Raw genomic sequence first — 1153433 nt, 5'->3', positions numbered from 1 at the left:
CAATTCTCATATCAGACAAAATAGACTTTAAAAGAAAGTCTATTACAAGAGACAAAAAAGGACAGTATATAATGATCAAGGGATCAATCCAAGAAGAAGATATAACAACTGTAAATTTTTATGCACCCAACATAGGAGCACTTCAATACTTAAGGCAAATGCTAACAACCATAAAAAGAGAAATCAACAGTAACACAATCAGAGTAGGGGACTTTAACACACCATTTTCACCAATGGACAGAACATCCAAAATGAAAATAAATAAAGAAACAAATGCTTTAAGTGATACATTAAACAAGATGGATTAAATTTATATTTATAGGACATTCCATCCAAACACAACAGAATACACTATCTTCTCAAGTGCTCATGGAACATTCTCCAGGATAGATCATATCTTGGGTCACAAATCAAACCTTGGGAAATTTAAGAAAATTGAAATTGTATCAAGTATCTTTTCCAACCACAATGCTATGAGACTAGATGTCAATTACAGGAAAAAATCTGTAAAAAATACAAACACATGGAGGCTAAACAATACACTACTTAATAACCAAGAGATCACTGAAGAAATCAAAGAGGAAATCAAAAAATACCTAGAAACAAATGACAATGTAAACACAATGACCCAAAACCTATGGGATGCAGCACAATCAGCTCTATGAGGGAAGATTATAGCAATACAATCCTACCTCAAGAAACAAGAAACATCTCAAATAAACAAACTAACCTTACACCTAAAGCAATTAGAAAAAGAAGAACAAAAAAACCCCAAACTTAGCAGAAGGAAAGAAATCAGAAAGATCAGATCAGAAATAAATGAAAAAGAAATGAAGGAAACAATAGCTAAGATCAATAAAACCAAAAGCTGGTTCTTTGAGAAGATAAACAAAATTGATAAACCAATAGCCAGACTCATCAAGAAAAAAAGGGAGAAGACTCAAATCAATAGAATTAGAAATGAAAAAGGAGAAGTAAAAACTGACACTGCAGAAATACAAAGGACCATGGGAGATTAGTACAAACAACTATATGTCAATAAAATAGACAACCGGGAAGAAATGGACAAATTCTTAGAAAAGCACAATCTTCCAAAACTGAAACAGGAAGAAATAGAAAATATAAACAGACCAATCCCAAGCACTGAAATTGAAACTGTGATTTAAAATCTTACAACAAACAAAAGCCCATGACGAGATGGCTTCACAGGCAAATTCTATCAAACATTTAGAGAAGAGCTAACACCTATGCTTCTCAAACTCTTCCAAAATTTAGCAGAGGGAGGAACACTCCCCAGCTCATTCTATGAGGCCACCATCACCCTGATACCAAAAACAGACAAAGATGTCACAAAAAAAGAAAACTACAGGCCAATATCACAGATGAACATAGATACAAAAATCCTCAACCAAATACTAGCAAACAGAATCCAACAGCACATTAAAAGGATCATACACCATGATCAAGTGGGGTTTAACCCCGGAACGCAGGATTCTTCAATATACACAAATCAATCAATGTGATAAACCATATTAACAAATTGAAGGAGAACAACCATATGATCATCTCAATAAATGCAGAAAAAGCTTTTGACAAAATTCGACACCCATTTATGATAAAAACCCTCCAGAAAGTAGGCATAGAAAGAACTTACTTCAACATAATAAAGGCCATATGTGACAAATCCACAACCAACATTGTTCTCAATGGTGAAAAACTGAAACCATTTCTTCTAAGATCCAGAACAAGACATGGTTGCCCACTCTCACCACTATTATTCAACATAGTTTTGGAAGTTTTAGCCACAGCAATCAGAGAAGAAAAAGAAATAAAATGAAACCAAATTGGAAAAGAAGAAGTAAAACTGTCACTGTTTGCAGATGACATGATACTATACACAGAGAATCCCAAAGATGCTACCAGAAAACTACTAGAGCTAATCGATGAATTTGGTAAAGTAGCAGGATATAAAATTAATGCAAAGAAATCTCTTGCATTCCTATATACTACTGATGAAAAATCAGAAGGAGAAATTAAGGACACACTCGCATTTACCACTGCAACCAAAAGAATAAAATACCTAGGAATAAACCTACCTAAGGAAAGAAAATACCTGTATGCAGAAAACTATAAAGCACTGATGAAAGAGATTAAAGATGATACAAACAGAAGGAGAGATATACCATGTCCTTGAATTGGAAGAATCAACATTGTGAAAATGACTGTACTACCCAAAGCAATCTACAGATTCAATGCAATCCCTATCAAACTACCAATGGCATTTTCCACAGAACTAGAACAAAACATTTCACAATTTGCATGGAAACACAAAAGACCTCGAATAGCCAAAGCAATCTTGAGAAAGAAAAACGGAGCTGGAGGAGTCAGGTCCCTGACTTCAGACTATACTACAAAGCTACAGTCACCAAGCCAATATGGTACTGGCACAAAAACGGAAATATAGATCAATGGAACAGGATAGAAAGCCCAGAGATAAACCCACACACATATGGTCACCTTATCTTTGATAAAGGAGGCCAGAATACACAATGGAGAAAAGACAACATCTTCAATAAGTGGTGCTGGGAAAACTGGACAGCTACTTGTAAAAGAATGAAATTAGAACACTCCCTAACACCATACACAGAAATGAAATCAAAATGGATTAAAGAACTAAATGTAAGGCCAGACACTATCAAACTCTTAGAGGAAAACATAGGCAGAACACTTTATGACATAAATCACAGCAAGATCCTTTTTGACCCACCTCCTAGAGAAATGGAAATAAAAACAAAAATAAACAAATGGGACCTAATGAAACTAAAAAGTTTTGCACAGCAAAGGAAACCATAAACAAGATGAAAAGACAACCCTCAGGATGGGAGAAAATATTTGCAAACGAAGTAACTGGCAAAAGAGTAATCTCCAAAATATACAGGCAGCTCATGCAGCTCAATATCAAAAAAACAAACAACCCAATCCAAAAATGGGCAGAAGACCTAAATAGACATTTCTCCAATGAAGATATACAGATTGCCAACAAACACATGAAAGAATGTTCAACATCACTAATCATTAGAGAAATGCAAATCAAAACCAAAATGAGGTATCACCTCACACTGGTCAGTATGGCTCTTATTAAAAAATCTACAAACAATAAATGCTGGAAAGGGTTTGGAGAAAAAGGATCCCTCTTGCAGTGTTGGTGAGTATAAATTGATACAGCCACTATGGAGATCAGTATGGAGGTTCCTTAAAAAACTAAAAATAGAACTACCATATGACCCAACAATCCCACTACTGGGCATATACCCTGAGAAAACCATAATTCAAAATAAGTCATGTACCACAATGTTCACTGTAGCACTACTTACAATTGCCAAACATGGAAGCAACATAAGTGTCCATCAACAGATGAATGGATAAAGAAGATGTGGCACATATATACAATGGAATATTACTCAGCCATAAAAGAAATGAAATTGATTTATTTGTAGTGAGGTGGATGAACCTACAGTCTGTCATACAGAGCGAAGTAAGTCAGGAAGAGAAAAACAAATGCCGTATGCTAACACATATATATGGTATCTAAAAAAAAAAAAAAAAAAAAAAAAGTGGTTCTGAAGAACCTAGGGGAAGGACAGGAATAAAGTCGCAGATGTATAGAATGGACTTGAGGACATGGAGGGGAGGAAGGGTAAGCTGGGACGAAGTGAGAGTGGCATGGACATATATACACTACCAAATGTGAAATAGATAGCTAGTGGGAAGCAGCTGCATAGCACAGGGAGATCAGCTCGGTGCTTTGTGACCACCTAGAGGGGTGGGATAAGGAGGGTGGGAGGGAGGGAGACGCAAGAGGGAGGAGATATGGGGATATATGTATATGTATAGCTGATTCACTTTGTTATACAGCAGAAACTAACACAACATTGTAAAGCAATTATACTCCAATAAAGATGTTAAAAAAAAAAAAAACTATATGAGCCACCTGAATGAATCGTCTATTGAAAGTTAAAGAAATAAGAATGGTAAGATTCTAGAAGTTTCCCTAAATGAGCTGAATGATTTAGACACTCATTTACCCAAACCACAGATATTTTTGAGGTGAGGTGTAGTACCCAGCCTTACAGACCAGGGGAAATGAAATTGTCATGGACATCACCCTGTCTTTCTCAAATGCAGAATTTAAAGCCTTAAGCTGTGGGGAAAAATATACCTAAAAATTATTGACATTTTCACATAACCTCACACTTGCACTTTTGCTAAGACTTTGATCCTAAACTCTTGTTCCTAAGCACTGAGTTAATAGGAGTCCTACATGGCTCAGTGCATGGGTTCACTTGTATGAATAACGCAACAGAAGAGGCACTGCTGTCTTCATCTCACTCTTCCACGAAGGCAGCTGCTGCCTTGAGCTGTCATTTCCAAGGATCACAAGATCAGCAAGGATTATGTACTCATGACTTCCTGACTAAATCACTATGAATCAATAAAAAAAATCGGTCCAACTAGAGGCTTCTGGGATTTGAATCAGCATCTGCCTGAGGTTTGCAAGTTGAGGGGAATCTCAGCCTGGAGACACATGTTGATTCCACGGTACAGTGTTGGAAGCCCGCACGGAGTAATAAACTTATAGCTGTGTTCTTTTTGAAAAAAAAAAAAAAAAGAAAGATCAGTCATTTAGCATAATACACCTTGTAATAATAAGTTTTCCATTTGCTAACAGTTCAGTGATGAAGATCTGGTTTTTCATGCAGCTGGTTGAGATGTATCTCAGGAGCTGTCTCTTGGATGACCAAATCTGTCATGGGTCAGAGAGTCAAGGATTCATTTTAATCATCCAGACACTTGATGTTTTGGCGCTGTGGCCCGTAGTGAACAGCTGTTAGCAGTGGCATTTCCTGCGGTACTAACGGGCCTTTCATCCCTTTTCAGAGCTAGTTGCTAAATGGACGTGGGTAAATATAGATTCTGAAGTAGAAGACTTTCACCTGCTTTTAAAACTTTTCCAAAAATCACCTATTCTTTATCCTTACCCAAACAGTGGACTCACAAATGAAAAGAGCTGATTTATTTTTGAACAGGCACAATGGAGAGAAATAGACTTATTTCCCCAGCATTCTGTTACTAGGAGAAACCTACAGTTCACTCAGTCTACCTAGCCAGATTTTCCCAGTCTCTACTCCATTCTCAGCCTGCATGTATAGGGAAGCCCTTAGAAAGACCACGTGGTGAAATCCAAAGAGCAAAGACTCTAGAATAAGAAACAGCTCTGGTTGAATTCTGGCTCTGTGACTTACTAACACTGGAATCCATGGGCAAGTGACTTACCTCTGGGCCCAGCTTCTTCATATAAAGGAATAATGACGATACTGCCTTTCAGGGTAGTTCTGAGTATTAAAAAATATGTATTAAAAGTGGCTGTCACATTGAAAGCACTCAACAAATCCAGATTATTATTCTTTCATTAAGGGTTGTAACTTGATAATCACAGCTCTTGCAAGGCAGGTCAGGCCTGAGAGTGGTCCCAGGAAACAGGTGAAACATTCCTTCTTGAAGGGCATTTCCTCCTTCTCTTAGTCATTTAGGTGAAGATACACAGACTCCAGAAGGGTTATTCCATTTTCTCTAAGTAACCAGTTTAGTGATATTAAATGAGAAAGCGCCACTCTTATTCAAGAACTTTTTATAGAATAAGTGTCCTGTTAGTTTCCCTAAGGAGGCTCCACTAAACTCAGTGCTGAAACTCCCCATTGACTGCTATCTTGTCTCAGACCCCTGTGTTAGTTAGTGAACAAGACAGACAGGATGCTCGTCCTTTTATAAATCCTAAGTTTCATGGGGTTTAGATAAAAATAAGCAAGCAATTAAAAATGGCGTAAAACATGCCACAGTTGAGGATATATAGAATGCTATATAAACAAAATCGCAGACCGAGGCAGGAGGTAGGGGAATAGTCATATAATAGTCATATAAAAGAGAAATAAGAGTTAACCAGGGGAATGGGATGCATGATGCTGGGATTACTAGGGAAATGGCAATGAGATCTTGGAATAGAAAGGACTTTCTGGGTAGTGCCCATCCCACATTGTGATACATCTTAGCAAATTTTACTAAACAGTGAAATTAAACATGTCAACTCGCGGCAAACATCCTTAGTGAGTTTCATTTTAATTGGCAAAGTTTTCTCACTTCCAGCCGGGGAATTGTTTATTCAAAAAACCTGTGAGAACTGGTATACACAAGGCACTCAGGATTTACAAAGCGGAAACTGCCACCTTCAGTGCAGAAGGGCAAGGGCTACAAATACAAAAATAACAGAAAGAACCTAGGGGCAGGACAGGAATAAAAACGCAGAGGTAGAGAATGGACTTGAGGACACGGGGAGGGGGAAGGGTAAGCTGGGACGAAGTGAGAGAGTGGCATGGACGTATATACACTACGAAATGTAAATTGGATAGCTAGTGGGAAGCAGCCGCATAGCACAGGGAGATCAGCTCCGTGCTTTGTGACCACCTAGAGGGATGGGAGGGAGACGCAAGAGGGAGGGGATATGGGGATATACGTATACATATAGCTGATTCACTTTGTTATACAGCAGAAACTAACACAACATTGTAAAGCAATTTTGCTCCAATAAAGATGTTTAAAAACATAACAGAAAGAGATGGTGTTTTCTGTGCTATCAGAAAGAGTTCTCAACAAATATTGATCCAATACATGAAAGAATAAGTGAATCAATGATGTTAGCTTCTGTTTGGCCTTAAAGGGTTGAGATAGGAGGGAAGTTCTGAGAGGAAGAAATAAAACTGAATATCCATGTTGAGGAGATTCCGTGAGTGAAGATACTGAGGTAGGGAAATGGGGAAAATGAAAGCGTTCTGCTTAGGGAAGTATAATCTGCATACACAGGCCCGGACTGAGGCAGGAAAGAATAGCACACAAAATGTAGATAAGAGTTGGAATGCAGAAAGTTGGGAGGATGCAGATTTAAAAAATTTTTTTCTTCATGGGGGGAAACACTGGAGGTTTCTGGGTATGAAAGTAGGTGAATCAGAGTGAGAAACATCATCTTAATTGGTTAATTTCTCTTCTTTTCTCTCCTGTGTTCTCTGTGATAATGTGCATGTGTGCATGTGTGTGGGCACAAGGGTCATCAGGTTTATAATACAAACATTTCTTTTAGGGATTTGTTGCCATCCAAGCAAATCCTTACAAGAAACTTCTTTCCACTTTGCACCCTTTCCTCTCCTCGCCTCTTTCACAAGTGCTTCACTTCTAATCCTCCCATACCTTTTCTCCTACTGTGTGGTTTGCTACTCTCTTAACTGATGTAGCTGCCTTTATGGTCTACATGCTTCTATTACCACACTCAGGCCAGCAGGCCTTCTCCAGGGCATGTTTCCACTTCTGCTGCCTCTGACCACAGCCCTCTCCACGGTCCAGCACCACCCAGCACAGGCTTCATTCAGCCTCTGACTTCTAAAGCAAAAGCTGCATTCCACAGTAGAAGTGGCATCTATAGTTCTGTCCTAACTGGGAGTAGGAAGAAGTGGAAATCTACTCCTTGGGAAACCCTGGCTTTGAAGCAAAGAGGGACTGGTTTCTTTTTAAAAAAAAACTCCCATTAGGGAATCATTCTTCCAAGGGACAAAACAATGATGCCATCTATGGTGCTTTTGGTTTCCTTCAAGTATCTCAGAAGCATCTATGCGCAGGATTGTAATCGGTCCTTCTTTTGTGGGGACCTACACAGCAGCAGAAAGAAGTTAGACCCTGCCGGTGGTGCTCATTGGATGCACAGGACCTGGTCTTAGAGTAACTCTTTCTTATGGAGATTACCAGATTGCACCTACCCTCTGCCCGCACACATCTCAAATGTTTCCTTCCAGGAGAAGAAAATCCTTTTGTGATACGGAGACAAGATAAAAGAGCGCCTTAATATTTCCTGACCTCATTCAAATTAAGGGATACACAGCAACGCTTTCTGGTCCTTGTACTGCATCCTTTTACAGAGCTTAACAATTGTCATCAATTCAGTAAATACTTAAAATTCACTATGTCATGCCTGGGGAATCACTGGCAATCAGGAAATATGTTCTCTTCTCTCATAGACCTTATAGTCTAGTAGGAGAAGGAGGCAAATGAAACCAAATTATAAAGCATTGTGATAAGCGCTCTGATAGATGAGTATAAGGTGCAGTAAGCTCAGAGGAAGCCCATCCTTTTATTACTAAGTAGAGCAGATGACATAGAGGTTTAGAGCCTAGACAGATAGGGTCAGAATTCCAGTTCAAATGCTTCCTAACTCTGTGAACTTGGGCATATGATTCAACTGTTTGCCTGTTTCTTTATCTGCAAAAATGGAGATGAGAAAATGCCTGTCTCACAGGGTAGCTGCGGGAATAAATGAGAAGTGACATGGAGAGCAATGGGCACAAGGCATGGCGCCCAACAGTGTTCAATAAATGTTGGGTAATTTATTTGTGCTCCAGACACATTTATTTGTCCAATCACACCAAACCCTTCCTGGATCCCAAACATCCTCTGTCTCCATTTATTTGCTTACATTGTTCCTTCACTTAGTTGCCCTTTTTCTCTAACCTCATAAAATCCTACCTATTTGTCCTGGTTTCCTGTGGCTGTGTAACAGATTATTATCACAAACTAGGTGGCTTAAAACAACTGAACTTTATTCTGATGCAGTTCTGGAGGCCCAAGGTCTAAAATCAAGGTGTCAGCAGGGCTGCGCTCCCTGTGGAGGCTGTAGAGGGGCCTCTTCCAGCTTCTGGCAGCTCCCACATTCCTTGGCTTGTGTTCACATCACTCCAGTCTCCACCTCCTTGGTCGTATTGCCCCTTCCTCTTCTATCTGTCAAATCTTTCTCTACCGCATTTTTTTTTTTTAATTTTTATTGGAGTATAGTTGCTTTACAATGTTGTGTTAGTTTCTGCTGTACAGCAAAGTGAATCAGTTATACATATACACATGTCCACTCTTTTTTAGATTTCCTTCCCACTTAGGTCACCACAGAGCACTGAGTAGAGTTTCCTGTACTATACAGTAAGTTCTCATTAGTTATCTATTTTGTATATAATAGTGTATATATGTCGGTCCCAATCTCCCAATTCATCCCACCCCCCCTTCCCCCCTTGGTGACCGTAAGTTTGTTTTCTACATCTGTGACTCTATTTCTGCTTTGCAAATAAGTCATCTGTACCATTTTTCTAGATTCCACACATAAGCGATATTATACAACATTTGTCTTTCTCTTTCTGACTTACTTCACTCTGTATGACAATCTCTAGGTTCTGCCTCATTCTTAAAAGGATTCTTTTTATTGGATTGAGGAGTATCCACCCTGATAATCCAGGATAAGCTCCTTCTCTCAAAATCTTTCACGTAATCACAAATTTTTCCATATAAGGTAATGTTTACTCTTTTAACATATGTTTGCCATATAAGGTTCTAGAGATTAGCAATGGACACATCTTTTGGGGCCACCATTCAGCCCACGAGACCATCTCGTAAGAACCAAATAAATGCCACTTCCGTTGTGAAGTCTTCCCTGATAGCCTCCATCTCAAAGTAGCCTTTCCACAAGCTGAGAATCCATAGCACTTTACTTTTACATCTTTTAACACCTTATAATTACTTAGCCATTAAAAATATTTTTCAGCAAATCAAATTTGACGTACCAGACTTCTTCTCATAAAGATAGCGAGACTAAAAAAACATTGAATTTCCTTCCAAAATAAAGGGTATATATTTCTTTAAGTTCTTTGACTTTAGGGACCACAGTGTCTCAACTTCATGTGACTGTGATGATGACCAAACTCTTTAGCATATAGTAGACTGAAGTAAGTCTTTTTTGCATGTATGGATCACTGGATAAACCAATGTATAGATGATTGATGTTTTTTCAGCTTTTGAAAATAGTTTTGTTTCAGAAGCATTCAGAAGCAGATATAGCTTGGCCACAATATTTGAAAAAGTGGCCCTGTGAAGATGTAATCAAATAGAATAGCTTTCTGACATTAGGCAACCTTTGGATTCTGAATAATTTCATCACATATCCTCCAGAGCAGGAGATAATTCACAAAGATAGCATTTTCTTCATGTCATATAAAATGGAGAATGCATGTTCTTTCTCACGGTGGCTGGAGACTTCCTTCCTTCTTGGGCAACGTCAATTAACACAGGCATCGGCTTAAAATTAGGGAGGTCCACTTTGCAGTCAGCAGGACACTTAACCAAATCACAGAATATGCACACCGCCTTGCTAGCTTCTAATTATCTGTGAGCATGTTGAAGTCTGGAGGGTAAAGTGTAGTTATAAAGAATAGTAATAAAGGTGTCTTTGGTTGGACCATCACTCTGTAAAGTGCAAGCAGTGATTGATCTAACAGGCTAAACCACAGGCCATCTGCAGCCTGTCTAAAGGATGTGTCCAGCTGGAACATCGGACTCAGGCTACTCTCCAACTCGACCTTTTTCCTGAGCAGCTGGAAGGAACATGAGCTTATGGTGCTGTGGCCCAGCTGCATTTTCACCTATAAGCTCCTCCGGTGAAAACTAAGTATGCGGATCTACGTCTATCTCTGCTAACCCAGGTCTCAGCAGTTGAGGGACTGTCTGATAGCTGTCCAGTCTTTGACTTTGACCTTTTAGATGCGTCAAGAGGGACTGCGGAAATACCAGTGACGGAGACTTCACTAGACTTCTAGAAGGAGCTCCATGTGGACCTCTGGGGGCTCAAAACTTGAGGATCGCCTCTGGCCACATGTGTGCACGCGCCTGACTGCTGGGACATACAGAGCTACGCACTGAGTTCAAGCGCTGTCTTTGGCCTTGTATTGATACTACGGCTTTGGCTATAGATATAATTGCCTATCCCCTCTTGCTTAGTTTTTGGATTATCATTTTTCAGTATCTGTTAAGTGACGGTTAATCTATATTGTATGGCTTTTTATGAAACAATTTGTTGGGAGTAAGAGGCATTTAGAAACATAAATAAATACAAATAAAAGCAAATAGAAATAACACAAACCTCTTTTCATAGATTAAAATGTGGACAAATGGCAGTTTTAAAAGAAAAAAGACAGATTAGTCTACTAGAAAAAGAAATACCCTTGGTTGGAAAGAGGTGGACCACAGTTCAGCTCCGCCACTAACTGTGGGTCCTTAAATAAGTCATTCATTTTCCCCATGACTTGTGTGTTCTTCTGCCATTTAACAAACAAATTCAAGTATCTGCTATGTACCAAGAACTGTGATAGAAAACATCATAATAACCAATATTTTCTGGAGATCTCCCTATGTACCAGGAATAGTACTCAGCCTTCTACAAGCATTATTTCATTTGTTGTCACACCAACTCAATGAGATCAGTGCTATCATCACCCCATTTTACAAATGGGAAAAATTGTATTAAAAAGTTTTGCATGGTGGTAAGTTGTGGAGCTACAATTCAAACAAGGTTTAAGACTCCAAATCCCTGGGCCTCCCTGGTGGCGCAGTGGTTGAGAATCTGCCTGCCAATGCAGGGGACACGGGTTCGAGCCCTGGTCTAGGAAGATCCCACATGCTGCGGAGCAACTGGGCCCGTGAGCCACAACTACTGAGCCTGCGCGTCTGGAGCCTGTGCTCCGCAACAAGAGAGGCCGCGATAGTGAGAGGCCCGCGCACCGCGATGAAGAGTGGCCCCCGCTTGCCACAACTAGAGAAAGCCCTCGTACAGAAACGAAGACCCAACACAGCCAAAAATAAATATAAAAATAAATTAAAAAAAAAAAAAGACCTAAAGAAGAAATACATGGCGAATATCTTTCTAAAAAAAAAAAAAAAAAAAAAAAAAAGACTCCAAATCCCTGAGCTTACACAATGGACAGCTTCCAAAGAACCCAGGACAGACAACTGCAACACTGTCCAGGGCAATAATTAAGAAAGAAAAAAAAAAAAAACCTGAGAAAAGAAAGCAAAAAGAACAGATTTTTGAAAGTGTGTTTTGGTAACTTAGAAGAAGACAGATTAGTAAAAAGATGTAATGAAAAGGAAAGGGAAATAAAACTTGTAAAGATGTGCTGTCTAAAGAGTCAATTATAAATTTTACCCTAGGATACTGAATGTTCTTCTCATATGTGTAATGATTGCCAATTTATTACTTAAATCTATGCACAAACTCCTCCAGCACCAGCAGGGAATCTCCTGAAATATTCTTGATTATAGCACAGCCCTGAAAGAGCAACAGAGACACACAAACACATTGCTAAAAATGTTCTCTGGCCTTTGGAAGAGAAGATGTTTGACAGTTCTGCCTTAACTCTGTGACAGTTCTATATTCAAGGTTTACATCAGAATATTTGTTCTTTTCATTGGGAACAGATGGGCCATCAGTTTAACCATGAACATGAACCCAGGTGTAGCACCCAATAGTATTGTGTAGAAAGAAGGCAAGTCCCAAGGAAGCATAGGAGGTGATGGGCATTAGGGCAAAGGGAAGCTGCATACATTGGACACATTTTTCATTCCACCTGTTTGTTGAAATTTTAAGTGATCTTAATACACAAGGCCAAAGAGCAACTTTTTAACAAACTATTCCTCATTTAAGGCTCAATTTGAATATCCCCTCCACCATACTACCACCTTCCCTGGCTAAAGAATTGACTAGCCCCACCAGTTTTTGTAACATCTATTAAAGCACTTATGTCAGTTATTATATTTAATTATACATTTATAATATACTTCCCCAAATGAACCCCTGATCTATGCATGCTGTAACACAAAGGATACGGGTGTTGAAGTCAAAAAGAATCATCCAAGGTCAGAACTTGAAAGTGGTAGAGCTAAGTTAGTTAACCTTTTGAGCCTTCTTTTCTTCATCTGCCAGTTGGAGGTGATAATAAAACCTACTTCATAGGGTTCACATGAGGAGGAATTAAGAGAATACGAGGGAAATGGTAGCATTATTCCAGTTACTCAACAAAAAGTAATTATATTTTTATTATTCTTGTGCCCCTAGTTCCAAGTGCCACAGATTGCTGGTTATTAACTGCATAAATGCCATTTTTCCTATGGCTGATAATTAGATTAATCAGTATAATAAAACTACACAGAAGCCATGGGGAACACACAGAATTATCAGTGAGAAACAAATAAGAATTGATGAAATCTCTCCTAGAAGGTGTGTCATGTCTTGGTGGTCCTGTTGTGTGTGTCAAAGGTACTGAAGTGATATATGAGATGAGACCTCCCTCTCCCCAGGCATCCAATGAGCTCATAATCTCCTTCTACTCCCAGGGTCCCAAGTTAGGGTGAGCACTCACCAGTGAGTTCCTCCAGCTCTAGACTGCCCTGGAGTACCACCGTGATTTTAATTATTCAGTTTCCACTTTTTTAAAGGGGCAATAATAAATCTGTTTTATAAAAGTCTTGTAAGGTTTAAATTTGAACATACGAGTAAAAAATATGCAAAATGCAAAAAATATACAATTAATGTAAATTTTTCTTCCTCCTTCCCACCTTCCTCACCCTCTGATAAGCTGTGTTGATAAAAAAGAATAAGATTCAGCCACACCAAGGTGTCAGTGACCAATGATGAAAGACTACTTGTTTAAAGTTTTTCTTCTTCTGGCCCCCGCCGCTTTGGTTTGCCTTTTTCCACAATTGGGACCATTTAATTCCCCCACGCACATTCAAAGCTGCTTCAGCTCCTAGGAGTGCCCTGCTTTCCTCCAAGAGGGATGTAAACACCTCTCTCCTAACGGGGCATTGGGGGAGGAAAGGAAAAGAAATCATTCACAAATCCATCCACCAATCCACTTATGCCATCATTCAGTAAACAGATAGCATATGCCAGGCTCTGAGATAAGTACTACGGACAAGAAGACAAATCGTAATAACAACAACAACAAACCATGGCCCATACTCTCAAGTCGTTCACCATAGAGTGAGGGAGACAGAAATATAAAGAGACCAGTGCAATGCAGTGTGACGACTACAGTGCAAGAGGCAGAAGCAAGCTGCAGTGGGGAGATGCTTGAGCTGTGTCTGTGTCATAAAGAAAAAGATGCAGCTCATCAGACCCCACCTCAAGTGCTAGTTCTTGTTTCTGAACTCTGACTTATTAAGGTTCTTGGCAAGACCGTGCCTCTAAAACAGAAGTCCAGCTTTGTTCCAGTCAATCCATCTCCCACAGACCCAAGTCTTTTCCTCATGTTCGAGCCAATGATTAGGGACCACACCACGTTTAAAGGCTGCTTGATGTTTTTCCTCCTGCCTGGATTCTGAGACTGCCTCCCCAGATGACCTGTCATAAGCCTGCTGGACTCACATCCAAGCTCTGCAGCTCTGCTGGAGTTGCCCTGGAATAGCACGCATGCTCTCCTGCCAGAATAGAACTTCTATCAGCACCTAGAGTTTTCTTCTCAATCCTCACCAGCACCTCCAGCTGCATCTTACCAACTTTTCCAGGTGACCCTCATGCACCCTGAAGTTAGAACCACCTATAAAGATGGTAAGTGTCACACCTACCTATAGCTGGGAAACACGCTCTGTGGGATTCTTTCCCATAACTCTTATTTCCCTCTCTGGTGACTGAAGCATTCAATACCAATACTTTCTGAGCATTTGCTGCATACCTGACACTGTGGGAGACATTGGGGAGATAGTGGTGAGTGACTGCACGGCCCATGGGTCTCCCTGCCGTCACCTCTGTGACCCACATCCGAGAACAGCCCTTCCCAGAGTGTGAGCAGTGGTAGACATGAAGGAGGGTAGTTGTCTCCAAAGTCCCATGGCTCAAAATGTGCTATTTTGCAGAGGTCCTCGTATTGATGGTAATACAATTAAATAAGTACCAATAGTTGGGCAGTTTCCTTTACTCTCTTAACGTTCTCTGATTCTCACAACTTCTTAGGAAAGACATATGTAAAACATAGTTACACTTTAAAAAACCTTTCAATAACAGTTGTGATAAGTGCTAAAAATAAAAAGTATCTACTGTATGCCAGGCATTGTACTACATCCAAATCCCAAGGAAAGGTGAATTAGAGACAATTTCTGCCCTAAGTAACTCACAGTATAGAAAGAAAACACAATATAAAAATTGCCATAAAATATCACTTATAAAATGCACTATGTGCAAGTAATTGGCTCTACTTGAGAACAGCATGTGGAAGAAGATGTTTCATACGCCTAGAATTCAACCTGAAAAAATTAGTTCCACAATTTATATACTATTGATGTGGAATCATGGATACCTACTCACCCCCACCTACATATCAGATTAGCAACATTTTTCAAGAAAAGTGTATTTCACGACCCTCACAAATCTGTTGGAAAAGAGTGGAGTAGGCAGCTATATTTATTAGTGCAAACATGATGCTGAGCTTTTCGCTAAGATTCGTGTACATAGTATTGTAAATAATTCCCACAACTGACCTTTAATGTTGACATTATTACTATCCACCATTTTCAGGTGAAGAAACTGAGTTTCCGCGACTTAATTGCTAGATCAAGTGCCAGGCAGTGACAGAGCTGGGATTGAACGCAGGTCTCTCTCTTACTCCGGAGTCCCAAATGGTTCCTACTGTGCTTGGCCACCTTGAATGACCTTCTTCATTCCCTCTTGAGCTTGGTCTTTTCTTTTGTGTAGTTGACTATATTTTTGGTAGGATTTTTCTGGTTCTTTTACATTCACTTTATTGCATATCTACTCCGGCCAGGTGCTCTGCTGGGGATACTGATGAAAGCAAAACTTCCATCCTAGAGGAAGGTAATCTTTTAAACCACCTCCCACCATCTTGTGATTAGAAAACATGCTCCTACTAATTATCAGGTGTTCTGGAGTCTGTCTTTCATATAATAAATGAACACTTACTTATGCCAGGCACTGGGGACACAGGCTCACTAAGTAATGGCCTTTGACCTCAAGGGGTCCACGGTCTAGCAGTGGGGGAAACAAGATATTAAGCAAACAGAATCATTAATTTAATGGCAGAAATGTGATGGAGGGGCTGTGCAAAGTCAGATGAGAGGGAGCAGCCAGAGAGGGCTTCTTGGAAGTAGGGGCACCTTCATGGAATCCAGAAGGATGAGTAGAACCAGAGTAAAGTTGCGGAGGCAGCGGGGGTTGTAAAGACATTCCAAGCAGGAAGCAATGTCTCCTGGAAGAGAAAGTTTCTGCCTAAAACAGGAGAACCACAGCTAGATTAACATTCCTTTTCCCAGTGCATTATGCAAGCACAGGGTTAAGAACACTGGCTCTAGCATTAGGGAGATGTGATTTCAAAATTAGCACCCTCCGAACCTCGATTCCCTCACCTGTGAAATGGGGGTAATCGCTATTGTGAGGAATGAATGAAGTCACGCATAGCCACAGAGCCTAACCAGGGAAAGCGTCACTCACGATGTTATTGGCACTTGTGTAGCTCAGGGTGACAAAGTAGACCATTACCATTCGATTAGGGGCTTATATTGTACATTGTTTCAAGCTGTAAAATACTATTGCAGAATCCCCCCTCATAGTCTCAGAGGGAGGCTATGGATCAGTGCTGTTTATGGTATGAGAGCCGTAATTCTCCTGTGCTCAGGCCAGACACATCTATGAACAACACGTACAGAGGAAGGCAGTAACTGACATCCAGTTTTGCTTTGTTTGCTAAGAATGGTAATGGCTTCGGCTTCCTTCTTTCCTTCCTCTTGGTGAGCTTGAGCAGAAGAAAAACGGAATGTATTTCATTGTACTGCCAACACTTCATTTCATTTCCCTCGAATGATTCTCTGGGTAGATCCCTGGCGGTTTCTTATTTGTCAATCCTTTCCCAGTGCAGCTGAGGAGATCTTAGAGGAGAGATGCCAAATCAATACTTGACCTTTATGCGGACCCTGGAAATGCCCTGAATCCACAGCTGGGGCCGAAAGCTGTCTTGAACACAGCCCTGTCCCACTGAGTTAGCTCCTGACCTGGAAGTGAGGCCTGGGCTGCAAAGGCTACTTCACCGTGGTTTGCCCAGAGTCCCAAGATGCCTGGTCTTCAGAGGTTGTAAATGTCTGTTTCATGTCCACCGCCACCACCACCGTACCCCACTGAGACCTGGGGTGGCCCTTTCACTCACTGCCACTGAAGTGGGAGTCAGTGGGCCCGAGTTCTTCTCTTAGCTCTGCTGTGTAACCTTAAGCAAATGACTTCTCTGGCCTCAGTTTTCCTTCCTGAAAATGGGCTGACAGGGCTAGTGAGTCTCCAAAGTTACTTCTAGTTCAGTGCTATTTAGAAAACCCAGCATGCTCTCCTTCGGTATTTTAACAGCAGTGCACCATTCATTCCACAAGCATTTATTGCACACTTATTCATGCCAGGCACTCTGCTGTAGACACTACTGAAAACAAAATTGGTTCATGGTCTTTGCCCCTCTTGCTGTCTTGCAGAGGATACAGACACCAGCACAAGGGTGTAATTGCAAATGAAAAGGTGAGGGAGAAGTGAGGGATAACTGCTCTCTGCTCTTACCAGAACGGATCAGGCTTGGAGACTTGCACAGAGTACTGAGCATTGCATGTAAAGGCTCATGAAGATGTCCTGGGATGTGTTCAAGTATGAACAACCTGAGAACAGTCACTGAGTACTAAGGAGATTTGAAACTGGGCCACATAAAGGACAAAGGATGTAGAGCCAGGGAAGAGGAAACTTGGTGGAAGGGAGTGGAAATTTACCCAAGAAAAAAAGGTTCTTCAAATAACTGAAGGACTGTCCTGTGGAAGAAAGATTATACTTATTCTAGATAGTCTTATGAGATAAAATTATGATCAGTGATTGGAAGTTGGAGGGAAATAGATTTGGGCTCAATATAAGAAATCTCACAGGGGACTTCCCTGGTGGTCTAGTGGTTAGAACTCCGAGCATCCACTGCAGGGGCCACGGGTTTGATCCCTGGTCAGGGAAGTAAGATCCTGCATGCCACGCTGCGAGGCCAAAAAGAAAAAGAAAAAAGGAAAAAGAAAATCTCACAAACTAAATATACAACAGAATAGGCTGCTTCAGGAATGTAGTGAATTCCCTGTCACTAAAAGTGCTGAAACCAAGCATAGAAAGATTACAGGATAGGCAGAGCACCTTTAACAGTGGGACTATCTAGGCAAAGAATCAGCAGTCAATGTGGGCAGTGAGTGAATGACTAAAGGAATAGATGTACTCTAGGCCCAGAATACATATGGAAGCTTTGCCTGTGGGGCTGGAAAAATTACCTACAAAATTCCTCTCATTCTGAGAATCTAGAATTCTATAGCTCTATGAAGCTGATAGAAGTTTGCTGTCTGTAGAGTGATTGAGGGCCATAAACAAGGTTCCCAACATAAAAGATCTTTCCCATATGCTTGAAATTGCAAAGGACCTCAACTTCCAAATCTATAAAATGGGAACAATAATACTTATACCATAAGGTGTGTTTTTAAAGAGATAATATGCATGAAGTACCTAACACTGTGGGCTTAAATGACTTAATTCATGCAAAGCATTTAGATCTGTACCTGGTAGATATTTATTGTACCTTCGGGTAATAGGACTTGTTCCTTTCTCACGGTAAAGACCTCTTTAGGTGAAGATCACATTAACATGATCCTTATAGAAACCTTAGGGGAGAAAGTAGTTTGAGGAGGGAGCAAAAGCTAGAATTCTTGAATTGATAAACAGAGAAAAATCTAATTCAAAAAGATACATGAACCCCAATGTTCATAGCAGCACTATTTACAATAGCCAAGACATGGAAGCAACCTAAATGTCCATCAACAGATGAATAGATAAAGGAGATGTACATATATACAGTGGAATATTACTCAGCCATAAAAAAGAATGAAATAATGCCATTTGCAGCAACATGGATGGACCTACAGGTTATCATACTAAGTGAAGTAAGTCAGACAGGAAAAGACAAATATCATATGATATTGCTTATACGTGGACTATATATAACATAGTCTTATAACTATATAATATATACACACTACTATATATAAAATAGATAACCAACAAGGTCCTACTCTATGAATAGCACAGGGAGGGAACTAAATATCTTGTAATAACCTATAATGGAAAAGAATATGAAAAAGAATATATATATATCTGAATCACTTTGCTGAAACTAACACAACATTGTAAATCAATTATATTTTAATTAAAAAATTTTTTAAAGAAACAGGAAAGAAAAAATAAAGGTAGGTTACCAAAGCAACTTTCAAATTTTAGTCAGTGTGTGGACTGGGTAGACGAAGGTAATAAACACATACATTGACTATGCCTCAAAAATGTCTCTCAAATCTTGCTCTCCTCTCTCCTTGCACTGCCATTGCCCTGAGGACAGAGAGACATGACACAAGTTAAAGTGCTGAAGCAGATGCTTTAGAGAGAGAGCAGGCAGGGTCAAAACTAAAGGCAGAATCTGGAAGGATTTCCTGAGGGCTCAGAGAGGGTATAACTGCAGACCCGTGTTGCTCAGTGAGGAAGGAAAAGCGAAAGGTGTTAACTTGATTCAAACTATCGTAAAATCTTCCATTTGGGGCCACTTGCCTGCTTCAGCCTGTTCCCCACTGTCGCTTAGCAGAATATGGTCTTGCAGGAAAACAAAGCTGATGGTGTCTGCTTAGCAGCTTCAGTGAGCTTACCGTGACTGTAAGATACAGCACAAACGCCTTAGCCTGGGCCAGGCTGATCCGTCTCCTGAGCTGCAGCTCCTCCACCTTCTCTGCATATCATCACATGCTCCTGTTACGTGGGGCTTTCCACCACCCCCAGCGCTGTCAGCTTACATGCGCCGTACCCTCCACCCCACTCACAACCATGCTCCTGCCCCGCCACTTTCCTCCGCATCATGCCCCACCCCAAAACGATCCTCTTCTTTATGTTCTTCTTTCCTTCAGATCTCACTGTACCACTTAGAAAGTGGTAATCTCCAATATCCCCAACACCTGAGCCCAACCCCCAGCTTCAACTAAGGTTCTTTTTTTTTCCCCAGAATACTTTTCTTCACATCTTCATAGTTTTTAGAGTGAAGCCAGAGTCTCACTCCCCCAGCCGACAGTGATATCTACAAAAACGGGGAGTATACCATTATGTCCCAAGGGCCGAGTGAATGAATGCCAGGCACTTCATAGGTACGCTACACATATTTATTAAATAAATCACTAATCAAACATTCAGCTTAAACTCCTTGGAAGCAAGACTCTTTAGAAAGAAAATATGATCACCTGCATATCTGCTATAAGTCATCATCTCTCTTTTATTTGTCCCTTCCCTGTTCTCCCTCTACCTTTTTTATGTTCTTTATACATTTGTTCATTTATTTCAGGCTCACCAGACACTTATTCATCTCTTCTGATTTAATTTCTCCCTCTATAGATCTGCTGTGCTTGGACATCTCAGCTACAGAGCCTCACATTCGTAAATATCTGCTGGATGGTTTTACGCCTCAGATGCCTTCAACATGTTAATGGATAATGTTTAGGAATCTGGTTCAATAAGCTGCATGGTTTGCTCACACTCAAATGGGAGTGAGATGTGTCCATCCATAACAGCTCCCATGGCATTCAAATATAGATTAAAACACATAAAAGTAAAACAAACTTCATTTAGACTTAATAAAATTTAATGCCTCTCTCAAGAGTGCAAAATATTTTCAAAGGTGGACACTTTCAGAAAGAGCTTCCCTGACAGGAAAATGTCCCTCTGGAGGTTCATTGTTGGGAGACAGGGTCCGTTAGTGACTTTGTTCTTGTCATTTCACGATTTAATGTGCTTAAACTGACAGCTTTATTTCTGGATTTTTCAACTGGGCAGGAGCATTTCCACAAAGGGAGGAAAAGGCACAGACATCCTCGGCATGAAGGAACACTTGCATCTTGAGAGCATCATGTCTTAATTGCAGGCACACGTTAATGAGAGAAGCAGGGCAGGCGGGCGGGTGTCGGGGTGGAAGAAAGAGGTGCTTGTACGCACTTCGGACCAAACTCACTCTCACCTAATTGAGAAGCGGAGCTGTTTCTGGCTTCCCTTAGCACACAGCCTGGAGGAGTTGACATGTGGATTCCCTATTAACTGGTGCTGCCTGTGATTTCTGTGATTTACGTTTTTCACCACATTACTGGCAATGAAACGGATGATGAAGTGCCACGATCTCTTCCAGGACCAGATGCACTTCCAGCCAGACTGTGGATGGACAGCCCTGCTTGACTTAGCATGACGGAAACAGTGTCTCTCCCCAGGGACAGTGAGTGTCGCATGGCCAAAAGAGAGCTGGCCAGGGGGCCATCACAGTCATGACCACCCTGGTGACTGGGTAGAGAGAGAAATGTAGGCTTCACAAGCCACTGGGTGGCTTTTCCAGGAAGATAGAAAAACTGTTGGAATTCCTAGCCTCACTGACTTTTTTTTTCCTTAATGTTAGGCTGTACAGGAAGCTTCTTCAAATCACTCCTAAGGCTTTATGAAAACATGATTGCAGCTCTAAGTAGCATCTGACAGTAGTATGTCCAGCCGCAAGAGCATTAGTCCAGTGAAAAAAGAGAAAAATTAGAAGAGACAGAGAGAGATTGATTGCACGTATTCTCGGTGGTTTTCTCATACTTCCTCTTGTTTCTGATGGATAATAACTCCTCATGATTCCAGGATGTTTCAGTGAGTGAGGCTTGTTTGAGTTTGTTTTATTTCCTTAAAGATGTAGACATCTGTGTATACTTGTGTGTCTGTGGGCGTGAATGTATACACATATGCACTTGTGTGTACGTGCATATCTTTATCAGTGATAGCAAAGTCAAGGGTATTTCCAAACAGCTATATCATATTTCCTGAGCATATTTCTATGGGTTGGGATTACCCTGTAGTGTCGTCTTTTTGACCACAGCCTGGTTAGATCACTCAGATATTTAACCTGGGTCACCCACGGACAAGTTGGCTGCTTTAGCATGCTTGTTACTATAAAACCTGAACAGAGAGGTGGTCTCTGAGCCCTACTCTTCATATTTCTTGAACTTTGAGTTCCATATAATGTGAAAGATCAGGCTGAAGATCCTAGAGCAAGGCAGGTATATTCATTTGCTACCATAACAAAGCAGAACAACAGAAATTTACTTTCTCACAGTTCCAAAGGCTGGAAGTCCAAGATCAAGGTGTCAACAGGTTTGGTTTCTCCTGTGCCCTCTCTCCCAGCCCTGAAGGTGGCCACCTTTTCGCTAGGTCCTCACCTGGCCTTTTCTCTGTGTGTGTCTCTGCCTCTTTTTATAAGGACACCACTCTTATGGGACTATAGGACCTCACCCTAAAGATAAAATTCATTTTAACTTAGTCACTTCCTTAAAGACCTTATCTCCAAATGTGGTTACATGCTGAGATCCTGAGGGTTGGGACTTCTACAAACGAGTTTTGAGAGGTCATAGTTCAACCAATAACAGCAAGCCTTTTCAGTGGATATCATTACAAGCATCATCATCAAGGTTTTATTCAACTTGGGGCTGTTGGCTTCTGGAAGCTCTGCATTTTGACAATGATATGCTTATTTAAGTCATTCTACAGATACCCAGTTTAGAGCAACAGTCGCTGTCTCTTGTTCATGAACAAAAAAAAACAAAAGAACAGATCTGAAACTTAACTCACTTTATACTTTGTAAGAGGAATATGCCCAGTGGCATCTTTTTTAATGAGACCATTTGGAGTGCATTGCATGTGACTAAAATAATAATTCGAGAAGAAATGCAGGTCATCCCTAGTATAAAATTGGAGAAGCTCTCAGAGCTGCATTTTTCTGTCTCATTGAAATTTCTTCATCTGTTATCCTGTCTGCTTCTTCACTCCCACCTCACCTGTGGTGCTGTAGAAAATAAAATTTTAAAAAATCCTTCTCTCCTTTGCCCAAGTCTCCCTCAGACATTCAAGGTTAGATATATATGATTGTTAAATAAGTTACAAAATAATTATTGGAACACTTCATCACAGTAAGACTTTTTCCTCCTCTGTGCTGCCTCAATCATAATAATGCTAATTATTATATTATTATAAAAGCAAAAGCAAAGCTGCTGTTGTTGAGTTGCAGGCACTTTGCTAAGAGCTTTATATTTTTTATCCCAATCAATGCTCACAACAGCCCTATGAAATATGTACTATCATTATTCCCACTAAGAATATGAGAAAATTCAAGCTCTATTCCTGGCCAAATTCTTGACTAGTTTTCCCCTCAGTCTTATATCTGTCCAGCTCCTGATGGTCCAGCCAATCAGTCCTCCATCCCACTTGGTTAGGTAGCTCTGGTGCTGATCCTCAGCATCGTCTAGGTCACGTTTGCTCAAAATCTCTGACTCCACTAACCCAATCAAGCCCGAAGTCTAGGCTGGTCCTCTGGGTTGGCATCTTGTTAACCTTCCCCATCTTCACACTTAGGCATGTGTTAAGGCTTGAGACTTACTAGGGTTATTCTTTTAAGTCCTTCACTCACTGATTTCACAAAGAATTTTGATAAATCAAGATGTTTTTCACCATATAGGTGAAAAAAATCAGAAAATTTTTGCTATAAAATAATAAACAAGGGATGATCAACTGATTAAATTCTATATATTTCTCTTTTTGCAAAAGCATCCAATTGCACCTACCCAAATGGAACAAATTCTCACATTAACACCCCAATAAAAAAATAGAATAGAATATCCTACGGGATAGAATATCATCAATAAAATAGAGACATTATCTATAATCTTAAGAGGCCACCAGGACCTTTTTCATCTAAACTCTTTCCAAAAGGAATTGTAGTTGGTACCCAAACCCTCAACAATTCTGATACTGTCATTCTTTGAAGACACCACCACTCTGCAGTCCAATCAGACCTAGACAGCCCTCGCTCGGCATAAGATCAGTCTCTTTCAGGACAACCTGGTTGACACTTTGAACTCCTGTTTGTTTGTTTGATTGCTTGCTTGTTTGGTACTTTATCTCTTTTTTCCTTCCAACAGAAGTGAAGCCATCATCATTCTGGATCCATCCTCTTGAATTGGGATAAAGAGTGCAGGGGGGCTCATATGTCAACCCAAATCCCCTGCTTCCTATTCACATTGTCCACTCTAAAAAAACTAGCTGAAAAAAAAATATGTGGGAACTCATAGGATCATTGAGTAAATTCCAAAGCTGAAGACTTTGTGTTTGTTAATTGGCTGTATTCGGTACCTTCATCTCAATGTTGACTAAAGGTAGTAGGAAGAGAAAAAGTAAGAATTGTAAATAAATTGGTATTTATTAAAACAGTGGGAGGAGGGCCATAACAATCCTGCTAGGTAGGAACACTGTTCAGAGATTAAATACAGGGGTGTATAACTTTAGGCAAATTTATAAAAACGACTTAACTATATGTAATACAACAAGGTTTAGGCAAGCTCAGCCAACACCAGGTACATGGCACATGGGCGAATGTTCCATATGGTAAATAAATTCAAGTGCATGCCCCCAGTGGAAGAAGTGAAAATTCAGGCACCATTGTTATTAATAGAATTACTTTATGTCTCACATCAAGATATATATTTTTTGCATTATCTCACAGCTGATAGCCATGGCATGCACATTTTGTCTCATTTCAGTAGATTCTCTTGCCGTCTCCAACATCTATGAAATGTCCACTCACTTAGAGTTCAATTATTAAAATGCATTTGTCAGTACTCCAGTGGCTATAAATCAATGCTGAGCACCTCAAATGAATATATTTTTGGTTCAGGGTATGCTACTTGAGCCTTTCTCTGCACACATAGCAGGGAGAGGAAAAGACTAGAAAGAAGTAGGCTAGAATTCCAGCTGATTAGAAACATTCTCACACTAGAAAATCAACACACTATGTCCCAGACAACTTTCTAGGTGCGCATGTTAATTTGTGCAGTCCTTGTAACAACCCAACAGAAGAGGAGTTATCATTATACTGTGTTACAGATGAAGAAACCGAGACACAGAGAAAACCAGTAACTTGCCAATGTCACCTCTAATGACTGGGGAGATGGGGCTGAGCCAGGGCAATCCAGCTTGTGTACTTAGTGCTCCCATCCTGGAGAAATGGACATGGCACACTCACTGCTCATCTACGTGGGTAACACCATGCTAAGCACAACATGGGAGAACTCAGAACACCTGAGCCATATTTCCGAATCTAGCACCAACTGATCCAGGACCCTGGACAATGCCTTTTAAGCCCTCTGGCGGATAGTGTTGTGAGAGCACACAGTAGGTGTGAAACATATTTGAACAGCTTTAAACGCTATGAAGATACAGAGTCGTGCATTTTATTGTTGCTTATAAAAACATGAAGACAAGCGAACATGAAAAAGAATATATATATGTATGTATAACTGAATCACTTTGCTGTACAGTAGAAATTAACACAACATTGTAAATCAACTATACTTCAATAAAATAAATTTTAAAAATAAAAAATAATAAAAACCTGGAGTTATGGGGAGCATTTCACTATACCTTTTTCCCAAGCTTCATTTATTTACATAGCATTGTTTACTTTTAATAATATATACCTAATATTTTTCCATAACTTGGTTTCTTATATTCAAATACCTACTCAAGACCCATCACGAGGAAAAAAAGTCATCTAATAATAATTAAAATAAATACATAATAAGTTAAAAGTGGTTATCCATACTGCATAAAATCATCTCACACACCACCAGGAAGGGTAAAACAGATTTTCCTGAGAGTCTACAGAAATGCAAATTTTCTTATTTTCTTCCTTTATTTATATTTTCCTTCTTTTTTTTCTACCATCCTTTTTTTAAAACATTTCTTTCTTTTTTCCTTTCCTTCACAAATACTTCATGAGTGCATACTATGTGTCAAGCAACATTCTAGAAAACTACAGAGAAACCAAAATAAACTCCCTGCAAATTTTAAGATTTTTTTGTCCTAGTTCTGTGAAAAATGCCATTGGTAAATTGATAGGGATTGCATTGAGTCTGTAGATTTCCTTGGGTAGTATAGTCATTTTGACAATATTGATTCTTCCAATCCGAGAACATGGTATATCTTTCCATCTGTTTGTGTCATCTTCGATTTCTTTCATCAGCGTCTTATAGTTTTTGGAGTACAGGTCTTTTGTCTCCCTAGGTAGGTTTATTCCTAGGTATTTTATTCTTTTTGATGCGATGGTAAATGGGATTGTTTCTTGAATTTCTCTTTCTGATCTTTCATTGCGACAGATTTCTGTGTATTAATTCTGTAACCTGCAACTTTACCAAATTCATTGATGAGCTCTAGTAGTTTTCTGGTAGCGTCTTTAGGATTTTCTATGTATAGTAACACATCATCTGCAAATAGTGACAGTTTTACTTTTCTTTTGGATTCCTTTTATTTCTTTTTCTTTTCTGATTGCCGTAGCTAGAACTCCCAAAATTATGTTGAATAAAAGTGGTAAGAGTCGACATCCTTGTCTTGTTTCTGATCTTAGAGGAAATTCTTCCAGCTTTTCACTGTGGAGTATGATGTTAGCTGTAGGTTTGTCATATATGGCCTTTGTTATGTTGAGGTATGTTCACTCTATGCTCACTTTAAGAGAGTTTTCATCATAAATGATGTTGAATTTTGTCAAAAGCTTTTTCTGCATCTATTGAGATGATCATATATTTTTCAAACACGGTCTGAAAGGATACATGCACCCCAGTGTTCATTGCAGCACTGTTCACAATAGCCAAGACATGGAAGCAACCTAAATGTCCATCCACAGAGGAATGGATAAAGAAGATGTGGTCCATATATACAATGGAATATTCCTCAGCCATTAAAAAGAATGAAATAATGCCATTTGCAGCAACATGGATGGACCTGGAGATTGTCATACTGAGTGAAGTAAGTCAGACAGAGAAAGAGAAATATCGTTTGATATAGCTTACATGCGGAATCTTAAGAAAAGATACAAATGAACTTATTTACAAAACAGAAACAGACTTACAGACCGAGAGATGAATTTATTGTTATGGGGGGGAAGGGTGGGGGGAAGGGATAGTTATGGAGTTTGGGATTGACATGTGCACACTGCTATATTTACAATGGATAACCAACAAGGACCTACTGTATAGCACAGGGAGCTCTGCTCAGCATTATGTAACAACCTAAATGGGAAAAGAATTTGAAAAATAATAAATAAATAAACTCTCTGTTTCCATAAAGCTTTCTTCCTACCACAAAGATAATCAACCAACAAGCAAAAAGTTAGCATCAAATGTAACCTCAGAGGCTCTAAAAAGAACAACATGAGATAAAGAGACAGAGAGTGAAGTGGGTGTGGGGAGGTCTTCTCTCTTCCCTCCAGATACACTCTGAACCTTTGCCACATGCTTCGTCCAGTTTGGGTTTTGCCAATGGGAAAGCTCTGGCAGGAGATGGGAGACCAGAAGAAGAGGGCGTTGGGGTTCTTTCTTCCTCACGCTCTCTCTGCAAGGTCATCGGGTTGGAGACTGGGCCTCGGGGCTCTCCGCTCAACTCTCTCTCTATGTTTTGCTCACTAGGACCCTGATTGTAAGGGGAATGGGAGACTATTTTAGGCATGGTGGCCAGAAAAGTCCTCTCTGAGGGACAGACATTTTCCCCTTGGAACCAAGAACATTAAAAGATAGAACGTAAGATAAACACAGATTTTTGGTTATCCACAATCCATTTCAGTTTTTTTTTCCTTCTAGATCCCTTGGATACGAAAACCAGAGAAGAGCCATCAGAGAACCAAGACAGTGAGCTGGGCTATTTGGATGAAAAGCAAGAAGAGGAACATTGCGGGTGGCAGAGACAGTCAGAAGGAAAAGCTGCTCAGGATGGAGGGAGAAATTAGAGAAAGATGGAGCTGCTTCTGAGCAAAAGTACCAATCTCTCTGTGGCCCACGCTTATATCCTCAACTCCCAAATGTATGAAGACCAAGGATTCTCAGTATCTGAGGATCTGATTTATCTGCACAGATAGCTACCATTTCTTACTCTCACATGAAACTGTATTCTTATTTTCAGTTTTCCAAGAAATGCTACTTGAAACTAAAAACGCAGTTTGAATATTTTGAGCTAAATGTATTCTCCTCTTAATTCCCTTTGCTTTAGTTTCTCTTTTTCCTTAATTTTTTTATGGCTGGAAGAATGTAACGAATTCAACACGGTTGCTTAGAGAGACACTTTCCAGGTCCTCCCGGATATACTGTAGACATTTTCTTGAAATTGGACTGAGGGAATAGAACCTCTAGTAAATAATTTATTATATTTGATATTAATTCATCTAGATTGTTTTACTTTTCTGAAAAGTACATACTAATGTTCTTAAACAGTGTGAAATATCTGTAGCCTCTGGTATTTCTGGAATATCTTTATCACCCCACAATTCTGTTTAGACAAGCACAATTTGGAGTTCAGCATCCCAGTGTATTCCTCTGAAAATGTGCTCTTTGGGTGAGATTTTTTTTTTTAAGCATTGTGAACTTTACCCAGAGCACAGTAAATTGAACTTTCTAAGATGAGAGAAAAATATATTTTTCATATTACTGTTATCAGAAAGCTGCCTTTCTGGGAGCTCTTCACTCTAAAATTGGTCCTCACTCATTTGACCAATCTTTTATGGTTCATCTGAAATTTTAAAATGTATGTTTTGCTGAATTTTGATATGGCAATGTCTCTTTATTTTCCTTAAATAACCACTTTGAAAGAATGACTGGCAATTTAAAAACTAGTACTTATTATTTCAGAACTTTCTAACAGATGACTCATAGGCTGAAAGCTTGCCACACATTCATTTTGGCTAGCATCAACATTACCTCCCGAAAATCTACAGAAATGTTTATACATGCTATGTTAACTGTGGGCTCTTCTGAGGACTGACTGGAAATTAAATAATTTATGCTTTTTTCTTTTTAGTTTGAATTCCTATAAATTAAAGCAAAAATAGAAATTGTATTTTTGGAGTAAACTAGAGTTTACTTTAAGAAATGTACAACAAGCAAAAAACTCTGCCACATTTCCCAACAAATAAAATATTGTTAACAAATGTGCCAGTGTTTCTCTGGGCAGTTTATATTTTATTTGGGAGTTTTCATATAAGTAAGTAATCAGAGAAAATGTGTCTTTGCTTAGCTCAGACTTTGGAGCTGGAAGGGGCCTTAAGAATTCTTTGTGTAAACTCTTCACTTTATTGACAAGAATGCCCAGAGCTTGAAAAGAGAAGTGAGTCAGCCAAGAATGGCATAATCTCTTCTGAATTTATAGAGAGGCACCAAGAGCCTCTCTCTGCCCTCCTTGGAGCTTTGTTGAGGAGAACTGAATTGGGTCAGGCCAAGGAGAATCCTGGCAGGAACGCTGGAGACTCTCAGTGACCAGTAAAAAGGAAGAAATTATCCAGGGTGATAGTCTAAGTAATCAGAATCCAGTCATTTCAGCTGTACGTTGTCCCTCCTAACCTTAACAGACCCCATAGCTGCAGTCGCCTCCTAAAATGAATCTGAATCTCTACCTGGTGTTTGGATACATAAATCAGTGCGTGGTTTGCCCTCTACAGGGTTTCCATACAGCTGTGTTGAATGGTCACTGCATGAGAGTGTTTACCGTCAGGGACAGATGGGGCTGAAGCCTAACATCCACACCCCCACTCCCTAGTCCATGCTTTGTGGCAGAGGGATGTGTTGAACCACTCAATGGAAACACGAAGTATGCCCCTTCCCAAAAAGGGTTCCCTAGTTCACTTAGAAGAAGTCATATGAGCTGGTGGAGTCCTGGATAGTCTACCAGTTGAACGCCTTTTGGGAAATCCACTTTTCAAGTCGGTAGCTTGGCTAAATGACCTTTATTAACAAAAACTCTGACTTTTTAACTTACAGGAGTGAGAAGGAGGGCATCTATCCCTCCTCCTTTCTGCCAATTCTTCATAAAATGTCTAAAGGAAGATTTGGCTAGTTGTCAGGATGTACAGGGCCCTCCAATGCCATTCTAAATAGTAACCCTTGAATTTATAACTAGGGGCCATTTTTCGTATTCCAATAACGATTAGTTCTAGGAGATACATATACTGTGGCATTTTCTTAAAGAAGGCACTTTTACAAATCCATGCCCTTGGATATGTTTGAATGCTTCAGTTGTGTTTTGACATTTTCATGTCTTCACTAGCAAATTCCTGCAAATCTCTTCTCCTTGCAACCATTGCCTGCTCCCACTACCTCTCTCAGAGAGCCGTTTGCTCACCGAAGGATTAGGGCAATTTGTATTACTCCCAACAATAAAATGATGTGATGTCTTTCTTTGCCTGAACTGTGAGGGCATCCGTTATTCTTATGTATCCTCCCATCACGCTGAAAATTCAAGTTGGTTTAATTTAATTCAATCCATTGAATCACAGAATGTTAACCCCAGAGCAGTAAGTATTTACTAAGTGCCAAGCATGCAGGCAGGACGCTGTGCCCTCCTCTGTGGTCCCCATGTACGTCAGCAATTTTTCCTTCCTCTCCCCTCTGCTGAGGGCTGTGTCTGTTGAATAACAGAATGAATGTATACAATAATTACTTCTAAAAAAAAAAAAAATCAATGGTACCTTCAAGAGCCCCAAGATAAAACCGCGCCATGGGTACCTGGTCCAATAAAACATAACAGGGCATCAGGAAAGACCAGGAAGAATTCTTAGAGCCACATTCATGTTGCTCCCATGCTTCTAAACCCCATATCTGGCTACATACCATTTCTGCCACCAGACCAGGGAGCCCCAGAGTCTCTACTGAATGTCTGCCACTAATCCTGGGTACCCAAAACTCTCTCCTTTTCATCTACCATTCTACCCTTTCCCCACAATCTAACAAGCCTCATGAGTGGTCATTAATACCTGATCTCAACCTTGCTTTCTTCTATTTTCACCTCTACCGAGGTCTCTAAAATCCTCACAGTCTAGGCTCTATTTACAATATATTGGAAGAAAATATATGAACGAGCTAAAGCACAGATCTCAACTAGCTGAGTGAGGATGTTGGTAAATAATGAGGTGGGGGAGAAGAAACCAATAAGATAAAATTAATTCCAGATTATTATCTAGGATTCTTTGAACATCTTTGAAATGAATGTGAGATTCAGTAACGCTAGGGTTCTAATTCACTTCTTTACCGCAGCTACTAAACTAGGCTACGAGTAACAAGTGCTCTGTTGGCCTGAGGAAGTCAGTGCAGCTGCCACAGCTGTCACCAGAAGCAGTGTAGGCTTTCTGTGGGGCTCACCAGCTCAGCCAATTTTATTCATGATTATGATGACTACCTAGGCTTAATTCCCCCTGCACATATGTGACTTTTTAAGGACGTCAGTGGGGAAACAGTTCCACAATGTTCTTTGGTAATCCCTTCCTCTGGTCATGTATCCAATGGAGTCAGGGAGCTTTTCCACATGTCTGAGATAAACCCACCTGCAGCAGGCTTGGTCCCGTCCAGAGATTCTAGGCTGAGTGGAAATAAAGACAACCTGTGCCCCTGTACGCCTCTACTTTCCCTCTTCCACTCAATTTAATCATCTGATTTATTACATTGTTACTTTCATGGGGGGGGTGGGTGTTGGGGCTTCTGAGCAGGCCAGAATAATTAATGACCCTCTTCCCTACCTGAGTTCTGAACAAATTGAGAAGTGAGTGAAAGATGGAGGTCAAATATCCCTTAATGACTAATAGTGGCTGAGGTAGAAGATGGAAGCTAGTAAGAGAGCTAAGGCTACTTTAAACCTCAGAATAGGTCAGACTTATTCCTCTCTACCCCGCCCCCTCCAAAGCCCAGGTGCACGCAGGTGAGATTTGCAGAACTCAGGGGCAATGAAGAAACCCTCTTCCCCGGGCACTTGTTCCTAAGGGAAGTTGATGAGCTGAGCTTTATTCTTCACAAATCTGCTAATCAGATTAGGCACTGTTCCTCCCCAGGGTGCTGAGTGAATAAAGGGCTGGGAGAACAGCCAGAAGTATTCAGGGAAAATCTCTTCTAATGTAAACCAGAGGTTGGAAGAGGCAACCTTTACCTAAAAATTGACCAATCCTACAGACAGAAATTGAATCTCTTTTTAACTTGAAATTCTCATCTAGAGTTACTGGCCGATCATATTTTGGTCTGCTTTAGCCATTCCAGGAGCAGTTTCTGCCATTTCTGGGGTAGGTGCAACCGTGGGTAACGGTTTTTATTTCTCCTTCAATAATATTTACTTCTGCACATCCCTGGCTAATCATATGGCTTGGTCAGCCAAACCAGGCTGGCCAAACTTCCCACAGGGGCTACTGCAGGAACTGAACTGTGCAGACGACTATTCATTTCAGTAGCCTGAAAGTTGATCTGGAGTCACGGCTCTATCCAGTCCTTCTGGCTCACTGTACCTGTTCAGTCTCAGTAGTTAACTCGTTCTGAGCCATGTTGCTGCCTCAGTTGCTACGGTGGCACTAATTCCACTCCTCAGTTGAGACAGCCAGTACGTGATGCCCTTTCTGGAACACCTCACACCTCCACTGTCTTGCAAAAAGCCCAACTGAATAGACGGCAGGGTCTTAGTGTTACGTTTGTAGGAATAAGGCAGGATCAGGAAAAGTTAGACTGGTATCTTGATCAGCAGGGTCAGTCTGTGTCAGGTGACACACAGTGACACCTATAAATGTGTTGTTAGCATAGCTATTTGTGTATTATACTATATTATGCATTTCCTAAGGGCAGGGAGGGATATTACCTTACTTTGTCAAGTTTCCTCTCTGTGCCTTGAATGTTTCTTACAAGGGAAAGGACACAGGGTGTCCTGGAAGGAGCAGGGCTCTGGAGCTTGATGAGCTTAGGTGAGATTCAGCTCTCTCAGTGGTTTTGGGGGGCACATCCCTCTACCTCTCTGAGCTTCGGCTTTCTCATCTGTAAAATGAACACATAAAAATTACCTCATGTGTTTATGGTGAAGATTGAATGAGTTTACTTATGTAAAGTACTTAGCACACTACCTGGAAGACAGTGGCATAAAGTTGATTAAACTAAATAAATTCCTATTACGATGATCTACCAAACAACAGAAAAGGTAGCATTCAGATACACTGTTTTGGTACTTTCTGAGGCAAAAATTTTGACCAGCGAGCTTGCCCTTCTAAGAACTATATCTCTAAATGCCTAAGTTATAATTCATTCTTGGCCTTTGTTCTCTAGTCTTGACCTTTTTTTGATGGCACTAGCCTACAATATCTCTAATTTACCATGAAAACAGAAATAGAAGCCATGTCAAGGTGAGATTTCTAGGAAGGAATAAAAGGGAATAGGATTGCATATCTTAAGAACCTACATGAGACAGGTGCTAACATCCACTCAATTAAAAAGTAGCAGAGCTGTAATTTCAACCCATATCTGTCTGCTTCCAAAGCACTTATTTTTCCCACTGAACCATTTGCCAGGCTATTTAGTGGGTGTCTGTTAAATAAACAAACATGGTGGAAAAAGCCTAAGCTAATGGTAAGTCTAGGTATACTGAAGGATAACCTCTTACTTCAGTAATTTTTCTGTAGGTAGTAATTAGGGGGGAATATTGGGAAAATGGACTGACTATAAATAAGTCTCACTTCTTTTGTTTCTATCTCCTCAATATTTATTCCAACAGCCTCATTCTCAGCTGATCTCCCTGCCTCCACAATAGTATCCTTCCATTCCATCCAAGTATTGAATATTACTGTGTCTTGATGCATACTAAGTGCTGTATAAGTACTTGCGGAATGAAAAATCTATATATTGTTCGTAGCCAGCATACTCTAAATTAAAATTTGCCCAAAATTTACAAACAGCTCATGTGGCTCGATATCAAAAAAACAAACAACCCAATCCAAAAATGTGCAGAAGACCTAAATAGACATTTCTGCAAAGAAGACATACAGATGGCCAAGAGGCACATGAAAAGATGCTCAACATTGCTAATTATTAGAGAAATGCAAATCAAAACTGCAATGAGCTATCGCCTCACACCAGTCAGGATGACCGTCATCAAAAAATCTACAAATAATAAATGCTGGAGAGGATGTGGAGAAAAGGGAACCCTCCTACACTGTTGGTGGGAGTGTAAATTGGTACAGCCACTATGGAGAACAGTATGGAGGTTCCTCAAAAAACTAAAAATAGAGCTGCCATATGATCCAGCAATCCCACATCTGGGCATATATCCAGAGAAAAACGTGGTTTGAAAGCATACATGCACCCGAATGTTTATTGCCGTGCTGTTTACAATAGCCAAGACATGGAAGCAAACTAAATGCCCATCGACAGTTGAATGGATAAAGAAGATGTGGTACATATATATAGGGTTGGCCACAGAGTTGGTTTGGGTTCTTCCGTAAGATCTTATGGAAAAACTCAAACGAACATTTTGGCCAAGCCAATATAACAGACTATTACTCCGCCATTAAAAAGAATGCAATAATGTCATTTGAAGCAACATGGATGGACCTGGAGATTATCATACTAAGTGAAGTTAAGTCAGACAGAGGAAAACAAGTAGCATATGATATCACTTATATGCGGAATCTTAAAGAAAATGATACAAATGAACCTATTTACAAAACAGAAAGACTCACAGACTTATAAAATGAATTTATGGTTACCGGGGGAAGGGTAAGGGGAGGTCTAGAATGGGAGTTTGAGATTGACATGTACACACAGCTATATTTAAAATAGATAACCCACAAGGGCCTACTGTATTGCACAGGGAGCTCTGCTCAATATTCTGTAATAACCTAAATGGGAAAACAATTTGAAAAAGAATAGATGCATATATATGTTAAAAAAATAAATAAATAAACAAATAATAAAATGAAAAAGAAAAGAAACAATGTGATAAAGAAAAATTCTTGCCTTTGCTCTCTCCTTACAACACTTTGATATATCTTCTTTGCCTTTAGGTTGTTGAAACTCAAAGGTATGACATTCAAGAGCTTTTGGATCTGGCCTCTGTTTCTGTCTGTATCCTCATCTGTAATCACACCATATGTTCAAGTCATACTGAACTGTCTGCATATCCCCAAACATGTTCCTCCTCAAGATCTTTGCATATGCCTATTCCTGGACTACTCTTCCTACAATCTCTTTACTCCTTATCCACTTATTTTTCAGGTCTTAATCTAGAAGGAAGCCTTCTCTGAACTCTCATTAGATAAAAATAGGTATCTTCTTTGTGCTTCTTTGTTAACCTTTCTGATGGTATTTGTCTACTTCTATCCTCTCCTTATCTACCTATAGCCATTAAACTGTACGAGAGAGCAGCTATTCTTTTGTTATATTCACTTTTGTATCTTCGGGCCTAGCACTAAGGGTTTGTTTAATGAAGAAATCAAACAATCAGTGAGCAGGGTCACAGACATGAATACGAAAGTGGTTGGGGTAAATTGGGAGGACAGTTTACATGCATTAGAGTCCATAGTCCTGAAACTGTTGACCTTGATAGCGCCTCTAAAGTCAATACCATTTCACACGTGCATCTCCTAGGGAACTTTTAGACCCTCTTGTCAACAAGAAGCAAAATCAACCAGTATTGAAATGAAATGTGTTTGTTGAGTTAAATTTGAATTGAACAAGCAGGAGAGAACATTTCTAAGTAATGGCATTTATAGTCAACCTCACAGATCATTTTATACCTGAACAATAAACTGGTAGAGATTATCTAGAAAGACACTCATTCTATAAAGATCAAGTGCCTGCTCTGTGCCAACAGAGTACTAAGCAATGAGATTATAAAGGTGAATAACATGCACTAAACTGCTCTGTGTCTCCGTTCCCTTACCCTAAAATGAGAATTTTTAAAGTACCTAAGTACTTATCTCACAGAATCATTGTGAGAATGAAATGAGTTAATTCATATAATTGCTTAGTATAATGGCTGGCTCCTAGTAAGCACTCAAAAATGTTAGCTATGGTGAGGTGATGATGAAAGTGAAATGATGGTGATGATGCCACCACATGGAGCTTACAGTCTCATAGAAACATAACCGAATTATTGTTCTACAGCATGAAAACGCACCATAAAAAAGGAATGAAAAAGAGACAACTGTATGACAAAGAGAGTAATCAGCTCTGCCTGGGGGTGGCAAAGAAGATGGAACCGATCATAAAGGCTTTATGGAAGAAGAGACAAATCTGAGGCTTAAAGAATTAATAGGAGTTGCAGGCAGTTGAAAACCTTGTCTCAAGACTCTTAAGGACCTCAACCCTGTTTTTAATTCCTCCTATGATAAGAAATATCTTTTCCATAAATGAAGGTCTTAACAACTGGGCCATCTCTTCAGGAGAAAATAAATACGGAGGTACAGAAAATGTCTCCTTCCTCACTAAGGTTTATTTGTCTATTCCAATTTTTCAGAAAAGCATTTTAAAGTATTTCAATAAAAATATGTTAATTAGATTGAAGTCTGGATATATTTTAAATTTTAATTTTTTTAATGGCTCACCTATCAAAGGGGGATTATCTCTCTAATTATTTTCATGGCACCTATCACAGGTATCTTCCTGCTTTGACAAATGCATTCACGTTTAGGCAAAACATATGTGCCAAGAAAATTACAGTGTCTGTCAACCGTGGAGGAATCTGGAGTGCATGCTTTGCTATGAATATCACAGAACGTGGAGTTCTAAGATTGTGGCCACTGTTCTAAGCTGGAATTGTAGGTCCTGTTGGAAATTTTTTTTAAAAGGACTCTTTTAACCTGGTATTCACGGGTTAAAAATCAAATAGATACTCAGCCAAAGAGGGCCCCTCACTCTATGTTGTTTTGTGTTTTCCTCCAAGTGTAACAAAACAGTATTCATATCCCAGGAATGGACATTTCTGCTGCTAGGGCAAAAAACTTATTTCATCTTCCACAAGTACGGAAAGTGTTACAATCCAAACAGGGCTCCCTTATCCATGAGTACAACTGCCTACGAGCTAGACTTGTTAAGCTATGTAAATCTTATTAGCCTCCAGTATCTTCAACCTTTCATTTGGGTCTCCTCACTATCTAAAGTTTGCTCTATTGCTTTCCCTCTTTTTTATGTTTATGATGTAAAGTCATTATAAATCCACAGCCAATAAACTAGCCAGAGATTAATACCAATGGCAATGATATAACAACAGCAGACATAAAAAAATATAGCTGGAATCCACCATAAACAGGCAAAACTGAGCTCCAAAGTGTGTTTCACAATTCAGTTCATAAAAAGCAGAATGCTGTCAGCCCAGCCACAGGAGGACAATCAAACTGGCTTTCCTGGACAGGCACGGCAACTCATTGATCAACTCTGTCACTTCAGACAAAGTTAGCAAAGGGAAATACCTCTCTCTCCTTCCACTCCAGCAGTAGGAAACCAGGGGAGGCAGGGAAAGTGAAGGGAGGAGGGCATGATGTGTAGATGTTAAGGCAAGCAGCCAGGTTTGGGGAAAACTACAGGGAAATCTCAGATGAACCTGAGTTGGGATACTCAGGATAATCCATCACTCATTACAGCGCTCTTAAAGCCGATTTCAGAGATGACTAAGTGATGCAGTTTAGAGACCATGAAAGAGAAGACCATATTGTTAAGTCGATAATCAATTATAAAAACATACTTATAGGAAAAATGGAAAACTTTCTGCAATAGGATTTTCTCAGAAAATCTAGATACTATGGTTGGCAAACCCACAAGATAACCCAGTTTTCCAGTCAAACAGATTACGGTATGTATAAGCTTTGCTGATTAGAGATGCTCATTTATTTCATTCATGGATCTATTTAATTACTACATACACACACGTGAACACACATGCATGCTAGGCCTTTTTCTAGGTGCTAAGGTTTAGGCTTCACACAAAGTAGAATGAAAGTGTGGCAAAATGAAGATGACCAATGTGTGTTGAGATTAGTTCGGGCAAGAAGCTTTGAGGGGACTCTTAGAAGACAAAGCATTTAGGCTGGATCTTAAAGGCTAAGTGAGATTTCAACAGGCAAAGTAGAAGGAAACAGGATGCTTCAGAAGAAATAGCACAAAAGATGGTACAGAGGTGTGAGTGTGTATTCAGGTTAAGAGTAGACCAGTGAGGACGGAGCATTGGTGGGTGGAAGGGTGAGTAGAAGGTAAAAACAGAAAAGTAGGGTATGAGCAGAAACCTGGCCTGAGACAGATGTGGGGTTTATTCCTAGAGACTGTATCGTAAAAATCATTCATAGCTGAGGCTGCATCCGCCCTTTCCTGAACTGAGATCTCACTGCTCCACCTCACTCACCCTTTGCATTTCTGCTTCTGAAATTGTATCAATAGGAGCTGCCACACCATCTGTGAGAAGAGCCTGGCAAATTTGACGGGTATTTGCTATAAGAAGGTCACATTCCCAGCTGTTGGGTCATGTAATCCACATCTTCTCTCACTCCCCCTCACACCTTATTTTGCAGAGAGCTATTTATGGTCCAGCCTCTCTCCTTCCTTGTTTCTACTCTCCACCTGCTGTTGCAGAGAATTGCCGTGATCTTATGTGTTCTTTAAAATGCAAGGACGTGAAGCACGCTAATTAGATCTGCAGATCAAGCTGAAACGCAAGGCATAGCAAAACCACGAAGGACAGGCAAGTAACATAAAGGGGCTGCAGAGCTCAGAAATATGGGCAGGAAATTACCAAATGAGCCTCAGCATGGAGGCTTGAAAGCTAATACAGCTGGAGGAAAGGAACCTGAAACACAGCTATTTCAATTTCCAGGGAGAAACCTGGAAAGCAAGAAACGTCGAGCAAGAAAAAGAAAAGAAAAGAAAAAAAAAAAAAAGAACAGGAAGGTGATATTAGACACTTCAACATAAGCTTATGGTTCGGGGAAGCAGAATAGAAAACAGGGTGCATTTCTTGGCTGCATTTTAAGTTTCATGGCCAGACATGGCTGCAAGGTGATCCCTATGTGGAGCTGCCATGGGGTAGAGTTTGGTTTTCAGGTGCTTGGGTAATAGAGTGAAATAGACAAACAGGGGGCAAATGGAAGCCATGGTCAGAAACAATCAATGGATGGGAGTGACTGAATTCCAAGAAAGGGAGATGGATTGATGATGGTAATCTCATCTGGTGACAAGAGACAGTGAAGATGATGACGAGCATAGGAACATGAGCTCTAATGAGAAAAAGCCTGTGCTGGGGTGTTGCTTGTCAAAAGGGCAGTAAGCATCAGGGAAGAAAAGGCGGTTTTGAAAAGTTGGCAAGTACTTCCAAATGGGCAGCAACCTTAACGCGGTCATCCAGAGAGCTGTGAAAGCAGCATTGTCACAGATGTAGAGGAGAATGTACACACAGCTCTTTGGAGGGTGAGTCTGAACCCGAAACCAGCTTCGACCTTCTGACAAGGTTGCATCATCAATCCAGGCTCAGCGTCAATTCAGATAACATCTGGTCTGTTTTCTCATTTTTAATTGATTCAAGAAAAATAGTTGAACAAGTAGAATGTGTGTTCTGAAGTAGAGTTGATGTTTCACTAGCGTATAAGCTCATAGAGAGCTGGGACCTTGTCTTGTTCATCTCTGAATCCCAAGTGTTGAGTGCAACAGATATGCTTATTCAGTGTTTTCTGAATTAATTAATGATGCAGAACTGGAAAAAAAAAAATATCCCTGCAGTGAAGTTCCAGAACACATTTTCGGCAGTCCAGAGGTTCAGCACTTCGGAGGCTCTTTGGGAACTTCTCCCAAAGGATTTGTATTCAAGAAAGAGATTTGTGCTTCTCTGCCTGTTCAGGGCTCAGAGCACCCTTTATCAGGGATAGAAAACCCCTCAGCATGGAGTTGGGCACTCTCCCACATTTAAAAATTAGATAGCTTCTTTCTTTCTAAAATCTGAGTGAGAAATGGAAGAAGCTGATGGGAAGTACTCATTAATTTACTGAACAAATGTTAGGATGCTGTATAGTTCAACAGCTAAGAGCATGGGCCTAAGAGCCAGATGGCCAGATTTCAAATTCTGGCTTCGCTGCTTCCTAATTGGGTATATCCTTTGGCAAGTTATCTAACTTAACTGTGTTTCAGTTTCTTCATTTGTAAAACAGGATAATAAAAGTTCCTGATGAATGAGGTTGTTGTGTGGATTAAATTAAATAATCCATGGAAAGCATTTAGAAGAAAGCTGATCAGTAAATCTTTCCTTTCTGGGTGTTTATATGTGTGTGCGTGGATGAATTGAGCCCATGCCGTGGGCTGGGCACTCCTGCACGCTGCAGAGACAGTGGGAAGCAAGACAGGCGAGGTGTGAGATCTTCACTTCTCGTTAGAGAGTCAGACTGTAAGCAAGGAAGTGAGTAAATGAAAATGATACTTTCAGATGCAGATGAGTTCCATGAAAAAATAAAATGACATGATTTGCTAGAGGATGACTTGGGGAGAACCAAGGCGCTATATTAGAGAGGCCAGAGGAAGACTCTTTGAGAAAGTCTGAGATCTGAATGACCGGAGGGAGCCAACCATGGCAGGGTCTGCGGCAGAGGAAACACCATGTGTAGATATTGCCTAAAAGTGAAACAAGTTTGTCATGTTCAAGGAAGAATATGTGACAGAGTGACAAGGGCTTGGTGACAAGAGGGAGGAGAGATAGGTAAACACTAGGAGAGATATAAGATCAGATCTAGGAGATAACCAGATCATGTAGAGCTTTGTTGCCCAAGATAACAACTTTGGATTTTGTTTGAATGCAGTGTGAAGCCATATGAGACTTTTGAGCTGAAAGTGACATGCTCTGATTTTGAATTTTTCAAGGATCACTCTGGCTTCTATGTAGAGAGTAGACTATCTGGTCCAAGAGAAGAAGCAGGGGGACAAAGTGGAGGCTACTGGCTATTGCAGAATCCAGATGAGTTAATACCCCTTGGACTAGGGTATAGCATTAGAAATGGAAAAAAATGTGATGGGTTTAAATTACATTTTAGAATAGAACTAACCGGACTTCTTCTTTGATTAAGCCTTGAAAGAAAAAAGAAAAAAAAAGTTTTGAAACACTGATTATGCACAGTGCCTGCATTTAAATGACTTCCAAACTGTATTTTTCAGGGTCCTTCCTGGTAGGAAACGGAATCCCACTCAGACTTTAATGAAGGGATAATCTATAGAGGCATGAGCAAAACGAAGGGAACCGGTAGGCAGGTGGAGAACACAGAAACTAGCAAGAGTGGGAAGTGAGACGCCACCACGACCCCTACATTTGAAAAGGCAAGAGGAGGAAATTGCATTAACGAGGTCCCGTGAAACATGGAGCCTTGGAGCAGAGCCATCTGGCAGGAGATGTAATCCTAGAGGAACGTGTCACCACCACAGAATGTGGCCCAGAGCACAAAGGAGGTGGAAGTAGGGACTAAATACTTTGACCTCTCTCCTCTCACACACCAAGATCTGCTACTCCCTGCAATAATCCCAGCAGAGGTGCCTGCATGATGATCTGAAGCATCAGTCTCCCTGGAGCACAGAATACAACAGAGAAAAGCACAGGATAGATCTGGTATGCTGACAGCGTAGAGCTGAAAGCATACAAATATGCAAAACTGTTAAAGAAGAAAGAAAATATAATCTGGAACAAGTCTAATACCAACTTCAGGGTTTTCCTACAGGCTCAGCCCAGAGTCTGCGCCTAATTCAAATTCTTGTCATGCAAAAGACCCAAGGATACAACACAATTGCCCTTCTTCTCACTGTGGCCAGTACCCATTCTGTTCTTTTTTTTCCCCCTCAAGGAGGGGGGTGTTGGGCTGCACCCCACAAGCCTACAAGCCCTGTACTTGCCCAGTTTCAAGACTGAAGAAAGAACGCCCGGAGTCAGCAACAGAGACATCAATGGCTTGATGGATGGGGGACCGTACATGTCTGAAGCAAGGTCCTGGGGCAGCACCCCATCATGTGTGCCGCATGGAGGGCAGGACACGATGGAAGTCTCCGTCCCCAAGGGGAAGGGGAGATTATCAGTGATAGGGGGAATTGATGTCAGGTGGGCTCATTAGTTACCAGGGAAACCAGCAGACAGGCACACCCCTCACTGCCCCTTTGATAAGAACAAGCACCAGCTGGGCCCCGGGGCAAGTATGCAGGAAGGTGAGTCATGTGAGTAGGGTGTAGGTGCGACAGGCACTGGTCGAGCAGGGGACGTACAAAGAGCAAGAGGACAGCCATCATGAGTGGCTTGACCATACAGGGGGTAAGTGTGGTTACAGGAGGTGATTTAATTTCTTCATTGCCTCTGAAGCAAAATATACATTTCTTTGTTTTAAGAGTTTTACCGCCAATAACTATAGAAAAATATACAGAGGATAATACCCAATAACTAGCACAGGGGAGTTATAAAATTCACTGTTCTAATTGCCATGGCCAGGGGCCCACGGTGCCTGCAACCCTCTGAGACTATAAATTAAATGGAAGGCCCAGTGACATCTGTCTTTTGCTTTTGTTCTCTCTTTCCATCTGATTCGATATAAAAACAGCTAAGTAGCTCCCTCCCTTTCAGCCTAGACCACACATAACTCCATGTTTTAATAGAACAATTTGACCAAGAAACACCCACCTCACCTGACCAAAAAGCTACAGAAACGTCTATGGCAGGCTTCCTCCATACAACTGCTCATGGGAGAAAGCTTTCATGACTCTCTCTGGGTCCTTATTCCTCTCCCCTGTATCACTGCCCTTATCCACCTCCGCATTTCTCCCAGCAGCCTAACGCTAAGCAGCTGTGCCAGGGCAGATGCCAGTCTCTGAGGAGCTCCTGGACTCCCACGGAATGTGATTTGCCCCATCATATTAGAGCCTGCCTCCACTTTGCTTTCTTATCACATCTGAGGCTTGAGAAGTCTGTGTGCACAATGAAACAATGGCCTTTTAAGCTTCCCCTGTGGCCTTAATCACTAGGCAGCCTGATGCAGCTTGCTGTGCCGATCACGTTGATGACTTAACCTAAATTCTTAATGTTCCATCTCAGTGCAAAGAAGTGGCAATTTTTAATAAAAATGTAACTCTTACCTTAGTCCACCAGACAATTGCCACTATTCCATGAATTCTAGACTATAAATTCAATCGAGACACAGATCCTGTCTGCCTCGAATATTAGTGTATTCCCTAGAGCTTATCATCATACCTTGTATACAGTTAGTGCTTAATAAATATCTTTGAGTAGCAAATTGTTTTGCAAATGGCATTTTTAAGTGCCACTCCTGCCTGTGCCACACTAAGCCTACACACACACACACACACACACACACACACACACACATACTCTTTCTCCGTATTCACGTATATAAGATGTTCTCCATGCTACTTTAGCTCAAGGCACCGAGAGAGTTATCAGTGTAAGAAAGCAGAGAACATTTCTTCAGAAGGACAAAACAACAAACTTTCCCTTGACAATGGTCCCAGGAACAGTATAGCCCCCATCCCTCTCTAGCTCTGTCCCTGCCAGTTCTGAGAGCCCTTGCCTATTTGCTTCCTCTCCACAATCAAAGGGAGGAATTCAGTTCAATCTCTTCTTTCACTATTACCTTTGCTTCATCAAATTTTCTACAGAGGAGGGCTTCTCCACCCAAGGAAGTTTTAATGACCATTCCAGACTAAGCATCTATATGCCTTTATTCCAATCTTCCTCCCCCATACTTTCCTGTATCCCTTCTCTAGTTAGAAGAAATACAAAAGTAGCCTTACTGTCTCCACCTCTAGCCCCATCCTCACCCCACACATAATACATATGGCCACTCTATAGTGATTATCTTTTTGCCTTGTTTAATTGCATATTTGTTTCATAACTAGACTATAAATGTCTTGAGGAAATGCCCTGTCTTTTCATCTTTATATTCCCTCACACGTATGCTATCTCTAATCAGAAATACAGTCTTCTATTTGGTCCCAGAGCTGTTGTTTCTTTCCAGATTTGAACTGTCAAAATAAAAGTTATTTGAAAGAAAAATCTAAAAATAGAAAAAACCCCAAATACTCAGGTTAACCCCATGAAGGTAAATGCTCTCTGAGAAGTGCACTTTGAAAGCTCCAGGTTAAATGCTACTTGAGTCCTGTGAACTAGAATTCCTCTGAGAGTTCTTTCCCACCTTCCTCAGGCATGACACCTCTTGGTCCCACACCTTTGGTTTTGCAAAAGCAGCATAGAACCTGTCTGCAAGCAGCACAAGCACAGCAGGTTCATGGATGGGCAGAGATGACAAAAATATATTAACAGCATCCTCACATGTAGCATGTGGATACACCATTGTACATATTGGGTCGTGAAGAAGGTGTCTGATAATATTCAGGAAAGAAAGAAGGAAAGAGAAAGAAAGAAAGAAAGAGAGAAAGAAAGAAAGAAAGAAAGGGAGAGAGAGAAAGAAAGAAAGGAAGGAAGGAAGGAAGAAAGAAAGAAAGAGAGAAAGAGAGAAAGGAAGAGAGAAAGAGAGAAAGAAAGAAAGAAAGGAAGGAAGAGCTACACAAAAATAAACTGAAAATGGATTAGAGAGCTAAATGTAAGACTGGACACTATAAAACTCTTAGAGGAAAACATAGGAAGAACACTCTTTGACATAAATCACAGCAAGGTCTTTTTTGATCCACCTCCTAGAGTAATGGAAATAAAAACAAAAATAAACAAATGGGACCTAATGAAACTTAAAAGCTTTTGCAAAGCAAGAGAAACTACAAACAAGACAAAAAGACAACCCTCAGAATAGGAGGAAATATTTGCAAACGAATCAACGGACAAAGGATTAATCTCCAAAATATATAAATAGCTCATGCAGCTCAATATTAAAAAACAAACTACCCAATCAAAAAATGGGCAGAAGACCTAAATAGACATTTCTCCAAAGAAGACATACAGATGGCCAAGAAGCACATGAAAAGCTGCTCAACATCACTAATTATTAGAGAAATGCAAATCAAAACTACAATGAGGTATCACCTCACACCAGTTAGAATGGGCATCATCAGAAACTCTACAAACCCTCTTGCACTGTTGGTGGGAATGTAAATTGATAGAGCCACTATGGAGAACAGTATGGAGGTTCCTTAAAAAACTAAAAATAGAATTACCATATGACCCAGCAATCCCACTACTGGACATATACCCAGAGAAAACCATAATTCAAAAAGACACATGAATCCCAATGTTCATTGCAGCACTATTTACAATAGCCAGGTCATGGAAACAACCTAAGTGCCCATTGACAGACGAATGGACAAAGAAGAGGTGGTACATATATATACAATGGAATATTACTCAGCCATAAAAAGGAACGAAATTGGGTCATTTGTAGAGACATGGATGGATCTAGAGACTGTCATACAGAGCGAAGTAAGTCAGAAAGAGAAAAACAAATGTCGTATATTAACACATACGTGGAACCTAGAGAAATGGTACAGATGAATCAGTTTGCAGGGCAGAAATAGAGACACAGATGTAGAAAACAAAAGTATGGACACCAAGGGGGGAAAGTGACAGGGGGGGTGGTAGTGGTGGGATGAATTGGGAGACTGGGATTGACATGTATACACTCATATGTATAAAATAGATAACTAATAAGAACGTGCTGTATAAAAAAATAAAATAAAATTCAAAAATTCCAAAAAAAGAAGAAAGAAAGAAACAGAGAGTGAGTGAGGGAGGGAGGGAGGGAGGAAGGAAGGAAGGGAAAGAAAGAAAGAAAGAAAGAAAGAAAGAAAGAAAGAAAGAAAGAAAGAAAGAAAGAAAGAAAGAAAGAAAGAAAGAAAGAAAGAAAGAAAGAAAGAAAGAAAGAAAGGAAGGAAGGAAGGAAGGAAGGAAGGAAGAGAGAGAAAAAAGGAAAGGAGGAAGGGGAGGAAGGAAGGAAGGAAGAAGGAAGGAAGAAAGAAAGAAGGAAAGAAAGAAAGAAAGAAAAGAAAGAAAGAAAGAAAGAAAAGAAAGAAAGAAAAAGAAGAAAGAAAGAAGGAGAGAGAGAGAAGGTGGGAGGGAGGAAGGAAAAGAGAGCGAGAAAGAAAGGAAGAAAGAGAGAGAAAAGACAAACCTTACATTTACATATGGCTTACTATCTAAGAGTAATTCATATCCATTCTTACAGCTGATCTTCACAACAGCTCTCTGCAGTAGGCTGGTTAGTTATTATCCCCCATTTCACAGATGAGGACACTGAGGATCAGTACTTGAATTACTTGCCTGAGGTCACGTAGCTCTAAATGGCAGAGCCAAGTCTCAAAACAAGGTCTCCTGACTCCTAGATTCAAAACTACCACACAAGCTTCAAATCTTTCGGGAAGATTTGAGGGAGGAAATGAGATTTCTCTAAAAAATTTTATTTCCTAAGTAATGCAAGTGGGCAAGGAGAGTGGAGATCATAGAAATGGTCCTCCAGGGGAATGGAGACTAAGAAACTTCTTATAAAATCCAAGGTCAGGCCTCTGAGAGCCATGTTTAGGTTTGCAGTGCCACTGAAAACCAGAAGCATTTTTACTTAATTGCTTCCAAATTTCACCTGAACTGGGGCTACTCCTGATAAACAAAAGCTGCCCTGGAGCAATGAAAGTCTGTTCTGCCAGCAGCATTAACTAAAGGGGAGAAGCCCTATTTTATCCCAGACCTCAGCAGTAAGAGGCCAACTAACCACTTTTTTATCTGTAATGCCCTCATGCCTTCACTCACCACTTCTACAAAGCAACTGGTAATTTATGCAGTTTCCTTATGTAAGATCTTAAAGAATTTCCAATGTAAACCTACACATTTCCAGGCTCTGCTACTTAGGAATGTAAATTACTTATTTGTTTGCCTTTGATATGTTGTTATTATATCTTGTTAGCAACAATTGGGATTTCCCAGAAGAGAAAATTGTATATCTCTCCTATGAAGATACATTTTAATAAAGTATAAAAATTTTCAGCCCTCAATTATTCATAGTTGTACAGGGAATACTTAAGATTCTATTCACCAGAAAGAATCTATGCAAAGATTTATGCGTGTATTTTGTTGCCCAGGGGAATAGGACATACAGGCTTCAGATTTTCACAGCCAGAGAGGTTGCTAGGTCTCAGACTTTAATGCTCTCCAAATCATCTAAAACTTCTAGCATTTAGAAATAGTTGTTATGTGTATGGATCTGAGATGAGAATGACAAAATTCATTATGATGTTGGAAGAAGGCTATTTGCCAATCTGAAGGTCAAAACAACTGGCAGTTACTTGGACAGAATTCACATCTGTTCAGGTGATACACTGTAAGAAAAAGAAAGCAGGAAGAGACTTTGAATTTAAAATATTGGAGGGAAATTGGTAGAGGTTTGGGAGCTTGACTGGGACACCTTAAGTTAATATTTAAACTGATTTCTGAATACCAAGAAGCCTAAGAGCGAATCTACCATAATTCAGAAGTCTAAGGATGAAGAGTGGCCTAGAATTTGAAATAGGTCATCTTGTGATTCTTCTGCCTTCACTCACTCACTGGAAGCATCAGGTGGGTTCTATGGAGAAGAAACAGGATAAACAAATACTTGGGAAAGACCAGAGCAAGCATGCCAAAAAGGAAGCTGTTCCATTCGGGTGAAAAGTTGAGCATCTAGAGGGAGGTGTGAGAGTCAAGGCTGGAAAGACAGTTGGGGATTGTGTTCGGGATCCCCAAGCCACCTTCAGGTTCAGTGGTTTGCTAGAAGGACTAACAGAACTCAGACAAGTTATTATACTCATGATTTCAGTTTATTACAGCAAAAAGGGTACAGAGTAAAATCAGCAAATGTAACAAGTGTGCAGGGCAGAGTCCAGGAGAGACAAAGTACAATCTTCCTCTTGTACTCTTGGCCTCTCCCAGTGGAGTCCCAGGGAAAGCACTCAATTCTCCCAGCAACATTGTGTGACAACAGGTATGAAGTATTCAATATTACCAACTAGGAAAGCTCACTTAAGCCTTGATGTCCATGGTTTTTACTGGGAATCAGTCACATAGGCCTGGAGTGTCTGTCTGACGGGCCTTAGTTACTTGTTCTGCAGCCCATCCAGAAGTCAAACTGATGATACAGCATGGCCCAAGGCACATACCATAAATCACATGGTTAGCATAGATTATCTGTCCTGTCCCAAGGCCCCCAAGTATATAAAAACTATCTTGTCAGGCAGGATATTCCAAAGGCTTAAAGGTAGCTCCAAGACACTGCCCTTTATTTAGAATGTATAGGGTTTCAGTACCTCAAGGCTGCCTAGTTAACCCTTTACCAAACAGGGACTAAACCATGGAGGGCTTCGTGGGAAGCCTTGAATATGAGATAGGGAATAGACAGCTTAATCTAGCAGCAGAGTTTAAAAGAGTTAGCAGAGAAAAGGTGGAAACTAGGGGACCAATTCTAAATTAGCTGTATTCACCCAAGTAAGATAATGAGATCCTGAAAAAGCATGAGAACCAAGGGGCATTTTTAAGCAGAGGGATTATATGATGAAGTCTATGTAAAGTTCAATCGGGCAGCAACGTGTAGAACCACACTAAACCATCGTAAACAGGAAAGCCTCAATCCCAACGTAGAAACTTCCCAGCCAAGAAAATACACAAATTCCTGCCACACCCCATTACACATGTGTAGAAAAGATCTCAGTATTTGGAGAGAATCTATAGTAGTTGAGCTCTTGAAATGATTTCCAACTCTATATGTCTAAAATGATCTTCTACTAAAAATAAATGTTGTGGTAGTATAATAATATAAAACTAAATTTTTTCTGATTTTTTTTCTTTTTTTCCATTTGGCCTTTCTCCCCATTCCAATAGTCGGGTTTTCTGTGCCCAAGGACTTAGGAAATGGATATGACAGTCCCACAAAGAAAGAGAGAGCAAGAGAGAGAGGCAGTCCCTCTTTATCTTTATGCATTATAAGCTCATGCACTTGGGAAAATATAAAGAACATACAGCTAAGACAACAAACTAGGCAAAAAATAATCATAAGAACAAGTCATCCTGCCCCAGCCTTTACTCTCAAGGATATTCTATTGAAAGGAAAGGGAAGGCAGAGAAGAAAGGGCAGCCACAGGGGTGATTTTGTGTATCCCAAGGGGAGGATCTGGGATGAGCTCTAGCAGGTGGCCTGTGATGCAGAGAATTGGGCCCCATATCCTGGGCTGATCTTCAGGAAGGAAGCCTGACTCTAGAGGAGAAATTACTCCATGGTACCTAGATAGGTCCTGACAGATGGAGCCTTAGAGAACCTCACAGACTTTGCAATACTTAGAACATGGTACAGGAGAATGACTTGAATGCTCCCGAGAATGGCTGAAATGTGGTACAGCTGATGGCTGGACTTGAAGGCCCATGTGAATAGAAACAATAGATGTCTCCAAGGGACTCTTGAATGTACTTCTGTCCCAGCTCTGCTTGGAATAATAGGGATCTTAGAGAATGCCCGCATTATTACATGACAGGGAGGACCCAATGGGTCCAAACTTACAATGCTTTGTTGCAAAATAAACTCCCTGGGATGTAATGAAATCCAGGGAAAATACTGAAAGATGATTCCCAAACTGAGAAATAAATCTTCCATACCCTCCAACGGAGTGGCACATTAAAAAAAAAAAAACTTGTCAAGTTACAGAAAAAAATAAGTTAAGCTATACTTCTCACACATGTTCTGGGTCTAGACCTATGCCAATTATGAGATTTTCTTACATCATGTACAATGTGTCCCAGCTAGACCCCATGCCTACTGGCCTGCATCCCATTGTGTATAATAAGCATTTATGCATCTGTCTCACTGAGATGAGCTTCCTGAGAGAAGAAATTACATCTCACATATCTTTATATCTCCCATGGTGCCTAGCACAGTTACGTTATGACTTAAACGCCTTAGTAAATTTGATAAATGAATAAATGTTATCTTAGAAAAATGGCGAGTATGGGAAACTGAAGGTGGTGAAAACAAACCACAATGTTACCCATTATGCAAAGTGATCCAGTCAGGTTTCTGCCAAAATACCAGTCGGAATTTTTCAGTGCAACTTGACAGGCTTAGTTAGCGACTGTGAATCAATGGGTTGTCCTAGATTTGCGTGGACACACTCAGGGAGCCGATGATAACGTGAGCCTAACAAAGGTGGAATTTTTATTTTTATGATGTGGGAAATACATGCCGGGAAGAAAAGGCCCTATTTCCACTAGAGCATATGGAAAATATCCTCTAGGCTGCCAGGAATCTCACTCTCATCTCATCTTTCTCTCTTATATATGTTAGCCTCTCACAGATTTCTAATATGAAAGACTTCAAATACCCACACACACACACACACACACACATTTCATTGCAGCCAGAGTATGCAGATAGGAGCCTTACAGAATACACATTCATCAAAGAAGAAACATGGCAGAGGCCAAAGGAAGAAAATAAATGACCCAAATTGACCAAAACAAAGCAATGTCCAACCTACTTCTGAGAAGCAACTCTCTCTGTTGCAATGGATAGGATGCAGCGCTCCTTTGCCATTTTGCAGGTTGCTGAAAGGCAAATGTACCCTTCCAAATTTAAATATTACACTTTTTTTCCCTTTGAATCTATATTTAACTTTAATTTCTGATCAAACTAACTGCTTGTGGGATGACAGAAATTCATTATCACGTGAAAAGCATTTCTCTTGGCGGCATGTACCTGCAGGAGGAAAAAAATAGAACAGCCGCATGAAGCCCACGGCTGAACCTGAAACAGGCTTAGTTTCACGGTGAGCTCTCTGTGCACATCACAGAGGTCTGTGATTTATTAATACATGCGAAATGCCTCCATAATTTGTTAGATGGATATTTAGCTGAAAAAAATTAAATACTGCCACCGAGTGCCATTTAAGGAATGATCGAACCAGTTCTGATCGTGTAAGAATGGATGTGTGCACTTTGCAGAATTATAAACAAAGCTTAACTCGGGCGTTTTTCCATCTTCCTCTTGTGACACAGTTTAAACTCATCCCGAAGCTGTCCTTCCCTGGCTGCACACAGTTCCCTGTGGAGAGAAGTGGTTTCTCTCACCATTTCTAAAACCCTCAGGGCTCTAGAACTCTGTTCCAGAGATGATTCTCCAGATCAAGAGAAGGTGTAGTTGTAACGCACATCATCGCGACATTAGAGCGTAGGAACCGACTTGCACGATGAGGTAGTCCAACCTCCAGTCTGATACCGCAGCCCTTTCTTTATTATCGTTGCCAGGTAATCAGGCAGTTTCTGTTGCTGGGGATCAGGGCAGGCCACCCCCAAATATGCCACAGTGGCATATTGATGATTTTGAATTAAAGTTACTTAAGAAACAGCCAAGGTTCGAGTCTTCTCCCTTTTTTTTCTTGATGAGTCTGGCTGATGGTTTATCAATTTTGTTTATCTTCTCAAAGAACCAGCTTTTAGTTTTATTGATCTTTACTATCGTTTCCTTCATTTCTTTTTCATTTATTTCTGATCTGATCTTTATGATTTCTTATGCAAGACGGAGGGGATATGGGGATATATGTATATGAAGAGCTGATTCACTTTGTTATACAGCAGAAACTAACACACCATTGTAAAACAATTATACTCCAATAAAGATGTTAAAAAAAAACAAAAAAAGAACAAGAAACAGCCCAGGCAAAAGGGATACTCCGATCTTCCCTTCTGTCTCTTGAAAGGAGGAAATAAATCTCTCAAGTGAAATGCACCCTCCTTGCAGCTGGAAGTAGAAGGACACCCTTATCACTAGAGATAAGGGATTCAGAGCTGAAAAGCCTGTATAAACACACCCTGCTACTTTGTTAAGTTACTACCCCAAGCCCAAATTCCCCTTAGAGTCTTCGCTAATTCAGCATCCAAAATCTAAGTTTCTTTGTCTTGTCAATTCATCACAGATTTATTCTTTGTCTAAAAAGCATAAAATCAGCATGAGACCTCCATGCACATGAATTAAAATTAGTGTCTTTTTCTCCTGTTAATTTGTCTTGTGTCAATTTTATTAGTCCAACCACAAGAACTCAAAAGGGAAAATTTCCCTCCTCCTTGACACTGTGCTGGTAGATCACTCCTCAGCTGAATAAGGAGTCTCTGCTACCTTTTACTAGGGACCACTTTTCCTAACACCTAAGTTATGGCACATTCACTTCACAGACTGTCATATTTGGGGAAATCAACATCTGATGATGTTACAGCAACAGCAAACTTGGTGTTCATTTAGTGTTTTCAGGGTTCCAGGCTCGATGCTTTTACAAATCCAAAATTCAGTACAAGGTCAATATTTATTTTAGAATGCAAAAGGAAATCACAACAAATTACAAATTTTGAAAAATTTGCAAGTATCAAGGGTATGACAAAGTCCAAAAAACATACTTATTTTTCCTAAATACCTTCATCACACATCTCTCATACCTTTATCCTTCATGTTTTGGCTTCATGCTCTTTGATCACCTATTTAAGTGACAATAATTTTGTAATAGCATTTTTGATGGTGATGTTAGAGTGATAATTTAGTCATTCCTCTAACATGGTTGATTAAAATTTGTTTTTATTATTAATAATTGAAGAAACCTTTTTTTACAACTCCAGGACTCATCAGTGGTAATATCAGCAAAATTTGTAGAATTGCTGTCACATTTGGGAAAACCTGGACTGAGTTCCTTTAATGTCCAAGTGGTAAGATTCCAGTCTGACACCAGGCGCCATGCATTTTAAACATTGTTTCTTCTCTGCAACCCACAAAAATGTAGACCCTTGTATATATATTGCTCAAGTCCCTCTCAGGGTAGGGCCTTGGAAGGAACCCTTGTAAATGAGCTTAATTAGCTTCTGTGTAAATCCAGCTGTCTATGAGGTAGCTGCTACAGTTGATAACCCCACCCATGCTTCAGATGAGAAAAGTCAGGTTTAGTGAAGTTGAATATTTCATAAAGCCAGGATATTAATGCTCACCTAGAAAAACCCAGAGACTATTCCTAATCTCCGTGATGTAGTCCCTCAAAGAAAACCACTTACAGTTTTCCAAAAACTGAATCTCTCAGATGACTTTGCAGCCATCCTTGCATTCTATTTCCCTCCCCCCACCCCCCCTTTCCAACACACACACACACACACACACGCAAATGCGCACATGGGTGTACACGCATATTTCTTCACCTAGAAAACTCTCCTAGTTATTTTTTCAGATATCAGCTTAAACATTTCTTCCACTCTAAAGATTTTCCTATTTTATTTCCGGGGAATAAATATGGAATTTTAGCACATACTTTTTCTGCCTCTATTGAGATTTTTATAAGACATGTGTCTTTTATTCTATTAATATGATGTCTTAAATTGATCTGGTTTTTTTTCTCTCCCAACTTTATTGAGATATAATTGACAGAAAGCACTAAAGAAGTTTAAGGTGTATAGCATAATGATTTGACTTACATACATCACAAAATTATTTAAATTGATTTGTTTTTAAATGTTGCCAACCTTGCTTTCCTGGAATAAATTCATATTATTCTTGAGAAATCTTTTTATGTATAGCTGGATTCAGCCTACTTTGTTTATAATTTTTATATCTATGTTTGTGAGACTGGTCTGTTATTTTTCTTTCTTATTGTGGCTTTGAGTTGGGTATTGCTAAGGTCTGAATGATTGTGTCCCCTCAAAATATATATGTTGAAACCCTAACACCCAATGTGATGTGTCCAAACTGATATTAGTGCCTAAAGCTCAGTGTGACATGGGTAGGTGGGGCCTTTGGGAGATGATTAGGTCATGAGGGCATATCGTGAATGAGATTTATGCACTTATGAAAGAGACTCCAGACAGCTGCTTTGTTCCAGTGAGCACGTGAAGATTCAACTAGAAATCTGTGATCCAGAAGAGGACCCTCAACCAACCATGCTGGCACCCTGATCTCAATTTCAGTCTCTAGAATTGTAAGAAATACATTTCTGTTGTTTATAAGTTATCCAGTCTATCTTATTTTGTTATAGCAGCCTGAACAGACTAAGACAGGTTGCAAGAGTATGCCAACCTCCTAAAGCCATTTGGGATATTTCATATTTTCTACTCTCTGGAAAAGTTTGTGTGTGAGATTAGCATTATTTCTTCCCTAAATATTTTATAGAATTCAGCAGGTGAACTACTGTGGACCTGGATTTTTGTATGGAAAATATTTTAATTTTAAATTCAAGTTCTTTGAGAATTCTTAGACTATTCAATGTATCTATTTCTCCTTTTATCAATTTAAAGCTATGTTTTCTTAGTAATTCATCCATTTTGCCTACGTTTTCACAAATTATGGTATAACTTGTTCATAATAACTTCTTACAATATAAATCTAGAGTGATGTCTTTAATTCCTGATATTGATTTGGGGGGCCTTTTTTTATTTCGTGATACGTCTTACAAAGAGTTTACCAATTTTATGAGTTTTTCATAGAATTAAGCTCTGGCTTACTAATCCTTTTTCTTATATGCTTGTTTTCTATCTTATTAATCTTTGCTCTTACTTTCATATCTGCCTTTCTTCTACTTAATGACTGTAATTTCTTGTTCTTTTCCTTAAAATATTCTCTTGACATGGTATGTCCACCTAATTTTTAATTATGTCACATCAGTTGCCATTGTTGTTGTTGTTATTTCAATTAGGGCTTATTTAGTTTTAATAGCATGTTTCTGAATTTGGTGAGGGGGGCCTATAGTATTTTAAACTTTATCCTGATTTTTATTTTTTCCTGAAGTATATCTTTAGTAGGCTCTTTCAGTAAAGTTCATGGAGTGGTATAATTTTAGTCATTTATGTCTGAAAATATCTTTATTTCACCCTTTATTTCTTTGGTCGTGCATGGAATCCAGATTGACAGTTATAATTCCATCAGCACTTTGAAGATATTATTCCGTGCTCTTCAAGCATCTATTTTGCTGCTGGAATTCAGGTCCCAGCTTCATTGTCATTGTTTTGTTACTTAACAGCTTTTTCTCTTTGATTGCTTAAACTATATTCTCTTTGTTTTGGTGTTCTACAGTTTCACTACCTCGTTTTATTTATTCCCTTCAGGCTTTGGTATGCTTCTTTAATCTGAGGATTACTATTTCTATCATCTATACTGGAAAATTCTTAGCCAAAATCTTTCTGAATATTGCTTCTTCCTCATTCTCTCTCCTCTCTCCTTCTAGGATTCCTATTAGTGTTGTATGAGACTTAATCATCCTACTGTCTCTTTCTATAACATTCACAACAATTCTGGATGCAAATTTTGGCTTTACCTTAAAAATACATCCAGAATCTGGTTACTTTTCTATACTTCTGCTTCTACACCCTGGTCCAAATCATCATCATTTTTCTCTTATGTTTTTGCAATTGCCTTCTCATTGATCTCTTTATTTCCCCATTTTTCCCTTACAGCTTATTCTCAGAACAGTGGCCAGAATAGTCCTGGTAGAAATACTTTTCAGATCATGTAATGCCTACTCAAAACCCTCCAGTGGCTTCCCATTTCACTTCAAGTAAAAGTGAAAGTCCTTAAAGTCCTTTAAGGTCCTAAAAGACCCTGCCCACCCCACTCCCACCCGTACAGCTTCCATTGCCCTGCCCTTCAGTCCATCCCAAACCCACTGTCTACCTTCCTGTTCTTCCAACCTGCCAAGGATGCTCCCATACCTTCCCCTTTGCCTAGAAAGCTATTACCGGAGGTCTCTGCATCATTCACTTCCCTCCTCAGGGGTTTGCTCCAGTGTCGGTTCTCAGTAAATATCTTCTTGACCACTCAACTGAAATTGGATCACCACACTGGAACCCCGTCCACACTTGTTACCATATACACCACCACCCCCAGGATAGTTACTGTTATCTGAAATGCTGTGTATTTTATTTACCAAAGTTCTTTATTATTGCTCTTGTTTTCTACATAAAATGCACACTCCAGTGAGGACAAGTATTCTTATATCCGTCTTTCCCTCCGGCTATATTTCCCAGCAGACAGAAAAATGTTGTATACATAGTAGGTGATAAACTAATATTTTTGGCAAAATGGAACATAAATTCTCCATGTCTTTTTTTTTTTTAATAAATTTATTTATTTATTTATTTGTTTATTTTTGGCTGTGTTGGGTCTTCGTTTCTGTGCGAGGGCTTTCTCCAGTTGCGGCGAGCGGGGGCCACTCTTCATCGCGGTGCGCGGGCCTCTCACTATCGCGGCCTCTCTTGTTGCGGAGCACGGGCTCCAGATGCGCAGGCTCAGTAGCTGTGGCTCACGGGCCTAGTTGCTCCACGGCATGTGGGATCTTCCCGGACCAGGGCTCGAACCCGTGTCCCCTGCATCGGCAGGCAGACTCTCAACCACTGCGCCACCAGGGAAGCCCCTCCATGTCTTTTAATCTTTCATTTTTTCCCCTTTTCCCTTTGTGCTCCATACTGCTTAATTTCTTCATATAAATCTTACATTTTATTGACTCTCTTCAGTTGTGTCTACTATGCTATGTAAACCATTCTGTATTCTTTTTCAATTTTTGTCTGTCTATATCTTTCAATAACAGCTTATTGAGATATAATCCACATAATATAAATCCATCTATGAATTGTTTGATATAGTTTTGTCATTTTTTTCCACTCCATTTGGAATTTTTCATAGTAACCTGTGTTTCCATTTTGATTTGTATTATTTCAAGTCTTTTAAAAATTATCTTCAACATAGGTTTTAAAGTCCTTCATATTTTCCTATTATCTGAAATTTGGGGGCTGTCCATCCTCCAGTTCTAGTGCAGCATGTGGTTAGTAATTTTTAGTGTGAGCTTACCTGCACCGCAGGGTCTGTCATTGTGCACAGTCCCTCTGTTCTGGGTCCTGAGAACACCCCTGCAGTGGGCTTTGTGTTTGCTCCTTCCAGGACCTCTGAGGCTTTCTCTGGTTCACCAGACATACATTAATTCCACAACACCATTAGTGCAGGAATTGGTATCTACATCCATACCTGAGGGACACTTGAATCTAGGATTGCTCATGGGTTACTATCGTCTTTCTTCTCCTTCAGAACCAAAAAGTCACACTCTCCACAGCTTTACATTGGCTGGTAGAAGGGCTTCTCATCTCCTTTTTTTTATAAGAGCAGCTTTTCCAGGCCCTCAACTCTGCCCTACACAAGGCTCTCCCAGAGTTTCTACACGTCCAACTTTAGAATTTGTCTGGTTTTAAATTCCTTCTTTGTTTCTAGCATGTGAGAATTTCCACTTATTCCTTTTGAACTCAGATGCTTTCTTTCTTTTTTTTTTTTCTTTTTGTCATGTTGAATTTAGCATTTCTTTATATCTGTAATAAGGCAGTTTCTGTTAGCTCAATCCACAATACTGTAATTAAAAGACATCCATTAAAGTATTTTTAGTAAAAAAAAAAGTAGAAATAAATTCTGAAAGAATTTTAAACCTAAACCTTATCATATTGAATTAAGTATCAATTTAAAATACAGGTTATGGAGCTAGAATACCTGGTGTGGAATCCCAACTGTTCTTCTATTTGTCTACTTAACTTGAGTAAATTACCTAACTATCTGTGCCTTTATTTCATTAAATATAAAATAGGGATAATAATAGCACCCACATTTTAGGGTTTTCTGAACATTAAATTATCTTGATACTCTTAGAGAACTTTGAACAGCATCAGGCACACACATTAAGTGCTTGATGAGACTTAGTGGATATCATCATCCTCTTCAACATTATTGTATTAAGTTCTGTATATGGGATCCAACCCAATTGTTTTCTGAACCACTCACAGTCAGATGTCACATCCTTTTTGCATTCTCAGAGCCTACAACAATGTTTGGCAAGTAATTGGTATTCCTAAATATTTGTTGATTAAAAGTTGTTTAAAAAGTATATATATATATATTTTTTTTTAATTCAGTTGCTCAATTCAACTTCTTTAGTTCCCAGGTTTAATAATTTTAAAATAATAATACCTTCCTCAATAAGTTACTCTGAGAAGTTCTATAGGGAACCTGAATGAGGATCTAATTTGAAATTTCAATAACAGCATTATTATGGGAACAATAATATAGTGGTAAACATTTAAAGCAATTAAATATAACAAAAATATACATTTGATAGAAATATGATTACAAATTAGAAATACAGATTTTAAAAAATTGGGAGATGTGTCACATACAAATAAGTATTAGTAATAATTGCTGTATCTATGGCCGTGTTCCAAAGCTGGACTGAGATGATTCCACAAATCTAGAAATGTACTGAAAGTCACCAGATGGTACACTTAAAACGGTGGATTTTATGGTGTGTACATCGTACCTCAATAAAGCTGTTTTAAAAAAGAAAAATAAGTAAATAAAATCTTATGTTATTAACAATAATATTTAGGAAGTGGTTAGGGGAATGGTGATAAAAATAAGACACTTTAACTTCCTCATTTTTATAAAGAAAAGTTAAATAGACCAGACCAATGTTTTTTAAATTGTTCTGACTACAACCCACAATAACATGCACATTTTTCATTACTATCCAACACAAACATATACATCTTTCTCATCCAACATCTTGATATATATGATTGTGAGGTAAAATGAGTTTTTAATGTGGGCCACAGCTAAAGACTTGAAATGCACTGCACTAAATTTGTTTTATGACCCGCTAATGTGTTGTGACCCATACTTTAAAGATCAATGAATTTGACCTTGTGTTTTCTTGATGTTTGTAATTAAAATATGTTGGTTCAAGTATTACTTTACAAACACATCTTTGAAGTATAACTTTTTTATACCGATATGTAGGATCCACAGTCTAAAAAATATATTTAAGTAAAAGAAATGTGTCAATAAGGAAACACACAAAAAAATGGAAAGCATAAATCAAAATTTAAAAATAAAATAAAAGACATTTGTTCAAAATAGATGAAAATAGGTTAAACACCGTAATTATAAGGCAAATAATCTGAAACTAGGTCCAAGCAACCTGATCATGTGTTGTTAAAGATAACAAAAATCAACAAAAGTTTATAATGATAAGTTTTGGTAAAGACATTTTAGAAAAAAAAACAGAAAAATATGGTTTAATATATCAAAATCTACCAGAATTCCAGAGAAAATTCAGTTAAAAAGGCAAAATATATTTTGTATAAAGAGTACAATTCAATGAGGAACTGATAAAATTTTTATAACATATATGATTGGTAAGAACTTTTTAATACTTTTATATACCATTTATAGGAGATGCTTTTATAAATCAATATTGTATTAGTTACCTATTGCTGTGTAAATTATTCAAAATGTAGCAGCTCAAGCAACAAACATTTATTATCTCAGTTTCTATGGGTCCAGAATTCAGGAGCAGCTTAGCTGGGTGGCTCTGGCTCAAGGCCTCTCATAAGGTTGCAGTCAAGATGTTGCCTAGGGCTGCAGTCACTTGAAGCCTTGACTGGGGCTGAGGATTCACTGCCAAGATGGCCCATTCACACGATTGTTGACAGAAGTTCTCAGTTCTTTACCATGTGAGTCTCTCCGTAGGACTGCTTGAGTGTCCTCACAACACGGCAGCTGGCTTTCCCTACAGAGAGTAATCTAAGAGAGAGAGAAAGGCATAGACTGTGTTCTGTAACCAAGCCTTGGAGATCACATGCCATCACTTCTGCCGTATTCTATCAATCACACAGAAAAACCCTGAAACAATATAGAAGGAGACTACATCATAGATATCTGGAAGCAGGAATTTTCGGAGCTCAACTTGGAGGCTGGCTACCGTAAGTTTAAAAAAAAATAATGCCCAAAATGCACAAAGGCTACAAGTTTCAAAACACAAAGGAAGGCATACAAAAATCAAACATAAAAACACACTAATAATTTTTAAAAGTAAATATTATAAATAATATCTGTCAGATTGTAAAAAAATTATGTCTGGAGCAATAGAACCCTCAGATTTCTGGGGGGAGTGTAAATGATTTCAATCACAGTGGAATCCAGCATTATCTACTAAAGTTCTGAATATCCTAATATCCAGCAATACTGCTTCATAGAATTTCTTGCTCTACCCTAGAGAACTTCTTGCATATACACACCAGAGGGTATGTCCAAGAATGTTTTTAACCACATGATTTGTAATAGCAGAAAAGCTAGAAATATGATAATTTGCATTTGTTTAGTTCTCTCTCTGTGTATTGAATGGTGATAAACTTAAAAATTTTCTTTTGCTAGTTCTTTATTCCCCAAAGTTACTATTATGAGTTATATCAGAAACAAGTAAAAAATCCAATGGCTAAAACAATGAAATAAGGTGAATGAAAGGAAGAAAGAGCTGGAAATAAGTGTTTAATATGAACAGTTTCAGAGACAATGCAGACAATGTTATCCCTTAGCCTTCAGATCACATGTTGAAATGTAAGAAAAAAGGATCAAGTTTAAATCAAACTTCTCAGTGCTTGGGTGGCACAGGGACCTTGTGTCAGTGTCAGCTCTGGGTATTAAAAGGGCAAAATTGAAATGCAGTTTTTTGATGACCCTGGGCCTAATGATGGGGTTGATAGTAAACAATGGAACCTTTCCCATAAGATAGAATATTTCCATAGACTAAGATTCTCAGGAGCTACTTTGACTCAGACTTCCTAGAATCTAGAATACACACAGCCATTATTCCAAAAATAACTTTCAAAAGCCTCAACGGCTTATAAAGTGTGGTACCTTAAGGCATCACGCATCTGTTGCTGCCATTATGAAATGGCTGGATGGGAAACAGTGGTGGGGCAGGGGGAGGGGACGGGGGGGTGTGAAATATTTTCAGTAGCTTCCTCCTTTCTCAGCCACCTCACTTCCCAGGCTTTTTCTTACACTTTCTCCTCAATCCCACATTTCCCTTGGCAGGGGCCCAAGGAGATTCAGCCAATACAGTCCCTGCTCTGCCTGGCTCTGGCCTGGTCAACACTGATGCTCTTGGCATGCACCCACTGGCTGAAGAACTAACATCAGACCTTGGGCATGATTTGGCATTAGAGCATATCAGGCTCAGGCCCTCTCTTGGTCATGGCAGTCCACCTCCAAGACAAGGATTGCTTCTCCCTTTTGAAGGACAGTAGGCCTTCTCCACTACTTGCCACAGTGAACCTTGAGTTTTCACTTTCCTATAGTTTCTCTAGGGATGTACATCTTGTTTTGGTACGTTCTTCAAAATAAATCAGCTTAGAGTCTAACAGTCAGTAAAAACAATCAAGCTCACGATTACAGTACATTGTGGTGATCATTTAAAATAATACCTAACAATTCTAGAGCATATGTTCCAGTTATTGTTACAAGGGCTTTACATAGATCAGTGCAGTTAAGCTATACAAAAGTATCCCATTTTATAGATGAGAAACTGGAGGCATAGAAAGGCCTAACTTCTGAGTTTCTGCTCTTACATACTACTCTGTATTGTCAAGAGTGCAGCGGAAGTGCAGAGAAGGTACATTAACTCGTGCTTCAGAAGCTGGGAAGAAGAAAATGCAGCTAACACTCCATAAAACACCAGGGTTCATTCAGCTCTTCTGATTGGCTGGACAGAGACCCCTTCTTTCTCACTCATTATAAGTATCACTCCCACTGATGCACTCTCAAAGAAAATAATCTCTCCATAGATAAAAAGGCTGTTTTTAAGAGTCATGTACCACAATGTTCATTGCAGCTCTATTTATAATAGCCAGGACATGGAAGCAACCTAAGTGTCCATCGACAGATGAATGGATAAAGAAGATGTGGCACATATATACAATGGAATATTACTCAGCCATAAAAAGAAACGAAATTGAGTTATTTGTAGTGAGGTGGATGGACCTAGAGTCTGTCATACAGAGTGAAGTAAGTCAGAAAGAGAAAAACAAATACCGTATGCTAACACATACATATGGAATCTAAAAAAAAAAAAAAAAAAAAAAATGGTGCTGAAGAACCTAGGGGAAGGACAGGAATAAAGACGCAGACGTAGAGAATGGACTTGAGGACATGGGGAGGGGGAAGGGTAAGCTGGAACGAAGTGAGAGAGTGGCATGGACATATATACACTACCAAATGTAAAATAGATAGCTAGTGAGAAGCAGCTGCATAGCACAGGGAGATCAGCTCGGTGCTTTGTGACCACCTAGAGGGGTGGGATAAGGAGGGTGGGAGGGAGGGAGACGCAAGAGGGAGGAGATATGGGGATATATGTATATGTATAGCTGATTCACTTTGTTATAAATCAGAAACTAACACACCATTGTAAAGCAATTATACTCCAATAAAGATGTTAAAAAAAGAAAAGGCTGTTTTTACATCACAAAGGTGGGATGACCCGGTAGACCCTCCAAATTAACCCTCATTGTCCATTTATAGAAAAATGGGGCAGGGGACTCTCAACACAAGGATGTCCTACATGATAACAGCTCAGAAACCTCAGTCTCAACTAATCCTTTCACTGTGCTTGGACTCTGCTCTCTCCGTCTTGAACATTACCTATGAGATTAACAACAACACATCAACAACATCAAAAATCAGTCTTCACTTATTGAGCACTTACTGTGTGCCAAGTGCCAAGCGCTTTACATGAATTATACGTATAAATCCTCAAAACAATACAATAAATAGGGCTTCATTATTAAAATTTTATAGAGGAAGATTCTTAAATAAGAGAATAAGTCATTTGCTTTAAATCACACAGAGAGGAAATAGCAGATCTACTCTGTAATATGAGTCCTATCTCCAAAGCCTTTGCTCATAACCGTTTCATATCCTCCCTCCCTTTGCCCCTTCCACCAACTCTAGCACTCCTTGTTTGAGAACATCATGCCTGGGGCCAGCCTCCCACTCCAAGGAAGCTCATCATTCTTGCATACATGGATCCTTTGAGCCTCAGGAAAGCCCAAACTCAAATCTCAAAGAAGGCACACATTGTATTTTGCACAAATTGGTTCCCAAGCATATCCCAAGTAGATGGTTACACTAATTTCACAGACTTTTGTGTGTGTGTGTGGCTTTTCACATGGTGTTTTCCCAGTTTTCCAGGGAAACAAATTATTCAAACGAATAAATAAATGGCTCAAAGGAAAAAGAGTTAAATACACCTTCAAACACTGGTAATGGACACGTGCATAGTTCTGGATGTCTATAAGCCAATGTCCCAAGTCCTCAGCATGCAGTCGTTTCATCCAACTTCACTCATGACCTTCAAGCCCATGTTCTAGGGATGCTGATATATTCCCCACTCACCTCAGATAGTGGGCACTTTCTCTCTTGCATAAGTTTTTCTTGATGTGCCCTCTCTCTGGAGTGCCTTTTTCCCTTTTTTGACATCTTCTGTCTGCCTGAAACAACTCATTTTTAAAGCCCAGTTTAAATTCATCCCTCTCTATGGTGCTTGCCCCAATAGTCCTGTTTTGGAATTGATTGCTTTCTATTTCACAGAACCATTGCATTTTGTTTAAGCTTCTTTTTTACCCTTATAACACTGTGATATGTGTACTGGTTTAGAGTTATTTATAAATATGCCTGTCTTACTGGATTTTAATCTCCTTATATAAATTTCTATATATGTGTATGTGTGTGTGTATATATATATACACACACATATATACATGATTTTACTCCAGGACCTTCCCCTTCTACAGTTTTTAGCACTTAGTAAAAGCTTAAAATAGATTTGTTGAACAGGAGAAGAGTGAATGAATGAAATTTTCTCCCTAGTGACCCTTATTAAGGTTAAGAATATAAATCTTGCTTAAGGAATTGGCTAAAAGACCACAAATTTCACACACACACACACACACACACACACACACACATTCACATAGGGAGGGAGGAAGGGAAGGAGAGAGAGGGAGAGAGATAGATATGAATACATGTAGATGCTTTTTAGTCAGATAATAATAATAACAAATATGTGATGATTAGCATATACTAGGCACTGTTCTAAATACTTTACCCATATTAACTCATTGAATCCTTACAAGACCCAAAAAGATAGATACTATTAACATTCACATTGTACAGATGAGAAAACTGAGGTGAAAAGAAGTTAGTAATTTGCTCAAGGTCTCAAAGCTAGAAAATGGTGGAGTGAGTTGAGGTCTGCATGTTCCAGCCACTGATGACCCACAGGATACTAAATGTATAAATCTTTAGCTAATGCACTGATAAATAGAAAAGAAACACCATTTACACCGGTACATTTGATTTCTCATTCTTGTCCCAGGAGGCCTGCTTGAGGCCCTTGGCTCTCTGGTTAACCCCTATCATCCACCATCACCCAAAATAAAATATTATATAAAGACTCATTATAATACTATAACAGAGAAAAATAACAACAGAGTTGATAAGGAAGACACTTCAAGACACCTTTAGGTAAAACACACTTGTGGACTGGCTTTACTTCCTACCATGTATGATTTAGCTTCAAACGAATGTGACCAAACTCACTCAGTGAATGCAGATATTTGTTTAAACGTAATAATTCTCTTTTTTCTAGGTTGAAGAGAGTTTTAAAAAAATTATCAGGATTTCCTTTTGGATAGTTTAAGAAATTGTTATTTTTTAGGCCAGAAAAAACCTGATTATTTAGGTCATGACCTCAGCTCCCTAGAGAGAACAAGGAAATTTTAATTAAATGCTAAATTCAGAACAAAAGAATTATGCAGGTCTAATTCCACCAGTACTTATGAGAAGTCTCTTTTTTTTCCTGCATCTTTCTTTGAGTCCCTCTTTATCACTGTCACACACAATAGCCCTCAGACCTCCTTTCAGTATTTGGAGTAGAGGGATATTCTGCTTCAGGGACATTCTGAATATATTATACAAAATAGCTTCTTACTTTTATCAGATGTGGTAGCTTGTCTCAAAGACGGTCCCCAGTGATCTCTGCCTTATAGTATTCTTGCTCTCGTGTAGCCATTCTCCTACACACTGAATAGGGCTGATTTTGTAAACGCTAGGATGTCGTGGAAATGGTAGAGTATGACTTCTAAGGCTAGGTCATCAAAGACACAGTGGCTAACAGGCTAACATCTTGTTCTCTTTTGGATCACTTACTCTGGCAGAAGCCAGCTGCCATGTAGTGAGGACACTCAAGCAGCCCTCTGGAGAGGCCCATGTGGCAAGGAACTGAGGCCTCCTGCCAACAGCCAGTAAAGGAACTAAAGCCTCATGCCAATGGCCATGTGAGTGAGCCATCTTGGAACTGGATTTTCCTGCCACAGTCAAGTCTTCAGATGCCTGCAACCCTGGCCAACATCATAACTGTAATCTCATTAAAGACCCAAGCCAGAACCATCCAGATAAGCTGTTCTGGAATTTCTGATCTATGGAAACTGTGCAATTATAAATGTTTATTTTTTAAGCCACTAAATTTTGAAATACTTTGTTACACAGCAATAGATAACTAATATGCAATAGATAACTAATTTCAGTATTTATGATAAATTTTGCCAATGCCTTTTTACACATTTTCACATTTTGTCTTCTCAAGACGTCTTGATGAAAGTACTATTATAGTAGATTCAGGCTAAAAGTAATCATATAGCTATGAAGTGCCTGAATTGTCCTTGAACGCAGATCTGTCTGTCCAGTTTCTTAACCATTATACTGAAGCATCTAATGCCTTACTTTTGTTAAATCTCCAAAATAACTCTGAAAGAACAGATGTTATCAGTCCAGCTATTGGTCTACGAGGGTCTCCCATACCAGGAAATAAAACCTCTCAGCCAGAGGGTTCAGTGTTTCAAAAGATTGCCTTCATTTTTGACTAGCTTATTAACTACTGTGAAAAAAAAACCTACTTAAAACAGCCAGTATAAAATTCATATGGTCTGTGTTATGTGGTAGCTTACCTAATAACCTTCTCTCTCAACAGACACTACGGGACTATTATTTGAGGAAGTCATTATTCTAATACTTTACATTAAATTAGACTAGACTTATGAGTTGACATTCAGCGCCCAATAGAAGGGTTCTTTTTATCCCCACATTTTCTTTTATTTAGGCCAAAAGCAACATCAACTGGTAATCTTCACAAGTAATGTACAATTATCCCAGGTGAGCGAGATAGAGAATTGTCTAGCAAAATAGCAAGACTTCCAAAAAAGGATACTTTTTAGGTTTTGCATTTCTAGCTCACTGCCATCTGTGGATAGGGTTGTGAAGTCCCAGGAAGGGCTGACTGATGGAGGAGCAACTTGTCAAATAGCACATGAGATGAGACAAAAGTGGTTTTAAAATAGTAATGATAATGAGTAGCCTTATATAGCCCTTTTAATTTTATAAAATCTCTTTACATATATTTGCTTTCAGGATTCTTAAAATTCTATAAGAAATTATGACAATGTCAAAGATGATGACAGTGTCAGCTATTATTATCTCTATTTTACAGATCAGGAAATTGAGGCTCAGAGAAATCACGTAAATCACTCAAAGTCATGAAACTGGTAATAGGACCTGGAATTCAAATCCCAGGCTTGATTTCATTCCCAATGATCTTTCCTGAATATGACTCATGTATCAATCACCTTTGTACATGTCACTTAGGGGGCACGCTGCCTCACCAATAGTAAACCCTCAATGTATTTTATTTAGTATCGCTGAAAATGGGATAGAGCTTATATTGCAAGTGGAGGAGGAAGGGGAAAATGGGTTTTCAGGGAGCCAGTCCTATTGCTTGCTTTCCTTTCCTACTTCCCTCTGTGAATATTGAGCAAGCAAACAAAAGATGAGAAGCAAATGAACTGTCTGGCAACTAGATTCCATAATGATTCCCCAAATGGAGACATTTTCTCATCTGCTTTGTTTCATTCTCCCTCCTGAAAAATGGTGTGACTATTCTCCGGAAAATACCACGCATTCACTGGATCTTTTCTTCTAGGCATGAGGGTCATCTTGATACCCTTTTCCCCCTCACCTCCCTGCACATTATCATTTGAATAATCAGAGTGAAATGTGGGCTATGGCAGCCTAGTTTTACCCAGAATCCCTGGCTGGGTCGTTCCTTTCCGACCATTCTCATTTCAGTACAGCACAGCTTAGGTAATAAACAGCTCACAAAACCAGTTGCTTTCACGCAGTTCAGCCAGCAATATCCAAGCCCATTTATTAAAGCCAGATTCCCAGATAATCTCATGATACTTATGTGAGGTCTAGGTGAGAATTCTATTTTAAGAGGTAAATAGCAATTTCAGTGCAAGTGTGAGTCCCTGATTTTTCTCTCCTCCTCCCTCCCCCATCCTTCTCCCTCCCTCTCCCTCTCTCTCCCCAGAAGCTGACAGTTGTTGCTCAATGCCTCACTGAAAGCAATAAAACCATCCCATCCAGTGTGCTTGTTCTGTGCTTTTCTTGTCCTGGTCAATCTGTGTACCATGAGTAAAGGCTTTATGAAGAGTTAATAAACACCTTATCTGTGTACCTTTCATAGAAAAGTAACATCCGAGCCTAAACACAGTGGCAGTCTCAGGAGTTTTGTTTGTGTGAGTGTGTGTGTGGTGTGAGTGTGTGTGTGGTGTGTGTCTGTGTGGGTATGTGTCATGTTCCTTTGAGACGGCACCAAAGTTTGCATCCATTTCATTAATAAAGTTACTTATAGAGAGAGTATTGTTGCTGTTGATCTTTTTATTCTTTTTATTACTTTAGAAGGTAATATGTAAGTGTGTGCTTTTTCCTAAAAAAAAAAAATCACACTATGAAAGAGACCATTGATTGACATTACTTTGTGTGGATGCAAACATATGCTGATGAAGAAAAAGAAAAATCAAATCACGTTGCCATGAAAATATAAGCCTAGAATCTGGGCTGAGTTGCCCAGCTTCACAGCTTCAGTATTATTTCTCATTTATCAGTGTGCTTCAGTTTTCTTTCTCTTTTTTCTCTCTCGTTTTCATTTTTGCTCCTAGAGTTACCTTATTCACACTAAAACCAAATTATGCCTTTTCTCCCAGGGATTTAGAGTTTTAGAAGTATGTGTTCAAACTATTAATATCCAAAAGACTCCTGCTGACTCTGCAACACACAGCTCTGATGTAAATTGTACTCTCCATGTAAAAATATAGTCTTCAGCTATTAAGTACAATGAATGTGGTTTCTGAGTGCATGTCTAAAATGATTTAAATGCCTCATAATATATGACTGAACTTAAATGAATACACTTAAAATACTGCAAGCACATTCATTAATTAGATTAACCTTTAAACTTCTATTGTTAGCTAGAACCTCATTTTGAAATTTGGACTGAATTTTCCGTGGCTTATTATAGTCATTAGAGCTCATCACTGAGATGTGATATGGCAGAATTCCATAAGTACATACCAATCATATGGCCCTAATTTTCTCAAAGAATGCCAGCCTCCCTTAGTATTTTCATATATTTTTATATAGCCATTATGAAAGCATAGGATTATTCTGAAATTGACAAATGGTTACTTCCTAACTATAGAACTGAAACAAGATTCTAATTAATGTGTTCTGTTTACAGATACTAGCATACATTCTGCCCTGACAGTCAAGGGTGTCAGATTATTACCACCAAAGTTAACTGGCATTTGTAATTGCACCAAATGATGTATATCTGTGGAATGTTCTCCCATTAAAAATGTTATTTTCCTGAATTTCCATTATGTGTCAACAAATGGGTATTTGAAGAGATTCTTACAGAATTAGAATTGATCATGTGGGATCAGTAGAAAATGGGACCAGAATTTATGGCAGAGTTCCAACGAGGCTGGCTTTGTGACTTAAGAGCTGAGCTATTCTCACCAAAGAACAGTAAAAAGTGAAATTCACAAAGACAAGATATTTAGGACTTTGAAACAATATTTCAGAAGATTAGGGGTCATTCATTTGCAACACTTTACTTGAGCTGATTGACTTAAAATCAATACAAGCATTTTTTATAAAAATTGTCTTCTTAAATCCTTGAACTTTTTTTTTACAGTAAGACAACTTTATAACTTTAATAAATTGACTATCACTAAAACATTCTGTGGGGATTTTGCTTGCTTAGTTATTAGGCATCTGGGCTTTGGAGTTAGCCAGATACCGTTCACACTTGAACTCTTCTACACAGGCCTAGTAAACTTGGAACAAGTTGCTTATTCTTTCTAAGCCTTCATTTCTTCATCAGTCAAGTGTGGATACAGTCAACTTCACAGGGTTGTTGTGAGGTTTAAATGAGGTAGGGTGTACAAAGGTTCTAAGTAGCATTCTTAGCACATAGTAAAATCCAAAATAATGAAAATTATTATAAGGGCAGTTACTTACCAATTTACAAGTGGCCCAAATCATTAACAAATATATAAATATGGAAATATGGACATTTTAATTTTATTTCATAAATAGCATAACTTCAAGTATCACATGATCTATCAGAATTATGAAAAGGTATTATCTGACTTATTGAGGAGATATCCAAAATATAAAACTAAGAGCTCTCTTTCTTAGAACAGTGTATTACACACACACACACACACACACACACACAAACACACACCCTCCGGAAATAGTAATTCTTAATTTTTTGTAAATGCACAACTATCCCCAGAGGAAAATTGGAAGATCCTACAATCTGGTCCTGGTGAGGGGGCTAAAAACTGTAGATTCTCCTCTGCTAGTTCATGTTTCCAACCTGCTCAAAATGCAGCTCAGCTGAGATAGCCCAACCAGCATTGATTTCTCCTCTACCCTAAGTTCCATCAGAACTTAAGAAGGTAGTTTGAGGTTATTACCTACTGTTTTTAAACACGATAGTCTTCAGGGTCAGATCTGACTTCTAATTTTAATTCTCACACTAGCTTGATTTGTGACTTGGGCTAGTTATTTAACCATGGAGCCTTTATTTTCTCATTCATAAATGGTAATAATATTTCAAGGGCTATTGTGAGAGTTAAATAAAAAGAAGCTCATGTTAAAATGTGCCCAGTTCCAGGCATAGTAAATGACAGTCTTTTAAAAAAGACAAAAATATCTGCAATGGCTTTGCGGTGTCTCAAGTTGACTAAGCTAAACTGTATTCCTTAGAATCCCCCTTCCAGTATGTTTAGCTCCAAGAGATAATTTTTCAAGAGAGTCAGAGAATGGAAGGTAGCACGTGTTTTGTAACATACACATACCTCCTCCCAATTGTCTAATCAAATTCTATGTGCTGCTGTGAAGATATTTTACCGATATAGTTAAAGCCCCTAAACAGCTGACTTTAAATGAGACAGATTGTCCTGGTGGGCCTCACTTATCAGTTGGAAGTCCTTTAAAAGAGTGCATTGCTCTCTGAGAGAGAGACAGACAGACAGATAGACATGCACTCCTACCTGTGGATAACAAACTCCAGCTTATGTCCATTGGGTTTTAGTCTATTCATGATCTTCCGTTCCTGTCTGTTCTATGGACTTCGAATTTGCTTAGTCCTCAAAATTAATTACATAAAATAGTGTATTGTTAGATAGATGATAGATAGATGATAGATAGACAGATAGATAGATAGATAGGTAGATAGATAGATTCACTATGTATCTATATGTAGATGTATAGGTATGTGTGTATGTGTGTATATTCATTACTGTTTCTGCTTCCCCGGTTGAGCTTTGACTGATACAATACTTAATTTGATGACTATCCTTTTCATTTTATTTAGATCCTTTTCATATTTATTTAGATTCTGTTCCTGGTATAGATGGGCAATGCTGAAAAAATAAAAATCAGTAGATTTAGATTTAAGATGAGAGAATGGCCCAAGGCCACCATTGTTTAGCAGTATGCAAATGTGGGCAATAATTTAATCTCCCATGTGCAAATGTGAGTGCAATTGTCACCACGTCATCTACTGCATAATAAATACTCAGTAAATATTATATCCCTTACCTTCTCTCCCCCAGCTCACAATATTTAAGAGGAATAAAATGAACTAAGGCATGCATTCTATTTTAATTTAAGAAATAACTTTTTAGATATTACTATGTGCTGAGCACTATTAATTTACAAACATTAATTCATTTAATGCAGATAGCAATTCTATAAAGTAGACAATATTATTATCATTTCCATTTTAAAGATGAAGAAACTGAGTAAAGAGGTTAGGTAACTTGCCTAAGGCCACACAGGTGATAGATTTGAACCCAGAAAGTCTGGTTTCAGAGTCAGTGCTTTTGACCATTATGCTTTACCATGTATATGAAAAAAATATGAAATTTATAGAATTATAAATGCAATACAAATTTATAATATTACTCTATTCATTTGCTAAGGATACTAAACAAAATATCACAGACTGACTGGGTAGCTTAAACAACAGAAATTTATTTTATTACAGTTTTGGTCAAGATCTAGGTGTCAGCAGGTACAGTTTCTACTGAGGCCTCTCACCTTGACTTTCAGACAGCCATCTTCACACTGTGTCCTCACATGGTCATGTCTCTGTGCGTGAACACCTTGTGTCTCTGTGTTGCCAAATTTTCTCTTCTTATAAAGACACCAGTCAGATTTGATTAGGGCCCATGCTAACAGCCTCATTTTAATTTAGTTACCTCTTTGAAGGCTCTGTCTCCAAATACAGTCACATTCTGCAGCGCTGTTAGAGCTTCAACATGATGAATTTGGGGAGAACACAATTCAGCCCCTAACAACTACTGTTGCTGGTATAGTATTAATGCTCTAACAACAACCTTCCTACATTAGATACCGAGTAACTGAAAAGAGAGATGATTGAGCAGATGAGTAGATAAGCATGGAATAGCTCATCCTGAACTGTGCTAGGGCCTCTGATCATTCTTCTACGTTCTGATTTCTGGAAAATTGTGAAGCATTTTGTTATTTCCTGCCTAATTTATATCGTATTTTATTTAGGGGGGATTTAGGAAACTGCAGACTGGTTATTTATTTCTTAGACTTTAAATTCTGCTGCATTACTAACTAAAGTGCTTTTTAACCCAAAGAAAATAGTCTCTACAGAAACCTACATGTTTCAAAGTTGTCATAAGAGAAATCAGTGCCTTGAGAAGCCTGAGAAATTTTCTCATAAGAAAGGGAGGTGAGGCAAAGGATAACGAAGAAGAAAGATAGCACCCAGAGGGTGTTTTAAAATGTCTTTGAAGCTAGGACAATAGATTGGGGATAGGCAGGGTAGCTTACAATTTCAATAACTAGAAGACTGCACACATTCATAGCTGCTTTAAAGAAAGGAAACTTTCCTTCAGCTTGGAGTTCCCAAGGCTTATACTCAAAGGAAGGCACTAGGTAAGATCAGCAAATAATCCTGTTTTATAGATTAGCAGCACAGAGGTAAGGATTGTTTTCTCTAATATTCTAAGAGTTGTTCTGCTTAACATATGAAAGAGAAACCCTGAAGGATTATTTAAGTGCCTAAATGAAGGAGAAAAATGAGAGAAGTTTCTGTTTACTGAGCACTTACTAGGCACTAATTGAAATGGCTAATATTTACTGCATATTTAATATTATCCAGTCACTATGTTTTTAACAGCTTTGCTCATTCACCATCGCAAGTAGCTTATAAAATAGGCACTATTACAACCCTCATTTTATGGATGACGGAAGGATTTTAGAGAAGTAAAATATCTTGACCAGAGTATAATCTGGATTTGGGCCCATGGAGTTTAATTCTAGAACCCCAGGGCTTAGAGACCTTAAGACAAATGTCACCATTATCCCACTTGATCCTCTCAATAACACTGGGATGTCCAGGTATTACCCTATCACATCAATGAAAAAACAAAAACCAGGAAAGACTGGATAATCATTTGCCTTAGGTCACACAGCTAGTAAATCACAGAGCCAGAATGGAATTCCAGGTTTTTGTGACTCCAAAATTCTTCCAAGAATGCCACATTGCCTTTCTCTCTGGTTGGTTGATAGAGGAAAATAACAGGAATATTAAAACATTATTTCATTCTCTAGCTAAGAAAGCACTGCATCCTAAATAAAAGTGTATTTCCGACTAGAATATTTATAAAGGTTAATGAGAAACAAAATGAACTGAAAACCAGCAGGGAAATATTCCCAGCTATAAATACCAAACTTATACTTTTCTAATTATATAAGAAAATATCCCAAGCAGAAAGTCAAATGTTTTCATCAGATGCAGGTGAATCATCTGAACAACATTTTTTTATCATTTGCTATCTCTGTTTTGAGTAAACTCTGACTGAACATTGGCAACATCACTCTATCCAATCAAATGTTGTTGAATTACAATGTAGGTGCTTAAAAGGGGAATTGAGGACTCAACTACTACAGTGAGTAACTTCTCATAAAATCAGAGAAGATAATCTGTGATTGCTCCCATCTTTCTCCATGGAAATTATAAGGGTGTTTTATATTTTTATCAAAAGGTGGAAAAGGGGTAAAAAGCAATGGATCGAGTGGATTGGGCCTTTTTTTAATGGAAGTAGGCTTTTGCAAAGCTGACAGCATACATCTTGTAAAGGCCTCCTTTTCATCAAGTGTATTCATGATTCATAAGGCAGAGGCCCTGGTGGCATCTATGAGCGTCAACTTGAGCAGCCTTGATGACCACAGTGGCAGCAAATCTCCAAGTTTGGGGAGGGACCATAGGGAGATAACAGTGTTGATCCAAAGTAAGTAGAGAATCCAGGGCAAATTCCTTTGGCCCACAAGGAATCTCTCAACAGGTTCCAAATCACTTCATACCTGCCAGGAATTCATCAATCTGTTGATCTAGCTTCTACAAAAGCCAGTTCTTTCTTATACTTACAAGGAAAATGAAAAACAGAGGGGGGTCAGATAATAACTTGCCTTAGGTCACAGAGCTGGCAACTAACAGGATTCCTTGTCGTCAGACTAATGGCATCTCCTTTGTTAGCCTTATCTACCCTAATTTATTACAACTCCCTACTTACTAGACCCAGGAGGTTTCACAGTGTCCAAAACACCTAAAAACACTGACATCCAATGTCACCATCTTTCTCCTCTTGCTTCCTATGGCATTCATCATCCTGCCTTCCCTATTTCTGTTAATGTCATCAACTCTTCTTTCCAAGCCCTGCAGGCTCAAAATCAGAGTCACGTTAAACTCCTCTCCTTACCAAGTCCTGCTAATTCTGCTTCCGTAAGATCACTAGAAGGACACTATCATCTACCTCTCACTTAAACTGTAGCAAAAGCTTCCTAACCTATCTCCTTTCTTCTAGTCACACTGCATTCTAATTCAAACTTTCTCAAGTCTATCCTCATACCACATCCAAATTAATCTTCCTAACATGTCATCATGTCACTCCCCTAATCAAAAACCTTTTCTCCCAAGTTATCTCAAGTGATTCCTACTGTATCCCACTTCATTTTGAAAGCTATACATCAAATATTCCATGAATATATTCCAGGTCATACAAGTTGGGTGTGATCCTTTTAAATTCATTAGTTTTGGTTTATAACATTTATAATATCTTATTTCTCTTAATTTTCTTATCTCCCACTCTACTATTTGGAATTATTCGAAGGACAGAGACCACATCACATTTTCCACCTTTTATAATTGCCAAGTAGTTAATTCATAAATGTTCATTTCAGCTGGATCCAACTTAATCAAATAGACTGGAATTAAAGTGTCAAGGTCTGCCCAGCACTAAACCCTCAAGTTTAAGTGAAAGAAAACAAATCCATAAGAACATTAACACTCTACACATGATGCATCTTTTAACTGCTGGGGATTGACTTAGATGCTTAGGACGAAGAGGGAGGGACTGCACATGGATGGGTCCTGCTCTCAGCAGCATCCACTCTAAGGGGAAATGAGAGAAGAGATGACTATTAGACAAGGTAGAAATGGTAAGTCACACTCAGGAAAGAAAACCAAGATGGACCAGAAGAGAGAGACAAATCAGTGTCTTGGGAAGTACAGCCAGCTCCCTGGTGACCACCTGGTCTATTATTTTTTAAGGACCTAGAAGTAAATGATACCAGATTTCTATCTGATATTCCCTTGTGATGAAGTACACACAGCTTATATCTTTCCCTATTTGTTTCCTTCATGTGAGCAGTATAAAACTGGCCTTCCCACTATCATTCTGAGCAACATGCCTTTATCACATGAGTCCTTGCTAAAAGAAGTCATGGGGTGGTGGGGGGAAGAGAGAAACAGTTTTCTAATGTAGGGAATCTCACCCTTAACAGGTTAATACAGTGAGAGCTTGTAGGAGAAGCATAGGAAAGGGAGCACATTACAAATGCTAGAGTATTGCAAGTAATTCAAACAGTTGTGTTAAAATGGAAATCACATAAATATTACAAGTGTGCTTTTCCGGATAAAGGCTCTGCAGACCCAATTGCCAACAGGAATGAATTTTAATGACTAGTTTATAACCTCTGAGATGCTTGAAAATCTAACACAGTTGTAGTTAAAATGTAATACTATTATAGCATCCGTGCAATTAACAATTCTGCAGGGAACATTCCCTGCTGGAAAATTTAAGTTGGCCTCACATTGGGAAACAAAGCTATTTTTGATCATTTAAGATGGAATGTGTCTAATTTATTGATCTGTAAATGTTACCAAAATATTTGACCCCAAATATTGAATCACATTACTACACAATTCAGTCTCTCCATGGGATAAATGTAAATATCAACATAAAAACTGGCATTTATGCTGGTTTACAGTCTCCCGTTTTTATGAACTCAGTCACTTCTTTTCAAATCACTTGGGTCTTGAAAGCACAGTTAGCAAAACATTACAGACCCCAAATGCAGGTGCCAATAGAAGCGTTAGTTCATGGAGTGGCTGCTTTGTGGCCTAAGAAAGCTTTATTTTCCACGTTCTAATGTGGTTCCATGAACTCCCTTTGGCAGGCCTCCATTAAAGAATATGGTTTGGGTAATGGTTTGCTTATTAGTAGGAGAGCAACTCCTGATATTATGAAGACTTATAAAGAGTTAGTCACAACCGCTCAGAGCTTTCTCTAAGATCAAAAGTTTCATCTCATAAACCCTCAGACGATAGGGAGTGAAAAGGAAATGGCATTTAAATCCATACCTCAAAATATCTTTTTTTCCTTCTCAGAGAACACAAAATCAATGCTCCATATAAAATCAAAACTAAATTTATCCCTTAGACCCAGGGCTCACCATGCACAGAGGAAGCATACAGAGTTGTATATATAATCTTGAAATCCCAAATTCCCACCATTCAGATTATTCCTTGGTTAAAGCAGCATGTCTTCAAAAGGTCTCTCTTAAAATTTTATGTTCTCTGGTGAGTCACCCTTCTATACATTAACATATTTTAATTTCCACTTGTTTCTCAGTGACTGTCTTACAAGAGAGACGGGTTCTAAGAGACTGGCCACAAAATGGGTAAATTTTGTTTCAGGACAAAGAGGAAAAAGAAATGAGCTGAACATGGCATGGGGGCAGGAAAAAGGGCAGTCAAAGATCAGGTTAGGGGACTTCCCTGGCAGTCCAGTGGTTAAGAGTCCATGCTTCCACTACAGGAAGCATGGGTTCGATCCCTGGTCAGGGAACTAAGGTCCCACATGCCATGGGGCATTGCCAAAAAATGAAAAAAAATTTTTTTAAATAAATAAAAATGTTTGAAAAAGATCAGCTCAAAACCATTAAAAATGTGAGTCTTGAATGTGGGGGGATTGCTCAAGGAAAACTGGTTTCCACAAGAAGATGGGGGGCACAAAAAAAATGGACCCAATTTATAATATTGCCCAGAGGCAACCTTACTAAAATGAGTAAGATATACATAGAATATTAGCTAAAAAGTGATCTACCAGGAAACATTGTCCCAATTAAAGTATTTGGCATTGTTCCTGGAGCCCAGTGTTGGGAAAGGCAATCTGCCAAGAGCCCTGAACCCTGCACCTCTTGCTGGATGTACCAAGAATGCAAAGACCGAATGCTCTTTACCCAAGCATTTCTCAGAATTGTATCAATTTTTGCAGCGAGCAACCTTGAAGGAAGAAGAAATGTCTCCCTCTGGGACTAAGAGACTGCTTGTTTATTGTTAGCTACAAAATGGTGAGTTCCCCAAATGTGATGTTCCTTGGCTGCAATGAAATCTGAGTATGGCAAAGCATCCATGTGACCCTTATTGCATCGTCTCTGCAAGACGTGGGGAAGGGCAAGGAGAACCACCCCATTTGCTGATGCTCATGATGCTTGCTGTACCACGAGCAATAAAATGTTCTTTATCTCTGGGCTTCCCTGGTGGCGCAGTGGTTGAGAATCTGCCTGCCAATGCAGGGGACACGGGTTCGGGCCCTGGTCTGGGAAGATCCCACATGCCGCGGAGCAACTGGGCCCATGAGCCACAACTACTGAGCCTGCGCGTCTGGAGCCTGTGCTCGGCAACAAGAGAGGCTGCGACAGTGAGAGGCCCGCGCACCGCGATGAAGAGTGGCCCCCGCTCGCCGCCACTAGAGGGAGCCCTCGCACAGAAACAAAGACCCAACACAGCCAAAAATAAATATAAATAAATTAATTAATTAATTAAATTTTTTAAAAAAAGGCTATGGATACACGGCACATCTTTCCTAATGACTAATTTTGTCTATGATAAGCCTTTTTGACTTATTCGGAAATGGGAACAGATAGAAACTGTTCAAATGACAAGGTTATCTTGTCCCTAGATGCTTCCTATATTATTTAAAAGTTTTTATTTGTTTGTTTAATATGCCTGACTTTGTATAGAGGAACTCCATTCCTTGAGTATTTGTCAATCAAGTTATCATTTTAGTGGAAGCCTTCTTTTTTAAACTCTATACTTTCGTATCATGCAGTTAGCATTGGACTGGATTCTATGACTAAATCTCTACTGAATATCTAAATTAAATGGCTCCTGTTTGGGGCTCATTTAAAATGACAGAATAGCGGAGCTGGAAGAGGTTCCTGAGGCAACTTAATCTCCCTTCTTTGAGGAAATCAAGGCCCAGAGAGGTAGGTGACCAGCTTTCAAACCTAAAAAATATTGGTAAGTATGGTACAATGAACACTCATATGTCTGGAATCTCGATCCACCAGTGGCTGACATTACATTTGTGCTCACTCACTTTTGCTTTATGTAGTTGTATATGAGTGTGTGTGTATACCTATTCGTGTGTATATATACATATATATATATATATACACACATATATATGTGCATGTACAGTTGATTCACGCTACTCAAGATGGTTACATTCTACAAAGTCACTGCAAATGCTGAATTAGTGAATATTGAACCGTTACTCCCAGGGAAAACACAGGATTCGGTTCCTGTGAGCTTCTGGTCACAATATTTTCATCAGCCAATCAATACATAACCTTGTTTCATGTGTATTTCTGTTTAAAGACACCTTATTTAATATTCTTGTTAATTCAGTAACAGTGAACTCATAGCCAACAGCACTATAGCTCATGCCTGAAGGAAGTTTATCTAACAGGAGCATTTTCTCCTTAAGGCATATCACAGCTTTCTTGCATTTAGAATACTAGACAGCATGTCAGTATTACATTTGGGGGCCATTTTAAATAGGGAAATCACCAACGAAAAGCACAAAAAATATGAAAAAGTACCACTAACTAGACTGCAGAAAGAATACTTGTTTACAGTATGAGAAATGAAAAAAGAAGGCAGAGATGTGTTGTCTGACCTCGTCTGGGAGCACACATGGCAGGCAACTCAAATTTTTCATCGCTCTGCATTTGGCTTCAAATGACCATGAAAACACTGTGAGTATTGATCTGAGGATTACAAATAAATTACCTAGTAGGCGAATTTTGAAATACAAAATCTGTGAATAATGAGGCTTGGTTGTATATATTTAAATTGAACTGTTTAAATTAAGTAGCAAAGTTTACGACATTTCACACTAAATGTGTCAAAGCTGGTGAATTTTCAGAACTATGGATCTGAAGCAAAAGCGAAAAATAATACAGAAAAACATTTTGGAAATTTTTATGGCTTGAGGGCCCACAAACTTCCCATTTTGGGGAATCGTACCTATCTTTTTTGGGCCTCCCTGACCTACCTGAGTTGCAGCACACCATACTCAAGTTCATGACCATCCGAATAGATAAGGCCAACTAGAGAGTATTATCTTAGATATTCCTGGAGTTACCAACAAAAAAGTTAAGTATCTCAATTATCTGTATGTGCGTGTAGCAGAGTTATCTGTACACTTGTCAATGCCTTTTTTATGCCAATTATGGATTTCCCCCTCTGATATACAGTATTTCCCTGAGCCAATCCCCAGTGACTGTGGACCTAACATTTTTCACAAACACTCTAAATCATGTCGCAGACACTGCAGCAATGCTGTGAGACTGCAGTAAAGCAGAAAGAAAGCACACTCTGTGACTCAGTCTTGAGCACCATGTTTGCATTTGCGCTGAGTTGCCTATGTGACCATGTGGCTCAGAAGCTAGAGCCAAAAGCAGGCACAAAAGTATCAACTTTAGCTTCTAATCAAGGCCATCCTTTCATTGAACAAGGACCAGTCATCATCCCTGGTCTCACCAAGTTTCTGTATTTTCCCCCAGCCATCATTGTTGGGAATCACAGATGCTGATGTATGAATGGCAGTAAAATGAGGAGATGAAGCCTTGATCTTGAACATGTAAAACACATATTACTAAGAGAGTAAAAGGGATTTGGGGATTTTTTAGATGATCTAGATTCACCATCAATTGTAACGAAAGTCTCATGATTCTTATATGTCATGTGCTTGGCTTAGCTGGTTTGGAGGAACTTTCTGAGGGCCACGTGTACCATAAATAAAAGCTATCTTTCCCCAAAGACTTTAATGAGAAAAACTTCAACTAGCTGCTGCCTCCACCAGAAACATCTCTCGTAGTTTTCCCATCACACCCTTTGATGTAAACACACTGCAGTTCTCTTCACTTCTGTGGTCCTGACAGCCCTGAGTCCTTGCACATGGCAGTGCCATGCACCTGAAAGTCCTTTCTCTCCCTCCGTCAACTGGCTACCTCCTCTTCCTCTTCCCAGTCCTTGCTACTCTACCACTTTCTCATGAAAGACCCTCCGAGCTATTCCTCAGAATGACTTAACTTTCTTTCCCCTGCTGTTCAGTGTTCCATGTCCCTGGGCTCCCCTCAGTCATAGCGTCCTTCACCCTAGATTTAATCACTTGCCCTCAATCCTGTCTTCCACACTAGAGTGTGAGCCTTTTGACTCCCGGCAAAGACTGTCTTTTGTCTTGTTTGTTATTTCATTTTCTGTGGCTCGCACAGTGCCTAGTAGGATAAGAGTTCAAGGAATGTTTGTTGCATGAAAGACTGAATAAATGAATGAGTGAATTTGAATTTTCACTTGCTCTTATTAGAAGTACCATTTGTCCCATTGAAATGCCTAACCCTTATTTTATACATTTAGAATTCCTATAGTGAATTCATAAGCAAGGTTTTCTTTAAATGCTTCCATATTTTCCCTGTCTCCTTAGTTTTCCTCAGTATCCCTATTCAGGAAGGAGACTAGGTGTGAATTTAAACCAATGGATTTTAAATTGTCTGCCAAGTGCAACTTTTCCACAGTGTCCTAATCCCCCTGTAGGGGAGAGATGCTGCTACCAAGCACAGCCCCTGGGATGCACAGGAAAGAGGCATAAGAGAATGGCTGCTAGGCAATTCACACAACTTCATCACTCCTCAACCAACTCAAAGGACAATGCTCTATGCCAACTTCTCTTCCTGAGAGGTCACATATGTCCTCTCCATCCTCTGAGCATCTGAGTGTGTGTGTACCTCTTGGGGGAAGTTGACACAGGTCCTAATGAATCAATGTGAGTGAACGAGGTCTGGGTCCCATCATTTGACTTCAGCCACACTTCATCTTTCATGTAGCACAAATGAGCTACACCAGGCTTATTTTTTTTTCCAGAGGAATAAAATGCCTTTAACCATTCTGAACAAATCAGTCTCACCAGGCTCCAAAATGCTCAGACATTCAACTCATTTCTCATAATCTGTAATTAAATCCAAGACCTAGTTGGAATGATAGAGAACGATATTTTCACATGCTCAGCACCATTAGCATGGGAAGAGTAAACAGGGCAATTGGACACAGCAAACTCGGCTTCTAAAGGTGAATAAACATATGGAATGATTTTTTCAGGCCAAGCATTTGGAGCCAAGGGCATTTAAAAAAAAAGAAAAAAAGAACAACAACAACAAAAGAAAACACCTCTGATGACATTTGCCTGGTTTCCAGAAACATTGACGTAAAAATTAGATAGACTAAATAAAAATCATATTAAAAAATAAGTAAATTAGACCCAGCTAATAGCTTCTCCACCATAGCTTACTCCATATATATTTTCACAATATGGGTTTCCATAAGTAATTGATGATAGTCATCATACACTAAAACTAACTTTTATTTGGGGGCCTCCAAGTGCCAGGTGCTATGCAAGGAAACTATGTAAATGCTGTCTCATGTGATCCTTAAAATAACTCCAAAAAGTAGGTGTTGTTATTATTCTCATTTTACAGATGAAGAAACAAGCTCAGAAAGGCAATTGACTTGCCCTTGATTAAAACCATCTGTATTGCTCTATCCGAACTTGCACGTACTTTATAAACTTGGGTTGCAACTCATCTTATAATTTCTAAGGATAGGATAAGAAGAGATTCTTTCATGATGGGCAGACACCAAAACAAGGAGAGAAGTCCTGGGAGATATCGACACCTAAATGCGTTAATACATGGTAAGCTCAACCATTCCCATGCATCCACCAACACCTATAAATTGACCTCTCCTTGCCACCAGCTACATCTCTAGCTGAGTTCTAACTGCTCATAAAACACCTCTACTTGTGTGTTTGCCCATTGCCTGGAGTTTGACATCCTCAACCGGGTGACCTTCTTAACCTCCTCACCGTGGAGAAATAGGTAATCTGTGTATATAAGGGTTAACCCGTAAACCAGGGTCAGCTGAAGAAAAACAGTGCATGGCGAGAGAGGTATTTAAAATGTAAGGCCTACTTTCCTGGGCTAGAGAAATGCCTCTTCAAACATGATCTGTTTCTGCCATGTATCTTGAAAAAGTAGCAGATTACCTATATTTCTATGGTCTGACCTCCACTGCTTCTGACCTTGGAAATGACTCTGCTCTTTTGTGTGTTCTAACCTCATTTCCATCTGCAATATCTCCTCCTACCCTAATATGATGACCTGACCACATCCTGCTTGTCTTCTTCCCAGATAGTTTGTTTTGAAGCTCTCAATTTGGACTTCACCTACCTCCAATTAAACCCACGAGAGTATTAATAGATTGTTGTTATTTAGAGCTTCTTCTCTGCCAGTGAAGCTAAAACCTTTACATGTATTATATTATATTTTATAGATGATAACATCGAGATACAAATATGTCAAGTAATTTGCCCAACATCACGTAACGTAAGTGTTAAATCCAGAATATGAACCTCCCCATTCATTCTGTCACTAAGAGCTCACGCTCTTAACCACTACACCATAACACCTCCTATTAAGAAGAAAGATGTCAAACCTTCCTCCTGAAAATTGATGGCTATAGTAAGATCAGTCTTCCAGTATCCAGGCCAGAACTCTGAAATATCTTTGAATCACATCTTTTCTTCATTTCCAATAGCCACTTGTCCCCTAGTATTGTCAATTCTTCCATCCAGAACTTTTTATTTTTCATTTCCTTTCTACTTTTCTCTAACCATCATCATTCCAATAACATTCCAACTAGTCTCCCCAAATGTAGTTTTCTTCCTGATCTACTCTGTCTCACACAGGATTGCCAAACTAATCTTCTTAAATATCGTATTCACCAGAAAAGACTGAAGCCTGATGATGCTTAGTCTTTAAGGAGAATATTTAAGGGGAATATGACATTTAAGAAATTGAAGGGGGCTTCCCTGGTGGCGCAGTGGTTGAGAGTCTGCCTGCCAATGCAGGGGACACAGGTTCGAGCCCTGGTCTGGGAGGATCCCACGTGCCGCGGAGCAACTGGGCCCGTGAGCCACAATTACTGATCCTGCGCGTCTGGAGCCTGTGCTCCGCAACAAGAGAGGCCGTGGTGGTGAGAGGCCCGCGCACCGCGATGAAGAGTGGCCCCCACTTGCCGCAACTAGAGAAAGCCCTCGCACAGAAACGAAGACCCAGCACAGCCATAAATAAATAAATAAAATTAAATTAAAAAAAAAAAAACCAGACCCTTAGCTCTGTAAAAAAAAAAAAAAAAAAGAAAGAAATTGAAGGACTGTCAAGTGAATAAAGGATTACCTTTATTTTGTGTTTGCAGAGAACAAAAATCATGTTTCTATACGTGGGATGGGAGGTGGAAGTTTTTTTTTAATTAATCTTGGTATGAAGAAGTAATTTTATCAATTAGAGCATTCAACAATGGAATAGTTGAATTGGCTCAAGGGTAGTCAACCATTCGAACCCCTTTTTGCATAGTCGCATTGATTCACCACTAATATGTTCAAGCATAGACTAAATGAATGCTTGCCAGAGGTTTTGGGATGTCTGGAGGTTGGACTCAATCAGCTCAGATATTTCTTTGGGGTTTTTAAATTCTGTAATAAGTCCCTGTACAAAGGCCAGCAATGACTCTCAAATTCATATCTCACTATCCATCTAACCTTGCATCTCAACATTTCCAATCATGAATCTCCATCCCAGGTTGGTAAATTAGTACCCACACACCAAGTTTATCCCTCAAGCCTCTGCTTTAGCTCAAGCAAGTTGACCCAGCCAGAATCCCTGTCTCCAAAGTCTCCACCCCGTCAAATTTTTTTGCTTTAGCAATGTAATACTCCTTTATAATTTCACCAAAAATACAAAAATTATCTCATTTTATGTTCTCTCTCCTTCCCTTTCTTCAAGTCCTAATTCATCCACACAGCCTACCTTGGAGAAAGTATTTTATATGAAATATGATTTATTTAGACATGTATCTCATGAACTCCTTATCTTGGTGTCATCAATGAGTTTGTGTTTCCCTGAAGTTGTTTTTGAATTTTTATGTGTAAGTGCTCATGTTCTATTTTCTAGTAAATATAATTATCCTTGTATTTTATTGGAGCCTCAAAGAGATCTTTGTACCCAAAAAAGGTTAAGAAAAATCTTGTTTGCATTTTTCATCACCTGTATCATTTAGCTGTTCTCTCTCTTTCGTATTTTTCCACTTGTATTCTCTCTTAGATTGTAAATCCCTGAGGGTAGAGACTTTTTTTTTTTTTTTTTTTTTTTTTGCTTATTAACCATAAGCTGTGAATTCCTTATGAAAGGATAGCATCATGTCTGTATCCCGAGTACCCAGTACGTAGTAGGCATTTTAGAAATGTTTGTGAATGAAGGCCTGAAAGAATGAATGCCACATCTCCTACTATAACACTGTTTTGTTACCTTTGGACGTTCTCTGAATATTTTAGATTGGACCTGGGGTTTTCAAAATAATCACTAAGAAGGCAGCTTCTTAATTCCTAGCATATAGCTGAGATATATAAATATCTCATCATGTTTTGTCAAATTTGTCTGCTACAGATTAGTTGAGACTTTTTGCATGCTAGAAGTAACTGCATTCACTGAATTTCCTATTTCTGGAGCTCACACAGAAACATCTTTACTATCCCACTTATCATTGCATGTCTATCCCACTCCCATTCTGCAGTGAAAGACCCTGGATGTGGAAGTGGATAAAGATGCTACAAAGGGATCTACAGTGATTGCTCACCAAGGCCACAGGAAAAATGATGTGGAGGCACAGCCCTGGAAGAAAGGCTGACGGGACTGCCTTCCATTTACGCTGGATCTGTTCCACTCTCTCATTTACTGGTTAAAAAAATAATAATAACAAAAAGTAATGCAGTTCTCCCTTCTTAAATACATACTCAATGGAAGATCAATTACTAGGCTTGCCTGGCAGCACCTAAGAGAGTGCTGAGCACCTATTAGTTTCGCTTTTAATGTGGATGATGAACTGAATGGAATCAGGCTCCTTAACATTATCAGTGAGGCTCTGTGCTAAGTACTCCATGCAAGGTTTTAAAGTGCACTCACTCTTCACAGAGAACATTCAAGGTACTGAACTCATTTTAGTAGCAATTCTTTAATAAGGGTGTCTGTATGTTAACAAGGAGAGAGAAAGGCTGACTTTTGTTAAATGCTTTTTCTCCTTACAATAGGAGCTGTTCTATTTTAGGTATCTAATATTAACATTCCTTGAACACCAACAGTGAGCTGGTAACTGTATTGCATAGAGACGTTTTCCTTCTCTGTTGCTGCACTATATTGGTCAACAATGGAATAATAAGCAAGTGGCAGACTTGCAAACTGAATTATATAAAAAGACACAGAGCTGGTTATGCCCACCATCAAAATGCACATGTTTGAGCACTGAACCTATGCCTGGGAACATCCTGAGATTGTTTTCTTTCCTTTCATCTGATTTTCAGCATCTGGTACTGGCTTTGTAGGAACAAGATGCCTCAATGCAATATATGTTTATTGATGATGAACTCAAGTCTTGTCTGTTATTTCAGAGTGGTAACAAAAACAACTATCATTAGCATTAATAAACTTTGCATTATGCCATATATATAGCTATTTAAACTTCCCAGCTCTCATTTGAGCTAAGGATTATTATAGATGAGGAATCTGAGGTCCATTAAAAAGAAGTGACTTGTCAGGGATCACACAATAGCAGAGATGGAAATTCAACTTGGGTCTTGAGTCCAAACCCTATCCAGTTTCCCCAACTTTAAGGAGTCTCAAGAAGAATATATTTGTTTTGAGCCCTTGTATGAGCAAGCCACTGATTTTGTTGGAAACAGAAAAGCATAAAACTGGATAATAAATAATAACTCCTCTCAAGAACATTAGAATTGAGTAGGAGTAGGAAGAAAAATAAGGCATGACTGTAAATATCCATGACACAAGGTAGTGTGGAATAAGTGACACATGAGCTATTCAAACCAGGCATCATGTGCATTCAGAAGAAGAAGGCAATGCCTGGCAAAGGCTTCCTGGAGAAGGTGCTGGACAAACTGAACAACGTTCAGTAAATAAGTAGACAAATAGGATGGGAATATAAAACAAATAAAGTAATCGAAATCGGAGAATAATAGAAACATTTTGCCAGCTACTGTGGAGAGATGTGAAAAACAGATGAGGTATAATCTCTGTGCTCAAGGACCTTACAGTTAAATTGAGTAGAAAAGAACCTCATATTCAAAATAATTGAAGAACAGTCTAGGACATCCCATATAGCAATTGAATGGTGAATTGTGTGGCACAGGCAATAGAATACTGGTGGTGCTCAGAGAACAAGCTTTGCAGGTCTTAAGTCGAGTTTGTCCTTGAAGAGAAAAGAAATGAAGCAAATATTGCCAAAGGCAAAGAGAAAAGAGTGTGAGAATAAGGACTAAAATGTTTTGGGGATTATTTGTTTGAATATTTATCGAGTTTCAGTGTACTCAATGCACACAGGGCTAGGTATTCATTTAGAAGTCTCAGAGACAGTCATAAAAGTGTGACTGAAGGAAAAAACAGCCAGGAAACCATGGTGACTGCTAAGCCTAGAGAAAGGAGCCCACATATTTGAGCCAAATGGGGGAGCCCTGAGGAGAGAGCTCTACCACTAGTTATATGGCCTTGAGTAATTCATTTAATCTCTGGTTCTCAGTTTTCTCATCTATCAAATGGACTAATAATACCTCCCTGGCCTCAATCACAAGTTTGTAGTGAGACTATCGTAAGGCTTATTGATTTCATCGAGCAAGTGTCAAGGAAACTTGAAGTACTACCTACAGTGCAAATGCAATGCCAAACTCTAGGTGGAAATGCAGAGATAATAAAATACTGCAACCCATGCACACACAGTCTAGCCAGCCATTCCAATGTACCCAGTCATTAATTCGACCAACATTTTTTGAGAATCTACTAGGTTCCAGACATCATGCTTTTCACTAAGGATCCTAAGTCAAAAGAGACAAAGTTAGAAGAACACACAAGTGTAAATCTTCATGGATTGACAATGGTTTCTTAGATATAACACCTAAAGTACAAGCATAATATATGACATAAAAGTACAAGATAAATAGATAAAGTGAACTTCATCAAAGTTTAAAACTTTTGTTTTTCAAAGAACTCTATCATAAAATGATAAGACAATGAATGGAAGAAAATATTTGCAAATCATATATCTGATAAGGCCTAATATTCAAATACATAATGAACTATTACAACTCAACAATAAAATGACAAATATCCCAATTAAAAATGAGCAAAGATTTGAATAGACATTTCTCCATAGAAGATATACAAATGGTCAATAGCATACAAAAAGATTCTTAACATTATAAGTCATCATAGAAATGCAAATCAAAACCTCAGTGAGATACTGCTTTATAACCACTAGGATAACTATAATCAAAAAGATGGACAGGGCTTCCCTGGTGGTGCAGTGGTTGAGAATCTGCCTGCCAATGCAGGGGACACGGGTTCAAGCCCTGGTCTGGGAAGATCCCATATGCCGTGGAGCAACTAGGCCTGTGAGCCACAACTACTGAGCCTGTGCGTCTGGAGCCTGTGCTCCACAACAAGAGAGGCCGCTATAGTGAGAGGCCCACGCACCGCGATGAAGAGTGGCCCCCACTTGCCGCAACTAGAGAAAGCCCTCGCACAGAAACGAAGACCCAACACAGCCAAAAATAAATAAATAAATTAATTAATTAATTTAAAAAAAAAAGAAAAAGGTGCTAATCTAATGACTTTAAAAAAAAAAAAAAAAGATGGACAATAAAAATTGTTGACAAGGATGTGGAGAAATCAGAACCATCATATTTGATGGTGGGAATGTAAAATGATGTCGCCATCTTGGAAAACAGTTTGACAGTTCCTCAAAAAGTTAAACATAAAGTTATCATATGACCCTACAATTCCATTTCTGGGCATATACCCAATAGAACTGAAAACATATATTTACACGAAAACACATACTCACATGGTTCTTAGTAGCATTGTTCATAATAGCCAAAAAGTGGGGGGAAATGTCCACCAACCAATGAATAGATAAACAAAACATGGAATACTATTTGGCCATTAAGAGGAATGAAGTACTGATACATGTTACGATATGAATGAACCTTGAAAATATTATGCTAAACAACAAAAGTCTGTCACAAAGGCCCACTTATTGTGATTCCATTTATACAAAATATCCAGAACAGTCAAATCCATAGACCCAGAATGTGGATTAGTTGTTGCCAGGGACCGGAAGGAGAGGGCAATGTGAAGTGACTCTTAATAGGCATAAGTTTCTGTTTGGGGTGGGGAAAATGTTATGGAATTATATAGTAGAGAGTGTTACATAACCTTGTGAATATCGTAAAAGCCACAGAAGTATACACTTTAAAAGAATAAATTTTATGGTATGTAAATTATATCTTAATTTTTTACAAAGACAGAGTTCCTTCTAATCAAGGAATTTACAACATGGTGGGAAGGAAAAAGAGGGAAATCACTTATAGTGCAAACCAAACATATTCACCATTCAATATAACAAGCGTTGGTGAGTTGTTTCACACATACAGAGAGACATAAAACAATAGCTAATATTTATTGAGCACTTGCTATATGCCAGGTATTGTTGTAAGCATTTCACATGTTAGCAGCTCATTTAATCCCCATGATAGGTACAATTACATCTCCATTTTTCAGAAAAGGAAACTAAGAGTGGTAAAGAAACTTGTCCAAGGTTATACTACACATAAACAACAGAGCTGGGGTTAGAACCCAAGAAGTCAGTCTATGGCATTTGTATTCTAAACCACGAGGCAATACTATTTCTATAGAAAATATAAGGTACAGAGCACATATAAAAATTATTATCAGCAAGTCTCAGCTCATGGAAAGATTGAATCTTGGAGTTAAAATTTATCTAGTACCTCCTCCTGGTTCATGCCTGAAGTCGCTACACAATTCCCTGCCCAAATGATCACGGACCCAGCCTATAATGTATACTTCCTGAAAGAGGGAACTCAGCATTGACCCAGACCATTTATTCCATCTTTAAATGACACTGGCTATTTTGAAAGTTCTTCCTTGCATTAAGATTGTATGACTCTTAGAGAAAGAAGCTCTTCATTGGTCAGGTTGCCTAGAAGCAGAGCCTGAGATGCGGATTTAGCTGGATGTGATTTATTAACAAAGTGCTCTTAAGGATGAGCTTGTAAGGGAGGGAAGAGAATGGGATAGGAAAGTGGTAAGTGGTCCCAGTCAAGTACATTCTTGGCCCCATGCATAGGTCTAAGGCTCTACAGAACATAAACCACGGCACAAAGTTGCCTGCCTTGAAGCATCGACCTGTTGTGAGCCACAGTGGTGGAGAGGGACGAGTAACCCTGGGCAAGGATACAATAACATGGGCAGACCTTGGAGATAATTCAGGTTTGGTTCCAGACAACTGCAATAAAAAGATTATAGCAGTAAAGCAAATCATATTTTTTTTTGGCTTCCCAGTGTGTGTAAAAGTTATGTTTAGACTGTAATCTATCATGTATGCAATAGTGTTATGTCTAAATAGACAACGTATATACCTTAATTACGAAGTCCTTTATTGCTAAAAAAATGCTAACCATCATCTGACCCTTCAGCAAGATGTAATCTTTTTGCCATTAGAAAGTATTGCCTCAGTGTCGATGGCTGCTGACTGATCAGGGTCGTGGTTGCTGAGGGTTGAGTTGGCTGTGGCAGTTTCTTAAAATAAGACAATAAAAAGTTTGCTGCATTCATTGACTCTTTTCAAGAATGATCTCTCTGTAGCATGCAATGCTGTTTGATAGTCTACTACTTGCAAAGAACTTCTGTCAAAATAGGAGTCAATCCTCTCAAAACCTGCCACTGCTTTATCAACTAAGTTTATGTAATATTCTCAATTCTTTGTTGTCATTTCAACAATCTTCACAGCCTTTTCACCAGGAGTAGATTCCATCTCAAGAAACCACTTTCTTTGCTCATCCGTTGAAGTTTTATCATGAAACTGCAGCAATTGAGTCACATCTTCAGGCTCCACTTCTAATTTTAGTTCTCTTGCTGTTTCCACCATATCTGCAGTTACTTCTTCCACCAAAGTCTCAAACCCCTCACGTCATCCAGGAAGATTGGAATTAACTTCCAAACTCCTGTTAATAGTGATATATTAACCTCTTCCTGTGAATCATGAATGTTCTTAATGGCATCAAAATAGTGAATCCCTTCCAGAAGGTTTTCAATTGACTTTACCTAGATCCACCAGAGAAATTATGATCTATGGCAGCTATAGCCTTATGAAATGTCTTTCTTAAATAATGACTTGAAAGTCAAAATTACTGCTCGATCCATGGGCTGTAGAATGGATGTTGCGCTAGCAGGCGTGAAAACAACATGAATCTCACTGTACATCTTCATCAGAGCTCTTGGGTGACCAGGTGCATTGTCAATGAGCAGCAATATTTTGAAAGTAATCTTTTTTTTTGAGCAGTAGTTCTCAACAGTGGGCTTAAAATATTCAGTAAACTATGTTGTAAATAGATGGCCTGTCTTCCATGCTTTGTAGTTCTATTTATAGAGCACGGGCAGAGTATATTCAGCATAAATCTTAAAGGCTCCAGGATTTTCAGAATGGTATAGGAGCATTGGCTTCAACTTCAAGTCACCAGCTGCATTAGCTCCTAACGAGAGAGTCAGCCTGTCCTTTGAATCTTTGAAACCAGGCATTGACTTCTCCTCTCTAGCTATGAAAGTCCTACATGGCATCTTCTTCCAATATAAGGCTGTTTGGTCTACACTCAAAATCTGTTGTTTAGTGGAGCCACCTTCAGTAATTATCTTAGCTAGATCTTCTGGATAACTTGCTGCTGCTTCTACATCAGTACTTGCTGCTTCACTTTGCACTTTAACGTCATGGAGACGACTTCTTTCCTTAAGCCTTTTAAGCCAATCTCTGTTAGCTTCAAACCTTTCTTCTGCAGCTTCCTTACCTCTCTCAGCCTTCATAGAACTGAAGAGAGTGGGCCTTGCTCTGGATTAGGTTTTGGCTTAAGGGAATGTTGTGACTTGTTTGCTCTTCTCTCCAGACCACTAAAACTTTCTCCACGTCAGCAATAAGGCTGTTTCACTCTCTTATCATTCATGTGTTCACTGGAATAACACTTTTAATTTCCTTCAATCACTTTTACTTTGCAATTACAACTTGGCTAACTGTTTGGCATAAGAGACCTAGTTTTGGGCCTATCTCAGCTTTTGACATGCCTTCTCACGAAGCTTAATCATTTCTAGCTTTTGATTTAAAGTGAGATACATGTGACTCTTCCTTTCACTTGAATACTTAGAGGCCATTGTAGGGTTATTAATTGGTCTAATTTCAATATTGTTGTGTCTCAGGAAATAGGGAGGCCTTAGGAGAGGGAGAGAGATGAGGGAACAGCCAATCAGAACACACACAGTATTTATCGATTAAGTTCGCTGTCTTATACGGACACAGTTCTTGGTGCCCCAAAACAACAATAACATCGAAGGTCACAGATCACATAGTGATCACAGATCACCGTAACAAATTTAATGATAATGAAAAAGTTTGAAATATTGGGAGAATTACCAAAATATGACACAGAGATACGAAGTGAACAAATGTTACTGGGAAAATGGTGCCGATAAACTTGCTCTAGACAGGGTTGCCACAAACCTTCAATTTGTAACAAACATAATATCTATGAAGTGGAATAAAACAAAGCACAATAAAACTAGATATGCCTGTACCATCATAGGGCTGTAATGAGAATGAAGAGAAATGACAAACAAAATGCATTTAGCACTATGCTTAGCAGGTAATTAATGCTCAAGCAACTATTATCATAGCAAGTATATATCAAATACTTGTTGATATGAAGTTTTGTCTATTTCCTTCTAAAGCAAACTGAAAGAAGTTGAATTACTTGTGTAACCTACCAACAATTTCAAACCTTATAATTTCCAGCCTCTATAATAGAACATTTAAACATTTTCTCACCATAGTTTGAATTCACACAGTGAAAATTTAAATTTTGTCCTACAGTCCTCTCCAGAAGAATAGTCTTTTCTTTCAGCTTTACCTTTTTGTCCTATTTAATTAAGCTTTCCTTCTGGACTATCATAAATCCATCAGTATCTGATGTTTTCCTTTGTGGTCATGAATACCAAAGCCTGACTATGAATCCAGGTCCTGCTCTAACGATTTCAAATATATTCCAATTTCCAGGGTTATCCCTGTTAAAGGTACTTTTATAAGAATCTGGTATTTTTGCCAGGAAAAGACTTTTGATCCAACTGCCAAAACTTGAGGGCAAGCATCTGACAGAAAACCCGTGATGGATTTGTTGGCCGCCAGACTGGCAGCTCCATCAATAACAGTGGAACTGGACAGACTTGACCTTGACCCTGGGCTGGGTAAAAAAACTGATGCTATACCATGACCAGTACAGAGCATTCTGGAGAAAACCTTCTCATCTACTAATGGTAGAAAGGCCCATCCCAACGAGGAAATGGCTGTATTGTACACAGCATTGGGGGTACATGTATCGTTCATAAAGCTGCACTCTGTAACTCTACAGAGATGACGTCCAGCAGCAGTCTTTCTGCCAAAACATGCCCTGTAATTCCAAGGCATTTTAGGTAGTGAATTGACTTGCCATTTTACTGTCCTCCCATCCCAAGCATCTCTCTACTCTATACATATGTCAAGGCACACATTCTTCACCAGTGCTCTTCCTATGGAGGCCAGTCACATTCTTTTGTTCATGCATTCATTCATTCAATTACTCATTCAATGAATATTCATTGAGTGCTTAGCTGGTACTAAGGATACCAAGGTGAAGATGGGTATAGGAAAAAGGAAACCAAATGCAGGTGACTGAGTTTTAACCCTTGCACACTACAAACTGTGCCCCACCCTTGTAATATAGGACAATTTTAAAGAGAAATTCTGGTGAAAAATTTCCTTACTTCAAATACTAAATCAATAATGGTGGAAATGTAGACACTGTTGCATAGACCTTCCTGGCCCTTCTTGAATCATGCCACAAAAGAACTGGCTATTCAGTTAGAGAACGGCTGGACTTGTCTCTGCTCACACAACATACAAAGCAGTTTGAAATCCCAGTGCCTTGAAAGAACACTTGACAGTGCCCATCTACATCCAAGTTGCCCTGTGGAATCAGTTTTCTATGACTCTATTTCCAACTCTGTGAAATGGGGATGCTGTCACAAACAAGGCTGGCAGGCACCTGGGCAGCAGAAAATACTGTTATTTGCCTATCTAATGGATTCCTTTCAAATTGTTCGTTTTTCTCGTATGTTTGAAATACCCAGCTAATAATAACGAGATGGGACATGACGATGAAAACTCTCTCATTTAGCAAGATTCATTTTGCAAAATCATCCCAGAGCATCTGAATCACTGCCTAGCAGAGGAGAACAACATCTGGCAAACAAGCGGTGATGTATTATAATGTTTTTAGCACCATATGGCAATATGTCTTCAAAGTCACCTGCAGGTTGAAATGAAAACCCATTTTATAACTATCTAAGGAGAATAGGGGCCAAGAAAGCAAGGGGTGCATTGGAATAAAACTATATGGTCACCAAAAGCATGTGCTGCTAAATATTAAATATTGAAGGAGCAACACGTTATTAAGTAGCTAAAATAACAAGTTGTCTAAAGCCTTTAATCACCATGAAGCGTAACAAACCAAAGACTCATCTATTGAACCACAAGATGGTATTATCCAAACCCAATTAAAAGTGATTAATAGTTATCGTGGTAGGCCTTAATCAGGATTCTTGCCCTTTAATATGAGAAATGAAGTCAAGAAGTGGGTATCAAATAGAACCTAAGTGTTAGGTGAGTTGAGTTTTTTTCCTTATTTTTGTTAGAGAAATAGATCTTGCATATCTAACGTTTTCTTTCCTTCTGATCATGAACTGTCTTGCCCACACTCTGGGGTGGAGAACACAGCTTGAAGTCTCAGAGGAATCTCTCTGCTCTAGCTTCTCCCCAACCCATTCCCCTGCAGGTTGCCATCTTCCCAAGCCTAGTTCTGTTCCTCTCTCAGTGTAACTGGTGTTGCCCTACATCACATCAGCTTGGGGAAGGGGGAAGGGAGGAGGTGCAGGGGAACAAAAGGCAAAAAACAATCACTAAATAGTAGTCACTGCCTCCTAGCCCAGCTTCCTCTAATTTCCCCCTAAAGTTCCCAAAGTCCTCAGAGAGGTGACGGACATATCACCTCATGAGTTCTCCCCTTAGCAACACATTGCCTTGCACCATTTTCCTTCCCTTCCCTTCTGGATCTCTGAAGTGACGCTGCTGTAGAAGCTACATATGTCCATGACAAAGGTGCCACCGCATCGTGTCATTTTCCTTGTTCCAAATGCAGTGTGATCAGTGGCTCTGATGGCTGGGTGCCATGTTCGGTAGGCTCCAATAGCCTTCATCCTTAAGTGTTCTATCAGTCTGTCCCATGGGCTACAACACTGCTACCTCTTGCTCCTTGTGCACCTCGAGAATTCACTCTTCTAATTTTCACCCATTGTACTATTGTCACATCTCTCCCTAGGTCTCAGGCATGACTCTATGGCATTGTATTACCAGAAAATATAACTGACCAATACCTTTGCACCCTGACCCTGGCCTACTGCCCTGAAACCAAGCATAAAGATAATGATAATAATAAAAGTAATAATAATAGTCATAATTGATTGAACTTGTGATAGTTGCCAGTCATTCTATTAAGCACTTTAAATACATTCCAGCAATTATCCTCTCCATCACTGAGAGAAATTGCAGAGTTCACCAGGGCTAAGGAGTCAAGATTCAAGTCCAGGTCTGACTTCCGAATTTGTACTCTTATCCATGGCAAGTAGTGGCTTTCATTCCTCAACATGTTCTTCCTTTAGAACATGTTCTTTTCCAGATAACTCTTTAGGCACTCACAGAAATATATTTCAGGAACCAAATTGTAGCAAGAAACACATGACTGAATTCTGGTTGTAAAGCACAGCTTAGTGTCTCCATCTGAAACCCTCCCAACGATAGGAATAATGATTTTTACGTGTGTGTTTCTTTATCCTTGACAGTCTTGCCTCATTTGCTCCTAACACCAACTCTCTGTTCTTGATTATTCCTTCTTTCTAGAATGCTCCCTGCTCCGCTGCAGACCCCAAACCCCAACTGCCATGAATGAAGTCTCTCCTTGACCTTCTACTGTGTAAGGTCTCGCAACTCTACTTTTTAGGATGTTGTGTATACCCCTCAGGTGATAATTAGAATTTTTTGGTCATTGTGGTTATTTTAATAGTTGTCTTATCATCGCCGCCATTTTAGATTGTAAATTCCCTTAATGGAAGAACTTGGCCTTACATCCTATACACCTTGCAGTACGTAAGAGGGCACTCCATTCCCTGAGTGGGAACTTAATAACCATTTGTTGAATTAAGATAACTTTAATTTCTGCTCCTTTATTAACAGATCATATTTATGATCAACTACTCTACATACCATTTCCACTTGCAAGTCTCCATATTTTCCCCCGAAACAAAGGCACTTTGAAGTCATTCCAAGCCTTTAATTTAATTTTCCTTTAATGGAGTTTGCCTCCCAGTTGGTTCAGTATATTCTCTAGCAGTCTATTTCCTTATGGATTTATAGCCTTGAAAAACTTTTTTTTCTACCTTAAGAATCTCCTGGATTATTTATTGGGGCTGATTCATATCTAGTGTATTTATATTGTTTTCTTATCAAAAGAGAATATCCTATTACATTTCAGCCAAAACATCTCAGTTTTCCTCAAACTCCAAGTGATTTATGGTGTATAATATATATTGGGGAAAATTAAAGTTTTTTATAGATCAAACAAATACATCGGCATGGCTCCTTCCTAAGCCTTGCGTGTGAGAATTTTTCCTGATGAGTTTTGGTTTTCTATGCTACGTCCAGTAGGAGCAGATTGTGGTTCACAGCCAGGGCTACTGAGTGAGCTAAACAGAAGATTCCTGCTCCTGCACCAATATTTCACCAGTGGATCCATTGGTGATTCTGTTGAGAGCTCTTGGTTTGCCAACACATAGAAAGAGTTTCGATAAAGACAACGTGGAAGAAAGTACAGCCTTTCAAAATCAACTTGCCAGAGTCTTTGTTTTTCTTTTTAATACTTTTTGCCTTTATTTACAAGTTTATTCATGCACATAGTAAATTATTTACACCAAAGGTGTACAAAGAAAAGCGTGCTCCCCTCCCACCTGGTTTCCAGTCGCACACTTCAGAGACCACCACTGTTAGTGTTCCTTGCATATTCTAGACTCAGGGTTTTAAAGAGGAAGCAGGGAAATTACAATCAGACTCAACCACAGTTAATCAATGGTCTGCACTGAGCACCTATTAGGCTCCAGGCACTATGCTGGGTGCTGCACGTGGCCCCTCCCTGCTTCACAAGATTTACAGCTATGGGCATTACAATAAGCAGGGCTTTAGCACACAGTGTAATCAGAGCTATAATTGTAGAAGTGCCAGGAGCTAAGGGAAATTGCAGACTTCCCAGAGGTGGTAAAAACCTTAATGAGGGCTCCAGTAGGGAGAATTCTGTCAGGCACTGAGAAAGGAAATAGTGATCTCTGAGAATAACCTGTGCAAAGCCAGGAGATGTGAGAGAAGACATGGCAAGCTTGACAAACTGAAAAATGGTCAATTTGGTTCAAACTCATGTTTGAAGGAAGATGGGCAAACGAAGACCCTAGAAAGGAAAAAGTCACTCAGTGGCCGTTGACCACCTCCCCACTGTTCTTGCTATCATCTTATAAAAAGAATACTGTACATGAAATAATAAGAAAATCTGATTTTAAATATTGGTTAATTACCTGAACATCTCCTTTGCCTCATGTGTAAAGGAAGAGAAATCAAAGCCACCTCCCAGGGTTATTGTGAGAATTAAAGTCAATTATCTAACTCATGCAAAGTTGCCCTAGCAGCATGCCAAGCAAATACAAATAATAGAACCCAACAAATGTCAAAAGAAAAGAAAAAAAAGGAATTATTCTAGGCCGTTGGAATTTCTTCTGTACATCATTATCTGGCCAACATTCTGAACTGCCAGGGCACAAAACAAGAGGGAGAATATCGCCCCCCATCCCAAATCATGGGAAATCACAGAGATCACACTCCTCCCACCAACCTGGTTATACTTTGAAGACTGGGCCACTTTGAAGAATTTCCAAAGCATATTGTAAGACAACATACTGCCTGCCTCCTAAGGCCTGATATTCCTTAAGATATTACTAGTTGGACAAATGAGTCCTCTATTACACTTGCGGGGTGGAAAAATGTCTCGATCATTTGGGAAACAAATTCAGATCTTAGTCATTGATATGAATCTACTGCTTTTCAGGGTAAAGTTGTGAAACTGGCAAAGGAGTTACTTTTTTAAAGAATGCTGATATTCTTGCTTACTTACTTGCTTTTGTAGCCATAGATAAGCAGAAGTCCTAGCAGAAAGGTTATTTTAAAATGGATCACCCTCAGAGCGACAGAGCACTCAAATTATTTGAATGGTGGTGTTTGGTTTGACATCTTTACTGAGAATTTCTGTGCAGCAACTGGTATTGTGTGACTGAAGAATCGTGTCGTTGTGTGTTTTTACTCCCTGATTACTATTTAATTTGTACTTCAGTGCTTGCAAAATGAGTGTGAAAAATGAAAATTGAGTAACAATTGGAGGGTAAGAGACATAATTGTGTGATTTCTGACATCCAGCACAGAGTTTCAATAGTACGGACAAATTAACTGTGACAGTTCAGGCAACTGACCCACTTTGGGCCTAAAGCTGTAGAACTTGAAATACCAGGAGCTATAGTTTTGAAGGAGTTGAAGAGATCAGACTTGACATGGGAATATATGAACCTATTGTCAAGTCCACAGGCTTTCTCTGGTAGAACTATAGAACTCCTTTAAAGAATTCTCTAGGCACTGTCTAGGCATACCAAGGAAAATGCAGACCTCTATTTAATGCAGTGTATCATCTCTAGCATGCTAAGTCACTTAGTAATCAAACTTGGCCATGCTACAGAGGATGATCCATTTATTGATTCATCTATTCAATTCATAAGCAATTCTTGAGCACCTACTAAAAAATCAGGCAAAATCCTAGACCTTGGAGATTCAAAGATAAATAAGACATAATGTCTGACTTCAAGGAACTCACAGTGTAGTGTACCAAGTACCACAGGAAATAATAATCATTACAAGAAATAGTGCTGTTGTATAAAGGAGGGGAGGGTTCGAGATTGATCTGCTCTAGGTGTCAATTCTGAATATGCTACTGGTAGAGATTATAAAAGTAAACAAATAATTACACATGCAAATCTTACAATAAATGTGTGGTTACTGTCACTGTGACTCCTTTAATTAGAAAATCAAGGTCATTTCCCACTTAAGTTGACCAACAGAGAAGAAAGAGCTGATTGAGGTGGATTAAGTGTTTAGTGATTGTTGCAGGTTCAACAACAGAGTTGATCTGAATTAGTCAAGGAAAAACTGTATTTATTCTTTAGGAGACAGTGTTTGGTGTTTAGGACCCAATACTCAGCTCTACAGAATTGCTTCAACTGCAATTCTTTTGATCTCTGTAACCCAGGTTTGCGTCCTCTATACATACGGCCATTGCTGAGGGAGGAGGCTGCTGATTTTCAAAAGCTTAGATGAAAGGTCATGAAGAGCACCTGTGCTGGATGAACACAGAGTTTTTTTTTTTTTTTTAAAGCCAATATGACGGTAACAAATGTCATCGCTTATTACTGAGGCCATTAACCTTTGGTCTTGTCTTGGAATCAGAAAAATGTCTCTGACCACCAGTAAAAAAGTCATAGTCTGGTGAAACCCTAAATTATACTCTGTACAGCAGCACCTCTTCCCTTAGATTAAGAAGAAAAAATCAATTATTTTTTTTTCTGATTTATTTTTGCTTAATTTTCTTGGCAAAGTTTGGATTCCAAAAATTCCTTTGAAGCTCTTTAAGGGTCTCTCAGAGCACTTTTTCCCCGTCTGAATCAGCATACATCGCTTCCCAGCATGGAAGGAAATTCCTACTTCAAAAAGAAGGTTTGAAGATTCAAATCTGGCCCTCCTTCTAAAGGATAGGCCTGGTTATAGGGATATTGCAATGGGATACATTAACCACACATAACTCATGGAGTAATCTAGAGATTTGAAGTTGTAAAAAAATGATTATATTAGCCCTTTGTTACATTATTCTTTCACACAATCTCCAGAGTTTAGACGCTTAGAGTTTATTAAGTGCTCATTTTATGTAGATATAGATATAGACGTGTAGTCAGTGACACATAGACAAAAGGGATTGCAACACAAAATATCTCCTGCATTCAAAAACTGCAGTGGGATTGGAAAAGTGAAATATATGAGATATGATAAGGGAAAGAATTAAAGACATCAGTGGCATGTACTCTTTTAACAAGAAGGTACCCTAGAGATTATACAGATTCCCTCATTTTCAAAATAAGAAAATGTAAACCAAGGGGGAAAAAAATCAATATTTTGCCCAGGGCCACACATTTAGTTCATAGCAGAGTAAAACTAGAGCAAGGTCTTCTGACTCTTTTCCCAGGATACTTTACCCTGCATTGCATTTTATACTTAAAGAATAATGATGGTTGGGGGATGATATATTTCAAAGCCACCTCTAAATTAACATACAATGCTAAAAACCACACACTAGCGATAAAGAAATTCAAAGAGAAGATCATTTGTGATGATGGGATAATAAAGCAAGATTATATAAAGAGATTGTCTTCGAGATTAACTTTAAGAGAACTATAAGATATATGCTGGTGAGAGAGGGAGAAGGGTATTCTAGATAAGAACACCTCAATTTCATTCAGCAAACATTTTATCTAGAGCTTCTTAAACGCCACGTTGACATGCTGCAAGCTGCAAATGCATAGTCAGTTAAGACAAGATCTCTGCCTTCAAATCATCTAGCAAGTAAACACACAATGGATTAAAACTGTTGAGGGAAGGTGGGACGGAAGGAAGACTATTCAGGCTATTCTGGAACCACAAGATAGGAATGGATAAATCAGATGAAGAATCAGAGAAGATGTCATAGGGCTAGTAATTTTTGAGCTAAGTTTTCTTTTTTTTTTTAAATAGTTTTTTTAAAATTTATTTTTATTTATTTATTTATTTATTTTTGGCTGTGTTGGGTCTTCGTTTCTGTGTGAGGGCTTTCTCTAGTTGCGGAAAGCAGGGGCCACTCTTCATCGCGGTGCGCGGGTCTCTCACTATCGCGGCCTCTCTTGTTGAGGAGCACAGGCTCCAGACGCGCAGGCTCAGTAGTTGTGGCTCACGGGCCTAGTTGCTCTGTGGCATGTGGGATCTTCCCAGACCAGGGCTCGAACCCGTGTCCCCTGCATTGGCAGGCAGATTCTCAACCACTGCGCCACCAGGGAAGCCCTGAGCTAAGTTTTGAAGGACAAGTTGTCTTTAGTGGGACAAAAACAGTAAGAAGGGAATTCCCGGCGGCGGAGACACAAAGTATGAAGGCACAAAGGCACCAAAAGCCACACGTCACTGAAGAACTCCAAGAACGTCTGCATGACCAGAGCCAAGTGTCTAGGTGAGGAATGGCAGGGAGGAAAGCTGAAGAGGGACCACAAACGTGGTGACCCATAAGGGTGGCAGGGATGAGCTCCAAGCGCAAATCATCATTTGTTTGCAAATCTTTACCTACGAATTTTTCTGTTGCCTCAAATTCTTACATGAGTTCAACCTAGAAGGATTAATACCAGCAGGGAAAGAGATAGGTGGGGGCCAGATCACGATGAAAGTTGTGTGCTACTGTGCTATGTTTGAACTTAATTCTGAAAAGTGTGAGTTACTGAAGCATTCAAAGCAGGGAAACGGCATGATCAGATTTTTGTGTTAGAAACATCAGTTTGGCAGAAGCGTGTAAGATATATTGGCAGGAAAACAGACTGGAAACAGGGAATCTAATCAGTAAGCTGTGACAATAATCCAAGTTATAAGAGATTTGGGCCCAAAGTAAAGCAGTGGCAATGACACAGAGATTCTGGAGATAGATGCTCAGGACTTGATGTCTAAGAAAATGGGAAGATGAGAGAAAGGATGAAGGCAAAGAAAAGATTATATCTTGTTTAACTTCCAATGGGAGGGTGGTGTTGATTAACTGTGAAATGAGAAGAACTTATTGCCTATAGATGATAGTTGATGCCACAGGAGTAGATGTGATCTTCAAAGAACTATTCTGAGTGAGAAGGGAGCTGAGTGGGGAGCCCTTATAGAACTAGCTTTAAGAAGCAGGGTGGGGGATGAGGAGGGAGCTGAAAAAAAGAGGTGAAAGAAAACTACAAACAAAGTATAGAAAACGCATAGGTGGGAATGAACAAAATGTGCTGCAGAAAGAAATGTTGTGAGAATAGCTTAGCTTATCAATCTCTCAGTAAAGTCAAGTCCAGTTGAAAGAAGGATTTGCAAGCCTGCATGAGGAGTTCGTGTTTGGTACAGAGAGCATTGTGTTACTAGTGAGTCAGTTGATTTTATTAGCAGCAGCCATAATAATGTCTTTTCCCTTTGCTTTAGACAATTTTTGAAGTTCTTTCACATTCATTAATGTTCTCGTTTGGTACTTATCATCTCTTTGAGTGAGATAGGACAGGACTAATTATCCCTACTTTACAGATAAGGAAACCAACTCCCAGAAAAGGCTGAAGGATTAGACCTCACTTACATAGCAATTCAGGAAAAGCTAGGACTGGAATCCTGATTTCGTGTTCCTCCATCAAGGACTCTTTCTAATTTGTAATCTTGCCCAAGCTCAGGCCTTCAGAAGCGCCACAGAATGCATGTACCTGTCTAGGGCCCCAAGCAGAGGCACTTCCTCTCTGTCACTATTCTAACTCTTCCGTGGTGGTCAGAATTATGGGAAGCCATAACCCCAGCGTGGTGTCTTGAGAGAAATCCAACGGGACCTCCACCCTAACTCTGTGCTCCCCTCCAGCTGCTCTGGATGCCCTCCAGAAGGGCTGAGTTAGCAGCCACTGCTGCTGGTTTTCACATCTTGCCTTACGAATGGCAAACAGCCACTAGACTAGACGGGTGGTAAGCGGGTCTGTTTCTGAGATCACTTCAGGCCACTCACTATTCTGCCTAATCCAATTAATAAGGCACAAACAAAGCTCAATTCTTCCTGCATGGGCCAGTTATCATGGCTCTGCATGTGGCCACACTCTCAAGTCAACCCCTTTCACTGAGATGCACACCCTTGGTCAGAAAAGTTAATAGGTGGGGAACTAGGGAAAGTTGCTATGTGCATGGAAAACCATTCCCGCCACTGTAAAAGTGCGTAACTTTTTTCAAGTGTCAGAACTTCTGGAAGAAATTCAGAGCTCTATACAGCCAAGTGTATGAATCTGGAGCTAAAAGCCCTGAACTGGGTCTTCTGTATGCTGAAACCGCAAGGAAGTAACTCAAAAACCAGATGAGAGCACTCCAATGTTCTGGTTTCTGCTATGTGTGATTCAAGGGCTAATAAATCTGGAGATCCAAATGGATTCCATTCTTGAATATCCAATTAAAACTTTTAATGGATTAAAAATATAGGCATGAAGTCCAGGTCAATTTTTAAAATAACCAGTAAAATACAACCAAAGCTTTAGCAGTGAAAGTAAATGAAAAATGTACAAATATACTAGCTGGAAATGAAGCAATCTTAATCTATGTCCTGCCTAATCAGAACTGGCCAGGTAAAGAAAAGCTAGACTCTGGAGAGCAGGCCCACTGGACAGGATAAGTGCAGATCTGTTCTGAGACCCAGCAACAAGCAAGGGATTGAAATTCAGAGCAACAGGTGAAGCCTAAGTGCAAGAAAGTATGGGGGAGGATCTGGTGGGAAACTGAGGCTCATGCAGATGTCTTAGGAGTCCATTGGAACAGGGTAGCTGACATCTTTATGTTTCTCAAAAGTCAAGGGTGCCTCCTACCTATAGGCTTGGTTCCGCTGGGTTCCTGAACCAAACTTAACTAGAAAAACAGCATTTCAGCATCATCAACCCTACAGCCAGGGGGATCAGAAATTAATCTTGTAGTCATAGACTCACTGCTATAGGTCAGTTTGCCTGAGCATGAAATTGCTGACTAATTCACAGCATTCACCAATTATTGCTGGGTTGGTTCAGGCTATATAATGAGCTTCTAATTCAATTTCCTCTTTCTGATTCCAGCTTCTATAGAGTAAGAGTCTGGAAACTATGGCCCCTGAGCCAAATGCTGTCCTCAACCTAATCTATAAATAAGGTCTTATAAGAAACAGGTCACATCCATTTGCTTAGGTATTGCCTATGGCTGCCTTTGAGCTGTAATGAGAGTTAAGTAGTTCTGATAAAGACCATATGACCTGCAAGACCTAAAATATTTATTATGTGACACTTTGCATTAAGTTTGCCGGCCCTGCTGTAATGACTAAAACTCTGTCCTAAATACCAGAACATAGAGTAAATTCCCTAACTCACCAGGAATTGCTCTTTGATGCACTCCCCACCAGGAGCTGGCCCCATTTCCTGTCCCTCCAGCCTCTCTCTCGGTGACAGCACTAAATGGATGGATTGTTGAAGTCAGGTCATAGATTTCAACCCTTTTAGAGAGCAAGTCTAGCCCAAATCAAGCTAGAATATACCACAAGGCACAAACTGAGCCTTTGCATATCCACAGCCCACCCAAGGGAAGTCCTCTGTGCTCCAGGAGGCTGATTTGTAAGGATTATATCAGTGAGTTACTTTGTCTTTTAGTTAAGTTCAATCCATGAGGAACAGCTACAGGAGAACAAAACAAAGGATGAAGAGATCAGGCTATTTATTTTCCTGCTCTTACGAGTAGCCCTGGCAGTTGGCTATGTCCCATAACCAAAGGTCCCAGATTCTGTTAAATAGTCCTTTCCCAGAGTTTTTTGTCTCCAGGTTCTGATAATTGTTCCCGCCCCTTACCCTTCAGGGCTAGAAATGGTAATATCCTCCACTATTGCTAGCTCTGTGAACCGCTCTATCCCTTGCAATTTCCCTACACTAGGCCCGTATTTTTATCAATCATCTCTTTATCAAAATCTTCTAAAATTACCCAATTTTAGATCATTTATTTTAGGATGTCATTTTAAGGTGCTGATTTTGGTTTGTCATTTATCTCCTGTTAGACTCCTAACTGGTATAGTAATTGGGATCATGATCCCACAAAACAGACCCAAAATATGGTATTTTGAGATTGGGTTGCATACATAATTGAAGAGCACATAGAAAACCTCCAGTTGAAGGTAACTGAAACTTGAGTAATCCACAATATTGGTGGCAACAAAATTACTGAAATTATCTCTAGTAGTGCCATGGGATGAAATGCAAGTAGAGGGCAACTTGGGATATTAAGTGGCCTATAACACTTAGTGCTATGATGATCACAGAGATTATGAAGTCACCTACTTTCCTCTTATAGCCCTAGAGAGCCAAAGGAATAGAGAAAATAAGAAATTAAAAGGTATGCAATTAAGAACACAGTGAGGAAAATCATAAAGCCTAATGGCAACATAGAATAATTCCCTCATCTCCTGTATGTGGTCACAGAGCAACATTACTGATAATCTAGGACCTAATTGTAAAAGGTGAAAAACAGCATTTCAATTTAGAGCTGAACTCCACCAAATCTCTTATACACTGGTTGGAAAAAAGTAAAACCCTGAGGCTGAGAACTTTGAACTCCTAAATCTGCTTGAATCAATTTTATTAGCAAAAGAGACTCCCTCCCCTGACAGGATTAAGGACCGGAGATTCCCCTGCATAAAAGCTGTTCAGTGATGAAGGCTGGGACAATGCCTCACCAATTGATGTCAATTTGTCTAAGGGCCCCTACACAGCATCCTTTATTACCTTCAGGTCCATATTTAAGAGCTAAATTTCAATAGAGTCCACACTGAGAAATATCTGGTCTTCTCTGGGATGAGATAGCCCATAAACAGAAAAATTTATAGAACCATGTCATTCTGTATCACCATAAGTCTGGATTTTATGGGAGTGGATTCTAAGGTCATTAAATGGCAGACAAATCAAAGCCACGATTAGCCCAAATTCATTGAGATGTGTTTATTCACCTAATGTTGGCTCAAATGTATAGGATTGGCATTAGTTAACTTCTAGGTGGTCTACAGTTAATAAGTTCAAAATGCCATAATTTTCCTGGTGTATTGTAGAGGACAATGAATGCACTAATCATATTTTTTATATTTTTGATGCTTTGACATCTTAGAGCCTTGCAGGCCCAGGAAGAAATTGTCCTTCCCAAGGTTAAGTAATTCCTAGAAACAACAAAAAATTTGCCTTCAAGCACACTTTTGATATGCAAACCAGCCAATACAGAGGACATACCCCCCCAACCACTTCCTTTATCAAACTCTCACACACCAAGCCAATATTCCCCCTGCCCAAAATCACCCCAGAGCTAGGTACCTGACAACTAGGAACCACCCCAATAACCCAGAGCCTCCAAGCCTAAGTTTACTCAGCATACCTACCCTACCTTGTCTATTTCTTCCCTCAAAAAATACATAAAGCCTCTGGCCATGTTTCCCTTTGCTCCTCTGCCTCCTGACTAACACAGGTGCTTTATCATATGACCCTACATGGCATGGCACGTCCCATTCTCTTGGAAGTTGTGAAAAATAAACCTTCTTTCAAGGCAGTTTTCTCATGAGTTGTCTCATATCTGTCATCTTATCATACTTAATTAAAACAAAATCCCAGGTATATTTTAGAATAAAGACAGATGACTTAAGGAAAGCAGAGCAATGCAATGAATCAATTTTGTTCTCATCCACCCCCTAAACTATATCTGATTGGAAAATTCATAAGATACTTCTTTCTTATTATGAAAAATATTATTTTTAATATTAGGGGAGAGGGAGTGCCAGTTTTCCTGAAGAGCTTTATGTAGTGGTCCTCTGTGGACTGAACAGGATGGTGGTGACTGCTACACTGGATGGTCCCTAACTTCAAAGGGAATAATGGAATGCTAGAGTGGTAAACCAAATAGTTGCACTTAACTCTTAGAGTAAAGATGCATGAAGTTGCCACAATAAAACATGGAGAACTGATAATCAGAATGTTTTGACTCATAGGGTTCTGTGGTAATACTTAATTGATCACAAGTTTCCCAGAAATAAAATAGATAAGCAGCCCACTAAGATACAGTTTGGCACATAGAGGTCTGGTGGACAGAAATCTAATTTAAGCATCAGTAGTGAGGATCCATAACCTATATAGCACAATTGCCAGATCTAAGCCAGTTCATACACCTGGGTCTATTCAACTAAGGGAAAGCTGGATACTTTATTGAAGAGGTGATGCAAATTACAGGTGTGTGTTTAAATGTAAAACTTTTAGTCAATAAACCAATGCAGCCTTTGGAACTTTATGTGTAACTTTTAACTTAATAAATGCACTTTTTCCTCATTCTTATCAGCTTTAAGAAACAATCAGGAACACTTTTCCTACACATGGCAAGGATAACAGTACGTATTTACTATCTTGCCTCAAGGCTCTATCAACTTTCCTGTTTCCCATCATGTAGTTTGAAGTGAACTCTATCTTAATATCCACAAAACATCAAGTTGGCCAATCCCATCAATGGCATTATGCTAACTGGACCTGTGGAAATTACTACTTTTTAGAATGCAACTTGACAATAATATATACCAAAGCTAAAATACTGTAGGTATCTTGTGATCCAGTAATCCTAATTCTAGGTTTTTATCTTTGAATTTTGGTTAATGTAATAATTGATTATATGCAATTAGATATGCAACCAAGAAGGTTTATTGTGTCATTGCTCCTAAATGTGACAAATTGAAAGAACCCAAATATCCTAAAACAGAAAATCGTTTAAACTATGGAATACTCATAGTGTGGAACGCTATACAGGCATGATAAAAGGATAGTATAAATATATATTTATTAACCTGGTGAGGATTTCTCAATATATCACATGATATATCACATGATATATATATATATATATATATCATGATATATATATATCACGTGATATATCATGTGATTTATCACATGATATATCACGTGATATATACATATATCATGATATATATCATATATATCATATATATATATCATGATATATATATATCATATATATCACATATAGCTTCTATACCGTGATAGTATTTTGTCATAAAATGCTTATTTTCTTAAAATCTGGAAAGCTATATACTAAACTGTTAATAAACGTCATATTCAGGTAGATTGTGGCTGATTTTACTACATCCCTGTTTTAGCTGAATTTTTTATAATAATTATATTTGACATTCTTAATTAAAAAAAAAACCTAATTCCAATTTGGAAAAACAAAAGGGTCTTTTTCCAGAATTTGAGTCAACATCTGAGAAAGGCTTGCATCAAAGCTGAGCATGCTGAACCTCTGGAGAATTTTACCAAGCTTTCCATAATCTCCCTGATAAAAGACTTAGGCCAACAAGTAGGGCTGCACTGCACCTGCACATACTAAGTGGATCCATGTGGGATGGTTGGAGGCCTGCAGGAGCAAAGATGGTGCAAGGCCACTGTGAGTCCTCCGGTTACAACCCCTAAGGTGTATGCATAGGCCAATGCACCCACAAGATGAACAGAACTAAGAGGTATTGGAAACTGTGAATACAAATGAGGAAAAAAATAGATGTGTGTCCATGATTTAATAACTCCTGGTTCCCAAAGAAATTAAATATAAAGTTATTTCAACCTTTGTACATGCCTCATTAAGATTAATTTGATCTTACTATGTACCAGGCACTGTACTAGACAATAGGTATAAAAAGAGGAACAAGATGGAAAGATGGGGGGAGGGATAAATTAGGAGTTTGGGTTTAACAGATATACAATACTACATATAAAATAGATAAACAACAAGGACCTACTGTATAGTCTGGGGAACTATATTCAATATCTTATAATAACCTATAATGGAAGAGAATCTGAAAAAGAGTATGTATATAGATATATATCTGAATCACTTTGCTGTACACCTGAAACTAATACAACATTGCAAATCAACTATACTTCAGTTAAAAAAACAACATAGATAGAACTAGTTTCTGCCTCCATAAAGCTTGTATCCTAGTGGAGGACAGTCAGACAAAAGGAAAATTATGATGAACTCTAAGTGACATGAAGGGGAAAGTGAGATGTCTTTAAGAGGCATAAACAAACAACACTATGTTGCAATGTGTAGTCGGGCAAGCATTCTAGAGAGAGGTAACATTTAGTAAGGCATCTGAAAAGTAAGAAGGAGTAACTTACTTTTGAAAGGAGAGAAGGTGTAGAATGGGATGTTAGAGAAGAAAAGGAGGTGAGTCTTCTTAGCAGAGGAAATCTGCAGTTATCTAGTCAAGGTCTTATTCTGCATTATGGACCTTTCTATAAGAACTTTTGCTTGAATATTTTAAGCCATAGTGAATTGTTTCTTCCCAAGGTAGTCAAATCCATTCTGGACCACTCTAGTTGTTTGGAAGTTCTTTAAATAGAGCCCTCATGTTGCCTTTCTATTTATTTCATCCACTGATCTATTTCTTCACTTAGAAGTTGTACAGAATGAGTCATATCACTCCTCTACATAATATCCCTTCCAACGTTTGAAGCCAGTTATCAGATCCTTTTCTGGCAACTCCTCCAACAGCTCTTTCCTCTTGCTTTTACATGATCTAATTTCAAATTCCTCAATATCCTAGTCATTCTTCCCTAGACACACTCTAAGATGCCAAGGTCCTTGGTAAATAAAAAAATAATAACAATCCATTCAACAAACATTTATTAATTACGTACTACATGACAGGCAGTTTTTTAGGCTCAAGTAAAAACATAGGGGGCTTCCCTGGTGGCGCAGTGGTTGAGAATCCGCCTGCCAATGCAGGGGACACGGGTTCGAGCCCTGGTCTGGGAAGATCCTACATGCCGCGGAGCAACTAAGCCCGTGAGCCACAATTACTGAGCCTGCGCGTCTGGAGCCTGTGCTCCGCAGCAAGAGAGGCCGCGGTGGTGAGAGGCCCGCGCACCGCGATGAAGAGTGGCCCCCGCTCGCCGCAACTGGAGAAAGCCCTCGCACAGAAACGAAGACCCAACACAGCCAAAAATAAATAAATAAATAAATTTATTAAAAAGAAGAAAAAAAGACATTTATCAAAGTTAAAAAACAAATGTTAGACTAGGAGAAGTATGGACATTAAAGAGGAAAAAGTTAAAAAAAAAAAAACATAGGGAATTAAATAGACAAGAGTCCCTTGACCTCATGAACCTTATATTCTAGTGAGTAAGAGAAAAGGAGAAGGAGAGAGAGACAGAGGCAGCGAGAGGCAGAGAGAGACTGAAATATATATCTATCTTAGGGTAGATTTGAAAAGCAAAATTCTCAGGTTAAACAGCAAGCATGTTTTTAAGTCTTTCAATACCTTTTGCCGAATTGCCTTCCAAATTTTTTTCCCAACTGCATTCCCCATCAACAACGTATGTGATTTGTAATTTCTCACTACCTCAGCCTCCTACTTATCATTTTAAAATATTTCCAATTTTGTTGGGGAATAATTATATTACATTTTAATTTGAAACTTATATTACTAGTGAGCCTAAACATTTTTGCATTTTTGTGAACTGCTTCTTTATATCCTTTGCCCATTATTCTGAAAGTATTTTTCTTAAGGTCAAATACTTGTAAATGCTTTGCCATGTAATAGGGATATTAACCTTTTCTCACTCCTATATGTCAAAAATAGTTTACCATCAATTCATAATTTTCTTAAGGATATATTTTTTGTCAAAAAGTGATTTTTAAGCTTTAGTGTTTTAGTAGTCAAATCTATCCATCAATTTCTTCATGCTTTCTGGTTCTGACTTTGATATAGTTCTTGGAAAATTCTTTCCCTTTGGGTCATATAAATCTTCATCTATAATGATTTCTTGTCCTTCTATGAATTTTGAAAGCTAATAATATTTAGGTATCTATAATTTATTTTGGTGAATGGAGTAAGCTAGGGATCTTTACTGTTTTCCCTTAGAAAAAATCCAGTCATCTAAGTAACATTATACCCTCACTCATTTTTTTTTTAATTTATTTATTTTTATTTATTTATTTATGGCTGTGTTGGGTCTTCGTTTCCGTGTGAGGGCTTTCTCTAGTTGCGGCAAGTGGGGGCCACTCTTCATCGCGGTGCGCGGGGCTCTCATTATCGCGGCCTCTCGTGTTGCGGAGCACAGGCTCCAGACGCGCAGGCTCAGTAATTGTGGCTCACGGACCTAGTTGCTCCACGGCATGACCCTCACTCATTTTTAAATGTCACTGATCCTCTACCTATCATTCCATTTGAACAGATCACATATAAATCCATGTATTTTAAAAAGCATGAAGAACTGGCCATAGTGGGCTCTCATTTCTCTATAGGTCTACCTGAATAGTGACTGCCTCTGGTAGAGGAAGCATAAGCTCTCCAATTTGCCAAGTTCTTCATTCACCATACATATGTATTACCATTCTGGCTCCATATAGGCATGTGAGTTTGGAATTCTGTCCTATTGGACATTCTCCCAATATTCAAGGTTTGTAACTTTGTTAAACATCTATTTAGGCCCCCAAACATATTATACAGATATTAGTAAGAATACCAAAAGCTCTGGCAACAGCAGCAACATCTATAAATCTGAGGAAGAACACCTCAGGTCTCAGTTTGTACAGCTTGGTCCCATACAGAAATAGATGTCCAATGTTCAAGAGGTTTCTGAACTGAAGGGGAGGAGTCCAGGCTGCTGTACAATGCATGTGTCTAATTCGGTTCTACAGAATAAACTGGAGAATACAGCTAGATGAGAATTACAAGTCGGTGATCTTTTTCTCTTATTTGTTTATGTATTTTCCCTATGTGTGCACCCAGAAGCTGCCACTGTGATGTATTCTTTATCAGCCCAGTCACAAAAGTGGCACACCCGATGCAGGCAAACATTTCCAAGTTCTAGGGATACCCAGAGAGACATCAAAGCAAGTTAGATTATGACCTACACAATGATAGTTCTGGGGACTGAGGAAATAAATGAGGAATCAAATGGAAAACCACCCTCTGTCTTCGGTAGCCTCAGCAGCTCACATGTTTGCTGAGCTAATAGAATTTGCTGAATTCATGTGAATTTGGCACTGGATGACACACACTCTTCTACCAATAAAATAAATGACACCCTTAGATTACAGATGCTGTAGCAAGATGACTCCAAACAGCTCATTCTCATGAAACAGAAGAAAAATTAGCTAATTATATGGTGAGCGGGTGGGGACGGGATGGTGGAAAAACCTCTTACTCAAACCCTTCTTCCTGACTTGCCAATAGGTCAGCTATTATCCCATTTGAAATGCATTATGCAGGAATAACTAGTAAGAGAATATGATGGTTAATATTATGAATCAACTTGGAGGGTTTTTTGAAGGAGATTAACATTTGCATCAGTTAATTTTGACTAAGCTGATTGCCCTCCATAACATGGGTGGTCCTCATCCAATCAGTTGAAGGACTGACTAGAACAAAAAGTCCAAGAGCAAAAGGGAATTTCCCAGCAGACTGCCTTCAGACTTCATCTGCAGCATGGGTAATCTGGGTCTTTTTACCTGCAATCCTTCAAACTAGAGCTGCACCATTGGCTTTCCTGGGTCTCCAGGCTGCCAAGGAACACTGCAGATTTGGACTTTCGGCTTCATAATGGCATGAGCCAATTCCTTATAACAAATCATATATAAACATATATATACATATATACGTGTATATATACATATGTACACGCACACACACATATCCCTTTGGTTACATTTCTCTGGAGAACCGTGAGTAATATGGGCAAATTTTAATAGGAAAAGAAAACAGTCATCATAATCCTATACCAAATTAGCTATTCAGCTCTCTAGGCTCTGGAAGAATGATACACAAGATAAATACATTTTATGGAGAAGATAGAATAGAACAGAATAGATAGAATGTAAAATAAAATAAAATAAAACCGATTTGCACCCAGTGCAGATATCTGAGCGTCTGAAGGGCATCAACGAAATGATGGACATGATTAATGAAACGGAAGAGGTAGACAAAAACAAGGACACCAAAAGCAAACTATTTTATATTATTTTTCCAAGACCAGGGCCTGAAGGTGGTAAATAAGAAGATGAAATGCCTCAGAGGCAAGTATTACTGGACTGTGCCAGGGCCCAGTGATAAGAGTTATGGGAGTCACAGACCAGAAGATTCATAGAAGTTTGGTGTATGTTAGAGTGGGACCACTGGACAAGAACGGGACTGCTGAAGAAACTAGGATGAGCGCTCAGTCTTTATAATCCTTTTTTTTTTTTTTAAGTAGAAAAGAAAAATGTAGGAAAAAGCAATGTTGGGCTTTTTGGTGGTCTGAAGTGCACTGAAATTAGAGTCAGAAGATGGTTCTGTCATTTACCATCCATGTGACCAGGGGCAAATTACTTCTCTCATCTATATATGATAACTGGAAAATAATTCCAACTCAGGTGAATAAATATTTACTATGAACTACATAAATTTACCTAACACTGTAAATTCACAACAGTCATCAGATTCCTTCCTTTTGATCCTAATATTAAAATCGATATCATGGTATTTTCTTCCTGAAAGTAGATCAGAGTAATTTTGAACTCATTTTCTCCTCACCTAAGAACAAGTCCATTTTAAGCCTTTCAGTAATCAAATGACTGGCCCATCATAACCTTCCTCTGGTGAGTAGTTTGGCATATCCCCAACCCCTACCAACCCAAGGGTACCAATACAACTAGCTGGTAGAGTTTAGTCTATAAATATAAATCAGTCTTATCCCTCCAGCTCCCTAGGTTTAAAAGCAAGAGAAGATTAATGGTGATCGGCTCCCACAAGTCACCCATATTTTGTTAGTGACTAAGTCCTATGGATGTTACCTCCACGATTTTGGCCACATCTGTCCCCTTTCCTTACCTCATTCCCAAACCAGTCCAGTCCAGACTTTTCTTACCTTCTGTCTTGACTATGACTTCACACTCAGGCTCCCAGACAAACCTTTCTAAAGCATCAGTCAAATAATGTCACTCTGTTGCTCAAGTCTTCTCTACAAAATGGAGATAATATTAGTGCTTATCTCATGGGATTTTGTGAGGATTGAGATTATATATATATATATATATATATATATATATAAAGGTTCTTAGTGCCTAGTTAGAACTCATGAACTGGCTCTCTTGTTATAATTTGTATCATGATCATCATCGTCGTCTTCATCATAATTATTATTGCAAAGCAAAGAGTAAAATAATGCAGCCTGTTATTTAAGGACCTCCAAGGGCTAGTCTCAGCCTAGCTTCTCACCTGGGAAACAGAAGCAGGGACCTGCTTCCACACCCACCCCTGGAGTTAGCATTTGATAAAGATGCGCAGAGAAGTTCCAGGTACCCTAGAAACTTATGCAGAACAGTGTCAGGTAAATCAGAAAGGAGGGCGCAGAGGTGTCAAAATTTCTGTGCTCAGACATACAACATCTGCTTATTTTTGGATCCCACTTATAAGTCCCGTGGAATGGGGGTGCTCCTGCTATTCTTGTGATGGGTCTTTAGTTAAGTTCAAAGAGGCGGTGGGGCAGTTTTCAGAGAGCCTGAACTCTTCAACACCATGCCTTTGGCCTATCTGTACAAGAAGACGATAAAGACAGGTACACGTAAGTACCTGTCATGAACTGTCTGTAATGATCTGTAGTTCATTAGCAGCATGGACTTGGACAATTGCTTACCCTTACTAGGACTCAGTTTCCTCACCTCTGCAACTGGATACGAATAGGAACTATCTCATAGAGTTTTGTGAAAAATAAACAGCTTAATACCTATAAAGAGCATAAACTAGCACCTGACACATGGTCAGAGCTCCAAAATCTTAGGTATTACTGAAAGGATGGTAAATATCTAGAAGTAATACTGCTGTAGCCAGGAGCATATGTTGCTGAATTGATGCCCCCCTCCCCCAAAAAAGAGTTGTACCAATTTACATCAACAGTGGGTAAATGTGTCTCTTTCCCAGTACCCTGGTCAGTATTAATTGGGATCAGTTCTTTGAATTCTTGTAAATCTGACAAAAATGTAACTCTTATAATCATTTATTTTAGTCCATTTTTGTATATTTATAGATGTTTCCTTTTGTATGTGTGAATTGACTGCTTAATTTACTTATTTTTCATTTACCACGTTTCTCGCCGTTGGCTGTGTTCTTGTTTTCACTCTGTGAAAGTGGACTCTTCCCTTGCACTTTCCTGTCACTGCAGGCTGAGGGAAATGATGAAAGGACAGCTGGAGCATGCCTTCAGACTACTTTCCTGCTGATAGAACAAGAGAGGTCCTCTGGCCCAGGCCAACTAGGCTTAGTGGCTAAACTCTAGTAGCAATTGAGTGTGCCCTGGCCAGACCTGTGAGCAAGAACCAAGCAAGGCAGCAAGGCAGTGACTGGAACCGGCCAAGAATTCTAGGTCCTCGCCATCATCTCTTCTTCAGAAACACCAGTTACATCCAACAAATGTGTGGCACACATACCCAAGCAATATGTACTGAAGAAATAAATTGAATTCACACATTGATTCAGCCAGTTATCTATTGATTTCTTTATTGAGCTAGCTTTGGCCAACTGCAAACTGAAATGACAACTCCGTGTTTGGCATCATTCAAAAACAAAGGAAGGTGTAAATACACCACCTGCTCTCAGAGGAGATGATAGTAGCAACACACAATGAAACACCCAGAATATGGGTCTCTCCATCACCTCCCATGATGGTGGCCATCATCAACTGTGGATCCCAGTTTTTGCATCAAACTAAACTTCAGGTCATGTGTGACCATCTTACTTTATGAGATGCTGCCAAGGCTCCCTCAAAATACATGAACTCTATGGGAAGAGTTATTCTGAGGAAAATAAAGAAAAAAATAGGACAGATTTTTGGTTCAGGGTCGGGTGACAATAGACGGCCAGATTTGAGAAAGTTCTGTGATGCTTCCTTTTCTCTTAATTTCTCACGAGGATTATCACCTATCATTTGACATTTCCTCTTGGGGGGTCTCAAATACATTTCAGACCAACATGTCCAAAATCAGATCATTACCAGATCACACCCTGCCCCCAACCTTGGCTGCTGGCCTTTGTTTCTTACCTCAAGAGATGGTACCAGCATCCTGTCAGTCATAATACAGGCAAAACAGTAGTTATCTTTGACTCTCCTCTCCATTAGCCCCACATCCACTTTATCACCAAACTCCCTTCTTTTTTATTTATTGAAGTGTAGTTGATTTACACTGTTATGTTAGTTTCATGTGTGTGGCAAAGTGATTCAGTTTTATATATACATTCTTTTTCAGATTCTTTTCCATTATAGGTTATTACAAGATATTGAATATGGTTTCCTGTGCTATACAGTAGGTCTTTACTGTTTATCTCTTTTATATATAGCAGCATGTATATTTTAATTCCAAACTCCTAATTTATCCCTTCCCCTTCCTTTCCCATTTGGTAACCATAAGTTTTTTTTCTATGTCTGTGCATCTATTTCTGTTTTGTAAATAAGTTTATCTGTATCATTTTTTTAGATTCCACATATAAATGACATCATATGGTATTTGTCTTTGTCTGACTTACTTTACTTAGTATGATAATCTGTAGGTCCATCCATGTTGCTGCAAATGGCATTATTTCATTCTTTCTTGTGGCTGAGTAATATTCCACTGTATATATGTGCCACATCTTCTTTATCCATTCCTCTGTCGATGGACACTTAGGTTGCTTCCATGTCGTGGCTATTGTAAATAGTGCTGCTATGAACACTGGGGAGCAGGTATCTTTTTGAATTAGAGTTTTTCTCTTTTTGTCTTTTGGATATACGCCCAGGAGTAGGATTGCTGGATGATATGGTAGCTCTATTTTTAGTTATTTAAGGAACCTCCATAACAAACTCACTTCTTGAATAACATTCAAATAGGATTCCCTTTCTCAGTCTCTACTGTGGTCACCATATGTTTCAAGGCAACCTCCTCGTCTACTTTTCTGCTTCCCTTATGTTTATAACATTCTAATTTTTTATGTCTACACCCATTCAGGCCTTTCTCTCATGTGTCTTCCACAAGAGTCAGAATTACCTTTTCAAACAAAATATTCATATCTAAGCCTGAGAGCATTGAAAGCTTCCCATTACTCTTAAGAGGGTGTTGGGGAGGAAGAAATTTTCCTCTACCCTTCTAGGTTCCTCTGGCTGGCATAGAATTAATTTGACATGAGACAGATTAACAGGAGAAAACTCAAACAAAAATTTAATAACGTGTGTACATGGGAGAGACCCAGGAGAACTAAGCAACTTGCCAAAATGGCAGAAAACCTCACCTTAAATACCATCTTCAGCTAAAGACAAAAAAGGATGTTGGGAGTAGTGGTTTGGTATGTCAAAGGGGAGGAAGGTAATGCACAGGGAGATGGAAAAGCAAATGTTTGGTAAATAAACGTTTGCTGGGCCACGCAGAGACAATGGGACACAGAGTGGACTCTGGTCTCTAAGCCCTTCCTGGAATTTTCCTCCATCACATCTAGCTAATATACCTTGCAGATATCTCTGGTGATAGCTCTAGTCAGTGAACAGGACCTCTATCTATATTTTTTCAGGCAGTTAGCGCGAGGTCAAAGTTTCTTCCTGAATCTTTTTGACCTCAATTGTTTTCGGCCTGAAATAATCCACATGCCAAAGAGACATTTTGGGGTGGCAAATTTTGCTCCCCTGCAAGGGATTAAGACAAAACTTAGAATGGACTTCAAGGCCCTGTATCATCCATCACCCACACCTACCTATGGAACCACGCCCTGCATAACAGCCCCTCACTTGCTGCACTTTACCTTCCCTCAATCCACCATGCTCCCTGGTCCCCTCCTTCCAAAGGCTCTCTGCACCCATCCTAATTCTCTCTGATAGGCTTGGTGTCTCTCTTATTTACACTTGTCAAGGTTGCAATTTTTGTTATGTGTAATTACAGGATTGTCCATCTCCCCATGTCGACTGTAAGCTTCACTAAGGCAGGACTTACTTTTTTCCCCAGCTTTATTGAGATACACTTGACACACAATATTGTGTAAATTGAAGGTGTACAACGTGTTGATTGGATACACATATTTTGCAAAATGATTAGCATCATAGCGTTAGCTAACACCTCCATCACATCACATAATTACCATTTCTTTTTTGCGATGAGAACATTTAAGATCTACTCTCTCAGCAACTTTCAAGTATATAACGCGTCATTAATAACTATAATCACTATGCTGTATATCAGATCCCTAGAAGGGAACATATTTTTTTGTTCACTGTTGCATACTCAGTGCCTAGCCCATAGTAGGTGCTCAGAAAGTATTGATAGAAAACAGATAAATGAATAAATGAGTAAATCATAAAAAGGAGATAGTTCTAAAATGTGCTGCACCATTTCCTATTATTTTTAAAGTACAATATGCACATATAACTGGAGTCTGTCTTTCTTTTTAATACTTTCCTTATAAAATATGTAGAATTTATTGACCAATTTTTATTATTTTTTAAACTTTTATTCCATGTTAACACATAAGTATATGTTTCGTCAAAAAGGAAAAGAATAAAAAAGAACATTAAAAATGTAAAACCCGGGCTTCCCTGGTGGCGTAGTGGTTGAGAATCTGCCTGCTAATGCAGGGCGCACGGGTTCGAGTCCTGGTCTGGGAAGATCCCACATGCCGCGGAGCGACAAGGCCCGTGAACCACAATTGCTGAGCCTGCGCGTCTGGAGCCTGTGCTCTGCAACAAGAGAGGCCACGATAGTGAGAGGCCCGCGCACCGCGATGAAGAGTGGCCCCCGCTTGCCACAACTAGAGAAAGCCCTCGCACAGAAGCGAAGACCCAACACAGCCATAAATAGATAAATAAATAAAAATGTAAAACCCAGTCAAATCTAGTACTCAAAGATTATTAGTAGTATTTTGATATATGTTTTTCTATTTTCTATGTGTTTTTAAGCAAAACTAGAGACATACTAGTAAATTTTCTGTAACTTTTTTGTTTTTTCTGCTTAATTTATCAGGAAAATCTTTCCATATCAACAAAGAGTTTCTATATCATATTTAGTGACTACTTTGTATTATTTTACCTGGCTAGGTCGTAACTGGTTTTTAGAATATTAGAATATTTTTCTTTTGCCACAAAAAATTCTCTGCTAACAATCTTTGAAGTTAAATTCTTATGTTACAATTTTGTTAAATCCACATTTGTTAAGTGGAGCACAGGCTGCTGGGTGGTGAACTGAGGTTCAACAAAAGACCACAAGAGAACTTGAAACCAAGAAGATTATTACTCACAGGTCCTAGAGGAAGTACAGGGCACACCTAAAGGGTCACACAGGGAAATCGAGGCAGGGTGAAGGCAAAGAGAGAGGCAGGACCTGGGGCACCTGCTTTTACTGGGATCCATGGATGAAGTGCCTCGGGGTTCTCAAACTAAGGCAGGATTCACCAATTCGAACCAAAAAGAAAGGGGTTTGGGTAAGCTTCACAGGAGGACTTACCTAAGGGGTGCTCCAGGGCAAGGCCCTGGGAGGTTGGGAAGACTGTAGATCACAGGAACTTACATTTGCTTGTGGCTCTCTGGGCTGTGATTTAGGGTACAAGCTTGCAAAAAGGGGCTAGTGTCATTTTAAGGCCCCCACTGGCCACTTGGCCAAACAAAAGGGTTGCCGAGGCAGCAATGCCATGACATAGCTTAGCGAAACTCCTGGCACATTATGAGCACACAATGGTTTGGAGAATAAAGTCTTATATTTAGAAACACTGGGCCAAAGGGTGTACACACTTTAAAGCTTTTTCCATCCACTGTCAAAGTGTCCATTAGAAAGTTTGTACCAGTTCACAACTCTGCCCAAGACAGCTGAGAACGCCTGCTTCTTTGCCCCTTTGGCAACACGGGGCTGTCATTTGGTTTTTAAAGCTTTGCCAATTTGACAGATACACAGATATGGCTTTCAGGGTTAATTTGCCTTTCTTTGATTACCCGTGGCAAACATCTCTTCCTTTGTTTACCGGCCATTTGCGATTCTTCTTTTGTGAATTAAATTGATTCTGTTCTTGATGATACAAGGCTGGGGTTCAGAATGTGGAATATTTTCTGGTGAGGTCTCTGACGGTGGAGGGGATGTGCGGGTTTCTGCCTTCATCATTCTCAGTGGTTTAGCCACTGCTTTCAGACCTGCCGCTGTGTCTACTTATTCTGATCTCTCTTAATCCGGCATCAGGGATCACTTCCGGCTCCTGTCTTTACACATCTCTAGCAGTTGCACTATACTTACCTTCTTCGCGTCTTACTTCTAATCTTCTCTGGGCTCAAATAAATAAATAAATAGATAGGGGAAAAAAATAGAAAAATAATCCAACTGGCTAAGAACTTTGCCAAATAAAATGTTAAATTAACTGGGAAACTCGCTCTGGACACTCATGTAGCTGCTCAGAGAACGTGTGTGTTCTGCTTCTGGGTGTTGACTGTGCTACAGAGAACGGATATTCCCAGGTAAATTCACCTGAATGACTAAGAATCTTCTGCATCGGTACTGCATGTATTTTCGTCTTTTCAGTGTGAACTGTCTGAGCTCTTGAGCACCAGAAGACTCCGGGAAGTTTTGAGTCAACAGTTCCTGGGAAGAAGGCCCAATAATGAGCCAAGAAGTCCTGGGAACCCCCCCAACAGCTTGTCCACAAGAACCATCTGGCCAAAACAGGGGAAGTGAAAATAACTCCTCTCTGCCTTCACCATGGGCCCAGATTAGCAAAGAAGAAAAAAAAAAAAAATTCTTCTAAGGAGGATTTACCACTAAATTTAGTCCCTGAACTTTCAGACACCTTCCGTGCATAAATAGGCCAAAACAGATTATTCCTAGAGCTTCCGAAAAAGAAAGTCAGATAAACTGTAACAAATTTGAAAAGGAGCCAAGATAATTAATAGAAACAGTTTCATTGCTGTCTTGTTTCTCTTCCTAATTAATATTTATGCACCCACATTCCAGAGGCGTTGCTGTTTGCTTAAGAATACACTGTTGCAATATTGTTGGCTACAGCTGTTTTTGCCGTAGGACTTCATTGAGCAGCCTGAAATTGACAGATGAATACCCTGGTAATTAAATTTCCTAAAGAGGAGGAGTTACATCTCTCTTCCTAAAAATATAAACAAAATGATTATGGTAACAACGATATAGGTAGAGAACTACCAAAGATCCTAAAATGGCAAACGGAGTTTTGGGAATCAAAAGTGTGTTAAGTTTTTCTCTTCAAAGAGCTGTCACGGGGTGAAGAATTACCAGACTGTGAGGTCTTGTTCCTAGGGGAAGGGGCAGGTGTCTGTGGAAAGCCAAAGCCTTTGCAAAAGGAAGGAGGGTTTGTGTTGGTAGTAAATGCGGGATGTCTTTACAATGACTTTGTTGTGACGGCTCTACACTGATAAATCACAACCAGTGCAGCCTCTAATCCGGAAGTTTCATTCTTACAAACCAACGAGTGCTGTGAGCTTGTCCCTGAACAGGCCAGTTTGAAAACAGTGGCCAGGAATCCAGGAGAGTGGGGAGTTGCCTCCTAGAGTGCAGTACCCCTAATTACACCACAGTTAAGCTGCCCCTGAGCTCTTCAACACCACCTCCCGCCCCCCGCATGCTGATCGGGTTGTGGTTTATACAGTGAGGGTCCTAGAGTCACCCTCGCCCTTCCCCAAGCCAATTACCTTCCCAGCTTTTCCCTGGCAGGCTAGATTTGACCAAATTCCAGCATTTTTGTTATTCAGCATTTGTATAAAACATAACTACCTTCCGAGGGCTTTGCAATCATTGATTAGCTATTAGCCAGCTTGTGATGGATGAGCGTGCAGTTCCTAAATTACACGCTGCACCAAATGAAGCATGTATCTTTCCCAGTCCCTCCCTCCTCCCGCCCTCCCCTCTCCTTCTCTTTCCCTCTCCATCTCTCTTTGTCTATCTGTCTCTCTCTGTCTCTCTCTCTCCTTTCCTCCCCAAGGAGGGATTGATTAGGTCCACACTAATCAATCCAGGCAGGACAGGATCTCGCTTCTGTGAGCAAGCTCTCCATCCCAGCGAAGCTGGGGCTCCCAGAGCTCTGACCACCTCCCTTCAGCTGCTCCCTGACGCTGCACAGTCGAGTCCCTTTTCGTCACCAGTCTGTCACTCACACGAAATCAGTAAATAATTTCTCTTGTCAGAACTTTCAGCTTGGCTTCCCCTGCCCTCCTAGACTCTGATAGTTGGGAACAAATAATGCTCTAACCACCTGTTTATTAATAAAACATTTGCCTCTCCTAACTCAAGCAGTAAGTAATTTGAAGTGACATTGCTGTTACGTTCACAGTTATTTTTCGGTACCGCTGAGAAATGCATATATTTATCTCTGTTTGGGGAAGCCCACATTTACACCCTCAGTTTTTCATTAAAGGCACACCGTCTCCTCTTTATAGTTTGCTTGCCTTGCTCTGCTGCCTGTTTGGGTTCGTGTAACGTCTATAGGTACCTGTCTCTAGGGAGACTAGAGGCAAGCCAAAGAGAGATACTGGGCATTTTGAAAGCCTGCCAAAGGCACTGTGCCATCTTTCACTCCCTGTTTAAACAGGATTCTTTAACCGCATAAAGATGCCAAAACCTAGTCAAGGTATTATTTTGTTATGTACCCTGATGATCCATGATCTAATTTCACACTTTGTCTAAAAATTGGTTTAGTACCGATCGCAGTTTCTTGTACCACTACCCTGGGAGCTTACTGGCTCCAAGCCCATCCTCAAGTCTCAGCATTCAGATTGGTCTTCGCAATGTGTCAGCTAGCCCACCTTTGTTCAGTCTTCTCCTCCAGGGTTCCCACTCTGCCCCCCTGTCCAGTGAAGCTTAATACCAGAAACAATTATTTTTCACCAAATTGTCAGACTTCAATTTTCCCCCTCTCATGCTAGATAACACCAAGTGTTTAATTCAGAGAAGCATTCCTGCAGTATTCCCACTGACTCCAATTAATGTGCATCCGTAAGGGGCTTATTTTCTGGCATCCTGACTAATTGCATATACCCAGTCTCCAGTCGAACCAGGTTTAAAAAAAAAAAAAAACTTATAAGGAAAACTTCATCAATTCTTTCTTTTGAATTTTTTAGCTTACTTGAAGTTTCTGAATATTCTTTTCCCAGAAGGATTCCAGACCAAAGGGATCACCCTTAAAGCAGAGATCAGTTGCATTCATAATATTCCCAATAATACATGCGTTAGCAATGCTGTCAACTAATTAGCCAAGGTTGTGCAGCAAAAGCACATCATATTGCTTCAACTGCACACCGAGTAAGCATCTCTGCTCCTCTGGGAAAACTGATTAACATTTATCCTCCAATTTAAGAGCCTAGAATGATGTTACAAAAAATTACCCCTTGAATCAATCATTATTAGTCCATTTGTGTGCAGGGAAACGACCCCTCCAAATTGTGGTATATTAGTATATTTATTCATTTGCTCAAAAATATTTATTGAGTGTTCACCATTTGTCAGGAGTAGGTTAGATGCTGGGAATGTCACAAAATTTATGAAGCAAGGCTAGTCTGGAACAATAGGTTTATGGAAATAGAATCAAAAGGAGGGGTGGTAGGCAGAATAATGTCCCCCAGATGTTTATGTCCTAATCTCAGGAACTTGTTAATATGATATGTTACATGGCAAAGTGACTTGCAGATGTGGTTAAGACGCTTGAGATGCAGAGATTCTCCTAGGCCCAATCCTCTTAGATTGGGTCCCTAAAATCTGAGAACCTTTCCCAGCTGTGGAGAGAACGAGACGTGATAATGGAAGCAGAGTCAGTGAGATTCCATGTTGCTAGCTCTGAAGATGGAATAAGAGGGCCACAAGTCAAGGAATGCAGGTGGGCTCTAGAAGCTGGAAAAGGCAAGGAAACCAATTCACCCAAAGAGCATCCAGAAAGAAAAGAAGCTCTATGGGTACCTTGATTTTAGCCCAGTGAGGACCATGTTGCATTTCTGACCTATAGTACTATAAGGTAGTAAATTTTGTTCTTTTAAGCCACTAAGTTTGTGTAACTGGTTATAGCAGCTCTAGAAACTAATACAGGAATTTGTGTTCAAATACAACTGTGCCACTCATTAGCCATGTGATTTGAGCCCATTGCTTAACCTTCTCAGTGTCTCAGTTTCTTTATCTGTAAACTGAAGGTAATAATACCTACTTTACAGGTTAGTGTTGGGAAAAACTGTAAGACAAAGCTGGTGAAGCCTCTGGCATTATGCCAGAAGGCAATAGGTATTCAGTGAATAGTTGCGGAACATACTGTTGACACAAAACTCTGAAAGTCATCTCTACCAAACTATCCAAGGGTTAACATCACATCCTGCTAAGTAGACTAAGAACCCACCAGGTCCAAGGAAGCAGCAGAGATGTGGAGATACTACACAGATGGGAGAAGAGGACCCAACCATGAGTACAATATTTCAACATCCTGCCTGATTAAATCCTGTTGTAGCTTTCCTCATTTTACAGAAGGTCCTGGGGTGTTCTGTTGCTTGTGCCAGGAACACTACTATGAATCAGAGCTTACAGTTCATGTTCAGCTGCCTCCCTGAGCACTTAAAGTGTGTGTCTAGCTACATTATGGTTGATGGTTTCTCTCCATTCACATTAATTCTGACCAACCACAGAGAGGCAATTGAGGAAGCATCCCAAACAGAGAATCCCATAGTAAAGAAAGAGCTCTGGATCTCTCAATAACGAGTGAGGATCTCCCAACATCGGTGATCTGCTCACATAGCTAGAGAGAGATCTGGTGACATCAAAGTTTCCGCATGCCTCTCGACTATAGGCTTCCAAACGAGAGAGCTTTTGAGCAGGCAGAGATCTTAAAGGTCACTGGGCTTAACCTCCCATGAAAAAGGAGGGAAGTTCATTGCTGATCAGAGGAGACTGCTGAGTCTCTAAAGGGGGCAAGAGGGTGGTAAAGTTTATCAGGGCCTTCTCTATGTGTAATTTGAAGATTGATAGCTTAAACCTCAGAAAGTTCATAACTTCTTGAGTTGTTCCGAATGGTATTACTTATAAAGAATAAGAAGTAGGACATTTAAACAGAAGAAACATTCGAGATCACGCAGTGATCCCTGGTGATCCCTGAATGTTTAAGAGGATCAGACAAGATGACATTTAAGATAACTTCCAAAGCTAAAATGTTATGGTATCCTTAATATTCTTCAGCCTTTTGAGGTTCTGTACCTAGAAGAGAGCCAATAAAATCAGAGGTTTAACCTAGTGAGGTATTTTCTTAAGGAACAATGTGGAACTTTAGGTAGTCTTTGTAATTGTCTGTTGGTTTAATGTTAAATCCTAGAAGTAAAAGGTGGCTAACCTCCCAATGCTTTAATGCATACAAGAATGCTAACACAAATGTTTATTTCAAGCTCTGTTGGAAAGAAAGGAAAATAATCCATATAAAGCAGTGCATCCTTGCTGGAGAAGTACCATCACAGAGACAAGAAGATAAGCTGATTAAAGGATAATGAACAATTTTTGCTTTTTTAAAGTGATAGTAATTATGCAGCTCAAATGCTTCAAGTGTGTACCTTCTCTTTAGATCAAATGTCTTTACAAACTGTATTCTATGACCTTCACCAAAGAGCTGCTCTGAAATCTCCTCCCCCAACATGGCCACATGCTCCTCGTGTAGACATAAAAATCCTGTCATTCCATTCCTTCAGTCTCTTCTTCCCACTCCAACCTGGTTTTTTTTTCAATTTCCCAATCTGGAAAATATTTATTTTTCCTAGTGGCAAGGATTACAAATCTTTACGATCTTGCTTAAAATACTCCACTTCCAAGATTAACATACAATATATTAACTATATTTTTATAACTGAATCTGAATAATTTAATTTGTTCTGAATTCTTACTATAAATGTTAAAATGTTAATTTAAAACAGCTTATGAATAAATTCTATTTAGTCAATGTATAATTTAAGTTCCAAAAATAAGAGCTTCCACTGCCTTCCTTGCTGGTAATTAGACCCTTGTATATTCACAGTTTTGTCAGTGATTTCCAGGGCACCATCTCCAGAAAAATGTCTCTGTGTTCTCTCAACCCAGTTCTTCCCCTCCTGATGGGCCACCATTGATTGCTTTTGCTGCCAGCAACCTCTGAGAGCTCACTGCTTTAATGTACACAGCTATCCTTGCTGGTTACCATAGCTGCGATCACCACTCTAGACTCAGGAGAGCCAATATAGCTATTACTTTCTTATATTGTTCCAAGTATAGAACATGCCCTTCTTTTCAATATCTCACAAAATAAGAAAGATCATTCCATTACTCTTGATGAAGGTTAATAGATGGTCCAGGGATGATAGAAGGGCAACAAGCAAGGCACAGAATGATTTACAATAAACTGTAGGAGCCCAGACAACTCCCAATGTTCTTTAAGGGCCATCTCCCTGAGCCATCTTGGCTGCTTCCCTGGAACCAAGCGCAGTTTCCCATCCCCATTGCCAGAAAGGCTCAGGTCATCTCTATGGCTCTGTACCTACACCAAACTGTCTCTCAGACCCAGGGAAATGAAAAAAGCTTTTCTCTCATTTCATCACAAAACCTGTCTTTTATGTACTTATTTCCCACACTAAAATTCACTTCCTTCTGGAATGATTTACACAGTTTGGTCCCTTGGAACCCCAAAGACAGTCACACAATAATCTCAAATCTGTACATTTACCAAGGTATTTGATATTATGCTCTAAATAACAAAGCCTAATTGGAGCCAGGCAGGGAGGTGCCCTAATATCAATCCAGGTTTTTTCATTTTCTCCTCATCACTGATCCAAAAACTTTGGGCCTCTGATGTCATACATATCACATAGGGGCATCTTGATACATGAGTAAAATTCTAGATATGACATGAATTATCCCAAGTGTGTGACCAAAATCATGGTGGGCTTCACAGTTTGCAATCAATGAAAGTATTCCATTTAATAATATTAAGAGAAATGCCAAATGGTTTAAATTATTCTACTTATACAATTTCAGTCACATATAGGTTTTCATGCTAAAACTTTAAGGTAAAATTCAGATTCAGAAATTATATGGATTGTTAGACCAACACAAATGACCAAAGTACAAGATATACTTTTTTGGTCATAAGATTGAATATGTTGGCTTCTAAAATCCAGGAGATCTTTCAAGTCATTATTCAGTAGCATAGATCAGAGGCAGAAGGGAGAAGTGGAAAGGCAGTTAATATTTGATGGCAGTCAAGGGTGAACATTTTTACATAGGCTACCTCATTTAATCATGACAAACACCCTAAAAGGTAGGTGATGTTATTCCCATTTAATGAGTAATAAAGATGAGATTCATAAAGAATAGGCAACTTGAGTGATGGCGTGCAGCTACAAGTAGAAACGTTGGGATTTTTATTCAGTTTCTCTCTGCTACAGGGCCTGTGGTTTATCTTTAAAAACAGCTTAACAAAAACCTAGTAAGATGTGAACTTTGAATGAGATCTACAGCAGAGAGTAAAGAATTTAGACTTTTGCAAAACAAACCATTTTTGTTTTCCTTTGAGAAATGTCCATTGCCAAGTTAGCCAGAAAACTTTTGCTCCCAAGTCACTTGGTCAATATGGGATAGCCCGCTGGCTCCAACTACCTAAAGGGTGGTGTGGACTCTCTCCTCAAGACAAAATGAATTAATTACAAAAAAACAAAAAAAAAACCATTTAATTGTTTGATAAATCAACTCTGGTGAAAAGAGAATCTATTACCTCCAGGCTTCCTGAAGTTAAGTGACTAGTGTTTATAAAGAATTACAAATACGATACACTTGCTAAGAGCTCCTATGTTGGCTCATAAATCCTGCAAGGTACATTATCTACATGGGACATATGAGTGATATTTATGATTTGAATGTTACTAGTGAGGAATCTGTGGTCTAGAGGGGTTACAGAGCTTGCAAGCAATGGAGCCAAGAATCAAATCCAGGTTTATCTGATTCCACGCTCGGTGCACTTTCCACTGTTTCTTACAGTATCAGAAATTTCAGCACCATTTAAAACTTGATATGACTGTGAACAGGAGGTGTGTAAATGTGTATCTGAGAGAAGAATTTAGTTGTGCAGCTGCATGATCAGTGGGGCAGTGCTGAGTCAATGTACCATGAATAGATTTTTCCAGGAACATTTCAGGACACGATGGTTTGCTGGTGTGTCAGTTGACAGACCTTAGGGTCATTTTTCTTCCAGGAATGGAGGAAAATACCAAAATGGGTAGTATGCTAAGAAACCAGAGGCAAAAGAATTATATTAAAATGAAAAAAATTAAAATTAGTAACTCAAACTTCTGTGTTTTGATGCCCCTTTGCCAAGAGACTTATGGGGAAATATCCAAAGTATTATAACATGAAACCATAAATACTAAATTCAAAAAGAGCAAAATTCTCTATAACTTTTCAAAAGGTGAACAGACCTAAAACAACAGTAACAACACAAATAGATGTACTGTGTTATGAAAGTCATATTGAAAACCAACTGCATAGTTAAGAATTGCTTGATTTAACATTTTAAAATAAACAGACATTTTTCTTTTTTTGGGCATTGCTCCTCCAGATCTGACTTAGAGGCTTAAATAGATGGGTCCTTCAAATAACTTGTCAAAAGGAAGACCATTTTACAGTTGACTTAGAAACTGATTTAGATGTTTTAAAATGTCTTTAGTTATATCCTTGATCTAGTGGTTAAAGATAGAATAGAGTATAAAAAGGAAGGAGAAATAAAGCAAAGTCTGTATGTGTATCCAATGCTTAACATTAAAGATAAATCAAAAGAAGAAATAAATATATATAATGAAGAAAAGAATTAAAGGGAAACAGCAAGTGGGGATAAGGGAAGGATTATTTGATTCATACAGATTGGCAGTTTAAAAAGTTTAATACAACATTTCTCTTTTCCCTTTTATTTTTTTCCTTAACCTTTCACCATGAACAAAATAAAATCAATGTTCCTGTTATAGGTGACAACACAGGCTGGCCATTTCCTGCTTGATCCTCAATTGTGCATGTGAAAATCTCTGTCACTTTGTGAAGATGATTGTGTAATCTGGGAATAACAGAGAAAGAATCTGAATTTGGAAACAAAATTCTCATCAACTATGAAAAAAATTGTCAGTCAGTCACAAACGTGTTTGACCTCTGACTATGTGCTGTAGACCCACATCTCTGAACTAATAATGAATTCTCTACCTTGCAACTCAAGGCTCCCATATAACAAAGTGGCATATGCAGTGAATTTTAATAATGCTTATGTATATTCTTATCATCAAAAATAGTACTCAGAGGCTTCCCTGGTGGCACAGTGGTTAAGAATCTGCCTGCCAATGCAGAGGACACGGGTTCAAGCCCTGGTCCAGGAAGATCCCACATGCCACGGAGCAACGAAGCCCGTGCACCACAACTACTGAGCCTGTGCTCTAGAGCCCGCAAGCCACAACTACTGAGCCCACGTGCCACAACTACTGAAGCCCACGCACCTAGAGCCCGTGCTCCACAACAAGAGAAGCCACCGCAATGAGAAGCCCGTGCACCGCAACGAAGAGTAGCCCCCACTCACCCCAACTAGAGAAAGCCTGCATGCAGCAACGAAGATCCAATGCAGCCAAAAACAAAAAAATAAATAAATTTATATAAAAAAATAGTACTCAGTTGAGAAATGCAAATAAAAACTACAATGAGGTGCCACCTCACACCAGTCAGAATGGCCATCATTAAAAAATCAATAATAAATGCTGGAGAGGGTGAGGAGAAAAGGGAACCCTCCTACACTGTTGGTGGGAATGTAAATTGATACGGCCACTATGGAGAACAGTATGGAGGTTCCTTAAGAAACTAAAAATAGAGCTACCATATGATCCAGCAATCCAACTCCTGGGCGCATACCCAGAGAAAACCATAATTCAAAAAGATAAATGCACCCCAATATTCATTGCAGCACTATTCACAATAGCCAAGACATGGAAGCAACCTAAGTGTCCATCAACAGATGAATAGATAAAGAAAATATGATACACACACACACACACACACACACACACACACAATGGAATACTACTCAGCCATAAAAAAGAATGAAAAAATGCCATTTGCAGCAACATAGATGGACCTAGAGATTATCATACTAAGTGAAGTAAGTCAGAAAGAGAAAGACAAATACCATATGATATCACTTATGTGTGGGATCTAAAATATGACACAAATGAATTTATTTACAAAACAGAAATAGACTGAAAGACATAGAGAAGAGACTTGTGATTACCAAGGGGGTGGGGGGATGAGAGAAAGATGGAGTGGGAGTTTGGGATTAGCAGATGCAAACTATTATATATAGAATGGATATAAAAACAAGGTCCTACTATATAGTACAGGGAACTATATTCAATATCCTGTGACAAACCATAATAGAAAATAATATGAAAAAGAATATATATATATATATATATAAAACTGAATGACTTGCCTGTACAGCAGAAGTTAACACAACATTGTACATCAACTATACCTCAATAAAACGAATTTTAAAAATAGTACTCATTTGAAAGATTCCTCATTCCTGCTATGTTGGATAAACAGGTACCAGACTTAGACTTATCTCCCTGCCCTAAACAAACAAAAACAGGACAAAATATATAAGGCTACTACTTCCAGGCATTGGATAGTGGGCAACAGAGTAATGCAATTCTTTTTTTTTTTTTTTTTTTGCACCGTCGGGTCTTAGTCGCAACAGGTGGGCTCCCCAATTGCGGCACACAGGCTTCTCTCTAGTTGTGGCGTGCAGGCTCCAGGGCATGTAGGCTCTGTAGTTGTGGCGCCTGGGTTCCAGAGCACATGAGCTCTGTAGTTTGTGGCAAGCAGGTTGAGGCGTGAGCTCAGTAGTTGTGACGCATCAGCTTAGTTGCCCCATGGCATGTGGGATCTTAGTTCCCCAACCAGGGGTCGAACCCACGTCCCCTGCATTGGAAGGCGGACTCATCACCACTGGGCCACCAGGGCAGTCCCAGTACTACAATTCTTGAGAGAGGGGAAACAAAACAGGTAAGCCCCGTGATTTATACTGTTTTCTGCCTGGATATATGTATATATAATTTTCCAACCACTGCACAGAGCATTAGAACCCAGGCACAGCTCAGCGGTCCCACTGAGCTGAGGAGGAAAAGGTCCAAGTGCACGGCTCCAGAAGCACCTGGAAGTGTAGCACAGAACAGCAGAGAGGAAGAGGCAACAGAATACCATAGGTGAGAGTCTGAAGGAGGGGGTTTTCTTCAGATCCCTGGACAAGTCCTAGCCTGTGCATATTCAGTGTGAGATTCTATAACATCTATCAGAGTGACTGCTACTGCTACAAGGTTGATAGTGGTATTTTTTAAAGAATAATATGAAATACTGGCCCACTGAGAGTGAAAAGCATTGTTAATATCCTAAGCACACAGCTGAAACCTCAGAATGGCCACGCCTCAGGAGTTTCTTAAGAACCATGTCTTAGTTTACAGCTACTCTAGACATGTCCTTACAAACACTAAACAGAGCTTCAGTAAGATGAAGGAAACCTTCCAGTGATCAATTGCCTGTCAGAAAAAAACTCAATGTTCTTTTAAGGAAGACAATACAGCCCAAACTCTACAATATATACTCCACAATGTCCAGCTTGCAATAAAATAAAAAATTTCTATGCATTCAAAGATGCAGGAAAAATAGTACCCATGATCAAGAAAAATATAAATCAAAGGGTAATGATCCAACATTAAAACTGGCAGACAATGACTTTAAAGCAGCTGTTAAACAGGTTGAAGGATTTAAACAAAAATAGGTCTTAATAAGTGACGTGATGGAAAATCTCCGCCAAGAAATGGAAATTATCTTTTTAAGGTGAATAGAAAAACTAACTCTGAAAATTATAACCTCTGAAATTTTTAAATAGTCACTATTTGACATTAATAAAAGATTGGAAATAGCATTAGGAAAAGTCAATAAACTTTAAGACATCCATGGAAATTAACCTCTCTGAAAAGCAGAGAAATAGGGTAGAAAAAAAAAATAGATTCTCATTGGCCTGTGGGAAGACATTAAGAAATTTAATATATGTGTACATAGAGTCCCATAATAAGAGGAGAGAGAAAATGGAGCAGGGAAAATATGTAAAGGAGTTGTGACCAAATTTTTCCCAAATTTGGTGAAAAATATCAATGTACAGATATCAAAAGTTTACCTAACTTCCAGTAGAATAAATAAAAATGAAACCAAACCTATTCACATCACAGTCATACTTACTGCTGAAAAACAAAGATAAAGAGAAAAATCTTAGAAGACCCCAGAGGTAAATGGCACATTACATACAAAAGGAAAAAATAGTGACAATTCTTTCTTCATTAGAAACAATGGAAGTCAGAACACAGAGAAATGTCCAAATTTAAAGAACTGGAATTTGGGGAAGGGGAGAGGGAACAGAGGGGAAGATTTTCCACCCAGAATTATGTGTCTAGTGAACACATTCTACAAAGTGAGGACAAAACAAATTTATTTTTAGATGAATGAAAGCTGAAGAAAGTGTTGCCAACATATATATATCATAAGAAATGGTAAAGGAATATGTTTTCAAGCTGAAAGAAAATGATACAGGATGGGAACTGATTATATAAAGGAAAGAAGAGCTCAGGAAAAAGTAATATGTGCCTAAATGAAAAAGAATTGTATTTTTGGAGAGAGACCTTCAAGATGGCGGAGGGGTAAGATGTGGAGATCACCTTTCTCCCCACAAATACATCAGAAATACAACTACATGTGGAACAACTCCTACAGAACACCTACTGAACATGGGCAGAAGACCTCAGACTTCCCAAAAGGCAAGAAACTCCCCATGTACCTGTGTAGGGCAAAAGAAAAAAGAAAAAACAGAGACAAAAGAATAGGGATGGGACCTGCACCAGTGGGAGGGAGCTGAGAAGGAGGAAAAGTTTCCACACACTAGGAAGCCTCTTCACTGGTGGACATGGGGGGTGGTGGGGGAGAAGCTTCGGAGCCACGGAGGAGAGCACAGCAACAGGGGTGCAGAGGGCAAAGCGGAGAGATTCCTGCACAGAGGATCGACCAGCACTCACCAGCCCTAGAGACTTGTCTGCTCACCCGCCGGGGCGGTTGAGGGCTGGGAGCTGAGGCTTCGGCTTCGGAGGTCGGATCACAGAGAGAGGACCGGGGTTGGCTGCGTGAACACAGCCTGAAGGGGGCTAGTGCACCACAGCTAGCCAGGAGGGAGTCCAGGAAAAAGTCTGGAACTGCTTAAGAGGCAAGAGACCATTGTTTCAGGGTGTGCGAGGAGAGGGGATTCAGGGCACCGCCTAAACGAGCTCCAGAAACCGGCGCGAGCTACAGCTATCAGCGCGGACACTAGAGATGGTCATGGGATGCTAAGGCTGCAGCTGCAGCCACCAAGAACCCTGTGTGCAAGCACAGGTCACTATCCTCACCTCCCCTCCCTGGAGCCTGTGCAGCCCGCCACTGCCAGGGTCCCGTGATCCAGGGACAACTTCCCCGGTAGAACACACGGCGTGCCTCAGGCTGGTGCAAAGTCATGCCAGCCTCTGCCGCCACAGGCTAGCCCCGCATCCCGTACCTCTCCGTCCCCCCAGCCTGAGTGAGCCAGAGCCCCCTAATCAGCTGCTACTTTAACTCCATCCTGGCTGGGCAGGGAACAGACACCCTCAGGTGACCTACACACAGAGGCAGGGCCAAATCCAAAGCTGAACTCCAGGAGCTGTGCAAACAATGAAGAGAAAGGGAAATCTCTCCCAGCAGCCTCAGGAGCAGAAGATTAAATCTCCACAATCAACTTGATGTACCCTGCATCTCTGGAATACCTGAAAAGATAACAAATCATCCCAACACTGACGCCGTGGACTTTGGGAGCAACTGTAGACTTGGGGTGTGCTTTCTGCATCTAATTTGTTTCTGGTCTTATGTTTATCTTAGTTTAGTATTTAGAGTTTATAATCACTGATAGATTTGTTTATTGATTTGGTTGCTCTCTTCCGTTTTTTTTAATATATAGATATATATTTTATTTCCTTTTTCTCTTTTTGTGAGTGTGTATGTGTATGCTTCTTTGTGTGATTTTGTCTCTACAGCTTTGTTTTCACCATATGTCCTAGAGTTCTGTCTTTGTTTTTTTTTTTTTTAGTAGAGTTTTTAGCACTTGTTATCATTGGTGGATTTGTTTTTTGGTTTGGTTGTTCTCTTCGTTCTTTCTTTTTTCTTTATTACTTCTTAATTTTTTTTAATTTTTAATATTTTTTTTAATTTTTTTATTTTAGTAACTTTATTTTTTTCTTTCCTTCTTTCTTTTTTTCTCCCTTTTATTCTGGGCCATGTGGCTGACAGGGTCTTGGTGCTCTGGCCGGGTGTCAGCCCTGTGCTTCTGAGGTGGGAGAGCTGAGTTCAGGATATTTGTCCACCAGAGACTTCCCGGCTCCATGCAATATCAAATGGCAAAAGCTCTCCCAGAGATCTCCATCTCAACGCTAAGACCCAGCTCCACTCAACCATGAGCAAGATACAGTGCTGGACACCCTACGCCAAACAACTAGCAAGACAGGAACACAACCCCACCCATTAGCAGAGAGGCTGCCTAAAATCATAATAAGGTCACAGACACCCCAAAACACACCACGGGACGAGGTCCTGCCCACCAGAAAACAAGATCCAGCCTCATCCACCGAAACACAGGCACTAGTTCCCTCCACCAGGAAGCCTACACAACCCACTGAACCAACCTTAGCCACTGGGGGCAGACACCAAAAACAATGGGAACTACAAACCTGCAGTCTGTGAAAAGGAAACCCCAAACAGAGTAAGTTAAACAAAATGAGAAGACAGAGAAATACACAGCAGATGAAGGAGCAAGGACAAAACCCACCAGATCAAATAAATGAAGAGGAAATAGGCAGTCTACCTGAAAAAGAATTCAGAGTAATGATAGTAAAGATGATCCAAAATCTTGGAAATAGATTGGAGAAAATACAAGAAAAGTTTAACAAGGACCTAGAAAAACAAAAGAGCAAACAAACAATGATGAACAACACAATAAATGGAATTAAAAATTCTCTAGAAGGAATCAATAGCAGAATAACTGAGGCAGAAGAATGGATAAGTGACCTGGAAGATAAAATAGTGTAAATAACTACCAGAAAGCAAATAAAGTAAAAAGAATGAAAAGAATTGAGGACAGTCTGGGACGACATTAACTGCACCAACATTTGAATTATAGGGATCCCAGAAGAAGAAGAGAAAAAGAAAGAGACTGAGAAAATATATGAAGAGATTATAGTTCAAAACTTCCCTAATATGGGAAAGGAAATAGTTAATCAAGTCCAGGAAGCACAGAGAGTCCCCTACAGGAAAAATCCAAGGCGAAACATGCCAAGACACATATTAATCAAATGATCAAAAATTAAATACAAAGAAAAATATTAAAAGCAGCAAGGGAAAAACAAAAAATAACATACAAGGGAATCCCCATAAGGTTAACAGCTGATCTTTCAGCAGAAACTCTGCAAGCCAGAAGGAAGTGGCAGGACATATTTAAAGTGATGAAAGGGAAAACCCTACAACCAAGATTACTCTACCCAGCAAGGATCTCATTCAGATTTGACAGAAAAATTAAAAACTTCACAGACAAGCAAAGGCTAAGAGAATTCAACACCACCAAACCAGCTTTACAAGAAATGCTAAAGGAACTTCTCAAGGCAGGAAACACAAGAGAAGGAAAAGACCTACAATAACAAACCCAAAACAATTAAGAAAATGGTAATAGGAACATACATATCAGTAATAAACTTAAATGTAAATGGATTAAGTGCTCCACCTAAAAGACATAGACTGGTGGAATACATACAAAACAAGACCAATATATATGCTGTCTACAAGAGACCCACTTCAGACCTACAGACACATACAGACTGAAAGTGAGGGGATGGAAAAAGATATCCCATGCAAATGGAAATCAAAAGAAAGCTGAAGTAGCAATTCTCACATCAGACAAAATAAAAGACTATTACAAGAGACTAAGAAGGACACTACATAACGAGCAAGGGATCAATCCAAGAAGAAGATATAAAAATTGTAAATATTTATGCACCCAACATAGGAGCACCTCCATACATAAGACAAATGCTAACAACCATAAAAGGGGAAATCGACAGTAACACAATCATAGTAGGGGACTTTAACACCCTACTTTCACCAATGGACAGATCATCCAAAATGAAAATAAACAAGGAAACACAATCTTTAAATGATACATTAAAAAAGATGGACTTAATTGATATTTAAAGGATATTCCATCCAAAAACAACAGAATACACTTTCTTCTCAAGTGCTCATGGAACATTCTCCAGGATAGATCATATCTTGGGTCAAAAGTCAAGCCTTGGTAAATTTAAGAAAACTGAAATCATATCAAGTATATTTTCCAACCACAATGCTATAAGACTAGATATCAATTACAGAAAAATATCTGTAAAAAACACAAAGACATGGAGGCTAAACAATACAGTACTTAATAACCAAGAGATCACTGAAGAAATAAAGAGGAAATCAAAAAATACCTACAAACAAATGACAATGAAAACACGATGACCCAAAACCTATGGGATGCAACAAACGCAGTTCTAAGAAGGAAGTTTATAGCAATACAATCCTACCTCAGGAAACAAGAAACATCTCAAATAAACAACCTAACCTTACACCTAAAGCAATTAGAGAAGGAACAACAAAAAAACCCCAAAGTTAGCAGGAGGAAAGAAATCATAAAGATCAGATCAGAAATAAATGAAAAAGAAATGAAGGAAATGATAGCAAATATCAATAAAACTAAAAGCTGGTTCTTTGAGAAGATAAACAAAATTGATAAACCATTAGCCAGACTCATTAAGAAAAAAAGGGAGAAGACTCAGATCAACAGAATTAGAAATGAAAAAGAAATAACAATTGACACTGCAGAAATACAAAGGATCATGAGAGATTACTACAAGCAACTATATGCCAATAAAATGGACAACCTTGAAGAAATGAACAAATTCTTAGAAGAGCACAACCTTCTGAGACTGAACCAGGAAGAAATAGAAAATATAAACAAACCCATCACAACCACTGAAATTGAAACTATGATTAAAAATCTTCCAACAAAAAAAAGCCCAGGACCAGATGGCTTCACAGGTGAATTCTATCAAACATTTAGAGAAGAGCTAATAACACCTATCCTTCTCAAACTCTTCCAAAATATAGCAGAGGGAGGAACATTCCCAAACTCATTCTACGAGGCCACCATCACCCTGATACCAAAACCAGAAAAAGATGTCACAAAGAAAGAAAACTACAGGCCAATATCAGTGATGAACATAGATGCAAAAATCCTCAACAAAATACTAGCAAACAGAATCCAACAACACATTAAAAGGATCATACACCATGATCAAGTGGGGTTTATCCCAGGAATGCAAAGTTGCTTCAATATATGCAAATCAATCAATGTGATAAACCATATTAACAAATTGAAGGATAAAAACCGTATGATCATCTCAATAGATGCAGAAAAAGCTTCTGACAAAATGCAACACTGATTTATGATAAAAACCCTCCAGAAAGTAGGCATAGAGGGAATTACCTCAACATAATAAAGGCCATATATGACAAACCCACAGCCAACATTATACTCAATGGTGAAAAACTGAAAGTATTTCCTCTGAGAACAGGAAAAAGACAAGGATGTCCACTCTTGCCACTATTATTCAACATAGTTTTGGACGTCCTAGCCATGGCAATCAGTGAAAAAAAGAAATAGACGGAATCTAACTCGGAAAAGAAGTAAAACTGTCACTGTTTACAGATGACATGATACTGTAGGTAGAGAATCCTAAAGATGCTACCAGAAAACTACTAGAGCTAATCAATGAATTTGGTAAAGTAGCAGGATACAAAATTAATGCACAGAAATCTCTTGCATTCCTATACACTAAGGATGAAAAATCTGAAAGAGAAATTAAGGAAACACTCCCATTTACCATTGCAACAAAAAGAATAAAATACCTAGGAATAACCTACCTAAGGAGACAAAATACCTGTATGCAGAAAACTATGACACTGATGAACGAAATTAAAGATGATACAAACAGAGGGAGAGATATACCATGTTCTTAGATTGGAAATGTCAACATTGTGAAGATGACTATAATACCAAAAGTAATCTACAGATTCAGTGCAATCCCTATGAAAGTACCAATGGCATTTTTCACAGAACTAGAACAAAAAATTTCACAATTTGTGTGGAAACACAAAAGACCCCGAACAGTCAAAACAATCTTGAGAAAGAAAAATGGAGCTGGAGGAATCAGGCTCCCAGACTTCAGACTATACTACAAAGCTACAGTAATCAAGACAGTAATGTACTGGCACAAAAACAGAAATATAGATCAACGGAACAGGATAGAAAACTCAGAGATAAACCCATGCACATATGGTCACCTTATTTTTAATAAAGGAGGCAAGCATATACAGTGGAGACAAGACAGCCTCTTCAATAAGTGGTGCTGGGAAAACTGGACAACTGCATGTAAAAGAATGAAATTAGAACACTCCCTAACACCATACACAAAAATAAACTCAAAATGGATTAAAGTCCTAAATGTAAGGCCAGACACCATCAAACTCTTAGAGGAAAACATAGGCAGAACACTCTACGACATAAATCACAGCAAGATCCTTTTTTACCCACCTCCTAGAGAAATGGAAATAAAAACAAAAATAAACAAATGGGACCTACTGAAACTTAAAAGCTTTTACACAGCATAAAAAACCATACAACAAAAAGACAACCCTCAAAATGTGAGAAAATATTTGCAAATGAAGCAACTGACAAAGGATTCATCTCCAAAATTTACAAGCAGCTCATGCAGCTCAATATGAAAAAAACAAACAACCCAATCCAAAAATGGGCAGAAGACCTAAATAGACATTTCTCCAAAGAAGATATACAGATTGCCAACGAACACATGAAAGGATGCTCAACATCACTAATCATTAGAGGAAAGCAAATCAAAACTACAATGAGGTATCACCTCACACCAGTCAGAATGGCTATCATCAAAAAATCTACAAACAATAAATGCTGGAGAGGGTGTGGAGAAAAGGGAACCCTCTTGCACTGTTGGTGGGACTGTAAATTGATACAGCCACTATGGAGAACAGTATGGATTTTCCTTACAAAACTAAAAATAGAACTACCATAGGACCCAGCAATCCCACTACTGGGCATATACCCTGAGAAAATCATAATTCAAAAAGAGTCATGTACCAGAATGTTCATTGCAGCTCTATTTACAATAGCCAGGACATGGAATCAACCTAAGTGTCCATCAACAGATGAATGGATAAAGAAGATGTGGCATATATATACAATGGAATATTACTCAGCCATAAAAAGAAATGAAATTGATTTATTTGTAGTGAGTTAGTTGGACCTAGAGTCTGTCATACAGAGTGAAGTAAGTCAGAAAGAGAGAAACAAATACTGTATGCTAACACATACATATGGAATCTAAAAAAAAAAAAAAAAAAAAAAAAAGTTTCTGAACAACCTAGGGGCAGGACAGGAATAAAGACGCAGACGTAGAGAATGGGCTTGAGGACACAGGGAGGGGAAAGGGTAAGCTGGGACGAAGTGAGAGAGTGGCATGGACATATATACACTACCAAATGTAAAACTGATAGCTAGTGGGAAGCAGCCACATAGCACGGGCAGATCAGCTTGGTGATTTGTGACCACCTAGAGGGGTGGGATAGGTAGGATGGGAGGGAGATGCAAGAGGCAGTGGATATGGGGATATATGTATATGTATAGCTGATTCACTTTGTTATAAAGCAGAAACTAACACATCATTGTAAAGCAATTGTACTCCAATAAAGATGTATAAAAAAAATAGTATTTTTCTTATTTTCATTTCTTTAAAGGAAAAATGAAGGTATGAAGCAAAAATAATAGCATTGTAATATCCACCTATAATCTATAAATAATTACAATATATTTACTCCACAAAGAATGGAGCAAATGAAATTAAACTATTACAAGATTCACAACATTTATACATTTGTGAAATTTGATTTTTGAAGTGGCATGTAATATATTTCAATATAATTTCTAAGAAGACTGTAATAATTTAAGATTTCATATGGTAGTCTCTAGAGAAACTAATTAAAGTGAATTTAAAAACCTAGAAACAATCCAAATATCCTTTACTAGGTGAATAGATAAACTATATAATTGAATACTAGTTAGAAACTTTTTAAATAAATTTCTGATATACGAAACAACATGGATAAATTTCATAGACATTATTTTGACCCAAAGAAGCCAAACACAAATACTGTCAAGTCTATGGTGATAGAAATCAGATCAGTGTTTGCTTGGGGCAGAAGGTATATTTCAAATCCAAAGGGACACATGTGAATACTGTATGACATTGATAAGGGTTATGTTTTAATGGATTTATACATTTGTAAAAACTGGCTAAACTGTGTACCTAAAATCCCTGCACTTCATTATAGGTAAATTGTATTTCAATAGAATTGATTTTAAATATCTCCTTTTAAAAAAACTAAGAGAATCACAAAGGAAAAATTACTCATAATACTATCACCCACAGGTCATGTTTTAAACTTTGATGTATGTATATATTTTGTACTATTTCTTTCCACAGACTTTTCACACTATAAAAAACATTCCATGGCCTTCTTTTCATTATAAACTTTAATGTTGGCAAAACGGCTACATATCAATAAGTGTTCTGTTCCAGCATTTAAATAATGATTACATAATGTAAATGTAGCTAAATTAAAGGTTTACATAGATGTACAAAATTATTAAATATAGCAATAAATATCAAAAAGTCTTCTTTTATTTTCCATTGCAAATCTCTTTGTATTGTTGAGCTCTTATTCCCACTGAGGATTAAACATTAAATTTGCCAAGTGAAAGTATCCCTGTCTTCCTGTTTAAAACACTCAGTAAACGGTAATTCCTCCATCTCTCAGGGTTTCTCCCCACCTTTCTTGGATGCTCCTTCCCAAAATGATGTCTCAGTGAAATGATGGCCTTTTCACAGCATTATATGAGGGGCGTCTGGGCCTCGTGATATCATTTGGGTCCTTGCAGTATTCACTAAAGTACGGCTTAGCCTAACTAATCACTAGTTGCCCTTCACCAGTATCTCCTTGGTATGGCTGGTGCCATTTGGTCTTTTAGGAGTCATGCTATGACCCACTGATGGTGGCTATGGACCTTGCCCTTAGCTCCACTCTCAACCACATTGTTATGTTCTTCTAGTCACGAATCCCAAATTCTTCAATTCCGTTGGCCCTCTTAGCACTTCTGCATCTTGCTTAGAGAGCCTGGGAATTCTCAGCTGTTAATTCCACACTGGAGTGTTCAAGACTGAAATTTCCTCAGTCCTACATGCCTAGGTACCTCCCACAGCCACTGTTCATTTATCATTCTGATGGCTTGTTGAAAAAGGGCTGTGTTGAAATGGGAATGCTTCTGGGAAACTTGCATCCCCCCCGGACCATGCCTAGGGATTTAGGGTACCAGCCCTGATGTACCTTGAATTCTCCAAATCTCAAATCTTTTTTTTCTCCATGACGATTCAACTGTAAAAAGGAAGCCATGACATTTAGGTGTCCCTAATTTTTTTTTACCTTATCTTCTTCTCTCCCTTAGTTTTATTCTGCCCACTCACAATTTTACGAAGTAATTTTCCCTTTAATAAGTAATATTTATAACACATCCTCCTCTTGGCTATTCTTTGATTTTCTCCATAGTCAAGCCTCTAGGTATTGGCTTTTTTATATGTAAAATCCTATGTATCTGAGTTGAAAGTCTAACTACTAATTTTAAAATGGAATTGTTTGAAACTCAAAGCAATGATGTCTGATGTCTCTATTCTCTTTCCAAGAGCCATAAGCTCCAGCTGAAAGCCTAGTTGTAATGGAAGAAGGGCAGGGGCAGACACAAGAAGAAAAGAAATTGCATTTGGTCCCATGTCAAACAGCATCTAGTTTCAATAGCATTTCACTGCATGCATGTGCCAAAATGTGTTTAACCTATCTCCCGCTGCTGGACACTTAGGTTGCTACTGTTTTTTCATTACTTTTCTTAAGTTCATAAAGGGAATTTTAAGAAGACTAGAGAACAGGGCTTATTAAGGGGAGATACAAAGATTTGGGTAGAAGAAAAAGCCCAGGTCACTACTCAGCCCCCTTTCTCCTCCAAATGACTTGCTTTCCTTACTGTTGGAGCTTGATTTGCTACACAATCAAGAATTCACGGTAGAAATGTGTTCTTCCAGAGTCCATCATAACTGTCTTTAAGGAGTGCATCATTCCATGCGCCCGATGATGCATGTGCCTACTTCCTCAGATACAATGCCTGAAATACCTTGGCAGCTTTAGTCAGCAGTTTTCTACCTGGGGGTGGGGACGGGGTGAATAGATCTGCTATCCATGATAATTTACAATTTGTAATAAACTAAATGTCATGCATGGAACCAATAGGCATCTTTGACGGCATTTCAATCATTTACACTTCTTTTATTGAAAACCTAATTTCTATTGAACGCTCTCTTCCTCTCATCCCCACACCTAATCCATCACCAAGTCCTACCATCTCTGTTTTCAAATCTTGTCCACTGCTTTTCATATACGGTTCCATTATGCTAATGTCAGTCACATCCATTTCTTCCCTGAACTTTTGCAAAACCCAATGATAGCTTTTGTCTTACTCCCTACAACCCTTCACATAGCAGCCAATCATCTTTTAAAATGTAAAGTAGATGACACCCTTCTTATGCTTAAACCAGTTATACTCTGAATAAAATCCAAACAGCTTACCATTTGTAAGTCAATAGGTGGTCTGGCTCCTGACTATCTTACTTCAGCTCACCTTCTCTTTGCACATACTGTCCCTAAGCATAATAGAGTTCCTTTCTGTTCCTTGAACAAGTCAGGCTCTTTCCTGCTCTGAGACTTTATACTTAACTTTCCCCTCTGCCTAGAAACCTCTTTTCCACATTCTCAACATAGTAGATTCTTTTTTATCCTCAGGTCTCAAATCAAATATCACTTCCTCAGAGAGGCCTTTACTCACCAATCCAATCAAAGACCCTTCATGAAGTTCTCTATCTTCTCACCCTCACGTTGATCACCATCTGAAGTTATTTTGGTTGGTTTTATTGTTTATTTATTGTTTTACATCTGTTTCCAGCAGAGGTTTATATGGTCTCTAAGAAAATAAACTTTGACTTATTTACTCCTGCATCCCTAACAGCTATCTAGAATCTGACTTACAAAGATACTTAATAAATATGTAAATGAATTAATAAATAAATGAATATAGGAGTAACTTTGTTGTGAATCTCAAACTACCATGATTCTCACAGTAGATACCTTGACCAGTAGCATAGAGTTGCCTGGGAACATATTAGGAATATAATTCCTGTACCCTACCTCCCCAAGACCTACTAAATGAGTAATTCTGGTGTGGTCCAGCCATCTGTGTTTTAACAAGCCCTCCAGTCACAATTAACCTTGTTATCATCCCCATTTGATAGCTGAAGGAACTAAGAAAGGTTGAGTACTTTGTCCAAGTTAATAAGTGAGAGATCTACAGGTGCTGAGTCTGAAGTCCCAGACCTTAATCCCTGAACCATGCTTCCCATAAATCCCATGGGTCCAAGGAATTTAAATACCAATAGAATGAAGTTTTACCTTCAGGGTCAGTCCAGTGAGTCAAATATTTGAATCAATAATTGTATAATTGTGTGAAAAAGTGGCTAATATTTGAGTTATGTATAAAGCTCAAAGGGAACATGGAGTCATGATACCAATGCTCTGCCTGGAATGATGAGGGAAAGGTTCTAACGCAAGTTCCATTTCAGATGTGCCTTTCATAATAGGTGAGAATGAGCTAAAACAAAAAAGGAGTAGCATGGATGAATCCAGCTTCCTGGAAGTGGGGTTTGGGGGTGAATGGGTGAGGATGACAGGATACATTTGAAAGACTACAGAAGTAGCCGGGCCCTGAATGGTCCAATCTGCATTCGTCAGCAAGGACTGCCATACAAAATACCCTAGACTGGGTGGCTAAAACAACAGAAATTTATTTTCTCACAGTTCTGGAAGCTGGAAGTCCAAGACTAGGGTACCAGCATGGTCAGGTTCTGTCTGGTGAGGGCTCTCTTCCTGGTTTGCCAACGTCCACCTTCTCATGTTGTGCCGATATAGCCTTTCCTCAGTGCATGAGCATGCAGAGAGAGAGTGCTCTGGTGTCTTTCCCTTCTTATAAGTACAACAATTCTGTCAGAATAAGGTCCCACTCATTGAGGTACAGGACTTCAACATATGAATGTACGGGGGACACAATTAGGTCCATAACATTCTGCCCCTGACTGGCCCCCCAGGAATTTATGTCCCTATTGCATGCAAAATTCATTCATTCCATCCCTACTACCCATAAAGTTTTAACTCATTTCAGCATCAACTGTAAAGTCTAAAGTCCAAAGTCTTATCTAAATATGATCTAACTCAGGTATGGGTGAGACTGAAGGTACAATTCATCCTCAGGTATAGTTCTTCTCCATCTGTGAACCTGTGAAACCAGACAAGTTCTGTGCTTTCAAAACACAATGATGGGACAGGCATAGAATAGACATTCCCATTCTAAAAGGGAGAAAGAAGAAAGAAGAAAGGGGTGACAGGCTCCAAGCAAACCCAAAACCTAGCAAGGCAAATCCCACTAGATCGTATGGTTTGAGAATAATCCTCTTTGGCTCAGTGTTCCTCCTTCCAGGCTCACTGGGATGGCAGCATCACCCCCTGCAGCTCTCTGTGGTGGCTTTGCCCTCTGAAATTAAGATGAAAACACCCTTGCCACATGGGTCTGTGGTGGAAGTGGCAGCCCTGATGATCTCTGAATTAACTTTAGGGTCCTTCCTCCCTCTCCTTGGGGAATAGTCCGTGTTCACAGTGGAATAGGCATATGGCCTGGTCCTGTACAATCCAAGAAGTCTGACAGCTTTCCTTCATTTTGTCCCACTTTCTCTGTAACATTTAGCCCACACCGGCAGTTTCTCTGCTGGTATCAACCCATTTTTATCCCTGACTTCTGCTGAGAGGGCTGACTAACATTACGGGTAACCTCTTCATGGAGTAATTATCTAGCTACATCATTGATGTTCTCTCCAGAACAAGCTTCTTCATTTTTTCACAATCTGGATAAGCTGATAGTTTTGCAGATCTTTCCATTTTGGTTTTGTTTTGCTTAACAATTCTTTCTTCAATTCATCTCTCTCCTCTCACATTTTACTAAAGCAGTCAGGAGGAACCAAACTGCCCCTTCAACACTCTGCTTAGAAATTTCTTCAGCTAAATATTCGATTTCATGGCTTGCAAGTTCTACCTTCCACAGAATACTAGAACACAATTCAACCAAGTTCTTTGCCACTTTGTAACAAGAATCACCTTTCCTCCAGTTTCTAATAACCTGCTCCTCATTTCTGTCTGAGGTCTCTCCAGCATGGCCTTTAACATCCACATTTATACCAACATTCTGTTCATGGCAATCTAGGCTTTTTCTTGCATACACTTCAGAACTCCTCCAGACTCTGCCCATCATCCAGCCACAAAGCCCTTTCTACATTTGTAGTTACAGCAGCACCCCACTTCTTGATACCAGAATCTGTATTAGTCTGCTAGGGCTGTCACAACGAAATATACCACAGACTGGGTGGCTTAAATAACTGAAATTTATTTCTTATTTCTTATATCAAAGTGTGGGTAAAGTAGGTTTCATTTGGAGCCAGCTCTGGTGTCTCTTCTTATAATCAGCCTTAACAGGTGAGAGTCCAACCCTTATGACCTCATTTGATTTTAATTACCTCCTAAAGATCCTATATCCAAATGCAGTCACACCGGGGGTTAGGACTCCGATATATGAATTCTGGGGTGCGGGGGACACAATTCGGTCCATAGCACCTTGCTACAGAGTTTGCCTTTTACCCTAAGGAATATAAGGAATTGTTGAAATTTTTTAATAAAAGCATATGACCAACAATTCTCTTTGTATTCTTTCCCACCAAGGGCATAACATTTACATATTTTAAAGAGGGGTGCAGAATAATTTTTTAAAAATGATAAGTCAGCAATGCAACCAAAGGCACTTTTATCCAACCAGAGTGTGAAGTAAAGTTTGCTCAGTGGCACCTGTCAGTGGTACCTTCAGTCACTGGATTCTGCTTTGGCTCCTCTATTAATTTTTTATTGTGCCCCGCTCCTAATTGGCATCTGTATGGTATTTGAGCCTTAAGCTTGAATTAAATATCATTTCACACACACGCATGCGTGCACACACGCGCACACACACACACACACACACAAAAACCCTGACAACGGATAATAAAGGGAAAGGAACCATTCTAAATTACCTGGCACTTGTGCAGTAAGGCAGACAGTGGGGATTGACTTTTCCAAGTGAGTTGGGAACAAGATTCAGAATTTTTGCCTTATACCATGGAATGATATTTTGAAATATGCTTGCATAAAGAATTACATGTCATTTGCAAATAATATGACAGATACTTAAGTTTGTATGGATAGCAAAACCTTTAAGTGCTTATTCCTAGTTTTTAATATTCAGTCTATGTAAGAAGCATCTCATTATCATATGTTTTATGCTCTCCAAATTAAAGAAATAGACTACTATATATAGGATGGATAAACAACAAGGTCCTAATGTATAGCACAGGGAACTGTATTCAATATCCTGTGATAAATCGTAATGGAAAATAATATGAAAAGAACATATATATAGGAGGAGCTTCAAGATGGCGGAAGAGTAAGACGGGGAGATCACCTTCCTCCCCACAAATACATCAGAAATACATCTACATGTGGAACAACTACGGAACACCTACTGAACGCTGGCAGAAGACCTCAGACCTCCCCAAAGGCAAGAAAATCCCCACGTACCTGGGTAGGGCAAAACAAAAAAGAAAAAACAGAGACAAAGAATAGGGACGGGACCTGCACCAGTGGAAGGGAGCTGTGAAGGAGGAAAGGTTTCCACACACTAGAAGCCCCTTCGCAGGTGGAGACTGCGGGTGGCGGAGGGGGGAAGCTTCAGAGCCACGGAGGAGAGCGCAGCAACAGGGGTGCGGAGGGCAAGCAGAGAGATTCCCGCACAGAGGATCGGTGCTGACCAGCACTCACCAGCCCGAGAGGCTTGTCTGCTCACCCGCTGGGGCGGGCGGGGCCTGGGAGCTGAGGCTCGGGCTTTGGTCGGATCGCAGGGAGAGGACTGGGGTTGGCGGCGTGAACACAGCCTGAAGGGGGCTAGTGCGCCACGGCGAGAGCGGGAGGGAGTCAGGGGGAAAGTCTGGACCTGCCGAAGAGGCAAGACACTTTTTCTTACCTCTTTGTTTCCTGGGGCGCGAGGAGAGGGGATTAAGAGCGCCGCTTAAAGGAGCTCCAGAGACGGGCGCGAGCCGCGGCTATCAGCGCGGACCCCAGAGACGGGCATGAGATGCTAAGGCTGCTGCTGCCACCACCAAGAAGCCTGTGTGCAAGCACAGGTCACTCTCCACACCTCCCCTCCCGGGAGCCTGTGCAGCCCGCCACTGCCAGGGTCCCGTGATCCAGGGACAACTTACCCGGAAGAACGCACGGCGCACCTCAGGCTGCTGCAAAGTCACGCCGGCTTCTGCCGCCGCAGGCTCGCCCCGCATCCGTACCCCTCCCTCCCCCCGGCCTGACTGAGCCAGAGCCACTGAATCAGCTGCTCCTTTAACCCCGTCCTGTGTGAGCGAAGAAAACACGCCCTCAGGCGACCTACATGCAGAGGCGAGTCCAAATCCAAAGCTGAACCCCGGGAGCTGTGCGAACAAAGAAGAGAAAGGGAAATCTCTCCCAGCAGCCTCAGAAGCAGTGGATTAAAGCTCCACAAACAACTTGATGTGCCAGCATCTGTTGAATACCTGAATAGGCAACGAATCATCCCAAATTCAGGAGGTGGACTTTGGGAGCAACGAAATATATTTCTTTCCCCTTTTTCTCTTTTTGTGAGTGTCTATGTATATGCTTCTGTGTGTGAATTTGTCTGTATAGCTTTGTTTTACCATTTGTCCTAGGGTTCTGTCTGTCCGTTTTTTGGTTGGTTTTTTTTTATTATTACTTAAAAAAATTTTTTTCTTAATAATTAGTTTTTATTTTAATAACTTTATTTTATTTTATTTTACTTCATTTTATTTTATTTTATTTTGTCTTCTTTCTTTCTTTCTTTCTTTTTTCTCCCTTTTATTCTGAGCCGTGTGGAGGACAGGTTCTTGGTGCTCCAGCCAGGGGTCAGGGCTGTGCCTCTGAGGTGGGAGAGCCAAGTTCAGGACACTGGTCCACAAGAGACCTCCCAGCTCCACGTAATATCAAACAGCGAAAATCTCCCAGAGATCTGCATCTCAACGTCAAGACCCAGCTTCACTCAATGACCAGCAAGCTACAGTGCAGGACACCATATGCCAAACAACTAGCAAGATGGGAACACAACCCCATCCATTACAACAGAGGCTGCCTAAAATCATAATAAGGCCACAGACACCCCAAAACACACCACCAGACGTGGACCTGCCCACCAGAAAGACAAGATCCAGCCTCATCCACCAGAACACAGGCACTAGTCCCCTCCACCAGGAAGTCTACACAAGCCACTGAACCAACCTCTAGCCACTGGGGACAGATACCAAAATCAATGGGAACTATGAACCTGCAGCCTGCGAAAAGGAGATGCAAGCACAGTAAGTTAAGCAAAATGAGAAGAAAGAGAAACACATAGCAGATGAAGCAGCAAGGCAAAAACCCACCAGACCAAACAAATGAAGAGAAAATAGGCAGCCTACCTGAAAAAGAATTCAGAATAATGATAGTAAAGATGATCCAAAATCTTGGAAATAGATTGGAGAAAATACAAGAAACGTTTAACAAGGACCTAGAGAACTAAAGAGCAAACAAACAGAGATGAACAACACAATAAATGAAATTAAAAATTCTCTAGAAGGAATCAATAGCAGAATAACTGAGGCAGAAGAATGGATAAGTGACCTGGAAGATAAAATAGTGGAAATAACTACTGCAGAGCAGAATAAAGAAAAAAGAATGAAAAGAATTGAGGACAGTCTCAGAAACCTCTGGGACAACATTAAATGCACCAACATTCGAATTATAGGGGTCCCAGAAGAAGAAGAGAAAAAGAAAGAGACTGAGAAAATATTTGAAGAGATTATAGTTGAAAACTTCCCTAATATGGGAAAGCAAATAGTTAATCAAGTCCAGGAAGCACAGAGAGTCCCATACAGGATAAATCTAAGGAGAAACACGCCAAGACACATATTAATCAAACTATCAAAAATTAAATACAAAGAAAACATATTAAAAGCAGCGAGGGAAAAACCAAAAATAACACACAAGAGAATCCCCATAAGGTTAACAGCTGATCTTTCAGCAGAAACTCTGCAAGCCAGAAGGGAGTGGGAGCACATATTTAAAGTGATGAAAGAGAAAAACCTACAACCAAGATTACTCTACCCAGTCAGGATCTCATTCAGATTTGATGCAGAAATTAAAAGCTTTACAGAAAAACAAAAGCTAAGAGAATTCAGCCCGACCAAACCAGCTTTACAACAAATGTTAAAGGAACTTCTCTAGGCAGGAAACACAAGAGAAGGAAAAGACCTACAATAATAAACCCAAAACAATTAAGAAAATGGTAATAGGAATATACATATCAATAATTATCTTAAATGTAAATGGATTAAATGCTCCAACCAAATGACATAGACTGGCTGAATGGATACAAAAACAAGACCCATATATATGCTGTCTATAAGAGACCCACTTCAGACCGAGGGACACATACAGACTGAAAGTGAGGGGATGGAAAAAGATATTCCATGCAAATGGAAATCAAAAGAAAGCTGGAGTACCAATTCTCATACCAGACAAAATAGACTTTATAACAAAGACTATTACAAGAGACAAAGAAGGACACTACATATTGATCAAGGGATCAATCCAAGAGGAAGATATAACAATTGTAAATATTTATGCACCCAACATAAGAGCACCTCAATACATAAGGCAAATACTAACATCCATAAAAGGGGAAATTGACAGTAACACAATCATAGTAGGGGACTTTAACACCCTACTTTCAAAAATGGAGAGATCATCCAAAATGAAAATAAATAAGGAAACACAAGCTTTAAATGACACATTAAACAAGATGGACTTAATTGAAATTTAAAGGACATTCCATCCAAAAACAACAGAATACACATTCTTCTCAAGTGCTCATGGAACATTCTCCAGGATAGATCATATCTTGGGTCACAAATCAAGCCTTGGTAAATTTAAGAAAATTGAATCATATCAAGTATCTTTTCTGACCACAACGCTATGATACTAGATATCATTTAGAGGAAAAAATCTATAAGAAATACAAACACATGGAGGCTAAACAACACACTACTTAATAACCAAGAGATCACTGAAGAAATCAAAGAGTTAATCAAAAAATGCCTAGAAACAAATGACAATGAAGACACAACGACCAAAAACCTATGGGATGCAGCAAAAGCAGTTCTAAGAGGGAAGTTTATAGCTATACAAGCCTACCTTAAGAAACAAGAAACATCTCAAATAAACAACCTAACCTTACACCTAAAGCAATTAGAGAAAGAAGAACAAAAAAAACCCCAAAGTTAGCAGAAGGAAAGAAATCAGAAAGATCAAATCAAAAATAAATGAAAAAGAAATGAAGGAAACGATAGCAAAGATCAGTAAAACTAAAAGCTAGTTCTTTGAGAAGATAAACAAAATTGATAAACCATTAGCGAGACTTATCAAGAAAAAAAGTGAGAAGACTCAGATCAATAGAATTTGAAATGAAAAAGGAGAAGTAACAATTGACATTGCAGAAATACAAAGGATCATGAGAGATTACTACAAGCAACTATATGCCAATAAAATGGACAACCTGGAAGAAATGGACAAATTCTTAGAAATGCACAACCTTCTGAGACTGAACCAGGAAGAAATAGAAAATATGAACAGACCAATCACAAGCACTGAAATTGAAACTGTGATTAAAAATCTTCCAACAAACAAAAGCCCAGGACCTGATGGCTTCACAGGCAAATTCTATCAAACATTTAAAGAAGAGCTAACACCTATCCTTCTCAAACTCTTCCAAAATATAGCAGAGGGAGGAACACTCCCAAACTCATTCTATGAGGCCACCATCACTCTGATACCAAAACCAGACAAAGATGTCACAAAGAAAGAAAACTACAGGCCCATATCACTGATGAACATAGATGCAAAGATCCTCAACAAAATATTAGCAAACAGAATCCAACAGCACATTAAAAGGATCATACATTATGATCAAGTGGGGTGTATCCCAGGAATGCAAGGATTCTTCAATATACGCAAATCAATCCACGTGATACACCATATTAACAAATTGAAGGAGAAAAACCATATGATCATCTCAATAGATGCAGAGAAAGCTTTCGACAAAATTCAACACCCATTTATGATAAAAACCCACCAGAAAGTAGGCATAGAGGGAACTTTCCTCAACATAATGAAGGCCATATATGACAAACCCAAAGCCAACATCATCCTCAATGGTGAAAAACTGAAACCATTTCCACTAAGATCAGGAACAAGACAACGTTGCCCACTCTCACCACTATTATTCAACATAGTTTTGGAAGTTTTAGCCACAGCAATTGGAGAAGAAAAAGAAATAAAAGGAATCCAAATTGGAAAAAAGAAGTAAAGCTGTCACTCTTTGCAGATGACATGATACTATACATACAGAACCCTAAAGATGCTACCAGAAAACTACTAGAGCTAATCAATGAATTTGGTAAAGTAGCAGGATACAAAATTAATGCACAGAAATCTCTTGCATTCCTATACACTAATGATGAAAAATCTGAAAGTGAAATTAAGAAAACACTCCCATTTACCATTGCAAGAAAAAGAATAAAATACCTAGGAATAAACCTACCTAAGGAGAAAAAAGACCTGTATGCAGAAAATTATAAGACCCTGATGAAAGAAATTAAAGATGATACAAATAGATGGAGAGATATACCATGTTCTTGGATTGGAAGAATAAACGTTGTGAAAATGACTATACTACCCAAAGCAATATCCAGATTCAATGCAATCCCTATCAAGCTACCACTGGCATTTTTCACAGAACTAGAACAAAATATTTCACAATTTGTATGGAAACACAAAAGACCCCGAATAGCCAAAGCAATCTTGAGAAAGAAAAACGGAGCTGGAGGACTCAGGCTCCCTGACTTCAGACTCTACTACAAAGCCACAGTAACCAAGACAGTATGGTATTGGCACAAAAACAGAAATATAGATCAATGGAACAGGACAGAAAGCCCAGAGATAAACCCACGCACATATGGTCACCTTATCTTTGATAAAGGAGGCAAGAATACACTGTGGAGAAAAGACAGCCTCTTCAATAAGTGGTGCTGCGAAAACTGGACAGCTACATGTAAAAGAATGAAATTATAACACTCCCTAACACCATACACAAAAATAAACTCAAAATGGATTAAAGACCTAAATGTAAGGCCAGACACCATCAAACTCTTAGAGGAAAAAATAGGGAGAACACTCTATGACATAAATCACAGCAAGATCCTTTTTTACCCACCTCCTAGAGAAATGGAAATAAAAACAAAAATAAACAAATGGGACCTAATGAAACTTAAAAGCTTTTGCACAGCAAAGGAAACCATAAAGAAGACAAAAAGACAACCCTCAGAATGGGAGAAAATATTTGCAAATGAAGCAACTGACAAAGGATTAATCTCCAAAACATACAAGCAACACACGCAGCTCAATATCAAAAAAACAAACAACCCAATCCAAAAATGGGCAGAAGACCTAAATAGACATTTCTCCAAAGAAGATATACAGATTGCCAACAAACACATGAAAGAATGCTCAACATCACTAATCATTAGAGATATGCAAATCAAAACTACAATGAGATATCATTTTGCACCGGTCAGAATGGCCATCATCAAAAAATCTACAAACAATAAATGCTGGAGAGGGTGTGGAGAAAAGGGAACCCTCTTGCACTGTTGGGGGGAATGTAAATTGATACAGCCACTATGGAGAACAGTATGGAGTTTCCTTAAAAAACTAAAAATATAACTACCATATGACCCAGCAATCCCACTACTGGGCATATACCCTGAGAAAACCATAATTCAAAAAGAGACATGTACCACAATGTTCATTGCAGCACTATTTACAATAGCCAGGACATGGTAGCAACCGAAGTGTCGATCAACAGATGAATGGATAAAGAAGATGTGGCACATATATACAATGGAATATTACTCAGCCATAAAAAGGAATGAAACTGAGTTGTTTGTAGTGAGGTGGATGGACCTAGAGACTGTCATACAGAGTGAAGTAAGTCAGAAAGAGAAAAACAAATACCATATGCTAACACATATATATGGAATCTAAAAAAAAAAAAGAAAATGGTCAGAAGAACCTAGGGGCAAGATGGGAATAAAGATGCAGACCTACTAGAGAATGGACTTGAGGATACGGGGAGGGGGAAGGGTAAGCTGGGACAAAGTGAGAGAGTGACATGGGCATATATACACTACCAAACGTAAAATAGATAGGTAGTGGGAAGCAGCCGCATAGCACAGGGAGATCAGCTTGGTGCTTTGTGACCACCTAGAGGGGTGGGATAGGGAGGGTGGGAGGGAGGGAGATGCAAGAGGGAAGAGATATGGGGACATATGTATATGTATAACTGATTCACTTTGTTATAAAGCAGAAGCTGACACACTATTGTAAAGCAATTATACTCTAATAAAGATGTTAAAAAATATATATATATATGTATAACTGAAGCACTTTGCTGTACAGCAAAAATTAACAACATTGTAAATCAACTGTACTTCAATAAATTTTTTTTTTAATTGAAGAAATTTTCAGAAAATGGCTTGAAAAGAATTTGGAAAAACTCTATACCCACAAAGGTGTTTAATATCAGGCCTTTCTGTACTTAATGTCATCTTCATAGATCACAGATCTCTTTGACGCACTGTGATTATCCATCCAGGGCGGGAAATAAGGACAGTACAAGTTAAAGAACAAAAAGGCCTGCCTTTGCTTTCCTGTCACAGCCTTTTCATCAGTCCTAAAGCCTTATTTTTTTCTATCACCTTGTTTTAACCTTTTTCTGTCTCCATAGGTTTCTGAGAATAAGAGCCACAATATTAGTAACATGAGTTAAAATTGAGTAAGCACTTGTGGTGTGTGAGACTTGGTGCTAAGCTCATTTAGTGTTTAACCCCAAGAAGTTGGTGCTAATATTATGGCATTTAAGTCAATCTTAGATACCATCTTAGATTAATGTTTGTGCCTCTATACTAGACCCAGCTGCATTCTTCATCAGTTTACTCAGTCTCACCAGCTTTCCAAGAGGGGGCTCCTTGTCCTGTTTCTAGCTCCAATGATATCTCCAGAAGTTCCCTGGATATAAAGACATGGCCACCAAGGCCTAGGAGGGCAGGAAGGCCAGAAAGTGGTCAGCCTTCCAACATATGAACACCCAGCCTCGGCCTGACCTCCACCATGTTCACTGTGGTAGGGCCCTCCCCAGCTCCAGCACTCAGATCCAATCTACCCAGATCTTTGCAGGGTCTCTCTGCCCCAGTAAGGAGGTCAGATAACATAACCCAGAAGTGAGGGCAATTAAACCAAACTCTGACCAATGAGAGACAGGAGACATTATGGAAGTTTTTCACCATTCCCCCCCCACACATCAAAATGTTCTGAGACACAGTAGTTCCATATGGCTTTTCCAGACACATCCTTTCTGACCTAGAACTGGCTGGGTTTCTTGTGAAACTGTGGCCAGCCTGGTAATGCATCTCCTGAGTTTGCTTTGCTTCTCTCTGTTCCTGACTCACTTCCTTCTTTCTATCACTCTTTTGGACTGCAATCTTTACCTCTCGCCCTTGCCCTCCCCACACAAAAGCGTCAGTGTATAATCTTGGCTTCAGGCCCTGTTTTCTAGGATACTCCAGCTATTAGAGCTGGAAATGTGGACATGTCATTGGTTACAAAGTGTGTTCTGAGTTTGGAGATGTTACATGTGTGAATTCTTTTAGAGGTAATGCCAGGCACTGTTCTGAGCACCTTCCATACAATTAATTGTTTTACTCCTCACAGACTCCCTTTGAGGGAGATACCATTATTCCATTTTATAGGCGAGGCAACTAATGCTCAGAGAAGTTAGGTAACTTTCCCAAGATCACACAGCAAGTAATTGATGGAGCCAGATGGGAACATAGTTCTTTCTGATGCCAAAGCACAGGCTTTCAGGCTCTACACTACACTCTCCACACCTGCCTTTTTTCCTTCACGAAGCTACATTGGCCTATATATGAGAGAGTGTGTCTAGTCACTGGGGTCCTCACTTATTTTAAAGATCTATTCAAAAAGTGCATTGATATTGAGCTCATCTTTCCCTTTGTGAAGTCCCATATCTTCGCAAAATCTTTTCTCACTACTTCAAACCTTTCCCTTCTTAAGCACTTTCTGTAATTACCACATACTGCCACATACTGTCATTTAAAAGAGAGAAGACATTTTTTATTGAAGTACAGTTGACATACAATATTGTGTTAGTTTCAGGTGTACAGCAAAGTGATTCAGTTATTTATTTACACATATATATTCTTTTTCAGATTCTTTTCCCTTATAGGTTATTATAAAATATTGAATGTAGCTCCCTGTGTTATACAGTAAATCCTGTTGTTTATATTAATGTATAGTAGTGTGATCTGTTAATCCCAAACTCCTAATTTATCCCTCCCAGCTCCCTTCCCCTTTGGAAACCCTAAGAGAGTAGAGATTTAAAATTCATCAAGTGCTTACCTAGGTATCAGGTACTGTATGGGCATATAAACAATCATTAAATTAATTCTAACAAAAATCTTATTTGGCATACGCTCTTATTCCATTTACAGATGAAGAAACTGGATCTTGGAGTGGTTAATAACTTGCTAAGGTCAGAGTGTTAATACACACCAGCAATTTCCACCGGTCAGTACATCATTTTATCACTCTTTCTTTTTTCTTCCAGGGCATAAAAACTAGGTTTTATACTTTTCTGTATTCCATAGTGTCTAGTGTAACACTGTATATGTGAAAAACACACAATAAATAGAGTAATAAATAAGTGCACTATAAGTATGCCATAAAATACAGTAGTGAAGGGGGAAGAAAAGTTATTTTACTGTGATGGTAATTCTCCTACTCACATATTTTTCTGGGGATTTATTTCTTTTAATCATCTAAAACTTGACCTCTGTGGTCACTTTTCTTGAAAAAATAGAAATCCTTGGGAAGATTCAGTATGTAACTGCTTCATTATCTTTTACCCTCTTCTGGAAACTTTGCTCAGAATTCTTACACTTAGATATATCTGCCAGTCCTTCAGACTCTGGAGAACAATTTCTATATTTATTATTGCACATACATACACTAGAAGGGACCCAATAAAGAAACATTTGTAAGTAATTCATTATCAAAACCAGTCTATGGATGTCAGGGTACAGCTGACAAATGAATTACTTGCATTTTTAAAATCAGATCAGAATTTGGGCTCTCAACTTTTTAAATCCAGTCATTAATTCCTTAAGACAGGCAAGAACAGTAGACCAACCATTTTCAGACCTTTGGTCTTGGCCACATACACAAAATCCTAAATCTACTTTAATCGCCAGCTGGCATTCAGATGTATGTGTGACGCTGGAGGGCTCACATTGAGTTTCTCCTACAGAAATTGATCTGTTGTTACCCAGAATAAGATTATTTCTTCACCTCTAATCGGTAGGGAAATGGAAATTACTTACTCAAGAATAGATTAATCTACTTTTTTTTCTTCCGTTTTTGTTAATCATCATGTCATTTCTGTCACACTGAATGATATACATAGCTGTGGAATGAGATGTCCCAGAAATAAAATCTCACATTCTGCAGGCCTGTCTCCCGCCAAACTAGCAACTTTTCCAATACCACAGAAAAATCTGGGGGAGGTGGGCTGCATAAATTGGCGAAAAGGGAATAGTAGGATAAGAATAACAGCTTTTTTTCAGGTTACTAGATTTATATCTAGAATAATGTGGTACTTAAAGTTAGTCTCTTCAGCCAAAAATAGCATGAGCTTATTTTGCTTGCCCATTACAAGTCCAAATCTAATTTATCATCTGCTAATAAGACTCCAAGATCCTTTTCACCATCAGTGCTTTCCAGGTTTTTCTAACCCATTTAATATCTGTATTTCACATGATTTTGCCCCATACATATCAGGTTGCATTTACCAAAACTGAATCTCATTCTATCAGTTCCTACTCCTGTTACTGACTTTTTCAGGGTCTTTTATATGACTTTCCCCACTGCACTTCAACACAAAGCCTCTGTCCATTTTGATACACTTCAATGTGCTTGATGAACAGCGACCCTGGATAATAGTATGTATAATAGTCATTCAGCCTCCCTACAGGCACTGAAATAATTCAGGGCCCCGGACACCCATCACACAAACAGGAATCCATGCCAAGCTATTTCCTTCTGAAGGTATGCATGGGTATGCACCCTGGAGTGAATTCTCTGCCAAACCATGGGGATTATCAGACACTGCAGTGCTCAGTAACAATCACTCACCTTGCAGACACAGTAAACTGAAAAAATAAAATAACTTTATTATAAATTCCCAAATCCTAAAATTAAATATTCTACAAGCCTTCCAATTCAGGTCTCAAGTATCAGTCAAAGTTCTAAGCTTGGGTACAAATAAGCATTAGCTTAAATATTTTCTTCCCAACTCAATCCAACTATTAATTATATAACCCAGATATAAACCAAATAATATAGTGATTACAATAAACTGTAAGTGTAACAGAATGATTCAGGCCTCCGAAAGGCTGATACTCTGTGAGTGCCCTAAACAAAGCAGTTGATGCTGAATCCGCCATTTGTACAAATGTATATGCCCACTGTGATTGAATTAATTTTCTAGTTGCTAATTTTGATATTAAGTACAGCACATTTCATGACTAGCAGGTACCTTGATGGAGGGAGAATAAAGACCATCATTTAGACCAAAAAGAACACTACTGGATTCGGAAATCTAGGATACATTCCCGCCCCTGACAGGAACCTACTATTGCTGGTCAAGTTAACACTTCCCTGGACTATATTTTCACCAGTAACTACAGGGAGGGGATAGATCATCAAAGGAACAGACAATAGTGTGGCATTCTACAATGTATTTTCAATCTACTTCTTTCCATAATAACTCAGTAATACTGGATAATTCATTTTTCATATACATGACCCAATGAGAAGCAAAAGTAATTTCAGAAACGTAGGTCTATTGTCCTTTTTTAAAAGCTTTTTGGCTTTCTTAAGTAATCATATTTTATAATGGTAAATAATATTAATCTTATAACCAGAGGGTAATGAGCCTTTGTTCCATAGAAATAAACCTTGAGTTTGAAATGTTTCCACTGGGGCAACTTTTCATGTAAAACCCTGACTAAGGTTGATCTTATGATGGGGGGGCGGGGGACATGTTGAACAGGAGCCAATATACTGTGTGTCTGGTTTATTTTAGTTAATGACAGCAAAAATCCTCTAATTATACTATCTGTGAATTAAGTAAAATGAACTCTATTGACCTATAAAATTCCTGTTATATTCTACAGCTCTAATATATTATACTAACAATTATAACCCATCATGTTTCCAATTGAGCCATTGTATAGTCCCTTAATAGAATAACACTTAAAAACACAAAAGAATATTTGGTAGAGAGATACAAAAACATCTTGCTGTTAGATCTTCAAAGTGACTCAATGGAAGGCAGATCAACTCGGATGTGATCTGCTTGTGTGTCCAGGTTGTGTTTTACAGGAAAAAATCTGTGGTTGGTGTTGGGACACTCCTTATCACCAGTGGAGGATAGTGCTGGGCCAGGGATGACTTTGGTGGAGAGGACTCTTGCGGATCTTCTTCTTCACTTGCCAGAATAGGGGGGAGGGCAGGATACTCACTACTCAGGACCTTCCTCCTCGGACCCTTTTCAGCATCTGATCTCTGATGGGAGGACATTGTAGGGGACAAGAGCCCATGCCAGCTGCTCCTCTCTCACATGGGAGGGTTAAATCCAAGAAAGCTGCAGAGCTTCCTGCGTGAAGATCACCGAGAGCAGCTCTGTTTGGCTCTAGTGAGGACCTGCTGACCGAGGATGAAGTCGGTCAGACTGGAGGGACTCTGAGGGGCAGCCCACCTGCTCATCTTCAGCAAGGTCCACCTAGAGGCTTGATCCCACTTTCTTCATTAGGAAGAACTTACTCAAGACAGTTTAGGGTTTTCTGACACTTTATCCCCCTCTTTAAAAAATCTGCCCACTCCTTCCTGCCATTTTTCAGATTCTTCTGAAAGTACCTTATCTTCTCTGAAGATTGAAACTTTCTTCCAAAACCTCTGTTAGTGTTGTCCAAACCAGGTGTCCATTCTTGTGATGGGTTTTTAAAGATATTTTGCTGCAGATAGGGAGTCCACTAAGGGAAAAGTCTCACCTGTAATGTTAGTCACAAGCCAAACTTAACTGTAAACATTAGATTTCTCTTCTTCCCATGATTTTCTAGGAGAATGTATTTTAAGACAAAGTAAAGATGTTTAGTTTTCAGACTCTTTATTAATGGTCTTTCTGTTTGCTAGATCTGAGAGTTTTTTCCCAGTCTAACTCCTAGTACAGTTGACTTAAGGTCTCCAAATTCTCTTTGGAGAATGTTTATGGCTAAACATATCAAAAATTTGAGTTTTCCTTTAGAAGGACAGAGATTCCAGTGGCCAATCCCTTGTCTCTCCTTGCATAGCCATTTAAAGCTCTAAGCACAAACCCCCAACTGTGACTATAAAATCACCATCTTCCCCAGCATTCTTTGGAGACCTGAGCCTGGGCTAAGCTACCTTGGCAGCCCTGTTACCACTGGCTCAGGGTCTCCAGGATCAACATCACACTAAGCCTATCAGCCCTCAGTGGACCCTCCATGGCTCCCAAAGCCACTGCAAATTCTTCTCAAATTGCCAGGATCCTGTGGCTACAACAGGTGACAGTGTTATGGTAAATATTCTTTCTAGAACCTCCTTAGTGCCTGGCAACCAGAACAGACCTCAGTGGAGGTGAGCGAGGGGGTAAGAAAAACAAAAACAGTATCTCTCCTAGCTTCTTCGCATGACCCACAAAGACGGGGATCTTATCCCATCACCCTGGGGTATGGACCAGGTTCTGTGGGCCAAAGGGGATGGCCTGTGGCTCTGGCCATCCTAAGCGCATCCTGGCTGCTTCAAGAACAAAGGAGGTCAATTTCCAGGCCTCTAATTAATCCAGGTCACTAGTTGGGAAGCTCCATGGTGGAGCACTTGCAGGGCCCCAACACTGACCCCTGCTCTTCTTTCTTGTCAATAAACTTTTTCTTCTGCGACCTTGGAAACCTAACCTAGACCATGATGATCAGGGAAGACTCTACCTCTCAGTGCCTCCTTGGTTTGTGTCTGGTTTGTCTGGAGTTTGTTTGGGGAAAGGTGTGAAGGGGGTTACGAGGAGTCCTGCATGAGGTTTCAACTTGCTTTGCTAATTTCACCATTAAAAAATAAAGAAGAAATCATCCGAATTTTCAAGTCTGTTACCTTTTTTCTTTAATAGACTTTATTTTTTAGAACTGCTTCGGGTTCACAGAAGTATTGAGCAGACCGTACAGAGATTTCCCATATTCCCCCTGTCCCCACACATATGTAGCCTCCCCCGTTATCAACATCCCCACCAGAGTGGTACCTTTGCTACAGCTGATGAACCTAGATTGACAATTCATTATCACCCAGAGTCCATAGTTCACCTCAGGGTTCACTCCTGGTGGTGTCCATTCTATGGGTTTGGACAAATGTATAATGACATGTAGCCACCATTATAGTGTCATACCAAGTCGTTTCATTGCTCTCTGCTTCACTATTCATCCCTCCTTGGCCCCCAACCCTTGGCAACTACTGATATTTTTACTGTCTCCGTAGTTTTGCCTTTTCCAGAATGGCATATAGCTGGAATCATACAGTATGTAGCCTTTTCACATTAGTTCTATTGCTTAGTAACATACATTTAAGTTTCTTCCGTGTCTTATCACGGCTTGATAGTTCATTTCGTTTTAGTGTGGAATAATATGCCATTGTCTGGATGTACCACAATTTATCTATTCACCTACTAAAGGACATCTTCATTGCTTCCAAGTTTTGACAATTACGAATAAAGCTGCTATAAACACCTGTGTGAAAGTTTGTGTGGGCATCATCTATTGCGTTTTTATAGCTGAGGAGTGCAAGACTCAGAGATGCTAAGTGACCTCCCTAAGACCATCTGGGTCATACATAACAGGAGCAGAATCTGTACTGACATCTGACTCCCAGGCCTCTACTCAGTCAAATAACCACCCACTATCAGCTGTAATCTCCTCTTAGCTGTGTGATAATGGGGAAAAGAACAACAAATACTTTATAATGCTTACCTGCTTGCTTCCTGCAGGGCTTATTCCAAAACTTAACAAGAAGAGCAAATTCTGACATAATCCAAACACAAGTCCATAAGACCAGCCTAAAAGTAGTACGGGGACCACGTGCAGCAGAAACTGCATTGATTCACATTTAGAGTCCCTGAATTGGAATTCCAGCTCTATCATATACTACTTTAACATCCTGAACCCCTCAGTGTGCTCACCCATAAAATGGGAATATCGTGAAAAGCACCAGGCATGATTGGTCTTAAGTAGAATTTAACTTCATTCCATCATTCATTTTTATCCAGATACAATCTACACAAGATGAAATTTCATGGGCTAATAATAGATTTTAACACCAGTTCTCATCCTTGGCCACACATTAGAATCACCAAGGGAGATTTTTTAAATTACTGATATCTAACACCAGAGATTCAGATTTAATTGATTTGGGGTGTGGCCTGGGCATTGGGATTTTTAAAAGCTCCCCAGGTAATTCTAACGTGTAGCCAATGTTGAGACTGTAATGTGTTAACGGCTGGTATGAATGAGCACTTATGGATGCTAGCTAAGCATGGCCACATTGTTAAGCATTTAGTCCTCTCAACTGTACATGGGAAGCACTATTATTTTATTCATGAAGACACTGAGACTCACAGAGATAAATAATTTTCCAAAAAGTTCCACAGCTATAAAATGGGAAGGTAGAGATTTGAATTTGGGTCTCTGTCTTTGAAGTCCAAGCTGGTAGCCACCAGCTAATGCCAGGAAGGCACGAGTTCCACGGGTCATTTTTATTACAGTATATGGCATCATATGGTGTGGCATCACATTCACACTGCAGTGTCAACAGTCATCCCACTTTGTTCCGAAAAGGAGCTAAGCCAGATAACAGAGATGAAAATCCCAGGCCAGCTGAAGTTTGGCAGTGGCAAAATTCTCAGTTAATTCACTTGCAGAGACCCAAACAGAGCAGATTTCTTCCTAGTCTTCTCAGATTCTACTTGCTGATCACCTTTGCCCACCATCTCATTCCTCCTTCTACCACATTGCCAAATGGATCAACGGAAAATTACCATTTGGAGTCATTCAATGTCACTCAAGATGTACTTGGCAGGAGGAATGAAACTGGTGGCAAATGAGATTGAATGACAGTTGCCTTGTCAGAGAGATCAGAACCAGGAGGCAATTGATAAATACCCAACGCTGGCAAGAGCTGAGGGTAGAAGGCACATTTCCTGACAGAGTGCGATAGGTCCTCTTATTTCCATCACCCGCCGTTAGGCATCTAACCCTCTCCTGGGTTCATTCTAGTTCCTGTTCATTGTCTAAAAGACATACAGACAAGGAAACACTTTTTAAGGACTCAGCCACATTCAGAAAAGCTTCTCTTTGAGGTTCTATCTGAATTTCTAACTGTGTCATTAGTCTCCATCATAAGACTAAATTAAAAACTTGCTAAGAGACAGAGAGCTCCATCAGAAACCTCGGAGCAGTCAGGCAGGAGGTTAAGCCCTGAGTTACTCAGGCTTCTCCCTCATTAACATGTGAATCCATCAATGGAGGGAGAAGGAAGACTGGGATCCATCAGGAGCACTGAATCCATCGGAAGACTGACGTCCTTTAGCAACTGTTATCAGGGAAGGGAGCGTGATTGAATGAAACAGTCTTCATCTTTGTCATCAGGAGATGGTGGTGTGCATTCCAGCTGATGATCCGTTAGTCCTGTGGGCTCGGGCCAGTCACTTAAACTTTCTGAGCTTTAGCTTCCTCATATAAATTGAGGATACGATAAATTCCTCACAGAGTTATTGGGAGGAGCAAATGGACTAATATACAAGAATGTACTTGCAGTGGCACATATATACAATGGAATATTACTCAGCCATAAAAAGGAACGAAACTGAGTTATTTGTAGTGAGGTGGATGGACCTAGAGTCTGTCATACAGAGTGAAGTAAGTCAGAAAGAGAAAAACAAATACCATATGCTAACACATATATATGGAATCTAAAAAAAAAAAAAATGGTCATGAAGAACCTAGGGGCAAGACGGGAATAAAGACACAGACCTACTAGAGAATGGACTTGAAGATATGGGGAGGGGGAAGGGTAAAATATGACAAAGAGAGAGAGTGGCATGGACATATATACACTACCAAACGTAAAATAGATAGCTAGTGGGAAGCAACCGCATAGCACGGGGAGATCAGCTCGGTGCTTTGTGACCACCTAGAGGGGTGGGATGGGGAGGGCGGGAGGGAGGGAGATGCAAGAGGGAAGAGATATGGGAACATATGTATATGTATAACTGATTCACTTTGTTATAAAGCAGAAAGTAACACACCATTGTAAAGCAATTATACTCCAATAAAGATGTTAAAAATAAATAAATAAATAAATGTTTCAACGCGAAAATATAAAAAAAGAATGTACTTGTAAAGCAGTTGCCATCATGAAGATTAGCTGGCTGTCTCCTGTCGCTGGAGAGAACCATTACCTGTAGTTAAAAATCCCTGCTGCTAGTCATCCCAGAGCAGGAAACACAGGCATGCCCAACTGAGAAGCAGCCTGGGCACAAATCAATGCTGACTATTTAAAGCACCTACCCCAGTGACTTTTGCTTTGGGGCTCTCTTTGAAAGCACTACATGTTTTCTCATACATATGCCGTGTCTCTCTGCGTCCAAAGTCCCATGGGCTCTTCACTGTTACTCAGTTTCAGCCACTCCAGAGAATGGCTCTTTGAGTTGCTCCCTGGGACTCCTGCAAAAATAAATCTTGCATATGCTACATACTTTTTTTTAATTTATATCATACATTTCCAAACATACCATCCAAAAATTGGTAAAAATCTATCCATCCATTTCTTACATACCGTGGCAATTGCCAAAGAAATAATAAAATTAAAGTCAATCAGGTAGACCTTCAGTTAATTTTAATAAACTTTAATTGATTATTCTGTGGCAGACATTGTGATATGTGCTAGGAATAAAACAAGACATAGTTTACATCCTCAGGGGCTCCCAATATAGTGGGGGACACACACAAGAGATAATTTTTACACCATGGTATATTCTAGATTGATGTTTGTCCAAGAAGCTACGGGATCACTCAGGTGGATGGAAAACATTAGGACAGTCGAGGAGCCAGCCAGTCAAGGAGCCAGCCAGAATTAATGTTTTTTTTTTAAATTTTTTATTTCTTTGGCCACACCGTGCCACTTGAAGGATCTTAGTTCCCCGACCAGGGATCGAACGTGGGCCCCAGCAGTGAAAGTGCGGAGTCCTAACCACTGGACCACCAGGGAATTCCCTCTTTTTTAAAAAAAATTCTGAATGAATATGTTTTGACTGAACTATTTTTGAATCCTAGAGTGAATCTAGGCACATAGTACAAAATTTGGGTACATCCAGATTCTGGCAAAGTCATCCTCTTACACAATTTCATGCATTTCTTTGCAACTCCATATATTCGTTAAATATATAATATTAAATATCCACTAGGTGCCAAGCACTGTGCTAAGAATTGAAGATAAGGAGAAACACAACACTTTCCTTGCTCTTGAGGGGATTTCTGTCAAAGGGCAGAGTCAAACATGCAGCGTAATAACTGAAATACAGTGCAATGAGTGAAATAATAGAGAAATGTACAAAGCACATAGGTGGCCCAGATTATTTTAAGAACAGGTTTACTTTGGTTGGTCAGGAAAGGCATCCCTAAGGAACAGATGTTTGATTGATTCTCAGAGGCCTGAGGTAGGATGGGGTAGAGGATGGGGCGGGGAGAACAGGGAATTGTAAGTGCAAGGAACAGAAACAACATCCCACAGTATCTCCCAGAAAATTAAAGCCCGCACTCCAACAGGGAATGTTCTGTCACTCACTTTCTATTTGTGTAGCACTTCCTGCTTCTCTCAGTGTGTGACACTAGATTCTTCCACAAAGTCTAGAAAAGCATGGCAAGCACTCCCACGTGTGAGATGGGGTCCCTGCTTTGACCTGAATAGTCACGTGTCATATGTAAGTCTCTTTCTCCTTCTTAAGCCTCAGTGTGGCTAATGACTTCTGAGACATCTCCAACTTCCAAAGTGTTAAAACAAAAAAAGTCATTTTTTAATAGATCAGAAAATGGAACCCAGAGATAACTAAGTGCACAGACAGCTCATCACAGAAAGACTAGAATTCAAGCCTCCTGGCTCGTAAGCCAGTAACATCTTCACCATCCTGAAGTGACCAAACTGAGGTACAAATATGATGCTGGATATTCTCTCTTCCCCCTCGACTATCCTGCTCTACTCTGCTCTCTCCGGGGAAGCTGATTTCTAAGGATTTATCAACCAGTCTCTTCTGCTGCCAAGCTTCCAACTGGATTCAATGGCCATCATGGAAAATGGATCAGAAAATGAAGGGAGGCAGAGGCCAGGGTATTACATCCCTGGCTTCCTTCCTGTCAGATGGTTCCTCTGCCGGATGCCTCAGCACTTGCCTAGTGGCTCTCTCCTCTGGCTCCAGCTGGAGCTGCAGCTGCAGCCCTCTCCGAGTGCTGGCAGCCACTCCCTCCCCTGACACTGCTGACCCAGTGATGCAAATGGCTCCACATGACTGCTGGCACAAAGGTGCCTGCATTACTTTCTTGTGGCTGCCCCAATATTAGCACAAAATCAGGTGGCTTAAAACAACAGACATTTATTCTCTCAGTTTCAGAGGTCAGAGTCTGAAATCACGGTGCCAGCAGGGTTATACCCCAGAGGCTCTAGGGGAAAATCCAGTCCTTGCCTTTTTGAGCTTTTGGTGGCTGTCCACATTCCTTGGCTTATGGCCTCATCACTCCGATCTCCACCTCCATCTTCACATTGCCTCCTCCTCTTCTGTTATCTCCCTTCTGTGTTGTCTCTTTCTTACAGGGACACTTGAGAAGGCATTTAGGTACCAACTGAATAATCCCAGATAATCTCCTCATCTCAATATCCTTAACATAATCACATCTGTCACCTTATAAGGTTATTGTCACTCCTGATATATGAGGCGATATTCACAGTTCCAGAGATTGGGACGTGGACATATATTTTGGAGAGGTTACCATTCAACCCACTGCAGTACCTCACTATTCTATGTTGATTTTCCTTAACTCTGCCTGCCCTATTTAAAATAATGCCTTCATTGGACTTTCCTCAGTTCCTCTGCTTGTCTGTATCACCTTTTTGATCCAATCTAATACAAATGCCCTTTGGTTACCCTTGCAGCATACGTGAGGGTACAGGAAGCCACAAGACAAAAATAATACATCAATTTTACTTTATAGCAAATAATTTATAACATTACCTTTTGTTTGTAAGAAAGCATAGAAATAATATGGAGTAGAATTCAAAATTCACATGAATTTTATAGACATGTGATTTAAAGGAAGTTTATTACCCACTGAAGGTCATTTTAGATTCACTCCCTGATTCTTTCATCAGCCACTAGGACACATTGATTCCCTACTGCTGTAAGATGTAAGGGTTTTAGAACGTTAACTACCCTACAATAGTTTTATTCTTTTTTTTTTATTTTTAAATTTTTATTGGAGTGTAGTTGATTTACAATGTTGTGTTGGTTTCTGCTGTACAGCAAAGTGAATCAGTTATACATACACATATATCCATTCTTTTTTAGATTCTTTTCCCATATAGGTCATTGCAGAGTATTAAGTAGAGTTCCCTCTGCTGTATAGTAGGTCCTTATCTATTTATAATAGATAGTTATAAATAGTTATCTATTTTTTATATAGTGGTGTGTATATGTCAATCCCAATTTGACTTCTGTTTTTAGTGATTAGCCTCTAGGCTTGAAGGATACCGTTCACGAAAAGCAGAGGTTTTGTGTTGCTTTGACCCTATTCCCCTGGGGGCTAGAACCCTCATTTCACCTCCTTCTCCAGTTTCCTAGATGTGCAGGGGTAAGATGATCAGGTAGTACAGTGACGTTATGTTGTTCCGGTTAATGAGATTTGCAGTTTTGGACCATGCCTACACCTTCATTAAAGGAACTCTAGATGAGTACTCATTTTAATATTCTAGTCAAAGCTCTGGTCTCCATGGATGGCTCTGGGTGACAAGTGAATGGCAAAAGTGAAGGAATTATAACTTAGCAGACGAGTGACACACAAATGGTATATCTTTGCAAAACCTGACAATTTAGGATTAACCTCCATGACAACAAAGCAGGACGAAAGAATCATGGACAATGTGTTCGAAGACCCCCTCAGAAAACCTAATGCCTAATTTTGTTATTCTTGACTCATCCCTTTTTATCATCTTCACAGGCAATTCATCAGAAAATTCCTGCTACATAAAAAATATATCCAGAATCCAGCTACCTCTCACCGACACCCTGGGAGGCAGCTGCCCTGGCTGACCCTCCTAACAGAACTTCTGCTTCTGTCCTTCCTTTCTATAGCCTATTGTCAGTGCAGTCTTGTTTTTAAAACATGAGTCATATCGTATTATTTTCTGGATGAAAATCTTCCAGTGGCTTTCTATATCAGTTCCCTAGTAAATGGCAAAACTTTTAAAATGGCTTTCAAGGCTCTCAGCCAGTGTTTCTCGATGGGAGTGTAAAGCAATGAAGCCGTCCTTTTGTAAATTTCTCCAGGGTGTTTTTGCTGTCACCACGAGTGGCATTCTCCTCCATCTAGTGGGCAGTACAGGGCTACTGAATGTTTTGCAATGCATGGACAACCCACACAGTAACAGTTTCCTTGCCTCCTGCATGGCTTTCTGGTGTTTTCTCTGGACATTATACATCACTTTATTTGGAACTTTATCAAGAATCGTTCTTTTCACAAAGCCATGTCATCAATGGCAATGTCATTCATGATATTTGAGTCACCATTATATCACATCTGTATCAATCTACATTTTCATGTCATGGTTATGGATATTCTGACTCAAGGTGAAGCATTTGACCGCTTCATTATGTCTTCTGATGTAATCATACACTAGAGTTAACATATATTTTTAGAAATTTCTCACATATTTTACTCGTAGGATATTACATAAGTTTTTTTGAAATTATGTGTCTAAGTAGGTCATATTATTGACGAATTTAGTTACAGGAAAGTTATAGGAGGCATTACAAAACATTTGCTATGGTATGGGCCATTGGGTCTGATAGGTGTACTTTATATGATCTGGCCAGTGTCACCTCTGAGGTCACCAAGGTGCTATCACCTCCATCTCTACTTGGTCTCCTTGCCTAGCAATCCAAGCATGGTCTCACCTCAGGGCCTTTGCAGTAGCTTTTCCTTCTCCCTGAAATGCTCTCCCCTCAGATATCCACGTGGCTCTTCAACTGAGTTCCTTCAGATCTCTGCACAAACTTTGCCTGAGTAATAAGAACTTCCCTGACCACTCTTTGTAAAAGAGTAACCCCTCACTTCTGGTGCTTTCTCCCTTACCCTAGCTTACTTCTCCAATGCACTTATCGTCCCGCTGATAGCCTCTATGTTTTATGTGTAAATGTACTTTCTTATTATCTGTCTCTGGCAGTTGGAATGCAAGCTACCAGACAGCAAGGCCTTTCATTCCATCAGTGCCCAGACCCATGCCAGGCACATAATATGCACTTAATATGTGTTTGTTGAGTAAATAAATGACCATTCATTTTAATTTAAAATGTTAATTTAAAACAATTTTTAAAAATTTTTAGTTCTTTTTTTGTTTGCTAAATTGTCTATTTTTTTTTTTTTTTTTGCAGTATCCTCTTTTTGTTTCATGAATGCAATATATTTTCAGGACTCTTCAAAGATATTAATGGTAATTTTGGAACTTCCCTGGTGGTGCAGTGGTTATGAATCTACCTGCCAATGCAGGGGACCTGGGTTCGAGCCCTGGTCCAGGAAGATCCCACATGCCGCAGAGCAACTAAGCCTGTGCACCACAACTACTGAGCCTGTGCTCTAGAGCCTGTGAGCCACAACTACTGAAGCCCACGTGCCTAGAGCCCGTGCTCCGCAACAAGAGAAGCCACCGCTCGCCGCAACTAGAGAGAGCTCACGCACAGCAACGAAGACCCAACGCAGCCAAAAATAAATAAATAAATAAATAAACAAATTTATTTTAAAAAGATATTAATGGTAATTTTATTTGTTTTTAAATATTGTATTCTTCCTGCATTTTGTGTTACTCTAAATCTCCCTCTTATTATCTACTTATCCATATATCTAGTTATTTATTTACTATCTTAATCTCCTTGTGTCATGTGAGAGGCTTCCTCAAATGCCAATGACCCTTGCTAGTCTACATTTTTCTGAGTGCAACACAAAAATGCTGACTGGAGGTTCTGGGGATGGGGGTGAAGGAAGGCCTGTCAACTAGTGTTTGTCAAGGAGAAGTGATCAGGCGGCCGGCTGCTCTGCTCAGTGAGAGTGGACAAAAGTCAGTCCCTGCTAGGATTTTCTCTGTGGTGGTGCCAGTTTTCCAGGGATGGTCCCTCTCAACTCTTCCCTGAGAAGTAACAGCCTGGCTGCTAAGCTCTGGAACTGGGCACTGCTCAACAAGAAGGCCTGTACTTAGTCCATCTATATGCTGTCTTAGGCCTCAGCTCCCCATTTCTCCATACCTGCCATTCCCTCTAGCCTCTCTGGTTCCATTCTACCAGAGTCACTAGCTTATTCTGGGTAGACAGTCAGCATCTAGGGATCTAACTGCTCCTTAAAAAGACTTCCAGCAGGGGCTTCCCTGGTGGCGCAGTGGTTGAGAATCTGCCTGCCAATGCAGGGGACACGGGTTCGAGCCCTGGTCTGGGAAGATCCCACATGCCGCGGAGCAACTAAGCCCGTGCGCCACAACTACTGAGCCTGCGCGTCTGGTGCCTGTGCTCCGCAACAAGAGAGGCCGCGACAGTGAGAGGCCCGCGCACCGCGATGAAGAGTGGACCCCGCTTGCCGCAACTAGAAAAAGCCCTCGCACAGAAACGAAGACCCAACACAGCCAAAAAATAAATAAATAAAAATTAAAAAAAAAAAAAAGACTTCAAGCAAATCCTCTGTTTCCAGCAAGTCCCTCCTTAACCCTCCCCCACCACACACACACGCACTTTAGCCATAACTTATGCTTGGTGCTTCCAGTTCCAGGGCCTTATTGAAGTGAATGGGTTAGATCAGAATGTCTCCCATTGATGCCATAGCCTGGAGGCATTTAACTTTCATTTTGCTCTGTGCCATTAACTTACCATTCTTCCATTTGTCACAGAGTTTCATTGCAGATGGTATTTGTGTTTTGACTTTAGTTCTTCTTGTTTTGGGGGTGATTTATGAGTAGAGAAAAAAAGTAGAAAGGTCTTTATTCTACCATTTTGAAATCATTTTTTTTCTACAGTGATTTGTAACGGCACGAAAGGTTTTCTTGTTTATTTTAATTTTTATCTAATCAACTCTCTATTTTCCTTGGTTTCTTCACTTGGTCTAATAGTTTTTGAGTGTCTGACATATGTCAAGTGATGTCAAGGGTAGCAACAGTAAGCCAGACGGACACGGGCTCTACTTTCAGGTAACTTACGGCTACGCTTGTGAGGATGTTATGGAAGGAAGCATTCAGAATGCCGTGCAGTCACACCCTACTTATGGTCACCTGGTCAAGAAGAGAGAGAGCCCGATGATTTTTCTGTTTTAACTTTTATCTAATGCACAGCAACTCTTAATTGTCCTTACTCTATACTTCCATACTGATCTGTACAAACGTCTGCCACTGTCCTTACAGTACTCTCTTGCAATTGTAGGTTTGTCCATCTCTCCTGTCACATAGGAGACAACAGGCCACTTCTTATTCATGTCTGTGCCCCAGTGCCTAACACAGTGACACCGATATCAGTGGAATAAGTAAACACTTGTTGATTGCACTAACTATTTACCTTCACTTTAACTGTACAGGAGGACAGGGAAAATGGGACTGAAAGTCAAGAGAAGGTTTAACATACAGCAAGAACAAACAAAAGTTAATATCTTCCACATGAGCTTACCATACATAAAACTGGTTGAACTAACACCAGCAATTAGGACTTCAGCCCCACCGCCACATTATCTGATGGAAGTAAAGGAATAACATTAGCCCCAGAAAGAGAAGCTTCTTGGGACCAATACAGATGTGGCCCTAAGGGCCAAACCCTAGGAGCAAAAGGAGACCTTGCTGACAACTCCGCTCTGGCCAATACAGGGAATGTTCTGTGATTGGCAGCTGCAGATTTGGAGTTTATGTAAGTTTAAATCCTGGGTAACTATACACCCTTCATGAACTAGTGAACTAGCTAGTGCCCTACACAGCTGTGACCCACCATGAAAAAGGAACATATTATCTTCAGTTTAAACGTGTTGGCTATATTAGTTTCAGTGGCTTTTTACAAAGTTTCCATCACCTAGCAATCACGGACACTTTATCCTCTCCTCGGGTCCATAACTGTCGTATTAAGACCAGTTATGAGTTTTAATATCTCAAGAAATCGCTATCAGCTCAATAAATGTTTGAGAGGAAACTCAAGGCTGACAGCATATTTATTTATTTCTAAGAACAGTTCAGACCAGACGAGCAATCCATCAGGGTTTCTTCTGGAAAAGAGCTCAGCCTCTCATGCTACAAAGAAAAGGACTTGTTTATTATTATATATTAAAAAATGCACTAAGCACTTACTATGTGCCCATTAATGTGTGGCGCATCACAGGGGATCCCTAGATAAACAGACAATGCCTCTGCATGTGGGAGCTTACAATCTGCAGGAAAATGAAAACAGAACAATCCTTAAGTTATACTGCGATAAGGAACTTTAAAAGGATGAACCAAGTTTAGTGAGGGAACAGCAGAAGAAACGAGTCCTATGGATTTGGTCGGAAGGGATGAAGGCTTCACCGGGATCCTCTGTGAGACATGTATAAAGAATGGCTAAAAGTTTGACTAACAAATATGAGGGGGGGATATATCTACTGAAGCGATTTTAGTGTCTAGACACGATCTTAGTAACCGTAATTGCTAATTTTTATCGAAGAGATTTCACGTGCCATACCCTGTGCTAAGGGCTTTACCCTATCTCATTCAACCCTCAAGCAATCCTCTAAGAAAAATACTTTGATTCATTGAACAAATGCCTTCTGAATACAGACCATGTGCCAAGTAGTCTCATTATTGCTATTACTCGTGAAAAGGAAGTTGAGGCTTAGAGAATCAGTAGAGCTGGGATTGGAACCCACACGATCCAGAGTCTGCTAGCAGAGCACTATATAACCTCCCACAGTGAAGTGGTCTAGATTTGGCCCGTCCAGTATGAAAGCCAGTAAGCCACATGTAACAATTGAGCACTTAAAATCTGATTTGCCTGAATTGAAATGTACCACAAGTGTAAAATACATACGAGATATTCAAGACTTCGAATTTTTAAGAGTGTGAGACATCCCTAATAGTTTCTTATATCACCTACATATTACAATGATAATAATTTGGATGTATTGGCTTAAGTAAATATATTATTAAAGTTAATTTCATCTGTTTTTCTGTTTTTATTTTAATTAATGTGGCCACTAGAAAATGGTAAGTTACCAATGTGGCTAACATGATAGTTTTACTGGACTGCTCTGATTACAACAAAGACGAGTACAGAGATGCCTTCAGGGTGCCTGCACTGCAGTCTAGTGGGGGAGATGGAGTGTATCCAAAGCAGTATAATGCAAGGCATGTGGCAATTGCCAAAGGGGGACACACAGATATGCACTGTTATTTAAGAGCTCAGAGCAACCAGAAGCTTCTTCTGACTAGGATAATTGGATGTCTCTACTGGTTTGGTTACATTTTAATTTTCACAAAATTCCAAATCTGAATATTTTCTCTAACCCATGGGCTATCATGAAAATACAAAGAGCCCAAAGAAAAACCTCTAATTATGACTTCTGATGGCTCAATCAGTTACCTACATAGGGAGTGAGAAAAAAATGGATTAACAAACTTCATGGCAACCCCAGAACCTAATTAATTCAGAACTGTTCATAAGTAGCAGATTTCCTTCATCTAGTAAATATCTCATAAGTGCATACCTAATGCTGAGACTAAGCTATTGGATTATACTAATAGTTCATTTCCTGGGTCCCTTCTGCCTTCTCTACCCACACATTACGGAAGATAGCGTTAGGCAGAGAGAGAACTGACCAAAACATAAACAATTGGATGTAAGAGGGAAAAGCAAAGAGTCCCAGAAAATCCACAAATTGTTAAGTGTCCTCTGAATAAAGAGAATTAATTATATCAACATAGCTCCATTGGGACACCACTGGTTTTTCATTTTGATTAATTTAAGGAATCTCAATCTAATTTATGAACCAGCAGGATGTTTTGAAAGATAAACAAAGCTGTCTGCAATTTGCGTTTCTCCTGACTTGGTCTGGCTCAAATTTCACATTTACCTCATTTTCTCCATTGTTATGGACTACTTTTTACAACTCAAACAACCAGATGTGCTTCAAACCGGGAGGCCAAATTCTTCTCCTGAGTATTCTCCTCCACAGGAATTCCTATAAAAAGTGTTGTAAAGAGTGAATCTTCCTGGCAGCATTTTGAAGGCTAGCTCTTTGCTCCAAACGGCATCAAGTTACCTGGAGACCTTTCAGCATTTATGGTTCCGGAGCTGTAACTTTCAAATGCAAATGTGATACAAGCAAGACTACCCGAGACGTGAAAACATATTGAGATGTCATTGTAATTACAGAGGACACAGACCTGGCCAGCAAGCCAGGACTCTGTGAGTGCAATGGTGGTTTGCTTCAAGCCAGTTCCTCTCTCTCCTCAATACCCAGAGGCTCAGCCAAACACAGAGACAAACCGAAATGGTGCGAGCACCTTTCTGGAACGGCAAACACGGACAATGGATCCCCACTGTGTGAGCCAGCCTTGAGTCTCTCCCAGACTCGATATACCAGACACCATATTGACTTCAATTCTTAAAACAGTGCTAATTAGAAATTATTCATGCCCATTTTAAAAATTAGGAAACTGAGCTACAGAGTGGTGAGCAACTAGGGTCAAAACCAGAAGAGTTAAGTTACTTCCATAGGGGAACAAGGATTCAAAGACAGGCATATCCGAACCCGTGTCCATGCCCCCAACTCCATGACATACTTCCTACTACAGTCATTTTATTTTAACACTGTACAAATGCATCCTCTCCATCATTCTGAAAAGTATTTGATATAATTGGGCAAATTAAGATGGAATTGTTAGCCATGTTTTCTCCTCCATAGAATGGGTTGGTGGTAACAGTCCTATCATAAATCTGGTTGTTAAGTGATCGTATGTGTTTCTCCCTACATATGTATTATTTTGCCTAATTACTTCCCATTTCATTCTGCAAAGCGTTTGAAATGGCTTGACAAGTTACCCAACTGCTCTAGGCCTGCATTTCTATCTATAAATGGGGATAATAACACCAGCCATGTGCTGACACATGGAGCTACTGGTATGAAATAACAGATCTGAAAACACCATATTTATTGCAGAGTTCTGCACAAATACGACTTTTCAAGTGGGCATTGCAGCTGAAGAGTTTGAGAGTCAAGAATTTTGTTTTACTTCTTCTCTTGACTCATAAGAGCGTATAGTGAGGCAAATAAAACACTCTATCCCCTTGTTTCTAACTTTCAGTTACCCACACACTTGTGATATGCTTCTTTTAATTAATTCACCATGTTCCTAATGTTCACAGCTCCAAGAGTCCAGGGGAAAATGGCGGCAGACTTCATTTCAGAGGCTGCGATGCTACCTGGAAGAACGTTTCTGGAAAGATGAGTGAATACTGAGTGGTCAGCTTTGGGGATACTTCATAGCAATCCCCAAGGTAGTATTATCTGGACAGCTCAATTCTGTGACTAAGGAGAGCTAAGTAAAGCCCTCACAGGTAAATATTGAACCAGACATTAAAACACCACCAGACACCATTCATAAATAGCAGCTGCTGGAAAGAATGTGGAGACCTCATCACCTGGCAACAGCTCTGATTAAGGCTTCTTCAAGAGAAGAGGGTGGGAGAAGGAGGGAGAAGGAAAATCAAACATCCATGGTGTGTGGCCAGGCCTCCACGTCCTCACACATCAAACTTTCCTCAAAAAATGCAAAAGGGATTACTCAGAGACTGTTAGAAAATAGAAAGATCAGGGAAAGGAATGGTGTGGCGCTTCTGGAACAGGAGGTGGTAATGGAGACAGTCTAGACTCTTTTCCACAATTCTGATCTTCCTAGAATTGTTCGATGGTCCAGAGATACTGCCTGGGGAATTTTATGTTGACATGGCTCAGATTTTTATCGTGCAGAGTTTGTGCCAGTGTCACACATATAGGAGAGAAAAGAGGAAGCTGGCACTCATGGAGTACCAACCATGTTCTATGTCCTGTGCTAGGTGGTTCATTCTCAGGACCTCATTCCATTCTCACAAGAGCTCCACAATCACTCCCAATGTACAGAGCAGGAAACTAAGAGTCAGAATTATGCTCAGGTTATATAACTAGTAATTGATCAAATCAGGATTCAAACTCAGGTATCTGGTATTCCAGGCTCTTTCTACTCTACCACAATCCAACACTGCCTCAGCAGTAGTTACTCCTAATTGAACTTTCCCCATTTCTGCTCATCCACCATGAAGCCCATGATACTCCAACTAGACTGGCCAGTTCAAAGCCAATTAAGCCATGAACTCTGCTCCCTGAAGTTTTTCCTTAGCGCTATTCAAGTCTCTATCTATTCTAATTTTGTTGTCCCCAAGTAGAATTTTAAGTGGAAGTTCTTATACATAAACTTTGTGTGGACACAGAGATTAGTGCATGAAAGTGTTACATAAAGCAAATGGTCCAAGTCCTCTAATTTTACAGATTAGAAAACTGAGTCCCTGAAGGGTTAAGCGTATTTGTTTAATATCACAGAGTTGGTAGTGAGGACAGTAACAGAGTCCAGGCCTGTGTCTGTCTAACAGTATCTTGAGATTGTGGGTCCTGTAATCTAAGAGCCAGAAAAACAAATAGAAAAAAATATACATATATGTGTGTGTGTGTGTGTGTGTGTGTGTGTGTGTGTATTCCAAGTGACCTGTATTTAAAACTTATCTTAGAACTTGCTTTGTGATCTTAAATATCTTATTCAACCCCTTGAAACTTTGGCTTCCTTATCTATAAAATGGAATTGTTAATCTCTACCTTAATGATTTTGAGAATTTAATGACACAAGATGGGTAAAATACCTGATACAACCTGGCACATAGTAGCTATGCAGTAAAAATTAAACTTTTCCCCATACTTTTTATAAATTTGAGAAAAGAATAGAAAGCAGTAACAGCACTGTTGCAGTGTTTGTTTGTTTTGTTTCTTCAGCCCACAAATTCTAGAACTGTAGGTCAAACTTGAATGAGACAAAGACTCAAGATATTAGACCTGTAAACCAAAAAGTACAACCCAGTGACTTCTGTAGCATAAAAACATCCACAGTTATCACATAATTTATCCATGTTGTCATCTGCCTATCAGCACCACGTTTCTGTACAATTAAAATTGTTCACTGCCATAACTGTGTCCATCTCATACTCACAAGGCCAAGTTCTCATGTGATCCAGTCAACGCCACTCTTCTGGCATCAGCTTGGCCTCACACTCTGTCTCTTTTTTCTTGCAACAGATTGTACTCAATCCTATACCATATTCCCCGACTTCATAAAACAGGATGTATGCTCTGTTGCAGCAAAAATTAATGTGCATTAATTAAAATGTGGCAGCACACCTATGAAAGCACCCTGGCACATGGCTATGACTACCCTGCTACTGGGCTCCGTGTGTGACTGGGCTCCAAATAGATCATAAGTCTAAGTCTACAGATCTCTGCTCTCCCACCCTAAAATCCTGAAGTCTGTCTGAGCCCTAGGTTACCCAGGCTACAATCTAGGAAATGCGCCTCTTTCTCACTTCCTACTACCCTTCAAAGTGAATAAGAATTTGTTGGATGATAAATCAGTACTCCAAGAATGAAGCCTTTTTTAGGATACATGTTAGAAATTAAGATTCAAGATTTGTTTTTTTTTATTATACGGACTATGTCTCCAATTTAGTACTGTCTTCTTCAATCAGAATCACTGTATATGACTCATAGAAAGTGGCAGGTCACTTTCCATTCTAGGATATTAGTTCAAATCTGTCAGTGCTGATAATGGCAGACAATTGTCTCCGTCTGTGTGGACTGTCTGTTGGTTTTAATTGAGTGTATATTGAACAAATATTCACTGTCACTAAACTGACCCTGCTGGATCTTTCTGACATTTTCAGCTGGTAGAATGAAGACCAAAAAAGAAGAAAGAAGAAAGAGAGTGAGTGAGGGAGAGAAAGGAGGGAGAGAGGAAGGAAGGAAGGCAGGGAGGGAGAAAGAATCTCACGTGCCAAGACCCACAAAATGCTGGGTGTCATCAGGAAGGACAGCAGAAACAAAATGGAAAGCATGACCTCACACTTTATACAGGTGACTACAGGTCACTTCGTAGGGACACAATTTGTTCTCTAGCTCTGCATCACCTGTGCCCACCCTCTTGGGGCCACTAGAGCCAATCCACAGAAGCTCCAGTCCAGGGAACTCAGCATCAAGACCAGTCACTGTGACTCCTCTAGTCTTACATCTTAGTTCTAATTATTGGGCTTCTTTATTTCCCCTATGGTGAAGCCTCACCCTTGTCTTCTAATTCTAAAATTTGCATTCATATCACTTTCCATGGTATGTCACTGCCCCTGCCTTGATTACCACCCAATATACTGTGTCCTTCTAGAACAAAACTGAATTATTGTTATGAACTAAACATCATATGAACTAAACCTTCACATTTTATTTTAATCCTCACAAAGTCCATTTATATAAATGTAATTACCCCGTATTACAGATAAGGAAACAGAGGCTTAGAGGGGTAATTGACCTAAGGTCACATGGTAGTAAGGAGGGAATGCATTTGACATAGTTTTTCACTCTAGAACTTTTAAGCCATACACTAAATGCCTCCCTTACCCCTGCCATACAAGCATCATAATCTAACAGTGTACGAAGATAAGAAAATGAATAAAACTGGAACATGACACAAGCGTGTGAACTGTGTTATGTTACCAAAGGAAGAAGCGATTCATTCTTCCTCAGAAAACTGTAGAAGGCTTTATTTTCATGATGAGTCTAGGAAGAAATGTGAGGATGGGCTTTCAGGAAAATGGAAATGCACAAATGGCCAGTAGTAGCTTAGAGTTAGAATTAACATGTTTGATAGAAATGTGTCAGTAGCAGAAGCTAAAAGGTTACTGGAGACCAATTAGAGAAGAATTTGAATGCAAACTAATAAGTTAGGACATTGCCCTGGAGCAAGGATACATTTCAATAAAAATTACCTTTGCACACAGTTTGGAGAATGAATGAAAGCAGAAAAAAATCTAGCAGAGAGGATATAATAATTACAGTCCAGATAGAGATGATGGAGCCTTATCCAGGTCTGCTGTAGCAGGTGGAGGGGCAATTAGAAGGAAGGATTTAAAGTTATACAATTGGTGGGCAATTGGGTTATGAGGGTTGAGGGTAAAGGATTAGTTGAAGATTTGATTTGATTTGATTTTAGGCAATAGTTCCAGAAATCTTATTGTCCTCAAACTAAGAGATACAAAGTGAAATTAGAACAATATGAGAAAGTACTAAACCATATAGCACACTTATAAAATGTGTAAGATCATGAGCAGGTGGTCTAAAAGAGTGCTTCTCAAATTTTAATGTGTATATAAATCACTTGGGAATTTTATTAAAATGTGGATTCTGGTTGAGTAGGTCTGTCGTGAGGCCCAAGAACCTGCATTTCTAACAAATTCCTGGTGATGCTGATGCTGGTGCACAGACCACACTTTGAGTATCAAGGTTATAAAATACAAAAAGGGACTTTCAAGACACTTTTACTCAGATAGCCATTATTTATTATTAAGTATAGATCAGTAAAGAAAACTGGCAATGGAAGTTTTTGGAGGGATGAGGGTGGGGAGGATAGAATATGCCTTCTCTTTTGCAAGTGCTGCATGAAGGCCCAGCACGCTGTCCACAAAGCATCCTAGTGTTGCTTGAGGAGGCCACGTGGACCACGGATGTCTTGGCAGTTCTTCCTGGGAGGTCTTTTCAATGTATGAGATGGAAAGAATGAGCCCCACGTAACTGCAGAGTTACCGCTGTCACAGCCAAGAACATTCACCTTCTATAGAGTAAAGGTTCCCCTGGCTTCTTCCTTTGCCAAGACTTAAGACAGGCTGGAGATGGAGATGAAAACATTTAGTAGTCAGCTCCCTTAAAGAATGTCGAAAATACACACCAGGGATCTTTGTCCAAAAGTAAATAATTATTGTTTGGCAAATGTTTAAAACAGTGGATGGAACTGTACATAAATCTTGTTCTCTCCTTACCAACGACTACTTGCCTGCTTTAACTTGTAGGTGTGTTGTTGCTTGTTTCTATTTGAATCTGGTTTCATAATGAAAGTATTCAATAAAATTACCTTTTAAGAAATGTGTGCTGGCTGTTGCAGCCACCGCCTGGAGCCTCCGGGACCCTCCACCTCGCCGCCCCCGCCCAGCCTGCCCCGCCATGCCGTCGAAGAAAACCTTCAAACAGCGCCGAACCTTCGAACAAAGAGTAGAAGATGGCCTACTTACCTGAGAGCAGCATCCTACCAAAATCCCGGTAATAACAGAACAATACAAAGGTGAGAAGCAGCTTCCGGTCCTGGATAAAACAAAGTTCTTGGTGCCTGATCATGTCAACATGAGTGAGTTCATCAAGATGATTAGAAGGCGCTTACAGCTCCACGCTAATCAAGCCTTCTTCCTGTTAGTGAATGGACATAGCATGGTGAGTGTGTCCACGCTGATTTGTGAAGTGTATGAAAGTGAGAAGGATGAAGATGGATTCCTGTGTATGGTATACGCCTATCAGGAGACTTTTGGAAGGAAATTTCCTGTGTAAGACTAAAAAAAAAAAAAATGTGTCTGTTCTCGAATTTTTTAAACCCTTACCAAGGAATAAAAAAGGGATGCTACCAACTGAAAAAAAAAAAGAAATGTGTGCTAACAACCACCCCTTAAATATATTGCAGTTTCTATAACATTAAAGACTCCAAGAATTGAAAGGAGTTTTAAAAGTCTGCTGAGACTACCAGTGATTCTACACTGATTTCCAACTAAGTGATCAACTACCGTCTACTTGAATACCTCCAGTGCCAGTCAGCTCACCACCACACAGAGATTTCAGTATACTTGCTGACAGCTCTGTTGGAAAATTCTAACTTATGTTATGCCAGGCTGGCTTCATGACTCTTTAATTTATTAGCCCTAGTTACACTCTGTAGAGTCACAGAGAAAAAATGTAACATCTTTTTCAAATAATAGTCCTCCCAATGTTGAGCTACTGTGGGCTCTGCTTTCCAGGTCAAAAATTCTTACTTCTTTGGACCGTTCCTCATATAAAATAAATTCACATCTCTTCTCCATGTGATTACCTGTACTCTAGAAGTACTCCAGCTTTCCTCTTAAATTGTGGTGTTCTCAATCAAAGGGAAAACTCAAAATGGAACTCAGAACAGTTTAGATTAAACTGTGCCTATTACATCCTTTATTTTAGTTATTTTTTCCACCTTAATGAACCCTACAATCACACTAATGAGGCAGAAAGAGAAAAAGAGTAAGAATCTTGTGGAAAAAAGGATCTGGAATCAGTCATCTTAGTCCCTACTCTTATTAGCTGTGTGAGCAAATTATTTCATCTCCCTGAGCTTAAAATTTCAATTTATAAAATGGCAAAAATTAACCTTAAAAATTAATGATGTACATAAAATTTATAAGCAAATGTATGCAAAGTCCCTAATAATGCTTGGCATATAATAGATATTCAATAAACTATAACCATTATAAATGTTGGTATTTTGGCGAGGCATGCCAATGGTTAATCTATATTTCATTTAGAATCACCTTAAAATCCTTAAGCACTTTTATATCATATTTCACTAGTACAATTATTTTTATTGTGAAACCAGTGGCATAAATTTACCTTTACCTATTTATTTTTATTTCTTTCAAATGTCCACCTATTATTTCAGAGTCACTTGAATTCCTTATGGATAACATTTCAAGAATCAAATATTTTAACTACCCTTCTCAACTTTGAACCATAGAAAATTCTGGTCAGCATGACATTATTTAAAATATCAAGGACCTCCCTGGTGGCACAGTAATTAAAAATCCACCTGCCAACGCAGGGGACACGGGTTTGAGCCCTGGTCCAGGAAGATCCCACATGCCGCAGAGCAATGAGGCCCGTGCGCCGCTACTGAGCCTGCACTCTAGAGCCCACGAGCCACAACTACTGAGCCTGAGTGCCACAACTACTGAAGCCGGCGCACCTAGAGACCGTGCTCCGCAACAAGAGAAGCCACCGCAATGAGAAGTCCGTGCACCACAACAAAGAGTAGCCCCCGCTCGCCGCAACTAGAGAAAGCCCGCGTGTAACAATGAAGACCCAATGCAGCCATAAATAAATAAATAAATTTTTTAAAAAAAAATAAAATAAAATAAAATATCATATTTGAATCACATGTCCTTGTTTAAAATGTTTTCCAAAAATGTAAGAACTTGTCTAAAAAAACATGACATTGTTTAAAGCGTAAAAAAAACAAACATAAACTACACACACACAAACACACACACACACACACACGCAAGGTTGAATGAAGGGTCCTATGTCTCTAGAAATATCACCATTCAAATAAACATTGACCCTCTGAATCTAGCCCTTGGACTTCCTATGAATTACTCTATTTATACTGAAGCATCCTCCAACTGTTCCCCTATTCACCTATTCAAAGATGTCATAGAAAGGGGTCTCCAACCACTGGGCCACACAGCAGGAGGTGAGAAACAGGCTAGCGAGTGAAGCTTCATCTGCTTCACTGCTCCCCATTGCTCGCATTACCGCCTGAGCTTCGCCTCCTGTCAGCATTACGGTGAGTTGTATAACTATTTCATTATATATTACAATGTAATAATAATAGAAATAAAGTGCACAATAAATGTAATGCACTTGAATCACCCCAAAACCATCCCCCCACCCCGGTGTGTGGAAAAATTGTCTTCCACGAAACTAGTCCCTGTTGCCAAAAAAGGTTGGGGACCACTGTCATAGGGGACTCCAACATCATGTTGAAATTTAAGCATGTACTGTATATACCTAACTCACCAAAGAAGGAAATGATTCTACCATGGATGATTTATTCTTGGTGAACCCATAAGTCTAATAATAACCATTGCTTCCTTTTCCAAATGCTTACAACATCTCCTTTTATTGAAATTTGTTAGTTCTTCATAATGACTTAACCTCTTAATCGTTAGCAAAATTCCCTCATTACCATAAGTAATAGTCCCTATTTTGGAGGACACTTGGCCTGATACTAATATAGCTATTCCTACTTTCTTTTGATTCCTGTTTGCTTTTCATTAATTTACTTTTATCTGCAGATTCATATTTAATTGGATGGGTATTTTTTTATCCAGTCTGATAATCTCTGCCTTAAATGTTATGTTTATACAATATATAGTTAAGGTAATTATCAGTATGGTTGATTTCAATTTATAATACTGTTATTTGTTTTCTGTTATTGCATCTATTATTATCTATTTTCTGTCTTCTTTTGGATTAAGTGAATTTTTAAATTCCATTTCATCTGTACTATTAGTTTATTAGCCATACATCCCCTTTTTTTTTGAGCAGGAGTTCTAAGGTTTACACCCTAAACTTATCAAATATTCTGCCACTTCACATATAATGTAAAAATGTTCATTTTTTCCCCCTCCTGTTCTTTGTGTTATTCTTGACATATAATTTAGTTCTACTTTTGTCATAAACCCTATGATACATTATTATATTTGCATTAAACAGTGAATTATTTTTTAAAGAAATAAAAAGAAAAATCCCTAATACGTACCATTTCTACTTCTTTTTATTTTTTTCTATAGATCTACGCTTCCATCTGGTATTGTTTTCCATTGGTCTGAAGAACTTCCTTTAATATTTTTTATAATGCAGATCTGCCAGCAATAGATTCTCTCAGGCTTGGTTATCTGAAAAAGTTTTCATTTTGCCTTCATTTTTGAAATACAGTTTCACTGGATATAGGTTTCTAGGTTGAATTTTTTTTCTTTAATCATTTTTAATATGTCTTTCTATTGTTTTCTGGCTTCCCTGATTTTGGATGAAATCTGAGGACATTTTAATCTTTTTTTCTCCTCTATATAATTTGTCTTTGTTTGGTTTTCTGGAGTATACTCTGCTTGGAATTCATTGAAATTCATGGATTTGTGTATAAAATACTGTAAAAGTTCTCTTCAAATATGGAAAATTTTTAACTATTTTTTCTAAAATTTTTACTGCTCCCCTTCTCCTTAGATTTCAATTACATATTGGCAAAGTTAAATTCTTTGCTATGGTCCACCAGGTTACTGAGGTGCTCTTACAATTTTTTCATTCCTTTTTCTCTCTATGCTGCATTTTGTAGGTTTTCTATTACAATGCTTTCCGGTTCAGCAATCTTTTCTTCAGTAGAATCTAATCTTCTGTTAAGTCCATCCAGTAAATTTTTATTTCACAAGTCAGGAAGACACAATGCTCTACCTGAATTCTCCCTCCCTACACAATGGCCTGTAAATTGCCTCTAGGCAGAAAGCCAAAGTAATCACAGGACACACCTCAGGTGTTCCCTTTTCTCAGTGGTCACAGCCTACATAGCCTCTTACTGGTCCAATGTCTGAACATAACTGTTTCATGGATTTTGCCTAATGTGCTAGTTCTTCACAGTGGAATGGCAATTCCCAAATCAGTTTTTCCTTCATAGCCTGCAGCAAAAATCTCATCCTGTGTAATTCAGGGAAATGCTGAACTAGAGAATTTATATAGATACTTTAGATTTGTTTTTATATTTCTGAGCCATTACTTTACTTTCTAATAATTTATTAAGAGAATGATAACTAATTCATAGGAATTTTAAAAATGAGAAATCTCAACTGAAATCGGTATTTAATAGCCAGAAGACAAATTGCAGGCATATCATTTGAGAAGGAAAAATCTTAAATTAAGTCAGAATATTTTAAGTACCATTGATACAGGACACACAATGAGTAATACCATATAGTGTTTAATTTATCATGAATTCTTACTTGTATACCAAAGAAATGGTTCTTGCCTATTTCCCCAATTAAAACATTAAAATCAGGCATCAAAAAGATCATCCAATATTAGAAGGAAAGTATATCACCTTTTCCAACCCTCAAATTTTATAGCTTTGGAGAAGAGAGTCAGAGAAGTTAACTTTTTCATTCTCCTAAGGCAACATAGCTTATTATTGGAAGAGCTGATGTTACCTGATTCCCAGTTCCATGAGCCATACTCTTGCTGTTCCCTCCTCCATCAGAATTCAGAGTGTACTGAAACATAGTGTTGTAAAACTAATCTATATAAAGATAACAAATAGGATGTTATCTTTCCAAAAATTAGAATTATTTTTTCATTTATCCTCATGCTGTATTATCTTTAAATTATTAATTAAGCAAGTACTAGATTAAATTCTACTACATATCATCCTTTATAGCCAATTATTGCTTTTATAAAAATCAAAGAGCCAAATTATGGTGCAAAGGAAGTGGGATCTTTAGCCTGTAGAGTATTATATTGAGTTAAAGTTTTAGAAAATAGTTATTATTTGAGCCCACGGAGATTTATTTTTAATTACATTCTTTATCAAGAATCCTAAGTCCTTATAAAATATCTTATCCCTTCAAGAGGTCCCTTAAGGTTTTATTTTTACACTCGTACTTAGCAAGCATTTAAGCAAATAATTCATCTGACTAAGTTGTTGATGCAGTTGAATTGAGTCTTTGGTAAGCTTGTGTTTGATTAAATAATGACCTGAATGATGTTCAAACAATTCAGACTTAGCTGTCTTAAAGGAAGTTTATAATTCCCTTTACTTATTATTAAACACTGTATTACCTCACTTGCTTGAAATATGGACCTTAAATTCAAAGAGAAGAGGTGCCATAGTAAGTGAAAGCTAAAATGTGACCCCAAGTTTCTGAACCCCAAACAGCTTCCCATTGACTTTATCAATGTTCCATTTCAGTGTCTTCATCTGGTTCAGCATTAACCAAACTTATGTTGAAATACGTGTTTGAGAAAAAATACATTAGTTCAACTGAGTTACCAGTTGGAGAAAAAGAGTGTTAAACCCTGAGGAAATGAGTTTCCAGATATGTATTTTTTTTGCATTTTGTTTTATTTTTTTTTTAATTGGAGTACAGTTGCTTTACACTGCTGTGTCCATTTCTGCTGCATAGTAACGTGAATCAGCCATACGTGTACATATATCCCCTCTTTTTTGGATTTCCTTCCCATTTAGGTCACCACAGAGCACTGAGTAGAGTCCCTTGTGTTATACAGTAGGTTCTCATTAGTTATCTATTTTATACATAGTAGTATATATATATGTCAATCCCAGTCTCCTAATTCATCCCACTCCCCCTCCCCCTTGGTATCCATATGTTTGTTCTCTACATCTGTGTCTCTATTTCTGCTTTGCAAGTAAGATCATCTATACCATTTTTCTAGATTCCACATATATGCGTTAATATACGGTATTTGCTTTTCTCTTTCTGACTTACTTCAAAAGATACATGCACCCCAATGTTCATTGCAGCACTATTTACAATAGCCAGGACATGGAAGCAACCTAAATGTTCATCAACAGAGGAATGGATAAAGAAGATGTGGTACATATATACCATGGAATATTACTCAGGAATAAAAAGGAACAAAATTGTGTCATTTGCAGAGATATGGACGGACCTAGAGACTGTCATAAAGAGTGAAGTAAGTCAGAAACAGATATGTATTTATACGTTTTGGTCAGCAGATATTTATTGAGTACCTACTACATGCTAGACATTATGTTAGGGAAGACATTAATATACAGGCCATAGTGATAATTAGCAATCTGTATTATCCCATCCATTTGTTTCTTTAGTTGTTGACTGCTTCCCCCACTCAACACCACCAGCAAACACTGAAATGGAAACTCCATCAACCCTCCGTGTCTTGTTCATCACTGGATCACTAGCCACTTGACTGGTTCCTGCCATATAGTAGGCACTCAATCAATATTTGTTGCTTGATTGAATGAATGACACTTCCCTACCCTCATGAGAGTCTGATGTTAGGGAGATGTTTGGGGAAATTGATAGCAAAGGACATGGTTCAAATGAAGGAGGAGCTGAAAATTTTCAGAATGTTTTTACTGTGATCTATCAATATTTTATGTCTCTGAATTTTCTGGTTCTCAGATCAGCATTTTTAAAATATTTATTTATATATATTTAATGTTGTATATTTTAGTGATTTTTCAATTTCTATTTATTTCACCTTACTCTCATAGCAAAAATATGGCAAAACAGATAAAGAAATCTCATAATGTAAGAACTGGACAGGGAAGGAGGAAGAATCTAGTGCTATTTGGATGGGGCAAGTCCCTTGGGCAATCTCTGCTCTTACTTTGGGTCTACCTTAAAGCCAGATTCACCAGTGTGCTCCTCCTCAAAAAAAAAAAAAAAAAAAAAATCCAAATTCAAAAGAATTGGTGAATAATATAAATAGTAGACAGATTATTTGCGCAGAAGAATTCCAAATAACTTATACAGATGCTCCACCCTCAGAAAGGTAGAGCATAATTCCCAGTGAGCGGAGCTACCCATAGAGACTTCATTCCAAAGAGCTCAGGAAGGAAAAAGTAAGGAAAGAAGAACTTTACAGAATAGAAACCTGGCAGACACCACCTGAGGTAGGTGATCAAGTCAACACTGACAGAGATGTCATATGGGTAGCATGTACCCTTGATATGAAGTCATGAGAATGGCACTTTACTTGTGTGGTCTTCCTTGCAAAAACCCATTACCCCCTCTCTAATCATGAAAAAACATTAGACAACTCCAAATAGAGGGACGTTTTACAAAATACCTGACCAGTAGTGCCTCAAAACTGTCACGATCACTAAAAACAAGAAAAGTCAGAGAAAGTGTCACAGTCAAGAGGAGCTTAAGGAGACAGAATAAGTAAATGTAATGTGGTGTCCTACATAGAATCCTGGAAGAGAAAAAATGACACAAGATACAAACTAAGGAAATCTGAGTAAAGTATGGTCTTTCGCTAATAATAATACATCAAGATTGGTTCATTAATTGTGACAAACTTATCGTGCTACTGTAAGATATTAAGGGAAATTTCATGTTAAGGTATATGGGAACTCTGTACTATGTTTCCAACTTTTCTGAAAATTGAAAGCTATGCTAAAATAAACTGTTTTCAAAGAAAGAAAGAAAAAGGAAGGGAGGGAGGGAGGAAGGAAGGAAGGAGGGAAAGGAGGAAGAAAGAAAGAAAGGGAGCCCTTATCTGAAGTCGCAGGCCTGGTCTTAAGATATTTCTGCCGGATCACTCTGCAGTAGAAAGAAGATAACCATTTCTTTCTCTATCTTTCCAGCTCCCTGAGCAACTTCATCATTCCTGTAAATGACCCTCCAAATTCATCCTAGTCTCATCCTAGTCTCTCTCTGCTGAACTTCAGAGATCTACCCCCCTACTTCCCACTGGCCACCCACACATTGCCCTATCAGACAGGAAATGCCTGCTGGAAATACCCCCAGCCTCCTGTTCTCCTACTTCTACTCACTGAACCCAACCTTTGCCACCACGGTGAATTCCTATTCCTTGTCACTTCCTGTCATCCCAACTGATCAACTCTCTTCCTTACACTGCACCTCTCAAGAACTTGCTTGGGCCCCAAGACCCATGATTATCTGCATACACCCTAAATGCTCTTATGCCCTATGCATTCAGCAACCACTGCTTCCCCAAGCCCCCCAGTCAGCTGATCTTCCAGTCCTATTCCCAGAATGCTCAGGGCTGTCAGCAAAAAAATCAAAGTACTCAGTTGACTGTCTCCAGAATAACAATATCCCATCCCTGCTGGATTCTTATGGAGTCCACTGATCCCTTTTCTTTACCCTAAATGCCCTTGTACCAAGTGCTCTCAACAGCTTTCCTGGACCTTTTCCACCTGGTTTGAATCCCTAGCTTACACCCTCCCTCCTTCATTTCTTCAAATAGATGTGCCTCCTGCCTGAGAAGATTGTGGCCACACACCTCTAAACACTTCAGCCTCCTTTCCCTCCCCTGGCAGAAACGCCCCTCCTTACTTTCACCCTTCCTGCCTCCCTACCCTCACCCTGACAGCACATTCCCCTCTTTGCACTGTCTTCTCATCTTTCCCCAGAGAAAAACGGTCAGAGGTCTTTACACCCCACCCCCAATCATTGTCTAAAATTCCTCTCATTTCCCCAGGGGACTTGTCTCCTTAATTCTCTTTCTCTCTCTTTCTCTCATGACTTCAGTGTCTTCCATTGTTCCACTCTCCACTTCTCTCTGGCTTTCAAATATTTCCCCATCCTACAAACAAGCTTTCTTAACTGTACTTCTGATTGCCAGACAATGACACTGCATTCATTAATCACTTGTAAATGATTCTGTTTGATAGGCATTTTTTTTCCAAAATGTTAGGAGAGGCAAAGAAAAAAAATGATAATAAATTGCATCACCAGCAGTGAAAACATGGGCACAACTATCTAGGTCATGTTCTATGGGTCTCTAATTCATCTGCCATTTCTCTGTTTCCAGAGCTTCCAGATAGGGATTCTGTTACAGAGCTAACATTATCTTGTCTTTTATTGTACCAGGTTGTTGACTTGCCTAAAATTTTCTTGAGGGAAGAGTTCACATTTTATTTATCTCTGACATAGTGTTTTGTGAATAATAGGTATTAATCGTTACTGAAAGAAAAAGTGGTGAACTGGCTTTTTTCCAGGCTCACTATTAATGTTAGCTTTCTAAAAATAATTTTTAATATTCTATTCCTAAAAGGATTTGAAGTTGCTATTTTCCTCTTTAAACACAAAAAAGTAAAAATGAGGAACCCAGCCCGAGGGCCTAGATGATATGGAAAATCACGTCTGCAATTCATTTGATATAGATTCTGCCTGCTGCCAAGAGGTCCTTGAGAGCAGGGTCCCATTTTGATGTGTGTTTTGTACAGTGCCTAGGTCAATGGGAATTCATGGTGAATAAATATAGGGTGAAAGCAATGTGACTGATGGATACAGTGAAGAACGAGAGTCCTAGTATCTATTTTCAGCTCTAGAATTACATAGATAGCCTTTGGCCTCTAACATGAGGATTTGAAAGTTAAATTCTTCAGCCTTGGTATCAGAAATAATACCTGCACACCTAGACAGATTCAAAAAGGTTTTGCTTAATAAAATGGTCACAAAAAAAAAAAGTATTTCTCTTTACCGAGCAGAATAAATCAATAGCACAGCATTCCAGAGAGGTCTGCATTAATATGACAAAAACACATTCTATCCATTCTCCTAGGTTCTTTCCTTCCAAATAATTATATTTGTATTCCTCCTTAATTAGAGCTACTGGGTTTTCATAGTTGCTTAATTAAATTGGGGGAATTTCAATTCTGTGATGCCTTTAGGAAAGTGATTCCAATTATGGGGCCAATCTGTCAGCAAAGGTGAAGAGGCCAAAACATTTTAACAGCAAAGTTACAGAGAACAAAGGATGAATATAAGTAGGAGGCATACTTAATAATTAGCCTTGCTATCAGTTGAGTTTTGTAGAAATTGCTCATAGACTTTGACTTAAAAACCTTGGCTGCAAGGCATGGGCTTGTAATTCAGCCTCTAAGCTCAGATGGCCCAAGTAGCTATTTGTTCTCTTTTAGGGACAATACCATACTGATGGGTCAGCGTCGCCTCTGTTGTGACAGGTCACACATTCAGCACCAGGAGAATCAAGGTCAGCTATGGCGAGAGGGAGCCCATGCTGTGGAGCTCCTGCATATTCTCCATCTGTGCCACCCTACCCTGTCATTGACCTATTGTGCAATTCTAGGTGGTTGAGGACAGAAACGACTGGTATTACCTGGATGAGTCATCTACTCACCTGGCTTTTCAATGCTTCTTCTGTGATATATGCTCTCCGTATTAGTTATTGACTGTTGAATAACAAATTAGCTCCAAACTTAGCAATTTAAAACAATACATGTAGCAACTATACTCCAATAAAAATTAATTTAAAGAAAATCCACCATTAAAAAAATGAAATAAAAAATAAAATTGCATCAAAAACAAGAACATACTTGGGAATAAACCTGACTAACAAGGTAAAAACAAACAAACAAAAAAACATGTTTATTATTTCAGCTTTTGTGGGTTAGGTATCCAGACACTGATTTTATGGGTTCTCTGCTACAAGTATCTCACAAAGCTGCAACAAGGTTTCTGCAGGGGCTAGAATCCATCTTATCTGAAGTCTCAACTGGGGAAGGATCTGCTTCTGAACTCAAGGGGTTGTTGGCAGGGCTCAATTCTTTGCAAGCTGTTACACTGAGGGCCTCAGTTCCCTGCTGGCTGTTGGTTAGAGACTGCCTTCATGGGTCTCCTGACTATGGTGGTTTGTTTCACCAAAGTCAGCAAGAGAGATGATAGAGAGACAGAGAGAGGTGGGGTAAGAGAAACTGCCAGCAAGATGGGAGTAACTATCTTATGTAACAAAATCTAGAAGTGACGTTGCATCTTCTTTGCTACAATATGTTGGCTAGTTATAGTAGCTAGGTCACCCCACAATAAAGAGGAGGGGATTACTCAGGGCATGGATAACAACAGACAAAGATCATTGGGACCATCTTAACATATGCCTGCCACAGTCTCTGATGGGTATTATATGAGACACAGAGGTCCACACATCTTATGCCCACTCCTCTAGGTCCATCCACTTCCTTCTTTCCCAGGCCTGCTTGACTTTTATCTTCCAAAATTGCTCCTTCCAGGCTTCAGATCAACCAGCTGAGCTGTTTGCCACTTCCCAGGAGTATGTATATCATTATCCTTACCTCTGACCACCCTCCACAGAAAGTCAATGACCAGTTACCTCTTCAGATCTCTGACTACTAGAAAAATTTCCCTTCACCTTGTCTTTCATCTCTGCATTGGGGCAGAACACTCTCTTTTTAGCTCTTACTAACATATTAAGCTAACTTATTCATGAACCAGGCCCAAGTTTTGTTTTGGGATTTTGATTTTTGTTTGTATGTTTGTTTTAGTTTTAAAAGTACATTTACTGCTTACTCCTGATTACAAATAAATTTAGCACCATTGGATCTACTAGGTCTCATGGTCCAAAAGACAGAATTGCTCTTACCTTGTTGTAAAGCCATCTCTTGCTCTGGGTCTGACTCAAAACTGATAGCCTTCTAAGAGTCACTTTATAAATAAGTTGGAACAATATTTTCAAGTATGGTATATGCTGTTTCTAAAATCAAAAAAATGCTCTAAACTTCTGTAATTTATCCCTAATGGTTAAATGTGCAGGACCAATAACTTTATCTTGAAAAGAAATGTCCTGACTTGCCCTAGACTACTTTACCAATGCACAAACCCCTGAAACGTTGTAAGTTTTATCTTCCACGCTCTGGTGCCTTACAGAGGGATTTGTACTGCTTGCCACTTCCTACTCATCAAGTCACATTAACTTGATGTCATCAATATAGAAGAGCAGCAGGATATTGGATTGGGAGGAACAGGAATGGTGAGTGCCAAAAAGATGTAGTTAGAGCATCAGAGATAGTCTAGTCCTAAGCTACTTTAACTGGGGAGAAGAGAAATATAAAAATCAAATAACAATAGAAGATTTTATGCAGTATTTATCAACTTTATGGTAGGGGCAAAAAAATGGTGTAAGAGTTTAGAGAGCGGTAAAAGCATTGTAAGCAAGATGGTTTTTATAAGTCAACACCTAGACCCATTGCACATGGGCTAAAGCACAAATTAGTGTGTTTATTTTTCATGTATACTCTGTATACTGTCCAAAATGTGTCCATATCAGTTGGAGGACTTGTTACCACACAGCCATTTAGGAATCCAAGCACATAGAAACTTTGTCATCTTGCATGTGTGCTTTCCTGTTTCCTAGGTCACCTAGGACTTTGATATGCCATTAGTGGAAAAGGAAGGGTTTCATGTGTGCATTAACAGTTTCGTTAACTTGGAAGCAGCACACATCCCTTTCTCCCATGTTCTATTGGCAGGAACTCAGTCTCATAGCTATACCCAATTACAATCGAGATTGAGAAATGGAGTCTAGCCACAGAACAGATTATATAATTAACAGGGCCGTATTCAAAATGAAAAATGGGGATCCTTTTTGAAAAAGCAGGGAAAAAGTGCTGTTAAAGATACCAAAATGTAAAGCTTTTACTTTTCTTCTGTGGTCTCTCTCTCTCTCAATTTGTCATAGTGTTTTTTAATTTGATATTGAGTGTCTTTCTAAGGAAAGAATAAAAATTTTAGATTATTAGCATGAATTTTGCCATTCATCTTTGTATTGCACAATGCCAGCTTTATATGCAAGTATGAGTATTTAATCCATATGTGGAATCACTGAAATTCACAATTTGTTTTTGGTAGCTTGCACACATGTGCACATATGCATATTTTGTTCTTACCAGAACAGTGGAAACAGTGCACAAAATGAATTCAGCTCTTTTTATTTCACTTCTTGGCACATTCTGCCAACACTCTCTACCTTCAGCTTTCTGATGAGTAAGGAAGAACTGCAAGGAAAAGGAACTATGGGTTACCCCATCTTTCCCTTTTTCTCTATATGTCATCTTTTTCAGAGTAAGTGGTTGGCTAACATAAGGAAGTAAGAAAGGATATGATAGTGTTTCTTTGTTGTTTGTGTTTCTTAGACCATCGTTGGCTTCTGTTTTCAAAGCAACCTCAGGTTCAAAGGGTCTCTCAAGGTGGTCAGTGACTTCTTTATTCATACATGTAACATATTGGCCTTGCACTCACCTTGAGTCTCACTGCACTTCCACACATGGTTTAAAAAGTTTCCACACTTTTTAAACTCCAACACCAGAATTCTGTGCTCATGAGACATTGCAAAAACCGTATGCAAATGGGACAGCAGAGAAGAGGAGACATGCATATTATGTGTAGTTCCCCTTCTTGTACACATGCTCTATTTTCCCATTGGACTTGACTTACAAAACACAAGATCAAAAATAAAATTATTAAGAATTTTTAAGACAGTGACAGCAGAGGGTTAACTGAGCACAGGGCCCTCTGAGCACGGTGTCTGATGCAACTTCACAGGCTGCACACTCATGAAGCCAGCTCTGTCTAAGTGTGTACCCAGAAAGAAATAAAGAAGAATTTGGTTTCATGAAAGGAAAGTTTTGTGAAAGAGTTAATGCTTAAGAATATCTAGGTGTGAAAACAGTATGGTTTCTGTAGTTTAACTACTTACCATTTTGTGTTTGTTATATACCAATATATATGCCTAACATATTCCAGGTAGCAGACCTTTGTAGGAATTATCTCTAACTACACAATTATTCTGAAAGGGATATTAGTATCATTCCCAACTTGCAGTTGAGAAATTAAGGCTCATAGAGATTAAATGCTTCCCCAGGGCCACTAAAGTAATGTCTATTTCACTCCAAAACTCGTATTCTTTATGCTGATATAGAATGCTGATATAGAATCTATATGCTCCGTATAGATTACCAGTAACCAAATTAAATCATTTTTTAAAAAATACCTTTTTTACTATCTACAACATATCTTTTTCCTAATCTGTATGCACCTGGCCCAAGACAACCTCAGTAAAGCTTGTGGAAGGAACCTTTGGGATAATCAAACCCAGCTCCACTCATGAAACATGACTACTTTCTATAACGTCACTAAGTGGATATCTGTCCACTGTTCGACTGTTCCAAGTGTCATTTGTTCCATTTGCAGTAAGTCCTCAGCAAAGCAAATCTGAATCAAATCAAGTGCAATAAAAATATTAGGCTGCACAAAGCACAAAGAACTGTTGCATGATAAAATTAGACTAAATAAATATATTTAGGAAATATTTAGGCAATATTATTGTTTGTGGGCATGAAACATTTGTCTTCCATTCATTATCACGTGTATACAATCTAATAATTTCCCAATGAGAAATTATCCTGACTAGCAGACACCTGGGGGACAGGTGAATGAGTCTGCAAAGACTTCAGTCTCTGGTATGTCCTGTCTTGCATTTTGATGAGCTGGTGGGAGACAGTGTGAGCAATGGGAACGGAGTGTGGAGTTTAAAAACATCTGGATTCAGATCTCAGTTACACAACTGGTTCCAGGTCTCACCAGCTATACGAAGTTAAAGTAGAAACTTAAGCTCTCTGAGTGTCTGTTTGCCTAGTCTGCAAACTGAGAATAATGATAACTACTTCGCAGAATTAAGAGAATCAGAGGAATCAGATAAGCTGATATAGGTAAATTTCTTCATCAATAACAAGGTGCTATGCAAATAGAGATATCATTATGCCCTCCAGTACTTAAAGGACATGAGTGAATGTAAAATAAATTAGAGATGAGAGAGAAACTGACTAAAAGCAGAGCAAGGTATAAGAGGAATGAAGAAAAAGGTGAATGAGAAAGGGAAAAAAACAAACACTGGGAGAGGAGAAAGACTGTTCTGCCCTCTGCATTTATTCAGAATAACTTCTTTATATCCAACATTGTGCGACATGTTATCAGAAATTTTTAAAAGTAATAATAAAGCAGTAGAAAATATGATCCCGACTTGAACAAGTGCTTCCTATTACAGTGCAGAAGCAGAAGACCAGGCCTTATCATTTACTTGACTTGTTCTGTGATTTTGGTTGAAGATATGGCCAATTTGAGCCTCATTTCATCTGTAAAATGGGAATGATAAATCTCTCTCTTCCCAGATTGTTGATGAGAACTGACTGAGAAAGCATATGTGAAAATATACTGTGAGCGTGTGAGCTATTGGTGTGGTTCTGTTCATCAGCACAGATGACAGGATAGGATCACAATTATTGATACACTTGGAACTCATCATTTCTGTTTGACAAATATGGCCATAAACTGGAAACAGGACAGTCAAACATAATTAAAGGCTAAATGACTGCTCTGTAATGAAAAACAAGTTTTTCTTTTTAAACTCCAACAGCCTCAAGTGTTGCAGTACGCCTTAAGGAGACTGACATAGGAGTACAATTCAGGGAGAGAAAGAGTGACTTCAATGGCAGCTTTACCTCTCCTTACATTCCCTTTGGATCTAATTCTTGGATCTCAGTTTCCCCCCATGAACGGGTGATAATTGCAAATTCACAGTATGTGGACTTGGGTTGGTTGGTTTATTTGTTTGTCATGTTTGTGTGTTTGCTGCATAGCAAGCTCCCTTTTTCTGGAAAGAGCACCATATTTCCTTTGATAAGATGGGCTCTTGAACTCCATTCAGTTTTGGTGGTCCTAAATAAAGATATTATTTCTTTCTTGAAGGGAAGAATAGGGGTTAATGATTCAAGCTTGGCCAATATGACCTTGAGCTTAAGACAAAGGACTTGAAAAGATGACTGGAGCTGACTGGTCCACAGTGTTATCTGATGAGACTGATGTTAACTCTTGCTACTTGATTTCCCAAGAGCTCTCTTGTTTCCAAACCCTTCCCATGGTGGCTCCTCAAATGTTCCTTTGGTTCTGTGAATCAACTCAGACACTTTCATTAAGCAACCTCTTTGTTTAAATTAGCCAAAATGGGTTACTGTTGCCAGAAACCAAAACCTAACAAACACCCCCAAAACAACCAAAAACAGAAAATACAGTGATACCACAACCTTGCAGTGCTGAGAGGGAATAATTTCAGTCAACTCTAAGACTTGTGGGAACAAGTGCTGTTCAGATGTACTTTTCCACTGTGTAGTTAACACAGGACAAAATGTGTAAGTGAATCCACCCATCCTTACAAGGCACAAACCCTAGCTGTTAGTCAGTCTCACGTAAGAAAGAGGAAATTTTGGTGGCATTTAGACCAGCCACAGATAGAAATTTTGATGTAGTCCAATTTATTTTTTGTTGTTTTATTGCCAGTGCTTTTGAGGTCATATCCAAGGAATCACTGCCAAGTCCAACGTAATGAAGTTTTGCCCCTGTTCCTTTCTAAGAGTTTTGTAGTTTTAGGTCTTACATTTAGGTCTTTGATTCATTTTGAGTTAATTTTTGTATGTGACATAAGGTCACAAATAGAAATTTAAACATTATTATTACTCAAGAAATCCTGGCATCACTGAGTGGAATTTTAACAAAGGTAGGTTACTGAGTCAGGATCCCTGAGTAGGAGGGAATATTGGCAATTCAGGTAGTGCTTCAGGCCCAGAGTAAGGAAAACTGTGGGTTTGAAAAAGTGTGGTTTCGGTACCTTCCCTCATCCTTTAAAACAGCCCTCTCTGCCCTTCCAGCACTCAAGGCCTATCCTCCCCCATATCTTTCAAGATCTTACTCTCTTCAGAATTCATCCAAACCATCACCAGAGTATGTACTGGGAAGAGAGCTGGCCTTTGTGGACCACATGCTGTGTGCCAGAAACTTTCCTGTATTATCTCATTTCATGGCACCTGAAAAAATTGGCTCATATCTGCTCAAGAAAAGACTCTATCCGTATTCATATGAGGAATTCAAAGACTCAAAACTTTTCAGATCCATTTATTCCTTCATTCATTTTTTCATTTATTCTTTTTTTAAAAATTTTATTGGAGTATAGTTGATTTACAATGTTTTGTTAGTTTCAGGTGTACAGCAAAGTGATTCCATTATGCTTATACATATATTCATTCTTTTTCAGATTCTCTTCCCATATAGGTTATTACAGAATATTGAATAGAGTTCCCTGTGCTATACAGTTGGCCCTTGTTGGTTATTTTATATATAGTAGTCAACACTATATAGTAGTGTGTGTGTTAACGCCATTTGCAGCAACATGGATGGACTTTTAGAGATTATCATACTAAGTGAAGTAAGTCAGACAGAGAAACACAAATATCATGTGATATCACTTATATGTGGAATTTAATTTTTAAAAATGATATAAATGAACTTATTTACAAAACAGATTTAGAAAACAAACTTACGGTTAGCAAAGGGGAAACATGGAAGGGAGGGATAAATTAGGAGCTTGGGATTAACATACACACACAGTTCATTTATTCTTATTTTTTCACAAATAACTACTGATTAAAAATAAAAGTAAATGCATAAATAAATAACTCTTGAGCACCAACTATGCAGACCACACCATGCTTAGATCTAGAAACACAGCTATTAACAAGCCCACAAAGAGCTGAATCTCTACTGTGAAGGTAAAGATAATGCAAGGGAGTCATTAAATGATTCCAAAGAATCATTGAAAATGGTGGGTTCCCAACTTGATATTTGGGAGCAAGCAGATCTTTGGCCAGGAAATCTTGGCCTCAAACCTCACAGGATCCAATTCATGAGGTCAGTCCACCTTCTGCTGAGATCATTTATAACAGACATAATCAGATTTGAAACCATAGTGTTTGGAATTTTGATCAGATTAAAGACTAGATGGTATAAGAATTAGCAGGAGTGACACCACATTGTCTCCTGTGGCATCTAGTGACAATTCAGGAGTATCTCATTCTCACTCATCAAAAGATGACTGCCCATTAAAACCCAATACAAAAATATGGAAGTCCATTTCTTTGTTAACTCCAAACAGCTACAGTTGCTACTTGCATAGATGGCTAATAAATTGTCAATTTTCTACAACTATGCTACCCTTACTATCCAGACAGACACTTTTCAGTTGCAATCTCAGGCATTATAAGAACATGTCCTTATCCCCCTATTTTAAAGCAGATGTAAATTTACAAAGTAGGTTGCATAAGGTTTCATGAATAATTTTGTCTGAGATAGAGGATGAAAATTGCCCTTCATAGAGGTTTTAATTTTTTTTTAATTGGGATTTGTGTTTGTTCTTGTTCCTCTGCTTTTTGTTTTTTGGGGTTTTTGTTTGTTTTTTGATTTGTGTGTGTGTGTGTGTGTGTGAGATGGGGTTTTGATTTTGGTTTTGGTTTTGATTTGCTGAGGGTCAGGGTTTTTTCTCAGAAATCTCACAGTCCAACTCCAGGAGTTGGTGTCCTTCAGGATTTCTCAACTGTCAACTTAGAAAGGACAAAAAATTAAAACTGAAGCAGATGACTCATTTGCATCAGAAAATGAGCTACACACTAAGCCTAACTGCTCTGTAACTCCACTGAGAAGGGGAAGGTAAAAGGCCTGTGATGAAAGGTTTCTCAGAGACAAAGAAAAGGTATCTAAAGTGGATCAACAGGACAAACGCACCCAGACCTCGTGTTTTCTGACACGAACAGACACTTTAGCAGCACAATAGTTTGTATTCACAAGATGTCTGGCTATTGAAAGCTTTCTTTAGACTTTTTGAAATATTTCTCTAATGAGAAATTAAAGCTAAAAGAGTGATAGTATCAGAGAGACTTTTTTCCCCTACTTTCTTTTGACTGAGAAACAAAATCCCTGAATACTCTTTTGTGACTGGACTTATTGACCATCTCTGGAGGCTTGGAGGAATGACTCTATGTGGCTATTTAGAAGACTCAATTCAGGTGGGAAAGGTTGGGACCTGTCAGCTAACCCATCCTCCCATGGGGAGAGTTAGAAAGGAAGAAGAGAGTGAGCAACGATACGCAGCACTTAGGAAGTGCTATTCACCTGGGTTCAGAGGTCGTTTTACCTTGACAATATCCTAGTTTCATTTCTTGAGCAACTGCATTCTGCTAGGCACCTGATGAAGCATTGACCCAACCGAGATTTCAGCTCCTAAATTATAGAAAGGAGACAGAAAGCAAAGGCAGATAAGATGAGACATGTAAATTCAATCCACCTAATCATGTAGGAATCCTGGGTAAGCATGGAGAGCCGGGCTTTTCTCTGCTTCCTGAAGAAGCAAGAAGCATCAGTGACCCAGTGTGGAAATACAGTGATTCAAAATTCAAATTACATTTCTTCCAACTAGGTAAGCTGGCTCCCATGCAGCAGCCTGATTGGTGGAAATCTACCACATTAAAACTCCAATTCATGGATGTTCTCAGAATACATTCTTGTCTCTGAATCAGTGGTATGATCTAGTGTCTGGGGCCTACTTTGTGACCAGCAGAGATCCTGACGGACTCATTAGTCATTGTATCCCCAGGCTTGGCACTGTGCCTGAAACATAGTAGACTCTGAATAAATACATGATGAATGAAGGAAAGAAAAAAGAAAAATAAAAAAAAATTAAACCCAAAATTATTATCAACATGTGCTGTGTGTCACTTATTTCTACTTAATTAAGATTCTGGTTGTTTCTTTCTGTTCTGACTTTCCATTTTGTCTAATCTGATAGACTGGAAGTTCTGATGTTAGGAGTTTTTACTCTATTTGGATTTTTAGATTAACGCTCAGGGCAGACATCATGAGTGTGTGATTTTTATCCTTCCTGCTGTTAGTCTCTAACAAAACGTGGGCCTTCTCTTTATTCCTCTATCCACATTATCTTCTCTGCCCCAAGGATGTGGACAGACCCATGCTCCCAGGAGGAAAGATCTTCTATAGGAGCATAGCAATCAGCCTCTATTGGGCAAACACCTCAATGGGCCAAACTAGTATCAGAACACAAGGGATGCTCTAGTCACCTCTTCTTGCCCTGTTTCTGCACCCTGGGGACTCTCTCACTCTTAGAACCCAAGGGAAGTAAGGCAAGGACCAGAGCCTGCTTCCCCTCTTTCTCATTCCATGTCCCCTACCCTTCTCCCTGCTCCACCTTTTCATGCTGTCTTTACTTTTTTCTCGTTCTTCCTCCTGGCCAGATGAGTGTATCTGTCTTCCTGTCCTCAGACGCTCCTCTCCTCCCAGGAGGTGAGGAAGCACATGCTGGTGCAACTCCCTTTCCAGAGCTCTGTTGCTGACAGCCCCTAATTTGCTCAGCCCATTATAGAAAGGTCCAGGCTACCTGTGATGGAAGGATGGACTATCTAATACATGGGTTCATGGTCAACCAGTACAGGAGAGTGACGAATAGCATGGACCATGGTATCAGACTGCCTGAGTCTGAATCCCAGGTCTTTATATATTAGCAGGAAGACTTTGACCACATTACTTCTCTCTGTTAGTTTCACCATCTGTAAAATGGAAATAACTATAATACCTATCCCAGAGCATTGTTGTGATTATTAAAAGAGCATAGATAGATAGATGATTGGTAGTTAGAGATAGATGATAGATAGATGGATAGATAGATAGATAGATAATTTTAAAAATAATAAAAAAAAAAAGAACAATCCTTAACATGTGGAAGCTGGCCAGACACTCACAGCCAGGCCATATTATTCTCCTGTTGGAGATAAAAAATCTCACAGAATACCAACCTCAGACAAAGTTACTCTGAGACAATGATAAAGTAAGACAAAGCAAAGCCACTTCATAATTTTGTCTAAGAACAGACAAAAACAAGGTCACTGTGCTGCCTATAAAATGCTAAACACCACCCCCCTTGGCTAGAATGAGAACTGCTACTTCTTTACAGCTTAATTCTGGCTCTAATCTCCCCTCCCTGTAGATAAGATTTAATGAGATACTCCATCATAAAATTGTCCCTGCTTTTTGACAGCATCCAGTTTAAAAGAAATTCCTGCTTCCTTAGACCTTCCCCGCAAATCCCTCAATTAGATCCTAAATCCTTTATTAAGTACTTTCTAACACCCTATTATTGAGGCACCCCACAGTTCCCTTCTCCTGTTCTTATGTGTTCTCCCTCTAGGTAACTAGTAATAAACTCAATTTGTTCAACTTCTGTGTTCACATGGTTTTTCGCTGAAGGGCACTGATGATAGCGAGATTAGAGGGAGATGAGAGAAAGAGAGAACGAGAGAGAGAAGAATAGTGCCTACTGGCACATAGTAAGCATCTGAAAAGTCTTTCCTTGGGAGCATTAAGCACAGGACAGGGAAATCATGTGAGACATAAGAACTGAGAAGGAGACCCAGAAGGTCAGGCCTATCAGTCAAATAATAAGAATAAAGTATATGTCTAGGACAGAAAGTCAGTCCGGAGATAATGAGATAACTGGTGCCAAAGAGCTCATAGGGATTTGAGGTCAGGAAACAAGGCGTATTAAAATTGTTAACACAATGCCTGGCACATAGGAAACAGGCAAAAATGTAGCTATTTTTTTCATCATCTTCATCAGATGCTCAGGAAGCCACCTGCCAATAAGATGATGTCTGCTCTATTTATACAGTGCGAGACCATGACGAACAAGAACACTCCTCCTACTCTGAAAGAGCACACGACAAAGTACTCAGAGGCTCTGCTTTCCAAAAGCTCTTGGCATTCTTGTCTGTAACAGGAATGCACAAATATGTTTTTGCACAGCCATCATAGCACCATCATTTGGCACTCGGTGCTACGGCCCCGCGACAGCCATTTGCAGTGTAAATTCGACTCACATCCCAGCAATTTTGCCATCACTCTTACTGTGAAGTCACCTTGCAGGTTTCCTCTATGACGCTGTGATTATTTTTCAACTTTATTGCTAAGCTGATTTGTTTTCCATTTGCTTATTGATGAATTTTGCTGTTAACCAGAAATATGCGTTCAGTAGCTAGTAGCAAGCCCCGGGAACATTTACAGGACAAACCTTACAAGCTGGCAGGAAGAACAGGGAAAACTAACATGGATCCAGCTCTCATGGTTCATTCTGCAACCTGTGTTCCAGGAATTTATCAATTTATCCCACTGATAAGAATAGCATGCTCACAACAAAGTCATGGAGAGCGAAAAACCGCATATCTGTGTCCATTATTTATTCATGCCCAAGTCACATGGATGAAAAACACTAACCGTTAAGACCAGAACAGCCATCTTTTATGACAATTGTGCCGTTGCTTTCTTTATGTTCCCCCCCCCCGTGCTGTGCTACATGCAGCAAACAAAGGGGAGTTTTCTAATTAGTTCTTAGTGATTCCTCCTCCAGAGCATAGGTGTGGGCATCACAGCATGTAGTGTAAGACTTCTGACGTCCACCTTGTTGGAACCAAATATGTGCACAGTGCAACTCAGTCCAAACAAGTTGCCAGGTTTTTAAAGTTTATGTATCATTCTAATGTGACATAACCATATTGAAGAAATATTTAAAATAGAAAAATATTAAAATTTCTATTGTTTCACATCTCTCCAAAAAATACTCACTGTCTTTTTTTAATGCCCAGGGTTTATTTTACACATATACACAAACAAACACATGTATATGTATGTGTTTATGTATGTGCTGTTGTCTGCATGTTGTTACCGAATGCAAGTTCGTGTGCCTGATGCGCAGTGAGGCCAAATACTGAAACATCAGAGTTTGGAGCAGAGAAAGGTTTACTGCAGCACCATGCAAGGAGATGGGTAGCACGTGCCCCCCGAAATCCCACACTCCCCAAAGGAGTGCAAAAGCACTTTTAAAGGCAAGGTGACAGAGGGGTGTGGTTGGTTGTTTCGAACTTCTTGGCGTCAGAATCCTTTGTTCTTGCAACTGTTCACATAGGTCAGGTCACGATGTTCCTGTAAACCTTCAATAAGACAAATGTTATTGTCTGTTCTGCAACTTTTATCTCTATATGAATGCAAAAGTGTTATACCCTTAAAAGTCAGAGCCTTGCGAATGGGTTATCCTGTATATTTTAGGCTATAGGCAACATTCTTAAGTCAAAGCAAAAGCAATAGAGTACAAAGATTAAAGTGAAAGAAATGGATCTAATATGGAGTCAGATTTTTTCTTCCCTATTACATTTTTATACATACAATTTTAAGAAAAAATATTTCTCCATCTAGCATATTCTGGTCATATCTTCCAAGTGTTTGACTGGAGACATGGGGAATACCCTTATTCTACCCACATTTTTAAAAAAATTTTGCTCTTTCTTCCTATGTTTATTCTTCTTATTGTATAAATAATGTAATAGACTTTTACTATGCCCCTTTAATATTACATTATGTCCCCCAAACACATCATTTTATTTTTTAAAAAGTACATATCATTCTCACATCACTTATATATACTCTTTCTCAAAACGCATTATTTAACAACATTGGGGGAAAATCATTCACGTAATTTTCTACACAGTAGTGGCAATTTCAATACTGAAATTTTGCACTTCTGTGTGCCACTGTTTAAAGGCAGCAAGTGTTGACTAACTCTCTGCCTGGGTAGGCCCTCCCAAGAGCCCAGAGCTCCTGTGACAAACACATGGAGAATCACTTGCATCAGTAAGATAGAGATCGCAGTGGGAGATAACACACAAAGAACAGGGGAGAGTGCAAGGAAAATAGTATAACCGAAGAATAATTTCTCAAAAAGAAATCCATCCACCCAAAGGAGCACTGTAGATTGTTACACAGGTTCCCATGGCTGGAAAGGATTAGAAAAGTTTCTGTATAATGAGGGAGCAATTAGATTGCGTTTAAAGCAACCTTGTTATTTATGATGGAGCAAGGTCAACGTGATTAAGTCTCTTCCATTATTTATAAGTTTGTATGTAATTACTATAAATTCTAGATGTTTCGTATGTTATAATAGAACTCACGGTAATGTTATTTTAGGTTCTCTTGATGCGTGCATCTGTTTCCCCCCAAATTTCAGTCATTAAACCAAAAATGCACACAGTATGCTCTGATATTAATCAAGAGAAAAAGCAAAATAATTTTTGACACACTGAAATTTTTTTTAAAAGAGCATAGGATCATGAAAAGCCTAGTCATTTTCTTTCCCAAGCCCTGCATAAGGAAAACAATTTTTAAAAGCAGTTTATATCACACTCTTGGCTTGAATCTTTTTTTGAAATGTCTCTTTTGGTGGCCACTTATAATTAAACACACAACTCCTATGATTAATGTCAATGTTTGTGGTTAAATGAGTCAATTGTTAAATCAGCTATAGCTCTGAAATGTAGGAATGAACAATGAGGGAGTGCTCTCCTCTAAATTTGCATTACTAACATTTGCACTTTGATGGGGGAGTTAGCTTATAGCATCTGTTTCAGACACATGAAAATTCAATTAAACTATCAGCTATCAGAATTACCATGAAGCAAATATCAACATAGGAAACCATGACCTAATTATATTATGAATTTTAAACCACAGATAAAAGCTACATTCCAAGTTAATCACATTGACTGACTCATTTTCCAGAAAGCTAACAAATATTTTAAAAATCAGATAGTTTCTGGAAATATAAGCAAAGGAGAATCTTCTCTTATTTATTACTTGTTTTTGTCAGATCCTTCTAAAATACAATTTAATGATAACACAAAATATAAGTTTTAATAAAAGAAGGTAAGACTTAGAATGAGACAGAAGGTTACTTTGGAAGATAAGGCAGAAGTTTCTACAATTCTGTACTAAGAAATAAGCAGGAAGTTGAATCAAAAATTTCATAGCCTTGGAACCCTATTCCCACTTGCTCTCTGATGACCAAGGAGAGGAGATGTGCTATGTGAGTGGAAGGACAGAGCCAGGTCAGAGAAACAGTAGGTTCTGCCATGAGGGACTCTACCCAGGCAGAGTTAAAGGTAGACAGCCTGTGGGAAGACACACTGCCATATGGGGAGCTTCTCCCATTGGAACTGAGCAAAGGTGAAACTGAGCAGGAGCCTGTGTGGCTCCTGGGCACAAAGCCTTTCTATGTCCCCTATTTCTTGATTATAAGAAATAGGCTTCATTCAGCCTCCCTGACCTTCCCTGAGTTCCAATGGGGAGGTTCAAACAGTTGCTAATCAGGGAAGGGAGGGGATACAGAGACAAGGGAAGAATGGTCAAGAAACAGTAGTGCAGCCTTGGGGCAGGGTCCTGGTTCCCCCTCAAGGGACACACACAATAATATCTTTGAGCTGTTTTGCAGATACTGAAACCCCCACCAGGTGGGAGAAGTTAACTGTATGCCGCCCACAGGCACATAGACCCCAGACCAGTTGAAACCAGAAGGTTGAAGATGCTGATGCCCACTTACCCCACAACCAACCAATCCAAAGAACGTCCATGAGCTGATCACACCCTCTTTGAACCATTACTATAAAACTTTCCACTACCCCCTCCAGGTCAGGACACACAGTTTTGAGGGTATTAGCCCGCTGTGGCCCCCTTTGCCTGGCAAAGCAATAAAGCTATTCTTTTCTACTTCACCCAAAACTCTGTCTCTGAGATTTAATTTGGTGTCAGGGTACAGAGGCTGGATTCAGCTTCAAAGAATGTTAAAAAGAGGTCATCTGTCACTCTTCCTATTTAAATTAAACATGCAGTCATGGTCACAGAGGCAGGGAGCAACCCCGGGAGGTGGAAGCGTACTGTCAAGATAGAACACCAGAAGCAGGCTGCATCTTACAGAATATGCCAAGAAGAATCTCACCTCCCAAGTCTCAGGCGTAGTGTCCTCTCATCCTGCCTGACCCATAGAACTTACGGATTCTATCTTCTTTACTGATTGACGCTCAAAATCGATTAGCCTCTTATTAAACAAATGACCAAAACAGTTAACTGAGGACAAAATGTTTCATGAAGTGACAAGTCTTAACCAGACATGAGTCTCGTTCAGTATTAATCCAGGAATAAGATGACAAGTCTCACTGCTGTACACATTCATCCTACACACCCAGTATTCCAGCCACACTGCACATGTTACCTTTACTCCAACGAATATGTTCACTGCCACCTCCAAGCCTCTGTTCTGTTCATACTGACTGCTGGTCACTGCCACATGTGCCACTGTGCCTCTTGTCCAGCTGGTCAACTCCTAGTCTTGCTTGAATATTTAGTTCAAATGTCTAACAGCAGTTTGTTACCGCCCTTTTTGTCCCCATAGCATTTTCACAAACAAACTCTATCACAGTTTTTAGCATATTGTATTCCGACTTACACATGCATCCCTGTGCTTTTTGCTTATGAACTTGATGACAAAAAAGACCTAGATACAAAGATGAATCGGTCACTGTAATAAGGTTCTCAACAGAGGTATCTTTAACTGCTCTGGTCTTTAATTAGAGTAAGGGTACCTGGGGGAAGGAAAAGGACTTATTTCTATTTCCCTGCTGAGAACCTCTTCTTGAGAATGAGTAGACCAAGCTGCCATTCTAGCATGGAATGGGAGTGAGTCACAAGATAGTCCACTAAACGGACTAGACACACATGAGGGAGAGACCACAGTTAATACTCACAGAGGCATTCATGGGTTTAATGTACTTCCAAGGACCCTATGCCGTAGAAATGGGAACTGCAGACTAATTCCAGGCCATTTGCTATGGGCAGCTACTTAGCGCTATAACAGATACCTAAAACACTAATCTAAGGATGAAATCCTCACCCTGGGTCAAATAGAATCTTCAAACTTTGTGATCATGGCACAAAGAACTGGCTAATTAAAAAGTGTGCCTGTTTCAGAACAGCTACAACAGCTAATGAAAACTCAGAGTATTTTTCCATTCCTATACTGGTCCATAATGTCCTCTCTAAGCTCAATAAGCAAAGAGAAGCCTTTTATTTAATGTGCAAGGCGTTAAAAGAGCTGAACTGACACAGAACAAAGCGGTTAGATACCAGATTTCAATGAAGATAGACTAGGGAAACCAAGAGACCTACAATCTTCATGAAGACATTTGATATATTTCTGCGGATATGTTCATGGCAAATGCCGTTTAAAATAAAATCCTTCTAACCAGCAAGCTTGTAGGTGGGTTGTAGTATTCTTAGCAATCATTAAAACCCATATGTTTCCTCACTGCTGCTCACGTAGATTGTATTTTTGTTACTAGGGAATTTTTTTCATTGAAAAAAGAGCGACTCTAGTTCCATGGAACATTTAATATGTAAAAACTCAGAAAAGGATCATTAAGAATTGGGTCAAAAATACTTTTAAATATATGTTACATGGATTATAGAAAGTGGTATACACTCTCAGTCTAAAATTCCTTTTTTCCCAATCTCTTTTCAACCCACTCTACTCGGGATCTTGCTCTGTCCTCCCTTATTCTTTTCAAAGTCACCAGTGACTTCCACATTGATAACATAATGGTCAATTCTCAGCCTTCATCTTGTGGTTCTACCAACAGTATTAAGCACAGATGATCACTTGCTCCTCCTAGATATACTGTCTTCACTTGGATTCCTGGATACCACTCTCTCCTGGTGTTCCTTCTCCCTCGTTTGTCCCCCCTTCTCATTCTCCCTTGCTGGCTCCTCCTCTTCCCTTACCCTTAATATTGGAGTGTTCCAAGCTCCATCCTTGTTCCTCTCCCCTTCTCAATCTACACTCACTCCTTTAGTGATCTTACCTAGTCTCAGAGCTGTAGGTATCATGTGCATGCCTATGAGTCTCAAACATGTACAAAACTGTACTCAAGGCACAGACTTCTTTCCCAAAATCCAGATTCATCTATCCCCTGCCTACTCAACATTGCCATTTGCATGTGTCCTAACATGACTACAGCTGAATTTCTGATCTTCTCCCCAAGATCTATTTTATCTTCAGCCTTCTTTCTCCCTGTGGTTAGCAATGCCATCTGTCCATTTGCTCAGGCCAGAACTTACAGACATCTTTGACTAATTTTTTCTCTGACACCCACATCCAATTAATCAGCCAATCCTTTTGGCTCTAACTTCAAAATATTAAACCAGAGAATCAACCATTCTAGAAATATTTATAGACAAAAAACACAGTTCAAGCTACTGAAATATAATTTAAGCATCACTTCATGCTCATCCTCACATGGATTTCTGTACCATGTCATAAACCTATTAAGGAATCTGCATATGCCATCTGAAACTATGTTTTTGACTTTCTTCTCTGAACATATTCAACAAAAGAAAATTAAGTTTTGGTTTAATCTCTGCTTTATTTTTTTCTAAATATCTTTCTTCACAGATGCTAATGTCTCACAGCTAGTTCATTATTAGAAAGCGACTACTTTTTTTTCCCAGAAGAGCATAATACTATTCATTTGGCACTCCAGAGAGACTATTAATACAATTTAAGGTATATGAGGTTAATCAAGGACATACCATTTTTAGCTTAGTGTGACTGCATGGTAATTAGTAAGAAAGAAATCATTCTTTTGTTACCATCTCTTAACACTTACATATTTCTCCCTTCTCTCTCTCTTGTTTCCTGTTTTCTGTGTATGTTATAAAGTGCATTTTACATCAGATGGGGTACAAAATTGAAAACAGTGCGTAGTAACACATTTGCCTCCATGTTCTATAGAAAAAGAATGAAAGAACCTAGCAGCATCCTTTCATCTACTGCATTTTTTAATACATTTAACAAACATATATAATATTCCAGGCACTTTGCTAGATCATTGTGATTCCACAGTGATCAAGACAGATGTAGTTCCTGTCCCTCAGTACAACTTACAGTCTAGGGACAGTTACAGACAAATAAATTGGCTATTATACTACAATTTTAAACCTGCTGAGATAGGTGAGGAACAGAGGCTCATAAGAACACTAAATCCAGGATGTCAGCAAAGGCCTCTTAAAGAAACCGACTTGCGAGTTATAATCTGAAGGATGAGTAGGAAGAACCAGCTTGTCAGGGAGGAGAGACTAGTGTTTTACAGAGAAAGAACGTCATAGGCAAAGAGGTGAAAGAACATCTGAAAAGCCCTAGAAGCTCAAAGTGTTCGAAGAGGAAAGGAATATTGAGGAAATGAAGCTGAAGAAGTAAACTGGAGCCAGTTCTAAGAGATGGCCAAGAACCTGCAGTTTATTGTAAGGGCAACAGAGGAACTGTCTAAGCCATAGACTGAATGGCTTAAACAACAAACATTTATTTCTCACAGTTCTAGAGGCTGGGAACAGATTTGCTGTTGGGCGAGGACCCACTTCCTGTTTCGTAGATGATCATCTTCTCTCTGTAACTTCACGTGGCAGAAGGGGTGACGGAGCTCTCTGGGGTCCCTTTGACAAGGGCACTAATCCCATTCCTGAAGGCTCCACCCTCATGCCCTCATCACTGCCCAGAGACCCCAGCTCCAAATAACATCACATCGGAGTTAGGACTTCAACATACAAGGGGGGTGGGGGACAAAAAAATTCAGTCTATGGCAAAAACCTTAATCTTGAAAGCGACAATCAAATGTGTGTTTCAGAAAGATCATTCTTGTTGTGTTGTGAAAAAGACACTAACAGAGGGGCAAGATCAGAAGTAGGAAAACAGTTAGGCAACAGTTGACATAATCTTGGAGAGCAATGAGAGTGATCTGAACTAAAAGAATGAGAACAGGAATAGAGAGCAGACAATTTTATTTGGATGATTGCCAAATAAAATTTTGGCTGCACAGAGGATTTTACATTCTAACACACTCACTCCATAGTACTTGTTGATCATCTATTATCAAAGAATTCAAACCATCATCTGAAAACCAAGAACCAAAGAAATTCATTTAATTAATTAAGGTCACACAGATGATTACTGACATAACTGAGTCTAATATAGCTCTTCCAGTCCAGCATTAATTATAGTTCAATGTTTTACATAAAAGAATGTTCCAGTTATCTCAATGAAATGAATTCAGATCCATGTTACAAAAGTAAGGTTATGAACTACAGTGTTTAAAATGAGCTTAATTCTGACCCTTAAAATTCACATTGTAGAAATGTAATTTGGTTGAGAGCTTTCCCTCAAATAGTTTAGGTCCCTCTGAATTAGTCTGTACATACAATTACCTCTCTAACCAAGAGCCTAATACTGTTTGCCAGAGACTGTCTCCAGCCGTGCCAGTCAATTGTTAGGGCCACTGGCAGAAAACCTTATCATATACATTAACCCGCAGCCTTTGAATGGAAGATTACTGGAAATAATGACTAGGAGTATCAAAATCATGAATAAAATATGGGAATCAGGATTGCAAGTTATAAAGTTCTCTTATCAAGTCTGCAGACCAAATGTGCTCTCCAAGGCGGTTCTCCCACCTTGGGTGACATAGATGAATGATGATGCTGATTAAAAAAAGGAGAGAAGAGCAGATTAGCACCTGAGGATCAATTCTGTTGGTGTTGTTATCAGTTGGATCCAAATAAAATGTGTTAATTTTTCTGTGTTTCCTCAGAGTTTAGCTGTGAAAATGGAGGTGTCTCTTGGAGTAGAAGATAAGAAAAAGTGAAGATAAAATAAGTCCTTTCAAGAGATATAAGAAGTATGGCAAGAACAAAAGGAGAATATTTTGATTAAAATCAAATTCTTCTTAGGACTAAGATATATTCTTAGTTTGCTCAGAGAGAGTGAGGCAAAGAAAATACAAGGGGCTTTGTTGGGATTATATGTGGTGGATGGAGGAAAAAGTGAAGTATTGACCCATAAAAAAGGGGGAGGTGTTGGTGTAGAGTCTCAACATATAGGATATATGTTGAGACTCCTGGGTTGAATTATCTAGGCAAGCCTTAATGAAGTCATAAATATTTTTGAGCGGTTCTGACAAATCTCTTCAAATTTAGTCATGATTTAAACACAGAGACGCTAGCAATTTCAAAAAGGCTCCAAGTCTTACTGAAAATTTTCAAAGTAAATAGACACTGACCCTTACCAGGTACTGCACGGGGGTTTCATAAACCAGACGCCTTGCTTCAGATCGACCTGAGCTTCAGAGTAACTCAGATGGTCTGTGACACTTCATCAGGTATCTGAGTTGATTTGTATTTGCAGAAGAAGCAAACATTCACTGATTCTTTACTTATTTTGCAAAATGGGATTATTCATCTTTGAATTGGAATCTTTGTACTTAGTAAAGAAAGGAAGCAGGCAGGTAAAATAATCACGTGCGTAAGATGCATAAGATAACGAGGAAGAATTTTTCTATTTCTTCAGGGAACTAAGTGCTTGAAAGCACTTTAAAAGCACCCATTGTATGTGAACATAAGAATATCAAAGTGGTCACTTTCAACTCAAGGAGGACTGCTCAGTCATACTCCTCATTAGACTCTTGACAATAGACAGTAAAAGAACACTGGCTCCTTCTGCCGCCTACCTCAAAGGTTATAGATTAAGAAAAGCATGTCCTAGCTCCTCTTTTTAAATCAGTAAGAATTTATTTCGGCCCTTTAAGAGTCTTATTATCATCTGTAGCTTATCATTGAGCTGTCTCATTTATCTTTACAGCCACCCTAAGAAATAGGGATTACTTATTCTCAGGCTAGGAAACCAGATAGCTTCATCTGGGAATTAATTCATCCAACAAGTTTTTATTTGTCTGGTTTGCTGGAGGTCATGCAATGAATAATTGGTGGCACTGGAATTGTTGCCAGATCTGGTTTTAGAAGTTTTGGAGTCAGACAGACTTGTGTTAGAATCTCCATGGTTTACTGACTATGAATTGGGCAAATATCCTAAATTCGTTGAAACTCAGCTTAATCATCTGTAAAATGGGTCTAATAATTCCCCCCCACCCCCAACCTGGTGAGAAAATATATGAAAGTTGTTCTAGCAGCGGCCTTCAGGAGGAATTCTATGTGCCTTTCCCTTATTGCATCCCAAAAGCAAGGAGACCCACCCACGGTAGTTAAATCAAGTTTTACGATGTGTTTTGTTTTGGTTTTTTGGCACTGAGTCCTTAAATGCAGTCACTTTGTAACTGAGCAGGACCCTGTGGGTACCTCTGTCAAGTTTATGATTAACCTCCTTCTCTGAACCATTATTCCTTTTCTTATTCAAAACTTGTTCTCCTCAAGATTGAGGTGTATCAAGGAAAAGGGAGGAATTGTAACTGAGCAGGACCCTCTGGGGGTCTTCCCAGGACAGGCTCTTCCCCATATCCTTGGCTTTAACTCCTCTCTGAAATACCAAGATAACAGTATTTGATGCACATTTCCTGAGTTCTTTTACAGATGTGAAACCCCCCCCCCAACAAATGGAAGATGTTAACTACTTGATGACCATGAGCACATAGCCCCAGGCCTCCTGGAGCTTAAGGACTGATAATGTTAACCCCTGTGACACCGCACTGCTCCCTCACCATCAGCCAATCAGAGAATTGTGCACTAGCTTATCACATACCCTGCGACACCCCGCCTCCCTCACCTGGTCTTTAAAAATGCTTTGCCAAAACCCTTTGGGGAGCTCGGGGGCTTTTTGGGCCTGAGCCACCTGTCTCCTTGCATGGCCCTGCAATAAACCTTTCTCTGCTCCAAACTCTGACATTTTGGTTTGTTTGGCCTCACCCTGCATCGGGCATAAGAAGTTGTGCTAACAACTTAGTAGAATTAAACGATCTTTGTTCTGAGTTTGACCTCATCCTCTTCTTTAGTTTTTCCATTGTATCTGAGTGGAAAGAATATCCAGGGTTTATTAGCTTTTGTTCTTATTCATTCTCTCTCCCTCTCTCTCTCCTCAGCAAGCCTGAGGGAATGGGCCTGGGCCAGTTCAGCTCTGCACTCCAGGGAAGCCACCTCTCTCGATCTGTCTCTAACTGCACTTGGTGTCTCTAATTTGTCTTGGATGGCCTCTTCTCCCACTAAGAAGAAAGAAAGTTCTTCTTTGGGCTTGGAAAAAGTAGCGAGAATAGGTCTTATTGTTTTCTTTCTGAAAAAATTTAATCCTAAATAGCCTAGAAAAAAGCAGTCCTCCTTATGCGCCAGCTTAACTTACTGAACCAAAGTCCTGAGTAATAAAGGGTAGTGTGCCCTGCTAGACTTCTCTGTACATAGACCTCCCCCAGAGACTTCACACCAAGGAAACAAAGCTGGACCAAGGCTGGAGTCATGTAATCTTCAGCGTTTGGCCTAAGACAACCATAATAATTTCTTCGTATGATTTTAATATCTGTTATCACTATTAATCAATGATTTCTCCCCTATTTTTCATTTCTATGAGATGGAGGAAAACTCAATAGTTTAGTTTGTGATTTTAGTGACTGCTCTCAGTTATAGGATCACTGTTGCATAAAATCAAATTAATTTTAAATCCCTCTTTCTTATTATCGAATAATATGCTATATAGAACATACCAAGGAAGATTTTCTTTGTATAATTTTATGTCACTGGAAATAATAATCTTGTACTTTTATACTACGTATTCAGACTTTTCACTAATTTACACAGACCTTTCCCCTTGTTAATCAAAAATAGTGTTGTATTGACTCTCAGGCTTGTCTTTGACCTCTACTCATTTTCATCTCAGCCTCAGTTTTTTTACCCCTCAAATAGGAATAATGGAACAATGCTTATTTCCTGGCACTTGGAATTCACTAAATTTAAAAACTCTGTGTTTGAATAAGATGCTTTACAGGAAGGGTTTAATGTGACTGAATGAAGCATGAAGAAACGGTCACACAGACCTCAAGTAAACAAAATAATGTAGACATTTCAGTTCCAATCACCTTCTCATTAAGGAAACTGCTGACACAGGCAGAGTTCCAGTTGTGGCAAACCTGATTTTATACTCAAGTATGAGCCTTATGGGTTTTCCGAGAAAGCTGCAGGATGTCACAGTATCACTCTTAGCTGCATAATCAAATGGCTATAACCCAGGACAGTCAAGCAGTTCAAAATGACATTCTTAACACAAAGTCTTTCTAAATTATTATTTTTTTAAAAGATAACAGCTCTGGAAATGAAAGCGACTCAGGAGATAAGATCTAATCTGATGGTGAAGAGATTCAAATGCCATCATGAAGATTAAGTCATTGAGGTGCTAGGCATATAGCAGTGGGGTTCCGAGATTAAGACATCGTTTAATTTAACAAGCATTTAGGAAGTGCCTACACCATGGCAGGCCAGAACTGAGCTAGAGACACAAGAACAAATTCTCTGTGACTCCGGCCCTCCAGGATTCCCGGTCTGGTGGACAGAATTAAATGCACACAGTACATTGGGATCAGGATAACCATTACCTCTCTACTCGCGAGGGTGGAGAATAACCTGGGACCCCTTTAGGAGGATTTTTGTACCACGAGTCAAATATTTCCAAACATGCTTTCCTGGGTAGCAAAAGAACTGATGTGAAACTAAGGAATTACTTGAGGTGTGGGGAATAAACGTTTACTTCGTTTATTTCATTTTATCCTGCTAGCTGACCTCAGAGGCAGAGTTTGCTACCCTCTTTTTTTTCTTTAATTAATTTTTTATTAGAGTATAGTTGCTTTACAATGTTGTGTTAGTTTCTGCTGTACAGCAATGTGAGTCAGCTATACGTATACATATATCCCCTCTTTTTTAGATTTCCTTCCTATTTAGGTCACCACAGAACACTGAGTGGAGTTCCCTGTGCTGTACAGTAAGTTCTCATTAGTTATCCATTTTATACATAGTAGTGTATATATGTCAATCCCAATCTCCCAATTCATCCCACCTCCCCTCAGAGGCAGAGTTTGCTACCCTCTTCTCCAGAAGAAGTAATGCCTGTGGCTAAGGGATTGTCCTTCATCGCCGGCTACATGTGACGGGCCCAAGATGCATACTCAGATGTGTCTAATTTCTGTCCCACCACATGGCCTAATAAGGATGTAAATATCAAACTGTGTCTGAACAGTGTCTGAGTTTCTGGGAAGGGGAGCTCTGATGCCTGCTTTAGAGGATAGACATGGTCAGGTGATCAAATTGGCTGCAGCAGAAAAGACAGCCAAGTGGCTTTGAGTGACCCAATCACTTAATAGAGGACCCTGCAATATGAGGTATATGAAAGAGGTTGGCTGATAACAGATGGACCATGTGTACAGATTTGTTATCCCTCCTTGCCCAGAGTGTTGTAACACACTAGAGTAACTCTAATTATACGATGAATTGGAGCAATAACAATCACTGTATGCCTAAGATTATCATCACATGAGTCAGGACAGATAAAAATGCCGTGAAGCATTGTATCTCAATGGATAGATCCGAACACAAATCCTGGGTTTGTGTCTAGTTCACTGGTAGGTGTGTGCTGAGCACCTAACACAGTGTTTTCACACACAGTGTCTTCGTACAATAGTGTCTCAATGCTTGTTAAACAAATGAATGAATGATTAAACAAGTAAATGAATGACGGCAGCATACAAACTCCATATACCTCAATGCAAATTACAAGGCAAGTCTTTCTCAGTCTGATGATCTGAGGCCAGAGGGTGGGTCTGAGAGTAAGTCCTGGACTCCAATGGAGAAGCTCCTATTTACCTCCTAGGGACACCCAGAGTCTTCTGGGTGAATTCCTTGTCTTCTTGTAATTCTCCCAGGGCTCAGCTGCAGCACTTGTTCAAGGGCAGCCTTGATGCTTTCCTCAGAATTTAAATGCCCAGTGGAATACGCTCTGCAAGCTCATCTAGGTTTTATTACAAGGAGTCTCCACTTTCTCTCAACGAACATGTAGACTACAGATCAGCGTAGATGAATCAATGATGTAGTGCGTTAGTGCAGTGATTCAGAACCTCCATCAGCACATATTGTCTCTCCAGCCTCGTCAGTTTCTAAGAATCAATTTAATTATCATGGTGAAGAAGCACAGGACTCATCATGGGACCCACCCGATGTGAAAGATGATGCGGGATGCAGTCAGGGGGGCTGACATGCAGGGTCTGTGTGTGTGGGGAGAGATGTGTGTGGGCATTGAGGAATGTGCGTTAGTCTCTATGTGGTTAAGAGAGGTAAAATATAAAAATAAAAATATAAAAATAAACCTTGGTGACCGACAGACTTAAATTCAAATCTTACCTCTCACATTTACTTTGTCATATAACCTTGGGCATGTTACTTCACTTCTCTGGGTTTAAGTGACTTATCAATGAAACAGAACAATTGCATGTCCCTTCATGGGTTATGGAAAGATTTAATTGAGCGAACTATGCAAATCTAATGGCAAGGTACTTGGCCTATACCCTGCACCTCACAAACATTAGTGTCTTTTGTCTTTTTCCCTTCTGAAGGGGGAAGCATCCCTTGCTAGTATGCTCCTTAATTTGGGAGTCTTCTCCCCATTCATCCAGAGCCATTTTTGTCATTACTGAGTCATTACGAACAACATTAACAACCCAGACAACCAGGGAGACCCCTCTGGTTAACTGCTAGAAACATCACCATCCTGTCTTGATTGTTTCAGAGATACTGACAAAGCCCTTACCGTAAAGCTATGCCATTATCATTTAGATTGTCAGATATCTTTGCGTGAAACTGGTCATGACAGTGTGGCTTCCATGTATGGAGTACCAACTACAGAGGCAGAATTTCAGAGTAATTGGGAATGTGGATTTTGGAGTCAGAACCCCTATAAAAAATTTCACTCCACTACTTTCTAATTGTATATGACACTGAGAAATTTATTTTACCTCTTTAAACTTTGGTTGGAATATCTATAATATGGGAATAATGACAATATCTATTTTGCAGGGTGGTTGTGAAGATTAAATGAGATATTTATGTAAGACAGCAGTTAGAGTAATAACTGGCCCATAGTAAATGACCAATTTTTTTGCTAATTTTTATTGTTATGTAGCTGATGTTATGAACACTTTCTAATTGAATCCTTTCGCCCCAGTGCAGTTGAGGCAGCTGAAATTCAGAGAGGATGAGGAACTGTCCTAGGTTCCCACACTACCTTAATTTCTTTAGGGATTGTGCCCACCGTCCTAAGGAATTTCTTCAAAACTACCTGGAGGTGGGAGGTCCCTGCAGAGCGGGAAGGGAGCTAGACTAGGAGCTGTAAGAGAAAGTTTAAGCAGTGGTTACTCCACTTATCAGCTACATAAAGGGGCAATTCACTTCACCACTCTGTAAATGAGAAGGATTGACAAGGTGTTTGCTAGGGTCACTCTTGGCTCCGACACATGGGTTCCATGGAACAGGCTCGGAGGCTTAAAGCCACGTGTGCATCTCGTGGGACCTCAGTGGGTCTAATTTATAGTGATGACATTACTGGGATCATCACCCCGCTGCCTTCACTTTTCCATTCGCAAGGATGGCCCTGTTATCCCTCTTCCCACAGCGAGCGGAATGAGGTTCTCTTTATAATTCAACTTCCTCGTCTGGAAAAGCATATTCCCAAATACCAATCATGTTTCCATATGTACAAAGAACAATTCACTTCCTCTTTTTGCTTCCTTTGATGTGTCATCTTCAGTCTGGAGTTGTCACAAGATAGACTTTCCCGGATATTTTCAGGCCGTTAAAAATGATCACAAGAGTCACGGATGTAAATATTGAAATCGTAAATATATTTTGAAATTTTTGTTTGTTTTCTTCTTATTTTTTATTGAAGTTTAGTTGATTTAGAATGTTGTGTTAATTTCTGCTGTACAGCAAAGTGATTCACTTATACATATATATATATATATACGTTCTTTTTCATATTCTTTTCCATTATATTTTATCACAGGATATTGAATATAGTTCCCTGTGCTATACAGTAGGACCTTGTTGTTTATCCATTCTATATATAATAGTTTGCATCTGCTAACTCCAAACTCCCAATCCATCTCTCCTTCACCGCCCCCCTTGGCAACCACAAGCCAGCTCTCTATGCCTGTGAGGTTGTTTCTGTTTCATAGATAGGTTCGTTTGTGATAAGTATCATATTGAATCCTAATTCTAAGGGCAGACTTTGGTTGCATTGATTCAGGGGAGGGCTTCCCACTTTTATACTGAGATAACATGTAAAGATGATATTAGATAAATTCTGTTTAAATTAAAATGCTGGTAGTCTCATCACACTGTCACATCTATATTTATTACCTAGCAGTATTTTATATGTATTGATCTCTTATTATGTGTCAGGCACTGGGCTAAGACCTTTATAGGACCTATCTCATTTAATCTTTAGAGCACCCTGAAGATACTAGAACTATAATTAACTCCATTTTACAAATGGCAAAACTGAGGCTTGTGGTGGTTAGGAAAAAATAATCTCCAAAATCATAGAGATAAGCTGGACCAAGTTTTGAATTCAGACCTGTCAGACTCTAAAGGCAAGGTCTGCATGGCTAAACTATTCTGCCTTCATTTGTAGTCGTTCATATTTTTATAAAGTTTCAACAATAGTGGACACCACCTTCTGCTACTTTTGTTTAACATTTTTGTAAACATTTTCTGGAACCACTTGAAATAGTATTACAAATAAAATTAATCAACAGAAACATTGCCAGGCACTGTGCTAGTGCATTACCATCACTCTTTTATTTGACCTTTAAAATAATTGTGTAATTCCTATAAGGAATTACAAACATCTCCATTTTATACACAAAGGAGCAAGTTCAGGCAGGTTAAACAACTTGCCATGGTCATAGAGCTGAGACCTGGCAGAGCCACAGTTTAATCTCAGATCTGCCTGAATGCAGAGCTCAAGCTCTTAACTAAAACAATACACTGATTAACATCCTGTTAAAACTGAAACAGTCTCAGCTTTCTCAGAGACAAAAAGAAGTAGCAGGACTCCCTTTAGAAGTAGTATTTCTTTCCATTTCTATCTGTCAATATTCAGGGACTCTTGAGCTTTCAATAAAATCCCAGGACCTTTGCAAAACTACAGATGAGATTATAAGCAGCTCTGGTTGTGCTGAAAGGGACTTGTGATGAAACCACCCACAGCACTGCTCCAAACAAGTCCACCAATGACCATCCACATGGAAGTCCCTGGAAGGTGGTCCCTTTAGTTTGGACCCTCAATGACGTTATTTATCTCTAGGCCAGCAGCTGACCCATGGATATCCATGCAGTCTTTTCATATTTACCAGTTCTCTCCATCGGCAGAGAAGGCTTTCCAATCCTTTTCTCTAGCAGTTTGACAGAGGAAAAAAAAGTCAACAGAGATATCCCCTCACAACTGTCAGAATGGCTAACATCAAAATCCACAAATAACAAATGTTGACAAGGATGTGGAGAAAAGGGAACCCTCGTACACTATTGGCATGAATGTAAATTAGTGCAAACACTGTGGAAAACAGTATTGCAGTTTCTCAAAAAACTAAGAGTAGAGCTACCATATGACCCAGCAATTCCACTCCTGGGTATATATCTGAAAAAATTGAAAACACTAATTCAAAAAGATACATGCACCCCAGTATTCATGGCAGCACTATTTACAATAGCAAGATATGGAAGCAATCTAAGTGTCCATCAACAGATGAATGGATAAAGAAGGAATGGTATATATATACAATGGAATACTACTCAGCCGTAAAAAAGAATGAAATAATGCCATTTGCAGCAACATGGATGGACTTGGAGGGCATTATGCTAAGTGAAATAAGTCAGAAAGAGAAAGATAAATACTGTATTATGTCACTTATATGTGGAATCTAAAAAATAAAACTAGTGAATATAACAAAGAAGAAGCTGACTCACAGATGTAGAGAACCAACTAGTGGATTAAAAAAAAAAGTCAGTGCCCATCGGTGAACTCTTGAGTTCCACAGACAATTTTGTGAAAGAAATTGTAAGGGAAACTCATGAAGTCGTACAAGTGGTCTTCAATATCTGCCATACCACTTCCTAGGCATGTCACTTCATCCTTTGACCATCAGGTTTGTCATCTATAAATCTGGGCAATAATGCCCCTCTAAAGACTCTGTAGGGGTTAATTGAGATAACCTACACAAGACAGCTGGACAACTCTTTGCCCATAATACACAAAGAACACAAATTCTAGGCCCTTTTGCAATACCCACCCTTCCTTATGGACACACACCGGTGAAATCAGAAGACACTGTAGTCCAAAAGACCACAAAATCTTGCTCAGAGCCTTGAATGCTACTGAGCTATCCAGTGGTGCTATCCATTCTATACAATGTTATTGCAAGAAGCATGGCCACATTCTTTGTAAAATCAGCAGTTTAGAGTCTCTTGTCCAGCTCCTATTAATTTTCTTGTGCAGATGATAAAACTTAATGGAAGAAAGCTCAGTAGAGCTAAGGCTTCAGACAGCAAAAGCCAAAAGGCATACTCCTTCTCAGCTGAATTCACTTACACACAGATTATGCTTAAACACTGGTCATTACACAGGCCTAGATAAGATTTCCAGATGTGCACATTTGGGAGACCAAGCCTGTGTGTGAGAATATGGAAGTGAATTGTGTTTTCACTGATGATGAATAGTCTCTTCTCCCGTGGGACAATTTGCAGGGAAGATAGGGACGAGCATGTCTGGTCTCCACAGGGTTAATCCCCATTTTTTAGGCACATGTGAGGCTCCTATCCCGGCTAAGGCAAGACCCTCATCTATCAATGAAGGGAAATCTGTGCTCTTTAATACTTGAAGTTACTTCTGAAGCTTGGAGTGCAGTCCTCATTGCTGAGAGGCTAGAATTCAGCATCAGACCCTAATGTTCCCTCTTCTTGTGCAGACTCTGAATCATTCGAGGAAAAAAACAATACCCTTTATCTCCTCTGCTACTTTTTATCCCACTAATAAAACTGGAATTGTAATAGTGATACCTGTGTCTAATTATAGCAAGGGCGAGGATTATGTAGCACAGTTCAGCCAGGCCAGTAATAGCACTTTTCAAAATACAGTCCAGCCATCCTCTCAAGCTTCTTCCATTCTCACAAGCCAACTCCTGAATGCTAAAATTATTTTAACAGGCGCAGCGCATGGTGCATTAATAAATGATCAAAGGGTGTGCATTTGCTAATGTCCCTTTGGCCTCGATAAAGAAACTGGCAAATATTCCATTAACCACAACCCATGACGTCATTTTTTAAACTTGAAATATATTTTCCCCATCTCATGCTGGAGGTGGGTCACCAGGGTTGCTTAGTGTATGCACTTGAAAACTGAATCCTTAAAGAAAAAGGATGAGATGGATTATTTATGAACATGCGTAAATTATGTAGTGATTTCATTGAGATTTCTGGGACTTGTATGAAGTAGAATGTCCCCTGCGGTGGCCACGTCTCATTTAATCCATCCGTTTCATCTTTTCCTCCACTTCAGAGACTTCCCATATTTTAAGGTTCACTTTGAAACAATAGCTATTTTGAAATGTAATTTAGAAATATATTTATTACGTATTTCTGTGTACCACAAAATATTGCTTATTAAAAAGAAAGAAACCCACAGGACACACACAAGCAGAAAGGAAATTATACTTAAGAGTCATCATTCATTCATAAGATGGGTAGGGCAGTAAAAATACAAAAAAAATTACAATACGGAAGAAAAATGAGAAAAATTAAAAACCAATAACCATGAAAACTCTATGTGGCATCATTCTCCTCTGTGCTTTAATACACTCTCTTATCTTCCACAAAAGTTGGAGGCAAGTATTATTAGTTCCATTTTATAGGTAAAACCTTGAGGAACATAAAGTTACATGCCTTAGCAATCTTACATAAATGAATCACTTACAAATCAGCACCAGGAATCTGCAAGGAAGTATTATTTTCCTCTCAGCTACAGAACTGGAATATATGAATCACTGTGGGCCCTATTTGGTCAGTGTTCCAAGAGACACATCCATATAAACAAGAGAACATTCTAAAACATATTTGTATGGTTAAGCTTTATTCTTATATATGTATATAAGTACTCTACCACACAAAGAATATCTAAATAGATGATACAGCAAAGATATGTGCATTAAATTTGTATTGCAATTTTTAGAAACAACTTTAATGTTTAATAGTAAAGAAATATATCCATACAATAAAAATATTTTATTGAAAAAAAAAAACAGAAATTTAAAAAAAGCATTACAGGCAAATCTTCATTGACCCAGAAAAAATGTTTTTCTTATATTGCTAAGATAAAAATAAAACAGACCTCAAAACAGTTCTTAAATTGTGGCATTTTTGTAGAGAAAAACTATGGAAAATCTTGATAGATAACACACCAAAATTTAACATTTTTGTTATCTTTGTGGTAGAATTATAGCTATTTGTTTTCTTTCTCTATAAATTCCCATGCTTTCTAATATTACCATATTGAACTTTCTTATAGTTGTAATTAGGGAAAAAATGCAAACCACTTTTTTCAGGTAAAATAAAAAATATTTCATAAATAATCCACAACCAATAGTACTTATTAATGAAAATAAGGATTCTGGCTACTCTGTTCCAGAACCAGTCCAACTTTGCACATGGTTAAATATGTATTTTTATACTCCAAAAACAATCTATTAAAAAAATAGATAAACAATAAGATCCTACCATATAGCACAGGGAACTATACTTGATATCTTGTAATAAACCATAATAGAAAAAGAATATGAGAAAGAATATATATATATATATATATATATATATATATATAAAACTAAATCACTTTGCTATACAAAAATATTGTAAAATAGGGAAGAAGGAGGAACACTACCAAACTCATTCTATGAGGCCACCATCACCCTGATACCAAAACCAGACAAAGATGTCACAAAAAAAGAAAATTACAGGCCAATATCACTGATGAACATAGATGCAAAAATCCTCAACAAAATACTAGCAAACCGAATCCAACAACACATTAAAAGGATCATACACCATGATCAAGTGGGGTTTATCCCGGGAATGCAAGGATTCTTCCATATACACAAATCAATGTGATACACCACATTAAAAAATTGAAGGAGAAAAACCATACGATCATCTCAATAGATGCAGAAAAAGCTTTTGACAATATTCAACACCCATTTATGATAAAAACTCTCCAGAAAGTGGGCATAGAGGGAACCTATCTCAACAAAATAAAAGCCATATATGACAAACCCACAGCCAACATCATTCTCAATGGTGAAAACAGACAGCATTTCCTCTAAGATCAGGAACAAGACAAAGGTGCACATGCTCACCACGATTATTCAACATAGTTTTGTCATTTTTAACCACATCAGTCAGAGAAGAAAAAGAAATAAAAGGAATCCAAACTGGAAAAGAAGTAAATCTTTCACTGTTTGAAGACGACATGATACTATACATAGAAAATCCTAAAGATGCCACCAGAAAACTACTAGAGCTAATCAATGAATTTGGTAAAATAGAAGGATACAAAATTAATGCACAGAAATCTGTCTCATTCCTATACACTAACAATGAAAAATCAGAAAGAGAAATTAAGGAAACACCCCCATTTACCATCGCAAGAAAAAAAGTAAAATAACTAGGAATAAATCTACCTAAGGAAACAAAAGACCTGTATGTAGAAAACTATAAGACACTGATGAAAGAAATCAAAGATGATACAAACAGATGGAGAGATATACCATGTTCTTGGACTGGAAGAATCAACAATGTGAAAATGACTCTACTACCCAAATCAATCTACAGATTCAATACAATCCTTATCAAATTACCGATGGCATTTTTTACGGAACTAGAACAAAAAATATTAAAATTTGTATGGAGACACAAAAGACCCCAAATAGCCAAAGCAGTCTTGAGGGAAAAAAACGGAGCTGGAGGAATCAGACTCCCTGACTTCAGAATATACTACAAAGCTACAGAAATCAAGACAATATGGTACTGGCACAAAAACACAAATATAGATCAATGGAACAGGATAGAAAGCCCAGAGATAAACCCACACACATATGGTCACCTTGTCTTTGACAAAGGAGGCAAGAATATACAATGGAGAAAAGACAGCCTCTTCAATAAGTGGTGCTGGGAAAACTGGACAACCACATGCAAAAGAATGAAATTAGAACACTCCCTAACACCATACACAAAAATAAACTCAAAATGGATTAAAGACCTAAATATAAGGCCAGACACCATAAAACTCTTAAAGGAAAACATAGGCAGAACACTCTATGACATAAATCACAGCAAGATCCTTTTTGACCCACCTCCTAAAGTAATGAAAATAAAAACAAAAATAAACAAATGGGACTCAATGAAACTTAAAAGCTTTTGCACAGCAAAGAAAACCATAAACAAGACAAAAAGGCAACCTCAGAATGGGAGAAAATATTTGCAAATGAAGCAACTGACAAAGGATTAATCTCCAAAATATACAAGCAGCTCATGCAGCTCAATATCAAAGAAACAAACAACCCCATTCAAAAATGGGCAGAAGACCTAAATAGACATTTCTCCAAAGAAAACATACAAATTGCCAACAAACTCATAAAAAGATTCTCAACATCACTAATCATTAGAGAAATGCAAATCAAAACTACAATGAGGTATCACCTCACACCAGTCAGAATGGCCATCATCAAAAAATCTACAGACAATAAATGCTGGAGAGGGTGTGGAGAAAAGGGAACCCTCCTGCACTGTTGGTGGGAATGTAAATTGATACAGCCACTATGGAGAACAGTATGGAGGTTCCTTAAAAAACTAAAAATAGAACTACCATATGACCCAGCAATCCCACTACTGGGCATATACCCTGAGAAAACCATAATTCAAAAAGAGACATGTACCACAATATTCACTGCAGCACTATTTACAGTAGCCAGGACATGGAAGCAACCTAAGTGTCCATCGACAAATGATTGGATAAAGAAGATGTGGCACATATATACAATGGAATATTACTCAGCCATAAGAAGGAATGAAATTGAGTTATTTGTAGTGAGGTGGGTGGACTTAGAGACTGTCATACAGAGTGAAGTAAGTCAGAAAGAAAAACAAATACCATATGCTAACGCACATGTATGGAATCTAAAAAACGGTACTGATGAACCTAGGGGCAGGACTGGAATAAAGACGCAGACATAGAGAACGGACTTGAGGACACAGTGAGGGAAGGGGAAGCTGGGACGAAGTGAGAGAGTAGCAGTGACATATATACACTACCAAATGTAAAATGGATGGCTAGTGAGAAGCTGCTGCATAGCACACCTAGATTAGCTCGATGCTTTGTGACAACCTAGAGGGGTGGGATAGGGAGGGTGGGAGGGAGGCTCAAGAGGGAGGGGATATGGGGATATATGTATACATATAGCTGATTCCCTTGTACAGCAGAAATTAGCACAACATTGTAAAGCAATTATACTCCAATAAAGATACTTAAAAAATAAAAAAAAATATATTGTAAATCAACTATACTTTAGTAAAAAATTAAAAAGAAAAAAATGGAAAGATCAGCATTTGAAAAAACCCTCCTCCTTATTTTCAAAATACACATAGAATCTAACACAAAGAAAATTTAATGGGGATTTATCTGTGGCTCTATAACTTAAGTTGGGTTCTGAAACATATGAAGAGACACCGCAAAAGGTTTTGAGGTTGTTATCATTCAATGTTTAAACTGAATCAACAGTTTAGTTTAATTCAACCAATATTTATTGAGTATGCAGTATATGCCAGGCACTTTGCTGAGTGAAATGAAGCTAAAGATGAATAATGCATAATCCTTGAAACTCACAGACCAGTGTAGAAGGCTGTGTGTGATACAAGAAAACGTAGGACACTTTGCTAAATCAGAGAATAAACATCCAAATCATTCTAAGGAGTGAGAGACAGTGAAGATTCTTGAAGGACCTGATGCTTCAGGTTGTTGCTTCAGAAAATGAAGCAGGTAAAGAAAGAAAGGAAGATGGCTCTAGGCATAGGGAACTGCACGAGAGAGAATTTTTTAAATTCTCAACTATCTGAGCCTGCTAGAACAAAATTCATGATGCAGGGAGTGGTGGGAGTGAAGGATAGACAAGTAGGCAGAGGCCAGATCTTGTAGTTATTTGGTTATGGAGGAGAAGGAGAGGCTTGGGGAAGATGGTGAAACTTGTGATGGCTTTCAATATTCTGGCTAGAGTTTGTGGTTCAGTGATATCACTAGCTGAGACAAGAATAACAATAGTAATAATTGCACACATTTCTTGAGATGTAAATATTTGCCAGGCGCTGTTCTAGACATGATCACATATCGACCCAACCAGCACAAGAAGCCTACAAGCTAGAGAGGGACACTGAGAAGTTAGGAGACAGTGAATGCAGGAAGGTGAAGAGGCTGCGGTCAGAGGAGCAGACAGTGAAATCAGTTTTAAACGTGTTGAATTCAGGGTAAATATGGAGCCTCCAGATGGATTCATCATCAGGAAGAAGCTGGAGTCTTGAGCTAAGAGGAGAAATCAGGGGCAAAGATGTAGACCTGAGAATAATTTGTATATAGGAATTCTTTAAAAACCACGCTCAAGTTGTTGCTAATTCAGGCAAAATAGGTAGTGTGAAGAAAGGTGGGTTATAAACAGAGCCTGGGGCTGGCGCGTCAACATTAGAGGGAAGCAGAGGAGTATTTTTGAAGGACATTGTGGAGGAAGAGTCAGGGAGTTGGGGGAAAGAAGGTACCGCAAAAGCCAAGACAAAAAATGTTCTAGATCAGTACAAAATGCCAATGCTGGCAAGAGGTCCAATGAGATAAGGACCAAAATATGCCTATTATGTTTGACAACATGAAGTCATTGTTGACTGCATTGTCAGTTCAGTAAGAATGGAAACCACACTGTTGGTGACTGAGGATTCAAAGGGAAAGGAGGAAGTGAAACTAACAAGTGTGTAGAGACTCACACTTCTAAGATGCTTGCTTAAGGAACAGGGAGTGAGATAAACCAGTAGAGATAGGTTAGTCGTAGCTGGATTAAAGACACAGAGAGCAAGGTTTTGCTGGTTTATTTTGCCAGACAGGCAGAAAGCTGAAGAGGTTCTTGTTGGAGAGAAGGAGCTAGTTTAGATGCATAGAGTGGAGGCTGAAATGAGGAAATCCTTTTTCAGTAGACTTAATTTTTCAGTTTCAGGTTCACAGCAATATTGAGCAGAAGTATAGAAATTTCCCATATACTATCCGCCCCCCACATATGCAAAGCCTCCCTCACCATCAAAATCCCAAACCAGAGTAGTTCATTTATTATAATTGATGAACCTACACTGACACATCATTGTCACCCAAAGTCCATAGTTTACACTGGGGTTCACTCTTGGTGTTGTACATTCTACAGGTTTTGACCAATGTATAATGACATGTATCCATCATCATAGTATCTTATAGGGTAGTTAAAAATCCTCTGTGCCTGCCTATTCATCACACCTTCCCCTAAAACCCCTAGCAACCACTGATCCTTTTACTGTCTTTATAGTTTTCTCTTTTCCAGAATGTCCTATAATTGGAATCATAGAGTACGTAGCCTTTGCAGTTTTGTTCTTTTGCTTAGTAACATGCATTTAAGTTTCTTCTGTGTTTTTTCATGGCTTGATAACTCAACTTTTTTAGTGATGAATAATATTCCATTATCTGAATGTACCACAACTTAATTATCCAGGTTGCTTCCAAGTTTGGGCAATTATGAATAAAGCTGCTCTTGACATTCATGTGCAGATTTTTGTGTGAACACAAGTTTTTAACTCACTTGAGTCAAGGAGTGCTATTGCTGGATCATACGGTAAGAGTATGCTGACTTTTGTAGGAAACTGTCAAACTGTCTTCTAAAGTGGATACACCATTTTGCATTTCCACCGGCAATAAATGAGAGTTTCTAGGAAATTAACTTTAGTACAATTCAGTGGCATTCATTCTATTCACAATGTTGTACAACCATCACCAACCACTATTTATTTCCAATTTTTTCATCAACCCAAACAGAAACTCTGTACTCATTAAGCAATAACTTCCCATTTCCTCTTCCCCCAGCCCCTGGTAAATTCTGATTTACTTTCTCTTTTTATGAATTGGCTTATTCTAGATATTTTATTATTTATGCTAAATAAACATTATTTAGCATAATGTTTTCAAACTTATCCATGCTGCAGCATGTATCACAACTTCATTCATTTTTATGGCTGAATAATATTCCATTATATGTACATACTGCATTTAGTTTGTCCATTCATCTGCTGATGGGCACTTGGGTTGTTTCCACCTTCTAGGTATTATGAATAATGCTGCAATGAACATTCCTGTGCAAGTATGTTTGAGTCCCAGTTTTCAGTTCTTTTGAGTATATACCTGGGAGTGGAATTGCTTAGCCACCTGGTAATTCTACATTTAACATTTTGAGGATCCACCAAATGTTCTCCTTTGAGGCTGCAACATTTTACATTCCCACAAGGTGACAGAATTTTGAAATACAAGCAGGAATTATGCAGGTGAAGACTGAGTGGGAGGACATTTGTTGTAGATACAGATTTCAGTGTAAAGCCACAAAGACAAAAGAGGGTATGAGAAATTCTCAGAAACACATAGAGTTCAAAATAGACAGTCACCACCAGGCATCATTTAAGTAATGGCTGTAGAAAACAGCAACAAGCATTCATGAACAGTGTTCTAACTAATGAGCTTAAGTTGTTTCCTCAAAGTGATAAGATATTTTGAAGAATGTGTGCTTTAGAAATATTATTTTGTCAATTTTGTAGAGAATAGGCTGGATCAAAAGGTAGACCTTTGTGAATACTTAATGCAGTAATCCAGAGTTGGTCACTGAAGCTTGATCTAGAGTGCTAAAGATGACCTAAGGTGGAAATGAGCAAAAATAGACAAATGGGACCTAATCAAACTTATAAGCTTTTGCACAGAAAAGGAAACCATAAACCAAATGAAAAGACAACCTACGGAATGGGAGAATATATTTGCAAACGAGGCAACCGAGAAAGGCTTAATTTCCAAAATATACAAACAGCTCATATAGCTCAATAACAAATAACCAAACAACCCAATCAAAAAATGGGCAGAAAACCTAAAAAGACATTTCTCCAAAGAAGGTATATAGATGGCCAACATCAAAAAGTCTACAAGTAATAAATGCTGATATTGTAAAGCAATTATACTCCAATAAAGATGTTAAAAAAAATGCTGGAGAGGGTGTGGAGAAAAGGGAGGGCCTTTTCCATGAAGAAATGTGGTAAAAGGCAGATTGCCTGAGGTTGAAGAATAAGTAAGCATGAAAGAAAAGACAACTTAGAAGTCAAGGGAAAAATAAAAGCCAAGAGATAGAGAAATAGTGCTATAACGTGAAGGAAGGATTTTCTTATGCTTTTGTTTTATGCTCATGGAAGGACATGAGCATTTCTTAGATCAAGAGAAAAGCAGTGGCAGAGCTTGAAGAAATGGGAGAGATGGATAACTGATGAATTGAGTCTCTGGGGGAAAAAAAGTGCCACAGCACAGATAGTGGGATTAGCCTCCACCTCTCAGAGCCCCTGATCATCTACCAAGATGAGAATGAGTTAAAGAAAGGGGAGGTGGCACATAAGACTCTTCCTCCATTTTACAAGTTAATCACCTCTACATACTACAAGGATTATGCTATGCTTACCAGACCCCGTGGGCTTAAAGATTACTCTAAAATGAAAAGAGACCTTAGCATTCTATTTTTTAAAGGCTTTAACATGTTTAAATAAATGTGTTAAACTACTTCTCCATCACAGCATACTATTTTAATTGCTAATAGTCTAAGGAAAAAATCAAGAAGTCAACAAGTCAACATATCGACTGTCTCATGAACCCTGCTTATCTTTATAAAACAGACACTTTCTGAGGCCAAAACAATAATTAAAATCATAAATATGTATTGCTACAGCGAATCAAACAGTTGGAAAATGCAAATTCATTAAGAATATTTTAATCATCTCATTACTTCTGTGGCATGGTTGTAGATAAATAAATTTAATTGTCCTACAGTTTAAGTAAAACATTTGAAAAGACAAGTTGTTTTTCTGTGTCTTCTTTCCCCAAGCAAAATCAGAACTTGACTGAAACTGAGGTACTTCCTATGGGATAAAGCTTTTGACACGGAAATAAGATATGGAAAGGCATATGGATCTGGTGACATTTTGGTTTAATTATTGAGACCACTGTAAATAACAAAACAATAAGTGCTGTAAATAACAAAACAAGTCTAATTCCATGTTGCTGTAAACAGAGAAATGAAAAATCTCATCCACAGATGATACCTCTAATACAAGATGCTGAAAGTGTCCTCCTCAGAATTCACAATTAAACTAGTTAATGAAGATTCACTTACAGAAGACTCCCAGGCCTCCAGGAAAGGAGTGGAAAATATACCCATTCATCCAAATTGCATCAGCAATCAAGGAAATGGATGGAGGCACATATACATCACCCCTCTCTCCATCTCTCCTCTCCCTCCTCACTGCCCGACTCTAGGCTGATTATCAGTCTTGCTCTCCAGCCTCTGCCACAGGAAAAAGGAGCAGCTTTCCAAAATAACATATAAATATTCACGCTAGAGATTCATTGTTTAGCTTTGCAAGGTGCCGCGTTATGTTGCACCATTGGCCTCCGATCTGGTGCGACGAGATGTATATTCAGAGCTGGTAGTCAGCAGCAGTGCTGGGAACAAGACCTTGCTTCACATTCACCAGAGGAACAAGCTAGACTCCTCTCTTTGGTGAACCCAGAAGTGTCACTGCACAAATCAGCAGAACTCTCAGTCCATGCCGAGCAAGGCATTCATTCATAGGAGGTGAGAGGTTAATATTTCACTGTGCACTTTGCAAACCCCGATGAAGGCTGTTCGCTCCCATTTACGTAAAAAAAAAAAAAAAAAAAAGCCATTCTTCTCAGCAGCCCAAGGACTGTATAACAAATATGCATATTTTAAATTTACTTCTTATAGGCTTAGAGAATAAATTCTGTGTATATTGAGAACGCATTTGGCCATCCCAATGATCATGCCTATTACTAATAAGCCAAAAGAAACGAAAAGCTAACTTAACTTCTGACTAGACTATGGAGAGTTGTTTTGCATGGAAAAACATGTTCAAGAATTAAGGATCACTGCTTCCTAGGGCAAAAAAATGAAAGATGGTAAAGTAGGATTTTAGTTTCAAATGGTGGGAAAAAAAGAGTGCATGTGTCAGGTGGGGAGCAAAGGAAGGATTTTTATTCCAGAGCCAAAGTCACTGCAGTGTCCTAAGGTAAAGATGGCAGCTCTGCCCTAGGAAGATTTCAGGCCCAACTTTAGTAGACGGCTGGGCCCCCTTGCCCATCCTCTCCCAGGACTATCTCACCTTCACTCCTATCATCAGAGGACACTCACTGGGCAGCCTTAGACAACCTGGCCAGCAAGTGCTCATCACTCCTGGCACAGGTCAGAGTCACCATCAAGTCCATCATTTTTTAGAAAAGCTAGAGAAAACCTAGACAGTGCCTAACACTTATTCATTCATTCAATCAGCCAGTCAGCAGACAATTAGTCTGAAAATATTTACCAAATACTCATGTGCTGAGAAGTGGTGAGAAAAATGGACACAACTGCCTCCCTGATAGGACTTAGAGTTTAGTGGGGTCCACAGGAACTAAACTAATAAAATAATCCAGTGTTGAGGAACTAAACTAATAATAATTACTAATAATACTACTACTAATAATAAAATAATAATAATATATAATAATATATAATACATAATATATATAATATATAATATATATTATATAATAATATATATTTTATATATTATATATATTATATAATATATATTATATATTATATTATATATTATATATTATATATTATATATATAATATATATAATATAATAATAAAAATAATAATAATTACTAATAATAATAATTACTAATAATAACTAAACTAAACTAATAATAAACTAATAATCCAGTGTTGAGGAACTAAACTAATAAAATAATCCAGTGCTTTGAGTGTTGGCTTTGGGCACTCTGCTTTAATCTGGGATGGAGTGGATGCGGCAGTATCAGTGGATGTAGCTCTGAAAACACTAAATTTGAACTACAGTCTCAACAATGAACAGGAGTGAACTAGGATGAGTGTCCCGGGCAGGGAAAAGAAAATACGGAAAATCCTTGAGACAAGAAGGAGCATGGGATGTCAAAGAACTGACCCAATGACTGGAGAGCAGAGGGCAAAAAGGGATCCGGACCAGACACTCAGTAAATATTTCTAATGAACAAATAATGGATGAGTGAACACACCAATGAACAGGTGTCTGGTGCCATAACCATCCAGCATTCCAGCCATTCATTCACACAAGGATACTCAATAAAATCCCACTTGTTCATTCCTTTCCCCTTCTCCTAGTTTACCATTTTAAAATTCAAGTTTAACAAAAGTGAAAAAATGAAAGGAAAAACAACCCCAGAGCCATCCTCTCCAATATCTTCAAACTGAGATCCAAACTTTCTTGAATTGCCCTCATCACAGTACAGGAGAAAAGGGCACCAGCCCCTTTGTTAGGGGGTTTTATATGCTTTGTCTTGTTTAGTCCATACAACAACCCTATAAGGTAGCTATTATTAGTTCCATTTTTGAAGATAAGGATCAGAAAGATTTAGCTACCTCTCCAGTGTCCTGAAACCTGGATCCTACCTAAGCGCATGCTCTAAATTTTCAATCCGTGGATCTCAGCCAAGGACAATTTTGCCCCAGGGAAATATTTGGCAGTATCTGGAGACACTTGTAGATATCACAGTTGGAGGGGTACTATTGACTTTAGCGAGTAGAGGCCAGAGATACTGATGAACATTCTACAATGCTTAGGACAGCAACTCACAACAAAGATTTATCAGGCCCAAAATACAAATAGCTGAAATTGAAAAACTCTGCTTTACATCATTCTGCCTTTGAAAGATATATATTCTTTTGCATATCTATTGAAGCACTTATCAGTGCCTGTGGGGAACTGTGAAACCATTGAATGGTAGTGTTGATGTCTTACTCTCTCCAGGAATAAATATAGTACATGGCACAAAGTAGACACTCACTTATCATATGTTCTTATTGTGATTGAAATTAGGTAGTACAAATGTGATCAAGAGAATCAGAGACTTCCCAGTGGAGGAAGAATACGGGCAATAATTTCAAGGTTGACTGGCATGCAGTAGCCCAGGGCCTTGTCTCACTCGCTGGCTGAGGCCCCTTCTCAGTATAATCGGACTGCCTATAAATGTTACGGGGGCACTCTGCCAAGGCAGAAGGAAGAGAGCCAAATGGCGAGATTTAATACCCTCAAATTTGATGGACTTTTTAACAAATGCAATTCTAGGACAACATGGTCTCCAGGGCAGAATAAACTTCTTCATCTATACTGGAGATTAAAAAGACATTATGGGGGCTTCCCTGGTGGCACAGGGGTTAAGAATCCACCTGCCCATGCAGGGGACACGGGTTCTAGCCCTGCTCCGGGAAGATCCCACATGCCGCGGAGCAACTAAGCCTGTCCACCACAACTACTGAGCCCACACTCTAGAGCCCATGAGCCACAACTACTGAGCCCGTGTGCCACAACTACTGAAGCCCGAGCACCTAGAGCCCATGTGCCACAACTACTGAGCCTGTGTGCCACAACTACTGAGCCTGCGCTCTAGAGCTCGCGAGCCACAACTACTGAAGCCCTCACGCCAAGAGCCTGTGCTCCACAACGAGAAGCCACCGCAATGAGAAGCCCATGCACCACAAGGAAGAGTAGCCCCCTCTCGTCGCAACTAGAGAAAAGCCCGCACGCAGCAACGAAGACCCATCACAGCCAAAAATAAACAAATAAAATAAATTTATTTTAAAAAAAGACATTATGTATATATGTAAAATGGTGCAGCCACTTCGAAAAACAGTTTGTCAGTTTCTCAAAGGTTAAACATAGAGTTATCATGTGACCCAGTAATTCCACTCCTAGGTATATATCCAAGAGAATTGAAAACTTATGTCCACAAAAAAACTCATACATATATGTCCATAGCAGCTCTACTCAAATAGCCAAAAAGTAGAAGAAAAAAAAAAGATTTCTATCAACTTATGAATGGATTTTTAAAATATCGTATATCCACACAATGAAATATTTTTAACCATATAAAGAGAAAATGTACTATATATGCTACAACGTTCATGAACCTTGAAAACATTATGCTAATTGAAAAAAGCCAGACACAAAAGGCCATGTATTGCATGACTCCATTTATATGAAATGTCCAGAATAGGTAAATCCACAAAGACAGAAAGTAGATTCATGTTTGCTAGGGGCTTGGGGCAGTTAAAATGAGGAATGACTGAAAATGGGTATGTGTTTCTTTTGGGGGTGATGAAAATGTTCTAAAATTAGATAGTGTTGATGGTTGCACAACTTTGTAAATACACCAAAACCCAAGGAATTGTACACCTTAAAAGGGTGAATTTTGTTGTATGTGAATTATATCTCATTAAAGCTATTATTTTTAAAAAGATATTTAAAGTGTTTTACTTTCTTCAGTGATGGAATCCACTAACTTTATTATTCATTATTTATTACATCGTTCTTGGTCCTGTATCTTAAAAGTATTGTTGTTTATCTTTGAATAGGTAGTTGAGTGATTACAAATTCATTTAGAGATTTCACTGTTTCTGAAGGTGACTTTGCCTGACCCTTAGGATTGCAGATTCTTCGAGACTTCTCTCACTGCTGTTTATAGAAAAGTATAAAAAGTATTCATTTGCTTTCCTCAAGAGTTCACATCTTCAGTGATATTACCCATTATGAGCAGGACTGGGGATGTCACAAGATCAGATTAGATCGAACAGAAAGCTAAAAAGGGAGTATCTTATGTTATTTGATCAAATATCATTACATTTTGCTTGCAATTTTTGGCCTACAATGAGAGTACCTTTGCCTACAATGAGACTGCCTGTTCTATTTTCTTGTGACATCAATGCTCAAATCCTTTCAGGATTACTAGGAAGACTGTATTTTGAGAAAAAGCACTCTACTCTCAATTCCAAACCAACTCTAATCTTTTGATGTTTCTATCTTAGTTTTCATTAACTACATCAGTGAAGAGAGCTTTAAAGATTAAAATTTAAAGGACACTAGGATCCTTCCAAACTTCACTCTTTCACAGGAACCAGAGCACTCCTTCCATCCTCCACCTCACATCCTTGTCAGCTGAAACCTGCCAGGAAGGAAAGTTAAAAGAAATAGACTCTTTTCCCCAAGGTCCTTATCTGGGCCCAGAATGTTCAGTCCTTTCAGCCATAGAGAATATAAGTGGATTTGGAGATTTCCAAAGCCAAGATAATGACCACAGGTAGACATCATGGGCAATGGATTTTGCAGCCCCTTGGGCAGCTCCATGATACCACCTGGAGCTCTGGCATCCTTATCACACCTGTTGGCTCAATGATGTCTGCAGATGTAGGGGCTCATGGGATTTGTGGTCATCTTTTCATGAAAATACAGAATCTCAGAGTGGAGAGAAAACTAATCATGAAGTTTCCTTGTCTCTCCTCCAAAAGTAGTTACCATTTGCATGCCACTGTTAATGAGACGCTCACTATATGGAAAATAATGACTTGAATTTTATTCCCTATTTCAGGATTAATGCAACCAAAATACAGAGCATGTCTTGGTTTAGATTTTAATGGTAGTTTTCTCTCTTACCAACTGTGTCATTAACGTTACTATTATTATTCCCCGTTCTCCCTTCCCATCATTATCCCCATCCTTGCTCTCCGCAAAGCATCATGGACCAGATAGAAAAGACAGAAGTGCTGTGTTAGACTCTCTTCTCACCTCAAGTGCAGAATAATAGATCAGAGTAGCTGATTAGCAAACACTAAAGAGTACCACACATCCTTAAGAGAACCAAGCAGGGAACTTGCTCGCATCTAAAATGTATCCAAGAAAGAGAAGGCACCAAGCTGTGATCGCCTGGTAGTTTGAGTGCCACTATTCAGAAGCCAGAATGCAATCTAGCCATTGACCTTGAGAAGCAGGCCTTAAGTGGGTACACAGCAGAGGATATGCTTGAGCACATAGAGCAGACCCGAACCATGACGTCAACACGTCATAACTACTGTGTTTCAAGATTTCATACAGATTTTAGAAGATGGAGTCTATTTCTTTAATTACATATTCTATTAAATATATAACCAGTCCTAAAGTGGTTGAGTGGAGGGAAAGAGAAATCAATCTCATTTTTACTGAAAAACTATAATATTCCAGGCCCAGTGCCAGAGACATAGCTGTTTAGTCCTCACAAAGGCAACAACTGGGGGGCTTCCCTGGTGGTGCAGTGGATAAGAATCCGCCTGCCAATGCAGAGAACACAGGTTCGATCCCTGGTCGGGGAAGATCCCACATGCCGCGGAGCAGCTAAGCCCGTGTGCCACAACTACCGAGCCTGCGCTCTAGAGCCTGCGAGCCACAACTACTGGAGCCCGTGCTCTGCAACAAGAGAAGCCACCTTCAATGAGAAGCCCATGCACATCGAAGAGTAGCCCCAGCTCACCGCAACTAGAGAAAGCCCGTGCGCAGCAACGAATACCCAATGCAGCCAAAAATAAATAGATAAACTTATTAAAAAAAAAAAAAAAAAAAAGGCAACAACTGAACCTAGAGTGTGGAACTGAAGCCTGGGCATTGAGCCCAAATGCAAGAATCTGCTTAGTTACAGAAGTGCTTTCCAGTGCTATCATCCCTCAAGGGACCAGTCAGACCAACTGGTGTCAGTCACCCCATGGCTCCCTCAAGGTTTCTGGTTTTAAAGCCCATTGCAAACAAAATGACTTATGTAAGCAACCTAACAAGATCCCTAATTCTGAGATGAAGAAATCCAAGAGGAGTTCCTTCTACTTGCTTGCAACACTGAAATGAAGCACAGAACCCCAAATGAGCCACTTCCTGAATCCAGCAAAATGAGTACCACGTTGAGAGCCATTCTTCTGTCCCTGGGACACTCTGTGCTCACTACGCCATTCAGTTAACATTTATTGAGTCCTAGTATGTGACAGGCACGATGATACAAATGGGTCATTTAATGATAAATAAAAATTAGTCTGTGTCTTAAGGAATTCATACTCTTTGAAGCAAGGTAGGAACATACAGCTAGCTGTGTGTGTTGAGATGTCACTGAGTGCTGTAATAGAATGTAAACGAGATGCTGTAAGGATGAATGAGATTAATTCTATTGAAGCGATCCAGAAAGGCTTCGCAGATCTGGCCACTAAAAAGGCCAAAGATTTTAAAGCAGTTTAGGAAATTCCATGTGGAGAAGATAGCGTAAGAAAGGCACAAAAGTACATAGCATGTTTGGGAAATCATATGGATAACTTGATTTTAAAGTGCATGTCATGCTAAAATGTTTAGACTTGATTCGTCAGGGAATGAAAAGCCAACAAAGTTCTTGAGCAGTGTCTTAACATGATCGGTAGTATATTCAAAGAAGGGTAATTACCTGGGACAATCAGGGAGGGCTTAACAGAAGAGGTGACATTTCAGCTGGGTCTTGAATACTATTTCAGGAAATAAGAATTCTAATCGAAGGAAAGGCAAAGACCTTTCCCTCAAAGATGTTTAAAGACACAAAGGCAGCGGAGCCCAGGGAACATTTTCACAACATCCTAGAATCTGGCTTATCCAGAAACTAGACAGTACAAATAATAAAATGGTTAGAAACAGATCATGATACACTGTGAATACAAAAGCAAAGTGTTTATTTAGAGTTTCTCAAGAGATGCTGAAAAGCTACCAAATTTTTGCTTGGATTTTGTTGAGTAAAGTTTTGCTTAATGAGATTGAAACTGACAGCCAGAGATAGGAGAGTTTAGAGAAATACAAAAGAAAAGAGGAGCTCAATGGAATGTTATAATAAAAATAGCTAACTTTTCTTGAGCACATAATTACTTTTATGTGCATTATTTCATTTGATATTCACTTATGAGCTCAAAACTTTTTATCTGAGTTGACGAAACTGAGCATTTGAAAGATTAAATAATTTTTACTACAGCCAGCTCACAACCAGAAAATAGCAGAGCTGAGACACAATCCCATTCCCTCTGAAACTGTATCTCTAGGACTTAGGATAGCTCCTGACACCTGGTAAGAATATAATGAAAAACGCTTGAACTACTTTTGTTGAATCATCTTAACTCTGTGGCCTAAACTCAATACTATCTATTCAAAAAATATTTTCCTGATATTTTCAGATCAAAATGGATGTATTTTTCTGCATCCCAAGTTCTATGGATTATATTCATTTAGAAGTATTCCCTACTCCAAGTTTTGGGGGGAAGCCAGGAAATGCATCTCATTTATCCTGGTAGTTCTCACAAGATGTCCAGCAAAGCATCTACCACAGAGAAAAGGCTTGATAAATATGGGATGAATGAATGGACAAATAAATGAGTTCTATTTTCTAAGCAGTCTTTTCTCCATTTCAGCACAGGTAAATTTCAATAACTTTTCATGAAACATCCAAGCCATGTAACTGACTCGGAGTTCTCAATCAGATAATTTTTTCCATTTTCTTTTCTGATGAGAATCTTTATTGGCTGTGACTTAATTTAATCATAGCATTCATATTCTCTTTAGAGAAGCCCAGGGGCTCTAAGGTGGTGGGTTCTGTTTAATTAAATTCAATCAAATAATAATGATCTTTAATTTCCTAAAATCTGGATCACTGAGCATATGAGAGGCACTATTTAGTGCACTTTTATGTTCTTATAATAATGTTCTTATTTCTGTGTTAACAGAAACATGGATGGACTAGGTGTCCTCACTGTGACATTTAGTGGACCTGGAACATCTCCTGACTTAAAAATAACTCTCACAATAACTCTCACACCAGCCTGCCCTCCTCTCTAAAATTCCACCATCAATATTTTATTCCTTTGCGTTTACAAAGGATCCCTTTTAAAATGCAAATAATTCATGTCAACGAAAGGGAAACATTGAGTGATTCATTGCATCTGTTCTATATGCAGGGAAAAAGCAAACCAACATTTATTGAGCGACAGCTACACACTAGGCATTGTACTAGGCATTTTACACTCGTTATTTAATTTAATATTCACAACTCTGTAAAGTATTTCTTTATTTACAAATGAGAAACCCCAAAACTCAAAGGAGATAAGTAATTGGACAAAATCAAAGAGGAAACAGCAGAGCTGGGACTTAGGCTTTAGTTTCTCTGATTCAGTTGTTCTTTCTACTTTTTTATGTAGAAAATGGAGTTGTGAGAGTAGACGGAGTACATAATGCTGGAATACAAGAATTACACTGCACACATAAATGTGTGTCAGGGGTGGTGATGGGAGAGTCTAAACTGCCAGTGGGCAGTTGAGGAAATTAATAGGATTCTACGAGAATGGGGAGTGACTATAGGACTCCTTGGCCATAGACTGCTCTAGTGTAACTGATTTTATAGGATGGCTAATGGATAGTTAATTTTTACACATGCAAAAAATCATAAATTGGAAAAATACATATAGTAAGGTACTATTTTCTTTCCATTTAACTTCTGTTTTTGAAACCATATAGGGACTTCCCTGGTGGTCCAGTGGTTAAGACTTCCACTGCAGGGGGCACAGGTTCCATCCCTGATCAGGGAACTAAGATCCCGCATGGTCCTGCATGCCGAGCAGTGAAAGAAAGAAAAGAAAGAAAGAAAGAAAGAAAGAAAGAAAGAAAGAAAGAAAGAAAGAAAGAAAGAAAGAAAGAAAGAAAGAAAGAAAGAAAGAAAGAAAGAAAGAAAGAAAGGAAGGAAGGAAGGAAGGAAGGAAGGAAGGAAGGAAGGAAGGAAGGAAGGAAGGAAGGAAGGAAGGAAGGAAGGAAGAAAGAAAGAAAGAAACCTTATACTGAGAGATTTTCCAAAAATTTTAACATGTTTGTGCATCACCCATGCTGAAGTAAGTGTCTGTGGGAAAAAACTTTAGAGATCTACAGTGTGGATTGTGAAAGACACAACTGAAAACCCTCCAGCCATATGAAAAACTCACCATGCTTTTGACCTGACTCAGAGTCATGGACCTCTTAACCTGTTTCTGAAAGATGTATGACATTTGGTCTGAGTCTTACAGATCAAACATGCCCCCAGAAAAAACTGGCCTGAGTAAAACTCACACACTGTTATATAGCTCTGTATTCAACTTTAATAGAGCGATGAGTTAAATCAGTCTGCATTTCTGCCAATTGCAATTTCTTGGCGGCTTTTCACCTTAAATTTTAGAAAAAGTCACTTTGGGAAAACCTGTGATTTTATGTTTTTCAGTGTAAATTAATTCTTCACTCTTAATTTTTATGCTCACCGTAACTGTTGTAGGAGATCGGCGGAGGGAGGGGTTGTCAAGAAACTAGCGAAATCAGCAAATTTAAAAGAAAAGGAGAGCCTAGATAAAACAGAGTATAATTTCATCCTTGACTTACATTTTACATCTGAACGGATTGCCTCAACCCAAGCCCTCCTACAACCTACCGCACTGAGTGGGAGAGGGCTCTGCTGAAACACGTCCATCTTTTGGTGGCAAATACACTGTGAGTTGTTGCTTATAGAGACACCACGGAATCGATATAATGGCATGCCAGTGTACTGTATTATTGTTAACATCCTGCTGGCTAGAATTCAGGTCTCCATTTAATTGTGCTCTTATTTAAAATGTCTGCTGCACCTGCAGCTGACTCGATCAGCATTAGTTATTTGCCTGGTGTCATGTACATTTATGAACAATGAAAACTTCAGAAAAAATGTCAGCCGAGATGCATAGATCATAAATCACAAGATGATAATATCTCACGTGGAAAAAACGGCTCTGAGAAAACAGCCCCGGTGATGTAAATACTGAGTTTACCAGCAATGTCATTTCCCTATGGAGGTCGGACAATAGGCCATTTCTTAAATGGCAAAAGGGATGAGCTCTCTTCTTTATCTTTATTCACATTTCCTTTTATTTCATTCCTGGGAAAGAGAAATGCCAGAGGAGAAGCTTAAAACAGATTAGAGTGTGAGTACTGTATATAGGCTATTACATCATAACTGTCTTTGAAAACTCTCAAACAGCTGACCTGTTTATATTACAAGACAGGGTCAATTTCCATTCTATCGACTCTTTTGATGTTTGTGAATACTAATGCTCTCCCCAGAATGCTGGCTTTAGGATAGCAGCATTTGAACCATTCAGCCTTCTCTGATGCAATCTTTCTGCAGCTAGACAGGATTCTATACACGGATTTCATTGAGCCACACAGCTTGGCATGATCAAAAGCTTTGCCGGAGCTGTCAGTGAATGATGTTTCAAATAATAGAGTCACGTTAATGCCTACAGTTTCTACTCTAGTCACTGAGGTTGTGTGTATGAGTGCATATGTGTCTGGATGTATGTAACACAAAGCCACAGTTTTGCTTCCACTGGAACTCAGAAAGATTAAACATTGAAATGAAATAATAGGGTCATTTTCATGGCAAATGCCTGAGAAAACAAGAAAGAACTTTACATCCACATGGAATACTAAGGAAACTTGAGGCTTTGGTATCAGCAAGACATAGTCAAACACTTCCATTTCCACATCTTTCCAACTACAGGAACTCAAGCAATTTATTTGACCTAGAGGCTTCTGATACCTTGTTTCTAAAATGTGGATGACATGATCAATCTCACAAGGTTATAAGCCAGAAAAAATTTACATGTAACAACAACAACAATAATAATAGTTAACACTTCTTAGGAAATTATTATGTACCAGGCACTCAACATTTGATGTGCATCATCTCAAACCAATCTTCACAATAGCCTTATGATGTATGCACCTTAGTTATTCCATTCTATGTATAAAGAATCTGAGACTTAGAAACAAGATTTTTATAAATGAGTAAAAGGTCTTTAATACATACCAATTACCCTTGAGACAAAATGAATGAGCAAGTCATAGTTTTCTGCTTAAATGGATTCAAACCATTGTATTTTTTTTTCTTTAACATCTTTATTGGAGTATAATTGCTTTACAATGGTGGGTTAGTTTCTGCTTTATAACAAAGTGAATCAGCTATACATATACATATATCCCCATATCTCCTCCCTCTTGCGTCTCCCTCCCACTTTCCCTATCCCACCCCTCTAGGTCTCACAAAACACTGAGCTGATCTCCCTGTGCCATGCGGCTGCTTCCCACTAGCTATCTATTTTACATTTGGTAGTGTATATATGTCCATGCCACTCTCTCACTTCGTCCCAGCTTACCCTTCCCCCTCCCTGTGTCCTCAAGTCCATTCTCTACGTCTGCGTCTTTATTCCTGTCCTGCCCCTAGGTTCTTCATAACCTTTTTTTTTTTTAGATTCCACATATATGTGTTAGCATACGGTATTTGTTTTACTCTTTCTGACTTACTTCACCCTGTATGACAGACTCTATATTTTTAATGGAAAGACAGTTCCTATCAACATCTTCTCTTTGAATGTTAACAATAGAAGAGACCTTAAATTTGGGGCAGTCCAACACCGCACACCCCAGAGCAGGAATTCAGACATCTGCATCACTGGTGACCACCTTTAGCGCAAGGAGCCTCACATCACTAACCAGCCTGTTCCATGCTTGGACAACACTCCTTGTTACAAAGGATTTTCATCTGCTTTCCTTTATAGTCTACCCATGGGCCCTCTGGAGGTAAACATCTGCCCTTCAAATATTGGAAAACCGTTTTCTTATTTCCTCTGAGCCTTCATCAGGCTGATCATCATGAGCTCCTCAACTGTGACTCTTACAACAGGGTCTTCACAATCCTAAAATTTGCTCTGGTTTGTCAATATCCCGCTGAAACTATGGTAACCAAATTCTAGTCTCAGTATAAACTGCATTCTCTGTGCACTTTAATTTTAAACTAGTTTGTAGAGTAGTTAGTTTAGAGATTTAGAAAGGCAAGATCATCAACTCCCTTTGTCTGCCACAATCTACTTAGAAAATCAGATTCCGGATTTTCTTCCCTCCCTAACTCAACCTTCTATTGAAGATGTCACTGCTACTTCTTCCACTTGCACTAGAGAAGCTTCATTATTCAGATGGAGGCAAATTATGAATTATTTAAATTTTATTTAAATACCTTTCAGGAGTTTAATCTGTTTCAGCCAGCTGGGCACCAAATTCTTGATAGCTTCAGTTATGTGCTGGCAGGTGAATCAGACACAGAGTCTTCCAATGGAAGTACTGATTCTAAAAGCTTAATCACTGAAATTATAATTTGCTCCCTTTAGGGCAGAAAGGGGATTTGAATTAAAGACATTTCTTCCTGCAAAGTAAGGGATTCTTTTTTTATAGCAATGGTCCCAGGGTTCAACTGATTAAAATTTTATAGTATTTTTTTCCTCCACTTTGATACAGTGAAAAAGAATACTCCAGCTCTATTGTTATCTGGCCATATTACTTTGGACACCTCTGTGTGCCAATTCCTCATCTGTGAAATGGGTATAATATTTATATAACCAAGCATGTCCTGATGACTAAACAAAATGTATATGAGAGCACAAACATTTTAGTCTAATACCACTGGAAAGGAGGAGCTGTGAGGTGGGAGAAAGAGGTGGCAAAACGAAGAGGAAGAAATTAATACTCAGGAAAGGGAAAAGCAGTTCTTTCTTTGGGAAAAGTCATGAAGTTCATTTCTTACTTAACAATGAATTATATGTGTACAGTTGTTTTGTCTTCACCTGCTTGTCTCATTGAACCTCAAAACAGTTCATGTGATGGATTTAAGTCAAGAGCCTTTGCTACCACACTTGACACATGAGGAAAGAGGGATTGAGGGGGGCTGGGTATCAAACCTCTAAGATCACTCAACACAATGAGACAAAGTTGGACTAAGGAGGCTTTCTGACTCCAGAAAGAGTCAATGCTGCAGAGCAGAGAGAGCAAAACCTGTCCACCGACCTGGTCCACCACTTACCCGCTGTGTGTTCTAAGTTACTTGCTAACCTTGTTTAGTTTCCATGAAATACCGATAAGTGCTACCTTTTCCAGTCAGGGTACTCCAGAGAAATACGACCAACAAGATAATATAACAGAGTGTGTGTGTGTGTGTGTGTGTGTGTGTACTGAGAGGGAGAGATAGAGAAAGATTTATTTTAATGAATTGGCTCGTATAGCTGTGGAGGCTTGCAAGTCTTAAACCCACAGGGCGGTTCAGAGGGCTGGAAACTCAGACAGAATTTTTATATTACACTCTTTTTATTTATTTATTTTAACCATTTTTAAAAATGGAAGTATAGTTAATTTACCATGTTATGTTAGTTTCAGGTGTACAGCAAAGTGATTCAGTTATATGTATATATATATATACACATACACACACACACATATATATATTCTTTTTCAGATTCTTTTCCATTACAGGTTATTACAGGATATTGAATATAGTTCCCTGTGCTATACAGTAGTTTATATTACACTCTTGAGGCAGCAGTTTATATTACACAATTGCTTCATCGCCAGTGTTGCCAAAATATTGGCTCTCTGTGCACCGATGCCGAAAAGAAACACGGAGACAGAGTTTTGGAGGAAGAGAAAGAGTAGCTTTAGTTCTTTGCCAGGCAAAGAGGGAGCACAGCAGGCTAGAACCTCAAAAACTGTGCTGCCCCTCCCTGGGGAATAGGGAGAGGTCTTATAGTCAGGGCTCATAGTCTGGGGTAGGTGATACGGCTCAAGGAAGTACAGTTGGCGTCAGGCAACTTGGTAATTGGGGCTGGTCTTTTCCCAGCTTATTGGTTCATGATCTTTCTGAAATGAAGAATGCTACAAGGGAGTGTTACAGGGGAGTGTGGAGGAAAAGAATGCCACGTGCAGGATATAATCCACATAGAGTCAGAGAGTAATTAGGGAATTAGCTTTGTGAAGGACAAGTCTAGTTACAGGCACTACAGATTAGTAACAGTTAAAGTAATGCTAAAATTGCTTAACACTTTCAGGCTTGTGTGTGCTATTTCTACGGTTATTCACTTGTTCCTTATTTACTTGTTTACTAATAGGAAAGAAAAACCTCATTATTATTTTGGTTGTAACACCAGGAAACCTTACTTTTACTCTTAAAATGTTCAACTGATTGCATGAGATCCACTCACATTATCGAGGATAATCTCCTTTACTTAAAGTCAACTGACCTTCACGGCGACATCTAGACTAGTATTTGACCAAACAACTAGGCAACATATCCCAGCCAAATTGACACATAAAACTGTGTATCACACTACCTCACAGAGCTTTTGTAAGCTTTAAAAGAAAAACTATGCATCTGCCTCAAAGTGGTGAGCTCTAGAGATTAGCACAGGACAATCTGGAAATCAAACTAGTGCTTAACTTAGGCGTGGGCTATTGGAACAGAATTCCCAAAAGAAGACATGCTTCAACACGTTTGTTCACCTCTTCCCACTGTCCAGTCAGGAATGAATCCAGGTGTATGAGACCTGAAGCTTCTATAATTTGGATGTCCTTCTTTAATAAAAAAAGCATTCAAAATTATGTATATATTTTTTTAAATTTCAAGATATATTATTTTTAAAAAAAGAGAAAAAAACAGGTCACAACGCTAAGCTTCTGGCCCATTCTGCCAAAGCACAAGCTACAAAGACTTGCTCACATAGACATCTCAAAACTAGCAGTAATTAAGTATTTACCCCCAAACCCTAATGCTTTTAATAAAAAGCATTCAAAATTAAGTATTTTTTTCATTTCTCTATAATGAGAAAAATATCACGATCATTAAAAATTTAAAGCAAGTGAGAAATTACACACAATTTGATCAACATGGAAGCTTACCTTGTTTGTTGTCTTATATTTACTTATTAAAGAACGGAGAAAAATCAAATTGAAATTTAATGAAATACGAAAGGAAAGCAAACAAGATAAGCACTGAAATCAATAGAAACTATTTGACATGGAGAGAAAAATTGTAAAAATAATTTTGCCACATCATACCCAAGGCAATAATTTATGAAGGGGATAAGATGAATTTTGAATAACATTAATAAATAGACTTCAGGGTTATTTGATAATCCAGTTAATGAAGAGGAGTGGATCATAAAAACATTGGCAAAAGTGTTTAATTTCTTGCTGATTTGATGCTTAAATAATAAAACTATCATGTTATTTTCCTGGATTTTGTAATGCTTGAGCTATTTGTCAACTTTTAATCATTGGCATTTAAATTGTATACACTGAACTATTGAGAGTTCTCCTGATTGGAGAAGACTTCTCTTTTGACCAAGTGTCAGTGAGAATGGAATCCTCAGTTTACAATTTCATTTACAATTAAATCCTCAGTTTAAAATCCTTCAGATTTAGAAGAATTTTCCACAGACCAGCTCCTGGCTCCGTGCATATTAAACCTTGCTTCTCTCTCACTACCCATGAACTTCCAGCAGTGGGTGCCGGCTATATGGGGTGTGCTCTTCTCACAAGACAACTTCTAGTTCCAAACTTTTGTTTCATGACATTGATTGAGTCAACACAGTGGGCAGCAGGAGTATTCCTGGAAACCATTCCCACACCAGGGCAACTAGCAATAACTTAACTGGAAGCCACGTTCATATGACCCACTAAAGTCAAACCAAAAGCATCCTCAACTTAAACTCCTCTTAGAAGATACCATAAGTGTCATGGCGCCTCCAACACCACCCGACAGGAGGGGAAGAACAATGGAGGAGAAGCCAGAGCAGAAAGAAACATGGGTTGTGCGGAGGAAGAATATCTCCTGCCATATCAATAAACAAAGGATGCTGCAGCCATCAAGCCATTAGCCACTATAGCCTCTCCCAATGGTGAGTCCTGAGGGGACTCAGGACAGGAAACAACAGGATACTGGCCTGAGATAGTTAAGGTTCATATCAAAGGAATGATTTCAATGAGCTCAGACTCTTGCATCTTCCCAGACATAGAAAAGCACTGAATTCATTCACCTGAGGTGTCTGGTTCTCTTTAATTAACAGTAACCTTTTGATGTTCAACTACCTGGTTTTTGTTGCAAAAACTCCTGTATATCCTGGTTCCTCCCTAATCTCTTCAGAGCAGTCCCTCAGAGCTATCCAAGAGGCTGTCTTCCAGGCTTAAATACCTCAGAAAGCCCTCAGCTTTAAGGCTGCGCATCTTTTTTTCAGTCGACAGTTTCAAAGGCTTTCAGTTAAAATATCTTACTTTTGCAAATTATACTGTATACATACATATAAATGTGTATATATATAGTTTTCCCCAAAGGGAGAAGAATAGCTTTGTAAAAGTGTATGGCATCTCTGTATCATGTGGTTCTTCTTTATATACTTGTAAGACTCCCCTCCCAATTGGGCTCTAAATGTCATGAAATCAGGGACAGTTTTGCTTTCTTCATACTCCTTGCAACTAGATCAGTTTGGGCAATGAGTGGGCACTCAATAAATAAGTTATTTATTAACAAAATGATTAAGGTTAAACATTTTACACAAAACGAAAGCGAACACTTTTAAAACAACTGCCACGAGAGCCTTGTATCAAAGCACTCGGGGCTCTACAGATGTTGTAGGTTTTATAGCTGCAAACAAATTTCCCCAAGACTTAGCAGCTTGAAGCAACAGTAATCATTTATTTTCACTCATGGTTTCCATAGGCTGGGAATCTGTGCAGATCAGCTGCGTGATTCTATTCTCTCATGAGGTTGCAGTCAGAGATGGTGGCTGGGACTGGGGTCATCTCAAAGGCTTCTTGTCTTATGTGTCTGGTGCCTGGTCTGGAAGATTCCAATTGCTGGGGCTGAAACAGCTGCAGCAACTCAGACATCTCTCTCTCTCTCTGGTCTTTCCACATCATGTCTCCAGCAGGCAGCTTCTGGGGAGCTAGACTTCTAATGTTAGATCAGGCTCTCAAGATGCATGTGCCAAGAGGGAGAGCCAGGGGGAGATGTTTTGCATTTTATGACCCAGTCTTGAAAAAAATGCAGCATCACTTCCACTGTATCCTATTGGGTGAGGCAGTTATGAAGTCATCCCCCACCAACTAAGTTTTAAGGGATGGGAACATAGACTTCACCTTCTTATGGAGGAGTATCAATGTCACACTGCAGGTAGATCCTCTGGGATAAGACATACATTAGTGTGGCCATCTTATTATAGGAGATAGAGGTTTCTAAACTTATAAGCATTTTAAAAATATTATATCAATACAATGTTTATGCTGCCGCTAATAACTACTAGCTACTGTTCTTTATGTGCCAGACCACTAGGTGCCCCTGCTAAGGAAATAAGGCATCACACGTGAACACCTGCAATGGCTTTGCCTTCAGAATGACATTGGTAGATGATGTTGTGTCTCAGAGTATCTAATACATTTGGGGTCTTGTGGTTTTAAAAGTGCCTTCTAGGGTTCCACAGAGCAACCCATCTCCCTGTTGCCATGACTATTCAATTCAGGGTGGATGAAATTTAATAATTAATATTAGTATACAGCCCACCTATAGACTGTATATTTGTGTCTCGCCCAAATTCATATGTTGAAATCCAACCCCCCATGTGATGGTGGGGCCATTGGGAGGTGATTAATTCATGAGGTTGAGCTCTTATTAATGGGATTAATGCCCATTTAGAGATCCCAGAGAGCTCCCTTTCCTCTCCTGCTGTGTGAGCAAACAAGAAGACAGCCATCATCTATGAACCAGGAAATGCGACCTTACCAAACAATGAATCTACTGGAGCCTTGATCTTGGACTTCTCAGCCTACAAAACTGTGAACAGGTAACAAAACTGTGAATAAGTAACTGCCTATTCTGTTACCAATAGGAATAGCAGCCAGAACTAAGACAAGCCCTGTACCCTATTTCAGCCTTTGAGGACATAACAGGCACGTCTTATGAACTTCCTCAGATCCCTGAACTGCTGACTGCTTTGTCCTCACTGGGCAGCAAAGGCAGCTGTGCAGATCTGGGCGGTTCTGCCTCCACAAGCTGACTAGCCTCTTTCCTATAGTTGCTAACTCTTCTCACCACTTCTACTTCCAGACTCCGGTATAACTGCCATGTAACAGGATATGGAATCTGACTTTCTGAGCAGCTGCCGAAGTTAATTCCCTGCGGGATAAATTGTGACCAGTTGCAGACAGTATATGCAGATAAATTCCCTCTCCCTTCCTCTCACTGATGGCCAGTGTGGAAGCACAGTATTGTTTGTCTGGAGACATCCTGCGAGGCCAAACTGGTACACTTGCCAGGTGACTGGCTGTGTCTGTGCAGATCATGCCAGAGTGGTTGGCATACTACTGCATCCTGCTACCTATTTTAATTTCCCTTTCTTACCTGCTACACTTCCTTTTTCACTCTCAATGCCCCAGGATGGCATTTCCCAAGTAAAACACCAGCAATTAATCCTTTATTCAAGCTCTGTATTTTAGAGAACTGAGGCTAAAGCCAAAATCATTCATATTATTATCATTGTCTTCATGTTAAACATGAGAAAACTAAGATTCATAGTTTTCCAACCTCTCTTAGCTTCGTGAAAAACTTAGGATTAGAAATAAGGATTTTTCTTTCTCAGATACGATGCGCACATTTTTTTTCCTTCTCCACCATGCTATTTTCTCAAGAAGTATAGGATGTAGGAAAGTGTAGGAAACAGGGTGTAGTCCTAACATCACCAGTGGATTAAATAAACATTGAAAGTTAAGTAATATAATAATATTAAAAATTATTAAATAATAATAGCTAATATTTGTTGAGTTCTTCCTACGTGCCAGGCTCTGTTCCAAGTAATTTATATGTAATTTCTTTAATTGCATAAATTCCCTTATAATTTAATAGTATCATCATCACTACTTTATATATAAGGGAACTGAGCCACAGAAGGTTTATGGCCAAAAGTTCCAAAGGTACTAAGTGGTGAAGTCTTTGCCTATTTCCTTGTCTCTCTTTTTTTTTTTTTTTAATTTTTATTGAAGTGTGGTTGCTTTACAATGTTGTATTAGTTTCTGCTGTACAGCAAAGTGAATCAGTTATACATATACATATATCCACTCTTTTTCAGATTCCCTTCCCATTTAGGTCACCACAGAGCCCTGAGTAGAGTTCCCTGTGCTATACAGTAGGTTCTCATTAGTTATCTATTTTATACATAGTAGTGTATATATGTCAATCCCAACCTCCCAGTTTATCCCACTCCCCCCCTTCCTCCCTCGGTATCCATAAGTTTGTTTTCTAAATCTGTGATTCTATTTCTGCTTTGCAAGTAAGTTCATCTGTATCATTTTTCTAGATTCCACATATAAATGATATTATATATTTGTCTTTCTCTTTCTGACTACTTCACTCTGTATGACAGTTTCTAGGTCCATCCATGTCGCTGCAAATGGCATTATTTCGTACCTTTTTTATGGCTGAGTAATATTCCATTGTATATATGTACCACATCTTCTTTATCCATTCCTCTGTCGATGTCCATTTAGGTTGCTTCCATGTCCTGGCTATTGTAAATAGTGCTGCAATGAACATTGGGGTGCATGCATCCTTTCGAATTATGGTTTTCTCCCTTGTCTCTTAAATGTAGACATAACTCCTCCCATGACTACCTCACAGCATTCTCATAAAGACTGATAATGACACAGAATGCTCAGAAAAGTGCAAATATGAAGTATCTTTAATATTATATCTGTCTTTTTGATAAATGGAGAGAAAACCAAGCCAATCCATATGCAGCATTGGAAAGTATATTCTAAAACATAAGCCTCAGCCAAAGACAGGCTCTAGCAATTAGAGCCACATCCCCAAGTAGGCCAGAAGTCGATGCTCGTGGTGAGAAAAGGCCCACTGCCCTCCCTCCAGCCTTCGGATCTCTCACATGTGGACAGCAGAACACATGAGCCTTCTGTTCCTTCTCTGAGTTCAGCTTACCTATTTCCTGCCAATTTCCACTTATTCTACTAAAGATTACATTATATCAATAAAGGTCATTTAAAAGGAATCACAAATCACCCTCAATCCCATCACCCCAGGAAATCAGCTATTTTCATAGGTCTGGTTTCCCTTTCAGTCTTTGTGCATGAATATTTTTTACATAGTAAATACCGGGCAGGAAAAAAGATAGTTTTATTTTACTTAATATTGTAGATAAATTGTTAAACATATTTCTCAAGAATCACTGTTTCCAAGATTGAACAGTCATTAGAAGAATTTCATCATTAAATATAGTCAATTTTCACTATAAATTTAGCAAGAGATAAAATCAAGGCAATGGTTAATCCTTTTACCAATCCCTTTCCTAACTCCCCCTAATCTGACCTCACCATTATCCTATTTTCCCAACTTTGCAAGTTGATTACTGCATTATCATCCTCACCCTAATTTCTATGAGAGCGGGAACCATATCCGCCTTGTTTTGTCTTGTTCATCTATGCTTTAACAAATCAACTGAAAGTGTCTGATACTCAAAATATCACTTCCCTAAATCTCCAAAACCACTCAAAATCTCATTACACCATGTTTCACATGGAATTTCTATTGGAAATTGGAACACTATTAGGTGTATCACCCAAAAGCACACAGCGCAATGCTCAGTACATATTAAAAATAAACACTATGGGCTGATTATATATGAAAAGAAATTAACTTGAAATCACTGCTTAATTGTATCTCCAAGCCCATGATCTGGCTTTGGTGGCAGTTAGCTATAGTTTTCCTCCTAAAAATTGAAAATGTAACATTCTAATAACATGTAAATCATTAAGCTCTCTGAGAGCAGAGACTGTTTCCTTACTTTAAAATCTACTTTATCCTATATTAGAACCTCTCCTGCTTTTTTTAATTTATTTTTTAATCATGGTTTGCATGGTGTGACTTTTTCCATTCTTTCACTTTCAATCTACCAATGTTGTTATATTTGAAGTGAATTTCTTGTAGACAGCATATTGTCAGATCTTGTTTTTTGTCCACCCTGGCAATTTTTATCTTGTATTTTAATTAATTTTGACCATTTATGGTCATTATTGATATGGCATGGTTTAAGTCTGCCATTCTATGTTGGTTTGTTTGTTTTCTCTGTTTCCTCTGTTCCCCATTCCTCTTTCTTTTTTCTACCTTCTTATGGGTTATTTGAACATTTTTTCATTCCAGTTTGATTTATTTTTAGTGTTTTTGAGTATATAACTTTGTATAGTTTCCTTAGTGGTTGTTCTAGGTATTTCAATATACATACATAATTTTTTGTGGTCTGTGATAGTGGTATCAATGTTTTACCACTTCAAGTAAAGTGTAGAAATCTATTTCCATATAGGTCTCTTTACACTTCCTGCTTTTAAAATTAATTGTCTCAAGTATTTCCTCTACTTACATTAAAAACCACAACAGATGTTTATAATTTTTGCCTCAGTCATCAACTATTATTTAAGAAACTCTCATGAGAAGTAGGATGATCTATTATATTTTTGTCTATTTGTACCCATATGATGTTTTTTTTTCTTTCTGAAATTCCAAGCCTTCTTCTGCTATCATTTTCTTTCTGTTTAGAGAATTTTCTTTAACCATTCTTCAAAGAGGGGTTTTCTAGCAAATAATTCTCTTTGTTTTTCTTCATCTGAAAAATGTCTTTTTTCCCCCTTAATTCCTGAAGGATATTTTCACTGAATATAGAACTCAGGCGTGAGAGTTCTTTTCTATCAGTCCTCCAAGAATGGTGCACCACTTCCTTCTGGCCACCATGGTTCCAGATAAGAAATCTACTGTCATTCTGACTGGTGTTCCCCTAAAAAGTAATGCATTGTTTCTCTCTGATTGCTTTCATTTCTTTCTTTAGCTACAGAAGCTTAATTTTGATGTGCCTTTAAAAGTTTTTGTGTTTTGACAAACTGGGGACGTTTCGGTCATTATTTCTTTAAATACTTCTTTAGTACCATCCTTTCCTCTCCTTCTGGCTCTCCAGTGATATGAATGTTAGCAGTTTTGTTATTGTCTCACAGGTCCCTGAGACTGTTCTTTTTTTTTATTTTTTACATCTTTATTGGGTTATAATTGCTTTAAAATGGTGTGTTAGTTTCTGCTGTATAACAAAGTGAATCAGCTATATGTATATATATATCCTCATATCCCCTCCCTCTTGTGCCTCACTCCCACCCTCCCTATCCCACTCCTCTAGGTGGTCACAAAGCACTGAGCTAATCTCCCTGTGCTATGCAGCTGCTTCCCACTAGCTATCTATTTTACATTTGGTAGTGTATATATGTCAGTGCTACTCTCTCACTTCATCCCAGCTTACCCTTCCCCCTCCCCATGTCAGTCTATTTGCTCTCGTATTCAGAATGGGTAAAATCTATTGATCTATCTTCAAGTTCACTGATTCTATCCCTTTCATCTCCATTCTACTTTTTGAGCCCATCTAGTGAGGTTTTTTTTTTTTTTTTACTTCAATTATTATATATTTCAATTCAATAATTTACATTTGGTTCTTTTTTATAACATTCATTTCTTTGCTGAGATTTTATAGTTTTCATTCTGCTCCAAGATCATCATTGAATCATTTTTATGAGAGCTGCTTTAAAATCCTTGTCAGATAATTTTGTCTTCTGATTCATATTGGTATGGTTTCTGTCATCATTCATGTTGTGATTTTCCTGATTCTTGGTATAATAAGTGATTTCCTGAATATATTAGATATTATGAAACTCTGGATCTTATTTAATCTTTTTCTTTTTTAGTAGTTTGTCCTTCTCTTGAGGTGTAGCATGAGGGCCAGGAGGCCCACAATACCATCCAGCAATAGAGAAGCACTGACTAACACTGCCCCATTTCACGTTGGAGGAGAAGACACTCAGCTCCCCCCTCTGCTCCACTGACTCTTTTCCTTTAAAAATGAGGCACCAAAGGTCACACTGCCTTGTTGTCTCCAAGTAGGAGTAAAGATTACGTCCTGACTCTGGTCACGCAGCCACCAAGTACAGGATAAGCAGAGGGCTGACTCATAACACTTTGTTGCTGAAGAATGGGAGTGGAGGCTTAGGTCCCCAGTGAGCCCGACTGACATGGGGTGGGGAATGGGGAAGAATAAAGTGTTTACTACTCTCCACTTGTACCACCTTGTCAGCCTCATTGACGCCAGTCAGGGATGGAGGCTCAGCTCACCAATGGACAGCAATGACACTAACATGGTGGGGAATTCAAGTACTGCCAGGTTCTTCTGGGTGAGAGATCGAAGACCAGCTTCCCACTCAGCCCACCAATATTACCTGGTGGGGATGTTGCAGTGTTGCCACCAGCTTCTGCCAAACAGGGAATGGAAAAGTAGCTCCCTGCTCCACCCAGCTGACTTCAGCCAGTAGGGAATTGGTACACAGCGTCAGCTTCCATGGGATAAGGGCTAGGAGGTAGAATGAAAGGTCAGCTCCTTGCTGGCCAGCTGAAATGGGGGAAAGTGTGATAGGATTTTTCTGTTGGCGTTTGCCTAGACTAAAGTAGATATTGCCACAAGGTTTTCTGTTGTTAGGACACTCTTTCCCTAGCCCTTTGGCTAAAAGGAATAGGACATTCTTGGAGAATTTTATCTGTGCCTGTGGGTGGTTCTGGGATGGAGGCTTCTGCAAAACCCTTTTGGGGATATATTGGAGGCAATAAGGAAACCTAGGAAACTCATCACTATGCTGTTCCTCAAGCCCCAATGTCCCTATGCAGGTCACCTTCTTCTTTCCATCTTTCAGAGTCTTTCTGGCCGTGTTTGTTGTTTTATCACCAGGATTTTTTAAGTCATAAGAGGGAGGACTTGGGAGGACTAGGGCTACTCCATCTTGACAGAACCCAGGAGACTACTCATTGTTCTACAAGTTTTCCTGCATGCTATAAAAGTGTGTGGCACAGAGTAGACATTTCAATACTATCCAAGGCAATCTACAGATTTAGTGCAATCCCTATAAAAATACCAATGGCATTTTTCACATAACTAGAACAAATAGCCCTAAAATTTGTATGGAACCACAAAAGGCTCAGAATAGCCAAAGTAAACCTTAGAAGAACAAAGCTGAAGGTATCATATTCCTTGATTTCAAACTAAACTAGGAAGCTACAATAATCAAAGCAATATTGTACTGGCACAAAAACAGACACATAGATCAATGAAACAGAATAGAGTCCAGAAATAAACCCAAGCTTGTAGGATCAATGAATCTACAACAAAAAAGGCAAGAATATACAATGGGGAAAAGACAGACTCACACAAAAGAATGGACAGCTAACACAAAAGAATGAAACTGGACCACTTTCTCACACCAGATACAAAACTAAATTCAGGATGGATAAATGTAATACCTTAAACAGTAAAACTTCTAGAAGAAAACATAGGCAGTACCCTCTTTGACATTGGTTTTACCAATATTTTTTGGATATGCCTCCTCAGTCAAGGGAAACAAAAGCAAAAATAAACAAATGGGACTACATCAAACTAAAAAGCTTTTGCACAAAGAAGGAAACGATCAACAAGACAAAAAGGCAGTCTGCTGAATGAAGAAGAAAAATCCAATAAAGTGCTAATATCCAAAATATACAAAGAATTCATACAACTCAATAGCATAAAAACAAAGAACCTGATTAAAAATTGGGCAGAGGATCTTAATAGACATTTTTTCCATCGAAGACAAAGAGATAGCCAGCAGGGTCCTGAAAAGACACTCAACATTACTAGTCATCAGGGAAATGCAAATCAAAACCATAATGAGGTATCACCTCACACCTGTCAGAATGGCTATCATGAAAAAGACAAAAAAATAACAAGTGTTGGCAAGGATGTGGTAAAAAAGGGAACCCTTGTGCACTGTTGGTGGGATGGTAAATTGGTGCAGCCACTTTGGAAAATAGTAGAGAGTTTCCTCAAAAAATTAATAATAGAATTACCCTACATTCCAGCAAGTTCACTTCTGGGTTTTTACCTGAAGAAATTAAAACATTAATTAGAAAAAAAATCTGTGGACCTCTATGTTCAATGCAGTATCATTCACAATAGCCAAGATATGGAAACAACCTAAGTGTCTAAGTGTCTATCAATAGATGAATGGAGAAAGAAGAGGTGGCATACATACACACACACACACACACACACACACACACACACACACACACACACACACAAAATGGAATACTACACAGCCATAAAAAAGGATTAAATCTCGCCTTTTGTCACAATATGGATGAGTGTAGAGTGTATCATGCTAAGTAAAATAAGTCAGAAAAAAAAATACAGTATGATTTCACTTATATGTGGAATCTAAAAAACAAACAAACAAAAAAAGAAACGAAATGAAAACAGACTCATGGATACAGAGAACAAATGGGTGACTGCAAGAGGGGAGGGGAGAATGGGGCTTTGGGTAAAATAGGTGAAAGGAATTAAGAGGTACAAACTTCCAATTAGAAAATGAATAAGTAACAGGGATGTAGCATACAGTATAAGTAATATTGTCAATAATACTGTAATAACTTTGTATGGGACAGATGGTTACTAGACTTATCATGGTGATCATTTCATAATGTATTTAAATGTTGAATCACTATGTTATATGCCTGAAACTAACATAATATTGTATATCAACTATATTTCAATTTTTTGTAAAGTGTATTAACTCTGTGTAGTTATACTTCATATTTGTTGAATACCATAATGAATAAGAATTGTCAACCCCAATCAGAATTAATCTCAAAATGTAATAATATTTTGGTTATTTTTCATGGTCTCTTTTTTACTAAACACTGTAAAAGGTTATTTTGATGTGTGCCTGTCTGATGTTCTGAATATACACACTTTGGGCAAAGGTGTGTTGTTTTTTTAAATTTTATTTATTTCTTCATCCCCACTTGCTTGTATAATGAGGATATCAAATGACACAGAAAAGTTCTCAGTAAACGACTGAGGATTTGATAAGTAATCTTTAAATCTTCCATTCTTCCTCATGCTAAAAGATCTGGAGTATTCAGAGATTGAGTATTTTAGTCAGAAGATAAAATGTTTTCAGCTCCTTCCTGCTCCTCCCACCCCAATTCACCATATCTCTACATCTATTTCCTGTTTATCTTCTTAAAAGAAGGTTGGGCTATGTGTTTTCTAAAGCTATGCTTTCCAATACAGTAGACTCTGGTCACAAACGTCTATTTAAATTTAAACTAGTTAACATTAAATAAAAATCCAATACCTCCTTCCCACTTGCCACATTTCTGGTGCCCTCTAGCCACATGTGGCCAGTGGCCACTATAGTGGATGGCAGAGATAAAGAACATTTCCATCTTCACAGAAAGTGTTCTTGGACAGTGCTTCTTGAAAGACCTCCTTCTGCCTCCACCTCTTAAGGCAACAACTTCCTCTAGAGTCTGATTCAAGCTTCCCCCCACATATATCTATATTTTAAAATGCACAAACAGGACAGCTGTAATTTTTTAGGATAATCTGGAGGCAGGCACAGGGCTGGTCAGAAACGTCTGGGGGACTGTTGTTGAAGGCACAGACCGATGAAAGTTTCCAGGGTATGGCTGTGCTCCACATGAGAATCAGCTCTCTAGGACCTGTGTTATTGGAACAATTACATGTCCAGGTTAGATGATTTGCATTCTGATGGGGTTTAGGAGTCAGGTCAAAGAACAGTGCATCTCTCCATTCTCCTCCTAGAATAAGAGCGATTTGTGTGTGAATCATTTATATATGCCCAATAAATATTCATGGAAGATAATATACGTGTATGGATGTGTGTATGTATTTATTCTATGCGTACGGTTAAAATTCATCTGCATTAGAGTCGAAAGACCTAATGTTTGCCATCCTAGAATAACTGTTATGCAACTAGAAATCACTTTGAAGAAAGGAGAGCAGGGAGGGGTGGGTAGTTCGTGAGCAATATGCCTTTTCTCCAGTCATTTTTTTCCATCCTGTTACTGCTGATGTAACGACTCATTGCTGTGACATTGTGAGTCTGGCTGATAACTCCATCAGGGGGGTCTCTCTGATTGTCGGCCTGCTCCCTCCCACCCACTCCCATTGTGGGAACCACACTACTTCTTTTCATCCACTCATTTAAATATTACTGTAATGAAAAAAAAATCTTTGTTGAAATGGATTGTTTTCAACAACATGCTTTTATCTGTCTCCAATTGAAACCTTGCTTCATTATTATTAATGTATTGAATGCTTACTGTAGGCTAAGTTCACTATATCCATTAGCTTATTTGATCATAACAATACCCTATGAGGGCAGTATCAATAATAGACCCACTTTAGAGATGAGGATATTGAAGCTGGGATAAGTTAAGATCTTTCTCAAGATCACACAGCAGGTAGGTTTTAAGAATCTGATACACCATGGAATGCATCATTTCAAAGAAGCTGGAGAAGCAGGTGAATTAGGGTGGAGAGAAGAGGATCTGCTATTGTATATCTTAGTGATTTATGTTTGCAACAGAATTGCCACTGTCTAGGGACTCTTGCCTAATGTGAAAAGGCCACCGCTGCCTTAAACTTGACACTCAGTAGTGTACACTCCTGCTGTGTTATTTCCCTGTGGACATGTTCATTTTCCAACCACAGTCTTCCTTCTCTGTTCTAAAGCTGGGACTGCATAGTAGCAGAGCAGGACGCTAGGTTTTTAGATTGGTGAATTCCCTGTGCACGACCCTTAATTTCCTCAGCTTTCATTTTTACATCCATAGAAAGAGGTACTGACAGATACCCAGACAGAGCAACCGAGAACAGGACCGTCTCTGGTTTCAGATAAGATTATTCACAAAGACAAAAGCCTGAAACATTTAACAAATGCAAGTGCAAGCAGCCAGTTCAGCCTACCAGGGGCAGAGAAAATAGATTGCAGTGTCAACTTAATCAATGGTTCATCGCTGTACTTTTTCAGTGCTTGAACCTTATTAGGATTGAGGCTGCACTGCTCGGCTGAAAATCAATCCAGAATTTTTCAAACAGCTGCAAAATGCGGGAATACAATTGCAAATAATTTGACGAGTCTTCCAACTGCCTTGGGAAAATCCATGCAGAGCTAAGTGGGGCTGGTACGTGGATGTGCTTCCTGGCTGCAGCTCAGGGTCAAAAAAAGAGGATAAGGAAGAGAGTGGAGTGCATGGTAGAGTTTCAAATCCAGGGAAAATTGACTGAACTCGTGTCTGAGGTCAGTTTTGAAGATGCAGTGACTGAACACATCAGTATGAGAATTAGGCTCTCTTGATACAGAAACTAACTTCAGGCTAAGGTTGAAATAACAAGAGTCTATACAAGAATGATTGAGTTTCTCCTTGGGACCTGACCTAGCATTTAGAAATGGCTTCAGGGATGATATGGATTACGAAGACAAAGAGAAAGATGAGAAGGGACGCTGACAGATGAGTTGACATAAAGAAGAGGTGAAATAAAGTCTTAAAGAACCTAACCAGGCAACGGCAGACCTGTGTCTGTCCTCAGTTAGGTTGTGGCTGAATATATGACCAGATGATTCTCAAGGCAGACATTAGAAAAAGAGTTTTTAAACTTTTAAAATATAGGGAATGCCCAAATGGTTAATAGGCTCATGGGTATTTTTTAAAAAGAAGAAATGCTTGCATTTTAGTTGAGAATGTAGACCTACAAATCAGTGAGATTTTTGTTAAAGCCTGGCTCTACCATTAGTATAGGACCTGGTATGAGGTATTCAATCTCCTTGACTCTCAATTTGACAGCTTCAACAATGCTAACATTTCCCATCTCTTAGGCTTATTGAGAAGGTAAGATGAAATAATTAAATATCTAGCAGCTTGATTGGTATGTAATTCATGGTCCATAAGGTAGAAGTTGATGTTATTATTGCGAGGAAGGGAAAAATACGATTTTGGACTAGGTCATTGTTATGGGTTGAAATGTGTCCCCCCCACCCAAATATATGTCGAAGTCCTAACCCCTGATATCTGTGAATGTGTTCTTATTTAGAAATAGAGTCTTTGCAGAGGTGATCAAGTTAACATGAGATCACTAGTGTGGACCCTAATCCAATATAACTGGAGTCCTTATAAGAAGAAGAGAAGAAACACAGAGATAGACATGCACAGGGAGAAAATGATATAGAGACACACAGAGAGAGGATGACCATGAGAAGTTGGAGGCACAGGTTGGAGTTTTGAAGTCCCTGGGGCTGCCAAAAGCTGGAAGAGGCAAGAAGGATCATCCCATAGAGGATACAGAGGGAGCATAGTTCAGCTAACACCTTAATTTCAAACTTCTGGACTTTAGAATTGTGAGAAAATAAGTTTCTCTTATTTTAAGCCACCTACTTTATGGTACTTTGTTATAGCAGCTGCAAGAAACAAATACAGTCATGATTCTTACCCAAGTAGAGTCTCTCCATTTAACTAGCGTTCTGTTAACTTTCAGTCTTAACCAACTACAGATGCTTTGGTTCACTAGGAAATCTCACAAAAATCCAGAAAGGCTACAAAGTTTTGAATGTTGTAATTTTGTGAAGACTTTGTGATTTTCAGTATGGTTATAATGTAAAAAAAATATATTGTTTAGTATTTTGTATTAGTCATCTCAGGCTACCAAAACAAAATATCACAAATTGGGTGGCTTAAAAAACAGAAACTTATTTTCTCCAAGTTCTGGAGACTGGAAGTTTGAGATTATGGTCAGATCCTGGTGAACACTCTCTGACTTGCAGGTGTCTGCCTTCTTGTCGTGTGTTCACATGGCCTTTTCTCAGTGCCATGAGAGGGAGAGAGAGAGAGAGAGAGAGAGATCTGGTCTCTTCTTATAAAGACACTAATCCCATCAGACCAGAGCCCCACCCTCATGACCTCATCTCACCCTAATTGCCTTCCAAAGGCCCCATCTCTAAACATCATCACATTGGGGATTAGGGCTTCAATGTATGAATTGGGTAGAAAGGCATAAACAGTCAGTCCATAACATATGTATTAAACCAATAAGCTACATATTATTCACTTTCTCCTTCAAGTATATATTGATATCAGGTTAATGCAGTTCAAATAACTTTTGCAAGGTGAGGGAAGGGGACAGGATGTGCCCAGTGATTAGTAAGACATGGTCTCTGTCCTCAAGTATCTTGCAGACTAATGGAAGAGATAGATTCTTAATGTGACATTACAATGTAATATGGTAGGCATATTGCTGGAGGTGAGCCTGAGGCAGCAGGTGAGGTTCAGGGATATCTTCCTGTAGGAGACCCCAAAGTCAGGGGAAGGGACTATGTCTCATTCCTTTTCATCCATAAGAGCGACTAGCAAATTTCAACAGCTATGGTGTGTATTTAATAAATTCTTGTTTAAGAAATGAATGAATGGATGAAGAATATTGTCATTAACAAGAACACCCAAATTCCTTGTCATGGTCAAGGATTCTCTGTGTTAGAATATCATTATAAAATTCTAAAATGTAAGTTGAGGTATTATACAAGAAAAAACATTGAACTAGGAATCTAAAGAAAGGGTTCTAGTCCTAACTGCCTTTAAGTATCCCTAGGACCTTGGGTAAGAGACAGAGGAAGAAGACTTCTAAGATTTAAGGGGGTTTTTCCAGCCCCTGTCAGCTCTAAAACTATGATTCTGGGATTCCCTCCTTGGATTTCATCTAAGGAACATTATTAATAACATCTGGAGTGCTAAAAGGAACTCATTACACTCTGTAAGGTGGTAAACCCTGAAAAAGGCCCAAAAATCCAAATAATAGCCATGAAATGAACATGTGTTGAATTGAAGGAATAAGTAGTATAATGTAGCAGCTCTAGTGGATTTTATTCATTCCTTCAAAAGCATTTATTCAACTACTACTAAATGTCAGGCTAGGGACGAGTTAATGATACATTCATGTATATCTCAAGAAGTGTATACATACACATATTTATATAAATTTTTAAACACTAAAATCTATTTCTTCCAAGTAACTTTCTAAAAGACTTTTTAACTTTTCAACTTGAGAACTCTGTTGCCATAATCTCATGTTAGCAATGCTCTGTGGAAAGGAATTCCCCCTAATGCTTTGAGTGCTTGGCTCTCATATCTGAACCATGTGGTTATTGCACTTGACAAAAGCCAAAAATAGCTTTATAAAATGCAGCCTCTTGACTCCCCTTAGAATTTGAAAAATATTAATAAAGTTTATACTTCACTTCCAGTCTGGGGGGGGAAGTAAGTATATTTTGTAATTCTTTCCGAATTCAAGTCCACCTCTATATCATTCCAGGTTCCTTTCCCAGCCTTTCCTACATCCTAAAGAGATAAAGGAGTTTCATTTTATAAAGGCGGTATCGGTCCAAGCCTTGCTTCCTCTCTGCCCTAGCCTTAGCTTCCAAAGAATCATAGACCATTAGTGACTGAATTACCATAGGGCTGATTTAATCCAACTCCTTCATTTTGTGGAAAAAGAAGCAGGCCTAGAGGATGGAAGTGGTTACCCAAGGTCATTCAGCTAACTGCTAGTGAGGGTGAGACTGTCACTCAATTCTCCTGACTTTAAGTTCATAATCTCTCCACGAACCCATACAGCCCAATTTCTCTGTTTCTCTTTTTTCCTTCACTTACATTTGCTCACAGATGTAGACATTCTGAGATCTCCATCATGTACCCAACTGGCTCATATCTGTTTATATCAGGGGCCAGCAAACTTTTTCTATAAAGGGTCAGATAGCAAATCTGGCTTTAAGGTCCATATGGTCTCTGTGGCAATGCCACAAATCGCATTGTAGTGTAAAAGCAGCCATAGGCAATATGGAAATGAATAATCGTGCCTGTGTTCCAATAAAACTTTATTTACAAAATCAGGCAGTGGAATGGATTTGGCCAGTGGGCTGGAGTTTGCCAAACCCTGGTTTAGATCTGCCTTCACTATTCCTGATGCCAGGAGCCCTCTTCCTCTGATTGCCAGGGTTGTGAATGAAAGATACCATCTTTCTTCCCTTATCGTAACTACAAGAGCTTGTGAATTGTATACATTTATTCAACAGAAATCTATTGCATACCCATTTTATGGAAAAAGAACAAGGGGTTAAATAAGCTGTAATAATAATAATAATAGGGTATGATATTTATTGAGCACTTACTATACCCCAGTTACCAAGCAAAGCACTTTTATGTATATGCTTCTCATTATCCTTACAAAATCTTATTTTACAGCTAAGGAAAGTAAGGCCAAGCAGGAGTAGGAAACTCATTCAAGCTAGAAAGTTCTAGAAGTGAGATTTGAATCCAGATCAGCATGGTTCTTATCACTGCTACCTACTGGGTTCCTGAGACCGTGGATCTGATCTCATGTTATAGAGGAAGCGTAGCTCTAATCCTGGGTCCAGCTGTCTTCCATTAATACCAGGGATCCCTCCATCTGTTCCTCCACCTCTGCTCTCTTGTTTGACAATAATTTGTGTTCACATACATAGCTGTGAATGATGTGAGCTATTGAATAAAAAGAACAATAGGAAATTACACTGATAGATTAGTCTAGGTTTCCAAAGAAGGTTACAAGCCAACCTAAAGACAGATAGAGAGATGATAGATGATAGATAGATAGATAGATAGATAGATAGATAGATAGATAGATGATAGATAGATAGATGATAGCTAGATAGATAACTATAGATCTCAGTCTTTCTGTCTTTTGATGTGTGTGATTGGCCCACTCTGATCAGCATGGTGCCAGGCATTGCTGTTCACACAAGCAAGATTTTGGAGCCCTGAGGTTGAGGGCTGACTCTTCAGCTACTTAGCTGAGAGAACTTGGGCCAACACTTCACACTGTGGTCCTTACATTCCCCTTTAATAAGAGTTTTATTTAACACTCACTAAGATACCTTCTGGCTCGGATAGTCTAGTTAATGAGTCTGCAAGAAAGGTAAAGTGCCACACGAGCATCCCTCCTAGGGTTTAAGAATTCTTTAAAGAACTACCTCTGATCCGTAAGGTTCATGTGAAGGATGTTTCTGGGGACCAAATTTTAATTCGGAGCACCTGACTCTGATGGAAAGACGGTGTGAACACACATATGCACGTGTTTGCCCAACACTATAATGTGATGGTTAAAGAGTCCAGGCTTGGGTGTCAAACAACCCTGGAACCCCATCTTGATTTTACCAAGATTTTTGTTAATCACATGGTCCACAACAAAGAGAGGGTTAAAGTGGACTGGACCACAGATCTTCTCTAGCTAAGATATAAGAAGGGAGAGAAAAATAACTGAGGACATCGGGGGCTCCATGGAGTAATAAATTTAAACACTGATAACTATGGGAAGATGTGAGATCCAAATAAATTTTAAAAAGTAAGGCAACGAATAGTAAGGCAGTGAGCTCCCTGTCCGTGGAAGGATTCAAATAGCAGCTGGACAGTAACATTTTAAAAATTATTAAAAAAAAAATTCAGGTACCAGATAAGAGTATGGCCAGAAAGTCTCCAAGAGTCCTTCTGATTCTGAAATTCTGTGACCCTAGGGAATGTGAAAGGGATTTGTTTGCTTACCTTCTGTCAAGTGTAAAAGGAACCCAAAGATTCTTTGGGTTAAGCTCCTACTCTCTTAGAGTATCACCAAGAGCACTTAGCATAGCCTTTCAGCATTCCCAAAGGGCATGTTCTTCCTTCCGTAAAGCCTAGATAGCCTCTCAAGTCATTTATTTGTTCAGCATGTGTGCAGTGACCTTGAATTCACTGGTTTTTTCAGGTAAGATAGACTGCCTGAGAGCTGCCCGGGTGGAACCATGGCGTTTCTACCTCAATGTTTCCTTACCTTCGTGACCACAATCCCCAAAACCTTGCAAGGACATTTGGAGTCTTCTTCTGAGTAATCATAATCCTCAGTGGAATAAACTGCCCCTAGAAGGTATGGGTCTTTGACATGGAAGCCTAGAAGTTGGATTAAAGGTTCTTTCATTCGTTTAACAAACCACACGATTGCACTTTCTACATGACAGGCACAGTGCAAACCCCTGGAAATAGAGGAGCTACCTGTAATTTGCCTTTCTACCCTTAGTTCCCAACACTGGTGTTGTGATAATACCTTGTATCTGGATCTCCATGAAGGCAATGCCATAACTGAGAGGTCATTCCTGAATGTGACAGGGAGAAGCATTGCTACTGGAGCCAAGTGTGATGAGGTGAAATGCGATGCAGTGTCAGCAGTAAAAGCCCATGAGCTGATGTCCCCTCCACCAGGTACATCTCTGTTTCTGACTTCTTCTAGCTGCTTTGAGAGGCTTAGCGATAAATTGCCCAAGAACATCCATGACCAGACGTTTGGCATGTCTTCATTACAGTCAATCATGTAAATTCTATTTTTGAGCTTGCTCATTCCTCTCTGCAGATCAGCCAACTAGGCATCCACTCAGAATCCTATAGGAAAGGTCTGGTGCTCACCTCCAATTATCATATCCTCTGACTTCCATCTCAGATTTCCCTTTACATGATTCTTAACAGATTGGAACTGGAAAGGCAAACATAATAAACACACCAAATAACTGTGGCATATATTGTCTGTTGATCCTCAGGACCATCCTTACATTTTTAAGCTCCCCTCTACTGCAAGAACTGAAAGCCTAGGACCTATTACCTTTAATGTGATTCTTCCTCCAAGATTTATACTTAACCAATGAGGTACTTGCACAAGATTTATAAAACATAAAAGAAAAAGAAAGTCATTCTTTTCAGCTATATGCAGGCATATGGGCATTGAGTGGTAGAGCATTTTTCCAGAAACTTCCTAGCAAACACCTGATAGTCAACCCCTTCCATAAGGCTGGCAGCTGAGACCACAGGCAGTGGCTTCTCTGTGATTCCTAAACATGAGTGTGTTCTGAAATTTAGCAGCAGCCTTCCAAATCTTCCTGCCCCAAGTCCTTCCAAGTTGTGAAAGTCTATCTCTCGCTGCATCAACTTTCTTCCTGCTAGAAATCCTAAAGTGGTTTTCGTTTCCCTGACAGATCTGCATGGCAGATTATAATAACTAAGTCACAAAAATAACTCCCATTATTGAATGATACTATTTGTTGGGCACCCTTCTGGATGCTCTATGAGTATTTTCTTATTTATTCTTCATAAAGTGATAGTCCCATTTATTAGATTTGGAAACTGGGAACAGAGATGTTAAGTAACATTCACAAGATCATATAGAAACTGAGTGGAAAAGCTAAGGGGAGGCCAAGGGTTTCTGAAATCTAAGCAGCGCCCATAGGGATGAGCCATCCCTTGGAAAAGGTACCTGGAGGAAGTCCAGGCAGGCAGGTAGGACACAGGATTCAGAAAAATATGGTGTAGCGATAGGATGGTCCAAGAAGTGGTACAAAGGCCAGTTTCAGAGGAGGTGAAATGGGAGATCCAGGTAGACAAGCAAACAGTTAGCATCAGTGGGGTCTTGTGTCATGCAGTAAGACATCACAGCTGAAATAAGATTCAGGGCCAGGACTATAAATCCTAGCAGGGCTCATCTAAACTATGACAAGTCTCAGTCTTGTGGGAACTTAAGTACCAGGCAAGATAGCAAAGCAGGAACTCAAGTATGGGAAGTAAGGCTGGGATACAGTTATTTGAAGTGGTCAGAGCAGAACAATTCTTCATGGAAAGTAAGAAACCCTCAAAATGTGAAATGTGATGACATGCCTTAGCAACTTCTTAACTAGTCTCCTTAAGCCATCCTAGAATTAAACCAGATTGTTCTCAAAGACTAGTAAGGAAATGAGTTTAGAGGTGGGTGTCAAGAGGCCTCAATTTTGGAGTTTGTAATAGTGAAAAGACAGATTTATACAATTTATCGTTACCATATCATGCTTTATTTTTCCCCTTATATTTTAGCACAAAGATTTCCCATTCTTTTGTACAAAGAACCAAGGGTACAAAACGAGTGAAAGCTATAGGGTGTGTTAGGTAGTGTCCCCTAAAAATGTATTCAAGTGATTTATTCAAGAAGTATTTTCAAGGTAAGGGAGTGAGTGACAGGGGATAAGACAAGGGGGAGAAAACTGAATAGTCTCATCTAGATGTTTCATCATTCTGATGTCACAGGGAAGCTCTGGAGAACAAACTGCATGACAGAGTTAGCCCCACCTTCAGGCAAGTGGGCTGGCTGACCTTTTATATCACTATGCCAGTGAGTCTTTTGTCCCAAAAGAGGGAAGGAGAGATAGCCTCCAAGGAGAGGTGATCCTTTGGCAATTCTCCAAAAAAGAGAATATCTATGAACTATTCTCAGGCAACGAGTGTACTGGTTGATTTTAAAAAACCTGGGCAAGGCATGAACTAAACTCAGGCTTTTTCTTCCGTCATCACCTGATCCTGTGGAACTCCCACCATGAGGGTCTAGGTGTGAGCTAAGGAAAAGGTGACAGTATAAGAAGTGACATTTGGGTCCAGACCTCCTGCCCTCTAGTTTACTTGATCGCACTGGGCCTTCTCAAGCCTGATCCTAGATGCACCACTTCTATTTAGTGACAAATTGCTGCTGGAATTCTCATCCTTACGACTTGGTGGGTTTGACAGAATAATACATCACTTGATCTACAGTTCTGCTCACATGGTCAATTGATAACACGTAGTCAGAGGATCAATTTCAATCAGGACCCAGAAGCACATCAGGAGAAATTTTAGAATGTTATATAGTGCTCTGTGGTAGATGGCAGGATCTTGTTCCAGAACCACGAGATTCTGCTCTATGACTCTCCTATTGGGTCCTGCCAGAGACTCCACATGACTCTCAACTTTATCCCCAACCAAAGCTAGAAGTCTTCTGCATCACCTGATAAATGGGTTGTAACAGAATTCCCATGTGTGGAACAGACTGGCTCCAAAATCCAAAGAGTGCTATCAAGTGCTATACTTCTTTCTTACTGGCAGAAGGAGCGAGGTGAAATAATTTTGCCCTGTCCTTTGAAAGAGACGTCCTGGCATATCCCAGGCCACTGGGTCCCTAAAATCTCCAATGTGGCAGGCCTCGAATCTTTGTAAGATCTATCACCCGTCTTCTGTAGTGCATGTATCCTTCTAAGGCATCCAAACTACTTGCCATTTAATGTTTATCAGGTCAATTTTGTAGACTAATGTGACGTTCTGAATTGTCCAGACAGTCGAGGCCCCTTTGGAATATATTATGACAGAGGACATAAGAGTTCACAGAGCTGTCACTAAACCGTGAATGTGTATTGTTACTTGTCTCTTGCGAATGTGAACTGCTCTTGGTCATACTCCTTGATGAGTATGGGAAATTAATTAATTAATAGCATCATACCATGTACCTAAGTCTGCACAGGTTTTTTTTCATTTTTTTAAATTGAAGTATAGTTGATTTACAATTTTGTGTTAATTTTTGCTGTACAGCAAAGTGACTCAGTCATATATATATATATATATATATATATTCTTTTCTATTATGGTTTATCCCAGGACATTGAATATAGTTCCCTGTGCTATACAGTAGGACCTTGTTGTCCATCCATTCTATATGTAATAGCTTGCATCTACTAACCCCAAACTCCCAGTCTATCCTCCCCCATCCCCCGACCTTGGCAACCACCAGTCTGTTCTCTATGTCTGTGTGCCTGTTTCTGCTTCGTAGATAGGTTCATTTGTGTCATATTTTAGATGCCACATATAAGTGATATCATACGGTATTTGTCTTTCTCTTTCTGACTTACTTCACTTAGTATGATCATCTCTAGTTGCATCCATGTTGCTGCTCATGGCATTATTTCATTCTTTTTTATGGCTGAGTAGTACTCTGTGTTAATCGGCTCTAGGAAAGCTACCACATCAGTATATAGTTGTCATTGGCACTAATATTTGGTTATGTTTGGGTGATCCACTGGCATCCACCATGATCCACTTGGATTTTGCAAGGTCCAGACTGATGAAGCAAACAGGGATATGATTAGGGACCACCAATCCTGAAGGTGACATTACTAGCTGGCATTACAAAATGTGTTCTTATTTTCATTTACTTGAGGGGCAGTTTGGAGAGCTTCAATTTGGCCTGTTTCACAATAGTTCTCATTGTACAGATCAAGAAACCAATGTAAGGGTTTCTGCCAAGTATGTCTATTACAATTACACTTTTGGGAACCAGGATCACAACCCTTGTAATAACCCATCCCTTTGCTACGTGTATCTTGACTCTGACTGTAGTGAAAGGAAGTTCAAGTTTGGGATGAAAATTACAAGGAGAACAAAGAGGAATTGCCTCAAAGGACAGAAAGTTCCTACCATAGAGATAACACATTTCTCTGGAATCCAATAAACCTCAACTTCGTGTCAACAGCTCAGGGACAGAGGAGAAGGTACAAAGTCCCTGTTACGGATTCAGCGGTGAGTATGGGCCTGACCTGCAGGGCCTGCCCTGATGTCATTTTTATTATGGCAACATTGATTCACTCTATTGGATAGACTCATGGAAGGGATTTTATGGTTTATCTAAACCATTCCCTCATTTTACCAATTAACAAGCTGAAGCCCAGAGCAGAGAAGTGTCATGTCTGAGAGTGACAGGGGTGAATGTAGCCTCAGATAATACTGTATAGAAATTCTCGAACCAGTTTTCCTGCGGCCAAATCCTGACTCTGTTGCTTGCTTGTTGACCTGAAGCAAGACAGGTAACCTCACAGTTTACTCGCTTGTAAAACGGGAAGAATGTTATTGTGAACATGGTGCGCTGGTACTTGGAATTGCCTAGGACAGGGCTGATATACGATGAAGGCTCAGGTAATATGAACTCTACTACTGTCATCTAAACAAAAGTCACCTGACTCCAAATCTGGTGTTTTGTTTAATTTCAAAGTCTGAATCTTTCACCTACTAGATGGGACACTTTGGACACGTGACTTCATCTCTCTATGGGCTCATTTTCTTATCTGGAAGGTAAAGACGGTACCTACCTCATAGAATTGTGTGAGGAGAAAACAAAATAATGAGTGTAAAACACCTCACATTTAACATCATCCCATCTTCCACAACACTTTCCCTAAAGGCCTGTGGTTTAGAACTTCATATTGTAAGAGATGAAGGTCAGTTGGTAGAGAACTCACCGAAAATTAATGAAATGATTTTTACACTGTGTATGCACTTTATCTATAGCATCTTCATTATCTTTCATCCAAAACTGTCTACTATTAGCCCCATTTTACATATGAGGAAAAGAGAGTCAGGGAACTTATCAAGTCTGCAGTACTAATACAGGTTAGAGCCAGGAGTTCTACCAAGGTGTCTGGTAGCAGAGCTCTTGCCGTTCTGTTCCTCTATATTCAGGCAGTGGGGAGCTAAAGATGAAGGAAGAGGAAAGGGATCATTTATTGGGTGCGCCTACGTCCAGGCTTTACCTGTGTTAACACATTTAGGAAAACATGACATTCTGCGAGCCTGGAAACTATCTCGACGAAGAGAGTGCAGTGTCTCATAGTCATGTTTTTCAATTCACCACTGTTTGATTTTTTTTTTACATACTAAGGTAAACAACACTGGTGAAGGGGCTCCTAAGTCTGTTCACACAGATGTTCACTCAGACACCATTCCTCAAACAATTGCATTAAGTGAACTTCAAGTTGAGGAATAAACAGCCAAAATCAACTGTGGTTGCTGATTCCGTATGGGTTATCTGCACAAATATTAAAATGCCTTCCATGAATTTAGAACTACTTGTAACCCAGTAAAGAGTGATGTCCAGGATTTACTGGCCGTCAGTCCAGAAGCCATGAGCTGGAAACATCAGAATCCACACAGATCTGGCTGTGGACAATTTGGGCATCGAAAGTCAAATTATCTGAGCGGTGGAAATGTTGCTAATATAACCATGTCTTGAAGAAATCACAGTTGTTATAACTGCAATGATTAGGCTGATGTGCTCCTAGTGAGCTCTATTCATATCTGTGTCTATGGATTGTCAACACAGCATTTTAAAAAGTAAAAAAAAAAAAAGAATTATACCCAGATCATTGGTGATTATTTTAGCTACACACAACCACATAACTGACATTACCAGATTTAGAGTTAGTACCCCCATGTTATTTTTCCAAAGGACATTCGAATTTCTTATTTTATCCTCACAACTCTGGGAAGTGGGCTTCAATTACTGTTCCCAATTTATAGACGAGCAAGCGAGAATGCAAAGGAGTTCCCCAAGTTTACACAGCTGAAAATTCAGACATACTTAAAGTAGTCCTGAGTGTTTTTACCTAAAAGTTAGCGACTATGTTAAGAGACTAGATATTAAGGTTTAAAGATCAGTTTGCTCATCTGTAAAATGGGGAAATAAGAGAACCTAAACCATAATATTGTAAGAATTAAATGAGATCATTAATGTACATCACATAGAATAGTGCTTGGTGCATTGTAAGGACTCACTAAATTTTAAACATATTATTAATATTTCGTTACATAGCAGTGGACTGAAAAAACACCAAGATTCAAGCCCAACCTAATACTTTCCAACTGCATGAGTTTGGGTAAGTGTCTAAATATGAAATGCTAAGGGAGATTAGGTTATTCTTGCCCTATCAGCCTCACAGGATGCGTGACATGATGTAAGTGGAAATGCTTCGAAATTTGCAAAGTGCTGTGAAAATATCAGAAGTTATTATGTTGGTGTCATACAAACTCTTCAGGCAGCAAAAATAATACTAGTTAACGTAACATTGCCTCCTTGCATGCCTGCCAGACACAGTTTGCTTAGTGCTTTACATGCTGACCCCATGCCATTCTCACTGTTGGCAGGGACAGGGATTAATATCCCCATCCTATGGATGAATATGCCAAGGCTTAAAGCAATGAGGTAATTTACCCAAAGTCACTCAACTAATAAATGATGGATAGACTAGAACCCAAAAGGAAATCCAGGTTTTGAGCTTAAGCTCTTAAGCACCATACTATAAAGATGAGCTAGTAAACTTTATAATGGTGAAGAAAGGGCCAAAAATAAAATAGCATACATTTTTTAAAGCAAGGCTCATTTATTGCATATGAATGAAACTGAGAAGATGGGCTTTGCCCAGTCCTGAATGCATTATCAGAAATAACAAACTACACTGAACTTATAGTTTGTCATCTGCACATATGGACACTGCTTCCATCTTGGGGTTTTACTGGGAAATCCCAAACTGATTTCTAATCTTTTTTGACTTTTGAAAATTCTTTATTAAACCACATTGAATTGATTTGCAATTATGCATTTTAAAATTGTGTGCACTACCAAATGTAAAATAGATAGCTAGTGGGAAGCAGCCGCATAGCACAGGGAGATCAGCTCGGTGCTTTGTGACCACCTAGATGGGTGGGATAGGGAAGGTGGGAGGGAGGGAGATGCAAGAGGGAAGAGATATGGGAACATATGTATATGTATAACTGATTCACTTTATTATAAAGCAGAAGCTAACACACCATTGTAAAGCAATTATACTTCAATAAAGATGTTTAAAAAAAAAATTGTGTGCATTAATACCTTGATAAAAATTATTTCAGACAGTAGTTGAGCATTTTTCCAGAGGACTTGGGACAAAATCTGTAATTCAGGTCCGCTACTAGCAATTTAGGGAAAATACTGCTATCTATTTTCTCTAATATTATAATAGCCTCCTAATTGGTATCCTCACTTCCTCTCTTACTACTCTATCTCCTCCCCTTATTTCCCCAATCATTCTTCCAACTTTATGCAAATATTATGTCATATTCATACAAAAAAAAAAAAAATCTTGTCTTTAAACACCTTCATTCCCTTTGTCCTTAAGATAAAGTCTAAGAAGCCCAAGTGATATGACTTATTGTACAGCATTGTCAAGTGCCATTCTATCCCTTTGTGTTTTATACTTCGTCTGTACTAGATCTCTTTTAATTCCTTGAATTTTCTGGGTTCTCTTTTACCTTAGTCCAGGCGTGTTTTGTTTTTCTTTTTTCCACAGGAAAATTATACTCATCCTTCAGATCAGAGCTTGAGCATTACTCCATCAAAAAAGACTAATTTGTCTTTCTCTAGAATCTAGTAATTCTCTTCCATAACATCATTGTACTTTAAAAATCTTGTGCTAAAGAGTATAAGAGTATATAAAGAGTATAAGCATCCTCTGCTTTCTAATCTAATCTACCTAAGTATTTGTATTTCTTGAATGAAACCAGAACCCACCACTAGGGGGAAAAAAAGAGACAAGAAGAAACCACTGAAAGACAGTGATCCCTCCCCACCCTGGGGTAGTCTAGGGAAGGAAATTAAAAGGCCACTTCAATGGAAAAAATTTTTTGAATTTTTAATCCTGAGTATTTCAATCTGTTCCTCTGGAACTTGGCAGTATTACAAATTTATTGGCATCTTTTTTAAGGAAAATACTGTGGAAAGTCCTATTGGATTTATTTTTACATACCCATGCCCCTACTGACCCTATTTAGGAGACGCCAATCTTGAGAGAGATTTATTTTTTTGTAACTTAAAAACAAATCAGAATAAGTTTTCCTCCTTTTTCCAAGAAAAAAAAAAAGAGTTTTTCAATGCATTTTAATAAGGCTCAAACTGTCTCCCTGTGTGTCTTCCCTCAATTTATCCATTTTTAATTGTCTTCGATCTTGGCATCTTGATGCCATAGAAAGGAACTGTGGTTCTGTTCTGCCAGTCTCTCCCACCCCCTTCCTTGTCTGCTCCCTGAAATAGGCTTAGCAGCCATCTGCACCTCCGGGTAGAGGCAGGCTGAATGTCATCCCTCCTGTGGGGCTCCACAGAGGAGAGCTCCAGAAGACATGCTGGTCTCACACCCAAACTGCCATGCCCTTGCCTCGCTGTCTTTTCCTATTAATATTTCAGCACGTGGGTTGCATGGGCTTGGGAAGCCCTTTTGTCTCACTAGGGAGCAGATGACAAGCTTCATAAGGAGTCTTTTTCCCGCAGACATTTGAGAACTAGTATTTAGATCTAAAGAGCCCAGTCTCCATCGCCTGTCTTTTGGTAGGCTAGAGCGACTAGGTGTTCAAGCAAAACTTTCAGAAAGGCAGAGAAGCCAGGTACAAGTTGGGTTGAGTGCTGAGTAGAAGGGAAGAATAAAGATGCTAAAGAAAGAGGCTAAAGGAGAAAAGGTTGAGAAAGAAGGAAGCAGTTGAGGGAGGAATAAAGAAAGAAGAAAAGAATGTAGGAATGTAGGTCCTATGCTTAGTATTGAGGTGGCAATGACAGGTAAATGTACAGTAGGGGGGAGGATCTAGAAGGAGAGGGATGGAAGGAGGAAGAAAGAAATAAAGAGATCTGTAATGCCTAATATGTACCAAGCATGTGCTTGGGGCTTTGATCTCCACTCTCTCATCTGATCTTTGCCACGATCCTATATGGTAGGTGTCAGGAAAGTTAAGCTCAGAGTGATTTTCAAAGTTGCCTAAATTTCAGAGCTAATAGTAGAATCCAAACCTCACTGGCCATTATGTCATCAAGCAAATATTTGTTGGATCCCTTCTAAGAGGTGCCATGTGTGGTGCCATTTGTCCAAGTAAGCGATGGATAGTCTCTGCTCTCTGAAACCCCACAAGAAATTATAATAGATTTTTTGACAACAGATGGGAGTCTGGCCCCAGGGTGACTTGACAGGACTGACAATCTGGAAAAGTCTATACAATACAAAACAGTCTAGAGTTTTAGAATCACATTAGGAGCTAGAATTCCTTCTAGCTTGGCTGGAATGGCTCTCAACTCTTTAGACTGCTGTTGAGGGAGGTTGCTTGGATGTAGGGTTCTTGTGTTACTCAGTTTTCCCTCAAACTGGAGAGATGTTCCTGAGGTGAATGCTTCTGACGTACAGAAGGGTCTGCCTTGAAAAGACCTCAGACAGACGTCAAAAAGATGGTGGGCTAGGAGGTCCCAATGCTTGTCTCCCTTACAAAAACAAAAAAATGAAAATAGCTCTGGGAAAGCTCTAGACTACAATAAAGAAGCAGCAGAAATCCAGCTGAGCTCAAAAATTGAAGATGGCTGCATAGAAAAGGATAGGAAAGATTTTACCTGCTTCACCCCACCCCTAGTCTAGAGCAGCTCAGCACCAAGAGGGATTCCCTCAGAGAGGTTTCACCCCACAGGGAAATGGAGAGTAGGAGAAGCAAAGTGATCCTCACCACACCATGGACATTTGTCGCCTTTGCTACTGGGGACCCCACAAACACTGAAGCCAGCAGACGGAGCTGCCCAGAGTCCCCATCGCTGCATCTCCTCCCTGGGGCTGGAGTTACAGCCCTGGGAAAGTGAGTAGGAGGCTCACAAATAAACAGTAAAAAAAAAAAAAAAAAAAAAAAAAAAGAAGGAAAAGAGAAGGAAAGGGAGATGGGGGAGATGAGAAGAGTACCTTCTAAGAGATTGTTCTCCTCTCCTGAAAGACGTTTCACTGGAGCCCTGGTATATTCCCTTTTGGGAACCTGTTTCTATCATAAAGCATGGAATTTCATTCCAAATATATTTACTGAGCACCTACTACATGCTTGTCATGAATCCTCAGAGTTGTATAGTATGATTTGCAAGCAGGGGATGGAAGTCTGGGGCTTTTGCAAGAAACTGTGTGGTTTCCTTAATGGGCATAAACTTATCATATACCGTCCAAAAAGCAAAACTTGCAAGTATTGAAGGGCTTTCGTCTTGCCTTCAGTATTCATTCAACGATGACCTTACTCAACTTCAAGCCCTGAGTACTTACCTGGAGTTCAGCAGAAAGCAGGTTGTTTCTTGATTTCCTGTCTCTGACCTGAAATAAAGATTTTGCAATTCAAACTCTGATGACAATTTAGTTGTTGGCGTGAGTGAGACAATGGATTCCTCTTCTCCTACTGCTCTATTGATGGAAGAAGAATATAGCTAACACCCACAACTTGCAGGAATACAGCAAGAGGATTATGCAAGCCAATTTCATATACCAACCGCCCCTACCCCCAGCTCTAAACACACATTCAACCCCCAGCATTGTCCATTCTGCTTGGTGCTGAGATTACAGAGATGAATAAGACACATCTCCTGCCTTTGAAAGGCTGGACAGAATCCAAAGATAATAGAGAAACATGTAGTACCGGCAAGCATCAATCTACAATTATGTGAATCCATCCTCATTTCTCTTCTATCCTAAAAGAATTGCTAATTAGTGTTTACACTAAGCAATATTGTGACATAAAGAATCCTATTCTCACTTTGTGATACCTCCTTCCTTCTCCATAGGCAGGACTGTTAATGGATTTTAAAACCTTATTTCCTTAAGCAAACTCTTCAAACTGACAATGCAAGAGCAGTCATGAGCCCCAGAACAGTCCTAGCCTATCTTAAGACTCAACTCCATAAATATACCTGGTTTCTAGGTCACCTCAGATTCAAAGTGTTTTCTGAGCATGTGCAGAGCCCTCTCTTTTTATCAGTTTCTGGATACAGTTAGCCTCAAGGTAGCCTTGCATGACTGGGCGTTTCATTGCAGTGAGGTGTGTGGACATAATTAGAAGAAAGGATGAGTCTCATTGCCTGGTTAGTAGAATTCTGTAGCAGAGAAACCTGAGCCAGCATTGTTCAAAACTAGAATGTGAAGGTTCCTTCATCCCACAAACATCATGGGGTTCTGTTACTAACACTGCAACGTGCCAAGGGCTGCCCCCACTTCAGAACTCAGGCATGCATAGCACTGATGTCCAGAGTGTTGGCAACTGTTCAAGTTTCCCAGGGCTGCTGTAACAAACTACCGCAAACAAACTGGGCAGCTTAAACAACAGAAATTGATTGTATGAAAGTTCTGGAGACCAGAAGTCTAAAATCAAGATGTCAGCAGGCTTGGTTCCTTCTGACGGTTGTGAGGGAAAATCTGGTCCATGACTCTCTCCTGGTTTCCGGTAGCCTCAAGCATTCCTTTGTTTGAAGATGGCATTCTCCCTGAGTCTTTACCTTGTTTTCCCTCTACACATGTCTATTTCTCTGTCTAAATTTCCCCCTTTTTAATCCATCATCATTGGATTGGGACTCACCCTGATGATTTCATCTTAACTTGAAAATCTGCAAAGACCCTTTTCCAAATAAGATCACGTTCACAGGTATCAGGGGTTAGGATTCAACATCTTTTGGAGAGACAATTCTACCTGTAGCAGCCACTGAGAGCTTGCAGCTAAATGCTCTCCTGAGATTGCCCTCAGCTGAAGAAAGCCACCTCCCCCAAGTCAGGCCCCCTCCCTGTATCATATCAACCTACATCCCATGATTGATCAGTGAAGGGAGTATAAAGGCCCCAGATCCCTTGCCCCGGGTCAGAACAACTTAGCAGTTATCCTAAATCCAAAACTCCCTGTAGTGTTGACAAAGATCTCTGCCTAGGCCTTCTTCCTTCACTTCCCCTGTAGGCATTAAACTGGAAAACACACCCTTATAAAGTTCCCTCACGCAAATAGCTAAATCAGAGTCTACTCATACCACTTGTAGCAGTGCTCCTCTGAGCCTGCGCTGGGCCAGATGCTGGAGAATCAAAGGTAACAAGATATGTCCCTACCCTCCAAGATTTTCCTCAATATCAGAAAATGTTATAAGGTATAGAAAGAAAGGCTTACCTCAAACACAACCTGCCTTTGGGACTTTCTATTTTATGATTTGTCCCCCTTTACCTGCTCTACCCCTAAATCTCAACCAATGATCATATTCTTCTTCTCCTCATGAATTGAGCTTGTAACAGGAAAAATAAAGAGGAGAGATTATTGTTTATTAGGTAGTACTGTGAGCTAGACATTTTGCATATGTGATCATATTTAATTCTCTCAACAACGCTATTGCCTTTACATTACCAATGGAGAAACTGGAATTCTCATAGAACCAGTAAGGGTTCAGCTCATCTGGTCATAGCAAATCCAACAAGGAGGGGAACACAGGGGCTTCTGCTTTCAAAGCCTATGCTCTTTCTACCACACCAGTGGTTTCCAGATTTACATTATACAGTCCAGTAAATTAAGAACAAACAAAAAAATTGGCCAACAGAAATAGAGATAGCAACTTTGGATACTGTCAAAAACTTTAAACGTAAAAGCTTCAATCTACTAAGACCACCATTTTATAATAAAAGGGACATTTCAACACAGAACATTTTGCAAAATCAAATCTCAAAATAGAGGATCAGCACTTATCATTGAATGTATTTAGCTTTATGCAAAATACGCCACTTTGCCCTTCATTTTTTTTTTTCATTTTGCCAAAGATTTGTGAAAATTTTGTCAAGGACTGGTACCAATCTTGAAAAAAAAGCTTGGCAATCACTTCTAATAGATCTGGATTTTATTCACACTAAAATAAATGACCTCTCTAGGTTATTCAGCAAAATGTTTTGAGGATTTCAGAAGATGTATCTAAGTTAGCTTTGATGTGATCAAACATAACTGAGAACTACATGGGAATGTTACATTTGAAGAAACAAAGTGAAAGCAAACGGAAATCATATTTTAAATCTTGGCTATTTTCCCCCCAGGTCTCAGATCTCGCTCAGAACTCAAGAGCTGGCAAGGGGCCAGTTTCCAATCAGAATATTTTGCTCTGGTCCTATCCATTCTCATTTGAATGTTGAAGTTATATTCAACGATTTTTATTCTGCCATCAGTTACCTCTGGCAGGGGACAAGAGTTCAAATTCATATGTTAGTAACTAATGCTTGTAAAATGCCAGCTCAGGGTTTGAAATGGATGCATTCTATAACGTTTGTTGCACATGCGCTCTCAGTATCGGGGGGAAGTATAATGAACTAATATATTCAGTAGTGGCAACAAATTCGTCTTGTGCAGAAATACTGGCTTACATTTGCAACCATCCTTCATCCAGAGGGCTCTCACAGCACCTCATAGATGCGGTAAAGATCAGCCACTCACTCGTGAAATTCAGATGCCTCAGGGGCAAAACCCCTCGTGTCTGAGGTTTTAGCAGTGCAGAGAGCACACTGCAGCATTACATGAGATGAAGCTCTAATTCCCCAAGTATTACAGATTTAGAACTGACATGAGGGATTTCATTTGAAGAACAGAGGTATTTTAAGAAGGCTGAGTGCAATTTTGAAGTGGCAATCATTCCTTACAGGCAGCTTGTCATAGTGGCGAGAATGAAACTTCAGGAGTTCATCAGTTAAGTCTGAATTCCAGCTCCACTGCTTACCCAGCTGGGTAATCGCAAATACAGCCTGGTTTCTCTTTGTGAAATTGGGGATGATAATGATGCCTCCCCACAAGCTTGCTGTAAAAATTGAACAAAAGATTGCACCCAATAAATGATAGTGGCTGGTATTTTTTATCTGTAAAGTGAAGGTGTAATGACTCTCAAAGTGTTGTGAGAATAGAAGTAATAATAAGGAACGTTTAGTGAGGAGTTACTATGTGCCGGGGAATGTGCTCACGGCTTTATCTCATTGAATCTTAACAATAAATGTATCATTTTACAGATGAAGAAACTGAGTCACTGAGAGAGAAAGTAACTTGTCTAAGGTCACTATGCAGTTAATAAGGGACAGACAGTATCCAAATTTGTAGTGTTTAAGTGTATAGTCGGGACCCAAAAATTGCATTTAGTTGATCTCTTTAGAGAATGACTTAGAAAGCCCATCTCATCTCCCTACTCCTATTTACATCGCTGGCAAATTATTCTGAATGGACACAAAGTCAAGTACATGCTCTCTCTTAATTTGCCCTTTCCCAGAATAACTCCTTCAATTCCATTCAATGCACTAAACCATTGTGGAGCTCCTGCAGAGTGCAAAGACTGTTCTAAGCACCGCAGGCATACAAATATTTTCAAGATGCAGGTCCAGTCCTTCCCTATAACAAGGTCACAATCACGGCTAATTATCAAACGGGTGAGACTGTGATAAGTTTGAGTATTTGCAAAATGTTATGGACTCAAACGAAAAAGTAATTAATTCTGCTTGGGAGGAAGGGGAAATCTGCAGAGTGGAAGGGGCACTGGAGTTAACCTCAGAGACAGTGCCGTCTCTAAGCCATCCGTGACAGGTGTCATTCTTTTGGGCTCAGCCTTGCCCTCTTCTAAAATGCAAACACTGGAAAAGGAAGGTATCACATCTCTTACATGGTCATTTTTAAGATCATTTTCAGCAGTGTCTGACAGGTCCTGGGAATGTCAGCACACTGGCTTGTCAGAGAAAAGAGACAGTAGGATGGAAAGGAAACAGGAAGTAGCACGTGGGTGAGAGGCTTGAAGGATAACCTTTCAACTAGGTGAACAACATGCAAGACTATTAATGAGGCGCAAGTTGGCTGCTTTATCGGCAGGAGCACAAAGCCCTTCCCAGAAGCAATGGGCAGAAATGTCACAGCCAGGAGTGTATTTTAGATACGAGACAGGACATTTCCAAACAGCATGTAAGTTCTCAATTCGACTCAGTTTACTGGAGATTAACTGGAGTCTTTTGATTTCTGCACAGGCTGCAAGAGATGGGGTGATGGATCGTTTGGTGTCTTCTCAGTTCTTCTTCGTTTCTTATGCATAAAAGCTGTTTTCTAAGAAATTCACTTCGATTCCAAAGGGTGACCAACATATCCAGAGGAAAGAAGATAGCTTTTTATTTAAAAATCTGCCTGAAGCAGTAATGGTGTCATAGAAAATATATGAGTTTGGCAGCCAAACAGATGTGGGTATCTGTTTCCTACAGACTTCCCAACTTAGCAGCTGTCTGACCTCTAGCAAGCTAAATTTTCCAAGCTCCAGTTTCTCATCTGTAGAATGGGAATTATATTATCCACCTAGGGTTGACATAAAATAACATGCAGCACTAGAAGGGAAGTTACATGAGGGCAAGGATTCGTTTTTGTTTTTGTTTTTCATTGCTGCATTTCCTGTGCTAAGACCATTGCTAGCATTTATCGAATGAATAGATGAGTGAGTCCATGAACAATAATACTGGTTCAAAGCTTACTATGTGCTAGGTATTATTCTAGTAATAAGATGATACCTATAAAGCATGAAGTATGCTACATAAGTGTTGTTTCTCTTTATGATATCTCACACAGGAGCAGTGAATACGGGGAAAGAGAATCAGTCAGCATTGCTAACTGGCTCTACCCTCTCACTGAGGTTCTGAGTTGACCTGAAGGAGACTCTCTTTTCCTGATTGCTGCTATTTGATTTCACCAGCTGCTGTCCCTTTATCAACAGCCAAAAATTTTTAGATCTTCCTGACTCAAGCCTCACTAAGCTTGCAAATCAAAGGCAGCCTTACTCAAAGCAAATGCTAAACATCTTTTCCATAAAAGGCTCACCCTGAAATAGCACTGATTTTCTGCCAATGCTTATTTGGAACAGACACATATTTTAAGCTCCTCAGGTATGCCTTTAAGTCTCCAGTGTCCATAAAAGCATTCGGCAGTGTTCTGCACACAATAGTGTGTAGTGTTTATTAAGTGAGTCAGAGAAGACAGAGGAAGAGGAGCAAAATTTGGAGAATGAAAGGAGGAGGAAGAGACGATCAAGAAGGAAAGGCAGGCAGAAAGCATCTTCCGTCCGTGTGCTCTATTTAAGCACTCCTCGAGGCAGTGGTTTTTGAACATTGGTGCCCAAAAGAGTCACTTAGGGAACTTGTTAAAAATGCAGATTCCTGCCCCCTCTCCCAAAAATTCTAATTCAGTAGAGCCCTCAGAAGTTGCGTGTTAACAAATGTCCCCAGTTACTTCTGATGCAAGTAGCCTTGTGATGCTCTTTTCAGAAACACTGCCCTAGGGAAGACAGGAGAGAGACAGCTACAAGGAAGGCGAGCGGTTCAGGAAGAGACTAGCCACAGGCTGAATTCAAAAACATCAGGCATAAGGAAGGGCGTAGCTATTTTCTTTGAAAACACCACTGCAAAATAGAGAGCTAAAAATATTGCTATTATTACCATGATACACTCTTGCTAAACATGCCAGATAGCTCCCCACTGTAAGATAATTTTAGCAAGGCACTCCATAATCTGGCTCCCACTTACTTTACCAGCTTGATCTCTTTCCTCATGCATTTACCCTTCATTCCAAGCAGAAGGAACTATGCATCAACCCAAGTATGCAATAAATATCATTTCCACATCTACGGTGGAATATAAAAACGTGTCAAATCATTTCCACCACTTGGAGTGACCTAACACAGAATTTCTTCAAATCCCAGGATTGAGGGCACCCCCAGATTTCTGGCTTGCTCCTGCCAGCCTGCCTTCTTAGCCCTCCCAAGCTTGGTGTCCCTGCACCTCCAAGCCAGACCCTCAAAACTTCCTGGCAAGTCTGTGAGTTCCTAAAATTCTTCAAATAAATTAGCTTTTGCTCAAGTAGAGAGCATTACTGTTGATTTGGGTCAAAGAACACTAACGCGTACGCATTCTTCCCTTTAACCTCTACTTTCCCTACCTTTCACTGAGCACTTTCCATGTACTGCCTTATCCCATTAATTTTTCATCCACTTTTGAATTTTTCCACAACTAAGTGCAAGCCCTTTGGCTACAGAGACTGTCTTATAATTCTTTATGTGCCCCTCTAAAGGCCTAGGGTAGTGTCTTGAATAAAACAGCTGTGGTTTGGTTAGGTAATTGGCTACCCCCAGAGGTTGAAAGTCACCTTTCTGGCCTCAGCATAAAGTGTTCCTAACACCTTGACATCAAACTCTTCCTGGAATTTTCCAAATCATTAGTAAGTCTTTGCCAAACCAATCTATGTGATGGACAGGGAGCCTTCCTGTCTGTAACGTTTCCCTGGTGCTGGTGTTTAACAAAGATTGTAGCCCTGCGAACATCTGTTTAAAAACAAAAACAAAATTCCTCTAGGATAACTTGATGTCTGAAATTCATCAAGAAATATCTTGGACTCCAGAATGCATCAGATCAGTAGTGAGTCCCACACTGTAATTACAGAATGAGACCCTAACATTTTCCCTCTGTTTAGGAGGTAAAGGGTGGGCTTTGAGTCATATACCCTCCCAGCAGCTCGCCAGCCTCTGTTCCCTTGCCCCTTTCTCTCTAGTTTTCCAAAATATCTACTCTTCTGTACCAAGGCTACTTTCCATGAGTGAAAGAACATTGCTAAATCAAATGAATCTACTGTGAATGCTGCCTTTCTATTTTCCACAGAGAAAACACACCAAAAAACCATGCCATACAGTGAAAATGTTGTTAATTTGCCCTTTGCAATGTCATATTACTTTAAAAGTAATTTATATGTAATTTCATATATACTTAAAAAGTACCTATTCTTTAAAATAAACTGATATTTGGGGAGGAAGTGGTAAAAATACTTGAATATAAGCAATTGACTGGGGATCCTGTCTACAAAGTTAACGCTCACAACATTTCTTCGCAGTGACTCAAGGATACACCAAGCAGGTACACAGAGATTGTTCGTGTACTCAGCCTTGGAAAATGCTATCAACCAATTTTTAGTATTTTTCAGTGTAAGAATAATCTTTCCTCCCGCTTCTACTCACTTTGTCCTTTAGTCCCAGGGAAACAAAAAGAATAGGGTTGTATATGCAAGTACTGATAACCTTCAGGATTGCACTTAATTTTTTGACAGGAAAATTTGTGCTCATGCCTGAAGCAATCTCAGGGATATTTTCTGCTTTTGGGTGACATTTCTTCTATGATGATAACCTCAGAGAATTCAGCCTGCAGTTACATGAAGCATAAACAAATTATCTTCCAAAGATCTTAATGCTAAAACTCAGACAGTGAGTGACACAATTTAGACTTCCTATGAAGTCTGTCTCCATCAAGAATTCCTCAGACAACAAAGCACTACATTTAGAGCTCTTATTCTCTCCAATACAATTGAAAGTGTCACAGGCACAAGAAAGCCAAAGTTTTTTTAACTCTAAGAAAACAATGTGACAATGTCTTGCCTTAGACTTCTTCAGCTGAATCCCTCACTGCTTATTACTATTATTATTGATAATAAGCATTTCTGTGCCACTAAAATATTCACAGGACTGCATACAGTTATTCTCTCTCCAAGCTGCTCTTTAACCCCTGCATGAGGTAAACCAGTTATATACAGATTTTATTAACAGTAAAACAAAGATCTCAAGTAAATAAGTAACCCGCTCCTTCTGAAATTCTTTTACTTAACAGAAACCAGCATGTGTCATTTTTATCACACATCACATTCTGAAACACTATGTAGATAAAATCACCAAAAATGCCTACCAATTATGGGGATCACGATTATTCTGCAAATCCTCAAAGGTAGTCCTGTGAGTCTGCAACTTTGTTTTCTTTGCAATTTGATCAAAGGAAACATATTAACCTTGCACTCAGCCTTAATTTAACCTGCTCCAAGCAACTGCCAGAAATCTTCCTTGGAAATGCTGGTTCTTGTTCTAAGAATTATGATATCTGAAGTCATGTGTGACAGAAACCTTGTTTTACTAAGAGCGAGGGAGCATTCTAGCTGTAAAACCAACTGTCTTGCCAATGCATCACCAAAACACAGCCACCAGCCACAGACGGCAGGTCAGCAATACACAACGTGCAATTGTCAAACTAGGATACTGGTCAATCGCATATTCCTAATGAAGCCCCCAATGCTAAGAGCAGAACTACTGAGTTATTTTTCCCTCTTTCGTATATCAGCTCTTGGTTCCTTAAACAAGAAAGAGAGGAAAAGAAGGGAAGTAAGCTTTGTTTTGGATCTCTCCTGCAAAGATGGTGAGCTCTTTCCTCCAGCAAGACTGTGTTAAGCATCTAAGAGAGTCTGTGGCTTCCAGACAGTGATAAATAATTGATAGATAATTAAAATTAAGATGAAAAGGTCAATGAATCCCTTCTCTGACCGGCATTTGGCTGATGTAAATGAGATAGGCATTTATTTTTTTTGCCCTGTAAGTGCTTATTTCTAGTTGGAATCACAGAAAAGCTACTGTACCAAATTGAGCTATTTGCAGACAATCTGTTTCTGTTGACTCTAATTTATCTGTCTGTTTCAAACAATGTAAGCAATGTATCAAGCATATATTTTAAAAGGGGGGGAAAGGGGCTTATTATTTGAAGTTGGGAAAAAAAGGGGAGTTGTACCACCTCCATGGTCGCCATGTTTCTAGTCCTATTCCCAGCATAGAAGATCAGGACCACCCATGGCCACACTGCACACTGCACACCTCCAAGGAACCCTCCAATGATCAGCAAAGGGAGTGGCCCTTCCTGGAAGCTTGGCACCTGGTAACCCTATAAACCCTCCCTATCAAGCATGAGACCCTCAGGGTAGAAACAGCTTAAAGCAGATACAGTCGTGATGACTCCTTCTGGATTAGAGTTTGGCTGTGCTGTCTGGCTTTTCCCGCCCTGGAGGGAAATGGAGATGTAGTGTTGGGTCTCAAGGGACCATTTGAATGAATGGGATGACAATTGTGGATGTCAGTCCCAAGCCCTGAGAAGGGCTTAGAGCCTCTTAGAGTGCTCAGTGACCACCTCCTGACTTAGCTTCCCACCTCCTGACTTAGCTCCCCCAAGGCTATTATCTCAAACATGGGTGCTTTCTTTCCCCTTCCTGTTGTCTCCTCTGAAACCAAGGGCAAAGGGTTAGCATCTTACTGCTACTGACTTAATTGCTCTGTCTTAGCTAGAGAACTATAGTAACTAAAACATTTTTTCTGCTGGGGTCATGCCGACCAATATGAATAAATCTGTGAGATTATTTTTTGTTCTGTTTATTTTAAGTCAAGATACATTCACTATCTAAACCCTAAATATAGTCTTTATGACTTCTGTTACTCTTTGTTTCCAAGGGAAGATCATAAGAATACTTTATAAGAAAATTCCCAATATACAGACTGATACCTACATTGCATTTTGTCATCCACCAAGTTTAAATACTTTCAAACAGAACTTTAAAGATACCTAAGAAAATTTTTAGATAACACTATCCAGGAAATATTTGTTTACTCAAAAATAATGAACACTTTTGTAAGTGCCAGGGAAATAAATAACATTGAACAAGATGGACACAGCCACTGCCCTCAAAGAGCTAATAGTCTATCCCCAGGATCTTGAAAGAACTAAAAGATTTTGCCAACCCGAATTCTTTCTACAGGGAAAACCCATCTCAACCAGTGTTAACCCCATCGTAGGAGCTCAGCTGATGATGAAGAATAATCAGTCCTTTGTGAAACTGACTCAGTACTCTAGAAATGCTACTATTTGAATGTGGCCCAACATTTTTCCTTCTTACAAAAGTGACACTTTGTCTCAGCACGTTAGCTGCAAGGTGCACACAGGTACCCTCCTGAAAGGGTAGACATGCACCGCTCACCGTGCTGTGGATGCAGGGGATGACATTTATTTTGCTTGTTCTTTCACGGTGGCATTAGAACCCCACAGACAAGGAGAAACAAAGAAGTCTGGGTTGCACTGTGGACAGACATAAACCTGAGAGTCATGAGCAGTTGATCATCCATCTCCTACATTAATCCCAGGACTCGAAGTTACTTAAGTAAAAACTTGGGGCCTCAGTTTGTATTTCAGTGCAGGACCTCAACGGTCTTAGGACCCAGATGTTTGAGACTCAGATGTCTATTATCTTGAAGTTATTGCTCAATAAGTTACAACCTTATGTATTGGAAATTTCTTAGACCTTCCAATAGGGCTCCAGGAGCTGAAATTGGTTGAGGTCCAGCTGTTCAGTTAAAATTACCTAGGGTGGACTTCTTTCTCTGGCCCAATACTCTAGGCTTCAATAGCACTTACAGTCTCATCTATCATTCCCTCTTGCACTGCAGGAAACAGTTGGGGTTTATCAAACCCCATCCCATTCCCAACCCCAGGAATACACACACACACACACACACACACACACACACACACACACTCTTTTCTTCATATGGAAAAATTTTAATTATCTTCAAATGTTCAGACTAAATATCAATTTTTCTGTGTCAATGCCCTAGGTAGGGCTCCCATAACACACTGTTCATAATCCAATTTTGAAATTTAATACACTACATTGTAAGATATATATTTATATTTATTGCATTATAAAATATATATATAGTTATGTTCCCCAACTACTCAATGGATTCCTCAAGGATGGGGATTGAAACCTCTTTATATTTATCCACAAAACCTCACAGGGTGCTTAGAACACAGTAAGTGCTTAATATATACTGAATGAGTAAAAACTTTGTTGAATGGAACAAACTTACCCCGTTCTAGATTATTCCATAACCCCACCACCACCAGGGTTACCTGTCAGGACAACTATCCTCAAGTAAAGCACTTTGGATCTAAAGTGAATCCTTGACACTCAGAACTTCTGGCCCTCTGTGAGGTATAGGAATGTTAGCAGAAGCCATTTGTTTTCTTGAATTACAGCTGAAATATATAAATATTAATAGATATTCCAAGAAGCTCTGGAGCTTTGGGGAAAAATATGTGGATTTCAAGGAAAAGAAATATTCCATCTCTGGCACAACCTCAAGTACCAAGAGCTGACTCTTCTTAATGAAGTATTAACGAAATGTCAGCATAGGCCAGAACACTGTTGATTTGCATACTTCTTGGTTAATAGCGTGAAAATAGGATTGCGTGGATGTTAAATCCTGTTTATGTTATAGAGCTAAAGTTCCTGTTAAGATTATTGATTCTTTTTTGGAGACTCTTCATACAGAGTAGTCTAGTAAATTAAAAGAGGATTCATTTGATCACTCTGGAATGGTTACAATTCTAATTTTCAAACAGAGCATCTTTCTTTGCTGTACGCAGAAAACAACAGAACGGGAGGCCTGGAATTTTACAGACAACCCCTCATTCCTAAAAATTTGAGGGTCTATACTAGAGGAAAATTTAATAACCACTGGGCCCAAAGTCATTGAACCCAAGCATTCACTCTTGACCAAAAAAGAATCAGAAGTAAAGCACAGTGCCGAGGACCACATTGCATTACTATTTTTTGGAATATAGAGTAATTACCTTCTAAAATATGCTGCATCAGCAAAGTAGCTTAAGTATAAATATAAATATGCAAATATTATACACAAGTTTAATATATGAATATTTATACAGTCCATAAATCAGTATTACATTATAATGTATTCATTTAATATTGATAAAATGTTATATAAATATATTAATATTTATTTATTGCATAAATATATTAAATTACATATTATACATATAATATATAAATATTTATAATATATAAATATTTAATATATACATATATAAAACAATGTACAATGATGTTCTTTTAGTGATTTCAAACTGTATACTGATGGCATATGCAAATTCATATCTGCATTTTTTTTCTCACCTGTTAGTATTACACCCATGTGTTCAGCTGGAACTTCAAGCTTATCTACTCAACAGCCACAAAACTGCACTTATCATCTTCTTCGTCCTCTTCCTATAGCCCTCCCCCTGTTCATGTCAACATCTACCCACTGAACCAACAAAAGTCATCCATACCTCTACCTTTCTCCCTCATCCCCACATAACAATGAATTACTAAATAATTCCAACTTGACCTCCTAAATATTTCCCAGAAGACATCCTTTTGTTCCATTCCTACAATTACTTCCGTGGTTTAAACACTCATCATTTCTCTTCTGGACCACTTGCACACCTCCTTACCTTCATTATTTTCTCTCTGGAATCCATTCTCCAACCAGTTACCACCGTGGTTTATCTAACATCCAAATATGTTTCCGTGGTTTAAAACCCTTCAGTGACTCCCCATGACTTATACTGTAGGTTCAAGCTCCTAACATAGTAATAAAGAAGTGACCCTGCTTACTTTTCAATCTCTTCCAATAACTCCATGCCTTGCTTCTTACATTCCAAAACATCTAAGTATTTCTACTCCTTTACATAGAGCATGATGATTTTTATTTGTTTGCTTTGTTTGGAGATTGTTTTCAAATATCTGGGGCCTTTATCTGTATTCCTCACCTTAGTCTTCAAGAGTTCAAGACTAAGCTTAGACATCACCTTCTCTACTCTCTCATCTCTCAAGATACAGTAAGTTTCCCTTCCATGTACTCTTTCATACTTAAAGTAAAAAGTGTTATTATTGTTGCTGCTTTATTCTTGCTTTATTATTTGCTTTCTTATTTTATTCTGGTTTTGTCTGTTCCTTACTAGATACTGCACTCCATGAAGGCTTGAACTAATTTATTTTATTTTACTTTATATTGGAGTACAGTTGATTAACAATGTTGTGTTAGTTTCAGGTGTACAGCAAAGTGATTCAGTTATTCATATACATGCATCTGTTCTTTTTCAAATTCTTTTCCCATTTAGGTTATTACAGAGTATTAAGCAGAGTTCCCTGTGCTATACAGTAGGTCCTTGTTGGTTACCTATTTTAAATATAGCAGTGTATACATGTCAATCCCAAACTCCCAATTTATCTCTCCTCCACCTTTCCCCTCTGGAACCATAAATTCATTCTCTAAGTCTGTGAGTCTGTTTCTGTTTTGTAAATAAGTTCATTTGTATCATTTTTAAAGATTGTGCATATAAGTGATACTATATGATATTTGTCTTTCTCTGTCTGACTTACTTCACTTAGTATGAAAATCTCCAGGTCCATCCATGTTGCTGCAAATGGTATTGTTTCATTCTTTTTAACGGCTGAGTAATATTCCATTGCATATATATGTACCACTATATTTTTTAATCCTCCAAACCGAACATTTTGCCTAGAAAATAGTTGTTGAATGCATGAATGAAGACATTACTGTTCACTTTAATTTCTCTTAAGAAACAAATGTGTTCAATTCTCAGGAATAAGTTTGTGAGCTAAAGTTCTCTGACCTGACCTTGCTTCATTCTTTTCTGCACTGTTCACTTATTTTTACCAATTCCCATAATGAAAACCTTTCCCTCCCTTTTCTTTATGTTTTTTAAAACTAACTCCAGAAATTAACAATTTCAGGAGGGTCTCTGTTATCTCTATTTCTATAGCTCTATACATGGTTGTTCTTAATTATCGACTGGATATGTCTGTTCAGTGCAAGAACCTAAGAGCCAGTTCTCCAACACATACAGAGTGAAACTGCCTGCTTTAATTTTCTGTCTCTGCTTAGTTATGGAAGGAAGAGGACCAAAAACACATTCTTGGTCCTTCCTGATATAACTTCCAAATTTAATACTACTTGAGAAATCTTCCCCACTGAGCAGAAATAATTACCTATACATTACTTCTTCTATTACTTTAATGTATGAGGAGCTAAATCACAACAATGAACAGGATATAATCATGGTTCAATGAATTTGTATATTTGTGAAGAAATAAGACAAGAAACTGGACAATTATAATTCAGTTATGAAAAATGTTATAACTCTCACCAGAAAGTTATTTTTTTGAGCAGAGATCCCAAGGGCAGGCAGCTGAAGTGCAGGAGACCTGCCTATCTCCCCACCCTGGAAGCAGCACCCCTACCACTCAAATGCTGTGTTCTATTTTGTCCAATATAGGGAATGCCCACGGGTACCCTGGCAAAACATCTACAGGTATGTTTTAGCTCTTCAACCACAAAGCAAAATAAGCTAGGTGCTGGCACTTCCTTAACAGGATTGCCTGTTAAGAGTGTACTTAGTTCTTGAGATAGAATTTTAGGTGATGTAAATGGGAGGCACTCTCTCAAATTCCTACATGTGCCTGTTTAGAAGGGTGTCAACTCAGTACGTAGCTCGGAATAATGCCTCCCCTGTCTAAGAATCATGAAAGTGGTGACAACTGAGCCATGTCTCAGAAAAGAGCAAGCTAGCCTTCTTAAGCATGTCTAGTGACTAGTGTTGACAGTTAACAAAACCCTGAAACCCTGAAGCTGGAGCTTGGAAGCCACTGATGGCGTTGGAAAACTTAATAAACATTTATTCATGTGTTTTTGTATTTATTTATTTGATAGACACTTATGGAGTGACCACTGTGTGTCAAGAAATGTGCTAGGAGATGGGGAGACAATCATTAATAAGACATAATTCTTACCCTCAAAAGGCTTACCATTTAGAAATTCAAGTAAACTGTGATGATAATAGAATGTTCTATGTGCACAGAATACCATGGAAACTAGGAGATGCAGTTAACCCAGGCCTAAGGGATCATGGAAAACTTCTCAGTCAAGGCAATCTAATTTCTACACTGAATCTTGAAGGAATTAGAAAAGGATTTAGAGACCCTACCTTGCATGTGCCTTGAATAATTCAGACCTTCATTGCACATCTCTGTGCATTCATTCTGTGCTGCAGGGGTCCTGCCTATCCTCTCCTGAGATAATCGGAGATGTGTTGCAAAGGCACGGTGCAGAGCTAGATGTAGTTAGCTCATGTGTGTGACTCACTCTTGCTAAAAGAACACCAGTCCCGGTTGAAGTGTTTACAGAGTAGATAAAAATAGGCAAATGATTCATTTACTTAGGCTTATTAATGAAGATATTCTTCACAAAGAGCATAAACCTATTCTCTAAACCTCTGAGGCACAAAAGGTTTTGTTTCAGCCCTGGAAATCTGCATCTACTTGTGCCTGATTGAGTGAACCTGGAACAACGAAGAATAAAATTCCTTCTCAATAACTTTACTGATTGCTCTGGAATGGAGAGTTGTTGGAATGGTGATAATTCATGTTTTGCTATAGGAAGGTTTTCATATTATTTTTATTTGATTTATTGGTTTTTAATCACAGCTTAAAAATCAGACATGCACATTTAAAAATACCTCACTAAACAGCTATCATTGTTCCCAGCACAAAATCTTATGTAACCTATTGAGACAATATATTTATGAACATATTCTTTTTTGTGATCCACCCTTGAATTGGGACTAAACATTAATCAAAATTTTTCAAAAATGATTCATATCAAAGTATTTTCTTGGATTACCCCCAAAGGGATGGAATGGGGGTAAGAACTAGCTCCATGTTTCACTTTGAACATTTCAGAACTTGGACTTTCATTTTTGTAATTAAAAAAAACAATAAAGATGGAGGCAAAAACTGCCAAATTTTAATTCTGTGATGAGACTCAAGAGAATATGATATATTTCCCATACCTGGAAAATTTTCTCTTACAAAAGACAGATAACAATAAAGAAATACTTCATTAACTAGGAATCCAGGTGCAACATTGGCTAGAATTAAGCTCATGTATTATTGCCATAATCCCCCTTTGCTGTGGATGTCAGAGGTATAGCATATGGAAATTGCAGCATCATCAGTAAAAGAATCTTACAAATAAGTGAGCAGGTAGTGTACAAACAACAGTTTAATCTCTCAAACAAATGCTACCTGCATTGACATAATTCCACTTGTGTGTCAAATACGCGAATGAGGTGGCTGCCTTTAAACTTCCAAAGCACATTCTGTCCTCCAAATCTTGGAATTACCATCTCTTGAAAGAGGAATCATAAAAACACATGCAACTATTTGTAAGAGCCGCAGAAATGGACTTTCTGAAAAATTGGGTCCACTCTACATGACTGGGCCAAAGCCCTTGAAAACATATATTGACACCAGGGCAACCAGCTAAGTATGAAAAAATCTCATCTGTGGAAGCACACATCCCAAGCAGAATTTTAGGACATGAAACAAGATTATTGAGAATTTGACCTAAAATGGATTGAACCAGAAGGAATGGCAGAAGCAATAAGCTAAAGTAGAATCGTGATCGCATTGTTCCCATAGCTTTAGGCCGTGCCTACGACTGTAAACCACTCTGGCCCAGGGAATCAGAGAAGGAAAGTTCTAGTAACACCTATGCTGCTGACTGCAGCCTTCGGAAAACACTTTTCCTTTGGAATATGAAGATGATACTTACTTACTTGTCCTTTGTGCATTGTAAGGCACAGAACTTGAGGAATGCAAGCCCTTCGGAAAAGTCAGAACTCTTCTGTAAGGGAAAGAGCAAATTTAACCTACAAGTACTCCCGCTTCCCAAACCTCTACTCAAATGGGTTGGTCCTCTGACTTGGCAAAAATATAAGTAAAGCTCTTAACGTTCATAACATAATGATAACACTGCCTTCCTCATGTCTGGTGTGTAAAGCATGCAACTTGCACATTAGCCAAGAGTGTAGAATAGCCATGTCATCAGTTGTTGCTCAATCAGGAATTGTCTGTGAGCCAGCACCCACCACGGGCTGGCTTAAGGCATCTGATTTTTGAAAAACACAGTGTAATGGGCATGCTACATACCCTTTCTCCCAAACTCTCCAAGCCTACTGCATTTTAAGTGAGATCATCAAGAAGCCATGTACTTGGACCAAATTATCTCAGTTCTCCATAGAACTACCTTCACTGATTGATGACAAGGTTTTGCCCTGAGCCGTTATAGAGGGTCGATAGGAAAGCTGTCTCATCAGTATTTCTGTTGTTTTTGTAAAGCTGGAGCCAAGCTGTGTCCACTATGTTTGCAAATATCAGTTTTTAAAAGGCCCGCAGAAATTCACCTCATTTAACATAATTCCAAGGAAAGTTTTGTTTCTTGTCTGTAAAAGTATGCTTTCTTTTGTCTGGAGAGAACTTTAGGTAACTAATGAGGCTTCCTTTTAGATGTCAGGAAATTCAGAGCTAAATTCACACATACCTTAGAAATTAACTCACTTTTGGTTTATAGCACTATCTATTTTTGGTTGTGTTTTTTTAGATAGTGTTTCTTCTGTTTCAGTCATGAACTATCCATTTTACATGCTATTTATCTTGGAAGCTGCTTTTTATCTTTTTTAAATTTGGGAGGCATACAGCTGAAGGTAAGTATAAAAGTAACCAGAATTCTCTAAACATTTACTCTGTGTCGGGTAGTTCACATTTACAACCTTAAGTGTTATTCAATAATACCATATTCTGTTTTAAAGTCGAGGTTCAGGTGTGTCAAATAACATCATCAATGTTACAAAGCTAGTAAGAATCAGGGTCAGTGTTGGAACCCAGATTTTTTTTCTAGTTTTGTCCAAAGCAGATTCTCTTATTTGTGACTCTACTATATATCTATTTAACAACATTAAATAGATATATATAATTCATATATATTTATTTTTATAACAAGCTTATTTTGAGCTTGATTATTAAGTTCATTAATGAATTAAATACCTATTCCCCTTTGCAGTATTGTTGTGAGGATAAAATAAAATTAAAAACACGAAAGTACTTTGAATTTTAAAGTGATGTACAAATGTGAAGTGTTTTATTATCTGCTACCCCTTCATGTTGATCATTGTCAGGTTTGAATTACTATATTAAAATCTAATGGCTCCTGTCCTGCCCCTAGGTTCTTCAGAACCATTTTTTTTTTTTTTTTTTTAAGATTCCAGCTGCATAACACAGGGAGATCAGCTCGGTGCTTTGTGACCACCTAGAGGGGTGGGATAGGGAGGGTGGGAGGGAGACGCAAGAGGGAGGAGATATGGGGATATACGTATATGTATGAGCTGATTCACTTTGTTATGAAGCAGAATCTAACACACCATTGTAAAGCAATTATACTCTAATAAAATGTTTAAAAAAAAGTTCCATAAAGATAAAAAAGAATATATTACTCAACTTGCACCAGAGGTAAGAAGAATACTGTGTATTTAACAAAAAACAATATATAAAAAATCTAATGGTTCTATGTGAGTATGTAATTCTGAATCTTGAGTGCCCCACTATTCACTTATTAGTACTCAGCAATGATTTTTAATCAGCTGGAAAGCTGAAAAGGGTTTTGGTAAACGTCCCTCAGATGTAAAATATTCTACTGAAGTTCATCAACAAATGACCTTCTAAATTAAACTTCAGCTCATAAAATTCCTATTCTGGTAAAGAAATTATTCTTACGCCATACATATACAGCACCTTCCTGCAAGCTGTATGAAACCTTCCATTTGAAAATCCTACAGTGGGCCGCCGACCTGCCAACAGCTATTTCAGAGAATAGAGAGAGAAACTCTACCTCTCCTATGTCCTGAGAAACCTCCTCAGACTTTATGAAATGATCCATTGTCTCTCCTCGCAGACAAGAAGGGTCCCTTCACTGCTCACCCCGGTCCAAATCCTCAGCCAATATTAAAGTGCAACCTCAGCACACTTGATCCTATTTCATTAATAAGTTTCTCACTTTCTTCTCATTCCCCTCTTTATCCTTCCAGAAAATGACTTTGGCTATTTCAACTCTTGATACTAATTATATTTTTCATTTTGTGTGTTAGCCCTACTACTTCCTTTATTTTCTCAGTAAGAAAAAAATTTAAACATACTGCATTCGAAACCATGAATATTTTTCTAAGCATCAACTGCAAGTAATTGCACAAGGAAGATTACTATCATGCAAAGGTCTCAGTGCTGCTTCATTATTATAAAGGTAGAGAACTCAGGAGATTGCAGGACTGGGTGCTATTTAAACAAAGCTTCATTCTTTCTATAGGACATTTAGCAAACTGTAGACAAAATATTTTCTCTTTCTTATTTTTAATATAATGAATTGCAACAATATCCTCACCTCATTCTTACCCATACTTTATCATCACTGGTGGATGGGATGAGCATTTTTATATTCCCAGAGGTCTTTGGGCATTGGCTACATCATGCATCGTATGGTGATAAGTGCCTTGGAAGCCTCTGGTGCTCTAAAAAAATATTATAAATGCAGATGAAATAATAATAACCTGTGACCCTTGGAACTAGGGTGACAAAGACCGTTCTGGGCAATCACTGTCACTCCGTTAGAGAAGCAGTAGAAAGAAAAGCTGGGGTTGCAGAGATGATGAGCACCTTCCCTTTCTGAGAGGAGCATCACAGATCCAAAAGACCAACTGGAAGGGAACTGATTATTGAGCACCGTCAGCACATAAGTCTGGGGCACTTCACAGCTCCCTTAGGGCCAATGGAAACACAGAAAAAATAGCAGGAAAATTAAGAAACATGTGAGTATACTGTCAGTTTCTCTTGTCAAGAAGCAGAGCCTGAGGAAGAGATTTGGATGCAATCTGTAAGGGAGGGAGGGAAGCAGAATAGAAAAGGAGAGAGAACCAAGCAAGGACATGGGTGTCACATGGAGTCTGGGGTTGGCCTCATATGCTGGGAATAAGTGAAACTCTAGAACAGGGTCAGCAGCTTCATCAGCTCTCTCGCAATCCCTCAGCTCTGCCATTGTAGCATATAAGCAGCCATAGGCAATAAAATAAATGAGCCTGGCTTTGTTCCAATAAAACTTTATTTACAAAAACAACCCGTGGGCCAGATTTGGCCCAGGGGCCATGGTTTGCTGACTCCTTCTCTAGAGTATAAATCACATCACAGAGTTGCTGTCTTCTCCCCACTTCAGAGGCAAGGAGTTTGGCCTTTTGTTCCCTCTATCAGTCAGTCAGTCAGCCGCTGTGGAGCTGGGTGGTGGTGGTGCCTTACCTCCAAGACCAAGCCGTTTCCATCAGCTAGTACAGTAGTTCTCAAACTTCACTGTGAACCAGAGTCATGTGGAATTCCATGAAACACAGATTATTGGGTACCACCCCTGGAAAGTCTGATTCCGTAGATCTGGGGTGGGGTCTGAGAATTTGCACTTTTAGTACGTTTCCAGGTGAAGTTAACACTGCCTTTTGGGAACCACTCTTTGAGATCACTGAGTTCAGACAGCTCTCTGGAAGTGGGGCAGCAGTGAGCTCTTTGCAGCCAACACTCAAGGCAGCTAGATGTTCTGGCTAGCTGTTAAGGGGTATCTCAGCAGGTCATCAACAACAGCCAGTACAATACTTCAATGTTTGCAGCATGGAAAGATACAGATATTTTAAAATATACCTTTGGATGAGGAAATGTTTACTCATGCCATCCTTTCAATGAGGCTACTCATTCTTGAACTGTCCTTTCCTGTCTTTTTCTGATCCGGCTATTTCATAACACTGAATTATATCCTTCTGAGTATCTATATTTATTTATATGTGTTATCTGTCACGTGTTTATTGATGCACTCATTGGTATTGGTTGGATACTAATTTTTGTTAAATTCTAGAATCCTTGGGAGCACAGACCATGTTTTCTCATAACTTTACAACTATAAATGTAAGAGTATTCTATGCACTTCGTAGCTGCTTTGAATCAATATTTCCCTGTAGAAAATAAAACTCATAGCATATAGAAAATTGGGGTTTCTTTATTTAGTTCCTCCCATAACTTCTCTCTTGTTCTTTATGTATATTTCTGTTAGCATAAAGTATATTCCCAGACAATTGACATCACCAGCATAACATTGAATCTCTCACTAAATTTGTCCTCATACATATTATGGCCCAAGTATTAATGCCTTCCCATGGGCACTCTAATTCTGGCCAAAGAGTCATTACAAGGAACCCAAAGCAAAAAGAATAATCTTAATTTGTGCCTTATGAAGCAAGTTCTCTGAGTCACCTACAGTTTGAGGGCAAAAAAAAAAAAAAAAATCACTGTTTATCTAAATCTCGATTTTATCTTTCTTAATATCCTTAAAGACTAAGCAGAGAAATATGGCTTGGAGTTGTGACTAGTTAACTACTTAAACCAGTTTCTAGGATGAAATTAAGTCTACCTAAAGGATAATGATTGGTAGAGTTATTTCAACCTCAAGTGTTTGCAATACTTCAAGTTGTAATAACCTCAAGTTAGTAATACACACATGTGCACATGCTCTCACACATGCCCCGTGCTCCCCAACACACACACACACACAGTAGGCCAAGGAGTAAATACTTAGCATGCTGGCTCAGTTAGCCAGAGTTGGAGATGGGGGATTAAGTGGCTGAATAAGATGAGGGCTATTATAGTCTATAGATCAACACAATGCAAGCTACAGTAGCAAGTCCAAGCCAAAATATTTTGGGAAACACTGAGTCAAAAATCAAGAAAATGAAGTAATAAGGTTAAGATGAAAGCAAGAGCTGGATCATAAACCACAAGATCCAAATAGAAAAACAGAAGGAATTAGAACTCAAAATATCATAAGGAAAGGAAGGGTAGACATAGGTGATGACCAAAAAAAAAAAACAAACAAAAAAGGAAAAATATAAGTGATGTGTATAGTTTTCTTTATTGTTCAGAAGGTGTGGTGGCATAAATTAAAAATCAAAAGCTTTATTTTGTAAGGTTGAACATTATCATACATACCTTATAATCCAGCAGCTCCCCTTATAGATATATAAGCTAGAGAAACTTACAAAAGTGGACCAACAGATATGACTAAGAGTGTTCGAAGTGATGTTGTTTATAAAAATAAATTACCCAAAACAATCCAAATGCCTATTTACAGGAGAATGGATAAATTATAATATGTACACATACTAGAATATTATGCATCGGGGGAATAAATGAACTACAGCTATATGCAATAACATACATCTTGAAAATTTAATGCTGAGTGAAGAAAATAATCCTCATAAACCCCACTTGCACTTAAGTTATAGAAAGCTGAGAGAGAATGTTGCTCCCAGCCTAATACCAACAACAAAAACAATATACAAAATAATATAATATATAAAATATAGTATACAAAATTATAACTTATCTTGAACCCATCAGGGAGCTGAGGTCATAAGGCAGCCATAAGAACTGAATTTCAAAACCAGACAAGCCAGCAATTATACTCCAATAAAGATGTTAAAAAAAAAAAAACAGACAAGCCCCTCTAAAGAGAGACATGAACATTATTTTACCTTTACCAGAGATCAAGAGAAATAGGAGGCCACTCTAGAAGAAGGTAAGACATCAGCTAAACTTGTAACAAATTCCTAAAGGCCACATGTGGGCTAGCATGTAAGTATAGAATAACTAGGAGCCCCAGACCCAGGATAGTTCTTATTCACACACCAGCTCTTCTCCATGGGGCTCCAAGAATGCTCTCAAGAAAGATTAGGGGCAGGACAGGAGACCAGCTAGATGTCCCTTCAGTGGTGTATGCAGGTGGAGAATACCTTCTGCTTAGATTCAGACACAAAGACATCATCCACTTCCCTGGACCCATCTCTCATCAAAAACAAAAGCCACTTTGGGAAGAATAGAAAATCCTCTATGCATCCAGGGTCACTGAGGAAGAGATAATAGCAAAACCCATCAGCCTCTGGAGGAAGAGTATGACACTCCCCTTCCTGCCACCAGAAATCTTCTTAGGGAATGATAGGAACAAAGATGTCTTCCCCAGGAGAGACAAAGGAAAATCTTTAAGTCCCAGTGTTCTGAACCAACACAAAGCAGAAATCTGCTACCGTAGGGGAGGGTCAGGAAACTCTTCTTCCCAATACCTGCCACAGATACAAGGCAGAGTTTGGTTGACACAGGTGGAACTGACAGAAACACTGACAATGCCCTATCCCCAAGGCCCAGGTGCATAGGGGCTGGCTAAAACGGAGGTGATTTTTTTTCTTATTTTTTTCTTGGTTATCTTGTTCCATTTATTTTATTTTATTTTATTTTTTAACTTTTTATTGAAGTATTGTTGATTTACAATAACTTGTAAGGTGTATAGCACAGTGACTCAGCTATACATATAAAGATTTTTCAGAATCTTTTCCCTTATAGGTTATTACATAATATTGAGTTTAGTTCCTGTGCTATACAGTAGGTCCTTTTTGGTTATCTATTTTATACAAAATAGTGTGTATATTTGGTATATATATATATACATATATACACACACACACACACACACACTCAATGGAATATTACTCAGCCATAAAAAGGAATGGAATAATGCCATTTGCAGCAACATGGATGGACCTAGAGATTTTCATACTAAGTTAAGTAAGCCAGACAGAGAAAGACAAATATCGTATGATATCGCTTATATGTGGAATCCAAAAGAAAAAAAGAAAAAGAAAAAAAGACACAAATGAACTTACTTCCAAAACAGAAAGAGACTCACAGACAAAGAAAACAAACTTATGGTTACTGAAGGGGAAAGGGGGGTGGGATTTTTTTCTTATTTTTAATAATATTAAAAGAAAATATGTTGTCTAAAGCATAAGTAGTAACAATGTATTACAAGGTTTATAACATATGAGAAGTAAAATGACAACAATAGTACAAAGGATGGGAGGGAAGAAATGGAAGAATTCTGTTACAAGATTCACACAACCTGTATGAAGTAATGTAATATAATGTGAAAATAGACTATAATAAGTTAAAGACATATATTGTAAACCTTAGAGCAATCACCCAAAAATTGTAAAGGAAATTTAACTAGAAAAAAACAAATGGAGATGAAAGAGAATCCTAAATATATTCTATTAATCCAAAAGAAGTCAAGAAAAGCCAAAAAAGGAACAAAAACAGATAAAATAGAGAGCAAGATGGTATATTTAAATCAAACCATACCAATAATTATATAAAATGTAAATTGTCTGAATGCTGTTGTTTTAAAAATTATAATTTGCAGACATTTAACTACATGATAGCATTTTTACAAGCCTCAAAAATGAGCAAAACCAAAAAATATGCTTGTTAAAGACGTACATCTACATACGTATGTAACTATTTAAAATATGAATGATAAAATTCACAATAGAGATTATCTCTAGAAAAGATGGGGAGCATAGCGGTCCAGTGATTTTGTGAAATTCTGGTTCTTGAGTTGGGTGTTAAGTACACAATGCATTACTATGCTTTGATACATATGCATTACTTATATTTTGTCATAAGTGTCAAATAAAATACTTTGAAAAGAAGATTATATAAATTACTAAATATAGAAAAGGACCTCAAAGTAAACTAGACAGATTTTCAAAAAGCAAAGGGAGAAAGGGCATCTAGAACTATACTGAAGTGAGAGATTCCATAAAAATTTAGTTCAACAAAAATATCTTGAACATATATTCCATGTGCTGAGCTCTACAGTGGATATAAAATTATAAATAAGACATCATTCCCTACTCTGTATAGCTTATAGCATAATGGAGGAGTTCACTATCAAATCTCTATCTGAAAATAATATGTTGTTTAAAATAACCAGAAGGTAAGGACGCAAAGAGGGAATCAGTGGAGGTACTGAAGGAGCAAGATTGGCCATGTGTTGATAACTAATGAAGTTTTGTGATGGGAGCGAGGTGTTCATTATACTATTTTTCCACATCTATAGATGCTTTAAATTTCTCCTAACAAAGAGTGGGTTTGTTTTGTTTTGTTTACAAAAATTATCTGGTTCAGTACTTTTAAATAAAAACTAGGATGAGGAATTGGTGAACTTTCTGATCAACGGTGAAAAAAGTAGATGACACATTCATGATTCCAAAGTTCTTCACAGGCTAGAACAATGGGCTAAATAAAAATATATGTAGTAGAGATGCAAGAAAAAAATAAGGTATACACATTGGAAAGACATACAACCGTCTCTACTTGCAAATGACATGATTGTATAGGCATGATATAGAAAATTTCAGACCTTTTAAAAAGCTATTGAAACTAATTAGTGAGTATTAAAGTTGAAGAATACAATGTCAAGATAAAAATTTAATAATATTTCTATATACTGGTAGTGAATAATCAGAAGTTTAAATTTTTTGAAGTACCATTTTCAATAGGACCAAAAAATGAAACATATGTGTACAAATATTACAAAGTGTAAGATCTGTATGCTAAAAACTATAAAATATTGATGAATAAAATCAGAGGATCTAAATAAATGGAGTGATATACCAGTTCAAAGAATGGAATATTCAAAATTGTTATATTAGTTCTCTCCAAACTGGTCTACAGAATTAATGGAATCCTAATCAGAATCCCAAGAAGATTTTTTTAAAGAAATCAACAAACATTCTAAAATTTATGTAGACAGGCAAAGAAACTAGAGTAGTCAAAAAATTTTTGGAAAAAAAGCGTAAAGTTGGAAGTTTCACATTACCTGATATCCAAACTTACTATAAAACTACAGAAGTCAAGACAGTCCGATGTTGGTGAGAAGAAATACATATAAATAAATGGAACAGAATGGAGAGTCCAGAAATAGATGCACACATATAGTATCAATTAGTTTTTTATGAAGGTGCAAAGACAATTCAATAGAGAAAGGAAAGTCAGTTCAACAAATGGTGCTGAGACAATCAGATAACAATGGGGAAATTTTTTTTTAATGAACCTCAATCCATACCTCTCAGTCTATACAAAAATTAACTCAAAATGGATCAGAGACCTAAATGTAAAACCTAAAACTATAAAACTTCTAAAAGAAAATGTAAAAAAAATTGTTGTGTTCTTGAGGTAAACAATGATTTTTTTAGATAAAACACCCAAAGCAAAATCCATAAAGAAAATATTTGATAAATTGGGCTTCATCAAAATTAAGAACATCTACTCTTTGAAATACAATGTCAGAATGAAAAGACAAGCCATAGAGAGGGAGAAAACATTTGCAAATAGTATTTCTAATAAAGAATTTGTAACCAGATTATATAAAGAACTCTCAAAATTCAATAATAAAACAAACAACCAAATTGAAAATGGGGAGATATTTGAGTAGACACTTCATATTGCAACCAAGTACATGAAAAGATGCTCAACATCAATAGTCACTAGAGAAGTGCAAATTAAAACCACAATAAAATACATCTATATAACTATTAGAATCAAATCTAATTTTAAAAAATCTGACAACATCAAGTACTGATGAGGATGTAGAGTAAGTGGGACCCTCAAACATTTCTCAGAGAAATGCAAAAAATACAGTCACTTTTGGGAAATATTTTGACAGTTCCTTATGAAGTTCAACATACACTTACCATACAACTTAGAAATTCCACTACCAAATATTAACCCAAGTGAATGAAAACGTATGTTTAAACAAAAAGATGCACACAGATGTTTAGAGCAGCTTTATCTGTTAATTGCCAAAAACCAGAAACAGTTCAAGTGTCTCTCAGCTGGGGAATAGATAAACCCCCAGTATATCTGTAAGATGGAATACTACTCAACAATAAAAAGAAACAAACGCACTTGAGACACACAACAATACAATTGCATCTCCAATGAATTCTACTGAATGAAAGAAGCCATAGTCAAAAGACTACATACTGTATGATTTCATTGAAATGACATTCTTGCAAAGGCAAAATTATAGGAACAGAAAACAGATCAGTGATTGCCAGTCATGAGAGTGGGAGAATGGTTGACTACAAAACTGCACTGGGGAGTATTTTGGAGCAATAAAACTGTTCTTTATCTGAATTGTGGTAGTGGTTACATGGCTGTATAAATTTTTCAAAATTCAAAGAACTGTACAGTAAAGAAAGCAAATTTTACTGTATGCAAGATATATCAACATTTTTTAAATGGAAAATATCCCCCTCCAAAAATATAACATGGATAACCATAAACTATTTTATTTGGTTTTCAAAATTCATAAATACAAAATGAGAAAAATATCATTTAATATGCATACATGTAAAAATACGAGAAATAATTATAAATTCAATATGAATAACCCCCTTGGCATGACTGACCAAAAAGTCAATTCACTCAGTAGATACACAGAATTCAAAAAAAAGGTAGGGAGTAGTGCCCTGTTATTTTGTACTACTGAGGTCCCATCTGGGGCAGTAATTTGGATCTGGGGCCAGGATATAAGAGGGATATGACCCATGTATCACTATCTACAAATAGAATCTCCTTTTTTCCAGCCAGTGTGAACTCACCATCATTGAAGGTGTTCAGAGAACACTGAAAACACTGAGATCAATTCTGAAGTGAATTAATAAGTCAGAATTTCAGCATTTGTGGTTTTTTTCCTCCTAAAAAGTTATCAGTAATGCACCTGCTCTGGGCCAAGAACTATATAGTCTGGAAATATGCTGGTGAAGAGGTACTTGTGTTTCCAGCCTGGGAAAGACCTGGTTAAATTTATCAAGTTAAGCGTTCTTTCCTCCAAACTGCAAAACCTATAGTTGAAAAGGGAGAAATGCAGAGAGCAATACTTCCTGACTTATTTTACTTAATTATGTCCGGAAAACCCTCAGGTAGCCATGATCATGAGAAGACAGCCAAATTCTAATTGACTGCCTATGCCTACAATTCAGTTCTGTTCTTGTTTTGTTTTTTTTTTTGTATCTTGGATACTAAATCTGGACTTCCTCAGCATGGTTGCTTGTTACCTTACCTTAAACCTCTCTTCAATTAGTATCTGAAATGATGTGAGTACAAAGACCAGAGACAAGCAGTTCATCGCATACCTCTGTTTTTACTGAGCCTCATGTACACTCGATGATTTATAGAACACGAACCTGATAATGGCCTTGTCCTATAGCTTTGGCATTCATCGTGGGGGCTTTTTCCACTCTACGACACATTTGTCATATTGTATGTTGATGTATTTTATATATCAAGCCATGACTTTCCTGCTGCAGATGTGCACGCTTTCCTAAAGTAATTCCTTAATCACTTGTGATTCATTCACTCATTTATTAACTAATAGCCTCACCTGTATTTACCAAGCGTCCACTCTGTGTCACTCAACTTGCTAGGTGTTAGAGGTGCAAAACTGATTATTTATAATTATTTCACTAGAATTTAATTTCATTTGGTTTTTACAGCTATCTCTGACCAGAAGAAAGCACATTGTTGATTTCTTTCTCAAGGCAATAGTTTTTGTTAGTGTGATTAATACATGCACAACTCACGATGTACACACACACACACACACACACAAACACACACACACACAAAATTAAAATGGCTTGATCATAAATTTTTCTTCTCAAAGATATACCTTGATTTAAAACTACCTCTTTTATGAAGGTTTCTCTAGTTCTCTTAGCCCAGAATGACCTCTCCCTCTTGTATTCCTCAAATATATTTTACCATATGTCTTTCACTTTATAACATCATGTGTCTTATTGTATTTCTTTGTGTGCACCTTTCAAAGGTTTTTATTTCATTTTGTGTCAAGGTAACATAACCGTACAATATGAGCATATGATAATGATTTAAAAATCATACAAAAGAAGTCTTCATGAAAAGCAACAGTCTTTGCCCCTCTTTATCTTGCTAGGCACCACCCTCCTGCAACCATCCCAATGCCTAAAGGTAACAGCCTTTTAATATTTGTATACTAGCCCTTCTAGATATTAGCTATTTTGTTTTTTGAGCTATAAACTTAAGATATTATATCTTGGTTTCTGCCATGAAAGACTAAATTTTAACTTATTTACCTTGTTTTCCATATTCTTATCCCCCTCTCAATTTTCTGATTTCTGTTAATCTTTTTTATCAACTTTCGAAAGTACACCTTGACTCTCAGTTACGTACAGTGAAACTATTAGTGCTCCTACCTTTGATGCCACCTCACTTCCCTTCCGAGGAGAATGTTTCTACTATCCAGACCAAACTGATTCACTAATGTTTCATCTCATATGTTGTTAATGCATGTAATGCCTCTTATTTCCTTCATATTTGGACCATGACTTCTGATACAACTTTCTATTTAATTTTCCCGTAAGTTTCTAATTGTCTTTCATTTTCGTCCTGACAAAATAATTCACTAACTTCACTAATTTTGCCAGTTTTCAGTCCTCTGATTATTCTCTCTACTGCTTATAATCCACTCCATTTTTTTTTTTTCATGAAGACTTTCTTCATGGAATCTTCTGACTATCTTTTGCAATTCACAACAGTTTTTTTTTAGACCTCTACACAAATTATCATTACAGGATAAATTTTAATCATACTCTTGATTTAGTCCCACAGTATCTTGAATTTTTTATCTTCTTTCTTGGTTTTCACCAAAATTTCCCTTGAGTCTCATTCTTAGAAAGGGTGACTAGAGATGTGATAGGAAGGGTATAATCTTTGAATGTATGAAATGTTTGTATTTTGCTCTCAAGGTAGCTTGGCTGGGAATGGAATTCCAGATTTAAAATAGTTTTCCCTTAGACTAATATTTAGGCATCTTTCTGTTGTCATCACTCAGCAAGTGTTGTTGAAGAGAATTCTTGCCAATTTGCCTTTCATTCCTTTGTAGATACCTACTGTAGGTTTTTTTTTCCTTTCCAGAAGCTTTAAAGTCCTTCTCTTTTTCCTTGATATTTTGAAATTTCATGATGATTGATCTCAGTTTGTCAGTCAGGATCCCTAAAGAATAGATGGCTGTTGCGTGTACACAGAGAGAAAGGAGAGACCGAAGAAAGAGGCAGACCACTCCAGACTGGTAAGTGGCAGGTTTGATAAGGGAACTTACATACAAGGCTTGTCTTGGGTGGCCATAAGAAGTGTAGATTTCCCCATCCACTCCCCAGAATCTTAAAAGTTTATTTAGAGTCCTTAACTGGGTTCAGTCATGTATACTGTCCAGATGGTCTCAACAACACATTGCTCTCTCAAGGCTGCATCTTTGTCCTTGAAATGACTCCAGTGGTGCGGATGGTGGGCAGAATATACATTCCAAGGACGGGGAAGGTGTGGGGATGAGGAGCCTTCGATTGCCTGGGTCCAGCTCTCCGGTCAACTTGCAGTCACGTCCTCTCAACAACCTCTTCCAACAGTGGCTCACTCAAGTTAATAAAAAATGTTGAGGAGGATTTAATCTGGAGGATATTTACAAAGGTATTGGGTATGGGAGATACGGAAGAGTCTCAAGGGATGCTGCCATGACTCAGGATCAGTCATTACAGAGCTGTTACCACTCCTAAGCTCAAAGGGACAAGGAAAGATGGGATGGCCAGGGAGTCACATACAGAAAACTGACCTGACAGCAGCAGTGACTTGTGTTTGAAGAGACTCCACATAGAGGGACCCACAGACAAACACCCTGAGCCTACCCTTCTTCCTCCCTCCCATCTCTAACTAGGACTCCCAGTGGCAAGACCCACCCAAGAGCCCGAGGGCTGGGGACCAGATGGTATCATCCATCATGTTAGAAAGTGGTAAATGGTGGAGAGTGAATATAGCGAGACAAAGAAAAGGTAGCCAGCACATCAAGTATGATGCTTTTCTTTTCTCTTCTTCTGTACTAAATGGGCTTTCAATCAAAAGTCTTGTCCTGACTCAACTCTAAGAAGTTTTGTTCTATTGTTTCTTTTACAACTTCTTCCTCTCCTTGTTTTTCCTGTTGCTTCCTGAACTCTTCATTTTCTCTTTCTGCAACACTTCACTTTTTGTTGTCTTCACCAAATCATAAACTTCTTGAGGGCAGAGAATCCACAGATTATTTACTTTTTTGTCTCCTGCAGTACCTGGCACAGTGACCTGAGCATGAATGGCATAAGAAAATGAGTTCTAAATTGAATTCAGTCTAAAAAATGTTCACTTTAAGTGTCAGTTGCTGTACAATGTTTAAATCATGAGAACTTGGAAGAGAAAGGCTTTCAGAAGCATTTACTTTTCTTTTACTGTGCAGTTTTGCTTTGATATTCACATTGATACAGAAAAAAAAACCCCAAGGAATTTTGTTAAACTTTTGAATTAGGATGAGGAATGAATGTATATTCTATTTTGACTCAAAATGCACAAAACATGAAAACATTTAGCTCTTTAGTTGGTCTTTAATGACCAACAAATTATTGAATTTACATTTAATTTTTAATACCCTGGCATTTTTAAAAAGAGCTACTGGGATTCTGAATTATGATTTAAGGTAACATGATACATTCAATGGGTAGAATCCTTTACGGTTACTTGTGTTGTTCTTAAAATCTTCAGTTTTTCAATGCCAAGAGATGTTTAGACAGCAACCAAGTCATTCTTGTCAGAGGAGAGTGGACCATATAAATTCTCACATTCTTTGGCAGGAAGGAGACCAACCCCAATCCAAGGTGTGCATTCTGATTCCATCACCCACCAGAAGTGATTGAATTTAGGCACATTATGACCTCTGAACTTCACATTTCTCACCTGCACAATAACATCTTAGATTGTTATGATAATTAACTGAGAAAATTCTGAAAATACCTTACTGAATATCAGTCACCAGCCCAGGAAGACCTGTCCTCACACTTTTTACAGTTTATTGGAGAAGACGGACAATTAAACAAGGAATTGTTTAAACCAAAAAGAAAAAAAAAAATCTCTAGTAAGTGCTAGATTAGGGAGTTTCAGGGATCTTTGGGGTAGAAAATAAGGGACTTTTATTTTGATGAGGGGGCGGATGTATGATAATAAATACGGCAAGTAGATTGGGTCTGGAATAGTGTGCTGGAGGCAGACAGAACACAGTGCATCTACCATGTGGTTAGTGCTCAAAAACGGTAGCAAATATTACTCAAACACTTGGTACAAAGCCAGGCACAAATATAACTAGCAGATTGACTAAGTGGGACTCGCAGAGGCAATGAAGTTGCCCCTGCCCTCCAACTGTGCATTCGGTCTCATTCTGTGGGATGTATTCTTCCTCTGCCATTAAGTGAAATCTCAGGTAGTCTCCATACCTTGGCGACTCCCGTTTGGATGATACGTATACACGAGTAAGACATACATACATGGGTTACAAGCAGTCCAAACAATAGTCTTGTTTCAGGAATGTATATGTTCACTTCAGCATGATAAAGGTATCCAAAATTAAATCTCCTCCTCTCCTCTATCAGAAGGCTGGGTGTTGGTTCAAAACCTCAGGAGCTTCCTGGGTGAAACCTGAAGCTGGCCCCCATACACAGAGGGCAAAAAGAGACTGAAAACAGAGGTGCACACTACAGTAAGTCCCTACATAAGAACGAGTTCCATTCTGAGTCCAATTTGTTCGTGAGTCTAACAAAGTTAGCCTAGGTACCCGACTAACACAATCGGCTATATAGTACTGTACCATAATAAGTTTATAATACTTTTCACACCAATAATACATAGAAAACAAAAAAATAAAGAAACCATTTTTAATCTTACAGTAGAGTTCCTTGAAAAGTACAGTAGTGCAGTACAACAGCTGGCATACAGGGGCTGGCATCAGGTGAACAGGCAAGAAGAGTTACTGACTGGAGGAGGGAGAGGATGTAGGAGATGGTAGAGCTGAAGGACCATCAGCAATAGGAGACGGAGGGCAAGCTGCAGTTTCACTCATGCATGATGTTGATGGCACAGGTTCTGGTTCCTTGCTGGATTCAATTCTATCTACCCTCTTGAAAAAATGATCCAGTGATGTCTGAGTAGTAGCTCTTTTTTTCTCTTCATAGATGACATGGTAGCACTGGATTGCATTCTGAACGGCTGCTGCAACCTTTGTGTACCATTCTACGTTCGGGCCCTGTGCCTCAAAAACTAACAGTGCCTCCTCAAATAAAGAAAATCCCCTTGCCACTTCCTGTGTCGTGAATCTCTTCAGGTCTTCAGTTACTTCTTCTTCCTCTTGTCTCTCTCCTTCCTTTCTCTGGGCCTCCAATTCCTGGTGCTTCTTAACAGCACCAGCTATATCACCGCTGCTTTTACTCTTGTTTCCGACATCCTGGGCCTGAAATAAAGATGCTGTACTACTGTACTCTATACAGTACTTACAGTAAAGTACACAAAAGCACAACCACTTGTAGAGGATGCACACACGTGACAATGTACGCCAGACACGTGAACTAACTTATATGGTTGGACATGTGAACGCATGTTTGCATCTTTGAAAGTTCGCAGCTTGAAGGTTCATATGTAGGGGACTTACTGTACTCCAGATTGGTAGGTGGTAGGTAATAAGCAAGGGAACTTACATACATGGCTTGTCTTGGGCAGCCGCAAGATGTGTAGATCTTTGGCACCCACCTACCAGATTATTAAAAGTTTGTATAGAGTCCTTAATGTGGACAATCAGTCACATATACCGTCCAGAAGGTCTCAGCAACACATTGCTCTCTCAAGGCTGCATCCTTGAAAATGACTCCCACTATGGGAATGGTGAGCAGAACCCACTTTCCAAGGATGGGGAGGGAGAGGTGAGGAGCCTCTGATTGCCCAGGTCCAGCTTGCAGGTCAACCAGCGGTCACATCTTCTCAATGACTTCCTCCAACGATGGGGTGAGCTACTGCTTCCTTTCCCACCTCTTTTCTACCAGCCCTAGGCTTCACATACTCTTCTAGGGGAGAAGCCAAGGAAGAGAAAAGAGGTAAGGGAGCAGGAAAGTTCCTGCTTACCTGATGTCAATAATCTACCCTCAGGTTCCTTTAGACTATGTGGAAGTTTAAAACTAAGTCTCTTTGGGCTTGGCAGAAGTTTAGACTCTTTTTTTTTTTTTTTTTAGTTCTTTGTAGACAGTGTCATTACTGGGATCTCTGCCTGAGTTCCCATAACTGTTGATCCCTTAAAATCCCCCCATTTGAGTGGTCTAATCTGCACAGACTCTCCCTTTTGGGGACCCATCACTTCTCCTTATTGGAGAAAGTCATTGTAAAACAGCTTTGGGCAGATTTTTGTCTCGTATTGTCCCCCATCTGCTCATCAGGCAACCCTCACCCATCCTTTGCTCAAGCTCACCCATCCTTTGTTCAGGCTTCTCTAACACTGCCAGCTATGCTATGGACACATCTAACCAACAATAATCTTGTAACTTTAGGTTGTTCTAGGCTTGAGCTAGGTCCTACAGAAGACCTAGGTCAATCTGTCAAATGGTTTCCTCAATGCACCTCTCACTCAACTTGGGGTGAGTGTGGATAGAGTGGGGGTAATACGAGAGAAAATGCCTCAGCGCTCCAAAAACTTCCACACACATTCTCTACTTGTCACTTCATGATTCTTTCAAAAATGGATGGTTATTCAAGGGCTACAAAACTGAATTTTGAAACCTTTTCTGCAAATCCTGCATAGGTGGCCTGGTACCTCACTCCATTGTAGAAGAGCACTTGGGTAGTAGGAAAGTACAAATCTGACTCCATATTGGATCTGTTTCTTTTGCCTTGACCTTTGTATTCTATTGTTTTTGCTGCAAGGTAAGAATGTTGCCTACAGCCTGAAATATACAGGATAGCCCTTGCTCAAGGCTCTGACCTTTAAAGGTATAACAGTTTTCCAGTCACATAGAGATAAGTTGCAGAACAGAGAATAACATTTGACTTGTTGGAGGCTTACAGGAACATGAACACCGTGACCTGACCCTCATGGTCAGATGCAAGAACAAAGGATTCTGACACCAAGAAGTTTGCAACAACCAATCATACCCCCTCCCCTTTTAGTATAAAAGAAGCGTGAATTCTAACTCAGGGAAGATGGTTCTTTGGGACACTAGTCCACCATCTTCTCTGTCTGCTGGCTTTCCAAATAATGCTGCTATTCTTTACCCCAACAACTCATCTCTCAATTTATTGGCCTATCATCCAGTGGGCAGTATGGGCTTGGACTCAGTAACACTTGCACCTACTGATTTGGGGCCTCAGCCCAAACTGAGGCAAGAAGAATCCTTTTGAAACATCCTGTAACCCACAGTAGCAACTCAGTAAGTGATAGTCGGGCAGCAATTTGTGCAGGAGAAATTTCCAATGAAAGATAAGCAGACATTATGGAATAAAGTGACAAAAAGATCAAACTCTAGGAAAGCACAGAAAATAAGGTTTCAACAAATCCTTATTGGGGAAAACTTGAGATAGGAGAACACTATCAGAACATTGACCTTAGTAAATAAAATAATAATAGTTGCTAGTTATTAAGGGCTTTCTCTTTGCCAAGCATAGTGAGAAGCACTTTATACACAGGATCTCCTTTAATCCTCAAGTAACCCTACGAATTAAGTATTACTATCCATACAATTCACATAAGGAATCGAAGTCTGAGAGAGGCTAAGCAACTTTTCCAAGAACATGGTTCTATGATATTATGTGTAATTTCCTGAATACCTATATATTTAATTATATATATTAGATGTCCTTTTGAGGTTTCCCATAAAGAACACTTTAAGATATTGTAAGAGGGAAGACTTGGAATTTGTGGGACCAAAATAACAATCACAACCAAGGTTCTGGAGCCCAGAGTACACAGGTTAGGACCACCAGTAACCAGAGAGTAACTAAATCTGGTCTATTCTTTTTGTGGCATCACATTGAAGAAGGACTCTTGTTTTTAGAAAAGAAACTGAAAGTATCTTTGCAATTTATTCAAAGTCCTTATAACTCAGATCATCTAAGATATAACCTCAATATAAGCTAAATCACTTATAAGGAGTTTTTTTCCCTTTTATTACACTATTTAACCCCTAGCGTCTTTTGTGGTTTAAGCAAAAGCCGATTTTAATAAGTAGGAAAAAATTACATGCATGAAACTTATAAGCTTCCAATCACTGTATGCCAATAACCAGCTAGTTCTTGCAGAATTTCATAACATGGTATATTTCCAATGGTTCTTTGTGATTTGACAGAAACTTTTAAAACTTTTTCTTCTTTCTTCTCTCTAGTAGTTTCCGAGACTTTTTTGTTTCTTGTGTATCTTGTTGCCTATAAGATGTATCCTTTAATTTGCTCTGAAACTTTAAATTTACTTTTTATGTTAGTCATCAGAAAAGAAAATAAGTAGATAGATTAACCTCATCTTACCAAAATTTGAAGTACCGAATATGTTTAAATTAAAAACATACAAACAAATTCCCTGAAACCTTGACCCTCCACTGCCAAGTAATCCCCAACCCCTGAAGCCTGTTCCTACCCTCTTCTCCTCTCTGAACTGTGAATGGCTCCATCCACTAGCTGCTCAAACTCCTCCATCAAATCACTTCCACATCCTGTCAATGCTAATCCCAGAGGACGTGTCGGAAAACTCCACGTACTTCTAGCATCCCAGAAACCACCCTGCTCCAAACTACTAGCATCTTCCCAACCTCCAAAGTGACCCTTTCACTTATGTTCTTTCTCCCACCCTAAATGATCTCCAAATAACAGCCGCTGAGAGCTTTTAAAAATGTAAACTGCATTCCATCGCACCCCTATTAAAAACCTTCAAAGGCTTCCTATTACACTCAGAATAAATAAAATTTAATCTTCTGAAAATGGTCTACAAAACCTTATATGGTCTTGTCTCTGCTATTCCTTCCAAGCATATGCTTTCCACTCATCTTTCATACCAATGTCTAAGTATTTGTGTGTTTGGTGTAATGTTTCTCTCCTCCCCTGGACTGAGAGTCGCAGGAAGGGGGACCCTGAGACCTTTATGCGTCATTCGTGATTTGCTTGCACCACAATACCTGGCACGTAGGTTCTCCATAAATTTTTCTTAAATGAACTTAAGTTACTATAATCAGTAGGAAATATTCTATATTATATGCCCCCAGTAAAATGGGAATTACAAACAATAGGGAAATGTATACAATATATTATGTGAGGAAAGAAAAATAGGAAATGTTATGTAAAATACAGTTGTATATAACATTTATGATATGATTAACATAATATTTACAGTATGTATGTGTTGTAGATATACAGAACATTTACAATACAGTTGAGCACATTAGAACATAGAGTTGTCTTGCATATTTTTTTTAAACCAATCCTTATTATAAAGAAAGGGAGATCTATTTAAAAAGTTATAAGCAGGGTCTGCCTTCTGAGGTGGCAAGTAGAGTTTGGCTTTGGAGCAGATGATTCCTTTGTCTATAAAGGAATGTTTTGGTGGACCTTTTAGTTACAGAGAGTGAAGCAAAAATCCTTCTCTGACATGGAAGGTGTGTGGAGCTTAACTGCTCTGTGTAATAATGATTTTGTCTTCAATGCAGGTAGAGGTGCATCTCTGTAGATTTTGCTTCCTTCTTGAATAACCTCCTGAGCCTCCCATCCCCTCCTCCCCTTTGGGTAGCAATGGTGGAGAGGGTCTTTCAAAGAGGCTGGAACTTAACCTCTGTAGAAGCATGGGTTAGGGAATAATGCACTGAAGCCAGCTCATGATGTCTCCAAAGACCCAATTGTTAAATTCTCAGGAATTTTGTGAGATCATTGTTAAAAGCAGACATTATTAAAAATTCATTATATAATCTTACAATTCAATAAATTTTATTAAAAATAAAGTTAGGGAATTCCCTGGCAGTCCACTGGTTAGGACTCCTCACTTTCACTGCTGAGGGCCCGGGTTCAATCCCTGGTCAGGGAACTAAGATCCCGCAAGCCGCGCAGCGTGGTCAAAAAAAAGAAAGAAAAAGAAAATAAAGTTAACAAATACTCAAAACTCATCACTTCCTATTTCATTACATTTTACTATCACCTCTTATCTGGAAGTTACTTACGTGCCCTGTATCTGTATGGTGGAAATATTGCGTTGATATAATGGAATGCTACTGCACAACTCTCCCCAGCTCTGTGTTTGATGGAGTCATGTTGATAGCTTGAAATCAGCCATGGTGGCTCCATTTATACCACAGAAATTGGCAACTTCTATAAAATAGGGCTTGATTTATTGTTTTGTTGACTTTCCAGACTGAAGTGATACAGAAAATATTTTAAAATCCAGATTAACCTTTAAATTGTGTCATGTCTATAACCATTACATTGTGAATAGCACAAAACATGGCCAAAAACAAAATTATTGAAGCTCTGCCTATGTTTTCATTGTTTCACTTTTGCTATATTCCTTCATATAAACGAAAATATCAACCAGCATTTATGTCAGAACTACACTTGTCAATTGCAACCATATGTTGTCTAGGGCACAACAGTTCTGCAAAAATCGATGAAATCACTCCATTAGAATCCATTCCATATCAATCAATTGATAAGGAATTTACTATAAAAATATTGCATATTTTATTATTATTGTAAATTGTGTTACATCCTTCATATCAGTAACATTAATAATAAACTTATGTACATAGGCATGCACACATTTTTTTCCAGCAAGCCAGTTGTTGAACCAGCACATCACTGGGTCTGGGCCACTTATGTAGCAGAACGGAATTTGTGGAACACTAAGCTTTCTTTCAGATACGTAGAAACTTTGGGGAAGGAGAACCTAAAAACAGACTGCTCTTCCTGCAATATAAAAGGATGAGAACTCCAGCTATTAGTATTTGGGAATTAAAAATGAGAGTAGTTCCTAAAACCTGGACTGTCAGATACACATACGTAAAATATTTATGCATCTAGACAAGGACTAGGGAGTGATAACTGTCATGAAATAGACAGCAATGGGCTTATGAGTCATTTTTTTCCTTTATATTAATGATTTTTAATTATCTTGAAAATATATAAAACATAAAAATACATGATTGTAAAGAGAAGCTGTTGGCTCAAAAATAAGAAATATGCAAATTTAGATTTTATGCCTAGCTCTCAACTTGTACTAGCATGGGTGAAATAGTTTGGCCTCACTAATTCTGTTTCTCATCTCCAAGGAGTGAAATAGAAACCTGGGTCACCAGGTACCCATGAGGAATAAGCAATTCAGTAGCTTTGTCACCATAGTTTCTTAAAAGAATGATAGATAGATCAAAGGACAAACTGTATTATAGAAATACTAAAGATAAAGCTAACCACGCTTAAATAGATTACACTTCCTTGGTGGTCAGCTGACATCCTTTATCAAATCTGATGTTTTGAAATATCTATGATCTGTCTTTGGACATTCTTTCATTAATTCTCTTAAGTATAAGAGAATTATACTGCCATTAACTAGGAAACGTGAAAAATACATTCTAATGAGACTGTTAATTATAGACAGTGCTTTATTTCCTAACTTGGTATCCTTATAAATTAAATGTTTTTCCCTCTATAGGAACAGAGAAGCACAACTGTTATTTTTACAAGGCCAAAAGTAACAAGCAAAATTTCCAGAAATGCCACCAGGTGATAGGGGTCCAAAGACACCCCCCAATAAACCTGGAAGATCTCTCATATTGTAATGACATGATTTCTCACACACAATTTTACATAAAATAAATCAATGGTAATATTTAAAGATAATTGCTGTGCTAGATGAAGATAGTGTCAAATCGACATTCCTATAGGTAAAAGAAGGTTGCAGTTCATCAGGGGGAAAATGTTATTTCCTTTAATAAGCAGCCTTTTACCCTCTCACTTGTTTTTGTTCCCTCTAATTGGTGTCAAAATGAGATCAATATCCCATCCTTACCTCTTGAGAGGACTCCCGTAAGGATTACAGGATATATGCAATGCTCAGTACAGGCACACAATACACGCTATAGACATGTAGCTATTTTTTATTGTTATTATTATATACATGAAAATGTGACTTCAGTTCTGTACCTGCCTGGAGGCGTATTCCCACGGTACATTTTTCACTATCTCATAGCCACCTGTCTCGCCATCTCCCTGAAGCATGTTCACATCTCTGACTTCTTTCTTATTGCTTCATCCAGATTTCTCCAGGATTCTCTGGCCACCTTATAGAAATTAGAGATAGATATTCAGCCCCACTAAATGTATCCAGGTAGCAGATCTCCTACGATTATGTGCAGTTAGATTTTTATAAAGCCCAAAAGATAGATTGTTATAGTTTCTCAGGCTCTTGTCTCCTGTTATTCCAGATAATTTACTTTTCCTTATTGTGTTTCTTTATTCGTTCTTCTTAATACTAAATACACAATACTATTTCTATTTGGTGTATTTTTAGAACAAATGACCAGTTGTTTTAGAATGATGGAATTAAAGGAATGGGAAGAACCTTAAAGATTAGGAGGTCAAAGCTCTCATCGAAAATTGGGTCTAACCTTGCAACGCTTCCATCCTGTATCTCTCCTGCCTCTTCACCACTTTACATCATTTATACTTGAATAAGCAGTAGTTTTTATCTGTCTACCCTTCCCACCATAGAAGTGGTCAAGTGACATAGGCTGCTCAAAGTATCTCATCACTCTGGTCACTGTCATGGTCTGAGGGGGGACATGTGAACAAAACAGAGCTGATTGGTGTCTTTGAAGACTGATATTGATACCAAGAGAGGGGTCACTCTATTGTCTATGGGATCACTAGCAGTGAGGACAGTTCAAGTGTAGAGTCATCTTCCTCACCAAGTGGAGAAAGCCTTTCCAGAGAATTCAGTAACTTCTAATTAAATGAAGTAATTAGCACTTGTAGCATTCATAGTATATGCCAGGCACTGTGCCTGGTACTTGAAACATATTATTTTATTCAGTCTTTGTAACAATTTGTTTAGGTGGGTACAGTTTTCCCACTTGCAAATGAGAAATTTAAGCCTCAGAGAAGTCAGGTAACTTGCCACAAACCAAATCCTCAGTACTTGGCAGAGCAGGGATGAAAAGAACTCTTTCCATCACACCACATAGGGATAAACCATCTCCATGGAAGTGAAAACTGTCCAGTGGCTACCCCCAACCTTCTTTCCCCCAACAGAAAAGGTGGGTGTTCCTGTGTAGAGAGCCAAGTTGGGGAGAGGCCCAGTCTAGCCCTATCTCTACCTAGATGAGACATTTCTCCTCTGAAATGCGCCCACTGCATGGCTGTGGTGAGAGGTGCCACAGGCTAATTACTAGGCTATGTCACCAGACACACACGCAGGGGAAAGAGGGACTGAATGTTGCAGACAAGGATTTAAAGCAAATTCAGGCTGGTGGGTAATCCCTGTGTCTTTCAGCCTGTGCCTTCTAGAAGCTGCCGATTCAGACAGAGGTCAAGACAGTCACGCGGATTAAAAGAAACAAAAACAAAAAAACACGAGCAAATTGTCACCAATGCTATGATTAAGTGACAACATGCTGTGGGGTTTCCCATGAAGCTGAGAAGAATTCTGCCTCCTATTCTGATTTCTAATGTCATTCTTTTGAGTTAATTTTTCCAACATAGAATGACTGAATTCTGTTCCAGTGAGTTCTTCAGCATAGAAAAACAAAACATCCTTCCCTCGAAACACATACACACACCCCAACTCTATTTCTCCTGTCTTGTGTTCCCCTTTCTTTTCTTGGTGAAAGAAATTCTTCCCAGACATTGCTTTGTCTAAGATTCCAGTTACTGGTCTTCCCTGCCTTCCTTGGAGCATTGCTGAAGACACACAGCTGCAAGAAGCAAGTGGAAACCTTTGCCCTGTCCCCATCCCCAGCCCTCAGACAAGTCCTGACTATGGAGCATGGCAGCATCGTATGCCAGATTTTCCTGCCAAAGAAAAGGGAGAAGGGTCATTTTTCCCCCCGTTCAGAATGCTCTTTTAAAAGTGCTCTCCACAGGGAGTTTCTCTAAGTGGTTCCTTACCTCTTTCAATACTTTGTTCCATTTCATCATGACTCATTCAAAAGGTCTCTTCCTTGCCCCTCATTTTCTTAATCGTTTACCTCAGAGTATTGAAGGCTACTGCCGTGCGAGGTTCAGGGTAGGATGTACGAGCCAAAAGTGTCCTCGTTCACAATGCAGTCTGCAGGCTGCCCCTGTTGGATCTGGACCACTGCTGCTTCCTTGCACTAATCTTTCCTAGAAAATCCTTACCACCTACAGCAATCACTGAACATTGGACATAGGCGAGCCACGGTGCTCAGGAGAGCACACCATCTCTGGTGACCCTCAAAGTGATCCTATAAGATAAGTATGATCATTATCATTTGCAGATGAGGCATCCATGCTCATCAAAGGAAAGCAACTTAAGTTCACAGAGCTAGTGGCACAGCTTGGACTCAAACTTCAGTCTGTCTGATTCTAAAGCCTGTGCTTTTTTTTTTTTTTTTTTCTTTGTTGAACCTGTACATTTTATTGCTTCCCAAGGAAAACACAGAAATTTTACATCAGTATGACTTGCTGTTCTTCAAGTCTGCCAGGCCCTTGCTGATTTTGCTTCTTCTGCCTGGAATGCCCTCCTACCCCCTCCGTGCTTGGCTAATGATATCTGCCCTTCAGCCTTCAGCCCTAATTTCCTCTAGGTTGGATTATCTCCTCCTCAAATGTTTCCCATATGACTCTGCACTCACAAGTGCTTCATCACTTGAGCACCATAAGCGTCTCTTCCATTGCATGGTCTCCACATTTATTTGATACCAGCATCCTATCAGTGAACCATGTTTGAGGTAGCAATCCAACTTATGTATATGTATTTATGTCACTTGCAGTACTATTCTTCTGATATATAATGTATATTGCAAATCGACATGTAATACAAAAAATTTAATATAAAAATTTAAACAGTGTTCTCAATATCTTGATAATTATATTGCCTTCAAACTACCATATTGTAAATAGTTTAGGACACAATTTATACTTAGGGTTGATCATTAAGAGAATTTTAAAGAATCAGTATTTCAAAAGTCATCTGATTTTATATTTTTATGTGACTTCTCAACTGATCTAATTTGGTTTGACACTGATTTTACCTCCTAATGCAGTAATATGTCCTCCAGTTTCCATAGTTCTATAGCTACATATGGACTCTGGCCTAGAAAGCAGTTGACAATACATTTTCCACATCTTTTCACCAGTGGGAGATGCACCCTGGTCCCTGCTTTCAAGCACTGAGCCTGGCTCAGGTTCCCACCTCTTTGAGAAGCACTTTCAGTGCAGTTGTCCTGCATAAACTGGTCTCCTGATTGACTCTGCTTATTTGGGAACAGGAAACCAGGAGGCCAACAGGACAGCCCTTCAGGCTTGTCCTTACTTTGCATTTAAATTTCATTTCTGGTCCATGGAGATACTTGTCTTGTTTTAAAGCACAAAAATCTCTTTAAAAATTTCTCATTCTATGGTTTTTTGTTTGTTTTTTTTTCCTATCTGGGGGAGAGGATGGTACTTAAATGCACAATTCACAACATTATCTCAACATAAGGTCTCTTATCTTTGTATTCCCAGTAATGAGCACAGCTTATCCATGAACGATTGAAGAGTCAATGCAGGCACTCATGACTCCCTGCAAGGAGAAAGCAAAGCCTACCTTACAAGACTATCTTGAGGCTTAGTCAGGTCTGACCCTTGTCTTCAGTGTTTTAATTTTTCAGCTAGTTTTATACCATCTGAGTTAGTACACCGAGGAATGTCTGATTGTTAGACAGGTGTTCGTGGGAGGAAGAAGATTGCACAAAACTCTCCTAATCTGAGCTGGTTTCTGCCTGAGGGCCGATTTTGGGAGAGGAGTCAAGCAACTTCATAATTGGAAGGGAGGTGTGAACACCAGATTTATGAAGGAAGCCACTTGGCTCTGGGCTGGGAGAAGGCAGTGAGGGATGACTAAAGCCAGATCTTCTGGGCTAGAATAAAATGAGATGTGCTGTGTTAAAGAATTTGAAAAAGCATAATCTTAAATTTGTAACGTGGGGTTTAGCAAGCAGGAGACCTACTTGACCTCTCTGTGGTCAGGTCTTCCCATACACAAATCAAGAGAAATAAATTCTGTGCTTTCCACAACCTGTACCATGTGTTAAAGGTAGGCAAAGAGTATCAGTGAAACACTTTCAGCTTCCTAGAGGAGAAAGGGCAGCACTGTGTAGGTATATTAATTTTTTAAGTGTTTTTAGATTAAGGTTCTTAGTAAAAGCTTCAAAATATTACTTTTATGAGCCCTTTTGATTTAGAGGTGTTTATTATACATGTTCTACAATTCTGTTATTCATATTGCTTTTCTTTAATTTTATTTTTCACACATGTAATTTAAAGAATTTAATAGGAGATCTTGGTTAGGAAAGGCACTAAAACTCACATTCTCTTTTTTACACACAGTAAAACTTAAACCTCAAGGGGGAAATATATTTTAAATATATTTGTACTCACCATAAAGCAAAGCTTTGTCTCTATTCCCACTTTGAGGCTGAGAAGAATCCCCATTTGGCAGGTACATTTGGGGTGGCCCTTCTGAGTAGAGGTTGACCCACAGCTATAAGGACAGTCAAGCACCTGGCATACCTGCCAACCTGTTGCTGAATCTATATTTGGCTGCCAGAAAATCTCTTCTAGTAAATAAAAATAAATGTACACATGAAGGAACCAGATGCTATGGAAATAATTTTGCTCAGTTAGAAAATGTTTTTCATGAACTGCAATTTTCAAGAATAAGAATTTGCCTCTGAGCAGGCTTTAATAATGGAAATGGAAACAGTTCTAAAGACGAAAGGAAGGTTGGCGTGTTTGAATACCCTCAGAAAGATGTATTTCCTAATGTGAGGTGACAGGTATGAAATGAGACCACAAAATTGTTGGCATTTATGAATATATTATTTATATTCTTTCCTGAATGCAGGTACCATACTGCAATTTCTATCCAACAGTGAAAAACCTGTGAACCCTGATAAAATTCAACCAGGAGTTATTGTACTTATATCATTACAAAAAGAGACCCCTTTTATTGCTTGAGTTAAGAGTCTGTCCATTTTCATCTTAACCTTGATTTCTGTAAGTTTTTCATCTATAAAACTGTATAAAGGGTTGAACTTGATGTAAATTCTTCAGAATTGTAGGGTTTGCCCCAATTTTTTCTACCCTCTAATCACTTTCGTATATTTTACTGTGATTAGCACAGGATAAAGCAGTGTGATCTAAAGATCAGAATGTTCTAATTGCTTGCTCGTGTTGCCAAAGAGGCCACATCCCTGTTCTGGATTGAGTTATTAATTGATTAGGCCTAAAGCAGGGAAGCTGGTGTTTAAGAACACCATCCATGCTCCCATCTCTTTCAGATTGTGTGTATCTTTTGATCCTTACAACAGCCTTATAAAGCAGAAAGAGACATATCCATTTTTATAAATGAGGAAACAGAAGCTCAGAGAGGTTAAAGAACTTAGTCAAGGTCACACAGTAGACAAGTGGTACAAGGGAAATTCCAACCCCAGTCTTCCTGACTTCAAAGGCCCTGCCCGTTAACGCATTCCTCCACAAGATCTTTATTCTCTAATATCAGGGCTCTGAGAAAGTCGGTTACATGGAGGCTTCTGGCCCTCTTCATTTTTTTCTCTTCAGTTATAAACTTCCAACAATAATCATCAGGTGCTAAGTGTACGGACCAGAACCAGAAGTGCACTTTTACTCACACCTTTCCTGTGGGGAGAGTTGGACTCTCCTTTGAGAAAGAGCTTAAGTAGCCAGCCTATATCTTCCTTTCTGTCTGCCTCTCCAGCCCCACACAATGCCCTCTCCCCACAGACACCAGTGCCCTCCAGCCACCATCCAGGTGTCCCCTGGCCACCTCTCAAGCCTATACTCCCAAAGGAAGCCTCATTCGTTAAGCCTTTGTGGTCAGTCAGCAAGTACGGAACAAGGACCTCTATCAGCCAGAAACTATAGCAGAAGTGGAAGATGTAAGGAGAGGTAAATAATACACAGGTCCTACCCTCCAGGAGTTTACAGTCTACAAGGGGAAAAAAATGCATCCAAACAGGTAAAGAACCACAACGTGACACATACTACAGGGCAGTTATGAAGCAAGAAATATAAGAACACAGTAGAGTAAGAAATGAACTCTCCTGGCGGTACTTGGATCACACTTCTCGGAGGAGGTGAGCTTTCTGTTGGGTTTTTTTTTTTCACATTTTTATTGCAGTATAATTGCTTCACAATGTTGCATAGGGAGTTAAACAGCTGAGGAAGAAAAAGGAGAATTCCAAAAGAGGGGAATTTTACATATAAGGGCAGAGAGGAGTACATGGACAAGGCAGTGGCTAGACGTGACTGAAGTAGAGAGTAAGTAGTGGAGTCCACTGGTTTCCTGTGGCTGCCCTAAGAAAGTACCAAACAGTGGGTCTCTTTTTTTTTTAACTTTATTGGAGTATAGTTGATTTACAATGTATTAGTTTCAGGTGTACAGCATAGTGATTCAGTTATACATATACATATATTCATTCTTTTTCAGATTCTTTTCCCAAATAGGCCATTACTGAACATTGAGTAGAGTTCCCTGTGCTATACAGTAGGTCTTTGTTGGTTACCTATTTTATACGTAGTAGTGCATGTATGTTAATCTCAGGCTCCTAATTTATCCCTCCCCCTCACGTTTCCCCTTTGGTAACCATAAGTTTGTTTTTGAAATAAAACAACAGAAATGTATTGTTTCACAGTTCTGGAGGTTAGAAGTCTGAACTCAAGGTGTTACCAGGGCCACACTCTCTCTCACAGCTCTAGGAGAGAACCCTTCCTTGTGTTCTCCTAGCTGCTGGTGGTTGCTGGCAATTCTTGGTATCCCTTGGCTTGTAGATGCTTCAATCAAGTTACCTGGCCATCTTCTCCCTGGTGTTTTCATATTGTCTTTTCTCTGTGTGTGTGTGTGTGTCTGCCTCTGTATCCAAATGTCCTCTTTTTATAGAACATCAGTCATATCAGGTTAAGGTTCACCCTACTGATCTCATCTTAACTTGATTACTACTGTAAAGACCCTATTTCCAAATAAGTTTACATTCTGAGGTACTGGGGGTTAGAACTTCAACACATCTTTTTGTGGGGGACCCAATTTACCTTTAACATAGAGTTAAGGCTGAAAAGGTCAGTTGGAAACTATTGTGAAGAATCATTCATTTAACAAACATTTATCAATCTCATATCAAGTGCCAAACATTGTGCTGGAGAAAAAATTGCCCACATGGATGCTCAAAGTTTTTTGAGCTCTGATCCAATGAATTTAGGTTGTAAGAACAGAAAGTACATTGTATCACTCAGCTATTACTCTGTAATTAATCACTCCATACTTGTTGGCTTAAAATAATAATCATGAATTACTGATCACACATCTGTGGGCCAGCTGGGGGCCAGCTGATCTAGTCTGTGCTTCTGTGAGGAGGTTCTGCTTCAAATATCTCTCATCTTGGATCAGTGGGCCGGTTGGGGCATGTTCTTATCATGACAATGGCAGAGGAGGAGGAGGGCAAGTGGAAACAAGCAAGGGCTGCCATGTCTCTTCATAGATCATTGGTCAAAGCAAGATTTATAGCTCAGTTCAAAGTTGAGAAGAAGCAACTGTAAAGTCACATGGCAAAGGGAACAAATATAGAAAGGGTGAAGAATTGGGAGCAATCTACCCTATGGACTTTGCAGTCAAATTGGACCTTGCAGGGCTTCCCTGGTGGCGCAGTGGTTAAGAATCCACCTACCAATGCAGGGGACACGGGTTCGAGCCCTGGTCTGGGAAGATCCCACATGCCGCGGAGCAGCTAAGCCCGTGCGCCACAACTACGGAGCCTGCGCTCTAGAGCCTGAGAGCCACAACTACTGAGCCCGAGCACCACAACTACTGAAGCCTGGACGCCTAGAGTCCGTGCTCCACAACAAGAGAAGCCACCGCGATGAGAAGCCCGCGCGCCACAATGAAGAGTAGCCCCTGCTCTCCACAACTAGAGAAAGCCCACGCACAGCAAACGAGGACCCAGTGCAGCCAAAAATAAATAAATAAAAATAAATAAATGAAAAAAATTGGACCTTGCAGTCAAATAGGCCTGAGGTTATGTGTGATAGATATATGACAGATAGATAGAGAGACAGAGAGAGGGGGAGAGAGAGAGAAATATGTGAAATTATTATTTTGGTAATACACAGTCCTTTGGCTCTCTTAACAGTAGACAATAGGCTCTACTCTAGGCTTCTACTGGCAACTGAATTATAGCATAAACCATATCAACTCTTGATCTGTGAAAAAGAGAAGGCTCTGGGATGCTTCCTCAGGCAGAAACACACATTTGCTTTTATGGAGAACAAAACTTAAAAGAAGGAATAAATGACTCTTTAGGCACACTTCTAATAACTAGATTTTTCCCCCTGTAATTTTAAACGTAGAGTATGGTCATAAACAATAAGGAAAATTATAAAAAGACTAAATAAATCATCGGCCCTTATACCATCACCCAGAGATAACCATAGTTAACACGTTAGTACTTTTCTTTCATGTTACTCTACAGATATTCCTACAGAATATCTGAAGTCAGACTCTCCTTTTTTTTACTCCTTGTTCTTTTAATCTGCTATGAGTTTGTTTTCAAAGATGGAAAAATCTAATAATATAAAATGATAAGTACTGATAATGGTATAATATAATGTCTTCCCAGGAATACATTGAGGGATTCTGCCTAACCTGGGGGTGGATATTGCTTAATCTATCACAAAGAGGTAATAATGGAGGAATTTCAGGCACCTATGAAAGACGTTGGGGTTAGGCACAATCCTCCCACTACGTTACATAGGCAGCCACCTATTTTACCCATACATAAAGCAATTACGATGCTAAAGGCCCAGAAAAGTCTCTGTACCTATTTCTCCTTATCATTCATCACCAATTGAGGGTGATGCTCAGGGCTGGCTGTCGGGATGCCTTATAGAAATGCAGATTAAATCTAGACTTTGGGACCGTATCCACCTGTGTGCTCTGACAACATCTTTACGCTGTCAGTACTCAGTCAGTGCTTTTCCCCCATCATTACTGTCATTAACATCATCCTCCTACCCGTAAATGTGTCGTCTGCCTCACTGCCGTGGCAGCTCCCACACACCTGAAGTGTAAAGCCGTCTCTAGGCTTCTACTGGCAACTGAATTATAGCATAAACCATATCAACTCTTGATCTGTGAAAAAGAGAAGGCTCTGGGATGCTTCCTCAGGCAGAAACACACATTTGCTTTTATGGAGAACAAAACTTAAAAGAAGGAATAAATGACTCTTTAGGCACACTTCTAATAACTAGATTTTTTTCCCCTGTTATTTTAAACGTAGAGTATGGTCATAAACAATAAGGAAAATTATAAAAAGACTAAATAAATCATCGGCCCTTATACCATCACCCAGAGATAACCATAGTTAACACGTTAGTACTTTTCTTTCATGTTACTCTTGCATATACATAAATACATATTTTACATAAAATTAGAACACAGAGAATAGATGGCTTACTTTTATTCATCTTTAATATTGTGGTCATTAACCCAGATCATTTTCACTAAATATTCTTGAAGGACATGATTTTTATGCTTTTAGGGTAGTTCAACAAATCCATTGATACCTTTTCACTTCTACATTTCTCATGGTCACATTTGATATCCATGAGTCAAAAAATAAAGACCTCGTTTTAAGGATATTCATGGCTAAGATATTGACCTCCCATTCTTAATGTTTGTCACAAACTGAGTCTCCCAGAAAGCAGAGCCTGTGGCTGAAGGTCTGTATGCTCTTAATTTACTGGAGGGAAAAGTGGGGGAGAAGAGGAGAGAAGTGGGGAAGGAAGGCGAGCCAATACAAGGATGCATTATCAAGCTGGCTGCCACAGGAATGTTCAGGAAGCTGTATAACCAGAATCTCAAGGTCATCCATAGGAGGACAGAAGGAAGAGCCTTTATCCACATGTACCCATCTCCCATTGGACTCAGATTCAGTCCACGGAGCTTTAATTCTGCACTTTGGGTTTGCACACGCATGGATACCAGGTGGATCCCTGGTCATCAGCCAGAGGCAAGACATGGTCAGCTGGGGCCACATGAGGTCCAGGGAGCTGGTGCTGAGCCTAAAAGAGACAGGGAAGTGGTGCAGAAGTGGTGTCTGATCTAATGCCTTGTCTGCTCTGTCTGCAACTACACGACTATTTAAAACACAAGACCAAAACACGATAAATGTTGTTAAAAAGACCTACTAATTTTACAGTTAGTCTTACAATGTTAGGAGGCCAAGAGAGGTATGAGGGAAGAAGACCAGGGGACAGGGGTTGGTGTGTCACATCCTAGTAGGACAGTCACAACCGCCTGCCATTCCTTCAAAACCCTCCTAAAAATAATCGCTCTGGGATGCTTTTCATTATTTATTCCCCCTGAATGAGCATTGCTTGCTTGATTCTCCCCTGGCATTTTTGTGCTCTCTTCTTACTGCAGTCATGACAATCTTGTAGGATGGACTGTCAGTTTAACAAGGTAGAAATTCCTAAGAATGACAGTTTACCCTTCTATAGATATGCACGTCCTCAAAATTGTGTAGTAATTGAAAATAGAATTTGAGAGCTAGGGGCACTTCATTTCAATACATAAATGATATCCAATCCCCATTCTGTAAACAGCGACGTTTGGGGCAGTTCAGTGGACATTAATTTGATATGGCAGTGCGGCTGGAAATAAGGTAGCACAGTATACAAATGTTTTGTCCATCCAATGCGCCTTGATCACCCACTCATTCACACCAAGTATGAGTAAGATATACACGAAAATCAGATACAACCCTTTATTTCAAAGGTTTTACAGTTGACAAAAGAGCATTTTCTACATTTGTTACAAGCTCAAAGTATACTCATATATATTAACTAGTTAGATGTTTATAATAACCCTGGGGAATGAAGGTTAAGCCTCAGGGCTCTGGATTTAGAGAGCTGTAGTTTCAACTTTGGTTTTGCCATTAGTTGCAGTGTGGTGGGGGGGGGGGGTGGGCATTCCAAGCCTCACCTCACTCGTGTATAAAAGAAGAATAATGATAATATGCACTTCGTCTGGTTGCTGTGAGAATAAGATAAGATAATATATGTAAAGCACTTAGTACATCAAGCATATGGTAATTCAGTGAATGTTAACTGTTTTTATATTGTTCAGATTTCACAGTGAATTGAAATGCATTGTTTAGGATCCTATGCCGCAGCCAGGGCTAGAACTCTTGTTTTCTGTCTCCCCAGTCTAGTGATACTTCCTTTGAAGTATAACAATGAGGAATACGGACTTTTCCAGACTTTTCAACCCTAACATCCAGCACAATATTGCACCTGTAATGGAGAGTCAGGAAATACTGCTGAATAACTCACTGGCAGCAGACTCCAAGTCAAATTATAGAGTTGCAAATGCAGAATAAAAATAAAATGTGTTTCAGTGCTTCTTCTTGGCATTGCTTTGGAAGATATTAAAGATATCAAACATAGTTTGTTCTTTTGGTCCACCAGCTGGCGAGGAAAACCATAGGTGCTCAGATCATGAACAAATCCTTTAAGGATACATTTTGCTTTAGCAGAGTTGGCCTGACCTCAGGGATGTTGAGGAGATAATCCCAGCTCTCATCCTCTTGTCATGTGGAAAGCAGGAGGGTATAGGACTGACCGAGGGAAGGAAAGGCATTTTGCTTTGGGCTGAGGAAAGGCCTGTGGCAGACTGCACGGCCCAGACATCCAGAGAGGGGGAGACGCCTCCTGGATCACTGGCGTCTGACTCAATGGGTCTACGACAAGCAAGATAAGTCCACGCAAGTGTGAAAGTTTCAAGTTACTGAAGTCAAGCCCAATTGGAACAAAAGGATAGAGGCTTCCTTGAGAAAGAGCCAGTGGCATGGAATCCATATCCTGAACTGTGTACCTGTGTTTGTTCTCTGGCAACCAATGGTTCTCGAAAAGCATGTTGTTGGAATTTTTCTATTTCATTGCCTGAGTACAACTACCATGGACTTTCTAGTCACCATTTATTGAGCATCTGTTCTACACCATGGACACCATATATTGTACGTTACCTCATTTCATCCTCCCAATTCCCCTATAGCTGTGGAGAATTGGAGCTCAGGGTAGGCTGGGGTTTGTTCATTTTGCCCACCACGATATCCCCAGTGCCCAAAACAGAGCCTGGCAGAGTAGGTTCTCAGGAGTTTTTGCTGAATGTATGAAGAGGATAAAGTTTATTATCCAAACCTGAAACTCAGAAGGGTGAAGTGACTTGCACAAGCTAGGAAATGAAGCGGCTAAGACTGGAACACAGATCCATCAAATTCCAAATCCCACCCTCTCGGCCACTGCCCTCCTCACTCTTACTGGTTTCTCTAATTCTAGGCTCTCCCCTCTTCAAAGCAGATCACACAAACCACCATTAGTGCCCTAAAATACTGTCTTCATCTTGTCATTTCTCAACTGAAAATCCTCAGTGTCTCTCAGCTGCCTTAAGATGACACTCAGACTCCCCTGCCTAGCTTTCCAGGATCTTTAAAATCTGGACTTCACGTTAGTATTTTCCGCTAAAACTCCCACAGAAAATCTCTAGCCCAGTGCTCTCGCTGTCCCTAGGTCTTATGCATTTCTGCCCACCACAGTGATCCCTTTGTATAAGTCATTTGAAATTACCAATTCATTCTGCCGCTCTCTCTGAATCCCCTCCCATCCTTTAGGATTTGCCCATGTCGTACCTCTTCAACAAAGTTCCTGACTACCTCAGCAAACAAAAATTTCTCATGTCCCAGAAACGACAAATCTCTCATTACATGTCTAGGCAGTTAAAAATGTTCCTTATGATTGTTGGTCTTTGTTAGGAGTCTAAAACATGAGTATAAGCATATTGAGAGCAAGGAATATGTCCAGAAGCAAACAAAACAGACACTATATCTGGCATCTAAGAACAACTGGTTGAATGGTTAATGCAACTACATATTTTTGGTTAAGCCAGCTAGGTGGCATATATTAAAAATATATCTGAGGTTATTGATTTAGAACAAAAAAGGACAGTAAAATGTCCCTACCCTTCCCTCTTTCTCTGCCTCTTTGCTCTTTTCGGTTGGCAAGGTCCTTGTGTGTCTCTGTTGCAGGGCAGAGACTGCCAATGCTGGGAGACAGCCACTGTGAGACAAATGCAGGGTCACGTCAGCCTGGAGGCTTGATTGGAGTTCAATGATCCTGGCCAAGATTTCAAACTGGCTCCATTCAAGAGCTATGGGCTTGTGTGTGGCAGACTTTGCTGCGAGATCACTGCTGATGCAGTTTCTCCGTGTCTTTACCAGGGACATGAGGGAGGACCACCCAAGATGCTGGGGCAAGTTAGGGAATGACACTGTTAGGGAAAAGCAAGAGTTGGGAAAGACTGTTATGTAGCAACAGTCAAACTCAAACCACTATGATATTCTGCTTATACTTAGGATGAAAGGACCATTCAGACTAAATAAACACTACTGTTCCTTCCAAGTTAATCAATTGTTAGGGAAATGCTAATGAAACTGACCAAGGATGTACCATGTTGGAGTGCAAGTAGGGAGAAGCCGTCTCCTTCCTGCACTGGCATGTGCCACCACAGTAAAGAAGCAGCTTCCAAGTCTGTTCTCAGAAGGGCTGTTTCTAACCCTTTTGGGGGCAAGAGAATGATTTGTGCTGAGCAATCTCCCATCAGCAGCTGTTCCTATTCCCAGAGGAATCCGGTTGCTCCAAGAGAAAACACTTCTGGAAACCATCCCCTGGGGACTGTTCAGGAACCAGTCGAGGGCCCTCTACACCATGTGAAGTAGAGATACGCATCTGAGATCCTAGTAGCTGCTCTGGAAATGTTTTTTAAATAGTTGTTCACTTTAAAAAAAAAAAAAAAGAGTTTTCCATTTCTCTGTACAATAAAAGCAAGTTGGGGACTTAGAGATACTCTGAAAGGGACAGGGACCCTGAAAAGGAAGCAAGTATAAGTATTACGTTGAATTAAAATTGCTGCTAACTTGTATTCTAAGGCACAGAAAAGGTGAGTAGATACAGCGAGAGTAGGATGCAAGCTCCTTGAGGCAGGAACTGTGTCATATTAACCTCTAGACCCTCTGCTTCTGGAACATAACAGACACTCAGGGGTGTGTATAGAATGCATTTATGCTTGCCCAAGTAAGTATATGGGCTAATAAATGAACAAAGTCTTTTTCCATCTTGATTCTTACGGAGTCTATTAGTCCAAACTTAACCTTATCAGAATATTATTATAAATCCTCTCCCATAAGTAACACTCAGATTTCTAGTAATTAAAACCTGGTGTTTTCTGAATTCTCTAGAGCTTCCAAATATTCTAACCATCATGGGATAAAGCATGCATGTTTACTCAGAGTTTAAAAAACAAAATATACCCTGGCCCCATTTTAAAAAACACTAAGCAAAAATATGATGTGATCTCTAAATGGTATTTGTCAATATGAAGACTGCGCCAGCTTCCTTGACTGGGACCACTGTTAAAAACACTCTATGCTACCCTCATGAGCTGGAGGATGCTCGATAGGTTTGCCAGAGATTTTCACACCACCCTGGCCTCTCCACTAGCTTCTGGGAGCAGTGCTTCAATACCTTGTAACACCACTACTGTCACTCTCAAACAAGCTCAGAATTATGTTCTGAGAAATGAAATTTTCTTCAGACATTTCTTCACCTAAGCCTTCCAACGCGGAAAGATAGAAGGCTCCAGTAAATTTTGCCTTAAAGGCAAGTAAAAAGTTACTGGCACCAGGTTTCCAATATCTCAGGAAAAGTAATACTTGCAGCATGGCTAAAACAAAACTTACTGATTTTAGGTACAAATTGAAGAAAATGAAAATATTTTCCATGTAACTCCTTAAACAGTCTTTCATTTTTTTTCAGGTGCCTAATCCATGTAAGTAATACGAGTGTTTCTTTTCTTAAAAAAATCTTTATTGGAGTATAATTGCTTTACAATGGTGTGTTAGTTTCTGCTGTATCACAAAGTGAATCAGCTATACATATACATATATCCCCATATCCCCTCCCTCTTGCGTCTCCCTCCCACCCTCCCTAACCCACCCCTCTAGGTGGTCACAAAGCACCAAACTGTTCACCCTGTGCTATGCAGCTGCTTCCCACTAGCTATCTATTTTACATTTGGTAGTGTATATATGTCCATGCCACTCTCTCACTTCGTCCCAGCTTACCCTTCCCCCTCCCCGTGTCCTCAAGTCCATTCTCTATGTCAGCGTCTTTATTCCTGTCCTGCCCCTAGGTTCTTTAGTACCATTTTTGTTTTTAGATTCCATATATATGTGTTAGCATATGGTATTTGTTTTTCTCTTTCTGACTTGCTCCACTCTGTATGACAGACTCTAGGTCCATCCATCTCACTACAAATTACTCAGTTTCGTTTCTTTTTACGGTTGAGTAATATTCCATTGTATATATGGGCCACATCTTCTTTATCCACTCATCTGTTAATGGACACTTAGGTTGCTTCCATGTCCTGGCTATTGTAAATAGAGCTGCAATGAACATTGTGGCACATGACTCTTTTTGAATTATGGTTTTCTCAGGGTATATGCCCAGGAGTGGGATTGCTGGGTCGTATGGTAGTTCTATTTTTAGTTTTCTAAGGAACCTCCATACTGTTCTCCATAGTGGCTGTACCAATTTACATTCCCACCAACAGTGCAAGAGGGTTCCCTGTTCTCCACACCCTCTCCAGCATTTACTGTTTGTAGATTTTTTGATGATGGCCATTCTGACTGGTGTGAGGTGATACCTCATTGCAATTTTGATTTGCATTTCTCTAATGATTAGTGATGTTGAGCATCCTTTCATGTATTTGTTGGCAATCTGTATATCTTGGGTGGAGAAATATCTATTAAGGTTTTTTGCCCATTATTGGATTGGGTTGTTTGCTTTTTTGATATTGAGCTGCATGAGCTGCTTGTATATTTTGGAGATTAATCCTTTGTCGTTTGCGAATATTTTCTGCCATTCTGAGGGTTGTCTTTTCATCTTGTTTACGGTTTCCTTTGCTGTGCAAAAGCTTTTAACTTTCATTAGGTCCCATTTGTTTATTTTTGTTTTTATTTCCATTTCTCTAGAAGGTGGGTCACACAGGATCTTGCAGTGATTTATGTCATAGAGTGTTCTGCCTATGTTTTCCTCTAAGAGTTTGATAGTGTCTGGCCTTACATTTAGGTCTTTAATCCATTTTGAGTTTATTTTTGTGTATGGTGTTAGGGAGTGTTCTAATTTCATTCTTTTACAAGTAGCTGTCCAGTTTCCCCAGCACCACTTACTGAAGACACTATCTTTTCTCCACTGTATATTCCTGCCTCCTTTATCAAAGATAAGGTGACCATATATGCATGGGTTTATCTCTGGGCTTTCTATCCTGTTCCATTGATCTACATTTCTGTTTTTGTGCCAGTACCATACTGTCTTGATTACTATAGCTTTGTAGTATAGTCTGAAGTCAGGGAGCCTGATTCCTCCAGCTCCGTTGTTCTTTCTCAACATTGCTTTGGCTATTCAGGGTCTTTCGTGTTGCCATACAAATTGTGAAATGTTTTGTTCTAGTTCTGTGAAAAATGCCATTGGTAGTTTGATAGGGATTGCACTGAAACTGTAGATTGCTTTGGGTAGTATAGTCATTTTCACAATGTTGATTCTTCCAATACAAGCACATGGTATATCTCTCCATCTGTTTGTATCATCTTTAATTTCTTTCATCAGTGTCTTACAGTTTTCTGCATACAGGTCTTTTGTCTCCATAGATAGGCTTATTCCTAGGTAATTTATTCTTTTTGTTGCAATGGTAAACGGGAGTGTTTCCGTAATTTCTCTTTCAGATTTTTCATCATTAGTGTATAGGAATGCAAGAGATTTCTGTGCATTAATTTTGTATCCTGCTACTTTACCAAATTCATTGATTACCTCTAGTAGTTTTCTGGTAGCATCTTTAGGATTCTCTGTGGATAGTATCATGTCATCTGCAAACAGGGACAGTTTTACTTCTTCTTTTCCAATTTGGATTCCTTTTATTTCTTTTTCTTCTCTGATTTCCGTGGCTAAAACTTCCAAAACTATGTTGAATAATAGTGGTGAGAGTGGGCAACCTTGTCTTGTTCCTGATCTTAGAGGAAATGGTTTCAGATTTTCACCATTGAGAACGATGTTGGCTGTGGGTTTGTCATATATGGCCTTTATTATGTTGAGGTAAGTTCCCTATATGCCTACTTTCTGGAGGGTTTTTATCATAAATTGGTGTTGAATTTTGTCGAAAGCTTTCTCTGCATCTATTGAGATGATCATATGGTTTTTATCCTTCAATTTTTTAATATGGTGTATCACATTGATTGATTTGCATATATTGCAGAATCCTTGCATTCCTGGGATAAACCCCACTTGATCATGGTGTATGATTCTTTTAATGTGCTGTTGGATTCTGTTTGCTAGCATTTTGTTGAGGATTTTGGCATCAGTGTTCATCAGTGATATTGGCCTGTAGTTTTCTTTCTTTGTGACATCTTTGTCTGGTTTTGGTATCAGGGTGATGGTGGCCTCATAGAATGAGTTTGGGAGTGTTCCTCCCTCTGTTATATTTTGGAAGAGTTTGAGAAGGATAGGTGTTAGCTCTTCTCTAAACGTTTGATAGAATTCGCCTGTGAAGCCATCTGGTCCTGGGCTTTTGTTTGTTGGAAGATTTTTAATCACAGTCTCAAATTCAGTGCTTGTGATTTGTCTCTTTATATTTTCTATTTCTTCCTGGTTCAGTCTCAGAAGGTTGTGCTTTTCTAAGAATTTGTCCATTTCTTCCAGGTTGTCCATTTTATTGGAATATAGTTGCTTGTAGTAAACTCTCATGATCCTTTGTATTTCTGCAGTGTCAGTTGTTACTTCACCTTTTTCATTTCTAATTCTATTGATTTGAGCCTTTTCCCTTTTTTTCTTGATGAGTCTGGCTAATGGTTTATCAATTTTCTTTACCTTCACAAAGAACCAGATTTTATTTTTATTGATCTTTGCTATCATTTCCTTCATTTCTTTTTCATTTATTTCTGATCTGATCTTCATGATTTCTCTCCTTCTGCTAACTTTGGCATCTTTTTGTTCTTCTTTCTCTAATTGCTTTAGGTGTAAGGTTAGGTTGTTTATTTGAGATGTTTCTTGCTTCTTGAGGTAGGATTGTATTGCTATAAACTTCCCGCTTAGAACTGCTTTTGCTGCGTCCCATATGTGTTGGGTCGTCGTGTTTTCATTGTCATTTGTTTCTAGGAATTTTTTGATTTCCTCTTTCATTTCTTCAGTGATCTCTTGGTTATTTAGTAGTGTATTGTTCAGCCTCCATTGTTTGTGCCTCTTATGTTTTTTTCCCCATAATTGATTTCTAATCTCATAGCACTGTTGTCGGAGAAGATACTTGATATGATTTCAATTTTCTTAAATTTACTGAGGCTTGATTTGTGACCTAAGATGTGATGTATTCTGGAGAATGTTCCATGTGCACTTTAGAAGAAAATGTATTCTGTTGTTTTTGGATGGAATGTCCTATAAATATCAACTAAGTCCATCGTGTTTAATGTACCATTTAAAGCTTGTGTTTCCTTATTTATTTTCATTTTGGATGATCTGTCCATTGGTGAAAGTGGGGTGTTAAAGTCCCCTACTATGATTGTGTTACTGTCGATTTCCCCTTTTATGGCTGTTAGCATTTGCCTTATGTATTGAGGTGCTCCTATGTTGGGTGCATAATTATTTACAATTGTTATAGCTTCGTCTTGGATTGATCCCTAGATCAATATGTAGTGTCCTTCTTTGCCTCTTGTAATAGTCTTTATTTTAAAGTCTATTTTGTCTGATATGAGAACTGCTACTCCAGCTTTGTTTTGATTTCCATTTGCATGGAATATCTTTTTCCATCCCCTCACTTTCAGTCTGTATGTGTCTGTAGGTCTGAAGTGGGTGTCTTGTAGACAGCATATATATGGGTCTTGCTTTTGTATCCATTCAGCCCGTCTATGTGTTTTCGTTGGAGCATTTAATCCATTTACATTTAGGGTAACTATCTATATGTATGTTCCTATTATCATTTTCTTAATTATTTTGAGTTTGTTATTGTAGGTCTTTTCCTTCTCTTGTGTTTCCTGCTTAGAGAACTTCCTTTAGCGTTTGTTGTAAAGCTGGTTTGGTGGTGCTGAATTCTCTTAGCTTTTGCTTGTTTGTAAAGGTTTTGATTTCTCCGTCAAATCTGAATGAGATCCTTGCTGGGTAGAGTAATCTTTGTTGTAGGTTTTTCCCTTTCATCACTTTAAATATGTCCTGCCACTCCCTTCTGGCTTGCAGAGTTCCTGCTGATAGATCAGCTGTTAACCTTATGGGGATTCCCTTGTATGTTATTTGTTGTTTTTCCCTTGCTGCTTTTAATATTTTTTCTTTGTATTTAATTTTTGATAGTTTGATTAATATGTGTTTTAGTGTGTTTCTCCTTGGATTTATCCTGTATGGGACTCCCTGCACTTCTTGGACTTGATTGACTATTTGCTTTCCCATATTAGGGGAGTTTTCAACTATAATCTCTTCAAACATTTTCTCAGTCCCTTTCTTTTTCTCTTCTTCTTCTGGGATCCCTATAATTTGAATGTTGCTGTGTTTAATGTTGTTCCAGAGGTCTCTGAGACTGTCCTCAATTATTTTCATTCTTTTTGCTTTATTCTGCTTTGCAGTAGTTATTTCCACTATTTTACCATCCAGGTCACTTTTCCATTCTTCTGCCTCAGTTATTCTGCTATTTGTTTCTTCTAGAGAATTTTAAATTTCATTTCCTGTGTTGTTCATCATTGTTCTTTGTTCTTTATTTATTCTAGATCCTTGATAAACATTTCTTGTATTTTCTACATTCTATTTCCAAAATGTTGGATCATCTTTACTATCAGTACTCTGAATTCTTTTTCAGGTAGACTGCCTATTTCCTCTTCATTTGTTTGGTCTGTTGGGTTTTTACCTTGCTCCTTCATCTGTTGTGTATTTCTCTATCTTCTCATTTTGCTTAACTTACTGTGTTTGGGGTCTCCTTTTCACAGGCTGCAGGTTCGTAGTTCCCATCGTTTTTGGTGTCTGCCACCAGTGGGTAAATTTGATTCAGTGGGGTGTGTAGGCTTCCTGGTGGAGGGAACCGGTGTCTGTGTTCTGATGGATGATGCTGGATCTTGTCTTTCTAGTGGGCAGGACTGCGTCTGGTGGAGTGTTTTGGGGTGTCTGTGACCTTATTATGATTTTAGGCAGCCTCTCTGCCAGTGGGTGGGGTTGTGTTCTTGTCTTGCTATTTGTTTGGCATGGGGTGTCCAGCACTGGAGCTTGCTGGTCGTTGAGTGGAGCTGGGTCTTAGCGTTGAGACAGAGATCTCTGGGAGAGCTCTCACTGATTGATATTATGAGGGGCCGGGAGGTCTCTGGTGGACTGATGTCCTGCACTCGGCTCTCACACCTCAGAGGCTCAGTCCTGACACCTGGCTGGAGCACCAAGACCCTGTTCGCTACACAGCTCAGAAGAAAAGGGAGAAAAGAAAAAAAGGAAAGAAAGAAAGAAAATAAATAGTTATTAAAATAAAAAATTAAAAATATATTATTAACATAAAAAAATTTAAAAAGTAATTAAAAAAAAAAGAGAAGAGAACAACCAAACCAATAAACAAATGCACCGAGTATAATAAGCACTAAAAACTATACTAAAAATAATGGACAGAAAGAACCCTAGGACAAATGGTAAAAGCAAACCTATACAGACAAAATCACACAAAGAAGCACTCACATTCACAAAAAGCGAAAAAGGAAAAAAAATATATATAAAAGGAAGAGAGCAAGGAAATCAATATACCAATCTACCCATGATAATAACGTCTAAATAATAAACTAAGATAAACATAAAACTAGAAACAAATTAGATGCAGAAAGCAAACCCCAAGTCTACAGTTGCTCCCAAAGTCCACTGTTTCAATTTTGGGATGATTCGTTGTCTATTCAGGTATTCCACAAATGCAGGGTACATCAAGTTGATTGTGGAGATTTAATCCGCTGCTCCTGAGGCTGCTGGGAGAGATTTCCCTTTCTCTTCTTTGTTCGCACAGCTCCTGGGGTTCAACTTTGGATTTGGCCCCACCTCTGCGTGTAGGTCGCCCTCTGGCGTCTGTTCTTTGCTCAGACAGGACGGTGTTAAAGGAGCAGCTGATTTGGGGGCTCCGGCTCACTCAGGCCGGTGGGAGGGAGGGGTACGGATGCGGGGCGAGCCTGCGGCGGCAGAGGCCGGCGTGACATTGAAGCAGCCTCAGGCACGCCGTGCGTTCTCCTGGGGAAGTTGTCCCTGGATCACGGGACCCTGGCAGTGGCGGGCTGCGCAGGCTCCCGGGAGGGGAGGTGTGGATAGTGACCTGTGCTTGCACACAGGCTTCTTGGTGGTGGCAGCAGCAGCCTTAGCGTCTCATGCCTGTCTCCGGTGTCCATGCTGATAGCCGCTGCTTGCGCCTGTCTCTAGAGCTCGTTTAGGCGGTGCTCTGAATAATCTCTCCTCACGCACCCCGAAACAATGGTCTCTTGCCTCTTAGGCAGTTCCAGACTTTTTCCCGGACTCCCTCCCGGCTAGCTGTGGCACACTAGCCCCCTTCAGGCTGTGTTCACGCCGCCAACCCCAGTCCTCTCCCTGCGATCCGACCGAAGCCCGAGCCTCAGCTCCCAGCCCCCGCCAGCCCCCGCGAGTGAGCAGACAAGCCTCTCGGGCTGGTGAGTGCTGGTCAGCACCGATCCTCTGTGTGGGAATCTCTCTGCTTTGCCCTCCGCACCCCTGTTGCTGCGCTCTCCTCCGTGGCTCCGAAGCTTCCTCCCCACCACCCCCCATCTATACCAGTGAAGGGCCTTCCTAGTGTGTGGAAACCTTTCCTCCTTCACAGCTCCCTCCCACTGGTGCAGGTCCCATCCCTATTCTTTTGTCTCTGTTTTTTCTTTTTTCTTTTGCCCTACCCAGGTACGTGGGGAGTTTCTTGCCTTTTGGGAGGTCTGAGGTCTTCTGCCAGCGTTCAGTAAGTGTTCTGTAGGAGTTGTTCCACATGTAGATGTATTTCTGATGTATTTGTGGAGAGGAAGGTGATCTCCACGTCTTACTCCTCCGCCATCTTTCCGATTGCTTCTTACAACCAACCAGGATTGCTTGTAATTACCTGCCTCAAAATTCCCATCTCAAGGTTTCAGAAATTGTGTGCCCCTGTGACTACGATGGCAACAGCATTCATAAGGTGCACAGACAAGTTCAGGTTCACACCCATGCAAAACAGCACTTAACATTGTCAGGAGATCAAAGCTGCTGAGGCAGCAGGAATTTCCCCAGTCTCCTCCACTTCCCCTATTTTGATTCTAATGATGGGGGAGATGCACCCAAAGCGTACTTGATACAGAAAAGCACTTCCTTCTATCACTCACGTGCCAGACCCTGGTAGCATAAAATCATATGAACCAGGGTGTAAAGGAAAGAAAGTTGTAAACAGGGCCAAATAAATGCAGACATAGACTCTGTTCTCTCCCCAGATGGTTCATTTCCCCTCCCCGGCAGGTCTGTATTTGGTTCCAACCTGAGAGGAATAGGTTAGAACACATTTTGGATACTGTGGATGGTTTTCCCACCAGCTGTGCCTGCCTAAGCTAAATGAATTGGTTCATTGAAGCAGTTACCTGGCAATTCAAGCCCAAACACCACCCCATCAGCAGGAGGAAAGAGAATAACGTGGAGTTTTTGACAAATTAGTTAGACTAACTGACTGCAGCCTGTGCATAGATTTACAGGTTGAGTTAAAGGGGTGTGGCACTTCCATCCTTGAGGAAACAGATCAGGCTTCACATGGACTTACTCTGAACTCTGAACACATGTGTGTATGTGAAGAGTAGTGGTTTTCAAGTTTTAACAAGCATCAGAGGAGAGAATCACCAGGAGTGTTTGTTAAAACTCAAATCTGTGGGCTCCACCTCCAGAATTTCTGGTTCACTACGTCTGGCGTGAGGTCTGGGAAAGTGCATTTCTAACATTGGTGATACAGAGATAATCACCAGCCTTTATCCTCAAGAGGCTCCCATTCTGGTGGAAAGACAGACACGAAACCAGATGAAGATGAGGATGAGGCAGTGTGAGAAGTGATATCACAAAGGTAAAGACTGGGTGCCACTGGGAACACAGACACTCCACTAAGACTGGAGGTTTATCCGTTCTCGGCTTGGTGGGGTAGCAAAGAATTGAGAATAAAGGTGTTAAGGTTGAGAGGTCTGTTAACATCCATTAAAGTCAGCCTTACTGACTCCAAGGGCTGCACCCATAGAAGTCAGTCTTACTGAATCCAAGGGCTGTCATGGGCAAGCTTCCTGATTTCAGGGACCACTTATGCCACAAAGATCTCCATCTGCCTCTCTGCACACAGTAGGTTTTTAGTGTATGAATGAGTTGCTGTCACTGCTTCATAAATGCTGTCTAATGACACAATCTGCCCAATGGAAAATGTATGGAGAGAAGTAGCTTTTTTCAAATTGACTCCTGAATCAGAGTCAGAGGAAAAGGACATTTAATCACCACAAATCTGGTTTGAATTTGGACTGGCAGATTTTGAAATGAAAACAAAAAACACAAAAAAACCTGAATCCTACGATCAACTCCTTGAACCTGTTACTTCCTCATAATCAGTAGGGTTTTTTTTTTTTTTTTCACTTTACTGAAAATAAATGTATTTGGCAAGTAGTTATTTTTGGATGAACAAAGTTATCAGGTACAAAAATAGATGATGTTCTTCCAGCATTCTTTGACAACAGCCACAGGCAGCAAGGTGCTGGTTCACAGTGATGTTTTTGTTATGCAAATAGTTTGATGCAGCTCACTTTTGAAAAATTATGCTGACATGCATGGCTAACATTTGGCCTGGTGAAATGAAATAGGTATTAATGTTTGAGCTAAAGTATTCCAAAAATAAGGGTAAGTAGACCTTTTCATGAATTCAAAATGAAAAGGGGGTTTATGTTCCTTAACTTAAGGCAATATGCCAACATTTATTTTTAATAATATTTTGCTGATTCAATTAAGATCATGTAATAAAATCAATTGCTATAATTTGTTCACCAACCTCTTGGAAAGGCTTTTTCCTTTTCTTTGGTTCGGGGGCTCCTGAGTTTAGATGGATTTTTTTAACATTCCTTTTTTGGATTAGTCAATGAATAAGGTAGAAGATCATGTACTTCTTCGTTTTAGCAAGTAGACAAAAGTCTTTGTTCTGTGCCCGGACTATTTTTTTTGGAGATGCACTAAAGCCTGAAGCAGTAAGTAGCTAAGACACTTAGGCAAATTAAAAGACAGGGAGATAAATTCTAACTACTTTTCCAACTCTTTTCCAGTCTAAGATTTTATGGAACTTATAATAAATGGTGACCTCACTTTTATGTTACATAGCAACTTTCCCTTTGATTGGTAAAGGAACGTCTTAATTTACAAATAAGTCGTGTTCCCAAAGTTTGTAAGCCAGTTGTTTTAAACTTGGAATGTTTTTCCCACAGAAATACATTATAAATTGTGGTCTGACTAGATTAGCCCACATAAGCATGTTTTATTTATAATACAACTTATCTATTGTATTGAAATATAGGGGCAGACAATAAATATCAATACTTTATGAATAATTTTAAAAGCAGTGATTTTGAATAAAAAACTAAAATTTCACCTCAAGATATTTGAAGAAAAGAAGGTTTAGGTAAAGGTCAATAGGGTAGATGAAAATTTTTGGTGAAGATGATGAAGTGGGATCCTGAAACTATTAATACCTTAGTATTTGATGACATTTACCATTTATAGTATTATGTCAGAACACATATCAGGTGTAACCCTAAATATCCTGTTTGCTTATTAGCCATGGTTAGTGTTGAACTTTAGTTTATAAAAAAAGGATGGGGTGGTAGTGATCTTTAAACAAACAACGTGAAGCATTCATTTGTAGTCCTTCTTACTGTTACATTTCTTTGTATAATCACTTGATAAATAGTGACTTCTCCACTGGCCCAAAGATCCAAGAGGGCAGATATCAGTTTTTGCTAACCATTATATCCTCAGCACTTAGCAGAGAGCCAAGTATGTAGCTGCTTGAAAGTATTGTTTGAATGACTAAAAAAGAAAAAGAGGAATGGTCTAAAGAATATAGAATTGCAGATGCGTTAAAAATGAGTGTCTGATATTACGTTTATTATTAGTCTCTGTGTAGCCAAAGAGGGGAGAGTTGTAGCCAAAGACAGACGTATAAAAAGAAATTTCCCCAAGGATAAGGACAGTTGGTAATACAATTTGTTTGGTGAAAGCCAAGCGGTTAGGTCTGCCCAAGTTTTCTTTGGTTGTTGTTTCAAAATAAGGGAGACTGGGATTGATCAGCTTTAGGACAGTTCAGTGGCAAAGAAGGATCCCTGCAAGAATCATCAGAGGCTTGTGTACAAAAGGTGGGGCAGTAGGAGAGTTCTGACCAGTGTGCAGGCATTGGATTGGATAGAAGCGCTATCTGTATGCAGAGAATTTTAAAAGAAAATTTAAAAATAGAAGTCAGTCTGCTCTTTAGTATTACTATATACCTGCAACTCTAAAAATGCCAGTGATAAAATATTCCTCTGTAACAAGACCTCTTTTGGTCTAAATTCTAAAAAAATCCTGCAGTTACTCTTGTTTTAATTTAGTTACTATTGAGTTTTCATCTGGAGTTTGTAAACTCCAAATTAGCATATTTTAATTCCTTATCTTTTTACTAAGCTTTATAGTCTAAGTGGAAGTTAATTCAGAGAACTTCTAGTTGCATAGTGGGTCCCCCAACACAGGAGGGCTTGGCTATACACGTTTATCTTAAGAGTAAGTTCTTAAGAGTTTGGAATAATCCAAGTTCATTTCAGGTACAGTTTGTGCCTATAACTCCTGAGATACTACGTATTCCTTACAGGAGGTTTGAAAAAGCAACTAAAGTAACTAAAAACTTGAAGAAACAGAATGTGAGTTTGGGACTAAATTTTTTCATGTGCAACATTTTCCTTAATCTGGGTTCTGTGGAGGGACTTTAGAGGGACTCAGAAACTACTGAAAAAGAATGCAGAATGTGTATGTGTGTATATGTGTATTTTTGAGAAGATGTTCTGTAAGTTTAACCAAAGAGGTCTGTGACCCAAAAAACATAAAGTGTATCCAAAGTCTCTTCTATATTCTTTTTTTTTTTTGGCTGTGCTGCGCAGCTTGTGGGATCTTATTTCCCCGACCAGGGATTGAACTCGGGCCCTCCACAGTGAGAAAGTGGAGTCCTAACCACTGGACTGCCGGGGAAGTCCCTATTATAATCTCCTTTTTAAAAAAATTTTTTTAATTTTTTAAAATTTTTGGCTGCGTTGGGTCTTCATTGCTGTGTGCGGGCTTTCTTTAGTTGCAGCGAGTGGGGGCTACTCTTTGTTGCGGTGCGCAGGCTTCTCCTTGCAGTGGCATCTCTTGTTGCAGAGCATAGGCTCTAGGCGCTCGGGCTTCAGTAGTTGTGGCACGCGGGCTCAGTAGCTGTGGCTCGTGGACTCTAGAGCGGAGGCTCAGTAGTTGCGGCGCACAGGCTTAATTGCTCCGAGGCATGTGGGATTTCCCCAGACCAGGGCTAGAACCCGTGTCCCCTGCATTGGCAGGCGGATTCTTAACCACTGCGCCACCAGGGAAGTCCCTCTTCTATATTCTTTGATGTTTTATAATACACAGAGTCAAATGAGGAAACATTTTTCTATGAAGATATGTGAATTATAATTATAGTCATATATGTAGTATATGACATGTTGTTAATTATAATATATATTAATATTATATATAATAATCTTGTAAAAGGTGAATCTGAAATCTAAGGGGGTTTATTTATTAATGAAGAGCAAAAAATGATATAAATAGATGTTTCCATCCACAAGTGATCCCCTTATATCTTGAGTATATACATTTTATGGATTGCATGATATTGAATACCTGGAACATCATTTTGCTGTATTTGAATAAAAGTTTGGCCTTTAATGGCTGAGAATCACAGAATTTTAGCATGGAAGGGATAGTAGTAAGTCTGAACTTCGTTCCGGCTGCTAGCACTGACTTTAAGCTCAGATGATATAAAATAGTTGCCTAAAGATTTGTATCTAATAATAGTTAAAATTTGTTGGGTGCTTATTATATGTTGAGTACATGCTTTTATGAATTATCTCATTTATTCTTACAATATACTTATCATTATACAGGTCCTATATTACATATGAAGGAACTAAAATCTAGGGAAATTAGGTAACTTATCCAGGATAAAACAACTCGAAGGTGGAAAGTGAGAATTCTAACTGTCACTCTGTCTCCCTCCAGGGCCTGCTCACTTCACCACCACCCTAAACCAACTCCCTGCCATGATATAACTTGACTTTATCTGTTTCCAAAACATCCTAATACCACAGTTTCTTGACAGGTCCACTCCTATCCCAAGTTGATAAACACCTATCCTTTGATTAAATACTTCCAGGGAGGAAATTCCAGCACTTTTCTCAGTTGTCCATTGTGGTAACAAATTCTTCTTTAAAGGAAACCGTTCTGGAATGTTTATGGAAGGCTAACATTGAGGTAGGCCCTGCCTCAAATGTCATACTGGACAAGTTCCTCTCTGATCATTGCTTTTCTGAGCACAGAAACACAGTGAATGGGATTAATAAGAACAGATCCGGGTGGGATATAATTGATCACAAAGAGGAGCCAGTGTGTGTGTGTGTGTGTGTGTGTGTGTGTGTGTGTATGCTATAGCGCATTTTGAAAAACCATTTGCTCCTTAATGTAAATATTTAGAGTTGATGGTGGGTGTTTGCTTGGCATTGCCAGAAAGTAGAGACTGATAACAAAGACTTACTGAAAGTACTTTACTGGGTAGTGTGACCCTAGGGAGCATGTGAGGGACAGAGGGAGGGACCCAGCTAAGGATGGAGAGCCAGTACGAGCATGTGTTATCAAGCTGGCCACTGCTTCAGTTGACTGGCTCCTCAGGAAGACCACCCGAGGAGCTCTATGGAACACATTTCAGGACCCTTTGTTGGAGGATGGAAAAGGGAACAGATATCCATGGACTCCCACCGGTCAAAGATTTACCACAGGGTGTTTAAGCTGTTACCCTTCTTTCTGGGCTTTCGTCTAAACCAAAACTTCAACCAACAAGCCTCTGGATGGGACGAGAGATGTAAGAGAGGCCTCGGGTGAGACACTGTCAGACTGGACCTGTGTGAAGCCAGTTGGAGCCCATTTAGAACTTGGCTCCTGCAGTGGCTAAAAGAGACAGGCCCAGAGGGTAGGAGGTGGTACATGAGAGGGTGATATAGCAAGTGACATTATTTTATTATTATTTTAATCAAATTATGTTATTATTCGATTCACAGTTTTTCATTTTTTGGCCTACTTTCCTATAAGGAATGTCCTACATATCTTATTCATTGGGTTTAATGGAAGATTCTCAAGCTTTCATTTTCTGTTCATTCTTTGACTATTTATTGGGTATTTACTGATATTCATGGAGTGTTATTAGACCTCTGTAGGGAACTGGGGGTAGAAATAGAAACTCACATGACTCCTTGCTGTCATAAAGCTTACTATGTTATCCACACTGAGCCTACTACAGTACTAGCACACAGTAGGCACTTTTTAAAGAAATTAAATGGCCTTCTGAGAATGAGTATTAAGTACTATGCAAATCTTAAATGACCAGAGGGGTGTCCCACTAGATAAACCACCCAATCATTCTTGTAGGAAGTCTCTCACCCCCTGCTGTAATGGCTTATGTCTGCCAAGGGAGTAAAGACTGTTTACTTTATTATCTATGTACTGCCTAGGGGTAGGGGAGGCTGAAATTTAGACAGATTTCTGTACTTATCTGTAAGGTGCCTCCGAGGCATGAGGGAACATTCGGAGGAGCTGAACTCCAGGAGCAGTGCAGCTGTAGCAGCAACGACACCTACACTCACCTGGCAGTCTTCCCAGGCGGAAGGTGGAAGATGCCCTGTCTCCTTGCCAGCACTCTTTCCTTGAGCATCCTAGTGGCCAAACAACCACTCGCTGACTCTACCCAAAGCGCCTGGTTTCGGGAGCCAACTCGTTTCAGCACTTCCCTGGGTGGGGAAATATAGATTCCTTACAACCTTTGATGCACAGTTAGCTGAATTCTGTTGGTCACAAGCAAAATGCCCTGCCAGGGTTATACACACACACACACACACACACACACACACCCCATAATAAACTTTCCAGTGCCTTAGAAAGCTACTGAAATAAAAATAAAATCAGATTTAAATTATTCAAATGATAACATTTTGGAGGACAGGAAAGTCTCCCTAGCCCTGTCGGTGCTTTCCCTCACTCCAGACCCATCTTCTGGCCTTCTGTGACAGTGAAGCCCTAGGTAACATCATGCTGATTACCTGCGAATTAGCTGATGTATGGGGAGCTGTCACTGGCCTTTAGTATTCACATTAAACTCTCAGGGCAGAGTGACCAGAGCATGCCTGTGCTTTATGGGACAGTCAAGGCAGCCAGGCTGCTGGAGGCTTTCAAGGGGAACCTGCCACCTGTGGGGAGCGGCGGGGCCATTGTGTAGCTGCAGCAGGGCAGCGGCCCCAGGCTGAGAACTGGTAGGACAAAAAGGTAGACTCAGTTGGCTCTTTAAAGGACTCGCTCTAGTGACTGAGCACAAAGCCCCCGGTAGCCACCCCTACCTCATTCCCCAAGGAGAATTTCATGGTTCAAAAAAAGTAAGGATTTCTTTTGGAGAAGAGATCTGCAGGCCTAGCTCACCTCTCCTCTGGTGCCAGCGGTAGAGTTGGGGACAAACCGCCTGGGAGAGAGCATCCGGGGCAACGCGCCAGCTCGTGTGCCTGCTAAAAGGACAGATGTGCGTTGCTGTGTGTGGAGAGTGGGGATGGGGGACGGTGGTGGGGGGGTGTTAAGACGCTTCTCAGTTCTGAGGGGAAGAAAGGCGGAAGTGCGAGGATACACGGAGAGCGGGACGAGTGTAGGCTCCGCGGCAGCAGAGTGTGCGTCGGGGGTGGAGTCGGGGTGTGGTCTGGGACGCGTAGGAGGGATGGGGGCGCACAAGTTACCGGAACAGGCGGACAGACAGGTTGCAGTTGCAAATCATCAAGCCCCAGATCAATCACTCATTCCATTTAGAAGTACCCCTCCTCCATTTCGACAAGAAAATGTTTAAAACGATCTGGGGGCAGGGAAGGAGGGAAGAAAATGCGCCACGGTTACCCCTTTAGTTTAATACTCTCTCCTCCACAGGGGAATTAGATGACCCCACGATCCAGAAATGTGTGGGAAAGCAGCAGGAACCCTTTCTGGGAAGCACGTAATAAAATCAAAAGTCACTTTGGATGGTTTCATCTTCAAGCTACAAAGTAAGCTCGGAATCTTAGATTAGCCATTTTAATCTCCATGTGCCTCAGTTTCCTCATCTGTCCTCCGAGAGTAACACGTGCTGGACCTCTGCGCGGGGCTGTGGTAGGGATGAGACTGAGAGCGGTGTGGGTGAGCTCTCTGAAGCCGGCACCACGTTCCGCCCGCGCCACCAAGGAACGTTGGTGTTATCCTGGAGCCCCAGGGACCCGGTGGGGGAAGACTCGAGCTCTAAAATTAGTCCAGCTTCCAGGCCCGGCGCCCGGAGCGCCCTCCAGCTCGCCGCGCCTCCCCCATCACCCCCCTTTCCACCCGCCCCCTCTCCCCAGCGCGGCGCTCCGAGATCGCTAGTCATCCCGGACGCCGGTGCTTCTCTCCCCCTCGCCCTTTGCGCTCGCGGTTTGGGAGGAGGAGACAGCGACAGAGAAGGGAGAGGGGGAGATGAGAGAGAGGGGCTTGGCCGTGCGTCGGCGTCGGCTGTGATGGGGAGCTGGGAGCAGCCAGGCGCCGAGCAGTAGCGGCGGCGGCGGCAGCTCGGAGCACACACGAGAGCCGGCGCTCCTCCCGGCAGGCTGCGCTGTGATCTGGGCTGCGGATTGGGATCTCGCGCCACCGTCCCCCTCCTCCCGCTGCCGTTCTCCTCCTCCCAGCTCCGCTCCTCCGCCTGCGAGCCCCGGCGGCGGCGTCCCGAGCGCTGAGCGCCTCTGCTCGTGGCTCCAGTCCCCGCTAGCGCGCTACAGGCATTGCGGCAGCAGCGGCCGGGTGGCCGACTCGCCCCGGGCACGAGCGCCGGGAGAGGAAGAACAGCGGGGGAAGCGCCTGGTGTAGCGGAGGATTGCCGGCGGAGGCAAGGGTGCGTGCGCATTTTTAACGTGATTATTGGGCTGGCCGGTGCACCGGCTGGAGCGCGCCTCCGGAGCACAGCTCCAGCTGCCGGGTGCAAACTGGCTGCGAGGTGGGCTCGGGTAGGCGAGAGCCGGCAGAGCGCGTGGGGGAAACTTTTCACCTTGTAAAGTTCCTGCCTCAGCACAGCTCCGAGCAGTCTTTGCTGCTGCAAGGAGGGGAAGGAGACTAGGTCTCGTGGCGGTAGCCGGGAGGTTGGCATGGAGAGTTGGTTAAGTTTGGGGCTGAGGATTTGGAGAGGGGACACGAGGGGGCTTGCAGCTCAGTGCACCCATCCCCCGATACCCCCCCCCCCCCCGCCACGAGCCCCGGCCGCCCGCTGCAGGTGGATGAGAGGGTCCAGGCGGCGAACCTGCTTGGTAGCCGTTGCTTGTCGGGCGCTGTGGGGACGTTCAGATGCCAATGGATGCACTTGAGGGACCCGGAGGCTCAAGTTGGGTCGTCGCTTGGCGAGGCGCCGGGTGGGGCAGGGAGCCCAGACTCCACTTTGGCCAGGGAGGGGAAAGGGTTACTAGACATTCTGCGGGTCCACTCCATGCTTGACTCCGGTTTGCGGGGGTCATGGGCAGCGTGAGATGTGCTGAATGGCAGCGGCTCTCAGACCAGGGCGACAGTCTTTTACGGAGTGGCGGGGAGGTGGGACTTTCCCTGCTATCTTGACAAGGAGAGGGAAACGGAGTGCCTTGGGAGTGCACGGATTTTGGCGGGCGTGCGTGAAGGTTGCTTGTCTTTGAAAAGAAAGCCGCGCGGGTTTGAGTGTCCTGGGGGTGCGTTGCGGCCCTCCCTGGGTTGGGGAGTGGGGGCGAACGCGAGGGCGCGCCAGCTCCACTCTCAGGGCCCCCTCCTGGGCGGTGCCGGGTAGACTCCCCTGTGGGGACCAGTGTGGGTGCGAGGTCCGGGCGGGGGTTTGAGGCGCGCGGGCGGGGAGGCAGCCGAGGTGGCCGGGGCAGTCTTCGCGCGGCGCGCTGAGCATCAGGATTCCGCCAGTGGGGGTCGCTGAGCTAAAGTGCATCTGGCCCCCCGCTTGCGCGAGGTGGCGGGCCCGGGTATTTTTAGCAGCACTGTGGTCCGTACTCCTCCCTCCACTCTCCTGCTGACTTCCGTCGCGTGTGCTTTCCGAGACTGTTAAACATTGACCGCGATTAGGCTTCGCGGAAAGCAACTTTCATTGTTCGCTTTTCCCTGCTCGGCTCGCGTGGGCGGGGGCGAGCAGGGGGCAAGGATGCGGGGGTGGCGGGAGGTTGGCTGTGAACTAAGGGAGCCTCTTGGGTAGCCTGCGACAAGAGGAGAGGAGGGCGCTCCTGGGATGTGTGTGTGGTGATGGTGGTGGCATCCAGCGGCTGCAGCTCCGCGTGATAATGGGGTAAACCTGGCAGTTGAAGGGGATCCCAGAAAGGATGTGAAGAGGGAGGGAGCCTGCAGGGACCTGGCGAGGTCACCGTGGGGGGGGGGGGCGGGGCGGGTTGGAGAGGCCCCCGGGAGGGAGAGGCGCCTGCGGCCTGGAGCGTGGCCGCTCGGTGGCCTGGGCTCGCGGCGTCTGGCCGGTTCAACCTTCCTCGGCCCCGGGCTCCGTCTCACCGCCACCGCGCGCCGAGCGGGACTCTTGCTTCTGGTTCGGCGAACCTGCAGCAGCCGCGGTGGGAGGCAGGGAGGGAAGCGCGGAGCGCGCTGCTGCTTGAAGAGTCTTTTCTCCTCCTCTCCCCCCAGTCTCCCGCTCCTCCCCGCCCCCAGACTCCGGCGCGTTTGTTTTCCAAGTTGGATCCCACTTCCATTTACAAGTGTCAGACAAACCCGCGCGAACCTCCCCCATTCACCCTGGCCCCAGCCAGACGCGGGAGGGGCGGGGGGCGAGCTGTCTGGGCAGCGCCTAGGGCTGTGCGACGCTCCCACGGGGGGGCTGGACTAGCTTAGGTTCACATTTGTGGGTCCTTGATGTTCAAAAAAGAGACACGTAAACAAACCACGAAACCCAAACCGCTCTGGCCACTTGTATTCCGCCGCTTTTCTCCTCCTCGCCTCGGACGTTTTAATTTTCTGGCCCCAACGCCTGTCTTTTTAAAGGCAAGTCAGGGGCGGTGGGAGGCCGGGGGCGGGGGAGCGGGCCGACCAGTTCATCACGGTGGATTTGTGCTCCCGGCTTTGTCGCTAGGATTAGATTCTCTGATTCCTCCCGGGCTGGGTTAAAATACATGCAGAAAGACTGAGAACCGACCAGAAGGACTGTAGACGACTTTGCCCCCATCCAGGCGGCAAGTCCAGGTGGTGGAATGGGGAAGCCCGCCATCTAGGAATCGAGAACTGAGGTGCTCCCTTCTCAGTATCAATCAAAGAGAGCCGGGATTTCGCTTCCACCGGCAGGCACGCAACTTCTCTTAACGTTTATCGAAAGCCTGAATGATGTTCTGGTTTGTGACGTGGAGATTTGAATCTGAGAAGGAAAGGAAGGGAGGGGATGGAAGAGAGAGAAGGAGGGAGAGAGATGGAGAGACTGAGATTCTGCAGAATCCTGGAAACTGCCCTGAGCCAACTGCGCTTTTTTTTTTTTTTTTTTGAGTTCGTATTCCTAAATTGGAGCAGTTGAGCAGTGAGAGAATAAAGGACAGCCAAGAAAACCAGGGCGCCAAGAGACAAAGACAAAAAAATGCATAATAACTTTAGCGCTTTGATGTGCTTTTTTTCCTCATAGGGTGGAGTGGGGGAAGGGTATTTAACGTTTTACAAGGAGAAAAGTTGTCTCTTAGAATTAAGCGGTATGCTGATATTTAATCGTGAATCCTTGTTGTTGCCTTTTTTGGAACTTGGACAATGAATGGTGGTGGGGCCAGTTTCTGTGCACAGTGAGCTGGGATGAGAAAGTTCCCAGAACTGTCCAGTTATAATGTCTTCATATCAGAGCCACACAGAGACCTTCACATGAAAGGCAGCTGGCTCAGAGATCAGAAATCGGTCAGCTGCTGGGCTGGCTCTATGTCTTGGAGCTGTAGGATTTTCACGGCCAGTGTTTGTTGACCAGTGACTGGCTATCTAGCCCCCTCCCCTTTTTTTCAAGTATTTGTTCTGGTTCCTGGCAGAGTCATTTTGGGGATTTAAAAAAAAAAAAAAGGACCCAGTCTATCTGTTAACTAGCAATTACAGTTGTGCTGAGCTACTCAAAAATGAAATGAGTAGCCATAAACAGAGTGGCTGCCCACTGACCTGTATGCTATACGGTTATTTTGCCAGCTCACAGCTTTTTGTAAAGCAATGGCTCTTCATGCTGCTCACAGAAGAATTTTTTGATGACATAACTTTGATGACACATTTTTGATGTGTCAGGTTATGTTATCAGCCTTGCTTTCTTCATATGCTGCAGAATGACCCACTGTAATCTGGCTAATGAATTATGTTAAATAGAAGTAGGCAGTTACCAGTGAGGAGAGGATATTTAATCATTAGCAGCTGGTCTGAGGAGTGGCTCTTGTGTTGTTATGCTTTATTAATAGCTCATGAGGCAAAGAGGACCATGGTGGCTTTATTTTCCTGTTTGTGGAGTTGGGTGTGGCTTTCCTTGACACCCCACTTCTGTCCGGTTGACTGGTAGGTTGACTTTTTCCTGCAGAGCAAGAGGGAAAGGATAATATTGGTGATGTTTGGTTACTTGAATTGTGAGTCATTCCTAGGTTCTTTCCTTCTGCAAGAGCACTGAGTGGGGATCGTCTGATGGGATCAGGTGGGACCATACATTTGGATTGATTTCCTTTGATTGCTGGGGAAGGACTATTGATAAGCTGTTGTCTTTGCTGATTGTGACAAACACCAGGAAGGAATGATAATCTAGAAGAGATCTGACAGACCTAGTGGGGAGGACATGTCTGCTGCCAAATTCTTTCCTGAAGATAAGAGAGCCCCTGATTTCCACAGATGTGCAGGGTCTTAAAAAATTAAAGGAAGAAACACAACCCCAGTGTAGATTGCTTTGCTTATTGATACAATTTTCTGAAATACGTTTCAATCTCTAATTGTTGAATATGTCTTTATGAGCTTCTTTCTACCCCACTGTGAGGGTTGGGTCTGTTTTTATAGTCTGTCCTTTGAGGATACCATGCCTACTGCCTAATAGACACTAAATAAATATTTGTGGCTTAGGTGACTTCCTCTGTGAAGACCCTGATGGTACATTTCTTTCCTGTGTTTCGCTCAATTTTATTCTACAGGCTTCTCAAACTTACTGATTTTTCTGTCAATTGAAGAGTATCTACTTCTTTAATAAGCTTTTTTCTTTCTTTGTTTACACTGCTTCCTTTCCCCAACTTTCTTTCCAAGAATAACTTTAGGAAAGCTTACCTTTCCTTAAAGAAATAAAAACAAAAAGGCTCAGTTTAATGCCACAGATTGAATTTATTGAGAACGTATTTGACACTTGTCTGGTGGCTTCGAGCCAGTTTCTGGTCTACCAAAATAGGCTATCAGTTACATGTAACAGTGACAAATGACCATTCTAGTAGTTCTGGATTGGAATGGCACTCCCTGGTTAGTCTTAATTTTAGCCAGTTCTAGGATTGAGATATTTTTGTATTAAAGTAGAAGGGATGAAAATTTGAGAATGGATTTCCTGGCATGATGGTGGTTGCAGAAAATAGAGAACAGATTTCAAAACTTAATGAGCAAATTCTTTATATAATCAAAGTGTGTTACTTCCTTTGCTGGATAGATATGTATGAATGCGGAGGCCTGGGAGGAGGTCGGGGGAGGGTTGTGAGATTGCCCTTCTTTAGAAAATGCTTTATGAGAGTATTGCCTTGCCTGGAGAGAAAAGTTATACATGGGACCCTGAGAGGAATCCTTGAGCAAATTTTCGTATTTCACCTTTCCGATCTTCCAGGGTTCCAGGATTGTGGATTACAACCTCTATTTGATAAAGGAAATTTGTTTAATTAATTCTTGCCCTTGTGTGTCTTAAATTCATCCTTTTATTTTTATTCTGTTAAGTCACACTGAATTTAAAGTCATTTTGGTTATTTTTTTATCCTTTTAAAAAAAAAGCTTTACTTTTTTTCCAACCTATTTTTTTGTTTCTTTTATCTCTTGAAGAAATTTATTTCACTTAAATTTCTTTTCAGTAACATTTACGACCCTACACAGGATTCAGATATGCCCATTGTCAAAGTAAAATGTATCCTTTGCTTCTGTATGCTTACTGTGTTGTTGGGAAGATGGGAGGATACCCACGTGTGCAAACTAGAAATCAACACATGGACATATTTGTTAATCGACAGAAGAGTGTCACTGAGCAGGGTCCTGGAGGAGGAGGGAGAGATTAATATGAGCTGGAGCAAACTTTTAGGGGGAGTGTAAAAGTGAATATAATCCAATTTCATAATTCTTAGTGAAACTGTAATGTAAGCAAGACAGTACAAAATTAATCAATTCTTTCATTTCTTTAGGACAGTGCTCCTTTTTGGAAGAACACACTCACGGAACAGGCCAAATAGGCTGTTGGAATGTTATTCAGTATTTTGGTAAGACACCAGAATTTATTCAGGCCCTTTTCTCCATTATGCTTTTGTGGTTCCCCATCTCCCCACCCCCAGCTTCAAAGAGGAACTTTTAGGTGTTTTAAGTGTGTCTGGGAGCCTGCATACAGGTGCACCTGCCTGCCCCCGTTTCCTCTGCTATGTATTCACACACTCTGGCTTCCTTGTGGTTCCATCACTAATTCTGGGTTTTTAAAGTTTTTTTTTCCTGTTGGTAGTATTTAAAAAGTATGGGTGCAAATAAGTTGCCTTTTAGGGAGGCAACTACTGATTCTTTAAAGAGTCATTCAGTTTTGCTCTTTTGCATAAAATTTAATGGACCCTTTATGGCACTACCTTATTATTATTCAACAGGGAACTCTGGGAGGCTTCTCACACCATCCAAAGCTCCCCAAAATGATCCTAAAGTAGGAGTCCTCGACCTTGACTGCACTTTTGGAATCACCCAAAGGCTTTTAAAACAGCTGACTCACAAGTTGCATCCAGACCATTGAAATCAGACTCTGTGGAGGTAGGAGGACCCAGGCATCAGTAGTTTTTAAAGCCTCCCAGGGGATTTCATTGGGGAGCCAAGGCCAAGGACCACTGCTACAAAGGCTGTGCCTCCATCTGGGAGTTAGACTTCACTCCTGTCCGAAGCTCCCAGACCCCAGGGAATTTGAATGGAAATCAAAAACGCGTGCTCTGCATTCTCCTGCTGTGAGTGTAACCCCTGGGACTCTGTACTGTGTTGAGATTAAGCTGGACTGGCCCTGACGGAGGTGGCTAGGAAGGTTCACGGCTTCCATCCTCCTGTGTTTTTTTTGGTTCTCAGTTTTGCCGGTGCTTAACGTTCTTTCTGTTGCCTAACGTGGATTTAGCCTGTTTGACTCTAGTTTGCCGTGGTGCCTTCTCCAGCTAGTAATCATGGTGAGGTCTAGGAGCTGGTAAATGATATTTGGAAAGTTTCAAACATCTTCAGGAACAGAAATTCCTTCCTTTTTCACATTGGATTCTTGCTCTATCTGGAGTCTTTTTTTTTTTTTTTTTTTAATGTAATTCTGAATTTGGGGAATGAATTCAATGTTATCCATCAATATATGCTCAATTTTCTTTCTATTTGTAGGGATTACAAGAAATGCATTGCACAAAAAAATGAATCAGGTCTTCAAGAAGCTTACAGTCTAGTTGTGCCTCAAGATGTGTACACTTAAGGAAAAAAATCACAGCACTGTTTAATGTTGGAGGTGAAGGGATCTATGAAGTTTGGCAGGCATGCTTCTGGCACATGTTAGGAACAAATTTCATTCCCATATACTGATGTAATTGGCGTCTTCTTAGTTCCGTTTTCCTCTGACGCCTAGCTAGTAATCTCAGAATTAGCTTTAGCACAGAGAACATTGAGGTGTTCTGTCATTTAGGAATTCAGCATTCAGGTCTGTTGCTGGCTTTTTAACATTCAAAAAAAATGTCAAGTAAATGGTAAGCCTAGTAATGCTAGCTTTCAGAATGTGGGTGAAAAGGCCAGAACTTTTACCTTGGATGTCCAGCATGAGTTGCTGAAACTTGCACTTTGCAAAGCAGTTGCAAATATTGTTTCAGTTTTTCTTTATTTCTTTTCTTTTCTTTTCTGAGATGTCAGAGACAAGCCTAGCTGTTGGCTGACGCACAGATAGGAAAGGTTAACCGGAAGTTTAATTGTAACTTTAGGACTTCAAGTAAATTAAATTCCCGACAATCTGATAAAAATTATAGCCTTTACTGTACCAGAAAAGGTTAAAAAGTGAGCACACTGGAACGGCTATTACATTTCACATTTTGAAATAAACTCCAAATTATTAGTGCTTCTAAATATCAATATCATTGAACATTACTTAACACTCATAAACATCTGAAAGCATGCCAGATAATACAGATTAAATCTAGTGACAAATGTGCTTAATGACAGTATAAATATCATTTTTTTTCTATCAGATAAACAGTGAGTGTGTGTGTTCTCTTCAAAAGCAGAAGGAGGCTATATCTTGGGAGAAGGGGTAGCTTGGTCTTTTTTGCAAGCTAGAGCATCTGTTACAAATGACGTTTTGCTGATTTTTAAACATCTGAGTATGTGATTAATATTTTGGGCATCTGAAGTCTGTTTTTAAGACTGGTTTGAAATTCTGTTTGGCTGTAAGTGGTGGCTAAATGATGGCTGTTGGTGCCGTGATTGGTTGAGAAATGCATTGTGTGATACATGTGGTGTGGTCTCTGTTTGGCTCTAAGTGGTGGCTAAATGATGGCCGTTGGTGCCGTGATTGGTTGAGAAATGCACTGTGTGATACATGTGGCGTGGACCTGTGCCAGGCTGGAGTGTATAGCTGCGGTTTCATCAGATTGGCCTGGCTGTAGAGAGCCTCACAGTAAAGAAATGCACACACGAAAGTAGGCCAAATGCAGACGACTTTAGCATTGCTGGATTTAGGGAGAAAATGTGAATCTTTCCTACATTTCAAAAAAGGTTTCATAATAACCATTTCAGTCAGATGAACCAGAATTCAAAAGTGTGTAGTAATCTCCCTTGAGAATTTGGTACCTATCTGATAGGACTGTAAAGGCATTTCAGAATGTCAATTAAATGGAAAAGTATGCCTGGAATTGAATATAATTAAGAAATGCCGAAGTCTGGTGTCTACATATTCAGATGCTGTATTCCATGGTTTAATTAGTGAACCAGGACTTGGATTTATTGACAGAAGGTCTCTTTCTCATGGCATGTTTCACCCTCTATATTATATTTATCTGATATTGAAATCCACATTTCTTTGCGTCCTTTTCAGTTTTATTGTTGATCAGTTAGTGGTATCAATCCTTTTTACTCCAGATTGTGGCTATGGAAAAGTTCCCAGTCATACAGGAGATTGGGAAATTCTTTTCTTTTTTAAATATCCTTGTTGTGGGATGTATTTCTTTTTGAACTGCATTTGATGGTTATAAAGCCTTGAAAATACTGTAATTAATAAAGAAATAACTTGGGAATGTTGACAACAAGTGAGGAAGAGGGAGAAACACAGTTCACCTAATCCTTGAGGATTTGTCACTACCTGATTACAGGTTTTAGCTGCCTCCTGCACTGGTATTAATGTGAACAGCTAGTTTTACACGATTTCTTAATTCCTTGTCTTCATAGGTATGTTCTGTAACTAGCAGCAGTTTAATGTAATCTGGCATTTCATCTTTCCTGTAGACATAGCAGATCATTCACAGTCTGGGAGAACTAAGTACACATTACATTGTTAGCCTTTCTGAGGGCCTGTGCTGGGTTCTTCAAATCGGTGTGTCATTGTTGGCAAAAATGTATTGAGTGCTCTTATTACCTTGTACTGATTTTGCATGGGGCATATTAAACAAATGTGGTGCCTGACCCTTCAAAAGTTAGCTTTGTCAATTGGCTCTTGTTTACCTAGATAGGCCCAGAAAAGGACAAAATGCCTGTGGGACCCAAAGTCAGAAAGATGGCACCAGCATCTTTTATTGAGATGGAGTGACATCATCTACTTGGAAGTGCCTGCATTAACAAGGGGACAATATACCTTCCATTTATATTCAGAAGACAATGATTACAGTGAGGAAATTATGCAGTCTAGGCAATTGATTGGGGAACGTAAGACAAAAACATACTACCTTGCCAAATCAATTTCCTAGATCTCCTTGAATTATCCAATCATTAGATAATCTTCTTTTACTTTGGAAGTGCAGATTTTGTATGTGTAATTATTTGCGTTAATGACTTTATTCCCAAGTTGTATTTAGCAGTACGCACAGCCTGTTCAATTTATAGTCTCTCTATTTCTGTTAAGTAGGTAGGATTAATAACATATTATACTTCCTTTCCAAAGAGAGAGAGGGAAATACAGGTATTTTTATAAGATTTGCCACTTTCATACAATATAGCTCATCAGTGGTTATTATAATCATCAAAGTGAATAAGCCTAGATTGCTCTTATACAATAGATATGTTTTTAAATGTGAGTGTCAGTTCCATTTTTCCAAGCAAATCACATTTTAACTGCATTCAATTAGGGAAAGCTCACTATTTAAGCAGATCCTGCGGCACATTCTTTTATAAAGTAAAGAATATTTTGTTTCTCCTTAATTTATCTGTTTTTCAACTTTCAATTGTTTGTATATCAGCTTTCTTAAAAAGAAGCAAGAGTGTAGACCTATGGAAAATATATTTTCTTTTAAATATGTGATGCACTGAAAGTTAGTTTGTCCTTCTCCCTCTGCACTGCTTTGAAGAGAAGCATCAGAGGGGAAGCTAAATGGGGAAGACACGCCTGGAGTTAGAGAGGATGGGAATGTCAGTAGGGCCAGCCCAGTGCAACCCAGAATTACACCTCTGATGATATCCGCTCCTTTGTGATGTCGACTGAAAGAAGTGCACACCTAAAAGTTGAGAGTTGTTTTATTTGGTGGACGAAAGTGAGGACGTAAGCCCAGGACACAGCATCTTAGATAGTTCTGAGGGACTGCTCTGAAGAGGCAAGGCAAGAGCCAGGATATAGAGGAGTGTTTGCAACAAAGACCAGGTAGTAGGAACGTCACAAGATTACTGTTAATAAAAGAAAACCAGACATCTCAAGTAAAGGAATTTAACGCTTTTCTACGTAGGGGAAGATGCAAGAGTCTGGGCTCACTGAAATCATTCCTTTGATATGCACCTCAGCTCTCTGGGGCCGGTATCCTGTGCTTTCTCATCCTGAGTTTTCTCAGGGTGCACCATGGGGGGTGGCTGCAGTGTCTGATGGCCTGATGGCAGGCATTCTCTTTCCATCCTGAGTTCCCTCAAGGCTCACCTTTGGGGGCAGCTGTAGTGGCTGATAGCTGCAACATCCTTTGTTTGCTGATATTTCTACACGGGGTTGCCCACTACAGTGTGTGTTACTGTCATGGCACCTAATTCCATCTTGTAATGAACTTAACCTTTGTTGGTGTCTCTTCCTTCCTATAGACCATCATTCCCTGGGCTCAGTGAAATAACATAAATCTTTGATCCCCCATTCTTTTTTTTTTTTTTAAATTTTTTTTTTTTATTATTATTTTTTGTTTTTGGCTGCGTTGGGTCCCTGTGACTGCACACGGGCTTTCTCTAGTTGCGGTGAGCGGGGTCTACTCTTTGTCCTGGTGCGCGGGTGTCTTATTGCGGTGGCTTCTCTTGTTGCAGAGCACGGGCTCTAGGAGCGTGGGCTCAGTAGTTGTGGCACATGGGCTCTAGAGCACAGACTCAGTAGTTGTGGCGCATGGGCTTCCTTGCTCCACAGCATGTGGGATCTTCCTGGATCAGGGATTGAACCCGTGTCCCCTGCATTGGCAGGCGGATTCTTAACCACTGGGCCATCAGGGAATTCCCTCCCCCATTCTTGTTACTGCTGGATCTTACCAGTGTTTAATATTTAAAACTGAATGACCATATTTGTTGATGTTTAACTTGAATAGTATATTATTGACTTTCACAGTGGAACATCTAAGACCAAACATTGAAAAATATCCCGGAGATATTAGGACTTCTTATGATACTGGTACTGGTGGGATATACAATTGGCCCTCTATATCCACGGGTTTTGTGTCTGTGGATTCAACCAACCACAGATCGAAAATATTAAAAAAAAATTCCAAGTGGTTTCAAAAAGCAAAATTTGATTTTGCCATGCTAGCAACTATTTATGTAGCATTTACATTGAATTTATAATTATTTACATAGCATTTACATTGTATTAGGTATTATAAGTAATCTAGAGATGATTTAAAGTATTTGGGAGGATGGTGTGTAGGTTATATGCAAATACTATGCCATTTTATGTAAGAGATTTGAGCATCCGTGGATTTTGGTTCCCAAGGGGGACCCTGGAGCCAATCCTCCATGGATACTGAAGGACGACTGTAGTATATTCATTCGAGGTCCTCATTTTCTAGTTGAACGAAAGACCCTCCGGGCATGTACACCCAGGTTCTTGATTGGCTGGTCTGTCAAAGCTGTGGATCTTTACAATAAGTTCTCAGCCAGTGTGGTGAAGACGCCAAGAAGGCCTGTTGGGTACGTCCAAATATTTGTTACCTTTTAGTAGCACCACTTCGTTTTCCAGGAGGTTCTGATAGAGGAATTATTAACCTAAGGGTACATACACATGCACGTTGGATAGATGTTCACGGTCAAAGGTCAGATTTACTGGGAGTGGGGAGCACATCTCAGTACTGAGTCTTTTCTTCTCAGGAAAGCATAGAATGCATATGTAAGAATGTTGTTATTATAAGAAAATTTGAAGCCTTTTAAATTTATATTTAAAAATTGAATTATTTGTAAACACCTTTGCTGTAACTCTTGTTACACCTAATTACAATCAATGTACCATTCCAGTGGCTATGAAGACGCAGAGGTTCCCAGGGGTATTGCTTACCCAGTTCTGACCATTGTGGGCAAGAGAATCCTGCTCTAAGGGCCGAATTTACAGTGTCTGGCATGTAGTAAAGCTTGTGTGTATAAATGAATGCACAGAGTTACCTGGCAGTTAGTAATAGAATAAATTAAAAGCAAGTCTTGTAAAATTCCAAGTATCTTTTTTTTTTTTTTCAGTTACACTGCACTAAAGCATTATTTGAGGGGCAGGCCAGTGAAATCGGCATTTGAACAGGTGTGTGTCTTGGGAATGTCATGTTACAAAAAATGTTCAATAACTATTTCTTGAATGAATGGAAATTGGAAAAGGCCGTGTCTGTCTTTTAGACACTTTGTCGTTCTGTGAGCTTAACAAACAAAATCTCATTAATGCTGAATGCATGGGAGCATGAGAAATGTGTAATGCTCTTAATTTCTTATTAAGTGATTTGTGTTTATTGAAAATTGGCTTGAAGGTACACTGAACATAATTCATAATATTGGATTTAGGTGAGTCTAGATAGCCATGTCTTTTCTGTACTTAGAATGTGCTTACAAGTGCATATTGGAATAGGGGGGTGGGAAGAATGATGGCTTATTTCTGGAAGGATTTCATTTCATTTCATTCTCTGTAATGAGAAGATGATGAGTTAGACTTCAGAGATCCTTTTCTGATGCTCCAGTGCCTTTTAGGTTTGTGTGAATTGTGCAAGGCCTTTATTTCTCCAGGCACGCTTTGTACGTGTCTACAAGCAGATGAGAGGGAGTGAGGGCACTTAGGGGCTGGTAGAGGCAAATGTGAATCCTGTTTTTTCCCTATTAACTCATGAGGCCTGCTGGGTAGCAGCAGGCACTAGCAGACATTTAATTGTGTGCTAGGTAAGGCTGGCACAACTCCAGCATCACGGTGGAGTTAGAATTACCCTAATCAGCTGGGATATACTGCATATATTGATTAGAGTTGGATTTTGTTGTGCAAAAAAAAAAAAAAAAAATCTTTATAAATAGTGGGAAAGTAATTGAGAGTAATTAAAAAGGCAGAGAGTTAATTCACAGTTCTTTAGATGAAAAGGCATTTTGATCCTTTGCTTCCATGCAGATTTCTGGGCAGGCTGGAGCAGTCTTTGAGCACTGGGTCTGAATGGTGTGATGGCTGTTACTGCTGCCATCAGCAGTAAATGGGCAGGCTGTGTAGATGAAGCACAGGTGACCAAGTTCCAGCAGTTTCTTCTTGGTGGCTCTTTGCTGCGGGAAGCCTTCTTCTTTGTTTGGGTCTGGGGGTTTTTCATTTCTTTTTCTTGGCCCTACTGATAGCTTTTGGTTATTATTAATATCCCTGATGAGAACTGGATTGGGACCCCAGTATCCCAGTGAACACTGGAGAGAACGTTAAACTACACTGGAATTACCTGGAATTTCAGCATGTTTTGTCCTTGCTTCCCTCCTTCCCCCAACTGAGAAGGCTTCGTAGTCATTTGATGTCACGGAAAACACTTCATCTCTGAAATGATTACCTGAGTAGTGTATTTGCACACCCTTTCTTGCCTCCTAGCCCTTTCACTCATAGGCAGTGTCTGCCACAAAAGAGATGCACAATGAATATGTGCTGGATGGATGAATGAATGGGATGTTGTATAGGTTTGGTTGCTGGGAGGATTTAGCATTTTTGAGAGAAGTTATAGATGATGTTTGGTGGAGTTCCAAGCATCATTAAGATCTGAGATCCTGAATAACAAAGAGGAAAAGGGGAATAAGGGATGGAAGAAGAAAATGGCTAAGATTTATTGAGCAATTACTACATCAGGCTCTTTGCATATGTGCTTTTGTTTCAGCATCAACTGTGTTCTGGGAGGTGGTTGTTAGCATTATCATTTCATAGGTGACAAATAATGGTTAGGAACTGAACCAAGGTCACAGACCTTAGTTGGCAGGATAGGGATTTGAACCTACAGCTCTTGTCGACAACCAGGGCTTCTCAAATGTAGCCACACAAATCCCCTTACCAGAAGAGGAGGTTGGTCTCATACTGTCAGAGCTTGGTGGTGAAGCCCAAAGATAGGCCATAAGCATCAGTCAGATTTCTCTGAAGGCTGAGTATTTTTCTACAAACACTTATGGGAATTTTACAGTCTGTTCCATAATATGTTTGGTTGAATGTGAAATAATATTTTAAATGACTTGATTATCAAAGTGCTTAATTTTTCTGCCCCAAGTCTTTCATTACAATGGACCCACCTAAAGTTGCTCCAAGTGTATCCTCTGGGACTTTTCTGGGAATTCCATGAAGAGAGAATCAGAGGTGGCAGTTTGGTTGCAAGAGGGACTGGGGAACCTGTCTTGAAATTTTGTTCCCATTTCAAGTGTAGTTTTTTACTTCGATTTCATGCTTATTTGCAGCGGCATGGGGTTATTAGAGATGAGGAAGGTGCCAAAACTCCCCATGATTTCATCTTGTTTATCAGGAGCTTTAAGTACCCTGATGTAACTGCTGTTAATCCAAGTTTGAGAAGTACGCACAGAACCATACTTCGCTGTGTTATTTGAAAAATAATAATGACGCCAATAACAATTACTGTGCATATGATTAATTGGTTAGTCATAAATGGCGTTTTATCCTAGTTTTACTGTATGGATGATAAAACTTAAAGGAGATACTTGAGAAAAGAATGTGGATTAAGAATCCTTGAAAAACAGAATATTCCCAAACTTCTGCTGGTCAGCAGGCACTTATTGGTAGAAGACTATTAGAAAGTAATTCCTGACAATATCAATAAAAACTTGCATTTGTTTAGAACTTTACCATTTATAATTTGTCATTCATTTTTATATTTGTTTACAACAACTAACATTGATGAGAGATTTACACATATTATCTCATTTATCCACCAACAACTCTATGAGACAGGTACTATTATTTTCTCTACAGATGAAGAACTTGAGGCACACTTGACAAGTGACTTGCCCGAGGTGACATACTTTCAGAGGTGTCAGAGTCAGGATTCTAATTCCGCTTTATCTAACTTTACAGCCTGTGCTCTTTACCCCTCTGCTGGGCTACCAGTTGTTTTTCTCCTTGGTGAAGTTCTCAGTTCCTGGACTGTCCTCAGCCTCACTCACAGTTATAGCGACCCTCTAGTAATCCTGCAGAGGCATCCTTCTCCAGACTGCAGTATCCCTGAAAACACCTGCCCGTGCATGGCAAATCTGGTTTGATTTTCTAAAACTTGAGTATGCAACCCAGGTCAGCAGGAAGCAAACTGAGTCCCTCCAGAGGGTCATGGGAAGGGTACAGATGTTCCCTCTTGGAAATTACTTTTCCCTTCTGGGATAACATAACAACACAAAAGGAAATGGAAAAGTTAACCAGTGCCCATAAATGTGGGTTGTTGCAACCTTGCTGGAACTAACTTCAGAATTGTTGGGCTGGTCTGAGTTCATCTTACTCCTGGGAGTTGGGCTGTTAGTTTCCAAGTGACTGTCCTACAGTTATCTATGGCTGTGCTTGCACAGAACAGGTTGGATCAAGAAGCGGGAAATCTGCTGTTTTCTGATTTTGATTTCTCAGCTGAATGTAAATAAAAAGATGGAAGATAAAAATGGAGGAAAATGCATTAGCTTGATTAGGAGCTTTATTTGCATAAAACTCTTTGAATCGCAATTTCCCTCTGGCTTTGGACCCCCCCTCCTCCTTCTTGCCTTTCTTATTATCCAGTCCAAGGTCATTACTAAAAAGGCTTCCTGTTTCTTGGACGAAGACTTACTGAAATATTAATTTCATTGCCCAAAGTAGACTCATATGGTCTGGTGAATAACTTGAGGTTCTGTCAAAATCACAAAGTGAGGGAGTTATTTTTTTATGCCTTTGGAAATGTGGTTCAGAAATTTTAGTAATAGGCAGCTAAAACTTCACTCTCATTTTGCCTGTGTTTATGACAGGAATGGGTACAACTATTTATGTTCTTTGGTAATTACTGCAGTGAAACAACTGTGACTGGGTAAGTTGCATGTTTAAGGCATCATGGAGGAGATTTGTTTTGTTTTGTTTTCCTTTAATTGCAGTGTGACTGGGTTTGAATTTGATGCATAAGATTCTGAGAGAGAAATGAACTTGTGACATTTGAAGCTTGGAAGCATTTTTCGTTTTTAGTATAGGTAGATCTTGAATATTCAAGATTTTGTTGAATGCCTTTTCAGTTTGTAACTGCTTTAACACAAAAGCTTGACTTCAGTGCTTTTTTTTTCCGTTGTTCTTTTGCAGCCTTGGCTGTATGTGTAATTTAATCCAGTGTATTAAAAAGAAGTTGGGTTCCTCAATAGTAGAGCAAAAAGCCCTCTATCTCCCTTAGTAGTAGCTAATGATAATAATACTTGCAAGCACAATTCTTTAAAACAAACTAAGACAAAACAAAACAAAAAAAACCCCAAACTGTAATTGAAGGTTTTTACATCATTACAGGCAACAGCCTCATAAGGCTGTAACAGATACACTTGGAGAGAGTTTGGCTCATTTTATTGACATATTGTTTTGTCTGTTGTGAGTAGACATGCATTATTCTTGGCCCAAGTAACATATATCAGTTGACAAAAGCCAGCAACTTACTTACCTGGTCTCACTTTGGAAATATCCTTGAAAGTTATTATTTCAGTGTTCTTTTCAGCTGGTTTTGCTCAGTAGCTCTTTGCATAGCTGTTTTCCAGTCTGTTTTATAATCCATACATGTTCCCCCCACACCCAGCCTTGCATTGCTGGAATCATTTCTGTTTTACTTTAAAAAGCACTTTGCTAAATGTCACAACAAAATAAAGCATGGATTAGAAACAGCATTGCAGTTGCAGACTTAATGCCTTTGTGACATCTCATTGCTATGCAAATGAGATTCAAGGAGGTCATCCCTTTAGCAGTTGCTCTAGCCCCGGTATCTACTTGATATTCGTTGGCCCAACTTACTAAGCATTCATTACTGAACTGGCCTAGGTGTTTAACTCTTTGTTGGCTTTGAACCTGCTATTCGAGTCTGCTGAGCTCAACAGCTCCTTCTTTAGTGGATGTTTTCATTTTAGGGACCTCTTTGCATCTCTGCTCTGCTTCTCAGACTTTGGGTACCTCAGGAAACCCAGTACTCCTATTTGCAAGATACACTTGTTTGTATGCCAAGACAGTATTGGGAAAGCTCATTTGTGATGTTTCCTTTGCTGTCTCAAGTATTTTTATCATTGCTAAATGCTATACATTTAGATAGATGTTTTATTCACTTGCATCTGTGACAAGTTCTTGCAAATATTCCGTAGAAAAATGTGTGTCTGGGCTGGTAAATGATCACGTAATACTTACTTTAAAATTAGTTGTCCACAGTTCAAACTTGATTTCATCTGATTTAGCAGATGTGTTAATAGTAAGTAGTTACTGTAAGTGGTGGAATCTGGTTTTAATTCAGTAAGAACCAACTACCTTTAATGAGTACAGATTATTGCTGGTGTTCCATTTGCTTGGTTAAAGGGTGTTTTTAATTTGCTAGTATGATTCGTTTATAGTATGATTAGAAATGGAAGACCCACTTGTCTTATAATTCCAGTTTTGAATGAGCATTTTGCAGTTTGAGCAACTGGCCATGTTTTAAATGGTTGATTCATTATGTAATTATTCTCTTAGTGATTATTTCAGTGTAGTGGATTTTCTTTACACACAAGCAGATACAGAGCTGTGTAAACACTGAGTTAGTTCTGAGAATTTGGGTAAAATAACTGCTAACACAAAGAAAGCACACCTTGTACTTGGTGTAAGAAGGCTTAGGCACTCTGGAGAAGAACCCTCATCTTACACCACGGTCCCCTACACATTAAGAATTAAAATGTTGACATTGATGAGAGGGGTGATTTGAACAACTCTGTGTTTCACATGGAGAGTTACAGAATGAGGATTTGACCCTTTTCATGGATTAAATAGGCATCTCTGGATGAAGGTATTTAATCAAATACAAACATTTTTTTTAAAAGCTTCTTTGGCCTTTTATAAACCAGTACCTTTCAGAGTGTCATATCTGACTGCCTGCTGGTGTGAAGGACTGCTCAGACATCTGGTAATGACAGGTTATCTTGAATTCTGCTGAGAGCGGCATTACGCCTTCATGATTTTGATCAAGGGCAGTAGAAAACTACTAGTAGTTAAAATAGTGGAACAACATTTCAAGGGCCAGTTAAGTGCAACATTAGAGTGAAAGCTTAGAGTCATCCTTCTCTGTGGTTTCCCACCTCCTATCCTCGTCTTTACTGGATCATAAACATTCATGGCGACCCTGTTATACTCTGCATCTTGCTGGGTGCTGGCAGGGCCAGGGAGATAAATTTAACACTGTTCTTGACTTCGAGGAATTTAAGGTATGGGGGTGAGATAAGGCCTACCAGTAACCATCAAGGAATAAGACGTGGTATTGCTGCAGTGGCTGTGCTCTGCTAGTTTGGACACAGAAGTGTTTTCTCTGAACTCACCTGGGAATTGATTTCTGATCTGTCTCTTCTGGACACCTCTGAAAGCAGGACTCCCTGTTCAATGCTGGAGCATCCTGATACAGGAACCGAGGGTGGCCAGTTACGCAATAACTAACACTTGAAGAGTCAAATTTCTCAACTTGATGCTCCTGATCTATCCTGGCAATTCTTCTTTATTCAATGAACAATTAGAAGGAAATCTTATTTAGTAGGTGCATTCTAGGAAAGAGAATATGTCATCTTCAGAGGTTTTTTTTTTTAGTTGTTGTGAAATCTTTTCATGTAAAGAAGCCCTCCAAGTTATTCTTTTGTAAAGAGACAAATATAATTTATGAGTTGTAAATTTGAATTTACCAAAGCGATGTTAGAAATTTTAAAATCCGGGAATAATTATATTTGGTTTGCAGATTATCTTGGGGCCTGGCAGGCAGCTGCCCCTTCTCTATGGTCTTCAGTTTTCCACCTAAACCAGATGTTGAGTGTGTGACCTGTTAAATTGAAATCAACCAATATTGATTAAAATGAAAAGAGGAGACAAAGTTAGAGAATGTAGAAGCTAAAATGAGATAAAGTCTGAATATCATTTGTCTCTGCTGTCATTGTTTCCATTAACACAGATGATTCAGTAGAATGCTTTCAGGCATGGGTGAATTATCACAGTGGTAAATTTTCTTCTGGGGCTTTTGAGGAAAGTTTTAAAAATGAGTTTGCTCAGAGTTAGATGGAAATGTTCTTTGCTGGAAGCCCTGATTTTTCTTAAAAAATTACCTTGCTCTCTGTTTTAGGAAGTTGTCTTTTTTTTCTCAGTAGAAGACTGTCAGAAAATTGAAAATTAGTAGGTCAAACATTTTGCATCCTACCCAATACATTGTTTTAGAAATCGACTTTCTTATTGCAAAAGATGCTGGTTGATAGACTGCTCTACATCACTGTTGTCATCAGTGTTTGCAAACCCAACGTTAAAGAGTTCTTCCTGGGTCCTTGGCCCGCTAATAGGGTAAAATGCTACCAGGTGAGCCACAAGACTTTGGTTTGTGGTCTGAACCATAAGCCAAGGACTCGAATTTCAGATCCAGATTCCAAATCATGAACTTTTCACTGGGCATGATTTTTTAAACTATGGATCCAATCTTTATTAAAATGCCTTAAAATAGTAAATATCAACTCTGTTACTGCGCATTATATATAACAATGGATTAAGGTCAGAGTTTAAAGAAATGAGCACCCAAATAAATTTAGTGCCTTTCTTTATCATTCCATTATGATTCATATGGCAACCCTTTTCTAATACACACACTTGATTAGAATGCTCCTCTCTGCCTTACAACTTTTCCCTCAACTCTAGGGTCAGAATCTCTTTTTGGGGGTATTTAGAAGAGGTCTTTGAAGTAGCGTAGCCCCAAAAGACCTTGCAGCTATTAACTGACGTAGGAAGAGGGGAGGAGATTTTTGAAATGTGAGATTTTGAGGTAATCATATTGTTTTGTACTGTGTTTATATCATCGGCTCCCTGATTGAACTCCGCACTACTCTTGAGTAAAAGCTCTTTTATGTTCACTTTATAGCTCCCGCATAGGATTGCTAGGTAGAGTAAATAAAAATACAGATCTCACGTTAAATTTGAATTTGAACAACCAACAATTCTTTAGCATAAGTATATCTCCAATATTGCATGAGACTTTTTTTTTTCTTAATATATCTGTTTATTTATTTATTTATTTATGGCTGTGTTGGGTCTTCGCTTCTGTGCGAGGGCTTTCTCCAGTTGCGGCAAGCGGGGGCCACTCTTCATCGCGGTGCGCGAGCCCCTCACTATCGCGGCCTCTCTTGTTGCGGAGCACAGGCTCCAGACGCGCAGGCTCAGTAGTTGTGGCTCACGGTCCTAGTTGCTCCGCGGCATGTGGGATCTTCCCAGACCAGGGCTCGAACCCGTGTCCCCTGCATTGGCAGGCAGATTCTCAACCACTGCGCCACCAGGGAAGCCCGAGACATATTTTTGTCTGTCCACCCAACTCCTGCACAGGTCACAGCTCATCCAATACAGGGTATTGAGAAAGGGTTTGTTGAATGACTGAATGAGCCTCCAAGGGGAAATATCCAGGAGTTAGTTGAAAATACTAACTTAGAGCATAGCAGAGCTTGATTCAAGAGTCACCGTCACATGCACGGGTGGTACTTGAAGCCCTGGAGATTGTCCAGGGTCATTGTGTTGACCTAAGGTTCTTAAACTGCAGTGAGCTTCAGAATCACTGTGCCTCACTCCATAATTTATGATTTTGTAAACTTGAGGTGGGGTTCAAGGACTGCTTATCCTACAGGTTTCCAGTTTATGTCAGTGCTGTTCTTCTGGGACCACGCTTTGGGAGCTACGGTGTAGACTCTCTAGAGACGGATCTGCAAACCTTTTTTGTAAAGGACCAGATAGTAAATATTTTAGGCTTTGTAGGCTGTACTGTCTCTATTATGATTACTCAACTCTGCCTTGGCAGCTTGAAAGCAGCCGCAGGTAGTATGTAAATAAATGGGGTGTGGCTATGTTTCAATCAAACTTTATTTACAAAACCAGGATACTGGCCTGATTGGGCTCCTGGGTCAGCTTCAGTTTGCGGGCCCTGCTCTAGGGTGAAACAAAAAGGTGACTGTTGAAGACATCCAGGTTTAAAAATTGGGCAGAAGAAAAGGAAACAGAGGAAGAGTGATCTGAGCCATGGTAGAAGACCCAGGGGAGTATCCCCAAAGCCAAGCAATCACCCTCATCTATTGTCTCAGAGCAATTAAGGATGTGGGAGGGGATGAATGCCGAAAGACGCCATTGGATTTGGCAGTTAGGATGTAATGACCACTGTTGACTGAGTCCTTTGAATAGAGTGGTGGGGAGGGACGCCTGCCAGATGGCAGTGGGCTGAAGTGAAGGAAGAGGTGGAGGCAACAAATTTTGAATCCTCTTTCAGGAAATTTGGCAGTGAAAGAAAGGAGGGGTTCGAGGCTAACGCTTAAGGAGAAAATTGGGTCTGAGAAGGTTTTTATGAGGATGAGAGGAAAACAAGTATGTTTATAGGCAGAGAGGAAAGGGCCAGTAGAAGCAGGAGCCTGGGCTGCAAACACATGGTCTCCTAAGAAGATGGTTCCCCACAGGTTGTCCAGCAGGTCGTGAATAGGGAGCAGAAGAAAATACAAGAGAGAAGAGATCATTAATGGTGGAAAGTTCTCAAAAGAAACAGGGCGGGAAGGGGGATTAAGAGAGCCTGCAGAAATTGCTCTTGGTCCGGAGAAGGATAATACTTCCTGTAAGACAAGAGCGGGTGAGCATCATTCCATTTAGAGGAAGGACAGTAAGAGACTTCCCAACCCATAGCCTTTGTTTCCTTGGAAAGGTTGGAAGCTAGGCTAGAGTGAAGAGATTGTGGGAAAAGTAGGGGTTTTAAGGAAAGCGGTGATGGTTTGGAGTAGGCAGTGAGGCAGAGAGTATACCAAAGGTAAGTACCATGCATACCAGGTAGCACTGAGGACTCTGCTGGGGTTTAAGCTCATTTATGAGTGTCCATATGTCACCCTGATATATGGAACTTTCCTGTAGTCTGTAGCCACCTGGAAAATGTAGAACATGCAACAGATGGAGGGTTATTCAGAATTGCAGGTTGTCAAGAGGTGTTGGTCAGAAAGACATGAGGCGATAGAATTGGAGATGCCTGTGAATGGGAATATGAAGGAGAACGAAGTGGAGAAGCAAAGGAAACCAAGAGTGGTACCCGTGTCATAGGTTGAAGTCTTGGTAAAGATGAAGAAGAGCAGGTTTAGAGGGAGATGTAAGGGGGTTGAGGAGGATTGGAAATTATTAGAGATGTTGGGATTTCTTAGTGATTTCAGAGATGTGGCAATTCCAAGGGCCTGGGCTGTGGCTGCGGAATTAGGCTCTGAAGTCGAGTTGAGGGGTTGTGTTCAGGAATTGAGGGGAGTAGGTTGGGTAGGTTAGCAAGGTAGATCTTGAAGTTACTTAAGTCATGGCAGGAGAGGAGGAAGCTCTTGGCACAGCAGGGGACCTGCCTCTTCTTCTACCTGGAGGAGCCTCGAAACTGTCTTATTTTGCTTTTTGTGGGGCTCCCCAGTTCTTGCTCTTTTGGTCTGCTTCTGCCATTGCCTGGCATGACGTATCTCTTCTGTGACCGTTGAAGCAACTCACCACACATTTTCCCTCTTTCTTTCCTCATTTTTCTCCCCTGGCAGAAGCATGAAGAAAGATTATAGACAAGTAGGGTACCTCTCTGTTGGTAACTTGAACTTCTGTGACTGTTCCTTGCAAATCGGAAGGAAGCTATTTTCCAATTCCCTCTATAAAAGAGAGAGCAAGTTTTTCTCCCTACCAAGCCTTACTAGTTGTTGGGCATCATTGAACATTTGCTGGTACCTTCGAGTCTGTATTGTTGCTGACTTCTTTGAGGAAGTCTGTCTGTTGTAAAATATTTGGGCTCACTTGTCTTTTATTTTCCAGCTTTCGGTTGCAAATTACCTTCTAAAAAGGAATTGGATCCTTTCTACTAAAAAATGCGAGCTCATGTATGATAACTTTAATGAACTCAGAAAAATAACATTTAAATGAACATTTAAGAAGGGCTTAAAAGAAATGGTTAAATGGTGTCACCACGGAGGATGCACGCTTCAAAAGGAGTATCTCCCCATTGCCCCAATCCTTCCTTTTTCCTCTCTTTCTTTTTCTATACAACCATTTTCTTTCACCTACAGAAAAGAGGACTATGCTTTGAATTTGTCTTTGTTTTTGAAGCTTTTTTTTTTTTTTTTACAGGAATGGCTTGATTTATATCTCATGCTCTCATGTATCAGTTGAAAAATCTGAGAAAATGAATTGAAAGAGTGTATCATTTTTTAATATTTGAATCATCACATCTCACACTAGATTTCATATCTCATACAGATGGCATTACCCTTTGCATATTTTCCCTCCAGTTTGGAATTGCCAAAGGAAAGATATGAATATGAAAGGTAGACGAATGTTGGGGAAAGATTATTAGAATAGCTGTCAGATGTTATGAATACCCTATCTGTTTTGCTGGAACGTATAAAAGTTTTCCCTTTGACTAAATCTGTGCAGAAAATTTTACCCTGCACTTGACATCCATCAGTATTTTCAGAACTGAAACATGAAAAAGAAATATAAAATTTTCTTTCAAAAACTCTTATCCCAACTTTATGTCTATTGTCATTGGGGGAAATAATATATATTGGAAAAAAGAGAAAGAAGAACCACTGATGGCGATTGTACTTTGGCAGACCAACATCCAATCTCAAAACTGACTACATGACAATGACATTTCCACATACATTTTAGTGAGACATAGAGTTTGGTGTTTGAATAAATAACCTGTACTAGATAGACAATTCCTAAGAGATAGAATAAATTGTAACACCATAGCTGCATTAGTGATCCTGAAAAGATGTAAAAACCACGGAGTCTTAGGGCTGGAAGAAACTTTAGAGTGAATCTGATTTAATCTTCTTTCTTTACACATGGACCGAGGTTCCGAGAGGGCTAATAAATTGCCCAGGAACATGGAACTAATTAGGGACCTAGTGAGGGGCTAGACTCGAATATTCTAAAATCCGAATTCTGTGCTCCATCACTAATTGGTCATCTAGATTTAAGCACTTCAGCATTTTCAGACTGAATTTGAAGGTGTGATAGGCATTTTAGAAGGCTTATTTGTGATTTAAAAGTAAGATAAAGTACCTGCATTTAGCTCACAAAATATGGGAACGTTTTGACAACTGTCGTTCTGGAAACAAACTCAAATGAACTTGCAGGGAGTAACTGAGATGAAAATGATGATCAGAAAGGGGAATGGGAGACTGTAACAAGGCAGCGTGTGTTTGTAAGTACAGAGCCACCACCTGTGACTTTGAGGAGAAGTGAAAACGCAGAGGCACGTGTAATCCGAAATGTGTCTCTCACTCATCAATCAGTGTTTATCAGAATTGGAGGTCTTCGTAAGCGAACTGAATGCTTTCAATCCAGACATGCCAGTAATTGCCATCGACCGAGCGTTCTGTCACACCTGCCTGCTTTTCTTTCTCTTTCTCTTTACTTCATTACATATTGATTGACTTCTTGGGTTTTACAAGTTCATAAATCACCTTCTTTTAAGAGGCTTCTTGGCTTTTGTGTGTGTAGACTGAGCCTACTGGAAAAGATTGATACTCGAATCACAGTAACGAAGAACTTCATCTTCCCTCCTTCAGTTTCATATGCAAGAGTGACATCAAAAGACAGTGTCATTATGATGAAACAGATTTAAAAGCAGTGGAAACACCTTATAAAAACCTGGAGTGCTAGCAGCCAGCCCTCTTGGGTTTAATGGAAACTCTCACCTTACACACATGGAAGGATTGGAGAGAGCTGGAGAGACTTCACAACCAAGAAAAGAATTCAGTATTAATTATGTAATGAAATGCCACCTTTGCAAATAACAACAGATATTCCTACCTGATTGCAAATCCATAATCCTGGTACAGGATAGAATAGATTTTCGTCTGTCTTGGAGGGTTGCATTTTATGTGCCTGCAGTAGAATAATAAAAGACTAGATACCTATGATCTCTTCTGCTCCTAAAAGTTTTTCAAATTTATAAATCTTAGGAATTGAACTTTGTTATTATCCTTTTCATGAATAAAAGGTCATTGTTCTCTGCACTATGGACATTTTAAATTCCTGTTTTATGGATGAATCCTAAAACATCCACTTCTTACTGTTTCTGGATACAAACTGATATTTAAACTCTGTAAGAATTTTTTTTCCTATTTTTAGTACCTGAGTGTTTTTGATTTTTATATAAAGCAGTTACATGACATTTAAAATTCTTATTTTACAGATGAATCCTAAAATACTCATTTTTTTTTTCTTATTTACTGATACAAACTGGTATGTTAACACTGAAGGGATAGTTTCCTATTTTTGGCATCTATGCGTTTTTTCTTATAATATAAACCAGTCATGTGGGACTTCTATGGAAAGGCCTATGCAGTTGTATAATATTAATGTCTGTTGTCCTCTTAAATAACAAGGGAGTCTACTTTGTAGGTTTGTAGTCCAGCATTAGCAACAAAAAAAAAATCATATTCCAGGCATTCTTTAACAGCTGATTTAATTTGGAGATATTCAGTCATTCCTTTCTGCATTAATTTAATTTCTGACAGCCAGTTTAATACATCAAAAGGGAAAAAGAAAGCAAAAACTGCCATTGAGGTTGTCTGTAATTAATAGAGCTGACTTCTGAAGCACTCCAGACTTCTAAGCCCTCACATGGGAGAAGTGGCTTATTCTGAAGGGATGGTGCTTTGAAAGAGCAAAACAATTGAGGCTCGAGAAGGGAGGCTGTGAAGCAGTCTTCACTTTGGTGATTCAGAGCCATTGCTTCTATTTTTCTCTGTGAGGAGGAAGCAGAAGAAGGACGGGAAATGTTCTGGGAATAGCTGTCTTTTCTTCACAGAGTTTGCAAACAGAATTTACAGGCAGAAGTGTGTCTTTTGCACTAGTTAATAAAATGACATGGAAGTCTCACAATGTTGCTACAGAGAGTCATATCCACGAAATGAGGTGATAGAAGATAGCCATATTTACTGTGGATCAGTCAGTGTCTACAGTACATGTGATGTTTTCTTGAGACAGTTTTAGTAAATAAACAGATCCAGAGAAATTCCCTTGAAAGCAGAATCCGAAAAACTGAAATAAAATACATTTCAAGTACTTTAGTACAAATAAGCATCATTATTAATTGATAGGCAGTACTGTGCTAAATACCGTATAGACAGTCTCATGTAAGCTTCCTTACCTCTGGCCTCTGAGGGAAATACTGTCCTTCATCTTTATAGATGAGAAAACTGAGCTTGAGGGAGGCTAACGAGTTGATGGTTCCACATGTGATGAATAATGGAAACCAGGTATGTTGGCGATCATAGTTTTTCTTTAAAACCTGTAGAATATATCAGGTTATACTAATTGAATCCATCTAATTATTCACCTTAATTTTTTTAGGAACCTCTAGAATGTTAGCATTTAGACAAAAAAGCAGGTACTTAATTGTTAAAACAATGAAAAAGAATTGATGAGGTTACTGAAGTGTAATGACCTCATGATTTTCCACAACCAGATATTTTTTCTACCCTGGTTTCCTTACCTCTTACGTCTCCAGTAATGTGCTTAAGGAATTCATATTTCTTTTAGTATTAATCAAAGTAGAAATCTAATTTTAAAAAGATGAATCTGCTGGATAAAAGCCTACAAATTATATTTCGTAGTTAAAAATTACCTTTTCATTAATTCATTGAAGAAATAGGAAATTGGAGTGCCTACTTTGCCAGGGATACATGGGGCAAAAGACAGGCAAAGTCCTGCTTTCGTGAAACTTCCAGGTTTTTGAGGGGGAAGATAGCTAATAATTGAGATCTGATTTGCTTTTATCCATTTTGAATTAGCTATCATCTGGAAAGATCCTAGGAACAAACAAACAGATGTGTTGAAAAGTACTATTAGTTTACTTGGGAAAACCTTCCCTCCTATTTTGCTTTAACAAACTTGGAAGTTCCACATAAGTAATTCACTTGTTACTTTTTAAAATGTGATTAGATAATCTGGGGTTGTATAGTACTCCATTTTTTTTTTTTTAATTGAAATATAGTTGATTTACAATGCTGTGTTAGTTTCAGGTGTACAGCAAAGTGATTCAGTGATACACACACACACACACACACACACACATATATATTCTTTTTCAGATGCTTTTCCCATATAGGTTATTACAGAATATTGAGTAGAGGTCCCTGTGTTCTACAGTAGGTCCTTGTTGGTTATCTATTTTATATGTAGTAGTGTGTATATGTTAATCCCAAACTCCTAATTTATTCCTCCCCCCTTTCAACAATTATTACTTGATGAATTATCAAGGCTTTGAGGGTTGATCATAAATGTGTAAAGGCATTAGAAGACACTGGGCCAGGTGGCACTTCTAGAAGGCCCTGGGGAGTCAGGAACCACACACCTGATGAAAGGAATGAAGTACCAGAGGGAAGAACGCAGAAAATAAATTTAGCAACTTTGCCGAAGACCAGCTTTTTGAGCAATCCTTGGAATTGAGAGCTCTTTCTCCTAAGTTGTGTATCCATGTCAGTGCTGGAGAGACATGGAATCAAATGGAGTGAAATCCTTTAGGTTCAGCTGCCCTCTGTGACCCTGTCAACTAGATTGCCCCAAAGTGACGCGGTTACACAGCTGCAGGGCTAAGTCTAGAACTTTATGACCATTTCTCATGAATCCTGTGCTATGGTTCTTCTTTGAGGTGACATCAAGGAGAGGACAGTCTTCCTCTAAATCATGTCACTGAACATCGCAAAGAATTTACTTGGCTGCAAGCACAGCATTGGAACGGTGCATCATTTCCTTTCCTTTCACTGTTTCTTGGCCCCATCCACTTGGGTCTCTAACAGTCGTGTGCCAGTGTCAAAGCTGTTTCCTAAGCCGTGGTTCCCAAACCTTGCTGTGCATTAGAATCAGGGGAGCTCTACAATTTAGATTCCCAGGTCCAACTGTTTCAGGTCATTTCCTTGGCAAAGAATAAGCAAGTAAGTGCAAGTAATCTTCCAACAGCAATAAGTAATTCTCTCTGTCTGAACCCCTACTGCAAATGTGCTGGAAGGGCATCTTCTCATCACCTCCCTCCTCCCCTCCTGCCCTACAGAACGCTGGGTGTGGAGTAAGTTGTGGGGAGGAATGAGTCACAAATATTCTATGTTGTTTTTTCAGGGGATTTGACTGTCACTCTGAGAACAGCACTCAAGCCCAGGTACCTCCTGCTCTTTCTAAAATTATTGCATATTTTCCTTCTGCTAGTGCCTTTTTGCCCGAATCAAGCAGTATTTTGCAGGTACCTGGGCCTGTTGCATAAACTCAGTCACCCTTCCGCCACCGTCCAGGGAGCAGCCTGGAGGTGTGTCTTTTATTCCCTTTGGGCAGTTGTGAATGACCCTGAGCAGGACCTTCACACGTTTGCCCAAGCTTCTCACTGTAATGCTGAAGTGGATTCTCCCTGTCCCGTGTTGCTGAGTGGATCTGGGTAATACATCCACTCAGAGGGAAGAAGATTGGTCCATCACACCGTAAAAGGGCTGTACCCTCTCTTCCCCTCCCCACACAGCTTGGACAGCTTCCACTTCTCTATTTCCCACTAATGCACTTCGGATTTGGTTCCTCCTCTTTTTTTGGGGGAGCTCTCTTCAGTTGATCTGTCCTCTCCTTGGTAGATTTAAACCTATCATGTAAATCACCAGCGTCATAGTTAACAGCATTACCCTTCATTCTTGCTAGTTTTTCCTGCTTATTTCCTTGGTTTCTGCTCTGAGTTTTTCTTGCATGTGATAGGAGCTGGTGCTTTTGCTTGCCAAGGACTCCTAGGATATATTTATTGGCTCTTTGGAAAGTAAACCAACTGGGAAGCTTGAGGATAATTATTCAGTACTTGGAATTTATAGAGAGCATTTCTTTAGAGTAACTCGGGTTTCTTTAATGTGAAGCAATACTGGTTTTAGACCTTAAGTACCGCTAAATTGCACCTGTGAGTTAGCCATATTTTTTTCTTCCCAGTACTTTTTGAAGGGACAACTTTTAAGAAAGTCAGCCTTTGTGGGGATTTTTTTTTTTTTTAACTGCAGAAACGTCAAGGTAAGTGGTCCAGGCTGACAACAGATTCATCGAGTCATAGAATCTCAAGTTGGAAGGGATTTAGGAAAGATTGTTAGTCGTCTACTGTTGATGACTTCTGGACTGAAAAGATCACATTGCAAATTCCTAGATCGCTCCAAGATTTAATTTATTTGAGTTCGGATACTTGAACTAATTCCAATCAGGTATTGGTAGTTTTCTAACCTCTGAAAGCAGTGGCAACCTTTCTTGACATTGAAATTCTCCATGGAAGCTCTAGATTTGAAATAGTTGAAAGCAGAGTTCTCTGATTGCAGAGGAAGAGGGCTCTGAGTTAAGGATTCTTACATATCCCCTGGTCCTTTCTACCTAGTTCTTCTTGCTGAGAGATGGAAGGTGGAGGAAAAGTAGAAATCCAGCAACTCTGTCTGCTCACTGTCATCTATTAAAACTATACCATCTTTTCCACACCAAGGGCCCTAATCTGCACATCCAAATATAGTCAATGAGACAAGATTTAAGACATGTTGATATCCTGAGAAATCTCGCAGAAGGATCCAAGATGCTGAGTTAATCAGAGATCAGTTTTATTTTAGTCACCAGACTGTTACTAAGATAAAACATTGTATTAACGCATTTTAGAAAGATTTTTAAGGACAAAGTGTAAAAAGGAAGTTTCAAAGAGTTAAGATCTCGATGGCTAGAAATATTAACGCTGTTCACAAAGCATTGGAGAAAAACAGGGCATTACAATATGTTAAAGCATTTATATATTAAAACTTTCAAATCCTTAGGTAGGGAGGAGCTTTAGATAAACTTCAAACTGGTGGTGGATGCCAGGCTAGATGGTAGATAACTACTTGAGATTTTAGGGCTGGGGAAAGCATTTTATGACATGTTACTTTATCAAACTTTTATAGGAACTTACCCAATACCTGGGCATACATAGACAGCCAGGGAGAGGTGGAAGGAAAGTTGGCATTTTGAAGCTTTGTTGGCAGACATCTCGTATTATTAAAAAACAAAAAATAGCAATTGGCTGAACAATTCCACTGGGCTGGAATCAGGAATCCAGATGTTATAGAAACAAGTCCAGTGACCACTTTGCGTCTGTAGATGCTATGGCTAAAATTAGCCCTAGCTAAGGGCCCCATCAGCGACATCAGAGATCTGTGTTCCCTGGTCCTCCAGACCAGGATGGGGCCCTCTGCTATATCCATCCTTTCACAGGGTCCTCCCCGGCTTGTAGCAATGATCCTGACTTTAATTATTTAATTACTTACATATTTTTTTTACTGTAGGGCTTTCTTTGGTAAGTTTTATTTAATTATTTGGATATGTTTTAATATTAGGGTTTTTTGAATAAAAATTTCTCAATAGCTGCCTTGAGGGCAGCTACAATGCGTGTCTTCTTCATTACTGGAACCCTGCTATCTTTCACAGTCCCTGCCATATAAAAGAAACTTAATTAAAAGAGCATACTGAATGAATGAATAAATGAACGCTGAAACAATCAGATTTCTGCATTTTTATCAGGGAAAAGGAACTGTTGTGGGCATTTTGGATACCAAGGAGGCAGCCTACTGGAGTAGTTGCAGACATGGTGCTCTGAATTGAGTCTGGCTGTGCCACTCCCCAGCTTTTAGGATGTTGGGAATTGACTTAACCTTTCTGTGACTTAATGTTCTTCTCTGTAAAAGGTGATAATAATAGCACCTACCCTGTAGAGTTTTATGAATATCTGAAGGGGGACCTGGCACAAAGTGAGTGCCCAAGAGGAGTGGGGTAAAGGTGAATGAACAGGCTCTTGACTAAGTAGGGAGAAACTCCTCTGCCATGTGTATTTCAGACTGTTACTAATTAGAAACAAGGCCTTTACTGGGACAAGGATGTCAGGAGTGGGTGAAACCAAAGAAGGCCTAAGTAATTGAAATATGGAGGTGACAGCTACCCCATTACAGCAGAGAAAATCAAGTACAGTTGACCATTGAACAACATGGGGGTCAGGGGAGCAGTGGGAAATCCATGTATAACTTATTCCTCTGTATAAGCAGTTCCTCCATATTAGAGGTTCTGCATCTGTGGATTCAACCAACCGCAGATCATGGAGTACTGTAGTATTTACTGTTGAAAAAAATAAGTAAGTGGACCCATGCAGTTCAAACCCGTGTTTGTTGTTCAAGGGTCAACTGTAAAACTAGAATGTTGAGCTCTGATGCAAATACCCTTAACTTTTGTGAAAAACTGATCTACAAAAACCCATCGTTCTTATCTGGATATCGAAGTGTGATAGTGGATACATTATCCATTATCCTGAGCCTAAATGACGCTGAGTATTTTTCACGGTTTTGTTTCGTTATTTGCCAGTTTCACTTTGAAAGGATTTGGCATCCGTCTGTTGGCACAGCAGATAGGTCCTTCATGGAGCAGGGTGTGTTGCTCCAGGAGGAAGATGGGGGTCCAGAGGAGACCCCCGGGAAGAGTGCACACTTAGTTCACACACACTGTTAAAACATTCACGGTTTCCCTCAGTGACAGAGGAATGCTTTAAATGTTTGGAATTTATAGTCAAGGAGTTTCCAAGTGAGCAAGGTTGTACATGACTCATTTGTAAAGGTTATAAAACACCGTTGGTCATAAGATAAAAGATGCCCTCCAAATTTAAGATTGTTAATATTATAAACAAACAAGGGGATAACTAAATAGAAAGGAGATAGAGAATTAGAAAACCAAAGTACAAAACCAAAAGAAAATCCAGGCGTCATTTAGCATGTGTGAATCAAGCCTTTTCTCTCTTTCTTTCTTTCTTTTAATTGAAGTATACTTGATATACAATATTGTGTTAGTTTCAAGTATATAGCAAAGTGATTCATTTATATATATATATATTTATATTTTTCAGATTATTTCCCGTTATAGGTTATTACAAGATACTGAATATAGTTCCCTGTGCTATACAGTAAATCCGTGTTGCTTATCTATTTTATATATAGCACCTATATCTGTTAATCCCATATACCTAATTTATCCTCCTTCTCCTCCCTTTCCCCTTTGGTAACTGTAAGTTTGTTTTCTGTCTGTGACCCTGTTTCTGTTTTATATATAGATTCATTTGTATTTTTTTTTAGATTCCACATATAAGTGATATCGTATAATATTTGTCTGTCTCTGTCTGCCTTACTTCACTAAGTATAATAATCTCTAGGTCCATCCATGTTGCTGCAAATATTTCATTCTTTTTTATGATCAAGACTTTTCCAAGTGTAAGGTTGCTTACACTTAGTGCTGTGGTTCTTTTGAGTTTAATAGTCATTTAAGTGTTTTCTTACCATTTGCATTTGCTGTGGATTTACTCTGGGCCACCGGATGTTTTGCGTTTAACATTTTACTCGTGCTGTGTCAAGATCATCACAGTTCTCTGAGGTTGGTATTATTATGCCCGTTGAGAAACAGAGGTTTAGGGCGTCACTTAATTTGTCTGAGATTATATACTTAATCAATTGTGGAGCCTGGATTAGAACCCAGATCTGCCCTGATACCAGTGCTTTTACTCTTGACCATAATGAGGCTGCAAATCATACAATCTCAGCCCTTGGGAAACTTGGATTTTTGGTAACACTAGCAACAGGTCTTAGTGATGAGCAAATCTTGGTCGTCTCTTTTACTAGTTTTTTTTTGAGTTTTAGAAGTCTATAGCCTGCTATTGACCATTCTGGTGTTTACTTACAAGAACCCAAATGAAAACCTCATGCCTTAGCTCGGATTGTTGTCACTTCTTCTGAGAATGACAACACCGAAAAATAAATTTCCATGTGTGGAGGCTTGCTGCGGAGAACAGCTACGGTGGTGAAATGAACTCAGAAATGCACAGAAACCTGACATGGTCTTTTCCATTTGCGCCTAGGATTGTTTTGCTCCCTTGCGAAGAGCAGAGGTCCTGGTTTTCCTAGCTGTTTGCAGTTTCAGCTCAGGTCTTGTTATAGTTTACATTTAAAGCTTTACAGTGGTACCAGGTTCAGGCTAAATTTGAAAGGAGCTCTGGGGGAGACAACTTCAGCATTTCCCCAGGGAAGTGGGCTGGAAAATTGCTGGAGAGTGAACTATAGGGAACAAGCTTGAATTGGTCTCTTGGGTCGGCCATAATTACCTAATGGATTTTCCATCTCTCAAAATTTTAGGAAGGAAAAAATTGCATTAAAACAAAATAACAAAAATGTGAAACCCGAACCTCCTTGATTTCTCTTCAGGACTATAAACTCCTGCCCTCCTGTCTAGCCTTTGAAGAATGGGTGTGTTCTGGGACAGAGACAGGCCAGAGGAGACACGTGCAGGAGAAACGGATTGAAGTGTGATTGAAACTCACAAATTCCATAACCTTATTTCCCCCTTCTGGATCACTGCTGAATGCTGAGATTCAGCTCCATTCAAGATGGCTTTGGGTGCAGCTGGGACTATATTTTAATGACCAGTATATCCTAATTATTATGGAGCATTTTGTTTTTCCATGGAATATAAAGGTATTTGTGGAGTGGCTTAGCTGTTTGCATACCAGGGTTTCCTGCTCAAAGGGACCCATTATGCAGTCAGTTTTCACCCAGAACACCGCGCACCTCCCACCTCCATCTTGCTTGGAAATTGTATCTGGAACCAGGAACATTAAACTCAGTCCCCCACCCCACCCCCACTGGATGCGGCACCCAAAACTGTTCTATTTTAACGTGTTTGGTTATCATTCAGATTGCTCAGGAAGATAAAGTGTCTGTTGCTCTCCTACCCCTCTAACTTTTATTATTGGCCGATGTGTGTAAGACTGTGCTTGGCTTTGGGAATAAATACGCTCCAATAGAGGGAACCAGCCTCTGTGATCCCACATACGTTCATTGGACCGATAAATGTGAGTGCTTGCTGCGTGCCTAATGTCGTGTTACAGCTGCGATGGACCCACACATGGAACAAACACTGACTTGCTGCTTTCGTGATTGGGGAAGTAACTCATATACAGAAGAAAGAAAAATACCAGGTATACTATGGCGAGAGCTTTAAGGGATCCAAGTGCTATGAAGTTCAGACAAAGGAGACTTCACCTTGGCTTGAGGGATCATGGGAGAGATCATTTGAATTAGCTGCAGTCTTGCCTGTGCCAAGAAAGGAGGGTCCGGCTGGGTCCAGCAGCACCAGCAGAGGCCCAGGACTGGGGAGCACAGAGGTGACTGACAGGGGACTCTGCGTGGTTTCATTTGATTGGCGTATTGGTTGTGTGGAGGATGGTAGTGGCAGAGAAAGTCGGAGCCGGATTTTGAATAGTAGTGGACATCAAGGAGGGAGCTTGGACTTTATCCATTGGGCAGTCAGGTTTTGCTGAAAAGATGTGAGCATCTTGGCATCATTATGAGAACCATGATTATCGTAGAGTTATCTGGAAGCAGTGTGGTGTGTGCAGTGGATTGTAGGAACATGGGGGCATGGACAGACACAAAAGAATCAGGTGAGTTAGAAGGAAGATGACAGGTGACGGACCTAGAGCAGGTGGCATGCAGATGGAGACCAGAGACCAAGGTCACTGGGGAAGGAGAACCAGCGGTTGAACGAGTAGTGTTGGAAGGCTGTGGCGAGAAGCTGAAGGATTAGAGTTTGGATGACAAAGAGACAGGTGGTGACATTAACAGAATTAGGTGAGGAGGGAGGAATGTGTGTGTGTGTGTGTGTGTGTGTGTGTGTGTGTGTGTGTGGTTGTTGGGCAGGAGGGAGTTGTGGCCAGGCTGGCGTTCTTTCAGAACTTGATCGGATACTTCCTTAGCCGTGTAATCTTGAGCAAGCAGCTTCACCCCCCAAGCATGCTTCTACATCTGTAAAATACATCTTCAATTCTCATGACTTATTATTCCAAATATTATTTGTTTAAGAAAAATAGAGAATGGAATGGTTCCATCAGTTCTCAGAAAGTAAGAAAAGAGAGGAACAGGAAATGCAATATGGAAATCTTTTGAACTTTCTGCTGCTGCATAAGATTTAGACTCTTGACATTTACAGCAGAAAAGTACAATTTAATGAATGATGGAGGGTATGTTAATTAGTTAGTGAATAGGAAGTTTCCCCCTTTGACGCTTAAGATGGCCATAATTTGGGGTGGCACTTACCCTGGCCACGTTTATAATCAAGGCTAATTGTGCATTGAGTGATAAATAAGAAATGGGCTGAAATTTCCAAAGAGACCGACACAGATGTGAATATTACAAGCTGAAAAAAAAAAGAGAACCTTCAAGCTCCTGTCTTGCCTTTATATATGGTAGATGACACAAGAAGAGGTCCGCTTTGGATTGGTGGTATAGGTGGGTGTATTTAGTGCTCAAAACTCAGCACTTCAGAAAGAACTGAAATCTTTCTCTACATCTAACAACTTGTAAATAACCTTATGGCTTCTAAGCTACTTGAAATTTTGTTGAGTTGAAATGAATTGGAAAGGAACCGGGCCTGTCATTGAAAACTAATGGATTGAGCTTTCTTAAATACTGAAAGGCACCTAAATGACCTCCCCAGGTTTTAGAGGAGAAAGTTTTCAACCTGCTTTCATCTCCTCTTCCTCTGGGTATTTTTCATGTAAGGGATGGGAAACAGAAACCACGGTTGGGGTGTTTTTAAGGTGAGACTGGAGTTTGCCCTCCAGTCTTTCAAGGATAAGACAGTTTTACTTAACCAGGGATAGGATCTATTACACCCTGAGCAGCTGTTGTCTTTGAGGTAGGAAAGTGAGGCTGAAGAGCTTTGTACAGCTGTCATGCAGAATTCTTTTTTTTTTTTTTTTTTTTTCACACACACTGTATTTTATTTTTACAAGAGATAAATAGACTGACACCAAGCATTGTACATGGATGACCACAACAAAAGCAACAATGATTGCAATTACCAAACATGAAACACACTCATACTATGTCATAATATTGACATTCAGTCCAGTAATCCTCCACTGCAACAGCTCCTTTACTTTGCAGTGAAAATTGATTTGTATATTCTTTGCCTCTGAGTTCTTGTGGGATTTTTTCTTTTTTTAAATTCAACCAGAAAGTCACAAAAATTATACTCATCCTCATCAGTTCACTCAGTCCCATGTAATTAATTTTTTTTTTTTCATCTTGATCTTTTGTTAGCACTTTTATGAGCTCATCAGTTTTTCATTAGAGTTCTGAAAATGCTTATTCATTCAGTTCAGCAGTACAGTCAGGTACCAGAAACCTGTACTTGTCAGAGTCTTTTCCATGAATTTCCTGAAGATGAAACCCTTTTATAGGAACATATTAACAAAAGCATCAGAGTACACCCAGAACTGTCTGTAAATGACAAAAGACTTAAAAATGACCACGGTTAAAGATTTGATGAAAGTTCATAATAATGCAGTTGACAAGAAAATTAGTTATTTCTGAGATATACATTTTAAAGTAATAACTAGGATTATGACTTATAACATTATACCAGAACATATAAGATTTTTAGAAATTTCATGTAATGTCTGAAACATTTATATTAACATATTTCCTGTCATGCGGAATTCTAAGCACCCATTTTACAAACCTGTCAGTATGGCCTGGTTTCTTGGGCAGATGCAGCCTTCGGCTGTAGCCTCTTGCGCTGCTAGCCCCCTTCTTTCATCAGTTTTGTTTTTGTTTCCTGCTAGGAATGTTCCGGATTTAGCAGCTTATACGCAGGATGTGTGTGTGTGTGTTTTGAGAGTCTTCATTTGTGTGCTTGAACTCAGACTCCTATTTGTCTTCAAGGACTCATATACAAAAAAAATCAAAAACCAAAAACCTTGACTCAGGGCTCTGAAAATTTTGTCCTACAGGGAAAAGGAAGAGCAGAAGTCCTTATCAGCTTTCTTATTTGGTTATAAAAGTGGTAAGGCATGAAATGGGAACAGATGGCATAGAAATAGCTAGACTGATCTCCTTTAGTTGAATTTTGCTGACAGTTTCTTTAAAATCTTTGTAAACTCCCACTTTCAACAGTTCTTTTAGGTCTTTTAAGGCCCTGTGGGTAAATGCGTCAGTGTAATAAGCTCCCATCCAGGTATGTTACAGGAAGGAAGCTGTAAACTAACTCAGGACCCAAGATCTAGACCACGAAGCCTATTTTACATATCTTTAATAAATAGATCCTGAAGTTAATATATCACCTGTTCTCCTGTCATCCTGAAGTTGAGACAGTGTATTTACCATCTTAGGTTGTACCTGAGGGGGTACGTGTAGTGGACAGCCTGTCTTTGATAAGTTAAAGTAGACATTAGAACATCCTTTAATAGAAGAGTTGAGGAGATTTTGAGAACTGCAGGCTGAGTATGCCAACACATAGGACATCAGATAGACAGCAAAATAACTGAAGTAGTGGGTATCCTATTCGCTTTTTGTCTGTAGATATTAAGCAGTATGAATAGCTGGGGAAAAATTGTTATATCATTAGCCATGGGTGGTGTGGTGATAGTTTATTATAGGGCAGAGTTACTGAAAAAGAAAGAGCTGTATCATTATTCATATTAAAAAACGCTGTGACAAAGTACTACTTCAGATGAGTGTTTGCTCCCATATATCATCCCAAATCCCTGTAATCAGGGGATTTGTGAAAAGATAGTATTTTCAGAGGCAAAATTATTTCAGTTTCTTCATGGGAGAAATTTTAGAATGCAAGGAGGAGTTCATCCAAGCAAGAAAGCCATTTACTGAGTTCATATCATTAAATAAGAAAGGTAAGGAGGAATATGCCGTGTTTAAAGATATCTTAACACAACTCTCCCCAACCTGGGGCCTCAGACCTCTGGGTGATTGCAGTGTGTGTCAGACCTGCATTGCCTATAGACTTAATGAATAAAAACTGAATTCCTTTCTGTTTTGGGGGTGGTATTAAAAGGGCCTCGTACTCACAAGGGTTGAGAAGTGTGCTTTAAGGTGAGGTATTTTAAGAACAAACCTCAGTTTGCTCTCTCTCTCTCTCTTTGTCTTTTAATTTGGCTATTTTCTTGTTTATGGACATTTTAGCCCAGCTCAGAATAGAACAGCAAAATTGTAGTCACCAGCTGGACCCAGTTTAGTACAATATTCAGTCTAAGGGTCTTGTATCTTACAAACCTTTGTATTATTCCAACCCCTTGGTGGTTACATACCTTATATATTAGTACTTGATTTCTCAAAAGATTTCTTTCTAAAAGCAGAATAATGCCACAGCTAAGAGGTAAGGGCGATGTACTTTGAATCTCTGAAGCCCTGGCTCTTTGACCTACTCATGCTGGCTGGATGCAAAGGCATTTTAGTCATTCCTTTCATTAAGCGTTCCCCAAATTAATGCCTTCTAATTAATTATTCAATTAAATTATGTTGTCCTCTTTCTCCTGAATTCCAGATTTTCTTACTCCTGTATTGCTTCCCTTTATTATATATTTGCTTTTTTCTTTACTTTAAAAAAAAAATGCTGTAGTCTTTAGAAGAGTAGATGGACTTAGGCATTATTTTGCTTCCATGTGACCTAAGGAAACTTGCCCAAAGGCTACCATATTAGATATAGCTTTTGCTTACCAGAGGCATCTGAAATGGCAGAATTATGACAAGAACGTCCAGAGGAGGAACATTTAACTGGAAATTCCACTCTTGAACAGATCACAAAATAGAAGGAGCCCTCTTTAGCTGCACTTAACTGGTAATAACTGCTCATGGGTAGTTTTAATATCCTTCAGAATTCCTCATCTTTCCTTCTCCTATATTTTCTTGTAAATAGGTTTCAAGAAGTAGTTTCGGTAACTCTTTTGAGGACTGGATAGAAGGAGCAAATTTTTTAATTTGCTCCACTTTTATTGAATTCAGAGGAGTCACTTAACATATTAAGCTCTTTGCATCAGCTGAAGAAGCCTTACCTCAAAATTTGGAGACTCCAATCCCTTAACCATTATGAGACACTTTTAAGGCATCCTTGGCCTGGTCCTTCTTGTTGGAACTCAGAAAAGATCATCAGACCCTTTAATGACACCTTCACCATCTCAGGAAATTAAACAAATCCGTTTCCCCATCCAATAGAATTTTCACTGGTCCTTTGTGAATGGGCAGAGCATGATATATTTCAAATAATTTAATGAAAGAGTTGAAACAAGTTTTACTTTGATAACTATTTGGGAATCTATACATACCCTTCTTGAGAAAATGAGAAGATTCCGTGTGAGGCTGAGATAAGACCAGGGTTAGGAACCATTCCCAGAAGAAGGGGTGTGAGGTGGCAGTATCCGTGCTTCTGAATCTATAACACCTGGCCCCAAAGCAAGTGATTGTAAATACTTCTGAAGGATGATTGTCAGTTCTGTTCCATAAAGAACAGAATGATAGAAGCATAGAGAAATAGAGACAGTTATTCTGGTCAAAATAGCTACTGAAATGCAGGTACTCCTCTTTGGGCCTGTGGTGCCCCTACAATGATGTCTTTTATCTTCTTTTCCTTCTTTATTCCTTTTCACTTTGTAGCTGGTTGCTGTACCCCAAGTTGTTTCTTCTAATAAATGGAATATTGGTCACATCCACCTGGGAACCCTTGGTGGCTTTGTTCCCAGTATTCACAGTGCAGTGCTGAAGAGATAATGGTTTGTGTGTGGTGGGGCATCTCAATGTTAACCCCGCCAACGTTCTGTGGGCTTCACACTTCTCAAGGTTCTGTCCAGCATTTTCTTTTTCAATTTTTTAACCTGGTTTTCCTCAGGTTTTTTGTGTCATATCGCAGTCTGGAATTTTATATATATATATATATCTTTACTCTTCTAAAGATTAAAGCATTTTTTTAAAAAAGTAAAGAAAAAAGCAAATATATATATTATATATATATAAAATATAGTGTGTGTGTGTATATATATATATATATATCTTTACTCTTCTCCCAAAGACTAAAGCATTTTTTTAAAAAAGCACATATATATATTATATATATATAAAATATAGTGTGTGTGTGTATGTATATATATATATATATATATATATATATATATATATATATATATATAGTATTTGCCATTATGTCACATTAGACAGTTGTAAATAGAAAATTGATTCCTTGAGAAAGATTTCATCTCATCAACGCTGTGGGAGTAATAACCGTATCGCTGCTTTATAAAGATTTTAAGGGTTTGCAAAACACTGTTTATCCTTTGTCTAAAATTTCCTTCCTTGTGTCTGCACAAGTTGTGAAGATTGGATCTGCTAGATAAAATTCCACTTTTTCTAAAATGTGGTATGGTAAGTGTGGCATTTGAATATAAGTATATATGCGTGTTATAATTTTAATTTTGAATTCTAAATGCTTCCCCATGAACAAATGATGAAATATTTCCCCAATTTATCATCTGTTAGCATTGATCATATCCTACTTGGTATTGCTTTTAACCTTCTCTCTTTTTTTTCATCTTGACTTACTTTTCTAAGGCCCCTAAGAGTAGGGATCTACATTTGGTATCAGTTCTTAGGAGGAAAGAAAGCTGACATATCCTGAACAACCACTGTGTTCTAGGCATTGTGCTAGAGAGGCAGTGTTCAGAGAAGTGCTACGAAGTAGGTATTATTACCTCTATTGGGAAACTTAGGTGCAGAATAGTTATGTACTATAGGCCCATAGTTACATTTGAGCTACTGACCAAGCACTGTCAAGCCCACTGTCTCATTTCGATTTTACCATTATGCCTCTTCTACCTTGTGTATTCTAAGGTGTCATTTTGTTGACTTCAGCTAATTTAAGTATAGAAATGATAAATAATAGAAACCAGGGTAACACGACATTTTCCTTGTCTCATGACAAGCCAAGGGACATTACCGTAATGCTAATATGTATTTCAGATTTGAATCTGGAATGACTTGAGACTTGAATTTTGAGCCTTGTTTTCGTGTTGTACCCATTTCAGGATAGTGGGGCTTATTGCATTGGTTTCCACATCTGAAGTACAGAACATGAAAATGGTTATCTGTAGTGTAAGTGACGTGTATTGAAACGGTTAGATTGTAGAAACCAGTCGTGGGTTGTTTTAAGGACATTAAAGTCATCTCTGCCCCCTTGTCCTGTAGAACATACTGTGCATTTAGAGGGAGCTTAACCAGTAATTCAGGATGACCACTGTCACATACCATACACTTACTGTGGGTGAATCCAGGTTGCTATGACAACGGAAATATTTTCAGTTTCTCCTTTTTAGAGTATAAACACACAAAGCTGGAATATTGCTTAGGTTTACGTTTCATATTTATCTTTTCTGACTTCAAATTATAAAGACAAAGAAGTGAGGAAGACACTAGCCATATTTCTTCAGAGTTACGCAGTTGTTTCTCTTTTTCACTCCCATCTCCTAGTGGAGTTCCTGGAATTCAGCTTGACTGTCGCTAGACCATGCTGACATCTCTTCTTAAGGGCAATGATGAGGAGAGATTAGACATCTTTCGTTACTGTTCTCGTTCAAAGATTAGCACGTATTTATTTCAACTTGGATTTGAAACCTAAATCTCCTTGGGTAAAGAGGATTCAGAATCAGAGATACACAGTGCTCCCCTCCCCCCCCACTTTATAGATGGTAAGGACTGCATTCTGTGAATATTCTGTGGGGGGCGTTCTTGGCATTCAGGAAAGAAGAAAAAGGTAGAAGAGAGGAGGAAAAAACAAAACAGTTGCTAAGCCAAGAGTCTAGAAATTACCCCAGGCTCCCTGGGGCTTTTTCTCTTGAGGTCCCTTCTTTGGGACCCACAGTGTGACTTAAGAGGATCACTAAAGAATCAAATAGCTGTAGATGGTTCAGCAATGTTTGAGCCAGCTAGGTGCTGAAACCCTATATTTATTTGAAAGATAGCAGACATACTGGCTTCTGCTCCGCAAGGCTAACAATGAACATTGTTAAGGAGATTTTATTTTATTTTGTTTTGTTTGGTTTGGTTTTTTTGTTTATTTATTTATTGGCTGCACCGCAAGGCTTGTGGGATCCTAGTTCCCTGACCAGGGACTGAACCTGGGCCCTCGGAAGTGAAAGTGCGGGGTCCTAACCACTGGACTGCCAGGGAATTCCCAGGAGTTTTTTTTTTGCTTACTAGATCACTGGTTTATTATAAAAGCATATAACTCAGGAACAGCCAGATTGAAGAGATGCAGAGGGCAAGGTATGGGAAAAGGCTGCGGAGCCTCTATGCCCTCTCCGAGTGCAACACTCTCCCCAAAGCTCCATGCGTTCACCAACCCAGAAGCTCTCTGAACCTCCTTTTTTTGTTGTTTTTATGGAGGCTTCATTGCATCGGAATGGTTGATGAAATCACTGGCCATTGGACCTCCAGCCTCTCTCCCTTTCCCAGAGGTCAAGGGTGGAACTGAAAGTTCCAACTCTCTCTTCAAGGTTGGTTCCCCAACAACCAGCCCCCATCCTTAGGTGCTTTCCAAAAGTCATCTCATTAACAAAAACTTAGTTGTGGTGAAAAAGGGCTTGTTATGAATAACAGGACACCTTTATAGCTCTGAGATACTTTCAGGAACTAAGGATAGAGACCAAATATTATGACAAAAGATGCTCCTATTGCCCAGGAAGTTCCCAGGGTTTGGGGAACTGTGAGCCAGGAACTGTGGATGAAGACTAAATATATATGAAAAAATATTTTGGCCGCCTGACCAAATATACATGTTTCTTATAAATCACAATATTGCACGTGGCAAAATAGACTTTGTAGATGTGATTATGGTAAGGATCTTGAGATGGGGAGTTTATCCTGGAATATTTGAGTGGGCAATGTCATCACAGGGTCCTTACAACACTCGGAGTCAGAGAAGGAGATGTCATGAGGGAAACAGAGGTTGGAGAGATGCAAGGAAGGATTGTTACCCAGCCGGCTGCCCGACGTGTACAGAAGCCAGTACTATGGCGCTGGCTTTGGAGGAAAGGAAGAGCTTTATTGCAAGGCTGATGGGCAAGAGGACAGGAGGCAGGACTCAAATCTGTCTTTCCCATCCAGAGTTCAGGGCAAAATTTAAGGGCCAACTTGGCAAAAGCTGATTGGCTAGTCTCAACTCATCCATCTGGAAGCCATTTTTCCTTATTGAAGGACTTCTCACTTTGTAAAGGGCTCCAGTGGCAACGTTTCTATTCTTTGAGTTCTGTAGACTCAAGATTTTTGGTTCCGGGGTCATCCTGGAGCCATGGGTTCCCGTCTTGCACATGGATAGTGCTGTCTCTGTGAAATAGCTACAGGTTTGAATACTCAACAACCTGTTTTAAGGAAGCAAAGCCAGTTTTTGCTGGTCAATGTGTTATGTGCTATTTCAATTTCCCCTTATTTCTTTATACATTCCTCAATTTTGAGGGAAATAGGGTGCTTCCTGCTGATTAGGAGCATGGTTTTTTATAAGAGGAACAGAATTGTTTTGCACTTAATTGTAAATATTCACAAGTCCCACCTTGAACTCTTAAGTCTTAGGCCATCATCGTGTGAGTGGGGAGGCCTATTAAATATATGAGACAGACAATAAGTACAAAATTTGGTGAGTCCTGTGAAGGCGTCTACAAATACCAGCAAATAGCTGTAATTTCTCATGGCTCTTGGCCTAACAGTCAAGGCTATTTGCAAACCATCCCCAGGAGATTTTAAAAAGTACAACTCTGCAGCCTTGGGCTTCCCCATATTCTCTCCCTCCACCCCTCCATTCTATTTTTTCTCCCTTCTGTCTGTACCCTTCAATATTGGCTGAGTGTCAGGCACTGTGTTAGGAGATGCAGGTAAAATGATGCCTGGGGCAGACCTCTTTTTCTATCTTCATAGAGCCCCAGTCTCAGGGGGAAGACAGATGGTTAGACAGGAGATTACAACATGGTACTCAACGTCCCCTGAGAGGGCAAGGGGAACACCAAGGCCTCTGGTGCTGGGAAGACTTCCTGACTGGGGCAAAGGCAGGAGGCTCCAGGCTTCTTTTCTATTCTCCTGCCTTCTTCCTTCCCCTTTCCTTCCATCATTTCTTCCCGTTTTCTCAGATTATCTTGAATATTTGTCCGAACTGAAACTATGTCTTCAATAACTACTTTTTTATTATTAAACATAAGGCACGATTTGTAATATTTTTCTCCAAGTCTGTAACTTGGAAGGAGATTTATCTCAGGTTCTAAATGCTGCTTTTAAAGAAATACCGACCAGTTTTTCATTGAGAGAAAGAGGATAATAAATAAGCTACATTTCTTTTCAAAATTCATCAGCGTAGCTCTCTGAGCAATTCACGCTGTTCATTTCATTCTCTAGTTTGAGAACCTGGCCTCACAATGAAAAATTATGCCCGAACATCCTTGAAACTGTATTTTCTCTTTAGTATAGGCAGGAGCTAAAGTGTCTTCAGATCCAAAATGCCATTTATTCCGTGTTTGACACGTACAAATCCTCTTTGGTAAAATGTCATTAGGGAGGCATATTGAGCTGCGTGCCCTCCGTTGATAGGTATTTTCCAGCTTTTATCACTGTCTGTGTCAGAAAATTAAGTGTAATCTAGGGTGCTTTCATTCCTTTGTTAACTCTAGTGGGTATATTTTATATTAGGGAATTTAGTACAACATTTTGCCTTGGAGAAATGCATGTCCCTTTCCACTCGGACAGCCTCAGCCTGCTCTGTCTGGAGGGTTGTGACTGGAAAGCCTTTTTGCCCACCCTCTGGTTGAAAGTCCTCTGCTGATGGGTAGCAGGAATGGTTCTCAGAGATTCACCTCATTTGCAGTTCTGTTTTGCAGAGAGAGTGTATCTTCTATTTGCAGGGTGACTATTTGCCAGAAATTTTATGGGAACACCGCCTGAAAATCTGGGTATGCTTTTTGGGTGCCTGTTCCTGATTTCATCTGATGATTTTCATTCTCTGTGATTCATGCCCCAAGGTTCTCAGTTAATTCTGGCATATCACCCACAGAGTAACATCCCATAAGCAAAGGGCCCATTAGCATGTGTCTGCGTGCTGCCCTGTGCTGATAGAAATCCTCTGGAATAAACTTGGACTTGGCCGTTGCTCCACTCTGGTATGGAAAGGTGTTGGAAGGCTGCCTGCCTGACAGTGAGCGCCTTGCATGTCACCAGCCATAGCTCCCTAAATTTGCACAATGCTGATGCTTTGTACCAACTCATTTATTGACAACATCTACTGGAAAAGAAACGTACTTGGCCTCCATGAGTTTATCATGTTACTTGTTATTCAGGGCGGAAGCAGTGGGACAGAAAGCAAATTCTTTTTGTATGCACCTACACTCCTCAAAGATGAAAACAGTGTAGAGATTGTTCATTGTAGGTACGTTCTTTCATGTTTGTAAAGAATTTCTAAGTAAATGCTGAAACTTCCTACCAGAAATCTAATACTAATTCGTTCTAATTAGTCAACCTTTAGTATAAGAAGAATATGATGGATATGTTTTGCAGGCGTCAGGGGAAAGAGAGCATAGAAGCTAGAGGTCCCCTTAGCAGCCTGAAGGTGCATAGAACTTGGGGAGGGTCTTTGGGCCAAGATTGGCAGTTTGGGAACAATTGCTTTTAGGAAGGAACAGCTAAAGGGTTTGGAAGTATGGAAAAAAGCAGTGATGGTGATGGGAAATGAACCCCCCTAAATACAGCTACCAATTAGACTACTCACATCCTGTCCATTTTTTTTATATCCTCTGATTAAGTGGCTAAAACGTAGTTTTATCTGAAAGTATTAAAGCGAAGTGAAAATGGAATGTTTAATTCTGACAGTTCTCAACAGAAGCTATTGGTTACCATTATTTATTTGGAGATACTGTTGTCCCTTGAGCAACACCGGTTTGAACCGTGAGGGTCTGCTTATATGCGGATTTTTTGTCAATAGTAAATACTACAGTACTACATGGTCCATAGATGGTTGAATTCACCAGAGCAGAACCACGGATATGGTGGAACCTCATATAAGGAGGGCCGACTCTAAGTTATGTTTGGGTTTTGGACTGTGCAGAGGTGCCCTAACCCCCTCGTTGTTCAAGGGAATCAAATCCAGTAATACATTACAAGGATCATACACCACGATCAAGTGGGATTTATCCCAGGGATGCAAGGATTTTTCAATATCCTCAAATCAATCAGTGTGATACACCACATTAACAAGTTGAAGAATAAAAAACTTATGATCATTTTAATAGTTGCAGAAAAGGCTTTTGATAAAATTCAACATCCCTTTATGATAAAAACTCTCCAGAAGGTGGGCATAGAGGGAACATACCTCAATCTAATAAAGATGTCCTGAAATTCTTAAGTAATCGAGTCCGTGAAAATCTTTTTATGGGACTGTGTAAGAGTATGTCGTTTGCATAATGACATATGTGAGCCCTGATTTGTTAGGATTTGGGGAGCTGGTTCTTCAGATTGAATAAGGTAGCACTTCCTCGTGAAGCTGCTTAAATTACCGAAAATTGAGGCTCTTCTTCTTTCAGTGTACTTCACTAACATTATAGCCTTTTAGAGTATAAAGGGAATTTAGTTATCTGCCCTAAGTTCCTCATTAAGGAAACAAAAACAAAAACAAAAACAACTAATCTGTTCAGAGGAAAAAAAGGAAGGAGAACAAACCCTAGTACCAGCTCTGGGCTAATCATTTCAGATCACTAACTTATTTCATCTTAACCTTGTGTGGTAACTATTATCCCCATTTCACATATTGGGAAACTGATACTCAGAAACGTTAAGGAGCTTGCCCAGGGAAACATAGCACAAGGCAGAGATGAGTTTTAAATTTAGATCTCTCTAGTGTCAGTGCCCGTACTCTTTCTACTACCCCAAGTTAAGGCCATTCAACTAGTTAGTGTTAAAGAGAATGGACCAGAACCCAGGTATCTTACTCCCCTAAACAGTGATCTTTCTAATATATGATACTACTTAACTTGGAAAAATTTGAACATGTATGCCAATTGTAAAAAAGATTAATATAGAATTCCACTTGCTTAATTTTTTCAAAAGTAAAACTAATTTTCCTTGAGACTGTAATTTCACAATCCTCCCTCCCTTTTTTTTTTTTAAAGCTTCATTTTTTGCATAGAAGCTAATTGAGCTTTCAGACACTTCACTAACTTAATTTTAATCTCTGGTTGCTCTTCTGTATATATTTCTTTTCTGTTCAGATGATGAGTATGCAATTGTGGTTACCCTGATTAATGTTTTACATATTTCCCCAGGCATTCATACAGAGTTGACTAAAATATAAGTTACCCTTGGCTTCAGAAAACTTCTGGCATTTAGAAACACGCACAAAATATACCCCTTGGTAAGCAGTGTTCCAACTTACAATTTTCTTCCTTTTAAGGAAGGGAGGGAGAGAAAGAGACATTTTCCAGGGCGATTTTGGTTACAGTAGAGACACTGGTTTGAAACCATTATTTTTTCCATTTCAGCCTTTTCCTCAGCATAGGAGAAGTTAAAAAATAGATGTATTCAGGTGTTTTTAACATGATGAGCTGGAATGGAATGCAGAATCAGCTCTTTTTTCCTCTTCATCTCTGAGCAAAAATATCACCATATCTTAAATTGCTTTGGGTCAGAACACTGTTTGTTGAATTATTCAACACTTTGAACTGGTAGAATTAGAGGATTCATTAGACCGAAGGTCAAAAGTTAAGTTTAAAACATTTCTTTATAGTTATGATATGATTCACAATGTTGACAGATTCCAGAACGGCCGCAGGAGCTGAGAGATGTGTGGTCTTAATGAGCTAAAAACACTCTTTTGCCTGGCCATTTAGCCCCTCGACCACTCAGAAGTACCCTGAATTCAAATCACTTAGGTCTGTGTTAGATCTGTAGGCAAGTGTGTACTGGGTAATACTCCCACTGGTTCTTTTCACAGGATATTCACATGAGACTGGAAATTGTTCTACTGATTTATTTTCATTTTCCTGGTTTATCCACATCCCATGAAAAAATGAATCTGGTTCATACTGGGTCGTATAATTGGAACAAACAGAACTTTCTGCTCTTCAGTTCGTCTTTCAGTTATTTGTTGAAAGAGCGTATGGCTTGAAGTCATAAGATGGAAACCGTATTGAGCAGATTTCTCATTAGAAGGATGGCAAAAGAAAAGGTAATATAGCAATACTGTGCATATACAGAGTACCAAGTGCTCTTGGCAATAAAATATTTACGTGCCTTCTTCCTTATTCATGTGTGTACAGAGAGTACTTAGTGTTGAGTATCACCATTTTAGAAATGGGTAAGACGATTTGCAGAATCAAACCAACACTGTTCTCTTGTCACCAGTCTGCCCACTATGACCCACTTCCCCTTCCCATTTGGCAGCTTTGGCAATTTGGAAAGTTGGGCTTTGGGAAGAGTTCCACCTTACACCCTCTGGTGCTACCCACGATTTCATTTTCTTGCTGTCGGTTGAAACTCACTTGGTTTAACATGCATTAAGTTACTAGCTTGGACACTTCAGAAATAATGGATGGTGAAGCCATCTGAAGAATAAGATGTTCCCTTACTACTTTGGCTGTAGCCACTCTCCTCTCCATTAAGGCTCTTTCTCTCCAGGTGATTGATGACGTCTTGTTGATCTGTATTTTAAGACCCTAAGCTGCCAAGGGTGGTGAGATTTCTCAGCAGCTTTTCGTATAGGTGGCCACTTCCCTTGCCTTGAAACACTTTCATTTTTGGTCTTCAGTAATATTACCCTGCCCTGGCTTTCCTCCCACTGCACTGGCCATTTGTTCTTGGTCTCCTTTATTGACGCTCCTACCAGCCTCTAAATATTGAGTGTTTCAGGGCTTGAACTTGGACCCTCTTCTCTCTTTATCTGCAGTCTCCTTCCTTACCTCTAGTGATATCATTTAACATTGCTTTTAATACCATCTATAGGTTACTCTTAAATTTATATATCCGATTGAACTCCCATTTGGATGTCTGAGGGATGTATACATATGTGGCTAAAGAGAACTAATGTTCTCCCCGTCCCCACCCTGAAAGCTGCTTTTACCCCAGTCTTTTCAGCCTCCATAAATGGCACCATCGTCTACCCATTTTCTCAGGCTAAAAACCTAGGAATCATCCTCAAGTCCTCTCTTTCCCTCATTTCCCACATCCACACCATTATCCAATCCTGTCTGTTTTACTTCCAGAATATACCCTGAACCTGACCACTACTCACCGTTTCCATTGTTCCAGCCCTTGTTCAGGGGCTCGACATCTCTTCCCTGGACCACTGCAGCGGCTCCTGTCCAGGAGCGGACTCCCTGCCTCCAGTCTCCCACTCTTAAAATTCATCCTCCACACTGAGCCAGAGCGTTGATCAGGCCACATCACTGTCTTGCTTATAGCCTTCCAGTGGCTTCCCATTGATGTAGGTGTAAAATTTAGACTCCTTACCCTAGCCTCAAGGTTCCTTGTGACCTGGCTCCTGTCTGTCTCTCTGATTTCCTCTCCCTTCACCATCTCTCTGGTTATCATGGCACACAGGCCTTTTCTCTGTCACGTAAACCTCCAAAATGTCCTGCCCAATCACCTTTGTCTCTGCTACTCTTTCTGCTTCCTTTTCCTCCAAGTCTTTCATCTTCTGCTTTTTATCATTTATGTCTTGACTCACCCCCTTCCAAGCAGCCACGCCTGACTGTCCTAGGTGAAGTGATCCCTCTTCAAACTTCTCTCTTCGAAAGATCCTATTTCATCTTCTTCACAGCACATTTTAGTACTTGAAATGATTGTGTTTATATAGTCTACTCTCTGTCTTCCACCACAAGAACTTCTGGTCCTTGGGGGCCTGTCTATGGGGTTCACTGCTGTTCCCTCAGTGCCCAGAACAACAGTGCTTGGTACATAGTAGCTGCTCAATAAACACTGGTCGATTATATTCGCCTCTTGGTTTCTGTAGCTCTTTTGATTTATCTTTTAAAAAGAGAGGTAACAATTCCCTTTGATATGCTGGACTGAGTAAATTAGATTTGCCCCATTCATCTAAAGAAATTATCCTGCCAGAGCCTATTAATCTTTTTTTTGTTTTTGAATTTTATTTTATTTTTTATACAGGAGGTTCTTATTAGTTATCTATTTTATACATATTAGTGTATATATGTCAATCCCAATCTCCCAGTTCATCCCACTCCCCATGCCCCTTTCCCCCCTTGCTGTCCATATGTTTTTTCTCTATGTCTGTGTCTCTATTTCTGCCTTGCAAACTGGTTCATTTGTACCATTTTTCTAGATTCCACATATATGCGTTAATCTACGATATTTTTTTTCTCTTTCTGACTTACTTCACTCTGTATGACAGTCTCTAGGTCCACCCACGTCTCTACAAATGACCCAATTTCGTTCCTTTTTATGGCTGAGTAATAGTCCATTGTGTATATGTACCACATCTTCTTTATCCATTTGTCCGTTGATGGGCATTTAGGTTGCTTCCGTGACCTGGCTATTGTAAATAGTGCTGCAATGAACATTGGGGTGCATGTGTCTTTTTGAATTATGGTTTTTTCTGGGTATATGCCCAGTAGTGGGATTGCTGGGTCATATGGTAGTTCTATTTTTAGTTTTTAAGTAACCTGCATAATGTTTTCCATAGTGGCTGTATCAATTTACATTCCCACCAACAGTGCAAGAGGGTTGCCTTTTTTCCACACCCTCTCCAGCATTTATTGTTTGTAGATTTTTTGATGATGGCCATTCTGACCAGTGTGAGGTGACACCTCATTGTAGCTTTGATTTGCATTTCTCTAATGATTAGTGATGTTGAGCCTCTTTTCCTGTGTTTGTTGGCAATCTGTATGTCTTCTTTGGAGAAATGTCTAGTTAGGTCTTCTGCTCATTTTTGGATTGGGTTGTTTGTTTTTTAAATATTGACCTGTTTATATATTTTGGAGACTAACCCTTTGTCCATCGATTCGTTTGCAAATATTTTCTCCCATTCTGAGGGTTGTCTTTTTGTCTTCTTTATAAAAGTTTCCTTTGCTGTGCAAAAGCTTTTAAGTTTCATTAGGTCCCATTTGTTTATTTTTGTTTTTATTTCCATTACTCGAGGAGGTGGGTCAAAAAAAATCTTGCTGTGATTTATGTCAAAGAATGTTCTTCCTATGTTTTCCCCTAAGAGTTTTATAGTGTCCGTTCTTACATTTAGGTCTTTAATCCATTTTGAGTTTATTTTTGTGTATGGCGTTAGCGAGTGTTCTAATTTCATTCCTTTACATGTAGCTGTCCAGGTTGCGCAGCACCACTTATTGAAGAGACAGCCTTTTCTCCATTGTTTATCCTTGCTTCCTTTGTCATAGATTCGTTGACCATAGGTGCATGGGTCTATCTCTGGGCTTTCTCTTCTGTTCCATTGATCTGTATTTTTGTTTTTGTGCAGGTGCCATATTGTCTTGATTACTCTAGCTTTGTAGTATAGTCTGAAGCCAGGGAGTCTGATTCCTCCAGCTCCGTTTTTTTCTTTCTCAAGATTGCTTTGGCTATTCAGGGTCTTTCAAACACACAAATTTTAAGATTTTTTGATCTAGTTCTGTAAAAAATGCCATTGGTAATTTGATAGGGATTGCATTGAATCTGTAGATTGCTTTGAGTAGTGTAGTCCTTTTCACAATAGTGATTCTTCCAATCCAAGAACATGGTATATCTCTCCATCTGTTTGTGTCATCTTTGATTTCTTTCATCAGTGTCATAGTTTTCTGAGTACAGGTCTTTTACCTCCTTAGGTAGGTTTATTCCTAGGTATTTTATTCTTTTTGTTGCAATGGTGAATGGGATTGTTTCCTTAATTTTTCTTTCTGATCTTTCATTGTTAGTGTATAGGAAAGCAAGAGATTTCTGTGCATTAATTTTGTATCCTGTAACTTTACCAAATTCATTGATTAGCTCTAGTAGTTTTCTGGTGGCATCCTTAGAATTCTCTATGTATAATATCATGTCATCTGCAAACAGTGACAGTTTTTCTTCTTATTTTCCGATTTAGATTCCTTTTATTTCTTTTTCTTCTCTGATTGCCGTGGCTAGGACTTCCAAAACTATGTTGAATAGTAGTGGCAAGAGTGGACATCCTTGTCTTGTTCCTATTCTTAGAGGAAATGCTTTCAGTTTTTCACCATTGAGAATGATGTTTGCTGTGGGTTTTTCATATATGGCCTTCATTATGTTTGAGGTAGTTTCCCTCTATGCCCACTTTCTGGAGAGTTTTTATCATAAATGGGTGTTGAATTTTGTCAAAAGCTTTTTCTGCATCTATTGAGATGATCATATGGTTTTTATTCTTCAGTTTGTTAATATGGTGTATCACACTGATTGATTTGCATATATTGAAGAATCCTTGCATCCCTGGGATAAATCCCACTTGATCATGGTGTATGATCCATTTAATATGTTGTTGGATTCTGTTTTGCTAGTATTTTGTTGAGGATTTTTGCATCTATATTCATCAGTGATATTGGTGTGTAATTTTCTTTTTTTGTAGTATCTTTGTCTGGTTTTGGTATCAGGGTGATGGTGGCCTCGTAGAACGAGTTTGGGAGTGTTCCTCCCCCTGCAATTTTTTGGAAGAGTTTGAGAAGGATAGGTGTTAGCTCTTCTCTAAATGTTTGCTAGAATTCACCTGTGAAGACATCTGGTCCTGGGCTTTAGTTTGTTGGAAGATTTTTAATCAAAGTTTCAATTTCATTACTTGTGATTGGTCTGTTCGTATTTTCTTTTTATTTTTTAATAAATTTATTTATTTATTTATTTATTTTTGGCCGTTTTGGGTCTTCATTTCTGTGCAAGGGCTTTCTCCAGTTGCGGTGAGCGGGGGCCACTCTTCATTGCGGTGCGCGGGCCTCTCACTGTTGCGGCCTCTCTCGTTGCGGAGCACAGGCTCCAGACGCACAGGTTCAGTAGTTGCGGCTCACGGGAGTAGCCGCTCTGCGGCATGTGGGATCTTCCCAGACCAGGGCTCGAACCCGTGTCCCCTGCATTGGCAGGCAGATTCTTAACCACTGCTCCACCAGGGAAGAACCTGGGTCTTGTTTTTGTATCCATTCAGCGAGCCTGTGTCTTTTGGTTGGATTGTTTAATTCATTCACATTTAAGGTAATTATCAATATGTATGTTCCTATTACCATTTTCTTAATTGTTTTGGGTTTGTTTTTTAGGTCCTTTTCTTCTCTTGTGTTTCCCACTTAGAGAAGTTCCCTTAACATTTGTTGTAGAGCTGGTTTGGTGGTGCTGAATTCTCTTAGCTTTTGTTTGTCTGTAAAGCTTTTGATTTCTCCATCGAATCTGAATGAGATCCTTTCCGGGTAGAGTAATCTTGGTTGTAGGTTCTTCCCTTTCATCACTTTAAATATATCATGCCACTCCCTTCTGGCTTGTAGAGTTTCTGCTGAGAAATCAGCTGTTAACCTTATGGGAGTTCCCTTGTATGTTATTTGTCATTTTTTGCTTGTTGCTTTTAATAATTTTTCTTTGTCTTTAATTTTTTTCAATTTGATTACTATGTGTCTTGGTGTGTTTTTCCTTGGGTTTATCCTGCCTGGGACTCTCTGCGCTTCCTGGACTTGGGTGGCTCTTTCCTTTCCCATGTTAGGGAAGTTTTTGACTATAATCTCTTCAGATATTTTCTCGGGTACTTTCTCTCTCTCTTCTCCTTCTGAGACCCCTATAATGTGAATGTTGTTGTGTTTAATGTTGTCCCAGAGGTCTCTTAGGTTGTCTTCATTTCTTTTCATTCTTTTTTCTTTTCTTTTTTTCTGTTCCGCGGCAGTGAATTCCACCATTCTGTCTTCCAGGTCACTTATCTGTTCTTCTGCTTCAGTTATTCTGCTATTGTTTCCTTCTAGTATATTTTTCATTTCAGTTATTGTATTGTTCATCTCTGTTTGTTTGTTCTTTAATTCTTCTAGGTCTTTGTTAAACTTTTCTTGCATCTTCTCGATCTTTGCCTCCATTCTTTTTCCGAGGTCCTGGATCATCTTCACTATCATTATTCTGAATTCTTTTTCTGGAAGATTGCCTATGTCCACTTCATTTAGTTGTTTTTCTAGGGTTTTATCTTGTTCCTTCATCTGGTATGTAGCTCTCTGCCTTTTCATCTTGTCTATCTTTCTGTAAATGTGGTTTTTGTTCCACAGGCTGCAGGATTGTGGTTCTTCTTGCTTCTGCTGTCTGCCTTCTGGTTGATTAGGCTATGTAAGAGGCTTGTGCATGCTTCCTGATGGAGGGACTGGTGGAGGGTAGAGCTGGGTGTTGCTCTGGTGGGCAGAGCTCAGTAAAACTTTAATCAGCTTGTCTGCTGATGGGTGGGGCTGAGTTTCCTCCCTGTTGGTTATTTGGCCTGAGGTGCCCCAGCAGTGGATGCTACGGGCTCTTTAGTGGAGCCAATGGCAGACTCTGGGAGGGCTCATGCCAAGGAGTACTTCCCAGAACTTCTGCTGCCAGTGTTCTTGTCCTCACGGTGAGCCACAGCCCCCCCACCCCTCGCCTCTGCAGGATACCCTGCAACACTAGCAGGTAGGTCTGGTTCAGTCTCCTATGGGGTCACTGCTTCTTCCCCCTGGGTCCTGATATGCACACTACTTTGTGTGTGCTCTCCAAGAATGGAGTCTCTGTTTCTCCAGTCCTGTCAAAGTCCTACAATCAAATCCCGCTAGCCTTCAAAGTCTGATTCTCTTGGAATTGCTCCTTCCACTGCTGGACCCCCAGGTTGGGAAGGCTGACGTGGGGCTCAGAACCTTCACTCCAGTGGGTGGACTTCTGTGGTATAATTGTTCTCCAGTTTGTGAGTCACCCACCTAGCGGTTATGGGATTTGATTTTATTGTGATTGTGCCCCTCCTACCGTCTCATTGTGGCATCTCCTTTGTCTTTGGATGTGGGGTATGTTTTTTGGTGAGTTCCAGTGTCTTCCTGTCAATGATTGTTCAGTTGTTAGTTGTGATTCTGGTGCTCTCGCAGGAAGGAGTGAGCACACGTCCTTCTACTCTGCCATCTTGAACCAATCCTCCCCTATTAATCTCTTTTATGTAACTTGCCTTTTTCTGTCTTCTTCTTGTACCCATTTGGAAGTGGATTTATTTTATGTCTCACTATCGTTGTCCCATTTTTAACCTGTGCGTGGCAACTCTTGGAAGCAGACTCTACTAATCTCTCTCCCTCCTCTCCTGGATTGGGAGTGGCTTGCCTTAAGATTGCATCTTTTTTATTATATAGCTGTGTATGAATTTAGATCAATTCTCTCAAGCAGTCATCCTCCTCTACCTTACTTCTCTTGGGTTGCAGAAGGATAAATCCCTGGCTTATTCATCAAAGAGAGCCCTTTTATTGATGTCTTTGTAAATTCCTGCTGACATCAGTTGTAGAGGTGATTATGGGAAGGAACAGTGAAGCCACTGAAAGGTATTAGAGGGGAAATTGAGGGCGGGTACCATTGTTCACTGTACCCTACTTCCATGGGAGTCCCACCTGGTTGCAGATGACCAAGCAGGATAGAAGTCTAGCATGTAAGGCTGAGTGGCCTTTACCATCTTTCTGGCTAAGGGCTCTCCGTTCCAGCATAAAGTTTGCATTCGCATGGCACTATTAGACTACTTTCTGAGTTCCTCGTAAATGTGTGACATTTTGTGAGTTACTGAGTAGTCGTGGTGACAGTGGTTGGGAAGATAACTGAGACATGGATCATGTGCTCAGGGAGCTCTTCATTAATAAATATGGAAATAATCAACATAAAGGGCATAATATGATTTAGGCCAGAAGAAAGAACGAAGCAAAATGCGGTGGGTGTTTGAAAGGGGGGAGATTACATGTAGGTTGGAGGAGGATGGCGGAGAATGAAGAGGGAAGGCTGCATTGAAGAGGGGCCATTTGAGGAGCTCATGTGGTATGGGGGTGGGGCAGCCAGGGAAAATGTGCCTCAAATGACTGAAATGTTAAGGAAGGGTAGTCCTCAGGTGTCCTTCACTTCTGTCATTGTCAATGACCTTGGACAACCTTGTTAAAGAAAGGATTGCCAAGGAAGCCTGCTAGACCTTTTGCAAAAGTCAGATCTGTTGAGCCCAATAAAGTATTGATCTGCAAACCTCCTATCTAGCTTCAGATGGAGATCTGACCCTACACCTTGTCAGTATTGTATCTGTCAGCAGGGAAACTGGGCGAAGCCTCAGCCATGTACTCTGAGGTCCACTTTTTTTTTCAGTAGATAATCTTACTTACATTAATACAGAATCAGTTTACATTCTTGGATCTGACACTAGTAGATGCTTTATTGTAGTAAATTATGAAGGAAAACAAAAAGGATATTGATCAGAAGTGTTCTCCATGAACCTGTCTTACCACAGCAGGAGGATCTGGAAACACAATGGAACTGGCACATCCTTCAAGCCATGGCTGGGGAAACAGTGTTTTGCTTTGGCTGGATGATGGAGAACTTTCTACTGCTGTGACTGTGCTTTCCTTTTCTGAACAAACATTAATGCAGAAAAACATGATCGTCAGCATTAAATAATTTAAACACACTTCTGAAAACAGAAGTCAGCAGTGTGAGTCGTTTCCCTAAGTCAGATTTTCATGTATCGCCTTCTACTGACGTGCCACTGATGGGTACCCCCTGTACCCCTACTTACGTCATATTTTCCTTTAAATCAGTCCTCTGTTTTACTTAAGTAAATCAAATCTCATCCTAAATAGTATCTGGAAATCATGAGTCTGATGTACCATATGTTTACACAAATTATAAACCACCTACCATTCATCTCATGTGTTTTATATAAGTGATGCTGAGATGCCGAATTTGTTTGTACAGAACTTATGTCTTCTGCCTTTAAAATCATTTCAGCTTTGGGGGAAAAATAAAATTACTTCTTCACCATCTTTGTAGCAGTCCTATTAAGCCCTTCCCCTTCATCTCTACCCCCTCCCCCAGCCGTCATCCTCACCCCGCCCTTCCAGATTCTGTAACATTCTGAGCCTGCAGGGATCGTGGAGGACATAATAAAAAAGATCTTGGGTATTTTAGGATTTGAAGTGCAATGAAAGGAAATTACCAACACACTGAGTCGCCATTTAATGGGAGATGGTGGTATCAATCTGGTAATGTTTCCTACGGTCCTAGTTGTAATAACTGTATAATATCATACACTTTATCAAAATAATTTAAAAGCTGGCAAATGAAGTTGTTATGGAGCCTCTGTGTAAAATGAAATGAAAGTCAGAGGGTCTAGAAGTTGGTGAAGGAGGAAGAACAGACTATATTCAGTCCTACAGGACCAAATTAGAGGAGAACTATAAAGCTCTGTAGCCAGAATAGATTTCTGAAAGTCAAGTTCATGTTGACATGGGGCTCTGAGTCTCTGGGCTCTGTTATTCTACAGAGAGTAAAAAATGATGCTCTCATCCCCTCATTTGTTTTAACCATTATTATTCTTCTCAGCTGATGTAAGTTAGCATGCAAAGTTGCTTGATTTGTAGACTGTGATTAAGTTTACTAGAACATTTCTGGTATAATAAACTGACTTTATGAGGGGCTTGCTATCAGCAGGTTGCACGTTTAGTGCATAGCTCAACACATTGGTTTTTATAGCCCATAATGAAATGTCTGCTGTTATCAAAAATTTAATGAAAATTATGATGGTATCTCTCAGCGTCCTTATTAAAAAGTCAGGTCTTGATATTTCTAAAACTTTCATTATTACTTTAATCAGTTTGTACTCTCATTGTCTTTCTTGGGCACTAAAATTCTTGAAGTTTCACATTTTTGTTGGTATTGTTTTGTCATTGTTTTCTTCACATGCATAATCTAGAACATGATTATAGAGGAACGGTGGAGCATCATTAAGGGAGATTTCTCTTTCTTTTTTTTGGAAAATAAGCATAAGTTGGAAAATCATGCTCCTGTGTTTTCCTTTACTCTCATATTACTACCACACTTTACTTCCTGTCTGACACTGGATGTGTGGGTTTTCCACACAGCAGGCATTTCTGCAACACCAGCTGGGTGTCCTACAGTTCAACTCAGTTCTGAAACTATCTACCTGGAGGTAACATCACATCCCTCAAGCTGAGGATTCAGTTTCACAAGACGGCCTTCACTTAGGCACCAGTGGCACATCTCACGTTGTCATCTGTACTTCTGACGGACTAGGCTATAAATCAGGGTTCCCATGACCCCCTCCTAGTGTTCCATAATTTGCTAGAACAGCTCACATAAGTCAGGGGGACACTTACGTTTACCAGTTTATTATATAATCAAGGATACTGATGAACAGCCAGATGGAAGAGGTACACACGTCAAAGCATGTGGGAAGAGGTGCGGGGCTTCCATCCCCTCTCCGGGCACACTACTCTCCCAGCACCTCCACGTGTTCCAGCCTGGAAGCTGCCTGAAACCCGTACTTTGGGGATTTGTATGGAGGCTTCATCACATGGGCATGCTCAATCATTAACTCAGTCTCCTGTCCATCTCCTCTTCCCAAAGGATGAGGGTGGGGTGGAAAGTTCCAAGCTTCTAATCATGGCTTAGTCTTGAGAGTTTCAAGCTTCTAATCATGACTTGGTCTTTCTGGTGACCAACCCCCCATCCTGAAACTATACAGGAGCTTACCAAGAGTCACCTCATTGAACAAAAGACACCTCCATTGTTCAGGAAATTCCAAGGGATTTAGGAGCTCTTTGTCAGGAGCCAAACACCAAATATTAGAACAAAATGATGCTCCTTGTGCTGTTATTACTTAGGAAATTAGAAGCGTGTTAGGAACTCTGTGCCAGGAACTGGGAGCAGAGACCAGTATATAGATAGGTATTTTTTTCTATTATTTCACAAAGTAGGTATTCTTTTTGTTACTGTAATAATACCGCAAGTTTTCTTGATTTGGTCTTCAATTAAAAATTTCTGATTACTTCGAGGGTCACTAATGTTTGATTTAGAATTATTGATAAAAAGAAGGTTTTCTAAAAAATTAGATAGTATTGCAATTAATTGCAATTAAATAGCTTGTAAGTGTTGTTAGGTTTAAATTTAGAGTACCAGAATTTGAGCACTTTAGATGCATTAATTTGTTTGACCACTTCTGGTTTATTTTCAAATCTCATGTTCTGTGAATGTGATGTCAGTTATAAAGCATATTTAAATAATTAAACTCTATAGGACTTCTTCTTCTAGAAGATTTTTTGGCCAAGGGTGTACATACACTTTTAAATCTTGAAAAGTATTTTACATTTAGTGAAAAGCTTTATGTTATTTCATTATATTTCTGCACTTTCTTTATCAGTTTAGGGTCAAAAGTATAGTATATTGACCTTACTATCATCTTAATAGTCTCATTTTACCCATTTTTTTAAACTCAGAGAAAATAAAACACTGAGTTCTTGACCTTTCCTATGACTCTGTGGGCGCCCACATTTGTCTAGCCTTTCCTATATGTTTATTTTGCTGTGCTGTTTGCTTTTATGAATGTTAATATAAAGAGCTTCTCAGAGTTGTGAAAGAAAGAACGGCGACTTTTAAATGAGGATTACTAGGAAACATTTTTCATATAAGGACCCATTTGCGCACATACACGTTGGTCACTTCCACATTTTAATTGTGAATGTCAGATATTTAATGCAATATGAATCAACATAGCAACAATAACAGGGGACTTCTGCAGCAAGATGAACCATGGATTCTAAGCCCTTGATTCTTCAGTCTTCCCAGGCACCACACTGAAAGCAGGAGCCTTCTCCATCTCTCCATCTCTCCCTGAAGGGTGCTATAATCCTGGTCCAGACCCTCATTTCCTTATCTCGTGCTGAATTAGGGCCATAGACATCTGCAAGACTTCTCTGCCTTTTTACTTTCTCCCTAGTTGTTCATCCATGTTGCCAGAGTGACTTCCCACTTTCAGACACTTTCAGCATTAACTCCCTCACCATATTAAATCCAAATGCCTGTGTCTGGGTTTCAAAAGCTGCCATAATTGGTCTCAGTCTCTGTATTCTACCTTATTTTTCTCTAAATGCCGAGAGACCCCTCTGTTCATCTTTGGTTCCATTGATTGGCAAACATACCACGCTTCTTCTTATTTCCATGACATCAGTTATGACTCCCTTCCCCCATGTTTTCTGGACTGTATTTCCTAAGTCTCCTTCCTTTTGTCAATACTTATCTATCCTGTAAAGTTCATCTTGATTCTTACCTTCATCATGTACACAAATCACTGCTCTTCCTCATTTGGAAGACAGCGCTTGTTTCTGCCACTAATTTAACACTTAACTACCAATTGAATGGTTACTTTTCAGGAGCACATGCACTGTGGAAAATAAGGAACACCTTTTAAGTGTTCATTTTGATGATAATGATTCTCAAATTGGAGACTTGTGTACATTTATGCTTATTAATCACAACCTTTTATTTTCAATAATTCCAGTTTTCCAGCAACTATCCTAACCTATAAAATGAAGGAATTAAGTGTCTCATTTTTAGAATATTTTCACCATTAAAATTTCAGTCAAATTTAAGAGTGCACAGTTTCTCATATGCTTATGATATCATATGTATGTGATACATACAGAGTAAGAATCGTTTTTAAAAGAAACTGATAACTCACTACATCAAGTTTTGAATGTGAAAAGGAGGCTGCTTAGCTGTCATACGATGGAACATTTTTTCTGCTAAATTGCAGTTCTCTGTGCTTGAATCTGCATGGGTAACTAGACCTGAATAAAACTGTTTTCTTTAGCTCAAACTGTTTAACACAACAATGCCTAAAACACTAATTCTTTTTATTTCTATTAACATTATCAATCAGTCCAGCAATACATTTTTATCAAAGTAGTCACAAAATTGTAACATCATAAAATGATAGCGCTAAAAGTGACTTTGACAATCAATTTTAACCAGAATTTTGACCTATACAAGACCACAAGGAAGCCTTTTACTTTGGTCTGTATGGTAGATTAGATTATTGTTGAAAATGTTCACTGCCTCCCCTGTCTCCATGGGAGAAATATATTTTCTCACTCTGGGATCCTGCACTTGGCCATGTGACTTGATTTGCCCTCAAGGTTGGTGGAGTCTACTACCTGTCCTTTGACGACTGGTGTGGCCAGGTGGCTCCTTTGGCCAGTGGAATATTAGCACTCATGACACAAAAAGAGGTTTGAAAGGTGTCTTGTGCTTTGCCATTGCTGTGAGAAGAACTTCCCCCAGGTAGCCTGGGTACCTGAACGCATGTGTGTCGAGCAGACCCAGCCTCCTCCACAGTGAGGAATCAAGCTCAGCTGACCCACAACTTGAAGCAGAGATGCTGACCAGCCTAGATCCCAGCTGACTTGGGGACCCATAAGAATAAAATGCTTATGATTGATTTTATGCCATTAAATTTGGGGTAGTTTGTTATGTAGCATTATTGTGGCAATCGCTAATTGATGGTAGTAGCATAGGACAGCCATATGTGTTTTAAAATCATTTCCATTTCTGGTAGAAACTTTCCTAACTAACTGGTTTACTGAGTTCCTTTCTGGGTTCACAGACACTCCCTTCCCACTCTGATAAAACAGTCTGACTGATGCCCGTGACTCACTGATCACTGGCAGCTGGTAGCTTACTCGTTAAAGTGCCCATATGCTTCTGTCCCCAACAGTTGTTAGGTGCTTACAAGAATACATTTTAGTTGTGCTCAAACTTGCTGATACCAGTTGTACTTATATGTTTCAATTAAATATTACTGAAACGCATCTGTTTAAAGATAGTTGCTTCTGGGAAACCACATTAAATGCTGGGAAAAAGCTAGTTTCCAAAAAGTTTCTGTCAAATAAGGCAAGTGAGGTAATTGTATAAGAATGGAAAAATTGTAAGCTCTAGAAGGTTGCTATGGAAGTATCCCTAAGTTATTACTTCACTTTAAAGAATGCCTAACTAGAAATCATAGGCAAACCTGTGTGTGCCGTTCACATAGGATAGAGCTGAGAGAGGACTTGGCCATCTCAAATGATGGGTGAATGAACTCATATCTATGTATTTTATGTTAAAATTACATGTTTAAGGCATGATTTCCTACTTTAATCACCTGTCTTGATTAACTGACCAACTATTGGGTTGGAAAGCAGCTTTGTTAGGGATATTTCATTGGGGTTTGCTCCCTTGTAGTAAATTGTTGGGACATTTATGAAGTTTGGACTATGGGAGTAAACATTCCTTCATGTTTTTTCTTTATTATGATATTTCTTCTTATAGGTAGGCATATATTTGGATGTTCTACACATTTAGAATTTGCTGGGCCTCTTTGGATTTTCCACATACAATTTTAAGGGTCACAATTTTAAGGGTTATTAAATCTAGAAATAATTTTAGATAATATATACTAATGGAAACTGGAAGCTGAGGTGGGGGAACAATTTTATATATAAATATTTTATGTATGTATTCTTTATGAAGTACATACATATACACACATACTTCATATACTTCATAAAATTTTCTGTATATATACCACTCCTATATAAACAAATTATAAGCAACTGTCAAAATAAATGGATGAACAAAAACAAGTTGTGATTCAACTCTTTAGTCTTGAATCCTATTTGCACAAAGTTAATCTGCAACATGCAATGATTCATGTTAGTTCCCCTTGCCATGAGTACCAATTAGAAAAGATATGGTGATAGAATAAGGGATGTTTTTCTGGAGACCAGCCCATCCCAGGAGACAGTCTATCTCGAGGATGATAAACACAGTGTTTGTTGATTGTGTGCCCTGTTTACTCTTGCCTGTTTACATCGTGGGTGGCTTCCTGTCCTCTGTGGTGGGCACTATTGGATTTTGAGGACCACAGGAATATCAAGAGAAGAGGGAAGGGAAACAATAGCTCTGAATTAGGAAGTGCCCCTCCCAAGTGGATGGAATTCTAGGCTAAGCAGTGTAAAGATGGGTCCAAAGAAAAGTGATATCATTTACAATCACACTGTTGTACATTTTATGTAAGACTTTTAAAGCCTTTTATACCGTGTATAAGATGACCTTAGGGTATGCAGATTTGTCTAAATACCCATTGGGTCCCACCTGTCTCCAATTCTTGGTGTGACCCACCCCAACCTATGGCTCAACCTCCCCTTCACTGACTACTGCTGATGTCTTCATCTCCTCCGTAGGTACAAAGGGCGAGGGTAGGTCAATTGGGAGGCAAAGCTCTAAGTTAATGAGGGCATATCATCTGTCAGGAATAAGAAGGAACATTGAATAAATGTTGACAAAGCGAAGGTTCTGGAAAGAACTTGAACAGTGAAATTTGACTGGAGGGATGTGGAGATTCCCTCTAGAACTTCATCAGTCCATACCACCGTCTCCCTCTTAAATGGGAAGGGTAACCTACAGGTCTTCTTGATAGGGGTGCTTTAACTGTCTTTGAAATTAGTCACCAAATCTTATAGATTCATTCAGTCAGCTTAATATCCTTTGTAAGTACCCCTTTTTGTGCATCACTGTTGCCTAGCTCCAGGCCATTCTTCGTTTGCTGCCGGATTATTAAAGTAGGTCTCCAGGGTGTCTTTTCCCCTCCAATGTACCCCCCATCTGTCATTGCCACAAGTGTGGCCTCTAAATCATGAATATGATCATGTCCTCTTTTCCTTAAAATATTTCAGAGTTTCTCATAACTAACTCTGTGATGGAGTTAAATCCCAGTAGCTCAGCTCCCAAGACTGTTTGTCTTTATGAGTTGGTTCTTGGCCATCTCTTCAGCTCCATTCAGCCACTCCCTCATCCCAACATACACACCCCTTTGATCTAGCCTTACGGAATTACCTGAAGTTCCTGAACATTGTCATGCTGTTTCATGCCCATATACTGTCATACATACTATTCCTTGTACTTCACTTCTATTTCTTCTTCAAAACTCAAGTCTATTTAAAATATGTATATTCTCTTTGACCTAATAATTCCACTTCTAAGAATTTACTTCAATGAAATAAATTTTATGTGCAAATATGTTTATTGCTACTGTTTATAACGGCAGAAGTACTGTATTTGAAACAACTTAAATATCCAGTAGTAGGGAAATGATTTAGTAAATACTATGCAATATTGCATTTACATTACATGAGATTTACATTTTCATAGGTTTTTGATAACATGAGAGAACATCTATAAGATAATGTTAAATGTATGAAACACAAACACATGTATATTTATTCTCATTTATTTCTTTTAGTGTCTGTTCCTTTATTTAATGAGGAGGGGAAGAGAGAGATTGGAAAATATCACCAGAAGGAAATATCATAAAATTGATAGAAACTCTTTGGGTGATAGAATTATAGGTGATTTTAATTTTTCTTTATAGTTACGTAATATGTAAAATTTATATTATATAACATTCTTTATATTAATTTATTATGTCTTCCAAGTTTCCACAAGTGTATGTGTATTTTATAATCAAGAAAACAATTCTAATTAAACACATACAAATGAGTTCAAGGACCCACCTACCTGGGAAGCCTTCCAGGAACTCCCCTACCCATCGGGATCCCTTTCTCCCACATTTCCGCAGGCCCTGTGCTCAACTTCAGTTGTGCATCTGTGGTACTGGATGCTAGTCACTGATTTATTCATCTCTCTCCAATCCTAGACTGTGATATTCTTCAGGGCAGACAGGAGTCTTAAATGACTTTTCCCCAACACGGTAACTGCCCTATGATGAGTGCTTAGTCAAAGGTCATGAATCCATAAACTAGCCATGACGCCTCTTCTGGTGTTAGGCAGCCTCTCTAATCACTCACTGGTCCACTGTGTGGTAACAGGAGACCTGGAGAGCATTGAGATCTGGGAGAAACGACTGTAGGTTTGGAATACTCCTTTTCTTAGAACTTAACCTAGAGTCCTTATATTCAAGGGTCCTACTATTCAAATCCCCATCCCCACCATCTGACCTCTACAAACTGTGCCCCTTCTTTCAGGTCTGTTTCAAATACCATCAGCTTCCTGAAGCTTTTCCTAATGTCTTTAGTCTTATCAGAGGTTTGAAATCTCTTTATCAAGACTTCTTGTCTCCTGCCTTGTATTAGTTATTTCTGTCTGCATCTTATTCTGTTAGGAGACTTTAAGAATCCTCAGGAGTATGAAACCTATCTTTTTTTTTTTTTTTTTAAACTGTTAAAGTGATACATTTTATGTTATGTATATTTTACCACAATTTTTTTCTTAATAAATTTATTTATTTATTTATTTATTCTTGGCTGCTTTGGGTCTTCGTTGCTGCTTGCGGGCTTTCTCTAGTTACGGTGAGTGGGGTCTACTCTTCATTGTGGTGCGCGGGCTTCTCATTGCGGTGGCTTCTGTTGTGAAGCACAGGCTCTAGGCACGTGGGCTTCAGTAGTTGTGGCATGTGGGCTCAGTAGTTGTGGCTCGCGGGCTCTAGAGCGCAGGCTCAGTAGTTGTGGTGCACGGGCTTAGTGGCTCCACGGCATGTGGGATCTTCCCAGACCAGGGCTCGAACCCGTGTCTCCTGCATTGGCAGGCAGATTCTTAACCACTGCGCCACCAGGGAAGTCCCTGAAGCCTATCTTGTTTAGATTTCAGTCCTTAACAGTGAGTGCCTAATGATATTTTTGTACACAATTTGTGCTTTGTAAATGATTGTGTCCTTGTATCACCAATTCTGCCTTAGGAATTCTTCTTACTTGGGCCTTCCCTAACACCTGTCAATCTAAAATTGAAAATTTTCTTTGCCCTGGAACTTCACATGTCTCCTATTTGGTTTTTATTTTATTTTATTTTGCTGTAGAGTCATCGTCACCACCAAACATATATAGTTTACTCATTTATTTCTCTGTAACCTCCAATAGATGGTAGAGGTGAATAGTAGTTTTGTTCAAAGCGATATCCCCAGAGCCTATGACTGTGTCTGGTATGTATAATAGAAGGCGTTCAGTCCATATTCGTGGAATACACAGTGAAGGATAAATATATTCAGTTCCATTCACTTCAATAAGCAGTTACAAAATGCCTACTATTTGTAAAGCACTATGAAAAGAACTGTAGATAAATATGAGAAAGGATAGCTTCTGGTCCACAGAATTATTTCCCAGTCTCCTAAGAGATACTATATACAGACACGATACAACATGAACTTTGATAAGTGCAATGATAAAAATACTGACAGTGTTCAGGGGGAATTTGAGGAATAGAAGACTTGATTTCCACTAGGTGTATCTATGAGGGCTTCTTGGAAGAAGTAAAATATGAGTTGAATTTTGAAACATGGGTAAGATCTGGAGAGTGGTATAGAAAATAGTAGACTATGGGGGTAGCCAGAGGGAAAAACAAAGGTGGGAGATGACAAAATGAATTCTGAGGACAATTAAGAGCTCATTTGTCTTAGTTTAAATGAAGGGGATGGGCGGGCACGGCAGAGGAAGCAGTTTGGAATTTTACTTAAAGACATGAACGTTCCCATGGATGTTGAGCAAGGCCATGTTGTAAAGTCTTTGGAAAGGTGGTTTGTAGTGAGGAAAACCTGGAGTCAGGGGGGAGGTACAGAAAGAAGATAGATCAATTGGGAGTCTACAGAAATCCACCTAATATGAGTTGATAAGAGGCTGGATTTGGGTGGCAGGAGGTATTCTATCCATGGAGCTTGAGAGTTTACAGTGTAAAGTGAAATTTGGAAGATGGAAACAGTAGAACTCATCTTCTTACTCTGTTGCCTCATTTATAGAAAAAGAAGAGCGATTCGCTTTGGCCTCCTCTAAAGAGGCTGTTTAGGAAGTATAAATTAATTTTCGTTGAACATTAACTTTGCTGTGAACTCAGGTAATTTCAGCACTGGATGGGACTTTAGTAGTTATCAGCTCTATCTTGTGTCCATTGCTTTTACCTGAAATTTACAATCTGATTTAACTTTTACAAAATAAGCCTCTGAAATAAGCATGCTCATCCTTGTTTTATAGACAAGAAAACTAGGGTATAGAGTTTGAATGATTTCTCCATAGTTACAATTAAGTTATGGGGCTGGTACTGGAACATAACCTTCAGAATTCTACTTCTGTGCAAATCCTAGTTCAGTGCTCTGCCTACAGCCCAGACCAATTCTCTGGAAAATCTTCCTCTCTCATCTTGGTGTTATCTCCTCAGAAAAGAGCATACCACTAACCATTTTATTCCCATTAAAGTCAAATCAAATCTGAGACTTACTTATCTGTGACAAGCTTTGCTCCTGAGTTGAGAGGCATTAGGATTTTTTACTTGGTGTGTCGGTTGGAGTATTATAATGTTTATCAGACAAAATTTTTGACACCAAACCGCCACCTCAAGAATTAAACCTTAGATCATTTTCTGAAGCATCTTAGATACTGTGACAGTCAGAGAAGCCTGGTTCTATCAAGATACTGGCTCCGTAACACCTCCTAGATTCTCTACTCATTAGTTTTCCTAGTTTCGGTTGCGGAGACTTTTTAGCTAGCAGTTCAGTGAATGCCCGAAAGAGTCGAATCCAGTTTCTTTTGCAACTTTTACACTTAATGATGGCCTGTTCACTTGAATAAGCTTCTGGTCTCACCTTCAATTCAGGAAGAGCTAGTGATGTACTTCTCAGTACCAGCAATTGGAATCCTGGTGCTTTCTGGAAGTCTTCGTTAAAGTGTCCTTGCACAAAGTGAGAGCCACAGGGTGCATTGGCTATGTCATTCATTCATCCGTGCATTTACTTCTTTATTTCACAGACTGTTTATTGGGCTAGTGCACTTTGAGAGAACGAACCAGGTGCTGACCTTGCCCTAAAGTAACTTAACGTCTAAAAAGGGTGATAGGGCTTCCCTGGTGGCGCAGTGGTTGAGAATCTGCCTGCTAATGCAGGGGACACGGGTTCGAGCCCTGGTCTGGGAAGATCCCACATGCCGCAGAGCAACTAGGCCCGTGAGCCACAACTACTGAGCCTGCGCGTCTGGAGCCTGTGCTTCGCAACAAGAGAGGCCACGATAGTGAGAGGCCCGCGCACCGCGATGAAGGGTGGCCCCCACTTGCCATAACTAGAGAAAGTCCTCGCACAGAAACGAAGACCCAACACAGCCATAAATAAATAAATAAAAATAAATTAAAAAAATAATAATAAAAATAAATAAATGAAAAGGGTGATAAGACCTCTCCCTTAAAGCCTTTGCTGACCCACTGAAGAAGATGATATTCTTCCTTTTGTGTCTTGGGACACAAAAGTTTTCTTGGGACTTTATTAAGTCTTATATCCTATTGTATTGCATTTCTGTATGTCCAGGTCTCTGTGAGTTTTGTGAGGGCTTGCAGAAATTCTGTTCATTCACTTCTACCTCTCTAGTACCAGGCATAGCACAGGATAGGTTTTTTTGTTTTTTTTAAAAAATTATTTATTTATTTATTTATTTATGGCTGTGTTGGGTCTTCGTTTCTGTGCAAGGGCTTTCTCTAGTTGCGGCAAGCGGGGGCCACTCTTCATCGCGGTGCGCGGGCCTCTCATTATCGCGGCCTCTCTTGCCGCGGAGCACAGGCTCCAGACGCGCAGGCTCAGTAATTGTGGCTCACGGGCCTAGTTGCTCCGTGGCATGTGGAATCTTCCCAGACCAGGGCTCGAACCCGTGTCCCCTGCATTGGCAGGCAGATTCTCAACCACTGTGCCACCAGGGAAGCCCCAGGATAGGTTTTTAATATATGTGTGGTGAGTATATAAACACGTAAGAAAGTTAGGTGCAGAATGAAGTACAATTCCATTGGGAAGATGGTAGAGGAGGTGGCATCTGAGCTGGCTTTGAAGGATGGACATGAAGAAAAAGGAGAGAAGGCATTACAGCAGTGGAAGCAGCATATTAAAGATATGGAAATGGGAAAGAGTTAAAGCTTCTGTGATTCCAGGAGTGATTCCTTTTGGATGGAGTGTGGGGTTCACCAAGGTAAGAAAATGGAAATCATGTTGGAAAAGGAGCTTTGGTCCTTTTGGGTCCGATATGGGTTTTGCAGAGGAGGCAACAAATAGCCAATAATGCTGCAGCTCACTGCAACATTAATAAAAGCCTCCTTTGCACCAGTTCTAAAGACTCCACCTCTTAGGTTTTAAGGTAAAGAAAGGTGAGGGTTCAGAATGGGAATATCATGTTATGAGAATCAAAGCCTGGACAGTCCTTCAAGGAGCTCAGGACTGAGTAGGACTAGGATGGGAAAGAAGCCAGGGCCCTTGGAATGGGCCCATGCCACCCTAGGGTACTTGAGTGTTGTTTTCATTTGTCAGTCTTGGGCCACGCTGTGTTTCAAAACACCTGTGCTGGATTTTTTTAGATGAACTTTGCAGAGGCTGAGTGCTTAGAGGACTTTGTTGCTCTGCCCCTTAGCTCTTTGCACGTGCTGCCAACATAGTACCTCAAATACGGTAAGTACCCTACATACGAACCTTCAAGTTGTGAACTTTCAAAGATACGAACATGCGTTCGCATGTCAAATCATGTAAGTTTGTTCACGTGTCTGGCGTACATTGTCACATGTGTGCATCCTCTACAAGTGGTTGTGCTTTTGTGTACTTTACAGTACTGTATAGAGTAGTGTCGTACACTATCTTTATTCCAAGGCCAGGATGTCTGGAAGCAAGCGTAAAAGCAGCAGTGATGTAGCTGGTACTGCTAAGAAGCGTCAAGCGATAACGATGGAAACAAAAATGAAAATAGTTCAGAGTGGAGCGAGGAGAAAAGATGGTAGACGTCGCTCATTCTTATAACGTGAATCGTTCAACTATTGGCACGATTCTACAGAACAAGAACAAGATCATGGAACGTGAAGTCTGCTGTGCCATGACGTCGACCATAAGATTGAAGAAGTGTGGAAAAGTGATGGAGGAGATGGAGAAACTTCTCAGTGTGTGGATGCAAGACCAGCATCAGGGTTGAGTCCCACTCAGCTTAATGCTGATTCAAGAGAAAGCTAAAAGCCTTTATGAAGATTTGAAGAAGAACACTGCAGGGAATCGGAGGGTGCGTCTTGTAATGCCAGCCATGGCTGCTTTCATGGGTTCAAGGCTAGAGCCAACATTAACATTGTAAAAGTAAGTGGCGAGGCAGAGAGTGCAGATATGGTAGCTGCCCAGGAATTTCCTGAAATGCTTCAAGAAATTATTGATAAAGGTGCGTATTTACCTGAGCAGGTTTTTAATGTGGATGAGACAGGACTGTACTGGAAAAGGATGCCAGACTGAAGTTGCATCAGTAAGGAGGAAAAGTTGATGCCAGGCTATAAAGCAGCAAAGGATAGGCTAACTCTGTTGTTTGGTGGCAATGCTTCCAGTGAGATGAAGCTGAAGCCTCTCTTAGTTTGTCATTCAGAGAACCCAAGAGCCCTTAAAAACATAGCCAAGTGCTCTCTTCCTGTTGTGTGGAAGAGTAATGCCAAAGCCTGGGTTACACAGGCCATTTTCTAGGACTAGTTTTTCCACCACTTTATCCCAGAAGTAGAGAAATATTGCTTGGAGAAGGACATCCCAGTCAACATTTTTTTGCTGCTTGACAATGCTCTGGACCACCCCCCATTCATGGACGACTTTCATCCTAACATCAAAGTAGTGCTTCTGCCACCAAATCCTACGTCGCTCATCCAACCTATGAACCAGGGAGTTACAGCGACTTTAAAGAAATATTATTTATGTCACACTTTTTGTCAGGCAGTAAAGGCGAGTGATGAATCAGGAACAACCTTGTGACAATTTTGGAAGGACTATAACATCTACAAAGCCATGAAAAACATTGACTTCGCTTGGCATGAGGTTACGGCCGACACCATGAAAAGGGTTTGGAAGAATCTTTGCCCGCAGTTTGTTCACGATTTTCGTGGATTTGAGAAGGTGGATGAGGAGTCCAAAGAGGTCTCCAGCAACTCAGTGACCCTCAGCGAGAAGCTGGGGCTAGATCTGCAAGAGGACGACTTCACTGAACTCCTTGCTGTGCAACACGAGGAGCTTACTAATGAAGACCTCATGGAATTGGAGGCCCAGACAAAAGACGAAGAGAGACAAGAGGAAGAAGAAGTAACTGAAGAACCGAAGAGATTCACGATGCAGGAAATGGCAAGGGGATTTTCTTTATTTGAGGAGGCACTGTTAGTTTTTGAGGCACAGGACCCGAACGTAGAATGGTACACGAAGGTTCCAGCAGCTGCTCAGAATGCAATCCAGTGCTACTGTGTCACCTATGACGAGAAAAAAAGAGCTACTACCCAGACATCACTGGATCGTTTTTTCAAGAGGGTAGATAGAATTGAATCCAGCAAGGAACCAGAACCTGTGCCATCAACGTCAGGCATGAGTGAAATTGCAGCTTGCCCTCCATCTCCTATTGCTGACGATCCCTCAGCTCTACCATCTCCCACCTCCTCTCCCTCCTCCAGTCAGTAACTCTTCTTGCCTGTTCACTCGATGCCAGCCCCTGTATGCCAGCTGTCGTACGGCGCTACTGTACTTTTCAAGGTATTGTACTGTAAGATTTAAAATGTTTTCTTTATTTTTTGTGTGTTTGTTTTTTATGTATTATTTGTGTGAAAAGTATTATAAACTTATGCCGATTGTGTTAGTTGGGTACCTAGGCTAACTTTGTTGGGTTTACAAACAAACTGGACTTAAGAACGCACTCTCGGAACAGAACTCGTTCATATGTAGTGGACTTACTGTATCGTCCTAGGGATGCCTGCAGGTCAGTCGTCTCCACAGATGGCTGCAACTGGCTGAGGCTGCTTTGTTTCCCCAGACTGAGTGCAGTGCTGGCACATGGAAGAGCCTCTGTAAATATCATCTGAGTGGAATCGAATTGCTGAAATATAGCCAAAGATAGTATTACTCACCTCGGGGACATCAGAAGCAGAAGTTTCCATCTCGGTGGAAGTTAGGTGCTCTTAGCTTATTGGTGATAGAATTTACCCCTAGGAAAATGACACTACAGGTATGATCTTCCTGGTTTCCTTACGCCATGGGGATGGGAGGGAGCAAAAAGAGGAAGGCAGCGAACTGTCATCAAATCAGTGGTTATCCCTAGGACGTGAGTGCGGAGGTGGTTCAGGCGAGTTGAGGCTGCATGGTGAAGTCAGAGACTGATGTCTCCCCTTTTTCATAGGGGAGGAGTGAGAGAGAGCAGAGTATTTAACATAGCTCTGCATAGTTCATGTGCACAGCTACACATGCAACTGGGGTTTCTGAAAACCTACCCAGTCTGTTTGTTTTTCCAATTAGATACACACTGGTATGCACATCCAGTTTTTACTAGGAACAAGCTGTTATCTATTAACATGATATTTTTATTATTACCATTGTTTTGCCAAATGGTTAGGCATTCTAGAATGGGAGTAAATTGACTATGTGCAGGAATGGGAAAGAGTTAGGATACCGGGCAGAAGTAATAGTACAGCTTGTGAAGTGCTGAACGTGTTTTACTCAGAGGGTCATCCCTTTCTTGCAGCTCATTTGAGTAGTCTACTCAAGTGGCTATTTGATCATCCGTGTGATATCTGGGGACAAGCAGTTAGGTCTCCTCTGTCTTCATGAAATCATGTATCTTAGCCAAATTTGGAATTATTTCCTTTATACTTAGGGAAAACCAGTATCTTGGCAGAAGAATCTTCTCTCTGGTTCTGTTGTGCAGGTCAGTGTTTTGTCTCCTAAGAGGAGGCATTCGTATATTTTTGATTCAGTGCCAAAATTAAGCAAAATTCTCTTTAGTCACTTATGTGTTTGTGTATGTGTGTTGAATTGAGGCAGCAGAGGGTGGAAATGGCAGCGTATTGGGGGATTCTGTGTTTTGTTTTCTAGAATGTTCCACTTTGCTCCCTTGAATGATGGTGGGGTCCGTGGGCAGGATGGCAGGCAGTGGGTGCACTCCTGGGTACCACTGCTAATGCTCTTCCCCAAGATAAGAGTGTTGGCAAAACCTGCTCCTAGCCAGCAGCGTGACTCCCCTCCTCTCCCTGGAGACCGACTGCCTCCCTTCACTGTTGGCTCGAGGCTTTAGATCAGAGATGCCTCCTAATGGGAAACTCTCCCCAGTTTTGGCAACGGGGATACACATTGCTGGTGATGCTTTGTCATTCCAGCAGCTGATTTGTTGCAGGAGTTCAGTATGCGGTGTCTGTGGATTGGAAAAATTCAGGGGTCAAGTCTATTTTATTGACTTCTAAGCAGGCAATCACTGCCAGTGACAGGATCAGTCCAGGGTTTTTGATTATTCTAAATTTCATGTCCCAGAAGCCTGGATAATCTAGCGGTGAGTAAAGGATGCAAATGCCCAGATTCTGGAAATAGCTTTGAGAAACCTTCCCTTACATACATGGGAGGGAACTTACTCTGTTTGTTCTTTATGTAATCAACAAATAGTTACTGGAGTGGAATGGCTCCTGTTATTTAAATATAGAACATGGTTTTGGTGTAGCTGTTTTCCTGAATGACCATATGTGAAGTGGCAATACTCTCTGATAACTAGTTTGTTTATAAAAGCCTCCCAATTCCCTCATCTTAATAATACATTAAACACTTAGGGGCCTGATTATGAGCATTTGACTATAGTGATAACATGGGAGAAAAAACTCTAGCTGGTGCCAGCCATTTTTTAGGTTATACACTAAGAGCTCATTTGCTTTTTCCTATTAAGGCTTGTGGCATCTGTTTAAGAAAAGCTGCTCCTGGTGGTTTGGACTGCGTTAGGGGTGTAGCCTGAAGTATTCAATGACTCAATTTGTGACTTCACGTTGGCTCATTACTCCCTCTTGAGCAAAAGACAATATGTGAAGAATTCTGATTATAGCTCAGATCTTCAGCTTTAAGAATTTGCCCTTTGAGCTTGCTCTGTAAATACTGATGAGTGTCAAACCTTCAATTTTGGTCCTTCACCAGCCAGATTGGTGCCTGGGTACTGAAGAAAAGTGCTTTTCTCACTGCAGGAGCACTTGAAACAGTAGATTCTTTTGCAGGGAAACGAAAATAGGTTTCCTGTCGTTCAGATGGGTGTTTTAAGTGCTTTGCAGGTGTATCTTAGAGAATGGAGGTATTTATTTTTAATGAGAAGAGCTGAGGAATAAAAACAATCGCAGCCTTGGAGAATTGCAGATCAAAGCTTTTTTTCATTATAAAACAAATGAAGGCCTCCATCCTAGGAGTTAGTAAATTTATTAATTTTTAATAGAGGAATAGGCTATACATGGTAATTTCATTCTTTGGGAGAAGATCGTTTAAGTGGTGTTTAAAACTCTACATACTTAGGTGGTTTGAAGTGAGAACTTGCTGTGATATCTAAGGTAGTAAATGTGCAGGAAACACCATGAGAGTCCTTTACCAATGTTCTTCTTCTACCTGGTGTACAGTATAATATTTTGTACTGTAGCCATATTTAACTCTTATTTTGGACCTGGGCTTCCCATCTTGCCATTTGAATCAGAAATGCCACTGTCAAGAAGTAGAATTTTGTGCAGAAATAATAAGCAAATCCCAAATCTTCCAAATCTTCTATTTCACATTTTTTCCTCCTTGGTTAAGATCTCCCCTCACCATTCCGACTACCTGTGCTCCCCTCTAAGTGATCCCCGTCTTTTTTCCCCTTTTGTCTTCAAGTAGCAGCCATAATATTTCTTGAAGAAGCCAGCTCTGCTCTCTATGAGTTGCTTTGTGGAGTTGGATTTCTAAGCTGCTGATTTTTGTGATCACTGCCCCGAGCCCTCCCAGCCTCTTCGACATTGTGGTGCTGGCTTGGAAAGAGCCAATCTGCTCCAGAATGCCCCCTGTGCCAGGGGGCAGCTCTTCCAGAATGGGTCTGCTGTGAACTGAACACGTTGGAATGGCCACAGAACCGAGGGCATTTGTTAAAGTGACCTGAGTTTGAAGCCATTTGGCAGGCGCAGAAAAGTTGCAGAGCAAATGAGTTGCCTCTGATCTAGGTGTGTGTATGGAGGTGTGCATTTGTCAAAGGGAAGTCACTGCTGGGCTGAGAAATACCTTTTGGGAAATAAGATGAATCGTGAGGTCTGAAAAGCATTGAGGTAGAGGAGGCCCTGCCATCTTCTGGTTCTATCTCCTGCTTTAGAGATGAGGAAACTGTGGCTCAGAGCTATGAAAGGACAGCTTTGGAGCCTTAGAGCCAAATACTACCTGGGTCTGCTTCTTGCCTCTTCTGTCCTTTAGCTCTGTAAGCTGGCTATTTACGCATTTCCTTATTTCAAATCTTTCCTGGAACAGGGCAGCACATCAATAACTGAATGAATTTATGCCTTCTGTGTTTTAACATGTTCATTCTTCTCATCTGTCTGTTTATCCATATTGTAAATCTGCAAATGACTGTCTATCTTGCTTGCCTCCCCTCTTCCACCCCTCAAATTGGAGTCGCAGGAAGGTAAGGACCTTGTTGAAACAAAAACAAACCTATAGTATCTAAAATTCCATCATGTTCCTATGAGTATTCAAAAAATGTTGCTAGGGAATGAGCCTCATGAATCAAATATTTGCAATTTTTAAAATCTTCCTGGTTTGCTGGGACCACACTTGGTTAGCTCTTTGGTGAAGGGTAGTTGTTAAACCTGATCTAGGAAAAGCAAGGTTTCCCATGTCGCTGCTTCCCTTTCTATTCCTTGTGAATGTGCTGACAACTCCACCTCAGAACTGCTGGAGCCTGAAAATAATCTGTTGTGAGCTCCAGGCCCTCCTTGCAGGACTCAGGAGTCAGGGCGCTAGGTCAGGCCTTGAGGCAGAGAGGTGCAGGGCTGTAAAAACAATCATAGATAACCCTTCTGGGACCCATCTAAGAGCAGGTGTTCTCTAAATGACCTCTGTGATGGTTTTAGTCACACACGTTGGCTGGCACTTTGGAAACTTCCAGTGTTGGAAGGGTTAATCCCCCAGGTCCGACTCCAGTGCCTGTCGAGGTGGGGACAGTTTTCCTTGCTTCTTATCTGTGTTTTAGTTCCAGGCTCAGGTTTGGGGACCCATTTCTGGGTCCCTTGATTCTGAATGGAAATTCCTATCGCACTGTCTCTTTCTACTGTGTCATCCTCTGCTTTCTGTTACTTTCTAATGGCATGCATATATGTTGGAATTCCTTCATTTGATTTCACATCTCCCTCCAGACACTGCCCCATTTTCTGCTCCCCTTTCAGTAAAACTCCTTAAAGAGTTGCTTATTCTTGTTTCTTTCACTTCCTTTCCATTTCCTCCTCATCACTCCACTGAAACAATTCTTGTCAGTGTCATCAGTGGCCTGGTGGTCACTATATCCAGTGATCAGTACTCAGCCCTCTTCTTATTTGACCCATCAGCAGCATTGGATACAATCCGTCATTTCTTCCCTCTTCCTTGAGACTCATTCTTCATGGAAGGAAACACTGGCTTTCCTCCTACTATTGTGCCCATTCCTTCTCAGTCACCCTTGCTGATGTCTCCTGGTTTCCCTTGTCGCAAAATATTGGGGTGCCCTGGGATCAGTTCCCTTCTCTTCTGAAACAAGATTCATTCTTTAATGATCTCCAGTCTCATGGCTTTTAATGCCATCTATACATCCTAAATGTAGAGCTCTAGCCTGACACTCCCTCATACTCCAGACTCGTATCTTCAGTGGTTCATTCAACATCCAAATGGGATCTTCAGAGGGCATGTGAAACTTTACATGGCCAATATGGATCTGCAAGTCTTTACCCCATATACTTGCTTCTTCTGCCATCTTCCTTGCTTCTTCTGCCATCTTCCTTAATAATGGCAGCTCCATCATCCCTCCAGCTTGGTGTCTCCTGTATATATATATATATATATAAAATAATTAATAATAAACTATAATATAAACTTACAAATTGTATTTATGATTTATGTATTTCTATATTAAATATATTTATTATATATTTTAAAATTTAAATAGTTCCAGAATCTGACCACTTTTCATTGCTCCCACCTCAGTTCAAGTCACCATTATCTCTCTTTTGGATTATTGTAATAGCCTCTTAGCTGGTTTCCTTACTTCTCCTCTTCTGTGCTGTGGTTTTTTTCAACACCTCAGCTCAGTAATATTGCTAAACCTTCATCAGATTATCTCGCTCCCCTGCTCACAACACTGTTGGCTTCCTATCTGACTCCCAGTCAACTTGGCAAAGACTGTACGGAATTTGGACCCTGTTTCTCTCCGACTTTATTTTTCCCATTCTCTACCTCATTGACTCTTGCCACAGCGCTCTCGTTCCTGTTCCTCCAGCAGATCAGGCCTCTTCCCACCTGAGGGCCTTTACTTGTGCTGCATCTTCAGCCTGGCATCCTCTCCCCTGCACACCTACATAGCTCACTCCCTTACCTCCTTCCCTTATTCAAGCCTCACTTTCTTGGTGACACCTTCCCTGAATGCCCTACTGAAAACTGTTACCTGCCTGCAGTGCTGCCTATCTCCTTTTCCTGCCTTCTTTCTCTCCACAATCGCTATCATCATATGTTTTAGTTATTCTCTTCATTTCTTTTCCTTCTCCCTCCACCAGAATGTAAACCTCTCTGCGACAAAGATTATATCATCTGCTTTTTGTCTGGGCCTGTATCACTAGCTCCTTAATGGGGCGCGATCCATAATAAGCCATCAGTGCCTTGAATAAATGAATGCTTTCCAGCAAAATCTGCCTTTTCATGGCTCAAAGTTTCTGTTTTCTGTGGTGTTAATATTTAATAAGAGATATTCCAAGCTCACCAGCAGAAGCAATGGATTTAATGTATATAATGCTTTCTTCAGCTGCACACCGGCCACCTTAGAACACCAGTGTGACTTGTCTAATCAGGGAATTTTTGCATAATTATAATGGTGATATTATAAATACTAAATTGAAAGGCTTGGACTTGCTAAGATATATGAGAATCCAGATGCCCCCCAAGTGTGCTTTAAAGAGACCAACCATAACAAAAATAACTAACACTAGTTGAGCCTTTACTCTGGGTTACACTCTGCTAAATGCTTTTTGTTATCACTCACACACATACACACACACACACATTCTGTGAGGTAGGTGGGCATTTTTTTCATTTTGCAAATGAGGACCCTAAGGTTTAAAGGGCTTAAGTAACTTGTCAAGTTCAAAGGTGAGGAAGTGGCCAAGTCAGGAGATGTCTTAACTCCTCTGCTCTGTTGGAAGGACTGACTCCTCAGAGATTCACTGGGTGGGTCCTTCCTTTCTCACCAGGCAGGCGCTTCTGCCCTTGGTGGGAGCCTGACACTCACAGTCATGAAATCAGGTCCAGTGGGAGAGGAGAGAGAGGGCAGAGTGAAAACAGTATGGATCCCTTGCTCAAGGGCTGGGCTGCTATCCAGCCCGTACCCTCAGCTTTGGGACCCAGCTCTGTGCTTCAGGCTGCGGAGGGAGGAGTGTTAGTTAGTTTGTCAGAAACTCAGTTGGGAAGAGAAGCCTAGTCTCTAACTTTGCTGGACGTAGATATAGTGCCTGCCTCCTACCTCTCTCTCGACAAAGCAGTTTGGTCTAAATGTGATGTCTTGCTCTGGGGGCCAAAAGTTATTGCTGCTTTCCCAGGTCTGAGCCACAGAAAAAGCCCTGATCTACTCTGATCACCCAAATAAGAGGATTTCAGAGCTGGAATGGATTTTAAAGATCCTGCAGTACTTCCTTATTTTGTGTGCTCCATCCTTCTGGAAGAATACACAAGTGCTCCCACGCACCCTTCTCTCCTCACCCTGGCCCTTGGCTTGCTCTGTTCCCTCTCCTGTGAAATGTTCTCTCCCTGTCTCTCTGGCAAATACTTTAGGATTTAGCCTAGTACGGAGAACACAACTGAAGATTTGCAATTATTGTTTGTAATACAAATGAAGGACGGTTAGCAGCATCATGATTTGCTTTCACGTTTGCAGTTTATTCTCTGAAAAAAATATTGATTTGCATATGCAGATGCTAGCATCTGAAAGTTTGGTCAATCTTTTAATCCCTCTTATCTATCACAAGGCAAAATTTAACCATGGATGTGAAACCCAAACAAGTGTATTAATTAATGGATATCAATGGCCTGTAAAATCAAGGCACAGCCTGTTGGTTAAACATATTCTCAGATTAATGATAAACAGAAGAATATTTTTTTAAAAATATGCTAAGTGCATAAGTTTGTGACTACATCAAGTGTGGGTTTATCATTATTATCCTTAGGGAGAGAAGAGGCTAGGTTATTTTTTAATGAATCCAGATGTCCAGAACTGTCTTTCCCCTCAAATTTAAACATACTTCCAGCCAGAGTTTCAAAGCTGGAGCTGTTAAACATGACCATGGGGATGGGAAGTGAGGTAAGACAGCTGCTTTTGTCTGTGAGGAAACTTAATTTGTGTGACACTCGCCTTCTGTCTTCCAGAAAATTAGCATGTGTCATTTTAAACCACAGAATGGAGATGCTGCTGTGTTTATTAAGCAGATCCAGTTTATGCCCCTGCATAGCTCTGTGACTATGTACAAAAACTTTTAGACTGTACTGTGTATAGCAAATTCCTGTGCACCTGAAATGCCACTTTTATCTAAAAGGGGGGTTTCAGTGTGGAGCCCAGTAGGAAGGAAGGGAACTGACATTTATTGAGGGCCTTCTGTGTGCCTGGCAGTGGGCTATATGCATGCTTTGGGCACGAGCTGGCATTTCCTACTGAACTCTGAAAGCGAGGGTGTTTTAAGAAGGGCAGGGTAGTGGGGTTGGACACCCTGAACATTTCTGAAGAAAATCAGCTCTCAGTGACCTGAGCCGATGGAGAAGAGCAATTTGGCAACTGTGGTGGGTGCTCTCCCAGGACCTCTCTGATCTCCAGGGAGAGGGTGACAGTGGAGAGCAGAGAGGAGGGTGAGGCCCTGGAGGAGGTGTGAGGTCTTCTACCAGCTCCACAGCTCCTCTCTTCCCTGCAGAGGGAGGGGCAGTGGTGAGGTTGCTGGGAAGGAGGTCAGTCTTTTCTTTAGAGCAGTCCATAGCCTTCACCCCGTGTGTTTTTTTTTCTTTCTCTTCATTCAAAAGTAATTGAATTATTTGTTGAAGATTTAGAGAATGTACATGAATATAAAGGAGAAAATTATAATCATGCCCGTAACCACCTGACCCTGATATAACCAGTTACCATTTTAAAGTGGAGCCTCAGATATTCTGTAAGTGATTTTTTCCTCATCCAATTTGAATATACTGTACATACCTTTTTAGTTAATCTATTAGCCATCGGCTTTCTTAATTGAGCAATTAGAAAATAATTGTGGCGTGGGTAGAGAGAGGCCTCCAGGAGAGGATCCCGAGCCCTTCCATTGTGCACGGCCACTGGAGACTGAGTCAGGGCACCCAGGAAAGGACCCCAGCTCTGTTTGTAGTAATCATGCTGCACAGCCTTGCGTTCATAAAGCTCCTTATAATTTTTCAGAGGTTCTCTGACCCTTGTAGTGTCATCAAGATATATATACATCTCCATGTGCTTCCACAAAAGCCTGAGAAGGAACCAGCTATTCTGTTGACTGTGGAAAGAAGGGGCCTCAAACCCTTGACTTTTTTTTCTTTTTTTTTTTTAATTTTATTTATTTATTTATTTATTTATTTATTTATGGCTGTGTTGGGTCTTCGTTTCTGTGCGAGGGCTTTCTCTAGTTGCGGCAAGTGGGGACCACTCTTCATCGCGGTGTGCGGACCTCTCACTGTCGCGGCCTCTCTTGTTGCGGAGCACAGGCTCCAGACGCGCAGGCTCAGTAGTTGTGGCTCACGGGCCCAGTTGCCTCGCGGCATGTGGGATCTTCCCAGACCAGGGCTCGAACCTGTGTCCCCTGCATTGGCAGGCAGACTCTCAACCACTGCGCCACCAGGGAAGCCCGACTTTTTTCTTTTAACACAATAATTCTCATTCTCAGATGCACAGTCAAGTCACCTTGGATGTTTTGAACGCCCAGGTCCTGCTCCAGACCACTAGAGTCTCTGGGGTGGTTCCCAGGCCTGAGGATCCAGTGTGCAGCAAGGTGGAGAACCGCCATCTTACCAGGTTGAGTTCAGTTTTCACCAGGTTTCGGTTAGTTGGGTGATTGATCACATGCCGCTGCTGCTGGTAAATTGGGGGGATAGGGTGTGAGGAGCAGATGAAGGAAGACACTTAGTGGTTTCTCCTGGTTCAGTGGTCAGGGCCAAACTCAGAGTGTCTAAATATAGTTGAGATAGATTTTCCAGGTCTAGACGCACATTCTTTTTTTAAAAAATTGAGGTATCGTTGATTTATAATATCACATAAATTTCAGAGGTACAACATAGTGATTCACAATTTTAAAGGTTATACTCCATTTATGGTTATTATAAAATATGGCTATATTCCTTGTGCTGTAAAATATATCCTTGTAGCTTATTTATTTTACACTAGTAGCTTGTATCTTTTAATCCCCAACCCCTATCTTGCCCCTTTGTTCTTCCCCTTCCCCACGGGTAACCACTAGTTGTTCTCTATATCAGTTAGCCTGTTTCTTTTTTGTTATATTCACTAGTTGGTTGTATTTTTAAAATTCCACATATAAGTGATATCATACAGTTATTTGTCTTTCTCTTGGACTTGGAGGGTATTATGTTTGGTGAAATAAGTCCGACAGACATAGACCCACATTCTTGACAGCTTCCCTAGGTTAAAAACTCAGAAATCCACCTCTAATTTCCACACAGTTTCTGGGAAGCGTTACAGAGTTGTGGCTAAGAGCACATGGTCAAGGTCACAGGCTTTGACGTTGGAAAGAAAGGAATGCAAATCCTGGATTTTACACTTATCAGGTGTGTGTCTGAAGCAGCTACTTTATGTTTTCATGGCTTAGTTCCACCCCTGGAAAGTGGTAGAATAATGCGTGCATTTCAGGATTTTTAATGGTTAAAACAGACCGTGCACAAAGAGTATGCACTTCATTCTATCGGCTGCAGAGGGAGGCTCACTAGACATTGACTCTCAGGGTAGCTGTGTATCTAGTACGAGGGTCAATCAGAGATCCTGGGCTCTGAGTGCCAATCCCAGCACTAGCAATGTTGGTTATCACCGTCTAAATGATGACCTAGGGATGGAAAGCAAGTTCAGGAAGCTACTAGTGGCCAACTGCATATCAGGTCCAACTTGTCATGGCCTGTCTGTTTGATGGGTTTTTGACCATCAGTGGAATAAACTGACGAAATATTTAATAGACGTTTTGAAACCCAGAATGAAATAGAGCTGAGCTAGCAGCTAGCCTGCCTTTTCCACCTCACCACTGACCTCCCTATTTGTCAGGATGGGACGTGAAGGATGACTCCGTTGCACCTGCTGGCCAGAATCATGGCAGTCCTGATGCCTTAGCACTCTCCAGGCTCAGAACCTAAAAAGAAGGACTGACTTCTTTCCTGGATTTGAATGTGCCTCCTGTGTTATTTAGACCACTCAGTGACCCAGAGCAGTGAGTATTAAGTGATCCCTAGATTTCATTTAAGTAATGTAAACCTCTGTAGGCATCAACATTACCCACGCTTCAAATAAGCAGCAGCATTAGAGCTTGATTTTAGTTATCTTGCTTCTGCCCTGTCCTCTAGAAACAAGCGGAGCAAAATATGACAGGAGGAAGAGGAGCAGCCCAAAGACTAGATGGGCCACAGCACTGGAATAACTGTAGTTGACTGGACTTAGTTCATCGCTGGTAAAGTCCTTCTTCTTCACGAAGCTGTCCTCGAATTCTTGTCTTCCTCCAGCCAGATGCAAGGTGTTGCCTCTTCTGAATTCTTGTAGTGTTTCAGTGATTTTTTAATGACAGGCTTTCTTTTATTAAAATTATTTATGCACATATGTCTACGAGCTTCTTGTGGGAAAGGACTTGTATTAGTTATTTTTGTATCTCCCTTAACATCTAAGCCTTTTTACAAAGTAAGTACCCAGTGACCGTCAACTGAATAGATGCATGTCTTGGGCACAATTACAAGAAATGAATCTGTACTAGCAAGACTCACCACTGTAATCCTGACCATTGAATGACAGCTGTCATTTACTTTTCAGGTGTTTAATTGCAACACTGATATCCAGGCCTTGTAGAGTCCTTTTAAGAAGTTTTTGATATCTTTATTTTGATGTCCATCCTCCAGACAAACCCCATGGCCAAAAGCAATGAAGAGCTTTCATCATTAATATATTTTCCTCCAAATTCACAACTATTATGTAAGCACACATTTGCAAACGCACTGTTTTGTGTGTTCTGCTGGTGTCTAAGTGAGCGTAGTTATTTAGAATTCTCCCACCTGCTTCCAGATGTCAAAGGTGGGGGAGGGCTTGCTCTTGAGAGCTCATCAATTCTGCTTCAGTGGACACTGGGAAGGTGCACGATGTAAATTCTCTTTTGAAATCTTGAATTGTTCACAATCTGGGGCAACACTGGCTTTATTTGAATATGTTGGAATGATGGGGTGGCGGTAACTGGAGTCAGAAATTCTGTCCAGCAGAAGCTGGACATAAAAAAACCAGCATTTTCCTGCCTGGTGGTAAGCTCTTTGGGGAAGAATAAGCTTGTTTCTGTGTGCACAACAAGGAAATGGGGGTGGTGAAGACATCCAGGATAAGACAAGTGGTGATTGACAGCCCAGCTGGTGGAAATGGGTAATTGGAAATTCATGGCACATAAATCTCCCAGTACTTATCTTGAAGCACAGGAAGAGAGGAGATCTGAGCAGGGGAACATTTAACTCTTTCAAAGGGATCTAATAAGGTAGCAAATCTTTAAGTTCTTCATTTTAACTTTAATTAAATTACGGTTTTCTGTCTTGGAGAGAGAAATGCATTCAGCTTAAGGAAATGTTTCTGTGCATAGTCAATGGAAATGTGCAGAACTGTTGAAGAAAAGTTGTTCGTTTGTTGGTTTACTTTGAATATGTAGTCCTTTCCCATGGGTCTCATTCCTTTAGAGAACAATTGTTTCCCTCTCTCTTGATGGGTTTCTGGATTCCCTGTGTATAGTGAGGTCTCCTTTATGTGCCTTACCTTTCTAATTTCCGAATTGGTGTTTTGTAAAATGAGGTGGTATTAAAGCATTAGCAAGTAACTTGAATTACAAATAGTAGCATAGCGAAAGGGACATTCATCATACTTGTTGAAGTCTCACGCTTTCTCTGATGATCTGATTTTTGGTTCAACATTTTTGACCTGGACAACTACCTGCCGTTATCTTTCTCATGATAATCCATCATACTATTAAAGATAATCATTAAGTTACTTCTAATTTTTATCTCTAAGCCAGACAACCCCACGCAGACTAAATAACTAAAAATTTTCATCCCAACAGTTTTGGACTTGTCAGGGTATGAGTGAGATTGAGAAACTCGGGGTGTCCAGTTTACATCTGAACCTGATCAGTGGAGGTCCCTGGTACCTTTCCATAATTGGGATGGGTCCCTTGAAGGATTGGATCTATTTTATCAACTGGGCTTCCTCCATCTCTGCTTCATTTTCGTTGAAATTCAGACACGTATCTAATCTTAGTGCCGCGTATGCCTGAAGATGTGTGGCCACATCTGTGTTATTTCTGGCTGGCCAAATGTTGCATCTGTTGCCATGCCAGAGTTCCTGCTGGTGAACAGCGATATGCCATAGGGGGCCAGCTCTCTATGGCTTCAGGGCTCCCATGAGCCTAATGCCCTGACATCTGGCTGAGGTCTGAAAAGGGAGTAGAGATTGGAGAGGTACGCTGGGGTACAGAGATAGACATGACAATAGTTATAATGGTGGAGCACATGGTGGATGAATTAATCTGAGACATGACAATAGTTATAATGGTGGGGCACATGGTGGATGAATTAATCTGAGGTGCGTTGAGCTTTGGAAGTGCTGAGCCATTGTGTTAGGCATCCTTCAAAGTACTCAAGAAGGACTAGGTGTGGTCCCTTGGTGACCTGAAACCAGGAAACCCAGGTTATCATCTGAGCTCTTCCAGGAGCCAAACAGGTTACCTGGTTTGGACTAGATCTTTAAGATGAAATGAAAGGGTTGGACTGATAATCATGTACAGTAGGAACAAAAATGCTATAAACTTTCTTCCTCTATTCAAAGGCCATTAAGGCTATTTTATGATTCTGATGTGTGAAGCATATGTTATCTCACACGATGCTCCTTGCTGTGCACAGAAGAAGAAGATGATACGTACATATGGGTTGACTGATTCAGTGTGGAGCCGGGTAATGGCAGAGTGGTGGATCACAGGGAAGGGGTGAAGACTTATATATTTGACAATCACAGCAGGAAACCTTTAGTAGACGAGATTATCAAGCTTTTAAAACCATGTTTCATGTCTGAAAAAGCACTGCAATGAATATATGTCTCTTCAGTGAAGGACACAAAAAAGCCAAATCTTCATTTAAACCACATCAGCAGTAGCTGTTAGCTCTACCAGTATAGGCTTTCTAAGGACAGGCTTCCGGGTTCATTGGTAGGTTAAGCTCACTGCTGTCATCCTTGAGGTTTTCTTGTGAATTGCAAAACCTTTAATGGCCCTTGTACCTACAGAAAGAAGTCCAGCTCTCTCCAACTTTCACCTTCCAGCCTTCACTAACTGCTGTGAACCTGTCTTTTTACTCTTCACCCAACGCATTGTGCTAGATTATTACGATTCAAAATGAGTAAGTTTGCTGTTGTTAAAGAATGTACATTCTAACAAGGGGGAAAGACATGGAACAAATCCATACAATTCAGTGCTTAAATGCCATAAGAGTAACTTCTACAGGGCACAAATGTCATTCATAGACATGTCATACACTCCCATGCCACTGTTCCTTCCCTCATTATATTTCCTGGGCCCAGAATGTTTTTAACGAGTCCGGTGGCAAAATCCAACTCTTCAGTCGAGGTCGTGGTCGAAGGTCACTTTTTAGAAATGTTCATGGACTCTTCCCTTCGGGGTTTGGGTGGGAGTTTGGGGTACACTTATTATGTCACTGGTTCTGTGTTCCCCACTATACCATGGGACCTTCAAAGGCAAGGGATTTGTCTAGCTCACTTTTGTGAAGAATAGGAGCTTAACAAAATTTACAGGCATGCAGGCCGGCTGTTACGGCAGGGCCTTTGCCATTGCTGTTCCCTCTGTCCAGAATATGTTTGTCCCAGGTCTCTGAATTGATGACTCAGTCTCAGAGAGGCCTTCCCTGACCACCTTCTCTAAAACAGACCCTTCCTTTCATCCAGATTTCTCTTCATCACTTTGTCAAGGTGTTTTGTCTTTGTAGCACACATCACTGTGTGAAATTACTTCTTAATTGCTCTTATTTAATTGAAGAATAGTTGATTTACCATATTGTGCTAGTTTCAGGTGTACAGCAAAGTGATTCCATTATATATATATATATATAATATATATATAAAATTTTTCAGATTCTTTTCCATCATAAGTTATTATAAGATATTGAACACCCTGTGCTATACAGTAGGTCCCTGTTCTTAATTGCTTTTGTCTGTTAAGACAGTTTAGACAGCTCTCTAAGAGTAGGGATCTTGTGTGTCTTGTTCACTGATGGATTACTTGCACCTAGAACAGTGCCTGACTGGTAGAAAGCCTTCAGTATGTATTTGTCTAATCCATGAAAGGCGTTTGGTTCCCTTTTAACCCGATTTGTATTTCTCATCTAACATACATTTTTATTATTTAAAAATGCGCTCTTCGCACATTTCCAGTGTTTTCTTCTCTCTCTGGGCTGGTTTGAGTTTTCCTGGCACCTTGAAGATAAGGGCGGCAGGATGGCATGTTTTCTTTTGCCACATTTGGGTCCGGGCTGCTAGCCTTTCATGAGTGGTGTTCAGCAGGTGTTGCACAGAGTTTTTTCTGAATCATGGAGGCCTGGACCCTCCACTCTTGTGCTTTTGGGAACTGGCATCCCAGGGTCAGAGTTTGGCTTCTGATCGCCTTTGTCTTTTTCAGCTGTTTGTCTCCATCAAGTCAGCTGGCCCACCCTGACATATGAGTTACATTTGAGAGGGACAGCACGGAGTTTTTTGTCTTCTTTCCTTAATGACTGCTGACTGTTCCAAAGGGAATAAGGGCGTGGAGTTGAAGGAAGAGGATAGGATGACAAAGGAGAGAGAGATACAGTGGATAAGCCCGTGATTGGGAAGTCCTGGGGTTCCAACCACTTGAGAGTCCTGAGTGCAGGGGGCCCTGCCCACTTGGGTGGAGGTGGCTGCATGAACACCCCTCTCCCTCCCCCTGTAGAAGCTGCTTCTCCTTCCATAGGCATAAAATGCCCCAATTCTGGGCCTGCAGCTCTCTGCCAACCAGTCACCCTTACTTTAACCACCCTCTAATACGTAGTCCAGAGGTGGGCAGTGGGATAAGGGGTGTGGAACCAGCTTTGCTGGATGGCAAGTCCATCACCCCTCTCCAGTGGGGACAGTTATACCTACTGTTCTCAGCCTTGGGACTCAGAACAGCCAGTTAAGCTGTTATTATTGTTTCTCTGTTCTAAGGGAGATTATAATTTGCTGCAGTTATTACCGGGGAGCATGGGGGTCAGAATGCTTGAAGTGTCAGATGTCATAACTGGATCATCTTTGTATGCCTTATACTAGGTCTAGAGTGTGTGTGTGTGTGCGTGTGTGCGCATGTATGTTTTAGGTTAAGCTGTATGCACAAGTATCCACACAATCCCCCACCTCTTTCTAAAGGGCCCATAGAAGCCCTGAATCATTCAGGGTACAGCCTAACTCTGCAGAACCTCTGCAGAATCCCACTGACACATCCTAATGAAATATCAGGGTGTTAACTTCTGTAGTCTTTGCTTTAGGGATGGAGATGCAGACACACACACACACACACACACACACACACACAGTTGACCCTTGCACAAGGTGGGGATTAGGGGCACTGGCCTTCCTGAAAAAAATTCGTGTATAAGTGGACCCACGTAGTTCAAACCCATGGTCAATTGTACATATAACCGCCTCCACCATGAGAGTATTGTTACCTTGTTTCTCTTTGGTGATCATTAGCGAAAGATGGAAGTATTTCTCTATGCAGTTTTAAAATACTGTTGGATAACATTCAAACCTCCTGGTGGTTTCATGTTGCCGAAACTGAAATTCTAAGGGAAAAAAATGGCCTTTGTCTGTAGCATGGCTACATAATGAACTAGAGTACATTTAGTTAGCTGAAAAACTCTGGCAGTTTATTGTGTGGATGTAAATTGTAATTATCTACCTAACCTTTCTCATGTTAAGCTTGTTGTTGAAAAGGTTGTTTTATCTCCTAAGTTTTTTTTTTTTTTCTTTCAGGCTCAGCACCATTTATATGTATATTGAATTTAATTAAGGGAAAAGAAGAAAAAAATTGCTAATACCAATTGGTAGAAATCACCCCTTTGTGGAATATTATCTAACTTCCATGGTAGCATAGAAGCACAGAAGGCTCTGCATTTACAAACAGTCTCTACATTTATGAACAATTTATTCTCAGTGCAAACAGAACTCATAGATCTATTTTGAATGAGAACTAGTCTCAAGTTGGAATTTATTATTATAATCACTCTTTTTATTAATCATTTAACAATTGTGTGGTGTTGATTAATTTTCTGGCAGTGTTATGTGAACAAGATTTTGAGGAAAGGGAAGAAGTCATTTCATGTATGTGGGTTTAGTTTAATTTTATTCACCAAAGTGGTATTTAATTAATAACAATGATGGAAATAAGCACAGATTCAGAATTTGTCACCTTCTATTTTAGTGCGTAGCTAATGAATGGAGCAAGTGCTTGTGGAAAAATAGGTTGTGAGTCACAGGGGCACTCGACCTCACTGGAGTGTTTGCAGTTTGGATCAGAGATGGTTAGCTTCTACCAGACTGTGATGTGTCTGTGGACGCTTGGTCGATGCCAATTAATGAGGAGGGTTGAGATCCCCTGTATAATTTTAAGTTTGTGCTGGTTCTTAATGCACAGATTTCCCATTAAGTGGAAATCAGTTTTGCGAGGAATTTATTTACAAATTTGTAGGTAAAATTTATTTTAAATTTAGGATTGGTGCTAGTTTTAAAATTCTGTTGTGTTGTTTTCTCTTCCATTTTCCCTCTCTTAATTGCATGGTGATGGGGTTATTAACCCGTTTGTCAGAATAGAGATCTCTGTCTCTTACACCAGCCCACGTGGTTGTATCTTGTGAGTATCTTCCAAAGGTTCGCCTCTCAGAGTATTTAGTTTTCCAGCTCTTAAAACACGTTAGTGTTTTACTAACATAGTTGGTTAAAGGGGCTAACACAGTTTTCATCACCTTAGGATCTGAAGAATTGAGTCTTGCACTTTGAACCAAGTGGTAGGCGTTTCTTCAGTATATTGCTCTTATAGAGTCTAGATGGTCTTTGAAATTCTGGCCCTAAAGATGAATTTAAGAACAATAAATGTACTGTTTAGCTCAGAGTTTCAGTAGCAGAGCTTAGGTGCTGAACTAGCTTTTTAATTTTTTTCCCTTAAAAAACATTTGTAGCTTGGGATGGATAGTCAGAGCAACCATGGTATCATAGCAGGGAGTGGGCTGGCTTCACCTCATCCCATAATCATTTCATTTTGGATGAAAATTTAGCACCTGGTGTTGAAAACCTAGAGAAAGTTTTGACAGCCTATTAAAATGTAATTTAGAGAGTTTTCGATTCTAGTAATATAATAAATATAGAAGCCTGTTTTAGCAGTCGTATGGTTATGTAAAGATTTTGATGCAGAGCTCATGGGGTTTGACCACATATTCTGTTTGGTGGTCTAGTGATTTTAAAGGGCGTTTGCAGAGTATGTACCTGGAAAGTAAGGGAGCTATGTGATGTGGTCTTCAAGCCACTCTCTAACCTTTTCCTCATAAGATTTTTCCTTCCTTAATCCTCTCCTGGTGGTTTTCTGGTTCTCCGAGACATGCCAGCTTGAGGAGTGAGCCTCAGGATGGCTCTCCATGGGTGCTCGGAAGGGGGCTTGGTAGCTTTTTTGCTGACCTCTACCTATATTCCTGCCTAATGAATCAGAGTTCCTCCTGGGTCTAGATTCTACAGTGGAGAAACCTAGCAACCACCACCTTAACCAAATGATCAAAGTTATTTTTACACGACATATCACTATCATGTAACCCTTGGTCTGATGCAGGAGAAAGGAGAATATCACTTCTATGGTATTCTTTCCAAAAATACACACCCTGAGTTAATCATGAGGAGACATGAGGTAAACTCAAATTGAGAGACATTCTACAAAATAACTAGCTAGCACTTTTCAAATGTAAAAGTGATGGCTGTTGTGGAAATGTCACAGGTTTAAGGAGAGTAAGGACCCAGGACAACTAAATGCAGTGAGGGCTCCTGAATTGGATTCTGGACCAGCAAAGGGACATACCTGTGACAATCAGCAAAAATTGTGTAGTCTGTTGATTAGTTAAGAGTGTAGCATCAGTGTTAATTTCCTATAATTGTTATATGGTTGTATAAGATATGAGCATTTGGGAAAGCTGAGTGACAGGTATATGGGAACTCTTTGTGCTAGTTTTTCAACTGTTTTGTAAATTTGAAACAAAAAAAGAAGTAGAACTCTCTTTTCTTTAGGAGATATTAAGCTTCATTGAAGTAATGGTTTCATTAACTCCCTCATATCCTGTCTCTACATATACCTAGTCACTCTTCTAAGAAAATGAAAGCACATGGAGACTCCCCTTTGATGTTTTATCATTGTACTTGAATATCAGACTAAATTTTTTAGCTTCTCAAGGTTGCTCTCTCCTCTCATCATCACCAATAAGAGAAGATACTCAAAGTTCTACCGAAGGGGGCAGGGGCGGTCCAGCTTTTCCCACCCAGTTACCTGAGTCTTCCTACCCTTGAGTTGCTCTGAAGGGAGACCCCATTGGATAATAGGGCATATTTATCGTGAAGTTACTGAAGCTTCGGCTTCAGAACGCTTCTCGCTCAGGGGCCTCTTCCAAAGCCTTCTGACTTAATTTTGAATTGATAATTTTATACTTGTTTCTTAAAGAGGGTCCTCCACATGGTATAGGCTTCAGGCCCCACAATACCTGAAATGCTCCTGCTTCCTGGGATTATTTTGCCTGAGGCGGCCCCATACAAGGTCATGCAGTCTCTTTCCATTCTGGCTCACCAGTTCAAAACAGCAGAGAAGAAAACAACATCAAGCGGATGCCGCAATCAAATATTTCAAGTTTTCCTTTGGGACTTCCCTGGTGGTGCAGTGGTTAAGAATCTGCTTTTCAATGCAGGGGACACGGGTTCGAGCCCTGGTCCGGGAAGATCCCACATGCTGCAGATCAACTAAGCCCATGCGCCACAACTACTGAGCCCGTACTCTAGAGCCTGCGGCCACAACTACTGAGCCAGCGTGCTGCAACTACTGAAGCCCGTGTGCCTAGAGCCCGTGCTTGGCAACAAGAGAAGCCACCGCGACGAGAAGCCCGTGCACTGCAACAAAGAGTAGCCCCCGCTTGCCACGACTAGAGAAAGCCCGTGTGCAGCAACAAAGACCCAACGCATCCAAAAAATAAATTTAAATAAATAAATAAATAAATAAAATTTAAAAATTAAAAAAAAAAAAGTTTTCCTTTGCTGGATTTGGTTCACTATTCGGCTAGGCAAAATTAGAATCAAATAAAAGCGAATGCAAATGAAAAGCATCCATGTCAGCAGTCAGAACCTGAGCACATTTGGTCAGAAGATCAGCTTTGCTGCATCCAAAAGGTCACTGCCCAGAGGAGCACCCTTTGGACACTTAGAAGCAACATGGCTTGGACTGACTTGGAGTTGCAGCTGATACTTGAAAATTCGACCCCCAGCCCAGCCACCAGCTCATCCCACTTCGTCTATCTGTCAGATAAGCTCACAGCCCAGATTTTCAAGTACCAGACCTCCCAAGAAGAGGCCAATTATCCATATGTAGAAATCTGTGTTAAATAAACTATAGGATCAAGCCAAGGAGCATGAAATTCGGAGCTGGTGTTGACAGCCCCTCATTCCTGTCACTTATTAATTTTATTTCCCTCCTCAGCTTGTGTCATTGCCTAAAAATTATTTACACATAGGTTTTCATATTCTGTGATTTAACTCTTGAAGACCTTTTGTAACACATGGGAACTAATGACCTCTTTCTCTATGAACATTTTAGATCGAGTTTATTTTTAGGGAAATTTGATCTTTAATAATTTTATCAGAGTGATTTTTTTTTAAAGCCTAGCTATTCTAACCCTGAATTTACCAAGGACATTTTCTTTTTCTGGCTACACACTTTTGAAATCGAAGATTAGAATTACAAGACACAAGGCATTCATTCTGAAGTTGCCTTCTCTCTCTTGACTTTTACAGTCTGTGTGTGTGTGTGTGTGTGTGTGTGTGTGTGTGTTCAGAAATTTTTACTTCCATATCTATGTTTCCAGAGTAAGCAGAGGACAGAATGTAGAAGTGATTTGAAATCACAAATGAAACTAGTTATGCTAGAAATATCAATAAAATATTGTTAAATGAAGAGGCTGATGGTTTGGAACCCTCACTCGACAATGGTTCCTGTTTTTAATGAAATACATCTAGCAATATTTTAATTGAAGTATAGTTGATTTACAGTGTTGTATTAATTTCTGGTATACAGCAAAGCGATTCAGTTTTAAATATAACCCTTTTTCGTATTCTTTTCCATTATGGTTATTACAGGATATTGAATATAGTTCCCTATGCTATATGGTAGTACCTTGTTGATTATCTATTTTATATCTAGTACTTTGTATCTGCTAATCCCATACTCCTAATTTATCCCTCCCCTACCCCCTTTCCCCTTTGGTAACCATTAGTTTGTTTTCTATGACTGTGAAACTGTTTCTGTTTCTTAAATAAGCTCATTTGTGTCCTATTTTAGATTTCACATATACGTGATATTTGTCTTTCTCTTTCTGACTTACTTCACTTAGTATGATAATCTCTAGGCCCAGCCATGTTGCTGCAAATGGCATTCTTTCTTTCTTTTTTTATGGCTGAGTAATATTCCATTGTATATATGTACCACATCTTCTTTATCCATTCATGGGTTGATGGACATTTAGGTTGCTTCCATGTCTTGGCTATTGTAAATAGTGCTGCAATGTATCTATTCAGGGTGCATGTATCTTTTTGAATTATGGTTTTCTCTGGATATACGCCCAGGATTGGGATTGCTGGGCGTATATCCAGAGAAATCTGGATCATCTGGTAACTCTATTTTTAGTTTTTAAAGGAATCTCCATACTGTTTTCCATAGTGGCTGCACCAATGTACATTCCCACCAGCAGTGTAGGAGGGTTCCCCCTAGCAACGTTGTTTTTGATGTTTTATCTTTGGTCTTTGAAAAAAATCAGTTGTTTGATAATCAAATGAATCAGAGCCAGAGAGAATACCATTTTTAAGGAAGACTTGCTATGAAGTATATTGAGGGAACCAAGTCAGGTTCTCTAAAATATATATGAGTGAATCATTTGCCAAAACACCAGAATTCGGCTATGAAGAACCCAGCAATCACCAGAGTCCCTTATGAGTTAAAGCTCAGGAAACCTCACATGTGAAACAGCCTGCTGGCCATCAGAGACCTGAGGATACAGCAGAGATGATTTCATTGGCTTCAAAACTCTATTAGAGGGACTTCCCTGGTGGCGCAGAGGTTGAGAATCCGCCTGCCAATGCAGGGGACACGGTTTCGAGCCCTGGTCCGGGAAGATCCCACATGCCACGGAGCAACTAAGCCCGTGCGCCACAACTGCTGAGCCTGCGTGCCACAACTACGGAAGCCCGCGCACCTAGAGCCCGCGCACCGCAACGAAGAGTAGCCCCCGCTCACCGCAACTAGAGAAAGCCCGCGCTCAACAACGAAGACCCAACGCAGCCAAAAAAAAAAACAAAACTCAATTAGAGTTAAGCTTCTTAAAGATGTTCAACCAAGTCATCATGCTCTTCTATCCATACACAATGTCTGGTATGTGTGTGGCTTTCCCCCACCCCCTGCCGCCCCCAGTTTGGCTGTCACTCTACAGAGGAAATAAAAAAGCAGTAGACCCAGTTTCTGGGCTGTGTCATTTTATGGAGATGCTAAAAGGCAGTTTATTTCATATTGATCATACCAGGGAGCTAGCCAAGTATGGTGTTAATTGGGTCCTCTGGAATTCTAAACCCTTGGGACTGAAAGCTTTCTAGTGAGGAGAGGAAATAACCCACAGGCTGCATAAAAAATGAAATCCCGGAGCCCACAGTGTCCCAGTTGCTGGTGATTTGGCCAGCTCATTTTGTATCCAGTTGCTTATTTCAATTAGCTTGTTTTGTGTTATGTTTCCCCACACCCCCCCTTTCCTGCAAAGCTGTGAAGCCTTGTTTTGAAAACTGCTGCCCCAGAGTACACTGGTTTGGCTGTCCTGTCCTCATTGTTCTAAGGCTCATTCCATATGTGGGTCACATCCTAGCTCTCTCCTCCACCCCTCCCCCCAAGCCCTTCAGTAGTCTCCCCTTCCCTGTCCAGGCATCCAGGCATTGGCATGCACTTGCTAATTCCCTCTCTCTCTCTCACTCACACACACACACACTTTTTTCCCCTTATGAGGCAGAGGTAAAGAGCAGATTCTTTTAGGAGCTTGCAGGCAGAGCCATTCAAACTTAACAAGCTGGTAGCTGTGCATTTAGTTTATGGCAAACACCACTTCACCTTCATGGAAGTCATTATTCTGTTCCTCTCCCTTTTTTCCCTCTTCCTACCCCTTGCTCTTTTCCCTTCTCTTTTTCCAGGACAAAGGTCTTTAAGAAACTAAGATTGCTGCTTAGTTTGACCCTTTCTTGTTACCGTGGTAGCGGGTGGGTATCTCAGACAGTGAAGGATGGAGCAGGCAGGCTGGAGTTTTTATGCACAGTTCTTTGGGGGCTGCAGGAGGAGGCCGCTGAGAAATGTGTGTTGCAGGCATGCCTGCTGAGTTTAGTCTGCTGGTTATCTGTCACTTATTCTGACTAAAAGGTAAGGGCTTCTGTAATTTGCTGCTGCAAAGAATTGGTGCATTGTTCTATTTCTAAGGCCTTCAACTAATTGGCTCTTGAGGGAAGATTGGAATGAGAGTTTTTGCTTGACTTCTGTGGCCTATCCTGTTAGATCTCTCTGATTTTTTAAAAAATATCTGAAGAAAATATAATCTTGGCTAATCTCATGGCCATTAATGGAAGGTCTATTTACGTGTCTTCCAGGGGAAAAAAAAAGCAAAAGACTTTTGATTCCATGATGTTTCTTTCTTTTCATCTAAAACTTTTAATTTACCAGTGAAGAGGGATGGGGTACATGTAGTCACTATTTTCAGTGATTTCTGTAAACTTTGGGAATAGGACTTGTAGTTTTATCCCAAGCTAATAATATTTTCTTTCAGCAGATTGCATTTTTACCAATTAAGAACTGTAGTGCATTTGAGTAGTCAGAATGAGGAAAGTTAGAGACTATTTAAACAAGAAGTAGCATTTACAAGTAGCATTTAAACAAGAAGCAGCATAACTGATTGGTCAGTTACTCTAGTGTGTGTAAATACATGTTGATAAATAGGAATCACCAATTATGCCTCTTGTTTTATGTGTTTAGAGGACATTTTCCATTTCTGATTAGAATTCAGATATGAACTGAAATATAGGCAAAAGAATCTTAACAATAAGAACTATTATGCAATTATATAGACCTTAAACTTATGTTTCTCAAACTTACCTACTTAAAGTAATTGAAACTAGAATATCAGATGCCTGTTATCCCTGGGGAAAAAAGCTTACCTTTGGTTAAAGAAACATAATTTCAAAAACAGATTGCCCATCGCTATGGAATTTGTACAGTTGGAAACCAACTGAGTTTTATTGAAAAAAATGATTACACCTTATTTTCGTAAGCACTGGTGATTTATGGAGACTCTTTGGTAGGAGTGTAGGATGTATTTTATTGGAGATGGAGGTCCCTTTAATGCTATTTTCTTTTATGGTTGCTACTTGGGGCCTGTGATGTGTGTTGCAATCTGGCTGTATTTATCAATCTGTCTCATGATCCATAAATGAAGGAAAGGTGTATGTTTGGACACCCAATTTAAGTCAACTTATTTTATTTATTACTTTATAAGATTTGGGCCAAAGAGCCTGTGGGAAATGTTTCCTCCAATATTGATGCATATTCCTCCAACATATTGATGCATCTACTTAAAAAAAACCTAGTGATATTAGCAAAATGAACTGGATTTCTTTAGTGATTAGACTTTGAGAAGAAACAAGAAGTAACATGGATACTGAAGGGAAGATGCTGTCTGTAAAGGGGGAAAGTTTTATTTCCTTAACCCTGACTCACGTGTTCCTAGTGGGACTACTAGAGATTGAGTCGACAGAGTAGGGCCCAGATTTTAGAGGCTGCTTCTCTCCCACAGCTACCCCTCACCCCAACCCTCACTGTCCAGTGTCTTGTCATTAAGTCCCTCTGGTTTCTTTAATGTGTCAGCAGGATGGCTTTACCTTCCATTTATTTATTTATTTATTTATTTTGGCCGCGCGTGGCATGCGGGATCTTAGTTCCCCGACCAGGGATCAAACCTGCGCCCCCTGCATTGGAGGCGCAGAGTCTTAACCACTGGACCACCAGGGAAGTCCAAAACTAAGATTGACCTTCCATTTGAACTCAACAGGAGACGGCTCAGATCAGCACATACTCCTGGAGACCTTAAAAATCTTTCCTCCCATGTTTTATTCCAAACATCTCCTTCTTAATACAAAGAAAAAATAAACAAGGAGAAAAAAAAGAAACCAGATACTTCTTCATATGAAAGTTTTTTTCTCTTCCAAGTGTTTCATACTTTATTTTTTAAAATTTAAACTAGATTTGTCCCTTATATAAAATTGGATACTTTTTTATGTACTAAATCAGTGACTGTCAGCCTGGGCGTGTCCATAGGACTCACTTGTAAAGTGATTGAGTGATGCCACCGTCAGGGAGTTTGTTCTGGAAGTCTACATCCATGCCTGGTACATGTTAGGTGTTCAGTAATATCCAATGAATGTTAAATACTGAAATGTTTTCAGAGTGGATTCTAATAGGCCACACTGGATAAAACTCATTGCAAAATCTGTTCCTCTTCCTCTTTAGTTGAATTTAGAGAAGGTCATGTCCCAACTTCTATGCTTCCTACATGTAAGTTGAGAAATAATAGGGCTTCTTTTGAAAGGCTGGACTTCTTTTGCAGACTTTTTCAAACCTCTGAAAATAGATGAATAAGGGCCCTTTAATCATTTTCTAGCACACAAAACAAAGTGACTTCTATAGCAATGATACTAACATACCTCTTAGAAATTACTGTGTACTCCAGTCCCAGGACTCTCTCATGAACCTCAAAATGATACAATGGAGAGAACCCAGCCAATTGAAAACATTCACTTTCCACATGTGTATTTTTGGGTTATGTATGTATCTTCTCACTTGAACCAGTAGAAGCGTGCTTCTTGAATAATATTGGGTTGGCCAAAATTTCGTTGGGCTTTTACGAAAAAACCTGAATGAACTTTTGGGCCAACCCAATAATTATTATGTATTTCCCAAACGATTCTGAAGGCACCCAGGTAGACATGACATATCAGATGAGGCTCCGTCTCCATAGACCTGGAATTGGTATGTGACCTAAGCATTTGTTTTTCCTATCAAAGTTTCTCTCTTCCAGTGTCTTTTCTACTTTAGACTGAGTCTTGAAAAATTATGAGAGTATCTAGGCAATAGGGGCAAGACCCTTAAAAAAAGTTCAGAGATACTAATATGTTAATATTATCTGTGATTTGAAGACTTGAATTAGAAGAGATGAGCCTTAAGTCATTCCCAGGTTTCTAATCTCTGAATTTTAGTCTTTCTTTTATAAGTTTAATCAACTCTCAGTAGTCATTTCTGCTATAACACTTGTTTTGAAAATGCAGATTTGTTGCAAAGCAATTGATGTATTAGAGAACAGACATAAAAGAAATGTTGTATTTGCTTATGTGCCGTTTCCTCCTAGAGAGACACTAGGTGAAGGCAGAAAACGGCAGCCAAGCTTAACGCCACATAGGATTACCCCAAAGTGTGTATAACACCCGGTTATCTACATACTCATTTTACTTATGAATTATGAGCCCCATCCATCCACATTTGGTGTGAGACAACTTTCTGTCCCATTTCAGATCGCTTTTCTACCACACTTCACAATAAACGCATCTCTTCCTGCACCCAAGTCCAAAGCAAACTGTAGCTTTTTCTTTTTAATGAGGTAAAGTGCCATATTTATTGTAGTTCTTATGTGTTTCTTAACCGTTCAACACAAATAAAACTTTGATATTAAAGTCCTGCATTTTAAAAATGTTACTGATATCCTTTCTGAGTGCTTACCCCTAATCCCATGTTCCCCCTAAGTCCTATGGTTTTTATCGCATGATTTGCATTGTATCACGATTTTCGGGAACACTTACGTTTTGTTATAGCAATACTGACTGTAATGGATCTTGGTGTGATAAAATCCTTAGAGGCTAGTGATGAGACCATTTAGCATGTCCTAGCATTGTTTTCTATAAGTGTGGACAACTTAGCATGCATTTTCCTACCTGCATTTTTTTTTTTCCAGTGGCTTTATAGGTTTGCCTCAGAATAATCATTTTCCAAAACTGCAAACTTCAGAGAAAGTTGTATGACATTCCCAAAAGTGAAGACCATTGAAAGATGATTATATACTTGGTCCAATCTTAGGAATAAGGAGAGTTTTCTGGTCTTGGCTAATTAATATTGAAGGTCATTGGATGATGTAATTTTAACTGATTCTAAAGTTCAGATTTTAAAACATGTAGATGTTGTATTTTGCAGTATAAAACTTTATCAAATGAATCCAAATTTGATCAGTTTTACATTTACCAAAAAAAAAAAAAAAATGCTGGACTCTTCATTGTATGAAACAAGGGAGAATGCTGGCCGGGTTTGGTAGACGGGAAAGGGGATTGCCATCTTCAGAGGTGGTAGAGAGGTAATCTATCCTGTAAGGTTGTTGGTTTGTTTTCAGTGTCTGTTTACTGTGAGCCTGGGAATTGGAGTCTGTGTTTTTGTTTCTGATGCTCTTCAGGGGTCTGACTTTTGGCCACAAGCAGTTACACCATATGCTGCTCAGGGTATCCTCTTGCCACTAGCTGCTCTGTTAATATTTCCTTCACCACTGAACTTGCCCTCCAGAACTTTGCAGAACTCCTCCAGGGAATTGAACATGACGGCCAGAGTTTGGAGCTGCAAATGGAGCCCTTGTGTTGTCCTAGGGTCTCCTCTGTTTTCTAGCTGTAGTGCCTGTCAGGCCACATGGGCAGGCTCTTTAGTCCTGACTTGTAAAATGGAGCTTCTCTCCCGCTCCTTCATGAGAACTTTTCCCTTTGAACTGTAGCCATTTGAAAGCTTCCTGGGCACATCCATGGTCCTTAGGTCAGATGACCATGCTCAGAACTTACTGGGCTAGAGGGCTGGTGCCTTGATCATTATATATGCTTAACCCGTTTTTACTCTTACATATCCTGTTAGGGACTGAACATTTGTGTACCCACCTCTAATTTATATGTTGAAGCCCTAACCCCAATGTGACTGTTTGTGGAGATGGGGCCTATGAAGAGATGAGGGTCATAAGAATAAGGCCCTAATCCAATAGGGCTGGTGCCCTTGTAAGAATAGAAGACACCAGAGTTCTCTCTGTCCCTACGTGGGGATACAATGAGAAGGTGGTAGCAGTCTGAAAGCCAGGAAGAGAGTTCTCACCAGGAATTGAAACAGCCTTCCCTCCAATCTTGGCCTTGTCAGCCTCCAGAACTGTGAGAAATAAATTTCTGTGGTTTAAGCTGCCCAGCCTGTGGTATTTTGTTATTGTAGCCAAAGCTGACTAAAACACATACACAGTTTAATTCATCACCGTAATGAATTTCTGGTTGAAGAGAGGAAACAAGAAAATTGACGTTGAAATACAAATAAGTTGCCAAGAAGCATAAAAATAATAATCCTATTAATAACCTTGAGATTGTCCTGAGCAGATCTTCAAGCTGAGTTGATCAGTGTTCTTATATAGCATATCAGGTGCTAAAAATAGAAGACACAGTACCTGCTCCATCCACTATGGCTCTTCATTTACCGAGATTAAAAATTATTCACAGGGGCTTCCCTGGTGGCGCAGTGGTTAAGAATCCGCCTGCCAATGCAGGGGACACAGGTTCGAGCCCTGGTCCGGGAAGATCCCACATGCCACGGAGCAACTAAGCCCGTGCGCCACAACTACTGAGCCTGTGCACCACAACTACTGAGCCCGCGTGCCTAGAGCCCATGCTCCGCAACAAGAGAAGCCACCGCAATGAGAAGCCAGCGCACTGCAACAAAGTGTAGCCCCCGCTCGCCGCAGCTAGAGAAAGCCCGCGCGCAGCAACAAAGACCCAACACAGCCAAAAAAAAAATTATTCATATCCACCCTATGGTTATTTATTGAGATGTGTGTGCAAATAGAAACCTGAAACCATGAAAATTACCAGAAAAAGTGGGTTAAGCCTATGATGCAAACATTTCAACTATCAGATCACGAGGTTTGTTTTTTAAATTTTTGACACAATATGGTGCAGTTAAGCCTCAATGTACATGTTAATATGTGCTTGAGCCTAAGATGAAACCTGATATAATGTTATTTTAAATTTAAATTGTAGACAAATGATTAGTTTTCTTACAAACTTAAGGTAAATGAAATAGCATTTCTTACTTATTAAATAGGAAAAAATTGGAAGTTGTCTTCATACATAATGAATGTTATTAAAATTTTATTAAATGAACTTTATGATAAAATCTTTAATAATATATTGATCTCAAGTGAAATGCTTTATTTTAAATCCCTTATCATCTACCATGCAAAAAGGATGAAATGATTAAAAGTTTTCCTAAGGGGTTTCCAGTGGTGATACATTATAGTGAAAAAAGGGATCCCAAGTGAAAAGCAAATAGACAATTCTAGGCTGAAAAATCCCCAAGGCCTCTGTAGAGTCTATTGTTCTCTGATATGCCTGGGCAAAGCAGAATTAGGAATGCAAAGATGGAAAGAAAGAAGCGATTCCTTAGGAAGTATAAAGAAGACACTTCACTTGGAGCTCCATAAGTGTAGAAGGTTTCGAGCTGAAAAAGAGACGTTTCAGTTCTCAGACACAGGCTGCACCCTAAGATAACATGCTTGTTGGCAGCAGTATAACTGTTGGTTGTTGAAAAAATATATACAAAATACATATTTCTTAGTTGCTTTGATTTAAAAAAAAAATCTGTTTCTGTGTTTACAGTGGTCCTTTTAATATCATGCCAAAAATAAGCCCCTAGCTATCCATGCTTGACAAGTTGAATTGGTTTACCTCTTTTTTTTTTTTTTTTTTAAACATCTTTATTGAAGTATAATTGCTTTACAATGGTGTGCTAGCTTCTGCTTTACAACAAAGTGAATCAGTTACACATATACATATGTTGCCATATCTCTTCCCTCTTGCATCTCCCTCCCTCCCACCCTCCCTATCCCACCCCTCTAGGTGGTCACAAAGCACCGAGCTGATCTCCCTGTGCTATGCGGCTGCTTCCCACTAGTTATCTATTTTACATTTGGTAGTGTATATATGTCCATGACACTCTCTCACCCTGTCACATCTCACCCCTCCCCCTCCCCATATCCTCAAGTCCATTCTCTAGTAGGTCTGTGTCTTTATTCCCATCTTGCCACTAGGTTCTTCATGACCTCTTTTTTTTTTTTTTTTTTTCCCTTAGATTCCATATATATGTGTTAGCATACTGTATTTGTTTTTCTCTTTCTGACTTACTTCACTCTGTATGACAGACTCTAACTCCATCCACCTCATTACAAACACCTCCATTTCATTTCTTTTTATGGCTGAGTAATATTCCATTGTATATATGTGCCACATCTTCTTTATCCATTCATCCGATGATGGACATCTAGGTTGCTTCCATGTCCTGGCTATTGTAAACAGAGCTGCAATGAATATTTTGGTACATGACTCTTTCTGAATTATGGTTTTCTCAGGGTATATGCCCAGTAGTGGGATTGCTGGGTCATATGGTAGTTCTATTTTTAGTTTTTTAAGGAACCTCCATACTGTTCTCCATAGTGGCTGTATCAATTTACATTCCCACCAACAGTGCAAGAGTGTTCCCTTTTCTCCACACCCTCTCCAGCATTTATTGTTTCTAGATTTTTTGATGATGGCCATTCTGACCGGTGTGAGATGATACCTCATTGTAGTTTTGATTTGCATTTCTCTAATGATTAATGATGTTGAGCATTCTTTCATGTGTCTGTTGGCAATCTGTATCTCTTCTTTGGAGAAATGTCTATTTAGGTCTTCTGCCCATTTTTGGATTGGGTTGTTTGTTTTTTTGTTATTGAGCTGCATGAGCTGCTTGTAAATCTTGGAGATTAATCCTTTGTCCGTTGCTTCATTTGCAAATATTTTCTCCCATTCTGAGGGTTGTCTTTTGGTCTTGTTTATGGTTTCCTTTGCTGTGCAAAAGCTTTTAAGTTTCATTAGGTCCCATTTGTTTATTTGTGTTTTTATTTCCATTTCTCTAGGACCTGGGTCAAAAAGGATCTTGCTGTGACTTATGTCATACAGTGTTCTGCCTATGTTTTCCTCTAAGAGTTTGATAGTGTCTGGCCTTACACTTAGGTCTTTAATCCATTTTGAGTTTATTTTTGTGTATGGTGTTAGGGAGTGTTCTAATTTCATACTTTTACATGTACCTGTCCAATTTTCCCAGCACCACTTATTGAAGAGGCTGTCTTTTCTCCACTGTATATGCTTGCCTCCTTTATCAAAGATAAGGTGACCATATGTGCGTGGGCTTATCTCTGGGCTTTCTATCCTGTTCCATTGATCTATATTTCTGTTTTTGTGCCAGTACCAAACTGTCTTGATTACTGTAGCTTTGTAATATAGTCTGAAGTCAGGGAGCCTGATTCCTCCAGCTCCATTTTTCGTTCTCAAGATTGCTTTGGCTATTCGGGGTCTTTTGTGTTTCCATACAAATTGTGAAATTTTTTGTTCTAGTTCTGTGAAAAATGCCAGTGGTAGTTTGATAGGGATTGCATTGAATCTGTAGATTGCTTTGGGTAGCAGAGTCATTTTCACAATGTTGATTCTTCCAATCCAAGAACATGGTATATCTCTCCATCTATTTGTATCATCTTTAATTTCTTTCATCAGTGTCCTATAATTTTCTGCATACAGGTCTTTTGTCTCCTTAGGTAGGTTTATTCCTAGGTATTTTATTCTTTTTGTTGCAATGGTAAACGGGAGTGTTTTCTTAATTTCACTTTCAGATTTTTCATCATTAGTATACAGGAATGCAAGAGATTTCTGTGCATTAATTTTGTATCCTGCTACTTTACCAAATTCATTGATTAGCTCTAGTAGTTTTCTGGTAGCATCTTTTGGATTCTCTATGTATAGTATCATGTCATCTGCAAACAGTGACAGCTTTACTTCTTCTTTTCCGATTTGGATTCCTTTTATTTCTTTTTCGTCTCTGATTGCTGTGGCTAACACTTCCAAAACTATGTTGAATAATAGTGGTGAGAGTGGGCAACCTTGTCTTGTTCCTGATCTTAGTGGAAATGGTTTCAGTTTTTCACCATTGAGGACAATGTTGGCTGTGGGTTTGTCATATACGGCCTTTATTATGTTGAGGAAAGTTCCCTCTATGCCTACTTTCTGCAGGACTTTTATCATAAATGGGTGTTGAATTTTGTCGAAAGCTTTCTCTGCATCTATTGAGATGATCATATGGTTTTTCTCCTTCAATTTGTTAATATGATGTATCACGTTGATTGATTTGCGTATATTGAAGAATCCTTGCATTCCTGGAATAAACCCCACTTGATCATGGTGTATGATCCTTTTAATGTGCTGTTGGATTCTGTTTGCTAGTATTTTGTTGAGGATTTTTGCATCTATGTTCATCAGTGATATTGGCCTGTAGTTTTCTTTCTTTGTGACATCTTTGCCTGGTTTTGGTATCAGGGTGATGGTGGCCTCGTAGAATGAGTTGGGGAGTGTTCCTCCCTCTGCAATATTTTGGAAGAGTTTGAGAAGGATAGGTGTTAGCTCTTCTCTAAATGTTTGATAGAATTCGCCTGTGAAGCCATCTGGTCCTGGGCTTTTGTGTGTTGGAAGATTTTTAATCACAGTTTCAATTTCAGTGCTTGTGATTGGTCTGTTCATATTTTCTATTTCTTCCTGGTTCAGTCTCGGCAGGTTGTGCATTTCTAAGAATCTGTCCATTTCTTCCAGGTTGTCCATTTTATTAGCATAGAGTTGCTTGTAGTAATCTCTTATGATCGTTTGTATTTCTGCAGTGTCAGTGGTTACTTCTCCTTTTTCATTTCTAATTCTATTAATTTGAGTCTTCTCCTTTTTTCTCTTGATGAGTCTGGCTAATGGTTTATCAATTTTGTTTATCTTCTCAAAGAACCAGCTTTTAGTTTCATTGATTTTTGCTATTGTTTCCTTCATTTCTTTTTCATTTATTTCTGATCTGATCTTTATGATTTCTTTCCTTCTGCTAGCTTTGGGGTTTTTTTGTTCTTCTTTCTCTAATTGCTTTAGGTGCAAGGTTAGGTTGTTTATTCGAGATGTTTCCTGTTTCTTGATGTAGGCTTGTATTGCTATAAACTTCCCTCTTAGAACTGCTTTTGCTGCATCCCATAGGTTTTGGATCGTCGTGTCTCCATTGTCATTTGTTTCTAGGTATTTTTTGATTTCCCCTTTGATTTCTTCAGTGATCACTTCGTTATTAAGTAGTGTATTGTGTAGCCTCCATGTGTTTGTATTTTTTACAGATCTTTTCCTGTAATTGATATCTAGTCTCATAGCGTTGTGGTCGGAAAAGATACTTGATACGATTTCAATTTTTTTAAATTTACCAAGGCTTGATTTGTGACCCAAGATATGATCTATCCTGGAGAATGTTCCATGAGCCCTTGAGAAAAATGTGTATTCTGTTGTTTTTGGGTGGAATGTCCTATAAATATCAATTAAGTCCATCTTGTTTAATGTATCATTTAAAGCTTGTGTTTCCTTATTTATTTTCATTTTGGATGATCTGTCCATTGGTGAAAGTGGGGTGTTAAAGTCCCCTACTATGATTGTGTTACTGTCGATTTCCCCTTTTATGGCTGTTAGTATTTGCCTTATGTATTGAGGTGCTCCTATGTTGGGTTCATAAATATTTACAATTGTTATACCTTCCTCTTGGATCGATCCCTTGATCATTATATAGTGTCCGTCTTTGTCTCTTGTAATTGTCTTTATTTTAAAGTCTATTTTGTCTGATATGAGAATTGCTACTCCAGCTTTCTTTTGATTTCCATTTGCATGGAATATCTTTTCCATCCCCTCACTTTCAGTCTGTATGTGTCTCTAGGTCTGAAGTGGGTCTCTTGTAGACAGCATATATATGGGTCTTGTTTTTGTATCCATTCAGCCAGTCTGTGTCTTTTGGTGGGAGCATTTAATCCATTTACATTTAAGGTAATTATCGATATGTATGTTCCTATTCCCATTTTCTTAAATGTTTTGGGTTTGTTATTGTAGGTGTTTTCCTTCTCTTGTGTTTCTTGCCTAGAGAAGTTCCTTTAGCAGTTGTTGTAAAGCTGGTTTGGTGGTGCTGAACTCTCTCAGCTTTTGCTTGTCTGTAAAGGTTTTAATTTCTCCATCAAATCTGAATGAGATCCTTGCTGGGTAGAGTAATCTTGGTTGTAGGTTTTTCTCCTTCATCACTTTAAGTATATCCTGCCACTCCCTTCTGGCTTGCAGCGTTTCTGCTGAAAGATCAGCTGTTAACCTTATGGGGATGCCCTTGTGTGTTATCTGTTGTTTTTCCCTTGCTGCTTTTAATATGTTTTCTTTGTATTTAATTTTTGATAGTTTGATTAATATGTGTCTTGGTGTGTTTCTCCTTGGATTTATCCTGTATGGGACTCTCTGTGCTTCCAGGACTTGATTAACTATTTCCTTTCCCATATTAGGGAAGTTTTCAACTATAATCTCTTCAAATATTTTCTCAGTCCCTTTCTTTTTCTCTTCTTCTTCTGGGACCCCTATAATTCGAATGTTGGTGCGTTTAATGTTGTCCCAGAGGTCTCTGAGACTGTCCTCAGTTCTTTTCATTCTTTTTTCTTTATTCTGGTCTGCAGTAGTTATTTCCACCATTTTATCTTCCAGGTCACTTATCCGTTCTTCTGCCTCAGTTATTCTGCTATTGATCCCATCTAGAGTATTTTTAATTTCATTTATTGTGCTTGTCATCGTTTCTTGATTCCTCTTTAGTTCTTCTACGTCCTTGTTAAATGTTTCTTGCATTTTGTCTATTCTATTTCCAAGACTTTGGATCATCCTTACTATCATTATTGTGAATTCTTTTTCAGGTAGACTACCTATTTCCTCTTCATTTGTTAGGTCTGGTGTGTTTTGACCCTGCTCCTTCATCTGCTGTGTGTTTTTCTGTCTTCTCATTTTGCTTATCTTACTGTGTTTGGGGTCTCCTTTTCACAGGCTGCAGGTTCGTAGTTCCCGTTGTTTTTGGTATCTGTCCCCAGTGGCTAAGGTTGGTTCAGTGGGTTGTGTAGGTTTCCTGGTGGAGGGAACTAGTGCCTGTGTTCTGGTGGATGAGGCTGGATGTTGTCTTTCTGGTGGGTTCGTCCACGTCTGGTGGTGTGTTTTGGGGTGTCTGTGGCCTTATTATGATTTTAGGCAGCCTCTCTGTTAATGGATGGGGCTGTGTTCCTCTCTTGCTAGTTGTTTGGCATAGGGTGTCCAGCACTGTAGCTTGCTGGTCGTTGAGTGAAGCTGGGTCTTGATGTTGAGATGGAGATCTGTGAGAGATTTTCGCCGTTTGGTATTACGTGGAGCTGGGAGGTCTCTTGTGGACCAGTGTCCTGAAGTTGGCTCTCCCACCTCAGAGGCACAGCCCTGATGCCTGGCTGGAGCACCAAGAGCCTTTCATCCACACGGCTCAGAATAAAAGGGAGAAAAAATGGAAAGAAAGAAAAAAAGAGGATAAAATAAAATAAAGCAATTATAATAAAAAATAAGAAAAAAAAATTATTAAGAGTAAATTTATTAAGAAAAAAAAATTTTTTAATTTTTAAAAATAGATTTATTAATTTTTTATACTAAAAATAAGAAAAAAATTATTTAGAAAAAATTTATTAAGAAAAAAAAATTTTTTAATTTTTTAAAATAAAAAATATGAAAAAACTTATTAAAAATTTTTTTAAAAATAGAAAATAAGGAAAAAATTATTAAGAAAACATTTATTAGGGAAAAAAAAATTTTTAAGCCAAAAAAAAAAAAAAAAAAAAAAACGGACGGACCTAACCCTAGGACTAACGGTGAGAGCAAAGCTATACAGACAAAATCTCACCCAGAAGCATACACATCTACACTCACAAAAAAAAGGAAAAGGGGAAAAGTTAATATATCCTGCTCCCAAAGTCCATCTCCTAAATTTGGGATGATTCGTTGTCTATTCAGGTATTCAACAGATGCAGGCACATCAAGTTGTTTGTGGAGCTTTAATCCGCTGCTTCTGAGGCTGCTGGGAGAGATTTCCCTTTCTCTTCTTTGTTCGTACAGCTCCCGGGGTTCAGCTTTGGATTTGGACCCGCCTCTGCATGTAGGTCGCCTGAGGGCATCTGTTCCCCGCCCAGACAGAACGGGGTTAAAGGAGCAGCTGATTCGGAGGCTCTGGCTCAGTCAGGCCGGGGGGAGGGAGCGGTACGGAGGAGGCGGGGCGAGCCTGCGGCGGCAGAAGCCGGCGTGACGTTGCAGCAGCCTGAGGCGCGCCGTGCGTTCTCCCGGGGAAGTTGTCCCCGGATTACGGGAGCCTGGCCGTGGCGGGCTGCACAGGCTCCCGGGAGGGGCGGTGTGGAGAATGACCTGTGCTCGCCCACAGGCTGTTTGGTGGCGGCAGCAGCAGCCTTAGCGTCTCATGCCCGTCTCTGGGGTCCGCGCTGATAGCCGCGGCTCGCGCCCGTCTCTGGAGTTCGTTTAAGTGGCGCTCTGAATCCCCTCTCCTTGCACGCCGCGAAACAAAGAGGCAAGAAAAAGTCTCCTGCCTCTTCGGCAGCTGCAGACTTTTTCTCGTGCACCCTCCCGGCTAGCTGTGGTGCGCCAGCCCCTTCAGGCTGTGTTCACGCAGCCAACCCCAGTCCTCTCCCTGGGATCCGACCGAAGCCCGCGCCTCAGCTCCCAGCCCCCGCCCGCCCCGGCGGGTGAGCAGACAAGCCTCTCGGGCTGGTGAGTGCTGCTCGGCGCCGAGCCTCTGTGCGGGAATCTCTCCGTTTTTCCCTCTGCGTCCCTGTTGCTGTGGGATCCGCGCTGATAGCCGCGGCTCACGCCCGTCTCTGGAGCTCGTTTAGGCGGCGCTCTGAATCCCCTCTCCTTGCGCGCCGCGAAACAAAGAGGCAAGAAAAATTCTCTTGCCTCTTTGGCAGCTGCAGTCTTTTTCCCGGACTCCCTCCCGGCTAGCACCGAAGCCCGAGCCCCAGCTCCCAGGCCCCGCCCGCCCCGGCGGCTGAGCAGACAAGCCTCTCGGGCTGGTGAGTGCTGGTCGGCACCGCTCCTCTGTGCGGGAATCTCCGCTTTGCCCTCCGCACCAATGTGGGTGCGCTCTCCTCCGTGGCTCCGAAGCTTCCCCCCTCTGCTACCCGCAGTCTCTGCCCACGAAGGGGCTTCCTAGTGTGTGGAAACCTTTCCTCCTTCACAGCTCCCTCCCACTGGTGCAGGTCCCGTCCCTATTCTTTTGTCTCTGTTATTTCTTTTTTCTTTTGCCCTACCCAAGTACGTGGGGATTTTCTTGCCTTTTGGGAGGTCTGACGTCTTCTGCCAGCGTTCAGTGGGTGTTCTGTAGGAGCAGTTCCACGTGTAGATGTATTTCTCATGTATCTGTGGGGAGGAAGGTGATCTCCGCGTCTTACTCTTCCGCCATCTTGCCCCTCCCTCCTGGTTTACCTCTTGACTACTTCATAATTAACTGATTCGGTTAGTCTTGGCAAATGACAGAACCAAATTGTTGATCTATTTTCTAATATCTCTGCAAAATTAAACTGAAAAAATGCATACAGGGTAAATTACAGCAGGAATTGCACTGCACCCACCTTCTCTTTGTGTTGAAGAAGAAAAAATAATGATTAGATCACACTTTAGATTCATTCGATTTCACATCAACTCTACTTATGATCATAGGTCTAGGTTAGGGAAGGTCTGTGGGACCTCTGTGCTGCTGTGTGTTGAGCTGAGTACACTATTTAATAGCCTCATGGTAGCTTTTAGGCAATGATTTCCCACATTCCTCTCCTTCTCCACTCTGGAGCCAGGTGCCTTGGGAAAAGGGAAAGCCATGGCTTAATTTGAACAAAGAAGGAATTAACCAGTTGCCTTTCCAATCCTAGGACATACGGAGCATACTGGCTGTGCCACTAAGGAGTTGGCAGAGGAGGAACTGGGACCTCAGGACAGATGGCACTGAAGGGAAGGAGGAAGGGAGGACGGTAGAAGGAAGGAAGGAAAGAAGGAAGGAAGGTGGAAGGTAGGAAGGAAGGTGGAAGGAAGGAAAGAAGGTGGAAGGAAGGAAGGAAGGAAGGTGGAAGGTAGGAAGGAAGGAAGGTAGGAAGGAAAGAAGGAAGGTGGAAGGTAGGAAGGAAGGAAAGAAGGCGGAAGGAAGGAAGGAAGGAAGGAAGGTAGGAAGGAAGGAAGGAAAGAAGGCGGAAGGAAGGAAGGAAGGAAAGAAGGCGGAAGGAAGGAAGGTAGGAAGGTAGAAGGAAGGAAGGTGGAATGTAGGATGGAAGGAAGGAAGGTGGAAGGAAGGAAGGAAGGAAGGAAGGTGGAAAGTCGGAAGGAAGGTGGAAAGAAGGAAGGAAGGAGGAAGGTAGGAAGGAAGGAAGGTAGGAAGGAAGGAAGGAAGGTGGAAGGAAGGAAGGAAGGAAGGTGGAAGGTAGGAAGGAAGGAAGGTGGAATGTAGGATGGAAGGAAGGAAGGTGGAAGGTAGGAAGGAAAGAAGGAAGGAAGGTGGAAGGTAGGAAGGAAGGAAGGAAGGTGGAAGGTAGGAAGGAAGGAAGGTGGAAGGAAGGAAGGAAGGAAGGAAGGTGGAAGGCAAGAAGGAAGGAAGGAAGGTGGAAGGAAGGTAGGTGGGTGGAAGGAAAAACAGAGGAAAAATGAAGGATGAAGAAAACCAGAAACATGTACTTTAAAGTGTTTTCATCCTCTCCCTCCAAACATGTGGACATGGAGATTCACATATATTCTTCCTCAACTTTAGTTGTATTCTTTTGTTTGTGTAATGTAATGTTTAAATTTTTTAGAGGAAGTCCTTTCCGTTTTGCCTTTTTATAGCTGAATGACCTCAGGTAGGTAATTTTGCTGGGAAATCAAAGGATTTGGTTGTTTGAATTGCATTAGCATCAGAAAGGCAAGTTGCCTGGTGCTGGCTAAGGTAGCCTTGTAGAAAGAGGCTGAGCTGGTGGTGGGGAAAGAGATTGTTCTTTGGAATTAAGAGAGAGCTGGAGTGTCTTTGTTGGGCAATCAATAAAGCCCTGCTCACAGGTATTGCTGAATATCAAGTTCTCTTTGCTGGGCTGGGTAAAGCCTTATTGCAGTTGATTGTGGCTTCTTCCTTGTTGTCAGTAAGTATATACTTGAGGCTAACTAGAGTGGCCTTATACTGTTTTAGTGCTCACAACTTTTTTGAAGGCTTTTCATGTCTTCTGACTCCTAGAATTACAGGCTACAGGGGACATGGTGGAAGAAAGTATTCTGGCTGGGGTCAGGATGCAGTCACTACTCTTAACCGACTGCTTTTGAGCAGTTCCTTTTACCTACATGGCCTCAGCCTTATCCAGCTTTAAAATATGGGACCTTGACTCTAATAGTCTTTATTTTTCTGTTTGCATTTATTTAATATTAAAGCTCCTGCCTGTGATTGAAGTTGGCCCAAAGCGACTGGAGGGAAAGAGTTATTCTTTAACAGAAATTATCTGCTTTTACCTTGAAAATGTTTTGTAAAGTACTTTGCAAAGTCCAACTCACATAACATCCCATGGGATAGAGAAAACACCATTTGGACATGGATTTCGAGAAATGGGCAAGCTGAGATACAGACAGGTGGTGTGGCAGCCTTGATATCCCAACTCGGATTTGGAAGTATTATGGGAATCTTCTTCTGAAAGTTATTTAAAAATTTATATATATCTCATATATATCATGATATATATATATATCATATATATATATGATGAGATTCTGAGAATATGAAGGTTATGAAAACAGTGCATTTGCTTGTATTAGTGTTTACTGAACTTTATTTAATGGAAAAATGTTAATAGTTACGGGGGCGGGGAAGGGGGAGGACAGAAGGAGTTTCCCTGGTCAAAGAAGTTTAGCAAACATTGGGCTAAAGGAAGTAAGCAGGTTTTTCTTACACATGCTTTTTTGTAATCTTTAATCTGCTGATGTGCATTGTAAACCTCCAATGTGGGTTATAGCGGTAGTTCCCAAATCTGAAATCATAGTCACAAATTCCTGGCCTCCAAAGACTCACTGCATCAAAATTGTGGGAGGTGGGAACTGGGGACTTCCATTGAAAACACCTTTGGGAGACCACCTTTAGGCAACGAGTTCATCTGTTTCAGCAGGGGTCCAAGGCACCACTGTCAGCCAGACTGCAGCCCTCCCCTCCCCAATTTATTTAACTGCCGAACTCCTTTTGTCTGAGAAATTCATGTCGACATTTACGGAACTAACAGTTTAGAAAATGCTGGTCAATGCATTCTCTTACTAAAGGCGTAAAGAAAAATACGACCATCAACAAGTATTGGTTTGGGACTTTCCTTTGAGTTGTGTATTTTGTGTTTGGTGGTGGTTCAGATAGAACTAAAGATCACGCCCATTTTTTTGAGCCCACAGTGATGTGTTATTTATTATTTTTTATAGTGGTGTTTATTTCATTTATATTATCCTTAGACTTTTTTTTTTTTCTTTTTTGCAGCAGGCATTCCCAAGAGGTTGAATGTAATATGTAGTAAACTGTTCTATTCTCTCATTTTGTTAGGGAATAATGCTTAAACTTATTTGATTTCTAAAACTCAAATCCCCAGAGATAGGGAATTTTGTAATTAAAGTGAGTTTGATAAACTCTTGGCATAAAATAGATAAGTCTTCCAAGAGAGGAGAGAGTGAAGGATCTCATTTTTTAAAAAAATCTTGATTGTTTCTAGTACTGGACTGTAGATTATAATTTATTATGCCGAAGGGGGTTATGACAGTGACTTAATTAAAATGATATAATTAGACAAATACAATACAGAAAATACTGGTCCTGAAAAGAAGATGATTTTTCTGAGGGGAAAAAAATTGGGAAAACCCCTCCAAAGGGGTTTAACTTTCTCCTCATTTGTGCTCTGATGCCACATTTGAGAGCCTCAGAGCTGAGCTGTGGAACTGAGGCAATTCACTGCAGACTTTGGGGTTCTGTGTGGACATCCATGAAGACGTTTGGGGTGCAGCTGTATTTTGAGAGGAGATGATATACTCTTAACGGTAACTCCCTTCACAGCCATTAGAATCAGGTGAAATGTAAATACGACCTTCTTTTCATTTTGAATATCCTTCTGTGTAGAAAGCTGTTTCTCATAAACTCACATTTGAGTCTCTGCTCACTTATTAAGACACTGCAAACCAGATCACCATTTCTGTTCAAGCGACTGTTGCTGAGGTTCAGTACCATGGACCTTTGAGATCATAGGTAGATGAAAGGGCTTTGAAAATTTTTGTTCAGTCATCAAAAACCTTAATTGCTGAAGTGCAGACTCAGGTTCACTGTAGACCTTGTCTTAGGGTCCACGTACAATATGATAACAAAGCACCAATAGCAGTACACACGTGGTGACCTCTGTCCCATTTCATAATGACAATAATTGATCTAAAGATTCTCTGAAGAAAAGACCAATTATCGCTGACATTCTGCAAGCTGGAACTCCCTGTGGGTTAGACAGAGGCCCTGACTGAAGACTGTCACCAGGAATTTGATGATGATTCCGGCAGAGGTACTCCAGGAACCAGGACCTTTAATCTGATCACATTTAAAACCCATTTCAAGCCTGTTAGGTAAATTATGTCAAGGCTCTGGGGAGATAGCTCTGGAATCTGAACATTCTCTGGGGATTGCTGTTTGACATTTAGAGCAGGTGAGAGTCCTATAGCTTGTGAAGTCATTAAGGAACAATTATGACCAGCTAGACTTGATCCTTTCTGATGTGCCTGCCAGACTTGACAGCTCTGAACAGTTGGTGGGGACCCGAAGACACCTCTTCTTGGTTCCTTGTAGCACAGTGAAAATATTCTGCTCCCTGTGGCTAGAGCTGCATGAAAGAAATTTTTGCTGAGAAAAGGTAGAAGGCCCTCTGTTGACGGTTGCTATTAAGTTAGAAACCTTGGGCCTATTATCGATGACTCCCTAGGTGTACAGAATGGGTATAATTCCTCTTCTTCTTTTTTTTCTGTTTGTACTTGTGCTTTAATTGGAGGCAGACATTTCTTTATTCTGTCAGATAACTCCTTACCTTAACTCTCATTTGACATCTGGCTAAAATGGTGTCTGTGCTTTTGGAATGCAGGACTGTGGCATGTCTACAGCAGCTTGAGTGACATAGATTAAGGGTCATTCTTTTTATTTGTGGGGATGTGTGCATTTCTTTCATGCATGCCTAAGCCTTTGTAATTTAGGGCCTGGCTCCCAAGCCATATTCATGTTGGCAAAGTAGTTTAAAACAAGTACTTCTGGAGTAGGCAACATAATCTTAGTAAGAACTCTGAGCTTCGGGGTCACCCAGGGTCCACCCTGTAGTAGCTATGTGATTTAGCACAAGTAATTTAGTTTCTAAGCCTCAGTTTCCCCAGCTGCCCATCTGTGAAAAGCAGCTCATTAAAACTACCTCCCAGGGTCATCTTAAGATGAAATGAGACAGTGCATTTAAAACACAAGTGTGAGGTACGTAGTAAGTACTTTATAAGTGGTACTATAATTATTGTTTGGAGTCAATTTCACTAACATAAAATGAATGTATTTTTTATCTCTTTTCCTTGAAAGCCTAAGTGATAAATGATATGGATATGAACCTGGAATAGAATTTCTGAATTAATGCATCTCTGCTCTCAGGAAATTATCTTATGTTGGTGGCTGTCTTTGGTCTTCCTTAAGTCTTAAGGCGTTCCTTAACTTCTCTTTTTTACTTTGGCTGTGTTTAGAGTTTCCCCCTTAGTTATATGTAAATGTATTTTATCTAACGCTTCATTTTGAAGAAGATAGAAAACGTTTGTATTCTTTAGAAATGCATTAGATAGCAAGTAATAGAAAATCCAACTACAACAGCTTAAACAAATAGTTTATCATTCTAATATAGCAGGTAGTCCTGAGGTGGGTGATTGCTAGCTTTGGTTAAGGACCTCAGCAATGTTAGGCTCAGTGCTTCTATGATTCTCGAAGATTTCCCTCCTTTTTTTTTCCCACATGGTTGCAAAATGGCTACTGAATTCCGGACATCACATCCCCATTCAGGTAGGAAGAAAGAAAGAAGAAGGAAGGGGCATGCTGCCTGTCACCCAGTATCATCCGTTATTTCTGCTAGTCTCATTGGCCTAAACTGAATCACATCCTAGCTGCAAAGGAGATCAACTGTGAGCATCCCCTAGAGTTGGACATATTTGCTCTCTAAATAAATATGGTGTTAGTTAGGCAACAGCAGGATGATGAATACTGAGTAGACAAAAATGGTCTTCTGCTATATTGCAGACCTCAGCTTAGTTTCTGTACCAGCTGCCTTCTGCACTAGAGGAATTAAATGCCAGGGGGGAAAACAGTTAATCTTAATCCCTCTAACCCTCCTCCATGTGAACTGAACACGGTTAATGTCTGTATTATTTATTAGGTGCAATGGACAAAGAAGGAAGCATTTGAACCGACCAGTTGCCTGCCCCAGTCTCCATCCTTTGCTTCAGGATGGCTTCCCTTCCCTTGGTTACATCCATCAGGATGGTTGTAGTTTATGATGGGTATAATGGATGTGATGTTGGACCATCTTTGACCATGACTGGTTCTCCACCAAAAAACATCCAAACAAGCATGAAACCTGCTGCTCCTGACTCCCCCTCTTGGGACCCTGGGCAGCCCCCTGGTGTGGTCTCCTTGCACAGTCTGCATTCATCTAGGTGGGAGCCCACCCTTCCCCACCCCCACCCTCACTCCTACTTCATCAGAAGCTGGAGGCTAATTTCCTATTGTCTTATGAACTCCCAAGACTCACTTAGAAATAGGGAAGTATATTGACTCAATTTCATTATCTAGGTTAGTGAGTCCAAGTTGAATAATTCTGTAATAGTTCTAGGGACTAAACCATTCCTAAAATCAGCACTCACTGGCCCAATACAAAGTAGCTACTTGCTTATCCTAGTATTGCATCTGAGAAGCAACCTTGAAGTTCCCTTTCCTTTCCGCTCTCATTTTCTCAAGGTGAAACAGGCATAACCAGAACTTTAAGGTATTCCTTATACAGTCTAGATAGCTTTTCAATTATATTTATGAAAAGACATGGAGTCGCTTTTGCTTATCATGCAGCTTCTTACTGACTTTTTCTTTTCTGCATAAAAAGAAAAAAAAAATACCTCTGTAGGCTTCCTATTCAAAGGCACCTAGCCTGAATGGAAGATTTCCTTTTATTATTGTTATTTTTTTCACCTTGCAAAGCCAGGAGTCAGAACCATGGAATCAGAGAATTCAAGTTTCTTTATAGTTCAAGCAGAGTGAGGCAGGGAATGGACAGAAATAGGTCGCGTTGTGTTTGAAAGACCAGGACGATGGCGAGTTTCTTGGAGTGCTCAGACCCTGATGGATTCTCATTTGTGGGCAGAGTGTTTCAGAAAAGTCAGAGGCCAAGAATTTATAGTATGGCAGCCTGTAAAACATTGCAAAAAACATTTACTAGTCTGTGTGTTTTTTCCTAGTAAAAGGAATTTGGCACTTTTCTTTAATCATTTGTCAAGAAGAGACAAGTGGCTTTTCCCAAGATAATCAGAAGATGGGTTGAATGTCTCTTTTCTGTGGCATGTAGCCCTTGAATGATCTTTGGACATCACCAGCCTCCCACAGGGCTGGGTAATGGAGACAGTAGCTGACCCCTTAGCTGAGATCCCTAGGTCCCAGCCACTGGTTTTGCCAGTAAAGATCATTTGGCAATGACTTTGAGGAAGTCACTTAATCTGAGGGTGTTCTTACCAATAAAACAATGGGTCTGTTTGGCCTCTTCAGCTTCTAAAATCAGCGTGTTGCTCTCACTTTGAGGTGTGCTGTTTTAAGGTAATCTGGGGATTCTTGGGTTATTGCTCTGAGTCTAAACAGATATAAAAATGGGTAAAGAAGAGGTGGAAGCTTCCATGGGCCCCTGTCACTATCTTTGTTTTCCTCTTCCCACAAGAGACAGGGTAGTACCCAGAAAGGCTGTGATTTTTAATTTTGCAGACGAACTCTGAGTGTTGCATGGGCTCTGGTTCCTGTCCTGTTCTTGCTGCCCCTGCATCTGGGATTTAGGGACATTGCCCCTCTCCCTTTCTTCTCAGTTCTGCCCAGAGATTAAGTGCTTTGGCTGCTTGTACGCCACCCAGACATGCCCTCCTGCTTCAGAATGCCACTCCCCTCTCCAGTTAGCTTTTCCATTCTCTGAACATAAAGCCAGACTCAGCTAGCTGCCAGATTATTTGATGACATTGATGGACGTCAGGTTGTTAAATGATGCTGAACCTTAGCAAGGGTATTTGTATTTTTAAAGAGCGTCGCCCTGAAAAGGATCTCTAGTTTGTGGAATATGTGGAGAAGATAAGAATAATGCTACGTATAATGTTTTATCCACTTCAAAAGGCTTTCACATTAATCATCATGTTTAGTCACACCAGGAAAATGAACTAAATAGGGATATCCCTCCAGGACTTTATTTATTTCATTTGAGCAGCTGAGATGGGTTGAGCAGGCTGGCTGGCTAAAAAGTGAAAAACCAAGACCTTGCGCCTAAGTCTTCCCATCCTGGGCTCTGGCTTCTGTAAGAAGCACCTCTTCACATGTGCCACTTCCTTTTCCTCATCTTCCTTTTCCCTGTTGAATCAAGTACACTGGCCAAAGGGCCACCATGTATTTAAGGGACATGATGACTTTAGAAGATGACTTATAAATCAGAGGGTGTTCAACTGTAGGTAGGATCAGCTTTGCAGCCTTAAAACATCTACCACCATGTGCTTTTTTAGCTTTCCCCATCTTTTAAAAGTGGACTCAGGGAAGACCAGTGTTGGATTGTGTGGTATAAGAAGTGGGGCAATTTTATACCATGACGTGGGCAGTTGTCTACCTGGTGACAGTACTTCATGTGACACAGGGAGGGCAGTTGTGGCACAGGGCTGCCATCTGCTTTGATGCTTTAGAAGATTGTGTTTAAACCACCAAATAAAAAATCACAGTTCTTTATTCTCCAAATAGTACGCTTTAAACAGCTCTTTATTCTTCAAACAATAAAGAAGCATGTAAAATAAAATGTAAAATCTCCTACCCCATTCGAATCCCTCTTTCGTGTGATTTTTGAGTGTGTAATCTTCCAGACCTTTTTCTACACCATACAATGTATGTATCTGTATACATATTTTTTTAAAAAATGAATTGTAGTTGTTTTAAGAAAACCTTTCCCTGTTAGTAAAAAAGACTTACTTGATTTTTCTTAACGGGTGCCTGATATTCTACTGGGTGGACTCACCAGAAGTATTTACCCTTCCTTACTGAAGGGCATTTAGTCTTTCGTTAGTACATCACTACTAAAAACAATCTCGTAAAACGTGTTATGCCAGTATTTCTGTAGATAGATTCAAAGAAGTGAAACTGCAGAGTCAAAGAATGTGCCATATTAAAATTTTAATAAGGGCTGTCCATTGTCCTCCAAAGCTATCATCCCCAGTTACTCTTCTAGTCGCCGTGTTTGAGTGTGCCCGATTCCCCGCATATTCACCAACATTGGGGAATATGACTCTGATTTGCCAATTTGATAAACAAAACAGGCTCTCATTTGATTTATATTTCCCTGGTCATGTGAAGGTTGTACATCTTTTTCATAGGTTTTTTTGCTATTTGTATGTGTTTTGCTGTGAAGGGCTAGTTCATGTCCTTGTTCTAAATTTCTTTATCAGTACAGTCCTCTCCCTCTCTTTCCATCTCTCTCTCTCTCTCTCTCTCTGTATCCATGGGGGATTGGTTCTAGCACCCCACTCCCCGCCTTGGAAACCAAAATCCTCAGATGCTTAAAACCCTTACATAAAATGGCATAGTCTTTGCATATAATCTAGGCAATCCTCCCCTATATTTTACATCACCTCTGGATTACCTGTAATGCCTAATACATTGGAAATGCTATGTAAATAGTTGTAAATACAATGTAAATGCTATGTAAATAGCAAGCAGCAAATCCAAGTTTTGCTTTTTGGAACTTTCTGCAATTTTTTTTCGAATCTTTTTGATCCATGGTTGGTTGAATCCACAGATACAGAACCTGTGGATATGGAAGGCTGACTGTATTTGTTTTCCCCTGTAAGAGCTCTCTCTGGTCTGTCGTTAGTCTTTAGTTTATGACATCTTCTCTGCTACTCAGATGTTTTTAATTTATATGTGGTCAAATCTGTTAGCCTTTTTCTTTATGGCTTTCTAAGCATTGTGGCATCTTTAGGGAGGACTTCTCCCTGCCAAGATTTTGGAAATATTATAAATTTTGTTTTCTAGTCCTTTTAAAGTTTTTTTCTTTTGCTTTTGTTTGTTTGTTTTAGGGTATAGATTCCTGATTCATGTATGACTGTAGGTAGACTTCTCATTTTACTATGAAGTTCTAAAAATTAACAGTTATTTAGGAAAGAAAATAAGATATAAAATTGCACCCAAAATAAAATGAACTCCTAGTTATCCAGGATCTGGAGGGCCATTTGGGGTGAGGTTGGTGATCTAAATCACTCACAGGGTGTTGGGGTCCCTTGAAGCAATTTCCCCACCAAGATCTTAGAAGCTGTAAACTATCACATGCCCCTACTTTTAAGCCCATCATGATGTGTTTCAGGACCAGTCCACCAGGGTTTAGTGACTAATGAAAGATAATGAGTTAGTCATTTGAATTGGTTTCTTAGTAGACAGTGCAAAAGAACAGGTGTGATGACCAAGAAGATATTTTCTAGGGGAAGCATCTTGAGATGAAGGGGAAAGTTTAGTGGAGTCTGGCAAAGACCTGCATTTATGCTGGATTGCAGAACTTAGTATATTTCTTCTGGAAGAGAATCCCACTCATAAAGCAGATGCATCGTTGTCAGTGCAGAATGAGAAAATAGTGGAATTCATGAAAAATGTCTTCAAGTCACCCGAGTGCATAGAATGACTTAGGGAACATATATAGGTAACTGGCTTAGAGAATTGCTTATAGAGGAAATGAGGTCAGGACAAAAATGCATGCAGAAGGGATTTATCCTCAGCAAGTCTTTCTTAGAAAAACAGAAACCAGATCTTAGGTTAGGAAGATGGTGGGCTGCAAGGCAGTTGAAGATCACTTGTGACATTTTGATCTATTTTGAGTCCCCTTTTCTCTGAAGATACCTTTAGATTCACGAAAGGGAGCAGAAAAGGATATCGGGATGTGAAGGATGTGGTCATCCCAAGGTCAGAGGTGAGAGCAGGGAGGGAACCAGGCCCTAAGCCTTGCTGTGTCTCTGTCAGGATGGAACAGACACACATAGATGCACGCCACATCACAAAAGGGCGTTCAAAATTTTTTTCAAGAGAAATCTCTAAAGATTAGATTTTCACTAAACCAATTATAACTTAAACTAAAATCTACTGAAGAGAAACAAGCCATCCTCATGAATTAATGCTTGTCTCATCTGACTTGAAGCATAGCTGAAGTAATTTTGCTTGGGGTCCATAATAATCGAGACCTCTGTGAACCAAGACCCTGGGATGTTTGTCCTTGCTGTGGGCCTTAGGAGCTGACTAATTTTCCCAAGTCACTTAACCTCTCTGAGCCTCAGCTTCCCCACCTGTAAGATGAGAAATAATGCCTGCTTCAGAGAGTTGCTGTGAAGAAAAAGCTAGCTGGTCCATATAAAAATTACCTGAATAATTTGGAAAATTCTGTGCAGAGGGTGAGATTATAAGGTGTACTAGTGCTATAAATGATCGTGAAACTTTTTTGGCCTTCTTTCTGATATAGGTCAAGTTTCCTCTGATGCCATTGAAGGTTGTATCTTGACTCATTGTACCCTGAAACATCTGGCATTATAGATACATTTTAAAGAACTATGACATTAAAAGGGAAATTTGAATTGTCTTTTCCACACTGTAAATATGGGGGTGATGAGTTAAACTTTCTGAAGTGAAGATCACATTGTCTACTTTTGTTTATCCCCCAGTGTCCGGCTAGCATAGTGCTGTGCACATAGAAGATGCTAAACAGAGGTTTGGTGATGATCACAGGTTATCACTGAACTCTGCTCCAAATTCACCTGCAATGCTGAGAGCTGGGGCGTATCTGTGTCCCTCTTTGAATCTCGTAGTGCTTCTCTATTGTTTCTGCACCAGCTCAAATTAAAATGCTGGAATTCCAGCTGGAGTGTCAAAAAGTTCCCCCACCTCTCATTTTGGGGAGATGAAGGGCTGTTTAGAGACAAGCACTAGAGCATCCATCCACCCTTTGGCTGCGTTCTCACTTACCTGCTACAAAACCCCATGACTCTTCATTTACTCCAGAGCCGACATTTCCAAAACTAGACCTTGGAGAACTCTATGGGAATTGGATCTTGGCAGGCAATTTCTGAACAGGCACTAGTCTTTCTGCTTTCATAGATCCTTAGGAGTTGTTTGCACCTAACACAGTCTTGTCAGTTAAAAGCTCAAGCCAGCTGAGCCCTGAGGATTCAGGGAGTTGCTGGGGGAAAACTGCCTCTGTTTGCTAACTTGTTTTAAATTCAGCTTCTGAAAGATGGGGGCCAACTCAAATTCTTCCTGCTGCGCTTCCCTTGCTGGGCACCTATCTTTCTTTGTTTCTTGTCTCAGACAGTAAACAGAGGGTAATGGTTGCACAAGCATCCAATTCTTTTGTGATAGCCTGGGAGCTTCATGCAAGGAGGTCTGAACAGGTTGCACAAAGGAGGCTGTTGCTGAATGAAAAAGAAAAACACACACACACACACACACACACAAGAAACAAAAGACAAACCCCAAAACACACACAGACACACAAAACCTGCAAAACCTCTTCCTTTCCAGCTTGTTACCCTTTTCCAAGCCTTCTTGAGCCTTACCTGTTAGTGAGTCAGTACCTTGACAGTTTCTGCAGTAATAAGCTGTGGGGTAGGATTGAAACTTGCACACTTGGTGATATCACAGGAAGTTCTTACCTGGGCTTAATAAACTTCAGCCTCATTTGAATGTACTTTTCATAGTCGCTAGAAATGGGGCATGTTCTTAAACTCAAACATTAATGGTTTTGTACTTTTAATGTTTTAAAGCAAGGGTTGTAAATCCTTAGCATAAGAAGAAAACTAACAGACAAACCCCAAAGCAGTCGTAGGGTAGTGGAAAGAAAACTGAAGGAGACAGCAGAAGAGCTGAATTATTATCCTAGAGACCATATGTAAAACAAAATAAAATGCTATTTTGGGGGAAATGTCACAAGGCTCCATGTATATTGAAATTAAAATAATATATTTCTTGACTGTATGACTGCAGAATTTGGCATGAATTTATGGAAGCTACACTCTTCCCCTTTCTGCTTTGCTGATGTCCCCCACATTGTGAGTCAGCCTCTGGGGGAATCTAGCCCGGCTGTCTTGGCTCTGTTGCCCACTGGATTTCGACTCTGCAAGACATCTCCTCTCTCTTGTCCTTGGCTTCCTCCAGTATACTGAGAAACAGTTCATATGTTACATTTCTGGTTACTTTCAAATACATAGCTTCATAGTAGCTCTGTGTGATAGGGGAGGTGGAACAGGGTCAGAAAGTTGAAATGTTTTGCCCAGGGTCATAAGCAAGCAGAAGTTCACCTCGTACTCACTTTCCAAATCCAGTTTCTTCAGCTCCACTGCTTGGCTAGGGTTTATTATAAATTGTAAGGACCTGACATTGGGTAATGGACAAAAAACTATGCAAATAAATGGAGTACTTTATTGCTTCATTGTTATTTATTTGAGTAAATATTCATTTACATGTTGCTATTATGTCTCAAAATGTGTAATTATTTTATTATTGGGAGCATTAGCACTTTGGAAGGAAAGTCTTTAAATATCTGATAAACATAGCAAATATTGAATAATGTGAAGCATTTTAATGAGTTTCCATTGACTTTAGTTTGCAAATTATGGTAATGGAGTAAAGGAAGGGATTTCTTGGTAGTGAAACTGACAGGAGGACAGTGTGTATGAGTGTGTGTGTGTGTGTGTGTGAGAGAGAGAGAGAGAGAGAATCTACAACCACATTTACAGCTTTTCAGATTCTGTTATTGAATCTGTACAGAGCTGAATAAATAAATGTTAAGAAAATAAAACCTGTAATAAAATACTTTATCATGTCAAATAAAATGTATATTTAGGAGTGCCGTTTGAGATAAGTTTTCAGCCTATCTCTAGATGTAATAGATCAAGAGTCATTTAACATTGTTTAGCACTGCTGTTGCACAGTTAAACATTATCTATGGTTGAACGGATCGTGAAATGCAGTGCGCATAAGGTATGTTTTCTTTCTTCCGTTTTTTTCTAAATGTGGGTTCCATCGAAACCTCTCTACGATATTAAAAGTCCTTCTCTGATCTGAATAAATATTTTCTCTTCAGGCAGATCATATATTATAGTTTGACCAAATAAAGGCTTATGGCAGAGGCACATGAAATGCAGATCATAGTAAAATAGCACTGGATACAGCCCCCCAGGGCAGGTGCGGGCTGTACTTTTAGCAGTGAACCCCTCCTTATGAAAGTCTCTGCCACAGGACTTCAGGAGAAGCTGATGTCCTTTTGAATCAAAGTGGCCGTAACATTGCATCCTCACTTCTTTGCCCTGATCATGGACTGAGATACTCCAGTAGTGCGATACTAACATTCTTGTCTTTAGCTTGTGAAATTCATAATACAGTGAAACCTAATGTGAATGAAAAACAGAATTGGAACTTTGCTTTTAAAAAAGAGTTTTCTCTACTATATTCTTGTGATTTTTTTTTCCTTCCAAAAAAAATCATTTTTTACTTTGTTGAATAAAGGTAGTATTGATATGTAACAAGGGGGATTTATAAGAGGAGAAATAATACATTAGACAAGAGTGCATATACAAAACACTAAAGCTGAGATGAATTCACTTGACTAAAGGCTATTATATTATGTTTCTTAAGATCGCCTTCTCTTAGCTTAGTGTTCCTTACCAGACTTCCCTGGTTATTATCTCTTCTTTCAATTACATTCTACACATATCAGCTACAGAGCTATAATTTTCCTGAAGCAGCTCTTCCATCTTGATGCTTCCTTGATCAACAAAAATAGGTAGGGAGAGGGTTCCAGAATTGCCTCCAAGCTAAAGTTCATCATCTTCAGTTTGATATTTAAGGCTTGGAGGCCAACCTCTCGAGCTTTATTTACCTCTTTCCCTATCATGTCCTCTTGCTTGCTCTAGTCTAGCTACACTGGGTCACTGGTTCTTTCATGGCCTTGCACTTTTCCACATCTGTGTTTTCACTTTCTTGGAGTTGGGACCAAAAAGATTCCAATCAATCATTAGAATTCTCTCTGCCCTTTGTGACCGACCTCACATGAGAGTGTAATACTGTGGTGGGCGAGAGCCTGGGCATTGCAGTCAGACACACCAAACTGGAATTGTAGTTCTATCATACGTGAGTGAGAACGTGGGCAAGAACCTTAAACTCTCCAAACCTCAGTTTCATCATGTGTGAAACAGAGATAGTGACACCTCATGAATTTATCGTGAGAATGAAATAAAATGATATAGGTAAGGCGTATATGATCACAATGCCTGGCATTTAGTAGGCACTCAGTAAAATATTAAACGCTTCCTTCTTCATGGAGTTTCTCTATTTTCCATCCTACAAAACAATTAGCCTCCTATTTGAATTCTTATAATACTTTGCATCTTTATAGTATTGCCGTGTTCTGTTATCATTTTCCTTCCCTTAAGCTCTTTGAAGTTTATCTCTGCTAGATGTTTCATAAATGTTGGTTGAATTAAGTTAGGTTGCTGAACCAGGGCTTAATAACAGTGGGGTTTAAATGATTTCATCATAAAATAAATGGGAATTTTAGATAATTAATGGTTCCTAGCTCATGCCAAAACCCAAGCATCATTTTTATAGTGTAATAACTAAAATTGAGCTGAAAATAAGCAACACTGAAAGCCAGATACTTAAATTATAAATAGCTGGGGAGGACCAAAGAGGTCAAATAGCTGATGCAAGGTCATTCAACATGGAATCATAACCAGGGTATTTGGACATTGCCACCAGTGATTTGATCTGCACTCTTTGTAAAGTTACAAATATTTATTGTAACGGTGACTTCTCTGTGTTTCAGATTCTCATTAAATCATATTAGCAATGCTAGCTTTCTAATAATTTTAACTGACTTACCTGAATCACTGAAATTCTGGTATAAGGGAGTTGGGCAATCAAGTGAAGCAGCAGCTTGCACCCCAACCTGTGACCGGGAGGAAAGTATAGTCAGCACTCACTGTTTGGCTGTCCCTCTACACCTCTCCTCCTCCTCTTCTCTATACAGCTGCCCTTTCTCTCTGAATTTCCTTATCTGGTGGGGAATTTGGAGCTGCAAGTCCTGGAACGTATTCAGAATTCTCCAGATTCTCATCTTGAAGTATCAAAGATAAGAAAAACTGTGAAAGTTTTTTTCCAACCTTAAATCATGTTCAAATTATCATCCTCCCTACATCTGCCTCATAAATGTAGGTTTTAATTTAAAAGTACTTTTATTTCTCCATTAAGGCAGCAGCGAGACATTTTTGAAGAAAGGACAAGATATTAGGGGCTCTCCCCAGTTATATCCCACACTCCTGAGCTGTGAAGAAGCATTAGTACTCTTCCTAAAGCATCTCTTTAATCATGACCCTCCCCTGATTCCCACCTCCGCCCCTCCACAAAATCAAAAGGGGAGAAAACCTTTTTCATTTTGCTCCCAGTTAAGTAGATTACAATTGGTAAAGGATTGAGGGTGAAAACTGAATTGCGAAGCAAAGGAACTGACCAGTATTCCAGTATTTCCGTATTGCCTTTCTTCTCTTTTAGAGTGACTTCACGAAGGAAGTGAGAGTCATAACTTAAAGAAAGTAACATCATTATCTTTGGTAGACTTTGCAAAATATCTTACTAATGCCTTATGACTTTTGTCAGGATTCATTTTATACTCCCACCTAAGAGGCTAATCTATAGCTGATGATTTTCTTTCTTTCTCCATTTTTAAATTTCAGTCATCTATAGAGGGATTCCAGAGAGTGCCATTGATAAAGGAGTGATTCTTTCCATGAGTTAGGGGGGTGCATCTTATGTGCAAATAATGCCATTCATATCAGGCTTATAATTCTCTCCCTGGTAGAATACGAAAACACCACCTTGAGGAGAAAAGATAGCTGCTTCAATTATGGGAAGACTTTGAAACAGCCCTGGGCCAGCATTTGTGAAACCTTGTTCAGAGATGCTCTCTTCTGTCAGTGAAGACCTGACTCAGATAAGAACTGATCACAATTAAATTAGGCTTCTGTGAGGGAATGTCGGGCTGGAGGGACTGCCCTGTATGTTCCCCATTGATTAGACCTGTGGAAATTCTTATCCTGAAGGCACTCTAGGCCAGGATCCTGAGGAAGTCTGCATGTATTAGAAAGGAGAAGCGCTGACTGCGTTAAATATCTGATGATGCTGCACCGGGAACATGAGACGGGCCACCATCACTGTCATCTGCTCACTTTGAGAATCCCACGAGTTACCTTTAGCCCATTTCCTCCCCTCCTCAGTGTTGGATCCTTCTTCTGTTGATCTACATAGGGAAACCTACATACTTGGTTTTGTTCAAAAAAAAAAAAAAAAAAAGGCAAACATTCCCCAACTGTCTTTCCCCTGACTCAGACACTGAATGTATGCAAAATTCCCAAATGACTTGAAACGGAAGATTTCACTCCTTTGACTTTTTTATTTAGGTTAAGTGGTTGATTATGGTTTTCTTGTCAGGCAGGGGGGTTTTGCAATTGATTGATCGGATGGATGATGGACAGAGGTGATGTATTAGAGTTATTGGGTACTTCCGTGCGTTTGAGTGAGGTGATTGCTTGCCACTATGTAATCTAAAAGAATCACACCCGCTTTCCAAAAAAACTGTGGCTTTTCCAAAAATCTCAGAGGCTTTGCATAGTATATCAATATATAAATCTGATGTAAAAAAAATAAGAGCATGGCTTTGAGGAAAGCTAATGTCTTTTATACTTTATTTTAAATTGTGATAAAAAACATATAACACAATATCTACCATCTTATCGATTTTAAAATATAGTGTTCAGTAGTGTTAAGTGTTTTCACATTGTTTTCTAACTATAGGCTAATGGTATTGAGGAGGTCCTAGTCCAGAAATAACTGCATACAATGTGGCAGAGATTGTGAACATGTTGTTAAAAAAAAAAAAGATTCTGGAACTGAAAGTAAAATTAAATCCGTGGAAAAGGAAGAAGGTAGAGCAAGAAGGACATTCCAAAATTGTCCCCAAAATCAAAGTCCAAAGTTTCAAAGGAAGATTGATATGTATTGAATCACATGAGTATATATTCTATATAATCTGTGTCTGAACTGTGAAGGGCAAAAATATATAAATCATTTATTTGTTGGCTTCACTTTTACTTAGTGGAGAGATCAACATTATGATAATCTGGAACAGAACTGACTTTTGGGGGCCATTTTTTAATAAAATCAAATCACCAGTAACTATTCGACTGTAAAACCAGATAACCTTAAACTACCAAATAATGTTTCTTGACTCTTTCTTAGTGACATGTTGAATCCAAATAAACTCCGGAGTGGTACAAGTAGGGTCGCAGACCATATGGCTTCCATTTGCAATTCTATGAGAGTATGGTAAACAAACATTCTCTTTGTACTTCTAGAAATTATTTTAAAAGATAATAGTTTTATAACTTTATTTTTGGTTTAGAGCTTGAGTTCTTATCCTGGCGCTGCCATCAGCAAGCCCATGTGATGAGTATTGATTTCTGAGCATCACCTTTTGACCTCCATGGCAAGGTTGATGCACCAAACTGTTACCAAGCGCAGGTTCACATGCTCAGTGCACAGTGAGACCAAGCAATACTGAAATGTCAGAGTTTGGAGCAGAGAAATGTTTATTGCAGGGCCATGCCAGGTGACAGGTGGCTCGTGCCCAAAAAACCTCGAATCCCCCCAGAGCGTTTCAGGAAAGCATTTTCAAAGGCAAGGTGAGGGAGGGGCATGGTTAGTTGTTGCAAACTTCTTGGTATTGGAATCCTTTTCCAGCTGTTCTTGCAGCTGTCCAGGTAGGTCAGGTCATGATGTTCCTGTAAACCTCCAACAAGACAAATGTTATTCTCTGTTCTGCAACCTTTTATCTCTATATGAATGGAAAAATGTTATACTTTTAAACGTCAGAGCCTTGAGAATGGGCTATCCTGTATATTTCAGGCTATAGGCGACATTCTTTTGCAAAAGGTGCATAGCTAGCATGACTAAGCACAGGTAACAGAGTACAAAGGTTAAAGTAAAAGAAACAGATCTAATATGGAGTCAGATTTGTTCTTCCCTATTACAAAACTACCTCTGAAATTCCTTCCTCCTTAACCTCCCTAACTCTGGAAGCACCAGCGTTCAAGTTATCTCAGATAACAAAACAATGCACAAGGTCTGGCCATGTGGTAAGCACTCATTCTGTGTTAGCTGTTATTACCATTTCCCAAGTCAACAAATATTTATTGAATGACTGGTATTTGATCTTGCAGAAAATATGGGAGGCAAAGTGTAGCGATGCCTACAATTCTAGTTAGGGACATTTAATCTAAGTAATTTTTCACTAATATCATTTGTTCTTTCTCCTAAAAACACATAAGTAGTGGAAGGATGGTATTGTTACCTTTGTGAGGCTGAGAGCTAGCACTTCTCTTTTGGATGTGGAAATAGAGGTTTTTGAAAACTATAGTACAGCCTAGTGGATTCGTGAAGCTCAGAACTTAAAGTGCTTGGTATACAGATTTTTCTGTTGCTACATTCTTTATTAATAATATTTACTCTTGTCTGTTCGCATTTACTAATAACACATGGACATTGAAAAGCATACTTCTGGGCTTATGTTTGTAATGGTTGGATGAAATTTGCTCATAATGGTCAAACCACTAGGGCTTCTTTCCTTAGTTAAAAAAAGGAAGTGGGAAAGGCATGTTAAACACAACAGAAATCTGTTCTAAAGGAAAATTCAGATCTGAACTCCTTAGGTGGAATGGTTTGATAAAGGTTAAACAAACCTTCTCTCACTCTTGTGGGACTTTAAAGTAAATTTCATCTAAATTCTTGTCAGCTTCCCTGTACAGCTGTCCCTAAACATCTGCCATGGCTGCTCGGTATGGTGGCTTCCCCCTTTCACAGTTTACTTATGCTTGTGTAAACTATTTATTTGTAATGCATAATTGGTGGAAAAGTGTAGACTTGGTTTTTAACTACATCGACTCAGGGTAGACTGGAAGAAAGCTCTATTTAACTTCATGGAATGGAAGTAGTTGGTTTAAGGCTTGTTAGAGTTGCAACCCCATTTATTTTCCAGCAACTGTTGATGTAAAGGGGTGTTTAAAAATCTGTTTAGGTTCTTGTAGCTTGGGGTAATTTGGGGAGTTGTGCTTGGCCTCTCAATCCAGGACTGGGTTTGAGAACCCTGCCTCGTAGACCATGCTGCTGAGGAAAATGACTCTTTTGAAGCCATGGAAAAGTGAGGCAGCTCAAAGCCTGGGGAGGCTGTGGTCTTAGTCGTCATGCAGAGAAAATTATGTGACCCTTGAGAGAGGTGGCCCTCCATTGACCTGGAAAGATCAATCTTCCAGGGTCCTGACTCTGTTGGCAGAATAAATGCTTCTGTAAAGAGTGAGATCCCAGTCAGGTTGCTGGAAAACTGGAGAACATTAGTCCTTGGGAGCAAACAGGGAGTCTAGCTGTCAGGGTGACTGATGGTCTTGCCACACGTGAATACTTCCTGGAGAAGTCAGGTCAAATGGTTCCACCACCGAGAGGTGAAAGTTTCTTCATTCTGTGCTGTGGGCAGGTAGCTGAGAACCCAGCCAGGTTCATACTGTGGGGATGGAGGTCATCCCATCCCTAACAGAGGGAAGCTCAATTCTTAGTACCAGATACTCAGAGCTGTTCTCCGTGGGTCAGTATCCTGGGAACATCTCAAGGGCAGCAGAAGGGCTCTGTGCAGTGTCTCTTCCATGAACCATTCTTCTTGGGAGTCATTTTATTTCATATACTTGCTACTGCCCTTCTCAGTATAATTGCCCTCGTTGCCCTACTCCAGTTGCAACCTCAGCATTAATTGACATCTTACTCCTGATGCTAATTCTTTGTTTGGGAGCCTGTCTTGTGTCTTGTAGGATGTTTAACAGCATCCCTGGCCCGTGCCCACCAAATGCTAGTAGCACCTCTCTCCTCATTGTGACAATGAAAAATGTCTGCAGACACTGCCAAATGTACTCTGGGGACAAAATTGTCCCCAGTTAAGAACCACTGCTCTAATCCCATGTTTTCAGAAGACATTTATAGTTTATCCAACAGCAAATATTGGGCACCTGTTACGTGCCAAACACTAGGTTTGGTGTGGGACAAGAATGATGACCCTAAGAGATGGTCCCTTCCTTCATAGAGTTTATAGTCCAGCTGGGAGAGCAGATAGTAATCAAACAGTCTTATTAAAATATAATTAAAATGGTAATAACTGTGATGAAAGAAATGTTCTGGGTGCTCTGAGGACCAATAACAAGAAGCCACAGCTAGTCTTGGGGATCAGAGAAATGTGCCTGGAGGGATACAGAAGCTGTGGTGACTGTGAACGTGTTTCCTGATGGAGATGGGGCTGGGAAGAGTTAAACTCAGGGGCCACAGCATGTACAAAGCGCCTGGGGCAGGAGGTGATCTGCCAGGAACAAGAAAAAGGCCAGTGTGGCTAAATGCAGAGTGGTTAGAGATGAGTCCAGAAAAGAAGCAAGGGCCAGATTCAGCAGAACCTTCTCAGTCATGTGAACAGTTTTGGTCTTTATTATCCTGAAAGCACAGGAAATGTGCCCTCAGCGGCACCCTCATTCTCATCAGCCGTGAGTGAACTCCAATCTGTTCCAGCTCCGAAGTCCTGGATTTGAACTCGCTGCATTCTTATAACATTCACTTTCTTTCTTTTCTCACTTTCTTTTTGAACCTACTACATTTGACTGCTTTTCCACTTCTGGCTCTCAGGTTCCAAAATGATACGAGGGTCCCAAGAAGCGGGGTGAGGGGATGTCCCAGGAAACCACTTCATTAGCCACGCCCACCACTCTGGGTCCTAATTCTTCCAAAATTGTGATGTGCAGCAGTATTGACAGAGATGCAGAAAGTAGCAGTTCAGCATCTCTCAGGGTGACTCCACTGACCAACCTTGTCCATGTGTGCTTAGTAGCTATTCTCCAAAGATAGGACCTACCCTTGGCCTTTTGGCTCCATTCTAGGGGGCAGAGTTCTTGTCAAGCCAGCTCTGAGGCACTGAGTATTCACACCTAGTCCTTTTACAAGTGCTTTGGGATAGTAACCCCGCCCTGGACCTAATGTGTTAGGCTAAGGTTGGTTATGCTGAAAATTACTATCTAGGTGCTCCAAGGTTCTTTGACAACTCCTTCAATGTGGATCTACAGAAATGTTACAAATATCTCATCCCTCTCAGGAAATATGTTTTCTTTAGTGAACGTGAAGACCCCACTGACACGTGATTCTGCATCCTTGGGCTTCTCAGTTGAGATGGAGGGAAGTTGATGCTCAGCTGTCCTTGATGACCTGTTCTTAGGAAGACTCTGGCTAGTCCCGTGTGGGGATTGAACCTGTGACCTTGGTCTCATTAGCACTGGGTACTAAATCCAAGCAATGTCGGTATAAACCCATGAATCAGTAACAAATAACCTTAATGGAGAGTATGAGAGAGCTGAAGGAAGCCAATTTGCATTTATGCCTAGTTTGCTAAGGCACAGTTGTCAGTGATGGCAATGTGAGGAGACGTGACTGACAAGATTTCTGGATTGTCAGCAAACTTCGAGACTGCATTTCTTGACCTACATGTGAGCTGTTTTAAATCCTGGCCAATTTTTTTCGTTGCTTATTCCCAAATCATCTTCTTTGCCTTCTCCTATATTCTTTACCTCTCACCATAGTGTGTTCATCTTCCATAAGTTAACCTGTTTTTTCATCTCTTCTCCTTTTTGAGTTTATTGGGATTGCTGTCTAGAATACCTTTTTTTAAAAGAGTCTCACCCATTCCCGGATGTATTGTTTCTTCATTTCTTGCCCACGTATTCTTTTTCCCATCTTCATCTGCCCGTTCCCCAGCCTTCATGAGGTGACACATATAGTATCACGCCGTTGTAGAGAGTTGAGCGTGTATCTCTTTTCTTATTAGATTCATTTAGCAATGCTGTACTGTGCATAATATTTAGGGATCAGTGCTGCTGCCTTCTTACATTTGGGGGGGGCATTTAGCCAAACACATAGGCCTTTCCAGAACTGCCTTCTAGAACTTGTGACCTGCTTTGTCCAGAATAAGACCAGATCCCATGTGTAATTTTGGAAAAATTTGGAGTTGAATGAATTCTCCCAGAAGTCCTCCAATAGTCTTTAGGATGTTTTATCATTTTCACATCTTCCTTTGGTGATTAGGTTCTTTGGGGTGAGGGAAACCTGATACCCCCGTTACCTTGTTTTGCTCCCAGAGCTCTGTGTACCTCACCCTTCCTCAGCTCTCCCAAGGATGCACTTCCTAACATTACCATCACTTATCACAGTGGGAAAGGGAGGTACTGAGGGATGCTCCCCCATATTCTGCTTTCCTGATGCCTGATTTTACTATACTGAATACTCTTTTCCTTGAAGGAGACCCACTTTTAAAGGGGTACAGCAATTGGGATGGCTGAAAGGATGTTAACTTTTGGAAATAGGACAGACCACAGGGACTTAACACAGCAGTAAATATGGGTTGTGTCAGAACGTACTAAGCTAAGGGCTCAGAGAACACATTTCCCTTCAACTGCATTTTGCCCCCTAACTATTGGAATGAACACTGTTAAAAAGAATTGTTCCATCTGAAACTATTCGGGTTCTTTTTTCTTTCAGGCAGTTATGCAAGAGTAAATGCTATTACTTGGAAAAGGCTCTTTTTTGCTTTGTTTTTTCTTCCTTTTTAAAAAATCTTGAGCATAAGTGAACACTAATGTATTTACTCTTTGGTTTCTGTCAGCGAGGCCCACCAGAGAAAAATTGAAATCATGCATTTTTCTGGAACATTTTCCCAGACAGCCAAGCATAGAAGCAAATTATATCCACTCCATACATTTTTTTTTTCTCTTACCCCATGATGAATTTCTTTCTCCAGAGGGAAAAGTGATTTTTAAAAGGCTTGAACAACATGCTAATCTTCCTTCTTATAGCCCCTGGTTGAATTACCCCTGAATTTGAAGCACTTACTGATGAAATGATACTTGACATTAACCACTGTTGTATGGAAATATTTCTAGCACCTGGGGAGAAAATAAAGGAAGGTGTTCATAACACTGCAGCTGTGTGGCCTGAATCTTCCATTTTTCTCAGGACCAACTTGAATTACACTTGCTTCGTGCTGACTGACTTTTCTCCTGAGAGACCACTCTTAGACAATAGAAAGATGCGCGCAACTGGAAAAAATGAGAATTTACAGTATTATTATAATGAAAAAGATTGGGTTTGGGTAACTTTCTGCTTGGCTGGTTGGCAGAATCAACTGGAAGCTTTGGTTTGGGATTTGGTCCTTGTTCAGAATGACAGAAGTTGATATCTTATCCTTGTCAATGAAATACTCTTTTGCTTGTAAAACGCTGCTTAGGCTTGGGGCTCAAGTAGACAAGCAGAATTTTCCAGAGAGGTGTGAAATATGAACTTGGTTTTAGGTTTTGCATCTCAGAATATTTTTGATTTGGCAAACTGCTTTTGATCATTGACTAAGTAAAAACAGATAATAAAAACTATGAAAATATAAGGATGATTATTTAACATTAATAAGGTTCTTCCCCTCATACCAGTCTTTGTAGCTCGTAGGACTGTGAAAAGTCTCTATTTGCCTTTTTTTTTTAATGAGAAAAGAAAATATACAGCACACTATAGAACATTCAGCTTTTTCTTCAGTTGGAGCATGGAGATGTGTTTATATGACAAGTATTGAAGCAGTTTCTTCAGGGAGAAGTCTCAGCTTAGTTGAAATGAGAAAACATACCCTGTGATATGGTGAAGAATAATGAACCAGTCTCAAGAATCTTGGGATTAGCCCTCACCTCCAAAGCTTTCCAGGCAGCTGTTTGACCTGTCTGAGCCACAATATCTAGCCTGGACTCAATCAGTGTTTCCCCCACAAAATATTATTTCTTCTCCTGCCGGTGGTGGTATGGGGAGGGGGTAGGAATGGGGAGGAAATTCATGATCAAATACATTTTAGAAATAGTGCATATATATCCCTTGGGATCACAATTTACATAGTATGTCTGTGCATGCAATGAGAATTTCTGAATCCTGACCAAGTACCAAGGAACTTTACTTCTCCTAGTGTAGGTAGACAATAAATACAGATTGTGCTTTCCTAGGGAGTTAACAAAGCAGGGCAAATTATTAGAGGTGACTAAGGAAGGGAGATGGGGAAAGTTTATTTTGGAGCATACTAAAGGCGCCAAGAAGTTCTAAATTAAGAAATCCGTTTAGCTTTGTTCAACCAGCGTTTCCTAAAACGTTTTTTAGTTGCACACCTATTTTCATATCATAGAATGATGTGTCATGGGACACAGTTTGGGAAATGGTGTACTATTTCTCCAAGGTGTCTAGGTTTAATGACTATAATTCCTGATTTGTCCAATGCTCATTTTCATCCTCTCCCTGGAGCATGTTGTGGAGTTACAGTGTACACTGGCTAGACAAGTTTCACTCGACAAAAATTGATTGAAGTTTTGCCTTTTCAAGTTAGATACTGTAAAAGAAGAAGAAACAAGGGAGCTTACTGTCCAGTATGTAATTTACAAACACACATAAGTAACTTTGATACAAGGAAGGCAGTGCTATCAGGAGGTGCATATAGATAAGCTACAGACAGTTTAGGGCAGTGGTTCTCAGAGTACTGGTCGTCCCAAGACCAGCATCTCCTGCGAACTTGTTAGAAAAGAAATTCTCAGCCCCTACCCCAGACCAACGGATCCAGAATCTCTATGGTGGAGCCCTGCAATGTGAGCTTTAGCAAGTCCTACCATGTTTCTGACATTTGCTAAAGTTTAAGAATCGCAGCTTTAGATGTGGAGCTCACTTTTGGATGGGGGGGTGGTATCTCCAGGATTGCTTCATAAAGTATGTGGCATTTTAGCTAAATCTAAGAAGATGGAAAAGAATTATAGGCACGAACAAGTAGAGACCTGTGTTATAAAGGAAGCAATAGCAACGAGACAAATTCACAGTAGAGATCTGAGGTCTAATTTTAGCTTTTTTACTGGCGAGCTGTGTGACCTTGTCCGAATTACATAACCTCTCTCAGTGTGTTTCCTCAACTCTCTAAAGCTGGGTTGTTGGATGAGACAATTTTATGATCCCTGTGTCTGTAAAACTCATTGGGTTTCCATGCCTCTGGTTTAGTATATCATAATGTCATCTGAGTAATGGCATGACATGAATTATTTGCGACGCAAATGCTTAGTATATTATCCTGTACACTCTCTAGCTACAATGATTTGTATTAAGAAAACTACACAGTAAACATTTTTTCTACTTTGCAGGCAGCCATTAGCATCAGCCAGAGAGTAAAACTTTATTCCCAAGTGTGTCATACAGCCAGTCTATAACTGATTTCAGGAGCAAGGACCCAGAACATAAAGTAGTGCCATGAGGATGGTAATTTAAGCCATATCGAAATATGCTGCTCTGGAAGATAGGGCTTAGCAGTATCTGGCTGTGCTGGGGCTCATCATTGCAAGGAGAAATCCTGTTAGAACTTGTCAGGAATTAAAGGCCAAATCTGAGGAGTATCTCCCTAATGCAGCTATGGTTTCCTAAGTTTGAAAGTGTACACTCAGGAGTTGGGAATGAGTTACAGAGCCTTGGCAAGAACCCTTAGCCTATGTTACCATGCAAAAGACCCCTCCCTGGCTCTGACCCCAACCCATGGCAGGAGCCTGGGTCTGTGGAAAGGTATCTTTCCTATTAGGGATGGACTACCCCGTGGATTGTCTTCCTCTTGACCCCTTATCCTCAGCCCAGTTTTCAGTTATTTTCTACTTCGTATCCCTTCTTCTGAACACCTTAATAATTATAGTGCCAGTACATATTTGTGAAACATTTACTGTGTGCCAGACACAGTTGTAAGCCTGTTTCATGAGAGTGGGAACTAGTATAATCCCTGTTTTAAAGATAAGGAAACTGAGACTTAACAAGCTTTAAGTGTTACCCCAAGGTCACCCAGCCAGTAAGTAAGTGGCAAACCTCTATTCAAGTCAGATGTCTCTGACCTTTGGGTCTCATGGAGTGATCCTTTGCTTTTAGTAAAGAAGACATCCTTTCCTTTCCCTTCGATATGGCTTCTCTTGTTGGAAAAAAAAATGTCAGCGTAGGTTGTAAATTTCCTCCATTATCCCTCTCTTGTGACTCACAGATTTTGCCCTCTCTAAAAACTGCCTTAGTTAATGATATTAATAGTCAGCAATTGTATACTTACCACGTGGCATGGACTATTTTAGGTGCTTTATATTTATTAACTCAAATCCGATTTGGTAGGCAGTATCATTCTCATTGTGTAGTCAAAGAAAGGCACAGACAGGTTAAATAGCTTGCCCAAGGTCACACAGCTACTAAAGAGCAGTGCTAGGGACGTCCCTGGTGGCGCAGTGGTTAAGAATCCACCTGCCAATGCAGGGGACACAGGTTCAAGCCCTGGTCTGGGAAGATCCCACATGCCATGGAGCAGCTAAGCCCATGCGCCACAACTACTGAGCTTGCGCTCTAGAGCCTGTGAGCTACAACTACTGAGCCCGTCTGCCACAACTACTGAAGCCCGCATGCTTAGAGCCCATGCTCCACAACAAAAGAAGCCACCGCAATGAGAAGCCCGCGCACTGCAATGAAGAGTAGCCCCCGCTCTCCGCAACTAGAGAAAGCCTGTGTGTAGCAACGAAGACCCAACACAGCCATAAATAAATAAATAAATTTATTAAAAAATAATAATAATAAAGAGAAGTGCTGGGATTCAAACCCAGGCAGTCATGCACCAGAGTGTGTGTTCTAGAACCACTGTACACAGAGCGTTTGTGTAGGTTTCAGACACAGTCACAGCACACCTGAGCCGTGACTGACCTTCCCTTTGCAGTTCGAACATAAGGCATCTTCGTCAAGGATGCCTGTAAAGGGGCAGCCCTTCAGATACTGACTTTGTTCTTTGTTTCACAGGCTGTCATAGCACATTCCCCAAGCATCATCTCTGGCTTACAAAACCCTTTGAAAATCTGTAAGATACGAAGAGATGGAGTAAAAATAGAATGCTTTTCTAAGATGCTGTTTCTACTGTTCAGATATCCCAGCTGTTTAAAGAGGCCAGCTTACTGATGGCAAAATACAGCTTCCCCAGGTTACCCAAGCAAGCAGAGGCACTCCGGGACTCCACTGAGTCAAGGCACTCCCAGAGAGGTGGCCGTTGTAAGAGCTGTTCATTGCCCTGAGGTCTGTGGTATTTTTTCATCCCTGGAAAGAAAATCCGCATGCCCTTCTACATCCCAGGCTAAGATCCCCTCTATCTGAGTGGGCAGGGCTGGATGGTGAGGCACGCTGGACTGCTTCTGGAAAATAAATGTCTCGAAGATCGATGACTTGATGATCTCTTTGGAGATTATATCAAAAATTATTGATTATGTTACTAAGTCGTAGAAAATAGGCTCCGAGGTTCGGAACTAAGTGCTTTCTTTAAAATAATCCAGAAGCAGTAAAATAAATCAATGTGCGGGCCTTCTCAAACACCATCACTATCATATTGGCTTCACAAATAGCTTGGCTTCAGTGTGGAAAAAGCAGGACTCTTTTTTTAAGAAAACATCTTAACAGACGTCTTGGCATACTAAAAAAAGGAAGCCAAAATCTAATTCTAGTACTTACTTTGCAGAATTTAAAAGAATTTCTCACTTCTAGCACTTGTTTATTTTCTAAATTGATGGAGAAGACTTCAAGGTTTTGGAATAATTTGTGCCATATAAGACTTTTTTTTTCTTTTTTTCCAAAAATAAAGATACCAAAACCTCATGAGATATTTTTTGGTTTTAACAACTGAAGCCAAGAAGCTCAGTCCTGCTCAAGTTTTTTGTAGTTAAATCCAAATTTCAGAGCACAATAATACCATTCCATTTCAGCGTGGTTTGAAGTCTTTTTTCATTTGCATTTAAGACCACTGATTCTGCTTTATAAGAAAAGTATTCCAGCAATGTATCTTGCTGAAAGAAAAACTCAGTATGCAAAAGTACTGATTTTCAAATAGTTAACATGAATGATGTTTTTCATATTATGACAGCATTCTGTGTTTTGAAGGATTCACCAGAAGGGTTTGTAAAAGTACCTGTCCCTCAGGGCACTTCAATGTTTACTTATAAACAGTTAACTACTTAGAGGAGGCAGTAACACCAGGGAGACTAATAAGATGTCAGAAAACAAAAATGGCTGCAAAATGTTGATAAACCACAGCGCTAAAATTGTAATATAACTCAAAGGAAAACTAATTCAATTGACACACATTTCCATTTGGTATCAGCTCGAACCTGGGAGATCTAAGACCTCATGTTAGGGAATCTCTTCCTCTTTATGGGCCTCAGTTTCCTCATCTGTAAACTCAAGAGATTGAAACAGATGTTCTTTAAGGCTCCTTTGAATCAGTATAATTTCTTGATTCTGTTTCCTGAAGTAAGATGTGCTTATTTTGGGGATTTGGAAACTGAGCATGTTAAAGGCTTCTGGGCCTCTGTTTACTTCTGTACCTTAATATTCTATTCAGCAAACCAGTATTGTATGCCTCCTATGTGGTATGTGGTTGGTGGTACGTGCCGGACTGCATGCTGGGAATAGAGTGGTGCCCAAGTTCGGCTCATCCCATGAGGTTTCCTTCAATCTGGGCTTAGGGTGGGGATGGGGGACAGACGAAGAAAACTTCAATTGAACTGAATTCACCATTGGAATGGTTTTCTTCTCTGGTGACCAAAGAGTCCAGACTCCTTGGGCCAAGTATTGGTGAAACCACAGGAGTGCCCTGGGTGTAGACTAGTGAGTGGGAAACGAGGCAGAAACTTGCTTTGTATTTCCCTGGAGATGCTGGGAGTAACTTGTTTTCTACCTTAAGAGAGTGCACATACCTTCGGTCATCCCCTTATAAAAACCTTGTCTCCTTCTACTGTGTTCATAGTGAACTTAAAAATACCTCTTCTGCTTTGGAGCATTCTCAGATGATGAAATAAAAGAATCTCATGAGTCATACGGGTTCTTATCAAAGCTTCTGCTGGTTTCTATCTGTGGTCTCTACAGAGGGCTCTGTCACTCCCATCTTTCAGCCGAGTGTCCTCCACGGAGAGGCACCTCCAGTCGCACTGGTCCCCTGGGGTTCACTCTCCTGAACCTTCTGCATCCAAGCTGCTGCTTCGCACGGAACTTAGCACATGGGGCATTTCCAAAGGACAGCCAGCCAGAGGAACTGCCTGTGAAATTAACTTCTTTTATAAAAAGTCATCCCATCTTTCTGCTTTACATTTTTATTGTCTGTGCTGCTTACAAAATCCCTATAGTAAACTGTACTCTTTCTACCCACCTACTCAGTGTTTCCTTGGTGCTTCACCAGGTGACAGCAGCAAGGCATATTTCCTCCTCAATTGGAACCAAGCAAATGCAGGCCCAGAATTTCACTTATGAGAGTCTCCTGTAAGGCAGAGTTGGGGGGAAAAAAATGAGAAAGCGTGTGGGGTGTGGAGAGAGTCTGCTACTAGGAAAATGAGGTTTGATGTTCTCATCTAAAAAAGGGTGTAATAGCATGTGCCTTGCCAACCTTGGATATTTTTATAAACTACAAAGATATCTTTGTAGATGCTAAACTTCCATAAGGGATTTTTTAGCTTGCAGCCAGTGATTGCAACTAGTTTAAACCCAGAATGGAGATCATCAAATAGAGAGGACGTGTGGGTTTTATGCTTTTCCGTCAATGATAAATACTGACTAGTTCAACAGAATGAAATTATGTCATATGTGCTTCTAGGGAAACTTGATTATTTCATTCTTGCTTATAGATAATTTAGGAAGAATGGTGGTGTGATAGGAAAAAGCATGGCTTTTAGAGCAAGAAAGACCAGGGTTCGAGATCCTGCTCTGCTACTTACCAGCTGGGAGACATTGGTTGGGCCAGTGTTCCAACCCAGTGGGTTAACTTTTCTAACTTTCAGTTTTCTAACATGGAGTTGGGTGAAATCGTACTTAGGGTGTTGTGAGGATTAAATGTAACAAAAGGGCTAAGTCACAGCGTGCCAGCTAAAGGATTCATTTCCTATCTCCTCTTCTCTCCCATTCTGTTTCCCATAGAAGAGATGGAGAGAGGAAATGGGAGGGTCCAGTGAATATGTCTTGGTGGAAGAACTAATACATTTGGTTGTTCTAAAAATCTGAGCCATCATGGTATAAATAGACTTAGCTCTTCCCTGTTAAATAGCATTTCCCTTCTCTATTTTTAAAACACTTGACAGATTTTAGAGTTAAAATAGGAAAATGTTTTGATAATCTACATAGTCATAGAGCTGTGGTGACTTGGAAATTTAATAGTGGCTGATAAAAATAATTGGAAGTAATTCCTTCAGTTACTCTTAAGAAAATAAAGCTCTTGTCATTCTTTAAATTTTTCTTGTACAAAATCTTTCCTACCTCCCTTGTCCTGAGGGGCACGGTCCACTGGTGAATATCGCTTGGCTCGGGCAACTCCTTAGGGATGGTCCTTCCTGCTTTGTTCCTTACATGATGTTTTGTTCATCCTCATGGTAGTAGATTATGCCTTAATCTTGATTGGTTTAAAAGTCAACACAACAGAAGATGGTGATACCTTGAAAACATTTCTTTAAAGATCAGAGTTATAAAAGTAATTACAGGGGCTTCCCTGGTGGCGCAGTGGTTGAGAATCTGCCTGCCAATGCAGGGGGCACGGGTTCGAGCCCTGGTCTGGGAGGATCCCACATGCCGCAGAGCAACTGGGCCCGTGAGCCACAATTACTGAGCCTGCGCGTCTGGAGCCTGTGCTCCGCAACAAGAGAGGCCGCGATAGTGAGAGGCCCGTGCACCGCGATGAAGAGTGGCCCCCGCTTGCCGCAACTAGAGAAAGCCCTTGCACAGAAACGAAGACCTAACACAGCCAAAAAAAAATAATAATAATAAAAGTAATTACACAACCATAGATGAACAATGTTAACTTAAGAAATATTAGAAAATACAAAGATGCCCCCAAACCCACAACACAGTTAATTCATTTTAAATGTAAAAATGCAGTTGTATATATAAATGTTTAAATAATAATAGAATGATATCATATATACATACCATTTTATGAGTTTTTTTATTTAGCATTACATCTTACTTCATCGGAAAATATACATCTTTTTATCATTATTTTTAATGGCTTCATGGTATTTTGTTTTATGAAATGTGCCACAAATTAATTGCTTCTCTATTGATAAGCAGTTAATAGCGTTTCAATCTTTTGTATTTTAAACTGTGCTCTAAATGTACAATTGTCTAATTATTTCCATAGGATAATTGCCTAGAAGGTAATTTTATGTCAGAGGTAAATGCACTTTTTAAGGCTTCCAGAACATATTTCTAAATTGACCTTCAGAATGCAAGAAATCTTCTGCCAATGAACAATGCTATCAGCAGTGTAAAAGCGTCATTTAAAAAAAATCAAATAAGATAAATTTAAATCCTAGTGGTTTTGAATTCCTTGTCATCTAGTAGTGGTAAGGATTCTATTTTTTTTTTTTCTCATATTGATGTTTTAGTAAAAAGATTTTATAATAAAGTTTTTAAAAAACACTCTTTCATAACAGTTATTTCCTGTTCCTTCTCCCATGTTCCTCTAGGTTAATTTATCTTTTCTCTCTCTCTTTTTCCCCCTCCAGGATGGAAGTATGATGTGATGGATATAACTATGGGATACTGTGTAGGTACACGGCCTCCCTCTTGCCTCATCCTCCTGCTTCTCAAGCTTTTGGCCACTGTCTCTCAGGGGCTGCCGGGGACCGGGCCCCTTGGTTTCCACTTCACACATTCCATTTATAATGCTACCGTGTATGAGAACTCGGCAGCAAGGACCTACGTCAACAGCCAGAGTAGAATGGGCGTCACCTTAATAGATCTGTCCTGGGATATCAAATACAGAATAGTGTCTGGAGATGAAGAAGGCTTTTTCAAAGCAGAGGAAGTCATCATTGCAGATTTCTGTTTTCTCAGAATAAGAACTAAAGGTGGCAATTCTGCCATATTGAATAGGGAAATTCAGGACAATTATTTATTGATAGTAAAAGGTTCTGTTCGAGGAGAAGATTTGGAAGCATGGACTAAAGTGAGCATACAGGTTTTAGATATGAATGATCTGAGACCCTTATTTTCACCCACAACCTACTCTGTTACAATCGCAGAAAGCACACCTTTAAGGACTAGCGTTGCCCAGGTGACAGCAACAGATGCAGATATCGGTTCCAATGGAGAATTCTACTACTACTTTAAGAACAAAGTTGATCTCTTTTCAGTTCACCCCACGAGTGGTGTCATCTCTTTAAGTGGACGATTAAATTATGATGAAAAGAATAGGTATGATCTGGAAATTTTGGCTGTGGACCGGGGGATGAAGCTCTATGGAAACAATGGAGTGAGCAGTACTGCAAAACTTTACGTTCACGTTGAACGAATAAATGAGCACGCCCCAACTCTCCACGTGGTCACTCATGTTCCTTTCTCACTGGACAAAGAGCCCATATATGCGCTGGTGACAGTGGATGACGTAGATGAAGGAGCCAATGGAGAGATTGAGTCTGTTTCCATTGTGGCTGGGGATCCTTTAGATCAGTTCTTCCTGGCTAAGGAAGGAAAGTGGATGAATGAGTACAGGATTAAGGAGAAGAAGCAGGTTGACTGGGGGAGCTTTCCCTATGGCTACAATCTCACTCTTCAAGCCAAAGACAAGGGGTCACCTCAGAAATTTTCAGCAGTCAAGATAGTCCACATTGCCAACCCCAAAAGAGACACTGTCCCAGTTAGGTTTGAAAAAGAAACGTACGATGTGAGCATTAGTGAATTTTCCCCTCCTGGTGTCGTGGTTGCTATAGTAAAATTAAGTCCCGAACCTCTAGATGTGGAATACAAATTATCCCCTGGAGAGGATGCACAGTACTTCAAAATTAATCCTCGGTCAGGTCTGATCGTCACAGCACAGCCACTGAATACCATTAAGAAGGAGGTTTATAAACTGGGGGTGACAAATAAGGAAGGAGATTTAAAAGCACAAGTCACCATCAGCATAGAAGATGCAAATGATCACACCCCAGAATTTCAGCAGCCAGTGTATGATGCTTTTGTGAATGAAAGTGTTCCAGCGGGAACAAGCGTTTTGACAGTTTCAGCTTCTGATAAGGATAAAGGAGAAAATGGGTACATCACCTATAGTATTGCCAGCTTGAATATGTTGCCATTTGCCATTAACCAGTTTACAGGTGTTATTAGCACAACTGAAGAATTGGATTTTGAATCCTCGCCAGAAACATACAGGTTCATCGTCAGAGCCTCTGACTGGGGTTCGCCGTACCGCCATGAAAGTGAGGTCAATGTGACTATTCGAATAGGCAATGTCAATGACAACAGCCCTCTCTTTGAAAAAGTGGCTTGCCAGGGAATTATTTCCTATGACTTTCCAGTTGGAGGCCATATCACAGCTGTCTCAGCGATCGATATCGATGAACTGGAACTTGTAAAGTACAAAATCATCTCTGGAAATGAACTTGGTTTCTTTTATTTAAACCCAGACTCTGGTGTTTTGCAGCTTAAAAAGTCACTGATGAATTCTGGCATTAAAAATGGAAATTTTGCCCTTAGGATTACAGCCACCGATGGGGAGAATTTTGCGGACCCTATGTCTGTTAACATTTCAGTCCTGCATGGGAAGGTGTCTTCAAAGAGCTTCAGTTGCCGAGAAACTCGCGTGGCTCAGAAGCTGGCAGAGAAACTACTCATTAAGGCCAAAGCAAATGGGAAGCTGAATCTGGAAGATGGATTTCTTGACTTTTATTCAATTAATAGGCAGGGGCCACATTTTGACAAGTCATTTCCTTCTGATGTGGCCGTGAAGGAGAATCTGCCCGTTGGTGCTAACATCCTGAAGATTAAAGCCTATGATGCCGACTCTGGCTTCAATGGAAAGGTGCTATTTACAATATCCGATGGGAATACGGATAGTTGTTTTAATATTGATATGGAGACTGGGCAGCTTCAAGTCCTTATGCCCATGGATCGAGAACACAGAGACCTCTATCTCCTTAATATCACTATCTATGACTTAGGTAATCCACAAAAGTCCTCGTGGAGGTTGCTCACCATCAATGTGGAAGATGCTAATGACAATAGCCCGATTTTTCTTCAAGACAGTTACTCAGTTAACATTCTTGAAAGTTCAAGTATCGGCACTGAGATTATTCAAGTGGAAGCCAGAGACAAAGACTTGGGTTCTAATGGTGAAGTGACTTACTCAGTCTTGACAGATACACAGCAGTTTGCCGTCAATAGCTCCACTGGGATCGTGTATGTCGCTGATCAATTGGACCGGGAATCCAAAGCAAACTACTCTTTAAAAATAGAAGCCAGAGACAAGGCAGAAAGTGGCCAGCAGCTGTTTTCGGTTGTCACCCTGAAGGTTTTCTTGGATGATGTCAATGACTGCTCCCCAGCTTTCATTCCCAGTAGCTATAGTGTGAAGGTTCTTGAAGACCTCCCCATTGGCACTGTCATTGCTTGGCTGGAGACCCATGACCCAGATCTGGGACTGGGGAGTCAAGTGCGCTATACTTTGATCAATGATTATAATGGAAGATTTGAAATAGATAAAGCAAGCGGCTCCGTCCGCCTGAGCAAAGAGCTCGACTATGAAAAGCAACAGTTCTATAACCTCACCGTTCGGGCCAAAGACAAAGGGCGGCCTGTCTCTCTGTCATCCGTTTCCTTTGTTGAGGTGGAAGTGGTGGACGTCAATGAAAACCTCCATACTCCCTATTTCCCAGACTTTGCTGTCGTTGGATCTGTAAAAGAAAACTCACGGATTGGAACAAGTGTGCTGCAGGTTACTGCCCATGATGAGGACTCCGGGAGGGATGGAGAGATCCAGTACTCCATCAGGGATGGCAGTGGTCTTGGAAGGTTCAACATAGATGACGAGAGTGGTAAGTTTCATATTTGGTGCCAGAATTGTTGTTTCTCTTCTCATGAATTGTCAACATTGGAAAAGTGAATGGCTCTTCTTGCACTCAAACGGAATGATAAATGAGGTTGCATTTGGTGCAGAGGTGATGCAAGTAAAAGCTTTTCCTTAGAATGCATTGACTTGTAAGAAGACCTGTTTATACAGTGATACCCAATGGTTTTCCATGGGAGTCCCTGGTTTTTGTTTTTCTTGTTCAGCATTGCCATCACCAGGTTATCTTCCAATAAGTGTAAATAATTGTCACCTCTGTTGAGTGCACTCCTGACCTTCACTAAATTAAGGGCCCTGATAAAGTAAATTACATTTGAATTGGCTTTAAATTAGAAGTGTGAAATGGATTTTCAAATGGATCTTATATACCAGTCTTTCCCTTTATAGTAAGGCTTTTCTAAAGTGATATTGCATTAGTTGCTTGGTCTCTTGTGTTTCCCAGGCACATCTGGCCCTTGAATGACAGGCATTTGCACTGTATCGGCCGCATTAATGCATGGAGGCAACCTTCTACAAATGTTTTCATGATAGACTAGAGGAGGCATGTTGTGGCTTTTATTTACTAAAAAAATGGTCTTAAGATTTTATCTGTAAGGATTTACCTTTTACAGAAACACTTTAAAATATGGGACAAAATAGTCCCAATATTTTTGTGTCCCCTACCTGTTTATTTATACACTGTCGTAGATACAGATACAGATTTTATTTCTATTCTTATTATTGTCATTATTTGCCTTTAAATGTACAGGTGCTTGGACACCTGCTTGTGTGTGTGTGTGTGTGTGTGTGTGTGTGTTCCTTGATCAACACAGTGCCTTTTTCTAGTCTTCTCTAGATTGTACACATCTCAAGACAGGGGCTGTGTCTTCTCTATTCCTGTGTGAATGGTACTATTAGCACTTTACAGTTTGGGGGCACATTTGTATCCAGTAAATCATTTTCTACAACACTCACAGGGTGTTTTTTCCCCAGTAATGATGATGATGATGATGATGATGATGATGATGATGATGAAGAAAACAGATAGTGGGAAGGTGTCATCACAGGGATACTAGTTGTACATTAATTATACTAGAAAAAGGGTTTGAGAAAGTATTAAATATTGGATAGGAGTTATAAAACTGTGTATACTGTCAAAAATTTAAACTGTAAATTGTAAATTTTTTGTATGAATGGTTTCTCATTTTGGCTAGTGTAAATTGTAAAATTGATCTCCATAGCCATGATGAAGGAAAAGGTAAATGTCAAGAAAACTGGGTTCTGATGTAGCCATATACTCTATCTTATTATATATAACTTGTCATTTGATTAGAATATATTTTTACCTTTGAAATACAAAATGAGAAAGAAAAAGTAGTAACCTTTACTGGGTGTCTATTCTATGCTAATACTTTACTGTTAATAATAAGGACTTCATTGAGTACTTGCAATAGGCAACACACCATATGAAGGGTTTTATAGTCGGGTCTTATTTAATTCTCCCAACAGCCCCTCCAGAACTAATACTCATCAACTCATGAACTGATGTTAGAGAAGGTACATAACTTGGAGCCAGGTTTCAAGTTTAGCTCTGAGTCACTGCAGCATACACTGCTGTCTCCCATCTAAAGACAAGTATGGGCTTCCTTGCATGTTCCTAGAGACACATGAATTTGGTGTTGATCTAAAATCTGTAAGGCAATAAAGTGTTAAACGGGTTTCAAAGTCCTTACAATCCTGGGCTCGTTGACTGATGGCACCAGCCATTAATCACCTTCCTTCTTCCTCACAGTCCCATTGTGTGGCTCTTCAGTGTGAGAAGCTTACCTTTGGGGCTCAGGTGGATGTAGGTAGGTAGGTCAACAGGAAGGTGTCAGGCTGGATCATTAACAACTGCAAGCTTCATGACTACATCAAGCCACAATGAGTTGTTTTCATTAGTTGCATCTTGGTGTAGCTTGATGCAGGGAAGATCAGGAGCCATTTGGTGAGAGTGGCCTAGATTTTCCATGTTTGTACCGTGCTGTTTTGTCCTCATCTTGGGTGTTATTTCAGAAAATGTGTGTATAGTCATCTGAACCAAAAAGTATGCTTTTATAATTCTTTACATAAATAGAAATTATGTTTATTGAAGTATAGTTGATTTACAATGTTGTATTAGTTTCAGGTGTACAGCAAAGCAATTCAGTTATATATATATGTGTGTGTGTATGTATATATGTGTGTACATATATACATATTCCTTTTCAGATCCTTTTGCATTATAGGTTATTTGAAGATATTGAGTGTCGTTCCCTGTTCTATATGGTAGGTCCTTGTTGTTTATCTACTTTATATATAATAGTGTGTATCTGTTAATCCCAAACTCCTAATTTATCCCTACTCCCTTTCCCCTTTGGTAACCATAAGTTTGTTTCCTATGTCTATGAGTCTGTTTCTGTTTTGTAAATAAGTTGATTTGTGTTTTTCTTTAGATTTCACATATACGTGATATCATATGATATTTGTCTTTGTCTGACTTACTTCACTTAGTGTGAGAATCTCTAGGTCCATCCACGTTGCTGCAAATGGCATTATTTCATTCTGTTTTACGGCTGAGCAATATTCCATTGTGTGTGTGTGTGTGTGTGTGTGTGTGTGTGTGCATACATATATATACACCCCACATCTTCTTTATCCGTTCATCTGTCTATGGACAGTTACGTTGCTTCCATGTCTTGGCTATTGTAAATAGTGCTGCTATGAACATTGGGGTGCATGTCTGTTTTCAAATTAGTGTTTTTGACTCCAAGAGTCTTTTGCCTCTGTTGTAAAACCAACTCCCTACTTTGCATTGTTCCCTTATATTCTGGATTGTATAAAATAAATTTTGCCATGAGTGATAATAATGCCACTTTCATTTTGGCATTGCTTTGTGACTTAAAAATCTCTTTTCTTATGACATCAACTCCCTTGGGGTAACAAATAGCTAAGTGCGTTGTGCAAACCCACATACCCATTAGAGGATTTAGATCTAGAACCAGCTCTCCTCAGTCCTAACTCAGTGCTCTTTTCTTTGCATTCATTACCCATGTTTCTGATTTACTTTCCTAGAGAATTATTCATTTTTAAAACCATAGTGACTCTTTCTTTTCCTCCTTTTTTTTCGAATTTTATTTTATTTTATTTTTTTATACAGCAGGTTCTTATTAGTTATCTGTTTTATACATATTAGTGTATATAGGTCAATCCCAATCTTTTCCTCCTTTTAATTTCATTTTGTTTCCCTCTTTTAGGAAGTAAAACTATCTTTTTCTCTAGGTTATAGGAAAAAAGTTTCAACTTAATGTTGACATTTTAATGAAGATTAGAATTTCCATATGGTAATATTCTTAACCATCTTCCTTCTGTCTCACTTCTTGCAGATTTTAACATCCCAGCCCAAAAAGCTGATGAGGAATGATTGCCTGGACTTGTGCCACGGGGATGCTAGGGTTAGGGGGAAGTTTGGCAAATGTATGTCCAACAAGAGAAGCCATCACCGTGGCGCTATTGGGTTTGCGCTACTGTTGAATGATCAATCAGCTCTTTGCCTCCAAGCTCTAAAAATCATGGCTGGAGCTGCTGGTAGAATGAGTGGCTCTTTAGCCCTACAGCTGTTACTGGGTCTTAAGTTTGGACTCTGTTGTTTCATTTGACCCCTTGGGCATAATAAAATGGCCTAAAGTTGTTTGGGTTTTCGTCTTTCAAGAACCTTAAGTCATCCGGCAAAGGTTCTGTCTGTCATGGCTTGCCTTGTTTAATGGGTCTAAACTTATGCATGCACATGAATCAGCTGGAGAGTTTGTCAGCAATGCAGATCCCCAGGCCTGATTCCCAAAGATTCTGATTCAGTTGGTCTGGGGCAGGAGCTGAGGGATCTTCATTCAAGCACTCCAAGCGGTCCTTCTGTGTGTGGTTCAGAAACACTACCCTAAATTTACCTGGGCTCCTTAGAGGGTGTCTATCAGATTATATCTTTTCTGTAAAATCCTGTTCCTTATTCTTTGGAAAGGCAGGGAATTGAGCTCATATTTTAGATAAATTTCTTTTCTAGTCAAGTTTTCCAATCCAAATAAATTTTCTGTTATTCATTAGTGGTGATAGTTTTCTGAATGTCTTCCCAATGGATCAAAATCTATTTCTGTGCTTCAGTAATTGCAGTGCTCCTGTTTTGTGAGACGGCTTATGCTGGGATTAGTTGATCCATTTAGTAGTTTTATGTTCTTGACCTTTTTGGAGCTCAGTGAACAAAACCATACCTTTGAAATTCTTTACCATGCACGGGCATTTAATAAATGTTTAATAATGTTCACAGTAAATGGATTAACTGAGGGGCCCCCAACTACAGTGGATTTGACGACAATTTAAATGACCAGTCTGGAAGATGCAATTTAATCTTTTTTTTCCTTCACAAAGGACGCATTCTTATTCTTTGACATAATAGGAATGCATATTCTTGCCTACTCAGAAGTTTTAGAAGGTTTATACAGAACACACTGTACATTTTAAACAGTGATTTTCTATTAGATTCTTTTGTAAACTGCAAACTTGAGCAATGACTTCACTGTTTTATTTACCTGGTGTTAAAGGAGTATTTAATCCAGATAAACAATTTCCAGTTTAGCACATTAATCATGGGTAATTAGGAAGATATTTTACCATCCGTTATTACTAATTATATTATTTCTTCCATTTGTCAAGTGCCTGTTGTGTGCTAAGCACTATGCTAGGTGCTTTGTGGGTACTTTCTAGTTGTGACAGTAATCCAGCACGGTGAGGTTCAGTGAGGTTTGCCCAAACAGGGTCAGGCATCTGGAAGTTGTTAGAACTGGAATTGGTGCTCTAGTGCAGTGGACTCCAAATCTCATGTCAGTTCCCCTCTTTTCCACTGCAGTGTGCCGTAATAACCTTGCTAAGCATATGTATTAGTCAGATTTTTTCTGTATTATTACTGCATAACAAACAATCACAACATTTCAGTGGCTTATAAAAGCAAACATTTTTTTCTTCTTGCTCTTAAGTCTGGGAAGACAGCTGAAGTGTTGCAGGCTGTAGATTGAGTTACGATCTGTTCTACATGTCTTTCCTACTTCAGGACCCAGGCTGAAGGGAGTACTCACTGTCTGGGATGTAGTGTTCTCAAAGTCAGATCAGGAGTGCAAGAGGCTGATGGAAGCTTGTGGTGCCTCTTAAAGCCTCTGCTCAAGACTGGCCCACATTCCATTGGCCACAGAAGGTCTTGGGGCCAAGTTCAATATTGATGTGGGGTAGAGAGTAATACTTCTCTTACAGAGGGAGGGAGGAAGAGGAATGAATAATTACTGAATAATTAATAATAATAATTACTGAATAATAATACAGCGTAACATAGCATGTGACAGCTCTCACTACTGTCTTCATAACTTGACGTTATTTGGACACTACCTTTGTGGAAGGCACTGGGCCAGGCAGTAGTGACACAGAGAGCTACAGGTATCAGACCTGGGCCTTCTATAGTGGGACCAGGGTCTTTCAAGCTCTCCAGTGTTGAGATGCTGTACTTGATCTTCTACAGGGAGAAGGATTCATTTCAACTGGTGACCAGGGAGAGAATAAATACATAGAGCTTTTATTTATTTAGTTCAACTGAAGAATGTTTACTGGCTGCCAGCACTGAGTCTAATACTCTTTTATCTGCAGACTAATCATTAGAGAGTTAAGAGTGGGTGAATGAAAACCAAGAACGGGAAAATTTGTATTGTTAGAAATTTGAGAAGCTTTTGTCATTGCAGAAATCGGATGTCCCAACACAGCTATTTAAAAAGGTGGGTAATATCCATAGGATCATGTTTCTTGCATAATGTCATAAAATATAAGCTTCCCTTTTCTGATATTCAGAGGCACCAGAAATCATATTTTATCTTACGGTTGGCTGTTAATCTTTCCAGTTTCTTCTCCCCAAACTTGCCTGTTAAATTCCTTTTTGACAATTTGAGGTGTAAGGCAGATGCTATTCGGCGGCTTTGGTGCAATTTATGATAATTCCAGACTAAATGGTGTTCCCCATCCTCATTCTTTTTTCAAGATGATATTTGTGTTTCCACCCGTCTAGGTCAAAAGAGACTCACTGAATTTTGGCTCAAAATTTGCCACTGGGACCAGAGCAAGTAAAGGAGAGGCATGAAGTTATGATCAAGTGATAGCAGAAACTTTTCTCGGCTCTGGATTTTTAACCTTAGCTCTAGACTTCTTGATCATAATTATTTGAGAGAAATATAATGTTCCCGGAGGAGCCCTGAACACTCCATAACATTCAGATGATCGTAGTATACTTTCATTTATCATTACATTTGGAAGGTTTATAGAGTTTGATAAATATTTATGCGATGCCGCTACATTCACAGTGTTTCATTGAAAAGAAAATGAAATGAAAATGAAAATGGGCTGCAGCCTGTAGTTTTAGCTTGCCAGTTTTTATGAACGCATGTCTTATCGAAAGACAGAATCTACAAAGAGTTGTGTGTGGGATTCAATTCAACTTATATTAAATTCTGGGCACTGGTATACAAATGATTGAATATAATAGGACTCTCCAAATTTTCCCATTGGACATTGGAGGACTTAGTAGCTCCTCTAGGGCCATACTCTTTGTGATTAAATTCACCGATTTTCATTTACATAACATAGTTAGTATTCGAGTTGCTTTTAAAGAGCAGCATGCTAGTGAGAATAGTACCAAGTAAAAGTAATATATTGAATAGGAAATGTTTTGAGTCAAAAAGTGAATAAATGCTGAAGGGATTAAGATGAGAATTTGAGGTACACACACAGCAGCATACACACACACGCACACACACACAAACACACACATGTTATGGTAAAAACATAAAGGCTTTGTGGTTTAGCCCCAAGATCTATAACCATTCTATAACCATTCTTAAAAGTCTGCCTCTTTGCTCTCGCTGCTTCTCTGCTCCCTTTTTTCCTCATCTTCCACCTCTTCCTTCTCTACTTGCCACAGTTGTCGTGCACAGATTCCCTGCAGGCACAGTGCTTTGCACTGAAGAAGATGCATAGATGATTAAGTCAAGGATGGGTAGTAGAGACAGAAAAGCATGTAATTGCAAACCGTGGGATACATAAGTGACACAACGTAAGTGAGTGCCTTGTGTTGGCCATTCATCATGTTCACTGAGGCCTTAGCATCACCCTTTGGCACTGTGGGATGATTTTTACAAATTCCAGTTAGAGACAAGACAGTCTGTGAGATAACCAGGGCATTAAAGTCAGTGGATGATGATATATAAGCAAGGCTTAATTGTCAAGGAATGCACAACCCCAGAAATGGATCGAGGTTTTGTGAGGCTTAAAGCTCATGCAATTTGGTGTGCCTGCTTTGAGAAAAATTATAAAAAGGATGACTACAAAATCTTTGTATTTGTTTAGAATGAGGAAAGAAATCACAGTAACTCATGAGTTTGAAAGCCAACAAACAAATATCACAAAGCTCAGGAAAAATATAATATTTTGTTGATTGATTGTCTAACACACCTTTCTAATACTTTTTTCCCTTGCATTTTTTGGTTGCCTTTTTTCTTTGATTGCCTCTTATAGGATAATAATCTTGTAATTGTTTCTATAAAAAGTGCAGAAAGGTTATTTTTCCTCCAACGTGATTGATTGAAGTTTGTTTTTTCACTGAGAGTTTAGAAATGTTTCTCTAGAGTCACAGCTTGTTATTGGTAGTGCTATGTGTATTCTCTCCATCGGTGTCAAAGTTGAAAACATCTCTATCGAGTTTATTTCTCAAATGAGCTGTTGCAGATCTACTTGCTCTTAATAATAACTGCTACAGGTCTGTGCTCTGTAAACAAAAAACGTCTAGTAATTTCCATGTCTGAGAATCTAATCCACCAAAAGAAAGAACTCATGGTGCACTTATGCTGCATTTCAGTAGAAAACTTTGCTGCAAAACTTTGATTTTGATTCTGTAGGCAAGAACCAAATCTTCTAATTACAAGTTTACATGTCTAATGATTGGGGAATTTTCCACAGACTAGCTCCTGGCTCTGTACATTTTGTACCTAGTTTCTCCTTCCCAATGGCCATAATTCTAGTGCTGGCCACCCCAGGATATGGTCATGTGGTGATACAAGTTCTTTCCCTTCACTTCCATGCTACAATGCTGGGTGTCTCGGTGCAGTGGGTAGTAGAAGGGTTTTGGGAAGCCATTCCTACACTGGACAGCTAACGACAATTTGTCTATACATGGAATTGATGGTGAACCACATAAATATATGCCACTAAATGCAAACCTAATGTATCTTCAACTCATTCTCCCTTAGATCCCTCAGATGCTTACAACTACTTTATCTGGTGATGCAGAATATAATAGAGGAGAAGTTGAGGGGAAAGAGAAAGAAGTTTTAAATGATTGTGGTTTAGGTATATTACTTTTGCAAAATTTATAGAAATGTGTAACCCTGTGAACCATTGCTAGGGTCCTCTATGCGGCTTGGAAGCTTTGACTTTGATAGCTTCATACTAAACGTGCAGCTGCCTAGGAGTGTTAGTAAATGAACATTTTTCTGAAAGAAGTTAAGTCTTCGAGATCATTGGAGGGAGGGACTGAGCTGGGCCAGACCACAAAGGCTAGGCCTGATTTGTTGACTGCAGACCCCTAGACCAGGTTTACAGTTTTTGTCACTCTCATGTATTATTGAACCAACAGACAAAACTGTGCAAAGGACATAAGATCACGGTTGCATGTGAGTGGATCTGGCTCCCTGGTATCTCCAAGTATCTCAAGGAGGTGCCCTGGAAGTATGTAGGCAAAGCAGCACTTGAAGAGTAAGAAGTCTGCAAGTTCAAAAAATACAGAGGTTTGAGCTCACTGCCTTTTCTGAGTGGTTGGCTGGTGAGAGAAATGCATTGTTCCTTGGACCCGCTCTCTTTTATAACACCTATTTGGGAATTCACTAGGAAGTATACACTAGGATCTGGAAGCCAAGGAAAAAGGGTCTTTGAGAGCTGTCCTAATGACAGTCACAGAGTTCTTTTGCTTTGACTCATTATCTGTATCCTAAAAGCATGACTTTGAGATTTCCCCTAAGCCATTAGGGGTTTCACTTAATCACAATTTCAACATTATTATGAAAGTGTTTTTTGATAATCTAATTTATTGCTATTATATCGTACATATCAGTAGCACATCTCACAATCGGTAATTTCCATCCCCATGGGCTGCTGGCATTGGTAAGATGTTTCTGGAACCTTGCTAAAGCCCTGTTATTTTTAAAAATAAACATTGACTTGAGGTCAGCTTTAACAGGGAACTCTATTCAATAGATATCACATCATATTGAGCCAGCATGAGGCCCTGAGATCTGGAATGAGGCTGTGGTGATACAAAGCAGGGTTAAGGTTTTCTTCCATGTTTGTCTATCCCCTGTTCCCATGCATGTCAGCATCTTTCCCTGAACCTGGGTAGAGTTATACATATCTTCTCACACCTTGAGTATACTTCTAAAGAAATATTTGCCACATGATTAGACTGAATGAGCCTTGAATTGAAAACATGGTGATTAACTTTTGGATGACAATTTCATAAAACATTGTCCTGATTGCTAAAAGTGCATGTGTCAGGGGTCCCTGGTGGCGCCGTGGTTAAGAATCCGCCTGCCAATGCAGGGGACACGGGTTTGAGCCCTGGTCTGGGAAGATCCCACATGCCGTGGAGCAGCTAAGCCTGTGCGCCGCAACTACTGAGCCTGCGCTCTAGAGCCCGCAAGCCACAACTACTGAGCCTGCATGCCACAACTACTGAAGCCCGCAAGCCTAGAGCCCATGCTCCGCAACAAGAGAAGCCACCGCAACGAGAAGACCGCGCACCACAACGAAGAGGAACCCCCGCTCGTCGCAACTAGAGAAAGCCCGCGCGCAGCAACGAAGACCCAACGCAGCCAAAAATAAATAAATAAAATAAATAAATTTATTAAAATAAATAAATAAAAAAATAAAAGTGCAGGCGTCGTCCATCTGTCTTTCAGGTAGTTTTATCCTAGAAGGCAAATAATCAGAATTGGAATGAGTAAGAGTTTCATTTGTGGTCGCTAAATTCCTATGTTTCACAGCTAGGATAGTGTAGACACCCAATGGTGTTAATGCTAAGTCAGAATTCTATATTCCACAGTCATACCACATGACTCAAAAATGTATAATTAGCTAAATTGGAACTTGATAATTGGTAGAATATGTTCAAGAACCAGAGTGTAAGCAAAAATTGCTATTGGGAGCCTTCTAAATAATCTTTAGAATGAATTTGTTCTGCTATACATGAACTCTTGGGTTTTTACCTAGACCTTTTTCTTTTCATTAATTTATTTTATTTTATTTATTTCTGGCTGCCTTGGGTCTTTGTTGCTGCGTGTGGGCTTTCTCTAGTTGCAGCGAGCGGGGGCTACCCTTCATTGTGGTGCGTGGGCTTCTCATTGCGGTGGCTTCTCTTGTTGTGGAGCATGGGCTTTAGGCGCACGGGTGTCAGTAGTTGTGGCTCGCGGGCTCTGGAGTGCAGGCTCAGTAGCTGTGGTGCACAGACCTAGTTGCTCCACGGCCTGTGGGATCTTCCCGGACCAGGGCTCGAACCCGTGTCCTCTGCACTGGCAGGCAGATTCTTCTTTCCTGCACTGCGCCTCCAGGGAAGCCCTTTACCTAGAGCTTTTTAATTTTACTTTGCACACAGTTCTAGTAAGCTAGACTTCTTGATGTATAATCCTACAGTATTTTAGAAACTGCACAGCAGACAGATTGCTGTAGGTAGGCATACTAACAACAGCTAGGAATAACCCTGTTAATCAGACAGGGAGAGAAATCAGTGGCCAACCCCCATTGCCACTGGTGTTTATTATGTGCCAGGCATTGAAAAGTATTAACTCATTTACTTTTCACAAGGATTCTGTAAGGTAGGTACTCCGATTATTGACATCTATGGGTGAGGAAACAAAAGCTTGATTTTAAATTGCTTGTCCAGGGTTTCACAGCTGTGGTGGAGCAGGGATTTGAATGAGGCAGGCCAGCGCCAGTCTGAGCTCTTAATCACTATACCTCAGACACTTTCTGGACGAACAGCCCTAAGTATCTCCTTAAGGGCTGACCCAAAGGGAGCCCATCACTTCATTACCACACAGTATAAGAGCTGATCATTATAATGAAGAGTCCCAACCATTGTAGAGGCCCAGGTTCCCTAGAAAACAGAGCCCAAGGCAAAAATTACAGTACATGCTAATGTTTTATTAAGGGTGCAATCCCAGGGGAACAAGAGCGAGGGAAAGAAGGAAGCCAGGCCTGAAGGAAGGGAGTCCAAATATAAATTGGTATGTTATTAAATTAGTCACAGCTTTACAACAAAAACCAGCCTGTTTCTCAGTCACCCTGCCGTCTCCAGGGAGGCCACTTAGAACCTCTGCATCTTGGGCCATTTGGCCTGGAGTTGGAGGGAAGGGCAAGCAATTTTTCTCTTGGCTCTTTTCCCATTTTTGACCTCTTATTGGTCAGATCTGCCACCAGGTGTGGGGCATCAACACCCCAACTCTTCTGGGTTGCGTTGGGTATGCTTGGGCCGCTGGTGGGAAAGCCAATACTTTGTGGGTACAGCCTGGTCAGCATTCCTGCGTTACTGTGAGGGAGCTCCTTTTCCTGCTGTAGCCCTGGGGGTTCCTCACAGGAAGCTGGAGGACAATTGAGGCTGTGGGAGAGTAGTGGAGCAGACTGAATTGAGTGGATCTTGGCGATGCACAAACAGGGTCTGGGCAGAGAATTGCAATGTATTTGGGAAAGATTTTTCATCGAAACAAACAAATAAAATCTAAGCAAAATGAAACACAACCCATAAAATTGTGATGCCTACCCGAGCAGATGCTAAGCTACTTACAAAACTCAGTTACACAAAATGACACATTTCCCCATAGCTCTGATTTGTCAGGGTGTTGTGATTCCTGTTTCTCTGGGCCCTGGACTGCTAAGAACTGCAGAAGTGCCAGCACTTCATAGTCTTTGATTGATGTGGGCAAAACCTCTTTTTAACACCTCTCCTTTCTTGACATCTGAGTGCTAGTTTATCAAATGTTTGTGCGTGAATTCATGGGCTAGAAATGCAGGGGGAGGTAGAAGAGAGACTAGGAGCTGAGGATTTTGTGAGAATTTTGTCTGCTGAACTTACTTTGCCATCTTCATTCCTTGTCACAATACAATCATCTTTGTTCTCCTCCTCATTGGTATCATCACCACCATCATCTAGCACTTTATTGGAGAGCTTATTATCTGCTAGATGCTCTGCAGGGTGTTTTATGTACTGGAACTCATGCAGTCCTCACATTAAACTTATGGGCCAAGGACTCTTATGACCCCAGATTTATGGGAGTGGGAACTGAAGTTTAGAGAGGTTGAATAACTTGCTGAATTTCACAAAGCTAGGAAGTAGCAGAGCCAAGGTTTCAACTCAGATCATCTAACTCTCAGCCCTTGCTCTTGTCCTGACCACACACTGTTCCTGGAGCCCACATGTTTGGATCCTTTTAGAAACATGCCTCCCCCCACCCCTGCTGCTGCCCTGTGCATCGATTTTCTTATGTGCCTTTGTTGCTAGGAGCTTAAGGGGAATATCTACAATATTCAACAATTCATTAAAATAGGCATTGTATATTATGGCATGCAATATATAATATAATGAACATATATAAGCGAAATAGAATATGTACTAAATATAATAATATATAATACAGTATATAATATAATTATAATATAAAATATATAATATAAAACAACATAATTTATAATATATACGTCATATAGTATTACATGTTATGCAAGTTATAATATGTATTTGGTATTTTCATATATGGTATGTTATTATATGTTATATATATTGAGCACCTACTATGTGCTGAGCATTGTTCTAGGCAGCAAGCTAGACCAGCGAATCAAATGGACAGAAATCCTTATCCTTTTAACATTCTAATGGAGAAGGAGATAATAATCAAGATAAGTATAACATGTAATATGTTAGATGGGTTTAAGTGCTAAGCAGAAAAATCGGGTGGTGGAGTGTTCCAAAGAAGGCCTCACTAAGAAGATGGCCTCTGGATTAAGTCCTGAAGGGATTTTAGGTGTGGAAACTTATTATTTCAACTTGGAGGAAGGCAAGAAAGATGGGGCACAAACTCGGTTGATTGCCACAGACAAACTCTGTAACTACTCTTTGTGATTAACAAAATCACTATGAACTGTGGGAAGAATATAATTTAAAAGACACAATTGTAAATGCAGATTTGTTCAACACAGAAGTATCCTGTTTTAAAGTATTTTCCAGTGACTCAAAAGTCTTGATGTAAATGTATCCCATCTCAAATTTCCTTTAACTCCAACGTGCCTACGTCATAAGAGGAAAAACTATTTCCCTTGTTAATTATATAACTATTTCCCATCTTCCTTTTAGAGTCTATTTTTCTGATACTGTTTCACAGCAACTGTACTTTCATTTTTATCAAATGTATTGTATTAAAACGTGTCCAACTGAGCAGGTTGTAATGTCTTAACTGCTGGGAGTGGATCTTGGTTCCTTGCTTGGAGGACTTGTATTCTAGTTGGGAAGATAAGGCATGCATGCAGGCAAAGTGGAAGTGTTCTGTCCTGTTTAATAAAATAAACATGTACACACCCTGTACCTAAATTACTAATTTTGAAAGAATTGGAGTAATTTAATATACTTTCTGCTAAAATTATAATTGAACTGGATTTTTAAAAACTCTTTGATTATTCTTTGGAGTACATTTCACCCAGTGCCCTGCTTTGACATTTGAGGAAGATGAGACTTACTGAGATAAAGTGACTTTTCCACAGCCCCAGAGCTGGTCAGTGGTACCACTGAGCCTTGAACTGAGGACTTGTAAGCATGCACACTGTTTTGCTCAGAGCTGTCTCCATGATTCAGAAGATGCTTTTGATGTCTTAGGTTGTCATCGTTAACCATATTTATTACTGAGGTGGGGAGTTACCGACTTGGCCATAAGCAGACATCACCTTTTACCAGAATGGCTTACGCTGGAGTTGACTGTATGTTCACTTTACATTTGTGAAGATTTTGGGTGACCATCCTCTATGGTATTTTACAACTTATTTTACATTCTGTTGTATACTGCCCTAAGAACATCATACCTAGCATTTGGAGCAAAGATGAAAGCACACTTTTTTTTCCTTAAATCACACATGCTCAGTTTTTAGTCATGGAACTCTTGAAATGAAATCATTAGCATATGCAAACACTCTTTTTCCCAAAATGGTTTTCTACTCTGCAATTATTATGTTGTTTGGGGTAAGATAAATAAGCCCGACATGAAAACACTACACATTAAAATGAGAAACAGCATTGTCGTTATAAAATATTAGGGAGCTATGAAAAACACAAACAAACACAACGATCCCCCTGTGGCTCCTGGCAGGGTCTGTTAAACACAGTGATGCCTGCCCCCAATCCTGGTCCTCTGGCTTCCCTGGGTGAACACTGGGCTGTTGAATATTCTCTGCTGGAATTGGCTGGCCAAGCCACTAGTGGGGGTAGGTGGAAGAGAGAGGTATCTGCATTCTTTTGTTCTGATCAAACCCAATGCAGTTTCTCCAGCTGTGAGGTCGAATTTCCAGCCCTTAGTAAAATTAAATCATCTGCTTTGTCTAGTACCAGTTCTGATTTCAGGCAGACAGAGCTATAGTGGGAAAGCAACCGTGTGGGTAACACAGAGGTAGTGTTGGCTTTGGGGCAAATAGTTCATCATTCTGGGGACCTCAGATCCTCAGTTAACATACAGAGCTTGGTACCCAGGTTTGAGTAGATGGCCTGTCACTTTCAAGAAGATTTCTCTCTGTTGCAGGGGAATCTTTCCTAGTTGGCACATGGGATTCTTAATAAAGATGTTGGAAACAGCAGCCCTGCTATGTTTTGGCTTCTCACCAGAAGCCAAATAAAGATCAGAAGTTCTCTGTCCCTCTCAAATGGATCCTAGCATCTCTCACTTCGGAAAATGAGTGTGGTTTTGTTAGCTTGTGTGTTTCTTGTTATTGTTTTCTCCTTTTAGTGTTTGTGAGTCACTCAGATTTGGCAAACCTTGAATAGACATATGAACCCCAATAACTGTAGTAAGAAATGCAGAACATACTGAGCGGGAGGTTATTGGATTTCCTTTAGTAAGCAAATATACCCTAAGAGCTCGTGGGTGAAAATAGCTTTTTATTTAATGAGTCATTTTTATTGGAAGGTAATGATTATGTGCAGGTCGTAAATACAGTGTAAATTCCCTTCAGTGGTGGACATTAAAAACTTTCAATTGTAAGCAGCTTTAAAGGCTTAAGAATGCTGAGGTACAAATTTTCAAACCTGTGCATTCTGTACACATATGGTTATAAAGAAAGGAATGAAACCCAACAAGAGTTCGTGCATAGGAACAAATGTTTCTGACCACCATCTGTAGTTGAATACAGCAACTTGAACGAGAGCATATAATGTATAATGATAACAAGTTTTAAAGTTATTGTTGCATGTGGCATCTCATTTTATTGTTATAGCATCCTGTGAATTATTATCCTCTCTCCATTTCACAAATGAGAAAAATGAGGCACGAGGAGGTTTGGTGACTAACCCAAATACTTCATATTTCCAATGTATTATATTGACTCTTCTTGTGTCTATGAATATGTAATTTCAGGACGAACAATTTGAGCAATCTATCTTCAAAGTTTAATTACATTTTTCTTGCAGGAACACTCAACCAGAAATAGGAGTTACTGCTGGTGGATAAACTTAATAGCTTATATATGATAATTTTAAGAAATCCAACTGTGCTCCACATTTACCTAGGAAATAAAAACTGTTGTCTAGTCATGTAAGATCATATCTAGACTCTGTATCCTGTATTCTGTCTGTATTAAGATTCTGTTCAGCTGCCCAGAGGGCAGGTGACAAAACTTTTTCAGAACTTTTTTATAGTCATACTACCAAGGTATTGAACTGGCTGTTTCCAGCTAACTCTCTGGGATCAGCTGGTTTTTTTGGAATAGTCGAGCACACGCAAGATTTAGGTGTAGAGGCCCAGCTTGAACTATACCCATCATCTCGGTTCAGCATCAGTTGTGCATTTGTCTTATTCTTTCTGCTTGATTGTAAGCTCCTTGAAGGCAGGATTTATTTCTCTCTTTTTCCTTTTTTTAAAAATTGAAGTATAGTTGATTTATAATATTGTGTTAGTTTCAGGTGTACAGTAAAGTGATTCAGTTATATGTGTATATATATATATAATACATATGTTTTTTCAGATTTCCCATTATAGATTATTATAAGATATTGAATGTAGTTTCCTGTATTATACAGTAAATCCTTGTTGCTTATCTATTTTTTTGTATATAGTAGTTTGTATCTGTTAATCCCATACTCCTAATTTATCTCTCCTCCCCTCCTTTTCCCTTTGGTAACCATAAGTTTGTTTTCCATGTTTGTGAGTCTGTTTCTGTTTTGTATGTAGATTCATTTGTGCTATTTTTTTAGATTCCACATATAAGTGATATCATATAATATTTGTCTTTCTCTGCCTGACTTACTTCACTTAGAATAATATTCTCTAGGTCCATCCATGTTGCTGCAAATGGCAGTATTTCATTCTTTTTTATGGCTGAGTAATATTCCATTGTATATATATACCACATCTTCAGATGGCCAACAGGCACATGAAAAGAGTCTCAGTGTCACTAATTATTAGAGAAATGCAAATCAGAACAACAGTGAGTCACACTTCACACTAGTCAGAATGGCCATCATCAAAAAGTCTACAAATAATAAATGCTGGAGAGGGTGTGGAGAAAAGGGAACCCTCCTACACTGTTGGTGGGAATGTAAATTGGTGCAACCACCATGGAGAACAGTATGGAGGTTCCTTAAAAAACTAAAAATAGAACTACCATATGACCCAGCAACCCCACTCCTGGGCATATATCCAGAAAAGACAAAAACTCTATTTCAAAAAGACACATGCACCCCAGTGTTCATAACAGCATTATTTACAATAGCCAAGACATGGAAGCGACCTAAATGCCCATCAACAGATGATTGATTTAAGAAGATGTGAGATACATACACTACAAAGGATTTCCAAAGATTTGCTTCTTTTTTTTAAACTCTTTATTTTATATTGGAGTATAGTTGATTAACAACGTTGTGTTGGTTTCAGGTGTACAGCAAAGTGATTCCGTTATACATATACATGTATCTATTCTTTTTCAAATTCTTTTCCCATTTAGGTTGTTACAGAATATTGAGCGGAGTTCCCTGTGCTTTGCAGTAGGTCCTTGTTGGTTAGCCGTTTTAAATATAGCAGCATGTGCATGTCAATCCCAAAATTCCAAAGATTTATTTCTTATGCACAATTGTGTCCTATGTCTTGCCTAGTCAGAGCTTGGCATATAATCAATGCTGAGTAGGAATTTTTGGAAGGAGAGGAAGAGAAGAAGGGGCTGGCTGTGTATATCCAATAGCAGCTCTATGTCTCTGTCTCATTCCTCTCAAGAGGCTGGATTAGATGCAGGAGACGTGTTTTCTAGCCATCAGCTTTACCTGTTGAGTACATAGGGGTTTGTTCCAGTACCTTTTTCTTCTTCTGTGATTCAAAGCTTTGAATAACCAATATGTAGATAAAGAAAATTGAGACATGGATTATCTACGGAAGAGCTTCCCTGCAAATACTGGCTTATTTTTTCCCAGCCATCGAAGGTAGAGACAAAAATAATGATAAAAGCTTACATTTGAAAATAATTTGACTTTTTAAAGATTTTCACTATGTCTCATTGACCACCGTAGGGTTTTTAGCTTCTATTTAAGCTTTCTTTCTCTACCTGAACACAACCAACAAAATGTCCACAGAGCTGCCCATCGCTTCCTTATAAATTCCGTCCTCTCAGATTTCCAGTGCTTTCTTGTTACCTGGCTTCTTGTTCTCTTGTAATGTGTTTAATGCTCTTGTGGCCAGTTCTTAGGCTGACTCTTTCTATTTCTGTTATCGGAAGGACTTTATCCTCCACATAATTCTTTTATTCTCTTTCTTCTCTCCCCTCTATTTGTCAGTAAGACCCCATAATCCTATTATTGGTCACTTCAGCTCACCAAGCCCCTCTGCATCCTTGTCTCCTTGAGTGGGTGCTACCTCATACCCTGGCTGGAACTTTGGGTTCATTTCAGCCAGCAGTTTTTATATAAGACTTTCCATACTATTTCCACTGTGCCAAGGGCCTCCAGTTTCACCACTCTCTTAAAGGTTATCTTCATCCTTAATTTCTACTTTATATGCATTGACTTCTTCTGGTATTTCTTTGCAAAAGTACTTTACTGTTTTTCCAAGTTAGATCTGTGGCCTTGTCACCCCGCCTACCGTCCTCCCGTCCATGTGCTTTCTGTCAGCAACACTTTTCTGACTTCTTTAAAAATCTTCTGTCTTCCCCTTCATTCCATCTTCTTCTTAGGTAGGAAATATTCTATTTTTCTTCTTGGGATAGCATAGTTTTAAGCTTGTTCCACAAATGATTTTGTACTATATACTAAATGAGTTATTTTATATACCAAACATGGTCAGGATTCCTTGTATATTTATTTTAGCCTTTCTCATTCTGAAAGGAATGTAATGGGCGTTACTGGTGCTCAGTAGTACCTGTCTCCATAGACCCAGACATTCATAAATTTGAAACATAAAAGCATTCAATTATCAAACATTTCTGTATTTACCAAGCCATAGCTTCTTTCTTCTTCTGGCAAGTAGTGTATGCCACTTTTGATGGGGTTACCCTGTTTCATGGGGCCAGGAAAATGGTCTCAATGAGCAGGAAATCATCTCTTTTGTACATACCAGGCAGTTCTAACACTATTTGGTGGTAACCCAGACCAAGGCAGATTATTCTGTCTTTGCCTCCACCAAAATCACTTAGCTGGGTTATAGATGACAAAACAGCCTGACAATCATGTAATCAGGTTCCTGTGTTTGTGTGTGTGTGTGTATTCAAGGAAGCCAGGAACAAAATGGTACGGGTGAGGGTCTGTTCTCAAGATAACTGGTGTTAAATTTTATAACAGGGATTTTATGTGGGGAAGGTGCAGTTTGAAAACAAATGTGAGTACGCCTGTCACATAGAGTGTGTCTCTTATACCTTCAAAATTCCCTTTTGTGGTTGACCTTTGACACTTCCTGTGCCTCTTGCTAATGCCTGGAGTGAACAGTGTGGACCTGGTACATGAACATTCCACTTGCTCTGTGGCCCTCAGCGTTTCGTGGTTCTTAATCGGTTCTGCATGCCCCCGTCATCCTTTTCCAGTCTTGGCCATCTGCTTGATCTGTCAACTGTGGTTATACAGCTGTTTCTTTTCTTCTTTTTTGAGCACCCCAAAAGAAACCATGTGCACTCTGCTTTGTCATGTGAGGTGATGCCCATGTGACCTTCGCAGCCACCCTCTGAGGCATGATTATCCAGACTTCAGAGATACACAGCATAATTTAGCTCTCTTCATAGAGCCAAGGTGAAACCCAGATCCCTTCATCCTTAAGCCAACTCCCTTTTAGTAGATAACCTCCTGGTAACACGTCAGTCTTTTATTTAGCAGCTAGAATTCTTTCATAGGTTGGGAGAGATACGGGGTCACACTTCCATGAGTGGGTACCAGAATATAGACTCCCACTCTAGGCCCCATACCCGCAACTGACCTCTCTCTGTCAATGAGCTGCTCATGGGGTGGTGTCCTTAGGGAAACATTGGCATTTTCCTGATTTGGTTTTTGGTTTTTGTTTGATTGAGGTGAAATTTCATATAACATGAAATTAACCATATTAAGGTGTTCGGTTCCGTGGCATTGACACTGTGGTACAACCACCACCTCTATCTAGTTCCAAACTGGGTACCCATTAAGCACCCCTCTCTCCCCTGCACCTGGAGACCACCAGTCTGTTTTCTATCTTCTGTTTTGGTTTTTCATAAGCATAGAGTATAGCCATATGAAAGAATGAGATGCCACGTGATTCAATTACCCCATTGTTAAAAGAGAAGGTGGTATCTTAGGGACTGGGATTTCTTTGATGTTATTGTAAATCCAGGAGGTGAGTTTCAAGAATAAAACCACATCTTGCTTTATCTTCCCTTTAGTGATAAAAGAAAGATGTTAATTTTCTGAAGCAGCTTTGATCTGACTTTTAAGGAGTAAACCCATATATTTTTGTTCAAGCAGATAGCCAGAGAGCTGAAAGATAATTGAACTATTTTTTTTTTTTTCATTTTAGAATTGTATTTTTTGGCGAATCCTAGTAACATTCTGGAAATGTATGGATTAATTTCCCATGTTAAGTACCCCATTCTGTGTTTTTTTTTTCTTAAAGGAAATATTTTTGAACACCGAATATTCATTATGGAAAGACGAGTGTGCCAGGCTCGTCTTAAAAAGAGAATGAAAGAAATATGAGATGCTGCCTTTTTCTCAAACATTGGAGGGTAGTTTGTATACTTTCAGCAGGATTTTTGCTTCATGAGTTTTTGTTGCTTCTTCATTGCAGTATTAGTTACTTTCAGAGGGCCAGATCTCATAAATGCCAGAAGATCCAGGAGAAAATTGAACTCTTTGGCTCAGATCAATTACATATTATGTTAGAAGACAGCAGACTTCATGAAAACGCCTCCTGTTAGGGGGTAGGAGCTGAATTTTCCTTTGATTCCAGATTTTAATATCGACTTCCAGTATTTAATAGTAAAAAGACATGGCTTCACTTGTATTTTTAATTTCCTCAAGTTTGAAAGTTGCATGAGTCTTACACTGACCCTTGGAAGTGGATTTCAGAGTTGCTATTTAAAATATAAGAATCACAGAGACTTTTGCAGGGGGTGGTCAGCTAGAGTGTCATTTTCAGGAACAAGCAGTATGTACTTTGTCCTTTGTTCAGTATTTTCTTCAGTTTTCATTTGGTAAATCTGGTTGTTATTAAAGTGCCAAAGCTAATGGAATTACCTGCTGAGGTACTGTCCCAGGAAGGCACCTGGAACAAAACCTTCCATTTACTGAGGGGAGATTCTTATGAGGTCCTGCTTCACAGGAGGGACCCCTGAGGGTTACACTGGAACATTCCTTCATTCTACCTGAGTGTCCTTTGGCTTTAATCCTTCTGCCACCACCTAGATGCCTGTCAGCCTCCAGCTTAAATTCATTTTAAGATACTCCTTGGTCTTTCCTTGAATTATACACAACAATAACAACAACAAACACTCTGGAGGGTTCTTCCTCCTTCAGGTTTTACTAATTTTGAGATAGCCATAGTTTGATGGCCTTTTTCAAGTGTGTATCAGGAAAGATGTTCACGGACCCACCAAACTATAGGTCAGGACCTAATGTTTCAGGTGACTGTGTTCTTGTTCAGTGTTTTTTTTTTTTTAATTTATTTTTTAATTGAATGAAAGATTCTTTAAATTCTACAGTGCTTTACAGTTTTCAAAAGTTTCACACACGTGATTTCATATAATCCCACAATAACCCTTTTTAAAAAATCCCCTACCCCTATGTTGCCCCTCCTCCCTTCCATCTCCACACTGGTAACCACTAGTTTGTTCTCTATATTTGTGAGTCTGCTTCTTTTTTGTTTTATTCACTAGTTTGTTATACCTTTTAGATTACACATATAAGTGATATCATATAGTATTTGTCTTTCTCTGTCTGATTTATTTCACTTAGCATAAGGCCCTCCAAGTCCATCCATGTTGCTGCAAATGGCATTATTTCATTCTTTTTTATGTCTGAGTAATGTTCCATTGTGTGTGTGTGTGTGTGTGTGTGTATACCATATATATGTGTGTGTATATATATATATGTGATATATATATGTATATATATATATACACCACATCTTTATCCATTCATCTGTCGATGGACGCTTAGGTTGCTTTCGTATCTAGGAGATTGTAAATAATGCTGCTATGAACATTGGGGTACATGTGTTTCTTAAAGAGTGTCTGCCACGAGTCAGCAGGTGTGGAGTGGGCCAAGCATCTGCATTTCAAACTGGATGATTCATATTAAATCAGATGATTCTGAGATAGGTGATGTGCAGACCATACTTGGAGGACCACCATCCTAGCCTATTGAAGCCACTGGGGGCCTTGCTTTGTTATCCAGCATATTTGTTGTCCCTCCTGATTTTGAGTCATGAGAAAATTTGGTGAGATATTCATGACCTAATCCCAGTCATTAGGAAAAATGTTGACGGATGCAAGACTGGATTCAGAGTCCCGAGGCAAGCCGCTGGAGACTCTTTTCTAAGTTGACACTGCCTTGTGTGTACTGAAATTCAATCAGTTTTATACCCCTTTCCCTGGCTTGTCATTTGGCCCACATTTTCCCTGTCATGTCCTCTGGGATTTCATGAGAGATTTTTGTCAAATGCCTTGCTGACATCCAGCTATGCTAGATCTATAGAATTTCCCTGATCCACGGTTTAGCAAACACATTTTTGGAAAGGAAAGAAGAAAAGAGATGGGCAAATAAAATTTTAAAAAGGAAAAGAAAATTGAGACTAATTTGGCATGCTGTCCCTTTTCCTGCTGATCCAAACATATAAATTTGAACCCACAAATTTCTTTGGCTATTTCATCTGGAACGCTCAGATTGTAAGGTATACTTCCCAGGAGTCACTAGAGCCTAACAAAGAAATCTACATGCATTTTACAAGGAGGTTTTGCCTCCCCACAGGAACATGTGCAGACATAAATGTGGTAAGTCATTAATACCAGCCTCCCTCTTTATGTGATGGGAAGCAGGGGGGCATCTTTTAACTCTGAAGCAGTGATTTTTGGGGAAGGGTATAGAGATGGGCATTTCCCTGTAAAAATCTCTGAAGGTTTCACACTGGTCATCCCTCACTTTCTCATCGGCATGCCAGATCCTCCCATTCTTGCTAAATGGCCCTGATCCTTTCTGTGTTTGTCTTGTGTATCAGGGAGGAAATAGGTAAAGGGTTGCTGCCCAAAGAGAAAGGGAAATTCCTGTAGCACATTTGAATGACAAAACTGTATTTTTTAGAGGGTTTATTCCTAGAAAAAGGAAAGAGAGTAGTTGGAATATGTGTGTGTCTCAGAATTCTGACCATGAAACCGCAGAAAAGAATTTGACTCACAACTCACTTAAGCTAATCCTTCCCTCAGCGCCCCCACCCCCACCCCCAGTCTCACAATGTGGTGATTCATTGTGGAAATCTGAAGCAAACTGAATTTAAGCACATGCAGGAGCTGCACTACCACGCATCTGGGGGATCACGCACTGCCATCATCCCTCGAAAATTGATGGTTCAAAAGCACTGCCCTTCTGATGTACAAATTTAAAAAGTGAGGGAAGCAAATTAATGATATTCAAAAGGAATTTAAAGTAGACTAATCAGGGCAGTGGAAGAGACGGGGGGGGGAGATGTTTACAGATGTGCTGATGTAGAAAAATCAGTATTGGCTTTGTCTGGAAGAAGGAGTGGGGTTCTTCTTCTCTAGCTAATTAAAATGGGCTTATCTGTAAACTTAGTCATTCATAAAGCTTGCTTCCACAAAGCTGCTGTTTTTCTAATAGGATGGGAAGGCTGGGTTTCTGTAAATGTGGGTCAGCCATGTGATTGAGTGACCCAGATTTCTGCAGACACCCAGAAGACAGAGCAGAGAGAGGATCTGCCAGCTCAGGCTGCACAGCACAGCATGGGCACACCTAGCGCCTACTCCCGTGCGGTGACAACAGACCTTGAACTTGAATGTTTCCACTTGGAAATCACGTTGTAGTTTTCTCCTAAGAAAACAGCACCAACCACCAGGTCTTCCTGCTTTTTTGTCTTGATCACGTCTCTTTCTTAAATTCGCTTTTAAGCATTGAAATTACGGCAACATCGTCCTTGGCTGTGGCTCCGGCTGGGATAGCTGGCAGTACAGGAAGTGGGCTGGGGTCCCCGAGTGTCCATCAGTGGAGAGTCTGGAAGTGGACTCATGCTGATTTTAGATAACTCATCAAATTAGCATTTTATCATCTCTCTGCATATTTTCTGTATAATGTAACAGCAACTGTTTTCATCTCATGGTCAGCCAAATCATTTTTTTTTTTTTTTGGTTATAAATTATGCTCAAGATGACATGGTTCAATGTAGAAAAACTAGAAAACACGAATAAGCAAAAAAAAAAAAAAAAAGGGGGAGGTGATTAGAAAGGGAGAGAAGAAAACTCTTAACTGCCACCACTCAGAGATAACCATTCTTATTCTTTTGAAGCCATGAGCAAGAGGTGGTTTTGTTTAGAGGATTTTAAAAAAAAAAGGAGCTCTGGAACCAGCTACCTGGATTGCAATCCCAGCTCTGCCACTTCTCCGCTGTGGGATTTGGGGAAATTAATTGATCTCTCTGTATCTCAGTTTCATCTTTGATAAAATAAGGATACCTACTTCAAGAAAATGCCTTGATCTAATTAAAAGACTTTGAACATAGTAAACATTCAATAAATGTTTGTTGGAAAAGACACTGAATGAATGCTTAGGTGGAATGTTTCCCATGCGGTACAAAGTTATGTATCTGGTCCCTAGTCCAGTACCTAGAGCAACGCAAAAACATAATGGAGACTGCTTAGCTCAGTGTGTGTACCATAAGCGCTGTGTAAGTGTCAGTTATGATTACTGCCTGGCACATTAGTATTTGTTAGATATTTCTTGAATGAATGGATGTCAGTCACTGCCCTTGGGTCATTTAAACTTGAGAGAGAAGGCAAGAGAAGATTCATGAAATAATAAGTTGTGGGAGCTCCCTGGGGGCTGTTTTATTTGGGAGGTTTCTGTGGTGTGTTCAGTTGATTAAACCGCTCCCACTACAGCCTGATTGTTACTGGGTAGTGGATCTGGGGCCAGATCATTCCATCACAGAATAAGAAATATGCTATGGGGCTTCCCTGGTGGCGCAGTGGTTGAGGATCTGCCTGCCAATGCAGGGGACACGGGTTCGAGCCCTGGTCTGGGAAGATCCCACATGCCGCGGAGCAGCTGGGCCCGTGAGCCACAACTACTGAGCCTGTGCGTCTGGAGCCTGTGCTCCGCAACAAGAGAGGCCGCGATAGTGAGAGGCCCGCGCACCGCGATGAAGAGTGGCCCCCGCTTGCCGCAACTAGAGAAAGCCCTCGCACAGAAACGAAGACCCAACACAGCCAAAAATAAATAAAAAAAAAAAAAAAAAAAAAAAAAAAAGAAATATGCTATGGCTTCATGTATTCATCTCTTTCCTTTTTTTTTTTTTCCAACAAACATTTTCTGAGTCCTTACTGAGTGGCAGGAGCTATGTCAGATTCTGTAGCTCCAAAGACATTTGAAGAGGGCACAGTTAGAGAGACCTGTGACTCAAAGGGGAATTATAATGTACTGTGTGATACATGGTGAAAGCCAGCAATGCCCAGGGACTGTGGGAGCTGGTGTGTGTGTGCTTATGTGTGTTGGAGGGAGAGGGTATCAGAGCATCCTTTCCCCAAGGAAGCCCAGGTGGAACTACATCCCAATAAAGACTAGGTATTAGCTTCATGTGGTGGGTGCAGCTCATTATAAACCAAGGATACAAGAGTGGCATTTGCAAAGACTGAGGAGAGTAAGAAAGCTGGGAAGGTGAAAAATCATCCTTAGTTCAGCATGGCTAGAGGTCTAGGGTGAGGAGGAGTATGGGTCTTTAACTTTAAGGCTGAATGGGACTGGTTGCCATTGAATGATTTTTAAGCAGAGAGTGACATGATCAGAGCAGCCTTTTGGAAAGCTAGTCAATAGCCACATGTACGTGGAGTGGCAGCGGGGGTGCGTGCACTGGCATCAGGAAGACTAGTTGTGGAAAATCCAGAAGTAAGTGGCTGGAGTAAGGGTGGGGCAGCAGGGAGGAGCGAAGGAACTGATTCGCGAGATATTAAGGAGGCAGAATTCATCAAATTTGGCAACCCATGAATGTGTCTGTGTTGGAAGGAAGGGTGGTGGTGGGGTGAATTAATGATAGTCCTCAAGTTTCTGGCTCGTCATGAGGCGCATGGGATGGTGAGACCTTTTTTTTTTAATATAAATTTATTTATTTATTTTTGGCTGCGTTGGGTCTTCGTTGCTGTGCGCGGGCTTTCTCTAGTTGTGGCAAGCGGGAGCCACTCTTCGTTGTGGTGCGTGGGCTTCTCACTGTGGTGGCTTCTCTTGCTGCGGAGCACGGGCTCTAGGTGCGCGGGCTTCTGTAGTTGTGGCACGTGGGCTCAGTAGTTGTGGCGCACGGCCTCTAGAGCACAGGCTTCATTAGTTGTGGCTCACGGGCTCTAGAGCACAGTCTCAGTAGTTGTGGCTCACGGGCTTAGTTGCTCCGTGGCATGTGGGATCTTCCTGGACCAGGGCTCCAACCCGTGTCCCCTGCATTGGCAGGCAGATTCTTAACCACTGTGCCACCAGGGAAGCCCAAGACCTTTTATCTAGATTAAATATACAGGGGAAAGGTCATTGTTCAGGTGGGAAGATGCCAAACATACCAGTGGATTTTGATGAGCCTCTGACACATCAGTTTCCTATGGGAGTGGCCCAGAGAAAGCACTGCTATAGAGGTAATGCTGGAAAGCATGACTTTTTTCATGCAGATGACCTTCTTCTGCTTGCATCAATATATATCTCTTGGTTTTTCCTCGTTAAGTAGTTTGGGAGTTACCGGCTTACATTAAGTTCTGTCTTCTTAGCATAACTGTCCCGTCCATAAAGAACCGAGGTCTGCTGTGCTTGTTCTAAATACAGGACAAGGATCTTTTCTGGTGAAGGGAACTACTCTGGACAACTCATTTCCATTTCGGGGCTTTCTGCCAGGCTTGTTGGAGGCAGCACTTAGAAGCAGGGAGAATGAGATTAGCACTGACTCGTTTTTGATGCTTTGGCTCCAAGCTGATAAAGTAATGAAAGTTTTAAGATTTCAACATGGTTTTGTGGACGGGTCATAATTATTTATGTGTTTGAAAGTGAAGGAAATACCGGTTCTTAGAGGGAAATGTGCCCTCACCTTGTGGCCGAGTCTAGATCTGGCGCTGCCCTTTCCCCGCCAGCACTGGGCCAGGTCATTTTAATATGCTCTTCGAGAGAGAGGCCTCCTGATCTTCTGACCATCGCCCAGGGGGTGGAAGGTAATATTTCTTGCCCATTTGTTTTATAGTGCTCCGTGCCTCAGGTCAAGAGTGTTCCTGGAAGAGAAATGGTGGGAAAGAAAAATTAGGAGTCTGGGATTAACATAAACACACTACTATATATAAAATAGATAACCAATAAGGACCTACTATATAGCACAGGGAACTCTCCTGAATATCCTGTAATAACCAATAAGGGAAAAGAATCTGGGGGGAAAAAAAAAAAAAAAATATATATATATATATATATATATATATATATATATATATATAATTGCATCACTTTGCCGTATACCTGCAACTAACACAACATTGTAAATCAACTATACTTCAATACAAAAAAAAAAAAAACTTAGAGAAAAGAAATATTCAGAAACAGGAACCTGTGGCTATAATTTACTTCTTAATTGTTCTCAGGTTACATATAGAGGCAGGATACGAAATTGGGTTCATGTTTCAACAGCATTTATTTAGGACTTACTATTGTGTATCAGATATTGTAGTAAGTTTCCTGGTGGCGTGATGAAGGGGTTGTATGTATAAAACAACAGGGCCTGGTAGTCCTGACCTGAAGAAGGTTACTAACTTCCTGGGGAAGATGGGTTTCCAAACAAAATAAATGCAAAACAACGAGTAAAATGTTGTAATAGAAGTATATCCAAAATAGTACGGGGGCTCAGAGCATAATTGCCTGGGGAGTGCTAAGGAATTCTTTACATAGGAATGCTATCTGGGCAGTCTGCATGCTTGTTTACCTTATTTAAAATAGACTGCAGACTTGTTGAAGGTCATGTCCTTTTCCCTGCATTAGACTTTCTTTACATTCTATCTGTGCTTCTTTGTATTGCAGTTTTTTCGGTCTGAGCCTTCTTTCCTCCACTATCCTGGAGCCTCTTCAGGGCAAGACCACTGTCTGTTCAACTTTCCTATTCCCTGCTGGGCCCAGCAAGTGCCATAGTAACACACAAAATTTATCATTTCACTCTCAGAATAGCACCGTGGCACAGATGTTATTGTTAGCCCCGTTTTTAAAGATAAGACAACTAAAAGTCAGAGCATTGAAAACTGTTTTCAAGGTGTTTTAGACAATTCCCGCCGCTTTAACAAAATTCCATAGACTGGGTGGCTTAAACAATAGAAGTTTATTCTCTGACAGTTCTGGAAGCTGGAAGTCCAAGATTAGGGTGCCAGCATGGTCAGGTTCTGGTGAGAACCCTCTTCCTGATTTGGAGACAGCTGTCTTCTCTCTGCATCCTCTTATGGCAGGGGGAGTGGGAGAGAGAGAGGAAGCAAGCTCTCTCCTCTTTATTTAAATTTTTTTTGAAATATAGTTGATTTACAATGTTGTGTTAGTTTCAGGTGTACAGCAAAGTCATTCAGATATGTATATATATATACACACACACACATATATATATATATATATACACACATACATATATTCTTTTTTAGATTCTTCTCCATTATAGGTTATCACAAGATATTGATTATAGTTCCCTGTGCTATCCAGTAGGGCCTTGTTGTTTATCTAGTATGTATATTTTAATTTCCAACTCCTAATTGATTCCTCGTTCCCTTCGCCTTTGGTAACCATGTTTCTTTTCTATGTATGTGAGTCTATTTCTGTTTTGTAAATAAGTTCATTTGTATCATTTTTTCTAGATTCCACATATGTGATATCATATGATGTTTGTCTTTCTTAGTCTGACTTGGCTTCACTTAGTATGAAAATTTGATAGGTCCATCCATATTGCTGTAAATGGCATTATTTCATTCTTTTTTATGGCTGAGTAGTATTCCATTGTGTATATATACCACATCTTCTTTATCCCTTCAGCTGTTGATGGACACTTAGGTAGCTTCCATGTCTTGGCTGTTGTCAGTGTGCTGCAATGAACATTGAGGTGCACGTATCTTTTCGAATTAGCATTTTCTCCTGATATATGCCCAGCAATCTACCTGAGAAAGAGTCCAGAGTAATGATTGTAAAGATGATCCAAGAACTCGGGAGAAGAATGGATGAACAGGGTAAGAAATTAGAAGTTTCTCCTGTCTCTTATAAAGGTACCTAATCCCATCATGAGGGCCCCACCCTCATGACCTAATTAATTACCTCCCAAAGGCCCCATCTCCAAATACCTCATTTTAGGGATTATGTCAACGTAGAAATTTTGGGAGGACAGAAACATTCAATCCATAGCTTAGGGTCACACAGCTAGTTGAGTGAGAGCCAAGACCAAATCTAGATCTTTTGACTTAGGCTCCTTTCACTAAACCACCCTATTCACTAGCATCACCGTACCCGAAGGTGGGTGGAGGGGTACTACATCTCTGTGGAAGCTCTGTGAACAATGCACAGGTACAGGAGTCCCTCTCTTAGCTTGGGTTCCCTATAATTTGAATTGAGGGAGATTATTAGCGGGGAGCAAAGAGTGTTAGTACAGGGAGAGAGGAAGAAATTCAAGAATGGAAGGCAGCCAATGAAGGACATTTACCACAGAGAATAACTGGGGCTGATTCCAAGGAGAAACTCTGGGAAATGGTGTAAAACACATTTTGAAATTATTCTGTTCAAGGGGTGAGGGAGCTGAAGTATTGAGGTGCCATGTTCGTTCAGTCATTGGTTGGGGGCTGCTGGGGGATGGGGGCGATTAATTCCCTGGCACATTCAGCCTGCTATGAGATAGGCAAAATAGCCTTAATTAGTTTCAGGAAAAACTCTCAGACACAGAGATGCGGAGGGAAATCATACAAAGCACCCTGAAATGGCAAAGTCATTAGGATATCAGTGGGGGCCCTGACAGTATCTCCCAAGCCTCCTGCCTTCCCTGCATGGATTCAAGCTCATAGATGAGTTTCCTGAGCACTTGTTTTTTGCCCTTCAGGGATATAACAGTAATGGCTAGTGTTCTCTGTCCTGGAATCGGACTAAATACTCATAACCACTCCTGTTAATGATTATAACTTCACAAGGCACGTTATTCCTATTCTTGTTTTACAGGTGAGAAAACAGTAGACAAACTTGAAATCTAGTTGGGGAGAGAAGGCTCACGTGCAAGGATAGTGAAATAAAAATAGATTTAAATAATAAAGACTAATGATATTAGATATGCCTTAAGGTAAAACATAATCAGTTGTCAAATGAATGGTACACAAGAAAAACTCTCATTTATTGAGTGGTATGGCTGTGACCATCTTGGTGAAGTGCTTTATAATAATCTTCTCAGTAGCAGTTAGAAGCGCATACTATTACTTTTCACTTTTACTGAGGATGAAATCAGCACAGAGAAGTTAATGATCACATATTAGTAAGTATCAGAGTAAATGTCAGGTCTGTTTGTTTCCAGTACTTATTCTCTTAAATGTGCAGTCACACCAGTGTAACACCCTGACATATTGAACTTTGAGTTGTTCTTTTCCACACTGGCTTACGTACGATCTTTCTAATCAGCTGGTGGTCTTCACATTGCCTTGTGGAGAATTAAGGGCATGCTAGGCAGTTAGCAGAATAAGCAAGAGGCATGTCCATAGAAAAGCAAAGAAAGCAAAAGAAAAAAAAAGCTATATATATATTTTTTTACTTCCAAAATAGGCTTTTGAAGTCCACATCAAAAATAACAGTTTTAAAAGCATAGATCTTAAGAGCTAAGTTTTGTTGGGAGAAGAAAAGCCTCCTGAGAATAAAAAATGAAGGTCTCTGAAAAAGCTGACCCTAGACTTTATGCTATAATCACAGATTGGAAAGAGACCAGAGGAAGATTTAGAAGCTTCCCTCTCCCCACTCGATTCTCCCAAGACTAGCTGAGGATCCTTGGGTTGGTAGAGAAGGAGAGTTAGTTAGGACTTGAGCAGGGAGGAGGGGTCTGAGACTTGCAGTGATGGGACCAGACCTGGGCTGGTCAAGGAGACAAGCAAAACCAAGTGTAGAGAGTGTGCCATATGCTGGCCATGGCCATGGCTGGGAGCTCAGCCAAAACCTACTCTCCTTCACCTTTGGAATGGGCTCCGTATGTCACCTCAAGGAACCACGGTGGTTGCTTACCACTGCTTATCAGGCCTTCATTGATCGCTGTCTGCATGCTACTGGTGGACCACCCACTAGATCAGATATTTCCTCCTGAGATTCTGCTGAACCTTGATGTGAACTGCCCAGTTTAGGCATTCCCCTTTTCATGACCCAGGATACTCAAAGCCTTGCAAAGGAAACCAAGCTCTGACCTGGGTAGGACTGACTATATTTTGAAAGAAGTGAAGACACTCTACGATGGTTTCCAGGAGCAGGTGGGACCAAAGCTGGACCTTGAGGATGAGTAGGACCTGGGAAGTGAGAGGGTAGGAGAAGCCTTCAAGGAGGGGATCAGAGTGCATGGCCGTGGAAAAGCATAAGTGTTGTGGATGTACTTAAATCCTGTAGTTACAGGTTGGGGCTAGAATCTGGCATCGGGGGCCTTGAATACGAGATTAGAGTTCAGACTTCAGCCTGTGGGCTGAAGGAGTCACTGAGGCTGGGGACTCACTGAGGCTATCTTTTGTGTGTTTGTTTATTGATCTTCATAGTGGCTTGATGAAATGCTCTACTAAGCATTTTGCACGGACGTACGAATGACCCACTTAATATTCAAAAACAGCTCCAGAGAGGCTAAATAAATTGGCCTGAGGCTACATAACTGGAAAGAGGTAGAACCCAGCAGATGTGAACTCTGGGTTTGTCTGCCAGAGACAAAAATCTCGTGTTCTTCCAACTGTTCCAAGCTGTCCTTTAGCCTGTAGGTGCAGGTTGGGGCTAGCTAGCATCCTTGATAATGCTTGGAGTCTGGAGTCAGACAGTTGAAGATCCCTAAGTGTTCCTGCAGCCTTGCCAATGAGTGTAACACCCCTGTCCCCCAAAAGGTTTTCTAGCCTAGTCATTCCCAAGCTGTGTGGCCCCTCATTCTCCTAATTTTTATTCTGACTGAAAAGTGAAATCAGTGTCAATCACCCATAAGCTTAGGCCCCAAGGCTGTAGGCAAATGGTTCTTTATCTTGACATCTTAGCTCCTGGATCTGTGCTTTGTACAAGATCCCCATGCATAATGTTTTTCTTCCCCTCGCTTCTTCAGAGTAACTTTGTTCCGGTGTCGAGGGAGGACAATTTGTATGCTTTACTGTGAGTTCTTATTTATATGTGGTTTAGCTCTGTGTTCTGTCACCTCATTAATTTGTCTGCTTTTCATTCAGTTAGAGACAAATGGACACTGCACAAATGTTTGACATTCAAAATAGACAGCTCGGCAGTTTTGTGCTTTTAGATCATTTACTCCCTCCAACTTGGAGATTTATCTAAATTAGCATGACAGTGGCCGTCTTTCCATGCACTTACTTCTACTGTCCTTTCTGGAGTTTTTCTTGGCACCTCAGAGTTAGGGATGGGGTTCATTAACATCAACAATTCTTTGAGATAGATAGGATATGTGTCCTAGGGTTCTGTTCATAGTGCCCAGAAGTTATTCTGCTGTCCAGTGGAGTGGTGATGGTTGCCTGGAATGCTCAGTTGTGTCCATTCCATTGGAATTCAGCAGTTTAGCATCATGCTCAAGTTGGAAGTAACTTTGACATCTACTATCAGATAATCCATCTATTCTCTCTTTCTCCTTCTCTCTCCTCACGTCTTCCTCTCTTTTTCTCTCACACACATGTACACAAATACACATTTTACTTCAGCCAAATTGAACCATGTTAATTTTCCAGAATGTTCCATATGTTTTCTTACCTCCAAGCATCTGCAAATGTTGCTGTTATTGTTATGATTAATACAACCAGAGTAATGACAGTGATGGCTATGAATTATTGAGCCCCAGGTTCTTTCCTCACATTCTCTTATTTAACAGATGAAGAGGAAGAGCTTGGACTATTTGACGCACAAGAACAAATTTCTGCCTGGCTCAAGAACTGCTTCCTCTGCCTCGGCTGTGCTCCTCCCTAGCCACTTGGCTGATGGTGTTTTCTCTTTGGGACTCAGTGTGCTGCCCGCCCCGCAGCGTCTCTACACTCTAGACTGTCCCTGCTCGGTCAAGGTGGAATGAATGGCAGAAAGTGATGAGCAAGTATGGAAGGAGGATGCTGCACAGCACCCCTCCGCTATTTTGTGGTTGTGACTCTTGAAGTCCCCTCCCCTTCACCCCCATAGCGGGTGATCAGTAAGGATTTGTTGACCAATTGAATGAGTCTGATGAAGACGAATCTGAGCAATTTGTGACAGCATTCGGGACCTGGCAGTGCCTCAGACTGCCAGGGAGACCAGGGGACCCTGATCCCATCTCTGAGTTGCTAACAGGCCATCTTTTCCTTGACTGCGTGTTGGGTGGAAAGCTGGTGGTGACTCCCTGTTTTCTGAATGGAACCTAAATGTCAGAGTTATGTAAGCGAAGAACAGAATAGTTCTCTAGTTGCCATTCCCTTTCCAGCTGGCTTTACACCATCAGAGACAAATGAAAGAGACCCACGGAAGGCCAACTTCACCTGATTTTGTGTGCACGTGTGTGCATGTGGGGCATGAGTGTGTTTGTTCACACTCCTGTGTCTCTGCCTGTGGGGATTGGGGAGGGGTTCTGTTTTGCCACCAGCTTCTCGAGGAAGGCATTGCTGTCATCACAGTGAAACATGTGGCATCAAAGCAGCAGCGGCAATTATGCCACCATTTGGATGCCTGCGCTATGGCAGCATCTGCTGATGCTCTGAGACTCTTCCGCCAGGATTTCTCCTGCCAAACTACCCAAACCATATGTTCTCATCAGCAGTAAGACCCGCATCCCCAGGTCTTTTAGGGGTGAGGCATCATAGATCAACGACCGGCATCTCGGTTGGGATAAGCACAGCTTGTGCTTGGCTTTGATAGCTGAAGGGAAGTGGTGGGATACTTTGTAATTTTGATTTCAGAAACAATAGGTATTAAAAATAATGTTGAATTTACTTCTGATCCACAGTGATTGACAGTGTAATGAATGGATTAATTAATTACAAAGAGCGCAGTATTTTTCCAAGGCCTAATCTACTGGCTTGTTGTTAGTGAGAAGCATCATTAAACAGAATAGCATGAAGCAGTTGTTTTCCTAAGTGGCAGGAAAAAGTGTCTTAACTTCTGGTTGGGGAGTGTCCCACTTTCTATTGGCACTAACACATGAATGTTGTATGCTATTGATGTGCTACCTTGCAATATCTCAAGAATTGATTGCTTTCTAGTTGTTTCAAAGTATATGTTTTATTTTCTACCCCCCTCTTCCTCCTAAAGAAGTGATGAACCTATTAAAAATAGGGCTACTCATGTTTTTCTTTTCTACTCCTAGGAACCCGCTACGACGTTGAGCCCTGAGGAGGTACTCAATAAATCACTCAGAGAAAGAATAATATTGACAAATAAGATTTATTTAGGAGGCATTACAGTATGGTTAAGTCACCAACAGATTATAAAAATTTAAACTTTTATCGAATGATCTATATACAAGAATTAAAGCAGAAAACTCTTTTATCCCAAATTAGAGTCACAATCTTTCCTGAGTTTCCACAATTAATAGGAAATTAATATTTTTCCTTAATATACATGTCATAAAGCATTTGAATCTATCTACACACATATGGAGGCTATTGGAATCTTTAAAGAGGTTAAAAGTTTTTAATATTTTCCTACTTCTCTCTAACTTTTCAAATTAGAACACATTAACTATATCCCTAGAATTCAGCTTCCGTTAGGGCAGGGATGTTTGTCTGTTTTGTTTTTCTGCCTCGTCCATTGGCTGGAAGAATGCCTGGCACATAGCAGGTATTGAGTATTTGCTGAATGAATACCTGAACCCCAAATCCTTTCTAACCCGGTTAAGAGTGCTATAAATAACCTTTTTTTTTTTCAGTTTAAGACTATTAATTAAATATTTTCAGTAGTTATAAATACTTTTTCTCTACAGTTTCCCTAGATATATCCTCCTTTTGATCCTCCTTTACTGATTTCTTGTTCTGTCTTTCTGTAAAACGAAGAGACTTAGTGTTTAAATAGACACTTGAATTGTTTGACAGTATTGACATTATTCAGCATTTGGGTCACACCGATCACTTACTGGGTGCTCAGTAAATATTTGTTGAAATATTGCAGCCCATCTGATTGACTCTCAGTCCCCTTCTATATATGGGCACCTTTTTGCTCATTTGTATTTACAAAATGAGACTGTACGCCCAGGTCTTTCTTACTAGTTTTCTCTCTTACCATTGTCTAAGAGTCCTGCATTCCAGTTTCACCACATTTCACCACATTTCTTGCCGTTTTATAAAGACACACTTTTTTTTTCATGCCTTCTTTTTGCTCCTTACTCCGCATCCCTGTAACCCGGGTTCAGTGTCACCTTCTCTGGTCTTGGGCATCCCTGACCCCCAGTAATATTTAACCAACTGTACTGTGGTGTACACTTGTCTGGGTGTCTCTCTCTGTAGATGTTGAGCCTGTCCAGCTCAGGGAAACTAGCTTTTTCACCCTTGTATCCTTCCCCCCTCTCCCTTCCCTAACAGCCATCCCACCCTGATGCCTACTCAGTCCCCAGCCCATTCAGGACACTGAAACGTTTATAGAAGGACTGGGTGATAGCTTCCCTCACGTAGAAGGGTAAGTTTAAATCAAAGATGCATATAATAAATCTGAGCCCATCTGTGAGCCAGGCATTTTACAGTTACTATCTCATTTAATTCTCAAAAACTCTGTGAGATGAGTATGATCGTAAATCCACCTTATTCCTGAGGAACCAGAGATGGGGAGCTACTGAGTAAAGTGTTACCCTGTGAGTGATTTGTTTCCTTATCTAAACCTTTGTGGCCTTACTTGCTCTGCTGCCCTGCTACCTCCTATGCAGGTATTTTATAGGGGCCAGAAGGGCAGAATTTAAAGGTCCATATCTGCTTGTTCTCATCTTGATCCTGATCACGGTTCTTGACCTTCCCTTAATCAATAGAAATTGATAAGAGGCCAGACAAGAAATTCAGGCAAGGCTTTATTGGGGTTCCTGCTGCAGCTGGAGGGAGCAAAAACAAGTAACAGTTTCCCTTGCTGGCTCTCCAAGAAGGGGGGGCGAGCTGGTTCCTTATATGGGGTGAGGGTAGGGGTGTGTCCAGGGGTCGGGCTGGAGGGGTGGCTTAGGTGCTTTACCCACTCCTTTGGTGGTGTTGTGTGCAGGGGGCATGCACAGTACCCTGCGTTTGCTCCCAGCACCCTGTTTTTGCTCCCAGCTCTTCAGAAGTGGCAGTTGGATTTTTGGTCTCTTTGTATCTTGTCCATAATTTGCCCCAGCCGCGCATGCGTGCAGTTGTTTTTAATCTCTCATAGTTTCTTTGTATTTTGTTGCTCAAGGAGACGTTTGTCCAGGTGTAAGCATTGCAGCACTGCAGCAAAGGGTCCAAGGTCCCAGGTCCCAGGTCCCAGCCTGTTTGAATCTGACCTGGGAGTGGGAGATCTGGTTTACACGGAGGGATAGCATCGTAGGATGGTTTGCTGCCAGTGGGTAATGGGTACTGAGGTGTGTATGAATCGGCGGCTTCCCCAGCCCAGGATGCTATGCAAATACAGTGATCAGATGCGCAACTGCAGCTCACGAGTAAATCATGCTAGGCTGCCCCATCTCACCCTCCTGTTCTGGTAACAGAATACGTCATTGGGTTTCCTTTTGTTGTCCCTTTGACACCCTAATTGACTACGTACATTTATACATACATGAGATTTGGTAATAATGCAGTTTTTCTCCGTTGATGATAATATGATGGTACGTTATAGGAATTTTGTGCCACATAATTTGTGTCACAATGTGCATTACAATAGCAAGCCTAAAACTGTTTACAAAGTGGTTTTTGTTTTGCCCTCTGTTAAAAAAAAAAAAAAAAGAACTTGGAATTTTGGGGATTTGGGCATTAAGCAATACATTTGCCCAGATGTGAAAAGTTAATTTCTGAGGGATCGGGAGATCTTGTTTATGGTATGTGAAGGAAGCTTAAAGGGAATTAGTTTAATTGTGTTAGAATATTAAGCCATCTTCTGCCGTCTCCTGTCAACAGCGCATGGGTCCCTGAAGGTCTGCTTTTCCATTACTCTGATTTTCTCCCTGTCTGGATGGAGTTCCCAACATCATTAACAGGCCTCACAGTTTCTTTTGAAGCTTGGGCTGGGTTAAATCATTTTTACGTATGCAAAGTGGATTGGCAAAAACCTTTTCCCTAAATACCTGCCAGAAACAGCTATTTTTGTCTTCTCTTGCAAGTTGCATGGCCAGTTTCATACAGTATATTACCCTGACCAACAGCTACTCTATTTAATTGTACTGCTCTCCCTGCCCATCTTCCCAGAAAAGCTGGAACCTCCCTCCATTCCCCACCCTACAAACGCTCCATCTTTCTTTTTTTTTTCCCCAGAATTTTTTTTTTCCTTCCTCCTGTCTTAAGGAGATTGCCCAGATAGATTTCAGTGATAGTATATTTGCCTGTGTTATGGTACACTGTTTCACAAACTTTTTTTGGCCACAATCCACGGTAGGAATTAAATTTTACATTGTGAACCAGAATATACATCCATATACACATAAGCACACGCTCCAAAGGGACTCTACAGAGACTTTCTCAAAACAGTATTGTGTTAGTTTCCTAGGGCTACTGTAACAGTGTACCCCAACCTGGGTAGCTTAAAATAACAGGAATTTATTGTCTTACTTCTGGAGGCCAGAGTCTGAGATCAAGTTTGGTTTGGGCCACGTTCTTTCTGATGACTCTAAGGGAGAATCCTTCCTTGCCTCTTCCTGGCTTCTGGGGTTTTGTGACAATCTTTGGTGTCCTTGGCTTGTAGATGCATCACTGCAGTCACCTGGCTGTCTTCTCCCTGCGTGTCTTTGCATCGTCTTCCTTCTGTGTGTGTTCTGTCCCTGGTGAGATTTCCCTTTTTCATTAGGACACCAGTCGTATTGGTTTAAGACTCACCCTAATAATTTCATTTTAACTTGGCTACCTCTGTAAAGACCTTATATCCAAATAAGGTCACTTTCTGAGGAACTGGAGTGGGAGATACCCCCAATTAGGATGCCACTGTATCTTTTTTGGGGGGACACAATTCAACCCATCATAAACACCAACCCTTAAAATAATGTTTTAATATCTCTTCTCTTCTTTTTTTTATTTTTTAATTAATTAATTGATTTTATTTTATTTTTGGCTGTGTTGGGTCTTCGTTTCTGTGCGAGGGCTTTCTCTACTTGCAGCAAGTGGGGGCCACTCTTCATCGCGATGCGCGGGCCTCTCACTATCGCGGCCTCTCTTGTTGCAGAGCACAGGCTCCAGACGCGCAGGCTCAGTAGTTGTGGCTCACGGGCCTAGTTGCTCCACGGCATGTGGGATCTTCCCAGACCAGGGCTCGAACCCGTGCCCCCTGCATTGGCAGGCAGATTCTCAACCACTGCGCCACCAGGGAAGCCCCTATTCTCTTCTTTTATTAAAAATGTTGCTTATTTCTCACAAAATTAATTTCATGTAAGTTTGAAACAGTGTTTGGGACAGTGGTTCTGAGTTTGAACCTGGCTTCTCTGATCTTCAGTTTCCTCCTATTAAAAATAGAGATTATAATCCCTACATTACAGGATTGTAGTGAAAATTAAGAAGAAAATATAATGAGATACTTGGTAAGTTAAATGTAATAAAAAACGAAGTGAAAATGAGAGGGAAATTAGGGGCAGTACCTTTTAATCTGCTTGGTGAAACTACACAGAATCCATTATGTCTGACGTGATCAAGATCTGTAGTTAATCAAAAAATTCAGACTATTAACAATTATATACACATACCATACAAGATATAAATTATTCATTTATTCTCCAGTCTTTTAATGTTGGACCAAGAGTTGTGTTTGTTACTGCTGCTGTTGTTGTCTTAAGAGTCCCATGGTTGGGGCTTCCCTGGTGGCGCAGTGGTTGAGAATCCGCCTGCTAATGCAGGGGACACGGGTTCGTGCCCTGGTCTGGGAAGATCCCACATGCCGCGGAGCAACTAGGCCCGTGAGCCACAACTACTGAGCCTGCACGTCTGGAGCCTGTGCTCCGCAACAAGAGAGGCCGCGATAGTGAGAGGCCCGCGCACCGCGATGAAGAGTGGCCCCCGCTTGCCGCAACTAGAGAAAAGCCCTCGCACAGAAACGAAGACCCAACACAGCCAAAAATAAATAAATAAATTTTTAAAAAAAATTTAAAAAGGGGATCTTTAAAAAAAAAAAAAAAAGAGTCCCATGGTTGATGTTTCACGTCATTTTTCTTGCGTAAAGTCCGTATCACTTACAGTTTCCTTTTGGAGGGTTTTTTCAAAATAACGAAGTGAGAATTTAAAACACAGAGCAATCTGAGTGTAGAATTCTGAGTAAAGCTTTCTCTACTGATGTAGAAAATAGTTAACTATTTTCCTGGAAACTTTCACAATGGTCTTGCTCACGTCTAATTTGATGGCTAATTTAACAAAAATCAATTCTCATTCAACTTAATTTTCTTTTTGTTCACACTCATATTTTATTAGCTTATGCAATAATATTTGCTTAAATTATACAACGTTGTTAACAAGTAAAGCTGGCATATATTGTTTAGGGCACAAACCCAGCTCATTCTCAGTGAGCCTAACAGCCCAGTTGGTGTGGGTAGAAGAGAAGATATCACGGAGAAGGGCCTACTGGCTAAAACCCTTCAGTCTAGCCATGGGTGTGGGTTCATATTTTACCGAAGGAATCTAGAGCAGTGGTTGATTTGGTGAGTTGGTTAAGTGGTGGTAGATTAGGGAGCTTTTACATTTTGATGACCACTTACATGAATCAGTTCTCCGTTCAGGGGACTCTTGTCTAAATCTTCTGCAGCCCTCCCCATCTGTACCTCTACCACAGATACAGGACATGTGGCTGGGAAAGCAGAACCCAGCAGTTGGGCTGCACCCCGCAGGCCTACAAGGCCTGCACTTGCCCAGCTTTAAGACCAAAGAAAAAGCCGGGAGTCAGCGATAGAGACATCAGTGGTTTAATGGACAGTGGGGAGCTTACATGTCTGAAGCGACACCCCACTGTCTGCTGTGGATGGTGGGCAGGATGTGGCTACAGTTTTCGCTCCCAGGGGAAGGGGGAGATGGTCAGTTATAGGGGGAATTGACATCCAGTTGGCTCATTGGTTACCAGGGAAACTAGCAGAGGGGACAGGCCCCTTACTGCCCCTTTGATAAGAACAGTCACTACCTGGGGCGGGGGCAAGTATGTAGGCAGGTGAGTAGGGTGTAGGTGAAGCAGGCACTGGTCAAGCAGGGGATGTACAGAGAGCAAGAGAACAGCCACTGTGAGTGGCCTGACCATATACCAGCCAATAGGAGACACATTAAAAGTGAAACAATATGGAGAAAGAAATGAGCTTGATAGATGTGTTTCTTTGTGCCCGCTCTGCTTCAAGGATGCTCTTGGGATGGACTTGGGATGTATGCTCTTATCTCAGATTATTGGCTCCTCTTGGCTCTTCCTTAGCACCTCTGAGATTGTAAGGAAGAGAATGCATACTTCACAGTGAAAGAGCTTTCTCTACTGTTGTAGGTGACTTTTTGCTTGTGTCAGTATTTTTATCTAGCAAAATGGGTTTAAGCTGAACTTTTGAAAAGGCAGATACGTATCTTCACTAGGTATTTACTAGGAAATGTCAAGTGGTGTTTTTATGAACTCAGTGAGATAAAGCCAAAGAAATACACAGGAGATCTGCAGCCTGGCTTGAAACAACTCAGAGACGTTTTCTTTGTAACTGTCTTAGCCTTGGATCGCTTATCCACACAAGGAATATGCTTTGACTTTGATTGTGCTCTTTTAAGTGTTTTGTCTGCAGATCACAGTGCTCAACAAACAGATCTAATGCTCAGAAGATAAGGTTGGTAAGAAATGGTAAGCACCGTACATGAACCAGATTATGGAAGAATTTAAAATAAAGATGTCTGAAATGAAAAGTATTGTGGGTTGGCAGTCAACGGTCATATCATCTTACATTTGTGCATTACTTATTCTTTGTCAGATGTGCATTTTCTTACAAACATCTCTATGAGAAAAGTACTCTCCATGTAGTTTTCTTCCCAAAGAAACTGAGACTTGGACATTTAAATGCCAGATAAATAACAATAGGATGAAACAGCCAAATAGAGGGAAGATAAAAGTAGAAATTAAGTATAATATATGATAAAACAATGAAAATTGATACGATCAACAAATGAGAGGAAACAAAAATCGGTAATATTCAAAAGAATGCTTATTTACAGGGTTATTAGAAATTTAAAAATTTGTGTATGTGCATACGCTCACAAAGAGAATGACATGAACAACTATGTGCCAGTACTTTTAAAAATCTAAATCAAATGCACAAAATTCCAGAAAATATATAGATTACTGAAACTGACCCAAAAAGAAATAGAAAACCCGAAAAGATTAAAACCATAAAAAGGAGACTTCTAGCTCCAGCTCTGAGATGCAAAGAGCTTGGATATTGTTACCCCCAACATTACAATGTCAATTGAAAAAATATGCACAAGCTAAAAGTTGAGAGTTACATTTTATTCTGCAGGCAAAACTGAGGACTTAAGCCTTGGACACAGCATCTTAGATAGTTCTGAGGGACTGCTCCGAAGAGGTAAGGGGGGAGCCAGGATATATAGGAGTTTTTGCAACAAAGACCAGGTAGTTGGAACATCAAAAGATTACTGCTAATGAAAGAAAACCAGATATCTGAAGTTAAGGTATTTAGCGCTTTTCTATGTATGGGAAGATGCAAGAGTCTGGGCTCACTGAAATCATTCCTTTGATATGCATCTCAGCTATCTGGGGCCAGTATCCTGTGCTTCTCATCCTGAGTTTTCTCAGGGTGCACCATGGGGGAGCGGCTGCAGTGTCTGATGGCCTGATGGCAGGCATTCTGTTTCCATCCTGAGTTCCCTCAGGGCTTACCTTTGGGGGCAGCTGTAGTAGCTGATAGCTGCAGTTTCCTTTGTTTACTGACATGGCAGCCAGCATTCTTATACACATCAACAGCAACAAACCTGATCAAACTGGAAACTGACTTTTTTTGGAATTTGGTTACCTGGAACAGAAACCAACCAGTAAGTGCTATAAGCTGGTAGGAACATTTTGATAGAAATTTTGACGAATTCCTAGTGGCTGAGTGTAGACAAGTGGGAGATTGAGAAGCTCCTGGGAGCTGAAATAGACCCAGGAGAATGTGTAGGTCACCACATTTTCACAAGCTTTACCTTTGGAACCTGCCCAGTGCTCAGGAGGAGGATACAAGAAAGCTCCCGTCCTGGCTCTGGGAAAGGAGATGGGATGAAATAAAGGAAACCCTCTCAGATTCTTCTCCCTAACAAAGGTCTACTCTCAAGGGGGAAGGACTTCTCTAGAGGGCAATTCTAAAACCTTATCCCAGCTGAGGGAAGGGAACTGGCTCCACCACAGCTGCCTCCAAGCCTTTCCTCTCACCTAAGGGAAATGTAAATAAATAAAAGCCATAGTCAACAGGGGAGGGAGCTTTAAGGAAATAGACTGGGAATGTTATAGCCCGGGAGCTGAGAAATAAGGCTCTTCTCCTGGAGAGGGACAAAACACTTCTGAAAGCCACACCCCTGAGACACAAGCTCACTAAGACTGAGACTTAAGTGAGGATCTGAGAACACTCCTCTCCGCCACATCCTACCATTACACTAACAAGCTTCCACTAATAATAACAGTGGGGTAGAGCCAAAGAGGCTGCAAAACACAGGTTCTTTCTGAGAAGCAATAAAAAGGGAAACCCAAAAGCTAAGAGAGGGGGAACACAGAAGCCCACTATAGGGATTTGAAGCCTTGGGTACCAATAGCTACACCAAACATTAAACACAGCTTATCTCCTAGCCAGATTAGTATAAATTCTCACACTAAAGTCCTATTTATTTCAGTAACTATCCTATAGGACATGTCTTGCTTTCAGTAAGAAATTACTAGTCATACCAAAAGGCAAGAAAAAATTCTGTCTCTCATACACACACACATATGCACAGTCTGAAGAGACAAAACGATCATCAGAACCAGACCCAGAAATGACATGGATTTTGTCATGATCAGAGATTTTAAAATAATTATGGTTAATATGTTAAAGGCTCTAGTGAAAAAAATAGATAAGATACAAGCCCATGTGGTTAATGTCAGCAGAGAGGTGGAAACTCTCAGAAAGAATCAAAAGGAAATGACAGAAATTAAAAAAAAAAAAAAACAGTAATAGAAACAAAGAATGCCTTTGATAGATTCATAGGTAGATTTAACATAGCCAAAAGGAAAGAATAGGTGAACTTGAAGGTAAGTCAATAAAACTTCCAAAACTGAAATGTAAAGAGAAAAAAGAATGGGAAAAAAGGCAAGCAGAACATCCAAGAACTGTGGGACAGTATAAAAGATGCAATGTTTCTTTTAGGAGCAGCAGAAGAGAGAGAGAGAACAGGGCAGAAGAAATATTTAAAGTAATAATGGTTGAGAACTTTCCGAAATTAATGACAGACACAAAACCATAGATCCAAGAAGTTCAGAGAAATCCAAGCAGGATAAATACCGTATGACCAACCACCTAAACAAACAAATACCAAAAACCCATACCTACACATGTCATATTCAAACTGCAGGAAACCATAGACAAAGAGAATATCTTAAAGGAAGTGGGGAAGTGTGAGGTGAACATGAGACAGTAGAATCAGAAATCAAAACTTTTCCACTCTCTTCCCACTTCTACCCAACCTGGCCTCCATCACCAAGATACTGATCCATATTTTTACACCAAGTTTACCTAACTTTCAAGGAGTCCATAATCTCTATTTTATACAAAGTCTTCCAGGAAATTTTAAAAAGTGGGGATGGGGAGTGAAGCAGATGGCACAATTTGTTTTATAAGGCTAACCTTTTTTATCAAAACTGGACAAGCCCAGGATAAGAAAAATGTAGGCAATTCTCACTTGCAAATATAAATGTGAAAATCCTAAGCAAAATATTAGCAACTGAAGCCAACAGCGTAACCTACAGAAATACATTATGTCTGAGAAGGATTTCTCCTAGGAGATAGTTCAACATTAAGACATTTGTCAACTAAGAGAACTGATTAACAGATTAAAGGGGTTAGTTAAGCAATTGCTTACTCATATAGCTATTAATGGGTGAGTAAGATTTCCACGTGCATAGTTCAGAGCCTAAGCTCTCATCTACTATTCTGTCTCTGAACAGAGACAAAAAAGGATGAGGATGGAGGCAAAAAGAAAACTGTAATGGCAACGAGTAGAAAAAGACTGCGGTGGCTGAGCAAGATGTCTCATTACACTGATCTCTTACTAGGGTTTTTGTTTCTTTGCTATTTTACCCAATCTTCTAAGAAGTCCCTACCCTCAGTGTCTTCTTAAATTGTTCCGTTCCTAGGTTTCTCACTGACTAGCTGTGTTTCCTTGAGCCACTCTTACTCCCACTTATTCCATAAAAAGAAGGGTTGCCCTTTGGCACATAGGCTCCCAGAAAAAGCAAATTAAATACAATTCATTGCAACAGGTGATTAAGTGTCATGTAGATATTACAGATCACAAGTATAGTAGGAGTTTAGAGATGAAAGCTGGGGATAACGTTTAGGAAGTCAAAATAAAGGAGTTCGATTTGAACGAGGCCTTAAAATTTGGGGTTGCCATTTTCAGAGGTAGAGCGGGTTTATAAGGATGTTCTACTCCAGGGCTTCAGTGTTGTTAAAGGCCTAGAGGTGAGAATGTGTAGGTCAATGTAGGTCATTCTGCTCCAGTGGGAAGAAAAAAGTTTATATTGAGGAGTGGTAGAAGATAAGTATGAGGTATGGATTTTATCCTATGAAGGAAAACAAATAAAAGTTTTGGAACTTTCATCTGTGAACTTATTCATTTGTTCCTCCATTTAACAAATATCAAGCATCTATTCTATACCAGTCTCTCTGCCACCATTCAGAGTACAAAGGTCAAAAGGAAATGATTCCTGCTTTCAAAGAGCTTTGCAACTAAAAAGACAGATGTGTCTGTAACTAACATGCACTGCAACAGGTGCTGTACTGGTGGAATGTATGACTGGGTATGGGAGGCCCAGAATAAGGAGTGATTAATTTTGTCAGGCAGGAGAAAGAATAACAAAGAGCTGGAAGAATCTAATCCCAAGTAAACTATCCTGAATAACTTAGAGTAGATGATCCATCTTTGTCAGATCCTCAGCACTATTCCTCACTGAGCATCTGTGGACTTTGGAGGTTTTCCATCTGTGTTTGGTCATGGCCTGACCCCGTAGTGTGTGGGTCATGGCCTCAGAGCCCAGTATGACCAGTGGATGAAGCTGGCTTACTGGCAGTTGTCCTAAAACACCTCTTATTTACTGCGTCTTCCTGTGTTCTTCATGGCCATTTCCTCCCAAGCAGAACTCTTCTGTTTGACAGATACGTCACTTCCAGGTGTAGAGGTTGCCTCTACTTTCCCCAAGTTTACATATATCACTCTTATCGTGGAAGATTCCATCCTAATGCCTTCCCGTGATGCTTTAGAGAAGCAAAGGTAGCATTGAGGTACATCCGGGGGCTGTATGTGACATTCATGGTGGCACAGCCTCTCAAACCCTGTTCAAAGAGGTTTTATTATTTGGCAAGAACTTGCTATGTAACGTGATCTCATCAAGTCCTCTTTTGAGTGGTATCAAAGGATGGCATGAGAATGAGGGTCCCATTTATACATTAAGATCCTTGAACCAGCTGGAGAACTTTTAGAAAAAGTATGTATTTGGTGGGGTAGAGAAAGTAAGGAGTGGGAGTGGCTAGAAATTTTATACCCTTAGTCAATTTGCAAAAATTTAAAATTTTCTATGACCAGTGACATTTTGCTTTCTTTTAGCAAAATCGTTTTGGACTTTTCCCAGTTTCCTAGTTAAACCCATGAACATTCTGAAACTTTGACTCTTTCAGGACATAATCTTGACCCTTGAAATATGCCTTGTTATTGTAAAAGCCAAAAAAAAAATGCTTCATTCCTTGGTTCATGAGTACATGTTGTTTGATTTATATATGGCTGCTCACATATCCTTCTCAGGCTCCACTAAGAGTTCAGTTTTCGCTTTTTAGTGTGGCAACAGCAGAATTTTAAAAAAGATTCTTTTTTACCATTTGAGCCATACATTCTATGACTTTGTCTTAAATGTTTCTATGGAGATTGTCTTGTTCTTTGAGAAATTGTTTTAGGAGTTAGTAGTCTCCAGAATTGGCGCTGTTTTGTTTCTGGTTCCTTGTATCCCCAGTCCCCGATAAAACCATATTTTAGTAGTTTATACACTTCCTTTCTAATTGTATATTTAGCACATAAGGGATACTTAAAAGTTCCTTCGTAACTAATTGTTCCCTTTCTTAAATAAATACCTTAGTGCTTCCTAAATCAGAGTAAGCTAGGGAACAGCATCTCATTTCCCCAAACATAATCTGATTTCTTTCCTTCGTGCACATGCTAAGATTGCTGGCCTGAAAGTGGTACAGACTGCATGGACTTCCAGAATTGTTTCCAAAGGGAAAGATAACTCACGTGGAATCCTTCCTATCATGGGCTCCATGTGAGCCTGGCCTGGAGGAACACTGATTTCAGTCCCTTTCCGGGAACCAGTCACAGCACATCCTCGTAGCTCTGCAGTGGGCAGATACCAGGTGCCTCTAGGACCAGGTAACTGAGGCTGCCAACATGGATTAGATAGACACATCCTTCTAGGCAACAACAGATTCTCCAGGTTTGTGCCCTTTTCCCGACCAGCCGAGGAATCCACCCTACAGACCCCGGAGAGACCTCTGTTTCTTCATAATGTTGTCAAGTGAATGATTTAAGAAATTTCCTCTTATATCTTAGAAGGCTAGACTCCTGGAGACAATTAGAGAAAGGGACTCTGGAAGGCTGAACTTTTTTGAAGATGACAATTATTCTAATTGCCAGAGACCAGCCTCAAGGGAACTCTGTCTGTTCAGGCTTAAGCCAGATGATTTTATTTGCTAGAAAAATTATTTAGGAGATACTGCAAGAGAGTAGGAGGGGCAGAGTATGTTTAAGAGAGAAAGATTGGGAGATGGAGATTGATTAGTAACACTTAAGGGATCTTTTGTTGAGAAAATGTGTTTATTCATTCATTTGGTGATGGAGCAACTAGCAAGTGCCGGGTGCTGTTGAGGAGTTGGGATTACAGTTGTGAAAAGAAAGGCAGGCACGGTGCTCCAGAGCTTCTTAGAATGATACTCACATGTTATTGCTTCCTATATATCTCCCAAACACCTAGAACACTCTCTAGCACGTCGTAGGTACTCAGTAAATGTTTCTTGAGGGAAAGCATGAATAAATATTCAGTGAATTTCTCTGCTACCGTCGAACTGTTATTTTCTAAGTTTTTCAGTGCTCGTACCTTGGCTTTGATTCATGCATGTAGTGTAGTTTGCCTGCGAAACCCTGGGTTGATTTGAGAGGAAATGCCCTTGATTCCAGACATATAACTAGTCAGGACTGATCAGATTGAAATCTAATGTAGACCTCTAATTTAATGAGGAGAGAAAAAATTACCCAAACAAGAGCATGTGTAATTATGTTAAATTTCATGACTTCGGGGTCATAAATGGATTTCTCTTGATGTTCATCTGACATGAATTAATTCCAGTTGTTGCTGACTGTTAAGCAGCGGCTTGTAGGGTCCCTTATAGTAAGAGGACATTAATTCCTGTTAAATTGTGATGAGCCTCCTGCAGAATCATCCATTTCATTCATATGGATGCAGCTAATAAGGAGACAGTGAAAGACCAAGGGGACCAGAAGGAGGCTTTCGCTGCAGAAATTGAGGGGGAATGAACCTTTGCCTCCGGTGAGGCAAAGAGGCAAGGAAGAGTAGTTAGCTCGGACTACGGTAACAAAATACCACAGACTGGGGGCTTAAATAATAGAAATTTATTTTCTCAGAGCTCTGGAGTCTGGGAAGTTCAAGATCAAGTTTAGAGCAAGATTCAGTTTCTGGTGAGAGCTCTCTTCCTGGCTTGTTCGATGGCTGCTCTGTCCTCAGGTGGACTTCCCTCTGAGTGCATGCCGAGAGAGAGAGAGAGAGAGAGAGAGAGAGAGAGAGAGAGAGAGAGAGAGAGAGAGAGCTGGAGAGAGAACGAGATGGAGGGGGCAGAGAGAGGGAGCGATGCTCTCTGGTGTCTCATCTTATAAGGACACCAGTCCTATCAGATCAAGGCCCCATGCTCATGACCTCATCGAATCTTAATTACCTCCTATAGGCCCTGTCTCCAAATACAAACACATTGGTGTGCTGGGGCTTCAGCATATGAATTTGGGGGACACAGTTCAGTCCATAGCAGTGGGATAGCCTGAGGTTTGAATTCCAGCCCTTTTTCTGCTTAGCTGTTTCGACCCTGGCTGGTTGCTTAGGCTCTCTGAGTCTCATTCCTCTAACTCCATATACCACGGGGGTAAGAAACACAGCCTGAGTCACGAGATTGCAATGAATTAAATGTGTTTGAGAGCCCTCACCCAGGCAGGGCACAGAGCGGACACTCACCAAAGGCCAGCCCTCAAGCTCCTCCCTTACCCATTGTGCCCACTCAGACTTCATCCTTCTTTGCCTGGCCAGGCTGGGATCCAGGTTCTCAGGCACATTTTTGGTGTGGATACCCCTTTCAGTGATCAGTGGATCATAGTCTAGGAGGGCAGAAAAATCTTCAGAAGCAGGGATTAAATGTGGAATGTGTGACGATCTGCATAAGTGGTGATGTTGAGAAAATGAGAGGATTAGCAAGCACATTAATGCCAATGGAAATTATGGAACAGTGAAGCTAAGGAAGGCATTTTTAATGACTTGAGTAAATGAGAGAGTGACTTTAATTCTATTCTATCAAATTATGGGATTAGGCTAAGGCCTTTCTTTGATGAGAAAATAAAATGGAATCATTTTCAGCAGAATTCCGTTTTAAAAGTATGCCCATCTTTAAATATTGTTCTTTAATAATCCTGTCAACTGTTAATGAATTAAACATTATGTATAGACATGTTGTTTTTATTTCCTGCTCTGCAGATAAATCTCCTAAGAAAAGATTCTACATCTTCTCTGGGCTTTCTTCTCATGGTATTTGAAATTAAATTCCTCTGGCCAAGTATTATATATATAATTCTTATTCCTGATTTTAGCACAGATGTTAATAAATGTCACCCCAGTATATTTGCTTTCTTTATTAACCTGAATTAACAAAGTTTTCTTTTATATATATATATATATATATATATATATATATATATATATATATATATATATATGTAAATATATATAAACACATCAGTGCAGCCTGAATCTTGATATTTTTAAAGAGATAAGCACATGTTCCCCTCCCTTTCTTTGTACTGAAGAAAAAAATGTCATCAAGTGTTATGCCAGCTGCATTCCAATACCTTTACAGATTTTTGTTAAATATACTGTTTGTGCCTACGTATTAAGTCCTCTAATGAGCTAGTATCAGTCCTATGCTATAGTCTATTGGTGGCATTTCCACAGCTCAGCAAATACATCTTCTTCATTCATTCATTGAGCCTGTGGAGTTGTTGTCAGTTGGTGCTATTTAGTGTGACAGAAGGAAGGGAAAAAGCTGTGCTTGAAAGTGCTGTCAAATTATTATCTTTTTTTTTTTTGGTCCCAGACCTTGTATTTGGTATACAGAAGAAACCCTTTATTTTAAGGCATTGAGTACAAAATTAGATCAGTTCCATAAGATAATGACCGTATTTCACAGTTTGAGCTGGTGTGATTGCAGGGTAGCATTTACAGCTTAGAGTCACTTCTTGTTGTGGTTCCTCGATGAAGTGGACTCGTATTTTTTATTTTCTTTTGTGTTTTGCCAGCCTCAGACAGCGTTCTGTACTGGCAGTTGGGATAACAGACCTTGAATTTTCCTGAATGAAGTAGAGTGGAATGGACATCATCTTTTTGACTGCTAAATTGTGCTGGTGCATTTGTTTATCCACTCATTTGTAAGAAGAAGTAACAAAGAGCATGCATTGTTTGGTTCTCGGAAAAGAAGAAAACATTGCACGGAGTAAACAAGGGTCAAAATGTAAGGAATAAAAACAAGTCCACTTTTTAGATTTCTTTTACCTGAGGATCTTTTTAGGATTATGACTCTATCTGCTCTTTGTGAGGCGGTCCGTGATTTTTTTGTTGTTGTGTTTTTTGTTGTCATCAGATGTACTGCAGCTTTGGGATTCCACAAATCCAGAAATCCTTTGTACCATTTTCTGTCCTGGCTTCTTCACCTGTATGCTAATTGCATAATGTGGCCATTTAAAATTTCACTGTACTTGAATTTCTTTTATGGTGTGTGTGTGTGTTTGTGAATAATCACTCTGGGACTAATCTGGGGGGAGAGTGGAGCTTGAACCATGCTTTTGAGACATCTGAGAGATTATGATACGGGCATACAATCTGATAAACACCTTTGTTGAGTCAATTTGAGTTAACTTGAAGCCCAAGAGGCATTTCCCCAGTTTTTCCGTTAGGGGGTACATATTTTTGCTGTTGTGTAAACTCTTGTGTCATTTTTTGCCTTTAGTTCTTAGCCAATAAGTAAGCTTAGTAGCTGATGGGAGGGAGGGTGAGTTTATTGAATAACTTTCCAGATCAGTTTCTGGCCCAGACTTCAGCTGCAACCAGCATGATTTCAGACATGCCAGGTCCTCATTTCCTCATTGACCTCCTTGGCCTTCCTGACAGAACCAGGCAAAATAAACAATAAATTAAGAATATGGCTCCTTTCCTGCCGTTTTCTTGGAATATAGTCTTGGGGACATAAGCCAAAACTCTAATGAGGAAAAAGAAACCTTACTGGAAGGAAATTTTCATATATCACCCTAGATTTTTTTTCTTACTATTGAATGTTAGGTACAGTTGGTATATGTGACAATTTCCTATGCATAGATTGGAAGGTCCTGAAACTGTAGAGTCACTTAGGCAAAGAAACAGGATAAAGAAATACATGAGGAATGATAAAGCCAGGAAAACCTCTAGGCAAGTTACACAGTCAGAATGACCCACTTTTTAAACAAATTTGTTTAACTATGGTTGATTTACAATATTGTATTAGTTTCAGGTATATAGCTTCAGATTCTTTTCCATAATAGGTTATTACAGGATATTGAATATAGTTCCATGTGCTATACAGTAAATCCTTGTTATTTATCTGTTTTATATACGGTAGTGTGTGTATGTTAATCCCAAACTCTTAATTTATCCCTCCTCCTGCCACTTCTCCTTTGGTAACCATAGGTTTGTTTTCTATGCCTGTGAGTTTGTTTCTGTTTTGTAAATAAGTTAATTTGTATTATGTTTTTAGATTCCACATATAAGTGATATCATATAATATTTGTCTTTCTCTGCCAGACTTAATTCACTTGGTACGATCATTTCTAGGTCCATCCATGTTGCTGCCAATGGCATTATTTCATAGAATGACCCACTTTTAAGGGAACAAGTTAAAGATGGTGTTACTTAGGCTCTGCATGCTACTCCCATTGTGCTAGGAACTGTGGAAATTTCAAAGTTGAATCAGACCAAAGTCTAGTAGGAAGGTACATAGAATGCCATAAGAACATTGTATAAGAACAATGACAGATGCCCAGAGAATTACAAATGTATTTTTAGGAGTCATAGAGTAGGGAGAGATTGCATCTATTTCATTGCTTCTGAAAGTGTGTCTGCAGGCCTGCTGCTTGTTGGAAATGCAATTTCATTGGCCCTGCCTGAACCTATGCTGGGGCTGGGGCCCAGGAATCTGTATTTTAATGAGCCCTCCAGGTGATACTGATACTTGCTAAAATTGGAGAAATATTCAGTGTATAAAGAGAGACTCGGGATTTCATGGGGGAGGTGGTGTTTAAGTGGGGCAAGAGGAGCAGACAGAACATGAGTAGGCACTGCAGGAAAGCAAAATTTGCAAAGTCCTTAAGCCGCCATCTATTTTAGTGCCTCCATCTCTTAGAATGAAAGATTTATTTTAGACTTAATCTAAATTCATCATGCTTTTCCATAAGGCTGTTTCCTCTGTTTTCATTCTCAGTGGAATTGTGAACATGGTGATCATATTTTGTGTAACAGCCTTTGCTGTATTTCAAGTAGAATATTAAGTTCCCTACTGTCTTTTCTTCCCCAGGCTAATTAATCCTCATTCGTCAGCTTTTTCTCCTACCTTCCAACCCTTTTATCATTTTCATTGCCATTGTCTGGGCTTTCCCCAAATCTTCCATATTTCTCCAAAGTTACAAAGACCCAAATTATACCTGGAGCTGGGTGAGGTCTTTGCCTCTGCAGGCAAGTGGATGAATATCTTGAGCCCCACATATTATTTTTCTCTGTGGGAATTTTTCAACACACTGTCCTTGGATTCATGGGGAACTGGGGATTGTTCGCATGGAATCTTAGATCCATGTAAGTACTGGCCATTGTCTGCAGACTCAGTAACTATCATGATTTCCACCTAAATGCATTTCTTTATTTCCTCACTTATTTAGCTGTAATAGGGATTAGCAAAATGTTATTTTAACTTCTTATGCTTTCTTAACACAGTAAAAGTCCAACTACCATGGTGGGAATCCATGGAATTTTTAAAGTCAGCAAAGGAGCACTTCTTGGTTTGAAAACACATTTATTGGGGCAATAGGCCAGACAGTGACCATGGTGCCCTGTCTTCGTCTGTACAATAGGAAGAAAAGGATCTGCCTTTCATGATAATCATCATGAACCATGTGTCGAAAAGGTGGTTACTGTATGTAAAAGAACATAGTAGGTGTTTAACAAATGGGAGTTATTATTTATGTGTACTGACTCTTGTGTACCATACGTGCCTTTTAAGCCACCCTGATCATTTGCTCATCTAACCCTAGAATATTTAGAGCGCATCTGTCAAATGGTGCCACATTTTTCTCCATTTACACTTCTGTTCTTATCACTTTCTTGTGTTTAAGTTTCTGTGGGTAGGGGATGGGGGAAAGATGCCTTTTGGAGAGTGTCCTTAGTCTGAGTTGGGCTTCCCTGTGCTGTATCTTGCCATGAGAGGCCCCTTCATACTCTACTGGATGTCTAGAATTTCAGCATTTCCTGCTTGAACTAAAAGCAATAAAAGAGGAAATAGTGTGGGTGGATTTGCTGAACGGCACAAAGTTGAAAATTTAAGACACTTTTCTATATAGTCATTTGAGTTTTCACCAAGAACATTATTTCCATATATGTTGACAAGCAGGAGAGGAAAATTTCTGACCCAGGAGTCTGTAAAGTGTTGAAGACTAAATAAATGTTCTTAGCAGAGCTGAGATGAAGGTGTGGCTGGTCTCAATGGAGCCTTTCATGAAAGAGATGCAATTTTCATGGCTCAATCTCTTTCCAGCTCTGGGATCTGTGTGTTTATCTTGGTGATGTTGGCATAGGTTGTCCTTTTCTCTGTTGCTATGGAAACAGGTGATGCCACACCTACCTTCTCTGTCTGCTTTGCATTTTATGTGCGGAGGTCTGAGAGGGCCCTGGAACACATGCTTCTTTGATGGGTCACTGCTCCGATAGTAATGCTCAGTTCTTATAATTTATTTTTGTGCTGCATGCTGGAATATCATTTCCTATCTTTGTCATTTCTATTTGTCTTCTATCCTTAGTCTTTGTTTGGTTTTTTTTCACCTCTAAGGATGTGGTACCTTTATTTTTATTTATTTATAAAATTTATTTATTTATTTATTTATTTAAATTTCAAATACATATATAATTATTCCAAGTCTCCAAATTTTTTTTGTTAGTTTCTGCTTTATAACAAAGCAAATCAGCTATACATATACATATATACCCATATCTCCTCCCTCTTGCGTCTCCCTCCCACCCTCCCTATCCCACCCCTCTAGGTGGTCACAAAGCACCGAGCTGATCACCTTATGCTATGTGGCTGCTTCCCACTAGCTATCTATTTTACGTTTGGTAGTGTATATATGTCCATGCCACTCTCTCACTTCGTTCCAGCTTACCCTCCCCCCCCCACCATGTCCTCAAGTCCATTCTCTACGTCTGCATCTTTATTCCTGTCCTGCCCCTAGGTTCTTCATAACCATTTTTTTTTTTTTTTTTTAGATTCCATATATATGTGCTGGCATATGGTATTTGTTTTTCTCTTTCTGACGTACTTCACTCTGTATGACAGACTCTAGGTCCATCCACCTCACTACAAATAACTCAATTTCATTTCTTTTTATGGCTGAGTAATAGTCCATTGTATATATGTGCCACATCTTCTTTTTCCATTCATCTGTCGATGGACACTTAGGTTGCTAACATGTCCTGGCTATTGTAAATAGAGCTGCAAGGAACATGGTGGTACATGACTCTTTTTGAATTACGGTTTTCTCAGAGTATATGCCCAGTAGTAGGATTGCTGGGTCATATGGTACTTCTATTTTTAGTTTTTTACGGAACCTCCATACTGTCCTCCATAGTGGCTGTATCAATTTACATTCCCACCCACAGTGCAAGAGGGTTCCCTTTTCTCCACACCCTCTCCAGCATTTAATATTTGTAGGTTTTTTGATGATGGCCATTCTGACTGGTGTAAGGTGATACTGCTTTGAAGTTTTGTTTTGCATTTCTCTAATGATTAGTGATGTGGAGCATCCTTTCATGTGTTTGTTGGCAATATGTATATCTTCTTTGGAGAAATGTCTATTTAGGTGTTCTGCCCATTTCTGGATTGGGTTGTTTGTTTTTTTGATATTGAGCTGCATGAGCTGCTTGTACATTTTGGAGATTAATCCTTTGTCAGTTGCTTCGTTTGCAAATATTTTCTCCCATTCTGCAGGTTGTCTTTTCATCTTGTTTATGGTTTCCTTTGCTGTGCAAAAGCTTTTAAGTTTCATTAGGTCCCATTTGTTTATTTTTGTTTTTATTTGCATTTCTCTAGGAGGTGGGTCAAACAGGATCTTGCTTTGATTTACGTCATAGAGTGTTCTGCCTATGTTTTCCTCTAAGAGTTTTATAGTGTCTGGCCTTACATTTAGGTCTTTAATCCATTTTGAGTTTATTTTTGTGTATGGTGTTAGGGAGTGTTCTAATTTCACTCTTTTACATGTGGCTGTCCAGTTTTCCCAGCAGCATTTATTGAAGAAGCTGTCTTTTCTCCATTGTTTATTCTTGCCTCCTTTATCAAAGATAAGGTAAGCATATGTTCGTTGGGTTATCTCTGAGCTTTCTATCCTGTTCCATGGATCTGTATTGCTTTTTTTGGGCCAGTACCATACTGTCTTGATTACTGTAGCTTTGTAGTATAGTCTGAAGTCAGGGAGCCTGATTCCTCCAGCTCCGTTTTTCTTTCTCAAGATTGCTTTGGCTATTCGGGGTCTTTTGTGTTTCCATACAAATTGTGAAATTTTTTGTTCTAGTTCTGTGAAAATTGCCAGTGGTAGATTGACAGGGATTGCATTGAATCTGTAGATTGCTTTGGGTAGAATAGTCATTTTCACAATGTTGATTCTTCCAATCCAAGAACATGGTATATCTCACCATCTGTTGGTACCATCTTTAATTCTTTCATCAGTGTCTTATAGTTTTCTGCATGCAGGTCTTTTGTCTCCTTAGGTAGGTTTCTTCCTAGGTGTCTTATTCTTTTTGTTTCAGTGGTAAATGGGAGTGTTTCCTTAATTTCTCTGTCAGATTTTTCATCATTAGTGTATAGGAATGCAAGAGATTTCTGTGCATTAATTTTGTATCCTGCTACTTTACCAAATTCATTGATTAGCTCTCGTAGTTTTCTGGTAGCATCTTTAGGATTCTCTATGTATAGTATCATGTCATGTGCAAACAGTGACAGCTTTACTTCTTCTTTTCCGATTTGGATTCCTTTTATGTTTTTTTCTTCTCTGATTGCTGTGGCAAAAACTTCCAAAACTATGTTGAATAATAGTGGTGAGATTGGACAACCTTGCCTTGTTCCTGAACTTAGAGGAAATGGTTTCAGTTTTTCACCATTGAGAATGATGTTGGCTGTGGGTTTGTCATATATGGCCTTTATTATGTTGAGGTAAGTTCCCTCTATGCCTACTTTCTGGAGGGTTTTTATAATAAATGGGAGTTGAATTTTGTCAAAAGCTTTTTCTGCATCTATTGAGATGACCATATGGTTTTTCCCCTTCAATTTGTTAATATGGTGTATCACATTGATTGATTTGCATATATTGCAGAATCCTTGCATTCCTAGGATAAACCCCACTTGATCATGGTGTATGATCCTTTAAATGTGCTGTTGGATTCTGTTTGCTAGTATTTTGTTGAGGATTTTGGCATCAGTGTTCATCAGTGATATTGGCCTGTAGTTTTCTTTCTTTGTGACATCTTTGTCTCGTTTTGGTATCAAGGGGATGGTGGCCTCATAGACTGAGTTTGGGAGTGTTTCTCCCTCTGCTATATTTTGGAAGAGTTTGAGAAGGATAGATGTTAGCTCTTCTCTAAATGTTTGATAGAATTCTCCTGTGAAGCCATCTGTTCCTGGGCTTTTGTTTGTTGTAAGAGTTTTAATCACAGTCTCGATTTCAGTGCTTGTGAGTGGTCTGTTTGTATTTTCTATTTCTTCCTGGTTCAGTCTCAGAAGGTTGTGCATTTCTAAGAATTTGTCCAATTTTTCCAGGTTGTCCATTTTATTGGCATATAGTTGCGTGTAGTAATCTCTCATGATCTTTGTATTTCTGCAGTGTCAGTTGTTACTTCTCTTTTTTCATTTCAAATTCTATTGATTTGAGTCTCCTTCCTCGTTTTCTTGATGAGTCTGGCTAATGGTTTATCAATTTTGTTTATCTTCTCAAAGAACCAGCTTTTAGTTTTATTGATCTTTGCTATTGTTTTCTTCATTTCTTTTTCATTTATTTCTGATGTGATCTTTATGATTTCTTTCCTTCTGCTAACTTTGAGGATTTTTGTTCTTCTTTCTCTAATTGCTTTAGGTGTAAGTTTAGGTTGTTTATTTGAGATGATTCTTGCTTCTTGAGGTAGGATTGTATCGCTATAAACTTCCGTCTTAGAACTGCTTCTGCTGCATCTCATAGGTTTTGGGTCATCGTGTTTTCATTGTCATTTGTTTCTAGGTATTTTTTGATTTCCTCTTTGTTTTCTTCAGTGATCTCTTGGTTATTTAGTAGTGTATTGTTTAGCCTCCACGTGTTTGTATTTTTTACAGATTTTTTCCTGTAATTGATATCTAGTCTCATAGCGTTGTGGTCGGAAAAGATACTTGATACGATTTCAATTTCCTTAAATTTACCAAGGCTTGATTTGTGACTCAAGATATGATCTATCCTGGAGAATGTTCCATGAGCACTTGAGAAGAATGTGTATTCTGTTGTTTTTGGATGGAATGTCCTATAAATATCAATTAAGTCCATCTTGTTTAATGTATCATTTAAAGCTTGTGTTTCCTTATTTATTTTCATTTTGGATGATCTGTCCATTGGTGAAAGTGGGGTGTTAAAGTCCCTGCTATTACCGTGTTACTGCAGTTTCCCCTTTTATGGCTGTTAGCAATTGCCTTATGTATTGAGGTGCTCCTATGTTGGGTGCATAAATATTTACAATTGTTACATCTTCTTCTTGGATCGATCCCTTGATCATTATGTAGTGTCCTTCTTTGTCTCTTGTAATAGTCTTTATTTTAAAGTCTATTTTGTCTGATATGAGAATTGCTACTCCAACTTTCCTTTGATTTCCATTTGCATGGAATATCTTTTTCCATCCCCTCACTTTCAGTCTGTATGTGTCCCTAGGTCTGAAGTGGTTCTCTGGCAGACAGCATATATACAGATCTTGCTTTTGTATTCATTCAGCCAGTCTATGTCTTTTGGTTGACTCTTTTCATCCATTTACATTTAAGGTAGTTATCAATATGTATGTTCCTATTACCATTTTCTTAATTGTTTTTGGGTTTGTTTTTGAATTTCTTTTCCTTCTCTTGTGTTTCCTGCCTAGAGAAGTTCCTTTACCATTTTTTGTAAAACTGGTTTGGCGGTGCTGAATTCTCTTAGCTTTTGCTTGTCTGTAAAGGTTTTAATTTCTCCATCGAATCTGAATGAGATCCTTCCTGGGTAGAGTAATCTTGGTTGTAGGTGTTTCCCTTTCATCACTTTAAATATGTGCTCCCACTCCCTTCTGGCTTGCAGAGTTTCTCCTGAAGGATCAGCTGTTAACCTTATGGGGATTCCCTTGTATGTTATTTGTTGCTTTTCCCTTGCTGCTTTTAATATTTTTTCTTTGTATTTAATTTTTGATAGTTTGATTAATATGTGTTTTGGTGTGTTTATCCTTGGATTTATCCTGTATGGGACTCTCTGCACTTCCTGGACTTGATTTACTATTTCCTTTCCCATGTTAGGGAAGTTTTCAACTATAATCTCTTCAGATATTTTCTCAGTCCCTTTCACTTTCTCTTCTTCTTCTGGGACCCCTATAATTCTAATGTTGGGGCATTTAATGTTGTCCCAGAGGTCTCTGAGACTGTCCTTAATTCTTTTCATTCTTTTTTCTTTATTCTGCTCTGCAGTAGTTATTTCCACTATTTTATCTTCCAGGTCACTCTATCTGTTCTTCTGCCTCAGTTATTTTGCTGTTGAATCCTTGTAGAGAATTTTTAATTTCATTTATTGTGTTGTTCATCATTGTTTGTTTGCTCTTTAGTTTTCCTAGGTCCTTGTTAAACGTTTCTTGTATTGTCTCCATTCTATTTCCAAGATTTTGGATCATCTTTACTATCATTACTCTGAATTCTTTTTCAGGTAGACTGCCTATTTCCTCTTCATTTGTTTGGTCTGGTGGGTTTTTACCTTGCTCCTTCATCTGCTGCATATTTCTCTGTCTTCTCATTTTGCTTAGCTTACTGTGTTTGCATCTCCTTTTCTCAGGCTGCAAGTTCGTAGTTCCCGTTGTTTTTGGTGTCTCCCCGCAGTGGCTAAGGTTGGTTCGGTGGGTTGTGTAGGCTTCCTGGTGGAGGGGACTGGTTCCTGTGTTATGGTGGATGAGCCTGGATCTTGTCTTTCTCGTAGGCAGGACCGCATCTGGTGGTGTATTTGTGGTGTCTGTGACCTTATTATGATTTTAGGCAGCCTCTCTGCTAATGGGTAGGGTTGTATTCCTGTCTTGCTAGTTGTTTGGCATAGGGCATCCAGCACTGTAGGTTACTTGTCGTTGAGTGGAGCTGGGTCTTATCATTGAGATGGAGGTCTCTGGGAGAACTTTCATCGTTTGATATTATGTGGACCCAGGAGGTCTCTGGTGGACCAATGTCCTGAACTCAGCTCTCCCACCTCAGAGGATTAGGCCTGACACCCGGCCGGAGTACCAAGACCTTGTCAACCCCACGGCTCAGAAGAAAATGGAGAAAAAAAGAAAGAAAAAGAGAAAAAAATTAAAAAGAATAAAATAAAATTAAAAAGTTATTAAAATAAAAAATAAAAAATTATTTAAAATAAAGAAATTAAAAAGTAATTTAAAAAAAGTAAGAAAGGAAGAAAAAAGAGAGCAACCAAACCAAAAAACAAATCCATCAATGATAACAAGTGCTAAAACCTATACTAAAAAAAAAAAAAGGACAGACAGAACCCTAGGGCAAATGGTAAAAGCAAAGCTATACAGACAAAATCACACACAGAAGCATACACATACACACTCACAAAAAGAGAAAAAGTAAAAAAAAAAAAAAAAAAAAAATCTATGTATATAAAAAAAGGAAGGTAGCAACCAAATCAATAAAAAATCTACCAAACATAATAAATTCTAAATACTAAACTAAGATAAACATAAAACCAGAAACAAATCAGATGCAAAAAGGAAACCCCAAGTCTACAGTTGCTCTCAAAGTACACTGCCTCAATTTTGGAATGATTCATTGTCTATTCAGGTATTTCAGAGATACAGGGTACATCAAGTTAATTGTGGAGATTTAATCCGCTGCTCCTGAGGCTGCTGGGAGAGATTTCCCTTTCTCTTCTTTGTTTGCACAGCTCATGGGGTTCAGCTTTGGATTTGGCCCCGCCTCTGCGTGTAGTTCACCTGAGGGCATCTCTTCCCCACCCAGACAGGATGGAGTTAAAGTAGCAGCTGATTCGGGGGCTCTGGCTCACTCAGGCCGGAGCGGGGAGGGGTATGGAATGCGGGGCGAGCCTGTGGTGGCAGAGGCCTGCATGACGTTGCACCAGCCTGAGGCATCCCATGTGTTCTCCGGGGGAAGTTGTCCCTGGATCACGGGACCCTGGCAGTGGCAGGCTGCACAGGCTCCCGGGAGGGGAGGTGTGAATAGTGACCTGTGCTTGCACACAGGCTTCTTGGTGGCTGCAGCAGCAGCCTTCGCGTTTTACGCCCATCTCTGGTGTCCGCGCTGATAGCTGTGGCTTACGCCCATCTCTGGAGCTCGTTTAGGCGGTGCTCTGAATCCCCTCTCCTTGCGCATCCCGAGACAGTGGTGTCTTGACTCTTCGGCAGGTCCAGACTTTTTCGCGGACTCTCTCCCGGCTAGCTGTGGTGCACTAGCCCCCTTCAGGCTGTGTTCACGCAGCCAACCCCAGTCCTCTCCTTGGGGTCTGACCTCCGAAGCCCGAGCCTCAGCTCCCAGCCCCCACCCGCCCCGGCGGGTGAGCAGACAAGCCTCTCAGGCTGGTGAGTGCTGGTCGGCACCGATCCTCTGTGTGGGAATCCCTCCGCTTTGCCCTCCGCACCCCTGTTGCTGCGCTCTCCTCCGTGGCTCTGAAGCTTCCCCCCCACCACCCCCGTCTCCACCTGCGAAGGGGCTTCCTAGTGTGTGGAAACTTTTCCTCCTTCACAGCTCCCTCCCAGAAGTGCAGGTCCCATCCCTATTCTTTTGTCTCTGTTTTTTCTTTTTTCTTTTGCCCTACCCAGGTATGTGGGCAGTTGCTTGCCTTTTGGGAAGTCTGAGGTCTTCTGCCAGTGTTCAGTAGGTGTTCTGTAGGAGTTGTTCCACATGTAGATGTATTTCTGATGTATCTGTGGGGAGGAAGGTGATCTCCCCGTCTTATTCCTCCGCCATTTTGAAGGTCTCTCCCCCTTAGTCTTTGTTTTGAGTCATTTTGTTTACAACAAATTCACTCATCCAAGAACAAGCTGGGAGAGATCATCATGCCCCAGGCCCCTAATTCATGGGCAAGGAACTAGGAGCTCTTATGAAATCTGAACTGCCCCAGAAACTAGTGAACAAGTGAGAGACTGATGTTTGTAGAGAGAACAGGAAAAATGCTCTATGGGTTGGTGTTCTGGCCAATACAGGATACCTGACATTGATTAGAAAGTTAAACCTTCTAGGTGATTTCTCTGGCACTTGTGGTTTTCCATTGCAAAACAAAATGTAGTGACGTTCATAGAATTTTACCTTTAGCTTGTCTTTTCTTATTTTGCCTTTATAAAGCGTTGCATCAGTTTTGTATTTCTCCGCTACCTCTTTGCCTACAAGAAATACATCACATGGGCTAGATGATTTTCTTTCTTGGAAATGTGTTTGACAAAGCTGCATATAATAATAGCATAATTTTCTCAGCAGGAGAGCACAACACACTACCCTTTTGCAACTGGGCTTTAAAAAAAAATCTAAAGAATACACTTACTTAGATCAATTTGGGTTGTGTTTTAATATTTTTGAAGTGGTGTCTTTGCTTCAGAACATTCCCAGTTGAAAAAATATGAAACTCTCTTTTACTGATGTGCTGGGGAAAAAATGGATTCTCCTGCCAGTTTCAGCTTGAATAATCATGGTGCCTGTTTAACTTGTTCTCTTTGTAAATTATAAGCCTAGAATAATCCTGCCATTTCCCAAGTTTTAAAATATGTTCTCATTTGATCAAATTTACTTAGCAATGAGTGCTGATGGCGTTCCACAGATTGATCAGCCTTTCGTTTTGTTACATGCCTTGGGTACTGCATTCCTGGATGTTTGTGTGTTCTTGGCATGTCTGAACCAGGATGGGCATAGAATCAGAAGCCTTGGATTGGGGACAGATGCCCCAGGCCATTAGCTAATCTGTCCTCCTGCATCACTGGAGCAGCAGAATTTCAACTTATTCCCCTCACGTTGGCCACAGTTTCAGAAGAGTGGGGTCTCAGTAGACCATACTGTGCCTGCGTGCTTCATATATCAATGGCTGTACTTTCAGAAGACCCTGTATTATCACGGTTGAACGAAAGAACATCTAGAGTGTCAGAAAGGAACAAAAATACCACCAGGCACAAGGCAGATGGTTCAAAACATCTGAAGTGTAGGGCTAATTTTGGGGGTTTCCCTGGTGCCATTGGCTTTGCAAGGTCCAATTTAGCCCCTGAAATATGCTTTGTTATAGCCCCTATCACTTGGAAGGTGAGAAAGAGTGTGAATAATCATGTGGGTAAATGTACTCATTTTCCAGTATAAGATTTTTTTTGTGTGGTGTTTTAAACGCTATTGCTTACAGTTCAGAGCAAACCATCTTCACACAGACAGAACTCCTTGAAACCTATTTGTTTAACTTTTCATGTTAACATTAATGATAATTAATTTATATGACACTCGAATTAGTGTTTCTTATACATTTTTCTTTCATTGGGAAAATGGATATGCTGTGTTTTGTTAAGGATATGTAAGAAACCATTGGCAGAGCCACCTGGATCAGATTATTTCTAAATTTTTTCAGTGCTTTATCCATTACACAACACTGACTTGACTTGTGACATGAAAGGCTCACATAAAAAGTTGTCACCAGTCCCTTGAAAGGAATTAACATTTTAGCAACCCACCCCAGAAACTTTGCCTGATGGATGAGATTTTTTGTGAGGCATGAGGTCACCTATGAGATACCCTTGTTTTGTGAGTCCCAGTTCAGAGGCAAACACACAGAAACTGACGAGACCCTTTCTCAGTGGCTCCTCTACATCCTTCACAGGTGCAGGTCTGTCCACATCCTGCTGAGAAAGATGGATGTGTCTGACTTTTGGTTGGAGAGGATGAGTACCAGGACAGATGCTGGAGGTTAGGCAGTGGCCTGGGGAATTTGGCCAAGGCAGCTTGGATGTGTGCCTTGGAAAATGCCAGCCATGCAGAATGATCCTGGAGCTGGAGCAAGGGAACAGAAGATAAAAGAGGGTATTTAAGCAATTGTTTGATTGTCTGAGCTCCCTTTTCAGGTTTAGAAATGAACTCCTAGTCATCATTGCCTTGATACAACCTGCTGTTTTGATAGTTCTTAGGAATTCGTGGTGATTTTATTGTTGTTTAGGTCCTACTTTTAAAAATGCTAACCTATTATGAAGGTTATTTCTAAATCAACAGCTGTGGGGAAGAGTTTGCTGTCAGCTGGTAACAGGGCTGTGTTTCTCATTATATAATTAAACCCATTCCAGGGTCTCGATTTTGAATTGTACACTCTCAAATTGAACATTAAAAAATACATATTGGATACTTCTTAGGTACTTTGCTGGATTCTGGAAATAGCAAAATGAGAAGAATGGACTCTGTTTTCCTAGAATGTGTCGTATAGTAGGAAGACAGATGTGTAAACAGTAACTACCGAGTGGTGTGATGGGTGAGTGCAGCCAGAAATGCTAAGGTAAAAACTGAGCATGGAAGAGGTCATGGTCAACTTTCCAGGAGTGTGTGAGTCAGGGAAGACTTCAGAGAGGAAAGGATACCTGAATCGATTTATCAGATGGATAGAAATTTATCAGAAAGGGAAAAGATACAGTGGAGAAGTTACCGGACAGAGCCACACAGCATGGGCTGAGTCACATAGATGGGAGTTTTATGCACTTAAGTCTTAAACCACTCTTGATGGGAGAGAATTGACTTACAGAATCTTCAAAAATAAAATTGAAAAAAAACCCAAATAAGTAATAGATTCCGACTTTACTAATCATATCATACAGTATCATTGGTGCTCCCTGTGGATATTTAAGCAATAGCTGTTCTTAAACTTACGTGAGAACCATCTTCCTTAAATTTAGGAGAGGAAATAATAGTAGTTCAGAAGGTGCTTTTCCCTTAAACCAGCAGGTGCCCTGCACATACCTGTTGAGTGGGTGCTGGAAGGGGATTCTGAGGTGGGAATTCTAGCCTCCTTTCTGCCGTCACCGATGGGGGGGTGTCACCTCGGGCTTATCACTTAGCGGAATCGCACTTATATCTTGATCAAAATGAGCTGTTTCTGTGTCTGATATCTAAATTCTCCTTCCAACTCTGATTCCATCACCTCTCAAAACACCTTTTAATACATTTTGACACACGAAGGAGAATAATTCACACGTCTCGACAGTTCTCTCATACTGGATAACCGAGGTAGTATTACTAAATGCTAATGCTAATGCCATGCTCGGTTTTTACCTTAGCATCTCTGCGGCTACACTTAGTAAATCTTTCACTTAGTAAATGTATTTTATGTAGTGATAACCTCATACCCTGAAGAAGCCAGCTTTTACTAGGCTAGAGAAGAAATTATTTTAAAAAATAATATTTAGGAATAATTATAACAACAGCAACAAACTTCAGTGAAAGTGTTAAACAACCTTCCTCTCCCCATAAAAGAGAAAAACTTCTCCATTATAGCACCACCAGGCAGCTGTCAGATTCGGTGCCTTGCTGAGATCCTCGCTGTCACCCTCTAGGCATGACCGGGCATGCCACGTCATCAGAAGGCGGTGAGCACCTTTGGTAAAGATGCAACTTAGAGCACATCTGCCTCACTGTGCCTGCAGGTCCCCAGGAAGCATTTGAAGGGCTTATTGACCATGGTGCTCTGGGGACCACTCCAGCCAAGAGGGCTCATTCATGCCCGCAGTAACAGATGCAAAATGTAGTTTGCTTAGGGAATTTGTTTGAGTTCTTTATCAAATCAAAATTCTGTTCTGTTTTTTTTTTTTTTTTAATTGACATAACTTTGCTGGGAATTGGCTTTGTAGTACATGATACTAAGAGAGATATTAGAACCACTGCCCTCAGAGTGCTTTCAGTCTTTGCAAAACATAGATGTACCTATTGTAGCTTTTAGGAAATCACTAGGCCTGGAGAAGTAAACATTTTTATAATATCCGGACCTCCTGGTCAAACATCAATCTAGCTTTTAGAAATTACCAGCAAAGCAAAGGAGTGTCCAGAAGAGGCTTTGACCTTTCCCTGTCGGCCTCCCCACCAGGCTTCTGACTTACTGGATCTGAAAAACCTTTAGTGCAGGCTTCCTGCTCCCCTACCCCCAATTCATACTCTATATTAAATTTATTAGTGCTCTCTATAGAAACTCTCCAGAACCATTATTATGACTTCTGGATTTTATTTTCTTTAGGTAAGCATTTAATGATAAAACAGATTTCATGAACACAACATTTCTGTTGCTGTTAAATTTTATGTTTCATGGTGGTATGCTATGTTCATTTCTAGGTAGCATTCTTAAAAGTGGTTTAAGGGACTTCCACATTTCTAAATTGAGCTGACGTCCAGGAAAACCTTGTACAGGTTGCAGGTGATGGGTATTTATATTGACCTGCAAAGATCCAGGAAATTCATGGGGGCCTAGTTTTTGTTAATCCCATTATAAAGGGTGCCTGAAGCAGAAAGTGTAGGGCTTGAAAAAACTGAAGATCCCCATGAAGATAAATAATACGATATAAAGCAGAGATAGGAGGATTATATTACATTTCTTTAGGACCTCGGATTTCTTTAATCCCTAGGTGTGTTGGAATAGTGCTTATCTTCATGATTGGATTAGCAAGGTAACTGAGGAGTTTTGAATTTCACTTTCTACCTTTCTAATGCTTTATATTTATGACTGGTGTTACTGTTGTATATTTGTTCATCTCAACTGTGTACCCGTCACTAAAGCCAGGACCCCTGACCGGTCTTAAATGAGATAAGTGACAATCTGGAGCCAGCAAGTCAACTTCAGGTGTACTCTTTGTAATTTATTTGAAAGACTTCATGCTATCCCTCTGGCTAAATAACAAAATCACAAGTTGACTGAAGGGATACTTGTCATCTTTGAAGGATAACCTCTTACAGTCTTTAAGGAATGTGGGAAACTTGTTTAATATAAAGATCATTCCCTTAAGGATGTCTGAGGCAGGAGAAACTTGGAAAGTTCATTTAGATTTTTTTTTTAAACATCTTTATTTGAGTATAATTGCTTTACAATGGTGTGTTAGTTTCTGCTGTATAACAAAGTGAATCAGCTATACCTATACATATATCCCCATATCCCCTCCCTCTTGCGTCTCCCTCCCACCCTCCTGATCCCACCCCTCTAGGGGGTCACAAAACATCGAGCTGATCTCCCTGTGCTATGTGGCTGCTTCCCACTAGCTAACTATTTTACATTTGGGAGTGTATGTATGTCCATGCCACTCTCTCACTTCGTCCCAGCTTACCCTTCCCCCTCCCCATGTCCTCAAGTCCATTCTCTACATCTGCATTTTTATTCCTGTCCTGCCCCTAGGTTCTTCAGAACCATTTTCTTTTTTTTTTTTTTTAGATTCCATATATATATGTGTTAGCATACGGTATTTGTTTTTCTCTTTCTGACTTACTTCACTCTGTATGACAGACTCTAGGTCCATCCATCTCACTACAAATAACTCAATTTTGTTTCATTTTATGGCTGAGTAATATTCCATTGTATATATGTACCACATTTTTATCCATTCGTCTGTCAATGGACACTTCAGTTGCTTCCACGTCCTGGCTATTGTAAATAGTGCTGCAATGAACATTGTGGTATATGACTTTTTTTTAACTTCTTTATTGGAGTATAATTGCTTTGCAATGGTGTGTTAGTTTCTGCTTTATAACAAAGTGAATCAGCTGTACATATACACATAGCTCCATATCTCCTCCCTCTTGCGTCTCCCTCCCACCCTCCCTATCCCACCCTTCTAGGTGGACACAAAGCACCAAGCTGATCTCCCTGTGCTATGCGGCTGCTTCCACTAGGTATCTATTTTACATTTGTTAGTGTATGTATGTCAGTGCCACTCTCTCACGTTGTCCCAGCTTACCTTTCCCCCTCTCCGTGTCCTCAAGTCCATTCTCTACATCTGCGTCTTTATTCCTGTCCTGGCCCGAGGTTCTTCAGAACCATTTATTTTTGTTTTTAGATCCCATATATACATGTTAGCATACGGTATTTGTTTTTCTCCTGACTTACTTCACTCTGTATGACAGTCTCTAGGTCCATCCATCTCACTACAAATAACTTAATTTCATTTCTTTTTATGGCTGAGTAATATTCCATTGTATATATGCGCCACATCTTTTTTATCCATTCATCTGTCGATGGACACTTAGGTTGCTTCCATGGCCTGGCTTTTGTAAATAGAGCTGCAGTGAACATTGCGGTACATGACTCTTTTTGAATTATGGTTTTCTCAGGGTATATGCCCAGTAGTGGGATTGCTCGGTCATATGGTACTTCTATTATTAGTTTTTTAAGGAACCTGCATACTGTCCTCCATAGTGACTGTATCAATTTACATTCCTACCAACAGTGCAAGAGGGTTGCCTTTTTTCCACACCCTCTCCAGCATTTATTTTTTGTAGATTTTTTGATGATGGCCATTCTGACCAGTGTGAGGTGATACCTCATTGTAGTTTTGATTTGCATTTCTCTAATGATTAGTCATATTGAGCATCCTTCATATGTTTGTTGGCAATCTGTATATCTTCTTTGGAGAAATGTCTAGTTAGGGTCTGCCCATTTTTGGATTGGGTTGTTTGTTTTTTTGATATTGAGCTGCATGAGCTGCTTGTAAATTTTGGAGATTAATCCTTTGTCAGTTGCTTCATTTGCAAATATCTTCTCCCATTCTGAGGGTTGTCTTTTCGTCTTGTTTATGGTTTCCTTTGTTGTGCAAAAGCTTTTAAGTTTCATTAGGTCCCATTTGTTTATTTTTGTTTTTATTTACATTTCTGTAGGAGGTGGGTCAAACAGGATCTTGCTGTGATTTATGTCATAGAGTGTTCTGCCTATGTTTTCCTCTAAGAGTTTGATAGTGTCTGGTCTTACATTTAGGTCTTTAACCCATTTTGAGTTCATTTTTGTATATGGTGTTAGGGAGTGTTCTAATTCATTCTTTTACATGTAGCTGTCCAGTTGTCCCAGCACCACTTTATTGAAGAGGCTGCCTTTTCTCCATTGTATATTCTTCCCTCCTGTATCAAAGATAAGGTAACCATATGTGCGTGGGTTTATCTCTGGGCTTTCTATCCTGTTCCGTTGATCTATATTTCTGTTTCTGTGCCAGTACCATACTGTCTTGATTACAGTAGCTTTGTAGTATAGTTTGAAGTCAGGGAGCCTGATTCCTCCAGCTCCATTTTCCTTTCTCAAGACTGCCTTGGCTATTTGGGGTCTTTTGTCTTTCCATACAAACTGTGAAATTTTTTGTTCTAGTTCTGTGAAAAATGGCATTGGTAGCTTGATAGGGATTGCAATGAATCTGTAGATTGCTTTGGGTCGTAGTGTCATTTTCACAATGTTGATTCTTTCAATCTAAGAACATGGTATATCTCTCCATCTGTTTGTATTGCCTTTATTTTCTTTCATCAGTTTCTTATAGTTTTCTGCATATAGGTCTTTTGTCCCTTTAGGTAGATTTATTCCTAGGTATTTTATTCTTTTTGTTGCAATGGTAAATGCGAGTGTTTCCTTAATTTCTCTTTCAGATTTTTCATGATTAGTGTATAGGAATGCAAGAGATTTTTGTGCATTAATTTTGTATCATGCTACTTTACCAAATTCATTGATTAGCTCTAGTAGTTTTCTGGTAGCATCTTTAGGATTCTCTATGTATAGTGTCATGTCATCTGCAAACAGTGACAGTTTTACTTCTTCTTTTCCAATTTGGATTCCTTTTATTTCTTTTTCTTCTCTGATTGATGTGGCTACAACTTCCAAAATTATGTTGAATGATAGTGCTGAGAGTGGGCAACCTTGTCTTGTTCCTGATCTTAGTGGAAATCGTTTCAGTTTTTCACCATTGAGAATGATGTTGGCTGTGGATTTCTCATATATGGCCTTTATTGTGTTGAGGTAAGTTCCCTCTATGCCTACTTTCTGGAGGGTTTTTTTTCATAAATGGGGGCTGAATTTTGCTGTAAGTTTTTCTGCATCTATTGAAATTATCATATGGTTTTTATCCTTCAATTTGTTAATATGGTGTATCACATTAATTATTTGTGTATATTGAAGAATCCTTGCATCCCTGGGCTAAACCCCACTTGATCATGGTGTATGATACTTTTAATGTGCTGTTGGATTCTGTTTGCTAGTATTTTGTTGAAGATTTTTGCATCTATGTTCATCAGTGATATTGGCCTGTAGTTTTTTTTTTTTTGTGACATTGTTTTCTCGCTTTGGTATCAGGGTGATGGTGGCCTTGTAGAATGAGTTTGTTAGTGTTCCTCCCTCTGCTATATTTTGGAAGAGTTTGAGAAGGATATGTGTTAACTCTTCTCTAAATGTTTGATAGAATTCCCCTGTAAAGCCATCTGGTCCTGGGCTTTTGTTTGTTGGAAGATTTTTAATCACAGGTTGAATTTCAGGGCTTGTGATTGGTTTGTTTTTATTTTCTATTTTTTCCTGGTTCGGTCTCGGAAGGTTGTGATTTTCTAAGAATTTGTCCATTTCTTCCAGGTTGTCCTTTTTAGTGGCATATAGTTGCCTGTAGTAATCTCTCATGATCCTTTGTATTTCTGCAGTGTCAGGTGTTACTTCTTTTTCATTTCTAATTCCTTTGATTTCAGTCTTCTCCCTTTTTGTCTTGATGAGTCTGGCTAATGGTTTATCAATTTTGTTTATCTTGTCAACAAACCAGCTTTTAGTTTTATTAATCTTTGCGATCGTTTCCTTTATTTCTTTTTCATTTATTTCTGATCTGATCTTAATGATTTCTTTCCTTCTGGTAACTTTGGGTTTGTTTTGTTCACCTTTCTCTAATATCTTTAGGTGTAAGGTTAGGTTGTTTATTTGAGATATTTCTTGTTTCTTGATGTAGTATTGTATTGCTATAAACTTCCATCTTATAACTGCTTTTGCTGCATCCCATAGGTTGTTGGTCGTCGTGTTTTCATTTTCATTTGTTTCTAGGTATTTTTTGATTTCCTCTTTGATTTCTTCAGTGATCTCTTGGTTATTTCGTATTGTATTGTTTAGCCTCCATGTGTTTGTATTTTTTACAGTTTTTTCCCTGTAATTGATACCTAGTCTCACAGCGTTGTGGTCATGAAAGATACTTGATATGTTTTCAATTTGCTTAAATTTACCAAGGCTTGTTTAGTGACCCAGGGTATGATCTATCCTGAAGAATGTTCCATGAGCACTTGAGAAGAAAGTGTATTCTGTTGTTTTTGGATGGAATGTCCTATAAATATCAATAGTCTATCTTGTTTCGTGTATCATTTAAAGCTTGTATTTCCTTATTTATTTTCATTTGGATTATCTGTCCATTGGTGAAAGTGAGGTGTTAAAGTCCCTGCTATTACTGTGTCACTGCAATTTCCCCTTTTGTGGCTGTTAGCAATTGCCTTATGTATTGAGGTGCTCCTATGTTGGGTGCATAAATATTTACAATTGTTACATCTTCTTCTTGGATTGATCCCTTGATCATTATGTAGTGTCCTTCTTTGTCTCTTGTAATAGTCTTTATTTTAAAGTCTATTTTGTCTGATATGAGAATTGCTACTCCAACTTTCCTTTGATTTCCATTTGCCTGGAATATCTTTTTCCATCCCCTTACTTTCAGTCTGTATGTGTCCCTAGGTCTGAAGTGGATCTCTTGTAGACAGCATATATATGGGTCTTCTTTTTGTATCCTTCCAGCCAGTCTGTGTGTTCTGTTTGGAGCATTTAATCCATTTTCTTTCTTTTTTTTTTTTTTAAAACAGGGAAGGGCAGACTGCCCACAGGACTCTCAGTGACCAAGAGCCAGATTCATGTTCCTCAATCCCAGTCAGCACAACCCTTTTTTTTTTCTTTTAAAGACTTTTAATTTATTTATTTATTGCTGTGTTGGGTCTTTGTTTCTGTGCAAGGGCTTTCTCTAGTTGTGGCAAGCGGGGGCCACTCTTCATCGCGGTGCACGGGCCTCTCACTATAGCAGCCTCTCCTGCTGCGGAGCACAGGCTCCAGACGCGCAGGCTCAGTAATTGTGGCTCACGGGCCCAGCTGCTCCGCAGCATGTGGGATCTTCCCAGAGCAGGGCTCGAACCCGTGTCCCCTGCATTGGCAGGCAGATTCTCAACCACTGCGCCACCAGGGAAGCCCAATCCATTTACTTTTAAGGTAATTATTGATATGTATGTTCCTATTACCAGTTTCTTAATTTTTGGGGTTTTTATTTTTTAGTTCTTTTCCTTCTCTTGTGTTTCCTGCCTAGAGAAGTTCCTTTAGCATTTGTTGTAAAGCTGGTTTGGTGGTGCTGAATTCTCTTACCTTTTCCTTGTCTGTAAAGATTTTAATTTCTCCATTGAATTTGAATGAGATACTTGCTGGGTAGAGTAATCTTGGTTGTATGTTTTTCCCTTTCATCACTTTAAATATTTCCTGCCACTCCCTTCTGGCTTGGAGATTTTGTGCTGAAAGATCAACTGTTAACCTTATGGGGATTCCCTTGTATGTTATTTGCTGCTTTTCCCTTGCTGCTTTTAATATTTTTTCTTTGTATTTAGTTTTTGATAGTTTGATTAATATATATCTTGACATTTTTCTCCTTGGATTTATCCTGTATTGGACTCTCTGCACTTTCCGGACTTGATTTACTATTTCCTTTCCCATGTTAGGGAAGTTTTCAACTATAATCTCTTCAGATATTTTCTCAGTCCCTTTCATTTTCTCTTCTTCTTCAGGAACCCCTATAATTAGAATGTTGGTGTGTTTAATGTTGTCCCAGAGGTCTCTGAGACTGTCCTCCATTCTTTTCATTCTTTTATCTTTATTCTGCTCTGCAGTAGTTATTTCCACTATTTTATCTTCCAGGTCACTTATCCATTCTTCTGCCTCAGTTATTCTGCTATTGATTCCTTGTAGAGAATTTTTCATGTCATTTATTTTGTTCATCATTGTTTGTTTGCTCTTTACTTCTTCTAGGTCCTTGTTAAAAGTTTCTTATATTTTCTCCATTCTATTTCCAAGATTTCAGATCATTTTTACTCTTATTACTCTGAATTCTTTTTCAGGTAGACTGCCTATTTCCTCTTCATTTGTTTGGTCTGGTGGGTTTTTACTTTGCTCCTTCATCTGCTGTGTGTTTCTCTGTCTTCTTATTTTGCTTAACTTACTGTGTTTGCGTCTCCTTTTCACAGGCTGCAGGTTCGTCTTTCCCTTTTTTTTTGGTGTTTGCCCCCAGTGGCTAAGGTTGGTGCAGTGGGTTGTGTAGGCTTCCTGGTGGAGGGGACTGGTGCCTGTGTTCTGGGGGATGAGGCTGGATCTTGTCTTTCTGGTGGGTAGGACCGCATCCAGTGGTGGGTTTTGTGGTGTCTGTGAACTTACTATGATTTTAGGCTGCCTGTTTGGTATGGGTGGGGTTGTGTTCCTGTCTTGCTAGTTTTTTGGCATGGGGTGTCCAGCACTGTAACTTGCCTATCGTTGAGTGGAGCTGGGTCTTAGCGTTTAGACGGAGATCTTTGGGAGAACTCTCGCTGATTGATATTACGTGGGGCCAGGAGGTCTCTTGGTCCAATGTCCTGAACTCGGCTCCCCCACCTCAGAGGCTTAGGTCTGACACCCGGCCGGAGCACCAAGGCCCTGTCAGCCACACGGCCAGGTACGTGGGGAGTTTCTTGCCTATTGGGAAGTCTGAGGTCTTCTGCCAGCGTTCAGTAGGTGTTCTGTAGGAATTGTTCCTCATGTAAATGTATTTTTGATGTATTTGTGGGGAGGAAGGTGATCTCCACGTCTTATTCCTCTGCCATCTTGAAGGTCTCCCCCATTTAGATTTTAAGCCCATTGTGATTTCTATCGTTGATTGTAGGAGCAGGGGTCAGCAAAGCCTAGCCTGCAGGCTGGCCGCCTGATTTTGTTAAGTTTTAATGGGACACAGCTTTTGCCATACAATGGCAGAGTTGAATAGTTGCCACAGAAACCGTCCAAATCTACAAAGCTTAAAATATTTACTATTTGACACTTTACAGAGCAAGTTTGTAGAACCCTGCCTTGGGGTATTATTGATGCTTAATATTTATTAGGGCAATTTAGCTGATAATTATAATTTGTAAAATAGAGGAGTCTTAGGTTAACATATGCACTACTATATATAAAATAGATAACCGACAAGGATCTACTGTATAACACAGGGAACTATACTCAGTATCTTGTAATAACCTATAAGGGAAAAGAATCTGAATAAGAATAGATATATACATATGTATAACTGAATCACTTGGCTGTACACCTGAAACTACCACACAACATTGTAAATCAACTATACTCCAGTAAAAATAGGAAGAGGTCTTTTTAATAAGTCATTACATTATGGTTTCTGCTTTCCCAAAAGTGAACATTTTTTTGACCACTCATAAAGGATGCAGTGGTGGAAGGGCTGAACCAAGATTGCACGTAGATAGCTTCACTCAGCGTTCATTCACGGAGACATCCTAGAGCCCCCGTTCTCATCTCCCACCCAATTTTATATTGAGTGGGATTTCACATCCAAGTTCTGGTCCCAAAGGATTCAACCGTTCTAGAAGACCTGGCTAGCGTAAGCGCTGATCAACCTCTCCACTCTGATGGGGCTTGGAGGGCAGAGAGAATACCCATCATAACTAAATGCTTACTAATAATTTAAATTCTACAAATTCCAGGACTTTTGCAGCTTGACTCAGTAAATCTTTCCTTTCTTTTTTTTTAAAGCAAGGGAAAAATAAACAGATTAAAGTGCACTTAGAAACCCAGCTGACTTGTTTTTAAGCTCCCAGAGGAGCACTTGATTCCCTTTTACACTATTTTCCCTTTTTATCAAATTGCTAAGAAACAGTAACTCAATTCATTTGAATTATTTCTATCACACATAAGCTTTAAGACAAGTAATCGGTTTATTAGGCTCAGTCATAACAATGGTATTTTACTTCTATGAATTGTATTTTCAGCAGCGCTCATAAAATACCCAGTTCGATTTCGTTTATTAACTTTCTCGTTTTTCCATTAACTAATGTTTTCCTGTCTCAGATAATTTTCCTGCCTGTTGATATTGCGTAACTCAATGGAAATGTGTCTTTCAAAAGAAAGAACAGAGTATTCTTTGAGGTTTGGATAAGATGATTTTATCTGAATATATCTTGAAGAATAATTCTTCGGTTTTTGTTTTAGTCAAATTTCACTTTTAATGTAATGTGAATATCACTTTGAATTTAATTACATTAATTTTTCTGCCGTGCTATTTAGTAGTTTCTTATTGCTGAGAATCTAGGCATTAAAAAAATTCATTTTATGCATTTTAGATGAGAAGATGTGATTCAGTTTTCATTCATTCAGCTCTTGTCTGCAAAATTAATTAGAAAAGATGTCTGGTCTTATATTAATAAGTTTCAATTTGGTGTTTTATTCTCTGTTGAGTCTCTTTCAGTCTGTTGCTGAAGCCCTCTAGACCTGCATAAGGCATCTGCATTATTTTTTTAGCTTCCTCATGTTTTATTGGCAAGTGACCTTGTGTATGGTAATTGAGCAATTGTGTGCTTACTTGGGTTTATGGAATTTGCCTCAGCAACTTTTGGAGATCTTAAATTTTTGTCTCTAAACAGACTTGAAGGGGAAGCTTTCTGAAATACTGTCTTTTGCTGAAAAAATTTTCATTTTATTGAGTGACAGTCATTCTCAAAACATTAAAGATATATTTCCCTTTTCTCTTGGCCATATCTTCTTGTGCCTTTGTAATCTTGGAGACTGGAGCCGGAGGCAACTTTTCATTTATGAGGGGGTACGTGACTGTCAGGAAAGGGGACAAATATTCACTGAGCCCCAGGTAGACCGAGGTCAGCAAGCCAAGCCTTCACATGCTTCATCGTAGCCTCTCTTGTCCATAAACTGCTGTTCTTTCCTTCCTTTTTGACAAATGCAGATACTGACAAATGCAGATACTGACAAATGCAGATTGAGAGAGTGAGGTGACCTTTGTCTGGGTCCACCAGTCAATGTGGCAGAACAAAGTTTTGAGCTCTGCTTTGTGTCTTTGCCACTTTTCTGTCACCTGTTCCTTGACCTGGCTTGTCAAATGTGATTGATTCTGCCATCAAGAGAGACACCTAGTGGGACTTCCGTGGTGGCGCAGTGGTTAAGACTCCACGTTCCCAATGCAGGGGGCCCCGGGTTCGATCCCTGCTCAGGGAACTAGATCCCACATGCATGCCGCAACTAAGAGTACACATGCCACAACTAAGGAGCCCGCCTCCTGCAACTAAGGAGCCTGCCTGCCGCAACTAAGAGACCCGGAGCAACAAAATAAATAAATAAATAAAAGAGAGATACCTAGTTCTCTTTTGTAGCTGCTTCCACAATGTTTCCTCCTTTGTTTGAGTCCTGACCCATTCATTCTTGAACTGGACCGTGCCGTCCTGCCCCCTTTGCCTGACTCGTCCAATCCCATTCCTACCTTTGTCTCTGGCTTGTGCTTCTCTGACCCCCCTTCACTTTTTCAGTTCCTGAGGGCAATTTTTTCTGGGAAAGTGCTTGTGTTAAACTTGGGCCCCTCTGGCTTGAGACAAATTCCATCTTGAAGCTGTGGGGCTTGTTCAGTCCCTGGCAGAAGCTGGAAGGCCATGTTAAGGGGGTGGAGTCTGTGTTTCCATACACATTTTATAATTTTTTGTTCTAGTTCTGTAACAAATGCCATTTGATAGGAATTGCATTGACTCTGTAGATTGCCTTGGGTAGTATGGTCATTCTAACGATATTGATTCTTTCAATCCAAGAACACAGTATATCTTTCCATTTGTGTTGTCATCAGTTTCTTTCATCAGTGTCTTACAGTTTTTGGAGTAAGGTCTTTTGTCTCCTTAGGTAGGTTTATTCCTAGGTATTTTTTTCTTTTTGACGAGATGGTAAATGAGATTGTTTCCTTAATTTCTCATTCTGGTATTTCATTGTTAGTGTATAGGAATGCGAGAGATTTCCGTATATTAATTTTGTATCCAGGAATTTACTGAGTTCATTGATGAGCTCTAGTAGTTTTCTGGTAGCATTGTTAGGATTTTTTATGTGTAGCATCATGTCATCTGCAAACAGTAATAGTTTTAAGAAGAAGGGATGGAGTCTGAATGGCTTTGAAAAGAAGAAACTTGGTAGGGCGCATGGGGTGGGGGAGAAGCGTGCTTGACCAGAGGCTCGGGCAGGATGCTGGGGCCAGGGGACATGTGTGGGTAAGTGTGTTGGCATTGGGCATGGAAAGGTGTGTGGTGAGGGAGACAAAAGGCTGAAAGGAGGCTGAAGCTGGGCCATGGAGCCTGAAACACACCTGGGATTATGGCCGCTGAGAGCTGCTGGAACTTGGTGGCAGAGGAAACCCTGCCTGCCCTGTGCCTGGCAGGCAGTCAGTGGATATTTACTGAATGGCCACAGATGAGATCTGCACATTATGGGTCCTCCTGCAAGGGAAATTAACTGAGTTGGAGGAGAGTGAAACGAGAGGCAGCATAAATGCCCAGTAGAATGGATTCATTTTTCCTGTTCTCTGGGTGTAGGAGTCCCAAGAAACTAGAGATGCACTAAAGGAAAACACTCCAGAATCATATTCCTGGTTGACGGGTTTATATTTACTATTGCTTCATTTATATTTAGGAGAAGTGATGCTGAAGACTGTACGGAGTATAGACAAAGTAAAATCTCTGATACACCGGCCTCGCTCTTCGTCCTTCCCTGTCCCCACTGTGTCCTGAGGCAATTAGGAACACTGCATGCCAGCCAGCCCTGAATTCATCTAAGTCAGTGCTTTTCAAACTGAGTTATGATCGCATCCGTGGATCATGCAGTGAAGTTAGTGGGTTGCAGAGAGCATTTGAAATGACACATTATAAAATATGAAATAGCCCATTGCATTGCACATCCTAAGGGTCAGTTCTGTTTTGTGACAGAAAATATATTTCTTATTGTGGGTCACCGGGAAATTTGAAACACAACATTGTAAGTGAAAAGAGCTTATTACTTAGGAAGATCGTAAATCTATCTTTAGCTCTTTGTGTAAAGAGATCATATGATTTCTCATCCCAGCCAGGACACATTTCAGAGGGAAAGGGGTAGCTCTTAATTAGACCACAACAGATGTAAACCAGGACTGCCTCAAGCTAATTAAGAAATATTGTCACTCTGCCTGTATTAGTTAGGCAGAGTTCTAGAGTTCTAGAGTTCTAGAGCTAGGCAGTCCTCTAGAGTTCTCCAGAGGAACAGGACCGATGGGATATATAGGTCTATATACATCTAGATCCATCTATCTCTGTATAGAGGGGGAGAGACAGAGAGAGGGAGAGAGGATGGGGAGGATATTGAGATTTATTTTAAGGAATTGGCTTACATGCTTATGGGGACTGGCAAGTTGGAAATGCGTAAGGCAGGCCAGCAGCAGGCTGGCTACTCAGCTAAAAGTTGATGCTTCAGTCTTGAGTCCAAATGCTGCTGCAGGACAGCAGGCTGGGAACTCAGGCAGGGTTTTCATGGTTCAGACTTAAGGAGAATTCCTTCTTCCTTGGGAAACCTCAGTCTTTGCTTGTAAGGTCTTCAGCTGATTGGATGAGGCCCACACACATTCTGGAGGGTGATCTGCTTGGCTCAAAGTCTCTTGACTTAACTGTTTATCACATAAAAAATACCTACACAGCAACTATCTAGACTGGTGTTTGACCACACAACTGGGCATCATAGTCTAGCCGAGTTGTCATGGAAAATTAGCCAGCACACGCCACTTAACTTAAGAAGGACAGATGGTGGATGAACATAGCTACAAAGCTTTCTTTAGTGCCCCAAGGCTCTGCTGAGGCTGGACAGTTTATCAGGATTTTTGTTGTGCTGTTTACTTTTATTCATAGTTATTGGCAATGAACTTATTGAGTATTTCCATTTTGACCTTGTGTCTTCTTAAAATAATTTTTTAAAAAAGGTTTAACATCTCACTTTGGTGGTTTAGATCACCTTTTACCTAAATGTGAGTTGTATGTAACTTTGTATTTAAAGCTGTTTTATATCTCACAAAATGTTTTTATGAAATGTTTGGAGAAGAATATTCCTGAAGAGCTTGGCTGCTTGGGACACACTGTTTATCCTAGAGAAACTGCTACGAAAATTTCTTTATAAGTAGTCAACCACTTGCCTCTTCTCTTGCTCCAAGATAAACTGTGAGGGCTCTGAAGTGCCAGAGAATTTGTGAAAGCTTTAATTCTCATGAAGTGGCAGGAACTAACCATTAGGCAGCTTTGCCCTATAGTTGGCTGCAACAGAGTAACTGGTAAACCCTGAGCAGAAAGCTGGCCTTGCTAGGATCTTTGAAGAAGGAGAGGGAATTCTGCAAATGTTCATATTGAAAAATATCCAAGTGAAACTCTCATCCTTCATCTTTGCTGACCCGATAGTCAACTTAGTGCTGAATATCTTAAGTTTTGCATTTTCCCTAGTTTTAGAAGGATTGTTTGCCAATTATAGAACATTTGGAAGCTATTGAAGAAGTACGATGAAGGAGCAGAAATGAAAAATGATAACTCTGATCATAGTGTAGTAGGATTATTAATGTTTGAGTATTTTCCTTCCACCTTGTTTTCTGTGAACTTTAAAAAAATTGTAAGATTGTGTGGCTTACATACTTCGATGTCTTGTGTTTTTGTCAGGTGACTTAATAAGGGAACACTTTCCAATGACAATAGGTACCTTTATAAGCGTTACGTCTGTAGACGGCATAATCTTTCATCATGTGAGCACATCATATTTAAGTCATTTAGCGTTCTTCCCTGTTGGACTTTCAAGATACTTGCCAGTTCTTTTTTATTATTGTAAATAATGCTGCAGTGAACTGCTTTGTGAATGAAACTTTTCTCTTGTTTGGATTTCTTTAAAAGATAGCTTCCTGGTTGCTTTTGAATATAAGATTACAGCCTTCCTATTGGGCCCTGCGTGCTCTGGGTCCTGAGGTTGGCCAGGGGTGAACTAACCCTCAGCATCCTTGGATATCTTCAGGGAGGGCTGAGCTGCTTGCTAAATGGCAACAAAAAGCTAATTTTTCAAGGGAGCCATTAACTCTGGTTGAGAGTGATAAGCTTCAGAGGATATTGATCAAGTGAGAGGCTCTATCAGTCTTGGAGTGTTTCACCTCACAAGGGATTAAGGGAGCCTGGTGAGTCCAGGACTTGAAGAACTCATAGGCCAGGAAAGCAAGGTGGGGCTGCAATGGAAATTCTTGTTGGGGATGCTCACGTTCCTCCCTGGCAGTGCGTCACACGTGATTTTTAGGAAAGAGGATGAAGGGAGACTGTCGCTCTCTTAGAATCTCATGTTCTGGTTTATTTACATCATTTCTGCTGACAGCCAACACAATACGGGCTCATGCCCAAGTACTTCTTTTCACTCTTGAAAATAAATCTGTGTTGAATAGAATCGTCATCAGCAGTTAGTCTGAACAGCCCTCAGACTGCCTTATTTCTATGGAAAATGTGGTCAGGCAAGCTTGAGGTCATCACTTTAGAAGCCCGTGATCATGATACAATGTGGAGAGAACCCAAGTAGGATTTAGGGACTTGGAATCTCTCCTGCATCTGCCGTTGTAGAACCTTTGCCTCATTCTAGAGTCTTTGATGTTGGTTCATAGCACTGGTTCTCGAGCCAGGTAGATCTTGACCTAAAATCAGTCTCCCATACTCATTAGCTGTGTGACACAAGCTACTTGACCTGTGGCTCTGATCCTCTGTAGCATGAATATGTCACATCTGCTTCTCAGAATTGTTCTGGCAATTGGATAAACATAATGTAATTCTAGCAGTGTACACATTACTTAGTATTGATATATGTATGCCAGGATTCGTTAAATGAAGCTATTTTTATTTTTTTTTAATGGCTGTCCCAAATAATCTCTAAATTTTTGTTCTCATGTATGAAAGTTCGGTGCCCCAGTGGGTAGCTCTTCCCCGGTGTCTATACTGTGACTGATAGTAACTGGCATTAGAATCACAAGAAACAGCCAAAGGTAATAACACAGCTCCTAAGGACTTTATTCTTTGGGATTCTCTCTGCCTTCCTGTTTTCTTTGTATTTTCATTATCTGCTCTGTGTCCAGTACTGTGGTAAGTGCTGGGGATTTTAAGTTGAATGAAACACCATTTCTGACCTCACATCATCTTTGTGGTCTAGTAGTTCCCAGATTTCTAACATGTAAATGCATAAAGTACCTCTGATGATGCTTTCATTCATTTGTGACACACCCTGAGCATTCTCAGATGTGAAGGGCTCTTTATCCTCCCTGTAGTTTGATACCCAAAGTTAACTCTACTTTGACAGGAATCTTTTCTGGAAGGAATGGGTTCCCACCTGTCAAGAGTTAAGACACTGTCTGCCAGCTTAGCATAACTTCAGGTACCTGGCTCTTCCTAGCCCAGTTCCTAGTTCTATCAGGAGCTACCTATCCTATGGACAGAGATGAAAATCTGCTTCTCAGATCCTGGGGCAAGGACCCAACAAGACATGGCTCTGGCCTTTGAGGTCCATCGGTTCCATTTTGGCCTCTGAGTTTCCAGTTTCTTTCTTTCTTTTTTTTTTTTTTTAACATCTTTATTGGAGTGTAATTGCTTTACAATGGTGTGTTAGTTTCTGCTGTATAACAAAGTGAATCAGCTATACATATACATACATCCCCATATCTCCTCCCTCTTGCGTCTGCCTCCCACCCTCCCTCTCCCACCCCTCTAGGTGGACACAAAGCACCGAGCTGATCTCCCTGTGCTATGCCGCTGCTTCCTACTAGCTATGTTTTTTACATTTGGTAAATATGTCCATGCCACTCTCTCACTTCGTCCCAGCTTACCTTTCCCCATCCCCGTGTCCTCAAGTGCATTCTCTACATCTGCATCTTTATTCCTGTCCTGCCCCTAGGTCCTTCAGAACCATTTTTTTTTTTAGATTCCATATATATATGTGTTAGCATACGGTATTTGTTTTTCTCTTTCTGACTTACTTCTCTCTGTATGACAGTCTCTAGGTCCAGCCACCTCACTACAAATAACTCGTTTCTTTTTATGGCTGAATAATATTCCATTGTATATATGTGCCACATCTTTATCCATTCGTCTGTCGATGGACACTTAGGTTGCTTCCATGTCCTGGCTATTGTAAACAGAGCTGCAATGAACATTGTGGTACATGACTCTTTTCTGAATTATGGTTTTTGCCCGTGTTAATTACACAGTGATTAATTGTAGGCAGAGAAACTGGGTTTGGATCCAGCTCTCCCTCTTATTAGCTATGTGACCTTGCGCAAGTTATTTAACCTCTCCAAGCTTCAGTGTCCTCATCTGCATGAAAGGGGAAATTGTTTCAATATAGCCCACAGGGCTGTTGTAAGTTAAATGAAATAAGCCCCTGGTTAGTGCATTTCAGTAAACATTAGCTATTCTTATGATGGAGCATGGAGAAGGGCAGGAACAAATCCACACTGAGCTGGGCTGCAAAATTATATTTTCAACAGGTGTTCGTGGTGGGTGAGGATATTCCAGGAAGGAAGGACACAGAGACAGGGAATTGAGGGTCTTAATGGGAACATTGGGAATAGTCCAGCTTGGCTCTGCTGTGTAATGCATGAGTTCAAGAGCGAGATGCAAACTCTAAAAAAGTAGTTGAAACCTGATCATGGCTGTCTTGGATGCCAGCATGGAATTTAAAGTTCAGTCATTAGTATGTGTATGTGTGTGTGTGTGTGTGTGTGTGTGTGTGTGTGTGTGTGTGTGTATGTGAGAGAGAGAGAGAAACGGACAGACAGACAGTAAGAAAGAAAGAGAGACCGAGATATGATTAGACCTGGGCTAAGGGAGAGTAATTGGGTGAGGACGGATAGGAAGGGAGGCTTTCTGTAGATAGAGTGGAATTATAGCTTGTACTCTGATAGTGTATGTTGAAAACTTACAAATGTGTCTCCCTCTGGCCTGGCAATTCTGATTTTAGAAAAGTATGCAGAGATGATGGTTTAAAACTAACAACCTAGGACTTCCCTCGTGGTGCAGTGGTTAAGAATCCGCTTGCCAATGCAGGGGACACGGGTTCGAGCCCTGGTCTGGGACGATCCCACATGCCGCGGAGCAACTAAGCCCGTGCGCCACAACTACTGAGCTTGTGCTCTAGAGCCCGCGAGCCACAACTACTGAAGCCCGCATGCCTAGAGCCCGTGCTCTGTAACATGAGAAGCCACCGCAGTGAGAAGCCTGCACACCACAAGGAAGAGTAGCCCCCGCTCACTGCAACTAGAGAAAGCCCGCTCGCAGCAATGAAGACCCAACGCAGCCAAAAATAAATAAATAAATAAATAATAAATTTATTAAACAAAAAACTGACAATCTAAATATCTAATAATGGGGTCTTGGTTAACAGATGGCAAATCTATATAATTTAATGTTATCTAGTCATTAAAAATGATGTTATTTATCAACAAAGATTACCAAAATCATGCTAAAATTATTTAGAAGGTATGAAATATTATGTTCGTATGATCTCATAAAAAGTATACGTGGATATATGATGGCCTATGCCTTCATTCATAAAAGTCCGGAAGCGATTTAAACTGAAATATTAATAGTGGTTACCTTTGGGTGACTTTTTAATTGAATTAAAATATACATAACATAAAATGTACTGTTTAACCATCTTTAAGAGTACAGCTCTGTCATATTAAATACATTCACTGTTGTTCTGCAGCCATCTGCATTCTCCATCTCTAGAATATAGGTGATTTTTTTCTTTATTCTTCATGCTTTTATCTACTGTTTGAATTTTTAAATTTTATAACCGAAACACAATTTGAGTTAAAAAATACAAAGCGAGGTTCTGAGGCTCGCTGGGATATTATTGCTGGGATGAGGGAAATCACGTCCTGACTCAAGATCATGATGGATGGGGTGGAGAGGAAGTGCAGGGGTTGAGAGAAGGCCAAGTTGCCCTCGTGTTTTTGTTTATAGTGTTTGATCCCCCTGGATTAGATGGTGTTTTTTTCCCCCAAGATAAATTTGGGGCACCAAGTTTATGGGAAATGGACTTAGGAGCTGCTGGGGACCTGCAGGCTTTTGGTGTGCACAATAGATTGTAAGGCAGCTAAGCCAACAGATCCGTGATCAAGCTGTCATACCAGCTTCAGGAAACCAAGGGACCCAGATCTGGTTCAGGTTGCATATATGAGGAAAAACTTTGATAGAGGCACAAATCCTTACTTTGGCCTATGGCTGCTTGTGGGAGAGCCTTCCTTTGTTATAGCATCAAGAATCTCCATGTCAATTTCATGTTGCATATAATTGGATTCTCTGATGCCCAAATTCCTTCACTTACAGGAACCTTTGTTTCATCAACATTAACAAATGGTCTCAAAGTAACAAAACACAAGACTATTTAAAAAATTTTTTTCTGCAACACGCAGGCTCCAGGCTCCAGTACCTCTGATCTAAAACAGAATTGAGAGTATTTTAGCACTTTTCTTTCATATATTGTGTCTTATTAGGTATGTTTATTATACAATGTGAAAGCCAGATCTCCCCATAAGATAGAAAAATAACTCCACAAGGAAGCATCCTTCAAGAAGAAACACATGGTTTTATTTAGGGACATTTCTAAAAAGTTCACCTTTTTTCAGCAGACGTGGAGCAAAGCCTACCACATGGAACCACAGTTGCTCTGGTGGAGGTGAGAATGAACATGACAGGGTGTTGGCCTCCCAGGAGCTCATGATTTAGTCTGTGGATTGTAGTCAAAGTAAATACACATGTAAACATCTTCATAGGGGACCTGTGCTACTGAGAGGTGCACAGTTCTCCGGATGGTGGCGGTCTCCCTGGCTGATTGGCTAAGGAGGTTTGGGAGGGCAGAGCCTGGCCCAGAGCCTTGAGGATAGGTAACTTGGAAAAGGTGGTTATGCACAGGAGGTGTCTCCTGACGGAAAGAACAGCCCAAGTCGAAGTGCAGAATTAGAGATGTCCAGCATAGTGTTTGGATAATGGGTTTCCCCAGAAGCAGAATTGGAGGCAAGGATTTGAATTCAAGCCCTTAATTAGGGGGGATCCTGGGCAACATTAGTAGGGGGTAAGGAAGTGAGGCCAGGAAGGGAAAGAAGCCAGTAAAGGGTGTGTCATGAAGCCAGTGAGCACTTTGGGCCAGTGGAGCTCAGCCCTGCTGGAAAGCTCTGGGAAACGATGTGTAACACACCTTAGATTTATCCCAGCTGAAACCAAGGCAGCCCCTGTCCGCAGCTCTCGGACCATTGCTGCTTGAGGACGGCTCCCAGGGACATGGATGCTGGCCCTTCCAGATTGTCCTGCACAGGTGGTTTGCACTTCTGTGGCTGGACTAGAAAGCTCTCGGGCAGTGGTGCTCAGAGGTGTTTGTAATTAGAGTCTTTCTTCAGCATGTAAAGAAGAAAGACTCGAGTGTTAAGGTGCATCCATTGCATGAGTGGTCATGGTGGACGGGTGTCAACTGAAGAAACTGAAATTAGAGACGGAGCGGAATGCCATGCAGTGTCGAAGGAGAGTTTCCATAAGGAGGGAAAGTCGAAAGGAAAGTAATATTTTACCAAAAGCATGGTCATAATTGTGCTTTCAAACCCCCAAACTAACCGATTACGTGTTAACCGAGTGGTCTAATGGAATAGGCTTGCTTTGAATGTTTGTTGTCGTTCTGGTTTTGCTGTTCTCTAGCTGTGTGACCTCAGGAATGTCTCTTAACCTTTCTGGGTCTCAGGTTCCTGTTGTGTAAAGTGAGGTAGTTGTTTCCAATCTCTCCAAGTGCCAAGAGGCAATTTGTTTGGATTCAAAGATGTCGTGTGACTCCCGCCTCACTCCTTGTCCTCTATTAAGTTCATAAATGTACTGCACATGAGACGGAGGAGTAATCTAATTTCACAGTTAAATAAAGAGCTAATTTAAATGACTGTTGAAATTAAAATGTTCATAGAATAAATTTGCTGGGTCTAATAAATGCACTCTCAAGCATTCTTCCCTCCCTCCCCTATTCTCTGAACCCGTCACCCTGTATCTTCTCTGTCTGCTTCTGTTCTCCAGCCTCCAAATGGACTCTAGAATTATTTTTATTTCGTGTTTGTTTACTTTTATCTATGGCTGTTTTGGCAGCAGGAATTATGTCTGTTTCCCTGACAGAGAGTTTTACGTGGAGCATGTGTTTGAAAGATTAATATAAGCGGTCACTTCTGAAACAATTTAATCCTGCTTTCGCATAGTAATGAAAAATGAATAATCAAAAGCAATAAATTGTGTCTGGAAGATAATAAATACTTCTTCAAGCATTGTAGCGCTGACTGTGAATTATAGCTAACCCCCAAATCGGGAAGGATGAATATGACCAATGGAAACTCCACAGTGGCTGCCACCGGCCTTTAATATCAGCGTTTAGCTGCTTGATTGATTTCATTGTTCCCTATCAGAACCCAGAGGATCTGCTGTCTGTCCTGCTGATTTAATACTCAAAATGGCATCTCAAATGCCCATTAGGGGGGTCTGTTTTTAAACCACCATAAAACAGTTTTCTCTTTCTGTCCCTTAACTAACGTACAGACCCAAGTGGAGCTCCATTAGGATTTAAAATGTAAATAGTAACAACTGAATAACTCTAGATCCAGCCACTGTAGACCAGGAAACTCCTAGGGATGTATTTTATCCAGGACTTCATCAATTTCCTGGGCATGAAAGCTAATTCAGTAAACTCTAGAAAGATCCCTCAGAGACTTAATTTTACTTTCAGCTGCCCACCTTCTGCCGGTACATTCATGAGCCAGGGCTTACTTTAGGCATGATATGTTTTGAAGACTAGTGCATCTCTTTCATGAGACATTCTGTGAGGTATTGAAGCCCTGAAATAAATGGTTGGCTTTCTTTTGAGATGCAACACTTAGGAAGTATATTTGAGCACCTGTGGCATTCAGATTGCTATGTGCAACACCACCAATAATACATGCATACATACATACATACATACAGAAAACAGATGTATCCATACTGTCTCTGCATTGAAGAAACTTAAACATTACTTGGCAAATGTAGACTTAATGCACTTTACAAAGCAGCGGTCAGGCACAGACACTGAAAGTTTCCTGCAAAGCTGATGGATGGCAAAGGGAATCAAGACATGACCCTGGTCAAGCTCCTTCACTGTATGCAACTGCCTGCATTTAATGTGTTTTAATGTGTTTATATCTGCCTGCTGCTCTGGTACCCAGAGAGGCCATATTTTCACGGTACTGAACCAAAAAGCAGGATGTGTCCTCCTTCTCTGATGAAGCTTGGCAGGTAATTATCATGAACGCCAAACTACATCTTTAGAGTGTTCGATTTTTTCCATGCTACCTAGTAGCTGAGATATTTGAGCTGAGGTGTTGGAGCTTCAGCATCCTCTAAAACGAAGGTAAGGCTTCCCTTCTTTCTATTTCCAAGAAACGTTTCTAAGCACAAATGAAATAGTGTGTGATATACATAAGCACTTTGAAAACTCTACGGTGATGGGCAAACACAAGTTGATAGACCTGCCAAAAGTTGATTCCTCTTATATTGCTGTTTTGATTCTACTGTAATTGTAAACATAACTATTTAAGAGGTTTTGTCAAGGAGTATTTTCAGGTCTTGTACATTTATACGAGCTTATGTTTTCAAACCTGGAAATATAATTCTGAAATCTCCTAAATCAGTGAGAGAAAAATCAACTCAGCAAACCAGTCTTTTGAGAGAGGAGAGGCTCTTCCTAGTTCATTGTTTCTAAAAATAAGCTTTCCAAATTTAGCACGGCTGTTTGGGAGCAGGGATGGGATGTCAGTAGCCTAAAGTCCCCAAGTGCATGCCGCGCTGTATTGTCAAATGCTTACAGAGCTACTGAAAAAATTCCTGGCATATGTGTTTCGTTCTAACAACTGAACGCAACATGTTGTTCTGTTTTGTTTTTTAATTTTGTATTTATAGAAATGTTCAGGTTCTCCTGGAATCTTTTGAACTGTTGCCAGTATGTGATTTAAGCCCTTGACTTGGTCCTACAAACAGAAGTTGAAAACCAAAGAAGAACAGCCATGTGGTCTCTTACACATGAGAATTGTCCAGTTAATATTTCAAGTCGCCAAGGCCAGTCTAGCAGGAAGCATGTATTTTATTTTTGTTCTAAAACATTTCTCTTTTGAGCTATTTCCTGAAGGGCTTTTGCAAGAAAACAATTCATTGTATGTGGGAAGATAACTATTTCTTAATGCGTTCTTCTCTTTCAATTCCTTGCTCCAAAGTGTCAAGCTGTTTGGTGGTGGGGTTATAATAATAACAAGAAGAAAGAAAGAATAATGAGGAGAAGAAAAAGAAATCAGGAAGAATGGGAGGATGAGGAAGAAGAAGAGGAAGAGGTCATAACAATGTCCTTCAAGTCGTTTATTCTTTTGTAATTTACAAAGTGACTTAGTGAGGAAACTGACTTTTTGGTGTGACATTATTTTCTATGTGTCATATAGCTTAAGTGACAGAGCTAGAGCTTAAACTTCTGATTCAAAGGCTGACATTTTTTTTTTCTATCAAACAATCGATTCCATATTTTCACTCCTAGCTCTGCATGTACAGTGTGGAGTTTACAATGTGAGCTAATCTATTTGTAAAAAGGCTTGAACTAGGGTCCTCCATAGAGTGAGTGCTACACAGAAAATTTGATAAAGAAATATAATAAAAATTGTGTCATTAGAAGAAAGAATGAAACATAGATAATTGTTAGAATTTATCTCAGACAAAGGGGGAAATGTCCACCAGGTTCCCAAGAAGAAAAATACTTTAAGGATGCTAATGAATATTATTGGGCAAAATAATGCAGAATATAGGTTATATTACTTTCTTAGAAGCACACATGTTTACGAATGGATGGCTCGGTTTCACAGAAGTCAGATAAGAATGCTCAGGATACTTGATTGTGGCAGGTGTCAATGAACATGCCCTTTCCTTTCTCAAAGATACATTGCGAGGAAATTAGCAGACACCACAGAATTGAAATGTAATGACTATTCCCTTTCAATGGCTTCTGTCTTAGAAGAGAAAGGTTCTGTCGTTTTGATAATACACAGTAAAATTCAAAACTCTTTATTATGCTCTGAATTGTGCCCCACTCCCAAATTTGTATGTTGAAGTCCTAACTTCCAGTGTCTCAGAATGTGACTGCATTTGGAGATTGTCTTTCAAGGGCTGATTAAATTAAAATAAGGCCAGTAGGATGGCCCTTAATGCAATCTGACTGGTGTCTTTATAAAAACAAGAAATTTAGACACAGACACACACAGCGGGGAGACAAAGTGAAGATGCAAGGAAAAGATGGCCATCTACAAGCCAAGGAGAGAGGCTTCCAAAGAAACCAACCCTGCTGACACCTTAATTTTGTCTTCCCAGCCTCCAGAAGTGTGAGAAAACAAAATCTGTTGTTTAAGCCACCCAGTCTATGGTACTTTGCTATAGCAGCCCTAGGAACTAATACTTTTTAAAATCAGTAGCTCTCAAACCCAGCTGTGTTTTAGAATCACATTAGAATTTTTTTCAGTTAATGCTCAGGGTACCATCCCAGAACAATGGAGTCAGAATTGCAGGGGATAGGACCTGGGTGACTGTGTTTTGCAAAGACTTCCCCAGAGATTCTGATACAGTTTAGGTTGAGAATCACTGATTTACATTTCCTTCCCAGAAGAGTTCCCAACTGGTTCCTTTCGGGGAGGGAAAACAAATCTCCCATCCAGGTCTGGGTTGTTGGAGCTTGTTACTCACAGCAAAGGAAGACATCCCACATGGATCCAGTGGTAGTGCATCCTGGCTGATCCTTACAATCATTTGGATGTCTGTTTAAAAATACTTATTCACAGAAATCCTAACTTGGGAATCTTTGGAGTTCTGGGATAGGGGGCAGGAGTTTGAATGTTTAAGATGGTCTGTGAGTGATTCTGATGATATTTTAGATTAAGAATGACTGAACATTTATTTTTATGTATGTGTGTATATATGTATATATGTATTATGTATGTATTGTCTTCAACAAGGAAAAATTACCTGTAATTCCACCAACAAGGGAGCCTATTCACGTTTCTGATCTGTGATTGTTTCCCCATGCCTTTTTCCATCATTAGTTCAATGATGAAAGTGTTAAGGACATTGGGAGTGATTTTCACAAGTAGATGTGGGACAGTTTGGTGTTTTGTAGTAATGACCTCAGGTTAATCGGTATTTTCTCTTTATAAAACCTGCTGTTAGGGCAAAAGGTCTGATGCTAACAAATTATGTCCTTCACAATTGAAGTGTAAATTGAACTCCTAATCCATTTGTTTGCCTCCTTAAGAATACACTAATCAGCCTCTTTGGGGAATTTATCTGTCATGTATAATCATATATGCATGCAACATTTCATTGACCCAAAGTCATTGATCCCCAGCCAAACAAGTTAAAATCTAGTTGGAGGGAAAAAGAAGTCTATGGAAAGTGAAAGTCAGTAAAATAGTAAATATTAACTGATATGTGTCATAAATGATATAAATGTTTATATTCATAATCTCAAAACAACCTTGTGTGATGTGCTACTGTACCCATTTTACAGATGTGGACACTGAGGCCAGGAGAGAGGTGTTAGGTAACTCACCCAAAGTCCTGCCGCTAGGAAATGGCAGAGGCAGTTTCTGTATGCTCTTAACAGTTATACCTCTACTCGCCCTGAACTTACCAATTAACTCCTCCATGAGCCCTTTTCTCAGTCTCTTTTAATCTCTTTTATATCTAATTTTAACTAATTCTGGATTTCAGTTTTCCTAACCAATATCAGGTTTAAAACAAGCTTCCCAATCAAAGACCAGAAAGGATGCAATCGATATTTTTAGAGTGAATGGTCCCTTTACACAATTCTCTTATTTTCACTTGTAAAAAAGTAATATACTATGATTTTCTTGAATATAATGTTTCTATAATAATCTCCTCATGTATTAAATTGTAAAGATATCCATACATCCATAGGCTATATTCATAATCCCATCCTAATATGAAAACTGTTTGTGTTTTGCCTACTATCTTTCAGTCTTTGACCTGCTGGTGTTTTTTATCATTGCAAATGGAACATATATTTTTTTCATATTTAGTTTTTCACTTATGTAAAGACATTTTGTGTAGTTTCAAATAGTACCAGGTAGTCATCAAAGTAAATATCTGCAAATAGTCCTTGGAGTTGATACATCTGGATTTGCAGTCTTATGTCATAGCATTTTCAGCACTTCCTATCTCTTAAAATCACCTAGATTGTAAGCTTTTTGAGATTGACTATCCTGTCTAAACCCCATCTGTAAATTTACAGTTTGGCATACTGCAGAACAAATTTGTAGCAAATAAATGTTGATTGAATGTAGCCTAATAATTGTTATTCACATATTCTCTAACTAGAAATGCTATACACACATAATACATATTTATATATATAATATACATAACAATATATATGTGTGTGTGTATATATATATATAGTGGTTTAGAGCACATATTTCAGAGTTAGGCTGACTTGGACTAATACCCTTTTTCTACTATTCACTCCCTGAGTCACTTTGGGGAAGTATTTGAACTCTTCAAATCTCAGTTTTCTTTTCTGTAAAGTGAGGACAGTAATATCTACTTGTAGGTGGAGATTAAATGACAAAATAAAGGTGGAGCTCTTCAAGATGTGCAAGCCTGGCCCACTAAATGCCCAGTAACAGCTGAACAGTATTATAATGAAAATTCCTGTGACCCCAATCTGAAATACAGTAATTGTACAAAGCAAGGTAAACTTTTATATATAAGTACTATGAGGGTAAGGCACAGAGTGAAGTTTCCCTGGTCTTATTTGGAAATAGACAACACACTTCTTTTGCTGAATATGGGCAAGGTTTCCCTGTGTACGTTGCCAAAACAGGTGTCTTCATATAAGCATGTCCGTCCACTGCTGTGAGCCAGGACCAATAGTCAGGGATGTGGAAACATTTCTGGAAGGAGAAGTGCAAAGGAAAGAACCAGAGTGGCTCCTTTTATCCAAAGCTAATCCCTTGAGCAGTAGGAAAGGAAGATAGTTAGGCCTGTCTAGAGTGCTTGTACCTTTGTAGAAGGTGAATGCTGAATAAAATCTTGCAAACACAGAGACAGGTAGGCAGGATCCAGAATGAGGTTCAAATCGACCTGGAGTTGTAAAAGCTCATTCTAGAGCCAGAGGGAGGGCTTGTGGGAGATGGCTGAATGAACTCAATCTGGAACCAGATGGCCTGGGTTTGGCTCCTGGCTCAGCTATTTACTAGTTGTGTGACTTTGGACAAGTCTGTTTGCTTTATTGTGGCCAATTCCCTTGATTGTAAAATGGGGGTAAAAATATCACCTACCTTCAAAGTTCGTTGCGAAGATTAAGGATATTAATTTATGAAAGTGCTTGGAACAATATATGGCAAAAAGCGAGCATTCAGTAAATGTTAGCCATCATAATCTATCTGAGCTGAATGGTCAATTTTGCTCTCACCAAATTTTTTTCCCCTCTTTTTTCCACGATTGCACCTGGATTTATGTGCATTTCCACTTACGAGGTGACTCTGAAGGTTTCTTGTTTTCTGGGGGCAGAAAAATGTATAGCATTATGAATGATAAGTCTTGAGCCTGTTCTGTTATTAAAGTCATGGAGACAGTTACTTTTTATATTAAGAATGGTTCATTATCCTTCCTAATCTTCAAGAGGCAAAATTTGCACTCTGACAGGCCTGGGTAGCACAGGACACATTTGCAGGCAGAACAAAAACTATACATCCACACACTTCTGAGGTTAGAACATGAATTAGTTTTTAGCAAACATGTTTGCTCAGGATTCCAATTTCTTTTCTCATTCTCTGTGATAAATTCCTTTAACCACAGCTGGAGTTTTTCGTAGGGCTGGATTGCCTCCCCCTTCATTAATTTATTGTCCTTGTTGCCTGCTGAAGGTGTGCTGGGGAAATAAGACTGTGCTTTCAGGCTTCCTCCTCCCAGCTTTCTTGCATTCAGAGTCTCTGGGATTAGACTACTGTCACTAAGCCCACTTTAGAGCCACTGATCTCTGAATTCTGCCGTTAAGTTTTTCGTGCTGTTGCTCCAAAATGTATTACAAGGATTACAGATTTTGCTGCCCAGGCAGTTCCCAAGGGCCGTGTGTGGCTACTCAGGTGCCAACCTCTGTCTTGAGTCTGGAGATGCTTGTGGCTGGCTGGCCTATTGGTATGAGGCCCACTTGGGTCACCAGATCAGCAAAGGGGTGCGAGATTCCGATTCAGCCAATTTTTGGTGAAATCCGACTCTGAATGGAGCTCAGTGGCAGGTGGTTTCAGATGCCTCCTCATTTACTCCTCACAACATCCTGATACCCAGTCCGCAGATTGGCGGTGGTGCCCGAGGGAGACTGAGAAAGAGTATCGCTCCTCTCAGCCTGAGTTCTGAATAATTTGAGAAATAAAGCAAAAGAGCAAAGATGGAGGCCAGAATATCATCTTTATTGTAGAGACGCTAAGCTGGCAGATGTAGGTTAGTGCCAGAGACAAATGAGCTTGCAAAGAATGAATCCCAGAGTTAGGCAGATGAATTGGGCTTCCCTATGGGCAGCTCAACCCCGAGAGGAGAAAGTACAGAGCTGAGCGGAGTGCACCTAGTCTTCTTCCCAAATGTGCCAAACCAATGAGTCACTCCAACTAGAGCTGAATGGAATGAGTCAAGTGTTGGAGAGCGGGCGTAGGAGCATGTTTCGGGAATATATGCTCTCATGAAAACAGTGTAGGGTAAAGTTCAGACGAGAAAACTGATTCACAGAGAAACTCAGTAACTTGCAAAAGACTTCAACAGCTCCTTAGCAGGGGAGCTGACATTTCAATACAGTCTTTCCACTCTTCCACCGAGGTTGAGGCAGAGCTTTTCTCCAAATTGAATGACTGGAATCTTGACATAGGGAAGAACTGTAAAAGGTCATTCATCCTCTAGAATCCAAAACAAGATTTTACATAAACTATCCAAGAAGCATAGGCAGGTATTTTCTTCTTTGGGCTTGCTACTTCTACTTCTGCTGTTAACTGGCTGTTGAAAGTTCTAGTGGCCTTGTTTCCCATACTATAGGTCACCTCCTTATGAAGTTATCTTGGCCACTGGACTTCTTCCTCTCAAAACTGACTCTCACCCTGTACACCAAAGCCCACGTCTGAGAAACTCGCTTTTAGACCACAGATTATTTGCAAATCAGCTTCCTTCCCCGTGCCATCTCTTGCCCAGCCGTCCCACCTCCTTAGCCATAGAGGAATGCTGCCTCAGCACCAATGGACTGTGGCAACCATCTCTATACCTCCTGCCTGACCTGATGTTCTCAGCATTAGCAGGCCAGCTGGGGACCCATTAACTGCCTTGAAGCCTTGCTGTTGTTTTTTTTTTGTTTTTAAATCCCTTTCTTTCACATGTGATTATCATGATGCTTAATATTTAAATTTTTAATTGCGTTTTTAAACTTTTGGCATTAGATGGCTGAATGGCATCATCTTTAAGGACAGCTTACACAGTTTCCTGCAGGGGTGGGACCTTGCTCTCAAATTGTGTTCACGTTCGGAGCTCAGCTTCCTTGTGGCTCCGTGGGGGAGGTGTGGAGTGATGGTGGAGGGATTTATGGGTGCAGTTTCCACTAAGAGGCTTCCTGGAAGATCTTTATGAATAAGCTAGATAAATGTCCTGAAGGAGACATGGTATCACAGCCTCTGGTTCCTGAAAGGCTTTATGAAGCACACAGGGCTGGAAGCAATTAGCAGCAGCAGCAAGATTTGGGAAGTAGGAAGTAAAAGGTAAATCTTGTACCCAGAGTTGGACATGGGAATTTGGAATCTCCTTCCAGTGAATCAGAAGTTATAGCCCAGAAGCCGTGAAATCCCAAAGCCTACTTACCTCTTAGTAATTTTAAGGAAACTGATAGTATGGACATTTTATAAGTTTTATAAGTTATGTTCCCTTGAAATATTATTATCCAGATAGATTTGCATTGTTTAGAAACTCATCTTTCAATATGGCCCGTTTCCATACTGAAAGCTTCCAGATAACTGTTCCTTGAGAAATCAAGACGATGTAAAACAGGATCCTGATTCTTGCTGGTCCGTCTCGGGAAATTTTCTCTGGAGTTACTTTTCCCAGCAACTGTAGAACAGCTTTTATTTAAAATTCTACAGAACATTTCCTTTCTCTCTTTTCTGTCCTCACGGCTGAAACCTCAGAAGATAAGTAGGAAGGTTTAAGTGGTGTCGCAAAAGTAAGCACTTGCCTGTCCCTAAGAAGTTGCAGCTTTGAGGGACCCTGGAAAGAAAACTGCGCTCCCTGCATGTAGCGAGGAAGTGTTTCCTATTTGTGGCCGGGTTCATTGGCCGGTCACTCTGGGGAGCTTGTCCTAAACAATTTAATTCAGGTTGGGAAGCTAGTGAACCTTCAGCACAGCTCTGTGGATAAGGTTGTAACCAGCCTTCCATAACAAGTCCTGCCTCTGATTCCCTTGAGCTAGGGTTATTCTTTGGACTGTCAAACTGGCACCTTTGGATATTTCTATGACCTTGAAAATTAGAATAATTAAGTTTCCTCTGGCACAGCGGGAGTTGATATGCATGATTAACAGCAGCCAGCAGTCCCTGGAGAACAAATTTATGAAAGACATTAAAGGAGGAAAGAAGCAAACCTTTTTGAATGAAGGGAAGTGAACATTAGTTATGTGAGTGTGGCAGTATTTGGATGTTCCTTATCATATGCATGTAGATACTTCTGTGAAATTTAATAATGCATTTTCCCTTTATTTTTCTTGGTAGCACCCATCACGTGAAACAGAGGGACGTGAATAATTGGCAGCCAAATTAATGAACATGGACGAGAACTAAACAACTTCCTCATAGGGGAGAAAAAAGTTAGTTGCAGGTTACATTAACGTTTTTGCAACAAAAACAACTTTTAGATCACAATAATTGTGTATGTGCATTTTCTTTTCTTAAGTTCTGAGGGTGCCTAGCGTGAATTGGTCACAAGTACCTGCCTAAAAATTGTGCAAGGAATGTTTTTGACTGTATGTCTTTTTAAACATTTCTCCAAACAACTATGATTCTTTATAGCCCTGTTTTCTCTGAAATTTTCTTTAAACGTACATAGATAGAGAGACTGATGGACAAATAAGAGAGAGAGAGAGAGAGAGAACAATCCATTAGGATAGAATTCTATCTATCTACCTAATGACTGCTCTGAATATGGGTGTTTGCTTTCAACCAATGGGAGTTAAAAGAGCAGACTGTAGATATGCTCTCAGCCAGTGAGCATTAGCGTTCCATCTGTACATACTCTCTGCTGGTGTGCTCTGGTAAAGGGTGTGTTCTTCCTCTGGACTCATTATGGCCTTTATTTCATTTGGAACTAATGCCAAAAGTATGCAAGTGATAGTATCTGTGTGTCCGTAGAGTATCCTTCTAGCTGTAAAAACATGGATTCTTTTTTTAAACATTTATTTATTTATTTATTTAGGCTGCGCCAAGTCTTACTTGCAACCTGCGGGATATTAGTCTCTGGCATGCGAACTCTTAGTTGCAGCATGCGGACTCTTAGTTGCGGCATGCATGCGGGATCTAGTTCCCTGACCAGGAATCGAACCCGGGCCCCCTGCATTGGGAGCGCAGAGGCTTACCCACTGGACCACCAAGGAAGTCCCAAAACATGGATTTTAACAGAGACGTCACACACCTTCAAGGAAATGATCCAGGCATCCAGTAGTATTTACCAAGAGGCAATTAGAGATTAATGGAAATCCTTTGTCATTGTGAAGAGCGTCATAAACATCTTTGCCACTGAGAAAGGGTTGATCAATTACTTAGGAGTGGTAGTTGATAAAGAATATGGCAGAGGGGCTTCCCTGGTGGCGCAGTGGTTAAGAATCCACCTGCCAATGCAGGGGACACGGGTTCAAGCCCTGGTCCAGGAAGATCCCACATGCCATGGAGCAATTAAGCCCATGAGCCAAAACTACTGAGCCTGCGCTCTAGACCCACGTGCCACAACTACTGAAGGCCGCACGCCACAACTGCTGAAGCCCGTGTGCCACAACTACTGAAGCCCATGTGCCTAGAGCCCGTGCTCCGCAACAAGAGAAGCCACTGCAATGAGAAGCCTGCACACTGCAATGAAGAGTGGCCCCTGCTCGCTGCAACTAGAGAAAGCCCGCACGCAGCAACAAAGACCCAACACAGCCAAAAATAAATAAATAAAATAAATAAGAATATGGCAGAGAAGAGATTTTCTGAAAAGCATGAAAGGATCGCTAAAGTACTGTGATGGGAACATGTATCCATAGGGAGAGTGCTGTAATGACCTGTGTATTGTGATTCAGTTAATGCTAAATGGAACAAGCACATATTAGTTCTTTGATAGAAATATCTAAAAAGAGGGCAGGGGGATAACTGCCCTATAAACATCCACTGTGGCAACCCTAAATTGATATCCCTGTTTTTGTTACTGATTTCTACCCACTACCACTCACACCACTGCTGATTAGCTCTCTTCTTCTCGCCCAGAATAAATCAGCTTTGAGGCGATTTGAACGTTAAGAAATTAATCAAAAGATGTTCTTAGAGCCTGGGTTCAGTGAATGGGTCATAGTAAGACAAGATATAGCTCAAATGCTGCTTTTCATACTGTTCACCAATAAAACCAAATGCTATAAGTATTTATCATTTACTACTATGTACTATGTACTGTATACATTAGGCCAGTCCAAATGGTCATTTCCCCTTTCTTTGGGTCTTTTTATTGTGCTAATCAAATTCTAAGTTCTCTGGTCCTAAATAGAAGACTCATCTTTTTTACCTCTTCACATTCCAAGTAAGGACTAGAGCCATTTCCCAAAACATTTTCTGAAAAAAAAAAAAATTAGTCCCTTAAGGTGCTCAGAAAGAAAAAAAGAATAAAAACGATGTGTGATCAAATGAGTCTGAGAAACACGGGCCACATATCTTTTTTTTTTTTTAACACCTTTATTGGAGTATAATTGCCTTACAATGGTGTGTTAGTTTCTGCTGTATAACAAAGTGAATCGGCTATACATATACATATATCCCCATATCTCTTCCCTCTTCCGTCTCCCTCCCTCCCACCCTCCCTATCCCACCCCTCTAGGTGGTCACAAAGCACAGAGCTGATCTCCCTGTGCTATGCAGCTGCTTCCCACTAGCTATCGGTTTTACATTTGGTAGTGTATATATGTACATGCCACTCCTTCACTTTGTCCCAGCTTACCCTTCCCCCTCCCCATATCCTCAAGTCCATTCTTTAGTAGGTCTGTGTCTTTATTCCCATCCTGCCCCTAGGTTCTTCATGACCTTTTTTTTTTTTTTTTTTAGATGCCATATATATGTGTTAGCATATGGTATTTGTTTTTCCTTTCTGACTTACTTCACTCTGTATGACAGACTCTAGGTCCATCCACCTCACTACAAATAACTCAATTTTGTTTCTTTTTATGTCTGAGTAATATTCCATTATATATATGTGCCACATCTTCTTTATCCATTCATCTGTCGATGGCCACTTAGGTTGCTTTCATGTCCTGGCTATTGTAAATAGAGCTGCAATGAACATTGTGGTACATGACTCTTTTTGAATTATGGTTTTCTCAGGGTATGTGCCCAGTAGTGGGATTATAGGGTCATATGGCAATTCTATTTTTAGTTTTTTAAGGAACCTACATACTGTTCTCCATAGTGGCTGTATCAATTTACATTCCCACCAACAGTGCAAGAAGGTTCCCTTTTCTCCACACCCTCTCCAGCATTTATTGTTTCTAGAGTTTTTGATGATGGCCATTCTGACTGGTGTGAGATGATATCTCATTGTAGTTTTGATTTGCATTTCTCTAATGATTAATGATGTTGAGCATTCTTGCATGTGTTTGTTGGCAATCTGTATATCTTCTTTGGAGAAATGTATATTTAGGTCTTCTTCCCATTTTTGGATTGGGTTGTTTGTTTTATGATATTGAGCTGCATGAGCTGCTTGTAAATTGAGGATATTAATCCTTTGTCAGTTGCTTCATTTGCAAATATTTTCTCCCACTCTGAGGGTTGTCTTTTCATCTTGTTTATGGTTTCCTTTTCTGTGAAAAAGCTTTTAAGTTTCATTAGGTCCCATTTGTTTCTTTTTGTTTTTATTTTCATTTCTGTAGGAGGTGGGTCAAACAGGATCTTGTTGTGATTTATGTAATGGAGTGTTCTGCCTATGTTTTCCTCTAAGAGTTTTATAGTGTCTGGCCTTACATTTAGGTCTTTAATCCATTTTGAGTTTATTTTTGTGTATAGTGTTAGGGAGTGTTCTAATTTCATTCTTTTACATGTAGCTGTCCAGTTTTCCCAGCACCACTTATTGAAGAGGCTGTCTTTTCTCCATTGTATATTCTTGTCTCCTTTATCAAATATAAGGTGACCATATGTGCGTGGGTTTATCTCTGGGCTGTCTGTCTTGTTCCATTGATCTATGTTTCTGTTTTTGTGGCAGTACCATACTGTCTTGATTACTGTAGCTTTGTAGTATAGTTTGAAGTCAGGGAGTCTGATTCCTCCAGCTCCTTTTTTTCCCCTCAATACTGCTTTGGCTATTCGGGGTCTTTTGTGTCTCCATACAAATTTTAAGATGATTTGTTCTAGTTCCGTAAAAAATGCCATTGGTAATTTGATAGGGATTGCATTGAATCTGTAGATTGCTTTGTGTAGTATAGTCATTTTCACAATATTGATTCTTCCAATCCAAGAACATGGTATATCTCTCCATCTGTTGGGATCATCTTTAATTTCTTTCATCAGTGTCTTATAGTTTTCTGCATACAGGTCTTTTGTCTCCCTAGGTAGGTTTATTCCTAGGTATTTTATTCTTTTTGTTGCAATGGTAAATGGGAATGTTTCCATAATTTCTCTTTCAGATTTTTCATCGTTAGTGTATAGGAATGCAAGAGATTTCTGTGCATTGATTTTGTATCCTGCAACTTTACCAAATTCATTGATTAGCTCTAGTAGTTTTCTGGTGGCACTTTTAGGATTCTCTATGTATAGTATCATGTCATCTGCCAACAGTGACCGTTTTACTTCTTCTTTTCCAATTTGTATTCCTTTTATTTCTTTTTCTTCTCTGATTGCCGTGGCTAGGACTTCCAAAACTATCTTGAATAATAGTGGTGAGAGTGGACATCCTTGTCCCGTTCCTGATCTTAGAGGAAATGCTTTCAGTTTTTCACCATTGAGAATGATGTTTGCTGTGGGTTTGTCCTATATAGCCTTTATTATGTTGAGATAGGTTCCCTCTATGCCCAATTTCTGGAGAGTTTTTATCATAAATGGGTGTTGAATTTTGTCAAAAGCTTTTTCTGCATCTATTGAGATGATCATATGGTTTTTATTCTTCAATTTGTTAATATGGTGTATCACATTGATTGATTTGCGTATATTGAAGAATCCTTGTATCCCTGGGATAAATCCCACTTGATCATGGTGTATGATCCTTTTAATGTGTTGTTGGATTCTGTTTGCTAGTATTTTGTTGAGGATTTTTGCATCTATATTCATCAGTGATATTGGTCTGTAATTTTCTTATTTTGTAGTGTATTTGTTTGGTTTAGGTATCAGGGTGATGGTGGCCTCATAGAATGAGTTTGGGAGTGTTCCTTCCTCTGCAATTTTTTGAAGGGTTTGAGAAGGATGGGTTTTAGCTCTTCTCTAAATGTTTGATAGAATTCACCTGTGAAGCCATCTGGTCCTGGACTTTTGTTTGTTGGAAGATTTTTAATCACAGTTTCAATTTCATTACTTGTGATTGGTCTGTTCATATTTTCTGTTTCTTCCTGGTTCAGTCTTGGAAGGGTATAGCTTTCTAAGAATTTGTCCATTTCTTCCAGGTTGTCCATTTTATTGGCATAGAGTTGCTTGTAGAAGTCTCTTAGGATGCCTTTTATTTCTGTGGTGTCTGTTGTAGCTTCTCCTTTTTCATTTCTAATTTTATTGATTTGAGTCCTCTCCCTCTTTTTCCTGATGAGTCTGGCTAATGGTTTATCAATTTTGTTTATCTTCTCAAAAAAACAGCTTTTAGTTTTATTGATCTTTGCTATTGTTTTCTTTGTTTCTATTTCATTTATTTCTGCTCTGATCTTTATGATTTCTTTCCTTCTGCTAACTTTGGGTTTTGTTAGTTCTTCTTTCTCTAGTTCCTTTTGGTGTAAGGTTAGATTGTTTACTTGAGATTTTTCTTGTTTCTTGAGGTAGGCTTGTATAGCTATAAACTTCCCTCTTAGAACTGCCTTTGCTGCGTCCCATAGGTTTTGGATCATCGTGTTTTTGTTGTCATTTGTCTCTAGGTATTTTTTGATTTCCTCTTTGATTTCTTCAGTGATCTCTTGGTTATTTAGTAACATATTGTTTAGCCTCCATGTGTTTTTGTTTTTTACGGTTTTTTTTCCCCTGTAATTCATTTCTAATCTCATAGCATTGTGGTCAGAAAAGATGCTTGATATGATTTCAGTTTTCTGAAATTTACTGAGGCTTGATTTGTGACCCAAGATGTGATCTATCCTGGAGAATGTTCCGTGCGCACTGGAGAAGAAAGTGTAATCTGCTGTTTTTGGATGGAATGTCCTATAAATATCAATTAAATCTATCTAGTCTATTGTGTCATTTAAAGTTTCTGTTTTCTTATTTATTTTCATTTTGGATGATCTGTCCATTGGTGTAAGTGAGGTGTTAAAGTCCCCCACTATTATTGTGTTACGGTCGATTTCCCCTTTTATAGCTGTTAGCAGTCGCCTTATATATTGAGGTGCTCCTATGTTGGGTGCATATGTATTTATAATTGTTACATCTTCTTCTTGGATTGATCCCTTGATCATTATGTAGTGTCCTTCCTTGTCTCTTGTAACATTCTTTATTTTAAAGTCTATTTTATCATTTTATATGAGTATAGATACTCCAGCTTTCTTTTGATTTCCATTTGCATGGAATATCTTTTTCCATCCCCTCACTTCCAGTCTGTATGTGTCCCTAGGTCTGAAGTGGGATTCTTGTAGACAGCATATATATGGGTCTTGTTTTTGTATCCATTCAGCAAGCCTGTGTCTTTTGATTGGAGCATTTAATCCATTCATGTTTAAGGTAATTATCAATATGTATGTTCCTATGACCATTTTCTTAATTGTTTTGGGTTTGTTTTTGTAGGTCCTTTTCTTCTCTTGTGTTTCCCACTTAGAGAAGTTCCTTTAGCATTTGTTGTAGAGCTGGTTTGGTGGTGCTGAATTCTCTTAGCTTTTGCTTGTCTGTAAAGCTTTTGATTTCTCCATCGAATCTGAATGAGATCCTTGCCGGGTAGAGTAATCTTGGTTGTAGGTTCTTCCCTTTCATCACTTTAAGTATATCATGCCACTCCTTATGGAGTTTCTGCTGAGGAATTAGCTGTTAACCTTATGGGAGTTCCCTTGTATGTTATTTGTCGTTTTTCCCTTGCTGCTTTCAATAATTTTTCTTTGTCTTTAATTTTTGCCAATTTGATTACTATGTGTCTCGGCATGTTTCTCCTTGGGTTTATCCTGTATGGGACTCGCTGCGCTTCCTGGACTTGGGTGACTATTTCCTTTCCCATGTTAGGGAAGTTTTTGACTATAATCTCTTCAAATATTTTCTCTGGTCCTTTCTCTCTCTCTTCTCCTTCTGGGACCCCTATAATGCGAATGTTGTTGTGTTTAATGTTGTCCCAGAGATCTCTTAGGCTGTCTTCATTTCTTTTCATTCTTTTTTCTTTAGTCTGTTCTGCAGCAGTGAATTCCACCATTCTGTCTTCCAGGTCACTTATCCATTCTTCTGCCTCAGTTATTCTGCTATTGATTCCTTCTAGTGTAGTAGTCATTTCAGTTATTGTATTGTTCATCTCTGTTTGTTTGTTCTTTAATTCTTCTAGGTCTTTGTTAAGCATTTCTTGCATCTTCTCGAACTTTGCCTCCATTCTTTTTCCAAGGTCCTGGATCATCTTCACTATCATTATTCTGAATTCTTTTTCTGGAAGGTTGCCTATCTCCACTTCATTTAGTTGTTTTTCTGGGGTTTTATCTTGTTCCTTCATCTGGTACATAGCCCTCTGCCTTTTCATCTTGTCTGTCTTCCTGTGAATGTGGTTTTTGTTCCACAGGCTGCAGGATTGTAGTTCTTCTTGCTTCTGCTGTCTGCCCTCTGGTGGATGAGGCTATCTAAGATGCTTGATGGGAGGGACTGGTGGTGGGTAGAGCTGACTGTTGCTCTGGTGGGCAGCACTCAGTAAAACTTTAATCCACTTGAATGTTGATGGGTGGGGCTGGGTTCCCTCCCTGTTGGTTGTTTGGCCTGAGGCAACCCAACACTGGAGCTCTTGGTTGGGCTCTTTGGTTGGGCTAATGACAGACTCTGGGAGGGCTCATGCCAAGGAGTACTTCCCAGAACTTCTGCTGCCAGTGTCCTTGTTCCCACATTGAGCCACAGCCCCCCCACTCCCCGCCTCTGCAGGAGACCCTCCAACACTAGCAGGTAGGTCTGGTTCAGTCTCCCCTTGGGTAACTGCTCCTTCCCCTGGGTCCCGATGCACACACTATTTTGTGTGTGCCCTCCAATAGTGGAGTCTCTGTTTCCCCCAGTCCTGTCGAAGTCCTGTAATCAATTCCCACTAGCCTTCAAAGTCTGATTCTATAGGAATTCCTCCTCCCATTGCCAGACCCCCAGGTTGGGAAGCCTGACATGGGGCTCAGAACCTTCACTCCAGTGGGTGGACTTCTGTGGTATAAGTGTTCTCCCGTCTGTGAGTCACTCACCCACCAGTTATGGGATTTTATTTTACTGTGATTGCACCCCTCCTACCGTCTCACTGTGGCTTCTCCTTTGTCTTTGGATGTGGGGTATCTTTTTTGGTGAGTTCCAGTGTCTTCCTGTCAATGATTGTCCAGGAGCTAGTTGTGATTCTGGTATTCTCGCAAGAGGGAGTGAGAGCATGTCCTTCTACTCTGCCATCTTGGTTCCTCCTCTTGTTTCTTGTGGTAGGATTGTATTGCTATAAACTTCCCTCTTAGAACTGCTTTTGCTGCATCCCATAGGTTTTGGGTCGTCGTGTTTTCATCGTCATTTGTTTCTAGGTGTTTTTTGATTTCCTCTTTGTTTTCTTCAGTGATCTCTTGGTTATTAAGTAGTGTATTATTTAGCCTCCATGTGTTTCTATTTTTTACAGATGTTTTCCTGTAATTGATATCTAGTCTCATAGCACTGTGGTCGGAAAAGATACTTCATACGATTTCAATTTTCTTAAATTTACCAAGGCTTGATTTGTGATGCAAGATCTGATCTATCCTGGAGAATGTTCCATGAGCACTTGAGAAGAAAGTGTATTCTGTTGTTTTTGGATGGAATGTTCTATAAATATCAATTAAATCCATCTTGCTTAATGTATCGTTTAAAGCTTCACATATCTTTTTGATATATAGATTACGTATAAAGTAGAGTAGTAGCTCTGAGAAGTCCTGAACCAAAGAAATTTGCTTTATTTAAACCTACGCTTTGACTCACTGTATTCAACATGATAAAACTATATATATAAATAACTAACATTTATTGAGGCAGACTGTATTGTCCAAGGCATTATTTTATTGTCTATCCCAGTTTTGTTTTATGTAACACCTATTAGCTGTCTAATAAACCATCAAATGATTTTCCATTTAAGGGAAGCAAAATGTTTTACACACATGTATGGTTTGAAGACCTCATGGTCTAAATCAGCATTATCCAATAGATAGATAATGCTAACCACATATGTGATTTTAAATTTTGTTGTGAAATGGACAAAAAAAAACCCAGTTGAAAATAATTTTAATAATATATTCTATTAACTCACTAGATCCAAGATATATAAGTTATATTAATATTAAAAATAGAGGACATCCCTGGTGGCACAGTGGTTAAAAATCCATCTGCCAATGTATGGGACACGGGTTTGAGCCCTGGTCCGGGAAGATCCCACATGCCCCGGAACAGCTAAGCCTGTGCACCACAGCTAATGAGCCTGGCCCATGTGCCACAACTACTGAAGCCCGCGTGCATAGAACCCATGCTCCTCAACAAGAGAAGCCACTGCAATGAGAACTCCGTGCATCGCAACGAAGAGTAGCCCCCACTTGCCACAACTAGAAAAAGACTGCGTGCAACAATGGAGACCCAATGTAGCCAAAAATGAATAAATAAATAAATAAATAAAATAATAAAAATAAAAAAAGAGAAGTTATATTAAAGTATCTTATTAAATATATTTTACATTTTTTCCCCATTTTTCCTATTTAATCTTCAAAATTCAGGGCGTATTTTGCACTTAAACATTCCTCAGTTCCCACAGCTTCATTTCAAGAACTCAGTAGCCACATGTGACCAGTGGCTACCCTTCTGGACGATGCAGGTCCATTCCAAGATGGCCCCTGTGGGAAAGTCTTCCCTGCCTTTCCTTCCAGGAGTGCAGTGCATCCAGTTCTCCTTTACTCCCAACAACACCGTGTGGAATGCAGATCAGATGGTGAATATCCATAGACACACATTTCTAATTCTTTGATGTTGCTGTTTCATTCAGCTCCAGTGTCAAGTTTCCCCAATGGAGAGAGAACACAAATGGGGGAAGCCTTTATTATTTAATGAAAATCAGCAGGAAGACATCCAGAAACCTCATTTAACCTTGTCAGGATAACATTTAATTTTACTTAGGTAGGCCCTTAAGTTGACTTTCTGTGTCTTGGAACCCTGATAGACAGTTGGATGTGGATTTTTAAAAAAAGGTATTTCACTACAACATTGGACTGGTCTTTGAGGGCCAGAGAAATTTCAACTACAGTGTAATTTACGTAGAAATATGTGCATGCATTTATTAGGAAATAGATGATAATAGTAATAGTTAACCTTTCCTTAGTGTTCTCCATGGGCCAAGCCCTATTAATATGCATCATCTCTTTTAATCCTTACAATTCTATGAATTGCCTCATTGTATAGATGAGGAAAATAAGGCTTAGGCAGGTTAGAAAATTTTGACTGAGCTTCCCCTGTTGTCAGCTCTATTCAGTGCTGGAGCCCATGCTCTTACAGAACATGGAATTCCCATGTGTCCTCCATTCAAGAATTGACAATCTTCTAGGATCTGAATGGAAGCCAAGTTTGGGCAGTCATGGTAGGATGGCTGTAGACCAACTACTGCATGAGAATGTGCCTCAGGGAACATCTCTGAATATCCTTGACACTAGGATGTTTAAATACTTTCTTCCTTTCTGTGAATGTGAAGATGATAACATTTCTATTTTAAAAATCAGGGGATAGTTTGAACCTAGTCTGGGAGAATCAAGGTAATTCTCTAAGTATAGTTTCAGTTTATCCAAGCCTTGCAATTTCAACATGATGACTCTGTTCCCAGAAACTGTGGCTCTGACAAGCTCCTGCTGCAGTCACTTCATTAATCTTACTCTACCAGGACACCTGTTCACTACTGTGCGGTGTCGGCTGATATCATGCGGTAATTATGTTATTAATTCATGGGCTGATGTTTTCCAGGCTGAAGCATGGCTTCCTGTAGGCAGTGATCTGGGAAATCAAATCAAGGAAGCAAGGAAAACATTGACAATTGTCTGCTTCTGCCAGCTTGAGGATATGGCATGACTTTGGGTGGAAAGAATGCCTTTTGGTGAATATGGTCTTTTTCATTTGGCCACAGCAGAAATTCTGTTAAATGAATGGTGGGATAAAACATGAATTCTTGAGTGAGATGACCTAAATAGAGCTAGGACCTAAATCCTAGCTCTATTCCTTAATCTTGGATCTTGAAGTTACTTAACCTCTCAGAGTCTTTTCTTGTATGATAGAATGATAGTAGAGCTAGCGTTATAAGATGCAAACTCTTAACCCAGTAAACACTCAATATATGTTAACTTCTATTATTATGATTTAGCAAATATATATCAATGGCTACTATTAATTAGCAACATGGAAAAGCTTCTTGAAGAATATAATATTCTAGTTCAACCATTTATAAATAAGTAGAGATAAGATAGAAGAGCATTACAGATGGGGGAGCAAGGCTTTGTGTGGTCTGGTGTGGTTTGGATCCTTGGGCTCTGAGAATCTGCAACGAGATTTTTGCCTTTCAGTTCTATGTGATGTTGTGATTTTGAAGGACTTGGACTAGAATCTTGCCTCTACTACTTCTTAACTGAGTGACCCTGGGCAAGTTTCTCCATCACTTGGTTCCTTCATCTAAAAAGGTGCAGAAATAATACCTACTTCATAGGGTCTCTATGAGTATTAAATATGTAAAGCATATCAAGCACCTAAAGCTGTACCTATCTCCTGGTAAATACTCAGGAACAATTAGCTATTGCGTATAATACTATTATTTTTTAAAATAGTTATTTATTTATTTACTTTTGGCTGTGTTGGGTCTTTGTTGCTGCGTGTGGGCTTTCTCTAGTTGCGGCGAGCGGGGGCTACTCTTAGTTGTGGTGCGCGGGTTTCTCATTGTGGTGGCTTCTCTTGTTGCGGAGCACAGGCTCTATGTTCGCGGGCTTCAGTAGTTGTGGCACGGGGGCTCACCAGTTGTGGCTCACGGGCTCTAGAGCACAGGCTCAGTAGTTGTGGCACGCAGGCTTAGCTGCTCTGCGGCATGTGGGACCTTCCCGGACCAGGGCTCCAACCCATGTCCCCTGCATTGGCAGGTGGATTCTTAACCACTGCGCCACCAGGGAAGTCCTATAATATTATTACTTCTGGAGTTTATAGTTTCCCTTGGGAGGCAGACCTAGCATATGAAATTATAAGCAACCTATGATTCATTGCCACATATGTGGTATAACTTGTAATCAAGAACAGTAATTTCCAACTTTTTCACCCCAAGTACCTCCTTATCATTGCCTTCTCTAATGACTGTTAAAAAAAGCGAAACAACGGCACGAAAACATTAATTTTTTCTTATTGTAAAAGCAATAAATTAGACATCATAGACAAATTATAAAATATAAATATGTGAAGTGAGGAAGAACATTGAAATCCATAATCACACTACTCAGAGATACATGTGGTTAATACCTTGATGTATAGCTCTTCATATCCCTGTCTTAGTGTGTGTATATATAAATTTTCTGAAAATGGAATTATACTATCCATACTGTTTACAACCTATTTTTATCCTTAATGGTGAATATTTTTATCTGTTAATAAATGTTTCTCAACAACAAATGTTTTTTAATGGCTGAAGACTATTTCATTGTACGAATGCACTGTAATTCTTTCAACCAACCTCCACTTCTGGTGCTTTCCTCTGTGTGTGTGTGCCATGGCGAACAGCACTATGATGAAGCTATCTTATGCCTAAATGGCATGCAGCTCATTCCAGTGTTTTGCTTGACCTAAACTTATGAGTAAAGAGGATGGTCATGGGTCTATAGCTAGGAGGTAAGGGCCAAGGTGGAACTGTCATCCATTTCCTGGGTAGAGGAGGACACAGGAGCAAGATGATCCCAAGCAGTAAATCTAAGAATAAGGGCAGATGGAATATAGAATGTGATATATTTAGAATGTGTTTTCCAAGGCAAGCAAAAGAGAGCCTGGAGGTCCTGTAGATGAGGGCTAGAAAGAACTAGCCCTTCTCTGCATTGCCAGTCGCCTGAGCCCCTTGCTATTTGAAGCTATGACCCTCTGCCCCAAGAGGTCACAGAAAGGCCAAAAGCTCTGTGAGAGAGGGCAGCTGGAAAACCTTCTTGCAGTAGATATTGTGGGCGATATATACAAGATAAATACAAATAGGTCCAGAAGAAACATAAGAGTGTTTCAGATGGGAGAATAGCATGTATGGTCTGGTGTGGCTTGGACCTGTGAGCTTTGAGAAGCTAGCAGTGGGATTTTGTGGTTGTAATCACTCTGCCGAGCTTCTGGTAGTTGCATGTGAGTTGCTTTGCAAAAAGGACCCTGGCCCACCTTGCATGTCCAGATAAATGGAGAAGAGCTAATTGATTAATATTAGTGGATATCCTTGCCTTAAAATAATCATCAAAAATGACCTCATCCAAATCAGTCTGACCTCTCAGAATAAGATTCTATTTAATACAACTATACATTAAAATCAACAAACTGAAACATCTTAAGGCATTGGGTCAGAATTAAGCCAGCAGTTTACTTATCTCTCACAGAGAAACAGGTAAGAAAAAAAACATTACCTTCCTCTTCAAAGCCTCCTACTTATGACCAGAAGCAAATCTCTAGTTTCCCCCAAAACACCACCTTTTATCAGGTGGTTTCCAAATTTTTTCTGCTACGGTGAAGAGTGCTATAATAAGACTGTGGTATTCCAGTTCCGTTGTTCTAAATATTTTAACTAATGGAATTTTATTGTATTTTTGCCCTGGGGACTTGAAGCGGTAGGTAGAACTATACAGGGCTAACTGATAAATAATAAATGCCACAATGCCCATTAATCTATATTTGGAAGCAGTGTTTCCGTTGTTCTTTCCAGGTTCTGACATTTACTTGTACACTTTGCCCCTGACTATGTAGGTTTACATTAGCTGCATTTTCCACGGAATCATTTTCTTTAAACTTCTAGGACCCGTTAACATATATTTTTCTCCACCACTTGTTCGTATGAGAGTGAGGTCGAACTTGTTTTCCGTATTTTGCCACGAAACTTTGAGAAACCCAACACTGCTCTCTGCACCCCCCTGATTTCTGCCATTCCACTTTCCAGCCGCAGCGGAGGGACTTTTCAGTTTCCTAAGTGGTGCAGGCCATTGTGACTGTCATTTGAAAGATAGATGGCTTTTCACTGGCTTTCCCGGAGATGTTTTACATGATGCGTGTTTATATGGTGTGATGTACTGTTGGGAAAATTGACAAGAGGCAGCACGGTTTTGCATGGTCTGGGGTCTGAGCAGGCTGCCAGGCAGAGCTGAACCTAGTCCTAAGGAGAACACAGGAGTCCTTGCACTGTGATTCCATCAGCATTTAGCCCATTGCCTTCATTCAGCGAAATTCGTCAACCAACATTGTGTATGCCTTGTGGGGGCCAAGCACAGGCACTTGATAATGATTTGCTAAATTTGAATTTAAGCAACCTTTACACCTATTTATCATAATGTGTTGAGACCGTTGATTACATCTCTCCATGTTAAGAAGACATCGGTTGACAACCTTGAAACGCGGATTGTCCTTTGTTACAGTCCTGTGACCCTCACTGCAGCGGGTCTGTTAAGGTGTGGGACCATCTGTCCTTGAGCAGTGCAAGGACCCTGTTGGAGCACAGCCCAGGAAGGACGGCTGCCTGAATGAGGTGGCGCTGGTGCGTGCGAGCGCAGCAGGGTGGATACCCAGCCGTCAGAGCCCGTGGCTTCAGAAACCGCAGTGCATCCCCTTGCCCATAGGGCTTCCAGTTGGTCCTGACAGCCGCTCCCGTAGTGCTCAGGAGGCAAAGGAGCATGGAATGAGGGAAACTGAAGGAGGGACCTTGGGTGCCTGGCTTCGCTCCTGGCCAGCTTCGCAGCTTGGGTAAATCTCAGCGCATCTCTGAGCCTGAGTCCTCTTCCACATTATAGCCATAATACACCATGTGTGCTTACCTTCCAAGCTGTGGTCAGGTTCCATTGAAGAAGCTCTTCGCATGCTTGGAAATGCTCTCTAACTTCCCTGTCTACGCCTGGAGCAGAGGAGGGGCTTGGAAGTATTTGATGATGGAATGAATTGAAACCACTACATGCATCATTCTGGTCAAATCCGAATTTTCAAATTCGAGCAGGTGGGGTCTCATTCTCTTCCTGCTCATTTGAGGGTAGAGCAAGTACCCCACTTGCTTAATTGGGGGAACGGCCAACACTGGTTTGAGGTCACCACGCATCTCTCTGGCCAACCATCAAAACCACGTTTCCCTGGGGATCAAGAATGGGAAGCTAGCTGTTGCAGGAGATGATGTGTTTTTGCCATTGCTTCAAATGCTAGTTACTCTTGAACTTTGCACGCCTTGTCGGCAAACCTGGAGCTCCTTCGAAGTGTAATATTAAACAAGAAGAGCTATGGTTAGTGCAAGCCAAAGAAAAAAAATATGTTTTCCTTTGTTTTGTCTTTAGCCCAGAGTTTATTGCTGCCAGAGACCTCTTTATTAGCCAGCTTTAAAAAGCAGCTGTTCTCTGTCTTCGTTTTGCCTCCAATGATGCCTGCCTTGGATATTTGGGCACAGCTTAATTTTAGCAGTGCTCTGTAAAGTGAGTCCTGGGAAATGGATTTTGTATCTCTTTCAGAGGTTAGAGAAATGGAAGTATAAATATTGAATCCACATATTAAAGAGAGGGTAGGTAATTAAGCTCTTGTATGTTCCCCGGCAGCTTGTTGATGTGTTTTCATTTTCTAGTGAATGAGTGATGTTTTTCAAAGGGAGGTGCCATTTGGGAAATCAGATCTCTGCTGAAGCATAGCAGTGAACCCTGCATTGATGCATACCGTGCATCGTGTGCTGCACGGGTCCGGCTCTAACCCACAGGCAGGCGGCAGGGCTGGACTAACGACGCAGCTGTCAGAATCACACAAATGAATGGACTGGAAGTGCTGCTGTCTTATCTGCGACAGTGTTTGTGGGTTTGGATTTCACTTTTTTAGCAGTGATCTTTTAGCAGGCAAGAAAGCACTCGTGTGAAATTGATAACTTTCTGAAAACAATATTAGAAAGTATATCTGTCTGTGCTTGGGGTCCCATGATATAGAGCGTACTTGCTACCAATCCAAAGGCACCACTGCTAGTAAGACAAATAGATGAAATTTAGAATCATGCTGCGAGTCAGTGACCTTTCTACCTTGCAGAAACATGCTCATTCACACGGAGGACACATGCACCCAGTATCTCTTCTCTCATTAGATGTATGTTACGGATGTTGTATAGCTAAAGTATAATTATGTTATAGACATATAGTGGGAAGCTTTATGATTTAGAATGTTTCTCTGTGAGCAGGGGAGGGGACGCCTCTCCTGAGAAGCCATCACCACTGACGTACAGATAGATTGTGAAGTCATCCAGAAACCAAATAGGAGATGCTTTTTGCTCTGAGCTGTAAGGACCAAGGAAGTGTTTGAAGGGCTGTGCCATGCCTCACCATTTCGAGCCTGTTGTTAAAGGAAAAATCAGTAATATTGATCCTGTCTTTATTTAAAATTTTGATACTTTTTAATCAAGGATTGCATTAATGTTGATTTTTTTTTAAAAAAATGTTGTATTAGGATATTTTCTGTCTAGATTATGGTGTTTTTGGGGGGCACCCTCTTAAGTTTTGCACCTGGGACAGGTACCTTGCTTGTCTCACTCTAATCCTGGTCCCTTGGAGGGTCCTTTGCATTTTTCTAGAAGAGGAGAACACAGAGATAGGAGCCTCCCTCATGCTGGCTCTGCTGCCTGGCACTTTCTTCTCCTTCCCCAGTAGGCCTGGTTGTGTGATAGTAACTGCATCAGGCGTGGTCCCCACGTTCATAGAGTTAATGGTCTGGAAGAAATGATAGACAAAATCAGATTAAACACATTTATAAAATCAGAGTAAACATGTTTATAAAAATTAGAGTAAACACATTTATAATTTGTTTGTTTACAAAACTCAAAGCACTGTTTTAAAAAGAGAACATTGGGATGTGAAAAAGAATGGGAGTTGTGATGCTGGAGCATCCTTAGAGCCGACTTAGAAGCAGCCACACACGGAGGAGGAGGTGGCATTCAGATCAACACCTGAGGAGACGGTGACGAGCTGGGGGAGGGGACTCCAAGGCAGAGGACACTGGGTGAAGGGCTGACTTCAGGGAAAAAAAGGTGGTCTTTTCAGTAAATAAGTGGCAGATGGGGCAGAGGTGTAGTGAAGTAGCAAGAGAGGGGCCTGGAGTTAGAGGCCGGGGCCAGATGAGAGAAGCCTTTGAAGGTTAAGGTCAGAAGTCTAGGGGTTTAGAGGTCATCTCCTCTGAGAAACTCTCCTCTCTCTCCCTCTGCCTCATCTTGGTGCGCCCACAGCTTCCCCATCACGATATACCACGGTGTAGTAAGTGCTTTTTCAGGTGTTGTCTCCTCTTCTAGACTGAAACAAAGAATGTGACTTAACTGGTATTTCTTGTGTCTACCACGGGGCTCAAGAAGCATTGTGACATAACTAATCCTTACTGTTCAGGAAGACACGCTGGTAGCCAGAGATCAACCTGGCTGAGAAAAAAAGCAGGGGGTGCCTTGATACTCTCCCTTTGGGACTGAGGGTAACAATCTGCCGGAAAAAAACGATTTGGGACTCAGGAAAGCAATTTGCTGTAACCATGGATATTCTTAGGACCAGGATCCTATACTCCGAATCCGTGAGTGTTTTTATATTGTTTATGTTGTCTTTAGTTCATTCTCTTTGCCTTGGCTTAGAAAGCAAATACCCGTTCATCTTAGCTTTAAGATTTTATTTGGGGTGCTAAGGCAGATTCGTCATCCTTCTGTGTTTAGAGATGGCGGAAGAAGGCAAAACCAGATGAGAAAACACGAAGGAGAAGAGAGAACCCAGGGGAGCGTGGAGGAACACATCGAGAAGTTCCACAAAGTACAGTCTCCTCCCTTTTTATTCTCAGAGAAAATCTAGGATGCTTTGTGCATGTTTCACCCAGAGTCATTCAGTTCATGCTGGAGAGTTCCAAATCTATATTATTAATTAGCTTTCAAGTTTGAATATCCTGATGCAGTGACTGATTCTCCTTTGATAATGCTTTTCATTAAGAATTGCGTTTTATAGCCAAGATGTGGAAACAGCTTAAGTGTCTGTCGACGATGGGCAAAGAACGATGGATAAAGAAAATGTGATATATTATATATATGTGAATGTTATTCCTATATATAATATAATGGGATATTATTCATCCATAAAAAAAGAAGGAAATCCTGCCATTTACAACAACATGGATGAAACTTGAGAGCATTATGCTAAGTAAAATGAGTCAGAGAAAGACAAATACAGTATGATCTCACTTACATGTGGAATTTTTTTTAAAGTCAAATTTATAAAAGCAGACAGTAGAGTGATGGTTGCCATGGGCTGGACGGTGGAGGAAATGCGGAGATATTGGTCAAAGGGTACAAACTTCTAATTATAAAATGAATAAGTTCTGGGGCTCTAATGTACAGCATGGGATTATAGTTAATAGTACTGTGTGGTATTCTTGAAAATTGCTAAGAGAGTAGTTCTTAAAAGTTCTAATTGTACACACACACCCCCCCACACAACGTAACTATGTGAAGTGATGGATTTGTTAACTAACCCCATTGTGGTAACCATTTCACAATATAAACATATCAAATCATCTTCAACTTAGATTTGTTATATTCCAATTGAACCTCAATAAAGCTGTGGGCGGGGAGAATTGTTTTAGGAATCGGAATTCCAGTAAAATGTAAGAGGTTAAAAGAATGTTTGTCTTATTCCCTGGCCAACAAAACTTCCAACACCTCACGCTCTCTTTTGTCTCAGAAAGAAATACAGCTTTCCTGCAACCAAATCTGTTGTCCGTTTGGCACCTTTTATGCCCTTTATTTTTTTCCTCCCATAAACACACGCTGGTGTCTGCTGAGAACTGCGCTAGCTAAGCACCCAGATCTACAAGTCCTGTGTCCTCTGGAGAGGCCCTGCAAGAGTAGGGGGGAGGTGGGGAGTGAGGACAGAGGGTAGTTTGATGGGCTTTGGAAGCAACCATAGTAGAGTGAGAAGTTTATTTTTAAGGGGTATAAGCTTCATCAAGGAACAAATATTTGTGCCAGCACTTAAAAGATGCCTAACAAATGTATACAAATTTATATACTGTTTTCTAAATATAGTCTCTGGAATGCATTTAGTTTATATCAGACTTTTCTCAACAAATGAGTGGCTGATATTCTTTAACAAATTATTGAATCATTTGTGTTTATTGGGAGATAATATAGTACAATGGTTAAGAGTACTAGTTCCAGAACAAAATGGCCCGTGGGCAAATTCCAGCTCTGCTAGCTGACAGCATGTGTAACCTTGGGGAGGACTCTGAACCCCTCCAAAGATCAGTTTCCTTATCTGTAAAATGGGGACAATACTGCAGCTCCCTCCTAGAGTTCCTGGGAGAATTAATGAAATGGTCCATGTAAAGCACTTAGTGTAGTAACCTGCAATTAATAAGTGTTCAGTAAATGGTAGCCATTTTTATTAGCATCAGATTTGACTTTGGGAGTTTGTTAAAAATGCCAGCTCTTGGTTCCCACTGAAACTCGCTCAGTCAGCTTTTCTAGGTTATTTTCAGAATCTGTGTTTGCACCCCAGGTTATTCTTACATAGGCAGTCTGGTACCCATATCTGTGCTGAGGCTTGTCAATTACAGGACTGCGAAGGATCAATGTCTGGACTTTACAGTTAGAAAAGCATGAGTTTGAACTGCGGTTCTCAACCCCTTTCTGTCTGTGTGACTCTGGACGATTACGTTCTCTGACCCTCTGTTTCCTAACTTGTAAAATAGAGATAAGACCTTCTAGGTATCTCATGAAAGTCCATGAATGTGGTGACAGTGAATGTGGAATACTTAGCACATAGTAAATGCTCAGTAAAGCATGGCTGCTGGTCTCAAGAGTGTGTGCTACCCACTGCGCTAGATGCTGGGGATACAAGACCATAGTCATCTTTAAGTTTGCAGTCAGCAGTGTAAAGGCTGACTAGGGCTTTAATGAAGAATAGCACCCAGTAGTAAGACGGGCATTTAAAGATCACCTAGTCCCATCTGGTGGAGGGATGGTTACTCCTTTAACATTCCTCGGAAGTGATGGTCATCTAAACGGAACACAACTCTATCACAAGTGGGCCTGCCTCCTGATGCAGTCTAATTATTGGCTCTGGCATATCTGCCCCTCTCTCTTCCTGCAGAGTAAGTCTCATCCTTGGTGGAAGTTGCCATATTGAAATATCTGAGGGCAGATGTCATATACCCCCTGGCTTTGATTTTCCAAGTCAGCATCCCCAACGACTTCAGTTGTTTCTCATACAGGATGATTTTGGGCTCCCCCCCATCCCTCCATTGGGCTCCCATTAGCAAGGATATCTTCAACAATGAGGGAAGCTCAGGGGACAGCTATCAGGCTGTGAATGCCTCAGTAGAAGTGCATCTAAAGCCCCTTAAAAGGCCTAGGTGGGAACTATTTCTCATATGAAATAATACCATTGCATTTCATAATCATGGATTGACCAGTAATGCTGAAGCAGATGGATTTGGTTATTGTGAAAGAATCTTGAAAGGGTGAATACGAAAATAAGTACTTCTGAATATTTCTTAGACTATCCCAAACCTTAATCGCAGGCTCCAATTTCTGTTTAAAGTTATCTCTTTGAAATGTTGAAATACCTGTAACACATAAAGCTTGCCTGACTTTGCTCTGTTCCTAACAAATAAAAATGCACTCGGACCTGTTTGAGAGGACAATGCCATTTAAACTCTGAGAGCTAATGAGAAGGCCAAAGCCTACATTTGATAAGCTTTGTCATTTTTTGTCTGCAGATCATAGACCTTGCATTTTAATTTACTATACATAATGCTTTCTTAATGAGTTCCAGTGGATGGCCATTGAAACATGCTGGAGCAGCTGCAGACATGATTATGGGGGGAGGGGTGGGAGGAGGAAGCATTTATTTGACTTATGTGATACGCAGTTAGGGTAACTAATATTCGCAGCCAGGGTACAATAACGGCAAGGGAAAAAATCCTCAGTATTACTGTGGACGGGAGAAAGGTGCTAAATCAATTTAATTTTCCTGTACGTGTGAAAACTACTAATTGCAAGCTAATGGAATTGCATTTTAAATGTTGAGCATCTTGCTAAACTATGGTTTGCTTTACGCCAGAAAGTTCGTATTAAGCCAGTATAATTATCAGAATTATTTTTAAAGTGAAAATTGAATTGAGGCTTCCCAGTACTGACTTCGGCTATGTTATAAAGCTCTGCCTTCAAAAATAAATGGTGGCTTGGCGGAAGAGAAGAGCAAAGATGGGGGATGAGTCCTAAGACTAAAACACGAACAAAGTCACACATGTAATTGCCACAGTTACAGGCACTAGTTATAGGGCTTTAGTGTTAATAAGTGTTGAAAAGCACATTCATGTATATCACCTCATTTAATTCTGCTAACAATTCTGTACAGTAGGTACTATTGTTCTCATCTTCCAGATGAGGAAACCGAGGCTTTAATAGCTTAATATATTTATCCAAGGTAGGAATGCTCAAACGGTGATTTGAACTCTGACTCTCTGAACCTCAGTTTCATTTTTAGGGATAATAATACCTGTCCTTGGAACATTGTTGTCTCAACAAATCATGCTTTGAATGTATTTATTAAAGTATGGAGTACTATCTGTGTAGATATACAGGATGATTATTACTGTTATCAATTATACAGTTAAACGAGAAGGTGAGAACATCAAATGGACAGCAAGCAATCGAAAACCTAAAACTGAGGGGTGTACAGGCATACCTCGTAGATATTGCGGGTTCAGTTCCAGACCACCGCCATAAAGCGAGTATTGTAGTAAAGTGACTCACACAAATTTTTTGGTGTCCCAGTGCATATAAAATTTATGTTCACACTATACTGTAGTCTATTAAGTGTACAATAACATTATGTCTAAAAAACAATGTACATACCCTAATTAAAAAATACTTCATTGCTAAAAAATGCTAACCGCCATCTGACAAAGCAAGGTTGCCACAAAACTTCAATTTGTAAAAAAGTGCAATAAAGCAAAGTGCAATAAAATGAGGTAGGCTTATATATAAATAAGAGGAAAATCGTTCCCGGATGTTGAGTTATTAGAATTTTATCTCTAGGTTCTGAAACCATGATTCACAATCTATCACTTCTGCACTCAGCGTCCCTCACCTTGTCCCCATCGTGCCGTCCACTTGGCGTGGCCAAGTTGCCACATCTGTGACTCGTTTCCTAATGTCTTTTGACATGTATAATAACTATCCTCTTCTCTTTTGTGAACACACACACGCACCTTGGGGACCCTTTAGTTATTATCTTGCTTTTTCCATTAATCCTTCCCTTCCTTGGGTTAATGAGAAGAGTCATGATCCCAGCTTCAATTCCTACTCTGTGTAAAGAAGCAAACCCATGATGACCTCGCTCACCAGTCCTCCATGCCCTTATCCCTTGGCCTCTATATAATTTAGTTAATCACGTCTGCGTACGTCCAGGGCTTTGTAGTCATAGATTGGTTCCTTTTTGTTGGTCTGTTGCCCATTGTCAGTTCCTTCAGGCTGTGCCTGCATCCTGTGCCCAGAATGAACCTCACACTTGATGATGAATGTTGTTGAAGGCTGACCTGACTGCGGTGCCCTCTAATCTGGAGGCAAGAACATCACAATCTCTAAACATTTGCTGAGGTTTCAGTGTTTCTCCAACCCAGCATTAACTTCCTCCTTCTTTCCATCAGAAGAAAGAAAAATACAAATGTTAACACAGGTCCGTTACCCCATATCCAAACCCTTGGGACCAGATGTGTTTCAGAATTCAGAATTCTCCAGAATTTTTGAAAGGCAATGGGGAGGGGGCATATACTATAACATTTACATGACATCCTCAGCTGGGTCTAGGGCAGTAGCTTGTAATCAAATACTTTAATATTTCAGTGGCAAAACATATGGAGAGTCACACTGGTGGGCTGAGTATAAGGGTCTCACATTGGGCCAGGTTGTGTTTAATCATTAAATCGTTTCTGGTTAGATCAGGTTTTGCAGTTAAATGAGTTTTCAGAGCTTTGGGGATTTTAGAATTATGGATAGATCAGGGATTGTAGCCCTGTACTAACAGAGGAATCACTGTATAAAGTAACTCTCCATGCCACATGCCTTTTTATAGAAATTTGACTTTCTTTTCTTCAATTAGACAACAGTAAACGTTTTCTTATAATAAAATGCACCAGATTAGAATATGGTTGACCTAATGTGGTGCTTATAAACTTGATAGAAGCCTTAGGAAGTCCTCTTGTCATACATACTCTTTCTTATAGCATCTATAATGCACTAGCTCTCAATATATTCAGAAGAGAAGTGTAACATAATGTCCCCCTTTTTCCCTCTGAGAAACTGAGATAAGATCAGCACAAAGGCAAACAACGTGTGGAGAGCTTGCATAGTTTTAGAGGCTTGTGTCAATCTTTATATATAACTTTTCTTTCCTGATCATTTCTTTTTCTTGGATGTGAGGCCATAGCCAAACTACCAAGGTGTCTCATCATCCCAAAGTCGTTTTCAAATGTATTCTGAGTTTTAATGCTGAATAATAATTTCTCAGCATGGTTTCACTGTCTGTTAGGGTCATAGCTTAATGAACCTATCATAAGGCTGATCAAGGTCAGTGTATATGTTAGTGATAATTAAAAGAGAAAAGGCAGGCATGTGGGATCTTGATTGTTTCATTCAAAAACCCAAAATTGTTCAGGAACTCATAAATTAGCCCTGTTTAATGAAGATAATTAGGGAAAGATTGCTTCAAAATAATAACTGTTTTAAAAATGAGACCTTTTTAAAACCCTGATTTATAAAGCACTTATTTGCCTTCAAGAATTTTGGGGGCTGATTTGTAAGCTGATTCACCATCTGCCTCTTCTTGGCAAAACAAAGGACAAATGGTTGGATGCTATTTTAGGAGCTAGATTAAAATATTAATTGTATATTTTACAGGAGCAAGAAACCAGGGGAGCTAGGATTTGCCTTTGACTGTGGGTGACTCCTTTTTATAAAGTATCTTTTAAATTGTTCTACCTTGTGATCATTTAAGATGAAAAATAAATATAATCTAAATAGAAAAAATAAAGCTTGAAACCAACTGGTGTTGCTAGTAAGCTTTTAATAAAAGCTTTTACAGTTTCATTTAGTTTACATAGTGCAGCAGTTAAATATCTGGGGTATATTATCCAACGATGCTCCAATTCCATTTGCAGAAGAAACCACCGTATTCCTGGGATTCCCCTTTTTGAGTGCTTCCAACATGCTGCACATAGTATTTATTCTCATTATTTCTAAAGGTCCAATAGCCATGCAAGGTTGATACTGTGTTATTATCCCATTCTTATGATGAGGAAATTGAGTCTAAAGAGGTTGAGAAACATGCCCAAGGCTGATCTGAGTCCGACTCTGAAGGATGTTCTCTCTCTTCTTTTCTACACTTGACCTGGATTCTTTCAAAAATTGGAGTAATTATAAGCAAATGTCTCATAAACGAAAGACAGTTATGCCAGTGGTTCAAACCATTAGACTTCTGGTCAAGGTGTTTTAAAATCAGCCTTTTCATTCTGAGTTGATGATGTCTTTTACCATCAACTGCATAAAATGTAGTCCTTATAGCCCTCAGAATCCAGTTCTAGCTATATTTTCTACTTAGATCTCGCTTGACTCTCCTTAAGCTGTCCTCAAATGCAAGCCTAGACATAGAAACCATATGGCCACTCCATGACTGAGGTACAAATTGCCTTTTCCATCCTGTGTCTGTTTGTCTTAATTGTGTCATCTGTCTTACTTAGATTGTAAATCCTTTGGGAAACACTGAGTCCTGCTGTATATGGAACCCACAGAACTTCTCGGGTTATTATTCTCCATTAAGTGAGACAGCAGTGATCCAAGGGTGATCATTTTCAGTGGGTTTGGGAACAGAAGTCTTGCATACATGTATACACTGGTCTTATTTGTAGCTTTCAATGCTCTTTGCAATCTGGTGCTTTTCAAAATTGTCTCTTAGATTAATTTTTCTCCTGATAATCCAATTCTGAAAGAGTCTCCCCATTATATTTATATGCATAGCTTTAAAAAAACATTTTATATCCTTTATAGAAAAATATTTTTTAACATCTTTATTGGAGTATAATTGCTTCACAATGGTGTGTTAGCTTCTGCTTTATAACAAAGTGAATCAGTTATACATATACATATGTTCCCATATCTCTTCCCTCTTGCGTCTCCCTCCCTCCCACCCTCCCTATCCCACCCCTCTAAGTGGTCACAAAGCACCGAGCTGATCTCCCTGTGCTATGCGGTTGCTTCCCACTAGCTATCTATTTTACGTTTGGTAGTGTATATATGTCCATGCCACTCTCTCACTTTGTCACAGCTTACCCTTCCCCCTCCCCATATCCTCAAGTCCATCCTCTAGTAGGTCTGTGTCTTTATTCCCATCTTACCACTAGGTTCTTCATGACCTTTTTTTTTTTTTCCTTAAATTCCATATATATGTGTTAGCATACTGTATTTGTTTTTCTCTTTCTGACTTACTTCACTCTGTATGACAGACTGTCATATAGAAACTTTTGAAAAAAGATAAGAATAAAAAGAAGAAAATATACTTATAATCCCATAAACTAACAATGATCGCACTGTCATATTTTTTGCAACCTGCTTCTCCCATTTAATATATTTTTAACATTCTTCTACACATTAAACATTCTTATATAAATGTAAGTTTTAATGTCTATATAGCAGTCTATTTTATGGATATGCCAATTCCTTTTTTTGTTGTTGGAGAATTTCATATGTTTCTGGCTATTACTTAAGTATATTGCTTGTAAGTTTTGTTATTACGAACAATGTTTTGATGAGCATCTTTGAAGCCTAAATCTTTTAACAGACTTTTATTACTGTCTTAGTTTTAATTAATTAAGTGTAATTATTGGGTTAAAGCGTATGAAAGCATTTTAAAGGCCTTAAAATTAATATATAACAATAATTTGTTTTCTATAAAATTTTTAAATGAAGGATTAGTATGCAGAAAAGTAAGCCAAATGGTCAGTGAACATGAAAAGATGCTCACCTTCACTGGTAATCAAGAAAACAAATTAAAATGACAAGAACCATTTCACACCTATCAGCTTGACAAAAATTAAATTTGGCTCTAATCAAGTGATTTTGAGGCTGTGAAGCAATCGAAACTCATGCACTGCTGGGAAAGGTGTAAATTGTTTCAACAACTTTGGACAACAATTAGACAATATCTAGAAGAGTTGAAAATGCACTGACACTAATCAATATTGGAGAAAACTCTCCTAAAAGAGCATGAAAGTTTATGACAATGTTGCTTCTAATAATAAGAAACTGGGAACATCTAAAAAGTCCATTTCTGGAAGAGTGGATATAACATAGTGCAGTGTATTTATGCAGCGGAATACTATATAGATGTGAAATGAATAAACCAGAGCTACATTGATCAGTACAAATAAATCTCAAAAAACATACTGAGAGAAAAAAGAGGAATCAAAAAAGCCAGCTTTTTGCGTTTTATATATATCATTTAAATAATTTTAAAACAAACAAAACATCATATATTATCTTTGGAGATATTCACATGGAGTAAATATATTAAAAAGTGTGCATGAAAATGAGAAATTCACAGTAGTGATGTATGGAGGGAAATGGGGTGGGGTTTTATTTACATCTGTGAGTTTTAGCTCTTAAGCTAAATAAGCAGTACATAGTGTATATATTATATTATTCCACTACCCTTTTTAGTGTTCTGAAATATAAGTGAATGATTTTTACTTCCACAAGTACTATAAGTGATTATCCATTCCTCCTGCCTTTTCCAACACTGGCCAACACCGTTTCTGATGGCAGTTTGGTAATCTGGTCTCTGTAGCTTAATTTTGAATATTTTTTCTACCACTCGTGATAGGTTTGAACCCACACTCTCTAGTCTGTCTTGTGATAACCAACAAGCGATTGAAGACACTGACAAGAGTCAAGGGTATTTTTGAATGCAGCGGAACAAATTTTTCTCTGTAAAAAAAATACCTGGCCCTTGGTTAGACTCCCAAGTTGTCTCCAGCTAAGTTAATAATTCAAGTCAACACACGTTTCTGAGTGTCTACGATGTACAACCTACAGTGCTGTGAGCCTCCCTTGCAACTGAATTTTCTACATAAAGACTGAACTACTAACACCCTTTCAGAGTTTGAATCCACTCTTCAGTGTAAACACAACATAACTGTCATGGCCTCCAGACTGCCTGCCATCCCCACTTTGCTTCCCCTTTATCCAGTGGCCAGAAGAGTCTTTGTAAAGCTCTTATCTTGCCCTGCAGTTAAACGCTTCTGAAGATGCTAGATGATGTTCAGCCCCTTAGCCTGGCATTGGAGGCCTTTAATCATCTGAGCTCTGCACTCTCCTAACCAGCTCTCCCTCTACAGCCTTCTTAGAAGGCTGTTCACTCTTTCATTCATCGGTGACTTCCAGATTGTTCTTTCTGCAGGTTTGAAATTTTCTTTGCCCTTTATCTGCTTGGTAAACCCCACTTACCCTTTAAAATTTAGCTTAAATGGAAATGCCTGGGGAAAGGCTTCCCTGCTCCTCAGTCTCTCCTGAGTACGCCTGGGTCCCTGTGAATATCAACTTCTGCAGGCTTTGGTCCTCACTTGTGACTCTTGGTGTGTGTATCTATTTCCCTAATTAGGCTTATAAACTTCTTAGCATCAGAGACTATGTCCTTCATGTTTGTACACTTAATTGGCGCAGTACTTACCATACAACAGGTACTCAGTAAATGTTTGTTAACTTAATTGCAATTAGCAATAATCTCAGTCATGTGTGTGTGAGAAGGAGGCTGTTCAGGGAGAGTGGGGTGGAGAGAAAGAAAAGAGAAAGATCAAATCAGTCAGCCACCATCTTACCTTTTCACATCTTCTGTCCATCTTTAGCATTTCATCCTTTTCCACTGGGATCCTTTTTTAGTTGATTGCAATTATTTTGAAGTTTTATCCAGTCATTTATAGTATTGGAATGTCACCTAGCTTAACTTTACCTGCAAATTTAGTAAGCACATCTTTGTTTCCTTCGTCTTAGGCATCAATACGGGCAGAAATAGATTGCATTTTAGGATGTATTCCTGTGACAAAATGTGGTAGATCTCTCCAAGTGCTTATGAGACACTTGTTTTTCTTGTTTTTGCACTGAAGTTAAAAACTAACTCCTAAAGCCAGGTGTCCCATGAATCGTATATTTTATGCCTCATGCAAGTCAGCAAGTCCCCTCACAGAGAAAACACTGTGTGAACGTCGGGACTGGCAAGGAACTCAGAATGTTTTTTTCACATAGGTTAAAAAAAAAATTGCCATTCCTGCAGTCCTAGTACAGAAAGATTTGGGTTCTTCATGGGGCTTTTGTGTAGAAAGACTGTTAAAGAAGTGACCTCCTCAGGCATCCATAGGATTTTTTTGTACCTGTTGCTGTCACTTAAGGCTCTTGTCAGGACACTTCTGCTACCAGCATGCTTGTGAAGCTGGGAATCACAAACATGGCATGGATACTTTGTTATTAGGTGATGTTAACTCGAACTGGAAGGTATGATGCTTGATTGTCAGGAGATAAAGGAGCGGCCTTCTTTTCCTTTGGGATGAAAGGCTCTCCTGGACCACCCCAGTGATCTCCAATAAACCCTGCATTGAGGCTCACTTCTCCGGTTGTTCCCAACACAAGTGCAGGTCATTTTGTATCAGGGACTCCTAGGCCAGCTAATAGGCTATCATAATTTCTCTTCTAATGAAGGATGGTTGTGCCAGTGATACATTTCTTTATCAGAAATTTATTACCAGGAGGAGATATAATAGAGAGATATACCAATATGTTCCCTCCAAAGAGCATACATAAAATATAAAGAATAGTGAAGAATAGGTTAAAGAATAGTGAAGACTAGGTTAACTCCTATGACAGCCTCGAGCCACTACAGCCAAACTAATTCTGGGTTTAAGACTAGTGAGGTGGGCACAGATTCTACCTTTATTGGTCAGAACTCACAAACTGAGTGTGCTCTATGTGCTGGGAATACGGGGATGAAGGGATAGATGCCATCGTGCCATCTCTGCCCTCCAGGTGCTTAGAATGTCGTGTGGCAGAGGCAAGGGGCCTCAGACAAGGGATCAGAGGGTCGGGGTGTCTCAGAAGAGGAGATGCTGGACTCCTAGAGTAGGGGTGACTGGTGTAAGCTAGGGGCCCTCGAAAGGCCTTCTGAGACAAAAATCAGAAATCAAAGCTAAAACCTGAAGTTACCTAGTGAAGAGGGAAAGAGTAGAGCGTTTCTTTCCATTTAGGTGATGCCAAGGTGAAGAGTGATGTCAGATTACTCCTAGGCTGGTGACAAAAAAGAGTTAAGAAGCCTGGAAGGGGATAATACTGGAGATGCCTAAAAATGTGCTTTGCTGTCTTTATAATCTGTTGTTCCTCACTGATTCTATTCTAAGCAGTAATGTCATCATGACGACGACACATGGAAGGCCCCATGGGAACATCACCTTTCTTAGCTGCCCACTGGTCTTCAATAATTTTCCCTTCTCCATACCTTACCTGGATATGGATGGCTGTTTTAGGTCTTACCATTGTGGGTCTTGATTAAAGGCTTTTTTTAAAAAAAATAAATAAATTTATTTATTTATTTTTGGCTGCGTTGGGTCTTCGTTTGTGCGCGAGGGCTTTCTCTAGTTGTGGCGAGCGGGGGCCACTCTTCATCGCGGTGCGCGGGCCTCTCACCATCGCGGCCTCTCTCGTTGCGGAGCACAGGCTCCAGACGCGCAGGCTCAGTAGTTGTGGCTCACGGGCCCAGCTGCTCCGCGGGATCCTCCCAGACCAGGGCTCGAACCCGTGTCCCCTGCACTGACAGGCGGACTCTCAACCACTGCACCACCAGGGAAGCCCTAAAGGCTGTTTTTTATTTGAGTATCTCACCATTTTCATGGCATGGTCCTTGAACGTAGAGATTGTATCTCTCCTCTAGTTTCTGGCATACCACTTTTCCTTAGTTCTCCTGTCTCTTTGGAGATTCTAAGATTCTCTGCATCTTTTTCTTTTTTTTTAATCCTTGTGCTATTTTTAGTGACCTCTCCCAAGATGCATTGCTCCTCTCCTGGCAGAGAACTCCATGTACCAGTAGCACTCTGCTGGCTATTCTGTTCCAGGCTGTCTGTTTATTGTCTTTGGGTCACTGATGAACAGTGGCCATGGATGTACCCTGGGATGCTGCTCTGAACTGCTATTCATGTGGGGAGCCCAGGGTCAGGGAAAAGGTGAAACAGTTCAGAAAGAACCCACATATACATGTGAAAAGCTGGCTGCATGTTCCCCACAGAGACAAAGCCTTACAATTCTCACTCTTAGGGGTGGAATTTTTCAGTTCCTAACTTTGCAAAATACTAAATTCCCTGTTAGTTTGTTAGCACTTACTTATTGACCAGAGGAAGGCGAAACAAAGAAACAAACAGAGAACCTCAGCAGAACAAGAAATATATGAGAATATTTCAAATAGTTAAGAGTTTTGATTATCCTTCGTTCACTTATTTATGTGTATGTGTTTGGAGCGTGATATTTTAAATCTACCGTTACAGACTAGAATCATCATAGTCATATATAAATTGAAATTTATCTTTAGGGAGTCACCTCCGTACAAATCTTTATAAAAAGGCTTTATTGAGAGAGCAGGTCATAAAATCAAGTGAAAAGGAAGAAACTAAAGACCTAAGGTTAATGTGGAGCAAAGGAAGAGGTTAAGTGATTTATGAGACAACTCAACTGAGAGATCAACTCCCTTTCTAGGTTCACGTATCTAATGGAGGTACCAGGCTGGCCAGCAGTGAGTTAGGGAGCCTGTGTGTGCACAACTGTGGGTGAGCATGTGTGGGGCGGGGGGATTCCAGGACTGGGTTAGTGGGTGGTAAAGAGGCATCTACGAAACACAGAATATGACTGGAGGACTCATGTCAAGAGAGCAGCCTTGGGACTTCCCTGGTGGTGCAGTGGTTAAGAATCCACCTGCCAATGCAGGGGACACGGGTTTGAGCCCTGGTCCAGGAAGATCCCACATGCCGCGGAGCAACTAAGCCCGTACACCACAACTACTGAGCCTGCGCTCTAGAGCCCGCGAGCCACAACTACTGAGCCTGCGTGCCACAACTACTGAAGCCTGCTTGTCTACAGCCCGTGTTCCACAACAAGAGAAGCCACCGCAATGAGAAGCCCGCGCACCGCAACGAAGAGAAGCCCCCGCTCACCGCAACTAGAGAAGGCCGGCGTGTACCAATGAAGACCCAAGGCAGCCATAAATTAATTAATTAATTAAAAAAAAAAAAGAGGGCAGCCTTTTGTTTTGTTTCAGCTTTGGCTAGATCACCACTATCTTTTTGTTGGAGCCACCTGACCAGGTCAGCTCAAATCAGTTGACCAAATGGCAATGTTAGAGCGAGGATCTCTCTCATTTGTGTAAACCCACTTTCAAAACCATTCTTAGAAGCCATCTAAATATATTTGGGTCATAAAATTACATCAAAGTCTACTATCTCTTCTATCTCTTATTGTGGAAGCAGAAAGAAAGTTTGGAATTTTGTGAGACTCAGCAGCAGAGCCGCACACACGCCGTACGCTATATGCGCAGAAGCACGCAGCACGCACAAAACGAGTCAATAGCATGAGAGTGCAGAAAGTGGAGAGTGACTGATTTAGCAGTTCACTTGGAGTGGCATAGAAGACATTGGATTGCACTGAATTGATCAAAATAAATTGAGTGGGCTATGTGTTAGGTACTGAGTGAGCTCTGTGAGAATAAGAAGCTAATCCTTGCCCTCATGGAACCCTCATGAAGCTTTATAAACTAGGACACCCAAAGAGCTTGGTGGGGGGAACATGGATGGAAGAGGGTAATGTACAGTTACTAAAGTAAGCCAGCTATTCTGAGTGCTCTGCATTTGGAGTTGAAGAAAGTGGTACAGAGGAGCTAAAAACTAATTAAATTTGTTCTGGAAAATGGTAGAAAATTACCCATATCAAGTATATTTGCTGTGACTTTCTCCTCTACTTGTTTATTTCTTCCACCACCTTGACCATCATGTGAAGCCTTGCTTTGTGTAACCAGTTATTTAATTCTGTTCAGACTGCCAGCAGCCAAAGGTAGTAATGTAAGATGTTAATGGTGTACTTTAATTGCGTTGAAAATTCCTCTATATGCTACCATTTTTGTTTCTGAATACCTGATGGAAAGTTCACTGATGAACTTTATTGGTAAATCCAAAGGGACCATGATTGGTCTTTCGTTTATTATTTTTAATAGAGACAGCTTTAATCTGACAGCTGTATTTAAAATACTTTCCCACAAAGAGAGTGGAGTTTCTATGGTAACATAAGACTATTTGTTCTGTATAGCAGATGACAATGTAGATTTCACTATTTGGGGGTTTCTGGTGTGAAGTGTATTTTTGTCATCCATGGCCTCATGCTTTTTGTAGGTGGTGAATGCAGCATTCTAAAAATACAAACTGTCAGTTCCTACTTTAGGGAATTGAATAAATAGGTACAAAATGAGATATGCAGCCTAACCCCCCAAATTAAATGTGCCTCTCCTCTCTTTTCTGGGTAATTTGTATACCTATCCTTTTGTAAGCACTTGTTCTTATAGACATGTCTTCACTTTAAATAGTCCATCATGTTCTTTCCCTGACCTTATTTATTATCTCACTGGAATCAATTACTCTCTCACCCTTTATATCTACATCTCCTCTAGTACTTAATTTGTGTTAGTGTACTTATTTATTCTATTGTCCATGTGCAGGCTTGGATGTGAGCTTCTTGAAGGCAGAAAACATGTTATTCAGCTTTGTAGCTCTTACACTTAACACAGCTGGTGCCTGACCCCAGAGCAGAGGCCCAGGAAATGTATAGGGTTGCATCTGTTCAAGGTTCACTGAATTTTTCTATGTCCGTATTAGAACCTGAGATCGGTTAGACAGCTTTGGGTATGCAAGTCATAATCAGCCTTGACCTTGGTTAACTTACAAGAGCATGCTCTGGGAGGTCTGTCAAAATGGCAGGATGGTGTGGGTCTGTGAAACCAGGTGGCTCGTTAACAGTCAGTAACTCTATCCCTGGTAATAGCCTTCAGAGTAGAAACCAGAAGGCCTGGTAGACTGAGTTGGCTAGCACGGTGAAGTGTTACTTCTCTGAAGTGTTCTTAAGGGAAAAATTACAGTGTAGAAAAGTTATTTAAGGCAGTTAAGAACCGCTGTGTTCTTATTAGTTAAGAACTGGCTATGTGAGGCCAAACATTTTCAAGATAAAATGCTTTTCTAGGCCTGGGAAATACTAATTTCAGTATTCAAGATATTTATTTCACAGAGAACATCATGAGCTGGTAATTCATCACCTTGGCTCTCTCCCAGAGTAGTTTAAAATTTCTACAGATGTCAACATCATTTTCCCAGTCACCCCGACTTGACATCCTGAAGGCCATTTCTTCCTCTTCTTTAAAAGTTTCTTTCTGGACTTCCTTATTGAGTCACGAGCCAGATTCTGTAGGTTTAACTTCAGCACGATGCTTGGTGTCCATGTGTTTCTTCCAGTTTCACCAGCATCGTCCTTCAGCTCATTTAGTGACTACCTGTGACTGCCCCCCCCCCCCCGCCATGAATCCCTGCCTCCTTGCTTAAGCGGTAGCATGTAAATCTGGAACTTTCCCGTATACTAGCTCATGGCTCGAGGGGATGTCTACTAACTTCTCTGAACCTCAGATTTTTTTCCCAATGGAAAATAAGGTCAATAATAGTATCTAACTCTTGGAAATTTGGGGAGTATTAATTGAGGTAATGTTGGGAAAGCAATTGAAACAGGATTGGCACAAGTTTAATCACTAAAAGTCACTACAACCAACCCTGTCATTAAGGGTCAGGAAATGGTGATTTGATAGGGCATGGTTGAAAATAGTTGTTCAAAGAATAAACTGTTTGTATTTATACCCCATTACAATGTAAACACATGGCAGTAGTTACATGACGATGCTGCACCCCACAACCCCTTCTACTGCTCTGGGTTATTAGTTTTCTTTTTTATAGCTTTTTGACTTTTCTTTCCAAGAAGATGTAAACTTCTTGAGGGCAGAAACTCGATATTTTACTTCTGTTTATGTGTAGTACGTGAACCAGTTGACCCTGACAATATTAGATTGTTTTTGACCTCCAAAAATGGCTGTTTCGATGGTTCAACCTAATTATAGACAACCACTATGCCAGTGCTTAATTGATAATCAAAACTATTATGTTTTAAATCTTTCCCACTCATTTACTTTCAGGGGAAAGAACTTCCCTTGAAGAAAAGGTTTTACCCCCTTTGGTGGCAAAAATACCTGCAAACATTTATAAGAATGTATATGTATTTTAACTCATATCTGTTGAGTTTGGAAAAATTATGTTGCTTTGCTTCTGTTCACTCTCTTGCATGTCAGTATGGGAAGCCACCATCTTCAATATTGTGACACACACACACACACACACACACACACACACGAAAGGAAAGAACACTGCAGAAAATGCAGAAAAGAACATATATGGCTAGAGACCTGCATTTCACTCCGGCTTAGTTACTGGCTGCTAGTGTAACTGGGCAAGTCACTTCTGGGCCTCCATTTCTTCATCTTATAGACCAAATGATGAGGTCAGATGCCGTCCACAGCTTCTTCCACCAATAAAATTGTTCGGTGTGTGTAGAACTCTCTAAAAAATTGAGAATTTTTCATGATAATCTGTTACCTATAACAGTTGGGAGAACTGGTTTCTTACAGACTTTTCTGGTTGTGTCAAATTCCATTTACACTGTAACAAAAATAGACGTCTATTAATGCTGCAAATTCTGCTCTTGCCTCGTGGGTGGCTGATACGGTTACTCTGGCAGAAGCCAGCTCTTGGGCTGGGAAAGGTAGAAAGACCTGAGTGATCTGACCCATGAGCCCAGACCAAGTGTCCCTTCTCTGCAAGGCAGGAAGTACCACAGCTATGAGGCTCGGGGCGGGGAGGCAAGGTGGACGAGGGTGTAAGTGAACTCTCCCCACAGTTGAAGTCATGATAACTTTGCCCTTTTAATCGTGTGTCATGCTTATAGCGTCTAAGCATGCTTTTACAGTTGTATCACATTCTATTCATTTATTCCACCCACAGACATTTTTTTGAGCACTTACTGTGTGCCAGGCATTCAGGAGACATACATCAAACAGACAATTTCAACTTGAGTTGTAGATGAAATTCGGGGTGCTTTGAAAGCATGTTAAGGGAATATCTTTACCTTTCCGTTGCTCTTGCATGAAGGCTGTGGAACCATCTATGGAAAAAGGCCAATGTGCCCAGAATATGAGGGAGATGGATGTGAAGGGTGATAGGTCATCTGTGGAGGACCCTTCAGGCCTTTTAAAGGCTTTGGGATGTTGTCCACATATGTTAATGATTTTATTCCCACAAACAGCCTCCTGAGATAAACAGAAAAGATACTACAATTTCCATTTTATAGACTTTATAAACGGCTGCAGTGCAGCTGAGACGTTCAGTGTCTAGCCCAAGGTCCCACTTTCAACACTCATTCACTCACTTGTTTAGCAAATATTTATGAGTATTTACTATGTGCCTCTGGGGTAAGTCCTAAAATTGGGGATCAGTATTATGTGCTGCCCTAATAGCATCTGGTCAACTCAGGAAGACCTTACATGGCCTGACTGCGATTCCTCTCCCCACTCGGCTCCCTGGTCAAATACTCCCCCTTATCAAAGGGACCAGGCCCAGCTGCTGCCAGCCTGCAGAATTATTCAAACAAGCCAATCACGTTGTCTGGTGAGAGACAGGGGCCACGCTACGGTCTTGGTATTAAAGCCTGTCTCCCACAGCCCCTGTGGGTTCACTTTGTCCCCAAGTGCAGCCCCTGTGTGGTCCTGCCTGGCACGCATTCCCCTTCCCTGGCCTGTGAGTGTTTGGGACTAGTAAACTGCAGTCGATCTCATCTGTCCAGTGTTGAGTGTCCTGTGTCCAGCCATCCCCATGACCGTAGGAAGGGAACCCTTCCCTTAATAACGGGGTGAATAGGAGGCCATTAAAACTGTGCCAGAAACACACATTTTAAGTGGAGGAAGTTCAAAGAGTTGATGTATTTTGGAGTTGGCTGCCTCTGCGTATTTGAATTATGAAGCAATCTAATACTAGAACTTTTACTCTCAAATTAAGGAAAGCATTTGCATCAAAGGGCTCCCTATACCAAAATTGCACTGGTAAGTGTGTTTTGGGAATGCAACCCACAGGGTGAAAGGCAAGAGGAACAACTGACTTGCTGTTCTGCTTCCCTGGTAAGTTTACACGAAACAGATTTTCCAGTGTCCTCAAAGATTACGAGCAAAAGGTAGCTAATCCTCCATAGGTCCCCTTTCCGTAGCGTTGTACGATGTACGTGGATTTTCCAGGGAGACCAGAAAGGCTCCAGGATCATATAAATGGAAGCAAGTGCCCATTTTATTGTGACCATAAGTGAATGTAAACGCTTTGTTATAAGCACAAGGGGAGTCAACCCGTTGCTGATTGTGGCCTTAATAAAATCCTTTCATTGAATGCTGCATAGCCAAGTAAAGAAATGCGTAAATCACGTGGAGTGAAAAGATCTTTGTGGATGAGGCCATAAGAGAAGATGCTAAAGGGAGTTCCTGCAAACATGTGTTGTGTGAATGAAGCTTAGGGAAGCGACTAAGCTGCTGTTATTGTCCAGTCCCTTTTGTTCATTCATATGTGACAAAATATTGTTGCAAACTTAAGAGTTTCTTCCTTAAAGATGACTAAGAGGGCTTCATTTATAAGAACCTAAACTGGTGATCAGGAAGGAAGACTTGGATCGTCAGTGTGATCTTTGCTTCATTTTAGCATTTGTTGACTTGCTCTCTCGTATATGAGTATGCATTGCAAGGAAAATACTCAATTATTCCAGTCAGTTAAACTGGAATCATGCTGTTTCTACCCTTGCTCATCTTAGTAAAATCCCTTGGGCAATGATGATATTCCAATTGTATATAGTTTGAAAAATTATGTTTGCCTAGTATATTTACCTCTTTGTATTATATATTGGGATCCTGGTGATATTTTTAGCTTTGCATTATTGCTTCAGAAATCAAATTCTAAAGCTCTGGGAAAAAAACAATCAAGGCATAAGCTATGAGGTTAGAGGAAACTTCTAAATTCAAGGGAATAGTATATTACCTATTTTAGCGCATTAATCCAGTTTATTTTGTTGCGAAATGTTTCTGAAGAGTGTTTTTAATTGAAGGTGGACTTGGATTTGTTCATTTAGTATTATGCAAGGAAAACTACAGAGTAATGTTGAATTGGTTCTGATAATTTCTCAGGATTTTAAGAAGCAAATTGACTAATGAAATGAATTGAGTCAACATCTAAAATATAAGTGTTTCATGCTTGTAGCTCTTGTCCTGTCAATTACTGCACTTTTTGATTTCTCTCTTTTGTGAGTTATCAGATCAGGGGTGGCTTTAAATTTCTGACTAGGAAGTAGAAAAATACCAGATAGGTGATTCTAGTGCCCATAAGGACACCATGTAGCAAACAGACCATTGAGAAAAGACTATTAAGAAAAAGCTCAGCCATCTCAAAATCTGCTCCTTGAAAATAATAGTAAAAAATATGATTACAAAATGGATACATTTTTGTTAAAACACACTATGCAAAGTATAATTTAGAAAATTAAAGTCTCCTTCAATTTCACTCCACAGAGATAACCATTTCTAAGAACTTGATGCTTATATTTTTCAAAAATTTTAAAATGAATTTTACTTAGAGAAATTGGCTGATACTATATGTATTGCTGAAAGTGGTTTTTACTTAATTATACATTTGGGCACCTGCCATGTCAGTGCACATAAGTAGATCTCATTCATTTTAATACAGTAAGGATGTACTACACCATAAACCCTGCTTCTGTTAGGGAACACTTGGATCGTGTTCCATTTTTCATCATTTCCAACATTATTACAGTGGGTAGTCTTTTCCACTTATGAGAGCATTTCTTCGAATTAAAATTCTTATAGTGGGGATCATAGATTTAATCGCAACTGCAGTCGCCGTTGGTAACTTTGGAGTCCTTACTATGTGCCAGGTCTTCTGCTGAGAATGCGCAGTATTCCCTTCTAATCCTTAGAACAGCCTTAGTGGGCGTGTTCTTTTATGTTTCCCCATTTTATAGCTGAGGAAACTACGTTTAAAAGAAATTTAAAAGCTTCCCCAGTCACCTAGCAAGTAAGAAACGGCATCAGGACTTAAACCCTGTTCTTTCTGATTTTACAGCCCGTCACTGTCTTCTGGCCCCATTGCCAGGTCTGCATCACTACTTCAGTTGCTTCATCCCAGGGCATCCTTTTATCTCTGCTTGAGCTTCTTCTCCACTTTGCTGTGCTGCCGGCTTGTTGTAGAAACTCCCAAGACCTCTGCTTTCAACCTCACATCTGGAGACTGGCCTGGGCATCCAGTTCCTCCCTCCTCTTTTGCGCCTGACCCTTCCCCAGCTCCATATCGGCCCCCGTTGCTGAGACTGCATTCCTGGTAGAAAGCGCAGCCTCCCTAGGTGTGAGAGGAGAGGGAGAGTTCCCTTTAGCTTTCCTGGATTTATAATGCCTTTGCTGTCAGCCAACAGATTTCAGCTGACCAGCGATCTCAGAAGCAGTCACAAAGAACAGCTGTCATCATAAATCAAGGTGGAAAAAAGAAAGAAAAATTACTGCATGTACAGTACGGAAAGAGTCATAAATGCTCTTTGGTGCTTTGAATTACACTGGCACAACCAGGTATTGGGAGTTGCCAAGTAAATGAACTGGGAGATGTTGGTGTGTCTTTTGGTAAAACTCATATGGCAAAAATAGCCACCAGCCGGTGCTGATTCTTAGACAAGCTACATGAACTACAGTGCACAGATAACACAGTATTTGAACGACCTCTGAGTATTGTGTGGGAGGAGCACATTTTTCTGGAAATTGTCTGCATGTCCATCATAACCCAACTCCTTTCTTAATGTTTCCCCACTTCCCCTACAAAACACTTTTTTCCCCTATCTTTTATTTTCTTCTGTTGTTTCTAAACAAAGTTTGTTTTCTAATATTTATTTATGCAACTCTATTAGACCATGAGACTGTGTGGGTATGAATCCTATCCAATTTCTCTTTTATTCTCATCTATATTTTCCTCTACCCTTATTTTGCTCCCTTTCTTCCATGCAAGTGTATTAAGCATCTCTGCTATGTCAAGCACTGCCAAGCACATCATACCCCTAGAGGTTACAATGATGTGTGCGGAAGATACATCCTCTTCTGTCACTAGGCTTATAATCTAACACAAAGGGTTGAATAACCTAGACTCTTTCATAGTATCTGACACAGAAAGGCACTCTGTAAATACTTATTACATTTATCTTTCAAATTCTTACAGATAATAAGGAAACTGATTTTCAAGATTATTAACTGACTTGCCCGCTCACTCACAGAACGCAAGTTTTGATTGCCTGTTGCCGTGACGTAATTCCCAACTAGCCTGCCCAGTTAAGGTAGATTTTATTGCTGTTACACACTAAGGTGAGAGTGGTATATCATGTGTCATAATCAGTGTTAATGATCCTAAGAATAGCATGTGGGACAGACAGGTGGTCAAGGGCTGTCATTCCTTCACTTTTTCAACGTGACCATTGCACAGATTTTCTAAGAGATCAATCTTCTGTCCTAAGGTCTGCCTTCTTGGCATAGAAACTTGGGCCCTATGCCTGCTACATAAATTATAAAAATAAATTCTCGTTACTTCACCAGTTCCACTGTGGTAATTCCCCCCCTTAGCAGTTTTATTTTTTGTTGTTGTTCTTTTATATTTTATTTGCTTTCTTATTCTAGAACTATTACCATAAAGTAGATTCTGAGGTTGGACAAATTTTACCCATTTTAGAATTTTCACTCGTGTTTGAGTAGTATCATAAAGAAAGAAACCTCTGGAAGATACTTCTTAAAGACTGTTAATAAGAGTGCCTCTTTGTACCAGGTGGATAGATACAGGTATAGTTTTCCACTCAAGAGGAAATCTACCTGGGAAAGGGAGAAAATGAAAATCACTTTAGAACAATGGAATATTGCCTTCCTTAGGCCTCCTCAGGGAAAGAAAAACAAAGATTTAAAATGTTGGAGGATGATAATAATGATGCATTAATTTTATCTTATGTAAATTACGTGAACTACAGAAAAAAAAACAAATCATTTAATCTAAAACCCAGTTTATTGTATGTAAATTAGATTAGAGGGACTGAGTGATTCTTGCCATCTCTCCACAGAGCAGTAACTGCAAATTTCACTCTCTATGTTCACCTCTACTTTGTATCTTCAGCTAATAACCACTATTAATAATATTCTGAAATCCGACACCCAGTTGCTAGATTGCAACTGTAGCTGATCGGTAGGTGAAGAGAATTTATTTGTTCATAAAGAAGTTAATTAGACAAGTAATTTTTGAGAAACGTCTTTGAAAGTGTGTGTGTGATGAAAGTGAATGAGGGAGTGTTCACGTGTATATTTATAAGCCTAACAGTTTACTCAGTGTACAGTTTTTGGAGAACAAGCTTCACAGTTTAAAGTATGAAGAAGTAAGCCCATAGGTGGCTCCTCTAAGGAAAAAACAGGTCGTATTTAACCTCAATTGACTGCAAATAGAACAATTCTTCAAATTAAAGAGAAGCTTGCCTGCATCATGGCAGCCAATAATGTAATGAAAACAGGCCATTTTAACTGCTTGGAATCCTAGTATTGGGTTGTATGTGTGTTCATTACTTACTCTCTGGAAACTGTGGCATATCGTTCATAGTAAATATATGTTGAAGACTGAAATATATGTTGTGCTGATTTCATTTTGGAAGACATATGGGAGCTTGGAGTGTCCCAAGTGTCTAGAAAAGCCCAGAAAAGTGATCTCTTAAGTCATGCTTCTCTTGATACAGAAAAGGACCAGACTAAAGCTGTGTTTAGACCATTGAAATAATTGGACCACATATTGATAGACTGGCTTATTTCAATAATCTTGATAAGAGCACCAAATCCAATAGATTGCACAGAAATGAAAAACCCAAAACCCCAAAGTAGTGTCTGAAAAGCGAATGCTATGGTCATGTATATATGATGTGAATGAAAACATTTGTCCCCATCCTGCCCTCCCCCCAAACACAAGCACACAAATTTGTATGTGCTAAACAACCACAGCTCCCGTGGGAATGCTTGCCAGCTGCTGGAGCACACCAGAAAAGCGTGGAAACACTTCTCAGTTGCAAAGAATAAAATACCAGCTTTTATGTACCCTAAGAATTCTACTATTTTAAAGTAATCATTAAAGATTTGATGAAAGGACTTCTGATTGGGTAACTGGCTCATTGTAACCTTATCAAAACTCGGACTCTGTTCCTAGATCAATACTGCTCATGAATAGTTAATTCTGAACATATTCTGCATGCAGGGACTAGAAAGGGTAGAGCCCTCAGCTCAGATTTCATCCAGTGTAAGCTGCACTTGAACAAAGGGGATTTTAGGTTGACACTGTACACTGCAGGTAGGAGATACGGGTAAGATATGGGTAATTTCCCTGAGTTCCTCTAAGGACTCATATGTGAACTAGAGGAGAGTCTGCTGTTTTTTTGGTAGACTTCTCTTTGTTTTGCTTTAATTTGCTCTCGGAATGAAACACTCCAGAATTGTCCTTTGGGGGACTGTTACTACGGATTGGTTAGTTACTTTATTGACTGTGGATTAACATTCTCTGAACTACGTGCTCTGTCTGTTTCTTTACTAAATTGTACTTTCCAACTTAGGCAGATGGTGGTGCCTATTTTAGATGGGCATCTTTTGGTGCTGCTTCTTTTTTTTTTTTATAAATTTATTTATTTACTTATTTTTGGCTGTGTTGGGTCTTCATTGCTGCACATGGGCGGTGAGCGGGGGCTACTCATTGCAGTGTCTTCTCTTGTTGTGAAGCACGGGTTTCAGTTGTTGTGGCATGTGGGCTCAATAGTTGTGGCTCGCGGGCTCCAGAGCGCAGGCTCAGCAGTTGTGATGCACGGGCCTACTTGCTCTGCGGCATGTGGGATCTTCCCGGACCAGGGATCCCTACATTGGCAGGCGGACTCGCAACCACTGCGCCACCAGGGAAGCCCTGGTGCTTCTTTTACACCTGAGTCTGCTCTTTATTGGGGCCATGTCTGGCTCTTATTTCAGCAGTCAGTGAAGAGAGGTCAAATTACAATGTACAGGGAGAAGAATACGGCGTTTGATTTCATTAATTCATTCATTCTTTAGTTTAATCTGTAAGCATTTTTAAGCACTTTCTTTGTGCAAGATACTGCGATCAAGTGCAATCTAAAAATCCCAGATAGTCTATCCTTCCTCTTTGCCTTCCCAAAGAACATTACCTAGAACTCTACAACCAATAGCTATAAGTTTGGTATCATCCAGAAATTTCCTCATGTCCTCCTCTATTGCATCCTCATCTCTATTCTCTGAGTCTTTGTTTCACCTTTGCAAGGCTATAAGCCCATTCAGGTGGTTTTCCTTAACAAAACAGCTTTCTTTACACAACGATGAACTCTGATCTTTACCTTTATGGGCACAGAGAACTAGAGGAGGGTTTGAAATTAGTTTTCCTTTATATTCTACCAAGATCTTACCCCAGTGTCCAACTCCCTTCTGATCCCTACTCGCAGGCATTCTTAGTGCAAAGCTTTTCCCAAATATTGGGAAGTATAACCTTGATTGGGGAAGAGGGAGGGGACATGACAGAATAGAGGAGAAAGAAAGGTGGCGTATAAAAGTCATCACCTCTTTCGGGGAGAATCTTCTCCTCCCCCTTATCCAGGGCAGTATGATGTGGTTCCTGCCTCCAAGGAGTTTTTAGTCAAGTAAGGGAGATAGAAAAGTAAATCCACAATGACAACATTTCATGGTAAGTGCCTAAAGCACACGTTCCCATAGAATGGGGTCCTCACTTAATAATTGTTTAGATACTTCCTTGAGGGTGTTTGTATGACTTGTTTTAATCGGTTTCGGATTATTTCTTTCAGAGGAGGCAAGTACAGGAACTGGGTCCCTGGAGGGTATACAACGCTTTCGGGAGGTCTACACAAAAGACGTTTCTCTAGCAAACAAAAGGAGGCTGGTGGGGCTTCCTTCCAGTAACACAGTAGATTTTAAAAAAAAACCAAAAACCAAAAAACAAAAAAACCACAAAAACCTCATAGTCTGGGTGTTGCTATTACCATTAAAGGTAGCAGAGGAAAGAGAAAAAAAAAATACACCCTTCTGTAAAGCAAGATTTTTCATCTATAATATTTGAATTCTAGAATCAGGAGCCTTATATATTATGTGATCTAATCTCGTTTTTACAGAGGAAGCTGAATCCCAGAGATGTTTTTAATAGTAGCCTGCATTTATTGAGCATGTCTCTGTGTCAGACATCCAGACGTAGTTTACACTGATGATCAGTTATCTCTCACCACAACCCTAAACTCTAAGAAGTAGATTCCATGGGACTGCCATGATATAGGTGAAGAACCTGAAGCTGCTTGAGGTTAAGTAACTTGTCCAAGGTTACACAATCCAGAAAGTGGCAGAAACTTGAACCTAGATCTTCATGGCTCCGAAGGCCATGCTCATGACCACAGTGCTAAACTACATAATCTAATAGAGCTACTATAGCTCCTAGTTCTTTTGATTGTACCTTCTACATGCCCCTTAAATCCATAGTCTGGACTAGGAGTTCTTAACTTTGAGCATGCATCACAGTTATCTGGAAGACTTCTTAAAATACAGAGTATGGTGGACAGACTCTGAGGTGGTCCTCCACAACTGCAGCCTCCTGGCGTTCATACATTGGTATAATCCTCTCCCTTTGTGCAAGGGATCTGTGACTTGCTTCTAACCAATAGCATTTGGCAAAGGTAATGAGTGTCACTCCCATGATTATGGTACATTAGAGAAGACTCTGTCGTGCTAATGGATTTGTTCTAGAGACACTGCTGGCTTGATGAAGTAATCAGCCACCTTGAGCAAGCTCGTGAGGCAAGGAACTGTGGGCAGCCTCCAGCACCTGAGAGCAGCCTCCAGATGACAGCTAGCAGGAAGCCGCCAGGGCCCTCAGCTCTACAATCACAAGTAATTAATTCTGCCAACAACCTGAATAAGCTTGGAAGCCGATTTTCCCTAGTTGAGCCTGCAGATGAAAACACAGCCCCTCCGATCCTTTGATTGCCACCTTATGAGACCCTGAGCAGAGGACCCACCTAAGCAGTGGCCCCCCAGACCTACGAAATAATAAGTATAAGCTGTTTTAAGCTGCTAAAAGTTTATGGTAATTTTTTGCCCAGGTGTGGATGACTAATACATCCCCAGAGTTTTTGATTCAATAGGTCTGGGGTGGGTCCCAAGAATTTCAATTTATACAACGGTCCCTGGAGACAGTAATGCTGCTCGTCCAGAGACTGCACTTTGAGAATCACTGGCCTGGACCCTAGACAGTTGCATTATATCCTACTTGTTCTCTCCGTACATCCTCTGAACCTCTCTGCTCCATTGTCCACACTGCAGCCAGAGAATTTCTTCAAACACAAATCATATTACTGCTTCCTAAAAGCCTTTCAGCAACTTCCCGTTGCTTTAGGAAAAAGATGCAAATTCTTACCTTGGCCTGCAAGGTGCATGTGTTACCGACCAGGGTTCTTGGATTCTCTAATCAGTAGAAATTGATAAGAGGCCAGACAAGGAGTTCAGGCAAGACTTTACTGGGGCTCGTGCTGCAGCAAGAGAGAGCGGAAACAAGTACCAGGTTGCCTTGCTCGCTCCCTGAGGCGGGTGGTGAGCTGGTCCCTTATATGGGGTGAGAGTAGGGGTGGGTCCAGGGATCGGGCCAAAGAGGTGGCTTAGGTGATCTGCCCATCCCCTTGGTGCTGCTGTGTGCAGGGACCATGCACAGTGCCCTGTTTTGCTCCTGACATCTCAGAAGTGGCAGTTGGGTTTTGGCCTCTTTCATCTTTTTGTTCATAATTTGCCCCAACTGTGCATGCACGCAGTTATTTTTAGTCCCTTATAGCTTCTCTGTATTCTGTGGCTGGAGATGTTTGACCAGGTACAAGCAGTGCAGTAAAGGGTCCCAGGTTCCCAGGTCCCAGCCTGTCTCACATGTTCTGCTGTTGCAGCCACTCAAGCCCCACTCCCCGCTTTCCCTCCTCTGCCTAGAACACCCCCTCCCCCCAGATTCACTTCTGATCTCTCTTTAGATGAACCCATAACCACCTTCCAGCTCAAGGGTCACCTCCTCAGCAAAGCCTTCTCTGACTTCAGCCTGGACAAGGAGTCCTTGTTACACACCCACTTGGAGGTTACAAGTATGGCCGCTGAAATCCATCTGTCTGGGTTTCAATCTCAGTTCCACCATTTACTCTCTGCGGAATCTTGGACAAAATGTGCTAACCTTTCTGTGCCTCCATTTCTTCAGTGCTAAAGCGATGAGTGCAGGTTCCTTCGTCAAGTTAGGAAAATTAACATCTTCTGCAGTAAAAGGGGGTGATGGTAAAGTGGGGTTACGTCATCAAGTTAGAAAAATCAAAAGAGTTAAATGCAGAGGGCTATTCCTGGTACCTGGTACGCTCTCAGTAAATGGTGAGGGCACTGCTTTTTGTGTTGTGACTGTTGTGATCCCCCGTAGACGCATATTCCTTTACTTCACTGCTTGAAATTTTGATTTGTTAATGCGCATGTCCATCTCCCCTTCTAGATTATAAGCTGCATGAGAGTAGGAACCGTGACCATTTTTGTTTCTCATCTCAGCTCCTGTGCTTCCTGCAGTACCTGGCATGACGTGGACAGTCAAAAGCTACAGTGCATAGGTGATGAGTGAATGATCAGTAACAGGGCCCGGACTTATTACCGGGAGGCCTATCCCCAGATCCATGTGTATTCTCTCCACTTGGGTGGAATGCAGTTTCCTCTGTATTTCGATCTCTAATTGTACTGGTCCTTAAGCTCCACTTTTCACCCGCTGGGTTGTGTTGAGATCATATGGAGAGTCTGTTAGGTTAGAGATCGTTAGAGATCTCTTGATCTCTTAGATGTCAAGAGATCGTTAGAGATCTCTTGATCTCTTGTTAGAGATCTTTTTTTTTTTTTTTTTTTAAATAAATTTATTTATTTATTTATTTATTTTTGGCTGTGTTGGGTCTCCGTTTCTGTGCGAGGGCTCTCTCCAGTTGCGGCGAGCGGGGGCCACTCCTCATCGCGGTGCGCGGGCCTCTCACTGTCGCGCCCCTCCCGTTGCGGAGCACAGGCTCCAGACGCGCAGGCTCAGTAGTTGTGGCTCATGGGCCCAGCCGCTCCGCGGCATGCGGGATCCTCCCGGACCGGGGCACGATCCCGCGTCCCGTGCATTGGCAGGCGGACTCTCAACCACTGCGCCACCAGGGAAGCCCTAGGGATCGTTCTTGATCATGGGTTCCAGTGAACTCTGTACCATCAGCTGTAATTTGTTGATTTGTTGTTGCCGTGGAGCACAGAGGAAAGGTAGTCTTGAGTAATTGTCTGAGGTCAAACACTTGAGCATCTTTGCTTCTTAAGATTTTCCTTCTTCCTTTAAGGTATTTCCAAAGTTATAACATCTACCAGATGCTAATAGGCATTATTGATCTAAACCGAACTATATTGGCTTCTCTCTGAGATCAAGTACTATGTGTCCAGAACTCAGCTACTCTTCGCCAGGGCTGGTCAGAGTGCTGGAAAATACATTACAACATAGCTCTCTTCGCAGTGTGCTGGAGAGGAGCTTAGTTCCAGCCTTGATTCCAAAAAGAGAAATGCATCTTGTAGCTTTTTTACTTATCCTGAGAGCAACAAAAGAGCTGGCCCAGAAAACTAGAGTCTGCAAGGTTCTCTGGAGATGTTTTCCCTCCCTACCCCATTTCATTAACCTTTCTTCTGAAAATACTTTTGAATGTCTGGGTTTAATTAAGAGTTCTTGCATGGAGTTATGGCAGGAGCCCATCTCTCCCCTTGGTCTATTCCTTCATCTGATTTGGGTTGAACATATACATATTTTGAGAATTAATTATAATTGCTTTTGACAAAAGAAATAGCTCTTTTTTATGTCTGCAAACCCTTAATCCTGGCTTATGTGCAACTAATGATGATAGCCATCGACATAATCAGTTCTAATGGTCTCCACTGTCTACCTAGTTTTGCATATAGGGATGTAACTCAAATTTCAGAAAGGCTGGGCTGAATGGCTCTTTGTTCTGTATTTAAAATATTACTTCAGTGCTCACTGGAAAGAGGGCTGTTCTCGCAGACTGGATTTGAGTGTCTGCTTTCTGGCTCTGGGAACATGGGGCAATTCTTTAGCTCTTCCACGTTGTCTCCTCACTTTCCAGATAACGCCAGCCCGAGCAAAGAGACCATCGAAAGAGACCATGTGTGTGAAAGGAGGTCATTATTATTGCTAATTCATATAACAGGGATTTTAAAAAATTTGTTTGAACGCTACATTGAGAAAAGAAAGCTCAAATTTTATTACTGATTTTTAAAAACCAGATAGGAACACCCTCACCATTGTTTAGCACTTACAATTTATAAAGCATTTTCTCACACATTAACCCATTCCGAACCTTCTGGTGCAAGGGGAGATGCGGTCTTGCTAGGCAGCTTGATGTAAGTATTACACTTTTCCCAGAAACGTTATGAGGAAGCAAAAATTAGTTCCACTTTTAGGATGTGTAAACTTAGGACAGGGTCCAAGGTCATACAGCTTGAATTTATCGTTCTCTTGTCCTCACTGGGATAGTTCTCTTCTGTGAAGAAATTTTGAAAATATAGGAAGGGATCTTGTGCTTGCCAGAGTGGACCACTTGGCAAATTCTTCTTTTTAAATCTCAACCTCACTTAGCATAGAAACATAGAGCCAGAAGGGACTTTCAGTGATTTATTCCTCTGCTTAGATTAAGGCTCAGCCAGTATGACCAAAGTACAGACCTAGCACCAAAATACTCTAGCTCAGTGGTTCTCAACTGGGGGCAATCCCTCCTACCCCAATCCGACATTTAACTGTATCTGGAGACATCTGTTATTGTTGCAACTGGCTGGGTGCTATTGACATTTAAATGGTTAGAGACCAGGGATACTGCCAAACATCCTACAATGTGCAGGACAGCCCTACCTCTCACAACAAAGAATTATATAGCCCAAAATGTTAATAGTGCCAAGGCTAAGAAACTTTACTCAAGCTGGAGGAGTCAGGGAAGGCTTCCTGGGGGAGGTGACACCAGAACTGTGTTTTTAAAAATAACTAAAAGTTCTCCAGGCAGACAAGGGAAGGAAAGGGCATTCCTGACAAAGAATGTGATGTTTGCAAAAGTACAGAGGCCTGAAATTGTGCCTCACGTGTAAGAAATCCTGAGCTCTTTGGCATTGTTGCAGTGTTTCTGGGAGGAGAAGTAGTGGGATGACAATAGAACGATGTATTAAGTTCCTTTTTTTCCAGCAGTAATTCACATTAAGAGTTGGATTGTAAATTCACTTTGTTCCTGAGAATAAATAATTCTTTCTGCCAGACAGCCTGTGAATATCATCACCAATTCTTAAGATGCTCACGCAGAGACTATGCTGCAGTGATGATACAGGCAGATAGTCAAGCCCAGCCTCAGGGCTTCACAGACCTGGGCTTGTTTCCCCTCGGTGGGTGTTTCTAAGAATTGAACCACATGTAGGTGAACATTTGAACACATGAGCCAAACACGTCTTTCCTAGCTTTGTATCCATGGCCCCTGGTACAATGTCCCCTGCACAGTCTATACTGCAGAGAATTTTGATGGGCCAGGATGTGGAAGTGGTACCCAGAGTGCTCTTCTGCAGTAATGCAGGGCTGTGGATCTCCAGCCAATGGAATTTGCCAGCCCTATGTGCTTCTGAACCTATATATAACTACGTACGTACTCATATCATGGAAGATTTCCCTCCTTTGTATTATACCACAGCTTCAACTTGGTGAAAATCCATTCAATTTAATATATTCATCAACCCTATACATATGTGTGCACTGACAAATCTGGGTTTGCATCCTGGTTTGGGCTTTTGCTTGCTGTGTGACTTAGGACAAATGCTTTCCCCTCTCTAAGTTTCAGTTTCTACCTCTCTAAAATGGAGCTCATAACACTTAATGAGCACGATTGTATTCAGCATTAGAGACAGTATGCAAAGAATCTAAAACACTGGTAGCAGATATGCTACATAAATGTTAGCTTTATTTTTACTGCTCTTATGACAAGGATGATGACAGAGTGCACAGCATTTTGACTGGTGCTTTGGAGGAAATGAAGGTTGATAAGATGCATTCCTATCTTTTGGAGCTCACACTGAGAGCCCACCATGACAACAGTCCCGCCATCCCAATCTGGTACTAACCCTGCAGCAGCAGCGGTAAGTCAGAGCTTTGTTACCTTGGGTAAGTTATTTCGCGTCTCTGAGTCTCACCGGCTGATTTGCAAGAACTAAATGACATAAGACATTTAAAATTCTTGGCACACGGTAGATGCTGAACAAATGCTGGTTCCTTTCTCCCTGAGGCAGTTATCATCAACATGTTCTCTGGATTTTACTGCTGGCAAAAACAAATAAGGTTAAATAAAAGTCAGGGGTGAAAATAAGGTGAATTACAGAGTTTTTGTTTTCTTTGGCTTTGTTTTCTTTCAGTTTTGCATAAGATGCAGAGAGTCTTCTCTCCTCCAAACTTCAGTGAATTCAATGTCTTGTCATTCTCCAAGGTGACATTTTTTAGCATTGATCTCTAGACAACTCTAGACATTTCTCATGGATGATTTTCACCTTGGATGGAGCTCTCAACCTTGTCTGCACCAATCTCCTGGTTGCACCCCCTCCAGGCCTAGCTTGAACTCCCAGGATTTCTTCTCTGGCTCAGTCACTGCTGCCATGGCCTCTGGGGGTCTGCTTGCACTAGACCCCCAGGAGGTGGACAGCATTTTCCTATTTACACTCAGAGCTCCTGCCCTTTGGCTCCTGGCCTTACTCTGAGCTGTAGCTACTGCCCTGGCACTTTGCTGATGGTGTGTAGTTTCCTGTCTCAAGCCCTTAGAGTTCCCCTGGTCCAGACTGAACTCCACCTGGAGTTCAGGTATCTTAAGTAAGCTTTGCCCCAATCTTCTGTTATTTCTTCAGACACCTTCCTCTGCTTGCTGTTCCTTGAATATGCTGATGTTCCTTTCACTCTGGTTGAACTGCCCTTCCACCTTCAAGGATGGGCATGGCCGTCATTTCCAAGGCTCAACCCATAGTACTTTTCTCCCTCCTGTAATCACATAGCATGTGTGATCATCTTTATTATAATACTTACAATGCTTGTTAGTTTCCTGTGTGTCCCCAACAAGACTTTTGAGTTCTCAGGGCCAACGGGCTATGAAAAATGAATCTTCATTGAATTCACAGCCCTGGTACCTGTGCCCCAATGCATATAAAGAAGGAGACAGGGAAGGAAGCAAAAAGGATTTACAGACATGCTGAAGGATAATGGCAGGAATGGAACTATGAGTAGATCCTTCAAACTTCATTGTCTTGATGCCACTGGGAACTGACCATATATGAAGTCCAAGAGTTTCAGAGACTTAGCTAGAATCAGCAGTGGGCTGGGAGAATGGCCTGCTGGAATCAGCAGGAGCCTCACAGACCTGGGGAAGGGTCTTCATTCCATCACTTAGTAGCTCTGTGATCTCATGCAAATTGTTGAAGTTCTCTGATGCTTACTTGCATTTTTGGTAAAAAAGTGGTTAGTATCATCTACTTAGAGATAATGCATTTGACCCGTATTTGACACTAATTGAGAAGTCTTTATGGTTAACATACCCAATGTGTGAGTGACTTTAGGGTGTCCCTTACATATATCTGCCCATAGTCTGAATTTATTGCATCTACCCTCTGGTTGCCATCATATTGATCATTAATAAACATTAATGTACCAGGCACCGTGGTGGGCATTTTCTGTACATTTTCTTCTTTAATTTTCCCCCAATAACCCTGTAAGATAAGAGGTTGTATTGTCATACATACTACACAGATGAGGAAACTGGGGATTAGAGAATGTAGGTGACTTGCCCAATATTTTCCATAATAAGTAATTGGGATTTAAAGCCAACCAGTCCTACTGTGGAACCTGCACTCCCCCCCCGGCCCCCCCCCCGCCCCCCCACCGACCACCCTATATGTTACTGCTGGTGTTGTCAGGAAACAACTAGGGGAAGTTGTCCTGGGTAACATGGGAGCCTTAACAGAATGTGTGGAAAATGCGATTTCTACCTTAAAAAACACTGTATTTCAAGTTCCCAATTCTACCCAGGAATGGACCAAAGGACTAAATAATCCTAACACATTAATAATCCTAATACATAAATTATAAGCTTAAATCATGAGACCACTGAACATAATTTAGGGGCAGCATGAAAACTCGTTTGGGAGATGGAATTTAAAGGTTTTTTTTTTTTTAAAAAAAGCTGTCAGGTTAATAGAAATCGACAGCGGTCTAGTATGTTTTTTCTTCCCTGCTGGTCTATCCTCAAGGATAGGAGAACGTCTTCTGTTGAATGATGAATCATTGTATTTGTCTAACAAGTCATACTTTCCAAAGTGCTTTTGTAAGCTCATCTCATTTGCTACTCATAGCAACCCAGCGAGGTAGGCAGGGCAAAGGACATCCTTCTTCGTGAACAGGTGAGGTGGCTGAGGCTTTTAGCAAGGGTGAGTTATCCAAGGTCACACAAGTGATTAGTGCCAGGTCTCTTTCCTCAGCGTTCATCTTCTCCCAAATGCCTATTTGAATGGGATGGCACTAGACAGCTGCAACAATTTGTACACATTGAAATCTTCAGCAAATATTGACTGGCTGATTTGGCTCAAAACAACTGACGATACTTGTCACCGTGATTTCCATTGTTTCTCCTAAAGTAGTTTAGAGGCACATTTTCTCCAGTTTGCCCGTGTGCAGGAAAGAAGCAGAAATCAAACCATTGATCAGTTTTGAAAGTCTTTTCCTCAGGCACCTAAAACTTTTCAGAGCAAGGAAGTTTGCTGTTTGAGTCAATGGCTAACACACGCTCTCCTCTCTTTAGTCATCACTGGGAATAATCTCCTCGCAGCTAGTAAATGGAGTCCATATTGGAGAGGTCGTCCAACCAACTCCAGCGACTTCTGAGACATAACATCCACTGGAAGGTCCTGAGAGAGTAATAGAACTATGTACACAGTACACTATTTTTTCAGACCCTTGATAGAGTAGTCTAATAGAGTTCTTTGTAGTGGGAGCCATGTGGGATGGGGATGATTTTGGTCCTGAGCTCTTAGCTATTTGAATCCAAATCAGCTGGTTTAAATCAGAGTTGAAGAGACATTTCCAAGTTTTAGCTATTAATTTTGGTAATCTGGAAAATCTTCCTTATAAGTGCATTTTCTCTGGTGCAGATCCATCCAAAAGATGAGCACTGACAATTTTCAGTGCAAAAAACTGGGGGGCTGTGGATTGATTAAATCTGTTGTGCAGGGTATTGGGTGAAAGCCTGGATTAGGATGGCTACCATCACATAACCATCCTGTCAGCTGCCCCACCTACTGAATGGACATTTAATAAAAGCCAGTGGATTTTACAGCATATGTAACCTTTTACTTAAAGAATATTCTGGCTGAATTGAGATTTTGCTCACGATTCTATCCCCAGTGCCTGGCACATAGCACTCAGTAAGTGTCTGTTGTGTGAACGTAATGTCATGGACCTTTGCCATCTGCTTCCCCCGGCCTCTCCACCTCACCCCTGCTCCCTCCCTCCCCACTTCTAACCCTGGCACCCTCCTTTACAAGCACCAGACTTTCTACTGCCTCTTGGAAAACCTCTTCTCCCATAACTCCTCTCCTGCCTAGCGATCTTTTTTTTTTTTAATAAATTTATTTATTTATTTTTTAGCTGTGTTGGGTCTTCGTTTCTGTGCGCGGGCTTTCTCCAGTTGCGGCGAGCGGGGCCACTCTTCATTGCGGTGCACGGGCCTCTCACTATCGCGGCCTCTCCTGTTGCGGAGCACAGGCTCCAGACGCGCAGGCTCAGTAGTTGTGGTTCATGGGCCCAGCTGCTCCGCGGCATGTGGGATCTTCCCAGACCAGGGCTCGAACCCGTGTCCCCTGCATTGGCAGGCAGACTCTCAACCACTGCGCCACCAGGGAAGCCCCCTGCCTAGCGATCTTATTCATCCTGTGAACCCAGATCACATGCTCTTCCTCTGTGGGACCTTCTATGACACCTTTCCAAGGCGGAGTTCACAGCATCCCCATCTTTCTCTTTCCCCTGCACACCCTTCCGTGGCCATATCTGTCACACTGCACGGCCATATGTCAGAGTTCCCCTAAGCTGTACCCTAAGTGCAGGGCCTCTGCTCTACTCACACTGGTGGTCCTGTCTCTAGGGCAGTGATGGGCACGCAGCAGACACTCGCCAATTACTTGTTGGATTGAAGGAAGGAAGGAAGGAATTCAGCATCTAGCCCAAAGGTATTAGTCTTGCAAACCACTTTAGGAAAAGAGGGAGGAGGTTACGTTTTACCTTCTGAGAATAGGGTTTGAAGAGACCCTTCCGTGCTGTTGGAGAAAGCCACAGGGAGCCTGAAGGCAGCACTCCAGAGCTGGGAAGTGCTATTATATGCCCAGCATTCACAGTGGTAGGTGATAATCATAAGGTGATTTCACACATTTGCACTCCATCCTCCATCCCCTTCACTGTGATTACTTAAACACTTAACATGCCACAGGATGGCCTCTGTTTAGTCTCCTCACTTGAGTAGAGCATGTTTTGCACTGAATCCGACTTTGGTGATGGAGTTCAGCTGCATTTGTCTAGAGTTTATCTGGAATTCTATAGCCCAGTTTGCATCTCTATTACCTGTTTCCTTAGGTCCCTGGGATTCCCCTTCCTTATGAACTTGATGTGTATCCAGTGACACACTTCATCTTACTTCTCCACTGTGGTGGGTTTGGTTTCCATCCCCTCTTAGTCTTTTCACTCCATCAGAGAAGGGACCACAGCTGTTTCTCTGCTGCCTGGCACTTAATTGAGGTCTGAGCCATTTTTGTTTGATAAGTGAATCTCTGTCGGGAGGTTTATTTTTAGTGAAAGGATTCAAATCAAAGTTATTGTCTGTGCATTTTAAATACCACCAGCAGGTGCCTAGTGCAGAGCTTTGGGTTGGGAGAATGTCATTTTAGCCTGGAAAATTCGATACAAATAGAAACTAAAGTCGATGCGGCTCTGGCACAAACATTTCTCGCTTAACTCCCCTGTGAGGTAGGTGCCATTCTCAGCTCGATTTTTATGAAGGAGGAAACCGAAGCCCTTGAGAAGTTTAATTGTTGGCTGAAGGTCACATAGCTGGTTCATGACAGAGTCAGACCTTGACCCAGGTCTGTCTCCAAGATTTTCTGATATGACATCATCTGGTAATTATTAAGTTGACACAGCTTAAATTGGTCAGATACCATCAATCAATAGGACAAGGATACCGTATAAAGGAATGCAGTTTTGGGGCTTTTTTGTGAGGTCTTGCTTAAAAGCAAAGGTGGATTAAAGGGCTTCTCAGAGTTTCCTCTTTCCCCACTGCTCTGCAATTCGATGCAACTTTGCATGACTTGTAATGTTTAGTGCAGGTGTACTTATAAAGGCTATTTTGGTGTCATTCATATAGTAAACATTTGTTGAAGACCTACTGTCTTTTTGATACAGAAGTGACTGCTATATGTCCTATGACCTTGAATAGATATGTTAAAAGGGATAATTGCTGTATAGCATGTGAGTGCTTTATTAGCGGTACAGAGAATTTATTATGGAAATCTAGTGGATGGAGTGACTAATTCTGCTGCGGGGAGGCAGGAAAGGAATTGGGAAAGTCTCCACGTGGTGTGAGCTGATCTAATCATTTGAGATGATTTTCTGAGTGGTAGCTCGGGACCATGTATTTTATCACAATTTGTAAAGGGCAACTGTCATCTACTATCCAAATGTTAACTATAATTGATAACCAAGTGAAATCTTGCTAAATAGTACCCAGCAGAGTATACCTTTAGTAATCAGGGATTTAACACCAATGGTTCTTGAATAAGAACTGCTCTGAGGGTACCTGATATGAGCACTTCCTAATTTTGCTGAGAATCCAGTTGTAATCTCCTGGCTTTGGAATGCTGCATGGAAGCAAAGGATTCGCAGAGTGAGTGAGCCTGGCTGACTTCCCAGCAGTCACATCTGAACTTGGCTTTGTTGTTCTCCATGACACCTTGAGTCACCTTGTACATGAGCAAAGCTTTGATTGCTTTGTTGCAAATGACCGTCATTTGAAATATTACATCTTGAAAAGCTTGGAAAGCCAGTTATTAACTTGTGTTGGAAGGGAATGCACAAAAAATGTGACTTGTCAAAAAAGTGATAGCATAGAAGTTGAAGAACCTATAATAGCATCTGAGACTTGGAGTATTAATGCAGAATATCCATTCCCTTTACAAATGTCAGGGGTCTGATAGATGTAGAAATTTTTCATACTCAGATTGGGATTGTACTGATGCCTATGCAATATGCTAGAAAAAGCTTAAATAATGTTTAAAATTGAAAATGTTTTTAAGTCTCCTTGGGCTTTCACATTCCACACTGTATCCACAGACTGAGAAAGTGCATGCAATGTAGTAGATACTCAATAAATATTTGTTGACTGGAATTAAAAAGGCTCGTTGACACCAATACTAAGACTCATCACACACATTACATATTTATTTTTTCCTTTAAGGATCAATTCCCAAAGATTTGTATTGGGCCAGAGAGCATTACTTTAGATTAAGTGATTATATAATTTAGTTTAATTTTAGATATCTTATTATCATGAGATATTTTTTTCTTCTAAGGACAGATTTATCTTGAAGATTAAAAATAACCTGCACCTACTGGGACAGCATTGATGCTCTAAAATGCTGGCCAACATGATTTGATTGTAAAAGGAATTTGAAGAAGGAAAAACAAGATGAAGTGTTTTCAGATAATGACATCTGGTAACTCACATTAAGTGTCTAATGTGCATTTTTCCTTTGTGTTTCTCTTTCTCTCCCAGAAAACAGCCTTCTTGCAAGATTCCCCCTTATCAGAACAAAGTAGTGAGAGGTAATTTTTTCAAGCCAAATGTGACAGAACACACGTCAGCATTCAGGAATGAGGTTTTGGCAGTAGGTAGTAGTGTAATCGGTTTTGCAAGAAGCAGAATGTACAATCCTATTAGAGTTGGGGAAAAGGAAAAGTATCACCTTAATTTACCTCCAGGCAATAGAGCAATAACTTGGGGTACCTAGGGCTGCCTGTGTAAAGATACTTCAATCATATAGTAAAAACGTTTTTAGTCTGCTGCCTGCTTTAGATGCAGGAAGACTCCCCTAAGTTAATAAATGAAATTCATCCAGCACACAGTCTGGCAATGATGATACGCTGTTCTTAATCTTTGTCAACATTAAATCTGTGTAAGAAATTTAGCAGGCTACAATGAGATCAATTTCCCCCCTACATTCCCTATGTTCATTGTAGAGAAATTGGACTGTGGCCTTTGGATGGAGTTGATACTACACAAGAAAGAATTGCTCCAAAATTAAGGGATGTCAGAGTTTCATTTCACAGCCTTCAGATAGAAGCTGCTTTCTATTGTCTTGTACCTTTGGGACTGAACTCATTATAGTAACCATCAAACTAGAAAATCTTCAGCTGGGGGTATTTCTCTGTTTGCTCTTTGGCTGTATAGAGAATGTGATCTTTAATTAGTTCAGGTTGTAAAATATTGCAGAGAATTTCCCAGGCACACTTTGCTTTGTCTTTAGGTCAGCAAATGCAATTCTGTTTTAATTGTGGCTGAGCTATTGTCTTAGACTGGTATTCCTAGAGTGCCTTTTACCAATTAATGGTAATATACTACTGGGAAATCATGTTGCCTTGTGGAAACCCGTAAATAGCAAGGCCCTAATAGGCTGTCTATTAATAGTAACACAAAGTCAAGGATCTAATGCCATTAAATGGCGGTATTCATGTGTGAAAGCCTTCTAGTAACTACTTTAAGATTTCACCAGTCAACTGTGTGTGTGTGTGTGTGTGTGTGTGTGTGTGTGTATGTGTGTATGTGTGTATGTAGGCATGTGCGTGTTTTCTTCCTGTCTCTTTCTCTTTTCTTTGTCTTTCTGTCGGGCTCTTTTCTAATAAGAATTTCCATTTTCTGTCAACCCTATGATTGATTGGGTTCAGGGAAGCAACATGTGCCAGTCCTTGCCTTTGCACCCGTACTTCACACGTGTGGCGTTTTATTTCCTCTCCTGCCTCTTGGCTTATCATCAATTCTAGCAGTGAATTTTGACACGTGAAAATTAATAATCATTCAGTGAAAATGAATATGGTGACCTTTGTGCCCACACGATGTAGTAAAAGGAGAGGGATGCAGTGCTCATGAACTCGTGGAGTTTACAACTTCATGAGAGAAGCAAAAATGGATGCTTTTGTGGGTGTATATATATATTTCCATCAGCTCAAATAGTCTGTCAACTTATAACGGTTTAATGTAACCGCATGCTTTTTACATTTGCATGTGATATGCTCCTGAGAATAAGAGTTAATTTTATGAAAGACAGAATTAAGAATCGAAGTGACCTCTCTAGGCTGGAAAGCTGGGCCAAAAGCAAGGCAAGGAAATATTATAGGGATACAAATAAAACTTCCATTAAGGTTCAAAAGTGTGGTTGTAGAAATGCAGGGTGGAAAGATGGCCTGGCAGTTCATTTGAAAAGTACTTTGATACTTTCGGTGACCAAAACCTGGAGATGAAGCAGAGTGTGAGGCAGTTTGTTTCCAAGGAGCTTAACGCAGCTTCCAAGGACAGGGATACACAAGTGTGGTTTTAAACAAACCAGTTCTCCAGTAACCTGGACAGCCCACATGCATCAGCAGTATTGCATTAAGGGATGTTTTCAGATTGAATATCATCTAAAAGAAGATGAACAGCATGTGAAAAATGGGTAAGAGCCATCTCATAAGAGTGAAGTCCAAAGACAACTAGGAATGCTGACTCCAGAGAAGAAAAGGCAGAGAGGAGAGAGTCATTCATCATATTAAGTTATGGGAAGTAGAAGAGACTGAATATATACTCTGTACTGTTTCAATGGGTGGAAAGTGTAAGCAGGCAAATATGTGGGCCAGATATGAGAAACGGCTTTCTAACAGTCACAGCTGCCTATTGATGGAGCCGAAGGGCCTGGGGAGTAGGAAGCTCATGAATATAATGGGCCTTCAACCCAGACCAAAAGGATGCTACAAGCTGAGGCCTGCCACAGGAGGATGTTTGGATTTGATGATCGTGATGTAACTTACCGTGTTGAGGGTCTCAAGATGTGACAAATGGACATGGGAGCAAAGCCTGATTCTCTCACTTACTAATAATATGGCCTGGAAAACATTACTGAATTTCAAACCTGTTTTCCCATCTATAAAATGGGTTTAATACAGTGCCTGTAAGCACAGTGCAGTAAGCACTCAATAAAAGATAGCTATCGCTCTAACCTTATATACCTATCTTCTTCTTTGCTTTAGTCTGAGAAGTGAGTTTAAGATCGGCTGATGAAATGCTAATACAGTGCTCAGTTCACAGTTCCTTGGTATTGTTAGCCAGGGTTTAATTTACAGCTGAACATCAAGTGATTTGAATGAGGAAGGGTGGCAACGACAAAAAAAGAGTGCCAGTCTACTTTGCTTAGTGATGTCCAGTGAACGTGGAGAGTTATATTTGATTCTTACATTTTAGGCAATACCTGATCATAATACACAGATTGCCTTACATAACAATAGTAATACTTTAAAAATAATAATATACAAAACAATTAATTGCTAGCATTTAAAGAGTGTTTATTATATACCAGGCACTGTGCTAGGCATTTTAAATAGTAAACAGTGTTTCCTACCATTATCTTAATAGGTGAATTAAATACATTATATTATTTAAACCTCAAGTAACTTTATGAGGTGCCATCCCTATTTTATAGATAAGGAAACAGGCAGAGAAGTTGTTTCTTGCACAAGGGCACATCACCAATAAATGACAGAGATAAAATTAGGATTTTTCACCTGCATTTTCACCGCGCTTCCTGACTTCAGAATTGGAGTCATTTACAGTTGGTTTATCAGCGGTTTTCTACCTTATTTGGCTATCAGCCTCAGTAAAAAATACATTTAAATACATTTTGTATCACAACCCACTGTACTTACTCTTTCTCTCATTCTCACACATACAAGTTTTACAAAACACTATTTATCCTTATCACACAGAGCACACTCTGATTTTTCCATCCTATTATATTTCATTCAAAAAAATATACAGCTTGGACCTATTAAATTGATTTCATATCTTACTAAGTGATCATTACTAATTATAATTTAAAAAATAATGCACCCTTGTTCTTTCTCTTCCTGTAGGAATAAAAAGTTCTATACGTCGGATAAATTATAGGACTCATATATGTAAACGGATTTGCTTCTTACTCTTTCGAGGTGGTCTCATGAAACAGTGTCGTTTCATAACGGCAGAGGTTACAGTGAAGGAGAAGCACATTATATGAATCATGTTGTCCAAATGAATTACTGCTGTCATCTGAATTAAAACAGATACATTGTTCCAAATCAGAGTCCTAAGTGACTTGAACATTTCCATCAGAGATTGTGAATTATTATGTAATGGAAGCTAAATAGTTGTAGTTTTTCATTTTAGAACAGCAGTAGCTGTCAGGTCCAGATCATACACAAAAGCTAGTTGTGCCATGAAAAATACAATGTAATAGTCAGATGACCGCACAGATTCCATGAACGAGCCAGACTTCTTGGGAGGTCAGTGCTCAGACTCGGGCATGGAGGGAGCAGGTCTAACATATTTCAGTGATTTTTTTTCCACCCATCTCTTTTGGATGCTGCCCAGAGAATATGACTTTGTTTAATGGGCATTTGAAACCTTTCTGGTCTCTGCTCAGGGCTCGGATTTGATAGCAGAAACAGAAGTAAGGTATTCCAAAGGTACGCTGGTTGTGAACAGCTGTTACTTAGGAGTTTAATACTGGTTCTCTGCAAGAAATCATGCAAAGGACAGATCAGTTCTACCCACTAAAAATAAAGCATTTTTATAGCTGATTTAAAAATCCTGTATCAGCCATGTCTTTGAAGCATTCCTTGAACTGGTTATGAATGAATATATTACACATTTGCCTCCTCTTCCTTGCTATAATTTCTCTTTTCACAAGAACAGTTATCCTGTCATCCTGGACTTTACGATCTTCCCAACAAGATTTACCTGTTGGCACGTTCCCCGGCAGGACATTTCTGTGAATGGCTGCAGCTCAGGAACGGGTTTCCTTTTCATCCACTTCACACTGGCTAAGTGATTATGTGTGTCAGGGACCAAGCGCACAGAAGATGAATAGGACATTGGCCCCCTTTAAGACACTCATTGAGGTGTCAGACGTACAAAGAAAACTGCAAAAGAGTGTATTCAGTGCCATAGTAAAGGCAGCTATAAATATAGTGGTAGAATAAGTGGCCAAGTCTGTTTTGGGGGTTAATGGCTTCACAAAGCAGGAAGTGCTGAATTTGTGTCTTAAAGGTCTGGGAGGGTGGTTCTTCCAGACAGAGGGGACAACATGAGCAATTCTAGGGTGTCTGGAGTGTCCAGGTGGATGGGACAGGGGGTGGCAGGAGATGAGATTGGAGAGAGGAGTGGAAAGGTCTTTGAGATGGCCATATGTGCCTACTAGAGATTGCCGAGGTAGACTTGCTATCTCCTTTGAACCAACTCTGGATTCTGGGGTTCACCTGCTTGTGTACAAACCAAGTTTTTCTGAGCAACGGCTCTCAGGTCTCTGCTGGAGAGAATGGCTCTGGCTGGCTCTCCCTCTGCAACTGTTCTTGGACTTGCTAAGACTTTCTGTTGGAGACTGAGCAGATGTTACACTTGACTCATGACTTTGGGTGTTTGTTTACATCTCTGGTCGCAGCTTCCAGTTATGCACCAGATGCACGTTGGAGGAGCTGAAGCTGGAAGTCCCAGTGTGGTGCTGGTATGTGTCGCTGGCCTCTCTGGGACTGTCTCTGCAGCGGGGTGAGGTTACTCATCCACCTCTACTGCAGCTTTACCTGGGTTATGTGAAGACCGTGACACCCGGTGAGAAGCTTAGACTTTCTCAGCTGGGCTTCCTGCTCTTTTAATTAAACTTTGCCTTTAGCAGCTCTTCCTGTTTCCAATCTGCTGGGGCTAACTAGGTGCTTTTTTTTTTTCTTGCTTTTTAACTCATTGCCATATGTTGGACACTGTTAATGGACTTATAGTAATTCTTGGCTGGGCTCTTCCTGCACAGCCATCAAAGCTCCATTGGAAGTAGAAACACCATTCACTCATTCAAAAAATATTTAATGTTCAAGTATTTTGTGCACCAACTGTCAGGGGCTCTTTGAGATGGGCTCTTTGAGATAGGTACTGGGTCTGTGTTGAGTAAGACAGGCATGGTCCTCTCTGCCCTGGGGGATATTACAATCTAGTGGGGAGATAGACACTAAGCCCAGAATTAAGGTCACATGCAATGAAACCTGTTCCTCGGAAAGGCAAGGCAATACCTCTGTGCCTATAAAGCATCCCTAAGGCTTTGAGCAGATAGCTGGTCAGAACGGACCCCAACACAAAAACCCCCTATGCAACCTGCAGTCCAGGATGATCTCCTGAAAATCCAAGGTTATTCTTGTGTTCTCTTTATTTTAGTTTTTTAAAATTTATTTTATTGAAGTATAGTTGCTTTACAATATTGTGTTAATGTCTGTTTTACAGCATAGTGATTCAGTTCTACATATATTTGCATTCTTTTTCATATTCTTTTCCATTATATTTTACCACAGGTTATTGAATATGGTCCCCTGCGCTATACAGTAGGACCTTGTTGTGTATCCATTCTATATATAATAGTTTGCATCTGCTAATCCCAAACTCCCACTCCAGCCTTCCCCCATCTCCCCCTTGGCAACCACAAGTCTGTTTTCTGGGTCTGTGAGTCTGTTTCTGTTTCGTAGATAAGTTCACTTGTGTCATATTTTAGATTCCACATATAAGTGATATCATATGGTATTTGTCTTTCTCCCTGCGTTCTCTTTAATGCCACATTTCCCATGTTGTTCTTTGCTGTTGCAACCTTCCATAGGTGCCTGTTGGACTCTGACGTGTAGATGCAGGAAAGGAGGAATGGTGGGTGTAGCGATGCCCATGAGAACCCGGAGGCCTCCTCTCTTTTCTCTTTGATCTTATTTCGTCCATATTGTCTGACAAGGAGCTATCCTAAGTTTAACTTCGAGCCACATTTGTTGAGTGATACCTTCCAAATACCAGTCTTATACATTTTAATTTCAGTGACTCAACTTACCTTTGGATATTGGAAATTTATCAGTAATGTCCATACACTGTCTATACTAGCATCAGAACCCTTCGTGGGAGCCATTCACGTACATGTTTTCATCAGTATGTTAATGGAATATAATATGATAAAATAATTTTCATATTCTCTTGAATTTTCATAGTAATACAGTGATCACATTATTACTGCTTTGTTTTCAGAGTTCGTAATATAGTTGTTTCTGATCCCATGCATATGACTTGAGTCACATTATGGGCAGTATCTAAATTAATGTTCTTACAAAAGGGAGAAAAATCAACATGATTTTTCATCTCCGTGTTGAGAAAACTGCAGAGCGATTTGTTCACAAATCTCAATAATTTGTCCTAAAACTAACATTTACCTGTATTGCTATTTACACAGCTTAGAATTGCTAAGTACTTTTAAATATAGAAATTTTGAAAAAGCTTTCCTATCTGCAGCAGAAAATCAGCATGGTAACAACAAACTAGTCTTAATAGCAGCGTTTTTTCCCTCTTCTTTTCACTTCTCACTGCACGTCAACAGCTACATATTTACCAAAAATGCCTTGTGCTGTGCACACTGATTTTAAGGACTGTAGCTAGATGAGTGTGCATTTGTTTTCTCCTCCAAGGCTGGTCAGACAGAATGAGTATTTATCTGTGTCCCGTCAGTGCCTCTGGTACTGTCGACAGAGCAACTGGGCACATTTCATCGCAGTTATGAATAGAAGATGAATCTGGGGTGGTGTGCGCTTGTCAGAGGTTAGAACCATTTAATGGGATGAAATGCGAATGAAAATTGGAAAACAATCCAAGGAATCTATAGAAGATGAGAATGAGGGAGACTCAATTGGCGAAAACCAGACACTTTCCTCCTTCTGGGCCCTGGTTTCTTTGGGCTATTGTAGGTGCTTATTTGGTTATAAATAGGAAAACAAAGTGTTTATTGTTTCCATTGTGAAGAAAGGTAAGGTGGTTTCAATGATTTTATTCATGTGCTCTAATGGGCAAGTATAGTGCCTATAACCTAATCAAGCTAACTTAATTACCTAAGTATGGCATTGTCTGTGTGATTTCCACAACATTGATCAAAGGAAAAGACAATTTAGTGAGATTTAACCTGAAAGGATGAAAGAAGACAGAAGTCCTGTAGGGTACTTTTCTCCTAGGTAAGCTTTTATAAACTTATCCTAATAAACGTAGTTATTAAGTTTTTGGCCACATATAGGAAGAAGCAACCACAGTACTAAACTTAGACCCTGATCCAGCTTTCTTTGTTTGCTCTGTGTTTCACTTCCTTCACCTAGGCTGTGTTTTTGCCAAGGGAGTCAATTCAGCTATTTGGGTATCAAATACGCAGTTATCTGTGCAACCTCAGTAAAAATATTTTCTTGGTAAATATCCACTCAGCTGTGAAAGTCAGAGTGCATTCACTTGAGAAAAGAATAAGTGAGCTGTATGCTTTCATTATTTTATTAGGAAGTTACTGAAGGCTATTGCTCCCTATGGGGTGGTAGATAAGAGCTTTGTATCTGGGTGGATGCGGCTTGACTTATAGTTTCCATATTCTGATAATAGGAGAAATCAAAAAGAAGGAAGAAGTGTTCCCTTTAACTTGGAGAAAAAGTTTTCCAAAAGGGAAAATTTCCAGAAAGTTCAAGTGGAGAAGTTCCATTTTTAAAAGTGGACTTTGTACCATCCTGCATTGCTTGCAGAGTAAACACAGGAGCTTTTGAGAATACGCCTGTACGTGCACACACTCCAAAGCATTTGCCCAGTCATTTTGGTTCAGGGGGTCTTTCTTCAAGTCTAACTTCTTGAAAGTGAAAAGCCTTTTCTAAGCAAAACTCAAATTCCCAGTCTCAGATTTTTTTTTTTTTTTATTGTATCTACGTAAGATCATGGATGCTAACTAAATATATTGTAGTAAACATTTCACAATATATGTAAGTCAAACCGTTATGCCATACACCTTAAACTTATCCTGGGATGTACGTCAATTGTATCTCAATAAAACTGGGGGAAAAAAAGAAAAAATTTCCCAGTCCAAATGAAGACTCTTATAGAGCTAGTCTGCTCAGAGGATCCAGGTGTCCTTTGTGCTGCGTGAAATTTGGTAGTAAATAAGTCTAAATATTGGATTAAAGTATGACTAATATCTAATATCTAATGTTGTTACTCGAAGAGCTAAAGGTTGTGCTCTGACATTTCATTTAAAAAATCCCACAGCACTTTTCAAGGCTGAAGAATTTGGTTTTGTGGACAGATTTTAATTTAATTAAAGTTGTGCCTCATGTAGAGTCTTTCTTTTCATTAAAATTTTTAGCGCCATCTCTCTGTCAATGTTTTATCTCACCACAAAAACATGGCATTTTGTCGTTGAGTCCAATGGTTAAAATACAATGAGGAATGGATTAAAGGTTTTTATAAGGTCAGCTGTTACCTCTATAGATGGTAAATTGCAGATTTTTTTTTTTTATTTTGGGTTTATTTTTAATTAATTAATTAATTTTTATTTTTGGCTGCGTTGGGTCTTTGTTGCTGCGTGCGGGCTTTCTTTAGTTGCGGCGAGCAGGGGCTACTCTTCATTGTGGTGCCCGGGGTTCTTATTGTAGTGGCTTCTTTTGTTGTGGAGCACAGGCTCTAGGCACGCGGGCTTCAGTAGTTGTGGCATGCGGCCTCAGTAGTTGTGGCTCACGGGCTCTAGAGCGCAGGCTCAGTAGTTGTGGTGCACAGGCTTAGTTGCTCCCCGGCATGTGGGATCTTCCCGGACCAGGGATCGAACCCGTGTCCCCTGCATTGGCAGGCGGATTCCCAATCACTGTGCCACCAGGAAAGTCCCTATTTTGGGTTTTTGTTTCACCAACAATAATACAGATCTTATAGAGATTTAGTCAAAAATGTGATCAGAAACTGCTGGTAAGATTATAATTAGTGTAGCCTTTCTGGAAGACAGTTGATTCAAATACATTTAAAAATGTACAGACCCTTTGGCTCATCATTTCTGCTTCTAGGAATTTATCCTAAGAAATAATTGAAAAAAGATATAGATGCAAGGTTATTCATCTAAGCATGAGTTATAATAGCGAAAAATAAAATACGACCTAATAAACGACTTAGCAAGAGGGCCTTCATTATATAAATGATAAACACTGTGTGAGTATTTCAACAAGTATTTATTGAGCATCTAGTGTGTACTAGCCACTCCTCTGGGGTATACGACAGAGAAGCAACATAGAAAACTCTTGTGTGTAGGGAGCTTACATTTTATTATTAGTGGGCTAGTGGGCAAGTGGGCATTACTACACAGGCAGTAAAAACAAAACATATAGTATTACAGTTTTCAATATGGAAAGCTGTTCAGTAGACGATGGTACGTGAGGATCCACAATTACAGAGAAATATGCTGCTTTGGGGTGAAAATAATACAGGACAAAGGCAATACATCAAGGATATTAACAGTCATTATCTCTGGGTCATGAAATCATGAGTGTTTTAAAAACATATTTATTTTGCATATTTTCTTCTACAATGAAGTTTTATTGTTTTTTCAACCCAGATTTACCTAAGTAACGAATTTGAATGCTGCAAAAGCTTCAGCTAGGCAAAAGAGTGCCTCTTTATTTTCCTTCTTTCCCTTTCTTTCTTCCTTTCTTCCTTCCTTCCTTCCTTTCACTCTTTCTCTCTCTCTCTCTATCTCCTATCACTGAAACATAGGAATAGACAGACACTTCAGCTTCCCTCAGAGAGCTATCCCTTTGTTCCTCTCCGTTACTATCAGAAAATATTTCTAGGTATCTAACCAAAATGCTTTGTGCTAAAGTTTATTCTCAGTTCTTCTAAAGAAACAGAGTCCAGCTAATTACTGCCCTTCGTGAAATAACCTCCATGTTTTTAGACACTTAACAAAATTACTTCTTGACTTTATTGCATATATTGAGATCATTTTCTCCATTGCTTTAAATTTCAATCTTCCTTTCTATTCGGCTGTGAAGATCCAGATCGTTTTGCTGGGTATGAGGGTATGCAAATTAGCACAGACCACAGAAAGAATCTGAGACTGGGAATAATCTGGGTTACAGAAAAGAAGGAAAAAAAAAAAAACAACAATAATGCAAGCTGGATGTGTTGCTCACAGCCTGGTCCTCTGTCCATTTCCTGTTTTTAGGCTGTTGGCGCCTGGTGCCAGCTACACAGACCAGAATTACTGAAGAGAGAGCACAGGTGTACATTTTGAGTCCATTGAAAACAGGTCCTGAAAAGTTTGTCTTTAAGAAAAAATCAAATACCAAGTGTATGTTTACTGAGCGCACGGAACTTCACGCGAAGCTTTCGAGCACGCAGCTAAGTTTTAGAATTTCTGGGTCCCAAACAGACAAGGAGAGCTGTCCGTTTTCATTAACACCAAATAAAAGCTTGAATTCAGCCTGCAGCCTTTCACCTTAATCTAATGTGCAGCTCTCCAGCTTTGAGCCTTGTGAAATAACACGGAATGAAGGCGGCTTGCATTTCAGGACATAATTGTTCCCCACAACTGTGCTGTGGATGCTTTCTTCTCCTTCTGCAAAGATGAAAGATAGCTAATCAGTAGGAGTTGGCATGAAGAGGAGGGAACAGAGTAGAACAAAAGTGTCGGGTGAGAATCAGTGGATGAGAGGCCAGAGAGAGAGCACCTTGCTGGTTCTCTATCTGGAGGCCCGGGGTTTTAATTCTGGCTGCCTGTGGTGTGTGCCTGTGGGCAGTGCAGCATTTAAGTGCATGATAAAATCAACTGATGTCTTCATCAAGCTGCATCTTGGCTTTAAGCCTTGAAGATGTTACCATGACACCATCCTCATTCTTGGTAGTAAAGGGACAACTCAAAACTGGACATGGTTTTTAAGAAAATTGTCTTATCACATAGGATATAATTCACAGATGGAGAGTTGACTTTCAGAGCCACTTAACTATCAGTTCTGCATATACGCTAGAGAAGTCTAAAATCAATGACAAGCTCAGTCTATCCCATTTTATTTTGCCTAGTGATCACAGGCTAACAGGATAGCTAGATGACTCATTTTGTTTTTCCTAATGTAGCTATGCGTCAGAGTGCTTGTCTGTAAAAGAGCCAGACATTCCAACTTGCCTGCATTTACCAAATATTATGATGTTATCATTCATTCATTTATTCAACATTTAGAGTGTTCCAAATTTCTAGCCACCATCCTAGAATAGAGAAAAACAAGATAGAATGGTCTCTACCCATAGGTAGCTTGTCATAGATTGGGAAAGGGACAAAAATAAAGTGCTAAGATAAAGGCAGATGGGAGACACCCCAGACCCCTGGCTGGCTGGGTGAGGGGTGTTCTCTGAATCTGAAACCTCCTTGAAGCACAGAGAAGGAGGTTTGGTTTGGGGAGACAGGGGCTGAAGGAGCAGTACGTGCAGACTCCTTTGTACAAAAGCAAAGGAGTACTGGATATTTAAGGAAGACTCGGTCTTCTAATTCTCCTGGTCTCAAACCATTCCAACAACTGAGAACCTTCTGAGAAGATATAAAAATGGATTCAGAATAATATCTTGCAGCAACTTTTAGAAATGGAGGCAAGTAATGAAACTATTGAATTTCCTATTACTAAAGAGCTGATACCAACCCACTGTGAGGAGCGCAGGGGCATGGAATTGCCTTCTTTTTCATGATAATGGACACATGTGGATAAAGCAGCGGGCAACTCCAGTAATGAAAAGAGTGTATACTCCGATTCACAGCTCCAGATTCCAGGCCTGACTTTGCCACTTGATTAGCTGGGTGATTCACTTAAAATCCCCGATTTAAAAAGTGCCTTAAATTATCTATTTAAATATATTATGTGTCAAATACGTAATATATAAAGTACATAAAAGCATATGCATATATAATATGTGTATGCTAAAATGTATTTGAAGTGTTTTAAACATCTAAGTTAAGATTTTCTCCACCCGCAATTGCTCTATGCATCTCGGTTCATCCTATTTTAGCTGATTTCAGTATATTTCAGAGTGGTAACAGTTATAGATATGACCATGGGTGTGCGTGGACTGACCCTGGGTTGGGCCTATGAGGATAAAATCCCCATTCTTCCCTTAATTATCACCACGCTCTGCTCAGAACAGTGATCCTTCCTAAGGCAATAAGAGCTTTATACAAGTCTGGGGATGAATAGGAAAAGCAAGAAAAATAGTATCCGTGTGATCCTCCTAAATAAAGGCAAGCAAGGATTGGCTAAAAGGGGTTATGGAGCCCATGAAAGAACTCATATTCTCTCAGAAATAAATGTAGGAAGTGTTTGATTCTTGAAGAAATAAGCAATTTAAAAATACATGTAGATGTTAACATTGGTGGAAGCTGGGTGAAGGTTGCCCAGGGACTCCTGTCCATTTCTTTGCACCTTCCTGTTAGACTATAATTATTTCAAAATAAAAAGTCAATACAAATTTTAAATGCACTGAGAATTGGGAGTTAATATTTTGACTGATTGGGAATAAGAATTAAATATATATGCACAAGTAAACAAGTAAATGTCTATTAGAGGTATCTACAAAGAATATGCAACCAGGGTGTTTTTAAAATTTTGTTGTCTTTTTTTTAACTGCCTCAGAATCTATAGTACTTATTCTGGCAGAGGGATTTTCATCACGTTATGGGCCCATAGCCTCCAGAGCACTCCCTGAACCGTTTGTTGACAGGTCGTTTTAGAGCTGTTGTGGGTATTTGGTTGCCATTCTTTGGGGGCAAGATGTCATTTGAGACTTTGGGTGCCACATATGAGGATATGGCTGGAAAAAAGGTAAATTGAATAACCCAGTGTGTGATGGTCATCTGATTTGAACAGCTCCGTACATTTTTTTCCATTCATCTCCAATATTTAGGGCTTATTCTATGAGAACAAGGTGCATATAGTTTTTCTAATATTTGTGAATAAGAAAGAACAATTACAGCTAACATGTGCTTCATGCTGGGATCAACTAATTCCATTTCAAGCTGTGCACAGTTCTAATAAATAAATAAATAAATACTGTTTGTGTATCTGCTTATACAATTAAATATTAGGTTTCTCAAATAATTCTAGTCTGCTACTAGAATTATACAGCAAGTAAAGAAGAAACAGAAAAAGAAAAATTTTATAAACATAAGCTTATCTCAAAAATAAAAAATCCCAACTGTATTTCTAAAGATTTTTTTTAATTTTCATGAATATCAGCATAAATTTGGCATCTCAACTGAATCCACATTGAGCATTTCTGTGATAGGTGAAAATGCAAAGAGGGTAAGGATGTATCTCCATCTGGGATATTCCACCTGAGTTCTTTCTACTGAGCAGCGCTCCCTGAAATTTGCTAGAAGCTCACTGTGGATGGTTTATTCTTTAAATAAGATTTATTAATTGCTCATTCTTGGTTCAGAGCAGAGACAAGGAGGAAGAGAATAGAAGCCTATGTGGCACATGAGGAAGAAATTCTTAGACTGGAGAAGAAAAACCATGGAGAGGGTCATTTTTTGATATTTGAAGAGCTATCACAGGTGAATGGTGGTTTGCAGACTCGTTCTGTTTTATTCTAGGATGTGAGTTCGGAAAACATTCAAATTAGAGAGACTGAAGTTTTGCCTCAGTGTGAAGAACTCTGCATTAGCTGAAACTCCCTAGTAAATGATGAGGGCCCTGTCACCAAACTCAGAGCAGAGGCTGGGTGCTGGGTCAGGCATCATGTGGGAGCATATACCTATTGATTATTAGGGGTTTGGTTATACCTATTGATCTTCGAAGTCCCTTCCAGATCTGATTCAGTGAGGCTGACTTATTTCATCAGTGATGTAAACTAACCTACTGCTGATTCAGTGTGAGGATTTAAATTCATACATGAACATTTTTTGAGTGTCTGCTACATGCCAGGCACTGTTGTATGCAGTGAGACCACAGTGATTAAGCAGCCAGATACTCTCCTTGTAGAATGTACTTTCTCTAACAGGCAGATGGAAGGAGACTCTTTTCTGGGGATAAACACTCCAGGACTGTGTTAGGTAACAGACTATGAATATGTCACAAACATTTATGTTCTGCATATTTTGATAAATCAAAAAAAGACTCTCTTTGCAGAGAATCAGTACTGTTGTCATTGTGTTTTTATATTCTACAAAGAAATACCAAGAAGTACCTTTTTGTGATTTCTACAGTCAATTTGGAGAAGTCAAATAGGAAAGTATCATATTAACTCAATACTGTTTGCCCAATTAATGACACTTCTCTAACAGAGGGGAAAAAAGAATTTCTTTGGACATAAAATACTATGTGAGTCTGATGTCTATATGGATTAAAAAGACAATAATGAGATATGGGGATATATGTATATGTATAGCTTTGTTATAAAGCAGAAACTAACACACCATTGTAAAGCAATTATACTCCAATAAAGATGTTTAAAAAAAAAGAAAATAATGTTGTTTTGGTGAACAACCGGTCTCAAGTTTGACAGACTAATGTTTGAGAATGGGATCTTCTGTTTACTGGCTGAGTGATCATTCATAAGTTACTTAACTTAAATCTCTTTCCTTACCTGTAATATGGCGATAAAAATAGTAACTACCTCATGAGTGCTTGGCACTAAGAAATATTTGCTGAATGAATGATGGGTTTAGAAAATTTAATGATGAATGCATTTATTGCACCTATCATAATCCCAGCACACAATGATTAAATAGTCATGAATGTGTAGGTGATGGTAGTGGTTGTAAAACTGTCCCTATTTGGAGATAATACGATCATCTATGTAGAAAACCCTATGGAATTTGTAAAAACCCTGTAATAACTAATAAGTGAGTATAACAAGGTTGCAACATACAAGATCAATATACAAAAATCAGTTGTATTTAATATACTAACAACAAACAATTAAAATCGAAATTAAAATAATAGTACCATTTCTAATAATATCAAAATATGAAATGCTTAGGGATAAATTTGACAAAAGATGTGCTAGATCTGTGTTCTGAAACTATACAGCGTTGCTTAGAGAAATAAAAGAAAACATAAATTAATAGAGAGATATACCATTTTCATGGATCAGTAGACTCAAAGTTGTTAAGATGTCAGTTCTTTCCAAAATGATTTATAGAGTCATTATAATCCCAGTAAAAATCCGAATAGGTTTTTCTAAATTTCATATGGATTCTAAAGCTGATTCTATACTTCATATGGAAACACAAAGAATTTGGAATAACCCAAACAACTTTGAAAAAGAAGAGCAAAATTGCAAGACTTATACTTCCTGACTTCAAGACTAATTATGAAGCGTTATTAAGAAAGTGTGATATTGATATAAAAATAGACAAATAGATCAATGAAACAGAATGGAGAGTCCAAATGTAGACCCATACTTATATGGTCAATTGATTTTCAACAAAGATGCAAAGGCAATTCAGTGGAGAAAAGATAGTTTTTTTCAACAAATGGGGCTGGCACAATGAACATCTACATATGAAAAAATGAGGTTAGGTCCATAGCTTGTACCATATACAAACATTAACTCAAAATTCATCATAGGTATAAATGTAAAACCTAAGACTTTAAACTTCTGGAAGAAAACACAGGAGAAAAATCTTTGTGACCTTGGATAGGCAAAGATTTCTTAGATACTTAGATAATATCTAAAAACTGAAAGCAACCTAAATGTCCAACAAGTCAATGGTTAAAAAAAATTGTGCTATACGCGTGCAATGGAATAATACTCAGAAATTAGAAGGTCTGTTGTATTTTTAAATGTACAACATGGATGAATCTCAGAAATAATTATTCTGGGTGAAAGAAGCCAGACAAAAAGAGCACATACTGTATCATTCTGTTTCTGTAAAATTCTAGAAAATGCTAATTAGTCTGTAGTGACAGAACTAATCTGGTTGTCTGTGGGTAGGGAAAATTTGAGAGCATTTTAATTAGATTAAAAACGGGAGGGTGAATACTTTCAGAGGTCATGGTCACATTTTTTATCTTGGTGGTGATGGTTTTCATGGGTGTCAAAACTTAAAAATTGTTTATTTTTAAATTCTTTTAGAGAAATTGTAGAGGATTTTATTTTTTTTTAATTTACTTTATTTATTTATTTTGGCTGCACCGGGTCTTAGTTGCGGCATGCCGTATATTCATTGCGGCACACGGGACCTTTTAGTTGCAGCATGCTAACTCTTTTTTTTTAAATTTAATTAATTAATTTATTTATTTATTTTTGACTGTGTTGGGTCTTCGTTTCTGTGCGTGGGCTTTCTCTAGTTGCGGCAAGCGGGGGCCACTCTTCATCGCGGTGCGCGGGCCTCTCACTGTCGCCGCCTCTCTTGTTGCGGAGCACAAGCTCCAGACGCGCAGGCTCAGTAGTTGTGGCTCACGGGCCTAGTTGATCCGCGGCATGTGGGATCCTCCCAGACCAGGGCTCGAACCCGTGTCCCCTGCATTGGCAGGCAGATTCTCAACCACTGCGCCACCAGGGAAGCCCCCATGCTAACTCTTTGTTGCGGCATGCATGCGGGTCTAGTTCCTTACCAGGGACTGAACCTGGCCCCCTGCGTTGGGATCGTGGAGTCTTACCCACTGGACCACCAGGGAAGTCACACCGATTGTTTACTTTAAGTGTGTATAGCTTATTGTATGTCAATTATGCCTCAATTGAAAAAAAAGTAATAAGGCATGTATAGTAGTTGTTACAAAGCTATGGGCTTATGACATGATTTTGGCAGTCTTTGGGCAACCTCAGAAGTGAGTTTTTGCTCGATAGAAAAGCTCATGTGGATTTACATTTTTAATTGTGACCACGTGGATCATAATTAGCTGTGAAGCACTGAAGAAAGTGAGAAAATGCGATCACTGGGCATTGGTTGTTTAATATAGTTAATATGGAGCCTTGGATGAATCTTATAATAATTGTCAACACATTTCAGAGTCCTTCTTTACATTTTGTCCTCAAATTTTTGGATCATGAGAGCGAAGCCTGAACATTTAATGTTCCAAGATACTCATTTGCACTTCTACTTAATGAGTAAATATAGCCATAGACATATTTTATCTTAATGAGAGAGAATTTTAATTTCTAGAGGACATATCTGATGTTTCATTAAAAAATAGAGTAAAATTCCACCCATATATTTTAATTTGCATTAGTGGATGCCTTTCATCCAAGGACTTCTCAAAGTCATTTAATGTCCAAAGCCTGTAAGGTCCAAAGCCTGTCCCAGTTTGACAGGTCCAAGAAAAGGGATTTAAGTGACTTCCAAGGATCCCAGAGCAATTCTGTGACTACAAATCTGTGTGTGTGTGTGTGCGCGTGCACAAGTGCGTGTGTGCATGGTAGGTGATCAGGCAAGGTACAGACAAAGCTGACCTAACTTCTTTGATTTTGTTCCTTCTTAAGTTCTCTTTTTAATGGACTGACTTTACTGTTCCCCAAACAGGCCAGATATTTTCATGAAAAGGTATCATGGGCAAGTCACAAAGATCAAGCAACGATATGCCGCATGACCAGAGGAGAAAAAAATATCTAACAAGACTTTCTATCGCAAACTTCTCTCCTCTCAAGATTGTTCCTTGCTTTGGGGGGTGCTTACTATTTACAAGGCTTTGGGTATTGCTTTTGATTCATATTGATTTAACATATACTCAGCATCTACGGTGTTGCAAGCATTTTGCCAAACTCTCGGCATACAGTTAATTACATGATTGCCACCACAGCACTGAGATATGGGTGATAGAACTAGGCTTGTTTGGTTCAAACACCTTGTACAGGGTCAAAGAGGTAGTAAGTCATGAAGTCTAGGTTGAAACTGGAGCATTCGAGGCAGACAGATCTGGGTTCTTCTGCAACTAGCTATGTGACCTTGGACAAGTTACGTACTCACATTTGAGACTTGATGCCCTCATTATAAGAGAGAATTATAAAGCTTACAGAGTTCTTTGGTGGATAACTTTAGAACTGAAACTTCAACATCAGTTGGGCGATCTCCCTTTGAATCGTATAGCTGTTCTGAATTACAGGCAACCTTCACTTTTCTGGCCTGTTTCTGGAAAGATGCCCTCCTCCCTCCCAGGTGCTATACTTGGAAGTTTGCTTATGCAAGATCTACAGGCCATATTATGTGCCTAATCCAACAGGAGTACAGAGGATATAAGATTCAGGTCAGAACTGGAGAAGTGTTTCTTGACTCCTTCCATGGATCTTTTTTAGGGTATAAAGGTTTACATGAATTACACGCCTTCCATGTGTATCCTGACTACTTTTAGAGATTTTATAAGCTGAATCCCAGAGTTTTCCCATCACAGTGGAAAGTACTTAAGAGTTCCTGTAGTAAGTTTCTATAGCCTTGGTGGTTTGGGTGAGGGCTGTAAAGATATTCAAGAGCACAGCATTTTCTCTTTGGCTTTTCTGTCAGATGTTTGATTTCCTGGTTGGTGCTTGTTTCAACCATGAAATGGGAAAGGTGGGAGGGAGCAGACTGGGCATTTTTCTGCTCCTAATTTAAAATGATTGTCCCTGAGTATCCCTCAAAGTGGCTTAGAGTTTATTTAGTGCCCTCTGTAGAGTTCTTGAGGGGGCTAGAGCTCATTCAGAAAGTATGTTGGTATGGCTTACGGCTTCTCTGATTCTTTTGGAATAACTGTGACATTAGATTTGTAGAGAAATAGTATCAAGGGGGTTTGGACTTTTGCATGCAAAATAGTTTCTATCCTAGCAGGCAAAAGAACATTTGAAAGGTCTTTTTCATTTTTGTGAATGAACAGACAAAATAATGTATCCTGGGAAAGCTCTTTGTTGCATAGGAAATCAATTCGATATCCAGTCAAATGGAAATTTTGATGTGATAGTGCACTGCTTTCCCATGCATCATGGGAAGTGTTTTAACCTCTGGCCCACTCTCTTCCCATTGCTCCCAACTGTCTCGTGGGTTTGTGTGTGTGTGTGTGTGTGTGTGTGTGTGTGTGTATAGATACGTCTATCCCCGAAATTCAAATAAAGCATTTGTGAATATAATTATACTTCTCAAATGGTAGAAGAACTAGTTAGTACAGTTTTGCAGGAAATAGTGTTCTGATGTAAAGAGAAACATCTTCATTTAATTTTGTGTGATGGATTTTTTTTTTTCATATGCCAAGATCACTTAGCACAGCCGTCCTCAGTTTGGGGTGATTGACTTAATGTCTTTCTGTTTTGCTATAGCAGTTACACTTTCCTTGCTTTTTCTTAGGAGTCATCTCTACTGCAGACATTCTTGATCGAGAGACAACAGGGTCATACTGGCTGACTGTGTACGCCACAGATCGGGGCGTTGTTCCACTCTATTCCACGATTGAGGTCTACATTGAAATTGAAGACGTGAATGACAATGCCCCGCTGACCTCTGAACCTATTTATTACCCTGTTGTCATGGAAAACTCTCCGAAGGATGTATCTGTCATTCAGATCCAGGCTGAGGACCCTGACTCTAGTTCCAATGAAAAACTGACATACAGGATTACAAGTGGGAATCCTCAGAACTTTTTTGCCATCAACATCAAAACAGGTAAGGGAATGCTCGTATGACTTTTTTTAGTTGTTAGTCCACCTTTTAAATTCATGAGTCTGACACTTGCTACACCCTCTTATTTATTTTATTGTGTGGAGAACAGCATCCTCCTTTCTGGGAATTGCTTGAAAAGGTGAGCGTTTTACCTGTCTGGTTTGGTATATTTTCATTTCAACTGACATTGAGGTGAAGTGATCTAATAGAAATCGGAGGCTTTCACAGGAAGCCTTAGATTTGCTTTACTCATAATTGTAAAACGTGGTTCCTAAGCCATTCAGAGAGCCAGCTGCCCCCTTTCTCTATCTTGGGAGAGAGTAACCTGGGCCATGCTGGGTTCTATGGGTAGCTGGCTTTGTCACACCTCTCTTTCTAGGAACTTCTCCCTTGCTTGGCCTTAGTCCAGCATGCCATAAATAATCTCCTTAAAGCCTTAACTTTAAGCCCCAGATGTTTTGTGATTTCTGTACTACCCATCAATGAAATGTCAATGTTTAGTAGAACTTCCAGTATCTAAATCTTTACATAAAACATACACATTTTAATTTTCTTGGTTTTTGCTCAAAAAGTTTCTAGAGAGTGCACGGAAAACTTAACTTGTTGACTAAGGACCAGAAAGGGCCGGTGTGGAGTTTGGTTGAATGCATTCTGAGACAAGTACGTACACTGGAAAAAAGTGCTTTGCAGAGTAAATCTCAGAAGTTTGTTGCTTTCTTGTGATTTGCCTCTTTTAGATCTGAACAAGCAGGTAAAACACTCAGTGAGAATTGTGATGGATAGAGTTTTAATTAATTGAAATTTAGAAGAATGTAATAAAGAATGTAATAGCTAATAAAGAATGTAATAGCTATGTCACTCTGGGTGAGTTGATATTGGTCAAAAGTTAGGCTAGGTGATTGATGTTTGTTGGCTGGGACATGCCCCACTTTCCTAACAAAGTACTGATCGAGTTGATAGTTATTTCTCCTGCTCATGTTTGTTCAAGTAGAAACATATAACTGACGCCAAGCGTTTTATAAATGCCAGATTCCCATTAACATAATTTAAAGAGAATGCCAAGGGAATTTTTGAAACTATTGATTTTTTTCTAATTATGAGTGGGTCAGTCATTTTGTTAAGCAGAGTTTAGCATTTGAATAGTGTTCAATCAGGATCTGACTTTAATTTCATTAGGAGACAGAGAGTGGTCATCAGCTATCAGTGTCTGATTCAGGCGTCCTTGAACTTGAAGGAGAAGACTCAGAGAACTGGAGCCACGCCCATCCTTTCAGCACCCCCTTAAGTACGGGGAGCCTCCCATGCACGTGAGGACCCCCACCCTCCTGATTCACTTTCTCACTGTAGCCAAGAGCTCTGTGTAATATGGTGACAGAGAAATGAATTCAGATACTTGAGAAAGTCAAGAGGGAAAAAGAACAAAGACAAAAAAAGTCACAGGAAAGAAGTTGAGGGCATAGATAGACGTCTTCACATTTCACAGCCCCTGTGGAGGCTGAAACACCCCAGTCATATTCCGAATCCTCCCTCTCGATTCCATTGGCACTTGAGTCAGTAAGAATGAACCCAGCACCCTCTTTTATAAAAGACACTGCACAAGGGCAATGTCAACTGGTCTCTTCCTCCACTCATGGCTGAAATTAAAGAAAGAATAAATGTCACAGGGAAGAATTTGGACTGGAAGTGAAGACCATAGACCGCGTAGTATTTGCAGAGAAGAACATGGAGACTCATGTAACTAAAGCTGTCTTTTATCTAGCTTTGAAAAGTTTGCCCTTAGATTTTCAGAAATCCCTGTATTATCGAAATTTGGACTGTATTACATAAGAGCCTTAATCATATTTATAATTTCTCTGTCCTAGCTGTAGATTTTTAAAAAGGATTTGTGCCAGGAATGACATTTTAGGCCAACTTTTCTAATAGTCTAAAAGGAACATATAGCACACTTTGTAATTCTCAGACACACGACAAGAAAACACTGGATTTTGTTTATCCGTTTAGTCATTCACCAAGCATTTATTGTGCCTACTAGTTTCCAAACAGGATCTTATAGAGAGAGTTATAAACTTAAGAGATGGCCCAAGCCTATCAGGGACCCAAGGTATGTGAAATTACTAAACTGACAGATATTTATGATAGGGTGAAAGGTTGCAATAATTGATTATGGTAGAGGAGTTTTCACTCAATATGGGGTGGGCAAGAGTGGTAGTTAGGGAGTGTTTCATGGAGGAGGGTAGCATTTGGGATTAGAAGTCCTGGTTTTCAAACCCTTGCTCTGCACTTCTAACTGGGAAACACCATCAAACACAGCAGGGAAAACATAGACTAAATCAGACACTCTGTGGGCTCTGTGAGCTTGTGCAGGTTACTGAACCTCTCTGAACTTCGGTTTTTACTGAGAAAGGATAGTTGCAAGGCATAAAGCGGTCCTCAAGTAAAATGCTTATCACGGTGCCTGGCACAGTGAAACTGTGCAAAGAAAGTTGATACCCCATCCTGATTGCTGTAACTCTGATTACAGGCACATCAGTTAATCTCCTCGGACCTCAGATTCTTACCTAGAAAATGAAAATGACCTTGCTTACTTCATACGAGTTGCTCAACAAGTCTGAATTCATGATGTGTTTGAAGGCCATTGGCGAACTACAAAGTTCTAGAAGAATCATGTTATTACTATTCTTATTTCTATTGAGATTCGCAGAACCATGAGCCTGGTGCAACCCTTGTTAAGCTTGTTGCTCTAAATATAATGGTGCCTATGGAGCAATTTCCATCCGATTCCACAAGCTCTCCAAAGAGATGGTTTAATTTTTGGCATACTTCCTGTCTCTCTAAAGTCCTTTGTCTGCAATAGTTACATTAATGTAACATTTTTCAGGAATGAAGGGGGAGGTGTACCTAACTGGTATATTTAGGTAATATTTATGCTTTAGATTTTTTCAACTGGTTGTGGACTCTGGTAAACTGACCTTTCATTCCTTCCTCTGTGGTAGAGCCAAAATTTATAGAGTTCCATTTTGCTTTGGCAATGTGCTACATAATAAATAAAGATTAACATGATTAATGTGAACTCGAATAATGTCAATACTTAGGGTCCACAGCTTGCAGCAGATAACAGATGTCCGGGACCCAGAAAGGGAGAGAGATTTCTCTAATGAACTCTCTGTTCTCTACTTAAAGAACTGTTTTTTTTTTTTTTTTTTTCCTACCAGACCTAAAATCACTTAGAGTCAGTAGTCTGTGGACTTTCTTTAGTAATTCCTGTGGCTTAAGAAGGAAAACAAAAGCTGTAATGCTCTGAGGTCCTTTCTGGCCTGTACAGAGAACCCTTGATTAATTCCAGGCTGAACAGGTGATTTCAATCAAAGGCAGCTTCCGGCATGCGCCTGCCTTAGCTAGTCAGGAACGGGAGTCCTACCCACGTGTTCTGAGCGGGAGACACCCAGCAGGCTGGTGCTCACCTGTCTCTCTGGGTGAGCAGGAACTTAAATGCTTCCTTCCAGCACTTGTAACGAAATCCAAGCTGGCTGCTGAGTGGTCATCCAGGCTGAATTGGGGAACAGGTGTGGGAAGTTCCTCTAGGATTTCAGAATGTTTATTGTAGTCATGTCTGCGGGACGGGAACCATTTGGCACAGTGCCAGCATGCCAGCATTTACTGGAGCACTCGATAAATATTGTTGTTTTTATTATTATTAATCATCCTGTTTTCCCCACTAGAGTCAAGTTTGTGTGAGTTGCAAGCACACTTCTCCCAAACCCCACTGTCTTTTTTTTTGAAGTATAGTTGATTTAAAATGTTGTCTTAGTTTCAGGTGTACAGCAAAGTGATTCAGTTATACATATATATATATATATATTCTTTTTCAGATTCTCTTCCATTATAAGTTATTACAAGATATTGAATATAGTTCCCTGTGCTATACAGTAGGACCCTGTTGTTTATCTGTTTTATATATAGTAATGTGTATCTGTTAATCCCAAACTCCTAATTTATCCCCCCCCTTTCCCCTTTTGTAACCATAAGTTTGTTTCTATGTTTATGCGTCTGTTTCTGTTCTGTAAATAAGTTCATTTGTATCATTTTTGTAAGATTCCACATATAAGTGATATCATATGATATTTGTCTTTCTCTGACTTATTTCACTTGGTATGATAATCTCTAGGTATAGCCATGTTGCTGCAAACGAGATATACTTGAAAGGGGGTGATGTCTTTCCTTCCTAATCAGTGTGTAGCACTGGAACCTTCTACAGGGTTTTATAAAGTATATTGTGCACTACTGTATGCCACTGCTGTTCTAGACCCCAGGTATTGGTGGGATGGGTGATAGAACAGAAGTATAAGACATTACTGCATTCAGGGAATTTATGCTCATGGGAAAAATAGGGCCATCACACATACTACGCACTTTAGCAAGAATGTAACGCAGTTTATAAAAAATAAATGGTCAGACTCTGTGGAGTATAAGTTGTGAACAGGATAACATGTCTGGGTGGGACAGAGTTCAGTGCCAGCTGGAGTAGGAGAGGATGGTGTGAGGACTTTGCAGACCCCTGAAATGGGCCCTGAAGAATGGGTCAGTCTGCAAAGAGAGAAGCGAGAAAATTACCCAGAGACTATGAACAAGTTAAGCTGACCTTGAAAGCCCATCCGTTGCTACTTGAACTAGTTGGAGAGGCTTTATATCATTAGAAAAGGAATTTTAAAAGACTCATAAATGTCTGGAGTGTGGGAAGACATTAGAAGTAGCAACTATGCACATCTCTTTTATTCTTGTTTGATGATATTTAGATTTTTAAAAGCCTTGGGTCTTATATCTTCCTTCTGAGAGGCCGAATAAAATAGCTTTTTAGAGGGAAAAATCATACCTAATTTTGCCTCTGTTTCCTTTGCCTCTGTTAAACATAGATCCAGGATTAGGGTATGCTGTGTTGAGAGCCTGTGTCTCTGCAAGTGGGCCTTACTTAATCCAGACCTTTTGACGGTTGACTAGCCAGGGCATGGGCTTTCTAAATTCCTTCCTGCAGTTGTGATGTCTCCCTTTGGTCCATGCTCTGGCCGCTGGCATTACCACCTATATTTGAGCTGAGGTGAAGCTCAGCTTGCTTTCACTTTGTGTGAGCCTCTTGGGATTAACCTGACCAAAGTATACTTATGTGTAGGAAGAGTTGCTGCCCTCTCCTCTTCTCAGGGGAGCTGACAGAAAGTGAACCTCTTCAAAAGCACGTGTGCTGTAGGAATACCTCAAAGCCTAACCTTAACGATTGATTCCCTTGGGCTTAGACATTTTTTCCCTATACAAAGAGGAGGGATAACTTATTAAAATATTGGATGTCATTAGTTTTTTAACCAGCTCTAAATAATAGCAGCTTGGGACTTCCCTGGTGGTCCAGTGGTTAAGACTCCGTGCTTTCTGGTTCCACTGCAGGGGGCATGCATGGGTTCGATCCCTGGTTGGGGAACTAAGATCCAGCCTGCTGCACTTCATGGCCAAAAATAAACAAATAAATAAATAAATAATATCAGCTTGCCTTTCAGTGTACGGTATAAGACGAAGCCGGTAAGTGTTACCTGGAGGAGTAACAGAGAGAGAAAAATCTAGACCACATTTCAGCATGATGATGATCGACTGGCAAGCTTGTTAGACTACGGATTCCTAGGATGGAGCTCAATCATTTGCATTTCTACCAAGTTCCTATGTGATGCTGACATTGCTGAAAACTAGGTTAGCAAGACTCTAGACTTCAGTATCCAAAGAGAAACGAAAGAGGGAGGTAACACAGTGCTGAGAGATGACCTGAGGACAAGGTAGCCAACTTTGTAATTTATCCATACACTCTTTTATTTTAAATTTTACTGGAGTGTGGTTGATTTACAACGTTGTGTTAGTTTCAGGTGTATGAAGGAGAGAAAAATGAAAATCCTGTCTCTTTCATGGTCCATGAGCAAAAACATGGTGATACCTAAGACTTGTGGTTAATAAAAAATCTGGGTTATATTAATGTTTGGATACACTTCTCTTGTTTCCAAATATATAACATTAAGCAGAATCTGTTGCTGAATGGAATTCAGAAATACTTTAATGAATCAACAAACATTTGGTATTAGTTTATCATTATAAAAAGAGCGATGGCTCATGAGAGAGTGGTGCTTAAAAATAATCTGGTATCATAAGTAAGCTAAGCCTTCTGTTGATGTCCAGCTCTGTTCGGGGATAATCTGCTTAACAAACCACCTTTTCCTGGAAAACAGAAGGAGACCTGGCTTTATGTTATAACATCAGAGATTAAAAAGAAAAAAACACACAAGGTGAAGGACAAGGGGACAAATATTGATGATTTTTCTTTCAAGTGAACATTGCAGAAATCTCTTGTTACAGTCTCTTGTTCCTTGTTCCTTCCTAATGGAAAGCTAAATTCTCCTGAATGGGTAGAAGTGACCGCGGGATGATGAGTTGATATTCATAAGTCCAGGCACAAAGCAGATAATGTAGCAAATAAGTACGTATGAAACTGTAAATCACCCTCGCTCCTTCTTTCAGCCATGAAAGGAGGCCTTGTCCTATAGAACATGAAATTGTGTTCATTTAATCCAACGCGTCCAGTAGAACAAATCGGCCTCATGCAGATTTATCACAGGAGGTTATTTAAATTCAGCAGTGACCTTTGCATCCCTGTGAATGTGCTTCACATGAACAAGGACAAAGGGAACTTTTCTGCACTGTCATTGTGTCACTGGGGAGACTGTGCATTTCCCCATTTGATCAACTCATAAGTGTGGACTGGGGGTGGGGGGGTTCTGAGGGTGCAGAGGGGGACATTGCAAAGGAGAACGTGCTTTCACCTAGAGTAGACTGAGGCTCTGCCTTCCTGTGGCTTGATTTTTTTTTTTTTTTTTGAATGCTGGTTGTGAATGTAAGTACCGATTTCAGAGGTTCTCAACTTCAATACTTTCGACATTTTGGACTGGATCAGTCTTTGTTTTGGGAGCTGTGCTAGGCATTATAAGATGTTTAGCAACATTTCTGGGCCTCTACGAGATGCCAGTAGTTCCCCTTCCCCTAGTTGTGACAGCCAAAATACCTCCAGACATTGTCAAACATCCCCTGGGGTAAAAATTGCCCCTGTTGAAAGCCACCAAACTAATGTGGAATATTTTCCAAGACTCTATTTCACTTGCCCTTAACAAAACACCCTACAAAATGAATAACTAATTAGGGAGGTGTGGTGGTATTGTTAACATTTTCAAAAAGTGCTTGTGTGCATATATCTATATATAGAAACAGATGCAACTATATATTATTAACCATAATCAAATGATATAAAATAAAAAAGGAAGAAATCCAAAGCTGCCTCTCACTTCCCTCTCACTCCAGGTTCTTTGTATTTTAAAGACTTTATGAATATTTGAAATCAAATCCATTAGCAAAAAAAGAACAAAACAATAACAAAACTTCCAGCAGAATGAAAGTGGAGGAAGTTATTGTTTTCTCAACTCTGAGTGTTTGGACAGAATTCTCATCAAAGTCAGTTTTGCACAGCGTTCTTCAGAAAACAGCGTCAAGGGGTTATTTTGAGGGTCCCAGAGTTTATTCCCTTGAAATACTTAAGTAGCTCCAAATCCTGTTCCTGCTTAATGTCAGCCTTCTGACAGATAAATATGAGGATTGTTACTTCCCTGGAATAAAAGGGAGTGAAAAAGAAAAAAAAAAATCCTTTTGCCCTCAGTTGGGGAGTCTGCCGTCCTGTATCTAGATTAAGGCTCTCTGAGGTCTTTGGCATCCCTTGTAAGTATGCAGTGTTCATTTAGAAGCCCCAGGGAACTGGTAGATTTGTGGGGCCTTAGACCAGTGTCTCAGATCACCGTCCTTGGATACCCCATAGGTTGCGAAGACTTTGCTAACTGGTGCCACCGTCAGTAATAGGAAAGAAAACTTTGACCCCCAAATTGAGTCACGTTTCGATGGACAGGTCTGCAAATTAGGCAACAGCATTCGTGAGAAACAGATTCGGATCTTTGAGTTAATGTGACTGTTACTTGGAAAAAAAGAGTTTCAGGTCTTGACTTTTATAAAATTGAATTCCAGGCAGGTATGAGGAACTTGGGTAAAAGGGAGGGAAGACTGAACAGACAGGAGCGGGAGGGAAGAGATGCCTGGCTGGGAACCAACCCTGGGCATGCAGGTGGCTCAGAGGCGCCTCCCCGAGGGCATGTAAGCTGCTCATTCTATGTGGCTGGTGGTATTGCTTGGGCTTCCATGCTCCTCCATGTCCTCTCGCCCACTGAGAAGGGGTGGGAGGGAGGGGCGGTGTTCCTAGATTTCCGGTAGATACCCAGCCTGCTCCTGGGGCTCAGCTGCAGGCGTAGCTGCTGCTGGAAATTACTGAGAATTATTTGGGAGGGTGATAGAGTCATGTAAATAAAGCAGATGATGGAGTTATATGTATATATGAAAAAAAGGAGATTGATTAAGGTCGTAAATTTCCCTTTTATTTCTTTTATCTGGGCATTAATTCCACAGCAGTAATTTACTGCCTTGGTTTATTACTTTCTTCTGTTCTGAGAGAAACAGTGAATTTTAATTGAAACCACTGCCCGCCTCTCTTCATTCTTCCCTGACATTGTTAGGGGGACTCCTGGATACTCCCTGGTGTGTGCCCCCTCCCTCCCAGGGGTGATGGAAAGGTGGGAAGAGGAAACTTAAGCCAGGGAAGCCAGAGTGCAGGTCTGCTCTGTGCCCGAGCCAGACCTGTGTTTTCACATATTATCTAATTTAGCTCTCACCACAGTCCTGGGAAGAAACTGGGCCTCTGGGCACCTTGGTGACCTGCCCAAGGTCACCCAGCTGGTCATACAGAACTAGGGTTGCTCTGATTAATGGTCTCCAATGCTAAAGACATATGCCATTGAAAGTGAAAACGTGAGCAACTCAATGAATGCATTAATGATCTGAGGACTCCGGTGCTCAGGGAATTCTTTTCGATGATTGTACACACTCTTTGTTTTGCAGGTATTTAGGGGTTGAATTGGGTCCCCCCAAAAGACATGTTGATGTCCTAATCCCCCTGTACCCATGAATGTGACCCGATTTGGAAATAAGGTCTTTGTAAATGTAATCAAGTTAAAATGAGGTCCTATTGCATTAGGGTGGACCCTAATTGAAGGACTGCTGGACACAGAGACACAGACACAGAGGGAAGACGGCCATGGGAAGCTGGAGATAGAGGCAGAGATTGAAGGCATGCTGCCACGGGCCAAGGAATGCCAAGGATTCCCAGCATCCACCAGAAGCCAGAAAAGGACAAGGAAAGGTTCTCCCCTAGAGCCTTCAGAGGGAGCATGGCCCAGCTGACACCCTGATTTTCACCCTCTAGCCTCCAGAACTGTATGAGAAGTTTCTGTTGTGTTCAGCCACCAAGTCTGTGGTACTTCTTTACGGCAGGCCCTGGAAACTATGCAAGGGGCAGTCCAAGGGTACAGGTGGGAAGCTTGAGTTCTCCTGAGGGGGTAAAGGTGGTTGGTATAACCAAGGACTCATAGTATGTGATGCTCTTCTTACTACACCAAATGTTAAGAATTTAGCAGGGGTTTTTTTCCAGTTTTTTTTTTAATATATTGTTCAGATTTTTTTCCTATTGAAGTATAGTTGATTTACAATGTTGTGTTAGTTTCAGGTGTACAGCGAAGTGATTCAGTTATACATACATATATATATGTATTTTCAGATTCTTCTCCCTTCTTGGTTATTACAAAATACTGAGTAGAGGTCCCTGTGCTCTACAGTAGGTCCTTGTTGTTTATCTATTTTATATATAGTAGTGTGTATCTGTTAATCACAAACTCCTCATTTATCCCTCCCTCGCCTTTGCCTCTGGTAACCGTAAGTTTGTTTTCTATGTCTGTGGGTCTATTTCTGTTTTGTATATAAATTCATTCGTATCATTTTTTTTTTAGATTCCGTATATAAGTGTTACACGGATGGACCTAGAGATTATCATACTAAGGGAAGTAAGCCAGACAGAGAAAGACAAATATCATATGATATCTCTTATGGTGGAACCTAAGAATTTTAGCAGTATTTGCATTAGTCAATCCAGGCTTTAGTTAGATAGATCGTTTTTGTTTGTTTTGCAGTACTTGTGATCTGGTTAAGTTTAATGATGTGGGGAGTTCTAAAAGGGATAGTATATACACTATTGATACTATGTATAAAATAGATAACTAATGAGAGAACCTATGGTAGAGCTCAGGGAACTCTACTCAATGCTCTGTGGTGACCTAAATAGGAAGGAAATCCAAAAAAGAGGGGATATATGTATATGTATAGCTGATTCACTTTGCTGTACAGTAGAAACGAATACAATACTGTAAAACAACTATACTCCAATGAAAATTTTAAAAATAAATAAATAAAAGGGATAGGGGATGTGCTGAGAGATTTGTGTGGCACTGAGTTGCTATAATCATTTCAGGACTCCTGAAAGATCATCCCTGGCTGGTGCTCTCATGCCCCACAGGGCCAATTGTGGGAGTATTTTTATGTAACTCACAAGGCCATGTGGAAGTTACTACTGAATGTCATTAGTGTGCTTCATAAATCAGAATCTCATCAGAGTCTCATTTATTTTGTCACTTTTCAATCATTTAAAGTGGATTCTCTGGAAGCACTTTTCTTTCAAAGCACTGGAAGTTTCTACCTGAAAAGTAAATACAGGATGAAGTGTAGTTTCACCATTGACCTTGAGAACCCAAAGTCCAGTTTTAGTATTGTTGCTACTTTATAGTCTGGTCTCGGTATTTGCTGTCATTTTTAAATGACTTTGTTCCTAGTTTCTGGACATTCTTATAAAAATGAACAAGTGTTTTAAAAATCCATAAATTTTATTCACGTTGAGGTAGATTATTCTAGGAAAGCATATGGAAATCTAACAATAAAATTACAAAACCAACCTGTGGTGAGTTACTGATAGTAGTCTCGTGACTTAATAGCACAAGGACAAATGTCTGTTTCGCACTTTGCCATTCATTATCATAGCACAAGGACAAATGTCTGTTTAGCACTTTGCCATTCATTATCATGGTCGGGCTTCATAATAACACTGGGAAGAAAGAAGCCACAAGGAGTAGTGTCCAAGAGATTGGACACTGAAATCAGACATCTTTGCATTTGCATCCCAGCTCTACCACTTCTTAGCTGTGTGATGTTGGACACATTACTTAACCTCTCTGAGCTTCAGTTTACTCCACTGTGAAAATGGGGATAAGTTCATTAACTAATGAACTGGCTCGCCACCAAGATTAGATGAGTTAATATATGTAAAGTACTGTAATAAGCATTTAGCACATAGTAAATTCTCAGTAAATGTAAAGTAATATTGTCTTCATATGTATGGAGTTTATTTTAGCTAATTTGGCATCCGTATTGTATGATTAAGTCTTTGAGTCTTTAAGTGACAGTGACATTGAAGGGAAGAAAAGAAGGGGACTGATAGGAGAGACAGAATAGAAATACAGTTAACTGGAACTTGGTAACTCCGAGAAGAGGTGAACACAAGAGGTGAAGACAGTCTTCGGGGTGTAGTGAAAGGATCATCAGGCTTGAAATCTCACAGAGAAGATACCTTGTTATAAATAACATTAGAGATATCTGTGTAGCCCACAACATCATCCCTTTTCTCTGAGTACTGACCCCCAATCCTTCCCTCCTTGACACTGGGACCAAGATTCTATCTCCCAGGAATTTATTGCTGGGATTCAGAGATAATCTCTAGTGGGGGTGGAATTGAAGAGTTGTAAACCTGTCAACTGTGGGTAATGTTTGTGTCTCCCTAAAATTCATATGTTGAAACAATCACTGATGTGGTAGTATTTGAAGGTGAGGCCTTTGGGTAGTAATTACGTCATGATGATGGAGCCCTTATGAATAGGATTAGTGTCTTATAAGAGAAACTTCAGGGAGATCCCTCTCCCCTTCTGCCATGTGAGGATGCAGCTAGAAGATGCAGGAGGTGGGACTTCACCAGACACTGAATCTGCCGCATCTTGATCTTGGACTTCCATCATCCAGAATTGTGAGAAATAAATCTCTGTTGTTTATAAAACAGTGAGTTGATGATATTTTGTTAGAGCCGTCCAAACGGACTAAGACAGAGGCTGTGGGCATGAAGCAGCTGAGGGAGAGACAGACAGGCTCTGATAGGCTTGACCCAAGGCTTTCCAATGGCTGGTCTAGGTGTTAGTGACACTCAGCTGTACTCTTTGCCCTTAGATTCTCTAATGTACCCTGCAGTAATAATATGCACTTTTTCCATTAAAGTTTGATATAGGTGTCTCTTTTGTAAATGAAAGGACCATAAAAGACTGTTGCTGTGGAAACCAAGTCAGGAGAGAGGCTCAAGAAAAAAGAGATGTTCTCTAATGTCGGTTGTGCACAAAGGTTAAAGCCTAGAAGAAACCTTTAGATTTAGTAATTAGGGGAGAAATCAGAGAAAGGCGTGTGTCTTTATAAGTCACATTATTGCTGGGATTTTTCATCTACATTAGCTTGAATGTTGACCATCACTTTTCATCTTTTATTTGTGAAATTCTGTGGGTCATGACCTAAAATATCTGTGGTCTCCAGCATGTGCTTGGATTAAGCCCTGTCTCTCTTTATTAATAGCTCTTAGATGGAAATTTGCTGGTTTAAATTTTATCTGTAGTGTTCCATAGGAAAATTTGCCAACAATTCTGTTAAAAGCAAATTATCCTGTTTTAGACAACCCCATTTATCCTTAATCTTTTGTACAAGATGTGCATGATAACCACCTGTTTTCTCAGAGTTTCACCCTGTGAAATTTGCCAAGTACACCCATGAGAAGCATGGATTCTTCCTGGATTGGCGCCCCATCTCGTTCACATACTAACCTTATGGTGATGATAGACAAGTTTCTTAACCTCTTATGAATCAGGTTGTCCATCAGGAAAATGGGGATACTATCTCAGTTGTTGCTAAGATTTAACAGATCAATGTATTTTATAAAGCACTTAGCTAAGCCTTGTACATATGAAGCACTCAACAAATGTTAGCTATCATAGTTATTATTAAATGCATTCAGCGTTCTTGACTTTCATCAAAATGTGCTTTATAAAGAATACTTTCTTGAAAATTGACGAAGAATCAGTCTGATTAAATGCCTTGAAGGTATCAGATATATACTAAATGTTCATTTTTTTACGAGTGCTTACTGTACACCAGTATACTGTGCTAGGCATAGAGGGTCCAAGGATGATAAAACAAGAACCCCACTCTTTAAGATCTCATAGTGCAGAATTATTTCACCATCAGCTGTCATTCATTGCTGCTGTCACACAGCTTTAAAATGAATAGATTAAGTAAATAATATTAAGGGCTTATATGGGACATTTTTCCGGCAATAATAAATGGTTATAATATTTATAGGTTATTTTCGGAAGGAAAACATCTGAGATCATGAGTGAGGAGAAGTAAAATAAATCCATCACTTTAGAAACTTACTATTACAGGCAGAAAAGTGCTGAGCCCTTGCCCGTGCACCGTTTTTAAATATGTTGCCATTACAGATACTTCAGTTAAGGAAGACAAATCCAATTTTACCTCTTACCACTTAAGTTAATTTCTCTTCTCTGTAAAATTTCCTATTTTATAAAGACATACTTTATCTTGGCTATGTACATACTAAATTGTTCATTTTTTTACTTAGTTAAATTGTTTTCTGTCACAGTGAGAAATGCTTTTCTCTGAAGAAATGATGTTCATGCACTGGAAATAGGGTTATTTATTAACATGGTTTAGTATGAAACTAGATTTAGACATATTTCTATAATTTTGTATTTAAGTGTTTTTAGTGTCCAATGAAATGATTTTCAATTTAAAGTGGGCTTTGATAATCAGTCTCCGAAGTCTCACTTTTATAGTTAATCAAATATACCTGGTGGATTTATATTTACATGCATATGTTTAGAAATACCAGAGATGGTTTCAGTAGATCTCTATCAATGCTTTGCTGGGTTATCATAATTAGTAAATGGCTTAAGTTATTTTGTGTTTTCATTCCTCTCTGATTTAATATGTCTTTGTGGATTTGGGACTCTGTGCATAGGTGTGGGAGGAACACAAAGAAATAGGAAACTTCTCAGCCCTAAAAGAACAAACAGGTTGTTTTTACAAGACAAAAAACCGCTTTATAACAAAGGGAAAACCCGTGTTTGAGGCTGAATCTGGAGCTTGTTACTGAAGTTACATGTTGGAATTTTAGTCATATCTAGTACCTCCCAAGATAGAGGAATTACACGTAAGTGGTTTTCCCACATAACTGAAGTTTAACCCTTTAACTTATCTACAAAACAGAAATAGACTCACAGACATAGAAAACAAACTTATGGTTACCAAAGGGGATAGCGATGGGGGCAGGGAGGGGAGATAAATTAGGAGTTTGGGATTAACATATACACACTATTATATATAAAATAGGTAAACAACAAGGACCTACTGGGCACAGGAAACTATACTCAATTTCTTGTAATAACCTATAATGGAAAAGAATGTCAAAAAGAATATATATATATGTATATGTATATATATAACTGAATCACTTTGCTGTACACCTGAAACTAACACAACATTATAAATTAACTCTACTTCAATTAAAAAAAAAAAAAACCTTTAAGTGCCAAAACTACAATAAAACACCTGTGTTTCTGGATCACTTTCTAAGGTGTATTAAATGCGTCTTTCAACTCGGCACGCATAGTATGCTGAACATGATGATACCAGCAGTTCTGGTTTCATGGGCCTACAACCCAGACAGTTACCTAAGGCCCATGTTCAGAAGGGCCACTTGTATGGTTTAATGCTCTGCTGGCACTATCTGGAAATGCTTGATAATTTTTGAACACGAGGCTTGGTGCTTTCATTTTGCACTGGGCCCTGCGAATTACGTAGTCTGTCGTGGATACAGGATTTCCCTCTGGAATCTTAATGGTTGTCTGGGGCCATCAAATGTACTACTGTTTGGGCTTCCTCACTTAAGCTCAGCTTGACAGCACTGGCTTCTGTTATCAGCATGCCTCTCTCTCCCACGGCTCTGTCTTCTAATTTGATGCTTCTCATCTGCTGAGACATCATATACATAAGGGATTCGAATAGTAAGTAGGTTGAGAATCACCAGGCTCTGAAGGGTGACCTTGAAGACCCCTCCCACAGAGTAAAAGTGCACAGCATCAGTAACCAGGCTTTGTGGCGTTAATTTCAGTGATCACAGGGCCGTTTTTGCTCCTTTCCTGGACTGACTGCTTTGGTGAAGAGGCTGCCTCTGTATAAACACCATGTGGGACGGTACAATTCTGGTCCATTTCCAGTAAAAGAAAATTGTTGGAAACAAATTATTTTCAAAGCCCACTTTATTTTCAAAATTAATCATAGATGGTAAGATGGTAAGGGAGGTTTCTTTTCATGAATCTCCTGTCACATAAACCTTATGAGCTCTGAAGCTTTCCCTGTTGACTGAGGGAGAACGTTTTTATTCCAGTAATTTCTGTCCCTTCAAACTGTTCATGTACCTTCAAAGCATTATTCTTGCTTGATGTCCTCTTGTCCTAAAGGAAACCATGCTATACTTTTTTTTAAAAATATAAGTACCTTTGTATATCACAGCATTCTGGATGATTTTCTTTTTTTCTTTTCTTTCTTTTTTTTTTTTTGACATAGGTCATAGTTACTAGGCTTTCCCTACAATTATGCAACTTCATTTTTCACTGTCTACTTGGATTCCTATTAGCTAATCTCTGTGGTGATTTCTAGTTTTCTTCTGGTACAGTTTTCTGGTTTCCAGCATCCAAGCTATCCGTGGCAAAAGCAAGCAAAGCCAAGTAAATGTTCTGTTATTTTTTTTAGGCTGTTTATAGTATAAGAAATGTGCTGGCATTTGTATTATAAGAAAACAAGAGTCTTCAGAGTAGAAAGGGGTGTTTCTTACTTATCATTTGTTTGCTTGTTCATTTATTCAACATTCAGTGTTGTTTATTGAGCCCTTATTGTGTGCCAGACACTGCAGTAGGCACCAGGGTACAGTGGGAAATAGGGAGTTGTTTTCCATTCCAATAACAGTGCTTTACACACATCAGATGCTCTAAGGAAACATGGAAGGAAGGAAGGGAGGGAGGGAGGAAGGAAATACATGCTTTGGATAATATGTATCATTTATTAACATTGCTCAGGGATTTCTGAACTCCTTTTGTAGCAAAAAGCACTTACACCTTTCTGAAGTCCAACCATGGTTGAAATTCTCCTGACTAAGTGCTTTTGTTTAAACTTCCATTTGACATTTGAACTATTTTCAAAATGTCATCTCTGGATTCAGTTGCCTCTGAGGAATCGAAAGAAATTTTATATTGACACAGTCTACAAGTCATCAGAATGTGCACAGTCCTGGAAATTTCATAAGTGTTCACAGAAGAAAATTAAGTGGTCCTTAGTCTTTTTTTAAATCAGTTAATCCTAGGTTATCAAAGTGCTTTGGGAATTGCAGCATCAATTTTGTGCCAGGTCTTAACATTAACTGAAATGGTTAAAGATGTGGGCATGGTTAAAACAATGTCACAGTGACCTTCTACCTCTGTGATGCTATCCTTCTAATATGTTGGATTTTAATGTGATTTGACATGTGGAGCGGGGAAAGCAGGTAATTATTTGGGAAATGCCTTTTACTTTCATAAACAGGAGGAAAATGGGAGTTGGTCTTTGCTATTAGATATAATAATAATTGCAATCATAATTGTAATTTATATGATGCTTCACAGTATTAAAACTCTCACATATTTTATCTATGATAGGGTTAGAATAACCTCTTTTACAAGATGAAAGTCTACCTAGGCCACCTATAGAAAAGTTCTCTAGAATTAGAATTTTATACCTGAGAATCAAAAGCAGCAGACAAATCTCAGTTACTAAGCAATCTTACTTAGATCCTTTATTTTTGAGGAAGGCCAACCATTGTACTGAGAGTTAAAATAAAGAAAGGGGTTGTGATAAAAATACGGCTAGATGTCTATAAACCTCATTAGCAACGAAATATTGGAAGCAGTGTGTTGTGTACCTGTGGGTTTGGTCAGTATCATAAATTCATCGTAACTAAATTCAGTATTTTCTGGCCTTCCATGAGTTGATGATATTGTTGTGCCTTGACTTATGTAATAATTATGAATTAATTAATTCAGCAAACACATATGGAAAACCTTCTCGGTGTCAGGTGCTGTGCTAGGCCCTGGGAGTGCAAAAGGAATAACACGTCATCCCTTAAGATAGGCAGGGTCTTCAGACTTTTGTTACAATTTTTGCAGTACTTCATGTCATTTTTATTGATCCCTACTGAACAAATGGCTCCTTACCCATAAATAGCTTTAATTTCCCCTGCCTCCTGGGTTCTTTGTCAAGACAAGAATGACTGTAAACCAATACTTCCATGCACTGGAGGATCATGCCTGAACCCTGGTGTCAGGCCTCTTGTGGAAAGAAGAATCTCAGATGGTTCTGTTTGGGGTACACAGTCCTCAGCTAAGCATTAAAATGAATACATTTCTAAAAGGATGTTGGTGAGGAGAAGCTGGTGTCCTTTCAAAACTAAATGTAGAGCTGAAACAGAAACAGACTCAGAGAACAGAATTGTGGTTGTCAAGGGGGAGGGGGGTGGGGGAGGGATGGATTGGGAGTTTGGGATTAGCAGGTGCAAACTATTATATATAGGATGGATGAACAGCGAGGTCCTACTGCATAGCACAGGGAAGTATAGTCAATATCCTGGGATAAACCATAATGGAAAAGAATATGAAAAAGAATATATGTATATGTATAACTGAATCCCTTTGCTGTACAGCAGAAATTAACACAACATTGTATATCAACTATACTTCAGTAAAAATTTTTTTAAAAAGTAAATGTAGAGCCACGGATCTGTTTTAACCACAAATCAAACATGCCCTAGTACAAACGGACTGTCATCACCTGACCTGTCTCCTCCAACCCAGGAAGTAAACCACACTGTGAAACCTGGACCTTTAGCAGAGTCATCACCCTTAGTAGAGGTTCCCAGAGTCCTGTCCCCAACCAGGAAAGCTCTCAGAATTGACAAAGACTCCTGGTGCTTTCGATGGGCAGCGCCCTTCTCTGGGGGCAGGAAGGAGTAGCCGGCCACCTCAGCCCTCAGGGAGCTCCTGTTTGAGCGGGAATGGTCATTCTTGTGGTTGGATCTTATGGCAGTGAAGCAACTAACTCCCTTCCGACAGGTTTTGAGCTGAGGTGAGCCAGACACCGTGCCCATGTCTTATTGAACTGTCAGAGGCATGTGCTGTAATTAATGTTCACTGTGCCACAGATGCTCAAAAAAGTTCGGTCTTGCTAGGTCAAAGCACGAGTTCTTCCCTTGGCCTCTAAGGACGGTTCTGATGGGTTCCCCTGTCTGCCCCTCCACGCCCCACTCCCCACTGCCTGCCTTCTGTCACCCGTGCACTTGGGCACACTCTTGCCCTGGGGCTGTGGCCCCCTCTGGTCCTGCTGCCTGGAATGCTTTTCCCCTTGATCCCCCGCATGATTGGCTCACTAGTTCCTTCCTCCAGTGCCACCCTCTAAAGCAGCCTTCCTTGCCCACCCCATCTAGGACTGCAATTCCCAATTCTTCCTATGCCCCTCCCTGCTTTATTTCTCTCATAAGCACTTACCACTGTCTAACAGAGCATATCTGTAACCTGTTTATTTTGCTTCTTCTTTATTTCCCCACTAGAATGGAGGCTCCGTGAAGACAGAGCTTTTGTCTGTTTGTTGACCCCTGTATATTGTCTTGAACAGTGATTGGCAAGTAGTAGATGTTTAGTAAATTATTTGTTGAATGAATAAATGAATGATTGGATAAATTAGTGAGAGAATAAATTTGCCAGAATTCTTACTCTGAGAGGTTACAAATAAGGAGGTCCAAATTTGTACTCTCTCTGTCGAGAGGCCATGCATTGTACCTTCCAAACCAAAAGGCTAGGGAGTAGGGACGATGTGAAGTTGATTTTTAAAATGTGCAGGTGTCAAGGAGAGAAAAGACCTGTACAGGAAGGTGTGGAAGCAGAGGCGGCCAGGTGCATCTGTTACCGAGACCAAGTTTGCTCTGCTCGCCGCACGACAGGCCAGTGAATCTGGAGACGAGGTGCTGAGGCAAGGAATACGACTTTATTCGGAAAGCTGGCAGACCAAGAAGATGGCAGACTAGTGTCTCTTGAAAAACCATCTTATTGGGGTTTGGATGCCAGTTTCTTTTATAGCACAGAGAGGGAGAGGAGGTGAGCAAGTGAAATAAAGTAAAAAGGCCATAAGATTTGCAATTGTCCCTTGGAATGGCCAGCCTTGGGGTGGGGATGTGTTAATTTCTTCTTTCTTGCAGCCATTCACAGGTGGGCAGGGCCAGGATGTTTCCCTGAACAAAGGCACTTTTGTTTAACATTCAGGCAGAGGGGCAGGGTTCCCTGAGGCAGGCCATTGTGTATAGACAGCATCCTTTTAGCGAACAAAAGCAACAGGAAGCAAAGGTTAAAGTAAAAGAAACAGATCCAACATGTAGTCAGATTTGGTTCTTGCCTGTTACACATCCTTTCCCCACTGTCCTGGGTTTGGATGGGAATTTGCCTTGCCAAGCATCTATTTAAAGACAGCGTTTCCCCTGTGCAGCCATGGGTGTTTCATGCTCTATACCAAAGCCATTTCAGAGCCACCTCTGGATGTGTTGTTGCTTAGCAAATAGCCTTCCCATCCTCAGATGATAACTGATAGTAGGATGTGACCCGGCATTTCTAAAGTTAAGCTTTTGATCCTGGAAACATTTACAACTGCACTTAGAGAAATTGTCATTTTTTTCCACTTCTCTCTCTGCGTGCTTGTTAGATTTTTCCATACGTTGTTTATAATAACTTTTCCCTGTGGTTGAAGATAACAGATTTTTGCTTTTAATTCAAGAAATGTCGTCTGCCGTAATGTTTTGCAACACGATACTTTCCAAGTTTCAAAGTGAGAGTGTGTTGTCGGATTGTGTTTTTGCATGTGAAGCTGTAGAAATGGTGATAATAGCCCCAGAACTGCAGTGTGCAGCTCCTGCCCTTCCATTCTTGTCAGTGTGTTTAAGTGAATGTAAAGGATTTTTTTTTTGTCATTGTAATTTAAATTCAGAAGGAGTCTATTTGTATGGTAATTGTAAGCTAAGGAAAACAGTGTTTCATTTCTCTCTGGGATTTGTTTTCTGACATCTTCACACTCTCTAGTACTTTAACCTGGCAACAGCATATTAACAGCAATTCATACTTCGTATTTTAACATGTAGAACAATCCCCAGCAGATAAATACATGATGAGGAGAAAAAAACCCAGAAGGGATGTTGAGGCCATCATTAATTTTGCTTTCATAAACCATATCTTGGTGCTGTCTGATCTGAACTGAAATTAGAATCACCCTAGAGTTTTCAACATCCAGAAAAAATATTACTGTCACACGGAAGCACAAACAACATTGCCATTCTTTTAAAGACTGAGATTCCAACACGAGGATACAAATGATATTCTCATTGTTCGAATTCATTATTTTTCAACAAGGCTTTTTAAGGGGGTAATCTTCTTTTTGTGAGCACAGTCAGGAAGGACCTCTTTAACTAACTGCTCATCCAGTGTGCCCTTAACCAGAGGAAGATGGAGAGTTAAAGAGACTTCTCTCTCAATTCAAGCGATTACAGCATGTTCTTGTCTTAAGTGAGAGAGTTGTGAGGCCAGGGGTTATATCTTCAATCACATCACATCAGATTTATTTGTTCACAAAACAAGCTCAGTTAGATTAATTTTAGGTGAGGTGATTCAGCTAATACCTTAAGGTTTCTTCAACTCAGATGTCTTGTGCCCAGATGCCTGCCAGGACAGGTAGGTGGTAACATAAGGGAGCGGTATGAGCCTGGTCAAATAGCTGCACAGAAAACAGGACATTGGCTACACAGGTCCAGCTGGCAACTTTACCTTAAACCACTGAAGGTGGCCAAACAGACAATCCTGCCCCCCATCCCCCAACCCCCATCGATTTGGGTTGGCCAAAAAGTTCCTTCGGTTTTAAAGTAAAAATAAAAGACATTTTCATTTTCACCAAGAACTTTATTGGACAACGTATTCACCTTTTTGTTCCACTACCTTCTGCCATTTTTCAGGCAACTTCATAATTCCACCTTCCCAAAACTTTTTATCTTTGTGAGCAAAGAACTGTTCCAGGTGCCTTTTATAGTCTTCCAGGGAATTGAAATTTTTTCCATTAAGGGAATTTTGTAAAGATCCAAAGGTGCAATGTCTGGTGAATACGGAGGATGAATCAGAATTTCCCAGCCAAGCTGTAACAGTTTTTGCCTGGTCATCAAAGAAACATGCAGTCTTGTGTTATCCTGATGAAAGATGATGCGTTTTCTGTTGACTAATTCTGGATGCTTTTCGTCGAGTGCTGCTTTCAGTTGGTCTAATTGGAAGCAGTACTTGTTGGAATTAATCGTTTGGTTTTCCAGAAGGAGCTCATAATAGAGGACTCCCTTCCAATCCCACCATATACACAACATCACCTTCTTTGGATGAAGACCGGTGTTTGGTGCGGTTGGTGGTGGTTCATTTCACTTGCCCCAGGATCTCTTCCATTCCACATTATTGTACAGTATCCTCTTGTCATCGCCCATCACAATTTGTTTTACAAACAGAACATTTTCATTACGTTTCAGTAGAGAGTCACATGCGGAAATATGGTCAAGAAGGTTTTTTTTCGCTTAACTTACATGGAACCCAAACATCAAAGCAATGAACATAACCAAGCTGGTGCAAATGATTTTCAACACTTGATTTGGATATTTGAGTATGTCAGCTGTCTCCTGTGTGGTATAACATTGATTGTTCTCAGTTAATGTCTCGATTTGATTACTATCAACTTCAACTGGTCTACCCAACTGTGGATCATCATCCAGCAAGAAATCTCCAGCACGAAACATCGCAGACCACTTTTGACAAGTTTGATCAGTCACAGGACCTTCTCCACACACTGCACAAATCTGTTTTTTTTTTTTTTGCATTTCATTTGCGTTCTTACCTTTCTTGAAATAATAAAGTGTAATATGCTGAAAATGTTGCTTTTTTTCTTCCATCTTCAATACTAAAATGGCTACACAAAAATTCACCAATTTTGATAAGTTTTTTTTAAATGCACGCTGATATGACAGCTGTCACAATACAACTAACAAAATTGTTTCAAATGAAGTTAAAGGCAACTAAGCGCTACTAGAGCTATCTTACAGAAAAATACGAACGAACGTCTTGGCCAACCCATAAAAGAAGGTTGCCACTTTTTAATCCCAAAGGATGATTGAGTACAGAATGTTGCATTGAAGTGGCCAGCCTTTTCTTCAAGGGATGCTATAAATCACGGTTTTGATGCAAAATCCCTCGATTTTTATATAATGTTAGTTCAAATCTAAAAGAAGCAGTCGTAGGCACCAACCTAACAAAACGTGCCTATGGCCTTAACTTTCGCAGGTCCAAGATCAAAATGAGAACAAATAGAGGCCCACATGCCACAAGTATAAATATTTAAAAGTAATAAATCAAGCTGGCAAAACTGTTAATGAAATATGTTCCATCCTCAGACTTTGACAAATATTCAAATCTGAAAGGCCGTATTTAAAACTAGAGTTCTCTGCATCCTACGAGTACCAGACAAAGTGGAGTGGAAAGAGCAGGCCCTGCAAGCCCCTACTCCTACCCAGCTTCTCGTCTCACCCCCGGCTCTGTTCCAGGTGCACGTGTGTGGACACCTCAGGCCACGTGGCTAAGCTCTGCTCTCTCACGCCCCAACACTTGCCTCCTATAAACAGCTGCCTCTTAACCAACCCTCTGTCCTGGGCAATGCTACCCCAGGGAGAATGGATCCAGTGAAGAGACCCACTCAGGCCTGGTAGTCATTGAGGCAGAGAATTCCAGAATCCCTAAAACCAGAGCTTGGTCCAGAATCTAGACTTTAGAATGTGTGGGGAGGGTCATGCAGTGACACCAAGTGGGCACATCTCCTTGGTCCTCAGACTCTTGGTTTTGTTGGGGGATGCATGGCTGAAGGAGGGCCAGGGGGTGCCTTCTGCACTATAGGGGCAGAGACTTCGGTGGCTGGAATCTCAGGGCAGTGTTTAGGCCCTTGATTGATAGAATATTTGTTCCCAGGGAGATCTTAGAGATCATCTTATTAGTCCAAGACCTCAGTTTACAAAGGAGGATCCTGGCTAATGAGAGGCAGTGTCCATCCGTGTAGAATCAAAGGCTTTTTAGTCGACTGTGTCTGATGTATTTGAACCTAATCCTTAGTCCAGTCATTTGCCAGATCAGTGACACGTTACCTAGCTTCCTTGAGCCTTGGTTTCCTCCTCTGGAAAATGGAGATGAAATAAATGTTTTTCTGGCCTATCAAGGGCTTTTCTAACCAGTTATGGTTGATACCTTTGGTTACTGGTTCATCCTAGCAGAACTTCCTCCCTAGGGAATGTCTATTCCATGGAACTCTCTCTCAGCCGCAGTTGTTTGCTTTAGGCTCTTCTGGTTAAACACAAGGACAGTCTGAGGCTGCCTTTCTAGTACTTGAATTATCTTTCACTTTTCCATGAGAAAAGAACAGCATAAGGAAATTAGCTTGATGATGTTGTTTAAATATGAAAAAGTTCATGTCTTTCCTCTGAATCTGATGGTGATAAGTTTTCAATTTTTAGGGCCCTTGTAACCATTTTCAAAGCTATGTGTAATTTCTAAAATTAATTTGTTCAAAGGACTTGGTGCTTAGATTCTTGCCTAAGTTTCCCTGGAAACTTATACCCATGTAGCTTTTATGTATCAGTAAACGATCTTTTCAAAGACAGACTTTGTTTATGTTTTTGTTTTAGGAAGACAGGAGAGAAAAGAGGGAGAGACAGTTTCCTTACTAAGAGGAAAATATTTTAAACACAGTTTAAATCAAAGCTTTTCCTAAATTATAAGACTAGTTATTTGGTGTGGAATTTAGAATGTAATACTGAAGTGAGAGAAGTTGGCATTTGCAGGTTTCATTGGCCACCAGCAATGACCATTGAGTGTTGGCATCGGGCTTACATTCTCTTTTATTTAGTATATTAAGTCAGTTGTTTAAAAAAAGAAAGTCTGGCTAATTAGCCTGCCAAGATCATAATACTGTCTGGTCCTAAGGCTATATAAGCCTGAAAACCCCATTATGGAATACTTCTTTTATGTGCAGAATAGTTCCTAATGCCTGAAAATGTCATAATTGCCTCTTCATCTTGGAAAGGCAATAGATATTATTGGATACACACTTCTTCACAGACTCATTCACATTTTTCTTATCTTAGGCATTGTCCCCCACCATGAGGACATTTTCCTTTAGGACAAGCGATAACCCATATTTTAGTACAAGCAGATCTAGTTGTATATAAGAATATTTCAAACCAAGAAGCCCATTCAAAATGTTTTCTGCTCCTTTAGTCATAACATAGTTTTATTATGTTGGAGATTAAGGTTGCTATTGTTCACCTGCCATCAGCCTATTATTGAAGTTCCTTTCTCTCCTCATGGTTTCCATGACCCAGTGAGCTGGAACACGGATTAAGTAGTGGATCCCAAATAATAGTAGAAGAAGATATATGAGAATGTTGTGATTTTGGCATTTAGTGAAGGTATAGGTTGATGATGATGATGACTCATACTTTGGTGTATCTGCCAAGCATACTTAATGATCAATATGATCGTTCCCAGTTCATCACTGAAAAAAATGAAATTCAGGAATCGAACTTGCCTGGGTCACTCAATTAGTAAGTAGCAGGATAAGGACTCAAGGTCAGAGCCAGTGACTCAAGAGCCTGTGTTTTTGTCCAATACACTGTGGATACAGAGACAGAAATGATAGCCAACATTTTTTAGTAATAGGAGCTGCCTTACACATATGCTGTCACTCCATTTCATTCCAGCAAGCCAGAGAAGGGCATTATGATGAGCTGCATTTTATAGATGAGGACACTGAAGCCTGGAGAGTTTTTATAAATGTGCCCAAATCACACAGCTTGTAAATACAAGAGTTGGGATTTACTCCAGGGCCTCTAGAATGCTGGGCCTTTTGACCAGAAAAGGGAGAAACCTTCAAGAATTCAAAGCCAATTTTTGTTTTAAATCATTTTCTATGGTATTTAGCAGATAACACTAGGGAATTAAGCCATAAAGAGATGCCAAAGTGTCTATATTTGAGTTCACCAAACAAAAATTTCCCAGTGGATTCCTTCATCCGGTTGTGTGAGCTATTGAGTGGTGTATCACCGCCCAGCTTAAATGAATAGACTACCAGCCAAGCGAGAAGAGCCAGCAGGCTGCAAGCTGTGGTTTTGTAAATGTTCAGTGATTAGAGTGGATAATTATTAATATTATTTTGATTTATTTTGCAGAAGACATAATCCATCTGTATGTATATACATATATATGTATATGTATATATTTATATTTGGCTAAAGATTCAGGAAATTTTTCAGGGAGATTTTCATATGTGTCCTCTTTCTCAAGTTGCTCTCTTGTGACTTCTCTACATTAGGCAGTGATGACCCCTGCGAGCATTGGCCAAATCCACTTCCCTGCTGTCCTGAGTAGCCTCTCTGCAGAGTCCCTGCTAAGATAGAAATTCACAAACAATAGGTGGCCATTGCCAGCAATTTGAACACAGCAGTCTTGGTCCTTGGCAGCAGTAACCAGCAATTGGCAAGCTATTACCCAAATCCCCTGCCAAGAGAAAGCTAGGACTTTTGAAATTACCTTGTTCCTTCCACCTGGTTGCTACATTTCTCTCTTTTAAAAAAACAGGCTTTGTGTGTGCAAGTATGTTACTTGATAGCCTTCATGCTAAAGCTGTCCTTGGCATGAGCGGATTTGGGTCTTTACAGGTGCTTAGCAAAATGAGTGCCCTTCCATATGGAAATGCAATTCTTTCCTTTGATACAGGATTTGATTTGGGAGTCCTCTGCTTCTTGATATCCTATGGCACCTTAACTGAAAATTATAAGAAGACAGATTGTGTATGTGGGTCTGTGCTGTATATCAATGTGTTGAGTGGTAATTCACACCTGATTTTTTCTTTTAGTACAAGCATAGAATCAAAGGTGTCCGGAGCTTATGTAACCATTTTACCGAGAAGGAAACTGAGATACACAAAGTTTAACTGATTTGCCAAAAGTCATGAACTTAATTTAATTCATTGGATGTTTGTTGACCCCCTGCTAAATGTGGAAGAGGGTGGCAATAAGAAAATTTAAAATATATTGTTAGGGGTATACCTACATATATGCCGGACATAAGCCACAGTATAAATCTGTGTAATTAAGAAAAAATATTATCATGGGTAATAGCTACTTTAATTGAGAAAAGGAGAGCTCAACATTGTTTAAGAGATTACAGAGGATCCAGACCCTGAACTCGTTCACTCATTTATTAACTCAGCAAAGTTAATGCTTTGCTTACTATTTGCCAGGCACTTCCTAGAGTTTGGAGATGGCCCAGCAAATAAGGTGCATGTGGTTGCTGCCATCATAGAGTTCAAGGTTCAGTGGGGCACAGAGATAGATGGGGAGGAGTAGCACAGTGTGATGAGTCTTCTGATGAGACAGGATGCTGTGGAAACTCAGGGTTGGGGGACACTAAACCCAGATTCCAGGGGTCTGGGGATGGGTTGTGTCTAAACCCATAGGTGGAGGTGTGATGGAGGGCATTCTGGGAGGGAGCCAGCATAAAGAGGATGACAACATGGATTCTCATCCATGGGGAAGAGCCCTGTGCTGGACATTGTGCAAAACACTTTCCATACAGTATCTTTTCTAATTCTCGCAACAATGTTAAGTGGTGTGTATATTATTAACTGAGGTCAACTGACTTGCCCAAAGTCACATAGCCAGCAGATAGAGAAGCAGGATTCTAACTTAGGTCTGCATCTCGGAGAGCTGTACTCTTAAGAAACCACTTATGGAAAAGGATTTTAGTTAACATTTAAAACATGGTTTTAAACATGGCTTGATATGATGATGTGTCGACATACATTGGTCTTTGGGGTATCTTGGACCCTGGATGATCCAGGAGACACTTGCCTTTTGGCCCCAACTGGCGTATACCCTTGGTCTTCTGGCAGCTCATTATGGGTTTCTTTCTTTGTGTTCAGCAGGCCCCTTGCTTGCCCCTCTGACCTCCCTCAGCAGCGTTCCAGCTAAGCTGCCTCTTTGGCTCTGAGGTCTCTACCCACCCCACTTGCTGCTTGTCACTTGCTCCATGAACCAGCACTTGTTTTCTGCTCTTCTCCTGGTACCTGAGCTACCACTTGGATCTGACCTCAGGCCCCTCACTAGCCTCAGTCTTTGAGTGTGGCCCAGCCTCCAGATTCCCAAATTCTATGGCCCAGATGAGTCTGAACCTCAAAGTACATTTTCCTTTCTACCCATCATCCTCTATCTGTGTCTTCGACCCGATCCCTCTGCGGCAGGGCTAAGCCCCAGTGGTTTCTATAGACCAATTGGAGGCCAGAAAATATCCTCAACTTCATCAGATGTCTGGGTTCAGCCTGGGGGTCATTCTCTGAAAGAACCTGTAGTGGAAATATATGGTTCAAATTTGCCTTTCTTGGGACTTTCTAAATCTCTCTACTCTAAGAAAACTATTATGTCAATACCAACGCTCTCAGCCAACTTTAAAACAAAGGATCTAATTTTCTCTCACCTTTTACGTTTAAAACAGGGAGACCTCTTCCTTAGGCTTCCTCCCACCTGACCTGTTTCACTATTGCAACTTGCTTAGGTGATCTTTGTCTTTTTCCCGTGAGGGGTGTGTGTGTGTGTGTGTGTGTGTGTGTGCTTGTGTGTTTTCTCAGCCATTTTCCCTCAACTTCTCTACTAAAATTTGGATAAATATCATTTTCATGGACTTTGAAATCCAGCCTTTCATATTTTTTTCATATTTTACAACGAATGCCTGTTATTGTAGAAACAGAAGACAGGCCAGGAATTTTTAGTCTTTTACAGTTCTCTATTACATTAGAACATGCAAGGAAATCATTTCTTACTGAAACTGCTACACTTGGTCATGTTATTACAGGAAACACGCTGTGGACTTGTTTTGACAGTGAAACATCTTTAGACTAAAATTTTAAATTGCTCATCCAGCTAAGGTTGGTTGCTGTTCAGTAATAATTCTCAGGTGCTACTTGTTTCAAATTTCAGAATTTTTTTAAAAAGATTCTATCAAGTAAGGATAGAATGTGACAAATTCAGTGAGGTATAAGATAAGCCTGTCTTTATGTTTCTTAGGGCAAATCATATTTTGTCTTAGCACAGCCTTCTTGCCTTTGGTATGCTCAAAGAAATTAATTTGACTGTTTACGATGTTATTTAATTTTCAGTATTTATTCAAGCATATATAATCACAGACATCTATGTAGTAGGCAGATGGGTCAGCAATTGTGCATGTAATTAGAAATAACCCTTGAAATATAAAAGTAGATTTTAATATTCAGCTTCTAAAAATTGCTAACATTACAAATTGCTCATACCCTGAAGTGGCAGCCAGTGATGTAAAAATTTAAGTATAAGAATTCAAATGAAAATTTCAGCCTTCTCAGCACCAAGCAGTTATTGAATGACAGTAGAAAGTCATGGCAAAATCACTTAAAGGGACACCCTTTCTTTCTTTAACATCAAAATATGATGTGTTTGTAACTAATTATTACTTGAATAATTAAATTTGAAATTATTTAGTTTTGAGTGTCTCTTTTCATAGCAAGTCACACACTCAAATGGAAAAAGTCATGTTTAAGAATCATATTAGTAAATTCCAGCTCACTTGAAGATTCTTACAGAGAGGAAAACAAAATATTCTGCTTTTAAAATGAAGGACAGCACTCCTATTTATTACTGTCAGAAAATATAAGGAATGTACTTCATTGACTGTTGAGAGAGGGGGAGAGGCAGACTCTTCTGGTGAAATGAATTCTGGTTTTAGATTAATGAGTTCTGGATTCAAGTCCTTGGTCTGCTATTTATAAGAAAAATAACTTGAAGTTTCTTAAAGTCTCAGGACTTATTGGTATTTTTGCTGTAGAGGCTACTCTTTTCTTCTAACATGGTCTCTAACACTCTTGATAAAGTCTTTTTTTTTTTTTAATATAAATTTATTTATTTATTTTTTCGCTCTGTTGGGTCTTCGTTGCTGCATGTGGGCTTTCTCTAGTTGCGGTGAGCGGGGGCTACTCTTCGTTGTGTTGTACAGGCTTCTTATTGCAGTGGCGTCTCTTTGTTGCGAGCACGGGCTCTAGGCACACGGGCTTCAGTAGTTGTGGCACGCGGGCTCAGTAGTTGTGGCTCACGGACTCTAGGACACAGGCTCAGTAGTTGTGGCGCACGGACTTAGTTGTTCCTCGGCATGTGGGATCTTCCTGGACCAGGGCTCGAACTCGTGTCCCCTGCATTGGCAGGTGGATTCTTAACCACTGTGCCACCAGGGAAGTCCCGTTTTTGATAAAGTCTTAATAAAAAATTTACTGAAGAAAGAAAAGAAAAAAGAAATTAGAAATGGGAGGGGGGCATAAAAGAAAATAGAAACAGAAAAAGAAAGAAATCCCCAGTTTTCAAGGAATAATATTACTCCCTTATGGCATTTGATAATATTATGGCTAAAAATAAACAGTCCAGTTGTATTTTTGCAAGTATAAGCATCACCTCTTTATATTTAGGTCAAAGGCTAGATCTTGTCCAAATAACAGATATTTTCCTTTTGAAGTAATAATGTTTGTGGAGTTTCTACTTTGTGTCAAGATAACGAGACACAAGTATTGGCTTAAAACAACTTAGAGTTTAGAGAGGTTGTTTCTTCCAGAAAGAAGGAATTCACGTTGGGAATACTCTGACCCTGGAGTTACCGGGCACCTGTTCAGCTTTCAAATGTGGGAAGGCTGATACTATTCATGAAAACCAGAAGTTTATGTGCAAAACAGAGAATGAAGCTGGTTTTTTTTTTGCCACACTAGGAGCAAATCTGAGCCCTAGAGGGGCACTGATGGGGAAACCGAGGACAGAAGTTCTAGAATTCATTATTTCTTTATCATTGTGAGAGGCAGGGTGGGATAGGATTTAGTTCAGGAGAGAAAGAAAATGGAGGACTTGGCAGCATTGGTTGTGTATTTCAAACCCATAGCTAGAGGAGATATAGCAGAAGTAGGTGGCTTGGTGGATGATATTAATGCTTGTAACATCTACAACCTAACTCTAACCCCAATCTTTGATCTCACTTCCTCCTAACATAATATAAAAGTCAAGAAGTATGTCCTGGGGCTTCCCTGGTGGCACAGTGGTTAAGAATCCGCCTGCCAATGCAAGGGACACGGGTTCGAGCCCTGGCCCGGGAAGATCCCACATGCTGCGGAGCAACTAAGCCCGTGCGCCACAACTACTGAGCCTGCGCTCTAGAGCCCGCGAGCCACAACTACTGAGCCCGCGTGCCACAACTACTGAGCCTGTGCACCTAGAGCCCGTGCTCCACAACAAGAGAAGCCACCACGATGAGAAGCCCGCGAACCGCAACAAAGAGTAGCCCCCGCTCGCCGCAACTAGAGAAAGCCCGCGTGCAGCAACGAAGACCCAACACAGCCAAAACAAAACAAAACAAAACAAAACAAAACAAACAAACAAATAAATAAATAAATCTCTTAAAAAAAAAAAATTCTTTAAAAGAAGTATGTCCTCCTGCGCCCTGCTTTTGTTCCAGGCCTTAAGTTTCCTATGGCCCATGGGTGCTGATTATAAGGCAGAAGAGTCCCCTTTCCTTAAGAGGAACCATATGTGATATGTGTCCTGATGTGTTGTTGCCAGTTTCTTTGCTGGCTGCGAGCACTTCCGTGGCTGGCACTGGAGAAAGTATGAAACATCCTCCCCATATCTTCTGATTCTGATGTGTCTACTGCACAGAAGCTTATGTGATTTGGGGTAATGATGACACTGGGGATTAAAGAGCTGGTAGCACTTTTCATTCATTTGTCTGACTGTGTTAATTCACTAGTATCTTAGAAAGAGAATACCTAATATTACAGAGGCGTGTTTTTCAATCCGTTGGTCATAACAAAAGCTTTGAGACCAAAGAAAAAACCAAAAAAACTCATTCCAGTTTCTTCCTATGATATCTAGAACTAGTTGGTGCTTTAAAGTGAAAATTGGCAGAGATACCATAAGCCCAGATACATTTTTCTCTTCCTGGAAAACATGATGGCTCGATGAGATGATTCTGAGTTTCTGCAATTATCACTGCTATGGTGTACTAGGGATGGTACTGCAGTGTTAACGATTTAAGGAGCTGAGTGCAAAAAAAAAAAAAATGTTTCCTTTGGTGATGGTTAGGAATAATATTCTTATGTAACTTTACATTGGAAATAACTTGAACTGCATGCCATAAAATTAGTTTTAAATGGAAATGGGAAGTTGTGGTTGTTTGAAGATGTTTTCCTTTGTTATTAAGCCAAGTGCCTTCTGGGATAACAGTTCGTGTACTTTAACTCCTGGGACAAATTTGTTTTTTCTTTAAGGTTTGTATTGCTTTGTTCATTCAGGCATGTCTAGGCCACCTTCTGGTCAGTTCGTTCTGAGCTAACGCCCACAGCCCAGCCAAGCAGGGAAGCTGCTCTTATCACTGCCCCTTTGTGCCTTGTGTTCTGAGCAGAAAGGGAGAGCGCTGGCCTGGGTTGACTAATCCTGGCAGCCACCCACCCTTCTCATGGCTGGTCCAGAGCGAGACTCGGCTCGGTCATTCACAGAATCAGCAGTACTCACAGATTCATTTTGGGAAGTTTATGCCATTTTATGTTTTTAATCAAAAACATACAAACACACATAAATTATCCCACTCACCCCAGATCTTACACTTGTCATCCTTTTCTGTAGCCTATTGGTTAAGAGTACACTTTGTGTTGACATCCTGGCTCTGCTACTATGGGCTTATTATCAGGCAAGTTCAACAAGAATCCGGAAAGCCTCAGCCTGCTCATTTTTCAAATGAGACTAATAGTGCTGTCCATGCTGGGTTATGGCGAGGATTACGTGGGGCAATGGCGCGCACCGTGATTAAATCGGCACCCGGATGTAATAATTAGCACTAAACAAATGTTGGCTATGACTATTGTTGTTTTTATGAGTTTACCCATAGCCACCTCACTGTAGAGGATTTCACTTTTCTGGAAACCTTCTCAGGTAGAGGCTATTCTCTTATTCTGCATAACATGGAGGAGGAGGGTTGAAGAACATGTTCAGTCTCTTGCCCTAAATTCTCTCCATTCTTTTCGCTGTTATCTACCAGCCTCCCAGATGTTTTCCCATGAACTGTGTGTTCCGTACCAACATCTTCTCTATCCTTGCCTTCACCGTTATCCTCAGGGCATATAATGACTTCATGATGATTATCAAAAATTCATCGTTTCAAACAAAATCAACTTCTCTACTCTTCAGGTCATTAACAAGGCAAAGCCGGTATGATTTCATTGAGTCCTACCCCTGAAACTGAATTCTCACAATCCCTTTGTCTTCTTTCTCTGTTCACATGCCTCCCTACTCAGTGAAAATCCATGGTGATTTATTACTTAATTCATGTAATTGTGTTCTAATTCCCCCACCAAAAGGGGGGGTGGGAATCAAAGCTCTTCACTGATCCTGGTACTCTCCAAGGTGCTGAAACACAATAATGAACACACTGTTTCCACACCCAATTTATCAGTCCATACCTCTGGGTCACTAAAGTCCTCAGTTCTGTTAATTTTAGGCTGCCAAGCCCCACTAGAGGAAGAAAAAAAAAAAAAATCACAGCTCCAATACAGATTATTATTCACAAATGCCCAATCACACACTAACCACACAATCACAGCACTAACCACACACTGAATTGTAGCTTCCTATTTACTTACCTGTCTCCCAATGGAACTCTGAGCTCTATACACTGTTTCATACGTCTCCGTACCCCGATCCAAACTTGGCTTATAGTAAGGATTCAATTAAAATTTGAATTCATTTCAATTAATGCATTTATCACTTTCAACTTTTTAAATAGTCTCTAACTGCTGGTTGGCAAACCCATTTTTCATATTTTTTTTATCTTTCTTTTACTCTCTGTCCCATTCCTCCCAGTTTCTCTTTCAAGTATTCCCACTAAACCCTTCACTCTTCCATCTTCACTTTCTACAGAAGAATCTGGCTCGTATTTTATCAAGGGTGTTGACACTGCCTTTTGTGAGTCCCCTTGGCTTCCCGTTCAGTTGCTTCTACCTTCAGTGCACCCCACTACCACGTTATGGGAAGCAGTGGGATGGATTGTGGGGTCCCTCTTCCTCCTAGGACTCTCCTCCACCTGTGTTTTCTACTGTGATTAGGTCGATAACCTGCAAAATATCACAGGCTCAAAGGAAGTTTAAATTTAACTATTAAATTCCTTCCCAAAAAGCTGTTAAATTGAATTCCTTCCCAAAGAGCTGTTCAGAGTACTGACCTTAAACCAATTAAAGTTCTTCTTGGCACTGTGGGTCCGCCTTCACTGCCCACTTTGGGCCTTGTGGTCTGTGACCAACCAACAAGCCAGAAGTCAGCCCCGACTTCCCCCCTGCTTAACCCCAGCCCCCTTATCTCTGCAGCCCTGATCTTGCCAAGATGGGATTGCTCCATTCTTGATAAACTCCGGTGTTGATGCAGGGCCTACCCTGAATCCAGCCACGGTCTGGGGACAGCCTGCAGCTCTCTGCCCCAGTCAGACTGCAGGGAACCTTTGTAAATTCATGAGAAGTAGAGGGAGTGATAAAACTTCTGCTTTAGGAAGGCTGTCCTGGTTTGGAAGAGAGGAAAATAGAATCATAGGATGCCTTAATACGTCTTGAAATCTTGGCCTCTTATGTGCTAAGAACCTAGAAATGTTCTGAATTTAATAAGGAAAATAAAAGAGTTCATCCTCTATTCCTGAGGGGTGACTTATTTTGGGGTAAAGATTCACCAGGATTGCCTTTGACAAAATGTGCAAGTTTTGTAAGCCTGAAGGCTTTTTTATGGGCCTTATTTTGGAATGGCTTTTTTTATTTGGCCAAGGTAGATGGTTCCTGCTATCGTATCAGGCATTTGCTGCCAGCCTCTGGCTTGTGAGAAATGCTTTGAGATACGAAGCATCCCATAAAGGGCCATCATTCTCTAGGATGGGTCTGGGCGTGCAAAAGACTTGGATCTCTGGAAGAGAAGGGGACATTTTCTGTCCTCTGAGAGGTACTGGTTGTCAGGGGGCTTATTCCAGGAAGCAAAATTACTAACCGCTGATAGGAACTTATTTGAATAACTCCAGGAAATATTTGTTTAGGTAAGAGGGAATTTTCCTTTCCTGAAGATAAGCTCTTGCCTAACCAGCATTACATTACATTTCAAATGGTCTCTCAGAAGCCAAAGCGTGAGTGCAGAGCATGATGTATTTGTATGTACTACTGGTGTGTGTGTGTGTGTGTGTGTGTGTGTGCACGCATGTGTGTGTGTTTAAGCTGCTGAGTGCTTAAACCTGCTTTTGTATTTTGAGAGTTATTTCTAGTAGGAGCTGAGTCTGTCCAATTTATCTCTGGCACCGAGCAAGCCCTATTTGTCTCTGGCATGAAACAGGCTTTAGCTCATCTGGTGCCGTCTCTGGTTATCATGCTACTCAGCGGGGATAATTTGTTTTGTTTTATTTCTGTCCTGAAAGGTAATTAATAATACAGGGGCAAAATTGTTTGTGTGGTGTTTTTATATTTTTGATTACCCAGAGAAGAATTTTTCAGGAGCTTTTCCAAATAGCTGCTCAGCACCTGGCTGGAGAATTGCTTTCCTCGATGGCAAAGAGCTAATTTGGGGAGACCTTCCAGGGTCTATTCCTTCACCTTCACATGCCTCCAAGCCCCATTTAGTGTGGGTCAAGGAGAACTTCAGAGGGTATTAAAACACAGACCAGTGAATAGTAACACTGAGCCAGAGCCTTCATTGTTCAGCACAATTTTCTGGCTTCTGCCAATGGTTCAGAGAAATCATTCAGAATGCTCTAAAACGCTAGGTGTTCTGTGTGCTCAATTCTTTCCATGCATCTTCTTTCATCTTCACAACAACCAATGAAGTCTCTCCGCACCAGAGGTGAGGGACTTGAGACTTAGTAACATAGTATTTAAAAGTTGAAGTTGCTTTTGCATTTTAAGAGTAATTCTTCTTCTTCAACCCTAAGATCTCAATTACTATTCCAGGAGTGGCAAACTCAATGGTCTAGAGGGCCCAGACCTGTAGGCTGGGGATGCAGCTACATTGGCGAGCACTCGCTCCTCTTAAGGACGCTGTTTGTATTTTGCACTTGCTGGTAGTTGTAGGGGTTTGTGGGCCACTGAAACCAGGTAATTCTGAGTTTTCAGTGCAAACTGGAAATATGGTGCTTGTCATTATAATTCTGTAAGTTTGATGTAATTGTTACTTTCTTTTCAGAAGCGGTAAATTGAGGTTTGAGAGAATAAGTGACTGTCCCCAAATCATTCAGTTGATGAGTATTGTAATTGGAATTCATACCTATGTTTGTCAACCTCAAAACCGCATTATGTACTGTATTTCCTTTATTTCTGTGATACCGTGTATATTTTCACCCTCAGCCTCAACCCCTGGCAACCTCCAAGTAACTTTTTTTTGGTAAGAGCTTTATTGAGATATAATTCACATACCACACAATTCACCTATTTATGTACAATCGGTGTTTTTTTAATATATTCACAGAGTTGTACAACCATCCCCATGACCAATTTCAGAACTTGTACACACCTGTACCTTATAGCTGTCACCCTCCTTTCCCCTTGTGCCCCAGCCCTAAGTAGCAACTAACATTTTCTGTCTCTATTTTTTTTGCTTATTCTAGACATTTCATGTAAATTGAATCATATAATGTGTGGTCTTTTGTGACTGACTTCTTTCACTGAGCATAGTGTCTTCAAGGTTATTAATGTTGTTATATGTATCAGCACTTAATTTCTTTTTATGGCTGAATATTATCTGCATATACCACATTTTGTTTACCCATTCATCAGCAGATAGTGGCTATTATGAACAATGCTACTATGAATATCCGTGTACACATTTTTATGGGGATATACACGTTCACTCTTTTAGGAATATACCTAGGAGTGGAATTGCTAGGTCATATGGTTATTCTATGTTTAAAGTTTTGAGGCATTCCCTACCGTTTTTCAAAGTGGCTGTCCCATTTCATATTCTTACCAGCAGAGTTTGAAGGTTCCAATTTCTCCAGATCTTCTCTAACACGTGTTATTATCTGACTTTTTGTTTTTGCCACCCAACAGGGTGTTAAGTGGTATCACATGGTGGGATTTTGTTGGTTTGTTTGATTTTTATTTATTTTTTATTGAATTATAGTTGATTTGCAATGTTGTGTTAGTTTCTGGTGTACAGCAGAGTGATTCAGTTATATATATATATATATATACATATATATATATATATATATATAAACTGAATATATATATTTTTGTGTATATATATGTATATTCTTTTCCATATTCTTCCATTATGGTTCATGAAAGGATATTGACTATAGTTCCCTATGCTATACGTAGGACCTTGTTGTTTATTCATTCTATATACAGTAGTTTGCATCTGCTAACCCCAAACTCCCAATCCATCCCTCCCCCACACCCCTCCACCTTGGCAACCACAAGTCTGTTCTCTATGTCTGTGGGTCTGTTTCTATTTCATAAATAAGTTCATTTGTGTCATATTTTAGATTCCACATATAAGTGATATCATATGATATTTGTCTTTCTCTGTCTGACTTACTTGACTTAGTATGGTAATCTCTAGGTGCACCCACGTTGCTGCAAATAGCATAATTTCATTCTTTTACATGGCCGAGTAGTATTCCATTGTATGTATATACCACATCTTCTTTATCCATTCATCTGTTGATGGATATTTGGGTTGCTTCCGTGTCACATGGTGGTTTTGATTTACATTTGCCTAATGGCTAATAATGTGGAGTATCTTCTCATGTACTTCTTGCCTATTTTTATACCTTCTTTATAGATATATCTATTCTTTCTAGAAGTGTCTATTCAAGTCCTTTGCCCACTTTTTAATTGGGTTATTTTTCTTTTTATCATTGATTTGTAAGAGTTCTTTATATATTCTAGGTACAAGTCTCTTATCAGGTATATATGATGTGCAAATATTTTCTCCCATTCTGTGGATTGTCTTTCACTTTTTTGAGAGTGCTCTTCGAAGAATGAATGAGCGTTTTTAATTTTGATGAAGTCCAATTTATCTGCTCGTTTCTTTTGTTTCCTGTGCTTTTGCTGTCACATCTAAGAACATGTCGCCAAATCCAGAGTCACAAAATTTTACCCCTGTGCTTTCCTACTTACTTTTATTGTCCTAAGACATAGTTTCCTTTTCATGGGTATATTTCTCGGTTTGAGAATACTGGGATTTGTTGAAAAATACTGTTTCTACTGTGCATGATCATAGAAACTTCTGTCATCTAATTTTTTTTTTTTAATTAATTATTTATTTATTTATGGCTGTGTTGGGTCTTCGTTTCTGTGCGCGGGCCTTCTCTAGCTGTGGCAAGCGGGGGCCACTCTTCATCGCGGTGCATGGGCCTCTCACTATCGCGGCCTCTCTTGTTGCGGAGCACAGGCTCCAGACGCGCAGGCTCAGTAATTGTGGCTCACGGGCCCAGTTGCTCCGCGGCACGCGGGATCCTCCCAGACCAGGGCTCGAACCCGTGTCCCCTGCATTGGCAGGCAGATTCTCAACCACTGCGCCACCAGGGAAGCCCTGTCATCTAATTTTATCCTTGGGTTTTCTAAAGGTTTCCGTCCCCACAATCAAACATCATTTTTGGTCATTATAGATGCTGGGCTACCTCTGGTTGGAGTTTTGATGTTGTTTATTGGTCAATTTTTGACCGAGTTATATATTTCAGCTCCTGTGATTTATCTGTTGCTTATTTTTTTTTGGTTATTATTCTATTGCTGTCACCAATCGGCCTTCTAAACATTTCTGCAGAAATACTGGAGTATTTACTGCAAAAACTTTTCATGCTTTAGAAATTCTGAGAGAAGCTTTTAGAAAAAGAAGAATGCCTGTCAATGCACTACCCTCTTATATTATCAACTTTTTTGACAGAATATTTAAAAGGTGATTTAAGACTGGTTAGGCAGCACTTATCAGTAGGAAAGAAAATTTCTCTTTCAGTTACTTAATAGCCTATCTGAGGCACCTGCAAGGATAATTCTCCAAATTTCACGGATGTTTTTGTCACTACAGTACCCTAGTGTATACAGTGTGGCTGACACTTTTCTAGTTCTTCTCCTTCAGTATTGACAGTCTTTCAGATTCTTCTACTGTGTGTGTGTGAGGGTGTGTTTGTGTGTTTACCCAAAATGGTTCCATTGTGACGTTTTTATCTGCCTCATACATTAATGTTATCTGCTTTATGTTTTAATAATGTTCTGAGAACTCTTTTAAGGAAAGTATAGCATTTATACAGAGAAAATTAAACTATATATTTGTTTAATTTTCGTAAAATTTCCACCAAAATCCATGCAGTTAAAAGTACTTTACAGTGTTGAGCTATAATTTTTTTACAGGTAGGAATTTATCCAACTCCATAGAAACCTTGTCTTTCATAGCTACCATGACTTTCTTCTTTTGTTTTCTCAGAGGGAATAGTAAATTTGTTTCTGATTGGCATCAACCATTTGATAATCTTAAATGGCTCTTGGCCATGAAAAAGGGGTATTTGGGGATGTTGATCTTAATAGCATCTATATTCATTCACTAAGTTGAGGAATTAAAGTTTATGCCCAAGGTAATTTTTCCCTTTACCCCTCTGCCCTGTTATCTGGATGCTTTCACCTCCCAACAGCAGTGTTAATTGATCCCTTACCTGGTTCTGTTTAACTCTGATTATCACTTTTCAGCCTTTCACCATTTAACATGAAGTTTTTTCATATATGAGTAAGTACCTGGATAGTTATGTTTATATATGATGTGTACATGTGGCTGCCTCCTATACTAGGTAGCCACATAAACTGCACAAAACAGAATTTTTTTTATGGCAACTATCCTGTCTCTCTCTCCTCTTTCTGCATTTTACATATTCTCTAGAATAACCCCTTGCATATAGAAAGCTGAGATATATATTTACTATGTTAATTCATATTCTCCCAGTTACTCTGGTATAAATTAGTACTTAACGTTGCTGAGCCTCAATCATCTTACCTGTATAATGGATATAACATTTAACACTGATGCAGAGAGTATGCATTGAGATAATTTTTATGAGCAGCTTTGATTTTTGGACTATATTTGGGAAGAGCTGGAGAAGGGGGCTTCTGCCTCTTCTTTCTCTGCTGTCTTCTGCCTGTAGATTCTTCTCCCCCAAGCCCAATGTCATCTGTGGAGTAATTGCTCAGAAAATGTTTTCAAAATGGTTTCTGGGTAACTACTTTATTCTTTGTGTATAAAAGGAATTCTCTGTTCATAATATTGGCTCTATAGAAGCAGCAGAAAATATGTGAGGAAGAGGGAGGGACTAAGTAATCATGGGGGTTTACTAAGTAACACAGTGGTCTCCCAACTTTTTGATCATGTACTCCTGTCAGTAAAACGTTTCTGAGCAGTCATCTCAATATTTTGTGATTGATTGAAAAACATATTTATGTCAACCAACTTCAAAAACTAAAAGGTTGGGGCTTCCCTGGTGGCGCAGTGGTTGAGAATCTGCCTGCCAATGCAGGGGACACGGGTTCGAGCCCTGGTCTGGGAAGATCCCACATGCCGCAGAGCAACTAGGCCCGTGAGCCACAATTACTGAGCCTGCGCGTCTGGAGCCTGTGCTCCGCAACAAGAGAGGCCGCGATAGTGAGAGGCCCGCGCACCGCGATGAAGAGTGGCCCCCGCTTGCCACAACTAGAGAAAGCCCTAGCACAGAAACGAAGCCCCAACACAGCCATAAATAAATAAATAAATAAATAAATAGATAAATAGATAAATAGATAAATAGATAAATAAATAAATAAATAAATAAATAAATAAATAAATAAATAAAAATGTTAAAAAAAAAAGAAAGAAAAAGAAAAAGAACTCAAGGCCCCTAGAAATGTTAATGGAACTACTCCGTTCCTTTAAAACAACAACAACAAAAAACTAAAAGGTTATCCAAATATACTGTTATTATTATTAACAATAATAAAAAAAGTCTCAGCGTTCTTTAACTTTCAGCCAAGAGATATGAGCCAAGGATCGACATTATGATAAATGACTCATTTTAGCTGAAAAAAATCAATAAATTCTTGAGACTGACTTTCCCTCCACCTAACCTGCTTTAATACCCAATTTAAAATTCACCCCTTTCATGGGGTGGGGCGGGAGGAGGGGGATTATAGGGATGGGGGAGTGGGGGGTACAAACTATTAGGTGGAAGATAGGCTCAAGGATGTATTGTACAACATGGGAAATATAGCCAATATTTTGTAATAACTGAAAATAGAAAGTAATCTTTAAAAATTGTATAAAAAATTTTTTTTTAATTAAAAATAAAACAAATTCACCCCTTTCAGTCAATACAAAATATTACTGAGGGGACTTCCCTGTTGGTGCAGTGCCACCTGCCAGTGAATCCGCCTGCCAATGCAGGGGACACGGGTTCGAGCCCTGGTCCGGGAAGATCCCACGTGCCGCGGAGCAGCAAAGCCCATGCGCCACAACTACTGAGCCTGCGCTCTAGAGCCCGTGAACCACAACTACTGAAGCCCGCGTGCCTAGAGCCTGTGCTCCGCAACAAGAGAAGCCACCGCAATGAGAAGCCCGCACACCGCAACGAAGAGAGCTCGCCACAGCTAGAGAAAGCCCGTGCACAGCGACAAAGACCCAACACAGCCAAAAATCAATCAATAGATCATTTTTAAAAATTATTATTGAATCTCTACTCTGCCACCTGGCACTGTTCTAGGCACTGAGAATATAGCGAGGAACAAATACATACAGCATCTGTCCATAGGCAAATGGAGGAGCGGAGTGGGCACAAGCAAAATGCATTTTGTAATTTCTAAATACGTTTACTTTAACCTCTCCTCCAAGATCAGAAGAATTTAAACTTTACTGATATTTAATATTCAGATTAATATTGGCACTGCCCCTTATCCATGAGTTAGGTGGTGACCTGCCACTTGTAGTATTCACAGTATCCTGAAGGCATCATCAGATACTGGAAAAGCAGACAATTAAGCCATTTTTATATGTTGCATATGCTTTAGAGTGAGCCAAAAATTGTAGGTGATGATGCTTTGTTGTGATTAATGCCAGCAATGCAAAGAACAGAAAATGTGTTCCTTTTAGGCTCAGATACACAAAAGTGTAACAGATCCTCAGGCAACCATTAGATCACCGTGGCTAGACTGGCTATCAGCCCTTAAAACCCTTGAATATCTCCCAATTGCTGACAGGATGAAGTCCATACTCCTTAGCCTGGCATACAGGCACCTTCACTCTCTGGCCGCTGTTTGCTTTTTCGTCTTGTTAAGTCTTTTTTTTTACATTTGTACATGCCTCGAATGTCATCATCACTCTCTTTACCTGATGGTTTTCAACTTGTCCTTCAAAACTCTGCTGAAAGATGCCCTTTGTGAAGTCATCCTGGATGTTTCCAAACTGTTACTAACATAGTGCTCTGACCTCTGGTGGCTTCTCCACCTGGATGCCTGTCAACCCTCCGTCACTGTATTTTAATTATCTTTACTTGTCTCTTTCACTGACTAAAACTGTGAACTAGTGTCACCACCCGGTCCTCATGAAAACCAGTGGTTTTGGCCAACAGGCACTTGAAAAGATGCTCAACATTGCTAATTATTAGAGAAATGCAAATCAAAACTACAATAAGGTACCACCTCACAACGGTCAGAATGGCCATCATCCAAAAGTCTACAAATAATAAATGCTGGAGCAGGTGTGAAGAAAAGGAAATCCTCCTACACTGTTTGTTGGAATGTAAACTGCTGCAGCCACTATGGAAAACAGTATGGAGGTTCCTTAAAAAACTAAAAACAGAGTTACCATATGATCCAGCAATCCCATTCCTGAGCATATATCCAGAAAAGACGAAAACTCTACTTCAAAAAGATACCTGCACTCCAGTGTTCATAGCAGCACTATTTACAATAGCCAAGATATGGAAGCAACCTAAATGCCCATCGACGCATGAATGGATAAAGAAGATGTGGTATATATTGATATATAAATGAAATATTACTCAGCCATAAAAAAGAATGAAACAGTGCCATTTGCAGCAACATGGATGGACATAAAGATTATCATACTAAGTGACTTGTCAGGCAGACAAAGGCAAATATCTTATGATATCACTTATATGTGGAATCTAAAAATGATACAAATGAACTTATTTACCAAACAGAATCAGACTCACAGATGAAGAAAACAAACTTATGGTTACCAAAGTGGAGAGATAAATTGGAAGTATGGGATTAACAGACACACACATAGCTCAGGGAGCTATGTTCAATATCCTGTGATAAATTATAATGGAAAAATCGAATAAAAAAGAATACAGGTATATACATATATATATGTATAACCAAATCACTTTGCTGTACACCTGAAACTAACACACTATTGTAAATCAGCTATACTCCAATTAAAAAAAAAAGAAAGAAAACCATTGGTTTTGCTTCCGAGGACATTCTGGGTATAGCTTGACTTTCAGGAGTTAAAAGGTCTTCTTTTCCCCCATTGTGTCTACCCCATCAGGTGTCACAGGACTGAAGTTCATTGAGCAGGTAACCAAGCCCTCTGTTTACACATAAGGTCGAAGCTTCTAGTGGGTCTGTATCTGGCCCAGTGGCTAAGCTGGGTACCAGCCAACCTAGGAGCAATCACTGCTTCCCTGCATACTAGCTCTGTGATCTTATGTTACTTAACCTTAGTGCCTCAGTTTCCTTTACTGTAAAGTGAAGATAACAAGCATACTTATTTACAGCGTTGTTCTGAGGTAGGAGGAATGTGCTTATAAAGGCACAACTCCTAGAACATTGAATCAATGTAGCTACTGTGATCAAAATGCAAACTCTATGCAAGTCCACATAAGTATACATAGCTTTCAGTCAAAGTTTAAATGACGTTATCATTTATGTCATTAAGTTCTTGCTTGTTTTGAATATTTGATGTGGTGGATGGATGGAGGGAATATTAACCACGAGAAGAAGGGTAAGGAAAGATGAGACTGGGACACTAAAAATACTATTACCCCTATTTTCCCAACTGGTAAGTTTGGTAGATTTCCTGCTGTACTGGAGGGAAATTGAGCAGAAACACTGCTGCTCGTGTAATTTTTGTCGTCGTGGTTCTTATTGTTGTTTTCCCTAACAGACACTGCGTTACATGTCCTATTGCATTCATAAGAAGTGTAGTGGACACATCCCCACTCAATTAAAGTTCCCCCCTTTAATTTGATCATTTTGCATATTTAATAAAGCTAGCACGCTCACTGCCTCATTAGGAGACTGGTGTCTGCTGTGGGAATTGCAAGCCTTTACCATCTCAGTGGCTCATCGCAATAATTGGTTGGAAAAGTGATTTCCAACAGCTCAAGCTATCTGGAGCTACAACTGAGGGCTTCATCTCACCGCAGGCCTCCTTGTCAGCCTGTGATGTGTTATTGCTCGCTTTTGTCTGACTATGTATGTTCCTTTAATGTCTCTGACAGCAAGGTGTCTGAAATTCAGAATTTCACTTGGTGATGAGAATTGTGATCAGTGCGTCCTTAGCACGGTTGTGTGGGCACCATGTAGTAAAACTGGATTTTCGCTGTTGAGCAAAGGGTAAAATGAGCATGCAGTAGTTGGCTAGGATGAAAAATTATAATTAAGTTGCATTCACTCTTTAGCCCTATATTCACTGGCAGCGCTTTTCAGCCTCTGCCATGTAATAATAATCATAGATGCACACGTTGTATCTCTCCTCTAGAGGGTAAGCTCCCTAAGACAGCCTTGGTCATCCTGTGCTGGCGTATAAAGCAGCTTCAGCATATATTACTTCTCAGTACATGTCTGATTAAGGACTGCGTGAGTGAGAATCTAAGCATGGTGTTGGATAATCATTAGTGATGTTATCTTGGGAAATTTTCGTAATGTTTTGATTATGAACATTGCTAAACATACACCAAAAGAAAGAGAATAGTATAACAAACTCCTGTACACCCATTTTCCAGCTTCAATAGCCATCAACCCTTGGCTAATCTTGTTTCATCTCTACCTCTAGCATTCCTTTCACCCATCAGACTATTTTGAAGAAAACATATAGGAAAGATTTTGACACTTACGTGCAGAAAATTCAGTAAATTAAATAAATACACAACTTACTTTGCATTGTCCGCCTTCAAGGGATATTTGCTAAGAGCGAGCTCTACTTGGCATTTTAATGCCACTGATTAAAAGAGGCACCGTCCCTATCTGTTTGGACCCTGTTCTGATCACACGGAAACAGTCTTCTCCAGGGTTTCTCAAGATTCTCACTGTTTAATAGCTGGTGGAACTGAACTACCACCAAGGTGTCATTGCAGTGTCAGAAGCTTCTCAATTTGTTGGTGCATTTATCCTCTGAGGATGAAATTCCTGTCCTCTATCGAGTATTCAGTAAAGGTTGTCGACTACCATTTTATTTTGTTCTATTCCAGGGACCGTATTGGGTGCTCGGATTAAAAATAAAGAGCAGACTTCTTAGCTGTTTCTGAAACTCTCTAGCTAAAAACATTGGGATCTTTTAGATTTTTTTCAAAAGAGCCTAGAAGTGCAGAATGAAAGAAGGGGAAGGAGGGGAAGACCAGGGCATCGACAAGGAACCTGGATGAGCAGGCTAAGTGCCAAGGGAGGGAGGCTCTTGAAGTGTCCTTCCCCTCTCCTTAGGGACAGATGTCCTGCTCCAGGTCTGTGCTGCTTGGTGCTGGGGCACAGGCGGCCAGGGGCCAGAGGGGAGGACGGCCAGTGGCTCCCTCTTGGGCTCTGAGAGTCAGTGACAAGGAGCAGCCACCAACCACAGGACCTGTACCCCAAACCGAACCGTCGGCAGGCTCCTTCCTACTGTAGTGAGCTCAGTTAAGCCACGTCGCCCCAACTTAAAGGTTGCTCATTCACGGAATGACTGTCACCACCGTCCTCACCGTGCAGGGGCAGCTCGCTTCTCTTGGCAGGTTTTACCATGACTTAAGACAAGTTTTGCAAAATGTTACTCTTCGCTGGAATTTGAACATGTGATACTGTTGTCAGCTCACTGACGTGTCTTCTGCACAAGACTGTTAAGACCAGGACAGCCGCTGTCATTTTTGCTTTCTCTCTATCTCCAATTTTCCTCTCCCCTTCTCCTCCAGTACATAGCTCTTCTTTCTGGTCCTTGGTTTTCTTTCTCTGTCTAAACCTTGCTTCTCTTTTGTTGCTTCTTCCCCATTTTGATTCCCTTCCACATTTGATTTCTTCCTTTTCTCTCACCATCCTTCTTCGTGTTTTCTCCTGGCTTTACTCTTGGGTAACTATGTGAGAGTTTTCAGGGATGTAGCATTTTTGTATGTCTGAAAACATCTGAACTACACCCTGTCACATATTTGGGGATGGAAGGAAAGCTTGGAGTCTCAACCTCAAAATGACATTTGGCTTTTACAGCCCTCATAGGTACCTGACCATAAATCCCCTTTTTCATTCAGACAGTTGTTGGCTGAGTGTCACCTATGTCCCTGGCACTTGAAATTCACATGGGCATTAAGGAGACACATCCCCTGTCTTCATGGGGCTCACCACCCATTGTGATTTATGGTAAAACATGGGGAAAGACATCCTTCATTGTACAATTTAAATTGAAAGATCTTATTAGGGGTCTACTGTTTTAAAGGTATAATTTACTTAAGTTACTGTATTATTCTATCAACAGATTTCATGGGTAATCTTTATGCTCAAAAGCCTATAGATTCTCAAATGAGATTCAGCCTGAAGCCAGCCAGGATGAAATGATAACCCTGAGCATCTGACGACAAAAATCAAATGAAATAAGCACTACAGATAGTGCAGCATTTTCTCATCCATGCCCTAAATGTCAAGGGATATTTTTTTAAAATGTCTCTCTCTGTGCTATTCGAGCAGAGGATGAACAACTGACCACGGTTTTTAAAAAAATCTGTCAATATTGCAACCTTAATAATATAGTTAGATGAAAGGCAGCATGTGGCAATGCATCATTAGGACCACTCGCATGTCAGGTGAGCTATAAAACTGAAGTCTCTCCCAGGAGTAAACGAATTACAATGACTGTGTACGCTGAGGTGTTTTTAACTAGTTAACCAGTCACTGAAGTAGCTAATTGCCGAATGGGTGAGTTGTTCAGCCTGTTCGGTTACCATGACAACAGAACCCTTCATCTTCTGTAATATACAATGAATTTTCACTACTTACAATTTAAGCATTTGATTTCCTCGTGAGTTAACTGATAATCATGCAGTATCTTGCTAACCTAATTAAGAAACATGCCATATGAAGATGGTGCCCGGAATGCAAGTGAAAAAGAGAAGGTGGATTGTTAGAAATAGATTCATGTCAAAACTGAGAAATGCCACGGCTTGCTTTAGGCAACAGTGATGAGTCCTACAAAACTGATGCTATTTTATCTTCTATATCTTCTATTCCAGTTTCTTTAATTTTTCCCCACCTTCCCTGTAGCTTAACTGTGTGAATTGTTATGTTCTGGGACCTTTGCAGGTGCTAAGGCACAAAGATGAAAAGGGATGTTCTCGTCTCTCATAAGCCAACAGACTAGTAGGGAAGCATCAGCTAAATTACTGTCCTGGGTCATAAATGCTTAAATAAATGTGCTGTGGGAAGATCCTGAAGAAGTGGCTAATTCGGCCTCTGCTCCCTGACCCCCTAAGGGTGACTATGCTGGTAGAGAATAGAAGAAATTTCCCCCAAAGATCAAACTTTACCACAACAGGAAGTCTCTCCACGACTCCTAGAAACGTCTCTCCGCTTTCAATTTTGTTGGAAGTGGACACAGACAACCACAGCCTTTACTGGTTACACTGGGTTATACTCCCTCCTTAAAGATATGTCCAAGTCCTGACCCCAGTACCTGTGAACGTGACCTTTTCTTGGGAATAAATGTAATTAAGTTAAGGGTTTTGAGATGAGATCATCCTGGATTTAAAGTGGGCTCTCAAATTAGGAGTTTGGGATTAACATATGCACACTACTATATATAAAATAGGTAAACAACAAGGACCTACTGTATAGCACAAGGAACTACACTCAATATCTTGTAATAACCTATAAGGGAAAAGAATCTGAAAAAGAATATGAATATATCTATAATTGACTCACTTTGCTGTACACTTGAAACTAACACATTGTAAATTAACTATACTTCAATTAAAAAAATAAAATAAGGTTCTCCTTGGAATAACTTGAAAAAAATAAAGTGGGCTCTAAGTCTAATAGTGAGTGTTCTTAAAAGACACAGGAAAGGAGAAGACACAGAGACACCCAGGGAGAAGAAGGCCACGTGAAGACAGAGACAGAGATCGAAGTTGCGGAGTTAATTCAGCTCCAAGCCAATGAAAGCCAAGAGTTGCCAGCACCCAGCAGAAGCTGGAAGAGAGGCACAGGACAAATTCTCCCCCAGAGCCTCCAAAGGAAACCAACCCTGCTGACACCTTGATTTTGGAATTGTAGCCTCCAGAACTATAAGAGAATAAATTTCTGTTGCTTTAAGCCACTCAGCTTGTGGTACTATGTTCCAGCAGCCTTAGGAAACTAACATACTGGTCAATTAAAAAAACCAATAAAGAAAATTGAAATCACCTACAATGAAAGGTCTCCATCCAGCCACAACATATAACTGACAGATTCCACTCAAGGCACGTTCAATAAAAGAGCAAACGTTAGTTTTCACAAGGCTGACATGCCTCCAAACATTCCAAGGGCCTTCAGAGGAAGGAGAAATTTGATTTATGTCTCCCTGCTGGTTGAAAATAGCGTAACAGTGGGTGAAGCTCTTTGCCACAGAGCAGTGCTACACACCTGTTTTATGTGTTATGGTCTCTGGTGGCCAAAGTTAGACACACATGTCTGAGATGATACTGTATCAACAGAGCAACAGGAAATAAAAATCCCTCCCCAAACTCCCCATTCTGACATCTAACTTAGAATCTGAAATGTGTTCATGGTGCATGTCAGAGATGACAGAAGTGTCTGCTCCCATGATGGTGTGCCCCAAATCCCTCAGTGGACTCCAAACACCTTCACCTGGCAGTAGACTCAGGTAGAACGAGCCCTGTGCACTCCTCAGCCTCTCATTTGTGCTTCTGAGCCTGGAGTTTAACTTTGCAGGGCTTTGTTTCTTTGTCAATAAAATGGGGATAATAATGCGACCACAGGAAGTGTTGTCACCAGCCTCCTTAACCAGAGGGGAAGCAGCTATACTTCTCTTTAGCAGTTGATTTGTTTTCTGCTAATACCACCTGTAAATCTGGAAGATCTCTTTTCTTCTTAGTTCAGCGTGTTGGAGATTGAGCCAAATCCTGGTGAGCTTCTAGTAAATGTACTGGGTCTTTGGCACACCTCTTTGTACACTACGTATTGTGCACTGTTTTTTGTTTTTTTTTTTAAGATTGATTGATTGATTGGTTGATTGATTGCTATGTTGGGTCTTCGTTTCTGTGCTAGGGCTTTCTCCAGTTGCGGCAAGTGGGGGCCACTCTTCATCACGGTGCGCGGGCCTCTCACTGTCGTGGCCTCTCTTGTTGCAGAGCACAGGCTCCAGACGCGCAGGCTCAGTAGTTGTGGCTCACGGGCCTAGCTGCTCCGCGGCATGTGGGATCTTCCCAGACCAGGGCTCGAACCCGTGTCCCCTGCATTGGCAGGCAGACTCTCAACCACTGCGCCACCAGGGAAGCCCCTGTGCACTATTTTTAATATCGATGGCTAATGTGTGTGGAGCATTGCTTCATTTTAGTCACTGTGCTAGGTATTTATATTCTTGACTTTATGTCTTATCCCAGCCCTGGGTGGGAGTAGTGACACTCCCATTATCCTTCTCGACTTTGCAGAGAAGGAGACTGAGGCTTTGAGTTGTGTCTGTCATTGACTCAAGGATCCACCACTGTTAAGGAGTGGGGTTGCCAGCTGGCCTACACTCGGATTCGGATCTGGTGGCTTCAGAGACCAAACTCTCAACCACACAAAACAGATTATTATTATGCTGCCTATGACTTGCTTTTTAAAAACTGTCCTATCATTGTTCTCTGTTTACCCTGATTTTCTCATTTATTAATTATTTATACTGTTGTTTGCCATGGATATCGTTTAGCTACTTCATGAATTTTGAGGGACAATATATAAGACTAACACAGGTGATGTAAGCGTTACCTGAAAGAATATAGGTAAACTCTAACCCAGTTTCTGACACATTAAAGGCACGAAATAAACACTTATCCCTCTGGCTTCCCATTCAGTGCCTGATACCAGCATAACCCTCAGTCCGGTTTCTTCTTCTACTTCTTTCTACTTCTCAGGCAACACCATAAATTGATTGCAAATGATCAGAAGAAATAATAGTAATAATAATAATAATACACTGTGTGCAAGTCTGTAATGAGATGTCCTGAAATTAATCAAATTTGCATTTAAACACTATTTCTATATTTTGTCTCTCATATTCTCAACTTAATTATCCAAGTATATAATTATCCCTTCTAAAGATCTTGTAAACGAATTGGTTGAGGTTTTTTGTTTGTTTGTTTTTGTTTTTTGGGTTTTTTTGGAGAGTGGGTAGAGGGGGGTTCTCTTTTTGATAATATTAACATTTCTCTTCATTAAGTCTCAATTTCTTTATCCGTAAAACGGGGTTGATAATAGTTACTTCACCGAATTGTAATTATAATTTAGTGATAAGGGCACATGCTGACTCCATGGACTTAGAAGTACCCTGTACTTCTAAATGGTACAGTTTCAGCAATAAACTGAAACTCCTCTCTCCCTCTCTTCTTCCCTGAGAGAGTCTTCTTCTTATAATTATGTTAATTTTTTTTTTTTTTTTTTCTTAATGCAGATGTGTTAGTAGGCAGAAGGAAGAAGACTTTTCTTCAGGACTATTTTCAGTTTTTTGAGACTAGAAATGGAAAGTCAGAGTTTGTGATAAAGCAGATACCTAGCCTTTTAGGTTGTAGTAAAATCTGCCACACTTAGTTTGAGGTTTACATACGAATTACTTTAGTTTAATAAAGAGCTGTCATAAAAATGAATTATAAATTGAGAGTTTAAAATTGTGCACTGGGCTTCTCTGGTGGCGCAGTGGTTGGGAATCCGCCTGCCAATGCAGGGGACACGGGCTCGAGCCCTGATCCGGGAGGATCCCGCATGCCGTGGAGGAACTAAGCCCGTGTGCCACAACTACTGAGCCTGCACTCTAGAGCCCGTGAGCCACAACTACTGAAGCCCGCGTGCCTAGAGCCCGTGCTCCGCAACAAGAGAAGCCACCGCAATGAGAAGCCCGCGCACCACAAAGAAGAGTAGCCCCCCCTCACTGCAACTAGAGAAAGCCTACGTGTAGCAGCGACAAAGACCCAACGCAGCCAAAAATAAATAAATAAAATAAATAAATTTTTTTAAAATGTGCACTGATCACTCAGTATCATCTTTGCCAATGTAGGTAAGTGCTTCAACCTGGGATGGGATTCTGCAGCACATGCAAATGATCAGAGTAGTTTTTTAAGGAAGGACCTCAGGTCCTTCCTTAAGGGGTGAAACTGAAGAAGTAACACAGCCTTCCATTTCTCTGGTGGTTGAGAGCTTCCTAAAGTTAATTCCTAGAGAATATTTAGTTACTTGGTTTGGTTTCAATTACTTGTTGGTCCCAACCTTAACACGACCTTACCTATGTCATTGAATAGCATCTTGTGGTGAGGTCTTTGGGACATTTTGACAAACAGGTGGATTGTATCACAAGCAAATTTATAAATCTTTAGCCCGAGAGGAGAGTTAATATTTCTGTGTTTTAGACCACATGTTCATTCCCAAGCAGGATGTGTAAGCTGTTCTTATTTCAGTAAGTACAGTTCGTGAAATGTTTTTATGCCATAGGAATAATCCATTCAAATTCTAGCCTCTGTGATGAAATGCTAAAAATGGCAGATTTGGGCAAAGCACACTAAGTTGGCATCCTCTGAGGAATACTTCCTCTGAAAGTTGGCATTAACTTCCGGGCAAAAGTTCCAATCAGTGGAGCCTTTGTCACATAGAGGAGGGAGAAACATAGGGAGAACTATTTATGCGTTTCCTGCAAGTGATAAAAGAACAGCTTAAACAACAAGAACAACAAAAAAAACCCTTCCTTCTCTAACTTAGATTTTACTTTTGATAACCTCCAAGAAGACATTAAGCAGTACATTCATTACAATAAAATTTTAACCTCCTCAAGAAAGAAAAGATGCTTTAGAAAACAATTAATACTGTGGCACTGAGATTCCTGCAGGTAGACTGCTTGGAGCTCAACAAAGAAATTCACAGGGCATCAGAATGTTGGGAGATAATGGCCATTTCCAAAGAAAAACGCAGATCTATTTGTGATTTGTTTAAAAATTTTTGTGGTGTAATTTTTGATTGTTTTATTTCCTTCGATTGTATCTTGTGGGAAAACTGGGAGAGAAAAGAATTGAGATTTAGATAGAAAAAGAGAAAAGAGATAAGGAGAGAACTGTGAAAAGAGAGTGCACACACTGAAAAGTAAATCATTTGCAAGTAACCAATATATTAGAAATAATCTAGCAGATCCTTATGGAATACCTATAGTATGCATGGTATAAAGGGACACATAGCTTTTACGTAAACTCTAAGCTTCATGTTTAAAAATTATGTGCAGGCTAAACAATTATGGACTCAAAGAGATACTGAAATAGTTGCCAGAAAAGTACTATTTGAATATTAAATATTAAGGATAAGAAAAAAAGAAAAAAACAGTAATTTGACCAACACTCACTATTAGTGTTCGCAGGATTACTTTACCGACACTGACTAGTAGTGTTCACAGGGTTACTTGGTTCTCTTTATTAACAAATTGTGCTTGTGCTAAGTCATTTTAAATAATCATACAATGCATTGAAGATTCGAGGATTTGAGGATGGTTTGCTCATTTGCAGTGAAAACTTCTGTAGCTAGTTTGGAAGTCCTGTTGTGTACTCTCTGATTTACCCTTGATAACATTTACCCTGTTATCAAGACCACTTTACAAAGCAAAAACCCAGATTGCGTGAGTGACCTACTGGAAGTCACACCTTTAAGAAGACTTCAGACAGCATACCACATGGGCTTTCCACCAGGTGATGTTGTTCCCTGCAACACCGTTACACGGGGTTGGAAATTTTTCCTATTTTGATAGTGGACTGCAAATTTGAGAGAGTTATTACCCAGTGCAATCTTCCAGCTGCATTAGGCAGCAGAGAGCCGTTTTTTTACCCATCTGTCAAACCTTTATCATGTCCTCTTCTGAGGCCTCACTTTGCCTGTTTATAAAATAAGGAGTAATAAAACCTTCCATCTCTCAGAGCTGAGTGTTTTAAGGACACATTAGATCACTTATGAGAGAAGCTTTATGTTCTTTCGAAGAAAAGCACACAGCAAAGTAACATTTTTCACCATAATCGTCTAATATGTCGTAAAAAACCAATGCTGGAAAAATAATTAAGTATGTGGCTTTGACAGAGGAGTTGAAAGGAATGAAAAACTGATGAAAATAAAAATAGTCGGTTATCTTGGTGACTGGATGGTATTACCTTATAAGGGCATTTCTGAGCCAGTGGTTCTGCTAAGACAGTTCTTTATTCAAAACCAGATGAGTATCTATAGCCCCATTAATTGTGTTGTAAGCTAAAATCCAGACTAATCTGGGAGTAGAATTTGTAACATAAAGATCAGTGGTCTCTTCTTATTAAATTGCTATGTCAGGACCCTCTGACAAATGAAATATTTGGAAAAGGTCAGGAATGGATCAGTGAAAATGACTCAGAATTAGGAAGCAGAACTTGTTAGGGAAAGGTTGAAAGGAGAGAATGAAATAGAAGACAAGGCTGCAGGATGAGAGAAATATGAGAGATGGATGGCGAATGGAGGATAGAATGAAAAGAAATTGGTTTAAATTATGACCAGAGGATTATAAGCAGTGCCCAAGGGAGACCCTGATGCGTCTGAAGGTTGTAAGCTACTGGAATGCACTATTGATTGAATTTGTAGAATCTCTCTTTTTTTCTGGAGATATATTTAATAATAGGCCACATTTCCATCTCAGCGGATTGCTAGAGGCTGTGGATAAAAGGGTACATTCTATCATATCGTGTGGTCATGCCCTAAGATAATTAAATTTGGGGGCAGAGTGCTTTAGTATGTTGAGCCTCTCACTAGAAGAGCTGCAGCATTGCAGGACCCCAATCAAATGCTACTTGGCATATTAAGTAAAGACCTCTGTTCCATTTTCGAGAAGAAATAATACCGTTACTCTTTCTCATAGCTACAGAAGTCTGACTACTTTGCAATGGCATCAGAAAAGCTGCCCCATAGTCAGTACCTGTTATGGAAAGATTTTGGAAGTTAGGGGACTAGCCACACTCCATCACCTTATGAAACATCTTTGTACCCAGATGGCAAAGAAAATGCGATGCCTTCTTTGAAAATTATTAAAAGTTTATAAAAAGCAGTAATTATGTAATCTTTGAATATTTCAATATAATTAATATGCTTTAAAAAAAACTCCAGTAGTTAAGGTAAACAAATAATTTGGCATAGACTAGAATATTACATAAGCTTAGTTATTCAGGGTACATTATATGCCCAATAGTTGTTTGAATCGCTTAAGGCACGTAAAGCAGCCTCCATCGTAATCTTGTTTTTGTTAAGTTAGCATGGAAAAAAATTAAATATAAGCTTTTTATTTGTGTTAAGTAGAAGATTAGGTCAGGAAGAATAATGACTCATATCTGCTGTTGTGGTTCTCATTTTCTCCTTAACTCTAGTTTTGTTTTTCCACCCAATTCCAGAGCAACCTTACTTAGATGCCTCAATATGTCCTGGACCCATAGTTCCATTTCATCTGGTGATGCTACCATGATTGTTTGATGTCACCTTTGTTGGAAATGCTCTTTCCCCAACACTAGCTGCACCTGTTAAAATCCTACTTATTCTTTAAGATTCAACTCAAAAAGCCTTTCTCCGATTCCCTCCTCACCCCAAATTTGGTAAGACAGTTTCCTGTCTTGGGCACATCCATGGTACCTAGCTCATGCCCTCTCTTGACCTTATCAGAATCTGGCTGTTTATTGTTCTCTATCTTAATGTCAATCTTTTCCCCCTTGATCAGGAGCATTTTGAAGGCATTGATGTTTTAACTTATCCTTGTCTTCTTTGCAAAGCCTAGAATGTCATCTTGCACATATTGGATATTAACTAAATATCTGTTGAATCTGCTTCCCCTCCTGCCTCCTCTTTATCCACCATCCATTGTCTTGCTTTTTATGCCTTTGGATTGAGTGTCTTCTGGTCATTCTTCCTTTTGGCATCTTGTTCTGGGCTTCTCTTGGTGATTTATAGCTGAATTCCTGCCCTGGCTACCTCATCAGAGCCTGTTTGGATCCCTTGGCAGTCTTGCCCTCTCCTGCTAAGCTTTGAGAACCCATAAAAACCCCACAGGTACAGTTTAGTAGCTCAGGGAACTTTTCCAACCATTGCCTTTTTCATTCGATTCCATCTTCCCATGTTTTCTTTGAGGTTCCTAGTTTCTAACTTCTTTCCACGTGCTTGAGTTTGGCCTCTCTGGATCATTCCATCATGTCACAGCCCTCACTGGACAGCTCTTGGTTTTGTTTTCCATTTCAATTCTGCGAAGGAACTGGCTCTTGGCTCTACTTTCCCTGTTATTTGTTTCAGCCCAAATGCAAGTCACAATCCAGCATCCCCCAGATCCCAGCAGGGACACAGAGGTTTGCTGTCCTCTTGTAGGAAAGGGAATTATGGTTGTTATGGAGCTAACAAATCAGCTTCTTACACCAGCATCCAAAACCTTGTGTAATCTGCCCTCACCCTCTCTAGGCGAACTTCTTTGCCCTGTCCCGTCAAATAGTCCCATCTCTTGGGTGGCCTCTTCTTGGTGACCCTTGAGGACCACAGGCTCATGCCTCTTTGGGGAAATTTGCTTGTACTGGGATGACCCCTCGTGTAGAGCACCCTCTTCTTTAGTCTTATTTTTTTTCATAACAATTTCTTTAGAACCCAATTCAAGATATATTCTTCATGATTTTTTTGTCCTACAATTCAGGCCATCTGATTTCTTCTCCATACTCACCCATACATTGCATTTATGATTTTGGCCTTGGCTGAATTGTCATTTTATGATTGTTCCAGGAATGGGCATCTCATCTTACCGGCTAGCTTATAAAGTCCTCCAGGGGCGATGATTCCACAGACTTCTCTTTTGCCATTGCACCTCCCTCAGAAAATATGATTGTACTGGTGTATATGTATGTATGTGGGTACACACACACACACACACACACGCACACAGGTATGTACCTCTACATGAATTATTTAACTTAATATACACAAGTAGTATTGCCAGATAAAATATAGGATGCAAATATTGAGTCCTGTAATACACTAAAGAATGATCCTAAATGTTCTTTGTTGTTTATCTGATATTCAAATTTAACTGAGCGGCCTGTATTTTAATTTGCTAAATCTAGCAACCTTTTACACAACATCCCTAAGAGATAAGCATTTATTACATCTGTTATTTTATAAATGAGGAAACTGAGGCTCAGTGACATTCAGTCATTTGCCCAGAGCTAGATTTCAGATGAAATCTGTTGGCTGGAAACATTCTTGAAGCACTGTACTTAGCTTAGCTTAGTAAGTGTGAAATAATGTGATGGCACACAGAATGGCATGACACCTTTCAAGATAACCTAATTTCACTTTGTCTTAAAGGAGTGAATCATATAAACTCCAACTCATCTTCAGCTCTTCTGTTGTGAAGATAAAAGGGCTGTTCAATAGTTGGAAAATGCATTTCTCTAATTTTCACATGGGAATGCACCTCTTCTGAGCATAGAAGCAAAACCTAGGTGCAAAACTTAGCCACAATAGGTACTGTGGAAAGCAGTGGAGATGAAATATATTGAGCATGATAAGGCACCTATTAAATACTCTTCAGCAATTTTGTTTCACTTAATATACTTCCCTGTAAATACTGGTTTCCTTTATTAGACTGTTATTACAGTGAAATCACATTAGCACTTTGCAGAATATTTTTTTTAAAACCACCCATCTCCTACAATTATGTTAAATCAAATTTAATTCAGGCTCCCTTGTCTAAAAGAAAATATCTTTGCATTTAGTGAATCTAATTAGCATTACATAGACCTTTCCCATTCGGGAGGGGGCCTTGGAATATTCTCCTTGAATAGAGAAACTCTTTTCTCTATTAATGAAGAAAAACAGGGGAAAAGTGCAGGAAGCTTTGCAAGATAGCCTTCCCCTTCCTTTGTATTTCCCTCTTTTCTGTTGGGTAAAGGCAGGGATTTGCTGGAAAGCTTTGCTGTGGGCTGGTCTGTGGAAACCAGACTTAGAGGAAAATGGATGGAAGTCTGTAACCTATCAAACTAAAGTACTAATAAAGCTCAACCAGGGACTTCCCTGGTGACGCAGTGGTTGGGAATCTGCCTGCCAATGCAGGGGACACGGGTTCAAGCCCTGGTCCGGGAAGATCCCACATGCCGCGGAGCAACTAAGCCCGTGTGCCACAACTACTGAGCCCGCGAGCCACAACTACTGAAGCCTGCGTGTCTGGAGCCCGTGCTCGGCAACAAGAGAAGCCACTGCAATGAGAAGCCCACGCACCGCAATGGAGAGTAGCCCCCGCTCGCTGCAACTAGAGAAAGCCCGTGTGCAGCAACGAAGACCCAAATCAGGCAAAGATAAATAAATAAATTTTAAAAAAAAAGAAAGCTCAACCAACCTAGGATAAAGGTTGTGACCACCCTAGGATAAAGTTCATCTGACACATAGTCTGCCTTTAGGATCTTTAACGAAACTGCAAAGTGTAAATGGTACGTCTTTTGGGCCTTCTTGCCTCCTATTCTGAGTCTTTCTCCCTTCTCTGCCCCTCTTTTTGCCAACAGTTCTGTTGATGACCCTTGGTCTGGAAAGTTACACAACTTTCCCAGTCGTGTCTCTAAAACTCCAAAAAGACCTCCTGTACCCTTTGACCACAGGCCACAACTCCGTTGTCATTGTTATCAGCTATATCTGAAGTTGATGTTCTACTTGTTTTTGTCTAAAATTTTAATTTTATGCAGCTCCCAGGCAGCTCAGCAACTGAAGAGTCTTCCTTCCTCCCTCCCTCCCTTCCATTCTTCCTTCCTTCTTTCACTTTTAATTGAAAGGAATTTTAGAATTGAGGTTATCTGACTCTACTTGCCTACAGAAAATGATTTCAAACAGCATACTGAAAACCAGAGAGACAGTAGATGAAGTCTTTTAATTGAGTCATCGAGGTTGGACAAAATTCTTAGGGGTACTAAGCAAAGTGCAAATTCTTGTGGCAAGGCAAGGATCACCCTTAGATAGAAAAGGGTTTGATTTCCAGCTCTGCCCCTTGCTATCTGGGTGACCTCAGGCGAGTTTCAGAAACTCTTTAATTCTCCCCTTCCTTGTCTAAAAAATTGTGATAAAATATAGCTGCCTCTCTGTATTTCTGAGACTATTAAAGGACATTATACGGCTTGGCTAGTTTTGACTCTCTGTAAACAATGGCTCTTATTGTCGTGCTTGTTACATATGATGGTTGGGATTAGGTGTGCCCTTTAAGGCTCAGCAGTCACTAGCCCACAGCTTCCTCACCTCCCTCCCAGGGCACAGAGACTTCACTTTCACAAGGACGTTGGTGATCAAAGCGGTGGGCCCTGGATTCTGCAAAGACCCAATCTTTGTATTTTCAGTCATTAAAGAAATTGAGGGCTTCCCTGGTGGCGCAGTGGTTGAGAATCTGCCTGCCAATGCAGGGGACACGGGTTCGAGCCCTGGTCTGGGAAGATCCCACATGCCGCGGAGCAACTAAGCCCGTGCGCCACAACTACTGAGCCTGCGCGTCTGGAGCCTGTGCTCCGCAACAAGAGAGGCCGCGATAGTGAGAGGCCCGCGCACCGCGATGAAGAGTGGCCCCCGCTTGCCGCAACTAGAGAAAGCCCTTGCACAGAAACGAAGACCCAACACAGTCATAAATAAAGAAAGAAAGAAAAGGAAAAAAAAAAAAATTGATTTAACTGTGATTCACGGAGTTTATTGAAGTGGTTTTTATGGTGCAGAAAGCCTTTTTTGCTACTTGACATTTAGCTAAGCCTGTTCCTGAAGGCTAAGCAATGCATTTGGGGGAGCTTTTTTGCCTTGTTGCTCATATGTGCCTGTCTTAGTCTGTTCTGGCTGCTATAACAAAATAGCATAGACCGGGTGACTTATAAGCAACAGATATTTATTTCTCAAATTTGGAGAAAATAAATATGGAAAGTCCAAGATCATGGTGCCCGCAGATTCAGTGTCTTGTGAGGGCCCGCTTCCTTATAGACAGTTGTCTTGTCACTGTAATCTCACATGGTGGGAAGGGCAAGGGATCCCTCTCCTGGCTCTTCTTATTAGGTCACTAATCCCATTCATGACATCTCTGCCTTCATGACCTAACACCTACCAAAGGGCCCACCTCTAAACACCATCACACTGAGAATTAGGTTTTAACATATGGATTTGGGGGGACACAAACATTCAGTAAATAGCAGTTCCTGAACCCATTTGTAGAGCCAAAGGTGAGAGCATAGGCTGAGTTAATGTTTCACTTTGTGGCCATGTTAGTGCCATGAGACTTGTGAGATGGTTATGCCCAGGAATATGAAATAGAGGTGGAAACCAGTCTTAGACAGGCTACTGATACGGTGAGCGTGATAGGAAAAAGGAAAGTGTTACAAAACAGTGGGAATGCGTATACTTTAATTCTTTGATAGTTTGTGATCCTCACAGAGATGTGTGTGGTAACTATTTATAACTTAGAATATTTCCACTTCATTTTCTAAACATGCAGAGGAACGTTTTCAGTAGACTGGAAAAAAGCCAAAAAAAAAAACCTGATTGGAAAATTAAGTCATTATCTCAGCTGGAGGGCAGTATTTTGCCATGAGCTGTGTTTTGAATAGCCTGTGGAATTTACTTAGATTATTTGAGCTAGAGATTTATAATTTAAAATGATACCCTTTTGTATTCATGTAGAGACCTTCATTTTAGAAATGCTAACTGCTGAAAAAATACCTAACTTAACATCCTGTGGGAAGAAAAATTATGGAAATGATAACAGCAGTCATTGACAATGAAGTTATTGGGACAGTAATTAATATTTGCAAGTCTTTGATAATCAAGATAACCCAGTCTCTGTTCTTATGATGTGGACATGCTATAGACATGAGGGATTGAAGAACAGGAAAGAGTTAGGGCTGGATATTATAATGAGTTTCATTTTCATTGTTTCTAATTCTGGTGACTGTAAATTTAATTTTGCACTGTTTTTCTATAGTTTTCATCATCAGCATACTTGCCAGGACATCTTAAGGTAGAAAGCTTGGCTGAACGCATTAAAATGATTGTCTCACAGTTACATCTCTTGTAGTATTACCTTGAGGAGAGAAATTATGCACTTCTATAGGTAGGTAATAAAATAGCTGGCATTCAATTATTCTTACAAAGTTCCAAATGCTTTTCTAAATGCTTTACATATGTGAACACATTAGTCTTATAAGATAGGCACATGATTTCTGTTTTAAAGATGGGGAACCCAGGCACAAATTGGTAAAGTAAATTCCCCAAATTTTCACAGCTACTCAGTAGCAGATTCAAGATTCCAACCCAGGTTTGATTCCAGGGCCCATGCTCTTACTCTTTTTTTTTTTTTTTTTTTTTGGTCCCTGAAATGTACCATACCTATTGCTACCAAACATTTTTTTTCTTCTTCCCTCCCTCCCTCCCTCCTTCCCTCCCTCCCTTCCTTCCTTCTTCTTTCCCCCTCCTTTCTATTTCAGAAGAAAGGAAAAAAAGCCCAAGTGAAGGGGGATGGCTGGTTGGAGTTGGGCCCACTGAGGTCAAAGCTGGAGAGAGGAAAGTGCTGAGAAGATCAATGGCTGGGTCGTGTCAGTAGATGAGACTAGTGACATATTGGGTATTGAGCGAATAAGTAAGTGGATAATGGAATCCAGTTTTCATACTGTCAGAGGAGAATGATGTTGCAAATAGGAGAAGAGGAAGGCTAGACTGACTCTGTGATGTTGGATTGGAATTAGAGGCATTGGTATGTTTTCAAGATATATAGGTATCTGTAGAAATAAATATAGATGTAAGGGCACGTGTGTGTGTATTTATATACAGATAGTTCTTAGCTCTGTTCAGTAGGGACACTTCAGTATCAATAAGCACACCGGAGCCCAGCCTGCATCATCAAAAATGATAAGGTCATGAAGGTCAAGAGGGACTGAAGAATGTCTTCCTGATTGAAAAGGACTAAAGACTCATGACCATTAAGTGCCACATGTGATCCTGGATTGGCTCCTTTGACTGTAAAGGAAATTATTAGGACCACTAGTCAAATTTGAGTGGGGTCTCTGAGTGAAGGATGTATGAGAGTTCTTTATACTCTACTTGCAGCTTTTCTGTAAATTTGAAATTATTTTGAAATAAAAATTAAAAGAAAGAAATAAAATATTAAATATTAATTATTAATAATAATAATATTAAATAATAATATTAAATACTAAGAATAATATTAAAAGAAAGAAATAATATTGGGCAGTAACAGTTGTCTTGTTACTTTGTAGTTTTTTTGGTCAGTAAATTTAAAATTTTGAAATTTAACCAAGTCCCCAGAATCAAGGGTTATTAAACTCCACTAGTTGTTGATTAAAAAGAGTTTCTGTCAATTGCAAATAATGAGTCTGAATAATGACAATATTTTTATATGCTTTCTTTTGAGAACGTACTCTGATTCACTGAAATACCATGCTTTTAAGAAATGGGCTACATTTCAGCAACCTCTTTTCCTAAATTGCTTTTGTGAAAATCATGTTTCTGAATGATACTAACTGGAGAGTTTTTTGGAACATTGGTTCCAGGTAATTAAGGGAAAGAGGTTTTCCTTGTCTTGGAATAATTTCAAATGCGAGAGGCATGGCAGAAATGAAATGTACAAAGCTACACAACTGATTTCCAGTTAGTATACATTTACCTGCAGTGGTAGTGATGAGAATCTTTACAGCTGATGTTCTTCTCTTTACTTCAGTTTCTTCTAGACATGGGAAAATATCAATGTGATATTTTCTAAGGATTTTTAACTTGATGCTAAAGTGGGCCCACTTTTATAATCCTCTTAAATTCAAAAGAATTCATTAAATTATATTCATGATCCTCAAGAAAAGGACCTTGATCTGTAGAAAGTGGAATATTTAATTATACTAACTTGGTTATTAGTGTTATTTCATTTCAGCAGATCCCATGTACCACCTTTTCTTTTGTCTGCAATATCCAGGGTGGGGCTGTTTTTAATTTTTTACTATTATTAAAAAGGTGCTTTGTCTGTCTGACTTACTTCACTCAGTATGTATGATATCCCTTATATGAGGAATCTAAAAAGAAAATGATACAAATGAACCAATTTACAGAACAGAAATAGACTCACAGACTTAGAGAACGAACTTATGGGTACAGGGCGGGGGAAGGATGGGGGGAAGGGATACTCAGGGAGTTTGGGATCGACATGTACACACTGCTATATTTAAAATGGATAACCAACAAGTACCTACTGTATAGCACAGGGAACTCTGCTCTATGTTATGTGGCAGCCTGGATGGGAGGGGAGTTTGGGGGAGAATGGATACATGCATATGTATGGCTGAGTCCCTTTGCTGTGCGCCTGAAACTGTCACAACGTTGTTAATCGGCTATACTCCAATATAAACTAAAAAAAATTTTTTTAAAAGGTGCTTTGGTCAACATCTTTGTAAATGGATCTGTTTTTATTTCCCCTTTAGAAAAAAATTCCTAGAAGCACACTTGCAGGTCAAAGAAATGCATATTTTTGAGACTTTTGATAAGTGTTGCCAAAATAATTGCAGTCACACAAACTAAAATTCCCCCCTCTCACTTTAACTACTTAAGCTTTTTTTAATAATTAAAAATGCTAAAGTACAGCGTATTTTACTTAGCAAAATGAAATCTTGATCTTGAATGTTGCATCGTGTTCTTAGAATGGTGAGTCTGTTGACTCAGACCACGTCATGGTACTAGAACATAGAACTTCTCATTCCTAGGGAGGCTCGGAGAAGTCGAGATTGTAAGCTTTGCCTAATGCTGAATCTCAGCAAGGAACAAATTTGTTCATTTTTCCTCAACAGTGGACTTGGAGCAAGGCTGGCCAGCAACATGAACTAACAACTCTCCATTTATTCAAAGTCTGCTGTAAAATCCCTCACCACATCTCTGAGTCACTTAAAAACATCCAAGACTTTAGGTGGTCGGTCTCCTACTTTGCTTTACTATCAAAAGGATGACCACACAAGGTCTAAGGATCTTTTCCAATAGATTTGTGTTCGAGACTTGGAGAGCATGCATGTTTTCATCAGTGATGTCCCTTTTCTGTCATTCACCTTGAGTCCATTTGTAGAGTAACAGTGTTTCTAGCTATGGCCTCTGCTATTCTTCCTTTTGATGTTATTTGGCATGATGCACAGATTTTTCATTTGTTTTTTGCGATAAGGTGCTGTTCCAGGGCAAAGATGGAATGTTTTCCTTTTCCAGTAACTTGCCAGTGTGGTACATCCATTAAATCCATTTACACATGTACCGGAATGTGCTATCGTTATTGGCAGGGACCTCATTGATTAATTACAGGCTGACCCTCTGGACAATTTCCTACTGATTTTACTTCCTGAGTGATGAACTCCAATGTTGCTTATGCAGTTGCAGTAAAGGAGGCTTCGTAATAGTCCTGCTTTGGAACGCTCTCTGCTCTACTGACGTTAATTAAGAGAATACTCCACAGAGGAAAATGGGTATTTATGCTGTCACAGATGAAAAGAGTTAAGAAGCTTCTTCCAGACCATTCAGCAAGTCACTGGTATCCATCAGAGCAAGTGAGAAAAGAAATCAGCCGGTCTTTTTTTAGACGTCAGCCAGATGAGTTTGGATGGAGCAAAAGTAGACAAAGGTCCACAGAAGAGCAAATAGTATGTGACACATTTCCCACAAAATATGATCATCTTAGCCTGGTCCCCATTGTGACTCTAGAAAAGGCTAAATGCAGCCACCTTCCAATAGTTCTGGGGCAATTTATATTAGGGAATAATGAGGAATTTTGTTAGTTAGGATAAGAATTAAGCTGCCATAATGAAGAAACTTCCAAAGTACAGTGGCATAATGAAGACAGTTTATTTCTCTTTAATGTGACAGGTATGAGGTGACGGTCCAGGTAGATGGGGTGGTATGTTCCATGTGATCAATCAAGGACTAGAAATTTTCCATCTCATGACCTCACCATTTCCTTGGGTATTATCTTGACCTCTATGGTTGAAGCTGAGTCATAGGCACATCCATGTTTTAGCTCACGAGAAAAGGAAAGGAAGGAAGTCCAGGGCATATGGCTCGACCTCTACATTGGAGATGACCTAGGAGTTGCATTCCATTGGCCAGAACTAGCCATACCCAGCCATAAAGAGGGGTAAGGAATGTATGAGGTTTCCAGCTGAGTGGCCATGATTTTCCATTACTGTGGAGAAAGAGAACAGATAGTGATGGGCAAGTGACAGTTTCCACCACAGATTTATTTTCTGCAGCACTTCCCTTTCCTAGTGAAAGTTTTGTCAAAGAGCATATAACTAGCACTTATGAGTACTCAATATATTTTCACCGAATGAGTTAATTCAAGTATGAAGAAGTATAGCAAGTTTCAATCTATAGATCCCAAATCCTGACCCTCTCTCCCCTAATGCCACCTAGGCCCAATTTTCTCCTCCTAATTAAGTTATGCTGCTTATTTAAACTTAAATTTGCTCACTTGTTCAGCAAAGTGGGTATATCAATCATATTTGCTTTACTTGAGCAAGCTTATCTTTTGGAATGACTTCTGATTGTCTCTCTCTCTGTGGCTACATGAAGGACATTTCTTCCCCTCTGATCTCAATAACAAAGATGTGACACGTCTAACTGAGGCCTAATTGAGGCTATTCATATTGTGAGGCTGCTGTCTCCTTCCATATCAAGCACCGTTTGTCATAAAAGGATGCTTAAATACAGGAAATCAATCTTGTACCATAAGCAAGCCCATGGAATACCAGCCTGCTACATCAGACCAATACAAATAGGTGCCTAGGTGCTCATATTTACCCCCAAATAAAATTTCAGTAGAATTCTAAGTTGGAACAGATTTCTCTCCCTTTTTGGAATCTCACCTTTTTTTCTCATTGTTTTCTTTTGGTATCATTTCAATAAATATTCTTTAAGCAGCTGCTATGATTCAAGTGCTGTGTATATGATTCAAGGGCTGTGTATATGATTCAAGCGCTTGGTACATGGAGGCCAACACATAGAGATTTTTTTTTTAGTTCAGGGAACTTACTCATAAGTGATATAATCAAGGTTTCAGCAATATACTGTAGGAGGTTGGTGGGGGGGGGGACGACAGAGTAAATCAAAATGGAGAAAGTGTGGCAGAGGCTTCTTGGGAGAAGGAAGATTTGAACTTGGCCTTTAAAATGTAGATGGGCACGGATGGTAGGAAGGCTTTGCCTGTCAGGAGGAAGAGCTGACCTACAAGATGGAGAAGTTCAGAAAGAGAGCACACTAGTGTGTTTGGAGGGGGTGTGGAGGGTAAGGGAGAAAAACCACATGAGTAGGTAGAGGCCAAATCGTGGATGGATACGTATCTGAGAAGTTGTGTGACAGAAGGTCGTCAGGCTCACAAAGTACGATTTCTCATCGTAAGACCAAACTCAGATTTTAAGCTAGTTATCACTGCTTCTGTTATACCTTAAAAATAGCTGACTTTATATTAAAAGATTGAAAAAAGAGTGCTCGAAAGCTAACATTTATTTATCCATAGAATAGTCCTCTGTTTTACAGTAATCATCTCATTTGATCAGGTACAAATGCTTCCAAAGCATTTGCTTATTGACCCTTCACTGTAATAGCTTATCAGCATTCACTATGTGCTGGGCATAGCATACTGATGTAGAGGTAAAAAACAAAGGAGATATTTGTTGCCTTTTTCCTACATCCTTTCTTTTCCTTCATCTTTTAATAACAATCCCTCTATGCTTTTATATGGTTAGAGGAGCTAGGATTTTGACACAGAGGCTGAGTTGATTACAAGGGAGAAAGGGGTAGAAATTGGAAAGGAGCCAGCCCAACCCATTTCTACTGCTGGACTTAAAATTCAACCATCAGCCCAAGGAGGCTGACCTCTGTGGGTGTTTAAATCAAATACAAAAGAGAGTGAGCTAATGGCCTGGACGTTTTCAAATTCAGGACCCTTTGAAAGAATTCTATAACCAAGCCAAATGTAAATTTACCTGTCCTAGGAACAAAACAATAAAACCCACTTTAAAGTACTTAGGACTGCCTCTGGCTTTGAAATATGGCTTTGCTGACCTCATATCCTCTGAGGCTGAAGTTTAATATCCCTCATTTCTGAAGTAAGTGCCGGAATAGCTTATGGTTCCTAATGGGCCCCTGTGCTTCCCACAAATGGGCTTCTGCATTGGGTGTGTCCATAGTACAGGCCTTATATGTAAGGAGCCCTGTAAAAGAGGAACATTCTGGGAGAGGATTTTGGAAGGATTCTGGAACACTGTGGAATGTATTAATGTATTTCTGTCAGTCCCAAGAATGCATTCATTTGATGTAAACAACCAGATCACAGCAATAGAAGCATAGCAGCTAGGATTCAGTGTGTTAATTATGTCACTCTTTTTTTAAAATTTTTATTGGAGTATAATTGCTTTACAATGTTGTGTCAGTTTCTGCTGTACAATGAAGTGAATCAGCTATATGTATACATATATCTCCTCCCTCTTGGACCTCCCCCCGCCCCCATCTCACCCATCTAGGTCATCACAGAGCACTGAACTGAGCTCTCTGTGCTATACAGTAGGTTCCCACTAGCTATATACTTTACACATGGTAATTTATTTATATCACACCTAATCTCCCAGTTCATCCCACCCTTCCCTTCCCCCCACTGTGTCCACACGTCCATTCTCTACCTCTGCGTTTCTATTCCTGCCCTGCAAATAGCTTCATCTGTACCATTTTTCTAGATCCCACATATATGCATTAATATACGGTATTTTTCTCCTTCTGACTTACTTCACTCTGTATGACAGACTCTAGGTCCATCCACATCTCTACAAATGACTCAATTGCATTTCTTTTTATGGCTGAGTAATATTCTATAATATATATGTACCACATCTTCTTTATCCATTCATCTGTCGATGGACATTTAGGTTGTTTCCATGTCCTGGCTATTGTAAATAGTGCTGCAGTGAACATTGGGGTACATGTGTCTTTTTTTTTTTTAACATCTTTATTGGAGTATAATTGCTTTACAATGTTGTCTTAGTTTCTGCTGTATGACAGAGGGAATCAGCTATATGTATACTTATATCCCCATATCCCCTCCCTCTAGAGTCTCCCTCCCACCCTCCCTATCCCACCTCTCTAGGTGGTCACAGAGCACCAAGCTGATCTCCCTGTGCTATGCAGCTGCTGCCCACTAGCTATCTACTTTACATTTGGTAGTGTATATATGTCAATTCTACTCTCTCACTTAATCCCAGCTTACCCTTCCCCCAACCCCGTGTCCTCAAGTCCATTCTCTATGTCTGCGTCTTTATTCCTGTCCTGCCCCTAGGTTCTTCAGAACATTTTTTTTTTTAGATTCCATATATATATATGTGTTAGCATACAATATATGTTCTTCTCTTTCTGACTTACTTCACTCTGTATGACAGACTCTAGGTCCGTCCACCTCACTACAAATAGTTCAGTTTCATTTGTTTGTATGGCTGAGTAATAGTCGATTGTAAATATGTGCCACATCTTCTTTATCCATTCATCTGTTGATAGACACTTAGGTTGCTTCCATGTCCTGGCTATTGTAAATAGAGCTGCAGTGAACATTGTGGTACACGACTTTTTGAATTATGGTTTTCTCAGGGTATATGCCCAGGAGTGGGATTGCTGGGTCGTATGGTAGTTCTATTTTTAGTTTTTAAAGGAACCTTCATACTGTTCTCCTTAGTGGCTGTATCAATTTACATTCCCACCAACAGTGCAAGAGGGTTCCCTTTTCTCCACACCCTTTCCAGCATTTATTGTTTGTAGATTTTTTGATGATGGCCACTCTGACCGGTATGAGGTGATACCTCATTGTAATTTTGATTTGCATTCCTCTAATGATTAGTGATGTTGAGCATCCTTTCATGTGTTTGTTGGCAATATGTATATCTTTGGAGAAATGTCTATTTAGGTCTTCTGCCCATTTTTGGATTGGCTGGTTTGTTTTTTTGATATTGGGCTCCTTGAGCTGCTTGTATATTTTGGAGATTAATCCTTTGTCAATTGCTTCATTTGCAAATATTTTCTCCCATTCTGAAGTTGTCTTTTCATCTTGTTTATGGTTTCCTTTGCTGTGCAAAAGCTTTTAAATTTCCTTAGGTCCCATTTGTTTATTTTTGTTTTTATCTCCTTTGCTCTAGGAGGTGGGTCAAAAAGGATCTTGCTGTGATTTATATCATAGAATGTTCTGCCTATGTTTTCCTCCAAGAGTTTTATAGTGTCTGGCCTTACATTTAGGTCTTCAATCCATTTTGACTTTATTTTTGTGTATGGTGTTACGGAGTGTTCTAATTTCATTCTTTTACATGTAGCCGTCCAGTTTTCCCAGCACCACTTATTGAAGAGGCTGTCTTTTCTCCATTGTATATTCTTGCCTCCTTTATCAAAGATAAGGTGACCATATGTGTGTGGGTTTATCTCTGGGCTTTCTATCCTTTTCCATTGATCTATATTTCTGTTTTTGTGCCAGTACCATACTGTCTTGATTACAGTAGCTTTGTAGTATAGTCTGAAGTCAGGGAGCCTGATTCCTCCAGCTCCGTTTTTCTTTCTCAAGATTGCATTGGCTATTCGGGGTCTTTTGTATTTCCATACAAATTGTGAAATTTTTTGTTCTAGTTCTGTGAAAAATGCCAGTGGTAGTTTGATAGGGATTGCATTGAATCTGTAGATTGCTTTGGGTAGTAGAGTCATTTTCACAATGTTGATTCTTCCAGTCCAAGAACATGGTATACCTCTTCATCTGTTTGTATCGTCTTTAATTTCTTTCATCAGTGTCTTATAATTTTCTGCATACAGGTCTTTTGTCTCCTTAGGTAGGTTTATTCCTAGGTATTTTATTCTTTTTGTTGCAATGGTAAATGGGAGTGTTTCCTTAATTTCTCTTTCAGATTTTTCATCATTAGTGTATAGGAATGCAAGAGATTTCTGTGCATTAATTTTGTATCCCGCGGCTTTACCAAGTTCATTGATTAGTTCTAGTAGTTTTCTGGTGGCATCTTTAGGATTCTCTGTGTATACTGTCATGTCATCTGCAAACAGTGACAGTTCTACTTCTTCTTTTCCAATTTGTATTCCTTTTATTTATTTTTCTTCTCTGATTACTGTGGCTAAAAATTCCAAAACTATGTTGAATAATAGCAGTGAGAGTGGGCAACCTTGTCTTGTTCCTGATCTTAGTGGAAATGGTTTCAGTTTTTCACCATTGAGAACGATGTTGGCTGTGGGTTTGTCATATATGACCTTTATTATGTTGAGGTCGGTTCCCTTCTTTTCCTAGTTGCTTTAGGTGTAAGGTTAGATTGTTTATTTGAGTTTTTTCTTGTTTCTTGAGGTGAGATTGAATTACTATAAACTTCCCTCTTAGAACTGCTTTTGCTTTGTCCCATAGGTTTTGGATCTTCATGTTTTTGTTGTCATTTGTTTCTAGGTATTTTTTTATTTCTTCTCTGATTTCTTCAGTGATCTCTTGGTTATTTAGCAGCACACTGTTTAGCCTCCATGTGTTTGTGTTTTTTACAGTTTTTTTCCTGTAATTGATTTCTAATCACATACATTGTGGTTAGAAATGATGCTTGATATGATTTCAAATTTCTTAAGTTTTCTGAGGCTTGATCTGTGACCCAAAATGTGATCTATCCTGGAGAATATTCTGTGAGAATATTCTTGAGAAGAAAGTGTATTCTTCTGCTTTTGGGTGGAATGACCTATAAATATCGATTAAATCTGTCTGGTCTCTTGTGTCATTTAAAACTTGTGTTTCCTTATTTATTTTCCGTCTGGATGGTCTGTCCATTGGTGTATTGGGGTGTTAAAATCCCCCACTATTATTGTGTTACTGTCAATTTCCTCTTTTATGGCTGTTAGCATTTGCCTTATGTATTGAGGTGCTGCTATGTTGGGTGCATAAATATTTATAATTGTTGTGTTTTCTTCCTGGATTGCTCCCTTGATCATTATGTAGTGTCCTTCCTTATCTCTCGTAACAGTCTACTTTAAAGTCCATTTTTTCTGATACGAGTATTGCTACTCCCGCTTTCTTGTGATTTCCATTTGCATGGAATGTCTTTTTCCATCCCCTCACTTTCAGTCTGTATGTGTCCCTAGGTCTGAAGTGGGTCTCTTGTGGATAGCATATGTATGGGTCTTGTTTTTGTATCTGTTCAGTCAGTCTGTGTCTTTTGGTTGGAACATTTAATCCATTTACATACAAGGTGATTATTGATACATATGTTCCTATTACCATTTTCTTAACTGATTTGGGTTTTTTTTGTGGGTCTTTTTCTTCTCTTGTGTTTCCCGCCTAGAGAAGTTCCTTTAGCATTTATTGTAAAGCTGGTTTGGTGGTGCTGAATTCTCTTAGCTTTTGCTTGTCTGTAAAGCTTTTGATTTCTCAGTAGAATGTGAATGAGATTCTTGCTGGGTAGAGTAATCTTGGTTGTAGTCTTTTGCCTTTCATCACTTTAGATATATCCTGCCACTCCCTTTTGGCCTGTAGAGTTTGTGCAGAAAAATCAGGTGATAACCTTATGGGGATTTCCTTGTATGTTATTTGTTGCTTTTCCCTTGCTGCTTTTTATATTTTTTCTTTGAATTTAATTTTTGTTAGTTTGATTAATATGTGTGTTCTTGTGTTTCTCCTAGTGTTTATCCTGTATGGGACTCTTTGCACTTCCTAGACTTGGGTCCCTATTTCCTTTCCCATGTTAGGGAAGTTTTCAACTCTCATCTCTTCAAATATTTTCTCAGACCCTTTCTCTTTCTCTTCTTCTTCTGGGACCGCTGTAATCTGAATGTTGGTGCATTTAATGTTGTCCCAGTGGTCTCTGAGACTGTCCTCAATTCTTTTCATTCTTTTTTCTTTATTCTGCTCCTCGGCAGTTATTTTCACCATTCTATGTTCCAGTTCACTTACTCCCTCTTCTGCCTCAGTTAGTCTACTATTGATTCCTTCTAGTGTATTTTTCATTTCAGTTATTGTGTTGTTCACTACTGTTTGTTTGTTCTTTAGTTCTTCTAGGTCTTTGTTAAACATTTCTTGTATTTTCTTGATCTGTGGCTCCAGTCTATTTCCAAGATTTTGGATCATCTTTACTACCATTACTTTGAATTCTTTTTCAAGTAGGTTGCCTATTTTCTCTTCACTTATTTGGTCTTGTAAGTTTTTACCTTGCTCCTTTGTCTGTAACATATTTTTTTGTTGTCTAATTTTTTTGATGGGTGGGGCTGTATTCCTGTCTTACTGGTTGTTTGGCCTGAGACGTCTAGCACTGGAGTTTACAGGCAGCTGGGCAGAGCTGGATCTTGGTGTCAAGATGAGGACCTCCAGGAGACCTCACTCCGATCAGTATTCCCAGGGGTCTGAGGTTCTCTGTTAGTCCAGCGGTTTGTACTCGGCTCACCCACCACAAGACTCAGGCTCAACCCCCGGCCTGCGAATGAAGATCCCACAAGCCACACGATGTGGCAAAAGAAAAGGAAAAAAAAAGGAGCAGTATAATAACAAAGAATAAAAAATAAGATAAAATTAGAAAAATAAAAAATATGTTAGGAAACATAAATATGTAAGTGAAGCAACTACAACAAGGTAAAACAGAACCACAACAGAAAAAGGAAAAAAAAAGGGGGGGGGTGGGGGGAACAGCTAAAAGGAGCAGAACAATAACGAAGTATAAGGAATAAAATAAAATTGGAAAAAAATTTATTAGAAAAAATAAAAATATAAAAAAATAAACAGCAAGGTAAAACAGAACCACAACCTAAAAAAAAAGGCCAGGAAAGGCCTTGGTGGGGGGTCGGGGGGTGGAGCTTAGGTGGGGACGTGTTTTAGGGTGGGGGTGAGGCCTAGGCTTAGGACCCTGTATGGCGGGAAAAGGCCTTGGGGGCGGGGCCTAGGTGGGGGTGACAGACGTGGGGTGGGGCCTGGGCTCAGGACCTGCAGCAGCCAGGAAAGGCAGCATGGCTGGAGGAGGGGCCAGAGGGGGGCCTCGGAGTTAAGAGGTAAGGCCCTGGGTGGTGGTATGCGGTCGGGGTTTAGGCCCAGAGCCGTCGGACGGCATCTCGGAGTGTGGCATGTAGAGAATTCCGTCACTCTTAATTGCCTTATTCCACCTATAATGTTATCGTCACAGAAAGAGTTTTTTTTTTAATGTCTAATGCAGTTTCACTATTGCAGAGACTAGTAGGAATGCCAAGTCAATTTTTGCTAAACTATAAGCATACCAGTTGTTTCACAAAGCTCATGACAGGAACTTAAAATATGTTTACTCCTAAAAAGGCACGCAATTTTATCATCTTAGCTGCAGGCAGAATAGCAAGCATCCAGCTTCTGACATACGAATTGTTACAAAGGAAAATGAACATTTTCTATCTGTTTCTTAGGACCTGTGTTGTTTCAGCAGTAGTTAAAATGAAAGAATGCACTATCTGTCCATTTATTCAGTGCTCCTCCTTAGGCTTTGGGGATACAGAGTAAATAAGACAAAGTCCCTGCCTTCAAGTCCTTCTTAATCTTGTGATCAAGGAACATGTGTCGTTTTTAAACTTGTCTAGACACTAACTCTTTTGTAGACAATCATATGGCCCAACAATAGATCAGGAATCTTCTAATTCTTTTTTTAAAGAATATGAACCATTTTCTTGGTACTGATTAAAACAAGCTATATTTAAAGTATTCATTACATTTATGGGACAATTGGACATTTGACTGCTGATGGGTATTTGATAATATTAAAGAATTATCTCTCTTTAGGTATTGTGGATATCTTTTTTGTTTGTTTCTGAGGACTTATATTTTTTTAACTGTGGCAAAATACAATAACATAAATGTTACCATCCTAACATTTTTTAGTGTACAGTTCAGTAGCATTAAGTACATTCACATTGTCTGGCAGCCAATCCCAGAACTCTTTTCATCTTGAAAAAGTGAAACACAGTACACATTAAACAACTCTCCATTCCCCTCTCCAACAGGCTCTTGGCAACCACTATTCTGTCTCTGTGACTTTGACTACTCTAGGTACCTCATATAAGTGGAGTTACGTGCTATTTGTCTCTTTGTGACTGGCTTATTTCGCACGCATAATGTCCCCAAAATTCATCTATGTTGTAGCACGTGTCGGAGTTTCCCTCACTTTTAAGGCTGAATAATATTCCATTGTATGTACACACCACATTTTGTTTATCCATTCGTCTGTGGATGGACACCTGGGCTGCCCCCATCTTTTGGCTATTGTGAATAATGCTGCTATGAACACAGGTGTGCAAGTAACTCTTCGAGACCCTGCTTTCAATTATTTTAGGTATATACCCAGAAGTGGGACTTCTGAATCATATGGTAATTCTATTTTCAATTTTTTGAAGACCACCATACTGTTTGTATATCAGCCTCACCATTGTACATTCCCACTAACAGTACATAAGGATTCCAGTTTCTCCACATCCTGGCCAACAGTTGTTATTTTCTGGGGGTTTTTTGATAGTAGCCATCCTAATGGGTGTGAGGTGGCCTAATTTGGTTTTAATTAGCCATTTAGCAAATGTTTATGGAGCGCCTGCTGGTGAAAGACCCTGGGCTGGGTTGTACTGAGCTCTGAGTGTTTCTCTTGTAGTCAGTTGACTGATCAAAAGTTACCTGGTGACCTCAGCTAACAATCAGATGTATTCTGTCCCTTCCACATTCTGGAAGGGTAACTAACAACAGGTTAAGAGTGGGCAACACTGACCCTGTTGCAAGGTGTAGCACCCTGTCTCAAGACTTCACATGAAAGGAATCCTAAGATTATGAGCAGATTGTATTTCAAATGTATTTACTAATGTCTTATTGGAACACATACCATTATAATATAGGATTTGATTCCTGAGCTAGGTCAGGAAAGATGATTGAAGCAAAAAGTAATAACCAGGTATGATAAGTTTTATTATAAAGCATTATCTCAGTTACGTATGTTCCCACTTCCGGGTTGTGATTTCAGGGACACAGATCGTTACTCTGCACTGCATCCACAGCCTGAACAAAAATAGGAGGAGCAGGGACCCCCTTCTCCCCAATCTTCCTTTCACCCATTGGTAAGCAGTGGCATGTGTCACAGTGAGGGCTCAGCGTTAGAACCAGAAAGAATCAGAGGCAGGATTCAGGGAGCTGGGGGTGGGTGTGCACTTCAGGGACTTTTGGAGCCCAGTAATTTTAACTTGCACATCTGCATAAGAGAATAAGAGAATGATGGAATAGTCTTCCTTGCTCCCTAGGTGTTCAGAACCATAAAACCCAGACCGTTTGTCACTTCTGTGTACTAATTCTCCTCGTACCTCTGTCATTCTTCACTTAGTCAGTGGGCCACATTTTTATTGAACACACACTTTCAATGCCTCGTGGGTCAGGCAGTGTGCTGGGCATGGGGATATGGTGGTGAGAAAGATAACTTAGTTCCTGAACTTATGGATGGCACTTAGGGTCTGTTGGTATTTATGGATTATTCATAAGGCAGAGGCTCTTAGTGGAAAGATTGCCTATACATTTTGCAATGATACCCCAGATTGCTTTACAGTAAAACCCAGCCCCTTTCCCCACCCTTGATGTTTGCTGCCAGAATCCACAGTATGCTTCAGAACGCTTTCTATTTTGGTAGTGCTTCTGAATGAGTGTGAGGCGGATTGCTTGCAGGAAAAAATAGATATATGCAGTAGGGTTCGCTTAAAATAAGACATAATGGTAGAAAAAGCATACATCTTAAAGTACTCATTCATACATATAGTATTCCTTTGGAGCCAGGAATAAGGATCATCTTGATGCCTGCGTGTACTCTGCATAAACCACGTGAGTTCTTTAATTTCACTCCCCTTTCCCTTGGTAAGATGAATGCTTCTTTTTGGCAGGAAGGATGGGACTTGTCAGGGATGTGAACCTCTTGGCTGAATCTGATTTTAACAACATGTGAGTTCAGAAGAGGGTGGTGGAGGCAGAGTGTCTGGTGAAGCAAGTATTGAGGGGCCCGTGTCCCCGTCGAGCCTCCTCTGGGGCACTTCCCCTCCCCAGCTGTGTGTCCTCTTTGGCTTCACCTTCGATTGCATTTCTGAGAAGGCTGGAATCTGTTGAATTGAGTACAGGGATGTGGGCAACGGAACAAAAAGTGTTTTATTTATTTCCTGACAGGCTTTTAGCAGGCTGTGGTTATAATGGTAGAGAAATGCATTCTGTCCACAACACAAATTGCTTTTCTTCCCGAACATCATGGTGGTACTTTCTGGCCCAGGATTTCCATGGTTGTTGAATTTGGTCTCTCTTTTGTTGGTTTGTGAACTAAGAAAGAAAAGAACAAGACCTTTGTAACCCAAATAACGGAGTAATAATTAAGTCCTTTATAAAGGCAAGCTTATTCCCACATCTTATTCCAAGGTACAAGACATACTTTCTCATTAGGAAGCATTGTAAGTACTCATTGGTAGTGTATCAGGCATTAGATGGAATAAATAAATATGACCTCATTCATATGAAGCTTCACCCCTGAGACTGACACCTCATGTGCTTACGGGCACCTTCTCAAATGCTATTAATGTTAGACAATAACGGTGTTGGTCAGGGTCCTAGACCACCTCCCCACCCTCAACTATCATGTTTTCATGCTTGACATCCAGGTTCCTGGGTCCTGGAGGGGTAATCGATACCCATTTTTCATTGATTAGCCTAAAACAAGAGAGAGCATTGGGTAATGTTTGTGTGTGTGGTCCAGGAAAGATTGGGGGGATTGAGGTGGTGGAGAGAGAGCTCATTGGTGTAAGAAGGCTTCTGAGAGTGATGTTTTCCAGGTCATCCTTATCAATACACAACTCCCACAGGGTAACCACTAGTTTGCTAAGAAATATACTGCATTTTAACATATATTCTTTTTTTTTTTAACATCTTTATTGGAGTATAATTGCTTTACAATGGTGTGTTAGTTTCTGCTTTATAACAAAGTGAATCAGCTATACATATACATATATCCCCATATCCCCTCCCTTTTGCGTCTCCCTCCCACCCTTCTTATCCCACCCCTCTAGGTGGTCACAAAGCACCGAGCTGATCTCCCTGTGCTATGCAGCTGCTTCCCACTAGCTATCTATTTTACATTTGGTAGTGTATATATGTCCATGCCACTCTCTCACTTCGTCCCAGCTTACCCTTCCCCCTCCCCGTGCCCTCTTGCAGCACTATTTACAATAGCCAGGACATATATTCTTTTTAAAAAAAATTCATTGGGAGAGCCTAGCCTTCTTGGGCCAGTACACGGTTTGTGAGGCCTTCCCCACTGTGGAACCCAGCTCCACCACCTTCTCCCCCGACCCGCCCACCACTCGCACCCTCCAAATCTCACTTTCCAAGACACACCAGCAACAGCTCTGTAATTTCTGTATAGGACAGGGGGGTAGTCATATCAGTGGGGACTTCAGGAACTTGCCTTGGGCCACATTTTCAGAACCAACACAATTTTTTGTTCAGATTGCACGTATGTTCCAGGCGACCCAAGGGGCTGATGGTGGTTTTGGATGCCATGCTTTGGTGATATGCTCTTCCGAATTGGGTGGCCGGCAGACCGTGTTCAGTGCACGATGATGTCTGATGATAGACATAACCATCTTGCTATTGACCCTCTCATGCACAGTGCAAGGAAGTGAGCCATGGGTACAGTGAGAATGGGCTTCCTTCTCTATTCTTCTGAGTCAGATACCATGCTCTTTGGTATCTAATTATAAGAACAACAAACTCGCTTTCCTCCCAACTTCCTAGTGGCCATGATTATCAAAAAGTTGTTTTTTTTTTTTTTTAAAGTCTTTATTGAATTTGTTATAATATTGCTTCTGTTTTTTATGTTTTGGTTTTTTGGCCACAAGGCATGTGGGATCTTAGCTCCCTGACCAGGGATCGAACCTGCACCCCCTGCACCGGAAGGCAAAGTCTTGACCACTGGACCTCCAGGGAAGTCCCTATCAAAAAGTTTTGACTAAATAACCTATATCAGGCTTCAATACTGTCAGACATCCCTCCTTTCTTAGTACCGCCAGCTGCTGGTGCCCAGTTCCCCCAATAAGGCCACCTGAGTTCTCATGAGCTTGATTGCAGTGACTGAGTAGTTCTTTCCTAGTGTGCCCACCCTGTACTACTGAGATTTAGTGATTTTCTTTCCCCATGTTCCTCCCCTTTATCACTTGAATGACCAATATTGAATTTGTGTGGATTTTGTTCCCTTCACTTTTTAGTTTAACCTCTTCTTTTCTTCTCTGTGCCTGTTCCTTACTTCACTCTGTTCCTTTTAACACCTCCCCCCCTCCAGTATTCTTTCTCATTAAATCTATCTCATTGCATCCTCTTGGATGTGCTTATGGTTTACAGAGTGTTTTCATAAATTAGCTCAATGGCTAAGAACTTGCCTGACGTCACATTTAACTGTGTCATTTATGGGTAGATGTTCTGGTTAGAAATGACTCTATGGAGGGTCTTCTTTTACAGCTGCATTAAGCTATAGCTTAACTGATAGCCTTTACATAGTGATCCATCAAATCTTTTCAAAGTAAATGAATACATCCTCTTTTTTGGCTAACATTTTATTGAGCACCTACAAGTGACAGGCAATTTATAGGTTATCATTATTCCCATTTTATAGCTAAGGAAACTGAGACTCAGAGTTTAAGTCTTTTCCCTAGACTCACATTGCTTGTGAAGGGATAGAGCCATGATTTAAACTCTGGTCTCTATGGCTTTAGCCAAGCCCTACCATTTCCATTATGGAGGCCCCTTCATGGATGGAGAGTTCTCGGTTTGGGGAAGCCCCTTTGACCATTTCTTAAGCAATTCTTCCTTAGCTGTGTATTTGCATGGAGAATAGGAGTAAAAGGTTTGGCCTATTTCTTGCCTTCCTTGGAGATTGCCAAAAATGTTGATTCAAGTATTTTCTGAGAAATGTAGACTTTTCTTCTGAAGTAGGTCCTATTATATATTATTGATAATAGGATGCAAAACAAATGACCCAGGGATGCATGACTAGTTTCAAGTTTATAACTAAGTTCAACATCCCAGACCTATATGAATCAAAAGAAGAAAAAGCCTTTGGGAAAGTATTTGAAATATGGAAGCAAAAACAAAATGCGTCAGTAACCCATGGGAATACAAATGGCCTCATTCATTTAAAAGATCTGTATTTTATTTGGAGTTTCCTAAGAGAACAATCTCCGCAGGATAACTTTTTCTTAGAAGCTCATAGTTGGAGAACAATTTTGAAATCCATACTGAAGACTCTGATGAGGGGAAAAAAAACAGATGAACTTGTATAAAGTCTAGGTACATTTTCCTTTTTTAAATGGGTTTCTTAGGCTTGAGAAAAACACGTTTTTTGTGCCACATGGGTGTTCACATAGAAATCATCTATGTAATCAGATATATAGAGCTTACTTTTGTATGTCATGTAAAAGTTTCCACAGGGATTTGAGGGCATCATTGGAACTTCACACAACTCTGTGAGGGAGAGAGTGGGGATTATTCCCATTTTATAGATGAGAAAACTGAAGCCCAGAAATTTTAGGTGATGCGTAAGACATCCAACTAGAAAGTGGTGGGACCAAGTCTGGATTTGAGGCCTGGCTCCTCTGTTTACTACCTGGCTAATCTTAGTCAGTTACTAAGCTCTCTATTCCTCAGTTTCTTCTTCAGTGTAATGATGATGATGATGATGATGACGGTGGTGGTGATAGAAAAGACCTAATAGAACTATTCTTAATATGCAGTGCGTTAATGGTTAAAAAGTACCCAGCACAGTTCCTAGTACAAAAGAAATAATAAGTGTCAGTTTCTCTTGCAATGATTTTTGCCTCCTAGCTCTGTGCTCTTTCCTCCTTACCCTCCTGCACCTGCTGGCCATAGAATAAGCTTCTGAGAAGAGGACATCCCCTCTGGACTGCTTCACATCTGGAGAAGAGAATGTTCCACTGCTTCTTCTCACCCCTTTGTTTAGTGTTACTGGGAGTTCACGTTAGGTGAAGCCATTAGAGAAGGCTTTGTAGAATAAGAGAAGAACTCTTATTCTACTTATTCTTGAGTAGAACCTCAAAGAACTACTTAGAGTTGTATATCCCCTCCCTCACTCACTCCTTCATGTACTCGTTCAATAAATATTTATGGAGTAAGATTATGGGCAGGGTTGTACTGTAGGTGCAGAAGATACAGTATACAAGCCAAGCAAGGTTTCTGTTCTCATGGAACATGTATGTGAGAGGAGAAAGACAATAGGACAAGTAAGGGAAAAATATAGAGCGCATCAGAGGGTGATAACTGCTGGAAACAAATAAGATAGAAAAATAGCAAAGATAAGGATAGAGACTGATGGGGTGCGGGCATCAGGGGCTGCTTTAGAGAAGATGGCTGGGAAAGGCCACAAGAGAGGTGAGCTTCTGGCTGGAACTTGAATGGTGAGATGGATCTGGCCATGGGAAGAGCAGGGGAACAGAGTTCCAGTAAAAGAAACAGAAATGCAAAGGCCTTGAGGCTGGAGCCAACTTAGCAACATCCAGGACCAGAGGAAAAGATGCTGAGGCAGCCGCCAGGGGGTGGGTGGGGGATGTTATCAGAGAGGGAGGCGGGCAGGAGCACATAGGAGTTTAGATTTTGTTATAAGGGCAACAAGAAGCCAGGAGAAGGTTTTAAGTGGAGAGTGATGTGAACCAACTGTTTTTTGAAAGGTCGCCTGGATGCGGTGAGGAGAAGAAGGTGGAGGTGGGGCAGGAGTGGAGATGAGTGTATAGACAGGTGAAGCCATTCCAAGCAGGCATCTTCGAAGGAAAAAGCATAGTATGCAAGGGGTGTGTGTGTGTGTGTGTGTGCGTGTGTTTATGTGAGGCAGGCGGTGTGGGAAGATAGTCTGAGAAGAATGGCAGTGAAGGATATAAAGTTGGAGGGAGGGACATGTGGAATCTTCCAATGGAATCTGTTACATATGGAATAAACTTCTGTAGCAGAGAAGGCTACATTTCTCTGTTTATCCTTCTGCAAAACAGCTTAGAGTTGGTATTCACACCATCATTGCCAAGACTTGATTGCCTCTGAGGGTTCACATAGAAGAAATTACACTGCACCCAGTTTCTCATTCCAAAATAGCTCGTCCTTAAACTCTGCTAACATGTGCACTCTGTGAATCTGGGGCTTTGGAAGACGAAACTGGGCCGATTCCAGCCAGGTATTTAGAACACACTTGGTTCTGCTCCCTCAGTAAGAGTAATCATAGATGACATTTATTAAGTTTCTACCATGTGCAAGGCACAGTCCTCCGTGCTTATGTGTACTACCTTAAGATGCCCATCCCTTTTTATCTCAATTTGGCAGATGGGGAGACAGACACAATAGGCCAATTAGTTTGTTCAAGGTGACAGATAATGAGAGATGGCGTCGGGATTTGAACCCAGACTGCTTGACTTCTGAGTCCCTGCTCTTCACCACTCTGCCTCCCCCATGCTCTATGTTTCTGCAGGAATGCTTAGGGATACACGTGCACATGAAGCATGTGATAAATCCGAGAGGCGCAGATGAGCTGCAACTTGGTACTCCCGGCTTGCTATTCAGCTCGACCCTCATGCTTGTTTTCCTCATTATTAAACAGCTATTGGAATCTACTCCAACCCCAAAGCAGCCTCTTCCTTGATAGAAGGGATGGTAGATATTTATTGCTTGATTTGTTAAAAAAAAAAAAAAAAAAAAGAACATAGTGCAAGTTTTCTGAGCCCTTGAACAAAAGATTCAGTGGACTCAAGGTTGGTGGCAAATTTTCATTTCATTTATTTGTTGGTTCTGCCAGATGTCAGCCAAAAAATAAAAAATAATCATCCAGGCAGCTTCGACATGCTTTTCAACAAAGATTCACTAGCCCTGTGCTATAAGGAAAGTTCATATTGCAAAGACTTCATTACTTTCAGTATGCATACTGTGAGACAGGGTGATAAATCATTTAACCCAAACTTTACTAATCAGAATTAATGTACAGAAGTCTTGTTGTGATGGCTTATGTTTTCTCAGTAATTCTCAGACTTCGGTAAGCTTCACTAGGCTTCCAAGTCATTAGTGAGAATTGCAGGCTCTCTCCAGTTCTCTGCTGCTGCCCCATCTACCCTCGTGGTAGCTATGCCTGTTACGTGCTGTTTTGGGAAAAGCATTTCCAGGATCCCGCAGTTCCATAGTGACTTCTGCTTTCCTTCCAAAGGACTAGATAGTGTATGAATGAGTTAGGCCAAGAGCCTTCAACTCACCAAAATCTCAATGATGGGAGAATAATGAACTGTGTTTGTTCATTTGCAGCTCTCAAGGGTAATCGCTTGGCCATTTCAATAAAAGGAGTTTGCTTTTTATTAGAGCCCCATGAAATAAAACTGCGCCTCAATTTCAAAAAGGAGTTGGAATTTCAGAAGTTTTACATTTCTCATAAAGGGATAGAGTCCATTTAAATCATTAGATATTTAGATTGCATGTTTTTTATTTTCCCTCTCAGAGCCCTTACTGGGGTCTGCTTCTATCCCATTGATTTCTGTGCTCCCAAGGTCTTGCCCTATCTTTGGATCGTCACAACACCTAACACCAAGCTTTGTACGTAATACGTGTCTACTATATGTTTGTGAAATTGAACAGCTCTGAACAGTTCACCAGATTGCACTTAAATAACGAGCATTGAAAATATAGTACCGGAAAGAAGCATAATTTATCCTTTTATGATACATTTTTCTTCCTGACTTTTAGACATTCTAAGATCTCTGTTTTCACATGTACTGGATTCTTATATTCTGCATCCTGATAACAAACTAAGATATGTATTTTTATCTTACACTTAACGCTCAGTCTAAAATACCCTCCCAGCCGCTTATATATGAAATGCTGTGATATGCACCAGAATTTCCCTATGTAGAGGAGGTCAACACAGGTTTCATTTACAGTGAAATGGATGTCATATATATATTTCCTTGAGGGTCCTCTCAGTATTTATATGTGTTTTGTTCTGTGAATGTGCCCATCAGCTGTGCTGATGAGTTTTCAGTATTCCCACCCAGAGGGGCAGATCCCTGAGAGTATATTTCCCAGGGTAACCTTCCTAAACAAATAGGAAAATATTCAAAAAATATGTTGTAAAAAAGTTTAAGTGTTAATATGTATGGACCAATTTGTTGGTAAGGATTATTTTCTTCTTTTTTATTATGAATTTGTGCTTGAGGAATGCAGAATAACCTTATAAACTTAATTATATTTAATTATACTTTAATATCTTCTACATCTCCACTACCAGGCTGGGAATCACAAAGGAATAAATGACACAAGAATTGTCCTCTTTTGCAGGTGATTAGTTTATAATCCTCTCTAGGTGGTCTCCAATCCCATAGTCTTTCCCCCAAGCCAAACCCTGCTCTACCTCACGACCAATCACTGTTCCAAGAGGAGAATTTCCTTTCACTACTTAAACTTAGAGATTTTGTCATTGACCCCAATTAACCCCAATGTATATGCCCATCCTACATCATCTTACTCTGTTCCTAGCAGCAGTGTTGAATTCCAGGAGGGCTGGTCTCTGGTCCCCTGCATCCCTCACTGGCACAGTGCCCCTACTCCTCAGAAAAGCCAGGGCAGTAGGGACATGCAGTAATGCTTGGAACAGAGGATTCAGGGTCAGACAGGCCTGAGTTCAAATTTGGGCTCTGATATCTACTAGCTGAGTGCCCGTGAGCAAGTTATTTAAACATTTTGAACTTATACTTCCTCATCTGTACATGTAATGCCTCCTGCGAGATGTCTATGGAGATGGAAATGAGGTAAGTATGCAAAGCACCAAACATAGTGCCCAGCCCACAGTCTGCATTCGGGGCGTGGAGCTCTAACGGGGCCGGCCACGTCCTATGAAATTTGCCCCAGTGCCTCCAGCGTCATGAATATGTCCCCTTCCAACTTCCTGTTGCACTCGCAATCAGAATTCCTGCGAGGCAGAAGCCTGAATTGTGTCTTCCTTTGAATTCTCACATCTACCTAGTCTGACAGACAAGAGGAGCTTGACAAATACCTATTGACTCCTGTCTAAGTGACAAAATCGAGCCAACCTCCTCCACCCAAGGGTTTAGATCAGCAGCATGTGTGTCAAAGGAGGGTATCCTGGAGCACCTGGGACCACGCTTCTCTGACGTCTAGAGTGGGCTGGGCAGTGACTGGGGTTGGTGGGCCCTCATCCCACAGTATTTACCAGGCGCTGACTCTTACCCAGCAATGGGCACGGCCCTGCAGAGCAGTGATGAACAAAACAAGCATGATCTCTGCCCTTAGACAGGTATCATCTGCGGGAAAAGATGCTTCAATAAACACACATTAGTAAATATTGAGGGAAAGAAGAGCGTGCTATGAGAAAGAATAAAGTATAAAAAGAAAGCCCTCTCTGGAAATTCAGAGAAATCCCCTCTGAATGTACAAATGGCATAATAATAATTGAAACGGCTTACAGGTTACTACTTTGTATGCTTTATACAAATCACAAAAATTAAACCTTACAAAAATTAAATTTCAAAATAATGCAATAAAATAGCTACTATTATCCCCGTTTTACAAATGAGAAAACTGAAACTCAGGGAGGGTCATTCTTACCCAAGTCAACTCATATGAAAGCCAGAGCCTAGACTGCCGCCAGGAGTGTCCACAGTCCTGGGCCCCAGTCCAGTGATCAGTATGTAATAGTCTTTGCCAGGGTCCCTTCGCCACATCGCCTGCAAGCATCAGTTTTTGGAAGGGGTGACGAGCCAGGGAAGCGTGCTAGAGGGGGCAGACAGTAAATTCAGTGAACAAAGAATGTCATCCTTTAACCGAAAACTCATGTTCTCTCCTCATTTACAAGCTGAATGAGTTAGTTGTGTGATAAAGCGTCTGCTTTTTCCCTCATTAGGCCATCAACAACTGGTGACGGATTCCCAGTCCTCAGCTCCCTCCAGCTTTCTACTTATTTCCGTAAAGTCAAGAAAGCTTCAGTGTTCTCTCAATCCAACGAATTATGAGGTTTCCGTTACTGCAGTGTTCGAGCCTCATAATTCTGTCCTAAGGGTTTCCTAATGAGGTTTTATTTTATTTTTTTAAATTACTAACCAGAAAATTCTGTTCTCATTCGGGGTGAAGCCTCATCGTCCTTTCCAGGCTCACCCAGTTTGCAGTTATCCCTCCTCCTGCCAAGGCAAGAGTGCAGTCTTCATGTCCTTGCCCGAGAATGGACACTTCTCTAGGTCAAGGACCTGGCACCCCATAGACCCAGTCCCTGGGCATTGCCTGGAACTCCAGCCTGCAGGAGAGGTGGCCTGCTCTGGACTGCTTCTGCCCTCCCACCTCCTCTTTCCAGCTCACCGGTGAGCAAACATCTCCATTTGCTGAAGATGATACTGGCAGTAATAAACGCACTTTTCATTTGTTGAGTAAAGCATTCTGTGCCTGTTGTTCTAACTTCTTTATATGCATGGTTTAATTTAATCTTGAGGTCGCCATTATTCAATCACATTTTATTTATTTTTTAATATATTTTTCCTATTTATTTATTTTTAGCTACATTGGGTCTTCGTTGCTGCGCGTGGGCTTTCTCTAGTTGCGGCGAGCGGGGACTACTCTTTGTTGTGGTGTGCGGGCTTCTCATTGCGGTGGCTTCTCTTGTTGTGGAGGACAGGCTGTAGGCGCGTGGGCTTCAGTAGTTGTGGCTTCCGGGCTCTAGAGCGCAGGCTCAGTAGTTGTGGCACACAGGCTTAGTTGCTCTGCGGCATGTGGGATCTTCCTGGACCAGGGCTCGAACCCATGTCCCCTGCATTGGCAGGCAGATTCTTAATCACTGTGCCACTAGGGAAGCCCTAAATCGCATTTTAAAGTTGAGGAAATGGAGACTCAAAATGGTCAACTGATTTGCTCATGACTCAAACCTGGCCCTGTCTCAATCCCAGTCTGGTTCTTAATCAGTTCCTGTGAGCAGATGGGGGTGGGAAGTACCCATACCTCGCTTCAATTTCATTTGGTTCGCCGTGGGGACCCCTTCCCAACTAAGACAGTGACGTGGGAAAATGGAGGGTAGAACAGTAACCCTAACACATTGTTAGATTACAGAGCAGCTTGGCAACTTCCTGCATCTTCATCCTCTCTGTTCCAAGCCACCGACCATTAGCAATGAAGATGTGTAATCTAACCATCACATCCCATTGGTGACCTTAGTTTTCACCTGAGTAGTCTATTGTAATGTTTGTATCTCTTGGTTTGGAGCCCACTTAGTATTTTTGGTGAATGTGAATTTTCTGTGATGCTTAGAAATTTTTGTTGGTGATCAGTGAATGTACTCGCTGAAATTTACTTCATGAGATTTTCCCATGGAGACCCATCATTTCTCTTACACTCTCTCACCTCTTCCTCACCAGCCTGGAAGCAGGGTAGGGTGGCTGCTGACAGAGGAGACTAAGAGAGGGGGAAAATGACTTGCTCTAGTGCAGCTAGCTGCCTTAATCTGTCATCATTGATCAAAGAAACATGGTAGCAATTACACTGATTTTTAAAATTAACTTCTAGAGACATTTGAATATAACAATTGGCTAGTAACAGGATATTATGTCTCCTTGGGGAACTTTATCTGGTCTTCTCACACTGTTTTCAAACTAGCTTAGAAGCAAATGTTTAGGAATTTCTTGCATGTATGAAGGGATAATGATTGTTTTGCTGTTCAGTCTTTAAACTAATTAAACAAGCAGAGCTATATATATTTTTTTAGATTTAGATTTTTCTTAGACATTTTTATTTATTTATTTATTTATTTTTACCATCTTTATTGGAGTATAATTGCTTTACAATGGTGTGTTAGTTTCTGCTTTATAACAAAGTGAATCAATTATACATATACATATGTTCCCGTATCTCTTCCCTCTTGCGTCTCCCTCCCTCCCACCCCCCCATCCCACCCCTCTAGGTGGTCACAAACCACCGAGCTGATCTCCCTGTGCTATGCGGCTGCTTCCCACTAGCTATCTATTTTACGTTTGGTAGTGTATATATGTCCATACCACTCTCTCGCTTTGTCCCAGCTTATCCTTCCCCCTCCCTGTGTCCCCAAGTACATTCTCTAGTAGGTCTGCATCTTTATTCCCGTCTTGCCCCTAGCTTCTTCATGACCTTTTTTTTTTTTTTCTTAGATTCCATATATATGTGTTAGCATATGGTATTTGTTTTTCTCTTTCTGACTGACTTCACTCTGTATGACAGACTCTAGGTCCATCCACCTCACTACAAATAACTCAATTTCGTTTCTTTGTATGGCTGAGTAATATTCCATTGTATATATGTGCCACATCTTCTTTATCCATTCATCTGTTGATGGACACTTAGGTTGCTTCCATGTCCTGGCTATTGTAAATAGAGCTGCAATGAACATTTTGGTACATGACTATATTTTAAACATGTATTTAAAATAAACAATTCAAATGCTGAGCATCTTCTTGAATCCCATGTGGTTAAAATTGCCCCCATATTTCATGTATTACTATAAACTTTTCCTGGCGCATGAGTCACGTTGGTCAAAAAATTATTATTAATTTCTCATTTACATTTTCTCATTTCTCAATTTTCCATTTTAAAGGTAATTTACTTTTCTTGCTGATTCATTTGTGAGGCAAGTTCTCTATATACCTGTGAGTAAACATGAGTATGTGTTTGGTCACCCTGGTTTCCACTTACCATAGCCCTGTCCAATTTGCTTTATCCTGATAAGGCTTTGGATCAACATCTCTCATATCTACCTAAATTTCCTTAGAAATGTGGTCAAGTAAACAAAGAGTGCATTCCATTTTGGAACATTTATCTTTTTCACCTTAAAATGAAATACCATGACATCTAACATTGTCATTGAGGTTTTAAGTGTGTTCAGGAAATTAAAAGCTGGGATCCCTGCAGGAACCATAAGATAATGATACCTGGATGATAAGTGTAACAAATTTCACATATATCTGAAGGAGATGAGTCATCCCTGCCTTTTTGCTGTGAACAAATACCAATTCCCTGACCTTAAAAATCTTCAGACATTAAGTTAATGCATTTTATTTCCATTTCCAGTGAGTTGTTTGAGGCAGTTATTACACACATGAGTTCTGATGGGTTTTATATTACCGGGATATTGATACTTGCCAACACTCAGTTAATTTACTTTTCATTTTCAACTCCTCACAGAATGATATGCTGTTAGTTGTTACTTTTCAATCTGTGTTCACGCTTTCATATTGCAATTACTCAGCTTTTAATGGAAAACGAAATGGAGAAATCCTGCTTGGGTGTGAAATATGTGGATTTGCAGGTTACATATTTTCTGCCTGTGTCTTCCTTTTGCATCCTACCTCAAAACTTCTCCAGCCTACCTCTTCTCTCCCGACAGCATCATGAAACAGAATATAGCTTTTCGAATGGGCTAGCTGATTGCATAGGAGCATTCCTGGGTAATTATGCTTGTAAGAATCAGGGAATTAAAAAGAACCTGATAGTGAGATAATGTTCTTTGTGAAAATACAGTCCTGAGTTCAGCATTAAAAAACAAAAAACAAAAAAAAAACTCCTATCTAACTCGGCAGTGTTCTCAGTGCCTAGGGAACAGCATCTCAGCCAGGGAAGGTGGAAGTAACCACAGAGAGTCAGCCAGCCAGGGAACACTCAGAACCTCCCTTTGCAGGAGCTTTGGAAAGGCTGGAAGCAAACCGTTGCCAGGCTTCCGGAGGCTACAGCTTTGTGGCACAGAGCAAGGAAGGGAAAGCATTAAGATAAATGGAAACGTTTCCCAGAGATATCTCCTAATTTTTTATTTTTGTGTCTGAGGTTTATGAATGTGGCTGCTTATAACATAGCTGTTTTGTTTTGCATACATTTTGAGCAATGTATCCTTGTGCACTTACTGAGCAAAAAGGTCCTTGCTTTCCCCCTGATACTTATTCGTGATCGCTGAATAATTAACTGTGGTTCGTTCGGTTTTCAGAACTCAGATGTACTATGTACAGCCCTTGTTCCACGGTGTGTCTCTGCAACTCCCATAGCAGAAATGAACTTTTAAGTAATTCCTTGATAATAGCAAAGCACTTACAGAGGCATAAAATGGGGTTCGGAGAGTTTCTAGTTCATAATTATTGTAAATGTAGGTTAAAACTTGTTTGGAATTTGCAGGTTGTTCTGTGTATTTGCTTTTTGCGTGTGAGAGTGTGTGTATATTTGGAGTGAAGCACATGATCCCCGATGGAATCTGAATGTGGATTTGCTTTGTGCATTCATGAAAAACAAGTGTGCCAAAAGCTCATTCTAGCTCAGGTACTGTCTAAGCTGAGTGACATGGTGGGCAAAACAATATATTTTGGTATCAAAGCTTGTTTGGGGATTAAAAAACAAAACAAAACTAGAGATCAGATACAAAAGTGAAAACCAGCAGTTATGAGAGCTGCAAATAAAAGTTTGTTCATCTTAAATAAACTTATGGTTACCAAAGGGGAAAGGGGGGGGAGGGATAAATTAGGAGTTTGGGATTAGCAGATACAAACTACTATATACAAAATAGATAAACAATAAGGCCCTACTATATAGCACAGAGAATTATATTCAATATGCTGTAATAAACCATAATGGAAACGAATATGAAAAAGAATATATATATGCACATATATACATATATATAGCTGTAAAATCTATATCAGAAGGAGTATTTCAGTCACCCTTACAGGAGGTATTTACTGAGCAGCTAGTCTATGCACGGGTTTTTGTCAGACAGATTCTTCTTAAGGACACTATCTTTTGAATTTTTTTAAAGATACTCATGGGACTCTGCAGAGTAATTCTAATAAGTTCATACCTAGTCCTTAAAACAAGTTTGTGTTATCTCTGAAAACACTCTAATAACATTTATTTATGCTACATTACATATTTGAAAAGAATGAACCTACACTCTTTTAAAGATATTCTAAAGTTCAATCATTTGTATATTCCAGATCAGTATTTAGGCCCAATTTCTCTTTTTTAGACTTTTAGTGTCTCTTAAAACTTTTCCCTTTTAAGTTACAGGCTTCCGATCTTCCTCTCTTTACCTGTGAAATCCTGGTTTAAGTGTCTTGTCCTCAAGGGAAGCTATCTTTGGCATCTCAGATCAGGTGAGGTTCCCCTCTTTAAGATCTCAAAGCACCCTACATTTCTCGAGAGCACTTATTATAATTGAAATCACATCATTAAAGACATTGCTTTAGTGCTTCCCTCTTCCATCCTAAAAGCTTCACTGGATGAAGACCATGTCTGTCTGACTTGAAGACAATGCCTCACACACAGTAGGCACTTAACAGATACTCCCCCTGGAGTAAAAGAGCAAATGTGCAAAGACTATTACTGGTCTCAGTCTTTGGCGTCCTTCATGTGAGAGGTTCTTGTCTGAACACACTTAATTGGAGAGTATTTCAAAATCCAGGATTACGAGAGATTAAAGCCAGTTTAGTTTCTTTTTTGACTTTGGATCTCTCATATGTCCTATTTGGCTTCTGATCTTCAAAAAGGTTTTTTTTCTGAATTCAAGGAAGAATTAGTAAATGGCCAAATAAGAAGATTATTGAATGACTGTCTTCTTTCTGTTTCTTGATATACTCCGGTAGTATAGGAATAATTGGGGGAAGGAAGAGATCCAATTGCAGTGGTCTCAACAGAGGTCATTCAGGAAGTCTTGCGAAGGGCCAAACACCTCTATATCGCAGAAGAAAGAAGGATAGAAGAGTTGAGACTGCATAAGGAAACTTGACTTGCACATTTGCTCTCACTGTGTGACCTCCAACAAGGTTCTTAACTTTTTATGTCTTAGTTTCCTCCTCTTCAAAATGGGGGAGAAAGATAGGACCTACTTCATAGGGCAGCTTGAAGATTGAAAGAGGTAATACATGAAAAGTGGTTAATTCACACAGTACTAAGCACATTGGGGACACTCGCTGTTAGCTATTTTATTGTTTTCCTATATTTAGAGTTAACCCAGAGTGAAAGTGTCTCCACATTTTTCTCCCTTGTCTTACTTGTTAAGGTGTTCCTTACAAAAACATTTCAATTTTATACTAAACCATTGTTTTCTCTTTGTCTCAGAATAACCATAAAAATGACAACTGGTTACTTACCTCTCCATCCCACCGCCACAAAAAAACCCCATTCTGCACATTGACTCTGAATCCATACCTGATAATGAGAATGATATGAACCTATTTTATCAGTTTTACCAGTGCATTTTTTTTTTCTCAATTAGAGGAATGGTAGAAAGTTGGAGACTATAACAGGACTTTGAGTGCTGGTTAATTAGGGAATATTCATAGACACAGCAGGATAAGAAAAACAGGAAGAAAGAAGAGCAGGGACTTCTCTTATCTGAATTAAGCCAGGATTTATATGCAGTTCTGTCAGAAGACTTGTCTTGATGCGGGGAATTGAATTGGTAAAGATTGACTGAAGAGAAATGACATCGATCGTGTCAGAGAGAAGCGATGGCGTTCTTTCTCATTTCACAAATATTTGAGAGCCTACTCTGAACCAAATCCATTGCTAACTTAAATTCTAGTGAAGGGACAATTTAAGTACATACTTTCTGTGACATAAAATTAAATAAGAGATGTTCAAAGGAAGTGCTATGTAAAGTTCACAGGTGGGAGAGATGGCACTGATTGGAGAAATCAGAAGACGCTTCCTAAAAGACAGTGGCATTGAAGACAGAACTTGAACGATGGCTGCAGTCTTTTTTTTTTCCAATTTATTTTTTATTGAAGTGTAGCTGATTTACAATGTTGTGTTAATTTCTGCTGTAGAGCAAAGTGACTCAGTTATACAAATATATACATTCTTTTTCATATTCTTTTCCATTATGGTTTATCCCAGGATATTGAATATAGTTCCCTGTGCTGTGCTATACAGTAGGACCTTGTTGTTTATCCATTCTATATGTAGTAGTTTGCATCTACTAACCCCGAACTCCCAATCCATCCCTCTCCCAAGCCCCCTCCCCCTTGGTAACCACAAGTCTGTTCTCTATGTCTGTGAGTCTGTTTCTGCTGCGTAGATAGGTTCATTTGTGGATGGCTGCAGTTTTGATAGGTGAAGATAAAACCCTGAAAAGGCACTATAGGCAGAGGGAAGAGTATAAGCAAAGGCACAAAGGTGGGTAGATGTGTGAGAAATAGTGATGTTTTCGTTAAGCGTGAATGTGTATTATGCAGGTGTTGGGAGGAAGAGACTGAGTAACAAAGCTAAAAAGTAGGATGGGGTCATGGAGTAAACTTTACTTACCTACTGAAAGTATCTCCTATATTTAGAGTCACTAAAGTTCTTTAAATGAAAATCATAGCTATTATCAAACTCAAGGATCACCTTCTTGGATGCTAAGGTAAGAGTTTCCTGCAGCTCATGTGGAGTATATAATAGGGTCTATATGTGCAACGTTTCTGTTTTGTTGGTCTTAATGTTTTTTTAGAATAATGTCTCTTGGCCTTCTTCGGTCAGGAAGACTTTGGAAGTCACCAGACTAGGTCATTCACAGTTGTTACTTCTTAACCTCTTCCCTTTTCCTCATTTGTGGAATTTTCTAGCTATTCTATTTAGGGCTTAAGAAAACCAGAGGGACTTCCCTGGTGGCACAGTGGTTAAGAATCTGCCTGCCAATGCAGGGGACATGGGTTCGAGCCCTGATCCAGGAAGATCCCACATGCTGTGGAGCAACTAAGCCTGTGCGCCACAACTACTGAGCCCATGTGCCACAACTGCTGAAGCCCACGCGCCTAGAGCCCATGCTCTGCAACAAGAGGAGCCACCGCAATGAGAAGCCCACGCACCACAACGAAGAGTAGCCCCCACTTGCCACAACTAGAGAAAGCCTGCGCACAGCAACGAAGACCCAATGCAGCCAAAAATAAATAAATAAGAAAGAAAGAAAGAAATGAATAAATAAATTTAAAATCTAAAAAACAAGGAAACCAGAGAGTTCATTTTAAAACACCTTTATTGAGGGTGAAAATAATCAAGTTCGAAAGTAATTAAGCGTAAAAAATGAACTGTTTTAAAATAATGCAATTAAATTCTAAACCAACTTTAGATTGATTTAAGAAGCAATGAGAAGAAAAAATGCTTCTAACTCCTCTTTTAATCACTATTTTTCAGTATTCATTTTTAAAAATCCCATGAGCACATCACACACACCCATATACACACATACGCACAATACTCATATTTAAGGACCCATCAACTCTCCTCTCTCATTAATCCTTTGGGGTTACTCTCCAAACCCCACCTTTCAGCCTCTACTTGGGAACTGGCCAAGGAAAATGAGGCAGCTGACTCCCTAAGAACTTCCTTCATCAATGTATCAGACAGCTTAACTGAGAAGCTGATAGTAATAAAATGAGTGATGAAATATGTGCCTTGTTTGCTTATTTTTAAACTGTACAATTCGATCATTTTTAGTGCATTGACAGAGTTGTACACCCATCACCACAACCAATTTTAAAACATTTTCATCACCCCAAAAAGAAACCCTGTACCTATTGTCAATCATTCCCTACCTCCCTCAAATCCTCCTAGATTCTGACAACCACAGATCTACTTTCTGTCTTTATACATATGCCTACTCTGGACATTTCATATAAATAAAATCATATAATATACGGTTTTTTATGAGTAGCTTTTTTCACTTAGCATAATGTTTTCAAGGATTATCTGTGTGGTAGCATGTATCAGTTTTTCATTTTTTTATTGCAGAATAATATTGCATTGTATGGAATATTTTGTATGTCCATTCATCAGTTAATGGACATTTGGATTTTTTTACTTTTTGGTTATTATGGATAATCCATGTACAAGTTTTTATGTGAATATATATTGTCACTTCTTTTAGGAATATACATAGGAGTGGATGTGGTCATATGGTTACTTTATGTTTATCATTTTGAGTAACTGCTAGATTTTTTTCTAAAGGTGCTATGCCATTTTACATTCCTACAAGCAATATATGAGCAATTTCTTTACTTCCTCACCAACACTTGTCTTTATCTGTTTATTTTGATTCTAACCATTCTACTGAGTTTGAAGCAGTGTCTCATTGTGGTTTTTATTTGCCTTTCCCTATGGCTAATGATGTTAACTATCTTTCCATGTGCTTATTGAGGATATGTATTTCTTTCTTGGAGAAATGCCCATTTAGATTCTTTGCCATTGTTTGTTGTTTTACTATTGAGTTGTAAGTGTTCTTTAGATATTCTGGATACAAGTTCTTTATCAGATAGATGATTTACAAATGCTTTCTCCTAACCAGTGGATTATCTTTTCACCTCCTTGATGATGGTCTTTGAACAACAAAAGTTTAAAAATTTTATGAACTCAAATTTGTCTTTTTTCTTTTGTCACATGTGCTTTTAATGTCATATCTAAGAAGGCTTTCCCTAAGCCAAGGTCATGAAGATTTAATCCTATATTTTCTTCCAAGAGTTACATAGTGTTAGCTCTTGCATTTAGGTCTATGATTCATTTTGAGTCTTTTTTTTTTTTTTTTGGTGTGATGTGCGCAGAGATCCAACTTTATTCATTTGCATGTAGATATTCAGTTGTCCCAGAAGGATCTGTTGTATAGACTATTTTGTTCCTTTGAATTGTCTTGGCATCTTTATTGAAAATCAGTTGATCATAAGTGGAAGTGTTTATTTCTATACCCTCAATTGTAGTCCATAGAACTATACATCTATCTTAAGGCCAGTACCACACTGTTTTGATTACTGTAGCTATATAGTAAGCTTTGAAATCAGCAAGAGTGACTCATCCAAATTTTTTCTTCTTTTTCAATATTGTTTTGGCTATTTTGTCCCTTGCATTTCCAGGTGAATTTTTAATATTAGCTTGTTAATTTCTTAAGAAAAAGCCAACTGGGATTTTGTGGGTATTGTGTGAATCTCTAGGTCAATTTGGGGAGTATTGCCATCTTAACTGTATTTAGTCTTGTGATCTATGAACAAGGGATAACTCTCCATTTATTCGTCTTAATTTCCTTCAACAACACTGTAGTTTTCAGAGTACAAGTCATATACTTGTATGTATGACTTAATTATTTGTTATGTTAATTTCCAAGGATTTCATTTTTTTTGATGCTATGGCCTCCTATAGAATTACTTTCTTAATTTCATTTTGGATTGTTCATTGTTAGTGCATATAAATTCAATTGATATTTTTGTGTATTCATCTTGTACCCTACAGCCTTGCTGAACTCATTAGCTCTAATGTTTCTTTTTGTATTTCTCAGGGTTTTCTATATACAAGATCATGTCATCTACAAATAGAGGTAGTTTTACTTCTTCTGTTCCAAACTTGATGTCTGTTATTTCTTTTTCTTGGCTAATTGCCCTGGCTAGAGCCTTCAGTACAATGTTGAATTGAAGTGGCAAGAACATACATCCTTGTCTTATTCCTGAACTTAGAAAGCATCCAGTCTTTCACCATTACGTATTATGTTAGCTGTGGGGATTTTTCAGATGCCTTTGATCAATTGAGGAAGTCCCCTTATATTCCTAATTTGTTTAGTGTTTTACTCATGAAAGGGGTGTTGGATTTATCAAACACTTTTTCTGAATCTATTAGTATAGTCATGTGGTTTTTGTTCTTTAGTCTATTGTAATAGAATATTATATTAATTATCAGATGTCAAACCAACCTTCTATTTCTGGGATAAATCCCAGCTCGACATGTTGTATAATCCCTTTTAGACATTGCTTGATTCAGTTTGCTAATATTTTGTTGAGAATTTTTGCATATATATTTATAAGAGATATGGGTCTGTAGTTTTCTTATGATAGTTTTGGCATCAAGGTAATGCTGTATAATGAGTTGGGAAGTGTTCCCTTCTCCCATATTTTTTGGAAGCGTTTGTGAAGATTTGGAATTAATTCATGTTTAATTGTTTGGTAGAATTCACCAATGAAGCCATCTGAAATTGGGCTTTTATTTTGGGGAAGATTTTTAAAAATTATTATTATTAATTCAGTCTCTCTACTTATTATAGGTCTATATATATATATTTTTTAAGACTCCTGGGTTTTATTTATTTATTTATTTTTAATTTTTTATTTTTGGCTGCATTGGGTCTTTGTTGCTGCGTGTGGGCTTTCTCCAGTTGTGGCAAGTGGGGGCTACTCTTCATTGCGATGCGTGGGCTTCTCATTCATTGCAGTGGCTTCTCTTGTTGTGGAGCACGGGCTCTAGGCCCACGGGCTTCAGTAGTTGTGGCACGCAGGCTCAGTAGTTGTAGCTTGCGAGCTCTAGAGCGCAGGCTCAGTAGTTGTGGCACACGGGCTTAGTTGCCCCGTGGCACGTGAGATCGTCCTGGACCAGAGCTCGAACCCGTGTCCCCTGCATTGGCAGGTGGATTCTTAACCACTGCACCACCAGGGAAGCCCCAGGTCTATTTTTTTTATTTTGGTATTCCCACTATCTTCTTTATTATTTCTTTCTTTCTACTTGCTTTAGGTTAACTTTTCTCTTCTTTTTCCAGCTCCTTAAAGTGGAAGTGTAGGTTATTGATTTGAAATTTTTATTCTCTTTAAATACAGTCATGCACAGCTATAAATTTCCCTTTAAGCACTGATTTAGCTGCATCTCATAAGTTTTGGTATGTCATACTTTTGGTTTCATTTATCTCAAAGTATTTCTCGTTTCCCTTGTGATTTCTACATTGACTCATGGGTTATTTAGAAGTGTGTTTAATTTCTACATACATGAGGAGTCCCACAATTTCCTTTTATTATTGGTTTCTAATTTCATTTCATTGTGGTCAGAGAATGTATTTTGCATGATTCTAATCTTTTAAAATTTATTGAGTCTTGTATTATGGCCTATCCGTAATCTATCCTGTTCCATGTGTTCTTGAGAAAATGTAATTTGTTGCTGAGTGATATATAGATGTCTCTTTGGTCTAGTTAGTTTATAGTATTGTTCAAGTCTTCTATTTCCTTGTCAATCTTTTGCCTAGTTGTTCTATGGAGTCTGTGCTTTGACATAGAAATCTCAATAGTATAAATTTTATATTGACTTAAGCCCCATGTTTAATTTTTTCACCTTTCTCTTCAGTAGCTTCCTGTAACAAAAATCTTAGCTTAGCTTTATTTTTTTTAACCAAATTGCAATCATACTATCTCCTCAGCTAATGAGGGAAAATGTTAGTTGGTTTCTTTCTTTTATTTACTACACTCTCAACATTGCATTATTTTTTAAAATTCTTCTTGCAGTTCACATTTTTAATTGAAATTTGAGTCCACTGTGTTTATTTCCTCAAAAGAAATTTTTATTTGATTTTTTTGTGCTGTTTTTTGTTCCCTCTGTCACTGCCTTAGTCTTTTTAGGCTGCTGTAACAAAATACCATAAACTTGATGGCTGAAACAGCAAACATTTATTTCTTACAGTTCTGGAGGCTGGGAAGTCCAAGATCAAGGTGCTAACTGTTCCAGTGTCTGGTGAGAGCTCTCTTCTTAGTTTGCAGACAGCCATCCTCTCATTATATCCTCACATGATGGAGAGCAGAAAGAGGAAGGAGGCTTTTTTTATAAGGATACTAATCCCATCATGAGGGCTCCACCCTCATGACCTAATTGCCTCCCAAAGACCTCATCTCCAAATATCACATTAGCCATTAGGGTTTCAACATATGAATTTGGGAGGAACACAAACATGTAGTCCATAACAAGTACCATCCTAAATCAAGGCTTGACCTTGAAAACTACTTCCTAATTTGACTACAAAATTTAGCTCTGCCTTTTATCCCAGAATATCTCTTCCCAGTCAACCAGGGAATGTATTTACATGTGCTCTAGGTTCATCAGGGAATCAAGAATATCCAAACAAATGGAGGTAGCAGAAGAATTCTTTGTCTTGTGGAAGAAGTTGGGAGAAAAGAAAAATTAGTTTTAAGATGAACTATTTCCCAATGGATTAAATCACCAGCACTTCTTGCTTATCCTTAAGGTTTATATTTCATTCCCTAATCCTCCTCCTTGAAATTCTGAACCTCATTTAACCAGATCAGTTCTTTGGGGGAGATGGAGAGAATCACCCACAGACACTTGACAAAAGCTTCACTGTGTGATGTGGCTTGGTCCTCCACATCATTAATTTCCACAGCACATATAGCTCATGACCATCTTGTTTCCTTTACCATTAATGATCAGGATGGTTCTTCTACTTGCTCTTTTACTTTAAAGGCTTATCCTTGTAATCCATGCTGTTCTTTGAATGTTTGTGATTTCTGAAGTCTGTTCTTTGAATTGCTTGAGTTCATATAAGAATGACATGAAAGTTGTATGAGCCTATAACAAAAGCCATCCTGAATAAATATTCACAGTGTTGTTTCTTATGACTTGATCAGCAGAAACCCTCTATCAGAAACTCCTGGGATTCCTGTTTAAAAATCAGATTTTGGCATGGTACTCTGAGTAGAGGCCCAAGAATCTGCATTTTAGCAAACCACATAATTCTTATATATTCAAGTTTTAGATCCACACTTAGGGGCTTATTGTGTAGATACCCCATTGTAGGTAAGAATTCTGCCCTCACCTTTAGCATCCAGCACCTGAAAATTTTTGTAGTATATAATTACGAAAGAGTTCCTGAGATTGGTCCCTGTTATTAGTGCAGTTATTTTCATACTATTTATATGTTATTTATTGATCCTAGACAGTATTCCCAATAATCCTTTGCTGAGCAATTCTTTGGAGGCAGTAGAGGACATACAACAGCAAATGTTTACACAAGCAAATAGAGAGATAGAGGGTGAGATCACTGTTGAGTGATTTTGATTGTGAATCCATCGTTGCTGCTTCCTCAGCCTTGACTTCTGGGGAGCATGCGAGGTTTTCCCTTGTGATAGGAAACAGACATGCTGTGTGTATTTATATATCAACCTTCGAGCGGAAGCATCACACATCACAAGTCACGCGTGACCTGTTTTCATGAGGTTTTAGGAAGAAGAAGTGAAAAATCAACTGAAAAGAGAGGAAAGGAGGGCCTCTCAAGTGCAGGGTCACGTGGAGTTCTCCTTTGAGCCCTACTAGTTTCACAGTGAAGCCACAGAGGTTAATTAAAAGGAGTTTAAATCTTCTGCCTGAAATGATGCTCTTCTTCCCTGAGACTCTCTGTAAGAAACTTGACTGCAAAAGCAGCCTCATGTCTGCCTGTGCTGGGTGAACAAGCTTCCTCTTAAAGAATTATGGCTGTGTTCCTGGGTGGTTCCATGAGGATATATCAGTCACTGACTGGGAGCTCCCCCAGGGTGGCCTCCCAGCAAGTTTGGATTCAAGACACCTCCCGTAACGAGGCTGACCCCAGGGATGTCTTTGAGTGCCTTTCACTGTCTGCTCTTGAAAGCCTTAGTGTTCAGCCCTGACATCATCTTAGAAACTTAGAAAAGAACGTGAACACAAGCCATTTCTGTCATGTCTACCCTACATCGTTCCATGTAGCAGCTTAATTGAATATTGCAGAGAAGGAGGTATGCCTCCCCCCGATGATCGTTGAGCTTACACAGAACACAGGGACCTTGTTGTTCACTTTAGTATTTCTGATCTTTCCCATGCCACCTGGCCTCCTTACTCCCACCCCTTTCAGTCCCTTACTTAACGTGCAACATATACAGCAGTACTCACCGTGCATATGTGTTTGTTAGAATTGCACTGAATTGACTTAAATCAGATTGGTCTTAATTAGTCGTAAATCAGATGGATGAGCGGAGTATATGTGAACTCATGTTTTTGGTTATGCGCACCAAAAAGAGATTGGGAATATGCTATATCAATGTTGTATGAGGGCAAGATAATCTATCACTTGCTCACTGCTGTATAAAGGATACTATCAATAAATTGGGGGGGGGGAGAGGAAAGATACTGTGATGTTTTCTTAAACTGTAGCATTCAGAGTGTTATAGAATTAGTATCACCTGCTTTTAAATATTAAAACTTTTATCCCATGCAACAGATGTGTATGAAGTTCTTAATATGTGTCCAGCACTATGCTAGATACAAAACAAACAAGGATACAAGAGCACACAAGACATAGCCTCTGCTCCCAAGTTGTTCACGGGCCAGATGCTATTAATGCGCAGTGTAGCAAGACTTTTGAGAGCGCCATGCACAGAAACTATGGAAGAAGTTCAGGAAAGGAGCTAAGCCTACCTGGGATGAGAGAAAGCTTCCCAGAGAAGCCCCCGGAAGTGCTAACACCTGGCAGTGGTAGGACAGTATTTTGCCAGGTAAAGAGCAAGGGGAAGGATGTTCCCTGCAGAGAGAATAACATCAACAAACGCATGTAGATGGGTGAGCCTGTCAGGTGTAGGAAACCAGGTAAGGCTGGAAGCGTGATTTTGAGGGAGGGAAAGTTAACAAGATAAAAGTCTAGGAGAAGCTGGCTGGGTCAGATCCTGAAGGGTCTGGCATGTACAGGCTAAGCATACTTTCTCTACCCTGATGCCAAGAGGTATGTGGTGGAGATTTAGAAACAGATTTGCAATGTAGAAAGACCACCTTGGCAACAGTGGGAATTGGAGGATGACGAGATCTGAGGCCAGCCAACCAGCTGGAAGCCTCTGGTGGGGACCCACGTGAAAGACGATGGTGGTCTGAACTAAAGTCTAACAATGGGTGGAGAAAAGTGAATGGATTCTGAAAATATCAGGCAGGTAGAATTAGTGGGACCAAACACTGCTTGGCTATAGGTCCAGAGAGAGAGACAGAGGAAATGTCAATGTCTGTCTTGGTGGGAGTTTTCCTTTGCTAGGGCTGCTGTTAAAAGTACCACAAACTGGATGGCTTAAACAGAAACTTATTTTCTAGGAGTTCTGGAGGCTAGAAGTCTGAAATCAAGGAGTCAGCAGAGCTGTTAGGGCAGAATCTGTTCAGAGCCTCTCTCCTTGGCTTGCAGATGGCCATCTTCTACCTTCGTCTATTCACATCATTCTCCCTCTATGTGTGTCTGTCCCTGTATCCAAATTTCACCCCCATTTTTTAAGGACACCAGTCTTACTGGGTTAGGGCTCACTCTAATGACCTTGTTTTAACTTGATAACCTCTGCAAAGACCCTCTCTTCAAGTCAGATCACATTCTAAGGTACTGAGGGGGCAGAAATCCAACATATCTTTTTTGGGGGAATACAACTCAACCTGTAACAGTGGGTGTGGAGCCATTCACTGGGAGCAAAAGAGAAGGAGATTTGGTAGATGCGGGGGTAGGAGAATGAGACTGGTTTCATGCTATGCTGCCCGTGCCATGTTTTGCTTAAATGTATTATAGTATTATGGTCACATAAGCTGCTTGCTTTTGTGACTTTCGTTTTATGTCTATGCAGCACCTTTGTTTCTGTGTTCATCTTACTTTACTGGTTTAGTCCTCTGACGGTGCCTAAAGGAGTGGTCCCGTGGAGAAACCCTGAGCTGTCCAGCTTATTCAAGGGCTGTCAGATTCTATGGCATTGAAGACATTCTTCTCGGATGACATTAATCCGTGTTTCAACTCCTTCCTCCTCAAGATAGCGGCTGTCATCCCCGGGAATGACACCTGAGGCCAACAAGACTCAGACGGATAGCCCAGAGAGCAAAGATGTCAAATTTAGCAGTTAAATATACTCAGACACCATACTGACTCTTTATTTTCCCCCAAGTTGTCATTGGCTATGGTCATTTCATGCTCTGTGGCGTGAGATAGGGTGAGTACATTGTCAGCCTCTAAGTCAGTAAACCAAGTATCTGTCCTTCACTTTTTTTTTTTTTTTTTTAAAGCAGATTAGTCAGTTTTGCCCAAATCCTGAGACGTACGTAGCTAACCCCAGGCCTGAGATTCCACACCTTTGTTGCTTTGAAACATTGGGTCCTGCTGAAGGCGGAGATAAATTGCAACCCAGAGAGGAGAATCACATCGGGCAGAGAGACTTCCTGGGTTTAAGTAAAGTACTGACATTGATGAGTATTGTAAGTGACTTGCCAAATCGCCTGCCAAAATCACTTCCACAGATAACTCCTTGTTTTCAGAAAAATACAAGAAAGTAGCCAGAGCTTTGAAGTGAACCAAACAAATGACATCCTAATGGAGGATTAGCTGGAAGAGACCTGAGGTTTGGAAAATGACCAAGTGTTACTCTGGAAAGCTCCTTTTATTATAGCCCCTGGAGCAGCCCCAAAGTCTGACTTTGGACTTATCCAAGGTTGTTTTTCTCCCCAACTGGAGAAAGACACTGGTGTTGTATTTGCCTAAATTATTCTTACTGAAAGTTCCTTTTAAAGAAAGACAATTGAGATAATAGTTTCAAAAGTTAAGATTTAATTTGGTTACCTGATTTAATTCCCCTGATTTAATCAGGGAATTTGGAGAAATAACATGCTGGGTCTTTTTAGGTTAGAGAGTTACAAAAAAAATAATTTATGTGCATCATTTTTTTGGCTAAGCAGAAAGATATTTTAGTTCAAGGAAAAGGGAGTTTGACATTGTCATGGCACATCCAATTTTGGGGGTTCTTGCAAACATGAACCTGATGCTTTCCTTAATTTCATTTAAGGAAATGAAATTAAGCAAATGACTCGGTGGCTTCTGTTTCTGACACTTGCTTGGGTCCCTTTGGGGCCAAATATTATATCCCAGAAGACTCTATAAAGTTTCTCATACATGCCAGCTCCAGAATGAATGAGGAGTAGTTCTAGAACTTTGTCTTGATGGAAAAGTGACGTGAGCTTTCACGAGGAACTGGGATGATTGTGAAGAGGTTTGAATTTTCTCCCCAACCCAACAAAGAGTTAAGGAGAGTGTGGAGTAAATGGGATGGCTGTCACAGGGCTGCCAAGGCAGATATCCTTCGCTCCATTGGTTCTGCCAGCTATTAAGGTTGCTTATTTTACTTCTCATGAACTATGCATGGTACTTGTTCTGATATGGAGGGAACCCAATCACTAAGGCTCTTCATCCCAGTAAGAGCCATTTGATATAACTACATTTTTAACTCACCCAGTGACATACAGTTAAGAAAAAAATGAGTGAATTTTACTAATGAAGCTGCAACATTGTTGAAATAGACATAGACTTCCTCTCCCTGTGAATTTTAATCAGCCTGCAAATCCCCATTTATTAGTGATGGGTAATCTAGACGTCTTACTTTTTAAAGGTCTTCAAAGGAAATTGAATGTTGTGAAAGCATCCGGGTCTTCTTTGATATGCATGTAACTCATGTGAACATTAATCAATGTTCCTGCAGATTAATGAAAGAGACCTCTTTATATAAAGGTTAGCAAGCAGGACAGAGGCAATGATTTCAGTGGCCCTCTATGAGCAAATAAGGTCGATGGCTTGATTCATAGGTGAAGGTTCTATTACATCAGAGAAGAGAAATACAACCTAAAGATGTACAACTTTATGATGCGCTGGGGAGGGATGGAAAAAGGCAGCCAGGTCCTCTGAAAGTCTCCTTTAAAGCAGTTAACAGAGTGAAAGGGAGTCCTTGGTGAAAGGAGAAGTCCCCAGGGTTTAAACTTTTATCATATAAAATGTCTCCTAAATCTCCAGGAATTTATAGTTGGTAGAGACAAAGCAAGGGAAAGGAAGAGGGGATAGAGAAGCCCACTTAGGAAAATAATTTATCAACAGTAAATAACAAGGATTAGGTCATAGGAATGTGGGTTGGGGAGAAGCTGGGGTTCGAGAGCCAGGCAGTACTGTGACTCAAGTCTCACTTCTGTGGAAGGAATTTACTCTCTTTGGACTTTGGTTTCCTGAGCAATAAAAAAAGATAACTTGGACAGGCTCTCCTGAAGTCTCCCTTTCCTCTAACAGTGGTTGATTATAATGTAGAGAGCAAAATGTGCACGCCGTTGAGAAATAGGTTGACGGCATTATAAGGATGAGTTGACATTGATCATGAAAGGATTACAGGAAAAAGTACGGTGTGAACAGCTTTGCAAGTAAGCAGCCTGTGCAGGGAGGCTACTAAGCCCAGAGAGCAGAGTCAGGGGCTTTGGAGTCAGGAAAGAGGTCTGAATCAGAGCCAGACACCTACCATGTGTCCTGGAGAATGTTTGCTTCCACTTCTCATGTGACACCCAGGACGATACAGTCTTCTTCATCTGGTCGTTGAATCCGATAGTTCAGATACTGATTCCCAGGGTGTAGCAGGTGACTGCACATAGTGGGCCATTAGCAATCTGATCTTTACTTCTGAGTAATGCATATGCATACTGTCGTTAGCAGTTGAGCAAATTATTCCCTAAAATTGTTTAAATAACTCTCAGAATGTACATTTTGTCATCCATTCACGAGGGAGCTTGCTATTTCAAAGGAATCTATCTTGACTCTCTTCAGAAGGGGATTTTTTTTTTTTTTTTTTTTTTACTTATTTATTTATTTTTGGCTGCATTGGGTCTTCGTTGGCGGTGCACGGGCTTCTCATCGCGGTGGCTTCTCTTGCCGCGGAGCATGGGCTCCTAGGCGTATGGGCTTCAGTAGTTGTGGCACGCGGGCTCAGTAGTTGGGGCTCGCGGGCTCTAGAGCGCAGGCTCAGAAGTTGTGGCGCACGGGCTTAGCTGCTCCACGACATGTGGGATCTTCCCGGACCAGGGCTCGAACCTGTGTCCCCTGCATCGGCAGGCGGACTCCCAACCACTGCGCCACCGGGGAAGCCCATAAGGGGATTTTTATAATGCTCATTACCTACTCATAATTTCCCTGGCTTCTTAAGTTAGGCTTCTGTTCTTTGGTGTTGTCTTAAAGCGGGAGCAAACCTGAACTGATATCTTGCTCCATTCCCATTTGCCCTCTTTTGTGAGCAGCTGTGATGATATGTGATGACCGACTTCAAGAAAAATACCTCTGCCCTCCTTCTCTTGAAGCATTAAACTAGGGGAAGCTTTTCTTCCAGCGATTATTCTCATAGGTTGAATGGTCTTTAAATTGCAATTGACAGAGTGCTTAGTGAAATGCTATAGTTAGGAACCATTGTGTACCTATGTCTATTATCTCTTTCCTTTTCTCTTCCACGAGGTGGTGTTTCCATGGAAAAAGCACATTTGTTGCTTAGGAGATCGCCCACTCCTGTCTTCTTGCCTATCTTTCCTATTTAGTCCCAGACAGGTTTGTAATATCATTCACAGTTGCTGTGGAGACTATTATGATGTCATGTGTGTGGAGCTATTATTTAAAGTGGTGACTTAGCAGCCTGATCTCCTGAAACAAGAAGGGCCCATGCACACGCCCGCGGGCACACACACACACAAACACACTGCACTGCAGGAATTCTTGAAATGATCCTATCACAGACTTTTGGAAGGAAAAACTGCATCAGATTTTCTTTTCATAATTTAGTCGAACTTCTATTCTGCTCTCAAACAGCCTGGCTTCTTGGACATTCAGGATTAAAACAGCAACAAGAGAAAGAAGGATGTACAACTTTTCTTACGTAAGATGCTACCTAAAACTGTAGCATTCGCTAGCAGAGCCAATTAATGTGTAGCATGCACCCAGATCTTCTCCTACAAGCTGATCATTCTTTATTAATCAGTGTAACTGGAGATGAATCAAGGTATAGTAGCAGGGAGAGAATTCAATGACTCATAACGATGCTAGACATTTCATTCTGCTAAAGGGAAAATGAAAAGAGAGAGGGCTAACATTTTGTTGAGTTCTTCATCACCAGGATCTTCTTTCTGCCTCTTTTCTCCTGACCTCTCACTCCTCTTCCCCGACACCAACTTATAAGTATGTTCAAGACTCTCCCGTCTTGATCCCTCCTTCCCCCTCCCATCTAAATCAGACTCCCACCCATCTCTCTCATTCCATTTTGTGCCAAGTGTTTTGAAAGAATAGTCTACTGTTCCCAACCAACCTGTATATCAGAATCACAAGGGGAGCCTGATAAAATACAGATTCCTAGGTTCCTCTTGATTCAGAAGAAATTCAGAAGATTTGATTCAGAAGATTTGATTCAGACTGTGCCTCAGAGATCTGTTTTTAGCATGCTCCCTGGGTGACCCTGTCAAGTATTGGGACACTAATCTATACTCGTTGCCTCTTATTTCCTTTCTTCCTGCCCACTCACCAGCCCTCCTCCATCTGACTTTCATCCTTCTCATGCCAGTGAAAGTGCTCTTGCCAGGGTCACTGCGGTCCTTCCTAACTTCTGGGTGCAGCGGCACATTGGCCCTGTTGTTGAGCCCTGGACATTGTGGGTCACACCCGCTTTGGAACTCTCTCCCCACTTGGCACCTGTGACACTGTGCTCTCCCGAGCATCCCTCCTGCCCCTTTGACGGTTCCTTCTTGGTATCCTTTGTGGATTCTAATTTCTCATCCTTATCCTCAGCTGTTGGTTTGCCCCAGGATACCATGCTCAACCTTCTAATCGTATTTCCCTACGGAATTGCTCAGACACTGAGCAGTTTCATCCCCTCTTACGGTTTAACTGCCTCAGATATGTTGATGACACCCAAATGTCCCTACAACTCTGACCATCTCTTAATTAAGCTTCAGAGTCTCGTGAAAATCTCCGTGTGCTGGACGCATGTGCCCAGATACCCTGTAAGCGCCTTAGGCTCAGCTTGTCCAAAACTTGTCTTCCTCCCTAAATTATCCACAGCCTGTTTTCTCCCCGGAGAGATCCCACTCTCAATGAAGCCAAAACTTGAAGTCATCTTCGTCTAATTTTTCTTACCCTTAACATTAAACATTGCCAAATCCTTCCAATTTTTCTCCTGAATATTTCTTGATTGTATTTTCTCCTCTCCCAGCTTCAGGCCTTTATTACCCTTTGTGACAGACTTTGAACAGTTCTGCCAGGTATCTTAGCAGTAATTCATGCTCTCACCACCCCTGTTGGATGGTTAGAGCCGTGAAGTTAAAAAATATGGCTGCTTCATGCTATATTCTCAGCATCTAGCTGAATGCCTGGCAGGTGATCAATAGAGTTAGATAAATGAAAGCATGAGCCATCCAGCACACAGCTTCTTTGGGAATTCTTACTTACAGATCAAACACACAAAGCGATGAGCTTTCAGGGCTAGCGTGTTTAAAACCCGAATTGCCAGCCACCAGACTGGTACTGGTATTAAGTCGAGAATTATTCAATTTATTTCCCTCCTTCAGGTCCCCAGTACCAAATTAGGTCAGCTGGAATCTTTCCCTCACACTGCAAGAGCCAGCTATTTTGTTTAAAACTGACCTTTCTCTAGTTTCATTGCTATGAATCACAACTTGACAATGAGTTACTCACCCTTGTATCTTCTCTCCAGACCTACTCCAATTAGCAGGGAATTACAGGCATGGTCAGTGTGGCTTGGGTCTTCTCTGTCACAAAGGATCACTATGGCAGTCTCCTCACTGAGTCTCTGATTTCCCTGTTGGATCTGTAACAAAATATCATTGAAAAATTAAAACCTGTCATTCTTTTCCCCTGGGGAAAGGCAGAAAGCATAGCTCAGGGCAGCAAGCCCTTGTCCAATCAGATGATGACTTGGGAGAAATGAAAGTTCCATCTTTTCCTTTGATTATTATGGAAGCTTCCTTCTGACCCTACACCTCCCTCTGTAAGACCTGCTGGGTTTTCTGGCCCCTTTGCATGATAACTGCGTTTGTAGTTTCTTGGAGGAAATATGTCAACTTAAATAAGTGGTTATTAGTGTAGCCATGGGTGATAGGTGACATTTAAGAGCCCATGTTGCCAGTTACTGTTTTTAGGATTATATCTGCAGTATTTTTCTTGGCTTCAGCCACTCTTTATGGAAAACCATCCTCATAGAATACCTGTGAAGACTTGTAGGCTCATTTGCTGCATAACCTGACATATAGTAAATATAGCCATTCTAGCAAGACCTTGACTATCCATGCTAATGAGGACAAGGCATGGTATGGATAAGTTAAATCTACAGATAATATAAGAATCTTGAGTCACTCTGTATTATCTATCTTCTCCTGCTGTTAAACCGGCAGTCACTCGAATTTCACATCTTTTTCCTTCCCAGTTTGCTTTCAGGAAAGGCGCTAATGAGAGGCCAAATGGCCAAGAGGCAGACGGGTTACTGGGGAAGGAGCTGTAGCTCGGGGATGAGCTGAAGCAACAGCTGGATAATCAGCTCCTGAAAAATGGTTTCAGAAAGCATTATTCAACTCATCTGGACTGTTCCTGAAGGCGAGGCAGTCACTTCTCTTCTGCAGGCGTTAACCGAGGCCTCCTTAGGGCCAGCTTCTGTTCAGGGGGCTGCAAAAAAAGTCGAGAAGGTAAACAAGACATGGTTGTACACAAATTCCTATAATAGAACACAGCCCCAATCTGTGTCATCAGGGAAATTCCATGTGCTGCAGGGTCAGAGGCGGGAGACAGAGAAGCATTGACACGGTTTCACCTTCTGGCCTGTAAATGTATTCTTGTAAATTTCACTGTGGATGTGTAATCAGCGGTTAATTTCTATTCTGGGCGTAAGGTCAGAAAGGAAGTGCCTCTCTTCATTTCTCAGGTCTTTGGAGAAACATAGGTTTTAGAGCACATGGGCACAGTAGACTGGGAAGTAGGCACAGTTATTTTCACTGCCTCCGAAAAAGTGTCTCCTATTTGAGAGGACATTGCCACCTATGGTTATTTTCTACATGCTTTTCCTTATTTTGTACCTGCTCCCTTTACTTATACTAATTCACTGAAATGTTGGTAGTATAATTGACTATATTTATTTGATAAATTAATTGTGCATTCCTGGTTATTTTCCTTCATTCTCTGATACTTTATGACACATTGGGGGGTTGACTAAATATTACCAACTCTGTGCATAAGTAGGTTCACAACCATAAGGAACTTTTCATTCACAAGAGGACTACAGTTGAAGGGGTTTTAATCCCTCGTGGGTCAATAGCTTTTAATATAAAAGAGAGAGCTTTCCCAGGTTTGATGTAAGCGAGTCCTGGCTCCACGTTGCCTCAGAGAGCCATTTCTTGTCTGATGGGTGTTCCTAGAGAACAGTGGATTTGATGGTTACATTTTCCAGACCAAAATAAGCCAAATACGTCATCAGAGAGTAACTTTAAGAGCCTTGTTTGTTGCCAGCGTCCTAAAAATCAGGATAATGGCCCTGTGAACTCTACAATGTCAACGATTGAGTAGGGATTCAGCATAGTCCAACGGACTTCTGAATAATTCCACGGTGTGTTATTCATTCTCTGTCCTCAAATTCAGGAGACTGACTTGGTTTCGGAAAGGAGAACAAAAGGTTCAAGCCTAAGAGTGAAAGGCAATGAGCTCCCATTTTTAAACAATAGATTGGTCAGCAAAGCATGTTCTATCGGGCCCTTATTCATCTTGCTACTTATTCGTCTTGGAGGTGAAGGATGGAAGGCAATAAATCACTTGATAAATCTGAGTCTGATCGCTGTTGATCTCCATTCCAATGGTGTTCTTCAAGAGAGACCTTCAATAGATGAGGTTAAAGATACAGGAAAATTGAACGTGTCAGTGTTCAGTTGTGTTCCTCACCTGCCTGTAGGTGTCACTATTTTTACTCCAGGAAGGAAAGATTTATTTGTCCTTACCTGTATGTACTGAGTACTGTGCTAATAAGTGCTGTGGATATAGGCATTAAATGAACTGCTTCTTCTCTCAGGGGGCTTGGACTACAGCAGAGACAGGTACAGGAACATAATATAATGATCGTGGTATAGCATAACTTTTCATTCCTTATGCCAAGGAATTGAGGCCCTCTGTCCTCTGCTTGATAGAATATTGTGTTATAAACACTCTTCTTCTTGACCATGGCAGCCCTTCACAGGCCAGGACAGATTTGGAAATGCAGAGATTCCAACAGTAAAGTCTTAAAATGGATAACATTTCACACAACAGAACTCTTTGTTTCTCATCTACCACTACTTCTTCCTGCCATTTTAGACCCCTGTTTCTTTCTTTTTTTGCTTTTTATTGAAGTATAGTTGTTTTACAATATTGTGTTAGTTTCTGGTGTATAGCAAAGTGATTCAGTTATATATATATTCTTTTTCAGATTCTTTTCCACTGTGGTTTATTACCAGATATTGAATATAGTTCCCTGTGCTATACAGTAGGCCCTTGTTGTTTATCTATTTTATATATAGTAGTGTGTATCTGTTAATCCCAAACTCCTAATTTATCCCTCCCTTACCCCCTTTCCCCTTTACTAACCATAAATTTGTTTTCTATGTCTGTGAGTCTGTTTCTGTTTTGTAAATAAGTTCATTTGTATCATATTTTAGATTCCACATATAAGTGATATCATATGATATTTGTCTTTCTCTCTCTGACTTACTTCACTTAGTATGATCATCTCTAGGTCCATCCATGTTCCTGCAAATGGCATTATTTCATTTTTTTTATGACTAATATTCCATTAAATATATATATATACCACATCTTCTTTATCCATTCCTCTGTCGATGGACATTTAGGTTGCTTCCATGTCTTGGCTGTTGTAAATAGTGCTGTAATGAACTTTGGGGTGCATGTATCTTTCAAATTAGAGTTTCTCCGGATATATGCCCAGGAGTGGGATTGCTGGATCATATGGTAGTTCTATTTTTAGTTTTTTAAAGAACCTCCATACTGGCTGCACCAATTTACATTCCCACCAACAGTGTAGAAGGTAGCCTTTCCTCCACACCCTCTCCAGCCTTTATTATTTATAGACGTTTTGATGATGGCCATTCTGACAGGAGTAAGGAGATACCTCATTGTGGTTTTGATTTACATTTCTCTGATAATTAGCAATGTTGAGCATCTTTTCATGTGCCTATTGGCCACCTATGTGTCTTCTTTGAATAAATTGGACCCCTATTTCTTACAGCTCCTGGAAGCCCAAGTCCCCCCCTTTGTAATCTATTTTCCTATCTCTCAGTCCTCATGGTCAGGTGACAAATTTGTACTGTCCAACAGTCCATTATATCTCATTTAAATCTCCCCCAGTGTTGTAGCTGAATTCTCTTTTCTCCTGATTGGCCCCCAGTAGCAAGACGGAACAGCTGGTCAGAATTCTGTGCATACTATCTCCTCCTATATTAAAGATTGTTAAGTCCCCTCCATCTTCTCTTCTCTCAGCTATGCAATTCTTGTTCCTTTGACCTTTTTCCATGAATTTCATTTTCTAATCTCTGACTCATGCACTGCTCATGTCCTTCAGGGAGTAGAGGATGGGGTTTTTTGTAGAGCCTCAGAAAGCAGAGAGGTGGTGAGATCCTCTCCAGGCTCTCCTCAGCTAGGGACAGTCATGCACACTCCAAGGACCTGGAACTCCACAAAGGACAGAGCACCGGAATGAGATGAAGAGTGTTATGGACTGTATGTTTGTATCCTCCCAAAATTCCTGTGTTGAAGCCCTAATCTCCAATGTGACTGTATGTGGAGGTGAGGCCTCTAAGGGGGTAATTAAGGTGAAAGGAGCTCATAAGGCTGGGGCCTGGTCTGATAGGATTAATGACCTCATAAGAAGAAACACCAGAGAGCTTGCTCTGTCCTCCACACACATGCACTGAGGAAAGGCCATGCAAGGACATAGCCAGAAGACGACCATCCGCAAGCCAGGGAGAGAGTCCTCACCAGAAACTGACCAAGCCCGCACATTGACCTTGGACTTCCAGCCTCCAGAACCGTGAGAAAATGAAGCTCTGTTGTTTAAGGCACCCAGTCTGTGGTCCTTCATTATGGCAGCCTGAGCAGACAAATACAAGCTGTTTCTTGGGCAATTCTTACTCTGCTCCTCTGTGCCTGGATTCTCACCAGGTTTATTCCTGCATGAGCCTGCTAGGCTGCTGAGATTTCTTCCCCCTGTCGTTCTGATCTACTTCTCCAGCGGAATAGTTAAGACAACATTTTCAGTAGGGCATTTTCCTGTTACTGATGTTGAGGAAACCATCATGCAGAAGAGTTGGTTGAACGAGGCTTTTCCTGGATGCTGTAGTCAGTCTTTCCACTAGAATTGATTTAATCTGTCGTATGTTAAAATCTATTTAATAATAAGGTATATCATGAGGATATTCTACTTTCTTATTAAAATATCAGGAATCATTGCCTGATAAGGTCTTCAGCATTGTTTTAATTATACAGAGAGAAAAAGAGTTCTTAGGCTTCAAGTCAGGGTGTAATTTTAAAAAAATTATTTAGATTGACTTTGAAGCACCTTCCAGTCATTTGTTGAACGGTTAAGTTCCCCAGAATGCCTGCTGTTTTCTCGCTAATTTTTTGACATTATTATCTTTCTGGAAACAGAGCTGCTATTTAACTCAGCTAATACTGAACAGAAACTGAACAGAAACTCTTTTGATGTAACTGGAGTGATTTAAATACTTACAGTCTTTTGTGTTAAGGGAAGATTAAAGCAGAGGAGAAAAGTGTTCTGTCTTACAACTCAAAATAAATATTTCAATATGAAGTGGCTATAATTTCTTTAGGAAAAGCATACCCGGTGTTCAGTAACACAGCCTAAGAGAGAGATGTAAGTGGTTCCTACAGGAGTCTTTATTCTTAAAAGATGCAAAGGCATCCGTTGACTTTGGTCATGATATATGACTGAGCAGAGGAAGGTGAGGGTAAGTTATACCATAGACTCTTCTTTCTATAAATCAGAGACTTAGCATTACCTTATCCATAATGCCTATTCCTGTCAGAGTTCTTTGTGAATTACAATTCCTTTCAGTCATTACAGCTTCTTAAAGGACTTAATGCAGCAGAGACGAGTATGGCTTGAGAGGTTTAGATAGAATTTAGACAAATTAGATCTTCCTAACTATTGGGCAGTGAGTAGCAGCTCTCAGAAACATTCCTGGGCATCTACTAGTTTCTGAGAAACAAAGATCCAACAGTAAAGGAGAAATCAATGTGTTATTAAAAAAATAATAAAGTCAGCAAGATTCATAACAGCTCTTGGGCTTTCTATTGACAGCACAGTTTGGAATTCACTGAAGACTTTGCTCGAACTGGACTCCAGGCTTCAGACGTCTTCCTTTTGCTTAGGTGAAGGTGCAAGCTAGATTGATCAGTAAGCCCGTTTCTGGCAAAAGAACCATGGTGACAATCCAGCTGTGTCCTTTTCATTGTTAGCCTCAGCTAGTTCATTCTTCAAATGACTAATGACCAATCCTAAGTAAAATTAAATTATCTTGGCTCCAAATATCAATATCACCCAGGACTTCAGTACTGGTCCTGTCCATCCTTTCTCATTGGGCATCTTGCTGTCACTGCAAACTCAATAATGTCTTATTTCTACCATTCACATTTTCTTCTCAGGGTGGTTTCTCCACCCTCCTCCAACTTGCCCATTTCTGTCAGCGTTCAAAGGATCCCTCATTCAACTACAGCAAACCTTTACTGGGTAAAAATTCAGTGCCAGGAGTTCTGTTGGGAGAGTCAGGACCAAAGTGAGAAAGGGGGCGGGGTCCAAAGACATATGAAAAGGAAAAGACAGCCCCTGCCTTCATGAAGCTGACAGCCTGTTGAGGAGGTGGTGTAAGGCATAGAATGAATAATTGAAAGACCAATGTTCCATCAAATATTGGTTTAATAAAAAGTACCAAACTTCTTGTATTTCTCAGAACCCCATGCTGTTATCTTGGAAGAGAGAATGGCTAATGGGGGGGCGGGGAGGGGTGGTCAGGAAGGATGAATCCCATTTCTACACCTTTTGTTTCACTTAATAACAAAATTAAGACAGTGTAACCTGCTACCTATCTTGCTGAAAACGTTGTTATGTCCTCTCACTTTTGCAGTGCGTCATTGCAAAGACTAATAATCACTATACGGTATCTCCATCATTAATGGCACTGAAGTCACCAATGCCTTCTTCACAGCAGGGCTTGATAAATAGCTACACAATGTTCATTTTCACTGCATAGGCAAGTAACTTATGATCAGGCATCAACATACATTGTTAAGAGCTGAAAGAGCTGTAGGAACTTTGTGAGTGTTCACTTCCATGCGGTTTATGAAAATCTCCCAAGAAAACAAGAGCAAGGTAACTGTGAACAAGGGGGTTTATCTTGCCTTGCTGAGCTTCTGAATACTTTCTGTACTGTGGAAATAATACTGACTCTGTCATGTCTCTGGATAATGATATCTTCTCAGTATACATTATACATGGGCTTTTGTTTTTAAAATAAATGAATGAGCATGTCAGGCATAGGAGGCAACTGGAAGTAAAATTGACTCTTAGCAAAAGCTGCATGTCGTTTGAACATTCTTTTTTTACCTTAATACAGTGCATACCCCTCCTTCAGGTGCCTTGTACTATTGAGGTTCGGAGATCCCATGCACTCCATGTTGTGTGTGGTGCGTCCGCTGGCATGGATCATGTGAAAACATGAATCTCATCACATGGATTTTATTGACTTCAATTTGCAATATACAGCGCTCACGAAAATGCTTTTTATAAAGGTTGAGAGGTACTCATTGGACTGGGTGATAGGGCAACTATTTGCATATTAAATTTAAGCTACATCAAATAATATGGAAAGCAAATAGGCATGTGTATGCAAGTATATACATAACCTTGAACTCCTATGCCTTTTCATGATCTACTGAACATGATCTTGACCCAAGTGCAATATAGTAGTCAGAATCCTACTTTAAGACTTTTTTCTTGAGCATTCTTGACTCTTGTTTCTGCGTCAGTTGGCTTAAGACCTCAAGTATATCCCATCGTGACTGTCCATCTTGATAAGACCTCTTTGATTCTCCCTTTACCTCTGAATGAATTGAGTATGCTCTGTTGTATCATAAATTTGGACTTTATGGAGTCCAGATTTTATAAATGGGGAAAGCCATGTTTGGCACTGTGGGATTTAAATCTAAATGAATAAGAGTTCTGAAATGTGGTTTCTTCCAGAAACACATTTGGACGTACTGTGGATCTTACAATTGTATTAGAAACTTACTAGCATGCATCACAGCAAATATCAGTGTCAGTAATAGTTTTCAGAAGTCATGAAGACATTCTGATGTGAATTTTGTATACATACATGAAGCAAGAAGTGAAACTGGGCCCACTGTGGGCTACAGACCTGGTTTCCAATGTTCATCAATCCCTTCTTCCAAAAGTTCAACCTGATACAATAAAGGAACTCGATGATGATTGGTCTGGTAATGATATTAGTTATGTTTCAGAATGTAATGGTACTTGTTCACTGATTCATGATTAACCTCTTAGAGCCTCTACTAGTCTGACATTAGCCCTGTCTAACTGAGAAGGTACAGATTCCATACTCCCAAGCACAGTCAACGTATGTCATTCCCTATGTACCCCCATTTCTCCAGATTAATACATTAATTAGTTATTATAGTATGGTAAATATATTGATGTTAATAGCCCGAGGCACAGACATTGATGAAATAAGTCGGGCTGCGTTCCAGACCAAATCCCCTCTTATCCTGGAATCAACCTTCTAGCCCTTCCCTTCTATGTGAATCAGCATATGCACGTGAGGGGAGAGAAATAAGGACAGTGCCATAGGGGGATCTCAGGGGCTTCAGATTTAATATCTGCCAGTTTAGAGCAAGATTCCCTGGCACTGTCTTTAATGTTCCCCCCATTCTGCTTACGTTGGGGAATAAACAAAACCTGATTCCTCTACTCTAATAAATGAAACTCTAAGGATCACGAATACACAGAGAGCTGGGTGCCTTTTCCTGCAATTCAGGTAGAATCACAGCATCCTGGAGTTCTCAGCAAATAACACTGCAATGCGGTTGTGAAAAATTCAGTATCACACCTCTCTCCTCTCTCTCTCCTCTCTCTCTCTCTCTCTCTCTCTCATGTCTCTAGCCTACCACTAGCCTACCACTTCTGCCGGGAGCCATTTACTGTTTCATCATGGTACTTGATAATATACCTGAGCCGAGTAATACCCCTACAGCAGAAATGTCTAAGAGTTGTGGGAATCTCCTCAGCTAGTGAGGAGCATGAGTTTGAGCGCCTCTGGGGCCTTCGCTTCTGAATATACTGTGCTTTTCAGTCCTTTACCAGCCAGCTGTGGGGTTTATTTACAGGTAGTCTCTGTTGCCATTGAGAATCACCACTTTATCTTATGAACTACATGGCTTTTACTCGCTCTTAACCTCTTTACAAGTGTGTTTTCTAGATTGTAAATTTATTTAATCACCTTATAGGAAAGGGCTTGGGATGTACTCAGGTGCATGAGTTTGGCATTGGAGGCGTCCACGGTCAATGCCAGGACAGATTTCCAAATGAGCCTTCGCGTTCCACCTCCCAATTCTTCCTCCTTGGAATGCCCTTTTCCCCACTGTCCCTGTCCAAACTCTATTCATCTTTTTAATACCTCCTAGTTCCTGGAAGTCTTCATTTCAGTACTGTGGAGTTTTGTTTGTTTGTTTAGTTTTTTCTGTCTTCAACTAAATTGGGGCAGGGGGTTTGGAGAGGCCACATCAGGGTCTTGTCACTAATTATAAGTATATGAGAGGATCCCACAACAGATTTTAGGTTCCACCTGCCCCAGGCCCACTATGTACTTGTTAGGTCAGGAACTCTGGACAGCAGAGGGGGCAGAGCCCTATCAACCCTGTTTGTTATAACGACCGCCAGCTTGGGTGAGTCACTTCATCTTGATGAACATGATGTTTACTTCTTTACCTGAAAAACAGATGTAATGATCCATTCCTCACTGGACTTCTATAGGGATTCATTAAACCAGATAATGCATGTAAATAGTTTGGCCTGGTGCCTGAATCAAAGTAAACGCTCAGTAATCATTAATGATTAATTAATACATTACATTACAATGGTTAATTAATGGTTACATTAATTAACCATTGTAACTATTATTATTTGTAGAACAGGTTAGAAACATATCAGGAAGTTTTCCTAAATGCATCCACATAAAAACAAGGACATGGAATTACAAAATACTTTATATGAACCGTTACTCTAAGTTTCATGCTGTATATCCCTTTGAATATTAAGCATACCCTACCTTTCCATTTGAATATATTTTTTATTAATGCAGTTAGCTCAAATTCTTTCAGGTACACTAACTTTGTTTAGTATTTAATGATTCTTTCTGAGTAAGAGATAACCCTGTATGGATTTATTTCTACTCAATTCCCATTTTAAGAGCCCCAGTGTAATTATTTACTTTCCCCGCGTAAGCCACAGGTGTTGAATGCAGTTGGTCAATGGGTGACAATCTCTCTTGTTTTTTGTCCCATCATGCAACCTGGGAGGATGAAGGACTTTAGATCCTACATGATAAAACAATAAATTCACCATATAATTCACATACACACTGGAGAGAGAAAGAGAGAGAGAGAGAAACACAGATATAGATATAAATACATAGATATAGAGATCACATATCTACATGTTATAAACATACTATATTAGTTTCCTAGGGCTGCTGTAACAAATTACTACAAACTTGATAACTTAAAATATCAAAAACGTATTCTCTCATCATTCTAGAGGCCAGAAGTCCAAAATCAAGGTATATGACAGAGCCATGTTCTTGCTGAAGGCTCTAGGAGAGAATCCTTTCTTGCTTCCTCCAGTTTCTGTGGCTCCAGGCCTTCCTTGGCTTGTGGCTGCATAACTCCGCTTCTGCCTGCATCTTCATATGGCCTTCCCTTCCGTGTTTCAACTTTCTCTCTGCCTTTTTCTTTTAAAGACACCTGTCTTTGGATTTAGGGTCTACCCAGATAATCCAGGATGATCTCATTTCAACATCCTTAATTACAACTGCAAAGATTCTTTTTGCAAGTGCATTTACATGGACAAGTTCTGAGGGTTAGGAGGACATGGACCTATCTTTTGGGGTGCCACCATTCAACCCACTACACACACCTATAAACTATTCTGCCTACCTGTTATAACCATCCTATTATTCTATCATTTGTGTTAAGTTTGGAAGTGAAGTTTATCACTATAACTTTAAAACACAGACAAAAATTAGCTGTTAGGTTAGCTGAAAAATTATTTCAACATACTAATTACTACCAAGATACTGAGATCTATGGAACATGAGGTTAAAGGAGATCACAAAGCACACTGTTGGAGTCCTTTGAGGAAGACTGAATTCCTGTGAAAGCATGGTTTAACCTGGACCACATGTCTGTACCCTGCAAATGGGAGCAGCTGTGGTAAGTTGTGAGATGCATGTATCTGAAACAGGGGCCTGTGAATCTTCCTTTGTGATTTGCCTTCGTGAAATTTGAGGAAATGATCCAAGGCAGCCACGGATATAGATAGAGAAAAAGTACCTGCCAGAAATGCCTTGGACTTAAGCTTCATCCTCTTTCCCATCTTCACCCTACGCCATGATTGTCTTTGGGTCCCCGAGTGCCATGACTCAAAGATGCCTTCATGCAGGTGCATGGCCCACCTGCCCCATCAGCAGAGCAAGTTGAAAGGGTGCATCACCATCAGGACACAGAGCTGATACAATCTGCTATTTTAACCTCCAGTACAAGACTGGACTGTCATCTCAATAATTGTCCAGGCCCTACAAAACTCTTTGACTGGCAGGAAGTGCACTCTGCTAGACGGTTGTTAGAAGGTGATTTGGATTTTATCCTAACCGGAGGATTGAGAACATATTTAAATCAGCAAGAAATGCTTATCATATTGCAAAGATGGTTGCTATTATCTTTTCCCCTTAGTATGCGTCCATGAACAAGGGCAAACTGTGAAGCACTGCTGCCTATTTGAAGATCGGCCAAGCATACCTGGAAAGCACTGGGACATGGCTTCTACCCCCCGCCCTCCTGGGGAGACAGCAGACTGTGTCATGCCTGGCACTTCCCTCTGGCTTCCTCCCTGACATTGGGGCATTCCCATGGTGGGAACTCTTAAAAACCCTTTCCTCGCCTTTTCAGAATAGACGAAACCCACAGGCGGGTCTGATGGAAAGAGGAGTAGAACTAATCCTTACCCTGTGCCAGGCTTTGCCCTTGTGCATTATTCCTATTATCTCGTTCCATGCTCGTTGTGACCTTGTGAGGTGGTATGAATGAATAAGTGAAGTAGTATACATGATGTCACCCCCAGGATGCTTTTGGTTCACTATTAATTGCTACATACCCACAGGTATGATTACCTGTGAGGAAGCAGACTCCTAAAGAACTTAAGTTATTTGATGAAGCTCATCCAGGCCACTTATTCTTGCCGACTGTAAATCTTTGCTCTTTCTGCTGTATCAGATTGCATGTTAATTAAAACAGATACCCTGGTCCTCCCCTGATTCAGATGCCTTGGGACCCTGGAACTGCAACCTCAGAAGCAAGAAGGACATTCATGATGCCTGGCAGCCCTCGCACCCAAACTTCCATTTGGAGGCTTCAGCAAAAGCCCCATGAGACAGGGAAGTGTCTGGAAAGTCTGCATTTATCATGAAAAGACCTGGGTGTGAGTCCTGCTTAGGCTTCCTCCTTGCCGTCTAGCTTCTGGCAAGTCCTTTCATGCCTCTGATCCATCTTTTGCATCTGTAAAATGGGAACAATATCACCTGTCATGCTTCCAACAAGAGGAATGATGATAGTCAAGAGATACTGTAAAAATCGCTGTACAGATGTTAAGATGAGATTACAAGAAGATGCATGAACTCAGAGATAGACAGTCCCTTGCATGACAAATCCCCCAACACAAAGACTTCACCACTGCTTATGGACACACCTGCCAGGCCATCAGCACTGCTCCACGCACTTCGACTCTGCCACAGTGTTGGGCTTCATCTCTAACGCCTTTTATGACGGCAGTATTTGTAAGGCCAATGTCTTCATTGACACCTGAACTTGCATAAATCACCTCACACCATGCATAACCCTAAGAAGATGCCTGGTAAATATTTGTTTATTAAATGGAAGAGTGAATGCATGCCTTGGAGATTCTTTTCAGTGAGCTGCAGGGTTACTGCAATCCTGTCAGGGAATATAAAGTCTTAACTTGCAGTCATCCTTGTCAATGCCTGGGCGCCTGCACTGCTGCCTGCCAGGGCAGCCCAGGGCAGTCTCCAGGGTGGAGGGCCCAGGTGGCAGCCCCGGAGCCATCCTTCTGTCAGGCAGGCCAGGGGGGCTACCTCTGAAAGCTGCATCGACATACAGCAGCCCTCTTTAGTAGACGTACCTCCCCAGGGCCAGGCATCCCCCTGAGTTCCGGTTCATCACCTGGCTTTTTCCCTCTGTCAACTATTTTTGGATGTTGCCCTCTGGACCAGTCATCATGATGCCAAATTTTGAGATGTCAGCCAGACATTCTGAGTATTGTTGACCCTCTTCCCTAGGAGCTGTCACAGGAGAGGGGCCGGTTCTTCATCACTTGTCAGTGTCCATGTTTTGTCCTGTCAAGGAAGACACATGTGCCCCTGATCACCTCTAATCCTTGGCCTTGCGCCTGAAATGAAACAATTGCTTCCTAACACCCACCCCCCCGTGCCCACGTACTTCTCACTGGAGATAGATTTTGATGAATTCTCTATTATGAGTTCACTGGCGCACATGATCATGTCTCCCCTCGCCTTGCAGTCCAGAGATGTTGTTGTCACGTGACTTGACTGTCCCGAGTCCAAAAATCCAATAAAGATGACATGCCAGCCTTGATACGTGCGCTGCTCCTTTTCCATAGCACATCACCAGCCCAGGTATTGCACTTTGGGGGCAGAGTCAGGAGTTAATTTAAATGGCTGACACATTGTATCTCGCAGAGAATCCTTTCTCTAACATGCGTGACTGGTTTTGTCTCCATGTAGAAATTCTTCTCTTCTGCTGTGCAAAGCGTAAGTGGAAATATAAAGTCTCAGAGAACAGGGACTTTATTCTCGATTGGAGTGAAAACGTGACAGAAACAGGACTCCGGCTGAGAAAGTGCTTCGGTGGTTGTCAGCGCTTTCCTCTAACAGAGTGATGCATCTTTTTAAAAAAATAGTTTTTTATCATCCTCCTGCACTTCATTTACTTCAGTTCATGTTAAGAAGTTTTCTGAGTAGATGGCAAAGAACAATTCTTAAAATATGTGAATACCAAATGTAAGATAAAAAACATAATTGCAGTTTAGACTTCAGATTTATTTGAAAAGGGGATAATGATAGTAATTACCCAGTTTGAGTTTTGTAGAAGGCTAATTAGATCCCCAAAGCATTTGTATGCACAAGGAAAACCATAAATACAAAAGACCATCTGGTCCTTATCAGCTTACAAGACTAACACTGTCTGTAATTATTTTTTCTATATTGTTTTGATGTTGATATTTTATGGAGCGATACACTCTACACTGGTTAGGGAATAACCTACATTTCTGAAGACCTGGAGGTTTGCCCTCATTTTCCTAATAAAAGTTTTAGGGCTCCACAGGTAAAAGAGACACTGCTTTTGAGAAATAGGTAGACATCCTTTCATTATACCTATCGTTCCAGAAACGTGTTGTTTATAAACTTCTCTGGCTTATCTGACTTGTTAGTAACTTAGTCTTCAAATACTTGGATTCAGTTTCAGTTACGTTCTTTTGGTGGTGGTTTTTCGGTACAATGGAGAGTGACACATTGAACTATGTTGAGGGCACAGAAGTACAGCATCCCTTAGTCACTTTCTATAGTTAGCTCTGTACCTGGCAATTTGGATATTACAAAAGTAACATTATTTGTTTTCATGTTCATTGTCTACCTCCGTCACTAAAATGTCAGCTTAAAAAGGGCAGAGATTTTGTTGTATTTATTTTGTGGTATCTCTTAGCTTTTATAATAGTGCCTGGTACATGGTGGATACTCCATGGTTATTTGTTGAAGTAAATTAAGAAACGAAGTAGAAATGCATGATTTCAGCCTCAGGATGTTTATGATTTGCTATCAAATGTTACATAATAAACCATCCCCCAAATTAAGTGGCTTAAAACAGCTAACATTTCATTAGCTCTCAAGATTTCGTTGGCTAAGGATTTGGGCAGGACTCCACTGGGAGTTCTTTTGTTCTGCATGGTGTGGATGGAGGTCATTTGGTGGTGCTCAGCGGACAGATGAACTGGTCTAGAGGGTCCAAGACAGCTTCATCGTATCTAGTCCTTGACGGGGATGGATGGAAGGCTGGGCTCAACTGGGACTCTTGATTGTTGCGTCTACGTGGCCTTTCCACATGGCTTGGGCTTCCAACAGGGTGGCAACGCCAGGTTTCATGAGGGCAAAACAGAAGATGCCAGTTATCTGAGAAGATAAGCCTGGAATGGGCATGACACCACTTCCACCATATTTAATTATTTAAGCGAGTCCCTAAGGTCAGCCCAGATTCAAAGGGAGGGTAAGTGACTCCCCCTCTAGTAACAGAAATAATTACAGCCGTCTTGAATCTACCACACCATCTAACTGAAAAGCAAATTTACCAAACAACCGAAAAGCAATATTTAGACGAGAATGGTATGTACTATATAGGTGACCATCACATGAATGCAGAGTAAGAAATCAGCAGTTTGAAGGAAGACTTCATGGAGGCCATGTGTGAGCTTTGACCTGAGCCTGGAAGAAAGGATAAGCTTTCAAAACCTAAAAGATGTTGAAGGAGGGTATTCCCAAAGAAGGAACTTCTGCTTAATATCGGTGTAGAACAAGGATTGACAACATTAACAGCATTTCTTTAATTAAAAGTTGTTAGTTGGCAGTAAATTAGAGATAAAAGGACATGACCATCACCATTTCTGGAAGGGCACTGTAGGAAACAACATATATAATTTTCGACTGCATTTCCTGTGAAATACTGACTGCATCCCTCCTTATAGAATACCTTGTAGAGAGTTATCTTTCAGAATCGTGCTAAGAATAGGCTTTGTTAGACCTGTTCTGCTTTCTTCTTTCTGATAAGAACTAGGACAATTCCTATTTTCTTTGTCCTATTAGCTTCTGGAGGCTCAGAACCAAAACTGAACCTCTGGCAATTATGTTGAGCCTTCCGTCTGGCATTTTTGCAACATCTCCTTTTCTTTAATCCTAATGTTTTAATTCCCTTTCCGTTTTGCTAGTTCATTGTATGAGCTTTTGCTTTAATCCACCTCAAAACCATCCACAAAATAAATTGAGCAAACAGGAACTGAGTGCTTATGCAAATTGTTAGAGTTAGAAAAAAGATATAGAAATCATAAAGAACAAATAACATAGATCCTTATTTAAAGAGAATATATTGTTTAGGTTAGGATCCAGGTACAGGAGGATGTTAAGAACAATAGCAAATGTGAGCCATGGACTTCAAATGAGGTAATTGCTAGAAATAAAATGAACAAGGTGAGTTGTGATCACCCGATTGAATCCTTGAATGCTAGAATAAAGGAGCCTGCCTTAACTGGAAAATTGGAAAAGTCTGGCATCAGTATGACAAAGTATTTCAAGCTGATACAGCCTATATGTTTCTCAAGGAATTGAGTTTTTCATGGATATTTTCTTCTAAATTATTTCCTCATTCAGAGAGTAACTCAAAGTTCTTATAACATTGTTCAGTTCCTCTGCACTAAGCAGCAACTTCTGCTGGGGGGTCTGGGAGGTGTCAGGACCAGTAAGATAACATTTTGCACTTCCAGCAAGTTTAGAGTAGAGGTGGAAAGACAACACTATGGTTTATCACCAACGAGCAGCCTATCAAATAAGCTCTGTTTCCCTTATCATATTTCTGGATCTTAATTTTTCCGGCTTTCTAAACAAGGAACACAGGAAATAGTAGATAGACATTTGTGTCGTGTTTGATGGGACAAATAGACCATTCCAGCATGAGCAGGGTTTTTTAATAAATGTCAGATGTACAGAACAGGAAATCGATAAATGAAATGACAATGTGCTTGTTTTCCATGCTGTACATTCACCCTATGAAAAGTAAACCTAGTCTCATCTCACCGGTATACCTGGATTTCAGTAGATTACTGTCACCTCCCAGGGATAGAATGGGCTGAACGGAGATTTCAGTAGACATTCACCTGGTAATGTCCCAGGAAGAGGAAAGTGGTCAAGAGACCAGGGCTATTGGAAGTGGAGAAGGCATTTTTGTCTTCATTCTGATGACTTGGTCTGCCATATCTGTTCTGGTGAGTGGAGGGGTGAGTGGGGTAGGGAAATGATAAAATTCTTTCTGGGCTGTAGAGTAAATAGCAGATGAATCAAGTTGCCCTATTTTTGTTGGGAGGAATGAGACTTTCTGCAAAGAAGGTGAAAAGGGTGAGTTGAAGGGTGATTACAGTCATTGACAGCCCTGAAAATCAGGCAAGGCACTCTGATAGCATTGTATGCCTGTGGCCCCTTTGACTGCTCTTAATTATAGCGGTAGCTGTGGTGTGCTGTGCAGGCTCCTTAGGGCTGAGACGCCATCCCTCCTGCTTCTGGGAGTGCTGGCAGCTGATGACCCTCTGTTGATTCCATCTCTGGGAATACTCGTAGCTGAAGAGAAGCAACACGCCCTCTCCAGACACAGTTTGCATCCAGGGATATACCAATGCCTACTTTCCTCAAGGTAGAACAACTCTGCAGGGTCATCCTGGCTCCAGAGCTGTCCTTGGATCAGCTGAGGCTTTTGGTGCATTTCAGTTCCTCCATCTGCCTAATCTACTCCTGTCACAGCTCCATGACTGCTTATCCCAAGAAGCTCCCCAGTAAACTGCCTACACACAAATCTTCATCTCAGTCTGCTTCCTGGGGGACCTGACCCCAAAACACAGGCCATCTTCAAAACTGTGTCCCAAGACCAGGATCCAACAAACAATTGGAAGCACAAACTTTTGACCAGGGACTCATAGCAGGCATGAAGATGCACATTTAAATAAGGCCTACGATGATCCCACAGTCTGAAGCTGTCAAGAAACAACAGGGATTGGGACTTCCCTTGTGGCGCAAGGCAGTTAAGAATCTGCCTGCCAATGCAGGGGACACGGGTTCGAGCCCTGGTCCAGGAAGATCTCACATGCCGCGGAGCAACTAAGCTCGTGCGCCACAACTACTGAGCCTGAGTGCCGCAACTACTGAAGCCCACACACCTAGAGCCCATGCTCCGCAACAAGAGAAGCCACTGCAATGAGAAGCCTGCGTACTGCAACAAAGAGTAGCCCCTGCTCACGGCAACTAGAGAAAGCCTGCGCTCAGCAATGAAGGCCCAATGCAGTCAAAAATAAATAAATAAATTTATATTAAAAAAAAAAAATGAAACAACAGGGATCACCCAGGAATGCTGCAAAGTATCCCTGGGTAACCTTGCATTTGACTCTCCTTTCCTTCTGTTTCCCATCCCTTCTCTCCACAGTCCTGTTCTGAGTCCCTTTGCCTCTATTTGTCTTTATAATTCAGCTTCATGTACCTGCCCAGTGAGGCATAAAAGGTGATATTTGTCTTTCATAACTAGTGTGTGGAAAAGTGTCTGGGCACGTGATGAAACAGGTCTCACCCTGAATTGTGACAAAGACCGGCATTTCTTACTAATTATGAAGAATATAGGATCACTGGGTCTATTGATTTCCATTAACTTGTAGAGAGTTATGAACCTCAAAATGGAAGTCCACAGCTACAGATACCTTAGGATGGTGTTTTATAGCAAGCAAGACTCTAGGGAGTACCATAAAAATCAGCCTCTGATGCTCGTCTGGGAGTTTATGACTTAAAAAATTGCTTGTGCTTTATCTGCAAATGCCTCCCAGTCATCCTTGGGAATAGTGGCGTGACTGAGGCAGAGGCTACACCTGAGTTGAATACCGAGCTCTAGAACTCTTCTGAAATTGGCTGTTTTCTTTCTTCACTCCCCATTTCTTGTACCTGCTGTTGAGGACTTATCTCCTTGTCATATTGCCAGCAGGTCCCTATTGTGGCATCCATCCTTCATGTTTTAGAAGGATTCTCTCCAAAGGTACAGAGCAGGCATCGGCATCTTGGCTGAGTGCTTTTGTTGGTCAGACTCTAATCTCAGAGGGCTTCATAGATTTGTCATGTAGTGCAAAGGATACCAAATGAAGGAAAATGGGCCTTGTATCCCCATGAAGCCAGATTGAGCTGTCTTAGACAAGTTTTGATATCAGAGATCTAGATATGAGATACTTAGAGATCAAATTGAAACCGTGATTTCTTTTTTTACTACCTTTTCTCCTTTGTTCATCAAGCATTGATTGAACACCCACTTTGTACCATTGTGTATATGACTTCCTTTCCCTTTCTTGCCTTTTTCTTTCTCCCGTGTCACTTAATTTCTGGAACAAATAAATGAAGAGGAAGTCAGGTCCCTCCGAGGAGACTGCTGGGTTCTTATCTTTGTGTATAGAGACTAGTGCTTTCATCGGGCCACCTAGGGGGGTCAAGCATTAGAGAATGAGTGACCAGGTCCACAAGGAGCTGACAAAAGTGTCATTTTCTGTCATTACAATTGAGTGTATAACTTTCTAACAACCAGAATGCTGGTGTCTGCTCTTCCTTCCAAGTATCAGAAGTCTGCTAGGAATCAGAGAAGGGGCACTAGTTGATCTTGAGAGATATTTGTACCAGCCTGTGGTGGAAACTAATGAACTATTCCTTCTGCTTTACAAGAACATAACTTTCTGGTGGCTTGGGTCTTTCCGACACAGTGTTCACCTGCTGTGTGTGGGGCTTCCTGACAAATCTTAATACTCAGTGTTCATTTTCTAGTCTCCCCACATACCTCTGTCCTTCTGTCTGCAGTCATCATTACATACGGCCCTTGTCATGCCAACATGCAGGCATTGCCAAGTCCATGTAGTATTGTTTATTGATTACATATGGGGTAATGATTCATTAGCAGAGAGACTTTGGAATCAGACAGCCCTAGGCAGTGGATGTGCTGGTAAGAATTGGCTCACACACACACACACACACACACACACACACACACACACACACACAGACCTGATTTATAGTGCTTGCTGATTTCCATGGTGATATACTCCCACCACGGCCAAGTTCAGGCTACCCAAGTGAAATCGCTGAATACAGTTAGCAAAAGATGAGAGCACAGTTGGTTCTCACATGCTGGTACCAGACACCATCAACCCTAGGACTGAGCCCATGATCCAGCCCTTTTCAGCCCTGGGACCATTACTTACCCTCTCCAAGTCCCAGCTTCCTTGCATGTGAAATGTGGTTAAAATGAAAATAATTGCTCCAAAGGGTAATTGTGAGGACTCAATGATATTTCATACATAGAGCTTAGCTAAGCACAAGGAACATGGTAACCATTCAGTGAGGGATACCTAGTGAGCTAGGAGTACTAGGCACCCTTATCTCATCAGTAATCCAGCCCTCTCTCTGCAATAGCATTACTTCTGGTGAACTTTCTAAGTATAAACCAACCCAGCTCATGATGATGTTGGCTTCAGTTATGGAAAGGTACTGTCCTCCTTTGGCTTACGGGACTCACTCGAGAAGCAAAGTGGGGCTGGCAGCCCTGATCATCTCCTGTAGCTCCATCATCCTATTTATTTGATAACCAATTATTGGTTATTAAATGGCAGCTGTTCTCAAAAGAGATATAGTGGGGAGAGATACCTGAGCGGGTCTAGACCTCACTTAGCAACTTACTGTTCAGTGGAGGGAGACAGATGTGCTCTAGGAACACAGAATTGTGAAGCCAGCTGGGCTGAGGTAAGTCAGGGCAGCACGATTGGCGCTGCAGGCTGATTGCTCCCAAGAGGACTGCTGGGCTTGGTCAACACACCCAGCTTCAGGGAAAGGTAAAACGTGGAACAAGCTTTCCTGCTGTGTGAACTCAGCCTCAGTACGGAATAAAGAAATGCCCGTCACTCTTCTAATCCCATCTGGGACTGTGTATTGCTTTAGACTAGAGTCTCAGTGGGGGAAATCTGGGTCTTTTAATATGAGTTAAGACATAATCTTTTAATTCTCAGAATACAACCGCATAGCCCCTACCCCACAGAGTTCCATCTTGGCCAGTCAGAGTTAAGAGGTGCACACTCAGTATCTGGAAATGAAACTGATGATGAGAACAGATGCCCCTGCCAAAAGAGTGGGTGACCCACTGCACACTTTCCAGTTTCCCAGTTTTTCCTCCAATCTATTGTTATTTACCTCTTCTGGATGGTGCGGGAATGAGCATCTAACAGGTCAGCATTTGTCTCCCATAGGCAGTGCCAAAGCCCTCCTTGTCAAATCTTTCCTCTCCAACTCCTGAATTCCTGAGATTTTGAAGGTTGACGTCTAAGGGATGCTTTGGTTTAAAGAAGTGGAAATTGATTTGATAATTTGCATAATATATTCGCTTTAAATTGTCCGTCTTCCTGTCTGGACTGTAAACACTTTGAGAGTAAGGGACTCACTCATATATGCCCTGACATTATTGAACACATAGCCTCACTGTAGTCATCCCAGTAAACCTGTGAGGGTGGTGCCATTATGATGCCTTTTACATACCTATTGAAATACAGGGTTTCTAACCTCCCCAAAACTCCACAGTTTGTCCTCGGTGAAACTGGGGCAGCTGACTCCAAAGCCCTGCTCACAAGGCTGGTGCTCTGATCACCTCCCACTCTTTGCCACTGACAGCAAGGCCCCTCCAATCCAGCCTGAAAGGAGCTTGGTTCTCATCAAAGCTGTAAGCCATATCCAGACATATGCCTGTCGCGTTAAGGAGGTCAGATATTCAAATTGACATAATTTCTAGATTTTTAATTCCAATACCACTTTTAAGGCCATCAAACTGATTTTGCTTTCAAGAATTTACTGGGCCAGTTTGAAGAGATAAACTTATGCAAAACTCTGGCCCACATTTTCCAATAAAACCGTTCCTGTGTTCCTCAGAGCTGCAAACAGGGCTTTGATTAAAATCAGAAACCAGTAGCTTACACGGGATAAAGAGCCGCGGAATGCCATGCTTCTCCTATTCTCTCCCAGTTACCCAAAAGACTGTCTTCTTCAGATGAATGTTTCCCTTTGTTTTAATTGCACCTCAGAAACGGAGGGAAAAAAAGAGTCTGAAGGCACTTGGCTGGGAAATGATAGCCATCGTTTTGTATGTGTGTGTATTACTGTAACAATTTTGCATCTCCCATTTAAATATAGGAGTTGGGGAGATTCTCCCTGAAGTATTACCACCTCTTCTGGCCCTGGCTCCTACCTCATTTCCTTTGCTTATATCTTGCATTTGGGCTCACAGGCTGCTTAAAATCCCCTTCTCTGCTTGTCATGAAGTGTTTGTGTGTGCACGTCTTTCAATAACCAACTAAAATGTTCCTCCTCCATGAAGCCTATATTAATCCCCAAGCCAGAATTCATTGAAACTGCTTCTGTGTCCCAGTGTCCCTTTCTACCATTCCAGTGACCCTCATCTGCTGCCTGGTGTTATAGCAGATGGTGTTACAAATTGGGGTGTAGTGGACTTTCCAAACCTCACTCTAGGTAAGCTCCTTGGAAATGGGAGCCCCGAGTCATCTCTGTAGCCCACCTCCCCACCAGTATGATGCTTTGTATGTATTAGCACCCGACAAAGGCTATCAAAACCAGATCTCTGCTTTCCAAAAATGTATTAAATTATAAGTGTGTTGGGGAGCATCCAGAACTCTCTTTCCTAAAGCAATTGGTTGCTCTGGCAGTATTAAGAAACAATGGAGTCGGGTTCACGATCAATCTAAAATCATTGCGTTGTTCACTGTTTCATAAATTGTAGTTGGAAAGTCCAGTTCCTTGTTATGCCTTCCTGCTGTGAACCTAAGAAATTACATCTTCTCTTCTTGGCCGCCAAAGTATGGCTCTAATTAGCATTAATAGTTCAGTGAATTTTTTTTTTTTTAATAAATTTATTTATTTATTTTTGGCTGTGTTGGGTCTTCGTTTCTGTGCGAGGGCTTTCTCCAGTTGCGGCGAGCGGGGGCCACTCTTCATCGCGGTGCGCGGGCCTCTCACCACCGCGGCCTCTCTTGTTGCGGAGCACAGGCTCCAGACGCGCAGGCTCAGTAGTTGTGGCTCACGGGCCTAGTTGCTCCGCGGCATGTGGGATCTTCCCAGACCAGGGCTCGAACCCGTGTCCCCTGCATTGGCAGGCAGATTCTCAACCACTGCGCCACCAGGGAAGCCCTATTTCAGTGAATTTTAAATACACACACTTTCCTTTTTTATTTTTCACTAGAATAGGTTAGTTGTGATGCTTCTAAAACAAGGTCTCTCGTGGTTCTAGAAAAATGACACCTATGCACATTACCCACCACTTCTCAAAGCTCTCTGGAAGTCTCATGGAGATGTTGCAATATTTCTAAACCTTTTAATATTTTGTCTTAAAATTTGCTTATAAATTACTAAATCACTCCATTTTAAGCTGTTGCTCCTTTATTTTCTTGTGGCAGTTTTTCAAATTAGTTTGACTCTCTTTCCTGGTCAATGATGGCAGAAATCCACTTACTTAAGGGACTTTACATATTGCATCCTCGGCAGTGTTCAAGAGTTAAATTAGTAAGTAATGAATACTTTATACATTTCCTTCAGAATTCCAGCCCCCTGGGAGGGCAGCAACAATATCAGTTTTGTAAAGCTCTGTATCCCCAGCACCTAGAACAATTTCTGGCGCTTTGTAGACACTTAGTGAATAGTAGATGAATGAAGGGGTACTGGCTCTGTCACTTTGTGTCTGTGGATTTATTGCTTCATTCTTCTGCATTTGTCTCTTTTATCTATAAACGGGTTTGTTGTCAGGACAAAAATGTGATAGTTATATAAGCCTCTTAACAAAATAAGCAATAATAAATGCTTGTTATCACTGTTGTTATTTTTCGGTACATGTTTGTCTCGTTGTCCCATCTGTCCGCTGCAGATCATTCAGGCTCAGCTCTCACTTAAGGTGCTCCAGAAACCTTCCTTGGTGGGAAGTGCCCTCTCCTGACTATGACCTGCCAGAGAGTTTGCTTTGAACATGGCATCTACCCCCTCTGCCTCGTGTTCAGCTATTCAACTTTCTTTATGTACCCACAAGGTACCGAGCTTTGTGCTGGGTGCAAATGTGTTTATTTTTGTAGTTTGTTATTGGTTGATTTCTGAAGTTTGGCAGGAGGCTCCTTGAGAGTAGTCCTGTGTCGTGTTCAGCTTTGTAACCTCACATTGTCCAGCAGTACACCTTGCATTTAGTCCTCATTGCATATGTACTGAATGAATGAATGAATGAGTTGAGTGAGTGAGTTACCCTAACGAAATCTTAAGCTCCTAGATGCACTAAGTCCATTCCATCCCGTCCATCACTGCATTTCTTGGGGGGCACAAGACGGGTTGGGCTGCGAAATGCTTGAAATCTTTGCCCACACGCTGGCAAAGGCTCACAGACCTCTGAATTTTGGGTTTATGAGTCCATGGAATTGTGTTCCTTGACCTCACATTTGATTCAAACCATTGCCTCTGCTCCCTTTGACAAATGTTTCTGCTGGGAACTATGAGTGCTAGGTCATCTTGGGTATAGAAACAAAGTTATGTAATGTTCAGTGGTATGAAGATGGGGCTTGGTTGTTAAATTTCCCTTCGTCTCAACTATAGACTATAGATAGCCAACTGGTGCTGAATTTGCTTTGTTCCAGTAAAATCCACTCTATAGCTCTGGTCTAGGGACCTGGGGGCTCGGAAGTGATCTCTTGCCTTGGGCTAGGTCCTCAGCCTCCAACATATAGATGCCTTCTTTCTTACTTTATTCTTTGCACCTGCATGCATGCCTTTTTTGCTACATACTTGTTTTTATAACCCAAACCATCTGCTATTGCACATAGCCCATCTTCTTGATGTAATGACACAACCAAACCACCAGATACTGACATAAAATTCTCACAACGATGGCTTAGACCACCATTAGTTCTGCTTTTTTCACCATCCCAATAATGAGTTCTCAAGTTTAAATTTACTTTCTAATTCAGAGCAACCATAGTTTTTCTAATTACTTTAAGTGGTTTCTGTGTAAAAATATACCTAGCAAATACTTAGCATTAATGGTATTCTTTGAATTTATAAGAGTGAGTTACAGTCATTAATTAGCCAATTAATACAGCATCCCTGGGTGGAAGACTTTATCAGCCCGGATTCCATTTTATAGATGGAGGAACTGAAACAGATCAATTGAGACGTGCCCCTTGGAGCTCTGCCTTTTCCTATTTATTTCTCTGCCCCCTCCTCTGCTGCTCTTTTTACCACATGTTTCCTCCCCCTAAACACCTGCCTTACAGATTGCTCTGTGTGTGTGTGTGTGTGTGTGTGTGTGTGTACAGGACAGGGAGAAAAGGTAGGGAATATCTATGACACAGAAGAAAACTTGATGACCACCACCAAGAATTAAGCTAGAGAAGACTCTGCCCTAGGAGAGGAGAGGGTGGGATTGAATCGAAAGCTTATAGTTCCACTTGAAAGTAACGCTGTTAAGCATTTTTCAGATCTCTTTGTATAAAGCATGTCTGTTTTTTAGTGGCATCACTAAAGACGCACCCTCCACCCCCAGAATAGGGATTGGGCTGATCCCCTATTACACTGTGTCATCCACAAAATACATCTCCTGTAGTGCATCCAGCCATGTGCCCAATAACTTAGAGTGAGTCAATTTTGCTCAATAAAGATAATCGTGAACAGGTGGAAGTATGCATTTAATGTTTCTTAGGTAATAATTCTGATGGCAGAAGGCACCATTTGATTATTATTTGCACTGTGGGCACACAGAAAGCAAATAGTGGGTGTGGCCCTGGAGTCTGAGTTAGCCAGGTTCTTGGTGAGGGCTATGAAGTCAACATGTAGAGTATAGAAGAGCCCCTTCCATGGGGCTGTGGAAGGAGATGTCTTGACTGTTACAAATGATGGCAGGAAGTTGGAGTGTGCTGTGGAATTCACATGTCTTCTTTGAAGCCCTCTCAGATGAATTCCACAGCATTTTATCATTCAACCGAATAGTAGAAGGCATATTTATCAAATTTGCAGAGGACCTAGAGATAAAAGGGAAAGAAAATTCTTTCGAATATTGTATCAGAGTTCAGGGAGACCTCAGGCAATAAGAGGCCGATGATATCTAAATTAGTAGAAGCCAGATTCAAATTCAGCTCTAGGCTCCAAAGCCTATGCCCTGTTAGACCCAAATCCATTACAAAAGATATGAAATTCCCAGCATATTTTTAACAGTCGATAATATCGGAAATTTTATCTCCATTTCTGGAGTGTATAGGCCAGTGCTGTTAAATAGAAATATAATATGATATACATATGTAATTAAAATTTTTCTACTAGCCACATTAAAAAGGTGAAAATAAACAGAGAAAATTAATGTTAATAATATATTTTATTTAACTTACTATGTACAAAACATTATTTTGATATGTGATGAATATAAAAATATTAATGAGATATTTTACATTATTTTTCACACCAACTCTTCAAAATCCAATGTGCATTTTACACTAATGGCACATCTCAATTTGAATGCTGTTTTCATCAGAAATTCTTCATCTGTATTTAGATTTCATAAAATTTACAGTTGAAAAAAATCGATTCACATATCCAAGTGGTTCCAAACCTATTTAAAAGTTTTCCAAAAATAGTATCGGTTTCTAAATTTCAATTTGAACTACTTAAAATGAAGTGAAATTTAAAAGTCAGACCCTGAGTTGCACTGGCCACATTTCATGTGGTCAGTAGCCACATGAGGATGGTGGCAAGTGTATTGGGCAGCATGGGGCTAGATTCAGAATGATTCCGAGTGTGGGCATTAGGATGAGGCAGGGTCTCAGTCAGGAACAAGAGGCAGAGCAGAAAGACTTACTTGGCATCCATCAGTGATATGGTGGGGGGAAGCCGGACTGAATGGCCTCTGGCTTCCTCTGAGTTCATCCAGTTTTGCAAAGCCCCAGGCTACTGATCTTGCCATTTTGCCTGGCTGCCTTCCCAGAGGCTGTTGACTCAGCGATTACGTAAAACACAAGGCCCAAGCATTTTTAGTCTTTGTGAAGTTATGCCACCTGTTTTCTCAAGTTCTTCTCTACAATTAGACATGCTTATAGCTCTTCAAGGACCCGCGGCATTTTCTGAGTAGATAGATGCTCTTTTGCAGAGACAGCTGGCTCAGCCTGCTCTATCAGCTTAGGCTACGGCTTGTTGAATGAGTTGTAAGTGCCTTAGGGGTAAAGGGTCTAAAAATTAGTCCTTGTCCTCATGACCTTGGCCATTGTCATCATCATCATCAGTGCTGTCATCATCCCTTTCCCCCTGTCAGTCTATCAAACCCTCACTATCCCACTGAAGCTCCTGTTGGGGGATGGGGAACCTAGGTTCTCACGCTATGTATCAAACTAGGAGTTTATGGAACAGAGAAAAGAAACTAAAATATGCTAGGCATTCTTACATAACCCTCACTGAGGGAAGCCTGGCTAGCTGTCCCTCCCTCTTTACAACAGTTGGGAATACTAAAATTCACAGAGGTGAATTCACTTGTCCAGGATCATGCAGCAGAACTCAGATGTAAATCCAAGGAGGTCTGACTCCCAACTCCATGCTCTTTCTGCTGTTCATCCTTATTGGAGGATAGAACACAGGGAATGTAATAACACAGCAAGTCCTCAGTGTAACACAATCGTGTTGTACGTTGAAGTGTCTACTCCCAAATGAGGGTGCAGTTGTTAGACCAGAGAGCTGATAGGAAAACTACCTTCCTACCCATTTGTTATAAAGCCATGCCCATGAACATCAAAGAAGGATTCTTCTTTCACGTTCTCTTTCTAAGAATGCTCACAAGTGCTATCTTACAATTTCCCTCACAGTTTCCCCATCATTATCCCCATTTTGCCAATGAAAAATTCTGAGAGGAAAAGCAGTCAAGTGTTAGTGTAGGAACATTGGTTTCTAGAGAAATAATATCTTAGGAGGGCTGCTGCCTCGGTCGGACCCTTACTGTAAAGCCTGGAGCGTAAAAGAAAAAAAAAAAGTGTGAAGCTGATGGTAGTAGATGACCTTGTTCCCAAAATGTGAGTGATGAGTGATGATTGACAGTGAGGAAGACACACTGCAAGGAGTATCTAAGCGGGAGGGGTGATGGAGCTCCTGCCAAGAGCATCTCAGGGCACTCAGACTGGACCCTCGGTTTGTGCGGGCACCAACCCTATGGGAACGCCGCTGTTACATAGTAGCTCTCTGAGGAATGTTGGAAAGGTACTGGGGAAAAAAAAAACAAAAAAACAGGAGCAGCAACCAAGATTTAGAGCTTCCTTGGGACTCTCACAGAGCCACCTGTTGAGAATATGGTTGTACTTTCCAGGCAGCATACGGAAAACATGAAAGGAAAATTAAGGAAGACAGCGTACCAATTATGTGCACCACTTAGGATTTTTTTTTTTTCACAGTCTAATAAACTGTAGGTTACTCCACTTAAGTATGAGTATAATATAATAAAAACCCAAATAACTTATTGGATTTCTACTGCCATCTGTTTATTTATTTCAAAATGGTTTTTTATTGAAATATAGTTGATTTACAATATTGTATTAGCTTCAAGTGTACAACAGAGTGATTCAAAATTTTTATAGATTATACTCCATTTAAAGTTATTATCAAATATTAGCAGTATTCCCTGTGCTGTACAATATACCACTGTAGCTTATGTATTTTATTTTATTGTATTATTTTTAACATAAAGATAGGTTAAAAAGATTTAACCTATCTTTTTTATCGAGGTATAGTTGATTTACAGTATCATAGTAGTTTTAGGTGTACAACAAAGTGATTCAAAATTTTTATAGATTATACCCCATTTAAAGTTATTGTAAAATATTGCCAATATTGCCTGTACTGTACAATATATCTTTGTGGTTTATTCATTTTAAATATACCAGTTTGTACCTCTTACTCCCCTACTCCTATCTTGCCCCTCCCCCTTCCCTCTTCCCACTGGTAACCACTAGTTTGTTCTCTATATCTGGGCGGGGGTCTCTTTCTATTTTGTTATATTCATCCTTTCGTTATTTTTTAAATTCCACATGTAAGTGATAACATATAGTATTTTAGCATCTAAGCTAAGAATAAATTGATGCTTTGAAATACAAGAATATTTGTGCTGGGAGTCAGGGGGGAACAGGGTTTATAAAGCTGCCTTTAAATTCATGAAAGAGATGATTTCCTAAATTAACAGTAGAGTCCCGACTGAATAAAAATCTCAAGAGCATTTCATTTTCTTTGCCATCTTACCAAGTGGTGGGGGCAGGTGCTGGGTGATGATAAGTAGGCATTATTCTTCTGAGGCTCAGAGTAGAGGTCTGTCCACTAAAATGTCCAAAAGTGATGACCAGTCCTGCTCGCCCCAGACTGCACCCCACTTGCTAATGAAATCTCGTTTTCAACATGGTGGAGAGGTGTCCCATGGCCGTTACTTTTTGAGAACGACTGTAATCATTGTGAGAGTCAGTGTTATGCTAAGAAGAAAGCAGGGGATGAGAAGTCTGGGTCTCTTGCAGTGTTTTAAATTGTGGTCCTAAACTGTGGAATTAGCTTTTCCTTGTTCTGGGTTTCACAGCTTTGAGACAAAGGGAAATAACAGTGTCAGCCTGCCACCGACTTCACGGGCTGAAAGTCTTTCATCATATAGCTTTCACCTAAATTTTTCTCCAAAATCAGAAGCACACAAAATATATCATGTTCTAGGTTATGTCTTAAACAGCAACAGCTGTCTTCACGGTGGGGATTCTTCAACATTTAGGTCCCATGGCAGAAAGAGTAGTATCAACAGACCTAGTAAAACGTAATCTTTAAAAAAATATTATTCTACTTCTCTATCTACACATATATATATATTTTCTAATCTGGCCACTTCATTTTGTAAGTACTTGATAATGAAGTAAAAATAGTTGTGGGATTGAGCCAAAGAAATATGTTGAGTGGTATTGGAAATGGCTCCGAACCCAAGAGGAATGGGTGGAGTTGGGATGTGAGGGCCGGGGTGGGGGGTGTGTGTGGGGGGTGGGGGGGTGGGGGGCGGGACGAGAGGGGCTTTCCAGGAAGTGCCTTGTGGTAATAAGCTAATCAGACACAAATTGTCGGATTCCACAAACAACACACAGTTACATCTGAGTCAAGGGTACGCAAAAAATATTCATGGGCTAAACTTGATAAAATGTGATCACATCGAAGGGACAGAAAGTTATGTGGTCTTTTGAACCCTGGCCATGGTCCATGATGTGTCCAGAACTGCCCCACCATTCTGACGAGGAGATGCCATCACCATATGTGGTGAAGCCCTGAAATGAATTCAATTCCAAGATCCACATCCTGCCTCCAAGGACCCCCTAGAGTCATGAAGACAGTTTCACACATGGATTCCAAAGCATAATGGATGGGCATTAAAGTATGTGGCTGGCATTGCTCTTATGAAGCACTGGTGTCCTTTTTTCTTTCTTCTTTTAGAGCATGTTGACACATGTCCTCTTACATAAATAAGTGTTCCCATCTCCACTGACCTGTTTGGAAGCATCAAGAAATTCACGTAGGGGAAAAACTCAATTGTCTTTAGAAATTGAAAAAGTGAGTGTTTCAGAAAGAACTGGAGAGGGGGGAGAGGCGTTTTACAAATGATCAATAAATCACCATCTAATTTTTTACTAAAATAAGAACTGGCTATTTATATAGTCCAGGCAGAGATTGTGAGAAAGGAATTATAAGATGGAGAGATACAAAGAATCTTTGTATTTTGTTTAACAGCCAGAAGATCTTCAAGCAGATGTAAGATGCATGCCTTAAACATCTGTGAATGTGGGTGATTATTATACAAAAAAATTGGCTTTCTTGGTAGCCAAGCAGATGATCTGTGTTTCTTCTACCTCTGTATTAACATTATTACTACCGTTACTGTAATTATTAGAATAACATTAACATGCTTGACCAGTATAAATATAGAAGGAGCTATATTTTATGAGCAGAATCTAAGGACATATCCATCATGTTGGCACTCAGAATCTAAGTCGCTAGTGTCTTTGTCAACTAATGTAGAGTGAGAATAGGGCATCTTATGCCAGGAGCCATTATCAGTGTGGTATCAGCCCGGCAAACAGCAGAAACTAGAGACAGCAGCTGGGGCGTGGAGAGCATCTTTCTACTTGTTTCTGCATCTCTAACTCTTAGGTGATGAGAGAATTTACAAAGAAGAAGAGGCTGCCTCTGCTCCGAGGTCCACCCCTCATTAACCTGATTCCTTTCCAGAATAATTCCTTTATAATTAGAGGTCGAGTTGTGTTGTTTTCCTGGAAAGATCTTAAACTATTGACAGCTGAGGTTACAGCCTGAATTTAGCCATCGTCGGGGTCACAGATGCTTATGTTTTCACACAAGTGGCAATAATCTTTTTTTTTTTAAATCTAATGAGTATACAAACATGAAAACCTCACGCTTAAATTGCCAAAGAAAACACATTTTTGCCTCTTCTTGGGCTCCGCACATGGAAGACTTAATGTTCAGGCATGGCAGGAAGGGTCATGACAAGTAGAGAAGCCGGATGAACACCAGAAAAGAGAGAAGGTCTAATCTTTGCAATTTTGTCAGTTCACTAAGTCATTTGTCATGTTTCATCACATCATTCTGAATGGTCTATTCCCCACTGGGGCCCGAGTGATCAGCCCTGAAGCTTTTAGCTTCCGATGTGATAGCAAGACCCTGTGTTCCCAGGAGCAGAGCAAAGGACGGACGTTCTATGCTGGAAGCCCAAGGAGCCTGCACTCCTTTATGTAGCACGTCCTATGGGGATGGCCCTGCTCTGATAAACTCCCATTACAATGTGACTTATGGAGACAGTGATGGGCCAGGTTGGAGGAGGCAAGACCATGCATCAGAGGTGTGAACTGCGTGTTCTGGGAGGCCAGAGGAAGAGGAGGTTGTTTATCACCGAGAGGTACCATTGGGGGAACATTTGATGGCTGAGATGGGATTTGGGATGAAACCTGAAATGCGTCAGATTTCAACCAGTGAAGTGAACGCGGGCAGGAAGGGAATGCAGAGCTGGGGAAACAGCAAATACCTAAGGATGCGTTTAGGAAGCAGGCAGGTGGTTTGCTTGGCTTGAGCATCTAGGTTGAGGGAGAGAAGGCTGAAAAGAGGTTGATACTAGTTCAGGGTAGTCTTTGAAAGCCAGGATAGGGAGTCTGAGCCCGATTCCATGGGCAGTGGGGGAGCTAGAGGAAGTCATTGCACGAAAGTGACAGACGTACAGTTCAGGAGGAGGGTAGTTGCTGACTGACACCCAGATACACCGTCACTGCCCCTGCCTTCTCTCCTGAGCTGGAGACGTAAATATCTAACTGCCTCTGGTGTCCCTCTAGCGGGATGTCTCATGTAGAATCTTGTGTCCGGCATGTCCAAAAGTTCTACCAGTCTAAACTCTTTCCTCTTTTTTGAGAAACAGCACACCCACCCACTTAGTTGGTCAGACCGATCTTCCTTACATGCCCCATCTCTCACTTCCCACGGCACACCAGTCATCACATCTGATAGATTCTCACTCCTGCTTCATGAATCTGATTGTTTCCTCTTACTCATTGCCATCCTACATCAGCTGATTCAATTCTATTTTTTTTCCTCCCCAGTCAGCCTCCATGTGGCCACTGGTTATTGTTTGAAAACAGATAAGCTTGTATGACTTGGAGATTCTAAAATCACCTCTGGCTCTCTGGTACCAAAGTCTAAAACCATGCTTCTTACAATATAAAAAAAGAACCATCACAATTTGGCCTTTTCTACCTTTGGCCTACCTTAACACCTCTACCCCCAACACATCACACACCATGTCTGGGCTTGTGTTTTCCAGGTGTACATGCTTGTTCTCATCTACATGCTTCTACACAAAATGCACGTTCGGCAGGGCGTGTCCTTTCCCTGCTTGGCAATCTCCTACTCATCCTTCAAAACCCCGCTGGATTCTTCCCTTTGTTTCCTCTTCAAAATGATCAATCCATTCATTACTCTGTGCTCCTGTAGTGCCAGTGCATAGAGTGAGTAGTTTAGCACTTTTAATCTGTTGCATTGTAACAAGCTGTTTTCCCATATCTGCCTCTCCCACCAGGCTGTAAGCTGCTTGAAGGTAGTGACATAGTCTGATTGACATTAGTTCTCTTTCTGCTGCCTGATATGCGGGAGACTCTAATCAATGTCTGTGAAATGAATGAAGGACAGAGATGACTACAATCAGAATCATGGTGTGTGATGGATTACTGATATGCCATTTCTTAACCCGGCTCTCAAATCTCCTTTAAATTTACTTTTTAGTCTTCTGTAAAATGAGTTAGTAGAGATAAAACATCTAACACATTGTCTGCACTTGGCAAATGTGTCATTCCTACCAACACACACACAACACACACACACGCACATGCACACACATACACGTTTTAAGAGAAATTTTGTATCTCTTTAGAGAATAATAATTACCAATATAGCTTATGGATGAGAACGTGAAATAGGTAATGCATTTGATATATACTTTTGTCCCAGAATTTTAGTTGTTAGACTAACTTCTGCTCCTGTAGGAAAACATCTTCCTTAGATAAAATATTCAAATATTATATTGTTTATTTATCTGTTTGCCATTTGAATGCTTTTATAAATTCCTCTTCCCCCGTTTAGTATTTCCTTCCCATCCCCACCCACTTTCACTCCCAACAAGAGTGGATTGGTTATTTGTTTGGGATTTTGTTTGCAGCATTAGATTTAATGCAGAAGGAACAGTTTTCTTTGGTTGTATGTTTGGTCTGAAATTCATATCCTGAAATCCTCAGCAAGGAGTCATATTTGTCCCATTTGTCATCGATGACAGTTGCTGTGCTGATTTGTGCTCAAACTTCTCCAAGAGCTTGTTAGGTCATTTTTATCCAATTATGTTCTACAGCCAAAATCATTTTAATACTGTGAGACAGAAGAGGTTAGAAGAGTCCCTGTTTGCCTCAAAAATAAATTAAGATTCCTCGAGAACCTCCCACAAATGCATGTTGGCAGTTGGTTTGAATGCCACGGCCCTGCCATACCTGACCTCCGGTCATCTTTCCTGTGTTCTTGCCAGAGAGGAATGTTTGTCCAGATGCATCTCACGACGTGATGTTGTCAAGTACGGAAGAACGACTCCAGTAAAAATAACAGATTTTTGAAAATGTAACAAGTACCAACTGTAGTTATGTTCATCTGGTTCTACTGACAGCAAGCTTTCTCTTTCTAATTAGTAAAAAAAAAAAAAAAGAAGAAGAAGAAAATACTCAAGATAGGGAAGACTGGTGATAGCAATGGATATAGTTCCCAACGAGTCCCCAAGAGAGTTCTTCTAGGGTTTCTATCACTTTCCTCAACTGAATTGTGAAGGAAGTGGTGTCACCTCAGTGGCTGGTCACTGAACCCCTAAAAATTAAGGGAATAAGCAGAGATCAGTCAAGCAGGAACTCAGTGTTTTCATTTCCTGGTCTCAGCTTCGAGGGAAATGAGCTATGTGCGCATATTCTCCTTTCTGACTCATTGTGGTCCTCGCCTTCTCTGTTCTTCTCCACCAGCCACCTTGAGAAACATTCCATGTCTACCTGTATAGCCAGGGTCTTCCAAGGATGCTGACATTTTCTGTGGGGGAAAATGCTCTAATTGGGTCTTCCCTTTCTTCCACTTCAAAAAATCGCTTGCACTCCAAAAAGCTTCTCTTTTCTCTTTTAGCACTCTATTCTGAAACACCTTCTCTGCCTCATTTGATGCAAATTTTATGACATTGCCTGTTGGCAACTTGCTGCTAAAAAGAGGCTTAGAAAAGGGTTGAGTTATGAATGTAGTAAAAGCAGTGAACTAGGAACATCAAGCTTGAGAGGAGTCTGGGTAAAACATTTGTGTTTGATGGTTTAATTGATCAAGATGTTAATTTGGCAGGGAAATAGATAATACTTGATAGATTAATTTATCCAGATTTTATTTCTTCTTTTTAAATTTTACTGAAGTATGGCTGATTTACAATGTTGTGTCAATTACTGCTGTACAGCAAAGTGATTCAGTTATACATATATATATATATATATATTCTTTTTCATATTCTTTTCCACTATGGTTTATCACAGGATATTGGATATAGTTCCCTGTGCTATACAGTAGGACTTTGTTGGTTATCCATCCTATGTATAATGGCCTGCGTATCCAGATTTTATTTCTAATCCATAGTTAAGGATGAATTTGAAGGGTATTTAAAATATATCCTTAAGGGACAGGTTGCTGATGTAAATTGCTCTGAGGGAAGGAGGGGAAGGTAGGAGAACTGAACTATACTCCAGCCTTAATGTTGAGTGCAGTAAGCCAGCAGAAGGGGAAAGAGCATGAAGGCAGGGCATGGAAAGTTATCCTTTGGAAACCTGAAAGTGACATACATCCCATCTCCTCATATTCCATTGGCTGGAGTCAGTCACATGGCCGTGTCCAGCTGCAAGAGAAGCTGGGCAATCTAGTCCAGCTGTGTGCCCAGGAAGAAGAGGAAACCAGCTCTGGTGAGCAGCTGGCTAATGGCAACAGAGGACCAGGGCCAAGACACAGCATCTCTGAGCCTGAGTTTACTACTCACTTGTAACCTGAAGGGGTGATGCCGAAGATTCCACTTGTAACTATAACATCTATGATTCCAAATGGACAGCAGATCTCTTATATGACTGCCACACCATTTGAAGTTAATTCTTTTTTTATTACTTTAACTGAAGTACAGTTGATTTACAATGTTGTGTTAGTTTCCGGTGTGCAGCAAAGTGATTCAGTTTTATATATATCCTTTTTCAGCTTCTTTTTCATTATAGGTTATAGGTTATGACAAGATATTGAATATAGTTCCCTGTGCTATACAGTAGGACCTTGTTGTCTATTTTATATATATTAGTTTGTATCCATTTGCAGGTAATTCTTAAAGAAATTTTCCAGCAATTAAACATTAAAAAAAACAAACAAACTAGTGAGAAGTGGGCTTTGGCACTTATGTTAAAAGAAAGTGTTTCATCGGACTTCTTGTTACCGAACGCAAGTTCGTGTGCCCAAAGTACAGTGAAGCCAAACAAACTGAAACATGGGAGTTTGGGGCAAAGAAAGGTTTATTGCAGGCCAGGCAAGGAGATGGGTGGCTCTTGCCCAAAGAAATGAAAACATGTTATACTCTTAAAGGTCAGAGCCCTGAGAATAGGCTATCCTGTATATTTCAGGCTATAGGCAGCATTCTTTTACAAAAGGTGCAGAGCTGGCATAACTAAACACAGGCAACAAAGCACAACAGTTAAAGGAAAAGGAACAGATCTAATATGGAGTCAGATTTGTTCTTCCCTATTACACTCTTTCCTATTCCCATTACATTGGATGAGGTAGGTTTTTCTTGTTCTTCTCTCCAGCCCTTTATACCCTTTCCCCTCTCCTACTTAACCCCCTCAGGCTTGTAAACAAACACAACAGAGACAAAAAACTGAGAGAACATACCCACACCACCCTCACCCCTCCCCTCCAAGGTAATTTTGAATGCCGGCCAAGTCCCTTTAGGATGGAGGCCAGGCATTTTGGCAGATCCCTTTGGAATTTTGAAGCCAGAGTGCTGACAGTTGAGACCTTAGTGAATGGGGCTGCAGAGGAGCCAGTGCTGATTAACGACTTACACACAAGCTGCCCAAAGAATGTTGGCTCTTGCTGGGGTGGTGATGTCATCCCTAGCAACAGGTGGCAGCCCTCTTTCTCTGAGCCCTCCTCTCGGAGGTCCTAGTGTTCCCAAGCATGAATGAGGAACAATAAGGCCACCACAGGGTTAACTGCCACTTTCACTCACTCTTTTGTGGATAAGGGGCCTTTCCCATAGAAATGTCACTGGCTTGAACTGATTTCTTTTTTTCTGCTTCCCAAATGTCAGACTCTCATATAAAAGTGGATCGTGAGCGACTTTCGCCACCGAGGCCCTTTCAAGAGCAGCTAGTGATGTGTGTGCTTTCCTTGTGCAAATAGAACCTGTCTCAGGGAAGGGTGGAGGGACGAGAGACTGCCTTGGGCTCCCTATTAGGAAAGATCATCAGAGAAGCATGAAACCTGCCCTGGCTTGTGGGTTGGTATTTTGCCTTTTTTGTCTTCTCTGGTTTGGGAGTACAGTGTGTCTTCAGAACCGGGTGGCAGGACAACAAAGTTGTCAGAACTCACTAGGAGATCTTACAAAAGCTGCTCAGTGGACCTTCCCATAGTCACCTGTCCCAGGACTGAGGTTGGCTGAATGTGACCTCAATCCATCACTCTCCATCCTGTTACCCAGGAAGCGAGCCTTTTACAAATGCACATCCTCAGTTCCTCTCAGGAACTCAGCACAGAAACCGGAGAACACAAAGAAGAAGACGTGATCCCAGACTTAGAGAATGAGCTTATGGTTACCAGAGGGTGGGGGAAGGGTGGGGGGAAGGGATAGTTATGGAGTTTGGGATTGACATGTACACACTGCTATATTTAAAAAGGATAACCAACAAGGACCTACTGTATAGCACAGGGAACTCTGCCCAATGTTATGTGTGGCAGCCTGGATGGGAAGGGAGTCTGGGAGAGAATGGATACATATATATGTATGGCTGAGTCACTTTGCTGTGTACCTGAAACTATCACCACAACGTTGTTAATTGGCTATACTCCAATATAAAATAAAAAGTTAAAAAAAAAAAAGGAAGAAGACGTGATCCTTGCCTACAGGAGGTTCGTTCAGTCAGTCAGAGCGGGTCTGGGAATCTCTGTTTTTAAACTGATCCAAGCTGTTCTGAAACACTCTGGCCTTGGGCAGTGGTCGGACTCTCCAGTGTAGAAAGAGAGATTGAAGTAGAGAGAGAGAAATAACATGGGCTGTGGGCTCACACAATGTGGGTTTGAATCTGGATTCTACCACCTGAAAGCTGTGTGACCTTGATCAAGTCTTCACTTTCCTGAACCTGGCTCTCCAATAATCTGTAAAACGAGGGAAAGAATACTTTTCTCTAGGATCATTGTGAAGTGTAGAATGAATGTGTGTCAAGCTCCTAGCACAGTGCCTGACACCAAGTAAATTGCTTAGTAAACGGGTCTCAGTTTCTTCAGTCTTTTATCTGTAAAATGTGAGAGTTTGACTAGATGACATCTAAGCATCTTCTAAGCTTTAATATTCCACGGTGCTACTCTGGCATTGGGGTCCACTTTCAGAGTGGGTTGTGTCCAAGCAGCATGAAAATATCCCCAACCAGGGAAGGAGCCCCTTGACTGAGCTGAAGTACAGACGTCATAAACCAAGCAGGGTACTTGAACAACAGCGCCAAAGGCTGTCTAGTGAGGACATAGCTGTCTTCAGTGACTTTAATTTACAGGATTACAGGGGGGCCTGTAAACCATCCCTGGCTTTCCGAGACACCTTTTATAGTACTTTCAACCATGATTTATCTAGATCTTCTTTCAGCTTTTTGATGGTTTCACACTATTCTCTGCCCTAAGATAAAGGATCGAAGTTGACTCTTGCCATCTCAAGTAATCCTTTCTCTCACTTGCTGTACACTGATTCTTTCACCCTTCAGGGTTTGGGCTTGGTTTCAGACAGACAGACCTTCGCTCCAAAGCTTTCTAGCTTTGTGATTTCACATAGTCACTCAGTGCTCCTGAGTCTGTAGAGCAGTGATCACAAAATCTACGCTGTGCAGTTGTGCTAATTAAATGAAATAATTCACTCCCTGCCGACAGCCCCCTTCTGAATTTCACTGGCAAGCCTGTGTTCACTGTGTCCATGGCTTTGTCAATATACAGATTTTGATCCTAACCCTTCTCTTGTCTGTTCTTCCCAGACCTGGTCTGTCCTACACAGAATCCACACTTTGGACACATCAATTACCAGTTCCTTAGTACTTTGCCTTTCCCTGTTATGGCCCGTATGAGCAAACAGCCCAGTTTTCCTATCTGAATTAGGAAAAGTTGGCTGGACTTCTTATCCAGAAGCTGGTGGCAGTATAAAAATGGTAAGAGCATATGCTTTGCAGACAGGCAACCCTGGTTTCCAATTCCAGCCCCATCACTTACTAGCTACAGGCCCTAGGGCAAATCATTTTACTCTGTTCCTGATCCATAAAATGGGAATAATCATGCCAGCCTTGCAGTGTGATGGTACAGATTACATGAGAGCTGGCTAGTACTACTGTCCTTCCAAACAGGCAGCATGGGCTGTAGACAGGAAATGGATGAGAAGTCAAAGACCTAGTTTCATCAACAACTGGCCATGTGACTACAGAGGAGCCATTTAACTCCTCCGTGTCTGTTTTCTTAGCTGTCAAAAGGCATGATAAGTCTTCTCATATGGATACCACAGTGGTGCTTTCTGGCTAAAAGGAAAAAAACAGAAGTTGTATCCTTATTTTTATTAATGTTCTAACGCTTCCTCTTGGCGCTGCCCGGAGATGGCTTTCATTCCTGATGATCTGGCATCTGCTTTCTAGACATGCTTTTAAAGCATGGGCAACCTCTAGTTTATCTTCCATGAACGTGTTTGTAATAGGGGTGTTTCATTCCTTTGGGTTGAGATAACTGCTTTCCATTCTGGAGTATTCCTTAAGAGCAGACTTCCTGTTTACAAATTTCACTTGACCAGATACTGATCAGCACTGAAACCAGTGCCTCTCCCTCCCCAATTCGACAAAACCACTGTGCAGCCTTTTCTAGATACAGATCGGCAACTGCATTACATGTTTCTTTATTAATGAAACACAGCAAATCGCACCCTTTTAGAGGATACTCGAATTACCTCTGGGAGGGAGTACTTAGTTAATGAGCTGAACAGCCTCATTTAGGGGATGAGTTGTGTTGACATATCAGATGTCCTTTTGAGCCAGGGGGCCCGAGCGCTTGGGAATTGGGGCCCAACAGTCTTTCATGACAGTTTCCTGAATTCCATTGCCTGAAATTGTTTTGTAGCGAAGTGGGTGCTAGATTATTTACACTGTGATCACATCTGCGGAAGAAATGGCTTGAATTGCAAAAGAGAAAGAGCATTTTATAAATGGGTCACACCTGTAGTGGGGAAGTGAGACAGGTTAGGGTAGACAAATTGGACACAAAACCACTCCATGTCTAGCCGGAGCTTACTCACAGAACAAGAGGAAGGCTCCGGAAGCCTCCAGTTCCCGAGCTGATAATCAATCATGTCACTCCCTTCCTCAAAACCCTTAAGTAGCTTTCCATTGCTGTAAAAATAAATTTAAAAAAAATCCGAAATCCAACACACAAAGCCCTTGTGTGGTCCTCTAGCCTCAGCCCACCCCATTACTCCTTGGCTTGCTCTTCTGCAGTCACGCTGACCTCCTTTCTTTCTTTCTTTTTTTTTTTAACATTTATTTATTATTTATTTATTTTATTATTTATTTTTGGCTGCGTTGGGTCTTAGTTGCGGCTCGCGGGATCTTCGTTGAGGCATGCGGGATATTTCATTGTGGCATGTGGGCTCTTTGTTGCGGCGCACGGGCTTCTCTCTAGTGGCGTGCAGGTTTTCTCTCTCTAGTTGTGGCACACGGGCTCTGTAGTTTGTGGCTCGCAGGCTCTCTAGTTGAGGCTTACGAGCTCAGTAGTTGTGGTGCACAGGCTTAGTTGCCCCGAGGCACGTGGGATCTTAGTTCCCTGACCAGGGATCGAACCCACATCCCCAGCATTGTAAGGTGGATTCTTTACCACTGGACCACCAGGGAAGTCCCCTGACCTCCTTTCATTTTCACTAATTCACCGAGTTTTTTTCCACCTCATGTTGGTACTACATACTGGTTACTGCCCAGAATGTTTCTCCCCTTCTCAGGCCAACTAAACTGTGCCTATTCTCCAGGACTCACCTTTAAGGTCTCTTGCTTAAACTGGCCTTCTCTGTACCCTCCAGTGTAAATTTGGTCCCCTTTTATCCATTTCATTGCATCCACTGATTTTCCTTCAAAGCACTTACTATAGCAACCCGTCCTATGTGTGTGTGTTATTTGTTTAATGTGCATCTTTCCTACTGGACTGTAAATTCTATGAGGGCAGGGATTGTATCCGTTTTGCTCTTTGTTATATTCTTTTTATATCTGAGTAAAGTGCTTAGGCAATAATAGAGGCTTATTAGATAATTTCTGGAATAAATTAATGAATGAATGAGGCCTTTGGCAGGGCTAAATGCTAAGCAAAAGGGACAAAATATGCAGTGGGTACCCTCTCATCCCCAGACTCTCCATCAGCCTAATCATGGTTCACTTGACCCAGCACCCTGGCATCATTATCCCATTTGAAAGACCCTTTCAGAGTCAGGCCCTCCATCCATGTGGTCTGCAGGCTGCCCATTGCTGGATGGGCAGGAAAATCTAACAGACGCATCTTTAGAGCAGAAATGGGTTTTGCAGCGTTTCCAAACGTTGGAAACCTTGAAGTAAATACTGCTGAAGACTCTGCCCTTTGTTTTAAATGGTCATGATTTACGGTGGGAAGTCTCTGGCAACCATATTGTTTTTATCTCTTTATGATCTAACCAGATATACAGATTTGGGTAGCTTGTTTTGAGGAGGTTGACCATGACTGAACATGATCTGAAATCCTTGAATCAGAGGGAGAAACCTGGACATAATGATTATTCTTGAAAAACAAAGGAGAAATCCAGTGTTTGTCATTAAGTATTCAAATAGGTGCCATGTAGAACAGGACAAGATTTTCCTGTGTTTTGCTGGAGGGCTGAGGTGAGCATTATAGGGATACACATTTTTATCCCTAGAAGGAGGAGCTTATGATCCCCTTTTAGATTCAAAAGTGAAGGATGATCTGTCATGACACTGTGAGTAGAATTCAGGTAGAGGTTGGCTGACTGTCTGGTAGGAATACTGCAGAAAGTATTCATGTACTGGCTCTGAAATGGACTTTAAAGCTCTTTCCAACTCTGGGAGTTAGTTATTCTTATTCTGCATGGGGTTATTCTTAAAAACCATTCATTAGTTTGATTTGGCTTTCGATTTAGGCTACTTTACTTCAGGCCTTGGGATCAGAAGGTCAGGCTAATTTTCTAAAGTGATTTAAAAGGGGAATTAAATTGAAATTAGATTATTTCCTCGTTTTCACATGACCAACTCATATTCAGTACTCAGCAAAGAAGTCATAAACTATCAAGCTTTTTCCAAGTGTCATTTTAAGTTTAACTTTTACTGTTAAATATCCAATTATGTTCAATTCAACAAGCACTAAGGAACACCTATTGTGTGTATTCATCCAACAAGACTTCATTCCATATTTACTGTGGATCAGACAGTATTAGACACTGAGGACAGAGACTTTGTCATGAGGAACTCATGGTCAAGTTCAGACAAGTATCAGTACATCAGCAATAACAATCCCGGTGGTACGTGCCATGACAGATGTTAGCATGTGGCACCGTGTGAGTGCAAAGAAGACTGTATAAGACATCCTGGGGGAGAATAAGGGATTAGGGAGGCTTCCAGGAGGCGGTTAACTGGTAGGCGCCCAGATGCAAAAAAGGATGATACATGATTTCTCTCCTCCAAAAGTTTGCAATTCAGTTGGTATTTTGGTGTCTAGGAGATGCCTAAACGTTCACAAGGTGCTATGTTAGTTCATTACGTATTGGGCTATTATTTCCTTCGCTACAATGTGATCATTATATATTACTTTTCAACCTAGTCTGGACTCTAATTCTGCAATAAAAAGTCTTAGGAGTCTGGAATGGAGATGGTCCCAAATCTGCAGATTGGTATGAAACCCAGGTGAGTGAGGAGCCCTCCTTGTGTGGTCCAGACAAGGTGCTGGATGTGATGTGGGAAGCAATGAGGAATTTGGAGATGTAGAGGGCAAAGTACTGTGACATTGGTGCCTCCGAGGACTGGGAGCTCCTGAGGTCTTGGGCAAGGAGAGAAAGGAAGAGATTTCTGGACATGTGCTCTGGCGCACGGAGAGGTGTGGCTCTGAGTGCAAAAACATTGAGAACCTGGGGTCAATATGTTACTCCTCCCTCTCCTCCCATACCCACTCCAACCTGCCTCTTGGCTCTGAATTGTGTTCCTTCACTTTGCTTCTTAAAGGCACATAATGATCTAGAAAAAATGTACATAATTAGAGATTTGGAAGGAGCAGGATAAATAAGTTATGTTTATTAAGATGTTTTCATAATTAGTTCCCCCTCTGAGAACAAGATCTGCTAGGCTTTATCCCTGTTCCTCCTCTGAAACTGATCTTCCTCTGACTCAATTTTTTTATCATTTTAATGGGATAAAAATGCTTGTTAACCTCACAATTTAAAGACGTGTCCTGACGTTCGCTTTCTATGGCTTGAGTGGTTGAGAAATCTAATTCTCTAGCCGGAAGCATGAGTGTTACTCTCTTTGTGATCCTTGAGAAACATTTATTGTCCATTTGCTCTACTGAGAAGCCGAATGAACAGCAAGAAAAACTCATCTTCTTAGGTTCAGGGAGAATCTCACCTGCAGGATTGCAGGAAGAAAACAATTCCTAAGAGTACGGCTAAGGTCATTTGAGAATCTGCTCTTTGTGTTTGATAGCAGTGAACTTCTCAGGATAGAAATAAGACCAAAGTCCATCTCAACAGCACTTAAACTTAGAACTCAATGGATAGCAATTAGGAAAAAATTAAAGCACACCCTGGAGGCTCCAAAAGTAAATATTTCTCTGGGCAGATGTGTTATAGCTGAATTAACTGGGTGTTTGTGCAACTGCAATGAATCGGAGAGATAACAAACAGTCTTTATCGCCTGTAGATGTAGCCTGTGATTTCAAAATACATGTGGTGTTAAATGTTCCCAGTAGAGGTTCAGGCCCGTTTGCTGAGCAAACCGTAGCTGCTGCCAGGTTATAATCATACTGCCTTAGGTTATTTGTCCAATTCTAAGTAATGAGGTTCCCATCACCCTCCATTTGAGGTCTGTTTATCTTATGAGAACTTGGGTCAAATTGAAGTTAAATTTCACTTGATTGTATTGTCCGCTAAGAATCATTCCTAGAGGAGTTAAACACAAGATTGATTTCTCTCATATTATTGCTTGTTAAAAGTTTTCGCAGGAGAAAAACAGATGCTCTCCCCTTTTAGGTCAATCGGGTGATTTGGGGTGATGCCTCCAGCCTCTCGCTTTCACAGGTGAGAAAGCTATAAGAGGATGCTGCTGCCTGGATGCCCGTGCCTTTTCTGTTTTCATCCTGAGACCACTTGACAGGAGCAGCCTTTTGTGACATCCCTTCCGGGATATAATAACAGGAGAGCGGGCAATAAGTGTAGAGGTGGAGGTTACAAGCGTCAGAAGAAAGGAGCAGGGAATGCCTGTAAAGCACTGAACAGCAGCTATCTGTTCTGGCTTATGATCACTGTTGTTACCTTTGCTGTAATACGATGCATTGCACCAAGATAAAGGCTCCACTACCAATGCGTGGTTTAGTTTTGGTCCAGCCAAGGCCAGGATAAGGCAGGTATTCACATGGGCTCATCACCTGCTATGCTCCAACCCTCATGCTTCATGCTTTTAGGTGTATGATCGTAATTTATATTTACAGGAAGACATAAAAGGTTGGTATTATTCCCCACCTAACGGATGAGGAAAGAGAGTCTGCCCAATGGCACATGGGAAGTAAATAGCAAGGCTTGGACTGGAATCTAGTCTGTTTGATTCTGGTCATCTTAACCTAGATTTGGCTGAGGTCAGCATCATTGCCACAAAGACACTTCCCGCTCAGGCATATGAAGTGGCAGGCATTGGACCCAAATGGTCATACCTGGAAATTTCCCGAAGGAGTTAAGGACCCCTGGTGCATAGCCCGAAAGCATTCAATACGTTTTTGTTGACTCCATAAATGAGATGAAAGTTAGACTGGGTTTTGAAATAGGTAAGATTAAGGAGAAGTGGATCTTAGTCGAAGCATGACTGTATAATTACAGAATGACTGTAGAGTCTATTATTATATAACCTTTTTTATTCATGTCTCTATATATGAAAACCAAGAGACTTTAATCACTGTCCTATTTTTGTTAAAGTAACACTTTTTATTTGAAATAGCTCTTTTAAAGTTGTCTTACTTGGAGCCTCTCATTTTCATTCATTCTCTCAACTGGCATTTATTAAAACCTATGTCTGGACACCGTGCAGAGGAGATTTAAGGCTAGAAAGGAAGCCTGGGAGCTGATCACAAAAGGGGCTGAACATCAGGTGGGGTTGAGACTTTGTACTCAATAGGCTACGAAGATATGGTGGCAGGGAAATCATGGATGATGATAAATGGATGAGCTACATGGTTAGAAGTTGTTATTATCCCTGTGAGAATGCAGACACTGAATCAGAGTGGCTATGTGACTTGCATAAGATTATAGAGCATGTAAGGGGAGAAACTGGGATTTAGCCTTGTTCTCTGGGCTCTGGAGTTTTCTCCACTATCCTCCGCTGCCGTCTTTCTTACCAAAGACCACTAACGCCCTTAGCAAAACAACAGGGGCAGGGTCAAAAAAAAGAGAGAGCTGAAAACTTCTACCTGTGGACTTGCCACAGAGGAGCCCATTTACTCACGTAGAAGATTACAACTGAGGGAATTCCCTGGCAGTCCAGTGGTTAGGACTTGGTGCTTTCACTGCCGGGGCCTGGGTTCGATCCCTGGTCGGGGAACTAAGTTCCCACAAGCTGCTCAGAGCGGCCAAAAAAAAAAAAGAAATTACAACTGAGCAGGAGGGATATGGAAGTAAGAGGTGCTTGCCCAGAGAGCAGAGAGCTCTTCTGACAATCTCGTTTGCAGGAGATTAATATCAACTCTGAGATTTGAATTCAGTCCATTGACTCAAATGAGATTAGATCGCTTAACCTTCACACTAGCCTCTTTGGTCTCGTGGTAGAAGTTACATCCTCTCCCTGGCATTTCCTGCCAGCAGGGTGCTGACCTCCAGACATTGCTATGGAACCAAACTTGTAACTGACCTTTCCTGACAGTTGACACTCCAGGCTCCTGGGTTTTTGAAAGAGAATGGAGAATTCTAAGATTTTCCTGAACTTCCACATATTCTTCCTATTTTCAAATTCATCATTTACTTGTTCAGTATGGACAGATAGTTAGGTAAAATTATAAAAGTTAAATATACTTAATAACTATATAAGGAGAGAGTAAGGAGCACATCAAGTCCTTCCTTGTCGCATTATAGGTGCTTTTACACACCTCATCTCATTTTATATCCACAGGGGTCCCACGGGGTAGAGATGAACATTCTCATTTTATGGGTGAGGAAAGACACTGAAGCTCAAGGCGTTTGAGTCACTTGCTCAAGATCATTTAGCTGGGAAGTGGGGAAGCTTGGAACCAAACCTGGATCTTTCTTCTCTCCCGTCCACTGTCCTTCAGGCTAGTTCCCAAATGGAGAGCATCCAGAAACTTTTAGTCATGTAATCAAAACCCAAAACGGAAACGTTCACTGGGAAAATGCAAGTAGAATGAAAAGCATGCAAAATATTTAAAGGCAAGGACAGGAGAGCTTCAGCAATGTTTACAAGTATTTTTTCATAGAGGCATTTCTCCTTTCATTCAACAGTCATTTACTGAGGGACTACTATATGCCAGGCACTCTTCCAGGTGCTGCAGATATGATAGTGCATAAGAAGAACTCGAAGCTCCTGCCTTTGCAAGGCTTACGTTCTAGAGAAGGAGATAGACAATAGATAAGTAAACAAGTAGGCGAACAGGATAATTTCAGACAATAGGGTCAGAAGAAAATAAAACAAGGAGGGGGAGATATTAGATGTGGTGATCAGAGAAGGGAAGTGTTCTCTCTATTGATGATATTTGAACTGAGGTCTGTGTGATGAGGAAGGAATCAGCCCTGCAGCTATGGAGAGTGGAGGGGGTGTAGAGAGATGGATCCTGGCCCAGGGAAGGGCAAGGGCAAAGGCTTAAAGCAGAAATAAGCTTTACCTGTTTAAAAAGAAGGAAGAATTGCTGAGTAGCTGGAATCCAGTGATAAATTATCAATGTTTTGGTGAATTGAGTTGAATTTGTTAAGTGTGAAGACTTTCTTTCAAAAGAAAGAGATTAGCAAGGAGACATGGGAGAGGACAGAACCTAAGGAGAGAACCCCTCAGAGAAGATCCAGCAGAATCCAAATTATATGGGTCTGGTCTTGGCAGAGTTCTTAAGAGAAGCATGATGTTTGGATCCCTGTAGGGTATCCTTCGGTTAATTGTGGGGGGCAGGGGTCCCAGTGACACTTAATTGAATTGATCATACAACAGCTCAATGGCTTAAGACAAAAACACTGTCCACACACTAAATTTGCACTTTTCCGAAGCAATATTGTAATGGGAAGATTTGATGTGGCCCCGAACCCACTGGGAGCTGAAAAGCAAGTATAGACACTTATCTGAAGATGCTTTTCCAGTGAATGGAATAATGAATGGGAGACAAAGTAAAAGACAGAATAACCAAAATCATTCCTATGCTTTTTCAAATATTTTGGTTAAATGATGGAGTCATTTTACATGAAATAGTGGAAGACAAAATTGAATAAGAGAAGTCTTGTGTCCTTGTGGTCGAGAATAAGGATTCTGGAGTCAGACAACTTGATCAAGTTTCAGATCTCTCACTAACTGTGTAACTTCTGCAAGTTGCTTGGTCTTGCTGAGAGTCTATCTCTTCGTCTGCAAAATGGGGATGATAATAGTATTTACAATTTAGGAACAGTAATTTAGAACTGTTAGGAGGATTAAATGAGATGTTGCGTGTAAAGTGTGCTCAGCACACCGCTGGCAACATGGAGAATAATTAGAAAATGGTACCAGTTGTTGGCTCTATTAAGAAAATGTGTGATCATGTGAGGAAGACAAAAAGAAGTCATAAAGCAGTTCTGAGTGGTTTTGAGCAGGGCCATCACCTAATGGGAGCTAAGCTCTGTGGAATCTGACAAGGTGCTACCCCTCTCTGGGCCTTAGTTTCCTCATCTGCAAACCCAAGGGGGATGCCAGGCCGAGTAGTGAACACTCTTAAGATGTGTCTGGCCTTGAAAATTTACTGTTTGAATAAGTTCATTGCAGAAACGTTCGGTTGTGATCTAAAACTATGGCCACCAACCGTCCTGATTTGCCCAAGACTGAGGGGTTTCTTGGGATGCAGAACTGGGACTTTTGATGCTAAAACCAGGATAGTCTCGGGCAGATGGTTGCCCACCTTCCAAAAGTGTTGCTTCCAAGAGGAGGCAAAGGGAGTGGGGAGGAAGCTCTCTTTAAATGGTAACTCACCGACGTTCTCCTAGCATTCCCGACCTGTCACTTTGTTAGGCTCGGGTACTTGCTTGCAACTTGGTCTTGGTCCCTTTTTTCTGAGCCTGACAGGGGTGGAGAGAGAACTTTTCCCATCGTCACCTACAATGCTGTAAAAACACTTCCATGTTAAAAGTTAAAAGAGCACCTTGCAGAGCTGACTGATTGAATGCTTGTAAGAAGAAAGGTATTATTTTCTTTCCATTTCCAACAATAAATAATACAAAATTCCAAGGTTTCCCCTAAGGTGTCCTGAAGTAACTTTGAAACAGGACTGGGGTCCTTCTTGTCTGTGTGCTTTTGTTACCGGGTCCAAACTTGTACTGTTCACCACACAACAGGCGAATAAATTGAGAGACAAGGTGTAGCGGCAAGGAATAGCAACTTTATTCAGAAAGCCAGCAGACCAAGAAGATGGTAGACTAGTGTCCCAAAGAACCATCTTACCAACGTTAGAAGTCAGGCTTCTTTTATACTAAAATGGGAGGGGGTGTGGTTGGTTGCTGCAAACTTTTTGGTGTCAGAATCCTTTGTTCTTGCAGCTGTGCACATAGGTCGGGTCACAACTTTCCTATAAACCTCCAGCAAGACAAATGTTGTTCTCCATTCTGCAACTTTTTACCTCTATATGAATGGAAAAGTGTTATGCCTTTAAAGATCAGAGCCTTGAGAATGGGCTATCCTGTATATTTCAGGCTATAGGCAACATTCTTACCTTGTAGCAAAAGCAATAGAATACAAAGGTTAAAGTAAACAGATTCAATATGGAGTCAGATTTGTTCTTCCCTACTACACTTTCCCTGTCCCATCAGAATACCGTGAAAGGTCCTCTCTTCCTTGTCTAGCTGACAAACTGCTGTTTCAACCAAGAGAAGTCATCATGGGAAGGCTTCCCTTGCACTCTCAGGTGGAGATCAAGGCTGACTCCTCTGTGCCCCCGCGTTACCTTTCTTCAACAGTTTAGCTATAATTATCTATCCACCGCCAGTACTGTCAGCGTTCTCTGAAGGCAAGTACCCCGGTGGTGCCAAGCCAACACTCGGGCTCGAACTGTAGTCCATGTTATATTAAAAATTCAGAGCCCAGAATGGCTGATGAGACGGTGCAATGCGTCCTACCCTCTGTCCTGTCTGCTGCTCTGGTTTTTTAATGCAGAACCTTCCAGCAATGTTCTTTTCCATGGGAAAAATGAAACCCATTAATATAATTTCAAACCTTAGCCTATCTAGCTTGAGTTCCAGGTCTTCTAGTGCCAGGACACCAATGTGACTCGCAAGAATGAAAATTGCAGCAAAATTAAATAATCTTGTTGAATGGGTGCTAAACTGGGCGCCAGTTCCATGACATGTAGCATCGACGTGTACAAGTACTAATTATCCACTAATTACAACCACAGCAGAATTGAGCTCATTTTCACTGAGAAAGAAGGACTGACACTGTTTTGAATGGTTTAAAAATCCACTCTCAGACTCTGTATGCACAGCCATTTGTTTGGAAGATACTGAATTACTCAGAATGCCAGCAAAGATGATGATATTTTCTTTTAACATGGGTGGTGTTTTTATTTGGCTTGCTGGTTTTTTAAATGGGTACCTCTTGTGTACTCACCAAGTACAAACTGTTAGCCCCAAAGAGGGGATGCTAAATTTCTAAAAATGTAGAAGAAACATTTTGTAATTCTGCTTCTGGCCCCTTTGCTGGATTGGGTGGGAGGGGATGGAGGTCAACATTGGGATGACAAGAAAAGGAGTAAGAAAGACAGAGAAACCTGAACATGGGTGCCCAGCTGACCCACCGCCAGAGGCAGCCCTGAATTTCCAATTTACCCCATTTCAGGTCTGCCGTCACTGTTCTCATCCCTGAAATGGGGGGAAAACCTAAACAAGCTTCTGCCACCTCTACCAAGGGAACCCGTAAAAGGAAAGCCAAGCAAGTAATTACAGTATACTAACTAAGGGCACAAGTTTAGAAGGCACACAGAGCTAGCTAATAGTAATGTAACTCTCAACAAATGACATGCATTTATGTTGATGTTTTCTATTAATATGGAATAATCAAGATCTAGACACAGATGCTATGGTGGTCTTCGAGGCTGCCCATCTCCCCCCAGCTCCCCACACCAGCCCTACCGCCACAGAGCCAGTATTTGCTGCTTTCTGATTTTGCCCCAGCTTTCACTCTGTCAACAATTCACTTACTTACTTGCCAGTTCTTTTAGTTTTGTTTTCATTTTCTGAACAAGAAACTAAAATGGCACCTAAGTCACCCCTTCAGTAAGACATGGCTGAGGTACCCCATTAGCACAGTCCTTTTACTAGATTGTTGGTTGCATTTTGGAAGGATTAATACATTAGAGCCACCCGGGAGTGTGATCCTACAAGGCCCTTTGACTCATCTTCCATTTGATATTCACCATGGAATACTTGGTGGACCTGGAGGAATCAGAGGTTGGCTGCTTTTTGCAAGCTCCCTCTTTCTGTTTTTCGCACCCTCCCTGCCACTGTTTTAATGTTTTTTGGGAAGTGAAACATGGGCTGAACCCTCTCTGACAGGTTGGCAATCTCTGCTTATATGTGACAGATTCTTGGATAAATAACATAACTTAGTTAAACAAAAAGTAAAGGCAAAAGAGGAATAAAATACATGTTAGGAAGAGTAATGAAAAACTCATTAGCATTGGCAACCTGCCATTTCCCCCCCTTAACCTCAATTAGCCACACAGACTGCAGACTCTGACATAGATACCAAAAAAACATGGCTTTGTGAACTAGTAACATTGTATGTTAAAGATCCAAAATAGTAATTATCACAGCATATAATTCCATTTAGAATTTATTTGGAAGCTTTTTCCAAAAGGCATGGAAGCTTTGCAAGCCACAATGTAAATGCTGAGTGATCATTCCCATGAATGTGGACCATTACCTGCTTTGGGTGGTGCTACACATACCTATGTTCACACACACTTCCATACACATTTTCAGTAGGACAGTTTATTCATCCAATAGGCTAATATTCATTGATCACCATCCATATGCCAGGAACTTTGAAAGATATACAGATTAGCCTAGGCTCTTAAAAGATATTCCTTTAAGGAACATTAAATGAGTAAAAATATAATGGCCTGGAGAAGCCACAGTCTATGGAAGAAAACAAACACGCAAACAAAATACAAAGTGATAAAGCTATAATGGAATTGTTCATACATTTTTCTACAAAAGAGTAGAGGGAGTATACAACTCCTCCCTGAATTGATAAAGCATTTTTCTCAAGGAGTTAGAAAGGATTCTAATTCCGCCTTTATTTCCACTTATATTTATAAAGGAAAAAAAATAGCATATGTTAATCATAGTAAGGAAGAAGTTAATTGCTTCCCCATTAAATCATTGCTATGTTGCAGAGGAAGAAACTGAGGCACACAACATTTTTAAAGGCACACAACATTCTAAAAGGCTTGACAAAGTTGCTGCATTCATTGATGAATGATTAAGCACAAATTTCATCTCTCTTGCAAGAGATGGTATGAGAAGAAGAAGGGCCATGAAATTCCATTAATTCAGACTCTCATTGAGGAGGATTTTACAGAAGTTGAAAATGCAGATTCTAGAATATTTCAGGAAACACATGTTTCCTGATTTCAAATAAACACATAAGGTCAATGCTAGTGTTAACAAAATGTTGCCAAACAAAAGACCTGCTTGGATGGACTCTAATGAATAGTTACGTGGGCCATTTGCAATTAGAACATCAAAATGGGGGTTGTTAAAATTAAAGTGCTTTGCAAATGGTTTGTCTGGAGTACATTAAATATTCCCCTGAGAACTTTCCACCCTATTAATTTACCTAGGTAGTACAAAGGTAAACTTCAACCAGCCACAGACCTATTACAAATTCTCAGATAGGTAGAATGAAAAATAATAAGGTTTAACAGTGTATATAAAAATTTAGGACAAAAGGAAAGGATTGAATTGTGTGAAAATTAACTGGAAAATGTGTGATATTAAAAAAAAAAAGTGTCAGTCTTCTGATAACTTTCAAAGCTCTCCATAACAAGTGATGCTTTTCCCAGATTTTTTAAATTGGGTTTCAAAACATGGCTCTTACCTAAGACCTCATGGAGCAGAGATGATCTTAAAGGATTGCACACCTACAAAGCATGTGTGTGTTTTCAAGACATCCTCTGAGTAATTTGCACTTTAACCATCCTCCTGATTTTGTCTGTCATGTGAAAACAGATGTAGAGACAAATTATTTGCAGTGAAATCATTTCTAAGGGGAGTGCAGGGGTGGCTTTCACACCTCTGGAGTGTGGCAGGAATTAATGAACTTTACAGTGTTCATTTGAATAAGCAGAAGGAAACGTCAACTTTTAGTTGTTTGGTTATTACATTTTTAGACATTGTCAGCGGTGAACAATCTAGAGACAATAAGGTTTTCCTTTAAAATGTAATCAGAAATAGCATCCCAGTGCTCTTCAGGTTTTTAATAAAAATTAAAAGTAATGCACTGCCTTTTATAGGTGCTGTTTTTATTTTTCAAAACAGCATCTGCTAAGTGCAAGGCACCATGCTAAGCGCTTCATCTGGATCATTTTTAACCAAAAGCCTATGAGGGAGTTACTACTATCCCCACGTCAGACATGACAAGACTGAGATCAGAGAAGTGATGTAACTTGTCCTTGGTCACACAGCTAAGAAACAGCAGAGCCAAGATTTAAACCTAGATTTACCTTTTTCATTAACCTTCTGTCTCATGATTCTTAGCTACAGATTTGACATTTTAACTTCTTCCAACTTCTCTGTTAGAATCTTATTCACCATTAAAAACCAGGACAAATTCAGCTTATTCCCTCATCTTTTCTAGTTGCACAATTCTGCAATAATCCTTCTTCAGGGCACCCAGAGTTGTCCAGGACGTTTCACTCACACCTAGTATCATAGTTATTTGCATACATGTCTGTTTCCCTTACTGGATTGTTAGTTTCATGAGGGCAAATATGGGGACTTACTCTTGTATCCTCTTGGCTCTTCCCACGGTGTCTCATGTAAAAATATACTTTTGTGGGAAAGAGGTAACATCACCACGGAGGTGGGGTTTAACCTCTGCTGTGAGGATCCTGAGGGCCAGAAGATGCTAGGAAACGTGTAACACAATATAAGAAAGTGTGCCAGGGTGAAGATGGAAAACTGTAGCTGAGGTAATCCAGTGTTTTAGGGGGAGACACCAGGCCTGTAGCAGATGTGAAGTCAGAACAGATCTGGCAACCATAGTTTAGTCCTTTTTTGGGAGGGTTCAGCATAGAACCTTGCAGAATTCATAGGAAGATATGCAGGGGTCCATGTGCCAGGTGTCTCATTTTACTGGCCTTTAAATGATCTTATATTATAAAATTGAGTGTTGTTCATTGTGGAGAAACTAGACCATTTAGATAAGCCAGAAAAACTAATTACCGTAACCCCAGCACCTATTGGTAACGACTGTATATACAGTGATTCTCACCCCTGGCTGACTATTACAACCATCCAGAGCTTTTTAAAAATCCGTGTACCTAGGCCCCCATCCATACCAAATAATTCAGAATGTCTGGATGTGGGACCCTGGCAACAGTATTTTTTAAAGCTCCCCAGGTGATTCCACTGCACAGCCAAGTTTGCACAGCAATGGTCTAGAGTCAGGCTTCTCAAAATTTAGCATAGGTGCAAATCCCCGAGGTATGGGAGGAGCCTGCAGTTCTGCATTTCTAACTCAGCTCCCAGGTGATTCTGATGCTCCTAATCCAGGTCACACTTTGAGAAATAAGCATATACACTCACCTCTCAATAAAATTTAATAATGCATGGACGAAGGATTTCTTATGACTATATCTTTGAACAAGGAATTCAAACTGTGAGGATTGGTTTCCTTATCTGTCAGATGACAGGGTAAGAAGTAGAAATTTTACAATTTTTATTGCCCCAATGTTCAGACCCATGTGAGGGGAATCTCAAGATGGGAAGGAAGCAAGACTAGACCATTGAACACATATGATACTCCAGGCATTATTCTTGGAACTAATAATAAGAGTAACATTTTTGAGCATTTAAGATGTCCCAGGAACCAAGCCAAGCATTTTAAATTGATTATTTAATTGACTAAGCCTCATTTTACTTAAAGAAGCTAAATAACTCACCGAAGAACAGGCAGTTGCCTAGGGCTGGTAACGGGGATGTGAAGGCAGGCAGTCTGATGTCAGAGCCTGAGTACTGGTTACTTAATGGTACATGATGATGGTTCATGGTGCCTCTCAGGCTAGATAATCTTTAAAACCCATCCATATAGTATAATTTAGATTGCCAGCCACTTCTTCCTTATTTTGATCATCCGATATTCAGAATTCTGTTAAAAAAAATATCTTGGCAGAAAGAGAAAGGGGGAGACGTGTGCCATATTGCACATCTGAGCACACACATCAGTGGTATGTTAATGGCACCTAAAATGGCATCATTTCTTGTGACATCCCTAATATTGGTTCACCATCTGTAGCTTAATTTCTCTGAAGAAATCCAATATAGCATTCAAGGTTTAGCTAAATCGCCTAGAGACTTCTTCAGGTGCACAAATACTTCTTCATCTAGGCTGAATTAGAAGGCAGAGCCGGAGGGCTGTGTGAGACTGGGAGGGAGAGAGCCATGAGGATTGGTGATGAGGCGAGGAATTGAGGGAAGAACAGATGGGACTGGTAAGTATCCAGGTATTCTGGCAAAATGAGACTCGTACACAGCATCTCTGGTCCTAAGTGTATGTGTGTGTACATGTATATTTGTGTGTGTGTATGTGTGTGTGCGTGCGGCAGGATCACCTTGTATGAGAGAGAATTATTCAGAGGAGATGGCTTTTGGAAATATTCTCCACCATACATCCTCAGCATTACCCCTCCCTTGTTAGCCACTATCTTATCCTTCACTCTAATGACAGGTTGCCCTGACCCAGATCCCCCAATCGATTTCATCTGTAATGAGTAGCACAGTGAGGTAGCAGGATTTGCCTGAACCTCAGAACTCTCCCTCCAGGCTGCAGGCAAGTCCATCTGTCATCCAGGCCTGACGGGAAGGTGCAAGGTATGTGCCAGCATCAACACTTTTCCTCTACAAGCTGGCTTTTCCCCTTTGCTACCTGTAGTAGCTACAGAATACTGTATCCAAAGGGGAAAGTGTTTCGGAAGGCAGGAGAGAACTCCCCGCGATTTCCCTACTGCTAAGGCAGAATTGGGAAATTCTATCCATTGGCTTGCAAAGAAAAACAAGTGAAAGTTACCTGTGACAGAAAACCAACAACTATGAATCATGTTTGACCCACAAGGTCTTTCATACTTCGGTTTAAGATGCATTCTCACTTATACAGCTTTAAAACATCTATCAGCACCTTGGAAATCACTATTTATAAAGAGAAGTCCAAGTTGCAGGCTTAGAATTCCACTGATGATTTCCCCTGTCAGATTTTCTTTTTTTAAAATATTTATTTATTTTATTTAATATTTTAGCTGCATCGGGTCTTAGTTGCGGCACGCGAGATCTTTGTTAAGGCATGCGGGATCTTTCGTTGCGGCGCAGCATGGGCTTCTCTTTAGTTGTGGCATGTGGGTTTTCTCTCTCTTGTTGAGGCACACGAGCTCAGTAGTTGTGGCGCGAGGGCTTAGTTGTCCCGCTTCGTGTGGGATCTTAGTTCCCTGACCAGGGATCGAACCTGCATCCCCTACAATGGAAGGTGGATTCTTTACCACTGGACCACCAAGGAAGTCCCCAGATTTTCTGAAGGAAATTTAATAGCAACACTATGTGCCCAATTGAGCAACTCCAAATCTTTACATCTGATGAAACAGCCCTTACTTAAGAAGAATGCCTGATGGGGCCAGTTCCCAGAATCCTTTTTTTAACTCCCCTCATATGTATATGTTTTTTCTTCCTGGTTTTTCTTTTGAAAGAAACATCATGTAGTCCAAACAAACATTATTTAGTCTTTTTTTAAGCAAACCTGATAAGTGTCTTCATCTCAACTTTAATTTTTTTCTACAGCCTGAAACTTGCATGTACTGTGTCCATTTCATTCTCTTTGAATTAATTCAGTGCAGTCTGATGTCCATGTGTAAATACTATAGGGAATATTTTAAGCCTTCCTAATAGGCTGAAATGAGAGGTAGAAAAAGACTTTCTCTTACAGAGTCCAAGCTCTTACTGCTTGCCACATGATAGGCCAATAAATTGAGAGATGAATTGTTGGGGCAAGGAATAGCAACTTTATTTGGATACTCAGCAGACCAAAAAGATGGTGGACTAGTGTCCCAAAGAACCAACTTACCTGATCAGGCTTCTTTTATTCTAAAAGGGGAAGGGGTGTGGCTGGTTGTTGCAAACTACTTGGTGCAGGAATCCTTTGTTCTTGCAGCTGTCCACATCTAGTCACAATATTCCTATAAACCTCCAACGAGACAATTGTTATTTTCTTTTCTGCAACTTTTTAATCTCTATATGAATGGAAAACTGTTATGCCTTTAAAGGTCAGAGCCTTGAGAATGGGCTATCATGCATATTTCCAGTTATAGGCAACATTCTTTTACCCAGATGCAGAGCCCTAGAGCTAAAGGAATAGATCCAATATGGAGTCAGGTTTGTTCTTCTCTGTTACATTTCTAGAAGTTAGAATCTTGTGGAAGAGACAATAAACATGAGAATAACTACAGTGGTTTTTTTTTTTTCCCTACTTAAAAACATACATTCATAGTTAACTGATGTTTTTATTTTGCTCCTTTTAGAAATATGGATATGAGTGCTTAAGTGTTGATGTAGTGGATAAATAAAAACCAGAACACAGCCCCTCTTGTTCCTGCCTGGGTGACCCACCCATGTCCTGCACAGCTGGACTCAGCTCCATAACAGAAAGTGGGGTCCAGTGAGGGAACAGGAAAGGAAGAAGAATGATCGCCTTTTAATGTTTCTATATTACTAGAGACTCTTCACACTGAAAAGAGACTGCAGGACATTCCTAGATGAGGAAACAGGTCTAGGAAAAAAAAGATGTGATGGCTCAAATCTGATAACCAGTTACTGACCAAGGTGAAACTGGGATGCAGGTCTCCTGGCTCCTACACAGGTGGCTTTGCCATGGCTCTGTATCCTTGTCTGCTAGGAACACAGTGGAGAAGTTTCAGAGTTAGAGTCCCTGAGTTTGAATCATGGCTCAGTCATAGCTGACCTTGAGCAAGTTATTTCCCTCAGTTTCCTACTCTGAACAGAGTCAAAATAGTTGCTATGTCTCTGAACTCCTGTGCGATTAAATGAGGTCACATATGCAAACTGTTTAGTGTAGTGTTTGCCACATAGTACTCAATAAATGTTGGATACTACTGTATTATTTTTTGCCCACCTTTCCCCATAAATTAGATAGAAACCAGGATGTTGGAGAACCATAAAATGGGCACATAGCCCCTGCATCTAACAGTAAAGATTAAAATCTTTAACTAGCCACTGAAAAGTTAAAAAATAAAAAATAAAAGACTGTCAGGAACTGTTCTAATGATCTCCAACTATCAGCACAGAAGAGGTTGTTCAAAAATTGGGAAAACATTAAAATTATTCAAAGAATGGATGAAAGCATTCAGATAACTTTAACTCCCATGCCTTGGGGCCATTGTGGCCATTCTGTATAAAACAATATTGGACTTCCCTGGTGGCACAGTGTTTAAGAATCCACCTGCTGATACAAAATTAATGCACAGAACTCTCTTGCATTCCTATACACCAATGATGAAAAATCTGAAAGAGAAATTAAGGAAACACTCCCATTTACCATTGCAACAAACTGCCTAAGGAAACAAAATACCTGTATGCAGAAAACTATAAGACACTGATGAAAGAAATTAAAGATGATACAAACAGATGGAGAGATATACCATGTTCTTGGATTGGAAGAATCAACACTGTGAAAATGACTATAATACCAAAAGCAATCTACAGATTCAGTGCAATCCCTATCAAACTACCAATGGCATTTTGCAAAGAAGTAGAACAAAAAATTTCACAATTTGTATGGAAACACAAAAGACCCTGAATAGCCAAAGCAATCTTGAGAAAGAAAAACGGAGCTGGAGGAATCAGGCTCCCTGACTTCAGACTATACTACAAAGCTACAGTAATCAAGACAGTATGGTACTGGCCCAAAAATAGAAATATAGATCAATGGAACAGGATAGAAAGCCCAGAGATAAACCCATGCACATATGGTCATCTTATCTTTGATAAAGTAGGCAAGAATATACAATGGAGAAAAGAGAGCCTCTTCAATTATTGGTGCTGGGAAAACTGGACAGCTACATGTAAAAGAATGAAATTAGAACACTCTCTAACACCGTATACAAAAATAAACTCAAAATGGATTAAAGACCTAAATGTAAGGCCAGACACTATCAAACTCTTAGAGGAAAACATGCAGAAAACTCTATGACATAAATCCCAGGAAGATCCTTTTTGACCCACCTCCTAGAGAAATGGAAATAAAAACAAAAATAAACAAATGAGACCTAAGGAAACTTAAAAGCTTTTGCACAGCAAAGGAAACCATAAACAAGATGAAAAGACAACCCTCAGAATGGGAGAAAATATTTGCAAATGAAGCAACTGACAAAGGATTAATCTCCAAAATATACAAGCAGCTCATGCAGCTCAATATCAAAACAACAAACAACCCAATGCAAAAATGGGCAGAAGACCTAAATAGACATTTCTCCAAAGAAGATATACAGATTGCCAAGAAACACATGAAAGGATGCTCAACATCACTAATCATTAGAGGAGTGCAAATCAAAATTACAATGAGGTATCACCTCACACTGGTCAGAATGGCCATCATCAAAAAATCTACAAACAATAAATGCTGGAGAGCGTGTGGAGAAAAGGGAACCCTCTTGCACTGTTGGTGGGAATGTCAATTGATACAGCCACTATGGAGAACAGTATGGAGGTTCCTTAAAAAACTAAAAATAGAACTACCATACGACCCAGCAATCCCACTACTGAGCATATACCCTGAGAAAACCATAATTCAAAAAGAGTCATGTACCACAATGTTCATTGCAGCACTATTTACAATAGCCAGGACATAGAAGCAACCTAAGTGTCCATTGACAGATGAATGGATAAAGAAGATGTGGCACATATATACAATGGAATATTACTCAGCCATAAAAAGAAACGAAATTAAACTCTTTGTTGTGAGGTGGATGGACCTAGAGTCTGTCATACAGAGTGAAGTAAGTCAGAAAGAGAAAAACAAATACTGTACGCTAACACATATATATGAAATATATATAAAAAAAAAAGATGGTTCTGATGAACCTAGGAGCAGGACAGGAATAAAGATGTGGACATAGAGAATGGACTTGAGGATATGGGAAGGGGGAAGTGTAAGCTGGGGCGAAGTGAGAGAGTAGCATTGACATATATACACTACCAAACGTAAAATAGATAGCTAGTGGGCAGCAGCTGCATAACACAGGGAGATCAGGTAGGTCCTTTGTGACCACCTAGTGGGGTGGGATAGTGAGGGTGGGAGGGAAACGCAAGAGGGAGGGGATATGGGGATATATATATACATATAGCTGATTCACTTTGTTATACAGCAGAAAGTAACACAACATTGTAAAGCAATTATACTCAAATAAAGATGTTAAAAAAAAGAAAAGAATCTACCTGCCAATGCAGGGAATACGGGTTCAAGCCTGGTCTGGGATGATCCCACATGCTCGGAGCAACTAAGCCTGTGCACCACAACTACTGAGCCTGCGCTCCAGAGCCTGGGAGCCACAACTACTGAGCCCACGTGCCACAACTATTGGAGCCCACATGCCTAGAGCCCGTGCTCTGCAACAGGAGAAGCCACCGCAATGAGAAGCCCGCACACGGCAACGAAGACCCAACACAGCCAAAAATAAATACATTTATTAAAAAAAAGAAAAAAACAAAACAATATTGAGAGTTCTCGGAGGCTGCATCCATGTCACCCTCACTCAAACAAGTTTTGCTTGATACCCTCAATGTACCAGGTTCTATATTAAATGCCAGGGACACGAGATGAATAAGATCTATTAACTACCTTTACTTATATCCTGTTAGGGAACATTGACTCTTTAACAAATAATTAGAGCCAAATATTGGGTGCTGTACTAGTAGTATTGTTGTATTCAACAAACATAATAGGCACTGATTGAGGTTCCTGAGCTCAACGGGTGAACCACCCAAAGCCTACCTGAAACTGTGGTCTAGGAAGAGATCCAAACAATAGATGAGTTACTTGCCACATGCTAGAGGAGGAAAGGTCAGAGAAGGCTTTGCAGAGAAGGTGACATTTGAACTATCTGGAAGGATGGTGAGAGGGTTTACCAGATAGCCAGGGTAGGCATGGAGAAATGGTAAGCAGATGAAATTGAATATGAAAAAAGACAGAGAGTAAGCACTAATTGTAGCTCACAGGGCTGATACTTCATTTGTATTTGTAATACCAAACTCAGTTTCCAACAGTCCTGGAAAATTATGCTGAACAGCTAAGACCTACACTGCTTCAAGCAGTACTTAAAGGAAATGTCAATGTCATGGCAATAGATTACACAGCTGAGACCCAGGACACCCACAGGCCGGAAAAGCAGGGGAAAGATGTCATCCTTACAAGTATCACTTCTCTGACCATAACTACATAGAACATTTTGAGTTCTTTTTTGAAAAGGCAGCCATATTTTCCTGCTCAGACTGTTTATCAGAATGGTCGTTAGATTCCCCCATTTCCACAACAAAAATATCAAAAACAGTCCTTTTTAAAGTAATTGCACGGTTCCAGCCATATGCTCTCCCCTCCTCTTTACTGAGTATCATTCACTTAGGACTGGCGTAATTCCCCTCCTAAATTGGAGGTTTGCATATGTAATTATATCAAATGATGTGTTTGTTTATATCTCCAAACCACATTCAAAAGCTTGCCTATGATTTATCTTTGAAATTCAATTTCATCATGTCAGTCCCCAATTTACTGTGCCCAATGGGTCTACAGTTACATGTGTGATGTATACACCTCTCTCTTGCAGAGATTACAGGATGAGGGTGCCTTCCACAGTGATGAATCAGAGCAGTTGAAGAGGGAGATTGCTCTGTTACGGTCTCTGCCCTGTTCTAAGACCCAACTGCATTCAGCTACAACAAAGTTGTTCAGAAAGGAAGATGCAGCTTTGGCAATTTTGACTAATGCCTCTGGACTGGGAGGGATGGCTCACTTCATTCCTGTCTGACTGTAAAACACACTGTGCAGCTGAAGCTCCATAGCTCATCCTAAGTATACAACTTTAGAAGGAAGAAAGGTTTTTCCCCATCTTAGTTTAGCTGGCCCTGTCTTGGCAACAAGGTTTATTTTCAGTGCAAATAACTACCAGTTGTGACTTTAACCCAAAATGTACTTTTCATTATGTTTATGTTCTAGATTCCCCAGGGACAAGCCTGATGGCTCTATTCATTCCAGCCCCTCTTCCTACCAGATTCCTAAACTAACTCATTCATTCATTCATTCAATCATTTAAGTATTTTTAAATTTATTTTTAAAATTTATTTATTTTATTTATTTATGGCTGTGTTGGGTCTTCGTTTCTGTGCGAGGGCTTTCTCTAGTTGTGGCAAGCGGGGGCCACTCCTCATCGCGGTGCGCGGGCCTCTCACTATCGTGGCCTCTCTTGTTGCGGAGCACAGGCTCCAGACGCACAGGCTCAGTAGTTGTGGCTCACGGGCCCAGTTGCTCCGCGGCATGTGGGATCTTCCCAGACCAGGGCTCGAACCCGTGTCCCCTGCATTGGCAGGCAGATTCTCAACCACTGCGCCACCAGGGAAGCCCTAATTTATTTTTTATTTGAAGTGTAGTTGATGTTCAATATTATATAAGTAACAGGCGTACAATATAGTGATTCTCAATTTTTAAAGGTTATGCTCCAGTTATAGTTATTATAAAATATTGGCTATATTCCCCGTGTTGTATAATATATCCTTGTAGTTTATTTTTTATCTAATAGTTTGTACCTCTTAATCCCCTGCTCCTATTTTTCCCCTCCCCGCTCCCCTCTCCCCACTGGTAATCACTAGTTTGTTCTCTATATCTACGAATCTGCTTCTTTTTTGTTATATTCACTAGTTTGTTGTATTTTTTAGATTCCACATGTAAGAGATATCGTACAGTGTTTGTCTTTCTTTGCCCGACTTATTTCACTTAGTCATTCAACCGTTTAAGTATTTTTGAAGATCTGTCTCCTTCAGGGACTTCCCTGGTGGTGCAGTGGTTAAGAATCCGCCTGCCAATGCAGGGGACATGGGTTCGAGCCCTGGTCTGGGAAGATCGCACATGCCGCAGAGCAACCAAGCCCGTGCACCATAACTACCGAGCCTGCGCTCTAAAGCCTGTGAGCCACAACTACTGAGCCCACGTGCCACAACAACTGAAGCCCGGGTACCTAGAGCCCGTGCTCCGCGACAAGAGAAGCCACCGCAATGAGAAAGAAGCCCGCACACCACAACGAAGAGTAGACCCCGCTCGCCGCAACTAGAGAAAGCCTGCGCGCAGCAACAAAGACCCAACGCAACCAAAAATTTTAAATAAATAAATTAATTTTAAAAAAGCAGGTTGAATTAAAAAAAAAAAGATCTGTCTCCTCCAAACATGAAAGATGTGTTCAAATCTAAAAGGCAGCGTTTGTGATCTCCTACTGATTTTTAAATGGCTTTACTGATACATAATTTACGTACAATAACAATCACCTGTTTAAAGCATACAATTCAATGGTTTTCAGAATACTTGTGGAACTATGCATCCATCACCATAATCTGTAATTTTAGAGCATTTTCATCAGCCCCAGAAGAAACCTTGTACCCCTTAGAAGTCACTCTCTGTCCCTTGCCCCAACTTGTCCCATTTCCTACTGATTTTCACTTTTGACTTAGATTTTTTTCCCCTGCCTTTTACTTTAGATCTGTGAAAATAAAGGTTATAGAAACCCAGAGAACTGAGACCTGCAGAGGTTTCCTTGCCTTTCCTCCACAAACAGAAATTCCTTGGCTTTCTCACAGCTCCAGGTTCACTGTTGTGTATGTTGTTTCAGACTTTTCAGGAAGCCTGTCTTCTTCTCTGTTGGCTGATAAATAGGTGAAAAGCACATCCTGGGGGAGGTAGGCAGATGGAAGGGAGCCACACTGCTCTCCCACTTATGCATGGGCATTGTGAAAAGAAGTGGCTTTCCTAAAGAATTACCCTCAGGATAATCGGGAGAGGAAGCTGACCCCCTTCCCGAGCACCGTCATACCACAATGGGCTGTGGCTGCGTGACCTGGGCAAGGAGGACCTGAAATGACACGAGATCCTACGGGGGTGGGGGGGGGGAGTGCAGACAGAGGGCAAAAGGGCTCCTGGTCTTTTGTTCCTGGAAGAACAGCAGGCGAACAAGAGCAGAGGCTGACAGCCCTTTCACCCGTTTATAGCCTCCATATAACAAGTATTTCTCATTCCCATTGTGACCTCTAACAGAGGATGCCCCCGAAGGGGTGGTGAGGTCTGTGAAAGCCTCCCACCCCCTTTCGAGAACACACTTACATCTCACTTGGAAAGAGCCACCGTGACATATGATCTTCTGGGAAGGCATGGCCTAAAAATGAAGGCGTCAGATTTGTGCTTTAGATGCTCCCTGGTGTGACCAAGTTGACCCTTAGTCAATATGACTCAGAGGGCCGGCTTCTCTTTATTCCTCCTTTATCACCTCACCCACCAGTGCATTCACACATCTCCATCCCCCCCTCGCTCGCCCCCCCAACACACACACACACACACACACACTGAGCCCAAGGTCTGATCCAGATGCTAAAGCTTCAGGTGTATATCATTCTTGGATGGGCAGAAAAATTCATGTCAATAAAAAGTCATAGCGAGATTCAACAAAGGATAGTGGAATTGCAGAAAGCCTCCTCTTAGAATCAGAGGACCATCTCAAGGCATCATCCCAGGAGATTTAGACACAGTAAATGAGGGATGGAGTGGGGCACAGGATCTCTGTTTTTCTGAGTTTCCCGGGAGGTTCTGATGGGTAGCTAGGGAAGGGAAGTTACTGCTTCTCTCCCTTGAAACTCTTGAGAACGGTCTTCTCTCTGTCATCTCTGACAGTAGTTCAGAGGTGCCTAGCACTGTGCCATTCACACGGAGGAATTTAGGAAATGGTTTAAATGAATACTAAAGGCACACACTCCCTCCCCATCCACAGATACTCTCCCCACACACAGAATAATACCCTCCTAAACAGACACTTTCTAAGTCTGTCTGTAGCAAAACTGAAGATTAGAATATGAATAATCCATCTTTTCTACAGCCACTTTTGTCAACTGATCCTTAATGAATTTCCTGTTTTGTTTTAGGCCAGGGGCTTAGGTGGACCACAGGGCTTTTGAATCGGAAGGCAGGTCTTTCCCATGAAGTCACTCTGTCAACCTGTCTAGCAGGAAAATACAGACGTATGAGCAAAAGATTGCAGTAAAAGGCCAAGAATGATACTGTGGTGGAGTATACCCATTCTGTTAGTATGTATCAGGTGGACCCTTAACCCTGGGAGAGAGGGTCACCTCTCCAACACCTGAGCTAACACCTGAGCTAAATTTGAAAAATCTGTGGATGAAGCTAAATTTGAAAAATCTGTGGATGGGTGGGGCCCATTCCAGCAAGCATTCATGGAAAGGCAGATCATTTATGCAATGGGAACATGGGTTTCCCTCCCATGGGGAGTGTGGACAGATGAGAGTGGAGAGGAGTGGGCTTGAAACCACACACGTCAGATTGGGGCTGGAACCCAATCGCACCTCAGATGGGATTCGAACCCAGCCAAAACTCAGATTGGGACTTGAACCCGTGGGCTGGGACTCGAACCCACTGTCTTTTAGTTAAAATCACTCACCTGGGGTCAGGACGTACTAAAGCTCAGGCTGTTTATGTCTCTGCACAGAAGGAATTCAGCGAGAGGCGAAGTGATAGGTAAGAAATAGATTTATTAATATAGGATGCTTTTGAGGGATACAAGTGGGCCGGCAAAGGGGCTCTGCCCCAAGAACTAAGTGGGAAAGAAGGTGTATTTAGGGAGATACACATTCCATAGACAGAATGCGGTACATTTCAAAGGGCGAGAGTGGCCCGAAATATGGGGTGGTTAGTTTTTACAGGCTTTGTAATTTCATAGGCTAGCAAGTGGGAGGATTATTCCAACTCTTACAGGGAAGGGGTGGGGATTTCCAGGAACTGGGCACCACTCACTATTTGGCCTTTTAAGGTTAGCCTCGGAACTGTCATGGTGCCTGTGGGTATGTCACTTAGCTAATACTAATGTATTACAATGAGCATATAATGAGGCTCAAGGTCGACTGGAAGTCTAATCTTCCGCCATCTTGGGCCTAATTGGTTCTAACCAGTTTTGTTACATCCTCAACGGCTATGTCATTCTTTTAAAGGTTGTGCCCTGCGCCCTTCCCTCCTGTCTCAGGGTCAGCTTGTAAACAGTCATGCTACCTGCAGTGGGATTTTATTTCGAAGGCCATGTGGAGCCATCTAACCTCTGGTAGTCTTACTACCACCTACTACCTGAAAACAAAAACGTGAGGACCTCAGCAGATTCTGATAAAATACCTTTTCTATATTTCATGTGCCTCACCAGCATTGGGAGTGAGCTTTTCATGTGATTTCTCTGTTATCTCATGTCAATCAGCATATGCCATGAAAGCAGCCCAATCCATAGTCTCTTATCTTCAGGGGCATTGAAGAATCAAGAAATAGAATGTAAATTTGACCTCCTAATTGCCATTTGACAATAATCACAATAAAACTTGCAAAAGACAAATTGGGTGTCCTTGAAGGTTTTGTCTTCTCCTTCCCTTTTCTTTGCCTTCATGCTCAAAGGGGTGATTCTTTTATGGGAAACGCCATTCATAGGAAAGATAGAGAGATATTTCCCATGTGGAACTTATTTTGTGTAAAGATTTAAACAAATAAGACAAAGTGATAAAACTACAGTATGAGATCTTCCGTATATGAGATATTATATTTGAAATAATTATGTGTACAAGTAGTTATTACAGATATAACCTTCTTTGTCAAGTATAACCAAAAAGATTATATAAGCAGAAAAATGTTAAATAAGAAAAGTTCTGTTTTATAGCCTGAATCTAATCAGCTTCAACAACCTATTAATTGTTCAAGAACTCTTAAAATCTTTAATAAGGTTCCTATGGTAGAATATCAGTCATATGCAAATGAATCATTGAAATTCCTCATTATCAGAAAAACAATGATTCTTTAGTGAGGTTTCATATCCCCAAAGTGATGAAAATACCTCATCTGTGGTAAGCAGAACCGAGAAACACATTTTTCAAGTTTTCTTTGTAAATTTTATTGTGTTTGAAGAATAATTCTGAGACCATCTGACTGTCACTGAGGACTGGCCCGTTATACTGTTCCCCATTGCTTTTGCTTTTCCTTTAACTGGACTTGCTTCCCACACTCAGTAAGCTGCTTGGCCCAGATATTTAAAAGTCAAATATTCTCATTTCTACACAGGTCTGATTACAACAACTTCAAGGAAATTGGATCGAGAACAGCAGGCAGAACATTTTCTGGAGGTAAGCGCCTAGAGGGAGCCGGTATTCATTAAAAGTGACTTTTCCTGAACTGCTTTAACCTTCCACGGGAACTGGAACTTGAATGTGTGTGAACAGTGGGTTGCAAAATGCGGCTGTTTCTCTTGGGCTGGTTGGTTCTGAAGTTGGAGATTTCTGGTGCATTCCTCTGAATGCACTCCTGTGTGCAGAGAGTAGATGGCAGGGTGGGGGGACTTTGCGTTTCCTGAAAGCGAGCAGGTGTATCGACTTTGTGCCCCTTTGTCAATAACTGGAAAAGAAAGTTCAGGAGCCGAGCCCTGTAAGCCATCATGGCCTCAGAGGTAAAAAGAGAGTGAGTCGGAGTGCCGCAGTTAAAGTGAAGTACATCCTTTGTGAAGAAGTGCGCTGCTCGGCCCCTCATTTCTTTTCTCGGGAGAGGATTGAGAAAGAGAAAGCTGCCAGTTGATTCACTGCCCGAGAAGACTGTTTCTGAAACCATAAAATGTGCTCCTATAATTCATTAAGACAGAAACAACAGCAATAAAAAACTATAAGAGCATTATTTCTGGAGGAAAAAAACCAGGGATGAGAAAATAGATATGAAGGAGTCTTGTGGAACATTCTTTCCATACATATCGAGTATCTTTATTGGGAAGCTTGAAGCCTGGGTAGTATGTATGACGCTGTGATTTAAGTGTGACAGTCTGATACCGAACGGATGACAATGCTTAGAAGGTAGAGCTTTGTTTTATTGTGTCCATGCTGCTAGAATGATCTGTCAGTCCCAAGAACCACTCACTGGAATCCACAGGTCCTATACACACTCACCCACACCTCCAATCTCTTCTGAGGTTCCCCTTTAAGTCAGTTCACCAGTAATGATTTATTTAAAGAACACTGGACTTGGAATCAGTGCCTTGGGTCATAGGGCTTCCCTGCCATGATTAGGTTGGAGCCTTGGAAGCTGTTTAATTGCCCTGGACTTCAGTGTGGCAAATAATTGCTACTCCATATACCTCAAAGGATCTCTATTAGGATCAAACCTGATATTTTATATCAAAGTATTTTTAAAACTCCTAAAGCATTACACATAATAAAGGATTATTATTAGTATGCAGCCCTGTGATAAGCCTTTTAAAACACTGCTACCATCACATAAAGATGAAAGACTCCAGGCTGCCGAAAAATAATTATTTTAATTCTTTTTCAAAATCATCCTAATGGGCTACATACCTGGTCCAGAATTAGAGTCGGTTTGCCAGAATAAAAACGCCTTGTGTTATATTCATGGGCTTCTTTCCTTTGCAGCAGTGTCCAGGCCTCCTGGAGAGGCTATGTTCTCAGGTAGTTGAACCTATTACCTCCCAGCAGGGAAAAGGGAGGGTGTCTCATTAGCTGGGGGATCTGCCTGAGATCACTTACTGCCTTGTCCCTGGAAAGGTGGTGTTCTGGGGGTGTTTGGGTGAGTACAGAATGTGACTCTAGGGAAAAGAGGCAAAAGTGTTTTCCAGGCATTTGAATACACTTCCCAAAAGAATCCTTAACAGTTTCACATCCTTTACAGACTCACACGAATACTCACTCAACACTTTGGTCCTTTGGACAACACAGGTGCTCAGTAAAATGTAGTTAGAATCGTTGTGGTTTTATTATCATATGGTGTCACAATACCTGAACTCTCCTAAAGATTCAGCTTCATCTCCACACTCCAAGACAGACAGTAGCTCCAGGCAACTGCAGGGCTGAAGGAGCCACGGGCAGCGACCACTCGATGCAGCCCATGTCCCCAGGACTGAGCTATGTCCCAGGGATACAGAATGAACAGGAAGGGTGGGGAGACACGTGATCAATGAATACATGCTATCACTTCAGACACAAGCTCTCTGAGACCACTCAAAGAAGGTTCCATAATAGTGCTTGAAAATGAGGGGGTGATAGGCAACGTTCAATGGAGCGGTTAGGAGGGCCTCTTTGAGGAGGTGACATTTGGTGACATGACGCCAAGGTTCTGTTGGAGAAACAGAACCCAGACCAGTGTGATTAAGAGTATAAAGTTAGAGGGCCGTAGAGGTGGTAGGAAATAAGTTGGAAAAAGCAAATAGGGCTGTAGTAAGGATTCTGAATTTTCTCCCAAGTGCAGTAGAAAGCCAGTAAGCAGGGTGGGTCGGGGCATGATAAGATTGCCGAGTGAGAGATCACTGGCCATTCTTCTGAGCAGAATCGGGCTGGGACAGGGCTTCAGTAGTAGGAAGACTGGGAGGGGGGTGCTTTGAGAGGGACCCAGGTGAAAGATGACCGTGACTTGGATGAGGGTCTAATACAAATCCCATCATGATTCTAGCTAACAAGCAGATATGGGTTTTCTGAAGTTTCCAGGGTAGAGATTTAAAAACCTACAGGTCATCTGAATTACACTAACTTGCCCCCCAGCTCTGCCCACATGCCAGGATTCCCCATCACAGGTGCTCTTTCATTTGGTAAACTACCCTGCTAAGGTTTTCAAAAACCACTTGAATCTCTATCTCGTACTCTTTCTGTCTCTCCTCCTCTTCTCTCTCTCTCTCTCTCACGTACAGTCTTGCTCTCACTTTCTAAATTGTACAGTTCTTAGCCACATTGTTTTTTTTTTCTATATAACATTGCTGTGAGCATTTGAATGGCATTCATTTCTTTTTTCTGAATGGATCATGGACAGAATATTGCTTTAACTCAGCCCTGCAAAAAAAGTGAGTAAAATACTATCATTCAGAGTGCAGAAGAGAGTTCTCTGCTGTACACAAATTTTTGTAACTGCTGACACATTTTGTGAGTTGTAAGCGCTGGGTGTGGGTAATTAACCTCCTGGAAAGCCTTTAATTGCCAAGATAACCTTATGCTCCTTTTAAACTCACATTAACCTTCCGGTTCTATTGCATATCTCTCCTTCCCAATCAAATAAAATGGACTCTGCTTGAAACGATCCATTTAGAAGCTGACCTAGCAGGTACACTTCTGCATAGGTAGCCAGGAGGACATTAATGATTTGTTTATAGTTTGCTATCCCCGTGATGGAAAGCACTTCAATTGTATACTGCGGGTACTCTGCCTGTACATTAATTTCAGATATTTGGCTTGACTGTGTATGCACTGTAAGGGTCTTGGAGTCTGTAGAACTTTCATCTCAAATCTGTGACTATAAGAAGGGATTGTCATTATCAGAATCTAAGGAGCTTGCTAAAGAAGCAAGAGCAGCAAAGGACTACAGAAAACTTCACAAGTACAGCTTATATTTCTCTGGTGAATTCTAAGTGTTACTTCTTGCCTGATTTGGAAATCTGTTAGGTGAAAATATTGGCCTGATCTTTTCTCCCTACCATGAAGTGCAAAAATATGGAATTTTCAGCTCATTTATTCAAAGTCATACACATTCCTTGATAGCCAGTTATGATCGCAGTGGAGGTAGAAGGCTAATTCTAGCAAATAGATGCACAACGTTGAAAATGATGCATAAACTAAACAGTGAATTAACATGTTAGCTTAGTGGTTGTGACTTTAGCCCTGATTACCTCATTAACAGAGAAGGCGGCTGTGAAATAAGGGAATAAATGCACTAATTCTTTCTTATGTTATGATCACTTGTATAGATTGTTTCCTCACCTACTAGATTTAATCTCCTTATGGGCATGAAACTTGATTTATCAAGATAGTGAATGGAAGTGTTGTGGGAAACCATGGATGCTCCATTCAGGCAGGCCTGAGGTTATATGTGGGCACTGCTCACAGAACTTAGACAGGCTCTCACCTCTCTGAACCCCCTTTCCTTCATCTGTAAGGAGCGGATAATGCTTCCTAACACGGGGTTGGTGTAAAGAGATATGAAACTGTTACCGAGTCCAAGCCCATACTGCTCACTGCGTGACAGGCCAATGAATCAAGAGACATGATGTTCCTCCAACAAGACAAATGTTCTTCTCTGTTCTGCAACTTTATCTCTATATGAATGGAGAAGTGTTATACCTTTAAAGGGCAGAGGCTTTAGAATGGGCTATCCTGTATATTTCAGGCTCTAAGGCAACATTCTAAACTTGTAGCAAAAGCAATAGAATACAAAGGTTAAAGTAAACAGATTCAATATGGAGTCAGATTTGTTCAGATCAGGCATCTGAACTATGAAGAACAACATCTTATGGAAGTCATCAGCGGTTAAATGTTTAGAAACCAGAGAATGTGGACTGTTATACTCTATTTTAGCAAATACGTTTTACAAAATACATAAAGTTTAGCAAAATAAAAGATTTCAACGTGAAAAAAAAGAAAAAGGAAAGGTGAAACGTCCCCAGGATGACCTCTGTTAGACAATGTGTTCCAGGGACAGTGGCGGGTGTTGTCAGCACCAACTGTCTTACTCATCTCTCTATTTAGAGCATCTAGTTAAGTACCTGGAAAGCAGGGGGCACTCAATAAAGGGTGTGTGAATGAATGATTACTCTAAGAGACCTTTATTTTACTCCTAGATGAGATCACGGAGGTGGGTATTAGCACACAGGAAAGTGCATAGGCTTGGAGACAGAAAGAATGGACTATTCTGCCTCTCTCCATCTGCTTTGCCAAATTGAATTATCTCTGATCCTCCATTTGCTCATCCGTAAAATGGGGCTACTAATCCCTACTTCATCAATGAACTACACGGAGGGTCTGGCACGTACGGACACAATTCTATTAAACCCACCCTCTGGGTTGTTTGCCCCACCCTCTTTCCCCTCCCTGCTCTCCTTGTCCTCAATAAACACCTTGTCAGTTCCATTTCTTTTTCAGAGCTGGCCCTAGTGTTTGAATAGCTTACAGCAGTTTGATTATTCTTAAAAGTTATATCCATTTAAATAATGCTATACTCCCAGCCTAATTATGTGTGAATCTTTATCTTGTTTGCTAAAAGAGTATGATTTTGCCTCTCTTTTGATCTTGAAATGCTTCTCTGTTCAGGGGTATATGGCTCTGATAAAAGTCTCCCGAAGAGAACAGAGAGAGTATTTTATTTGAAAATCAAAAAAGATGACAAGGCCCAGTATAAAGACAGAGGATGAGAAATTATGTTGTCTGTGTGGGTATATCTTGAAGTAGCCCAGAGAAGGTGGTGAGATTTTATAGTGCAGTCGGTATAAATAACAAAACACATTACAGAGGAATATGCTAGATCTATAGGAATGTAAATTATTTAGTATCTGTCTCTTTAGAATACTCATCCATCGTCGTCTGTAAGGTGCATCTCCTGTGACTATTTTTTCTTCCTGTCTGAAATTCTCATCCCTTTTTATAGTTTTATTTTCTGAGGGAAAAAAATATTGCTCTTCGGTAAGTTTTTATAACATTTCCTCTTGCCTCGGGATGCAAATTGATTTCTTTAGTGAGTGCACATCCTTAGTGGTTTCTTACTTTAGTAAGCATCTGCTTTTGAGATGATGGTAATTTCTGGTGGTGAAGAGTTGCAGGTCTATCTCAGCCCATTAAGCCGTCCATATTTTGATAATTTATCTCCAAGTGAATTGGCAGTTTCTCTCATTAGGCTCTTTTTTCTGCCACCCTCAAAAAACTTCACAGGAAGTACCAGTAGGCCTTCAAGAAAAGATGTGTATGCATGCACAAAAACAGCACCTGTAGAAAGCACGGGCCTCCAAAGGAGAGTGAGCGTGACTTCTGTTTTCCAGAGCTCCCAAGAGAGCCCCAGAACCCTCTCTTACCGTTCTTTACTTCTAGGACTGTACCTTCTCTAGTCTTAGTTGTTCGTGTTTGTGCTGTATCAACTTCGATGTAGTTAATGGCAACTCACTCTTTTTTTTCTTCCTTTCTTCAAGGCTTATTCTGAGCCTGGTATTGGGCTAGGCACCAAGGTTCTATTTTTGGAATTAGTATGTTTTTCCCACTGGATGTTTGTTTCTTTGCCTTTCGTGCCGAGGTCTATTCACAGAGATTACATTGCTGATTATTTATGAGCTACTACAGTTAGCTGCTGTCTTGGAATCAGGGGGCTGTTTTTCATTCAGGTCATCCAAACTGCTTCTCTCCCATTATATAGATGCAGAAACTGAGACCTAGAAAAGAGAAGAGACGGGTCCAAGGTCACACAATCACTTCATAGTAGTGTCCAGTATAGGTCTTCCTCTTCTTATAGAACATATATAGGCCTATACATCCATCAGTGTGTTGAAGTGTGGCCAACGGAATCATCTTTTCCCACTCTCGTTTTATAACAGATTTACCCGAGGCTCAGCTCAGTGCCCCCATCAAGCATCAGCATACACATGTAGGGAAAGAGGAGGTTTTCTCTTACGCTCTTTGGCTGTTCCTTTACCACCCCCTCAGCTGTTTGCTCCTCAGAGTAATAGGCCCAGCATTGGACAGGGGCTCCCTCTGCTGCTGGGCCCCAGCCCAGGCTCCAGGACAAAGTCCATCTGAGAGGATGCTATGCCTGTGTTGTGAGTGCCAGTGTGGACTCCAGCAGAAGAGTGACTGTATACCAGGTGTTATGGGCTGAACTGTATCCCCTTAAGATTCCCCTTAAAATTCGTATGTTGAAGCCCTAACCCCCAGTACCCCAGAATGTGACTGTATTTGGAGTCTTTAAAGAAGTAATTAAATTAAAATGAAGCCATTAGGGTAAGCTCTGATCCAGTATGACTGGTGTCTTTACAAAAAGAGGAAATTTGGACACAGACACATCCAGAGGGAAGAAGACCATGTGCAGACACAGGGAGAAGACGGCCATCTATAAGCCAAGGACAGAGGCCTCAGAAGAAACCAACCCTGCTAATACCTTCACCTCAGACTTCTGGGACTGAGTCCCCCTAAAACTGAGTTTCTCTGCTGGGTTTATGATTAACCTCTCTATCCAAATCTTTACTCCCTTTCTTTTCCTGAACCTGTCCCCGTCAAGGTTGAGGAGTATCAAAGAAAAGGGGGAATTGAAACTATGCAAGGCCCTGTGTCCCTATCCTTTGACGGAAAAGGCTTTTGCTTTAGTTTCCCAGGCCCCCCTTGAGTCTCTAAAGGCTGACTCAATCACTAATGATTAGAAAAGGTGAAGAGGTAGAAACAAAGAAGAGCTGTTGGGCTGGGAAACTGGTAACAATTTAGACTATAAATCCGCCACACCACAGAATCACCAAACTCCCAGTTCCCTGAAAGATATAGATGAAGGCCTGACGCTCACTTCTAAGTTGTTTTTACAGGAAACAGACCCCTACCAGATGAAAACCACTGACCGCAAGAACGTAGACCCAGACTGGTTGAAACCAGAAACTTGATGATGCTTGAAACTTCACCTTGATGCCAACCAATCCGAGGTTGTACACAATCTGATCACACACCCTGCAGCCCCCTCCTTCATACTGCCTTTAAATCGCTTCCCTGAAAGCCATTGAGGAGTTCCGGGTCTTTTGAGAATGAGCTGCCTGCTCTCTTTGCTTGGTGCCCTACAATAAATGCTGAATTTTCCTTCACCACAACCCGGTGTCAGTAGATTGGCTTTACTGTGCACCGGCGAGCGGACCCAAGTTTGGTTTGGTAACATTCCTAAGCCTCCAGCATTGTAAGAAAATAAATTTCTGTTGTTCAAGCCACCCAGTCTGTGGTCCATTGTAATGGCAGCTCTAGTAACTCATACAGCAGGCCAGACCATTCACTGCCTGTCCCTGCCCCTCTCTTCTCACACCACCACCTTACAAGGCTACATGCATGCATTAGACTTTACTAAGGGACCAGGGCAACTACACTTAAAGTGTGGGAAGCTAAAACCTCCATCTAAATATGATTATCTCCATGTTCCACACTCCATACTACAAGGGGGGGAGAACCTGCAAGTGAAAATTCTTCACAGAAGGCCTCTCCTGCTTCCCTAGGCTCAAGCAACTGCCTTTCTGACTGCCTGCTTCCTCCACTCTCCTCAAGGAGCATTTCCAGCCCATCTTTCCCAGAAATCTTGTCTCTTTACCCACAGGAATTATTCTTGCTCGGGAACAAACCCTTCCCCATCAGTAGAGTTTCCTAAATCAGTGTCATTTTTATGTCTTAACAGTGCCCCAGCAAGCCAGGCAGGGATGGCCTTGGGCACTCCAGTCTAGTTAAAAAGGAGTATTGGTGGTGGTGGTGTATATGTCTGTGTGTGTGTGCACACACATGCATGTGAGGTAAGAGCAAGGACTGCCGTTCCAATTCCTGAAGAGTAGTCCAGGTTCGTGTGGGTCCTTAAGAATGATCTTTTGTGAGAGCATCCCCAGAAGTGTGAATTGCAGACGGACCACTTGATTTTCCCAATTGACTGAAGAGTAAATATTGAATCAGGCACATAAGCAAATTTTTGAAAGCAAAAATTAATTCTAAGATAGTTTGTTCAAAACAAGAGTTTGCCAGATGCCCACAGGGCTGGGCAGGTAATTCAGAGGAGCAGCATGTGTGCTGGTGAGGGTGGAAGGGAGAAGTACTGTGGGTCTCCCCTGCCCCTTCTAAAGAAGTTCAGCCAGTGGCAGATGAAGCAGCCAGTTTTACCAGAAAGTCTTATTTTTTCCAAAAACAAAAACAAAATCAGATCTGCATACCAAATTTGGCACCTCCATTTTTTGGTAACACTTTGTAAGCCAATGAGCCCCTGTTTTGCAACATTTGATATAAAGGAAGATTTCTTGCCTCATAATATGTAATCATCTCACAGGGGAAGTAATTCACATGTATTGTAGAATGCAATTAATTTCTTGTCATCTTTTCACCCATTTTTTCACAGCATGCCCCTTTGGGCCCATAAAAAAATAAGAGATGAGCTCAGGGCTAAGTCTTAAGAGAGCCTGTTGAGGTTGGAAATGATAGAGTGTACGGAGTTGGTTAGGATCTCAGCTGAGGGCCGTCTTCCCACTCAGCCTCCATGTGAACCGAGGGAGGGAGGGAGCGGTTGCTTTGGGTCCTTGGGTGACAGAGAGTTGCTTGGGCATCATGTCTGCTTTGTCTGCCCCTGGCAGTTCTCCACCTCTTAACCTTGCTTGTCTGTGCCCCTGGTTAGCCTCCAAGTTCATAACCTGCAGGCAAACACTTATATATGCTAGGAGAGTTGTCTGAAATAAATCTTTGATTCCATAAATAACCACACTCTAATTTACCTGTTTGCGAAAGGTTGCATTTGTTTCGTTTCTCCTTAAATCTGAACACTGGTTAGTAGAGCAACAGTGAATGAAACCTGTTCCCTTGGACCTGGGATGGTCCCTCCAGCCAGTGGCTCAGTCTGGAAATGAACGGGCTTTTGCGCTCTGCTCACTGGGGATGTGCGGGCAGATAGATAATTGCTCCAGTGGGATCACAGCTTGTTGAGTTGCACACACGGGCTGCAGGGAGCCAAGACTCTGCTTTTGTTTTCACTTAGGAATGGTTTCCTGATGTGGTGCCATGCTGCTGCTTCCTTCAAGCCTCGGGGGCAAGCGATGGTTGGGTCCTGTGGGCCGGTGGGGGGACCCGTTACCCTGCAAGCCTGGTATCACACAAATGGCTCATCCCATTTCAGAGAAGAGGTTCAGATTTCCTGCCTGGCTCTGAACAATCATGAGAACTCCCAACAAACCATACGGCCCGGAAGCCCAGACTGGCTTCTCCACAGTGCAGAGATGGTAAACTGACCCTCTGCCGTTTGCTTCCCTAGCTCCTTTTCCCTCTTCTCCCACTGTGTTGCTTTTCTGGTTTATTTGTGCAACACACTCTGTGAGCTACAGAATGATCCGTCCAGTCTGATTTCACTGGGGCGCTTCAGAAACCACCCACACCCATGCCTAACACCATATATGACCCAGCTGAGCGCTTTAAGTCTGTCTGTGGGAAAATAAAAAATGGAGTGGCGGCAGGTTCAGAACTTGAGATTTCAACTCAATTGCCTCTATTAATAAAAAGGAAAACTACTTTGGCTTGCTTCCTGCATGCCGCAGACAGCTTTATTCAAATGAGCTGTTGTTTTGGGACCTTTCAAGTGACTTGCTTTCATGGCAAATCAGGGGCTACCAACCTCATCTATTTTGCAGCAGGACTGGTTTAGTGAAATGCTGAGAGGGTTGTGAGCAGGATACAGATGACTGTAAGGAAGGTAAGTCAAGAGAGTCCCAGATTTCAGAGCCCAGGAAAATAGGTCAGTATGTTGGAGCAAATACAGTTCCTCTAAAATTGAGAAAACCTGTAATAAATTTGGTTATTTCATCTTTTTGGATGTATTTTGCACAATTATTTCATCTGACTTAGTGAGAAATAAAGCATCTCTCATAACAATGTCCTAATTATAGTAGTCGCCTTAAAGTTTACATCAAACTAATCATGTACAACAAATGTAGACAGAGATGGTTAAAGCATAGGATCTGGAGACAGAGAAGCCTAGCCACTCACTAGCCACGTAACCTTTCTTAATCTACCTAGCCTCAGTTTCCCCGCCTGTAAAATTGGGATAATAATAATAATATTTTTTTCATAGGACTTTGTGCGGATTGGCATGGTGCATGTACATTGCGCATATTAAGAGTTTAATATGTGTCAGCTATTATGATTAGAAGCTTAAAATTTTCCCTTTTGATTCCTGAAGCAGTCTTCTTGTGGCAGAATTCAGAACACTTAGTGCATTATATTACATTGCATGTATAGTTTGGCTCATGGTTGTTGAATATGTTTATAGTACGTTAGCAAGATAGCATCTATGAATGTACCTAGATCCTGGCATATGGTGTGCACTCAAAAGAGTACTAATTTCTTCCTTCCTTTTCTGGAGACAAGCCCAAAGTTTCAGAGATTTATCATCTTCCATTTGCCAGCATCCATTTAAATGGGCTATGACCATCTAAGTTGGCACAGCTCGTTCTCCAAAGATAGGCAGAATAAGGAGTCAACCATGGGTCTAGCCTGGCTGTGAAGAAGGTCACTGGGGCTCTGCGGTATGATGTGCAGTTCCCCTGACTTTCTAAGTCAAACTCTGAGATGGGAGACTAAGGCATCCTAGCTCAAATGGCAGAGCTGTAGCATCCCCAGATAGTTAATTTCTCCAGCTTTGCCATCTCTAGGCCTACCCAGCTTCATCACTAACTCCCAAGCTTTCCCCAGAATTATAGCGACTTTAAGGCCTTAAATTGTGTTTAGTTGTTATTATTTAAACACATAACGGGAATTTTTCCTGTTTCATTCAGATGTCAACACCTCAATTGAGTGGAAATAATAAACTGATCATGAATAGGCAAGAGATTCTCAGTAGAGGTCTTCCACACCATGGTTAATACCCAGTGACAGATACCGTCATTCAAAATTCGTTGCCCTTAGTAGGTTCAAGTTTGGCCTCTCCTTCAGGCCATCTCAGCTGTGTTAGCAAGCTGCAGGATGGGCTCCCTAGAGATTCGGCAATGTTTCCCTTCCTGGGCCTGTCTTTGGTGAAGGCCAGCAGTAGGATGGGGGTGGGGGCAAGCTAAGGAGTGCCCCTCTTTGTACTCCCAGCACCTAGAACAATACCTGGAACATCATGGGCACCCAATGGACATTGATTGAACTTTAAGTTTAGGGCTCCAGGAAAACTACAAACCAGATAACCCATGCTTCCCAGGCTACAGTGATCTGTACTGCCCAGAAACCCACAAAAGTAGGTGCCTAGGCAAGAGGTTGGCAGGCCTCCCGTGGTGCCAACTGCCATTCAGGAAGGGAAAAGCCTTCACCCCACTGCACCCCAGTCAGTACAGAGGCCTCTTGCAAACCCCAGTGCGCGTTTGGAGCCTGAAAGCAGTTCTTAAATCACATTTACCTCCCTGAAATCTGTCATCCTCAGGAGGTCATAAATACATAATTCAGAAGGAAGACTACTTTTCATGAGGTACCCTGTTATAACTCTTGGCATGCCACTATACATTTTTAAAGATGCTAATAAATCTTTAAATTGGACATGGGGCTAAGTTCCATGCTAAGGTATACTTTGCTAATACGTAATTGAGATAAAAGCTACTTTTAGGATACTATCTCAAATGAAATAGGAAAAGCTCAATATTTTTTTTAAATGTATAAGTACTCATTAATAGCCCTCTTAAGAAGCTTCACAAAGACATTTTTAAACTAAGAAACTAGTACCCACGGGGCAGGGGGCCTCTGACCAATCAAGCCCTGTGTTCTGAAAAAGCAGAATGTCTTCTTTCTCCATAGAGAGGGAATTGATTTTCTCTTGTGTTGCCTTTAAATTGAGTGTTGTGAAAGCAACTTTTGGTATCCCTCAGATACCAGATGACTGAATTTTTCTCTTTACAATGTGGGGCAGCCTCTTTGCCATTGTGAATGAGTTTGGCAGAGTCTCACCTTTACCATCACTAACATCAAGTCAGAAAGACTGAAATTAAGTTTAAAGCACATTATAGCATCGCCAGCAGGGAGACAGGGCTATGGCAGGCGGACTCCTGTGGTGTCCAGGAATTAGAGAGGTGCTTTCAGCTAGATAACACGATGGGGTTTTTATTTAGCATTTTTACAACAGGAGACGTTGTTCTGTGTGTCAGTGGTAGCAGGACATGCTTGCTCCACCTCAGGATGAAGAATTACAAATCTCTCTGTGCAAGACTGTGACAGACTCATGATATGTGCTTAGATACATGCACAAAACCATTTACCCGTCTTCAAAAATGATGCTTCCAGGAGCAACTCATTTAAAATTTCCTGTCATATCACAAGGACATCCATATGTAAGGAAGAGTGACCTCAGTTTCTAATGGTTTAAAGCATGTGTCTATACACTTCAGTGAAAGGGAGAAAATTAGAGTTTATTTCAAAACTCTTCTTTTAAAAATTACTTAGTGCCTATGGTAGGATTTTTTTTTTAAATACAGTTATTTCAAATTACAGAATAAGTAGAAACATGTAACTATGATGTACCAAAAACATGTTATATATAATACACATTCATTGTTTAAAAAAAAAGAGAGATAAAGATAAGCAAAAAAGAAGAAAAATGTAACACTTAAAATTTCCCCATGAAATGATGTTTACTTTTTAGGTTTTGGAGTATAAACTTTAGGAACTTTTATTTTGCATTTATGTGTATAAGCTCGTATATTACATATAATCCTGCATAAAATTTGTCAAAAAGATTGAAATCATACTATACCTATAGTTTTATAACCTCCTTTTTGCATTTATCAGTTTATTGTGGGAAATTTTTTATGTTAAAAAATTCAGATTCAGTATGGCTTTTTGTTTTTTGGTTGCATGAGATCTCATTAAATAGCAGTCTGTGGTAGGGTTCTTAATGACCTTAAGTAATGGACCATCATCACTTATTCTGGAAGACTGCATGGATATAGCCTAGCCTCCTAGCTCTCCTATTAACACTTCTGTAGTGTGGGTTTGGTGCCCACTTTCAAGCAGGCATTTCCTTAACCTCCTGCTTGTAGATCAACTGAAAGAAAGACCCTGGACATGATCTAATATCACGTAGCAGATTGTTTCAGACACTCGACCAGCCTGCACACAAATGTAAGCAAAAATCCTTCCCTTGGCTGAAGTTGTGAGACCCTACCTTATAGAATTCACTTATTGAAGGCAAAAGTACACAGCGTAAGAAAATTTTTACATAAATATCTCCAAAACACTTGAAAAAAAGGGACTACTGCATATTCACTCATGTCATTTGGAAAATTATATTGGAAACTTGAACACGTAAACTAAATAAGTAACGTTATACTTCTGAACGTTTTTTCCACAAACATGAACTATCCCCATCTCTCCCACTGTAGATTAATATTTTCCTTTATAACATTTTCTCAGTGAAGGCAAAATTATATATTGTCAGCATCTTTTCACAAAAGTGCAAATAAATCCCACAGAATCATAAAATTTAGGCGCTAAGCAGGCCTTAGATATCGTCTACTAGATGATGAACTGTTTAAATCCCAAATTAAAGATCTGGGTAAACATTTGCCAAATGTGGACATGCAGGCGACATTCGCATTTGGCATGGCTGTCTGCATTCTCTACTGGTGACAAAATGTGGTGTCAAAAGAGGGAAAGGATCCAAACCAAACTGTATCTGAGGCTTGACATGTCTTTGAGAGGGTACATACGCCTTCCCGTGCTTCAAAACAAAATCCCATCAAATGATGCAAGGAGAACTAGTAGGAAGAAGGGCAGCCCTGACTCCCTATCCATGTCACATCAGTTTCAACTTGGCGCTGGTAAGTAAAAGGGACTCTGGAAAGGCTCTGGTGCGCGTGCCAAGAATAAGTCATCTTTGCACCCAGAGAGACTCCACTTTCAGACAACCTTGAAGTGTGGTTTTTAGTGAGGGAGGGCAGGAAAAATCATATGCTTCTATGAAATATCCCCTCTTAAGGTAAAAATGGAAAGAAATATATCATTCATGAGTATGTCTCTGTTACGAGACCATAGATTACAAAGTCCTTAATGACAATTTCAATTTTCCTCCTGGCACTGAGGTTACACTTATTAGATCCCAAGTAAGTATGGGTTGAATTGAATTGAAAAAAAAAAAAGTTCTTTTTCCATCCTCTTTATTGTGGTTAGACAGAAGAAGGAGAAAATGAATCTCAACTCAGTTATAATTAGTTCTTATCTGGGAGGAGCTTAAGCTGCATAGGCCTGTGCCCAGATATTTCCAATGACATAAATACGTAACTTTAGTCATTTTACAAGTGGCAAGGCCAGTTCAGAAACCATAGAAGGAAACAGCATCTGTGAGGTTGCCTGTTGGTAAGATAAATGTATCTGGATCATGTTTCTCTACAGTTCAGCTTCATTATATTGTCCACATTAGGGTCGCTTAACCCCAGGACAGCATGCACTGGATTCTGTGTTTGTTTAATAAAGGTTTTATCTGGAGACACCATTTCCAAAGGCCAGACCCAGCCTACAAGGTTGAAATCTGACCCATTTACGTGAGACATTATACACACTTCTTCCCACTTCACACAGGTGTTCAGGCATGAAGCCTGATAGCACATTAAGCTGGTGGAAAGGACAGCTACTGGAAATGGTAAGTAGGTCCAGACATGGGCTCATATGATCAGGAATGATAGGTGAATCATTGAGAAGAGAGCTGCCTTTGACTGCCATAGCCAAGGTTTGGAGCAAGAGTTCAAAACCACAAAGAATTATTATAAGCAGAGGGAAAGCATTTTTCCCGCTGCTTTTCTGTTCTCTCCTTGATTGTCATACATTTCATTGGCATCCAGATGTTCCCTTATTTTAGCTACCAACTTGAGAAATTACATTATAGTTACTTTCAAAGTTGTCAGAACACTAAACTCAACAGTGACAGTTTATAACCCATTTTCTCTAAAATGCTTAACTTTTTCTTCTTCTAACCCTGATGGGCTGGCATTTAAATAAAGAAAGTTAGGATTCTGAAATTCAGTTAGTTTCTGTGTATGCAAAGTTATTCTTGAGGCTCATCCACATGCATATTGCTTCTTGCATGTACATATTGGGTATACTGTACTTGAACTTTTCCTCTATTTGTGTCTAGATTTGTTAAAAAAGGAAATTTGCTTCATGCTTCAACTTTGAATATTTTCACTCATCAATTTTTAGATTCTTTTGGCATTCAAATGTATGCATTTTTTTCAGAAAATTGAAGGCTAGTTATAAAGAGCAATATTATTAATTTTGAAAATGCCTATTTCCCCAGTCGAATAAAAAACATAGTGGTACATATATCATATTTTACAGCTGATTTAAGATTTCCCAGAAAACTCCATTTGTAATTTCCAGTTGCAAGGGGATGAAGTTCTTCATTTTAATGCCTGCAGCATTCTTGTGGTAATTTTGAAATTGGGAGACTTGGCCACATTCATAAATGGTAACTGTGGAAAATCGGCCACTTTCCAATCAAACAAAAGCATAGAAAACCTTGAGGATACTTTTGAAAAGAGGAGATTATTTCTAACAAGTCTAGTTACACTGTCTATTCCTAAAGCAGATGAATGGGAGACTGTTATAAGACTACTGCTGTTGCTTTTTTCTGTATAGGCTGCTTGTATTATCTGTCTGTACAGTACTTAGCACCCTGTTGAACTGAATAAATATGCAGTGGTAATAATATTATTGCTCAGAATTCATTTAGCACTTCCATGTCTTTTGAGTATCACAATATTCTGTCTACTAGGTGCAGGGAATTTTAATTTAACATTCATTCTGAGGCTTAACGCTTGGAAGTGTAATGACCCATGTGAGATTATCCTCCACTCCAGCAGGCCATTTCTGGAGCAAAGCCATTGGGTTGTCCAAGAATTCATTTAAACGCAGAGGAACTTTACTTCCCACACTAAAATTTGGAGGCTCAATATCCTGGCTTTTCCAGTCTCTATCCTCCAAGCCATCTGCATCATAATCCCCTAACACACAAAAAAGGAGAGAAACAGAGACAACTCTAGTAGATCTGTGACAGTTAAATAGCTCTGACCAACCTCAATCAATCTGTGTCCATGGAAGAGGTTGAAATAGAAATCAAATGGAGCTGGAACACGTTTTTTTAATCAGGACAACCAAGTTTGTGCGTCAGCCTAATTCAGCTATCGTTAGACTTTGGAATATCTTGATAGTTTCCACATATTTTCTCCTATGAAATTGCATTTTCCTTTTAGCTTAATAGAAACTACCCATAGAGAGCTCTGATACCAGTAATGTCCTTGATACCTGACACAGTATCTGGCATCCAGTAAGCATTCTGGAACTATTTAGTTGTATGAATGAATGAATGAATGATCTATGAAGGGAAATCCCCATCTGTTCTAGAACCTCATTTAAAAGGAGAAAACTGTTGGGGTTACCTAAAAAAATCCTTAACTTTTCTCGTATCTCATTTGAGGCTTGTCGGGCAACTAGCCTACTTCTTAACAATCTATTTTATCAATAAGTGTAATAAAATGCTCTGGGCATATTTAAATTGACTTTAAATCTATGTAAATTATCATTCATGGGAATATGCAAATACTTGGTGTGAAATTTGGTTAACAGCCCATGGTTAATACAATAAATAAATAACTACAGATACACATATTTGTGTACACACACATATACACACATACATGTGAGTACTTGCAACACATAAAACATGGTAATTACACTCAAGTTTACCCTAAAACAGTTGGAGGTCACCAGAATAACACAAGTGAAGCAATAATTAACTGCAGAACAGTACATAATAAAATTATGCACCCAACTGTGAGAAACAATTTGTATGTCCTACAAGAGTTAAGAGCTGGATTTATCAGGGAGAACTTAATCTGGAAACTGCACTGTTTCTAGCAGAGGTGAGTTTGACTTAGCATCCATGTATTTTAATTTCCTTCTTTACTGCATGTACTTGGGACTTGACCCTGAGGAGCAGGCAGTTCATTCACCAGGGCCACGTTGTCTGATGTACCCATCATCCCATGGAATCGCAATTGTGTAGAGATAGAATCTAAAGAGAGATTCATTGGGGGAAGGAAGGGAGGTTTTCCTTTAATAACTGTAGTAGTGGTCTAGTATTCTAACAAAGAATCGAAACTGATGGAATATTTGCGTATCTGGAGGAAACCTGTTGTTATAGCCTGGAAAGAGCCTGGGTGTGTAGGTTGAAGTTGACCAGGGGTTGAATCAAGATTCTGCCATATATTTGGTGAAAGACTTAGAACAAATTCATAATCTATACTATTAAAACCTCACTGGGCTGTTGTAAGTGCTGCATAGAAACCATATGCAAAGAGACTAGCATAGAGCAATATATCAACTATCGTTAGTTTCCTTCTTCTTCAAGGCAAAAACCCCTGTATGTTTCATTGTTCCTAAGGCTTAGCTCAGTCCCAGCAAAGTCAGTAAGTATTTTGCCCAATGGATGCAAAATCAGAAGGGCATTTTGAGAAATAAGGAAGGCAGCAGCATCCATAATCAAATACACACGTTTGCCTTCCAACGGGGGAAGTTAATTCAGCACGTCAGCTAGCGTGCATCCATAGAATTGTGGGTGTGTGCATCACACTTCCCAAGGTGAGCCATTCTATCCCATCCCACAGGTCTGTCGGGAGGCTCATGATGACTCACCCTCCTACAGATCAGGTGCCTAATTATGTTATTAGAGTGTCAGAATTATCTCCAATGGCTTTGTCATCCATCTAACAAGAGGCCTCGGTTTGACACTGCTGAGTTCAAAATGACTGAAAAATGTGAATGATGCATAAGATGATGTATGAACATATATGGAAGATTTTTCAAAATGTTTTATGGCAGACTTTTTTCCCTTTTACTCCTATGCTTTAGCTATGACATTGTTCTTAGCTTAAAATTCACTTTAGTTCACGTCTATAATAATTTCTTCAGTACCTAGGATATGCAGGTTTTATACTCAGTTTCACAGGGATATAAGGTGATAAGACATGGCCCCCTGGGACCCCAGCCCCGACCTCTTGCAGAGTGGAGAAGCCCTTCATCAGGACAAAATTATCCATTGTGATATTCATCAAAAGACTTTTACTCACATTACAACAAAATGGGTATACTGGGTGTTGCCCAGCTGCACTCAGCTAGATGGTCATGGTGGATTGTAAAAATGGCCACAAATTTTCCCAGCTCCTCCTATCAAGAGGTGAAGACCTGGCTTGGTGACTTGCTGTGACCAATAGCATTCAGCAAAAGTGACGTTGTTCAGTTTCTGAGCCTAGCCCCAAGAGACCTTGCTGCTTTTCTTATTGTGCGTGTAATCCTGAGACTTTGCCCTGTTTTGTGATGTGATCACTTCTCAGAGGCAATATGGCCCCTCCATCCAAACTTTGGTTCAAATGTCAAGACTCATGTTGGCACACATTCACCAGGAGGGTATGAAAGGGTCTATTATTGGAGTGATGTGCTTTCTGGGGTGAGCCGGGTGAACACCTAAGCTGGTCCAAAAATTGCTTGAGAAAGCAGGGAAGGGAGATGGGCTTGGGGTTATATATATGGCGGTTGGGGTGAGGCTGGGGTGAGGGTTCCTGCCCTTGAGCTGGGGCTGACATGGCTTGAAATTCTTGCCAACGCCAAAGGTGCACCTGAGCTTTCTTATCAGCTTGCCCAGATGTGGAGTGTAAGGGGAAGAGAGCGTGGTGAGGCCTGAAAGCCATCAGCAAACTGAAAAATGGAGTCAGACTCTTCGTTACTCTTTATTACAAGGGTCTTCATAGCACTTAGCGCCTGAAATTATCTTTTAAAAAAATTTACGTATTTATTATTTTATTTCTCTACCTTCTCTGCCCTCTATGGATTGTAAACCCAGTAATGGCTGGGACCAAGTCTGTATGTTCTCCCCTGAATCTCAGCCTCTAGATTAGTGCTGGTACATAGTAGGTGCTCAGGAAATATGTGTATATGAATACACTTCTACTTGTGAATAGTAGTTTCTCTGTATCCAGTCCGGATGCTTAGAGTTCCATCAGAGAGCAGTTGCACTGCAGGTAATTCTAATGATCTTAAGTTTGAGTGACCTGCTCTGCATCTCCTGTAAGTTGATGCCCCCAAAGGAATGGCTGAGAAATGTCAGCCTTTGGTGCTCTATGCTTTGAACTATATCCTTGTTATCAAGTCAAATTGCCAGAACATCATCTACCTGGATTGGGTTACTCTTGCTTCTCATGGAAATATTTTTACAGCACTAGGTTCTTGATTTTTATTGAAGTTCTTATGCTACAGAGCCATATCCAGCTATCTCTGAATATTTTTTAAAAGTGCCACTCAGAAAGAATACTGTTATCTATGTTATTCACTGTTTCCCAGGAAGGACCCTTGCAGCAGGATCTCAGAGTTTAGAGGTGGGGCTAAGGGGCATTTCCTCCTCTCTGAGCTGAAGAGTTCAGCCCTCTGTTATGGAATGAACTGTTGTGCTAAACAGTAGTAGCTTCGCTTATCCTAGGTTTTGTCATATTATTATCCCCCAACCCTTTTCTTCTTACCTTTCTTTTAAATATGTATATATAATTTATTTTTTAAATTTTTCATTAAAGCATTTTTAATTGAAGTATAGTTGATTTACAATATTGTGTTTCAGGTGTACAGCAAAGTGATTCTTATACATATATATACATACATATACTCTTTTCCATTATAGTTTATTACAAAATATTAAATATAGTTCCCTGTGCTATACAGTAGGCCCTTATGGTTTATTTTATATATAGTAGTAAGTATTTGTTAATCCCAAACTCCTAATTTATCCCTCCCCCTCCTGTCCCCTCTGGTAACCGGAAGTTTGTTTTCTATGTCTGTGAGTCTGTTTCTGTTTTGTAAATGAGTTCATTTGTATCATTTTTTTAGATTCCGCATATAAGTGATATCATATGATACTTGTCTTTCTCTCTCTGACTTACTTCACTCAGTATGATTATCTCTAGGCCCATCCACGTTGCTGCAAATGGCATTATTTCACTCTTTTGTATGGCTAAGTAATATTCCATTTTATTTATATAAATATATAAATATAAATATATATATATATATATTCCACATCTTCTTTATCCATTCATCTGTCAAAGGACACTTAGGTTGCTTCCATATCTTGGCTATGGTAAATAGTGCTGCAATGAACATTGAGGTGCATGTATCTTTTCGAATTAGAGCTTTTGTCTTTTCTGGATATATGGCCAGGAGTGGGATTGCTGGATCATATGTTATGTATATACATAATTTTAATGATTAAATGTATACACACGCTTTTCCTATTAAGTGTTCTCAAACCTTATTTGGAAGTAGGTTTGGTATTAGTAATTAATAAATGGATGCTTACTCCTGAGACACACAGAAAAGTCCAAGGAAGACTTTACTTTCCGTTGTCCTTCCTCTGTTTAAGGGAAACCTGGCCCTGGGGGAAAAGCTGAGAGTCAGGCCTTCAGGTTACTCCATGGGGGACAGATTGTTTTTCACCTTGTGTCTCCCATAGCACATTTGAAGTGGTTGATAAATGTTTGTTGCATGACTCTCCCTTGAGGTTTTTTCCATGCCATCGGGGCTTAATTAATGTCCTTATTTATGACCAGAACGTGTAGAATACAGGGATCTAGAATTTGAAATCCATCCACTTTACAAAGAGATCCCAGGGGATATCTCTTAAGTAGAATAAGAGGTTGATTGTCATCTGTATCCTCCCACTGCTTATCATAGCATCTAACTCTTAGGCACTAAAACCTGTTGTGCAATAATTACTAATTGATCTTCAGAAGCACTTTAATATCTTTGAAACTCTGGGGTTGATCATCTTCTTTTACCTAGAGCTTGATATACTGCAAATGAATCAAGAAGTCATTGCCAGTATAGCTATATTAACCTATAATTTAAAATGCTTTAAAAATGTAATCTTGTTAACCTTTCTTTAGGAAATAGATAGGTACACCTAAGGTGAGCTATGGAGTTAGTTTCTATAAAATGAATCTATTTCCCTGCCATTTTGTTTTTTAACCATACAAATAGAGTTATGTTTTCATTAAAAATGTGTCTTGAAATACTGAACTGTGAAATATTTGGTGAAGGAACACCCCTAATTGGACAGTATTGTACACTGGATGATGGAGTGGCCGACATGCTTTCTAACACTTCTGGAAGTGTGCAACATATCGCAACTCTATTCCACATTCCCATTTCTAGATTCCACACTCCAGCTTCTGGAACTTAACTCTTCTTCATCTTGTTAATAGCAATTTGAAGTGTCTTAATAGCCATCTAAATTTGCTTAATTTTTCTGCATTAAAAATAAATTACTAAACTACCATAGGGCTTCAAATTCAAAATCTGCTAAATAAGCTCCTTTAATGCAAATAATATTTGAACTCAGCGGTTGTTTTGCTCTTCGGATTTCTGTGTGATGGTCCAGGATTCTAAATGCCATAGCATGGTTTTTAGTAACAAGGCACACTGCATGTGTTGCAGTATAGGATAATTGGGCTGATGCAGGAAATATGTTATCACAAATTAAATGGGATGTTAAAGGTCCTTATTAGCTATCGGTATTAGAAAATATGAAGCAAAAAGCTATGTGCCTTTTAGGGTGATGAAATGTTCTAAAATTAGATTTTGGTGATGACTGCATGACTCTGTAAATACACTAAAACCCATTTAATTGCACACTTTAAACAGGGGAACTTTATGGTATGTAGAATATATCTTGATAAAGCTGATTTTTTTAAAAGCTGTGTCCTGGTGCAGGAATGAAATAATGGTTTAATTTACATATTCTTATAAAGGCATCAGTGATCCTGAAAAACCTTCAGTTGAAACGAAGAGTAACTGCAACATTAAAGGTGAAAACATCAACTTCCTAGGAAATTTCCTAAAAGTTGTGTCTGTCTGTGGCCATGGCTGCATCTTAAGAGATACAAATGCTGCATCCTTGATGCTCATGCCAATTGGCAGGTGTTTATTGAGTCCCACTGTGATGGGGCTGCTCCCATAGAGTCAAAAGTATAAAAGATGAAACATCTATATCAGTTACCTATTGCCGTGTAACAAAACTTCGTGACTTCAAACAACCATCATTCTATTTAGCTCACAATGCTGTTGGTTGCTAGGTTGTTCTTATCTGGGCTGGTTTGGCTGATCTCCGCTGGACTTTTACAAGAGATTGTATTCAGTTGACATGAAGGCCAGTTGATCTGGGACAGACTCACTCACCTGTCTGGCAGTTGGCAGGCTGGCATCCAAGGTGCTCACTTTTCCTCCATGTGGCTGCTCATCCTCTAGCTTCAGACTTAGGATTGGAACTTGCACAGGAGGTCACTCCCACTACATTTTATTGGTCAAAGCAAGTCACCAAATGTCTTACTCAGTTTGAGCTGCTATAAAAAATTGCCATAGACTATTTATATAGTCCATGGTCAGGGTGCCAGCATGGCATGGACAGGGACTGGTGAGAGCCATCTTCCAGGTTGCAGACTGACAACTTCATGTTGTACCCTCACATGAAGGAAATAGAGCAAGCTAGCTTTCTGGGCTCTTCTTATAAGGGCACTAATCCCACTCATGAGGACTCCACTCTCACGACCTAATGACCTCCCAAAGGCCTCACCTCCTAATGCCGTCACAGTGGGGTGGGGGGTGGGGGACAAACATTCAGTCCAGAACACCAAGCAGCCCAGATTCAAAATGTAGGGAAATAGAATTCACCTCTTGCTATGAGGAGCTACAAAATTTTGTGGCCATTTTTACAATCCACCATGGCAAACAATCTAGCTGAATCTAACTGGTGCTATTCAGTTTACCCCTTACATTTTCAATAAAGTAAGTTTCAGGATGAAGATGATTTGGCCCTGGGTGTTGTTAAATGTACAGTCATAATATTTACGCATGTATTTGATTTTATGTTAATCACCCCATTGAAAGTGGCAGGGATAACAGCAGCTATGTCTAAAATTGTTTAAATTTTGCCTTTGAGTTTTGCCACAGATTTACCTAGCATACAGATTCCTTTGTGTTCCTAAAGTGAACAGCATTAAATAGAAGGCTAAAGCTAGAGGAGCAGGGAGAACCCAGGATGGGATTAAAATGATGCTGTAATTAGCACACATTGTCTAATTGAGAATCAACTTCATTTTCATTTTTGTTCTGATTCTGGTTACTTACCAGCTAGAACTTCTCTCGCAGCAATGGGAAAAGTTCAGGAGTAGACCAAAGCATTCACATGAAAACAACAAGAACCACATCAAGACAATAGTGGGAAATAACACTCTATATCCTATTGACTAATGTTAGAAAAGAAATTGATAAAATCCACAATCTTGTTTAAGCTACTCATCAAAATGATAATCAACAGCAACTAGTCAGAATTTGCCAAATATCATCTCACAACCTTGTTAAATCTGTGACATCATCATCTTACTGACAGTTGTCCCTAAGAGAGGGGCACTCACCTTATAGGTGAAAAGCAGACGACCGGGTTCGAGCCAGAAAAATCACTCAGCTCCACAGCATTTGACGTTAGTTAAGAGAACAAAAGACCTTTGTGCATAGTCATTAAAAATTTTACAATCCAACTTTGAAAATCCTCTTCAGGTTCAAGCTTGGGTCTCAAGTAGAAAAATCCATCGCCCAGCTCGCTAATCAAAGTGGAGTGTTCAGTTTGATTTCCTATCCCTAGGCATTCATTTTCTATAAACACAGCTCCCCAAGTGATGGTATCATATTAAATGCCTGCTTCCAAGATACCTGATAGAAGAAGAAGAGAAAAAACAGACCTTCTTCCTTTAGACCTTTTAAAAGCTCATTCTATAGATAGAGATTCTATTGTTCTATAGATAGAGAAATCTAGCATCTTAAATGGTATTTTAAATGGCCATTTTCTTTCTATAATCTGTTGCCTCAGATACAGTTGAGATTTTTCTAATAAAAGTACTAGGCAAATTTCTTAATAGCATGTTAATTTAGGATTATAAAGAGCTTTTATTCTTTTCTTCGAAACAAGATCCTTTTTCTTTGCTATAATCCTCAGGTTTACAGTTAAATAGAGGCTCTTTTTCAACATTTCTGTCTATCGAGTCAAGAGTGGAATAGTGGCACAAACCTTGTCAGGGTGCCACACTGGAGAGATTCTACATCTCTCCATTATCTCTCTGCAAGTAGACAGTTTATTTTTTCAATTTTAAAAATTGTTTAATTTTTAAAACTTATAATTAATCAATTACAAAAAACCTCTCTTGTCTAGAGCTTTAAGCCACTTCATCAAATGTATTAAAATACTAACTATAAAGTTTACAGAACTTCACATTGGGTTGAATTGCTTTAACAGCTTTGACAGTTTCTACAAAGTTCAAGTTTTTCTTTTCTATATCCAGCACTTTAAAAAGATCTAATTTCTCAAAAACTAAGGGTCACAGATAGTTTAATTTTCTTGTCAATATGTTTAATCCTTAGAAAAAATATATTTTATTGCCAACAACCACAATTTCAGGATGACACTAGTTTCCTATATATTCATCATAAACATGAATTTGCTGAGGAAAGACCCAGAACAACCGTATCAATAAGATATGGCGAGTATGGTTACTCATTGTTAGAATACAAATCTTAAGGGACTTCCCTGGTGGCACAGTGGTTAAGAATTCGCCTTCCAATGCAGGGGACACGGGTTTGATCCCCGGTCCGGGAAGACCCCACATGCCGCGGAGCAACTAAGCCCGTGCACCACAACTACTGAGCCCACGTGCCACAACTACTGAAGCCCACGTGCCTAGAGCCTGTGCTCCGCAACAAGAGAGAAGCCACCGCAACGAAGAGTAGCCCCCGCTCACTGCAACTAAAGAAAGCCCGCGGGCAGCAACGAAGACCCAACACAGCCAAAAATTAATTAATTAATTAATTAATTAATTAAAAAGAAAGAATACAAATCTTAAGTTGAAACACCCTTTGTGTCATTGGTCAAAGAATGATTAAATGATAAAATATGAAATATTTTTAATGGCAAAGGATGGAAGATAGATGCCCAAAACTACCCTTTCACACTTGATATGATAAAATTTAACGAGTTGCCAAAAACACCAAATTAAGGCTGATAAGTCATTCTGGTTGAAAGTATGAAAAAGGTTAAACTCTAGCATAACAGAAAATGACATTCAAAAACAACTAAAGAAATCTGGAATGTCTAAAGCCTTTCCGTCTCAAATGATAAGCTCGTTTGTTATTATCTAGCAACTGGGATATCTGAGAAACGGGGTATGTCACCATGGTAGCAGTGGGCAAGCAGATTCAACGTGAAAAATGAGAACTATCCAAAGCAGTAGAAAGGAAATAGGATGGGACTACTCAAAAGATTGGGAAACTATTAATTTATCTTTATATTAAATCTATTCAGTAGAAATCTAAATCACTCTGATTCTTAACTCTCTCAATAAAATGAACATTCAGTAAAATGCTGCTCTTAAAATAAAATGAAAAAACAGTCATCTAATGTTTCCTTAAAATCGTCAAAAGCTATTAGAACCACTCAATGTAATACGAATTTTCATTAACTTTGTAAACAGTTACAAGAAATAAGATGTTTTGGTAAATATAGCACATTGATTTTTGGCAAATTGGCTTTGGCAAACTTGTCATTCTGTATATTGTTTATTTCAGCCTATCGATTTTTAGCAATTTGGCTTTCTTCTGATATCTGGTGCCCTCAGGGAACAAACCAGATAATCAAAGACTTATTCTTTTAAAATAAATATCAAGTGCCACAAGTTATGGACTAGGAAAGTAGGTGTACAGAGGTGACTAAGACAGATGTTGCCCCTGAACTCATGGGAGTTACAGTCTGTAACAGGGAAGACAAACATTAAATAAAAGTTACACAAATAGTTATTTAACTTGAGTTGTAATAAGTGCTTTAAAAAAATAAAAGCATGGTGTGAAATGAGAGAGTCTGAAAGGAGGACCTGTTAGCCGGAGCTTTTTATTTTTAATTGAATAAAAATAGAAAATGCAGTGTCTGCCTGCCGAAACAGACTACGGGAGTAGAGTTGAGCATCAACACATCCGTTGTCATGGGTGATGCAGTGGGGCTGCCGGAGCAGGTGCAGACCGAGGGCCAAGTGGGCACTGACAGAGGAGCAGGGGCTGGCTTTCCTTAAAGTCTCTCATGTTCCTCTTGTGTAGGGGCCCTTTCTGTTTCCTCACATGCCCTAAAGATGATCTTTGTCCTTAAGGTGACATCCTAAACTTCCTACATGTTTCTGTATTTTGTCTCACTCACGTGTAAGCTCCTGGCTTCCCTCTGCCTGCTTCATGCTGTTCTATAACTGTTTCCCATTGCCCTCACTGGGGCTGATCTCACCGGTTCCCTTTCCTTTTCTTCATTTTTATTCTTGTAATTCTCTGTCACCTTCTGCCCTTCTCAGAGTTCTCAGCCTTTGAGAGAACATATTGGCTGGTCACAGCCTTCCTGGGCCTCTACACAGCAGGGGTGAACACCTAAAATTCATTAGATGTGGCCTTTGGATCTCTGACACTTGGTAGGGAGTATTTTTGCGCTGTTGTAGTGTTTTAGAACTTATATTCCTGGGAAGTCTTTATTTAGAACTTTAAGGATTGTCAGACACTAGATTTGAGATCACTAGGTTTGTAACTAATTCTAGAAGACAGGTTATCCTTATTATTAAGAGAGGTCTTGAATATTTAGAGTTTCTTAACGAAGATAAATGAAAGACCATAGATGAAACTGTACGTACAATGTGACTAAGACATACCCATCCATATATAATATGTAAATAGCTATGTCAAAAAAGAAAACTCATAGTAAAAGTCATTAAGAGAGGGAAAGTGTTTTTAGTGCATACGGAAATGCATATGAAGAAACTAACTGATGGTTTACTTTTCAGTTCTCAAACCCAGAAGTTCTTCCAAAGCACGACATAGATCACTCGTTCTCAACAAGGCACAATTTTGCCCCCAGGAGACATTTAGTAATGTCTGGAGACATTTTTTTTTTTTGTGGTGGTGGTCACAAGGGAGGGCGACATCTAGTGGGTTGAGGCCAGGGATGCTGCTAAACACCCCAAGTGCACAGGGTAACCCTCACAGCAAAGAACTATACGGCCCCAAATATCAATACTGCACATGTTAAGAAATACTGGGATAGATCAACAGCACCCATCTTTCAGCTCCATCTCACAGGAGTTCCCAGCTCTTTTCCTACTGAAAGGCACAGAGACGCAGGCTTTACAAAACATGCATTTAAAACAGAGGGTCCAGCATCATTTAAGAGATCCAGATTCACTCTTACTTCTTCTCTGTAACTTTTGCGTAGCAAATGGCTCCCATATCATCTCAAATCTAGGGTAATGAAAGTGGCTTCCTCTCTGGTGGCTTAAGGATTTCTATGAGACCTTAGATTCATTTTGGGGGGAAAAAAGAATTTAGGACAGTAAGAAGACCCTCAAGAGTACAGTTGGTTGCTCCTTCATCTGTGTTCTCTCTCTGTGTATCTCTAATAGAATAGGTTTGGGGTTTTTTTGTTATAATTTCAGAGTGATTTTTTTTTTTGGTCAGCTCGTTAAATTAAATTATAGCATAATGCCAGTATCTAGGGTAATGGCAGCACATAAAAACCACGTAATAAATGTTTGTTAATTGTATTTAGACTTTCGTGTTCAAGTTATAGATCATAAATTTCAGTTGCCTGTGGTTTCCCATCAACTTCCACAGAATGACTCTGCCTTCTAACTTCAGTTTTACTTTTTCCATTGGTTTTATTTTTGCCATCTGGGGATCCATTTTTCACCCAGTTAATTCATTCATCAATTTACTAATTATTTCTTATGCTAGGTGCTCATAGCATTGCCAGAAAGGTGTAAGAGACCTATCTTTCAGGAATTAGAGAGCAAGACTGGAGTAAAGACAATATGGCAATATAGAAGTTAATTATAATACAGAGAATGGCTGGATGCTATAGGAATCCATGCATAGAAAGATCAAAATAGAATTGAACCATAGAGAAGCCTGTGAAAGTGAATTGGCCCAATCTACACTCCTGAAAATAGGATAAGATTTGGACAGGTATTCTTTTGTCCATCACTCACTCACTCAGTAAGCATATTTTGAGTGCCTTCTATGTTTCTAGAGATTACAAAGATCAGTAAGATATTGTTTCTTCCCTCAAAGAGGCCATGATTTGCTGAGGAAAAAATGGACAGTAAACAAACCTTCTAGGATAGTTTGTTAAGTGCCGTGCAAGCAATCATAGAGCAGGTTTGCTGGGAAAGTGACAAAGGACAGCTTCCTGAGGGAAAACCACTGAATTCAATGTTAAAAACAGTTGAAGTTCATCCCAGGAAGAAATTGAACAGGATGTTCCAGACATAAAGATGGCAGGTTTGTTGAGGGGTAGGTAGCTGACTGAAATCTAGGGGAGACAGGAGACAGAGAGAGAGGAAAGGGATAGGAACAGTGGGAACACCAGAGCAGCAAAGATTGAGGAGCAAAGCTGGATGTCAACAGGCTTTGGGGGTCTTATTAGAGAGTTTGGATACAACTGGGAGCCATTGGGAGACATAGAGTGCTTGGTAACCATATAATGGATGACTAAAATAGTCTTGTGTTCTGGAAGGGCTTGGGGTGAAGACTCAAGTAAACTTTGCATATTCTGAGGTTACTAACCCAAGGCTCATGTTTGAAAGTTCAAGAAACCAATTTGAATAAGTATGATGAGGCAAGACTATAATGGAATTTGGTCATCATGGTGGTCTCTTATCTGCAAAGTGATATACCAAACATGGTGCTTTAGCACCATGTATACGGTGTATATGGTGTCCTAGATGAGGAAGAGACTTGAGGCTTGATACCGGATATGTAATTGTTATTTAGTTATGAAACTACAGACCAGGTGTTGGGGAGAGCAACAGAAACAGAAATGAAGAGATGGATAGAAGTGTTCAGGAAAGAAGAACCAACAGTATGAAAAGGGGAGAGGAAGAGCCTCTTAAGTCTATAAGCTGAGATAAATGAAGGCATGGTGATTCCAGGATGAAATAGGCAGATGTGGTTTGAGAGAGAGAATAGTGAGTTGAGTTTGGCACATTATGTTTTAGATGCAAGGGAGTCAAAAAAGCGAAACTTCCCATTTGGACCTTGGGTGTACGTGGGAGAAACAAAAAATTGAAGCTGGAGGTACAGATCTGGGGATCATCAAAACATAGATGATTGTTCAAGAGTAAGTAAATGATTCTTCACGTTCTTTATGTCCGTTTTTTTTAAAGAAGTTTTCTAGTGTTAATTAGCTGCTTCAGTCTGACATTTTATTAACAGAGAGGCACTTATAAGTATACTTTTCTTTGCTGGAAAGCATCTGGTTAATAAGTGCTTCTACTTAATAAGCCAGCATGTTCAGGGTGCTCAGTAACTCCCTTGTGATAAATTGGCACTTTTGGAAGCTGCATTAAATTTTCCAGACTCCGAAACACTCTCTGAGTGTCTGAAGTTTTAATACATAGGGGAACATCACACTTTAATTATGGTGAGAGTTCTTAATAACCAGATCCTGTGTATGGGACTCTGCCTACTTCTTCTGAAAAAAAAAAAAAAAAAAAAATCTCTGGTGGGGATAAAGAAGCAAGCTGAAGTTCAGTTTGGTGTCAGTGATGTCAGTAAGAACCCCACATATTTGAGTGCCTAATATGTATTGGCAGCGGATCAAATACTGGGGACACAGCAAATTCTTCTTGGGGCAAGTCAAGGGAACAATCGCAGTGAACGTGGATAAGGGTTCAAACACAGGTCTGTACCAAAGGCTATAAAGCTCTAGAGGAAGAAGAGGTCTCCTTGCTCAGGGAAGTAGGGTAGAAAAATCAATCATTTGAATTGAACTCTAAAGGCTAAGGCACATTTGCAGTTAAATGTCAGCTGTCACCAAATGTATATATTGAGCATCTAGTCTGTGCCAGGCACTGTTCAGGCACTGAGGATAAAGCAGAGATGAGACAGTCACAGTACCTATCTTCACTTAGCTGGTGTTGAAGTGGGATGAAATGGACAAGAAATATATTAACCAGTAAAATAATATAGTTGAGAGAGCGGGGGAGTTGCTTAAGCAAATATAGTCAGCAAATGACTTCTCTGAGGAGATCCTATTTGAGTTAAGACCTAAATGAAAAGAAGAAGGCAGGCAGAGGATAAGATTTACAAGCTGAAGCCACAGCAAGTACAAAGGCCCCAATCAGGAATGAACATCTCAGGGGCAGAAAGAAGGGCACTGTGAGTGGCTGGAACCAATTAAATGGGTAAGTTAGCAGCAAGGGATGGAGTCGGGGAAGCAGGAAGAGGAAGCACTTTATGTAGAGGCCACATAAGACGTGGTTAAGAAAACACTGTGTTTAAAAAAACAAAGAAACAAACAAAAAAACCCTCTGTATTTTACTCCAAATGTAATGGGAAGCCATTAAAGGATTTTACACTCTAATTCATTAAAGGGAATTAGAGCTCTAGGAAAAGATCCAAGTCTGGAGATCTACACCTGGGAGTCATCAGCATATGGATAGTTTTTGAAGTCATGAAGCAAAGAATGTAGATAGACTAGACGAAAGTGCTGAAAGCTTTGGGCAGTCCAACATCTTAGTGAGACGGCAGAGGGGGAGACAGTGAAGGCAGGAGGGAAGCAGGCAAGCAAGGGTGCCTTGGAAGCTCAGAGAAGATTGTGCTTCACAATGGCTATCGTTGGATGTGTCAGAAGTAGTGAGGAGTCAAGTAAGATGAAGACAGAACAGACCATTGGCTGTGGCTAGTGTAGGACATTGGTGACACTGATAAAGCTGTTTCAATGGACCTGTGGAGGCACAAGCCTGGTTGACTGGGAGAGGGGGTCAGGAAGTGGTGATAGCAAGTAGACCCAACTCTTTGGGGGGTTTAACTATGAAGGAGAGTGAAGAAATGAAGCAATAACAATAATAAAAAAGCTTTGAGTTAAGAAACATTTTTGTTTCATTTTGTTTTAAGATGACTACTACTATTACTTATTCCTAAGTAATGATCCAGTACTGAGGGAATCAAAAATGGTGGACAACTGTTGGTGGAAATATAAATCTTTGCAGCCACTATGGAAAGCAGTATGGAGGTTCCTCAAAAAACTAAAAAGAGAGCTGCCATATGACCCAGCAATCCCACTCCTGGGCATGTATCTGGACAAAACTATAATTCAATAAGATACATGCACCCCTATGTTCATAGCAGCCCTATTGACAATAGCCAAGACGTGGAAGTAACCTAAATGTCCATCGACAGATGAATGGATAAGGAAGATGTGATACACACACACACACCAATGGAATACTACTCAGACATAGAAAAGAATGAAATAATGCCATTTGCAGCAACATGAATGGACCTAAAGATTATCACACTAAGTGAAGTAAGTCAGAAAAAGAAAGACAAATATCATATGTCACTTATATGTGGAATCTTAATATAACACATATGAACTTATTTACAAAACAGAAACAGACTCACAGACATAGAAGACAAATGTATGGTTACCAAAGGGAAAGTGCAGGGGGAGAGAAGGATTGGGAGTTTGGGATTAGCGGATGCAAACTATTATACATAGACTGGATCAACAACAAGGTCCTACTGTATAGCACGGGGAACCATATTCAATATCCTGTGATAAGCCATAAAGGAAAAGAATATGAAAAAGATTGTATATATGTGTATAACTGAATCCCTTTGCTGTGCAACAGAAATTAACACAGCATAGTAAATCAACTATACTTCAATAAAATAAATGTTTTTAAAAATGGTGGTACAGGGAAAAGCAGTGAAAATTGCAAGAGGAAAGCCCTTGAGTGGGCTAGAGTAGAATCCAAGCTGAGTAAGGAGGGGATGAATGAAGGGCATGGTGGATAGTGAATCTGTGAAAAGGCCAGTGGATATGGGGTCTCACAAGTAATAGTGGCGTTTGAGCAGGAGTGCTGGGGGAGGCAGGCTGAGAGGGTAGGAGGTGACGTCACAGAGGGTTATGTTTGAAATTGAGAGATTCAGAGCTCTTGCAGTTATTGGTGATGTCAAATCCAGGGCACATTTATTATACGTAATATCTAGCTATAGCTAAGTTTATATCATAAGCTTGTTTATCTGACTTAGTTGACAAACAATGTTATGACTAACAAAATATTCATTAAGCACATAAATGGTACTTGCATTGCACGCAGATATCTGAAAATCATAGTAGTCATAGAGGTTCTAGTTCAAGAACGTCCACACCTGATATAAGAGAGTTCTTATAGGCATTGAGTTCATTACAAAGTTAATAGAACCACTTGAGCTGGCTTTCAAAAAAAAAGTGGAGGTAAACAACAATGAAATACATGCTACACACCTATCGGAATGACTAAAATTCAAAACACAACAGTATTTGCTGGTGAGGATGTGGAGCAATAGGAACTCTAATTCATTGCTGGGAATGTGAAATTGTACAACCACTTTGGAAGATAGTTTGGATGTTTCTCACAAAATTAAACATAGGACCCAGCAATCAGGCACCTCAGTGTTTACCCAAATGAGTTGAAAATTTGTGTTCACACAAAAATCTGCACACAGGGACTTCCCTGGTGGTCCAGTGGCTAAGACTCCGTGCTCCCCAAGCAGGGGGCCCCGGTTCGATCCCTGGTCAGGGAACTAGATCCCACATGCCGCAACTAAAGATTCTGCATGCTGCAACTAAAAGATCCCGCATGCCACAGCAACTAAATATCCTGCACGCCGCAACAAAGATCCCATGTGCAGCAACCAAGACCCGACGCAGCCAAATAAATAAATAAATATTTTTAACTCTGCGCACGGATGTTTATAGCAGCTTTATTCAATCGCTGAAACGTTGAAGCAATTATTATATCCTTCAATAGGTAAGTGGATAAACAAACTACAGTATATTCATACAATGGAGTGTTACTCAATGATAAAAAGAATGAGCTGTCAAGCCTCCAAAAGACATGGAGGAATCTTGAAAGCACATTGCTAAGTGAAAGAAGCCAGTCCGAAAAGGCTATGTATGATTCCAATTATATGACATTCTAGAAAAAGGCAAACTTTGGAGATAGTAAAAAGTTCAGTGCTTGCCAGGAGTTTTCAGGGAGTGAGAGAGGGATGAATAGGTAGGGCACAGGGGATTTTTAGGGCAGTGAAACTAAAGTATATGATACTGTAATGATGGACATATGTCATTATTCATTTGTCAACCCATAGAATGTACAAGACAAAGAATGAACCCTATTGTAAACCAGGGACGTTAGTTAATAATAATATATCCATATTGGTCCACCAGTTATAACAAAGGCACCACAGTAATACAAGATATAAACAATAGGGGAAACTGGGAAGAGGGGACATGTGAAAACTACTTTTCTGCAAACCTAACACTTCTCTAAAAAAAAAAGTCTATTAATTTTTTTTATAAAAAAGCAACGCACTGGTTTCCTTGGAACATTATAAGTGCTCAAAAATGAAAAAAGAAATGTTTGCCAGATAGGTGAGAAGAAGAAGAATAAGGTATGTTTATTTCTAGAAAGAAGGAATGAGGTGTGTGTACAAAAACAGAGAGAGGAAGAGCGGGCATGGTATGCAGATGTGTTGGGAGGTTGTGCTGAAAATGCTGTCAAGCAAATGATCAGGTTTGCTGTACAAAATGATCCCTGAGCCTGCAACAGGGAGGATGGTTATGGTTGGAACAGGACCAGAATAAAAGAGACAAGTCAGGAAGCTATTGCCCCGGTCTAGAGGAGAATGGATACGATCTGAACTAAGATAGGGATTGAGAAGAGAAGACGGATTTTAAATAGATTTGGCTGGTAGCATTAAAGGAACTTGGTGGCTGATCAAACAGGCAAGAGTTCTCAAAAGCCACCATATGGAACTCTCAGTAGAGCCTGGGCAAGTCGTGCCTGACTTGGAGCATGCAGATCTGACCCCACCTTGTGCTGAATGATGAGCTTGATTTTTCCAGCACCAATTCTCTTCTCCTTGATTGTTTGCTTGACACCTTGGGAAGTAGCATTAACACTTTCAGGTCACTAGGGGGCTAATCATAGCCATTTTCATGATTGTAAAACTGAATTGCAGTTCAGAGAGAGTAATCATCACAGTTCACACAGGGGTCTTTCCTGGAAGAAGATTTCACTATCTTAGGACAAAGTCATTTGCTTAAGACCACTCCATGAAGCAGTGTTATGAAGGTCATTATTTATACAGCTTTTGCCCTCAAATTTTCAGGCACTCCAGAAGTCCACTGAACACTAAATCCTTTGTTCATTCCAGATGTGTGTGTGTGTTAAACTGATGGACACAGACTGTACATGAATGAATGATTAGAAGGATGAAAGGATGATGTAGATAGATAGACAAGCAAATAGAAATTAATGATATGGTAAAGTAGCAGGATACAAAATTAATGCACAGAAATCTCTAGCATTCCTATACACTAATGATGAAAAATCTGAAAGTGAAATTAAGAAAATATTCCCATTTACAATTGCAACAAAAAGAATAAAATATCTAGGAATAAACCTACCTAAGGAGACAAAAGACCTGTATGCGGAAAATTATAAGACACTGATGAAAGAAATTAAAGATGATACAAATAGATGGAGAGATATACCATGTTCTTGGATTGGAAGAATCAACATTGTGAAAATGACTCTACTACCCAAAGCAATCTACAGATTCAATGCAATCCTTATCAAACTACCACTGGCATTTTTCACAGAACTAGAACAAAAAATTTCACAATTTGTATGGAAACACAAAAGACCCCGAATAGCCAAAGCAATCTTGAGAAAGAAAAACGGAGCTGGAGGAATCAGGCTCCCTGACTTCAGACTATACTACAAAGCTACTGTAATCAAGACAGTATGGTACTGGCACAAAAACAGAAATATAGATCAATGGAACAGGATAGAAAGCCCAGAGATAAACCCACGCACATATAGTCACCTTGTCTTTGATAAAGGAGGCAAGAATATACAATGGAGAAAAGACAGCCTCTTCAGTAAGTGGTGCTGGGGAAACTGGACAGCTACAGGTAAAAGTATGAAATTAGAACACTCCCTAACACCATACACAAAAATAAACTCAAAATGGATTAAAGACCTAAGACCAGACACTATAAAACTCTTAGAGGAAAACATAGGCAGAACACTCCATGACATGAATCACAGCAAGATCCTTTTTGACCCACCTCCTAGAGAAATGGAAATAAAAACAAAAATAAACAAATGGGACCTAATGAAACTTAGAAGCTTTTGCACAGCAAAGGAAACCATAAACAAAACGAAAAGACAACCCTCAGAATGGGAGAAAATATTTGCAAATGAAGCAACTGACAAAGGATTAATCTCCAAAACATACAAGCAGCTCATGCAGCTCAATATCAAAAAAACAAACAACCCAATCCAAAAATGGGCAGAAGACCTAAATAGACATTTCTCCAGAGAAGATATACAGATTGCCAAAAAACACATGAAAGAATGCTCAACATCATTAATCATTAGAGAAATGCAAATCAAAACTACAATGAGATATCATCTCACACCGGTCAGAACGGCCATCATCAAAAAATCTACAAACAATAAATGCTGCAGAGGGTGTGGAGAAAAGGGAAACCTCTTGCACTGTTGGTGGGAATGTAAATTGATACAGCCACTAAGGAGAACAGTATGGAGGTTCCTTAAAAGACTAAAAATAGAACTACCGTACAGCCCAGCAATCCCACTACTGGGCATATACCCTGAGAAAACCATAATTCAAAAAGAGTCATGTACCACAATGTTCATTGCAGCTCTATTTACAATAGCCAGGACATGGAAGCAACCGAAGTGTCCATCAACAGATGAATGGATAAAGAAGATGTGGCACATATATACAATGGAATATTACTCAGCCATAAAAAGAAACGAAATTGAGTTTTTTGTAGTGAGGTGGATGGACCTAGAGTCTGTCATACAGAGTGAAGTAAGTCAGAAAGAGAAAGACAAATACCATATGCTAATACATATATATGGAATCTAAAAAAAAAAAAAAAAGGTCATGAAGAACCTACGGACAAGACGGGAATAAAGACACAGACCTACTAGAGAATGGACTTGAGGATATGGGGAGGGGGAAGGGTAAGCTGTGACAAAGTGAGAGAGTGGCATGGACATATATACACTACCAAACGTAAAATAGATAGCTAGTGGGAAGCAGCCACATAGCACAGGGAGATCAGCTCGGTGCTTTGTGACCACCTAGAGGGGTGGGAGGGAGACGCAAGAGGGAAGAGATATGGGAACATATGTGTATGTATTCACTTTGTTATAAAGCAGGAACTAACCATTGTAAAGCAATTATACTCCAATAAAGATGTTAAAAAAAAATTAATGATAGCAGTTACTGCTCTGCTCTCATGAGCATGTTAACAATTTTAAAGGAAAATTATAAAAGTAATAAAAATTTTAAAATAAGTTTTTTTTACATTTTAAAAGAAAATCATTTAGTAAAAAGCAAACATATTTATTAAACATCAGCTACATGCAAGGTACTGTTTTGGACACTTGTGTACACTACTAGACTCAAAGCTCTTGGTCCTAACACTTTACATCCCCACCAGCAGTGCACAAAGATTCCCTTTTCTCCACATTGTCACCAACAATTCTTATCTCTTGTCCTTTTGATGGCAGCCATTCTAACAAGTATATGGTGATAGCTCGTTGTGGTTTCGATTCTGATGATTAGTGAGCACCTTTTCATGTACCTGTTGGACATTTGTATACCTTCTTGGGAAATACTGTGTTATATACTTGAAAGTTGCTGAGAGAGTAAATCTTAAATGTTCTTACCACAAGAAAGAAATGGTAATTATGTGATGCAACCGGGGTGGTCAGCTATAGTGGTAATCATTTTGCAATGGGGGAAAAGAAAGCTCTTGGAAGACAGAGGTGGAGGATCTATTATCTTTTTATTCCCAGGGCGGGTAGTTGGTGCTCTAAACATGTTTGCTGAATAACTAACAGAACATTTCATTTAATTCTAGTAAAATCTCTATGAGGTAGATATCACTATTCCCATATAACAGACATGGGCATTGAGGCATAATTTAAATAACTTTGCAAAAGGTTGGATCAGCTCAGAAGCAGTGGAAAAACTGGAATCGAACACAAACCTCTGTGATCCAGAAGTATCGTTTTTCTCTTGCTCTCCACCGTCTTGGAGATGGCTCTTTGAAGGTATAGTGTGATCCTCCTTGAGCTTCTGCCCAGTGCCCTGATTGGGAACCGAGTTATTCTTCCAGGTCCTGGAGAAGTCCCACTCTTGGCAGCCAACTTGTTTGTGCTGACAGACATTTCACATCTCCATCTGGAGCTGCCATTTAAGAAGCACCAGCAGAGAGCCTGAGCTGAGGTGCCCCCAGCCCACCAGCTTTGTGAAATGAACAAGATAATGACTTTTATGACCCCAGCCTTGCAGGATGCTCCCCAGACCCAGATGTTCACCCTCCACAGAGCACGCTGTAATTCCTCACCCACAGACCACCAGACTGCGTTCAGATAACCATGAAAACGATTCCCATTGATTCAGTAGAACCCAATTATGCTGCAAAAGAGTGAAATTGAGTAGAAGAATGGCATGTGGAGGCAGAATTGTTAAGTAATAGAAAATAAAGAATGCCAATTGACCCTTCAGGTATTTGGTCAGACCCACATGAGACTGCTAAAAGAACAAATCCATTTTAAGGCTCTACCTATGCCTTCTCTCTGAATCCCTGCTGCCAGAGGCCATTAGCATTGTCCAACCAAAAGCTCCAGAAAGTCCCCAGCCCTCATTTAGCTACTGAGATCGTAGAAAGTTTGTCTTTGGGAAGAAAGTCATAAATATAACAACACCTATACCCTTTTGAAAAAGAACGATTCCTAGTATTTGAGCTATCTGGTCAGAATCTGATCCATTCATTTAAAAGATCTGTCACTCAGATGCAATTTCCGTCACTTCCAGGGTGGTCTTTTTTTTTTTTTTTCCTCCTTTCATACGTGTAAAGGGAGATACGATCCTCCCAGTCGACTCCTGCTCATCTCATTGATGCCTTTAGAAAGCTGGAACCAGACTCTGATTACAGACCTTTGTTGCCATAAAGAGACAACAGAATGTGGTTAAGGAAGAAGAAAGAGTCTTAACTATGAATTCATTTCCTCTGAGGGCTAATTTTTTTCTCTTATACCTTTCCAAAAAGGTGGCAAGGTGACATCTACTTAGAGCGTACTTAATTGCAACTTTCAGAAGACTGAAGCAGTAATACCTCACAGAATTCTCAGTCACAATTCAAAATGTTTGGAAAAGCACAAGATGAAGTGTACTGCCAGCAGAGGGGGAAGAAACTGGGATTTTGAGTAATCTGCCTGGTCTACTGATTACGCTCTGTAACAAAGAGGATATACCAGCCCTGATTTTAGTCTCTGATTGCCATTTATCTGGGGTCCTTTCATTATGAACAGGGTTTCTCTCTGGGTAGCCACAGTACTTAGAGTCTAAAGAACAGCAAAGAGCATTTTGTTCTATTATGATGTGGTGATGTCAGATGCAAGAAATTTGATCCTAATCCCTACCTACAGCATCCAAAGGCAGGTTAAGGACCTCACCCAGAGCATCTTCCTAAACCACAGTTACAGAGTGTGTGTATGTCTGCATCACTGTGTATATGTGTGTGTCTGCGTGTGTGTGTGTATGAAAGTTTATTCATAAAGGAACACATGATAAAGCCATGTGAATAACTAAAATTGATGACCCAGCCATTAGATAAGAATTTACCTGGCTAGTTCAATTTTCACACAGAATTTCTAAAAATGAACAGTCGGAAATCTCAGTATATTTCAATGAAATATAAAAATAAAAATTCAAATATTTATTTAATTATTTTAACTTTTTGTTTATTTAATTCAGTGGAATTAGTTACTGAAATTTGGGAAGAATAAACTTTAAGTCAGAAAATGTATTACTCACATAACTCACATAACAAGAGTCCAGAAGCCATGCAGTGCTAGGAATTGCTCAGTTGTGTAAAGACGCTAAGAAACCTAGTTCTTCCGCCCTGCTGTCCTTCATGTCAGGTCATCCAGAAGCTACCATCCCTCTTGACCCTCTTGGTTCTAAGAAGGCTATGAAATAACTAGGACTACTTATTTCCTTGTTCACATTGACACAGGACTAGAGGGGCAGGGAAGGCAGGGGAGCTGAGAATCAGTGGTAAATAACCTTGATAGCCTATAAACCCATTAAAAAAAAGATGTGTAAGGCTATGATCTTTTCTTCTATAGCATTTTTTGTGAGAAGTACAGGTCTTAAGGACAAGTAGGACCTTGAGAAATCCTCTGGGCAGCCCTCCAAAACAACACAACTACATCACTCCAGATACACTTTAAAACATCTCACTTTATGAGGAAGAATTCCATAATCGCCTTAGAAAAAGAGAAATCAATAATACCGATTTCTTTTCTGGGACTTTGATTTTCCAAAAGTAAAGGGCATTCCTTTAAAACACCGGGTTCCCTGGGACACCCCAGGCGCCATTGCATTGATGACGCCATTAAGAGGTTTTAGACGGACTACTTCCAGACACAGCCCACATATAGAGCTTTTTCTCTCTTCCATCACCCCTTCATTATTTGTAAACATATCTGTTGTCTCTTCCAGACGGTAAGTTCACATAGGGCAGAGACTGTGTTCTTATTTATCTTCGTAATCTCTCCCCCCAAGAGTGCTTTCTCATTGCAGCTCCCCAAGAAGTAATTATTGAACACAATGCATATTTCAGATTGATAATAGTGAATTCAAAGTATTCTAATACAAACGACACACTTGCGTATATAAAGATATGATATTTCCCCACTTTTAGCTGATTTTCCCTAGGAGTATATGTGAATTCGAGCTGGTGTCCTGTGAGTCGGTGAGGGTGTCATAGCATCAGCCCGGACTGGACCCTGTGCTGTGCTGGGTCTTCCATCTGCTGTCAAATGGGATTAATATTCCTTGACCAACTTCCCTAGTCAATTCATTGGGAGAACAAATGAGATCACGGATGTGAAAGTGCTCCAAAGGGGTGGCATGAATGAGGTGGCGTCAATGATGTTATTGTAGTGGCTTAGGGATCCAGAATATGAAGAGTCCCTGTCACTCTGTGGTTTTCAATAATAAATCACCCTGGCGACAGACCCACCAAACTCAAAAGCACTGAGAAAGAGCCCTGAGACTTGATCTGGCTCAGGGACCCAAAACGACAGAGGGGGACAGCTTTGTGAGAGCACAGGTCATCTTACGCTCAGCCTGCCCTGGGCTGCAGTGATGTGTCCTGGGCCCCTGACCATCAGGTTTCAAAACCAAAAGGGCCAGAACCTGGATAACAGCCATACATCATTCATTGCCAGGTAGCCTTCAGCTGCTGCTGACCCAACGTCCTGATGCCTTGTGTGATCTTTCTGTTTGAATAATTTCTGGAGATTTCCAAGGAAGGCTGTGGGCCTGTTCATTGGAGCACGGAAACTGATAACTTTTTATGATCAATATCTATTCCCACCCTCTTGAAGTCTATTCAAGAGTCAGTTTTATCATAAGCTCTCTGCTGAGTTTTTTTTTTAATTCAAGAATAGTTGATGTATAGTGTCGTGTTAATATCTGCTATACAGCAAAGTGACTCAGTTACACATATATACATTCTTTTTTATATTCGTTTCCATTCTGGTTTATCCCAGAATATTGAATATAGTTCCCTGTGCTATACAGTAAGACCTTGTTGTAAATGTAATAGTTTGCATCTAGTAACCCCAAACTCCCAGTCCATTCCCCTGCCTCTTGGCAAGCACAAGTCTGTTCTCTATGTCTGGGAGTCTGTTTCTGTTAGTTTTTTATTCTAGTAAAAATCTAATCTGCTTGGGAGCTTCATAAGCCAGTTCCTCTTACTGTCAAACTATAATGCTTCCTAGGACATTTTCCATATATTTTAGGGAATTCTTTTTTCTTACGTTGGTCAAATATTGGGATCCCTGAAACACTCCTTTGACAAAGCCAGAAGGAAAAGGAACTTTGCACCTTCACAAAGTTCCATGTTTATGTCGGAATGAGATTTTTCAGGACAATTGGAGCAAAACACCTCAACCTTCCCTGAGTGTGCACTGGTGTTAAATCTCACCCACTGCTTGGCAATCTCCTCTGCCTCTCACACATTTTGAAACGTGGCTTGGGAATATCTCTCTCAGAGTGCTTTTGCCATAAAGTAAAAATAGTTTCAGCTCCCTGCTAAGTAGAGTTGTTGCAAAGAGACATTCATTATGCATTATTCACTTTTCTCCAGCGCTGCCCACCAGGGATCTCAGGTTTCACTCGTAGGTACTTGTGGACATGATCTTCTGAGAAGAAAGTTTGGGGAAGAAATAGAGAAAGTAGAACTGCCCTGGCAATGGCAAGCCCTGGTTCACAAAATGAATGCGTAGGGTGTATCTGTTAAGCACGGGGACGACGGTGGCCCGTGTGAATACGGTACATCATAGGGAGTCATATCTGATCATCATAATCTCACTCCAAGAATAAAATTCAAGATTGTAAAGTATCATCTGTGGAAACTACTGTATCATATCTCCACCCAGCAGAGAAACTGAGTACTCCTTGAAGGTCTTTTGTTTCAAATGCCATTTCAATAGTTTTGGCTGGGCAAAAAGACTTTCTAGAGTTTACAGACGCACAACTGAGTTATACATTTTTAATTGCCTCCTGGGCAGTGTGACTCATTTATCTTCGATGATTTAACACATTTAATCTATTTTGCTTTTGACATGGGCAGAAAGTTCACCAGCCACTGTTTTTCATTGCTTAGGCCTCTGCCTCTACTGCTGAAAGAGTGAAAAGTGAAGAATTAGGCTTTAAATGGGATTTCAATAGGTAGTGTTGACGAGGAACAAAGTGGAAGTTTTAGGCTTTTTTTTTTTTTTAATTCTTTCAGGTGATTATTTTCTTAAGTTACTGGATTTGTGAAATCTATTTGATTCCATGGTCAAAAGATAATTTGGCTTTTTTCTTTTCCTTATCTCTGGAAGAAGGGATTTTTAAAAATATATATAAATAAAAAGAAAATTGTTGCATTCTTGATTTTGCAACAGTCATTCATATCTTCAAGAATTTATAATAAAAGGGATACTAGAGCATCCGTGTGATTTTTTTCTTTCACATTCTTTACTACAATATGAACATTTCTAGGCTCTTTGATGGATAGGTTTTATATTTTTTATTTGTGATTGTTTTCATTTTCTGGATACAGCATGGAATTATTTTATTGCTAATATTTTTCATGGCTGAGTTTTCATAGCTTTGGCAGTTTAGTTGTCCATACATTGCTTTCATTCATCCTGCTCTAGGTACTGAGAATGGGAAAATGAAAGACACAGTTCCTGCCTTCAAGGAACTCACAGACAGTTTTAATACAGACTTACAGATGGTTTGATAGAAATAAGCATAAATTCTGAAGGCTCCCAGAAGAGGAGACATAGTTTAGACCTCGGACTGGGTATGTGTCTTACATTCCCCTGGAAGGCAAAAACTGGATGAATGTAAATACACATCTAACAAATTTGCTGAATTCAGATACGTGATAAATACTTCCTAAATATTGCATATTGATCATTATATTCACCCTTGAATTTATCTTTGTGAATCTATTTAAGTCTCCTGAATTGATCTTTATTTAAAACTTGCATATGCTCCCTTTTGTCTTTTGAAAGTAATTAAGATGCTTTAAATATCTAAGAGGAACCATCTTTCTCTTTTAGTAGCTGTATCCTGAGACATGTTTCCCCAGGGATTTTTATTGTATCATGTATAAAGAACAAACCCTACCTGTTCCGTGTTGAATACAAGAGAACACAGGCTTCTTAATGGCTGTGTTAATGGAATAATGAATAATGTTTGTTTCTAACCCATAGGATATCTACCTAATTTATCCTAATTTATTAACAATCTCTGCTATGATTCAAAATTAAGATAACATGCCATTAGAGTAAGAAAATAAAGCAGGATAAATAATTCCTTCACCAAGGCAGGGCTTTTTTCCCTGATGCCTCTTATGAAAACCAAAAGAAACTGATGTTAGTTTAGCATTTATTATGTATCGGGACATCATGCAGGATGCTGCCAATATAGTGATTGATGTGGAATTGCCTTCATCCCCAGGGAGCTTACAGGCTAGTTCAATGCAATGGTGTTAAAGAGGACAGACATGTAATAATTAGATGTGTGATCAGCATTGTATTAGTATATGAAATCAAGTCAAGTGAAGAATGAAAAGGAGTAATCCTATCTGAACATGATCTCTTGAGAAGACATCATGAAAGAACAGACATTTGCATGGGGCCTTGGAGGATTTTGTAAGAACTGCAAGAACAGGGAAGTAAAGGGAATTCTATGCAGTGGGAACCCCAGCAAATCTGTGAGGGTGTTGAAGTACATGCTTCATGTTAGAAGAACAGGTAGACCGTGAGGTCCCGGAAGGAAGGGAGCCCATCTTGCTGACCACTGTATACCCCATATCTAAAACCCTGCACATTGTAAGCGCTGTATGTATTTGTTGAATAAGTGATCTGATTATGTGATTAAAACTTTAGGTATAGAGTGGGTGGAAACTAGAGGTTGAGAATAGCCCAGTGGACAGGCTGTATCAATACTGAAGAATCTTGTAGGTTAATATGAAGAGTATGGACTGTATCCTGTAATTCAACACTTTCCAAAGGATGTTCCTTGAAATGTCAAATATGAAGGATGTTAATAAACATCACTCAACAAAAGCATTCCGTTGTCAAATAAGCTTGGGAAATGCTGGTTTCAACAACGTTAAGGCAGCTTCTTTGCTTAGATTTTCTCTGAGCCATCACTCTGCTTAAGTGCATCGTGAAGCTCCAAGAAAGATCTATAGTGGTCTTCAAACTTCTCGGATCCTGGACCCTCTTCACCTTGCAGGATTGGTGTTCTCCATGACACATTTTATGGAAATCTGTCCTAAGCAATGGAGAGCCATTAAAGACCTTTCAGCAGGGAATTGACATCATCTGAATTTCATTTTAGAAGATTCTCTGGTCTTCTAAAGAATGGACTCAGGAGAGGCAAGACCAGAGGTAGGGAGACCAGGTTGATGACAGGTGCATTGGGTTAGGCAGGAGATAATGAGAGCTGGACCCCAAGAAGAGAGAAGAAAGAACCAAGAGCTACAACTGACATTTCAGAGGTAGAACTCGTCGGGGCTGTCATTGGAGTGACACAGGTTGTGCCATGCTCAGGGACTCCTGGCCAGGGTGGTCCCTGGGCATGAATCTGGCCTGTACTCTTTGTCACCAAGCTGTGCCTCCAGATGCAGGGCTGCATCCATCCTGAGGAAGGACACCTGTTTCTATTTCACAGCTGCAGGATCCCTAATTAATGACTGGTGAGATGTGGGAGGAAAGCAAGGGAAGTGTTCAGGATGACTCGTGTTTCTTGTTTAAATGATCGCATAGCCAAAGATGCCTTAATTTTTTTTTTTTTTGGCAAACTTTTAATTATTCGAAAACCATAGTATCTGCAATCACAATACCTGGAGAAGGAATGATGATGAAGGTGCATCTATATTGCTCTTAACAGACTCTGCCAAGAGCTATGTTTTTCTCTCTACCACAGATGAAAATATAAATACATCCTATCATTAGGGAGAGATTTTTACCAAGACCTTGAACCAAGGGTTACAAACTCAAACGTCTACGGAACCCACTTGGGCATCACAAATGAGTGAAGTATGTAGCAGGCTGAGTGTTTGCATATTAAACTTATGAGAATGTACTTCACTTACCAAAAGAAATATGCTCTCTTCCATTTTTGCCTTTGAATATGCAGTCTTCTCCATCTATCTTTTATAGCCATTTTTGATAGGAATGTGGATAGTGAGAAATGTTTCTCTACTCCAAGAAAAATGTCTGCACAGTATTGATGATGAATGACACCTGACATGGCGGCAGTTAGGAACACAATAGAGAGGGGTGGGCCAGTTATTGTGATTTTTTTCAGGAGACACTGGGTATTTGAATTTTTATGTGATATCTCTCTAGTTTTCAATGGAGACAGAAATTTTTCAATAAACTGTATGGGCCAAATAAAAGTATATCTCTCGGCCCCCAGTTCATGATCCCTCCCTTAGTCCATATGTGCTATCATACATACACATGGGCCTCAATTTTTTAAGTTAATAGCTTTAAAATTCATATTTCTAGGTAGACAAAGTATTAAATGACCCGCTAAGTTGCCCTGCAAACCTAGGTTGAATTGCTGAGAGGAGAAAAGCTGTGTTTCCTGAGCTGGTAATTAGAACAGTGTCCTAATTTTTGCATTAAGCCTTTACTGTGGAAAGAAAGACCAAAAATCTGGTGCCTGGAGAGTGTTAGAGCTTACATCCAAATCACATCATCAATGGAGCTAAAGCATGAGAGTCTGCCAGGATAAAAGTAATGTAAAGTGTGAGGTCTGGTGCTGTGAAATAGAGGGGAAAGCTACTAATATACACTTCCCATTATAATTCATACCTGGTGGATTCTGTTTCACAGAGAGGGGAGTGTGGAATCGTGTATTGATTGACTAAGGCCTTGGTGTCAGGGGAATTGTGAAATAGTGCAGGGGGATTTAGTCCCAGGGCTAATGTGATGTCACATCTTGGTTCATGGCAGAACTTTCTTAATGGCCCACATGTGAGCACACAGATTGGACCCATCTGTTTGAAAGGGGGAGTTAGCACATGTGTGGTAGTCACCATCGTTCTAAATAAACTTTGAGGAGGTGTTTAGTTCCTTCTGATAGGGAAGATTAGAATCAAGCAAGTTTTATGAATAGAAAATAATGAGTGGATGAGCCTGGAAGGAAATGGAAATGTGATGAGATTAGTAGCTGATGTATACCTCTCTGCAGGGAAAGAAAAGCTTTAAGAGATGTCAGGCTGGGAAATACTTTATTTCCTGAAGTGCAAAGAAGAGATTTGGACAAAGATGTAATATTAGCAGCCACTGCCAAAGTGAATCGGTCAAGGATCTTTCTAAAACAGCTGCCATTTAGCAGTTGCTGGGTCTACACATGACAAGGAAAAGATGCCTTCATTGTCCTGAGATACAAGGTTCAAACGTGCATTCAACCAACAAATACTTACTGACCACCAACTCTGCGCTAGCACTGTACTAGCCCTGGGAGTGGCTCACAGACTTGTGGGAATCAATGCCCTGCAGAAGACAGACCACAGGTTCACTGTCTCTGGACGGATTGTGAGCAGATTTTGTCCTGGGGCTCCCCAGTAATGTGGTATCTTTGGGCAAAGAGAAAGATCACAAAAATGAAGAGTATGATTCAATGGCCTGAAGACCTAACTTCCATGGTTCCATGGTTCCATGGGTCACGGAGCCCCTCTGGTTTGTACCTTTTCAAAAACAACTTTTTAGGAAAAACAAACTTTCTGAAAGACAGTTCAGAGCAAACTCTCATTAGATTTTTCTAATCTGTTCCCCAAAGATTGGCAATCCTAGCGTTTAGTGAATGGATTTTTTTCAATTGAAGTGTAGTTGATTTACAATATTGTGTTAGTTTCAGGTATACAGCAAAGTGATTCAGTTATATATTTATTTTTTTCAGATTCTTTTCCATTATAGGTTGTTACAAGATATTGAAGATAGTTCCCTGTGCTATACAGTAAATCCTTGTTGCTTATCTATTTCACATATAGTCATGTGTATCTGTTAATCCCATACTCCTAATTTATCCCTTTCACCCCTCCTTTCCCTTTTGGTAATCATAAGTTTGTTTTCTATGTCTATGAGTCTGTTTCTGTTTTGTGAATAAATTCATTTGTATTATTTTTTTAGATTCCACATATAAGTGATATCATATGATATTTGTCTTTGACTAACTTCACTTAGTGTGATAATCTCTAGGTCCATCCATGTTGCTGCAAATGGCAACATTTCATTCTTTTTCATGGCTGAGTAATATTCCATTGTGTATATATACACTGTATCTTCTTTATCCAACTGAATGGATTTTCTTGTTTCCATGACTTTGTCAATGGCTTTCTCTGTATGGAAGGTAATACACCCTATTCTCTTCAGAAAACTGCTCTATTCTGTCCAGATTCACCTCTTCTTAAATCTTACCTACCTACCTGCCTTCCTTATTTCCTTCCTCCCCTTCTTTCCTTCCCTACTTCACCCCATACTTTAATGTCTTCTTCCTCCTTTTCTTTTCCTTCCTCTCATCTCTTCCTCCCCTCCCTCCTTTCTTTCCTTTCATTCCTCATCCCTTCCTTTTTAAAAATTTCAGATAGAGACTTTTCCCTTATAAAACAAAACATTCTGTAAATGTGTTCAACCTAGTAAATATACATCTCCTAAAATACCTGAGAATATGTTCCTCAACTGTACCTAATAGATAGCAACATGGGATAGGGAATGCAGAGTGGGAAGGGACCAGGATACCTTCCCATCCCCACTTGGTTTCTTAATGCCAAATTATAGGTCAAATAAGAGGAATTACATGTAATAAACCTAAAGGCAGATAGTTTAAGGCTGGTTTTTTATTTCTTTTCCTCCATGGAAAATATGAGTGATACTGGGGGTTTCAGAAAATTTATCTTCAAGAGTTGCTCCTCCTTTGAAACCTACCCTCTAATTTACTGTTTGCTCATAGTTTCCTTTCTAGAAATGGCAGAAGCACTTGTCTTCCCAGCAATGCAGAAGTCTGAACCCATAGGCAGACGGGTCTGAATTCCACCCCCTGCCTTGGTATCAGCCCCTGAGTATTCTTTGAGAAGGTCATTCTCTGTTGCTTCACTTGTGAGGAGGAGATAAAGTTGTTTTCAACCTCTCCTCTGCTATCTTGGGTGGATTAAGGATTTAATGTTTGGGAAACATTTTGAAGATAAAAAGTAAACATGAAAAGTAAACATAACATCTACTCTAAACACATTTCTTTTATTGTTTCAAGAGTCTAGCATTTTGAAAAATACCTAAATTAAAGCCTCTGCCATATTGAAATCACACAGATATCTAGATCTGGGAATTTATGAATGTATGCCTCATTTGAAACTCAAAGGGCAGCTTGAAATTGTGGAACTAATCTCTTGGAAAGATTGAGGTTATTGCCAGTAATATGATGTTGGGTTAAGAAGTTCATTGGTCTACACCCATTTCCTCATCTGTAAAGTGAGCAGATTGAACCAGAATGGGGTCTAAACTCCACGTACTCTTGAATTATCTTAACGTCTAGTGACTGTGCTTTCCTGAATATAATAGAGGTAAGGAAAGAGAGCTTCTTCTACCCTGAGGTTCTGCAATACATATGGCAACATGGCAGGGATAAGAAAATACTCAACAGTGGTCCTTTCATCCATTTGCCTACCTGTGTGGTGACCGTAAATGGAGACACCCAAGCACAGGTAAGTGGTAAAAACTGTGCTATCCACAACTGGTCCTTGGTGAAAATAGATAGGCATCCTCACCAGAATTAATTGTTAGCAGCACCAGCATCTAAAATCCTACCCATGGAGAGAGTGTCCTTTGAATCCAGTGACCTCCAGGCATATTGTGTTAGAATACAATCAGATCCAAGAGAAGGGTGACATTATTTGTAATTTATTACAGGGCTTCCTAACCATTTTCCCTTTATGGTGCACATAGAAGATGATAACATTTGTATGATACCTTGAGGTAAAGGGAAAGGCCAACCCCAGTTAGAGATCCAGCTGTAAGAGGTCACAGGCATCTACCCAAGAGTTAGGAGGATCAAATATTGCAGCACATCTGGCACTGACTTGCCTCATGTGGTTGGAAGCTCTGCCTTAGTTTAAATGGCTTTATCTTTAGATTTCTTCCTTGCACACAATCTATTAGCCAGGTCTTTAGAGTTTTGATAATGAAACGGGGGGAGGTAAAAATAAATCTCTTTTAAGCTTTGTCTTCTGCTTTAGAAGAGTGTCAGGTGCTGAAATAGCTCAGACCAATCAGGAGACTCAGAAAAAAGGCACAGAGTACTTCGGAAGAAGAAGGGGTATTGCCAGATGGGCAGAAGGTATGTGGCAGCCAAGTCAGGAGGCTGAGATATTTGGGATTTGGGGCGTGTTCAGCCTAGACAGTGGCAGATGGGTTGGTAGTAACAGCACTCTGGATGATTTCATCCTAGACGTGTGAGGCCACATCCCACCTACGGTGTGAAGAGTGAACTGTTGATGCCTACTGTGGCCTCAGGGTGCAGCTACCAGATTGGAGCAGCCAAGGCCAACGTGCCATAGACTTGCCAGCTTTGCTCAAAGCTGAAACGATGGTGCCGAGGCCAATGAAAGGGCATGTTCCAACCGTGTTCACAGGAAGGAGTTGGGGCGAGCATTTAGATGAGAGACAGCATGGGGTGGTGGTTAGGGGCACAGACCCTGGCCCAGGTTGAATCCACTTTACTTTCTAAGCCTCTTTTTTTTTGATGTGGACCATTTTTAAAGTCTTTATTGAATTTGTTACAATGTTGCCTCTGTTTTATATTTTGTCATTTTGGCTGCGAGGCATGTGGGATCTTAGCTTCCCGACCAGGGACCGAACCCGCACCCCCTGCATTGGAAGGCGAAGTCTTAACCGCTGGACCGCCAGGGAAGTCCCACTAAGCCTCTTTCTAATCTGCCGTGTGGGGATAATTATCCCATCTTCCCCCTGGGACTGATATAAGGATAAATGAGTTAATATTCATTAAGGACTTAGAAGAGTATGTGCACAGAGTAAACACTAAGTGCCAGATGAGTAAGAGATAACAGAAATGGCCACTGGGGACCACTCAGTTTCACCCTCCTTCCTCCCATTGCCTTTATCAGGGAGAAGGGCATGGCGAATTCTGTAAGAGGGAGCTGAAGGTGTAGACGTGTAACAAAATAGTAAGAGAAGATGTAGCTGCACTAAATAAGTCTTGGAGAGCTGAAAGAAGTTGTAGCCACGACCCATGACCTGGTGGCAGTCTTTCAGCAATTGAGGAAAACAGGAAGGGTGCCGCAAGGCTGGAGACGAAGATGATCCCAATTATCAAAGGAGGGAAAAGCTTGACTCTAGAAGCACAGCTACGAGCTTGATGCTGATCCAAAGCCACACTCGGGGAGGGAATTTTAAACAGATGGTTAACAGATGCTTCTACACGGGACAGGCTGCTCAGGATAGGGAACAGAGCAGGAGCTGGGACGCCAGGCTGACTTGGGTGCAAACCCACGTCCCGTCACTTACTGGCTGAATGGCCTTGCAAAAGTTACATCACTTCTGGGTCTTATTGTCTCCAGCTGTAGAATAGAAATGGCAGTGTCTCCAGGGTTCCTGTGAAAAATCGTGACAATGTAAACGATCACACAGAGGACTGAGCAAAGCAGACATGCAGTCAGTGATATCCGTGTAACCAAAGAGGCAGCGGAACATAAGGTTTAGAAGAGAGATCATGGCAAACTTTTCTGTAAAGAACCAAATAACAAATATTTTAGGCTCTGTGGCCCATACGATCTCTACTTCAAGTACTCAACTACACCTTTAAAGCAGGAAAGCAGTCATAGATAACATGTTCATAGATGGTATGAATGGATGTGGCTGCAACCCAATAAACTTTATTTACAAAAACAAGTGTCCAGATTTGGCTGTAGTGTGCTGATCCGTGGTTTAAAATCAAGCAGCCAGGAATAAAACAAGGCCTTGCCACGATGAGCAGTGTGACCTTGGACAAGTCCATAAATTGAGTTGCTTTGTCTATCAAAAGGGTTGTAATAGTAGTACCTATCTCATGAGATTGTGTGAACAACAAAAGGAACAATTAAAGGAGCTTGGGCTGTGCCTCTCACAGTGAGTCCTCGATGCCTAGTAAGCTTTTGAAACCTGCTTCCTGTCATCATTAGGATTATCCCAGTAGCCTAGAATAGGGAGCCAAAACCTCCAGTAAGATGAAATTGAATAGGAATGAATGTAAAGTCCTGTACTTTGGCCTTCAAAAGGAAACCACACACTTATAGTTTATTGCTTCTCATAAGAAAAAGACCTAAATGGTTTAATTCAATCATGTCACAGAGCTGTGTGACAGGACTGCCACTCAATATAAGTAGAGTCATGAGCTGAATAAATAGACTTGAGATTGTCTCTAAGACTACAGCAATTTACGCAAGTCTGAGCAAGTTTGATATGCTATTGTTTTGTCCTGGCCATCGTATTTTAAGAAGGAAGCTAGTATATAAGAAAACATCCGGACAGAGGCAACCAGTATAATGAATAGCAATTCATTACACATAATGAATGACCTGAGAGATGATTATATGAATTAGGATTTTTTCAGTCTGGGGTGAGGATTCTCAAATATCCTTAAGGATTTATGAGTATGGTAGTTTTAAAATATTGCTCCCAAATTACTTGACCCTCTTCTCATCTAGAGGTGGGGTTTATGACCCCACCACTTGAATCTGGACTCTGGGACTGCTGGCCAACAGAATATGGATCAAGTGATGCTGTGCCAGTTTCTGGGTTCAAGCCTTAAGAAACTGGCACCTGCCACTTCCTGTCCTTTAGGGCTTTTGCTCATAACCCAGCCACCATGCTGTGAGGAAACACAGGCCACACAAAGAGGCTACTTGTAGATATTGGGCCCATTGACCTCAGCCCCAGCTGAGGTCCCAGCCAGTGGCCACCATCAACCAAAAGACTTGTTTGATGACCACAGGCCCAGATACCTATGACTTGAATTGCATGAAAGATTCCACACAAGAACTGCTCCATTCAACCCCTAGAACAAGGAGAGTTAATAAAAGGATTATGGTTATCTCAAGCCACCTAATTTGGGGTTACTCAGCAGTAGATAACTGGGACAATGTGGGAGAGGAATTTGAGTTTTTCTGTAGAGTTACAAAGAGTAAACGTAGTCTATAGGAAGCTACAGTCAGTCTAGGCTAAGAATAGGTAGACAGAAACAGGTTCAATAAGAAGAAGAACTTTGGGAAGATTGAACCTATCAAACAACAAGTGGACTGCTTCATAAGGGATTAGTTCTTCTTATTGAAAATATCTAAATAAAGACCAGATGACTGCAGGTCGGGAACATTGCAGAGGATTTGGGGCATGGGGGAGGGGTGAATTTGATAGGAATCCATGCTCGCTGGTTGGTTGGTTGATGTCCCAGTTTGCCTAGAAAAGAGTTTTGTACCTAGAAGGCACTGGATGAATATTTTATTAATTCATTTAACAAATATTTATTGAATGCTTATAACATCCACTGTTGTAGATGCTCAGGAAATATCTGTGAACAAAAGAGATGAAAATCCATGCATATACGGAGCTCATATTCTTAAAGAGGGAGACATGCAATAAACAAGCTTATACGTGAAATGTATATAATATATCAGATGATATAAAGTGTCAAAGGCAAATATAAAGTGGAGCAGGGGGGAGATATGTAATTCCTGAAGAGAGGTTTACAATTTTAAATACAGGGGAATTCCCTGGCCGTCCAGTGGTTAGTGGCCTGGAAATAGCCATTTTTGGTAAATTAAGGGTTGAAGAGAATGACAGAATTGAACTCTTCATCTTAGAAATATTGAATATATTCTCAGATTACTCTTGTAATCACTGGGGACAAGGCAGTGGACAAAACACAAGGTCTCGGCTCTCAGACAGCTTATGTACTTATATTCTACTACATGGAGAGGTAAAACTAAAATAAATACATCAGGCAGTTTCAATGATTGAGAAACATGGCCTTCCACCAGCTGCCATAAGTCCAGAATTCTCAACGTTCACGCATTTTTGGTCCTATAAACCTCTTGCATCATCCATGGATAGACTTAACAACAGGTTCCTCTTTGTAATTTTGTCATCATAATGCATTGGGCCATGCTGATTGCCTTCTGGCTCTGCCTGGTATTCACAGACCACAAGGGTATCATAGAAAATTGAAACGGGCTGTGCTGTCCTTTCAGGGGTACTGTGTTATTTCTGGTTCCTTTTGTTAGCTGTAAATAACTAAAGAAATTAATCTTTCAGAACTTTGATTAATTGCCAAACCACTGAATATTGATCAATGATAAGAGCAGAAAATCTAGGTTAGGGTGGCAGAGTGAGAGGACACATGGATAGTTTCTAAACAATGGCTAATTCCTTGCATCATTAATGAAAAATGGTGCAGAGGAGGAGATAATGGGGATTCATCTCAGTTTGGCTTAGGTCTCCAGTGCTACTCCTCCTTCCATATAGGCTAATTCCACATGATGGGCTGAGGTCTAGGGCAGCATGAAGTGTGAAGTCTGAGGAGCTGATGGAATTGTCAACAATTAATATCCCAGGTACCAACATGGCTGGAGACGTGAGTGGGTCTAGAGAAGTGATAACGGACATTAAGACTTTGAGTTAGTTCAGTTCAGCAAACGTTTATCAAGAGTACACTAGTTTCCAGGAAAGAGATGAAGAAAACAAGGTTCCTACCTTCGAGTGGCTCACAGTGTCCTGAAGGAGCCAACACACAAATAGATCATTTGAGTATACTGTAGACAAGTGTCCACAGTGGCAAGCACAGTTTTGGAAGTAGCTAGAAATCGTTATGCGTAATCATGGGATCGGAAATGTTCTCAGTGACGCAAGATGGGTATGAACCCCAGAGTGCACAGTTAAAATTGTGTCTACCTCTACCTCTACCTGACCCCCATTCAGAGAATCATAAAGCACCTGGGAGATCTTACGTTATCAGTCTCTTCATTTCCTACAGATAAAGAAGCAGAGACCCTTCACTGTCTGAATGTTCTCTCCATTTATTATCATAGGGAAGAGTTTGGGGTACATTAATTCTCAATTTCACTCAACAACATGTATTTGGCACTTAGAACTGTCCCAGGTGTCAGAACAGAACAAGGAATGAGATGGTCCCTGACCTCAAGTTGCTCATGGTCTGGAAGGATTGAGCGCAGACCAACAAGCAAACAGACACATAAAATTGTAAGATGATAATTAGCGTCCTGGAACTATGCACATAGTGGAGTGGGAACAAGGTGAGGGCGTCTACAGCAGTCTGCAGGAGGCAGGAATGGCTTCGCAGAAGGAGTGTTTGAATTGAAGCTTCTGGAATGAGTCAGGCGTATTCCCAAAAGAAGGCCTTCTATGGAGACAAACAGCTATGCAGAGGAATGGAGGTGTAAGAGCATGGCATACGCAGGACCCCCCAGGCTCACCGTGTAGCTGAGCATGGAGGGTGGAAAGGGGCGGGTAGCACATGTTGATAATCAAGGCAGGCCAGATCCTCAGCCTCAAGGAGCCCCTGAAAAAATGCTATGCAGGTCAGTGACATGATCAGATTTTTGAGGAAGAAATAATGCCTTAAAACAAAGGTGAAGGCTAGAGGCAGGGAGACCAGGAGGCCCCTGTGGAAGTCCAAGCAAGATGCAAATGAGGCCTGTCCCAGGGCAGTGTGGCAGAAGAGATTGGCGTGAGGGGTGCACGTGAGAGATGCCTGCTGGCCTCCACGTTTGCTTGGATGTGGTTAGTTAGAACAGGAACTCTAGATGGATGTCCAGGATTCTGGTGCAGACCAGTGTGTGAGTGAATGTGGGGGGGTGGTCATCACTGAGACAACACAAATGGAAGAAGGAGGAGGTTTGAGGGTCATGATTTGTCTGTGACTTTTGGGGGGTTGGGGTGCATGTGAGAGGTCCAGAGAGAGGATTCCTAGGAAATAGTTGAATGCATTGGTTTGGAGGTAGGGAACGTGGTTTAGACACAAGAATGCATATCGGGGAATGATCAGCAAACAGGTGGTGGTTAAAGCCTTGGGTAAGGAAATGGAGGCGTTATGGGTGGAGAGGCAGCTTGGGGTGACTTCATAAAGGTCCTTGAATGATCTACGAAGGCTGTACAAGGTGAGACAGCTTTGGCTAAAGATCTTGTCCAAATAGGACCTGAGTTAGAGTCTAATTTATTAAATAAGTACCCACGAAGCATGGCTTGACACAAAGGTGAGAGCAGTGAACAAAAAGGCACAATCTGTTTTTGCCCTTATGCAGCCTATCAGCTTGGTGGAGAACCATGTATTTACTTAATTTCCACAACCGTAAGTGTTGCAAAAGAAAACTATGGGGTGAATTAAGAGTACATAATTCAGGAGGCGGAGAGAGTGGGGGTCCGGCACTTGGTCTGTGAGGTCAAGAAGGCGTCTCTGAGGAAATGGCATTTCAGCTAGATCCAAAGGATGAGTAGGCAAGATCCAGTGAAGGGAGGGGGAGAGGACGGCATGTGCAAATGCCCTGAGATGGAAGACACTGTGTTGGAGCACCTGAAGGATGCCCGCGTGGCCTGAGGGAGCATGAGAGCTGGTACCCAGGGTGAGGGGGTGATGTAGGTGTGCCTGCTTCCCATGGCGCGCGTGGAGGCTGCTTCATGAGCCTGTGCAGCTGCCACCCTTCCCTGCCTATAAGCAGATACCTCTAGGACCTGGGTTTTTAAATCCAGGTCAACTCCAAAAGGAAGCATCTTTATAGCAGCAGGATCCTCAAGTGAGCAGTGAACTGCAGCCAGGAGGGCCTCTCTGTTCCTTGGCAGCCACCTGGCCCCGAGGCAGCCCCAGAGCTCCACCTCGGAGCCCACTGCAGGGAGTTTGTTGACAAGCAATGAGGAGGTGATTTTGTGCACGGTAAAGACAGCAAGAGTTGTCTGGATTTGGAAAAGGGGCCGTTCAAGCAGTAAAGAGGGGCAGAGGAGTTGAGCAGCCAAGAAATCAACATGTTTTGGTCAACACAGCTCACCTGGGAGTGTAACATTTTAGTTCAGCAGCAGCAGTAAAACATGCCTCTCCAGAACTTACCATGTCCAGGAATTAGCTCAAGAGTCAAAATCCAGCCTTGGCACCTAATGGCCTGACGTGTTTCTTTTGTAAAACATAACAAACCAATTGGGAAAATAACCTTGGAAGGAAACTGGATGGATTTTTCTTTTTTTTACACAGAAGGTTCTTATTAGTTATCTATTTCATATGTATTAGTGTATATATGTCAATCCCAATCTCCCAGTTCATCCCCCCCACACACACACTTTCCCCCCTTGGTGTCCATGCATTTGTTCTCTACATCTGTGTCTCTATTTCTGCCCTGCAAACTGGTTCATCTGTGCCATTTTTCTAGATTCCACATATATGCGTTAATATATGATATTTGTTTTTCTCTTTCTGATTTACTTCACTCTGTATGACAGTCTCTAGATCCATCCATGTCTCTACAAATGACCCAATTTCGTTCCTTTTTATGGTTGAGTAATATTCCATTCTGTTTATGTACCACATCTTCTTTATCCATTTGTCTGTTGATGGACACTTAGGTTGCTTCCACGACCTGGCTATTGTAAATAGTGCTGCAATGAACACTGGGGTGCATGTGTCTTTTTGAATTATGGTTTTCTCTTGGTATATGCCCAGTAGTGGGATTGCTGGGTCATATGGTAATTCTATTTTTAGTTTTTTAAGGAACCTCCATACTGTTCTCCATAGTGGCTGTATTAATTTACATTCCGACCAACAGTGCAAGAGGGTTCTCTTTTCTCCACACCCTCTCCAGCATTTGCTGTTTGTAGATTTTCTGATGATGCCCATTCTAACCCATGTGAGGTGATAGCTCATTGTAGTTTTGATATGCATTTCTCTAATAATTAGTGATGTTGAGCAGCTTTGCATGTGCCTCTTGGCCATCTGTATGTCTTCTTTGGAGAAATGTCTATTTAGGTCTTCTGCCCATTTTTGGATTGGGTTGTTTGTTTTTTAATATTGAGCTGAATGAGCTTTTTATATATTTTGGAGATTAATCCTTTGTCCATTGATTTGTTTACAAATATTTTCTCCCATTCTGAAGGTTGTCTTTACATCTCATTTATAGTTTCCTTTGCTGTGCAAAAGCTTTTAAGTTTCATTAGGTCCCATTTGTTTATTTTTGTTTTTATTTCCATTACTATAGGAGGTGGGTCAAAAAAGATCTTGCTGTGATTTATGTCAAAGCATGTTTCTTCCTATGTTTTCCTCTAAGAGTTTTATAGTGCCTGGCCTTACATTTAGGTCTTTAATCCATTTTGAGTTTATTTTTGTGTATGGTGTTAGGGAGTGTTCTAATTTCATTCTTTTACATGTAGCTGTCCAGTTTTCCCAGCACTATATATTGAAGAGACTGTCTTCTCTCCACTGTGTATCCTTGCCTCCTTTCTCATAGATTAGTTGACCATAGGTGTGTGGGTTTATCTCTGGGCTTTCTATCCTGTTCCATTGATCTATTTTTCTGTTTTTGTGCCAGTACCATATTGTCTTGATTACTGTAGCTTTGTAGTATAGTCTGAAGTCAGGGAGTCTGATTCCTCCAGCTCTGTTTTTTTTCCCTCAAGATTGCTTTGGCTATTCAGGGTCTTTTGTGTCTCCATACAAATTTTAAGACTTTTTGTTCTAATTCTGTAAAAAATGCCATTGGTAATTTGATAGGGATTGCACTGAATCTGTAGATTGCTTTGGGTAGTATAGTCATTTTCACAATATTGATTCTTCCAATCCAAGAACACGGTATATCTCTCCATCTGTTTGTGTCATCTTTGATTTCTTTTATCAGTGTCTTATAGTTTTCTGAGTACAGGTCTTTTACCTCCTTAGGTAGGTTTATTCCTAGGTATTTTTTTGTTGTTGTTGCAGTGGTGAATGGGATTGTTTCCGTAATTTCTTTTTCTGATCTTTTGTCGTTAGTGTATAGGAATGCAAGAGATTTCTGTGCATTAATTTTGTATCCTGCGGCTTTACCAAATTCATTGATTAGCTCTAGTATTTTCTGGTGACATCTTTAGGATTCTCTATGTATAGTATCATGTCATCTGCAAACAGTGACAGTTTTACTTCTTCTTTTCCACTTTGTGTTCCTTTTATTTCTTTTTCTTCTCTGATTGCCATGGCTAGGACTTCCAAAACTGTTGAATAATAGTGGCGAGAGTGGGCATCCTTTTCTTTTTCCTGATCTTAGAGGAAATGCTTTTAGTTTTTCACCATTGAGAATGATGTTTGCTGTGAGTTTGTCATATATGGCCTTTATTATGTTGAGGTAGGTTCCCTTTATACCCACTTTCTGGAGAGTTTTTATCATAAATGGGTGTTGAATTTTGTCAAAAGCTCTTTCTGCATCTATTGAGATGATCATATGGTTTCTATTCTTCAATTTGTTAATATGGTTTAGCACATTGATTGATTTGCATATATTGAAGAATCCTTGCATCCCTGGGATAAATCCCACTTGATCATGGTGTATGATCCTTTAATGTGTTGTTTGATTCTGTTTGCTAGTATTTTGTTGAGCATTTTTGCATCTATATTCATCAGTGAGATTGGTCTGTAAGTTTATTTTTTTGTAGTTATCTTTGTCTGGTTTTGGTATCAGGGTGATGGATTTTTCAAAGAAAGCAAGAACTCCTACGAAAATTTATCTGAAGTCTATTAAATCCATCCTCCTAAGCCGCTTGTAAGAGAAACCTAACTAGATTGCAGTTCCATTTTGCAAAAAGCCATAAATTTGTTTTTCCACATTTTGGGCCTTTTTCCCCCTCATTTTTCCTGTCAGGTTGCTTCATTAGGTGGAAAACCTGATTGACCAGGGGCTGTAATTTCTTGTTGTTTTTCTCCTATTGATGCTGAGTGCATCTTTATGTTCCTTCCAGCCTCCAAATACGTATTTTGAGGTAATAAGGTGTCTTATTCAAGGTAATGATTTAAAGATTGAGTAGAGGTTCCTCTAGGTTTTGTGGTTAAACACAATATCAAGAATTGCCAAAAGTTCAATACCTGACTTTAGGCTTAATAACAATGAGACCTCAAGCCTATGTTTTCTCACCTGCAAAATGCGAATAAACAAACCTGCTCCACTCACTGAGGAGAGTGTTTTTGGAAAATGAATGAGATAATACATGGAAGAGTGCTTATATGACCCCATCTGCATATTAAGTATTAATATGATAATAATTATCACCACTATGACCAGGAAGAAGATTATTCACACTAAGACTCAAAGACATTTTACATCTGCCGTGCAAATTCCTTATCTACATATTCTTCTTTTCTCTCTTCTCTCAATTTTCACAGACACGCATAAGAATAGCATCTCAGATATGGAAAGGGGTTGGCCATCCCCCTCCACTTCCCAAAGAGGAAAAAAATTATTTTGTGACTGTTAAAAACATATTTTAACTGTCAAAGGTGTTTACAACCAGCCATCAAAATTGTGAAGTATACATCAGAGTTTTCCTTTGGTTCGGTGACAATGTAAAAATCACAAATTTTACAGGAAGATGGAAAAGAAAGAAAGGAACATGAATACTGAAAGAATTTGGATGCTGATAGCAGTTCCCAAGAATTAGATGAAATACCCATGGGTTAACATATAATAAAGGTTATATTGTTTTTTGTGTCTGTTGAGGGGAGCATATTTTAGGTCTACTACAGCTATATAACCTGACACATGTCGTAAAGTCAACCCTATTTCTTCTCCCTCTCCACTCCACACCACAATAAGAGCCTTGCCTCCTTCCTACCCTTTCAGCAATGATTTCCTTTACTGGATTTAGGACCTTCCCTGCTTTTATGGATGAACTATGAAGAGTTATGCATTTGATATGAACTACAGGAATAAGAGAAGTTGAGATGCTAAGGCACAGAATAGACCTTTCATGGGGTGGCAGGGGAAAGAGTGGCGAAAAAAGATTTTCTCTTTTCTAATTGTAAAATGCTTTCTCTTTCAAAACTCAGGTGACTGTGACAGATGGTGGTTTCTCTCCAAAACAGTCAACCATTTGGGTGGTGGTTCAGGTTTTGGATGAAAATGACAACAAGCCCCAGTTCCCAGAGAAGGTCTACCAGATCAAGCTGCCAGAACGTGACCGGAAGAAGAGGGGAGAACCCATTTATAGGGCTTTTGCATTTGATAGAGATGAGGGCCCCAACGCAGAAATATCCTACAGTATCGTGGATGGGAATGATGATGGAAAGTTCTTCATTGACCCTAAAACTGGCATGGTTTCTTCCAGAAAGCAATTTACAGCAGGGAGTTATGACATTCTAACGGTAAGATTTTTCTGAACCTCAATAACATTAATGCGGGGGAGGAAGTTATTTTCTTAGTCATGTATATTTTTTAAGCAAAAAATCTCTGGGGTAAAAAGTGCAGCCACACAACAGTGGAAGGCTACTTTCTGTTTCAGTGATATTCTTAATGAGACCATTTCCTTTGGTTGTGTCCTATCAGCCAAACTCCCCATTCCCAGTACACAGCCTGTTCCATCATTTACTCCATTACATTTTGTGGCCCCAGATCATTTCAAGGTACTGAGCATAGATGTAAACTGAGGGGAGGGGAATAGCAGAGTGACATAACCTTCCCACCACTCATTATGTCCTGAAATATCCCAAAGAAAACAACTCTTGTAATTGTTGACAATGGGATAGAACATGAATTTAGCTGTATAAATTGTGAGACACAAATCATAGCTAGGTTCATTCTGTAAAAAGTAAAAAAACTTAAGTAAAAAATGACTAAATTTTTCATTGTTAGAAAATTAAAAAGAAAAACAAACATGAGCACCATCTCAAATAGAGGCTTAAACTCCCATATCTAAGGTGCCAGCCTGCACTCCCCACCCCCAACCACTTTAGACTTGTAATGCCTATGCCCGAAGGGGGACTGCTCAGCCTCACAGGTGATGGGCACTTCCCAGGGTCTCAACAACTGTCAAGAGTTAGCACCATCTGCCATCCTTCTCTTAGTCTTCAGCCTTCTCCACTGTGTATGGTCAATCCTTTATTATTTTAAAGGATAGTCTGAGTGCATTTATCTTTGTACTCTTACGGTCTGGACTTGGATTCCTTTCCCCACTCAGTAATGTATCCAGAAGAGTGGACAGAGAAAAGAAAATAATAATAATAATAAAAAAACAGCCCTGTTTCTACCATCAGCAGCTCTCATGTAATATGTGCTGTTACAGTTGTGTGAGACTTGCCAATGGGAATCTTTGAGGACCAGGTGGATTGCAGTGGATACTGTTGGTACCCTGTCCAGATCCCCTTTATCAGGCTGATGCAGACATCTGCCAAGTGTTGTGAGTGTTGGCTGCTAAGGGCTCACAGCTGCCCCCTTCTCCAAAGAGTCATCCTTGGCTGAACTTTTTGGCCCAAGAGGTTCCACACTCCTACCCCAGCCCAGCAGCCCACAGCCAATAACTACTAATTGACACCAGATATAAAAGTCCAACCTCCTTGCCTCCAGGTGGATCCAACACTTTGATACAATTATTCAGAGCTCCCTTTGGGATCAGGCTGAGGTTAGACTTCAACTGAGACCACACCCTTGCTTAGCATCATCCCCTGTCCATCCTGCTTTCTTCACTCCCTTTCTCCTGGGAACACTTCCTCCTGAAACCGTTTGTATGCAAATCCCTATCTCAGACTCTGCTCCTAGGAAACCCTACCTAAGACATCTACCTTCAAGCGTCCTTCATCTCACAGGAATTTTCTGGGGCAGAGTGATCATCCATGAACATAGCATTAGGGAGCTATGAGTTGTCACTGTTTTTAAAGGCTATAACTATTAGCTATGCACCTAAAAATGTTTTTATTGATGTAATATTTTTAAATCTGTTTTTTATTTTGATTTTTAAATTTCTGTCATTGATGTCTGCTTGTTGGACTTAACTGCATTCCCCCCCACCCCCAACACACACATTTAAATCCAGGACACCACAGCTGTTAACCCTGCATATCTGGGCAAGGAAACATGCTTTTCTCAGTCCTTATATCAGACCATAAAGAAGAGTCATTAACACCCTCTTCCTTACCCCACTGGCTCGAGGAGCCCATGTTTCCACCAAGAGAGGTCCCTTTCGCCCCTTCAGAGTTAGCGTAACTGAAGGGCCTCTGAGACGAATTTTGCAAGGCTGATGCCTTTCCCACGCCCCCTCCCATTATCCTCCTGGAATCCTATGTGACAATTCTATGTGTCTATGTGATGCACTTTGTTCCCTTTCCAACACTACCACCAGAGGTATAAGGAATCAAATTAGCTCTTGCTACTCATGTAACTATCATTCGTGTCCGTAAAACACTAAAATTTGTAAGTGCACCATTTATTTTTCAAGTTTTCCACATCTGCAAGGTTGGCAGTGATTCAAATCACCTTCTGGCAAATGTGGTGTGGGCCCCCCACGTGACCAAGTTGTTTTCCCCAATTCCTGAGCCCATTCTCTCCAGATCTCCACTGTCTTCTTCCCCTTGCTGACCCTGTGATGAGGATGGACTCTCAGCCCAACAACATATGAGTGACAGATCGAGACTTCCACCAGGATCCGGGCTCTAAGACAGCTTTCTGTTCTCTCCGTGTGTGAGTAGATAAAGGCAGTGGACAATGGGCGCCCTCAGAAGTCCTCCACGGCCCGCCTCCACATTGAATGGATTAAGAAACCACCTCCTTCACCTGTACCGTTGACCTTCGATGAGCCATTTTATAACTTTACAGTCATGGAAAGCGATAGAGTCACCGAGATTGTAGGGGTGGTGTCTGTGCAGCCAGCTAACACCCCTCTGTGGTTTGACATCGTTGGTAAGTTCGAGTCCTCCAGAGCAGTACTGGGCAATGTAATCATTGACTGTTCAGAGCAACTAACAAAACAAACAAACAAAAAACACAACGATTAACGCTAAGATTAAAAGATGTATAGTGCTGGAATGCAAAAGAGCCAGTAAAATGAATAATTGACCTGTGCTTTCATTCTGACTCTGTGGCTAAGCTGAACAGAAAGTGCTCTCTGGCTGGATTTTCCATAGTACGTTATTTACTGCAATCTTAATGTCTTTCTGTGTGTCATTTAAATTCTAGTGTCACACTTGGCTAATCTCATTTCTAAATGTATTGATGGTACTGGACTTGCTGTCCTTCGTTTCTCTCTTTTTCTTCACCTTTTTCTGCATTCTGTTCTTTTTTTTTTTTTTCTGCTCCCGACTGCCCTGCTTCAAGGTGGCAAGCATGCTCGAGAGATGTTCTATATTCTACAGACAGCTTGTGGGCAGAACTGTTCAACAGAAGGTACCCTTAGTGCAAACACATTTGCTAAAATACAGCTATCCAATCTGCCTTTTACGGGTTTTTTTTTTAAGCAAATTAAATTACATCTTTCATAACTGCCTGTGACAGGCTGAAGTGCAGCCCACAAATTTCATACATGCCTGTAACAGCTATTGCATTACTCACTCGTATCCAGTGACTCCTTTGTTTGAGGTTTGATGGGTTTGGATTTGGGGCAGGGGTGGGGGGTTGTTTTGATTTCTTTAAAAAAAATTTTTACGTTGCTTTTGAGGTATGTGGGCTTTTTGTTGTTTTGTTTTGATCTTTTTGTAGGTTGGTTTAACTGGGCCTTTTCCAATTGAAAAGTAAATTCAAATAGATCCCAACCCCTCGGTTTTGCAGCAGGAGTGCCATTCGTAGACCAGAAAGCCCCACCAGGAGAGTCCCTGACTGCTGTCCACAATAGGAAGGGCAGGAAATGCAGCCTAGATATATAGCCAGGGAGAGCTTCCCATGAGAGCCGAATACAGAAAGCAGATGGAAGCAGGCAGGATAGACCTTGGAAGCCAACCTTTAAATTCCTTGAAAGAAAGCAAGCAAGCACGCCAGGCTACAAAAAGAGAGGGCAAAACAGCACCACTGCCCTCCACAACCAGGCAGTGAGAGGCAGTGGAGAGGAAATAAGTGCTGAGGGCCAGGAAACAAAACGAGGGGAGAGAGTGTGCGCCAGCCCTGGATCTGACACTGGGTCGAGCTGGAGCTGACTTCCCACAGTTCTCTGTGGAAGGCAGCGAATCTAGAGAGCTGGTCTGGGGGAATCATTTCCTTCCACATGTCACTACTTGGATAGTATGGGTAAGAAACCTGCCTCTCTTCCCAGGAATGTCTGGGTCTGTGGAAAGCATTTAGAACATTCCACATCTGTTTCAATGAAGCACAGAAAAAGAATGCCCCATGGCCCCCAATCAAACTTCAGTAGAGGGTCCTCTGAACTCCCCAAAAGAAAGGGCTTGTTTTCTACCTATTTCATTTTATGGAATGCCAGTAGAACGTCTGTGTTTTACTTAATGGGCATTAATCATACCATCCCTGTACATGACCATCCTCGTTTCCAAGCTTTCAAATCCGTCTTCATTTCCACTTAACGCATTTGAAATGGAACCTCTTCTGATCCATGAAAGATGTCTCCGCTTCTGTATCTTCTCAGTCATTTTCAGGTCATTAAGTTATTATCCAATGCAGTGTCTTCTTTCTTGGTGAAACAGAGGATCACACCTATGCGTCGCCTGGTTGTCTGTGCTGTCACCTTTGGTGATTCCTTCAGAACCACCCTCAGTCAGTCACAGAGGATGCATCTCAGTCTCAATGTGTCCCCGGTGCAATCATGACTTCTTTTAAATAACTCGAGGAAGAGTACAGTGGAAAGCCAACAGGCTGCAGGGCTCCTGCCGTGCTGTCCCGAGACGTGAGAGGAGTTGCCCTCTGCCATCAGCCACCAGTTCATCTCCCTCCTCCCCTGACGCTCCAGTTTGCAAGCGCCTCTACAGCCTGACAGCACCGCTTCTCTCCCTTGTGTGATGCATGCATGCAACCTCCTGACATGCAGCACATCCCACCCACCCCAGGATGCCCTCGCTTGCACTTCTTGTCAGAAATCTTGCAAGCACAGCTTTCGCTGATGCTCAGTCTGGCCAACCACCTGACCCCAGTTATCCAGTCACTTTTGCAATTCCTCAGCATCCCTGCATGTGTGTGTATGGTGTGTATGGGTAAGCATGCCTAGTGGTGCTACATGTAACCTTACTTGCACGAATTCCATGCCAGCATTATTAGTGCTAGTGTACATTTTCATTTGTGTTTATCCTAGCTTCAACGTTAACCCTTAAGGTCAAGGTCTTTGCCTCCTGATTCCTTCCTCCTGCCAATGCTTCTTTTGATGTCCATCCACGGGGAGTGGAATAAACAATGGTGACCGATGGAGATGCTGCAGGCAGCCCATGTGTTAACACTACTGATGCCTCCTGAGACCCATGCAGAGTCAGTGTGACCTTCCACTGTATTCCCAGACTAAGCAACACAGCACCTTTGACCAAACGAGGACTGGTCCAAGAAGAGACGGGCAGTTGACAGATGAGAGTCCTCACTGGAAGAAGTCCCTTTAGGCTGCTTCAAATCCATATCCAGGAATCATGATCAAAGACATGGCATCCGTTTTCATGTTTCTCCATCTTTATTCCTAAATCTATACTCTTTTTATAGAATCCTCTCAGTTTTAGTACACAAGTACTTCTCTTAACGAAGACTTACCGGGTTGTTCCTCTAGTCTAGATACTTCCATTGCAGATTTCACTGTATGTCTCGTAACATCTAGTCAAGCTTCTCCTGCAAGTTGAATTTACTGGGCCAGATGCTCAAACAGAACATGATTTTATTTCCATCCCCGCATCCAGCCAACATATTGAAATGTCAACTCTTTATTTCACGGCAAAACTACAAACTTTTCCCCAGGTGCTGGCTGCACTCAGAATGGATATGGTCCTCCTTCCACCAAATCCCCCTTCTGAAAATCCTTTCTGATCTAAGAGAGTCATATTTTTTCCAACCTGCTGACAACACCTTTCCCCTTCTCTAAAAACCTATTGTTTCCTTTATCATATTCAGATGTTTCATTCTTACTTTCAAGCTTTCTTGCTTGTTTATCCTTGGCCACTGAAACTCTCCTCTGTCCCTTCCCTTCCTCCTTACCTAAACATCTTCCCTGGCCAGGCTAACATAGAGGAGAGAGAGGGAGAGTGCTTCTCAGTACTTAAGAAACATAGCAGTGTACTATAGCTGGATAGACACCTATACAGACACTTAACGGTTACAGACAATACCACCTCCCGGCCTAACAGTAACAGCTTACAAATGCTATAACTAATGAATTCTCATTAAATCAGCAGAAATAGTGTTCCAGCATGCCTTTTCCCCTGAGAGTATTGTCTCCTCATTTCCATATTTCGAAATCTGCCCAAATCTTGTTTAACTGCATTTCTTTTCCTCCCACCGTGATACGAATTCACAAAAACCATGTCGAGAGCAAGATTTCGTTCCCGAGTCCGGACCCCGCCAACAAGGGCCTGCCAGATACTTTCTTGTGCCTCCAAAGAGACCACTGCTTACAATGTTACGGAGCTGGACTCTCCTCAGCTTCCAGAAACAGAAGCCCACTTGTAACCGAGTTAAGAAAGCTATAATTAAAAGGAAACATTATAAAGTTCAGCTGTTCTGTGGTTAAACAGCCCAATGCACAGCATGTTCCTTCCCTGTGTTAAAAGGGAAAGAAAATGAAGGGAACAAAACTAACTCACAAACCTTTGTGGCTTTATCACATATCTTCACACTTCTCAGGAAACTATGATTTCAACTCAGCAGCATCTTGATTTACATACTCTCTAATGTGCATGCAATCTGGTCTCTGTATCCTTATCCCACGGGCAAATATTTGTATTGTAAAGATCACCATTATTACACACTTCAAACAATTCCTCTTTACCTCCAGTTTGATGGGGGATGCTACCACCCACTTTTCTAGCTTTTCCCCTGACTTAGACTAGAAAAACTGTTTTCCTTGTAGACAGTAAGCACTTAAAATGTCTCTGTTTATTTGCCTCACCCAATATGTAGAGAACAGAAAGGCTGTTCTTTGAAAATAATCCTCTGATGGTACAAGGTAACACATGGGTCCAGCTCTAGCAGAAATACATTTCTGTGTTGCGGATACAGAAGGACTGCCTGGGCCCTTAGTTTGTCATAGGTTCCTGCGGAGTTTGGGTTCTTGACTGCTTCTGTCTCATAAGCTTATACCTGTCCTTCTAGAACCTTGTCCCTAATGGAGCCATCTCTTAATAGGGTTCCATCAAATAGGCAAGTTAAAGTCTTTGATGGCACCCTGACTAGCACTTCTTCTCTCTGGGTCTTCTCTAACCTCATGGCCAGATTTCTTTATCACAAAACTCTCCCCCACCCCTCCCAAGAGAAGCTATGTCTGTGTCCCATTTTTAATACAGCTTTTCCTCCATCAGGATGACGCTTGCTCAGAGTCATCAATTGACATCATTTCTTCTAATTGGATCCCAAACATGCCTCTCTTTTCTCCATAGCAACAATGTGGTCCATAGGAACACACCTGAAGAGACTTCAGGAAAATAATAAAAAGGCTAAAACAGCTTCGGATATTATTGTTTGTAAGAAAATGAATTTTAAACCAGATTCTAGACAGGATTTTCCTTCCTACCACTGTTTCCCACCTCCAGCCTGCATCTCCTGCCTTCCATGTAAATATCTGTTTTAGCCCCGTACTGTGCTTGCTTCATTCCAAGGCAGAAAATTATTCATGATCAAACCTTAGAAATGGTGTTTAGCATTTTTCCTTAAGTTAGGTGTACATGCTGAACTTGAATGAGCAGCTTGCGAACAACTCCCTTAATTCATTGAGATTCAGCTCAGTGTTTTGGAAGCTTCTCCCATAGCTCGTCTCCCTTGGTGACTACTAGATTTTGGTTGGTATTTTTACCATCGCACGTAGAGTGGGTTGGAATCATAGCTAGGGGAGGGGCCCGGAAGCTTCTCTAAAGGGAAAGCTGTGAGATAGTCAGCATTGGATCTCATTATGGAGAGATGGTGATTGTTTAAAGAAAAGTTTAACTAAATCATGGCCCAACACCCTGCTGCCTGGTACATTCCAGCAGTAGCTGCTGGCTCAAAGTATTTTCATTCCTGTCCCATTTTTAAAGCTTTTTGGGACACTCCGACTTGCAATGTTTAACTTTAGAATCCAATCGAAATCCAACACGCTTCTCGTGCTCTTTGTTTACTCCTTAACACCCGTCTTGACCGAAAATGGTCAAAGAGAAGTGTCCCTGACGTGAATTCTCTGTTATGTGGGCTGTTCACAACCTCGCTTTTAACCATCTCTGCCTCACACCCCTGCAGTAACGCTCAGGCTGTGACTTCTCTTAATTCCCCACTTTGTTGAAATCAGACCAGCTCGGCAGTGTCCTCCCTCCTCCCCACCCTTTGTTTAGCCCAGCGCTGCTGCCCCAGCACACTCTGGCTTTGCATGTTGTTACTGGCTCTGAGGAAGCACATCTTCTTTAAACAGAATGCTGCTAGTGAAAGCAGACTCCTTCCAGTTAATATTCTCACCCCAGATGAATTGGACATGGGTTCCTACAAAATGAAATCACCTTTCAGGCTAAAAGGGAGCCTGAGAAATGAGGCCTGGGGGAGAGAGACGGAGTCGTTCATGGAATGGGAGGCTTAAGTGGTAGGTTATGAAATTGCGGGAGGGTTGATGGTGAACTGCTGGTCTAGATTCTGTATCCCTTGTCAGAAATTCATTTTAAAACTCAGGGAAGATTTGGGGAACCTGGTTTTACATGAAATCTTGGTTTAGCTAAGAGCTAAAGCCCTAGAAGTGAGTATCAGAGGCTCCTAGCCTTACTGATGGATGGAAAGACACTCACAGGCTTTCTTTGTCAAGCTCACCTTGATCTGCTTTCTCTTTGTCTATCTCCCCTGCTCCTTTCAACTTTTCTGGTCTAGAGTATTTGAAACAATAAAGGTGAATGGGGGAGATACACACACACACACACACACACACACACACATAAACACACGTGCAGGAGGAGAGAAAACTGTAAAAAATCACTACCATATTGAGGAGAGTTCCCTGTGCTCTGCCCAGTATTCTCTAATAACCTAAATGGGATAAGAATTTGAAAAAGAATAGATACATGTATATGTATAACTGAATCACTTTGCTATACACCTGAAACTAACACAACATTGTTAATCAACTATACTCCAAAATAAAATAAAAATAAAAAAACACCACCATAAAAGTAGCCAAAAATGTTTTTTGATACAAAAAATGACTGATAAGAAGGTGCACAATCTATATGCCATATGTAAAATATGTAAATTTTATGCCACTAAGCACATGAAACGCTGATATATTTCTGTATAGGGAGGGCCCCGAGGAAAATGTGAGTCTAGGGCAATGAGGGAGAGGAAATAGAATTGCCCCATTGAAACAGTAACTGAAACTGGAAATCTTTGCTTGTATGTTCTCTAAATTTCATTTTTATTTGTCTTTAAACTGAAGCAAATCAAAGGCTTATAGTTCGTGTAGTTTCTATTTTACTTTGACCTACAAATTTTCACCTTCCAAAATAATTGACCCTCCTCCACCTCCCCCCCAAAAAAATCATAGTACTCAAATTTAAGAAAGTAAAAATCTTGGTTAGGAAGACATTCTAAAGATGATTTTAAATGTGATTTAAAATATGATTTAATACCCACTAGAAATGGCTTGAGAAGTTGCTTTCCCATCTTTCCTTCTACACAGTCTGAGGCAATTTTATGTCTTTTCTTTGAAAGTTTCCATGGCAGAGTTTTTTTTTTCATAATATACCACTTGATAGCAAATGATTTTTCTTTGCTCATTAGGACAGTTATTCAAGACACTTGAATCAGTCATACATTTCATTTCATGTGGTTATCAACATGAAACATTCCCTTTGGAATAGGCACGGTGACCTAAGGCTTACTTCCCTTTCAGCCTAGATTTCCTCCCCTTTCTCTTTATCCTGTTCTTCAAAAGACATTTTTTGGAGTTAACATTTAGTATTTCTCAGTAAATCAATTAAAGATATTAAGTGGAAGATGAGTCTCTTTTTGAGACGAAATTTTTGAAAAATATATCATCTCCAAGCAATTCTCTGGTACACCCATATCTCCATAACTTTAATTAAATGTCAAGGGCAATTATGTTCTCTCTAGCAATTAAATAATCTCAAGTATATATGACAGCTACACTCAATAAGTATCTGAAAAACCTGGTCATATGTATGACCAGGTTTTTTTTAAGTACACTGTATTATTTATTTCATATCATTATACATCAGATTCTAGCAATTCAGGTAAAATTCTCTTTTCCTTTAACTCATCTGCCCATTTCTAATTCTAATATCATAGAAGTTGTATATAATATTGTTGATTGATCATCAAAATTAAATGCAAAAAAGAGAAGCCAAGATTTCTTTTCTAAAATATGAAATTCAGTAAATGCATTGCCCTATGTGCTGTAGTTAAATAAAATTACTGTCCAAGAACAAAATTTGTGGACATGATGAAATTTCAGGCTAAAGTAAATAGAGCTTGTGAACATATACTGATACTTAATTAAAATCGTTCCAGCACTTATACCAGTATCTTCTCTCCCCTTAAAAAAATAAATCTTTCATTTTGAAAAAGATCATAAACTATACTTTGGTTCACAGAGATGGAAACACCTACAGTAATTTCAACAAAGTCTATGCTGTCTTAGGCACATTAGTCACAGATTATGGATTACACCTAGTCCAGGGGGAGAAAAGTAAAGTTTTCTAAACTTTTCTATTGATTATGTTATCACTTGATGTTCCATAGCTGATGTTTTCATCTCCTTCTTTCCAGATTTCATTTTGTAAATCTCCCATAAACTTTCTATTTTGGGGGGAGAAAGAAAATTCACACTCTCAAGATGGCAAAAATATATTTCTATAAATATCCCAACTTACAGAGAGAGAATTTTTAATATGAAATTCAATTTTATTGCTTTTTCTTATTTTCTAGTATTTATAACTTTATTTCTGACATCTAATTGAGGGAATCTGAACTCTACCAACCACATGTTTACCATCAATCCTGGAATGGATTTTAGAGGGTCTACTCATTTTTGTTAATAATAATTGGACTGTTTGTTTACCTAGAATTTAATCTATCAATACTTTGGAAAAGCAAAGGGTCTACAAATTCCTAGCCCAGAAGCCACAAGGGGTTGAAGGGACTTTAGCTTTCTACATATTTTATGGAGTCAGTTTATGCTTCACTGCTATAACATTAGTGCTGAGGGGATTTTTGCAATACATTCTTTTTTGTGACATTTGTTATGCATTGTAGAGGCTGTGTTTTGAAATATGAATTAAGTTAGAAAACAAAGGGTCCCACTTAAGATGTACAAAATTGAGCCATAGGGATGCCTGTCAAAAAACATTTCTATATAAGATCTCCCTTTAAAGCTGTATGCTTCAATATGTGTAATAACTTTTCAGATATGCTAATTTCATGTTGTTTTTGTGAACTCGTCAGGGGGCAATTTTGACAGCTCTTTTGATGCAGAGAAGGGCGTTGGGACCATTGTCATTGCAAAACCTTTGGACGCAGAGCAGAGGTCCATCTATAATATGAGTGTGGAAGTCACCGATGGGACAAATGTTGCTGTCACTCAGGTAAGATGTCAAATTACTAAATAGTGGGAATGCCGAGAAATCTGCTAAAGTCAGAGGTGCAAGCAATTAAAATATGTGTTGAAAGTAGTAAATTATGTCCATGGATTTTTAACGTTTAAAAGAAAGCATTTGCAAGAACAGCTTAGACAAAGGATTCTATCAACAATATTACATAACTTAGCTGCCTCTTTCCAGAAATTATGATTGTTCATGCATGGAAGAGTGATGTGTATTTGTTTCCCTATCATTTCCTGTAAGATTTATCTTTTTGACAACAAAGTCAGCTTTCCTTGAATTTACAAAGAGAAGGACATCTGTAGTGTCTGAGTTAACACACCATGATATTCTTCACCTCCTCATGCTTTAGTTACAGAAAGTTAAAGCTAGAGAATGTCTGAGTCCAAATTCATTTTACAAACTAAGATAATCTAAGTAATATATCCAAGGTCACACAGCCTTAATAAAGAACAAGAGAGCTGGGTGTCCTGACTCCCATCTCCCGTTCCAGCCCCTGTGCCAGTGGTTCTTCATCCTGGCTGCACAGTAAAATCCCCTGGTTGTGGAGGGTGTTTAAACCAATAAAGCTTGGGCCCCATCCCCAGAGGTCCTACGTGATTCTAACATGCAGCCAGGGTTGAGGACCATCACTTCTACTCTGCTACTTGAGTGTTCATGAAAGGGCGCTGAGAACAAAGAAGAGGAGAAAAAATCTCTGGGTGAGACTAATACAATGTTAGATATCAATATGGAGCAGTTTTACCCTACATATGAGATTTTTGTTGTTTGTTTTATATTTTAGCACCAGAGACCTTAAGCCAGTTATGGCAGAGGACTGGTACACACACATAGCCCCTAACCCCTCCCACCCTCCCTGCCTCTCTCTTCTGTTCCCATGGCCCCAGAAACCATCACTAATCGATCAAGGGTCTTTGTTTGTTTGTTTGTTTTGGTTTTTTTCCTGCTGAGCGCCGATGTGACCTCAGAATCCTTCTCAACACAATGCTTCAGGTATTGAAGATGAAATGTTTACCAACCCTAAAGTAAGCAAGTATTGATTTATTTAAAATATGATGTAAGCTTTTGTAACAGTGTGGTTTTTAAAAGGGGAGAGGAGGAGGGTTTTATGTGTTTGTCTATCCAGCTGTCTCTCAGTTTGAAGCTGTTTCAAAAACATGATGAGACTCTTTCCTTTGAGACTGTTTGTAAGCATAAAGTGACGGAATTTGAAGGAAACAGTAGCGTTGGTTTTAGTACAACCCTTTTACTTTTCATTCAAATAACTGAAACCCAGAAAGGGGACGTGACATGCACTTGATAAGGCAGCCGGTGTGTATCAGCTCCCGATCTTTCAACCCATGTCCTTTCCTAGGATGAATATACGACCCTATTTGCCTGAGAGAATCCCATTTATACTTATTGCACTGGTGTAACTATCACGCTCAAAGTTGCCCCAGTTGAGACAGTAAATTGTATGGTCACCCTACCTAAATCCAGACTGCTTCAGAGTATCTTCAAAAGATAGAGATACCTGGAAAGGACCCCAGGATTGAGATCCTGCATGAATCACACAATCTAAAGACTAATACAAAACAACCCACTTGTAGCATTGCTAAGTCTTTAGTGCTAATTCACTTTAAATGGGAATTTAAAGTTGACTTTTTAAATTAGCCGTGTCTTAGCATATCCAACTTCAACTTTTTAGCACCACTTAGAAACATAAGATGTATTTGAATAAAATACAAATAAAAGCATGGAACCCTATTCATTACTTACTTTTCTCCAGCGTTTCATAACAGTTGAATTAAATGGTGATTCATTGTGCCCAGAATGTTATAGATACATATTAAATATTTTAGAATGAATTAATGGATAGTAGATATTACATTTTCAATAGGGTCTGAATGGCAGGTGTGCTGGATCTCCAAAGCACACAACTGATAAATGTTAACAAAAAAAATTATCTATGAAACTTTTATTTTAGAATTTCATTAGGACCAGATGACAAATCATTCAACAGCATCTTTTCTACAAATAATTCTTGAGTTCATACCATGTGCAGGGAACTGTACTACATGCCTGAAGTCACAGTGGTTCAGAGTTTTAAACCCAGATAACTGATGTGCACCCACTTTTAAAAAATTAATGTGGAAGCATGTATTACAAGACTTTGAATGTACACGTTGTTCACATCCTGCCTTTGCTGATCTTACTTCAGACTAGTGTACAGTTAGACTTGTCTCTAGAGCCGTTCAGGAATTAGAGAATTGGGGTGAACTTGGAGGTTCCCTTTGGCAAGCCCAAGCTCAATAGGTTAATAAATTAGGATAGCAAGAGATTTTCTTGTCAAAACCTTCCAAGTTACCCTGTGTCTCCAGGGCCATGACCTTCTCAAGAGGTGAGAACTAACAGTTTCCAAAGCATAAATTTGTGTGCCATCATTATTACCATCAGAAAACCAATATTCTGTCTATCTGGCTGTATTTGAGCCTGAAGACCCACCAGCCTCTGCCAATCCAGGCCTCTGCTCACATTTGCCACAGCTCCTCTGGCAGCGCTGACAGGAGCAATTTCTGAATTAGTCAAAGCCCTCAGTGTCAAGGACATTTTTACAAAAAGGATATTTGGGGAAAGGAAAGGCATTCTAGGTTTCTTTTAGAAACCACTAAAGCACACTCCAACCCATGACCTGAGGCAACTTAATGATTTACCATCAAATGGAGATTCTTCACCATATAACTGAAATGTCCTGTAGCCCCCAAAACACCTGTTCAGTTTTCTTTGGGGAACTTTTCTCTACTTTGTTCATTTGGAACCATAAAACATGGTATGACATGGGCTTCAAATCAGCCATAAACAACCTGTTGAATTTCACTTCACAAATGTCAAATAAATCACAGCCTCAGGGACCTCTGTGTCTACAAGAAAACCCTTCCTTCATGTTCAGTTTTGGCCTGTTCTCCCAGAATTCTTGTGCCTCAGAGCTACAATATCTGGTGATGAATAAACATCCTTTTCCTCTCTGACATTCTCTAGCATGAGTACAGAATGTAAAAAGGTTCTGTGGACTTCAAGTTATAAAGATGCATATGTACTAAGTGCAAGAACAAAGCATCCTCTTTACAAAAACCTCCTGGACAAGGGCCTCAGTATAAAAGAGTTGTTGATTTTATGTAGGATATTATTGTGCTTTATATAAATAGCATAGTATTTGACAAACTGGGCTTTGTAGGGATAAATCCATGTCCTAATCCCAACTCTGCTATTTACTAACTGAGTCACCTCCAACCGGTGCAGGTCACAATTTCTCTGCACCATAGTCCCTTCATCTATGAAATGGGGGTACCAGTACCTACATCATTAGAGGTGCTGTGAGGATTACATGAGTTTACATATACAGAATAATAGCAAGGGTGATTGGTTCAAAATGGCAGAGTAGAAGGACGTGCTCTCACTCCGTCTTGCAAGAACACCAGAATCACAACTAACTGCTGAACAATAATCGACAGGAAGACACTGGAACTCACCAAAAAAGATACCCCACATCCAAAGACACAGGAGAAGCCACAGTGAGATGGTAGGAGGGGCGCAAACACAATAAAATCAAATCCCATAACTGCTGGGTGGGTGACTCACCAACTGGAGAATACTTATACCACAGAAGTCCACCCACTGGAGTGAAGGTTCTGAGCCCCATGTCAGGCTTCCCAATCTGGGGGTCCGGCAATGGGAGGAGGAATTCCTAGAGGATCAGACTTTGAAGGGTAGTGGGATTTGATTGCACAACTTCAACAGGACAGGAGGAAACAGAGACTCCACTCTTGGAGGGCACACACAAAGTAGTGTGGACATCAGGACCCGGGAGAAGGAGCAGTGACCCCATAGGAGACTGAACCAGACCTACCTGCTAGTGCTGGAGGGTCTTCTGCAGAGGCAGGGGGTGGCTGTGTCTCACCACGAGGACAAGGAAAAACTGGCAGCAGAAGTTCTGGGAAGTACTCCTTGGCGTGAGCCATCCCAGAGTCTACCATTAGCCCCACCAAAGAGCCCAGGTAGGCTCCAGTGTTGGGTCGCCTCAGGCCAAACAACAAACAGGGAGGAAACCCAGCCCCACCCACCAGCAGACAAGTGGATTAAAGTTTTACTGAGCTCTGCCCACCAAAGCAACAGCCAGCTCTACCCACCACCAGTCCCACCCATCAGGAAACTTGCACAAGCCTCTTAGCCTCATCCACCAGAGGGCAGACAGCAGAAGCAAGAAGAACTACAATCCTGCAGCCTGTGGAACAAAAACCACATTCACAGAAAGATAGACAAGATGAAAAGGCAGAGGGCAATGTACCAGATGAAGGAACAAGATAAAACCCCAGAAAAGAAACTAAATGAAGTGGATATAGGAAACCTTCCAGAAAAAGAACTCGGAATAATGATAATGAAGATGATCCAGGACCTCGGAAAAAGAATGGAGGCAAAGGTAGAGAAGATGCAAGAAATGTTAAACAAAGATCTAGAAGAATTAAAGAACAAACAAACAGAGATGAACGACACAATAACTGAAATGAAAAATACACTAGAAGGAATCAATAGCAGAATAACTGAGGCAGAAGAACGGATAAGTGACCTGGAAGACAGAATGGTGGAATTCACTGCTGCAGAACAGAATAAAGAAAAAAGAATGAAAAGAAATGAAAACAGCATAAGAGACCTCTGGGACAACATTAAACGCAACAACATTCGCATTATAGGGGTCCCAGAAGGAGGAGAGAGAGAGAAAGGACCCGAGAAAATATTTGAAGAGATTATAGTCGAAAACTTCCCTAACATCGGAAAGGAAACAGCCACCCAAGTCCAGGAAGCGCAGAGAGCCCCATACATGATAAACCCAAGGAGAAACACACCGAGATACATAGTAATCACATTGGCAAAAATTAAAGACAAAGAAAAATTATTGAAAGCAGCAAGGGAAAAATGACAAATAACATACAAGGGAACTCCGATAAGGTTAACAGCTGATTTCTCAGCAGAAACTCTACAAGCCAGAAGGGAGTGGCATGATATACTTCAAGTGATGAAAGGGAAGAACCTACAAACAAAATTACTCTACCCGGCAAGGATATCATTCAGATTTGATGGAGAAATCAAAAGCTTTACAGACAAGCAAAAGCTAAGAGAATTCAGCACCACCAAACCAGCTCTACAACAAATGCTAAAGGAACTTCTCTAAGTGAGAAACACAAAAGAAGAAAAGGACCTACAAAAACAAACCCAAAATAACTAAGAAAATAGTAATAGGAACATACATATTGATAATTACCAGAAAAGTGAATGGATTAATGCTCCAACCAAAAGACACAGGCTTGCTGAATGAATACAAAAACAAGACCCCTATATATGCTGTCTACAAGAGACCCACTTCAGACCTAGGGACACATTCAGATTGAAAGTGATGGGATGGAAAAAGATATTCCATGTAAATGGAAACCAAAAGAAAGCTGGAGTAGCAATACTCATATCAGATAAAATAGACTTTAAAATAAAGAATGTTACAAGAGACAAGGAAGGACACTACATAATGATCAAGGAATCAATTCCAGAAGAAGATATAACAATTATGAATATATATGCACCCAACATAGGAGCACCTCAATACATAAGGCAACTGCTAACAGCTATAAAAGAGGAAATTGACAGTAACACAGTAATACTGGGGGACTTTAACACCTCACTTACACCAATGGACAGATCATCCAAACAGAAAATTAACAAGGAAACACAAGCTTTAAATGACACAATAGACCAGATAGATTTAATTGATATTTATAGGACATTCCATCCAAAAACAGCAGATTACACTTTCTTCTCAAGTGTGCATGGAACATTCTCCAGGATAGATCATATCTTGGGTCACAAATCAAGCCTCAGTAAATTTAAGAAAATTGAAATCATACCAAGCATCTTTTCTGACCACAACGCTATGAGATTAGAAATCAATTACAAGTAAAAAACACAGACACATGGAGGCTAAACAATACGTTACTAAATAACCAAGAGATCACTGAAAAAATCAAAGAGGAAATCAAAAAATACCTAGAGACAAATGATAATGAAAACACAACGATCCAAAACCTATGGGATGCAGCAAAAGCAGTTCTAAGAGGGAAGTTTATAGCTATACAAGCCTACCTCAAGAAACAAGAAAAATCTCAAAGAAACAATCTAACCTTACACCAAAAGGAACTAGATAAAGAAAAAACAAAGCCCAAAGGTAGCACAAGGAAAGAAATCATAAAGATCAGAGCAGAAATAAAGGAAATAGAAACAAAGAAAACAATAGCAAAGATCAATAAAACTAAAAGCTGGTTCTTTGAGAAGATAAACAAAATTGATAAACCATTAGCCAGACTCATCAAGAAAAAGAGGGAGAGGACTCAAATCAATAAACTTAGAAATGAAAAAGGAGAAGTTAAAACAGACACCGCAGAAATACAAGGCATCCTAAGAGACTACTACAAGCAACTCTATGCCAATAAAATGGACAATCTGGAAGAAATGGACAAATTCTTTAGAAGGTATAACCTTCCAAGACTGAACCAGGAAGAAATAGAAAATATGAACAGACCAATCACAAGTAATGAAATTGAAACTGTGATTAAAAATCTTCCAACAAACAAAAGTCGGGGACCAGATTGCTTCACAGGTGAATTCTGTCAAACATTTAGAGAAGAGATAACACCCATCCTTCTCAAACTCTTCCAAAAAGTTGCAGAGGAAGGAACACTCCCAAACTCATTCTATGAGGCCACCATCACCCTGATACCAAAACCAGACAAAGATACTACAAAAAAAGAAAATTACAGACCAATATCACTGATGAATATAGATTCAAAAATCCTCAACAAAATACTAGCAAACAGAATCCAACAACACATTAAAAGGATCATACACCATGATCAAGTGGGATTTATCCCAGGGATGCAAGGATTCTTCAATATACGCAAATCAATCAATGTGATACACCATAATAACAAATTGAAGAAGAAAAACCATATGATTTTCTCAATAGATGCAGAAAAAGCTTTTGACAAAATTCAACACCGATTTATGATAAAAACTCTCCAGAAAGTGGGCATAGAGGGAAGCTACCACAACATAATAAAGGCCATATATGACAAACCCACAGCAAACATCATTCTCAATGGTGAAAAACTGAAAGCATTTCCTCTAAGATCAGGAATAAGAGAAGGATGTCCACTCTCGCCACTATTATTCAACATAGTTTTGGAAGTCCTAGCCATGGCAATCAGAGAAGAAAAAGAAATAAAAAGAACACAAATTGGAAAAGAAGAAGTAAAACTGTCACTGTTTGCAGATGACATGATACTATACATAGAGGATCCTAAAGATGCCACCAGAAAACTACTAGAGCTAATCAATGAATTTGGTAAAGTTGCAGGATACAAAATTAATGCACAGAAATCTCTTGCATTCCTATACACTAATGATGAAAAATCTGAAAGAGAAATTAAGGAAACACTCCCATTTACCACTGCAACAAAAAGAATAAAATACCTAGGGATATACCTATCTAGGGAGACAAAAGACCTGTCTGCAGAAAACTATTAAGACAGTGTTGAAAGAAATTAAAGATGATACCAACAGATGGAGGGATATACCATGTTCTTGGATTGGAAGAATCAGTGTTGTGAAAATGACTATACTACCCAAAGCAATCTACAGATTCAATGCAATCCCTATCAAATTACCAATGGCATTTTTCATAGAACTAGAATAAAAAATCTTAAAATTTGTATGGAGACACAAAAGACCCCGTATAGCCAAAGCAGTCTTGAGGGGAAAAAAAGGAGCTGGAGTAATCAGACTCCCTGGCTTCAGACGACACTACAAAGCTACAGTAATCAAGAAAATATGGTACTGGCACAAAAACAGAAAAATAGATCAATGGAACAGGATAGAAAGCCCAGAGGTAAACGCACGCACCTATGGTCACCTAATCTATGACAAAGGAGGCAAGGATATACAATGGAGTAAGGGCAGTCTCTTCAATAAGTAGTGCTGGGAAAACTGGACAGCTACATGTAAAAGAATGAAGTTAGAACACTCCCTAACACTATACTCAAAAATAAGCTCAAGATGGATTAGAGACCTAAATGTAAGACCAGACACCATAAAACTCTTAGAGGAAAACATAAGAAGAACACTCTTTGACATAAATCACAGCAAGATCTTTTTGATCCACCTCCTAGAGTAATGGAAATAAAAACAAAAATAAACAAATGGGACCTAATGAAACTTAAAAGCTTTTGCAAAGCTAAGGAAACTACAAACAAGATGAAAAGACAACCCTCAGAATGGGAAAAAATATTTGCAAACGAATCAATGGACAAAGGATTAATCTCCAAAATATATAAACAGCTCATGCAGCTCAATATTAAAAAAACAAACAAACCAATCAAAAAATGGGCAGAAGACCTAAATAGACATTTCTCCAAAGTGGACATACAGATGGCCAAAAAGCACAAGAAAAGCTGCTCAACATCACTAATTACTAGAGAAATGCAGATGAAAACTACAGTGAGGTATCACCTCACACCAGTTAGAATGGGAATCATCAGAAAATTTACAAACAACAAATGCTGGAGAGGGTGTGGAGAAAACGGAACCCTCTTGCACTGCTGGTAGGAATGTAAATTGATAAGAGCCACTATGGAGAACAGTATGGAGGTTCCTTAAAAAACTAAAAATAGAATTACCATATGACCCAGCAATCCCACTACTGGGCATATACCCAGAGAAAACCAGAATTCAAAAAGACACATGCACCCCAATGTTCATTGCAGCACTATTTACAATAGCCAGGTCATGGAAGCAACCTAAATGCCCATTAACAGACGAATGGTTAAAGAAGATGTGATACATATATACAATGGAATATTGCTCAGCCATAAAAAGGAACGAAATTGGGTCATTTGTAGAGATGTGGATGAATCTAGAGACTGTCATACGGAGTGAAGTAAGTCAGAAAGAGAAAAACAAATATCTCATATTAACACATATATGTGGAACCCAGAAAAATGGTACAGATGAACTGGTTTGCAGGGCAGAAATTGAGACACAGATGTAGAGAACAAATGTATGGACACCAAGGGGGGGAAAGCAGCGGGGGGTGGGGGTGGGGGTGTGATGAATTGGGTGATTGGGATTGACATGTATACACTGATGTGTATAAAATGGATGACTAATAAGAACCTGCTGAATAAAAAAATAAATAAATTTAAAAAAAGAATAGCAAGAGGTTGAAACGTAATGAGTGCTCAATAAATATTAGCTACTACTGCTATTAGTATTACTATTATCACTTAACCTCTCTGAGCATTTGTATCATGGGGACTGCCCCACAGGTTGTTGTGAGAAATAAGTGAGTGCCTGAGACAGTGCTCTGAAAAAGCGATTATCCAGTGCTGCATCCCAAGCCTTTAGTGGAGAACCATCTTGGAAACCATCTGACTAGTCTTGGGGTAGAAAGTGAGAGATGATCCATTAAGGCACTGTCAATGCTGATGAACCATGTAGAAATTGTCAAGGGCTCTGTAAGCACACAAGACCCAGAGTATGTTAGTGGGCTTTTCCTGGTTTCTGATGGTCCCTCCCGGGTTGGCCACATTTGACAGCTCTTTGACAGTCTTTTCTTTGCCTAAAACCAGCCAACATTTTTGAGTGCTTTCTGTATTCCAAGAATTATCCCAAGTTATTAAGAGCTGCCTTCCAATTTCTACATATATAATATTGTGGAATGGTAGCAAATAATTCATGACTGGCACCAGAAATAACATTCATTGCTCTAGACCAGAGCATGAATAATGTTGAGTGGAGAAATTTAAAACCAACACCCTGGTTCCAACTATGTTCCTTTCTGTCCACACCCCCTCCCAACCTCCACATCCAGCTGCTTCCAACAAGCTGATGCAAATCAGAACCTAGTTGTGCAAACAAATTAGACTCTCCAAGATAGTTTGAGTCCCTGGCAGATCCTTGAAGCTTATGAAATTGTTGATATATTTTGGTGTGCATGTATATTTTTTCAGAGAGTAGCCCCTTAGTATTTATCATGTTTTTAAATGGGTAGGTGGCTCAAAAATGGTTAAGGTAAACTAACTCCTCAATATTTTCATTACTCAGAAACTCTAGTTAAAAGTTTCAACATGCAGCCACCCAGGTTTCCTAGGAAGCATACATACCTGAGGGGGTTGTTGGTTTTCTGATGCCTCCCTGCTCTGGTGACTGGGCTGGCTGCTGCCATGGTGTTTCAAAGCACTGTTGTTCTGGGTTAAGAAAGAGTTAAGTTTGCCTACCAAAGCCCTGGATAGCAAATAGAAAGTAAGCTCCCTTCAAGAAATTTTTAAAAAATAGAAATAATCTGTGAAAAAGGGTACCACTATTCTTCAGCATTATGGAAGTATTCCCCACTTTGATGTCGTAGAAGGTCAGAGATGAGCAAGGGTGTCTGGCTTAGATGAGAAGAATGAAAGAATTAAGAGAAGTGGGACAGTCTGGTTGGCGGAAAGGTGAGGAATCACAGGAACACTGGCTGTTATAAATAAGAGGAGAGGTGGGAACATCCAGGTGTGACCAGAGGTTCATAAGGGACAGGAATAATGAGATGCTGAGAAGGATGAAGTTATTGTCCAAACATACAAGAGCACTACAAATCCATTTGAAGAGGGATTCTACTCTTAGCACCCAGACTGTGGTCTCTACATACCATTTCCCATGGAAAGGAACCAGGATTCCTTGTAGAAATAGCTGATTCCAGGTTTGGGGCAGGAGCCTGGGCATCTTATCCTGCCAGAAAAAGCTAGTGGAATCTTGTTCGAAGGTGGCAAGAGACAACTTGAACTGCCTTCCACTGGTCAAAGATGGGATAATTTGAGCATCAAAAAGAATAATGACTATAATGGACTGAAACACTTGAAATAGATTAAAAACCCAAGTGTTTATATTATATTCAAAAACAAACAAACTCACTTAACTCTCACAATTACTCCATGAGGCAGGTACTATTTGTGGTGGACAGAAGGCACCCCTGTCCCACACCCAAGATGTCTATGTTCTCCTAGTCATCAGAATTTGTAAATATGTTACATGGCAAAAGGGGCACCGCAGATGTAATTAAGGATACAGATCTTAGGATAGTGAGACTCTCCTAGATTATTTAGGTGGACCCAGTCTAATCACATGAGCCCTTAAGCAGATGATTTTGTCCAGCTGGATTCGGAAGAGATGCAGCAAAGGGGAAGTCAGAGATTCCAAATATGAGAGAATTTGAAACATCATCACTAGTTTGAATATGGAAGATGCAACACAGCAAGGAATGTAGGCAGCCTTAAGGATCTGAGAGAGGATCCTGCTGACAGCCAGCAAAGAAGCAGGGACCTCGGGCCTTTAACCTCAAGAAACTAAATGCAGCCAACAACCTGAGTGACCTTGGAACTGATTCATCCCCAGAGCTTCCAGAAGGGAACACATCTCTGACGACCCCTTGATTTCGGGTCTATGAGACTCTAAGCCACACTATACTCAAACTTCTGACCTGTAGAACTAGGAGATAATAAATGGGTGTTATTTTAAACTGCTAAATCTGTGATAGTTTATTACATTGGAAATAGGAAAAGAATCCCCTGTTGGCATCCCCATTTTACAGATAAGGAAATTGAAGCAAAGCGAGGTTAAGTAACTTGAGTAGATCAGGGTTTAGATGTAGGCAGTTGGATTCTAGAGACTGCTCTGCACTCTCAACCACTACACTGTGCTGCCTCGCAAAAGTAAGATTAAATCTTTGCTACCTATTCTAAGGCAGGAAGAGACACTCATCTGGCTCTACTAGTTATGAGGGGGACACTTTTTCAAGTGGCTGCCCTGTAAACATGGCGCCACCTATGGCTATTAGAATGTTTCATAGCTGGTCATACATGCTAGGAAGAGAGCAAAATACCCCAACCTCTTTATAGCCCTCACTTCCACCCACTGAGCTTATGAGCTACAGAGATACACACTACCAAGGATGAGAAATGACAAATTTTAACAACTTTCCCCATATATCTGCCAAACCCATATGAGCTGCTGCATCTTCATTGCAAATTTAAATAAATCTAGAGCCTGGCTCTTCCAAAAGACCAAGGGATGAAAATTCATAGTAATATATAACACCTGTTATTTGCATAATAACACTTAACAAGCCTCATTCTAAGCTTCATTTCCCTGACACCCTGGGAGTAGTTAAATCAAGTTTTATCATTACATTCATTTTTCCGGTGAAAAACTGAGGCACAGACAGGTTAGGTGGCCACCCTAGGTGTACACAGGTAGATATACAAACCCAGTTCTTCCTTCTCAAAATCAGATACCATCTTAGGAACTTTCCCTGACATGTCTATGTATATAAAATATACAGCTTAATTCATTAGGGGAAGCATTTGGTCTAGTGGAAAGAGCACTGACCCTGAATCAGGTGACCCAGGTTCAAAGTCAGCACTTAACCAATGGTTGACTGTGTTACCACAGAAGGAAGCTCTATCTCTGTGAGACTCAGTTTCTCCAACATAATGTGAGTAAGATCTTACATACCTCATGGGTTATTGTAAGAATAAATAAGATATTATGCGATATCATGAGAGCTGTGACATGTCAGACACATGTAGGTTTTATTATTATAGTCTTTTCTCAACTTAAAACTGTAATAATATACCTACTAACTATAAAATATTATGTGCGTGGCTTTTACTGTTATTCATGAAAGGCAGCAGAGATATTCATGCCCAAATAATAATCTAAAAATTACATCGATTTTATTCAGGGACTTATGATACGTGCTTTTGTGATTTTAATATGCTTTTCTTATTCAAGTCCTGCTTTGATTTATAAAGATATGAAAATCAGCTTGTATTTGTATGCTCCACAGCCAAACCTGAGATTAAAACTCTCTTTCAGATCATTTCCACATTTCTTAAGCCCCACAAGGCAGTTAATTTAGATTGGCCACTAAGTCTTCCAGCCAGCGGGTCCATATTCTCTGGGGCTGGGAGGTCTGTGATGTGCGTTCCTGGGTTAGCCTTGCCCTTGACGGCCATGGGGATTCCATTCCTCTCTTATCTCTAGGTGATGTTGGGAGTTCCTAACTGGCCTCCTTCCTTAAAAAGCAGACTTTACCTTGAAGATTTGGATTTTGTCTTACCCTTTTCCTCCACTTTGCACCTGCTTGAAAGGAGGTGGAGGGTAGAAACAAATCACTTTTGCTAATGCTCCTCCGTGATCCCTGGATCGAGGGGCTTTCAAGGGACACCCTCATCAAGGGTTTTCTTTTGTTTCCTTTAACATCATCTCCCTCTTAGCAGGTGAAAAAGGCAGTGGCCCAAAGCTTCCTTGTATATTTAGGCTAAGACAATGCTGGAACAAGTACAATTATATAGATGAAATAAGGCAGCAAGACAACTCTGTGAGACTTTCTGTTAAAAAAATAATAATGATAAAATCTCACTGAATGTAATAGATCCGTGCCTGACAACTTATGAGTAAATCAATTCTTGAAAATGGATTCCAATTTTAAAGGCAGCAGGGAACTTTCTTTTTTTTTAATATATAAATTTATTTATTTTATTTATTTATTTTTGGCTGCATTGGGTCTTCGTTGCTGTGCGCGGGCTTTCTCTAGTTGCGGTGAGCGGGGACTACTCTTCATTCTGGTGTGCGGGCTTCTCATTGCAGTGCTTCTTTTGTTGCGGAGCACGGGCTCTAGGCGCGTGGGCTTCAGTAGTTGTAGCTCGCGGGCTCTAGAGCAGAGGCTCCGTAGTTGTGGTGCACGGACTTAGTTGCTCCGCGGCATGTGGGATCTTCCCGGACCAGGGCTCGAACCCGTGTCCCCTGCATTGGCAGGCGGATTCTTAACCACTGCGCCACCAGGGAAGCCCGGCAGGGAACTTTCTGTTCAGAATAATCCCATGATTAATGTTCCTGAAATGAGAATGGTCGTGTCAGTTATGTGTTTGGTAAATTAGGATTTCTGTATAGCAAGGTACATAATATTTGCACACGTTTGTTCACATGTATGTTTTGTACATTTAGAGTTAATGCATGTATAATTTAAGTGCACATGGAAACCGTATAATGGAAAGCATACAGAATTTGTCTCTGTAAGACCTAGGTTTGAGTGTGGCCTTGCCCTTGTGACTTGGGCACATCCCTTAACTTCCCTGATTCTCATTTTCCTCATTGAGAAACAAGAGATAATACAGTTTAAGAAATGAATATGGTACAGATTTATAAACTGGAAAACAAGCATACGATTTTTCTCCTTAGGCATTCAAAAACAAAACTTGTAAGCTTGGAGAGAATACAAGAGGCATCATCCTTGAAATCACAACTATAGAATGTTTTAAGTATGGTTTTGAAATGCAAACAGAGGCAGAACAGAATTTTCAGTAATTCAGGATTTAATTGGTTCTAATAAAAGACAGAGGCCTTACCCTCCAACTCACCCCATGGACACTTCATGCCATGAGCCTTTGTAAAGCTGGACTTGGCATCTACCCAGACTTAGCTTAGACGAGCCTGCAAAACCCGAAGTGTTTGTGGTGAGCAGCATTGAAACCAGCTCTGAAGAGACTTCCCACACTCAGGTTTCCTCCTGCTTTGAATCCATTGTACTTCTTTAGGCATTTCAATTACCATTTTGAACACAACATCTTTGAGAGTTACTTTGCTTTGTTTGGTAGTTCAGGAGCTCACAAATGGCCCCAACTGTGGGAAATAAAAAGCAAATGAGGAAAGGGAAATCTTTTACAGAGAAACACTTGTTCGGACTGTAGATTAGGCTCAGGACAAAGCAAGCAGAAAGAGGCAAGCTTTTCAAGAGCACATCAACTTTGAAACCTCAGGAAGGTCAGGGCAGGCTTGCTGGCTGGAAGGCCTCTTTTATCCCATTAATATGACTGCTTCTGTGAACACAAATATTTTAGCATCTTGACTAAGTTAACTGGAACTTTTTAAAGGAAAGAATTGGCATTCAAAGAATCTAGTATGGCTTTCCAAATACAGCGGAGATAAAACAATACTCAAAATGCTATAGGCACACTTCTCTAAACTTTTTCTACCATAAACTACAAGCAAAGCTTGTCCCCGCATCAAGCTCACTCCCACGGCAAGTCGTCCTGGCACAGAAGTCATAGCACAGCCCTTTTCCTCTCACTCAAAAAAGCACATCTCCACCAAAGTGATGGATAGTACAGTTATTTATAAGAACAACCATGGTCTGACTAAATTTATTTCTAAAAGTAAATAATTTTCTAGAATGCAGCCAAATGCTTGCGTATTATTTAATGGAGAACCACTAAAGGCTTTCTTATTAGTCAGGAATAAGACAAGAATATCACTGCTTCCACTACTATTTAACATTGTGCTGTAAGTATTAGCCAATACAATTAGCTAACATAAAGCAATTTGTGTTATAAGAATTATAAAGGAAAAGGTAAACTGATCTCTATTTGCATATAGTGTAATTATATATCTGAAAAGCTCCAAGGACGGAATGGAAAAACTACTTCAAATGATAGGAAAATTAGTAAAGTAACAGGTTATAAATTTAACTTACAAAAATTAATGGCCTCCATATATAGCCTACCCCCCCCCCCAAAAAAAACAGTAAAAAAGTGTAATGAAAAAGAACCCATTTAGGTTAGCACATATATAAACTTTAAAAGTGTTCAAAACCTACTTGAGGAAAACTAAAACACTCCTGAAAAACAAAATAGAAGATTTGAACAAATGAAAAAAGACAAACTATGTTCTTGGATAGGAAGACTCCATCATGAAGAAATTAGTTCTTCCTTAATTATCCTGTACTTTTAACATAACCCCAGTTTAAAATGCTATCATTTTGTCAGGTGCTATAGAAGTTGATTATAAAGTTAATTTAGAAGAACAACAATCGGGACTTCCCTGGAGGTCCAGTGGTTAAATCTTCACCTTCCAATGCAGGGGGTGCGGGTTCGATCCCTGGTCGGGGATCTACAATCCCACATGCCTTGTGGCCAAAAAAACAAAACATAGAATGTAAGCAATATTGTAACAAATTCAATAAAGACAAAAAAAAAAAAAAAGAACAACAATCAAGAATAGCCATGAAAATCCTGAAGAGAACAAAGAGAAGACCTAGCTTTTCCAAACAATTAAAATATATATAATGGAAATATGGAATCACTATTTGTGCACCAGGAACTAACATAGTATTGTGGGTCAATTATACTGCAAAAGCAAACAAATAAACAAACTCATAGAAAAAGAGATCAGATTTGTGGTTACCAAAGGCAGGTGGGAGAGAGAGGGGGAACTGGATGAAGGGTAGTAAAAAGGTACAAACTTCCACTTATAAGATAAATAAGTACTAGGGATGTAATGTACAACATGACAAATATAATTAACACTGCTGTACCTTATATATGAAATTTGTTAAGAGAGTAAATCCTAAGAGTTCTCATCACAAAGAAAAATGTGTTTTCATTTCTTTAATTTTGTATCTATATGAGATGATAGATGTTGACTAAACTCATTATGATAATCACTTCATGATGTAAGTCAAATCATTATGCTGTACACCTTAAACTTACACAGTGCTTTATGTCAATTATGTCTCAAGAAAACTGGAAGGAAAAAAATACTATAAAGTCTCTATAATTAAAACATTTTGATGTTGTTGCATGAAAAGACAGATAAACCAATGGAACAAAATAGAAAAGCCAGAAATACACTATCTGCATAGGTAGAGTTAGTATACAGTAAAAGTGACTTCTCAAATCAGTAAGGAAGTGATGGTCTGCTAAAAAGTAGCATTGAAATAAATAGAGAGCCATGTGGAATAAAATAAAACTGGACCCATTCCCCACATAATATACTAGGAAAAATTCCAAATGGATTAGAGATGTAAATGTAAGAAAAAGAAGCATTTAAATTCAATTTTTAATTTTTTAATTTTTTTTAACATCTTTATTGGAGTATAATTGCTTTACAATGGTGTGTTAGTTTCTGCTTTATAACAAAGTGAATCAATTATACATATACATATGTTCCCGTATCTCTTCCCTCTTGCGTCTCCCTCCCTCCCACCCTCCCTATCCCACCCCTCTAGGTGGTCACAAACCACTGAGCTGATCTCCCTGTGCTATGCGGCTGCTTCCCACTAGCTATCTATTTTACGTTTGGTAGTGTATATATGTCCATGCCACTCTCTCACTTCGTCCCAGCTTACCCTTCCTCCTTCCCATGTCCTCAAGTCCATTCTCTACATCTGCCGTCTGCATCTTTATTCCTGTCCTGCCCCTAGGTTCATCAGAACCTTTTTTTTTTTTTTACATTCCATATATATGTGTTAGCATACGCTATTTGTTTTTCACTTTCTGACTTACTTCACTCTGTATGACAGACTCTAGGTCCATCCATCTCACTACAAATAACTCAATTTCGTTTATTTTTATGGTTGAGTAATATTCCATTGTATATATGTGCCACATCTTCTTTATCCATTCATCTGTTGATGGACACTTAGGTTGCTTCCATGTCCTGGCTATTGTAAATAGAGCTGCAATGAACATTTTGGTACATGACTCTTTTTGAATTATGGTTTTCTCAGGGTATATGCCCAGTAGTGGGATTGCTGGGTCGTATGGTAGTTCTATTTGTAGTTTTTGAAGGAACCTCCATACTGTTCTCCATAGTGGCTGTATCAATTTACATTCCCACCAACAGTGCAAGAGTGTTCCCTTTTCTCCACATCCTCTCCAGCATTTATTGTTTCTAGATTTTTTGATGATGGCCATTCTGACTGGTGTGAGATGATATCTCATTGTAGTTTTGATTTGCATTTCTCTAATGATTAGTGATGTTGAGCATTCTTTCATGTGTTTGTTGGCAATCTGTATATCTTCTTTGGAGAAATGTCTATTTAGGTACATGTAAAAGTATGAAATTAGAACACTCCCTAACACCATACACGAAAATAAACTCAAAATGGATTAAAGACCTAAATGTAAGGCCAGACACTATCAAACTCTTAAAGGAAAACATAGGCAGAACACTCTATGACATAAATCACAGCAAGATCCTTTTTGACCCACCTCCTAGAGAAATGGAAATAAAAACAAAAGTAAACAAATGGGACCTAATGAAACTTAAAAGCTTTTGCACAGCAAAGGAAACCATAAACAAGACCAAAAGACAACCCTCAGAATGGGAGAAAATATTTGCAAATGAAGCAACTGACAAAGGATTAATCTCCAAAATTTACAAGCAGCTCATGGAGCTCAATAACAAAAAAACAAGCAACCCAATCCAAAAATGGGCAGAAGACCATAAATTCAATTTTTTAAAAATAAGCGTGATCACCAAAATCTGGAAATGTAGAAAATATTCTAAACTATGACTTAACATCCAGAAACAAGGGAAAAGATGGATGCATTCAACTACATGAAAATAAAAATAAAATCTTTTGCATGGCAAAAAAATAATTACCATAAACAAAATAAAGATAAATGACAAAATTGAAAACATTTGCAATGTGTATCATCATGCTCCCAAAATAAAGGGAAAAAAGTACCATCTAACCCGTAGAAGAATGAACTGATATAGTTTTAACAGAAAAAGAAATGCAAATGATTCTTAAACAGAGTAATATTCCATTGTTTGTGTGTGTGTTTCTGTGTGTATGTATATACACACACACACACACACACACCCCCCACCTTCTTTATCCATTCATCTATTGATGGACACTTAGGTTGCTTCCATATCTTGGCTATAGTAAATAATGCTGCCATGAACATAAGGGTACATATGTCTTTTCAAATTAGTGCTTTTTTTCCTTCAGAAAAATACCCAGAAGTGGGATTTCTGGATCATGTGGTAGTTCAATTTTAAATTTTTTAGGAACCTCCATACTGTTTTCCACAGCAGCAGTACCAATTTGCATTCCTACTAACAGTGCGTGAGGGTTTCCTTTTCTCAGCCTCTTCATCAACTTTTGTTATTTGTGGTCTTTTTGACCATTCTAACAGGTGTGAAGTGATATCTCATTGTGGTTTTTATTTGCATTTCCCTGATGATTAGTGATGTTGAGCATCTTTTCATGTGTCTGTTGGCCATGTGTATGTCTTCTCTGGATAAATGTCTATTCAGGTTCTCTGCCCATTTTTTATTCAGGTTGGGTTTTTGATGTTGAGTTGTATGAGTTATTTGTATATTTTGCATATTTAACCCCTTATCAGATATATCATTTGCAAATATCTTCTCCCATTCAGCAGGTTGCCTTTTTGTTTTGTTGATAGTTTCCTTCACTATGCAGATGTTTTTCAGTTTGATGTAGTCCCATTTGGTTTTGTTTTTGGCTTTTTTGGCTTTTATTTCCATAGCCTGAAGAGACATATTCAAAAAATATATTGCTAACACAGTGTCAAAGAGTGTTATGCCTATGTTTTCTTCTAAGAGTTTTATGATTTCAGCTCTTACATTTAAGTCTTTAATCCATTTGGGGTTATTTTTGCATATGGTGTAAGAAAGTAGTTCAGTTTGATCTTTTGCATATAACTGTCCAGGTTTTCCAACACCATTTACTGAAGAGGCTGGCTTTTCACCATTGTATATTCTTGCCTCCTTTGTCATAGATTAATGGACCATATAAGCATAGGTTTATTTCTGGGCTATCTGTTCTGTTCCATTGATCTATGTCTCTGTTTTGGTGCCAGTACCATATTTCATTGATTAATGTAGCCTGGTAAGATAGTTTGAAATCAGGTAGCATGATACCTCCAGCTTTTTTCTTCTTTCTCAAGATTGGGGTCTTTTGTGTTTCCATACAAATTTTAGAATTATTTGTTCTAGTTCTGTGAAAAATGCCAATTTTTTTGATAGGGATTGCATTGAATTTGTAGATTGCCTTAGGTAGTATGGTCATTTTAACAATATTAATTCTTTCAATCTAAGAAGATGGTATATCTTTCCATCTGTTTGTGTCATTGTCAGTTTCTTTCATCAGTGTCTTATAGTTTTGAGTACAGATCTTTTACCTCCTTGGTTAGATTTATTCCTAGGTATTTTATTCTTTTTGATACAATTGTAAGTTGGATTGTTTTCTTAATTTCTCTTTCTGATAGTTCATCATTAGTGTATAAAAATGCAGCAGATTTCTGTATATTAATTTTGTATTCTGAAACTTTGTTGAATTTATTTATCAGTTCCAGTAGTTTTTTGGTGGTGGTGTTAGCATTTTCTATATATAGTATCATGTCATCTGCAAACAGTGGCAGTTGTACTTCTTCTTTTCCAATTTGAATTTTTAAGTTTCTTGTCTGATATCTGTGACTAGGATTTCCAATATGTAAAAGGATTTCCAATTGCATGAAAATGGTGAGAGTGGGCATCCTTGTCTTGTTCCTTTCTTAGAGGAAATACTTTCAGTTTTTCACCATTAAGTATGATGTTGGCTGTGGGTTTGTCATATATGGGCTTTATTATGTTGAGGTGTGTTCCCTCTATACCCACTATGTTGAGAGTTTTTATCATAAACAGATGTTGAATTTTGTCAGAAGCCTTTTCTGCATCTACTGAGATTATCATATGATTTTTATTCTTCAATTTGTTAATATGGTGTATGACATTGACTGATTTGCGGATACTGAACCATCCATCCTTCCATCCCTGGGATAAATCCCACTTGATTATGGTGTATGATCCTTTTAATGTATTGTTGAATTCAGTTTGCTAATATTTTGTTGAGGATTTTTGCATCTATGTTCATCAGTGATATTGGCCTCTAATTTTCTTTTTGGTAGGTATCTTTGTCTGGTTTTGGTATCAGGGTTCTGCTGACCTCGTAGAATGAGTTCAGTAGCATTCCTTCCTCTTCAATTTTCTGGAATATTTTGAGAAGCATAGATACTGACTCTTGAAATGTTTTGTAGAATTCACCTGTGATGCCATCTGGTCCTGGACTTTTGTTTGTTGGGAGTTTTTTGATTACTGATTCAGTTTCAGTACTGGTAATTGATCTGTTCATATTTTCTACCTTCCTGATACAGTCTTGGGAGATTATAAGTTTCTAGGAATTTATCTATTTCCTCTAGGTTGTCCATTTTATTGACATAAAATTTGTCATAGTAATCTCTTATGATCCTTTGTATTTCTGTGGTATCAGTTGTAACATCTCTTTCATTTTTAATTTTATTTATTTGGGCCCTCTCCCTTTTCTTCTTGATGAGTCTGGCTAAAGGTTTTTCTTGTTTCCTGAGGTAGGCTTACATCGTTATACTTCCCTCTTAGAATTGCTTTGGCTGCGTCCCATAAATTTTGGGTCATTGTGTTTCCATTTTCATTTGTCTCCAGGTATTTTTTTGATTTCTTCTTTGATTTCCTCAGTGACCCATTGGTTGTTTAGTAGCATATGGTTTAGCTTCTACATCTGTGTTTTTTGCAGTTTTTTTCTTGTGGTTGATTTCTAGTCTCATAATATGGTGGTTGGAAAAGATGATTGATATGATTTCAATATTCTTAAAGTTATTGAGATTTGTTTTGTGGCCTAGCACGTGATCTCTCCTGGAGAATGTTCCATGTGTGTCTGAAAAGAATGTGTATTCTGTTGCTTTTGAATGTAATGGTCTATATATATTATAAATATATATATATATATATATATATATATATCCCAATTAAGTACATGTGGTTAATGTGTCATTTAAGGCCAATGTTTCCTTATTGATTTTCTGTCTAGATGATCTGTCCATTGGCGTAAGTGGAGTGTTAAAGTTCCCTACAATTATTGTATTACTGTTATTTTCTCCCTTTGTGTTTGTTAATATTTGCTATATGTATTTATATGCGCCTATGTTGAGTAAATATATATTTACAATTGTTATATCTTCTTGTTGGGTTGATCCCTTTAACATTACGTAATACCCTTCTTTGTCCCTTGTTACAGTCTTTGTTTTAAAGTCTATTTTGTCTAAGTATTGCTACTCCAGCTTTCTTTTGATTTCCATTTGCATGGAGTACCTTTTCCCATTCTCTCACTTTCAGTCTGTACGTGTCTCTAGATCTGAAGTGAGTCTCTTGTAGGCAGCATATATGTAGATCATGTTTTCTTTTTTATCCATTCAGTCACTCTATGTCTTTTGTTGGAACATTTAGTCCATTTCCGTTTAAAGTAATTATTGATGGATATGTACTTATTGCCATTTTGTTAATTGTTTTCTGATTGTTTTTGTAGTTCTCCTTTGTTCCTTTTCTTCTCTTGCAATCTTCCCTTGTCATTTGATGACTATCTTTACTGTTTGTTTGGATTCTTTTCTCTTTATTTTTTTTGTGTCCATTAAAGGTTTTTGATTTGTGGTTACCATGAGATTCATATATAACATCTAATATGTATGGGTATCTATTTTAAGTTGATGATTTCTTAAGTTTAAATGCATTCTAACAGCCCCACATTTTTACTCCTTTCCCCCCACATTTTATGTTTTTGACAACATATTTTACATCTTTTTATTCTGTGTATTCCTTATCTACTTATTGTAGATAAAGATGATCTTACTGTTTTTGTCTTTTCACCTTCCTACTAGCTTTATAAGTGCTTGGCCCACTACCTTTACTATATTTTGCCTTTACCAGTGAGATTTTTCCCATCATAATTTTTAAAATTTCTATTTGTGGCCTTTTCTTTTCCACTTAGAGAAATCCCTTTAACATTTCCTGTAAGGTTGTTTTAGTGGTGATGAACTCCTTTAGCTTTTGCTTGTCTTTAAAACTCTTTATCTCTCCTTCAGTTCTGAATGATATCCTTACCAGATAGATTATTTTTGGATGTAGGCTTTTTTCCCTTTCAGCACTTGGATATATTATGCCATTTCCTTCTGGCCTGCATATATTCTGCTGAAAAGTCAGCTGATAGTCTTATGGGAGTTCCCTTGTTTATAACTAGTTGCTTTTCTCTCGCTGCTTTTAAGGATCTCTCTTGGGACTTCCCTGGTGGTCCAGTGGTTAAGAATCTGCCTTCCAATGCAGGGGATGCAAGTTCAATCCCTGGTCAGGGATCTAAGATCCCACATGCCACAGGGCAACTAAGCCCGAGCGCTCTGGAGCCCATGCACCACAATGAAAGATCCTGCATGCTGCAACTAAGACTCATGCAGCCAAATAAATAAATATTTAAAAAATAAATTAAAAAAATAAAAATTATAAAAAAGGATCAGTATCTTTAATTTTTGACATTTTTATTATTATTTGTCTTGGTGTGGACTCTCTGTACTTACTGGGCCTGGATGTCTGTTTCCTTTCCCAGGTTAGGAAAATTTTCAGCTAGTATATCTTCAAGTATGCTCTCTGCCCCTTTCTCTCTCTATTCTCCTTCTGGGACCTTAGTGTGCTGCTTAGTGTGCTTGATGTTGGCCTAGAGGTCTCTTAAATTATTCTCATTTTTTTTAATTCTTTTTTTTTTTTTTTTTCTGTTTAGCTTGGGATTTCCACTACTCTGTCTTCTAGTTCACTGATCCTTTCCTCTGTATCATCTAATCTACTGTTGACTTCTTCTAGAGTATTTTTTTACTTCAGTTATCATGTTCCTCAGCTCTGTTTGGTTTTTCTTTATATTTTCTAACTCTTTGTTAAAACTTATGACTCTGCTCGTCCATTCTTTCCCCAAGGTCATTAAGCATCTGTATGATCATCCTCTTAAATTCTATGGGGGTAGATTGCTCATTTCCCCTATGCTTAGTTCTTCTTCTGGGGGTTGGTCTTGTTCTTTCATTTAGGACACATTACTCTGTCTCCTCATTTTACCTTATTTTCTGTGTTTGTTTTATGTATTAGGTAGTTCAGTTATGTTTCCCGGTCTTGGAGAAGTAGCCTTGAGTAGGAGACATTCTATGCAGCCCAGTTGCACACTACCCTCTTGTCACCAGGGCTATATGTTCTAGTGGTGCCTCCTATGTGGGCTGCATGGGGTCTTTTGCTGTGGCGAGGTCAACTACTGTGGATATGCTGGTAGGCTGTCAGCTCAGTTGGCTGCCAGGCCCTGCCACATGCAGTGGCTGCTGTCCCACAGTGGATGGGGTTGGATCCCAGTGCAGCTGGCCACATGATTCGGGGGGTCCCAGGGCTGGTGCCAGGCCACTGATAGATGGGGTTGTTGACAACTTAATTTTGAATTGGTAGTATCAATATGAACTCATGAAATAAGTGTTTAAAACAAAACACTTTCCTGACTCTGTCCACTGAAAAAATAGCAAAGCTAGCAGCAATAAGCATTCCTAGCACCAGACTGTGGTCTCTAAGTGCCACTTCTAACTAAAAAGAAACCAACACTTATTGGAGAAATGGATAATTCAAGACTGGGGCAGAAAAAATGTGCAAGATGACCCTGAAAAAATTACCAGCAGCAATTATTGGAAAGCAAGGAAGCTATCAAAGACTACTTGGGTTGTGTCAGAACATTGCAAAAGCCAACTTGAAGAGGCTCCCCATGGCCAAGGAAGGACCATTTGTGCATCAATAAATATAGTAACTGCAGTGGACAGAAACACATCAGATGTGATTAAATTCATGAGCTCATAATGGTGCTTGAAAAAAAATACCTTATTGATCACTTTGGGAGGAGCTGAAGAACCAACTCATTATTTTGAAATGGTCAAGGAAAAGAATTCTCCTGCCTTTTCAACATGAAGTGTACTTCAGAGTAACCAAATAATTGAAGAGAGCTTTCTTTTTAGAACTATTCTAGCTAATAAGTGAGGAAGAAATCATAGAATTAAAACGTTACTGTTTTGTATTTTTAATGAATTAATGTTATCTATATCATGATCATCAATGGCTGCTAATATCATGGAACAAGATAGAGAACTAGATATTATGTTCCCCAGATGGAAATATACTATACCACCCATGAAAGATTTTTGTCAAAAAAAAAAAAGAAGGAAATTGAATGTGAATTTTATTGTCTCCTACATAAAACTACCAAGTTATAAGAAATACACGGGACAGAGGAACATATACAACAAAACCATGGGGATACAATAAGCAAAATTCAGACTGTGGGAACTAAAGAGAGAATGGCTCAATTTTTTGATTGCCAACAATAACAACATAAAAATTGCAAGGAAATCGATGAAGATAGAGAGAGAACCTACAAATTAAAAGATAATTAAAGGAAATGTCAATCAAATGCAATGTCTGTGCCTTATTTGCATATCCTGGTTAAAAGAAACTGAAAATATATATGCACATGTACACAAACATATATAACTCATTACAAAACAATTACAGAAGTATGAACACCAACTGAATATTTAAAGACATTAAGGAATTCCTGTTTTCTCTGTTTAGATGCAGTAGTGGTATTGCGTGTATGTGTGTGTTTTTTTTGAGTCCCTATCTTTTAGAGATGTACACTGAAATTTTATGATGGCTGGGACTTGCTTCAAAATAATATGAGGGAGCAGGTGGAGATGAATGGGCATAAAGATGAAACAAGATTAGCCATGAATTGATCATTGTCAAAGCTGAGTGATGAATATTCAGGGTTCATTAAGCTATTACTTTTATAAAATCTGCCTGAAAATTTTTGAAACAACTTGGGAACTTCATATTTTAACTATCATTACTACCATGTTCTTTGCTAGACACCTCCCATCTGAAGGCGAGCCACCTCTGTATTCACACCTCCCTTTCCTCTGCCTCTTTGTTACTTATCTTGTCACTGCCTCCACATTAAGTCCACTATAAGAAGCACATAACAAGAATGTAAGATAATAGGAACTTAACAAGCTAAGGTCACCTTGTGATCTCTTACATTGTGCCTCAAATAATCTCCTAGAATTATCACCCCCCACCCCAGGGGCTGTCTCATCTGTTCACTTAATCATGAGAATATTGATCCTCATAGTTTATGTTCCTGCTAATGTGAACTACGGGTTTATCGTCAACCTCTAATTACAGAGTGCTTTCATAAGAATCTTCCTACATATTAAAGTAGTTGCTAGAAGCTGGGATCCAAGAACACAGAGGGAGGAGAGAAGGAGGGAGCCTCTTTTACTAGAAATGAGTAAATTGGCATTAGTCATCACTCTTGTCTCCTTTTAACTATAGGTATTTATCAAAGTGCTGGATAATAATGATAATGGCCCAGAATTCTCTCAGCCAAATTATGATGTGACAATTTCCGAGGATGTGCTTCCAGATACCGAGATATTGCAGATTGAAGCCACAGACAGAGATGAGAAGCACAAGCTAAGCTATACTGTCCACAGCAGCATAGATTCTGTCAGCATGAGGAAGTTCCGGATTGACCCCAGCACTGGCGTGCTCTACACAGCCGAGAGGCTGGACCACGAAGCCCAGGACAAGCACATACTCAACATAATGGTAGGACCAAACTGCTTAATATGCTCTCCTAGCAGAATCACTGACCATCCAAGGCACATGCCTCAGCCTTCAGATGTACAGGGCCCTTGAATTTTGTAAGTAGTAGTAAATTTGGTCTTTTCAACCTCAGGGTTGCATTCATCCTTGCCTTTTTAGTTCAGTGAGGAATTACTGTTGTTAGATAGTGACTCCATATGTTTGCCAAACTGAAATATTAGGTGAGCTCTACAGACAGTGGCCGCTCAGTAAAGGCTGCTGACAGCCTGATTTGAGCGGGAAGGAACAGGCCGTGTTTCTGTACTGGTTCGCATCCAGAAGATTTTGTGGAAAAGTTTAAAAGAAGTTCCCTGAGAAGTTAATTACAAGGGTAATCATTTATTCAACCTGTACAATGCTCAGTCCTTGGAAGCATTTAGAGAACTGATTGATTACTTATTGCACTGGCATTGGACCTAGTGGTAAATACTGGCCCACAAAAGAGATCTCAAAACTCACCAAAGCCTACAGAGAATGTTGAATTAGGGTTCATGGGGTCTCCAAATTATGTAGAAGATGCTTTCATTTTAAAACAAAGTTTGGCTAGTTTACATAATTGGGAAGTAAAGATTAGTAATAAACACCCTTGTTTATGACCTAAAACCTGTTCCTTTAACTATCCAAGAACCCTATGGGCAATTGTACAGCCACTGCCTAACAGGGCCCCCCTGAGTTCCTTAAGACCAGGTAGGATGGCAGAGATGTAATCTTTGTACTGATTGGCTTTAAAATACACGAAGATGCTACCAATTCCCAAGCAGCTGAAGTACTGTTCCACTAAGTACTACTCTTCCTTTCCAAGTCTCTGGGCAAGAAGAAACTAGAGTTCCATGCCTTTGGCTGTGGTTTCCAGATGAGACTCCAGGGAACGGAAGAGGGACTCAGGGTTCATCAGATCCATCCCTCTGGCCATTCATCCATTCATTCAACAGATATTTCTCAAGCACCTACTGTATACTAAATTCTGTTCTAGGCACCGAGGATATAAAAGAGACAAAGTCCCTGCACCTTTGGACATTCGATTGGAACAGACCTAGATTTCAATAATCCCAAAGGACAGAGTCAAGTTTGGTCCTTGAGTGGGGCAGGCCGGTCTACAGACAGGGAAACTCATCACGCTCACCGGCTAGCTTTTGCATATATCTCTTCAGGAGCAGAAATCTACTGCCAGTGACTAACTCTATTCTCATGATTTCTTCAAGCCATTTCTGTTCATTCTTTCCTGAACAAACTTAGAATTCAGTGCACTTACCCTGTATCATTTATCATTTATGTAATTGAATATTTAGAGCAAACAACTCCTTTATGCTGCCTTTCTCCAAGCTAAGCCCTTTTAGTCATTTTGCTCAATTCCTTTTAGGTAATATTTCTGAAAACCCCTTTCCCTTTGATAGCTTTTTTTGGTCTATTTTCTAATTTCTTCCAATCTCTCTGAAGTTAGGGGATCTAAAATTGAACAAGCAAAAAGCACACATTGGATTAATGCTACATACAATTATAGCAAAATCATGTGTTACAGTTAAAGAATTGATTAGTTGCAAGCTTCTGCCATATGCAAACCAGGGAAAACTTTAAAGCAGTCAGGCAAGGTTCTTTGGTGATTTCACAGTGCTGGGGTCTCACATTTCAAAAATTAAGATTTGGTTCATCTTCCCAGTGGTCAGGGTTCTCTCTTAGTTCTGGGCCTTTATTTATGTTGGTTCTTCTTGCCTGAAATATATGCCAGGCACCCACCCCCCCACCCACCACAGCATTTTACCACTTCTACTTGCTTTTGTTACCTCTTCCAAGCTAGGCTAACATCCTTACTAATTACTCATATTCTGGCACTTACCTCTGGGCCTTGTATCTTTCTACTTACTTGTTTGGATTCCCCAGTCAACTATAAGGTTCTTGAGGTCAGGAACTGTATCTAATCCACTGCTGAACCACAAGAGTCAATCCTAGGACTTGGTAGATAATAGATGATAATAAATGTTTGTTGAATGAATGAATGAATGACAATGGCTACATTGCATTCATTAATTCCACATTTTAGTTTCCCCTTTACAAGGGCCTCCATCCACCATTCCATTAGCAACTGTATACACAAATTCCCGGGGGGTGGAGTGTGAGGGGGGGCAGAGGAAAGTGCTGTGTTTGTGATATCCTGACATCAGTTCTACAAGCACAGACTGAACACAGACCAGAGGCCAGGCGTAATGCTGAGCAATAAAGACAGCGTGGCCCCAGCTCTCACTGCGTTCACAGTGTCCTCACTTTATAATAGCACTGCTTATTGAATACCTACTCTGGGCCTGGGACTGGGTCAAGCAGTTTTTGTGCATTATTTCATTTTGATTTCACTTTAGGCACAGCCAGGTGAATTCTTTGCAACTTAAAGATTTTAGTCCTACTGCTTCTTGTATTTTGCCTAAAGGTCAGAGATCAGGAGTTTCCTTATCGAAGAAACTTGGCCCGAGTCATTGTGAACGTGGAAGATGCTAATGATCACAGCCCTTATTTTACCAACCCTCTGTATGAAGCATCTGTGTTCGAATCGGCTGCTCTGGGATCAGCTGTACTGCAAGTGACGGCTCTGGACAAAGACAAAGGGGAAAATGCAGAACTCATATATACCATAGAAGCAGGTGAGAGCTGATGCAGGTTGCAGTGTCATGCATGGCATTGGACCCTCGGTAGTATTTATCACCATGTAAAATTCACATAGTTACCACTGGCATGTCTCCAGATGAATTCTTTGGCCAAGCAACTGCCCTATTTGCACAACGATGGTGTATCAAGTTCTTGGCATTTCAGTAATATGCTTTCCATCATTGACAGCGAAGGAGGAGTTTCCTTTTATGGTGTTCAATCTCAGATTTTTCTGGAATGGAGAAGAGAGAAGAATGTGTAATAAACTCGGTGGCTTTTACTGATGGGTCAACAAGCCGTGGCCTCAGACTAAAATAACCAAAGCCTCCCATCATCTGAGGGCTGCCAGAGAGTTCGGTGAATTGAATCTTAAAGGTCAATGCTTACTTGTCAGTAGGTGAGCTGTGGGCTGTGGGCTTCAGAAATCCCTAGGGTTAGGGTTAGGTTTAGCACAAACTCACTTCATTGGAGGTGATCTGAGGAGCAGAGTAGTTGGTAGGTACTGAACTGCTTGCTTAACCTGACAGATAAATAAATGCAGATTCTCGTGTTGTTAAATTTGAGATTTTTTTAAAAAATCAATTTTAGTATCTAGAAAGCAAGACCGTAGTTTCCTGATAGTTTGCAGTTGGACAATTAGAAAACATTTATGACAGAAGAGATGAATGTCCAAGCAAAGACAGGACTCCGAGCCTAAAAATTACAAGTATCCTTTATCGGCTCAATTTTCCCTTCCCCTGTTCTGTCTTTTTTGAATATTCAAGCCACATATTCCCAAAACGTTCTGCAACATTATGTCTGTCATGCATAATGCCAAATGCTGTTTCCTTTCATGCCAGCGCTGGAAAGGCTTCTTTCCCTTGATGTAAATATGGAGCATTTTTGTGAGTGGTAGAATTAAAATATGAATGCTAGAATGACAGTTCTGGACTAAAAAATATTAGAAAAAAAGCCAATGACTTTCCTTAAAAATAGCCCGCGTATTCAATGACAATCTAAAACTATTTCCTTTATTACACCTAAATTTTACATGAGTCTGTGCTAAACTCTATACCAAAAAAGAAGAAAAGATGTTGGTTCAGAAAGCCAGATACCCCAAGAGAATTCACCCCTTTCTTTTCCAGATTTCCATGGAATTTCCTTTTAGCCTAAAGCCTGACAGTATTCTTTTTTAAAACGCTATTTTTCATCTCTTGTTTATCAGAGGATATTTTAATTATTTCCTTACACAGTCCTTGTTCTTTTAGTTTCACAAATAATATAGGGAAACTTTAAAATACATATATTTAAATAATGCCACAGGAAATGTCATCTAACCCAAGAACTCTTTATGTCCGTTCTATAGTTTTCCCCTAATCTTATGTATTTTTTCTTTTCTCGTAATTCATTCATGCATATACATTGTTTCATGACATTGTAATCATTTTGATATAGGGTTTTATTTCTACTTTTCTTAACATCTTCTAAGCATTTGTCTGCATGTGTACTTGCTTTTTATATTTGTCATGAAGGCTACTACCTATACTCCTCTCAGATAGCCAGACATTTTGAAACCAATTTGGAGGTTCTCAGAGTAATTTAAGAGTAATTTACCACCCAGCTGAAAATTCTGCCTCGCTTATCTTTCAGCTTCCACAGACTATAGCCAGGTGCTGAACATAGAGAAAGGACTCAGTCATTTCTTCAACAGTTGGCTAAAACGAGACAGAAAAGTTATTTCCTTAAAACACCTTTTATATAGAAAACTCGAGTTTCCAGAAAACCCACAGGAATGCTTGGTATCTCAAAAAATAACCTTTGATTGGATGTGTAAAAAGCTAATGAGAATTACAGGACAGACAGACCTACACTTGACCTGGACTGGTTCTAGTTAAGTCAAGTTTCTTCACGGATCATGGTAGGCTACAAGCAGATCCCAGATAGTTCAGGACTTTGAATCAAATAACAAGAGGTTCGTGTAAAGTGTATGTTTTACTTAAGTGCTCTCAAAAACCTCAGAGAAGCAAGATTTTCCTCTGTTTACTGGTGGCCATACATTTCCTATCCCCTGTCCAGCCTAAAGTAACTACTGAACCTTTTCATTTTGGCCCGAAAGACTGAGGTGGAATTCAAGTGCAGAACTTCGAGTCTTATATTTAGTTCAGGTTTGATGTTTGGTGCCAGCAGTGGCTCATGGGTGGCTCTGAGACAAGGCAGTACAGGAGAGACCAGGACTAAGAAAGTGTTGAGTTAGGATGGGGGCATATTGGACCCCAAGGTATATACAGATAGAGACTTAAACATCTTTTTTGATCTACCTCTCTCAATCATTCAACAAGTGTTTATTGAGTACCTTTTATTTGTACCAGGCACTGTGCTGTATACCAGATTAATAATGATAAGTAAGGTCAGCACAGCTTTTGCCCAGTTGCCAAAAGTCTATAAGAAGCCATAGATTCCAAGAAAGCAAGCAGAGATTAGCTTCCAAAGATTTAAGTACAGAAGAAGAGAATAAGAAGGAAGTGGATTCTAAGAAAATGGGACAGTGCATTGAAGAGGGAAAGAGGCAAAGAGCCCATTTGGACCTGACGTCTGAGCACAGCATCCTGGAAGGGGGTAACAAGCAGGTCAGCAGCCATGGAACAGCAGGGTGGAGAAGCTCTACTCAAGGTGGGAAGCTGGCCTTCCTTCATCCCTGCCATATATATCTTGCTGTGTATGTACGAGCCTGGAGTAAGAAAGGACTCACCTCGAAACTCCACATGCGACACCATAATGAGGACGTGGCATTCATCATTCAGGGTTGCATGTTGGTGCCACTGCTGGAAGGTGACCATTACTCAGGTATCTCTATATTTTCCTCCCCTGAGATGCTAAAGTGAAATGATTCCTGCCTCCTTGTGAGGGCCTATGAATCGAATATTGGAATCACACGTAATTCCACGGTGCTATTTATTGAAAATTTGCAAGTTTGTTCATGAGCTCATTGACCTTCCTGTTGTCACCACAAAATGGTCATGTTCAGGTGGCAAAGTAAAAAATCATGCTGACGTCAAAAATAATTTTGTTTAATATTCATATTTGGGGTCTAGAATCAAATTCTTTATCTCTTTGTTGGACTTGCTCCCTCTTGAGAAATAAGCAAGCATCTTATAGAAATAGATTTTATATGAACATGACATTTTTGTTTTCAGACATGGAAAAGTTTAGTTAATAAGTATGTAGTAAGAAGTGTGCAAATAACTGTATGTATTGTATATTTCAATAAACACATTATCTACCTGCACTCTCAATCCTGGAGCCTATCTTAATGATAATGACATTTAAACTCTCTGTATGTTGCCATACTATAGCACTTCAAAAAGAAAGAAAAATTCAGATATAATTGAATAACCAAACTTTTAACTTGTGATGTAAAAAAATCTAGACACACAAGCATGTGTTCTTTGAGAAGTATGGGAAAGCCTTATGAGAGAAGCAAAAAGTAACACGGTGAAGGATGCTGCTTCCCACTGTTCACTACCTGTGAGACACATTGTTTACATTCTTCAAGTTTTGTGTCCCCCATTCTCTCCTCCTCTTTTCCACAGTGTCATGGTTCACAGTCCTTCCCATTTCAGGTTTGTCAAAGTGGGGTGCCAGTTTCTTAATTTCATAAGGATTGTGCTCAAGTTCTTGGTTTCTGTGCTGCTTCAGATTTTTAACACTTTCTTATTTCATCAGAAACGTCTCAAAAATTGAGCAAATAGAATGGTTACAGATAGAACAACTGCCTTATACATTTTGTGTCTACTTTTATGTCTGTGTGTGCATATGTGTGTGTTGGGGTGTAGGGGAGTGAAGAATAGAAGGAGAGTCAGAAAAAATTCTCACAGCTTACAAAGCAAATGGTGACTTGAGAAGAATTCTCCATACCTGAACAAACCCCCATCACCAAGCAGTGTTTGGGATGAAGTTGGTTTTGATGATATGTATGAAACTATACCAATTCCACGTAGCAAAGCTTACCTTTGGGAGAGTCTTAAACCGAATGACTATATGATAATGTTCTGAAGCGATTCCTACAACCCTCTTCCTTTTTTATTTTTTTTTAATTTATTTATTTATTTTTGGCTGCGTTGGGTCTTCGTTGCTGCGTGTGGGCTTTGTCTAGTTGTGGCGAGCGGGGGCTACTCTTTGTTGCGGTGCACGGGCTTCTCATTGCAGTGGCTTCTCTTGTTGCAGAGCATGGGCTCTAGATGCATCGGCTTCAGTAGTTGTGGCACGTGGGCTCAGTAGTTGTGGCTCGTGGGCTCTAGAGCACAGGCTCAGTTGTGGCGCATGGGCTTAGTTGCTCCGCAGCATGTGGGATCTTCCCGGACCAGGGATTGAACCTGTATCCCCTGCATTGGCAGGCGGATTCTTAACCATTGCACCACCAGAGAAATCCCTACACCCCTCTTTCTTATAACGTAGAACACAGAGTTATGGCACTGGTTTCAGGATAAATGTCTTTTTATCAGTGTCATTGGCATGTGCCAGCCCAGTCTGGGAATAAGAAAATCCTAAGCAGGAAAGTCTTTCCTACAAACTCTCCTATTTCCCAGTTTAGATGTACACAGAGCTGTGTTTTTGTTCTTGTTAACCTGGATTAAGAAGACACTGATCTGAAATTCACAATTTACTGGAAAACTCATTTCAGTTGCTTTTGAATACCCCTAAAAGGGAAGTCTCTCATTTTATTTCAGAATGAGGTGGAGTGAAAATGAATAATTGCTGTTTGCCATGTTGTGTAAAGTAGCCTTAAGATGAAGAGTGAATCTTCAGAAAATGACCCACTTGAACTCATTTCCCTGTTGATTTTTCTATTGTAGGGAACACTGGGAACACATTTAAGATAGAACCAGTCCTGGGCATCATCACTGTTTCTAAAGAGCCAGACATGACAACAATGGGCCAGTTTGTCCTGTCAGTCAAAGTCACGGATCAGGGTTCCCCGCCGATGTCTGCCACCGCGATTGTGCGAATTTCTGTCACCATGTCTGATAATTCTCACCCCAAGTTCACTCACAAAGACTACCAAGCAGAAGTAAATGAAAATGTTGATATTGGAACATCAGTCATTCTAATCTCTGCCATCAGTCAATCCACCCTCATTTATGAAGTCAAAGATGGAAACATTGATGGGATTTTCACCATAAATCCCTATTCTGGAGTCATCACCACACGGAAGGCACTGGATTACGAGCATACCTCCTCTTATCAGCTCATTGTCCAGGCCACCAACATGGCAGGAATGGCTTCCAACGTCACCGTCAATATTCAGGTTGTTGATGAAAATGATAATGCACCAGTTTTTCTCTTTTCTCAATATTCGGGTAGCCTAAGCGAGGCAGCCCCCATCAATAGCATCGTCAGGAGCTTGGACAACAGCCCGCTGGTGATTCGAGCCACCGATGCCGACAGCAATCGGAATGCTCTGCTTGTGTATCAGATTGTTGAGTCCACGGCCAAGAAGTTCTTCACGGTGGACTCCAGCACAGGTGCGATCAGAACAATCGCCAACCTGGACCATGAAACCATCGCCCATTTCCATTTTCATGTGCATGTGAGAGACAGTGGTAGCCCCCAGCTGACGGCAGAGAGCCCCGTTGAAGTCAACATAGAAGTGACAGATGTGAATGACAACCCACCTGTGTTCACTCAGGCTGTGTTTGAGACTGTCTTACTTCTACCTACCTATGTCGGAGTGGAGGTTCTGAAAGTTAGTGCCACGGATCCTGACTCCGAGGTGCCCCCAGAACTGACGTACAGCCTAATGGAAGGTAGCTTGGATCATTTTTTAATTGACTCAAATAGTGGAGTGCTCACTATTAAAAACAACAACCTCTCCAAAGATCACTACATGCTGATAGTTAAGGTGTCTGATGGAAAGTTCTATAGTACTTCCATGGTCACCATCTTGGTTAAAGAAGCCATGGACAGTGGCCTCCACTTTACACAAAGCTTTTACTCCACCTCCATCTCAGAGAACAACACGAACATAACCAAAGTTGCTATTGTCAATGCAGTGGGAAATCGCCTTAATGAGCCCTTAAAATACAGCATCTTAAATCCAGGAAATAAGTTCAGGATAAAATCTACCTCAGGGGTCATTCAGACCACCGGAGTCCCCTTTGACCGTGAAGAACAAGAGTTATATGAGCTGGTTGTGGAAGCCAGCCGAGAGCTAGACCATCTGCGGGTGGCAAGGGTGGTGGTCAGGGTTAACATCGAAGACATAAACGACAATTCTCCAGTCTTTGTGGGCCTCCCTTACTACGCTGCTGTGCAAGTTGATGCTGAGCCTGGCACCCTGATTTACCGAGTGACAGCCATTGACAAAGACAAAGGTGCAAATGGAGAAGTGACCTACCTCTTACAGGATGACTATGGCCACTTTGAAATTAACCCTAATTCAGGGAAAGTTATTTTAAAAGAAGCTTTCAACTCTGACTTGTCCAACATTGAGTATGGAGTCACCATCCTAGCCAAAGATGGTGGAAAACCCTCTTTGTCCACATCCGTGGAACTTCCCATCACTATTGTCAACAAAGCAATGCCTGTGTTTGATAAGCCCTTTTATACAGCATCCATCAACGAAGACATCAGCGTCAACAGCCCCATTCTAAGCATCAACGCCACCAGCCCAGAAGGCCAGGGCATCATATATATCATTATTGATGGGGATCTTTATAAACAATTTAACATTGACTTTGACACTGGGGTCCTGAAAGTCATTAGCCCTTTGGATTATGAAATTACATCTGTTTACAAGTTGACAGTAAGAGCCAGTGATGCCCTTACTGGGGCCAGGGCTGAAGTCACTGTTGACTTGCTACTTAATGATGTAAATGACAACCCCCCTATTTTTGATCAACCCACGTACAATACCACATTATCAGAAGCTTCTCTCATTGGGACACCTGTTTTACAAGTTGTCTCTACAGATGCAGACTCAGAAAACAATAAAATGGTCCATTATCAGATTGTCCAGGATACTTACAACAGCACGGATTATTTTCACATAGACAGTGCAAGTGGCTTAATCCTGACAGCGCGGATGCTGGACCATGAGTTAGTGCAACACTGCACTTTGAAAGTCAGAGCCACAGATAATGGCTTCCCATCACTGAGCAGCGAGGTCCTGGTTCATATCTACATCTCGGATGTAAATGACAACCCTCCAGTCTTTAATCAGCTCATTTATGAGTCATATGTGAGTGAATTAGCCCCCCGGGGCCATTTTGTAACTTGTGTGCAAGCCTCTGATGCAGACAGCTCTGATTTTGACCGGTTGGAATACAGCATTTTATCTGGGAATGACCGGACGAGCTTTCTGATGGACAGCAAGAGTGGCGTCATCACGCTCTCCAACCACCGGAAGCAGCGGATGGAGCCTCTGTACAGTCTCAATGTGTCCGTCTCTGATGGGCTGTTCACTAGCACTGCCCAGGTGCATATCAGGGTCCTCGGGGCCAACCTGTACAGCCCTGCCTTTTCGCAAAGCACCTATGTAGCTGAGGTGAGAGAGAACACGGCCGCTGGGACAAAGGTAATTCACGTTCGAGCCACGGATGGGGATCCAGGGACATATGGGCAGGTCAGCTATACCATCATCAATGACTTTGCTAAGGATAGATTCCTCATAGATGGCAATGGACAGGTCATCACAACAGAAAGGCTCGACCGGGAAAACCCTCTGGAAGGAGACATCAGTATTTTTTTGAGGGCCCTTGATGGTGGAGGGAGAACAACTTTCTGCACCGTGAGGGTGATTGTGGTGGATGAAAATGACAATGCCCCCCAGTTCACGACGGTGGAATACAGAGCCAGCGTCAGGGCAGATGTCGGACGGGGTCACCTGGTCACTCAGGTTCAAGCCATGGATCCAGACGATGGAGCGAATGCAAGGATTACTTATTCCCTCTATAGCGAGGCCTCGGTCTCAGTGGCTGACCTCCTGGAAATCGATCCTGACAATGGCTGGATGGTCACAAAGGGCCATTTTAACCAGCTGAAAAACACAGTGCTGTCCTTCTTTGTCAAAGCAGTGGATGGGGGCATTCCGGTGAAGCATTCCCTCATCCCCGTCTACATCCACGTCTTACCCCCTGAAACATTCTTGCCGTCCTTCACGCAGTCTCAGTATTCCTTCACCATTTCAGAAGATACAGCCATTGGGAGCACGGTGGACACCCTGAGGATTTTGCCCACTCAGAAAGTCAAGTTCAGCACAGTTAATGGGGAGCGGCTGGAAAATAACAAAGGAGCTGTCTTCATCATAGAACAGGAAACAGGCACGATCAAGCTGGACAAACGTCTTGACCATGAGATCAGCCCAGCTTTCCACTTCAAAGTAGCAGCCACTATACCCCTGGACAAGGTAGACATTGTGTTCACGGTGGATGTAGACATCAAGGTACTGGATCTGAATGACAACAAGCCAGTCTTTGAAACTTCAAGCTATGAGACGATCATCATGGAAGGGATGCCTGTGGGCACCAAACTCACGCAGGTGAGAGCCATCGATATGGACTGGGGAGCCAATGGGCAGGTCACCTACTCCCTCCACTCAGATTCCCAACCTGAAAAGGTGATGGAAGCGTTCAACATTGACAGCAACACAGGCTGGATCAGTACCTTGAGAGACCTGGATCACGAGACAGACCCCACGTTCACCTTCTCCGTGGTGGCCTCCGACCTCGGGGAGGCCTTCTCTCTTTCTTCCACAGCATTGGTCTCTGTCAGGGTGACGGATATAAATGACAACGCTCCGGTCTTTGCCCACGAGGTGTACCGAGGGAACGTGAAGGAGAGCGACCCTCCGGGCGAGGTGGTAGCTGTCCTCAGCACATGGGACAGAGACTCTTCTGACATCAATCGACAAGTGAGCTATCATATTACAGGTAAGTCTGTCACCCTTGGTTTTCACTATGTGCTCTGCTTTCTAAAGAAAGATGGAAGGTGGCAGAGGGGTAAGAGTAGAGAGAAGAAGGAAGATGAGATGAGGGTTTGAGAAGTTATCTTACCTCTCTGGGGCTGAGGAAAATATCTGAGTAGCGTCAGTTTTTTAGTTGTTACTAACTCAGCCTTAGTTTGGAGTTCATTGTTTTGCCTATGACGGATTACCCAGATTGGTACCCAGTCCTTGAGTCAATTTTTATCATTTAAAAAAGAGTCCAGCCAGATATCTCAGTGGAAGAAATGAAAATAACAGCTCTTTTTGATTGGGGGCGGGGGAATGTATTTTTTTTTAAGTATATTCCTTTCTCCTACTTTTTGTAGCGGTAAGAAAAATAAATAGCTTTACTTACATGTCTTTCCTGGTAGTAAAAACTCAGATGCGTGCACGCACACAACACACACTTATACAAATCAGAGGGCATGGTTCGACCTTTTGCTGAAAAATGTTAAATTATAACTCCAAGTCAAAGGGTATGTCTTCTGACATCACAATTTTCTTGGATCCCTTTTCTGTCTTTCCAGATAGTAAATAGCAGTTCAATAGGAAAGCCAAGATAGACAAATGAGGTCACCCAGAGTGCACAAAAAAAGTCACCATTACTCTAAGGGGCAGAGGATCTCATGTCAGAGTGAAGAAGGGGTGTCACTGATCAGGAATAGCTTTCTGGGGGTGACTGGCCTTAAACTGCAAAGAGGAGAGGGTTGGTGGTGTGGGAGCAGTCTTCCTAAAAACTATTTGGGGGTTTTAAAGCTAATATTTTGATGTCGTGACATTCAAAGGCAGAACATAAGCAAAGTGCCAAAAGATTTTAAAGAATCCATCCATACTCGTAGTCAGGTGGCCTCCCTTTAGAAAAACTACATTATTCAAAGTGAAAAATGAATTAATTAGAATGCCCTCAGGGCACAGAATCTGCTTAAGTACGTTAGTGGGAAAGTTAATTAATCACTGCAGAATAAGATCCACAGAAGAGCATATGTGTCATTGCTCGGGACCACAACACCTCCCCTCCACAGCACTACTCTTTTTCTTTATGGAACTGTTTTCTTGGTGCTGTTTTCTGTTTAAAGGTCTTAATGCATTTGTGCTTTGTCTGATACCGTTCACTGTGGGTTTTTTTTTTTCATTGAAATGTATGTTTCTGCAGTAAAGACATGAGTGATAGTGGTAAGGAAAGAAAGGTGAGTAAAGCATCAACTTTGATTTATTTGCATTCGGTTTCAGACAAAAAGCTTCTTAGGCATTCTTTTTTTTTTAAGTTTTTTTAAAATTTTTATTTATTTATTTTTGGCTGCGCACGGGCTTTCTCTAGTTGTGGCGAGCGGGGGCTACTCTTCATTGCAGAGTGCAGGCTTCTCATTGCGGTGGCTTCTCTTGTTGCGGAGCACGGGCTCTAGGCATGCGGGCTCCAGTAGTTGTGGCTCGCGGGCTCAGTAGTTGTGGCTCGTGGGCTCTAGAGCGCAGGCTCAGTAGTTGTGGTGCGCGGGCTTAGTTTCCGCGGCATGTGGGATCTTCCCAGACCAGGGCTTGAACCCGTGTCCCCTGCATTGGCAGGCAGATTCTTAACCACTGCACCACCAGGAAAGCCCTTCTTAGGCATTCTGAGGGATACTTTTCTATTTGGAAGAATGGTTAAATAATCAGCTTTAATTATTTACACATCGTCTCTGAATTCTCAGTGGATGGTTTAAGGGACCATCCCACTGACTTTACCAAAGTAATGAGAACAGAGTAGCTTCAAGCTACTGTTACTATTAGCCGTGCCAACCACCAACAGATTTTTATTAGATTTAACTTTTGCTTTTGATGTCACACAACTTGGCTGTGCTGCCACTGATGAACAGAGGACGATTAATCATTTTATTTCGCAAAAGAGCCGTGTGGGCCTGCACCAGAAGCATTTAATAGAGAGGTTACATTTGTGCATGCTGAAATCATATTCAACTGAAGTATAATTGAATCCTAGCCAGTGGTAGAGGAAAGTGATTTTCCAGGGAGGACCCCGTGCCTCACCAGAGCATGTTTCTCAGCCTCAACATTATTGGCACTGAGGGCTGGATAAGTCTCTGTTGTGGCGTTGTAGGATGATTACCAGCACCTCTGGTTTCTATCCACTAGATTCCAGTAGCACCACCACCAGCATCACCCCAGATGTGACGTTCAGAAATGTCTCTAGATGTTGACAAATGTCCCGGGGGTTTGCGCACAGCCACCGTCAGTTGAGAACCACTGCCCTAGAGGAATGTGCAGCCCTCACCTTCTCTGCACTGTCTGCCCAGTACGGTCCATTTATCCTGTCGTTGTGTTGCCAAAGTTTGGCCTCTGTGCACCGGTGTCAGATTAAATCTTGGAGACAGAGTTTTGGGTGAAGTAGAAAGAAATCGCTTTATTGCTTTGCCAGGCAGAGGGGGCCACAGCGGGCTAATACCCTCAAGCCTGTGTGTCCCACCCTGGAGAGGGTACTGAAGAGTCGTCCAGTGTTCAAGGAGCAGGGCGTGATCACCTCGTGGACATTCTGATTGGCTGATGGTGAGGTAGTGGGGAGTCAGCATCATCAACCTCCTTGTTCCAACTGGTCTGGGGTCTACGTGCTGGTGGGCAGCACACAGTTAAATTCTTCTACCTGGTGGAGGATTCAGTATCTGCAAAACAGCTCAAAGGACATGGCTCAGAATATTACCTGTAGCCCTTGAGGAAGAATAAAGGCCTTGACTTTGTTTAATGGCTAAAGTATTATTATTTTGTCTTGCTTGACTGTTTTCCTTTCTTTCTGCATTTTCTCACTTCTCTGATTGAATTTATTCTTTGATTAAAGTTTTCCTACAGACAAAAGGCAGGTGGAGGTCTATTCTAGGAAGGCCTCATAGGGTCCTGCTTGGTTACAGTTGTTCCACACTGCTGAGCCCCTGGATGCCCGTCCTCCCCGCCCCCCATGCCTTACATCCAGAGTGCAGTCTGACACTCAAAGTCCCACTACGTCTCACTCAGTCCCTCCGGCAGGACCGTGGGTTTGCCTTCTGTTCCTTTAAAGATTCATTGTAAGAAGGTGAGATGGCTCCACTTTTTCAGTGAAGCAGCAAGCAGTAGGCTTTCCTTATTTATTTGTTTATTGTCAGTCTTTCCCATCAGAAAGTGAGCTCCACCATGAGAGCAGGGATTTTTGTCACTTTTGTCCACTGCTGTAGCCCCACTGCCTGGCACGGTGCCTGGCCCAGAGCAGGTGACAAATACGTGTGAATGCCCAAACAAACGAGACAGCGATGACCTAACTGGATTCCAGACTTCTTGCCAGTTGTCTCGTCCAGTCTTCCTCCGTGTTTGAAGTGACATTATTTCCCCCTTCAGGTTTGGAAGGTCAAGGTGGTTTTCTTCTTCCTTCATCCAAGCTGCTTTTGTCTCCCTGTAATTCAGTGATGTGGGAAAGTAATATTGCTGGGGACTACATTCAGTGTTTCAGCCTCATCAAAAGCGGTTCCACTCCAGCTTTTCTACGTTTCTTCCATTTTCACCAGCTTCACTGTGTTAAATTTGATCTAATTGCAGTGCTTATCTTTGAACGGCTCCTGCAATGACCCTGCACTGGGGCTATTTAATCCTAATGGGTCTTCCTCTGTCACACAAACTTTTCTTCCCCAAACTTCAGTCCTTATAAGAAGAGCTGCTGTATGATAAAGCCTTCATTAAAAGATTCCTTAATAGAACTGACTGCCTTTCCTTGATTGCATAATCAACCAACGGCTAATGAAATTGTCTTGGTAACAAGAGCTATAGCGTATTACATCCTCTCTTGAGACGAAGTGGAAAGACAGTTGTATCAGCCCGATAAGAAGATTGATTGTTCACAGTTTGAATTTGATTGTCCTTAAGGGGAACTAAACAAGAGATCATCTCCAGCTTCTCTAAGTGCATTTTCTTCTCTTGGAAAGTTACTGTTTTACTTTCCACACAAGCCAAACATATAAATATCATGCTTTGTTGCAGGAGAGTCAAAAGGAAGTGAGTGTCAATTTTTTTTCAGCATCGTAAACGATGCAGTTTGAGAGGCACCTCGATGACCCCGCACAGGCCTCTCGCTGTAGGTGGAGATCAAAGCTTTTCATTTCACGTCTTCAAAAACTCTTTTTTCACCACAGGAGGGAACCCCCGAGGAAGGTTTGCCCTGGGCCTGGTGCAGAGCGAATGGAAGGTCTACGTGAAGAGACCTCTAGATAGAGAAGAACAAGACATTTACTTCCTCAATATCACCGCCACTGATGGGCTCTTTGTCACTCAGGCCATGGTGGAAGTGACTGTCAGTGATGTGAATGACAACAGCCCAGTGTGTGATCAGGTGAGATTTGCGGCTGTGTCAGATATATCACTGCTTTTTACTCTGCTTATCTAAAATTAAGTCAAAACCCATTTCACTTTTCTCCTTAAGGCCAGGCTGCTTTCTCATCTTATCTCCTTAATTAATGAGCTCCAAATGGATATAAGAGGGTAAGAGGTGGACTCTAGGATGAAATATTATAAACATGAAAAGAGTATAGTTAGCACGATCAGTACCTAATTCTGCCCACCAAAAAAATCAAACAAACAAAAAAATAAAACCAGGAGTCTCAAAATTAAATAATTTTTAAGGACTCATAAAGGACACTAGGAATTTTTCTGTCTGAATCACCGATTTCATAAAAGAAGAATGGACCACTCAAAAGTATGAATTACTTTTTTTGTATAAGGTTACACAGCTGGTTGGTAGCAACGATGGTAATGAAGCTGGGTCTCCAGACCCCTTATGAAGTGGCCTTTCCACCACAGTTCAAAGCGTGACAGCGAATGCAAGGTGCCAGTCATTGATTTTATTTCCTTTCTTACCAAAGTTAAATCACCCTTCCTTTACCTTTTCCTTACATGTGGATTGAGAGACAATATTGGTGCTCTTTAGCTCAGAAAAGTGTAGCAAATAGATTTAGTCTCTCATACTAATGCCAGATGTTAGTAGTGGCTCTTTAAAGAGTTGAAGGGTCCCAAGGATTAAGAGTAGCATGATCGATATGTGATGTGGGTCATGGTTCCACAGGGGTGGGGATTTTTGTCTGTTTTCTTCTCCGTTGTACTTCTAGCATCTCAGTGGTACCTAGCACATAGTAGGTGCCCAATCAGTAGTTGTTGGTGATGAGCATGGGATGGGCAGGGCAAGAGTTAGTCTCTGTTTCATCATATGGTGTAAGATGATTCTGTGGTAAAGGAAGAACATAAGTGAAGATAAATTATGCGAATGCATTTTTAAAGAAATCATTTATAATGCTAAATATGGCAACTGCCTCACAAATACTAATGATTTAATGACTTTTCTTTACCTTTGCCTAGGTTGCATATACAGCATTATTTCCCGAAGACATTCCATCGAACAAAATCATCCTGAAGGTCAGTGCCAAGGATGCTGATATTGGATCCAATGGAGATATACGATACTCACTCTATGGATCTGGAAACAATGAATTTTTTCTAGATCCACAAAGTGGTAAGGCGAAATTTATTCTTTGGGTAAATGCCATTGTTAACCCATGAGAGAAGTTAAACTCTCACATGGTCTTATCACTAGGGGGTAGTTAGTAGACAAGAGCCTTGACATGATGCCCTGCTATCTTGGACTCTTAAGAAATACTAGTAGGACATGGTGTTTGGAGGGCAGAAACCTCATTTGGCCTATAAAACTTGCCCTGACTTTACCTACATTTAGCAGCACCAAGTAATCAGATGTGTCTGTTTGCTTCTCCTCTTTCTCGTATCCATGAGTTAAAGCAGCTGACCTATAAATAGTATAAATAGAATTCTATCACAAATGCAAGTTTCCATGCAAACCAGACAGCAGTGCATAGTAAGGAGAGTTTTGCCCTGTTGAAATCCCTTTTGGGTCCCTATGCTTATTAACATACTTGTCTGGTTTTTATTCATCATTCCTGTCTAGTTTCTCCAAAGCTATGAGTCCTCTGACTTGCTTACATATGGAGGTAAAATTTATAAGGTGAAAGGTTATGTACACTAAAGGCAGATGCCCGCATTGAAGGCCATAGATAATGGAAATATAGCATTTTCTATGGAGGTAAATTATCTCAGTGTTGTGTATTGGATGGCCCATCCATTGACAATTTTTAAATGAAGTGTAAAGATTGAATAATTTGCATATTTCCAGTGTTGTGTTCGTCATAATGAACAATAACTAATTTCTGAGTCTCCAGAAGGTATTGGCTCCTCCCTAGCCCTCTCCCATGTCCGGTGCATCTTACTGGGAAGGGCTTAGCTACATAACAATATGCTAGTTGGCTAAAGAGGCCTGGCAATTTTTTATTGAATAGGTAACATTTATTAACTACTAGACCTAAAAGTACTTTATGGGATATTTGTGTTCGATTCCAAGATGAACCAAACAAAGCATCCCCAAGGGATATTGTAACCCAGTGGAGAAGACAGAGCTGTAAGTCAATACTAATAATAACAGAAATAACAGCAATAACAGTGAAAGACAGAATGAGTGCCCGGGAGAGATAGCAGGAGAGATATATCTGGGCACAGAGGAAGAAGTAGCTAATATTCTGATAAGAGAGAAGGAGAAACTTTTAAAGCAGAGCTGGCATTTGAACTGAGCCAGGATTCTAGGAGCTAAAGCAGGACACTGCCGGTCACGGGGGCAGCGTGGGCAGAGAGCACGGCACATCCAGGGAAAGCTGTGTACAACATTGTCACTGGTCAGAGGAGCCACAGAATGGCTCGTGAGAAAAGTGGTGGAAAAATAAATTTAGGTCAGATTTTGGAGGGTCTTGAATGCCCAACTGAAAAACCACTGGGTGTTTTGGAGAAGGGGAAAATGATCCAGGCTAGATTTGAGAACTGGCTGCAGTCAGGAAGCCATAGGAGGAACAGCTTTATAAATATATAGGGCTTCGTCACAATGACTTCTACTAATTTTATTAAGAGTACATAATAATATTTCATGAGTCCTACTTTTCACCAGACAGTATTTATTCAGGTCTGTCATTGTGCTTATTGCCATTATCCATTGAAATTTAGGTAACAAGAATAACAAAATCCCCACAGGGGCTGACACTCAGGACCAGTACAGCTATCCGAGTGATTAAAATACAGACATAACCTCCCTCCATGTTGGTTGCCAAAGGGCTGCTGCTTTAAGCTTCTCCGATAACCCCCCACTGGAATCCTCCCCCAGCAACCACAGGCCCTACCACTATCCAGCAAGTGGGGTTTGCCTGGCACAGTAGGACTCCTTCATGACCTCTTTCTGCTAAAGCCAGCCTGTTTTGACTGTTTTTCTCTAAAAGATGGGGTAAAAAAAAATGTTAAATATCTGGAAGCAAACAGACTGCCCCTTCTGAGTTTACAAATCATTGACCTGATTGACCGTCAGAGAACTAAGGATACTGGTCCATTCTTCATGCTTTTTCTGGAGAAAATCCAGAAACAAGGCCAATCTCCAGGGCAGTTCTTGAGAGGTTTAAAGAGGCACGGAGCTTCTCCATGCTGCCAAGAGAAGGAATCCCTGAAACAAGAGGCTTCACAGTGGGATTAATTCATCTGAAGGCCGTACAGTTGGTTTTTTGTTGCGTCCAGAATCCCGTCACTTTTTCCCTGATGCTTAAAAAAATTGAACTTGCTCGATTTTTCAAAGCATGAGGCGCTGGAGCCAAATGTCAGTGATCCTTCCTGTACTGGGGATTCTGTGTGCACAATAATTGATTCTCTGCTCTTCAAAGAAAGACAGTTTTTGAAAAGCTAGGCCATTTATTTTCACAGGTGAGTTAAAAACCTTGGCTCCGTTGGACCGGGAGAGGGTCCCTGCGTACAGCCTCATCGCCAGGGCCACCGACGGGGGTGGCAGGTTCTGCCAGTCTGACGTCCGTCTGATCCTGGAGGATGTGAACGATAACCCCCCAGTGTTTTCGTCCGACCACTATAACGCCTGTGTCTACGAGAACACAGCCACCAAGGCTCTGTTGACCAGAGTTCAAGCAGTAGATCCCGATGTCGGTAAGTCGGCTGCACCAATGGGATGCCTCGCTGTTTGTACATTTGACACATCTTCAGGTGCTCCCTGTCCTTTAGTTTCATCAGCCCACCTTGGCTCCTTATCATGAAAACAAGTACATTAAACCACATTCCAGCTCTTCCACTGACACACTTCATAGGCACAAGAGAACTCTGCAAGGCGTCTTCCCGCCTCTTTCTAGGATTTGAAGAAGCGATACTATGAATTCCTTTACCTTTTAACAAAGAGCTTGGGGTTTGCATTTTTTTTAACCTTTACAATAAAAATAATAGCTTTCTTACTTGCCCATTCCTCCTGAACATAGTTAAAATGCTGTGTTGTGTGGCAGGGAGAATTCATTTCCATTTCTATAAAGAATTGCATCCCATGCTTTAGCTGAAATACGGCAATCTCGATTTACGGTGGTACCCCATAGTGCAAAGACCAATTACTAAATGTGCTGCCAGGCCAATGTGGATTTTTTTTAACTGCCGTTTTCCAGAGTATTTTGCTCATATAAACTGACATTACTAGGAGGGGTGTGGGTGTGGGCGATAAGAAGGAATTAGAATTGAAAGTTGCTAATAAAGTTTGTGTTCCAATCCACTTTACATAATGAGATGGTGAGTTAGAAAAGACCGGAGTTAATTGCTAGGTAGTCCTTCTGAGAATGCATAAGTTATTGAGGTGACTGCATGATGGAATCTAAATACGAAAGGGCATATAGACAGCCTCTTGGTTGTGCATTTTAAGAGCTGTAAATCAGGGGACTGGGGAATGATGGGGTGTGTCTGTTATGCTAAACAGGCCTTTATATAATTCAGGGTCTTATTGCTTAATTGTGAATTGAAAGAAAAATTATTGGACTAATGGAAAAGTAAATACATGATAATTAGTTGAAAACAAATGTAGAGCCCAGGGTCTCTGCATATTTCCCCTTAGAGAAATTAGTGGCTACACTATGAATTATTGTTCTTACCTCATTAGCATAATTTTTGAGGCTGAGAACCAACCCTTTAAAAATCTGCATATTGTAAAGCTTGGTAAAAAAAAAATGATAAACAGGAAAAGACTCTTTTCTTTTTGGCTGTGCCACATGGCTTATGGGATCTTAGCTCCCCGACCGGGCCCTTGGCAGTGAAAACGCCGAGTCCTAACCACTGGACCACCAGGGAATTCCGGAAAAGACTCTTTTATTGATTTATAATTATGTAATACTTACAAATACTCTTTTTTAAATGAGGATTGGAAAACATTCTGTGGACTTTTTTTTTTTTTTTAAGATTTATTGATTGATTGATTGATTGATTGCTATGTTGGGTCTTCGTTTCTGTGCGAGGGCTTTCTCTAGTTGCGGCAAGTGGGGGTCACTCCTTATCGCGGTGCGCGGGCCTCTCACCGTCGTGGCCTCTCTTGTTGCAGAGCACAGGCTCCAGACGTGCAGGCTCAGTAGTTGTGGCTCACGGACCTAGTCGCTCCGCGGCATGTGGGATCTTCCTAAACCAGGGCTCGAACCCGTGTCCCCTGCATTAGCAGGCAGACTCTCAACCACTGCGCCACCAGGGAAGCCCCTCTGTGGACTCTTGATAGCAGACTTTTGGGGAAAAGAGGACAGAAATCATGTAAAAGAATCATTAATAATTTAAATTTGACTCTCAGAATGTGTAATGGTGCCAGAGATGAAATTTTAAGATCTAAAAATTTTTTAATTTAAATTAAAATTTCAATTTTAAAAAATTGGAGTTTTTCTACTCACCTCCTTCCTAAAGGAACTGGGTATGCTCTATGTACTAGAGATTGAACACAGAGGGCGTCTGATCAGTGCACATGGTGTTTCAGACAGTGGAGGTGGGGAGAGGTTATTGACTCGCAGATGTGGTTGTACTGGAGGGTATGCAGTTAGCTTCGTCCTTTTCACTTCTTCTGAGTCAGCTGTCCGGGTCGGCAGTTGGGGAAGAAGGGTTGGCCAGACTCTGGGCATTAGCAGGACAGAGATGATAAAGCCTTTCAAAGACCAAACCCAGAATAACGACCTTATCAGCACCTCCCTCTGCGCATTTTCACTAATTAGCAAAAAGTTAGCTTAACACCCAGAGCTTCCGACAGACACGGAGGTTATGAGTGCTGCTCATATAAGATGTGTTCACCAGGCTATTGTATTCGCTTCCGGAAAACCAGAGCGTAGGATACCAGATTCTGGGTCATAGTCTCAGTTTTTGTAGAACTCATTTAGCTTTAAAAAAATAAAAACTAAGACAGCCGGGGAAGAACAAATGAATACCTCTAAAAAGACAAGCTGAGCACCTGCTATTTCCAGGCACCATGCTGAGGAGGTGGGTGTGAAGGTCTTGGTCAGAGGCTGCAGGGGGATTCCAGAGTCAAACCCACATTCTCCAGAGTCCCGGGCATCAGTGACTGGGGGCTCATGCCATTTTCATTAGCAGCCTGATTCCCCATTTCTCCGTCTTCTGTAAGGCAGCCCAGAGGAGCGTCAGCCGCATACTGAGATGACCAGTTTGTGGAGTGGGCGAATCATCTGGTGGCCAAGCTCAGCCTCTGGCCTGAAGCTGAGTGTGCACATGAATCGTTAAGACTGAATCCAGCCCTCCAGTATCTTTAGTTTGGCTTACATACAGTGTTCCAAAAAGTTTGAATTAATTGTCAATAAAAGTCAAGAGATATTTATTTGAATTTTCAATTTCTGGCATTTTCTAAACACAGCATTCAGAAGACTCAGCAATTCCAGGTGCACAGTCCCACCATGGTAGGAGCCTAATAGCAGCTGCCCCCTTGATACCAGCCAGCTCTCACCCTCCCAGTCCCCAGCCATCTCACTTACTTATGTCACCATCTGACTTCATAGGCCCCTCTCTAAAGTGACAAGGAAATGTCTGATTTTTAAAGAACTTTTAATTTTGAAATAATCATAGGTTCACAGGAAGTTGCCAAAAACAAAAATGTACAGGAGGTGGCATGTACTTTTCACCCAACCCTTTCTCCCAATGATACCAACTTGCATAACTGTAGTACACTCAGATTTTGGCGCAGGTGCGTGTATGTGTGTGTGGTTGTGTGTGTGTGTTGTGGTTGTGTGTGTGTAGTTGTGTGGTTGTGTGTGTGGGTGTGTGTATGTGTGGTTGTGTGTGTGTGGTTGTGTGTGTGTGTGGTTGTGTGTGTGTGGTTGTGTGTGTGTGTGGTTCTATGCAGTTTTATTACCTGTGCAGCCTCATGTAACCACCATACCCACCTCCTCCGCACACTTCCTTCCCAGTCTCTAACCCCTGGCAACCACTAATCTCCGTATCTATAATTTTGTTATTTCACAAATGTTATTTAAATGGAATTGTGTAGTTTGTCACCTTTTGAAAATGGCCTTTTTCACTCAGCATCATTCCTTTGAGATCCATCCAAGTGGTCTAATTGGTTTCTGACCCTAGTGAAGAACATTGGTTCCATTTGTAAAAATGACAGGGCTATTTGGTTCATGAAACTTCTTTTGTTAAGCATATTCCTTTACCTAAAGTTACAAACGATTTCAACAGCATTTGGCTGCAGTATATACTAAGTCACTGTAAACCGCAGAAAAAAGACAAAGATATATTAATCTGAAATCTGATTCCATTGTTTCATAAATTCAGAATACTTACAGTGACTTGCTAACCTTTCATATCCTGGTTTTCTAATTTTAAAAAATATTATTGCTTTTAGCCAAACAACTCTTTTCCTATGCCAAATTCATTATTCATAATGAACCAACTGCCTAGGTCAGGAATAAAATAAAAAACAGAGGAAGACAAGACCATTTTAGCACCCAATTTATGAGTTCTAAGAAATAGCATGGCAACTGTCTAGATTTCAGCGTTAAATTCTTAGTTTTCCTGTAAAATGGAAACATCCTCAATCCCATGAACTAATGACATGACTTTATGACCTAACATTTATAAAAATTTAATCCTTTCAGTAAAGATTAGGAGACCTTTTGTTGCACCACCTCCTCTTAAGGTAGGATTTGTGTCCAGGTTCTCAATTTTGAGGGTTTTTTAAGCTAGCAAAGGGAATATGCAGAGGTGAAAATCGGAGCTAAAATCTGTGACCATTTTAGGCAAAGTGACATGGAAATAAAATGTAAACTTGCACAGGAAAATATGCCAGGGACCATGATTTATTGAGAGGCCAATGTCCAGATATTTGAGATTCAAGAGGACATATTTTTCGTCTTATGGATCGGGGACATAAAGCGAGGAAATGTTCTAATGAGCAACTCACTCCTTTCCTGTAAAATATTTCCTACAAAGTTTAGAACTTCTTTCAGGGATTTTGGAGAAACTTGGAAGCTTGTAACATGCATTACATTTATTTTCCATTCAATATAACGGATATTTAATGAGTAGCTACGTAGCAGGCATTCTAGAAGGGACTATACAAGGAATGTGCAGTGACAGGCCCAGGTTCTATGCAGTAGTGAAGGGCATGAATCAGCAACACATAGACCGTGAATAAAAGGCAGAGCTCGCAGAATGAATGGGATTCAACAGGCGGAGGGAGAAAGGCCTTCAGGAAGACAGGAACCAGGAGGATGGAGTTGCAAAGCTGGGAAACTCTGGACCCAATTAAATAGTTGGGAGATCATCACATGGTCAAGGACAGAGAGAAGGAAGTGAGATGAGAGAAGGCATCTGGGCCTGGTTGTGGTGGTTCACAAAGACCAGGAATTGTGTGCTTAAACCAATAGATAGAAGAGCGCTTTGGAGAAAAGAAATGCATCAGTTCTGGTTTTGGGAAATGCTAATCTGATAGGAGCATCTAACATGGGCATTAGGAAATCTTCTAGGAGAGTATCAAGACAGATCACAGGGGTCAGAATTCGAGTAGTAGCTTTGGGATTTAAAAGGAAGGAGCAGGGACTTCCCTGGTGGTCCAGTGGCTAAGACTCCACGCTCCCAATGCAGGGGGCCCAGGTTTGATCCCTGGTCAGGGAACTAGATCCCCCATGCCACAACTAAGAGTTCACATGCCGTAACTAAAGATCCCGCATGCTGCAATGAAGATCCTACACACGGCAACAAAGATACCGCATGCCGCAACTAAGACCTGGCGCAGCCAAATAAATAAATAAAAGGAAGGAGCAGAGGAGAGAGAGATTTTACATGTGAAATCTGTCGATTTTGGTACTGACTGGATTGAAGGCACAATGGACAGGCTAGACAAAAACTCAAACTCGTGCACCAGGTGCAGGTGCTACTTGCACAGAAATAGCTTAGGTGGCCTGAAGCAGGACCTGGTGTAGAAAGATGAAAAACTGGAGACACATTGGGAATGAAAGTACAGTCCTTCAGGAAAAAGTCAGGAATAAAGATAACAAGTTTGTTAATCATGACAGAGTAGGAAGGCTTTGCCTTCGAGGGGTTTACAGTCACAGTGGGAAACAGGCAAGCACAAAAGAACATTCAAAGAAAAATGGAATCAATGTTATAATAGAGTTGCATCTGTAAAAGTAGGAATTTTGCTTATTTTTTAATTTAATTTCTATTTTACATTGGAGTACAGTTGATTTACAATGTTGTGTTAGTTTCAGGTGTACAGTAAAGTGATTCAGTTATACATATACCTATATTCATTCTTTTGCAGAATTTTTTCCCATATAGGTTATTACAGAATATTGAGTAGAGTTCCCTAAACTATACAGTAGGTCTTTGTTGATTATCTGTTTTATGTATAGTAGTGTGTATATGTTAATCCCAGACTCCTAATTTATCCCTCCCCCCATGTTTCCCCTTTGGCAATCATAAGTTTGTTTTCAAAGTCTGTGAGTCTGTTTCTGTTTTGTAAATAAGTTCATTTGTACCATTCTTTTAGATTGCACATATAAGCAATATCATATGATATTTGTCTTTCTCTGTCTGACTTACTTCACTTAGTATGATAATCTCTAGGTCCATCCATGTTGCTGCTAATGACATTATTTCATTCTTATTTGTGGCTAAGTAATATTCCATTGTATATATGTACCACATCTTTTTGTCCATTCCTCTCTCAATGGACATTTAGGTTGCTTCCATGTCTTGGCTTTGTAAATAGTGCTGCAATGAAGATTGGGGTGCATGTATCTTTTGGGATTATGATTTTCTCTGGAAAAAATAGGGATTTTGTAAGGATTAGTCAATACATGTAAAATGCTAGCACAGGTCCCTGTGGGAACATGAAAACATGAGCAATGAATTTTCAAGTGGGACAATTCAGGAAGGATTCACAAAGTGGTATTAGCATTTAAGTTGGGTTTTAAGGGTTGGGGCTTTTCAGAGACCTTCAAGATGTCGGAAGAGTAAGGCGTGGAGATCACCTTCCTCCCCACAAATACATCAGAAATACATCTACATGTGGAACAACTCCTACAGAACACCTACTGAACGCTGGCAGAAGACCTCAGACCTCCCAAAGGGCAAGAAACTCCCCACGTACGTGGGTAGGGCAAAAGAAAAAACAGAGACAAAAGAATAGGGACAGGACCTGCACCAGTGGGAAGGAGCTGTGAAGGAGGAAAGGTTTCCACACACTAGGAAGCCCCTTCACTGGTGGAGATGGGGTGTGGCAGGGGGGAAGCTTCGGAGCCACGGAGGAGAGCGCAGCAACAGGGGTGCGGAGGGCAAAGCGGAGAGATTCCCGCACAGAGGATTGGTGCTGACCAGCATTCACCAGCCCGAGAGGCTTGTCTACTCACCCACCGGGACAGGCAGGGGCTGGGAGCTGAGGCTCGGGCTTCGGAGATCGGATCCCAGGGAGAGGACTGGGGTTGGCTGCGTGAACACAGCCTGAAGGGGGCTAGTGCGCCACAGCTAGCCGGGAGGGAGTCCGGGAAAAGGTCTGGAACTGCCTAAGAGGCAAGAGACCATTGTTTTTGGGTGCCTGAGGAGAGGGGATTCACAGTACCACCTAAACGAGCTCCAGAGACGGGCGCGAGCCATGGCTACCAGGGCAGACACCAGAGACGGGCATGAAACGCTAAGGCTGCTGCTGCAGCCACCAAGAAGCCTGTGTGCAAGCACAGGTCACTCTCCACACCTCCCCTCCCGGGAGCCTGTGCAGCCCACCACTGCCAGGGTCCCATGATCCAGGGACAACTTCCCCGGGAGAACACACGGCACGCCTCAGGCTGGTGCAACGTCACGCCGGCCTCTGCTGCCGCAGGTTCGGCCCGCAACCGTACCCTTCCCTCCCCCCGGCCTGAGTGAGCCAGAGCCCCCGAATCAGCTGCTCCTTTAACCCCGTCCTGTCTGAGCGAAGAACAGACGCCCTCAGGCGACCTACACGCAGAGGCGGGGCCAATCCAAAGCTGAACCCCAGGAGCTGTGCAAACAAAGAAGAGAAAGGGAAATCTCTCCCAGCAGCCTCAGGTGCAGTGGATTAAATCTCCACAATCAACTTGATGTACCTGCATCTCTGGAGTACCTGAATAGACAAAGAATCATCCCAAAATTGAGGCACTGGACTTTGGGAGCAATGATATATTTTTTTTTTTTCCTTTTTTTCTTTTTGTGAGTGTGAATGTGTATGCTTCCTTGAGTGATTTTGTCTGTATAGCTTTGCTTTTACCATTTGTCCTAGGGTTCTGTCTGTCTGTTTACTTTTATTTTTATTTTTTTAAGTATAGTTTTTAGTGCTTGTTATCATTGGTGGATTGGTTTTTTCGTTTGGTTGCACTCTTTTTTCTTTCTTTCTTTTCTTTTTTTTATTACTTTTTAATTTTTAATATTTATTTTTTATTTTAATTACTTTATTTTATTTTATTTTATTGTTTTCTTTCTTTCTTTCTTTTTTTCTCCCTTTTCTTCTGAGCCATGTGGCTGACAGGGTCTTGGTGCTCTGGCCGGGTGTCAGGCCTGTGCTTCTGAGGTTGGAGAGCCAAGTTCAGGACATTGGTCTACCAGAGACCTCCCAGCTCCACATAATATCAAACGGTGAAAGCTCTCCCAGAGATCTCCATCTCAACACTAAGACCCAGCTCCACTCAACCACGAGCAGGCTACAGTGCTGGACACCCTATGCCAAACAACTAGCAAGACAGGAACACAACCCCACCCATTAGCAGAGAGGCTGCCTAAAATCATAATAAGGTGACAAACACCCCAAAATACACCACCGGACGTGGTCCTGCCCACCAGAAAGACAATATGCAGCCTTATCCACCAGAAAGTAGGCACTAGTCCCCTCCACCAAGAAGCCTACACAACCCACTGAACCAACCTTAGCCACTGGGGGCAGACACCAAAGACAATGGGAACTACGAACCTGCAGCCTGTGAAAAGGAGACCCCAAACACAGTAAGTTAAGCAAAATGAGAATACAGAGAAACACACAGCAGATGAAGTAGCAAAGTAAAAACCCACCAGACCAAACAAATGAAGAGGAAATAGGCAGTCTACCTGAAAAAGAATTCAGAGTAATGATAGTAAAGATGATCCAAAATCATGGAAATAGAATGGAGAAAATACAAGAAACGTTTAACAAGGGCCTAGAAGAACTAAAGAGCAAACATACAATGGTGAACAACACAATAAATGAAATTAAAAATTCTCTAGAAGGAATCAATAGCAGAATAACTGAGGCAGAAAAACGGGTAAGTGACCTGGAAGATAAAATAGTGGAAATAACTACTGCAGAGCAGAATAAAGCAAAAAGAATGAAAAGAATTGAGGACAGTCTCAGAGACCTCTGGGACAACATGAAACACACCAACATTTGAATTATAGGGGTCCCAGAAGAAGAAGAGAATAAGAAAGGGACTGAGAAAATATTTGAAGAGATTATAGTTGAAAACTTCCCTAATATGGGAACGCAAATAGTCAATCAAGTCGAGAAAGTTCTGAGAGTCCCATACAGGATAAATTCAAGGTGAAACATACCAAGACACATATTAATCAAACTATCAAAAATTAAATACAAAGAAAATATATTAAAATCAGCAAGGGAAAAACAACAAATAACATACAAGGGAATCCCCATAAGGTTAACAGCTGATCTTTCAACAGAAACTCTGCAAGCCAGAAGGGAGTGGCAGGACATATTTAAAGTGATGAAAGGGAAAAACCTACAACCAAGATTACTCTACCCAGCAAGGATCTCATTCAGATTCGACGGAGAAATTAAAACCTTTACAGACAAGCAAAACCTAACAGAATTCAGCACCACCAAACCAGCTTTACAACAAATGCTAAAGGAACTTCTCTAGGCAGGAAATACAAGAGAAGGAAAAGACCTACAATAAAAAACCCAAGACAATTAAGAAAATGGTAATAGGAACATACATATCGATAATAACCTTAAATGTAAATGGATTAAATGCTCCAACCAAAAGACATAGACTGGCTGAATGGATACAAAAACAAGACCCCTATATATGCTGTCTACAAGAGACCCACTTCAGACCTAGGGATACATACAGACTGAAAGTGAGGGGATGTAAAAGATATTCCATGCAAATGGAAATCAAAAGAAAGCTGGAGTAGCAATTCTCATATCAGACAAAACAGACTTTAAGACAAAGACTATTACAAGAGACAAAGAAGGATACTACATAATGATCAATGGACAATCCATGAAGAAGATATAAGAATTATAAATATTTATGCACCCAACATAGGAGCACCTCAATACATAAGGCTAATGCTAACAGCCATAAAAGGGGAAATCGACAATAATACACTCATAGTAGGGGACTTTAACACCCCACTTTCACCAATGGACAGATCATCCAAAATGAAAATAAATAAGGAAACACAAGCTTTAAATGATACATTTAACAAGATGGACTTAATTGATATTTATAGGACATTCCATCCAAAAACAACAGAATACACATTCTTCTCAAGTGCTCATGGAACATTCTCCAGGATAGATCATATCTTGGGTCACAAATCAAGCCGTGGTAAATGTAAGAAAACTGAAATCGTATCAAGTATCTTTTCCGACCACAACGCTTTGAGACTAGATATCAATTACAGGAAAAAATCTGTAAAAAATACAAACAAATGGAGACTAAATAATACACTACTAAATAACCAAGAGATAACTAAAGAAATCAAAGAGGAAATCAAAAAATTCCTAGAAACAAATGACAATGAAAACGCCATGACCCAAAACCTATGGGATTCAGCAAAAGCAGTTCTAAGCAGGAAGTTTATAGCAATATAATCCTACCTCAAGAAACAAGAAACGTCTCGAATAAACAACCTAACCTTACACCTAAAGCAATTAGAGAAAGAAGAACAAAAAGACACCAAAGTTAGCAGAAGGAAAGAAATCATAAAGATCAGATCTGAAAAAATGAAAAAGGAATGAAGGAAACAGTAGCAAAGATCAATAAAACTAAAACCTGGTTCTTTGAGAAGGTAAACAAAATTGATAAACAGTTAGCCACACTCATCAAGAAAAAAAGAAGACTCAAATCAATAGAATTAGAAATGAAAAAGGAGAAGTAACAACTGACATTGCAGAAGTACAAAGGATCATAAGAGATTACTACAAGCAACTCTATGCCAATAAAATGGACAACCTGGAAGAAATGGACAACTTCTTAGAAAAGCACAACCTTCCAAGACTGAACCAGGAAGAAATAGAAAATATAAACAGACCAATCACAAACACTGAAATTGAGACTGAGATTTAAAATGTTTCCACAAACACAAGCCCAGGACCAGATGGCTTCACAGACGAATTCTATCAAACATTTAGAGAATAGCTAACACCTATCCTTATCAAACTCTTCCAAAATATAGCAGAGGGAGGAACACTCCCAAACTCATTCTACGAGGCCACCATCACCCTGATACCAAAACCAGACAAAGATGTCACAAAAAAAGAAAACTACAGGCCAATATCACTGATGAACATAGATGCAAAATTCCTCAACAAAATACTAGCAAATAGAATCCAACAGCACATTTAAAGGATCAGACACAATGATCAAGTGGGGTTTATCCCAGGAATAATCCCGGCAAGGAGTCTTCAATATACACAAATCAATCAATGTGATATACCATATTAACAAATTGAAGAATAAAAACCATATGATCATCTCAATAGATGCAGAAAAAGCTTTCGACAAAATTCAACACCCATTTATGATAAAAACCCTCCAGAAAGTAGGCATAGAGGGAACTTACCTCAACATAATAAAGGCCATATATGACAAACCCACAGCCAACATCATTCTCAATGGTGAAAAACTGAAACCATTTCCACTAAGATCAGGAACAAGACAAGGTTGCCCACTCTCACCACTATTATTCAATATAGTATTTCAAGTTTTAGCCACAGCCATCGGAGAAGAAAAAGAAATAAAAGGAATCCAAATCGGAAGAGAAGTAAAGCTGTCAGTGTTTGCAGAGGACATGATACTATACATAGAGAATCCTAAAGATGCTTCCAGAAAACTACTAGAGCTAATCAATGAATTTGGTAAAGTAGCAGGATACAAAATTAATGCACAGAAATCTCCTATACACTAATGATGAAAAGTCTGAAAGAGAAATTAAGGAAACACTCTCATTTACCATTGCAATGAAAAAAAAAAAAAAACCTAGGAATAAACCTACCTAGGGAGACAAAAGACCTTTATGCAGAAAACTATAAGACACTGATGAAAGAAATTAAACATGATACAAACAGATGGAGAGATATACCATGTTCTTGGATTGGAAGAATCAACATTGTGAAAATGACTATACTACCCAAAGCAATCTACAGATTCAATGCAATCCCTATCAAACTACCAATGGAATTTTTCAAAGAAGTAGAACAAAAAATTTCACAATTAGTATGGAAACACAAAAGACCCCCAATAGCCAAAGCAATCTTGAGAAAGAAAAACGGAGCTGGAGGAATCAGGTTCCTGGCCTTCAGACTATACTACAAAGCTACAGTAATCAAGACAGTATGGTACTGGCACAAAAACAAATATAGATCAACAGAACAGGATAGAAAGCCCAGAGAGAAACCCACGCTCATATGGTCACCTTATTTTTGATAAAGGAGGCAAGAATATACAATGGAGAAAAGACAGCCTCTTCAATAATTGGTGCTGGGAAAACTGGACAGCTACATGTAAAAGAATGAAATTAGAACACTCCCTAACACCATACACAAAAATAAACTCAAAATGGATTAAAGACCTAAATGTAAGGCCAGGCACTATAAAACTCTTAGAGGAAAACATAGACAAAACACTCTATGACATAAATCACAGCAAGATCCTTTTTGACCGAATTCCTAGATAAATGAAGATAAAAGCAAAAATAAACAAATGGGACCTAATGAAACTTAATAACTTTTGCACAGCAAAGGAAACCATAAACAAGACGAAAAGACAACCCCTAGAATGGGAGAAAATATTTGCAAATGAAGCAACTGACAAAGGATTAATCTCCAAAATTTACAAGCAGCTCATGCAGCTCAATATCAAAAAAACAGCCCAATCCAAAAATGGGCAGAAGACCTAAATAGACATTTGTCCAATGAAGATATACAGATTGTCAACAAACACATGAAAGAATGCTCAACATCACTAATCATCAGAGAAATGCAAATCAAAACTACAAATAGGTATCACCTCACACTGGTCATAATGGTCATCATGAAAAAATCTACAAACAATAAATGCTGAAGAGGGTGTGGAGAAAAGGGAACCCTCTTGCACTGTGGGTGGGAATGTCAATTGATACAGCCACTATGGAGAACAGTATGGAGGTTCCTTAAAAAACTAAAAATAGAACTACCATACGACCCAGCAATCCCACTACTGGGCATATATCCTGAGAAAACAACAATTCAAAAAGAGTCAAGTACCACAATGTTCATTGCAGCTCTATTTACAATAGCCAGGACATGGAAGCAACCTAAGTGTTCATCAACAGATGAATGGATAAAGAAGATGTGGCACATATATACAATGGAATATTACTCAGCCATAAAAACGAACGAAACTGAGTTATTTGTAGTGAGGTGGATGTTCCTAGAGACTGTCATACAGAGTGAAGTAAGTCAGAAAGAGAAAAACAAATACCATATGTTAACACATACATACGGAATCTAAAAAAAAAAAAAAAAAATGGTCCTGAAGAACCTAAGGGCAAGATGGGAATGAAGATGCAGACCTACTAGAGAATGGACTTGAGGATATGGGGAGAGGCAAGGGTAAGCTGGGACAAAGTGAGAGAGTGGCATGGACATATATACACTACCAAACATAAAATAGATAGCTAGTGGGAAGCAGCCGCATAGCACAGGGAGATCAGCTCGGTGGTTTATGACCACCTAGAGGGGTGGGATAGGGAGGGTGGGAGGGAGGGAGATGCAAGAGGGAAGAGATATGGGGACATATGTATATGTATAACTGATTCACTTTGTTATAAAGCAGAAACTTACACACCATTGTAAAGGAATTATACTCAAATAAAGATGTTAAAAAAAAAAGAGAGAGAGACATGTACCACAATGTTCATTGCACCTCTATTTACAATAGCCAGGACATGGAAGCAACCTAAGTGTCCATCATCGGATGAATGGATAAAGAAGAAATGGCACATATATACAATGGAATATTACTCAGCCATGAAAAGAAACGAAATTGAGTTATTTGTAGTGAGGTGGATGGACCTAGAGTCTGTCATACAGAGTGAAGTAAGTCAGAAAGAGAAAAACAAATACCATATGCTAACACATATATATGGAGTCAAAAAAAAAAAGTTATGCAGAAGCTAGGAGCAGGACAGGAATAAAGACGCAGACATAGAGAATGGACTTGAGGACATGGGAAGGGGGAAGGGTAAGCTGGGATGAAGTGAGAGAGTGGCATGAACATATATACACTACCAAATGTAAAATAGATAGCTAGTGGGAAGCAGCCGCATAGCACAGAGAGATCAGCTTGGTGCTTTGTGACCACCTAGAGGGGTGGGATAGGGAGGGTGGGAAGGAGACGCCAGAGGCAGGAGATATGGGGACATATGTATATGTATAGCTGATTCACTTTGTTATATAGCAGAAACTAACAGACCATTGTAAAGCAATTATACTCCAATAAAGATGTTAAAAAAAAAAAGGGTGGGGGCTTGAACTTGGGGCAAGAAGAGGGGAATGATCCAGTAGCAAAAGAGAAAGAAAGAGATGAGGATTGTATTAGCCAAGATAGGCTTGACGAGACTGAGGTAACTTTTTAAAAATCTCAGTGGCTTAGTCCAGCAAAAGTTTAATTCTTGCCCCTGTGAAGTGCAGGTTAGCATGAGTCCATTCAGTGACGTGGAGATCTGGTCCCTCCATCCTGTCAACAGCATCTTCTTGACCTTTGGTGCCCAAGGTCACTGCAGCAGGAGAAGAGAGGGATGAAGGAGGCACACAAGCCTTTAGCTAACTCAGCCTGGGAGAGACCCACATCACTCTGTCACTTTCCCTTGCCCAGAAGTAGTCAGAAGAGGCTGGGGAATGTAGGAGAGGCCATGGGGTATTTGGTGAGCACTCGTTGTCTCTGACACAATGATGAAAGCAGGAAAGGGCAACTGCCCCAGCAAGTCCCAAAGAGACTGGAGAGGGTAGCATTACTCATATGAGTAGGAAGGGTGAGCCTCAGCAATTTGGAGAGACCACTTGACCTTAGAAATCAAAGGAAGGAGAGGGGCAAAAAGAAAAAAAAAAAACTGACACTCAAAGGAAGAAACTAAGAGGGAGATGCTGAGGATAACCCAGTTAGGAGGCACACATCCACCCTCAGACATCTCCATGTGGTAAGAGGAGACTAACATGGCGGCAGCTGGGCTGGGTGCTCTGAGGTGAGGGAAGGGAGCTAGTTTCAGGGGCTAAAGGCAACATGAGAGGGAGTCACCAAGAAGTGGGGAAGAGAAATTCCTCACCCACTGAGGGCTCTGTAGGTGCTGGGTTATAGAAATGAACAGACCCAACCAGTAGAGTGAATTACATAAATAGAAAAGATGAGAAGTTCTCTCTCAGAGTCTTCCAGAATGATGCTTTTCCCTCTAAAGTTAATAGTTAGATCCTCATATTAACAGAGAACAGGAAAGAAACAGAGAACACGTATCTCTTGCCAGAACTTTTCCATTTTTTTTTCTGACTGCGTCGCATAGCCTGTGGGATCCTAGCTCCCCGACCAGGAAGTGCAAAGTCCCAACCTCTGGACCGCCAGGGAATTCCCAGAACTTTTCCATTTTTACCCAAGTGTTTGTTTTCCAGCAGCCCTCAGAGTCCTTAATTTTGCACTGTCATTCACTGTAGTAATGTAACCTTGCAGTCCATGTTGGGGATTCATTTTCTGCATATTTCACGAGGGAGATAGATGGCATCATGACTCCAAGTGTGCTCTCATGGGGCAGAAGCTGGAATGAACTTGGTTTTCCAGAGAATGGATCTGGTCAGAATGAAGGGCTGGCCCAGTATCTCAGAGCATCATTTGCTCTGAGCGTGTAGCTCCTCACGAAGGAGCAGGAAATTATTTATCTGAGAGGAATGTTCACGAAAATAACCGCTGAGGGTTATTAAATAGAGATCTTTCTGACCAAACCACTTTAAATGAATCTCTCCAGTTGTTTCTTGCCTCTTCTGACACATCCTAGCCTTGTGTGGCTGCCACTTGTTGAGCCGTGAAAAAAGACTCAGGAAGAACAGCTAAGAGATGAGTTAAGTGCACCACAAAGTGCTGGAAGGATGACAGAAAAGCATGTGGGTTGAGCGCTCTGGGCTGGCTGTTTCCTGCATCGTCCTGGGATGAAGTCTGAGGGAGGGTCATTCAGACCAGTCTGTCAGAGTCAGAAACATTTGTCTACTGGAGCTCTCCCTTACCTTCAGATATGATGGCCAAAGCTTCAACTCCTGGGATGGTGTTAGATTTTAAATATTCCCTCGTCACCCTTCTAGTCTCATGGAGGAAAACAAATATCCATTCAGCATGTACTCTTGGAAGGACTTAGCTGAATATGTTACCTTTACACTGGGCCCCAAAAGCAAAAGAAAAATGTCACACCTGACAAAAGAGATAAATTCTGAAGCATTCCTTTTCCATAGCATTTGGCACCCGGCTGTGTGGGGCAGAGAGAAGTGTCAGTCTGTGGAGTCTGTGAAGGAAGTTGGAGGTACCCATGTATCCCACAATGGAGGCATGCAGGTGGCCTGCCAGTTTTCTCTTTTAGGACTTCCCAAGTAGATAGCTTCTTGGCAGCCTCATACCTCAGCTAAACCAGCACCCCTGGCCTCCTCTGGACCCTGCATATCATGGGGTATCCCTAAATGTCCTTAAGGGACACATCTCCTAGTAACCAGAGATCAAGAGGCCACATGGGTGTGGGGAAAGCCCTGGATGATTAGTGCCCTATGTTGTGTGCAAGCTTCATGACCTTCGGCCAGTAACTGGTTTCCCTCAGACTGTTTCCTCTTCTATCAGTATAATGTTAGAAGGACAGGAGTAGTGCTTGCTTTGCAAACCTTGAAAGGTGAATGAGAGGCTCACCCAAGAGTGACTAGAAAGGAGGGAACTACATTGAGCCACATCTGCCCTCTTTGTAGCTGGATATCCTGCTCTAATCTCCAACAACATCTCAATATTTTCCTTACATAGAACTGCTTGCATATCTCTTCTCTCCTATTCTTAAGACCCGAAAGGCAAGACTGGGGCTTGGTAAGAATTTTAAATGACAATAATCATAATACGACTAATAACATTTACTTTGTGAGCTTCTACTACATACCAGGCACCGTGCCAAGTACTGCAGATACATTATTTCCTCTTCTCACAACAACTTCTGCAGGTTGGCAGATATTTTTGTTATTGTTCTATTTAACATATGAATAAACTCTGAAGGGTTACCTTGCCCTGAAAGAAAAACTAGTTAGTAGCACCAAAGGAGGCTTGGTTAACAGATATCAATAGTTATATTTTAGTCAAGGGCAGTGGTTCTCAAAAAGTGGTCCCTGGACCAAGAGTATCACCTGAGAGCTTGTTGGAAATCGGACTAATTCCCAGGGGATATTAATGCTGCTGTCCCAGGACCGCACTTGGAGAGCCACTTGCTTAGGAATTCCTAAACTTTTTGTGCCACCAGTACTTTGACAGTTTGGTGACACCTACAGATCGTGTCTCAGGATAATGTTTTACAATTCATAAAATAAAATACAAAAAGTTACAGAAGAAATGGGGTCCAAATATTTTATAAACTTGTTATATAGTAATATGAATTTCTGCCTTAATACATTAAATAAGATCTAGCACAGTAGATCTCATAACTTTTATATTTTGGAGTAGTGGTAAGCAGGGGGTTATGTGCCACAACTATAAATTATGAAAATAGCTGTGATTTCTGTTGGTTACAAAAGCACAGCTGCTGCTCATACTACAGTGATCGGTTGCCAACATTTACCATTGAATGTTGTGCTAAATCCAGTTAGAGGTTAATGAAAATAAAGATGTAAATTTTTCCCTCAGTGGTAGGCAGCTTCTAAGATGACCCCCAACGACCACCCCCCCGCCACCTCTTGGTCTTCCCATCTCTCTCCTTGAGAGTCCGCTGGACGTACTGACTCCTGACTCACTTCTAATGAATAGAATATGGTAGAAGTGATGGCTGATATCACTTCTGAGATTAGCTTACAGAAAGACTGTGACTTCCCTCTTGGGCATGCTCTCTGTATTAGTCTGCTTGGGCTGCCATAACAAAATACCATAGACTGAGGAGCTTAAACAGCAGAAACTGATGTTCTCAGTTCTGGAGGCTGGATGTCAGCTCAGGGTGCCAGCATGGTCAGTTCCTTGCTCACAGGTGGCTGCCTTCTAACTGGGTGCTCACATGACCTTTCCTTGGTGTGTGCAGAGAGGGAAAGAGCTCTCTCTGCCTTCCTCTTCTTATAGGCCACCAATCTTGTTGGGTTAGGACCCCACCCTTATGACCTCTGGAACCTTAATATCTCCTAAAAGCCCTATCTCTAAATACAGTCACATTAGGGGTTAGCTCTTCAACATTCAGATTTGGTGGGGGACACAATTCTGGGCAAAGCACTCCCTCTGACTCTCTCTTGCATCGCTCACTCTGGGGAAGAGAGCTAGGATATGGTGAGGCAGCCCTGTATGGGGCCCACATGACGAGGGACTGGGGACCACCAACGATTGCATGAGTGAGCTTGAAAGTGGACCCCACGCCCGCCTCCACTGGAACCTTCAGATGAAACTGCAGCCCTGCCCAACAGCTTGACTGAAGCCTCATGAGAAACCATGAGCCACAGACAGCCAGCTAAGCCATTCCTGCCCCACAGAAATGATGAGGTACTAAATATTTGTTGTTTCATGCTGCTAAGTTCTGGGGTAGTTTGGCATGGAGCAATAGAGAACTAATACTCTAGTGCAAGTTCATGGACCTCCTGAATTCTACCCACGAATCCTTAAGAATTCCCCACCATAGCCATTATCCTTTCACAGGCTTTACCCAGAGGGAAGAAGGGCTCAAGTGGGTCAGGGACAATCGAAACAGGGCCTTCCCTCCAGGAGAGGCGGCTCAGCCAGGCTGGGAACACAGCTGCCATGACGTGGGCAGGGTGAGTGATGACATCACAGCTGTTGGCTGCTCTTTGCTGCTGTTCTCCTGGATTCATGGATTCTCCCTGGGGCACTAGGCCTACTCCTGTGAATCATGGTCCTTATCGATCTTGGGGTGTTATGCTGGGAAGGACCTGAGACTAAATCCAGTCAAAACCCTTCTTTTTCTGAGGAGGAAACTGGGGCTCAGAGATAAAGAGACTGACCCAAGATGACTTCGTTAGTGGCAGAGCTGGATCTAAAAGGAGGGTACCCTGACACCTCAGTGCAATGCCCTTTTCTATTCTCTAGTCATTTCTACCAGAAGATGTTGTGGGTTTTTTAAAAAATATATTTTAATAGCTTTTAATAGCTTCATCAATTCTTCTGACAGAGATGAAAATTTTATTTTATTTTTAAAATTAAAAAAAAAATTTTATTGAAATATAGTTGATTTACAATGTTATGTTAGTTTCAGGTGTACAGCAAAGTGGTTCAGTTATACATATATAAATATATATATTCCAGAAGATGTTTTGAGAAGAATTCAATTCTGATGTCAGCCTGTGTGCTCTTAAGTATCATGTATTCTATGTCTTTCCTTAACGCCTTAGAAATTATTACCTCTAAGCTGCATAAATCAGTGATTTAATATGTTTTTTTCCTTCCCCAAAGCCCTATTTTCTTTTTTTTTTTTAAGAACTCTTATGATTTATTCTCTTAACTTTCAAGCCCTGCTATTTTCTGAAGTATTAAATCTTTGAAGGCAGCTGAGAAACTGTTAAAATGTTTGTAAAAACAAAATAATCCCCCTAAAGACAGAGACATGAGCCGTTCTCTGGAGCACATTGTAGCCAAAGCCCTTTGTCTGTTGTAGATATCAAAAAAGATAATCTCATGCTTGAAGCCTTTCTCCAAAGAGCCCCAAACCCTTACACATGTAATCTTGCTACGGCTATAGGACAGACCTTGATATTCCCACTGACAGATGGAGAAACTGAAGTTCAAAAAGGCTTGGTGCCCCCTCCCAAGGCATCTGTAAAATGGGTAGTAGTCCTGAGTAAAGAGCTCCGGGGTGCCATAAAACCCTTCCTGAATTCTTTACCTTCCACCGGCATCAGGACATCTGCTGCAATACATGCAGCTACGTGGCAGACTGTGACACCCCATCACCTCTGGGTCACATTGTCCTGTCACTTTGGGAATCACAAAGGGGCTTTGGGATGAGACCAGATTAAATATCCCAGTTCCAACCCTTACTAACTGTCTGGCCTTAAATAATTTCCCCAACCCCTCTGAACTCCTCTTCCTCCCTGGAAAAATGAGATATTAATTCCTTGTTTTCTCTCCAGACCGTGAGCTCCTGGAGGGCTGGCATACCAGCCCAGTTACCAGCCACCCAGTACATGCTCGACACATGTCTGCTGAACTGCCAAGTTGTTCGGAGAACTAAGTAGACATTCCACCTAAATTCCCTAATGTCATGTCTAGAACATATGTGGATTCCTTTCTCAGGTGTTTTTACACACAGAGCCTGGGCTCCCTTGTGTAGAAATCTCAGAGGCTGGAAATTCCCCTCTCCAGTCATTGGAGATAATATTTCTGTCACACGGGGCTTAATTTGGGAATGGACTGACCTCCCCTATGCCCAAGAAAATAGGATGCCTTCAGCTGATTAGGGCCCTAGGAACTACCCCCTCCCAAGTCCAGAATCCAGCAGCAGAGATAAAATAACACACAAAAATCAGACAAACTGGTTGTCAACCCTGGCTGTACACCAGAATCCCCTTGGGAGTTTTTAAAAATAAACATACAGGCCAGGGCTCCATCTCCAAAATCTGATTCAGGAAGTCTGAGATGGGTCTGGACGTACACTTTTTTCTGTAGTTGACTGTGATGTCTTGCCTGGTTTGGGAGTCTTTGCATTGGACACATATAAGTTATTATTATTACTCTTTTTAAAATCTTCCAAGCAGGGGGAGATCAAAACAATCGTTGTCAAATAAAAGAGCACATTCCTTTCAGAAAGGAGTATCTTAGTGAACTGTTTCAGCGGCCACCTACAGGCAGGGAATTCTGATTTCTAAGAGTTGATCTCCGTGACTCATTCCCGTGAATTCACACGTTCACACGCTGTCTCATCCATAGATGCCACAGGTTGGTAACAGCCTTCTGAGCTGCTCCTTTGAATCAATCCTGATCCAACACACAGCAGTACACAGGATGGGTTTAAGGGAGTGCTAGATGTCTGGAGGAATTTCCAATCACCCCTGAGCATTTTGTGCAGAATCCAAGGACCCCAGCTTTGGCTTGGTGCCTCTGCAGGGTATGTTGAGGGTCAGTGGAGTGTGCTTATCAGCTTTGCTGCAGGATACATGCTATCATTTCACCTTGTGAAGCCTCCTTGACGGGGGCAATTATGTTGTCCATCATCAGTGGGGAGCTCTTGGAATAGCTTCTCCCATATTACATAGCACTTCCCACCCACACACCCTCTCCATCTCACCCCTTCCAATCTTCCTTCTTCTCTCTCTGCTAATTTATCCATTAACTTCTGCCCAGTTTTTCATTTACTATAGCTATAATTGCTTATAACAGCTCTGGTAATTTGCTAGCAGCTCCGAAAACAGACAGCTTCAGCACCTGCCCATCTAAATGTATAATTTTGCAATACTGATCCCTTAACCCTTCTCTGAGTGCCCCTTGCAGTTTCATCTTTCTTAACTTCACATATGTTCACATCACCCAAAATGCCCTTTCTTCTTGTCACTTTCCCACTTGGGTACTCCTGACAACCCCTGTCTTTCCTTCATGGTTCAATTCAGTTGTTTCCATCTCTGGGAAACATCCCCTGGCCACCTCTCTCCAACAATCAGCTATATACATGTTTGTCTCCTGAGAAATAGGAGACATTTGAGGGTAGAGATGCTGTGACCCTCTTCTTTGTATCCCCAGTGCCTACCACATGGCAGAAGTCCTGTGAATATTTATTGGATGGATGAATGAATTGATCCAATGGTCAGAGTCAACAACCCACCCAGGAAACATTTTTAGTGTTACTGCTGAATAGCAGTTCAGCATAGAAGTTCTGTGCCCCAATAGAGATGGAGTTTTGAGTACATGGTTGATGGGTTAATTTATTTATAAAATAAATTAATAAATTTATTAATAAATAAGTAAATGTATTAATTTATTTATTGACTATCCCAGTTAGCAAAGTGCCAAGCCATAGATGCTTCAAAGAGTTATACTCTGATGAGCTGCAACTTTTGAGGGAATCACAGAAGGCAGTCTCAGCCATGGGGCCAGCTTTATCAGTGTGCAGCCTTTGCAACTGTACAGGGCCCCGTGTTTAGAAGGGCCCCGTGTTGGTTTAATGTTCTGCTGTGGCTGCATTGAACTTCTTCACCCTTTTTTGTAATTGAAGTATAGTTGATTTACAATATTATGTTAGTTTCAGGTGTGTACAGCAAAGTGACTCAGATATATACATGTATATGTATGTATATGTATATACATATATATATATTCTTTTCCATTACAGGTTATTATAAAATATTGAATATAGTTCCCTGTGCTATACAGTAGGTCCTTGTTGTTTATTTTATATATAGTAGTGTGTATCTGTTAATGCCTCCCCCTTTGGTAACCATAAGTTTGTTTTCTCTGTGAGTCTGTTTCTGTTTTGTAAATAAGTCATTTGTTAACATTTTTTAAACAAGTGTCCCTAGATTCCACATATATGCGTTAATATACGATATTTGTTTTTCTCTTTCTGACTTACTTCACTCTGTATGACAGACTCTAGGTCCATCCACGTCTCTACAAATGACCCAATTTCATTCCTTTTAATGGCTGAGTAATCCAAAAAAGAGGGAATATATGTATACATATAGCTGATTCACTTCGCTGTACAGCAGAAACTAACCCAACATTGTAAAACAACCATACCCCAATAAAAAAATAAATAAATGAATTTATGAAGGATAAACAGAAACACACACACACACACACACACACACAAGGACCCCTGCATTTTTATGTTCTGTGAGAACTCACATCATGTGGCCAGTCTTACCCAGCAGAGCCGGTGCCAGCCCAGCTGACAAGTCCCCAAGAAGTTTATGGTACAGTCAGGATCTCCCTCACTCTATGGCTGGTTCTGCCTTCTGTCTTTTTTTTTTTTTTTTGACTATTCAAAAAGAGTCAAAAGGGACTACTGACCCCCAGAGTTGGTATTTTGCAAGTGGGAGTGTGCCAGGATTAGTTATCACCCAATGAAAAACTTTTAAAAGGCACTTAAAGCAGACATAATTAGAGAGTCTATTTAAAAGTCATTTCTGACTTCAGAAGTAATTGCAATTCCATGGACCTCCTCAGGGCAACTTTCTGCTTTATTTCCTATCTGAAGGCATATTTTAAAGACAGAAAAGAACGTTCCGTTTGAACTCTTTCACTGTGATAGAATTTTATTTTCCTCCCACAGACAGTGAGAGAAGAATTTGAGGCTAGCAACTTTCTTCTACTGCTTAATTAAATAGTTTTAAGAATGTATCCCTTGAAATAACTTTATAATAAGAACTTTGACCCAGAAAAAGTGATTTTCTAAGTAAAGTCAGTGCCTTTCTGAGCAAAAACTAAAATGAGGAATGGAAAGATCCAGAAAAAGAATCTTATAAAAATACCTTTTTCTACAATTATTTCAAGTAGTATGTATGTTGAGAAATAAACTGGCCTGGAAAATAACCTGAAAATTTGACTACTCTCTAAGGTTGATACTAAAGAATTATTTTCTATGTACATGAGTTTTATAATAGTTCTTTTACTTATTACAGACATGATCTGTGGCCACTGTGTAAAATCTGGAAGGACAGACAAAAAGAAAAAAACAGTCAATTCTAACCACTGTTACCATTTTGATAGAAGTCCCTTCCACCTTGCTCTTTACAAAAATGGGCTTCTAAACTAGATACTGTTTTGTGACCTGCTTTTTTCACTGGCTTGCAAACATATTTCTGTGTCACTATATACTCTTTTATACTTTTACCTAATGATATATATATAGTATTCCGTGATATGAATGTACTGTGCTTTATTCAACCAGTCCTTATTCTTGGAAAATTGGGTAGTTACTAGTTTATTTCACAAATGAGAACATCTATTTAGCAATAGCTTTGTATATAATCTATGAATGTTTTATGCACATTTTTAGTATTAAATATTTCTGACTTCTCCACTTCGCACAGTTTGGAGGCTCTTCAGGTCTTTGTCCCATGCATTTGCGGCGGGCATGTAACAGCAGTGTGCACACCACCCCTACCTTCATTGTGTTATCAGGTTCATCATACGCTTGCTGTGGTCCCCTGGCTGTTTCTTCTGCAGTTCCACATTCATTCTCTCCTGTTATGTGCCAGGCCCTGGACTCAGAACCAGGATACAAAGATAATAAGACACAGTCCCTTAGCAGGGGGTGGGAGTGGGGCGTATCAGATGCAGGCAGTCGAAAGGTACAAACTTCCCGTTATAAGATAAATAAGTACTAGGGATGTAAGGTACAACATGATAAATATAATGAACACTGCTGTGTGTGATATATGAAAGTTGTTAAGAGAGCAAATCCTATGTGAGTTCTCATCACGAAGAAAAGATTTTTTTTCTTTTTTTAAAAAATTTCGTATCTACCTGAGAGGATGGCTATTCACTAAACTTACTGTGGTAATCATTTCATGATATATGTAAGTCACATCATTATGTACACCTTAAACTTATACAGGGCTATATGTCAATTATATCTCAATAAAACTGGGGGAAAAAGTAAAGTGGAAAGGCAAAAAAAAAGACACGGTCCTTCTGCCTAAATGATACATTAATCTAGTGGGAGAAAGGATATAAATATAACTAATGAGAATGCAATAATGATGTTAAGGAAGCAAAGGGAAGGGAGCAACTGGGGAAGTTAAGGAAGCTGTCCCAGAGGAGACCCTGCAAAGAATATGTAGGATTTTGACAAGTGAAGGCGGGGAAGAAGATGTTCCGTGTAGAAGGGAAAGCATGATCAGAGGCCTGCAAGAGTAAATGTGAGCGTGTCTTCAGGAGTGACTGGAGTAGACCATCCAACAGGGAAGTGGAGCAGGAAATGACATGGAGAGTGTGGGTTGGGACCAGACTGGAAAGGACTGAAAAGCCATTCTCAATCGTTTTTACTTCTTGCTGTAAGAAGTGAGAAGTCAGTAACTATCCTGAGCAGGGCGGGGCAGGACTGGACCCGGCGTTTTAGGAACTTAACTCTGGTTCAGTTTAGCCAGGAGGGAATGGAGTCCGAGTTTGCAGTTAGGGGTCTCTTGCAACAGTGTAGGTGAGAGAGGATGGAACCTTGCCTGACTGTGAGTCCCGGCCACAGACATTCAAGAGGTCTCTCAGAGGTAGAATCAAAAGAACTCAAGATTACAGTTCAGGTAAGATTGGAAGACATGCAGGAAACCCTAAACTATCTGATAGCTAAGATATTACTTTAATACATAGTTAATAGTTTACATAATTCCTTGTCAAGTTGCTAAGCTCCTAGAATTAGGGAAGCATCTTTTGGGCTCCACTTCACCTCAGCATGGTGCCTGGAACAGTCAAACAAGTGGCACTTGACAAATCCTTATTAAATGGCAGGGTCATAGCCAGGGTCTCCGCTGAGAAAGACAGAACCCTTGTGCTTCTCAAAAGTACTATATTTTAAGGATAAGGCTGTTGCAAAGGAATGCAGTGACATATTCAAGACCCAAAGCTTTGTTTAGCATTTTTCTTCAAAAGGTAATCCTTATAGCTTAAATAAGAATGTGCCTTAATCACCACGCCTGGGTCCTAAAGACTGAAATCTAAATGTACTTGTGGGATTTCAAGCACTGATAAATAGACATTCATGAAGGCGGGAGAAAGTGTTGGTTCAAAACAAGTTATTAGATTGCCTAGGTCATGGGATTGAGGGACTGACAGCCATGGGACATGAAGGAACTGTAAGGGGCAATTGCAATGCTCTGTATCTTAATGCGGATAGTGGTTCCACGGAGATGTACGTTTCTCAGAATTTATGAGCTAGACACTCAAGATGTGTTCAGGTAATTGTACATAAATTATGACACCTCAGTATATCAATCAAGCTGATATGAAAGCAAATGATTAGAACCAAATTTAAAAGTATTTCTAGAGTATGATTTTTGAGACTTTCAGATTACTTTTTCCCCAGATATCTATTCTGTATAAATTCAAGTCCCTTTAGAAAAGCCAGTTTACAGCAATTTAGTACAACCCCCATTTTCTGTGTGCCGCCTACAGGCCAGATCCTGTGCAGGCACTGGAGGATAGAGTGTGAAGGTCACAGACACGGCCCTGCCCTGACAGAGTCAAAGCAGCTGCCAACATGAGACCCCCTGAGTAAGAGCAGAGCTCTTGTAGGTTCCTTAAGCCCAGGGAGCTTGATCTCAGAAGGAGGGGAGAAAACATTTTTAAAGACCAGGTAAAAAAGTCTCAGTGTACTTGCTGTGTTGGCTGCTCTGGCCATTTGGTTTTGGTGCTGATTCTAACACCTCTAACAATCTCAAATATCAAGCTGAGTTCTTCTGACACTAGATGAGATCCTTGGGGATGATCCTAGCAGTGGGCGTTATTTCTCACTGAGGTATAAAAGCCTTGCTGTAAACTATATATGTGAACTCTCAACATGTAACTGAATGGTATGAAACTACTGTGTTAAGTTTTCATCCCATCCAGAAGAGTCCAAGAGCTCATCATCACTGGGTTTAACGTGGACTTTTCCTTTGGTGACTCAGCCCATTTATGCCCAGGTCCAGCAACTTAATGGCCAGTTGGAGGAGAGGGTCAGCCCTTTGAAAATAAAAATGAAATCAACTCCATTAATTTAACTTGCAAATGAATCAGAGTGCTGGAATATCATCTTACACTTCAGTGGACTAAGTTCTATCATTTTAAAAATGAAGACACCCGGGCTTCCCTGGTGGCGCAGTGGTTGAGAATCTGCCTGCCAATGCAGGGGACACGGGTTCGAGCTCTGGTCTGGGAAGATCCCACATGCCACGGAGCAACTAAGCCCGTGCGCCACAACTACTGAGCCTGCGCGTCTGGAGCCTGTGCTCCGCAACAAGAGAGGCCGCGATAGTGAGAGGCCCGCGCACGGCGATGAAGAGTGGCCCCCGCTTGCCGCAACTGGAGAAAGCCCTCGCACAGAAACGAAGACCCAACACAGCCAAAAATAAAATTAAAAAAAATAAAAAAATTTAAAAAAATGAAGACAACTGAGACCCAACGAGGTTAAGCTACATGAGTATACTTGGGAAACCCATGGGCTACAAGCAAGATCTCCTGTCTTCCAAGACTGTACCACATTGCCTTCATTTCTAAGCATTTAAAGCTTTGACTTTTCTGTACAGTCCATGCTCCCCAAATGGTCCCTCTTTTCACTTGGCCCAGTTGAGAGGAACCTAGCCTCCATTTAGAAATCTTCCAAGGGAGGGAATATAGATGCCCTTGGCAACCCACCCACCCCAGGATTTCATAGCCTTCTCTCTGGGAATTTGTACATGCTATTTCTTTCCTTTCACCCCACTCCACAAAATGCCACTACCTGTTCACTTCCTTCGAGCAAATCGGGATTTTAAGCATTCTCTGCTTACTTGACTTTAATCCTCTGAAGTCCTGCCTGCTCCATGTGCCACAGTTAACGTGCAGAAACTTCACATGCAGTGAAAATCATACTTCTCTTGGTAGTCTGGCATTTCAGCATCTTAAGAAGCTAAGTAGCTCCGTCCTCATTAAATTAAGCGCCAATTGGAGAAGAGAATTACGTACTTAAAAACACAGACGCGAAATGATGGATTAATGTTATACCTTAATATAACACGTCGTGACATGCAGTGAGAGCATTAGACCAATTAGCAAGCAAGTCTTATGCTCGGGTTCATCTTTTCTGCCAGGTGCGTAGCGAAAAGCTGGTGATTTGAAGGATGGCATTTATCAAACGCCCTTGGATAGAAAGTTTCCACTTTAGTGACGGGACCTGCATTCATTTAACAAAGACAGCCCCCGTTGCCTGGTAATACAGCAAAAGACCCGAGTGCTCCACTGAAAGTATGGCCCACACGTTGGCATTTATGCATCTGACTTGATTTCTAGAAACCATTGAAATCTGTTGCAATTGTGTCTAAATTGGAGTTTAGATACATTCCAAAAATATATCCTGCTCTTTTCTTCAGAACTGCCAAATCACAAGTGATACCACTTAGCAGGTTTGTTGGTTTGGGTGCCCACCCTGCCCCAACCTTTTCTAGTCTTACTTTCATATAAGTCTGACCGGCAACAGAAAGGAGAGGTAAACAGTAAATCTCCCTGTTCCTCCTGATGTGAATACGCAAGATACTGTCAGAAGCAAAATGTACGGGTAGTGGGGGGAGTTTGGGTCAGCAACTTGTTGGGGATAGTTTTCTTCTGTGATAAAGCAGAAACTCCCTGTCACCAAGCTTTAAAGGAACAGAATCTGCCCGGAGGGGAGCCGTGGTCTTCGTGTGGCTGATCAATGTCAGCCTTGTAAATGCAGGGTTCCAACAACAGGGCTAGCCGGCTGAGCTGGAAGCTCGGAAAACACGTCCTCTCCTGCTTGGGTGTCTGAGCAGAGCCGAGGGCCTCTGAATAGGGCTGGGAGAGAAATCTGCAGACCGGGGACACAGGCACTATTTTTAATTAGATTTCAGCTATCTGTCCCAGTGAAGGAAACACAGGCAGTCATGAAAAGCACCTTCCCTTCAGGCCTTGCTGCCACAGAGAGTGGCAGTGTGCAAACCCAGCCCCTACCTCTCCTAACTCAGCGGGTTGGAGTACTATGGCTTTCAGAACAGGGTCAGAAATGGCCTTCTTCCTACGTGATCTTCGAGCCTGAAGAGGAAGCTTATCCAGGAGCAGATCTCCTGAAAATAGGACTTTGTCCCTCCTGCTTACCTACATATGCTAGTGGCACCAGGGAAATCCCTCAGCCCTTGGTTTATGCATCAGTGAAGTGGGTGTTGTCAGCAGATGCTCAGATGAAAGATCCTGCATGAACTTCCTGCCCCATCTTATCGTTGGTAAGAGCGCTCTTCCATATGCTGGGGCTGGGAGTCAAATCCCCAGGGAACGTGTGTGATTTGAAAACCCATGTGGTGTATTTATGTCAATCACTGATGTGTTTCTGTAAATGCATTTTTGTGCCTTTGAGAGGTGTCCTGACACTATCCGGTCAGTCAAGGCAGCTTCCAGGGCACACAGTCAGCTCCGACACCCAGGCAGGGTTATTGCTTTTCAGGTGCAAGCTTGATCACCTCCGCGGTCCTCTGTGTATTCACCCCAGGAATTTATGTTGAGAAGTTTAATCTTGCAGCCACCTGTAAAAGTAGCCAGAAAGCAACCCTAAAACACCTGCTTTGGGGCCTTATTTCAAGGGGCAGCAAGGAAAGAGCAAAGACTTCTTGTTTTTCATCCCAGCACCAATAAAATCAGAGGTTGATGTTTATATATCACAGGGTGGTAGTTTTGAAAGAGAAATAAAAGTAAATGATGAAACTTTGGAAAAAATGGACTCTCTGGAATGGAACCATGAACAAACTCTCAATGTTGACCTTCTGGTTAAAGCCACATAATGGAATTTCTGTCATTCCCTCCAGATACATGACTTTATTGGTTTGCTTGGAATTTTGGCTTAAGGGAAACTGTACATTGAGGGAGTAAAACGTTTAACTCTTATTCCTGCCAAAGGCCTGTCCCCATGGTGAGATGGTATAGTAGAAAACGACAGCACGTAGGCCCTCCCTGTAAGAGCTTATATTCTAGGGGTCCATGATTTGCAAAAGACATTTTCAGGTAGTTGTCGTAGCTAAAGTCATGACTAATGACTGTCTTCATTAAAAGCATTTACGATCAACATGATGCTTTTTCAGCCTATGAAGTTGTTATGTTTTCTTTCTTATAAACTGTAACTCCTAGTGAATTTCAGGTTTATATACCATTTTGAAGTGCTGATCTCCTCGGATGAAAACAGTTAAATCAATCTTCAGAATCGGAAGTTGGTCCAATCATCATTCACTGATTTGTGGGTTGTTAATGAACATTTCCTGGTTGATAGGTTTTAGCTTTAGTATATATTAAGGTAAAATGGTATTTTGATAACTACGTGCATTTCTTTAAGTCATGGAACTGGAGACCACCCTCTGACTAGATCCTCTCCCTCCTTTGATGGGGTGCTCTAGGCTTACCGGCCACTGTATTTCTTTTTTCCCTTTATATCCCCTTATGACCGCATCCATTCTTATGGCTCTTCTGGCTCTCTGAATGCTGAAGACCCTCAAAAATGTAACTCCAGTTTGGACCTCTCCTCTGATCTCCAGCCTCCTCTGCTAACTTCCTACTTGAATCTCCACTTAAATATAAAATGTCCATCTCACACTTCATCGATGCAAAACAGGGCCTGTGATCTTCGTCCAAATCCTAGTTTTCCCGCAGTCCTCTCCATGACAGCTGATGATAACTCCCTCTTTTCAGTCGCTCGGGCCCAAACCTAAGAGTCATTCTGGGATCTTCTCTTTCGTTCACATCCCACATCCTGCCAGCTCCACGGTGAGAAGACGATCTATTCTCACCACCTCCAAGTTCAGAATACATTTAGGGCCCCTCACTTCTCACACCTACATGTTCAGAGTACATCTGGAACCCGACCACCTCTCACCCCTTCCAACACCACCGTCCGTTCCAGCTGCCCTTTTCGCACACCTGTCTTCCTGCAGGAGGCTGCCAGTGGGTCTCTGCTTCCTGTCTTGCTGTTCTGTTCATAACCAGATGCCTGGGCCATCCTGTTAATATCTAATTCGTATCATGTGACTCCCCTCCTCAGAGCCCTCCAGCACTTCCCAACTACCACCAACCGCCACCCCTCCGGGCGATCTGCTCCCCAATGCATCACCACCCTGCTCTCATCTCCTGCATCTCTCTTCTTCACTCTGGTCACACTGGTCCTCTCCCCCGTGCTCCTCAAACACACGAGCTCGGCTCCCACCCCAGGAGCTCGGCTCCCACCCCAGGCTTGCCTGGGTCCCTCTGCCTGCAGAGTTCTTCCTCAGATTTCTGCACTGCTGACTCCCTCCCCTCCTTCAGGTCGTCACTCAAATGCCAAACTTCCAACCACCTGTATTAAAAGGACCACCCCTCCCTCCAGCTCCCAAACTCCCTCTCCCCCCAGCACTCACGATTCCCCCCCATTATGGCTTCATTTTTCTCCCTTTTTACTCCCTAACATACCATGTATTTTACTGATTCTTTGTTCTTGTTCATTTCTTTTTTTTTTTTTTAACATCTTTATTGGAGTATAATTGCTTTACAATGGTGTGTTAGTTTCTGCTTTATAACAAAGTGAATTGTTCTTGTTCATTTCTTATTTACTCTCACCAGAAAGTAAATATTTCCCTCAGGAAATGTCCGACTCTTGTCCGTTATGAGAATCTCTAGCCCTTGGAATAGTGCCTGATAGAGTCTAGATAAAAATTTGTCGAATTAATTAATTAATTTGTATTTCTCTTTCTGTGGCACATCTTGACCCTTATACCTATTGGCATCTTAGAGTTTTTCTTAAGGATGCATGGGGTTCTTTAATATATCAAGAAGATCCAACTATTTCTTTTTTTATTAAGTTGCTGGATTGTTTATTAGGAGATGCATAGTAATCCTCAGGATAACAGTTTCAGATGGAGGTTATAAAGATATGAAGAAATTGCTTGAGGGTTTGAATAATTATAGTTTATATATTCTTTACTGTTTTCAAAGCATTTTTCATCTTACTTGTGGCCTAGGCAGGTAAGAAAGACTGTAACTTGTCCAAGCCACACGAGCCAGAAGAATTGAAGTCAGTTTCTCTAACATGATCAAGACAGTTGGTCAGTTATTTGAAAACATTGAAGTAAGGACTCATAACAACGTGACACATGCATGCAAAACGTTTTGCTTTAGATCCAACTATTTCTGATATTTGTTACCAATATTTTCCGTTTCTTTACCATTTGGTTCAGTTGTATATTTGCTATAAACTGAAGTCGTTGTAGGACCAAAGCCGTTGGTTTCCATAGTTACCATTTTTCTTTGTGTGGCCCTTAGACAGTCATCAAAGCCACAATCTCTAGTGCAGAGAGCGTCCGGCTGCGTCCCTGTCCGCTCACGCTCTCGCGTCTCCCACAGGCACCAACAGGAAGGTCGTGTACTCCCTGGCCGACTCAGCCGACGGGTTCTTCTCCATCGACAGCTCGTCTGGCATCATCATCCTGGAGCAGCCACTGGACCGAGAACAACAGTCCTCCTACAGCATCAGCGTGCAGGCCACCGACCAGAGCCCCGGCCAGGCCCTGTCCTCTCTGGCCACTGTCACCATCACCGTCCTGGACATTAACGACAACCCCCCCGTGTTTGAGAGGAGGGACTACCTGGTGACGGTGCCTGAGGACACCTCCCCTGGCACCCAAGTCCTTGTTGTTTTTGCCACCAGCAAAGATATAGGCACAAATGCCGAGATTACGTACCTCATCCGGTCTGGAAATGAGCAAGGGAAATTTAGGATCAACCCAAAGACAGGTGGGTAAACAGCAACCAACTTAGAATCCAAGGCTTCGCTATACCCTGGCTCTCCTCCTAACCCTCTAATCAACCACCCTTCTTGGTGGAAACAAGTCTTCTCATAGCAGGACCTGCATGCCAACCCCAGAGTGCCCTCTGACACTCTGTTCCAAGGATGCCCCCTGCTAAGTTTCAGCTCCTTGCTGTGGGCTCACTGGGCAAATACTTGGCCCCTAGGTTGGCTCCAGGATTTTTCAGATTGGCAAGCTCGGGAACAGTAATGTGGTTCAAGGTGGGGAGATAGTATTTGCAGACGGAGCCTGAGGGTCTGTTTGTTTCTCTCTCTTTTCTGTTTGTTTGGTTTTGTTACTTGGGTCCTATATTTCTGTGTTGGAACTGCTCCTGGGGATTAGCCTCCAGTTGCCACTGTCCACACTCAGGTTGCCACTCTCTGGTCACCTACCAAGGCAGACGTTAATGAGTGATCTGCACGGTGACCTTCAGGCCTTCTAAACCCAGCACCCGGCCGGCTGGAACGGGCATTGTATTTGATTCCAGCTCACTGCTCCTCGTCAGAACCCTGCCATTTCTCACCACACCCCTTTCAAACTCTGGGGGAGGATGTGGCATCTCCTGGGGAAGAGATGTCTAGAAAGAAACCAAGAGAACAAAAATAGAACCCTAGGGCTTTCTCTTCCTCAGGGGGTTAATAACTATTAGGGCTGTTTTGAGTAAATGAAGAGGGTAATTCAAAAAAAAGTTTGGCTATTCTTTGAAAAGTAAACATACTCACTCTTGCATTTTCAAAGAGTGTTTATATTAATATTTTCAAAGCTCTTTTGTGGATATTCTTATTTGTTTACCTATCCCCCTATGAATAAGCAAGGCAGCCCCATTTCACAGATAAGAAAGGTGAGTCCCTCATACCTTCTGGCCACTGGACGTAATTCCGTCATCACTCAAGGAATATGTACTTGTTGAGCAAGAGAGCAAAGGAGGTCTGTTTTCTGTTGGATAATCCAAGAAATATGAGCAAGAAACTATCGCAATTAGCAATGTTCATTTAACATGGTAGATACACTAGCTTCCTATTAAGTCATTAGTTATTTCTCCCATTTTCTGTATGAGAAAATCAGCTTCCGAGAGGTTAATTTTTCCAATGTGAGTAAGTTGTGGGTGGTGCAGGGATCCAGGATTTGAAGTCAGATCTCCCTGATTCTGGAATACATGCTCTAACCTCTATATAGCACTGCTATGCCATGGGGGGTGCAAAAATTGCAGGACACGTAGTCCCTGCCTTAGTATAGGAGGGTGGAATCGTTAATGGAGGGATTGCAGCAGCAGCTTCTCCCAGCAGTAACCCATTTATTAAGTGCATTACTTCAAATTAAAATGTATGGGGATTTTCCTCATTTAAATATGTGTTAGCCTTAGCATGTCTAGTTATGGCCATTGTATATGAATACCATGGGGAAATGGTTGACTACTGTTTAAATCTGGCTCTGGATAATAAGGCTGGGATGCAAAATCAAGTGCTAGGGGTGGTAATTGCTAAGAAAACATAATCATGGAGAGAAAGAGGCTCTTGCTTTAGGTACGACTTCCACTTCTCACCTTAAGTAGAAGGGCAGGCTTAGCTCCCTGAGAAGCTGCCTGTCTGGAAAGAGAACAGATGTGATGTACTCACCTTGGTCCTAGTGACTGTTTTCCAGGTGGGAGAGAGAGGTAAATGCCCTTGAGAACTGCTCTGCAGACGGTACCATGACCAGCTACCAAGTGCAGAAGGCAGGACTGGGTCGCCCACCAGAAAGGGCTAGGATGGGAGGGAAAGAGCGCTCAAGGAGCCCCTCGTGGAGGTGCCCCCAGCTAGCTGCTTCCACCTGTTCTACTTGCTTAATTTAAGTAACTCTGTGCCATGGGTATTAGCTCTGCTCTGTAGTTGTAGACACTCAACTCACACTTCCTATTTGGCAATGGATCCCCAAGTGTTTCCTTTTCCGTCACATCACTATATCCTGAACTTTCTGAGGTCTTTGTCCTCTTTGTGCCATACAAGTTTCAGAAAAGCACCTTATAAGTAGGGGAGGCACCTTAGTGGTTAATTCAGTTTAAGGCTTAGGTTAAGTCTGCAAGTATATACTTACTGATGAGGGACGGGGTCATACCATCGCGTCCACGCATCTTGGCTTATTCTCAGTCTGCCTGGGTCCCCTTGAGGAATCCTGGGGAGACGGTCATCGGGGATGCTCGCTCCTGTCTCTCCTCCCAAATTGCCTGAGGGTGAATAATGCCAGAGATTTTCAGGCTGCTTGAGGGAAGTTCAGAAGCTATTGCAGAAACATACAAAGACCTGATTTCTTCAGCATTGTGTCCGATGGATAGCAGTGTTTTAACTGACAGCATTAATCAGACTCTGGGTTGCTTTCAGCTGGGCATTAAGTAAACAAATTCCTGAATATCTCAAACTCTTGGCTGGAAATGATGTTACAGATATTACCATGATTGTGGGACTGCTGACCAGAGTTTTTCCTAATCAAATCTAAAGCTCCCCATTTTCCTTCAAAGGGAGTATCTCTGTGTCTGAGATCCTGGACTATGAATTATGCAGAAAGTTTTACCTGGTGGTGGAAGCGAAAGACGGGGGCACCCCCGCCCTCAGTGCCATGGCCACTGTCAACATCAACCTCACAGATGTGAATGACAACCCTCCGGAGTTCAGCCAAGATGTCTACAGTGCTGTCATAAGTGAAGACGCCTTGGTCGGGGACTCCGTCATTTTGGTAGGTGCCAGGGGGGTGGTCCAGATATCTGGGACTAATAATCCTCAAGAGAGTGAAAAAGTGAGCAGAGTCTATCTTGGATTCTCTTCGCACTTTCTCTTTTCAGTGTCCTTTGGTCCCCAAGAACTTTAGTCAGACACCAGTCTTTCAACTGCTCCTTCTCCACATTGTCTGTTAGAAAGGGTCTGATAAAGTTCATTTATATCAAGGTGTAAGTGATCCCTCATCACTTTCCTCCCAGGAGTGTATTTTTTTGAGAAACAAAACAGACCATGGAATGAATTTCTAATGATAACTCCTACTAGTTTGTGACCTTGAATGACAAGTTAGTAGATGGCTAAGGACAGAATAAAACATCCTTCCCACCCCCCTAAACACACACACACACACACACACACACACACACACACATACAGAAGGGCAGCTACAAATGGGATCAAGCTTAAGACTGACTGGTTACTCTTAAAGGAGCTCTTTCTGGAAGGAATTTTTTCTATACCATAAGAGCAAGCTATGTATTAGGTGGACACAGGTTCTCTTAGACATAGAAATTACATTTGGGAACAGTGAGTCAGTCCCGTCCTCAGCATCGTCATCACCCATAGGTGGGAGAGGTCCCTTCCATCCACCCTCGTATCTGGCTCCTGCAGCACCGGGTGTTCATTCTTCATACATCCAAGGTAGACGTCCCAGGCCATTTCTCCTGGGGCCTGAAGCTATTACAAGACTATTTCCATACATATAAATCCCAGCATCACCAATGTGGGGCTGTGTGTTTGCCGTGTGGGAAAGGGAATTTTCTTGGACTTCCTTAACATGGAAATACATAAGTTTAGAAAATACCTGACTCAGTGGCAGAGACCGTTGTTTTGCCGAATTGGGAAAGAATCACCGAAGTATCCCTATCAGTTAGTTTTGGGTCTATCCTTACTGGCTCAAGGCCTGAGGAAAATCAGGCCTAACAAGCGTCAGGCTGTAGGCAGATAAAAATGAACATAAATAAAATGGCAGCTCTAGTAATGGTGCTTTCCTCCTTCGGCCAACCCCAAATCTCTTCCCCTGGTGCATGATCACTGGCATTGGTGAGTAGAGTGCCTAAGAAAACTCTCAGAGCTGTGCCCATTTGTACAGACCTGGGACCCTAAGAATAAACCTTTTCTCTGTCTGTCGTGTCATGTCTTTGCTTTGTTTTGCTTGTGTCCCGTGAAGCTAATAGCAGAAGATGCAGACAGCCAGCCCAATGGACAGATTCGATTTTCCATTGTGAATGGAGATCGAGACAGTGAATTTGCTGTGGATCCTGTCTTGGGACTTGTGAAGGTTAAAAAGAAATTGGACCGGGAACGGGTAAGCTAGTTTAGGCATGCTCCCTTCCCATCCACACCCACCCCTTCACTGAAATCAGGCACGGACTCCATGAGTATAAGTAGGAAGGTTCTCCATTGTAAATAACGGGAGTGGGAATTCCCTGGTGGTTCAGTAGTTAGGACTCTGCGTTTTCACTACCGTAGCCTGGGTTCGATCCCTGATCGGGGAACTAAGATCCCATCAGCCTCAAGGTGCAGCCAAAAAAAAAAAAAAAACAACAGAAACAAACAGACAACGACAACAAAAAAACACACATTGAATAATGGGAGTAAATAGGGATGGACTAAAATGCAGCCGGAAGTATTTTCATTAGACCTTAGAAAGAATTTGTTGCCAATAGATGCTGGTATTTTCTTATTTATGGAGGCTTTAAAGAAAAAGAAAAAAACTGTCTTTCTAGATGGTTTGAATTTTGGTACTTCCAAAGCAAGAAGGCAGAAAAGTATATTCAGCATTGGGATCCTGTGGTCCTGGTTTCATGAACAGCATTGACCCTAAGCGAGGAGATACAAAAGGATGACCTGAAGGTATCTAGGTCAGAAAGAATGATCCAGCAGATTCCTCTGTCCGAGGTTAAACTAATTTTCTAAACACTGTCTTTTTTGACCAAAAATATGTGTCTTCAAAGTGAAATTTAAATATGGAAAAAGATGCCATAAGCATGATGCTTAAAAGTAGAAAGACTTCACTGGGTAATAGAAGCCCGTAATATACTCCCAAAGTATCAAAACTAATACTTAGGACAGATCAGTTGTGACAACTGTTATAGTTTGAACAACGGCCAAGAGCTGTGGTTCTAACCCGGGCTGATTTTACCCCCAGGGGACATCTGGCAATATTTGGAGACATTTTTGGTTGTGACAAGCAGGCAGAGGCAATATTGACTTCTAGTGAGTAGAGACCAGGGATGCTGCTAAACATCCTGCAACGCACAGGTCCGCCCCCGACAACTAAGAATTATTTGGCCCCAAATGCCAGTTGGTGCCGAGGTTGAAAAACCCCGGTCTAAAGACTCAACATGAAGATGGCTTATCTTCAGCAAAGCATTGTGAGCCTGCAGTGCCTGAGTGGGCCCAGAAGGAAGCAAGCGCTGTGATTCTTTACTGTCGGCCCTTTGTGCTTTGGCAGGTGTCTGGATACTCCCTGCTCGTCCAGGCAGTAGACAGCGGCATTCCTGCGATGTCTTCAACTGCCACTGTCAACATTGATATTTCTGATGTAAACGACAACAGCCCAGTATTTACACCTGCTAACTATACCGCTGTGATTCAGGTGAGCAAATCTGGCCTCCCAGGCTCTTGTCCTTATGCACTTCTCCTCCTTCCTCTGCTGTTAATTACTCGTCATGGTTTACTCTTGTTTTTACCTGATATCAACTCATCCCATCATAGGGCTAGTATGAAAAGAGCCTGATTCTTCAACTGCAACTGATTAATAAAACGTCGATAAGTGCTACGGCCAATGGGGTTCTTTCAAGTGTCAGGTGCTTTCCGTACACGGTCTGTCCTCACGACGGCCCTCACTTTATAGTGAAGGAGGTAAGGATCTGAGAGGTTAAGTAGCTCAACCAAGATCATGAAGCTGTTAAGTGATAGAGTCAGCGTTTGAACTCAGGTCTGTTTTCTGAAAAGACTATTCTCTTCCCACAGTGACAGGCTGCCTTTAAGCCACTTTGTGCTATCCTAGCAGGGGAGGGAGGTTGATACAAACCATCTTGTTTGTCAAAGGGAGATTGGCCTTCAGGCTAGAGCTGCTCCTCATTAAAACCAGTCTTCCATAAGCAGCTTGTTTAGCAGTTTAAACCCACTTGCTCTCTAAAATTAGACTTCAGGAGAGAGTGACTTACTGCTGGTGTTCTGCTCTCAGAGAGGATGACTTTTCTTCCCAGCTATTTTTTTTTTTTAATTCAAAAGATATCTCGTGAGCATGGTACTAAGTGCCAAACTACTTCCATTTCCCAGTATTTCTAGAAGCTGAAAGTCCGACTTCAAGAGGATCAGGAAATCCAGTCCAGGAATACCGTCAGCATGGAGGACTTACAGGAGACAGGGATGGATATATGTGTCTTGTGGGACCACAGATATTTTTAGGAAATCAGCCTCAGAATCACCCACCACGGGTTCCCAGGGCTTTGTGGGTCGAAGGTGAGATGAGAGTGAGACAGTCTTGAGGGGCGCCTTTGGAACAACGTTCAAGACTTTTGAGTCTGGCCATCTATAGGCCCCCAGCTCCCCTGCAGCACTGAGCCCCCCCCCCCACCCAGGATCAGGCTGAACAGCTCTCTGCTCCCTTCCTACCCCTTTCTCAGTGAAACTCGATACCTTCCCCAGTGGTATTTTGGTTTCCTCTCCTCTCCGATGCTCTTTCCAGCAGCTGTGCATTCCTACCCCTCCCCAGCTTCCACAGAGCTCCCCCCAGGCTCTGCCCCTTCCCCCACTGCTCTTTCCCTCCCCGGCTCTGCTCCCCACCTGTCCCCAGGATGCTGCTCTCTGCCTCCCCTCCCCCGCCTCCGCTCACTAGCCCAGCGCAAAATGGGCTCTGCCTACTCAACGTTCAGTTTTATGACACGCGTCGATCAGCTTGACAGACTGTTCTCACACGCACTCCAGGAAGTCAGCAGGGAAAGAACAGAGACTCTGAGCCCATGAGCAGTGACCGTGGCTTCCGTCTGCAACACCGGGCCCGTCTGTGTTCTATTTCACCCTCCTTCCTCGGATGCGACCCCTCAGGCACACATCCTCTTACCCTCTCTCTTGTATGGAGGAAATGGCTTTTATAGAGGGAGCAAACAAATCAATAAATCTTCTATTTTGCATGGTGCTGAGGATATTGTCAGTGTGCGCCAATAAATCTACGCTGGGCTGGGACGTTTCCACAACTTATTCCAGAGGGAGACGGTGTCTAGTTCCTGATAACCAAAAGGCCACTTGAGAGGAGAAGCAACGTGAGAAGTCTCTGAGGTTCTTTTCTCCTCTTTCTCCTGCAAAAAAAAAAATGCTCCTCCCATTGTTCACCCCAGAATAATTTTCTTTTTCCAACACATGGTTCTTATAAGACTAATTCAGCGCCTAAAACATGAGTGCGCCCGCCCCGCCCATGACTGCTGTCATGCAGGGTATCACTGTCTCCATCTTTGTAACCCAAACTCAGTTAATCCAAAGTCAATGTCATCAGAAGGCCTGAACTAATGAAACTGACTTCTGGCCCGAACCATGGTAATGCTGAAGTCTAAACAGAGCAGAGCAAGGAAACCAGTGCCTGAGCCACCGAGGAGTTTAATTTGGTGTTTTCAAAGTAAGGACAACCTTGGGCCCAAGAAGGAGTAACTAGGAGCCTTCGTGTTTCCATCTGGGGTAGAAGGCAGAGTTTCTGCAAAATCGTGTTGGCATAATGACATCCGGACTTCCGAAACTTCTGATGAAGTTACAGATTCCTTTTCTCTTCATCCGCTAACTGAGGAATATCCATCCCATCCCCTTTCCCTTCCCTTAAGAAACAGCAAAACTGTGTTCTGATGGCTGGGGTGAAAAGCCCTATTTTTCACCTGACACCCGCCTTTGTATTTTTCCTGGGAAGTTGCCAGGATGTCCCCCTAAAGGGTCCGGTATTGTGACTCTGTGTCACCATGTTGGGCCTGCGCGTAACTGTGGTAAGTGTGACGAAGTGCTTTCCCATCCTGAGAGGTTGATGTTGTCTTGGCCCGAGAGGATTTCTGACATCGTCATGAAGGCTGACGAGCACCGTGTATCTCCGGAGCCGTTCGGGTGAACTCAGGGCAATTCCAGCCTTTCAAGGACAAGGTGTAACCAGCAGCATCCTTGGAACCTGCAAACCCATTCAAAGCCAAGTCCTCATGTTTTCACCTGCAGCTCTTTGTCTCACAGGGCAGTTGTGGGGTGGCAGCCAAGGATGGGAAACATGACGCTTACAGAGGCCAGCACATTTTCAGAAGACAAGATAATATCACAGGGAATCCCTTCCGCAAAAAGCCCTGTTCCTAGCACAGCACTCTTAGCCGGTAATGATGGGTTTTTTCTTTTAAATGTGAGGAGAGGTGTAATTTTATCTTCCCTTTTAATATACTCTCTTATGCAGGAAAATAAGCCAGTAGGCAGCAGCATTTTGCAGCTCGTGGTGACAGACAGAGACTCCTTTCACAATGGGCCTCCCTTCTCCTTCTCTATTTTGTCGGGAAACGAAGAGGAGGCATTCGCGTTGGACTCGGATGGGATCCTGCGCTCAGCCGTGGTCTTCCGGCACATGGAGTCTCCAGAGTATGTGCTGTGTGTCCAGGTACAGCCTCGTCCTCTGCCCGCATCAGGCCAGCTTTCTCTCGTGCTGGTTGCTGGGCCCGTTGGTTGGGTTTTCTTTGTCGAGCAAGTCAACATAATTCATTACTGCGCAGGAATGTTCCCCTTTTAATCTCAAATTCAATTTCACACCAATAAGAGTGGCCTCTGTATGTGAAATTGAACAGGAAGGAAAGAAAGCATCATTGTTACAAGTGGGACGTTCCTGTAGGGTGTGCCGGGCTGACGGTCCCTGGGCTTAAATCTGCATTCTGAAAATTCCTGGGGTTCTAGTTGAGCCCCAAAGACAACTCATTTGTCAAGGCTTGCTGCTTGGTACTGAGAAGTATTTCCCAGGTCAACCCAAGTGGGGAAGCAACCAATCCTTGTCCTAATGTGATTGAGCTATTTCATGGCCTCTGCTTTTGAAGAGACCTCTGCTTGGTAAGTTTCCCCAGTGAGGAGGGAGGGGAACAGGGACTGAGATGGCAATGGCCTCCCAACATTTCAGCTTCTTCAAGGTCATGGTGTAAAATGAAGCGAGACAAAGAGGCAAAAGTGGCAGTTATGGGAAGGGTGTGGATAGGAGCAGGAAAGAGAGAGCGCCAAAAATTCACTGGGTGCAAATTTTGCCAGTACCAAGATGTGGGTCCCATCAGTGAAACTGAGTGACTTTTTTTTACCCACAATTGGCACAGAGGGCAGCCTAAACTCGTTATTAATGGTGGCAATAATAACAATAGTCATTCTTTATATAGCATTTAATTGTGTACCTTATTTCTTTGGATAAATTATGGCTTACTCTACTCCACGAAACCTTCCAAATTAATGACTTTTGGCTCCAAGCACATTGATAAACTCTTCGGTTGCCACCCGCGCATCCAACAATATTATGTGAATGATTTTATATCACAGTATAGGTCCTCAAGGGCAAGGAGAGAGTTTTAGTGCCTTCTCACAGAAGCTAGTACAGTTCTTTGCATACCTTCTCTGGTTGTTAGAGAGCATATTTCACATCTCAGCCTTGGTAAACACCATGGAGAGCTTTCTCCTCCGAGTCCCTTATATTAAACTACCACCAAGTTGCACGTTTCTGCCTTCATAAAGTCCCAGTGTGCATCAGGTATGTTCCCTTTGCCATCACCCCACTTTATTCTATATCGCCCGATACTCATACTATTGCAGAAGCCTTCTGGGTGTTCCTCTGGCTTCAGCCTCATTCTTTTCTGATCTATCCCTACACCCCTCCAGGCTAATCATTCCACTTTGATTATATCAGTCCACTTTGATTATGTCATTCCACTGAACCAGAGGTCAACAGACTATAATAGCCCCTGAACCACATCCTGTCCTCAGCCTGTTTTTATAAGTAAAGTTTTATTAGAACACAGCCTCACAGATTCATTTACATATGCTCTGGGCTTCTTCTCTGCTGGTATGATAGTTGAGTAGTTGATAGAGATCATATAACCCCAAGGCCTAAACTATTTCTTATCTAGCCCTTTACAGAAAAGGTGTGCCAACCCCTAAACTAAAACCATCTGAGCTCCCTAGTGCCTGAAAACTTGTGAATTCTGGCTCTTTCAGACTTCAGGCAGACATGACTGTCCAGTCCTTCTCAGGCCACAAGCCCATCAGTCTGCCACCTTACAGCCGGTGGCTTCATGCCTTTCTGTCGCCTTTCTGGTTTTCGACATCTGAGTGGGCAACCTCTGGCCTATAGAGTCCAAACTCGTCACTGTCTTTTGAGGCCATACACAGTTTCACTTCAAGTTCAACCTAATTTGCTAAATTTATCTCTTCTTACGTGAATTTTCCATTTCAGCATCTCTGGTTCATATAATTCATTTTTAAAAGCATATGGTGATGGTAATAATAAAAATAACAACATTACATTAACTCTCACATACTAAGTACTTCTATGAGTCAAGCCTGTGCTAAGTACGTTGTAATCACTGTGTCTGTTAATCCCCACAGTACAAGAATCCTGTGAGGTAGATGTGACTATTTTATTCAAATTAAAGATACAGAAATTGAAGCTCGAAGAAGTTAAGTGACTTACTCCAGGCCAGACACATAGTGAGAGGCAGAGCCAAGATTCAAACTCAGGTCTCTGTGATGACCAAGCCCGTGCTTTTATACTGCCTTCTACATACAAGGACACATCTCCCCAGATGGTACCTGGCCTGCAAGGTCCTTTGCAGCCCCGCATCCTGAAATACCCGCCCTGGGGACCCAGCCCCTGAGAATCTGCCCTTCTCAGAAGTCCTACAGCACTGACTACCTTCACATTGCACATGGCAGGTACTCAGTAAAGATCTGTTTCAGCGTAGTGGTTCTGTCAACTCTTATGTAAAGAAGGAAGTCAAAATGGGTTTTTTCAGGCTACCTATTTTGCCCTTCACTGTACCATCTTTTATTCTAAACCTTGATATTGTGTACTTCTCACTTTAAATAACATTGTTTCTTAAATGTGCAGAAAAGTGCTGTCTGGTCCAATCTAAAGCAAAGAAGCCAAAAAGAACAAAGATTTCTCCTACAAGTGGGAATGCCACTTTATGGGGTTCCCCTGTGGCTTCTGTCCAAAATTAAAACAAGGCCAGCCTGTTGTGGGCATGCTGGATCCCATAGCACCCTCTGTTCTCCCTCCCAATTCACCCCCCATGGCTTTATTGTGTTGACACATTTTATTGTCCATAACAGAGTGTACATATGGGGACCCCAGGTGATAAATCACTCCTCTTACTTAAATGCACATCCTCAACATTTTGCAGAATAGTGGCGGGGGATGGAGGAAGAAGCAAACGTGGTTAAAGGAACAGATATCTTCAGAGTTTTGTTGATTTTCTTTTAATTATTATGGGTTTTTTTCTTACTTCCTTGGCTTTCTCCCTCTTGGTTGTTTTAGGCAAAAGACTCAGGCAAACCTCAGCAAGTTTCTCACTCCTACATCCGCGTGCGGGTCATCGAGGAAAGCATCCACAAGCCCACAGCCATCCCCCTGGAAATTTTTATTGTCACCATGGAGGACGACTTTCCTGGTGGGGTCATTGGGAAGATCCACGCCACAGATCAAGACGTGTACGATGTCCTCACATTTGCCCTGAAATCGGAGCAGAAAAGCTTGTTCAAGGTGAACAGTCACGACGGGAAAATCATCGCCCTAGGAGGCCTGGACAGCGGGAAGTACATCCTGAACGTGTCAGTGAGTGATGGCCGTTTCCAGGTGCCCATCGACGTGGTCGTGCACGTAGAGCAGCTGGTGCACGAGATGCTGCAGAACACGGTCACCATCCGCTTCGAGAACGTGTCCCCCGAGGACTTTGTGGGGCTGCACATGCACGGGTTCCGGCGCACCCTGCGGAACGCGGTCCTCACCCAGAAGCAGGACAGCCTGCATATCATCAGCATCCAGCCCGTGGCGGGCACCAGTGAGCTGGACATGCTGTTCGCGGTGGAGACGCCCAACAGTGAGTTCTACAAGCCGGCCTACCTGATCCAGAAGCTGTCCAACGCCAGGAGACATCTGGAGAACGTCATGCGCATCTCAGCCATCCTGGAGAAGAACTGCTCCGGGCTGGATTGTCAGGAGCAGCATTGCGAGCAAGGCTTGTCGCTGGATTCCCACGCGCTCATGACCTACAGCACAGCTCGCATCAGCTTCGTGTGCCCGCGTTTCTATAGGAACGTGCGCTGCACCTGTAACGGTGAGTGCGGTTCGGAGAGTTCCCTCCCCAGTCCTGAGCTTTCAGAGGTGGCCTGGGTTACCATCCTGGCATGCATGCATTCGTTCATTCACTCATTGGACAAAATATTTACTGACCGCCAGCGATGTGCCTCATCACCATGAGGGATGCTGGGGCTGCAGGGTGAACAAAACAAGCTCCGCCCCTTCTCCGGTGGAGCATGTAGCTTATGGGTGGCACAGACATACAAACAGGCTGGCATAATCCACGTGATGAGTATCGTTAGGGGAAGCACAAAGTCCTGTGGGAGGACCCTATCAAGAGGGAAGGTTTCCTGAAGGGACTATCCTCTAGGTTGAGATAAAAGATAAGTAGGAATTAGTCTCTCTCTGTCTGACTTACTTCACTTAGTATGATAATTTCTAGGTCCATCTGTGTTGCTGCAAATGGCATTATTTCACTCTTTTTTATGGCTGAGTAATATTCCATTGTACATATACGTGTGTGTGTATATATATATCTATAGATATATATAGATATATACCACATCTTCTTTATCCATTCATCTGTCAATGGGCATTAGGTTGCTTCCATGTCTTGCATATTATAAATAGTGCTGCGATGAACATTGGGGTGCATGTGTCTTTTCAGATTAGAGTTTTTGTCTTTTCTGGATATACGGCCAGGAGTGGGATTGCTGGATCATACGGTAACTCTATTTTTAGTTTTTTAAGGAACATCCATACTGTTCTCCATAGTGGCTGCACCAAGTATCATATGATATCACTTACATGTGGAATCTAAAAAAAAAATTATACGAACGAACTTATTTACAAAACAGAAATTGACTCTCAGTCATAGAAAACAAACTTATGGTTATCAAAGGGGCAAGGTGGAGGGTATAAATTAGGAGTATGGGATTAACAGATAACAGTACTATATGTAAAATAAACAACAAGCACCTACTGTATAGCACGGGGAGTTATATTCAATATCTTGTAATAACCTATAATGGAAAAGAATCTGAAAAAGAATATACATATATATATATATATATATATATATATATATATATATATATATAAATGTAGAACTGAATAACTTTGCTGTACACCTGAAGCTAACACGTCATTGTAAATCAACTATATTTCAATGTAAAAAAAAAAAAAAAGTAGGAATTAGACGTGTGAAAACAGGTAGGGGAGGGACAGCATTCCAGTGGAGGGGCTGTTTGTATGAGGCTTAGGGGCAAGACAGTAACCTACACCGAGGGGATTGAAAGAGATTTCCAGTGATGACAAAGGAGACTTGTGAGTCGGCCCAGTGATCACAGAAGAGCCATTAACCAGGGTGAAGTTCTAGAAATTATCTCAAAGCAGTGGGAGCCATTGGCTCATTTGAGGGGGAGAAGTGACAGAATCAGGTCTGTATTTCATGACGAGCCTGCTGGCTACAGAGGTGAATGGGTTAGACGGGGCCGGGCCAGAGGCAGGGAAACAAGTTCAGAAGCTATTGCAGAGGGTAAAGGCAGATGGATTTGCTTTAGTGAAAAACAGGGGCCAGATATTCTGGAGCACAGTCAAGGGGTAGATTCAGCCCTCAGAGCGGCAGAGATGGAATGGTTTGTATTTGTCGATGTAACTAGAGTCACTGAACCTTGACCTTCCCTGGTCAGAGGCCATAGCTGCACAGAGTTGCATGACCACAGTGGTCGGCAAGAAACCTTGCTCTCTCCCTCTTTTTCTCTCTCTGACATGTGGCGCCATAAATTCACTGCCCTCTTCGAAGAAAATTGCACCTGGAGTTTTTCTAGCCAGTGAAAACTTGGCCCAAAGGTACTGTGGCCAGAAGAGAAGCCATTTATAAAACATCCTTTAGGTAATTGAGGACAGGCAGGGCCCCTGCCCTCTTCCCCTGTAGAAAGTTTTGAGTTGCACTTTGGAGAATGAGTTCATCAGAGGAAGGCCCCAGAGATCACAGCTCCCTCCAAGAGACCTTTTGATGACCTCCAAGCAGCCTAGAAGAGTGCTGGCCACTCACTCTGTGGTCCCCAGTGAATTCTGTTTGTGTTTTCATCAGGTAGATGCAGTGATGTCCAAACTATTGAATATGTAAATTAGCTCCAAAGTAGCTCCAAAGTAACTCCAAGCATGTGTGCTAGGTGAAATGCATTTCTGGCAGATGCCACCAACATGCAAGATTTATGAATGCCAGCTGTCCAGACCCTACCTATATTTCCTTTGTAGGCAAATTGATTTATGCACCAAAGCTCTGCTAGAGCCTTCCTGCAGTGATTCACAGCAGGGTTCAAAAGAGGTTCGAGACAGGACAGGGCAGACTCTGCAGGAGAAACTAAACCAGCTAATTAATCCTTATGCTCTGAGAACTCATTTCATTCAGTAAAAAACTGTGGTGCCGGCAATGTCCTAGGCACTGCAGATTCAAAGTGAAAAAAGACAGTCCCTGCTCTTAGGAGCTGGCCATTGTGAACTCAGCTGTTGCAAGTACCTGTTTGCATTAATAGTGTTATAAGGAATGCTGGGGAGGAAAAAGGACAGAGTCCCTATTGTGGCCAGAGGAAAGCTTTCTGTGACATTTAGGCACCAGAGACCACCTATATTCTAAGTTTTGAGGGATGAGTATGAGTTCATCAAGAAGAGACAAGGGGAGGGCAGGCTTAGCAGTTTTCTTCAAAGCAGGGATTTAGATTTTGTTGGAGAGAGGGGTCTTGCTCTGCATTTTGCATGAGACACTGATATTTTAAGTGCAATGAGTTTCAAGGTGGTATCCTGGCCCAGGACTCCTGTCCTCGAGTCCCCATAAATCTTTCTACTCCCAGGAAACCCAGAATGCTGGAAGTTTTTGTGATTCAGCCCCCAGACATCCCAAGAGGAGGCTTTCTCGGTTTAAAACGCGAGCATTTCCTGAACAAGAACTCTATGCAGACCCAGCCCCACTTCTCAGCCTCTTTTCACCTTTAAGTCACTCTTGTAATTAAGCTGCAAAATAAAATACTAGATTTTAGTGGTAAAAGGACATCAAAACATCATCTGGCCCAATCCCCATCTTCAGCAGCTGATATATGATAATCTCCCTTTTATAAACGTGGTAGCTCCCTGCCTTGCCCAGGGCCATACGGCTGGTGAGAAGGGCATGCTGATTCAATTAAGGTTCATCTTGGGCCCCTGTTTTATTACCTGCATCTTAAGAACAGGAACTTTTCCATTTTTTAGATGATTCATAGCCCCAGTGCTATGTACTCTATAAGAATATTCAAATAACCCCATTTTTCCTGACTGATCACCAACCTCACAGACCCATGGCAGAATAGCAGAGGATCTCAGACTCCAGTATGCCTGTGGCTTACTGGAAATGCCCACTACTGAGGCCCACACTCAAATATAGCAGGAGGTTTTGGGTGGAGCCTAGGAGTCACTATATATGTAGCCTGGGTGATTCTAATTCTGGCGGTGAGGAAACCAAACTCTAAGAAATTTCACATCAACATAAAATAGAAAAACTTTCCGCTGTGTTCAGAGGGCAAACTCTTAATTATAATAGTAATAGCTCTCTCAGTTTTTCTAAAGTATCCTCTTAAATAAAAATACAGTGAAGAACTGTTAAGGAAAGCATTAATCATTTTAGACATTTTCTCATTTATTGGAAAGGAAAGGTAATTGACGTCAGTAAATGCCCCCAGGCCCCCAGACACACACATATACACACACACACACACATGCACACCCGGTATTGCTGCTTGTCTTTTTACCCTAGAAGGTTGGCAGATACAATAAATGGACTTTCCCACCACTTGGTGGAATAATTAGGATGATAAATAGAGGTAGCTGCCCATTCTGGGCTGTGTAGTAATATTTATACAGATTTGACCTCAATATTCTACCCTCCTCCCAACTTCCAACCCATCTTTCTCTCATGCAGACTTTTTTTGGGTCAAATTAACATCATTAACATCTTGAACCAAAATGCTGAGTTGCTTTGACAAAACGAAAACAGGCTTGAAATTTAGTGCCAAAGAGCCTCATTATATTCCAGCCCCCATGAAGCATCACGTTTGAACAAAAGTTTGAGAGATACAGAGCTCTGAGGTCGTGAGGTGGCTCCTGGTAAACTTTAGATGTTCGGTGAACTTTGGCACTTGGGTAAGAAAGCCCGACACCAACCTAAACGATGGGGAATGATAAAGGCCCTTGAGCTCCTATGCGGAACCCAGAGGACAGAGCATTGGGGCAGCCCGTGGGGCAGTGGTGATTGTCCATTTTGGAAAATTTTCATTGATTTTTTTCAAAAGTCTAATCTAGAAATATATCAAAAAGGAGACACTTGTCCAAGAGAATGGACTCGCCATGAGACCATCAGAGTTTAAGACCAATGTGTTTATGAGGATGTTGGTGGAAGTGGATGCCTGATTTGTCTAGTCCTGGTTCAGATATGGAACCCAGACTAGAAACTAGAGCTCCAGTAAAATGCGTGGAGCGTCTGCCGTGGGTGAGCCCTGTGCTGGCAGGGGTGAGGGTGACGGCAGCCGCGCCCTCAGCCGGTGGTGTATGATGCCCTGTAAGGATTTGCAGGGCAGGGAGAAGAACACTGAGGGTGATGCCACCTGCACTAGGTCTGAAAGGATGCCTAGAATTAGGTAGGTGATGGGGAGGGAGTGGTCCAGGCTGAGGACCATTAGAGCCAAGGAATAGAGGTGAGAAACCGTGTGCAGTGCAGTGCCCAGATGAAGGCATGGACAAACATAGCAACTAACATTTGTTGAGCAGTGACCTGTTACTGTGCTGTTTTTCACACATGTGTCATTGCACTTAACCCTCATCATAACCCTAAAGGGTAGGTATCATTAACTTTCCTCAAAAGCTAAGGAAACTTGGACTTGGAAAGATCAGTTGACTTGCTCAAGGTCACAAACTTAGTAAGGGTCAAGCTAGGATTCACACCTGGCAGTCCTAACCACTGTACCCTATCACCTCCGCACAGATTCGAAAGGAACTTGAAATTCACCCAGTCCAACCTCCCACCCGCTACAGACATCCTGTTTACTCCTGGCACAATAATTCAGCCAAGGTTTGAACCCCAGTCCGGGCACTCACTACCTCACAAGATGAACCTAAGACAACTTCTTTCTTCTAGGGCACCAAAATCCACCTCCTTGTGATGTCACCCAGCTCCAGCATTTAGAGCCACACAGAACCTGACCTGTCTAACCCCTCCTGTACAAGTTGCCCTCCAGTCATCTAAGGATAGTTTTTAGGACCCCTTGAATCCTCTTTTTCTAGACAAACAGCAGAAGTTCCTTTGCTCCTTGGCTGTGAACAATAGGAGCTAGAAAGAGTTGTAATTCGTGTAGTTGGGGCACAGAATAAGCATAAAGGAAGGAATCCTCTGTCCTACTTGAAGGAGTCCATGAAAGGCATTGGAAGCAATGAATAGTCCTGGGAAGGCATTTTGAGCAGAGAGAGAAGTGAAGAGAAAAGCCCAGGGATTCGGGGCACCCTTTCATTTGCTCACTCACTCAACAGTGAATTAAATACTCTTCCAAGCCCTAGGCGGGCTGCTGGAGATACAGTGGTGAGTGAGGCTAACATGGTCCCCATCCTCATGGACCAAGAACCGGCATCATGTACCGAGCGAACAACAGGGAGCTCAGTTGGATTGATTTGGATGGTGGGGAGTCTGGACAGTCCTGGGAAAATATGGTAGGACAGGTAAATGGAGCCTGTGAGAGGCAGCCACAGTGATGTACTTCTCATAAGCACAATAAAATAAAATAAAATGATGAATGCTTCTGCAAGGCAGTAAGACACTTAAAACTTAGCCTTGATGAGTTTTTAAAAAACATAAAACAACCTGAGATTGGGTTTGCGCTTGGGCTGGGGATTGTTAATGCTAATTCCCAAAGGACAGAGCCCATTGTCCCAACCCCAGGGATTCTGAGTAATTTAGTGTTGTCTCCGAATCTTAACCAGATTCCCCCTAAAAACTGGGAAGTTTTTATTTCTCATTCACAACAGATACGTCTCTGCAGATCCCCGATCTCCAGCATGCATGAGTCCTGAAGTGCCAGGAGAGGTTTGGAGGTGCCCACTGTGGAGGTGATACCAGCTTCTCACCATGTGGATAATCCCTTGTATATTCCATCCACACACAGCTGCCCCAGAGAGGATATCTTGAATGAAACTGTACTTAGCCTTTAGCAGAATCATCCAGAAAATATGGCGGAGCCAAGCAAACACCAATCAACATGATTCTGTGCTTCTGGGAGAACCACAAGAAACCACTTCAAAGCCAAGGGACCTTAGGAGAATGTGTTTTAAAACTTCCTGCAGGCCAGGAATTAAGAAGGAAGCTTATTGACTTATGTGGCATTGGCTGAGACATGGCATCTTGGCAAAGCATGTGAACTCAGGGTGTAGGATGTTTACCATCAGTCATTAGATTCTCAGTATAATGAGGCAGTGATATAAATCAAGAGGTTGAATAAGCTCAAAGTGGCAGCAATAATAATCTCAGCTAAATACTGATGTATTAGCTAAAGGCATAGACTTAACGCTGGGAGCTGTGGGAATTCTGGGGAGATAAGGAGAGGAGAGTCATACATAGGGAAGTAAGACCCTTTTAAAACCACGGGAAGTATCACCCTCCCCCTCCCTGCAGGTTCCAAAGCTCTGAGCTTCTGCTCAAGTGAATTGTATATTGTCAGCTCTGTAGAAAGTGACCTAAATTTCCACCCGAGCCAAGTTTCAGGGGTGGGAAACCTTGTGATGAATGGCCACATCATGTGCACGTTTCTCCTGGTAGAGAGTCTTTGTGAAAAGAATACCTCTGCCCGATATAAGCTTGTGAAGGGGCTAACCCAGCTGCACATGGCCTGTGACGCTGATTAATAAAAAGCTCCTCCCATGCACACAGTATTTCATATCATCTGTCAGTTTACAAATCGTGAATCTGACCCAGAAAGAACAGCAAGAAAAGGATTACACTGGAGTTTCGATCTCTGCCATATTGTCAGGCTAGTGTCTCCACTTTGGGGACCTTGTAGTAATTTGTTTTTACTCTAATTTTTTTTCTTTACAAGTTGCTTTCACATACATTAGCCCATCTAATGCTCACAACTCTATGAAGAATCATTATCCTCATTTTTCACAAAAGAAAAGCAAGACCCAGAGAAGTCAAGTGACTTGTTCAGAGCCACACAGGAAATACGTTGAATAACTAGTCAGAGCCAAAATCCAGGGCTGCTGCTTGTCAATGCCGCACCCTTTCCTATTACACTGCCCCACCTTCCAGAGGGGACCTAGGGATGGGAAACAGAGATTTCTCTGCCTGCTTTATGCTCTGACAATTGCTAAAAACATCTGATCCTTTTGCCCTGCCCTGACGCACCACAAATGGTGTCAGTTGGTTTGAGAAAGTGGGACCCTTCTCCCTTCATGCTCACTCTGGCACCAAACTGATGGATGCCTGGAGATGCAGAGCATGAAGGTCTAGAGCCTGCATTCCCCCCAAGCTGTCACTGATCACAGCACAAGTTAATTAAACCTGGATTATTTAACGATAGTTAATAAGATAAACTTCCTCCCAGAAGCCAATGGCAGCAGACACTGTTGTCCCTTAACGGTTGTACGGGAGTGGATGAGGCACTTTCTTCCACCAGAGAGAGGGTCTTTAAGACTCCTAGGTATGAGTGCTTCTCTGCAAAGGGGATGATGTGAGCATATGTTTTCTAAAAACAAGTTAACCCCTCAACACCCATTGAAAGCATACTGGATTCTATGTTGCTGGAAACTTTACAGCTTTGGCTGGGAAGAGGGTTGTTATCCCCAGGGAAGTGTCCCCAAGACCCAGGCCTGGGTACATCAGAGGTCAAAGGACACACGGCATTGTTCAGGGTTGGCGTATGAGGGTCAAGTCCCTCTCACGATAAATATTTCAGAGAGGACCTAATTTCTTATCATAGTTGAAGAGAGGGAAGAACTACCGTATCGCATATGGGGAGTATTTGGTTTGGGGAAACCTGTTTTTCAGTAACCAGAAGTCTGTCTCTACTTGGAAAAGACTGCATTTCGTGCACATGCTCACATCTGCCCCCAGCTAAGGAGCATGTTACATTTACACTGACCTCCAGACTCTAATCTGCCTTCGTACTTCCTTGAGTCACAAGAGAGCAGAGGAAACTGACAGCAGCAGCTGGAGCCAGAACGTTTATGGCTACTCCCGTCCCTGGCTGGGAGGCAGGGAGGGGGCCCCCCTAGGATTTTTAAAGCATCGAGAGACAGATCGCTTGCCAGAACTGTCCCTTCTGCCTTAGGAAACCCATTAAAAAGAAAAGGAAGGAAAAATAAGCTATCAAAGTCAATGACTGCTGGAATGAATAGAAATATACATTATTATATGTTTAATATTTATATTAATATTAATTTAGAATGCACTTATTATAATATATTAATATATTATCTATCTGTCTTCCAGCTAGAGTTTTTATAAGGGGGACTGGATCTAACGCAATTCATTAATTTAATGAATTTAACTATATGGGTTCTACGGTTATGACATAAGGAAAGGAGAAGAAAAAGAGCTGTGAATTTGAACTGCAGTTACTGATCTAAGTGACTTTGTGCTTTAACCCAATATAAGCGATATGGGTGATAAAGTGAGAAGCCTAATGCTAATTACCAGGGCAGGACTGGTGGTAAAAGAAAAGGCCAAAATATGTGAATAAAAGGGAGAAGTACTCAAATGCTGTGTTTATTCTGAAATACAGTGTTTAGCCTTTATTATATGCACTCACAGCTGGGTTTTTTGTTGTTTTTTTTTTTAATTTTTCTTAAATTTTTTTTATCTTATTTTTTTTACCATAACTCCTGGCAGGAGAAAATAGCCTTGCTATCATGGGTTTGAAATTATCTAGTGCTCTTTTCCCCTTTAAAACAGAGGCTTTGAAACTGCATTATTGATAATGCAAATTTTCTAAGCAATGTAGCCATTGCATTAGGGCAAAAAAGACTCTGAATGCAGTATATGTAGCTGTATCTCAGAAACAAACACAGACATTTGTAGAAAGGATATCTTTTGGCCGGCTAAAACAGGACATGGGAAGAGGCACGTCCACAGAATGGAAAGGAACAGACTTCTTAAATACATAAATTACTGTTCCCATGTCTAACTGGAAGTTAATGCCCAGGTAATTTAGCGTTACATCCATTTGATGGGATGAATTCTGTGATTCATTTATGCTCATTGCTACCTCCCTGTGGCGTGGTTCCATTTTTGAGCCCATGCTAACTAGTCAACAGGTAGGAGCCACCTAGGAGTTTGCAGGCCTCAGAAATGGAAATGAATCCAATCATGGAGACAGCACAGAGTAGGCTGGGAGAGTTGTGAACTTACCTTAAGTAAACATTAACATGTGCATGCAGTCAAGCCACTAACGATGGTAGATTCATTCCCAAGAAACACAGTTCCTTGCGACTCAAAAGAGCTCATCCTTCAAGCCAGAGTTTTTAAAATGCTTTCTTCCTCTGCAAGGACTTCTGACATTCTCCCAGGAAACACAATTTTTCCTTCTCTAGGGCTTCCCTTGCACTCACACACCTCTAGCAAAGCAGTTACTTTATTGTACTGTAATCACGTGTTTGTGTGTGTGTTGTTTCCTGTGGGGAGGAAGAGATGGGACTTTTTTTTTTTTCATCTTTATATGTCCAGGCCTATTACCTCGCTGGCCCTAAAAAATTTTTTTGTTGTTGGATGAATGCATCAAAAATTCCGAAACTGGTTATCAAAAGCCTCTTGAAGGGACTTCCCTGGTGGTCCAGTGGTTAAGACTTTGCGCTTCCACTGCAGGGGGCACGGGTTTGATGCCTTGTCAGGGAACTAAGATCCCGCATGCCACATGGTGTGGCCAAAAAAATTTAAAAATTAAAAATTAAAAAAAAAAAATCTGGTATCAAAAGCCACTTGAAACAGATCATAAGGTGGCTGAACAGCTGTTTTAGGTTCCATAAATATTGATAAATACATGGCAGGAATAAAGATTTCTTGGAATGAAATGAGGAAGATGTATTTCAGGGCACTCAGGTCTTTTAGAACCATTTGAGAAGATCATTCCAAATTTTCAGTTAAAAATCCCTTCATCTTCTAAGACTTTGTAAGCTGGATCATTGCCAAGAGTATCTTTTATGGCTGAGCTCTCAACCAGCGGAAAATAGGATTTATGAACTCTGAGTTTGCTAGCGCTACTTACATCTCTCCCCTCCAGGATTACAGTTCCTAAAATGTTTATGTGTAGTTAGCATTAAATGTCTGCTTTCTCCTGGACAAAGAAATGACTGTATAATGGAATAATATGCTTAATGAGGAGGAAAGAGTTGGTATGGAAAGGAAGATGAGAATGGGCCAGATCTTGCTGAGGAAAGATGCTGCTAAGGCCCAGTGTGTTCTTGGTTCACAGAGAAAAGGTGCTTCTTTAGGCCACTGCTAACCCAACTGTGAGTTGTTTTCAATGTGTGTCTTCTTTTCTACAGTCCTTTTACCACCTAAACTCTGGCCTAATTACATTTGAAATATCCAGGACCTTTGGAAAGTGCATTTTCTTCAGTGGACCCATAGTTGCCGTCACCACAGTTCTGAAAAACTCCCTTGGGTCCTGAATTCTACCTTAATCAGCTAATCTGCCTTCCAGAATTTCCTTTCTGAGGAATTAACCTTTCATCTCACTGTGCTATGAACATTGAACAGGTGAAAAGGAAGCCTTCCTTTGCCAAGGAAAATTCTGCTATGTTTGATAGCCAGCAGGGCACACTTACAGCTAATCAATACAATAGCAGGGAGCAGGAGGGATTAGGAAACAATGCGAGTTGCGCTGTCACAATTTAGACTGAGTTATACTTTTCTTTAGAAAAGTCTTTTTTCCCTCAATCTGAAAACAACAGTTAACGTCTTCTGAAGTCTACCTAAGATTTTCAGGGTTCCAGGCAAGGAGCATAGAAGAAGTCTAAACTCAAGTGATGCATTCAAATGGCCCCCAGTATGCAGGAGCCCCATCCAATAAAGACTACCAGAGCCCACGTGGTATGATCTTTCTTCACCAGAAGTTGGCCCAGTCACAACCTTAGCATATTTTAGCCTAAACAGAGGAGCTCCATTGACCCTTTGTCCCCAACGTACTTCACTCTGGCAGTGAGCTTTTGGCAGATGTGGGGATGTCTGATGGGCACCCACACCAGGTGAAGCTCACACAGGCATTCCTGCTTCTGGGTGGCCACTTTGTCTCTCAGCTCAGAGCCTGTAGAGCCCAGCTCTTGAACCATTCCTGTGCTTCCTGGACTTCCTGGAGTGTAGAGTGATTGCCTTTCTACTGATCATGCGTGTTCCCCTCTGTCACAGGAGGACTGTGCCCAGGGTCCAACGATCCTTGCGTGGAGAAACCGTGTCCAGGGGACATGCAGTGTGTTGGTTACGAAGCCAGCAGGAGACCGTTCCTCTGCCAGTGTCCACCGGGGAAGCTCGGAGAATGCTCAGGTGCAGAGCGGGGCAGGATGACGAGGGTCTAAATTCACATTCTGTCTGCATGCAACGTTTTCCTTCCGAATGGACCCCAGCTAGCCTCCCCTCTCAAATACTTGAGATTTATTACAGCTGCAGCCTGTGCACAGGAAACATGCAATGCCTGTGGGCTCCTTATATAATGGGAGGTCACAGCATGTGTTTCAGTCATGTCACATGGATGTTAAGGGTGTGAAATTATGGGAAATAGAAGGCTGTTGGTTAGGCAGAGGAGTCGGAGTATCTGTGGCATGGCCTTTGATGTTCAGAGCCTCCACCTTTCAACAGAAGGTAAAGCTGAGCCAGTTCAGTTGACCTTCTGTAGGGTAAGTCCAGCCTAGATCAAGAAGACTCTCCACTGCACATGTACAACTAACTGCGTGTTCCCAAAAGGAGAGGGAGGTGTTCACCTCTGTTTCTTAAAGAAAGAAAAAAAAATCAGTATTTGTGTTATTTCAATCCAAATGATCCTCCATTTCTGATCATCACTCAACTTCAATACTTCTTTTGATTCACATATGCTCTACCACATCTTTCCTCTAAAAAGAGTCCTGTTCATTTTTGGTACCAATAGAACCCTTTTTTTGGTAGAAGATATATTTCAAATATAGGCACGCCAATTTTGGAATCCAAGAAATATTTATTGAGTGATGATTATAATAGCCATTATACCGGGAATAAATATGCCTAGTATTTGCAAGGCACTTGTTAAGCACTGGGTTCTAGAAACTCAGCCTTTGCAAAGACAAGCACTGTTCTTAAAAATAGAAGCCAAAGCTCTTTCAGAGTTGACTTCGAGAATGGAGCTGCCCCTGAACTGAAGGGATCACCCGCATACTTGCCTTTGAAGGCTTCTAAGGCTTAGACTTGAAAGATATTTATGCTGACCTCACCCCAACACACCTGCTGTGTGCACAGCAGGTGGGTCTGCAGGGTGACAATAAGGCCAAGTCTCCTAACTTCAGATGTCCCTTTCTGCCCATCTCCCTTCCCCTTTCTATATGGAAAACTCTTCATTGTCCATGATTATCATCCATTTGGTATATTTCCACACTTTCCACCCTTCCCCCCCAGCGAGAGGGCTTTTCAGCCGTTACTTTGCTTGTTAAAACATAAAGCTGGAGACAATAAAAAAAGAGAGGGTTAACTCAGAATTGGGTGATGTGGGTGCAAGTAAAGATTCTAGGAAGGGGAGCCTTGAAATTCATGGTCAAAAGGCAGAGCTGTGACTGCCCAAGACATGAACTTCCTTTATATCATTATCCATATCAACATTTGTGCAAATGACCTAAGTTGTCTGTTCTGCATTAGGATACTTGGGGAATATGGATATTCTTTGAGAATGGTTTTGTCTTTCCCTTGTTTCATAGAATTGAAAATTCTTAAATATCTAAGTGATGAGGGTGGGCATAAAGGGATATCTTTTAATAGTGCTAATTTTAGAAAATAGGAATTGGGAATTTAGTGACACTAAGAAAATTCAGGTTAGAGAATATACCAAGTTGCCCTTGACATGAGAGAACTAAGATTTTTCAGCAACTGACTAGTAAATATTTTTTTTCACTTTGAAATTAGAGTGTGACCTGAAATGGAGAACCAGTTTTTAATCCAAAATGGTTTATCCTCAGTGCCTTCCCTAACTTCCCATGGTCTTTCATCCACTTGCTTGGTAGTTGTTGGGTGATTTCACGTGTCCCTGCTCGTTTCTGGATGTTAAAAGTATCCATATCTCCTCGTCATGGTCTTTTCAGGGCACACTTCTCTCAGCTTTGCTGGAAACAGTTACATCAAATACCGGCTTTCTGAAAATAGCAAAGAAGAGGACTTTAAACTGGCCCTGCGTCTGCGAACACTGCAAAGCAATGGGATTATAATGTACACCAGAGCAAATCCCTGCATCATTCTGAAGGTAATTAAAATAGGTTATCTTTTCCCACAGTCAGCTCTCATGTTAGTATTTTGGCTCTTGGATTGGGGCCTGAAATCATTTTGTCTTTTAAGTTCAGAAACCAGGAGCCCACTTTAGGGCCAGGGCCGCAGCAGAACTGGGAAGTGTGCCAACACCCCGTTTCCTTTTGTACATTCAGCTTCAGAATTAGCTCTTCGGAGACGGGGGCACCTCTCTCTAGAGTAGGTTCAAGAGCCGGCCTCCTTTGAGTTGTAATCACTCAACAGTTCATTAGAACGTGTTTCCTAATCAATTCCACGGCAGGGTGGTCCTTTCAAAAGACTGACTGTATCCTCTTCTACCACACGGGTCTATCCCCAGTGACCCCTGAAGGTCACTTGCGTTCTTGCTCAGGGAAGAAGCTGGAGATCTGGGCTGTAGAAGATTCCATATGCCCTCTTATGGCCCAAGTAGCCCAATTTTTAAAATATTCCCAGTCACAGAAACCCTCCAAAGGCACCAGATTTCCTTTAGAGCAGGGGTCCCCAAATCCCGGGCCGTGGACGGGTACCAGTCTGCGGCCTGTTAGGAACCGGGCTGCACAGCAGGAGGTGAGCGGCAGGCGGGTGAGCTAAACTTTATCTGGCACTCCCCATCGCTCGCATTACTGCCTGAGCCATCCCCCCCATCGCTCGCATTACCGCCTGAGCCATCCCCCCCATCGCTCGCATTACTGCCTGAGCCATCCCCCCCATCGCTCGCATTACCGCCTGAGCCATCCCCCCCATCGCTCGCATTACCTCCTGAACCATCCCCCCCATCGCTCGCATTACCTCCTGAAACATCCCCTCCATCGTTCACATTACCATCTGAACCATCTCCCCAACCCGAACCCCACCCCAGCCTGTCCGCAGAAAAATTGTCTTCCACGAAACTGGTCCCTGGTGCCAGAAAGGTTGGGCACCGCTGCTTTAGAGCAAGTCTGGCATTTGTAGTCAGGTAAGAGTTTCTGGTCCCTTCATGAAGACAACAATAATAATACTAACAGCGTGACATGCCTCATTTGATTTGTGTCATAAAGTTAATATAATAAATGTGTTATATATGTATAATCAGCTCCATTTGATCAAGGAGCGTATAGTGGTTCAGAGAGGTTAAGTTATTTACCCGAAGTTGTACAGCTAATAAGTGGCAGGCCTGGACCTGCCTTCCAGTGTCTCTCACACCATGCTCTTCATCTCCATGCTCTCCCCAGCTCTCAGTTTTGTAACTATGACTCATTTTATCCAGAATCACATCTGGGCATCTGTAGACCAGATTAAGCCTTCCAGGATGGGAGGAGAAGGGAAAAGTAGGAGGAAGACATGTTTAATTGAACATTATTCTCACCAGGCTGCTATGCCAGCCCACCGTAAGTGTGTTCAGAGACGGGTGAAGTCTGTCCAGTAGGAGATACCCATCCAAGTGGAAATGGCTGGCGATTTTCTCCTTCCTACTGTTCTGTCACTAAGCTTAACTGGGATCATGGTGGGCCTTTTTAGCATCTGTTCTTTGATTGCTAGGTCACATCCAAGTTGATTAGATGACCCAGGCTTTAATCCTGGAGGGAGGAAAGTATGTAGAACATTAAATGCCAGTGGCTCCTCCTACCACATAGACCTTTACGTACCTGCTTCTGGTACTGCCAGGTATTACTTGGTGTCCAGAGGGAGTGAGCACAGAGCTGGAGTTTAAAGTTGGCCATTTGCATGGGCAATCTCCCAGTACCCTGACTCATTCAACTCAGAGAATAATTTCAGCTCTGTTAGGAAAGCAGTGTTTTCAAAAGAAAACAAGATAAACACTCTGGATGCACAGTTTTAGAAAACAATGAATTCAAACCAGATCTTCATGGTGGAAGAATATAAATTCAGAAACCTAAGTTCTGTCTTTTTTAACCTCCTAGCCTGTGAAGCAACCTGCCTAGGGTCCTTAGCTCACTTTCTAAATAGCCCTGAGCGGTGGGGTTTGTATAATTACTGGGAAGGTGCTCTGCCCATTCAGACATACCAGCTCCCAGGGGCTCTGCCTGGGTGTCACTGACCTTCCACCTCTCCCCTTCAAGCTTTAATAAGGCTTGTTGCTGAACATCCTTAGGAGGCAAATACTTTCTGTTAGCAATTCTCTTAAATGGCGTTAAATTAGAAAGAGAACAAAAATATTGGACGTGAGTGGCTTGATCCTAAAATGGAGCTTGCCATTTGACACTTCACTGGCAAGTGTCTAAAATGTGCAGAACCCTGGAGATGGGAAAGAAGAATAATTAAACCTTTTAGTCAGCGCTAGCTCCTAAGGTATATTGTATTTCGTGAAACAAGCGTGTTTCTGAAAGTTGTGTAAACTGAATCTCTATAAATGGAATTCTAATAAACTAGGGATGGTTGCTATTTGAAGGAACCCTTCCATTAATCCCTTTGTGATGTGAATAATCACCCCCAATCTGTCTGTTCTGTAAGTTTGCTTTTCATATGTTGGCTTTGCCCAAAGCAGGACACAGCTGTACTGAACTATTGCAGATACTTTCCTACAGTTGCCAGGAATATCCACTTAGGGGATTTGAATCTGTTTGCTTAACATTTTCAGCCTCATGCAAGATTTAATTTCATTGGCTTTAGGTACAGTATGTGCCTTGCACTTTGGTTCAATGACTACGCTGAAATGCTCTGTTTAAACTGCACCTCTTGGTTGTTTATATTTTCCCGGTTAAAGCACATTCCCTAAAAAGTACTTAAGACGATCTGTGGGGTGAAGGGCACCTTGAAGACAGTTGAAGAACTGCATGGAGACCTCGGGAAGTGAACATTCTCTTGGACAAGGAGCACCGCTGTCTTTTAGCAGCAGTAAAGGCGCTCATTCTTCTGTTTACCATTGATACCCCGTCTTCTTCCAAAAGAGATTCCAGGCTTACCATAAATACTCAAATGCAATAAAATCAAAGCACCATTAAGATGAAAACAAGGATAGGTAAAATAGGGGAAGGGGATTAGGAGGTACAAACTTCCAGTTATAAGTCATGAGGATGTAATGTACAGTGTAGGGAATGTAGTCATTAATATTGTCGTAACTTTGTATCACAACAGATGGTAACCAGACTTATCGCTGATGATCATTTTGTAATGTATAAAAATATTGAATCACTATGTGGCACATCTGAACCTAATATAATAAGTCAATTATACTTGAATTTTAAAGAAGATGAAAACAAAAGGTTAAGACTCAACCAATGAAATAGGGACGGACAGAATATCATCATTGAAAAGTCTAGACCAGGGGTTAGTTGAACACAAACCATAACTCTGAATTTCCTGGCAGCCAAAGTCAGGATGAAAATGGTGGGATAGATTCTGTGGCTGTCCTCGAACCTATAAAAGAAACATGTCAGATCACCAGGAGAGACACAAGTAACTTTTTCCCTATGTTAGTCTCTCAGGTGCAATATTATAGCAGAAGCAAAAGAAGTACTTGCTTGTTAATCTAGAAATATCACATTTGATCTTTGGGGAAAGTTATAGATGAAACATGGCTTCATTTTGATGATTCTCAGACATGGCTAGTTAAGACCCCAGGACTTGGGACTTCCCTGGTGGCGTGGTGGTTAAGAATCCGCCTGCCAATGCAGGGGACACGGGTTCGAGCCCTGGTCCGGGAAGATCCCACATGCCACGGAGCAACTAAGCCCGTGCGCCACAACTACTGAGCCTGCGCTCTAGAGCCCGTGAGCCACAACTATTGAGCCCACGTGCCACAGCTACTAAAGCCTGCGCGTCTAGAGCCCGTGCTCTGCAACAAGAGAAGCCACCGCAATGAGAAGCCCGTGCACCGCAACGAAGAGTAGCCCCCACTCACCGCAATTAGAGAAAGCCGGCGTGCAACAACAAAGACCCAATGCAGCCAAAAATAAATTAATTAATTAATAAAAAATTGGCCATTATTATTTAAAAAATAAAATTAAATTAAATTAAAAATAAATTAAAATAAATTTTAAAAAATTAAAAAAAAAAAAAAAGACCCCAGGACTAAGAGGAAGATAGGGAAAGCTCATTTGGTTTATAAAACAGTCCACTTGGAAGAGCCAGATCCTTGCAACACATATCAGAAGAGTAACAAGGAAAACCCCACAAGATTCCAGAGTTTCAAGGATATATGAAAGCGTATCACTGAGAAGTGAGCTAACTTATAATTCCACGTTATAGTAATAATGAAATACCTAAGAGTTTATGAAGTACTTTCACGTACATATATTTTTATTCTCACTCTCCTGTGCATAGATGTGAGTGCCTACTTTTTCGCCTGTGAGGAAACTGAGATTCAGAGAGAATCATTGACTTGCCTAAACTAATCAGCAGTGGACCTGGCCCTCTGGCAGTGGCAAGCAGGTCAGGAGTACAACAGTGTTTATCAGAAGAAGAGATTTGAAGGACTGAGATTTATTCATTCATGTATTCATTCAAAGTGTATTTTTTGAGCATCTACTGTATGCCAGATAGCTATTCATGGCTGCCTTAAAAATAGGTTTTCAAGAAGTTCGCTTTTCAAAGAATATTTAATAACCCTCTTAAAAGTTCTATCATGATGGTGCATTTGCTAGAGCCACACACCAACAATCTGAAGCAGTAAGACTTTATGCCATAATTCATACTTTTTACTCAAAATCCTACTTTCCTACAAGATGACTTCTTATAGCTCTGATAGCTTGTCTCCCAAGCTCCAGGCCACAGAAGATCCAGGTTAAAGCACATCACTGATTTCAGACAACCCTGAATACCTGCATATTTCATAACATTAGGGCCACACTCTGAATTATGCATTTCATTGAACACACTGCCTACCTGCCTCTGCCCCCTCCCCCGTCCCCCACACATCATTCAGATCCTTGCTGTAGACTTTTCTTACAGTTTCATGCACACCTCAGTTTCTATTAAAATAGCTTGCCCTCTGCTTTGAGAAAGCTTTGTCCTCTTAAAAGAGAGATCCTTCAAAACTGGATAAGCCCTATTCTGAAGACAGAAAAACTAAATATGATCAGCGTATAATTTTCCAAGATGAGAGGACTCAGATATGAAAGTGTTCTTTCCTCTCCCTGGCATAATGTACTTGTGAAATGGCCAAATATTAACTTTTTGCAAGGTAGCTTTTGGCATCAACATTCTTGTTTGTCATCTAGACAAGGCTTATAATTCCAAACTCCTAGAATTTTGAAGGTACGAATCATTTTTGTTTTCAAAAGCCTGAGGCTCATGTAGGCATCTGGCTTTCTATTCATTCAGCGGTGTTGCCGCTTTTATTTTTTTCAACAGGAAAAAAAAAAAGGGGAAACTTAACCATGCTCGGTGTTACCACGGGAGAATTTTATGTTCCTTAGTGATAGAACGTCGATGCATGTGAGGCTGTCAGAGCCACGTCAGTTCTCCTGGATGAGTTTGTAACTTGGTTATTATCTCAAGAGGTAGGGCATTAGGTTTGGGGAGGGGAATGGACCAAGTAATACATTAATTGAATACATCCTTTTCCAAACGTTAGATGAACTGCACCCTCACCACAAGATTTTCCTTGATAGACTGGGGACCCCACTCTGTAGCCACTGAGCAAAACAGCAGAAGGACTGTGCCAGGGGCAGGTAGTCCCTAAAGTCCCATTTGATCATTTGATTACTTACATTGAAATAAAGATATGGATATTTTCCAGGAGTTGTCACTGAGCAAGTATTCTGGCATGATTTACAACGTACATTCAGTCCATTTTGTTGAACAACAACAACAAAAATGACAAAGGCAACAGCAAAGATTACACATGAAAGGTCTCTGAAAAGAAAATTAAAATTTGTCTCCAGTCTTTTCACGTTCGTACATTTGCATTACAGAGCGCAGGATGTATGTACTAACTGTGAATGAGGAGGCTGACCGTTCTGCAGTGGACACAGTCAGTCTGCTTGTAAAATAAGTCACAGCAGTTATCTGCTTTCCATAGAAGGGGTCTCAAACCCAGAGGGGCCAACCGATTCTCTCCAAGGGACCTGGGTGATGATACATGACAAAGCCAGAATTAGATTTCTCATTTCTAAATTCCCAAGGCTCTGCCTGGTTCACAGAGCCCCCTGCCTTTCATATACACACATTTATGTGGCATAAACTTTACATGCAGGAAGAGAGGGTGACAACAAATTCAAGGAGCCATAGGGGCAGTAATGAGAGCCCCTAAGAATTAGTTGTCTGTGGAAGATACTGAAGCATAGAAAAATACCCCATTTGTGAGGGTGGGTGATGTTGTGATCATTCCTAACAGATCTATCAGTAGCCAAACGCATTTTGGAAAGACTGGTTCAGTTTATTTCTATGAATTCACTTGACATTTGTACCTCCTTGGCACTTAGTGCCTGGAAGGTCTGTCTTCCCTCCGCTTCTGTCCCTTCCCCTCTCTTTCTCCACAAGTTCATGTTCTCTACCCAGGTTTTCGCATAGGACTATACATAGATCCTAAGTAAAGGCCAGCTGCCCCGGCATGACTGAGACACTGGCCTCCACGAGATCCTTTTGCTGGGTCATGGACAAAGACCAGGAAAGTAGCTTCTGTTTCACAGTTTTCTAGCTGTGAATTCCTTCATGGACCAATAACAATTTGTTGACTAGACATGGGTCCAGCCCTCATTCCCTGGATCCTCAAACCATCTTGCATTTCTGAGAAATGCAGATGAGGGTGGACGACAGAGGATTCAAAGGCCAGCCTATCTCCTCGGCAACAGTTGAACCTGGGTCTCCATGGAGGACCAGTACCTGCCCAACAGCTTTCAACTCGCCAGCATCCTTCAGTAGCACGCTTTCCTGATTTTGGTGTCCCTCTGGGGTCAGGCTGCTGAGGGTGGGGGGACTTGGATGCCCTCCCTGCACCAGTGCAATAAAAAAAGCAGGCCAGTCTCTGTGGTAGCTGACCCCAGACCAGGGGCTGGAAGTATCTACAAGGTGTAAACAGTTAACCAGATCCTTCTGGAGTTCCAGAGGTCATCAAATATACATACATTCTTAGCAAATGGCCAAGCCCTGAGCACTTTGTGAGATAATCTTAACCTAAATGATGAGCAGCAGTCCTGAAGAACTGTTTTAAGAAGATGGCTAGTGTTTAATAGGAGGGTTTTCACATCTTAAATATGTATGAAGCTGGGAAGTAAGAAATCTACCTGGCCTCTTTCTCTCCCCTACAGCACAGTCACACAAACTTACCTGGGGAGTATATATGTATTTCTGTGCTGATCTGATTAATAGCCATCTCCCCCACTCAAATATAAGCCCCATGAGGGCAGAGGTGATAACTCCTTTTACTCACAGTGGTCCCCATAGCACCTAGCACATTGCTTAGCACATAGTAGATGTTCAATAAATATTTGTTATTAGTATTAATGAGTTCACACAAACTTACCTGGGGAGTATATATGTATTTCTGCGCTGATCTGATTAATAGCCATCTCCCCCACTCAAATATAAGCCCCATGAGGGCAGAGGTGATAACTCCTTTTACTCACAGTGGTCCCCATAGCACCTAGCACATTGCTTAGCACATAGTAGATGTTCAATAAATATTTGTTATTAGTATTAATGAGTTCACACAAACTTACCTGGGGAGTATATATGTATTTCTGCGCTGATCTGATTAATAGCCATCTCCCCCACTCAAATATAAGCCCCATGAGGGCAGAGGTGATAACTCCTTTTACTCACAGTGGTCTCCATAGCACCTAGCACATTGCTTAGCACATAGTAGATGTTCAATAAATATTTGTTATTAGTATTAATGAGTTCACAGAAATCATTCCTGTGCTGGTAGTAACTAAGAAGGGCGCAGAGAATAAACTGACTCCTTAAACAAGAAATAGCTGTAAATTTTTAAAGGATGAAGACGGAAAGAATAGGAGCATTCTTAAATATTTAAGTGTGGCTTTCTGAACCTGTGCTCATATTGCTAATTACAAGAAGATTTGGGAAATATCAGGCACGCATTTGCACGGCCTATAATGAGGAGGGAGAGTGATTATTAAAAATCAAACCACAGCAGATTTATGGCTGGATCAAAAGCGTTGTCCATTCTAAAGCCCAGGCTGGTTGGGAACAGGGTGTCCAGGAACTTATTGCCAGATGCATGTTAAAAAGCGCTGCGGTGTTCGTTCCCGCACAGATCGTGGACGGCAAGCTGTGGTTCCAGCTGGACTGCGGCAGCGGCCCCGGAATCTTGGGCATCTCGGGCCGCGCTGTCAACGACGGGAGCTGGCACTCGGTCTTCCTGGAGCTCAACCGCAATTTCACGAGCCTGTCCCTGGACGACAGCTACGTGGAGCGGCGCAGGGCGCCCCTCTACTTCCAGACGCTGAGCACCGAGAGTACCATCTACTTCGGGGCCCTGGTGCAGGCGGATAACATCCGCAGCCTGACCGACACGCGGGTCACGCAGGTGCTGAGCGGCTTCCAGGGCTGCCTGGACTCCGTGGTGCTGAATAACAACGAACTGCCGCTGCAGAACAAGCGCAGCAGCTTCGCCGAGGTGGTGGGCCTGACCGAGCTGAAGCTGGGCTGCGTGCTCTACCCTGACGCCTGCGAGCGCAGCCCCTGCCAGCACGGAGGCAGCTGCGCCGGACTGCCCTCCGGGGGTGAGTGCGCCTGCGCCCTGGGCACCGTGCCCTTGCCGGGCGGGGGTGGGGGGAGGTGGGGGGGTAGAGGGGGTAGGGGGGATGGGGGGCAGACCTGAAGGGGGACTCCCTCTCACAAGCATGACCAACCCAAGTGCTCTCCCAGAGAGGTGTATGCACCCATAATGCTGGCCCAGCTTCGTAATCCCCTTTAAGGAAGTCACAAAGCTTGACAATTACAGGAACATCCAGCTGAGCCAATCCGTTTGCAGCATCCCACAGGCGCAGTGAGCTGGCTGCAGGAGCCCAGAAGATGCTGGCACGGCTGCCCCCTTCCCTGCCCACTCCACACCCTTCCAGGCCTCAGCAGCCTGGAGGAATAGGATCTCCTTTTAAGTATCTGCCCCTTTGGACCGCTTGCAAGTCACTGCAGAACAATGGGTAACAGTCTCAGTTAAGACGTCCATGCACTATCCTTTCACAGGTAGCTATGTAACTTTACTAGAAGCTAAAGGATGTGTGGGGGAACCCACCACCCCAGAAATAGAAGTATAGTGGACATGTTTTAGAGCATGCTTTTAAAACGTGTGTATTACAAATAAGTCTAGGGACAACTCTATGAACGATTAGAAAGTTAAGAATAAGGAGAGGGCAATTTACATGAAATATCAGGACAAACCAGTCATTGAGCGCAATGATACTTTACCCCTGTAAAATTCCCCCCAGAGATACATCATCAAGAAGAAAGAAAGAACAGGGTAGGCCAAAAAAGAGGGGAGGAGTGGTGTAGATTTATAGAGGGTTTCTATTGTTTGAGGGAAAAGCCAAGATTATTTAAGTGCTAGGAGTCTGACGATGAAAGCATCCCTGACTTTACCCAGATGCAGGATCTGTGTTGTAAACTAAGTCATGCGCTCTCCTGGTTGAAGGCTTTGCCACCTCAACAGCCTAACTACTGATTCCACTTTGGCCCCTCTGCAGAGCCTCTCAGTGGGAGTGTGATTACCAAATTTAAACCTTCCTCACAAATCACTTAGAGATTCTGCTGTGTGCATTACCATCTAATGTTCGTGAAGCCCAACTCCAAATGTAGAGTCGATTTTATTATTAGAATGTTATAAACTGCCCATGAAATGATGCAGTGCTGAAACACAGACAACAAAGTTACTTAGACTTGCATATGTTACTGCCACAATGAGGGCCAAGTGCCCTGGGGGGAAATTTCTGCTGTCTCGATTTAAGAAATCTATTTGCTGTTTTTACTGTCTCAGCAGTATATGTAAATAAAGGGTTGTTATGGTGCCATGATTCCTGAATGATGGGCAGTAACTATACTTCAGTGGTTCTATAAACCAGCCCATTATGACAAGTCACGGCCAGTTTTTCACCAGGCAAAACAATTCTGCTAGTGTGAGCCATCCACGATATATAAAAGGAGCATGTAATTAAATTTGGGTTGAAATAGAACACCACTCCATGTCAAATGCTGGGTACATAGCCACAAATTGTAACATACTTTTAACGATGGCAGGACGTTGTTTTTGCTGGCAAAGCTATGGGTTTCCACAATGGGTTAGCTTTAAAATAATAATAATCACTGTATTAAGGAAAAAGACTGAGGAATCTTGCTTTTTCTTCAGTGTACATTTTAATTTTTTAATTGCCATGAAATCCCTGAGCTAAATATTCAGTGCAGGTATGTTCATTAAATGACTATGACCCCTATGACCGACATCAGAAACAGCAGTTTTCCTCTATTTTTTAAATCTCATTTGGTTTAACCAAATTTCAGGACTGAGGACCCACCTGCCATATACTTTTTCACATGGTCTAAAGAACATGCTTTCCCCTCCCCAGGGACCCAACTTTACCCATGGGTTGCATCCTCTCTCGAACTCCTCTTTGTCCCCTCTTCCCCACTTTCCCCTGTGATTGGGCTTGGGATTGGGATTGGGATTCTACGGGAGGTACTCTTTCTTCCAAGGGAGTAAAGCCTTTTATCAGCTCAAGTCTCTCCTTTGTACCAGGAGGCTAATGTTTTCCTTAGACAAAGAAAGTGTCTTTCCTCATCTCCATCTATACAACTCCCTTCTCTCAAGCCTACTACCTGTTTAGTTGAGAGGGCCCAATGGTCCTTATTTCAGCAGCCCCCGGGTGTGGTCCAGATGGGGAAGTACCGTGCTCTCATGCACAGCAGTACTGAGCCCAGGGCCACCAAACTCCTGGCCACTCACCAGGAAATCCAGGAAGAGTGTTTCTGTTGCTTCCGTGGGGAATCAAAGGCACAGGAGCCTTCTTTTTTTTTTTTTTTGGCTGCGTTGGCTCTTCATTGCTTTGTGCAGGCTTTCTGTAGTTGCGTCAAGTGAGGGCTACTCTTCGTTGCGATGCGCGGGCTTCTCATTGCGGTGGCTTCTCTTGTTGTGGAGCACGGGCTCTAGGCGCAAGGGCTTCAGTAGTTACAGCACGCAGGCTCAGTAGTTGTGGTGCACGGGCTTCATTGCTCCACGGAATGTGGGATCTTCCTGGACCAGGGATCAAACCCGTGTCCCCTGCATTGGCAGGCAGATTCTTAACCACTGCACCACCAGGGGAGTCCAGGAGCCCTCTTCTGATGTGTGAGGAGGTACCTACCTGCTTCCTGGCTGTCAGGATTGGGGTTTTGGCTTCTAAGGAAAGAGGAGAGAGAATCCATTTTCTTGCCCCCATTATCAGAGGAATTCTTGCTAGGTCTCCGTATCCTGTCTGCAAATTCCCTAAATTGGTGCCAAATAGTAAGGAGGGACGGGAGGAGCAAGAAAAGGAAGAACCAACAATTTTCCCTTTACCTCATATCTATGAAAGTGTTTAGCTAATTATGAGCTCATTTAAAATAAAGGAAAAGTCATCTTAGTTGTGAGTGATGGTTTAAAAAGAACAATAATACTGAGTCATTAATGAAAGAATATTCATGCCTGGAAGAATTCCCTCTGGCTACCAGGGTATCTAATCACAGGAAAAGAGTCTTGCTTCCCCAGATCGAAGGCTAGGATGCATGGAGTATTCAAATAGGAAATGTGAGCTGGAGAAAGTAGAGTGAGGTGCTTAAAATGACTCCATGTGCATGAGAATGTTGATAACACAAGTTAATGGTATGAACGTCTTACTGTTGTTGGAACCCTGAGTTCTGTGTTGCTCTAAAATTCCATGACACATATTTTAGCATAATCATTCTCTTGGCCCTTCAAGAATGCTGGGGTATTGGTCATTGGCTCTCCTGGTCACAGACTCCACTCTCTAATGGTGACCATCCTAGCACCAGGCCCTTGTTCCAGAGCATTCAGAGTTTTAAAAGCAGGCAACCCACAGCAAGAAGCAGATTTCTTTCAGAGAAGCAGGATTCTGCTCTAGCCACCTCCAAACCCAATCAAACCCTTGGCATAAAGGGCAAGGAAGCCGAGTCTACTAGCTTGGAATGGCATGGTCAGCAGATTTGACCAGGGTTATCCCTCTGACTGTCCCAGGAGCAAGCCACGGGAACCCCAGGGGAGTCAAAGCCCAGAACTCTGACTTGTAATAAGAGGGTAAATATGACTCTGTAAATCAACCACAGAGGGAAGGCTCTCTCTCTTGGTAAAGCCTTAAAATTATATGTATTTCATAAACATGAACTGGAAATAGCAACCACCATGGAAAAGAAATGGCCTAGTCCCATCGTGACCCCTGCGTTTCCAGACCCAGTGGGTGGGCAGCAGCCCACTGAGTACCCACGATCTGAAAAGGAGGCCCCAGTCCTTCGTGCTTTATCCTGCTCAGCTCAAGCCCATGAACGGAAAGCCAAGTTGAGGCTAAACTATAATTTGGCGAAGCAAGGCAGCCACTGATGACTACCAGGCCAGAAATAGTCATTCAGATGGCTTTCATGAGACTGCAAGCTTAACTCTTAAAATGAGAAGTTGATAACTTTTTCGATGGTAGAGTTCCATTTGTTAGTTTGTCATTTTGTTACTATGTGCTCGGTACTGTGTTACCTGTGCTGTGACACAATTCTCACCCCAGTACTCTGGATCGGTACGATTCTTTGCTCCCTTCAACCCCCATTTTTCAGATAAAGAAACAGGCCAGAGAGGTTAAGTAACTAGCCCAACATCACACAGTAAAGTGAGGAAGCAGGATGTGATCCAGGTTTGTGGAACTCCTCCACGCCGCCCAGCCCCCCAGCCTATGCTCTTAACCCTTGTTACTCAAAGTGTGTTCCAGGGACCAGCAGCAGCCGTATCACCGGAAATGTTAAAAATGCAGCATCTCAGAATGAATCAGAATCTGTACTTTAACAATATCCCTAGGTGATACGCTGATTTCTCTCTCTGTCTCTGAACTGCCCTGAAACCCAAAAAAAAATGAGTTCTTTTCTGTTTTCGTGTGCTGTATATAGTGGTTCTCAAACTCCAAGGTGCCTCTGCACCACCTGAGGACCTGATTAAAACAAGACCTTGTTATAGAAGAGCCTCTTGGTTGCTAAGGGAAAAGGAGAATCTATTGACTTGCCTCTGTCATCCGCTGTCCACATCCGAGGAACCTTCTGCTAGGTCACTGAGTTGTATTTGCAAGTTCCTGAATTTACCACCAAAAAAAAATTTCCCAGTGAAAACTTTGGAGGAAGAAAAAGACCCAAACCTACGAACCAGAATCTCAGAATCTGCAAGAGTGGAATTCCAGCATCTCTGTTTTTAACAAGCCTCCAGGATAGTTCTATGCAATTCTGAGTTTGAGAACCACTGACATTTGGGAATCCCAGTAAACTCTGTATTTACCAGAATGTGAATCAGTGAATTCCAGGAGACGTAGGACATTCAGAAATTGAATGTCAGATGCATAGCCTGCATTTTTAATAATTGATTCAGTGTAAAGATTGAACTTTGTTCCCCAGACAGTCAGAAGTTTGGGGTCACCTGAGCCCCCTTTCAAAGATAAAAGTAATAGTGCATACCTACTCCCTCTAAGCAAGGTGCATAAAACAACAAGTTCCCAGGTTTTGTTAATAGTTGGGCATAGAAGCATCTTCAGCTACAGAGTGACCTGTGCTACTTTGAGTAGTACATCATTTTGCTGAGTATTTGGGGCCCCTAACTTGTAAGTGTCTAGATTAATTCAGTCTATCAGACTTTAATCAAGTGCCTGATTTGTGTCGAGCTCTGTGTTAAATTCTCTGTGTTGCTGTCTCTGTGACCAGTGGATCCACTTATGTGGCCTCCCTCCCTTCACAGCTGGCTTAAGGGAATTAGACAGGTTCCCTGTATGTGCTCAGCCCACTGGCCCACTGAGCACAGGGGGACAGAGAAGGGAAAAGCCAGGCTCCCAGATAATATACTATGGACAAATTTGACTGAGCTTTGCAGCTTATGGGGAAAAAGTTTTTTTTTTCTGGGTGACTTTTTCTAAAGACTGAGGAAATTTTTTTTGGTACTTTAGAAAAGCCTCATGGTAACAGCGTTAATAATATAATATTGATATTAATAGAAAAACTCAAAACCCTAAAGCAGCCAGGTTAGGTGCAGACACAAAAGAACATGCCAGAAGGTGAAAATTTACTTTGCGCTTAATGTTAACACATTAAATGTTTCCAGGTCCTCAAGGAAAGTATTGGAGGTTCGGCCCAATATACAATATGTGAAATGTGAGCCAGCTTTCCTAGGGGAAGTTAGAGGTCTCGCCTGCAAAGGTTTTCATCTTACAAGGTCTAAAGGTATTGCATGGACCCTGCTTGGTGAAAGAGGAAAGTCAGAGTGACTACAGGTTGAGAGGGTGAAGTAATGACAGAGGCCATAGTCCTCAGCTAAGCTCACTCCACCTGGGATTAGCATCTCACGTGATAATGTGGCCACCAGTTTTCTCAGACTCATTGAGATTCACGTAGACTAGAAGTTTCAGTACTTCCCAATATTCAGCCTAAAAGTCAGAGTGAAAGAACTCCCATGGCTTTCTTTTGTTTGGTTTATGAGCAACCCAGAAATGAAGCTGATTTCAGAATCCATAGTAATTACGGTAATTACAACAATAAAGCACCTAATGTTTGTGGGCTGCATTGTGGTTGATGAATCCAGAAACCTTATTATCCCCTATGAGGTGGGTATTAGTGAGGCTTAATGATCAGATAAAAACAGGGAGGTCCCTAGAGGTCAGGCGGCTCGGCCATGATCACACCCAGCTGGTGAGGAACAGCCAGAACTTAGACACGTACCCACCACATCACAGCTGCCTCCCCAGATTGTAAAGTTCCTGGAGTGTCTAAATGCAGTCGTAATTCAGCGAGCATAGTGGTTGACGCTGACTTCAGATCCCAAGTGCTACTTGCGCATCTGTCATTATTTCCACCTTTGTGCGGAAGGTAGATGTTTCCTTATCAAGGCAGCCAGACCAGATCAGAATGATGTTCACCTACCCCAGGTGACCAGGGCCAAAGGTGGACGCCATAACTTGGAGGAATCAGGTCGGAACATGACTTAACTAAGTCAAAGGAGTAAGATAGGAATTATCTTGATGATTTGCCTACACAACCCAAATTCACTCTATAATTGCTCAAACCATTTCTATTTTTGCATTTAATAGGTTTTGCGATGTTCTTCTTTGAGCAAGGAAAGGAGGGGGCATTTTAAGTTCGTCTGGGTGCAGATTTCAAAACCATCTGTATCGGCTGTAACTAGAAGGATTGTAAACAAGAGCACAGCTTTGAGGCAAGGCTTTAAAATACACTTCTAGATGTGGCACATGTATACAATGGAATATTACTCAGCCATCAAAAGAAACGAAATTGAGTTACTTGTAGTGAGGTGGATGGACCTAGAGACTGTCATACAGAGTGAAGCAAGTCAGAAAGAGAAAAACAAATACCATATGCTAACACATATATATGGAATCTAAAAAAAAAAAAAAAGGTTCTGAAGAACCTAGGGGCAGGACAGGAATAAAGATGCAGACCTAGAGAATGGACTTGAGGACACGGGGAGGGGGAAGGGTAAACTGGGACGAAGTGAGAGAGTGGCATGAACATATATACACTACCAAATGTAAAATAGATAGCTAGTGGGCAGCAGCCGCATAGCACAGGGAGATCAGCTCGGTGCTTTGTGACCACCTAGAGGGGTGGGATAGGGAGGGTGAGAGGGAGACGCAAGAGGGAGGAGATGTGGGGATATATGTATGTGTATAGCTGATTCACTTTGTTACAAAGCAGAAACTAACACGGCATTGTAAAGCAGTTATACTCCAATAAAAATGTTAAAAATTTTTTTAAATAAAATAAAATGCACTTTTCATTTCACAAGGATTTGAGAGGAGAGAAGCTATGGCATTGTTTGTTTTTAATGTGTATTTCAGTGCTAGTGTAACAGTTATCTTTTTTAAATCTGGAAACTGGTATGAAGTAGCATCTGCCACTTACTGACTGTGTAACTTTGGGCAAACAATCTTATGTAAGCCTCAGTTCCCCTTTTGTAAAATAATAGTACTTTCAGCAGAGGGTTGTTGTCAAGTATTAAGTGAGATAATTCATGGAAAGTTCTTAGCATTTTTCCTAGCGCATAATAAGCTGTTGTTCTGGTGATAGTTTACTTATTTGACATTCTCCCCCAACCCAAGACAAAAAATCTACTCTTTTTAATAACACTTTGAGATTATCCACTGAATTTTATTTTTCTTTTACATTCACAAAAGTGTTAAAACATTATTTGTGATCAAATAATGCCTGGCTATCTTTGGGAACTCTGTTCCCTCTATTTGTGTTTTATATCAACATATGGTAATGCTTTGGGAGAGCAGAAGCTTTATTATGCTATTATCTTTATTATTTGATGAGTATTTGGCTCCCAGAAGGATGTCTGATGCTGTCCATCTCACTGCATCTCATTGGCTCCCTGGAGAGTTGTGGGGAGTAACTACAAGCCCCTCCTGATTCCTAGTAAGTTGTGAGTTCTGGCTTACTGACAAGTTCCAATGCCAATACAGTCTTGTAGAAAGATTTGAGAATCTGAAAGCCTGGATTCAAGTTCAAACTCATCATTTACTAGCTATACATACTTGAACTAAGCCACTATTCTCTCCAACACCCCCATGGAGTAGGGATGTTAATGGGGCCTCTTATTTTTCTTTCATGGGATTATTGTGATCCTTCATAGAATGACAGTGATTTTAGACATTACATCACTTAATATCATTATGGCAGACTTGTTGACATTTTAAAAATTATTAATAATAAGGCCCAGGCCAGGATAATGAGATCATAAATAATGCTTCGTTAGAACAGGTTAATTTTATCAACAAGCCTCTTTCACAAAGGCTAAATAGCAAATATAACTTTTCTTTCATTAAAAAAAAAATCTGACCACTTTTTAAAATCCAATTGCTTTTCCCTTTCATCATGTTGACATAAAAATCCCTCCAAATTTAAAGTTTTTTCTTGCTTTTAGGCAAGATTTCTTCAAAAGGGTCTCCGCCTCCCTTGTCCCATGGGTTTGACATCACGAGAACAGACTCTAGAAAGTTTGCGTCTCTTTTCAATAAACAGAGAAATCCAGATACAGAGTGTAATGAAGTATGATTGTTAAACTTACAATTCAGGATAATACTGAACAACTCAGGACTCTGGAGCCAGACTACAGGGGTTCAAGTCTACACTAGTTTCATGACTGCAAATAAGGAATCTACTTCTCTGTACCCTGGTTTCCTCATCTATAAAATTGGAATAATAATAGTACCTTTATCGTAGGCTTGTTTTAAGATTTAAATGAGTTAATACATGTAAAGTGCTTAGAACTGTTCTTGGTCCATAATAAATGTCACTAAGTGTTAGCTACCATCATCATCATCTTCTTCAAAATGGACAGCTAGTTTTCTCAGAGGTAGAACAGGGCTTCTCCCTCGTGCAAGGTTTGCAGTGCTCTCTGTGCTCGTCGATGGTGTTTTTCTGTCTTTGTATCCCCAGTCCCTATTTCAGGGGTGTGCTGGAAAACCAAGTCTCTAAAAACAAAAGCCCTGATCTGCAGTGTTTGCTGATTTCTGTGGTGTAAATATTCCCAGCCTGGCTGGCGTCAGGCTACCAGTGGTTTAATAACTGTCTGCCAAATTCCTGAATACTTAAAAGTCAGTACCCCCAACCCTAGATGAGTCAGATCCAGCACACCACTGCCGATGGCTTAGACACTCAGTGAATAGCTTAATCAGTCAGGCTGGCGGCTGCATCAAGTAGCACTAGATATCCCACAGAAGATAATGAAAATGACAAAATGCAGAAGGACATGTGTGAGAGTAAAATAGTGCACTAAAGGGAGTGTCTCATTTTAAATTCTGATTTTCCAAGGCACAGAGACACCCAATCAAAGTAATCAAACCCATGACCCTCGTTAGAATCCAGTTTCCATGATAGTAATTCCAATGTCCCTTATTTCCAGACAGTTCCTCCTTGCCCCTCCCTGGCCCCCGACTACTGCTGCTATGGTTTTATTTGAGAAAAGGCCAGGGCTTGTCAAATAGGAGCTGGAGAGGGAGGAGTTGTACCTGAGCTGACCCACCTTGCCTTAGGTTCCCCCTCCCGACTGCCCTCCCTCCTCATCACTGCCCTGCTTTGCAGATTCCTGTACTGTGGTTGTTCCGCCCCTCCCTTTAGTCTTAAAAGGAATTGAATTCATTCTCACAAGTCACTCTCCCTCTAAATGGCATGCCATCCTCACCAAAGACTAGCCAGGTGACATAAGGAAGCATTTTTCCCAGTTCCAACTGCTTTCAGCAATCCCCACTTCCATTTAGGTGAGCAACTTCCCAAATTGGAAAAAAAAATTACCCCAAGTCAGCAGCATTATTTGAAGCAAGCAGACCTCAGACTATTGCATCCTGCCCATAGACTTCAGGCCGCCCATCTCTGGACACAGTTTGCATCAACAGTGGTCTTTCGTTATACATTAGTTCCCTGGTGTTTCATTGGTGTTGCATTCAAGAGTATTATGTCTCTCTCTCAGAGCCTCAACCTCTGGCCCTCTGGGTTCTTAGTGCCAGGGAGGCTGGGGCTACCCAGTTCCTTCCTCTTAGGAATGTAAAGATTTCTCTCTTGCCTCTTCCACTTGCCTCCTGAAGATGAGTCCTTCTCTCTCCAAACCTATGAACACCCACACACAGTCATAATGTCCTCCTGTATGTGAGAGTTCTCTGGAGTGTGGATTCAGTAAAACGTCCATGAGAGCATGCTGTATTTCAATCTATAGATTATTAGCTATCTTATACCTATAGAGATCAATCTACAATATCCCAGCATCAGTCACTGACCGCTTGGGGAGCAGAGGTTAGCCCAAGAGCCCTTCAGATAAGAGTGAGGATGGTTATTTGCAAACCAAAGTAAATATGATGTGCTCGTTGGATGCTGAGACCCACAAATACTCTTCCTCTACTACCACCCACTCCCCCAAATATTAGAAACCAGGCCTTTACCCTCCCTCTGGGCAGGTGATAGAGCCATTAATGTGGAAATTAACCAACCTTGACCAACCCAAGGGTACTGACACAGTATTGTTTTTGACAAGCCCCACTGATGTGCTTAGAGTTTCCTATCAGATTTCAATTTCTAGTTTTCTTCAACCCCACTCTTCAATGTGAGCTGATAAGCCAGGATTACCAGAAAAAGGAAATCCTCTCATGTGGAAGATATGGACTGTATTAAAGCTCTCCAGAGAAACAGAAACAATACGATAGATAGACGGATAGATAGATGATTGATGGAAAGATAGATAGCTAGATTATAGATAGGTAGGTGGAGAGAGAGAGAGAGAGAGACTGATGGATTGATTGATTGATTTTTAAGAAATTTGCTCACAGGATTGTGCGGCTGGCAAGTCTAAAATTTATAGGGCAGGACAGCAGGCTGGAAATTCATGAAGAGTAGGTTTTTCAGTGTTGTTTACTTTGAAATCCTCATAGCTGGAAATTCAGCCAAGATTTCTGTGTTGCAGTCTTGAGGCAGAATTCCTTTTTCTTAAGGCCTTCTTTTGAATGGATAAAATCCACCCACATTATGTAGGGTAATCTGCTTTACTTAAAGTCAACTGATTGTAAACGTTAATCACATCCACAAATACCCTCACAGCAACATCTAGACTAGTGTTTGACCAATAACTGGGCACCGTAGCCTAATCAGCTTGATACATAAAATCTACCTCCACAGAGACCAAATCACAGAAACAGAGAAAAGCAACTTGGAAGAAACTATTTATGACAACATAAATGAAAATCTCAATAAAAGTTTCAAAAGATGAGAAACTCTCTCGGAAAGTAAAGCAAAAGCCCACAGAGGTGTAACATGAGAGAGAAAGATAAAATTAAAGGAAGATCCAAATGATCTAAGATCCAAACCATAAAACTTCCATAAAAACAGAGTAGAGAAAACAAAGGAAATCATCAATGCAATAAAGAAAATTTCCCAAAGTTTCACAATTTCCAGATTGTGAGAGCCCAGTACTGGTTCAAGTTAAGGGTACATCATTGTGAAAGCTCAGAAAATTGTTGGGGACAGGAGAAGCCCCTCCAAACTGTTAGCGACAAAAAGAAACTAGGTCACACACCAACTTCAGGAACCAAAACAACTTTGGATTTCTCAAAAGTAACATAGAGGGAATTGCTTAGAATTCCATACATAACTTAATTATCAAAGAAGTGTAAGGGTGGAGTAAAAACACGTGCAAGGTCTCACAACATTGACTTCTTATAAACCCCTTCTCAGGAAGCTACTGTAGAATGGGTTCTAATGAAATGGTTACGGTACCTACGATAAACTCCTACGTGGAGACATCCTGCCTTTTACAGTAGCAGCCTGGTGGGGAAAGCATCTTCCGCCCCATCCTGGTTTCTGTTCTTGGGATCTGTTCCCTGGGTGTCGCTTACCATTCTCACTAGCATTCACGTATGTGGTTAATGAGGTGAATTTTTCTGGATTAGCACAAGCTCCAAACCATTACTTGGCATTTTTGTGGCAAGATGGGTTCCAAGTTCAAAATAACCAATTTGCTAATCATCTTGGGAATTTGGGCCCTGCCTAAGATTTGATTCAGAGGAATTAGGAGGCCACGTGTGGCCGAGTCCGTGCATTCTGAGCATTACCAGTGGCATCCATGGCTCATGAGCTCCTCTGTTTCTCCAGGTTATCAGTGTACCTGTCTCTCCCAGTTCACCGGGAGAAATTGTGAATCGGAGATCACAGCCTGCTTCCCAAACCCCTGCCGGAATGGAGGCTCCTGTGACCCCATAGGAAACACTTTCATCTGCAATTGCAAAGCTGGGCTCACTGGAGTCACGTAAGTGAGATTGTGCAATTAGTCTTTCTCTACGCTGCTTCTTGTTGCTAAGAAAACCAAACAGTAAAAAACTAACTGGGATTGGGACTTCCCTGGTGGCCCAGCGGTTAAGACTCCATGTTCCCAATGCAGGGGGCCCAGGTTCAATCCCTGGTCAGGGAACTAGATCCTGCATGCCACAACTAAAAAAGATCCCGCACGCTGCAACTAAAGACCCCGCACCGGCGATGAAGATCCCGCGTGCTGCAAGTAAGACCCGGCGCAGCCAAATAAATAAATATTTAAAAGAAAAAAACAAAAAAAAACTAACTGGCATAAAATATTCACCACTAATAGGATGGGCAAAGGGTTAATATCTGAATATAAAGCGTGCTTACAAATGACTAAAATGTTATCAGGGATTATCTCTGGGCAGTGGGGTTATGGGTTAATTATATTTTTACTTTATACTTCTCTATAGTTTCAAAAATTTATACAATTACTATGTGTTCTGTAATCAGGAAAACAATTCTTTTAAAGAAAGTCTTCTCTGACCCCTAATATTTCCAGTATAGCTCTGAGGCAGATATACTATCCATTTCCCCAGAACTCATAAACTGGACTCTACTTTCTAGCATTTTATGATCATTCTGAGAAACTGAAAACTTACGTTTCCTTTGCAAATCTTTCTTCCCCCAAGGAGGAGGGAAATTAAAGTGTGAGCCAAATGGAAAGGGAATGTTTTAAGTTCTTAGTAAAACACCGCTTTCAACCATCCTTGATGGTTTTAGAAGTATATATATATGCAATATGTAATATATATATACATATATATATATGTAATCTCAAGCAAAGTGATATTCTAATTACAGATCAGTCTTACGTATTCATTAAAGTAAATCTCCCGAGGACTTTACCAGGAAATACTTAGCTGACTTTGAATTGTTGGATGTCATTTAAAGTAATAAAGCTGCATTTATTTTTAAATACTCTGTGATTCTGACTAATTTCCAGCTGACCTGGCCTCAATCTGTTCAAATTAGGGACATTTGACTACATTTTAAAAGGTGGATTACCAAAGGTATAAGTGATCGGGCCTTTTAAAATGAACATATCAGAACAACGGGGGAAGTAGAGGACAGGGAAGAAGAAAGATCTATGTTCTTAAACAGTGTTAAACTAAGAAAGAGTAAGACTTACATGTTTGCCTTATAATTATACTCAAAACAAGTCATGGATTGCTTTAAAGAGAATAAAATTGATTTATTTTTCATTAGAATGCTTTAATCATTTTTCCTGATAATCTGCGTTAGCATTAGCCTTTAACATAAGCATAGAGTCCAGAAGATACGATGCTGTGTAGCCCTCCACCCACTGCCTACATACGCCCTATTACCCCTGCTTCCCAGAGAGACCAAAAATGACTGTATCTATTAGAGAGAAATGTCAGAACCAAAAACTTTCTCCTCCCTGGAAACTCTATATAGGGTATCTAGCTTCACAGCTCTTTAAGTGTAGCTCTACAATCCCCAAAGCTCTGAGAACTAAAAGGACTGAGGATAAATTCGTGGCAAACGAATTTGGTGGCAAAATCAGCCAAACCCATTCTAAGACTACTTCTAGTCTTTATTTCCCTCATGTATTGTGAATATCCATATGTTTTACTGTAGAAACACTGGCATATTTGATTATGGGTCCTATGTCAGCACCAGTGCCTGGGATGGGGTGGGTATTCTACATAATATGAAAGATACGTACCGTATGTCATTTCTAAAATTGCAAACTTTTACATTCTGAGATGCATCTGGCCCTGAGCATTTGGAGACCAGTACGTCTTCAACAGCATCTGTGGTTTCTTTTTCTGCTCCTTCTCTCCCATGGCAGCCGTTTCCTTCCTCTGACCCGGTAGGGTCAGAATATGGGAGAGATTGCATTGGGAGAAGTCCCTTAATGCATGATGATCCCCGGGGTCTATGGTGGGCGCATAAATGCTCACCCACCTCCCATATACACTGCATCCCATCATTTTTGTCTTGCTTCAGGTACTCTTTAGGTGCATTTTTATCTTTTAAAGATGTCAGTTTAAAATGGAACGTCCGCAGGTCCTGACGTTTGAGAGGGGGCTTTTGTGTGTTCTGTCGCGAAGGTGCGAGGAGGACGTCAACGAGTGCGAGCGGGAGGCGTGTGAGAACGGCGGCGCCTGCGTGAACGTGTTTGGCTCCTTCCTCTGCAACTGCACACCAGGCTACGTGGGGCAGTACTGCGGCCTGCGGCCCGTCGTGGTACCCAACATCCAGGCCGGCCACTCGTACGTGGGGAAGGAGGAGCTCATCGGCATCGCCGTGGTCCTCTTCGTCATCTTCGTCCTCATCGTCCTCTTCATCGTCTTCCGCAAGAAGGTCTTCCGCAAGAACTACTCCCGCAACAACATCACGCTGGTGCAGGACCCTGCCACGGCCGCCCTGCTCAACAAGAACAACGGCATTCCGTTCCGGAACCTGCGGGGCGGCGGGGACAGCCGCAACGTCTACCAGGAGGTGGGGCCCCCGCAGGTCCCCGTGCGCCCCATGGCCTACACCCCGTGCTTCCAGAGCGACTCCAGGAGCAACCTGGACAAGATCGTGGACGGGCTGGGCGGCGAGCACCAGGAGATGACTACGTTTCACCCCGAGTCACCGCGCATCCTGACGGCCAGGCGGGGTGTGGTCGTGTGCAGTGTGGCCCCCAACCTCCCTGCCGTGTCGCCCTGCCGTTCTGACTGCGATTCCATCCGGAAGAATGGCTGGGAGGCCGGAACTGAAAGTGAGTCGGAAGTAGTAATGCATCATTATTTCTTCCGCTCGTGTTTACTGGAAGGAAATTCGGGAAGGGAGAGCGCCCCGGAGGCACAGAGCTCTCAGTAGGACATGTTCTGACCCTAAATGTTCACACCAGCCCTGAAATATTGCCCTGGTTCTTATCCCCGTTTACAGATGGGGAAAATGAGGCTCAGAGAACATACATAAGGTGCCCAAGGTCACACAGCTAGTAAGAGGAAGCTGGTACTCCAATACAGGGCTGCCAGCCTCGAAAACCCATGCTTTTCTTCTTTTTTTTTTTTTTTTTAATTAAAAAAACTTTTTATTTTATATTGGCGTATAGTTGATTAACAATGTTGTGTTCGTTTCAGGTGTACAGCAAAGTGATTCAGTTATACATGTACATGTATCTATTTTTTTCAAATTCTTTTCCCAGTTAGGTAGAACCCATGCTCTTCTCACAATAGCACACCATTGGCAATAAAACAAGCAGCGTAGCTGCTTACGTGATATACAGGGAGTGTGCTATGGAAGGTCAGAAGAGAGCATTTCTAGTCTTAGGGTGAAGGCTTGAGGGGAGCAGAGGGACATTTGAGTTGGACCATGGTGGATCAAAGGTCCAGGAAAAGGAGGGCGTTCCACCACATAGAGGCACCCACACGATCAGAAGAAAAGCAAGTCCTTCTGTTTGGCTGGAATGCAGGGTCCAGGAAACAAAAAGGTGAACCAGAAGCAGGAAAAGTGGTCCAGGTAGATGCTAGATCCCTCTCCTTTTGGCCTCATGCAGCAGAATTCTGGGCAAAGGGAAGAGCCACAAGTGCAAAGGCCCTGGGGTGGGAAAGACTTTAGTATATTGAAGAACATAGACAAGGTCAATGTAGTTGGAGCTTGGTGAGCAGCTGGGGAGAGTGGATACATTTTAACAGCAACACTAATGCAGTTTTGAATCAGGTAAGTAGCTTGATCTAATTTACATTTTTAAAAGATGGCTCTGACTGATCCATGGAGAAGAGACTAAATAGGACCAAAGAGGGAAGGGAGCAGAGAGACCATTTAGTTGTCCTCTATGAACATCTGGGGAGAGGTGGTGATTGTTTTCTCTGTCCTAACATCAGTCAGAATGAAACTAAGGCAAGCTCCGTTGTATCCTATGACTTTTCATCAGGCCTAATGGCTTTATATTCGAGCAGCAGTGACACCCTGGGTAGCAGGAGTTTCCAAAGGCTAGGATTACAGTACTATGATGTATGTCGGGGTAAAGGGGGAGGGCGGAGGCTGGTTTCAAATGGAGCTAGAAAGCACGTGCACCCAAGGAGATAAAGGGCATCTCCATGAAGGAAGGGGGCATTCCTACTGGTGTCTTTAAGCATGAGTAAGATTTGAGTAGGAAACTATTGGAGAGGGCCTAATGGGAAGAGGAAGCAGCTCAGTTAGTGCAGGGGACACGTGAGGGGTTACCTGAGGGTGTCCGGCTCTGTTGTTTAGGAGGAAGGCAGCCAGAGGTGAAAGTTTGGACACCGACTACATGCAAAATGATTGAATTTCTGAGAGTGTGAGCTCACCGAGGGAGCAGGAACAGAGAGACGATGGTCAGTCTGGGCCTCAGAAGGAATCTTGGAGATGCCTACATGTGGGAGGTGGGCAGGGAGTTGGGGCCAGGAAGGGAAACAAACACATGTCAACAAAAAGAGAGCCAGGAACGCGGAAAGGGCAGCCAAGCAGAAGCCAAGACTATCAATAAGGTCAGCAGGGTTGAGCACCGTAAAACCATCAAGGAAGACACAGTCTTAAAAAAAATACTGCACTTGACACCTAGAAGTTTCTTAGTGATCTCAAGAATGCCCCAATGAGTCCTCAAGACAGAGTTCAGCATGCAAGGGTTAAGGACGAAGAGATTTGGTGAGAAAACAGAGGCAACAGATGAACATGAGAAACCACCACTGCCGTGTGCTGGATCGTCTCCTTAAATCCCCACAGCTGCCCCACATGGGTGCCAATTGGAGGAGTGGATAAGTGAAATGACTTGCCTTAGAGCAGTAACTAGGAAAGGGAGGGATGAGGATTGACATGTGGTGCATCAGGGTCCAAAGCCTGTGCTTTTACCCAGACCGCTCTTGGGAGCTTTACCAGGGAGGAGGGAGAGGGACAAGAGAGGGAGAGGGTCTCCTGATGATGGAGGACAGCCTCTATTCTAGTACCAGTCCAACTATGCTCTCTGCTGTCGCCACCTTTGAGTAGACACACTTACACCTCAAGTCCTTCCCCTTGGATTTTAACCATAAATATATTCCCTCTCGAATTATGGGTAGAGTTAGACTTTACTGCAGCCTTGCCAATCCCCTGGTTAGTAGAAAGCCTCCTTTTACTTAGCAATGAGGATTTTGAATAAATGGAAGAGTGGAGACAGGAGTTCTGTGCACAGCACTATACTCACCAGGGTGGATCATTTGACATTTCCTTCCTTGGGTTCAGGGCTAAGCCTGGTGCCCACCTTGTGCTTTTCCAAGGCACATGTTTTCTGCCACGTGGCTGTTGGGAGGTGAATATCTCCCTGGCATCTCTGTCCACTTGTATCGGTTGCTTATCCAACTCATCGTTTTGCTGTGGCTTCAGCACCTGATGGCAGATGCAGAGCTGCAGTGCCTGCACGCTTTGTGGAAGAAACAGCGATTTCTCTAGTCATGAAGAAGAACAACTGTTCCCTTAAGCACGAGTCCCCGTCTCTTCATACTATCACATTCCGTGATGATTTGAAGCTTTTCCTGGTGATCAGTTCCCTCCACCCACTTCGTAATGTGACAGCTTTATTTCCAGAATCCACCTCAGGCCAAAACTCACGTGTCCCCCCGAAGTATTGCTGAGCTTTTATCGACTACATTTCCCCCTTTGTTAAGCAAGGCAGAGCTAGCTGGCGAGACAGTCTCTGGGCGACTCATTCATTTTTCACTTGACAACTTCAAGATATGGGTTGTTTTTATTGCTTCTTTTAGTCCATCAAATAAGAAAGTAGCCCTGTAGAGTGTGTGTGTGTGTGTGTGTGTGTGTGTGTGTGTGTGTGTGTGTGTGTGTGTGTGTGTGTGTGCAGGCTCTCTTTGTATGGCAAAGAAGGAGGAAGTGTGTCACTAAGAGCACATCCACACCGCTGACTGCTGTCCTCCGGAGTGCCGAATGCTGTCATTCCCAAAAATGATGTGGTGCTGCCCTCTGGAAGGCAAAGCTGAGAACTCCACTCGCTCCCCAGAGAGGGAAGTTCGGATAAGTGTAACGGCATTCTTGCCTATAAAATATTCATACCCCTATTTTAAAAGTAATCTCATTTAACCTGGTGTTGACACCACATCAGTTCATGTAAATGATCTAAATTAACTCTGAATGGGAAAGAGCAACCCAGCCCCTTCATCCTAGCTTCCCTCTTCACTTAGTCGCTTCCCTTTGAGGATGGAACAGCGACTTTCGGCTGTCAGCTATCTGGAAGCTCATTTACCACAGGTTAAGGGTTTCAAATCCATAATGTAAATTTCTTGATTGACAGACCTTTGCCCCCGATGGTACAATCAATTTTCTATTGTGCACTAAATTATTTTCTCTAAGCAAATGAAAGTGCCCCAAGAAGTGAACTCTGGCAGGGGACAGGGCTGGAAATATGCACAAGGTAACCAGTGTCATTTCTGCTTTCTCTCTGGCTGTCCGCGAAGACAAAGGGGTTGATGACCCAGGAGAAGTGACCTGCTTTGCAGGCAGTAATAAAGGCAGCAACTCAGAAGTTCAGTCCCTGAGCTCCTTCCAGTCGGATTCTGGTGACGACAATGGTAAGAAGTCATGGGATTTGTTTCCCCCCGGTGGGCTCTGTTTCCTGTGCTGGCGATCACTGGTTGAGAGGAAGGTGTTGGGACCCATTTTGTTTCCTGGCCCGAGCGTGGGCTTTTGCTCATGCACACAGCTTTCGCTGGACTCCACTCTTGCGTGTCCGCTGAAAAAGCAAGCACTCGTTGAGCCGCAGCTGGCAGCAGACGCAGAAGTAGAGGAGGTTCCCCCAGACCTCCAGTAATGCGTCCTCTTTGACTTGGTTCATGATGGAACTACCTCATCCCAACGGATGCTCTCTAGCAAAGTGTGATTTGTTTCCTTTTTTATTCTAGCTCATGATGCTCTCTTCACTATCCATCCAACCTCCCCATCGTTAGAAATTAGTTCAGAGGCAAGACCTCCTTCCCATAGAACCTCCTTCCCAAAGAGATGGTATCTTCATTCAGTTGAGTCCCCCTTATAATCATTTGAGGTCATGGGCCTTTGGAGAATCTTATCTTAGATACGATGGATCAGCTCCTTAGAAAAATGCACATACACCCAAAATGTTGCATACAATTCCATGTGGTTCATGAACCTCACTGACACTCCAAAGCTGCAGCCTCTACCTCTTGTGAACCCATCTTTATGGAGAGGGCATTAATGCAGGAGACTGGGTTTTCTGAGCTTGAGGAACCAGCTTTGGAGGATGGGTTGGTCTCCCCAGGGCAGGGAAAGGGTGCAGAAATGCTCATGAAACAGTGAGAGTTTACCACATGGTGGTGAACAAAGAATAATTTCAAATAGTCCTTGACAGTGACAGGCAGACTTACCTTAGTCTATACCTTATGCTATTTTCCCATTTATCGACAATTGGCAAAATTGAATATTTATAATTTAGGTAATCATTCACCCCATAAACCCTTGCTGAGTTTCTCCTGAATGTTGAATCCTGTGCCGGGCATTTTGTACCCTGAAGAACAAAATGAAAATGACATAGACTTTGCCAAACACCACCCGCCCCTGGCCCGCCCCAGGTAAAGATAGGAACAAGGGAGCCCCAAGGCCATAGAAGCAGTCACGGAAGTAAAATAGTCTACTTTCCCCATCACCCCCCCCAAATCTCTTCCACCTCCATCCCAAATCCCTGGCACTCCTGAGAAGTGCGGAAACCTCAGTGTATCTGACCACTGGGGTAACAAACCATGTAACAGTGGATTTCTTCTGAGCAATCTCAGAAGGTAAGAGACAGGCCTCCAGATTTCTTTGCCTTGGTGTTTACTCCCTTCCTCATCCCCAGCCAGAAGAAAAGTTGTTGCTGGTTTGCATTTTATGTAGAAGCAGCCAAGAACGTAGTGTTTCCAAACTCCAGGCAGCAGCTCCAGCGATGAGATGCCTGGTTGACTATTCTCACAGGCTCTTCTTCATCACACACTTGGGCTTTCAGGCTTAGCATTCTAGGTTGGTCCTGACTAAAGCAGGCTTCCTAAAGTGCCTGATCACCTCTCCAGAAGCTACTGGTATCAGGTGCTAAGGCAACCCATATGAGCACAGAGATCTCCTTCCCAGTTTCTGACTATTTCAGAGGCCAAATGCTGACTCCCATCTACACTCTACGGGTGGGATCTGGGCCTCGGGTCGTTCTAGGCTATCGGTGGCGTCATGTGAGTGTGAAGCCATCAGTGCTGCAAAGGTTATCCTTTATCACTGGCATTTGGCTCGGAACAGCATGGCTGACCAGCAAGTAATTATCCCTGGGAATAGTGAGATCTTCCTTGGAGCCTTTGGGAGTCACTAATGAGAAATTAGCATAAGCTTATGGCCTTTGCCTTCCTAGATTGATTTCACTGGGCCACGAGGTGTGAATTTATGGCCCAGCAATTCCTGCCGATCATGCCTTTCAGGAGGACTGGCCCCGGATTTGCTGCTGTTTCCCTTCCTCCAAGAAGCCAGGGGGATGAAAGTGTCCACTGGAGTCCAATGGATGGACTATGGGAAGCTTTGGGTGTTTGCATGCTGTGCCTTTGTTGTTATCATTGTTGTTGTTAAGACAAGTGAATGTATGTTTAAAATACATAACTAACCTGAAGCTGTCCTTCTCCTCCCTCCTGTCTTCTTTTCCTGGCCACAAGCATCCATAGTGACTGTCATTCAGCTTGTCAACAATGTAGTTGACACTATAGAGAATGAAGGTATTTACTGTTTTCTTCCATAGCATTTCTTTGTGCAGAGTTAACCTTTTGGAAATATCACTTCCTTGTTTCTTTGAACTAGGGGTGATTTTTTTTTTTTTTGGTAGTATAGTACAATGTTATATAAGTTTCACGTGCACAACATAGCGATTCACAATATTTGAAGGTTATACTCCATTTATAGTTATTGTAAAATATCGTCTATATTTCCTGTGCTGTACAATATATCTTTGTAGCTTATTTATTTTATGAACTAGAGGTGATTTTAATCAGTTGGCAACAGAGGGGGCGGTAGAGGTGGTTTCAAATGAGACACTGAATGTCTCTCTCTGGATTGGAGTGAATTTTACAATTTTGAAAAAAAATCCAGTTCATAATTCTTTTAATATGTGATGTACTCTTTTTATAAAATCCCTTCCGAGAGAAGAGTACCCACTTAATTGAAATCCAGATTAATACTAAATTCATTCTTATATTCAACATGTATTGATTGAGCACCTACTGTGAGCTGGGGATATTTAAGAAATCATTCAAAACTACAATATTATAGGAATTGATTTCAATCAGGTAACTTTTATTAGTGATTTAATACTATTAGGGCCTGGTACAGATGCGACTTATCTTTTCGTTTCGCAAATAACAGCAAGGAGAAATAGGAACATTTTTTTATGCCATCTAAAATGTTCTATTGTACCTTCTTCACATGACTTGGACTGTCAGTTTTACTTCTCACTTTGTATTTAAACAGTGTCTGTCACGGATCAAGGACAGAACTACAACCGAGGTGATTCTGCCATGCCCCCAGCATAACGTGTTACTTATGCGTTTGGAATTGCTGAGTTTGTTCTTACCCTGTCACTCTCCTTCCATCTTTTCTGAGTTTCTTTGATCTGAATTTTGCATGTTCCAGGTGTCTTGTGTGCTTGGTACTGGAGGTGAAAGCCCCCAGCCCAGCATCCTCCCTCCCCCAGCCTCTCCCCTGCTCTAGCAAGTCATTCGTTTGCACGCACATCTCCCTGCCTCCTGTGGTCCACAGGACGGCTGATGCATCTCCCTCTTTGAGCATGTTGCCAGCCTGGATGTGCACTTAGCCTATGGCTAGGAAGAGGAGAGAGGGTTCTAGAACTGCTGTTTGCTCGGCATGCCCTTGCTGGCCATCGCTTCTGGCATGGCTGAGTGGGAGATGCTGCAGCAGCCAGGTGTCATCCTCAGAGTTGCCATTGCCTTGTACTTCCCGGGCCAGAGCATGGCTGGTTCTGAGAGACCCTTGTAAAAAGCATGCGGGTGACCCTGGCTTCTTAGGGTCTCCTGGATGTTAAGAATTGCATGTCAGGTTCCTTGCCTGCTCCTTTCTGGGCCCTGACTCCAGCTCCATTCTGGAGGAAACTAACTGACACGGCTTCTCTCTCACAGCCTATCACTGGGACACCTCTGACTGGATGCCGGGGGCCCGCCTGTCGGACATAGAAGAGGTACCCAACTACGAGAACCAGGAGGGAGGCTCTGCGCACCAGGGCAGCACGCGGGAGTTGGAGAGCGATTACTACCTGGGCGGCTACGACATCGACAGCGAGTACCCACCCCCCCACGAAGAGGAGTTCTTGAGTCAGGACCAGCTGCCCCCACCCCTGCCAGAGGACTTCCCAGACCAGTACGAGGCCCTGCCGCCCTCCCAGCCGGTCTCACTGGCCAGCACGCTGAGCCCAGACTGCAGGAGAAGGCCCCAGTTCCATCCCAGCCAGTACCTCCCTCCCCACCCCTTCCCCAACGAAACGGATTTGGTGGGCCCTCCCGCCGCCTGTGAATTCAGTACTTTTGCCGTGAGCATGAACCAGGGCACAGAGACAGCAGCGGGCCCAGCAGACAGTGTGTCTCTCTCCTTGCACAATTCCAGAGGCACCTCGTCCTCGGATGTGTCAGCCAGCTGCGGCTTCGACGACTCCGAAGTAGCCATGAGTGACTATGAGAGCGTCGGGGAGCTCAGCCTCGCCAGCCTTCACATTCCCTTTATGGAGACCCAGCACCAGACCCAAGTGTAGAGGATGCGCTCGGGTGATGCGCGCGGTTTGTTACAGAAACGCGGAGGGAGACTGGCTGGGCTCCCATCTCCACGAAGGGTCCTGTGTTGAGCGAGCGGGAAATGCGGTATTTTCTGCTGGGAACTTCTTCGCGAGCCATTCTGTCACAAGCAAGCTCGACTCTAGTTGGCTGAAAAGGAAAGGTTCAGAAATCGTTTCTGAGAGGTGACCCATCACCCTGGCAGTGCGTCCCTGGCTCATGACCGACAAGACGCACCTAGTTTTTAAAGGGGGAAACAATTTGACCCATCGTTATACAGTCCACCTGTGTGGCTTTGTGCAGTACTGTGCCCTGGAAAGTGTTACAGCATCGGTCCTTGCAGTATTAATAACTGGCAACAAGCCAAGAGGCATTGTTGCATGTAATTTTGAGCCAATGGGAAGGGGGGAATGAAAATAGTAGTTATGATTGTTGGAAAAGTTAGTCTCTTAGGCAAAAGAAAAGAGGAATAAATATTATTGAACAAATAAGAAAATGGGATGAAGGCTTTCAAATCAACTCTCTTTTTTTGTTTTTTTTAATAAGCTGCCCAATTTTCAGCTATAAAATTAGGTTTGGGTAACATGCTTAGTATGCTCAGTTATTTTTGTTTGTTTGTTTGTGTTAAGCATCGAATATAATATAGTTGGATTTTATGATCTTTGAGAAAGATATCAATGAAGAGGAATACGGGAGGATATTTGGGTACCATTTTGTAGGTTGTGCAAACATTAGAAAGAATGTGATTATCTGTCTTTGTGTTTTCCAGTAAATATTCTTGGCTGTAACTTTAATTTTAACATTGCTGCAGAAATTGGCCTTTGTTCTGAGAATCAGGAAATAAAAAGACAAATAAAGGAATATTTTGGTACATTGTTCTCTAGAATGAGAGATATTGAGAGGTTTAAGCAGAATTCACAAATTCAGGGAAAAAAAGAAAATATAATACTTTCAAAGTTTTCAGCTAGATAATCACAATTCTTGATAATGCAGATAAAAGGTACGTGTTGTTTTAAACTGGTAGCATCATCACTATAAATGCAATTATGTTTTTAAAAAAGGAGAAGAAAGTAGATAGTTCTTGTGTGTAAATTATAATAGTGTGTGTTTCTGGTCCTATGTACAAATATGTGCTTGCACTCAATAAGGCTGCTCTTGAGGAAAGCTGACGGGAAGGTTTTAGGATGTGGACTATTAAAAATCCTGCCAACGAGGCCAACCTTCCAATTTCTCTGATCTTGATGATATTAGAGAAACACCAAATGCCATATTTTATTCCGGTTCAGTTAACTTTATTTTGGTACTGCCATTTATATTAACTTGAAGCAAAACTGTGCTTTCTTAGGGAAAAAAAACCAAACTGTATTTTGTTATAATTTTCCAGAACTAAACTCTCATTTGAAAAAATGTGTAAAGTTTCATTACACCCTGGGGTTCTCCTCTTATCTGACTTGTGGGCTTTAGCCTTGAGTTTCCAAATTTGACAGGAGAATCAGCCCACTGGAAATACAATAACCCGGTAGTCGAAGCTTAAAGTTGACGAGTTGAGTGACTTTCCTCTTTTGCTTCAATCAGATCGTGGCCACGTGCGCAGCGGCCATGGTTAAATAAATGCATATTTGCACTCTCTGCATATGAGCAAATCTCTGTGTCCACAGTTTCTGATGACATATGGCATTGGTGTGTCCACCGTACTGTCCTGATCTGTGTGTCATCCACTCAGACATATTTTTAATTGCTTCAGTTGTGTTCAATCCACTTCTTTGCAGGAGTCAGTGTTTCTGAAAGTTCGTGGTTAAGAAAAAAAAAAAACTCCTTTTCATTCCCAAGCTTCCTGAGTATATGCATAAACTTCACAGATTTTTTCAGCTTTTCTCCTCTTCCTATCTCTTAGTCATCCCTACTCATGGAAGCATTATCCGCACTGTGGTCTTGAAATAAATGAATTTCACTAAGGCTGCTTGGGAGAATAAAGTCTTTGATATTTTTCTTATGTAAGAAACCATTTGCGAGAATCATGGAGAAAATGACGAACTAATGGTCTAGAATAGAACTGCTGCTACACTTTCGATAATGCAATGACATGAAAAACAATCAAAGTAAAACCAACAATTCATTTCTTGCCCCCAGGAAATATTAGAAGGAGATTAATGCCCATGAGTCAGTCCTGCTTACACAGCATCCCCTCCAGGCAGAGTGCCTGACCAACACAGTAATGAAGGAATAAATAGATCCTAATGCGGTTGTGAAGTCACCCACGAAAATTGTGCCCACTCTTGGCTCTGACCTATATAAAATACCTCTTTCTTCAGGATATCTTCCCCTGATTTTCTGCAGAATAGCTCTGCAGCTAAATGTATCCCAGATAACCTTGTGTCATACTTTGATTCATTATCTTTAAACACGTGACATCTTTTCACTTTTTGGATAATTAGCTTTCCCAGTAGATTCTGAAATGGTTTGCAGTCAGGCCAAGATGGAACTAGGTGGGGTGACCACTGATTCAAGTGCTGGAAGGGTCCTTAAGGTCTACTTGTCCAATCCCCTTATTTTATAAAAGAGTAAACATACCCAGAGAGGGGAAGGGACTTGCCCAAGCTCACACAGGAAGGTAAGTATCTGAGCAAGAACTAGAACCCATCCATTTGGCCAGTATTCTTTCTATTAACATTGTTCACCACTAAACTTCCTGGGGCATGGTATCTGCCTGCTTCTGCTAGACCTTCTGATTTCTCGCCATTCCTGCTTTGGAATATACTAGAAGAGAGAACTCATGGAGAGTATTTCTCTGGAAGCCTCATGATCCTAGGTTTCCTTGAAGCCCCCATAGGAAAGGTGCAGTTACAGAATTCACACATTTCTTTGGACATCTATCAAAACTGCTTTCGCCAAACGAATGTTTTCTAAAATGAGGATGGAATATGATAATTACAGAACGGAACTAAGACCAGTCAGCAAATTCAGTAAAACTTTGATTATATTACCTACTAGGTGCATTTATTTTTCTTCTTTTCCCCTCCTCCCCGTCCTGGTGTTTATTCCTAACCCATTCATCATGCTGAACCACGTGGGAAAGATTTAAGCCAATTAGTATCTTTCCCATACATATTTTTCTAACGTGCATGTGCTACCTCTGGAAGCCATTTTCCATAGCCTATTGTAGGCACTTTACTTGTATTGCACACATTCTGATTAGGTTGAGAATAGCTGGACCAGTGATGTTTGTCATATAGTAAGCAGAAGCTATGGGGCTGTAAAAAATAAATAAAATAGGTGTTGAATTTATTTGCTCTCTTCTATGAGTATTTTTCTGCTGAGTTTCGTTCCATGCCAGCTTTCCATGTACTCATATCCTGCCGGTTCATGAAATGCCATTGAGGAAGACTTAGTGATATGAACAGGTCAAGTCTATGCATCTGAGGTTTACCCTATCAGACAATCAGGGTGAAGACCTAGAAAGGGAATTGATGATGCATTCCTGGAACTTACCTGGAACCGCCCTAAGGAATCACTAGCAGAGCCTGGGGAAAAAAAAGCAAGGAAAACACTATTGGCCAACTCCTGTTTACTTCCCACCCTCACCCCGCCCACTGCCCCCACGAATGCTGAGTCTACATAATCAACGTCGGGGAATAGACATTAGCAAAATAAATCACTTAGGACCCAGAAAGCACTTTCATGGGAAGTAATTCAGGAAGATCTGGTGTTCATTTTGCATGGGTTGCCCAGATAATTGTCTGGTCTCTCCACTCTGCTGCCCTCCCAGTGCACAGATATTGCTACAGTGGTTAGGCTTTTATGTTTTATGTTTTTGGCTTCAAACCATGAGAAATGGAGATTTGAAGAGGCATTTCTTCAGCAGCATCATTTTGTGTGGTCTGTGAGAAGGCGGGTTCTATGTTTGTGCTGGGTTTTGTCCTGCAATGTTCAACTGCACGGTATTCTGGTGGAAATCCACAATGTCTTTAAGCTTCTGGTTGTATAATTCTAGGGTTTAAAGTCTCCATGTGTGGATTTGGCATCAGTTAACATTTAGCCAGCTAGCTAAGAGATAGGAAAAGAATAAGATTTTCTTTCCTTATGTAATAATGAAAAGCAATAATTACAAGTATGTAATATTACTCAAAGGCCATAATTAGTCTCTTCCAGTGTTTAGAATGCACTCGAGAATCATAGAGTCATTTGGAGCGTGTTTGGACCCATTAGTATGTACTGTAGTACCCTTCTGGCAAACAAATACCTGAATTGCTACTATTTAACAATTTTATGAGCCCATAATACTGCATTTCGGGAAGTGACAAACGTGTTCAAATGTGTTCTGAAATGGAAGCAGTTCTTTTTAAGCACTGTATCAGAGAGATTGTCTTGTAAATTTACCTGTTACAAACAGGCTGGTTTGTAAAAGATGTATGTTTTGGTGTTTAAAATGTTTATAAAATTGTATATAATGGTTTCAATTTTCCAGGCTTTTGTAGATATACTGTATTTGATGCCTATCAGGATGCTTTAATTTGGGGGGTCGAATATAATTCTAAGTCATCCGTGCTGTTGATCTGCAAACTTCTGAGGTAACTACACACACACACAAAGCATTTTAGATTTGAAAATGATGTTTTTTAATCATTCCAAAAGTACTGTAACCTTTCTTTGGTTCCACTATTTTTATTTAACTCTCTCTGTTTCCAAGAAAATGCTTTTATTGACATTTTAGAAAACAAGTGTGTTTTGCCCAGTTACTAAATACCTGATTCTTATGCCATTTCAGATTCAGAATGAAGTACATCATTTCTTCACACTCATGTGCACTCACCTAAACTTGCACACACATCACACACCAAACGTTATGCAAAGGGAAAGCTAACACTTAAAGTGGGTCTTGTCCCTTATGGAAATAGATTTTTTGTGCATATAATGCTGTTGGCAGTATTCAGTCTTGTGTTCTTTTTCTAAAAAATGAAAGAAAAACAAAAAACGAACAAAAAAAGACAGCCAAAAAAAAAAAAAAAAAAACCAACAGTGTACAGGTTTGTAACTGCCAAAATTTGATGGTTAAAACAAGTTTTCAAGTAAAAAGAAAAAAAATGAAACTAGCAATTGTGTTGACTCTTTTTAAATGTTGCCTTTTATTTGTCTTCAGCTAATTGCTCACATGGCACTTATATTTGTAGGGATGGTAGTTTTCTCAGAAACTTCTTACCTCCAGAAAGATTTCCATTGGCTCTGGTGCACCTATGCTGGAGCTTTATGTAGCTTCTTACTGGGCACACACCCTGTAGGGTTTTCTCCTGATGAGAACGAAAACAGTGCTCGAGATTTGAGCAAATGAGGGTCATCGAGCCACATCTCTGCAGAAGTCATTCGTAAACACATCCCCGCGTATTCTAGGCAGCTTTTTCCAACAAGCCTCTTCCCCCCTCAAAAAATAAAATAAAATAAAGAAATCCAAAAGTTTGGGACACAATTAGCCCTTGAGTTTTCCTCCAAAGACCAGAGCTCTAGAAATTTTTTTATACAGAGTGAAAAAGTTGGGGAGGAGGGACAAACTGACCTTTCAAAGAAGTGACATTATAAGAGGTTAGCTTGAGACCAGGAAGGACTCCAGAAGGGGAGGGGCACACTCCGCCCAGCCTTGGTGAGGGAAGGCGAGGTCCTGCTGTGAGAACCACACTGTCTGAGCACCAGCAACATAAAAGCCCCTCCTCAGGCCCTGGGCCGCCCCTGGAGTTGGCCTTTCCTGCACCAGCAGCAAAACTCCACCTACCTGCCCCTGACCAGGATCCTGGAGCCCTGGAGCCACTCTCCCCTGGCTAGGCATTCAGTCTCTTCTTACTGGAAATCCTTACCGTGCGGGCAGAGTTAGGTGTGCTGGATCCTCTAATTACTTGTCCATCCACGTATTGGTAGGCACGTAAATGCTGAAGAACTGGATAAAAGAGAGGGTGCACCAATTTGTTGCACCAATTTGCCAACTTCCGTGGTATCGATGCTGAAAACTCAGCCTCTGTGCACCAGTGCCAAATCGAATCTTGGAGACAGAGTTTTGGGTGAAGTAGAAAAGAAGAGCTTTATTGCTTGCCAGGCAAAGGGGGATACGGTGGGCTCATGCCCTTCAAAACTGTGTGTCCCAACCCGGGGGAATTTGGTGAAGAGTTTTATAGCAATGGTTCAAGGGTGGGGTTGCTGACGAGGATCAGGGTGTGCAATCCTTTAATCTGGTCTCAGGTGGTCTCCTGATGAGCTTCTGTGGTTCTCCTGAGGTTATCAAACTGTGGCCTTCTCTCTGGAATGAAGAATACTTCATCAAGTAGTTAGCATCTTCCATTTGTTGGGGTTTTGAGTTCTGCAGAAGAACTCAAAGATACTGCTATGTGTATCCCTTGAGGCAGAACCAGGATCCTGTCCCAAGGCTGCACTATTGTTTCTTGGTGGCTTCTCCCTTGTCTCTGCATCCCCTCCCTTCCCTGATTAACAACTGCTTGAACCTACCCTTTGGAACTCAGGGAAGGTCATGGAGGCTGAAGCCTATTCCCTACCAACAAGAAACGGGGGGCACAGAAAGACTTCCATGCCCGGGAACCCCACAGGGTCCTGCTGGGGTTCAGTATAAACACTTGTATCATGGCTGGTTTCAGACTACCAAGGTAATGTGAACTGGCTCACAGATTCCTGGGACTCTAACAGTGGGCTCTAGAAAATCAGTATAAGCCAACACCAGCAGACCACGGGCTCCCGCATTAGACCAGAAGGCAGAGTTGAGCCTTCACTGTCTTTGTTTCCCAGGTTCCCAGTATAATACAGGCCCTTATTAGACATTTTTGATTGAAAAATTTATCAATGATGTCTCCAGCTAAATCCCCTTGATCTTATAAATCCTTCCTCGTTTTGGTGAACTTAGTAACTGCAGTGAGAAAGATTTCAAGAGACACAAGTGTTGAGAATGCTTGAAGTCTCCTGCCTTTCAACCCAACAGAACAGTGATGTGTTTGTGAATTGAGCAGCAGGAAAATATTCATGTCCGTGTCTCTCCCATGGCCACCCTTAGCAGAAAGAGAATTTGTTTCAATCTCCATCTGTACCTCCAAAATGGTAGGGCCACCCAGAGATGTCAGTTAACAAATAACATTGGTCCAGCTAGGGAAAGAGGAAAAGATTTTTTATGTCGATCTCCATTCTCTGCTGGTTCTTTGAAATAAAGGGGCTGGTTTTTAGCTTGGAAACAGGTCTCTATGGGAAGGTAATTTTCTTTTTCTGTGCCTGGGTCAGGGGTGCCAAGACTACTCCCAGGTTCAGTGATTGCCTAGGACAACTCAGGACTCAACATAGAGTTCTACTCATGACTATGAAATACTGTCAACCAGGGGAGCTCATTAGAGATTCATCATCCAGGGTATCATTGAAGGCTGGTCTTGTCAGCAGCCTTCGCCTGGGTTGTACCAAAATTCCAGACTCCCAGAAGGAATGCAGGTGTTCAGCATAAACGAAGTGGTGGGAACCCCTCCTGAAATTCACTTTCCCAAACACAAGCCAAGGGCCCACCTGTGATCAGGGCTTTCAGAGAACAGCATCAGGCCTGCTAGTTCCCACAAAGACCCTCCAAAATTTCTGCTAAATTGTTGTTTCCCCTGATTGTCCAAACTCTTAGCAATTAACAACCTCTATTTTTCATGGGACGCCCCATGTGGCCTGGGGCTCTTCAAATCTTTACCTGCCCTTCTCTGTGGAAACAAAAGATCCAACCAACACAATTCTGCCAAAACAACTGGGTGAAAGCAAGCCGATCAATAGATGATGCCATGCAGTAGTGATTTCAGCAAAAATTGTCATCTCCAGTCACTAGTTTTGTATAACTGCTGGTTTTGGTGCACAACAGGGCAGTTTTCCAACCTAGATATTCATCTTGAAGCACTTTGGACTATTTCTCAAAATTCTTCCATTTTTGTCTCCATTCTTTTGCTTTTTAAATTCCAATTATAGAGGAAAACATAGGAAGAACACTCTTTGATATAAATCACAGCAAGATCCTTTTTGACCCACCTCCTAGAGAAATGGAAATAAAAACAAAAATAAATAAATGGGACCTAATGAAACTTAAAAGCTTTTGCACAGCAAAGGAAACCATAAACAAGACCAAAAGACAACCCTCAGAATGGGAGAAAATATTTGCAAACGAAGCAACTGACAAAGGATTAATCTCCAAAATATGCAAGCAGCCCATGCAGCTCAATATCAAAAAAACAAACAACCCAATCCAAAAATGGGCAGAAGACCTAAGTACACATTTCTCCAAAGAAGATATACAGATGGCCAACAAACACATGAAAGGATGCTCAACATCACTAATCATTAGAGAAATGCAAATCAAAACCACAATGAGGTATCACCTCGCACTGGTCAGAATGGCCATCATCAAAAAATCTACAAACAATAAATGCTGGAGAGGGTGTGGAGAAAAGGGAACCCTCTTGTACTGTGGGTGGGAATGTAAATTGATACAGCCACTATGGAGAACAGTATGGAAGTTCCTTAAAACACTAAAAATAGAACTACCATATGACCCAGCAATCCCACTACTGGGCATATACCCTGAGAAATCCATAATTCAAAAAGAGTCATGTACCACAATGTTCATTGCAGCACTATTTACAATAGCCAGGACATGGAAGCAACCTAGGTGTCCATCAACAGATGAATGGATAAAGAAGATGTGGCACATATATACAATGGAATATTACTCAGCCATCAAAAGAAACGAAATTGAGTTATTTGTAGTGAGGTGGATGGACCTAGAGTCTGTCATACAGAGTGAAGTAAGTCAGAAAGTGAAAAACAAATAGCGTATGCTAACACATATATATGGAATCTAAAAAAAAAAAAAAGGTTCTGATGAACCTAGGGGCAGGACAGGAATAAAGATGCAGACGGCAGATGTAGAGAATGGACTTGAGGACATGGGAAGGAGGAAGGGTAAGCTGGGACGAAGTGAGAGGGTAGCATTGACATATATACACTACCAAATGTAAAATAGCTAGCTAGTGGGAAGCAGCTACATAGCACAGAGAGATCAGCTTGGTGCTTTGTGACCACCTCGAGGGATGGGATAGGGAGGGTGGGAGGGAGACTCTAGAGGGAGGGGATATGGGGATATATGTATACATATAGCTGATTCCCTTTGTTACACAGCAGAAACTAACACACCATTGTAAAGCAATTATACTCCAATAAAGATGTTAAAAAAAAGAAAGAAAGAAAGAAAATAACAGTAATCAAGGTAATTCCAGGATACTGAGCAGCCATTGTGCTTAGGCTGGTTTCCTACCTTTAACGTTTAGCATTTCCTATTTTCACAGCATTATATTTTTATGTGTCAGAGACACTAATCCTGTTGTATGCTATTAGAATTAAAATTAATAAACCTACATTGTAGACAAGATAATTGAAGTATAGTAAGATTTAAAGGATTTTTTTAAGTAAATAAAAATAGAACACGTATTATAAACTCTTGCATTTCGTTCCCCTGCTCATCGCATTGTGAAAGAGCAGGGAGTATGGAGAAAGTAAATTCCAAAACTTAATACCTTGAAACTCAAAATAAATAAATAAATTCCAATTAATTTTCAGCCAATTATGCCTGCTCCATACTGTTTTTAATAAAGAAGATTTGGAACAACCTAAGTATCTAACAATAAATGATAACTTGGAACAAACTGGTCTCAAAATTAAAACAGCCTAACAAACCAAGCAGGAAGAAGTGGCTTAGAAATAGAAAATTCTAAAACATTTTTTTAAAATGTCCCTTTAATTTTTTGTACTGCCCTTTCTCCTTTCTCCCTTCCTTCCTCCCTCACTTGCTCCCTTCTTTCCTTTTTTTCTTTCTTTCTTCCTCCTTCCTTCCTTTCTTCTTTATCTTTATCTTTACCTTTTTCTTACTTCCAAACCAGTGCAGTTTCATTACAAAAATGAGAAAAATGAAGACAGGCAAAGGAAGGTCTTAAATAACCCCTACATATATCTCTAAAAATGATCACTTGTGTATCAGAGTATATTATTTTAGGACTTTGTCTATATAGATATGTATTAACATTTTTTTAAAAGGAGAATCTTTATGAATATACTTTTTGGAATTTTAAAGAATATTGCTCCAAGTAATAGATGACTGCTTTCTTAAGCAAAGCATGAATGGTCCCCCGCACTTGCAACTGATGTTCCCCCCGACCTCTACCTCCAAAACAAACAGGATCATTTCTTTAAAAACTTAGGGGGCATTTTTTAAACCCTTTATATTCAAATTATTCTCTATCATGTGTTTTTTTTGTGATCTTTCTTAATGATTTCCTTTTTATATGTTTTCTGATCTGTAAGCCCCTAGTTTGTCTACCACATTCCCCAAGATTCAAATAGCTCTCCTCCCATGTCCCTGTCTCAGGCTTCTTGAAATCCTGCATCATTTTCGAGTTGTGCCCTTTCATTTGGCAGTCAGTTGCATTGAACTGACACTAAGTATACAGAACCCATGATCAACTAGAGCCAGAGTGTCACAGACCGTGATTCCAGGGCTAAGCAGGGAGAGATGTTGGAGTAGAAACTATTTCTACAGGTTTTCAGTTCATTGGTGAATGTTTTCTTAGTGTGAATACCTTTGCTTCCCCACTCAACCTCCTAAAAGTGAGGGGTTCAGATAATGAAGACTTCTTGTATATGTACAAATACACATATGTAGATGGCAGGGAGTTACATGATAGGATCCTATTTTATATATTGTCCTGAAACTTGCTGTGTTCGCTTAACACCCTGTTTTAGATACCTTCGGGGTCAGTGCTGTCTTGTGCTTAATGGCTGCATTATTTTCCACAACATGATTATCCTTAATTTTATGTAATCATGCCCTTCTTTTCTTATTGAAATATAGTTGATTTACAATATTATATTAGTTTCAGGTGTGCAACATAGTGATTCAATACTTTTATGAATTATACTCCATTTAAAGTTATTACAAGATATTGGCTATATTTCCCTGCACTGTACAATATATCCTTGTTGCTTATCTATTTTATACATAGTAGTTTGTATCTCTTAATTCCACACACCTATTTTGTCCCTCTCCCCCTCCCTCTCCCCACTGGTAACCACTAGTTTCTTCTCTATGTCTGTGAATGTGTTTCTATTTTGTTATATTCATTCGTTGGTTTTACTTTTTAGATTCCACATATAAGTTAATCATGCTCTTCTAGATGGACTGCTTTAATGTTTGGATATTACAGACAAGGCTCCCACGAACATTCTTATGTAAATGTGCACATGTGTTAGGATTTCTGAAGGATGGATTCTGGAAGCAGAATTTTTTGGTCAAAGAATATGTCCATTTTTAAGTCTGTTTCTCCCACTTTAATTGCTTTCAAAATGGTTTCATCAAATGATAATCCCACCAATAGTTACACACAGTATGTAGCAACATATAACTCACTCTCTCCACCAAGGACATGGAGCTGGCCCCATGTTCCAGAGGCCATACTTCTGCTCTAGATTCTTAGGAGCCCCTAGGTTGGGGACTGCTATGGCAACTTGCTGCCACCATGAGAAATGACCCGTTAAGTCTCATCTTCTATAAATATTGTCACATGTGTCACTCTTCTCTGCCTGTGCAGGGCAGGGCTCACAGAGGAAGGCCAGACAGCTGACTGGCAGAACCACCAGGGACTCATTCTCACTGAAACACTAAATGCCTGGCTTTCAGGCTGTACATTTGAACAGGAGGGTCCAGGCAAGACAGATTTTGGCAAGAAAAATGTAAGCAGATTCTACAGAGCTTGAATGCTGAGGTTCTCATAATATCAGTCCGTGTCTGAGCCATCGTTATTCCACAACCTTGAACCTGAAGATTGTTTATCTGTGTGATGTAGAAAAACTCAAAGGAAGCCTTAAAACATGAATTTCCATATGAGCTTTTGTCAGTTGAAAACAAAAAAGGACCATCGGCAGGAACTATAATGTATTGCTTTAGAGGCTGTGGAGTTAGGGTCTACCACCCTGCTTCTCAAACAGTGGTCCATGGACCGGCCGCATCAACCTCAGCAGGGAGCTTGCTAGAAGTACAGAATCCCAGCCCCATGGAATCAGAATCTGCATGTTAAGAAGTTCCCCAGGTGATACGTATGTACGTACATGAATGTCTGGGAAGCACGGCTGGACTTTTGACTTGGACTCTGATACATACCAGCTGTGTGAACTTGGGTGAGTTACTTAATCACTCTGTATGTACTTCAGTTGCTTCATCTGTAAGACAGGCTGGTTACAGGAAGGCAATGAGGCAATGCATACAGAGCGTCTGACAAATAAGAAACGCTCAAATCGTAGCCACATATGATTTTTCCTAATTTTCATCCTAGTCCCCCTGTATAGAAGCAGATTTCATCATTTCCAAGAGCCCCAACTAGTCTGGCTGCTGGAGGAACAGTTCAGTTCATAAAGATTAAAGCTATTAATAAAAAAGACAAATCCTTTGAGTCAATGCTCCAGTGTTCTCTGGAGTCATGCTTTGCCAGAAAACTCTTTGGAGCATTATCCAGCCTCTTATTTAAATAAATGTGTTTTGCACAGATAAGAGGTACGGGGCCTTGATGCAGTTGCACATCGGTGTTGAGGCTCATCCTTTCTCTCACCCAGTTATTTTCTAATGAAGCCGAGCCCCTGATCAATTTCAGGAGCTCCTTCTCCAGGTAGAGATTTTTAAGGCTGTATCATTCCTGTGACCGTCCCCCCCCCAAAAAAATGTCATTTAACTAGGTCACAAAGGAATTCAGTGACAGGTGATGAGATCTTGGTATGTGGGGAGACTAACGGTCTGGATGCTTGTTCTAAATGGTAGGAAATTGACTCTGAGAGGAATGAGATTAAAATGACCAAAAGGGCAGCAACTTCAGGGACAAAACTGAAATGCAGTGATAAGATTTCCTGTGTAAATAATTCACCTAGCACAGAAAAAAAGCTTAGGATGGGCTCTGAGCACAAAGGGACTTTTTCATGTCTCAGAATATAATTAATGAAGAATTCAAGATACAAGGTAATTAGAGAAACCGTAACCTGGAGGCATGCTTCTGAATTATTCTGATCATTTTTTAACAATGAGAAAATTTAATTTTCCTGTCATGGGGCATAGAGTTTGAATTTGGATAATGTAAAGAGCAACGTTCAGGCAGTGCAGTGAGCAAATTAAATTATTTCTTTTGATTTTGATTTTCCAGCAAAAAATTAGGATCAAATGATTGAATCTAAATCACGGAAATGATTGTCAGAGCTGAAAAATACTTGAGAGAAAAATGTACAAGTTACAATTGACTCTCGTTTTCTCTAACACTAAGTTGCCCGTGTTGCTCTCTTTGTAATTACTATGTGCGTGTGTGTGTGTGTGTGTGTGTGTGAATCTATTTCATTACTTGCCCTGGGACAAAGGGGATGAATAAATTATTCTGATATATAATGGAGGTTATGTTGAGTTACCACCAAATTAAACTCTCTTTCCTTGACAGGAAGAGGCTGTCAACAGTTTTTAGACCCCAATTAGTACTCATAGAGTTAAACATTTTAAATTAAATTCACTTTTTTAAAAATTCACTTTTTGATGAACCCAGCATTCACAGAAGATGTGCTACAATCTACTGGGCTTAAATTACCCATTTTTCACATTCTTTCAGGCATTGCATATTTCAATATTTCCAAGGGTACTTGAGATGCTTTTTAATACATCAATGATCCGACACGCATTTTCAAGAGAGTTACAAGGATATTCCAATATCTATTGCCTCATTTTGTACCTATAAAATCTCCAACTGTACTATCAAGGTTTCAGAAGGTCCCACTCAGAATTTTGTCCCCTGAAAAGATGTTGAAGTCCTAGCCCCAGCGCCTGTGAATGTGACCTCATTTGGAAATAGGGTTACTGCAGATGGAAGCAAGTTAAAATGAGGTCACACTGGGTTAGGGTGGCCCCTAAGCCAGTATGGCTATTTTCCTTATAAGAAGAGAACGCACACACAAGGAGAATGCCATATGAAGATGGAGACAGAGATTGAAGTGGCATGACTACAAGCCAGGGGACACCAAGGATTTTTGTCAATCACCAGAAACTAGGAGAGAGACTCAGAACAGATTAGCCCTCAGAAATTCCAGAAGGAACGAACCCAGCTGACACATGGATTTTGAAATCTGGTGTTAAAAAACCATATCTACCTTAAAAAATTGGGATGAGATGCTGCTTACAGGTACAAACATGATAGGTGCTTGGCACACGCTAAAATTCTAGTTTCTAGTTCCAGGAGGCCTAGAGGTAAGAAACAAACCCAGTAGAGATAACCAACCCTGTCCTGCTCAGGCAAAATGACTGTTCTTTCATTTTGATTGAAAATTTTTGATTGACAAGCAACAAGAGCAATATGAAATAAGCTTTTGTTGCAGGAGAGGAGAACTCGCCACACTTCTACTACCCTAACAATTTCTGTTTTCATTTTCTGTGATTACTTTACAGTCTTTCATTCATTTGCATAATGTTTCATAATTGTAATCACAGTATAGACATCTTTCATCTTCTATTTTTTCACTCTGTTATATTTAAATATTTTTCTTGCTTCTACAAAGACATCATAATTAAGTGTTAATAATTTACCTTCTTTATATTTGAGGGTCATGGATGAATTCATGGAAAACGAAGCTTCCAAGCTGGGAAAGCTGAGAGGAGGTGGGGAATGAGAAGAATCTTGAATCTTCTGAGGCTGGTATCAGAAAGAAGGAGGCCCGCTTCTCTCTGGACATTCCTGGATCGTGAGCCTGTCCACTGGGTTGGGAGGGTCTTGTGTTTGAGAATGAGCCCCCTTGGAGACATGGATGCTTCCATGAGGCCTTGGGAGACCTTGAGACCAAAGTCCAGGGCCCTGTTGGTCATGAGGAATGGGTATGGGTGCTTTCTAAAACTCCATGCTTTGTTTTCCAGAGGCAATCTCCACAAGGTCCTATGAAGACTTTCTTGAAGCTATTTTTGCAGGCCAAGCACACTCTTAGGTTTCACATTTATTTGGGGTGGCTGAAAATTATGGAGCTCTAAACACCCCCCAAGTCACTGTGTTGGTGTTCTCACTGATCACATGTTTAGCCTCAAGGACTGCCTGGAGGATCCACCCCTCCCCTGGAAGAGTCATTAGTCCACTAAACCATATTCTCCTCATATTAGTCACGGTTATCCAGGAAAACAGAACCAACAGGAAGCATAGAGAGAGAGATTTATTTTAAGGAATTGGCTCATGTGATTGTGGTGATTTAGTAGGTCCAAAATCTGATAGGGAGACTCAGGGAAGAGTTATAGTTCAAGTCCAAAGGCAGTCTGCTGACAAAATTTCTTCTTGCTCTGGGGAGAGATCAGTCTTTGCTCTGTTAAGGCCTTCAACTGATTAGGTGAGACCCACCCATATACTGGAGGATAATCTGCTTGACTCGAAGTCCACTGATTTAAATGTTAATCTCATCCAAAAAAAACACCTTCAGAGAATACTGTTTGACCAAAATAGTGTTTAACCAAACACTATAAGTAATGTTTGACCAAATATCTGGGCACCATAGACCAGCCAAATTGACACGTAATGTTAACTTCCTCCAGGGCAGAAAGCCATGCCCTCTTAGTCATCTCTGAATTCTTCATATGTTTTTATTTTAACTATAAAAGTTATCTATACACATTTAAAATCAGAAGACAAGTGGAGAAGAAAGCTAAAATCTTTCCTATCTTCAACTTACTCCCCAAAGGCACCCCCATATAATAATTTGATTCATATTCTATGGTCTTTTTAAAATAATGAAATGTAATTGTGTGAAATTTGTTTTACAAATATGGAACCCAATGGTACACACTGTTCTGAAACACGCCCTTTTCACTTTGTGGGAGTCCCTGGACATCTTCCTATAATCAGTACATTCTTTCAGCAGCTGCATAATATCCTGCTGCATGGATGCACCCTAATTTATTTAACAGTTCCCTTGTTGACGGATATTTTTGTTTCCAGTTTGGGACATTAAACACATTTTAGCAATCCTGTGCAAGAATATTGTACAATAGGGCTTCCCTGGTGGCTCAGTGGTTGAGAATCTGCCTGCTAATGCAGGGAACACGGGTTCGAGCCCTGGTCTGGGAAGATCCCACATGCCGTGGAGCAACTAGGCCCATGAGCCACAACTACTGAGTCTGCGTGTCTGGAGCCTGTGCTCCGCAACAAGAGAGGCCGCGATAGTGAGAGGCCCGCGCACCGTGATGAAGAGTGGCCCCCGCTTGCCACAACTAGAGAAAGCCCTCGCACAGAAACGAAGACCCAACACAGCCAAAAATAAATAAATTAATTAAAGGTATCCTTTAAAAAAAATAGAATATTTTACAATAAAGATCTAATAGCAAAATTATTAGATCAAAGATATACTCATTTTAAATATTGCTAGACCTTCCTTATCAAATTAACAGGTGCTTAAGGAGTGTTTGTTCAGTTGATCTGAAAAGAGTTCTGAAACAAATCCAGTCTGGAAGGAAAGGAGAGAGAAAAGGAAAGGGAAGGAAAGAGGGAGATTAGGAAAGAGGTGGACAATGTTTGGCAACCAATCAGCATTTGGCTCTGCCCATGCTGTAGACAGTACTTTGTATCCACGAGGCTGTGCAAAATGACTCCCATGAGGTAAGCTCCAAGAAGGCCGGGCTTTGTTTTGTCATTGATGCAACCCAAGCTGTTCAAACAGAGCCTGATTAAAAAGAAGAGGCTAGATAGAGAAATACTTGTTGAATAAATAATACAAAGAAAACCAAGACCCATGGAGGTTAAGTTAAATAAGAAAAGATATTTAGTAGTGTGTATCTGTTAATCCCAAACTCCTAATTTAACCCTTCCCTTCCCCCCTTGGTAACCATAAGTTTGTTTTCTACATCTGTGAGCCTGCTTCTGTTTTGTAAATAAGTTCATTTGTATTTTTTTTTAGATTCCACATATAAGTGATGTCATATAATATTTATCTTTCTCTGTCTGCCTTATTTCACTTAGTATGATAATCTCTAGGTCCATCCATGTTGCTGCAAATGACATTATTTCATCCTTTTATATGGCTGAGTAATATTCCATTCTGTGTGTGTGTGTGTGTGTGTGTGTGTGTGTGTATATTCCACATCTTCTTTATCCATTCATCTGTTGATGGACACTTAGGTAGCTTCCATGTCTTGGGTATTGTAAATAGTGCTGCTATAGATAAAAAACAAGGACCTACTGTAGAGCACAGAAAACTGTATTCAACATCTTATAATAACATATAATGTAAAAGAATCTGAAAAAGAATATATATATGTGTGTGTGTGTGTGTGTGTGTGTATGCATAAGTGAATCACTTTGCTGTACAACTGAAGGTAACACAACATTGTAAATCAACTATACCTCAATATAAATAAATAAATAAATAAATAAAAAGATATGAAAAGCATATTGCATGTTGTATGCACTCAGTACATGGTAGCTGCCTTTATAATAGCAGATACTAAATTGGGTTGTCAGTAAGTATTGGAACAGTGAGTACACCCCAGTTTGCTGCCTGCTAAGCAAGTGACTTCCCACTGCCCCACATGGGGTGTCCTTGGCTGAGGGAAATCATCTAGAAAAAGTGGAATTCAGGTTCTATACTTGGAATGAAATTCAAGGACAAGGTAGAGTAACTGAGAGCAGCTCATTTTGGAGTAAGCAAGGCAGGGGGGCCTGAACGACTTGAGCGTGGCCTCTGGTTCCATTTTTCACTTAGGCTCAGGTTGCCAGCTCTATGGGGCATAGAAGGAGGGAATACAAATGTTTTCTGTAGAATTTCCTCTTACAATAAACAGACCAGTTTTAATCATGGTATTAAATGAAAGTGGCACAAACGCTGTGTAGGTTCTGCCACACACCCTGTAGCTGTGGCAATTACACCATTTTGGATAATTGTCTTGTAATTGCCGCCGTGATTTAAAATCTAATGTTATCCTCCAATTGTTCTGATGTCTTTTCATGAATAATGTAATCGTCCCGTGAGCCCTCCGCCAGTTTCTCATTTAGATTGGCCCTGTGTTTGAGTTATGAACCATTGTCTTACACGCCATTGTCTCATAAAAAGAATGCGCCAAAGACAATACAGGGAATAATTAGGGCTTGGCTAATTATGGGAATGTGAGTGAGTAAGGTATGAAGTTTTTCTCTGGAAATATTTCCAACTTCCAGTTGACCTATAAGTAAAGAGGAGGGGGGCAGATTTCTCTTTGAGGGTCTTCGTCTACTGCTATCTGTGAATGATGGACATGTTTGTTCTGTCTGATGTGGTGGGATTTTTCTTTTCAGAACAGAAGGAAAACAGATTTCCATAGGGTGGCTTTTCTCAGTTGTGTTACGTTGTCATCATTAAATGCAAAGAACTCTGTAAACATGAGCTGGTGCATCTCCCTACATGGCCAAAATACCAATTGTTTACATGAATGGGCAAAGGCAGCTTGGATTTGTGTTTCTGGAATCTGGGACTTGGTTTAGTATAACGAGAAGAAATCCATTGTATTCAGACAAATTCAGACAAGAGTCATTTTAGAATTCCAATTTAGCTTCTACCCTGGGAAGGGACCATCTCAGTCTGGTAGACTTGCTCCTTTATTTCCATGCCAATGACATGGATGCCCTCACTACTAGGCCCTCTCAGGCCTGATGAAAGTGGGCAGAGGGGTACCCTGACCACCTAGCAGAAGAGGGGAGTGTCAAGTCAGATCTAGCCACCATGTTCTCTTTGCATTAGAGCCCAAGATAAGTTTCCGAGGCAGCTCAAAGCCTGCACTTCTCATGCAGAGAAAGACTATTCCCCTGAGCTTGGCTTCTCACTGCCCTCACCACCAAGTCCAGACACCCCAGCTTGACATCACAGCCCTTCAAAGACCTGCCCATTCTTGACATTTCCAATCTGCAGGCCCACCATCCTGCCCTCCGGGCTTCGGCTCCCTCTGGGCCTTCGTACATGTATTTTTTTAAGAGGTCAATATTTCCAATAAGTTTTCTCTGATTCCTCAAGCTTTGTCGTTGCCCCTCCTGTGTTCTCCATAGCGTCCTGAAGTTAGCCCTGTCACAGCATTTCTTACATCATGTTATACTTTTCTATTCACTCGTCTGTCTCCCTTGCCAGATGGTGGGATCTAAGTGAGCAGGATGAAGTGTACAATCCAGTTCAACCCCATTTGCCATCAATGAACATCTGGTGAAAGAGGGGATGAATGAATGAAAGAATAAGTGACTTTGTGTCTTCCTGGCCTCACTCGGGTGGAGGAAGCAGGGCATCCACAGTGAGTCTTCAGAATCGGGGGCTCCCAGCTGCAGCCTGGTGTGCTGAGTGGCTGGGACCCGGTGAGAGCTGTGTGTCAGCACAGAATGAACTCCCTTCACGAAAGCACAGATCACCCCAAGGAGTGAGTTGGGAGCTGCAGAGCCTCCTTATTTGGCTTGAGGAGATGGGCTTACAGATGACCTGACAGGAAGCTTTTTAGAGCCCTGGAGTCTGACACAGGCACAGACTGAAATTTCAGAGCCAGGGTGCTTCCTTTTGGGTCTGAGGCTTTTGGGTGATCCAGTGACAGCAGGGAAGCTCCCCCAGCATCCATCCATGATTGGAAGGGAAGCAGCTGGCAGGAAAGTGAGTCAAGGCTCCCGGGAAGGGAGAGAGGAGGCTGGGTTGGGGCAACATGACCTCTCAGGAAAGAGTAGGCCCAAGGTGGAGTGTTGTGATGGGATATGTGGTCTGTAGGGTAGTTTTATTCTGTAGAGTACGGGTGGTTGTTTAATATTTGAAGTTCCCTAAGTGGGACAACAGACTCTAGAGATGGTTATTTAGCATTTGAAAGAGTAATCAGAAGCCCCTTTGACCTCAGAGGCGGAAGGGACAGCATAATCACAAGTCTCAACTGTATTTATCTCCAATCAGCACCAGAGGGTGTGTTGTTTGTTGTAATGGGTATTAGTAAAGAGTGTTCACTGATGAAGTGAGCAGATTTGACACATGGGGGGGGGGGTTGACTAGAACTATTGTATGGGCATCTTCCTGGATGAACAGGTGAACCCAGGGGCCTTGACCCTTTGAAGTGGCAGCCAGAGCCTAAGGATTCTATCCTGTGTTGAGTCATTTTCAGGGGGTTCTGTCCCCCACTAGAAGGCTAGCTGAAACCTACTGCTGGGATGTCATCTACCTGCATACCAGGTGTTCATCAGAGACTGAAAGGTCTCTGTTGGCTCAGAGACTTCATCAAACTCTACAACAGACATGTGATTGTTTTATGCCTGCTAATAGAAGTATATGTGAAGTAATTGTCTGAGACTTGGTTCATTGTACCAACTAGTCTCAGGGGTGGGCGTGATATCTAATAAGTAGAGGCCTCCAATACCTGCCAACCAAGAACCTAATCACTGTGAACGAACAGGGTGCCTTAGATCCATTTGCAACATTATGTTAAGGACTAAAGGAGGGGGCCTGGGCCAGCAGAAACGACTTCTCAGGTAAAATGCCAGAGCTCTCACTACAAGCCTGAACTGCCATAGCCATAGTTTGGTGCCAAACTCTGGTGGCTCAGCCAATTCTGGTGGCTCTTTCCATTGCTGCACAGATAGGCTTTTGGAGTTTCTAATGAGATGAGAATCTCTCACTTACCAGCAGTGGAATTACTCCCACCCAGTGTGGAATTACTCAGTAGAGAATATGGTACTTAGGGGATTAACCATGATACTTTTTAATTTTCTTTTCAAATTGAATTTAAGGAATCTTTAAGAAACGAGGATCAAGACCGTGAGTATTCTTGAAAATTGAGTAAATTGGCACCCAAACATTCACTTATTTCAACAAAAGTAGGTTGACATTCACTCATGAATCAACAAGTGTTTTTCAAGTACATATTAAGGACACATCTAAGTTGGAAGTTTAGTTCCTCAATCATTTTAAGCAAAGCTGTGGTTATGATTTTGAGAATTTTAAATAAAGTGTTCTGAGGACAAAAAGGACTAGCCATTTTGGGCTTCCCTGGTGACGCAGTGGTTGAGAATCTGCCTGCCAATGCAGGGGACACGGGTTCGAGCCCTGGTCTGGGAAGATCCCACATGCCGCGGATCAACTAGGCCCATGAGCCACAACTACTGAGCCTGCACGTCTGGAGCCTGTGCTCCGCAACAAGAGAGGCCGCAATAGTGAGAGGCCCGTGCACCGCGATGAGGAGTGGCCCCCACTTGCCGCAACTAGAGAAAGCCCTCGCACAGAAACGAAGACCCAACACAGCCATAAATAAATAAATAAATAAAATTAAAAAAAAAAAAAAGGACTAGCCATTTTGCACAGACCCCAGGAGGCATGAGGAATCCAACAGGTGAGCAATTTGCACTCTATCCCTGCCACAGCTCCTGCCCTGGCCTGGGTCTGGGTAGCCTTTGACATTGACAGGATTGAGATGCTCCCAAGCTGGTCCAGGTTCCATTAGGCAGATTCATGGTGACAGCAGCTGGAATTTGACAGGCTTCCCAGCACTGGAGACAGGTGAGCTTTTTGATACCTGGCACAGTGACAGCTCTGATGTGTCATCCCACTATTATTTCTAGGTTTGTGCTGGGTGTGGGGTTTCCCTAGGGATTTGCACATGAAAGGAAGCCAACTTGACAGGCAGGAACAGGTAATGTTATTGATCAGTGAAAAAAAAATAGATCACTGCACACCTGGTCTAAATCTTGGACATCAAAGTCCCAAAGTGATTAGGAATATCACTTCCTGCCCATTCCCAACATGGCTACAGAAAGGACTCCAACAGCCCTCTTAAGCCTTGATACTTTTTAATAGCATTCTCAATGTTTGAAGATTAATGACTTTTCCAATAGAGAACTGATTGCAATTATCATGCAGCTGATTAATTTACTCCCAGGAAGGCTGGGTGTATGTGCATGTCCTAGCACCTCCTAGCAGATGCTTCTGGGCAAGGGATCAAACTTCCATGTTTTAATTACACCCCTGATTATCTCAGCCTGGACCTCTCCCCTCTCCAGAATAGCATTTCTTTTAGTTAGCAATCCACCCCCACCTCTCATCATAGAAGCTCCCTCCTTCTAATTCCTTCTAATTCCTCAGGCCAAGAACCTAGATGTCACCTTTATTTAGTTTCTAAATATAGTCAGAACTTCTCACTGCTTATCTCCATCATGACTATCGTCCTGGTCCAAGTTGCCATCTTGCTTGGGTGATTGGAAATCTTCACTGCCTTGCATCTTTCATGGTCTACTTTCCACCTCTACCATTCTCACTGCTCCCTTGCTTTATGCATTTATCACCACCTGATATTTACTTGTCTCTACACACTAAGTAAGTCTAAGGGGTCAGACTAACATCTGGCACAAATTCTGCCAATATTTGATGGATGGATGAATACACCACAGGCAGACCTCAGGGGCCTGATTCCCAGTATATGATGAATAAGCATGTAATTTAGCTTATTAAGTGCCATGAGGCCATACTCTGCTGCATCTGAAAAATGGAAAACAGAAATTAGGGAACAAAAGGTTACAGAGCTCCATTCATTCCTCACCCTCTAGGCATAGTAACCTAACCTAAATGGACATGGTGGGCAGCAGGTTAAACCCAAACATCCGTATATAGTACCTCCCTTCTGCCTAAGAGAAATTCGCATTTACTCTTTCAGGATTCTGAATGCTAAAGCACCTAGCACCAGGAATCAAGGACATGGTTGGACTAACCTATTGGCACTGAGATCCCACCCTATGCCATTTTGACTATACTTTATCACATCCCCAAACAATTCTTCCTTGTGGGAAACAGGAGAAGGATAGGACAGAGCCCTGGGTAGGAGAAGGCTGTTAAGACCTGAATGGTGTGTTCACCAACCAGGGCATAAAACTGCTTTGAAGCTTATGAGCCTTAAGTTAGTTGTTCATCTACCCAGAGGTTCCTCATTGACCTCACGCTTTCTTCCTTGGAAGAAACCATGACAGCTAGTCTAAATTTTATTATTAATTTTACTCAGTCAATACACAGAAGTGTCTAATCTACATAGTGGAGGTTGCTGAGGAAACTAAATTGCAGGGAGAAGAAGGACAGGCTTCATTTCTTGCTGGCCTTCACTGCTGACTTGGTGACCTTGGCCACAGATGCTGTCTTCTCCATGGCCTTGATGACGCCAATGGCCAATGTTTGCCTCATGTCATGCACAGCAAAACAGCCTGGAGGAGGAAGGAAGGAAGAAGAAAGAGTGAAATTTCTGGAAAGAGGCATAGAAGGAAAGGCTCCTTGGCCTCAGTCAGAGGTGCTTTCCTTCCCAGGACTCAGCAGCCATCAGTCCCTGGCTCACCTAGAGGTGGGTACTCAGAGAAGGTCTCCACACACATGGCATCGCTGGGGACCATCTGCACTATGGCTGCATCAAGGCCTTGGGGTTGTCCTCCAGCTTCTTGCCTGAGCGCCGGTCAATCGTTTCCCTCAGTTCAGCAAACTTGCAGGAGACGTGGGCCATGTGGCAGTCCAGCACCGGGGAATAGCCGGCATGGATCTGTCCCGGGTGATTCAAGACTATCCCCTGGCGAGGGGAGGAGGATGGAATTAGAAGCGATAGGATGGCACCTGTGGTCTGGGGCCAACTCTCGGCCAACCTGTGCCTTCCGTAGAAGTCGGGGCTAATTTCTAAGAAGCATGACCACCAAGCACCAAGGCCCGGGGCCTCCCAGGCAGCTTACCTGCGCCACAAAGCTGCCGGCCTCCATGGGAGGCAGGGGGGGTTGTTCTTGCTGTCTCCGGCCACATTGCCACGACGGATGTCCTTCACAGACACATTCTTCACGTTGAAGCCCACATTGCCGCCAGGCAGGGCCTCGGGCAGGGCCTCGTGGTGCATCTCCACAGACTTGACCTCAGTGGTGACGCTGCAAGGGGCAAAGGTGACCACCATGCCAGGTTTCAGGAGGCCGGTCTCCACACGGCCCAAGGGCACAGTGTCGATGCCTGTGCAATGGGAAGAAGGGCACTCAGAAAGATTCTAGACCCACCCAGTGAGAACTGGCTTCTGGGGAAGTCCCTTGTTCTGGGGTGCAAGGACCCAGGTCACCTACAGGGCTAGTAGGAAGTGCCAGGACCCAATGACTGGCTTGTTTATGCTATGTATCTATCAGATAAACTGGAAACGCTGGGGGCTTGGCACTTTATCCTACCTTAAAAGTCAGGATCTGAACCCTGGCAAGTCAGACACCAGACCTCATTCTCAACTCCTTCATTCCTTAAGAAGCCCTGTCACCTCACCTCCAATCTTGTACACGTTTTGCAGAGGCAGCCTCAGGGGCTTGTTGACAGGGCGAGTGGGCGGGAGGATGGAATCCAGAGCTTCCAGCAGAGTCACCCCAGTGGTGCTTCCCTCCTTTCGCTCAACCTTCCAGCCCTTGAACCAGGGCACGTACGGGGAAGGGGGATGGGGATGCGGAGCGGAGGTGAGCCTGTGTCATGGCTCCCGGTGCGCCCACCCCAGTAACAGGACCAGGACCGGGACCAAGACCCGTGACGTGCACCTGCAGACCCGGTCCGCACTCACGTTGCTGCTGGGCTCTAGCATGTTGTCGCCGTGCCAGCCCGAGATGGGCACGAAGGCCACGGATGCAGGGTTGTAGCCAATCTTCTGATGTAGGCGCTCACCTCCTCTGTCATCTCCTGGAAGCGCGCTGGCGCTGTAGGCGGGCTCGGTCGAGTCCATCTTGTTGATGGCCACGATCAGCTGCTTCACGCCCAGGGTGAAGGCCAGAAGCGTGGGCTCACAGGTCTGCCCGTTCTTGGAGATGCCCGCCTTGAACTCGCCTAAGCCGCCGGCCACGATAAGCACTGCATAGTCGGCCTGCAGGACACAGACACCACGGGGTCAAGGGCTTAGTTAGGGGAGGGGGGCGCCGGCCGGGCTGGGAAGCCTGCTAGAGTTTCGGGCAGTCCTGGGCCCCTTGGGAAAGCTCGGGGATGGGATGCTCCCCAGAAGTTGATAAATTCGTGGGTCCCTTGGTTACTGCTGTGCGCAGAGGTCCCGCCTCCCAGTTAAACTCTCACCTAGTCCCATAAATGAACTTTTAGTTCCTTCCTCCCAGACGGACCCCAAGTGATCTACTTGTCTGGGCATCAGAAAACCTGGTTCCTGCCCCAGCCTGAAAAGGGGCCCGTATCTGAGCCTCACAGAGTCTGTCCTCCTCTGGTTCTTTCAGAACTGATGATTGGCATGGATGAGGAAAACCTTCTAAGGCTTATGATATCCTCCTTCCCAGAGTCCCGGAAATAAAGCCTGAGTTTCCTCCCTCCCTCTGCGCCCGCCCCGCCCCCATCCGAAAGGGAGGGCCCTGGGAACAAGGGCTGCTTTACCTGGGAGGTGCCCGTGATCATGTTCATGGGGCATCGATGATGGTGATGTAGTACTTGCTGGTTTCAAACTTCCACAGGGAGATGTCGATGGTGATGCCACGCTCTCTCTCTGCCTTCAGTTTGTCCAACACCCGGGCATACTTGAAGGAGCCCTTACCCATCTGTGGAGGGGTGGGGAGTGAGTAGTGCACATTGATGGCAAGCAGAGGGATCTATCCCAGGGAATTCAGTGGCACTACAGACCTCACAGCGCACCCTACTGTCCGCGCTTTGCCACCAGACCCACCCAGAAGTGGGACATCCATCCTCCAATCCTCCCTGCCCCCACTCCTAGACACCAACACCGCGCGTGGGTGCCTTACCTCGGCTGCCTCCTTCTCAAACTTCTCGATGGTCCTCTTGTCGATCCCCCCACACTCATAGATGAGATGCCCGGTGGTGGTGGACTTGCCAGAGCCCACGTGGCCGATGACAACGATATTGATATAGGTCTTCTCTTTGCCCGTGGCGGTGGGTTCCTTCCTTCAGTCACTGCTAGAGGGGAGCACGGGGTGGGTGAGGCCACAGCGTTCCAGGCCTGCCTCTCTCCTCTCCTCCCCTCCACTCCGCTCCTGCCCAACACCCCTCTCCCCATTTCACAGCCTAGCCCAGAGCCTGGGACATAGTAGCATCAATTGAAAAGTAAAAGACTTGCCAGGCTCACGCCCTGGCAAGAGTCACGATCCCAGGGCCATAGCTGGTACTTCCAAGCAGTCCTGGCCCATCCATCCTTTCTCCTGTGTGGGGCGTCCCCCCCACCCCTTCCTCCCATCCTTCCAATCCCCCCATCCAACCCTCTACCCCAGCACACTTCCTGTACAAGAAACCCCAACACGCCATAGTTTGCAGCTTCTCTCCTGCCCCATGCAAGTCCCTACCTCCAGAGAAAAAGAAACAAAGTTAATCCAGCAAGAGCTGCAGCAGCTGTGCCTCCTGCTTTTATAAACCTAGCACTGGACCTTCCTCTGGTTCCACCCAAATCTGATACCAGAGCTGGAACTGGTTAAGTAATGCCACTCCCTACCCCCAAGCCCAGTTGCACAGACTTCTTCTCTGACTGATTGAATATATGGGTGAAGAGAGGGTGGGTGAGAAGGTGTGTGGGTGGAGTGGGGGAAGGGAAGATTTTGGAAATAGGAAAAAAATAGAAAGAAAGAGAAATAAATAATTTTGGCGGGAATGAATGCTGCATGGCGCCAGACTTTGCATGTGACTTCCCAAGACTAAGATGCTAAGGTTGTGGCCATTCATTCATTCATTGAGCGGTTTATTGAGAAGTATAGGGCTCAACACTGTGCCAGAGGCTGAGGCTTCCAAATTAGGACGCAGTCATGGCCTGACTTCGGGAAAGCTCTCAGGCTCCATGAGGGACAGCAATCCCAGCTGGGGCTCCTTCAAGTCAGCAGTCTGGGATTGCTGAGGGAGAGCTTGTGGGACTGCTCTGAGGCTGACTGTGGCTATTTGGGGTTTTCTTCGAGGCTGAGTATGTCCTCATCCTTCCCGGGGAAGGTTCTCAGCAGAGCTCAATCACTCACACACGGTCAATGCTGACTTTCTCCAGCCCCTCTCCCCAGCCCAAGCTTGGGCCCAGGATGGCAAGAGGCCAATACTCTAGACTTTCAGAGTTCCCCATCCCATTGAGGCCCACCTCCTTGAGCACTGCCCATTTCTCATTCTTAAATCATCATCCCCACCTTTACCCCTAAAGAACCAAAAAGCTAGAATGTCAGAGAAGTGGGGTCCTCAGGAAACATCTGTCCCTTCCCTTCCCTTCCCCAATTTTATAGAAGAATCAAGGTCTAAGATGTTCAAAGGATTATCCAAAGGTTCCGCAACTCCTTGGTCCCCCACTATTAGCACCTTTCCCTCACCCAGTCACATTTTAGAAGAGAAGAAGCAGAGCCATGGAGCCCACTGATTCATTCCACTAACACGTAAGAGGGACCACTGCTTAGCTCTGCCTTGGGAGATGTGGATTCAGTGTGAGTGATGCAGCCCCTGTCTTTGAGGGGGTCACACTTTAGTAAGGGAGACAGACCACAAAGAAACTATTTCCACGTAATGAGTGCGTCATGAGGGCTGAGAATGAGGCTCTTTTGGAGAGTTCCCAAGTGTGTGGGGTGATAAGGACCTCTTCACAGAGAAGTTTTAACAGGTCTTCAAGACCATGGCGTCTCAAGGCCCATAGAGGAGGGAGGGGCTGGTCAGGCAGAATAATCAGTTGAACACAATTCTCTACTCAGTTTGCCTGGAGGACAGGAAATGGATGGGAGAAAACAATGGCTAAAGAGATGAAGGGGGAATATCATCATGCATTAATTCCTCAGAGTTTAGTTTTCCTAAACTGCAAGTCTAATTATGTAATCCCACTGCTTGAATCTCTTGATTACTCTTTATTGCCCTCGGGGGAAAAGTGACTCTGTTCCTTCAGTGATGAGAAGCTCCGAGAGGCTGAGGCTGTAGGCAGGGAGCCCCTTAGGAGGCCACCACAGGAGTCCTGGCAGTGGGGAATGGGGCCTCAGCCAAGGGGTGCAGCTGACGTGTATGCCACATAAATAGGGGGGTGTCAGAAAAGAGAGGGGGGACCACTTGCCATCAAGATGGGGAACACACGACTTTGTCAACATCTTCTGCCTCATCCCAAAGTCAACCTCAAGCCCCTGAAACAGTACCCAGAGGACCCTGCAGTGAACTCTAAAGGGTCAGGGTCTAGACTCCTTCCTGACTCTGCAGTCCTTCCACCTGGTACAGTTGAGCTGATCGCTCCCTGGTCTGGATCTGAAATTCCCTAGTCTTACAATGAGACTATAGTACCATCTCGTTTTGGCCTCTTTGAAATAGCACAAAGGCAAATTAAGAATGTAAGACAATTGCACTTCGGAATCAGGTAGACCTGAGTCTAAATCCTGCCTCTTCTACTTCCCAGTTATGTGAATTTTCTATCTCTGAGCTTCCGTTTCCTCATCTGTAAAATGGGGATAATACTTACCTCCTGCTTTGCTTGAGGTTGAACTTGATCACCCTGCACAGTGCCTGGCACGTGGCAAGTGATCCATAACCAGTATCGACTATGGTCCTGTCTTCCTCTCCCTGTCTTGTGTTGCCAGACTCCACTCAGACCAAACAATTTGCCCAAGGTCACGGAACACATAAATGAAGAAACAGGAGGCTACCCCTCAGTCTCTGGGTTTCCAGGCTTCTGCTGAGCCAGACTGTCTCCTCATTATGAATTATTATTATTATACTTCTTCCATTTAAGCCATTTACATAATATCTCTGTGGCTTGGCTGACTCAGAACTGAAAGAATAATCAGAATGAAGAGGTTTTCTGACATTGAAACCAGCTGAAGGGTAACTGCTCCTGATAGAATGACTTTCCCAGCCTAGTGTAATTGGCTGTCACTAGGGAAATATTCCCATTATTTACAAATTCGAAGGGCCCTGGCAATTCATTATCATTTTATTAGAAATAGTATTTACAATGTATAAACATAAAGTCATCAGGGTTTCTGGACTGGGACGGTTAAGAATTAGAAGTGAATCTATAGTGACTGTGATGCAGGCTTCAGAGGAGTTAGGGTGAAATAAAATCATTTAGAATGACAAGCACAATGCAATGAGAATTCACTGAGACACATGAAGTTATATGATCAAGATGTGCTTGTTGGGCAACTGCATAAACACAAGAAGAGGTGACTTTGCAGTGAAAAGTTACTCCAGAGAGGGTTGATTCATAAAAAACTAGACAATGTGACCAATATTGGCGTATGAACTAAATACATCTATTAATTAATTTATCTATCGGTGTAACTATTAACCAAAGCCCCTTGGTCTTTAGAGTTAGTGAGCAGAGGTGTAGCTATGAGATCTCTCCAGTTTATTCAGGTTTCTAGAGACAGAACCCATTGCAGACATAGACTTATTCTGCACAACAGTACAAGTAAATTTTAGAAGAAACCCACAAAGTGAAACAAACTGGAGTTTGTCATGGGGAACTTTAAAGGTAAAGGTTCAACACCTAATACCAATACAATAGCCAGGACATGGAAGCCACCTAAATGTCCATCGACAGAGGAATGGATAAAGAAGATGTGGTATATATATACAATGGAATATTACTCAGCCATAAAAAAGAATGAAATAATGCCATTTGCAGCAACATAGATGGACCTAGACATTATCATACTAAGTGAAGTAAGCCAGCCAAAGACAAATATTATATGATATCGCTTATATGTGGAATCTTAAAAAAAAAGATACAAATGATCTTATTTATGAAACAGAAATCGACCCACAGACGTAGAAAACAAACTTATGGTTACTAAAGGGGAAAGGGGGGGGATAAATTACAAGTTTGAGATTAACAGATACACACTACTATATATAAAATAAACAACAAGGATCTACTGTATAGCACAGGGAACTGAACTCAACATTTTGTAATAACCTAAAAGGGAAAAGAATCTGAAAAAGAATATATATATTTCAGTTATATATATATATGTGTGTATATATATATGTATATCTGAATCACTGTGCTGTACACCTGAAACTTATATGTGGAATCTAAAATACAACACAAGTAAACTTATCTATGAAACAGAAACAGATGCACAGACATAGAGAACAGACTTGAGGGTTGCCAACGGGGAGAAGAGGTGGGGGAGGGATGGAGTGGGAGTTTGGGGTTAGCAGAAGCCAACTATTATATATAGAATGGATAAAGAACAAGGTCCCACTATATAGCACAGGGAACAATATTCAATATCCTGTGATAAACTATAGTGGAAAAGACTATGAAAAAGAATGTATATACATGTATAACTGAAATTGCTTTGCTGTACAGCAGAAGTTAATACAACATTGTAAACAAATTATATTTTAATTAAAAATTAATTAATTTTAAAAAAGAATTGTTTTGACTTAGTTCAGTCCAATTTCAAGTGTGTGCGTGAGAAGAAGGGAAAGCTGACTTTCCCAGGGTCTGATCACCTGAATAAGGAGATATCCAGTTTGCAGACCTGCAAAAAATAGGAAATCAAATCCTAAGAAAGAAGGAGTTATTTCTTTGCACAAATACTTACAGAGCATCTTTCCCATGGTGGTCTTGAAGCATGAGGCAGACTAGGATATCTGCTCTCCCTGACTCAACAGCACAAGGGGGAAGCCAGGCCAGGCTCATCCAGCCCACACCCCAGGAGCTGGAGTCCAAGCACCGGAGGAGACAAAGAACTGGATATTGGAGTGACTCTAAATTAGTGATTTTCTACTCAAACAACTCCTTGCACAGAGACAAAGGGAGAGGGTCCTTTCCTTCAAGTTCCAGAGCTTGACAACTTTAAGGGGAAAGGGCAGTGTGGGAAGATCTGGTCAAGCCCTATTAAAATGGAAAGCTTTTCCTATGAACTCTCTGAGCATTAGTCATTCAACAAATATTTCCGGAGCACTTCGTGTTACTGCATCCCCACCCCAAAGCTGTTGTTGCCTAACCTCCATTTCACATATGGCTCAGAAAAGTAAAATGAGTTGTCCAGACCACGCAACCAGCATGTAGGCAGGAGTAGGGATGGAATTTTAATCAAGACATGTTCCTTTCTAAAAACAACATACTTACCACGGCCAGGACATGCTACCTCCTGGAAGTCCCCTAGGCATCACTCTAGTGCAGCACCTCATCCTAGATGTAAAAACTGAGTCTCAGGCAAGTCCTATTCAATCTGATTTGAACACGTAAACATTTACATGTCAGGCGTGGTTCAAGAAGGATCCGCACCTCTAGGAATTCCCAGGCCAGCTAATGTGTGTGACACATTCACAATCCCAGGCAGCTAGGGTGATGCACTCACACCCACACACAGTAGGCTATCACAATACAAAGGTCTGCACACAGGCAGTGGGAGCGGAAGCCTTCAGTAGACCCTGCTAATAGACTTGATCACAGGTGCCTCTATTGAGCATTCATCCAAAAAAGGAAGCTCCCCAACATATTTATTTACATAATTGCTTTTCTTCCCCAGTGTTCTAGGGGTGACATCTCTCTGCCAAGACTGCAGTTAATTTGGAGTCTCCCAATCTCTACTCACTTTGGATCAGAAGCCAGATAGAAGTATAAATCCAAAAGCAAGTGAATTCTGAACTTCAGCCCAGAGGCAGCACAGGATGGAGACTGAAACTGTCAAGGCTTCTCCTTCTCCAGCCCCATGCCCTGCTCAGAGAAGTGTCCCAGAGGAAGAACTGGGGCAAAGGAGGGCCTCCTTTCATCTGTGGTTCAACAGGGATGGAGCAGGAAATAGGATGAGGTAGGGGTGGTGGTGGCATGGCTAGAAGAGAGATGCTACAGACACAGGTAAAGTTAATGTCCCGGGAGATTTCCTTTTGAAGCCAGCAAGAGTCCGAGAAGTCGGTGGAGGATGTCAGCATAGAACTGCCCATTCGTTCATTCTTTCATCCATTCATGTAGCCATGTGAAAGTACATGTTCCCAATTCTAACTTTTTTCATTGTGAAGCATATGCTATAGGGAAAATCATTTTGTGGATATCCCATATATCTGAGCACCCTTCCCTCCCTTGATTCTAGAAATCTAAGTTCAGGTTCTTTCTCTCATTTATCAGTGTGAATTTGCATAAGCTATTGACACTCTGGATCGCAGGCTCTTCACCTGTAGAATAGGACTGATAAACATTCCTGCTTTTCCCTCCACCAGTCCTTAAGAGAATCAGACAATGGGTTGGTAGTGAAACTGTAGGGTCCATGAGGGATCCACAGAGCAACTGTACTCAAAGTGAGTAGAGATTGAGAACTTTAAACTTAATTCTGCAATACTGGCAAAAATAGATGTTACCTCCAGAGCACTGGAGGAGAAAAGTGATTATGTAAATATCATCAGGAGCTTCCTTTTTTTGATGGATACTCAGGGATCATGACGAACTTATTCATTGCTGTCTCCAAGATGCCATTCACAGTGATTTGCATAGAGTCCACTAATGAAGGATCAAAGGAAGTACTCAGATATCTACTGTGTCAATTCGCTAGTTAATATTTAAAGCATCTTATAAATCTGAAATCATGCTGTTAGCCCTTGAACACATACATGTTTTATGACTACCGTGGTCTCCTTTGGAAATCATTTCATTTGGTCTACTGAGAGACAGTAAGATACAGACAAAAAATTAGAGGGTAAAGTAAGGTTCTCCTTCCTCTGGGTTGCTCCTAAGGCAAGCACACTCTCTTCCTTACCTCCCCAGATGCACATCTGTCCTAATCCAGATGTTAATGCTCCAGAATTGACAGTACATCAGGTGAACATCTAAAATATTATCCTGAGGAATGTCAGATTCACTGCATAGTGTTTATAATTTAACTGTTATTTAGCCTTTATGGATAACACACATACTTGCAAATTGTTTTACAATCATTTTATAGTTGCTCTGTGAGAGATAATTAAAGGAAAGCCACTTTAAGTGAAGCTACTCAGAGAGACAAAGTTGTCGTTTTGCCAATAATGTGCTATATAAATGCAAATTATCAGGATTCGTATTATAGGGAAACTGCTTAAATCATTTCTCATGGGACCAATATGTAAATGTTATAATAGTTCCCTGATTTATAGAGCACTTTTCTCCCGAAAAGATAAACATACCTAGCCATGCATTACTTAACAGAACTTCCCAAATTCCAGCAGGAGGAAATCCATTCATTTATTGATCCTTTCAATCAGATCCTACAACAATGCCCAGCCCATAGTAGGTCCTTAATGTTTAACAAGTGAACGAATGAATGAGGAGTTACTTTAAGAAGGCCATAAACATTTGTAGCCTTCATGCAAAGAATGAGGGTGCAGAGGAGGATGTCATGAAGTAGAAAAGGTCAAGGTTGCCACCTTTGGTGAAGCACTGAAGTAGTCAAAAGACTTGGCAAGAACAGAAGGAATGAAAACAGAGAGAATGAGGGTAAGGTTAGGCAGGTGAGTTGAGGCTATTGTCAGCATATGGAGGAAATCTATTTTTCTAACCCTCAGAAAATGAAACTGAAAAAGAAGAAACAATGAGGAAATTCATTAGTAATTGGTGCAGTTAATGTTCTGGAGAAGTGCCCCAACTGAACAATAATCTGTACGATTTAAGTACCTGAGAAGCCAATAAAAATGTCGTCGCGGGAGAACTGTGGCTTCATTAGCACAGGGTAGAGCTGCAGCCTCACCAGTGGTGAGAACAGAGCAATCCATGCTTTAGATTCTATAGGAACCCTGTTTCATAGAAAGAAAACTCATCTTAGAGTTCACTCCATGTATTTGATTGGGGAACCCTTTTTTTTTTTTTTATAAATTTATTTATTTATTTTTGGCTGTGTTGGGTCTTCGTTTCTGTGCGAGGGCTTTCTCTAGTTGCGGCAAGTGGGGGCCACTCTTCATCGCGGTGCGCAGGCCTTTCACTGTCACGGCCTCTCTCGTTGCGGGGCACAGGCTCCAGATGTGCAGGCTCAGTAGTTGCGGCTCACGGGTCCAGCCGCTCCACGGCATGTGGGATCTTCCCAGACCAGGGATTGAACCCGTGTCCCCTGCATTGGCAGGCAGATTCTCAACCACTGTGCCACCAGGGAAGCCACTGCGCCACCAGGGAAGCCCTAGGGAACCCTTTTTTAGAGGTACACAATTAACCACTCATGGAACTAATGTACTAAGGAATACTGTTTGGAAAATAATGGTTTAGAGCCTAGAAAAATAGGACAGAAGAGCAGTCCCCATGGAGGTCATATTTCTTATATAAAGAAACAAATCACATTCCTGTTCATCTTTGGCACTTAACAATCACAAGAGATGTCCCCAAACCTTGAAACCCCAAACTTCTGAATACTACATATAATGGATGTACGTATAGGATATATGCTTATCATTTCCTCTGTGTAATGTAGTATGAATATAACTGGGACATTGAAATGACCCCTTCAAACCCTATTGATTCTGTAAACGTGAGAATAAAGTTTTTTTAATGTAAGCTATTGCTGTCCTTTTTTCACATCATTAAAACTCAAAACAGTGCCCTGTCTCTGACCATTGGATCCATGTAGATCCCCATCTTGGGTCTGGACTGGGAAGATAAAAGACTCATACCTCCAGCCTGTTTTGATGATTGTTGAACAAAGCAAGAGCTTGACTGTAAACTGCAAAGATCACCACTAGACTTGTCACACCAAAGACCGGGTTACCTGTAAAATAACAAGAATCATTAAGAGTATGTACTGGCCTTCCTAGTGGCGCAGTGGTTGGGAATCCACCTGCCAATGCAGGGGACATGGGTTCAAGCTCTGGTCCGGGCAGATCCCACATGTCGCGGAGCAACTAAGCCCGTGCGCCACAGCTACTGAGCCTGCGCTCTAGAGCCCGCGAGCCACAACTACTGAAGGCCACGCGCCTAGAGGCCGTGCTCTGCAACAAGAGAAGCCACTGCAGTGAGAAGCCCGCGCACCGCAAGGAAGACCCAACACAGCCAAAAATAAATAAATAAAATAAATAAATTAAAAAAAAAAAAGAGTATGTATTGACCTTCTGACACGGTTTTGAGCACTCCTCATGCATTGCGTCATCTCATCCTCACTATAACCCTATGAGCTGGACACTATTACGATCTCTATTTTACAGCTGCAGCTGCTGAGATACAGAAAACCCGTTGGAATATTGCTTTCCTGATATAATGCAAGTATATTTTGTTATTCTCAGGTCTTTATGGTAGAAGTGGCATTTCATGTAGGCCTACGGGAGCACAGTGGATATTTTCAATCATAATGAATAGGCTAGGACCCTAACCGAAAGGAGATTTAAATGATCCTTTGAGCTTGAAATAAAGGTCACTGGGTCATCTTTTGAAAGCTTCTGAAGGGTCCTCTCCCCTCCAATACCTTTTTCAAGTTGTGGCACCGAATTGATAGAATGATTTCAAGTTCAAGGTCATAACAAGAGATAGGGAAAATGATGGTGATGGTGGAAAAAACAGGAATTTTTAAAAGAATATGGAATGATATAACAATATAAAAATAACATAAAGCAAGGAGATGAGGGGACTTTGCCAATACTTTATGCTGATGGTGGAAAATGATGAAATACACTTACGACTTTAAGGTTGTGGGCAGAATTGTTAGAAGTTAGGAGGAGGATCTGGAGTCAGACCACTTGGGCCAAACCTCACTCTACTACTTCCTATAGATAAATGACTGTCAACCAGTTAAACCTTCATAAGCCTTGGTTCGCACCATAAAATTGAAATAATGATATTATCTACCCTCTTACATTTGCTTTGATCCTCTCATGGGAGAATCTGTAGAATGGTGCCTGGTATATATTAAACTCTCAGTAACTGATGGTTTTATTATGCCTCCCTTCTCAACAAATCTGTTACACTTCCAAAGCTGGTTCCTACCAACCTTCCTCTGTTAAGTAGGTCTTCAAAGAGAGAGAAGCCCATCATGGTGATGAAGAAACCAATTCTACTTTGAAATCATTTTATAAATGAGGTACAACGTGAAAAATCCCTTAGCACAGCGTTGATTGAGCACATAGTAAGTGCTCAATAAATAAAAGTTGTAATATGAATCATTATTTATAATTGCACAATGAATAAGAAAGGATAGAGGCAAATTCACCCCAATTCTTAACCAAATTACATGTCCAAAGAATGTCAGAACCCCCATAACCCTCGTTCTGCTCACATATGACCCTCTGCTGGGAAGATGACTTGTGTGCTGCAAACCAGCCCAGGCACCCCAGGGGTAGGAGGGTCACAGATCCTTTGAAGGGACAGAGTGAAGGGAGAAAGGTAGCTGGTCAGACCCTCAGGATGAAAAGGCAGCAGGTGACAGGAGGATCCTCCTTACTGATGGTGGGGAGACACAAGCCTGACGTCACACACTCGGCGGATCTCAGTATCTATCCACATGAAAGAAAAGGGACCCATGGGCAATCTCAGCATCACCCATAATAAAAACAATATCTACTACTACTTTAGAGCAGAACTTGACCGACTGTGGCCCGTGGGCCAAATCTGGCCTGCACCAGCTTTTGTGTGGCCCGTGTGTAAAGAATGACTTTTACATTTTAAAATGATTGAGTAAAATCAAAGAAAAAAAGGATGACTTATGGTATGTGAAAATCAGATGACAGACATTCCAATTTCAGTGTCCTTAAATAAAATTTAATTGGAGCACAGTCACATCCATTCATTTACCTACGTCAGTGGCTGCTTTGGGACACACCAGCCGACTGAGTGGTTGCAACAGACCCACAGAGCCTGAACTATTAACTCTGGACTTTTATAGATAAGTTTGCCTGATTTAGAGCATTGTGCTTTTAATGTTTTCCCATTCATTCATTCATCCATTCATCAAACGTTCTTGAGCATCGCTCTGTCCAGGCACTAAGGAGACTGAGATCCAGGGATGCAGAAAAAAAAAGATGAAACCAAAGCATCCATAGTGCTTTAATAGAGAGGTAATACACAGCTAGGGTAGCGCGAACTGGAGGCGAGAGAGTGGGAGGGTTCAGTAAACGTTTCAAGAAAGAGATTCTCAAACATGACAGTCACACAGTGACCAGACTGTTACTCTTTTTTTGGATGCGCTGTGCATGGCGTGTGGCATGTGGGATCTTAGTTCCCAGACCAGAGATAGAACCTGCGCTCCCTGCAATGGAAGTGCAGAGTCTTAACCACCGGACCATCAGGGAAGTCCCAGACCATTACTACTTTGCAGATGTAGATACTGAAGCACAGAGAGGCCAACAGCTTGCTGAGGGTCAGTTGCTAAAGCAGGGTCAGGACAAGGCCAGAATCTACTTCCAGGCTTCCCAAGTCCAGGCCCATGTGATCTACCTACCAAAGCGGCTGTGCGACAACAAGGGAAGAACCATCTGTGTAGCAGGGTGGGAGACCAAGGAGAGGGGAAGACGAGGTGATTGTCTCAAGGAGTAGATCAGATTCAGTCATGGAGACAGCCAGTACTTGCTGATGCAGGACAAATGTACCTTCTGAATGACCATTTGAGAAGGTAGCCAATTTCTGGACCAGAAGTAACTCTCCTCTGAGAACTGTGTGCAGTTTACTTCAGGAACACTGCTGCCAAAGCCTGGATTTTGTTACCTGCTTTGAAATCACTGGGACTATCCCAAGGTTGAAGTCTGGTTTATTTCCATCACTCTGGTTTGGGACATATCCACAGAAGCTTGGAAGGGGAGAGCGTTGTCTTTTTAAGTTTAGCCATTTTCCAACCATTTTTGTTTTGTTTAGCAAATGTGTTAAATGTTTACCATGTGTTAGGAAATTTTACATTACGTCATTTCAACAAATCATGGTTACTAGCAAATGGCAATTGTGTTGAGCGGAGAAAGGTTTTGTTTCATTTTATTCTCATAACGAACGACTCTGTGAAACACAGGTTTGTAAAATTGGAAGTGGAAGATCAGGATGAGAGGTGAAGAGGAAAAGAGAATTGATATTCGTTGAGCACCAATCACAGAGTTCAAAAGGTGTTTTCATTTTTTGCTGTTATGAATAGTGCTGCAGAGAATAACATTAAAATAAAAACATTTTTGTCATGCAAAAATACCTAAATTGTTGATTAATATTGACATTGTCTGAAGCTACCCTATATTCCTCTAGGGACTTCTTAATGTCCCTGAGGGCAGGGCGTATATATCAATCTGATACTGAGCCTGACCTTGGTAATGGCCTCATTCTCCCCTACTCCCCCCAACACACAGGAGAGAATGTGAGCATCTTTTGAAAATATGTAGCTGGGGACATAATTCTCTGAAGGATCCACAGCTTTGAGTCTATGTCCTGCCTTCCTTCTCTTTCCCCCATCCTACTTCTCTTACTCTAACCCTGAAGGTTAGACTGCCCCTGGGGTCCTTGGAGCTACTACCAGTGATCCTATTGCCTGAGAACAGGAAGGGGCTTCTCTGTTTTCACTTTGGGATTTGGGTTTTCCCAGCCTAACAATAAATATCTACTCAGGTGGGACTAGAGCATTTTCAGGGAGTCAGTATATTTGCTAATTAAAGTTTACAGCCTGTAAAAAATTCACCGTTAAGGAACTATGATTTTTTCCCCCATCCAGGCCCCTTGATATCACGATTATTAAATGAAAATCCAATAACTTTATTGAAAATAAATGAGATGCTCTTTGTCCTATCTCTGCATTCCTATAAGGCTACAAGAGGAGACTGAATGTAGAGATTGGGTGGAATGCTTCCCTTGTGGGGGTGGTATTAGTCATCTGGCTAATTAAACTGCATATTTAATCCCTCATTATTTCTCATGCATTGCAAAGGCAACTCAGCATTAGGGAGTGCGGCCCTAACAACTTTAGATTCTGGCTGAGACTCCAAGAGCTCCCAGGGATTGATAACAAGGGAGAGGCACAGGAAGACTTGGGCTTCTGCACATGCGTAAGCCCAGGCTGCTGGGAACTTAACTCTAGCTTTGTTACTTACTAGCTGTGTGACCTTAGGCAAGTCACTTAACATTTCTGAATCTCAATTTTTCATCTGTAAAAAGAGGATGATAACAGTACCTATTTCATAGGATTGTGACTATTAAATGAATCAGTTCATGTAAAGGGCTTAAAACAGTGTCTGAACATAAGGGCCCAATAAATGTTAGCTATTGTGATTAATTATGCTTGTCATTGAATCATGGAAAGGACACATCCAAGTCAGAGCCGCCCCAAGAAAAATATCTCACCCACTGTAGACAGATTGTACTCGGCAGCTCGGATTATACTCGGATCTTCACTTTAAATAAATAAAATGCATTTGCTATTGAGGGGATTGATTTGCATGAACCATCCATACGTTTTTCATCTAGTCACTTTATGAGTTGAGCTGAGATCCAGGGATAAAATCTATTCATTTAACAAAACATATTATCAGGCTCTGGGCTAGAATACAAATAGAGATCCACATAGCATGTGTCCATTCAACAATTCTGAATTGAGGTAACAAGTCATTACATAAAATGGTTTATTTGCTTTCAAGCTGACCTGGAAAGCCTGGTTTGAATTTAGAATTCTTGGAATTCTCAGAGTTCTGTGCCCAAATGTGGCAGGACTGCTGACCTTGACCCCGCCCATGGCCTGACACCTTCTCTTCCCTTCCCAGGTCAGTCTGCACACTGTGTCCTTGCACACAGGCATATGGATGCTCTAGCTTGTGTGTCCCAACTGCACTGTGCAACTTCACTCACCCCAGGCCTAGGGGGGCTCACCCTGATGGCATCATCTACCCTTGTGAGGGGAAACTCAGGTAAGAGGTGTTTACAGGCAATCTAAGTGGATCCCAGGCCTTTGAGGTAAATAATTCCAGGGTCCTGGGCATCCAGAGGAGGACAGAGCCTTGAATAGACAAATCCCTTGGTCCTGTAGACTCCTTGCGCCATGAGAAGAGGTATCACTGGAGCAGGGCAGGAGCATGAGCCAGACAGGGACCTTCTTGTTTATGTCTAAGGGCCCTTTCTTTGTTGCCCACACTGTCCTTGACATGGGAGATACCACGATGAGAAGACAGACAGGATACAGAGCATAGCATATGAATAAGCATTCAACAGCTACTTAAACAAATAATTTCCTCCAATTGTGATGATGCTGTGAAAGAGAAATCCAAGGTGTTGTGAGTATGTGGAGAGAGAGCTCTGACATCATCTAGGGTTTGTGGGAGGTCTTCCTGGGAAAGCTACATGAGCTGAGACCTAGAGGATATAGAAAGTTAAGAGGGTGACAGAGAGTCTTCCAGGCAGAAGAAACATCACATGCAAAGACCCTAAAGTGGGAAGCAACCAAAGAAGGTTAACATGTCTGGAGTACAGAGAAAGATGGAGAGGGTATGGGGAAAGATTGGAGACGCAGGAAGGGGTGAGGTACTTCAGGGTATGATTGGAATTTTGTTTCGTGAGGATTTTGTTTAGTAAGGATTTATCTAGGAGCCATGGGAAGGCATTTAAGGATTTTAAGCAGGGGTAAGATCTGCTGAAATCTGTATTTTTAAAAGTTCTCTTTGCCTCAGCTTAGGGAAGGGGTGGGGATTGGAGGCGCAGGCGTGGACATTGTGAGTCCAGTTGGGAGGCTAGTGCCAACACAATGGTGGCCTAGAGAAGATGTGGAGAGAAGTGGTGACTCCAAGGCATGGAGCTAAGTGAATGTGGAGGTGAAGCAGGGGGAGGTATCAAAGGTGAATTTCCAAATGTCTGGCTTAGCAACTGGGTGGGTGGTGGCATGTCTAAGAGGGGCAAGACACGCAGACTTGGAGGTGACTTTAAGAACCAGATAGAAACACCGAGAAGAAGCTCAGAGAAGATGCCTGGGTAGGACCTGTCATTGAGCAGTAGGCAATTGGAGCTGTGGGAGGAGATGGGGTCACCCAAGTGGCATCTCACCACAGGGCTCTCTCCTCAGGAGAAGAGGTCATGATTCTCCTCAGGAGAAGAGGTCAGAGTTCTTCTCCTTGGGAAGAAGATGTCAGGGTTCTTCTCCGCAGAGAGAAGAGCCCTGAGGAGCTCCACAGTGCCCTGTTGGATTCCATAACTTCTCACCCTTATACCACCATCACCCTGGTCCAAGCCACCATCATCCCTGTTCCCCACAAGGCAGTCAAGATGCTCCTTTCAGAACACATGTCAGGTCATTTCTCTCCTTGGCTCAAAACCCTCCAATAGCCCTCAGCTCACTCAGGGTGGTGGACCACAAGGCCCTGCACAATTTAACACACACACTCCCCCACCTGATTTCCTCTCTGATCTTATTGTCAACTCTTCACCCTCTTACTCTGCACTAGGGCATGTGTACTGGCTGTTCCCTCTGCCTGGAATGCTTTTCCCTCAGATGCTACATAGCTTGCCTCCTTAGTTCCATGTCACTTTATCAGTGAAGTGACTCTGATCACCCTATTTAACCCCACTTGCACCTGGCACTCTCCATCTACCTTCCCACTAAACCATAAGCCTCATGAAGGCTGAGATTTTTGTCTTTCTATTTTTCATTGCTGTTTCTCAGCACCAGAAAGAGTGCTTGGCACATACTTGGTAGTCAATAAAATTTTGTTGAATGAAAAAATTTTAAATCAGATAGGATGATAAGGAATCTGAGCTATATCAGCCATTTAAGAGAAGTGATGCCCAGTACAAGACATTAAAAAAAAAAAAATAAGTGAGTGATTAGATTCCATTGAAGATGAAGTAAAATTGAAACAGAGCAGGACCCTATGGGGCCTTCCCAGAACAGAACCACCCCTGCATGTCCTCCGCCTGCCTTTTGTCTGTAGAAAAACTTTAGTCAAAGAATAAATTTAATCAGAGAAGTGAGAAAATGCAGAAACAAAAGAAAAGCAGTCAAACAGGACAAAATAATAATAGTTTAGTCATTAAACAAAGTCAGCGACCTTTAGTTCCTCTCAAGCGCTACAGATAATATTCTGAGCCACATCCTTTGAGCTGTTTTGTAGATACTGAAACCCCCAGCAGGTGGAAGTTAACTACATGATGACCAGATTGTAACCATTACATAAGCTGACACAATTCTGAGAACTGGCCTCAGAGAAATGGAACGGAAGATTAACTGTACTTAAAACAATCAAGACGACACTGACCAGACCACCACACGATTAACTTCAAGATGACTGTCGGAGCTGACTCTACTGTTTCTGCATGTAGCCCCCTCCCTCTTCCTATACGCTCCTGAAACTCTCTTTTAAAAGCTCTTGCCCACTGATCAGCAGTGGGGAGTTGGCCTTTGGACATGAGTCCGCCTCTCCCCCTGTTGCCGGCCTCCAAAATAAAGCAGACTTTCCTTTCTACCAATACTTGCCTCTCGAGTATGGGCTTTCGAGTGGTGAGCAGCCAGACCTGAGTTTCGGTAAGAAAATGAAGACTGAAATGTGTCCTTTGCACTCCTACGTGACCATTTGGTGAGCCACATGAGGACAGGGATCTTTGCTATTTGTTTACAGTGTATTCTCAGTGCCTGGGACAGTGTCTACAGCACAGCAAATATTCAAATACATACCTTGAATTCATGAATAAATTGACATAGTGGTCATGTGTTGGTGACCTTGGTGATGGCCCTGTTGGCTGTGCAGTGAGGGTGTGAGGCTGACTGAGGGGGGTTGTGAAGTATGAGAGGTGAAGAAATGGAGTGCCATGAGCTTGGACAACCTGGAGAAAACCGGCTGAAACCTGGAGAAGAGAAGGATGAGGAAGTGGCTGGAGGGAGATGTGAGATCAATGAAGATTTTCATTGGTTCTTAAAGATGGGAGAGGCAGAACCATGTGCAAATTTTGATTACAGTAAGTCCCCTACATACGAACCTTCAAGTTGTGAACTTCCAAAGATGCGAACGTGTGTTTGCATGTCCAATCACGTAAGTTAGTACACGAAGGTTGCAGCAGCCATTCAGAATGCAATCCAGTGTTACTGTGTCATCTATGACGAGGAAAAAAGAGCTACTACCCAGACATCACTGGATCGCTTTTTCAAGAGGGGAGATAGAATTGAATCCAGCAAGGAACCAGAACCTGTGTCAACAACATCAGGTGTGACTGAAACTGCAGCTTGCCCTCCGTCTCCTATTGCCGAGGATCCCTCAGCTCTACCATCTCCCATCTCCTCTCCCTCCTCCAGTCAGTAACTCTTCTTGCCTGTTCGTTGGATGCCAGCCCCTGTATGACAGCTGTTGTACTGTACTACCGTATTTTTCAAGATACTGTACTGTACTGTAAGATTATGTATTATTTGTGTGAAAAGTATTATAAACCTATTACAGTACAGTACTATATAGCCGATTGTGTTAGTTGGTTACCTAGGTTAACTTTGTTGGACTTAACGAACAAATTGGATTTACGAACGCGCTCTCGGAACAGAACTCGTTCGTATGTAGGGGATTTACTGTAGAAGGAACCAGCAGAGGGCGATGTGGAAGATTTATGAGAAGCTCCAGGGACAGGCAAGGAGATGGAGGGGCTGGTGCATCCGTGGAAGTTACAGGCATTTCCCCTCATGGCTTCTATTTTCTCTCTGTAGTAAGTAGGAGGAAGGTCACGGTCTGGGAGAGAGCAAGAGCATAGGGAGATTTGGAGTCTTTCAGGGATATGAGAAGACATTTGGACACAGAATGACAGAGGGTGGGTGTAGGCAGCGTTAATAGGTGGGGGAGAGTGTTTGGTGGAGCCCAGATGAGGAAGTCTCTGGTTATTACATAGAATAGCTCAAAACAGATATAAGAGTGTGGGTCAGGGCTCTAAGTTCGGTGGACCTCAATCCCCTTCTGTATTTGGAGAAAATGACCTACAATCTCTTTCTACTTTTACATTTTATAACTCTTTTGAGCCCAGGCAGGTATTAGGTATCAGAACAATGGTATTGGTTCCCTATAGTATCTTAAGGTAACTGAGAGGGTTGCTTAGCCTCAGAAAGAAATTCCATTAAACACAGGGCTTTTGTCTATCTTCCAACCTCTCCAGGAAGCAATAATGCATGATTTCATGAACTAGAAGTAATTAGCCTGAGAAGATTTGCTGTTTATATTAGGGAATACTGTGTGAAGCCTGGCCTCCATGAGCCCACTCCAGGGAGTTGAGGCTTCCAGTGGAGGATAAATTAATGTAGAGTGCACAGCCCCTACTCCCAGGAGACCCTGTTGGAGAACAGCGAAAATATGACTAGATCTGGAATCTTAATCTGGATTCAAATCCTGGATCTTCCACTTGGGGAAAGGAAGGCATGTTGATTTTGAGGGGAAGCTCTCTGAGCCTCTGTTTCCCTATGGCCAATCAACCACACACAGATACCTACTGGAATCCTTAACACTCTATGGGCCAGCCACTATTGTGAGTGTGTCTTCTATCAAGTCATTTATCTTCGCAACCCTCTGAGAGGATGCTGTTTTCATGCTTCTCCGACAGATGAGGAAACTGAGGCAGAAAGATGTTAAGTAACTTGCCCAAGGTCACCCAGCTAGTAGGAGCCAAGACATTCTGGCTGCAGAGCTGGTGTGCTTACCCACCCTCTGCAGCTGCTTCCAGGCACCAGGGAAACTGACTGCTTACTGAGATTTGCCCACGTTACAGACGTTGTTGGGTCCCAGGGCAGGCTGCCCCCAAATATGCCTCAATGTCATATTGATTATTTTGAACTAAAGTTACTTGAGAAAGAGGCTGTGGGGAAAAAAATGAGATTAAAAAAAAAACAAAACCCAAAACACCTGACCCCTCTCTTTCCCCCAAATGCAGGAAATAAATCTCCCATGTAAAGGTGTCCAGGAAGATAAAAAGCATCCTTATCACCAGAGTCAGGGAATTCAAGGCTAAGAAAGCTGTATAGACAGACTTTGTTACTTCTTCATTAGTCTGCTGCCCCAAGCACAAGCCCCTTTGTTTTGTCAAATCTTCACAAACAGTTTCTTGGTCCAAAAATTATACTTTGGTCGTTTCCTATTGTCCTATTTCTATAAGACCTCTGTGCATATGAATTAAATTTGTTTTTTTTTTTTCTTTTCTCCTGTTAAGCTGTCTTGTGTCAGTTTAATCATTAGGCCAGCCAAAAGAACTCATGAAGGGTAGGGGGGATATTATGCTTAATTATCCCAATAACCTGCAACATCATTATCACAGGTCATTCATGCGTGAGGCTATTGACGCTCTCAAAGGTTAAATCACTTGCAGGGAGCACAGAGTCCCTCCGGGCACAAGCCTAGGTTTCTGGCTTCCTTCCACATCGAGGTGCGTGATCCAAATAAGGTAACACACGGAAATGCTTGGTAACTTGTAAAACACTGTATGGATGATGGTATCGCCATTCTCGGCAGTTCTGGCTCTCTCCAGAGCTCCGAGCTTCACAGTGCTCTTACAGATAAGAAAACTGTGTTTCAGAGCAGGGAGTTAATTTGCCAGCGTGACATGGCCAGGAAACAGGAGAGCTGGGATTGGACCCAGAGGAGCCTGGTTCCTGGAGGTCACCATGATCTCTATGCCCTTCACACTGGGGACCCTTAGGCCCAGGGGTCATGGGTAAGGTGCTTTGCATAAAGACGATGAATCCTTCTACAGAGCTGATTTGATTCAGACAGTTGGGTAAAATATCATTTTATGTTAAACATAGTGATATATTAGTGCATTGGAATGCAGCATTCACATGAGTTTTTTATAATAAATCATGAAACTTCAGAACAATTTTGTTTTGGCTACTGCAGCTTAGGACTATCCCCCCAGGCCCCCAGAGATATAGATTAGTCCTCCTGGCCAGTAAGGTACCTGGGAAGTTTGAGAAGCTCCTCCAACAACGTACTCCAAAATACTGGGGACAAAAATGCAGATACAACAGGGGCATTTGTATCCTCTGGACGTTTTTGTACTAGTGGAGGTGCTGATTGCTTAGAAGTGAATAAAGCTGCTTAACACGAGGTGAAAGGCAGGGTGTTTCATCGTTGTGTGTGTGTTGCTTTCACCCTCTGTGGACACCGTTGTGCACAGTGTCAGTGGAGACGCCAGGGCCTAGGTGACAGATGCTACCTTCCAGCCTCCTAGACTCCACTGCTTGTATTTTCCCTTCTCTACCACCGGGGGTCACAAGCTCCCACAGTAACGCTCTATCTCTTTCTAAGAAAGCAAAGGAGTTTCTTTTTCGTAAATGAGAGCTGTGTGTGGCTGCAGCAAGGTCCTTTTGCCCCTTCACTGATGAAAGGGGCAAGCGCGGGGACAGCGCGGGTGGGGAGGGGCAATAAGAGGGGGCGGAGCTTGGAGCTGCAGGGCAAGAGAGCGAGATCCTCCCAGGGAAGCCGCCACCTCCCTGATGGTGACCCCTCGGGGCGGGGTGGGAGGAAGTGGGTGGTAAAGCAACTGTGGGGTGATGGAAAGAACTGCCCCATGTGGACCACATCTCCTTCACCCATAGGCTAAATAGCCTCCTGATGCGCTGCTAAAGGACAGCCAGTGTTAAGAACTGACTTAAGATGAGGTCAGAGTTTAGAGGCGAATCAACTTAAAGAAACATTGAATAAGAAGATGTTTAGGTAACCGTAAGTTTGTTTTCTGTGAGTCTGTTTCTGTTTTGTACGTAGATTCATTTGTAATATTTTTTAGATTCCACAAAGGGGAAAGAGAAGGAGGGGAGGGATAAATTAGGAGTATGGGATTAACAGATACAAACTACTATACGTAAAACAGATAAGCAACAAGAACTTACTGTATAACACAGAGAACAATTTTCAATATCTTGTAATAACCTATAATGGAAAATAATCTGAAAAAAATATGTATTATGTAACTGAAAAACTTTGCTGTACATCTGAAACTAAACAATATTGTGACTCAACTATACTTCAATTTGAAAAAAGAAAGAAAGCAAGAAAAGGTTTAGGAAGTCCATGTGTATGGCCAAATGAGTGAGTGACTGAGCTTGGGAAATGGTTATTTTTGATGACTCTTTCTAGGCTGAAAGAAAGCCCGTGTTCTCAGGCTTTGTGTTCCCAGAGCCTGGTGTAGCTCCTTGGTGGTGGTAGACTCAGAGTAAGTGCTGGAAGAAAGTAGAGAGGGAATGAGGGAGGATGGGAAAAGGAAGGAAGGAAAGAATGGAAGGTACATATGTTAAGCTGGTGTAAGTGGCAGATGGCCCCCAGTGACTCCATCTTCCAGTATCCGTGCCCTTGTGTGACCCTCCCCTGAGTGTGGGCTGGTCCTAGTGACTCACTTCTAATAAACAGAATATGGCAAGTGTGGTAGAGTGTCACTGCCAAGATTAGGTAACAAAAAGGCTGTAACTTCTGTCTTCAGCATCCTTCTTGCTCTCTGACTCTTGCTCTGAGGGAAGCCAGCTTCCAAGTTGTGAGCTGCTCCATCAGGAGGATGGTGTGGCAAGGTCTTGATGTCTGGCCAACAACTTGAGAAGACCTGATTTCTGCCAACAGTCAAGTGAGTGAGCTTGGAAGCGGGTCATCCCTGTGAGCCTTCACGACTGCAGCTGCAACCAACATCTTGACTGCATCCTTGTGAGAAACCCTGAGTGTGAGACTCCCAGTTCATCACACCGGTTTCCAGACACACAGAAACTGTGAGACAGTAGATGTTTGTTAATTTAAGATGCTCATTTTATGATAAATTATTAGGCAGCAACAGGTAACTAATATAGATTTGGGTACCTGGAAACGAAGTGTGGCTGAAATAAATATCTAAACATGTAGGAGTGCAGGCAGTGGAAGGAGCCTGGGAGGATTTTGAGGAGAGGGTTAGAGAAATCCTAAATTGCCTTGAACAGACTTTTTGTAGAAATCTGGGCTTTAAAGCCTCTGCTCTTAATTATTATATCAATACATCCACACATCTCAGAGAATGCAGAAACTCTGCACATATGCAAGAATCTTTATGCAGCTGTTTGTCTTCCTCTTCAGCAACTCCAGAGAAGTTATTGCTTTTCATGTTTTTAAATATGAGCATGCGATTATTGTAACTATCCAACAGACATTTGAACTCCTATATGCCAAGTACATGCTTGGCAAGACAAAGGTGAATAAAATCATTTTTGCCCTCGAGAACATAATCTAGTCAAGTATTTTGTTTGTTTGTTTGTTTATATTTTTTGTTTTAAAACTGGACCCCAAGTTGAGGAGTCCTTGCATCTGAAAGCTACGTGTATTAATTTTATTGAACGCAATGATCATTCCAGAGGCTCCACACCATTTGGGATATAATAGATTTGAGTTAAGCACACACACAGAAGCTCTTAGTAACTCACCATTTTCTCCTTCTCAGAGCCACGATATCATGTCAGCACTGACCAGCTCTAAACAATATGTTGAAGGTGTCATGTTGCAAGAGCTGAAAAAAATCTCTGATATGCTTCTGTGGACCACATTTGACTGAAAGGTGGTTTAATAACTGTGCAGACCATAGAGGAAAGAGAACTGGGCTGAGAGTCAGAACCAGGGTTCTAAGTCTTGTCTTTGCCTTTGACTGAGTGATGCTAGGCTAATCGCTTGGATTTTCTGTGCTTTAGACAATCAATAAAAATGGAGAAACACACCTACAGGTTCTTGTGAATATCATATACAACAAAATAGCTAAAATTTCCTTGAAAACAATTTTGTTCCTCACGTGTATGGTGATAATCTTGCAATGTTTATAGAGATCTAATTATAATTTTCCTTCTTTTTTTTTTTTCTTGGCAACAATTTCCTATGTTCTGACAACTTTCCCAGAAGTATTTCAGAGATAAGCACCAATGGCCAATAATATACTCCAGATTTAGCATTAATCTTGTAAAATTTATAGAATCAAAATGAAATACCTCTTGTCAATTTTTTCCCCATGGAATCCAACAAGGCACATTTTCACTTCCTTCACATGCACCCGCCTCATTTCCTCTTTTCCCACTTTCCTTCTGTGTTCCCTCCTTTTCTTCCCCTGGAAAATAAGGGTGCTAAAATCCATTTGGCCAAATAAAACAGATAGGTAATATTTAGGGTTAGCAAGGCAATGGAGAAGAAGACACTTTCATACTCTGCTGTTGGAACTATAGATTGGCCTGGCCTTTTAAGAGCACCAAGTGGTTATATTTCAAAATTTTAAAATTTTGACCCCAAAAGTTTACAATTTGACCCCAAAAGTTCACTTCCAAGAATTATTTCTACAAAAATTACTTGCACAAGTCATATTATGCATAAGGAGAAACAGTCATTCCCAATGCTGTTTAACATAATGAAAATTCGGAAAGAATATAAATGCCACCAAGGTGTTTATTTACAGTAACTGATAACATGGATTGGTGTGCAGCCGTTCAGAAGAATTCAATAGATCTGTATATCTACTGGCATGGAAAGATCTCTCAGACATTATGAGCAAGAAAACAAGTTGACTTTTTCACTTTACTCACAGAACAAATATTTATTTAGCACTTATACGTCAAGCAGCGGTATAGGTACACGAGATATAACAATGAACAATTCAGGCAAAATTCCTGTCCTCACAGAGTTTGCATTCTAGCTGAAGATCAGTGTTTAAAGTATGACCTCATTTAGGTTAAAAAGAATCATATATAGGTATGTTTGCAAATGAGTAGAAAATGACTTGAAGGATAGAAAGATGAATCTGACATGGGCTTCCAGTGCGCAGGAAGGATGTTCCTGGTGACGGCATGAGCTCAGAGACAGGGACCTGGGTAGATGGGCGCACCCCGAATGCCTGAGTCACAGGGAAGTGTGCTGGATCATAAGCTAGAAGTATGAGTTAGGCAGCTGTGGACTGGCAGGAAGAGTACTCGATGATTATTTCTCTCATTATCCACATGGATTTTACATACAGATAATACACTCTCATTGAAAAGATTCAGTAACCCAAAGACCTCTGCAACCTTCTGGCCCCATCTAATGTGAGGGTAGCATTTGCTCCAAACATCTTAAAGCTAATGAAGCTTTAGGGTCCCAAACTCAGATGCTTGCAGGAGCCAGAAGGCATGATGAAGAAGTTGATCAGCTTAGTCTGGGCTTGAGACTCAGCCCTTTCTCAGAGGGCAGCTGTCACGTGGCTCAGCCCAGGGGGGCTGTGCTGGAAGACGGGCCTTGGACGCCAGATCTTCTGACTTTTAAGCCACGTAGACTCTGGACATTTGTAAATGTTGGCTCAGAAGTTTTTTTACACTTCTAAAAAAATCACAGCTGCCAATAGCCCCTGGCTCACAGCCTCCAGTTTGTGACCTGCTTGTCTTCACTGCAGGTTCTTTGAAGGAGCCGTGAGAGAACTACCTTAGCTTAGCATACCACACAGCAAGCCTCTGGAGGGCCTGTGTAGACACAACTCCCGGCTGAGAGGTCCACGCTCAGTCGCTGCTAGAAAGCTCTCCCTCCCAGCCTCTTTCAGCCCTGCCAGCCCACCTGTAGGAAAGTATGCTTCACCTCCTACCTGGCAGCTTTGCTAAAAGAACAAGCCCTCCTGAGAGTCAAGTGAACTCAAGTGAAAATTTCTACTTCATTATAATAAAACACACACACACACACACACACACACACACAATAGAAGAATCCACAAAAGATGTGAACAACCTAACAATACACCCTGTCTACGTCCTACTCCAACCCACAACCAAGTCACATTCCTTCCCATTAACTCCTTATTCTGTAGAGCACTGAATTCTTGTCCATACTCCATCACTGTTTAATTTTGAGTCTTTGAGTCTCAGTTTCTTCATCTGTAAAATGGGGAGAGAGATTTCTGCCTCAGAGGACCATGAGGATTAAATCAAAAGACATGTGAGAGAGCTTTGCCATCTATAAGACATTGTGAAAATATAAAATATGTTTATTACTAATAAGGGGCCACATTGGGGAACCAGGGAAAGTTTTCAAGTAGATTTTTCAATGTGCTTCAGAAAGAACTCTCTGGTAACATTCAAAGCATGCTCTAGCGAGGGGAAGGGCTGGAATAAAGAGACCAGTTTGGACTGTTGCAATGGTGGAGGTGAGTGGTGATGAAGGACATTGACATTGGGATGGACCAAAGGGCCCCATGTGAGAGAGGCAGTCCAGAGAAGGAGGGCAGTGGTGATCTCGAAGTTGTAGTCTGAGTGACTGGGAAGATAAGGTTGACATGAACTGAAATGGGTACTTTATTTATGTGTTTAACAATGTTTACTGAGTGCCTGTTTTTTTCCAGGCACCGGTCTGGAGGCTTGGAGTACATCCAGGAGCACCATGTAAGTTCCCTGTTCTCAGGGCTTACACTCTGGAAGTGCACCATGGACCTCTGCCAGCTGTTAAAATGAGATGTGCATAGCCCAATCCAAGGATGAACTTGAGTTGGCATGATCTGAAGTGCAGACAATGTGTCTCTGTCTAAATGAAAGAGTCTTTACATCTATGAAAGGTTTCAGGAAATGTTGTAAGAATTTTTTTCTTTCTTACATTTTCTTTTGAAACATTTCAAACATATACAAAAGTAGAAAGACTAATGTAATGAACTCTCATGCATGTATTACTCAACTTTCATAATTATCAACTTAGAGCCAATTCATCAACACTCCTATCCATTTTCATCCCCCATTGCCCTGTTCTGATTTATTTTAAAGCAATTCTCAGACATTGTCTCATGTCAATATATAAGTATTACATATTTTAATATATATTTCTAAAAGATCAAGACTTTTTAGATATATGATCACAATACCATTGTCATTCCTTGAAAAAGTTAACAATAATTCTTTAATCTTTTTGCTGACTAAAATGAACTATTCTGAGGTTGCTGATTTTAAGAGTTTATGTATGCAACTACAGTTTCAGGAATCCTCTCACCAAAGGCGAGGAAAGACCCCAAACAATGTATCTGGAAATCTGTGTGCTGTTTACATCTTGCAACATGGAGGAGGTGGGTAATAAACAAGTAAAGAAATAAGTGGGATAGATAATTGCAGTTAATACTAAGTGCCAGGAGGAAAATGAAGCAGGGCAGTGTGGTGGTGCTTGGGGGTGGCAAGGGGGCTTCCTCTCTTAGTAAGGAGCCTCCAAAGACAGGGTGAAAGAGAATCATTTCAGAGAGAGGGCACAGAGAGAGCAGAGACCCTGCCCATGAGGAGGCCAGGAGGCTAGAATGATGGGGAGAAGGGGACACTGGTAGCAAATCAGGTCAAATCATGCAACCAGGGGAAGGAGCCTGGAGTTTTCATTCAAAGTGTGAAAGGAAACCATTGAAGGGTACTGAGCTGGGGAATTAGCTGATTTACATTAGAAAAAAAATACTCCTGCCTATTAAATGGAAAAAGGGTTGGAGACAGGCAAGGTAGGAGTAGGGAGACTGACTAATCTGGGGCTCTTGAGTTGTCACCCTATCCTTATTTTCACCGAGCAGGATCCACTGGGGCCTCCCCTGGAGAGATCCCCTCCATGTCTTCTGCCTGCCTCTTGTTTATAGAAAAACTTTAGCCTCCTAGGCCTTTCCTGAGTTCCAAAGAATAAATTTAATCAGTAAGTGAGAAAATGCAAAAACATGGGAAAATAGTCAGGCAAGACAAAATAATAATAGTTTAGCCATTAAACAAAGTCAAGGACCTTTGGTTCCTCCTCTAGATAATATTCTGAGCCACATCCTTTGAGCTGTTTTGCAGATACTGAAATTCCCACCAAGTCTACTATATGCACGTAGACCCCAGACCAGTTAGAACCAAAAGGTTGATGATGTTGACTCCCAGTTACCTCACCACCAACCAATCAGAAGAATGTCCACAAGCCAATCACTCACCCTTCAACCCTCTCCTCAGTGAGTAGTCCTTTTCCTCTTTTCCCTATACAGTAAGTCCCCAACATATGAACCTTCAAGTTGCGAACTTTCAAAGATGCGAACATGCATTCACATGTCTAATCACATAAGTTAGTTCACGTGTCTGCCATACATTGTCACGTGCATGCATCCTTTACAAGTGGTTGTGCTTTTGTGTACTGTACTGTACAGTACTGTATAGAGTACAGTGGTACAGTAACTTTATTTCAAGCCCAGGATGTCTGGAAGCAAGAGTAAAAGCACCAGTGATGTAGCTGGTACTGGTGAAGAACCGAAGAGATTCACAACACAGGAAATGGCAAGGGGATTTTCTTTATTTGAGGAGACACTGTTAGTTTTTGAGGCACAGGACCCGAACATAGAATGGTACACAAAGGTTGCAGCAGCCGTTCAGAAGCAATCCAGTGATACCGTGTCATCTATGACGAGAAAAGAAGAGCTACTACCCAGACATCACTGGATCGCTTTTTCAAGAAGGGAGATAGAATTGAATCCAGCAAGGAACCAGAACCTGTGCCATCAACATCAGGCGTGAGTGAAATTGCAGCTTGCCCTCCATCTCCTATTGCTGACGATCCTTCAGCTCTACCATCTCCCACCTCCTCTCCCTCCTCCAGTCAGTAACTCTTCTTTCCTGTTCACTTGATGCCAGCCCCTGTATGCCAGCTGTTGTACTGCACTACTGTACTTTTCAAGGTACTGTACTGTAAGATTAAAAATGTTTTATTTATTTTTTGTGTTTGTTTTTTATGTATTACTTGTGTGAAAAGTATTATAAACCTATTACAGTACAGTACTATATAGCCGATTGTGTTAGTTGGGTACCTAGGCTAACTTTGTTGGACTCACAAACAAATTGGACTTACGAACATGCTCTCGCAACAGAAACCATTTGTATGTAGAAGACTTACTCTATTATCTCTGAGCAAAACCTGGGCAGTGGGGAGTTGGTTCTTTGGGACATGAGTCCACCTTCTTCCCAAGGTTGCTGGCTTCCTCAATAAACCTATCTTTCCTTTTACCCAACACTTGTCTCTCAGTATTATATTGTTGAGCAGTGGAAACTGAGTTCAGTAACACCTATAGGATGGTGGCAGCGAATGGAAAGAATTGGATGAATATGGGAGGTCTTCTTACAAGGCAATGAAAGAGAACCAGCAGGTTTGGGGATGGCTGTCGTAACTTCATTTTTAAAGCATTAAGGATAAGATGCCAGTGGACTAGTTTGAGGAGGGCACGAGGATATCTGAGGGCATCCATTAAAATAGCTGGGTTAGTCCTCACAGTGGGCGCACAGCAGTGAGGGACCAGGTGTCCAGCTGGCCACCCCTTCCTGTGAGCCCACACCCCCAGCTCACACCAGCATCACAGTCATGATGCAATGATGCTCCTCCATACCCCACTTCCTTCAGAAGTGGGAAAAACTGCAGGTGGGTTTGGTTCTGGCTTCTTTCTTCCAGTGTCCCCACCCCACTCAGGGTCTCCCTCCACATGAGGAGGGAGCGGTGAGGAATAGCTGTGAGAGGGGACAGTGATGGAAGGTGTGAGGGTTTCTACTCAGCAGAAAAATCTTTTCATTCATTCGCGGAGCAATTTTCAGCTTATTGCATGTTGGGTACCACGTGAGGAACTAATGGGGCTAAAAAAGGAAAAGAAGGTACGCTCCATCCTCAAACTGTTCTGGTCTAATAAGAGGGAGAGGGTACATTTATTAGAAACCAGTAGAGAGTTAAATGGGGTATAAAATAAAGGTGAAGTAGACTAGAGAGAGAGGTAGGCACAAATAAGAAATACAATCATCATTTTTCCAAGGATACTTGAGGAATACATATCTTATTTCCCCAGCCCTAACATCACCCAGTCACCTTAGCCTCAGGATTCTTTGTGTTTCCCCAGCAAGTACCAATTTTATTGGGAAAGGAGCTGTATAGTTTAACTATCAGATAAAATCTGGACAGATAGTGTGACAATGAATTTTTCTCCCTAATTCTTAAAGTTATTTACATGAAAAAATTTATAAAGGCATAAGAATTAGATCACATTTGATTGTCCAATTAATAAATTATCCTATTTACAAAGGCATAATGAGGTGTACTGGAAAATCTAGAACAGATGCCCTATAATATTATTCGTTGCTTTGTCAGTGCCTCTCCTGCCCACCCCACCCCTACTTGGCCGATTCTCTTTGAGAAAGGGGGTCTAAGCTGAGTGATTTAAAAGATTATAAATCAATCTCTGGACTAAATTGGCTGATTCACAAAACTGTGAGCTATTTATATCTAACTTAGACTTGGCTTATAACAACCCAGCAATTGGGAACTCTCTACCATGGTTTATTGATATCGTGCTGCTAAGATATTTTTGAAATATTTCTCCTGCTTACATAGTCACAGGTGTTCCAGAAGATTTTGGACTAACTGGCCCAAAAGGGCACTCCAAGGTTTGTCGAGGGACCAAGGAGGGGCTACTTCTCTTGGGCAGCGGCAGGAAAGAGGGAGGGAGAGTGCAGGAGAGCAGACATTAGACAGCGAGGCTGTCCCCTGGTCTTTGGGATTTAATCTGGTCATTCAATCCATCGGGAATTGTGGGCTGTCTGCCACACATCGGCATCAGAACCACGAGAAGCTAGGAAAGAAGCACTCAGTTATGTAGGCTCACAACCAGGGTCCCTGGTCAGGCAGGTGAGATCAATGAACTAATGGGTAGGAGCAAGGAGCACAAAACCCCTGAGATCTCTTACTTACCTATGTTTAAATTTACTTTTCTATTTACCAAAAGGAAAGAGTACAAGCATGATGATAGATGGCAATTGATGCTCCTTTGGTATGAAGAACACAATAGAGAGTGGTGGTACCCTGTGGCATGCAGGCCCCATCTAAGGAAGGTGGGAGTGGCAGCTCCAATTAAGCTCTGACTATAGTCAGGCCAGGCATGCCAAAACTCCAATTTTTCAAGCGAAGCCAGATGTCAATATTTTTGTGTCAGATCTTATTTCTAATGGTTGGCATCTAATTAAAATATTTAGAAAACACCTTTGGAGCCATAATTCTATGGCCAAGCCAACCTGGTTTCATTCCCTGAAGAAATGGGCCCTGTCCTTAAGCAAGTTGCCGTATTCCTGGATGAATAACACATACTAACTTGGGCAGGAAATGAGAATATCTCTGGCATATAATGGTTGCGTGATATATGTTCAACCTCTTCCTCTTTCTCACTATGAAACAATATTTTTCCATATCTTTCCTACTCCTTTCTAAGAAGGGTGAAATCCCTTCCTCCAGTTGGAGAAGGAAAGTGGGCAAGAAAAGAAACACTGAGAGTTTGTTTTGCTAACGAGGGTGACGGGTAAGGAGGTTAGTAGAGACCTCTATTTCTCTAGAATGGACTCAGGGCCAGAGAATCTGGAGAGGAAGAGAAAGGCTGGGGCAAAGGGAGACCATAAGCAGCAGCAAAGAGATTCAGTTGATGAAGGGAAAACAACTTTAGGAAAAGAGAAGGCAAAGCTTAAAGGGACCTCAACATATTTTGCCGTGTGGTATGTACATAATCCCCTGTACACCCAAGACATTTAAAAAATAATCTACAGTCCTCTTCAATGCGTTTGTAGTCCTATTTGTGTTTTCTCTGAGATGAGAATGAAACACAGCCAGGGTTACCTAAGCCTGTGCCACAAAGAGTGGTAATGACTAAAGGTGACAAAGGTGTGCTGCCTGCATTTTCCAACCAAGAATGGGAGGAGTCCAAGGTCTGACAACAGAATGAGATATTTGACCATGAAGGAATGTCATAAAGAGTCGAGGTTCTAGGATTGGTTATGGTAGCCAAAAAAGAAGGCTCATTAAAAAGGGAAGATATGAAAGCAGAGGGCAGGGGAAGTGAAGAGGTGACTGGTGCATCCTGAGGATGGAGGTAAGCAGAAGCTTTATGCCCAGAATATGTCTCATTTTCATGTTAGGAGGGTGGGGCCTGAGTCATCATCAGCTGTAGGTTAGCTTTAATTTAGTCAAGGCTCCAAGCTTTGCTCCCTTACCCTCAGAGTGTCGAAGGACTGTAGGTAAGACCCTCAACATCACATCCTTAGAGACCAGGCTGTCAGACATAGTCACTCCAAGGTTCGGATCTTAGAAACATTTGTATGCGTGCAATGGGCATTTGTAACTTCACTGGTTATACTTTTTCCTGCCTGTAGAATCTGGGTCTAGACATTCAGAACTAGCCAGTTCTGCTGAGTCAGTTGTCTGTGTGAGCCTGGCACACAGCAAACTCACAAGGTTGGCTCCTGAGGAGATGTCTTCGAACCCGGGTTGGGCCACCTGTCTCAGTATGCTTACAGAGTGAGAGAGGAGAGGTCCAGTGCAGGGGTCCAGAAGTTGCCTCTGGCCTGGCTTCCCCACCAGCCGTAAAATCCTGGGCAGGCCAACTAACCTCCAGGACCTCAATGTCAAATGAGGACATTTCTGGATCTGCATGTGAAGATTTTACATTTTGTATATTTTACATTTTTATATTTTACATGAGGAAACTAAGGCACAGAGAGGTTAAACGGCTTGTCCAGGGTCACACAGCTAGTGGTCTGGCTCCAGGGTTAACTACTACACTGTATATCTCAGAGATATCATTAACCGAGAAGACAAGAGGCTTTGGAATCAGACAAACCTGGGCCTGCCAGTTCTTAGCTCCATGGCCTTGGGAAAATTAGTTAATGTCTCTGTGCCTCGGTTTCCTCATCTGTAAAACATGGATAATAAACTTATCTACGTCAGAGAGTTGTTGTTTAGTAATGCACAGGAAGTGGTAACACATTATCTAAATATGCTCAGTAAACAACTATTATTACTAGATGCAGCCCTGGCTAGGGAATGTAGGTGCAGAAATAAAAGGAAGAGGTGTAGAAGTAAAGGGTGACAATGAGAGGCCTGGGAATATAGACCCCACAAGAGGACCAACCTTATTTTGCTTTCTCCTATTGATGAAGGTATATCCTGAATGTCAGAGGATCCTGTGTATAGAGAGTGGAGGCAGGGACCAAAAGGGGGGATAGGTGTGTGCTGGGTGGAACAGTGGCCAGTGAATTCTCAGGAACTTCAGCCAAGTGCCCATCTATCCCCATGATGTTCCTGGGCACAGGATGAAGAATCCAGTCTCCTCTTAGGCCACTTTCCAGATCAAATCATTCACGTCCTCAACAACAGATCACAGGAAGTCAACTAATCAAGTGGTGGCTGGCAGTACTCTGCCCCCTGCCTGGTAGCGCAGGTGATGACAGGCCCTTCCAAACAAGCTGGTTTTCCATGTTTAATCCATATCTTCTTTAATGACAACCAGGCTTGTCTGGTCTGGGTGACTTTTGGGCCAAAGATACAGACACTCCCATGCATTATGGAGGGCTGCTTCTCCAAGGAACAGACTCAACTCTCTACAATCAAGAAGGCTTCAGCTGGCTGTGGATATTAGTTTGGGGACGAGGCCAGGCCTTGGCAAATTAACTTGGCTGGAAAATAATAGCATTAATTAAGCAATCACAGGGAGAACATAGAGCAAGTCCCTCACGTTTAAAATTCTGCCCCAGGCTGAGTGTCCCATTCACTGGCCTTGGAGACAATGGTACGACACTACTGACTGAGGCCCTTGGGGGTGATAACAGCCAGTCTCTGGGGAAGAGGCCTGGTCTGCTAACAGCATCTCTGCAGGAGCACGGGGGTATTCTCCTAAAATTAACATGCCCTCACGAGACAGGAGGGTGGTTACACACCCCACCCAGCTGAGGCTCCAGGAGGGTACACCAGCACCCTCTGTCCCCGGAAATGGAATCCACATTGGCCTCTGGACCATACTTCCCTAATAGCTTGGAGACATCTCTTCCCTAACAGCTTGTCCCTTGAATGAATGTCCCTGTGACTGGGTCCCCTTGTCCCCAGGTTTTAAAAGAAAGCATTAAGATTCCAAGATAAATTTCCTTCTGCAGAAGTCAAAACCATCCCAAATTTGGTATAGCCCTTTCATTTGAATCTTGCTGCTTATGATTTTCTGCTTCAATTTATTTTTACTAGGAAAATATACTGTTCTGGTTAATTGTAAACTATAAACAAAAAATCTTCCAATAAAGGAAGAATTAAACAATTTAAATTATTTATATAAATATATAAATGATATATATATATATGCTAAATAATTCATTCTAGACAGTGTGGGATAATAAACACTGGATTCCAAGGCAAGGGTCAACCCCTTCTGCTTGAACATTGAGCTGTTAGATTTGATTCAAATCTGAAGTAAACAGGATGGTAACTCTTAGGCTGATGTTTCCTCTGAAGGGAAAGAAAAGTCAGAAAAGTAAAGATCATGCAACCAGTAGCGGAGAGAATTTGCTGCTCTGACCTTGCCTGGCCCAGCTGGGTCCCTGGATCACTCTACTGGTCTCTGCCATGAGCATGTGCTGGGTAACAGGAGGAAGACTGTCCAGAGGTGGGGTTTTTGTTGTTTCTGTTGTTTTGTCTTGTTTTCACTCCTTTCTTGTACAATATCCCTCTTTCCAGATTACACTTCAGGAAAGGATGAGGGCAGCTTCTCGATGCTGAGCAGTAGTATATCTTCTAAGTTATCTAAATAAAAGCCATCTTTTTCAAAACTCACACAAGCTTTTTCTTCCAGGGTTCAACCTGCCCAACATCATCGAGCTCCCCTTCTCTTGAGGTGAAAAAGAGCCCAGAGGTTTTAATATTCCCCGATGCAAGGGAAAAACTGTACCAGGTTTGGGAATCATCCTAGCTCCGAGACCTACCAGCTGAATCTCAGTTTCTTCACAGTAGACAGTAACCCTACCCATCCCATAGAGATGCGAGGGTTAAATGGAAGTATCCATATGTCTCCTAGCACATAGAAAACACTCAGTGTTAGCTGTGGCTGCTATGATTATTTCTTCTGGTTTTACTAAAAGGGCAAGTGGCTCTTTCAACCATGTTGCAAACTGATTACCTAAAAAAAGTTTTGATTATATGCTTTGTATATTTCATATAGGGGGAATATAAGCCATTATACATTCAATCAAAGAATTGGATTCTGGGACTTCTCTGGTGGCTCAGTGGTTAAGACTCTGTGCTCCTAATGCATGGGGCCGGCATGCATGCTGCAACTATGAGTTCACGTGCCACAACTAAGGAGCCAGCAAGCTGCAACTCAGCAGCCCACGAGCTGCAACTAAGGAGCCCACCTGCTGCAACTAAGACCTGGTGCAACCTAATTAATTAATTATTTTAAAAAAAGAAGAAGAATTGGATTCTGTTAGACAGCTGGGTTACAGACTCATCTCGGCCATTCATCAGCCACCAACCTTGGCACATTATTTATCTCCAAGAGTCTGTTCCTTTCTTTTCCAGCTGGGCCAATCATACCTGCCCCCAAGGCCTCACAGAGCTGTTGAAAGGAGATACAAGACGGCCTGGGTAAAAGTGGTTTGGAAAAGGTTTCAAGTACTATCCAGAGTGAAAGATATTATTGTTGGGATGTGGGAAGCTGAGCTTCTGTGAGCATATTTTGATTTGCATTTGAACTTGGGGACAGGCATAAAGAATGCCAGTCCTGCTCATTTTTGTAGCCCTAGGACACTCCATAGGTGTTCAAAATGTTGATTTACTTTTTAAAGAAACCAGCTAGGAATCTTGAACCTCTCTCCTTTGGCTCTCTCCTTTCCCTTCTCTAGGGTTTGAATTTTCTTCCCATATAATTTAATTTCACTGTTGGCAGCCACTATTGGTTTCACCTATTATGAAAAGAATCCTCTTATGTTAAGAGACCATGAGCCTGGAACACTGGAAGCAATCACCACTGTTCTACACTTGGACGTCAACATGGGAATTGCTTTCTGTGGCAGACATCCTCTCTGCATTGGAAGGGAAACCTGCCAGAGTGGGGCAGGATGCAGATCCTTGGCAAACCCTTCAACAGATTCTACTGTGCTTGGGATCAAGTCCAGAGTCCTCAAGGTGACTTTGGGGCCTCCCTGGACCAGTTCCTGCCCTATTCTCTAGCCTGATTCTCAGGCCTGAACTTACTTCTTTCAGGATGTCTTCTCAGTTCCTTGAATGCGATACCCTCTCTCTTAAATCTGGGCACTCCTCTCCATCATCGTGGATGTCATAGCTCCAATCTCCCCGTCATCATGACTTCTCTCCCTAGATTTGCTTTAGTTTGTCTTGTTGATAGTAGGGTGGATTCTGTTTCGCCTGAAGATGTATCACCCAAAGTGCATAGTTTACATTAGAGTTCACTTTTGGTGTTGTTCATTCTATGGGTTTGGACAAATGTAATGACATGTATACACCATTGTGGTATCACACAGAGTAGTTTCACTGCCCTAAAAATCCTCTGTGCTCTGCTTATTCATCTCTCTTTCTCCCCTAACCCCTGGCAACCACTGATCTTTTTAGTGTCTGCATAGTTTTGCCTTTTCTAGAATGTCATATATTTGGAATCATACTAGCCTTTTCACATTGGCTTCTTTCACTTAGTAATATGCATTTAAGTTTCTTCCATGTCCTTTCATGACTTAATATCTCATTTCTTGTTAGTGCTGGAAAATATTTCATTGCATGAATGTACCACAGTTTATTTATCCATTTACCTATTGAAGGACATCTTGGTAGTTTCCAGTTCTGGGAAATTATGAATAAAGCTGCTATAAACATCCATGTGGAGGCTTTTGTGTGGAGATGAGTTTTCAACTTCTTTGGAGAAATGTCAAGGAGTACAGTTTATGGATCATGTGATAAGAGTGTGTTTAGTTTTGTTAGAAATGGCCAAACTGTCTTTTTTTTTTTTTTTTTTTTTTTTTGGCTGCGTTGTGTCTTCGTTGCTGTGTGCGGGCTTTCTCCAGTTGCGTCAAGCGGGGCCTACTCTTCGTTGCGGTGCGCCAGCGTCTCATTGCAGTGGCTTCTCTTGTTGCAGAGCATGGGCTCTAGTCACGCAGGCTTCAGTAGTTGTGGCTCGTGGGCTCTAGAGTGCAGGCTCAGTAGTTGTGGCACACAGGCTTTGTTGCTCCGCGGCATGTGGGATCTTCCCAGACCAGGGCTCGAACCCGTGTCCTCTGCATTGGCAGGTGGATTCTTAACCACTGCGCCACCAGAGAAGTCCCAAACTGTCTTTCAAAGTGGCTATACCATTCTTCTGACCTTTTAAGGCACAGCCTGGTCAGCTGTGCCAGGAGACAGCATGGACTTCTTGGCAGCAAGTACCCCAATTCCAATGTCCAAAGGTCTTGAGATATCTGTTGTGGCTATGTGCGTGATCCCAGACCAGGGCAGCACAGGGCAAATACCCTGTGTTTCATACACAATTAACCAATTGTGTGTTATTGGTGTGTCTGAACTGGGGCAACATATATTGTATTCAACTTTCTTATTGTTCTGAGGGCCACTGACAGCCAGAGGAGTGCTACTCTATGTTTGCTACATGTGCACTTGTAAGAATAGGGAAAGCATGTCTGTCCCTTCTTTGAAAATGCCCCTAGACACCATCCAGCTGTGTCTCTTCCTCATTCCTGTTGCTCTCCTAATGACTGGCCGCTCATTCCTCCTCGTTCATTGGGGATTCGCCCCCAAATCATGGGTTTCCTTTTCTCTCACCACCATAATATTCAGCCCATGACTTCTCAGGTCCTCGACCTTCTCATTCCCAACAAGCTTTGTCCAGCAACCCACTCCCATCATCACCTCAGAGCCCTCATAGCAATAAAATCCACACGCCTAAGAAATCTCAGTTTCAAACAAGTCACTCTCTCAATACCACAATTTAGGTTTTCTGATTCATCCACCGCAACTCTTTGAATTCAACCCCTCCCATCCCTTGATCCCGCCTCTTTCCCATGAGCCACCAGCCCCCTCCCCATCCCCCCTGTTTTCTCAACTTCTCTCGTTTAATGTCCTCCTAGGGTCCATCTTCCCATCACACCCTCACGCTTCCTTTTGTTAGTTACTCCTCACCGGCAAATCGAAATCCTGAGCGAAGTTCACTCTGCCTTCTCTGTGTCTATCCTGAGCGGCTCCAAGTTGCTGCATAATAACCACCAGCAAGGCTGACTGGCTTCATTTCAAACCATCATCTTAAGCTGTATGGTGGCGCACGCTCTCCTGACACACCTGCCATGCTTTCCTAGTTAAAGTTCCTCTTTTCTGTAATGACATTTCAGACTTTCTCCTGTCTTCAAATCTTCCACACTCTTTCCCCCTGAATCCCAGCTAATGAGGTAGCGTCGAACACCCTGAGAATACAGCAGTCAGAGAGGAACTCCCTCATCTCATGCCAATCTAGAAACACTTCTGAATTTGTACTGGCTTCTGCTTCATTTCTACTGCAGGGAAGAAAGCCTCTCTCTCCTAACAATAATCTACCTGCCTTGGGCTCTGGATGGGCTCACCTCTCAAGGAATTTATTGCTTTAATTATTATCTTCTCTTGCATCATCGCGCCATTAGAGTCCCTCCCTCTCCACTGCATTCTTTTTTGTTTTTGTTTTTATTTGGGGGAGGGGGCGGTGGGAGAGTATAATTTACATATAATAACATACATACAAATGACATCCCAGAAATTCATTTCATGTGCTGTTCCAGTCAATCCTCACCCCCATGGGCAACCATTGCTCTGATTACTATCACCATAGATGATATTTTCCTGCTTTTGGCCATTCTATAATTGGAATTGTATAGACTGCACCCTTTCGTATCTGGCTTCTTTTGCTCAATATAATGTTCTTTTAGATTAATCCATGTTGTGTATATCAGTAGTTTTTATTGCTGGGTGGTATTCACAATTACCACAATTTGTTTACCCGTTCATCTCTTGAGGGACCTTTGGGCTGTTTCCAGGTCTGGGCTACTATAAGTAAGGCTGCTCTGGATAATTCTTGCACAGATCTTTTTGTGGACATATGTTTCCTTTTCTTTTCATTTCTGGTCATAGGATGGTATATGTTTAATTGTATAAGAAACTACCGGACTACCAAGCACTTTGAAGTGGCTGTACCATTTTGCATTCTCATAAAAGCGATGTATGAGAGTTCCAGGTACTTTACTTCTTCGCCAGATAGATAATCAGTCATTTTGATTCTAGTGATGCAAACAGAGCTTAAGACAGTGCTTGGCATAAATTTACCCTCAAGAGGGATGAGCAGTTGTTATTATCAGAGTAAAAGTGCTCAAACATTTTAAAGGAAGGGCATCTAAGTTCCTTCTTTCCTATAACCATAGTGCACTCTTCTTCTTGTTCTAACCCCTCCAAAAACCACATTATAATAACCCCCAGTATTGACCATACATCTATTTAAGTATTATCATGTTTAAATAGATGTTCCTAAATCTATTTAAGTATTGTCATGGCTTTTTAAGGAGGACGGGGCAGAGACATCACCAATACTTCCCACATAAACAGCAAGTGCTCAGTAAATAGCACAGGTTCGTCTTTCTCCTGCAGCTGCCTAGAGCGTAACCCTCTCCCTTATTTTGCTCTGGGATCTGTCCCCATAGCCTGGAGTCACCACCTTTTGGGGGCTGTACAGCCCCATGGGGACCTTCTGGCAACCAATCAGCAGGTCCCCGACGAACTGCACCTTTTCTAGTCTGAAAATCTGGGTGTCCCTAGACACAGCTTCTCTGACAGTGCGCTCAGGCACTGAGGCCCGAACTGGGCCAGGCACGTGCTGGGCTCCGGGTGGCAGCGCCTGGCGGCGCCCTCGCAGCTGCTCCTGAGCTAGCGAGGGGGGGACGCGTTCCTTTGGCAACGCCTGCACCCCAAATCCTCCTCCCGTTCCTACGTTTTTTCTCCGTCCCTTGTCCATGTTTATCTCTTCCAGGTCCCTGCCCACTGGCCTCCTCCCTGGCCCGCGCGACCTGGGTAGGGAAGGGGGCGGCAGGAGCGCCGGACTCGGCACTGCGCGCCCAGCCTGCGGAGAGACCGGGTGCGTGGTGGCTGGCGCGGTGCGGGAGGGTCCACGATGCCCGAGAACGGCTCCTTCGCCAACTGCTGCGAGGCGGGCGGCCGAGCGGAGAGCCGGGTCTGGACTGGGGCAGGAGGCGCGCGGCCCTGCGGGACCCTCCGGGACCCTCCGGGACCCCCCGGCCGCCCTGGGTGGCGCCCGCGCTGTCCGCCGTGCTCATCGTCACCACCGCGGTGGCCATCGTGGGCAACCTCCTGGTCATCCTCTCGGTGCTCGGGAACCGCAAGCTCCGGAACGCAGGTGAGCGCCACGTCCGCTGCTGCGTCGGGCCCCCCTCTGGTGTCTGGTCTTGCCCCTGACCCTGATCCTGCAACCCAACGCCTTGTCCCTCGTCAGGCCCCCGCGCCGCGTTCCCTTCTCCCTAACCAGTCCCCGAGTTTGGTCTTGAACTCAAAAGTTAGGGTGAGTTGCTGCCTTTCCCCGACTTGCGGCTCTAGCAAATGGACCAGGAAGCACTTGGCGCATCAGTGCCAGCGTGAATCGGGCAAAGTTTTTCTTGCGCACTTTTCGGCAGACCCGGGCGCTGTGGAAATCCAAGCGGCTGGAAGCCGTAGCTCTCCAAGGCGCTCCAATGTGTGCGGGTCCCCATGGTGCCCCTCCCTGGCCACAGAAATCTCACCATCTTCAACACCTCCCTCGCCTGCCAAGCACTGTGGTTCACGCAGTAGGTGCTTAGGAAATATTTGCTGAGCCAATGAGTGAATTAATGGAAACGCTCCAGTGAATTTTCGTCCTAGACTTATCTCCTCATCTTGGTTCCAAACAAGAGAGTGCAAAAGCAGACATCTGCAGCCTCTGCTTGGATGGAACTAAATTGTTTTGCGATAACCGTGGTCTTTAATGAAGACAGGGAATTCGTAGGACTACACGAAGATTAAAATAGTGATTTGGCAAAATAGTGTTGCAATCCTGAGAATATTTTTCCCCTTTCAATCCACTCTCATTTCAACTTTCCCATACTCAGGTGTGCCAGGGGACAAAACCAGAGAGAGGGAGTCTCTAAACTCTGGCCCTGAGGGTCATTGGAGCACACTGACCATTCCAGCTTGGGGAGAAGCTCAATGACCTGTTTGTCATTTCCCAGTTTGGGTCTTAGGGGCAACTCAAATATTAGAGTGAATTAAAATGAAAAGATAGCAGAAAGCCAATTATATAGCTTAAACATGCTTTTCTAAGGAGGCTGACCATTCAGAAAGGCTATTTTTAACAAATTGTTATATATATTTTATGTGGCCCTGTGACTCCATGATTTTTTATCTAAAGAACAAACAAAAAATAAAAATGTGAGCTTCTGTGCATAATATTGGAAACTTCATATTATTAAGAACAAGTAACTATGGTGACAGATGGTGACTAGACTTATCGTAGTGATCATTTTGAAATGTTAAGACGTATTGAATCCCTGTATTTTGCCCTAGGAACTAACATATTGTTATAGGTTAATTATACTTCAAAAACAAACAAACAAACTCATAGACAAAGAGGGCAGATTTGTGGTTACCAGAGGCAGGAGCTGAGGGGAGACGGAACTGGGAGAAGGCAGTCAAAAGGCACAAACTTCCAGTTACAAGATAAATAAGTACTAGGGATGTAATGTACAACAGGCTGCATATAACTAACTCTGCTGTGTGTTACATATGAAAGCTGTTAAGAGAGTAGATCCTAGGAGTTCTCATCACAGGAAAAATGTCTTTTTTTCTATTTCTTTTTGTATCTATATGAAATGATGGATGTTCACTAAACTTATTGCGGTAATCATGGTGTATATAAGTCAAATCATCATGCTGTATGCCTTAAGCTTATACAGTGCTGGATGTCAATTATATCTCAATAAAACTGGAAGAAAAAAAGTAAGCTTTCTAACTCAGTCATTTCAGTAGTGGATGCTCGTATTATCTGCAGTAACTTTTTCAAGATATTATTGTGTCCTTTGAGTAGAGGCTTATCTACTAGGAAAGCGCAGGTTACTATCAGAAAGCTGTATTTAATATTTCCATCCTATCGCCCTTTTGTAACAGCCACAAGAATTCATTTCCTGCCCAGGGACGCAATGAGGAGGCAGGGCCTCTCTTCCTGACTAGCAGGGTGTTTAGAGGAGACCCGGTGGGCTGCCTACCACGGGCGGGGTGGCTGAAGGTTGAGGGTGCTTCTTCTTTTTGCCTGAAGGAGACAAGCTTATTCTCCCCTCCTCCATCCCAAGGAGGGCTGGCCTCTTCTGCTCTCCTAGCGAAGTTCATGGAAACCTTATTGATTTGGCTTGGGTGGGTAATGAGAATGTTAAATTGCTGGCACACCGTATGTCCTATCCTTCCTGACTCCCTTTGAGTCTGCTACAGCCCAGCACCAGAAAAAATTTTAACGCTTTATCTAAACGATATTAATTCCTGACACATTAAAGGCTGCTCCGGTCACACAACCAATTTTTATTTGACCCATGGCTTTATTGATGATAGTCATACATACTATGAAAAATCATAGTATTAATGTAAGCTAAATAACTTTGGCAGATTGAGATTTCAAAAGATGCCTGAAAACCTACAGCAGTTTGAATAGCTAGCACCCATTCCACTATTAATCAGGTCTTCTCTTACTGAAGAGTATGGACTTACTTTAAGAAACATTTATCTTAGAGCTTTCTGTAATTGAGTCTGGTTCCTTAATTCATCGCTATTAAGAAAATAGGGCTGTGACAATGAGAACATGTGTATTTCCAATGACTAAGGCACACAGCCCATATTGAGGTCGCAGCAGCATTCTTAGCAGGGGTCAGTATCCTCTACTTGACTATTACAAACCCAGTTTCTCTGTGCAGCAGACTCTCATCATTCGTAACAGGGATGTTCCTGATAGCGGGGTAGGTGGTTAGATTAACTGTCCTTTTTGAGGGAGGGACTCCCCTGTCTTCAGGTTCTGTTGCTCGTGCTTTGGGTTGACTTTTTCAGAGATGGCACTAGAGCAAGGCAGACAGGAAGGGATGGAGGGAAGATGTGAGGCAGATTCAGGGCACTGCCCCAACTTAGAAGGTAAGGCCAGCTGTGTGTTACACTCTTTGCTACGTTTCCAGAGCCTTACACATTGAGTGGCACTGGTGGCATTTCATATTTCTTAGTGTGTGCTTTCTGGGGCTTGCCACACTTCAGGCCCTCCTGATAGCATCTGAGGACTTCTCCTTGTGCCCGCCCCTGTCACTCATCCCCAGCCCAGACCTCACCAATGTTCATCCCTGTATTTTCTCTCTCTCCCTCTCCTGCTCTCACAGAACTTTCCTCCATCAAGTTCCTTCTCTCTCTTCTGTATTTTCAATTTCGGTCTCTTTCTCTTTAGCTTACACACACACACACACACACACACACACAAAGGGGCTCCTTTGTTTAAAAGAAAAAAAATCTTTCCTTGGTCTTATGTCTCCTTCTAACTTCTAACTTTCTCCTTCTCTTTTCAGCCAGACATATTAATATAACAGTTTACATCCATTAATCACCTCATTGCTTCCCATTTCCTCCTCAGCCCCCTGGGGTCTGCCCTCGTGGGAAATGCCCCTCTGTGCTGTGTGTGACACTGAGGGCCACTCCCTCCTTGAGACCTTCCATTCCCTTGGCTTACCTGATGCTAGTTTTTGGACCTCCTTCCTCTCTCAGACACCTGATCCCTGGGAGTCCTCTTTGGTTCCTTCATTCCCCAAGCCCTCCTGATTTTTGTCTCATAGCGTCTCTCCATTTCCCCCTTTCCTGTCCCCCTCCTCCTACTGCCCCAATTTACACCCTCATTCTCCCTTGAGCAAACCATGTCCATAGTCACCAGACAGCTTTCCCCACTCCTCTACCCTCCCTGTTACCACGGCCAGGGTCACCCCTGCCTCCAGGGACCACCCTCCATCTACAGAATGGCATCCAGCTCCAGAGGACGGCTGGAACGAGCCTCCGGGACCTGCCTAACCCCCTCAATGTCACAGACTTGTCTCACTTCTCCCACTCAATGCGACACGAGCTGCTGTTGCTTCCACACGGTCTGTGCTCTTTTCTTTTTTTTTTTTTTTTTTTTTAAACATCTTTATTGAAGTATAATTGCTTTACAATGGTGTGCTAGCTTCTGCTTTATAACAAAGTGAATCAGTTACACATATACATATGTTGCCATATCTCTTCCCTCTTGCATCTCCCTCCCTCCCACCCTCCCTATCCCACCCCTCTAGGTGGTCACAAAGCACCGAGCTGATCTCCCTGTGCTATGCGGCTGCTTCCCACTAGTTATCTATTTTACATTTGGTAGTGTATATATGTCCATGACACTCTCTCACCCTGTCACATCTCACCCCTCCCCCTCCCCATATCCTCAAGTCCATTCTCTAGTAGGTCTGTGTCTTTATTCCCATCTTGCCACTAGGTTCTTCATGACCTCTTTTTTTTTTTTTTTTTTTCCCTTAGATTCCATATATATGTGTTAGCATACTGTATTTGTTTTTCTCTTTCTGACTTACTTCACTCTGTATGACAGACTCTAACTCCATCCACCTCATTACAAACACCTCCATTTCATTTCTTTTTATGGCTGAGTAATATTCCATTGTATATATGTGCCACATCTTCTTTATCCATTCATCCGATGATGGACACCTAGGTTGCTTCCATGTCCTGGCTATTGTAAACAGAGCTGCAATGAATATTTTGGTACATGACTCTTTCTGAATTATGGTTTTCTCAGGGTATATGCCCAGTAGTGGGATTGCTGGGTCATATGGTAGTTCTATTTTTAGTTTTTTAAGGAACCTCCATACTGTTCTCCATAGTGGCTGTATCAATTTACATTCCCACCAACAGTGCAAGAGTGTTCCCTTTTCTCCACACCCTCTCCAGCATTTATTGTTTCTAGATTTTTTGATGATGGCCATTCTGACCGGTGTGAGATGATACCTCATTGTAGTTTTGATTTGCATTTCTCTAATGATTAATGATGTTGAGCATTCTTTCATGTGTCTGTTGGCAATCTGTATCTCTTCTTTGGAGAAATGTCTATTTAGGTCTTCTGCCCATTTTTGGATTGGGTTGTTTGTTTTTTTGTTATTGAGCTGCATGAGCTGCTTGTAAATCTTGGAGATTAATCCTTTGTCCGTTGCTTCATTTGCAAATATTTTCTCCCATTCTGAGGGTTGTCTTTTGGTCTTGTTTATGGTTTCCTTTGCTGTGCAAAAGCTTTTAAGTTTCATTAGGTCCCATTTGTTTATTTGTGTTTTTATTTCCATTTCTCTAGGACCTGGGTCAAAAAGGATCTTGCTGTGACTTATGTCATACAGTGTTCTGCCTATGTTTTCCTCTAAGAGTTTGATAGTGTCTGGCCTTACACTTAGGTCTTTAATCCATTTTGAGTTTATTTTTGTGTATGGTGTTAGGGAGTGTTCTAATTTCATACTTTTACATGTACCTGTCCAATTTTCCCAGCACCACTTATTGAAGAGGCTGTCTTTTCTCCACTGTATATGCTTGCCTCCTTTATCAAAGATAAGGTGACCATATGTGCGTGGGCTTATCTCTGGGCTTTCTATCCTGTTCCATTGATCTATATTTCTGTTTTTGTGCCAGTACCAAACTGTCTTGATTACTGTAGCTTTGTAATATAGTCTGAAGTCAGGGAGCCTGATTCCTCCAGCTCCATTTTTCGTTCTCAAGATTGCTTTGGCTATTCGGGGTCTTTTGTGTTTCCATACAAATTGTGAAATTTTTTGTTCTAGTTCTGTGAAAAATGCCAGTGGTAGTTTGATAGGGATTGCATTGAATCTGTAGATTGCTTTGGGTAGCAGAGTCATTTTCACAATGTTGATTCTTCCAATCCAAGAACATGGTATATCTCTCCATCTATTTGTATCATCTTTAATTTCTTTCATCAGTGTCCTATAATTTTCTGCATACAGGTCTTTTGTCTCCTTAGGTAGGTTTATTCCTAGGTATTTTATTCTTTTTGTTGCAATGGTAAACGGGAGTGTTTTCTTAATTTCACTTTCAGATTTTTCATCATTAGTATACAGGAATGCAAGAGATTTCTGTGCATTAATTTTGTATCCTGCTACTTTACCAAATTCATTGATTAGCTCTAGTAGTTTTCTGGTAGCATCTTTTGGATTCTCTATGTATAGTATCATGTCATCTGCAAACAGTGACAGCTTTACTTCTTCTTTTCCGATTTGGATTCCTTTTATTTCTTTTTCGTCTCTGATTGCTGTGGCTAACACTTCCAAAACTATGTTGAATAATAGTGGTGAGAGTGGGCAACCTTGTCTTGTTCCTGATCTTAGTGGAAATGGTTTCAGTTTTTCACCATTGAGGACAATGTTGGCTGTGGGTTTGTCATATACGGCCTTTATTATGTTGAGGAAAGTTCCCTCTATGCCTACTTTCTGCAGGACTTTTATCATAAATGGGTGTTGAATTTTGTCGAAAGCTTTCTCTGCATCTATTGAGATGATCATATGGTTTTTCTCCTTCAATTTGTTAATATGATGTATCACGTTGATTGATTTGCGTATATTGAAGAATCCTTGCATTCCTGGAATAAACCCCACTTGATCATGGTGTATGATCCTTTTAATGTGCTGTTGGATTCTGTTTGCTAGTATTTTGTTGAGGATTTTTGCATCTATGTTCATCAGTGATATTGGCCTGTAGTTTTCTTTCTTTGTGACATCTTTGCCTGGTTTTGGTATCAGGGTGATGGTGGCCTCGTAGAATGAGTTGGGGAGTGTTCCTCCCTCTGCAATATTTTGGAAGAGTTTGAGAAGGATAGGTGTTAGCTCTTCTCTAAATGTTTGATAGAATTCGCCTGTGAAGCCATCTGGTCCTGGGCTTTTGTGTGTTGGAAGATTTTTAATCACAGTTTCAATTTCAGTGCTTGTGATTGGTCTGTTCATATTTTCTATTTCTTCCTGGTTCAGTCTCGGCAGGTTGTGCATTTCTAAGAATCTGTCCATTTCTTCCAGGTTGTCCATTTTATTAGCATAGAGTTGCTTGTAGTAATCTCTTATGATCGTTTGTATTTCTGCAGTGTCAGTGGTTACTTCTCCTTTTTCATTTCTAATTCTATTAATTTGAGTCTTCTCCTTTTTTCTCTTGATGAGTCTGGCTAATGGTTTATCAATTTTGTTTATCTTCTCAAAGAACCAGCTTTTAGTTTCATTGATTTTTGCTATTGTTTCCTTCATTTCTTTTTCATTTATTTCTGATCTGATCTTTATGATTTCTTTCCTTCTGCTAGCTTTGGGGTTTTTTTGTTCTTCTTTCTCTAATTGCTTTAGGTGCAAGGTTAGGTTGTTTATTCGAGATGTTTCCTGTTTCTTGATGTAGGCTTGTATTGCTATAAACTTCCCTCTTAGAACTGCTTTTGCTGCATCCCATAGGTTTTGGATCGTCGTGTCTCCATTGTCATTTGTTTCTAGGTATTTTTTGATTTCCCCTTTGATTTCTTCAGTGATCACTTCGTTATTAAGTAGTGTATTGTGTAGCCTCCATGTGTTTGTATTTTTTACAGATCTTTTCCTGTAATTGATATCTAGTCTCATAGCGTTGTGGTCGGAAAAGATACTTGATACGATTTCAATTTTCTTAAATTTACCAAGGCTTGATTTGTGACCCAAGATATGATCTATCCTGGAGAATGTTCCATGAGCACTTGAGAAAAATGTGTATTCTGTTGTTTTTGGGTGGAATGTCCTATAAATATCAATTAAGTCCATCTTGTTTAATGTATCATTTAAAGCTTGTGTTTCCTTATTTATTTTCATTTTGGATGATCTGTCCATTGGTGAAAGTGGGGTGTTAAAGTCCCCTACTATGATTGTGTTACTGTCGATTTCCCCTTTTATGGCTGTTAGTATTTGCCTTATGTATTGAGGTGCTCCTATGTTGGGTGCATAAATATTTACAATTGTTATACCTTCCTCTTGGATCGATCCCTTGATCATTATATAGTGTCCGTCTTTGTCTCTTGTAATAGTCTTTATTTTAAAGTCTATTTTGTCTGATATGAGAATTGCTACTCCAGCTTTCTTTTGATTTCCATTTGCATGGAATATCTTTTTCCATCCCCTCACTTTCAGTCTGTATGTGTCTCTAGGTCTGAAGTGGGTCTCTTGTAGACAGCATATAGATGGGTCTTGTTTTTGTATCCATTCAGCCAGTCTGTGTCTTTTGGTGGGAGCATTTAATCCATTTACATTTAAGGTAATTATCGATATGTATGTTCCTATTCCCATTTTCTTAAATTTTTTGGGTTTGTTATTGTAGGTGTTTTCCTTCTCTTGTGTTTCTTGCCTAGAGAAGTTCCTTTAGCATTTGTTGTAAAGCTGGTTTGGTGGTGCTGAACTCTCTCAGCTTTCGCTTGTCTGTAAAGCTTTTAATTTCTCCATCAAATCTGAATGAGATCCTTGCTGGGTAGAGTAATCTTGGTTGTAGGTTTTTCTCCTTCATCACTTTAAGTATATCCTGCCACTCCCTTCTGGCTTGCAGCATTTCTGCTGAAAGATCAGCTGTTAACCTTATGGGGATGCCCTTGTGTGTTATCTGTTGTTTTTCCCTTGCTGCTTTTAATATGTTTTCTTTATATTTAATTTTTGATAGTTTGATTAATATGTGTCTTGGTGTGTTTCTCCTTGGATTTATCCTGTATGGGACTCTCTGTGCTTCCAGGACTTGATTAACTATTTCCTTTCCCATATTAGGGAAGTTTTCAACTATAATCTCTTCAAATATTTTCTCAGTCCCTTTCTTTTTCTCTTCTTCTTCTGGGACCCCTATAATTCGAATGTTGGTGCGTTTAATGTTGTCCCAGAGGTCTCTGAGACTGTCCTCAGTTCTTTTCATTCTTTTTTCTTTATTCTGGTCTGCAGTAGTTATTTCCACCATTTTATCTTCCAGGTCACTTATCCGTTCTTCTGCCTCAGTTATTCTGCTATTGATCCCATCTAGAGTATTTTTAATTTCATTTATTGTGCTTGTCATCGTTTCTTGGTTCCTCTTTAGTTCTTCTACGTCCTTGTTAAATGTTTCTTGCATTTTGTCTATTCTATTTCCAAGACTTTGGATCATCCTTACTATCATTATTCTGAATTCTTTTTCAGGTAGACTACCTATTTCCTCTTCATTTGTTAGGTCTGGTGTGTTTTGACCCTGCTCCTTCATCTGCTGTGTGTTTTTCTGTCTTCTCATTTTGCTTATCTTACTGTGTTTGGGGTCTCCTTTTCACAGGCTGCAGGTTCGTAGTTCCCGTTGTTTTTGGTATCTGTCCCCAGTGGCTAAGGTTGGTTCAGTGGGTTGTGTAGGTTTCCTGGTGGAGGGAACTAGTGCCTGTGTTCTGGTGGATGAGGCTGGATCTTGTCTTTCTGGTGGGTTCGTCCACGTCTGGTGGTGTGTTTTGGGGTGTCTGTGGCCTTATTATGATTTTAGGCAGCCTCTCTGTTAATGGATGGGGCTGTGTTCCTCTCTTGCTAGTTGTTTGGCATAGGGTGTCCAGCACTGTAGCTTGCTGGTCGTTGAGTGAAGCTGGGTCTTGATGTTGAGATGGAGATCTGTGAGAGATTTTTGCCGTTTGGTATTACGTGGAGCTGGGAGGTCTCTTGTGGACCAGTGTCCTGAAGTTGGCTCTCCCACCTCAGAGGCACAGCCCTGATGCCTGGCTGGAGCACCAAGAGCCTTTCATCCACACGCCTTCAGACCCCAGTTTAGTGGTGCAGAGAACACTTCATTTCAATTCATTTAGTCTTGTCTGTAGGTACGTTGGTAGAACTGGAGAGATTCTGACACATACACTTGCCTTTTTTTCCAACGTATTTCATTCGAAGCCAAAGATGTGAACTGTCACAGCATCCACCTGACGGAGTGTGGCACCTCGCTCCCCGCCACGCAGGGTCGGGACTGCAGCTCAGCCTGGAGCTCCAGCACCGCCTGGATTCTCCCAGGGCGCGCGCCCGGGGCCGGGGGGTCGGGGGGCCGGGGGGCCGGGGGGCCGGGGGCAGGGAGGGCGTGGAGCTGGTTCCCCTGGAGCGCCCAGTCAGCAGCGAGGCCCGGCGGTGGCGCTAGTGACGTAGGCCGCGCTTCCCTCCGCCCCACTGCGGGCCGAGGCTCAGCCCCGTCAGCCTCGCGAGCTCGCGCGCGCGAGAAGCAGGAGGAGGAGCTCTTTTCTTTTTTTTAATGGGGGTATAGTTTTACAATGTTGTGTCAGTTTCTGCTGTACAATGAAGTGAATCAGCTATATTTATGCATATATCCCCTCCCTCTTGCACCTCCCTCCCCCCCCCCACCCCCGGCCATCCCACCCATCTAGGTTGATGCTCTATCCTCATCTTGGCAAGCTCCCTGCCTCTTTTCGGCTATTGAATATCTCTTTCAAACCCCTTCCTCAGCTCCCCTGCGGGTTGTTGATTTTTATCATTAATAACATAAAAGGTGTGATTACTGTCTTCCCCCCACCCCCGCCTCCGGCCCAGCCCAGGCTCCCGCATGCCCTCCCCATACAACACCTCCCTCACTGTATTGCTCTTAGTTTTTCTTCTCTCCCCACTGGACTGTGAAATCCTTGAGAGCAGAGACTTTTATTCCATTTCTAAAACTGAATATAGATTTGCTGAAACAAATTGAAGTGGACAAGATACCAGGAAAGCAGTGAGACAGAAGGTATTAATTTTGCTTCATGAGGTGAGGTCTACTCAGCACTGCTCACGCCATCAGTACAATTCTCATGGAAATGAATTGCTTTGAGCACTGAAAGCCCAAAGTACACCTCACTCTTGTCCTCAGACACTGACTGGCACCTGCACTAGGGTGTATCTTGATCCCTGCTGTTCCTGTGTGGCCAGTGGGTTCCCTAAAATTGTGCCCCAGTGACTCCTTAGGGAGTTTGTCTTTTTTTAAAATTTTTATTGCAGTATAGTTGATTTACAATGTTGTGTTAGTTTCAGGTACACAGCAAAGTGCATTAGTTATACATATATATATCTCCACTCTTTTTTTTTTTTTTTTAGATTTTTTCCCCATATAGGTCATTACAGAGTATTGAGTAGAGTTCCCTGTGCTATACAGCAGGTTCTTACTAGTTATCTATTTTATATATAGTAGTGTGTATATGCCTCTTGCCAGTCTGGCTGGAGGCTGCCTGCTTTAAACTGCCTGTAAAATTGAGCCTCCTGCCCTTACCTGCACCATCCTGACTATCAGCCACACAGAAGAGAGCTGAGAGAAACGTGTCCTTATTGTAACATCGAGATAGTCTGCATCAGCAAGGGGAAAGCACAACAGCATTCATGGTTCTTGGCCCATAGGCACAGGGACCCTAATTTCCCTGGTGAGGGTCAGGAGCCATGGTCTGACAATGGATTCTTGTACTGCAGATGGATTAAGAGGCTGTCGGAAAGGTGTTGTTAGTGAGCGGATGCATATCCATACCTAGGACATCCCTGTGATTTGTAAGGAAAAAGGATGGGGAATATTTGACAGGAAAACATGGAGGATTTGCTTGCTGAACACCCAGGTCCTTGTCCGGAATCCACTCTGTCCTCTGGATGCCCAGCGATGCTTAGAGTCTGCATCATCTCTTATCCAGAACCGGTGCCTGCATTGCAGACTTCCTGATGGGGATTTTCAGCCTGGCACGTGTTGGCATCCCCAGTTACATTAGAACAGAGCCCGCCATGCAGCCCCTTTTCCTCCCACTTGTTGATTGAGGAGGTAAATGATGATTGAATAAGCAGGCTGGCCCTAGGCAAAAGCTCTTGAAAGGCCTGGAGGAAATATTTAATAGACCCACAGCCCCTGCCCTTCAGGTGTTACAAGGTAAGGTGGAGCCCACTTCATCCAGGCTCTATCCTACCACTGAATACTCCTGGAGATGCCCCTTGGTGACAGGCGTCTTTTAAGCTGCTGAGCTTTCGGGCTTCGGAGGACTTCTTATCAGCTGAAAACCAAACTGGGCTACACTGGACTCCTTCCCTGATATTGCCTGAACTTTCCAACTTCACATTTTGGCTCTGAATACTTATTTTCTCTTTACCAGGCAAAAATGAAAGCATTTAAAATCTCTTAATTATGTCTTTAGCCAAATAATCAGGAAAGCTCATAATCCTCGTTAATTCCTCCCATAGAGTCCTTAGCAGCCCCGCGTGTGAACACTTTCATGTTAGACTGCCTTTTTCTTTCCCTGCACAAAATCGGAGTCTGTATTTAGCATGATATGCAGCAAAACTCAGAAGATCCAGATGCTGCTGTTAGGTCTTAACAGTTTAAAATACTTATGGCTGAAAGAGGAAAAGTTAGGGAGTTGGGAAGTAAAGTTGCAGTTCTGAGGGTGTTTACACTCTAGATGCAATGTCCTAATTTCTTCATCGTCCTCACCCTATAGGACTTCTCACATCTTATCTCCCAGGGAGCTTAGTCCAACCTTATGAGCCTCTTTCTTGTTCTTTGTAATAATAATATAAAACTGTTATAATTGTATATAATTATAATAATATAAAAACTAATAATAATATAAATAATAATGCAGCTGATAATATAAAAATTGCAATAATAAATAATAGCTAAGATTGTTATGTGTAGAGTTAGCAGATGCAAACTATTATATATGGACTGGATCAACAACAAGGTCCTACTGTATAGCACAGGGAACTATATTCAATATCCTGTGATTAAACCATAATAGAAAAGAATATAAAAAAGGACGTATATATATGTATAACTGAATCGCTTTGCTGTATAGCAGACATGAACACAACATTGTAAATCAACTATACCCCAATGAAAACAAGATTGCTATGTGCTTATTATGTGTCAGATACAAGCCTCTCTCATTTAAAAGAGAGAGAAAGAGAAAAGAAAAAAAAAATATCTTACACAATCTCTCCATCAAAGGATAGCCCTTTCCAAGTACCAGTCCATTTCTCTCCATTTCTCTTGAAGGCAAAGCTGGTTGGGAGGGCAGCCTCCAGTGCAAAAGCTTATCCTCCAACACTCAACAGAATTCGCCCTCGCTAACATCACTGCTGATCTCCTAACTGGCAGGTGACATGGGCACTTTTCTGTTCTTTCTCATTCTTGTGGATGACCAAAAACTCTACACCCTTAATCCCTTTGACATTTCTTTTTCCTGGTTTCCTCTTGTTTCTCTTTTTGCTTTTTCTCCCTCTTTCTCTGTTCACATATTCTGAGTGTTGGTTTCTTGATCTGTAAAATGGAAATCATGCAATCAACCTTAAAGGATTCTTGTGAGAAACAATTGAGTCAGTTTACGTGAATGCACATTATAAACATCAAGGTACTATACCAATTGTGCGGGGGGGGGGGGTTTTGTTATAACTAAGTGTAATTAAAGTAATAAAATGGGGGCTTCCCAGGTGGCGCAGTGGTTGAGAATCTGCCTGCCAATGCAGGGGACACGGGTTCGAGCCCTGGTCTGGGAAGATCCCACATGCCGCGGAGCAACTAGGCCTGTGAGCCACAATTACTGAGCCTGCGCGTCTGGAGCCTGTGCTCCGCAACAAGAGAGGCCGCGATAGTGAGAAGCCCGCGCATCGCGATGAAGAGTGGCCCCCACTTGCCACAACTAGAGAAAGCCCTCGCACAGAAGCGAAGACCCAACACAGCCAAACATAAATAATAAATAAATAGCATTCCCTTAAAAAATAAATAAATAAATAAATAAAGTAATAAAATGCTTCCATAAGAGTTTCCAAGCAATGCCTTGATGGTTATGGAATATGATTTTGTAATAAGCATCTCAGTTAATTATTTAAATGGATGCCTATGCGCTTAAATATATTTTATTCTTTTAAGTGGTTAAAATACCCGCATCATATTTTTTTTTGTACTATTAGCTTGCTTAGTAATCCTTTTCTTTTTAAATTAACGTGATGTTAGATTTCAACTCAGCCCTTGTATGATTCATCCACACGCTCCAGGGTTTTCACAAACAATGTGATTTGGGAAGAAAACAATCTCCACCCTCAAAGAATTTGGGAATCTAATTAGGAGCTTATGTTAATATAAAAGTGCACTGTTTTAGTGTTTGTGAAGAAGTCACATTTTTAATAAATTATCTGTTCAGTTATTTCAAATGCCTATCCCAGAATATAACTAACAAGAATATCTCACATTCGTTTGGAGACTGTTATTATGTCTTAAATTTTTTCCCATGCAGGATCCTATTTGAGGTGAACAGCCATCCTGGGATGGAGGCAGGCCTGTGACAAGGGCCTTTGTGGTTTTGTCCGGCCCCTTGCTGAATTGTCCTGCTTGACCAGCCCCATCCTCCAGTACTGCCCTCAGCCCCAAGACGACTTAGTTCTTCCCCACTGTTCCCACCGCCTCGTGCTAGCCTCCAACCCAGCTCTCACCACACTGAAGACCCACTGTTTCTGTGTCTCTTTCCCCAACAACACTGTTAGCATCTCAATGGCAGGGGCGTGTCTTTCACCCATCACTGCGCCCTACCCAAGTGTGATAGGTGCTCAATAAATATATTACACGTTTGAGCAAGTGGAGGATGGAAGAAGACCTCAAGGCATGGAAAGTTTAACCCTGTTGGAAATGATAGATCATCTGTTTACTTCCCTATCGTAACCCTCATCACGTCTTGATTTTATTAAATTGTCTCTTCTATGAGACCACGAGCTTTGTAAGAGGGGGGGATGTGTCTCTCTCGCTCACCATGCCCCAGCATAGGCCAGAGCCAATACCTAGTAAATACTCAGCAGATTTGTTGAGCAAATGACTCAATGACTATCCATTTCTACATTGCCCATTTTAGCTCAATGACCAGAGACAATTTAAAACCAAGAAATTCCTCTAGGAAAATAGGGTGGGTACAGGGAAGAGCAAGATAAAGGTAGCTTTATCTTCCAGAATTCTCCTATCTGATGAAAACTAGATAGCTGAACATCTGCTGGCTCTTTCTCAGATTTCCAGATTCCATTAAGGACTAGATTTCCCCAGAAGAAGGATAAAGTAGGCCAGGGGGGAGGGGATTGTGGTGGCTGTACGTGTGGAGGGATGTGCTTTGTATATGAATGCAAAGGGAAGGGAGTTCCATATTAGTACAAAACCTTGTTGTTGAGGTCTGTCTCCACTAATACGCCCTGTCTGATAGGGGCAGATGGAAATAAGTCACGCCAAGACTCGTGATATAAATATTCATTAGAAGCCTGTGCCCCGGATGATAAGCGCTGCTGTGTGTCCTGGTTGATTTCTCACCTGTCTGGGGAAAACATGAATAGAGAACTGGCTCTCCCTTTGACTGTCATCTAGACAGGGTCTGGCTTCTTACAGATGGGAAACAAAGCAAGAATTTTTTTTTTTTAATTAATTAATTTATTTATTTATGGCTGTGTTGGGTCTTCGTTTCTGTGCGAGGGCTTTCTCTAGTTGCGGCGAGGGGGGGCCACTCTTCATCGCGGTGCGCGGGCCTCTCACTGTCGCGGCCTCTCTTGTTGCGGAGCACAAGCTCCAGACGCGCAGGCTCAGTAATCGTGGCTCACGGGCCCAGTTGCTCCGCGGCATGTGGGATCTTCCCAGACCAGGGCTCGAACCCGTGTCCCCTGCATTGGCAGGCGGATTCTCAACCACTGCGCCACCAGGGAAGCCCCCAAAAGCAAGAATTTTATTCGTCTAACTTGGAATTGTGTCAAGAAGGTCGGGAGACGGTATGACGTCTGAGGGCAGATGGACCTACAGCAGAAACTGGTTGATTTCAGCCTTATAGGAACCTCAGGAGTAATGGGGGAGAGTAATTGAAACACTTTCCACATGGAGTTGAATGTGTTCTTCCCACTATTTACAAGCTGTTTGCCAGCTTCTGGGGCATTATTAGGGGATGAACCACATTAACACGGCAGAGCTTGACTTGCATTCTTGGGAACAGCTGGCTGAGCTGGCACCCGCTCCCAGCCGCTCTTGACTTTCTCCACATGTGCTTGCAAGGGCCAAACGCTTCTTTGCCGCTCAGCCAGGAAGCCAGTGGACGCTGCAGAGACCAGTATTCCCACGTGGGAAGAAGGGATTTTCTTCACAGAAATAATCATGTGGAGTGTGTGTGACGAGGGGGAAGGAGGGCTGCAAAAGGAAAGGAGGGAACGGATGAAACAATAGTCACAGAGAAAAGAAGTTCAGTGACTAGGTCAAGTTCAAAGTGGCAGGACTGAGATTACCCCAGATCACTCCAACTTCCAGCGCCACTTCCCAATGTCAAAACAACATTTAATTTTTTTTTTTTTGAGCAGTCTCCATACCGTTTTCCACAATGGCTCATCAGTTTACATTCCCACCAACAGTGTACGAGGGTTCCCTTTTCTCCACACCCTCGCCAGCATTTGTTATTTGTGTTCTTTTTAATCGTAGTCATTCTGACAAGTGTCAGATGATATCTCATTGTGGTTTTGATTTGTATTTCCCTGGTGATTAGTGATGTTGAGCATCTTTTCATGTGCCTGTTGGCCATTTGGATGTCTTCTTTGGAAAAACATCTATTCAGGTCTTCTGCCCATTTTTTGATCAGGTTGTTTGTTTTTTTGATATTGAGTTGCATGAGCTATTTATATTTTGGATATTAACCCCTTATCGGACATATCATTTGCAAATAATTTTCTCCCATTCAGTAGGCTGCCCATAAGATCCAGCAGTTCCACTGCTGGGTATATATCCCCCCAAAAAGAAAACACTAATTTAAAAAGATACATGCACCCCAATGTTCATAGCAGCATTACTTACAGTTACCAAGGTATGGAAGCAACCTATGTGTCTATCAACAGATGAAAGGATAAAAAAGATGTGGTGTATACACACACACACACACACACACACACACACACACTGGAATATTACTCAGCCATAACAAAGAATGAAATTTTGCCATTTGCAACAACATGGATGGACCTGGAGAGTATTATGCCTGGTAGAATAAGTCAGACAGAGAAAGACAAATACTGTATTTTATCACTTATATGTGAAATCTAAAAAATACAACAAACTAGTGAATATAACAAAAAAGTAGCAGATTCACAGATATAGAGAACAAACCAGCGGTTATCAGTGGGGAGAGGGAAGGCGGAGGGGCAACATAGTGATAAGGGATTTAGAGAGACAAAACACTATGTACAAAATAAATAAACTACAAGTACTGCACAGGGAATATAGCCAATATTTTATAATAACCTTAAATGGAGTATAATCTATAAAAATACTGAGTCACCTCTGTGCTTTCATTAATACTATCTGATTTTTCATCTGCTTTATCTGTCTCTGCAGCTTTTTGAAGGCAGGAATTATGCCTTGTGTCTGTATCACTTTCCTCCCAGTTAATCAATAAATGTTTGTTGAATGAAAAAAATAATACTGAATCACTATGTTGTACACCTGAAACTAATACAATATTGTAAATCAGCTCTACTTTAATTAACCAAAAAGAACACTTAAAATTCTAGGAAGAGACAAGGGATCCTGATTCAGCTGAAAACAAGAAATTCGAGAGAGGAAATCCCTCTCTTTCTTGAGACCAAGTAAGTTCTCAGTAGTGGAGTCAGAACCTGAAATCCACCAGTGGAGACAGAGAACAAGGCTGAGAATTAAATGAACAAGAAGGAGACTCCCCCGCATCCCAAGCAGGTACTAAGATGTACGTTTCTTGCCTTGTAGTACCAACCAGACAGAATTTGAGGGGGCTTTTCTCCCATTAAGTAAATAGATCCCTGAGATAGTAGAATAGGAAGGAATCTCGCAGTTCAATCTGAGGCAGGCTTCTCCTTTACCATCCAACTTGTACTTGAATACCTCGAGAGACACGGAAGCTCACTACCTGGAAAGCACTTTAAGTATCCAAATCATCTCCTTTCTATTCAGTTACATCCTGCCTCCCTCGGGCCCTAACCTAGCTCTGGACTCAGGAGCAGTTGGGTCCTAAGAACTCCCAGGGAGCTAACAGATGTCTTTTCGGTCAGTTCTAAGCGGAGTTACCCCAAGCATCTGAGACCAAAATAGGCACTTCAAGAAGGCTGCTTGTGGGTCTTCCAGCTTCCCAGGGGCACGTCCTATGGAGTCTTCCCTGAGATGGGTTGAGACTGTGTGTCAGGACAGAGAGGGCTGGGAACGCCCTTTCTCTACCTTGTGGGTTTGCATGTAGCTGCAAGTACAGTCTGCTTCACCTGAGGGTCTGACTCAGGGGAACTCCCCGCTGAGTGGCTCTGAAGCTCCCTTTTTCCAAACCCCCTTGAAGCCAGACCACAGCCTGACTTTTCTGGTTGCTGCGCCTTCTGGATCCTTTCCCTCTGCCTGATGCTTTGGACCCCTGAGGTGGTCACAGCAGCCTCCGCAGACTACCCACAGACATATGGTGGCAGTGGCGCATCCATGTCCTGGGAGAGTCCCTCCTGTGAGGGACAAAGGCTAGAATATTCTACAGAATAGAGATCGTGGGGTTTCGTCCTGACTCTTCCTTCCTGTTTCCCGCTCCAGGTAATTTGTTCTTGGTGAGTCTGGCATTGAATGACCTGGCCTTGTACCCCTACCCGCTAATCCCCTTGGCCATATTCCACGACGGCTGGGCCCTGGGGGAGGCACGCTGCAAGGCCAGCGCCTTTGTGATGGGCCTGAGCGTCATCGGCTCCATCTTCGACATCACCGCCATTGCCATTAAACGCTACTGCTACGTCTGCCACAGCGTGACCTACCACCGCATCTACTGCCACTGGCACACCCCCCTCTACATCTGCCTTGTCCGGCTCCTCACCCTGCTGGCCCTGGTACCCAGCTTCTTCGTGGGGTTCCTGGAGTATGACCCACTCATCTACTCCTGCACCTTCATCCAGACGGCCAGTGCCCGGTACACGGTGGCAGTGGCGGTCGTCCACTTCCTCCCCCCATGGCTGTTGTGTGCTTCTGTTACCTGCGCCTCTGGATGCTGGTGCTCCGGGCCTGCAGGAAGGTCAAGTCAGAGGACAATCCGTGCCTGTGGTCCAGTAACATCCGGAGCTTTCTGACCACTTTCATGGTGTTTGTGATCTTTGCCATCTGCTGGGCACCACTGAACTGCATCGGCCTTGCTGTGGCCATCGACTCAGAAGTGGCTCCCCGGGTCCCAGAGGGCCTCTTTGTCACTAGCTACTTCGTGGCTTATTTCAACAGCTGCCTTAATGCCATCGTCTATGGGATCCTGAACCAGAACTTCTGCAGGGAATACAAGAAGATCGCCTTTGCCCTCTGGAACCCATGGCACTACCTGCAGGACTCTTCCAAGGGCAGCCGGGCAGAGGGGCCAGAAAGCCAAGCTCCCCCAGTGGTTAACATCCAGCCCCCGTCCAGGCAGATGCTCTCTTGCCTGATCCCCGACCGGGCGACAAATTCATGAAATGATGGGAGTGAATCTGCTCCAAGGGTGAGATCAGGCGGCCTCCTGGACCATGCCAGCCATTCACGGGACAGCACACGGCTTGCGGAACTTCATCCTGTGGACAAGGAGCCCGTCAACACCCTTGGTTCAGGTTGGTCAGAGACACCTGCAGGTACTGGGGGCCCCGTCCCAGCAAGCACAGCTCTGGACCTGGCAGACCCGCTCTCCCGGGTGCTCTGGGGCTTAGCGCAGGCAAGGGCCAAGGAAAGAACAGAATGCGGAGGGGCCTGGGGTGGCAGAGGCCAGTTCCTTCCCACGGGCTGCCCTCTTGTCCTCCTGCTTTGGCCTCCTTGCTGCTTTCGCTCTCTCCCCTGAGAGTGGATATCGCCTCTGTTAGCAAGGACGGAAGATCAAGCTCTGCAGTGCTGGAGGCTGGGTAGCTCTGCAGGGCCTCTGGGGGCTGGCGTGGTGCAGAGGGTAAGCATCCTGCGCTCTCCGCCGCGGACCTTCCCTACATGTACGTGTGTGCGCATGTGCAGGCATATACACACCCACACACGCACATACCGCCCTATATGCACTGTACACACCACCCACATCACACTACACACACACACACACACACACACACACACCACACACGCTATACACAGTATACACACCACCCCGCATCACCCTGTAAACACACACATACCACACACACCCTCCTCAGGCGTCTGGAGTCTGCCAGGCTTCCCTCCTTGGTTCCACCCTGTTCAAGCTGTGTGACTGGGGTAGGTCCCCTAACCGCTGTTCTCCTCGGTTTACAGCCCTTAAAACGGAGACCGTGCTGCTGCCTGCCTCCCGGGGTTGCGTGAGGAGTCGCTGCGATGATACCGTTCGAGAGCTGAGGACCGTGGCTGGCACTCAGTTATCATTCCCTCTTTTTCTTATCCTAACTACTTCAAATGAAAGGTAACCTTGAAGGAGGGAAGAAGTGACACACAGAGACAGGGAGGAGGGAAGAGGATGGAAAGGTGTGTGTGCAGGTGGGAGCAGCTGCATCCCAGTTGCTTCCTCAGGCTGTGTACTCCCGGGTTTTCTTTTTATTTTTCCCAAACTTAATAACATTGGAATGTTATTGTTAAACGTTCGGTAATCATATTTAAACATTTGACGTTTCAGAGGAGGGACAGTTAGTCTTCATTGTAGCTGCTAGATTGTTCTAGCAGTCAGTAAAACACACATCTGGGATACCAGGTAGATGCTCACTTTTCAAGTGAAAAACTGAGATTGGTAGAGAAGCAAAACATCGCGAGGGTGATAGCTTATCTTTTCTAACACTTTCTTTTCTTCATATTCTTTTTTTTTTTTAATTTACTTATTTTTATTGAAGTATAGTGGATTTACAATGTTGTGTTAGTTTCAGGTATTCAGCAATCAGGCTTCCTATCTGTAGACATCACAGGTCCTCATGTGGCACCAATGGATTTAGCCTCCTTCTTCAATTCCACAGACATGAGTTGAGTGCCCTTTGCCGGCGGGCCCAGAGTGGGGAGCAAAAGGCCTGTTGGCCGCCCTCTGGGCGGTCAGTGTCTGCTAAGCTTTTCAGATCAGCTAACATTCATGGGGTGTTTGCTTGTATCAGGCAGGGTAGTAAGTGATGGATATGCATTATCTCATTTAGTTCTTACAAAACTCTTTGAAAAGATATTATCCATGTTTATACTAAGAAACTGAAACTTAAAGAAGTGATGTGATTTCCCGAGTTCAGAGCTGTTGAGTTCAAAGCTAGGTGTGGAGCCCCGGTCTGTCTGGCAGTAGCACCCCCTTTTGCCTGCCCCCCCAGACACACACCTGGGAATGTGTGGCAGGAGCAAAACAGAGTGGGCCAAGTACCCAAATGCAGGAGGTAACTGGGGGATCCAGGGAGACAGAAAAGTTGCCTCAGGCAGCCGCTGCTTTGCAGAACGAAGAGCCCAGAATGCTGACCTCAGTGTCAGGCTAGATGTTCTCACTCCCCTTATAATGTGAGTGAGGGGGGCTGTGCCTAGTCACTGGGTCACCACCTAGGAGCTTGTTAGACAGGAACAGGCTCCGGGCTCCACCCAAAACGTGTCGACTGCGGAGATCTTGGGAAGGGTCTGGGAATCTGATTCTGACCCTGGTGGTCTTCAACCAGACTGTTAGGAATGTAGGTGTTCCAGCCCTGGTTACCTGCAGGTTGGGATCCATCTACCTGGTGTGGAGAGTCCCGTCCAAGGAGGCCTCCCAGTCCAGACCTCAGGCTGAGAGAAAAACCAAGAGCCTAAGGCTTCTCCCTGGGCTGCAGCCACTTTCCTTGGCTCTGGGTGGAGCCTGTGCTGACCGGGTCTGGCATGGGTTTGCTCTCTGTTCTCCCAGTCTCCGACCCCCTGGCACCAACTACAGGGGTTGGCCCATCACTCCTGACATGGAGGCAATGGGGTGTCCCCCAGCTGCTCCCCTGAGCCCTATCTTTTAGCTCTGGGTTGAGTGTATGGCACAGGATCAATGAATACGATTGAAGGAACAAAAGCTCGTTTCAGTTTGCTGGGCCCACAGCTGTCACCTGGTTTGCCAGGACTCAGCACTGACAGTCCACTAACTGGGACCTTTTCTTGTTTCCATGGGTTTCGGTGGTGATGGTCCAGGAGCCGAGAGAATGAAGGGGCATACGGAAAACCCATGGCATCAGGCACGTACATACTCACGTGGAATGGCTTCACACTGTGGACTCTGATTTTAAATAAAGACAATTTTGCTGCAATAGTGTGGGAACTCTGTTCACCCTCTACCTCTTTGATGCTGGACAATCTGGTCAAAGATACCACCTTGCAACCTTCCTTCCCATCTGCGTTAGTTTGTTGGGGCTAGCGTGAGAAAGTACCACAGAGCGGGTGGCTTAATCCCAAGAAAACCCTGTTCCTACCTTCAGAATGTTTGAGGCTAGTGTTGAACAGAATCTAACTAAAGCTGCAAGACTAGACCTGGGTAACTACAGGTTAGACTGAGGCAGGACCCCCCCCACCCCCGCCGCTGCCCCCGCCACATGCACACACATACCAGAAGCCTGACAGAACAGATGTGCCCTTTTCTGGGGATACGTGGTGTTTATATCAGTTTTAACTGCTCTTTTCACAAAATGGCTGGCATACCAAAAACCAAAAAAATATGAGACACGCAAAGAGGAAAGGAAATTCGACCCCTGGACAAGAGACGAATCATCCATAGAAGGAGACCCAGAGATGGTGCAAATGTTGGAACTGGAAGGTAAAGACTTGAAAATAACTGTAAAAAGTATGTTAAAGGATGTAGTAGAAAAGGTGGACAACATGTGTGAAGGGGAATTTTAGCACAGAAATGAAAATTATGTTTAAAAATGGAAATGTTGAAATAAAAATTGTGATAACAGGTACAAAAAGTTTATTTGAAGGGCTTAACAGAAAACTGGACAGAGCAGAGTAAAGGAAACAAAGCAAAACTGGCAAAGGAAAAGGGGACCTGGGGGAAATCTGGAGGAAAACAGGTGCCATCTTCCAAGAGTCCTCTCCTAGTAGAACCACACAGGAAACAATTATTCCAGCAACAAATTATTATAACAGAGGACTTCCCTGGTGGTCCAGTGGTTAAGACTCTGTGCTTCCACTGCAGGGAGCATAGGTTCAATCCCTGGTGGGGGAACTAAGATCCTGCATGCCACGTGACACGGCCCAAAAAAAACAACTTATTATAACACACGTGAAGCATTGTCTCCCAGGGAACCTTGCCTGAGCCAAGGTGTTCAGGGTTTTTATTGGAGCTCAGGCACATAGGCACCCTGTGCTTAGCATGGACCAAAATTCCAGATTCCCCAAAAGGAAGCTGGTGTTCATCACTAGAAACATTATTTGTATAAACAATTTCAGTACATTGAGCCACTCTTTCAATTATCAAATGGTGAGAACCCTCTCGAAATCCAAGTTCCCAGATGGGAGTCAAGGGCCAACCTCACAAACAGACCTTTCTAAGGATGGCAGTCTCAGACGTGCTATGTTAACTCTTTTCTGCACATTCCCTAATTGCAAATTAAGTACATACATCTAAAAAACCATAGGCCAAAGAAAAATCACAAGGGAAATAAAGTATTTTGAACTGAATGATAATGCAGAAAGTAATGTATCAGAATTTGTGGAATGAAGCTAAAGCAACACTTAGAGTGATTGTGACTTTAAAGGCCTATATCATAAAAGAAAAAAAGATATGAAATCAATAATCTAAGTTTTCACCCTTAGTGAGACCTATTAAGAAAAAGAGAGTAAAAGAGGACAGAGAAATAAACAAGTTACAAATATCAGGAACAAAAGAGGGAGAAATACTATAGATTCTAAAGACATTAAAAGATAATAAGGCAATTATGAATAACATTATGCCAATAGATTTAACAACTTAGAAATAATGGATAAATTCAATGAAAGCCACAGATTACCAAAACTGATAAATGGTGAAATAGAAAATTTGAAAAGCTCCGTATCTATTAAAGAAATTGAATTTGCAATAAAAGAAATCTTCCCACGTAGAAAACTACTGGCCTGCATAATTTAACTTGTGAAATCTATCAAACATTTAAGAAAGAAATAATACTAACCTTACACACACATAAAATAGTGGAAGAGAAAACATTTCCCAATGTATTTTGTGAAACCATCATAACCCTTATAGCATACAATGTCATTAGAAAAAGAGAAAAAATTACGTGCAGAAAAGAAAAATTATATCCTGCATAAACAAAGATGCAAAAATCCATAATATATTAGCAAATTGATTCCAAAAATATACAAAAAAAGATAATACATCATGATCAAGGTGGTGGTGGGGGGTTCTCCAGGAATATAAAGTTTATTTTTACATTTGAAAATCAAAGTATTGATAATTTATAATATTAATAGAACAAAAGAGAAAATTATCTCAAAAGATACAAAAATTCATTTTACACCATTCAACCTTCATTCATGATAACAACTTTTGGAAAACTAGGAGTAGAAGGTAATTTCCTCAATCTGGTAAAGGGTATCTTTGAAAAGCCTACAACTAATAGCATACTTTGTGGTGAAACCATGAATGTTTTTCCCCTAAGACAGAACAAGGATATCTACTCTTTCATTGTTTTGCTGGAAGTCCTAACATTACAATAAGTCAAGAAAAAGAAACAAAATTCACACATATTGTAAAAAGAAGTAAAACTGTCTTTATTCTCAGATTACATAATTGTATATGTCGAAAACCCTATGGAAACTTAAAAAAAAAAAAAGCTACCAGAATTAGTAAGTGAATTTAGTAAGGTCACATGATGCAGGATAAATATTTTTTAAATCTATAGTTTTTCTGTAGACTACCAATGATAAATTTAAAATAAAATTTTAAAACAATACTATTTGCAATAACACAAAAATAAACACAGAATTAAACAAACAAAATATGTACAAAGCCTCTGTACTGAGCACTACAAAATACTGCAGAGCAAAAGTAAGGAAGACCTAAATCAATGGAGAGATATACCATGTTCTCGGATTAGAAAGATATTGTTAAAATACCTATTTAAAAAATTCATCTACAGATTCAATGAAATCCCAATCTAAATCCTAGCAAGATTTTTTGAAAATATTAGCAAACTGATTCTAAAATTTATATTAAAATGCAGATGATGTAGAATAACCAAAACAAGCAACTAACATTATCCAATTTCAAGATGTGTTATAAAGCTACATTAATAAATTCAGTGTGGTTTTGGCATACGGATAAGCAAATAGATCAACGGAACAGAATAGAATCAAGAAATAAACTCATCCATATGTGGTCAGTTGATTTTCAACCAAATCACCAAGTCTGTTCAATAGGAAAGTAGACTCTTTTTAACAAATGGTGATGCAACAACTGGATATTAGTAAGGAAAGAGCAAACAAAACTTCAATCCCTCCCTTACTCAGTACACAAAAATAATTCAAGATAGATTATAGCCTGAACTGTAAAAGATATAATGATAAAGATTCTAGAACACTACACAGGAGAATATCTTTATGCCTTTGGGGTAGGCAAAATTTTCTTAGCCAAGACATAAAAGAACTAACTATAGTCTTCATTATGATACATCAGACTTTATCAAAATTAAAAATGTCTGCTTATCAAAAGATACTATTAAGAAAATAAATAGATTGGGAAAAGTATTTAAAATACATATACGTGACAGAGGGATTGTGTATATAATATATAAAGAACACCTACTATTCAACATAAAAAGACAAACAGCCCAATTAAAAATGGACAAAAGAAAATAATGAATCGACATAAATCTCACTTCTTATAGAAAAATCAAGTCAAAATTGATCACAGATTTAAATGTAAAATATAAAACTTTTAGGAAAAAACAGGAGAAAATCTTTGAGATTTGGGGCTAGGCAAAGAGTTCTTAGACTTGACACTAAAAGCACAATACATAAAAGAAAAAATAGGTAAATTAGACCTCATCAAAATGAAAAGTTTTGCTCCATGAAAGACCCTGTTAAGAGGATAAAAGGACAAGCTATAGGCTGGGAGAAAATATTTGCAAACCACATATCTGACAAAGGACTAGTATTTAGAACATATATAAAGAATTTTCAAAACTCAACAGCAAAACACTAAACATTTTCATTAGGACACGGAAAAAAAACAGAAATCTCACCGAAGAGGATATATAGATGGCAAATAAGCACATGAAAAGATGTTCAACATCATTAGCCATTAGAGAAATGACATGAAAACCACAATGATATATCACCACATACCTATTAGAATGGTTAAAATAAAAAATAGTTAACACCAAATGTTGGTGAGTGTGCAGAGAAACTGGATCATGTATACATTGCTGGTGGGAATGTAAAATGGTACCACCATTCTGGAAAACAGTTTGCAGTTCCTTATAAACTAACCATGCTATTATCATATGACCCAATAATTGCACTCCTGGGCATTTATCCCAGAGAAATGCAAACTAATGTCACACAAAAGCCTGTACACAAATGATCATAGTAGCTTTATTCATAATAGTGAAAAGCCTGAAAACAACCCAAATGTCTCTCAGTGAGTAAATGCTTAAGCACTCTGTGGTACATCTAGACCATGTAATACTACTAACAGTAAACAGCAACAAACTATTGATACAAAGAACTTGGACAAATCTCCAGAGATTTTTGCTAAGTGAAAAAAAATCCCCGAAGGTTACGTACTGTATGATTCCATTTCTATAGCATTTTTTAAATGGCAAAAATTTTTAAATGGAGAACAGATCAGTGGTTGCAGAGTTTAGGGACAGGGTGAGAACGGTTGGAGGGAGGTGGATATGGTTATAAGAGACCAACACGAGGGATCCTTGCGATGATGAAGCTGTTCTGTTTCTTGACTGTGATAGTGGATAAAGGAAACTACACATGTTATAAAACTAAACACACACACACAAATGAGTATATGTACAAATGGGGAAATCTGCATATGATAAGTGTTCTGTAGCAATGTCAGTAGCTGGTTGTGATAGCGTACCATAGTTTTACAAGATGTTACCATGGGGTATATCAGGGAAAAGGTACCCGGGATGTCTGTATTATCTCTTACAACTGCATGTGAATCGACAAGTATCTCAAAATAAAAAGTTAACCTAATAAGTGGGCAAAAGATTTGAACAGGCACTTCACAAAAGAAGATATATGAATAGCCTATAATAACAAGAAACGACGTTCAGTATCATTAATCATCATGGACAAGTAAATTTAAACCATAATTACATCAAATTTTGTATGTTTTAGGGTGGCTAAAATTAAAAAATCTGAAAATATTTACTGTTGATAAAGGAGTGGAGCAAGTGGAACTCTCATACACTGTAGGTCAAAGGGTAAAATTAAGTTTTGGAGAACTGTGTAACAGTTTCTGTAAACATACATTCATATAAAGAGCTGAGTCTGATGACTCAGCTGTTCCCCTTATAGCTATTTATGGAAAAGAAATGAAAACATCTGTCTATACAAAGACTTGCACACACATGTTCATAGCAGCTTTATTTATAACCACCCAAAACTTAACAACTCAAATGCTCCGTAATAGACGAATGAATGAGCAACTGACAAGTTCTGTATTTTTCTGACAAGTTCTATATTTTTCTCCCTGGGAAGGTATATGTTTATTCTGACACCAAGATCTTATGATTCAGAACAATTTTGGAGCGGCTTTGGGAAACTATAGCACCTGTGTGTGTGTGTGTGTGTGTGTGCGTGTACTTTCAAAAATATTACATTTCTGCCTTTTGATGATAGATTTAAAATTTGCAAACAGTCAAAAATCATTCAAAGAGAAATTGGGTGTATCTGTTAAAGAAAGAGGAGTAATTCTCAGTCCTTGCTGCACATTAGAATGGTTGGAGAAGTTTGAAATAATCAAGAATGCTCAGCTTTTCTAACTTATTGGCTTATGGGAGGCCAGTCATGAGTCTTGTTTAAAGCCCCATGAGGTGAGTCTAAAGTGCAGCCAGCGTTGAAAACTACACCTGGAAGCTGAGCTTGATTTTCTTGTGCAGCTTATAGACTGACATCTAAAGGTAGTTCCCAAAGAGGAATTTCCACACGTCCCCGGGGACCACAGCATTGTAGGAACATGTGTACAATGCCCCAAGAGGACTGTCGTGAAGAACAACACACATTTGGATGTATGAATCTTAGTGTGTTTTCAAACAAATATTTTGCCTCTTTAAGACCCAACGACCCAATGGAGGGAGACTAAATGTGAAAGATCTATTGACTGGCCTAATGACCTTAGCGAATAAATTCAAATGGTTAAATATAAAATTTTCCAAAATGCATTTTTGTTTTACTAAGGCAAACTAAATAACACTATTCTTTGTTTTTTCAGTTTTGGGCAATGAAAAAGATTATAAGTAGTAATACAGTTCTCTATTTCTTCTCTTTAGAAAATCCCATGCTGACAAGTTATGATCAGCTCTGAGTACACTCATAGAGCATCAGTGCCATTTCTTTTATGGTAGTGAAGTGGAAGCTTGGAGGTCAACAAGCCACCTGCAATGCTCTCAGACGAGACCCACATCTGCATGCCAGCGGACCCCACCCCGAAGCTAGGTCAACAAAGGGCCAAATAGAGACATGTATATGTATAACTGAATCATTTTGCTGTACACCTGAAACTAACACAACATTGTTAATCAGCTATACTCCAATATAAAATAAAAATTCTTTGTAATTTAAAAATTTAAAAATAATAAAATAAAATAAAATAAAGAAAAAAACCCAAAGGGCCCGGTGGAATGAAGCAATTTGCCAATAACCTGCTTCAGGTGGCCGGTGTGCACCGCCAGACATGCCTGGTCTGAGAGAGGGATGGTGGCGTTGATTTGCCACATGCCAAGTCAACTACACTCAGTGATTCTTTTGGGGACTGCCTTACCTGTGCTTGGCACTGTTTGGCCAGGAGAAGGAGGTGCAGATGGTCTCATCCCTCTGAGCAGCTCACAGTTCTATGGGAGGGACTTCAAAAGCAAGGAGAAAACTCTTCTAGGCTTTCCTTCTAAACCCCTGACTATTTTGGTCTCCACACCTCTGTGGTAGAGAGGGGCAGTGATGGGGGGGATGGAGGAAGAGGACCCCAGCAGGAGGTGTCAGTTCACACGGAAGAATCCAGGGCACTCTCCAAGCCTCAGTCTCCCCATCTATAAAACCGAAAAATCACATCTGCCCACCACCACAGGAGTAATGTAAGACTAGACTAGTTAGACACGTCATGTGACTGCTGAAAATAAGGTCCGTATCATGGAAAGCCCCACTGTGTAAATATCTCATAAGGTACCTATTTGTTTGGCAGGCACACTGACACGGGTATCAATTTAGATTGTCTCTAAGCAAGCATCTTTTTTCTTCAAAGTATTCTTAACTTTGCTTCATTATCCAGAGTATCTCTGAGGGGGCTCTTTGTTCCCAATAACCACCTTCTCAGGGGCTAAATTCTCTTTAATAGCTATGGTAGCACATTTTTCTAATTGTGTATGGAAGTTTAAAAGAGTAGAACTTTCTTAACGTTGGACCAAGTTGCAATTTCCAAATCAGGTTCTGTACCGCCAACAGCCCACAGCCTGAGCCCGTACACTGCTGTTGATGATGAATGCATTCAAAAGAAACAGGGAAATTCGTCTTGATGTGGGGCATGAAAATTCCCCAGCCCTCGTGTTTCTTTGGCTATCTGTTTTCCTTAGCATGGATTGCAAATCATGTCATTTTCATCTTCATCACGCGAAGAGGAATTCTAGCCCACTCCTGGGCTAGCGTGACCCATCAGGTGCGGAGATAGCCACTGTGCACACACAGTCAGCACCACTCATCTGAACGAAGCCTGGCCTGGGCCAGGAGAAGAAAACAGCTGGGAAGTACCTGCTGGTTGCGAAGATGCTGCCACTGGGCAAGGCTTTCTGAGACCAGCGTGAGCTTACAGACTGCAGTGAGCCCCACAGCCTTGCAAAACATGTACTCTTTCTCCTTAGCTGCAAAGGCAGATTTAGGTAGGATTGACCAAATGTTTTTGGAAATGAAAGAGGAACTGTTAATGATTCTGTAAAGACAATATGTCCAAATCAGACTATCCCGGATAACGTGGAAACTATGGTCTCCTAGGTTTAGAGAAAATCCACTGATACAACGGAAAACTGCAAGAAAACTGATACGGTGGATCTGTCAGAACCAGTCTTGCTAGCTTCTCTCCACCTGAAGTCAAATGCTTGCAAGAGAAATGGAAGAATTCAACCCATTAAAGGTTTAAATTGAAATAGTACTTTAAATGCCTCACTCCCCATCCCCCTGCAAGGCTTTCTGTGAAAACCCAACGTAACAATGTTTGCAGAGCACTTAGACAAGCCTGATCCAGAGACAGTGCTCATGAATGTAGCCAAAGGTGGTGGTGGAGAGTGGGTGGAGAGTGTCAGGGGCTGTGACAGTAACAGCAATAGATAGCAGGATCGTTGTGCTGCAAGAGAAGAGGTGTGGGTAGAAGGCCTCTCCAAGGGGGGGGGGTACTTAGCTGGTCACCAGGGACAGCCTGTCCCTTGAGGAAGGAGCAAGAGGGTGAAGGCACGCTGCTATGGAGGTGGAGATGCCGAGGGACCCTTTGCACGTTGGGTTTGCACACTGAGCCTCTGAAAGGCAACATGGGCTCTGGGGATCAAACAGATCTGGAATTCAATACTGACCTGCCACTTACCAGCAGTGAGAACTTACTCATTGTCTAAATTCTCTGACCCACATCAGAGGGTCCTCAGGCTCCTAATCTGTGAAGTGTGGAGAATAATAACCACCTGCAATGCTCACGGGGAGAACTGATGACTGCATGTAGTCAAGGGCCTGGCACAAATTTGTTCAGCTAACTAGTTGTTCCATCCCTAGAACTTCATATATAATGCGGGAGAAACGATGGTAAGCAAGAGTGAGAGAAAACTCATGTGCTTTACAAACTTTTTCCTGAAACTAGGGTATTATTTTTTAATATATTGAGCACCTTAGAAAGCTTCCTAGTAGGCAACAGTTTACTTATCAAGACTTGCTCTTCCTAAACTATTATGTCACAAAACTTGTTACCTCAAATTAATTACCCATCGTGAAAGACTCACCTTAAACCACTTAAACGCAGACCCCCAAACCTTACAAATGCCCTCCCCGACCTCCCCCTTCTGAGATACTACTAAGTCTGTCAATGTGGTGTTCTCCCTTCCTGCAGCCGGCTGCATGAACTTAACTTTGACCAAGAGGCTTTCTGGTGATCTTCTGCAGAGTTGACAAGCATCAAGCCAAACCCAACCATCTGAGGTCCACCACTAGACAGGATTCCCTGTGTTTTGCCCGCACTGCCTGCTTGAATCCTGTCTTTCTCAGCGACCATGATCACACATGGTTATGCATGTTTCCCTCGAGCTCTGAGGCCTCTCCCTTCTCTGAAATGCCATCCCCCTGGGCACACACATTCTTGCTGTTACCTCCTTTACTTTGCCTCATATTAGAGCTGTTTATATATTTATTTTGTCACTGTCTGCAGTGCCACCTGTATTTCAATTGAAGATGCCAACATTGGGCCTTGCACATGACCAGGGCACAACAAGCTCATTCTAAAAGTGCTTTTAAAGATTTCCAAAATGTTTAAGGAGAACAAGTCAAAGGGAATGTAAAATCCTTATTTTTTTCCTTTTAGGCAAAAAGTATAAAAGTCAGACCTCTGTTAAAATTAAGAACTGCGTTTGGCTTTACCAAATTGGCTTCTTCTAGTTCTTTTCAAAGTCTTTGATGATTCTTTTTTAGTCTGTTTTGTATTCTTTCCACACACACACACACACACAAAATCCACACACCAAAGCTCATCAGCTTAGGTATCCTGGGATAGTCCTGTCCTGTTGTTATAGCTGTCTTTCTCTTTTCTATCTTCTGTACCTTTGGTTTAGTGTGTTGAAACATTTATCTACTTCTTCCCCTTATTATAAATCCCCCTTGAAATGTGTCCCAGGCACTGTGCTGGGTGCCTTATGTAGTGGGGATCCTGCCTGAATGGAGCTCAGGTTCAGATATGCTGCTGGGGGAAAACAGGTGACAGCACACCACACAGTATCTAGACACCTCGTTTCTAATGAAAGCTTAAGCATAAACAGACAAGGGTTGATGTACTGCTGAAGTGGTTGTGATGGAAGCGAGATAGCATGGGTGGGGGAAATGACAGAAAAATCATCAAAAGTGAGTGGAAGTAGTCAGGCGCAGTGGGACACACCCCGCATGAATGCCTGCATGTCAGTGACAGGGAGGAAAAAGGAGCCAGTCCAAGGTCTTCTTGGCCTCATCATGGCAGCAGGCTATGGATGTCTTAAGACTTGAGCAAGGTTAAATGAGAAGAAACAAATATGCCCACAGCTCTTTTACCTTGCTACATTTCACTCTGCTGTCCAAGTTTACCCTCTCTACCCCCCCCCCACTCCTCTATGCTGTCACTGTAACAACCACACCCTATGACAAGTGGCAGAACCATTATCAGGAAAGATAGACGATGCAAACCTGCCCGATGACTCCCATTTGATTTAGCCTCAGATTTCCTGTCTAAATGTCTTCCGTTGAGCTTTTAGTATCTTGAGATAGATAATATCTGCTCATGAATTACTGAAAACTTTCCAGCTGGAGGTTAGAACCAGTTCAGGGGTGTTTCTTTGATTCTCGCCAAATATTAACTGATCAATTGATATTAAATGAATATAAAATACAAATTTGGGTAAAGACAATGGTGAACATTTCTAACACAAAAGGAAATGCCTGTGTTCTTTCTTAATCTGTAAGAAAATGCAGAGGGACAATGGGTTGTATCCTGAGGGCCAAGTGGAGATGAACTATTTTCTAAGCATATTGGCTTTCAGATCCCTGCCGCTTAAGTGGGGAACACCCACTACCCGCATCGGATTGGAGCCCCTTTCAAGAGCCCTTGAAGGGTACTGCCTGCCTCACCAGTTACCCCAATACCATAGCCAGAATCATTGTTTAGAACTGATTGGACCTAAAGTCGTGTTTTAGACCTCAAAAAGATCGATGTCCCCTCTCAAAATTTCATCCAGGGAGAAGATTAGGTTGGATGGAATTTAAAATGTAACCTGTGATTAAGTCTCCTTTATTTTGGTAACTCAGAAAAATCTTTCTAGGAGCTTATTTGTAGGCAACTTTTATTGCCCAATTTCCTGTTTATGTACATACTTTGTTGACTGCTTTACCTCATTACCGATAAAAATCAATATGCTAGCAGTGTATTTGTGAATTAATTATTTTGCCTTTTAAAATGATGAATTATTAATGTAGCTTGAAGGACTATTTAACCTATTGCATGGTGTGTGAACAACCTCCCCTCCACGTATATACATATCACAATAGCCTGGATATTATGTGGCAACAATCTTTTAAATATTGCTGTGGCTCTAATCTCACTCCCTTCTAATCTTTTTTTCATAATCTAACCAAAGTGATTTTTCCAAAATGTACAAATGGTTATTTCATCCTCCTATGAAAATCGTTCTTGTATGTCTTCACATTTATGAATTTCACAAGCTCTTCATGATTTTTTCCTTGCCTTTCTCTCCAACTGCATGATCAGCTGTTCCTTTGTCTCTTTCTCTTTTAAGTGTATGTACCTAACAATTTAACTTGTGGAACGATTTGTACCATTTGGTAAGAGAATGTATATCACCTCATTATTTGTAGCACTGAAAAATTGGATTCTATATCAACAGAATTATGGTTAACTAGAAAATAGTACATACAAACTATGGAATACTATGTAGGTGTTCAAGGATAGATTTATATACCAACAGGGAATTGTGTCCATTATGAAAAACAACAACAAATTGAAGATAATCATGTATAGTATGGTATCATTTCCCCCCCCGCCCCAAATATATCTTCTTTATGTGTGTTCATCTGCTTATAATGTGTTTCACACAATAAAAAGTCTCGAGATATATTTATCAAATTTTTACTTTTGGGGAAAAGGATGGACTGTGGTTGAAGGAGAGAGACCCTCAGTTTACACTTCACTTCTTTATTGGTTTTTTAACGTGAGGATGTCTTATTTAATAACAATTAAAGATTTAAAAACTTTTTTTGAGGGGGGGCCATGCTGCACAGCATGCAGGATCTTAGTTCCCTGACCAGGGATCAAACCAGTGCCCGCTGCAGTGGAAGCACAGAGTCCTAACCACTGGACCACCAGGAAATTCCCCAAAAATATTTTTAAGTCTACTATATGGCTAGGACTTGTCATCTATCATGATATCACTGGGCAAGGATGGCTTAACCACAGCAAAAGAGGACAGACAGAGCAGGGTCTGGATGAACTCTTTGGATCTGCATGTACTAACAGAGTGATGGGGTGAGGGAGATGTTGTCACATTGATAGGACTGGGAAGAAGTACATCCAACACCTAGAATCAGGTATTCAAGGGCAATGATGAGAGGTAACAGGTCGAGGCAAACAGCCAGTGTCTGTGGTCCCAGAGATGTACAGGATATCCTTACCCCCGGCTGGCTGGCTAGGAGTGTAGGCTGGAATGTGCTTGGCAGCAGCAATCAGAGGCCTAGCCAAAGCCTCAGGTGCAAGGGAAGGGTCTCAGCCCTTAGGGTGGAGCAGAGGGAGGTGACAAGGGCAAATGAGAACCTTCAGAGGACACATAAACTTGAGTCAGGGAGAATGACGGGGCCACAGCCATGGACCTGGAAAGGAAAAGGCAGAGCCCAGTTTTAGAGCAGAGATAAGAGATCCACTCACTTAAACATGACCACTGAGCAGTGTGAGGGGTAGGTCCAAGCCTACACTTGAGGGTCAAGTGTTCTGAGCTCTGGGTTAGAAGGCTGTAGGGAGGGAACACGGGCAGACGTTGGTGCCATTCCAGGTAATTGAGAAAGTGCTGCAGACCTTAACCTCTTGGTTGGCTCTCCAAAGCTGTAGAGTCAGAATGTGCTTGGTCTGGATTGCGGCTCAAAAAAAGGAATCCATAATAATAAAGAAATATTCGAAATAGTATTGACTCAAAGTAAAGGCTTCTAGAATTTCTGATAATATTCCTCAGAATAGACTTCATATTTTGAGAGTCATTAGGAACTGAGAGTCTGGTCACAGTAACACACACCTCCACATTAAGTCCATCGATCTTGATGGCTCTGTCTCCTGAACTTTCCTGAAGCCAGTAGCTACTTACAAGTGATGGAGTGGCAGGCAAAAGGAAGAGACGCAAGTGCTGTCTTAGATTTATGACCTCCTTTTTCACTCAAGATAAAAACTCCAGAATTTAGAATACTATATTTTTATCTGATACATGGGACTAGATTAAATGTTGAACTACATGACAGATGAAGGTGGAATTAATTAATGTCAGTTCTCATATAAATGGCTTATGATGAGAAACAATGAAATTAAGGTAAATAGATGTGATACATCATCATTTCTCTTCATTTAACCTAGCTTAGAAGTAGGCTAGGAGGAAGACACATTGCATAATGAGAAAAATGGGCAGAGTTGGTGATAAAGTCACATTCATTTCCTTTTCAGGGTAGTCAGGAGTGGGTCTCATGAACCTAAAATCCATATTTAGTGTACAAACGAGCTCCATGGTTGCAGTTAAAAGCAATCTGCCTTGTTCTATCTGGCAATAATATAACCTTTTATTTAAGCGATGAACATTTGCAAGGAAAATTGGGATAAATTTTCCACGGCTGAAATATTAAAGTTATAACACCTTTCTAGTTAAGTCTTGGATGGGGTGAGTTCCCTTGAAGCCTGGCACTCATGACAGCAGAAAGGATTTAGTATTTTTCCAGCTTTGCTCACATGCATTCAGAAGTCAAAGCCAGACCATTTCCAGGAAGCATGGAGTCAGGTCTGATGATGGACTCTACAGTTCTTTCCCAGTCACCATCTCCATGTTGTCTGTCCGGAATGGTTACTGAGAGGCAAAGCAAGGGAGGCTCCTGATGCAGAGAGGCTCCAGTATGGCAGGGCATCACCCAAATATATCAGAAAGGAGAAAGTACTTCAAACTACGAAAATCTAGGGTGCTAATTTTGTCACCAACTCATATGCAACCAAAATATTTTTAGTGTTCATTAAACAAGTACATATGGGCTAGGCCTGGTGTTGGGTGCTGAGGACCCCAAGGTGATTAAGGCTCCTGTCTTAGAGAAATTAATAGTCAGGAAGATAGACACCTAAACAAATAATGTAGAGCATGTAATAACAGAAAGGACAACGTGCTGTGGGAACATGTCCTCTGCTTGTGGGATTTATAGAGACTGGCCTTTGGGCCTTGCTCAGAGTAGATAGGTCACCGGTCAGAGGGAGCTGGGTGTGCGAGGCAGAGGAAACTGTGAAAGCAGTGGCACAGATGCCTGAGATGTATAGTCTGATTTCTTTACGTATCAGATTGCCAATGATTAAAAAATGTATATGGTACCGTGCGGGCAGCAGTGCTGGAAACAAACCCTCTTATGTGTTGCTGGTTGCAGTGTAAGCTGGGCTGAGCCCTACTGAGGACAGTTTGGCAGATCTCTCATGATTACCAAGGCACCGACGTGTCATCTAGCAATTCCTCTTTTAGGGAGTTGTCCTAGAGACTCACTCATCCTTGTGCAGAACATACTAGGTTAATTATTGCAACATTGCTTGTAGTAGCAAAAGATTGGAAACGATTTAAATGTATGTCACAGGGGACTGTGAAAAGAAACATCAGTGTAGTCCTACAATGCAACAGTATGGCACCATAAAAGAATGACAAGTCTCCTTATAATTCGATATGGGATGATCTCCAAGATATAGTATAAAGGAAAAGCACAAGGTGCAGAACAGCAGGTAGGGAAGACCACTATTTATGTAAATGAAGTGGACAAAATAGAATAAAGAATAAACAGAAGTATTCAGCAATGTATGCATAAGATGTCTGAAAAAGAACAAGAAACATAAATGTGTAGACTCAGAGGAGGGAAACTGGGAGGTGGGGTGCAGAAGTGGACAGGAGTATGTTCATGATATACTTTTTGAATGTAACCATATTACCTGTCAAATATCGTCAGATAAATTTTCCCCAGTTTTAATGAACTGTAATTGACAGATAAAATTGCATACAATTAAGGTGTACAATTTGATATTTTGACATAGATATATATAGTGTAATAAATAATCACCACAATCAAACTAAATAACATAGCTGTCATCTCACATAGTTACCATTTTTATTTTTGTAGTGAGAATGCTTATGATGTACCCTCTTGGCAAATTTCAAGTATAAATTACATTGTTGTTTACTGTAGTCACCTTGCTGTACACTAAATCTCCAGAACATAGTTGTCTTGCATAACTGAAACTTTATACCCTTTGACCAACATCTCCCCATTCCTTCTTCCCCACAATCCCTGGTAATCACCATTCTACTCTCTGCTACTATGAATTTGACATTTAGGTTAATTACATATAAGTGAGATCATGCAATATTGTCTTTCTATGCCTGGCTTATTTCACTTAGCATAATGCTTTCCAGGTTCATCCTTGTTGTTGCAAATGGCAAGACTTCCTTCTTTATAAATGCTAGATAATATTCCATTGTCCTCATATACCACATTTTCTTTATCCGTTCACCTGTCAACAGACAGGTAGGTTGTTTCCGTATCTTGGCTATTGTGAATAATGCTGTGATGAACATGGGAACACAGATATCTCTTTGAGATCCTCATTTCATTTCCTTTGGATATATACACCCTTCGATAACTTTAAAGTGTATCGTGTGTTTAGAGAATCGTCTACTATGACTGAAGTTCAGGATGTGTATTGGGCAGGTGGAGGTATGGGAGATAAGCCCCCAAAAGTTGGAGGTGTAGGGCTTTTTATCCCAATTTGTGAAAAAAGGCATAATAGTGTGATGGTGTGATGTTCAGGGCACTGGCTTTGGCAGCAGAGAGAATCTAGCTTTGGAATTCCACCTGACACTTCCTGACTACCTGTGGCCTTGAGCAAGTTATTAATGCCCTTCAGCCCACATCTCTCAAGTGAGGTATTGATAGCTTGTGTGATGGTGCCTGGACACAGTAGTCTTGATAAATCCCTCCTTCCTTCCTTTCCTTTCTTCTTTCTGCTATGTTCTGGCTTCTCAGTTCTTGCACTTATATGAATGGATCAGAGAAAGAAAATGTTTGAGAAGGTCATCCTCCACTGACCCAGCTTAGCTTGGTAATAGGGCATTGACTGAAGTAGGCTTGAAGAGGGGGCATTTAACTCCATGGTACCTGGTGCTTTTCCACGTTCTTTTTCTATAATAGAAAAGGTTGTTACAAACTGAGACCTTTCGTTTTAATTATTTTGTTCACCATGGGACACATTACTACAGTTTTATGCAACTAACAGGGAGGTCTCATGAATCAATATGGCACAGAGAAAATGAATTGAAAATGGAATTGAATGTGAGAGGGTAATTCTGAACACAGAAGTGCATTCAGATTAGCTCAGGCAATTCCATTTACCGTGGCTCTCACCATTAGGAAAATATCATTACTCAGTACTTTACTTCCTTCCTGGGGTGACTAAGTGGTCAAGCAAGACTCAAGATGCAATGCGAGCAGTTTATCATCATGGTACAGAAAAGAAAAAGTGGGTTTAGAATGTAGTGTGCTTTCTAAGGAAGCATGGAGACTGTAGCCTTGGACTCTCAGGAGTCAGAGCCCTCATGGCGTCAGGGCCTGAAGACAGGAGGGATGGAAGTCTTAAACCACCCTGAGATGGGAATGGGAGGGGCTGCACTTCTGAGGGACTTAATCATTTATTTTGATGGAAAGTAATATTTTGGTTTCTACATTTTTATAAATTAGAAAGTGCCTTTCTACTTCTCCTGGTTTCTTTCCTTTCTTGTTTGTTTTTGCATTTATTCAACACATGTTTATTAATTGCCTATTACCGTATTTGTCTAACATTGTATAAGGCAATCAGAATACAAAGAAAAATAAAACAGAGTTCACTCCTTGGTGTGCCCCTTCACCTCTTCCCTATTGAAATGGCATTTTTCAGTTCAGAATGTCCATCGATATCAACATCAAACACCCCATTCCCCAGAGCGCACACACACACACACACACACACACACACAGAGCTGGTTGTTGCTAACTAAAAGATTAGTAGTGTAAAAATGAAACTGAGCATGACCCTGTGGGGACTTCCTGGGGACAGACATTCCCTCCCCCACCCCTTTCCCCTGCTTCTTCTTTGTAGAAAAACTTTAGCCTCCTAGGCCTCCCCCAAGTTCCAAAGACAAATTTAATCAGAGAAGTGAGAAAATGCAGAAACAAAGGAAAACAGTCAAGACAAAATAATAATTGTTTAACCATAAAACAAAGTCAAGGACATTTAGTTCCTCTTCATGCTCTATGGGTAAAATCCTGAGCCATATCCTTGAGTTGTGTTGCATATACTAAAAACCCCCACCAGGTGGAAGAACTAAACTGCTGCCCACCAGCACATAGATCCCAGACCAGTTTAGAAGGTTGATAATTAAGATTCCCCAAATACCGTCTAGTGACCTCACCACCAACCTATTAGAAGAATCAATATCCATGAGCTGATCAGGCACCCTACAACCCTCTCCCTCACCTTGCCTTTAAAAACCCTTCCCCAAAAGCCATTTGGGAGTTCGGGTCTTTTGAGCATTTGCTGCCCATGCTCCTTGCTTGGTACCTTGCAATAGATGCTTTACTTTCCTTCACCACAACCCAGTGTCAGTAGATTAGCTTTGCTGTGCTGCTTGGGTAAGCAGACCACAGTTTGGTTCAGTAACCAAAATACAAGGAAATGTTCCATTTTTGGGTGGAGAAATCAGCCCAGACATTGACATGTGTGATTTTGATGCTTTGCCAAGAGAGATGGTCAAGAAGGTAATAGTGAGTCAAAGACTTAGTGTGTATATCTCGACTATGTAGCCAAACTTAGCATGACCAGTAAGAGAACAAACTGCATTATGCATCTCCAGATGTAATACAATGGGAAATACACATTATCTGAATCTTAGAAGAAAACAATCATACAACTCTAGAACGTGTGGTATCCTACAAGACAGTTGGCATGGACTTTTCAAAATGTCAATGTCATGTGTGATAGCCACCATCCAAGATGCCCCCCACAGTGATCCTAGCTTTTTGGTATCCATGCCCTTGTATAGTCCCCTCTCACACTGACTAGGGCTGACTTGTGTAAATAATAGGGTATTGCAGAATTGACTGTGTATGGCTTCCAAAGCTAGGTCATAAAAGACATTGTGGCTTCTGCCTTGTATATTCTTAGTTGCTCTGGAGGAAGGTAATCACCATGTCATGTGAAAGACACATAAATCGTCCTGTGGAGGGGTCCATGTAGTGAGGAACTGAGACCTCTTGCCAACAGGCAGACCATCTTGTTCACCATGTGAATAAGCCACCTTGGAAGTGAGCCCCCAGCCTCAAGCCTTCAGATGATTGCATCTTCAAGTGACTTATGACTGCAATCTCATGAGCAACCCCAAACCAGAACTGCATGGCTAAGCCATTCTCAAATTCCTAACCCACAGAAAATGTGAGTTAACAAGTGTTTAGAGTTAAATCACTAAGTTTGGGGTAATTTATTATAGAGCAGTAGATAACAAATACATTGTGAAAGACAATAAAAAGCAAAGGAATTATTCCAAATTAAAGGAGACAAAAAGAACATGGCAACCAAATGTAACGCATAACTTGTCATTGAATCCTGGAAATGAGGGTGACAGCTAACAGGAATTTGGAGGATAATTGGGGAAATTTGGGTAACATTTCTGAATCAATGTCAAAAGTTGGGGCATGCTACTAGTGTTGTGGTTAAAGGGTTAGTGACTTTTGTTCTTAGGAGATGTGAACTGGAGTAGGCAAGGGTGAAACGTCATGTTTGTAGTATTTAATACTTTCCAAAATAAAATTATAGGGAGAGATAAAGCAAATGTGGTGAAATGAATTTTGGTGAAAGTTATATGTTTATTGTCCTATTCTTTTGTTTTTTCTCTACATTTGAATATTTTAAAAATAAAAATTTGGGAGAAAATGTGCACACAACTTGAGACAGTAGTTAACTTCCAAGAATTTATACTAGTGATGTAATTAAAGATAAGCACAAAGATTTAACTACAAGAATTTTGATCTATTTTATAGTAGTCAAAATGCAATTTTCACATGGATATTTTTGTGCAATTTAAAAAATATTTTTAGGTCTATTTTAAATATGCTCCAGGGGGACCTTCAAGATAGCGGAGGAGCAAGATGTAGAGATCAACTTCCTCTCCACAAATACATCAGAAATACATCTACATGTGGAACAGCGCCTACAGAACACCTACTGAATGCTGGCAGAAGACCTCAGATTTCCCAAAAGGCAAGAAACTCCCCACGTACCTGGCTAGGGTAAAAGAAAAAAGAAAGAAACAGAGACAAAAGAATAGGGACGGGACCTGCACCTCTGGGAGGGAGCTGTGAAGGAGGAAAAGTTTCCACACACTAGGAAGCTCCTTCAGTGGCAGAGATGGGGGGGTGCGGGGGGGGGAGCTTTGGAGCCACGGAGGAGAGTGCAGCAACAGGGGTGCGGAGGGCAAAGCGGAGAGATTCCCGTGCAGAGGATCGCTGCCGACCAGCACTCACCAGCCTGAGAGGCTTGTCTGCTCACCCGCCGGGGCGGGCGGGGGCTGGGACCTGAGGCTCGGGCTTTGGAGGTCAGATCCCAGGGAGAGGACTGGGGTTGGCTGTGTGAACACAGTCTAAAGGGGGCTAGTGCGCCACAGCCAGCCGGGAGGGAGTCCGGGAAAAAGTCTGGAACTGCCTAAGAGACGAGAGACCACTGTTTCGGGGTTTGTGAGGAGAGGGGATTCCTTCACCGTGTGCCCACAGAAAGCAGAACACCACCTAAGCGAGCTCCAGAGATGGGCAAGAGCTGCAACTATCAGCTCGGATCCCAGAGACGGGCATGAAATGCTAACTCTGTGGCCGCTGCCACCAAGAATCCTGTGTGCAAGCGCAGGTCACTATCCACACCCCCCTGGGAGCCTGTGCAGCCCGCCACTGCCAGGGTACCATGATCCAGGGACAACTTCCCTGGGAGAACGCATGGCGCGCCTCAGGCTGTTGGAACGTCACGCTGGCGTCTGCCACTGCAGGCTTGCCCCGCGTTCCAATTATGACTACTGTACCCCTCCTTCCCCCTGGCATTAGCGAGCAAGAGAGCCCTAATCAGGTGCTGCTTTAACCCCCTCCTGTCTGGGCGGGAAACAGATGCCTGTGGGCAACCTACATGCAGAGGCGGGGCCAAAACCAAAGCTAAACTGCAGGAGCTGTGAGAACAAAGAAGAGAAAGGGAAATTTCTCCATGCAGCCTCAGGAGCAGTGGATTAAATTCCCACAATCAACTTGATGTACCCTGCATCTGTGGAATACCTGAATAGACAACGAATCATCCCAAAATGAGGAGGTGGACTTTGGGAGCAACTGTAGACTTGGGGTTTTCCTGTGTGCGACAGAAGAGTTTCTGATATTTATGTTTATCTTAGTATTGTTTTTAGTGCTTGTTATCAATGATGGATTTGTTTATTGGTTTGGTTGCTCTCTTCTTTTTTTTAATTATTTGTTTTTATTTTAATAACTTTTTTTTCTTTCTTTTTTTCTTCCTTTTCTTCTGAGCTTTATGGCTGACAGGGTCTTGGTGCTCCTGCCTGGTGTCAGGCCTGAACCTCTGAGGTGGGAGAGCCAAGTTCAGGACATTGGACCACCAGAGACCTCCCGAAACCACGTAATATCAATTGGCGAGAGCTCTCCCAGAGACCTCCATCTCAATGCTAAGACCCAGCTCCACCCAATGGCCAGCAAGCTCCAGAAATGGACGCCCCATGCCAAACAACTAGCAAGACAGGAACACAGCCTCATCCATTAGCAGAGAGGCTGCCTAAAATCATACTAAGTTCACAGACACCACAAAACACACCACCAGATGTGGCTCTGCCCACGAGAAAGACAAGATCCAGCCCCACCTACCAGAACACAGGCACCAGTCCCCTCTACCAGGAAGCCTACACAAGCCATTGAACCAGCCTCACCTGCTAGGGGCAGACACGAAAAACAACAGGAACTATGAACCTGCAGCCTGTGAAAAAGAGACCCCAAACAACGTAAGTTAAACAAAATGAGAAGACAGAGAAATATGCAGCAGATGAAGGAGCAAGGTAAAAACACACCAGACCAAACAAATGAAGAGGAAATAAGCACTCTACCTGAAAGAGAATTCAGAGTAATATAGTGAAGATGATCCAAAATCTTGGAGATAGAATGGAGAAAGTAAAAGAAATTTTTAACAAGGACCTAGAAGAACTAAAGAGCAAACAAACAATGATGAACAACACAATAAATGAAATTTAAAACTCTCTAGAAGGAATCAATACCAGAATGACTGAGGCAGAAGAATGGATAAGTGACCTGGAAGATAAAGTAGTGGAAATAACTACTACACAATAAAGAAAAAAGAATGAAAAGAATTGAGGACCGTCTCAGACACCTCTGGGACAACATTAAATGCACAAACATTCAAATTATAGGGGTCCCAGAAGAAGAAGAGAAAAAGAAAGGGTATGAGAAAATGTTTCAAGAGATTATAGTTGAAAAATTCCCTAATATGGGAAAGGAAATAGTCAATCAAGTCCAGGAAGAACAGAAGGTCCAATACAGGATAAATCCAAGGAGAAACATGGCAAGACACATATTAATCAAACTATCAAAAATTAAATTCAAAGAAAAAATATTAAAAGCAGCAAGGGAAAAGCAACAAATAACATACAAGGGAATCCCCATAAGGTTAACAGGTGAACTTCAGCAGAAACTCTGCAAGCCAGAAGGGAGTGTCAGGACATATTTAAAGTGATGAAAGGGGAAAACCTACAACCAAGATTACTCTACCCAGCAAGGATCTCATTCAGATTCGACAGAGAAATTAAAACCTTTACAGACAAGCAAAAGTTAAGAGAATTCAGCACCACCAAAGCAGCTTTACAATAAATGCTAAAGGAACTTCTCTAGGCAGGAAACAGAAGAAAAGGAAAAGACCTACAAAAACAAACCCAAAACAATTAAGAAACTGGTAATAGGAACATACACACTGATAATTACCTTAAATGTAAATGGATTAAATGCTCCAACCAAAAGACATAGACTGGCTGAAGGATACAAAAACAAGATCCATATATATGCTGTCTACAAGAGACACACTTCAGACCTAGGGACACATACAGACTGAAAGTGAGGGGATGGAAAAAGATATTCCATGCAAATGGAAATCAAAAGAAAGCTGGAGTAGCAATTCTCATATCAGACAATATAGACTTTAAAATAAAGACTATTACAAGAGAAAAGAAGGACACTACATAGTGATCAAGGGATCAATCCAAGAAGAAGATATAACAATTGTAAATATTTATGCACCCAACATAGGAGCACCTCAATACATAAGGCAAATGCTAAGAGCCATAAAAGGGGAAATCGACAGTAACACAATAATAGTAGGGGACTCTAGCACTCCACTTTCACCAATGGACAGATCATTCAAAATGAAAATAAGTAAAGAAACACAAGCTTTAAATGACACATTAGACAAGATAGACTTAATTGATATTTATAGGACATTCCATCCAAAAACAAAAGAATACATTTTCTTCTCAAGTGCTCATGGAACATTCTCCAGGATAGATCATATCTTGGATCACAAATCAAGCCTTGGTAAATTTAAGAAGATTGAATGCATATCAAGTATTTTTTCCAACCACAATGCTATGAGACTAGATAGATATCAATTACAGGAAAAAAACTGTAAAAAATACAAACACATGGAGGTTAAACAATACACTACTAAATAACCAAGAGAATAATGAAGAAATCAAAGAGGAAATCAAAACATACCTAGAAACACATGACAATGAAAACACGACCACCTAAAACCTAAGGGATGCTTAGAACATCCTAAGGGATGTTCTAAGAGGGAAGCTTATAACAATACAATCCTAACTAAAGAAACAAGAAAAAGTTCCAATAAACAACCTAACCTTACACCTAAAGCAATTAGA

General features: G+C 40.7%; 2 protein-coding genes and 2 pseudogenes across 4 annotated transcripts; 3 read left to right on the top strand and 1 right to left on the bottom strand.

Moving 5' to 3' along the window:
• The first annotated feature begins 179495 nt into the window (after positions 1-179495).
• LOC133099208 (microtubule-associated proteins 1A/1B light chain 3B-like) lies at positions 179496-179873 on the top strand (annotated as a pseudogene).
• A 289824-nt stretch (positions 179874-469697) lies between these two features.
• On the top strand, positions 469698-1043633 carry FAT3 (FAT atypical cadherin 3). 3 transcript variants are annotated; one of them, XM_061202721.1, is made up of 28 exons: positions 469698-469723; positions 488464-491769; positions 662997-663311; positions 836073-836134; positions 896384-896698; positions 899015-899225; positions 907863-908002; positions 934187-934462; positions 936918-937128; positions 941965-946038; positions 950231-950427; positions 951447-951600; positions 953889-954122; positions 985937-986330; positions 988878-989088; positions 990298-990435; positions 991585-991728; positions 994552-994749; positions 997654-998452; positions 1009835-1009969; positions 1011745-1011902; positions 1020084-1020552; positions 1032686-1032839; positions 1034965-1035620; positions 1039312-1039425; positions 1041535-1041594; positions 1042343-1042378; positions 1043008-1043633. In XM_061202721.1, exons 2-28 carry the CDS (start codon positions 488481-488483, stop codon positions 1043631-1043633), a joined length of 13770 nt encoding a protein of 4589 aa, XP_061058704.1. In that variant the 5' UTR covers positions 469698-469723; positions 488464-488480. The 3 variants fall into 3 exon arrangements, with proteins under 3 accessions (XP_061058704.1, XP_061058706.1, XP_061058705.1); XM_061202723.1 differs by lacking the exons at positions 896384-896698; positions 899015-899225; positions 907863-908002; ... (19 more) ...; positions 1042343-1042378; positions 1043008-1043633 and adding an exon at positions 874794-874850; XM_061202722.1 differs by lacking the exons at positions 896384-896698; positions 899015-899225; positions 907863-908002; ... (19 more) ...; positions 1042343-1042378; positions 1043008-1043633 and adding an exon at positions 843319-843475.
• A 23167-nt stretch (positions 1043634-1066800) lies between these two features.
• Positions 1066801-1069577, bottom strand: LOC133100117 (elongation factor 1-alpha, oocyte form-like; annotated as a pseudogene).
• A 38813-nt stretch (positions 1069578-1108390) lies between these two features.
• On the top strand, positions 1108391-1127763 carry MTNR1B (melatonin receptor 1B). The gene is given in 5 exon segments (XM_061202719.1): positions 1108391-1108495; positions 1108498-1108633; positions 1126867-1127265; positions 1127268-1127696; positions 1127699-1127763. Coding segments are annotated over 5 exon segments (1134 nt in total).
• Positions 1127764-1153433: the final 25670 nt, after the last annotated feature.

Source organism: Eubalaena glacialis, chromosome 10, assembly GCF_028564815.1.
Source record: "Eubalaena glacialis isolate mEubGla1 chromosome 10, mEubGla1.1.hap2.+ XY, whole genome shotgun sequence".
In the NCBI taxonomy this organism is placed as follows: Eukaryota; Metazoa; Chordata; class Mammalia; order Artiodactyla; family Balaenidae; genus Eubalaena; species Eubalaena glacialis.
This window is presented reverse-complemented; position numbering and strand designations above follow the sequence as displayed.

Bases quoted from the DNA above. Each gene is read 5' to 3' on its own strand.
- FAT3 (XM_061202721.1), top strand. From the start codon at position 488,481: ATGGATATAACTATGGGATACTGTGTAGGTACACGGCCTCCCTCTTGC. The intron at 896,699-899,014 runs GTAAGATTTTTC...GTGTGTGAGTAG, and splicing joins GGAGTTATGACATTCTAACG to ATAAAGGCAGTGGACAATGG. The intron at 1,020,553-1,032,685 runs GTGAGTGCGCCT...CTGTTTCTCCAG, and splicing joins CGCCGGACTGCCCTCCGGGG to GTTATCAGTGTACCTGTCTC.